Genomic DNA, 1149957 nt, shown 5'->3' on the forward strand with positions numbered 1-1149957 from the left:
TCCCAGGTAGCTCTCCCAGGCACTCCCTTCTAACCACCTGGTTACTCTGTCTTCATGTCACTCTGAAATTATCTTGTTCACTCATGGGTTTGTGTCAGTCCCACCATCCCCCACTAGAATATAAGTCCCATGAGAGAGCAGAGACTTGGTCTGTGTCATACACCATGCTCTCTCCAACACCTACAACAGTGCTTGGCAGGAGTAGCAATAAGTAAATATTAACTGACTTAATGAACAAATGTGCATTTAAAATAATAAACCTCATTTACAGAAAAATTGAACATATAGTTCAGAGATTTCCCATATACTCCCCTCCCCTACCACAGTTGCACCTATATTAATATCTTGCCATTATGTGGTATATTTCTTACAATTGATGAGCCAATACTGATACATTATTATGAGCTAGAGTTTGATGTTCAAGGGTAGGAAGATCCAGCAGGGGAGAAAGATGGAGGCCAGAAGATTTAGCCAGTCTAGTCTTTCCACATCCTTCTGCCTGTTTGTATTTTGGTCTTACTGGCAGCTGATTAGATGGTGCCTACCCATGTTGGGGGTGGATCTGCCTTTCCCAGTTCACTGACTCAAATTTTAATCTCCTTAGGCAACACCTTCACAGATATACCCAGGAACAATACTTTACATCCTTCAACCCAATCAAGTTGACACTCAATATTAACCATCACATTAATTATACTTCTTTCTAACAAATCTTTAGTGACTGCCCTAGAGTTTGCAATATACATTATAACTAATCTAAGTCCATTTTCAAATAACAATATATTAATTCACAGGTAGCACACAGGTATCTTAGAAGAGAGTATTCCCAATATCTCCCTCTCAACCCTTACAACATTGCTATTATACATTTTACTTATTCATTAGCTATAATCACCCAATATGTTGCTGCTATTATTATTTTGAACAGTTATTCTCAACCTGATAAAGAACATCTAAAAAAAAAAAAACCCCTACAGATACTCACAAACTCAGGAAAGCACTTTACTTACTATTACCGGTTTATATAAAAGATACAACTCAGGAACAGCCAAGTGGAGGAGATAAGTAGGACAAGGTATGGGGGGAAAGGAGCATGGAGCTTCCATGCCCTAAGGGCACCACCCTCCCAGAACCTTAATGTGTTCACCAACCCAGAAGCTCTTCAAACTCTATTTGTTGTTCAGGGGTTATTTGTGGAGGTTACATCATGTAGGCATGATTGATTATTAACTCAATCTCCAGTCCCTCTCTCCTTCCTGGAGGTTGGAGTGGAAGGTATACAGCTGAAAGTTCCAGGCTTTATTGATTATAAAGCTTGGTCTTCTTGGTGACCAGCCTCCATCCAAAAGCTATCCAGGGGCCCACCAAGAGTAGCCTCATTATAACTTGTATCACCCCTGTTATTCAGGAAATTACAGGGGATTTAGGAGCTCTGGGTGGGAACCAAGTCAGATATTTTTCTATAGCACAAAACCCTTAGCGTAGCAATCATTGTGATTTTAAATTCCTGGTCTGATTTGTAAATTCTCGTCCATCTCTGAGTCTTATTTCTAAGCTTGCTTTGTCTCTTCCAATTGTGCTTAGAGTTGTCTGCCTTTCAGCATGCCTTGTAATTTTTTGGTAAAAGCTAGATAGAACATATCAGGTCATGGGAGCTGAGACAAATGATCCTTTAGGATGAGGTGTTATGTTTATCTGCTAAGAATTGGGCTGTTGAATGTTTGCTGTAGTTGGAGGTGTGAGAGGCTTTCCTTTTATCTAGTGTCCTCGTTTTTGTCTCCTCCATTGTCTTTGGTTCCTAGAAATGCCTTCTTAAATGGAGTTGTAATCCACTGTTTATTATACCACAGAGTCCTGTTGATCTGGTGGTAAGATACTATGGAGGCAAAACATTCTACAATCTTATGATTGAATCCTAGGGATTCACTTCATGTGCCTGAGTCTCTGGGTTCTGATCCTCAGAGAAGTTTCTTAGCCTTTGCTTTTTTCCTTCAGTCATGATAGACAGGAAGGCTACAGGGGGCTGAGATGTCGAATTGCCCTTCTGCTAGGTCAGTTTAGGCTCCGGTAATGTAATTCTCCTTGAGGAAAGTGTTTTTTTTACAGAACACTCTGGGCATAACTCAAAATGGTTATTTATCCCCTCCCACTGGCCAGACAGGGTTTTTTCTGTGGTCTTTACCACAAGAACTTGGTAGACCTTCTTGGAGTTAAACCTCAAGCAAGTGGGGGAGTATCCCACTAAGACTGAGTAACCAACAGTGTTTAACTCTCAAGCTAGTCCACACTCAGTCTCCAGCAATTAGTCAATTATAATTCAAGTTTTGCTATGATTTCAGAGGCTTCTAATCTGTGATTCTTCTCATTTGTCTGTCTCTCCAGTTTTTGTAGTTTGCCCTGTGACTCGATTCACTGATATCAAAACAAGAAGAGTTGTTGATCTTCAATATGGCCAGCTTTTCTTTTGTTGTGGGGAGTGGAGTGACAACTTCCAAGCTCTTCACATATTGGGATAGACTACATTTGTTTTTAAAACTTTTTTTCCTAATAATATAAGCAAGATATTTACTGTAGAATGTTTGGAAAGGAAACAAAATAAAAATCACCTACTATCATCCCATCTGCAATAAGTCATAGTTAACATTTTGATATAGTTTTATATTAATATATATGTTTATATAAAAGAGTGCGTGTGGCACATGGAGTTTGGTATTGGATTTCCCCCATTTTCAGAGCCTATTTCTGCAAATTTTCTAAAAATATTTTCAGTATTGAATGTCTCTTATAAGGAATAGGATCCTAGATGAATTCCCTTCAGATCTTAGGGGACTGGTGGGAATTATGCCAAGGGTCACATGAGAGGCAGGACTGTGACATGCTCTTTATGATGACCCCTGTGCCTAGCCTTAAAGAAGTATGAGCAAATGTTAGTTGACTTCATAGATTAAAAGGCTCATTTTTTTCCATCTACAAAAAGTATGAAACATCCTTTTCCTCCCTTTCCTACAAGGCCAGAAAGCTAAAAGTGAGATTGAATATTCAGTTAAAATCATTTAGGTGGTCAGTGTATTTTTTTCCCCCTCTCCTTCAAAAAAGACATTAACATTTCCATTTTAGTAGCTGTAATGTTTAGAATATACATACATTTTACTTGAAATCTCCCTCATAGCCTATTTTGGGTTTTGGGTTTTTGTTGTTGTTGTTTTGAGACGAAGTTTCACTCTTGTCACCCAGGCTGGAGTGCAATGGTGCAATCTCAGCTCACTGCTACCTCCACTTCCCAGGTTCAAGCTATTCTACTGCCTCAGGCTCCTGAGTAACTGGGATTACAGGCGCCCGCCCCTACGCCCAGTTTTTTTGTATTTGTAGTAGAGACGGGGTTTCACCACGTTGGCCAAGCTGGTCTTGAACTCTTGGCCTCAAGTGATCCATCTGCCTCGGCTTCCCAAAGTGTTGGGATTACAGGTGTGAGCCACTGCGCCCAGCCTCAGAGTCTATTTTGGAAGCTGACAGGCCATAAATAACAGGTAGACAAACATGAAGAATATCTGTCTTTCCGTCTATCCTGAAATACGTTGTTCAGTGGGGGGTTGAGGGAAGGGTAGGAGTATGGAGGAGAGACCCACAGAGAAGGGAGGAGAATCTAAAACGGAGACTGTTTTAAATATTTACACTTACTCAATGGTAGATATTTTTATCCTCGTTTTACTGGTTGGAGAATTATAATCGTGGAGGTTTATACAACTAATAAGTGAGGGAGCCAGGAGAGAACCCATTCACTCTTTAGTTCGTTCATTCATTCATTCATTCACTCATGTTTTTGAGTGTCTTCTAAATGCCAGACACTAGCCCCAGAGGATGCTGCAGTAAACAAAACAGCCCCAAATTATTTATCCCTTCCCCTATGGAGCCTTCTCGGCCGAACGGAGGATTGGTTAGGAGCTGACAATAGACAGCAGGCGCTTGTAAACGACGGGACCTTGTTTGTATTCTCCCACCCGGTCCGCTGCTCCGGCCCCGCCTCCAGCCCTGCTCGGCCCCGCCCCCGCTCGGCTCCGCCCCCGCTCGGCCCCGCCCCCGCGCGGGTCCCGGGCGCCCGGAGCTCTACTTGCCGGCTGGCGCTCGGCTCTCGCACCAGCACTAAAGACCTTTCTTCCCCGCGGGGAGGAATCCCCAGGCGAACCGAACATCTCCCCTAGCGAAATCCGCGGGCCACACCCAGCCGCACGGCCAGCGTTTGTCCCCCGCACGCCGCCTCCGTCCGAGAGGCCGACCGCCGGGCGCAGCCCGACCGCGAGCGTCCTGTCCCGGAGCCGGGCGCGGCTAGGGCGCGAGGCTGGCATCTCTCGGGAGCCGCGAGGCGAGAGCTGCAAAGGTAACGCGGCTAGACGGGGACGCGGGAGCGCAGCGCTAGGGCCGCTGACTGGAAGGCAAACGCCGCGATTCCCGGAATCCCCTCCAGTTCCCTCTCGCTCTCCCCGACTCCTCCCCTTCCTGCCCTTCCTGCCCTCCCCCCGCGTCCCGAGGATGCGACTCGCGCTCCCTTCCTCTCTTCCCGCGCGGCGCCTGCGACCCCAGGACCCCTCCGAGTGGCCCCGGGGCGCCCGCCGCTCTTCACCCCGCGGCCGCTCGCGGGCTGCTGCCCTCGGCCCTGCCCCGCGCCCTCCACGCGTCGCCCCTGCTGGGAGCCGCTTTCGTTGCCCCCGGCTCTGCGCCCCTCCACGTCCCACCCCACCGCACCAGGATGCCCGGGACACCGGGCACTTGCCATTGCAAGATGTGAGTCCGTGCTAAGTTTGAGGGTCGCGTTCCTCCAGGTCCATCCTACCTTGAAAAACCTGCTCACCCTCCCGGGGCTCGGGTTCGGGATCTCTAGCCCGCCCCGTGAGGCCCCCTGGGCTTAGCCCCCTCGGACCCGCGTCGGGGTCACCGAAGGCAGCCAGGGCTGGAGTGGCCTACGACCCTCCGGATCCGCTGCGTGGAGGCAGGAGGGGGAAGGCGAGGGGACGTGGCCGCGGTGACAGAGGGGTGCACCCTCCCGGGGTCGGAAAGGGGAGATACTGGGAAGATACTCCGCGACTGCGTGGAGGCGATTAGCACTCACGTTTCAACCCCTAGCAAATCAGTCCGTTACACGCAGTAGCGAGTTGACTCCATCAGCCCGTTTGTTTAGTTAGCGATGGTTTTATTGATTCTGAGTATTCCCACTTCTTTCATTTATTATTTTTTTAAATTTCCTTCTTTTGTTTGGCAAGAAGTTTTAGAAACTAACATAGCGTGCTTGAGTGTGGAGTGAATGGTGGGAGATGCTGGAGCTGACTCTGGGAACCCTGGAGTTTCCCTCGTGTGCTAACTGGCCCAGGTGCTAAGTCCCACTGCTTGTCAAGGTTTCTAAGTATCCTCTCCACCCACCCCAAATCCACCTGTGCAGAGACCCTATCAAAATCCACCCTAAGGAAAATGCCTGATCAACTTTGCTTGCAATTAGGGCATAGCAGGTAAGGCTTTATCTGTTTGTCTCAGGACATGACTTGAACTTGTAAGTTCTATTGTTCGTAAAGTTGTTTTCCACCATTTTAGATGATCAAAAATCTGCATGACTCATTTTTATTACCTATATTTCCTCAAAAGTTTCTCATGTATTTATTTGAAAAGTTAAAAGAAAATCTGAGTTTGGTTCACATGATTTGTCAGTGCTGATTTGTCTAAAAGCATTTATTTCATTTTATTATTACCAGACTGAAGTGCAGTGGCGCGATCTCGGCTCACCGCAACCTCCACTTCCTGGGTTCAAGCCTCCCGAGTAGCTGGGGCTACAGGCACGTGCCACCATGCCCAGCTAATTTTTGTATTTTTAGTAGAGACAGGGTTTCATCATGTTGGCAGTATGCTCTGGATCTCTTGACGTGATCTGCCCGCCCTGGCCTCCCAAAGTGCTGGGATTACAGGTGTGAGCCACCACATCAGGCCAAAAAAAATCATTTCAAAAAATAGTATGAAAAGGACCATAACCCCAGAGGTACTGTCTTAGAAGTGAAGCATTTATTAAAACATATATTCCATGGATCACACTCTCAGCTCAAAGCCACATTGGACTCATTTTCCTGCTACTTTTATAAACCTTCAGACTGTTTGAGTCAATCATATGTATCATCTTCCATTACCAATCATCATGGTTTTTGTTTTGGTTTGGTTTGGTTTTTGACCGAGTCTTACTCTGTCACCCAGGGTGGAGTGCAGTGGTACAATCTCAGCTCACTGCAACCTCCCCCTCCCAGGTTCGAGGGATTCTCTTGTCTCCTCCTGAGTAGCTGAGATTGCAGGAGTGCGCTACTATGCCTGGCTAATTTTTGTATTTTTAGTAGAGATGGGATTTTTGCTATGTTATCCAAGCTGGTCTGGAACTCCTGACCTCAAGTGATCAGCCTGCCTCAGCCTCCCAAAGTGCTGGGATTACAGGCTCAATCATCATGTTTATCAGTGCTAAAACCCAAACTAAAATGCCATTACTTATTAGATGCACTTTCATTTTATGTAATCAAGTAAGAAAAAAAACACTGTCAATCGTGCTATGCCATGCCACTGTACAAAGCATTCTCATTTCAGAAATGCTCGAATGTTAAAAAAAATGTGCATTTTAGGACCGGGTGCGGTGGCTCACACCTGTAATCCCAACACTTTGGGAGGCCGAGGCAGGTGGATCACGAGGTCAAGAGATCGAGACCATCCTGTTCAACATGGTGAAACCCCGTCTCTACTAAAAATACAAAAAATTAGCTGGGCATGGTGGCGCGTGCCTGTAATCCCAGCTACTCGGGAGGCTGAGGCAGGAGAATTGCCTGAACCCAGGAGGCGGAGGTTGCAGTGAGCTGAGATCGCGCCATTGCACTCCAGCCTGGGTAACAAGAGCGAAACACCGTCTCAAAAAAGAAAAAAAATGTGCATTTTATGATTTGTGAAACATTAGGGAGAGTAGAGCTTGACAGCACTGTCTCTGAGGGTCCTTATTCCTCCTTTGGAAGAATGAAACTGGGGAGTATGCAATTCAGAGAAGAGTAAAGGAAAAACAGGGAGCTGGCAGAGAGGGTTGGCTGACTTAGAGGTACAGAAAAGAGAAAACAAAAGGGGGAAAAGTGAGGTGTGTATGATGGAGAGAAGTTCAGAACCACCAAAAATTTTCTCTGGGCCCAACAAGAAAACAAGTTATGCCACAAGCCAGGGTTTTACCAAATGGTATGTGGAGATACCCATCAGCAGTGTCATTGGTTTTCATTAATTTGTTTCTAATTCTCAAGCTTAAAAAATATATTTAAAATTCAAGTATGTCTCAACCACCAGAAACTATAGTGGTGAGTCATCAAAAGCTTGAGAATTCTCTGTAATAAATAGGAAAGAAGGAAACTGATCTTGTCCTTGTTTTCAAAAAAAAAAAAAAAGGAAACTGAATCTCAGCATACTTTGCTTTTTTTCTTTTCTGACAAAGGAGCAGTGGGCCCTTTATGCTGGCTGGAGGTGAGTGCGATAGGGGAAAGTCCTCTGGGCTTCAACTTTCTGGGCTAGAGCAGTTGCCCAGGCTTTACCTAACAAACTGGAATCAGACCAGTGTAAAAAGGAAGTTAAGGTTTCACTCTGCCATATCAGTAGGGGGTACTAAAGGCAACCTAGCACCAGCAAAGTGAACAGAAATGGTAAGCGGGGGTAGGGAGGAAAGGAAAGAACGACATGGTTTGCAAGGCATCTTACTAAAAACAAACTGCACTTGGAACAGAAGAAATTCATTACCATTGCCTTACACTGTACAACAACTTGATAAAAATATAAATCCAATAAAATAAACTCGAAGATGAGAAAATTGTAAATTGGAGATGAAAAGGGAGATTGCAGACCTAAAGGAAGAAATTGAAGACCATGAAAACATAGTGACAGAATAAATAGGAAAAAGAACAGGAGAAATACCTGCTGAAATAAAAGCATTTTTTTTACATTGTTGAAGTGTATATAGAAACACTTATACAGAATAAGTATACATGTATGTGTGATGATGAAAACTTTTTACTGCATTTTAGGTTTTGGGGTACATGTGAAGAACATGCAAGATTGTTGCATAAGTACACATGTGGCAGTGTGATTTGCTGCCTTCCTTCCCATCACCTATATCTGGCATTTCTCCCCATGCTCTCTCCCCATCTCCCCACTCCCTACTGTCCCTCCCCTGCTTCCCCCCGACAGACCCCAGTGTGTGATGTTCCCCTCCCTGTGTCCATGTGTTCTCATTGTTCAACACTCACCTATGAGTGAGAACATTCGGTGTTTGATTTTCTGTTCTTGTTTGAGTTTGCTGAGAATGATGGTTTCCAGATTCATCCATGTACCTACAAAGGACACGAACTCATCGTTTTTGATGGCTGCATAATATTCCATGGTGTATATGTGCCACATTTTCCTTGTCCAGTCTATCATTGATGGGCATTTGGGTTGGTTCTAGGTCTTTGCTATTGTAAACAGTGCTGCAATGAACATTCATGTGCATGTGTCCTTATAGTAGAATGATTTACAATCCTTTGGATATATACTCAGTAATGGGATTGCTGGGTCAAATGGAATTTCTATTTCTAGGTCCTTGAGGAATTGCCACACTGTCTTCCACAATGGTTGAACTAATTTACACTCCTACCAAGAGTGTACAAGTGTTCCTATTTCTCCACATCCTCTCCAGCATCTGTTGTCTCCAGATTTTTTAATGATTGCCATTCTAACTGGTGTGAGATGGTATTTCAACGTAGTTTTGATTTGCATCTCTCTGATGACCAGGAATAATGAGCATTTTTTCATGTTTGTTGGCCTCATGTATATCTTCTTTTGTAAAGTGTCTGTTCATATCCTTCACCCACTTTTGAATGGGCTTGTTTTTTTCTTGTAAATCTGTTTTAGTTCTTTGTAGATTCTAGATATCAGCCCTTTGTCAGGTGGGTAGATTGCAAAAATGTTTTCCCATTCTGTTGGTTGCCGATTCACTCTAATGACTGTTTCTTTTGCTGTGCAGAAGCTGTGGAGTTTGATTAGGTCCCATTTGTCTATTTTGGCGTTTGTTGCCAATGCTTTTGGTGTTTTGTTCATGAAGTCCTTGCCTACTCCTATGTCCTGAATGGTTTTGCCTGGATTTTCTTCTAGGGTTTTTATGGTGTTAGGTCTTACGTTTAAGTCTTTAATCCATCTGGAGTTAATTTTAGTGTAAGGTGTCAGGAAGGGGTCCAGTTTCTGCTTTCTGCACATGGCTAGCCAGTTTTCCCGACACCATTTATTAAACAGGGAATCCTTTCCCCATTGCTTGTTTTTGTCAGGTTTGTCAAAGATCAGATGGTTGTAGAAATAAAAGTATTTTAGAACACTCGCGGGAAAAGGGTGAGCGTGGCTGGACGCGCGCATGCGCCTTGGCTGATGCTGTAGGCTCCTTCAGTGCTGAGCATCCCGCCTGTCTCGTGCTGGGTGGAAATGCCCAACCGAGGGACGCGCCCAGAGGACAGCTCTGTGCTGATCCCCACCGACAATTGGACCCCACACAAGGAGGATCTTAGCAGCAAGATTAAAGAACAAAAAAATGTTGTGGATGAACTTTCTAACCTTAAAAAGAATAGGAAAGTATATAGGCAACAACAGAACAGCAATATATTCTTTCTTGCAGACCAAACAGAAACGCTGTCTGAGAGCAAAAATATATTGGATAAAGTTGCAGTATTATATATTAACATAGCACCTTTTATTTTTATTTTTTTTTAAGATGGAGTCTTGCTCTGTTGCCCAGGCTGGAGTACACTGGCACAATGTCAGCTCACTGCAACCTCCGCCTTCCAGGTTCAAGCAATTCTCCTGCCTCAGCCTCCTGAGCACCTTTTAATTGTATATCATATTTACTATTCCATTCTTTGAAAGAAGAGAATATTGGTATCCTGATACTTCTTCCATCTTCCTCCCCAACTTCTCTTTTTTTTTCTGTATATTTTCGTCTAGATTTGTAACAATCCCCTTCTATTCTACGCACAATTTCTACAGGTGTATTAATTCTATACTTAAATAGAATACTCAACAGAGTCTTTTTACCATTCTCTAAAGTTCTTTATCTCTTAATTTGCTATTTCCTGAATTTTATTACCCAGTAAGTTTTTGTTTTTCCAAAAAGGGTTCATGGGTGCTGAAGTCCCTTTGTTCTGGAAAAATACCCCCTCCCCCACTGGGAAAAGTTTCTTTCTCTTGGAACTAACTGTTCCCTCATAACCATCACAGTCTGGCATTTAGTGCTGCACTGAAGTTTGAGGCCAGCTTGATTTTGTTTATCCCTCCTTTCCTTTTTCTTCTTAGATTCCTAAACAATTGTTTTTCTTTGAATTTAAATAGTTTAAGATATCTTGGTGCTTCCATATGCCCATCTGACATTTTCGGGAGCATGGCACATTCCTTTGGCCTACAGATCAATTTTTCTTCATTTCAATGAGCTTTCTTTGGACCTATCTTTATTAGAATTTTCTGTCCCATTTATTGACTTCTCTACATCTGGGACCCCAGTGGTTCTAATGCTTTGATTCTGTTTTGCTTGTCCTCCACAACAGCTTCTTTCCACTTGACTTAATCTTTTTCAGCTGAATTCACTGGGCTTCCTCATAAGGCTTTCCTCTATCAAAATACTTTTATTTCTTTTTTTTTTTAACTGTAAAACTACTATATTATACAACAATAAAGCAGCAGCGTATTTTTACTTTTATATAAACATAGTTACATTGTGAATCACATTACAATTTAGTCTCCTTTTCAGTAGAAAGATTTTCTAAGGAAATGATTTGGAGCTGTTCACATTTATCAGATGCCTTTTCATTACTTTTTTTCCATTTTTGCAACTCTTGATCCAAAGTGCATGGCCCGTTTGGGCAGAAGAGCTGAGGCTGCAAGACCAAGTTCCACAGCTGCAAGGCGTAAAATTAGTTTCTCACCAATTCCTCGGGGTAAAGTCAAGTTTGCTTTTTCCCAAACTGGTAGAGAATTTAGAAAGGAGACGACGTTTTCATCCAGGAAAGGAAATCTTGCTTCTTTTCCATGATCACCAATAACTCTGTCATCACGACCAAGATTTCTAGAAGAAATTCGACCCAGTTCCATCATTGTTTCCTTATTCAATCCTTGCAGCCCATGTGACTGAAAGCAAACGCGATGACGAGAATAACCTGCAAGTTGCTCATCTGCACCAATTCCAGTGAGAACTACCTTTGCATTGCTCTGATACGATTTCACTCCATCCGGGGCCACTAACTGACCAATTCCTCTAGAAGCAAACCAGACAGCACAGCCAATACTATCATCCAAAACTGTATCCAATGGCCAAAATAAGTGATATATCTGAGTTCTTCTTAATTTCTGCAGTTCTTCCATGGAAACATTAACTTCAACAAAATTCCAAATTCAGGAAGGGCTAACAGCTTGTAGTTCCTTTAGTCCTGCTCTTCCTGTGATTCGATCTGGCACACTGACATTTAAAAATTTTGTCCATAAGAAAGTATAAACAACTTTCTTAGCTTCATTTTAGTTTTTTTCCCAAGTAACATTAAACAGAAACACTGTGTGTGTGTGTGTGTGTGTGTGTGTGTGTGTGTGTGTGTGTATGCATGGAAAGATCTATGTATGGGATTATGTACACCTAATGTTAATGATAGTAATAGTTCTTACAGAAGGAAAAAGAAAGATATTTGAAAAATACACTAGAATCAAATATGCCAAGATGTTCACAATTGTTGATGCTGGATGGTAAGAATAAGGATGAGTGTTACTTTCTTCTTTGTACTTTTTCCTATTTTCTAATTTCCTGAAAAATATATGTAATTGTATTTGTCTAACATTGCTGAATCCAGTTCATTCGTTATTCACTGACTCCCTGGCAATCAGTCTGTGTCAGACAGAAGAAAAGAGATCACCATGCCTTCTGCCAGGAGGCTGTGAGGCCTCGAGGGTTGCTTGTCCCTCCAGGAGGAGTTGGAATTCAAAGAATCACTGCACGGAATCCATCCATTTGATCTAGGCCTTGAAAATTGGCAGGTTTGTCTGATCTCAGGGTAAATAGCAGGAAGAGCTCCCAGGCAGAGCTCTTCACCCAGAATGGAGAAGACCAGAATGTCACAGGGTGAACCCCAAGATTAGGGTTCAGCCTGGGAAGCCACATGGGTGCTTGACTTTGCACAGGAAGGAATTCAAGAGCAAGCTGACAGAATAAAGTAAAAGAAAGTCAGGGATAAAAGGGCCGCTACTCTACAGGCAGAGCAGCAGCATGGCCTGCTGCACCGAGTATATTTACGGTTATTTCTTGATCATATTCTAAACAATCAGTGGATTATTCATAAGTTGTCCAGGAAAGAGGTGGGAGTTCCTGAAACTGAGGGTTCCTCAGTTTTTTAAACCAGATAGAGTAATTTCTGGATGTTGCCATGGCATTTGTAAACTGTCATGGCCCTGGTGGGAGTTTCCTTTAGCATGCTAATATATTATAATTAGCTTATAGTGAGCAGTGAGGACCCTTGTCACCATTTTGATTTTGTCAGGCTTTTGCCAGCTTCCTTACTGCATCCTGTCTTATCAGCGGGATCTTTGTGAACTCCTCTTTGATCCTATAACTAAGAATGCCCAATCCACTGGGAATGTAGCCCGGCAGGTCTCAGCCTCATTTTACCTAGCCGCTACTCAAGATGGAGTCACAATGGTTCCAGTGCCTCTGACAAGAGCAGGGGATGACCTGTCACCTGGAGCTCAGCTCAAGGGTAGGACAGTAACTCCCAAGAAAAACTGCAAAGGCTGATAGCCTTGAACTTAACCTGAGGAGCTTGATGTACTATCAGGCAACAGGGAGCTACAGACAGAACTGACTACATAAGTTGCAGAGTCTACCTAGAACCAAATAAAAATGCAGGAGAAAGTACCACAAAAGATGCTAAAATATAAATCCTTTTCTTCCACAGCCCCTCTCTCTCAACATGTAATTTTTTAATTTGCTGTTTAATATTCTAAGTAAAAAATAAAAGTTTGAATATTTAGCATAAATATTGCAGTTCTTTACATTACGCAAAACCAGGTTTAAAGGCAACTATTAGAGAATTTAATTCGTATGTGGAATCGCCAAGTTACACCATTAGTACGTTACAGCACATCTTAGGAGTTTCGCTCAAACTAGCCGGAAGAAGCAAACAGACAGAAGATTGCAAAGAGGAAGCAAGGGTCTCCACCAGGCAGAGGCTCCCAAGGGAGCCTTCCCTCAGGCACAAGGATAGCAAGGGAGCCAAAGCAGATTCACACAAGTCCTTGGGGCCCCTCTGCCCTGGTGACTGTAGGATGCATGCACTTGCACCTGACTTCTAGGTTTCCCCCTCCTGCTAGCTGCCCTTTGATCCAGCCTAGGACAGGCTCTGGGGAAGTCAAGCCTGGTATCTCCTTTTCCCAAGCGCCTACCATTCTAACCCCCAGCGTAGTGGCCACTTCCAGGGGTCTTTACATCTCTGCCTCAGACATGTTCGTTACCAGTGACCCAGAGACTCATCCCTGCCAGACCCAGCCTCCAGGCAGCCGTCCTCTGATGCCGGTCCATGGGGCGAGACTAGAGTGCTGGCCCTGACCTCTTCAGCATCTGCACTAGGAGGGCTTCAGTGGAACGTGGTCCCAGTTGAAGCCCCATGCAAAGGGCAGCAGCAGTTGTTAGGCATAGAGAGAGAAGCCAGGCAGGGCCTGGGATTCCTCTGCTGAGAACCCAGCCTGCAGGAGGTGGGGAAGGATCTGTGTGAGCTGGGCTCGGAGAGCTAAACATACAGTAACAGATAAAATGGTGAAGAATTGCAGGACAGCCACAGGAGAGCCTTAAGCCAAGTGTGGGATCCTGGGGGACAGACCAGCCCTGTTGACAAGAGCCATGCTTTAGGAAGACTGATCTGTTTGTAGTCAGGAAGAGTTTTAAGGAGCTCCATTAACAATTCAGGCAGGATGCCAAGATGGGATATTATACTTTCCCAGCAAGAAGAATCTAGTTATCAGGCATGTGGTTCCAAGTGAAGTATGAGTCACCAGGGGGTGAGGAAGGGAGCCATCTCCTGGCCCAGAGAGGGGAAAGTGGGAGTGGGTCATCTAAGAGTGAGAGAGAGAATGTGTGTGTGTGTTTTCTCAGCTGCTGAAGAGACTGTGTGTTCCTACAGATATATAACAAAGATGAAAATGTGCCACTATTGGAGGCAGAGGCCACAGGTCAGAGGTCAGGTATAAAGGAGTTGGCCACAGGTCAGAGGTCAGGTATAAAGGTCGGGCACTGTGGCTCACACCTGTAATCCAAGCACTTTGAGGGGCTGAAGCAGGAGGATCACTTGAGCCCAGGAGTTCAAGACCAGCCTGGACAACATAGCAAAACCCCATCTCTTAAAAAAATACAAAAATTAGCCGGGTATAGTGGCATATGCCTGTAGTCCCAGCTCCTCAGGAGGCTGAGGTGGGCAGAGGTTTCAGTAAGCCGAGATTGCGCCACTGAATTTCAGCCTGGGTGACAGAGTGAGGTCCTGTCTCAAAAAATCAAGTTAAAAAGTTGCCCTTCTACAGTCTGGGTGTGCCGATATCTAGGGGAATGCTCACAACGAGGCCACCCCTCTGCTGTGGAGTGACAACACAACATCAACTATCTCAGCGGATGTTTCTCAATGGGTGCAGTATTACGGGATTAGTTCTAGGTAGTCACACTTGGATATCTTGTGGGTGGTGGAGTCTGTAGCAAGGCTGGAAATTCTGACTTGGAATCGCTTGGATTTCTCCAAGAGAATACCCCAGATTGGACCTGCTACTGTGGCAGCAAAGAAGACTTTAACATTACATTGTTTGTAGCTTGAACTCGGTCTTGTGGAGTCCTGATTAGGGAAGAGGAGCCAGGTTGGGAGGACTAGGGGAAAGCAAAGAGATAAGGCAGATGAGCTGTAGGTCTACCTTGCTTCATGTTCCAGGACATGCAAATGAAAAGAAGCAGCAGATAAGCTATAGGTCTGCCTTTGTTTATGGCCCAGGACAGATGGCCCTCCTGCACAGATAACATACATAACTCACAATCTTCCTGCTTATCATCGAATGCTTCAACTTATCCAACATCTCTGCGGACAGAAGAATGCAAGTTAGCTCCCTGCTCCTGGCGTTGTCAGCCCTGCATGTAGCATTCTTCAGTCCAAGTTGCATTTTATAAAACCCCCAGCCAGCCTTTGTCTCCTGGCAGTCAGCTTCTCTCTTGCTGACCTGCCCGTTGCTCCCTGGCAATGTATTTTCTTACTTTCTCTAATAAATCTGTTTTTCTTGACCTGAACTGCCACGGTAAAGTCTTCTCTGCCACCAGCCACAGACAGTCACCACAGGCCATGACAAGTCTGCGATTTCATGGTCTTTTTTCATTTTGATGATATTTCCCCAGTGTTTGGGAGACAGAAGAATGCCAACAATCTATAGGTCTTAGTAAAGTGGATGGGGACAACATATCTGAGAGAGAAAAGTAACAAAATCTACTGGAGCTCCTTAAAATTCTTGAGGAATTCCTTTCTCATCTTGGAGTAGGGAAGACTGACTGTGCCTCAAAATTTAGAAGCTAATAAAGAAAATACCTTTACATCTGAAAACATGGAACAAAAACTTGTGGCTGTTTTTTTTGGGAGTGGGGTTGGTTTTTTTTAAACAGCACAAGCCACTCAAAGGGCAAGTGACAAACTGGGGAGAGAAGAAAAAGATGTGACTCGGCCGGGCGCAGTGGCTCACGCCTGTAATCCCAGGACTTTGGGAGCCCAAGGCGGGTGGATCACGAGGTCAAGAGATCAAGACCATCCTGGTCAACATGGTGAAACCCCAACTCTACTAAAAATACAAAAAATTTGCTGGGCATGGTGGCGCGTGCCTGTAATCCCAGGTACTCAGGAGGCTGAGGCAAGAGAATTGCCTGAACCCAGGAGGTGGAGGTTGAGGTGAGCCGAGATCGTGCCATTGCACTCCAGCCTGGGTAACGAGCGAAACTCCGTCTCAAAAGAAAGAAAAAGATGTGACTCATATCACAGTTTCCCTTCTACTTAAAATAAGCTCCTGCAAACTAGTAAGAAAATAGCAACAGCTCAGTGGAAAAAATTGCCAAAGGCACAATTAACAGAAAGGAAATACAAATCGCTCTTAAACCTATGAAAAGATGAAGCTGTTCAGTCACACTTCGAGTAAGAGAAACACAAATTAATATTAATATGAAAGACAAGTTTTCATTAATGAATTTGAGAAAAATCCAAGAGCTTGATGATATAGATAGTAGGGAAACCAGAATTCCCGCACATTACGGGTGGTGATGTAAAGTGGGACAGCCCCAAGGGTGGCTGGCATGACAGTTTCTGTTCAGATTACAGATGCATAGTCCCATTGCCAGGTCTCTAATGTCTGCTTCTTCAGACACATTCCCCCTCCCCCTCTACTTGGTTCGGGATCCTGACTGGTAAGGATACAACTCCAGGCCCCTTGCCCTATGGCTTCTGGTTGTGTTCAGCCGATGGGGAGCCCCACATGAGAGAAGGGAGGGACACAGAGAGGGATATTTATCCCTCAGCCTGCTGCCTGCACTGTCCTCTTGGTCTGGCTGTATCCAGTGGTCTCATGTCATAGCTGCTCATGTGGGGGTTTCTTTTTACAAATTGCAGTGTTGGCTCCTTCTCTTTTCCTTCAGGGCCAGAGTGGCCACAGCCCTCAATGTTGTGAGCTACAGGTTCTGTACTCTCCCTTCTACAGGCCCAGAGTGGCCACAGCCCTCAATGTTGTGAGATGCAGGTTCTGTACTCTCCCTTCTACAGGGCCAGAGTGGCCACAGCCCTCAATGTTGTGAGATGCAGGTTCTGTACTCTCCCTTCTACAGGCCCAGAGTGGCCACAGCCCTCAATGTTGTGAGATGCAGGTTCTGTACTCTCCCTTCTACAGGCCCAGAGTGGCCACAGCCCTCAATGTTGTGAGCTACAGGTTCTGTACTCTCCCTTCTACAGGCCCAGAGTGGCCACAGCCCTCAATGTTGTGAGATGCAGGTTCTGTACTCTCCCTTCTACAGGCCCAGAGTGGCCACAGCCCTCAATGTTGTGAGATGCAGGTTCTATACTCTCCCTTCTACAGGCCCAGAGTGGCCACAGCCCTCAATGTTGTGAGCTACAGGTTCTGTACTCTCCCTTCTACAGGCCCAGAGTGGCCACAGCCCTCAATGTTGTGAGATGCAGGTTCTGTACTCTCCCTTCTACAGGCCCAGAGTGGCCACAGCCCTCAATGTTGTGAGATGCAGGTTCTGTACTCTCCCTTCTACAGGCCCAGAGTGGCCACAGCCCTCAATGTTGTGAGATGCAGGTTCTGTACTCTCCCTTCTACAGGCCCAGAGTGGTCACAGCCCTCAATGTTGTGAGATGCAGGTTCTGTACTCTCCCTTCTACAGGCCCAGAGTGGCCACAGCCCTCAATGTTTGTGAGATGCAGGTTCTGTACTCTCCCTTCTACAGGCCCAGAGTGGCCACAGCCCTCAATGTTGTGAGATGCAGGTTCTGTACTCTCCCTTCTACAGGCCCAGAGTGGCCACAGCCCTCAATGTTGTGAGCTACAGGTTCTGTACTCTCCCTTCTACAGGCCCAGAGTGGCCACAGCCCTCAATGTTGTGAGATGCAGGTTCTGTACTCTCCCTTCTACAGGCCCAGAGTGGCCACAGCCCTCAATGTTGTGAGATGCAGGTTCTGTACTCTCCCTTCTACAGGCCCAGAGTGGCCACAGCCCTCAATGTTGTGAGCTACAGGTTCTGTACTCTCCCTTCTACAGGCCCAGAGTGGCCACAGCCCTCAATGTTGTGAGATGCAGGTTCTGTACTCTCCCTTCTACAGGCCCAGAGTGGTCACAGCCCTCAATGTTGTGAGATGCAGGTTCTGTACTCTCCCTCCTGGGACCCCAGAGTGGTCACAGCCCTCAATGTTGTGAGATGCAGGTTCTGTACTCTCCCTCCTGGGAACCCAGAGTGGTCACAGCCCTCAATGTTGTGAGATGCAGGTTCTATACTCTCCCTTCTGGTTTGCCTGCAGCCTGCTCACACCTTTGTAAATACAGTCCTGCACCCCTTAATGGTGTCTTGGGCAAAGATGGACCAATTATATGATGGTGGCCTGAAATTTTTAACCATTTTCACTTTTAATGTATCAGTAATCAGGTATGTGGTTCCAAGTAAAGGATGAGTCACCAGGAGGCAAGGAAGGAAGCCATCTCCTGTGTAATAAGATTACACCATATTTCTACTGTACCTTTTCTGTCTAGACATGTTCAGATACACAAATGCCACTGTGTTGCCGTATTCAGCACAGATTTGTAGCCTAGATGTGTGGTTGGCTATACTATCTAGGTTCATCTAAGTATACTCTATGATGTTTGCACAACAATGAAATAGCCTAACAGTGAATTTCTCAGAAAATAGCACTGTTCACAGTTGCAAAGATGTGGAATCAACCTAAGTGTCCGTCAACAAATGATTGGATAAAGAAAATGTGGCTAGGTGCGGCGCTCACATCTGTAATCCCAGCACTTTGGGAGGGAGGAGTTTGAGATCAGCCTGGGCAACATAATGAGACCCTGTCTCTACCTAAAAAAAAAAAAAAAAAAAAATTTTTTTTAATTAGCCAGGGTATGGTGACACATGCGTAGTCCCAGTCCCAGCTACTAGGGAGACAGGTGAGAGGATTGCTTGAGCCTGGGAGGTTGAGGCTGCAGTGAGCCATGATTGCATCACTGCACTCTAGGCTAGGCAACACAGCGAGACCCTATCTCAAAAAAAAAAAATACAGGTTACAATATATGTATACACAATATATTCAGCCATGAAAAAGAATGAAATCATGTTTTTTACAGCAACATGGAAGGAACAGGAGGCCATTATCTTAAGAGAAACAACTCAGAAACAAAATCAACACAGCCTGTTCTTCTAAGTAGGAACTATTAATAAATAATGTACTCATATTGACATATAGTAATAATACGCATTAGTGACGGAGAAGGGTAGAGGGGGCGTAGGGAGTTAGGGGATGAGAAATTTTTTTAAAAAGCATTTCTGATTGGTTGCCTTTTTTTTTTGTTTTTTGTTTTTTTTTTGGTTTTTTTTTTTTTTGAGACAGAGTCTCTCTGTGTCACCAGGTACCAGGCTGGAGTGCAGTGGTGCGATCTCGGCTCACTGTAACCTCCACCTCCCAGATTCAAGCAATTCTCCTGCCTCAGCCTCCCATGTAGCTGGGACTACAGGCACGCGCCATCACACCCAGCTAATTTTTGTATTTTTTAGTAGAGGCAGGGTTTCACCATGTTGGCCAGGATGGTCTCACTCTCTTGACTTCATGATCCACCTGCCTCAGCCTCTTAAAGTGCTGGGATTACAGACGTGAGCCACTGTGCCCAGCCACGGGATGAAAAAATTACTCAATGGGTATAATGTACACTATTCAGGTGATGGATACACTAGAAGCCCAAACTTCACCACTATGCAATATATCTATCTAACAAAACTGCACATGTACCCCTTAAATTTGTTTAAAAAAAAAACTATCCTAATTTGAATGTGCTATTTCCTGCCCGAACCCTAACTGATATGTCCTTTGTCTAGCAATTCTACTTCTGGAAATGTTCCCATACTTAAACCAGCACATGTGCAAAATGAGGCATATCCAAGAGATTTCCTTACAGAAGAGACTGGAAATAGTTCAAATGTCTATCATAGGGGACTAATGATATAAATGATGGTGTGTGTATCAAGCAGAACATTATGCAGCCCATTTAAAAACAAAGAGAAAGATCTCCCAAATATATGTTTAAGTGAAAAAAGGGTGGACCAAGGACTCTACGTGCTATCTCTTGTCTAAGAGATGGGAAAATTAGGAATGTGTTTGTTTTTGCTTATGCCTGAAGACACTGAAGGATTCACACAAAAAAAGTAGTTTTATAAAGGAAGCAATACTTTTCACTACTTTTTAAAATTTTTGTATGCTTAAAATTTTTTAACCCAATGACTGTTGCTTGTTCAAAAGTTAAATTTAAAATTCCTTCCTGACTAATTAGGAGATTGGGCCCAGAAGCTGAGATCAGACTGGCTTGAATAAATGGGGAAATGACCCAGTTCCTGGAGCCAGGAATTTTGCCATTCCTTACAGGTCTTCTCTTGTCTTGTCTTTGCTCCGATTTTTATATTTGCAATTTAATTAGATACTCCAGAATTTTGATCACCTAATGTTGATTTCTTTTCAGATGTAAAAGTCAAAAGAAGAGTCTAAAATTAGCAAAGATGCTTTTGAGCTGGAATGCCTCTGCCATCAGATCACTTATTTTGTTTCTCATGGGTAAGTGCTGCTTTTTATCTTAGCTCTTTTTTTGAGACAGAGTCTTGCTCACTCTGTCACCCAAGCTGGAGTACAGTGGCGTGATCTCAGCTCACTGCAACCTCTGCCACCCAGGTTCAAGTGATTCTCCTGTCTCAGCTTCCCAAGTAGCTGGGATTACAGGTGCCCGCCACTGCGCCTGGCTATTTTGTGTGTGTGTGTGTGTGTGTGTGTGTGTGTGTGTGTGTGTTTTTACTAGAGATGGGGTTTCACCATCTTGGCCAGGCTGGTCTTGAACTCCTGACCTCATGATCCACCCACCTCAGCCTCCCAAAGTGCTGGGATTACAGGCATAAGCCACTACGCCCAGCCCTATCTTAGCTCTTATAGAAGCAAGCTGTGATGCTATCCTCACTGAGAGCCCTGGCAGGGAGTAGCAAACCCATTTCCCTGAGTAGAGGACCCAGTACCAGCCTGTTCAATGTCAAGAGTTAAGTGGAAAGCAGGTAGAAAACTTACACCAGTGCTTTAGAGTCGATGTAGATTTCTGTTCTGTTGTTGATTTTAGGAAAGCAAAAGAGTGTCTTAAGGCTCAGTAATGATTGGGACTGTCCTCACCTGTAATTTGAAGTGTGATTTCTCCTGACACCCTTTTTTCCTCCCCGATCTTTGATAAATGCCTTTTTACCCATAAAGCTGATTAATCAGCAACATGCTTCTTCATATTCTGAGAATGTGTCTGGGATGGACAATAGCCTCTCAGGATACTCCCTCAGCCAGCCCAAGCACTTAAACAAGGAAATCTTTTTTGCTGTTAAAGATCTCCCGTGTGTGTGTGTGTGTGTGTGTGTGTTTGCTGTAAAGATCTCTGCGTGTGTGTGTGTGTGTGCTTGCGCGCGTTTGCTGTAAAGATCTGTGTGTGTGTGTCTGTGTGTGTGTGTGTGAGAGAGAGAGAGAGAGATAGTGCTAAGATTACAGGCGTGAGCCTCGACACCCCGCCCCAAATATATTTTTAAGCGGAAAAAATGTAGCAGAACAGGGACCGTACATATCATTGCTAGTGTCAGCTCCCAAATGAGTCTTAGGTTAGATCTACTCAGGTCACAGCCCTTGAACCATGTGAAGCTGGCACTGGTGTAGAGTGAAAACCATCTATATGAGCATTCTTCTTTAGTACATGGAAAGTCTCAATCTGATAGTAGTCAATGTGTGTTAAAGAACTCCAGACTTAGTTATCATTGCAAGTTGAGCCCAGATAAAACTGTTGCTTCTCTAATGTGTTTTCTTCTTCCTAGTGTGTATCAGCCTCGCCTTTGGTATTTCACGTGATTTGCCTGGTAAGAGATGTTTTTTGGCTTCACAAATTTTGTGTAAGAGTGAAAGTATTGGGGCATTCAGAGGTATAAAATGTGGGAGATTCAATTCCTGATTGGACATCAATTGCCTATTTTATTGGGATTCTTCCTCTGTAAAAGGGGCTAACATGAACTAACTCTGGTTTTCCCAGAGACATAAAACTGCTTTAAGAAATTAACGCTAGAGATCATTTTAAGACTTCTAAGAATATTCAAACTCTTAATAATCTCACTAATAGAAGAATGAGGAGACACAGACTGTGCCAGACAAAAAAATGGCCCAGAAATATTTGCTCTTTAATTTATATTCTTCCTGCTTGTTCCAGATAAAGAAAGATAATTTTTTTTAACTAAACTTCTTGCTACATAAGTAAATCTGTCCACAAAACTTCACTAACCGTTAAATATGCCTTGTGCTAAGCATTGGTCGAGGGTGAAGCATTGGCAATCGAGAAACAAAGGCCTGGGCCCTAACCACAGGAAACTTAGATGATCTTTAAAAATTTAACCATCTAAGGCAGAGTATGGCAAATGTGGCTTTAATGTCTCGTTTATCACTGCTACTTCTCAACTGCATGACATTGTATCATTCACCCCAGTTTCATGGTCTGTAAAATGAGTCTCTTGCCTACTTCAGCATTGTTACGGGGCTTAAATGCCTAGAAAGGGCCAGTCTGGGCACACGTTATATTCCCCTGCTCTCTGTGATCTGGGCTGGGGAATGCAGAGGAAGGAAAATTTGCAATGGGCTGAGTGGCTTAAGGAGGATTTCATGGAGGAGCTGGGAGCTGAGCTGAGAGAATGGCTTAAGAAAAATGGGTAGGGGAGAGAGAAAGGAAGTGTATCATGTGGGCTGGGGTGGCTTGGGTTAATTTGGTCCAGTGAACCATTTAAGGACAGTCGTGAAGAAGCCCTTCTGTCTAGATTCAGTTTACACAGTGCAGAGTTCCTGTTTCCTATGCTTGCTTGCCTGCCCTGACAACATGTTGCTCATTAATTAACTTGCTGGTTTATTTCCCATGTCCAGTAGACTTCCTGTTTTCAAGACCCCAAGGCTCTCTGGAGGGGTTATCTGCCAGAGGTGTGGATTCTAGATCCCAAGAAATGACTGAACAGTGGCCAGTATACAACCTTGGATTCCAAATTTCAATGCCTTTTTTCCTCTTCTCTTTAGATTATGCAAATGATTCTTGCACCATAAAGATATCATTGCGAAATTTCCGGTCCATCGTATCATGGGAGTTAAAAAACCACTCCGTCGTACCAACTCACTATACATTAACGTACACAATTATGAGGTTGGTGTGGTATTTCATTTTCTCTTGGTAAACATTTTATTGTTCTGTTATATGGGGAGTGGGAGAAGAGGTGATCTTTTTTTTTTCCTCTCCCTCTCTCTCTCCCTTCCTTTTCCTATCTCCCTCCCCTTCTCTCTGTGTTTCTTATTCAGAGCCTTAAAAGGCCAAAAACAAAACACCATCATACACCCATTTTTAATTAAATTGAATAATAATCCAAATCTATTTTGATGAAGCTTATATATATCATCAAAGCCAATTTCTACAGGTCAGAACCTCACATACAAAATAATTCTTATGTATGGGTTTGGCAATGATTTCTCTAATTCAGTCAGTCTGGATGTTTAAAAGTCCTATATTATCTGGGGACAGGAGTCCAAAGGTCTGTTGACTGTATTGATGGTTTATGTTCACTTTTCGTTACTGTGGTGGGACACCAGACAGCTGCCTGGCCTAGTCTGAGACAGGCCTGGGTCCAAAGTCTGGTTTGGTCACTAACCAGCTTGACACTTGGCACAGAGCTCAGCCGCTAAGCTAATGCTCTGCAGAGGGGTTGCTGTAAGGATTCATGACACGATGGATGGAGTCCTTCTTGTCTTTCTTCTTCCCACACCAGTCACTCTTATAAGTCATTGTTTTGACCCAGCAGTCCCTTGGAATGTCCTTTTGTTGATGATTTATTTGGCCTAGAGCTGCTGCTGGTACTGTTTACTGACTGAGCCAGTGGATGATATCTTGTGAGTTTCTCTTGGGTGCCTGCTAAAGTCTTAAAGGTTTTCTCTGCATTGAGTGGTCATTTGCATCATCCAGCTAACTTTCTGAAGCTTGGAAGATGAGATGTCTGTGTTGTCCCTGAAATAGCCCAGGTCTGAATTAGGACTGGATCATCTAGTCTTAGCCAGAGAGGGAGGGGTTCTCAGGAAAGGCATTCATGATTGTCCCATAGAGGGAGGGAGATCTGAAGCCTCTGCCATGAGTGCTCAAGTTTCATTCATTCATTGATTTATTCATCCAGCAAATTTTACTGAGTACCTACTACATGCCAGGAGGTCTAATTGTGAACCAAAGTCCCTGCCCTCTTGGAGCAGACATTATGTAAATGGAGACATCACTAAGCAAAAGCATAGTGTGACAGGTGTGGGTAAACACTACGAAGAACGATCAAGAAGAGAGAGAGGGATTGAAAGTGCAGGGGTGGGGAGGACGTAAGACGCTCCGTTTTCAATAAGATGGTTGGGGAAGACCACTTGATACAGTGATATTTGAGCAGAGCCTAAAGGAAACAGTGAAGTAAAGCACCCAAAAATGGCCTCTCATTCCGTCAATGTTAACTTTTTTTTTTTTTTTTTCCAAAGTAAACTAGAAGATATGAAGACAGTTAAGAACTGTGAAAATACCACAAGATCATTTTGTGACCTCACAGATCAGTGGAAAAGAGAATACGAGCTCTACCTCGTCAACCTAGAAGGATTCAGCGGGAACACAACCTTGATCACTTGCACACACAATTTCTGGCTGCCCATGGACAGTGAGTTGATCTCTGTTTCTCCACCTCGTCCTCATCATCGAAATCACTAATATTTGCTATTCCATGAAATAGGAGGTCTGCAAAGGTGTTTTAGACTTGAGGCTGGGCTCTTCTCCCGGCTGCCACTTCCTAGCTCTGTAACCAGGGACTGCCTTGCTTCTCTGAGCCTTGGTTTTCTGGCTTTTTTCTTTTGTTTTTGAGATGGAGTTTTCGCTTTTGTTGCCCAGGCTGGAGTGCAATGGTGTGATCTCGGCTTACCACAACCTCCATCTCCCGGGTTTAAGTGATTCTCCTACCTCAGCCTCCTGAGTAGCTGGGATTACAGGCATGCACCACCATACCTGGCTAATTTTTTTTTTTTTTTGTATTTTTAGTAGAGATGGGATTTCTCCATGTTTGTCAGGCGAGTCTCGAACTCCTGACCTCAGGTGATCCGCCTGCCTCAGCCTCCCAAAGTGCTGGGGTTACAGGCGTGAGCCACTGTGCCTGGCCGTGGATTTTTTAGTCTGAAAAGTGGAATGATAATTTGTACTTCGCTGATTCACCCAATGCCTATATAAGGCAGTGGGAGCTACTCTTTTTCAGTTTCACAGCTTGACAAGAAGTGTGGAGCCTGGTTCAGATGGGCTGGGTCTAAGCTGTCCCATCTCTTTGGCCCAGTGTTTTTTTTCTTTCTTCTTTTTTGTTGTTTTTGAGATGCAGTCTTGCTCTGTGTCACCTAGGCTGGAGTGTAGTGGTATGATCTCGGCACACTGCAACCTCCACCTCCTGAGTTCAAGCGATTCTCCCTCATCAGCCTCTGTAGTAGCTGGGATTACAAGCACACGCCACTATGCCTAGCTAATTTTTTGTACTTCTAGTAGAAATTGGGTTTCACCATGTTGGCCAGGCTGGCCTCAAACTTCTTACCTCAAGTGATCCACCTATGTCAGCTTCCCAAGGTGCTGGGAATACAGGCATGAGCTACCACACCTGGCCCCAGTGTTTTCTTAATATAGCAACTCCAGCCCCACATTAGTTCTTATATGTGTGAACACCAGGTGTGCACGCACCTATGACCCAAAGCTCAGAGGAGAAGGCTGGACCCCAAGAACAGGTCCACTGCTTCTTTCTTTCCCTAGGACTCAGGCTGGTCTTGAACTCCTGAGGTCAAGCGATCCACGGGTCTCAGCCTCCCAGATGACTCAAGTCAGCTCCCTCACGTACTGTGTTAACAGCCCCAGCTCTGTTACTTTTTCGATTCCCACTTCACGACCAGTTTCCGAGAGAACGATTCGGTCTCAGTGTCCTGCCATAGGCTGTGTGGGTGTGCATGTGCTCACACACACTTTGCAAAGCGGTAAGGATGACTGAATCCCACTGCGGCAAACAATCCGAATACGAGATTTACTGGAATTGTGTGCATGTTTGTGTATGTGTATAAACAGACATCTGTGTGTACACACAGAAAAGAAAGAAAATCAGAATGTGCAGGTCATGGTATTCAGGTTGTTAAAGGAAGTGTATTCAAGTAACAGTAAGATATGTTTCATGACTCAAATAATAAATACAAAAAATACATAAATGCCCAGGTTTAGAGGGAATACAAAAGGTGTGCTTGGACACGATCCATCTGAAGGTGATTGACAGCATGTGTTAAAAACCTTCACGGGCCGGGCGCGGTGGCTCACGCCTGTAATCCCAGCACTTTGGGAGGCCGAGGCGGGTAGATCACGAGGTCAAGAGATCGAGACCATCCTGGTCAACATGGTGAAACCCCGTCTCTACTAAAAATACAAAAAATTAGCTGGGCATGGTGGCGCATGCCTGTAATCCCAGCTACTCAGGAGGCTGAGGCAGGAGAATTGCCTGATCCCAGGAGGTGGAGGTTGCGGTGAGCCAAGATCACGCCATTGCACTCCAGCCTGGGTAACAAGAGCGAAACTCCGTCTCAAAAAAAAAAAAACCTTCACATGTGCTTAATCCAGAATTCTTCTTTAGTAATTTGTCCTAAAGAAATTATTAAGGTCAGGCACAGTGGCCCACACCTGTAATCCCAGTACTTTGGGAGGCCAAGACCTGTGGGTCATTTGAGCTCAGGAGTTCAAGACCAGCCTGAGCAACATGGTAAAACCCCATCTCTACATTAAAAAAAGAAGAAGAAAGAAAGAGAGAGAGAAAAAGAAAGAATATGAAGGACAAATGCAAACAGTTAACTGCAAGAATACCCCATGATACATTGTTTTTAATAAAACTCAGAGCTAATTTAAATGTTCAAAACAGTGAATCAGTTAAATCATGATACAGTCACTTAGTGGAATAGCATTAGCAATGAAAAATTCTAATGTAAATCAGGGCTTGGCAGATTTTCTATAAAGGGCCAGAGAAGAACCGCTTTAGACTTTGTGGGCCACACATGGTCTCTATCACGTATTCCTCTCCATTTTTGTTTACCTGACCCATCACAGTGGCTCACACCTGTAATCCCAGGTTTGGGAGGCCAAGGTGGAAGATCACTTGAGCCCAAAAGTTTGAGACCAGCCTCAGCAACATAGTGAGGCCCTATCTCCACAAAAATAAAAATAAATGACTTATTTTATTTTTGGTGGTACATGCATGTAGTTCCAGCTACTTGGGAGGCTTGGGTGGTAGAATCACTTGGGCCCAGGAGTTCAAGGTCTTGTTGAGCTGTGATTCCACCACTGCATTCCAGCCTGATGACAGAAAGAGACTCTATCTCTAAAGAAGTTAATAAATGAATAAAACCCATTCTGAACTTGAAGGCTCCCAAAAAGGGAGGGAGGGAGGGAGGAAGGAACTGAAGGCCAAAGTTTACCAGCCCTTGTTGTAGATAGCTATGTATTAATATGTTTATGAAATATGGTTAAGTAAAAATACATACCATGCAAAACACTATAAGTTAGACTGATTCAACTTTAGTTTGTATATATGTGTGTGTATATATGTATGTGTGTATATACATATACACATATACGTACTAGTTTATATATGTGTATATGTATATATTTATACACACACAGCACAGACAAAAGATAATTAATCACATTCAAAGAAAATTGCCTGTCTGTATTTTTTTATATTTCTACAATGACTTTGTATTATTATTGTAATATGAAGAAGTCATTTTTAATTTTATGTTTTGAATATAGCCTGAAAATAGTGAAAGTTACTGGTTTCCATTCCAGAATCATCTGTCCTTCATTTCCTGTAGTAATGTTAAATCATTTCACTTATATTATTCTCAGTTTTTCACTAATAAAATTAAAATAACACATGCTGGCTGGGCGCGGTGGCTCACACCTATAATCCCTGCACTCTGGGAGGTCGAGGCGGGTGGATCACGAGGTCAGAGATCGAGACCATCCTGGTCAACGAGGTGAAACTCCATCTCTACCAAAAATACAAAAATTAGCTGGGCATGGTGGTGTGTGCCTGTAGTCCCAGCTACTCGGGAGGCTGAGGCAGGAGAATTGCTTGAACCCAGAAGGCAGAGGTTGCAGTGAGCCGAGATTGTGCCGTTGCACTCCAGCCTGGGTAAGAAGAGCGAAACTCCGTCTCAAAAAATAAATAAATAACACATGCCACAACTAGGATCATAGGCAGATTAAAAAGAAAGTAGCTGGGCTGGGCTGGGCTTGGTGGCTCATGCCTGTAATCCTAGCACTTTGGGAGGCTGAAGTGGGTGGATTGTTTGAGTCCCAGAGTTTGAAACCAGCTTGGGCAACGTGACAAAACCCTGTCTCTACAAAAAACACAAAAAGTATCCAGGTGTGGTGGTGTGTGCCTGTAGTACCAGCTACTCGGGAGACTGAGGCAGGAGGATCGCTTGAGCCTGAGAGGCAGAAGCTGAAGTGAGCTGAGATGGGGCAGCTGCACTCCAGCCTGGGTGACACAGTGACACCCTATCTCAAAGAATAAATTAAATAAATAAATAGCTTTTCTTTAAAAGAAGTAAGGTTGCACCAGGACATGAGAGGCATTGTCATTCTGCAATTATTAACTGACATGGGGTTTGTTTCTGACTTTGTTTTCTGAAGTGTCTTTTGAACCACCAGAGTTTGAGATTGTTGATTTTACCAGCCACATTAATGTGACAGTGAAATTTCCATCTGTTGTTGAGGAAGAATTACAGTATGATTTATCACTCGTCATTGAAGAACAGTCAGAGAAGATTGTTAAGAAGGTAAGTGGCTCCTCTGTTAGAATCAAAACAGTTCTGGTGGGCAGTTGATACACCACTCTGTCTCTCTTCTGAAAGGAAAATATGCAGTTAAACAATTAAAGCTAAAAGGTCAGGTCAGTATGGTCCGACCTTAGGGAAGAAGTCACTATAGTTCATTCACTAGATTGATCTAAACCTCAGCACAGTCTTCTTTAAAAGAATAAGCCACAACCAAGCATGGTGGCTCACACCTATAATCCGAGCACTTTGGGAGGCCATGGCAGGCAGATCATGAAGGTTAGGAGTTCAAAACCAGCCTGGTCAACATGGTAAAACCCCATCTCTACAAAAAATACAAAAATTAGCCAGGTGTGGTGGTGGGCACCTGTAATCCCAGCTACTTGGGAGGCTGAGGCAGGAGAACCGCTTGACCCCAGGAGGTGGAGAGTGTGGTGAGCTGAGATTGCGCCATTGCACACCAACTGGGTGACAGAGCGAGACTCCATCTCAAAAAAAAAAAAAAAAAAAATAAGGCACATACACAACATCAAGGGACACACAGGAGAGAGAGGGCATGGGAGGGAGATGCAGACTACAGCCAAATTTCAGTGAGCCCCTGAGAGATTTCTTTGAAAAGGAGGGTTTAGCTGAGCCAACCGTGAAAAACACCTGTCGCTGCCTGTCTGGCCCTCACACACAGTAAGAAACTGGCTCTTCTGACAGAGTCTGTCCTCTCCTGATTTCTGCGAAGGACCTGACTGTTGGTAACCTCAAGGTAATCTGGTATCAGACAGACCTGGATCTTCCACTTTTGTCTTCCGTACCCCTCTGAATGCTGGAATAAGTGGAAGTGGAAAAATGGCTCTCACCGGTGGGCCATGCTGTAACAGCAGCTTACATCCGTAGAGCCCTTAGCCAAGTTTAAAATCCTTGCAAGACCAGCCTGAGAGATAACAGGGTAGGTGCATTTCAGGCAGAGGGCACAGGAAGTTCAAAGGCTCTGAGGCTGGAGTGGGCTTGGTGTGTTTCAGAAACAGCAGGGAGAGGTGGCTGTAATGGAGTGAACAAGAGGGAGATTAGGAGGAGGTCAGGTCAGAGAGTAAATGTGGCTGGACCTCATAGGACTTTATGGTTCTGGGTCTTCTGAGTGTGATGGAAGCTCCTGGAGGACCCAAGGCTTAACAGGGCATCCTGGCTGGAGTGTTGAAAATAGACCATTGGGGCAAAGGTGGGAGTTAGGAGACCAGTTAAGACACAGTCAGGGTGCCAGTCACTTAATAGGCAGTAACAAAGTATGCATATTACCGTTTTTCCTTTAACATGGACATGGATTATAATCAACACTCTAGGTAAAGGAGCAAAAATGGGGGGGAATAAGTCTATGTGGCCTAAGGACTATGTCAAGTATCATTAAATGTCCTATTTCAATCATGTCTCATTTGTGTTCACCCCATACGCAACTAACTCCATGTTTTAGATTATGATTTCTAAAATAAGAGACCGAGGCTTATTGGGATATTGACTGCTCTGTAAGAGGAAAAACTATACTTAGTAGGCATCTTCTTCATAAAGAAAATAGCCTTCAAATTAAATCAAGAAAAAAAAATAAGCTATTGGTATAATCCAGGCAACAGGTGGTGGTGGCATTGACCTTGATAGTGGAGGGCTAGTGAGTAGTAAAAGCCATCAAATTCTGCAAATATTTTGCACATGGAACAAGACTAACTTCCCCATTAACTGTGGAAGATTATGGATGAAGCTAGGAAGGGTGAGATAGGGCTGTGGGGTTTGTGACATGTTAAATTCCAGGTGCCTCTAAGGGATCTAAGAGGAGACGTGGGGAAGGAGCTGGATGTGCCAGTCTGGAGTCCAGGGGAGAACCCCCAGCTAGAAAGAGATCCTGGTGGGAGTCATTGGCTTCTTGGTGCATGCTGAATGCCCTGAGACCAGATGAGATCACCCAGGAAGAGACACTCAGATTGGAGAGAAGACATCCAAGGACAGAGTCTGGAAACATTCCAAAATTTGGAGATCTGGCAAATGAGGAATAAACAGCAAAATTGAGAAAGAGCAACCAGCATGGTAGGGAGAAAAACAGGTGAGAGTGGTGTCCTGGTAGCTGAGAGAACATTCCAGAAGGAGAAAGTGGTATACTGAGTTCAGGGCTGCAAATGGGACAAGTTAGAAGAGGACTGATTAGGCAACATTGTGTCCTTGATAAAAGTAGTTTTAGTAGAGTCAGGGGCAAAGAGCTGGTTGTGGTGAATTCAAGAAAGATGGGGAGGAGAAAAATTGGAGACAGGGAAGAGAGCTCACTCTTCGAAGGAGTTTTTCCGAATAGGGAAGGAGGATGTGTGGTGGCCACTGGAGGGGAAGATTTTGGTTTGTTGGGATGTAAGTTTGTTTACTAACTCCTCCTCCCAAAAAGAAATTTACAGAAAAACATTATTACTGAAGGCTATATTTGAGCTGCTAGGAATCCTCATTTATAAAACTGCTAGTAAGAATGTATTTTAAAAGCTATAAAACATGACACAAAAGTTCTTATTCATGAAAGAACCTTCATATCATCTTTTAAATTCTGAAGTGGAACACAACTATAGGAAAGAAGAGGCAAGGTGCTTAAAGGGAGAAGATGGCTGGGCGCAGTGGCTCACGCCTTTAATTCCAGCATTTTGAGAGGCCAAGGTGGGCAGATCACTTGAGGTTGGGAGTTCAAGACCAGCCTGGCCAACATGGCAAAACCCCATCTCTACTAAAAATACAAAAATTAGGTCGGGCACAGTGGGTGGCTCACGCCTGTAATCCCAGCACTTTGGGAGGCCGAGGCAGGTGGATCATGAGGTCTGGAGTTCAAGACCAGCCTGGCCAACATGGTGAAACCCTGTCTTTATTAAAAATACAAAAATTAGCCAGGCATGGTGGCCTGCACCTGTAGTCCCAGCTACACAGGAGGCTGAGGCGGAAGAATCATGTGAACCCGGGAGGCAGAGGTTGCAGTAAGCTGAGGTTGGGCTACTGCACTCCAGCTTGGGCGACAGAGCAAGACTTCGTCTAAAAAAAAAAAGAAAAGAAAAGAGAAACCAAAACAAAACAAAAAATATAAAAATTAGCTGGATATGATGGCAGGTGCCTGTAATCTCAGCTACTCAGGAGGCTGAGACAGGAGAATTGCTTGAACCCAGGAGGTGGAGATTGCAGTGAGACAAGATCATGCCATTGCACTCCAGCCTGAGCAACAGAGTGAAGTCCTATCTATATATATATACATATATATTTATATATTTTTAGATATATATTATGCATCACATATATATGTATATATCTTATCCTAGATATCATATAAATATGATAAAGGGAGAAGATGAGAAACTAGCCATCAGTCAGTTTTGTCACAGACAAGTTCTCTGACCTTGGAGAAGTTACTTAGCCACAATGAGCTAGTTTTCTCATTTGTTGAATGGAGATAATGCCTATTTTGCAGACTGCTTTGAAAATCAAAAGAGTTAATATAATGAAGGCACTTTCTCCAGTGTAAAGTAGACACACACTATCCATGAGAGAAGGTAATCTTGTAAAAATGACTTCACAGAGACATTTATTCCTCTTTGAAGACCTTTATCTCATTTGTAAAATGGAGCTGTCAGACTAGATTTCACGGTTATAAAATATGTGTGTGTGCGGGTGTATGTAAGTGCGCATACATGTAGTTTAAATTACTTGCTCCAGGTGACTTATAAATCCTTTTTCTTACCAAGCCAGTGATAAATTTAACTCTGTTTGCAGACAAATCCCAAAGGAGATTCTTAAGGCCTGCCTCTGAATGAAATTCTCATAGTCTTACTGATTTTTTGTTTATTTTTACAGCATAAACCCGAAATAAAAAGAAACATGACTGGAAATTTCACCTATGTCATTGACAAGTTAATTCCAAACACAAACTACTGTGTATCTGTTTATTTTGTGTCTAAAGATCAGGAGACAGTAATAAAGTCTCCGTTAAAATGCACCCTCCGTCAGCCTTGCCAGGAATCAGGTATGTTCACTTTTTAAAATTCATGTTTTGAGAATTCGTGCTTTCACTCTGAGGGCAAGCCTATTTAAAGGCCAAGAATCTGCAATTCGTGGAGCACTAAAGGTCTTTCTTCAGTAACGGCACATCACAGAGATGTTTTCCTTGGTGGGTGTGTACCATCTGGTAAAGTCACTTTTATGTTGTCATAACAAAAGGCAGTCAGACACTACTTGATGAGATCAGAAATCCTGCAGTGGAAACGCTTTTGTCTCAGGGAATCAGGATTAAGTTCAGCGCTCTGTGCCCCTAGTGTGGCCATTGTTCAAGCCAAATGCTGGAAGAGGGGGAGTTCCTTGAGACCGTGGTATACAGTGGCATTAAAGGGTGAAAGGTGGAAGCAGTGAGGTTGGGTGCAGTTCCTAGATGTGGTCTGGCATCAGCTGTCACTCGTAGATGAAAGGGAGCCTTGCCAGGGTGTATGAGAAAATCACTGATGAAGGCTGAACATTTTTCTGTGACACAAACATCAGAACAGAAAGCTGTGTGATCCCGAACCCTCCTCCCTCCCTATGCAGTGAGAACAATCAAGCCTTGGGACTTCCTGCTGATTATTTTCTCAGGAAGTAGCCAAGTCTCCACCTGTTTTACCAAAAGTGAGAAGCTGTGCAAATCTCCCTCGAAGGAGCCCTTCTAAATGTCCCTACCCCAATGTTAGGGGAAAGCGGTCCCAATCCAGACCCCAAGAGAGGGTTTTTGCATCTTGCACAAGAAAGAATTCAGGGCAAGTCCATAAAGTGAAAGCAAGTTTATTAGGAAAGTACAGGAATAAAGAATGGCCACTCTGTAGACAGAGCTGCCTGAGGGCTGTCAGTTGCCCGTTTTTAGGTTATTTCTTGATGATATGCTGAACAAGGGCTGGATTATTCATGCATTCCGCTTTTGGACCATATAGGGTAATTTCCTGACGTTGCCATGGCATTTGTAAACTGTCATGGCACTGGTGGGAGTGTCACAGTGAAGACAACCAGTGGTCACTCTCATCGCCATCTTGGCTTTGGTGGGTTTGGCCGGCTTTACTGCAACATGTTTTATCAGCAAGGTCTTTATGACTTGCACCTCATGCCAACATGCTATCTCATCCTGTAAGTTAGAATGCCTTAACTGTCTGAGAATGCAGCCCAGAAGGTCCCAGCCTCATTTTACCCAGCTCCTATTCAAAATGGAGTTGCTCTGGCTCAGATGCCTGTGACACCAATGGGAGTATCTTTAACGCTCTGATTTACCAGAGTAAAAACAAGGTTTAAACTTTGGTTTAAGTTGTAAACCAAACTAAAATTCAATCTCCCCAACCAACTGAATGGACCCCTCCTCTCAGCCAAGGGCCAAGTAAAGTAAAGCAAACCGGAAGCACTAGTTCAGGCCGTGATGGGAATGAGTGGTCCAGACGTGCCTCCTTGTACCTTCCTACGTTTAGAATTTGGCACAGCTAGCCAGCGTTAATATTAAAACAGAAGCCTTAAGACTGACAAAAAGATGCTTTGTAGCACTAAGATACCAACATGATGGATAGCAGGCCCTAAAATAAAGTATTTTACCCCAAAATACTTTCGACATATTTTGAAATTACCCTGCAAAGCTGTATCTTGTGGGGAAAAATCTACATTCTATAAAGAACCTCCTTCCCAGTTCAGGTCTTCCTCCTGATCCAAGAGAGAATTCACTGAAAGTCTGGCACTTTTTTAAGTCCAATAAGAAACATTTACAGGCCGGGCGCAGTGGCTCACGCCTGTAATCCCAGCACTTTGGGACGCCAAGGTGGGCAAATCACCTGAGGTCAGGTGTTTGAGAGCAGCCTAATCAACATGGAGAAACCCCATCTCTACTAAAAATACAAAATTAGCTGGGCATGGTGGTGCATGCCTATAATCCCCGCTACTCAGGAGGCTGAGGCAGAAGAATCGCTTGAATCCAGGAGGCAGAAGTTGCGGTGAGCCAAGATCATGCCACTGCACTCCAGCCTGGATGGGCAACAAGAGGGTAACTCTCTACTAAAAAAGAAAAAAAAAGAAACATTTACAATCTATTCTCTCTGAAGCCTGCTAGCAGAGGCTTCATCTGCTTACAAGGATGCCCTCCACAACCCTTTATCTTAATCCAGACGCTTCCTTTTATAAACTCCCAAGTTTTTAATCAGAAAATCTTTGAATCTGCCTATGACCTGGAAGCCCCCACTTCGAGTTGTCTCACCTTTCCAGACTGAACCAATATATGTCTTACGTGCATTGACTGACGCCTTATATCTCCCTAAAATTTATAAAACCAAGCTGCACCCTGACCAGGGGTTCTCAGGATCTCCTGGGGCTGTGTCATGGGCCGTTGGTCACTCATATTTGGCTCATACTGAATCTCTTCAAGTATTTTACTGACTTTGGCTCCTTTCGTTGGCAAAGCAATATGGTCATTTGTTAAGGAAGCCAGCTACGGTTATGTTGCCTAGCACGTAATATAGTGCTCCACGTGGGCCTCACTGCAGGGCAATCTGATTTCATTCTCTAGTGTTCCTCAAGGCCAGATGATGCACAGGCTCGTTTTAAAGGAAAAAACATCTCAGACACCTTTAGCTTAAGTTATTTTTATAATGTCAACTACATACAGGCAAACCTAAAACTGCATATGGATTCTACCTGACTACATAGTTCTTTCAAAAATAGAAATCCAAAATACATGTACATGTCTCTGTTCTCAGCAGTCTGACACTAACTCGTTGTCCAATGATTCAGTTTGTTTCTGACACCAACTACCCGAGATTAGCATAGACCCCACAGATTGAAGGCTCAGTCCCGCAAAGCTGCTGCCCCCACTTCAAATGCCAGCCACAGTCCTGGGTGCCAAGGTCACCTGCACTTCCATTTGATTTGGCTACAAATTCAGGAGTTCCCATGACCTCCCTTTAGGTTTGATAGTTTGCCCAAATGACTCACAGAACTCAGGAAAGTGTTACGCTGAGGATGACCATCTTATTATAAAGGAATGGATTGACAGCCATTGAAGAGGTGCACAGGACAAGATCTGGAAGGGCCCGAGTGCAGGAGCTTCTGTCACTGGGGAGTCGGGTGCACCACCTTCTCAGTACATCCATCTCTTCACCAATCTGGGAGCTCCCCAAGCCTTGGTGTTCACAGTCTGCATTGGGTTTCATTATGTAGGTGTGATTGATTAAATCACGGGCTGCAGAATTGAATGACGTCTCCAGCCCACTCCCCTCCTTGGATAGAGGTCAGAGGGAGAGCTGGATGTTCCAACTGTCTGATCATATGGTTAGTTTTTCTAGGGACCAGCCCTCATCCTGAAGCTATCCACACCCTGTCCCAGTCATCTCACAAGTATAAACTCATATATGGCCCCTACAAAGGACCCATTAGGACTAACAAAAGACACTCCTATTGGCCAGCACTTTATTTTCATTCTTTCCAATGCGTTACCTTCCTTATGGTGCTACAAAAATAAATTTTTGTCCTACAGAAAAATCTCTCAGTGCAGAATGCCTTCTCTTTTCATCTCTGGACTCTCAGGTCAATTAATTCCACCAGTCATGGTGAAACAACTTTATGAACTCTCCCCATCTCGGACTAAGAGATTAGCCATTTTTCCAGATGGGACTCAATGATAACGGCAGTGTCGAGGCTATTTCACTGCACTTGAACAGTTCATCAAAGGAGTCGTAAAGAGCCATTCTCCTGAAGAAATGGCAAAAACTTCATCCAATGTAACAACTGTATGATGTTTCCCATTTTGATTATTGCATTGTATTTTAATTTGTGCAGAATATTTAAGAATGTTCCTTTTAGAAGTGTTATGTCTGTACCTGTCTGAAGAGTGACATTAAACTTTGAAAGGACTTCAAAAAAAAAATTCTTGTTTGAAACTCTGGAAGCAAATAGGTTCCAGTAACATGGCCTCTCTCACTATCCGCTTGCCATCTGACCTACCCTCAACTAGCCAAACTCAGAAACCAGACAGTTTGGATGGTGAGGGATCTGGGAAGGAGAGCCCAAGACCAGCATTAACACAGGCTCAGCAGTAAGCACTCCCGTCTTAGGGCAGACTGATATGGGGCGGGGCAGGGGGACTTTAGCCCAGAGATCTAGAGAAACACCTTCCCCTTGTCAAGCCCTAAAATACATTGATTGGCTCTTTTAATCATAAGGCCCTAAGGAAAAGCTCTATTCATTCATTTGACAAATGTGTATTGGTGGCCTATTAATGAGCCAGATTCTTTCCTGGATATTGAGGATTTTGCAGTAAATAAAATAGATAAAAACATCTCACCTTGTAGAGCTTACACTGCAGTGCGAGACAGAGTAACAATATCAAAATGTAAACCATATAGTATATTAAGTGACAGTAAGTACCACGGAAAAAAAATTATGCGGGAAAAGAGGTGAGGGGAACGTCAGCTGGAGGGGAGTGGGTTGCTATTTTAAATAGGACTGTGTCTTGATTTGCATTTGCTAGATGCAGAGCCTGGGATGTGATTCAGATTCAAGTGTGATTTATTGTTGGGGGCATCTTAGAAGGGGAAAGAGGAAACAGCTAGGGTTGGGGAGAAAGAAATTAGGTGAGCCTGTGGCTCTCAGCTGAGCCTGATCCCAAGGGGTTCTCTGAAGCATAAACTGTATCCTAAAGTTAGCCGGCCAGTCAGTTAGCCAGCCTGTCGGTTACTGGGGGAGAGCTACAGCATGGCCTCCAGGTGAGGTGGCCTCCTTTTGGCCAAGGGCAGTTCCTTAGAGAAGGATCACCTCCGAGATGCATCAGCAGACACGTGCGGCAGCAGTAGGGGGTGTGCACTGAAGAGGGGACATGGGCAGACCACCAACAGCATCCACCTCAGGTGGCCACAGAGGGCCTTCCTGAGAAGGCAGCATTTGAGTAAAGACCCAAGGGAGATGTGGTAAGCAGAATAGTGGCCCCCAAAGATGTCTACATCCTAATCCCAGATATGTGAACAGACTAACGTCTATAACAAAAGGGCTTGTGGGTATGATGAAATTGAAGATCTTGGCCAGGCGCAGTGGCTCATGCCTGTAATCCCAGCACTTTGGGAGGCGAGGCAGGTGGATCACCTGAGGTCAGGAGTTCAAGACCAGCCTAGCCCACATGGTAAAACCCCATCTCTACTAAAAATACAAAAGTTAGTCAGGTGCGGTGGCATATACCTGTAGTCCCAGCTACTTGGGAGGCTGAGGCAGGAGAATTACTTGAACCCGAGAGGTGGAGGTTGCAGTGAGCCAAAATTATGCAACTGCACTCCAGCCTGGGCTAGAGAGCGAGACTCTGTCTCAAAAAAAAAAGAAAGAAAGAAAGAAAGAGGCAGGAGACTCAGAGGCAGAGAAGGAGCTCTGACAGCAGCAGCAGAGGTCAGAGAGTGAGGATGAAGGAGGGGGCCATGAGCCAAGGAATGCAAGTGACCTCTAGAAGCCAGGAAAGGCAAAGAAATGGGTCTACCCCTAGAGCTCCAGAGGACTGCAGTCCTGCTAACGCCTTAATCTTTTTTATCCCAGTGAAGCCCATTTTAGACTTCTGACCTCCAGAACTATTAATATAACATAATATATTTGTATTGTTTTATGGCACTAACTTTGTCATAATTTGTTACGGTAGCAGTGGAAAACAAACACAGGGTGAGGGAGCGAATCACACAGACATAGCAGGGGAGGGAGTTCCACATGCGAGGTTCAGCAAGTGCAGAGGCCCTGAGGCAGGATGTGCATGGCATGGCACAGCAGGAGGGAGCTGAACAAGGGAAGAATAGTAACAGTTCAGGTCAGAGAGGATGGAGGAGGCTGAATGATGTAGCACTTGGAAGCCGTTGCAAGAAATGGCCCTCAGAGGGTTGTGAGCAGGTTGCTCACTGTGATCTGAGTTAGGGTGTCAAGGGAACATCCACATGCCTTGAAGTGTGAGCCAGGTGACCTGGGCTGATTACTGCAGTCCCCCAGTGGGGAGGCGGTGTGGCTTATTGCAGAGAGATAATAGGGGAGGAACTCTTTTTTTTTTTTTTTTTTTTTTTTTAAGACGGAGTTTCGCTCTTGTTACCCAGGCTGGAGTGCAATGGCGCGATCTCGGCTCACCGCAACCTCCGCCTCCTGGGTTCAGGCAATTCTCCTGCCTCAGCCTCCTGAGTAGCTGGGATTACAGGCACGTGCCACCATGCCCAGCTAATTTTTGTATTTTTAGTGGAGATGGGGTTTCACCATGTTGATCAGGTTGCTCTCGATCTCTTGACCTCGTGATCCACCCGCCTCAGCCTCCCAAAGTGCTGGGATTATAGGTGTGAGCCACCGCACCTGGCAATAGGGGAGGAACTCCAAGAGATTGAGGTTAGACATCACCAATCTTTCCACAGGGTTCTTTCTCTTTCCGTTAAAGCTTATAGTGATCAGATATTACCAGCCCGGTTGCTCAGTGCATCCATCTGCTTGTGAGGTTTCTTATATTCGGTTTAAAATATCTCCACAATGAATCCAGAGACAGACACGTTTGCCCAAGGCCAAATTTTGAAGACATTTGATCTCTCCTTCCCAAGATGCTCACTCATCTTTCATGAAGAAGATAGTTAACAGCAGTAACATTCAATCACAGCTTCTCCTTTTTTAAGTTGGAACACTGACGAGATTCATCTCTTTACAAATATGAATATTTAAAAATAGCATGCATGTATAATTGTCATGACCCCACGTGAGATTTGATTTTATTTTATTTTTTTGAGTTGGAGTTTTGTTCTTGTTGCCCAGGCTGGAGTGCAATGGCAAGGTCTCAGCTCAGCATACCTCCACCTCCTGCGTTCAAGTGATTCTCTTGCCTCAGCCTACTTGGCCACCACACCCAGCTAATTTTTTGTATTTTTAGTAGAGACTGGGTTTCTCCATGTTGGTCAGGCTGGTCTCGAACTCCTGACCTCAGGTGATCCGCCCACCTCAGCCTCCCAAAGTGCTGGGATTACAGGCGTGAGCCACCATGCCCAGCCAAGATTTGTATTTTTTAGATTATCATCAAACTGAAAACAAAAAGTTTAAGTTCTCCTAAAGAATTCTTAGACTCTGCCAGGTGCAGTGGCGCACACCTCTGATCCCGTTACTTTGGGAGGCTGAGGTGTGCAGATCACAAGGTCAGGAGTTCAAGACCAGCCTGACCAGCATGGTGAAACCCTGTCTCTACTAAAAATACAAAAAATTAACCGGGCATGGTGGTGCACACCTATAATCCCAGCTACTTGGGAGGCTGAGGCAGGAGAATTGATTGAACCCAGAAGGCAGAGGTTGCAATGAGCCGAGATCACGCCATTGCACTACAGCCTGGGCGACAGAGCAAGACTCCATCTCAAAAAAAAAAAAAAAAAAAAGAATTCTCAGACTTATGAGAATACCCCAAATTAAGGAATATTATCCTAGCATATTAACTACAATTTATACAGTTTGGTTTATAGGATGTCCTATTACATAGTTGACATAGAGTGCTTTGTAGCTATTACATGAAAGTTGGGTAGGTACATGAGTCAGAATCTCAGTATGATGCCATTGCTTCGCCAATGAAATCATTTTTGGTTTACAGTACCCTTTTCAAGAATGTAAACTCTATACATGTCAGAATTGTGTATATTAAAGGCGTGCCTCTGTGGCCAGATCTGATTCTAGAACTGTCATTGAGATGACAGTCCAATTCTTCACACTCTTAATGGGGATGAGAGTGGACTCTGGAACCATGTGCTTTCTAGCAGTGCATGAGTTTTTACTGAACTTCTTTCTATTCATTCCTTAACCTTCTAGAAGACTGAGAGTGTATAATCCATTTTTATCTCCTTTTTTCTCATCTCTATCTGTTTTTGCCTGAGGCTGTAGTTCCAGGATTAATGCTAAGGAAGACCTTTCTTGAAGTGCAAGGGAGCCCTAGTGGTAGAAGAGAGCCTGATGATTTCTTCTCAGCCTGGGCGCGCATCAGGAAAATAACTATGATCGGAAAGTTGAAATTGTCCAAAAGGAATTTTGATGAGAAACTAAGGGGAAGTGTTAACAGCAAGGCGAGTTCTGCAGAGCCCTGATTTGGGGCCCTGGTGTGGCTAAAGTCCAGGCTCAGAGTGAGCAACTACCAGTCGGTTGTTTACAGACAAACTTTCCTTCCTCAGCACATGCTAACTAGCGTGGCCACTGAAGTTGGAGATGTGTCTCACGTGACTGAGAGACGGAGCTCTTAATTCTATTTAATTTTGATCATTTAAATTCAGCCAACTATAGTTAGTGGCTACTGTATTGGACAGTGCAGTTATAGAACGTAAACTGAAGGAAATTTTACTCTTAAAAGCGAAGTCTATTGTATTGTTTAAAAAATGCCCACTTAGATTATTCTCTAGTCTTTGGTATTTTGCAATATAAAACTGTTTTCTCAAACCTTTGGTTTCTTGATCGCCTTCTAACACTGGACCAATGTATATTTATTTCCATCTGCAATTGTTTATTGCATTTTTTTGAAATAAAGTCATTTAATTTTTCATCAACAGATTCAGAATCAGCAGAATCTGCCAAAGTAGGAGGAATGATTACTATGTTTTTCATAGCATTGGTCTTGACAAGCTTAGTGACACTGAAACGGACTGGGTATATATGCTTGAGAATCAGCCTCCCCAGAGCCTTGGTAGGTAGTTGGTTTTTTGTTTTTGTTTTTGTTTTTTGTAATTTCTACCTTTGCTTTTTATTTTAACTTAAAAATTTTTATTTATATAGTTATTTTTCACAGAAGAAAATCTCATTTTCTGTAAACACCAAAATGCTTTCTCACTCTGAGTTCTTTTCCATCCCTGTAAATAATATATTGTGCAGTTGTAAGTACATCTGTATATGTTGTTTTTGTCTTTTTTTTTGTTTGTTTTTTTTTGAGACAGAGTCTCATTCTGTAACCCAGGCTGGAGTGGAGTGGCATGACCTCAGCTCACTGTAACCTCTGCCTCCTAGGCTCAAGCAGTTCTCGTGCCTTAGCCTCTCAGGTAGCTGGGACTATAGGCATATGCCACCACACCTGGCTAATTTTTGCATTTTTAGTAGAGACGGGGTTTCACTATGTTGGCAAGGCTGGTCGTGAACTCCTGACCTCAAGTGATCCACCTGCCTCGACCTCCCAAAGTGCTGGGGTTACAGGCATGAGCCACTGCTCCCAGCAATGTGTGTGTGTGTGTGTGTGTGTGTGTGTGTGTGTGTGTGTACATATATATACTTCATCACCTATAATTTATGATGATTAGGCAGAATTTCATTATTATTATTGTACCATTTTTCATTTAACCATTTCTCAGCTGTAGGGCATTCGGATTTCTCTTTCTTTTCCTTCCTTTCTTTGGCCATGACAATAAACATGTTTATATGTATCATCTTTTGGTTTTGGATTACGTCAGTGGAAGATATACACAAAGTGGATTTATCCTATAAAAAGATACAAAAAGGGCTGTGCATGGTGGCTGATGCCTTTAATCCAGCACTTTAAGGGACCGAAGCAGGTGGATCATTTGAGCCCAGGAGTTCGAAACCAGCCTGGGCAATGTAGGGAAACCTCATCTCTAGAGAAAGTAAAAATAAATTAGCCAGGTGTGGTGACACATGCTTGTGGTCTCAACTGCTCAGGAGGATGTACTTGGGAAGGTTGTTTGAGCCCAGGAGGTGGAGGCTGCAGTGAGCTGTGACCACTCCACTGCACTCCAGCCTCAGTGACAGAGTGAGACCCTATCTCTAAAAATACATAAATAACTTAAAAATATAAAGAAGCTTCCCTCTGGCTGTTCATGTGTAAAAAATAAAAATAAAGAAAAATATGTAGATAAAGAAGCAGCCAAAAGAGAGGAAATCAAGAAGGAGTAAGTCAGAACAGTCTCTGCGGCTGGCAGCCTGCCCGGTTCACGAGCCAGCTGCCCCCACTCACCAGTCAGAAACCTTGAGCAAGTTTCTTAACCTCTGCACCTCCTTTTCTCATCTGTAAAGTGGGCATGAGAATAATAAGCCCACTTCATAGAGCAGTCGTGAGGGAAAGGTGAATTATATATAAAGCACCAAGAGTCATCCCAGAAAATAGCCCAGTGTAACTGTTGGCTGTGCTTATTGCTGTCATCATCGTCTGCATCTGCATCATCTGCATCTGCATCATCGGGCAGTCAATCTCACTAAGTTTATTTGTTTTTCTATTTTTTTAGCAGCAAGGTCTCGCTAAGGGCTGGAGTGCAGTGGCTGTTCACAGGCGTGATCACAGTGCACTACAGCCTCAAACTCCTGAGCTCAAACAGTCGTCCTGCCTAAGCCTCCCCAGTAGCTGGGATTACAGGCGTGCGTCTCTGTGCCCCAATGATTAAGTTGTATTATGTTAAAAGGAGCAAACAGTCACAGCTGATATGGACTCTTTTTTTTTTTTTTTTAAGAATTTTCGTAACTTTTTCACCTGGCCATTTCCTGAGCTGCCACCGTTGGAAGCCATGGATATGGTGGAGGTCATTTACATCAACAGAAAGAAGAAAGTGTGGGATTATAATTATGATGATGAAAGTGACAACGAGACCGAGGCAGCCCCCAGGACAAGTGGCGGTGGCTATACCATGCACGGACTGACCCTCAGGGCTCTAGGTCAGGCCTCTGCCTCCTCCACCACCTCCGCAGAATCCCAGTTTGTAGACCCAGACTCTGAGGAGGAGCCTGAGCTGCCTGAGGTTGATACAGAGCCCCCCACGATGCCAACATGCAGCCCCCAGCAGTTGGAACACTTGAGTGGGCTCTATGAGAGGAGAGAGAGTCCACTCCAGGACCCCTTTCCTGAAGAGGACTACAGCTCCACGGAGGGGTCTGGAGGCAGAATTACCTTCAATGTGGATTTAAACTCTGTGTTTTTGAGGGTTCTTGATGATGAGGACAGTGATGACGTAGAAGAAGCCCCTCTGATGATACCATCTCATCCGGAAGAGATGGTTGACCCAGAGGATCCTGACAATATGGAATCAAGCCATGTGCTGGCCAGTGGGGAAGGGACACAGCCAGCCTTTCCCAGCCCCTCTTCAGAGGGCCTGTGCCCTGAAGATGCTCCATCTGATCAAAGTGACACTTCTGAGTCAGATGCTGACCTTGGTGATGGTTATATAATGAGATGACTCCAAAACTATGTAATGAACTTGGACGGACAAGCACCTAGAGGGTTCTTTCTCCTTGCCCCTCACTCGCTGCTTTATGGTCTGCGAGTGTTCTCCAAGAGAAGGAGTAGGAAACTGTAGAGTGCCCTGTTCTTCCAGGTGACATCACCTGTGCAGCTTCCCAGTATGGGGAACATAGTATAATGCAGTGCATTGTTTACATATTCAAGGTGATGCACTTTGAAGGAAGCACATGTGCTTCTCCCTTTGCACTAATGTACTTAGGATGTCTCTACATCATGTTTCCCAGGGAGCAGGGTTCCCAGTGGTTTCAGAGGTGGTCCAGGGTCCTGATTTTTTTTTTTTTTTGAGACAGAGTATCCTTCTGTCACCCAAGCTGGAATGTAATGGCATGATCTTGGCTCACTGCAACCTCTGCCTCCTGGATTCAAGCAATTCTCCTGCCTCAGCCTCCCTCACAAGTAGCTGGGATTACAGGCACCTGCCACCATGCCCAGCAAATTTTTGTATTTTTAGTAGAGATGGGAGTTCACCATGTTGGCCAGGCTGGTCTCGAACTCCTGACCTCAAGTCATCCGCCCACCTCCACCTCCCAGAGTGCTGGGATTACAGACACCAACCACTGTGCTTGGCCACCCCTGTGATTTTTCTGGGAAATAAATTGGGGCAGTGTGGGAGCAGGGAAAGAAAAGGAAAATACTTAGCAAGAGCTGCAAAGATGGCAGGAAAGAAAGAGGAGGGACCGGTGAGCAGCTGGAGAGAACGGGGGCCCTGCACAAGGAAACGGAAAAGCCATCCAAGCTTCAGTCAGTGAGCCTTGGGCACCTCACCCGTGTCACATTCTGTCTCCTTCACTCAGAGTTCCACCTTTTCCAGCCCTCCCCAATTAAAGTGGGATAGACTCTAGGATCAAGCAGGTGATGATGACAGAGAGGAAACATGGCGTTGGGGAGAGGGATAAATATCTGAGTGCCATATTTTATGATTAAAAAAGCAAACACAAAGGTGCTTCAAGGTCTTCAGGAGAAATACAGCATACAAGTTTCAGAGACCCTATCTGACAATTTTCAGAGTGTTCTCTGTGCTGATTCTGAATTGAATGCACTACAGGTGATTACAGTTCCTGTGAATCTGGGTGGGGTGGGAGGGAGGGAAGTCTGATCAGGGGCAATTGCTCCTGCCTGTAATCCTAGCACTTTCAGAGGCCTAAGCAGGTGGATCCCTTGAGGCCAGGAATTCGAGATCAGCCTGGGCAACATGGCAAACTGTCTCTATGAAAAGAAAAAAAATTAACTGGGCATGGTGGCATGTGCCTGTAGTCCCAACTACTTGGGAGGCTGAGGTGGGAGAATGGCTTGAGCCCAGGAGGTAAAAGTTGCAGTGAGCCAGTTTCACACCACTGCCCTGCAGCCTGGGCAATAGAGCCCGACCCTGTCTTAAAGAAAAGGCGGTTGTGGGGGGCAGGGGGGAGGGGAATTTCTAGAATGTCATGTAGCAAACAGTTTAAGGACTGGGACTCAGGAATCCAACTCCCACCATTTCCCTGTGTGACTCTAGGCATTTGACTTAGCCTCTCTAAGCCTCGGTTTTCTTGTTTCTGAAATAAAGAGATTGGACTAGGTAATTTCCAAGATCCTATGAACCCAGGAGAAAGATGAGAAAATGTGCAAGAATAAACACTCAGGTGGAAATGCTGCAACCCTGAGAGGCTCCCGGGATGAATGAAAGGCATAGGACCCTCTTACCCTCACCCTGCCAAAAGCCAGTTTCTCAAACCTTTCTCATAGCCCCTTCACGAAGGGAAAACTTAAATTACACAAGTCGTAGTTCAAGGACTTTGAATAGATTATTTGTGTTGTATCGGACCGAGCACAGAAAGTCAACACCAAGACAAAAGTATGCCAAATTGCAGGGTGTATTGCCGGCGACCACGGAGGACTCACGTCTCTCCAACACGTGGCCCCGAAAGAGGAGTGACAAGACCCTTTTATACCCACAAAACTACTTTGGGAGTGGGGGTGAGGAGCGGAGATGGGATGAAAGTCTTCAGACATTTCGGGGGTCTGTAAATCACGTCCTTGGCAGAGAGGAGGGTGATGGGCTCCAGATATTCCGAGGGCCAGGGGAGAGATTTACAGAAGTTAAGATAACCATTTGCTTACACATCATCTGGGTAGGGGTTACTTGGTGCCAGAATGGAATTATCCAGGGGTGCTTACTCGCCATTACCGGTGATCAAAGGCCAGCAATTCTGGCAGTTACAGATAAGAGAAAGTATGCAGCTTTACCTTTTGGCATTTGGCAGTTTTAACAGAGACCAAGGCTAGCATTCATTGTGAGGAGAATGGAAACAGTTTTGTCTCTTTTTATAAAATGGCAGTGTACAGGTTCTAACTCTAGGCTAGCTATATCACATTTGTATTGCTCAAAAGTAACTCAAAATGATAGGGCTATGAAGAGGGAACCTCTTAGGAAAGAGACCTTTTGTATACAAATCAATTTATCTGCCTTCTGAATGCATCTCAGATTCTGAAAGATTTCCGGGTTCATCTTTTGATATAACCTCTATGGCTTCGTGTGTGTGTGTATTTTTTTAATTTTGTATAGTGATTGGAGGTTGGTAAAGAATAATACAGTACATTTTAATACAAACTTTGTGTGGTCTTGAGTTGTTTTCCACTGGAGAGTACTTGTTCCACAGATTGGTGCATCTGCTGGTGTCTCTAGGATTGCACCAACTCCTAGCTCTGCTTGGTGGCCTGCAGAGGCCTAGGACGCCTTCACCTCCCTCTGCTGGACTTCATGTGGTGTGGTAGCACCAGACTTCAGGCGGTGCTGTACATTACCCAAGACGTTGGACAACTCTGGAATATCCCATCTCACCACTCATCAAGTTAAAAAGGGGAAATTAACGCTTCTCGGCAGTCACTGAAAGAAACTAGTTATTTGCTTAATAAATGACTTGCCTTTGTTATTTATCCCTGGGGAGGAGAAGGGTAAAGGAGACCCTCTCAAACTGGATTTGCTGATGGAGTGCTTTTAACTCACGTGTGCGGAGAGAGGGCATTGAGAGAGGGCGTGCCTGTGCTTGGGACAAAACCTAGAAAATACTGAAAGCCACCGTCACCACCGTCATTCCAGCATCCAGATCTCAGTCCTGGGCTGGCGTCGTAGGGTATATGACTTGATGGCGCCTTTCAAAGCTTGCGTCTCCTCGTGTGCACCTGCCAAGCTCAGGAGCCTCGCGGGAGGACCCGGGTCGTGGGGTGGGGCTTGCAGCGGGAGAGGAGCCCGGTCGCCCGGCCCCGCCCCGCCCTGCCAGTTCCCGGAAGCGACCGAGGAGAAGCGCTCCCGGGCGCAGGCGGGGGTCGTGTGCCTGGCGGAGGCCGCGGCACCCCCAGCGCCCGCCCGGGCAGCCGGCGCGGCCATGGCGGGGAGCCTTGGGAGCTGGCTGGGCGGCTGCCTGCTGGTGTCAGGTGAGGGGTCCGCGGGGAGGGGAGGAGCTTGGGAACCGGGAGGCCCCGCCAGATGCCACCCGTGATCCCACCCCTGGGCACCTTGAAAGTGACTAAGTGCCCGGTCTGGCCGTCGGGGCCTCGGGACCGGAGATGCAAACGCCGCTGCCGGGGTGCTGAGAGGGGGCTGGGCTGCCGCTGCCGTCTATTCTGTAACAGGAGGAAGCCCTGCCCGCGCCGGATTACCGACGGTCTTGGGCCCTAAACTCAAGGGGAGACTCCCTGTCCTCCTGCATGTCTGCCCGCGGGCGTCTAAGCAAAGTAGCTTCCTCGAAAGACCCAAGAGCCCACCGTGGCTGTCATCTGGCCCTCTGGAGACCATCAGGTCAAGTGGAGGCCCCCAGAAGCCCCCAGCGCTCCAACAGCCCGACCCCAAGTCTCTGCCCGCCTCAGTGCCAGCTCTCCCTACAGACACGCCCCCATCACCCGCTGCACTTCCCCTCCTTCCGGGTTAGGCCTCAGCGCCCTGAAATCTGGATTCTGCGCCCCCCCCCCCCCCCCCCCCCCCGTCCAGCGCCCCAGCTTCATAGCTTCTAAACCTAATTCATTGAAACCTTTTTGAGACAGTCTCTCTGTGTCGCCAGGGTGGAGTGCAGTGGCAGGATCTCGGCTCCCTGCAACCTCTGCCTCCCGGGTTCAAGCGATTCTCCTGCCTCAGCCTCCCAAGTAGCTGGGATTACAGGCGCCCACCACTACACCCAGCTAATTTTTGTATTTTTAGTAGAGACAGAGCTTCACCATGTTGGCCAGGATGGTCTCTATCTCTTGACCTCATGATCTGCCCGCCTCAGCCTCCCAAAGTGCTGGGATTACAGGAGTGGGCCACTGTGCCTGGCGCTGTCCTCTTAATTGACTGCCTAGGTTCCAATAACACGGTGGTCACGGCCTTCCTTTCTCATGAACTCTCCGCTGGCCTTCCAGGATACCCCTCCTGTTTCCCACCTACCCCTCAGGCTGTGTTGGCTTGGGACCCTCCTGTTCTGGCAGGTCTCTGTGGAGCTTATTGTGGTGCCTGAGGCCTCTTACACTGTTCCTTTGGGGGATTTCAGCCAAAGCCTGGCATTAAACGTGGGCTATAGGCCCATAACTTGCACATTCATATCTCTCTTGATGCCAGTTGGGTGGTTGATGGTGGTTTATTATATTATTCTACTTTTCTATTTGCATGTAGGTTTCCAATTTTCCTTTTTTTTTTTTTTTTTTTTGTTTTTTTTTGAGATGGAGTTTTGCTGTGTTGCCCAGGCTGGAGTGCAATCATGCAATCTCCGCTCGGCTCACAGCAACCTCCACCTCCCAGATTTAAGCGAGTCTCCAGCCTCAGCCTCTGGAGTAGCTGGGATTACAGGCGTGTGCCACTACGCCCTGCTAATTTTTGTATTTTTAGTAGAGATAGGGTTTCACAGTGTTGGTCAGCCTGGTCTCAAACTCCTGACCTCAGGTGATTCACCCACCTCAGCCTTCCAAAGTGCGGGATTACAGGTGGGAGCGACCACACGTGGCCAGGTTTTGAATTTTCTATGAAAAGGTCTGAAAATAATGTATGTCTCTAGCCCAAATCTGTTCTGGGTGTGACCTCTGGGCTCATGCATCCCTCTGTCTCCCTGACATTCCTACTTCAGCATCTCCAACCTAATGCAACTCGAATGGGACTCGTGAGTTTCCCAGCTGAGCTCCAATCAGGGCACCAGGTGCTTAAGCCCAAAATGCACATTAGCTTCAGCTTTTATGCATCAAGTGTATCAGGTAGTCTCCAGTTTGTTTTTATCTCTGGAAATATATCTGAAATCCATCTACCCCACCCTACCCCCCATAGCTTTCTGCCACCACTCAAATCCAGGCTCCTTTACATGTCCCCACTTTACTCCTGCCCCTACAGAAATTTCTCCTCATGGCTCCTCAAAGAAAATCTAGACTCCAGCAGAGCCAACCTGTCTCTCCCTCCCTCATCCACGTGGCCTTTGAAGACATAGAGCCACAGAGGAGATCCAAGTGCTGGATGTGGGCTTTTTCATGAGCAACCATTTTGAGGAAAAGGGTCATAAATGTTTTTCTCTTATTTTCATAGCATTGGGAATGGTGCCACCTCCCGAAAATGTCAGAATGAATTCTGTTAATTTCAAGAACATTCTTCAGTGGGAGTCACCTGCTTTTACCAAAGGGAACCTGACTTTCACAGCTCAGTTCCAAAGGTGGGTCTGACCTCACTGTTGACAGGAATGCACGGGAGGAGCCAGCCCTGGGCTGGTCACTGGGCCGGGCCACAGGAGGAAGGGAGTCTGACTGCTGTCACCATATGACTGTGACAGCCTTCAGGGAGGCTCCCTGCTGGCCTTTTTCTGTCTGGGAAATTCCTATGGCCACCTTTTCTCTTTTAGGTTTTCTGGTTGTGATAGTTGATGATTTACTGTTGCTTATCATGCATACGTACATATAATCAGCCATAGCGGTCACCTTGTGTGTGCAGAACCCAGCTCGGTTGTCACAGCTGATGTATTTTAAAAGAAACATACCACTGCTGTCATCTCCGGGTATGAGTAGTATTTCTAGAAGTCAACAATGTTGAGTGGATGCTAACCAAGAAACTGAGGTATGCAAAGCAGTCAGGAAGACCCTGGCTACCATACACTGCCTGTTTCCCTCCGATGGATTAGAACAGCAACAGCACGCCCCAGTGTCGCGCGATGCACATACTTTGCATAGTGAGCACTCAGTTTCTCCGTGGTTTCATCCTGAAATTGAAAGTCAGACAGCTACTGACTGTTAAAAGCCCCATTCTCTGACAGCAGCAGGAGCTGTGAAGGAAGAGTGAGTGTCACCCTAGATGGTCATCTCAGCAGGGGTCTGAACTCCCTCTGCCTCTCCTGCCTGTCAGTGTTTCCCTATGCCTGGCGAAGGAAGTCAGTGCCAGCACTGCCTTGGCAGCCTGCCACCATACGCCACATGCTGGACTGCAGGTGACACACCTTTAGGCCAGGCACAAACAGCAGCAGGAGGCCCAAGGCTGACGAGCCAACACACCTGCTTTTTATGTGACTCAGAAACATACGAAGATAGACAAGTCCTTCAGTGAAGCAGGAGGAAATCTGGTCCCAGATCCCATCAATCCCTGCCTCCCACCCATCCAGCTGTCATTTCCCAAAAATCCCCAAGGCCTGCTGCCTCAGAGAAGTAGAAAGCTGGTCCTTGGCCCTGCATTGCTGGCTTTTTTTTCTTAACTTTTAGTTCAGAATTAGTTCCAGACTAACAGAACATTTCAAAAGGTCACGTATAATACAAAGAATTTCCAGATGGCCTACAACCAGATTCACCAATTTTTAATGTCATTCTGTCCCTCCCTCTTTCTCTCTCATGCCCTCTGTGCTGTAATATTTCAGCGTGTATTTCACAAGAACAAGGATAATCTCTCAAATCACATAGTACAATGAGAAGCTTGTGTCTAATCTACGGTCCATAGTCCAGTTTTGTCACCATCCCAAGGATGGAAGGAGGCCACTTGATATTTTCCTGATGTGCATGTTCTAGTACTGACTGGCTTTATCATTTGCTTTCTGTGTTTTCTCTACTCCGTCTGGATAGCCACGGAGATTTTACTGTGGAAAATTAACTTTCCTTTCTGTCTGTCTCCCCTGTAGTTTATTTTTTTGTTGTTTTGTGCTATGCTTTTGGTGTTTTTTTTTTTTCTTTGAGAAAGGGTCTCACTCTGTCACCAAGGCTGGAGTGCAGTGCTGTGACCTACAATCACTGCAGCCTCTGCCTCCTGGGTTCAAGCAATTCTCCTGCCTCAGCCTCCCAAGTAGCTGGGACTACAGGTGTGTACCACCGTGCCCAGCTGATATTTGTATTTTTAGAAGAGACAGTGTTTCGCCATGTTGGCCAAGCTGGTCTCAAACTCCTGACCTCAAGTGATCCATCTGCCTCAGCCTCCCAAAACACTGGGATCACATGCATGAGCCACCACGCCCAGCCCATGCCGTGCTTTTTTGCCATTATAGTTGAGGCCTTTGGCTTTGCATGTTTATCTTTTACATTAGAGATCCCAGTGACTTCACGAAGTGACTTCATGAGGGTATCCATACCTGGGTTCCTGGTCTCCCCCTCATGGAACTACAGAGTGAGTATGCTATGTGCTGGAGAAAACAAAATATGTGCTGGGCATGTCCTTGGGGAAGATATTTGACCCCAAAAGATGTTACCCTTATGTGGCTCTACAAAAGGCTTGTTTAGAAATTAGCATGAGCGATTGCATAGCACAAACTCTGTTATTTGTGTGCATTGGGGTAGGGTGGCCAGAGCAGGGGCACTTCAGAGGATGTACTGGTGATTTTAATTTAGAAACATCCAAAATAATTGATGTAAATATGAGGAAAAGGTCATATTACCTATTTAGTGTGGAGAGAAATATTTGTACATGCAATAAAAATAACCTAGTGAAGGCCAGGAGCAGTGGCTCACGCCTATAATTCCAGCACTTTGGGAGACCAAGGTGGGCAGATTACCTAAGGTCAGGAGTTCGAGACCAGCCTAGCCAACATGGCAAAACCCCATTTCTACCAAAAACACAAAATTAGCCAGGCATGATGGTGCATGCCTGTAATCCCAGCTACTTGAGAGGCTGAGGCAGGAGAATCACTTGAACCCAGGAGGCAGAAATTGCATCAAGGCAAGGTCGCACCATTGTACTCTGGCCTGGGTGACAGAGTGAGACTGTGTCTCAAAAAAAATAATAACTTAGTGAAAAAGAAGTTATTGCAAAACAACTTTTGAAATATTAAATGTGCTGGACAATTGATGTATTAGTTTAAAAGAAGGAAATGGGCCAGGCGTGGTGGTCCACACCAGTAATCCCAGTGCTTTGGGGGTTCAAGGTAGGATAATCACATGAGGCCAGGCATTCAAGACCAGCTTGGTCAACATAGTAGGGTCTTGTCACTACAATTTTTTTTTTAATTAGCCAGACTTGAGTTGGAAAGAAGGCAAACAGGAGGGAAGAACGGAGGGAGAAGGGGAGGAAAGAATATGTGGCCGCATGTGAGAAAACCCCATTAATGAAATGACCCGTGGATTTTCCAAATGATGGGATGTTAAGCAGCTGTGAAGAAATGATTGACAAATATTTGTGGTATATTAATTGAAAAAATAGCATGAGCCCAATTATCTCTGTCTACTTTTTGCAAAGGATTGTTCTAGGCATCACTAAGAATGCCGTAGGTGTGATATGCTACCTTAAACTATGAAGCCAGACAGATCTGAGTTCAGTCAGGCAGATTTCTTAGGCTCGCCACGCCTGACCCCTACATACATAATAACTGTTGGCTGCTGTTATTTTTATCACCGTCACTTCTTGGAGCAACCAAATTGATTTTGGTACCAGAAGATGTCTTGGGGGACCAATCAAATAGCTCCTCGCTTGTTTATTATTTTATTTTTTGAGATAGCCTCACTCTATTGCCCAGGCTGCATGCCGGGTGCGATCACAGCTCACTGCAGCCTCCACCTCCCAGGTTCAAGCGAACTTACCTCCTCTCAGCCTCCTGAGTAGCTCAGACCACAGGCAGATGCTACCACACCCAGATAATTTTTTGATTTTTTTTACAGAGACAAGGACTCTCACCATGTTGTCCAGGCTGTTGTTCTCAAACTCCTGGGCTCAAGCAAGGCTCTGCTTCGGCCTCCCAAAGTGCTGGGATTACAGGCATGAGCCCCTGAGCCGGGCAGCACCCTACTTTTTGCAGGATGAGAGCCTGGGCTTCCTTTGATTATATGCAGCCAATTACACCTCCTCAGGCTGTTGCGAGCTTAGGTTCAGGAGATTGTATTTCCCTAGCATCCAACACATCCAACAGGCATTTCCAAACGCCACTGCTTTTCTCCACTTCACTTTCTGTCATGCTCCCTTTAGTGACTGCTGTCTGGGCTGGTGTTCTGATTGAGACTAATGCATTGCTTTATAATTTTTCCAGAGTAATTTCAATGATAGTCATTTATAGGACAGGGCAGTCATGGGTCACTTAACAACTGGGGTACATTCTGAGAAACGCATCATTAGACAGTTTTGTTGTGTGAAAATCATACAGTGTATTTGCACAAACCTAGATGGTGTGGCCTGGTATATACCTAGGCTATGTGGTGTAGCCTGTTGCCCTAGGTTGTAAACCTATACAGCATGTTAGGTCTACCGAGTACTGTAGGCAATCGTAACACAATGGTGTTTGTATACAGGCATACCACAAAGATAAGACAATTTGGTTCCAGACTACCACAACAAAGCTAAAACCACAATAGAGTGAGTCACATGAATTTGTTTGTTTCCCTGTGCATGTACAAGTTAGGTTTATAGTGTAGTCCGTTAAGTGTTCGATAGCATTATGTCTAAAAAAATGTGCACAGCCTAATTTTAAAACACTTGTTAAACAGTGCTAGCAATCATCAGAGCCTTCAGCAAGTCATAATCCTTTTGCAGGTGGAGGGTCTTGCCTTGACATGGGTGACTGCTGTCTGGGCTGGTGTTCTGATTGAGACTAATGCATTGCTGTATAATTTTTCCAGAGTAATTTCAATGATAGTCATTTATAGGACAGGACAGTCATGGCTCACTTAACAACTGGGGTACATTCTGAGAAACGCATCATTAGACAGTTTTGTTGTGTGAAAATCATACAACAGGGTAGTGGTTGCTTAGTCGCAGTGACTGTGGCAATTTCTTGAAATAAGATGACAATGACGTTTGCTGCATAAATTAACTCTTCCTTTCTTGACAGATTTCTCTGTAGCATGATGCGTTTTACCCACAGAAGAACTTTCGAAATTGGAATCAATCCTTTCAAACCCTGCTCTGCTCTATCAACTAAGTTCATATAATATTCTAAACCCTTTGTTGTCAGTTCAACAACATTCAGAGCCTCTTCACCAGGAATGACTCTATCTCAAAAACCATGTTCTTTGCTTGTTCATTAGAAACAACTCTTCATCTGTTCAAGTTTTATCCTGAGATTGGAGCAATTCAGTCACATCTTCAGGTTCTGCTTCTAATTCCAGTTATGTTTCCCCCACACATCTGCAGTTACTTCCTCCACTGAAGTCTTGAACCCCTTAAATTATGAGAGTTTGAATCAGCTTCTTCCAAACTCCTATTGATGTTGTATTTTGACCTCCTACAAATCACCAATGTTCTTCATGGAATTTCAAATGGTGAATCCTTTCTGGGAAGTTTTCAATTTACCTTGCCCAGATCCATAGATAAACTCTATCTATGGCAGCTATAACTTTACAAAACATATTTTATTTTATTTATTAAGATGGTGTCTCACTCTGTTTCCCAGGCTGGAGTGCAGTGGCATGATCTCGGCTCACTGCTGCCTCCACCTCTTGGGTTCAAGTGATTCTCTCCCGCCTCAGCCTCCCAAGTAGTGCCACCACACCTGGCTAATTTTTGTTTTTGTTTTTGTTTTTGTTTTTTGTAGTAGAGTCAAGGTTTCACCATGTTGGCCAGACTGGTCTCAAACTCCTGACTCAAGTGACTCGCCCCCCTCGGCCTCCCAAAGTGCTGGGATTACAGGAGTGAGCCACTGTGCCTAGCTTCAAAATAGATTTCTTAAATAATAAGATTTGAGAGTCAAAATGACTCGATCCTTGGGCTGCAGAATGGATGTTGTGTTAGCGGGATAAAAACAGCATTCTTCTTCTTTTAAATGTCCATCAGAGCTCTTGGGTAACCAGGTACATTGTCAATGAGAGGTAATATTTGAAAGAAAACTTCATCCTGAGCAGTAGGTCTTAATAATGGACTTAAAAGTATTCAGTAAACCATGCTGTAAATAGATGTGCTGTCATCCAGGCTTTGCTGTTCCATTTGTAGAGCACAGAGTAGATTTAGCATAATTTTTATGAGCTCTAGGATTTTCAAAATGGTAATCAAATGTTGGCTTCAACTTAAAGTCACCAGCTACATTAGCCATTAACAAAAGTCAGCCTGTTCTTTCAAGCTTTGAAGCCAGACATTGACTTCTCCTCTGTAGCTATGAAAGTCCTAGATGACATCTTCTTTTAATAGAACGTTGTTCCATCTACGTTAAAAAATCTGTTTTTTAGAGTAGTCATCTTCATCATGTTAGCTAGATTTTGGCTGGATCTTCTGGGTAACTGGCTGCAGCTTCTCCATAGCACTTGCCGCTTCACCTTGCACTTTTATGTTATGGAGATGGCTTCTGTTCTTAAACCTTATGAACCAACCTCTGCTAACTTCCAACTTTTCTTCTGCAGCATCCTCACCTCTGTCAGCCTTCACAGAATTGGAGTATTGAGGGCTTGCTCTAGATTAGATGTTGGCTTAAGGGAATGGTGTAGCTGGTTTGATCTGCTACCCAGACCACTGAGACTTTCTCCATATTACCAATAAGGCTGTTTTGCTTTCTTATCATTCATGTGTTCACTGGAGTAGCACTTTCAGTTTCCTTCAAGAACTTTTCCTTTGCATTCACAACTTGGCTGTTTGGCCCAAGAGGCCTCTTGTGACCTTCACTATGCTTCCTCACTAAGCTTACTCATTTCCAGCTTTTGGAATAGGAAGGCCCAAAGAGAGAGACAGGGGAATGGCCGGTGGGTGGAGAAGTCAAAACACACACATGTACTGATTAATTTCACTGTTTTATATAGTGTGGTCCATGGTGCCCCAAAACAATTACGATGGTAACATCAAAAATCACTGATCACAAATCACCATAACAGATATAGTAATGATGAAAAGGTTTGAAATATTGCAAGAACTACCAAAATGGGACATAGAGACCTGAAGTGAGCATGTGCTGTTGGAAAAATGGCACCAATAGGCTTGCTCAATGCGGGGTTGCCTCAGGCCTTCAATTTGTAAAATTCAGTATCTGTGGAGTACAATAAAGCAAATCACAATGAAACGAGGTATGTGTGCATCTAAATGTATTTAAACATAGAAAAGGTACAGTGTAAATAGAGTATCATTATCGTAGGACACCACCGTTGTACATGTGGTCTGTCATTGACAGAAATGTCATTACGCGGCACAGGACTTTATTGAAAATCATTGTAATATGTTTATTTTGGTAAATCTATGTAAATCAATGTCTCATGAATCACATGCCCCCATTTTCAAAAATATATAATCAAGGAAAGAAGCTTTCTTGGTCAAGGATGCTGACTGCTCAACCCCTTGGAGAGGCCTGTAGTCATTAGGATGTTCAAGTCTCTGAGAAGTTCTCTTTTGAAGACACGTATTTCTATGTCTAACAGAGTTTTCTTCTGCAAATTAAATACCAGTCAGCCTCGGGGAGACTGAAGCTAGAACTCTCCTGATTTACCTCTTTTTGATTGTGTAGTTACAGGACGTTCCAAGATATATGCGTGAGTACTACCTCGATGGAATGTGATTTCTCAAGTATTTCCAAGTACGGTGACCACACCTTGAGAGTCAGGGCTGAATTTGCAGATGAGCATTCGGACTGGGTCAACATCACCTTCTGTCCTGTGGATGACAGTGAGCCCTTCTGTTTTCCCTTTCTTTGCGATGTCATCTCGCCTTGGCTTTTTTCCACATTGGTTGGTCCATCAACAAGAATTCTTTGAGGGCCCACAAATGGATGGCCTTGCACAAGGGGCTTAAGGAATCTAATAGAGTTGTATCCCTAAAGAAATCCATGGGAGAGACAGCAAAGGATAGGCACAGCATCAATACAACAATAACATATAAATCTAATATCTTCAGTGCCTCGAGGATGTGAATGTGTTGGGGCCATGGGGCCAGTGCTGTTAAGGAAAAGTTCTGGAAGGATGCAGATGAATTTTCTAGAAGGAAGTCAGTATGGAATTATGACTTAAAGAAATATAATGCAGTAGGCAAAAGAATGGAGGCAGGTACAGAGATGGAAAATCTGATGCAGGCAGCCAGCTTGCCCAGAGCAAAGGACAGAGGGAGGGATAGGGCTGATGGCAGCTGGGTTGGGTCAGACTGGTTGGTCAGCATCAAAAATTGTTCCAGGTTAGGCGGAGATGGCAGTGACCCGAGACTGTACCACTGCACTGCAGCCTGGGCAATAGAGTGAGACTTGGTATAAAAAAAAAAAAAAATTGTTCCCAGGTTAGGTTTGGAGGGTCATGGTGACCCACCAGAGTCCCCTAAATATGAGATAAGCATATTTAAAATATCAGGAATTGAAAACTAATTAAACCATATATTAGCTATGGAGCAAGTAAAGACTGGGGTTAAAAGAACCTGATTTACAAAACTCACATACAGCCCTTCAAAACTCACATAGAGAGAAGCACTAAAAGAACTGTCTCTGGGCTGGGTGCAGTGGTTCACGCCTATAATCCCAGCACTTTGGGAGGCCAAGGCAGGTGAATCACAAGGTCAGGAGTTCAAGACCAGCCTGCCCAAGATGGTGAAACCCCCTCTCTACTAAAAATACAAAATTTAGCCAGGAATGGTGGTGGGTGCCTATAATCCCAGATACTCGGGAGGCTGGGGCAGAGAATTGCTTGCACCTGGGAGGGGAAGGTTGTAGTGAGCCAAGATTGAACCATTGCACTCTGGCCTGGGTGACAGAGTGAGACTCTGTCTCCAAAAAAAAAAAAAAGAATTGTCTCTGGCCAGTCACAGTGGCTCATATCTATAATCCCAACACTTTGGGAGCCTGAGGTGGTGGATCAGTTGAGCCCAGAAATTTTTTTCTTTTCTTTTTTTTTTTTTCTTTTTGAGACAGTCTTGCTTTAACACCCAGGCTAGAGTGCAGTGCCGTGATCACTGGAACCTCCACTTCTGGGATTCAAGTGATTCTTGTGCCCCAGCCTCCTGAGTAGCTAGGACTTCAAGTGCCCGTCACCATGCCCAGCTAAATTTTTTTGTATTTTTAGTAGAGACAGGGTCTCACCATGTGAGCCAGGCTGGCCTTGAACTCCTCAAGTGATCAGCCTGCCTCGGCCTCCCGAAGGGCTGGGATTACAGACATGAGGCACCACGTTTGGCCTTAAGCCCAGGAAATTTGAGACCAGCCTGGGCAAAATGGCAAAACCCCATCTCTACAAAAAAAAAAAAAAAAAAAAAAAAAATTAGCCAGGCATGGTGGAGTGTGCTTGTAGTCCCTGCTACCTGGGAGGCTGACATGGAAGAGTCACCTGAGCCTGGGAAGTCCAGGCTGCAGTGAGCCATTATCACACTACTGCACTCCAGCAGCCTGGGTGACAGAGTGAGATCTTGTCTCAAAAAAAGCACTGTCTCTATGTGGGGAGGGGTCTTTATGCCAGTCAGTCCCCTGCTCTGGACCCCTGTGGCCCCAGTTACATCCTCCCTGGTAGAGAATGAAGCTAGGATGCCTTTCTTCCCTTTCCCAATTCCATCCCAAGCCTAGGCAAAACTTCTTACTTTTGGAATCATAAATTATCAAAGTTAGATTATCTTTTCTAAGGGTACCTTTACAAAAACAAAGAAAAAAGGAACACAAAAGTAAGTTTCACAATAGTTAAAAGGACAAGGTTTTGCTCCTATAATTGCTAACTGGCTTACCATGTCCTAACTTGTCCCAAATTCTGTTAGCTCCCATCCGTGGAAGTTCCCTTGAGAACCTAGCTAGGTACAACATGGTTGAGCAGCTTGTCAAAAGGTCACACAGATGATGAGTGGCCAAGCAAGGATTCAGACCCAGGCTCTGGCATCCATATCTTAGCAACTACTACCCAATATTGGAGATTTGCCTCTTGAAGTCTATATATTTTAGTGACAGGAAACTGCTTCCGGGAGTCATGCATAGCCTATTTATACTTGCTTTGGAAAAGCATGTAACAAGTTCTCTCATCTGGTTTTCAGACAAGCACTTTAGAGTGGTAGAAGCAGGTTTATTAACAGCCCTGAAAAAGTAACCGGCAGCCAAAGAAGAATACAGGACGACTCAGACACCATGGTTGCCCGGAACCATTTACAAATCATTCCATAGTAACAGCAGCATTCTGAGCACTGAAGCTACAACAGTGAACAAGACAAAATCCCTGCCCTCATGGAGCATATATGTGCTCAGGAAGTCAGACAATAAATAAATAGATACATATTGTATGACAGGTAGTGACTGTGGTTCTTAAGCAAACGAAAGCAAGATAATAGGACAGGAAGTAATGGGAGTTGCACTTCTACATAGAGTGGTAAGATAGTCTCTCCGAAGAAGTAGCATTTGAACGGAGACAAAAATGAAGGAGCCAGCCACATGAATTTCTAGTAAAAGAGCATTCAGAAGGGAAACAGCTTTAGACTTTGTTGGAAATATATATGGTTAATTATATATGTTAAACATGTAAAGGTGACCACTCAAAATAATAAAGATGCCATCTGTAGCTTCCATCCTAGCAAAGGAAATAAAATTCCAGACAACAAAAAGCAGGAAAAAAAAAAGAGGCAAAGACACCAAAAACATAAAATAGAAATTTTAAAAGAAATTCTTATAGAGAATACAAAATGATGTAGTTGGAATGATTCCAAATGTATCAGAAACCACAATAAACGTAAATGAACTAAACTTGATTAATAAAGACAAAGATTATCCGATTTTTTTAAAGAAACTAAATCCAACTATCCTCTTTAGCCATGTCAATCAATGTCATAACATTGATTGACATATCAAATGGTATATCAAAGTAGTTTACTTCCATGAACTAATTGTTTTGCATGGTTATGAAAAATTAATATTGAAATCAAGTTTTTAAAATGTGATTTTTGATTGTCATTTTCCTTGTTCTTATGCTTAGCCATTATTGGACCCCCTGGAGTGCAAGTAGAAGTACTTGCTGATTCTTTACATATGCGTTTCTTAGCCCCCAAAATTGAGAATGAATATGAAACTTGGACTATGAAGAATGTGTATAACTCATGGGCTTATAATGTGCAGTATTGGAAAAATGGTTCTGATGAAAAGGTAAGCTTGGCTAATTGCATTTCAGAGGCTTTCACGTTCTTTGCAGAATCTTGCAAGGTGGCAGCACCTTACGATCTAGAGGACCTAAGGACTGGTTCTCTGTAAGCCAAGAGCTTCCCAGACTGAGGGGTTACTGGCATCTCTGGCTCAAGCTTCCCAGACCCCCAAGGAATATGCGTAGAGCACTTTCAGGACAAAGTCTGCATAGTGACAGCAGACCTTTCCCTCCCTGAAGAGCAGTTGCAGGGGAAGTCACAGCTGAGTCAGAGTTGGCTGGGGACTTGGAGCTGGCTGAATTTATCTCATGACATCAACCCCTGGGTCCCACACACACCACAATTGACAACTATCTCATGACATCAACCCCTGGGTCCCACACACACCACAAATTAGGTATGTCCATGGTCAAGACAGCCACATCCTAGATGCTGGATGCCCAGTGTCACATCTTATCTTTCTGAGCCGTTTCCCCTTGTTGCTCTATTTTTCAGGGGACAATTTCTTTAAAAATATGGGCTTTGAGTCAAAAGATCTGATTGGACTATTGCCTCTGCCACCATGTGGCATTGGTCACATTCTTGACCCCAGCTTCCTCAAGTCTGCACAATGGGCATAATAACTTACTTTATTAATAAAATGAGGATGATGACCTACTTCCTAAGATTGCTGAGGAATTTAATGCAACAATAGGAAATATAAACTCATCCCACTGCTTGGAACATGTATATATGGTCAATACGTGAGCTTTCCTTCCTCTTTGCTAGACATGTTAAGGTTATTTTTATTAATCTTTGGTCAAGGTTTATTCTTATACCTAATGCTTCTGAGCTGAATGCCATTCACAGTCCTAAACTGACATGCGTATGTTATGTACATTATAGTACATACATGCTATCTCTTCCAATTAAATGTTGATTTTACCACTTAGTTCTCAAAGAGTTTGGGATCACCCATGTTATTATCTAGGAAAGCTGTAGTTCAATTTGCATACACATACTGCATAGCCCAAAAAATCTCAAGTTAATTTTTTTCCCCAAAAAAATGTTCCATTAAATGATGCCGTGTCTTAATCCATTCCTGCTGCTACGACAAAATACCACAGTCTGGGTAACTTATAAACAATAGAAATTTAGTTCCTACAGTTCTGGAGGAAAGTCCAAGATCAAGGCACCAGCAGATTCCGCGTCTGGTGAGCACCTGCGTGCTCCGATTCCAAGATGGTGAAAGGCAAAGGGCAAAGATATCAACAGCAGCTCCCTTGCTGCTCTTTTCTAAGGTCACTGATGGCATTCAGGAAGGCTCTGCCCTCATGACTTGCTTGCTTTGGAAAGCCTCCACCTCTGAGTCCTGTCATATTGGCAATTAAGTTTCAACATATAAATTCTGATACTCACAATCACTGATCAAATGCAGGCATCGCTGCTAAGCCCTGGGTCATAAAGTTAAGAGCAGATGGCTCCCCTCTAGGAGCTAGCAACAGACCTCAGCTAAGGATCCAGTTTTACAGTAAGCAGGGTCAGGTGCCTCCTGAGGCCACTGCAATGCAGACTCCACTCCATGTTTAGTTTCTTATCTCAAACATCCCCACAGCACGGACAACGTCTTACACATGTCTCCTCTCCCTTTGGCCAGTCGTGTGGCAGCCTTCAGTGTGACATACCAAGTGTGGCAAGGCTGCTCTCACCTGTGATGCCACCACCAATACAGGTTTAGTTGCTGTTGCTGTCATTGTTGTTTTGAGGCGGAGTCTCACTCTCTCATCACCCAGGCTGGAGTGCAGTGGTGTGAGCTTGGCTCACTGCAACCTCCGCCTCCTGGATTCAAGTGATTCTCCTGCCTCACCCCCACCACACCCGGTTAATTTTTGAATCAATACAGGTTTATATGGTTCCCCTCTAGAATGCAGAAATTCCTGAGACGGTGCCAGCCTTAGGTCCCTAGACTCATAGCGTGAAGGGCTTTCGGGAATTCTTTCTTCCTGTTGGGAGAAAGCAAGAAGATAAAAGCAGAAGTGAAAAAGCCCCAGTGGGGACTGAGACGGTCCCTCTACTGCTATGCCACCACCTTACCTGCTTGCCTCTGAGTTTAATCTTTGAAATAATTGCATTGTAAGGTTTTAGAGGCATTGGACTTCTGGAACTGCAAGCCACCATTTTTTCAGTTGTTGCTTTGATTTGGTTTTGTCTTTTAATTTACTTATTAGAAAGTTAACACATTTTCTTCATATATTCCATGAGTCTAATTCAATTATTGATCCCCATGGGCTTAGCTTCTCATGCAATAAAAACATATAGGCAAGCTGTCAACAACCCCAGCCCCAAAAGAGAAATAACCAATTGCGGCCGGGCACAGTGGCTCACACCTGTGATCCCAGCACTTTGGGAGGCCAAGGCAGGCAGATCACCTGAGGTCAGGAATTCAAGACCAGCCTGGCCAATGTGGTAAAACCCCGTCTCTGCCAAAAATACAAAAATTAGCCGGGCATGGTGGTGCGTGCCTGTAATTCCAGCTACTTAGGAGGCTGAGGCAGGAAAAATCGTTTGAACCCAGGAGGTTGCAGTGAGCCAAGATCACACCACTGCACTCCAGCCTGGGCAACAAGAGTGAAACTCCATCTCGAAAAATAATAATAATAATGATGGTTATTTATTTATTTTTGAGACAGAGTATGGCTCTGTCACCCAGGCTAGAGTGCAGTGTGGCATGATGCCGGCTCACTGCAGTTTCCACCTCCCAAGTTCAAGCAATTCGTATGTGCCACCATGCCCAGCTAATTTTTTGTATCTTTAGTAGAGATGGGGTTTTGCCATGTTGGCTAGGCTGGTCTCAAAACTCCTGACCTCAAGTGATCTTCCCACCTCAGTCTCCCAAAGTGCTGGGATTACAGGTGTGAGCCAACACACCCGGCCTGCTTTATCTTTTTTAACAAAGAATTGGATGGCTTGCGTGTCATTTAAGCTGGAGAATTCAGGAACCGAGGTGGTTTGTTGGTATCACAGTCAGTCCTTGGTTCATCTCTTGAGTGGCGTGAGGGTACCCTGACCTGGGAAGAGTACCTGCTACCTGCTTCTTCCTATTTTAAGTCTAAAACAGCGATTATAATTGGTAAATGTGGGAGAAAAAAAAAGTACTGTCCTTTCACTGCTGAGTCGTGTCCTTATTTTCGTCTTCATTACTAGTTTCAGATTACTCCTCAGTATGACTTTGAGGTCCTCAGAAACCTGGAGCCATGGACAACTTATTGTATTCAAGTTCAAGGGTTTCTTCCTGATAGGAACAAAACTGGGGAATGGAGTGAGCCTGTCTGTGAGGAAACAAACAATGACGGTGAGTCCTGAGATGCGCCTCGGCTAAGCATCCCAAACAGCTTTATAGACGCCTGCCCTAGACCTGATTGCATCTGACTCAGACTCCAGCGCAGTTGAGAAATCTGTGGCCCTGACGTTGTCTCTCAGCCCTGACTGATCAGTTTCATGCTGGGAAGGAGACACAGGTTTGTCCAGTAGCCCTCCTTGCCCCTGGGCATTGCTCCTGCTCCAGCCTTCACTACTCAAAGCCCCAGGTCCCTGGGGAGCAAAGGTTCTGGTTCTAGGGCAGGAGGGAGAAAAGCAGAGCTCAGTGCGGAAGAAAAAAAAAAACTCAAGGCTAAATGCCAGCGAATTGCCAGAGGGAGAGAATGGGAGGAAGGAAAGGTGCATTTCCAGTTTTGGAATATTGGAGAGTGATTGAAATTCTGGGATGTGCATCCTGGACTTTAGGAAGGCTACTTTTAAAAGGGTTAGGAAGAAGAAATGATGCACCTGACTAATAATAACAGGACTGAAGATGCCCTAAGAAATGAAACTCTACCCGCCTGTTTGAGTTTCAGCACTTTGGGAGGCTGAGGCGGGTGGATTCACCTGAGGTCAGCAGTTCGAGACCAGCCTGGCCAACATGGTGAAATCCCATCTCTACTAAAAATAAAAAATCAGCCGGGTGTGGTGGCACATGTCTGTAATCTCAGCTACTCAGGAGGCTGAGGCAGGAGAATTGTTTGAACCCGGGAGGCGGAGGTTGCAGTGAGTCAAGATCACGCCATTGCACTCCATCCTGGGCAACAGACTGAGACTTCATCTCAAAAAAAAAAAAAAGAAAAATGAGGCCGGGTGCAGTGGCTCACTCCTGTAATCCCAGCACTTTGGGAAGCTAAGCCCAGGAGTTTGAGACTACCCTGGCCAACACAGTGGAACCCACGTCTCTATAAAATATTTTAAAAATTAGCTGGACATGGTGACACATGTCTGCAGTCCCAGCTACCCGGGAGGCTGAGGTGGGAGGATCACTTGAGCCCTGGAGGTCGAGGCTGCAGTGAGCCATGTTCATGCTACCACACTTCAGGCTGGACAACAGAACGAGACTCTATCTCAAAGATGAAAAGGAATAAAGGGAGAATGAGGGAGTAGAAAGGAGTGCGTGGGGAGTTGAGCAGAATCAAGGAAGTGAAAAAAATTTTTAATCAACTAAGGAGGCTGGTCAGTGCCAGGAGGCTGGTCAGTGCCAGGAGGCTGTCTGTGTCTGGACTGGCATTTCTCAAGGCTAAGTTCCTACCCTCCCACAGGGACGGGGAGACAGAGGCCCTGTCCTTCCTGATGATTTCAGAAGAATGGCTCTCAGAACACTGAGAAAAATGTCCCCAGGTTGTGGGAGATACATGTATGTCTCAAAGGCACAGAGGAAGGATTCCATTGCAGGCCCCTTTTGATAAATTCTCTCTGAAACAGAGGTCAAGGCCTCTCTTCAGGGGCTGGAAGAACAAATGGTACATGCCTTAGACAGCCTGGGGTTTTTCCAGACCAGAACTCAGGGGGTTGGGTCATCTCAGGAATGTGACCTTGGCCTGCGGGACACCATGCTGGGGTGTGGCCAAGTCTCTTAGCACAGGGGTTTGTCTTGGCTTTGGTTTTTGTTTTTGAGGCAGGGTTCCACTCTGTCACCCAGGTGACAGTGCAGTGGTACAACCATAGCTCACTTGCAGTCTTGACCTCCCGAGCTCAAGTGATCCTCCCACCTCAGACTTTCAAGTAGCTGGGGCTACAGGCGTGCACCACTACATCCAGCTAATTTTTAAAAACAGTTTTTTGTTGTAGAGAAGGGGGTCTTACTGTGTTGCCCAGACTGATCTCAAACTCCTGGGCTCAAGCAATCCACCTCGGCCTCCCAAAGTGCTGAGATTATAGATGTGAGCCACCACACCTGGTCTAGTGCAGGGGTTTGGATAGATTTGTTTGTGCAGAAAGTTTCTGTCTTTCTCAATATAAAATGCGATGGTGCCTGTGTTTAACTCAGGCTCAGGGGTCCAGGGGAGCCTCGCTTACTGCTTGAAGGCAGAAGTGGTATCTACAGACCAGGGAGGCCCGTTGATACACTGCCAGCAGGCACAGTGGATCAGAATTCTTCCTTGTTATTCTTTTGATGTATATCAGCAATAATTCCAGAAACCAAACTTTAGCGAAGATAGGAAAGGGATGAAACTCTTTGAAAACCTCTGGGTCCTCCAACCAGCTGCTGTGTTTCTGAGACATCTCCCAAGATGAATGTACAGGCCCTGTTCTCAGGGATTATGGTGGTTAAAATGCCCTTGGGATCACTGTGACAAGGATGTAACATGCCCGTTATCCCTGGCAGAAACGGTCCCCTCCTGGATGGTGGCCATCATCCTCATGGCCTCGGTCTTTGTGGTCTGCCTGGCACTCCTCGGCTGCTTCACCTTGCTGTGGTACATTTACAAGAAGACAAAGTATGCCTTCTGCCCTGGGAATTCTCTTCCACAGCACCTGAAGGAGGTAGGTAGGATGGAGTGAGATGTGGATTTGAAAACTTTGATTGGACAGAGCTTTGCTTTCAAGTTAAGGCTGTTCAATTCCAGACATGTTTTCCAGGAAAAAAACACATCTTGTGTGTTGGTCCATTCTCTTGTAACCATTTCAAAGACATGTGAGGTCAGGGAACAGCCCTGAGGAAAGGGACGCAGGTTTGTCCAGTAGCCCTCCTTGCCCCTGGGCATTGCTCCTGCTCCAGCCTTCACTACTCAAAGCCCCAGGTCCCTGAGGAGCAAAGGTTCTGGTTCTAGGGCAGGAAGGGGAATAGCAGAGCTCACTGTGGAAGAAAGAAAAGCCTCGAGGCTAAATGCCAGCGAATCACCAGAGGGAGAGAATGGGAGGACGGAAAGGTGCATTTCCAGTTTTGGAATATGTGAGAGTGATTGAAATTCTGGGATGTGTATCCTGGACTTTAGGAAGGCTACTTTTAAAAGGGTTAGGAAGAAGAAATGATGCACCTGACTAATGATAACAGGACTGAAGACGCCCTAAGAAATGAAACTCTACACGCCTGTAATCCCAGCACTTTGGGAGGCTGAGGTGGGTGGATCACCTGAGGTCAGCAGTTTGAGACCAGCCTGGCCAACATGGTGAAATCCCATCTCTACTAAAAATAAAAAATCAGCCGGGTGTGGTGGCACATGTCTGTAATCTCAGCTACTCAGGAGGCTGAGGCAGGAGAATTGTTTGAACCCGGGAGGCAGAGGTTGCAGTTAGCCGAGATCACACCATTGTACTCCAGTCTGGGCAACAGAGCGAGATTTCATCACAAAAAAAAAAAAATGAAACTCTAGATAGTTACCGACACTTGAAAATGAAAAGATGCCAAGCCCAGACCCAAAAGGAACTGCCTTTGGTCCCATTTCCCAGGAAGCAGACTCTAAGACAGAGATTTGCATTCAAAAGGCTTAATGGGGAACATCCTTGGGAATAGCACCCTAAGGGAGTGAAAGTAGCCAGATGAGGAAGAGAGAGAGTTGAGCTGTCACACAGGCACAGCAGAGGCCTCAGCCAATCCCATGTGGCATCTCAAGTTGGGGTGGCCCTCTAGAGATGTCCCAAGCCAAGGCAAGAGGGATGGGCATGTAAACTCCACATTGGCCATGTGCTGGATGTAGGCTACCCCCAAGAAGAGGGCCTAAGCTAGAGTGAGGGGTGAGACATCAGCAGCCAGGAGCTAGGAGCATGAGTGCCTCGTTCCTGAAGGCACCACAGCATCTATTATAGTCACCCTGGAACCACTTGGATCTACTGGAAGCAGCTCCTCGAGATCTAAGTTGATCTCATTTCCTGGGGAGGGTAAGAGGAGGAAGGTGAGTGGACTGCACTCCAGCCCCCACTGCTGCCGCTGCTCTCGGGACCACAAAGGAAAGCTTTTGGGCTCTATCCTCTGCTGGCCCTGACGGTCCACTCTCCTCTCAGGAAGGAGCCTGTGCCAATCAGCCTGATGATGTGATTGGATGACCCAGCCCTCATCCCAGAGAGGACTGAGCCTCTGGTCCCCAGGCCTGTCTCAGGCAATGGCCTGTCTCTGCACTTGTCAATTTGCTGTCAGAATCAGGCCAAGTAAAAAATATTTTAGAAGGCCAGGCACAGTGGCTCACCCGTGTAATCCTAGCACTCTGGGAGGCTGAGACAGGCTGATCACCTGAGGTCAGGAGTTCAAGAGCAGCCTAGCCAACATGGCAAAACCCCATCTCTACTAAAAATACAAAAATTAGCTGGGTGTGATGGCAGGCGCCTATAATCCCAGCTACTCAGGAGGCTGAGGCAGGAGAATCGCATGAACCCTGGAGGTGGAGGTTGCAGTGAGCCACGATCACACCACTGTACTCCAGCCTGAGCAACAGAACAAGACTCTGTCTCAAAATTTAAAAAATTTTTTAAATTATATATTTTTAGGTTCTGTTAGCGAGAAATAAAATCAAAATTATGTAGGCCCTTATGTAACCACTTAAATGTAATCATTTAAAAACTCTAAAGCCATTCTTGACTCATGGGCCATATAAAAAAACAGGTGTCATTGTATCTCTGTGGCTCTCCGCTGTCTGTGACACATGCTGTCAGTGGGAGTTAATATGGGAAGCAAAAATCTCCATGCTGCAGCTACCCCCGCAGGTCCCTCCACGTGCTTCTTCCCCAGACATCCTGTCCCTAACCTTCCAGGCTTCCTTCCCCTGGGCTCCTGACCACCAGCCTCACCACTGACTCCTGCCTGGGATCCCACAGCTGGCCTGATCTTGGGCCACTTTTCTTTCCGAATAAAGGGGATGAGCAGACACACGACCAGAGCCCCGCCCACGGGGAGACTTCCTCCCTGACTGAGGCTTTAGTGCAGCAGCGGGCCACTTTTGGTGTGTGCCCACGTACCATGCTAACCTTGCCATGAAACCGGGCCAGCCCTTCCTTCTTCAGCTGGACATAAGTACCTGTCCCCCCATGGGGTGATCATGTGGGCAGACACAGACTGTGTGACAGGGGTAGAGAGCACAGGTGCCTGAACCACCTGCATGTGGCCGACATGCACCTTCTGACCCCCACTCAGGACCTGCTGGGTCTCAGGCCTCATGATGGTCACTTCTGGGCAGCACGATCACCTGGTCTGTGTCTGCCAGGTCCTCATAGTGCTCCAGGGGCTGCTTTTTCAAACAGGCTATAATTATCTGCTGCAGATGGCCTGGCCTGACCCCAGAACTCTCTTATCTATGTTGCAGCTCTCCCCTTGGGATTTGCCATAAACCCCACCCAACATCTTGCCCCACCCCAGACACTTCAAGGATGTGCCTAGTCACCCATTCCTCAGATGGAACTCGCAGGCCATCGCTGGTGGCTAATGCACCAGTCCTGAGGTGTACACAGGGCCACAGGCTCCACGTTCCGGACCTCCTGCAGGCCCCTTTCCTGCTCTGGGCCCCTCAGTGCCAGCAGCCTCCTGTGTCGTTTGACAAACACATTGGAGCAGTATTCCCAGGCGTGGAACAAGCTGCCTCCAAAAGCCTAAGAGGCCTACACAGCACAGTACTTCCTTCCTAGTGGTTGGGGGTGAGATACAGCCATCAGTTCTTTAAAGAGGATATCCTGGCATGCCCCACTCCAAGGGTCCCCTCAAATTTCACAGATGTGGCAGGCCCCTGAATCTCTACAGGGTGAGTTTCTCACCCTCTGCCATGTGTGGGCCTCACCAATGCCTTGCCACTTCCTGCATGTCTGGTCTTATTAATGTACTATTGTGATAGCTAATATCAGGCACTTGTCCCTGCACCACCAGTCAGCTGATGCAGGCTGCCTCTGGAAGGGCACAGAGCCTTGGCTGAGACAACTGCCTGGGAAGGGTACAACCTAGAAAGAGACAGCTGTGAGCCATTTCAGCCTCCGATATTCCTCCAAGCGCCTCCACCACAAAGGGGGTCTGGGCACCACAGCACAGTGTCTCCTCTGAATGGAAAGTGGAGCACAGGACCATAGGCAAGTGTTTCAGAGTGGCTAGAACCCCCTATAGAGAGTGCCAGGCCAGGCACAGTGGCTCACGCCTGTAATCCCAGCACTTTCGGAGGCTGAGGCCGGCAGATCACTTGAAGTCAGGAGTTCGAGACCAGCCTGCCCAACATGGTGAAACCCTGTCTCTACTAAAAATACAAAAATTAGCCACGCCTATAATACCAGCTACTTGGGAGGCTGAGGCACAAGAATTGCTTGAACCCAGGAGGCGGAAGTTACGGTGAGCAGAGATCACACCATTGCACTCCAGCCTGGGTGACAGACCGAGACTCGATCTCAAAAAAAAAAAAGTGCCAACAAGACTGCAGCACCAGGATGAAGAAAGAATCCTGTATGCACTTTTGAGAAACCACAGCTGCAGCAGGAAGAACAAAGAATGAGGGTGGGCCCCTTGCTTGGGTAAAAGGTGTTTAGTTGACTGAGAACTAAGAGGAAGCAAAATGATTCAGCTGCTATTTTTGCTTCTTGCTTCACTGTTAAAGCAACTGGTCAGACAGGAAAGAACAGATGGAATGAACAGTCGGGGCCTGTCGGCAGGAGCTCTCACCTCCAAGTCTAGAAGATGAAGACTTGATGGGGAGCCAGTCCCTATAAGAGCTAAGAAATCAGAGAAGTGGGTGGAGAGTGCTGGAGAAGAGCCAGACAACTATGGGGCGGTTTGGGGTCCTCACATCATGACTTCCTCCAGCTTGACTCCTAATGTATAGAATCCATTAACCAGGACCCAGGGGGTTATTTAGAGTTTAGGGAGATTTGCTGGGAATAGAGACTTGGAGTTAAAAAAGCACTAGGGGCCGGGCACGGTGGCTCACGCCTGTAATCCCAGCACTTTGGGAGGCCAAGGTGGGTGGATCATGAGATCAGGAGTTTAAGACCAGCCTGGTCAAGATGGTGAAACCCCGTCTCTACTAAAAATACAAAAATCAGCCTATAATCCCAACTACTCGGGAGGCTGAGGCAGGAGAATCACTTGAACCTGGGAGGCAGAGGTTGCAGTGAGCCAAGATTGTGCCACTGCACTCCAATCTGGGCATCAGAGTAAGACTTCGTCAAAAAATAAAAAGCACTAGGGAGATTCATCCTACACTCATCTATTGAGCCAATGGCGTGTGGGTATATGTGTGTGTGCTGTCAACCAGGGGCATAGTTGTCTACCAGGAGACTCATCTGATACTGCTTTCTTGAGATTTGCTACACCTTCCTTTGATCTCTCCTGTCCCCATTATCCCAGGAAAATCCAGGGTAGCTTCCAGCCCATTCTCATTAATCCACTGGATCTGAAGTTTAGAGAGGTTCCCCTTCCCTCCAGGATTCTCGTTAATCCACCGGATCCGAAGTTTAGAGAGGTTCCCTTCCCCCCAGCATTCTCATTAATCCACTGGATCCGAAGTTTAGAGAGGTTCCCTTCCCTCCAGCATTCTCGTTAATCCACTGGATCCGAAGTTTAGAGAGGTTCCCTTCCCTCCAGGATTCTCGTTAATCCACCGGATCCGAAGTTTAGAGAGGTTCCCTTCCCCCCAGCATTCTCATTAATCCACTGGATCCGAAGTTTAGAGAGGTTCCCTTCCCTCCAGCATTCTCGTTAATCCACTGGATCCGAAGTTTAGAGAGGTTCCCCTTCCCTCCAGGATTCTCGTTAATCCACTGGATCTGAAGTTTAGAGAGGTTCCCTTCCCCTCAGCATTCTCATTAATCCACTGGATCTGAAGTTTAGAGAGGTTCCCTTCCCTCCAGCCTCCTCCTTCACTCAACAGAGGAGCCCCCCATCTCCCTCCGTCAGCTGTTCAAGACCCACAAGGGGAAATCCTGACAGATCCATGCCAAGAGGTAGTGCAGCCACCCTCAAGTTCATTAAGCCATATCAGAAGGCTGAGTGTAGAAGTGACACTAAGAGGGGTTCCATTTGGAGGGGAGGGGTTCAAAATGCCAAGCTTTAAAGAAGGAGGTTCTCCATCTAATTATGAAGATTAAGAGCATCGGTGGACCTAGGAAGATGAAGAATGGAGAGAGAGAAACCATAGAGATTTCAGGAAACATCTAGGGGCATCTTCATTGTTCAAAGCATCGGAGAGACAGATTATCAGACTGTGGTCCCTGCCCTTAAGTAGTCCTGGCTACAGGTGACACAAAACTGAAAAGAGTTGGTGTCCATTGAAAGCGAGAACACAGCTCTGTCTGACAGAACATATCGCAAGCCATGTCTATTTTAGATTTGCTAGTAGCCACATTTTTTAAAAGTCAAAAGAATGGCCTGGTGTGGTGGCTCACACCTGTAATCCTAGCACTTTGGGAGGCCAAGGTGGGCGGGTCACCTGAGGTCAGGAATTTGAGACCAGCCTGGCCAACATGGCGAAACCCCATCTCTACTAAAAATACAAAAATTGGCCAGGCATGGTGACGCACACCTGTAATCCCAGCTACTTGGGAGGATGAGGCACAAGAATCACTTGAACCTGGGAGACGGAGGTTGCAGTGAGGCAGGATCACGCCACTGCACTCCAACCTGGGCAACAGTGTAAGACTCTGGCTCACAAAAATAATTAATTAATTAAAATAAAATCCCATTATTGGCCAGGCATAGTGGCTCATGCCTGTAATCTCAGCACTTTGGGAGACTGAGGTGAGAAGATCACTTGAGCCCAGGAGTTGGAGACCAGCCTGGGCAACTTGGTGAGACCTCATCTCTAATCTCTGCCAAAAAAAGAAAAATTAGCTGGGCATGGTGGCACATGCCTATAATCCCAGCTACTCAGAAGTCTGAGGTGGAAGAATCACTTGAGCCCAGAAGGTCAAGGCTGCAGTGAGCCATGATCACACCAGGCACTTCAGCCTGGTGACCCAGCAAGACCCTGTCTCAAAAAATAAAATAACATTTTCTAGCCAGGATTTTTTTCTGTGAAAAAAAAAATCTGTAAACCCCAAAAAAGAAATGGAGAAAATTAATCATTAACTATCCTCTTTCTCTCCACAGTTTTTGGGCCATCCTCATCATAACACGCTTCTGTTTTTGTCCTTTCCATTCTCGGATGAGAATGATGTTTTTGACAAGCTAAGTGTCATTACAGAAGACTCTGAGAGTGGTAAGCAGAATCCTGGTGATGGCCGCAGCCTCAGGACCCTGCCTGGCCAGGGATCCCAGAGCTAGGCTCTGATAAGGAAACACACTCGGCTGGGCACAGTGACACACTCCATCTCACATGCCTCAGTGAGGAATCAGGGTGGCAAATGAGGGCCAAGACCACCTGAGCCAGCCCCACATCTGGAACTCCTAGACCCTGGACTTATCTAAGAAACCAAAGAGCTACATTTTAAAGGCTCTCTTGGCAAAAATACTCCATTTGGAAACTCACTGCCTTATAAAGGCTTTCACAATGTTTTCAAAAGTTGGCCACTGAGAATGTAATTTTCAGCCTCTTATATCACTAAAAAAGGATCATGTTTTAATTGTGAGAAACAGGGCCAAGCATAGTGGCTAACGCCTGTAATCCCAGCATTTTGGGAGGCCAAGGCAGGCGGATCACCTAAGGTCAGGAGTTTGAGACCAGCTTGGGCAAGATGGTGAAACCCCATCTCTACTAAAAATACAAAAATTAGCTGGGTGTGATGGTGCGCACCTGTGATCCCAGCTACTTGAGTGGCTGAGGTGGAAGAATTGCTTGAACTAGGTGGAGGAGGAGGTTGCAGTGACTCAAGATCACAGCACTGCTCTCCAGCCTGGGTGCAGAGTGAGGCTCATCTCAAAAAAGAAAAAATTGTGAGAAACAGAAATATTTAAAATGAGGAATAAGAATGGAGATTTAACATTCTACTAGATTATGGATAGACTGATCTGAAAATCAACCTCGACTCAAGGGTGGTCAGCTCAATGCTATACAAAATATGGATTTTTGAATTCTTTAGAGTACTTTGACTGAATTTATTTTTCTACCTATATATGTTTTATATGCTACTGGTGCTCCATTAAAGTTTTACTCTCCATTGCACTGTATGTGTTCATGATACTACCTGTGTGTAATTGTTAGATACTGAAAAAGTCTCTAGTTTGCCATCTTGACGTCCACTCCTTCCACAAGTACTTCCTAGACCCTGCCTGCTGTCAGCCAGGCACTGTTCTAGGTACCAGGTCTGGGTCATCTGGGAACTCTCAGTCAAAGCTTCAAAAACTAAAAGGTGCAGTCGAGGGCCAGATCTGTTATTAAAAAAAAATAAAAAGTATAGTTGTAGAAGTTTAAAAAGCCAGAGGACAGGCTTAACAGCAGATTAGACACAGCTGAAGAGAGAATCAGTGAACTAAGCAAAAAAGGGAGTCTCCAGCTACAATGGCTCACACCTGTAATCATAGCACTTGGAATGCTGAAGTGGGAGCATCACTTGAGCCCAGGATTTGAGACCTTTCTGGGCAACATGGTGAGACCCCCTTCTTTACAAAAAAATTTTAAAATTAGGCGTGGTAGCATGCATCTATAGTCCCAGCTACTCAGGAGGCTGAGGTGGGAGGATAGCTTGAGCCCAGGAGGTCAAGACTGCAGTGAGCGATGTTCATGCAGTTGCACTCTGGCCCTGCCTGGGTGATGGAATGAGATCCTGTGTCAAAAAAAAAAAAAAAAAAAAAAAAAGGGAAGGAAGGGAAGTGTATTAGTCAGGGTTCTCTAGAGAAACAACCAATAGAATGAGGATAGAGATTTCTTTTAAGGAACTGTGGAGGCTGGCAAGTTCAAAAACAGGGCAAAGCAACAGGCTAGAGACCCAGGGAAGAGTGGATGTTTCAGCATGAGCAAAAGCAGTCTGGAGGCAGAATTAACTCTTCTCAAGGGACCTCAGGTGTTTTTTCTCTTAAGACCTTCCTTCAAGTGACAGAAGCAAAACTCACCCACCTTATGGAGCGTAATCTGCTCTACTCAAAAATCTATGAATTTAAATGTTAATCTCATCTTTTAAAATACCTTCACAGCAACATCAAGACTAGTGTTTTACACACTCAGTACCATGGTCTAGCTAAGCTGACACATAAAATTAACCATCATAGGGAGGGGACATCTGTGATTGCTTTCTTGAAGATTTTTTCAATGTTTGCTGCATATATATAAAAATAAAACTTGGCTGGGCACAGTGGCTCACCTGCCTTCGGAGGCTGAGCCAGGTGGATCACCTGAGGTCAGGAGTTTGAGACTAGCCTGGCCAACATAGTGAAACCCCATCTTTACTAAAAATACAAAAATTAGCCAGGCATGGTAGTGCACACCTGTAATCACCACGACTTTGGAAGCTGAAGCAAGAGAATCTCGGGAGGTGGAGGCTGCAATGAGCCAAGATCACACCACTGCACTCCAGCCTGGGTGACAGAGTGAGAGTCTATCTCAAAAAATAATAAAAACAAAATAAAATTTATTTTTGAAGTTGAATTTTAAAACCTTGTTATACTTTTTAAAAGAAAAGATATTATCCAGGGCACAGTACAGACAAACAAAAGAATGGAAAATATGAGTGATTAGGATATAAGACATATGAAGGATAGAGTGAGATGACCTATCACATGTCAGTTACTAATCAGCAGAGTCCCAAAAGGAGCGATGAGAGAGAATACAGCAAAAGCAGTATGTGAATATTTGAAAAGACAATGATAAAAGACACCAGCCTACCAATTTAGGAATCTCAACAATTATCAAGCTGGGCAAATAAGAAGAAATCATGTCAGAGTGAAAATACAGAACACCAAAACCAGAAAGGGCAGGTTACCTTCAAGGGAGAAAAACAAACTTACAGATCATTTATCAGCGGTTAAAAAAAAAAAAAAAAAAAAAAAGGCAAACAGTGGCAGGATGCCTTTCATGTGCATTACAAACTGTGTCAACTTAGAAGTGTGTATCCTGCAAAAGGCACCTGTCGGGAAAAGGGATAAAATAAAGACTCCAACAACTGAGAATCTGACATCAAAAGATGTTTATCAAAGATCTAAAGGATTATTTCAGGCAGAAGAAAACTGATTCAGGCTGCAAGAAACTGGTAAATATTCTGGTTGATCTAAACAAACATTGTATAAAACAATACTTTTTTTTCTCTTTTTTTTCCCCGGGCGTATCATGTCAGATTATATAGTTAGTAACACACCACAGGTTGCACAATAGATCTCTAGTTTAAATTATTGTCTTTTTAGTTGTTGTTTGGGGGGGTTTGCTGATACAGTACCTTTGCGAAAACTACTGGGCACTGAGTCAGAGGGCTAACAATGTGTTTTCAAGGTTCTCCGCTCGCCACCCTCTCCCTGTGGAAGGAAGCCTTGACAGAGGCACCTGACAAAGAGCTTGAATAGAAGACCTGGGAATGAAGGCGCCACGGCTGGGAATGCAGGTGTGTGTAAGACCTTGACAGGTCAGGGGCCTGAGACCTTGACCTCAGCTCCCTCCAGGGCCTGCAGTGCCCCGGCTGTGCCAAGTCAGGTATGGGTAGGGAGTCCCCTCGTTAGAACTGCCAGGTACAACCTTGGGTGGCCCACAGCCGGGCCTGGAAATGACATGATGGATTTTAACCAGGAGCCGGACTTTTCAGCTTCCTGTCCACAGACCCCACCCAGTGATAGACAATCATAGTAAATATCACCCACCTGAAATAACCCACCCTTGACTTGCTTGCCTCACTCCAGGTACTGTCACATTTCTCTGGCAAATCACTAAGAGAGTAGATTTTAAGTGTTTTTGAACACAAAAGATGATAAGTATGTGAGTTAATGCATATGCTAATTAGCTGAATTTACCCATTCTACAATGTATACATATTTCAAAGCATTGTGTTGTACACGATAAATAAATATAACTTTTATTTGTCAATGATAAACAATTTTTTTAAATTTAAACAATGAGTTTTAAAACCAGCTAAAACATAGGTGAGGGCAAATTAAAGTACTTTAAAGTTCTTGTGTTTGGGAAAAGGATAAACACACTGATTAATCTGAGACATGGAGAGGTTTAAGTACGTTAAAATTTCCAGAGTAATCTTCTTACTAAAGAAATTTTTCAGGCTGATGCAGTGGCTCACGTCTGTAATCCCAGCACTTTGGGAGGCCAAGGCTAGGTGGATCATGAGGTCAGGAGTTCAAGACCAGCCTGGCCAATATGGTGAAACCCCGTCTTTACTGAAAATACAAAAATTAACTGGGCTGGTGGCACATGCCTGTAGTCCCAGCTGCTTGGGAGGCTGAGACAGGAGAATCGCTTGAACCTGGGAGGCGGAGATTGCAGTGAAGTGAGCCGAGATCGCACCACTGCACACTCCAGCCTGTGTGACAGAGTGAGACAACATCTCCAAAAAAAAAAAAAGTTTTTCTCAATGGGGAGGGAGGAGGAGGGTAAGTTTTATTCCCCAGGGGACATTCAGCAATGTCTGAAAACAGACAGCTGATAATGGGTCTTTGTCTCAGAAAAAGAAAACTGTTTGGGAATCTCACTTTCATTTTGCTACTTAACCTTAGAAGCGGTCTTTTTTCAGTATCTTTCTTTCTGATAGGGCACATTTCCACCGCAGTCTGAAAGGCAAGGTGTTAGAGGGGCGCATCTGCAGGAGGGGACACTGCCCGTGCTGAGCAGCGGCTCCCAAACAGCCAAGAACTGCTGAGTACCATGTTCAGGTGTGCAGAGTCCAGACGAGCTGATACATGAGATGGGCTGAGCCCATGTCCCTCGTCAGTCTTTGCGGGGCCCACTTGAAAAGACAGAGAGAACAGTGGGGCTGATGGCATTCACAAAGCACCACAAGGATGCTGGCGAGGACACTGGGGAATCAGCACCTGCCTGGCTCCTTTTTTTTGTTTTTTTAGACTCAGTCTCATTCTTGTCTGAGCTCCTATATCACTGGCTGCAATGGCTGGAGTGCAATGGCTGGAGTTTCATTCTTCTTATTACCCAGGCTGGAGTGCAATGGGGCAATCTCGGCTGGCTGCAATCTCTGCCTCCCTGGTTCAAGCGATTCTCCTGCCTCAGCCTCCTAGTAGCTGGGATTACAGGTGCACGCCACCACACCAGGCTAATTTTTGTGTTTTTAGTAGAGACAGGGTTTCACCATGTTGGCCAGGCTGGTCTCGAACTCCTGACCTCAGGTGATCTGCCCGCTTTGGCCCCCCAAAGTGCTGGGATTACAGGCATTAGCCACCATGCCCAACCCTGGTTCCTTTTTGTTTGCGTTTCCTCAAATAGGCACTCAGAGGCCTTTTCTCCCCAGGAGAGTCTCTCTTTCCATATCACAGAACTATGTGAGGTCTAGGGAATTAAGACAACAGTCGTCTTCTTAAATGTACTTGATTTTTTTTTTCTTTTTAGGTAAGTCATATTGTGGACAAAGGTATCAGGTACAAAGTGCTTACTATGTGCCAGACCTTGTGATAAATACATATCATTTCTCACTTAGTCTTCGTGGTTGAACCTTCCGCGGGAACATCTGAAACCACATAACAAAAGCCTGAGACAACCGTGGGAGCTGTGCTCAGAGCTCATCCCGGACGTGTGGCCTATACCCCTTCATGATAGTTTGCTAATAAGCAAACTCATGCTCAGGGTGGATTCCGAGTCTCGTGTTTTGGGAGGATGTGGGCAACACATTCACGCTGCCAAAGTTGCAGACTTTGCAGCCAGTGATATAGGAGCTAAAAAAGAAAATACTGAAGCAGTTAATAAGGGTAAAAGAGTTCTTGGTGGAATTTCCTTTTAATAAAAAAGCACCCCCCAAAGTATTTCTTTTCTTAAAAAAAGCAGCCTGAAAAATCGAACTGCAAGCATAGATAAGCAAGCTGGAAGCTTAGGTGAATGCGGCAGCCGTGCCAATAGAAAAGGGCTACCTGGAAGCCAGATACATCCAATGTGGAGGTTCCCTCCCCCTTCTCTTTGTTGCCATGTGTGCAGGTGTCGCCCCGCTGGCCTGTGTAATAAAAGATTAGGGTGGGATGGCCAGCCTCTGTTGGCTATAAATGGCACAGCTGCCCCAACCAATCCACTATGCCCTAAGTAAATTAAACACTGCCTCTTTAAGCTCCTCTATAAAACCAACCGTATCTTGCCCCAAATCCGGAAACCCACTTGGACCCCCTCCCTCTGCATAAGGAAGCTCTCTATTCTATCTTTTGCCTATTAAACTTCCGCTCTTCAACCCAGTTTTTGTGTGTCCATGTCTTCAATTTCCTGTGTCCGTGTCTTCAGTTTCCTTAGCACAAGACAATAAACCCCCAAACAACACTACTTCACCAGCAAGTGACAAAGGGAAGAACTCCACCTGTGAGAAAATGTCCACGAATTCTAGGACCAGAAGGGGTTTCAGCAGAGCATCTTGTGGGCCACCGTTCAGACATTCTAGTAGAAAACATAATGTCCAGTTAGTTTGAAAGGCCCCCTGAGGGATAGACCCTGTAAGCCATCCTCACCCCCTTCCACCCTTCCTCCTCCCTCTTTCTGGCTGCCTCGCCCACCCCCGCCCTGTTGAAAACATCTCACTTCCTCCTGGGGCTCCTGTCCCTCCCCTAACACACCTCCCACCCCCACCCCCGACTGGTTTCGCCTCCAGGGCACCTTTGTTCCTTCCTTTCACTACTGTGGGTCTTGGCCTTAGCTGCACACTGTGGCCACCAGGGAGCTTTAGAAATATGATGACCAAGCTGCACCGTGACCAGTGAATTTCAGCTCTCTAGGGAGGGATTCTTGCATTAGCATTTTGTTGATGGTGGTCGTAGTGGTTTTCTTGTTTTTGTTTTGTTTTTTGAGATGGAGTCTGGCTCTGTCATCCAGGCTGGAGTGCAGTGGTCCAATCTCAGCTCACTGCAACCTCCACTTCCCAGGTTCAAGTGATTCTCCTGCCTCAGCCTCCTGAGTAGCTGAGATTACAGGCAGTCACCACCATGCCCAGGTAATTTTTGTATTTTTAATAGAGACAGGGTTTCACCATGTTGGTCAGGGTGGTCTTGAACCCCTGACCTCAGGTGACCTGTCCACCTCAGCCTCCCAAAGTACTGGGATTAGAGGCGGGAGCCCCTGTGCCCGGCCTGCATCAGCATTTTTCAAAGCTCCTCGGTGACTCCAGTGTACAGTCAAGGTGGAGAACCGCTGCTGTAGCAGAGCAGGTGTGACAGATTGAAAGAACCTGCTTACCTGCACTTCTGTGTGACCTCCTGTTCTCCAGCTTCTAAATGGGTCACCGCCTTTCAATACCCAACTCACTGACTCCACTCATTACCTTGAGCTTCCACAGGAAGATTTCTTTCCCGAGGGGTTGCGAGTGTCTCTGGGAAACATGCCCCACTAATGCATCATTCCCATGCGGCTTCAGGCTTCTCCGCTGCTCACCACTGACCACCTGGGAAACAATTCTCTAAGCTGTCACCCCTTTGTCTGTGCCAGCATCTGACAAAGTGCCTAACAGATAATCCTAAATAGCTGGTATGAAGAAATACCTGTTGAATTAATGGATAATAAAAAATGGTGGCTGGGCACAGTGGCTCACACCTCCAGTTCCAGCACTTTGGGAGGCTGAGATGGGAGGATCACCTGAGGTCAGAAGTTCAAGACCAGCCTGATGAACACCGTGAAACCTCATCTCTACTAAAAATACAAAAATTAGCTGGGCATGGTGGCAGGTGCCTGTAATCCCACCTACTCAGGAGGCTGAGGCAGGAAAATCACTTGAATCAAGGAAGCAGAGGTTGCAGTGAGCCAGGATCAGCCACCGCACTCCAGCCTGTGTGACAAGAGCAAAACTCCATCTCAAAAAAAAGATAAACAGAAGCCTTCTTAAATACATGACAATTATACATGCAGACTAAACACAGAGCTGTAAGTTAACAAAACACCGTAAAACATATGTAAGTGAAAAACAAAAATAGGAAAAATATGCAAGGTAAAAGAAAATCGGTTATTTTCTGTACATGATATTCAGATGCTACAGGCTGAATGTTCACACCCTCCCAAAATTTGTGTGTAGAAATCTAATCCCTGATGTATTAAGAGGTAAGATGTTGGCCGGATGCTGTGGTTTATGCCTATAATCCCAGCACTTTGAGAGGCCAAGGCACACAGATCACAAGTTCAAGAGATCGAGACCATCCTGGCCAAATAGTGAAACCTCGTCTCTACTAAAAATACAATAATTAGCTGGGCAAGGTGGCATGCCCCTGCAGTCCCAGCAACTCGGGAGGTTGAGGCAGGAGAATCGCTTGAACCCAGGAGGCAACGGTTGCAGTGAGCCATCTCAAAAAAAAAAAAAAAAGAAGTGAGATCTTTAGGAGGTGATGAATGGGATTAATAACCTCATAAAAGAGGAGCAGCTCATCTCTTCCACCACGTGAGGGCACATAGAAGCCACCACCTATGAGGACAGGCCCTCAGCAGACACTGAATCTGCTGGCACCATTCTCAGAGGTGTTTGAACCACAGAGACTCCATCCTGAACAGGGGCTGGGTGAAGTAAGGCTGAAACCTACGAGGCTGCATTCCCTGACCAATCCCTTTTGTTTTAAACCATCCAGCTTGTATTAATCTGTTACAGCAGCCACAGGAAACAATCCAGCATGGAAACGCTCCATTATTTTATCCTGACCAGTTCTAATGTCTTCTTAGTGCTGGGAAAGAAGACAGGCAGAGGGTCATTCGAGTTTATTTTATGGGAACTTAGTATCTTACTCTCCACAGCAAGGAACTTATCTGAGAATGACTGTGCACGTGTTGTATCGGACCAAGCACAGAAAGTCAACACCAAGACAAAAGTATGCCAAATTGCACGGTTTATTGCCGGCGACCACGGAGGACTCACGTCTCTCCAACCCGTGGCAGAGAAAGAAGGGTGACAAGACCTTTTTATACCCGCAAAACCACCTTGGGAGTGGGGGTGAGGAGTGGAGATGGGAATGAAAGCTGTCAATCACCTCCTAGGCCGAGACGAGGGTGAGGGGGCTCCGGACATTCCAAGGGCCAGGGGACTTTTGTCATTCCGATTGCCACTTAAGTGGTTTACAGAAGTCAAGATAAACATTAGTTTATACATTATTTGGGCATGTGTGGGGTCCACAGATTTTTCAGTTGCCTGGCGCCAGGATGGAATTATCTGGGGGTGCTTACTCTGGTCAGTACCAGTAAACAGAGGCCAGCAATTCTGGCAGTTACAGATAAGAGAAGGTGTGCAGCTTTACCTCTCTGCATTCTGCAAAGTAAATTAGCAGTTTACAGAGGCCATGGCTAGCAGTCATTATGAGGAGAATGGAAACAGTTTTGTCTCTTTATAGAATGGCAGTGTACAGGTTCTAACTCTAGGCCAGCTATATCACACACGCTGCCTCACTGTCTCATTTCCTGAACTCTCTAGTTCAGAAAATGCTGGTGCAAATCAACTTCCTTAAAAAACAAAAGGAAAGTAAAAAACAAAATCTACTTTACAGACTAGAGACTCAGAGACTCAATGTGATTTTCTCCCCGAGTCAGGTCCATGGTTCTGACTGCCGACAGCCTCACCACTCCTGTTTGAATCAAGCAGACACTAAACAATGCCTTTGTTTCCATGCCCATCAGAACTTTTAACTAAACAGCCGCTGACTATTGGGCTGGCACTTTATGAGGTCAAATTTATTGATGTTGGATTCTAAAAATATACATATACCCAGAAGGTGAAAGCTGTGACAGTAATATCTCTGAGCAGGAGGAATCGTGGCAAGGACAGACTTTAAATTGGGTTGAACAATTCCATAAAAACAGGAAACATGCAGCAGCTGCAGCTCCCCTCCTATTGGCCTCTGCCTGGGGCCGACCTGCTAATGGGCTGCCCCTGAGGAATGCACTGCACGTCTGCGCGTGGAGCTGACGGTGTGGGAGTGACAGCCAACCCTCACTCACTGCTCCTATGTGCAGGTCTTGTTCTAAGTACTTTTACATTTTATTTAATTCCCACAGCAATCCGGTTAAGCAGATACTATCATCTGCCTCATTTTTTAGATAAACTAAGGCACAGTCAGTCACTTACCTAAGATCACACATGTAAGAAGTGACAGAGCCAGGATTTGAACCCAAGTGGTCTGGCCCCGGAATCTATCATCTATCAGCCCGACCATGATCCCCACCTCCTGGTAGTCACACCCTTGAGTAATCCCTTCCTCTTGAGTGTGGACAGTGCCAATGACCTGCTTCTACCAATGGAATGGGACACAGGTGACAGGATGCTGCTGCCTTAGGTTCCATAGAATCATAATTCTCATCTTGCTAGCAGACTGTCTCTGCTGCCTTCTTGAACAGCACACGCGCATGAACCAAGTGGCCATATTGGAGAGGTCACGTGGCAAGGACCTGAGGGTGCCTCCACCCAGCAAGAGCAGGGGTGAAGCACTGTTCTAAAACAAGAGGCTGGAGCTCAAGGTGGACTTTCAGTGATTCCCTGCTCCTCATCCAGGGAGCTGCCAATCAGGCATAAGTCACACCCCCTCTGCATAGGAGACTTCTTTTGTTTCTAGGGAAACGGAAGCTGGGGGTTCGTCAATGACTGCTCCATGCAAGAGTACCAAAGCTGGGCCCCCTTGCATTAACTTCAGGCAACTCTGAGGCATCATCCATCTCCAATTTCTCCCTCTGCCCAATCCTACTTTCCTCACTCCTTACAAGTGTTGTCCCCAAGAGCATTTCCAGATAAATTTCCCACATGCAGATCTTCCTTCCAGAGTGTGTTTCCAGGGAACCTAGCTGAACCTAGAGACCTAGAAAGCTGCCCTGTTTCGGCGGAGTGATGACAATAACGTCTAGACTTCAGGGTGTTGCGGAGCGAACGGGAAGATGTGGAGAAGCTGAGACAGCAGGTGTAGCCAACTCCTTTGAGAAAGACGACTTTTGGGCTCAGAGAAACATGACAGTGCCTGGAAGGGGGCAAGAAGAAAGTCAAGGGGGGATACTTCAGGTGGGTGATGTTACCCCACCGTCATGTGCTGTTGCCTGATGCCTGTAGAGAGGAAACTGAGGAGTCCGGCTCCTGTTAGAATCCCAGGTGTGGTTTATCAGGACGGACCCTGGGCAACTACAAGGCTGTACCAGGCAGGCCTCACAGGGAGGTTCCCTCCCCAGACCAGACCTGACATACCCGAGGCACTGCAGTCCCTGGAGGGAGCTGCACCCAAGGACTCAGGCCCGTGCCGGCCATGTGCTTGCACACACCTGTGCTCCCAGCCCTGCACCTTCATGCTCAGGTCTCTCGGCCCAAAGCCTTCTTCAGACACCTCCGCCAAGGCCTCCTTCTTCTCTGGGAGGAGAGAGGGAGAACCACGAAGACATTGTTATCCACTTTGACTCAGTTCTTTTCCACTCCTGGTCCTCTCCTCTCTCCCTTCCTGGGTCCATAAAACTGCAGAAGCCTCAAAAGAGAGATGACCTTCATCCCCACATCTACACCACCAGCTACTCCACTCTTGACTGGAGCTCTGTTTCGGGGTCGGGGGCAGGGAGGAATCCTCTTGCTTCTGCCCCTGCCGTGAGTGATGAGGGCTTCACTGCTACTTTCTCTTTTTTTGAGACGGATCTTACTCTGTTGCCCAGGCTGGAGTGCAGTGGCACAATCTAAGCTCACTTCAACCTCCACGTCTTGGGTTCAAGCGATTCTCCTGCCTCAGCCTCCCAAGTAGCTGGGACTGTAGTTGGCACACCACCACGCCTGGCTAATTTTTGTATTTTTAGGAGAGATGGGGTTTCACCACGTTGGCCAGGCTTGTATTGGACTCCTGACCTCAAGTGATCAACCCACCTCGGCCTCCCAAAGTGCTGGGATGACAGACATTACTGTGACTTTCATTTTTGCTTATTACGTCAATTAGCCACTCTCTCCAGCTCAGCTGAGCCCTTGACAGACACGTTGCTCACACCCATGAGAGAAGGCTTGATGTCCCTAGGAAGCAGACAAGAGAGGTGACTGGACCTACAGCAACTGCTCTGGCCTTTGGCAAGAGGAGGGATACCCCCGAGGTTGTCACTGGAGAGAACACAGGTCAGAGACAGGCAGGTGATCCGAGTGAGGGGGCGGGGCTTAAGGAAGGCCGATGGCGCCTGTGTTCCTGGCAAAGTATCAACAAAGAGAGGGAAGAGAGGGGCTTGGAAGGAAACCAGTGCGGTGGAGCAGCTCCCTATAGGAATGAGAAAGTGAGCCCACCTGACAAGGCAGAGGGCTGATGGGGCAGTGCCAGAGCCTGCTGGAAAACCAGTGACAGAAGAGCTCCAAGGTGCCCAGCTCAGTGACCAGCCAGCAGCAGGGTCTGCACAATGGCTGGCTTCTCCTTCCCAGCACGATGTGCATTTCTGCTACGCCAGGGACGGCACAGTGCTGTTGGCCAGGAAGGGGGCTGGATGAAGAGCCCTCCCAGGGGGAATGTTGGCATTGTTTACTCTGTTTCCGGTTTCCACAGCCAGCTAGAGGAAAAAAGGACCCAAAAGTGATTGATACAAGCCCAGCAGAAGAGCCAAAGCCTGAAGGCAAGAAATTCAAACACCAAGTCAGCCAGCCAAGTACAAGCCATGCTGACATGGCCTGCTGATCCAGCCAACATCCACTCAGAGATTACACACCGTAGCTCAAGGTGCAATCGTGCTTTCTTTTTCTTCTGGTTCTTTCTTCAGCACCAGCGATACTGTTTTCCTGAAAGCTTACAGGGATTCCAAATGGGCTGCCCTGAAAGGCCCCCTACCTTTGACAGTGTGCAGTCTCCTGGGGACTTTGTGGGTCCCCTGGCTCCCAAGTACACGCAGAGCCAGATCTAGAGTAGCAGAGGCCTAGCATTGCAGGTCTGAATGGTCAGGAAGTAATCCAGTTGCGGTTTCGGTTAACTGAATTGATCAGCACTTTCGTGATCAGTTAAACCAAGCCAGGTACTTCTTCAAACAAGCAGATACAAAATGGCTTATATTGGTGGCATCACAAACACCTACGTAATTAGTCAGTGTCTTGCCTCAGGCTCCATCAAATTAGACATTCAGACGGCATTATCTTCCTAAAGATCATAAGACTAAGGACAGACAAAAAAGCAAAACTGACTGTTTAGAGCCAGTAGCCTCACAGTTCCTTACATAATGAGCAAAGCCTGTCCAAAAAAGATAAAGAGCACCGTCTACGAGGATAAGGTCTCCTGGGAGGCAGTACCTTTACCTGCAAACTGTATTTGTCTGCCTTGTTCTTTGGTTTCTCAGCTCCTTTGCATGTGGAGCCATTTTGCATATAGGGCTCTCTCACGGAGCAGCCTGGGATGTGCCAGAGACACGTGCCTCAGAGCCTGTGCAGATAGATGCTCTTCTGTAAGCATAGAACATCTTCTGTCATCCAGCCCTCTCCTCGTGTCATCGAGTCCAGTGTTTCCGCCTTAGAGAGGTTCTCTCCCTCACTGTCTCTAGTACCTCTTTCTTTTTCTTCATAACATGTAGCATTACTTGACATCATATTATTTCAATTCAATTCAACAAATATTTTTTGTTCACACATTTATCCTTGTCCACACTACAGTGAGGCTCCAGGAGAGCAGATGCGTTGTATATTTCATTCACTGCTGGCTCCCCAGCCCTTAGAACGGTGCTTGGTGCTTAATAGGTAGCTCAAGATCTATCTGTTGAATGTGTGGATGTATGAATGAATGAATGCTCGGGACCTTTCAGTGAATTTGTGGCTGACTCAGGCCCAGAGTTCAGGTCTTTCACTGAGAGCTGCATTGTATTCCAGGACTTCCCATCTCTCAGATTCCCAGAAATGATGGGTATATACGTGCTATGCCCTCTCAGATGCTGTCTTCCTTTTCCTTTCTTCACAGCTCTCTGGCACCAATTTTTCCACTTCTCAGAAACACTTTGGCGTACAAATTCCCAAAGCAACCTTGCTCTTCATTCTGGAAAATATGATGCCAACACCTCAGAATAAAGGACAGACAGGAGCTTTTGCTTCAAAGGGAATCAATCACTTCATGCATGTTAAATTGCCTGAAAGACTCTAAACTTCACAACTTTTGATCATAACTCCACTATATTTGCATACATTCATTGTTATATCTGAAAAGCATAGGATAGTTGTTTTTTAAAATTAAATGAAGTAAGTTCATATGTTATCGCTAGGTGTAAGAACTGCTAATGTGGACAACTGCTGATAAGGACCTCTATAGAAGTAGAAAATTCTAAGTGTCCTACTATCACCAATAAGAAATTTTAACAGTCCAGTGGATACAATACAATCACATGGAAAACTGTATACAGTATGTTGTATGAGAAGATCCCACAGAAGGAACAGAGCCTGTAAGATACATCATCATCTAAACTACAGGTGAGAAGAACATCAAGATTCTTTAAAGCAATGGCTCTCAACGTGTGTTTCCTAGACCAGCAGCGTCAGCACTACATGGAAACCTAGAAATGCAAACTCTCCAGCCCCGCCTCAGACCTGCCGGATCGGCAACTGCGAGAAGTCCGTATTTTCATCTATGTTATAACAGGTCCTTAGGTGACTCCATGAACACTACAGCTGGCAAACCATTGCCTTTAACAGTGCACAAGCTGTTATTTGAGTACAAAATTGCAGTTTTCTGCGTTGTCGTGACTCTATTTTTGCAGGAGTAGAAAGGTACCCCATGGCAGTAGAGATAAGTGGATCTGAAACCCCGACAGCAGCTCAAGAGGTTCTTTATGACAGCTGGAACCTGAACTCCAGTTGCCCTCGGAGGCTTGTGGTTTAACCGTCCCAGAGACAAATCTGCCACTTCCGGCTTGCATCCAGCAAAAGTGCAGGTGTTCGTCATCAGGAGATGTCGGCTGATGTATGCACACATTTAAGACAGATTCGAAGGGTCATGGACAGATCACCAATAAGACCAACATGCAAGACCAGTGGACAGTGTGTGGTCCGGGTCCTAGGACTGACAACTGGGGCCTCAGCACCTGCTTGGGATGGTGTTTTATTTTGACTTTTTTCTGAAACAGCAGAGAAACTGCCCAAATGATCAAAATGAGGTAAGAATGTGTTTACATTTGTCTCACTTGCTCTCCACTGCCTCCCTGTGACCAATACTCACAGTTCTATGGTCTCAGCAGTTGCACTGAGAGGTCAAAAGAACCTGCTGTTGTGTGTTCATAATCTTGTATTACCTCTAACAAACAATTTATACTACTAAACGGGACATCAGCTACGATGCTCAAGATTTTAAGTGCTTTTTAAACTAAAAACAAACAAAAAAATTGTGACCTGAATATAATGTAAATGGTTTATCTTCAAGTCAAAAGCCACAGGTTTACCTCTGCAGCTTTACTCTTTCCTAAAAATTGCTTTTGTATATTGCTTATGCATGCTTTCTGCATCCCATAAAGTATATAGACAATAACAGTTTACTCTAAGTCCTCCAGATGAGTTACTACCTCTACTATATGTTTCATTCTCATTGCATGTTTAATGCTTATTAATATCTGTGTTTTGTAGTGGACTTCATGAGGACAGATAATATTACCAACTGAATTGTGTACCTCAAAATTCACATGTTGAAACCCTAATCCCCAAGGTGACTGTATTTGAAGTTGGGCCTACAACAGGTAGGTTAAATGAGGTCATAAGGGTGGGGCCCTGAATCGATAAGGTTAGTGTCCTTTTAAGAAGAAACACCAGAGAGCTTGTTCTCTCCACAGTATGAGGACACAGTGAGAATGTAACCATCTGTGCACAGGAAGAGAGGCCTCACCAGGAACCAAATGAGCCAGAACCATTTTGGACTTCTCAGCTGCCAGAACTGTGAGAAATAGTCTGTGGTATTTTGTTATGGCGGCCCATGCAGACGAATACAGATACCATGTCTATGTTGTTCATTGTCCTATCTTCTGTGTCTAGCATGTTACAGTCTCTCAAATATATGTTTAGTAAGATGCATACTAGTTAAAAGGCATTGATTTTTGGCTTAAGTAAATAACTGTTGTATTGTGTTATATTTCCAGGATTTTTTCTATTTTTCATAAACTCTGTGAAAAATTTCACTTAGAAAAAACTAATACTGTCATTGGCATTACAAGAGGTGCTCTACAGGATTTGTGTGACCCACAGTAGCCCTGCCAAAAATGCCTGTCATCCACTTATGGACAGACTTAGCTTAAAATTCTTCTAGAGCTAGCAATGGGATATCTCCCTTTATTTTCTCTGTGGTACAGAGACAGTTTTCCATTAATTTTCTCATAAGGGCTTTCCATGAACATGGTAAATAAAAAAAGAGAGAAAGCAACAAGTCAGAGCACTCTAAGTAGGTAGGTTTCATGGGAGCAAAGAGGTGAACAGGAGAGCAGAAATGTGAACAGACCAGATGTCTTGGAGGCTTGAGAACAGTAACCATGGTGTGAGAACAATATTAAGACTTTTATTTTTATTTTCCAAATAGTTTTTAAAAGGCTTTAAGCCAGGTACAGTGGCTCATGCCTATAATCCCAGCACTTTGGGAGGCTGAAGCGGGTGGATCACTTGAGGTCAGGTGTTTGTGACCAGCCCGGCCAGCATGGTGAAATCCTGTCACTACTAAAAATACAAAAATCAGCTGGGCATGGTGGTATGCACCTGTGATCCTAGGCACTCAGGAGGCTGAGGCACGAGAACTGCTTGAACCCAGGAGGCAGAGGTTGCAGTGATTGAGATTGTGCCACTGCACTCCAGCTTGGGTGACAGAGTGAGACTCCTTCTCAAAAACAAAAACAAAACAAACAAAGAGGCTGAGGTGAGAGGATTCCTTGAGCCCAGAATTTCAAGGCTGCATGTGCTATGATCACACCACTGCACTCCAGCCTGGGCAACAGAGCAAGACCCCATCTCAGAAAAAGCCTTTATCCCTTTTTAAATGTCTATAAAAGGCATCCTTTTCAAATGTTTATTTTATATATGATTTACAACGTGCATAAAAATAGTGCAGTAATATGTGTATTTAACCTATAGATAAGTAATGATACATCTACTGGGAATGCAGGATGAATGTTGTTGTTTTCCAATTGGAAACATATAATAAAAAAATATCTAAAGGCTGTTGCTCTTGACTCAGAGATGGCAGGAAGGTGGAAACAAAATGCAGAGGTCCAAACACTAATGGGTTAACTAAAAGTCAACAGAATAGCAGTGGCAAAAAGCTTCCCACACTCCTCTGCTGCCTGCCTCTCTCCTTCCTGAGCCAGTCAGGCATTTGTCCAAATCACCCTTAGGCAAAAAATTATAGATTTGTTCTTCTTAATTGAATTAACCACCCTGGCAATATCATTGCACTCTTCAGTAAGCCAAAGTAAAGATTGCACAACTCTGGCAGTTGCTGTCCAGAGCCTTACAATGTCTCACTCCACACTTACCTACCTATGCTACAGGGATGCTTTCAGACATAAGTTTTGCCTCAAAAACATAGGCCTTCATTTTCTTGGTAAGGCTCCGTTAATATTAGCTACCTTAAAAAAAAAAAAAATCAACCTGCTGTCTCCTTTTTTTTGAGACAGAGTCTCATTCTGTCACCCAGGCTGGAGTGCAATGGTGTGATCTCGGCTCACTGCAACCTCTGCCTCCCAGGTTCAAGCAACTCTCCTGCCTCAGCCTCCCAAGTAGCTGGGACTACAGGTGCCCTCACCACACCCAGCTAATTTTTGTACTTTTAATTGAGACGGGATTTCACTATATTGGCCAGGTTTTTCTGGAACGCCTGATATTGTGATTCACCCCCGTCAGCCTCCCAAAGTGCTGGGATTACAGGTGTGAGCCACCGCACCTGGCCGTCTTCTTTTAAATATAAAGAAAATACTCAAAGATTGCCAGACAATAAGAAAAATAAAAGAAAAATACGAACAGACAAATTGACTCTTAAAGAATAGAATAGGCCAGGTGCGGTGGCTCATGCCTGTAATCCCAGCACCTTGAGAGGCTGAGGTGGGAAGATCACCTGAGGTCAGGAGTTCAACACCAGTCTGGCCAATATGGCAAAACCCCGTCTCCACTAAAAATACAAAAATTAGCTGGGCATGGTGGCAGGTGCCTATAACCCCAGCTACACGGGAGGCTGAGGCAGGAGAATCGCTTAAACCGGGAGGCAGAGGTTGCAGTTAGTCGAGATTGTAGCACTGCACTCCAGCCTGGGGCACAAGAACGAGACTTCAACTCAAAAAAAAAAAAGAAAGAAAGAAATAGAATACTGGAACAGAAGAGAATGTCGCAGAAACCTAAACTCTAAAAGATCCCACATTAGTGCATCCATAAAACAAGAACAAGATGCTGTATTTTAAAAATCAGAATAAAGAAATGCTTTTGAAAATTAAACACATTATTACAGAAATAAAAATGTCATTAGAAATCAAGTAAATCTTCTAGAACCAAGGACGAATAAAGAGTTAAAAACCAGAGGGAACATATTAGGAGACCTCAAGGGTACTTCCAATCCAGGAAGTACAATTTTCTACTAATAGGAGTTTAAGAAAGAACAAATAGAAATAGAAGGGAGGAAGTATTTCAAACATGGTGCAAGGATGACACTTCTGCTTCTGGCCATGATGGAGCAGATTTACTCTTTTGCCTTAAACTATAAATAACCAACACAGCACAAAATATTTAAAATACATATTTTTAGATATTAGACAATAATAGACTCAGGACAGTGATCCCTGAGAGAAGAGAAACAACTGAGGTGGGCTTTACAATTGCCCAAGCTGACTTACTGGAGAGAACTTCCAGGCCTCAGCATAGAGAGAAGGACTCCATATCCCTGTGGGTTGAGGAAATGCAGGTAGGATTCCAAGGAGGCCAGGGCTTCTAGATTTCACAGGGTAGAGAACCAGAGAAAAGAGAGCTGCACACACAGAAAAAGCTCCGGAGAGCTGCAAAGAGTCCTAGGCTAATTATGGATCAGACAATGTGTAGTAAAGAAGCTTGAGGCCAGGGAAAGAACCACCCAAAAGAGCAAAGGGATCAATCCCATTGTTCATGCTGGGCTGAAAATGTTTCCAACCAGCATGGAAAATTTCATAATTAATGAAGCATCAGGTAGCATACTCAGGGGGGAGTTACTTCAATAGTGGGGCAAATGTAGCCTTACACCAAACACTTCTCTGGTCCCCTCTGACAAAAGCAAGCCTCAAACATACCAAGCCATTTCCAAGTAGCTTAACTGGATCCCAGAATAAAACTTGAGTAATATTTATAGGAATAAAGAACTATCCAGCACCCAACAATGTAAAATTGATGTCTGGCATCTGATAAAAAATTACTACGCATGCAAAAAGGTAGGAAAATACAATCTATAACAAATGAGAGCATTAAAAAAATTAAACAAATTAGATTCAACACAGTTTAATTTAGCAAAGAACAATTCATAAATTGGGCAGCCCGTGGAATAAATTCAGAGCAACTTCAGGGTTGCCACATGGTTGATAACATTTTTAAACAGAAAAAGGAAAATCATGTACAGAAAACAGAAGTGAGACACAGAAATAGCTGGATTGGTCACAGCTGTTTGGTTGCCTTAGTTGAAGCTGGCTTGAACACCTGGCCACCTGTGATTGGCCAAAACTCAGCTGCTGTGATTGATTGAGACTCAGCTACTTGTTACAAGAGCAAGTTACAGTCTGTTTACACATCAAGATAGGCTACAGTTCATTATGTACAAAGAAACCTTTAGGCCAAACTTAAAATATGTGAAGAGGTAGCTTTAGGCTAAATTTAATTTAACAAGAAGAAAAGTAAATCAATAGAAACAGTAGATAGAATTAGTAGATTGGGACATTGAAACAGTTATCAAAACTATATTTATATGTTCAAGTAGATGGAGGAAAGCATTAGTATATTAAGGAGAGACATGAAATATGAAATATATTTTTAAAAGACCAAATCCAACTTCTGGACATGAAGAGTACAGTGTCTGAGATGAAAAATATACTGAATTCGGATTAATAGCTGATTAGACACTGTGGAAGAAAAGAGCAGTGAATTTGAAGACATAGTGATGGAAACTATTCAAAATGAAAGACAGGGGAAAAGACAAGAAAAAATTAAAGAATAGCATTGAACACAACTTTAAGGATTCTAATATATGTGTATTTGGAAGGAGAGTAAAGAGAGGATAAGAAAAAAAGAATTGAAAGAATGGCCAATAGTTTTCTAAGCTTGATGAAAACTATAAACCCATTGATCCAAGAAGCTCACCAAGCCCCAGCCACAAAAATAATACAAGAAAATTGTATTCAGCTAGAGACACAAGTCCTCAAATAGAAAGGGTCCACCAAATGGTGTCAAGCAATTAGGTGACCAGGTAATATTTAGGACAATTAGCTGAACCGAAAGTAACAATCAAGCCTTTATTCACTAACTGCAAGCAAGAAGCAAAAAGAGGCAGCAGCATCCCAGTGTTCCCTTTTCCCTTACAGAATGGCTAGGGATACAGATATGCTTATGTGCAGAAGTGGCCCAAGGTGGTGTGGGAGGTGAGAGAGCTGAGTCCTTAACTATAAATCCCTCCAGAAAACTGCAGTGCATTGCAGTGCACATGCAAGTCTGGTATGGGGAGGGCAGTTTTTCCCCATGAGACCTGGCAGACAAAGCTTTGTAATTTCTGTAGTCAGGACTGAAAGATCACTCACAAGATTTTGGGATACAGCCAGATTCCACAAATGAGGAGCAGAATCACTGGGGGAATAAAAGCTCCTCCTCCTCTTTCCAATATGCTGATAGATATAAAATCTGGACATCGACCAGGTGCAGTGGCTCATGCCTGTAATCCCAGCACTTTAGGAGGTTGAGGTGGGCGGATCACAAGGTCCGGAGATTGAGACCATCCTGACCAACATGGTGAAACCCCGTCTCTACTAAAACACAAAAAATTAGCCGGGCATACTGGCACATGCCTGTAGTCCCAGCTACTCAGGAGGCTGAGGCAGGGGAATTGCTTGAACTGAGAGGCAGAGGTTACAGTGAGCCGAGATCACACCACTGCACTCCAGCCTCCTGACAGAGCAAGACTCTATTTAAAAAAAAAAGTAAAAATAAAATAAGATCTGGATATCAGGAAAGAAATCTAGGCTGAAGACCAATTTGGGAGCCATGAGCATAAATGACAGTGAACTCGTGGAAGGGGAAGAGACCACTATGGGAGATGGGAAGAGAAGGTGAGCCAGGACAAAGCAGTGAGGGACACCAATATTTAAGTCACGAGCAGTGGGGTGGGCTGCCCTGGAGATTGAGAAGAATGACCAGAGAGACAGATGCAACAGCAAACAAGCTTAATGAGAATAAGAGCATGGGGAATGATACGTACCAAAGGCTATGGAGAAGTCAAGTAAGATCAAGGCTATAAAATGTCTAATAGATCTGAATACTAGAAATGAGCTGATGATCTTGGTGAGAAGAGAGTAAGCAAAATGACTGGGACAGAAAGATAAGCTTAGTGGGCTGAGGAATACATAAGAAGTGAGAAAACAGCCGGGCGAAGTCGTTTACGCCTGTAATCCCAGCACTTTGGGAGGCTAAGGTGGGTGGACCATGAGGTCAAGAGATCGAGACTATCCTGGCCAACATGGTGAAACCCTGTCTCTACTAAAAAAAAAAAAAAAAAAAAAAAAAATTAACCAGGCGTGGTGGCAGGCGTCCATATTCCCAGCTACTAAAGAAGCTGAGGCAGATGAATCACTTGAATCTGCAGTGAGCCGAGATCACGCCACTGCACTTTTAGCCTGGGTGAGAGGGCAAGACTCCGTCTCGAAAAAAAAGAAGTGAGAAAACAAAGATAGGTGTGGACAAATGTAGCTAGATTTGGCTGTGGATAATAATAAGAGGAAGGACAGCTTCTGGAGTGAATCCAGCATATACGCCTTTTTTAATTGGGAGATACTTGAGAATGTTTAACTGTTAATGAGAAGCTAAAGAGCGGTAAGAACGTCATTAATAAAGGTAAAAATAATTAATGGAAAGCCATCCCTATGAAGGTGTGGCTTACAGAACCAGAGAAATTTTCATTCGACTGAAAAAGGGATGTCTTCCCAATGACAAGGAAAGACAGAATGGAGGACGGTGCAGGGGAGTTTGCTGTTTTGGTGATGGAGCGCTGAAACCTGATCTGTTGACTGTATTTTCTAAGACATAAGAGTTGGGTAGATGAACACCTGCTGAAAATGAGAAGAGAAATTGTAGGGTAGAGATTGAAGTGAGTGCAGATTTTTAATTTCAGCTCAGTTGAGGTTGTAGACTATGAAGTTTTGATCATTGGGGCTATTTGATCCTTCAGGTTTTCTCCAGAAAAAATAGATCTTCCCCTGAGCCCTTCTGAAGTGGAAAAAACTAACCATGACGGTCAGGAACAAATAGCCAAAATTAGTGAGCACACTGCGCCAGATACCAGACTTAGCTCTTTCTGTGCATTGATTGATTAAAACTTCATCACACCACTATGAAATAGATACTGCTACAGCCCCCATAAGGAAACAGGAAACAAGATTAAGTAACTTGCCGAGATCCCAGAGTGATGGAGCTGCGATATCAGCCTAAGTCAAGTCAACTTCAGAACTCACTCTTAACCAGTAGGCCAGTCTCTGTTTAAGAGATACTTCGTTGCCATTTGGAAAGGGGTATAGCTGTCTTCCATGTTATTGCTTAAACAGACATCTTTCTTTCTCAGTGTACAGAGAGCCTGCAGCCAGACTCAATCTTTCCTTAAGCTGTGTGAACACAAACCAGGCCTTCTAATATGCTGTTCCCCTTGTTTACATGCTGCATCCCCCTTCTTTTCCTATCTCCTACTTATACGTTGTCTCCCCTTAAACATCTCTTACTCCAGGTCACCTGCTGCAATCTATATCCCTCACCACTAAACTGGCTCAGTGTTCCCACTGTTTGCTTCCTTCTTCTTCTTCTTCTTCTTATTATTTTGAGACAGCGTCTCACTCTGTCACCCAGGCTGGAGTGCAGTGGTGTGATCATGGCTCACTGCAGTCTTGACTTCTTAGGGTTCAACCGATTCTCCTAGCTCAGCCTCTTGAGTTGTAGCTAGTACTACAGGCCTGTGCCATCTCATCTAGCTAATTGTTTGTATTTTTGCAAGATAGGAGGGTTTCACTTTGTTGTCCAGGCTGGTCTCAAACTCCTGGGCTCAAGTGACGCTCTTGCAGCCTCTCAAAGGGCTGGGATTACAGGTGTGAGCCACTGTGCCAGCTTCATTACTATCTTTTACTGAATTGCCTGCCTGCTGGGATGAGGAAAGGTGTAGGATGATGAAGCACTGAGGAGGAAAGCATTCTGGAGATTCCAGAAAGAACTGCTCAGATCCCTTCCCTAGCATCCTGGGGCTAGCGTTTTACACCCTCAAAGTCTGTGCCACTGGGCTACTACTCAGCCAGGACTCTCCCCTTTCATCTACAAACTTCTCCTCCCAGAAAGAAGTGAAAGAAGTGAATTTATTCTTCTGGAAGGTTCTAAAACAGTGATTTCTAATCCAAGGTGCACCCACCCTAGGGGTTTGTGTTGGAATACAGGGTCCAATGAAGTGCAATGAAATTATATTTACATTATATAATAAGAAATAAATTAAGCTTTTGATATTTGATATATAACCTAGCATGAGCACCTTCACTTGGTCCAAATGCCAGAGGATCGCATGTCACATTGGGTGACGTGTGATACACTTGAGAACAGAGTGAGAACCTCACACAGTGGAAATGCGCAGCAATGCGCATTTGTATACTTGTATACTTTGGAGTTGGTGACCATGTCTAGCCATTTACTTGGCCTAATGTGTGTTTACAGGTAGTTTTAACTAAATTAATGCTCACAAAATGAATGTTACAAAATTCTTACAAATAAATTGGAAATTAAAGATAGTACTATTAATACATAAGTGAATAAGATAACAGGAGCCTTGACATATTAGCTAATCACAGTATGAAGACATCACACTAGGAAGACATGCTCCAGAAAACACAAACTTCCACAATTTCTTTTCAGGAGTCATGTGATACTCATTTTGTTTTGGTTCTCCACAAAATTTCATAATTGGTGACAATGTTTAGAAACTGCTTTGGGGGTTCTTACTTAATAGCAAAACACAAAAAGCCACATGCCCCTTGTTCTCCTTTCCACAATATGATGATGACTAAAACACATTCCTCAGTCAGCAATGCTATTGGATCATGTATGGCAAATATAGCTGAAGATCTGAAGAAACAAGAGTTCAATTTCACAGTGTAAGAAATCTGCCATATAATCATAGGGAAACATGCCCTAAAGCACAGATGTTTCTTACATGTCTTTTTCCAAAAAGTGAAATACACAAGGAACAACTTTTTCTTTATCAGCCAAAAAGGGAAAGACAAAATACATACTCAACAGTTTACTTCCTTAATTAAAACAAAAATTTTAGTGCCTAGATCTTGGTTCCTAAACATCATTGCTCCTTAAAACAAACAAACAACAACAACAAAAAAAAACCTGGGCCCCTGGAAGAAATGGCTGATTTTAGGGCTGGGCAGGAAAAATGTAAGATGAACGTGGAACATCTTGTGCTAGAAAGTAGTGTTAGAAAAATAATGAGGGTATACCAAAAGGAAGACAAGTCACCTTGAAGTGGCTGACACTGGCCAAATCTGGGACATTTGAGCATTAAAATAAATAAGGAGGGTGAACTGGTAGAGTACAGGGGATATTTAGGGTAGTGAAATGCTTCTGTATAATGCTGTAATGGTAGATACATGCCATTATGTTGCAGGTAGTTAGACAGGCATGAGAGGGCAGGAGAAGGCTCTTCCCCACCCCAACAGGAATGTCAGGTGATGGTTTGTGGGAATTCACTCAGGGTGGTGGCAAAAATATTAAGGGAAAATTTTAGAGAAAGTTATAGAATATAGTCTCAAACTCTTTTGGAAGGCCTAAGGGTTTTGTCTATAGTTCTTGGCTAAAGACAGCCTGAGTCTCTTTGCAGGAGCCAGAGAGATTAGGGCACAAATACAAAGGAATGTGAGTAGTTTACCTAGCTAGCTTGTTTATTCATGTGGTCTTAAAATTAAACTTGGAGCCAGATGGCCCTCTCTGGCGGTGGGAGGGGTACATCGACCAGGGAAGTTACCCTCTAATGGTGTTTGCTTTGGGCATCAGAACCTGGCTTTTAATCTGTCTCTACAAGTATGCTGACTTAAAGACTATTATTAAATCTATACTGGATAAATGGGAAGAAGGCAAGCTAGTCAGTGCCATGTAGCTGCAATCTCTCTCTGTGAGTGGCTCACAACCTCCTGCCCATATATTCACTGGAAATTTGTGTCCGAGTGTATTTATTCATCTGTCATGCAGCTGGGGCCTGTGGGACAGACACCGGCAATGGTTCCACAATCACATTGCCTCTCTAAAAATGATAATTCAGCATCCAGCACCAAATTATCTCCCGATGGATCACGGCTATTACATTAAAGTGTTAATTGAATGCAGGCACCAGGGAGAAGCAAAAAGGGCTTCCAATATAACCTTCAGTATTGGGTAAGTGAGCCTGGGCATGCACATTGAAACAAAATGACGAAATATGACCTTCTGGGGGCACTCGGTTGGAAAAGGGAAGAAAGCCTCAGATGGGCATGTGTACAACTTCCTAAACACATGCACATGCTCACTTCCCAAGTGTAAGGAGGGCACTGTGCATGCAGGCAGCCCACCCTAAGGGAAGAATCATGGGAAAAGGGTGCAAGACCCCAGAAGTGGGCCAGCCTGTAAGTCCTGGAATCACAGTTAAATGCTGCACTTGTCCTTCAAGTCATCTGTTTGGGTCTCTTCCAAGTGTACTTTCCTTCTTTCCTGTTCTAAAGCCTTTTAAAATAAACTTCCACTCCTGCTCTGAAACTTGCCTCAGTCTCTTTTTCTGCTTTATGCCCCTCAATCGAATTCATTATGCAGGTAACTGAGATGCCTTCCAGTTGGCCTGAGTTTTTTTTTTTTTTATCTCAAAATAAAAAAAAAATGTCCGTGACATGAAAGACAATGGCCAGGGAACTACTCTGGATAAAGAAAGCTAAAGAAGTTCAGGATAATAAATAAATAATATACATATATGATTTTGCATGTGTATTTAAAGAGGGAGTGCAGATGTGGCAAAACACTAACGATTTGCTGAATTTGGGCAAAGGGTATGTAGGAGTTCTCTTACTATTTTTGTAACTTGTCTGTCAATTTGAAAATTCTTTCCAAGCAAAAAGTAAAAAGGGGGCTGGGTACAGTGGCTCACACCTGTAATCCCAGCACCTTGGGAGGCTGAGTTGGGCCATTACTTGAGGCCAGGAGTTCAAGACCAGCCTGGCCAACATGGCAAAACCCAGTATCTACTAAAAATACAAAACAGGCAGACGTGGTGGCACACACCTGTAGTCACAGCTACTTGGGAGGCTGAGGCAGGAGAATTGCTTGAACCGGGGAGGCAGTGATTGCAGAGAGCCGAGATCGTGCCATTGCACTCCAGCCTGGGCAACAGAGCAAGACTCTCCCCCCACAAAAGAAAGTAAAAAAGAACATGCTGTATGGAAAAACTGCAAGTACAACACCTCTTCTAGACCGTTTTGACTAGAATAAAGGAGGGAAAGGAGGTCCTGGGGTAAAGTTATAGAGCTAGCACCAAAGGGGATAATTCATGTCTTAACCATAAACGAATTATTACAGCAAAGAAGTTGAAACTAAAGTACATAAAGTACTTACCACAGGATGTCACAGCTGTGGCAAATTTTATTAGCATATTCTAATTTTATTAAAATACAATTCAATGTTTGTAAATATATTTATTAAGATAGGGAAGACTATGAAAATCTTTCTGCCATGCAAATTACTGTCAATTTAAAAATAAATTACGTATTTTTATAAAGATACTTACTGACATTTTCTTTAACAAGTAGCTCAGACAAGCATGCTTATGTAGCAGATAATTGAAAAACAAAACCATTGAACCTTTAAACTTACTTTTAATATGAAAAGGGAAAGTCAAAAGAAACTCTTGCATTTTTAAATGTATCTGGAAATATATTCATTTGGGTGTAATTTTTTATTGCTGAAACAACTCTGAGCATCTACAAAAACTCTAGCTGCTCACTAAAGAAAGTCGGGGGGCAGTTACTTCGGTGGCTGAGGTGGGAGGATCACTTGAACCTGGGAGATTGTGGCTGCAGATTTATGGTCACACCACTGCACTCCAGCCTGGGTAACACAGCATGAGGAGATGGGAGAGAAGGGAGATGGGAGGGGGAAGAGGGGAAAGGGGAGAGAGAGAGAGAGACAGAGAGAAAAAGAAAAAAAGGGGGAAAAAAGAAAAGGAGAGGAAATTGCCAATGTGTTTAAAAATCTAATGAAAGGTTTTAGTCATTTGAGTTGACTGTACTAAATATAGAAATACATCCTATTTCAACCAGTTTGCAAGAACTTTTGGAAAGCAGGAAATGGAAATTTTAATTTAAGCATGAAGAGTCGTTGGAAAGGCTTTTAAAATAAGTATAATTTATTATCGCAACCAGGAATTTTCCTCTTCCCTTTGGACCCACGTATCTTCATGGGGTGTTTTTCCACCTTTGATGTTGTTAAAACTAAGTACTGACACACTCAGACTCAAACCCCCAAATCGCTGAATCATAGAGTGGTAATTCAAGGTTTTCAAAACCATTCCTAACAACTCGATAGATTTCCTAAAAATCATTATTCAATGAAACTGGGTGAATTTCATGATACGCAAATTATACTTCTAAGATGTTTTTAAAATAGGCATATTCCCCCTGGGCTTGGTGGCTCACACCTGCAATCTCAGCACTTGGGGAGGTCGAGGCGGGCAGATCACTTGAGGTACAGAGTTCGAGACCAGCCTGGGTAACATAGGAGAAATCCCATCTCTATTAAAAACACAAAAATTAGCCAGGCGTAGTAGCGCACGCCTGTAATCTCAGCTACTCAGGAGGCTGAGGCAGAAGAATCCCTTGAACCCAGGAGGAAGAGGTTGCAGTGAGCCGCGCCACTGAACTCCGACCTGGGCGACAGAGTGAGACTTTGACTCAAAAAACCCAACCAACCAACCATATTCCATTGCATTGTCCTTTACAAATATTCATTTAATTATATAATTGCTAATTAATTGTTTAGTTGTTTTAACAACCAAGTATTCGATTCTTTACACTATTTCATCATTTAAGTTTTATTTCGCGTATTTTCACAATGCACGTTATCTATTATTGAGGAATTTAATTAAATAACCATTCGAACGGTGGGCTCGAAATGTTTACTGATGAAGCTTGGAGAGTTACGATCACATCACTGCACTCCAGCCTGCTGGGTAACAGACCAAGGGGAGAGAGACGAAAAGAGAGAGGGGAGAGAGAAGAGGAGACTCTCCGGCCACTGGAAGGAAGAGAGGGCAAAACAGCCTAGCAACCGCTGTTCTGGAGCCCCTCGGCCCAAGAACGTGGCGGTTCTCTCGGACCATCGCGCCCCTCAGCCAGGTCGCCCCGAATGAGCGCTCCACGGCCTCTGGTCCCGCTTTCGCTCTGCACACAGGAACTGTCGGGTCCTCAACCGCTTCCTTCTCCCAGCCTCATCAGGTTCCCAGGCCGCTGGGGATTCCCAACGCCACCTTCCAAGGTTCTAGGGTCAGCGAGCGCCTAAGGGCAAGGACGAAGAGCGCCGGGCAGCGATCGGGACCACACCCGCGCCCCCCAGCTGCAGACACGGGGAAGAGACGCGGGAACTCCAAGGTGTACAGGTCTCCGCAGGCGCCTGCCGCATTCCAGTGACGGTCAAGGCCTCCCGTGAGGCGGGGTTTTCCCAGAAAGCAAGCGTGTACTGCGCCAGATGCGCCACTAGCCGGAAACAGTAAGGAAGGAGAGAAAGCAGAGGGCCTCCCATTTCCAAGGCGCGTGCGCAGAGGGAGGGGAGGCGCGTGCGCAGAGAGGCAGTGAGCGCTAGGAAGGGCGGCGCCTGCGCGATGGGGCGGTGAGGGCTAGGCGGGGCGGCCCGGGCACAGAGGGGCGGTGACAGCTAGGAGGGGCAGCGCGTGCGCAGAGCGCCGATGTGACTTAGGACGGGGAGATGTGAGCTAAGAGGAGCAGCGCGTGAGCGGAGATGTGACTGGTGGGACTTACGGCGGCTCGCGGAGGATGGTCGCCCTCCTGGGCGCGACGACCCTGATGCTCGTCGCCGTGGCGCTATGGGTGTTGCCCGCAGCCGCAGGTGAGAGGCGGTGAGAAGAGTCTCGGCGTGGGGCCGGAGACAGGGCGCGCAACTGGGCTACGGGGGCGGCGATGGTGTTGGGGGCAACAGACGCCCAGTCTCGGAACTCTTTGGTCCTCTTTGCCCCGGTGGTTTGGGGTCCCTAGCCGCAGCGCTCAGATTAAACCCAACCTGGGCTCGAAAATGAAACAGGAGAGTGGTGTTGTGAGTCCTCCCTCGTCGCTTGCCTGCTACCGGCGTACTGATCCTTGGGCGCGCCCGGGTCCCACCCCCCAGGAAGTGGCGGTGCCAGAGCTTTGTGTCTAGTGTGCTGCTTTCCGGCAAGGTACTGCAGCTCAGATGACATATTTGATAATAAAAAAACATTAACTGAAACGCATTTCCTCAGGTTAACAGGCGCCCTGTCCCACGGGATAGTGAACTAAGTGTGGCCAGGATTTCTCTGCCCTCAGGATTCTTACAGGCCAATAAAAAATGACAACCGAAGGGAGTGAGTGACAGAAGCATCATTCTCAGTCCTCGAGGTTTACTAAGCCTGCTTCAGGGCGCATGCGGGAGAAACATGAGCCACAGACACATCTGTGACTGGTTTTCCGGAGAGGTTTTCAGGAGGTGGTAAGACAAATAGTTCCGTAAGACTTTAGTGGTCAAGAAATCTGTATTATAAGTAAGATACCATGAGTGTCTTAAAAAGAAAAAGAGAGAATGTAATCCCAGCACTTTGGGAGGCCGAGGCGGGTGAATCACGAGGTCAAGAGATTGAGACCTGGTCAACATGGTGAAACCCCGTCTCTACTAAAAATACAAAAAATTAGCTGGGCACGGTGGTGCGTGCCTGTAATCCCAGCTACTCAGGAGGCTGAGGCAGGAGAATTGCCTGAACCCAGGAGGGGGAGGTTGCGGTGAGCCGAGATCGCGCCATTGCACTCCAGCCTGGGTAACAAGAGCGAAACTCCGTCTCAAAAAAAGAAAGAAAGAAAGAAAAAGAGAGTAAAGGAAGAGTCAGTTATGCAGATGTCTCTAGGTAGGTGGATTCTTGACTTTGTTTTGGACCAGAGAAGATAAGCTTGTAATTGACATTGTCATTGTAGAAGGCCTGAACTAGTTTTTCAGGTTAACTTTGGAATGGCTTTCGTTGAGAGGAGGGGTCCGTTCAGATGGTTGGGGGGCTTAGAATTTTATTTTAGGTTTACATAACTACCTACTTTTTCCCCAAAGAAATAAGCATGTTCAAAACTCAATGAAATGTTGTCTTAGTAAGATTGTAATGTTGCTCAGTTTTTCAGATGTCATAAAAATATTCATACTTTTTAGTTGAGTAAATGCAGTTCTAGACCAAGACTGAGAAAACTATCCAAAATATGGGAAGACATTTTTATTCATACTTTTTTTTTTTTTTTTGAGACAGAGTCTCACTCTGTTGCCCAGGCTGGTGTGCAGAGGCATGATCTCAGCTCACTGCAACCTCCACCTCCTGGGTTCAAGTGATTCTCCTGCCTCAGCCTCTCAAATAGCTGGGATTACAGGTGCATGCCACCACATCCAGGGTTTTTTGTATTTTTAGTAGAGCCAGGGTTTCACTATGTTGGCCAGGCTGGTCTCGAACTGCTGACCTCAAACTATCCACCCACATTGGCCCCATAAAGTGCTGGGATTACAGGCATGAGCCACCCAACGTGATCTGTTTATGCTTTAGACTTTAGTTTTAAGAACTAGACTTAAGTTGTAAACCTAAAGTTACAGTTGGCATGCCCTTATTTATGGGAGACCAGCAAAGAATTTATCAATGATCTGTGAGGGCAGCCCTTTGCAGATGGCTGAGGCTTTTTTTTTTTTTTTTTTTTTTGAGATGGAGTTTCATTGTTGTTACACAGACTGGAGTGCAATGGTGCAACTCACCGTAACCTCCGCCTCCTGGGTTCAAGCAGTTCTCCTGGGCTGAGGATTTTTATCTTTCCTTGGGGATCTGGCTGTAGGATAATGCTAGTAACAGCCATTCATTTGGAAGGGGGTGTTGCAGTCACTTGGCCTCTGGGCTCAACCTTCCCTTTTGTGTAAGAAATTTGGGAGAGGTCCTGAGATTTTTTTTTTCCTTTACAAAAATAATAAAAGAAAAATACAAAGGCAGGGCATCACCAGGCTAAATTGCTGAAATTCTTTATACTTACCTGGAATGCGTGGGAGAATAGCAACTGTTATAAGGTTGATAGAGCGTGAGAGGTAATTTTGTAGTGAGGAGGGGTACCCAAAGAGAAAAAGGGCTAGCATCCCAGTGCAGGAATCCAGGTGGTCTGTGAACCTGCATGTGGGTTCAAAATACTTACCTGTTGGCTTAGAAAACCATATACCTGTATAGTACATGATATCCTATTTCTCAAACTTTTCCACAAATATATATTACACTTTTCCTAGGACGTGGGTACTAGGTTCCTGGTGCAACCTGTAGTAATTTCTTTGAAGTCTTTTGTTTATGAAAAATTTGCATTTTACTCATGTTTGCTTTAATGTGAAAAGTTTTCCCAGAAAATTTATATAAAATTGACGTTCCAAGAGGGTGTGCATTAAGAAATCAGTTTAAAATTAAGTTAGAAGAGAGCTGGCAAAATATAATTTATAGGCATTTAGCATTTCTTAAGCTCTTAGCTGTGTGCCAGGCACTAATCTAAGTGTTTTAAAGGTATAAACTTGTTAAGTGTTCAGAGCCATGTAGATACTGTTATCCTTATTTAACAGACAAGAAACTGAGCAACTGAGAGATCAGGTAACTTGCCTGAGGCTGTATAGGCTGAGTCGGAAATCAAACCCCGAGTCTGGCCTGATAGCCCTGGGGCTCTTGATTTTGTTATGTGAATATTCTGTTCCTATAAACAGCTGTCCATCTTTCAAATCACATCTATTCAGTTCTACTATTAGAGTATGTGAAGTACAGATGGTCCCTCACTTATGACAGTTTGCCTTGCAGTTTTTTGAGTTTACGATGGATTTCTCAGGGTACTACATGCGTTTTTGGTTGGTATTTGTAACTTACAGCTTTACCAGGACATAACACCATTGTAAGTCAAGAAGTATCTGTGTGTCTCTGGACATGCAATGTGAAATCAAATCAAGGCCATAAAACAGTTGAATCTCATTATAAGAGTGACCTATCAGTGTCACTTGTAAGAACAAGAAAAATTCTATCTTTATGCAGACAGCATTTGGTTTTTAATTAAAAGGCTACTCTTTTTTTTTCAAAGAGGAAAACAAATCAACCTTTTTTTCAGCTCTCTCAGATGCAGAAATATAATCAGCAGCATCCCTGTGCAGGGAGTAATCATTAGGTTTTTTTTAGATTTTTAAAAATATACTTCATTATAGTTCACTGTATTCATTCTTTAATCAGGGATGTGAGGGATAGAATAACATTTAGAATATCCATACAGTTTATATATAATGTTCTTATTTCTTGTTGCCTTTATAGGTGGGAAACATCTAAAATCTCAAAAAGTAGAAGTCGACATCATAGATGACAACTTTATCCTGAAGTGGAACAGGATTGATGAGTCTCTGAGGAATGCGACTTTTTCATTCGATTATCAAAAGTATGTGACTCTGCTTACTGATTTGTCAGAATGACCTGAATAATTTTAACACCATAATTTTCAGATTTGGAAAGTATTTGGTTTTTCTATTTTTTAGAAATGTTCTGCCTATTTTACATAGTATTTTTAACTTTGTTTCTATAGAGACTTAGTCAAATACACCTTTGGGTGTTGAAGCAAAAGAAATTGGGGATGAGGGTGGTAGACAGCGTCTCCAACCCATAGCCATTCCTTCTTTCTTCTGGGTGTTCCAGCTTCTTTCAATATAAATTGAGGTCTGAATTAGGGTATATCTTGAAGATATGGGATAGTACTCCAAAAGGCCCATCCAAATCCTTGGAATAGGTCACCAGGCTTCTTGTGGTCAGGCTTTCCTGTTAGCTCCATGATATACTACATTTTAATTTTAGATACACTTTTTTTTTTTTTTTGAGATGAAGTCTTGCTCTGTCACCCATGCTGCAGGCTGGATACTTTTTTTTTTTTTTTTTTTTTTTAAGATGGAGTCTTGCTCTGTTGCCGAGGCTAGAGTGCAGTAGTACAATCTCGGCTCACTGCAGCCTTCACTTCCTGGGTTCAAGCGATTCTCCTGTCTCAGCATCTTGAGTAGCTGGGATTACAGGCACATGCCACCATGCCTGGCTAATTTTTTTATTTTTAGTAGAGACAGGGTTTCGCCATGTTGGCCAGGCTGGTCTCAAACCCCTGACCTCAGGTAATTCGCTCACCTCAGCCTCTCAAACTGCTGGGATTACAGGCTTGAGCCACCGTCCTGACCTAGATACACTTTATAAATATATTGTTAGCCAGGCGTGGCCTGTGTCTGTAATCCCAGCTACTAGGGAAGCTGAGACAAAAGAATCACTTGAACCCGGGGGGCAGAGGTTGCTGTGAGCCAAGTTCACACCACTGCATTCCAGCCTGGGAGACAGAGCAAAACTCCATCTCAAAGATAAATAAATAAGGCTAGGCGCGGTGGCTCACACCTATAAACCCAGCACTTTGGGAGGGTAAAGCATGCAGATCACAAGGTGAAGAGTTTGAGACCAGCCTGGCCAATATGGCAAGACCCCATCTCTACTAAAAATGCAAAAATTAGCCAGATGTGATGGTACGTGCGTGTACTCACAGCTACTCGGGAGACTGAGGCAGGAATCACTGGAACCTGGGAGGCGGAGGTTGCAGTGAGCTGAGATTGCATCACTGCGCTCTAGCCTAGGCAACAGAGCGAGGCTCCGTCTCAAAGAAAGAGAGAGAGAGAGAGAAAAGAAAAAAAGGAGGACGGAGGGAGGAAAAAAGGCAGGCAGGCGGGCAAGCCTGAGCAACAGAGCGAGACTCCGTCCAAATAAATTAATTAATTGATTAAATTAAGAATCAATATTTTAGGCCCTGCATTTCCAAAGACTCAGATTTTCTAGAATGTCGATATCTCTTCTTTAGCACTTTCTGCTTAATAATTCAAGAGGAAAGGCAAACAGGAGGAGGAATATAGAAGGGAACGCAGATCAGGAAGTACAGTACCTTGCTTTCTGGTTAGGTGTTGAGGCCCCACCTGCTAACCATATTCCCCTGTCCAAGAAAAAGCAGGCAATTTAAGAAATAAGGCGTTAGCCCCTCCTGAACCAGGATCTCACCACTTAAGCCACAGTTGTGACACTGCTGTTCTCGAGTTGTAACTAAAACTGGGATACGAATCTCAAAGCTTCAGGAATTGCGTATGTGTATGTATGTATATACACATACACACACTGTATATATATGTATATACATGCACACACTGTATATATGTATACGTGCACACACTGTATATATGTGTGTATACGTGCACACACTGTATATATGTGTGTATACGTGCACACACTGTATATATGTGTGTATACGTGCACACACTGTTTATATGTGTGTATACGTGCACACACTGTTTATATGTGTGTATACGTGCACACACTGTATATATGTGTGTATACGTGCACACACTGTATATATGTGTGTATACGTGCACACACTGTATATATATGATATACGTGCACACACTGTATATATATGATATACGTGCACACACTGTATATATGTGTGTATACATGCACACACTGTATATATGTGTGTATACATGCACACTATATATGTGTATGTACATGCACACACTGTATATATATGTATGTACATGCACACTGTATATATGATATACATGCACACACTGTATATATATGTATGTATATATAAATGCATATATGACTTTTCTCAGAATTGATAAGTTAAAAATTTTTCTCTCTAGAGATTTTCATTAAATTGAACTTTGAGTTTTGTTACCAATTTTGTTTTTTCTCTTAGTTTGGAATTTCCTTATGAACAACTATTTTAAGTAGAGAAGAAATTATTTTAGATTACCCTTATTTAAAGTTACTTGTATAAAGAAAATATTTGCAAAATATATATCCAACAAGAGCTTAATATCAAAGAAACTCAATCAACAATAAAACCCAAATCCATCAAAAGGTGGGCAAAAGATAGGAAAAGATACTTTTCAAAAGAAAACATCCAATGGCCAACAGGTATATGAAAAAATGGTCAACATCACTAATCACCAGAGAAATGCAAACTAAACCCTCTGTGAGATATTGTCTCCCCTAGGTCAGAATGGCTGTTATTAAAAGGTAAAAAAAGCCCAGACATGGTAACTCACATCTGTATTCCCAGCACTGGGAGGCCAAGGCAGGTGGATCACCTGAGGTCAGGAGTTTGAGACCAGCTTGGTGAAACCCTGTCTCTGCTAAAATACAAAAATTAGCTGGGCATGGTGGCAGTCACCTGTAATCCCAGCTACTTGGGAGGCCGAGACAGGAGAATCCCTTGAACCCGGGAGGTGGAGGTTGCAGTGAGCCAAGATTGTGCCATTGTACTCCAGCCTGGGTGACAGAGCAAGACTCTGTCTCAAAAAAAAAATTGGTGAGGATGGGGAAATAAGGGAATTCTTACACACCATTGGCGGAATGTAAATTAATACAACTTCTATGGAAAGCAGTATGGAGATTTCCCAAATAACTAAAAATAGTACTATCATTCCATCCAGCTATCACACTACTATCTACCCAAATGAAAAGAAATTATTATACTAAAAACAAACGTACTCTTATGTTCATCACAGCACTATTCAGAGTAGCAAAGATGTGAAATCAACCTAAGGTTCCATCAGTGGATGGCTGAATAAAGAAAACATGTTGTGTGTATGTGTGTGTGTGTGTGTGTGTGTGTATGTATGTATGTAAAATAATATATATTTGTATATATGTAAAATAATATATATTTTGTATATATGTATATATGTAAAATAATATATATTTTATATATATATGTGCAATGGGAATATTACTCAGCCATAAAGAGGAATGAAAGCATGTCTTTTGTAGCAACATGATGGAACTGGTGTCCATTAAGTGAAACAGGTCAGACACAGAAAGATAGTATTGTACCTTCTAAACAATGTATACACGTGGCTGTGGAATGCAGAATGATAGCCATTGGAGACTTGGAAGGGTGAGGGGGTGGGAGGGATGGAGGATGAGAAATTACTTAATGGGTACAATGTATGTTTTTTGATGGATACCCTAAAAGCCCTGACTTCAACACTGCATAATATGTACATGTAACAAAACTGTACCTGTACCCCATAAATTTATACAAATACATACTTTAAAAAATAAAGCATAAAAAAATTTAAACATAAAGTTACCCTTATAATAAAGAACAAAAACCTACAATGTTCTCATACTTTTGTTCCGTCATACATTATTGCTTATACTAAATTCTTCAGTCCATGATAATCTTCTGCCCCCCATTCTGACTTTAGCACTGAATGCCACATTTCAGTGTGTTCTTATTTTATTTTGTTCCACCAGCTTTATAGACAGTTACCTTGCAAAAATATGGCAGACTACAAGTTTGTAGCATTGTGGTATGAACTTGAGGCTGGTCGCCTATAAATCCATCCTCTGCTAATTATTCTCTGTGTCTCAATTTCCTTTTCTGTTAAATTGAATTGATAACTAATATGGCAACATACAATTTAGCAGTCAAACTGGGATACTTTTGAGAGTAAAAAGAGCCCGTTAAATTGTAGATAAGCTGGAAGAACAAGCTTAAACCAGAAGTGCCCCAGGCATGCTGGGATGGGAAACCCTAGAAATAAGATAGCTAATGAAGAAGGTTCTTCTGAGTATTGAGTCATTTTATATAAAGTTCTCAGGAAGATGACACAGAGTAAGTGATCAATTTAAATGTAATTAATGTCAGCAGCAGACAGGTATTTTTTAACATAATATTTCTTAGAATATAGCACATTTACCACCAGTAATGAAACGCAGATGAATAAATAACTGTTACAATTCCAGTGCCTTATAGAACATATGTGACCTAAAATATCAGTGTTTATAACTTACATCTAAAATGTCGTATGTTTGTGATGTGAGGCATTCATTCTTTCATTCAACAAATATTTACTGGGGTGCGATGACTCACACCTGTAATCCAGCACTTTGGGAGGCCAAGGCTGGAGGATCACTTGAGGTCAGGATTTTGAGACCAACCCCTACAACAAGATGGAACCCCAGCTCTACTAAAAATACAAAAATTAGCCAGGTATGCTGGTGCATGCCTGTAATCCCTGCTACTTGGGAGGCTAAGGCAGGAAAATCACTTGAGCTCAGGAGGCAAAGGTTGCAATGAGCTGAGATCGTGCCACTGCACTCCATTCTGGCAATAAAGCAAGACTCTGTCTCAAAAAAAAAAACAAATACTGAATGTATTTCATGGCAAGCACTCTTCTGACTACTTAGGGATGCCTCAGTGAACGGGAGAAGTGAAGATGGCATGAAGTTGTATTATGAAATGGATTTCATGAAACAAATATTACATTGGTTACATATTCATATTTCAGATTATATTCTGTTCTGAGCTAATTATTACATGTGATAATGATTGTGTTTTTTTGGTGGTGGTGTTTGTTTTTTGAGTGGGAGTCTTACTCTTGTCGCCCAGGCTGGAGTGCAGTGGCGCATCTCAGCTCACTGCTACCTCCGCCTCCCGGGTTCAACTGATTCTCCTGCCTCAGTCTGTGGAGTAGCTGGGATTACAGGCACCCATTACCATGCCCAGCTAATTTTTGTATTTTAGTAGAGATGGGGTTTCACATATTGGCCAGGCTGTTCTTGAATTCCTGACCTCAGGTGATATGCCCACCTCAGCCTCCCAAAGTGCTGGGATTACAGGCATGAGCCATCGTGCCCAGCCAGATTTGTGTGGGTTTTTTTTTTTAGGAAAATATAAAAGTAGCTACTGCTGCAATATCTTGATTTGGTGTGAAAACGGTTTTAACGCAGCATGCATCAGCATCTTCTGAAACAGGAAAGACAGATGTGAACAGTGAGGTTGGGTTGAAATTATATTAAGTTTTAAATTTTTGATAAGGTTTTCTGTTTATAATGAGAGTTTCTGGATTTTTAGAAATAGATTCTGATATGGAACCTTTTGAGAATGTTTAAGGTATTTTTAATGCCAGCTCTAATCTCAGGCCTCAGATACATAAATTAGAAGTGAAAGCTAGCCAAGAATGAAGTATTTCATATGCTAGTGTATATTTTTGGTAATTTCTTAAAAATGTTTCCTTTATTAAAAATAAGATAGACTTGTATATGGGTCAGCAACAAAATTATTTTGGCATCATCTCTGGTTTCTAATATCTAAATCATCTTTAAAAATGGCATCTGTGATATTATTAAAAATAAATAAATCAGCTAATGAATTAGGCTTGACAAAAATGCCTTCCCAGAAGACAGTTTCTCGTTGACTTAAGGTCGATGAGCTTAAACGTGGGTAAAAATTTTGAAATCTGCTAAATTGGCCAGGCGTGGTGACTCACACCTACAATCCCAGCGCTTTGGGAGGCTGAGGTGGGCCGATCACCTGAGGTGAGGAGTTGTTCAAAATCAGCCTGGCCAACGTGGCAATACCCCCTGTTGTATTTTGTAAAAAAATACAAAAATTAGCCAGACATGGTGGCACACGCCTGTAATTCCAGCTACTTGGTAGGCGGAGGCAGGAGAATTGCTTCAATCTGGGAAGCGGAGGTTGGAGTGAGCTGAGATCGCACCACTGCACTCCAGCCTAGGCAACAGACTCAGGAAAAAAAAAAAAAGGAAAAGAAATCTAAGTTTATTTCTGTCCCTCAGTTTCCCTGCAAGCTCTTCTTCCCCTGTCTGGGTAACATGTCCTTTTCTGCTTTATACTCCATTCCCACTTGATTTCTTCATGTTTGTAGCTTTTTCAAAAGGAACAATCTAATATCACTTCAGCTTTCTGATTGGCCAGTTCTACTTCCAAAGACTTACTTGTTTATTTAAACATTTTAAGTTTCTTGGTTTCTGGCAATGTATAGAAGAAATTATTATAATAATAGGAGACAAGCAAGCAGAAGGGATGGTTTGCTTTTGGAGAGGGCAGAGGAAACCCTGAAACCATACTGATTCCGAGGTCTTTCTTTTTTTTTTTTTTTTTTTTTTGAGACAGAGTCTCACTCTTGTGGTCCAGGCTTGAGTACAGTAGCGTGATCACTGCAACCTCCTCCTCCTGGGTTCAAGCAATTTTCCTGCCTCAGCCTCCCAAATAGCTGAGATTATAGGCGCCTGCCACTATACCCAGCTAATTTTTTGTATTTTTCGTAGAGACGGGTTTTCACCATGTTGACAGGATAGTCTCGATCTCTTGACCTCGTGATCCACCCGCCTCGGGTTCCCAAAGTGCTGGGATTACAGGAAAAATCAGTTTTATAAATAATAACTTGGCTTATATGCATTGAAAAAGGGTGGAAGGGTATACACTAAAATGTTAATAGGACATTAGCTCAAGTAGAAGAAATAACTCTTAAATCATAATAGCTTTATAATATCAGTAAATAGAAAGTATTTGACACATATTTATACATTTGCTCACTTATTTGTTTTTTTTACTTTAAAGATCTGGGACGGATAATTGGAGAAAATTGCCTGGGTGTCAGAATATTACTAGTACCAAATGCAACTTTTCTTCACTCAAGTTGAGTGTTTATGAAGAAATTAAATTGCGTATAAGAGCAGAAAAAGAAAACACTTCTTCATGGTATGAGGTTGACCCATTTACACCATATAACAAAGGTAAGAAAAAGTTGTTCGCTGAATTATGTTCTTAAGTAATTATTACTAGAGCAGTACACTTTCCAAGCCATTCATTTGCATGATGTAAAATCAAACGTCTTTTAAAAAGAACAAAAATTTCCTTAAATCCTCACTTCTTCCGGCTATGGCTCCGTTTTTTCCTACTTTCCCAATAGTGGTGGTTCTCAAAGAGTGTTCTCCAAGGCCCTTTCAGGGGGCCACAGAGACAAAGCTATATTTATAACAAATCGAAGACTTGCTTGCCTTTTTTTTTGTTTGTTTGTTTTCCTCGTGTTCACAGTGAAGTTTTCCAGAGAAGCCTGTTTGATGTGTGATGTGGTGATATGGTCACTAGCGAATTCTATGTAAATTTCATCTGCATTATTAATCTAAACATTCTAAAGATTTGAAAGAAAATGTAAAACAGCACTACTCTTGAGTTTTTATGTTCCTCGTAGCCAGTGTTCGTTACCATATAATAGGTTTTGTCATCGTTCTTTCTTTTTTTTTTTTTTTTTTTTTTGAAACGGAGTTTCGCTCTTGTTACCCAGGCTGGAGTGCAATGGCCCGATCTCGGCTCACCACAACCTCTGCCTCCTGGGTTCAAGCAATTCTTCTGCCTCAGCCTCCTGAGTAGCTGGGATTACAGGCACGCGCCACCATGCCCAGCTAATTTTTTGTATTTTTAGTAGAGACGGGGTTTCACCATGTTGACCAGGATGGTCTCAATCTCTTGACCTTGTGATCCACCCGCCTCGGCCTCCCAAAGTGCTGGGATTACAGGCTTGAGTCACCGCGCCCAGCTGTCATTGTTATTTCTTAATGGATTAATTAGTTAAAATGGATTGAAAACTTTATCATTTTTAATGTTTAATATGCTAATATAAAAAGATATAGCCCACATAAATAAAGGCTGTTTGGGAGTCTCAATCATTTCTTTAAGAATGTAAAATATCAACACTTTGGGAGGCTAAGGTGGGAGGATCACTTGAGGCCAATTGTTCAAGACCAGCCTAGGCAACACAGTGAGACCCCCCGCCACAATCTCTACAAAAAATATGTAAAAATTAGCCAGGCATGGTGGTGCACACCTGCAGTCCCAGCTATTCAGGAAGCTGAAGAGGGAGGGTGACTTGAGCCAGGGAGATCAAGATTGCAGTGAGCCATGTTTGTGCCACTGCACTCCAACCTGAGCAACAGAGCTAGATCATATCTCAAAAAAAAAAAAAAAAAAGGGAGGTTTCTGAGACCAAAAAGTTCGAGGACCACTGCCCTTTACCAAGAATGATGTGTACTCCCTTTCTGTACAACTTTTCTTCCCATTCCCTCTCAGCCCTTTCCATTCAAACTCTGTTCCTTAACACTATTAAAACTACTCTTCTCAAGGTCACAGCAGCCTCCACAATGCCAAGCAAATTCCCAGTCCTTTTCTGGCTTCATCCCTCTGTAGTACAGATGTGGTCATCACTAGTTTTTCCTTTACTGGATCTCTGGGGCGTTGCTCTTTCCTGGTTCTCCTCCTGCTCATTGATCACTTCATCTTCCAACTTTTCAGTGTTGGACTGCTGGGCTGTCATTGAAGCTCTTCACTTTGTGTGTCACTCCACTGGGGATCTCACAGCTTTCTATACCGTCTGTATGCTCTTGACTCCTAGAAGTGCCAGGCACATATTAAGTGCTCAGAATTATTTGTTGAATGAAGGTTTGGGCATTGTATTAATAAAGATCTGTTGGGAAAAGTAGCAAAGGAGAAAGGACTTACAGAGTGCCTACATAAATTGGTTACGAGTAACACGTAAACAAGGTACAACAAGAGGAAGGCCTCTCCATGCCTCATGTTCCAGTGCAGGGTGACCTCGGCTCTGTTACCATAAACATTGTGCTCAAGGATGTAAAACCCCTTCATAGCATTATGACGTAGCCAGACTTGTAGGCTCCTTGTAAGGTCCCTGTTCCACCAACTGTACATAGATAATAAGCTAAAGATAACCACGTGTTCTTGTTTTGTGAAACTTCCAACCCGCCCTGTTATCCTTAGGATGACACAGCAGTTCTGGCCACTGATTCACTCCGCCATCACTCCACCCCATCCTATAGATCAAAGTGATTGTAATCAATAAATAGTGTGGATGATCAGAGTTCGGGGCCTTCACTGTCTACTCCAGTAATAAGTGATGGCCCCCTGGTCCCACTTTCTCTCTTAATCTGTCTTTTTCTCATTCCTTTGTCACCACTGAACTCTGGGTACCCATGGGTGATGTAGGGCTAGTAACCTCCAAAGATCCATAGTAATTCTTTCGATTTTTTTTGCAGCTCAAATTGGTCCTCCAGAAGTACATTTGGAAGCTGAAGATAAGGCAATAATGATAAACATCTCTCCTCCTGGAACAAAAAATAGTGTCATGTGGGCTTTGGATGGTTTAAGCTTTAGATACAGCTTAGTTATCTGGAAAAACTCTTCAAGTGGAGAAGTAAGCATTATTTTTACCTTTGTTTAATCGATGTGAGAGAAAAATAAGGTGAATTAATCTTAAAATTTGACCTTATACTTTTTTAAAGAACCAACTTCTATTTTTATTATAGGAAGAGATTAAAAATATTTGTTCCATACATAAAATTTATAAACTTTCACCAGAGACTACCTATTGTTTAAAAGTTAAAGCAGCACTACCCAAGGCATCAAAAGTTGGTCTCTATGGTCCAGTATATTGTATAAAGACCACAGGTAAGGAAGATGTTTTGCTTCAGATTCAATAAATATATATACAGATTATCTACAATAATTTTGGCATTTTTTCCATATTTGCTGAAGTTTATATGATAGGTTAATATAGATTAAAACAAAAACATTAGAACATTTACAAAAGCAAAATAAATGTTATTTGGAATTTTTGTCTCAAATGGTGATGAAAATTAATTGTACTTAAAAGTTCAGGCTGGGTGTGGTGGCTCATGCCTGTAATCTCAGCACTTTGGGAGGCTGAGGTGGACAGATCACTTAAAGCCAGAAGTTCGAGAACAGTCTGGGCAACATGATAAAACCCCGTGTCTATTAAAAATACAAAAAAAAAAATTAACCTGGTATGGTGGCATGTACCAGTAGTCCTAGCTACTTGGGAGGCTGAGGCATGAGAATCCCTTGAACCCGGGAGGTGTTCGTTGCAGTGAGCCAAGATCATGCCACTGCACACCTGTGGGGAGCAAGTGAGACAAAGAGCAAGGCTCCATTTTAAAAAAGAGAAAAAAGGCCAGGCGCGGTGGCTCACACCTGTAATCCCAGCACTTTGGGAGGCTGAGGGGGGGGATCATGAGGTCAGGAGTTCAAGACTAGCCTGGCCAACATGGTAAAACCCTGTCTCTACTAAAAATACAAAAATTAGCTGTACATGGTGGTGCATACCTGTAGTCCCAGTTACCCAGGAGGCTGAGGCAGGAGAATCGCTTGAATCCCAGAGGCAGAGGTTGCAGTGAGCCAAGATTGCGCCCCTGCACTCCCTCATTGGCAACAGAGCAAGACTCCGTCTCAAAAAAAAGAAAAAAAAATTCAGATATTTTGTAATGACAAAACTATTCATTTGTTCAGAATCCACGTAAGGGGGTGGGTAGCTGAACTGTGGGTTCTGCAAGCAGGAAGCGGTATACTGTCAGGAAGAATAACTTGTCTACTAGTTATTAGAGTAATTTGTCTACTAGTTATTAGAGTAATTTGTCTACTAGTTATTAGACAAGTTACTCTTCCTGAAAGTATACCTTTATAAGTGGAATGTTAAAACATGACAGCATCCTGATGTATTTACACCTTTCTAGTAATTAAGGTCAAGGGGAGGAGCTGGGATTTATTATTTTCATTGTAAACTTTATACGCTTTATTTTTTTCATCAAACATTACAGAAGAGTTTGAAGTGAAGTCGTCTTTTCCCTTCTTAGCCCAATTCCATTCACCAGAGATGAGCCTTGCTTAGCAGTTTGTGTATAACCTTTCACAGCTGTTTCCAGAGCTTACGTAACCATATACACAGACCCACAGTTTCTTGGGTTTTGTTTTTTAAATTGCAAAATAAAATCTTACTAGATGTACTTTACAGCTTGCTTACTTAACCCAGTGTGTTGGGGATAACATTCTGTATTAGTCCGTACAGATCTATTACATTCTTCATTTAATCTTAGCATTCTTTTTTTTTTTTGAGACATAGCCTCACTTTGTTGCCCAAGCTGGAGTGCAGTGGCATGATCTCGGCTCATTGCAACCTCTACCTCCCAGGTTCAAGCAATTCTCCTGCCTCAGCCTCCCAGGTAGCTGGGATTACAGGCATGTGCCACCACACCCAACTAATTTTTGTATTTTTAGCAGAAATGGGGTTTTGCTATGTTGGCCAGGCTGGTCTCAAACTCCTGACCTCAGGTGATCCATCCACCTCAGCCTCCCAAAGAGCTGGAATTACATGCTTGAGCCACTGCACCTGGCCTGTATTCTTTCAAATGGCTAGGTAGTATTACATAGTGTGAATAAAAACCATGTTTAATTACCTTATAATGATAAAAATCTGAGCCTTTATCTTCTTGCCAGTTATCTCACTTGAGTAAAGATGTATGCTATTTTTTAATATATATTTTCTTTGGCTTCTAGTTGAAAATAAACTACCTCCACCAAAAAATATAGAAGTCAGTGTTCTAAATCAGAGCTACGTTCTTAAGTGGGATTATGCATATGCAAATATGACCTTTCAAGTTCAGTGGCTCCAGTAAGTTCTATTCCATACATTTCCTTTTGCCCATTGTGTTTTGATTATGCTTCTTTTCACTCCTTGCACACAGAATGACCGACTGGGAGGTGGGTATGATATTGGAAACTTGAGAAATCTCATTTCTAACCCTAGTTCTGCCAGTAACTAACCTCTGTTGGCCTTAATTTTTTCACTTGTAAAATAGATGTATGTGTTGTAATATCTAGGGTTCTTACTGGCTTAAAAAAAAAGGTGTGACTAGTTACTTGTGTTATTTCCCCAACCTGGGATACTTGACACTGACCTTGATATTTGTTTTTTCTTTTTTTGAGATGGAGTGTTTTTTTTTTTGAGAAGGAAAGAAAAAAAAAGGAGTGAAGGAAGAAAAAGAGGGAGAGAGAATGGAAATGTTGCTTTATTCTAAAAAATGGGTATTAATAATGGCCAGTCAATATTTCATTTAAACCTCTGAGTAGGTGTGATATGGTATTGACAAGAATGTATATTTTGTGTATTTAAAGTGGAGAGCTCTATAAATATTTATTAAGTTTACTTGTTCCGAATCTGAGTTCGAGTCCTGGATATCCTTATTAATTTTCTATCTCATGGAGTCTAAGTCTCTATGTATCTGGGTGTTGGAATCATTAGCTCTTATTGTTGCATTGATCCTTTTACCACTATATCTTTGTTGCTTTAAAATCTGTTTTATCAGATGCGAGAATTGCAACTCGTGCTTTTTATTTATTTATTTGTTTGTTTGTTTATTTATTTATTTATTTTTGCTCTCCATTTGGTTGGTAAGTCTTTCTCCATCCCTTTGTTTTGAGTCTTTTTGTATCCTTGCATGTGAAATGGGTCTGGATATAGCATACTGTTGGGTTTTGGCTGCATCTTTTGATTGGGGGATTTAGTCAATTTAAATTTAGGGTTACTGCCATTTGATGTTAACTGGCTGTTTTATCCATTCGTTGATGTAAATTCTTCTTTATGTTGATGCTCTTTACTTTTTGGTATATTTTTAGAAAGGCTAATACTGGTTGTTTCTTTCTAAGTGTAATGCTTCTTTCAGAAGCTCTTATAAAGCAGGCCTGGTGGTAATAAAATCTCTTGAGTGCTTGCTTGTTCATAAAAGATTTTATTTTTCCTTCAGTTGTGAAGCTTAGTTTGGCTGGATATGAAATTCTGGGCTGAAGGTTCTGTTCTTTGAGGATGTTGAATATTGGCCCCCACTCTCTTCTGGCCTGTGGAGTTTCTGCTGAGAGATCTGCTGTAAGTCTGATAGGCTTGCCTTTGTGGGTAACCTGACCTTTCTCTCTGGCTGCCTTTAGTATTTTCTCCTTCGTTTCAACCCTGGTGAATCTAACGATTATGTGCCTTGGGATTGCTCTTCTTGAGGAATATCTTTGTGGTGTTCTCTGTATTACCTGGGGTTGAATATTGTCCTGCTTTGCTAGGTTAGGAAAATGTTCCTGAATTATAGCCTGAAGAATATTTTCCAGCTTGGATTCATTCTCTCCGTCGCATTCAGGTACACCTATCAAACGTAAATTAGGTCTTTTCATATAGTCCCACATTTCTTGGAGACTTTGCTCATTCCTTTTTATCCTTTTTTCTCTAATCTTGTCTTCTCGTTTTATTTCATTAAGTTGGTCTTCGACCTCTGATGTCCTTTCTTCTGCTTGATCAATTCCAGTGTTTAAACCTGTGCATACTTCTTGGCGTTCCCGTATTGTATTCTTCAGTTCCATTAATTCACTTATGTTACTCTCTAAATGGTCTATTCTCATTAGGATTTCATCAAACCTTTTTTCAAAGTTCTTAGTTTCTTTACATTGGGCTACAACATGTTCTTTTAACTCACAGAAGTTTCTTATTATCCATCTTCTGAAGCCTGATTCTGTTAATGGGATGCACTCGTTCTCCATCAGGCCTTCTTCCCTTGTTGATGAGGAACTGTGATCCTCTTTAGAGGGAGAGGCATTCTGATTTTGAGTATTCTTAGCCTTTTTACGCTGGTTTCTTCCCATGATTGTAAATTTATCCAGCTGTCGTCTTTGTAATTACCAACTTTCAAATTAGGTCTCTGAGTGGACGTCCAAGTTGTTAATTCCCAGAGCCGAAATATGAGCAACCCACTGCACCAGCCAAAACAGCGGCGTTAAGACCGATGGTGCTTTTCTGCCCAGGAATCTCCAGTCTGGCTTCCTTCTTGAGTCCTTACGAGGCGACTCTGCCTTCCTGGAGCTCCAAACGTCGGTCAGAAGGGGAACCAGTCCCGTTTACTCTGCACCAAGAGCTGCCATGCCGAAGTGTTGGCAAAACCGCTGTGGCGGCCACAAGAGTCACGCTGGCGACTCGTGGGGCTCCTCCACTGGGAATCTTCTGCTCCGTGAGCGACAAAAATTTGTCTGAAAGTGTGGCGTCCTCTCGTTCTCTGCACTTTCACTGGGAGCTGCAATCCCGAGATGTTAGCGATCAGCCATCTTGGATCGTTCTCGAGATGGAGTCTTGCTCTGTCACCCAGGCTGGAGTGCAGTGGCACAGTCTTGGCTCACTGCAACCTCTGCCTCCAGAGTTCAAGCAGTTCTCTGCCTCAGCCTCCCAAGTGGCTAAGATTACAGGTGCCCACCACCCCACCCAGCTAATGTTTTTGTATTTTTAGTAGAGACGAGGTTTCACCATATTAGCCAGGCTGGTTTTGATCTCCTGACCTTGTGATCCACCCGCCTCAGCCTCCCAAAGTGCTGGGATTACAGACGTGAGCCACTGCACCCGGCCTGATCTTTTTCTTAAGAACTCACTTCTTCCATGAGTCCTTCAAATGGCCTCAGTCAACTTGCTTGTTCAATTCAAAAACTTAGCCTTCCTATTTTCTTTATTACTTTAGTGGTTTTGACAAAATTTTGTAGTGGTTACTTCAGTGGGAAATTAGTGAAAGTTGGAAAGAACTGTGTTCTGTGTGGTTGAGTAGAGACTAGCTAAATACAGATGAAATCTAGGCACTGCATAAATGAAAGAGAAATGGCCAGGTGCAGTGGTGCATGCCTATAGTCCCAGCTACTCAGTGGGCTGAGGCAGGAGGATTACTTGAGGCCAGGAATTAAGGCTACAGTGTGCTCTGATCACACCCACAGATAGCCACCACACTGCAGCTGGGGCAACTGAGATCCCCATCTCTAAAAACTAAAATTAAAAAACTCATAAAAGAAAACTGCATGTAGTTTATATTGATTGGAAAATTATAGGGGATGAATAGAGAAAAGGAAAATTAAGTAGAAGAAAAAGTGGGTTATGGGGAGAAAAGAGATAGAAAGATATACATTGGGCCGGGCGCGGTGGCTCAAGCCTGTAATCCCAGCACTTTGGGAGGCCGAGGCGGGTGGATCACGAGGTCAAAAGATCGAGACCATCTTGGTCAACCTGGTGAAACCCCGTCTCTACTAAAAATACAAAAAAAATTAGCTGGGCATGGTGGCGCGTGCCTGTAATCCCAGCTACTCAGGAGGCTGAGGCAGGAGAATTGCCTGAACCCAGGAGGCGGAGGTTGCAGTGAGCCGAGATCGCGCCATTGCACTCCAGCCTGGGTAACAAGAGCAAAACTCTGTCTAAAAAAAAAAAAAAAAAAAAAAAAAAAAAGAAAGAAAGATATACATTGGTGACAGAGGAATAGAGAGAGCAAAGGGAAGTATAGCTAGGACAGGAAGGAAAAGTTAGAAAAGACTGGAAAGAGAAAAAGTGAGGGAGAAGGGAGGTGTGAGTACTGCTGTGATCAGTTTCTCTCCATCTTTTAGTGTTAATTTTGAACCAAGGGTGACTGGTAGGATGGAAATGTATTCATGTGCATATGTGCCCCACAATACATATATAACCTCACAAACCAACCAGGAAACTGTTCAGTAATCTTTTGTGTATACCTCACTTTCAGCAGTGAATAGATAATAGGGTCACCAAATAGATAATGATAGGGATTTCTGATGGCTGATCTCTAAGCTTCTTTTAGGTACTTAGCACATTGTACTGGAGAAATGGAAAGAGTCAACAGAATGAAACATGGTTCTAGAAATTTAAAGCAGTTAGCCGACGCTGCAAAGCATTGTGTGGTTTAGGACTGAAGAGTATATACAAATGATAAGGGTTCAGAAATGGAAAATGTAAAGGTGAATAGGGGCTAAAGAGACCAAAGAAGCCACAAGGAAAGAGATGAGGTATGAACAAGGCCTTGATTGTTAATTCATATTTTTCTAAGTAGACGAGTATTAGGTACTAGTTTTCCATTTCTGTAACAAGTTACCACAGACTTAGCAACTTAAACAGCTGTTTATTGTCTCAAAGTTTCTGTGAGTCAGGAGTCCAAACATGGCTTAGCTGCATCTTCTGCTAAGCAGTCAAGGTGTCAGTCTCACACGTGACTCAGGGTCCGCTCCCAAGCTCACATGCTGTTGGCAGAATTTATTTCTTGCAGCTCTAGAACTCATGGGGGCTCGCTTCTCAGAGGCCATCAGGAAGGGAGAGTCTGACCTTTAGATCCTTTTTTTTTTTTGAGATGGAGTTTCACTCTGTCACCCAGGCTGGAGTGCAATGGCATGATCTTGGCTCACTGCAGCCTCCAGCTCCTGGGTTCAAGTGATTCTCCTGCCTCAGCCTCCTGAGTATCTGGGACTACAGGCATACACCATGCCTGGCTAATTTTGTTTGTATTTTTTTTGTTTGTTTGTTTGTTTGTTTGTTTTTGAGACAGAGTCTCTGTCACCTAGGCTGGAGCTCAGTAGCACAGTCTTGGCTCACTGCAACCTCCACCTCCTGAGTTCAAGCAATTCTCCTGCCTCAACCTCCTGAATAGCTGGAACTATAGGCACGTGCCACCATACCCAGCTAATTTTTGTGGTTTTAGTAGAGACAGGGTGTCACCATGTTGGTCAGACTGGTCACAAACTCTTGGCCTCAAGTGATCTGCCAGGCTTAGCCTCCCAATGTGCTGGGATTACAGGCGTGAGCCACCGCGCCTGGCCTTGATGCTCTTTGAAGGGGCTCATCTATTTAGGTCAGGGCCACCCAGGATAGTCTCTCATTTGATTAACTAGGAATCAACTGATTTGGGACCTTAATTACATCTGTGAAATACCTTCTTCTCTGCCACTTAATGTAACCTAATTATAAGAGGAGGGCCCCCATCAAATTTACAGATCTTGCCCATACTCAAGGGGAGGGGATTATACAGGATGAGTGCTTCAGGGGGCAGGAGTCTTGGGGGCCATATCAGAATTTTGCCTTCTCCAGTGGGGAGGATGTCTTTCTATGGGGGGAATACAGTGATCCGAGATCACACCACTGCACTCCAGCCTGGAGTAGGGCAGCAGAACATTCAGACACCAGATTGCAATAGGAAGAAAGCTGAATAAGTAGAATGGGACAAGATTAGGGTCAGCCTCAGTCTGTCCTATACGCTTTTGGGATTTTATGTTGGGGTGACAGTTAACCTGAGCTCTGGATTTGAGGAAGGTACACATGATGACATGGTACGTGGGGCAGTGGACTAAGGAGACACTAGGGAGAGACAAGGAAACCAGTTAGGAGGCTGTTAGAGTTCTGGGCTGGAGCTGAGATGCTTTTAGCTGTTGCTTTCTGAGCAAGCTGCTTAACCTCTTCAGTCTCATGCTTTTATACCTGCTCCCATAACACTGTGGCGGGTCTCTGTCGTAGCGCTTTTCAGTTGGTATGCTGGCGCATGTTTAGCAGCTGGCTTTCCAAAAAGAAAATGTCCTATTTTGTAGTGTTTGCTTATTTTTATGATATAAATATTTCCACCATGGCCACTTTCTAGCTACCAGCCTGTTGTCCCTGAACATGGAGTTGGAAGATAGGCACAGTAGCACCCCATTATCATCCAGCTACAATACAGAAAGATAGCACCAAGAGCATAGACAAGAAAATGAAGTAAAAGAATTAGGACAAGATGGAATTTTGAGTATTTATTACCTCTGTCTTTAAAAATGTTTTATTTGCAAATTTTTAATAATGGTTTTCATTTAAAACCCAGCTTGCACTTTGGGAGGCTGAGGCAGGTGGATCACCTGAGGTCAGGAGTTCGAGACCGGCCTGGCCAACATGGTGAAACCCTGTCTCTACTAAAAATACAAAAATTAGCCGGGCATGATGGTGTGTGCCTGTAATCCCAGCTACTCAGGGGGACAGAGGCAGGAAAATTGCTTGAACCCAGGAGGCAGAGGTTGCATTGAGCTGAGATCCCACCACTGTACTCCAGCCTAGGTGACAGAGTGAGACTCCATCTCAAAAGAAAAAAAAAAAAAAAAAACACAAACCGGCTTGCAGTGTTTCCTGGAAATTCTAACATGTTCTTCCGCATTGCTATGAACGTTCTTCCGCATTGCTATGAACCACCTCCAGCAGAGAGAGCACTTTCTCACAGTCTGCAGCAGTCTTCCGGTTTTCTTTTATGATAGATGCTTATCTCTTCCACTGTTCGTGAGTTTCCTGAGAGTGGATACTGTTTATTTCTGTAACCTTAGCCCCTAACATAGTATCTGGCAGATTGTAAATACTTAATAAATATTTATTAAATTACAGTGTGGTTGAATTTAAAAATTTTTTGTCTTAAAAGAGCCTTTTTAAAAAGGAATCCTGTGAACCATTCGAATAAATGGAAACAAATGCCTGACTGTGAAAATGTCAAAACTACCCAGTGTGTCTTTCCTCAAAATGTTCTCCCAAATGGAATTTACCTTCTCCGCCTACAAGCATCTGATGGAAATAACACATCTTTTTGGTCTGAAGAGATAAAGCTTGATACTGAAATACAAGGTAAGGCAGTAGGTTTTACTTGAGATTGTAATTCTCTGATTGTTGCAAGTTCTTAAAATTGTTTTTCTAATTGAACATTGTGTCCTTATAAATTTTTTCTAGCTTTCCTACTTCCTCCGGTCCTTAATGTTAGATCCGCTAGTGATTCATTGCATATCTATATTGGTGCTCCAAAAGAGTCGGGAAGCAAGCCTGTGAGCCAGGATTATCCACTCACTTATGAAATTATTTTTTGGGAAAACACTTCAAATGCTGAGGTAAAAAGACTGTATAGTATTATTTCATAACTTAGAGTTATAACTATGATTTAGGTAAATAAAGCTTGAATTTAAAATTGGGGGGAAATTTTTTACTTTATGTGGGCTGGGTGCAGTGGCCTGTAATCCCAGCAGTTCAGGAGGCCGAGGTGAGACAATCGCTTGAGCCAAGAGGTTTGGGACCAGCATGGGCAACATAGAGAGACCCTGTCTCAACAAAAAATGTTATAATAGCCTGGTGCAGTGGTGTGCACCTGTATTCCCAGCTACTTAGGAGGCTGGGGTGGGAGGATTGCTGGAGCCTGGGAGGTGAAGGCTGAAATGAGCTATCATCATGCCACTGCACTCCAGCCTGGGTGACAGAGTGACTAACAGCCTGTCTCAAAATAAAAAAATATTTTTAAAAATGTGATTAACTAAGGTATTTACGGTATGAAGAACATGAGCATTTTTCATATTTTGCATGGTAGAGTTATGGGTGAGCTGCGTCTGGGCCCGTTTGCTTTCAGAATACAGACTCCTGAGCCTGTTGTTGTTACTAAGTGAGACTCTGGGGATGGAACTCAGGAATTTGCATTTTTAACATGATTCCCATGTATTCATCTAAACCCGGGTTTCTCAGCACTGTTGACTTTTGGGCCGGATAATTCCTTGGGAGGGGCTGTCCTGTGTGGTGCAACATCCTGGTTTCTACTCACAAGATGCCTGTAGCGTTCCTTCCTAGTTGTGAAACCAAAAACATCTCCAGATATTGTCAAATGTCCCCTGGTGGCACCTCCAAGGGGACAAAAATTGGTTCTTATGGGACAAAAGAATCTTAGATCGTACAATTGTTTGTGTTGCTCCAAAAGCATTGGAAAGCATTCTCCCAAAGTTAGCTTTGCCCAACAAAACCGTATTCCTTAGTATTTAATTTTATGATGGGGAAGGATTAGAAAAACATTGTCCGAAAGTTGTTTAGTGGGGGAGGTAATGAGAAAAGAGTTGACAAACACTGGTCTAAACCCTAAAATTCAGATACCGCTGACAGAGATAACATACACCATCAGCTAATCCCTGTTCCCTAGACTACTTTTCCCTTGTGGAATTATAGTCAGGGATCGACCTTTAAAAATCCTGTGCAGTCAGGCTGGTAAATTCTTTGACTCCATTTTCTATTGGGAATCTAAGCAAATTCCATTGATTGGGCTGCTTCCCTTTTTAACTGTCTGACAACACTGTAACCACAGCATAATGTAGCCCACTGAGAATTATGGTCAGTTTTCAGATGCCTGTAGATCAGACAAACCTAAGTTTGTATCTCACACTACTAAACTGTGTGACCTTACGCAAGGTGCTTTACCTCTTGGGGACTTTGCTTCCTCTTCTCTGAAGTGGTGATAATCATAGCAACTAAACTTTTCAAAAGGATGTTTATAAGGTTTAAAAGGAAGTAACAAATATTAAAATACCGAGTACACTGCTGGACAAGTAGTAGAATTCAATAAATTGTAGTTGCCATCTTGTCCTATACTGGGTAATACATCAATAATTATAGAAACTCTTATTGAGGCCAGACGTGGCAGCACACGCCTGTAATCCTAGCACTTTGGGAGGGAGAGGAGGGTAGATCACTTGAGGTCAGGAGTTCGAGACCAGACTGGGCAACATGGTGAAACCCCATCTCTACCAAAAATACAAAAATTAGCTGGGTATGGTGGCACACGCCTATAATCCCAACCACTTGGGAAGCTGAGGAAGGAGAATTGCTTGAACCCAGAGGGTGGAAGTTGCAGTGAGCCGAGATCACACCACTGCACTCCAGCCTCTGCAATGGGAGTAAGACTTCATCTCAAAAAAAAAAAAAAACTTAGTGAATACTTATGTGTAAGGTACTATGCTAAGTATTGTACATGAATTGTCTCGATCATTCTTCAAAACAACCCTGCCGGATGATATAATCAGTTAAATTGCTGTTTGGCAAATACTTGGGATGGTGCCTTCATCCATGCATCACTGGACTGTGGTTGCTGGAGCCCGAGTAGATATACTGAGAGCAGAGGCCTTAAGTGTGCTTTCAGGGTTTGGCCTGGTGGAGCCAACCTAAACCCCATGCATGGCCTCCATGGGAACTCCCCGGCCAATCTGTAGACTTGTGAGTGAGAAAACTACCTAATTATGCTGTGAGCCACTGAATGTTGAGGTGGTTTTGCTATACATTTATGTATGTGTATGCAGGTTCTCATTCTTTTGCACAGGCTGGAGTGCAGTGATGTGATGTCAGCTCACTGCAGCCTTGACTTCCTGGTCTTAAGTGATCCTCTCATCTCAGCTTCCCAAGTAGCTGGGACTACAGGCACATGCCATCATGCCCAACTCATTTTTTGTATTTTCTATAGAGATGGGGTTTTATCACCATGTTGCCCAGGTTTTTGTTTTTGTTTTTACTTCCTCAGCCTCTTAAGTAGCAGAGACTACAGGCTCATGCCACCATATCTGGCTAATTTTTTTTTGAAATTTCTTGTAAAGACAGAGTCTCGCTATGTTGCCCAGGCTGATCTTGAACTCCTGGGTTCCAATGATCCTCCTGCTTGACCTCTCAAAGTGCTGGGATTACAGGTGTGAATCCCAGGCAAACCCACACAGGCAAGACCACACAGCTGGAAGCGATACCGCTTAATAAGGAAGCACACAGCTGGAAGCGATACCTCTTAATAAGGAAGTTTGAGGCCAGTTCTCTTGACCATTCTGACACTAATCAGAGGTAATACAATGGCAGTTACACCAGACCTAGCATGGACTTATCAATAAATTCGAGTTCTCTTAGGAATATATCCTATGCTTTTTTGGCAGGAGCATTTTTAACTTTCTGATTTGGTTATAATGGGTTCTCTGAAACAAATTTACATTTTATTTATTTATTTTTTTTTAATGGAGTCCCTCTCTGTCACCCAGGCTGGAGTGCAGTGGTGCAATCTCGGCTCACTGCAGCCTCTGCCTCCTGGGTTCAAGGCATTCTCCTGCTTCAGCCTCCTGAGTATCTGGGATTACAGGCATGCACCATCATGCCCGGCTAATTTTTGTATTTTTAATAGAGATGGGGTTTCACCATGTTGGTCAGGCTGGTCTCGAACTCCTGACCTCATGATCTGCGTGCCTCGGCCTCCCAAAGTGCTACTGGGATTATAGGCAAGAGCCACCATGCCCTGCCAACAAATTTATATTTCTTAAACATATACCCTGTAATCCTAGCACTGGCCAACATGGTGAAACCCCATCTCTATGAAAAAAAAAAAAAAAAAATTAGCTGGGTGTGGTGGCATCTGCATCTGTAATCCCAGCTACTCAAGAGGCTGAGGCAGGAGAATCGTTTGAACCTAGGAGGAGGAGGTTGCAGTGAGCCCAGATTGCACTACTGCATTCTAGCCTGGGTGACAGAGTGAGACTTTGTCTCAAAAAAAAAACAGCACATTCCAACTACGTAGGAGAGGCCAATCTTAGATTGAACATAAAAGAATTGAGAAACTACATATTTCCTGATTTCACGAGGTGACTACATTTTATCAATGATTTAATTATGTTTTCTAGAGAAAAATTTTCAAGAATAAAACTGATTTTATTGTTCCTAATTTGAAACCACTGACTGTATATTGTGTCAAAGCCAGAGCTCACGCCATGGATGAAAAGTGGAATAAAAGCAGTGCTTTTAGTGATGTTGTGTTTGTGAAAACAAAACCAGGTCAGAATCTTTTATTGTCTTTTTTTAAAAATGTAACTAGACATAATAAAAGTAATTCAATACTGTACATTGAAAATTGTAAAACATTTTCTCTTTACTGCAAAAAATATATAGAATGTTTTCTGCATGAACTATATGAATCAAAAGTAGACTTTTTAGAAAATACTTGTAATGCTTAATTCTCAATTCAGCGTTTTTGAGTGCTTTATATTTCATCTAGTGTCCATATAATTAATTTTCTTAATTAGTTGCTCTTTAACATTTAATATGACTATTAGTTTTTAATTTTTTAAATATAATCCTTAACATATTTATCATGTGGAAATCACTTAGTTCAACTGAATTTTTTTTATGTGGGAACTGGTTTAGTCTCGTTTTCTGTTTTACAGTTTCTAGTGTTGACTGGTAGAGGCTTAGTCACAGCATATCTATTAAAGTTTGCTGGTTGTATGACTTAAAAGTGCTGAAGGATGCTTGCATGTTTGGCTTGTATGTCAGTATCGTCTTCCTCTCTGAGGTTCTCTTACTTCAGTTCCACACCAGTCTTTAAATGTAAACGTCATTGTCTGTAGTAGCTGTGGACTCAGTGCTACCAGAAATATTTTTAAGGGTATTATTTAGGCCAGGCAGAGTCTCACACCTGTAATCCCAGCACTTAGGGAGGCTGAGGCAGGTGGATCACTTGAGGTCGGGAGTTTGAGACCAGCCTGACCAACATGGAGAGAAACCCCATCTCTACTAAAAATACAAAATTAACTGGGCATGGTGGCACATACCTGTAATCCCAGCTACTCTGGAGGCTGAGGTAGGAGAATCGCTTGAACCTGGGAGGTGGAGGTTGTGGTGAGCTGAGATTGCATCATTGCACTCCAGCCTGGACAATAAGAGTGAAACTCTGTCTAAAAAAAAAAGTATTGTTTAATAGATTTTATATTTCCTTTCATATGGCTAGTCTTTCACATAAGCGATCGGCACTGTTAAGACATTTGTATGTCAAAACATTCATGCTAAACATCACGTATGTATTTTTAGGAAATGCATCTAAAATTTGGTTTATAGTTGGAATTTGTACTGCATTATTTGCTATCCCAGCTCTCATTTATGGTGTGAAAGTCCTCCTGAGATGCATCAATTATGTGTTCTTTCCATCACTTAAACCTTCTTCCAATATAGATGAGGTATGTTGCTTTTTGTATTTTTTTGTCAACAGCTAGGAAATGAACAGGAAATGTGTTTGATTTCAACAGGATATATCCAGAAAATAATAGAAACTGATTTGGGTATTTTATTCAAAGTTTTAGTCAATTAACTTTAGAAACAGTAATTTAATAATATAGCATGGGATAGAAATGATTGTCCTTAATTCCCTATTTTTCTGGCAACTCTGGCAATTCCTAGATTCACTGTGGCATTTGTTTAATCATTTAAAGTCTGTGATTCTTGGCTGGGCACAGTGGCTCACACCTGTAATCCCAGCACTTTGGGAGGCTGGCTCATTTGAGGTGAGGATCCCTGGAGGATCCATTTTGTGGATCACTTGAGGTCAGGAGTTCGAGACCAGCCTGGCCAACATGGTGAAACTCTGTCTCTACTAAAAATATACAAATTAGTTGGGCGTGGTGGCACTCACCTGTAATCCCAGTTACTCAAGAGGCTGAGGCAGGAGGATCACTTGAACCTGGGAGCTGGAGGTTGCAGTGAGCTGAGATCACGCCACTGCACTCCAGCCTGGGTGACAGAGTGAGACTCTGTCTCTAAGGAAATAAAGTCTATGATAGGATTCTTCACAGCACAGACGTCCCCGACTTACACTGTTTCAATTTGTGATGTATTTGTCAGGACATAATCCCATCGTAAGTTAGGAGCATCTGTATATATCCAGAAGCCTGAAATATTCTACCAGTGTAGAAAGTGTATTTTATGGATGAAATCACATAAAACGAAATAACTGAAAACATGAGAATTGTTTTTTATGACCCAGCGCAGTTTTTTGTTTGGCACTTCTATGAAGTTAGAATATTAAATGAAAGCACTATATGTCAACGCCTAAGCACAGAATCTGTTCCTGGGAAATGATGGGTTCATCTAGGGTGGGTTTTGTGAACTTGAGCAAATCATATAAGGGGAAGTAAGCAAGTACCCTTGGCTGTAAACCACCCCATAGGGGTGTGAGGAGCAAAGGACGTAAAGCAGAGAGCCTCACCACTCTACAACTGCTCAGTAAATATTAACAATTTCACTATTCTACCCCGAGTTTTTAAATGTCATCCTATGTACTAATATTCATAGCTATTATTTAAAACAAACTTAAAACTAGTTATAGTAGCTAATAATTTCTCACTTGTACTTCTGGATATCTATGGATTAGAAAGAAAAATTATTATGTCAAAAAAAAATGTCATGATCTCAGTGCCCTCCCACTCCTTTCCTTTCCCAAGTTCTTCCGCCACCTACTCCTGATGGCACAGTGTACCTTCCACTCAGGTACTCTTCAAAGACTCACCACAAAAGGTACTAAGATATGAGTGACCTCACTAATGATGATTTTAAACATTATAAGGCGATTAGTATGTTCTTAGGTGACTTTTTAATGTGCATGTCAGAAGATGGTTTTCTCAGTAATGGACATAAGAAACTAAAGCTATTATAACTAGAAAAGGAATTATTATTCTAAATAATTGATTTCTATTCCTTCCCTTTTTTTAAATTAGTATTTCTCTGAACAGTCATTGAAGAATCTTCTGCTTTCAACTTCTGAAGAAAAAATTGAAAAATGTTTTATAATCGAAAATATATGCACAATTGCTACAGTAGAAGAAACTAATCAAACTGATGAAGATCATAAACAATACAGTTCCCAAAACTGCCAGGATTCGGGAAATTATTCTAATGAAGATGAAAGCGAAAGTAAAACAAGTGAAGAGCTACAGCAGGATTTTGTATGACCAACAATGAACTCTGTCAAGCATAAGGTTTTCTGCAGGAGTCACACTGGGAGCCTGAGCTCCTCGCCTTCCCTCAGTCACTACAAAGAGGACATTTGCTTGTTTGGGGAAAGAAAAAACATCTTCAGTTATAGATCCTAAACATACAGGTAAGCACTTAACTATTTAAAAATGAAATTACACCAGGCACAGTGGCTCATGCCTGTAATCCCAGCACTTTGGGAGGCTGAGGCCGGCAGATCATCGGCGGTCAGGAGTTCAAGACCAGCCTGGCCAACATGGTGAAACCCGGTCTCTACTAAAAACACAAAAATTAGCCGGGTGTGGTGGTGCATGCCTGTAATCCCAGCTACTGGGGAGGCTGTAACAGGAGAATCGCTTGAAACTGGGAGGTGGAGGTTGCAGTGAGCCAAGATTACCACTGCGCTCCAGCCTGGGCGACAGAGTGAGACTCTCTCTCAAGAAAACAAAAAAAAGGAAGAAAAAAAGAAATTACATGAGTTGAGACAAACGTTTCCTACGTTCTTTTCCATGTGTAAAATCTTGAAAAAGCCTGTCACTGGACTTGCATTGGATGAGATGAGTCAGATCAAAACGATGGCCACCTGTCTCCCTCCTGCCAGCCCAAGTGCCACTGAGCTAGCCGTGCACTGTGGCTAAGGATGGCAGCTGTGTTCCTGTCCATCACCGGTGCTGCTGCCCACTGCATGTGTCCCACCTGTCTGCTGGCATTCCTAGCATTCTATTTCATTCTTCCTCAGGAGAGATTTCAAACATCTGGTCTTTTCTTTTAACACTGTGGGTAGGCCCTTAGGAAGTTTAGGAAAGTCTGAACACATTATCACTTGGTTTTCTGGAAAGTAGCTTACCCTGGAAAGCAGCTGCAGATGCCAGAAACATGCTCCCTAAAAATGTTCAGAGACTTCTGTTTATCTATCCCGAGAACATTGGTTTCCACATCACAGTATCTGCCCTTACATGGTTTAGGATTAAAGCCAGGCAATCTTTTACTGTTCGTTAACACTTCCGCTTCAAAACTTACCAGAACAATAGCTTCTGGCTGGAATTTGCAGTCACTGAAGTCATAGAAAATAGGTAACTAATTAGAGAAATAATTGTTATATTTTAAGGTCTGAGAGTGTGTGCAAGTTTTAATATACATGCCATGCCAGGAGACAGTGTATGCAGGAAGTCTTGGGACCAGAAAACGGCAGTGCTGGGAGACTGACACGGAAGGAGAAGACTTCCGCAGGAAAGAGGTTGCTGGCTCTGGTGCAAGAGGAAGCATGCTGTTCCACGGGAGCCTGTGCGCCTCTTCAGCTCTCAGTGATTCACACACTCTTGTTATGGGTCATCTGTGTCACTTTCAGTACCACGCTGGCTTCTCTGCACTGCCTAGCAGTATACAGATAGTCCTTCTACTCAGCCTGCTTGGCCTTAAAATACAAATCATTTAATTGAGGGAAAAAAGGTAACTAAGAAGAAAAACCTAATTTAAGAAATTACATAATGCTTTCCAAAGGCACTTACAACTTATTTTTAAATGACTTGTTACTGGGAATTACCCATGGATATCCTTAATAGGCAGGAAGTCTGGGGATTCTGGTGGCCTCTAGGGCAGAGTTGTCATAGCGCCGTCTGGCAGGGACCAGGTGAAAGAAAGGAGACAAAGTTAAGAGCATGCTGGGGAATAGCCATTGCTAAGGCCAGTCTCATTTCAGTAGTCATTTCTGCTCAGATAACAGATTGTCCTGGTGGAAGGAAAGGTTGAAGGCAGCTGCCTTAGGGAGGGCTCTGAGCTCAGCACATCCTGGGCATATACACCAGTCTGCAGGCCACACCATGCATGTTCCCAGATCTGCCGCCTGGCTTCTGGAGGGGTTCAAGCGGAGCATAGTGGGCCATTGAGGAGACCCAGGAATTTCTGAGATACAGCTCTCTTCCGGAGAACCCCAGGGTGACACCTTTTCATCTTTCTGAAACGACAGAGGCGTTTGGTTTGAAGTACATCTGCTGTGTTGGCCTGGCCTTTGTAAAAGCCCTGTCACTTTGGAAGTTTGCCCCTTTGAAGAGGCGATTGGGAACATACCACGACTCCCTGCCACCATTGCTTCTCAGACTACCCAATTCAAGGATCCTGTCCAGGACTTCCAGCCCTGTATTCTCCAGTGGAAAAACATGCTTTAGACTGGTTAGCCTCAAAAGGAGCAATGCCTTTGCAGGATGTGGAGAAGGGAAAATACAGAAATTAACATTAAAAGAAACAAGTGAAATTGTTAGGTCTCTAGGAAGTAGGAGCACAAGGCTTCACGTTTTGAGACTATCTGGTTTTCAGTGAACGAGCACTGAGCACCAGACTTGAAAAGGCAGTTCTGGCCGGGAGCAGTGGCTCATGCCTGTAATCCCAGCACTTTGGGAGGCATGAGGTCAGGAGTTCTAGAGCAACCTGACCAACATGGTGAAACCCTGTCTCTACTAAAAATACAAAAATTAGCTGGGCATGGTGGTGTGCACCTGTAATCCCAGCTACTCAGGAGGCCAAGGCAGGAAAATTGCTTGAACCCGGGAGGCAGAGGTTGCAGTGAGCCGAGATCGTGCCACTGCACTCCAGCCTGGGCGACAGAGCGAGACTCAGTCTCAGGAAAAAAAAGGCGGTTCCACCCTACTCTTAATTGTGTTGTACATGTTGCTTAATCAGCATATGCTTAAGTGACAAGTATTTTTTCTGAACAGAAGTTTACTTAGAAATACTATGCACTTGGGGATACCAATAAACTGCCTCAAAACTAGCATATTAATAGTTCTTAGACCAAATATCATCTACAAATTTATATGAAAGACTTGTATCATTAGAGCCAGAAATAGTTTTATATTAATGTGTAATACAGATTAACATATGATGTACATGTGTAACTTCCGACATGGGCCTGCAAACGTGTTCATTTATGTACCTGCACATGTACCACACGATGCGGGTCTTACTCCTTTAGTATGAACTTAAAGTACTTATTAGTATAGCTTGGAACTAAAAATTAGAAATGCTCCCCAGAATTAGGAACTTTAAGAGTCTGACCAGAAATCTGCCACTTACAAAAAAGTTAGTTTTAAAAATATAAGTTATAGGGCCGGGCATGGTGGCTCACGCCTGTAATCCCAGCACTTTGGGAGGCCAAGGCAGGTGGATCACGAGGTCAAGAGATCAAGACCATCCTGGTCAACATGGTAAAACCCCGTCTCTACTAAAAAATACAAAAAAAATTAGCTGGGCATGGTGGCACGTGCCTGTAATCCCAGCTACTCAGGAGGCTGAGGCAGGAGAGTTGCCTGAACCCAGGAGGCGGAGGTTGCGGTGAGCCGAGATCGCACCATTGCACTCCAGCCTGGGTAACAAGAGCGAAATTCAGTCTCAAAAAAAAAAATCTCTCTCTCTCTCTCTCTCTCTCTCTCTCTCTCTCTCTCTCTCTATATATATATATATATATATATATATATATATATATATATATATTTATAAAAGTTAGGGTTGGGCACTGTGGCTTATGCCTGTTATCTCAGTACTTTGGGAGGCCAAGACAGGAGGATCACTTCAGGCCAGGAGTTCAAGACCAACCAAACCAACCTGGGCAACATGGCCAAACCCCAGCTTTATTATATATAAAACTTAGAGTTTGTTCTTCCCCCAAAAGAGACTGTGACATTTACAGTAGCCTGAAATTGCTCTTAAGGGGCTGGGGTGTGCAGAAGCTTTCCTTCCCCCACGCAGGAACCCAGTGACTACCTGACATGTTCTGTGTTTTGTTTGATGTCTGAACAACTTTGATGTTTGATGGTGAACAACTTGGTTGTTCGTTGCTGCATCCCAGTAATGAAGGTACTCGGAAAATAGTTACTGAATGAGTGAAATCTAAACTGTGAATCGGAGGGCGTTTGTGGCAGTGTTTGTATGTTACTGAATTGTGAAAGGGCATCGCTGTGTTTTCAGTGTTTCTATGCAACAACCTTGTACATTTTATTTCACTTGTGTTTTGTCTTAAACCCTACTGCTGGAAACAATTTTATATAATAAACAATGGGCCCAAAAATCTGGAGGTTATTTCGCACTTAGTGAATTTTTATGCAACAAAGATGCTGCAGCTGACGCTTTTAAGAGGTATTCATTGTGGAAGAGTCGAGGCCTGTGCTGTGTTCCTGGGCCTGGGGTTGAGCATCCTGAAGGAGTCACTGAACCTTCACTGTCCCCAGAGCCGGTGGAGACAGAGCTCCTTTGCTGCCTTTTCTTCCCACGCTCAAGACATGGCTGGAGCGCAGCCTTCATTAAATGAAAATTTGCTGTGGTGTTGCGTAGCCTTGCTTTTTGAACTAAACTGTTTTCCCTTCACTCCTGTCAGAATTACTTCGCTCCAAGGAGGCTCCTCGATCTCACAGATCAGTAGATGTCTCCTGCTGTCTGGACACATTTGACTTGGAAATTGAATACAGTTTGTGTTCAGGCTGGGAACCTCCCACGTTTGTGTTTTTAAGCTTCCCTTTTTTACAGTGGACAAGAACACAAATAATAAATCATCCCTAATGCCCTGTTACTTAGTAATGACAAAATACCAGTAACTTCCAGTTTTTTCTCACTACCTTTTTTCTTGACTAAGATGATGACAACAACTCTTGAGGGCGACATAAATGTATGTGGACATTTGTGGCATGATATTGATGGGAAATAGCAGTCCTTCACCTGAGGGGAGCAAAGGCAAGAGGAGAATTCCACAGTGTCATAACAAAGGATTTCTGAGTTTCCTCCCCTTTCTTAGATCTGTCTCTACTTGGAACTTATATTCTAGCAGAGGACATTTTGTGGGTGAAGAAAATGTTGGCAGTTCTGGCTGGCCAGCATGGTGAAACCCCATCTTTGCTAAAAATACCTAAAATTAGCCAGGTGTGGTAGTGCGCGCCTGTAATCCCAGCTACTCAGAAGGCTAAGGCAGGAGAATCGCTTTAACCCAGGAGATGGAGGTTGCAGTGAGCCGAGATCACACCACTGCACTCCAGCCTGGGTGACCGAGTGAGACTCCATCCCAAAAGAAAGAAAAAAAAGGAAATGTCAGAGCAGATATTCTCTTTTTTTTTTTAAGGTCTTAGGATGAGGGAGGAAATTGAAAAATCATACAACTCAGTAGCTAGATTGAACGTTACTTCTCACAGTGACGCACCATGCTTGTGTCCACCTCCCAGATTTTCTGGATCTATCATAAAGGAAGAAGCTAAGGGCAAGTTCAGAAGAAAAACCTGTTTTCCTGTCTTTCCGTAAAAGGGTCCTTTTCTCTACACTTAGCCCTTAAATAGAGAATAGGCTTTTTGTGTACTTTGTTGTCTATTCCCAAATTTTATAGCACTTTTAGTATTCTGGAATTGTACTTAGAGAAAGAGATGATTCTAAATGTTGTAGTATAAAAGTACATCATCCACTCTGAAATCTTCCTAAAAGATCTCCACTGCGGACGTGTGGACGTTATCGTGCCCCGTCTGTGCCTGTACCTGCTCCCTAGGAAAGAGATTCTGTACCATTTGCCTACATTTGTCTCCTCCTACAATGTGGCAGGCTCCATGAGAGCAAGGACTATTGTTTAACTTTGTGTCCGACACTTGGTTACCTAAGTGTTTCACAGATTGAGCGGAGACACTGAAGGCACAGACATTGATTGGATTTGCCACTAGGGGACAACAAGTCACCATGTTTAGGCTGACAATCGGTGACTCTTCAATTTGATTCTTTTTTTTTTTTTTTTTTTTTGGTGGGGGAGGAAGGCAGGAAGGAAGGAAGGGAGGAAGCGGGGAGGGAGGGAGGGCAGGAGGGAGGGAAGGGAAGAAAGGAAATCAAGCAATGAGAGAGACATTGCCGACCTGGATCTAGAGGTTTACAAGTTGATTTTTTTTGAGAGAAGAAAAGAAAAAAAAAAAATAAGTAAAGGAGAGGAAGAAAGAGGAAGAGAAAGAGGGAGAGTAAATGGAAATATTGCTTTATTTTGAAAAAAATTGGGTATTAATAATGGCCAATCAATGTTTCATTTAAACTAATGGGTGGGTGTGATGTGGTATTGACAAGAATGTATATTTTGTGTATTTGAAGTGGAGAGCTCTATAAATATTTATTAAGTTTACTTGTTCTGGATCTGAGTTCGAGTCCTTGATATCCTTATTAATTTTCTGTCTCATTGAATCTAAGTCTCCTATCTGGGTGTTAGGATCGTTAGCTCTTGTTGCATTGATCCTTTTACCACTATATCTTTGTTGCTTTAAAATCTATTTTATCCGATACAAGAATTGCAACTCCTGCTTTTTATTTATTTATTATTTATTTTTGCTCTCCATTTGGTTGGTAAATCTTTCTCCATCCCTTTGTTTTGAGTCTTTGTGTATCCTTGCATGTGAAACAGGTCTGGATGTAACATGCCGTTGGGTTTTGGCTGTGTCTTTTGATTGGGAATTCAGTCAATTTAAATTTAGGGTTACTGCCATTTGATGTTGACTGGCTGTTTTATCCATTTGTTGGTGTAAATTCTTCTTTATGTTGATGCTCTTTACTTTTTGGTGTATTTTTAGAAAGGCTAATACTGATTGTTTCTTTCTGTGTGTAATGCCTCTTTCAGAAGCTCTTGTAAAGCAGGCCTGGTGGTAATAAAATCTCTGAGTTCTTGCTTGTTCATAAAAGCTTTTATTTTTCCTTCAGTTGTGAAGCTTAGTTTGGCTGGATATGAAATTCTGGGCTGAAGGTTCTGTTCTTTGAGGATGTTGAATATTGGCCCCCACTCTCTTCTGGCCTGTAGAGTTTCTGCTGAGAGATCTGCTGTAAGTCTGATAGGCTTGCCTTTGTGGGTAATCTGACCTTTCTCTCTGGCTGCCCTTAGTATCCTCTCCTTCGTTTCAACCCTGGTGAATCTAACGATTATGTGCCTTGGGGTTGCTCTTCTTGAGGAATATCTTTGTGGTGTTCTCTGTATTACCTGGGGTTGAATGCTGACCTGCTTTGCTAGTTTAGGAAAATTTTCCTGAATAATATCCTGAAGGGTATTTTCCAGCTTGGATTCATTCTCTCCGTCGCATTCAGGTACACCTATCAAACGTAAATTTGGTCTTTTCACATAGTCCCACATTTCTTGGAGACTTTGCTCATTCCTTTTTATCCTTTTTTCTCTAATCTTGTCTTCTTGTTTTATTTCATTAAGTTGGACTTTGACCTCTGATATCCCTTCTTCTGCTTGAACAATTCGAGTGTTTAAACCTGTGCATACTTCTCGGAGTTCCTGTATTGTATTCTTCAGTTCCATTAATTCACTCATACTCTGCTCTAAGTTGTCTATTCTCAATAGGATTTCATCAAACCTTTTTTCAAAGTTCCTAGTTTCTTTACGTTGGGCTACAACATGTTCTTTTAACTCACCGAAGTTTGTTATTATCCATTCCTTGAAGAGTGATTCTGTCATCAGGAGGCGCTCGTTCTCCATCAAGCCTTGTTCCATTGTTGATGTGGAACTGTGATCATCTTTAGAGGGAGAGGCGTTCTGACTTTGAGTATTCTCAGCTTTTTTAAGCTGGTTTCTTCCCGTCATTGTAAATTTATCCTCCTGTCGTCTTTGAAATTACCAACTTTCAGATTAGGTCTCTTGAGTGGACATCCAGGTTGTTAGTTCCCAGGGCCAGAGCAGGGGCGTTAAAACTGATGGTGCTTTTCTGCCCAGGATTCTCCTGTCGGGCTTCCTTCTTGTGTCCGTAGTAGGCGACTCTGCCTTCCCGGGGCTCCAAACCTCGGTCAGAAGGGGAACCGGTCCCGTTTACTCTGCGCCGAGCGCTGCCGCGTCGAGGTGCCAGCGGAACCGCTGCGCCGACCACGAGAGTCGTGCTGGCGACTCGTGTGTTTCCACCACTGGGGGATCTTCTGCTTCGTGAGCGACCAGACTTTGTCTGAAAGTGTGGCGTCCTCTAGTTCTCCGCGCCTTCCCTGAGAGCTGCAATCCCGGGATGTTAGCGATCGGCCATCTTGGATCGTTCCCTGTAATTATGTTCAATTTGATTCTTAAATGGCCATGTCATGAAACTCGAAGAGGGCAATGTGTAGCTGAAGGTTGCTGGAATTGGCAAATAAAAATACAGAACACCCAGTAACGTTTAAGTTGGACTTTCAGGTAAATGATAGCATGCCCCAAATACTGCATGAAACATACCATTTTCCCCACTGTATAATGCTTTGAATATGCTGGCATTTTATATAGAGATGGTTATAAATTTTTTAGTATAAAAGTATCATTCCATCTTTGAAATCTTCTAAATCACTTCTACCACATAAGCATAGGAGTCATCTTTGTGGGGCCAGGCTCAGTGGCTCACACCTGTAATCCCAGCACTCTAGGAGGCCCAGGCAGTGGATCACCTGAGGTCAGGAGTTTGAGAGCAGCCTGGCCAACATAGCAAAACCCCGTCTCTACTAAAAATACAAAAAAGCAATTAGCCAGGTGTTGTGTGTGCCTGTAATCCCAGCTACTTGGAAGGCTAAGACAGGAGAATTGCTTGTACCTGGTGAGCAGAGGTTGCAGTGAGCCAAGATTGCACCACTGCACTCCAGCCTGGGCAAACAGAGTGAGACGCTATCAAAAAAGAAAAGTGTGGTGGGGGGGAGCCAGGCGCAGTGGCTCATGCCTGTAATCTTAGCACTTTGGGAGGCCGAGGTGGCTGGGCCACCTGAGGTCAGGAGTTCGAGACCAGCCTGGACAACATGGCAAAACCTCATCTCTAATAAAAATACAGAAATTAGCTGGCCATGGTGGTGCATGCCTGTAATCCCAGATACCAGGGAAGCTAAGGAAGGAGAATCACTTGAATCCAGGAGGTGGAGGTTGCAGTGAGCCAAGATCCCACCACTGCACTCCAGCCTATGTTACAGGAGCGAGACTCCATCTCAAAAAAAAAAAAAGACATCTTTGTGCTACATCTTTAATTTCAGACTAACAGTTTTTTGCTATATGTTCCATGTAATATGAGGCACACTTATACTGAAATAGTATTTTTTTAATCTGAAATGCACTTTTAACGAGATGTCCTGTATTTTACCTGGCAACTCTAGTGTATTTGTCTGTGTTGCCATGAAGAAGTACCTGAGGCTGGATAATTTTTTTTTTTTTTAAAGTTTACATGGGCTCACAGTTCTGCAGGCTGGACAGGCTGTATGGTGCCAGCATCTGCTGGTGAGGCCTCAGGAAGCTTCCAATCATGGTGGAAGAAAAAAAGGAGCAGCATATCACATGGTGAGAGAGGGAGCAAAAGAGAGGAGGGGGAGCCAGGCTCTAAACAACCAGCTTTTCCGTAAACCACCAGAGCAAGAGCTCATTAGCAAGAGGATGAATGATCCACCCCCACAACCCAAACACCTCCCACCAGGCCCTACCTCCAACACTGGGAATATATTTCAACATGAGATTTGGAGGGAACAAACATCCCCAAATCTTATGTTCTTCTCACTGTAAAATACAATTATCCCCTCCCAGTAGTCCCCCAAAGTTTTAATTCTTTATCCACTCAATCAAAAGTCCAAAGTCTCATTTGAGACTCAAGACAAGTTTCTTCTACCTAAGATCCTGTAAGATAAAAGAAGTCATTTACTCCCAGGATACAATGGGAATATGGACATTGGACAGACACTTCCATTCCAAAAGGGAGAAATCAGCCAAAAGATAGGGGCAATATGCCCCACACAAGTGCAAAACCCAGCAGTGCAAACATGAAAGCTTATCATCTTTGACTCCATGTCCCACATCCTGGGCTCCCAAGGCCTTGGGCAACTCCACACTTGTGGATTTGCAGGGTGCAGACTTCATGGCTGCTTTTGTGGGTTGTTCATGGGAATTGAAAGCCTGTGGCTTTTCCAGGCTCAGGGTGCAAGCTGCCAGTGGAGCTCCCATTCTGGGGTCTGGAGGGTGGTGGCCCTCTTACAGCTCCACTAGGCAGTGGCCTGGTGGGGACTCTGTGTACGAGCGCCAACCTCACACTTCCCCTCAGCACTGCCCTCATAGAGTCTCTCTCTAAGGGATTCATGTCTGTGGTAGGCTTCTGCCTGGGCACACCAGCTTTCCCATACATACATCCTCTGAAATCTAGGCGAAAACCATCAAGGCTCCTTCACTCTTGCATTCTCTGCACCTGTAGGCTCAACACCACATGGAAGCCACCAAGGCTTATGGCAGCTTGCACTCTCTAGAGTGGTGACCAGAGAAACTGGGTCCCCTTGAGCAAGGGGTGGAGCTGGAGCAGCAGGGACACAAGGAGCAGTCTCCCAGGGTGGTGGTGCAGTGCAGTGGCATCCCGGGCCTGGCCCACAAAACCATTCTTTCCTCCTAAGCCCCCGAACCTGTGATGGAATGTCTTCAATGACTTTTTCCCATTATCTTGGATATTAGCACTTGGCTCCCTTTCAGTCATGCCAATCACTCTAACAAATAGTTGCTCACAGCCTACTTGAATTTCTTTCCTGAAAATGTTCTTTCCTTCTCTACTGTATCTCCAGGCTGCAAATTTTGCACATTTTTATGTTCTGCTTCCCCATTAAATGTAAGTTATAACTTTAAGTCATTCCTTTGCTCCCACATCTGATTATACAGTTAGAAGCAGCTACATTATTTCTTGAACCTTTACTGCTTAGAAATTTCTTCCACCAGATACCCTGGGTCATCACTCTTAAGTTCAACCTTCCACAAATTCCCAGGGCATATACACAGAATTCTTTGTTAAGACATAACAAGGGTGACCTCCTTTGCTCCAGTTTTCAATTAGTTTCTTATTTCCATCTGAGACCTCCTCAGCCTGGCCTTCACTGTCCATATTTCTGTCAGCACTTTGGTCACAATTACTTAAACAGTCTCTAGGAAGTTTAAAACTTTCTCTTGTCTTCCTGTCTTCTGAGCCCTCCAAACCCTTACAACCTCTGCCCATTACCCAGTTCCAACGCCACCCCCACTGAGAGATAAGCAGGCAGAGAAAGGCAGTACTATATAGACAGGGGAAACTCACCCCAATTATTCTGAGGTGATGCAGCTACATAATGGGGCAGGAAGCAGCAGATCTGGAACCTAGGAATTCACTGGGCACGTCATCTTGGTGCTTCCATGCCAAGTGATGATTATGAATAGACAATTACAGTGACAGATATTGACAAGGGCAGAGAAATGGGGAACCAGACCACTCAGGGACAAAGGTCTGTGTTATCCCACCAGGCAGAAACCTCAGGTCAAAAGTGCTGGCTGAGAGTGAGGAAGATTAAATGGGTGTGAGAGAAGGGAGAAGATAATTGCTTATTGTGGATTTGCAGCCATGTGCAGGAGCAGAGACTGCAGCTTTTCCACAAGTCTTTCTACCAGAAGGGTTTTCTTATTCTTTTTTAATTATGACCAGCTGTCATCTGGAAAAATCAGTTGCAACACAGAGTGAATTAACATGACACACGGTGGCTCTGAGTGGTGCAGGGGTGAACAGATGCTCTTGGTGCCCCCTCATATGTCCTTGATATTTAACATTTCTGAGCACAAGGGAACTTCTAAATCCAGCACCTGTTGACTCTTTGCCTGAGGGCTTTTGCTGGCTTCCCAAGCCCATTTTACCCAAGGATTGATGAAAGTTGGTGGTTAGCAGAAAGTCTAGGGTTGCTGCTAAACATCCTACAATGCACAGGACAACCTCCAATAACAAGAACTCAATTTAGGATCACTTGTCAATTTCTGCAAAAAAAAAAAAAAGAAAGAAAGAAAAGGCAACTGGGGCTTGATAGGATTGCATTGAATCTATAGATTAATTTGGCAAATATTGCCAGACTACTTTAAGTCTTCCTATCCATGAACACGGAATATCTTTCTATTTATTTAGGTCTTCTGTGATTTCTTTCCATTTTGTTTTTAATTTTAATGTCAACACTTTGCACTTCTTTTGTTAAATTTATCCTTGAGTATCTTATTCATTTTGATACTATTATAAATGGAATTAATTGTTCATTTCATTTTCAGATTGATCATTGCTGATGTGTAGAAACAAACATTTTGAGTATATTTCTTTTGTAACCTGAAACTTTATTAAACTTACTTCTTAGCTCTAATAGTTTGTGTGTGTGTGTATGTGTGTATTTCTTAAGATTTTCTATATATAAGATTATATTAACTGTAAATAGAGATCATTTTACTTCTTCCTTTCCAATCTGAATGCCTTTTATTTGTATTTCTAGCCTAATTGCTCCAGTTAGAACCTCTAATACAATGTTAAACAGAAGTGAATAGAGTGCCTTATTCCTGATCTTGGGGAGAAATCTTGCAGTCTTCATTATTAACTGTGATGTTTGCTGTGGGGATTTTTGTACATGCTCTTTGTCAGATTAAGGAAGTTCTCTGCTATTTCTAGTTTGCTTGGTGGTTTTGTTTGTTGAAATTCATTTGCAACTAGCAAAATGAGCCTGGCTAGAGTGAAGGTTCTTTTGAGTTCAGCATCCCTGGTCTAACACAATGAACCAATTTGGCAATTACTTTTTTTTCATCCAACCGTGATGTATCTCTGATTGTACAGTACACAGTTAACATCTTTGGCTGCATATGACTGACACAGATTATATCAAGCTGGTCTCTGTTTTATGTCCCATTATCTGATGTCAGAACCCAGGGCTCATGTCCAGCCCATACTGCGGCCACAAAGCCAACTCAGGAGCCCTCAGGAGCTGATGACCCACTCACCTCATCCCATCCTCCTTGCTAGTTACCAGATCCTGGGGCTCGGCTCCAGCCATGCTGCAGTCTGAGGGGAGTAGATAGATAGAAAGAACACTTAGGGACCGTAGGCAGCTGGAAGATGATTTTGTTTGGCAGCAGCTCTTATTAGCAGCTTACTCTCACACTATCCACACTGTCTCGGGGGACTGAGCCAGCAGCTCCTCACCACAGCTCTGCAGCCAGCTCTCCCTTGTCTTCAGGGTTAGCAGCTTAACTCTCTCTCTGGGCACGAGCAAGCCAAGCTGTGTTGTGGCTCCTTCCTTTCCATCTGCAAGATGAACAGCTTTGGCTCTCTCTCTTTCTCTGGGCACCAGTGCACCTGCCATGTTAATTCATGTTGACCTGAGCTGAGTCCCAAGAGCCCCTGTACAACATTAGCAGGACAAATATACCTTTTACAGACAATAGTGCCTCAGAGCCAAGTATGAACTTGCACAACAGATTATATAACAAGTGGAGGTGTGAGCCTGTGTTCCCAAACTGGCTGAGTGATGCAGACCTGGATGTTCCCCTTGACCTATTCCTTGACCAAAGCACATTCATGTACCTCACACTGGGAAATAATAGTGCTACTGTGCCCCAAGAAAGTCCTAAACACGGACATACAACAGGTTTATTCCAATTATTCCAGAATATACTTATATTAATTTTTTAAGATTACCATTGGCCAGGTGCAGTGGCTCACGCCTGTAATCCCAACACTTTGGGAGGCTGAAGTGGGTGGATCATCGAGGTCAGGAGTTCGAGACCAGCTTGACTAACATGGGAAAACCCTGTTTCTACTAAAAATACAAAAGTTAGCCAGGCATGGTGTGTGCACCTGTAATTCCAGCCACTCAGGAGGCTGAGGAAGAAGAATTGCTTGAACCGGGAGGCAGTGAGCTGAGATCACACCACTGCACTCCAGCTTGGGCAACAAGAGTGAAATTCCATCTCAAAAAAAAAAAAGGGGGGATTACCATCAAAGTGAAAGCAAATTTTTTAATTTCCGGCAGGAGCTGGTGAACCCTTCAATAAATCTGCAGTTTGAAAAACCTAAGTTGGAACATTTCCTTAATAGTGCACCTCAATTCTTTCCAAAGAGCTCTGTGTGAATCCTAAAGTACTGTTACCCTCAGAAGATACTTACTCCAGCTGTGTTGATACAGGTGGCTTCTTAAAGCTCTGTTTGTGATGATCTCATCTTGAGCAAATGAGGAAAGGAAGCTAGATTTGAGGAATCTTGTGTCCCCATGACCTCACCCAGAAATGGTTTGGTAGTTAATTTTACTAAGCAAGATAGAGCAGTTGAGCAAATACTTAGACACCACGTCCTCTTGTTGGAATTCACTGGGGGTGGTGGGCAAAATATTAAGGGAAATGTTAGGGAAGTTATAAAATTATAGTCTCAAACCTTTTGGAAGGCTGAGAGGTTTCTATTAACTTACAGAACAGGCCGAAGGCAGCCAGTTCTTACATTAGAACATTAAGTCATAGGGTGAAGATTAAAGGTAATAAAAGCTTCCCCAGTTAAGTCTGTTTACCTCACATTCCTTTGTCCCTACTCTGATTTGTTTACTCATGTAAACTTTGTGCTGGATGGTCCTCTCAGCAGGAGGTTGAAGGGGAATTACCTGTTAATGGTGTTTATTCTAGGTCCCAGGATCAGGCCTTTTATCAACTGTAAAACCGCTCTTTTAATCATGTTAATTATCCAAAAGCATGTTGACTTAGAACCTCTGTTATTAAATCTATACTGAATAAACGCGAGGGGGAACAGGGAGTGGTGGTCAGTTAGCTGCAGTCGCCCTCCGAGAGCAGTTGATGACCATCCCCAGCCTACTCGATTCACTCATTCTGGTGTGCGTGAGTGCATTTATTCATCCGTTGCTGAAGCAGAGTCAACTCCGCATGACGGAGTTGGAGAGAGCTCACTTAACTCACCACTTCTCTGAATGTAGAGAGTAGCACAGCACACTGACTTCAACATGCTGAATGAATGTTCTTCTGCTGAACTTTAAAGGTAGAAGGTATTCCCAGATACCTTCTAGATAGGTAGAAGGAGTGGAAGAGACAGGACAGACCTCCACAGGTGGTGATCAACGTCTCATCCTCTACCACTACCATCTTTGCCTTTTAATGAGGAGGACTTTGTAGGAACTGAGTCATTGAAAAGGAGCTCCACATCTTTAGTAACAGCCTTGGAGGGCATGGGAAGAAGTAGCCTTGCTGCAGAGCTGAGATGAACCTGCAAGGAGACAGCCCTGGCCCCAGGGAATGATCACTGCGCTGTGCAGCCTGTTAGCTGAGATGACTCATTAAGCTGTGATTCCCCTCCTTACTCTCACTTGAACAAGCAGCTGAAGACAGCACAGAACAGTTAGCGCTATGATCAAAAAAGATGACTAATACTTTAGTGTCTCCTGCTCTATCTGCCCCCAGGGAGAGGCCAGACCATTCAGGGTACCAGCTGGAGTTCATAGCTAGGGTGGAGTGTAGAGACAGTGTTTGGTATCACTGCTTCCTTTTTTCTTTGAGATGGAGTTTTGCTCTTGTCACCCAGGTTGGAGTGCATCGGTGCAATCTCAGCTCACTGCAACCTCTGCCTCCCAGGTTCAAGCAATTCCCCTGCTTCAGGCTCCCAAGTAGCTGGGATTACAGGCACCTGCCATCAGGCCTGACTAATTTTTCTCTTTTTAGTAGAGATGGGGTTTCACCATGTTGGCCAGGCTGGTCTCGAACTCCTGACCTCAGGTGATCCACCCGCCTCAGCCTCCCAAAGTGCTGGGATTACAGGCATGAGCTACTGCACCTGGCCACTACTTCCTTCCTTGTCTGCTATACCCAATGAATAGCTGGTTGTAAATGGCCTATGCATTTTCCTCTTTCTACAGAGCATTGTGTAAAATGTTTAGTTCAATTAACTCACGTGGGAAGGACTGAACTAGAATGCTTTCCTTTCATTTTAATTCAACTAGTTAACTCAGGGGCCATATTAAGTGATGCTTAACCCCTTTTAGAAGATGCAAGCGAGTGAATATAATTTTCCGCAAAATGATAGATAAATTAGTCTGTTAGGTATACTCTAAAATTCTCTCCCAAATTTCTCCTCTACAAACCATGAAACAGTATCTTCATACATTTTACTCGAAGGGTAAAACAGTCAGTATCTTCATACATCTTACTCATCTTAGGCACAACTTTTGTGTTATTGAAAATTACTTGCAACTCACTGAAAATCTGTTCAGAGTTATATTAAGGCTTTCTGCAATATGTATAACCTTTTCCACTGCATGCATGACAGGAGGAACATGGAATGGCTTTCTTTTTTTTTTTTTTTTGAGACAGAATTTCGCTCTTGTTACCCAGGCTGGAGTGCAATGGCGCGATCTTGGCTCACTGCAACCTCTGCCTCCTGGGTTCAGGCAATTCTCCTGCCTCAGCCTCCCAAGTAGCCGGGATTACAGGCACGCGCCACCACGCCCAGCTAATTTTTTGTATTTTTGGTAGAAACGGGGTTTCACCATGTTGACCGGGATGGTCTCGATCTCTTGACCTCATGATCCACCCACCTCGGCCTCCCAAAGTGCTGGGATTACAGGCTTGAGCCACCACGCCCGGCCCTGGAATGGCTTTCTAATAGAGGAAGAACATGTGTCAGGTCCTTAATTTCACCATCTGGTATTTCTTTTTTTTTTTTTTGAGACGGAGTTTCACTCTTGTTACCTAGGCTGGAGTGCAATGGCACGATCTTGGCTCATGGCAACCTCCACCTCCTGGGTTCAGGCAATTCTCCTGCCTCAGCCTCCCAAGTAGCTGGGACTACAGGCACGTGCCACCATGCCCAGCTAATTTTTGTAGTTTTAGTAGAGACAGGGTTTCATCTTGTTGACCAGGATGGTCTCTATCTCTTGACCTCATGATCTACCCGCCTTGGCCTCCCAAAGTGCTGGGATTATAGGCGTGAACCACCACGCCCGGCCCCATCTGGTATTTCTTCCTCCCAATCACACATCTATAGCTCAGACACTCTCCAGAGGAATCAACTGAGAAGAACGGCTCTCCATCTTGTCTAAGCATGGCTGAGAAAGCATGGTGGAGTTGGAGAGAGCTCACTTAACTTGCCACTTCTCTGAATGTAGAAAGTAGCCCAGCACACTGGCTTCAATATGTCCAATGAATGTTCTTTTGCTAAACTGTTAGGGGTAGATTTGCTAAACGGTTAGGGGTAGAAGGTATTCTTAGATACCTCCTAGGTAGGTAGAAGGAGTAGAAAAGTTACTGGCAGCAAATCCGTATGAGCCTGCAGCAACCTCAATTATTGCCTCTTCAGAAGAAAGAATTTGACTTAGGGTCATAAGGCAGAAAGAGAGACTGAGGCAAGTTTCAAAGCAGGAGTGGAAGTTTATTTAAGAAGACTTTAAAACAGGAAAGAAAGCACACTTGGAAGAGACCCAAGTGGGCAACTTGAAGAACAAGCTCAGTGTTTAACCTTGGACTAAACCTAGGGCTTTATAGGCTGACCCACCTCTGGCATCTTCCATCCCTTTCTCCTCATTCTTCCCTTAGGGTGGGCTGCCCACATGGGCAGTGCCCTCCTTATGCTTGAGAGGTGAGCATGTGTAGTGTGTTTAGGAAGTTGTATGTGTTATATGTAAATCTTCCATGCCGCAAAAGAAGTAGCACTCGAATACAAATTCTCTCAGCAAAGCAATTTACTTTTATAGAAGGGTGCATCTCGCAGATGGAGCAATGGCGAGCACACACCTGGACAAGGGAGAGGAAGGATTCTTATTCCTGGTGCAGGTAGCCCTTGCTGCTGTGCCGTTCCCCTATTGGCTAGGGTTGGACTTCACAGTCTAAGCTAATTCCGATTGGCTATTTTAAAGAGAACAGGGGTACAAGCCAGAGTGGCAGGGTGGGTCGTTTGGCCAGAAGGATGGTTATGGAACAGGTCAGAGCAGGTGACCAGGGGTGACTCATACCAGAGCAGGCGACCAGGGGTGACTCATACCAAAGCAGGTGACCAGGGGTGACTCATACCAAAGCAGGTGACCAGGGGTGACTCAGGTGACCAGGGGAACAGATGTGCACTACTGATTAGAACTGGCAAGAAAGTTGTTTACTGAAACTAGAGGTAAAGGGGCACAGAGAACCAGGAAGTTACATTTTTAAATGGAGAGTTGTAATCCAGCACTTTGGGAGGCCGAGACGGGTGGATCACAAGGTCAAGAGATCAAGACCATCCTGGTCAACATGGTGGAACCCCGTCTCTACTAAAAATGCAAAAAATTAGCTGGGCATGGTGGCGCATGCCTGTAGTCCCAGCTACTCGGGAGGCTGAGGCAGGAGAATTGCCTGAACCCAGGAGGCGGAGGTTGCCATGAGCCGAGATTGCGCCATTGCACTCCAGCCTGGTAACAAGAGAAAAACTCCGTCTCAAAAAATAAAATAAAATAAAATGGAGAGTTAAAGAATAAGACAGCTGAACATACTGACATACTGATACTTTGAAGAGAAACTTGGAATTCACTATATCTAACAAACGCATGCCCATCTGAGGCTTTCTTCATTTTCCATTGGAGTGCCCCCGGGAGGTCATACTCCACCATTTTGTCTCTTAATGTTCATGCCCAGGCTCACCCACCCAATTCCTTGAGATTTTATTAGAAGCTAATAACCAATCTCAAGAGTTTTTATCTACTTGGGGAGTTGCTCCTCCCTGGCAGCTGCATTCAATTAACTCTTTAGTGTGACAGCTGTGAACCATCAGGAGATTGTTTCTTCCTAGTGCCAAATTTGCTGCGGCCGAATTACCCTTTTTAGAGAGGCAAACTGCACACACATCACCGGATGATTGCCCGACATTCCCGGTGGGGCTGACGGAGAGCCCTCTGCTGCCCCACTCACGCCCATCTAACTACCTGTAACAACTCTGCTATTCAATATGATTGCACAGACTTCTCAAGTGGCATGGCCTGACCTCCACCTGCCTCCCACACCTTCACCTCTTGCCTTTTCCTCCTTACCTACTACACTTGAGCCATATTGGCCTCTTTTTTGTGTATTGAAACTTTCCCACCTCAAGGCCTTTGCAGACACCTCTCCCTCAGTGTTGGCCCCGCAGCCCCTCCCCATCCCTTCTCACCTGGCAGTCTCCTTCGAAGTCCCAGCTTTCGTGGCATCTTCCCAAAGAGAACTTCCTGTTAATCCTTGCTCCCACTCCTAGACCGTTTTCCTCACAGTCCTTACCACGATTTGTCATTTCCTAAACTTGATGGGTTACTAGTTTATTTACTGTTTCCCCCACTGGAATCTAGACTCAAAGAGACAGAGATCAAGTATGCTTTATCCACCAATATATACCCAGATCCAAGCACAGTTCCTGGAACATGTGAACACTCAATTCACATCTGTTAACAAAGAATAAGTAAAATAAATGACAACCAAAACAGTTTCGATATTTTCTGCAGAATCATGGCTAAGGTTGTCATCTATCATAGAACCCAATGTTCCAGCAAAGATTAGTAAACTAAAACTCTATTTTTTTTCTCAGACAGAGTCTTGCTCTGTTGCCAGGCTGGAGTGCAGTGGTGCAGTCTTGGCTCACTGCCACCTCTGCCTCCTGGGTTCAAGTGATCCTTCCACCTCAGCCTCCCAAATAGCTAGGACTACAGGTGCATACCACCATGCCTGGCTAATTTTGTATTTTTAGTAGAGATGGGTGTCACCATGTTGGCTAAGATGGTCTTGATCTCTTGACCTCGTGATCTGCCCACCTTAGTCTCCCAAAGTGCTGGGATTACAGGCATGAGCCACCGCACCTGGCAATAAAATAAAACTCTTTATGAAAAAGTTTGTATTTCCAGGGTGCTAAATTGAAGGCAAACTAACAAGTTCAGCAAAGTTAGTATCAACGCACAAAAATTAGTTGCATTTCTTTATACTAACAATGAACAATTTCAAAAGGGAAATTTTAGAGCAATCCCATTTGTAAAAGCACCAAAAAGAATAAAATAGATAGAAATAAGCTTAACCAAGGAGATGAAAAACTTGTTGCTGAAAAGTGTAAGACACTAATGAAAGAAATTACAGAAGAGTAAAGAAGACACAAATAAATGAAAAGATATTCCATATTCATGCATTGGAAGACAAAATATTGGTAAAATGTCTATATTACCCAAAGGAACCTACAGATTTAATGCAATTATATTAAATTCCTAGTGACATTTTTTGCAGGAATAGAAAACTATTCTAAAATTCATGTGGAATATAAAGGGGCCCTAAATAGCCAAAACAATCTTGAAAAAGAACAAAGCTGGAAGCCTCACATTTCCTCATTTTAAAACATATTATAAAGCTATAGTAATCAAAAAGGTGTATCACTGACATAATAATAGTTATACAGTTCAATGGTACAAATTAGAGAGCCCGAAAGAAACTTTCACCTATATGGTCAAATGATCTTTGACAAGGATGCTAAGACCACAGGATGGGTAAAGAACACCCTATTCAACAAATGGTATTGGGAAAACTGGGTATCCACATGCAAAAAATGAATTGGATTCTTACAATATATGAAATAATTCAGCTCAAAATATATTAACTAAAACTATAAAACTCACGAGAAAATTGGGATATTGTAAAGATGTATATTTGGTCTTCAACCTGTTTCCTTATATACAATTCCTAAAATCTTTAAAATCTCCAAGGTGATGTATTTTTGTACACTAATGAGTTTACTGGTGGTTGGCAGCGCCTGCATAGCTTCAGGGAGGGGTCTGGTCACTGGAAAGACCAAGGCATGATTAGAGGGTTGGGATTTTCAGCCCACCCCTCAACCTTGAAGGAGGGGAGAGGGGCTGAAGGTTAAGTTGATCACCAATGGCTAATGATATAATCAATCATGCCCACACAATGAAGCTTCCATAAAAACCCAAAAGGTGGGCCAGGCGCAGTGGCTCACGCCTGTAATCCCAGCACTTTGGGAGGCTGGGGCCAGTGAGTCACGAGGTCAAGAGATCAAGACCATCCTGGCCAACATGGTGAAACCCCATCTCTACTAAAAGTACAAAAGTTAGCTGGGCATGGTGGCTTGTGCCTGTGGTCCCAATTACTTGGGAGGCTGAGGCAGGAGAATTGCTTGAACCCAGGAGGTGGAGTTGCAGTAAGCTGAGATGGCGCCACTGCACTCCAGCCTGGCAACGGAGCAAGACTCCATCTCAAAAAAAAAAAAAAAAAAAGCCAGGCGCTGTAGCTCAGGCCTGTAATCCCAGCACTTTGGGAGGCTGAGGTGGGTGGATCACGAGGTCAGGAGTTCGAGACCAGCCTGGCCAATATGGTGAAACCCCATCTCTACTAAAAATACAAAAAAAAAATTAACTGGGCGTGGAGGCAGGTGCCTGTAGTCTAAGCTACTCAGGAGGCTGAGGCAGGAGAATCACCTGAATCTGGGAGGTGGAGGTTGCAGTGAGCTGAGTTCATGCCACTGCACTCCAGCCTGGGTTACAGAGTGAGACTCCATCTCAAAAGAAAAACACAAAAGGCTTAAGTTTGGAGAGCTTCCTGATAACCGAACATGCTGCTGGGGAGGGCGTAGAATCTCTGCAGTCCTTCTCACATACCTTGCCCTATGCCCTTCATCTGTATCCTTTGTAATAGCCTTCATAATAAACCTGTAAACGTAAGGTAGTGTTTCTTCAAGTTCTGTCAGGCAATCTAGAAAATCAGTTGAAAACAAGCAGGGGGCCATGGGATCCTCAATTTATAGTCATTCAGTCAGCACAGGTAAAACCTGGGGCTTGTGATTGGCATCGGAAGTAAGGGAATGAGCCCTCAACCCGTGGGATTGAAGCGGCATGGTTTGTCTGGGGTAATACCTGAGGTTTGTTGCCACACACCCAAGGGAATCAAGGATGGGGACACACAAGGAGTGGGTTTAAGAGCAGAAGCTTAACAGGCGAAAGAAAGAAGAGAGAGCTTCCCTGTGCAGAGGAAGGGGGTCCCAAATGGGTTTCCGGAGAAAACTCCCTCTCCCCTCCTTCAAGGTCCCAAATGAGTTTCCAGAGTTTGCGGAGAAATGTGCTTGTTTTTATAGATGAGCTGAGGAAGCGGTGTCTGATTTACATAGGGCACCAAGAATTGGTTGGACCAGATGTGAAATTTACATAGCATACAAAGAGGCTGGCCATCCCACCCTCATCTTTTTTTTTTTTTTTAATTTTTTTATTGCATTTTAGGTTTTGGGGTACATGAGCAGAACATGCAAGACAGTTGCGTAGGTACACACATTGCAGTGTGTTTTGCTTCCTTTCTCCCCTTCACCCACATTTGGCATTTCTCCCCAGGCTATCCCTCCCCACCTCCCCCTCCCACTGGCCCTCCCCTTTTCCCCCCAATCGACCCCAGTGTTCAGTACTCCCCTCCCTGTGTCCATGTGTTCTCATTTTTCATCACCCGCCTATGAATGAGAATACTCGGTGTTTCATTTTCTGTTCTTGTGTCAGTTTGCTGAGGATGATGTTCTCCAGATTCATCTTTTATTATGCAAATGACATCTCTACCTGGCCAACGCTGTGTTGCCTGGTTTTTTACTGCACAAGTGGCAACAAAGAAAAGGGAAGAGGGCACCTCCATGTTGAATATACCTGACTTCCAGGTATCCCCCTCCTATTGGCACAGCTGCCAGCATTTGCCCATGCAAGCTTCCAGTTTGCTTATCTATGTTTGCGGCTTGATTTTTCCGGCTGTTTTCGTTAGAAAAGAAATGATTTGGGACTGTTTGTTATTAAAAGGAAAACCTTATTGAAGACTCTCTTATCCTCACTGCCTACCTCGATAATCTCTTTTCAGGTCCTGTATCAGGATCTGATGCTCTCTCCAGGTAGACGGTGTCATAATTCAATAGGAGGATACCCAACCAGTGTCTACTGCAGAACTGATTGCTCTTTTGTTGTTTTATTTGTTTGCTTGTTTTTGAGACAGAGTCTCGCTTTTATCACCCAGGCTAGAGTGCAGTGATGCAGCAATCTCAACGCAACCTCCGCCTCCCAGGTTCAAGCAATTCTTCTGCCTCAGTCTCCCAAGTAGTTGGGATTACAGGCATGTGCCACCACGCCTGGATAATTTTGTATTTTTAGTAGAGACGGGGTTTCTCTATGTTGGTCAGGCTGGTCTCAAACTCCTGACCTTATGGGATCTGTCCACCTTGGCCTCCCAAAGTGCTGGGATTATAGCCGTCAGTCACTGTGCCTGATCATTTTCTTCCTTTTTTTTTTTCACCTGGGTGCAGGTGGGCTAAGGCCAAGAAGGGCGTTAGCCTGTTTTCTTGTTAATGGGGAAAAATCATTACACCTTTGGTCACAGAAGTCTTCTGTGTTGATTGTTGTGGCATGAGAGCAGAGGAAGAACAGTTTGAGCTTTTTCCCCTCAAAAACATAGGGGAAATCTTCATGATATTGGACTTGGCAATGATTTGTTGGCTATGACACCAAAAGCACAGACAACAAAACAAAAATAGACAAATGTGACTACATCAAACTTAAAAACTTCTGCACATTAAAGGAAATAATTAATGGAAAAGGCAACCTTTGGACTTGAAAAAGTATTTGCAAAATATTGGCTTTGATAGATTAGCAGATAAAATGTGGTGTTCACATGCCATGAAATATTATTCAGCCTTTAAAAAGAAGGAAATGCTGTCATGCGCTACACTGTCAACATTGAGGACATTATGCTACGTGAAATAAGCCAGCAACAAAAAGATAAATACTGGGACAAGCACGGTGGCTCACACCTGTAATCCCAGCACTTTGGGAGGCCGAGGCGGGAAGATCACCTGCTGAGGTCAGCAGTTCAAGAACAGCCCAGCCAACATAGTGAAACCCCACCTCTACTAAAAAATACAAAAATTAGCTGGGTGTGGTGGCATGCGCCTATAAACCAAGCTATTCAGGAGGCTGAGTTAAGAGAATCGCTTGAACCCAGGAGGCAGAGGTTGCAGTAAGCTGAGATCACGACACTCCAGCTTCGGCGACAAGAGTGAAACTCCATCTAAAAAAAAGAAAAGAAAAGATAAAGATAAATACCATGTGATTCTACTTATATGAGGTAGCTAAAGCAATCAAATTTATAGAGGCAGAAATTAGACTGGCGATTGCCAGGGGCTCAAGGAGGGGAAAATGGGAGTTGTTCAATGGCTATAAGGTTTCTGTTTTGCAAGATGAAAACATCCTGAAAATAGTAACACTACTGAACTGTACCTGTAATACGGTTAAGATAGCAATTTCTTTTTTTTCTTTTTTTTTTTTGAGACGGAGTTTCACTCGTTACCCAGGCTGGAGTGCAATAGCGCAATCTCGGCTCACTGCAACCTCCGCCTCCTGGGTTCAAGCAATTCTCCTGCCTCAGCCTCCCGAGTAGCTGGGATTACAGGCACCCGCCACCATGCCCAGCTAATTTTTATATTTTTAGTAGAGACGGGGTTTCACCATGTTGACCAGGATGGTCTCGATCTCTTGACCTCGTGATCCACCCGCCTCGGCCTCCCGAAGTGCTGGGATTACAAGGATAGCAATTTCTTTTTAAGAGGCAGGATTTCACTCTGTTGCCCAGACTGGCCTCAAACTTCTAGGCTCCAGCGATCCTTCCACCTCAGCATCTGGAGTCGCTGGAACTGCAGGTGTGTACCACCACACCCAGCTTTAAAAAGGTCACTATTTTATTTATTGATTTTTAATTAGGGCAGACTTAACAGTAAGTGATTCATCCTGGGTTTCTGATACCATTGTTTCCTCCTTTCTCTAAAGGAAGTCTGCTCTCTGCCATTATTTTATCTGCCCAGAATACAAGTAGAGCAATGTCTTATTATAAGCTATAAAAATTCTTTTTCAAAGTGAGTGTACAGACTGGGCCTGGTGGCTCACGCCTGTAATGCCAGCAATTTGGGAGACTGAGGTGGGCGAATCACTTGAGCCCAGGAGTTCAAGACCAGCCTGGCCAACATGGTGAAACTCCATCTCTACTAAAAATACAAAAACCAGCAGGACATGGTGGCACATGCCTGTAACCCCAGCTGAGGCAGGAGAATCACTTGAACCCGGAAGGCAGAGGATGGAGGGAGCCAAGATCACACCACTGCCCTGTCCAGCCTGGGCCACAGAGTGAGACTCTGTTGTGAGTGTGCAGTTAATCACGTAGGCTTGTGCTGACGTCAATGTAAGGCAAGTACTTCCTCATTGCTCTACATCAGTGACCGGATGTGAATGCGAAGGTTTAGACTGAGACGTAGGGCAAGGAAATTGGAGGGAGGCCAACTTTAAACATTTCATGTCTTAATTTCTGCTTATTTACCCCCAAAAGAATTTTGTAAATCAATTTATTTCTTTGTGTTTTAAATGACATCTAAAATATTTCCTGACACGTTTAAATAGTTGCAAAGGATATATTTTACAGTAGGTGTTAAATATATATATATATATATATATATATATATATATATATATATATATATTTTTTTTTTTTTTTTTTTTTTTTTTTGAGACGGAGTTTCGCTCTTGTTACCTAGGCTGCTGGAGTGCAATGGCGCGATCTCGGCTCACCGCAACCTCCGCCTCCTGGGTTTAGGCAATTCTCCCGCCTCAGACTCCTGAGTAGCTGGGATTACAGGCACGCGCCACCGTGCCCAGCTAATTTTTTGCATTTTTAGTAGAGACGGGGTTTCACCATGTTGACCAGGATGGTCTCGATCTCTTGACCTCGTGATCCACCCACCTCGGCCTCCCAAAGTTCTGGGATTACAGGCTTGAGCCACCGCGCCCGGCCTACAGTAGGTGTTAAATATTAACATTTTTAAATAAACCTTGCTTTATCACTCTTATAAATGCATCCAATGGAATCTAATATCAAAACAATTTAGTACCTATCATTGTCTACTTTGAAATTACAGAAACTTGGCTGGACACAGTGGCTCACTCCTGTAATCTCAGCACTTTGGGAGGCAGAGGGGGGAGGATTGCTTGACTCCAAGAGTTCAAGACCATCCTGGGCAACATAGTGAGACAACCTTGTCTCTACAAAAAAAAAAAATGAACAGAATTAGTAAGGTGTGGTGGCACACCATGATCCCCGCTATTCGGAGGCTGAGGTGGGAGGATCTCTTGAGCCCTGGAGGTGGAGGCTACAGTGAGCCAAGATTGCGCCACTGCACTCCAGCCTGTGTGACAGAACGAGACCCTATCTCAGAAAAACTTTAAAAAAATTTTTTTAAAAAGAAACTCCAGAAAATCCTATTTATTGGTTCTGAAACTTTGTATCATCTCTTTTTCACCTTGAATTCATATTCTTATTCCCACATAAGTTTGTCTTCTTGAGATATATTTGTTAATCATCTATTGTATATCTTTGCAACAAAAATGTATATAAAGTGATATTTTTTTCTTTTTTTTTAAGTCACCAAGTTTTGCAGATATATTTCTTTTTTAAATGACCATAGTCTCTAAATGTTAAAAAGAAAAAAAGCTGGCCAGGCACAGTGGTTCATAACTGTAATCCCAGCATTTTGGGAGGGTGAGGCAGGTGGATCACGAGGTCAGGTGTTCGAGACCAGCCTGGCCAACATAGCTAATTTTAAATTAGCCGGGCACAGGATTCCTACAAAATACAAAAATTAGCCGGGCGCAATGGCAGGAGCCTGTTATCCCAGCTACTTGGGAGGCTGAGGCAGAAGAATCACTTGAACCCAAAAGACAAAGGTTACAGTGAGCCAAGATTGAGTCACTGCACTCCAACCTGAGCAACAGAGTAAGAGTCAGTCTCAAAAGAAAAAAAAAAAAAGAAAGAAAAGGAAAGGAAAAAGCTTATCTGGATTATTTCAATTATTAGTATGCAATTGATCAGAACAAATATTTCATAACTTTTGATAAATAATTTTTCATCATAAAAAGCTTAATTTCACTGGAAATGAATCTTTTTATTTACTTATTTATTTATTTTAAAACACATCTCTGTTACACAGGCTGGAGGGCAGTGGTGCAATCTCAGCTCACTGCAACCTCCGCCTCCCAGGTTCAAGTGATTCTCCTGCCTCAGTCTCTCGACTAGCTGGGACTACAGATGCACGCCATCATGCCCGGCTAATCTTTTAGATTTTTAGTAGAGGCAAGATTTTACCATATTGGCCAACCTGGTCTAGAACTCCTGGCCTCAAATGATCCGCCCGCCTCGGCCTCCCAAAGTACTGGGATTACAGGCATGAGCCACCATACCCAGCCTGGAGATGCATCTCTTAACAAACTGGATGGAGCTTCTTCTCTCTTCTTTCGATGACTGCTGGTGTCTGTGGATGAACGTGTCTTCTTGCCGCATGGAGACAGGACCTAGTGCCTCCGCTGCTCCTGTTGTCCATGTTTTGGGGTGAGGCTTTGTGATGGGCCTGGAAGGAATCCCAAAGTGTCACTTCAACTGGAGTCTTTGGATTCTGTCTGATTTATAGGTCAAAAGCTATTTAGTGAATGTTTATTAAATATTATCTCTAGTTGTTGAGCATGATGTGAAAGGAAGATGAAAAAGTTGCGACTCCAGTTCGCTCTGCCCAAAGAAAAAAAACTAAGCTGAAAGCTGAGTCACGCAAGAAGCTGCCTTTCCGGGCCAGGCGCGGTGGCTCACACCTGCAATCCCAGCACTTTGGGAGGCCGAGCTGGGCAGATCACAACGTCAGGAGATCGAGACCATCTTGGGCAACATGGTGAAACCCCATCTCTACTAAAAATACAAACATTAGCTGGGAGTGGTGGCATGTATCTGTAATCCCAGCTACTCAGGAGGCTGAGACAGGAGAATCCGTTTGAACAGAGGTTGCAGTGAGCCGAGATTGTGTCACTGCACTCCAGCCTGGCCACAGAGCGAGACTCCATCGCAAAAAAGGAAGGAAAAAAAAAAGCTGCCTTTCCTTTTGTTTCTAAGCAGAGAGCTACAGGTAAAAGGTTAAATATCCCTCCAGCTATGCTATGTTCACCTTATCTTCTGTAAAGGGCCGATTTTCTGAACATCTAGTCTTGTCACCACTATCTCTTTGGAAAGTGAAGTACTGGGGATTGTACCCAGAGTTGACTGAACCAGTAGAGGGAAAAGCAAAAGGAGGAGGTGCCAGTGTGCTGAGCAGACCCCTTGGGGAGTAGCAAGCAGGCTCTGCTGCCAGGTGACCAACTGCTTAGAAACTGGGAGAATTCACCTGAAATGATTACTTACCAAGTTCAAGTATACATTCACCCTGAGCAAGAAGAATTTATTTGATTTCTTTAAAATCATAACTGCATGGAAAACAGTACATGAGTTTGTTTTTTTTTTTAAAGAGATAAGTGGGTAAAATAAAGCATTTGTATTGTGTGTATGTGCTTTTCTCTGAAATTAAACTGGGGTTGTTCCCAAAAGCTTCCTTCTATAACCAACTCTGTACCAGCTTTGGCTGGTAACTACTTCCTGTAACTCACATCTTTATGACAATGATAATCAAGAATAAATACATGAAGCAAAGCTGGGTCTCCCTATCCTAGTTCTGTTGCTGTTTGTCATTTCAGGGAAAAAAAGTTGAAAGACCGAGTTCATCCTACAAACTGTGCGCGTGTACTGCATGCCCTGCAGGGTGCACAACTGCTGATTGCCACGTTCAAGGGTCTTTGACTTGGACAAAGTAGAAATTTAGAATGTATACCGCTTTGGGGACTTTCCTTCTATTGTAAACATTTTTTTTTTTTTGAGATGGAGTTTTGCTGTTGTTACCCAGACTGGAGTGCAATAGCACTATCTCGGCTCACCGCAACCTCCGCCTCCTGGGTTCAAGCAATTCTCCTGCCTCAGCCTCCTGAGAAGCTGGGACTACAGGCGTGCACCACCATGCCCAGCTAATTTTTGTATTTTTAGTAGAGACGGAGTTTCACCTTGTTGACCAGGATGGTCTCGATCTCTTGACCTCGTGATCCACCCGCCTTGGCTTCCCGAAGTGCTGGGATTATAAGCATGAGCCACTGCACCCAGCCCTGTAAACAACTATTATGGAGAAGCATGCATTTCTCTGATTCTTTGTTGGCCTGGTGGCCTCTTGACCCACTTCCTCAAATGTATAATGGTTGTCAAATTAAATGATCCCCTTAACTAAGCAAAGCATGGAGTGTCTAGTTATACTTCCTCTTCAATAGGGAAATGCTTATTTTTTCTATTTGTAGAACTTAAAAGCAAACAGTTGCCCTGTGAAAAAAATTACTTAGTTCACCCTCCTACAGTGTGGAAATGGATAATTCAGAATTATTATCAAGCATTTCTTTTGGAAGTGATATAAAGTTCAGATTTGCAATTAGGCACAAAATAATGTCTTGAAGGGGTAGGGACTCCAGGGGACAGTATAACCCAATTTGAATCCCACCTCTGCCATCTACTGGCTGTGTGACTTTGGCCAAATAAATTTATGTCTCTGTACTTAAAACCCCAAGAAATGCTTGGTAAGTATTATAATTACAGTAATAAAGATAAACTTGGCATACTCATGGTCACACCAGTGTCATGGGGACATTGTAAAGAGAAATGATGATAAGCATGCAGCTTCTAGGACAGTTCATGGTTGAAGTATTCTCTGGATGATTCTAGGGTCATGAGCTTCAGACACATTTTTTCTTTTTTTTAAGAGAAATAGGGTCTTGCTATGTTGCCCAGATTGGTCTTGAACTCCTGGGCTCAAGTGATCCTCCTGTCTCAGCTTCCCAAAGTGCTGGGATTACAGGCATGAGCCACTGCATTCAGCCAAGACACATTTTTTTTCATGCACACACAAAATGTCTTCCATTATAAAATGAGAGGTACTGATGCTGAATTGAAACTGAATCAAACGGTCCCACTCTTCAGTCTTTCCCATCACTGTAAGTGGCCGCTCCTTTCTTCCAGTTCCTAAGGTCAAAAACCTTGTGCCACCCCGACCCCTGCCTCTCTCCTGCTCCACGTTCTATCTGTCGGGAAATCTCACCTGTGCTACCAGAATACCTCCCATCTGACCACTTTTGCCACCTCCACTGCTACTACCCTGGTCCAAGCCACCATTCAGAAAAATGAGGACACATCTAAAAAACACCTTCACAGCAACATCTAGAATAAGGTCTGACCAAATGCCTGGGTACCGTAACCTAGTCAAATGGACACACAACATTAGCTATCACATAATATTCAGTAAATGATCAAATAGTTGATCCATTAAAATAAGAGTTCAAATTGCTTGGTTTAAGCTAGTGTCATTGAAAGAAAAAAACGGAGGACCCCAGTTCGTCTGCCCTTTCCCCCGGCCACTTCCTCTCAACCTTGTTCACCGGCCGTGGCCCTCTCCCTTCTTCCCTCCCCAGCAGATCCCAGAGACCACCTGCCATGGCTTTACTCACTGTGGCTGTCCAGCTCTTGGGAACCAAGAATACACCTTGTCTTGTTCTTGCTGTTCAGCACGCCAGTGCTTCCTCCACGAATTCGAAAGACACATTGGCTGACCTGATTCCTAAGGAGCAGGCCAGAATCAAGCCCTTCAGGCAGCAATATGGCAAGACAGCGTTAGACCCAATCACTGTGGGCACGATGCGTGGTGGTGTCAGAGGCGCACAGGGCGCGGTCTGTGAAACATCAGTTCTTGATCCTGATGACGGCATCCGTTTCTGAGGCTTTAGCATCCCTGAAGGCCAAAAAGTGCTACCCAAGGCTAAGGGTGGGGACCCCTGCCCGAGGGCTTATTTTGGCTGCTGGTAACTGGACAGATTCCAACAGAGGAACAGGTATCTGGGCTCTCAAAACAGTGGGCAAAGCGGGCAGCTCTGCCTTCCCATGTGGTCACCACGCTGGACAGCTTTCCCACCAATCTACACCCACATCTCAGCTCAGTGCAGCCGGTACAGCCTCAACCATGAAAGTAACTTTGCCTGAGCGTATGCAGAGGTATCAACCAAACCAAGTACTAGGAGCTGGTTCCTGAAGACTCTATGGATCTACTGGCAAAGCTACCGTGTGTTGCAGCAAAGATCTACCGACATCTCTACAGAGAAGGCGGCAGTATTGCGGCCATTGATTCTAAGCTGGACTGGCCCCACAGTTTCACCAACGTGTTGGACTATACTGATGGGCTATACTAACATGAGTTCACTGAGCTCATGCACCTCTACTCACCATCCACAGTGACCATGAGGGTGGCCATGTAAATGCCCATACCAGCCACTTGGTGGGCAGTGCCCATTCAGACCCTTACCTTCCTTTGCAGCAGCCGTGAACAGGCTGCCAGGGCCTCTCCAGGGACTGGCAAATCAGGAAGTGCTTGTCTGGTTAACACAGCTACAGAAGGAAGTTGGTGAAGATGCATCAGATGAGAACTACCAGACCACATCTGGAACACACTCAACTCGGGATGGGTTTTCCCAGGCTATGGCCAGGCAGTACTAAGGAAACTAATCCACGATATACCCATCAGTGAGAGTTTGCTCTGAAACACCTGCCTAATGATCCCACGTGTAAGTTGGTTGCTCAGCTATATGAGATTATGCTCAATGTCCTCTTAGAGCAAGGTAAGGTCAAGAATCCTTGGCCCAATGTAGGTGGTCACAGTGGGGTGCTGCTCCACTACTGTGGTATGATGGAGATGACCTACTACACGGTCCTGTGTGGGGTGTCACAAGCATTGGGTGTATTGGCACAGCTCATCTGGAGCCGAGCCGTAGGCTTCCCTCTAGAAAGACCCAAGTCCGTGATCACAGAGGGTCTGATGAAGTTGGTAGACTCTAAGTCAGGGTAAAACTGGAAACTGAGGGAAAATGACTACCAGAAAGTGAGGAAGCCTAAAGTCTAATTTTGGGGCTGGGCATGGTGGTCTACACCTGTAATCCCAACACTTTGAGAGGCTGTGGCAGGCGGATCACCTGAGGTTGGGAGTTTGAGAGCAGCATGGGAGTAAACCCCATCTCTACTAAATACACAAAATTAGCCGGGTATGGTGGTGTGTGCCTGTAATCCTAGCTACTTGGGAGGCTAAGGCAGGAGAATCGCTTGAACCCAGGAGGCGGAGATTGCGGTGAGCGGAGATCATGCCATTGTACTTCAGCCTGGGCAACAGAGCGAAACTGTCTCAAGAAAAAGTGTTAAGTTTGTTTCCGGGGCCTTTAAAGACAAGATTAAGTTACATCTGAGGCATTGATAGTATGTTTGAGGTTAAAATATAAATTAAGACTTTAAAAGATGAAAAATGATCCTTTCTTCCCTCAGCAGCTCCCTTCCCCTGCTAGTCTGAGGTGCCCATCATAGGGGTGGTCCTGGAGGATGACCAGGACTAATGCAGGTGGTATGAGTTAGGTTCGCCCCCCACCCAACTATCTCTAGAGTGGGAATCTGGCTCCTCTTTCCATGGGTCGAAGCCGGTTACAGAGAATCTGCAGTCACTTTGGAGCTTCTGCTTCTTCTCTGCCAAGCCCTCAGCAAGCCAGTAAACCAGGACTCTGCCGCTTCTGCTTCCGTAGGAATCATGTCAGATAGTCAGCTGTACCAAGTCCCTTGACCCTCTCCCACGCACACAAGCACCTCCTAGCAAGACCTATTGGTTAGCTGGACCTGCTTTAGCAATTTTTTTGTGTGCCACCAAGTGACCATAAAGTCATGGCATTTGTTGTGACTGGCACTCAATATTTGATTTTTTTTTTTAACTATCCCGTGAAAATTAGGTCTGGGAGTGTTCTGTTTCCCATTACTTTCATACTCACCTCCTCCCAGACTTTCTACACCTGTTGCCCCTCAAGCTGAGGATGTTCTGGACCTCCCCCTCTGGGTCCCCACTAGATACCTCTCAACGCACCTGTGGTCCCAGTCATCGGGTTTTCTCAGTGCTTAATGTGAACTCAGATTTTTACTTCCACAGAACAAAGCCATTACCCTCTGACCTCCCCAAACCCCGGACTCCCATCTTTTAATAAGCTGTGGAGCATAGAACGGGGACTCAGGAATGCCCAGTATGATATGTTCAGAGTCTGCTCACTGGGTATTAGCACTTCTTTTTGAACAATTGATTCAAGATTGGACATGGTCTCCTCTAATTATCCAGTACTGGGGCTGCGGGCACTAAAAATAGAAAACCTCCCTTCTCATCCCTTGCCTCAAGAAAAGGTCTCCTCATTTATCAACATCCTTTTCCTCCCTCTTCCCTGAGAGCGCATGATGCAATGTTTGTTTTAGAAGCCCCATTTGCACAGGTTTTCAGCAACTCAGAATGCTTTTATTGCCTTTTTTTTTTTTTTTTTTTTTTTTTTTTTTTTTTTTTTTTTTTTTGAGACGGAGTTTCACTCTTGTTACCCAGGCTGGAGTGCAATGGCGCGATCTCGGCTCACCGCAACCTCCGCCTCCTGGGTTCAGGCAATTCTCCTGCCTCAGCCTCCTGAGTAGCTGGGATTGCAGGCACGCACCACCGTGCCCAGCTAATTTTTGTATTTTTAGTAGAGATGGGGTTTCACCATGTTGACCAGGATGGTCTCGATCTCTTGACCTCGTGATCCACCGGCCTCGGCCTCCCAAAGTGCTGGGATTACCGGCGTGAGCCACCACACCCGGCCTTTTTTTTTTCTTTTTGAGATGAGTTTCGCTCTTGTCTCCCAGGCTGGAGTGCAATGGCACGATCTCGGCTCACTGCAACCTCCGCCTCCCGGGTTTAAGTGATTCTCCCGCCTCAGCCTCCCAAGTAGCTGGTATTACAGGCATGCGACACCACACCCAGCTAATTTTGTGTTTTTAGTGGAGATGGGGTTTCTCCATGTTGGTCAGGCTGGTCTCAAACTCCCGACCTCAGGTGATCCGTCTGCCTCAACCTCCCAAAATGCTGGGATCACAGGCATGAGCCAACTCGCCTGGCTGACGCTGTACTGCCTTTTCTTTGAGAAAGGTTTGAGCGACACTCCTGCTGTGTCCCGTCTTCCCTCCAAACTCCTGCCAGTGTTTGAGTGGATCCCCAGTCCCAGAACCACACTGTTGAGTTGGACACATGGTAAACCCCTGGGTAACTATCGAGTCATGATGCATACTTCAGGTTGTTCTGTATAAAAAGCAAAATAAATGTTTTAATTAACAGAAAAAGAAAAAAAAAACACCACCATTAAAAAAATACATTCAGGCTGTGTGTGGTGGCTTACACCTGTAATCCCAGCACTTTGGGAGGCTGAAGGGGGCGATCACCTGAAGTCAGGAGTTCGAAACCAGCCTGGCCAACATGGTGATACCCCATCTCTGCTAAAAATACAAAAGTTAGTCAGGCATGCTGGCACGCAGCTATAATCCCAGCTACTCAGGAGGCTGAGGCAGGAGAATCGCTTGAGCCTGGGAGGCGTTGCCGTGAGCCAAGATTATGCCAGCCTGGGAGATAGAGCAAGACTCCATCTAAAAAAAAAAAAAAGTTTAAATTGCAGAGTTTTTTAAATAGACATATTTTTTCTCTAATGCTAATTGTATTTAAGGTGTTTTTGAAGAGTTAAGTGGACATTTTTCTAAACTAAATTGTGGTAGTCTTTATACAACTCTGTGAGGTTAATGAGAATTATTGATGGAGGAGTTTGTGGCATATAAATTATACCTAAATAAAGCTATTTTTTAAAATTGGGCAACAAATGAGGTATTAATTATATAAAAACATTCTATTTCAGGAAGAACATTTAAACAGAAAATTCCGGGGCTGAGACAAAACTGTACTTGATAGTATGCAATTATAAGTAGGATAAAATCAGGGGACACTTGAAAAATAGTATTACAGACAAAATCCTGAGTAGACACAGGAAAACAATCTTTTAAAAGTAACCTTTGGCTGGACACGGTGGCTCACACCTGTAATCCCAACACTTTGGGAGGCCAAGGTGGGTGGACCACCTTAGGTCAGGAGTTTGAGACCAGCCTGGCCATCTCTCCCTAAATTACAAGAATTAGCTGGGCGTGGTGGTAGGTGCCTGTAAGAATGGCTTGAAGCCAAGAGGCAGAGGTTGCAGTGAACCCAGATCACATCACTGCACTCCAGCCTGGGTGACACAGCGAGACTCAAATAGTAATAATGATAATTAATAATAACCTTTTTAAAAGGTAATATGTTTTTTAATATAAATTTAAGTGACACTGAAAATATCAACTGCTTTTGGAAGGAAAGGGCTAAAATGCACCCTTTGGATTTAGCCACAAAGAAGCCACTGGTGCCGTGACAGTTGCATCTCCCTTCACACTCAGCATCAGCCAGGCATCAGCACTGGGCTTCCGGAGGCACCTGGAGGAGGGAGCTTCCTTCCCACCTTGTCTTCCTCCAGTCCCCTCTCTGCTCACCTCTGGGTCCCTCATTTTCTCCCAGCAATCACATTGTGATCAACCTGCCCTTTTCCTTATTTACTCTCCTTCTTTCTTTTCTTTTTTTCATTTTTTTTGAGACGAAGTTTCACTCTGTTGCCAGGCTGGAATGGAGTGGCACAATCTCGGCTCACTGCAACCTCCACCTCCCAGGTTCAAGCGATTCTCCTGCCTCAGCCCACTGACTCTAGGAGCGTGCTACCACACCTGGCTAATTTTTGTATTTTTAGTAGAGACGGGGTTTCACCATGTTGGCCAGGATGGTCTTGATCTCTTGACCTCATGATCTGCCTGCCTCAGCCTCCCAAAGTGCTGGGATTACAGGTGTGAGCCACCATGCCTGGACAACTCTCCTTCTTTTTACCTAGTACGCCACCTTCTCTACTTTCTCCATCTTTGCCAGTTTTTCTGGGATGTTTTTTTCCATTCTCTTAAAAATTTCCCATCCCCATGGCAGTGACCACAGTCATCACAGTATTTCCACATGTCTGAGATGAGACTCATAGTGAGCCACTGTGTGCTCACCTGCCCTGAATGTGGTGCCCTTCTGATGGTCCCTGGACTGTGCAAGTTCACAGACACAGGTGACCAGTCACCTCCTGACTCATATGACATCCAGAAACCCATCTGTACAGCTCCCTTCTTGCAAGGAAGCTTAACTGGGGGAAGAGAAAACACAGCCCCTTTTGATAAATGTCTCATGAATGCAGAGGCTGGCTGGTGATAGGAAGGGTGGCAGAATGTGGAGACTGTAAGGACATACCCCACCTAATTACCCCTTGGCCTAACCTCTGTCATTCACTTGCTTCTCCAGTGCCTAGGAATGATGGGATTATCACGGCAGTGCTGGAAGAACTGTGGGGACCCTGTCTGAAAGGCCTGGCTGAGAACTGGAGCAGTCAGCAGCAGGGTCAGCAGCACAGAGAAGGCATCACCAACAGCAACAAAGCAGAGAAGGCATGGCACAGCCAACAGTAGGGCTGCTGGCAGCAGGTGCGTCTCTGAGCATGTGCGAGCCCTCCTCCGCCTAGGCTTCCCATCTGCCCTTCTCTCCTCATCCAGGAGCCCTTCAAAGGAATGGCTGAAGGGAAGGAGCCCTTCAAAAGCCTGGACTCCCAGTAACATAAGCTAAGGGACATCTGGATTGTTGAGATTTGAGATTCTCTGTAAAGGTGATACAGTATACACGCACACACTGAGTGGAGCCTGGGACATTCCAGAACACTGATATATAGTAAAGCAATTTTTTTTTTTTGAGATAGAGTCTTGCTCTCTTGCCCAGAGTGCAGTGCAGTGGCATGATCTCGGCTTACTGCAACCTCCACCTCTCGGGTTCAAGCGATTCTCCTGCCTCAGCCTCCTGAGCAGCTGGGACTACAGGCACATGCCACCATACCTGGCTAATTTTTTCATTTTTAGTAGAGAAGGGGTTTCACCGTGTTGGTCAGGCTGGTCTCAAACTCTTGACCTCGTGATCCACCTGCCTCAGCCTCCCAAAGTACTGGGATTACAGGCATGAGCCACTGCTCCCAGCCCAGCAATTCATTTTCATACATTTGACATTTATCCAGTCACTTTCCCAAGCTCATGGATACTGGCAAAGCTGTTTTGTTTATTTGTTTGTTTTGAAACAGAGTCTTGCTCTGTCGCCCAGGCTGTAATGCAGTGGCACCATCCTGGCTCACTGCAACCTGTGCCTCCCAGATTCAAGCAATTTAGAGCCTCAGCCTCCCAAGTAGCTGGAATTATAGCTGCGCCACCACACCCAGCTAATTTTTGGATTTTTAGTAGAGACAGGATTTTGTCATGTTGGCCAGGCTGGTCTTGAATTCCTGGCCTCAGGTGGCCTGCCCACCTTGGCCTCCCAAAGTGCTGTGATTACAGGCATGAGCCACCATGCCTGACCATGGCAAAGCTTTTGATTGCACCTAAGTGTTTCAGAACAGTAGTTCTCAAAGTATCCAGAACTCCTTTCAGTGGGTATGCAAGGTCAAAACTGCTTTCATAACAATACCAAGAAATGAGTGGTCTCTTTCACTCTCATTCTTTCAGTGGGATGTGCGGTGGGATTTTCCAGAGGCCGCATGTATGATATTGCACCTGTGCAGAGCAGAGCAGCTGTAAGAAGCCAACTTCCTTCTATTAGGACAGATATCAAAGAGGTTTTTAAAATCTCTTTTTAAAGAACAGTAATTTTGGCCAGGCACGTTTGCTCACGCCTGTAATCTCACCAATTTGAAAGGCCAAGGAAGGTGGATCACTTGAGGTTGGGCGCTTGTGACCAGCCTGGCCAACATGGTGAAACCCCATCTCTACTAAAAATACAAAAAAATGGCCTAGCGTTGTGGCTTAGGCTTGTAATCTCAGCTGCTTGGGAGGCTGAGGCAGGAGAATCACTTGAATCCAGGAGACAGAGGTTGCAGTGAGCTGAAATTGCACCACTGCACTCCAGCCTGGGCGACAAGAGTGAAACTCTGTCTCAAAATAAATAAGTAGCAAGTTTATCAATGAATACTTTTTTGTTTTGGAAAATATATTTTTCATGAAAAATATGTGGTTTGTGTTAACATGTAATTGGTTTGTTACTTTTTTTTTTTTGAGATGGAGTCTCATTCTGTTGCCCAGGCTGGAATGCAGTGGTGCAATCTCGGCTCACTGCAACTTCTGCCTCCTGAGTTCAAGCGATTCTCCTGCCTCAGCCTCCCAAGTAGGTAGGATTACAGGCAGGTGCTATCACATTCAGCTAATTTTTTGTATTTTTAGTAAGACAGGGTTTCAGCCAGGTGTGGTGGCTCACGCCTGTAATCCCAACACTTTGGGAGGCTGAGGTGGGTGAATCACAAGGTCTGGGGTTCAAGACCAGCCTGACCAACATGGTGAAATTCTGTCTCTACTTAAAAATACAAAAATCAGCCAGGTGTGGTGATGCACACCTGTAATCCCAGCTACTTGGGAGGCTGAGGCATGAGAATTGCTTTAACCTAGAAGGTGGAGGTTGTGGTAAGCCAAGAGCGTGCCATTGCACTCCAGCCTGGGCGACAGAGCGAGACTGTGTCTCAAAAAAAAAAAAAAAAAAAAAGACAGGGTTTTACCATGTTGGCCAAGCTGGTGTCAAACTCCTGACCTCAGATGATCCACCTGCCCCGGCCTCCCAAAGTGCTGAGATTATAGGCATGAGCCACTATACCTGGCCAGTCTGCTATATTTGAATGAATTAATAAGTATTTAAATTTTTCTCAGTCTTAATTTCAAATATTATATATAAACCCACATAAATGAAAGTCCTTGTCCTTAGTAAATTTTAAGGGGTAAAGGATTCAGAGACTGAAAGATTTGAAAACTGCCATTCTGAAAGAATATCAGATTTCAGACAAACAGTTATAATTTTGTGTTCTTATTTCTGATCATTATACCTCATGTTTCTGTTTTGCCTTATTTTGTTAGCCAGAACTTCCAGACCCATGGTTAAGTCAACTCAGTGAAGAGTGGTGACAGAATTTAACTTCCGGCTGAAATGGAAAATCTTCCAGCATTTTCCACACCCTGGCTGTGATTCCAAGCTGTGTCCTGTTCTAGGAAATTGTTAACAGATATTCTAAAAGAAGTTCGTATACACTGTTCTGGTATATCAGAGTTGTTTCAAGATAAAGGTTTTTTTGTTTTTGTTTTTGTTTTTTTGAGACGGAGTTTCGCTCTTGTTACCCAGGCTGGAGTGCAACGGTGCGATCTCGGCTCACTGCAACCTCTGCCTCCTGGGTTCATGCAATTCTCCTGCCTCAGCCTCCTGGGTAGCTGGGATTACAGGCATGTGCCACTATGCCCAGCTAATTTTTTGTATTTTTAGTAGAGACGGGGTTTCACCATGTTGACCAGGATGGTCTCGATCTCTTGACCTCGTGACCCACCCGCCTCAGCCTCCGAAAGTGCTGGGATTACAGGCGTGAGCCACTGCGCCCGGCCAAAGGTTGTTTTTTAATAATTTATTTTTATTTTTATGGATACATAATAGTTGTACATATTTGTGGGGTACATGTGATATTTTGATATAAGCATGCAATGTGTAATGATCAAATCAGGGTAACTGGATACCCATGACCTCAAGCATGTATCATTTCTTTGTGCTAGGGACATTCTGATTCCACTCTTCTAATTATTCTAAAGTATCCAGATAAAGATTCTTCTTTTGATATTAAAACATAGTCTTATTTCTAGTTACTGTGTGATTTTGAGCAAATCTTTTTACTCATCTGAACATCAGTATTTCCCGCTTGTGAATAAGGCCACTGGGCTAAATCAGTGCTTCTAAACTGTGGTTGTCATGGAAATCACTTGGGAAATCAGTGAGGGAAAGCTCTCTTCATACAGGAATTCCAACCAATAGAGGCAAAATTAGGGAACGAATCATCAAGTCGGCATTTTCCAACTCCCTCTGGAATTACTGATTCAGGAGCGGCTCATCAATGGATGTTAGACCATTCAGTGAAAAGTTGTTGGGAAACAGATTTGCACAGTGACAATATCCTACTATACAACTGCTTACTAATTGCAATGAGAGCATGTACCTTTACTGAGGCGTCAGTCACCACCTGCAGAGGTCTGGCCTGCAGACCCTGACTCAACAACGGATGAATGAATGCGCTCTCACACCATTGCAGTGATTCCAGTGGGCTGGGGATGGTCACTGGCCGCTTGCAGAGGGCGAAATGCAGCCAACTGACCAAGACTCCCTGTCCATCCACACCTTTTTCCCATAAAGATTTCACAGCAGAGGTTCTAAGTCAACACACTTGGGGATAATTAACATGGTTAAAAGGTGGTTTTACAAATAATGAAAGCTTTAGGTTCAGGGCCCAGAGTAAACCCTATTAACGGGTGAGTCCCCTTTCATCTCCCTGGAGAGGACCATCCAGCACAAAGTTTACAGAAGTAAGCAGAGTAGAGACAAAGGGATGTGAGGTCAAAAGACTTAAACTGGGCCAGGCGCGGTGGCTCACACCTGTAATCCCAGCACTTTGGGAAGGCAAGGCGGGTGGATCACGAGGTCAAGAGATCAAGACCATCCTGGTCAACGAGGTGAAATCCCATCTCTGCTAAAAATACAAAAATTAGCTGGGCATGGTGGCGCACGCCTGTAGTCCCAGCAACTCGGGAGGCTGAGGCAGGAGAATTGCTTGAACCCAGAAGGCGGAGATCATGCCATTGCACTCCAGTCTGGGTAACAACAGTGAAACTCCGTCTCAAAAAAAAAAAAAAGACTTAAACTGGGAAAGCCTCTTATTGTCCCTATCCCTTCCCTAACATAATGGACCCGCTGCCTTCAACCTGTCCCCATAAAACCTTTCGGCCTTCCAAAAGGTTTGAGACTATAATCTATAACTTTCCTTAAAATTTCTCTAATATTTTGCCAGCTACCCCAAGTGAATCTCAACACTTTACAATGGACAGATCCAGCTGTTCCCATTATAACGAGGGGGGCACTAAGCATGAGACACACAGATGTTATGGGAGTGCTGATGCATTACCATGAAGGACTCTTTCCAAAATCCTTAACCTGAACTTCAGTGAGCCTTAGTTGAGGGACAGAGCTAAGTTTTGTGGCCTAAAGCATATACAATATTGAGACCCCTTCTTTAAGAAAAGGAATATAGCCAGATGCAGTGGCTTATGTCTACAATTCTAGTACTTTGGGAGGCCAAAGCAGGAGGAGTGCTGAGCCGATGAGTTCAAGACCAGCCTGGGCAACATAGTGACGCTCTGTCTCCACAAAAACAAAGAAATCAGTCAGGCAATATGGTGTATGCCTGTAGTCCCAGCAACTCAAGAGGCTGAGGTGGGAGGATGAATTGAGCTGTGGGAGTTGAGGCTGCAGTGAGCCGAGATCACGTCACTGAACTCCAGCCTAGGTGACAGCACAAGACTCTATCTCAAAAAAGAAAAAATACGGCCAGGCGCGGTGGCTCATGCCTGTAATCCCAGCACTTTGGGAGGCTGAGGTGGGTGGACCACAAGGTCAGGAGTTCAAGACCAGCCTGACCAAGATGGTGAAACCCCGTCTCTACTAAAAATACAAAACTTAGCCAGGCATGGTGGTGCTTGCCTGTAATCCCAGCTACTTGGGAGGCCGAGAAAGGAAAATCGCTTGAACCCAGGAGGCAGAGGTTGCAGTGAGCCGAGATCACGCCACTGCACTCCAGACAGGGCAACAGAGCAAGACTCCATCTCAAAAAAATAAAAAGAAAAATACAAAATTAGATACAAAAGGGAATCTTTATGTAAAACGAGAAAATAAGATTACAGGTTACAAAGTTCAAAAAGGGATCAAATACGAACATTCAAAAAGGATCCAGGCCGGGTGCAGTGGCTCATGCCTGTAATCCCAACACTTTGGGAGGCCGAAGCGAGCAGATCACCTGAGGTTAGGAGTTTGAGACCAGCCTGACCAACATGGAGAAACTCTGTGTCTACTAAAGATTCAAAAATTAGCCAGGCATGGTAGCACATGCCTGTAATCCCAACTACTCAGGAAGCTGAGACAGGAGAATCGCTTGAACCTGGGAGACGGAAGGTTTCGCGAGCCGAGATGGCGCCATTGAACTCCAGCCTGGGCAACCAGATAGAAACTCCATCTCAAAAAAAACGGGGGGGATCAAATGTGAACATCAAAAAATCCTAGAAAAAACAGTATTTGTGTAAATTATCTGCCTGACACGTCTCTGCAATGCTTTTCTTCTCCCTTTTTGGCTGCATGTTCTTTGCACTATTGTGTTGAATCGCTTTAGAAGAGGGGCTGTCACCCTAGCAGCATGTTCCAGGCCTGGGGCCCCACCTCCCACCCCAATTGACTTGTAGATGCTGGGGATAGGCCTGAACATTGCTAATGTTGGGGCTCAGGACAAACCACCCAAAATATGGCCATAGGACATGAGAACGTGCCAACATTTACTTCCTTGGCATATTTTGAGCTTTTTAAAAATATTATTATTTTTTTAGAAGGAGTCTCGCTCTGTCACCTGACTGGAGTACAGTGGCATTATCGCAGCTCACTGCAACCTCCGCATCCTGGGTTCAAGCAGTTCTCCTGCCTCAGCCTCCCACCATGCCCTGATAATTTTTGTATTATTGGTAGAGACAGGGTTTCACCGTGTTGGCCAGGATGGTCTTGGTCACTTGACGTCATGATCCGCCCGCCTCGGCCTCCCAAAATGCTGGGATTACAGGCATCAGCCACTGCCCCCTGCCTGAGCTGGTTATTTTGATAAACTGCAGGCACAGGAGTAGCTGAAAAGCTGTCCTTTTGCAAAGAAAATTTGCATCTACAAAGGAAATCTACATCAGTAAAAAATATCTATACCAGTATTATATCGAACTGAGCACAGAAAGTCAACACCAGAACAAAAGTATGCCAAATTGCAGGGTTTATTGCCGGCGACCACAGAGGACTCACGTCTCTCCAACCCATGGCCTGGAAAGAAGAGAGACAAGACCTTTTTATACCCGCAAAACCACCTTGGGAGTGGGGGTGGAGATGGGAATGAAAGCTGTCAATCACCTCCCAGGCTAAGACGAGGGTGAGGGGCTTCAGACATTCCGAGGGCCAGTGGATTCAAATCACCTTCTGGGCAGAGAGGAGGGTGAGGGGGTTCCGGACATTTCACGGGCCAGGGGACTATTTGACATTCTGATTGTTATTTAAGGGGTTCACAGATGCTGAGATTAACATTCGTTTACACATCGTTTGGGTAGGGGGGATCCATAGATTTTTAATTACTTGGCGCCAGGATGGAGTTATCTGGGGGTGCTTACTCTGGTAAACAAAGGCCCGTAATTCTGGCATTTACAGATAAGAGGAGGTATGCAGCTTTACCTCAATTTGCATCCTGCAAATGATCTAGCAATTTACAAAAGCCAAGGTTAGCAGTCATTGTCAGGAGAATGGAAACAGTTTAGTTCTTTATAAAAATGGCATTGTACAGGTTCTAACTCTAGGCCGGCTATATCACACCAGGCAGAGGGCTGCTCTGAGACACCTCTCTCAGCTGAGATGCTGATTCTCTGCAGAGCAGGACAGGATCTGCTCACCATGCTCTTAATGGTGCGTGTCACCCACCAGCACAGTAGCTAGTAATCCCAGCTACTCAGGAGGCAGAGACATGAGAATCACTTGAACCTGTGAGGTACAGATTGCAGTGAGCTGAGATTGCACCACCGCACTCCAGCCTGGGTGACAGAGCAAGACTCCATCTCAAAAAAACAAAAATAAAAACAAAAAAACCAACAAACAGAATGCCGTGTAAACCTCAATCATCTGGCCTTTTGAGCCTCATATTTGGTGGGACTTCTGTGCGTATGCACATGACTAAAATGGTTTTTCTCCTGTTAATCTGTCTGCTCTCGGTGTGTTTCATAGACTCAGTTATCAAACCTTCAGAGAGTAGGAAGTTTTACTCTCCACCACACCAGTCTTTAAACATGCCTGGTGTCTCTAACGTGCAGCCGAGCTGAGAACACTGGCTGGCCTCCCACACCCTCCGCTGGGACTTGCTCTGACTCACACAACAGGACAGCAGAGGCTTGGCAAGACAGGAAGCCAGCGCCTGGGGCAGCAGCCAGGTCTGTGCTCCCGGAAATCCACATTTGGTCAAAGGGGACACTTCGGGTTGCCGGGAGCACTTGGTCTGCTTTGCCCTGCCTCTGGCTGGGTTGGCCTGGCTTCTCCCCACATGGTCCCCTGCTTCAGAGACTCCTCCACACAGAGCTGGTCTTAAAGCGTAAACAAAACCCATGGATGATGGGGCCACAGAGGTGGCAAGACCCCAGAGGATGCTGGAGGAAGCTGTGACCTCAAAATTAAGCAGAGCATCTGTGAGCTGGATGTTTTACACCCATTAGCAGTCACTCCCCATCTCCCCTGCCTGCCAGCCCCTGGTGTCCATTAATTTATATATAAATTATTTTATATAAAGAGGATCATACAATACATGACCTTTGTGACTGGCGTCTTTCATTCAGCATCACACCCAGTTTCAGCCTGGGTGACAGAGCAAGATGCCATCTCAAAAACTAACAAAACAGAATGAGAAACTGCTGGCAGTCCCTAATCTAGTATTGTCCTGGCTCCACCCACCTTCAGATCCAGCCTCTCCCCCCACCCCCCCACCCCGGCACACAGGAGCCTCCTGCTCTGCGCTCACAGTGAGGGAAGATCCCCTCTGTGGAGAGAGCTGTAGCCTTGACCTCTGCAGGCCTTACTCATCTAGAGCACGAGGCAGGGCCGCTGACTCATCCTGATTTACCCCGGACTTTCCCAGTTCCAGCACTGAAAGTCCCGCATCTGGAAAAGCCCCCGAGTCCCAGACAAACCAGACAGTTGGGACCATGCAAAGCACGGTGCACGGTGCTTTGGTCACAAAGTTGATTCAAGAGACAGAAAGCACCACGTGACCCAGGCTGTGAGGAGAACACAGGAAACTTGCCAGGGGTTCACCCGCCACAAGCATCAGGGTTGCCTTTCCAGAGATCAGCAAACGGAAGCACAGTCGTGACTTGTCCTCTTCTGCAAGACAAGGCAGTAACGAATCCATGAAGGGAAGGAGCTGGAATTGAGCAAGGCAGCAGGGCCTGATGTCATTTCTGCGTGTTTTGTTTTTTCTTTAACGATCAAGGTAAAATTCACATAACATAAATTAACCATTTTAAAGTATACAATTCAGAGGCATTTGGTACATTCACACTGGTGTGCCACCGTCACGTGTATCTAGTTCCAAAATACTTTCACCTCCCCGAAAGGAAGCCCGTTACTCAGTCACACCTACTCCATCACCCCCGCCCCCAGTCTCTGACAACCACCGATGTAGCTTTTGTCTCTCTGGATGTGCCTTTACTGAACATTTCATATTAATGGAACCATATAACACGTAGTCTTTTGTGACTGGCTTTTTTCCCTCAGCATCAATTTTTTTTCCTTTTTCTTTGAGACAGTCTTGCTCTGTCACCCAAGCTGAAGTGCAGTGACGTGATCTCAGCTCACTGCAACCTCTGTCTCCTGGGCTCAAACGATTCACGTGCCTCAGCCTCCCAAGCTGCTGGGATGCAGGCGTGCACCATCATACCTGGTTAATTTTTTTTTTTTTATAGAGACAGGGGTCTCACTACATTGCCGAGACTGGTCTCAACTCCTGACCTCAAGCAATCCTCCTGCCTCAGCTTCTCAAAGTGCTAGGATTACAGGTGTAAGCCACCATGCCCAGCTTATTGTCCTAGTTTTTTTGCTTTTTGTTTTTTTGAGACACAGTTTCACTCTTGCCACCTAGGCTGGAGTGCAATGGTGCAATCTCAACTCACTGCAACCTCCACCTCCTGGGTTCAAGCAATTCTCCTGCCTCAGCCTCCCAAGTAGCTGGGACTACAGGTGTGCGCTACCACACACAGCTAATTTTTGTATTTTTAGTAGAGACGGGGTTTTACCATGTTAGCCAGGCTGGTCTCAAACTCCTGACCTCAAGTGATCTGCCCACCTCAGCCTTCCAAAGTGCTGGTATTTCAGGTATGAGCCACCACGCCCAGCTGCCTTAACAATTCTCGATAAACATTTATTAATGAGATGTCAATTGAGCTGTTTACCTATGTACTTGTTTCCAGAAAGAAACAGGGTACACCTAGGCCACCCTGGATGTCAGTGAAAGGCTCTCTTCCCTTTCAGTAACTGATTGAGAACCTCTTCTATGAACCTTAGAATGTACCAGGAAAATCCATTCCGCAGAGTCTTATTTCTGGGCATCCTGTGCATAAGAGCTGAGAGGAATCTGATTTTTATGCAGCGCCGAACGTCATTAAAAGGCTTCGAGGAAGTTTCCTGAGCTTCCTTGATGTTCACGGCGCTTACTGTTAGTTTCACACTTAGCTAAGTAACCTTTGATACTGTGTGGTTATCACATAATAACCACAGGTCCTTTGTCTTCTCCGTCAAAGGTGAAGAATTCGAAGGACTTTAACCACTGGTAAAAGTGTCTTCTCACATAAACCGCATAGCAGCAAGCATCCTATGAACCCGCTGGTTATTCTCACTAAGTGGGTTGGATACAAGTAACAAGCTGATCGCAAAGCTACCCAGACTGGATTGAGTGTAGGGTAGCCAAACGGCATGACTGAGAAGGGAAATCTCCTCTATCCACCCTTTTCCCATTAGTTCCAACCCAGCCTCGTGGCTGAGCCCAGCTTCCCAAACCTCTCTGATGGTGGCTCCAGGCAGTCCAAGCCAGATTTACCTGAGTGCTTCCACCATCCCAGGCTGCAATCAATGCCTTCCTTTGTCATCTGGGCGTTCCCCAGGTTTGTGGAACTGCTTCCAGGAAGGTGGGTCCTGCCCTGTGGGTCCTGCCCTGTGGGTGCCTGGAGCAGGGACTGGTCACCAGCATCAAATGCCCAGGGAGGGAGCACAGATACATGAATCAATTTTTAGAGGAGACAATAACCCACTCAAAAAAGGGCAACAGCCAGACATGGTAGCTCACACCTGTCATTCCAGCATTTTAGGAGGCTGAGGCAGGAGGATGGCTTGAGCCCAGGAGTTTAAGACCAGCCAGGGTAACTTAGTGAGACCCTCGTCTCTCCATATTTTTTTAAATTTGTTGGGCATGGTGACCCCCATCTATAGTCTCAGCTACTCGGGAGGCTGAGATGGGAGGACAGCTTGAGCCTGGGAAGTTGAGGCTGCAATGAGCTATGATCGTGCCACTGCACTCCAAACTGGGCAATAGAGTAAGACCAAAAAAAAGGGGTGGGGAACAAAAGATGTGATTATAGAAAAAGAGATTCAAGTGTTGTTAGAGCAATGGATGGCCAAACTCACAGTCACGAAATGCAAATCAGGCAACAATGAGATATCTTGGGGGGGAGCAGTTTCATGGGCAAATATTACCCCGTTTAATATCCTTGGTACCAGTGAGGTTGTGGAGAAAGAATGTGCTGACTAGAGCCCCCTGAAGGAGACCTCAGCACCTTTCCTGGCCCTGGGGCCCGACGCCAGCTTCCTGGATCTTCCAAGGATTCTGCTACCAGTGACCGTCCATAAATTTGTTTTCTGCTTAAAATAGCTAGGGTGGGTTCTGTGGTTTCTAACTTGGCCTCTAACACAGGCCTCTCAGCTTCAGTTTTCCTCCCAGGTGAGAAGGGGATACTGCTCTCTTCTTTACAAGTGGGTTGAGAGCGTTTCCCAAGATAACATCTCAAGTACAGGTGTTCACTAGATGTATGTGGTTATCAGCACCTGTCTACAACCCCTTATCTGGGAAGCTCAGGGACCAGAAATGTTTCATGATTTGTTTTTTTTTGGCTTGTTTTTAAGACAAGAAGGGGTCTCACTATATTGCCCAGGCTGGTCTCAAACTCCTGGCCTCAATAAATCTTCCCACCTTGGCCTCCCAAAGTGCTGGGATTACAGGCATGAGCACCCAGACTAATTTGGCATTGTAGAAAGGTGATATGGTACAGGTGATATTAGATAGCACGCTCAGCATGTTGTGGGCAGCACCCTATAATCAAACCACTTACAATTTTCTAAGGAAGGTATATCCATTTCCCACTTAATGGAAGAATTAAGGATTGTATCTAGCTTGATATTAATTCAAGTCAGGAGTTAAGAAAAAGTTTGTGATTTTCAGAGCTCTTTGGATTTCGGAGCTGTGAGTTGGGATCTATTTTCCCATTACCTAAATATTTGATTCTGTGACACCTGTTCTTTTAGTTTTGGTTTTGGTTTGTTTTGTTTTTGAGATGGAGTCTCACTCTGCTGCCCAGGCTGGAGTGCAATGGTGTGATCTTGGCTCACTGCAATCTTAGCTTCCTGGGTTCAAGCGATTCTACAGCCTCAGCCTCCTGAGTAGCTGGGATTACAGGTGCCTGCCACCATCGCTGGCTAATTTTTGTATTTGTAGTGGAGACAGGGTTTCACTATGTTGGCCAGTCTGGTTTCAAACTCCTAACCTGAAGTGATCCTCTCACTTCAGCCTCCCAAAGTGCTGGGATACAGGTGTGAGCCACCGCCCCTGACCTGATACTTGGTTTTTAAAAATCCTTCAACACAGGACTGGAGCATGACACCTGCTCTCTGTGGGAAGAGCTCTGGCCCCTTGGCTTATCTTCACTTCTTAGCAGTCCCAGTGACCTTCAGCCTGTGGCAGGTGAGCCTCAGGTAGTTTATAACATCACTGGGTTGTTGGCCTCTCCAAGCCCACAGTGACACTAGCATTTCTCTAGGCCTTGAACTACTTGGGGGTCAGAGCCACCAGCATTGAATAGGCATCAGTTTTACGTACGGGTCCTTAACTGATTTCCATGGGAGGAAATATCAGAATTTCCAATTCAGATTAAGGGTGGGACATTCCTAGGTTAAAATTCTTATTAAGGTTCTCTAAGAGGTCACATTTGGGAATACAGATGGACTACCACTGCAGCAATCAGCCACTGAGCGTTTTGCAACCCTATTTTTAAGGTGTCTGCATATAGTTTTGTCCCTTTTTTCACAGTTTAATTGAGTATAACTGGTATATATTATGCTGTACATGTTTTAAATATACATTTTGATAAGGTTTTTGCTTTGTTTTGTTTTTGTTTTTGAGACGGAGTTTCGCCACCATGCCTGGTCTTGATAAGTTTTTAACATATGTGAAATGGTATGTAATTGTATGGGTGTGCTGGCTCACACCTGCAATCCCAGCACTTTGAGAGACCGAGGCCAGCAGATCACCTGAGGTCAGGTTCGAGACCAGCCTGATCAACATGGTAGAACCCTGTCTCTAATAAAAATACAAATATTAGCAGGGCGTGATGGCACACGCCTGTAACCTCAGCTACTTGGGAGGCTGAGGCAAGAGAATTGCTTGAACCCAGGAGGCAGAGGGTGCAGTGAGCCGAGATCATGTGCACTCCAGCCTGGGCAACAAGAGCAAAACTTGGTCTCAAAAAATCAAATAAGAGAAAGTAAAAGTTTTACCCCTTTAGCAAGCTCTTGCTTTTAAAGGACAAATCCAGTTGCTTGACTTTTTAATTTTTTTTTTAAATGAGCAAACTAAAGTCAAAAGAGTCTGGAATCCATAGCACCGACAAGGTTACATATAATTAATACCACCCTATTTGTAAGTTTCTATCTGCCACTTCAAAAAGAAGCCAAGGTGGCACAATGTGGTTGTGAGATAACACAACTCCAACCTGGATGCTGATCTGCCTGTTGGCTTCTGACTAACCCAGTTCCAGAAACGCCTGTGAAGATTTCTGCTCCACCGTTCCCTGCATAAGAGTATGTACTTACCATAAATCCTGCCCCAGGTCAAAACAAGTTTGATGTTATCACACAGTTTACAGGCTGTGACACACATAAATCGCATTCTTGTCTTTTCCTGGAAGGTCACCTCCCTGCAGAGCACACAGCCTCTTTCGCTGTGGCATACAAGCCCAGGCATACAGCGGGAGATATACCCGTCTTGTGCTGCCCAAGAGCAAACTCCTGTCTGTAAGTTCCCTAATAAACTATCCTTTTCTGACAAACTGGATTTGTCTGCCACATTCTTTGGTTTCTCAGCTCCTTTTGCAAAATTTGGGGTGACTTTGCATACAGGGCCCCGGATTGTTTCCTGGAACAGAAAAAAAGGAAATTAATGTGAAAACTGGTGAAATCCAAATAAAACCTGAAGTTTAGTTAATATTAAGATGCCAATACTGTTTTCTGGCTTTTGACAAATGTCTTAGAAATGTAAGATATAGGGCCTAGTGCGGTGGCTCGCATCTGTAATCCCAGCACTTTGGGAGGCCGAGACAGGCAGATCACTTGAGGTCAGGAATTTGAGACCAGCCTGGCCAACGTGGTGAAACCCCATCTCTACTAAAAATACAAATATTAGCTGGGCATGGTGGCGCACACCTGTAATCCCGGCTACTTAGGAGGCTGAAGCAGGAGAATCGCTTGAGCCCAGGGGGTGGAGGTTGCGGTGAGCCAAAATTGCACCACTGCACTCTGGCCTGGGCAACAGAAGGAGACTACACTGCTAACGTTTGGGGAAAATGCTTATGGGAGGGTAGCCCGTACACATCTGAGAACTCCCTGCAAGAAAAGATCCTGTCTCCTTCCCCATCGTCACCTCCAGATAGGAGTTTCCCAGCCGTAGGTTCCAAGGTTGGAAGGCTTGTCCAGGAGGAAGGGAGTGGGCCAGCATGCAGGGAGGCTGGTCGGGAGGGTTCCCGGGGAGAGCTATCCCTCCACGCCTTATTGGGCTTTGTCCAACCCTAGGAACGTGGAAAGGTGTGGAGCCTTGTGTAGCCATAGGCAAGGGGGAACCAGATATCTGGGACCTCAAAAGATTCCAGGAGTAGGGAGCCTCGAACAGCAGCTCCACCCGCTTTGGATAAACTGCTGAGTATAAGGTCTTTTTGGCGGACCGACGGTGCCATGGACGCCATACCTCTGTGACCTGCAGGGACAATCCAGATAAGTCCCTGGAAAATCTGAAGTAACTGGAAGACCATGAAAAGGGGAGGAAATGATCAGCCCCTGGGCACCTAATTAACTCTGAGACATTCTCTATTGCTCTTTATTGCCGCCCCAATTGATAAGGTAACTGACCTTGGTCAGCCTAGTGACTCCAGACCCTACCACCAGCTCCCAGCTTGCAAAAACCGCCCAAACCTATAAAACCAACTCCTAGCCCACCACCCTCCGCTGACTCCCTTTTCAGACTCAGCCTGCCGTACCCCAATGAATGAACAGCCATGTTGCTCACACAAAGCCTGTTTGGAGGGGTATCTTCATTCAGCGGGCACCTTTTAACTCTGAGCATCTCAGCTGTGCTCACAGCAGATTCAAGGCCAGCCCAGCCAGCCCTCCACACCTTTCCCAGGCTTTGTCCAACCACAAAACCCTGGAAAGTTGGGCCTGGAGCCTGATATCAATTGACTTAGACAGCAAAAGCGATTTAATGGTTCTTGTTTCTCAGTGCTGTGAAGAAACGTACAGCAGCTCCCAGCTACTTGGTAAAAGACCCACCCTTTAACTGAAAAAACGAATCTAGGTCAGGAAGTGCATCATGTTTTCAGTAAATCAAATCTGCCCAGTGATCCCTCTCACTTCCTATTTATGCGATACATTGTACTTGTAGATAATTATCTAGTTATTGAGAGCTAGGCTGGGCAGTGCGCATCTGAAGTTCTAGCTACCTGGGGGGCTGACGTGGGAGGATTGCTTGAGCGCAGGAGTTCAAGGCCAGCTTGGGCAACATAGAAAGACCCCTGTTTTAATTTTAAAAAGAAAGAAATAACGGAAGGAAGGAAAAAGAGTCCTACAGTAGATTGAAGCTTAAGTTAACAACAATGCTTTGATCACTGATGCATCTCAAGTTTCTAGAACAATGCCTGACATCTAAGGAGTGCTTAATAAGGATTTGTTGAGGAATAAAAAGAAATGAATGTGTCTCTCTCTTTTTTTTTTTTTTTTGGCAGAGGGGTGGGCAAGGTCTCAGTCTACCACCCATGCTGGAATGTAGTGGTACAGTCATGGCTCACTGCAGCCTCAAACTCCAGGGCGCGGGTGATTCTCCTGCCTAGCCTCCCAAGTAGCTGGGACTACAGATGCCAAGCCCAGCTAATTTTATTTTATTTTATTTTTTTGAGAGATGAGGCTTTGCCATGTTGTCCACGCTGGTCTTGAACTCCTGGGCTCAAGCAATCCTCTCGCCTTGGCCTCCCAAAGTGTTTGCGTTACAGGTATGAGCCACTGCACCTGGCTGAATCTCTTTCTGATATATGGATGAGTAAAAGCCTCAGCATTAGAATATCATATTTGGTAGTGTTGCCTTCATTTGAACCAACATTCTTTGAGGTGAGTCTGTTTCCTAGGCAATGTGAGTGATGTCCATTTGGAAAACAGGAATGTCCCTGAGTCTTGAGTAAGGTGGGTTCTGGAGCTTCCTTTGCCTAGATGCCCCTAAGCTACCTGTGGGAATGAGTTAGGAGGCATGTGTGAATGTGCCCAGGTCCCTGGGTATTGGACTGGACAGTGCTGAGAGGAATGGTGCCCTCCCTATTGCATGTACTGGGAGGCCCAGGCAGAGTGGAGGCTTCCCCAAGCCAGGGCAAGTCATGAGACTATGAGTTGGGGGTGCAGCCCACTGACAGACGAGAAGAAACTGCCACTCAGTGGACACCCCCAAGCGCCTTGGGGATGTTGAAAAGCTCTGTGGATCAGTGCTTATCTAGCACAGCCAGAGGGGCAGCCCCAGTTCCTTCCAGGGACTCCCCACGTCCCACACCGAGAGTCCAGCCACCTGGGGATCTACCAGTAATGCCGGAACAGAGGAAAAGGAGGGGCTTTCACAGAATCTCCTGCTGCAGACCCCAAGAAGATCACCTGGGACTGGATGTAGTCCAACTTGCAAACCACGAATGGTCCTCTCCATCGCACATTCACCATCGTTCCAGACGCTAGATGCTGTGTTCAGTGATTCACTGGGCATTCTCTGCCGCTGCCACTAAAACATAAGTTCCACAAGCTCAGAGTTTGTTTGTTTTTTTTCACAACGAGGACCGAGTTTTTATCTATTGTGCTCAGAACAGGGCCTAGCATAGAATAGATGCTCATTAAGTAAGTATGTGCTAAATACATGAAGGGAGGGAGGGAGGGAGGGAGGGAGGGAGAGAGAGAAGGCATGTCCTCTCTGAACATGCGCACCTCCCTGAGGCTCTCCCTATTCTTGCCCTCACCCACAAAGGTACCCGCATGGATTCGCGTTTGCTTTGTTTGGATTTGTTTTGTATGGATACACCAGAAGCCACAAGCTATGATGTTTGATGTTTCCAAGATAGAAAGAAAGTTCACAGCAACAACAGTTTAAGACCTCAGCGAAAGAAAGGACATTAACAATGGATTTAACACCCACCAAATGTAGCGTAATGGCTACATAATGGTTTACGCCCAGTGCCCATACCTGAGTGTCACTATACCCAGGGGTTAACCAAAGGAAGGCTGAAGCTTCAGGGATGTTGAAAGTGAATGTAAGGCATTAGGCATCTCCTTTTTCTCTGGCCCAAGGCATAGTTAGGGCTTTGCAAAGTCAAGATACTATAGAGAACCTCCTGAAACTACCGGCACAGCTACTCTGGACCCTGAGACAGGAGGATGGCTTGATCCCAGGAGCTCCAGGCTGTGGTGAAATAGGATTGTGCCACCAATACTCCGGCCTGGGCAACTGACAGAGATCCTGTCTTTAAGAGCAAAAACAAAAGTGTGTATTTAAGTTTACAAGTTCTAAATCCATTAAAATTCAATAAAATTCCATTTTAAGTTAGCCCAAATACTAAGGGCCCCAACAGAGGTCCACATCCTAACAAAAGCAAAAGTAGGCACTTCCTGTAGCAGAATTCAGACTGAAAGCAAAATGCGTGTGCCTGTAAACTGCCCTTCTCTCTCCTTTTTTTTTTTTTTTTTTAGACAGAATGTTAATCTGTTGCCCAGACTGGAGTGCAGTAGCATGATCTCAGCTGGCCGCAACTTCTGCCTCCTAGGTTCAATCAATTCTCCTGCCTCAGCCTCCCAAGTAGCTGGGACTCTAGGCGCCCACCACCACACCCAGCTAATTTCTAAATTTTTAGTAGGGACAAGGTTTCACCATGTTGGCCAGACTAGTCTCGAACTCCTGACCTCAAGTGATCTACCCATCTTGGCCTCCCAAAGTGTGGGGATTACAGGTGTGAGCCACTGCACCCAGCCTCCTGGAGACTTGGATTCTTACACCACACACCAGCTTTCCCTGGAAGTCCTGCCATGAGCCTCTGCAAGGGAATGTGTGCCCAGAAAACTGTTTGTGGAGAGGAGGGAATTAAATAAAGAACACTGCTGTCCCAGTAATCTCTTCCTCCCTACTGTAGACCTAATGACTGGCCACACTGCCCAGGCCAGGTCCCCATTGTCACCTTTTTGCAACAAGGAGTTGTAGTCTAGTCCATAAATGGATTTGGACGGATTATTCAAGAAGTGCAGCAACTCCTTTCTACCCCACTTGCCCTCAATCCCCAGTCCCAGAAAACAATTTTAATCTTTCTACCTACTCCTTAGTTTAAGACAGGCTTTTTTTTTTTTTTTAATTAATTTCTCTTTTTTTAAGACGGAGTTTCACTCTTGTTACCCAGGCTGGAGTGCAATGGCGCGATCTCGGCTCACCACAACCTCCGCCTCCTGGGTTCAAGCAATTCTCCTGCCTCAGCCTTCTGAGTAGCTGGGATTACAGGCACGCGCCACCATGCCCAGCTAATTTTTTGTATTTTTAGTAGAGACGGGGTTTCACCATGTTGACTAGGATGGTCTCCATCTCTTGACCTCGCGATCCACCCACCTCGGCCTCCCAATAATTAATTTTTTTTTTTAAGAGACACGGTCTCGCTATGTTGCACAGGCTGGAGTGCAGTGGCTATTCACAGATGCGATCCCACTACTGATCAGCACCAGAGTTTTGACCTGTTCTATTTCCAATCTGGGCCGATTCACCCCTCCTTAGGCAACCTGGTGGTCCCTGCTCCCAGGAAGTCACCATATTGATGCCGAACTTAGTGTGGACACTCGATCGGCATAGTGCACTACAGCCCAGAACTCCTGGGCTCAAGTGATCCCCCAGCCTCAGCCTCCCAAGATATCTGGGACTACAGGCACATGCCACCCACCATGCCTGGCTAAGGCGGGCCTTGACTAAGCTAATTTAACAATGCACTGAATTTAACAAGAAAAGGGCAAAAACCAGCCCCAGGAAGTGTAGCCATGCAGGGACCACAGGCGTGCAGATTTTGAGAGGAGGGGAATGCTGGCATGGTGGCTGCCTAGGGCCGCCAGGCTCAGGGTGTATGTCATGTATGGGGGCAGGTGATGGTCTGTGTGCACTCGTGCTGGGCAGGAGTGAAGGGGACAGGCCAAGATGGAAGTGGGGCAAAGAGTCCAAGGTCCAGACACTGAGAGCTGCCACCTATCTGTCCAGTGTCATTCTGTGCAGCCCCTGTGGTGGACCAAATAATGACCCCCAAAGATGTCCACAACCTCACCCCCAAAACTTGTGAATACGTTACCTTCCATGATAAAGGGGAGTTGGCAGAGGTGACTAAACTAAGGGTCTCAAGATGGGAAGATGATCTCGGATTAAGGGTGGGCCCCATGTCATCACAAGGGTCCTCACGTGGGGAAGAGGCCGGCAGAAGGGTCCAAGGAGGAGGGATGGTGATGGAAGCAGAGATGAGGGTGGATTGAGATGCTGCACTGCTAGCTTGAAGATGGAAGTGGGGAGCATGAGTTAAGGAATGTGGCCAGGCACGGAGGCTCACAACTGTAATCCCAGCACTTTGGGAGGCCAAGGTGGGCGGATCAATCACCTGAGGTCAGAGGTTCAAGACCAGGTTGGCCAACATAGCAAAACCCCATCTCTACTAAATTACAAAAACATTAGCCAGGTGTGGTGGCATGTGCCTGTAATTCCCGCTACTGAGGAGGTGGAGGCATGAGAATCACTTGAACCCGGGAGGCAGAGGTTGCAGTTAGCCCAGATCACACCACTGCACTGCGGCCTGGTAGACAGAGTGAGACTCCATCCCCGCCCCCGCCCCCCACCAAAAACAGAATAAAGGAATGCGGCAGCCTCTCTAGAAGCTGAAAATGTCAAGGAAGAGATTCTCTCTATAGCCTCTGGAAGGGCCACAGCTCTGCCAATCCATTTTGGGTTTCTCTCTCTTTCTTCTTTCCTTTTTTTTTTATTTTTTTATTTTTTTTATTTTTCTGAGACAGAGTCTTGCTCTGTCACCCAGGCTGCAGTGCAGTGGTACCATCTTGGCTCACTGCAATCTCTGCCTCCTGAATTCAAGAGATTCTCCTGTCTCAGGCTCCCGAGTAGCTGGGATTTCAGGCATGCTCCACCAGCCTTTTCTTTCCTTTTTCTTTTCTTTCTTTTTTTTCCTTTTCTCTCTCTCTTTTTTTTTTTTTGAGATGGAGTTTCACTCTTGTTGCCCAGACTGGAGTGCAATGGCGTGATCTCAGCTCACCACAACCTCCACCTCCAGGTTTCAAGTGATTCTCCTTCCTCAGCCTCCTGCGTAGCTGAGATTACAGGCATGTGCCACCACACCCACCAATTTTTTTTTTTTTTTTTTTTTTTTTTTTTTTAGTAGAGATGGGATTTCTCCATGTTGGGCAGGCTAGTCTCGAACTCCCGACCTCAGGTGATCCGCCCTCCTTGGTCTCCCAAAGTGCTGGGATTACAGGTGTGAGCCACCACGCCGAGCTTCTTTTTCTGTTTTATAGATAGGGTCTCATTCTGTTACCCAGGCTTTGGGTTATATGGAACTGATGTCCCTTTCTTTTTTATAGAGTCTCGCTCTGTCGCCCAGGCTGGAATGCAGTGGTACAATCATAGCTCACTACAGACTCCAACTCCCTGGCTCAAGTGATCCTCCCAACTCAGCCTCCTCAGTAGCTAAGACTATATGCGGGCACCACCACACCTGGCTAATGTTTCATTTTTTGTAGAGACAGAGTCTTGCTATGTTGCCCAGCCTCTTCTCAATTCCTAGCCTCAGGTGATCCTCACATCTCAGCCTCCCAAAGCACTGGGATTACAGACATGAGCTACCACATCCAGCCCCATTTGGGATTTCTGACCTCTAGAACTATAAGAGAATGAATTTTTGTTGTAAGCCACTAAGTTTGTGGGAATGCGTTACAGCAGCCAGAGAGATCTAATGCAGCCTCTAAGGACCGGGGCCCAGCCAGGCCTCCGCAGGGTGCACTGGCAGAAGAGACTGGCTCGCCTATCTCCAAGCTGGGCGTCCTCATCTTGGTTCCCTGGAGAGTCCCACATGGAAGGGTGAAGGCCCCTAGTGTGGCCCCAGCAATTCAGAAAGCCCCGTGGAAGTCATTCATGGGCTCCCAGGCTTCCTGAGGAAATGAAAACATCAGGTTTCTTCATTTGTGGCTAGTATTGCGCCCCGTCAGTGTGGCAATGCAGTTCTGTCACCAGAAATGCTGACTGGCAACTTCTGTGTGGTTTTAAAACAGGGACTGGATTCACTGAGACTGATTCCTACGGTGTGGTTACACTGCAGCAAGGCAAGCACAGACGTTTTTGTCATCGGGACTGTTGCTGTTTTCCTTAACAATCTGCACGAAATGAGTGCCCATCGGGCAGAAGCCGGCGACATCTTCACTTCTGTTTTTCACATCTCTGTTTTATGGACTCTTTTTAAAAATATATATATTTATGACAGAGTGAGGTGGCTCACGCCTATAATCCCAGCACTTTGAGAGGTTGAGGCAGGCGGATAATGATGTCAGGAGTTCAAGACCAGCCTGGCCAACAAGGTGAAACCCCCGTCTCCACTAAAAATACAAAAATTAGCCAGGCATGGTGGCCGGCGCCTGTAATCTCAGCTACTCGGGAGACTGAGGCAGGAGAATCACTTGAACCCAGGAGGCAGAGGTTGCAGTGAGCCAAGATCACGCCACTGCACTCCAACCTGGGCAACAGAGCAAGACTCTCAAGAGAAAAAAAAAAAAAAGACTGAAAATTCTCCCAATAGAGCAAGAGCGTTCAAAAGATCCTGGACAGAAATCAAGATAAATGGCCACTACCCTTATCTCTAGATGTGCTATGAGGGTTGGCAGAGCAATATATACAGCTCAGGACAGGATGTCAATAAATAGCACCTCTTCTTATTAGAGGAGATGGGCATAGCTCCCTGCTTGCCCACAGCCGTGCAGTGACTCATCAGATGCCCCATGGGCCTCCTGGCTGTGGCTTATAGCAGGGATCCCCAACCACTGCCTATGAGCAGAGGGTGAGTGACGAGGAAGGCTTCGACTGTGTTTACAGCGCTCCCCATTGCTCGCATGCCCCCCTGAGCCCCCATGCCTGTCAGATCAGCAGAGGCATTCGCTTCTCATAGGAGCGCAAACCCTACTGTGAACTGCGCACGCGAGGGAGCTAGGTCGCACGCTCCATAAGAATCTAGTGTCTGATAAGAATCTAGTCACTGTATTCCCATCACCCCGGCAGGGTTGTCTAGATTCAGGAAAACAAGCTCAGGGCTCCCACTGATTCTACGTATGGTGAGTTGTATACTTATTTCATTATATATTACAAAGTAATAATTATATAAATAAAGTGCACAATAAATGGAATATGCTTGAATCATCCCAAAACCATTCCCTTCTGCCACCCCTGCCTGGTCCGTGGAAAAATTATCTTCCACAAAACTGGTCCGTGGGGCCAAAAAGGTTGGGGACCATTGCCATACAGCAGCTGCCACCCAGCCTGAGCCCTCGGTTAATAAATTGCTTCTACTCATGCCCAGCTTCCTAGGCTTTTCCTGGAAGTCTGAATGATCCCAGAGTGCAAAATTATTATTATATTATTTTATTTATTTTTTATTTTTTGAGGCAGAGTTTCCCTCGTTGCCCAGACTGAAGTGGTGGCGTGATCTCGGCTCACCACAACCTCTGCCTCCTGGGTTCAAGCAATTCTCCTGCCTCAGATTCCTGAGTAGCTGGGATTACAAGCATGCGCCACCATGCCTGGCTAATTTTTGTATTTTTAGTAGAGACGGGGTTTCTCCATGTTGGTCAGGCTGGCCTTAAACTCCCGGCCTCAGGTGATCCACTTGTCTCAGCCTCCCAGGTGCTGGGATTACAGGCGTGAGCCACTGCGCCCAGCTATTATTATTATTATTAGTGAGACAGGGTCTTGCTCTATCACCCAGGCTAAAGGACAGTGGCATGACCATAGCTCACTGCAGCTTTGAATTCTTTGGCTCAAGCAATCCTCCCATATCAGCCTCCTGAGCAGCTGGGATTATAGGCATATGCCACCCTTCCCAGCTAATTTTTACTTTTTAAAAATTTCTTGTAGAGATAAGGTCTTGCTATGTTGCCCAGGCTGGTCTCCAATCCCTGGGCTCAAGGGATTCTTCCTGTCTCAGCCTCTCAAAGCACTGAAATTACAGGAGTGAGTCAATGCACCCAGCCAGAGGGCTCTTATTCCTTCCAGGAAACGGGGATTGGTTTGAGTTTTTCTGAATCACAAAACCCAAGAGGATTCATTACACGAGTCTTGTCCTGAGAACTCACGAAAAACAAGTCTCAGGCCTGGACTTTCCAGTTATTGCCGGCAGCTTCCCAGGTCCTGAGCTGTGGCCCTGGGGTTGTGGGTGCTTTTCGTACATACCAGGGTCAGGAATACTAAAGCTTCATCTACCTAAAGTGTAGGAATCTCCTGTTTTTCAAGGAGTTAAAACGGAACTGGAAGATTTTTTTTTTCTCCTTGTTGTCTCTCGACAAATTTCAGGATATCTGCCGGACCCGGTGGCTCATGCCTGGAATCCCAGTGCTTTGGGAGGTTGAGGCAGGTGGATCACATGAGGCTGGGAGTTCGAGACTAGCCTGGCCAACATGGGGAAACCCCCGTCTCTACTAAAAATACAAAAATTAGCCAGGCATGGTGGCGGACACCTGTAATCCCAGCTACTTGGGAGGTTGAGACATGAAAATTACTTGAACCCAGGAGGTGGAGGTTGCAGTGAGCCAAGATTGTGCCAGTGCACTCCAGCCTGGGCGACAGAATAAGACTCTGTCTCAAAAAAAAAAAAATCAGGATATCATTCATTCCCTGTTCTCAGGAGGAATGAAATGTAGAGTGCTGTATGTGTAATACTCTTGTGGGGGTCCCAGAAAGGAGGCAAAAGACTAGAAAAGACTAGGTAGTACTGGAAAGATGTTTTATGATGGCCCTACTGGGGAAGTAGAAATGCAACATGTGTTGGGTGGTGAGAGGAGGGGGCTGTGGCCTGTGACAAGTGTGAGAAAACCCAGCCCAACACCGAACGTAGGAAATTCATCCTTTTGCTAACATGCCAATTCCTCTGACCTTGATCCTGGAATTTTTTTGGAACAAGGGGCACCAAGTCACAAATCAAGGCCCCACTTGGCAATGATCAAGGCCTACTTTGAGCTCAGAGCCCTTACACCTCTGCTGAATCCAGGGAGGACATTCATCTACCCGCTCACAGGCGTCAGCGGCCCTGCCTTTGGCTGTGTCACTCCCCACGGAGACCCACCATGACACATGGCAAGCAGGGGAAGACGGTAGTCAGGGAAGGCGACAGAGTTCTCAGAAGTGGAGTCCAGAAGTCGCAGAATGTTGCACATTGTTAGGATCTGAATGTGTCCCCAAATTCCATGTGCTGGAAATTTAATTCCCCAAGTGGTAATATGGAGAAACGAGGCCTTTCAGAGGTGATTGGTTATGGTGGCCCTGCTCTCAGGGATGGATGGATTCATCCACGGACTAATGGGTTCATGGATCAATGGATTATCATGGAAGTGGGACTAGTAGCTTTATATAAGAGGTGCCAGGTGCAGTGGCTCAGTCCTGTAATCCCAGCACTTTGGGAGGCTGAAGCAGGTGGATCACTTGAGATCAGGAGTTCAAGACCAGCCTGGGCAACATGGTGAAACGCCATCTCTACTAAAAATGCAAAAATTAACCAGGCATGGTGGCAGATGCCTGTAATCCTAGCTACTTGGGAGGCTGAGACAGGAGAATTGCTTCAACCTGGGAGGCAGAGGTTGCAGTGAGCCAAGATCGCAACACTACCCTCCAGCCTAGGCAACAAAGTGATACCCCATCTCAAAAAAAAAAAAAAGAGGAAGACACATCTGAGCACCCTAGCACCTTCAGCCCCCCGACCACCTTGGGATTCTGCGGAGAACCTCCACCAGCAAGAAGGCCCTCAACCAGATGCAGCCCCTTGACCTTGGACTTCCCAGCCTTCCAAACAGTAAGAAATAAATTCCTTTTCTTTATCAATAACCCAGTTTCAGATATTCTGTTATAAGCAACAGAAACTAAGACACACATAAACATCCCTCCCTGCCCACGTTACCTCAGAATTTTTCAGGGAGGGGGATTCTAGGAAATGCAGTTACAGTTCATCAGAGCTGCAAACCCACACAGGCCAAGTCACTGAACTCTGCCGGGTCCCCCATGGGACAGCCATGGCTACCTGACTGGGAGGCCTTCATGTTTTAATACATAGAGAAGCACCACTAACCAGCAAAAAATATCGCCTTCTTTCTGCCATCCCCCACCCACTCTCCTGAGGGAGACAGGAGGAGCCTCTCTAGGCTACTAGAAATGCTTCAGAAAACTGATTGGAAGGGAAGGAATTAATGGAAAGGGATGGCACAGATTCAGGGCTTGTAGGGCTGGTGTATAAAATATATGGAGCCCCCTTTATAAACAAATACACAACTCAGTGTAAAATTAGGCACGAAAGTATTTCCTTTGTGTGTGTGTGTGAAGGAGTCTTAATTCTGTCACCCAGGCTGGAGTGCAGTAGTGCAATCTCAGCTCACTGCAACCTCCACTTCCCAAGTTCAGGCAACTCTCATGCATCAGCCTCTCAAATAGTTGGGATTACAGGCACCTGCCACCATGCCTGGCTAGTTTTTGTGTTTTTAGTGGAGATGGAGTTTCACCATGTTGGCCAGGCTGATCTTGAACTCCTGATCTCAGGTGATCCACCTGCTTCAGCCTCCCAAAGTGCTGGGATTACAGGTATGAGCCACTGCATCTGACCAAAAGTATTTCTTTAGAATGAGAAAACAAAGAGGTTACAATTTTTTTTTTTTCTTTTTTAGATAGAGTCTTGCTCTGTGGTTCAGGCTAGAGTACAGTGGTATGATCTCAGCTCACTGCAACCTCCACCTCATGGGGTTAAGCGAGTCTCCTGTTTTAGCCTCCTGAGTAGTTGGGATTATGGGCGGGCACCAACACACCTAGCTAATTTTTGTATTTTTAGTAGAGACAGGGTTTCACCATGTTGGCCAGCCTCTTCTTGAACTCCTGACCTCAGGTGATTCATCCACCTCACTCTCCCAAAGCACTGGGATTGCAGGCATGAGCCACCGCACTTGATCTGCTTACAAATTTTTTTAAAGCTGCCAAACACCGCTAACATCACAAGATCCAGAAAAGCAAAACACTGTCTGTATTGGTTAACTGCCTGATACACTTCCACAGTACTCTTTACTTACAATTTTTTTTACTGTGACATCTTTGCCTCTATAAATGACAAGCTTTTGCAATATTCTCTATGGAAATAAAGTTAATTCAGTCTTTCTTCTACCACAATTTATCAAAAGTTATTTCTTAATTATTGACAGTATAGAAAAGTTTCTTTAAACTTCACTATTTGTTGATCTATCTCTCTACGCCTATGCTATAAAATGTCAAGACATTACTGTAAATCTCACAGCTACTGCAACAGCACCCTACGTGAGTAGCACTCTGCAGGAAAACACTGTCGTACATTGGAAGAGGAAAAAAGAAGCCCAAAGTCCAAACAGTTGTGGGCAAAGTCTGTCACTTTGCAGATTTCACAAAAGCATATGACCATGTGAACACAGTGCCTTTCCATGGCCTGGGAAGAGGCCCCGCAAAGGAGGGCCACTGAAGATTAAGCTTTCAGTAGCTTCACAGTAAATCTGCCTCCAAAGGGGGGACTGCAGGAGGGCACTCACTTAGGAAGTTAGATGAAATCATGGAGGCATCACATGATGATGTGGAAGGGTGGACACAGATACAGACAAAGAGCCCGGGATGCTAGATGCCCTTCACATGAAACACCAATAGCTTCGGTTTCCTGTTTTCCTCAGATTGGAGATCTCAGTAGAAGAGTCAGCTGCAGATGACTTCAGGAGTCACTCAGCCAGGAGGAGCAGAAAAATGTAAATGCAACCCCTGAGAACTGACCTTTCCAAGGCAAGTTGCTTTAGGGCTTTTGCAACTACTTGCAATTGGGATACTGAATGCTCGACCTTGGCTTTAGTGTGGCTACCTCTGAACACTCTACCTCAAAGGAGGAGGTTGCAGCCCTTCCTGGCCTTAGTGTAATCAGGCAGCTTAACCTCAAAACGCCTTTTAAAACTTTTTTCCTTTCCCTTGGGTTTCAAATATGTAATTTTTTTTTAGACAGTCTTGCTCTGCTGCCCAGGCTGGAGTGCAGTAGTGCAATTTCGGCTCACTGCAACCTCCACCTTCCAGGTTCAAGCAATTCTCCTGCCTCGGCCTCCCAATTAGCTAGGATTACACCACGCCTGGCTAATTTCTGTATTTTTAGTAGAGACGAGGTTTCACTATGTTAGCCAAGCTGGTCTTGAACTCCTGACCTCAGGTAATACACCTGCCTCAGCCTCCCAAAGTGCTGGGATTACAGGTGTGAGCCACCGCGCCCAGCCTCAGTGCATCGTTTTTGAAGTGATTCCAACTGATAGCCTGCTTTTTTCACATAACACATATATACATTTCTCTGTTTCGAAATACCCAATGCATAATTCAGTTGTCTGCTAGGTATTTCATCACATATTTTTAAGAGCATGGCCAATTTCAAAAGAATTCTACAAAGAGGAAATACAAGAAGGCGGAAAGAGCAAAAGAAACACTCCAGGTTGCAAAGCCCATTTTTGCTAATGCATCCAGTGGGCTCCCGGGACGACCTGTTTTTAAACTCTTGGCCTCCCTGCACCATGTCCCTCCTTTGCTGCGCTGGTTTTGTGATGCATTTTGGAAGAACAGGGCAGATTTAAAACCCTCTCCCAACAGGCGTCAAACTGGACATAGCTGCCAAGGGACTTCCTCCTAGTGCACCGCGGCAGGCTCCACGGCAAACCCCACGCCGTTACGAAACGCTGGAAGTTTCTGTCTCTCCCTCCCCCGGCTCTGGAAGTTTCTGTCTCTCCCTCCCCCGGCTCTGGAAGTTTCTGTCTCTCCCTCCCCTGGCTCGGAACCCTTTCCCCCCTAGTGCCCCACCCACTCCTTCACTGGGCCCTAACTCCTTCCCCTTAAAACCCTTTTCAAAAGGGGGTTGACGGGAGGTGGGAGCTGTAGAGAGCCGAGATCGTGCCACTTCAGCCTGGCGATAGGGCGAGACCCCCTCCCAAAAATAAAAAAAGGAGGGTTGAAAGCTTAATACGTACTTTGGGGCCATTAAAGCAAACATTTTGTCCAAAGGGGCGAATCCTCAGATTGTGCGATCAGGCACCTGAGTGGCGGGAGAGGAGAGTGAGGTGGGGACAGGAGGGGTGGGGGCTCCAGGAAACGCCCGGGGGTCTGGGCCGGGGTCTCGAAGGTCCCCTCCGAAGGGATCGCGTCACCCAAAGGTGGGCGTCCTGCGTGGCTCGTCTCCAGGACGTTTCGGGAGGCTCCGGGCTCCGGGAGGCTGGCTGCTTGCGGTCCCCGCGCAGCGGCCTCAGAGGCCCCCAGGGCCGCGGTTCCTGGAGCGGGAAAGTCCCGCGCGGGGGCGGGGGGCCTTGGGGGAGGGGCAGGGGCGCGGGGGAGGGGCAGGGGCGGGCTGGGGGCGGGCTGGGTGCGGGCGGCCGAGCCGGGTCTCCTCCGCCGAGACGCGCCGCCGCTGCTCGGGAAGAGGCGGGTCTTGCGCGCACTGCGCTCGCCATGGCGGCCCGGGTGGCGACGTGAGCGGCTCTGCGGACCCCGAGCGGGGCCCCGGCCGCGCCCTGAGCCGCCGCCGAGCGCCCAGGGCCATGCGGCCGACGCGGCTGTGGTCTCTGCTGCTGCTGCTGTTGCTGCTGCTCGGAGCCTGCGCCGCGGCCGAAGTGCTCGGGTCAGGTAAGCCGGGCCTGGGCCTCGGCGGCGGGACGCGGGCGCAGCCGCTGCGTATGGGGGGTGGGGGAATCTGCGGGGTGCTCAGATCGGGTGGGAAACTTACGGGTTCCCCGGGTGGGTCTGTGGGGTGCCAAGATCAAGAGGGGCCCGGGGAGCCCTCAGCAGGGCTGGGGTGGGCGGCCAGGAGCTGGGCAGGAGCTGAAAGACTGGGGTGCACCCCTACCGGCGTCCTGGCCGCCGGGACACCCCTCTCCAGGAGGGGACAATCGCTGCCCCTCCGTGAAGCCGGCACCCTCGGCTGCGCCGCCTCCTCCACCCGCGCCGGGAAAGCCAGCGTGGCCCAAGTCTCCGAATTTCTCAGAATGAACAACGGCAGATTGAATCCGGGGCTCGGGCAGGGGCCGTCTCTGCAGGCCACGGTTTCTGCAGCATGGCCGGACCGCGCTTTGTCCCCGCCTGGAGCGCCTCCCGGGGGCCTGGCTGAAAGCTGGACTCACTCCCTTTGTAGAGGCAGAGATGGAGCAGGGACCAGCGTCTTCGACCAGCGACCCAGACTCAATTCCGACTTTGGCCGGGTACATGTTTGACCCTGGGTGTGAAATCCACACAGTTCCCGCGGTCATGGAGACGGGGCAGCAGCATTCAGGCAGGGCCCAGAACTGTCCGGGTCCCTTCAGTGTTGGGGTGGAGGAGGAAGTGTCAACGGAGCCAGGCTTTTATTTACTTATTTATTTATTTTATTACTCTTTAAGACAGGGTGTCGATCTGTCGCCCAGGCTGGGGTGCAAGTGACCGTCTCAGCTACTGCAGCCTCCACCTCCTGTCCTCAAGCGATCCTCCCACCTCAGCTTCCTGAGGAGGTGGGATTATTGTCCACACCTGGGCAAATGTTTGTTTTGTTTTGTTTTATTTTGTTATTTGTAGAGAGGAAGAGGCCTCGAGATGTTGCCCAGACTGGTCTTAAACTCCTGGGCTCCAGCAATCCGCCAGCCTCGGCGTCTGAAAGTGCTGGAGTTAAGGCTTGAGGCACCATACAATACTGAATCAGGCTTTTAAAACCGGCTCTCTCCCCACCCAGAGGACTTGTTACCTGGTGGCCTCCTTAACCTCTGACACCAATTGACCAGGCTTATGAGCCAAACATCAAAACCAAAAGAAGATCGTGCGCAGTGGCTCACGGCAGAGGTATGGTGATGCACTCCTGTAATCCCAGCTACTCGGAAGGCTGAGGAAGGAGAATCACTTGAACCCGGGAGGTAGAGGTTGCAGTGAGCTGAGACTGTACTCCAGCCTGCAAGACGGGAGCAAGACTCCATCTCAAAAAAAAAAAAAAAGTTTTGGTCTGTGGCCAAAGAAAACAAACAAAAAACTGACTGCAGGCATTGTGGCTCACGCCTGTAATCCCAGCACTTTGGGAGCCCGAGGCGGGCGGATCATGAGGTCAGGAGTTCTAGACCAGCCTGGCCAACGTGTTGAAACCCCGTTTCTACTAAAAAATACAAAAATTAGCCAGGCGTGGTGGCGCATTCCTGTAGTCCCAGTTACTCAGGAGGCTGAGGCAGGAGAATCGCTTGAACTTGGGAGGTGGAGATTGCAGTGAGCCGAAGTCGTGCCACTACACTCCAGCCTGGGTGACAGAGTAAGACACTGTCTCACAAAAAAGAAAGAAAAGCAGGGAAAAGACCGTAATGACAAAGGTGTAGGGAGAACATTGCTGTGTGTGTCTCTGTGTTTGTTTTGCTGGGTTCTTTCCCGTGGGGAGAGTGACAGGTTGGACAGACCCGAAACTGTCTTGAGAACTTTAAAGATTCTTCCCATTCGAAGCTGTAACATGGTGTTGGGGGTTTGTTTCTTCTTCGGGCATTCCTTGCAAAGGCCCTTGGGTTCCATATTTCCTTGATCTGGGTTGCCTTGCACATGAGGAAATTATTAACTGATTTTCCATGGAAATCAGACCGATAGCTTCAAATCCTGACTACTTGGACCTGGCTTTAAGTCTTGAGCAACATGTGTATGTCCCTCCCTAGGCCTCCTTCTAATGAGAGTTGATGATTGCCCCAGTGTGGGATAGGCAGGCTGGTAACTTCATACCAGAGAGGAATGGCTAGTGGTGGTCTGTGGACTGTCTGTGAGTCAGCTGTGCTAAGTCCAGAGGTTGAGAGATTTATTTAAAATCTTTATAGTTGGACGTTGCCACAACATCCAGGTGCCTGTACATCTTGCTAATGATTAACTTTTATTGTATTCTACAAAAGTTTTGGTCTGGCCGGGCGTGGTGGCTCACGTCTGTAATTTTAGCACTTTGGGAGGCTGAGGCAGGTGGATCACCTGAGTTCAGGAGTTCAAGACAGCCTGGCCAACATGGTGAAACTCTTATATCTACTAAAAATAAAAAATTAGCCCAGGTGTGGTGATGCATGCCTGTAATCCCAGCTACTCGGGAGGCTGAGGAAGGAGAATCACTTGAACCCGGGAGATAGAGGTTGCAGTGAGCCGAGACTGCGCTCCAGTCTGCAAGATGGGAGCAAGGCTCCATTTCAAAAAAAAGTTTTGGTCTGTGTTGCCACCTGAGGTCAGGTTCAAGACCAGCCTGGCCAACGTGGTGAAACCCTGTCTCTACCAAAAATACAAAAATTAGCTGTGCATGGTGATGCATGCCTGTGGTTCCAGCTACTTGGGAGGCTGGGGCAGGAGAATCACTTGAATTTAGGAGGCAGACATGCAGTGAGCCGAGATCACGCCGCTGCACTCCAGCCTGTGTGACAAGAGCAAGACTCTGTCTCAAAAAAAAAACACTTGGTTCCATTGATCCTTTGGAAATTAGTAGTAGCTGGGCTCAGTGGCACACACCTGTAATCCCAGCCCTTTGGGAGGCAGAGGTGGGCGGATCACCTGAGGTTGGAAGTTCCAGACCAGAGCAGCCTGGCCAACATGTTGAAAACCCCGTTTCTACTAAAGCTACAAAAATTAGCCAGGTATGGTGCTGGGCTCCCGTAATCCCAGCTATTCTGGAGGCTGAGGGAGGAGAATCGCCTTAACCTGGGAGGCAGAGATTGCAGTGAGCTGAGATCATGCCACTGCACTCCAGCTTGGATGGCAGAGAAAGACTCTGTCTCACAAAAAAAAAAAAAGAGAGAAAAATGAAAAGAAAACTAGTAGCGCTTTAAACTAATCTCTATTTTGCAATTATTTGAACATTTTCATATTAAACAGCTTAAAAATAAACCCAATGGATGTTTTCAAGAGAAACCCTTTTTTAGTCAAAACACAAAGTGAAAATATTCACAATGATTATATGGCAAATGGGTGGCAGAAGGGTTTTCACACTTTCCCATAACTTACAGGTGTGATTATGAAATTGCTTTTATGGTCGGAGAAAAAAAAGAGTGTTGGAAACTTTTTTTTTTTTGAGACAGTATCTGTCTGTCACCCCAGCTGCAGTGCAGTGACATCATCACAGCTCACTGCAGCCTCAGCCTCGCGAGCTCAAGCCATCTTCCCACCCCAGCCTTCTGAGTGGCGCATGCCACCATACCTGACTAATTTTTGTATTTTTTGTAGAGATGGGGTTTCATCATGTTGCCCAAGCTGGTCTGGAACTCCTTGGGTCAAGAGATCCACGCGCCTCAGCCTCCCAAAGTGCTAGGATTGTAGAGGAGAGCCACCCAGCCTGACTCCAGAAGCACATTTTTTTTTTTTTTGAGACAGAGTCTCACTCCATTGCCAGGCACCAGGCTGGAGTGCAATGGCGCGATCTCAGCTCACCGCAACCTCCGCCTCCCGGGTTCAAGCAATTCTCCTGCCTCAGCCTCCCGAGTAGCTGGGATTACAGGTGCGCGCCACCACACCCAGCTAATTTTTGTATTTTTAGTAGAGACGAGGTTTCACCGTGTTGGCCAGGATGGTCTTGATTTCTTGACCTCCTGATCCACCCGCCTCGACCTCCCAAAGTGCTGGAATTGCAGGCATGAGCCACCATGCCCGGCCCAGAAGCACATTTTTAAAAGTGAAACATAGTATCTACCCTTAGAGTTGTTATAAGGATAGAATATATAAAATATGGGACCTAAGGCAATTTGTAGCCATGCCCTGTTAAGTAGTAGCTATGTGCTCTAGATAGAAAAATGTAACCAACAGCATAAACCTGCAATAAATCAACAGGTTGAGTGTTGAGGAATTGAGGCTTCTATTTGTAATTGTAGCAGCTGCTGCCGACTTCTTCAGGGAATAGGATATATACTGTGCCACAAAATTTTTTTTTTTTTTTTTTTGCGACGGAGTCTCTGTCACCAGGTTGGTGTGCAGTGGCACAATCTCAGTTTACTGCAACCTCTGCCTCTCAGGTTCAAGTGATTCTCCTGCCTCAGCCTCCCAAGTGGTTGGGACTACAGGCTCGTGCCACCACGTCCGGCTAGTTTTTTGTATTTTAGTAGAGACAGGGTTTCACCATGTTGACCAGGATGGTCTCAATCTCCTAACCTCGTGATCCACCACGGTCTCCCAAAGTGCTGGGATTGCAGGCGTGAGCCACCGTGTCCGGCTGTGACAGAATTTGTTATCATTATTTGCTGACTTGAACATCCAAAGCTTCTCATATGCCTAGAGACCACCGAGAAAGACAGTAAGTACCCAGCAAGTTAAAAACCATTGCATGTGAATGTCCGCTGGGTAAGCTGCTGAGTGTTCATAATCTCAGCAAGTGAGTATCATGTAGCCGGAATGTTTTTGCTGCCTTTATAAATGATCATGATAGTAACGCTTACTGTGCCACTATTCTAGGTCAGATGAGATGCCAAGTGCTTTATATACATTTCCTCTCTTAATTTTGACAGTTGAGTCACTTAAAGTGCCCTAAGCATGTGCTTTTCCTTCTTTAAAGCATTCCCTTTGAGGAATAGAATAATTGTTCTCTAATGTAGTGTAAGACTTGGGATTCAACCATTAATCCATTAGTCCAGTTCAATAAGCTTCATTTTTTTTTGTTGCTAGCAGGGTCCATTTTATGGGAGAACATACCAACAACTGCCTTGTCTTTGGGGAAGTTTCAGTTTATTAAAAGCAGTTACAGATATATTACACATGTAGTAGATTATACAGGAAGTTCCTCAACAGGCAAGAAGGTTCAGCAAGTTCGTTGTCTTAATTATAATAACTTTCTTTTTCCAAGACCAAGTCTTGCTCTGTTGCCCAGGCTGGAGTGCAGTGGCACAATCTCGGCTCACTGCAACCTCTGCGCCCAAGGTTCAAGTGATTCTCTGCCTCAGCCTCCTGGATAGCTGGGATTACAGGTGCACGCCACCACACCTGGCTAATTTTGGTATGTTTAGTAGAGATGGTGTTTCACCATCTTGGCCAGGCTGGTCTTGAACTCCTGACCTTGTGATCCACCAGCTTCAGCCTCCCAAAGTGCTGGGATTACAGGCATGGGCCACCACACCCAGCCTACAATAACTTTTTTTTTTTTTTTTTTTTTTAGACAGAGTCTCACTTTGTCACCCAGGCTGGAGTACAGTGGCACAGTCTTGGCTCATTGCATCCTCTACCTGCCAGGTTCAAGTTATTCTTGTGCTTCAGCCTCCCAAGTAGCTGGAATTGCAAGTGTGCACCACCATGCCTGGCTAATTGTTATATTTTTAGTAGAGACAGGGCTTCACCGTGTTGGCCAGGCTAGTCTCGAACTCCCAACCTCAGGTGATCCTCCTGCCTCAGCCTCCCAAAGTGCTGGGATTACAGGTGTGAGCCACCATGCTGTCCAATTACAATAACTTTTTACATGTTATATTTTTAAAATTCATAACTTATAATCTAAAATTGATGCTTAGCACAGCAAACTTTGGTGACATACACAAGAATGGTGCAAAGATTCAGCAGCTATTCATGGTAAGACAAGAGCAGCGAGGTGTAACCTGTATGAAACCTGCATCTCACAACCACGGTGCTCTCTCTCTAGCCTTCCATCCCTGGTGATTCCCACTGGGGGCCATGTGGCCTGGAACACAGAGGCTAGGCTGCCCAAGCACAGGTCCCCTGACCTGCATAAAGGACGGTCTTATCACAGATGCACAATTTTTGGTGCTTACCTATGGCATTTGCAATTCTGAGATGGATTTTCTTCTATTAATGTTTAAAGAGAGGGGATGATAGGAAACTCGGATACAAACAGAACCATATTATGTGGGCCATCTCTTAAACCTCAGTGAAATGGAAGTTGAAGGAAGCAGAAGGCTGGCATGGGAATCCCAACTTTTACAGGGATACCCTTTTGCTGTTCCATGCGTCGGTTGGGGTAGAAGCCCTTCCTTGTCCCCACCCTCCCCCAGGGTCCCTTGGTTGCTTCGTTTCTCAACTGAATGCTTAGATTGCGGAGCTGGAGGTGCCCAGAGAGGGAGGGCAGGAAGAAGAGACTATTTCTTCTGGTTCCTCACCAGAGATGGGAGATAGTGAACAGGGATGTGGAGGGCAGAGTAATGGTCCCCAAAGATGTCTATATCCTCTTCCTCAGAGCCTGTGAACCTGGGAATGTGCTGCCTGACATACAAAAGGGACTTTGCACATGTAACTTCAGAGCCCAGACGTAGGGAGATTGTCTTGCATTGTTAGGTCCGGTGGCCTCATACCATCACAAGGTTCCCAAAAGATGGAGCAGAGGCAGAAGGGTTGGTACCAGAGAGAGAAGAAGGATCCGGCCAACCTTGCTGGAGGAAGGCGCCCTGAACCAAAGACTGGGAGTGCCCTCTAGAAGACAAGGAAATGGGTTCTCCCCTGGAGCCTCCAGAAGGACCCCAGCCCTGCTTGTAGGGAAGCCATAAGCCCCACAGGTTGGTGCGCCAGAATGTAGGGATCAGTGAGTCCCACATTGGGCACCAGAACATGGGGAGCCAGCCCTACATTACTTGTGAGTACCCCGAGTTCGGAAGTGATGGCCCCTGGTCCCACTTTTTCTCTTAATCTTTTTCTCATTCCTTTGTCACCACCAAACTCAGGGTACCCACGGGTGATGTAGGGCTGGCTCCCTACGTTCTGGTGCCCAATGTGGGACGCATGGATCCCTACATTCTGGCGCACCAACCTGTGGGGCTTATGGCTTCCCTACACTGCTGAGTAACTGACTTCAGTCAGTGAGACTGACTTTAAACTTCTGACTGGCAGAACTGCAAACAAACACATCTGGATTTGATTATTTATTTATTTTTAGAGATAGGGTCTCTCTATGTTGGCCAGGCTAGAGTGCAGTGGCTGTTCATGGGGGTGATCATAGTGCATGCACTACAGCCTCGAACTCCTGGCCTCCAGTGATCCTCCCACCTCGGCCTCTTGAGCAGCTGGCCCTACAGGTGTGCACCCACACACCCGGGTAAATCTGGGTTGTGTGGAGCCACTAGGTTAGTGGCAATGTGTTACAGCAGTAAGAGGAACCTACTACAGCAAATAAAAGGCATTGTCAGATTTTTTGAATGCCCAGCCTTAAGCAGGCACTCACCTTGTTCCCGGAAAGAGACGTGTCCAGCTGTGTTTTCTTGTGGCCCCAAGAGCAGAAAAACTAGGAAAAGGGGAATTTATTGCTGTGACGGGACACAGAAGGAAGGTTAGAGCTAATTCCACGAGACCAACTCGAAGTGTTACCATTTTCTTAGTGCTTATGTAGATTTGGGTTATATGCCTATGTGCGGTATTGCACTTGTCTAAGTCTGTGGGTAACTAATTTTGTTTCAACTAGAAGGTTAGAGAATGGAAAAGTGCTTTCTAGGTCTAATCAAGCTGTGAGGGCCCCGGTACCTTCAAAGCCTGTCTCTTAACTTCTCTTTAATGAGGACTGTGGTACTGGAGTGTTTTGTTTATTTTTGAGATGGAGTGTCGCTCTGTCGCCCAGGCTGGAGTGTAGTGGTGCACTCGGCTCGCTGCAACCTCCGCCTCCCAGGTTCAAGCCATTCTCCTGCCTCAGCCTCCCTAGTAGCTGGGACTCCAGGTGTGCACCACCACGCCTAGCTATGTTGTATTTTTAGTAGAGATGGGGTTTCACCATGTTGGCCAGGCTGGTCTCAAACTCCTGACCTCAGGTGATCTATCCACCTTGCCTCCCAAAGTGCTGGGATTACAGGCATGAGCCACTGCACCCCACCAGGAGTGTTTATTTCTATCTCATCTCATTTACAGTTTGGTCTGGAGAGCTGCCTTAGACTCTCCGATAAATCCGTTCCAGTAACTGCCTCTGTTATCTCAGCTTGCTCCGGGTTTGGGAGAAGCCTGCGTAGGACGCGTGTTTCACTTCTGGCTTTGAAGTCTGGACATCCGTTTCCCTGGGTTTAACTCTTAGCTTAACGTTAAGGCAGCACTGTGGAAATGTATCTGTGTAGCCAGGGTGCCACGCAGGCCTGCCTCTGTGACTGTCAGGGAGAACGGACCCGCCACAATGCCTCTCTGGAAGCAGGCATTCAGTCCCCAGCTCACCTTGGGAATTGCTAGGTCATAGCAGCCACAGCACGCCCAGTAGGCCTGCCTCCCGCCGCGCAGCTTACCTGTGCCTTCAGCTCAGGTTGTCGTGAGGCCTACTGTGTGTCAGGGGAAGTGTTAGCTAGTTGGATGAAGGTCACCCAGAGCGCGTAGGTGTGGAGGGGAAGGGCATCCTATAACTGAACAAACGGCCACAGACTTCGCTTTCTGAAGAAGAGCCGGTGGTCAGGCTGTCGGCTGATCTCTTTGAGGCTGTACACACTTCCCGAAAATGTGTGGCTTCAATTTCCTGCTTTGAATTCTGGAAGAGCATATTTTTCTAACCTTTCTTCCACCTTCTGGGCATTTCTCATTAATCTTTTTGGTCAAAAGTCTTTTCTTAATTATGTTTTCTTTCTAAGACAAAAGGCTCCCTGTGAAGTGTCTGCTTAGGGAAGGGAGAAGTTGACGTTGTTTCTTCTAGGTCACCCCAAAGGGAGGGATTCTGGTATTGATGGTGTTTCCAGGAAAGTATATCCTTTTCTTTCTCTGTTTATTATTTTTTTGTTTTGAGACAGAATCTCCCTCTGTTGCCCAGGCTGGAGTACAGTGGCTCGATCTCAGCTCACTGCACACTCTGCCTCCTGGGTTCAAGCAATTCTCCTGCCTCAGCCTCCTGAGTAGCTGGGATTACAGGCAGGCACCACTGCACCCAGCTAAATTTTGTATTTTTAGTAGAGACAGCATTTCGCCATGTTGGCCAGGCTGGTCTTGAACTCCTGACCTCAAGTGATCTTCCTGCTTTGGCCTCCCAAAGTGCTGGGATTACAGGTGTGAGCCACTGTGCTTGGCCATATTGTCCCCTAATTTTAATATGCATGAGAAGCAACTTGTTGAAAATGCAGATTTCCTGGTCTGGGTTGGGGCCTGGGGACCTGCATTTTAACCAGCACCCCAGGGATTGTGATGCTGGGGGTCCTTGAGAAACACAGCAGCTCTGATGGTGCCCGGAAGTCGGCACTCCTTGCCCTCTCCCCACACCTTGGGCTTTGTGTACCCAAGTTAGGGTGTTTGTGCATGTGTAGTACATGCACATGTACACGTATTTGTGGACATTTACCAGACACTCCCTTGGTACTAAATCTGAAGCTAATGCGTGTCACATGATCACCACTTTAGTCTTCCCCACAGCCCTATGAGTGTACCATTATTGATCCCTTCTTCCTGAAAAAGAAACCCAAGCTCAGACAGGTGAAGTGACCTGCCCCAAGCCCGATGCACTTGCTAATGGTAGAACTGGGACCCCAGTCTAGCCAGACTCCAGGGCCCAGGACCTGTTCGTAACACGTGGAACCCACAGGCAGAAAGGCTGCCCCAGGCGCCTCTTTTCTTTTTTCACTGCCTGTACCAGTAGGGCCATCTTTGTAGCCAAAAGTTGGGGTGTGGGGCCATGCCCGGGGGACCTGGTAACGCCATTTGTGCACTTTCACAAAAACTGAGTTGTATGGATGACGTAGGTAATGTGCATTGAAACAGTTTTGTAATAATTTCCCTCTCTCTCCTCCCTTCTTATTCTCTGCTCCCTTCTTATTCTCTGTCCCTCTCAAGACTCTCTTTCCCAGCTGCCCACTCCTCAGCACCCGAGGATTCACCTATACAACGAAGAACAGGTCCTGAATTGGGAGCCAGTGACCCTGAGCAATGGCACGAGGCCTGTGGTCTACCGGGTGCAGTTTAAATAGTAAGCCAGTGTTTCTGTTGGATCCTTGCCGGGAGCTATGGGGGAATCGTGGGGAACCCTAGGGCCACCTACTAGTTCCCGCCTCTGTGCACGGTTTGTTATCAAACCCATGGGAAACACATCTTTCTTGGAACTTGTAAAACCTCTGAGGACAGAGGTTCCACAACCTCCCACTCATCTGAAGGCTTAAATTAAACTGGCAGTCACAACTCTGCTGTCTAACCACACAGCTTCTTGCTTTGGTGGAAAGTTTCTTCTTTTACTGGTTTCAGGAGAAGGGTTATAAAAACAGGCTTCTGCCACGGAAGGGCAGGAGGCAGCTTTTAGTCTTCATCTTTGGGCTTAAAAATCTGATTGATTTAACCTTATAGATCAAATAGGGCCTGATCGGAAATGTTTTTGGTTAATTACAATGAATTCTCAGTTTCTCAACTGGTTTTCCATTTTGTATATTATCCTGACTCCTTCATCTTCCTCTTACCTCTTCAAGCTTCTGCAGAACTGGCCATCACTTGATTTGCAATATAAATACATATAGAGGCCGGGCGCGGTGGCTCTCGCCTGTAATCCTAGCACTTTGGGAGGCCGAGGCAGGAGGATCACAAGGTCAGGAGTTAGAGACCAGCCTGGCCAATATGGTGAAACCCTGTCTCTACTAAAAATACAAAAATTAGCCAGGTGGGGTGGTGGGCACCTGTAATCCCAGCTACTCAGGAGGCTGAGGCAGGAGAATCGCTTGAACTCAGGAGGCGGAGGTTGCAGTGAGCCAATATCGCACCACTGCACTCCAGCCTGGGTGAAAGAGCAAGACTCCGTCTCAAAAAAAAGTACATACATATATATACACACAGAAAGAGGTCAAAGTCCACATCCTTTGTTATTTTTTGTTTACATTGTTAAGTAGGTTAATTAAAGAGTAAGGTAAAGTTATTGGCTAAGTCATTTTGTGCTGTTCAATAAACCAAATGTAAACACATGATGATGTCCAGTGCTTGTGAGATGGGATTGGTGTTCACCTGTATTCACCTGATGCTGTTTGCAGAATCAATCAGCATAGTCATTTCAGAGAGTAATTCTACCAGCCATTTGAAGTTACGGAAATGTCCATAGTAGCTTTCTTGTGTGTGTGTATGTCATTGTTGTTGTTTTGAGACAGAGTCTCCCTGTGTCGTCCAGGCTGGAGTGCAGCAGCACAGTCTCAACTCACTACAACCTCCACCTCTTGGATTCAAGTGATTCTCATGCCTCCCAAGTAGCTGGGACTACAGGCATGAACTACCATGCTGGCTAATGTGTATATTTTTAGTAGAAATGGGGTTTTGCCATGTTGGCCAGGCTGGTCTCAAATTTCTGGCCTCAAATGATCTGCCCACCTGGGCCTCCCAAAGTGCCGGGATTGCAGGCGTGAGCCACCGCACCCAGGCCTCATCGTAGTTTTACCCTACACAGATAATTCAACCCTCGGCAAAAAAAAAAGAGAAACCAAAACTACAATCATGAAGAGATACAGGGAAGCGTATATTCATATCCCCCGGTAGGAAGATGGCAGATTGTAGCCCGCTGTTACACTTGGCAGTTACACTAAACCACAGGCAGCCACTAGAAAGCATAATTATATGTCATCTGGTAGAAGCTGCAACTCCATGAACTTTGGTATGTATTTCGTTTTTTTATTTCTTTTTTTTTTTTTTTTTTTTTTTTTTTTTTGAGACAGAGTTTCACTCTTGTTACCCAGGCTGGAGTGCAATGGCGCGATCTCGGCGCACCACAACCTCCGCCTCCTGGGTTCAGGCAATTCTCCTGCCTCGGCCTCCCGAGTAGCTGGGATTACAGGCGCGCACCACCAAGCCCAGCTAATTTTTTGTATTTTTAGTAGAGATGGGGTTTCACCATTTTGACCAGGATGGTCTTGATCTCTTGACCTCATGATCCACCCGCCTCGGCCTCCCAAAGTGCTGGGATTACAGGCGTGAGCCACCACGCCCAGCTGGTTTTTTATTTCTTAGTTTTGTTGAAGTAAATTTTTATTCACTTTATACTGAAAAGTTGCAAGTGGTGTGTATTTATTGTCAAGAAGAGAAAGGGGCCCATCACAGTGGCTCCCACCTATAAAAAACAAAACAAAAAAAAGTAATGGGGAAAAATTGCAGGCAATTGATTTGTTAGAGGAGTAGGTTTCTAGATAACTTCTTTCTTTTTTTCTTTGAGACAAAGTCTTTGTCGCCCAGGCTGGAGTACGGTGGCCCAATCTCAGCTTACTGTAACCTCCACCTCCCAGGTTCAAGCGATTCTCATGCCTCAGCCTTCTGTGTAGCTAGGATTGCAAGTGTGTGCCACCCTATCCGGTTCAGATAACTACTTCTTATGCCACCCTACCCGGTTCAGATAACTACTTCTTATGCTTTTTGGGTTTTTTTTTTAGACAAGGTCTCACTCTGTCCCCCAGGCTGTAGTACAATGGCATGATCATGGCTCAGTGCAGCCTCAACTTCCTGGGCTCAAGAGCCTCCCACTTTAGCCTCCCAAGTAACTGGGACTAAAGGCATATGCCACTGCACCCAGCTAATTTTAAATTTTTTGAAGAGGTGGGATTTCACCATGTTGCCCAGGCTGGCCTTGAACTCTTGGGCTCAAGTGGTCTGCCCACCTCAACCTCCCAAAATGCTGGAATTAGAGGTCTGAGCCATCACACTGGCCTTCCTTATTCATTTTTAAATGTCTGTTGTAACAGTATTTGCTTAGTAGAAACGGGTGCTAAACTAAGGTCTGAGAGTTATCTCTATATCACATTTATCTGTTCCCTCAGTAGTTATAAATTACCAACATTAAGTCACATATAATAATGGAGCAATCCACCACAACAATTACCAACATTAAGTCACATATAATAATGGAGCAATCCACCATAACAGGCTACACAATTTGCTAGCCCCAATGTGAGACCCCTTATTCAAAAAGTATTAAGAATTTCAAGATGGCCACTGCAGAGCATCAAATGAAGTGCCTTTGTAAGAACGCAGCTTGTGGCCGGGCGCGGTGGCTCAAGCCTGTAATCCCAGCACTTTGGGAGGCCGAGGCGGGTGGATCACGAGGTCAAGAGATCGAGACCATCCTGGTCAACATGGTGAAACCCCGTCTCTACTGAAAATTACAAAAAATTAGCTGGGCATGGTGGCGGGTGCCTGTAATCCCAGCTACTCAGGAGGCTGAGGCAGGAGAATTGCCTGAACCCAGGGGGCGGAGGTTGCGGTGAGCCGAGATTGCGCCATTGCACTCCAGCCTGGGTAACAAGAGCAAAACTCTGTCTCAAAAAAAAAAAAAAAAAAAAAAAAGAACGCAGCTTGATATGGGTACTCGGGCCAGATGCCATGAAGCTGGCTACCCTCAGCATTCAGCCAACACTCTCGAGCTACACAAGAAGCTTGCTGGGAGAATCCCAGCTGATATAGTGACTTAGCCTTAACAGCTGATTTATGGGCTTAGCATTTCTTGGCCTTGAACAGGAAAGTATGTTTGCAGGTTTTAATAAGAGATACTTCTAAAAATAGGAGAAAATGTTATTGCATTTTTTAAAAAACCTTTGATAGAGTTTCATATGATAGACTAACGTGTTTCACTTTGTCTTTTTTTCAGAAAGCATTTTGTAGATATTTTCTCAGTGATAGAGGTTGGATTTTTTTTTTTTTTTTTTTTTTAGACAGAATCTCACTCTGTCATCCATGCTGGAGTGCGGTGGTGTGATCTCGGCTCACTGCAGCCTTCAGTTCAGTCCAACCTCCACCACCCCAGTTCAAGCGATTCTCCTGCCTCAGACTCCTGAGTAGCTGGAATTATAGCCGCGTACCACCACGCCCAGCTGATTTTTATATTTTTAGTAGAGACAGGGTTTCACCATGTTGGCCAGGCTGGTCTGGAACTCCTGACTTCAGGTGACCCACCCACCCAAAGTGCTGGGATTACAGGCGTGAGCCACCGCGCCCAGCTTAGAGGTTGGTTTTAGTAAAAGAAACAGGTTACAGTACATGTGAATGTTCCTGTTAGAAAAAGTTGAAATTGAGGATGATTTCTTTTTCTTTTCGATTTGTAGATTTGATGATGGAAGAGAGCCTTTGCATTTCTTTTTGGATACTTTCACGTTAGGGACTTTCTATTAATCTTGAGGCTTGTGGGAATTTCCACCCTATTTCTCTACAATAAAGCATTGCTGTGATTAAAAATGAAGATGCCTTTGTTTTTTGACAGTCAGAGTAGCAAGACCAAAATTACATGAGCACTTTATGGGAGAATTTAAAGTCTGAATCACAGGTAGCAGACAGTGGCCGCGGGCTATTTGGTTCCCAGTGTTTAATTTTTTTTTTCCAATTAGTTACCAACATTAAGAAATCTGGATTTTTCACTTAGAAAAAATAAATAACAGGGAAAAAAAAACGAATCCTGATTTCAGTTTTCCTTGAAAATGTAGACAGTTGGGCAGCAAGGTCCCTTCCGGGTCACGGCTCCTGGTCTCCTGCCAGCCCCTCCCCAGGCCTGCCCAGCCCTGTCTTCTCAAACATTTTTTTTCATTTTCTTCTGATTTCAATAGCAATCCATGTTCTTTATAGAAAATCTGGACAATCTAGAAAAGTAGAACAAAATAAAATAACCTGTTATTCTATACTCCACGAAGAATCACTGTTCTTATTTTATTTATTTTATTCTGAGATAGTGTCTCGCTTTGTCGCCCAGCCTGGAATACAGTGGCACGATCGCCGCTCACTGCAACCTCTGTCTCCCAGGTTCAAGTGATTCTCCTGCCTCCACCTCCCAAGTAGCTGGGATGTTATAGGTGCTTGCCACCGTGCCTGGCTAATTTTTTTGTATTTTTAGTAGAGATGGGGTTTCACTATGTTGGCTGGGCTGGTTTCAAACTCTTGACCTGAAATGATCTGCCTGCCTTGGTCTCCCACAGTGCTGGGATTACAGGTGTGGGCCACCATGCCCGGCCACTATTCTCATTTTAGACTTTTTTTATAAATTCATTCTCTTGTTTGAAATAGAGAGAGAGAGAGAGAGAGAGAGAGTGTGTGTGTGTGTGTGTGTGTGTGTGTGTAAACCAAACCAAACTGGGGTCAAACTTTCGAGATCTAGTTCCTTTTTTTCTCTTAATTTAACGTAGTGAAGTGTGAGCATTTTTTCATATACTTATTTCTGTGTGGACACTGTATGTTTCATTATGTGTTGTGTTCAACTTTTCCCCACTCATGGGAGTAGACAGTTGGCAGCTCGGCTCTGTCCTAAGTCATGTCCTCACACATGAATCATATCTGATTCTTACACTTCTAGAGGAGAGGTTTCTGGGTCAAAGAGGGTGGACTTGACACTTTTGTGAATGACCTCGCAAAGGCTGGACATAGCTCTTGAGTCCCAGGGTCGAGGTGCTGGGGAGCAGGCCCCACACTGCATTTGAGGAAGAGCCATGCATGTTGCTCTTAGAGGAGGAGGAATGGGGTGGTTAGAGGGTCTTTCAGTATCTGTCTACCTTGAAAAAGAAATCGCCTCTTCCAGAGCATACCCCTCACCCCCACCTGAGAGGAGAGGCTTGTGGTTTTCAATCCCTCTCCCCATTAGGGTCTGTCACCTTGGGGCTGGGTAGTAGGTGTTTATGGCAAGTGTCTTCGTGGAAGCTCTGGACATGCATCTTGAAGTGGCTTTCATCTTGTCCCTTGCCACTTAGAAAAAAGATAAATCTTGGCCAGGGTCAGAGGTACAGCTAGAAGCATGTATGGTATGTGAAAGCCAGTGGGCCTGGGGACACTGAGGGATCATCAGTCTGTCTCCTGTCTCCCACGGTCTTGCTTTCTGGGCCATGGTTGCTGTCTTAGAAGGGACACTGTCCACTGCCCCTACTCAGGCTCCCAGCAGCAACCTCCTTAGCCTCTGAAGTCTGGAACCTATGGGAAAGAGGTCCGAGCTGGGGAATAGAGTCCCAGTCCCATGTCGGGGTGTGGCACTGGGACTCTGGGAAAGGCACTGTCATTCACAAGGATGTCTGACGATGTATTTGGCAGGGTTTTCATATGGGTGAGATACATCCTCTTTAAATGGGCAGCTATGGGGTGGAAAGAAACTCCACAGCAGCAGGAAGCAGGACTGGAGTTTGCATTAACACAGCTCCATTCCCAAGACATAGGCAACAGAGACTGAGTTTGAAGTATTAAAATCAGTTCTGGGATGGAATGGGAGAAAGTATTTGCAAGCCATATATCTGACAAAGGACTTGTATGCAGAACAGATAACAAACTCTTACAATTCAACAGTTAAAACACAATTAAAAACCACAGCTGGGCACAGTGGATCACGCCTGTAATCCCAGCACTTTGGGAGACTGAGGCAGGAGGATTACTTGAGTCTAGGAGTTCAAGACCAGCCTGGGCAACATAGAAGAACTCCAATTCTACAAATAAAAATAAAAGTAGTGGCCAGTCATGGTGGCTCACACTTGTAATCCCAGCACTTTGGGAGGCTGAGGTGGACAGATCACATGAGGCCAGGAGTTTGAGACCAGCCTGGCCAACATGATGAAACCCCATCTCTACTAAAAAATATATAAAAATTAGCTGGGTGTGGTGGCTTGTGCCTGTAGTTCCAGCTACTCAGGAGACTGAGGCACGAGAATCACTTCAACCCAGGAGGCAGAGGTTGCAGTGAGCTGAGTGCACTCCAGCCTGGGTGGCAGAGTGAAACTGAAAAGGAAAAATGTGTGGTATATATAAATTGTATCTCAATAAAACTGTGTTTTGAACAAAAGCTCTGGGGAAACTGCCACATGAAGCAGAGAATCCTCAAACTCACCCTTGCCAGGGAAAGGAAAGGAAAAGAAAAAAAGAAAAAGAAGCAGAGAGAATTCTGTAAGTTGAAATCCTTTTTTTCCTTCCCAGCAGCGGTGATGAGTGGCTGACGATGGACACGTCCATAGGGGTGAATTGTACGCAGATCACAGCAACAGAGTGTGACTTCACTGCCGTCAGCCCCTCAGCGGGCTTCCCAATGGATTTCAATGTCACTCTACGCCTTCGAGCAGAGCTGGGAGCACTCCATTCTGCCTGGGTGACAATGCCTTGGTTTCAGCACTATCGGAATGGTAAGAGAACTTGGGAATAGAACTTCCTTTAAACTTTCCAGGTTTTCTTCACTTGCAGTATCAACTTCACACACCTCTGTCCTGCCTCTCACCCTAAATGACCAGCAGACAAATGGATAGGATGGTCATACCCACACTCTGACCTTAGAGGCTGATGCTAGTGGAGTGTGATTTGCTAAACCAGAGGTTGGCCAACTACAGCCTGCAGGCCAAATCTGGCCCACCACTTGTTTTTGTAAATAAAGTTTTATTGGAATACACAGTTACATCCATCTTTTACTGGGTCTATGGCTGCTGCAAAGCCTAAATTTACTGTGGCTTTTTACTGAGAAAGCGTGCTAACCTCACGCTAAAAGGGATGCTAGCATAGCTCTCTGATCAGCCTCACTTGTTCTGGTGCAACTTCTTTTGTGTCGCAGAACAGGCACATGTAGTCGGTATTCAATAAATATTTGCTGAATGACTGAATGAACAAATGTGTACCCAGATATTGGAAGGAGACGGAAGAACCCTCAGATACCAGTTTCTACATTCATTCCTCCGGTGATTCACTTGTCACGTGGTCAGCCGTGCCAGATGTTTCTTCCATGTCTGTGGTTTATGCACACACAGGGCATGAAACTTGACTAGGATCTTGATTTACAAAACTAAAGTATAAGATAGTTGAGGAAATGTGATCACAATTTGATACATAATGAACAATTATTGTTGACTTATTTTCAGTGTTATAATGGTGTTTTGGTTATGTTTTTTATTTTTTATTTTTATTTTTTTTCTTTTGAGATGGAGTTTCGCTCTTGTTACCTAGATTGGAGTGCAATGTTGTGATCTCGGCTCACTGCAACCTCCGCCTCCTGGGTTCAGGCAATTCTCCTGCCTCAGCCTCCTGAGTAGCTGGGATTACAGGCGCGCACCACCATGCCCAGCTAATTTTTGTATTTATAGTAGAGACGGGGTTTTACCATGTTGACCAGGATGGTCTCAATCTCTTGACCTCATGATCCACCTGACTCGGCCTCCCAAAGTGCTGGGATTATAGGCGCGAGCCACCGCGCCCGGCCTTGGTTATGTTTTTTAAAGTAAGGAGGTGGTCTGGTTAAGATGTTAATGTTATGTGTATTTTACCACAATAAAAAATTGGGGGAATAAAAAGGGTTCCTGCCGGGCACAATGGCTCACGCCTGTAATCCCAACACTTTTAGGAGGCGGAGGCAGGCAGATCACTTGAGGTCAGAGTTCGAGACCAGCCTGGCCAACATGGTGAAATCCCATCTCTACTAAAAATACAAAAATTAGCTGGGCGTGGTGGCAGGCGCCTGTTATCCCAGCTACTCCAGAGGCTGAGGCAGGAGAATCATTTGAGGAGGCAGAGGTTGCAGTGAGCCGAGATCGCATCACTGCACTCCAGCCTGAGCAACAGAATGAGACTCTGTCTCAAACACAAATACAAAATAAAAATATAAAAATATAAAGCGTTCGTATATTTTAGAGGTACATACCGAAGCATTTGCAGATGAGATGATGTGATGGCTGAGATGCGTTCAAGAAATCAAAATATTCCAAAGATCAGGAAGGGCAAGGACAGTGTCCAAGAAACAAAACTGGCCGCGAGTTGACAGCTGATTTGAGTTGGGTGATGAGTTCATGCATGTTTGTTATGATCATCTCTCTACTTTCTATATGTTTGAAATTTTCTCTCCTAAAAAGTTTTTGAGAGATTTTTAAGTTTTTAGAGTTTTTCAGATTACATGCCTGTAATCTTAGCACGTTGGGAGGCTGAGGTAGAAGGATCACTTGAGCTCAGGAGTTTGAGACCACCCTGGGGAACACAGCAAGACCCCATCTCTCTCTCTCTTTTTTTTTTTTTTTTTTTTAGTTTAAAAAAAAAAAATTGGGCCAGGCGCGGTGGCTCACGCCTGTAATCCCAGCACTTTGGGAGGCCGAGGCGGTTGGATCACGAGGTCAAGAGATCGAGACCATCCCGGTCAACATGGTGAAACCCCATCTCTACTAAAAATACAAAAAATTAGCTGGGCATGGTGGCGCATGCCTGCAATCCCAGCTATTCAGGAGGCTGAGGCAGGAGAATTGCCTGAACCCAGGAGGCAGAGGTTGCGGTGAGCCGAGATTGTGCCATTGCACTCCAGCCTGGGTAACAGGAGCGAAACTCCGTCTCAAAAAAAAAAAAAAAAAAAATCAGTGGTTGATGCTAGGTTCTGTGAGGGACAGAAGCAGATGACAGGGCAGTCCTGTTGGCTTCTCGTCTGCTGTGGACAAGCCATTTGTCCTTGGTTAGAGAACCTGCCCCTGCTTGAGCTATAGAGTATCTAATACATGGGAATTAGGGGTATGAAAAGCAGTAATGATGGCCAGGTGTGGTGGCTAACCCCTGTAATCCCAGCACTTGGGGAAACTGAAGCGGGCAGATCATCTGTGGTCAGGAGTTGGAGACCAGCCTGTCCAACATGGTGAAACTAAAAATACAAAAATACAAAATACTCTACTAAAAATACAAAAGTTAGCCAGGTATGGTGGCAAACGCCTGTAATCCCAGCTACTCAGGAATCTGAGGCAGGAGAAGCTCTTGAACCTGGGAGGCAGAGGTTGCAGTGAGCCAAGATCATGCCATTCTACTCCAGTCTGAATAACAGAGCGAGACTCCACCATTTAAAAAAAAAAAGGATGATAGTTACTGCCACTGCCCAGATATCAAGAGAGAATAAAGAAACAGGATGTATGGTGACAGTGGGTCTGGAACCAGCCAGCCACTGCTCCTGGCTGGAGTCGAGCAGCGTGTTTCTGTTAGTTACCGGCCAAGCTGCTGTTCTCTGCCCCCGTGCTGGAAAAGCTTGACGCAGTGGTGCCCTCACATCATATCTGCCATTTTCATCTCTGCTGGTGGCGTTAGAATCAGTAATGGACATAAAGGTGGTTACCAAGTGGAGGGGCGAGATGGTGGCTGGAGGGGCCAGGCTTTGGCATCACTCCCGCCTGGGTTCATATCCCAGCTTTGCCACTTACTGGCTGTGTTTCTCTAGGCAAGTAATGTCACCTTGGGGCTTCCATTTCCTCATCCAAGAAATGGGGATAACCTTATTCGTTTTTTGGTTTGGGTTTTTTTGTTTTGAGACACTCTCACTCTTTCACCCAGGCTGGAGTGCAGTGGTACAATCTTGGCTCACTGCAACCTCTGCCTCCCAGGTTCAAGCAATTCTGCCTCAGCCTCCCAAATAGCTGGGATTACAGGCACGCACCACCAGGCCCGGCTAATTTCTGTATTTTTAGTAAAGATAGGTTTTCTCCATGTTGGCCAGGCTGGTCTCGAATTCCTGACTTCAAGTGATCCACCTACTTCAGCATCCCAAAGCGCTGGAATTACAGGTGTGAGCCACTGTGCCTGCTGCTACCAGCCCACGATACCCTTACTTGGCGGTGACACTGATCCATGAGAGGCTTCATGGAAAGGCCAGTAGTCTGGAGGCTGCACACATTGCCCAGGGTTCCATGGGGCCAGCTTTCCTCCAGTGCTATGAGAGGAGACAGATTGTTCTCCCCTCTAGAGACAAGGCTTACCGGGTTGATACCAGATTCCAGGCTGGGACTGTCTTCACAAGGGCACGTCTCAGCCCTGTGCTTTCAGCCAGGCAGTGGCCACACTCCCACGTGCTAATGGAGTCCACACTGGTGTCCACACTCCCACGTGCTAATGGAGATGTCCAAAGAACATGTCCTATAGCCAGGCCCTACAGGTGCTTCTGCACACACTTCCGCATGCTCTGCTCACTTAGCTGGGACCAGGGAAGCTAGAGAACATGTATTTTGTCACTAGTAGTCAGTCCACAAACAGCACTGTGGCTGGCGGTGGGCCAGGCCTGCCCCTGCTTCTGCCCCTGGGTGTTGTCTGGACTTAGCGCCTCCACCAGAACAAATGAGAGGGCACAGATGCAAACCCGGCAGTTCTTTTGCATGGAGAGAAGCTTGGCCAGATCACGCACTTGCCCCTTGACAACTTGGAGTTCCCAGGGGAGAGAAGCCAACCCCGATGTTGTGAACCCACAGTGATATGATTGTCTCCCGGTGTAAAACATGCAGACATAGGACTGCTAAAACTTCGAGGACCCAGCCTGTACTTTGATCTGAGTTGCTCTGGTGAATGATAGAACGTGCATGCTTACTTAATAAACGCTTTATAACCCTCATTGATAGCACGTTATGAGTCACAGTTCTAGCCTGACCTGTGAATTCGGCGAAAAGCCTTAAAAAATAGACTCACCATGGTGATGCTTCTCAGTTCCTGTGTTTAAATACAGCATGGGCTTGGTGGCTCACGCCTGGAATCCCAGTACTTTTGGAGGTCGAGGCAGGAGGATCATTTGAGCCCAGGAGTTCAAGATTAGCCTGGACAACATGGCAAAACTTCAGCTTTACCAAAAAAAAAACCAAAAAACAAAAAAACAGCTGGGCGTGGTGGCACGGGCCTGTAGTCTCAGTTACTCGGAAAGCTGAAGTGGTTGGGTCACTTGAACCTGGGAGGTGGAGGTTGCAGTGAGCCACGATTGCACTACTGCACTCCAGCCTGGGCAACAGACAAAGACCCTGTCTCAAAAAACTTTTTAAATAAATAAATAAACATAGTATTATAAGAAGCTAGGAGACAAATGCACATAAAGTTTATAAATACCACTTTTGCTCAGTTTTATTGGAATTTTGTGTATATATATATATATATATATTGTAGGTAAGGGCTAACAAAATCATTTCCCCTCTGCATGAAAACTTGACCTTTGGTTAACCTCCAATTTTGTTTCTCTGGAAATCTGACAATAAAGGTGCCGTGTCACCCATGTTGCTAGGTGGCACTGCTTATGGTCACATGGCCCCTGACTGGTAACCTGCATCTCACTGACAATCCTAAATACCTGGTAGAAAGCCATACCTGTGGGATCTGCTGAGCACAGTGATCCTGGTAATTGGGCATGTCCTTTGCAGAAGCCCTAGAAACAACTCCTGGGGAGTTGTTATAAGAGAGATTGGCTCTGGTGGCCTTTCAGTCAGGGAGGCTTTTGCACTTGCCTGGTGAAATCTCTCCTCCTGGCACCAGAGCTGCCTCCTGCAGAGCCAAAGGGATTTGCTCTGGGCCACACTGTGGATGCCTCAAGCCCTCTCCTTCCACCTGGAGGCTGACTTGAAAGCAGCCTCTCGCCTAGAGCAGCCTCTTACAGTCTTGTACATCCGAAGTCAACCCCACTGCATATATAAATATAAATATGGCTGGACAGGGTGACTCACGCCTGTAATCACAGCACTTTGGGAGGCTGAGGTAGGCGGATCACCTCAGGTCAGGAGTTTGAAACCAGCCTGGCCAAAATGGTGAAACCTAGTCCCTACTGAAAATACAAAAATTAGCCAGGCATGGTGACGGGTGCCTGTAATCCCAGCTACTTGGGAGGCTGAGGCAAAAGAATTGCTTGAACCCGGGAGGCAGAGGTTGCAGTGAGCCGAGATCGTACCACTGCACTCCAGCCTGGGTGACAGCAAGATTCCATCTCAAAAATAAATTAATTATATAATTATATATAATTTAATTAAATAAATAGGCCAGGCATGGTAGCTCACACCTATAACCCCAGCACACTGACAGGCTGAGGCAGGTGAATCAAGAGGTCAGGAGTTCGAGACCAGCCTGGCCAACATGATGCGACCTTGTCTCTGCTAAAAATCCAAAGATTAGCCAGGCAAGGTGGCATGCGCCTGTAATCCCAGTTACTTGGGAGGTCGAAGCAGGAGAATTGCTTGAACCCGGGAGGTGGAGGTTGCAGTGAGCTGAGATCACGCCACTGCACTCCAGCCTGGGCAACAGAGCAAGACTCCATCTCGAAAAAATAATAACAATAATAAATAAAAATATGTATGTTTGTATGTATGTATATATCTACACACTATATATATATGTGTGTGTGTGTATATTGCATTATATAATACATTGTATTATATAATGGTTTTCTCTTTGTAATTATTTTTCAGTGACTGTTGGACCTCCAAAAAACATTGAGGTGACCCCAGGAGAAGGCTCCCTCGTCGTCAGGTTCTCCCCTCCCTTTGACATCCCTGATACCTCCACAGCCTGTTTTTGGTACTATGTCTATTACTGGGAAGAAGCTGGAGTCCAAAAGGCGAGAGCATGTTTCTTTTTTGTTTGGATTTTCTTTCCTTTGCAGTTTCCAGCTTAGCAAAAGAAAAACATCTTTAACGTGGGCTAGAACAGGGTGTCCCTGTGTCCCCATGGAGGCTGAGTCCTGAGCCTGTTTTCATCATCCTCTTCAAGACCTGTTTTTCCACTCGGTGGGCTGAGACCTCCCTACGCCAGGTCCATCTGAGGGGCTGGCCATCCTTTGATGCCAGTCTGTTTCCCTTGTGTGGGATTCAGACTTTGCTGGTGGTGCCCTGCTCACTCACGATGCCTTTGCCACGCTCTGCAGTTTGGAGGAGGTTTTAGCGGGCCTGGTTCTCCATGAGGAATCCATGACTACAGCCCACAAGGGTTAACTGTATAAACGTTTGAACAGTTTGTGAAGAGGACACATGTGAAATAGGGGGAAGGCCCACTGGAGGGAGAAGGAGCCTTCCAGAGAGCAGTACCAGCAGGTGTGAGAAGGCGTGGCACACGTGGAGAGCTGCAGGTGCTTAGATCGGTCAGAAACACAAGTCAGGAGGGACTGTGGCAGGTGGTCACATTGACAGAGGTGCATGAGATCAGAGGGGCCTCGTCAGCCTCGGGGAGTACAGGAAAGAAACAGGATGGTCTTGAAGCATCTCCAGGGCCTAAATTATCCCAGCTGCATCTAATGAGGTTCTGTTTTCTGTGTGAACTTCATGATTTCCTACATTCAGCTTTTGGATAATAAGAGCTTACATTTATTGAGAGCTTCCTTTATGTTTGGCTCTGGGCCAGCATTTTAGACACTTCATCTCATTTCATCTTTTTTTTTTTTTGAGATGGAGTTTCACTCTTGATGCCCAGCTAAGTGTTGAATTTTTAGTAGAGAGGGGGTTTCACCACGTTGGTCAGGCTGGTGTCAAACTCCTGACCTCAGGCGATCTGCCCACCTCGGCCACCCAAAGTGTTGGGATTACAGATGTGAGCCACCATGCCCAGCCCATTTCATCTTTATACCAACCTGTTTTGCAGAAAGGGAATCCAAGTTGTTAAGTCACTTGCCCCAGGTCAGCCCCGAACCACTGGCAGAGCAGAGCAGAGTCATCTAGCTTCAGAACCCTGCTCTTGACCACCATGTTTTTCTGCCACATACTTTATATCTGCACTTCTTCATTTTTTTTTTAAATTACTGTTCTTTTTTTGAGAGCGTCTCACTGTCGCCCAGGCTGGAGTATGGTGGTACGATCTCGGTCACTGCAACCTCCGCCTCCTGGGCTCACGCAATCCACCCACTTCAGCCTCCTGAGTAGCTGGGACAGGTTTGTGCCACCACACCTGACTAATTTCTTTAAATTTTTTTTGTAGAGATGGGGTTTTGCCACGTTGCCCAGGGTGGTCTCGAACTCCTGGTCTCAAGTGATCTGCCCACCTCGGTCTCTGGAAGTGCTGAGGTTACAGGCATGAGCCCCTGTCCCCAGCCTCCTCTTCATTTCATTATGGGGAGTATGAAACTGGGAAGGGTGAGACTCATTGAGAAACAGATGTAGCATCCAGGAAGTAGGGAAAAATCAGAACTCAAGATCTGGGTTGATTAGGATAGAGGGAGCCTGGCAGATTCTAGGAGAGACTTGGCCTCTTCCAAGTCTATCCTTACCCACCGGTTACAGTGCTGGCAGCGCAGGAGATGGGATGGGCGCTCTGGCCATGTTTTTCTCCACCCTCTGGTTGTTTTCTTCACTCAAGGGCACCGTGTGGCCGAGCTCCCTCCCCAAGAGCCCACCCATACTTTTGGTTTTTTAGGATGGACACCCTCCGCTTCTCTGCACTGTCATCCCCCAGAGGGCAAGTTGCCACTTGCATCCTAGAGCCATGCAGGGCCGCCCAGCACTAGAGGACTCTGCTCCGGGTCCCTGGGGCCACTCGTTGATCAGCATGCCCTCCTGAAGAGCACACACAACAGGCTTCCACTGCCTACTAGCACCACGTCACTTAGCGCTCTGGGCTGCAGCTTGTGTATAAAATGAAACAACCGAGCTATAAGCTAGAGCCTGTGAAGAGGAGCAGCTGTGAGGGACCCCAAGCCCCTTTCCCCATTTGACCAAAGCCTCTGTACTCAGCATCCGTGATCAAAAGGATCAAGGATGAAAATGACTCTGAAAGCCACAGATAGGATCTTTGTTCCAGCTGTGAGTCTGTGTGTTAGGGTCCCCAAAACCCACCCCTAGACCACTCAAAGGACTCCCAGGACTCAGCACAGAGTCATACTCTGATTTCTTTTGTTTCTTTTTGTTTTGAGACAGAGTTTCACTCTGTTGCCAGGCTGGAGTGCAGTGACACAATCTCGGCTCATTGCAACCTCTGCCTCGTAGGTTCAAGCGATTCTCCTGCCTCAGCCTCCTGAGCAGCTGGGATTATGGGTGCCCACCACCACACCTGGCTAATTTTTTATATTTTTAGTAGAGATGGGGTTTCACTATGTTGCCCAGGGTGGTCTCGAACTCCTGACCTCAAGTGATCTGCCTGCGTTGGCCTCCCGAAGTGCTAGGATTACAGGTGTGAGCCACCGCACCTGGCCCACACTCTGGTTTCCTACAGCAAAAGGATGCAAAGCAAAATCGGCAAAGGGAAAAGACTCATGGAGGAAAGTCCGCAGGGGCCCGAGGTCGGCTTCCAGGAACCCTCCCCAAGCTGAGTATCCAGGACGCACTTCATTGCTCCACCAGCAAGCTGTGACTGCACATGTGAACTGTTGTCTGCCAGGGAGGCTTATGAGAGGCCCAGCGCCCAGGGAATTTTCTGGGGGCTAGACACATAGGCACCCTCTAGCATATACCAAAATTCCGACTCCCAGAAGGAAGGCAGATGTTCCTCGTAAAGAAGCCACATTGATTGTGCAAACAGTGTAGGGACAGTAAGCCACCTTACCAGTTTGGGAATGGGACAGATAAACCTGAAATCCAAATTCCCAGGCCGGGTGCAGTGGCTCACACCTGTAATCCCAGCACTTTAGGAGGCCGAGACGGGCAGATCACTTGAGGTCAGGGGTTCAAGGCAGGCCTGGCCAGCATGGTGAAAACCTGGTCTCTACTAAAAATATAAAAATTAGCCGGGCATGGTGGCGGGCACCTGTAATCCAGTTACTTGGGAGGCTGAGGCAGGAGAATCGCTTGCACCCAGCAGGCAGAGGTTGCAGTGAGCCGAGATCACGCCACTGCACTCCGGTCTGGCAACAGTAAGACTCCGTCTCAAATAATAATAATAACAACAACAACAACATGTTCTGTATTTGATTGATCTGCCTTTTCCAGTCAACAATTTAGCAGCCTTATCTTCCCATATTTTCAAGCATATGTTACACGACCATTTCTTGTGGCTGCAGTGGGATTATATTGTATCTCAAAATTAGAAAACAGTTCTTTGCAAGGAACCCTATGCTGCCATAGTAGGGTATCACTCAGTGTTTTTCACTTCAGTATGGGACAGTGACAACTTTGGCAGGACAAGAGTGAGGAGCCATTGCCTAGATGACCAGGTGGGGAAGCAGCAAGGCCTGCTGGAGGCAGCAGGGGGCTGCGGGGAGGACACAATTCTCCTGGAGTCTGGGGTCCAGGTGTCTCCTGATGACACAAATCCCTAAGGTGATCAAGCACATTTTGGTCAAACTAGAAGCAGGCTGGGAACGAAAGGAACATTATTTCTTGGAACATAATTTTATCTTTGGTAACTAACTTGAGGTATCTAGATTAACCATGAAATACAAAATGTTGGCCGGGCCTGGTGGCTCACGCCTGTAATCCAGCACTTTGGGAGGCCGAGGCAGGTGCATCACCTGAGGTCAGCAGTGCGAGACCAGCCTGGGCAACATGGTGAAACCCTCTCTCTACTAAAAGTACAAAAATGAGCTGGGCATCGTGGCGGGTGCCTGTAGTCCCAGCTACTCGGGAGTCGGAGGCAGGAGAATCACTTGAACCCAGGAGGCAGGGGTTGCAATGAGCCGAGGTCACACCAATGCACTCCAGTCTAGGCAAGGAGAGTGAAACTCCATCTAAAAAAAAAAAAAAAATACACACACACACATACACACAAAATATTAGTTTATTTTGAGATGGAGTCTCGCTCTATCACTCAAGCTGGAGTGCAGTGACGCAATATCTGCTCACTGCATCCTCCGCCTCCTGGTACAAGGGATTTTCCTCCCTCAGCCTCCCATGTAGCTGGGATTACAGGTGCATGCCACCAGACCCAGCTAATTTTTATATTTTTAGTAGAGACAGGGTTTTGTGACATTGGCCAGGCTGGTCACAAACTCCTGACCTCAGGTGATCTGCCCACCTTGGCCTCCCAAAGTGCTGAGATTCCAGGCGTGAGCCACCGCATCTGGCCCAAATGTTAATTTTAATGGAGAAAAAGGTTATCTTAGAGACTGGGATTTATTGAAGTTTAGTTTCTACAGTGGGCCCTCAGACCTCACAGCCGGAAGCACAGTTCTAACGCTGTCAGCCTCTGTGGCACACAGCACACCAATTTCACACATAAAATGTGTCCACTGCCAGCCAGTGACCTGCTCAAAATGACGTCTGGTTCTCCTTTAGCGATCACTTTCACAGTGAATCTCAGGAAACTCAGAACAAATGGAGGCAGCTTGGCCTTGTTCGTTCAAGTGATTTACGTGTGTGCTTGTCGTGTTTATTTTTAGGTCAAAGGCCCTTTCAGAAGCAACTCCATTTCATTGGATAACTTAAAACCCTTCAGAGTATACTGTTTACAAGTCCAGGCACAACTGCTTTGGAACAAGAGTAACGTAAACGGGCACTTAAGCAACACATCTTGCTACAAAATCATGGCAGATGGTAAAATATACCTTCTTATGTCCTTTCTGAACTGGGAATAGAATACTCCTCCAGCAGTGAAATTGGGGAATGCTTATGAGGTCACAGGTGGTGGGAATGGGGAGACCCAGTGAGAAGAGCACGCTGAACGGCAGGGATAATGAGCTTGTGCTGCGATCTGCGGTAGCAGAGGCTGCCAGACAGCTACCACTTGCTTTATTTCATTACGGGATTGACTTCAGCTATCGCTGTAAGCATACCAGGTGGGGGCAGGGCAGGGGGACTTGTCCCTTTTACTAGGACAGGAATGCTCTTCAAGCAGCATGGACGAAACGTTAGCTGACATTTGTGTTGTGTGTAGGATGGTCATTCTGTTCACTTTCGGGTCTTCTTTAGCCTCCACCAAGCTTCAGCAAGTCATCCTGATCTCTGTGGGAACATTTTCGTTGATGTCGGTGCTGGCAGGGGCCTGTTTCTTCCTGGTCCTGAAATACAGAGGCCTGATCAAATACTGGTTTCACACTCCACCAAGCATCCCGTTACAGATAGAAGAGGTATGTGTGCACACAGCTTTTTTTTCTTTTTCTTTTTCTTTTTTAGGTGGAGTCTCACTCTGTCACCCAGGCTGGAGTGCAGTGGCAACATCTCTGCTCACTGCAACCTCCACCTCCCGGGTTCAAGCAATTCTCCTGCCATAGCCTCCCAAGTAGCTGGGACCACAGGTGCACACCACCACAGCCTGCTAATTTTTAGTATTTTTAGTAGAGATTGGGTTTCACTGTGTTGGCCAGGCTGCTGGATGCAGTGGCTCATGCCTGTAATCCCAACATAACATTTTGGGAGGCTGAGGCAGGTGGATCACCTGAGGTCAGAAGTTCAAGACCAGTCTGGCTAACATGGCGAAACTCTGTCTCCACTACAAATATAAAAAATTAGCTGCACATGGTGGTGCACGCCTGCAATCCTAGCTATTCGGGAAGCTGAGGCAAGAGAATTGCTTGAACCTGGGAGGCGGAGGTTGCAGTGAGCTCAGATCATGCCACTGCACTCCAGCCTGGGTGAAAAAGAGACTCTGACTCCAAAAAAAAAAAAAATTTTTTTTGTTTCATTGTTGAAAAAAAAAGAAAACACAAAAATTAGCTGGGCGTGGTGGTGCACGCCTGTAATCCCAGCTACTCAGGAGGCTGAGGCAGGAGAATCACTTGAACCCAGGAGGTGGAGGTTGCAGTGAGCTGAGATCTCATCACTGCACTCCATCCTGGGCAGCAGATCAAGACTCGGTCTCAAAAAGAAAAAAAAGAAGTTATGTCATTGGTGGACAGAATCAATTTATACCTGAATAAAATACAACTATACCAATTAAAACTAAAGTAGGCTGGACGTGGTAGCTCACACCTATAATCCCAGCACTTTGGGGGGCTGAGGTGGGCAGATCATTTGAGGTCAGGAGTTCAAGAGCAGCTTGGCCAACTTGGTGAAACCTTGTCTCTACTAAAAATAACAAAAATTAGCCGGCTTGGTGATGCCTGCCTGCAGTCCTAGCTACTCAGGAGGCTGAGGCAGGAGAATCGCTTAAACCTGGGAGGCAGAGGTTGTAATGAGCCAAGATCGCGCCACTGCACCCCAGCCTGGGCAAAAGAGAGGCTCTGACTCCAAAAAAAAATGTGTTTCGTTGTTGAAGAAAAGAAAGAGAAGTTATGTCATTGGTGGACAGAATCAACTTATACCTAAATAAAATAACAACTATACCAACTAAAACTACAGTAGGCCAGGCGAGTGGCTCACACCTATAATCCCAGCACTTTAGGAGGCTGAGGTGGGCGGTTCATTTGAGGTCAGGAGTTAAGAGACCAGCCTGACCAACATGGTGAAACCCCATCTCTACTAAAAGTACAAAAAATTAGCCAGGCATGATGGCACGTGCCTGTGGTCCCGGATACTTGGGAGGCTGAGGCAGGAGAATCGCTTGAACCCAGGAGGCAGAGGTTTCAGTGAGCCAAGATCACACCACTATACTCCAGCCTGGGTGGCAGAGTGAAACTCCCTCTCAAAAAAGAAAACAAAAAAAAAACCCTTAAGTAAAAGGTCTGGTATAGTGAACTGTGAACTGGTAAGCTAATCATAATTTTGCTTTTTAATTCCCCAAGTATTTAAAGGACCCTGCTCAGCCCATCTTAGATGCCTTGGACAACGACAGTTCACCAAAGGATGACGTCTGGGACTCTGTGTCCATCATTTCATTTCCAGAAAAGGGGCAAGAAGATGTTCTCCAAACACATTGAGCCAAAGCATGGGTCTGGCCCATCAGCCCCCTGGAAGAGGCCATCACGCCAGCGGAGCTGCTGGAATTCTGTCTGGACTTTACAGAGACCAGTATTCCCTTTTCCTGCCTCCAAAAGGCATGTCCCTGCCTTGTGAGAGACCGTGGGTCTCATGGGAGTGACAAGCTTTTCTTTTTTCTTGAAGAATTTTCAAAATCATATAAGTGTCCAGAATGATTCTACAGAAATATCCCAGGAAAATTAAGGCTTCTCTTAAACACTAAAAAGGCATGTAATTCTTGTTGGCAAAACAGATGTGACACATCTCTGATACATTTTTTATTGTTGGTTGGGCTGAGCGGTGAGGAGACCTGGCCTTCATCTTCTCAACTTTGGCAAATGAGCCGGAGCCCCTTGGGCAGGTCACACAACCTGTCCCAGCCTGTCCTAGAGAGTGACCTGAGTGGCCCTTCACATTCACAGTGTGCTGGCTTCAAATGTAATTAATCCTGTAAATATATTCCTAGTAATTTAAGATTTTTTTTTTTTTTTTTTTGAGATGGAGTCCCACTCTGTTGCCCAGGCTGGAGTGCAATGGTGCAATCTCAGCTCACTGCAACCTCCGCCTCCTGGCTTCAAGCAATTCTTCTGCCTCAGCTTCCCGAATAGCTGGGACCACAGGCGTGTGCCACCATGCCTGGCTAATTTTTGTATTTTTAGTAGAGGCGGGGTTTCACCATGGTGGCCAGGATGGTCTCAATCTCTTGACCTCGTGATCCGCCTGCTTTGGCCTCCCAGAATGCTGGGATTACAGGTGTGAGCCACCGCACCCAACCAAGATTTTGTTTTTAAGCTAGAAATAAAAGACTGTAATGCATGTTTTCTAAAAGTCTGTGTGAAGTCTTTTCTTTATTGTAGCCAATTTTCTGCAGTTTCAACTTTTTAAAATTACTCAATCTAAACTTGCTTTTTCTTTTCTTCTCTTTCTTTCTTTTTCTTTTCTTTTTTTTTTTTGAGACAGAGTTTCCCTCTTGTTGCCCAGGCTGGAGTGTAATGGCACAATCTTGGCTCACTGCAACCTCTGCCTCCCAGGTTCAAGCAATTCTCCTGCCTCAGCCTCTCAAGTAGCTGGGACTACAGGCATGCACCACCACACCCAGCTAATTTTTTGTATTTGGTAGAGATGGGTTTTCACCATGTTGGTCAGGCTCAAACTCCTGACCTCAGGTCATCCACCTGCCTTGGCCTCCCAAAGTGCTGGGATTACAGGCTTGAGCCACCTCGTTCGGCCTTATTTTTTCTTAACACCTAGTAGAGCTAATGAGGCCTTATAGGAACTCAGCAAACACTTCCTGTGGATGTCACTTGATCCTCCAAAAGTTATAAAGGAGGCTGGAGCCAAGCACAGTGGCTCATGCCTGTAATTCCAACACTTTGGGAGGCTGAGGTAGGTGGATCACTTGAGGCCAGGAGTTCTAGACCAGCCTGGGCAACATAGTGAAACCCTGTTTCTATGAAAAATACGAAAATTAGCCAGGTATTATGGCATGCACCTCTAGTTCCAGGTACTTGGGAGGCTGAAGTGGGAGGATGCTTGAGCCTGGGAGGTGGAGGCTACTGTGAGCCAAAATGGTGCCACTGCACTCCAGCGTGGAAAACAGAGCAAGGCCCTATAAAAAAAAAGGCTGGGCATGGTGGTTCATGTCTGTAATCCCAGCACTTTGGAAGGCCAAAGTGCGAGGATCACTTGAGGCCAGGAGTTTGAGAACAGCCTGGGCAACATAGTGAGACTTTGTCTTCACAAAAACAAAAAATTCTTGTCGTAGTGTTGCACACCTCTAGTCCCAGTTAGTCAGGAGACTGACACCAGAGGATCATTTGAGCCTAGGAGTTCAAGGCTGCAGTGAGCAGTGATTGCACCACTACATTCCAGCCTTGGCAACAGAGCAAGAGAGACCCTGTCTCAAAAATATAAATAAAGGGGGTTTACTGAAGGCACACCAGCACTCATTATATGTAACAAGTCAGGCTGGGCGTGGTGGCTCACGCCTGTAATCCCAGCACTTTGGGAGGCCGAGGTGGGTGGATCACGAGGTCAAGAGATTGAGACCATCCTGGTCAACATGGTGAAACCCTGTCTCTACTAAAAATACAAAAAATTAGCTGGGCATGGTGGCGCGTGCCTGTAGTCCCAGCTACTCGGGAGGCTGAGGCAGAATTGCCTGAACCCAGGAGGCGGAGGTTGTGGTGAGCTGAGATCGCGCCATTGCACTCCAGCCTGGATAACAAAACGAAACTCTGTCTCAAAAAATATATATATGTAACAAGTCACACCGTGTTGACCAAGGCAGGGGTTCATGGGCAATAAAGAGAACTAATCAGTAGTAGTGTTATGCAAAGAGCACACACTGGCTCTTTTGTTCAAAGGATATGTATTTAAAATCCACTTATAGGCCAGGCTCGGTGGCTCATGCCTGTAATCCCAGCACTTTGGGAGGCTGAGGTGGGCAGATCCCCTGAAGTCAGGAGTTCAAGATCTGCCTGGCCAAGATGGTGAAACCCTGTCTCCAAAAGCACAAAAAGCCAAGCGTGATGGCAGGCGCCTGTAATCCCAGCTACATGGGAGGCTGAGGCAGGGGATTTGCTTGAGCCTGGGAGGTTTCAGTGAGCCAAGATGGCACCACTGCACTCCAGCCTGGGTGACAGAATGAGACTCCATATGGAAAAATCAAAAAATCCATCATATGACTCTTCCCATTTGGGAAATAGACGTGTAGATTCATTCCATCTCCCACGCAAAGGGACACAGCTGCTGTCATGCTGCTTTAGGGAGAAGCCCTGCCGGAAGCCCTATCCTGACAATGGGAAGGGTGACGCCGACTGTAGCTTTATGAAGCTTCTAGCGCAAGTCGATGGAGCCACCTTCTCTCCCTCTACTGGGGCCCTGTACTGCTGGGAAGAAAATGGCTTTTTTGTTGTTTTCTTTTTGAGACAAAGTCTTGCTCTGTTGCCCAGGCTAGAATGCAGCAGCCCGATCTCAGCTCACTGCATCCTCCACTTCCCGGGTTCAGGTGATTCTCCTGCCTCAGCCCCCCGAGTAGCTGGGACTGCAGGCACACACCACCACACCTGGCTAATTTTTTATACTTTTAGTAGAGATGGGGTTTCACCATGTTGGCCAGGCTGGTCTCGAACTCCTGGCCTCAAGTGATCTGCCTGCCTTGGCCTCCCAAAGTGCTGGGATTACAGGCAAGAGCCACTGCGCCCAGCAAAAGTGGCTGACTTTTTTAAGTATTGTGTACCATGCTGTCTAGGGTGGCAAGAGTTAAAACAACAAGGCCCACTCCCACCCCATGCATGCAAGTCCCCCTGTGAGGCATCTGTTGTATGCATTAGGTGCACCTGAAATAGACATGTTTGAAGGTAGAGGTCATAGATAGGAATTGTAAAGACTTACCTTAGACCATTCAGGAAATTGGAGACAGAAGAGCTTTTTCTGTTGGGTAGCAGGATGGCACCCAGGAACAAGTGGAGGATACATCCATAGCAGGAGAACAGGAAAGAGTTTGACCCCAGCAGGACGAAGGGCAGATCAACTCTGTTAGGGTAAGTGCGTCTGTGCCACCCCATTTATTTAGCGACAGAGTCTCACTCTGTTGCCTAGGCTAGAATACAGTGGCACGATCTCAATTCACTGCAACCTCCACCTTCTGGGTTCAAGCGGTTTTTGAGCCTCAGCCTCCAGAGTAGCTGGGATTACAGGCATGCACCACTTCTGGTTAATCTTTGTATTTTTAGGAGAGGTGGAGTTTCATTCACCATGTTGGCCAGGATGGTCTCAAACTCCTGACCTCAGGTGATATGCCCAGCTCGGCCTCTCAAAGTGCTGGGATTACAGGTGTGAGCCACTGTCCCCAACCTTAAATAGTATTTTCTGAAAGGAAATGCCTCATTCTCCTTAGTAAAATAAATGACTCACTGATGGGATTAATACGTAGGCTAGTCAAGACCAGGCACAGTGGCTCACGCCTGCAACCCCAACACTTTGGTAGGCCAAGGTGGGCAGATCACTTAAGGTGAGGAATTCAAGACCAGCCTGGCCAACCCCATTTCTACTAAAAATACAAAAATCAGCTGGGCATGGTGGCACGCACCTGTAGTCCCAGCTACTCAGGAGGCTGAGGCAGGAGAATCACTTGAACCTGGGAGGTGGAGGCTATAGTGAGCCAAGATCGAGCCATTGCACTCCAGCCTGGATGACAGCAAGGCTCTGTCTCAAAAACAGACAAACAAACAAACAAACAAAAAACGTTTTAGGTAATGTTTAAAGAAATCTGGATACTCACCACTATGGTCTCTGTGTCTTTGAAACACCGCAGCAAACAGAGGCTCTCTGAAAGGAAAGGATACTGATTTGGTAATAGAGCATTACAAGGGGAATATGTGTGCAAGAGGAAACTATGTGCATATTTAGGCATATAATGGAAAACAAAGGTTCTTAAAGGAAAAGTGAGGAGGATTAGATCATTGTTTTAAGATAATTATCCTCGGCTGCAAGTATCAATAGCAAGGGTGATTCCAGGTTGAGTTTAGCAGGCAGTTGCTGGGCAGATGTCCTCATAAAAGTGTTTTTTGTGTGACGCTGTGAAGGGCTTTGTGCAAGGTTGAGGTTTCTGCAGTCTTTTGTGATCATTTTTTATTTATTTGTTTTGAGACAGAGGAGTCTTGCTCTGTCATCCAGGCTGGAGTGCAGTGGTGTAATCACAGCTCACTGCAACCTCTGCCTCCTGGATTCAAGCAATTCTGCCTCAGTCTCCTGAGTAGCTGAGACTACAGGGTCCTGCCACCATGCCTGGCTAATTTTTTTGTATTTTTAGTAGAGACAGGATTTCATCATGTTGCCCAGGGTGGTCTTGAACGCTTGACCTCAAGGGATCCACCCGCTTTAGTCTCCCAAAGTGCTGGGATTAAAGGCATGAGCCACCGCACCTGGCCGTGTGATCGTTTTTGTTATCAAGCATTTAAGCATGAGAATCGGTCTCTTCAGGGCCTCCCCCAGATCTATTTGTCTATTTTTGTTTGTTTGTTTTAAGTGATTCCATTTTGATTCTGACAACTTTCACACTATGCAGTCACATCTCTGAGGCATCCAGAGCCCTCCAAAATATATTTGCTGTCTGCCAAATAGTCTCATTTGAGATGAGAACATCCCCAGCTGTGCTGTTCGGTGAGGCATGAGACTACACCTCAGCATTTTCCAGAGATGCAGTCACACCTCCCCGCCCTTTGCTGCCACTCCCAGCCTTCTGTGAGACGCCAGGACTGTCCCATGGGAATGAAGTGAAAGTGATGTGTTCCTCCTTGTTTCCAGTCTGTGGTGAAGGAAATCAGCTGGCTGCGCTTGGGAGGGTATGGAAACCGTTTAGAGTGGGTACTGGGGACCCGGGCCTCAGAGCTGCCCATTGCTAAGGAGAGGACTCTGGTCAGGGCAACTTGCCAATGCTCTATGAAGATGCTCTAGGAATGACACAGCCTAAAAACTTCACCCCAGTGTAGAAGTACAGGCAGCACTAGCTTCTCAAAAAGGAGGGAGACAGACCCTTGGGGTTACTTTACATCCATATACCCAGCTACAATAGAAACATTAAATGATATGGGCCAGGTGCGGTGGCTCACGCCTGTAATCCCAGCACTTTGGGAGGCTGAGGTGGGCAGATCACTTGAGGTCAGGAGTTCAAGACCAGCCTGGCCAACATGGTGAAATGCCATCTCTGCTAAAAATGCTAAAATTAGCCAGGCATGGTGCCACACACCTGTAGTTCCAACTACTCAGGAGGCTGAGGCATGAGAATCACTTGTACCTGGGAGCCGGAAGTTGCAGTGAGCCAAGATTGTGCCACTGCATTCCAGCTTGGGTGACAGAGAGACTCTCTCAAAAACAACAACAAAACCCATGACATATGCTAGTAATGATTTTCCCTGAAATTAGTGATATGAGTAAAAATGTACAATAAATGTAAACATTAATTCAACTCATTTCATTTCTGCATTCAGGTGAATAAAAATATCTGATCTGTTCTCTGTGGGTAATAAGAGTATTTTTGTTCCTGAAAAGTCTAAGACAGGGTGAAACCCTGAAGGAGCTGTTAAGTCCAGGTAGAACCCTGAGGTCCTTGGAGATGGGCAGGTATAAAATTTTGCCTGGCGTAAATTCAATTAATCAATCAAACTAATGTGTTTCTTGACTATTTCCTTTCTGAAATGTTGCTGTGACCCTTAGTACAACTGTGAGTACCTTCGGGTGTCCTCTGGACAGCCCTCCGGTGGCCAGCCCCATGCTACTACTGAAACACACGGAGCACCAGTCGTCGGGGCTGTGAGGACATTCCTGTAGGTGCTGCTGGCCTAAGCAGAGCACAAAGGCACAGCAACTGCTAGCAGTCCTGATACATAAGCCACTCAAGTTCCAAATGCCTAGTCACAGAAGACGAAGACTAAAGGACCGTTCCAAATTTAAGAGACACTGCAGGGTCATGACAACTAAATGCAAGGCGTGACCATGGGCCGGATCCCACCAGAAAAACAGAGGGTCTTTTCTTTACTATAAAGTACATTACGGGAGTAATCTGAAAAATTTGAGTAGGCACAAAGTACTGTATCAGTGTCAGTCTCCTGACTTCGGCATCCTATTGCAGTTATGTTTTGGGGGAAATGGACACAGTATTCAAGGGTAAGTAAACAGGCATCACATCTTCAGCATGTCGCCAAACATTTAAAATAACAGACCAAAGCAAATTCAGTAGGACGGTAACTTTTGGGAATCTATAAATTCTTTGTGCTTCCCCCCTGCCCCCAAAACAGAGTTTCACTCTGTCACCCAGGCTGGAGTGCAATGGCCCAATCTCAGCTCACTGCAATTTCCACCTCCCGGGTTCAAGCGATTCTCCTGCCTGAGCCTCCCGAGTACTGGAAGTACAGCCATCTGCCCCATGCCCAGCTAATTTTTGTATTTTTCAGTAGAGATGGGGGTTTCACTATGTTGGCCAGGCTGGCCTTGAACTCCTGACCTCAGGTGATTGACCCACCTCAGCCTCCCAAGGTGCTGGGATTACAGGCATGAACCATCGTGCCTGGCCTCTTTGTGCTATTTTTATAATTCTCCTGGTAAGTCTGATGTTACTTCAACATAAAAAGTTAATCTCAGGCTGGGCACGGGGGCTCGCACCTGTAATCCTAGTACTTTGGGAGGCTGAGGCGAGCAGATTGCTTGAGCTCAGGATCTCCAGACCAACTGGGCAACACGGTGAAACCCTGCCTCTACAGAATATAACAGTTAGCCAGGCGTGATGGCACACGCCTGTAGTCCAAGCTACTCAGGAGGCCAAGGTGAGAGGATCTCTTGAGCCTAGGAGGCGGAGGTTGCAGTGAGCCGAGCTCACACCACTGCATTCCAGCCTGGGTGAAAGAGTGAGACCCATCTCTTAAAAAAAGAGAGAGAAAAGAAACTGCTGGCTGGGTGCAGTGGCTCACGCCTATAATCCCAGCACTTTGGGAGGCTGAGGTCAGCAGATCCCTTGAGCCCAGGAGTTCGAGACCACCCTGGGCAGCATGGTGAAACCCGTCTCTGCAGAACATTAACAGTTAGCCAGGCTGTAGTGGCATGCGTCTGTAGTCTGAGCTACTTGGAAGGCTGAGGTGGGAAGATCGTTTGATCCTGGGAGGCAGAGGGTGACACAGTGAGACCGTCTCCAAAAAATGAAAAGTAAAAGTAACTGCTGCTGGAAAACAGCACAATTTACACCCTTTTTGGAGAGCTCTCTGGTTTTACATCTAGACCCCTGGGGTGAGAAGGAGGTCAAGATGCTCCCCAAATCAAAGACCCAATGCTGTCTACACTGGCATAAACCACAAGGGTCTAGACAGTCTGTCCTGCCATACTTACTCGAATAAATTTAAAATGTCCTATTTGCCACAGCTAAAAGAAATGAAGAGGCCGTGGTTCACGCCTGTAATCCCAGCACTTTGAGAGGCCGAGGTGGGCAGATCACGAGGTCAAGAGATCGAGACCATCCTGGCCAACATGGTGAAACCCCACTTCTCTTAAAAAATACAAAAATTAGCTGGGCGTGGTGGCGCGTACCTGTAGTCCCAGCTACTCGGGAGGCTGAGGCAGAAGAATCGCTTGAACCCAGGAGGCGGAGGTTGTGGTGAGTCGAGATCGGGCCACTGCACTCCAGCCTGGCGACAGACTTGGAAGTCTTGCTTGTTTTTCTTAGCATGGCACGCCACCTTGTGGCAAAAAGGTAAAAAGTCATCAGATGAGGAAGGAAACATCCCTTCGAAAGTCATCAGGAGAAAATGAAAAATGCCGGGCTCAGTGGCTCACACACCTGTGATCCCCGTACTTTGGGAGGCCAAGGCGGGTGGATCACCTGAGGTTAGGAGTTCGAGACCAAGCCTGGCCAACGTGGTAAAACTTCGTCTCTATTAAAAATACAAAAATTAGTCGCGTATGGTAGTGCACGGCTGTAATTCCAGCTACTCAGGAAGCTGAAGCATGAGAATCACTTGAACCCAGGAGGCAGAGATTGCCATGAGCCAAGATCACGCCACTGCACTCCAGCCTGGGCAACAAGAGCAAAACTCCATCTCAAAAAAATCAAGAAATAAAGAAAAAACGTTTTGGGACTGAGTTCAGCCCAGGGTTTCTCAAGCTTCTTTGCCACACACACTTTTTCCCAGGTACACCTTCAGGGACACCAGTGTTCTACAAGCAACTTGGGAAAGGTGCAATGAAATCTAGAAAGGAGAGCTGATTGTGTTGGTGCACACCTGTCGTCCTACTCAGTAGGCTGGAGGAAGGACTGCTTGAGCCAAGGAGTTCGAGGCAGCAGGGAGCGATAATCATGCCACGGTGTCCCAGCCTGAGCAAAAGTGAGACAATGTCTGTAAAAAGGACTCCATAAAAAAGGACAATGAAAACAAAGGCTCCTGAGTTGATGTTGTGACTGAAAACCCTTCCACTGAGGAAAAATGTCAAAAAATCTTGAATTTAATGCACCCACGTCAAATCTTCTGGGGGCTCTTGCTCAAGGAGCCAAACTATATGGTTTGATACCATCAATCTTTCAGTCTTTGAATTTCATTTTGATGCAAGTCATGCCTTGTGTATAGAAATATATATAGATAGATACCAGTGGGCAGTGGCTGGCAAGATGGCTGAATAGGAACAGCTCCAGTCTGCAGCTCCCAGTGAGATCAACACAGAAGGTGAGTGATTTCTGTATTTCCAACTGAGGTACCCAACTCATCTCACTGGGAGTGGTTAGACAGTGGGTGCAGCTCACAGAGCGCGAGCCAAAGCAGGATGGGGCATTGCCTCACCTGGGAAATGCAAGGCATCAGGGAACTCCCTTCCCTAGCCAAGAGAGGCCGTGAGAAACTGTGCCAAGAGGAATGGTGCATTCCAGCCCAGAATGCACTTTCCCCACAGTCTTCCCTCGGGTGCCTATGCCACCAGGGCCCTGGGTTTCAAGCACAAAACTGGGCCACCATTTGGGCAGACACTGAGTGAGCTGCAGGAGTATCTTTTCATACCGTAGTGATGCCTGGAACACCAGCAAGACAGAACCCTTCACTCCCCTGGAAAGAGGGCTGAAGACTGGGAGCCAAGTGGTGTAGCTCAGCGGATCCCACCCCCACAGAGCCCAGCAAGCTAAGATCCACTGGCTTGAAATTCTTACTGCCAGCACAGCAGTCTGAAGTCAACCTAGGATGCTATAGCTTGGTGCGGGGAGGGGCATCTGCCATTACTGAGGCTTGAGTAGGCAAGTTTTCCCCTCATAGTGTAAACAAAGCAGCTGGGAAGTTCGAACTAGGTGGAGCCTATCACAGCTCACCAAAGCCACTGTGGCCAGACTGCCTCTCCAGGTTCCTCCTCTCTGGGCAGGGCATCTCTGAAAGAAAGGCAGCAGCTCCAGTCAGGGGCTACTGAAAAAACTCCCATCTCCCTGGGACAGAGCACCTGTGGGAATGGGCGGCTTTGGGCACAGCTTCAGCAGACTTAAACGTTCCTTCCTGCTGGCTCTGAAGAGAGCAGCGGATGTCCCAGCACAGCACTCGAGCTCTGCTAAGGGACAGACTGCCTCAAGTGGGTCCCTGACCCCATGCCTCCCGACTGGGAGATACCTTCCAGCTGGGGTCGACAGACACCTCATACAGGAGAGCTCCAGCTAGCGTCTGGCGGATGCCCCTCTGGGATAAAGCTTCCAGAGGCAGGAACAGGCAGCAATCTGCTGTTCTGCAGCCTCCCCTGGTGATACCCAGGCAAAGAGTCTGGAGTGGACGTCCAGCAAACTCCAGCAGACCTGCAGCAGAGGGGCCTGTTAGAAGGAAAGCTAACAGACAGAAAGGAATAGCATCAACATCAACAAAAAGGACATCCACACAAAAACACCATCTGAAGGTCACCAACATCAAAGACCAAAGGTAGATAAATCTATGAAGATAAGGAAAAACCAGCAAAAAAAGGCTGAAAATTCCAAAAACCAGAATGCCTCTTCTCCAAAGAATCACAACTCCTCACCAGCAAGGGAACAAAACTGGATGGAGAATGAGTTTGACACATTGATAGAAGTAGGCTTCAGAAGGTGGGTAATAACAAACTCCACCAAGCTAAAGGAGCATGTTCTAACCCAATGCAAGGAAGCTAAGAACCTTGAAAAAAGGTTAGAGGAACTGCTAACTAGAATAACCAGTTCAGAGAACATAAATGACCTGATGGAGCTGAAAAACAAAGCATGAGAACTTCACAAAGCACACACAAGTATCAATGGCTAAACTGATCAAGTGGAAGAAAGGATATTAGAGATTGAAGATCCACTTAGGAATTAAAGCGTGAAGACAAGATTAGACAAGAAAGAATCAAAAGGAACAAACAAAGCCTCCAAGAAATATGGGACTATGTGAAAAGAGCAAATCTACGTTTGATCGGTGTACCTGAAAGTGACGGGGAGAATGAAACCAAGTTGGAAAACACTCTTCAGGATATAATCCAGGAGAACTTCCCCAACCTAGCAAGACAGGCCAACATTTAAATTCAGATAATACAGAGAACACCACAAAGATACTCCTCGAGAAGAACAACCCCAAGACACATAATCGTCAGATTCACCAAGGTTGAAATGAAGGAAAAAATGTTAAGGGCAGCCAGAGAGAAAGGTCAGGTTACCCACAAAGGGAAGCCCATCAGACTAACAGCAGATCTCTCTGCAGAAACTCTACAAGCCAGAAGAGAGTGGGGAGCTGATATCCAACATTCTTAAAGAATTTTTAACCCAGAATTTCATATCCAGCCAAACTAATCTTCATAAGTGAAGGAGAAATAAAAACATTTACAGAGAAGCAAATGCTGAGATTTTGTCACCACCAGGCCTGACTTACAAGAACTCCTGAAGAAAGCACTAAATAAAAAAAGGAAAAACCAGTACCAGCCACTGCAAAAACACCAAATTGTAAAGACCATCAACAGTATGAAGAAACTGCATCAACTAATGGGCAAAATAACCAGCTAGTATCATAATGACAGGATCAAATTCACACATAACAATATTAACCTTAAACGTAAATGGGCTAAATGCCCCAATTAAAAGACACAGACTGGCAAATTGGATAAACAGTCAAGACCCATCGGTGTGCTGTATTCAGGAAACCCATCTCACATGCAAAGGCACACACAGGCTCAAAATAAAGTGATGGAGGAATATTTACCAAGCAAATGGAAAGCAAAAAAAAAAAAAAAAGCAGGGGTTGCAATCCCAGTCTTGGATAAAACAGACTTTAAACCAACAAAGATCAAAAAAGACAAAGAAGGACATTACATAATGGTAAAGGGATCAATGCAACAAGAAGAGCTAACTATCCTAAATGTATATGCACCCAATACAGGAGCACCAGATTCATAAAGCAAGTTCTTAGAGACCTACAAAGAGACTTAGATTCCCACACAATAATAGTGGGAGAGCTTAACACACCACTGCCAATATTAGACAGATCAATGACACAGAAAATGAACAAGGATATTCAGGACTTGAACTCAGCTCTGGGCCAAGTGGACCTAATAGACATCTAAAGAACTCTCCACCCCAAACCAACAGAATATACATTCTTCTCAGCACCACATTGCATTTTTTCTAAAATTGACCACATAATTGGAATTAAAACACTGCTCAGCAAATGCAAAAGATGGAAATCATTAACAGTCTCTCAGACCACAGTGCATTCAAATTAGAACTCAGGATAAAGAAACTCACTCAAAACCTCACAACTACATGGAAACTGAACAACCTGCTCCTGAATGTCTACTGGGTAAATAACGAAATTGAGGCAGAAATAAGTAAGTTCTTTGAAATCAATGAGAACAAAGACACAACATACCAGGATCTCTGGGACATAGTTAAAGCAGCGTTTAGAGGGAAATTTATAGCACTAAATGCCCACAGGAGAAAGCAGGAAAGATCTAAAATCAAGACCCTAACATCACCATTAGAAGAACTAGAGAAGCAAGAATAAACAAATTCAAAAGCTAGCAAAAGCCAAGAAATAACTAAGTTCAGAGCAGAACTGAAGGAGACAAAGACAGGAAAAACCCTTCAAAAAAAATCAATGAGGCTGGGCATGGTGGCTCACGCCTGTAATCCCAACACTTTGGGAGGCTGAGGTGGGTGAATCACAAGGTCAGGAGTTCAAGACCAGTGTGGCCAACATAGTGAAACCCTGTCTCTACTAAAAATACAAAAATTAGCCGGTGTGGTGGCACATGCCTGTGTGTGCTACTCGGGAGGTTGAGGCAGGAAAATCACCTGAACCAGGGAGGCGGAGGCTGCAGTGAACTGAGACCACACCATTGCACACCAGCCTTGGCAACAGAGTAAGATTCTATCTTAAAAAAAAAAAAAAAATCAGTGAATCCAGGAGCTTTTTTTTTTTTTTTTAAGAATTAACAATAGACCGCTAGCCAGACTAATAAAGAAGAAAAGAGAAGAATCAAATAGACACAATAAAGGGGATATCACCACTGATCCCACAGAAATACAAATTACCATCAGAGAATATAATAAACACCTCCACACAAACAAGAAAATCAAGAAGAAATAGATAAATTACTGGAAACTTACACCCACCCAAGACTAAACCAGGAAGAAGTCTAATCCCTGAATAGACTAATAACAAGTTCTGAAATTGAGGCAGTAATTAATAGCCTACCAACCAAAAAGAGCCCAGGACCACACGGATTCACAGCTGAATTCTACCAGAGGTACAAAGAGGAGCTGGTATCTTTCCTTCTTAAACTATCCCAAACAATAGAATAAGATAGAATCCTTCCTAACTCATTTTATGATGCCAGCATCATCCTAATATCAAAACCTGGCAGAGACACACAAAAAAGAAAATTTCAGGCCAATATCCCTGATGAATATAGATGTAAAAATTCTCCATAAAATACTGGCAAACTGAATGTAGCAACACATCAAAAAGCTTATCCACCATGATCAAGTTGGCTTCAGCCCTGAGATGCAAGGCTGGTTCAACATACACAAATCAATAAACGTAATCCATCACATAAACAGAACCAATGACAAAAACCACGATTATCTCAATAGATGCAGAAAAGACCTTCGATAAAATTCAACACCGCTTCATGCTAGAAACTCTCAATAAACTAGGTATTGATAGAACATACCTCAATAAGAGCTATTTATGACAAACTCAGACAATATCATACTGAATGGGCAAAAGCTGGAAACATTCCCTTTGAAAACTGGCACAAGACAGAGGATGCCCTCTCTCACCACTTCTATTCAATACAGTATTGGAAGTTCTGGCCAGGGCAATCAGGCAAGAAAAAGAAATAAAGGGTATTCAAATAAAAAGAGAGGAATTGAAATTGTCTGTTTGCAGATGACATGATAATATATGCAGAAAACTCCATCGTCTCAGACCAAAATCTCCTTAAGCTGATAAGCAACTTCAGCAAAGTCTCAGGATACAAAATCAATGTGCAAAAATCACAAGCATTCCTAGACACCAATAACAGACAAACAGCCAAATCATGAGTGAACTCCCATTCACAACTGCTACAAAGAGAAATAAAATACCTAGGAACACAACTTACAAGGAATGTGAAAAACCTTCACAGAGAACTGCAAACCACTGCTCAGGGAATAAGAGAACACAAACAAATGGAAAAACATTCCATGCTCATGGTTAGGAAGAATCAGTATCATGAAAATGGCCATTCTGCCCAAAGTAATTTATTAATTCAATGCTATCCCCATCAAGCTACCATTGACTATCTTCACAGAATTAGAAAAAAACTACTTTAATTTCATATGGAACCAAAAAAGAGCCTGTATAGCCAAAACAATCCTAAGCAAAAAGAACAAAGCTGGCAGCATCGTGCTACCTGACTTCAAACTATGCTACCAGGCTAAGTAACCGAAACAGCATGGTACCGGTACCAAAACAGAGATAGACCAATGAAAAGAACAGAGGCCTCTGAAATAACACCACACATCTACAACCACCTGATCTACAAAAACAAGCAATGGGGAAAGGATTCCCTATTTAATAATGGTGCTGTGAAAACTGGCTAGCCATATACAGAAAACTAAAACTGGACCCCTTCCTTACACCTTATACAAAAATTAACTCAAGATGGATTAAAGACTTAAATGTAAGACCTAAATCCATAAAAACCCTAGAAGAAAACCTAGGCAATACCATTCAGGACATAGGCATAGGCAGGGACTTCATGACTAAAACACCAAAAGCAATGGTAACAAAAGCCAAAATTGACAAATGGGATCTAATTAAACTAACGAGCTTCTGCCACAGCAAAAGAAACTATCATCACAGTGAACAAGCAACCTACAGAATGAGAGAAAAAAATGGCAATCTATCCATCTGACAAAGGGCTAATATCTAGAATCCACAAAGAACTTAAACAAATTTACAAAAACAACCCCATCAAAAAGTGGGCAAAAGATATAACAGTCACTTCTCAAAAGAAGACATTATGTGGCCAAGAAACATATGCAAAAAAAGCTCCTCATCACTGGTCATTAGAGAAATGCAAATCAAAACCACAATGAGATACCATCTCATGCCAGTTAGAACGACAATAATTAAAAAGTCAGGAAACAACAGATGCTGGCAAGGATGTGGAGAAACAGGAACACTTTTATACTGTTGGTGAGAGTGTAAATTAGTTCGACCATTGTGGAAGACAGTGTGACGATTCCTCAAGGATCCAGAACCGGAAATACCATTTGACCCAGCAATCCCATTACTGGGTACATACCCAAAGGATTACAAATCATTCTATTATAAAGACACATGCACAGGTATGTTTATTGCAGCACTGTTCACAATAGCAAAGACTTGGAACCAACCCAAATGCCCATCAATGATAGACTGGATAAAGAAAATGTGGCGCGCGCGCGCGCGCGCGCGCACACACACACACACACACACACACACACACACACACACACACAGAATACTATGCAGCCATAAAAAATGATGAGTTCACTGGGCATGGTGGCTCATGCCTATAATCCAAGTGCTCTGAGAGGCCAAGGTAGGTGGATCATGAGGTCCAGAGTTCAAGACCAGCCTGGCCAACATAGTGAAACCCCATCTCTACTAAAAATATAAAAAATTAGCCAAGCATGGTAGCAGGCACCTGTAATCCCAGCTATTCAGGAGGCTGAGGCAGAACTGCTTGAACCCAGGAGGCAGAGGTTGCAGTGAGCTGAGACTGCACCACTGCACTCTAGCCTGGTCAACAAAGCAATATTCTGTCTCGAAAAACATTTTTTTTAAATCGTACCCTTTGCAGGGACATGGATGAAGCTGGAAACCATCATTTTCAGCAAACACAGGAACAGAAGACCAAACACTGCAGGTTCTCCCTCATAAGTGGGAGTTGAACAATGAGAACACATGGACACAGGGAGGGGCACATCACACACCGGGGCCCGTCGGGGGGATGGGGGGCTAGGGGAGGGATAGCATTAGGAGAAATTCCTAATGTAAATGGGTGCAGCAAACCACCATGGCACATGTATACCCATGTAACAAACTGCATGTTCTGAACTTAAAGTATACTTACTTTAAACTTACACTTAAAGTTCTGAACCAGAACTTAAATTACACACACACACACACACATATATTCCATTTTATATATATATGTGTTTATATTCCATTATATATGTGTGTGTGTGTGCGTGTGTATTATATATATATATAATGAAAAAAATATAGCATCTGGGTTTTTTACTCATTGGCAACAGCACAAGGAATACAAGGATCTTAGAAAGAGAGCAGTAAAATATTCTGATAATATTGGTCCACACACAAAAGACACTCAGATTCAATGACAACTGAACCTATGTGACAGCTTGAGAACTTTAGTAAGGGAATGACATGCATTTTTAGATGATTACCAAAGATTCTGCTTTTTCTAACTCATAACATTTGTAAGAATGGATACTAACATAATCTCTTTTAAAATGAGGAAACAGAAAACTAAGTGATTTGCTCACAGCTAAAAAACAAATTCAGGGCTGGGTGTGGTGGCTCATGCCGGTTACCCTAGCACTTTGTGAGGCTGAAGCAGGTGGATGTGTTGAAGCCAGGAGTTCAACCAGCCTGAACAGCATGAGACCCCTTCTCTACAAAAATACACATTTTTTTTTTTTAAATTAACCGGGCATGGTGACATGCACCTGCAGTTCCAGCTACTTGGAAGGTGGAGGAAGTGAGAGGGCTGCTTGAGCCCTAGCGTTTGAAGGTGTAGTGAGCTGTGGTTGCACTATTGCATTCCAGCCTAGGCAAGAGTGAGATCTTGTCTCAAAAAAAAAAATTCATGGCACAGTCAAAAATAGAAAAAAACAGCCACCATTTCCAGCCAGTCTTCAGGGAAACCTTCAATAACCTTCACATGGACATCTTACAAGTCTATTTCTTGTTTTATAAACATAACTGCATCTTTAATTGGGTATACTTGAACAGTTGAAAACTGAATAGCAAATCCATTTTTATGGTTCATTTTCTCCAACAAACAACAATATTAAACTGCATGAGAAGTAATATTTATTACAAGTTATGAGGGTGGAAACAAATCATTAGTCTTACAATTTGCTAGAGGCATGACAGAGCTTGCTAACATTTTGAAGAAAAACAGCAAAGAAAGAAGTCATCAAACAAGATGGCATCTTGACAAAGGCACAGCGCTCCACAACTGCTTCATACTCTGTGCACAATAAATCCTCTGAGAGAGAGGAGAGGAGTGATGCCAAATGGGCTTGCATGTGAGCTGTGGACACTACCACTGGTATTATTCATACAACCAAGGCTCTACAACACCCCGCTGGAGAACAAAGTGCAACACAAAATCTGTGTAACGAAGGAAAGCAAAAGTAGCAATAAAGGCCCAGAGGAATACAAACAGTGCAAATACAGTACTGCAAACTCAGTAAAAGGAGTTTTTGACTGGAGTATGAACTTTCAAGTTGAAGATATATTTCGCAGGAACATTCACCCAAAGCTTGAGAGCTACAGCGAAGAGAGACTTGCAGTCGGTAACTGAGATGAAGTGCCTAATTTTTCACTAGCTGGTAATTTCTTTTGGGAAGAAGTGCTTTATTGTTAACTATTCCACTTTTTGTTATATGGTTCATGCTTTTAAACTGCGATTGTCTCAAACTTGCTTGCTATTGAATTGTGTAACATCAGATAATGGCAGGTTGTCAAAAGATAACCCCAGTGGATAATTTAAGCTGCTTTTATGAGAAGCATGGTACTGAGCTGCCTTACACAGTCTTTTTACAGTAACCATAAAAAACTGAGTTTATTTGATCATGTATTATCCCTTCTCACATAAAGTCATATTAGAGGAATTCTTTTTAAAATAAGCTTTCAAACTAGTCCTTTGGGCATTTAAAAAATCATTATATAAAAGTACACTTCTTCAATACATAAGAACAAACATTTTCCTTTACAAAAAAACCTTATTTTTAGGCCAAAATAAATTACAACTTGCTGAAATACCTTTTATGGCTCAGTGCTCATTCCAGATATATGAAGCTATATTTTTTGCACATCTTCAGAAATTAGAGCTACTGAGAGAAGAGTGGTTACTTTTTTTTGTTTGTTTTTTCGTTCTGAGACAGAGTTTCACTTTATCACCCAGGCTAGAGTGCAGTGGTGCAAACTCAGCTCACTGCAAATTCCGTCCCAGGGTTCCAGCAATTCTCCTGCCTCAGCCTCCCAGGTAGCTGGGATTACAGGTACCCACCACCACATCCAGCTAATTTTTGTATTTTTAGTAGACGGGGTTTTGCTATGTTGGCCAGGCTGGTCTCAAACCTGACCTCAGGTAATCTGCCTGTCTTGGCCTCCCAAAGTGCTGGGATTACAGGCATAAGTCACCACACCCAGCCAGACAGAAAGTGGTTACTTCTAAAACAACATGCTGATATAACCCTGGCTCACTGAACAGATCAAGTTCTGAATCTCAGGAATAAAAAACTGATACTCATTATCCAATTCATATACTCTTGTATTATATACATATTGACAGTCTATGCAATGAAAAAGAACAGAAATTTCATAAAACTATTTCAAAACCCAGAACATAAAAATATAAAGAAACAAAACATTTAATGTACAATCTACTCCATTTGGCAATGTGTACTGAGAGATAAAAAAAACTTATCTACAAACAGAATATAACAAAAGGAGAATGTGATTTAAGAAGTGATCTCAGGTCCATAACTCTTCGGTTCTTCCAAATTTGTAGATCAGAGTGCTAGAAAGATAGGAAAACAAATCATGAGGAAAAAACAGACGAGCAAGCAACACAATTCATTTTCTCAATATGCTTTGACAGGTACTTCACTGATTCCTTTCTATCAATTTTTTAAATTAAATTAAACATCACGGCAATGTTGATCTCAATTTGCTTATTTTGTAAAGCAGTCTGTAAACCATGATGGCTGAGCATAACTGTATTTTTGGTGTTTTGTTTTTTTGGTTTTTTAAAGATGGGGTTTCACCATGATGGCCAGGCTGGTCTTGAACTCCTGACCTCTGGTGATCCACCCACCTCGGCCTCCCAAAGTGCTAGGATTACAGGAGTGAGCCACCGCACCCGGCCTGTATTCTTTTTTAAAACCTGGAAATTTATTACACAGGAAACTTGTAAGGAAAAGAGACATTTCTCTATGACTCAGAAACAAAAACAAAACTGAATCAAAAAAAGAGAGAGACATTTCTCATAGTGACAGGTATGAGGGCCATTTTACCTAGGAGTGTACCATATCTAAAGTACAATAACTGAAGCACCCTACAGCAGAACATGCTGCAATTCTTCATTCCTTTAAACAAATAATTATTGTGTACTGAGAACTGGCTATGTATCAAGCACCTGGCTAAGCACTAGGATGAGACTGTGAGTCCAGACAAACGTGTTCCCTAATGGAGCTAAGGATCTAATAATAAGACAATCAAATAAATATAAAATTCCAACTGTAAAAAAAAATGCTATAAGCAAGAGGTACACAGTATCCTGAGAGTGAAACATAAGGATCAGACCTAGTTATAGAGGTCAGGAAAGGTTTTCCTGAGGACTGATGACTGAACTGAGATCCAAAAGAAAGTGGGAATTATCTCAGCAAAGTGAGAGTGGGGATAAGGAACGTGGAGCAGAGAGATGGGATACTCCAGGGCCATGTGTTGAGCTGTGGGCACACTGAATGTTCTGGATTTGTAACGTCAGCAACCCAAGAAGGGATGTTAAGTAGGAATCTAGACATACGGTTTAGACCTGGAAAGGAACATCTGTGACTCACTGGCACATAAGCAATAACTGGGAGTCCTAAGCATACATGAGTTCACCCAGAGACAGAAAAACAACAAGAAGTTTCTTAAAGCCAAGAACAGAGCTTTAAGAGATTTCAAAAGGTAGTAGCCAGGCAGTGGAGGATCAGCTTGGCAAGGAAACAGAGGAGTGACCAGAGATGTAAATAAAAGAGTTTGTACCCCGGAGCTTAGAACAGGCCCAGTACACAGAAAGCACACAGGCTGCCTGATAACATGCTGGCTTCTGGAAAGAGCACATAGCTGACATGGCTGTCATAGTCTACGTGAGCATACAAGGTTTCTATTCATCCAACTGTCATGTATGTGGATTAATCTACCACCACAAAGTGCTGAATTCGAACTTAATCTCTAGAGACTGCCTAAATGTCTTTATGATAACTTATTATATCCCTGAAGGCTGTCAGTTACATGCCAAAGACGTGTGACTGACAGCACATAAGACAGCAGAACTGCCAAACATCTTTCAAAACCGAGAATGTCAAGGCTATAAGCGGAAATCCAGGTGCAGCATCTCCTCCTGAGAGTTGGAAGAGACTACATGGCAAGAGTTTGCCAGACAGCGTACAGACAGCCACACAGACGGAACGCGGGAGATCTCCAGGGGGTGCTCCTTGAGTCTGCAGCTGAGTATTGATCAGTCTATACATAAGAAGACACTACCCGAGGAAAGGAAAGAACTACTGGAGAGAACACATCCCAGAGCTACCACAAGGCTGGAAGAGAGGTCATATTCTCACAAGTCAAGTGGAGAAACCTCAGAATACATGGAGCATCAGAGCATCGAAACACTCAAAGGGTATGACTGCCTTAGTAAGGGACACAAAGTAGTCCCGGACTACAGCTGCTCTCATCCTGCCTATAAAAAAGCTTTAAAGACACAAAAGGATCATATTGTTTCTGAGTCGCCTAACTGCATCCCAAAACAAAGCTCAAAAACATTTAAAGGACTAGCAAACGATCCAGTCCCAACAAATTACATGCAAAGCTCCAAATAATAGAAAATAGATCCAAAATGAAGAATAAACAGAAGCAGAGTTAATCAATACAAACAGATGTAGAAATGCACAGGCAATTAGACCAGGACCCTGAGATAGCTATAAATATATTCTGTGTTCAAGAAGGTGAAAGAGAGCATAAGCATGTTAAGGAAGGACATCAGAAATATTTTTAAAGACCCAATCAAGCTTCTACAGATAGAAAATACAATGTCTCAGATGAAAAATTAATTGGATGACATGGTAGATTAGACACTGCAGAAGCAGAGATTAATTTATTTCTTTTATTCTCCAAAGTGACAATGGAGAGACTTATTTTATTTTATTTTATTTTTTGAGCTGAAGTCTCACTCTGTTGCCTAGGATGGAGTACAATGGCACGATCTTGGCTCACTACAACCTCAGCCTCCTGGGTTCAAGCCATTCTCCTGCTTCAGCCTCCCAAGTAGCTGGAATTATAGACACGTGCCACCACACCCAGCTAACTTCTGTATTTTTAGTAGAGATGGGATTTCACCTGTTGGCCAGGCTGGTCTCGAACCCCTGACCTCAGGTGATCCGCCCACTCTGGCCTCCTAAAGTGCTGGGATTACAGGCATGAGCCACCATACATGGCCGCCATGTATTAATTCCAGTTTTTACTTTTTTCTTAATAAAGGTACCTATTTTGTTTTGTTTTTCAAAAGGCTGGTCAAGTGAAACAGTGAGCCTGACACAGCTTTTTAACAAAACACAGACTATGCAAGCAGCAGTCTGGATTCAAATCCCAGCTCCTCATTTACTAGCTAGGCATCCTAAAGCAAGCTCTAAGCCTTATTTTCTCATCTATAAAATGGGAATAATGCTGGGCTCAGTGGCTTACACCTGTAATCCCAGCACTTCAGGAGGCCGAGGCAGGCAGATCTGAGCTCAAGAGCTCAATATCACCCTGGGCAACATGGTGAAACCTTGTCTCTACTAAAATACAAAAAATTAGCTGGGCATGGTGGCAGGCACCTATAGTCCCGGCTACTCGGGAGGCTGAAGCATGAGAATTGCTTGAGCCCGGAGGCAGAAGTTGCAGTGAGCCAAGACTGCACCATTGCACTCCAGCTTGGGCTACAGAGAAAGACTCCGTCTCAAAAATAAATAAAAAAATAAAATGGAAATACCATCTGATGTATATTTAAAATAATTAAATGGGAATTTATTTATTTACTTTTATTTATTTATTTGAGACAAGGTCTCACTCTACTGCCCAGGCTGGAGGGCAGTGGTGCAATCTTGCCTCACTGCAGCCTTGACTTCCCAGACTCAAGCAATTCTCCCACCTCAGCCTCCTGAGTAGCTGGGACCACAGATGTAACCACACCTAGCTAATTTTTATATTTTTTTGTAGAGACAGGGTTTTGCCATGTTGCCCAGGCTGATCTTGAACTCCTAGGCTCAAGCAATCCAGCCACCTCAGCCTCCCAAAGTGCTGGGATTACCGGCATGAGCCACTGCACTTGACCTAAATGGGAACTTAAAAGGTAAAATAAGGCCGGGCACAGTGGCTCACACCTGTAATCCCAGCACTTTGGGAGGCCAAGGCAGGTGGATCACGAGGTCAGGAATTCAAAACCAGCCTGGCCAAGATGGTGAAACCCCATCTCTATTAAAACTACAAAAAAAATTAGCCGGGCGTGGTGGCAGGCACCTGTAAGCCCAGCTACTTGGGAGGCTGAGGCAGAGAACTGTTTGAACCTGGGAGGCAGAGGATGCACTAAGCCGAGATCGTGCCACTGCACTTCAGCCTGGGTGACAGAGGAAGACTCTGTCTCAAAAAAATAAAATAGGAGACTAGGCACGCTGGCTCACGCCTATAATCCCAGCACTTTGGGAGGCCGAGGCGGGTGGATCACGAGGTCAAGAGATCGAGACCATCCTGGTCAACATGGTGAAACCCCGTCTCTACTAAAAAAATACAAAAAATTAGCTGGGCATGGTGGTGCATGCCTGTAATCCCAGCTACTCAGGAGGCTGAGGCAGGAGAACTGCGGGAACCCAGGAGGCGGAGGTTGCGGTGAGCCGAGATTGTGCCACTGCACTCCAGCTTGGGTAACAAGAGCGAAACTCCGTCTCAAAAAAATTAATTAATTAATTAATTAAATAAAAAATAAAAACCATAAAATATATAAAGCATCCAGCTAAAGTCTTGGTATACAGCAAGACCCCTAGTTAAAAGGCCTATGTCTACTCTTATGTAACAGTGGAATTTTCACCTTTTAAAAATCCCAGCACTTTGGGAAGCCAAGGCAGGCGGATCACCTGAGGTCAGAAGTTTGAGACCAGTCTGGCCAACATGGTGAAAGCCTGTCTTTAAAAAAATAAAAATAAAATAAAATAAGTTCTATCACTGTAACCAATCCATGGGATTTATATGTGCTCCATGTATATGCTGCCTTAATTAAGCTGACATTTCTGTAAATGTTACAGGTGTAGTTAAGAAATTAGACAACTTACCTAAAAAATATAAGTGCATTTTGAAAAAACACAGCTAGTCCCGGATAAACATCAGTATCTACACACATAAAGTAAAACAGATTAGAAGGTTAGATAGGCAAACGGCAGTAATAAAGTGTCAGTGCCTTTCATAATGACGCATTTTGTATATTACAACATACTGCTACTATTCATTAACTCTAAGACATCTATAATGAAACTGAAAGAAGAAAATGCCAACTTAATCCCCCCAAAACAAAACTGCTCTTACTCTAGATAAAAGTCAACGAACTTATCAAGTTTTCTTTTTCTCTAAAGTAATTGCTGGTTCTAGCTATATCAAAATTGCTGAGATAGCAGTAACTTGTTCCTTTGCCTCCTATGGCTAATATTGAAATACAAAATCGCAAAAATATATAAATTAAATTCTTAACTTTTAAACAGTCTGTTATTTTCTTCCATGAAATCAAGAGACTTATTTTAGTTTTTAAAGAAATGGGGCCTCACTACATTGCCTGGACTGGAAGTGCAGCAGCTACTAAGAGCCACAATCATGGCACACTACAGCCCAAACTCCTGGGCTCAAGTGATCCTCCTGCCTCAGCCTCCCAAGTAGCTGGGACTACAAGCACACACCACAGGGCCTGGCTCTCAATCCAGGAGTTTTATTATGCAAATGTGTCAGATATAAACAACTTAGTTAACAATTTATCATCATTCTCTCTCACTCAGTCTATCTATCTTTATAGGAAGAAAAAAGAAACAAAATGGAAACTACTTAAATTTTTGTGGATGATTAACTTTTGTAAAACTATAAATATTGATTAAAAATACCGGAAGGATGAAGAAACTGGTTCAATTCTGAGCTCTTGATATCACAGCAAACAATACAGAAGCATGGTTAAGAGCTCCAAGTTTGAGCCAGACACAAGTTTGAATCCTCTCTACACCACTGACTAAATATATGACCTTGGGCAAATAATTTAACCTCAGCATATCTTCATTTCCTCACCTGTAAAATGGGCATTGTAATAGCACCTACTCTAGAGTGTAAGAATTAGATGAGTGACTCTATATAGTGCTTAGACCAGTATCTATCCTATAAAGTAGTATATAAAAGTTAGCTATTATTATGAATATTAATAGTTCAAGCAAATCTGCAGGGTAAAAGACGTGAAACGTGCTAGAAATGCTCTCTGAAATAAAGTCATATTCACTTTACAAATAGAAAAGTATATTTAGGCCAGGCATGGTGGCTCACGCTTGTAATCCCATCACTTAGGGAGGCCAAGGCAGGTGGATCACTTGAGGTCAGGGGTTTGAGACCAGCCTGGCCAACATGGTGAAATCCTGTCTCTACTAAAAATACAGAATTAGCTGGGCGTGATGGCAGGTGCCTATAATTGCAGCTACGTGGGAGGCTGAGGCAGGAGAATGGCTTGAACCAGGAGGTGGAGGTTGCAACAGACCAAGACTGCACCACTGCACTCTAGCCTAAGGAGGGCAATAGGGCGAAACTCCATCTTAAAAAAAAAAAAAAAAAAAAAGAAAAGCATATTTAAATGAGCAATGCTGTTGAAACAGCAAGATGAAATTCATAATCAAGAAATTTATCAATATGTACTAGTTCTTTAAATATTAAGATACAATCGACTGGGCTCGGTGGTTCACGCCTGTAATCCCAACAGTTTGGGAGGCCAAGGCGGGTGGATCCTCTGAGTTCAGAAGTTCAAGATCAGCTTGGCCAACATGGTGAAACCCTGTCTCTACTAAAATACAAAAAATTAGCTGGGCATGGTGGCAGGCTCCTGTAATCCCAGCTACTCAGGAGGCTGAGGCAGGAGAATTGCTTGAACCCAGGAGGCAGAGGTTGCAGTGAGCTAAGATTGTGCCATTGCATTCCAGCCTGGACAACAGGAGCAAAACTCTGTCTCAAAAAAAAAGATACAGTCAACAAGAGTACAGCCTTTGCAAACACCATTTCCCTACATACTTTACGGAAATGGCAATTTATTCCTGTTTTCACTATAGAAACTGTAAAGTTCATGCATCTCTTCAACTGCTAAAGTAAATAAGCAGGAGGCCATTAACCTGAGGCTATCTCCCTACTGTGAGTTCCTCCTGTATGACCCCCAACCTAACTTATGAAAACAAACTGAAACCTAAGGATATATTTTTGTAATAAATAGCTGAATTTTAGCCAATCACAAACAGCTAAGCTTTAGCCAATCCCAAGCAGCCAACTGATGAGACCACGCAAAAATAGGACACATAGCTATAGACAATCTAAATTCTGTTTTTTTCTTTTTTATTATTTTTTTTTCTTAAGTCCATTTTCTGTTGTTATAACAAGACAATCTAAATTCTTAACTTGGCTTTCTGTTCAGCCTACAGCTGCTCATGCTGCTGGGTGAAGCTCTCTGAAACTCTTCTTGGTTCTGAGTGCTACTCGATTCATGAATCATTCTTTGCTCAAATTGTTAATTTATCTGGAGTTTTTCTTTAACATTAACTATGGAGACCTTTTAAGAAATCAGTGACAGCAGCCCATCCTTCTTAGTGTCAGGGATAAAATGAGTCTAAAACACACTTTCCAGTTGGGCACAGTGGCTCACACCTGTAATCCAGCACTTTGGGAGGACGAGGTGGGTAGATTACCTGAGGTCAGGACTTCGAAACCTGCCTGACCAATATGGTGAAACCCCATCTCTACTATAAGTAGAAAAATTATCCGGGCATGCACCTGCAGTCCCAGCTACATGGGAGGCTAAGACAAAAGAACTGCTTGAACCTGGGAGGCAGAGGTTGCAGTGAGTCAAGATCATGCCACTGCACTCCAGCCTGGGCAACAGAGGCAGACTCCATCTCAAAAAAAACAACAACAACAACAAAAAAACACTTTCCTATAAGATTCCATGTGTATGAAATAGATATATCTATGGAGACAGAAAGTACATTAGTGGCTGACTAGGGCTAGGGGAAGGGAGTAATGGGGAGTGACAACTGCTAATGGGTATGGGAGTGATAAAAATACTCTCAAGTTGGATTGTGGTGATGGTAGCACAATTCTGTGAAAATACGAAAAACACTGAACTGCATACTTTAAATGGCTGAATTATATGGTATGCAAATTACAACTCAATAAAGCTATTTTTAAAAAAGCATTTTCCTTCAGATAAGCTTCATACCAGAACTGTGTGCTCTAGCAGTATTTTTAATTAACTAAAAAACACACTTTAGATATAGTTGATGAGCAATGTTATTTAAGCATTAGCCAACCACTGTCCTCTTGTAATCTGACTTATTTTGTACCAAGTGAAAAACAAAGGTATTCCAAAGATCTTATACTCATCAAACTATGGACTTAAACGATACTATAAAAAGTATTAAAAACTCAGCTGTGGGTCAGGACAAGGAGATGTGACAGTTAACCAAAGAAAGATTCCAGAGGCAGAGGAGTCAGAGGATGAATAAACTGTGTTCTCTGAAACTGACTCCTATCTTTGCCGCAAAGAAAGAGGGCCAGTGAAACAGTTTTCTGACGCTTCCAGAGACTTTTGAAACTGGGTTCTGTTTTTCAACACTACCGTGAATGAAAAGCTATGGCACATGGCACAGCCAGAAAATTCAGAATGGTGTAATAAGAGCTCATCCCACTCCATCAACTGTTTACAACTAGTTTGGCAGCAAAACCTGACCTAAACTGATTTGGGGCTCACTATGGTCTTTACCCCATTTAGTGTAAATATTCAGATGTTTTATTGTAGGAATGAATATGGATATACTGGATCCAATATGAAGGGTATTATAAGAAGGGTATGAAGGGTACACATATATGTAGGGTACATATGTGTGAAGGGTACACACACATGTACAAGGGGTACACTGTATGAAGGGTACACATATATGTCTTCAGTCTTGAACTTAAAAAACTCCCCTCGTACCTGTAACTTAAAAACTACAGGACTGGCCATGCCCGGTGGCTCACACCTGTAATCCCAACACTTTGGGAGGCCAAGGTGGGCTGATCACTTGAGGTCAGGAGTTCAAGACCAGCCTGGCCAACATGGTGAAACTCTGTCTCTACTAAAAAAAAAAAAAAAATACAAAAATTAGCCAGGCATGGTGGCATGCACCTATAATCCCAGCTACTTAAGAGGCTAAGACAGGAGAATTAATTGAACCTAGGAGGCAGTGGTTGCAGTGAGCCAAGATCATGCCACTGGGCAACAAAGCAAGACTCTGTCTTCAAAAAAGAAAACGAAAAAATTACAGGATTAGGTTGGAGAGAGAAGGTGTTAAGGAAAAGAAAGAGTATCCACTGATAATCCATAAATTACTAGATAAGGGGTCTATACCCCTTATCTGAAATCCCTGGGGCAAGATATATTTTGTAATTCAGAGTTCTTCAGATTTAAGAACAGTAAGGGAAAGCACACATATTCATAGCATCACCAGCTGCGTATGGACAAACACCCTATAATCCAATATATCCATATTCATTCCTATAATAAAACATCTGAATACTTACACTAAATGGGATAAAGACCATAGTGAGCCCCATGTCAGTTTAGGTCAGGTTTTGCTGCCAAACTAGTTATAAATAACTTGATTTTCAGCATTTTGTGGATTTTAGAATTGTATATAAGGGACTGTACACCTATACTGGTTTCTCATTTTTTTCTTCTGCAAGGAAATGAGCCTCTAGCATAAAAGCCTGGCTGTCTAAGGTAAGGAAGGAAAGCAGAAAGTCTGGAGACAGCTGAGAGGTACAGGCTTTGTCAGTGGCTTGGATTTCCTAACCAGGACTATCCCAATGCACTAAGTGTTCCCACTGACAAGTTTTATTAAACAACTAATGTATCTTCACACAGAGTAGTATCTTCACTCTAGCTGAATCATTAGATGAAATTGTAGTCAAGGCAGAGTAAGCCAAATATAACAGACATATCTGAATCTCTCCTATAAAATATAGGAAGATTACATACTTACTTTGAGTAACATATGCACCAAAAAGAATCCACATGGAAGCAATAAGTGACCCAAACATCAACATGAAACCAATGAAAAGCCAAACTCGAGCACCTGTGTGGAGAAGAGGCTTTATGATTTTGCTCATTTTTCAGCTCTCTAGTGACTCAGAAATATATAATGCTAGGAACCCTGTTAGCCTAATATATATTATACATATGTTAGATAGTCATACATTTATATAAATCTGCTGCAAGTTAAATTAATGATGATAAAAAACAAAACTAAAAGAAGGTAAACCATATATGGAAAGAAAAAAAGAAAGTTTCCTTTTTACTTACTAGAGAAATGAATGCCCTAACTAAAAAATTACCCTGTTGTATACATTATCAAAGTAATTGCTCTATTAAAAGTAGCATATGTATTCTAGACAGCCATCACCACATAGGAATGAGAGCTTTCAAATGAATAAGGACTAATATGTCCCTTTTTAATCAATGGTAAACTTCTAAAATCATACCATTACTCAATATGGTACAAATAATGGCCATTCTTTAGGAGTATATTCAGGCCTTTTTATGGCTGAGGCAGCCAATCTGTACCACATATTCCTGAAAAGTTCAAAATCAGAAGCATCTCTTCAATCCTGCATTGAACAAAATTCTAGATCTCAATAATGTAATCATCTGGACACTTGAGTAGATTCAACACATTTTTAGGAAAGCAGGTTACCACTTGCACCAGACCCTGTTCACAGGTATACTGACAGCCCCATCACCTGTGGAAGAACAACGCTCTGCTGAAGTAAAAATAAAATCCTAGCCAAGTTCCATAACAAAAAACTAAATCTGTCTCAGTTGAAAATATTGTTACCAGTGAATAGATTCATTTTAGACACCAGATAAGGAAGAAGCACTGATCAAAGCTCATCATGGTTACAACAGCTGATATTTGAGAGAGATAGGCCTCTATGTTATCTAAATTTTATTACAATAATAAGCAGATCTCCAGAAATAAACAGTAATTATTAGTCGTTTGGAGAAATACAACCTCTAAATTATATTCAATCATAGTTTTTATCTAATATGAATAAAAGGAACTATTAAAAACCCTTAGGCCGGGCACAGTGGCTCAAGCCTGTAATCCCAGCACTTTGGAAGGCCGAGGCGGGTGGATCACGAGGTCAAGAGAGCGAGACCATCCTGGTCAACATGGTGAAACCCCGTCTCTACTAAAAATACAAAAAAATTAGCTGGGCATGGTGGCGTGTGCCTGTAATCCCAGCTACTTGGGAGGCTGAGGCAGGAGAATTACCTGAACCCAGGAGGTGGAGGTTGCGGTGAGCCGAGATCACGCCATTGCACTCCAGCCTAGGTAACAAGAGCAAAACTCCATCTCAAAAAAAAAAAAAAATCCTTAAAGGCTGGGAATGGTGGCTCACACCTGTAATCCCAGAAATTTGGGAGGCAAAGATGGGTGGATTACCTGAGCTCAGGAGTTCAAAACCAACCTGGGCAACATGGTAAAATGCCGTCTCTACTAAAAGTACAAAAAATCAGCCAAGTGTGATTTTTGCAAAACCTGTCTCTACAAAAAATAGAAATAAATTAGCTGGGAGCAGCGGCACGTGCCTGTAATTCCAGCTACTTGAGTAGTTGAGGTGGGAGGATCACTTGAGCCCAGACTGTGGAGGCTGCAGTGAGCCAGGATCATGCCACTGCACTCCAGCCTGCGCGACAAAGTAAGACTCTGTTTCAAAAATAATAATACAAAAAAAAAGAAAAAACATTAATAATAATAATAAAATAATTAATTAACGAGACCAGCAGTGGCTCCTGCCTGTAATACCAGCACTTTGGGAGGCCAAAGTGGGCAGATCACAAGGTCAGGATGGAGACCATCCTGGTTAACACAGTGAAACCCCATCTCTACTAAAAAATAACAAAAAATTAACTGGGCATGGTGGCACACCACTTGTAGTCCCAGCTACTCGGGAGGCTGAGGCAGAAGAATCACTTGAACTTGGGAGGCGGAGGTTGCAGAGAGCCAAGATCATACCACTGCACTCCAACCTGGGCGACAGAGCAAGACTTCATCTCAAAATAAATAAATAGGCTGGGTGCAGTGGCTCACGCCTGTAATCACAAAACCTTGGGAGGCCAAGGCAAGTGGATCACAAGGTCAAGAGATCAAGACCATCCTGGCCAATGTGGTGAAACCCCATCTCTACTAAAAATACAAAAATTAGCTGGGCGTGGTGGCTCAAGCCTTTAGTCCCAGCTACTCAGGAGGCTGAGATGGGAGGTGCTTGAACCCAGGAGGTGAAGGTTGCAGCAAGCCGAGATTGCACCACTGCACTCCAGTCTGGCGACAGAGCAAGACTCCGTCTCAAAAGTAAATAAATAAATAAGTGAATTTCATTGTACTTTATTATATTCAATTAAGCTAACAAAAAGAAAAATAGTTCGCGATGGGAAACAAGCACAGCATGGTGGCTAAAAGCACGGGCTCTGGAGCCAGACTGTCAGTGTTCACTCCCGGCTCCAACACGTACTTGCTCTGTGACTCTGGACAAGTTATTTAAGTCCACTGTACCTTAATTTCTTCATATTACAATGTAAATTTTTTTAAAAATACAATCAGATGACAATTCAAAAGAATTCAAATTACAAAAAAATAATTTTTGTGTAGACAAATAGCATCTTTCTTCTCAACAATTTTGTTGCAGTCTGTGGGTAGCTACTCAGGCGATCAGAAGTGAATGTAAAGACACTGTAGTCCTAGGTTAGATCCCCTAATGTGTTCATTATTTTCCTGGCAATAATCATAGCCAGCCATCTTGTAAGTAACATTATTGGTCAACAGTTGGGATAAGAATAAATCCATCATTAGCACTGGAGTCCAAGATCCATTTGAATAGCAATATTTGTTTATCAGTATCACTGGCAGTATAACATGACAAAAACAGTAACTTCTGCAATAACTTTAACTTTCTTAAGGATATGAATAACAACAAAACTTTTTTTAAAGCAAATAAAAAATATCCTATATAATTATTACCAGTCTTGAATAAAGACTCACAAGAGAGGCTTTTTTTCTGCTGATAAATTTATATTTTGTTAACACACATTAAAAGCTCAAAATATTTACCTGTTCTTCCTAAACAGCCGCTTTCATAGCTATCACCTCTCACCTGAGCATTGGAGACAGCATTTATCCTAGAACAGTACAAAATCATCAAATGAATTTCAGTATTTGCTCTTAAAATACTCAAATATTTACATATCACTTAGAAGGAAAACAGATTATTTCATAACTAAAGTCAATATCTGAGTAATTTAACATATCTTTTAACCTAATAAAAATGCTAGTGGATAGAAATGTTACATTAATCTTATTTTCATAAAGTACACCCAGAAAATACATTTATTTTAAGAGATTTCTATCACTTGTCTCCAGAGATTATACAAGAGGGGCCAGTTTTCTGGTTTCTTTGTCTATTTCACATTTATACATGAATGACTCAGTGTTATACCATTTTAAGGTTCTCATTATGATCAAGAGTTAAACAATTTCTCTTTGTGTTTAAAGTCAGGTGATTTTCTGTGATCCATTTCATAAGCTCAGAGAAAACGCAGTTTATGTATAATAAATAAGCCCACTTTATTCAGCTTCCCCTTCCATTTTTGTTAGAGCAAGGTACACTAATTGTAGCAGGAATCGCTTTTTAGCAGCCAGAATGGATATAAGTAGTTCCATTTTCCATAATACAACCTTTTTAAAACTCCTGGCCGGGCAGGGTGGCTCACACCTGTAATCCCAGCACTTTGGGAGGCCAACGTGGGCAAATCCCAAGGTCAGGAATTCAAGACCAGCCTGGCCAACATGGTGAAACCCCCTCCCTACTAAAAATACAAAAACATTAGCATCTGGGCATAGTGGTGGGTTTCTGTAATCCCAGCTTCTCAGAAGGCTGAGGCAGGAGAATCACTTGAATGACTTGAACCTGGAGGTGGAGGATGCAGTGAGCCGAGATCACGCAACTGCATACCAGCCCAGGCCTGGGCAACAGAGTGAGACTCTGTCTCAAAAAAAAAAAAAAAAAACCTTCTGGCAGTATAAGGAAATTATGTAATCTTAATGTTTAATTTTTTTTTTAATCATTAAAAGACATCCATAAAAAGCTTCCGGCTGGGAGTGGTGGCTCACGCCTGTAATCCTAGCACTTTGGGAAGCTGAGGCGTGTGGATCACAAGGTCAGGACACCAAGATCATCCTGGCCAAAACAGTGAAACCTATCTCTACTAAAAATACAAAAATTAGCCAGGTATGGTGGTGCATGCCTGTAATCCCAGCTACTCAGGAGGCTGAGACAGGAAAATCACTTGAACCAGGGAGTCAGAGGTTGCAATGAACCAAGATTTCTCTACATCAAGCGCCACAGCACTCTAGCCTGGCAACAAAGCGAAACTCCGTCTCAAAACAAAAGCTTCTGGGACTCCATGTTTGGATCCCCTTCCACGAACAACACTGTTGTGGGAGCTGTTTTTCTCCATCCTGGATTTTCCCTCTGGAGTCCCCTTCCACACTCTCTCATGGAAGCCTGTTTTCCCCTCCTAAATTCCATCTCTCTATTCCCTTCCACTCAGTGTGGAAGCTGCTTTCCTCTCTTGGATTCCATCTTTCTGGATTCTCCCACTCAGTGTGAGAGTTAGCTGTTTCTTTCTCTCTCCTCCTGTTTCTCTCTCTCTAAATAATCACTTAAAAAAAAAAAAAAGCCTCCAAGCTCTTTTATGAAATGAGATAACAGAAACCTAAAAATAATTTAATAAAAAACAAAACCCACAAACAAATCTCTTTGAGGCCAATCTTGCCTTTTCCTCAAACACTGGCAAACAGAGTCAAGTAGCACACTAAAAAATAATAATAATACTCCAGCCAGGCGTGGTGGCTCACGCCTGTAATCCCAGCACTGTGGGAGGCCAAGGCAGGTGGATCATGAGGTCAGGCGATCAAGACCATCCTGGCCAACATGGTGAAACCCCATCTCTACTAAAAATGCCAAAAAATTTAGATGGGCATAGTGGCACGTGCCTGTAGTCCCAGCTACTCAGAGGCTGAGGCAGGAAAATCACTTGAACCCAGGAGGCAAAGGTTGCAGTGAGCTGAGATGGCACCACAGCATTCCAGCCCGGTGACAGAGCAAGACTTGGTCTCAATAATAATAATAATAATGACACTCCAAGGTAAAAGTTGAGTGTATTACAACACCTAGGGATGATTTACTACTAAAAAATACAGAAATGTAACATGTTTCATTAAATCTCAGAGGCCATCAGTTTTAAGATACACCATTACTTTTTAATACTGACAAGAAATAAAAATGTTATTGATTATAATTCTAAGATGCCACTGACTGTAAAATGCATCCTGATATTGAGGTATTAAAATATAAAAAAAATCTTGAACCAAAAATATGTAACTGACCAGATTTTTAAAATATGAGAAAAAAAATCATAAGATAATCTTTATAGATGCTAAAAAGATATCTGATCAAATCCAACACTCATTCTTTGTTTTAAAAAAATCGTAAAAAAATGGGAATTATGTATGTAATATGTTTAAAAAGAATCTATCAATTAAATTAAAAAGTTATTCAAGAAAGCACTGCACATTAACAGGAAAATGTTTTTAGAAAAATCATCTTGAATAGAGAATTATCTTCATACTTACATGAAGAAAGCCAATGTGGAAAATACACCACATGTGTGAAAGGCATGGTTCAACTGTTCTGGCTTAGGATACACCACAGCTGCATCAATCATTATCCACCAGCCTGTAAAAAACTTAAAACACAGCCCAAGTCATTGAAACACTAAAACTCTTGCTAGCACAATACCTGCTTTTTAACATTCCTTTTGTCCTACAGATCATATAAATGGGCCGGGGCAGAGGCTCATGCCTATAATCCCAGCACTTTGGGAGCCAACACAAGTGAATCAACTGAGGTCAGGAATTCCAGACCAGCCTGGACATCATGGTGAAACCCTGTCTCTACTAAAAACACAAAAATTAGCCAGGCATGGTGGAGTATGCCTGTAGTCCCAGGTACTGGGGAGGCTGAGGCAGGAGAATCGCTTGAACCCGTGAGGTGGAGGCTGCAGTAGGCTGACATTGTGCCACTCCACTCCAGCTTGGGCGACAGAGCAAGACTCTGTCTCAGAAAAGACAATCACATAAATTAAAACTAAAATATTTCTACTTTGAAATCTGGATGCTGGCAGGGCGTGGTTGCTCATGCCTGTAATCTAAGCACTTTGGAGGCCAAAGCGGGCAGATCACCTGAGGTTGGGAGTTCAAGACCAGCCTGACCAACATGGTGAAAACCTGTCTTTTAAAAAAAAAAAAAAAAAATTAAAAATTTAAAAAAAGAAATCTGGATGCTAAAATGTAAAAAATAAGAATCCTTTGTTTACTTATTTTGTTTTGTTTTTTAAGAGACAGGGTCTCCCTCTGTAGCCAGGATGGAATGCAGTTGTGCGAACTTAAACTAACTGCAACCTCAAACTCCTGGACTCAAGCAATCCTCTCACCTCAGTCTCCTGAGCAACTGGGACTACAGGCTCATGCCAACACTCTGGCTCATTAAAAAAAAATTAAAAAAAAATTTTTTTTTTGTAGAGACAGGGTCCCAGTGCTGCCCAAGCTGGTGGTCTCAAACTCCTGATCTCAAGTGATCCTCCTACCTCAGTCTCCCAAAGCACTAGGATTACAGGCATGAACCATCTTACCCTTATGCTTTATAGCAGATGAGGTGAACATCACTACTCAAATCTATATAAGATTCTGAAGTTCCACTCTCAGTGCACACAGACATATTTATTATTTGGAAATGGATTATCTGCTTCTTTCACCCACCATTGCTACATGCAGTAGAAACTCTCTTAACGAACCTCCAACATAACCGACTCCCTAATGACCTGATGTGTTCCATTCTTTCTAGAGAACATTCCTTTTAATATGCCCAAGCACTTTTGCTCCCACAAATGATTGTATGTTTACCAAGACTCAGTTATCAAGTCTCCAAAACCACTTAAGCCTGTTTTAATTATGTAATTTAATTAAATATTGTATAACTAAACATGGGTTCGTAGAATGTAATGTTTCTATGTAAATTAAGCTGAACAGACTTAGAGTAGACAAGTTGCTAAATAATTTCTTAGACAAATAAGTACAGGTAAATGACCATAAAGAGCAGGAAAAACTTACAAATATCAAAAAGAATTCTGCATGCAGGCCAGGCACCGGTGGCTCACACCTGTAATCCCAGTACTTTGGGAGGCCAAGGCAGGTGGATTACTTGATGTCAGGAGTTTGAGACCAGCCTGGCTAATATGTCGAAACCTCATCTCTACTAAAAATACAAGGCTGGGCAGAGTGGCTCACCTGAGGTCAGGAGTTGGAGACTCTACTAAACATACAAAAATTAGCTGTGTGGGGCAGTGGGTGCCTGTAATTCCAGCTGTTCAGGAGGCTGAGGCAGGAGAATTGCTTGGACCTGGGAGGCGGAGGCTGCAGTGAGCTGAGATCACACCACTGTACTCCAGCCTGGGCGACAGAACGAGACTTTGTCTCAAAAAAATTCAAATACAAATACAAAAATTAGCTGGGCGTGGTGGCGCGTAGCTGGGCTCCCAGCTACTTGGTACGCTTAGGCACAAGAATTGCTTAAACCTGAGAAGTCAGAGGCGGAGAGTGAGCAGATTGCTTCACAATGATCATTAGTTCTTGCTCTGCTTTATTACATTTTGTTTTTCTATTGGACTTTGGGTGTAGAACTGTACACCGAAAAAGATGAATTTTTAAAATGCAAACAGATAAAGAAATTTGCTTCCAAAAAATGCAGTGGGAGCCAGGAATGGTAGTGTGAATCCCAGCTATTTGGGAGACTGCCAGGAAGATTGCTTGAGGCCACGAATTTGAAGCTGTAGTATACTGTAATCACACCTGTAAATAGCTACTGTATTCCAGTCTGGATAACATAGCAAGAAAGACCTCATCTCTTTAAAAAAAAAAAAAAAAAAAGCAGTACGGACCGGGAGTGGTTGATGGAACTATAAAGCAAGATAGGTCCTGATTTTGGGTGCTTTTTTTTTTTAAAGCTGGATGATAGGTACATGGAATAAAAGAGGAGATGGAACCTTTGTACCATTCTCTTTTTGTTTTATGCTTGTCATTTTCAATAGTAAAAAGGTTAAAAAATTGTGGAAAGAAAATTAAACAATAGTTTCCTTCACAAATGTCTTCCTCTTATGTTTGCCAGTGCTGCAGCTGAGGAAACAGAGATGGTATTTCTTCCCTAGAGTCACTGCAGGGCTTCAGTTCTAACGTAGCCAAAGGTTGTTACCATTAACTGCAGAGTATCGTCACTGTTGTCTAACCTTCAATAAGTCACAATAATAATTTTGGGTTACATCAAATTCTGAGCCTTTAAGGATCTTAAAGTACTGCATGCAGTACTGTATCACATATTGTATCACTAAGTTTAAAATGCCATTGCCTGTAATAATTATATTATCACTGGAACTGAGGAAAAGATATTAAATACACGTTTACAAAGTCAAAATAAATCCAGGGCCTACCATATTCTGTTCGGCAGTAGTATCTAGAACTCTGATAATTATCTATACAAAATAGTAGTGAAATAAATAGTTCTGGAAAGCCATTCTCAGTTCAAAGAAATCAACATTAATTTCCAGAGCAAAAGATAAGGCATAAATGTCACCAACCAGTCTTTCTCACTTACCAATATACCTGCTACAACAGACGCCACAGCATTTCTTCTCTCACTCCAGTCGATACATTCACATTCTGGCCAACGAAAATTATCTAGGAAGCCTGCCATTTTTACTTCTTAAGCATAAATTTTTCATTAAATGCTGTATCCTACAAACAGAAAGACAAAAGCTAATCAACCTCAAAAAATGTTTTCTAACAGTCTAATATCTTACTCCTTTCTTAAAGCTTTATACACAACTTTACTTTAGGTCCTATTCTACTGCAGTTAAGAAAAATTCAATACTTCAACAAGTACCTAATTGAGATGTATATAGGACAATGCTAGCACACATGGGGGAGGTTGCTATTTGATAAATGAGCACTCTGGTTTTAAAACATGTCTAGGAGCTAGGCGCGGTGGCTCACGCCTGTAATCACAGCACTTTGGGAGGCCAAGGTGGGCAGATCACTTGAGGCCAAGAGTTCGAGACCAGCCTGGCCAATATAACAAAACCCTGTCTCTACTAAAAATACATGATGACACAGGCCTGTAATCATAGCTACTCAGGAGGCTGAGGCACAAGACTTGCTTGAACCTGGAAGGCAGAGACTGCAGTGAGCCAAGATCATGCCACTGCACTCCAACCTGGGAAACAGAGCAAGACTCTGTCACAAAAATAAGTAAATAAATGAAATAAACATGTCTAAAATATTTGATGCTGATTCCATTGAGAGGTAGATTTATGTCATACCCTTGAATTTGGGTCAACAATAAAGACTAGCTGACAAGTAGAGGAAGTGATACTATGTAACTTCTGCCATGCAACTTCCAAGATCAGGTCACAGAAGGCAATGAAGCATCTGCCTGGGTCTCTGGAACACTAATGCTTGGGCTACCATGCTGTAAGGAGACCATTTATAGGTGTTCTGTCCCATAGTTCCAGTTGAGGTTCCAGCCAACAGCTAGCATTAATTGCCAGACATATGAGTAAAGACACTTTTAGGTGACTGCTATCCAGCTATAGCATCTCCCCCAAAGTTTGAGCCTTCCCAGGTAAGGCATCAGATATAAAGAACAAAGATACATCATCCTGGCTGTGCCCCTTCCAAATTCCTGACCCATAAAATCTAATAAACATAATAAAATGACTGTTTTAAGCCACATGTATCTGTAATACATAGATTCATGTAATGTAATACATAACTAGAAAGAGAAAAATTATGTGCCTAAATAACTATGAGTGTAACATACTATTTTAAAAACACAAAGATACTATGTCCAGATGAGATGTTTAAAGACCACCATAAATTCTAGAAAGAAAAAAAAACCATCTGAAAGCACTGGAGAGGGCTGAAAAGCAAGAAGAAATTGGAGGAAACTTCACCCTTGTAAGAAAGAAAACATGGCCGGGCACGGCGGCTCACGCCTACAATCCTTGCACTTTGGGAGGCCGAGGCAGGTCAATCAGCTGAGGTCAAGAGTTCAAGAGTAGCATGGCCAACATGGTAAAATCCCATCTCTACTAATAATACAAAAATCTGAGGCAGGAGCAATGTGGTGGCATGCCTGTAATCTCAGCTATTCGGGAGGCTGAGGCAGGAGAACCAGTTGAACCTAGGAGGTGAAGATTGCAGTGAGCTGAGATCGTGCCATTGCACTCCAGCCTGGGTGACAAGAGCAAAACCCCACCTCAAAAAAAGAAAGAAAGAAAGAAAGCAAACACAGCGGGTGCATGGTGGCTCAGGCCTGTACTCCCAGCACTTTGGGATGCTGAGGTGGGTGGATCACTTGAAGTGAGGAGTTTGTGACCAGCCTGGCCAACATGGTGAAACCCCATCTCTACTAAAAATAAAAAATCTGAGGCAGGAGAAGCATTTGAACACAGGAGGCAAAGGTGGCAGTGAGCCAAGACTGTGCCATTGCACGTCAGCCTGGGTGACAAAGCAAGACTCCGTCTCAAAAAACAAAAGCAAACAAAAAAATTCAGCCAGGTGTGGTGGTATGCGCCTGTCATCCCAGCTACTCCGGAGGCTGAGAGAGGAGAATCATTTGATCCCAGGAGGGAAGAGGTTGTGGTGAGCCTAGATTGCACCACTGCACTCCAGCCTGGGCGACGGAGCAAAACTCCATCTATAAAAAGAAAAAAAAGAAAGAAAGAAAACACAGTGAGATCGGCTGTTTCCCTGAGAAACCCCTTTAACCTCCCACTACCAGCCCAGGGAGTCCCCTTGGAACAAAGCAGCTAAAACGCAAGCAAAAAGCCACGGTCCTCTTGGCTTGAGATGCCAGAAGTTGGAGTTCAGGACCACCAGAGCAGCTGGAAATTGAGGGGGAAAATCGTCAAAAGGAGTAAGTCACAGAGAGCCCCAAACACTTAAATATAAGAGAGACATTTTAGAATTTGAGTTCTACCAAGTCAGGGAGGATCAGTAAACACTGTAGGGACATATCCTACAGTGTATCCTATATTTTGTTACTGATATACAACAGTAACAAAATATAAAACCAAGTCTCCACAATTTTAAGGTAATCAGCCAATATTTTAACTGCCTGTTACAACAAAAAGCAACACTTTTCAGTATTATTCACAATGTCCAGTATATACTAAAAAAATTACTAGACATGCAAAGAAGCAGGAAAATGTGTCCTACTTTTAAGGAGGAAAAAGAACAGTCAATAGAAATAAATCCCAAAATGACTCACATATTGAAATCAGCAGACAAGGTGTTCAAAGCACCCATTATAGTAATCATATTCAAGGACTTAAAGGAAAACACGGTCAAAATAACAGAACCAATGAAGCATCTTAGTAGTGAAAGAAAAAAATTTTTTTTTTTTTTTTTTGAGACAGTTTTGCTGTTGTTACCCAGACTGGAGTGCAATGGCACCATCTCAGCTCACCGCAACCTCCACCTCCTGGGTTCAGGCAATTCTCCTGCCTCAGCCTCCCAAGTAGCTGAGACTACAGGTGCACACCACCATGCCCAGCTAATTTTTGTATTTTTAGTAGAGACGGGGTTTCACCTTGTTGACCAGGATGGTCTTGATCTCTTGACCTCATGATCCACCCACCTCAGCCTCCCAAAGTGCTGGGATTATAGGCGTGAGCCACCGTACCTGGCCAGAAACTATTTTTTAAAAAAAGAATCAGCAGCCAATGTGATGGCTTGTACCTTCAATCCCAGTTACTTAAAAGGCTGAGACAGGGAGAATGCTTGAGGCCAGGACTTCACACCCAGCCCAGGCAACATGGTGAGACCCTATTTCTAAAAAAACAAATTAACATGTAAAAAGATTCAAATGGAAATTCTAGAGCTGCAAATTACAATGTTTGAGTTTAAAAATTAACTAAATGAACTTAATCGCAGATTCAGACAGTAGAAGAAAGGGACAATAAACTGTAACATCAAAAGAAATTAACCAGTGTAGAGACCTGAGGAACAATACTAAGTGATCTAAAATACATGTAATTAAAGTCCCAGAAGAAGAAGAGACAGAATGAGAAAGAAAAAAAGTTTTGAAAAAAATAACAGATGGTCCGGGTGTGGTGGCTCATGCCTGTAATCCCAGCGCTTTAGTTGGCTGGGATTACCTGAGGTCAGGAGTTCAAGACCAGTCTGGCCAACATGGTGAAACGTGTCACGCTAAAAGTACAAAATCAGCCAGATGTGGTGGTGCATGCCTGTAATCTCAGCTACTTGGGAGGCTGAGGCAGGACAATCGCTTGAACCTGGGAGGCAGAGGTTGCAGTGAACTGAGATCACACCATTCACTGCACTCTAGCCTGGACAACAAGAATGAAACTCTGTCTCAAAAAAAAAGAAGAAAGAAGAAGAAGATGAAGACGAAGACGACGAAGAAGAAGAAGCAGCAGCAGCAGCAGAAGAAAAACTAATAGGTGAAAATTTCTCAAATTTAGTGAAAATATTAACTTAAAAATCTAAAAAACTCGGCAAACTCCAAGGAGAATAAATACCAAGGAAACATCATAATCAAACTGCTGAAAAGCAGAGATAAAGAGAAACTCTTGAAACAACTTTATGGAGAAAAAAAATAAATACAACATACAGAGCTAGAACAATACGAATGATGGCTGACTTCTAATCAAAACAATGGAAGCCAGAAAACAGAGGAATTACATTGTTAATAATGCTTCAAGAAAAAAAAAAATCAGATCAGGTACGGTGGCTCACGTCTGTAATCCCAACACTTTGGAGACTGAGGTGGGCAGACTGCTTGAGGCCAGGAGTTCAAGACTAGCCTGGCCAACATGGAGAAACCCCATCTCTACTAAAAATACAAAAATTAACTGGGCGTGGTGGTGCTTGCCTGTAGACCCAGCTACTCAGGAGGCTGAGGCATGAGAATCACTTGAACCCAGGAGGTAGATGTTACAGTGAGCCGAGATCATACCACTCCAGCCTGGGTGACAAAGTAAGACCCTGTCTCAGAAAAGAAAGAAAAAAAAAAATTCAATCCCAAATTCTATACCCAGCAAAAATGTTCTCCAAAAATGAGGACAGCCAAACATAGTGGTGTGCACCTGTAATCCCAGCTACTCAGGAGGCTGAGGCTAAGATGGAAGGATCACTTGTGCCCAGAAGTTCAACGTTACAATGAGCTATATGATGGGTGACAGAGTGAGACCCTGTATCAAAAAAACAAGAAGGTGACAGCAATTCTACTCCTATCTAACTACCCAAGAGAAATGAAAACATATCTTCATAATAACTTGTTCAAAGCAGCATTACTCATAATTTCTAAGGAGTAGAAGACCAAACATAGATCAACAGATGAATAAATAAAACATAGCACATCCATACAATGAAATACAAATTCAGCAACAAAAAGAAATGAGGTTCCTATTGACAGATGCTACAACATGAACAAACCTCAAAAACGGACTAAGTAAAAGACAGAAGACCACATATTGTATGGTTCCATTTACAAGAAACAACCAGAATAAACAAATCTATAGACATGAAATAGATTAGTGGCTGTCTGGGGATGGGGAAGAGAAAGATATGAAGTGACTGCAAAAGGCCACAAGATTCTAAAACTAGATTGTGGCAATGACTGCGCAGCTCCATAAAGACTAAAAATCATTCAACTGTACACTTAAAACAGGTGAATGTTAGAGTATATATACTGTACCTCAACAAACCTTTTTTTGGGTGGAGGAGGGGGTTGTTTTTTGTTTTTTTTTTTTAAGAGAAACAGGGTTTCACCAAGTTGTCCAGGCTGGTCTCAAACTCCTGAACTCAAGCGATCTGCCTGCCTCAGCCTCCCAAAATGCTGAAATTACAGGTATGTGCCACCATTCCCAATCATTTTTTTTTTTTTTTAGTAAGAGTAAAATAAAGGTACTTCCAGGTAAACAAAAACTGAGACAATTAATCGCCAAATCTGCATGAAAAGAAGTGCTAAAGGGAATTCTTTAAGCTGAAGGGAATGATACCAGATGAAACTGAGACCTACAAGAAGGAATGAAGAGGGCGGGCGCGATGGCTAACACTTGTAATCCCAGCACTTTGGGAGGCCAAGGTGGGTGGATTACCTGAGGTTAGACCAGCCTGGCCAACATGGTGAAACCCCATCTCTACTAAAAACACAAAAAATTAGCCAGGCATGGTGGTGGGCGTTTATATAATCCCAGCTACTCAGGAGGCTGAGGCAAGACAATCGCTGGGACCCGGGAGGTGGAGGTGGCAGTGAACTGAGATTGTGCCATTGCACTCCAGCCTAGGCAACAAAAGCGAAACTCCATCACCAAAAAAAAAGAAAAAAAAAAGACAACAATTTAAAGCAAAAATTACAACACTGTATAGAATGTGCACAAACATAAATTTCTTTCTAAACAGTATGTCAGTTGTGTTTTCAAATAATACCCTTAAATATGGTTTTAGGTAAAATATCTCTAAATTTAAAGTAATGAATCCAATTGTTAATCTAAAAAAGTACAATAAATATATTACAGAAGGTCCAAACACTGTAAAACACAGATGGGAGACAATATTTGCAAAACAAATATTTGGCAAAGGACTTGTCCTTGAATATATAAAGAACTCCTAAACATTAATAATAAAAAGATAAAATATAGGCAATCAAAAGTATATGAGACTTGAACAGACAATTTATGACCAATAAGCCCTTAAAAAGACGTTCAACATCATTAGTCAACAGGGGAATGTAAATTAATGAAGCATATCTCATACCTACCATAATAGTTAAACTTAAAAAGACTGATGGCCAGGCGAGGTGGCTCACGCCTGTAATCCCAGCAATTTGGGAGGCCGAGAGAGGGCGGATCACGAGGTCAAGAGATTGAAACCACCTGGCCAACATGGTGAAACCCTGTCTCTGCTAAAAATACAAAAAATTACCTGTCACCACCAAAAATACAAAAAAAAAAAAAAAATTACCTGGGTGTGGTGGTGTGTGCCTGTAATCCCAGCTACTCGGAAGGCTGAGGCAGGAAAATTGCTTGAACCAGGGAGTTGGAGGTTGCAGTGAGCAGAGATTGCACCACTGCACTCTAGCCTGGCAACAAAGAAAAAAAAAAATCTATTTTTGAAAAATATTTAATGGCAAAAGTAAATGGTCATGAAAAAGTGAAAAAAAGCAGATTATAAAAGTATATCTACACTATTATTTCCTTTAGGAAACAAGATTTAACAGTATTTGTGCATAAACAGACACATATATAAAAACTCTGGGCCGGGCGCGGTGGCTCACACCTATAATCCCAGCACTTTGGGAGGCCAAGGCGGATGGATCACGAGGTCAAGAGATCAAGACCATCCTGGTCAACAAGGTGAAACCCCGTCTCTACTAAAAATACAAAAATTAGCTGGGCATGGTGGTACGCGCCTGTAGTCCCAGCTACTTGGGAGGCTGAGGCAGGAGAATTGCTTGAACCCGGGAGGAAGAGGTTGCGGTGAGCCGAGATCACGCCACTGCACTCCAGCCTGGGTAACAAGAGCGAAACTCTCTGTCTAAAAAAAAAAAAAAAAAAAAAAAAAAACTCTGGAAGGACAAAGAGGGTCAAACACCAGTACTTTCATAATATTATTATGTTTGTAGGTGGTAGGATCATGTGTTTGTTTTGCTTTTTGTTTGTATGTTTTCAAAGTTTGCTGTACTGAGCATGAATTATTTTTTAAAATACAAAGTTTAAGTTATCATTAACACAAAAACTTGCCAATTCTTCTTGCTTGTTGAGTGACATCTTGTACAGTATAACATGTCTGTAACTGCTTTTAGTAAACTTTAAATTATTATTGTTTTTTGTGGTTTTTTTTTTTTTTTTTTTTTTTTGAGATAGGTTCTCGCTCTGTTGCCCAGGCTGGAGTGCAGTGGTGCAGTAAAAATTCAGTGCAGCCTCAACCTTCCAGGCTTAAGCAATCCTCCCATCTTAGCCTCTGAAGTAGCTGGGACCACAGGCACAAGCCATTACGCCCGGCTACTTTTTAAACTTTGTGTAGAGATGGAGATCTCCCTATGTTACCTAAGCTCTTCTCAAACACCTGGGTTCAAGTGATCTTTCCAGGATTAGAGGTATGAACCACCATGCCTGGCAGAAAAATTCTGGAGGCCAAGGTATGTTATCCCACAAAACTGACCCTGGTACCAAAGGGGGAAAAAACCACACCAACAACAAGATTATTGAACTGGACGAATGGATTACATGTCTGACCCACAAGTCTTATAATATATTAGATAGCAATTATTCCTATTATGAGAGGCAACTCCTCACAAAAAGAAATACAACACCTTTTTAGAGGGCATTTTAAGTGATTCAAATGTCAAAATTCCATTTTCAAAAACGCAATTTAGAAAACCAAGGGACGCTTACAAAAAGCAAAAGAAAATAAATACATTTTTAAACATACAAACACGGTCTAAGTAACCTCCATATGCATCGGTGTCCCAAATAACGTATTTAATTCAGAATTTGACATATTTTTATTTATTTTTTGAGACAGAGTGTCACTCTGTTGCCTAGGCTGGAGTGCAGTGGCATGTTCTCAGCTCACTGCAACCTCTGCCTCCTGGGTTCAAGTGACTGTCCTGCCTCAGCCTCCCAAGTAGCTGGGATTACAGGTGCACACCACCACACCTGGCTAATTTTTTTTGCATTTTTAGGAGAGACAGGGTTTCACCATGTTGGTCAGGCTGGTAACTCCTGACCTCAAATGATCAGCCTGTCTCGGCCTCCCAAAGTGTTGGCAAAACCCCGTCTCTATTTAAACAACAAAAAATATTCAGACACGAAAGCTTTCCAAAAAATGTAACTCTTCTTGTCAAGAAGCTATGGTCGTTTGAGCTTCACCAGGGAGAGTGAAATAATGAAAGAGAATACAGGATGCAGGATCTTAGCTAAAGAGAATCCAGCTGTGCCCCAGAAGCAGCAGATAATCAGGCCAGACTGAAGCAGTGTAACTCAGGAGATAATGTCCTAGCTGCTATAGCAGTTTTTTTTGTGGGGCGGTGGGGGGTTGTGCCTTTACAAAAAACAACTTTTTCAGAAATCCATTGATATACAGCAGCTTTTTAACCTGAGGACTGAATGCTCCAGGAACTTGGCCCAGAGCCTATCTGTACTCAGTGGGGCTTGGCTTGATCTTGAGCATATGCTGATGCAGTTCCTATTCTCCTGCAAGGAGTACAGCCTTCGTCAGCAGAGGACACTCACTTCCCTCACAGAGAGGTCCTGCCCTGTTAACTACAGGTAGGCCACAGTGCGCTAAGAAGCAGAAAATGCAGAGAAGTCCACTCCTTCTTACCTTATATTTGTAGTCTTTCCAATACTTGGTCCACTAGAACCTTCCAGATACCCTGATTGAGGTGATCCCCCTTTCCTAGGACTCATAACACAGACCACAAACTTCCTCCAAAAGGCCCCCTGTAAACAAGCAAGGGAGCTGAAGCCATTCTGTTCAGCTTATAATTACAAAATGAGGCTGAGCACGGTGACTCACGCCTATAATCCCAGCACTTTGGGAGGCTGAGGCAGGTAGATCACAATACTGGGAGTTCAAGACCAGCCTGGCCAACATAGTGAAACCCCATCTCTACTAAAAATACAAAAATTAGCCGGGCATGGTGGTGCATACCTATAGTCCCAGCTACTTGGGAGGCTGAGGAAGGAGAATCACTTGAATTTTTGGGAGGCAGAAGTTGCAGTGAGCCAAGATCACACCGCTGCATTCCAGCCTGGGCAACAGAGCAAGATTCCGTCTCAAAAAAAAAAAAAAAAAATACATTTAAATTAAAAATGATAAAATTTCAGTCCCAAATTGAGAAACATCTAGCACTGGCCAGGCACAGTGGCTGACACTTGTAATTCCAGCACTTTGGGAGGCCGAGGTGGGCGAATCACTTGAGGTCAGAGTTCGAGACTAGCTTGGCCAACATAGTGAAACCCCATCTCTACTAAAAATACAAAAATTAGCCAGGCATGATGGTGTGCGCCTGTAATCCAGCTACTTGGGAGACTGAAGAAGGAGAATTGCTTGAACCTGGAAGGCAAAGATTGCAGTGAGTGAAGATTTCGCCATTACAATCCAGCCTGGGCGACAGAGCAAGTCTCCATCTCAAAAAAAAAAAAGCTCTAGCATTTTCTAATAAGCATGTCTGGACTTCATCTGTGCTCTCAGGGACAGAACTTTTGTTATTACAGTTTATTTAATGAACAACCCACTATTAATAAAGATGCAGACAGTTTATAGCCCTCTAAGATTTAGATGCAGAAATAAATGAGGTGTTCTGATTTTACAGCCTGGTAAGAAAATCAATCCCGAAGATATTATGGTTTTTGTTGCCCTGTGGAACATTGACCAATTAAACTAATTTAGCCATATAATTGAGACATTCCTTTCCCTACAAACTACATAAACATCGATTCTTTATATCCTCTTAAAACCAGCTTGCTGGCTGGGCACAGTGGCTCACGCCTGTAATCCCAGCACTTTGGGAGGCCAAGGTGGGCAAATCACCTGAGGTCAGGAGTTCAAGACCAGCCTGGCCAGCCTGGTGAAACCCAGTCTCTACTAAAAATACAAAAATTAACCAGGTGTGGTGGCGTGCACCTGTAATCCCAGCTACTTAGGAGGCTGAGGCAGGAGAATTGCTTGCGCCCAGGAGGAAGAGGTTGCAGGTGAGCCGAGATCATGCCACTGCACTCCAGCCTGGGTGACAGAGCCAGACTTCATCTCAAAAACAACAAAAAACAAACAAAAAAACAGCTCTTTAGAGTACTCTCAATAATAGAGCAAAACTGACACATGCTCACTATTTATCTGTATTAGAATTGTGTTTCTAAGGCCAGGCACAGAGGCTCACGCCTGTAATCCCAGCACTTTGGGAGGCCGAGGCGGGCGGATCACCAGGTCAAGAGATCGAGACCATCAAGGCCAACATGGTGAAACCACCCCCCTCAAAAAAAAAGTATTGTGTTTCTAACACTGTTCATACAAAACTAAGGCCAGGCATGGTGACTCATGCCTGTAATCCTAGCACTCTGTGAGACCAAGGTAGGTGGATCACCTGAGGTCAGGAGATCAAGACTAGCTAGCCTGGCCACCTGGAGAAACCTCCGTCTCTACTAAAAATACAAAAATTAGCCGGGTGTGGTGGCAGGCGCCTCTAATCCCAGCTCTCAGGACGCTGAAGCAGGAGAATTGCTTGAACCTGGGAAATGGAAGCTGCAGTGAGCCGAGATCACACCACTGCACTCCACTCTGGGTAACACAGTGAGTCTCTGTCTCAAAAAAAAAAAAACCACTGAATATACTGTTTAGGATACAGGAGTGTGAGTGCAAATTTATGTATCTGTAAACATTTATGTACGTACGTGTAAACTTATATGTATGTGAATTTATGTATATATGCATAAAGCTTATTTTTAAAAGAGAAAAAATAACACAAAAGTCAGGACAGAGGTGACCTCCGGAAGAAAAAAATGCAAACATTTTGTTTCTTTTTCCCCCCCTACTCCCTGAGATGGAGTCTTGCTCTTTCATCCAGGATGAAGTGCAGTGTAGTAGTGCAGTTGCAGTCGGCTCTCACTGCAACCTCCACCTCCCAGGTTCAAGCGATTCTCCTGCCTCAGCCCCCAGAGTAGCTGAGATTACAGGTACCTACCACCACACCCAACTAATTTTTGTATTTTTGGTAGAGACAGGGTTTCACATGTTGGCCAGGCTAGTCTCGAACTCCCAATCCTCCTGTCTCAGCCTCCCAAAGTGCTGGGATTACAGGCGTGAGCCACTGTGCCTGGCGCAACATTTTGTTTCTTAAATCTGGTAGTGGATACATAATGATCACTGCAGTAGTATTCTTTAAGTTATATATGTTTCATATACTTTTTTGTACCCAAGATAAAATCTGCAATTAAATAAATTACTTTTAGCTGGGCATGGTGACACGTGCCTGTAGTCCCAGCTACTCTGGGGGCTGAGGCAGGAGAATCACTTGAACCTGGGAGGTGGAGGTTGCAGTGAGCCGAGATTGTGCCACTGCACTTCAGCCTGGTAAGAGAGGGAGACTCTGTCTTAAAAAAAAAAAGAAAGAAAGAGAACAAGCACTTCTGCTGCTGTTGGATATTCAAGGGGATTACCACAGGATGGTATGCACACAAAACGTGTCTGTTTACATGTCTTCCTGAAAGGCCCTCTAATCATTTCTGCCAATCCAATTAAATGAAGCAATATAACCTTAAGATCGACACCACCTCGTGTTAAGAACAGTAATAAATTCACCATTACTTTATACAGTCTTCAAACTTTTCTATTCCAGTCTCTAAATATAAAAGAATATACAGAATCTTAGAAATGCATTTAATTCTTTTTTCCTCTTTTTTTCTTTTATTTTTTGGCTGGGGAGTCCAAGAAATGCATTTAATTCAAATAGATTTAGCTACTGCTTTTAAATTATAAAATCTTTGTTATAAAAAGATTCCTTATGAAATAAAATTATACTGGCTGGGCGCGATGGCTCACGTCTGTAATCCCAGCACTTTGGGAGGCCGAGGCAGGCGGATCACGAGGTCAAGAGATCGAGACCATCCTAGCCAACATGGTAAAACCCCATCTCTATTTATAAAATAACAAAAAAAATTTTTTTAAAAAGAAATAAAATTATACCAAAGTACAATCATCTGTTTATATCATCTACCTGAAACTTATCCTACAATGACAAAAAGATTTTCATACAGCAAGGCTTTTAATGGCTAAAATTCAGAAATAACCAAAATGTCCATCAATAATAAGGAACCAAAAAATATATATTAGGGTACATCCAAACAATGGTATACCATGCAACATTTTGAAAATGAGGCTGAGACAGGTGGCTGGAATTTGAGAAACACATCTCTACAAAAATTACAAAAAGTAGTTAGGCACGGTGGCACTCGCCTATAGTTCCAGCTAAGGTGGGAGAATCGTTTAAGCCCCAAGGCTGCAATGAGCCATGAGGGATCCACTACACTCCAGCCTGGGCAAGAGTGAGACCCTGTCTCCAAAGTAACAGGCTGGGGTAGGGGGGGAATGACTAGGTCTCTAAGTGCTTAACAAGGAAATGTCTCCTTATATTATCATCAGCTGCCAAGCAATACTGTAGTGTGATACCCTCCTGGGGAATGGAATTAAGAATGTAAAGGGTGGAGAGTGAAGAAACAAGGAATCCTAACTAGATATACCTCTGCGCTGTCTGAATTTTACTTGATAGTCTTCTGTAATGTTTAAATGTTTTAAATAACCTAAGTTACTTTAATCATTTTAAAAAGGAAAATGGGGGCCGGGCAGGGTGGCTCAAGCCTATAATCCCAGCACTTTGAGAGGCCAAGGCAGGCGGATCACGACATTAGGAGTTCAAGACCAGCCTGGCCAGCATGGTAAAACCCTGTCTTTACTAAAAATACAAAAAATTGGCCAAGAATGGTGGCGTGCACCAGTAGTCCCAGCTACTCAGGAGGCTGAGGCAGGAGAATTGCTTGAACCCGGGAGGCGGAAGTTGCAGTAAGCCGAGATCACGCCACTGTATCCAGCCTGGGCGACAGAGCAGACTCCATCTCAACATGCCTGTAATCCTAGTACTTTAGGAGACTGAGGCAGGCAGACTGCCTGAGCTCAGGAGTTCGACAGCAGCCTAGGCAACAAGGTGAAACCCCGTCTCTACTAAAATACAGAAAAAAATTAGCCGGCCATGGAGGTGTGTGCCTGTAGTCCCAGATACTCTCGGGAGGCTGAGGCAGGAGAACAGCTTAAACCAGGAGGGCAGAGGCTGCAGTGAGCCGAGATTGTGCCATTGCACTCCAGCCTGGGCGACAGACCGAGACTCCGTCTGGGAAAAAAAAAAAAAGTTGGGGGAAATGTGCTCGGTACAGTGGCTCAGGCCTGTAATCCAAGCACTTTGGGTGGCCGAGGCAGGCATATCGCTTGAGGTCAGGAGTTCAAGACCAGCCTGGTCAACATAGCAAAATCCCCTCTCTACTAAAAATATAAAAATTAGCCAGACATGGAGGCTGACGCCGTAAAATCCCTTTAATCCTGAAGGCGGAGGTTGCAGTAAGCCGAGATCGGGCCACTGTACTGCAGCCTGGTTGACAGTGAGACCCTGTCTGGAAAAAAATTATAATAAGATAATTTCTTTACCTTGGCCCCTAGAAGTGAATTCAGAATTCAGAAAAGACTAGCCAGTGTAAGGCTGCTGTAATCCTAGTTGACAAAGGAGGGACTGGGTGATGAGTGGGGAGGCTGTGTCTCTGGAAGAAGAAATATACGTCCTCACCTCACTCTAATTAATCCTGCTTTTCTGGTGACATCAGCAGTCCTCACCTCACTCTAATTAAACCTGATTTTCCAACGTGATCAATATTTAAGATAACTTTTGGTTTTCATTTCAAGAACAAAGTCTGGCACCACTATATTCAGTTAAAAAAAAAAAAGTTTAAGGTTCGCTCTATCTATGTCTGAAACGTATGCAGGTTTAAAAGACAAAAGACAAAATGATGATGAAAAAGAAGTGTGACCGCCGTGAGAGTTCAGACTCTGGAAGTGTCAAGACATGTATGTACAGTGCAGGTAGGGTGAAGAGCCTGAGAGAGGAGGTGGGACCATCCGAAAAGAGAAAGGTCTTCCAGCGCGACGATGCCGATCCCACTTCCTTCTCACCCCGTCGGGTTCCAGGCCTCCGCCCCCGGCCCCTCCGCACCGCCCCCCACACCCCCACCCAGGCACGCGCAGCGGGGAGCAGCCGAGCCCAGGCCGCCTCACTGCTTTGGTTTTGAAAGGTCATATATTTACTTACGAATTTCAGCACCTTCTAACTTACTGTTTTATGCACCTTAACCAACTTACTGGCTAAAAACCAAAACGGCCCCACCAGCGACTAACACTGCTACAGTGACAGTGCTCTGCTGCTACTTATTTAAAAGGACGGAGCTCAAGGCGTATACTTCTCAAAAGAATGTGGTTCCCCTTCCCTTTCCCCTCCTGCCTCTGGTAAGGATGAAATCAGAAAAGTGCAGAAAACATGGGCAGCTTCCTAGCAACGGTTAGGGGCAAACGGGAGGGGGGCAGAAGAGCTGGAGCCGTCCCCGGCCCCTCGCTCCGGCCTCGGGAGGGTGTCGCGGCCGCAGCAGGGCGTCCCGAAAACCGTAACTTCCGTGCCCGCCGCCCGAGAAGGTGAAAGGCACGAGATGGAGCCTCTCCAGCCCTCCCCAGGAACACAACCTGACCGCGCAAGAGCGCGGCGGGGCGGCCTCCCCGGGCTGCTTCCGGGTCGCGGCCGCGCCACGATCACTGTCGGCCCGAGAGGACGCGGGTAAGGGCCGGAGTCTGCAGGCAGGCGCCGGCGCAAGGAAAACCCGGCTGGGCGGCGCCACAGCCCCGAAGGCCGGGCCGAATAGAGCCAGACGACGGCGCCTCCTTACGTGCAGGCGGCGGGCGCGAGCCCCCTCGCGTCGCCCGGCGCCGGAGACCCGCCGACAGGACTCACCCAGCCTTCCTCAAACGCCCACGCCGACTTCAGGCGCGCGCGCAGGAAGGCGACTGCTGCGCCACAGCCTGGCCGGCGTCCTGCCGCTCCACCTCAGCCCCGGGAGCCGGGAGCTGGAAGCCGGCGTTAGGCGAGGGCGCCGGTGAGGCGGAGCCAGGAGCCGTGCGCACCGTAGCGACCAATCGGAGCGCAGCAAGTGTCCAGCCGGGGACGGGGCGGGGCACGAGGAGGCGGGGAGAGGGCGTTGGCTGGGCGCGGCGGGGCTCCGGGCGCTCCTCAGCGACCAATCAGCGTGCAGCAAGTGGCCGGCCGGGGGCAGGGCGGGCTCCTAGGGGCGGGGTGGGGACCGCTCCTCTGCGGGCCTCCTGGAGCCGGGGTCCAGACCCAGCTACCTACGGTTCGGAGCAGGATAAGACAAGTCCCTCTTGCCCCCCGCGGGTGGGCGGCCGCCGCCGGGCTCCCACTGCTGCGTTTTTGCCCGCGGATTTCAAGTGCAGTACCGTGGATCACGTACGGAAGGAGCTGGAGACCCAGGGGACCGGGTCTCTCTCCCCTCGCCTATGACCAATCGGCCTTGTCTGCGAGCTGCCCAGAGTAGAGAAGGTGCTCCGAGAGGGTTCTCGGGAACGGAGGGTCTTTAGAGATGCCTTTTTCTAATCCCCTCAATTCAGAAATGGAGACCCAGAAAGTTGAAGTTAGTCAACCAGGGCTACCCAGCGAGTGCTGGTTACCCGAGATTATCAGCACAATAAAACTAGTCTTCTGATTTCCCTCGGCAGTCTCCCGTCTATTCACCCAGATTTTTGTCTTTCTTAAAGTTAGATCCCTTTCAGCCTCTTGGATTTTCAGCATAACTTTAACAGCCTTTGGAAGCCCCGTCTGGATTTCCTACAGAAATGCCTATAACCATTTAGTTGTTTCAGGCGAAATCGAGGTTTGTTTTTTGGGTGGTTGGTTTGTTTGGAGACAGGATCTTGTTCTGTTGTCCAGGCTGGAGTGCAGTGGCGTGATCTTGGCTCACTGCAGTCTCTACCTCCCAGGCTCAATAGATCCTCCCACCTCAGCCTTCCGAGCAGCTGAGATCACAGGGGCACACCACCATGCTTGGCTAATTTTTGTATTTTTAGTAGAGACAAGATTTCACCAGGCTGATCTCGATCTCCTAACCTCAGTGATCCACCCGCTTCCACCTCCCAAAATGCTGGGATTACAGGCATGAGCCACCGTGCCCAGCAGAGTAGAGGTATTATCAATGGAAATCTAAAAAGCATTTTCCCTGTGGTATAATGAAGTAAAAGGTTTTGTATCATGGAATTATCATTAAAAATGCCATCCATCCTGGATAATGTTCTCCTATAGCCCTTCTACATGTGCTAGGATCTAGGTGTGCTGAATAAGTTACTTTCAATAAATAATGTGCTGAATAAGTTACTTTTGAAATATGTTGGCTGGCCACAGTGGCTCACACCTGTAATCCCAGCACTTTGGGAGGCGGAGGCAGGTGGATCACGAGGTCAAAAGATCGAGACCATCCTTGTCAACATGGTGAAACCCCGTCTCTACTAAAAATACAAAAAATTAGCTGGGCATGGTGGCACGTGCCTGTAATCCCAGCTACTCAGAAGGCTGAGGCAGGAGAATTGCCTGAACCCAGGAGGCGGAGGTTGCGGTGAGCCGAGATCGCGCCATTGCACTCCAGCCTGGGTAACAAGAGCGAAATTCTGTCGCAAAAAAAAAAAAAGAAAAGAAAAGAAATATGTCACAATGCTGGCATTCCACCAGAAGAGAAGATACAGAGGGAACACTCCTCTCCTTAGGAACATTTTGAGGCCAGGTGAGGTGGCTCATGCCTGTAATCCCAGCACTTTAGGAGGCTGAGGCAGACAGATCTTTCTCCATGGAGAAACCCTAAAAATACAAAATTAGCCGGGCGTGGTGGTGGAGGCCTGTAATCTTAGCTACTCGGGAGGGTGAGGCAGGAGAATCACTTGAACCTGGGAGGTGGAGGTTGTGATGAGCTGAGATCCTGCCATTGCACTCCAGCCTGGGCAACGAGTGAAACTTCATCTCAAAAAAAAAAAAAAAAAAAAGACCTTTTGAAGGGGGTAGGGGTGGCATGTACCATTTTTGCTCTCATTCTGCTGGTAAAAGCTTAGTCATTTTTGATTTGCAATAGCTTAGAATAAGTAAACAAAAAAAACTTAGTCATTTGACTACACAAAATTGCAAAGAAGGCTGGAAAATGGGGTTTCAGAACTAGGGAAGGAAGACTAGATATTAGGGGACAATTAGATTTCAAATCTCATCACCTTTTTTTTTAGGGGGGGGACTGTCCCAAAGGGCAGCAGCTGGGAAAATCAGCCGTTTGACTTGGCCACACACTCCAGCTTGTCCTTCTTCTTGATGCCATAGGAGTCAGAGGAACCCTTGGTGGCACTGATGAGCTCTTCTGCCAGGCACTCAGCAGTGGTCTTCATGTTCCAGAAGGCAGCCTCAACAAGTGCCTATGCGCAGCAGCCCGATGGCCTGATTCACACGGTGCAGTGGGGACACATCCACAGCCTGTCATCTCACCGTCCCTGCTCCCCCGATGCGGTGGATCCCTCCCAGGGACCACCGTTGATGATGGTGTTCACCAGGACCTGCAGAGAGTTCTCGCCTGTGAGCAGGTGGATGAAATTGAAGGCATGCTTGATGATGCGCAGTCACGAGCTTCTTGCTGTTGCTGTGGCCATGCATCATCATGGAGTTAGTGAGGCGCTACATATGGGGCACTGAGCTTTGCGGAAGCATTTGGCAGCATACCGCACAGCACCGTGAGCCAGGTACTTGGCATACTTCTTCACTGCAATGTAATCTCGTAGGGAAATGTTATTCATCTGCACATCATTGGTGTTCCACTTCTCAAAGGGCTTGATGTCAGGGGTCTCTGCCACTGCTGGTGCTGCTGTCTCCCACTCAGTCATCCTGAGGGCACAGCCTGAGTGTCTCTGTAGCTCAGCATGGACCACGTACTGCCCTGGCACAGACAGGCCATCTCATACTAATATTTTAAGGTTTCCCAGGATTTTTTTAAAGCTTTGTTACAGAATAATATCTGTATGAAATGATTACCTCCATATATGAAGGAAGACTACTGTTTACCTACCTTTGGGATACACATGCTTTAAGTTGCTTTTTTAGTAGTGGAGACTTATGCTAATTCAGCTTGTCTGAAGTCATTTTCTACTGCTATGACAATAACACAGAAAAGGTAATTTATAAGCAATCGTGTTTTATTTGGTTCACCTTTCCGTAGGCTGAGAACTCTAAGGGCATGGTGCTAGCGTCTTGTGAGGACTCATGCTGTGTTATTCCATGGTAGAAAACAAGACAGACAGGGACCAACAAGCATACAAGACAGAAAAGAAAATCAGGCTGAAGCTATTCCTTTACCAAGAGCCCAATCCCAAAATAACAAACCACTCCCATAGTAACAGCATTAATTCATTCATGAGGATGGAGCCTTCATGACACAATCATCTCTTAAAGGTTCTACCTCTCAACACTATTACAATAGTAATTAAGTTTCAAACACAACCCTGGCGAGGTGGCTCACACCGGTAATCCCAGCACTTTGGGAGGCCAAGGCAGGCGGATCACTTGAGGTCAGGAGTTCGAGACCAGCCTGGCCAACATGGTAAAACCCCATCTCTTAAAAAAAAAAAAGTTTAAAACATTAACATTCTGGGGACAAATTCAAACCACAGCACAATTTGCTTCTCTCAGTCTATAAACCTCTATTCCCTAAAGAGTCAAACATGTATTTAGTTGTGCTTTCAAAATATGGACATTTGGCAGAGCACAGTGGCTCACACCTGGAATCCCAGCATTTTGGGAGCCCGAGGCAGGTAGATCACCTGAGGTCAGGAGTTCAAGACCAGCCTGACCAACATGGTAAAACTAAAAAGAGAAAAAAAAATTAGCTAGCCATGGTGGTGCGTGCCTGTAATCCCAGCTACTCAGGAGGCTAAGGCAGGAGAATGACTTGAAGCCAAGAGGCAGAGTTTGCAGTGAGCCAAAATCATGCCACTGCACTCCAGCCTGGGCTACGGAACAAGACTGTGTCTCAAAAAAAGAAAAAAAATGGGCATTTGAAAGATATTGGGATTGAGCTGCTGATGTCAACATTTCACTGTCAGAATTCCAAATGTACTGATTTAAGTCTTTAGTAGAATTGTAAATCAGCCTTTAAAAAAACCACACATTTTCTGATTCAGTTGGTATTCCACCATGTAGCTACTGAAGCATATGTTTTGTTAAATTCCTGTTACCCAAGCACTTCAGAGAGGCTAGATTCTGGAGTCATTGTGACTTCAGGACCGTTTTCAGGTTTGGGCCAGGACAGGTTCTGAAAGATCAACCTCACCTAAAACTAGACAGAGAAAATGCAGTCCAGTTGGTACAAGTCTATTGAGAGAAGGAACAATCCAGGCTGTCGTTCACGCTACACCCCATGGGTTCTAGATTGTTCTCTCTCAGGGCTGCTTCATGAACTTACTCTGATAGAGTGGTATTCACTTCCATCTTTTGAGTGTTCAAGCCAAATGTGTACCATGGGAACTATCTGAAAGGCCAAAACATGTTGCATAAACAGGTACTCCCCAGAACATTGTCTCTCTTTCTCCATATGCTTATCTGGTTGTATAACAAAAAGACTTGATCTGAATAACTCTTAGGCAGCTATTAGAACTGTTGTATTTTGGGCAGTGTGGTGGCTCACGCCTATAATCCCAGCACTTTGGGAGGCTGAGGCGGGTGGATTATGAGGTCAAGAGATTGAGACCATCCTGGTCAACATGGTGAAAACCCATCTCTACTAAAAATACAAAAATTAGCTGGGCATGGTGGTGCGCGCCTGTAGTCCCTTCTACTCAGGAGGCTGAGGTAGAAGAATTGCTTGAACCCAGGAGGCGGAGGTTGCAGTGAGCTAAGATCGTGCCCTTGCACTCCAGTTTGGGTAACAACAGCGAAACTCTGTCTCAAAAAAAAAAAACAACTGTTGTATTTTGATAAAAGTGTCTTGAGACTAAGGTCATACTTCCTGTGGGTCTGAAATGGACTCTCTCCTGAAAGGATGAATATTCAGTATCAGTCATTTAGGAGAAAAGACTGATCTTTAGATGGCAAACGAGAAACCAAAGCCTGGAAAGTAATTTGACTCCAGCAGGAGAGGAAACACTTCTTTCCATATCTGCACTCTGAAGACAGTGGATACATTTGTCAGTTGGTCGCTTTCAGTTATAAGTAAGAGAAAACATCTCAAACTGGCTTAAATAATGAGGAAGATTCTGTGGCTCAGAGGTATAACTGTAGGATCTGTAGGATCAGAGGTATCCTGGATATGGTTTGAATGATTATGTCTCCTCAAAACTCTTATGTTAGAGTACTATATTAATCCATTTTCACACTGCTATAAAAATATTACCTGAGACTGGGTAATGTATAAACAAAAGAGGTTTAATTGACTCACAGTTGCACAGGGCTAGAAAGGCCTTAGGAAACTTATAATCATGGTAGAAGGCGAAGGGGTAGCAGATTCCTTCTTCACAAGATGGCAGAAGAGAGAGTGCCTACAGGGGAAACTGCTGCTTTTAAAAACATCAGATCTTGTGAGAACTCCCTCACTATCACAAGAACGGAATGGGGAAAACTGCCCCCATGAGCCAATCACCTCCCACCAGGTACCCCGCTCAACACGTGAGGATTACAGTCTCCTGTGGAGATGAGATTCAGATGGGGACACAGAGCCAAACCATTTCAGATACAAAAAAAAAAAAAATAGAAAGAATGTATAATGGCCTAGTATTTGGTAGAACAACAGGGTGACTATAGATAATAATAATTTAATTGTACATTTTATAACGAAAAGAGTATAATTAAATTGTAATACAAAGGATAAATGCTTGAGGGTATGGATACTTCATTTTCCATTATGTGATTACTATTTATTGCATGCCTATATCAAAGTATCTCATGTACTTCATCAGTTAAATACACCAACTACATACCTGCACAATTTTTTAAGAAATAAAAAATAAAAATAAATAATTCCCACGTTGAAATTCTAACCCCCAAGGTGATGGTATTAGGAGGTGATTAGGTCATAAGGATGATAACCTCATTAATGGGATTAGTGCCCTTATAAAAGAGGCTCCAGGGTGTGGTGGCTCACGCCTATAATCCCAGCATTTTGGGAGACCGAAGCGGGCAGATCACGAGGTCAAGAGATCGAGATCATCCTGGTCAATATGGTGAAACCCCGTCTCTACTAAAAAATGCAAAAATTAGCTGGGCATAGTGGCGCATGCCTGTAATCCCAGCAACTCGGGAGGCTGAGGCAGGAGAATTGCTTGAACCCAGGAGGCGGAGGTTGTGGTGAGCCGAGATCGCACCATTGCACTCCAGCCTGGGCAATGAGAATGAAACTCTGTCTCAAAAAAATAAGTAAATAAATAAAAATAAAAGAGGCTCCAGGCTGGGCACAGTGGCTCACGCCCGTAATCCGAGCACTTTGGGAGGCCAAGGCTGGGGGATCACGAGGTCAGGAGATCAAGACTATCCGGGCCAACATGAAGAAACCCCGTCTCGACTAAAAATACAAAAAAATTAGCTGGGCGTGGCAGCACAGGCCTGTAGTCCTAGCTACTTGGGAGGCTGAGACACAGGAGAATTGCTCGAACCCAGGAGGCGGAGATTGTAGTTAGCTGAGATCGCACCACCACACTACAGCCTGGGTGACAGTGTGAGACTCGGTCTCAAACAAAAAAAAGAAAAAAAAAGAGCCGGGCACGGTGGCTCAAGCCTGTAATCTCAGCACTTTGGGAGGCTGAGGTGGGTGGATCACAAGGTCAGGAGATCGAGACCATCCTGGTCAACATGGTGAAACCCCGTCTCTACTAAAAATACAAAAAATTAGCTGGGCATGGTGGCGTGTGCCTGTAATCCCAACTACTCAGGAGGCTGAGGCAGGAGAATTGCCTGAACCCAGGAGGCAGAAGTTGCAGTGAGCCGAGATCGCGCCATTGCACTCCAGCCTGGGTAACAAGAGCGAAACTCTGTCTCGGGGGATGGGGGGTTGGAGGGGGAAGCTCCAGGCATGGTGGCTCATGCCTGTAATCCTAGCACTTTGGGAGGCCAAAGTGGGTGGATCGCTTGAGGTCAGGAGTTTGAGACCAGTCTGGCCAATATGGTAAAGCCCCATCTGTACTAAAAATGTAAAAATTAGCCACCACCAGGCACAGTGGCTCACACCTGTAATCCCAGCACTTTGGGAGGCCAAGGAGCGTGGATCACCTGAGGTGAGGAGTTCGAGACAAGCCTGGCCAACATAGTGAAACCGTATCTCTACTAAAAATACAAAACATTAGCCAAGCGTGGTGGCAGGCACCTGTAATCTCAGCTACTTGGGAGATTGAGGCAGGAGAATTACTTGAACCCAGAAGGCGGAGGATGCAGTGAGCCGAGATCATGCCATTACACTCCAGCCTGGGTGACAGCGCGAGACTCCACCTCAAAAAAAAAAAAAAAGAAAGAAAAGAAAAAAGTATGTAATCCCAGCACTTTGGGAAGCCGAGGTGGGGGGATCATGAGGTCAAGAGATCGAGACCATCCTGGTCAACATGGTGAAACCCTGTCTCTATTAAAAACACAAAAAATTAGCTGGGTATGGTGGCACGTGCCTGTAATCCCAGCTACTCAGGAGGCTGACGCAGGAGAATTGCCTGAACCCAGGAGGCGGAGGTTGCAGTGAGCCGAGATTGCACCATTGCACTCCAGCCTGGATAACAAGAGCGAAACTCCGTCTCAAAAGAAAAAAGTAGCAGGGCATGGTGACAGGTACCTATAATCCTAACTACTCAGGAGGCTGAGATTACAGGTGCCCGCCACCACACCAGGCTAATTTTTGTGTTTTTAGTAGAGATGGTGTTTCACCATGTTGGCCAGGCTGGTCTCAAACTCCTGACCTCGTGATCCGTCTGCCTTGGCCTCCCAAAGCGCTGGGATTACAGTTGTGAGCCACCATGCCCAGCCGGCCTGTCATCTTTCGAATGGCCCATACTAACAGTAGCATGCATCATTCATCTGGGAAAAATGTGATTCCTCGCAAGAAGCCAGACCTTTGAAGTTGGTCTGAGGAAGAAAGAAAATCCCTAATTTTCTTAAATATGCTCAGGAATGGGCACGTGACCTGGGTTCTGCCAATGAGATTTGTCCTTGGGAGACAAGGTTTCAAAATGACTGATAGGAAGCAATATGTTGGTTTATCATAGAGGTTCTACTTTACTGGTACAGGAAGGTGGTGGCAGCTCAGGTGACTGAGGCAGGAGAATTGCTTGAACCTGGGAGGCATGGGAGGAACAGGTTGCAGTGAGTCAAGGAGTCAAGATTGTGCCACTGGAACGCGGTGGTGTGATAACTGCTCACTGCAGCTTGGACCTCCTGGGCTCGAGCAATCCTCCCACCTCAGGCTCCCAAGTAGCTGGGACTACAGGCATGTGCTACCACACCTAATTTTTTTTTTTTTTGTAGAGACAGAGTCACCATGTTTCCCAGGTTGGTCTCAAACTCCTCGGCTCAAGTGATCCTCCTGCCTCAGCCTCTCAAAATGTAGGGATTACAGGCATGAGCCACCGTGCCTGGCCAATCAAAAAGATTTTTTTTTGTTTTGAGATGGAGTTTTGCTCTTGTTGCCCAGGCTAGAGTGCAATGGCTCATTCTCGGCTCACTGCAACCTCTACCTCCTGGGTTCAAGCGATTCTCCTATTTTAGCCTTCTAAGTAGCTGGGATTACAGTCATGTGCCACCACGTCTGACTAATTTTTTCTATTTTTAGTAGAGACGGGGTTTCACATGTTGGCCAGGATGGTCTCGATCTCTTGATCTCGTGATCCACCTGCCTCAGCCTCCCGAAGTGCTGGGATTACAGGCGTGAGCCACTGGGCCCAGCCAAAAAGATTTTTAAAAAACATTTACTTAGGTGGCTAGCCTAAAATATTATTATTACCATTACAACAAAGGGCCATTGAATTATCATTACAATAACTTTATTAACATAGACAACATTTGCCAACATAAAGTGCACTGTGCAGAAATTAAGAATTTACTGACATTTTCTGGTAACCTTCTCATTGACCAATATTAAAAATGGTTTTGTTCATCTATGTTGCTGTAATGCAGTTAGGCCTCTTAATCTAATTCCCACCTTTTTTTTTCTCTGATATGGAGTCTCGCTTTTGTTGCCCAGGCTGGAGTGCAGTGGCACAATCTCGGCTCACTGCAAACTCTGCCTCCCGGGTTCAAGCAGTTCTCCTGCCTCAGCCTTCCAAGGCACCCGCCACCATGCCTGGCTGATTTTTGTATTTTTAGTAGAGATCGGGTTTCACCATGTTGGTCAGGCTGGTCTACAACTCCTGACCTTGTGATCTGCCCACCTCGGCTTCCCAAAGTGCTAGGATTACAGACGTGAGCCACTGTGCCTGGCCTATTTCCCACATTTAACAAGAGTCACAAAATTACTGCCTTCTAAAGTGTTTTTGGAACTATAGCTCTTATTATTAAGCTACATTTCATACTGTTCACTTTTACTTATAGTGATACTACCATTGTAGAAGCCAAATGACAACTCATTAAATAAAATAATCACATATTATGCCAATTAATGCTGCAGCACCTAAGCGGAAAGGTCCAAAATTTCCTTTTGAAGGTGTAGTTTTATTTGTTGTTTTAACTCTCACACGTTTTACAAAATAACACATTCTTCCAAAATGCAGGTGGCGAGTACCTGGATTAAAGAAGGAAATACACCAGCTCCTGTGACCACACTCCACATTCTTCTAGTTGCCAATTCTGTGTGACAAAAGCAATCATCCAAACATAAAAAGTCAAATTTTCTGAAAGTGGATGAGACCCAACTATTTCATGAGTATCAACCTCAGCATTTGCCAAAGATGCAGATGCATGTAATTCAGACATCTTGTTTTTGTGTATTAAATGGTCCCTAAGATAGGAAACTGGGTCCGTAAGGCAGTAAGTTAGAATTGTCGTATGGCTGTAAAGCCACTGGGGAGTCTGAGTCAAGAGGACACAGGGCTTAGGGTAGATTTATGGAAATCTAACATTTCAATCTCTGATAAAAGATGAAGCTAGAAGTGAAATCTTACATTGCTACTGACCCCAAGGATTTTTATCACCTCCTAAAAAGTGAGAAATACACTCATACTTTTTTTAAAAAAGTGGACACTGGGCCAGGCACAGTGGCTCATGCCTATAATCCCAGCACTTTGGGAGGCTAAGGTGGATGGATCGCCTGAGGTCAGGAGTTTGAGACCAGCCTGGCCAAATTGGTGAAACCCTGTCTCTAGGGAGGCACCTCTAATTTCAACTACTTGGGAGGCTGAGGCAGGAGAATTCCTTGAACCCAGGAGGTGGATGTTGCAGTGAGCAGAGATCATGCCATTGAACTCCAGCCTGGGTGACAAAGTGGACACTGGGGTTTATTTCTAGAATTACTAAATCAACCAGCTTCACTGATTTCCGCAGCCAAGAAACCATCAAGTTAGACAGGAAAGAGTAGAACCTAGATGTTTGGTGTTTTTCATGGAGAGAAGGCCCTCATAAAAAGAAAAGTGCAGTAATTTCCGTAGGCTAATTTCCTGATCTTACTATTTCCACCCATATGGAGGGTGTCCCAAAAGTCTTGGAACAGTTTTGAGCCTTAATAAGCTCAGGAGTATAAATACAGCAAACCTGTTAAAAAAATACATCATTTGGAGGTTTAATTGGTTAAATTTCATTACACTTCAGTTTTGCGACTTTTGATATATTTTTCGGTTTCCATGTTGTTTAAGTACTTATGTTTGAAAATGGCAACAATAACTGCTTTTAAGTTAGTTATTACAGCTCGAAACTGCACTAACACTTTCACAATACATGTATGATTCCTAAGTCAGAAAATTGATCCTAGCCCATTTCACTGGATGACTGACATTTAAACACTGGAATGGACTTCTTTAGAAGTTTTACTTCTTTTCTTTTCTTGCTACATCCGCAGGACAAACCTGATAAGTTTCTCACTCACAGGTCATTGGGTATGTGATTAGTTTTGTAAAAAGTACAATGGCACAGTTCTTAAATTCTTGTGTTATAGCATAAATCTCATTTTCCATGTTGGTGTCAGTGGAACTAAGAATGACTTATGATAGTAAATATCAAAATGATCATATTTTAATAAATTTCCATAAATTCACCCAGTTTAAAAAACCTTTCTGAATTCCAGGCATTTTCTCTCCTCCTTGATCAATGTTATTTGTGTTTCTATCTGTGACTTCTTTTGTTTTTATAAGGGTCTCATATATTTTCTGGGCTCTGATAATTTCTTTCTGAGCATCAAAATGGACTTTTTGCCTGGTCAGGATAGGAACAATTAAATTAAAATCATTAATTCGCTTGTTTAATTTTCTGATGTCTTCTTGAAACTGCTCACAAACATGGTTCCATTGTTTCTGTTCAGTTGGTGTCATTGGATTCCCAAGTTTTTTCCTAGACACTAAAATTGCCTCTCTGAGTTGCTCAATAGTATCATTTATTTCCTTTTGCATTAGGATCCATTCTGGTTGGTATCCATTATCGATCAGTATTCGGTTCAGGTTGTGAGTCATGGGATCAATGTAAGAACAGTCAGAAAACTTTTTCAGAGGTTTTCCTTTCCCACTGAGATTGTCAAAGTCTCCTTTTGCCATGGATTCTTGAATGAGGTCCTCTACTAAACGCTCTATAGCTTGAGTTATCTTTTGTTCTTTACTCTGTCTTATGTTCTTAACAGTTACACTATCTGGAAAATACTGGCTTTGTAGTTTCTGCTTTTGATACTCCATCACTTGTTCAGTAGCACGGTCTGCCCTAAATTGCCTGTATTGCTTCTCTCGTTGACTTGGCGTCCCAAAACCAATACCTTCAAAACTTAAATAATGCCGGTGTTGGGGTGTTTTATATTTGAATTTTTCTGCATCTTCTTCTTCTTCACCTTCATTCTGTCTGGCATTTGTTTGTTCTATGACATGTGAAAGCACCTTTCTATAAGCTTCTTCAATTCTTATAAATGTTGCAGAATCAGCAGTATTAGAGCTACTGTCAGGATGATACTGCTTGGCAAGCTTACGAAAAGATTCCCTGACGTCATCTGCAGAGCATCCTTCCTCCACATTCAGCAGCCTATAATATTCTCTGATCTTCTTTTTAGATTTATGGGTTGACATCGTTCTATTTCTAATGATACCAATATAAGGCATTTTCACTCGATTAGGAATCACTGTAGCCTTTATCAGGTGAGATCTTAAGATTTGAGCCAACATCAGGTACACTGTGTTCATTACTGTACTCAAGAGTTCTTCCTAGAAATGATCTATAAAACGACAACAAACATAGGTTGAACAAAGTTGTGTTATCAGTTAATTTCTTATTTTCAATAAGCAATAAGGTATAAGTTAGAGCATGAATTTACAAGTACAACAATAGGCAGTTCTTTCTAATGCTGCTGTCAACAATTCTTTTTCCATTTTTTTGTTTTGTTTTGTTTTGTTTTTTTTTAAAGACAGCGTCTTGCTCTGTTGCCCATGCTGGAGTGCAGTGGCACAATCATGACTCACTGCAGTCTCGATCTCCTGGGCTCAAGTGATCCTCCCACCTCTGCCTCCCCTGTAGCTAGGACTACAGGTGTGTATCACCACACCTGGCTAATTTTTGTACTTTTGTAGGGATGGGATTTCATCATGCTGTCCACACTGGTCTCCAACTCCTGAGCTCAAATGATCTGCCAGCCTCTGCCTCCCAAAGTGCTGGGATTATAGGGGTGAGCCCCTGTGCCTGGCCGAATTCTTTCTTTTTTTTTTTTTTTTAGATGGAGTCTCACTCTGTTGCCCAGGCTGGAATGCAATGGCACAATCTCAGCTCACTGCAACCTCCACCTCCCAGGTTCAAGTGATTCTCCTGGCTCAGCCTCCCAAGTACCAAGTACCAAGTACCTGGGATTACAGGTGTCTGACACCAACCCTAGCTAATTTTTGTATATTTAGTACAGATGGGGTTTCATCATGTTGGCCAGGCTGGTCTCAAACTCCTAAGGTGATCCACCCACCTCAGCCTCCCAAAGTGCTGGGATTACAGGCCTGAGCTACCACACCAGCCCAGGTGCATTCTTATAGCTATATTTCACTGATGTTGAGGGAAAAATGGAAGCTGATGGAGTTTAGTGTTAACATATTGTGGGGCCAGGCACGGTGGCCCACACCTGTAATCCCAGCACTTCAGGAAGCCGAGGCGGGTGGATCACCTGAGGTCAGGAGTTCGACATCAGCCTGGTAAACATGGCGAAACCCTGTCTCTACTAAACATATAAAAATTAACTGGGTGCTTGCAGTCCCAGCTACTCAGGAGGCTGAGGCAAGAGAATCGCTTGAACCCGGGAGATGGAGGTTGCAGTTAGCTGAGATCACGCCACTACACTCCAGCCTGGGCGACAGAGAGAGACTGTGTCTCAAAACAAGAACAACGACAAAAAACACTGTGATATAATCTGGATTCTACTCCTCACTAATCACATATTTTACAAGTGGAAAGTTCTTAGAGGTCACCTAATATCCAATCTTCTCATTTAATGAGAAAACGTAGCTCCTGAAGGTTAAGCGATTTAGCCAAGTCCCATAACAAGGTGTAAGCAGGTAGGGGTGGGCACAGAAAAAGGAGGCTTGCTTATATACCTCCAGTCGGTTATAAACTGCACGGCGTCTGCACCCTCTCAAAGAGTCTTCTCATAAGAAGACTTATGGACAAGGTACAAACCTGGTCTGATACTGGATTGAATAGAATCAAGTGTCCAAAAGACTTTAAGCTCCATAGCTCGCTAGGAAGGAGCTGCCAGAGGCCAGGAAAACCACGATGAACGGTGAGGCCTCCTAACACGTTTGCTGCTATTGCAATAACATGGTCTCGAAGAGGAGGAAGACTTCTGCACTGACAACGGCCAAAAAATATTGGAAGTGGCTTAATTGGAAGTGGGATATATAAACACTAAAACGGGAATCCTGAGACCCCCTATTTTCTGGACAATCGGGCCAACGGCTTTGGGAGCTGGCTGCAAAGGTGGTTATCATGGCAGGGAGGTCTGTCGGTCCGGTCCTGCCCCGCCCCCTCCTCACCTGCGCAGGCCGGGGTAGGGGTTCCGCGGCTCCCGCACTTACGCCGCGCCTATGCTCATGCGTACACTGTCCGCCCGTCACGCCGGGGGTCTGTACCGCGGAACCCAGCCGGTGTCTCCGCCGAGATAATACCATCTGCCACTTTACATTGAGGGGCCCCGGGGGTAGAGAAGGCAGAATCGTACCTGATTGGGACAGGCGACCCGCCTTACCAGGGAAACGGACAATCTCTGGTCTAATGAACTTTCCCCTGGAGGGCCCAGGCAGGGCACCTTGAGAAGCTTTGTCCGGGCCGGGGACGACCAGCTCCACCTCCGCCCCCGTCCCCGCCCGGAGCAGAGGTGGTCCGGCCGCTTGGGATTGTAGGAGATGTAGTTCGCCAGCAGGAGCGATGTGCGCCTGCGCCTCTCGGGAGGGACTTACGGGGCGTCGAAAATGAGGCAGACTGAATTGGTGGCGTGTGGAGCTGCGGCTCGGAAGGCGATGGTAACTTTTTTGGGGCAGGAGAAGGCAAGGCTGTTTCCCCGGAACGGGACCTGAGCAGGCTTCTTCGGGGTCACAGAAGGGGCCACCTGCGCAGATACGTGAGGATTACAAACCTGCCCTTTTATTAATTCACCAAGTACTGCTGAGGGGCTGCCGACAGGACCGAGGACAAAATCAAAATAGGGATCTTCTGGCTTCAAATTCAACCACTGACTTGGGGACTGAGCATTTCCCCTCTCTGTACAGGAAGCAAGTTTTTTAAAAAGGAAAAAGAAAAGGGATAAAAAGAAAAAGGCAGAGGCTTGGCAGTTTTCAGATCTGGATTGAAAATCCTGTTGCTAGTGGGGGAAGGAGAATAATTTTTAAAAAAAAGAAAAAGAAAATCTTGTTTCTTCTGCTTGCACCAAAGGCAAGATACCTGCAAAATGAGAGTTGCAGTACATAGTAAACTATAGGAAATGGTAGGACACTGTGCTAAGTGCTTTATATATATTCTCATTCACTTTTTTTTTTGGACAGAGTCGTGGTCTGTCGCACAGGCTGGAGTGCGGTGACGCGATCTCGGCTCACTGCAACCTCTGACTCTGGGTTCAAGCGATTCATTCTCCTGCCTCAGCCTCCCAAGTAGCTGGGATTACAGGCGCTCACTACTAAGCCGGGCTAATTTTTTTTGTATTATTAGCGGAGACCGAGTTTGTCAAACTCTTCCTTAATTAAAGAGAGTGAAAAGGGGTTGAGATGGCACCCAGAGAGTCAGGCATATCTTTGTGTTTGTTTGTTTGTTTGAGATAGTCTTGCTCTGTTCCCCAGGTTGGAGTGCGGCGGCGAGATCTCGGCTCACTGCAACTTCGCCTCTCCAGTTCAAGTGATTCTCCTGCCTCAGCCTCCTCAATAGCTGGGATTACAGGTGCCCACCACCATGCCCAGCTAAGTTTTGTATTTTTTTTTTGAGATGGAGTTTTGCTGTTGTTACCCAGACTGGAGTGCAATGGCATGATCTCCGCTCACCGCAACCTCTGCCTTCTGGGTTCAAGCAATTCTCCTGCCTCAGCCTCCTAAGTAGCTGGGACTACAGGCACACACCACCATGCCCAGCTAATTTTTGTATTTTTAGCAGAGACGGGGTTTCACCTTGTTGACCAGGATGGTCTCGATCTCTTGACCTCGTGATCCACCCGCCTCGGCCTCCCAAAGTGCTGGGATTATAGGCGTGAGCCACCGCGCCCGGCCAAGTTTTGTGTTTTTTAGTAGAGATGGAGTTTTGCCATGTTGGCAAAGCTGATCATGAACTCCTGATCACAGGTGATCAGGTGATCCACCTGCCTCGGTCTCCCGAAGTGCTTAGATTACAGGTGTGAGCCACCACACCCGGCCAAGAATGGGTTTTTAAAGGTGGGGAGGCAGAAGTTATAGGCAGAGTCACAAATCAATACATGACAGTTATACATTGGTTTGGCCTAAAGAGGTGGATATCATGAAGCAGGGGCTTACAGGTCATGGGTGTGAGGCAGGATAGGTAGTTAAGGAAGTGACCATGTCCTCGGGATGCTGCAACCATAGTGATCATACAGTCAACACAATACATCCCAAACTTGCTATCGTGATCCAGCTCATTTAAGCAACGCTGTCTCCAGCAGGGACTGTCCCCTGTAGGAAGCATGCAGGACAGGATTTTACCTGTCCTCAGACTGACCCCTTTGCTCATTATAATGGTAAATACCACATATCTGGGTGGAGATTTAAGATGCTAATGACGGTGGCTCAGGCCTGTAACCCCAGCATTTGGGAGGCCGAGGCGCGTGGATTGCCTGAGCTCAGGAGTTAGCTACCAACCTGGGCAACATGGTGAAACCCCGTCTCTACTAATAAAAAATAAAATAGCCAGGCGTCACGGCATGCACCTGTAGTCCCAGCTATTTGGGAGGCCAAGGCAGGAGAACTGCTTGAACTGAGGAGGTGGAGGTTGCAGTGAGTGGAGATCTCGCCACTGCACTCCAGCCTGGACGACAGAGTGAGACTCCATCTCAAAAAAAAAAAAAAAAAAAAAAAGATGCTAACGAGACATGCCATATATGAACAAGAGTGTACAGCTACTGCACGTGTGCACGCAGAGGACCACCCAGAACATGCTTACTAGTAACATCTCTTCCCGCCCCTGTGAATAACCATGTTAGGCTCCCATAAAGGGAGGCTCCCTCGTGCTGGTCTTTCCTGTCTCATCCTTACGAGCAGCCCACCCTGAATTCTCTCTCAGGGTGTACTGTCCATTCTACACCTCACTTTCAAAATATTTTTTCTTTGCAATAAATTGCCCTATGCTGCATCTCCTTTCTGTATGTCTCTGGATTATTAATAAATTATTTTAGGCTGGGCGTGGTAGCTCATGCCTGTAATCTCAGCACTTTGGGAGGCCAAGGGGGGCAGATTACGAAGTCAGGAGTTTGAGACCAGCCTGGCCAGCATGGTGAAACTCTGTCTCTACTAAAAATACAAATATTAGCCAGGTGTGGTGGTGCACGCCTGTAATCCCAGCTACTCGGGAGGCTGAGGCAGGAGAATCACTTGAACCAGGGAGGTGAATCTTGCAGTGAGCCAAGATTGTGCCATTGGACTCCAGCATGGGTGGCAGAGCAAGACTCTGTAAAAAGAAAAAAAAGAATATTAGCTGTGTTTTGTGGGCGTGAGCTCCTCCAGGGCCTTTAGGAAGAAATTTAGAACAGAGAACAGTGGTCAGAGTTCAGTCTTCAGTTTCCCCTTATCTGAGGTCTACAGGCCATTGGATCCATTTGGTGGAGGTCTGTGTTTCTGAAAAACAACTCAAAGACATGTTAGGATAATGTTATCATTAGTTTCTTTTTTTTTTTTTGAGATGGAGTTTCACTGTTGTTACCCAGACTGGAGTGTAATGGCATGATCTTGGCTCACCACAACCTCTGCCTCCTGGATTCAAGCAATTCTCCTGCCTCAGCCTCCCAAGTAGCTGGGATTACAGGCGCGCACCACCATGCCCAGCTAATTTTTGTATTTTTAGTAGAGATGGGATTTCACCTTGTTGACCAGGATGGTCTCGATATCTTGACCTCGTGATCCACCCGCCTCGGCCTCCCAAAGTGCTGGGATTATAGGCGTGAGCCACCGCACCCGGTCGTTTCTAAACAAACATTTCCTGACTTTAGCTTCCTTGGCTATGGTTTTAAGCTACTGTTACCTTTTGTTTTTTTTTTCTTAAGAGGCAGAGCCTCACTGTCACCCAGGCTTCATTGCAGTGGCATGATCATGGCTCACTGCAGCCTCAAACTCCTGGGCTCAAGTGATCCTCCCACCTCAGCCTCCTGAGTAGCTGGGACTAGAGGCATGTGCCACCATGCCTGGCTAATTGTTTTGATATTTTAAAAAGATGGTTGTCTCACTGTGTTCCCAGGCTGGTCTCGAACTCCTGGGCTGAAGTGATCCTCCAGCCTCAGCCTCCCAAAGTTCTGGAACTATAGGCATAAGCCACTGTGCCCAATGCCTACTACCTTCCTTTTTTCTTTCTGTTTTGTACCTTCTTTCCTTTTTTTTTTTTTTTTTTTGAGATGGAGTCTTGCTCTGTCACCCAGGCTGGAGTACAATGGTGAGATTGATCTCAGCTCACTGCAGCCTTCACCTCCCAGGTTTACGTGATTCTCCTGTCTCAGCTTCCCGAGTAGCTGGGATTACAGGTCTGTGCCACCATGCCTGGCTAAATTTGGAATTTTTATTAGAGACAGGGTTTCACCATGTTGGCCAGTGTGGTCTCGAACTTCTGAATTCAGGTGATCCATGTCAAATAGAATTACTGCTCTCCATCATTCTAGTCCACAAAGCTGGTGGGGAAAACACTAGTTACTTTGAAGATGCATTTGCACAAGGAGGTGTGGAGTTAAGATGCCTCCCTCCAGATGACCTGTTGACTTCTCCACTCTTTGGGCTGAATTGTGCCCCCCAAAATTCATGTTGAAGCCCTAACTTCCAGTTCTTTTTTTTTTTTTTTTTTTGAGATGGAGTTTCGCTCTTGTTACCCAGGCTGGAGTGCAATAGCACAATCTCGGCTCAGCACAACCTCTGCCTCCTGGGTTCAGGCAATTCTCCTGCCTCAGCCTCCGGAGTAGCTGGGATTACAGGCACGTGCCACCATGCCCAGCTAATTTTTTGTATTTTTAGTAGAGACGGAGTTTTACCTTGTTGACCAGGATGGTCTCAATCTCTTGACCTGGTGATCCACCCGCCTTGGCCTCCCAAAGTGCTGGGCTTACAGGCATGAGCCACCGCGCCTGGCCCTTTTTTTTTTTTTGAGACAGAGTTTCGTTCTTGTTACCCAGGCTGGAGTGCAATGGCACGATCTTGGCTCACTGTAACCTCCGCTTCCCAGGTTCAAGCGATTCTCCTGCCTCAACCCCCTAAGAAGCTGGGACTACAGGAGCGTGGCACCACGCCCAGCTAATTTTTGAGTTTTTAGTAGAGACTGGGTTTCACTATGTTGGCCAGGATGGTCTCGATCTCTCGACTTTGGGATCCACCTGCCTCTGCCTCCCAAAGTGCTGGGATTACAGGTGTGAGCCACCGCCCAGCATAACCACCAGTTCTTTAGAGTGTGACTGCATTTGGAGAAGTGATTAAGTTAAAATGAGGCTGTTAAGGTGGGTGATAATCCAATCTGACTGGCATCCTTATCAAAGGAAATTTGGCCACAGAGAGACACCAGGGTTGTGCACACACAGAGGAAAGTCCCTGTGAGGACACACAGAGAAGGTGGCCGTCTGCCAGCCAAGGAGAGGCCTCAGGAGAAACCCACCCTGCAGACACCTTGATCTTGGACTTCCAGTCTCCAGGACTATAATGGTCTCCTGTTGCTGAAGCCCCAGTCTGTGATGGGGCTTCAACACACCAGCCCCAGCAAACAAACACAGCAGGCGTCTTTGATCCTCATATGTCCCTTCAGTAGCTCCCAGGGATTTGTGTTACCCAAACTGTTTCCTCCCAGATGGAAAACTCTGAAAGCAGATGGAAGCTTTCCCCTTCATTTTCCTTTTGCTGAACAAACCTGCCCTGTAGGGCCAGCTCTGGGCTGCTGCCTCCTGCTTTCCTCTTTCGGGGTCACTCTGCCACCTTGGAGATTTAGATTTGGGTAAGCCATGCTGGGGTGGGATGTGGGTGTGTGGAAGGGGGTTTGTGCAGTTGGCACTGACTCTTCTCTCTTCTTGCTCTAGTTGGCCTCTAAGAGAAAGGCACCAGAAGATCATTCTCTGCTCTTTGAAACATGCTTCTTCAAACTTTGTAGCGTCTCTGTCTCTCTCCTGGGTCCCCCTTCTGCACAGCCCACTCATACAGTGTCCTTGGCTGGCTCCACCCTTCTCACGCAATTGGTGCTCTCAGATTCCAGCATCCACATTATCTTCACCATCTACTCTCCCTTGCCAACACCAATGCCTAAACCTCCTCCTTGAAGCTAATGACTGACCCAGGAGTGGTGTCAGGTGTTGAATACAGGAATCCCTCAAGATGTACAAAGAAGTCCCACCTTCTCTCTCAGCATTATCTCTTCCTCATTTTGCAAAAGAAAGGCATATCTCTCACTCCAGACTGTAAACACCTTCTGGGCAGCAAAGGCTCAATTGAAAATGTTGATTTACTTGGGTGCTGAAGAAGGGAAAGTAATCCTTTACAGATTGGATGGTTTGGCCAGGTGTAATGGTTCACTCCTGTAATCTCAGCACTTTGGGAGGTAAAAGGGGGAGGATTGCTTGAGTTTAGGAGTGTGAGAGCAGCTGGACAACACAGTGAGACCGTAACTATAAAATACAAAAATTAGCCAGGCATGGTAGCACAAGCCTGAAGTCCCAGCTACTAAGGAGGCTGAGGTGGGAGAATCACTTGAGTCCAGGAGGTCAAGCCTACAGTGTGCCATGATCATGCCAGTGCACTTCATCATGGGTGACAGAGCAAGAACCTATCTAAAAAAAAAGAAAAAAATTTGGTTGGTTTCCAATACTTGGTTTCCAACAAAAGTGAAGGAGGAGCTAATAGACTGCTCATCTGAATATTTTATTTAAAATGATTTCCAACGATAGATTTTTTTTCCTGGTACATATAACTGAAGCATTCAAGAAATTGAGTGATACTGCTATAACTACTGTTTTGTTTTGTTTTTTTCTGTGCCTTTCTGGAGTTTGGTGATGTGGGAAATTTTAAATGCTGCTTCGGGCCCGGTGCGGTGGCTCACACCCTATAATCCAGCACTTTGGGAGGCCGAAGCAGGTGGATCAGCTAAGGTCAGGAATTCAAGACCAGCCTGGCCAACATACTGAAACCCCGTCTCTACTGCAAATACAAAAATTAGCTGGGCATGGGGGCAGATACCTGTAGTCCCAGCTACTCAGGAGGCTGAGGCAGGAGAATCGCTTGAACCTGGGAGGTGGAGGTTGCAGTGAGCTGAGATCATGTCACTGCACTCCAGCCTAGGTGACAGAGTGAGACTCCATCTCAAAAAAAAAAAAAAAAAGAAAAAAATTGTTGTTTGGGTTTCAGTGTCCACAGATATTTCAATTCATGAAACTTTCATTTTTATAAAGCAAAATTAACTTGGAATATTAAAATCTTCACCTCTTTATTCCAGTGCTCAGAATACAGGTGGGCTCAGGAGTTAGCTTCTTAAACAGGCTTACACACGAGGATTATCAGGTTAACAGATGGGGGATTTGAGGATTAGTCTTACTACTCAGTCTATAATATGATTTCTGTTACAAAGCCTGGAAGTTCTACCTCTATTCATTTAGAAAACTTCATGTTCTGAACGTGAAGTATGTGCAATATACTCTTGTTGTGTTTAAAGAACTATGAATCAAATTTTTTATTTAAAAAATGATGGTTTTTTTTTTTTTTTTTTTTTTTTTTTAGGCTGGGCGTGGTGGGCTCATGCCTGTAATCCCAGCAGTTTTGTAGGCCAAGGTTGGCAAATCGCTTGAGGTCAGGCGTTGGGGACCAGTCTGGCCAACAGAGCGAAACCCCGTACCTACTAAAAATATAAAAATTAGCTGGGCATGGTGGAGAATGCCTGTAATCTCAGCTACTCAGGGAGGCTGAGGCAGGAGGATCACTTGAACCCGGAGGCAGAGTTTGCAGTGAGCTGAGATCACGCCACTGCACTCCAGCCTGGATGACAGAATTAAACTGTCTCAAAAAAAATAATATATATATATATATGTGTGTGTGTATGTATATATATGTGTGTGTATGTATATATATGTGTATGTATATATATGTATGTATCTATATGTGTATGTGTATGTATATATATATATGTGTATGTATATATGTGGGTATGTATATATGTGTGTGTGTATGTATATGTGTATGTATATATGTATGTATATGTGTGTATGTATATATGTGTATGTATATATGTGTGTATGTATATGTGTGTGTATGTATATATATGTGTGTGTGTGTATGTATGTATATATATATATATATATTTGAGTGACAGAGGAGGAGTTGGGCCTTTTTTTGGGAAACAGTTTAGAGATATAAGTCATGTGCCATGCAATCAGGATTGGCATGTACAATTCAATGGCTTTCAGTATGTTCTTGTGGCTGTGCAACTATCACCACAATCAATTCTAGAACACTTTGATCACCTAAATGAAAACTCCTTTACCCTTTCGTTATCACCTCAAATACCTCTATCCACCCTCCAGCCATAGGCAACAATGAATCTATTATCTATCTTCTGGATATGCCTATTCTGGACATTTCCTTATTAAATATTATTTATTATTATTAGGTTTTCGGTTTTTTGTTTTTTTCGAGAAGGAGTCTCTGTCACTCAGGCTGGAGTGCAGTGGCAGGATCTCAGCTCACTGCAACCTCCGTCTCCCAGGTTCCAGCAATTCTCCTGCTTCAGCCTCTCAAGTAGCTGGGATTACAGGCACCTGCCACCATGCCTAGCTAATTTATTTTTAGTAGAGACAGGATTTCACCATTTTGGCCAGGCAGGTCTCAAACTCCTGACCTCAAATGATCAGCCTGCCTCGGCCTCCCAAAGTGTTGGGATTACAGGCATGAGCCATGATGCCCATCCCCAGTTATTATTATTATTTTAAATTTAGAGACCAGGCTGAAGTGTAGTGGCATGATCTCAGCTCACTTGCACTCAATCTCCGGGGCTCAAGTGATCCTCCCACCTCAGCCTCCCAAGTAGCTAGGACCACATGTGTATGCCACCACATTTGGCTATTTTTTTTTTTTTTTTTTTTGAGATGGAGTCTCCCTCTATCACCTCTATCAGGCTAGAGTGCAGTGGTGTGATCTCGACTCACTAAAACCTCCACTTCCAGGACTTAAGTGATTCTCCTGCCTCAGCCTCCCAAGGAGCTGGGACTACAGGCATGCGCCATCATGCCCAGCTAATTTTTATATTTTTAGTAGAGACGGAGGTTCAGCATGTTGGCCAGGCAAGTCTTAAACTCCTGACCTCAAGTGATCCACCTACCTTGGCCTCTGAAAGCGCTGGGATTACATGAGTGAGCTACTATGCCTGCTGTTTTTTGAGACAAGATCTCACTCTGTCATCCAGGCCAGAATGCAGTGGTGCGATCCTGGCTCAATGCAATGTCCACCTTCCAGGTTCAAGTGGTTCTTCTGCCTCAGCCTCCAGAGTAGCTGGGATGACCAGCGAGAGCCACCATGCCTGGCTAAGTTTTGTATTTTTAGTTGAGATGGCATTTTGCCACGTTGGCCTGGCTGGTCTCAAACTCCTGACTGTAGGTGATCCACCCAACTTGTCCTCCCAAGGTGCTGAAATAAAGGCCTGAGCCACTGGGCCCAGCCACATCTGGCTACTTTTTAAATATTGTTTTTTTTGTAGAAATGGCTTTTTGCTATGTTGTCTAAGATGGTCTGGAACTCCTGGACTCAAGCAATCCTCCCTCCTCAGCCTCCCAAAGTGCTGGGATTACAGGTGTAAGCTACTGCACCCAGGCTGGGATTCCATTTTATACAAATAGAATTGTATAATATGTGGTCATTTTCTTTTTTTTGAGACAATGTTTCACTAAGGCTGAAGTACAGCTGTGCAGGCACAGCTCACTGAAGTTTCAACCTCCTGGGCTCAAGCAATCCTCCTAGCTCAGCCTCCCAAGTAGCTAATTCTACAGGTGTGTTGCACCATGCCTAATTTTTCTAGTTTTTGTTTTGTAGTGATGAGGGTCTCACTATGTTGTTCGGGCTGGTCTTGAACTCCTGGGCTCAACTGCTCCTCCTACCTGGGCCCCCTAAAATGTTGGGATTACAGGCGTGAGCCACCATGCTTGGCCTAATGTGGTCATTTGTGACTGGATTTTTTCACTTAGCATAATGTTTCAAGGTTCATCCACATTGTAGCATGTGTTAGTATTTCATTCCTTTTTTTTTTTTGAGACAGAGTCTTGCTCTATCATCAGGCTGGAGTGCAGTGCAGTGGTGCGATCCCGGCTCACTGCAACTTCTGTTTTCTTTGAGACAGAGTCTTGCTCTATCATCAGGCTGGAGTGCAGTGCAGTGGTGCGATCCCAGCTCACTGCAACTTCTGTTTTCCGGTTTCAAGCAATACTTCTGCCTCAGCCTCCTGAGTAGCTGGGACTGCAGGCATGCACCACCACACATCATGCCCAGCTAATTTTTTGTACTTTTAGTAGAGATGGGGTTTCACCATGTTGGCCAGGATGGTCTCGATCTCTGACCTCGTGATCCGCCTGCCTCGGCCTCCCAAAGTGCTGGGATTACAGGCATGAGCCACTGCGCCCGGCCTATTTCATTCCTTTTTGTAATCGAATAGTATTCCATTATATGGATATACCACATTTTATGTACCAGTTCATTTTGTGATGAACATTTGCATTGTCTCCACTTATGAGTTAGTTTTTAACTGTTAATTAACATTTGGCTCCAGATAAAGGGAAATGGTCTAACATTTTAGTAAATGTAAAATTTACATGGCTTGTGAAAGAATGGCTGGCTATCAGAGATGATCTCTTTTAAGCAGTGGAGGAGGCAAATATATGCATTAGAGTTGCTGAAAAATACTTTGGGAGATAATACAATTTTGGTTTTAAAAAAGCCAAAAGAGGCCAGGTGCAGTGGCTCACGCCTGTAATCCCAGCACTTTGGGAGGCAGAGGCAGGCGGATCACTTGAGGTCAGGAGTTGGAGACCAGCCCGGCCACCATGGCAAAACCCCATTTCTACTAAAAATACAAAAAATTGCCAGGCATGGTGGCTCATGCCTATAATCCCAGCACTTTGGAAGGCTGAGGCAGGCAGATCACCTGAGGTTGGGAGTCCAGACCACCCTGGCCAACATAGTGAAACTCTGTCTCTACTAAAAATATAAAAATTAGCTGGGCATGGTGGTACGCACCTGTAATCCCAGCTACTAGGGAGGCTGAGGCAGGAGAATCATTTGAACCCAGGAGGTGGAGGTTGCAGTGAGCCAAGATTGTGTCACCGTACTCCAGCCTGGACAACAGAGCAAGACTCTGTGTCAAAAAGACAAATAAAATTGTTCAAGCTATTCTCTTGCCTCAGCCTGCCAAGGAGCTGGGATTACAGGCACCTGCCACCACACCCAGCTAATTTTTGTATGTTTAGTAGAGACAGGGTTTCACTATGTTGCTTGAACCTGGGAGACGGAGGTTGCAGTGAGCAGAGATTGTGTCATTGCGCTCCAGCCTGGGCAACAAAAGTAAAACTCCATTAAAAAAAAAAAAAAATTAGTTATTAAAACAACTGTATGAATGGCATTTGTCTACTTTATCAACGAGGGACTAGAGAGAGAGAGTCGATGAAAAACGTGCCTAAAGTTTTATGCTTGAATCTAGAAGCCACCAATTCTCCCTCTAATCCTTTAGTGACTCCAGTGACTTACAGAGAAATATGGATCTTTATAAACCACAGGATAACTAAACTTTACTGAAGGTAAAATCTGGGTATTACAGAAACTGTCAATAATTAGAGGAACGTTTAATAATACTTCAAAGCATAAAGGATACTAACTATCCTTCAGAAATGGGAGTGATCCAGAAATCTTAACACACCAGATTATGATCATCATGCTCAGAAAAATCTCAAATCAGATATACAATATAAGAAAGAGATAATGCCTTGTTAGACTTGGAGAAGAGATAGTCACTTGAAATTTATCAGAAGGAGGTTGGGCAACTTTTACACATTGGAATATATAACTAAGATTATAAACAGAGCCTACGTGATATACTTGGGCTTCTCTTCAAGTTTATTTTCCCCATTTTAACTCAGATACATCCACCAGCCATGGCTTCAAAAGCATGTGATCAAAGATTAGACAACATATAACTTATAAAAATGGAGGTGATCCCTCATGTTGTCAGGCAGTACCAAAACAGACAGACCAAAACAGAGGTGGTGCTGGTCAGAAGAGCATAACAAAGACCAAGATACGTGGATGTCTCAGATATGCCGCACTAACTAGTCTTGTTTTTAATGAGTCTGTGTTTATTAAAAAAAAAAAAAAATATATATATATATATATATAGCAGACGAGGTAAGAGTAAAGTCTTTGTTGTCTTTTAGCAGTTTTTCTTTTGGGCTAAGTCCATGATAAAAAACCACCATGCAAACAGCAAATAATTCTTTCGAAACTGGCCCCATTTCTGAATTAGAAGGCTTCATTCCTCTTTAACCCAACAGATCTTGCCATTTTCTCCAAGCTGCACAGTTCCACTGGCCACCAGCTGGAGGGCTGCAGGGAATATTTTGTGTTCTGCTAATTTTACTCTTTCAGAAAGAGTTGTGACAGTGTCACCCCTCTTCACAGGAACAGCTTCTTGCAAAATAATTTGTCCAGCATCTACATCTTCCTGGAAAAGTAAGCAAAAGCTTTAAACGTTACCTTCTAACCAGTGTAATTTACATCTGAACACTAATATTATGTTGGTAGAAAAAGACATACTCACAGCTACAAAATGTACAGTGCACCCAGTAACTGTGACTCCAGTTTCCAGGGCTTGCTCATGGGCATTTGAACCCTTAAAAGAAGGGAGCAAAGATGGGTGGATATTGAGCATTTTTCCTAAAAGTGAAAAGGGCATAGTGGTCAGAATTTTAAAATCCTGGGTGTTCTATTAAAGGAATATATTTTCCTATCTAGATCAGAAGTCAAACAGGAGTTGGATTTCTGGGATGGGTGTTTTCTTTGCCAAACACAGAAATGAGGAAAAAATAAGTTCTCATCCAAGAAGGCCCTGAGAGCAAGTACCTGCCCTGCACAGTCAAGTACACACTGGGGTGCTCTGAATAGGTACCCGTGGTGACAGGAAGGTGGGGAGTTTAAGCTGAATACCAGCTTGTTGCTGGCACATACTATTAAAAAGAAGTAAAAGGTTCTTATATAGTGTCTATGTGCTTGACTTTTAACCAGAAAGTGACCTGTCCACTAGACAGATGCTAGATTAGTTGTGTGTGGCTTATGTCACCAAAGGTACTGTATATTTTATATCACATTGCAAGTGCTCTAACTACATTTACCTAAGAATACATAAACTCTTTGGAGGGAAAATGTATTTATGGACCAACTGTGTAGGAACACACACAAACAGGATGCAGTCAAGGCTTTTGGGGAGAAGGCAGTAACATAGACAGTACGTGTTTTCTGGCAATAACCTGTTCCTTGCCAACTTCTGGCAATGGTCTTTGCTGCCTAAGAGAGGATACATTCTTCAATTTGGGATATACAGAATCATTCTCTTTCGCCTCTAAAACATATTTCTGAATAAATATTCAGAAGATGAAATATTATCTTTACAGTAATGTGAAATAAAACTAAGCTACATTAGAAAAAGTGATTAATTACAGCAAGCCAAAAAAAAAAAAAATGGATAGAGAACAGGGTAATAAATCATCATTGGGTCATTCTTTAGAGTAAAACAAAGGATATTAAATCGTGACCTGTGTTGAAGTATTAATAAAATATCACAGTCAATAGTTCACTACTGGGATCGTTTGGCGTGTTAACTGTTCTGGATACCATTTTCAACCGACTTTTCAATGTGATGTCAAATAATTTTTGCTTACCATTCCACTTTCTGACAAAAGGGCCAGAAAGAATTCTCATGAATCCTGCAAGACAGACTATGTCTATGGAGAACTCTTCAAGGACTAGGTCAATTGCATTGTCAAATTCTACACGATTTTTATACAGTTTATGATTAATTACCTGTAATACAAAAAAGATAAGCACACTTTTATCAATGAATTAACAAAAATAGTTTAACATACTTCACTTCCTTGTAAAGATATACCTGATAGAGAGATTATTAAGAGAGGGACAGGATGAAAGAGAAGGCAAGCCCAGCACCCACCCAAAATGCCTAAGTCCAAAGAAAAGTGCCCCATAGACCTGGGTCCTGTAGGGCCGATTACGAGCTTAAATATGGCCCAGAGGAAAGACCCTTTCTCAAGTAACTTACTCTGGTGGGAATACCAGCTCGTTCTGCTTTGTCTAACCCAGCCACTGCGGCTTTGTTGGAGATAACAACATCAATTTGTGCAGAGCTCTTCAGTTCCCGAGTACTGTCTATGAGTGCTTGCAGGTTCGATCCTAAGAAGGGAGAAAAACACCAGTGAGCTCACACTTTTTCTTTTTTTTTTTTTTGAGACAGAGTCTCTGTCATCTAGGCTGGAGTGCAGTGGCATGATCTTGGCTTACTGCAACCTCCGCCTCCTGGGTTCAAGTGATTCTCCTGCCTCAGCCTACCAAGTAGCTGGGATTACAGGAGCTCACCAAGATGCTTGGCTAATTTTTGTATTTTTTTTTTACAAAAATTAGCCGAGCATCTTGGTGAGCTCCTGTAATCCCAGCTACTTGGGTTTCACCATGTTGATAGGCTGATCTTGAACTCCCGACCTCAGGTGATCCGCCTGCCTTGGCCTCCAAAGTGCTTGGATTACAGGCGTGAGTCACCATGCCCGGCCTAATTTTTGTATTTTTAGTAGAGGTGGGGGTTTCACCATGTTGGCCAGGCTGGTCTGGAACTCCTGACCTCAGGTGATCTGCCTGCCTTGGCCTTCCAAAGTGCTGGGATTGGAGGCGTGAACCACTGTGCTCAGCCTCACACTTTTTTTTTTTTTGAGACGGAGTTTCCGCTTGTTACCCAGGCTGGAGTGCAATGGCGCAATCTCGGCTCACCGCAACCTCCGCCTCCTGGGTTCAGGCAATTCTCCTGCCTCAGCCTCCTGAGTAGCTGGGATTACAGGCACCCGCCACCATGCCCAGCTAATTTTTTGTATTTAGTAGAGACGGGGTTTCACCATGTTGACCAGGATGGTCTCGATCTCTTGACCTCGTGATCCACCCGCCTCGGCCACACTTAAGAAAAGGTATGGGCTTACTCTGGGCGTCAGCACTCCCTTCCTCTCCGCGGGCCCCGCCCAGGTGGCTGCCCATGACCTGTCTGGGCACGGGGAATGGAAAGCCGGAAGGAGCAAGATGAGTTCAGCTCGCCATGGGGCTGTTTGGAAAAACCCAGGAGAAGCCACTTAAAGAACTGATCCATGAATGGTCATTGAAGATAAGAAAGGAAATGAGAGTTGTTGACAGGCAAATAAGGGATATCCAAAGAGAAGAAGAAAAAGTGAAACAATCTGTGAAAGATGCAGCCAAGAAGGGCCAGAATGATGTCCGTGTAGTTCTGACCAAGGAGATGATCAGGTCAAGGAAGGCCGTGAGCAAGCGGTATGCATCCAAAGTGCACATGAACTCAGTGCTCATGGGGATGAAGAACCAGCTCATGGTCTTGTGAGTGGCTGGTTCCCTGCAGAAGAGCACAGAAGTGATGAAGGCCATGCAGTCTTGTGAAGATTCCAGAAATTCAGGCCACCAGGAGGGAGCTACCCAAAGAAATGATGAAGGCTGGGATCATAGAGATGTTAGAGGACACTTTTGAAAGCATGGACGATCAGGAAGAAATGGAGGAAGAAGCAGAAATGGAAATTGACAAAATTCTATTTAAATTACAGCAGGGACCTTGGGCAAAGCACCCAGTGAAGTGACTGATGCCCTTCCAGAGCCAGAACCTTCAGGAGTGATGGCTGCCTCAGAGGATGAGGAGGAGGAAGCAGCTCTGGAGGTCATGCAGTCCTAGGTGGCCACACTCTGAAGCTAGGGGCTGCCTACCCGCTGGGTGTGCATGCACTCCTCTGAAGAGCTGCCATTTTATGTGTCTCACCTCTGTTGTGAGGACTACCATTTTGGAGAAGGTTCTGTTTGTCTCTTTTCACTCTGTTTTGGGATCGCAAAGGGATTGTTCTTATAAAGGTTTCGTAAATAAATGCATCATTTTTAGGAGAAAAGAAAAGGTATGTGCTATTTTGAATAGCAGATGGTCAAGTTTTCTGAATAAATGTCTTGGAAAAAGATTGGTGATATATGAGGCTCTTAAATTCCCTTTCTCTTTCTTTGCATAGGCAACTAAAGTAAATATGGAAAAAGCTGTATAGCATGGAAATGATCAACAAAGTGAGGGGACAACCCACAGAATGGGAAAAAATATTTGCAAACTACCCATCTGACAAGGGATTAATAACCAGAATATATAAGGAGTTCAAACAATTCAATAGGGAAAAATCTAATACTCTGATTAAAAATGGGCAAAAGATCTGAATAGACTTTTTTTTTTCATTTTTTAAAAAATAGACATTTCTTAAAACACACAAATGGCAAACAGGTATATAAAAGGTGCTCAACATCATTGATCATCAGAGAAATGCAAACCAAAACTATAATGACATATTGTCTCGCCCCAGTTAAAATGGCTTTTATCCAAAAGACAGACAGTCACATGCTGGCTAGGATATGGAGAAAAGGGAACCCTCACACACGATTGCAAATGTAAATTAGTTCAATTACTATGGAGAACAGTTTGGAGGGTCCTCAAAAACTAAAAGAAAGAGCTACCATATGATCCAGCAATCCCACTGCTAGGTATACACCCAAAATAAACAATCAGTATACCAAAGAGTTATCTGCAGTTTCATGTTTATTCTCCATAGCTAAGACTTGGAAGCAACCTAAATGTTTATCTGCAGATGAATGGATAAAGAAAATGTGGTACATTATACAATGGAGTACTATTCAGTCATAAAAAAGAACAAGATCCTGTCATTTGCAACAACATGGAACCAGAGGTCATTATAAGTCAGGCACAGAAAGACAGACCTCACATGTTCTCACTTATTTGTGGGAGCTAAAAATTAAAACAATTGAACTCATGACGATAGTGCAATGACAGTTACCAGAGGTTGGGAAGGGTAGTGGGAGAGAGGGGGAGAGGGGACAGCTAATGGGTACAAAAATATAGTTAGACAGAAAAAGCAAAATTTAGTGTTTACTAGCATAACAGGGTGACTAGAGTCAACAATAACTTATTATACATTTTAAAATAACGGAAAGAGGCCAGGTGCAGTGGCTCATGCCTGTAATCCCAGCACTTTGGGAGGCCGATGGGGCTGGATCACCCTGAGGTCAGGAGTTTGAGACCAGCCTGGCCAACATGGCAAAACTCCATCCCTACTAAATACAAAAAATTAGCTGGGCATGGTGGCAGGCACCTTTAATCCTAACTATTTGGGAGGCTGAGGCAGAAGAACTGCTTGAACCTGGGAGGTGGAGTTTGCAGTAAGCCAAGATTGCGCCATAGCACTCCAGCCTGGGCAAAAGAGTGAGACTTTGTGTCAAAAAAGTAGAAAGACTAAGAATGCTGAAAAGGCAAAGACAACCTTCATGATTCCCCCCAGCCCCCAGACTCTGCCAAGAGTACCCTTACAATCTGAAAGAGTGCAGGGAGGAGAGAAAGGGCATTCAACAGCTTTACAGTGAAGAAGAAGCCACATCTCACCTGTTCCAGATATTAAGACAGCCACTCTGGCTTTTTTTTGTTCGACAGAGAAATGATTTTTCAGGGAAGCACTCTTCAACACTGACCCATTTATTTGCATGCTTTCAATCAGATTCTTGACTTTCACACGGGGGGAACCTTCATTTCAAGCAAATCCATAAATAACAATTGTGAATTAACAAGAATAATGGAAAGAAAAATATTTTATGAAAACTTTAAGGTATATTTTATTCTGAACATATAATGCAAGGACTAAAATGAACAACATGTTTATATCACTTAACACTACTCATTCATAAAAACTTCCAAAAGGTGAACATATGTAACTACTTCAACTAACAGCTACAGATCACTATCTTGAAGCACATACTGGATCTATTACTGCCTGCCAGTATTCTGCCCCTACTCCCCAAATCTTCCCAGTGAAACCACCCACGGTAGTGCCATGACCTCCTGGTCTCGGGGGTAAGCATGTTTTGTGAATCTTCTATGGATCATCCCAATTTTAATATATAAGCTGCCAAAGCGAGCATGTGACATCTTTGTTAGCAAATCTGAATGGATTTTCTGCCCCTCTGCCAAGTTCTAGCACTTCTAGCAGAGTCCTGACTGATACAGCACTTGTCAGGGTGCTCGCTTGCTATTCCTTGAATTGAGATGAGTGACACTGCAGAGCCACGAGGTCTTGTGTGCAGGGAGATTACTTTGGGAAGTGATCCTGTGGGGTGTGGCTCTGTGAACATGAATTCTCCAAGTTCTGAGGCAGAAATGAAGAGATATGTGGTATCCCTGGGGTGGGTGCTGTCATGTTACATCTGTGTAAAGATTATTGCCATAGTGATGGCTGCACTAAAAGGTGGGCAGAAAGCTTGTGAGGCAAGGCTGAGGTATAGCTAAAATTATATGTCTAAAAACGAATAAGGAGCAAATACCTTCAGCTCGTGCAACCACGCTGCCAATGACCCAGGCTTCTTCCTTTTGCTGCTGGATATCCCTCAGAATCTGCTCTGTCTGCTCCTTTGATACCACAAGGGCAGCGCCAACCCCACAGTTAAATGTTCTGGCCATCTCTTCCTCAGAGAGGTGTCCTTCCTGCTGCAACCAAGAGAAGACCTTCGGGATCCTCCAGGTCTCAGCATCTGAAAACAGACATGAATTGTTTGATTATCCTACCACCTCACACAAAGTACAAAAGTACGCACATATTCAAAGACATGGAATCTATAATCAGGCTCTGCAATTTTATGTAGGGCAAAACTATAAACTGGCCTCTGAGAACATTTTATTTAAAATTCATTTGTGCCTTAGATATTAAGAACATTTTTTTGTTGACATACTTGGCCAGTACTCACAATTGAGTGAGGTTTTGTGTTACATTAACTAACTAGACCCTTAGACATTCCCTAACGGATTAGATGAGCTAGTAGCTGAGTTCCAGCAAAGGCCAGTATACTATCCTTTTTTTTTTTTTTTTTTTTTGAGATAGTCTCATGCTATTGCCTAAGCTGGAGTGCAGTGGCCAGATATCGGCTCACTATAGCCTCCAACCCCCGGGTTCAAGTGATTCTCCTGCCTTAGCCTCCTAAGGCAGATGTAGATGATGTTTTACAGTAGAGATGGTGTTTTACAATGTTGGCCAGGCTGGTCTCAAACTCAAACCTCAGGTGACCCGCCTGCCTTGGCCCCCCAAAGTGCTGGGATTATAGGCATAAGCCGTTGCACCCAGCCGCCATGTATACCATCCTTTGGTGAATGTTTGGCTGGGTCTTCCCAATGACCAAAATGCACCCAAAGTACAATGCAAAACTAGATAGCTTATCTGCATGTTTGGAGAAAATGCATACATCATTCAAGAAAAGGTATGCTAGGCCGGGCGCGGTGGCTCACGAGGTCAAGAGATCGAGACCATCCTAGTCAACAAGGTGAAACCCTGTCTCTACTAAAAATACAAAAATTAGCTGGGCATGGTGGTGTGTGCCTGTAGTCCCAGCTACTCAGGAGGCTGAGGCAGGAAAATTGCTTGAACCTAGAAGGCGGAGGTTGTGGTGAGCCAAGATTGTGCCATTGCACTCCAGTCTGGGTAACAACAGCGAAACTCCGTCTCAAAAAAAGGTATGCTAATGGAAGGTAGATCAACACCCTGTCCCTCTCATTCATTTTAAAATTTAGACTTCCTAGGTCTGCTATAAGAATTCTTGGCCAGGCATGGTGGCTAACACCTGTAATCCCAACACTCTGGGTGGCCCAGGCAGGCAGATCACAAGGTCAGGAGTTCGAGACCAGTTTGACTAACATGGTGAACCCTGTCTCTACTGAAAATAGAAAAATTAGGCGGGCGTGGTAGTGTGTGCCTGTAATCTCAGCTACTAAGGAAGCCGAGGCAGGAGAATCGCTTAAACCCAGGCAGTGGAAGTTCCCGTGAGTCAAGATCACGCCACTGTACTCCAGCCTCTGGGCGACTGAGCAAGACTGTGTTTCAAAAAAGAAAAAGGATACATAAAGAATACATTCTCTTGGCTGGGTGTGGTGGCTTATACTTATAATTCCAGCACTTTGGTAGGCCAAGGCAGGAGGATCACGAAGTCAAGAGATTGAGACCATCCCGGCCAACATGGTGAAACCCTATCTCTACTGAAAATACAAAAATTAGCTCGGCATGGTGGCGCAGGCCTACAGTCCCAGCTACTCGGGAAACTGAGGCAGGAGAATCACTTGAACCAGGAGGCAGAGGTTACAGTGAGCCAAGATTGCGCCACCGCACTCCAGCCTGGCAACAGAGTGACACTCTATCTTAAAAAAAAAAAATTCTCTCTGGTCACAAATAATGCAACAAAAATCTCTAATAAAGATTTTTAGGTAAAGGCCTATATACACACGAAATTCCTGAATAATAAAAGAATGTGGATAGTTCTTTGTAATCTACAATTATGGGATCTGATTTTTTTTTTAAAATACTGAAATAAACTATTTATGATGCTCTAAGGAAAGGGAAGCCAATGTGAATTTAGCCTTTTATTAAATAATAAGGCTTATGATCAGTTATGCCTATTTATTTGGTATATTTATTGGATGATTTTTTTTTTTTGAGACAGTCTCTCTCTGTTGCCCAGGCTGGAGTGCAGTGGCATGAACATGAATCACTGTAACCTGGACCTCCCAGGCTCAAGCAATCCTCTCACTTCACCCTCCTGAGTAGCTGGACTACAGGCACACAACACCATGCCTGGCTATTTAAATTTGTTTTTTTTTTCTATAGAGCCAGGGTCTCACCATGTTGCCCAGCCCAGTCTTGAACTCTTGGGCTCATGCAATTCTTCTGCCTTAGCCTCCCAAAGCACTGGGAGTATAGGCATAAGCCATCATGCTCAGCTAATCATCAGTGTTTTAATACTTTGGAGTTGGTACTTTTTTTTTTTTTTTTTTTTTTTGAGACAGTCTCTCTCTGTCACTCAGGCTGGAGTGCAATGGTGCAATCTGGGTTTACTGCAACCTCCGCCTCCTGGGTTCAAGTGATTCTCAGCCTACCGAGTAGCTGGGATTACAGGCATGTGCCACCACACCCGGCTGTTTTTTTTCCCCCTTTTTGTATTTTTAGTAGAGACAGGGTTTCACCATGCTGGCCAGGGTGGTCTCGAACTCCTTACCTCAGGGGGGATCCACCCACCTCAGCCTCTCAAAGTGCTAGGATTACAGGGATGAGCCACTGTGCCCAGCCTGGAGTTGATACAATTTTAAAAATGAATCACATGTCTATGACTCTCAGATTCAATTCCATTTATACTAGCTGGGAAATGTCCACTCTTAATAGTTGAGCTCAATAGATTTAGTAACTACATTGTTCACTGTGCTCTCAATAGTTAAAAGTCAAGAGCAACTTAAAACTAAACAGTGGTACATCTATAAAATGGAATACTTGTTATAAAAAATGATGCTATTAAGACAAGTAGATAATGATGATATATTAAATGACAGGGTAGCAGATTACCAAACTATGATCTTGTTTTAGCAAAGTTTTACAAAGTATTTATAGAAAACAACACTGACAGACTGAGTCTAGTTTCTACAAATGAACAAGTACTTTGTGAATAATGTAAGTTGGAATTTTAATGTTAGAAAGTCCTAACTGGGTGTGGTAGCTCATGCCACTAATTCTAGCACTTTGGGAGGCCGAGATGGGCAGATTGCTTTGAGCCAAGCCAAGGAATTTGAGATCAGCCTAGGCAATGCGGTGAAGCCCTATTAAAAATATAAAAAATAGCGAAGTGTGGTGGCATGTACCTATGGTCCCAGCTACTCAGGAGGCTGAGGTGGGAGGCTTGGGGCTACAGTGAGCAGTGATCGCGCCACTGAACTCCAGCCTGGGTGACAGAGCGCGATTCTGTCTCAATAAAAAACAAACAAAAAAACTCCAAAAGCCCTTACTTAAATATGCTGTCAAAGCATGATTACTGGAAGAAACTTTAGAGGCTGATGCAAGGAATTGTGCAATGGCTTTTATTGGAATACAGGTATTTGTGTAACTCAAAATGTAACTGCTTTCAGAAATATAACTATATCAACTTTCAGTTTCTTTCTTTCTTTTTTTTTTTTGAGACAGAGTCTCACTCTGTTGCCCAGGTTGGAGTGCAGTGGTGTAACCTTGGCTCACTGCAACCTCTGCCTCCTGGGTTCAAGTGATTCTCCTGCCTCAACCTCCAGAGTAGCTGGGACTACAAGTGCATACTACCATGCGTGGCTAATTTTTTGTATTTTTAGTAGTGACGGGGTTTCAATGTGTTAGTCAGGATGGCCTTGATCTCCTGACCTCATAATCTGCCGGCCTTGGCCTCCCAAAGTGCTGGGATTACAGGCGTAAGCCACCACGCCTGGCCAACTTTCAGTTTCTTAATGAGGTGACTACTATGTTGTTTTTAACTAGTGATGTACTAGAGTCAGCTTGTAGAGGCTGCTAAATAGCCATTTTTAAAGCAGCTATGGTGGGAGTATTTACACCAAAGAAACTGGCAAATACACAAATCAGTCCTGCCTCCTTTCCCCATTCATCAGCAGGCCACTGTTTTTAATTATTTGAAAGGATGATGAAGGAACTACTTCTTAAGGTTCTTGTTTATGCTCACCAGAAGCATGTCTACGTAAGGAATGTCTTAAACCACTAGTTTAACCCTTCTATGAACCCTTCAGCTCCTCACTATGCTCAGTCCATGGACCTAGAAAAGACTCCCATTTAGCCTGGCCTGTCTGTTTTGCTTCCCTTGCCAATTTCCTCAGTTGCACACAACCTATCTCTGACTCTTCAGTTCTCTCTGAGCTTCACATATGTTCTGACTCTCCAGTTAGCTCACCAGATCTACTCACCTCTATCTCTGACTGCTTATCCCCCATCAATGACCCCAATACCTGCTTAGTCCAGCTGGATCAATGCAACCAATCTATTTTTCCCTGTTCTTGCTTCAAGGCTACACATGCTTTTACTCTGGGAGAAAAACTATACAAGCAGCTTTAGCTTTACTTGTGCCTTCAGTCTTGCTAGCTGTCTCATTCCTGTTTACGACCTTGACTGCTTTAACCACTCCTCTCTTCACGCTCCCACCCCGAGGCCTGCTCATCTCACTAATACTTCACGGGAGGTTATTTTATGTGAACTCCCTCAGTTTCTACTCCTTCAAACCAATGCTGGAAGAGTTCATCTGGCTTTCTTCGCCTCTTTATCCTATAAAAACAGGGAGGGAAGATTGTCCCTCACTTTTGCCATATGTATAAAATTATTCCACTTTTTCTTTTACCAGTATGTTTCTTCAAACAGGAATCTTTACCCACCGTCACCACTACTCTGCCACAACAATCTGGTGGATGGTATCCATGTCCAGCAAGCTGCCTTTTGGCCTAACTCTGAAATACACTGGTCTCTTTCTGGTGCTTATCTTAGATCTCTGTGCTGTACCTGACACTGCGGACCAGTGTCATGTTAAAATCCTACCTTGGGGCTGGGCTGGATGGCTCATGCCTATAATCCCAGCACTTTGGGAGGCCAAGGTGGGCAGATGACTTGAGGTCAGGAGTTTGAGACCAGCCTGGCCAACATGGTGAAACCCTGTCTCTACTAAAAATATAAAAATTAGTCAGGCATGATGGCTGGTGCCTGTAATCCTAGCTACTCAGGAGACCGAGGCAGAGAATTGCTTGAACATGGCAGGTGGAGGTTGCAGTGAGCTGAGATCATACCACCATACTCCAGCCTGGGCTATGGAGTGAGACTCTGTCTCAAAAAAAAAAAGAAAAAAAAAAAAAACCCTACCTTGGGTTTGATGATAATACTTTTACATGATTTACCTCTCCTTTGAACTGTTCTTTTCAGTCACTCTGAGAAACAACTTTTGGTCTCCTTCATTCTCTTGGCTGTAACTATTACTATGTGCAAACAACCAACCAATTTATCTTCAGCGTGACTTCAACTTCTACTCACAGTCACTTTGGAATAAACACACGGAAGATTTCAGAAACTTCCTACTGCAAACTTACTCTTCCTATGTTATTGATGTTATCACCTACTCACCTGCTTAACTAGAAACCTGAGACTTTTTTTATTTCTAAGCGTAAAATGATTCTCTAATGTGCCTCCCTTCTCTATGCCTTGGTGTAGGTCTCTTCATCTTGCAGGTGGATTACTTAATAGCTAACATTTCCCTTCATGGCATGTAGAGCTTCGTCTGGATAGAGCTTGAAGTTACCAACCCTCTTGGAGGATCTGCTTAAGAGTACTTCAACTTTATATAAGCCAATTACATGACAATACTTTATGTCCTATAAATATAGATAATGAAGCAAAAGGAGATAGAAAAGGGTCAACCAGTTTTTCCCTCCCCAAACACCCAATGATTGAGAATTTTCCATGTGTAATCATGTGTGTACTAACTACCCATAGAGTTTTCTCCCACAATGCCTTTTTTTCTTAGCAATTTTCTGAACAGAAGTTTGTCTTAGTGACCTTACCTAAATCTACTCCAAATTTCTCAGGGAGAACTCTGGGGATGTTCTCTAATAATCCTCCACCAGTAATATGGGCAAAGGCTTTGACATGTCCTGAACGTAAGACAGGTAACAGTGAATGGCTGTAGATTCTGGTTGGCGTGAGAAGTAACTCCCCTGTATATTGGAGAGAGAAGACAAAAAACTTAGCCTATGAATGGAAAACCAAAACGTAAAAAGCGACTCTGAAATGGAGAATGACACCAGTTCTATGAAAATGACCAAGAAGCAAACCAAGGTAATTCATTCCCTTTAAGCTCTAAGTAATGAGAGACTAAAACCACTAAATGGTTGCCCAGACATTTCCAAGCAGGACAGTGTAAACATAAGGGAGCTTACCTAAAGTCTGGTCACCACAACCATCAGGTGCTGGAGAGGAGTACTGAAGGGAAGATTTTGCCACGATTTTCCTCACAAGGCTAAATCCATTGCTATGAAGACCAGATGAAGCTATTCCAACAACAACATCACCCTCAGTGATTATTTCCAGGTGAGGGAGTTTCTGATCTCGCTCCATGGCACCAACGGCAAATCCAGCTAGGTCATACTCTCCAGGGGGATACATGTCAGGCATTTCTGCTGTTTCACCTCCTGGTGGGATAAGACAAGAGCAAAAAAAATCACAGAGTATTTATAAATCTGTCTAGGAAACAGTGGCATAGGCTACTCTTAACATGAACAGTTAACACGTGGCTACATCCTGCAAACATCTAATAAAATGTACTAATGTACTAATAAGCTGTCTAACAGAACTTTCCACCAAGCGTGATTTCAGGGGAAATAGCTCTCATTTCCACAGAGAGTAAGATAAGGTAACACCTTTGCCAGTATGTATGCAGCCTCCAAACACCACTCCTTTCACAGAATGAATGCTCAGTTGATTATAACATCATTTCTATAGCTTGCTTAGTTTCAAAACTGTTTTCATATATATTTGATCTTTATAATCAGTCAGTTTTTCAGGTGATGGTATAACCTTAAATAAGTGACTTAATCAGGACTGCCCAACTCCTAGCTTAAAAAGTATAACATGTAATCCCAGCACTTTGGGAGGCCGAGGCGGGTGGATCACGAGGTCAACAGATGGAGACCATCCTGGTCAACATGGTGAAACCCCATCTCTACTAAAAATATAAAAAATTAGCTGGGCATGGTGGAGCGTGCCTGTAATCCCAGCTACTCAGGAGGCTGAGGCAGGAGAATTGCCTGAACCCAGGAGGCGGAGGTTGCAGTGAGCCGAGATCGCACCATTGCACTCCAGCCTGGGTAACAAGAGTGAAACTCCGTCTCAAAAAAAAAAAAAAAAAAAAAAAAAAAGTATAACACTTTGGCTTGTCCAAAAGTAATAAGTTATATCAGTTGATTGTTCACAGTCACTGATTGAACTCCTCCTACTCTTCCCCCCTTCTCACTTGCCTAGAAATTAAAAGTATAACATTTTACTTATATCATGTAAAGATAAAAGGTATAGGCAGACTCCAAATTAGAAACTGTTCTAAATGGTGGTTGAAAGGCAATTTTTGTTTCAAACTTTATTCCCAGATTTCTTTAGCTTAATTAGCCACAAAGAAAAAAATCATGGGCTGGGCATGGTGGCTCACACTGGCAATCCCAACACTTTGGAAGGTCGAGGGAGGTGGATCACATGAGGTCAGGAGTTCCGAGACCATCCTGGCCAACATGGCAAAATCCTGTCTCTACTAACACAAACATTAGCTGGGTGTGCTGGCTTATGCCTGTAATCCCAGCTACCTGGGAGGCTGAGGCAGGAGAAATGCTTGAACTCAGGAGGCAGATCTTGCAGTTAGCTGAGATCATGCCACTATACTCCAGCCTAGGCCACAGAGTGAGACTGTCTCAAAAAAAAAAAAAAAAAAAAAAAAAAAGAATAAATTGAGTATAAGTAAAAACTGAAAAGAGCTGCAGTGTGGTAAGGGGCTTAAAATATTAGAGATCCAGATTTTATCAGATTCATAAACAATTTTATAAAGCAGTCATTATGTAAAATAGCAGCTCTTAGTTACTTCTTCACTTTTTTCCTTCTTTGGAAATTAATTTAGTTTGCCTCATTCTTGGAAGCTTCATCAAAACTCTTCACAAGATCTGGAACTTCATCATCATCATCCCCTCCAGTACCAAGCAATGGTTTTCCATCCACCGACTCGCAGAGCTTCAGTCCGTCTCCTTAAACTAGTCAGACTGTCTGCACCAAGCTGCTTTAAGGTGCTGGTAGGAATTTTGTCAGCTGCTTTGTCTCAGCACGGCCTATAATGGTCAAAGTGTTCACTGCCCCAGAGATACCTGAACTTTAGGGTTGTTAAAGTGGATCACTGGTCCTTCATTTGTAAACATACTCACCTCTTCAATTCCAGAGATATTGTTTACCCTTAACTTCCTTAGGAGAACTAAAATTTTTATCATCTGCTGTAGCTGAACCACCTCCTTTCTGTTTATTTTCCATCGACACACACTTGTGCCTGCAATTTGGTTGTTTCTTTCATCTTTTCAGAGTGGAAAAGGGTCATCATGTTCGGGACTAGGGTTGGTGCTCAAGGAGCCTTGGGTAGACCAGCTGAGATTAGGTACACACATGTGGGGATGTAAGATGGCATGATTTTTGGTTTAAATGGTCATATAAAAGAGGCTGTTTCTTTGGGAGGCTGCAATGGGCAGATACTTTGAGCCCAGGAATTCAAGACCAGCCTGGGCAACATGGCAAAACCCCTTCTCTACAAAAAGTACAAAAATTAGCTGAGTGTGGTGACACATGCCTGTAGTTCTCAAATACTTGGGAGGCTGAGGCAGGAGGATCCCTTGAGCCCAGGAAGTCGAGGCTGCAGTAAGCTGTGATTGAACCACTATACTCCAACCTGGGTGAGAGCGAGAGAAAGACCATGGACCATGTCTTTTTTTTTTTAAAATAAAAATATAAGCAGTTGTTTTGTTCCTTGATCAACCTACAGATTCACTTTGCTCAAACATTTAATGTATAAACATACTTCTATAAAACTTGGGCATATATTATTATTTATGTCACTTCTATGGGAAAATTTGGCTTTTGTTAAGATTTGGAAAGCCAGGAATCCATCTGCCTCTATCAAAGGGCCAATAAGGAGGAAATAACTCCTAAACCTGTTTGTTGAGGAGGCTACTGAGACTGATGGGGATGTAAAAGGTGGCCAAAAATTTGGAATAAAGATAAGGTGTGCATGACAGTTTAGGAGTACAGGTCTAGTGGACAAACCCTTGCTTGCTTTGAAGGTAGCAGGCTCAGAATTTAATTCAGATAGTTTTATCTGTATTTCATTTGCTGCATCCTGTAATACAGTTTCTCTTGCTAGCTATGTTGGCACCAATCACAAAATTTACATAGGGCTAAAGACAATAAGAAGAATGACATGTTATTGATTAAAATCGCTGATCATACCAAGGAGAGCACATCCAGCTTTTCCACAGGCTTTAGCAATTCCAGCAATAACAGCTTCAGCTACATTGAGGTCAAGTTTTCCACAGGAAAAGTAATCAAGGAAGAAGAGGGGCTCTGCTCCTTGTGCCAGAATATCATTCACACACATTGCCACCAAATCTTGACCAATGGTATCATGTTTATTGCACAGTTGGGCAATCTATATAAGAACAATATAAACACCCACATTAGGGAATAAGTTCCAAATTGTATTTTATCCATTTGGCTAGCCACTCTTAACACCTAAAAAACAAAAGAACACTAAATTCTGACAAGCTACTTGGTCTAAAAGTATCCCCTTTTATCCTCTAAAATACCCTTCCATCAAATATAACCTAAATAATAACTCGTTATTAGAAATGTACAGATATTTTAGCCATTTTACATGATTTGATACAGTTTTTTTTAGTTCATCTATGTCAAGAGATGAAAAATGTATATTTGATATACAGTAAATTTCCTCTTATCTTTCATAAAAACCCTTTATTCACAAAGGTGTCTGGTTACCTTTAGTTTAGTTCCAACGCCATCTGTTCCAGAGGCTAGAAGGGGATCCTTGAAACCAGCTGCTTTTAAATCAAAAAGACCAGCAAAACCTCCAAGATCAACTTTACAGCCTGTTGGAAAGGAAATTAATTACTTGCTACATTTTAATAGATTAAACATGTAATTGTTTAAATGTCTCCTAGTTTAAAGCACTCAGTAGAGTTAGCAGCCTGTGAGAAGTGTTTCTGGAAGAAATAGATGACTGGGTTAGAACAGCTGTTCTCAGAGGCCAGGCATGGTGGCTCACGCCTGTAATCCTAGCACTTCGGGAGGCCAAGGTGGGTGAATCACCTAACGTCAGGAGTTTAAGACCAGCCTGGCCAACATGGCAAAACCCCATCTCTACTAAAAATAGAAAAATTAGCTGGGCGTGGCGGCACATGTCTGTAATCCCAGCTACTTGGGAGGCTGTGGAAGGAGAATCACTTGAATCCGGCAGGCAGAGGTTGCAATGAGCCGAGATCATGCCACTGCACTCCAGCCTGTGTGATGGGAGTGAGACTCCATTTAAAAAAAAACCAACCCCAAAAAACAGTTGTTCTCAGAGATGATATTATCAAATCAACTGGGGAGAATGTAATCATTTAATAGATTAACATGTAACATGTTAATAGGTTAAACATATATATTATATATATATATCTATCTCACTTCTTCATAAGAATGGCTGAAACAAGAGATGGCCTTCCTATGAGAGATTGTGCCATGTGCTCAAGAAATGATTAAGACAGTAATTAAATAGTAAAAACCAGCTGGAAGCGGTGGCTTGCACCTGTTATCCCAGCATTTGGGAAGCTGAGATGAGATCACCTGAGGTTAGGAGTTTAAGACCTGCTTAGCCAACATGGTGAAACCATTTCTCTACAAAAATACAAAAATTAGCAAGGCATGATGGCAGGTGCCTGTAATTCCAGCTACTCGGGAGGCTGTGGTGGGAGAATCACTTGAAACCAGTTGCAGTGAGTCCAGATGGTGCCATTGCACTCCAGCCTGGGTGACAGAGCCAGACTCCGTCTCAAAAAAAAAAAGGCCAAGCATGGTGGCTCACACCTGTAATCCTAGCACTTTGGGAGGGTGAGGCGGGTGGATCACCTGAGGTCAGGAGTTTGGGACTAGCCTGGCCAACATGGTGAAACCCCATCTCGACTAAAAATGCAAAAGTTGGCTGAGTGTGGTGGCAGGCACCTGTAATCCCAGCTCCTTGGGAGGCTGAGTCAGGAGAACAGCTTGAACCGGAGGCAGAGGTTGCAGTGAGCCAAGATTAACATCATAGATGAGAAATGCTTTCCTTAATATTAAAGACAAGAAAGCAGAAGACTGGGTTTGGCTTAAGCAGGGCAAAACTTAGTGTAACCAAGCATTACTTTGGAAAAGTTTCCTCAGTTAAATATAAAACCCAAATCCATTCACAATGTATGTCAAAGTTAACGAATTAGCAAAGTGTAGGATCACTTACCTGATCTGGAAGTAGCTTTTGCTAAAGGCTGAATTTTCTTGACCAGTGTATTTCCAGCTACAATGTCGACTCCAGATTCCTTGTATGTCAAGCCCCTAAAGAATTAAAAGCAAAAAATGAAGTCATCACCTAAACACCAGGGAAAATTATTTTAATCTTAAGACATTATTTAAAGCAAAGATATCCCAAGTGATTTTCACATCCCCCAAAGTGCTGAATTTTTTTTCCCCTGATTAGTCATAGTGAATGAAATTACTTAAAAATTTTAAAGTCAGTGCCTGGGCCCCATCTATACAGATTCTGATTTAACTGGTCTAGGGCAGTCCCTGGGAATTAAAATGAGTTTGAACAATTTCCCCAGTTGATTTGATCACATCATCTCTGAGAACCACTGTTCTAACTCAGTCATCTACTTCTGGGCCGGGCGTGGTGGCTCACGCTTATAATCCCAGCACTTTGGGAGGCCCAGGCGGGTGGATCACGAGGTCAACAGATCAAGACCATCCTGGTCAACAAGGTGAAACCCTGTCTCTACTAAAAATACAAAAATTAGCTGGGCATGGTGGTGCGCGCCTGTAGTCCCAGCTACTCGGGAGGCTAAGGCAGGAGAATTGCTTGAACCCAGGAGGCGGGGGTTGAGGTGATCCAAGATCGTGCCATTGCACTCCAGTCTGGGTAACAACAGCAAAATTCCATCTCAAAAAAAAAAAAAAAAATCATTTACTTCTCCCAGAAGTACTTCTCACATGCGGTTAAATATACTGATTTTTTAAAACTTTTTTTTTTATGACGGTAAAATATACACAACATAAAACTCAGCATCTTAACTATTTTTAAGTGAACAGTTCAATGGTATTGAACACATTCATGCTGTGCACCCAGCACGATCATCTATCTCCATAACCCTTTATCTTGTAAAACTGAAACTTTGTCCCCATTAAATAACTCCCCACTCCCCCAAGACCCTGGCAACCATCTATGTAAAAGTAGATATACTGGTATTTTGCCGCCTTTCTCAGTCCAATTTTGTTATAAACAAGAGAGAAATGCCTAAACCAAGTCAAAAAAGTAAAAATTAGGGTTGAAAAAACTGTACACAAGTATCCCTAAATAAACTGAGTTCTTAATTGCAAAAATATGTAACTATATCCATCCTAATAGCTGAGGACAGTGAGAAACACCATGACAACAGTGAAAGCAGGTAATGATATTTGGTGCATCATTTCTTTCTGTATAGGACCCATAAGTAGGAGCAGTACATTTAGAGATCAAATCTGTGAATGATACTGCAGATTCTATAGTCTTGACTTGCAAAAATGAGAACTCTGGCCTGCTGGGATACAGTGATACATGAAGAAACAAATATGTTTTATTAAAAACAAGCTGCTTCGGCGCAGTGGCTCACGCCTATAATCCTAGCACTTTGGGAGGCCGAGGCGGGTGGATCACGAGGTCAAGATATCAAGACCATCCTGGTCAACATGGTGAAACTCCGTCTCTACTAAAAATACAAAAAATTAGCTGGGCATGGTGGCGCGTGCCTGTAATCCCAGCTACTCGGGAGGCTGAGGCAGGAGAATTGCCTGAACCCAGGAGGCGGAGGTTGCGGTGAGCCGAGATCACGCCATTGCACTCCAGCCTGGGCAACAAGAGCGAAACTCCATCTCAAACAAAACAAAACAAAACAAAACAAGCTGCTTCGCTTTTATATGTGCCTTTTAAGAAAGCATAAAAAACGAAATTAAAGGGAACGATCCAAGATGGCCGATCGATAACAGCTCGGGATTGCAGCTCTCAGTCAAAGCGCAGAGAACTAGAGGACGCCACACTTTCAGACAAATTCTGGTGGCTCACGGAGCAGAAGATCCCCAGTGGAGGAACCACACGGGTCGCCAGCGCGACTCTTGTGGCCGGCGCAGCGGTTTCGCCGGCACCTCAGAGAGGCAGCTCTCGGAGCAGAGTAAACAGGGCCGGCTCCCCTTCTGACCCAGGTTTGGAGGACCCACACAGGTCCCCAGCATGACTCCTGAGACCGGCACAGCGGCTGTGACGGCACCTCAGCGCGGCAGCTCTCGGCACAGGGTAAATGAGACTGGTTCCCCTTCTGACCGAGGTTTGGTGCCCTGGGAAGGCAGAGTCACCCATTACGGACACAAGAAGGAAGCCAGACAGGAGAATCCTGGGCAGAAAAGCACCATCAGTCTTAACACCACAGTTCTGGCCCTGGGAACTAACAACTTGGACATCCAATCAAGAGACCTAATCTGAAAGTTGGTAATTTCAAAGACGACAGGAGGATAAATTTACAATGATGGGAAGAAACCAGTGTAAAAAGGCTGAGAATACTCAAAATCAGAATGCCTCTCCCTCTAAAGATGATCACAGTTCCACATCAACAATGGAACAAGGCTTGACGGAGAACGAGCGCATCCCAATGACAGAATCACTCTTCAAGGAATGTATAATTAGAAACTTCTGTGAGTTAAAAGAACATGTTGTAGCCCAAACTTTGAAAAATGGTTTGACGAAATCCTATTGAGACTAGACAACTTAGAGAGGAATGTAAGTGAATTAATGGAACTGAAGAATACAATACAGGAACTCCGAGAAGTATGCACAGGTTTAAACACTCGAATTGTTCAAGCAGAAGAAGGGATATCAGAGGTCAAAGTCCAACTTAATGAAATAAAACAAGAAGACAAGATTAGAGAAAAAAGGATAAAAAGGAATGAGCAAAGTCTCCAAGAAATGTGGGACTATGTGAAAAGACCAAATTTACGTTTGATAGGTGTACCTGAATGCGACGGAGAGAATGAATCCAAGCTGGAAAATACCCTTCAGGATATTATTCAGGAAAATTTTCCTAAACTAGCAAAGCAGGTCAGCATTCAACCCCAGGTAATACAGAGAACACCACAAAGATATTCCTCAAGAAGAGCAACCCCAAGGCACATAATCGTTAGATTCACCAGGGTTGAAACGAAGGAGAGGATACTAAGGGCAGCCAGAGAGAAAGGTCAGATTACCCACAAAGGCAAGCCTATCAGACTTACAGCAGATCTCTCAGCAGAAACTCTACAGGCCAGAAGAGAGTGGGGGCCAATATTCAACATCCTCAAAGAACAGAACCTTCAGCCCAGAATTTCATATCCAGCCAAACTGAGCTTCACAACTGAAGGAAAAATAAAATCTTTTATGAACAAGCAAGTACTCAGAGATTTTATTACCACCAGGCCTGCTTTACAAGAGCTTCTGAAAGAGGCATTACACACAGAAAGAAACAACCAGTATTATTAGCCTTACTAAAAATATATCAAAAAGTAAAGAGCACCAACATAAAGAAGAATTTACACCAACGAATAGATCAAACAGCCAGTTAACATCAAATGGCAGTAACCCTAAATTTAAATCAACTAAATCCCCCAATCAAAATACACAGCCAAAACCCAACGGCATGTTACATCCAGACCTGTTTCACATGCAAGGATACACAAAGACTCAAAACAAAGGGATGGAGAAAGATTTACCAACTAAGTGGAGAGCAAAAATAAATAAATAAATAAAAAGCAGGAGTTGCAATTCTCGTAGCGGATAAAATAGATTTTAAAGCAACAAAGATATAGTGGTAAAAGGATCAATGCAACAACAAAAGCTAACGATCCTAACACCCAGATACATAGAGACTTAGATTCAATGAGACAGAAAATTAATAAGGATATCAAGGACTCGAACTCAGATCCGGAACAAGTAAACTTAATAAATATTTATAGAGCTCTCTACTTCAAATACATAAAATATACATTCTTGTCAATACCACATCATACCTACTCATAGGTTTAAATGAAACATTGGCCATTATTAATACCCATTTTTTTTTTTTTTCAGAATAAAGCAGTATTTCCGTTCACCCTCCCTCTCTCTTCCTCTTTCTCTCCTTTACTCATTTTTTTTTCTTTCCTTCTCTCAAAAAAAGAAATCAACTTGTAAACCTCTAGATCCAGGTCGGCAATGTCTCTCTCATTGCTTGAATTCCTTCCTTCCCTTCCCTTCCCTCCCTCCCTCCCCCCCCTTCCTCCCTTCCTTCCTTCCTCCGTCCCTCCCAAAAAAAAAAAAAAAAAAAAAGAAATTAAAAATTAAAAAACAATCACAACCAAAAAAAACAAGCTGCCAGAATACAATTGGAGTTGAGAGAGCACTGGCAGTTAACTGAAATAAAGCTAGCAGCCCAGGGTCACGCTCAGATAGGAAACAGAGACTGATCTAAAGAACTTTTTCTCAGGGAGCAACTAACACTGTGGTATCTCAATTTCTTCATCTTTGTAACTTAAATAATTCAGACTAGAATTGAGATTGCAGTCCCTTGAAATAGGTCATTTCAATGGAATCTAGTCATTTTTAAATGAAAAATAAATTTTTAGCATGGCATTTTTAAGTTCTTGATTCTTCAAAAATCTGTAATTAAACTTTAAAAAATGTGCCTCTTGGTAACAGTAGCTTGAATTAAGTTCGTAAAAAATTTTCATTTTGTCTTAAAATACATTCATTATCCACAAATGAACTTCAAGAACAACTGTAAATGTGATATATTCTTAAGAAATCAGGTCAGGCATGGTGGCTCTCACCTATAATCCCAGCATTTTGGGAGGCTAAGTCGGCGGATCACCTGAGGTCAGCAGTTTGAGACCAGCCTAGCCAACATGGTGAAACTCCGTCTCTACTACAAAAATTAGCTGGGCGTGGTGGCGGGCACCTGTAATCCCAGCTACTCATAAGGCCGAGGCAGGAGAATCGCTTGAACCCAGGAGGCGGAGGTTGCAGTAAGCCAAGATCGTGCCACTGGACTCTAGCCCGGGCAACAAGTCTCAAAAAAAAAAAAAAAAAAAAGAGATAGAAACATACACATCTCGAACTAATAGTTTATTGATTTTACAAGTGAATAGTTTGTACATATCAACAATGAATCAGTAAGAGGTCAAAAAATACATTTTAGTAATAGATATAAACACAGTGATAAAATGAGACTGTCAAAATTTACAGTATAACCAAATCAAATTACGTTAGATGATCACTATTTTCATCTTAAGTTCTTTGATAAAACCAGGAACTATGTTTCAAATACAACACTAACTTTGTGAATAAAAATCAGTATCAGGCCAAGTGCAATGGCTCATGCCTGTAATTTGGGAGGCCACAGCAAGAGGTTCACTTGAGCCCAGGAATTTGAGACTAGCCTGGGCAACATGGTGAAGCCCCATCTCTACAAAAAATACAAGGAAATTAGCCAGGTGTGGTGGCCTGGGCCTGCAGTCCCAGCTACTTGGAAGGCTGACGCACAAGAACTGCACTCCAGCTTGCGTGACAGAGTGAGACCTTGTCTCAAAAAAAAAAAAAAAAAATCAGTGAAAATCAATACTACTGTGATTCTGCTAAACTTTCCAAACTTTATCTATTATGAAGTTTTTTCCATTTTACTTGAATATTGCTATAAGCAGTTTTGATTCAAACAAAATACAAACCAAGATCGTATCAGTCCCATAGACAGAAAAGAATGGCTTATGATAGGAGGTTAATGAAATGTTCTACATAGCTATTTAGGCCAGTCTCTGAAATGGCACTAAGCTAACTTGCTAAGAGTTTTACCTGGGCTGCTGGAGGAAAGCTATGGCACGAAAGCCGATGTCTTTCCTATAAATTGCTCCCTCAAACTTTATTGCAGCTAGTCCTTTCTTGGCTTCCTCGAGGGCTGATACGAGATTTTCCCGGATGGCTGTGACTGCAAGAACTCTACCCCCCTGAGTTACTACTTTGCCATTTTTGAGGGTAGTGCCTGCGTGGAACACCTCCAGTCCTTGAGCTTGAGCCTCAGAAAATCCTGGAAGAGAGCATATTTGACATATGATTTAAAATAACAACAGCATTTCACATTGTGAAGTGATTTACAATTTCTACAAGTTTTTTTTTAAACTTGGCTAGGTGTGGTGGCTCATGCCCATAATCCCAGCATTTTGGGAGGCTGGGGCAAGGAAGACTGCTTGAGTCCGTGAGTTCAAGACCAGCCTGGGCAACAGAGCAAGACCTTGCCTCTATATAAATCAGTAATAATTAAAAACAGCCAAATGCAGTGGCACACACCGGCTGAAGTGGGAGGATCACTTGAATTTGGGAGTTTGAGGCTTCAGTGAGGTTTAATTGCACCACTGCTCTAGCCCCAGCAGCAGAGTGAGACCCTGTCTCAAAATAAATACATAAAAATTAAAAATAAAACATCTTTATCTCCTTTAAAAGAACCTTCCCTATCAGACAGGTCTTTTTATTTTTTTTTTGAGACAGAGACTTGCGCTGTCGCCAGGCTGGAGTGCCGTGGCTCGATTTCAGCTCACTGCAACCTCTGCCTCCTGGGTTTAAGCGATTCTCCTGCCTCAGCCTCCAGAGTAGCTGGGACTATAGGCAAATGCCACCATATCCAGCTACTTTTTGTAGTAGAGATGGGGTTTTACCATGTTGGCCAGAATGGTCTCAATCTCTTGACCTCATGATCTGCCGCCCTCAGCCTTCCAAAGTGTTGGGATTAAGGTGTGAGCCACCATGCCTGGCCCAAACAGGTCTTAATGCAATATAATAGTAAATACACCTGTCTCCTAAGAACTGTCTGCTATTTTAGGATGACAGCCTAAATTCTTGTGTTATTGTAAATCTCATTAAAAAAGCAATTGTTTAATGAGAAAAGAAAAATCCTGTATTTGATCACATTAAACTTTTCCTTAAGAGTAAGGTAACTTCCTTTTTTTTTTTGAGACGGAGTCTCGCTCTGTCACCCAGGCTTGAGTGTGTAGTGGTTGATCTTGGCTCTCTGCAACCTCTGCTTCCTGGGTTTAAGCAATCCTCCCAGCTCCGCCTCCTGAGGAGCTAGTGTTACAGGTGCACCACCACGCTTGGCTAAATTTTTTGGTATTTTTAGTAGAGATGGGGTTTCACTATGTTGGCCAGGCTGGTCTTTAACTCCTGACCACAAGTGATCTGCCTGCCTCGGCCTCCCAAAGTGCTAGGATTACAGGCGTGAGCCACTATGAGGGCCTGTAAAGGAACTTCTTTTTATCACAGTTATTAAATTAAAGCTGCTTCTTTTTTTTATTTTTACAAATTTTTACCATAAACCATGAGACTTAAGTTTCTTTCTTTTCAGTATAACCAATATGGTCAGTACAATGCAAAACATAAGTAATCCTTTCACTAACTTAACACTTGTACGATTTAAAGACAAATTTGGCTTAAATTAATTTTTGGGGTCAGCTCCAAATTCCTGCTGCTTCCTTGTAGTCTGAGATACAGCCATATATATATATATATATATTTTTTTTTTTTAAGAGATGTGGTTTCACCATGTTGGCTAGGCTGGTCTCAAACTTCCGACCTCAGGTGATCCGCCCACCTTGGCCTCCCAAAGTGCTGGGATTACAGGTGTGAGCCACCACACCCAGCCTCAGATACAGCTTTATAGTTAAAACATTATTAGATTATATTTTCTAAATTTTAAAGTGACCAAAGGGGATAGTTTACATAAAGATAGCACTTTTTCTTAATTTTTAGAAAGCTATTTTATTTCTCCTGGTGGTCTTCTTTTTCCATCTCTATTTCTCTTCTCAGTCTTATTTGGTAGTTTGTTAATACACATCCTCCCTGAGTGTTTTTACAACACAAAGCCATTTAGTGATTCTGAATGGCTACTTTGCCTGCCAGTAATGGTAAAACCCAATATTGCTCTGGTAGAACTATTACACTTGTTACTTCAATCTTAGGGAAATTTCACCAATGCAAGGGATCTTGGTGCTGGCCCATTTCCTTCTTTGTCCATATTCAAAAGCAATCAATTCCTAACTGCCTATCTGCCATGCATGGGATTCACAAGGCAATGGACTCTGTGTCTGAGTAAGACAGGGTATGGGGTTTTTGAATGAAATACACTACTGGAGGCCGGGTGCGGTGGCTCATGCCTGTGATCCCAGTACTTTGGGAGGTTGAGGTGGGCGGATCACTTGAAACCAGTAGTTCAGGACCAGCTTGGCCAAGAGGATGCAATCCTGTCCCTACCAAAAATACAAAAATTAGCTGGGCCTGGTGGTGTACACCTACAATCCCAGTTACTCAGAGGCTGAGCCAGAAGAATTGCTTGAACCCAGGAGGCGTAGGTTACAGTGATCTGAGATGGCACCACTCCATTCCAGCCTGGGTGACAGAACCAGACTCTATCTTAAAAAACTAACAAATAAAAAACCCAAATACACTATTGGAGCACTGGGAGTGGCCAAACTACAGCCCGCTCAGGATCACAGAGGTCTACTTCTGCACTTATGGCAAAGGAACTTAGATTTAAGATTATTTAACTAGATGTTTCACCTACTGTGAAGACAGAGAAAAAAAAAATAGAAGGATACACTTTGAAACTGTTTGAATTTTACCATCCAAGTGACTATGGGGGTACACTGTAAACTGGGGGTCAAATCACACAGGACTGTATGCATTTGCGGTAATTCAGACTTCACCTCTATGATGTATCTTACTGATATACTTTATACTAATGTTTCTCTGATTCTCACAGAATCTCATTATTACCCAGGCTCTAGGTGGATGGAAGAGGAAGGCTGTACTGGGTGACACTCTGGAGATGTGGTTCCGCCACTTACGTCTTTCTTGCACAGGAAGGGAAATCAACAGTTCTTTGAATACAGTATTTGTGGATATTTGAACATGCATATCCAATAAGCAACTCAGTTATGTTAAGACCCTCTGAAAGGTTTCTGATGGCTTCACACTCTTATCAAGAGCAAGCTTCAGCGTGGGAGGGAGGTCTGCTGTGGCACTGCCGCTAGTCACCTTGTACTCCAACCTCTTGATCCCTGACATTCACCTGTTATCTCTACACCCTTGGTGTAGTCTCCAGGATAACCTTTACTTGCCATGACGACAGTTAGGGCAGTGTGGTTTTCTAGCCAAACAGGCAGACATGTGCAGAGCAGGCCATCTAAGGTGGACTGAATCACTTCATAAAGATCACTTTTAAGAAGTGGGAGGATTACCTGGAAAAACATAATTCACATGGCAGGTGAGATAAATTTTAGTTTTCCTTAAACATTTTATTCACTGGGGTACCAGCAGAACTTGCATGCATTTCCCAAAGGTAATTATTTCCAGGCTGATAAATTCCAAGATTAAAATAACACATATCTTCTACAAAGTAATACTTTGATATTTTTACCCACTTGGCACTCTGGATCACCAAAACGGCAATTAAACTCTAGAACTTTTGGGCCATCCTTGGTCAGCATTATTCCAGCATAGAGAATACCTTTATTTAAAAAGAAAATTAAAAAAAAAAAAAAAGAGAGAGAAAGGAAATCTATAATGAAGACACTGTATTACAAATATAAAATCTATCACATAAACTTCTAATAATCAAAGATTTGGAAAAATCATAAATGTTAAAAAAGTGGTGGAAAAAAAGAGGACAGAAAACAAGTTTTATCGGAAGTGGAAAGTGACTCTACAAGCAGCGTCAGTAGTAACGTGGGTGTGCCTACCTGTATATGGAGTACCCTCTTGCTGCATGCCATCCACTGTCCTCTGAAGAATAGTATTTTTAATTTTTAGTAGTAGATCATTAGAAACCTGGAGAATGTGCAAAAACACTTGAATGTAACCAGTAATTTAGAACGTCCAAGTAGTATTACAGGGGATAATGGAAGGGGATGATGAGGACAACTGATTTTTTTTTTACTATCTGAAACAGGCTGAGCACTTTGAATTAAAAGGACTTAAAGTTTCTGAATCCTCACAATGACGCTATCAAGTAGGTATTTTAGCATTATAATTTTCAAAAATATGCACAGGAAGGGAAATATGCACACCCTTAAAAGAACTAGCCAAAAATAATTTCCCAAAACATAATAATAAAAATGAAGGAAATTCTCTCGTACCCTAAGGTTTCTTTGTATTCTTCTACTTACAGCATATGCTGCACATATTTCATAAGCCTATATATGTAAGAATCTGGGCTTATGAATTTAATTGTAAAAACCAAACACAGAGATAGGTCTTAGAATCCACTGTTATCAAATGGTATTATTATTTTTTTTTTTTTAAATAGAGACAGGGTTTCACCATCTTGGCCAGGCTGGTCTTGAACTCCTGACCTCATGATCCACCTGTCTCAGCCTCCCAAAGTGCTGAGATTACAGGCATGAGCCACTGTGCCTGGGCCTTCTTTTTTTTTTTTTTTTTTTAAATTAAATTAAGACAGGGTTTCACCATGTTGGTCAGGCTGGTCTTGAACTCCCAACCTCAGGTGATCTGCCTGCCTTGGCCTCAGAAGTGCTTGGATTACAGGCGTGAGCCACCATGCCCGGCCCAAATGGCAGTTTTAATACAAGTGTTGGGATTACAGGTGTGAACCTCTACGCCTGGCCTATACTTATAAAGTCTTTTAAAAAATGAAGTTTGGTTTATTTTTAATCTTTTAAAATAAATAAAAGATTAAAAATATGTAAAGGGGGACTCTATTAGCACAAACAATTATGACTATCATCAATAAAAAGAATAGGTGAGTTTTTGGACTGCTAACCTACTTATAATATATGCCAACGATGCAGATTCCTCATAAAAATTGTGTAGGGACGGCCGGGCGTGGTGGCTCACGCCTATAATCCCAGCACTTTGGGAGGCCGAGGCAGGTGGATCATGAGGTCAAGAGGTTGAGACCATCCTGGTAAACAAGGTGAAACCCCGTCTGTACTAAAAATACAAAAATTAGTGGGGCATGGTGGCGCGTGCCTATAATCCCAGCTACTCAGGAGGCTGAGGCAGAAGAATTGCCTAAACCCAGGAGGCAGAGGTTGCAGTGAGCTGAGATCGCGCCATTGCACTCCAGCCTGGGTAACAAGAGTGAAACTCCGTCTCAAAAAAAAATAAATAAAAAATAAACTCAGCTGGGCATGGTGGTGGTATGCGCCTGTAGTCCCAGCTACTCGGGAGGCTGAGGCAGGAGAATTGCTTGAACCCAGAAGGCGGAGGTTGCGGTGAGCCGAGATCGTGCCATTGCACTCCAGTCTGGGTAACAACAGCGAAACTCCATCTCAAAAAAAAAAAAAATTCTGTAGGGATTGTTTAAAAATGTGCTGTCTCTTACAAAGTAGAAAGATCAGAACAAATTCTGATCTGACTTGGTTCTCAATTCATATCACACACACACACAGATATACACACACACACCACTTTTGTGGTGAACCATGGTTATCCAAAGATCAATCTAAGACCACAATAAGCTCCCATGTGTTAAAAATTGGGTATAGAGAAGTGGGAATAGGAGGATCTATTCAATCCATACTATACTTTAGATTGGCTTATTTTAGTTCTTCAAAGGCTTTTAGGAAAAGTTAGAGACCAGAAAATACACCTTTAATTGCTGATTAGGAACATAATTTATAGCAACAAACAGATAACAAAACAAAATAGAAAAGTATCATCTAAGAGCTCTCAGAAAACCAAACAACTACTACAAGACTTGAGCAGAGTCTTTGGGAAGTACCTGAGGTGCTGGACAATATGCTCCCATTCCCCCTGTGTTAGGGCCACCATCTCCCTCCAGTAATCGCTTATGGTCCTGTGCCGGGGGCATGGGGGCCACAGTCTTGCCATCAGTGAAACATAGACACTATAAAGAAAACAAAATAGTCCACTTATGTTAAATGCCAAAAAGTAAAAAAATAATTTAGTAAGGCAAACTCTATGTCCCTTAACTCTTCTTTGAGGGAAAGTTTGCTTTTTTTTTTTTTTTTTTAACAGAAAAATGAACTGAAACATCAATAATGTTAAGCGACATACATCAAGAATCATAACATACTCAATTTCTGAAGGATTTGTGATTTTTGAGATAAGTTAGGGAAAAACCAAGCAACTCTCAAAGTAAAAGATTTCAACCTTTCCTCCACTTTAAGCTTCCAGGCATTAAAACTTGATTTAGGCTGGGTGCGGTGGCTCACACCTGTAATCCCAGCACTTTGGAAGGCCAAGGCAGGCAGATCACAAGGTCAGGAGTTCAAGACCAGCCTGGCCAACGCAGTGAAACCCCGTCTCTAACAAAAATACAAAAATTAGCTGGGCATGGTGGCAGGCGCCTGTAATCCCAGCTACCTGGGAGGCTGAGGCAGGAGAATTGCTTGAATCCAGGAGTTGGAGGTTGTAGTGAGCCTAGATAGCACCACTGTATTCCAGCCTGGGTGACATAGCCAGACTCTGTCTCAAAAAAAAAAACAAAAACAAATAGAACCAAACTTGATTTAAGGTGACTTTACTTCACTATTTATTATGCAATAAACTTTATGTGAAAGAAAAAGCATGAATGTTTGAATTAATCCAGAACCTCAATAATCCAGAACTTACGTGTGATGTAAGTTCAAGTGCCCCCACTAACACACTAGGGATGACTAACAGAGGATCACCTTTTTTTTTCATTTGTACCCCAATAATAAAAGTATACAAATTCCTTTGTAACTGCTGCGTTTACGTTTTTAGATGAAGCAACCAGAGTATATCAAGTCTTTCCTGGGGTACATAGGTCAGATGACAGCTTTTAAAAAAAAAAAAAAAAAAATCACTGGCTGAAGGCAAGTAAGATGACATCTTTTATTTTTGAGAGGGAGTCTCACTGTGTCGCCTAGGCTGGAGTGCAGTGGCATGCTCTCAGCTCACTGCAACCTCCGCCTCCCGCGTTTAAGCGATTCTCCTGCCTCAGCCTCTCAAGTAGCTGGGATTACAGGCGTGAGCCACCATGCCTGAGTAATTTTTCTATTTTTAGTAGAGACAGGGTTTCACCATCTTGGTCAGGCTGGTCTTGAACTCCTGACCTTGTGATCCACCGCGCCCAGTCAGATGACAGCTTCTTATATCGCTATAATCACCAAAAAGATGAATATACATACAGACACCTCTTCTCCGACAAGAAGTTCTTCAATGACAATTGTTTCTCCAGCTACCCCAAAGGCCTTCTCCTAATTTTAAATTAAAAAAAAAAGGTTTGTTAAGCTTTTGATATTTACTTAGTTGACTTATAGCATTATCCAGCATTTGTATTATGAACCAGTGAGTACTGCAATTTCTCTTTTCTTTCAGAAAGACTCAAAAGGAACATATAAATGTTTCCTATTTTTAATGTGGCAACAGTATAGCTAACACTGGTACAGATGGAATGAACACATCTCTAATATTCTCCTGAGGATTTGGTGATCCAGTTTCAAATAAGGTATGGAAAAAACAGATTTTTTCATTATCACCATTTAATACTTACTTCCGATTATAATTATACACATTTTAATAACTATATTAAAGCATGTCTGTGAAAGCAGATTTCTACAAGGACAGAAAACCCACAACAAGGATTAATCATAAAAGATAAAGCATATTCATTCATTAATTTACTTCTCCTAGGCCTGGGACACGAGTGACAAATACTTTTGCCCTCATGAATGGCTTATTTATTAATATATTCTATATCCTGAGGTTTTTCTATCTTTCAGTGGCAGACAACAAAGGTTATTAGAATTTACTTCAAAAGAATACCATCATGGTTTAGTTATCAGTGTAAATCCCTAATAACTATTTTAAAGAAATGGATTACAATACATGGAATTATAAAAAATAACTTACCCATGTGTCTGCAAAATAGGTTTTCCTTATTGTGAGGAACAATTTTTTTTTTTAGATGGAGTTTTGCTCTTGTTGCCCAGGCCGGAATGCAGTGGTGTCGTCTTGGCTCACTGCAACCTCTGCCTCCTGGGTTCAAGCGATTCTCCTGCCTCAGCTGCCCGAGTAGCTCGGATTACAGGCGTGCACCACCATACCCAGCTAATTTTGTATTTTTAGTAGAGACAGGGTTTTACCATGTTGGTCGTGCTGTTCTCTAACTCCCGACCCCAGTGATCTGCCCGCCTTGGCCTCCCTAAATGCTGGGATTACAGGCATGAGCCACGGCATCCAGCAGTGAGGAACATTTTTTAAACTTAAAAAAGGGTATTTACTCAGTATGAATAGAAAAGTAAATTTTTTCAGAAGACTTGGCCTACCTGCATGATCTCCTGTACAGCTTTGCAGGCCTCTTCTTTGGTCTTTGCAACTATCACCCCTTTTCCAGCCGCAAGGCCACTGGCCTTCACAACCAAAGCAGGGAAGTCTGCACTATGAAAACAGAGCAATCTTCTATATCCAATAAACCAACACAACTTAAAATTTTAAAATGCTGTGGGATTTTGTAACGCTATGCTATTGTAAAAACTGAAAAGCAGAATGAAAAAAATAACATCATTCCAACACTATTTTGACATACTTCCCACCAGGAATTCTTCCCCCTATATATTCTTTTATAGTTGAAATCATATAGTACCTATAATTTTGCTTTTTCATTTATCATGAGATTACGTAGGCAATATCTTTGGAAGAATAAATAGATTATAAAGTAAATATGGTATAATCTCTAAGATACAAAGTAGCAAATAGTACTCTCATTCAAGTAGAAAATTTGGGTGTATAACAACAGCATAGATCATTTCTGTAAGTACACATCAGAAATTACCAAGTGGGCCTGGGGATCTGGAAAAAGACTTACCCAAAGTAAGTAACAAAACTGTTACTTACCCAAGGCATCTGGCTACTAGGAAATAATAATATTCAGTGTTTAAGAAACCCTGCAGGATGGACAATGAATAAAAAAATGAAACTGACCCAACTCAAAGGAAAACATATCAGGTAGCAGAAGTGTCAACAAAAAAAGGGCAAAGGCATGTGTCTACTAACACTCATTAATTGCTCAATGCTTTCCACATAATACAGAACAAAGGATGCTTAATCTTGAAATTTAAAATTGCAGTAGTGGTGGCAGATGACCAAGTGATGATGACTCACTGTGGCAAATTATTGATCATAAAAAAATCAATATTCTTCATGTTGTAAGATGCCACCGTGTTTGTCAATCTGGCTGTGAGACCTAGTGCTGTGGCTCATGCCTGTAATCCTAGCACTTTGGGAGGCAGAGGTAGGTGGATCTCTTGAGCCGAAGAGTTTGAGACCAGTCTAAGCAACATGGTAAAACCTTATCTCTACAAAAAATACAAAAACTAGCTAGGCATGGTGGTGTGTGCCTGTTGTCCTGGCTACTTGGGAGGCTGAGGTGGGATGACGGCTTGAGTCCAGGAGGCAGAGATTGCAGTGAGCCAAGATCCCATCACTGCACTTCACCTGGGTGACAGAGAGAGACCCAGTCTCAGTGGGAGGTGGGGGGAACCCCAAATCCAAAAAGACGGCTGTGAAAAGAGCGCAAAACTGCAGAACTAGGTGCATTCTTCCCCGAGGAACTACGCAGATTTTATTAAAAATGTCATCTTTCCGCAAGGCCACAAGACCATATAAACTCTATATGCAAAGAATCCTATTTTAGTTTGGATCTGGAAAAAGACAACCCACATATTTATTGAGAAAGCTTTTTTTTTTGAGACGGAGTTTCGCTCTTGTTGCCCAGGCTGGAGTGCAATGGCGTGATCTCGGCTCACTGCAACCTCCACCTCCTGGGTTCAGGCAATTCTCCTGTCTCAGCATCCTGAGTAGCTGGGATTACAGGCACGTGCCACCATGCCCAGCTAATTTTTTGTATTTTTAGTAGAAACGGGGTTTCACCATGTTGACAAGGATGGTCTCGATCTCTTGACCTCGTGATCCACCTGCCTCAGCCTCCCAAAGTGCTGGAATTATAGACTTGAGCCACCGCGCCCAGCTTTTTTTTTTTTGAGACGGAGTTTCGCTCTGTCTCCAGGCTGGAGTGCAGTGGGACAATCACAGCTCACTGCAATCTCCACTTCCTGGGTTCAAGTCATTCTCCTGCCTCAGCCTCCTGAGTAGCTGGGATGATAGGTGCATGCCACCACGCCCAGATAATTTTTGTGTTTTAGTAGAGACAAGGTTTCACTATGTTGGCCAGGATCTCTTGACATTGTGATCCACCCACCCCAGCCTCCCAAAATTGTTGGGATTATAGGCATGAGCCACTGCACCTGGCAGAAAGTTTTTTCTCTAATTATCTTACTATAATCTTGTGACAGCCTAAGGACCTAGCATTGTATTTTCAACACAAGTCTCCTATATATATATATTTATTTAATTTTTTGAGACAGGGTCTCACTCTGTCACTGAGGCTGCAGTGCAACGGCACAATCTTGGCTCAGTGCAGCCTCTGCCTCCCAGGTTCAAGTGATCCTCCCACCTCGGCCTTTAGAGTAGCTAGGACTACAGGTGCACACCACCATGCCTGGCTATTTTTTTGGGTATTTTTTTGTAGAGGCAGGGTTTCACCATGTTATCCAGGGTGGTCTCTAATCGTTCAAGCAATTCACCTGCCTTGGCCTCCCAAAGTGCTGGGATTCCAGGTGAGTCACCACGCCTGGCCATTGACCTGTATATTTAAATACAACAAGAAAACAATGGTCTTTCATAGGCAGCCATCTACCTACTTCATAATGAAGCTGCAGGCCTCTTCAGGTTTTCTGAAAGCCTTCCATTGTGCAGTTGGAATTCCATGTCTGTCCATAAACTCCTTGGCAAACCTTTTGCTGGACTCTAACTGAGCCGCTTCTGCTGTTGGTCCAAAGCATCGCACTCCTGCAGACATCAGGTTCCCAACAATCCCTATTGATGAAAACAGTAGTAGTAGGTGAACAAAGGTCTCCCCAGGGGCTTTTCAGCTTGAAGATGAATTAGTATCAGACTATATCTATAACTAGAAAAGGCGATGGTTGGTGGCAGAGGATAACAAACTTTTTCATGTTGTCTGCTGGATAGAATAAAATGCTACTAACATGTTATTCAAGTCTATCAAAAGTTGTTATATTTGCATATGTACATTTTTAAACAGACACCAGAATACAGCAGAATAAAGACATACAAATGTTTTCCATGCTGCAAATTTGATCTGTAACTCATCATATAACCGATGCTTGGGAAAAAAATAATCTAGACTCTATAAATTTTGAGAGTGAAAGCCTTTTTCCAATGTAGTATTACAAATTCTCATTTGTAAAATGAATTGGATTAGATGATCCCTAAGCTCCTTTTGGCATTAAATATACTGTAACAATACATAGAAATGAGCTTTACCAGCAGCCAGAGGTGCTTCTGGTCCAACAACTACAAATTCAATTTTCTCATCTTTGCAGAATTGAGCAAGGGCAGTGTGGTCACTGATTGAGACAGCTGTAAACAGAAAAACCAAACACACTACATTTACAATGCTGCTTAAATGAACTTTTAAGTGTCTCACTCAAAACTAAGTTCTATACTTCAGTATGCTCGTTATCTGTTGGTTTTCTTACATTGGTAGAGGTGACAGTTTGAACGTGTGACATTCAGAGGAGAGTGCATTGGGCTAACCAACAAAGCTCAGTTCTCTGTTTTCATTGTAGACAGTTAGATAAAAATACCAATAAACTTCCCAAACAGCCATAAAGTACCATCTGGTTCATGATATTCTTCATGTCACTAATATTGATCGTATATTAAACAAAAAACATACCGTAAGATATACTCATTCAATTGTACTGAAAATCCACTATGTGCTTAATACCAGTACCTAGCACGGGTATTAAGATGTCAACAGAAGCCAGGTCCTTATACATATGTTTACAATATGCTGTAGGAATGCTGGGTAATAAATATACAAACAAAAAATAGCAAATAGAAACAAACTAAGTGAATTTGATATAAAGTGAATTGAGAGGCTATTTCTGGTTGAGTTAGGAGGGAGCTCTTTGGGGCAGAATTGTTTAAGCTAAGAACTGAATGATGCTTTTAAGAGGAACCTCTCTTCTCCAACCTAAAAGTCAGGTAAATTTTCTTCTGTGGAGTTCTAAGTAACTAGCAGTAGAATTGACCACATACTGAATATGGTTTGGCTATACAGGCGCTCTCCTGCTTCACTGTATCTGGACCACAACTCCTAAGTCAGCTCAAGTCTGAAATCACTCTGCTATTGGTACAGGGTGTAAGAAGCGGTATTTGTGATGTACAGTTATTCCTCCTTATCCTTGGAAGACACATTCTAATCCCTCTAGTGGATGCCTGAAACTACAGTGCTGAATCCTATAATATGCTTTTTCCTATACATAAATACCTATGATATAGTTTAATTTACAAATTAGGCACAGTAAGAGATTATCAGTAATACGAAAATAGAACAATTATAACTATATGCCAGCATCAGCTTTGGGGACATTATTAAGTAATACCACCTGAGCACATGTACTGACAACATGGCTACTAGGTAACAACATAGATATGCTGGACAAAAAGATTCACATCTCAGGTTGGAGGGCACAAAATTTCATCATGCTATACTAGATTGCCTTGCAATGTAAAATGTATGAGTTGTTTCTGAGATTTTCCATTTAATATTTTTGGACTACAGCTGACTGTGGGTAAGCCGGTGACTACTGTATAGGGTCCAAGTCCAGAAAAGGTAGGTTCCTCAATCTGTAGCAACTGCCTGAATGTGATTAGGATGGAGTACCATGTCCTTTGGGTTAGTGGCTCCCAATATAACTAGCTGAGCAGGGTTAACTAATTCAGTGTATCAGAGGGCAACAAGAGGAAGAGGTCTTTTTAATAGTCTTCAAGACTACTTGTAGTGGTCTTATGACAATCTGAAGAGATTTTGATGGACTTGCCTGGGTGACCTCAATTGTACAGACTGTCCAGTCTCTAATAAACAGATATACCTCACCCCCAGAACTAAGATCCAAGAAAAGGAGGTACTTTCTTTTTTGAGACAGAGTCTTATACTCTGTTGCCAAGCTGGAGTCCAGTGGTGCAATCTTGGCTCACTGCAACCTGGGCCGCTGGGGTTCAAGTGAATCCCCTGCCTCACCCTCTTGAGTAGCTGGGACTACAGGCACGCGCCACTACACCCGGCTAATTTATTGCATTTTCATAGAGATGAGATTTCACTACGTTGGTCAGGATGGCCTCATCTCCTGACCTCGTGATCCACCCACCTCGGCCTCTCAAAGTGCTGGGATTACAGGCGTGAGCCACTGCGCCCAGCCTAAGGAGGTGTTTTCTAATTTGCCTTTTTCTTATTCTTTTTGGTCTTATATACATGCCATTATCTTCTCCCAGTTTGTGGCTTGTTGGGTCCATGCTCTTCTTTCCATAGATATCATGTGTCACACAGGGAACTAGGCACTGTGCATACTATGCAAAACAAGACAGACAAGTTCCTTTCCCTCGTGGAGCTTACATTATAGGTTATATTCTAGTGGGGGAAAAGAACATAGGAGAGAGACAATAGCAAAGTAAAAATAAACACATTCATGATCATAAACAAATGAAATGCAGATGGACACTTGCTTTTAGTAAGAAACTGTAGGAAAGATGCAATTAAGAAGGCTAATATATAAGTGGAGTTCTGAATGATGAGGAGACAGTCACAGTAAGGGGTGCGAACAAACACAAAGTCCAAGGCAGCAAGCTTCTGCTTGGGAAATTGGTAGAACAGCATGGATAGGGTATACTGAAAAGAGAAAAGGAGACATAAAAGATCAGGCTGGAAGGGCAGCCAGAAGACAGACTGCACAAAGGGCTTTGTAATGAGTTTTCTTCTAATTATTATTAGAATACTGAGGAGTTTCTGAAGCTGCTGACGAGCTTTATGTAGTATATGAACTGACCGTTTTTTCATTTTTGCCAATTAAGAGATAAGGGTGGAGGCTGGGCAGGGTGCCTCATTCCTGTAATCCCAACACTTTGGGAGGCTGAGGTGGGCAGACCACCTGAGGTTAGAAGTTAGAGACCAGCCTGGCCAACACGAAGCCCCATCTCTTCTAAAAATACAAAAAATTAGCCAGGTGTGGCACTACGTGCCTGTAGTCCCAGGTACTTGGGAGGCTGAGACAGAAGAACTGCTTCAATCTGGGAGCCAGAGGTTGCCGTGAGCTGAAATCATAACACTGCACTTCAGTCTGGGTGACAGAGTAAGACTGTCGCAAAAAAGAGAGAGAGAGAGAGAGAGAGAGAGAGAGAGAAGGGTTGAGATCTATTAGAGTTACAACTGTTATAAACTTTGTTTTTTTAGACAAGGTCTCATCTTGCTCTTTTGCCCTGGTTGTAGCGTGGTGGAGAGATCAGAGCTCACTACAGCCTTGACCTCCTGGGCACAAGCAATCCTCCTACCACGGCATCTCAAGTAGCTGGCACTACAGGTGTGCACCACCATGCCTAGCTAAATTATTGTATTTTTTTGTAGAGATTGGGTCTCACTATGCTGCCCAGGCTGGTCTCAAACTCCTGGGGCTCAAGAGATCCTTCTCCTTTGGCTTCCCAAACCGCTAGGATTATAGGCGTGAGCCACTGCACATGGCCAGAAGTTACATTTAATAGCAATGCTAAACTTTTCTTTTACAAAAGTACATATCAAAATGCCTTTAATCTGTATTAGGCACTTACTACTTTTCCACTGAATGTGTTTCACCAGGTTTAAAACAGTTTAAGATAAGGAAATGTCATATTCTGATCAACAGATTACCTTAAATTTATAACATATGGCAAGTATTCAAATTACCAAATAAATTTGAAGGTCAAGGAAAGCACTCAAACCTGAATAGCAATCTATCTTTATTATCATAAAGCACAGACATGGTTGATGGTTTACCATTAACAAATAATAACTATTATTCTCTACTTTAAAACATGATTACCTGTATTTGAAATCTTTTCAGAGCAGGCAGTGCCTGCATTTCCCGGGGCAACCAATACGTGTTTGACATGATTAGACTGTGCAAGTTTCCAGGCCAGCGTATGTTCCCTTCCTCCACTGCCAATTACAAGTACTCGGGCTGCCATTGCTCTGTCTGCAAAGCAGAAATTCCAAAGGAAAATGAAACCTGCAGAAAGAAAACCACAGTTAATATCTTAGGATGCACATTTTAGAAATCCAGGGCTGGGCACGGTGGCTTATGCCTGTGATTCCTGCACTTTGGGAGATAGAGGCGGGTGGATCACTTGAGGTCAGGAGTTTGAGACCAGCCTTGGCCAACATGTAGAAACCTTATCTCTACCAAAATATAAAAATTAGCTGGGTGTGGTGGTGGGTGCCTGTAATCCCAGCTACTCAGGAGGCCGAGACAGGAGAATTGCTTGAAGCTGGTAGATAGAGGTCCCAGTGAGCCCGGATCATGCCACTACACTTCAGCCTGGGTGACAGAGCAAGACTCCATCTCAAAAAAAAAAAAAAAAAGCCAGGTGTGATGGCTCACACTGTAATCCAAGCACTTTGGAGGCCAAGGTGAGCGGATCACCTGAGGCTGGGAGTTCAAGACCATCCTGACTAACATGGTGAAACCCATCTTTATTAAAATAAATAAATAAAAAGATAAAAAAAAAAAAGAAAAAAGAAACACAGATTTGTAAATATAATTTAAATAATCATTTGTACTCATACAAATGACATTTTTATTCAATGATTCATTTTTGAAAAACTGGGATTCATAATTTGAGAAATATGACTGTGGTCACAAGGGTAAGGGAGGTATTTTAAAGAGAAGGCAGACTGGCCTAGAGAGCGAGGTTAGAGTCAAATGGTGACTATCAACTCTTTACCTGATAATCTCCCTACTCTGGGCTTCTCTTTAAAAAGATTTAATAATCACTAAGCCTTAGTTATGAAATGAATTTTGATGTTTTGGACTCAAAATGTATTATAAAATATCCGTTTTTAAACCTTGAAATCTTATTGATAATTAGGTTATCATAAATTGAAGGAAATACTGAAAACTGGGGTAAGCAAACATTACCCATAAAGGGCCACATGGTCCGTCAAAACTACTTGACTCTGCCACTGTATCAGGAAAGCAGCCAAAGATAATATATAAATAGATCAACATGTCAATGTCCAGAAAAACTTAACTGACCCATAAACAGGCAGTGGGTCAGAGGTCACTGTTGCCCATCAGTTCTTTAAGTAGTAGGAAGCCATCAAAGGTTTGTAACAAATAAGCATGACTCACTTTCAATAAAACTTTATGTTTGGATACTATAAATTGAATTTCATAAAATTTTCACATGTCATAAAAATGTCATTTATTCTGTTCTTTTTCTCAACCAAGATGGATTTGGTATGTGGGCCATAGTTTTCCGACTCCTAACTCAAGTAGTGCAATATGCTAGAATATTGGTAGAGAAGGCAAAAATCAAATTCCAGTTCATTCACTTTAGATCTGGCACCTGAGACTTAGAAGGATGGATACAACAGCAGTGTAAACTTGGCTATGTAAGGATTAACTGAAATGACATTTATAAATAAGTACAATCTAGCACTCAGTAAATTAGTAAAGTTAGTAAATCTTAACTTGTTATGTTTACTTACCAAGGCAAACTGGTAACAGAAAAAAGAAAATTGAAAACTTCTTTAGATGATGCTAGGATTACGTATTTTAAGAAAAATCTAAGCTGACAATACACAAAACTAACATTTTTTTTTTTAGCACTTACCTTGGGCAGAGTACTATTTTAAATGCTTGTCATGTATTACCTTACATAATCTTCATAAGAATCCTATGAGGGAGATAATATCACCAATTTGCAGATAAGACATGAAGGAAGAGATAGGTTAAATAACTTGCTGGAGGTCACACAGGTAAGAGGAATTGGGGCCTAATAGAAGCAATTTTGCTTAAGATTCTCTAACAATGAATTGAAACGATTATCATTAAAAATTTGAGAAAAGAAAAGAAAAAACCCGCTAAATTACAGTCTCGGAAGAAAAAGCTATTTTAGCGTAATGGAAAAACACATTTTACTTGCCATGTGTATCTGAAATAAACGGAATAAGTAGATTTTTTTCTTTTTTCTTTTTTTTTGAGACAGAGTCTCGCTCGGTCGCCCAGGCTGGAGTGCAATGGCACGATCTCTACTCACTGCAACCTCCACCTCCCGGGTTCAAGCTATTCTCCTGTCTCAGCCTCCCGAGTAGCTTGGATCACAGGTGTGCGCCGCAATGCCTGGCTGATATTTGTATTTTTAGTAGAGATGGGGTTTCACTATGTTGGTCAGGATGATCTCGAGCTCCTGACCTCCAGTATTCCACCCACCTCGGCCTCCCAAAGTGCTGGGATTACATCATAGCTAGAAATAAACATCTTTAAATCTAGAGCAAATATTACATCTTTAGTTTGAATAAAGTATTAGTGTGGGAGAATCCTCCTGTTTACTCTAGTGGATCACTGCAAACAGCATTACCACCCAGTGGTGAGGACGTCTGGGCTCCAGAGTCATAGCACCTTGGCCTGGGTAGAGACCCTGCCCCACGTTAGCAGAGAGACGTTGGGGGACTTCACTAACCTTGGGCCTCATTCATCAGAATGGGTAACATAAAGAGAGTAAGACAGTTAAGTAAAGCCGTATCAGAGAATTTCGAGAATAAAAGAAAATAGAAACCAATTACAAAAGTTAACCATGTAATCTGCTAGAGACATTGGGGGCATAAAGAGAAAACCTGACAAAGTATGCCAATTTAGGGTTATGTCCTAAAAATGCATAAAGACACAAAAAGCCTTCTTCACATCTTAGAAAGCAAGGAAAGTAGAAGAGCAAACAGAAACTTCAGCTAACATTAAGTGAAAAGCACGTGGCCCACCCACACCCACCACATTTACAAAGAAGGCCAAAATTTCTATAAACCAGCTTCTAGGGTTTCGCTCAGTTCCCGATCTTAAATCTCCAAACCAAAGCCTAAGCGCGCTCTGTGTAAAAGCGGAGGACGCTCTACGCACCGACACCGAGCGGCCACCAGGATCCCGCTCGCCCACTCGCCGGAAATTGGCCCACCGGAACCGGAGCGGGACGAGCGCGGCGCCGCCCCGCCCCTCCCCGCCCCGCGGCGGCTTTCCCGCCCCATTGGTCCGCGCGGCTTTGGGTCTCCGTGGCGAGAATCTAATCTGATTCCCTCCCGCCCTGGGCGAGGCCTGACTGCTCCCCAGCCGACACCAAAGTTCTAGCACGTTTATAATGTGACAGCGACATGGGGTGCACTCAATGTTTCCAGGAACACCGAGTAGGGGGAGCACCAAAATGCTAAATCCATGCTTAGCCAATTGTGCGCCGCTCACGAGTCAGGGCTGACCAGCTACCGTGGAAAAATCTGGTGACACGCCTGACACCTGATGAGACTAAAATGTACCAGGCTTTGAACGCCTGTCGCTTAGGACATCTGGCCTAATGCTAAAAAAATGAGGCTGGTTATAGGATGCACTGGGGGAGACACAGAGCAATAGCGAGTTCTTCCTCTCACAACCCTGGGGGCGGGGGCTGAATAATTCTTTCCCGGATGCATATCCCTGTTGAAACGGAACTTGGCGCCACCTGCAAACACTTGGAAGCCCTGTGTCAAACAGCGGGTTGCCCTTCTTGCTCTCCTTTCTCCTGGCCTTTAATTTCAGGCGTTTACCGAGCCTCTTATGGCTCCCAAACACTGCTGGGGACTGACAACTTGGACACATCCGACTCAAGAGAGACGGCGCCTGTAATGGCGCCTGCGTCAGACACTAACATGGCGGACATAGTCGTGCGCGGCGCAAACGTCAGCACCTCTACCCCAGCCGCTCAGAAACAGCCGAGGAGAACAGGGCCGTGCTCACTGATTGGTCCCTCGGTGGGGCGGGCCGGTCCGAGCGTTCCCTTTGGAGCCAATCAGGAAAGCGAGAGACCGAATTGGCCGCTGCGCCTCCTCCCGAGGCATGCTGGGAGGCTGGAGGACTAGCGAGGAGGAGTTGAGAGAACGGAGCGGACGCCATGGCGACCAACATCGAGCAGATTTTTAGGTCTTTCGTGGTCAGTAAATTCCGGGAAATTCAACAGGAGCTTTCCAGGTAAACGCCTCCCAGAGTCTTCTGCCCTCAGCAGACCGTTAGGGCCCCACCTAACCTTCTTTGGCACCTTTCTTCGGAGACGATGTCGTTCCTCGGCTCAGGCCCCGCTAGGGCCCCGCCTGGGCCTGGGATCCATTTTCCGGCCCCCCCCCCCCCACCAGCGCTCACCCCCAGCCGCTCCCTTCCTTCCCCTCCCCGAGGAACTTCGCCTATGCCGAGGTAACCTCAGACTCCCTGTTTTAGAACTGAGTTAAGATGCTCATCCTTGTCTCCTATTTGGTTCCCCCCTGCCGTAGGCCCGGTCGTCCACCAGGGACGGGCCTAGTTCCTTCCGCAGCTCCTCCTCCGCTGCCGCGTATCCCCTCCCCCTCTCTGCCTCCGCGGATTTCGCCGGCCGGTGCCTATGACCGGAAAGGGTCTCCAACGGCCGTTTCTTGGGTAATCTTAAATTCGCTTGATTATTGCGAGCTTCAGACCGTTTGGGGGTCTGGATATATTAATTAGATTATTCCGGGCCTAGTGTCCTGTAGTATCTCCCAGACAGCCGTTCTAATGGTTAAATGTTTTAGTTAAAGCAGCTTAAATTAATATTAGCTACTTTGTTAAAATACTCGAGATGATGATGGAAAGGGACTTTGAAATGTAGTGATTAATTACAGAAAAAGAAAGTGGACTCCGTGTATGTCTATTTTTCTTGCTACCCCTGCCCCAAATTACACGCTATTTTTGTCATTGCTGGTAGACTTTACGTAATTTGCGCTTGGCTTCACGAAATTTGTAGGCGAAGAGATTGTTAAATAGTTGTTTACTCAGAAAGGAAAATAGTGTGTCATATTGTTCAGCTGTTGTCTTTCAGTTTTTGCTTTGTATAAAATACTCATTTCTTTAAAGTTCAAAAGTAAGAAAGAGATCTTAAAACGTAAATCTTCCGAGCTCAAGTGTTTTTAATTGTATTTTAAAGGTTGAGAGCAAGAGTAGTACGTGAACTTGAAAATGGGGCGAAAACCAGTTTTAAGTGCCCGTAGTAATACAGGATTTTTAGGGCAATGTTGTATTGTTGCTAGAATTATCACTTTTGCAGAATGTTGTTTTTTAAGTGGAAATACATCCACTCACATTGCTTTGTAAATTTCTGTGATATTGCTAGTAGTATTTTAGGATGAGAAGAGGTAAGAGAATATAATTTTCCTGACAAATCGCTGTATACAATAATTGTTTGCTTAGTTTAACAAGCTGTGTTTTTATAGCTTTTAAAAGCTAATCCTTTAGAAAACGAGTGCTTTATTGTAGAAAATTTAGAAGACGTGAAAAAGAAAAGAAAAAAAACATGGTTATTGATACTTTCTTGTCATTTCATTTTTTTCCCCTTGGGTTGTGCGGTAATGTGATCTTCTTGTTTTATATTGATCGTTTTTCCAGCTAATAACGTTGTGAAAGAGTTTGTCCCTCTCAGTCTCAGTGGACTTCTTCATGGCTGCATAGAATCCCATTGTAGGCATATACTATTGCATATTTAGGTGGTTTGAAATTTTCATTAGTAGCAGTTAACAATTGGTAGCTTTAAGATGTCACTTCCTTGTAGATTAACTTTTAAAATCGTAATTACTTTTTTGATTTTTAAATTTGTGATAATTATGTACATATAAGTGCTTAGGAAAATCGTAAAATAAAGTGCTACAGAAAAAGTATCTAAAAATATTAGACAAAGCGGTTTATTACTAGAGGACTATTCAGCTTCTCTTCAAACAACACATAATGCATTATCAGTCTGCAAACAAGTTTTTGATTAGTTGCCATTTCAGTGAGCTGGTTTTTTTCCTCATCTGCTTTTACATAAATTAGAGAAATGAGGCTGACATTTAGAGAGTTAAAACAAGCTACAGAACTTTTGTTATAGATGGTGTGTAAGAATATGGCCTCTGGTTTGAGTACCAGCTTCACCTCTTAGAAACTGTGTGACCTTCAACTAAGTTTTCTTTTTCATTTATAAAAAAAGAATAATAGTGGTGATCTCAGAGTTTTGTTAGGATTAAATAAGTGAATTAATGTAGAACAGTGTGACACTAGCTAGTAGTCAATAAATGTTAAATATTATACAATTCATTGTATTAGAAAACCAAATGTTCCTTAATAACATTTAGGTAACTACTGAATTTTTTTGATTTTTGATCATTCAGACTTTTATCAGGTAGTGGAGCATAATTGATGTGTTTTCATTTCGCTGAAATTTAAATTAAAATCAAACTTGCTGAAATTATTTGATTTTTCAAAATTTTGCACATTGACACAAAAATAGTAAAATTTACTGGGTGAATGACATGTTCTTACCTATTTAAAAATTTCTCTGGCTCTGTGAATGGAAAATGTGTTAAACCATCTATGCTTTTACTGTTGGTATAAATGCCACTTGTTTTATGTCAGTTTTTTTAACTAGGATTCTTGATAATTGTGTAAAAATTATATATTATTTTCCTGTTTAATCTTAGTGGCATTTCAGTAACAGTGTGATCCTGGATAGAGGCTATGGGTTACCCTTCTTATTCAGTGTGCCTGTGGCTAATTTCTTGTTCCTTGTTACTATTGATGGTGATTGTGATTTATGCACAGCTGTGGCTTTAATGTAGCCATGGTTTCTACCATAATGTTAGGCCACATGTTTTTAGATTTGTGACTGGGCTCTTACTAGTTTTTCTCTTCTGAGAGAAACATGTAAGTAACCCAAAAGCCTCAAGTTAGATTTCTGGAATTATTTTGTTTAAAAAAAGAGTATGCTTAGAAACCTGTTTTAAAGACTTCCTTAATTTTCATAGTTCTGAAAACTTTGTGTAAATATGAAATGTCCTAAATATAAGTAATGTTAAGGAAGCATTATTAGTGGTGAATATTTGAAATAGGAAAAAGGTAAAACGTGTGACAGTGCAATACAACATATGATTCTTTTGATTAATCGGATTTTTTTATTTATGACACAATATTCATGATTTTTGATAACTTTTCATGTCAAGCGGAAGGAATGAAGGCCAGCTCAATGGTGAAACAAATACACCCGTTGAAGGAAACCAGGCGGGTGACGCAGCTGCCTCTGCCAGGAGTCTACCAAATGAAGAAATAGTGCAAAAGATAGAGGAAGTACTTTCTGGGGTCTTAGATACAGAACTGCGATATAAGCCAGGTAAGTTGGAGATAATTAACTGTCTCAAAACTTTTTCTTTTAAGGTTTTTTTGAAATTTGGAGGTTAATAGTATTAGTTTTTGACTGCAGTATTTAAGATGTTTATTAAATTAAAAACTAAAGGCAGGGTGTGATGGCTTCTGCCTATAATCCCATAACTTTGGGAGGCTGAGGTAAATTGCCTGAGGTCAGGAGTTCAAGACCAGCCTGGCCAACATGTTGAAACCCCGTCTCTGCTAAAAATACAAAAATTAGGTGGGCATGGTGGTGGGTGCCTGTTACCCCAGCTATTTGGGAGGCTGAGGTGGGAGAATCTCTTGAACCCAGGAGGCGAAGGTTGCAGTGAGCTGAGATTGTGCCATTGCACCCTAGCCTGGGCAACAAAAGTGAAACTCCTGTCTCAAAAAAAAAAAAAATTAAAACTTCAGTAAATTTAAGCTTTTGTTTAATTGATTTAATGAGGACTTTCTTGTTTATATTATCCTTTGGAAATACATTTCCACTGAGACACAAACATCGATGTACTTGTTTGCTCTGCATAGTTTTTATCTTTCACTTAGTGTCAGTTTATTTGATTCGGTTTCTTAGTATCGGGAATTTGAGTATGGATTTTTATTAAACGGTTGTGTAAAAACATCCATCTTGAGGCTGGGCGCGGTGGATCACAAGGTCAAGAGATCGAGACCATCCTGGTCAACATGGTGAAACCCCGTCTCTACTAAAAATACAAAAAATTAGCTGGGCATGGTGGCGCGTGCCTGTAATCCCAGCTACTTAGGAGGCTGAGGCAGGAGAATTGCCTGCACCCAGGAGGCGGAGATTGCGGTGAGCCGAGATCCATGCCATTGCACTCCGGCCTGGGTAACGAGCGAAACTCCATCTCAAAAAAACAAAACAAAACAAAACATCCATTTGACAAACTCCAGTGGATGGAGAGAGAGGAATCATTGCTTGAATATTTAGCATTTTTGGGATTGATTAAATGATGTTTAGAAGTGGAGGATTTAGCCACAAAATTAAGTCGTTACCTTCGTTTATTTCTGGAATCAAGTTTGTAATATGGTTGGTTTGTCCTTCTCTTTTTTTGTGGGGGGCGGGGAGCTTTAGCTGTGTTTGGATTCACAACTAACATAGACTATCTATGCTTAAATTCATGGCTCTTGACAACCCTGTTTAAAGTATAACTTAGCTAACATTTTGTATTATGAAACAGTTAATAGAAGTGATTAGTTTTGCTTCGGCCTATGTCAAGTGTTGATTTATCTTTTTCCTGTAGTCTTAATGGCTTAGATTTCTGATGAGTTTTTTTTTTTTTTTTTGGATTCCTAAGATTTACCTAATTTGATATTGTCATCAGTAAATAAATCCTGTCTGGTTGTAAAGTTGAATATCAACTCCTATCTCTTTAGGGTATACAAATTCAAACCTTAAGTTGCAAATTAAAGAATAAGAATTTCTTTTAAAATCACTGTTCTGGCCGGGCATGGTGGCTCACGCCTGTGATCCGAGCACTTTGGGAGGCTGAGGCGGGTGGATCGCGAGGTCAAGAGATCGAAACCATTCTAGCCAACGTGGTGAAACCCCGTCTCTACTAAAAATACAAAAAATTAGTTGGATGTGGTGTTGCATGCCTGTAGTCCCAGCTACTCAGGAGGCTGAGGCAGGAGAATTGTTTGAAACTGAAAAATGGAAATTGGCTGGGATTGTGCTGGCTGATGATAGAGCAAGCCTCTGTCTGAAAAAAAAAAAAAAAAATTACTGTTCTTTTCTGAAATAGAAACATTTAAAAAGTTTATTTCTTAGTTTTAGAATAGTATTGGGGGAGAATGTTATTTTTATTCGAATGTAACATAGGTGTGATAAGGTAAAATTTAGGGTTCTCTATGAATGCTTTATATTTGTTGTTCAGATATTTTTGTACTTTATAGAAGCAATAACTAACCTCTGCTGAAAGCTTATTCTTTGTCAGGCATTGTTTGATGTACTTTGCATGTTTTAACTCACTTTATCCTCTAACTCTAGAAAACACAAGTGTGTCAGTAATTTGGCCAAGGCCATTAACCTAGTAAGTGATGAACTGATTAAGGATTCCAAAGTTACAGTCTGTTCCAGAGTCAGTGCCATGTTGCTTTCTGAATACACAAGGGTTAATAATCACAAAAATGATTTTATGTGGGTATTTTTAATAGGAACTATAGCAACTAATATGAAGTATATTCAGTGATAAAAGTAGTTTAAAAGTAATTTTGCTATAATCTGAGAGCTGGAAGCAATAATAATTTTAATAGAATTTAGTAAACCATATCTTAATGTAATTCAAAATTAAGTTTTGATGTTAAACTAATAATTTATTTTTAAACTGTGAGTTGTAGAAGTATCAGAAAAGTAGCAGTCTCCCAAGGTAACTGGTTTATGAAAAATAGTTTATTTGGTAACTTTTCATGTAACATGAGGTGTTTATACTGTGGGGTTTTTTGTTTTTGAGACAGAGTCTTGCTCTGTCTCCCAGGCTGGAGTGCAGTGGCAAGATACCGGCTCACTGCAGCCTCTACCACCTGGGTTCAAACGATTATCTTGCCTCAGCCTCTTGAATAGCTGGGACTATAGGCATGTGTTACCATGCCTAGCTAATTTTTGTATTTTTAGTAGAGACGGGGTTTCACCATGCTGACCAGGCTGGTTTTGAACTCCTGACTTCATGATCCGCCTACCTTGGCTTCCCAAAGTGCTGAGATTACAGGCATGAGCCACTACGCCCTGCCAATACTGTGGTGTCTTAACATGGAATGTAAATATAGGCTTATATGATTTAATCTAACTCTGCTTTGGGAAATACATGACAAAATTACTTCTGTTACTTTCAGACTTGAAAGAGGCCTCCAGGAAAAGTAGATGCGTATCTGTACAAACAGATCCTACTGATGAAATTCCAACTAAAAAGTCAAAGAAGCATAAAAAGCACAAAAACAAAAAGAAGAAAAAGAAGAAAGAAAAGGAAAAAAAATATAAAAGACAGCCAGAAGAATCTGAGTCAAAGACGAAGTCTCATCATGATGGGAACATAGATTTAGAATCTGATTCCTTTCTAAAGTTTGATTCTGAACCTTCAGCTATGGTGCTGGAGCTTCCTACAAGAGCGTTTGGCCTATCTGAGACCAATGAATCCCCTGCAGTTGTGCTAGAACCTCCTTTAGTATCAATGGAGGTATCAGAGCCACAGGTCTTAGAAACTCTGAAGCCAGCTACAAAAACTTCAGAACTGTCAGTTGCATCTACATCAGTAATCTCAGAGCAGTCTGTGGTAGTAACACCAGAACCAGCCATGACAAAGATTCTGGATTCCTTTGCAACAGCACCAGTGCCTACTACAACAGTGGTGTCGAAGTCATCTGAGCCAGTCGTAACAATGTCAGTGGAGTATCAGATGAAGTCTGTGCTGAAATCTGTGGAGAGCACGTCTCTAGAGCCATCAAAGATCATGTTGGTAGAGCCCCCAATAGCAAAAGTGTTAGAGCCTTCAGAAACCCTTGTGGTATCATCAGAGACACCTACTGAGGTGTACCCTGAGCCAAGCACATCAACAACAATGGATTTTCCAGAGTCATCTGCAATTGAAGCGCTAAGATTGCCAGAGCAGCCTGTAGACGTACCATCGGAGATTGCAGATTCATCCATGACAAGACCGCAGGAGTTGCCGGAGCTGCCCAAGACCACAGCGTTGGAGCTGCAGGAGTCGTCGGTGGCCTCAGCGATGGAGTTGCCGGGGCCACCTGCGACCTCCATGCTGGAGTTGCAGGGGCCCCCTGTGACTCCAGTGCTGGAGTTACCTGGGCCCTCTGCTACCCCGGTGCCAGAGTTGCCAGGGCCCCTTTCTACCCCAGTGCCTGAGTTGCCAGGGCCCCCTGCGACAGCGGTGCCTGAGTTGCCAGGGCCCTCTGTGACACCAGTGCCACAGTTGTCGCAGGAATTGCCAGGGCTTCCAGCACCATCCATGGGGTTGGAGCCACCACAGGAGGTATCAGAGCCACCTGTGATGGCACAGGAGTTGCCAGGGCTGCCTTTGGTGACAGCAGCAGTAGAGTTGCCAGAGCAGCCTGCGGTAACAGTAGCAATGGAGTTGACCGAACAACCTGTGACGACGACAGAGTTGGAGCAGCCCGTGGGGATGACAACGGTGGAACATCCTGGGCATCCTGAGGTGACAACGGCAACAGGGTTGCTGGGGCAGCCTGAGGCAACGATGGTGCTGGAGTTGCCAGGACAGCCAGTGGCAACGACAGCGCTGGAGTTGCCGGGGCAGCCTTCGGTGACTGGGGTGCCAGAGTTGCCAGGGCTGCCTTCGGCAACTAGGGCACTGGAGTTGTCGGGGCAGCCTGTGGCAACTGGGGCACTAGAGTTGTCTGGGCCACTCATGGCAGCTGGGGCACTGGAGTTCTCGGGGCAGTCTGGGGCAGCTGGAGCACTGGAGCTTTTGGGGCAGCCTCTGGCAACAGGGGTGCTGGAGTTGCCAGGGCAGCCTGGGGCGCCAGAGTTGCCAGGGCAGCCTGTGGCAACTGTGGCGCTGGAGATCTCTGTTCAGTCTGTGGTGACAACATCGGAGCTGTCAACGATGACCGTGTCGCAGTCCCTGGAGGTGCCCTCGACGACAGCGCTGGAATCCTATAATACGGTAGCACAGGAGCTGCCTACTACATTAGTGGGGGAGACTTCTGTAACAGTAGGAGTGGATCCCTTGATGGCCCCAGAATCCCATATATTAGCTTCTAACACCATGGAGACCCATATATTAGCATCCAACACCATGGATTCCCAAATGCTAGCGTCCAACACCATGGACTCCCAGATGCTAGCATCCAACACCATGGACTCCCAGATGTTAGCATCTAGCACCATGGACTCCCAGATGTTAGCCAGTAGTACCATGGACTCCCAGATGTTAGCAACGAGCTCCATGGACTCCCAGATGTTAGCAACTAGCACTATGGACTCCCAGATGTTAGCAACCAGCTCCATGGACTCCCAGATGTTAGCAACCAGCTCCATGGACTCCCAGATGTTAGCAACCAGCTCCATGGACTCCCAGATGTTAGCAACCAGCTCCATGGACTCCCAGATGTTAGCAACCAGCTCCATGGACTCCCAGATGTTAGCAACCAGCACCATGGACTCCCAGATGTTAGCAACTAGCTCTATGGATTCCCAGATGTTAGCATCTGGCACTATGGACTCTCAAATGTTAGCTTCTGGCACCATGGATGCTCAGATGTTAGCGTCTGGTACCATGGATGCCCAGATGTTAGCGTCTAGTACCCAAGATTCTGCTATGTTGGGTTCAAAATCTCCTGATCCCTATAGGTTAGCTCAGGATCCTTATAGGTTAGCTCAGGATCCCTATAGGTTGAGCCATGACCCCTATAGGTTAGGTCATGATGCTTACAGGTTAGGACAGGACCCTTATAGATTAGGCCATGATCCCTACAGACTAACTCCTGATCCCTACAGGATGTCACCTAGACCCTATAGGATAGCACCCAGGTCCTATAGAATAGCACCCAGGCCATATAGGTTAGCACCTAGACCCCTGATGTTAGCATCCAGACGTTCTATGATGATGTCCTATGCTGCAGAACGTTCCATGATGTCATCTTACGAACGCTCAATGATGTCTTATGAGCGGTCTATGATGTCCCCTATGGCTGAGCGCTCTATGATGTCAGCCTACGAGCGCTCTATGATGTCAGCCTATGAGCGCTCTATGATGTCCCCTATGGCTGAGCGCTCTATGATGTCTGCTTATGAACGCTCTATGATGTCAGCTTATGAGCGCTCCATGATGTCCCCAATGGCTGATCGATCTATGATGTCCATGGGTGCCGACCGGTCTATGATGTCTTCATACTCTGCTGCTGACCGGTCTATGATGTCATCGTACTCTGCAGCTGACCGATCTATGATGTCATCTTATACTGCTGATCGTTCAATGATGTCTATGGCTGCTGATTCTTACACTGATTCTTACACTGACACATATACAGAGGCATATATGGTACCACCTTTGCCTCCTGAAGAGCCCCCAACAATGCCACCGTTGCCACCTGAGGAGCCACCAATGACACCACCATTGCCTCCTGAGGAACCACCAGAGGGTCCAGCATTGCCCACTGATCAGTCAGCATTAACAGCTGAAAATACTTGGCCTACAGGGGTGCCATCATTACCTTCTGAAGAGTCTGTATCACAACCTGAGCCTCCTGTGAGTCAAAGTGAGATTTCAGAGCCTTCAGCAGTGCCTACTGATTATTCAATGTCAGCATCAGATCCCTCAGTGTTAGTATCAGAGGCTGCTGTGACTGTTCCAGAACCGCCAGAGCCAGAATCTTCAATTACATCAACACCTGTAGAGTCTGCAGTACTAGAAGAACATGAAGTTGTTCCAGAGAGACCAGTGACTTGTGTGGTATCCAAAACTTCCACAGTGTCAGCTGAACCAACTGTGTTAACATCAGAGCCTCCTGTTATGTTAGAGACAGCAGAAACATTTGATTCTATGAGAACTTCAGGACATGTTGCCTCAGAGCTATCTACATCCTTGTTGGAGCCAGCAGTAACTACTCCAGAGCTGGCAGAGAGCATTCTGGAGCCGCCAACCATGGCTGTCCCAGAGTCTTCAGCTGTGACTGTCCTGGAGTCTTCAGCTGTGACTGTCCTGGAGTCTTCGACTGTGACCGTCCTGGAGTCTTCGACTGTGACTGTCCTGGAGCCTTCTGTTGTGACTGTCCCGGAGCCTCCTGTTGTGGCTGAGCCAGAATATATTACCATTCCTGTGCCAGTTGTTTCTGCCCTGGAGCCTTCTGTGCCTGTCCTGGAACCAATGGTGTCAGTCCTTCAGCCTGCTATGATTGTTTCAGAACCATCTGTTTCTGTCCAGGAATCTACTGTGACAGTTTCGGAGCCTGCTGTCACTATCTCAGAGCAGACTCCAGTAATACCGACTGAAGTGGCTGTAGAGTCCACACCAATGATACTGGAGTCTAGTATCATGTCATCACATGTTATGAAAGGAATGAATCTACCCTCTGGTGATCAAAATCTTGTCCCAGAGGTAGGCATGCAGGAGATTCCACTGCATTCAGGTGAAGAGCCACATGCTGAGGGACACCTGAAAAGTGACTCTTACGAAAGTGAACATGGTATAAGTATAGACCTTAATATAAATAATCATTTAATTGCTAAAGAGATGAAACATGATACAGTGTGTGCTGCTAGCGTTAGTCCTGCTGGGGAAATTGGTGAAGAGAAAATTTTGCCCACCTGTGAGACTAAACAGTGCACATTATTGGATACCTACCCTGGTGTTAGTGAAGCTGATGCAGGAGAAACTTCATCTTCTACTGATCCTCTTGCTCTGGAACCTGACGCGACAGGAACTAGTAAGGGTATTGAATTTATCACAGCATCTGCTCTCAGTTCAGTTAATAAATATGATGTTGAAGTATCTTTAACTACTCAAGATACTGAACATGACATGGTAATTTCCACCAGTCCTAGTGGTGGTAGTGAAGCTGACATTGAAGGGCCTTTGCCTGCTAAAGATATTCATCTTGATTTACCATCTAGTAATAACATTGTTAGTAAGGATACAGAAGAACCATTACCTGTAAAAGAGAGTGACCAGACATTAGCAGCTGTCCTCAGCCCTAAAGAAAGTATTGAAGGAGACAAAGAAGTACCTCTCCCTCCTAAAGAGACAGTGTCTGATTCAGGATTTTCTGCCAATATTGAGGATATTAATGAAGCAGATTTAGTGAGACCATTACTTCCTAAGGACATGGAACGTCTTACAAGCCTTAGAGCTGGCATTGAAGGACCTTTACTTGCAAGTGAGGTTGGACGTGACAAATCTGCTGCCAGTCCAGTTGTAATTAGTATGCCAGAAAGAGCTTCTGAGTCGTCTTCAGAGGAAAAAGATGATTATGAAATTTTTGTAAAAGTTAAGGACACTCATGAAAAAAGCAAGAAAAATAAGAACCGTGACAAGGGTGAGAAGGAGAAGAAAAGAGACTCTTCATTAAGATCTCGAAGTAAGCGTTCCAAGTCTTCTGAACACAAATCACGCAAGCGTACCAGTGAATCTCGTTCTAGAGCAAGGAAGAGATCATCTAAGTCCAAGTCTCATCGCTCTCAAACACGTTCACGGTCACGTTCAAGGCGTAGAAGGAGGAGCAGCAGATCAAGATCAAAGTCTAGAGGAAGACGATCTGTATCAAAAGAGAAGCGCAAAAGATCCCCAAAGCACAGATCCAGGTCTAAGGAAAGAAAAAGAAAAAGATCAAGCTCCAGGGATAACCGAAAGACAGTCAGAGCTCGAAGTCGAACCCCAAGTCGTCGGAGTCGGAGTCATACTCCAAGTCGTCGACGAAGGTCTAGATCTGTGGGTAGAAGAAGGAGCTTTAGCATTTCCCCCAGCCGCCGGAGCCGCACCCCAAGCCGCCGGAGCCGCACCCCAAGCCGCCGGAGCCGCACCCCCAGCCGCCGGAGCCGTACCCCCAGCCGCCGGAGCCGCACCCCCAGCCGCCGGAGCCGCACCCCCAGCCGCCGGAGAAGATCAAGGTCTGTGGTAAGAAGACGAAGCTTCAGTATATCACCAGTCAGATTACGGCGATCAAGAACACCCTTGAGAAGAAGGTTTAGCAGATCTCCCATCCGTCGTAAAAGATCCCGGTCTTCTGAGAGAGGCAGATCACCCAAACGTCTGACAGATTTGGGTGAGTCATTTTAAAATTTAATGGCGTTGTAGCAGAATGTTCTAAACCTTTTTTTCTGATTTTGAGTCAAGTGAAATGTTTAGTTGTTGGTATAGGATAAATATTTCTGTCTTTAAGTTTTTATGATTAAGTTCGCCTGTATTTAGGAAATATAGGATTAGGATCAGTGTATCGTAACTGGAGTTAAAAAGATTTGCTTTGGAGTATAATAGAACCAAGGTGTTTCCACACTTGAATATTTTATTTTGTTTCAGTTATCTTGCCATAGCTAAACATGTGAAGCAGAAGCAGATGTAGAACTCTAGCTAAATTAAAAACAAGCTAAGTATATGCTCAGATTGTTATTGTATGTGTTCTAACATGCATCCTTGGAAATAAGCCTAAAATTACAATGTTCCTTTTTTAATAAGTTAACATATCTTAAAATGGCATTACCGGACTGTTAAATGTTGGCGAAGGTAATTCTGATTAGTATAGCTGGTAATGGAAGTGAGTCGGGAATTTCGCATTTGGGGGTTATTTAATTTGGTAGATGATATTAGGTAAATAAAGTTAAATATTTTAGATCAGAGTGATTTTTAATAATCTGTTCTGCTTTACTTTAAAAATAAGTGCTCTGATTTCCCCTGATTTTAAATAGTGTACAGAGATGATTAAAACTTGATTGATATGCATGATTACCTACAGTAAGTATGGATAATTTATCGTTATCTCAGTATATTGGACATTTCTAGGCCAGGACTGTCTAAAGAAAAAGAGGTTGAGAGTAAAAAGGGAGAATCTACATTCAGTTCAACAGAAGTTTTTTGTTTTTTTTATTCAAAGCAGAGGGACAGTATGTAACTCCTCAAGTGATTACAAGTTGGTGGAGACAGGAGTAAAATGCATACATGTCTCTTTTACCAAATAGTAACATTGTCCGAGAAAGGGTAGAATATCATTACTATAATACTGATAGAGGTAAGGTGCTTTAGGAACACAGTGGGAAAAGGAATGTTAATTCTGACTTAATGACAACTTATTAGAAGAGGTGGCACATAGGCTGGGCACTGTGGCTCATGCCTGCAATCCCAGCCCTTTGGGAAGCCGAGGTGGCAATCACCTGAGGTCAGGAGTTCAAGACCAGCCTGGCTAACACGGTGAAATCCCGTGTCTACTGAAAATTAAAAATTAGCCAGGTGTGGTGGCACGCGATTGTAGTCCCAGCTACTTGGGAGGTTAGGCAGGAAAATTACTTGAACCTGGGAGGCGGTTGCAGTGAGCCAAGATGGCACCACTGCCCTCCAGCCTGGGTGACAGAGCTAGACTCTGTCTCCAATAAAAAAAGAGGGGGTACGGAGAGTGATTTAAGTTGGCTTTGGCAGGTTTGTATCTTAGAATGTGTGTAGTAGGGGGATCATTATAGTTGTGTAGTAACCTGTTTTTTGTAGTATTAGAATGGGAAGCTGCTCAATATGTGGACTTAATTCTTTGAATGAGGCCACTGTTTAAAAACTTTGGACCAGAGTGGTTTGATCACAGCTATAACTTCAGAGCAGAATATTGATGCCTATAGTTTTTTTCCTTTTTTTCTTTTCTTTTTTATTCGATACCCAAGTTCTTCGATGGACCTAGGATGCCTTTAGTTCTGTTAGCATGTTAGACTTTTAGAAATATAAAATGTATGGCCTTTTAGGAAAACTGCAGCTTATATTTTTCTTCTTACAGATAAGGCTCAATTACTTGAAATAGCCAAAGCTAATGCAGCTGCCATGTGTGCTAAGGCTGGTGTCCCTTTACCGCCAAACCTGAAGCCTGCACCTCCACCTACTATAGAAGAGAAAGTTGCTAAAAAGTCAGGAGGAGCTACTATTGAAGAACTAACGGAGGTAAGCTAGACAGAATTTGTTTCATTCTTAAATGGATTATTCCAGTGATGTTGACTCTGGAGCGTGCCAAAACCCGAATTGTGGGGAGAACTGATAATGGCTGGCACCGAGTGGCCAAAACCCGAAATACAGATGTGGCAGCGGCAGAAGCTCTGTTTAGCAGGCCATTATCCGGGATGGCTAAGCTCCGCTAGCTAAAAGTTACTTCCCATTACTTTTGCTTTCCAGTTTTAGAAGCCAAACTGACTGAGGAGTGGGACGGTTCGTTTGAATGGAGGAGGTGTTGAGTGAGCAACACGCAGAAGCTCGCCTACAGTTTCGTTTCCATTCACGACGTGTTCACTGATCGCCACGAGTATACTGCATATACGCAAAGACACAGACAATCTACAGAAATGATCTTTTGCCACCGGAGCTTGGAAATTAATAAGAATAGCTGGCCATTGCCTGAAAGGAACTTCTTTCGCATCAACATTTCGGGTTTTGGCTGTTTGGTACCAGCCATTGGCGATAATGGCCGGCCATTATCAGTTCTTCCTGCGGTTCGGGTTTTGGCAGTAACATATATATTTTAAACACACTTATTTTTGTTTTTAAAAGTTTGATCTTTTCAATTGAGGCTTTTTTGGGGCTTTGTTTTATTATTATTACTATTTTTTTGGTGTGGGTGGGAGGGGGGAGACGCTGAAATATTGCTGCTAGGATCCAGAAATACCACACTGTTTCATATATTGAAACTTGTTATTGGCTAGCCTTATGCCAGCCTGCCACTGTCAATATATTCTGTTCCCCTTGGTTACAAGCTTAATATACTCTGTGTTTTTGGCGAAATGAGCTTTTTATCCTATTGTAATATTTTCAATTGATAATAGGTGTCATTAAATCAACTGCTTGTATAGAGACAGGTCTACCCAGATTTACTCTTGACCTTTTATAAAGCCAGGTAATGGAGTCTGTTCCTTTGTATCTCGGAAGGAATTGACTTTGCTTTATATATCAGACCTCATCAATTGCACCCTCTCCATTATGCCTTATTTTTCTTTCTTAAGTTCTCTTTAAACTCAACCCACAAAACATTTATGGAGAGACATGTTGCTATCTAATCCTGTCGCAAATATTTCAGATCTTTTGTTTTGCCATACGTTTGGGAAAATGTAAAGCTTCTGACTCTGTTTCCTCACTTAGATTTATTAAAATATGGATTATAACTTTTGTAAAATAATTAAGGACCTTGTAAAAGCTTCTATTGCTTACTTACCTAATTCAAGCTCCTTATCCAAAATGCTTTGGACACTTAGCATTTTCCTGTTTTTAGCCCCATCTTCAGCCTTCTTGTCCCCTCTAAGTTTCTTCTCACCCTTTTACCACCACCTGACTAGGATGACTTTTCCTTTCCCTACCAGTCTTTATTCTTCACTACGAAATTCTGGGTTACAAGTCTTCAAGGAATATTCCTTGATTCTCTTTACTCTGCCTGACTCTATTCTCTCTTAAGCCTTTGTTCTTTTAGCACTTATGTACTCAGTTTGTATTATATCAGTTTGCACTTGTTATTGTGTTGCTCTGTAAAAGCATTCAATTATTTCATGTATATGTATTCCTTCTCTTGTACTAGATTGTAAGCTCCTTGAGAGCAGGGACCATGTCGTCGTCGTCTTTTTTTTTTTTTTTTTTTGTATTCCCCAGACAGTGCCCAGTACAGTGCTCTCTCTGCACATAGTAGGTGCTCAATAAATGTTATTGACTGACCAGCCAGAGTGTGTTTAAATAGTAGTAATATTCCAAGTCACATATCTATAACCTATTCATGAATATTATTTAACTTTTGAAAGTAGCTTTTATATGGTTTTGATTCTAAGAAATTACGTGTTCTGCATAAAGCGTAAGATTTATCTTTTGTTTGTTTTTACTTTTAAAGAAATGTAAACAGATCGCACAGAGTAAAGAAGATGATGATGTAATAGTGAATAAACCTCATGTTTCGGATGAAGAGGAAGAAGAACCTCCTTTTTATCATCATCCCTTTAAACTCAGTGAACCCAAACCCATTTTTTTCAATCTAAATGTGAGTATTAGTGCTTATGGATTGGTAAAACAGTGTAACTTGTGGAATTATTTAAATGACACCAAGCGGAATTTACTTTATTAATTTTTGTTTTAAATACTGAGAGAAATAATGGACAATATAATTTCCTTCAGATTATACTATATGGAGCTTTAATTAAGAAACACTTTGTTTTTTAGATTGCTGCAGCAAAGCCAACTCCACCAAAAAGCCAGGTAACATTAACAAAAGAATTCCCTGTATCATCCGGATCTCAACATCGGAAAAAAGAAGCGGATAGTGTTTATGGAGAATGGGTTCCTGTAGAGAAAAATGGTGAAGAAAACAAAGATGATGATAATGTTTTCAGCAGCAGTTTGCCCTCTGAGGTAAGTAGGAGGAATATTATGTATTTTTCCTTTTTTATACCTGAATCTGCCATTTCATTGTTATTTTATATCTGATTTGGATTCTGTTTCACTCTTCTTAGGGCCGGGTTAAACGGCAGGGCCGGGTTAGACGACAGATGAAACAACCCGCAGCTTCTCATTTGACAGTAACTCGATGCAATTCACTTTGTGGAACCAAGCCACAAAGTGAAAAGCATCGAATTGCAGAGAACAGTGTTATCACATCCCTACCCAACATTGGGCCCTCCCTGCACTTGTGGGAAGGTAGTCCAAGGTACAACTATTTAGCTTCCCGATTTGCTTCAAGGCTCTATAGCTCTAGATTTTGGTGGTAGCAAATTTATTGGGTGGAGGGATTGAGTGGAGAGGGGCAGATCCTCAGGTTCAACACAAGAACTGGATTGGAAAAGGTCATTATAGGCTGATGTGAGCATCTTGGGTACATAGCCCATTGCCCTTAATGATGGTTTCTTACTGTTTCTCTGGGTTGTTTGTCAGATAGCATTTAGTTATTATTTTTCCTTCCCTTTGCTACCTTGGCCCTTTTAAATTCTTGTGTTTGACCTAATGCTCAGCCTTGGTACTCCATTCCCTTCTCCTTCCCCTCTTTGCTACTATTAAAAGTCGGAGAAGTGGAATTCACACCTTGAAATTTCCATGGGGCTATAGTTGTATCTTAATAATGCCAAGTGTCAAAACAACCCCATTAAAATGCCGCCTGATTAAATAATGTGCTGCTAAATATAGTGCACATGAAAACAGCAAGACTGTATATATATGTAAATATATATATATATGTATCTTTGTATGTATCTCTGTATCTGTACCTTTGCTGTATCTTTTAATAAACAGTTTACTTTTATTTAACTTGTTGTGCAAAATCACGCTTGGGGGATGTGGGAGGGTGGAGTCTTAATAGGGGGGTGGGAATTTTAAATACTATAGATTAGTTGTCATCACCTCTTGCCCTTGGTTTCCAAAGCCCAGACTTTTGTCCAAGGACTGGTCTAGATATCTGATGCCCATCCGGACAGTTCTGGGATATGTAGGTCAAGAGACACCTGTACTCTTCACTGCAGGTTCTCTTCTTTGGCTTGGCCATATCATCATCTTCCAGTAAACACTTCCAATTCTACAAATAAATCCTGTTTATAAAATCAGAAAGTGAACAGAACCCAAATCAGAAACTTTGATAGTGGTACTTTTTCCCCAAGCTATTCACAGGTGACATCTTCACTTTTTGTTTGTTTGGCCTGCAGCATTTTGAGGGAACAACTTCTATACAGTGAAGTTGGACATGGTAATTAGCCAGTATAACTTTCAGTTACTGGTGATAATCTGTATTCCCATGGGATTCAGCAAGTGAAGCAAGTTGTCCCATCACCAGTTAAGGTCGGGTGGGGCGGGGATAGTTGGTTTGGATAATACTTTAGTGAGACTGTGAATTGTTAATCCCCAAATCAGGCTACCTGCCTATCTCAAGAGAGAAAGGTTAACTGACATTTGCAGCTGACTTAATCTTCTTGTAGTAGCTGAATATAAACCATGTAAGAGGGCTGAACAGACTTACTTAGAAATCCTAATATGTATGCTTTTACTAGTTAATTTCTTGTAGAGTAAGCAGTTAACAAAGAGTTGGGAAAAAAATAGGGAGAAAGTCTGTATGACAAATATTTTCCAATGAAGTGAAGACTTAACAAATACTGCAGAATTCCAAGGGATCTTCCTGAGAAGATAAATGAGCATAACCGTTTTGAATTTCTTCAGTTCAACTATGGGGAAAGTGCTTAGAAATTCCTGATGCTTACACTTTTATTTTTTTGAGAGAGAGAGAGAGTGTGTGTGTGTGTGTGTGTGTGTGTATTTGAAATTTAGTACTCAGTCATTTTCAATCTTAACACTGAGTGTGGTGCCTTAGCCTTGTTTGTCATCAGAAGTTGTCAGATTTTAATTAAAGGTTGAGGATAATTATTCTTAATAAATCTGGTGGGAAAAGTTGATAGAGAAAGGTACTCAAATAATGGTGACTTCTTTTTGTTGTTGTTAAAAAAGTTTTCTTGCCAAAGAAGAATCCTAGAAGGTAAAATTAAATTATTTAACAATTATTTTCAAAGGGCTAAATGAATAAAGCAGATGATGTCTGTTTTGGGACGATATATGTAACTATTTGATATAAAACCTCTTTAAGCTACTTAGAAGATTAGACTCAAAGGAACATACAGATTAATTCTAAACAAAAGAATCCCAGCATACTAGGGCAAAGAGACAGGATTGCCTTTTTGCTTTCATATCTCTGCACTTTTACCTGGCAATAATGTTAAAACATGTAGAGGAAAGTGTCACAATTAAAAATTTATAGAAGGTAAAAGTCATGAATTTATTATTTATACAATTACAATGTTTATTATTTAGATACATACAAAATGTGAAATACTTTTGGTAACATTTTATGGGAGCATTGACCCTTTTGATTCCTTGTTAGAGTTTGAAATGAAGGCTTCTAGAGTAAAAGGAGATAGCTCTTTTAAATGGTCACCCTTTCAACTGAATAGTATCTTTTATTTTTATCTACCAGTCTTTTTCATTTTAATAAATATAAATGGAGTTTGTGGTTCTTTGTTCTTGAGCATAAAACATTTAGGCAAAGATCACAGATTTTATCTCCCTAAGAGGGCTGAATAATTAGCTTTGCTGTAATCCCTAATCCCACCAATTGTCTTGCATATGAATGCTCTTTGACATGAGTATGAATGGATAGACATTGTGGATGGAGCAGCATAAATTCATTTCTTATGGAAAAACAACTCATCAGACTGTGTGCGGTACTGCCATAGCATCGTCTTCACACTCAGACACCAGCCAGCATCATCCTCAGTAAGGAGTGACTCCAGAACTTTCACCGTATTTGTGTGAATTTGATTTATAAACAGTGAAATAAAAATGTTGGATAACTAATATTTAAAAAATAGTCCTCAGGGGCATTAATTCTTGGTAATAAAGTTAGCAAAGGTTTATTTGGTAGAAGATTAGAATGTAATCTTTGACATAAGTGGAGTAATAACTCACTCATTAGTGTAGAGTTTTCATGGGTGTAGTATCAATCAAATGTTTTAGGGGTCCAGAGGTAGTATTATTAAGGTCTAGCGAATGCTTAGATGTTAAGATCATCTTTATCTCAAGCAGTTTGCTGGTTTTTATTACCAAATCATATTTCCACATCCCAATGGAATTAAACATTCTTTAATTTATAAGCTCTAAATGTATTGGAAAACTTCTTGGAGTAAAATGAAAATTTTATTTGGAAGTTAAACACATATAGGTCCTGGCACTGCTAGAATGTGTAATACACAGCCTTGTTATTAATTCTTCTAGATTCTCCTGTGTGGTTAACGCTGAATTTCTCTGAACCATTTAGTAGGTTATCTATTTGTTTTCCCGTTGTAATTCCTTTACTCTGTTATACACTAGAGAATTTTGTATGATACAATAAAACGATTCGTAATTCACTTTTTAAAACCAACCAAACGCATAATAACTGGGATGTTCTGTGGCTTTTATTTTTGTAGTTGTCATTTTGCTGTTTTATGTATTAGCCTCTTTATATTTTAATATTTGCTAAATAGTCTAAAATCATGTTTTATATACAGACCAAATGTTTTTACTTTAGGTCTATTTTCTTAAAGTTTTCCTTTTATGTCTTTTTTTGAGATATCTATAATTACCAATATAGAAAATAATTTTCTGGTTATAGGGTATTTCCTTAGCTGACTCACCCCATCCTAACAATTATCTTTAGCTCTTTTATATCCTTTTACTTTAGTTCTAAGAAGTCTCTTAAGATACTTGTTCTTTTTATGTCGACAGTTACGTTAACAAAAGGAGTAAGTTGATTTAGAAGAATTTTCTAAATGAGAAGTAAAAATGTAAAAGGCCCACTTATATGTATAATATAGGTCATGAAATGCATGTTACATGGTGCCATTGCATTATGTAATTACATTATGCCTCAGACACCCTTGTAGGTTTTATAGTTAGTAGTTGTCTGCTTTGTTGCCGAGGGGGAGAGAGTAAAGAATTTGGGCAGTTTTTATTAACCTGAGAACTATATTTCAGGACACTTTTTATGTAAATTTCACCTTAGAGCAAAGGTGAAAAGTCAGTAAATAGTTCCCCCATTATCCTACCTAGAATATTACTACAGAATCATTTTTATACATTAGGTAACATGCTAATCTATAGTGTATTGGTAGAAACTAAGGCTTGTCGATGACAACTTGGTAATAATATTCTACAGATTTAAGCTCTTTTTCCCAGTTTTTGGAAGAGCCTTTTCCCATAATTTTTGGTGCCTTTCTTACATTTCCAGTTTCTGAATATTAAAGCATAGTTAAGATTCTTCTAAAGCTCTGTTGTCCAGCAGTTACCAGCCACTGAAAAATCAGGTTTTTAATAACACTGGTTACATTTCAAGTGTTCAGTAGTGATCACTGCAGGAAGTTTTACTGGACAGTGCTGCTCTAAAGGGTAGCTGTGGTATTATGAGTGTTTCAATACTGATAAGTAACATTGGGTCTGACCCGTATAACTTGCTGCTTTGGGGATTGTAGTTGGCTCTTCATGACTTTTTGTATAACTTGAGTTACCTTGAAAGGCTGAAAACAGGCTTTTTGATGTAAACTTTTGAGGATCCTTAAGAGGTTAAGATAATCTTGATACATTCTACTTTGAATATATGTTTTCACATGTAAAAATAAAAATATGGCTGGGTGTGGTGGCTCATGCCTATAATCCCAGAACTTTGGGAAGCCGAGGCGGGTGGATCATCTGAGGTGGGAGTTCGAGAACAGCCTGACCAACATGGAGAAATTCTGTCTCTACGGAAAGTACAAAATTAGCTGGGCGTGGTGGTGCGTGCCTGTAATCCCAGCTACTCAGGAGGCTGAGGCAGGAGAATCGCTTGAACGTGGGAGGCGGAGGTTGCAGTGAGCTGAGATCGTGCCATTGCACTCCAGCTTGGGCAGTAAGAGTGAAACTCTGTCTGAAAATAAATAAATAGATAAAAATATGAAACTAATAGTCAAATTACCAATAAATTTTTGACATGAACTTGCAGTTCCCTTGGTAAGTGTATTGAAGAATAAATGAAGTTTTATGAAACTTTATATCAAGGTTGCTATAATAAAATTCCTTTCAGAGTCATGTGAATTTAATATGCAACACTAAGATTTGAAGGGTTTCATTCTGGGGATAAATGGTGAGGCATTTATACCTGCTTAATGAAGGCTAAAAGAGTAAAACTTTTACAGGTATAATAGTTTGCTTTCCACTTGGAAAGAATTAGTTTTATTCTAGAAAAGTTATTTTTTAGATCCAGATGAATGGATTTGTAGCTAATTTATAGTTGGAAATTAGGACTCGAGAGTTAAGTGGGTAGACGCATTTTCCCCAGTTTCTTTTCAGATTTTAGCCTTTTCAGAATAAAAGCCTGTTATTTATGTCTGAGCACCCTAACACTTAGATTTATAGACTGCTAGGAAAAGCAAAGTAAATGTGAGAAGGTTAATGAGACAGTATTGAGGTGTGCCTTTGAAAATTACCTTGATAATCCTACCTGACAAATTATGTAAGGTAGGACTAGGGGACATGAATTTTTACTTGAAATATCTGCATTCCCATTTAAAGTCCCAGGAATCAAACACACTTAAAAAGTGAAAGATGAACATAGTAAGCTCCTTAGTGTTTCAGTCTCATTTTGCTTAGATTGATATTTCTAACAGGTCTTAGAAGTATTCTAAAGCTGTGTGATGATGTACTTAAATTGACAACGGAATTCACAGTCAAGAGATTCAATTTGAAAGATGCATTCTGCAGTTGTTTGACTGGTTATAGGTCTCTAGAAAGATTTATATATATAATAGTCTAATAGTTACAGAATGAATCATTTAATTTTGTTTTCATTTTAAGAAGGCATATCAGAATTCATACTTTCTTAAAACCTTGATTTAGCTAAAGGAATATTAGTTCATCATCAAGGTAACTAAGAATTATGGAGGATTAAAAAAAAAAGCATTATGGAGGATTAGGAGTTCTGAAGGTAAGAAAAGAAAGATTCGTGAATCCTTATGCATAAGAATTATTCTCATAGTCATACAGCCTTCTCTACTTAGGCTTATTCTTAAGTCTTTTATACGTGATACAGTCTTCATTACAGCTAGCCTCTACTTTTAAAGAAAATCCTTAGCCGTCAACCATTTACTGACTTTCTCATATTTGTTATATTCATGAAGTGTCTATTTATTCTTTGTATATGAAAACAGCTTCCATGTCAGATAAAGCATTTTATAAAAATGAATTTTCTTGTGTGAGATAACTGGGAAATACTAATAATGTTAAAAGAACCAAAACCAAGAAGTGAGTTTATACAAATCAATTTGAATTTTTAATTTTAGAACAAAAAAAAAAAATACCAAATACTTATCTTGTTGGGTTTTTCCTTCTGTGGTTAAACCTTCCACAAATCTGACAAATTAAGAATTGGCTCCAAAGATTACTTTTTAAAAAAAATTAGTTTCTTCTGCTTGCTGTAAGATTTTAAAAGGTAGAATATGAGCTTTGAGAAGAAAAACGTAGTACTTGAGACACTTAAAAGTGCTAAAAGCATTTCAGTTGATGTTATTATGCACTTCCTCAGAAATACTATAACTTTGGTAATAATTGTGGATAAACTGAAAACATGGTTCACTTATTTAATCCTGAATATTTTGTTTAAAGAAATTGGGTTCTTAAGACCAAAGTATCTTACAACTTCAAGATGTAAAAGATACGCTGATGAGTAAAGGAGTGATCGTAATGGTTTTCTACTTGCTTATCTTATTCAGGAATTTTGTTGCTGCTTCTGAAGGTTATGCCAATGAGTAACATGAAAACTGCTAAGGAATGTAATAACCTTTACCACCATTGAAAAAGTTTGCAGTTTACTGTAAATGGCTTTCATTCATGAAGGGTAGAGAGTTTTAAGTTCTTAATGGAACTTCCTATGATTATAGTTTGATACACATATATATAGTAGAAAATTTAGTAAATTCAGTCAGATTTTGGGTTCAGTTCTGCCGCCAGTGTGATACTTAGTAATTTATCTTAATCTTCTATTTTCCAAGATTACTTTCTCTTTTTGAGTCTTTTCCCTATTTTCCAAGATTATTAGTGTGTAAGGTTATTATTTTATTTTCAACATGTAGCAACTAAAGATATGAGTATTTTTCAGATTTAGGGGACTCTGGTAATTTGAGATAATTATCTGTGTTTTCCTTCTTAGCCTGTGGACATCTCTACAGCAATGAGTGAACGGGCACTTGCTCAGAAAAGACTCAGTGAGAATGCATTTGACCTTGAAGCCATGAGCATGTTAAATAGAGCTCAGGAAAGGGTACGTAGCAGTTTTTTGTTTTTGTTTTTTTTTTAATTTACCTTCAGGTAACTCAAATCAATGGGTACCAGTCTTAATGTCTAAATAAAAATTTTGCTAACTACATGGTTGAGAATCATTTACCTTAATTAGCTGTCTTATTTTAAATGAAGGTGGTTTGAGGCCTGATCTTTTATTCAGTAAATGTTTGTTCTTTACTATGTGGCAGGAACTGTTTTTGAGGGAAAAAAAATAGAATAATTTCCCTGCCCTCACAGAGTTTACAATCTGGTATATAAAAACAACGAAGTGCCTACAACCCTATGAAATGTATAGGTATTAATAGTTGCCATATTTCAGCTGAGAAAACTAAGTGTAAAGAATAGTTAAGGCTGGGCACGGTGGCTCATGCCTGTAATGCCAGCACTTTGGGAGGCCGAGGCAGGTGGATCATCTAAGGTCAGGAGTTTGAGACAACCCTGGCCAAAGTGGTGAAACCCCATCTCTACTAAAACTACAAAACTTAGCCAGGTGTGGTGGTGCATGCCTGTAATTCCAGCTACTCGGGAGGCTGAGTCAAGAGAATTGCTTGAACCCAGGAGGCAGAAGGTTGCAGTAAGCCGAGATGGCGCCACTGCACTCTAGCCTGGGCAACAGAGTGAGACTCCACCTCAACAACAACAACAACAGCAAAAAAGAGTGGTTAGGTGATGATACCCACGGTCACACAACTAATTAGTGGGGGAACTGGGATTCAAACCCAAACACTGTGAATCTGGAGTCTGTGCTTTTAACAATGGATAGTCTCTTCGTTTCATTTTTACTGTAAGTACATGTTCTTCAAATAGGAAATACATTGCTGACAGAGCAAGATGTTTAGTAAATCTAATTTGTGTGAATGACAGCTGATTATCACAACAAATGTTGGCAACTGATGTAGGGTACAGGCTCTTGTGAAAAGTTGTTTTGTAGCCGGGTGTGGTGGCTCATGCGTGTAATCTCAGCACTTTGGGAGGCCTAGGCAGGCGAATCACTTCAGGTCAGGAGTTTGGGACCAGCCTGACCAATGGAGAAACCCCACTCTACCAAAAAAAAAAATTAGCTTGGCATGGTAGCACACAGGCTGAGGCAGGAGAATCATTTGAACCCCAGAGGCAGAGGTTGCAGTGAGCCAACATTATGCCATTGCACTCCAGCCTGGGTAACAACAGCGGAACTCGGTCTCAAAATTAATCTCATGTAAAAAAAAGATTAAAAAAAAGAAAAAATATAAAAACAAAAGTTGTTTCATGTATTCAAGTGTACTGTTTCCTATATATACTCTTTAAACATGTGTCATGAATTTACTCTGTATTTATAATGTCTCAAAGGAAGTAATTAAGAATCCAGGCTGTCATGACATGTATTACAGTACATTTTATGAGATAGGAAGGGAGGGCGGGGACCCATTGCCATATGAGCCTTTTACATTTTTACTGTATCTATGTGATAGTTTGAAGAATGAGTATTAACAGCTGTGCTTTTTAGTAGCTATGCTTTTAGATACATTTCACAATCTTACTAGGATTTACTAAATGTTGTCAAACTGCCTTAGAAAATTTAGGCAAATATTTAATGTTAAGTGTGTATGGATTCAAATATTTAAGTCTGCTTTTCAGCCATTTTTACTTCGTGAATTAAATTATTACCAGTGACGTATTAATCAGGGAATTTTATATAGTTAACTGAGACTACTACTTTTTTTCAGATTGATGCCTGGGCTCAGCTGAACTCTATTCCTGGCCAGTTCACAGGAAGTACGGGAGTACAGGTTTTGACCCAAGAACAGTTGGCCAATACTGGTGCCCAAGCCTGGATTAAAAAGGTACACTGTATATGCACATATGAAAGTGTTGAACAAAAAGTTTAAATTTTTTGGAAACTGTTTATTAAAACTGCATGAAAAGACCAGTGACTCTAACCAAAGTTCCTGAGTAAATTTGCTATGTGTATATGCTCCAGGGTGGACACTGAAGACGGACTGGATTCATCCGAAAATGGCAAATGTATAAATATGGCTCAAGAGCCACTCATTTATACGGTTATTTAAAATATTGCTGCTGCTGCTTTTGAAAGGATGATTTTATTTAACTATATTTTGAACGATAACAGCGTATCAGGTGCTGTTCCGAATATTCCACAGTTCCTGCTGGACTACTAACCTAATCATTTCAAAGCAGTGGTTCTCAGATTTTTCTTTATCATGGGATACTTTGTTACAGGTTTATTTTTAGTGGATCACTGCCCCCAAGAGCCTTCTACCACCTTAATTTTCCATTCCTCTATTCTTTTGTCCTCACACCCCACCCCTTGCATTAGTGCTTTTGCCTTCTAAGATCTCTTGGCCCCTGTTCCTCACTCCTCTTTTGACCTGTAGCCCCAGGTCCCTTTGCTTGTCAGCTGTTGGTTACAGCCAGTGGTTGGGAGGCCCTAGTATTAGCTCTGCATGTTGTGATCTTGCCATGGGATTGGAAGGCTGAGGGAGGATGGCTGGAGTGGGGTGGGCTGTGGAGAAGGGGATGGGATGGAGATTAATCCGTGGACCACCATTTAGGCCCTAGTTGTCTCTGGTGATCCACATTCAATTTGAGAACCACTAATTTCATGACAAAACAGATATGTAAGACCTAAAATCAAGGGAGAGGATGGACACCTCATGCTACGAAGATGTAGGTGTACCTGGTTTCAGATTCTGCAGTGAGACCTGTGAACTCCACCTACGGCTGCCTCATCATTGTGGGAGTCTTAGGTGGCTAAGAAGGGCATTCTGAAGAAAAGCGTTCTGGTGAAGGGGCAAAACTTGGTTGGATGGGTGATGGGAAATTTGTTACAGGAGTACTGGCAGCATAGCAGTGCTGAAACTGGGAGGCCGCGTGTTCTAATGGATTGGGAATGTTTCTTTATCCTATTGTACTCCTGACTGCTTGTATGATCGTGGGCAAGTAACTCTTTGGAATTTCCGTCTCCCAGGTGTCTAGTGTAATGAGTAATGTGATGGTTACCTATAGAGAATTGCTGTGAATGCCAGTGAATGAGTTGAATTTCTGAAAAATGAAACATAGGTTGCTTTGGGTATTTTAATCATGTAACTTTTTATCAATTTTGATAAGTTTATCTTTGTTGATCTTATTAACAAATTAATATGAAACATCATGTACACTCCTGCCTGCAGTAGTTGCATTGATGTGTATAGTGAGTACACCGTCACATTCATTAAGAAATTACAATTTCTATAGTTTGCTGGGGGTTGGTTTTAGGAAAAAGGGTGAAGATATAGCAAAATATTTTAAAGATTGGAATTATCTTGGACTTCTATATTATAGTTACTATGAAAATGATTTATATAATTGAAAAAATGGCTTTAGTTTTAATTCTTTAATACTATTTAGTCTTGAAGCTGAGTACTCAGCCAATATTTCAGGAAGTTAGAAATAAAGCTTATCGGTATTAAAATTGGCACATATTACAGAGTCATGTACACTCCTAGATAGAGACTTCTAAATGTGCTTCCATTATAAAATTTTGGTATTTATCTAATGATGTGCTGATCTATATATATATTTATATACTTCTAAATATGTTAATAACTTAAATTTTAACTTTTAAAAAGTGAATCTTTTTCTGATTCGATTGGTTTTCCCCTAAAATAATTACTTCTGGTATTTGTAGTCTTGTAGGCAGCTAACAGACTTTAAGTAATTTTAAAATGTTTAATAGCACCTTTAAAAAAGGTTGTGTCTTTATATTTTATGTAAGATATACTTTGGGAAGCAAATCATTTTGATCAATTATGAGATAAAGATATGTTCATCAGACCAAATTTTAAATTATAGATAAAAACAGCACTTACAGGAAAATATTCATTTGTATAGAATTACTGAAGAATATGTGATGCTAGTATCAACTAAAAACGAGACTTTTTAAAATTAAAAATGGGCCACAACATGTCGGAGTCATTAGGCAACTGAAAATTTAGCATGTATCATCCCTGTTAAATATCACAAATATTGTCTCCTCATTAAATGTTTAGTTGTGTTTAGAAAAACCTGTCCAAACAATCATGTTGGCTTTTCTTCTTTAGTACAGTCCAGCATCCTCATTATGTGTTAAAAAGCACATGGAATACCAACATTTCTCTGTGTTCTTTTTAGTTTGTTGCAGTATATTTTTAGGTTAAAAAGTTTTATCAGTATTCTCATTCATCAGTAAAACATTTAAAGTAGTTGATTTAAAAAGAACTTTTATTTTCTGGAATGCAATGATTTGGATGTGACCTGATAAATACAGTTTATTATTGTGGTCTCATTAAATTAATCAGCTTTTTAATAAACTGCATACACACTGGGATGAAGAAACAGATGATGATACTAGGGAATGGAAACAAAATTGGAAACCTGGGTTATCTGGGGATTTATATTGTACTCTGCACAGTTGCCCTTTTTTTTAGGAGTGTTCCCTGGAAAAGAGGGACGGATGAACCTGGAAGTAAGTAAAAGACATTGTAGGTGTGTAGCATAAAGGCAGTTAATATCCAAGCATCAGCTTTCTCTTTATACATCTACACTGCATGGCCTGCACCAATTAAGGAACTGAACCAGGGGTATGTTTTTACCTCCACAGCTGCCTCCTTCCATCAGAGCACCTTGATGAACTTAATGTCTAGGCACACATCATTGGCATGTTTTCTCCCCAGCATTTAAATATTAAGCTGGGAAACAAAAGATGATACAGTTTTACTACTGCATACAAACATGTTTTTTTTTACATTTAGTATTAACTTATCAATATAGGAGATGTTACTACATACTATTTCCTGAACTACCAAAGTTTTTTACACTCTGTTGATAAGTTAATGACTTATGCTATATGTATATTTATGTATATTAGGTAGAGAACATAAAAACAAAATTTAATAAGGGGGAAATAAAGCATGATTTGGAGATACATGTTTCAGATTTTTAAAATATGGCCATAAAGATGAACAGTAGAATTTAATACTGTTTTTATAGGTACACGGATGCCCTTTAATAAGAGGCATTGAATATTTCTTAACCTGTAAAAATAGTGGACTGCTGACCATGCTAATGTATATACTTGTGCATCTTAGGACATTAAGTGGTTTGCTGCTTTGATGGAAATTATGGTTCAGTGGGTTGGATACGAGAGAGATGATTGTTCACAGAATAACCTGTGAACTTTCACCCCTCTGTATGGAAACTTGTTTCAGGGCCAAATCCTTGTAGCTGTCTTCTTGCCCCGGTCAGTGCCAGCCGTACTATTCACAACACTGCTGCTACCGAGGCCTAGGTATGTAAACATTTAAGGAGTTTTTAAAAGTCTTAACATCAAGCCAGGTTTTAAAAGAATTCAAATTCATTTTGGCATACTTACAGGATATTTTATGTGATTGTTTTGTATTTGTTACTGTGTAAATTTAAGGAGTTTTTTTGTGGGTTTTTTTTTTTTTTTTTTTTTGCTTCTTTAGGGATTTTCTAAGTAAAATATTTATACTTGCTTTATAGTAGAATGGGGAAGAAAACTTTGGATGACAACAGTATGCTTCTTCAGTGTCTAAATTATTTCTAAGTGATTTCTGGGCTTTATTCATAAACTAGGTACACCTGGGACAATTAATATTATTGATTGTTTTAACATTGCCTTCTTTTTATTTTGCAAGCTAAGAAGAGATACGAGTGAACCTAAATAGTGGACGAAAACAGGAGTGTTCTAATTTTTTTTTGTGGGGGCACAAGGGCTACTGTTTCAAAACTGCCATTTACTTGTCTTATTTGACTTTCAAAAATACTATTACGTTAATGTGAAAATAATCAGAACATACACACTACAGTATGTATAAAGTATAGAAGAATTTACATTTAATTGCTGTAACAGGTCTAGAAGTAAAATAAGATTCCTCTTTTTAGAAGGCAAACAATGAATTTGTCACCAAGTTCTAACTGTAAAATGGGGACATTTTACCTTTCTTTCTTTGGATAGGATCAGTTCTTAAGAGCAGCCCCAGTAACTGGAGGAATGGGAGCCGTTTTGATGAGAAAAATGGGCTGGAGAGAAGGAGAAGGATTAGGAAAAAACAAAGAAGGCAATAAGGAGCCCATCCTAGTTGATTTTAAGACAGACCGAAAAGGTAACAAGTTCTTTTTTGGAATGTTTATTAACACCTCCTTTACCATTACCTTTTATATCACCTTTTGAACCCAGTGATCCTGAACTGAAGGCACTTCTTGTAGATACGCAGCCATTTGTCAGAAAAAACTTTAACCCCTTTTGGGGTTCACAAAGTAGTTTTTTTTTTTAATATAACTATGGATAGAGACACCAGTTTTAACTTTTAAAAGGAAACTTTTGTTATGCTAGTTGCTAAATGTGGAAATGTATGTACATCTATATTACTACACCTTTAAATTTAACTAGATTTCATGTTTAGAAAACAGGATTTCCATTTTCTTTAATCTTGACAAGGGACTATCCTTATTTCTAGAGTTTGGTTTTTTTTTTTTTGTCAGATATTTTAGCCCATCTTCATTATTTCCTATTACAGTGTTGTTTAGTCCTAGATTTCACAAACGCTGTCTGCTTTTTTTTTTTCTCCCCCCCCCTCAAGCTCAGTAGTTGTGTCGGGTTAGAGTATAGTAGACCAACTGCTGACAATAATGTTACTTCTTCCTTTGCCTTGGGTTAAGGCATCTTGGAAATGTTAGCATTGACTGTATTTTCCTGTTACCTTCAGATACCTGGGCAGGGTAGCACTGTGTCATTTACGTTGCTTGTATGTAGTTGTTAAGTATCTAATTGGTATATATGAAATAACTTCTTCCTTTGGAATAATATAAATGGAATTGCAAGAGGCTGCCAGCTCAGTATGGTTTTTATACCTCGTTTAAGCCTCATTTATAAAAATTGGCAAATGTGAAACTGGGATTTATTTTCATCTTTGTAATCAAACGGTAAATTGAAATTAACTTCAACAGTTTGTGTTAATGAATTTCGAAATGAACTAGCTTTGCACCAAACACTTTGGTGTAAGTATTGTACAGTTTCAGGAAGCGTTCTCCTTGGAATTGTGGGACATGGCCTGACTGTAATCTCTTGGAGAACCGCACATTTCCCAGGATAGGTTTGGAAAAAAGCTTAACACGAGCAAGGAATTATTTAGCAAGGGTTGAAAAATTTCTTACAGTACAAGATGAACATCCCACAATCTAGAAACCTAAAGTGCTCTAAAACTGAAAACTTTTTGAGTATTGATAGACTCAAAGGAAATGCTCATTGGTGCATTTTGGATTTCAGTTCCTTAGATTTGGGATGCTTGACCAGTAAAATATAATGCAAATATTTGAAAACCTGAAATCATCCAACACACTTCTGGTACCAAACATTTTGGATAAGGAATACTCAGCCTGTATATGGAAATTGGGAAGGCAGTGTTTGGGTTTAGCAATATAGCTAATCCCCTTTGTAATAAGCCTATGGAGAGGGAGGTTATGTAGAAAGGTCGTGTTCATATTTTTAGAACATCTTAAATTTGTTAGAAGAGAGTTTGCAAGGAAAAAGGGACCTGTTTTATTTCGAGACAACTGCCTTTTTCACCTTTTTGGTGGCTTAAAATCCTAATCTTTTTTTGGAAGAGTCTTAACTGAGCATCTTTTTTTTAAGAGACAGTAAATCTGCAGATTTATCACTTCCAATAAATAGCCATTAATTTTTTTCTTTTTTGAGACAGTTTCACTCAGCGCCCCAGGCTGTCAGTGGCACAATCTTGGCTCACCGCAACCTCCGCCTCCTGGGTTCAAGCAATTCTCCTGCTGCAGCCTCCCGAGTAGCTGGGATTACAGGCATCCGCCACCATGCCCGGCTGATTTTTGCTTCTTTAGTAGAGATGGGCTTTCACCATGTTAGCCAGGCTGGTTTCAAACTCCTGACCTCAGGTGATCCACCCGCCTCAGTCTACCAAAGTGTTGGGATAACAGGCATGCGCCACCGTTCCTGGCAATAACCACTACTTTTTAATACAGAAACAGACTTGGGAATGTTGGTACTGTTGGCACTTAGTTTGAATATTATTTTTGTGTGTGTGTATGTATGTGTATATATATATATGTATATATTTTTAAAGATGGTTTTGCTCTTGTCGCTCAGGAGTGCAGTGGTGCAGTCTCGGCTCACTGCAACCTCTGCCTCCTGGGTTCAAGTGATTCTCCTGCCTCAGCCTCCCGAGTAGCTGGGATTACTGGCATGGGCCGCTGTGCCCAGCCATATTTAAATTTTTGTTTTCTGTTTACATTTGCTATTTGTTAAAATTTCTCACACCAAGGTTTATGAATATAAAACATAAATCTATATGCTGAAATACAGCAAAAGAGAACAAATAGAAGATTGGTAGAGAAATCAAGTGTAGTAGGAATCTGTTGATTTTATTTGAAGGCATAGATTTTGAGGTTCAGACTCCTACAGTGGGATCTTTGTTTTTTTGTATTATAATTTAAAATGGTGCTTTAAGATTCAGTCAACAGTTTTTTTTTTTTTTTCTTAAGGTCTTGTTGCAGTAGGAGAAAGAGCACAAAAGAGGTCTGGGAACTTCTCTGCTGCAATGAAAGATCTGTCAGGTGAGAGCACATTTTTGAATTTCCTCTTACCCTAATCCCATCTTGAATTATTTGTTGCAGAAGTTGGTGGAAATAATTTAAAACTGGGTATTTTTCCCCCCTGCAGGCAAACATCCTGTGTCTGCTTTGATGGAAATCTGTAATAAGAGAAGGTGGCAACCACCTGAATTTCTATTGGTCCATGATAGTGGCCCTGATCATCGCAAACATTTTCTCTTTAGGGTAAATATGAATTTCTGCACTAATTATACATGTTCATTAATGTGATGACTTAGAGGGTGAGGGGTGAACTTGATCACAAGATTAAGATTCTGTTCATGGGTGGGGGTTTGTTATTTGTAGTTAAGTGGTGGGGGTTTTTAAACACAAGGGTGCTTTAATATGACTTATCAATGTCCTGTTTTTTAAAAAATTGGGGAAAAATGGGTAAATTCTAGTAAATAGTTTGTTATTTTCTAGTTGAATGTGGGGAACTAATTTAATAATTTTATCAGTCTTTTTCTCAATTTGGAGATCTGCTCTTAATTTGCAGTCCCTTTCCCAAATGATTTGCTTCTTCTGGGTAGAGATTATAATTTGACTTACATAGTATGGGTTTTATATTATTGTAAATTATTTTCTAGCATTTAGTAAAAAAAAATACAAAGCTAATAGATATTAAAGTTTGATGCTGTTCTTATTGTATGTTTTTCTTGAATAGGTATTGAGAAATGGAAGCCCTTACCAGCCCAATTGTATGTTTTTCTTGAATAGGTATTGATAAATGGAAGCGCTTACCAGCCCAGCTTTGCCAGCCCTAATAAGAAGCATGCTAAAGCCACAGCAGCTACTGTGGTTCTTCAAGCAATGGGCCTTGTACCAAAGGACCTCATGGCTAATGCCACTTGCTTCAGGAGTGCCTCACGTAGATAGATTGAGGTTTTATAATAATCATTTCAGATAATTTTACTCTGCATCACAATGTATTTCCTCTTTAATGTTGTAAATATTTGGCAATTTAAGACATTGTGTAAAAAGCAATCTGTAAAAACATCTCCAGGCTTTGATTTTTGTACCATGGAAATTGTATTTAACCATACAGGGTTTTGGTATGTTTATATTGTTTACCTTAGTGATGTATCTGTTTAAGTGGCTAACATCCAAACGATTGTTTGAAGGCATCAGTAATCTTCAGTGTGGAATGTTAAATAACGCTTTTATACTGTATTTTGTACTATGATGTAACTCCCCTTCCTTATGGCTAGGCTGCTGTAACACTTGCCTGTAATCAGTGAAGGGCTGTGCACCTTGTACTATTTCACAATGGGTTCTGCTGGACAGATATTGGGCCAGTGTTATTGAGGTAATCAAGCAAGATCTGTTCCACAGGGCTAAAGCCACCATCTCCCCTCAAAATTTTGTAGAGGTTATAAAAAGAAAGTGGTATGTTGTGTGATCAGCACTAAGTCCTGCATTCCTGTTAAAGCCACTTGGGTCATAAGAAGGGAGTCAAAAATGAAGTCTGACTAGAATTCTATTGCAGAGGCCAAGTACATTTAGTATGGCATTGAGTTGTGATATAGTTTTACTTTGATGTGCATTTTGAATTTCAGCTACACCTAGATAGACGTAAAATGATAATTAAAATGCTGTAACCAACTTATCTAATAAAATTGGCAACCAGCCACTATTTTGTTGACTCTGAGAAAGTTAAAGTTTATGTTAATTTTTAGGGTCCGATAGAATATTTCATGTGTATTACGGTGGTATTCATATGCTATGTCTCTAAACTTTATTTTCAAAAGCTTAAGGCCCAAATACAAACTTCTCTGGAATAAATGTGGTGTTTTATTTTCTGGATTATAAAGTGAACAAATACTTAGATACTATTATTTCTTTACCCAATGCTTTTGATTTCTAAGCACTTTTATTTAAAAAAATGTGAATTATACAATCCCGCCTACACACGCACATGCACATGCACACGCGCACACACACATTAAATACTACTTTGCCATGACAGCTCAGCATACTTCACAATTCTTAACACTATTCTATGTGGAATACAAAATGCCTTTTTATCTGAATTAACATGAATTAAAAAAATTTTAGTATATGTGAAAATAAAGAAATTATAGATCAGTAGGAAAAATGTTAAGGTAGATGCATCAGCAAGTCAGCTAGGTTAGTAGAGATTTATAAAACAAGAACCTACTAACAGTCTTAGGTAAATGGTAAAGTAACATTTTTGCCCTGATGACTTTGTCACAAGGCCAAGAGATAATTGTGTTTAGTCTCAATTTCCTGTTTGCAAGGAAACATTAATTCAGTTTTCTACTCACTATACAATTAGGTTGTAGGGATATAGATACCTCATTTGAGTGATCTGAGCTTTTCATCTTTATATCTAAAAACTAACCTGAAAATAGTAAAAGCAGAAAACACTGATTTAAAAAATGCTACTGTAATAAAAATATAAATGTTTCAGTATTTTAAAGTATATTCCTTTAACTTCAGGAACCTTGAATTTCCTTGCTAGAAGGCTTTTCCTCAAAGATTCCTTTGAGGCTTACTTTGGTGTTCAGGATCTCCAGTTATAAATGTAGTCTCTCATCACCACATTCCGTAAAGACGATTTCCCAAGTAACGGTATTTCACTAAGTTGCTCCAGAGTCTTAGGGTGCAAACCACAGTTAGTAAGCTCCTTATGAACAACCTCCTGTGGAAATTTGTGTAAAAGTCAGTAAAAGGCATATTAGTCTTGAAACACACGAGTTTTAATTACTATGGAGACTGATTAATGTGATTCATCCTATCAACAGAAGACCTAAGAATTTTTGTAGTGACAAAATCCCAAAATATTAATGGTTATTTTTATAAGTCTAGCCAACTGAGATGCATGAGACAATTTTAAAGGTCTTAACTCTAAAAATCCTTATATTCAAAATCAAAGGCAAATATGGTTTAATACCTATAGTGAATCATGTTTCCTTAAAACTATCAAGGAATTGGGTACTACTGAGTTTTGGATCCAAGAGGACAATGAAAATAAAATTTCCCCTTTTGGGAATGGGAAGTTCCTTAGTCACTGTTAAAATTGTACTTGTACTGATGCCAGGCGCCTTGGCTCAAACCTATAATGCCAACACTTTGGGAGGCCAAGGTGGCAGATCACCGGAAGTCAGAAGACCAGCCTGGCCAACATGGTGAAACCTCCCCCACAACCCGTCTCTACTAAAAATACAAAATATAGCTGGATATGGTGGTACCTGCCTGTAATCCCAGCTACATGGGAGGCTGAGGCAGAATTGCTCGAACCCAGGTGGATGAGGTTGCAGTGAGCCAAGATCAGGCTGCTGCACTCCAGCCTGGGCAACAGAGCAAGACTGTCTCAAAAAAGAAAAAATTTGTACTTGGACTCAATTCATGAAAGTTAATTCAACAACTTATGGACATTATTCCTTCCTCTAGTAATTCATAATTTATCTAATTAAGTTTAATTACTTGAAACACAAAAGTGACTCAGCATAAATGACTTCCTTCCCTCCAGCTAGTCTTAGGAAACTACAACTAAAAGTCTGCTCATAGATGTCTACTTACCGTATTAAGTACTTTGTCCACTGGCAGGCAGATGTTAAATACAGCAGTTGGTTCATGTGGATATAGTAGTGCAGAGAAAGACCCGCTCTGTGAAGATTTGAGCAGCATGGTCAGTGAGTGCAGGCAATGAGGCATGATAGGACCTGTAATCTCCAAACTAAATTGGTCTCTGTATCCAGAAAGAGCTTGTGTCTTCACATTTACACTTCGTGCCTTCATGAAAATTTAAAGAAAAGGAAAATGATGATCATCTTTCAACTTTTTTCTAGCTAAAACTGTGGTTACTATGTTTCCATTTGGGGTTTCCTCTCTTTAACCGTTATAGAACAAAAGTATTTTCCAAGACATCAAAACAATGTTACGTGAGTAAAAATACTTGGCAAATTTTCAGCATCCTCTCCATATTATGAGATTTTTTCAGTTGAAATATATTCCAGAGAATACCATTTTTTCATATAGTATTTTATCTGATTTAGTAATAGGCTGTCAATGCAGACTACTGGAAAAACAAAAATTTAAAATTCATTCAATTCTATTGCTGACATTTAGCACATACTTTGTATTTACATGTATAATTTGACTTTTACTTATGTATGCCCCAGTTTTTGACATCTGCTATTATTTAATATAACATTCTTGGCCATGTCCTTTCACTAGTGAAATGAAAATGGAATCAAGCAACTATTTCTTAAGTGGCAAAAAAGGAAATTAACACCAAAATGCTTTTGTTCCCAATTACTTTTTTGCCAACTGTTACTTTATTCAGTCAGAAAATTTTTGGCCAGGCATGGTGGCTCATGCCTGTAATCCCAGCACTTTGGGAGGCCAAAGCAGGAGGATCGCTTGAGCCCAGGAGTCCTAGACCAGCCTGAGTAACAGACCCCAAGTCTACAAAAACTTCAAAGTTAGGACAGGCGTGGTGGCTCAAGCCTGTAATCCCAGTACTTTGGGAGGCCAAGGTGGGTGGATCACTTGAGGTCAAAAGTTCAATACCAACCTGGCCAACGTGGTGAAACCTCATCTCTACTAAAAATACAAAAAAACAATTAACCAGGCATGGTGGCGTGTGCCTGTAATCCCAGCTACTCAGGAGGGTGAGGCAGGAGAATCACTTGAACCCAGGAGGCGGAGGCTGCAGTGTGCTGAAATCACGCCGCTGCACACCAGTCTGGGTGACAGCGTGAAAAAAAAAAATTAGCAGGGCATAGTGGTAAGCACCTGTGGTCCCAGCTACTTGAGAGGCTGAGGTAGGAATGTCTCTTGAACCCAGATGGTTGAGGTTGCAGTGAGTTGTGCCACTGCACTTCAGCAAGACCTTGTCTCCCCAACCAAAAAAAAAAATTCATATAATTTAAAAAGAGTCCAGGTGCAGTGGCTCACAGCTGTAATCCCAGTACTTCTGGTGAAACCCCATTTCTACTAAAAATACAAAAATTAGTTGGGTGTGGTGGCACTTGCCTGTAATCCCAGTTATTCGGGAGGTTGAGGCAGGAAATCCCTTGAATGTGGGAGTCAGAGGTTGCAGTGAGTATTGCACCACTGCACTCCAGCCTGCTGACAGAGCGAGATTCCCTCTCCAAAAACAAGAAAAAACAAAACAAAAAGCTGGGTGTGGTGTGTGCCTGTAATCCCAGCTACTCAGGAGGCTGAGGCATGGCACAAGAATCATTTGAACAGGGGAAGAAGAGGTTGCAATGAGCTGAGATTACCCCACCGCATTCTATCTAGCTGGAATAGCACAGCAAGACTCCATTAAAAAAAGAAAATTTCATATAATTTACATATTTTCACATAATTTCTTTGATGTAACTGTCTTATGTCAGTTTTTTTGTTTTCTTAATGGGAGGAAAGCAAAAGCAAAATATGTACCAAGTAAAAATGCTAGAAGTTTTTTTTAATCAAGAATTTATCCTATCAAAGTAAAGTACTTCTTAAAAGCTAGGTTATGGAGATTTTTATTACCTTAAGCATTTGCATTGTGGCACCTCGGAAAGCAACAGGGGATAAGAGGGTTGGAGGAAGGCCTGCCTGTGGACCTGAGGTAGCAACTAAACTCTTAGAGTTGATCAAAAAATTGAGCAATGTAAAGGTGTTGATTCCTTTCATGAACACAACAGACTCAGGTCTGTGATCCATTTGTACTTCATGTTTCTCTTTACGACTGAAGATAACAGTCAAGGAAATTGCAAAAGCAAATCCCACGTACTGTGGAAAGCAATTATCTCGATTCTGAATCACCTGAGACCCCTTTTCTCCATAATGAAATGGAAATGCTCTTGCTACCTCTCTTTACTCAATGATTAAGGCATATATTTCATCAAAATGTTAATTTAAATTTGCTACAAACTGACACCTAAACATAATTTCTTCTCTAGTCAAAACACACCTATTCTCCCACAATCAATCACAATTGAATGTTTTGATTAAAAAATGTTTCATAGTTCACCATTTATTGATACTCAGGGGCTTGTTATTAAATATTACAATGAAAATTAGTTTTAATATAATCTGAAGATAATTTAAGATTATAGTTATATAAAACTGCCAATGTTAAACTTCTCACTAACGTCATTAAATGAAAATTAATTCTAGTTAACAGCAACTGAAAGGATACAGCTTGATAGAAAGTATGTCTGGCTTTTTAATTTCATCTTGCACTCCCATCTCTTCCAGCCAGGAAAAACTTTCCTCTTCGTCCTCATCACTGATGGTTTGCTCCCTAGGAAATTGCTGTAGTTAGAGTCTCTATTTCACAAAGCTGCTCCTGTACAAATCTATTTCATGGGTCTGTAAGTCACTGGATGACATAAAAATTTATTTTAATCACATACTCCCCATATCCCAGGCTTGTTCCAGATGCTGTCTCCTTTTTATGGCCACTTTCTTTTATTAAAGGCAGAGAAAATTCAATACCTACATGAGGAAAGAAAAATGTAACTGAGTTTTCATTAAAAGTATTTAACAGGCATGCTGTACTTTTCAGGTGTACAAAATACGAAATGTGAGTTTTTACAAATGATCTATTAAGGCAGTATTTTCAAGCTTTCTTGACACAGTACATATACACATAAAAACATATCTCCTTGAAAGAGGTTCAGCAAACAACACATACATGTGACACTCTTTCATAAATTATATTGTATTCTAGTTCACTTTTTGAAAACGTACTGATTGGGTCCACTAAATAGATTTCATGATCCACTAATGGGTTGACTCAGTTTGAAAATTATGTTATTAAAGGAGTAGCTGGTACTACAGAATAATTTCTAGAAGAGTGTATATAGTGACTATCTGGCCCAATATGTGTTTTATTTTAGAGGTCAGAGAAGGGAAAACTATGTATAAGGAACAGTTTAAATCAGGGGTCCCCAATCCCAGGACTGTGGATTGGTACTGGCCTGTGGCCTGTTGGAAACCGGTTTGCACAGCAGGTGAGCGACTGGTGATGGATCATTACTGCCTGAGTTCCACCTCCTATCACATCAGTGGTTGCATTAGATTCTCACCGGGGTGCGAACCCTATTCTGCGCATGTGAGACATCTAGGTTGTGCATTCATTAGGAGAATGGTCTGATGTGGAACAGTTTCATCCCGACACCATCCTCCTCTCACCCATGAAACTGGTCCCTAGTGCCAAAAAGTTTGGTGACTGCTGGATTAAATAATTGAGTGGGGGGAACCAGAAATAAATCACATGTTTCTTAGTGTTGCTAACCAACTGGTAAAAGGCATTTTAAATTTAAACAGCTTTTAGGCTAAAATAGGTTTACTATATACTACAGTATCCTTATTTTAAACCTAGACTTTACCTTCATTTCTCATAGCTTCTCTTAAACCTCGAGTTGTAGGAGATACAAGAGCTGTGATTAAGTCATTTCCAGCTAATCCTGCTGCTCGGAACAGGACAGTAAACTGATAGGTACAAACGTAGAAATAGGGGCAAAGTTTTGTCTTCAGAAGATTATATAGAGAAGTAAAGCTCACAGACCTATGAAGTAAAAAAATTTTCTTTAGGTATTATTAAACATTTAATGCAATATTTATAATTTAATTCTGTATAATTTAGTTTGAGACCTGTTTTAAAAGACAACACAAATATTTTAGATACTGGTTTGAATTTTTGTGGTTACGTATGACTTAGCTTTAAAGGACTGAAAATGGTTATAGGGAATTGCTGATGATTTCTCAATACTTTAATAGTGTATATGACTTAAATAGTTAGTTTTTCTTCAAACAAACCTTGAGAATTGCTTGCTGACTTTCTCTAAGCTGCTGATAAGAAAGGAAGCAAACACTGACAAGAAATAGCATTAAAGAATTAGGTGTGTGTGTGTGTGTGTGTGTATATATATATTTATTTTTTTTTTTTTCAGACAGAGTTTCGCTCTTGTTACCCAGGCTGGAGTGCAATGGTGCAATCTCGGCTCACCGCAACTTCCGCCTCCTGGGTTCAGGCAATTCTCCTGCCTCAGCCTCCCGAGTAGCTGGGATTACAGGCACGCGCCACCATGCCCAGCTAATTTTTTTTTTTTTGTATTTTTAGTAGAGACGGGGTTTCACCATGTTGACCAGGATGGTCTCGATCTCGTGACCTCGTGACCCACCCGCCTTGGCCTCCCAAAGTGCTGGGATTACAGGTGTGAGCCACTGTGCCCGGCGCCCTGTCTGTATATATTTAACAAACACTTATATACATCCTACCACAACTGGGTAAAGAATGAATAGCAGCTTAAAAAAAAAAGTAAACAGTTTAAATGTTAATAGGTTCAGATAAAATTCACAAGGACCCAGATATCCTTCTGCCATTAATCTATCCAGTCACAAATATGATAAACAGAGAATACTGCTAAAATGAAAATCCACTATTGAATTACACAGGCTTTTCTTACTAATCTTACCAGTCACTCATCAAAACATGCTGCAGGGTTGCATCATTTGACCAAGGACTTGTCTTTCCAGTCATTTTTCTATCAGCTCCAATACGAGGGAACAGTGGTAGCCAAGACAAAGCAGGGTGGAGCCAATAGACAAGGCTCTGCTGGAAGGTACAACGGAGCTCAGTGGAGAGTTTGGGATCCTAAAATCCAGAGGTGACAGTGGGCAGTTTTTGCCTCTTGAGAAATATAGAATTTCATTAAAGATACACTGAATAGCTAAACACTTAGGTCTAAGAATCTTTATTGTTTACTACAGAAACGCATTAGTAACTGTTACAGGAACTAAAACATAGTTTATCTTTATTTGGGCCAGATGTAATGTTAAACCATATTATCAGAGCATTTAAACACAGATGGGAACGTGCTTGTCTCTACCACCCTTAAAGACAATGACTACCTTTTTTATCATGAGGAGTAGGGGTGGGCACGCCTGTGCAGGTAACACTATGTCCAACCCTCTCTCCAAAATGCTGTTTTAAAAGTAGTCAATAAATGATACAGCAAATCACAAATCATCCTAATCTGTTTATTGAAAAGATGTATATACCAAGACCTCTTTCAGGATAATCCTTTTTAACCTAGTTTGAGATTGAGATTTAAAAAAAAAAATTTAAGAGAGTCTCACTCTGTCACCAAGGCTAAAGTCCAGTGGTGCAATCAGCTCATGCAGCTGTGACCTCCCAGGCTTAAATGATCCTCCCAACTCAGCCTCCCAAGTAGCTGGAACTACAGGCACCCACTGCCATGCTCAGCTAATCAGCTAATTTTTTTTTTTTTTTTTTTTTGGTAGAGATGGGGTCTCACTGCATTGCTCAGGCTGGTCTCAAGTAATCCTCCCACCTCACTCTCCCAAAGTGCTGAGATTACAGGCATGGGCTATTGTGCCCAGCTTCCTAGTTTGAGTTGATGCTTCAAAATATTCAAAATATATTTCTCTAAAACCATTCTAGAACTCACGAACTCCACTAAATTTATAAAAGACTATTACAAAGGTAAGAAAATCAGTAAATCCATCAGTCCTCACACTCCCACCCAATTGCTTTCCATTTCTTTGTATTTCTTTCTCAAAAAGCCGTAGAGAAAAATAAACAATTATTGCCTGCAACACTGATCAATTTGCAGGACAAGTCTCTAAATTTATGAGCTGTTACTCAATCTGACTTAAAAAAAAAAAGTATGACAGCACCACAAGCATCATTTGGGAAAGACAGTATTTCCTAAGTCTTTGTATCTTTAAATGTCCAAAGAAAAACTTAATGGAAGGCAGTATCTCTGCTATTTTACAAAGGAGAGCATTTCACACTTACTTTGTTATTTTAACACATAAGTATTTTATTTCAGAATTACCTGTATACTTTTAGGCAATGTAACTTCTATTGCCCTACAATGCTGGACAAGACCTTGAGCCTCTTCCTGTGCTTTCAAATGATCTGCCCAGGTAAAGGGTTCAGAAGAGGTGAAAAGGAGTCGGGTTTTAATACTCCAGTCCACAGGTAACTCAGTACTTTTTGAGGATGAAATATCAGACTCGGAGAATGATACTTGTGGAGTCTTTAGAAAACAAAGAATGCAAAAATTAGTCGAATGCCAGGGAAAAAACCTTTAACCTAAAGATTCTTATAAGCTAACATACTCATTATCACTGAAAAGACAAAATTATTTAAACTGTATAACATGAAAAATATATTACACACTGTAAAAAAAAGCCTGAAAGGAGTCACACTAAACTTTTAACAGTGGTAACTTACCTGTGGGAAGCAGAAATTTGCTGCTTTGGGGGATGGGGGTGAAGGGCAGATTTTACTGTCTAGTTTATACAGTTCTTTATGGTAGTATAGATGTTTGTAATAAAGTAGAAATATTTCAAGTGGTTAAACATTTTCGATCTTTTAAGCCTCTGAAACTGCATCCAGGGCTAACAAAGTCCATATTTAAGAAACATTTCCTGACCTCAAATGTTTCCCCTAAACCCGTCTGCTGTCCTTTCAGGTCAACATTCTCCACAATATGAGGATTCTTTTTTTTTTTTTTTTTTAATTGAGACAGAGTCCCACTCTGTTGCCTAGGCTGGAGTGCAGTTGCCAACCTCTGTTGCTTGGGTTCAAGCTATTCTGGTGCCTCAGCCTCCAGAGGAGCTAGCACTACAGGCGTGCACACCACCACACCCAGCTAATTTTTTTTGTATTTTTAGTAGAGATGGGGTTTCACCATGTTGGCCAGGCTGTTCTCGAACTCCTGATCTCAGGTGATCTACCTGCCTCAGCCTCCCAAAGTGCTGGGATTACAGGCATGAGCCACAGTGCCCAGACAAGGATTCTTTTATAATAATAAAATATCAGAGAAAGGGGAACTATCTTTGACAGAACATAATAAAGAGAAACTGGGTCTTGTGAACTCTTCTAGCTTGTTACCATTAGAACAAACTGCATCTATCAAACTACACAGCACAACAGTAGTAGCTGGGGAATGGAAACGTGTGTGCGCGTGTGCATGTTAGGGGAGGGAAGCAACGAGGTTCAGTGCTATGCCACAACCTGGGGAAGTGGGCCAGGACAGCTGGCTTTGAGTGATGAGCTGGAGAAGTCAAGTGCCCAAAGAAGAGTGTTAAAACCTGTCAGAGGGTAAAAAACCCCCACGTCTATCAGGCCTATTTTATGGCCGGCTACCTTTACAGTTATCATTGTATCAAACCAACTCCTTCACCTTAGCTGACGCCGTATTTTCATCCCTGGTAGAGATGATCAAGCCTCTCTGTAAAATTGCTTTTTAAGCAAAATGCTTCTGAGAAGTATAAATTTATTTTTAAAAAGACTCAAATCCTAGCTAGGAAAAAAAAAGTTTATACAAACATTCTAATGATATTTAAAAGTATTACCTCGGGTAATTCAGTAACAGCTGTTCTTTCAGGAACCTTCTCTTCCCGTAGCACATCATTTTCTTGATTAGACTCTAAAGGCTGAGGTTAAAAATATTGTCCTTTTAAAATGTAAAGGATGCTGAAGTTTGCGTTAAATATGTACGGAGCCTCACTTGGCATACACCGTTCTCAATAAATGCAAGAGCACCCAAACTCACACGCACCCCATCCAAGCTATGAGTTTCACTTCAGTTTTGTGTCTGAACTTCAGTATCAAAATTGAGGGGAACAAGAGACGGTGTTTCACACCGAAAGATCCAAAAGGCTTAGGGTTAGACAAATGCTAGTGAATTCTGTCCCCACGAATCCTCAACATTCCCCAGTCCCCAGAATAATGTGAAGTGCGTGAGAGGAGGGAGGCCGTGAATCACGGGGCAGGGCTTGTCACCTGCCCCATCCAACAGCGTCCTTACAAGATGGGGGCTCTCAGGGTTTTTCGAGCTTTCTTCCAACTCACCTCTAAGTCCCCTCCAAGGGGCTCCGCGCTGCCCTCCGGCGCCCCTCACTTTCCTCGGGAACGCGTCCCGTGGGCACAGCCCGCAGCGGGGCAGCCAGGCGCGCGCTCTCCCCACAAACTCGGCCTTGAGGGAGCCGCGGCTCCCAGCGCGGGGCGCCCTAAGGCTACGGACGGCCGAAGTCTTCGCGCCCATTTCCTTGCCTAGAAGGCGAGGACTTTCCATCCCCGATTCACAGCTGGCTCCACCCACGAAAGACAAGAGCCCGTCAGCGGCCAGGCTCCAAGACACTCACCCGGCCCGGTGCCTCCGGCTGGTCGCGGGCAGGGCCGTCGGGAGGCTCCGCGGCGACCTGCGGTCGGTTGTCCAGGCGGGCGAAGGGGTTCCTCCGGGCCACTGCCCGGCCGCCGCCGCCTCTGCCCCCCGCGGCAGGGAAAGGGCGAAGGAGCAGCCCGGCTGCCAGGGCGGCTCGACGGGCTGCCGGCTCCGGCAGCTCACCCGGCGGGGAGGCAGCAGTCCCACGGCTCCGGGCCCTTTTCCGTCGGAGCCGCACTACCTCGGGCGGCTTTTGGAAGCCCGGTGAGTAGCCGGGCACGGAAAGGGCCATGACGAGCGGCGACTGAGGACGGCTGGCAGCCCCGCAGAGACTTCCCGCGCGCGCCGGGCCCGCCCCCGACGTGGCGCGGCGCCGAGCTCCTGCCCCCGACGCGGCCCCGCCCCCACGGGTTCTTAGCGGAGCATGCGCGGCGGCAGCCCGCGAGACCCGCTGCGCAGCCGCGTGGCCGCTACCACCCACCGGCCCAGGGGTGACCCTGCCCTGACGGTCCCGCAGGATGCTCGGCCAAAGTCCAGTCGCCAGGTTCAGCGACGCTTCTGGGAAGCGTGCGATCCAGGGCGCCGATGTATACTACCCTGTGGGGCACCGAAATAGCTGAATTCTAAATAAGCCCGCAGCAGAGATGTGATCAGCCCGGGGTTTGGAGCTTGGATGAAAAGGTAACAAACTTGAGCTGCGGTGATGGGCTGCTGCTTCCAGAAACTTGAGAGGGCAGCAGCTACTGCTCTTAAGAGGCGAGGAGAGGGCATTAGGCCACCATTCCTCAACTCCCAAATAGAGAACTCAGATAAGAGCTCAGCACGCTTCCTGTACCAGCGCGGCCTCCCGACAACCCTCCCTTCCCGGTTTCCAGTGACTGGTCATCTCAGCCTTCCAGTCAGCTGCTACTGGCAAGTTAATGTGATCCTCTTCATTGATCCTGGGGAAAGCCGAAGTGAATGAATATTTGACAACACAAAACTTAAGGGCTATGGGCTAGGTCCTTTAAGACTTCAAAATATACTCAAATTCTTAAATTATAACAGCAAAGACTTGTTAATGAAGGAAGGTGTTGAGAACGGAGCTGATACAAAATTAATACGTTATTTGGATAGTTTAGCAAAGGCCTGCAACAGATTTATCAATAGAGTAGTGTGGCTTTTGCTGATAGCAGCGGTTTTCTTCACGGAAGGAATTTTATAGCAGGGGCAAAATATATAAAAACAATGAAAAGGTTTTTAGAAAATTCCCTTAAGATGTTAATTAAAGAATTATGTTGATCATTTACACAACAATTTTTCAAATACTTTTCAATGTGTCAACTGAGCATCTTGTCTTAGCAGGGGAAACGTGCTTAAAAATGGAACTTGCTTTTATCTTCCTTGGATTTCTCAACAATTTCCAAAGAAAATTCTGGCTTCAAATACTGGAATACGTTCATCCAACTGAGGTCTGAGAAAGAAGAAAATTAAAACTGAACAACTTGCTTTTTTCTTCCTTGATTTTTCTGAACAGCTTCCATGGAAACTTTTGCCTCATACAGTGGAATGGGTTCATCCAACTGAGGTCTGAGAAAGAATGAAATTAGAAATGTCAGGTCTAGTTAAAGATGTAGAACAAACAGGACGGCATATGACAATTGCTAGTGCTTAAATCTATTAACTTTATTATTTATTTAATTTTTTGAAACAGAGTCTGGCTCTGTTACCCAGGCTGGAGTGAAGTGGCATGATCTCAGCTCATTGCAACCTCTGCCTTCCGGGTTAAAATGATTCTTATACTTCAGCCTCCCAAGTAGCTGGAATTACTCAGAGGCTGAAGTATGAGAATCAAACTGATATAAAAATCAGTTAATTTTTATATTTTCAGTAGCGATGGGTTTCACCATGTTGGCCAGGCTAGTCTTGAACTCCTGGCCTCAAGTGATCTGACCACCTTGGCATCACAAAGTGCTAGCTGGGATTACAGGTGTGAGCCACACTGAACCCAGCCTCAAATCTATTACTTTAAGTAATTCAAACATATTTGTCCATTAGTTTTTCCAAGTTAAAAGTAGTTATTAAGAAAAAAATATCTACTCCCTCTTTTTTTGGGGCGGGGGGACAGAACTTCACCCTTGTTGTCCAGGCTGGAATGTAATGGCATCTCGGCTCACTGCAACCTCCATCTCCTGGGTTCAAGCAGTTCTCCTGCCTCAGCCTCCCCAGTAGCTAGGATTACAGGTGTTCACCACCATGGTCAGCTAATTTTTATATTTTTAGTAGAGACAGGTTTTGCCACGTTGGCCAGGCTGGTCTTAAACGCCTGACCTCAGCTGATCCACCTGCTTCAGCCTCCCAAAGTGCTGGGATTATAGGTATGAGCCACTGCACCCGGCTTACTCCCTCTTTTATAAGTGATAAACAGATTCAACTTTAAACAAATATACCATGCTTTTCTCTCCTTCAAGCTGTTGGTTATTTCAAGTTGCTTTGGAAGGGGCAATGAGGAAAAGCAAAGGGTAAGGTACACTATGGAATGGAGTGAGGAAAACTCACAAGCTACTTCTTTTTCTGGGAATACTTACTGGTGCGCTACCAGATATACTTTGATAAGTATTAAAGTGCAGCTATTTATCTAAATGAAATATAAGGTCAGTGCAAAAGTAATTGCAGTTGCTTCAATGGCAAAAACCAATTATGTTTGCACCAACCTAATAATAAAATATGGAGGCAATAGATGTATGGCGAGAGCTAAAACAAAATTGAAACTGCCTGCCTTGGTTCCTTGAAAACGGAAAACAAGAACAATGATTTGGTTACTTCAGCATACCTGAAAACACCAGTTGATAACTTCTCCATCACATCCTTTAAGATACGTAGCTGGCAGGATTGTTAAGGTGGCAACGTAAAGGAGAGAGAATGAAACCATTTAATAAGCAGAAGCTGCCAGGCAGGGCACTTGCTCTTTTTCAAGTTTTGCACTCTCAGATTCAAAATGTTAAGTTAGAGAAATTCTGTAGACCGTCCAGTTTAGCTCTACGACAGGGAAATGATTTGAGAGCTGGTGGTGTAATAGAGCCTAAATTTCCAAGGACAAGTAACAAGAGCAACAAGTCAAGCCTGGCGCTTAAGTGCTCACCACTGTCATCCCAATGGATGGGAATGAAATAATGTCTAGTTTTCATTTCTGTACTATGTATGGAATTTTTAGTTAAAAACAATTTTAGCACATAAATTTTAATTTAAATGTACGTTTGTTCACTAGGCTGGTTGGTAAGAGGCTCAACCTTTGTTTGCAGAAGCCAGTAAACTATGTGTGTGATATACAGTCATCCCTCAGCATCCATGAGAGATTGGTTCCAGGACCCCCACGAAGACCAAAATCTCCAGATACTCAAACTCTACAGAAAATAGTGCACCAGCTTGGGCAACAATGCTGTCTACAAAAAATTTAAAAATTAGCCAGGCATGATGGCATGTGCCTGTACCCCAGCTACTAGGGAGGCTGCGGCAGGAGGAACCCTTGAGCACACAAGTTTGAGGTTACAGTGAGCTGGAATGAGCACTGCACTCCAGCCAGGGCAACAGAGCAAGACCCTGTCCAAAGAAAATGGTGTAGTATTTGCATATAACCTAGGCACATTTCCATTATACAATAAATCATCTCTATATTACTTATAATACCTAATGCAATGTAAATACTATGTAGATAGTGGTTATACTATATTTTATTTGTATTTTTTAAATTGTATTATTACTTTTTCAGAGTTTTTTTTTTTGAGATGAAGTCTTTCTCTGTCATCATGCTGAAGTGCAGTGGTGCTATCTTGGCCCACTGCAACCTCCACCTCCCAGGTTCACGATTCCCCTGCCTCAGCCTCCCAACTAGCTGGGACTACAGGTTTGCACCACCACACCTGGCTAATTAATTTGTATTTTAGTAGAGATGGGTTTTCACCATGTTGGCCAGGATGGTCTTGATCTCCTAACCTCGTGATCTACAACCTCCGCCTCCCAAAGTGCTGGGATTACAGGCATGAGCCACTGTGCCTGGCCTTTTTTTTTTTTTTGAGACAGGTCTCCCTCTGTGGCCCAGGCTAGAGTGCAGTGGCATGATCATGGCTCACTGCAGCCTCAACTTCTCAGGCTCTAGTGACCCTCAGCCTCCCAAGTAGCTGGGACCACAATGATTCACCACCAGACCAGGTTAATTTATTTTTATTTTTGTATAGACAGGATCTCCCTATGTTGCCCATGCTGTTCTCAAACTTCTGGGCTGAAGTCATCCTCCTGCCTCAGCCTCCCAGTGTTGGGATTACAGGTGCGAGCCTCTGCCCCCAGCCTCCAAATATTTTTGAACTTTGATTGGTTGAATCCCTGGATCCGGAACCATTGGATACAGGGGGCTGACTCTGTAGCACTAAGAGAATCAGAAAATGATGTAAAAATCATAGAAAAAAAATCTACCTTGCTAATTTAATTAAAATTATAATACTGGGATCAAGATTCTATTTAATTGCCTGTACTTCTGAATTATTTATAGCCAAGAATCACAGAGTTGGAAGGAGATGTCTCTGTTAGATCACAAGCAGCAACTCAGTTTGTATGAACTGAATGAGGAGGGTCTGCACAAGTGAAGACTATAGTCTGAATCAGGACTTTAGAAAATGCAAATTAGGGCTGCACGAGGTGGCTCACACCTGTAATGTCAGCACTTTGGGAGGCTGAGGCAGGTGGATCACCTGAGGTCAAAGTCTGAGACCAGCCTGATCAATATGGTAAAATTCTGCCTCTACTAAAAATACAAAAGTTAGCTGGGCGTGGTGGCATGCACCTGTAGTCTCAGCTACTTGGGAGGCTGAGACAGGAGAGCTGCTTGAACCTGGGAGGCAGAGGTTGCAGTGAGCCAAGTTTACACCACTTCACTCTACTTCACCTTGGTTCAGCCTTGGTGACAGAACAAGACTATGCCTCAAAAAAAAAAAAAAAAAAGGAAAAAAAGAAGAAGAAAAGCAAATTAGAAAATATGATAAGTCATTTAAAAGTATTTTCAAAAGGAAACTAAAGAATATAAATTTACTAATTCACATCCCTGCAAGTTATCTTCCTATCTGTTAATGAAATTCTCACCTATATGCATGCGTGTGTGTATAGCATGTATTTCTGATTTTTGAAAATGTACAGTATTTCATATATGCATGTCATGTTTCAAGTTGGTTCAGGGATTTGTCAAATAGGTTAAAATTGCTTTCTTATTTGTAGGGGGGTGTGAGAGAATTAAGTTATATACTATAAGCAAAGCAGTCAGTCAATCTAGTTTCCACCATGTAAGATTCAAAAATGGCTGGGCATGGTGGCTCACACCTGTAATCCCAGCACTTTGGGAGGCTGAGACGGGTGGATCATGAGGTCAGGAGATTGAGACCATCCTGGCCAACATGGTGAAACCCTGTCTCTACTAAAATACAAAAATTAGCTGGATTTGGTGGCAGATGCTTGTAATCCCAGCTACTCAGAAGGCTGAGGTAGGAAATCACTTGAACCAGGGAGTTGGAGGTTGGAGTGAGCAGAGATCACACTACTGCATTCCAGCCTGGCAACAGAGTGAGACTATGTCTCAAAGAAAAAAAAAAAGATTAAAAACTAATAGCTACATGGTATTCTAATGTTAACTAACGTTACTTTTAATAGGTATTCTCCACTGTAGCATCTTTCCATGTTATTCTTAATAATTACAATGTTATTGGACATGTAACTTTCTTTTTTCTTCTTTTTTTGAGGTGGTTTCGCTCTTGTTGCCCAGGCTGGAGTGCAATGGTGCAATCTTGGCTCACCACAAACTCCACCTTCTGGGTTCAAGTGATTCTCCTGCCTCAGCCTCCCGAGTAGCTGGGATTACAGACATGCACCACCACACCTGGCTAATTTTGTAATTTTAGTAGAGACGGGGTTTATTCATGTTGGTCAGGCCGGTCTTGAACTCCTGACCCCAGGTGATCCACCCACCTTGGTCTCTCAAAGTGCTGGGATTACAGGCATGAGCCACGGTGCCTGGCCTGGACATACACCTTTTAAAAAAGAAAAATTAATTAAAAATCCTTTTAGAAAGTTAAATCTAACTTTCAAATTTAATAGGAAATTTTTAATCAGAAATAACTTTAAACTCATACATTCACTACATGAAGGGGTTTTGAAATCTCCGTAAAACTCAATACATGCGGTATACTAATTACATAACTATTTTAAAGCTCTGAATAAAGTCTGTCATTGCTCCCAGAGGGAACTGGCCTTTATACATATGACACATATGTTAGACATATTCAGGAAATATAAAATATGATGTTCAGTAGAGACAAATATAAGGCTATGTAAATCTTTCTTTAGACACACACATATGCTCTATGAAGCAATGATAACATATTTTTTCATCCAATACATTAAAATGTTTACCAAGTGCTGCTGCCTCTAAACCAGTCTTAGACATAAAAGGAATTCTTACGTTGACCCTATAGAGGTTTAGACCTTTCTTTTTGAAATTGTTTGCATATTCCAAACTTTTTATTTTTTCTCAACTGGAATAATCTGGCTTCAAGCACACCAGACTTACCTCTGAATGACTTTTGTTTCCAAAAAGTCAAAACCATCTTCATTTGATAAACATTTCCTAGCATTGATATTTATAAAACACTCCACAAACTCTTTAATTTAGATAAGTATTCTGAAATGTTGTGCACAATGGCACCATCATAGGAGTAAGTGTGCAACCTTTCAAGGTGATGTGTAATTTCCCTCACATCAGGTTAAAAACAAAATCTTCCCTGTATCCTTGTAGCTTATCTCCTATTCAGAAAGGAGAGAGACTGCATGAGTGTGATTCTTGTTCCACCACTTGCTGCGTCCTTGACTATCAACATCTCTATGCTTCTGTTTCTTTGCCTGTGAAATGGGGATAACAGTACTTACATCTCAAAAGGTTGTTTAAATTAATACTTGCAAAGCATTTGGAACACTCAAGGAAACTTAACTGCTGTTGTTATTTCCTATTATTGTAATGAAAGAACTTGGTATAGTACAAGGTTTCAAGCCAGAAACTCAGTCAATAAAAAGGATATAAAGATATTTTCCCTGTTGTACATTTGACAAATTCCAAACTTCATCATTCAGGAAAGCTACCGTTGCTCCCTTGAGGAAAAGGCAATGGCTGTCTGGAGGATCCAACTTGGATAGAATGAAACAAAGACTAATTAGTTATTGTGAGTTTAACAGCAGAAGGATAATTGGTATCTTGAGCCAGAAAAACTTCTACACAAATTTGTCCAAATCACAAAAATATGCACATGAACTTTAATAACATGTAAACTATAATATTTTCTTTTCTATTTCATGGCCCAAAACAATGAAACAGCAAGGCGATAAGTACATGGCAGATGCAAGGCTAATCTAGAATCCTGGTGATGAAGTGGAAGGGGTGTATGTGTGTCTTTTCTGGCAATCTTCATGAGAGTATTGGAAAATCATTGAAGACTGGTATATGAGAATTATGGTATTTACATATCAGCCATCATGTAAATATTTAATTAGAATGCTGAAAAATATAACCTTGAGAGATAACGTACATAAACATACATAGTAATTCCAGTTTGAATAATTAGGAAATTCTGATAATTTTATACAGAAATATTTTGCTAAGTATACATTACTGAGAAAAAGATGCTATCTGAAATACTATTAAAAATTCATGGCCGGACGCGGTGACTCATGCCTATAATCCCAGCACTTTGGGAGGCCGAGGCAGGTGGATCACGAGGTCAAGAGATCGAGACCATCCTGGTCAACAAGGTGAAACCCCGTCTCTACTAAAAATACAAAAATTAGCTGGGCATGGTGGTGCGCGCCTGTAGTCCCAGCTACTCAGGAGCCTGAGGCAGGAGAACTGCTTGAACCCAGGAGGCAGAAGTTGCGGTGAGCCGAGATCGTGCCATTGCATTCCAGTCTGGGTAATAACAGTGAAACTCCGTCTCAAAAAAAATAAATAAATAAATAAAAATAAAAATTCTTAAGTTACTATGTCTAAATCACTAAATATAATTATACTCTAGTGTCACTGAAAGGATCTCTCTACTAGGCAGTATTTCAATATTCTGGGCAACATGTTGCTAAAGTTAAAAAAGCTAATTTCTTTTTGATATAAAATATGGAAAAAAGCTAAATTTCTTTATTTTTATTTATTTATTTATTTATTTTGAGACAGAGTTTCACTCTGTTGCCAAGTGCCAGGCTGAAATGCAGTGGCATGATCTCGGTTCAGTGCAACCTCCGCTTCCTGGGTTCAAGCAATTCTCCTGCCTCAGCCTCCCGAGTAGCTGGGACTACAGGCGCACGCCACTGTGCCCAGCTAATTTTTTTGTATCTTTAGTAGAGGCAGGATTTCACCATGTTGGCCAGGATGGTCTCCATCTCTTGACCTCGTGATCCGCCCACCTTGGCCTCCCAAAGTGTTGGGATTACAGGCGTGGGCCACAGCGCCCGGCCTACATTTCTTTATGATTCAGATTTTTTTCTTTATTTTTTTGAAACAGTTTCGCTCTGTCACCCAGGCTGGTGTGCAGTGGTGCAATCTCAGCTCACTACAATGTCTGCCTCCTGGGTTCAGGTAATTCTTGTGCCTCAGCCCTCAGTCTCCTGAGGAGCTGGGAATATAAGCCCGTACCACTATGCCTGGCTAATTTTTCTATTTTTTGTAGAGATGGGGTTTCACCATATTGGCCAGACTGGTCTTGAACTCCTGGCCTCAGGTGATCCGCTCACCTCGGCCTCCCAAAGTGCTGGGATTATAGGCGTGAGCCACCATCCCTGGCCTAGAGTTTATACTAATTTAGTCATACCTTGCCTCAAATAACTTAGGCATTATTGTTTGTTAATTACATCCCTTTGGGGTAATACTAATGCTTTATGGTTTCTGATAATACCTGAAGATTTTCTTCTGTTGTTATCCAGTGGCCTCCAACACCAAGAAGTGTGATGATATCATGTTTATGTGGCAGTAGTTGGAATTTTACATCTGGTTCATCATCTTTACTATATAATCTCACTTGTAAGGGAATAGTTAAAAAGAAAAAAACAAGAGAGAAAGAAGAAATATAATAATCTGCCAAAAATTTATTCTTCAAACAAGTTCTTATTTATTTAGAGACAGTCTTACTATGTTGCTAAGGCTGGCCTGAACTCCAGTAATCCGCTAGCCTCAGCCTCCTGAGTAGCTGGAACTACAGGGGCAGGCCACTGTGTCCAGCAGTCTCTTTACTTTTTCATTTCATTTTATATTTTATTTTTTTTTGAGATGAAGTCTTACTCTGTTGCCCAGGCCGGAGTGCAGGGGTACAATCTCAGGTTCAAGCGACTCTCCTGCCTCAGCCTCCTGAGTAGCTGGTACTATAGACATGTGCCACCACAGCCAGCTAATTTTTTATATTCTTAGTAGAGACAGAGTTTCACCGTGTTAGTCAGGATGATCTCGATCTCCTGACCTTGTGATCTGCCTGCCTTGGCCTCCCAAAGTGTTGGGATTATAGGCTTGAGCCACTGTGCCTGGCCTCTCTTTATTTTTTAATGTAGGAATGAGGAAACATTTTTCTTAAAAAAGGCAACACACAATGTATTCTGATACCTTAAAATTTACTTGTTGCATCAAATGAATCATAAAATTTATTCTACATTTAACAATTTATTGTAAATCTATTTATTATAGAAATAAATAAAAATAAAAAGTCTATATTTGAAAACCAGGCAAGGTAATGTAACACATAACCAAATCTGATAATTAACATTGACAGCTTAGTACAGTGAGATGAGTTGATTTCTGATTAAAAAACTCATAGATTCGGGGCCGGGTGCAGTGGCTCACGCCTGTAATCCCAGCACTTTGGGAGGCTGAGGCTGGTGGATCACGAGGTCAAGAGATTGAGACCGTCCTGGTCAACATGGTGAAACCCCGTCTCTACAAAAAATATAAAAAATTAGCTGGGCATGGTGGTGTGTGCCTGTAATCCCAGCTACTCAGGAGGCTGAGTCTGGAGAATTGCCTGAACCCAGGAGGCAGAGGTTGCGGTGAGCCGAGATCACACCATTGCACTCCAGCCTGGGTAACAAGAGTGAAACTTCGTCTCAAAAAAAAAACCTCATAGACTCAAGACCGTCTTAACATAATTACTGAAATGCCCATGTGAAAAAATGATGCAAAAAAGTATGTATTTACTTCCACTGACAGATTTTCTGGAGCTATTTTCAAATCTTAGAAAATACTGGTTTAAAAAAACCACATGATAGTCATAACCATATTCGTCCATGCTTCTCACATTAGAAGATAAATCCTACTGAAGTATAAATAGAAGCACTTTGCATGCTCGTGAAACCTATCCTTTAGGAGTCATGCTGTTACTTAAGTGTGTTCAGAGTAAGTGATAAATAGGTACCAGGTAAACTAAAAACATTCAAGAAAAGTGAAACTGGAACTTGGGTATTTTCCAGATAAAGACTGTGGAAGTCAACTATCCAATAGAGGGCAGCCACACACAGCAGATGGGACTGAAAAGGCATTGCAATGATGATATGTTATCTGGGAACCACTAAGGAGGTCATGTTTTTTTATATGGTTTTTTTTTTTTTGAGACAGACTCTTGCTCGGTTGGAGGCTGGAGTGCAGTGGCGGATCTTGGCTCACCTGCAACCTCTGCCTCCCCTTTTCAAGCGATTCTCCTGCTTCAGCCTCCCAAGTAGCTGGGACTACAAATGTGCGCCACCACGACCAGCTAATTTTTGTATTTTTAGTAGACATGGGGTTTCATCATGTTGGCCAGGATGATCTTGATCTCCTGACCTTGTGATCTGCCTTCCTTGGCCTCCCAAAGTGCTGGGATTATAGGCGGGAGTCACCACGCCCAGCCTAGGAGGTCATGTTTCTTGATTTCTTGTGATATGTCATTCACTCTAATGTCTACTCCAAGCTTGTCCCACCTGCAGCCTGCCCACGATGGCTTTAAATGAGACCCAACACAAATTTGTAAACTTTCTTAAAACAGTATAAGACATTTTTGAGATTTTTTTTTTTAAGCTCATCAGATATCGTTAGTGTATTTTATGTGTGGCCTAAGATGACAATTCTTCCAGTGTGGCCAGGGAAGTCAAAAATTGGGCACCCTTGGTCTACACTGGTAAAAGATAAGAATGTTCTCTCTTACACACAGTGCTTATAATGGGAATAACATGAAGTTCCAATTTCAGTTAAAAAGTCTTTAGTTAAAAACAAAACCCAAAACTGAACACCCAGTTTAATAAATACATTAATAATTATTCCCTGGTTATATTTTTCTCTTAAATTCATCAAACTAAAACAACTACACAGGCTACTAATTTCATAAGGTACCTACCTCCAGCATCTAGGACAATATCTACTCCCAGGCCACCTGTTTCTTCCAAACAGCTTTCAGCAACAAGAACTTTCCCATTAGATACATCAATCACTCGGGCTGTAAAGGACAGGAAATCAGGCAATTGTACTGTTCTCTATGTGATCAACACAAACAAATCAGGAAAAAGAAAAAGAAAAGCAAATAAATATTCTCTGAAATGAGTTAAGCAATTCAAACAATTACTGAATTTAAAGGGAAAAAGTCAATTTAAATTACACTTTTTCTCATCTAACCCAATATGGGATATAGCAGTCTAAATGAAGAGACTTGTATATTCAATAAAATTAAAATGTGGCCGGGTGCAGTGGCTCACGCCTGTAATCCCAGCACTTTGGGAGGCTGAGGCAGGCGGATCATGAGGTCAAGAGATCGAGACCATCCTGGTCAATATGGTAAAACCCCATCTCTACAAAAAATACAAAAATTAGCTGGGGGTGGTGGCGCTCGCCTGTAGTCTCAGCTACTCGGGAGGCTGAAGCAGAACTGCTTGAACCCAGGAGGCAGACATTGCAGTGAGCCGAGACTGCGGCACTGTACTCCAGCCTAGCACCTGGCGACAAAGCGAGATTCTGTCTCAAAAAAAAATTAAAATGTGGCTGGGTGCGGTGGCTCACACCTGTAATCCCAGCCCTTTGGGAGGCTGAGGTGGATGGATCACAAGGTCAGGAGTTCAAGACCAGCCTGGCTAACATGGTGAAACCCTGTTTCTACTAAAAATACAAAAATTAGCTGGGCATGGTGATGCATGCCTGTAATCCCAATTACTTGGGAGGCTGAGGCAGGAGAACTGCTTGAACTGGGACCCAGGAGGCAGAGGTTGCAGTGAGCTGAGATTGTGCTACTGCACTCCAGACTGGGCTACAGAGCGTGACTCCATCTCAAAAAAAAAAAAAAAAAAATTAAAATGTGAACATTTGTGGATAAGGTGATCCAATGCTGGTCTGTTGACACAGGGCACTATTCTCTACAGCTATAGGATATGTTGCCAGAATTAGGAATCTGAAAACACAGAGGTACATATATAATAAGACATAAACTGGAAGTTTTTTTTTTTTTCAGACAGGGTCTCACTCCATTGCCCAGGATGGAGTACAGTGGCATGATCACAGCCCACTGTAGCCTTGAACTCTTGAGTTCAAGCAATTCTCCTGCCTTAGCCTTCCAAGTAGCTAGGACTACAGGTATATGCCACCATGCCTGGCTAATTTTTTAATTTTTTGTAGGGACAGGGTCTTGCTATGTTGCCTAAGCTATTTTTGAACTGTTGGCCTCATGTGATACTCTGCCTTGACCTTCCAAAGCTCTGGGATTATAGGTGTGAGCCACCATACCCAGCTAGATTAAGTAGTTTCTCAAGTATGTTCACATTTAATAGTGATTAGAGCTAAAAAGCATAAAAATATACAGATGACCCTTATCTTTACAATGGGCTACGTCCCAATAAACCCACTGTAAGTCAAAAGCGCACTTAGACTACCCCAATAAACCCATCATAATATTAAAAAAAAAAATCCTACATCCAAACACTGTCAGCTGGAGACTGTCTGTATTTGTAAAATATGGTAATTATCTACTAGAGGCTGTTTCACCCTTTCTCAGTCATAGAAATCCTCCCCGCTTTCCCACTTACTCTCCCAAATGAAGAAAAATCTTAAAGCTAAGGAAAAGGAACATGATTTTTAGCAGTCAGTAAAAATTAAATTGATTTTAACTAGCTGCATTAAAGTATATCAGTAATATCATAGTAATAGACTATAAATTATTGAGAGAATTAAAAATAATTCTCAGAATTTTGAACTGGGAACTAATAAAATGTTTGATTTCCTTTCTGTATCTCTTAACACCTTCTTGTTGAAGAGAATCCCTCTTAGAGCTGCTCAAATTAGAGATACAGTTCAACAGAGTTAATCTAGGATTTGGAAAGGAGGAAGGGAACAAAAGGAAAAGGGGGCAAAGCAATCTAGGAAGGGCAAATTAACCAATAAGAAATTTTCCCTTCATTCATGCTTTTTTTTTTGAGATGGAATCTCGCTCTGTTGCCCAGGCTGGATCTCGGCTCACTGCAACCTCTACCTCCCAGGTTCAAGCAATCCTCCTGCCTCAGCCTCCTGAGGAGCTGGGATTACAGGCACCCACCAACATGCCCCGCTAATTTTTGCTTTTTTTTTTTTTTTTTTTTGAGATGGAGTCTCGCTCTGTGGCCCAGGGTGAAGTGCAGTGGCGCAATCTTGGCTCACTGCAACCTCTGCCTCCTGGGTTTAAGTGATTCTCCTGCCTCAACCTCCAGAGTAGCTGGGACCACACATAGCTAAGAGTTGTTTTTTAGTAGAGACAGGGTTTCACTGTGCTGGGATTATAGGCATGAGCCACCATGCCCAGCCTACTTTTTGTATTTTTTTTTTTTTTTGAGAGAGTTTCGCTGTTGTTATCCAGGCTGGTGTGTAATGGCGCAATCTTGGCTCACTGCAACCTCTGCCTCCCAGGTTCAAGTGATTCTCCTGTCTCAGCCTCTCGAGTAGCTGGGATTACGGGCATGTACCACCATGCCCGGCTAATTTTGTATTTTTAGTAGAGACAGGGTTTCTCCATGTTGGTCAGGCTGGTCTCAAACTCCCAACCTCAGGTGATCTGCCTGTTTCGGCCTCCCAAAGTGCTGGGATTATAGACGTGAGCCACCGCACCTGGCCTAAGTTTTGTATTTTTAATATAGACAGGGTTTCACCATGTTGCAGGCTGGTCTTAAACTTCTGACCTCAAGTGAACCACAAGCCTTGGCCTCTTAAAGTGTTGGGATTACAGGTGCAAGTCATTGAGCCCCGCCCATGCTCTTTTTCTCCATTCTATTTTCAAATCTCTTCTTTTTCCTTTTCTCCTCCTTTCTCTAGCCCCCTGTATTACCTTTCTTCTATTTCTTGGTTCTCTCTGTTACAAGCATAATGTAACAATGCTTAATGTAACAAGCATATGCTTAATGTAACAAGCATAATGTGAGCTTTATTGTCAGACAGGCCTGGACTCAAATCTCATTCCAGTCCTTTACAAGGTATATATCCTTGGACAAGCTGGCTCTCTGAGGCTTGTCTCTAGTTCTTCCACACTTAGCCTGCATCAGGCGTTTCTAAACTGCATCAAAGTTCACCTAATTCAAAGTTGAATAAATTGCTGATAACAATGGGGCAAAGAGGAAAAAAACACTGAAAAATGTAAGTTTTAAAAAACAAATAATTGAAATTAAAACTATCACTTAAGTAAATTCGGGCTGAGTATTGTGGTTCATGACTGTAATTCTAGCACTTTGGGAGGTCGAGGTGGGTGCAATGCTTGAGCTCAGAAGTTTGAGACCAGCCTAGGCAACATGGCTAACCCTGTCTCTATAAAAAATACAAAAAATTAGCCAGGTGTGATGGCCTATGTCTGTAGTCCCAGCTACTCAGGAGGCTGAGACGGCAGGATCACCTGAGCCTGGCAAGGCCCATGCTGCAGTGAGCCATGATTGTGCCACTGTACTCCAGCTGGGTGACAGAGTGAGACCCTGTCTCAAAAAAAAAAAAAAAGTAAATTGGGAGATAGCACACATATTCACTGCATTTTTAAACTGACTTTCATTTGGGATTTTATAAATTCTTTTTTTTTTTTTTTTTTTTTTTTTTTAAATATTATACAGAGATGGTCTTCCTATGTTGCTGAGGCTGGTCTCAAACTCCTGGGCTCAAGTGATCCTCCCACCTTGGCCTTCCAAAGTGCTGGGATTATAGTCATGAGCCACTGCGCCTGGCCAAGGATTTTGTACTTGGTTTTCCAAGCAGATTTTTAAAGGTGATTTTCCTTCAGAATTTTCTGTTTTAAAGTCTGTGCTGAGTAGTATTACCCACCTATGGGAGGTCTGAATCTTTCAAGGCACTGCTTATCTTCAAGGCTGCATGCTGTTGAAATCACTTTGGCTCCTCTATGATGTGCTAACTGAATAGCTATGGTACCAAATGCCTGTGTAGAAAAAAATATGCAGTGGGTGTATGGTTTTAGGGCAGAGGCCATTTCTAATTGATTTCTTTAGATTATTTAATAAAGGGCAATTCTTTAGTGTTACTTTAGTATATTTAAAAATATTATCTAATAGGAAAAGAGCAAAGTTTTGGGCAAGTTTAGTAGGGGAAATGTTTGGGTGACTTTCTTCTTTTCAAGGGCCAGTGGAAACGCTGCATGTCACCTGCTGTCACCCAGTCTGACCACAGCACATAATTTCAAGAATGAAAAGCCTCATTCAGACACATGGCCTTGCAAAGAGAAAACTGGGTCTTGTCAATGTGATGGTCTAAGCTAACTGTGTAGTATATGTGGGAATCCAGCCACCTCTCTTTGAAGATCAAAGCACTTCAAAAGCTCCATCCTGTTCAGACCTATGGGGTAAGTTCAGGGAAACACTACCATCCTGATGCTGGACATCAGGCTGAGGCCAATGCTGAAGACAGTTCTGCCTTTTCTTCTAAGAGAAGCAGGAAAAAAGCATTTTCATCACAAGCCAGTTAGAAAATAAAACTATAAGTTCAAGTTTTTCTTTTTTCTTTTTTGAGACAGAGTTTCGCTCTTGTTACCCAGTCTGGAGTGCAATGGCATGATCTCGGCTCACCGCAACCTCTGCCTCCTGGGTTCAGGCAATTCTCCTGCCTCAGCCTCCTGAGTAGCTGGGATTACAGGCACCCGCCACCATGCCCAGCTAATTTTTTGCATTTTTAGTAGCGATGGGGTTTCACCTTGTTGACCAGAATGGTCTCGATCTCTTGACCTCATGATCCACCCGCCTCAGCCGCCCAAAGTCCTGGGATTACAGGCGTGAGCCAACACGCCCCGGCCCAAGTTCAAGTTTTTCTTAACATTTTTAGATTATAATATTTTATGTATTCTTTTAGTGTCTTGAACTATTTTTTAATATATATAACATGTTTAAATTAGGACATGTTGATCTTTGGTGTGATCCATCTATCTATAAAATGCCAATACTTGATCAACATAATTGTAAGGGTGGGAAATAGGCTACAAAACTGGTAGGGACCTCTGGACAATGACTTCAAAGGCTCATGTGGTATCTTAGTTTGTGTAACAGGAATGAATAAAAATGGATTGTCTGCTTTTTAATGTACCAGCAGATTCAAAGCAATAAACAAATCACACTAAATCTAACGTTGATCGTCTATTGATAAAAACTGCTTATTATAACAAAATAGGATGCTGAAATAAAAGTCAATTAATAAGATACTGGCAAAGAATTATATTAGCAAATGGATGGCTCATTGCTAAATTCCCTAAGTTTACTGTATGCTACTTACTTTCTTTTGTTTTTTCCAGACTGAGTCTTGCTCTGTTGCCAGGCTACAGTACAGTGGCACGATCTTGGCTCACTGCAACCTCTGCCTCCTAGGTTCAAGTGATTCTCCTGCCTCAGCCTCCTGAGTAGCTAGGATGACAGGTACCTGACACCACGCCCAGCTAACTTTTTGTATGTTTAGTACAGACCGGGTTTCACCGTGTTAGCCAGGATGGTCTCGATCTCCTGACCTCGTGGATTCGCCCACCTTGGCCTCCCAAAGTTCTGGGATTACAGGCATGAGCCACCGTGCCTGGCTGTTGGTCTGTTTCTTAACAAAACCATTAGCACCTACACTTGCTCCATCCATTATCAGCACTGATTTCCCAGCAGAGAGATGAGAAAGATAATGCAGAGCTGTATAGGCACGCACTCCATCCCGAATGGTTCCTGCTGCTTCTGTCCATGTAACCTTTTCTGGTTTATGAACTATCATAAAGAACAAGAAGAAACAGTCTGTTAGCAAGTCCCATGAGTCCTGCCTCCTGGATCTATTTCTCTCCATCTCTACTACCACTGTGGCCCTGGTCCAATCCCCTGCTCCCATTCTCTCACCTACATTACTTTCCATTATTGCCCATGAATAATCCATTCTCCACCTAGGAGTCAGTATGAGTGTATTTTTAATATTGTGAAATAAAAAACATGCAGAAAATGTATATAAAATATAAAGTATAGTTGGATGAATAAATATAAAGGACATGTGCAAAGTTAACTACCATACTGGTGGAGAAAGAGCACACCCATCACCCCAGCAGCCTCTTGTCTCCTCTTCAGAGGTCACCACCATTCTCATGCAATTTCTTATTTGTCTTTTCATTTATGACTTAAGTACGCATTCTTAAATAATACAGTTTCATATTGCCAAGGCTTTAAATCTTATCTGAATAGAATGATACCATATGCATTCTTTTTTTTTTTGAGACGGAGTTTTTCGCTATTGTTACCCAGACTGGAGTGCAATGGCACGATCTCGGCTCACTGCAATCTCCACCTCCTGGGTTCAAGCAATTCTCCTGCCTCAGCCTCCTGAGTAGCTGGGACTACAGGCACGGACCACCATGCCCAGCTAATTTTTGTATTTTTAGTAGAGATGGGGTTTCACCTTGTTGACCAGGATGGTCTCGATCTCTTGACCTCGTGAGCCACCGTGCCCAGCCTCTACCTTACTTTTTATGCTCCACATTATGTTTTTAAGATATCCCTTCTGTGGATGAGACTGTTGGAGAACTTTCATTTTGTTGTTTTATGGCATTCCAGTATATTAAAAACACCTCCATTTGCTTATCCATGTCTAGCTGATGAACATTTGTGTTGTTTCCAGTTTTTGTCAGTTACAAACAATGCTGCTGTGGTCTTGTATGAAAGATACTGTTACACTGTGCATGGTTTTCCTAGGATATTTAATTCGGAGTGGAAATCCTGAATTTCTGCTCTGGGTGTATCATCTGTTCCTTAACTACACCTTTCCAAAGTGACTGTATCAATTTACTTTTTTTTTCTTTTCTTTTCTACCCACCCAGGCGGCATTGAAGGAATCAATTTACTTTTCCACAGTAGTGTCCCGTTGCTGTGAATGTCCTTGTCAACTCTTGGAATGATCACATTTACAAATTTTTACCAAGCATGTAGGTATGTAATAGTTTCTTACTATGATTTTCATTTGCTTTCCCTGACTACTAAAAGAGGTTGAACATCTTTCCATGTTTACTGGCCATCTGGAATTTCTTTTGTTAATTCCTTTTTCAAGTGTTTATCAGCTTTCTATTGTTTTGTCTTTTTTTTTAGAGATTTACAGGAATTCTTTTTTTTAATTTTTTATTGGGTTTTAGGTTTTGGGGTATATGAGCAGAGCATGCAAGACAGTTGCGTAGGTACACACATGGCAGTGTGCTTTGCTCCCCTTCTCCCCTTCACCCACATTTGGCATTTCTCCCCAGGCTATCCCTCCCCACCTCCCCCTCCCACTGGCCCTCCCCTTTTCCCCCCAATAGACCCCAGTGTTTAGTACTCCCCTTTCTGTGAGGAATTCTATATATAATCTAGGTAAGTCATTTGTTTATGTGCTGTAAATATTTTCAAGTTTATGCTATTTTCAATCTCTTTAATGGTATCTTTCAAAAACAGAAGCACTAGAATGACATTTTAAAAAAGAAAAATGACATCCTAACGACTCTCTGCTTAAAATTTATCAATGGCTTTCCACTGCACTTGGAACTAAATGCAAACTAATATAGTTTAAAAAGCTCTGCATGATCTGACCATTAAACTATTCCTTAACCTGTTTTACTATTTAATTTTTTTTGTGTTTATGTTGTAAACTGATGTTTCCACAGCACAAGTAATTCTTTCTCATTTTACCTAAAATCAACTTTATAACACTTTCACAGTCTTTACCAGCCCTTTCAAATGTTTCCCCTAATAGCAATGATTCACGTGAACTAGCCAGAGCAGTCAGCACTGCATTTAGCAACAAACTAGTGCCATCTAGTGGGTGAAGTGGAGCATTCACGCATGCATGTTGAAATGCTCAGACGAGCTGACAATTAAAACCGTAAAAACACATTAACCACTAGATGATGGCACACATACTACTTTATTCCTTAGGAAACTCTTTAAGATAGCTATTCTCCCAATTTTACAGATTATGAAATAGGGTTAAGGGTAACTGATTAATTTGTCTAAGGCCACATAGCTTAGAAGGTGAACATATGACTTTTAAACACATTTATTCCAACAGTGCGTGCTCAGTCAACATATAATTTACTTACTGGGAACATATTCCGTCATAAGGATTGGGACTACCATATTTTTATTAAAAACTCAATCATGCAGTCCTTAAAGAACTGCTAACTATGGCTGGCACAGTGCCTCACACCTGTAATCCCAGAACTTTGGGAAGCCGAGGCGGGTGAAATCACCTGAGGTCAGGAGTTTGAGACCAGCTGGCCAACATGGTGAAACCCCAGCTTTACTAAAAATACAAAAATTAGCCAGGCATGGTGGCAGGCACCTGTAATCCCAGCTACTCAGGAGGCTGAGGCAGGAGAACTGCTTGCACCCAGGAGGTGGAGGCTGCAGTGAGCTGAGATCGCACCATTGCACTCTGGACTGTGCACAAGACTCTGTCTCAAAAAAAAAAAAAAATGCTAACTGCAGTAAAATTATATTTAAGATTTCAGTGGTTCTAAAATTGCATGGTTAGATGTGGGTTAATGTCAACATACTTAATTTTGTGTTGGCGGTCCACAGGTGTTTATTATGCTATAAAAACTAAAAAAATAAGGCCGGGTGTGGTGGCTGACACCTGTAATCCTACAACTTTGGGAGGCTGGGTGGATCACCTGAGGTTGGGAGTTCGAGACCAGCCTGACCAACATGGAGAAACTCTACCTCTACTAAAAATACAAAAAATTAGCCTGGCGTGGTGGTGCATGCCTGTAATCCCAGCTACTCGGGAGGCTGAGGCAGGGTTGAGAACCACTTGAAACTGGTAGGCAGAGGTTGCAGTGAGCCGAGATCGCACCACTGCACTTCAGCCTGAGCAACAAGAGCAAAATGCCATCTCAAAACAAAAAACCAACAAAAAAACCACAAACAAAAAAACTAAACTAAAATTAAATGAGAGCCATATTTCAGCATCCAAGAATTATAATTTGATTGCTTTCTAGTTTAGGTCCAAAGGAATAAAAACAACAATGCTGAAAATGCATGCCAAATTTTAAATGAAAAATAAAATTAGTTTTAGGCTTGACAGAATTGCTTAAGAACTGAAAAGTAGAAAAGAGTTGGAAAAATTACTCTTTAACTCTATTGTCAAGGTTGAGAAATAGGAGAAATACCATGTTTTGGGGGAATGTTTGAAACATAGATCTTTGGTTTGGCAAATGAACATACTTATCTGAATTGAAAGTGACTGAGTGCTGAGCACTCATTAAACAATCATGAAGGCCAGGCATGGTGGCTCATACCTGTAATGCCAGCACTTTGGGAGTCCAAGGCGGGAAGATCACTTAAGCTCAGGAGTTCAAGACCAGCCTGGGCAATGTGGCGACAGTGGTCTCTACAAAAAAAAGTTAGCCAGGCATGGTGGTGTGTGCCTACAGTCCCAGCTATTTGGGAGGCTGAGGTGGGAGGACTGCTTGAGCCCAGGAGTTTGAGGCTGCAGTGAATCGTGATCATTTCACTGCACCACAGCCTGGGCTACAGAATGAGACCCTGTCTCAAAAATAAACAAACAAAAAACAAAACACCAAAGACAAATAAAAAAATCACAATTTACATATATGAAAGAATCGGCTGGGCATGGCTCATGCCTGTAATCCCAGCATTTTGGGAGGCTGAGGTGGGCGGATCACAAGGTCAGGAGTTTGAGACTAGTCTGACCAACATAGTGAAAACCCGTCTCTACTAAAAATACAAAAAAAAAAAAAAAAAAAAAAAAAAAAAAAAAAAAAAAGGCCAGGTGTGGTGGTGTAATCCCAGCTACTAGGGAGGCTCAGGCAGAATCGAGTGAACCCGGAAGATGGAGGTTGCAGTGAGCCGAGATTGCGCCATTGTACTGTATGCTGGGTGACAGTGCGAGACTCCATCTCCAAAACAAACAAACAAACAAACAAACAAACAAACAAACAAACAAAGTCACCAGACAAGTAATAGGAACTAAAATAGAGCTGTGGTGAACTGAAAATTTCTCCTTACAAACTTGGTGGAAAACTGAAATGAATTCCTTTTTACAAAACGTTGGAGCTACAACAGAGATAAGAGGTTATTTGAGTGTCCTCATTTATGGAGGTAGTCATTGTGCCTAGGTTCCAATCTAAAGGTCACACTGTAAGTCTTCATCGTTTTTTTTCTACGTTGTAAATTGACAAGTTATAAGTATATAAATTTATGGGGTACAGAGTGATGCTATGATTCATGAATATAATGTGGAATAATTAAATCAAGCCAGTTAACATATCCATCATCTCAAATACTTAATATATTTTATGATGAAAACATTTGAAATTTACTCTTAGCAATTTTGACATGTACAATATTCTATATTCACCATGCTGTACAATACTATTATTAACTATACTCACCATACAATACTCTATTATTAACTATATTCACCATGTTCAATTAAAAATAAAATATATTCATTGTGTTTAACTGAGATTTTATGCCCTTTGTCCATCATCACTTCACTCTCCCCAGCCTGCAGCCTCAGTTGCCACCCTTCTATTCTCTGTCTGTATGAGCTTGTTTTACATTCCAAAACGAAGTGAGAACATGCTGTATCTGTCTTTCTGTGCCTGGCTTATTTCACTCAGCATAGCGTTCTCCATTTCCATCTCTGTTGTCACAAATGACACAATTTTCTGCTTTTTAAAGGCTGAACAGTATTCCACTGTGTATATCTACACCATATTATTCATTTATCTATTGATGGGCACTTAGGTTGAATCCATAACTTGGCTGTTGTGAAAAGTGGTGCAATGAACACGGAGCACAGACATCTGATTTCAAAGCTTCTGGGAAAATACCCAGAAGGAGGACTGCTGAATCATATGGTAATTCTATGTTTTGATTTTTGAGGGACATCCATATATTTTCCATAATGACTATACTAATTTACATTCCCACCAATAGCATACACAGTTCCCCATTTCTCCACATTCTCACCAATACTTATCTTTTTTTTTTTTTGAGTTGGAGTTTCGATCTTGTTACCCAGGCTGGAGTGCAATGGCGCGATCTTGGCTCACCGCAACCTCCGCCTCCTGGGTTCAGGCAATTCTCCTGCCTCAGCCTCCTGAGTAGCTGGGATTACAGGCACGCGCCACCATGCCCAGCTAATTTTTTGTATTTTTAGTAGAGACGGGGTTTCACCATGTTGACCAGGATGGTCTTGATCTCTTGACCTTGTGATCCACCCGCCTCCGCCTCCCAAAGTGCTGGGATTACAGGCTTGAGCCACCACGCCCGGCCTACTTATCTTTCATCTTTTTGACAACAGTCATTCTGACAGGTATGGGATGATATTTCTTTGTGGTTTTAATTTGCATTTTCCTAATGATTACTGATGTTGAGTATTTTTTCATATATCTGTTGGCCATTTTTATGTCTTCTTTTGAGAAATATCTATTCGGGTCCTTTGACCATTTTCTAATTGTTTTTTTCTTCTTGCTATTGTCTGAGCTCCTTATATATGACTATATTAGTCCCTTATCAGATGTACAGCTTATCAACATTTTCTCCCAGTCTGTAGGCTGTGTCTGCACAGCGTTGTTTCCTTTGCTGTGTAAGTGGTCCTTCTTAAAGTACTACTTTTTTTTTTTTTTTTTTTTAAAAGATGGGTTGGACTGCAGTGGTGCAAATAGAGCTAACAGTAGCATCAACCTCCCAGGTTCAAGTGATTCTTCTTCCTCCGCCTCGCAAGCAGCTGAGACTACAGGCGCGCAGCACCATACCCAGTTTAAAAATTTTTTTTATTTCTCATAGAGACGGGGTTTCAACCATGTTGCCCAGGCTAGTCTACTCCTGAGCTCAAGTGATCAGCTCTGCCTTGGCCTCCCAAAGTGCTGGTATTATAGGTGTGAGCTACTGTGCTTGGCCTAGTACTAAAAAAAAGAAAAAAAAAAACTTTTTGTTGAGACGATCTTGCTATGCTATCCATTCTTTCTTAAAGTCTTTCTTCTTCTTTTTTTTTTTTTTTACAAAATTTTATTTGCTGGTAGTGACAAGGTCTTGTTATGTTGCCAAGGCTGGTCTTGAACTCCTGGGCTCAAGCAATCCTTCTACCTTGACCTCCCAAAATGCTGGGATTACAGGTGTGAGCTACCACACCCAGTCTTAAAGTAGTTATTTTATATTTTTGAGATAGAGTCTCACTCTGTCACTCAGGCTGTGGTGCAGTGGCACAATTTTGGCTTACCACAACCCTGCCTCCTGGGTTCAAGCAAGTCTTGTGACTCAGTGTCTTGAGTAGCTGGGACTACAGGCACATGGCGACCACACCCTGCCAATTTTTTCTGTTTTTAGTAGAGACGGGGTTTTGCCATGTTGGCCAGGCTGGTCTCAAACTCCTGACCTCAGGGGTTCCATCTGCCTCAGCCTCCCAAAGTGCTGGGATTACAGGCCTGAGCCACCACACCTGTCCATACTTCTTTTAAAGAAACATTTTGTTGTGTTTTCTTCTTCAAGGAATATCTGCAATTGTTTTCTCTATATACTTTGGTGGATTTCTGGACTTTAATACATCCTCCTGATTTATTTATTTTTATTTATTGTTTTGAGATGGAGTCTTGCTCTGTCGCCAGGTTGGAGTGCGGTGGTGTGATCTCGGCTCACTGCAACCTCCGCCTCTTGGGTTCAAGTGATTCTCCTGCCTCAGCCTCCTGAGTAAATGGGATTACAGGCGCCCTCCACGATGCCCAGCTGATTTTCATATTTTTTATAGAGATGGGGTTTCACCATGTTGGCCAGGCTGGTCTTGACCTCAAGTAATCTGCCTGCCTCGGCCTCCCAAAGTGCTGGGATTACAGGCATGAGCCACCGCGCCCAGCCTCATCCTCTTGATTTATAAATAAGTTAGAAGAAAAAGGTCATTTGTGTGGTTTGTCTGTCTTAGGTTAAACCTTACAGCTAGAAAACTGATGCTCTAATTTGCTTTTCTCCTTCTGGTCCACGTCATAATTCTCCAGTGTTCACTAGTGCCTAAAGGAATGAGCCTCGTTTTGTTGTTGTTTTTAATAGTTCATCTTCTATAGCAATTTAGTTTTGGTTACTTAATGAAAACTCAAGCCTGGCAACCCAGGCTTGACTCCATATTCACAACATTCTCAAAAGAACAGGGCAATAAGGGCCAACCATCCAAGGAAACTCTGGGGCCAAAAATAGGATAGTTTCCTGTAAAGTGGAAGTACTCAATTTTCAAACTGCACAATTTCAAGATAGCAATGGATTGGAGACTTTTACTGCATTGTGTTTGAAAGAGATCTTTATCTTTCAAAGGAAGACACACACTTGGCTCCTTTTCTAGGCTTAATGTACATACCAATAGGCACAGGCATCAGATCTCTAATAAAGTGTCTTTTGAAAATTAATTATTAATAGAATCACAGAGTAATGGAAGTTTTAGATAAAGTGAATACTAATTTAAATACAAATTACTTTAATAATTTTAGAAGTGAAATGCCAAAAATTTGTTAGCCTAGCACAAGTTACCGTATGGACTCAACAGAGTAACATTACTGTTTTTGGAAGACCAAAATTCAAACTGGCCTCTGTCCCCAAAAAGTCTGATTAGAGATTACATTATTTAAGAACCTAGGAAAAAGTTTAATTCAACAGTTCACGACCATAAAAGAATGTATTTGCACCTATGGATATGGTATGAAGAACAATGAATCCCAGCATGAGAAATATATACTGGCTGTACCACTGGGGTCCTCAGGTATCTACTGACCACATCCTCCTTCCCTGCTCACACAGGTAACTTCCAGCCAACTTTCCATCCTACCTTTTCTTTATATCCTTAAATAAAACATCCTTAATTTTGTACATTTTTGAACTTTCTATAAATAAATGTTATGGGACTGTTTGTAGTCTTCTACAAATTCTTTTTACACCTAATACTGTTTGCGAGAATCATCCACTTTGATATGTTTAGATCTTATTCATTTTCACTGCTAACTAGAAATTCATTCTATGAATATCTTCAATTATCCATTTGCTTGGTGATGGACATTTGAGCCGTTTTCAGTTTTTTTCATTACAAATAACGCTGCTATGAACTCTTGTGCAGTATGTCTCCTAGTGCACATCAAATTTCTATAGGCTACGTAACTACGAGTGGAATAACTAGGTCTGGTGTATATACATTGTTAGATTTATTAGATAATGCTAAATTATTTTCTAACACATTTGTACCAATTTACACTCCAGTTCATGAAAGGTTCCATCATTCCACATCCTTCCCACCCTTTGGGATAGTCAGTTTTTTTTTTTTTTTTTTTGGTCGCCTAGGCTGGAGTGCAGTGGTGTCATCTCTGCTCCCTGCAACCTCCCCCTCCCGGGTTCAAGTGATTCTCCTGCCTCAGCCTCCCAAGTAGCTGGAATTACAGGTGTGTGCCACCATGCCTAGCTAATTTTGTATTTTTAGTAGTGACAGGGTTTCACCATATTGGTTGGCTGGTCTCAAACTCCTGACCTCAAGTGATTCACCCACCTGAGCCTCCCAAAGTGCTGGGATTACAGGTGTGAGCCACTGTGCCCAGCCGAGAAACCACTTTTCGAAGATCTTACTATGAGCAATGTTAGCAAAACTTAAAGGCCTAGATATTGTTGAGTCTGAATAAGAATTTTATGAATAATAATTATAAGCTAGAAGTATTCATATGACCAGCCGACATTTTTTATACACACGACTGGCTAATGATACTTTATTAAGTACAACACTCACAGTAGATTCAAAGAAACTGAAATGTTATTAAACCATATGTCAATAAAGTAAGACTTATGTGAGCTCCAAAGTACGGAACTGCTACATACCCAAGTAATGCTCATGTACTCTAACAACTTCACAAAATCCAGGGTCTTCAGAATCCAGAGGCAAAATTCCTAAAAATCAAAACAAGAAATTTAAGGGAAATAAGTCAAAAATTCATTCCTAATGAGAGGCCAGTATTATTAGAGAAGCAAGTCAGAGTCTTGGGAGCATCTTGAATTCCTTGTTAAAATTGTCCCTGATGGGTGGGGTGCAGTGGCTCATACCTGTAATCTCAGCACTTTGGGAGGCTGAGGTGGGTGAACCATGAGGTCAGGAGTTCAAGACCAGCCTGGGCAACATAGAGAAATCCTGTCTCTACTAAAAATACAATAAATTAGCCAGGCATGGTTGCGGGCGCCTGTAGTCCCAGCTCCTTGGGAGGCTGAGGCAGGAGAATCACTTGAACCTGGGAGGCGGAGGCTGCAGTGAGCTGAGATTATGCCACTGTACTCCAGCCTGGGCAACAGTGTGAGACTCCATCTCGAAAAAAAGAAAAAATTGTCCCTGATGGGCTGGACACGGTGGTTCACACTCATAATCCCAACACTTAGGGGGGCCAAGGAAGGAGGATCACTTGAGGCCAAGACTTCAAAGCTAGCCTGGTCAACACAGTGAGATCTCATCTCTACAAAAGAAAGAAAATTTAAAAATTAGTTGTGTGTTGGCCAGGTGTGGTGGCTCATGCCTGTAATCCTAGCACTTTGGGAGGCTGAGGTAGGTGGATCATGAGGTCAAGAATTTGAGACCAGCCTGGCCAATATGGTGAAACACCGTCTCTACTAAAAATACAAAAATTAGCTGGGCATGGTGGCATGTGCCTGTAGTCCCAGCTACTCCAGAGGCTGAGGCAGAAAAATCGCTTTAACCCGGGAGGTGGAGGTTGCAGTGAGCCAAGATTGTGCCACATTCCAGCAGGGCAACAGAGTGAGACTCTGTTTCAAAAAAAAAAAAAAAAAATTAATGCATACTTGCATCTGTAGTACCTGCCACTGGGGAGGCTGAGGCAGGAGGATTGCTTGAGTCCAGGAGTTCGAGGCTGCCATGAGCCATGATTACACCACTGCATTCCAGCAAGGGCGACAAGAGCGAGACTCTGTCTCAAACAAACAAACAAATGAACAAAATTGTGCTTGATGCATGGCTACCTTCCTATAGTTTGGTTCCATATTATACCTAAGTATGTTTCTTTTTTTTTTTTGAGACGGAGTCTCACTGTCACCCAGGCAGGAGAGCAGTGGCACAATCTTGGCTCACTGCAACCTCCACCTCCTGGGTTCTCCTGTTTCAGCCTCCCAAGTAGCTGGCACACATCACTATGCCCTGCCAATTTTTGTATATTTAGTAAAGATAGGGTTTCACCATTTTGGCCAGGCTGGTCTCTAACTCCTGACCTCATGATCTGCCCACCTTGGCCTCCCAAAGTGCTGGGATTACAGGCATGTGCCGCCATGTCTGGCCAGAGTATCCTAATAAAATCCCATTTTTCTTCTAAGCTAGTTTTGATTTTATTTTTGGTCTCTTACAAAAAGAATCTTGAATAATACAGAGTGTTACTGATTTCCTGAGCAGAATAAAAAGACGAGAAAGAAATCACCAATTCTCCAGGATAATACTTGAGTCAAAGGCAATACTATAAAAAGCTGATGAAAACTTTCTTACAAATCTATTCTTTAAGAATTTCAAGCATGCTATAAGGTTAAATATTTTCTTTTTTCTATTTTTTTGGGACTAGGTCTTGCTCTGTCACCCAGGCTGGAGTATAGTTGCACGATCAAGGCTAACTGCATCCTCCAACTTCCAGGCTCAGGCAATCCTCCCACCTCAGCCTCCTGAGTAGTTGGGACTACAGGTGTGTGCCACCATGCCTGGCTAATTTTTTATTTTTTTTGTAGTGTCTAGCATTTGCAACGTTGCCCAGGCTGGTCTTCAACTACTTAGCTCAAGTGATCTCCCTGTCTTGGCCTGCCAAAGTGCTAGGATTATAGGCATGAACCACCACATAACATACATTATATGGCCCTATATAACACATATTACATAAATAATATTTTCTAACTTTATGTCTTCCACAGAGAAATGGAAACTTCAAAAGCTACTATAAAAGTCATACCCTATGTTTGTGTGACTATCTAGGATACAGGTTGCAAAATTGCAAAAATATTGTTGATTTTTGAAAAACCAAAAAATTAAATGTTTCAAGTCAATTCTTAGTTTTACAAGAGTGATAAGAGAAAAGCTCTGTATGATCTCAGTTGAAATGGTGCATGAGTTTCTATATGGCTCAGTCAGTCAGCAGCCTTCAAGCACACGACTTGTGACTTTCCTTCTCCCTAAAGACTTCAGTCTGGCCATAGACTAAGGATCTGCCAGAAAAAGGCTACACTAAGCACTACAGCAACTATGATTATCATTTTATCTGTAAAATTGTTCTGCAGTCGGCTGGGTGCAGTGGCTCACGTCTGTAATCCCAGCACTTTGGGAGGCCGAGGCGGGTGGATCACGAGATCAAGAGATTGAGACCATCCTGGTTAACATGGTGAAACCCCGTCTCTACTAAAAATACAAAAAATTAGCTGGGCATGGTGGCATGTGCCTGTAATCCCAGCTACTCAGGAGGCTGAGGCAGGAGAACTGCCTGAACCCAGGAGGCAGAGGTTGCGGTGAGCTGAGATCGCGCCATTGCACTCCACCCTGGATAACAATAGCAAAACTCCATATCAAAAAAAAAAAAAATTGTTCTGCAGCTGGCTGGGTACAGTGGCTCACACCTGTAATCCCAGCACTTTGGGAGGCCGAGGTGGGTGCATCACCTGAGGTCAGGAGGTCAAGACCAGCCTGGCTAACATGGTAAAACCAGTTTCTACTAAAAATACAAAAATTTAGCCAGGCATGACGATGCCCGCCTGTAATTCCAGCTACTTGGGAGGCTGAGACAGGAGAATCGCTTGAACCTGGGAGGCAGAGGTTGCAGTGAGCTGAGATCAAGCAATTGCACTCCAGCTTGGGTGAAAAGAGCAAAACTCCGTCTCAAAAAAAAAAAAATTGTTCTATAGCTAAATATTGAAAAGTTTTAAATGTTCTGCTATTGCAATCAAGGTTCCAATTTTTATCATCAATAGAAATTTGAGAGTAAATTCCAAAAACCAGTAAAGTATTTCTATATGAAGCAAGGTCAGAGTGAACATTAATAGTTATATATAAAAAAAGAGATGACAGGAAAAGAGATGACTTGAAATAAGACTATCAGCTATAACTTACCGACTACTTCATCATCTGGTTGAAAGAATGATACCTTGCTTCCAACTAAAGAGTGAAGGAAATTAATAGTTAATATTACAAGTTTATTAAACATAATTCTTAACTATTAAAATACATGTTTAAAATCTGTGGGTTTGTAAAATGACTGATTTTATTTTTACTCAGAAAAAAGGCCAAAAATGTTAGTAACATTTTGATGGTCTATAAGGACTACAGGATATAGAGCACCTCAAATCTGAATTCTCTAGATATCTGGGCCACACAATTGTTGAGATGAGGGAAAAGTATGCCTCTCTTTGCCTATTTAGCTGACTTTTTTTTTTTTTTGAGATGGAGTTTCATTCTTGTAGCCCAGGCTGGATTGTGGTGGTGTGATCTCAGCTCACTGCAACCTCTGCCTCTTGGGTTCAAACGATTCTCATGCCCCAGACTCCCAAGTAGCTGGGACTACAGGCATGCACCACCACGCCTGGCTAATTTTGTATTTTCAGTAGAGATGGGGTTTCACCATGTTGGCCAGGCTGGTCTTGAAGTCCTGACCTCAAGTGATCCACCTGCCTTGGTCTCCCAAAGTGCTGGGATTACAGGTGGAAGCCACTGTGCCCGGCCTCTATTTAGCTGACTTTAAGGAAGAAGGAGTAAAGGAAAAGAATCCATTCTATAGCTTCTATGATAATTATGTTATTTTCTACTCCTTCTGGGGCTAGCCCAATCTTTTAATTGCAGACTCTCATACAACAGGGAATTCTGAGAAGATTGACATTAAAATTATTTTGAGTTGATAAATAAATTCAAGTTGGTACCAAGAAGTTTTCTGGAACTTTATGGAAATGATATGGTTACATTTTCTCTGCATATGTGGAGAAAAAGCTTCGACTATCAGTCAATTCACTTGAGTCATTTCATTCAAAGAGTTACAAGAAAGGGGAGGAAAAAACCCCAAACATTGTTGAATGCCTCCTTGTGCTCAGCAATGTAGTGTGTTTATACATTTAAACTTCACAATATACCAATAAGGTAGGTATTATTATTCCTATTTAACAGACGAGGAAACTGAGGTGAAGCAGTGAAGTAAGATGGAAACCTGAATCTGGAAGTGGCCCCTTCGACTGGCTCTGTCATCAGTATGACCCCAGAATGCATTTGTTGCCACTAGCAAGTAATTCGAAGTCTGGTATTTCCACTTTCAAGACTTCCTTTTGCAGTTTGCTTCTTCTTTGGCTCCCTCCTGTGCCATCATCCCCCAGTCCTTTTGGCTTCTGATTCACTGTACTTTTCTCTTTCCCTTCTACTGCTGATCCCTGTCCTCCTTCACTCTGACTCTTTTTTCTTGGTTTCTTTAATACTCCTCTTTTAACTGACCCTCAAACACTGCATTCCCAAGGGTTCTTTGTTTACATCTCTCCTTTTCAATTCTCTCCCTTGGAGAACTCATTAACTCTATTATTTCAAATACAACCTACATGCCAACATTTTTCAAATATATACTCTCATCCTTGAGCTTTAACTCATTTAATTGCTTACTAGATATTGCCAGTGAGATGTCACGTAAGTACCTTGAACTCAACAAGTATAAATCTGAACTCATCATATTCTTCCACATTGGATCACCTTCCTTTATCAAATGTTGGTACCAATTCAAGCCTGAACCAGAATTCTGTAGTAAGCCATTCCTGGTTCTGATCTGTTTCTAATTTCCCAGTTCCAATGAATTACTAGGTCCCGCTGACTTTACTTCCTCAACATGGCTTAAACCAGTCCCTCTTTTCCACCTTTACCAACACTGTCAAGGTTATGGACTTTGCTGTCTCTTGCCTCCTGGTCCACAACCCAACGAGTCCTCTTGCCCATGGACACTTGTTTGCCTCACATCCACTCTTCCTTCATATGGCTACTCTAATGATCTCCCTAAAATACAATCTGATATATAAGGTTCAACCAAAGGGCCCTTGCCTATCCTCCTGCTTCATTTTTGGAAGGTAGGAATTAGTGTTCCTATCACCATTAAAGTATTTTGTGCAATATCTTTTATTCTCTAATATTTGAAGGAGAATGTTTTTTCTTTTCTTTTCTTTTCCTTTTTTTTTTTTTTGAGGCAGGGTCTTGCTCTGTTGTCTCAAATTCCTGGGCTCAAGTGATACTCTTCCCCTCTACTTCCCAAAGTGCTGGGATTACAGGTGTGAGCCACCATGCCCAGCCCAGGAGAATTTTCTTGACAAAATGTTTCTCTGCTACCAAGTACCATGCCCTTGACGCCTGCCTAGGCCTTTACTTTGCTCTAACAGTACCAAACTCTTTTTAATTCTTATATACATCCCATTTTCACTTGCTTCTTTGTCTTTGCTCATAATATCCTCTCTCCTGGGTGTGATTCTCCACCTGCCTGCCCTTATTATTTGGACATCTTAATCTAAGACGCCTTTCCTGTTTCTTCTGGCTGGATTAAGCAGCTTTCTTTGAAGCTTTCATAATAATTTGCTCACGTGTATATTTGTCTCTACCCTAGAGAGTGAACTGTTCAAAGGCAAGGACTTCATTTCACTTATAAGCACTCAGCAATTGCTCCTTAAATATAGAATGAATGAATGATCATCTAGTTATTATATTTATTTTTTTACAGTCTGCAAAAAAGGAAACAATTATCATTTAGCTATGTCAGAAGATAACATAGAGTATCAAATATATTATATGTTAAAATCATAGGTAAAACTCAAATATAGTCTAACATACCTTAACATGTTTATTCATTCACAGAGAAGGTAAGAGCAAACACGTTAATCATGAACCACCTGTTCGTGAATATTAAGTATAGGCATATTTAGAAACAAACTGTATCAAATACTTGATATAAGGCTTACTGTTCTGTATGTTAAGATCATTATTTCATCACAAAAAGACAATATTGGTCATTCTCTTCAATATATGATTACTTGTGGATTTAAATATACAACTCCTAAATATTTACTAAGCTGTAATAAGCTCTTCAGGTATAAAATACCAACTAAGTCCTATTTTTCCTTTCAATTAAAAAAAAAAGGCTCAGGCACAGTGGCTCATGCCTGTAATCCCAGCACTTTGGGAGGCCGGTGTGGCAGATCACTTGAGGTCAGGAGTTCGAGATCACTCTGGTCAACATGATCTAACCCCATCTCTACCAAAAAATACAAAAATTACCCAGGCGTGGTAACGAGTGTCTGTAGTACCAGCTACTTGGGAGGCTGAGGTAGAATCGCTTCAACCTGGGAGGTGGAGGTTGCAGTGAGTGGAGATTGTGCCACTGCACCCAAGCCTGGGTGACAGAGTGAGACTCTGCCTTGAAGGAAAAAAAAAGAAGCCAGATAAAGGCAGATAATATTGTGTACCTGTAGACCTGGGGTGTCCAATCTTCTGGCTTCCCTGGGCCACATGAGCAACACATAAAATACACTAACACTAATGATAGCTGATGAGCTTAAAAAAAATCACATAATGTTTTAAGAAAATTTACAAATTTGTGTTGGGCTGTCTTCAAAGCTGTCCTGGGCCACATGCTGGTTGGACAAGTTTGCTGTAAATGCAGCTACTGGGAAGCTGAGGCAGTAGAATGGCTTGAGCCCAGGAGTTAAGGCTGTAACTATGATATCAGGCTAGGCAACATAGAGAGACCCTATCTCTCAAAGAAATAAAAATAAGAAAGGCCTTTTGGCAAGAACAAGCACCTTATGAAAGGTGGCATAAAGGGAGCCAAGAAGAAAGTGGTTGATCCATTTTCTAAGGAAGATTGGTATGATGTGAAAGCCTCCACTATGTTCAATATAAGAAATATTGGAAAGACATTAGTCACCAGGACCCAAGGAACCAAAACTGCATGTGATGGCCTCAAGGGTCATGTGTTTGAAGTTATTCTTGCTGATCTGTAGAATGATGAAGTTGTATTTGGGAAATTCAAGCTGATTAATGAAGATGTTCAGGGCAAAAACTGCCTGACTAACTTCCATGGCATGGATCTGACCCGTGACAAAAATGTGTTCCATGGTCAAAAAATGGCAGACCATGACTGAAGCTCATGTTGATGTCAAGACTACCGATGGTTACTTGCTTCGTCTGTTCTGTGTTGGTCTTACTAAAAAATGCAACGATCAGATACAAAACACCTCTTATGCTCGCACCAACAGGTCCGCCAAATCCGGAAGAAGATGATGGAAATCATGACCCAAGAGGTGCAGACAAATGACTTGAAGCAAGTGGTCAATAAACTGATTCCAGACAGCATTGGAAAAGACATAGAGACGGCTTGCCAATCTATTTATCCTCTCCATGATGTCTTCGTTAGAAAAGTAAAAATGCTGAACAAGCCCAAGTTTGAGTTGGGAAAACTCATGGAGCTTCACAGTAAAGGCAGTAGTTCTGGAAAAGCTACTGGGGATGAGACAGGTGCTAAAGTTGAATGAGCTGATGGGTATGAACCACCAGTCCAAGAATCTGTTTAAAGTTCAGACTTATAATAGTGGCAAATAAAAAGTCTTATTTGTGAAATAAATACATAAATTAAAAAGGACAACATATTTGTATAAATTTAAATTTGAAAGGGTGTATATAATTTTATGTACCAGTAAACCAGTTAGCTACCATTTAATTTCTTTTACCTTAGAAAACAAATACAGATACTCCCATCCGTATACTTACCATCTAATACAATTCCAGCAATTTCTCTCCCAACAGGAAAGAAATCCTTTTTCATCTTCATTTCTTCCAGAAGCTAAATCATGACAAAGGCTGTTAACACACTACTGTCAGAAGAAATCCTGGACTCTATCATGTATGAGGAAAGTGAGAGCCAAAGTCAAATCACAGAGAGAGCAAATATAGCTTCAATTTTTGGAATTAAGACAAAGCAAATAACTTCACAAAACAGGTTTCTCTAAATGGTATGAAACCAAGAATATGCCGAGGCTTTAGTTGATATGCAGGACTTAGGAATGAATAGTATTATTCAAATTACCATTAACATCCTTTGTTTAACATCTTTACTCTGCCAAGTATGAAGGGAAATTATGGCCAAAACATTTCTTGGTTGGCTAAACACTATTTATCAGTCATCTTATTCAGGTGAGGAGAGAGTAGTCTGGAGAGAACAGTGTTGAATAAAGAGGTACGGCCAATGAGAACAAAGGATTCTCCAATCCTATACCCTTTAAAATCACCTGAGTCTCAAAAGCCTTGGTTAGGGAGTGGGTGAGAAGATGTGATAGATACAAACAGGTAATCTGCCATATAATTTCAGATTAATGGTGAATGGAGTTTCTTTTGGTTAAGGCTAAATTTTTGAGAGATTGATATTTTATTAGATTGTGACTAAATTAAATTTTAAGTACTGTCTTTTAAAGTAACAGGGTGTGCTAAGATAAGCCTGTGGTTTAAGCTCTGGAACACTAGAGATGCTGAATGTATTTGTAGATACCATAGTATTTTAAGAACAGTAAGTAAAAAAAAAATGGAAATAATTCTCTTCTATATTTTTCAATTTTGTGATCTCCTGTATGTATACTTGATTGTCAGAAGTCTCTTTTTCAATGTGGAACATTATACTTTTCCTAAGATGTTCATATGACATTCTTTTTTTTTTTTTGAGATGGAGTCTTCCACTGCCACCCAGGTTGGAGTGCAGTGGTGTAATCTCGGCTCACTGCAACCTCTGCCTCCCGGGTTCAAGCGATTCTCCTGCCTCAGCCTCCTGAGCAGCTGGGATTACAGGCACCCACCACCATGCCTGGCTAATTTCTTGTCGTTTTAATATAGATGGGGTTTCACTATGTCGGCCAGGTTGGTCTTGAACTTCTTACCTCATGATCCACCTGCATCGGCATCCCAAAGTGCTGGGATTACTGGCATGAGCCATACCCCTGGCCTCATATGACATTCTTATAGAAGTACTGGATACTTTACAGCGTTTCTTTTATGCACGTTTGTATGGAGTTATAGCCATGGTTTTGGCAATTGTATCCTGGCTCCTTCACTTACCATACACATTTTTTTCTTTTCCTTTTTTTTTTTTTGAGAGTCTTGCTCTGTTATCCAGGCTGAAGTGCAGTGGCACAATCTCGGCTCACTGCAACCTCCGCCTCCTGGGTTCAAGCGATTCTCCTGCCTCAGCCTTCTGAGTAGCTGGGATTACAGGTGTGCGCCACCACACCCAGCTCATTTTTGTATTTTTAGTAGAGGTGAGGTTTCACCATGTTGGTCAGGCTGGTTTCCAACTCCTGACCTTGTGATTGCCCTCCTTGGCCTCCCAAGGTGCTGGGATTACAGGCATGAGTCACTATGCCCGGCAAGCATTTTCTTATATTATCTACACAGTTTTCTTAACCATTATGCTTAACAGATGTGTAATATTTCATTCAATTGATTTTATCATAATTTACCATTTATTTCTGTTAGACAAGGAAATTATTTCCTAGACTTGGATTTTAATGGATTTTTCAGTTTTAATAAATACATCTGAAGACAAAAATCTGCAGATAAGGTCTAGTACTAGTATTCTTGTGAAAAGACTTCAGAGAATTCCACTAATGGCTTTCTCAAGTCATGCTCATGTTACAGAGCTGCCCAATGAAAGCCTATACCTGGTCTGTAATTTCCTAAGTGTGACTTTATCAAAGAGGACTTTTAGGTTCCTAAAAATTATGATGACATTATAATCCAATAAGTTACTAGTCAGATAAACTATGGCATTAATCTTAAACAAACAGAGTAAATGGACCTGTTCAATTTATCACGGCACATTTAACCACGGTTTATTTACCACTGAAAACGTTCTATGTATTTCACGGTCAATAATGAAAGATTACTGCAGGGTAGTGTGAGATAGAGATGTATGTTTATGAAAGAGCGAGACAAAAAGAAATAAGAAGAAGAAGAATATGAACCATAACTAATGATATTAATTAGAAATATCTAATTGGTAGCTAATAAACTGATTAGGTTTCTAGTTTCTATTTTATTATTTCTTCCTTAATAATCGGCTTTATTAATTATAAACTCAGTTTTTTGCAATGTAAAGGAGTTTATAAAATATTTACATTAAATATTTCTATTTTCTTATAAAATATTTATATCTTCATATAAAATACATAACTTAAATCAGACTAATAATGTCTCTTACATGGAAATATACAAAAGCACACTACATTTTTTCCCCTAGCTGTTCTATTCTTCTAAAGACGACAGGCCGGGCACGGTGGCTCACGCCTATAATCCCAGCACTTTGAGAGGCCGAGATGGGCGGATCACCTGAGGTCAAGAGTTTGAGACCAGCCTGGCCAACACAGCAAAACCCTGTTTCTACTGAAAAAAATACAAAAATTAGCTGGGTGTGGTGGCGCAACCCTGTAATTCCAGTTACTCGGGAGGCTTAGACAGGAGAATCGCTTGAAACCAGGAGGTGGAGGGTGCAGTGAGCAGAGGTCACATCACTGCACTCCAGCCTGGGCGACAAGAGTGAAACTCTGCCTCAAATAAAAAAAATTAATAAAAATGAAGATAATAAATTTTTCACATTCAGAGGTCAGTTATCATTACATATATACAATAAATATACTAAGAAGTTTTCATTTTACTTTGGGCCATAACGAAAGCAACAATACCTTTGTATTTATCTGGCTCAGAGCGCAAGCTTTAACTTGAAGTTTCACAAAGTTGTCCTCTGTAACCAGAAGATTCTCCTAGAACCAAATGATAATAAAATACTGTTATTTTACACATTCCTATGAGAACAGGTCTTAATGCCGTGAAAATTTTCACATAATCAAACAAAATTAAACAGACCCCAAATCTTACAGCGAATTTTAACAATTACAATTAAGTATAGAAAAATACATAATGCAAAATAAAGAAAATATGGGAGTACAATTTTAAAAAACCTTTAGAATATATATTTTAAAAAGCACTCAGATAACAATATGGATATATGTGTGTAGACAATAAAGTTAGGATAACGAAGTGAAGCAGCAAATACTGTACTCCTTTATTTCAACCTAAATAATCTCAGAACATCAGATCTTCACATTTACAGGGATATCCTTAAACACATATGCACATAACATATAGCCTTTACTAATTTTCAGAATTTGTTTGTTTGTTTTGTTTTGAGACAGGGTCTCACTCTGTCTTCTAGGCTGAAGTGTAGTGGAGCCATCACAGCTTACTGCAGCCGCCCCTCCAGGGCTTAAGTGATGCCCCTCCCTCAGCCTTCCGAGTAGCTGGGATTACAGTCATGCACCACCACACCCAGCTGATTTTTAATTTTTTGTAGGGATGGGGTATTGCTATGTTGCCCAGGCTAGTCTCTAAGTCCTGGGCTCAAGCAATTCTCCTGCCTCAGCCTCCCAATGTGCTGGGATTAAAGTCATGAGACATAGTGCCTAGCCCTTAAATTTTCTTAATGCTGTAAGTGAAATTCTTTATTTATTCGTTTTTTTTTTTTTTAAAAGACGGGGTTTCACTGTGTTGGTCAGGCTGGTCTTGAACTCCTGACCTCAGGTGATCTGCCTGCCAAAGTGCTTGGATTACAGGTGTGAGCCACCACGCCCAGCCGTGAAATTCTTTTTTTTAAATATAATAAAAAAAATAGAGATGGTATCTTGCTGAGTTGCCCAGGTTGGTCTCAAACTCCTGGGCTAAAATAATCCTCCTGTCTTGGCCTCTCAAAGTGCTGGGATTACAGATGTGAGCCACTGTGCCCAGCCAGTGAGCCAGTGAAATTTTTTTTTTCTTTTCTTTTTTTTTTTTTTTTCCTTGAGATAGAGCCTCTGTCACCCAGGCTAGAGTGTAGTGGTACGATCTCGGCTCGCTGCAAGTTCTGCCTCCTGGGTTCAAGTGATTCTCCTGCCTCAGCCTCCTGAGTAGCTAGGATTACAGGCATGAGTCACGATACCTGGCAAATTATTTTTGTATTTTTACTAGAGATGGGTTTCGCCATGTTGCCAAGGTTGGTCTTGAACTCCTGACCTTAAACTCCTAATTTAAATAATTAAATTAGTCTCCTCTACCCCTGATATGACCAAGATTAGATCAAAAGCTGGCCAAGAATAGCCACTTATAAAGCATTAAGAAAATTTAAGCCTGGGCACTATGTCTCATGCTTTAATCCTGATCTGCCATCTTGGCTTCCCAAAGTGCTGGGATTACAGGCATGAGCCACTGTGCCAAGCCAGCCAGTGAAATTCTATATAGTCCTTTATTCAACTCTTCCTTAACATGTGCCTTGGACATTTCATCATGCCCCATGGGATTCTGGGGTCAACATATGCAATTGAACTTAATTATCCCTCAGATTCCACTTCCAGATAGAAATTCAAAGGCAAGGCCAGGCACAGTGTCTCATGCCTGTAATCTCAGCACTTTGGGAGGCAAGTGGATCACTTGAGGTCAGGAGTTTGAGACCAGCTTGGCCAACATGGTGAAAACTGTCTCTACTAAAAATACAGAAAATAGCTGGGCAAGGTGGTGTACACCTGTAGTCCCAGCTACTTAGGAGGCTGAGCCAGGAGAATCACTTAAACCCAAGAGGTGGAGGTTGCAGTGAGCTGATACTGTGCCACTGCATTCCAGCCTGAGTGACAGAGTGAGATCCTGTCTCAAAAAAAAAAAAAAAAGAAAAAAGAAAAAAAGAAATTAAAAGGCTAAAAGAGTCTAAATTTAGACATTCAATGTTATCTACCTATATTATTAAATATCCCTCCTCTAAACAACTGTACCTGGTAGTAGTAATTAAATCAGTCTCCTCTGCCCCTGATATGCCCAAGATTAGATCAAAAGCTGACTAAGAATAGCCATTTTTATAGCCCTTCCTGTGATGTATCAAAGGGATTACTGTGTTTTGTTTGTCATGAACACAATCTGAGCATATCTTTTTAAATGTCAGATTTGACAAAACTTGGTAATAATATGAAGATGTTCAATAATATTGATGAGTTTGTGAATTTTATTCATGATGGTGTAAACCTGGAGATGTTTCTTCCCAAGAGCTAATCAACCAGACCTCTATCTGATCAATGATAGAAGCCAAGCTTTCTGAAACATAGACTCCTGGCCTATTTTTGTCTTTTTAGACAGGGTCTTGCTGTATCACTGAGGCTGGATTGCAGTGGTGCAAAGAGCTCACTGTAGTCTTGACATACACAGGTGGGTGCCACCAAGCCTAGCTAATTTTTTTTAGTAGAAATGGGTGTCTCAGGGGTGATACCATGATCATGAAGGTGGTTTTCCCAGGGTGAGGCTTATCCATTGCACTCCAGATGTGCTGACCCCTGTGACTCCCCAAATGTGGGAAACTCGACGACTGCATGATTTGTGATAGTGGGGGACTGCGTTCGCGCTTTCCCCAGTTTTAATTTAAAAAAAAAGAAAGTAAGAAAGAAATGGGTGTCTCACTTTATTGTCCAGGCTGGTCTTAAACTCCTGGGCTCAAGTGATCCTCCTGTCTCAGCCTCCCAAAGTGCTGGGATTACAGACATGCACCACTTGCCCAGCCTAAATGTTTTAAGAGTTAATGAAAGACAAGAAAGAAAACTGGATTGTGTTCATGATCCGAACTCCCATTATTATTATGAAATACTGATTTATATATAGCACTTACTTTTAATCCCTAAATTTATAGAAGAATGATTTTGGCTTGCCACAGATCTTTCTAATAGTCACCAATACTATATATGAAAATTCTACTATCAATGCTTAAAGTAATAAAAAACTAGCAATCACTGAAAACTTAGTAAATGAGGTAACTTTGGCAATGTCTGAAATTTGTATGGAAAACAATATTTTTCTACCTCTTCCATTTCACATATGAGACAAGGTCTTTTCTGAGATCAGGCTACTTTAAAATTTGCATTATTGTGGTATTCAGAATAAACTGGGTTACTTTTGTAACATGTAAGACTATTAAGTTTGTTCCATCTTCCTAATGCCTTTTACACCACCAACCTCAAGAACTAAAAACTCTTGCAGCAATTTCTTTTAAAAATATTTTTTAATGTAAGGTAGTGTAATGCCTACAGCTTTATTTTTTTGGTCAAGATGGCTTTGGCTATTCAGAGTTTTTGTGGTTCCATACGATTTTTAGGATTATTTTTCTGTTTCTGTGAAAAATGCCAGTGGCATTTTGATAGGGATTGCATCGAGTCTGTAGATGGCTTTGGATAGAAAGGACATTTTAATAATATTAATTCTTCCAATGAGTGAATGTAGACTATTTTTCTACTTATTACTGTTCTCTTCAATTTATTCCATCAATATTTTATAGTTTTCATTGTAGAGATATTTTACCTCCTTGGTTAAATTTATTCCTGGGTATTTTATTTTTTGTAGGTATTATAAATGGGATTGCCTTCTTAATTTGTTTCTTTCCTTTTTTTTTTTTTTTTGAGACAAGGTCTTGCTCTGTTGCTCAGGCTGAAGTGCAGTTTCAAGATCACAGCTCACTACAGCCTTGGCCTCCTAGGCTCAAGTGATCTTTCCACCTTAGCCTCCCAAGTAGCTGGGACTACAATACAAGCCACCACGCCTGGCTAACTAAAAAGAAAATTTTTTTGTAGAAACGAGGTCTCCCTGTATTGCCCAGGCCAATCTTGAACTCCTGGACTCAAGTAATCCTTCCGCTCTTGGTCTCCCAAAGTGCTGGAATTACAGGTGCCTAGCCTTTCAATTTCCTTTTCAGATAGTTTGCTGTTGGTACAGAGAACTGCTATTTGGCTGGGCATGGTGCCTCACGCCTGTAATTCCAGCACTTTGGGAAGCAGAGGCAAAAGGATAGCTTGAGCCCAGGAATTCGAGACCAGCCTGGGCAATGTGGCAAAACCTGCCTCTACAAAAAAAAAAAAAAAAAAAAGTTAGTTCAACAGGTATAGGGGCTCATGCCCATAGTCTCTGCTACTCAGGAGGCTAGGGGGGAGCTGGTGGTGGGGAAGGTTGCAGTGAGCCCAGATTGCATCACTGTATTCCAGTGCAGGCGACAGAGCAAGACCCTGTCTCAAAAAAACAAAACAAGAGCAACAACAAAAAAAGAATGGTTACTGATTTTTTATTTTGTATCCTGCAACTTTACTGAATTTGTTAATTAGTTCCAATAGTTTTTTGGTGGATTCTGTAGGATTTTCTATACATAAGATCACGTCATCTGCAAACAGGGATGGTTTGACTTTCTTCTTTCCAATTTGAATGCTCTTTCTTTCTTTCTATTGCCTAATCGCTCTGACTAGGACTTCTAGCACGATGTTGAAAAGAAGTAGTGAAAGTGGGCATCCTTGTCTTGTTCCAGATTTTAGAAGAGAAGCTTCCAACGTTTTCCTGTTTAGTATGATATCAGCTGCAGGTTTGTTATACATGGCTTTTATTTTATTGCATATACCTAATATACGTATTTAGGTCTATTCATCCTATACCTAATTTATGTAGGGTTTTTATCATGAAGGGATGCTGAATTTTATTATATAGTTTTTCTGTATCTATTGAGAGTTTCTGTCCTTCATTCTGTTAATGTGATATATCACATATTATCGATTTGCTAATGTTGAACTATCCTCGCATCCCTGGGATGAATAGCACTTGACCATGGCCATCAGTGAAATAGAAATCAAACCCACAAGAAGATATCCCCTGATCCCCATTAGAATGGCTATTATCAAAAAGACAAAAAATAACAAATGTTGGTGAGGATATGGAGAATGGGAACTCTTATACACTGGTGGTCATGTAAATTAGTATAGCCATTATAGACAAAAATCTGGATGTTCCTCAAAAAATGAAAAATAGAACTACCAGGTTGGGCGTGGTGGCTCACCCCTATAATCCTAGCACTTTGGGAGGCTGAGGAGGGTGGATCACCTGAGGTCAGGGGTTTGAAACCAGCCTGGCCAACACAGAGAAACCCTGTCTCTACTAAAAATACAAAAATTAGCCAGATATGGTGGTGCACACCTGTAATCCCAACTACTCGGGAGGCTGAGGCAGGAGAATCACTTGAACCCTGGAGGCAGAGGTTGCAGTGAGCTGAGATCGCACCACTGTACTCCAGCCTGGGTGACAGAGTGAGATTCTGTCTCAATTAAAAAAAAAAAGTACTATCATGTAATCCAACAATCCTTCTCCTGGGTATACATACATCCAAAGGAAATGAAAGCAATACATCAAAGTGATATCTGTACATCCATGTTGACTGCAGCACCATTCACAACAGCCAAGATATGGAATCAACCTAAGTGTCCATCAACAAATGAATGGATAAAGAAAAGGTGGTATATATACCCAACAGAATACTATTCAGCCATAAAAAAATAAAATCCTGTCATTTGTGAAAATGTGAATGAATCTAGACAACATTGTGCAAAGCAACATAAGCAAAGCACAGAAAGACAAATACTACATGATATCACTCAAATGTTGAATCTAAAAAAGTTAATTTCATAGATGTAGAAATTCCAATAATGGTTACCAGAGGCTGGGGAGATGAAAGGGGTGGGAGCTAGGGAGAGAGGTTGGTCAACAGGTACAAAGTTACAGATAGATGGAAGGAATAGGTTCTGGTGTTCTATTGTACAGTAGACTGACTATAGTTAACGATGTAGTACATATTTCAAAATAGCTAGAAGAGAAGATTTTGAATGACATAACAAAATGGCAAGTATTTTAGTGATGATATGCTAATTACCCTGATTTGATCATTACATATTTATACATGAATCAAAATATCACTCTGTGCCCAATAATATATATAATTATGTGTCAATTAAAAACAAAATGAAACAAAAAATTTTTGTTACACTACAATATGAACCACCATTTTCACATACAATTTAAAGGAAAGTACTGTAATTTGAGGAGTTTCGTTTAAGTAATTTTTGTTTATTAAGTCCCACTCAAAATAACATGTCATTTAAAAGTGGGTTTATGGCATATAAAGATACACTATCTTGTTTACTTTAATGATTAAACATTTTTTCTTACCCTTTCTTGAAATACAAATGTTATTTCTTCATCTGTGGAACTCTGCTGGAAATATAAGCCTTTCATAGTGACCTAAAAATAAACATATATATATGAAATAAAAGAACAAGTTTTCCAGACTAAATGAAAGCAAAAATGGAAAAATAGTCCTGGCAAAGGATAAAATGACAACTATAAATGTAGACTTCAAATAAGTAAATTTAAAAAATCTTTCACAAAGTGATCAAATAAGAGAATATTCAACAACTTCTGGGCACCTGTCTGAGAATGGGTTTACAGTTCAACCTTTTACTAAAAAGGCAAACATGCTTCATTTTACTTTCCTATACAATAAAAAAGGATTACTTAAAAGAAACCTTATGATGGCCAGAGAAGCTCAATTTTATTTACCTTTTATTAAATTTTCCTTTAATTATCAATGTTTACCAAAGGCTTTCAAAGTCTTAAAGATCACTCAAAAGGACAAAGTGAACAGCCAATACACTGGTTGAAATCGTGGCCCTAATTCTTCTGTTTCAGTCTATAAATTATTTAATGAGAGTATTGAAACTTATATTCTGTGGATTTCTTGAAGCATCTCTAAGGATTCCACAATTGTTTCTTTAATTTTCTGAGTAATTGTACGATAAGACTATTTTTTTAAATGCAAATTTTATAGAAGTATAAAATACAGGAAAGTGCACAAATCCCCCAGCATATAACTTGTTGAATTTTACAGTGTGGATATGCCCATGTCATAGCAGAGGACACATCATCACTAGACCTCCAGAAGTTCCCTGTGTCCCCTTCTCCTCCTAAGGAGACCCAATATCCTAAATTTTAACAGCAGAGATTTTTGTCTACTTCTGAACTTTATATACATAAACTTATACTCTTTAATGTCTTTTCTTTCTTTCTATATTATGTTTGTGAGTCTCACTCATGTTGTTGCTTGTAGTTGTATTGCATTCATTCGCATTGCTATGTAGTACTCCACTGTATAAACAAATTGCTATTTACCCATTCCCCTATAAATAGACATTTGAATTCTTTCCAGTTTGGGGCCCTTACGAATGGTTCTGCTAAAAACATCCTTGTATGTACTTTTTGGTGAAAGTACTATTAGTTCATTTATTCTATGAATGAGGAAAATGAATCTTAGCTTAAGCACATAGTTGATGTCTCACAGCACCAGCTGGGCCAGAACTAGAATATAAACCAGGTGCTACTGAATCCAAAGTCACTACTCCTAACCATGGCATTTAATCATTTCCTCCTGAGCTGCTAACATTAGATATATCAGTTAAAGTGGAATACTTTTAAGATCATTATTAAGTACTTGTTGATATTTCTGGATACAGAATTTGCAGGGCCTAGTGCAAAATGAAAATGTGGAAAGCCTTGTCTAGAAATTACTAAAATTTCAAGATAGCAGAGCATGAAAGCAAGCACTTCTGAGTGTGAGGTCAGTGAGACTGCATAGGCCACATGCCCATAAAGCCAGCCCTCTGTGTTGAATGCTAGTGGATCTACTTGGATCTAAACATGTAAAGAGTTTTTACAGAGTGTAGTTGAACAATGATTGCTGGTTTCTCAGATGTGATAATCTAATGCTGGAACTAACAGAAATGAATACACATTTAAGATATATATAGAAATTATGTATGTAGCATGTATCAACGAAGTATATAAAAGCAGGATTAAACTAGGTCAAATGATTAATTCTAACCCTTTGGTTGCAAAAGGTCTTTATTTGTGCCCATGTTTTTGTTTAGGGGCTGGAGAGAACCTAAGCATAGTTACAGCAGTTATGTATTCCCTCCAGCATTAAATCTACCTCTCTTGCCTACTTTTGAAGGCTCTCTAAAATGCATACTCACCTTCCCTGCTCTACCTCACTGCTCCACAACATCCAAGCACATACCCTCTGCCTATCTAGTCAGTATCACTTCACATCATAGGGTTACCCCCTGTCTCAGAGCTCCTAGGTATGGCCTGGTCTCTGACAGAATGCTTCACAGATTCAGCTAAGTAAATAAAGTTCAAGTTCTACCCCCTCTCCGGAATCATCCCCAGTGACAATCACTCCATCTGTTCCGTGCTTCCAGATTTCATTACATATTAACAAAACTTTGCTTTATTTATTTACTAACTAGTGGGCTTTCCCAACCTGGGAAAATCTATATCCATAAGTATTAAATAAAAAAATCTCTGTTCCTACTCAGTCTGGAGTTACTAGAATTGCCTTGAGAAGTGAAACAATCACATATCAACACCTTGATTTCAAAGCATCTTGCTTTGTGATACTGGAAGGTACTGTTTTCTCTGCCCTTTGAATCTTGAAAGACATGGCATATCACCCAGATAAGCAGTCACGTGAACCTTAGACTGTGCCCAGTTTCAAAGACCCTGGATAACTACTTGTTTGCACCCCTAGTATCTCCTAAAACAAATATTATACATATAATAATGGAAATATTTTTAGTCACATCATCCTAAATAGTTTCTTTAAATTAGGAAAAAATTGCCCTGGTTAGTGGAAAAAAGTAATGTTTTATTGGTCCAATTAAAAATTGTATGGGAACGAAAATATCCTTAAAATTACAAAGTAAAAAAAGAGGTGCTTTTTACAAAAGCAGCCAGAATAAAATTGAGGAAATACTTGTCTTGCAAGTCCAAAAAAGGAATACTGAGTTCCTAGTACTAAGAAAATGGTAGAATGAATGGTATTGAAGGCCCACATGGTTTCCTAGGCAGATTAAATAAAACACTTACTCTATTATTCAATAAAATTTTATTTCATGTTATTTTTTGTTTTTGGTCTCACACTCTGCCAGTCTCATGTTATTTAATAAAATTTGTATTGACTTAAAAGACATTTGCACATAGGACATAAAAAATAAAACATTGTATAAAATAAAAATATAAATTAAAATATATAGGCCAGGTGTGTTGGCTCATGCCTGTAATCCCAGCACTCTGGGAGGCGGAGGCAGGTGGATCACAAGGTCAAGAGATTGAGACCATCCTGGCAAACATGGTGAAACCCTGTCTCTACTAAATATACAAAATTAGCTGGGCATGGTGGTGTGCACCTGTAGTCCCAGCTACTTGGGAGGCTGAGGCAGGAAATCGCTTGAACCTGGGAGGCAGAGGTTGCAGTAAGCCGAGATCATGCCACTGCACTCCAGCCTGGCGACAGAGTGAGACTCCGTCTCAATAAATAAATACAATATATATAATATTTATGACATTTCTAAGAAAAGTCATGTAACTTCAAAACTGTAAGTTCCACTATAAACTTTATTATATCGAAAGAGTACATTTTAAAGCTTTTTGGCCAGGGGTGGTGGCTCATACCTGTCATCTCAACACTTTGAGAGGCTGAGGCGGGAGGACTGCTTGAGCCCAGGAGTTTGACAGCCTGGGCAACAAAGCAAGACCCTGTCTCTTAAAATAAAATAAATAAATAAGTAAGCCTGGTTTAGTGGCGCTCACCTGTCCTATCTGGGCGTTGGAGGCTGCTGTGAGCTATGATCACCATTGTAATCCAGCCTGGACAACAGAGCAAAACCCTGTCTCTTAAAAACATAAAACTTTTTAATAAACATGTTTAAAAATGTAGGCTGATACAGCCTGTGAAAAGCATAAGAGTAGGGGCCGGGTGCGGTGGTGCACGCTTGTAATCCCAGCACTTTGGGAGGCCCAGGCGGGTGGATCATGAGGGCAGGAGTTCAAGACCAGCCTGGCCAACCTGGTGAAGTGCCGTCTTTAAAAAAATAATAAATAAATAGTCTGGGTGTGGTGGCTCACGCCTGTAATCCTAGCACTTTGGGAGTCCTAGGTGGGTGGATCACCTGAAGTCAGGAATTCAAGACCAGCCTGGCCATCATGGTGAAACCCCATCTTATAACAATAAATATATAAAAATTAGACAAAAAATAAAAAAAGAAAAGCATAAGGATTTATATTTTTACAGGTATATGAGAATTTTTAAATATTTGAATTAATCCACAAACTGAGGATTGTGCTAGTAGTACTATAAATTTTTATAATGATCACACAGTAAACTTACTAAAAATCTGCAGAAACAAAAATTAAGAATACCAATTTTAAATAATTTTTAGCAAAAGCAGAATAAGGACTTTGCATAAATTAAACACCTGACTACCAACACTTCAAGAAAGTAGTTAATAAAGATATTGATCTGCTAGGGGTTTCTAAAAATCAATGGGAAGTAATTTCAAATGGTTTCATCCTTCTTATAATAGCAACATGAACTCCACTTGCTCTTCCATTACACTCAATCCCCCAAGAAGCTCATCTATTAATAATTGTAAATAAAACCTCTACAAATCATTCCTTACCTATACTGTCAGGCCAAAAGTGGTCTGAGCATCAGACCAACCTGAAATTCAACAGACACAAAGCTGGACTCATCTTTCCTCCCAAGTAAGAATTTGCTGTACTCTCCAGTCATCAGGAATACCTTAGATCCATCCCTATGGCGATAGACTGACGAATGCTTTCATTTCTCTTCCTCATTCAACCCATGCATTCCCCTATGGCTAATTTAATTCCTGGAAGTCCAAACTCCTCTTCTTATATGCTCAAATTTTTATTATTCCCCAACGCAAACTTTATAATACTATGGCCACTTCAGGCTCAGAGTTCAGTTATAATGTTTCTAACATACCTCTTTTTGTTTTGAGATGGAGTTTCACTCTTGTTGCCCAGGCTGGAGAGCAATGGCGCGATCTTGGCTCACTGCAACTCCGCCTCCTGGGTTCAAGTGTTTCTCTTGCCCCAGCCTCCTGAGTAGCTGGGATTACAGGCATGTGCAACCACACCTGGCTAATTTGTTGTATTTTTAGTAGAGATGGGGTTTCTCCGTGTTGGTCAGGCTGGTCTCGAACTCCTGACCTCAGGTGATTGACCTGCCTCAGCCTCCAAAAGTGCTGAGATTACAGGCGTGAGCCACCACGCCTGGCCTCATTTTTGTTTTAAGGAAAGCAAAGATATATTATTGTCAAGCAGCTAGACAACAGAAAAACAGATGAGGTCAACTCTGAAATGTGGCCCTGTATGCTCAACCTGGTCACCATCCCAGGCTCTCTTGTGATATCTGAGTATCCAACACCCTGTTCCCTATCCATCGTTGGGACCTGTGCACAGCATTATAATACTAGCTGGATTGTTAGGGGGAAATCTTCAATTATATTTCAGATCATAGGGAAGAGGTGAATTAATATTACATTTTAACAATGTTTGCATTAATCTGTGAGACTTTTCATACAAATCCACACATTGGAAAAAGAAATGTGTCCAAATATTTGGCCAGAAAGAATATAGTCAGTATAATCAAAGCAACTAGCTGGAGGTTTGGCTCAAATACTGTACTCTGCAGGGTATGGAGGATGGTAGTCCTAATGGGTCAGGTTTGTTTCTTAAAGAGAATAGTGAATGCATGGTCATAACAGTTGAAGACATCTCTACATTGCATAGGCAAAACAGTTTCTCGAGTCTGTATACTCAAAGGACACTTTGCACAAGCAAAGAGTCCACATGTGTTTTGCTGTGTACAACTACAGTGCTCCTTTGTGCCTATTATAATATAGACGGGCACAGGAGACACTGTGACAGTGGCTTATACCTGGGTAAACCTTGGAAAGCAATTCCAACTGATAATATAAGAACTTTAGGCACTATAATTTAAAACTAAGTGGAGAATGCACAACATCAGGTGGTTTCTATCATTAGAGGGACTGAAACAGAGGCTGAGTACATATTACCGTGACTTTATAAAGGAGATTTAAGCATCGATTGAGTGGGACAGATGTTATCAGATGACCATTAAATTCTCTTCTAATTGTGACAGTCTTTTTTTTTTTTGAGACGGAGTTTTGCTGCTGTTACCCAGACTGGAGTGCAATGGCACGATCTCGGCTCACGGCAACCTCTGCCTTCTGGGTTCAAGCAATTCTCCTGCCTCAGCCTCCCAAGCAGCTGGGACTACAGGCACGCGCCACCATGCCCAGCTAATTTTTGTATTTTTAGTAGAGACGGGGTTTCACCTTGTTGACCAGGATGGTCTTGATCTCTTGACCTCGTGATCTACCTGCCTCAGTCTATCAAAGTGCTGGGATTATTGTGACAATCTTGATACATATTCAATTGAATTTATACATGTGTGGCATAATCTCTACATCTTATGCAACCTGAGATCTAAAGACAGATAAAGAAGCAGATAAAGAAGCAGAAAAGGAAATTGTTTCTTTTTTGTCTAGCTAGCACAGTGGCTCTCAACAAAGAACTCCTGGATTTCAAAAGAATTTGGCCGGGTACGGTGGCTCACACCTGTAATCCCAGCACTTAGGGAGGCCAAGGCAGGTGGATCATAAAGTCAGGAGTTCAAGACCAGCTTGGCCAAAATGGTGAAACCCTGTCTTTACTAAAAATACAAAAATTAGCCAGTATGGGTCCCTATTAAAAATACAAAAATTACCTGGGTATGGTGCTAAGTGCCTGTAATCCTAGCTACTTGGGAAGCTGAGACAGAGTACTGCTTGAACCTGGGAGGTGGAGGTTGCAGTGAGCTGAGATCGTGCCACTCCACTCCAGCCTGGGCACCAGAGCAAGACTCCATTTCAAAAAAAAAAAAAAAAAAAAGAATTTCTGATGACCTCCCCACCCACATGAGGGCTTTATTTTATTATCTGTTGATTTTCAGACTGCATTTTCACTTAAGAGTCTAGGGTTTCTTACATGAGCAATTCCCCACCCATATCTTTGGGGGCTGGGGACATGGGATGGTCATTATCCCAAAGATCTGAAAATCTCTGGTCCAGTTACTATACAATGTAGGGTTATTTAATATAGTATGATCCAGAACAATAGAAACTTAACTTTCATTTATATTTTTGAATGAGCATCATACTTTCCCATATTGTACTACTTGAGGAACAAGGGAGCAAATGGTGTGATGAATGAATCTTCCCTTTATGCTGCCTTAAGCATGTGACTCTGGGACAATGCAGGTGGAGGTCCCTGGTGATGACAAAAATAACCAACTGAAGGATCCTTCCACAACTCTACCACACCGCAGTTACTAGCTCCCCTGCAATCCATTTAACTGATTTTCTTTTTTACCTACTAACATTACCAAAGCTTGTAAATGCTTAATTTTCCATTTCACTAGAGGATCATGGAGAAACCCCTTCTTGCTTCAAATGAAAAATATGAATTCTAATTTTGATTATCAAATATTTACTAATTCAAAAATCAAGAGAAAATTTCATGTCTTTACTATGTATACAATGGAAGAAATTTTTTTGTAAAATACCATATTTTAGCATATGTATATATGCATTTTTTTTGTTTTTTTGAGACAGGGTGTTGCCCAGGCTAGAGTGTAGTGGTCACGATTTCGGTTCACTGCAACCTCTGCATCCCGGGTTCAAGCAATTCTCCTGCCTCAGCCTCCTTAGTAGCTGGGATTACAGACATGCACCACCATGCCCAGCTAACTTTTGTATTTTTAGTAGAGACAGGGTTTCACCATGTTAGTCAGGCTGGTCTCGAACTCCTGGCCTCAAGTGATCCGCCTGCCTCGGCCTCCCAAAGTGCTGAGATTACAGGTGTGAGCCACCACGCCCCGCCTAATATGTGTATTTTTGCTCTTCTACTCTTAAAATTCTCCTGAGCTCAATGTAGTACTAATCATTGGGTCTACAAAAAGAGTATAGTTTCACTGCACAAGGCTGGCAGCTTGATCTTGTATGGGGAACTCTCTCAAATCTAAACATCTTATCCCCTGCTATAAGCTGGAACAGAGGCATCAGTGAAGGGAAATCAGTAATAAAAAGTAGTAATTTTACACTGCAGTGGCTGCTGGATCAGATTTAGAAGTCAAAACTGCCTCGAGTTTGAATCCTGGCTCTCCTACTTATCAGCTGTATGACTTTGGGCTACTTAATTTTAACCTTCTGGGCCCGAGATCCCATATCTTAGATAATAACAGCAGTTATCTCAAAGGGTTGACATAAGGATTAAATAGTACATGCAAAGCACTCAGGGCAACATCATACTTTCAGAAATGTTGGCTATTTTAACTATTATTTCTGTAAGTTGGGCATATTTCAATTACAGAGAATCTCTAAAGTAGTTCTGAAGCCCATCTCACAGAGTTGCAAAGGGTTTCGTCAATGCAACCTTACTTTTCACACCTTTTAATTTCTGCAGTGGGCTACGGTAGCAGCCACTAGCACAGGTGGCTACTGAGCACTCCAACTGTGTCTAGTCGGAATTGAGATGTGCTGGAAGTGGAAAATACACATCAGATTTCGAAGATTTAATACGAAGAACGTAACATCTCAATTTAAAAATATTTGATGAAGCGATGAAACAGTAATGTCTCGGATATACTGGGCTAAATGAAGAATATAATTAAAATTAATTTCACGAAGTTTCTTTTCACTTTTTAAATGTAGCTACCCCAAAACTTAAAATGACATAAGGGGCTCGCAGTATATTTGTACTGGACAGAGTTTAGGTAAAACCTTGCTGCTCATAACGTGGACAGCCACACCTGGGAGCTTCTTAGAAACGCAGATGTTTCTGGCTTCTACCCAGACCTACTCCAAGGCAATGCTTACATCTCGCTCCAGATTATTCCGCTGTTTAGCGGAATGAAGAGGGCAGATCTGGCTCGAAAGCCACATACAGCGAATAATTACTAACTGCTTTCCGAATACAGCAAAGGGATGAGGAAGAAAGAAGTGGCTGAGAAGAAGTAACAGAGGAAGAAAAACACACTCAAATTCTAGAAACAAGCAACAGTGGAGAAAGACTCAACCTGGGAGATTGAGTGGAAGGGCACTCCCAGACCTCGGTCTCCATAAAAGTAGAGGGAGATGCAAACTGAGATAAGACCTACAATCAAAACCCGTCAAGGTCCAGGAAACTGTCCCTCAAATCTAGTCTTACCCGCCCCTCAGCGGCCTCAGCTAAGCTAGGCCTGGGCCCGAAAGAGTCTCCGGTTGGGGTTCGACGCGAACCACCATCCTCCCCAGGGCTGCACGGTTTCGTGGGGCATCTCTCCACCTTTCGCTTAAAGTCCCGTTTCTCAAGACACAGAACGCGTTTCCTGGGGCTCACCTGCCTCTGATCCGCCCCAACGGCCTGCACCTTCGCCACCGCCACCTTCAAGTCCTTCCGCAGAGAGCCCGCCCCCCGCTCGCATTGGTCAGGTGGCTCGTCACTCCTGAAGGGCGGGGTCGGACTTGCGAGGCTGTCGAGGACGCCATGGCAACCGGTCTCGAAACTACATCTCCCGGCAGGTTCCGCTCGGGGGCGGGGGAAGAGGCGAGGCACAGCCCTAAGGGCTACCAATAAATGGGCGAAGTGGGAATCGCCTGCATGGGTTCCGTTTTATGCAAATTCTAACTGAAGACCACACCCTTCCTCATTCCAACCACTGCCCCTGCCAACCGCTTTGGGTGGTGCTTCGCCTCTCTTTTCCTTTCCACATTATTCTCTCCTTTAAAACCTCCAATAATTAACTTAGTAAGTGCATCCTATCTAGCGTCTTGCACTGGAACGAGCAGATGCGCCGAAATCGTGGAGCAAAATCTCCATAAACCACGATAGGGCAACATCAGACAAGAAATCCCCGGTTTCGCCTACGTCGCGGGGAGAGGAGTGCTAATCTCGCCCCCCCCCTCAACGCCTGCTGATTGGCTCATTTGGCTTGTCACTGTTGTCTTACAGTTCTTTGGCTCTCCCTCCTTGGGTTTGCTCGGTGGGTGGGGCCAGCGGTAGGGGGCGGTGAGAAGGTGCGAGCCTCTTCTTCCGATTGGCAGGAGGTTTTTCCACCCACTTGTGGGCGGAGACGGGGGGGTGGATGGGGGCGGAGGAGGCAGCGGAGGGAGATGAGGAGATAGGCGGGAGCAAGGGAGCGAGGGAGGGAGAGAAGGAGGTAGAGAGGAGTGGAGGCGCCGGGGGAGGGAGAGCAGCTTGGTTGCTCCGTAGTACGGCGGCTCGCGAGGAAGAACCCCGAGCGGGCTCCGGGACGGACGGAGAGGCGGGCGGGGATGATTTGCGGGGCTGCGGCTCCTGCGTCCCTCCCCGCGGCGCGTGAGCGGCACTGATTTGTCCCTGGGGCGGTAGCGCGGACCCGCCCGGAGATGAGGTGAGGAGCGGGCTGCACGGCGGCGGCCTGGATCGCGGGCGGCGGCGGGGGCGGGGGTCGGCGCGGGGGTCGGCGCGATGGCCGCCCGGGGCGTCCGTCCCGCGCCCGGTGCTTGTCCCCCCGGCCGCCCTTCGCTCCTCGCCGCGCGCCCGGGAGACGGCAGCGGCCGCCCCTCCGCCTCGTCCTTCCCGTCCTCGGGGGCGGCGGCGGGGCGGCGGGGCGACGGGGCGACGGGCGGACCCGCACCGGGAGGCCGGGGGCCGCGGCGGGCCGTGGCGTGGCGGCCGCGGGACCGGCGTGGGGATGAATGGGCGCCGCGGCCCCGTCGCCGAGCGGGCTCTCTCCTCCCGCGGAGACCCCGGGCGGCCGCTTCTTCCCGGGCTGACCTCGCTGCCCTCGGCCACCGGCGCGGGGCGGCCCGGCCTCGCCTCCCGCTGGCCTCCCGGGGACCCGCGCTGGCGGGAGCGGCGCCGCCTCTGCCTGGAGCCCCCGCTCCTTCCTCGGCTCCTCACTCGAGAGCCTGCAGAATCCTGGGTCAGTGAAGGGCAGGCAATGCCGTTCGGCCCCAGGGCGCGCCGCGGGGCCGCCCCTAAAGGCATTTAACCGAGAGCGGCTCCCGCGCCCTGTGAGCGCGTCCCCGGGTCTGCCGCGTCCCTTCCCTTCTTACGCACCGACACGGTTTTGTGGTGTGGACCCAAGGCACAATTGCGGCCGCTTGCTTGCACGAGGGAATGCCATCAGAATTCCCAAGGAAAGGAAACCGGCGAGGAGTCGGCCGCACCTTCCTGCGCTTCTGCTTGCTTTGGGATTCGAAAACAACTTCGGAGATTACATTTCCTATGGGCAATCTTTTGTTTTGATTCAGACTCGAGAAGGCTTTGCTTTGGAAGAAATAGATTAGCTTCTTCTCTGTGGAGTTGGAGGCGATGGAGATTTTTATAGCCTCTTCAATATGAAAGTTTCCTCTAGAACTTTGCCATCATCGTGCTGTTCTGAGGGCAGCAGCAACCTGGAAATTTAAATATATGCAGGCTCCGGCCAGATGCGTTTCTTTGTGCCTGTCTATTGGCATTCTTCTCTTGCTGTTCCCTCTTGATCAAAACGTACAGATAATAAAAACAGAGCCAATGAGAGGGTGGATAATAACAGCAAATTCCATACAAACAAATGCCGCTAGAAATTCTCAGTTCTGTCAGCGGGGAGGCAGTTTTGCTAATCCCGTGGAACGGATGAAGAGAAAGGCACAGAGATCTCATGGATTATGTAGTGGACAGGATGTGAGGGCAGGAACTGGGGCCAGGACCCAGCAGGCCAGCTGGTTTGCATGGTGCCACTCTAAACCCCCAAAATATGAATAGATGGAATGTATTTTTTGGATATCTTTGTTTTTAGATGACTTTAAGGCTGAGAGTGCAGAAGCTTAAACACCCTTCATAGTTATTATTTCTTAGTTTATCTCTGAGAACAAAATATGTTTCTGTTTAAAATTTCTTTTACTGGTTTGCTGGAAACGTTATTTTGATGGGAGCTTCCTTGTTAGTAAAAACATTAAAAAATACATACATGTGAAAGAAAAATCCTTTCTGCAGGTGGATTTGTAAAGAATCCAGGGACTTTTAAGTCATATAAATTAAGGAATGAGGGACACTAATTTGATGATGGTGTTAAAATTACTTCAGACACCCTTAAGTAATCCATTAAAGATCATTTCTGATAGTATGATCTTTTTTAAAAAATGGTATTTCTTTATCTAAGAATGTATCTGTTGAAATTGCTGAGGCGCATGGTACCTTCAGAAATCTCCATTATTATTCTGCCTGAGTAAGAGAGGAGATGAACAAATTTTTAATGTACTTTGGAACCCTGTGGATTGCTCAGATACTAAGCATTGTGAAATAGGGCATAAAATAGGGTAGCAAGTTAGTTCTGTGAAATGTTTGTCTCTCTTGGCATTTTTTTTTCTTGGCAGTTGACTAGCAATTTTCTTTTTCTTAAAGCTTATCTTTAATATTGGTAGTAGAACCTCTGCTCAAGTTTATCTTTTCCCCAAATGCCTAGTTTGGGACAAACTATCAAGCTCCTGCAAGAGATGAAGGAGGAGCTGATGGTAAATGCCTTTACTTTTTTTTTTTAAGACAGGGTTTGGCTGTGTCACTCAGGCTGGAGTGTAGTGGCGCAATCATGGCACACTGCAGCCTCTAACTTTTGGGCTTCAGTGATCTTCCTGCCTCAGCTTCTGGTGTATCTGGGACCACAGGTGCATGCCACCATGCCCAGCTAGTTTTCAAATTTTTTTCTAGAGACAGGGTCTCTCTATGTTGCTCAGGCTGGTCTAAAAAGCCTGCCTTAAAGGATTCTCCCACCTAGACACTAGGCCTCCCAAAGAGCTGGGATTACAGGGATGAGCCACTGTGCCTCATCCAAATTCCCCTACTCTATTCTTTTTAATTTGCTAAAATTTGCGAATTGTAGAGAATTAATGACATGAGAGTTGGGGTTATATTACACACCTCAGATTATTCTGCCATAGAGCTATTGCCTTCTGAATGATCACTTCCTCCTGAATGGCTCCACTTACTGGTTGGGTTTCTCAAAGTGTGGACCACGGATCATTTACCTCAGTGTTAATGGAGGCACTTGTTAAAAATACAGGTTTTGGGCATGGTGGCTAAAGCCTGGAATCCCAACATTTTGAGAGACTGAAATAGGAGGCTAGCATGGGCCCAGGAATTTGAGACCACCTTGGACAACATAGAGAAACCTTGCCTCTGAAATAATTTAAAAAAAAAAAAAAAATGCGCTGGGCATAATGACTCGTGCCTATATTCCCAGCTCTTCTAGACTCTGGGGTGGGAGGATCTGGTTCACTTGAGCCCAGGAGATCGAGGCTGCAGTGAGCCATGATTGTCCTACTGCATTCTAGCCTGGACAACAGAGTGCCTGTGTCCAAAAAGTAAGTAAGTATATAAATAACATAAAAATAAATACAGGTTTCTGTCACCTCACCCGACAGCTGGAGGTGGAGCCCTGGAGTTGGTATTTTTACTGCCTTCTCCAGGAATTTCTCTTGCATAGGGAAGTTGGAAACCAGTGGCTTCCTTCTTGCTGAGCATCTCCTGAGACCTGCTTCTGAAGTGGATAGAAAGTTTTTCTTTTTCTTTCTTTTTTTTTTTTTTTTTTTTTTTTTTGAGACAGTCTTGCTCCGTTTCCAGGCTGGAGTGCAGTGGCGTGATCTCGGGTCACTGTAACCTCTGCCTCCCAGATTCGAGCAATTCTCCTGCCTCAGCCTTCCGAGTAGCTGGGACTACAGGTGCGCACCACCAGGCTCAGCTAATTTTTGTATTTTTAATAGAGATGGTGTTTCACCGTGTTGGCCAGGATGGTCTCTATCTCTTGACCTCGTAATCCGCCCACCTTGGCCTCCCAAAGTGCTGGGATTACAGGTGTGAGCCACTGCGCCTGGCCCGGATAGAAAGTTTTTCAAGTGGCAGGTTAAGTTTTATGCCTTAGGTTGCTAATAAAAAACAATTGACCATGACCTTCAGCTACATAATTGTACCTGTCATGTACCTTTCAGAAGGCAAAGGCTTTGGTTCACCACTGTACCACCAGGGCCTAAAACAGTGCCTGGCGGAACTCAATTAAATGTTTGTTGAGTGAATACATAAACTACATTGCAGTGAGGCCAATCTTTTTTTTTTTTTTTTTTTTTTTTTTTTAAGAGACAGAGTGTCACTCTGTTGCCCAGGCTGGAATGCAGTGGCATGCTCTCAGCTCACTGCAACCTCCGCCTCCAGGGTTCAAGCAATTCTCTGCTTCAGCTTCCCAGGTAGCTGGGATTACAGACACCCACCACCATTCCTGGCTAATTTTTTTGTATGTTTACTAGAGACGGGGTTTCACCATTTTGGCCAGGCTGGTCTTGAACCCCTGACCTCATGCTTTGAAATCCTGACTGAACTCCTGATCCACCTGCTTTGGCCTCCCAAAGTGCTGGGATTACAGGTGTGAGCCATTGCGCCCGGCCAGGCCAATCTTTTAAAAGTTTACTTGTCAAATTAATCTATAACTTAGTAGTCACTGACTTTTTAAATTAGGAGCCACAAGCACCATACGCCAGTGACTCCTGTAAGTTTGGTTAGTTTTGAAAGGAGAGACATTTCCCAGGAGTAGTATGCTCAAGGCGACTAGCCAGAAAGAAGATTCATAGCAAAGCATTTGCTTAGAGACTCCAAATGTAAATTTATGTTACAGTGTAGTGGTACATCTTATGTCATACTTATATTTGGTATATTGTCTTATATCGAAATACCATTTTATTAACCATATAATTCCAACATACTGCTATAAAAATTGGTTTCTAACAAATACAAAGAGTTGTTATGTTTTCCAATTTCACTTTTCACGTTAATAAAATTTGACCTTTACACCTTCTTTTCAAGAGTTCAACACAGGGCACCATAGATATTATGTAGTTACGAGTGCAGACTCTGGAGAATATTGTGTTTGACTACATGTAGTTGGTGAGTTTGATCGAACCTCTCAATGCCTCATTTCTCAGCTGAAAATAGGAGTAGTAATAATCAAGTTCAGATATTTCTATGTGCTTACTTACATAAGTTTTTGAGACAAATCCACTTAATAAATGGTAGTTATAGTGATGATAAAGAATTGGGATGTATAAAAATACACAAAACTCAAAAGCTAACCGATTTAAGTGTTGTACTACTGTACTTTATGGTAGTAAGTAGAAGTCTGTTGCTTAAAAAAGAAGTTTCTTTGGTGATGTGTGTCTGTAGTCCCAGCTACTTCGGAGGCTGAGGTGGGAGAACCACTTGAACCCGGGAGATTAAGGCTACAGTGAGCTATGATTGCGCCACTGCACTCCAGCCTAGGTGACAGAGCCAGACTCCGTCTCAAAAACAAAACAAACAAACAAAAAACCCTGTAAGTCTACTACCTGCATACATATTTCTTCAGATACTTTTGTGTGGGTGCATGGGCTATTCATACACAATTTCTGGCAACAAAAACGGGATCCTGTCATACATATGGTTGTAACCTGCTTTTTTTCTGTTTAACATGCTGTCATGAGTGTCTTTCCCTATATATATTGTCAGTTATAACAGTTTTAGTAAGTAAATAATATTCCGCTTTATGGCTCTAGTAGTTTATTTTTTTTATTTTTTATTTTTTGAGACGGAGTCTTTCTGTGTCACCCAGGCAGGAGTGTAGTGGCAATCTTGGCTCATTGGAACCTCTGCCTCTCAGGTTCAAATGAATCTCCTGCCTCAGCCTCCCGAGTAGCTGGGATTACAGGTGCCCACCACCATGCCTGGCTAATTTTTGTATTTTTAGTAGAGACGGGTTTTACCATGTTGGTCAGGCTGGTCTTGAACTCCTGATCTTGTGATCTTGCCACCTAGGCCTCCAGAAGGGCTGGAATTATAGGTGTGAGCCACTGCACCAGCCAAGAAAGTGAATTTTAAACAAGTTAATCTATTTGAATTCATCATTGCTCTTTCAGTGTTTTTCTAGTAAAATTAACAATAGGTAGCTTGCTTTATTAGCTTACTGCCCAGAGAGAACATTGGTGAAATTGTTTTGGCCTCAGCTTGCTGGACTGAGTTTGTCTGTGCTGCCTAGCTCAGATTTCAGTTGGTCACCAAAACCTATTGTTTTTGTGTGGTGTGGGGGCTGCTGAAGCCATGTGGTAGTGTGTTTGGCTCTTTGTTGAGTGGTGGAGCCAGGAGTCGAACTGAGGGATGTGGCAGAGTTTTGGATTCAACTAAATCTGAATGTGAAAATAACTAGGTCTGGCCAGGTGCGGTGGCTCACACTTGGGCATGGTAGTATGTGCCTGTAATCTCAGCTACTCAGGAGGCTGAGGCAGGAGAACTGCTTGAACCTGGTAGGCAGAGGTTGCAGTGAGCTGGTATCGTGCCATTGTACTCCATCCTTGGTGGTAGAGCAAACCTCTGTCTCAAGAAAAAGAAAAGAACAAGGTCATAGCAACATAGCAAGTGGTCAGAGTTTTAACCCGTGGTGGTTAAAATTAAATATCCCCTCTTTAAGGCAGTGCTTTTGCTCCTCGGTTGCACTGGTGAGCATTTGACGTGTTCCTTCTTGTATTATGTCTGCAAATCGTTCTGGTGTCTGGTGGCATGGATTTGCAAGACATGGATATGGTTTATGGACATGGACGAGGTCAACTGATGTGCCAGGCTTTAACCAACCTAGTTTAGAAAGACACCGACTCTTCCCATAGAAACACTGAAACAAGATGCCATTGGAGCCATTCGTTTTCTGTGTTTGTGTCTGTCTGTGTGTGTAGGGCTAATTGCTTCTCTGCAAGGCAAATTTCTTGAGCAGTTTTATTCTAGCACAGACAAAATGTTGTGTAAACACATATATCATTCCAGTGTATTACTTATAAGAGCATCCATTGTGAATCCAGTGTTTTATACAAATCAATTCATTTCTGCTGTGAACTTAAGATAGCAGATTTTAAAACCAAGTTATCTTTCAGTTTCTGAAGTTATTTGAAACTCAGCTGCCCCATTCTTGCAGAATTGGGGTATTGGATTTTGGCCACTGATGAATGAAAGCTATAAAGCTAGTAACAAGATAAACCTTGAAAAATTGACAAGGGCCGGGCACGGTGGCTCAAGCCTGTAATCCCAGCACTTTGGGAGGCTGAGGCGGGTGGATCACAAGGTCAAGAGATTGAGACCATCCTGGTCAACATGGTGAAACCCCGTCTCTACTAAAAATACAAAAAATGAGCTGGGCATGGTGGCGCGTGCCTGTAATCCCAGCTACTCAGGAGGCTGAGACAGGAGAATTGCCTGAACCCCGGAGGCGGAGGTTGCGGTGAGCCGAGATCGTGTCATTGCACTCCAGCCTGGGTAACAAGAGCGAAACTCCGTCTCAAAAAAAAAAAAAGGAAAAATTGACAACAAAATGAGTGCCATTCTTGGTATATTGCAGATTTCAATGAATAGTAATTTTTTCTGCCTTTATTTCTCCTCTTTCCTGCTCTTAATATAAAGAGCTAAAATTAAAGTCATTAAATGAAAATAGGTCTATATTATAGGTAGCACTGCTTATTTTTAGACCCCTTGAGATACAGTTATTACAATTGTTATAATATTATTTAAATGATTAGCGGAGGAAGAAACTTGGTAGTGGGGTTACCAGGATGTTAGCTCCATGATGGCAGGGAGTATATCACTGTTGTCCAGGGGATTAGCCCCCAGCCCTAGAGCAGCGCCTGCTGTCTGGCAGACATGCAAGGGTTATTTGTTGGTTTATTAAATAAAGGAGTGCGGTGGCTTATGCCTGTAGTCCCAGTACTTTGGGAGGCCAAGGCGGTAGGATCGCAAGGTCAAGAGATCGAAACCATCCTGGCCAACGTGGTGAAACCCTGTCTCTACTAAAAATACGAAAATTAGCTGGGGATGGTAGCATGTGCCTTTAGTCCCAGCTATTTGAGAGGCTGAGGCAGGAGAATCGCTTGAACCCGGGAGGCGGAGGTTGTAGTGAGCCGAGATCAAGCCACTGCACTTCAACCTGGTGACAGAGCAAGCCTCTGTATCAAAATAAATAAATAAATAAATAAATAATAAAGGAGTATTTGAGGCCCTTCAAGACTGGAGGCAAGAGGGCTCTGAGATAGTGCTGGGGACAAGAGAGACAGGTGAGGAGTGAAAGAGAGGCCCACCTGGGACTTGATTCAGAATATCTGGGGAGTAGGAAGCTACTGTAAGTTTTAAGCAGGGGAGTCCCATCATGTGCTTTTGTTTAAAAAGCTCCCTCTGGATATCATGCGGGAGTGGATTGGAGGAGGGATAGAGAGGAGCATTGCATTGACTCCACGTCCAGCTATCTATGGATGTTGATGTTTCTGCCTAGCCTTCTACTTTATCTTTGTGAGGAGGATAATATGGTTTACTTTGTGAGGTCTCAGGGATGTTTAAGATGAATGGTAATTTCTAGAGTTCTTTGAGGAAAAGAGAACCCCGTAAAATTACTATTATTATTGATCAAATGAAATAGCAGTGTGAAATAAAGAATTATTTAGCTTTACAAACAAATTAATTGAGGTTATGAATATAGGTTTCTGATAGGAGAGATTTTTCTGTTTCCTTTTCTTAATGAGAGAAGTCATAAATGTATGGGAATGAATCCTTAAAATAGCTGGCTTATGCTTTGTCTACAGAAGCTGTTTGTTCCCTTTGAGAAAGATCTATTTTGTAAAAAGCTACTGTTGTCTGTCCAGTCTGGAGTTTTAATTAGTAACAAAGGGAGGGAAATCCTGCAGTAATTGTAACCTTACATTACTTCTTAGTTCAATTAGTTTTAAACCATAGTCATTACCTGTTATCTTTAGTTGTTTTGATCTTGGAAGATGAAGTGATATTACAGTTGTGATTTGGTAATTTAAAAAAATAACATGTTTTTTCCTACTACAAAAGGAATACATGTTTATTGAAGAAAACTTTTGAAAACGTGGGTAAGGAAAGAAGACTAAAAGCCTACCAAGATCTTACCATCCAGTGATAATGACTGATAATACCCTGTGAAGGTCAACATGCTCAAGTTACCCAGCAGGTGCCTGGTGTGAAGCTGCTCAGCCTGGAAGACTTGAAGGCCTGTTAGGGACCATAAGCACTGAAGGTAGTCCTATCAGAAGGACAGTCCAGGGCCAGTCAACCCAGACCTTTGTGATTCTGGGAGGATGCGTCCTGGTGTTACTACACCTTCTAGTTATTTAAGATAATGTGGATTTAATATGAAATCTTCTGACTTTTATGCAGGCTACACTTTGTTTTGTTAACACACTGGAGGTTAGAGCATACCTGAGGGCTGAATTCAGTCTGTGTTGCCTTGCCAGTTTGTAACCTCAGGTACATACAGTTTTATAGCCTGTGTTTTGTCACTTAATTTGTAGCCTTTCTTGCTACATTACCACGTATGTAATCAGTCACTTATTGCTGGACCTATAGATTCTTTGTCTTTTTGCTTTTTAATGAAGACAGGTAAAATTCTTGGACCAAAAGATGTTTGCAAAGCCTTTGCAGCTACTGCCCTCAGATAGATTCCTCCTATCATGTAAAACGTACTTGTTTCCCTGTTCTTTTACCAGGACTGGATAAAACTGGCTCCAAAAACATGGTGGCCAATTTTATTTGTTTTAACTTGCGTTATTTTCTGTATTACCAATGAATGCGAATTATTATTAAATGCCTATTGGCCTTATACAAATGTGTTTGGTAACTAGCCTGTCTTGCTGGAACTCTTAAGTTCCAGCAGTGTGGTCTTACATTCCATGCTTCTCAATATTTGTGCTATCAGGTAATTTTAATACCGTATTCGTAGAAATAATTAGTACCAGTCATAGGCATCATTCCCCAAAACTGAGGACATCAGTATCTTTGGCACAACTATAATCCATTTTAAGTACTATGATTGGGAAGTTCTTTTTTTTTTTTTGAGACGGAGTCTCTGTTGCTCAGGCTAGAGTGCAGTGGTGTGATTGTGGCTCACTGCAGCCTCTGCCTCCTGGATTCAAGCAGTTCTCTGCCTCAGCCTCCTGAGTAACTGGGATTGCAGGTGTCCACCACCATACCTGGCTAATTTTTGTATTTTTAGTAGAGATGGGGTTTCACCATCTTGGCCAGGCTGATCTTGAACTCCTGACCTCATGCTCCATCTGCTTTGGCCTCCCAAAGTGCCGGAATTACAGATGTGAGCCATTGTGCCCCGCCGGGAAGTTCTTTTGTGTTTTTTTTTCTTTTCTTTACTTTTGTTTTTTGAGAGAGTCTTGCTTTTTTGCCAGGCACCAGACTGGAGTGCAGTGGTGCAATCTCAGCTCACTGCAACCTCCACCTCCCGGCTTCACGCAGTTCTCCTGCCTCAGCTTCCTGAGTAACTGGAACTACAGGCATGCATCACCATGCCCAGCTAATTTTGTATTTTAGTAGAGATGAGGTTTCACTATGTTGGCCAGATGGTCTCGATCTCTTGACCTCATGGTCTGCCCACCTCGGCCTTCCAAAGTGCTGGGATTACAGGTGTGAACCACCCCGCCTGGCCCTTTTGTGTTTTTTTTTTTTTTTAGGCAGAATCTTGTTGCCCAGGCTGGAGCACAGTGGCACGATCTTGGCTCACTGCAACCTCCACCTCCCCGATTCAAGTGATTCTCCTGCCTCAGCCTCCCGAGTAGCTTGGACTGCAGGTGTGTGTCACCACACCTAGCTAAATTTTGTATTTTCAGTAGAGATGGGGTTTTGCCATGTTGGCCAGGCCAATCTCAAACTCCTGACCTCATATGATCTGCCCTCTTCGGCCTCCCAAAGTGCTGGGATTACAGCTGTGAGCCTGCTTCTGGCTGTGACTGGGAAGTTCTGAGTTTAGTTGTTCAGTGAATGTTTGAGCACATGCTGCATGTGCCTGGCATTGCCCTAGGTATGTAGCCTTGAACCAAGACAGAATCTCGACCCTTTAAGTCTTTTATGCTTTTTAAAAAATTCTCTTGGGTTTTTCATATAGACCACCATGTTTATAAAAGACCATTTTCGGCTGGGCGCGGTGGCCCAAGCCTGTAATCCCAGCACTTTGGGAGGCCGAGGCGGGTGGATCACGAGGTCAACAGATCGAGACCATCCTGGCCAACGTGGTGAAACCCCGTCTCTACTAAAAATGCAAAAAATTAGCTGGGCATGGTGGCGCGTGCCTGTAATCCCAGCTACTCAGGAGGCTGAGGCAGGAGAACTGCCTGAATCCAGGAGGCGGAGGTTGCGGTGAGCCGAGATCGCACCATTGCACTACTTCAGCCTGGGTAATAAGAGCGAAACTCCGTCTCAAAAAAAAAAAAAAAAAAAAAAGACCATTTTTATTCCTAGAATTTATAATTTATTTTTAACTTGCATTTCTTTCTTTTTTTTGAGATGATGTCTTGCTGTATTGCCCAAGCTGATCTTGAACTCCTGGGCTCAAGCAATTCTCCTGTCTCAGCCTCCCAAAGTACTGAGATTATAGGCATGAGCCACCATAACTTATATTTGTTTATTGGCATGGAACTTCCAAAACAAGTGATGAATGCCTGTTACCCTTTAATTTCCTTCCTTCCTTCCTTCCTTCCTTCCTTCCTTCCTTCCTTCCTTCCTTCCTTCCTTCCCTCCCTCCCTCCCTCCCTCCCTCCCTCCCTCCCTCCCTCTTCCCTGCCTCCCTCCTTCCTTTCCTCCCTCCCTCCTTCCTTCCCTCCCTGCTTATAACTTTCCAATCCCCCTTGAGGGCTTCTTATCCTTAAAATGTTGCTAGGGCTTTTATACCTCTTTTGACCTTTCATTATCTTCAATGAAAGTCATTTCACTCTATTATCTGTCTCTACCGGGAGCTGTATCTTTTTTTCTGGGTTCTAATCCAGCATCATGTAATGATGATGTTCTGATAGGTGATTTTGTCATTGTGCAAACATCATAAAGTGTATGGTTGGTTTTTGAACAAGGGAGGGGTTGGGGTATTGATCCCCATCCAACACAGTTAAATCCACATATATAGGCAGGGCTCGATGGCCCTTGCCTGAAATCCCAGCACTTCAGGAGGCCAAGGTGAGGGGGTTGTTTGAGGCCAGGAGTTTGAGACCATCCTAGGCAACAAAGTGAGACTCCCATATCTATTCAAATTTTAAGAATTAGGTGGGCATGGTGGTATACTCTTGTAGACTCAGGTACTAGGGAGGCTGAGGCAGGAGGATTGCTTGAGCCCAGGAATTTGAGGTTACAGTGACCTACGATTGTGCCAGTGCACTCCAGCCTGGGCGACAGAGCCAGATTATTATTATTATTATTTTTTTGAGACAGAGTTTCACACTTGTTGCCCAGGCTGGAATGCAATGGCGTGATCTTGGCTCACCACAACCTCTGCCTCCTAGGTTCAAGTGATTCTCCTGCCTCAGCCTCCCAGATAGCTGGAACTACAGGCATGTGCCACCATGCCTGACTAGTTTTTGTATTTTTAGTAGAGATGGGGTTTCTCCATGTAGGTCAGGCTGGTCTTGAACTCCTGACATCAGGTGATCTGCCCGCCTTGGCCTCCCAAAGTACTGGGATTACAAGCTTGAGCTACCACGCTTGGCCAGATTCTGTCTTAAAACAACCATATATAACCTTTTTTACTCACCAGAAATGTAACTACTGATGACCTGTTGTTGACCAGAATCCTTACTGATAACATAGGCAATGAATACATACTTTATATGCGGTATGTATTATATACTCTACATATTTTTTTTTTGAGACAGTTTCACTCTTATTGCTCAGATTGGAGTCCAATGGCATGATCTCAGCTCACAGCAACCTCCGCCTCCTGGGTTCAAGCGATTCTCCTGCCTCAGCCTCCCAAGTAGTTGGGATTACAGGCATGCGCCACCACACCCAGCTAATTTTGTATTTTTAGTAGAGATGGGGTTTCTCCATGTTGGTCAGGCTGGTCTTGAACTCCTGACCTCAGATGGTCTGCCCACTTTGGTCTCCCAAAGTGCTGGGATTACAGGCATGAGCCACTGCGCCAGGCCTTATATACTCTATTCTTACAATAAAGTAAGCTAGTGAAAGGAAAATAGTAGTAAGAAAATTATAAGGAGGAGAAAAATATATTTACTGTTCATTAAGTGGAAGTGGATCATCATAACATTCTTCATCTTCGTTGTCTTCAGTTCGAGTAGGCTGAAGAGGAGAAGGAAGGGTTGGTTGGTCTTGCTGTCTCAGGGGTGACAAAGGTAGAAGGAAATCTGAATATGAGTGGACCCACACAGTTAAAACTCATGTTATTCAAGGGTCAACTACTTAGACAAACCTAGGTGGTACAGCCTGCTACACACCTAGGTTATATGGTATAGCCTATTGCTTCTAGGCTACAAAGCCCTACAGTGTTTACAGTAGTGAATACTGTAGGCAGCTGTAAATAGTGAGTAAGTATTTGTATATTGAGACATATCTAAACATAGAAAAGGTACAGTAAAAATATGATGTTGTAATCTTGTGGGACCATGATTGTATATGCAGTCCATCATTGACTGACGGTACTGGCTTCATGACTGTACCTACTGGATGCATTGGGCACTTAAAAGTGCAACATGTCTAGAACATTCCTCACTTGCCACTGTTGTTCTTACCAACTCTTCCTCTGTATATCCCATCCTGGTGAATGATTCTATTATCTATCCTTTTGTTAATTGTTTCAGCAGTTATTTATTGATTACTTACTGTGTATCAGTGTAGTTTATTGCATAGTTTTATATCATTTTGTTCCTGATTCGTAGCACAGAGCTTCCAAAAACTTTGGAATTTCCTGGGCAGTGGGAGTGTCTTGTTATTCTTGATAAGCCCTTTTGGATCTCATCTGAGTTCATGCTAATGAAGTGGCTCCTCGGGATGAGGGGCTGGACAGCCTCAGAATGTGGGCTGGTTTGCAGGAAGCAATCAGCAAACTGCTAGATTAGAGGGTTGGAACTTTCAGCCCTCCACCACCACCAGCTCCAGGGAAGAGATAGGGACTGGAGATTGAGTTCGGTCAGTTGGTCAGTGATATACTCAATCATGCTTGTGTAATGAAATTGCAAATGAAAGTCCTGAAACTATGAGGTTTGGAGAGCTTCTGGGTTGGTGAACACATGCTATGCAGAAAGGTGGGTGCCTGTACTGCACAGAGGAGGAGAGGGCATGGAAGCTCTGTACCTCCCCTCCCCCATATTTCGTGTTGTGAATCTCTTCCGTTTGTCTGTTCCTGAGTTGTGTAGAGCTTTTGCATGTTCGATGAGTTGTTGTAGTCAGTTACTGAACTTGAAGTGGAGTTATGGGAACCCCTAAATTTGTAGCCAGACCGGCGGAAGTGCTGGTAGCCTGGGGATATGCAAGACTTGAGGCTGCATCTATCTGAAGTGGGGAAGACTTGTGGGACCCAGTCTTATCTGCACTAACACCAGTAGTATCAGAATTGAAATGAATGGTAGGATACCCAGTTAGTGTTGGAGAACATTTTTAGAACTCAATCTGCCTGTAGTGTTTTTGTATACTGTGTCTGTATAGGCTTAGTACCTGCCCTCAAGCTAGATAGATGAAGAAGTAGTTATAATTTAGCCATGTAAGGTATTCATGGACTAAGTCAGCAGCCTGTGCTCTTTTTTTTTTTTTTCTAACATAGATAAGGTCTTGCTTTGTCACTCAGGCTGGAGTGTGGTGGCATGATCATGGCTAACTGCAGCCTCAACCTCCCAGGCTCAGGCAATCCTCTCACCTCAGCCTCCCAAGTGGCTAGGACCACAGGTGTGCATTACCACACCTGGCTAATTTAAAAAATTTTTTTGTGGAGATGACATCTCTCTATGTTGCCCAGGCTGGTCTCAAACTTCTGGGCTCAAGCAGTCTTCCCGCCTCAGCCTCCCAAAGGGCTGGGATTAGAGGTGTGAGCCACTGCACCCAGCCTGGATTCTGTCTGACGCTGAAGTTGCTTGATTCTGTCAGTTCAGCCTCTGAAAGATCGTTTGAATTCACTGCTTTCTAGCCCCATTGCTGTGGTCTTATTCCAGGCCTTTATATATTTTTTCACCTTACTAGGTCTTAATGGTTGCTGCTTCATGACTTGTCAGGCTTCTCTGTTCCACTTCCTTTTACACACCCATGTTGCCAAAATAATCTTTGTTATGTGCTGCCCCCACAATAAGATCTTTCCCTGTGCTTTTGTCTCTTAAGGTGGTGGACCTTAAGCTTTTTGGTATCAAAACCCTTGCTGACCCCAAGGAATTTTTCATGTGGATTTTTGTCTATCACTCTGCCAGATGAGAAATTAAAACCAAGAAATTTATATTTAAAATAACTATAATAAGCCCATTACATGTTAACATAAATAACATTTTTATGCAAACTGTTCACAGAACAAATTTAGTGAGAAAAGTGGCCCTTTTTTAATATTTTTTGCAGATCTCTTTCATGTCTGACTGAATAAAAGACAGCTGAATTCCATAACTGCTCCTGTAGTGAGTTCATTGTGAAACACTTTGGTTGAAATAGATGAAGAAAATCTGGCCTTATACAGATATGTAGTTGGAAAGAACAGGAGTCTTTCAGTGATGTTTTCAGAAAATTGTGGTTATTTTATGATACTGTGCCAAAACTTGATACTGGGTAGTTTCTTAAAAATTAACCAATCCTTAAGTAAGAGTCTGAAGTCATATACATGAACTTTCTTCTCTGTTACATTAAAATCTATTGATCCATCCTGTACTTTGAATGGCTACTTTACCCCTGTTTGATTGTGTAACATCACGTATTGATCATTTGGAGAATATTGGGTCACTGAGTTATATAGATCTTAAAATGTTGACACATTTTATTAAATAATATCACATAATCACATTTGTTATCACCACCCATCTTACTAGAAAATTCTTTAAATGCTGAGAATCAGTTAACTTATAATGGCAGATATAGGTTTTCCAAAATTCTAATTTTCACCCAAACTCAAATTTTATCATTAACAGTGAGTACTGTCAGTTGTTTTCCTTGCAGCATCAGACTTGCTTCATTTTTGAGACACTGTGCCAAATACCCAAATCTGAATAATCATAGCTTTTTGTTGTTGTTTTACCAAATAAGAATTGGGTTCCATTTAAAAAAAAAAAAAAAAAAAAAGGCTAGTTTAGCTCACAACTCAAATGATTGCACAGCGATTTTCTTGGACATTATTGTTTGGTGTATTACATGAGTGCTTTATGAGTACCTAGTCATACAAATATTTGAATGATACCCATTTGCCTAAGCAGGAAGGTTTCTTGGGATTATCTAGGTACTGGGTTTTAGTCTGCTGAGTTCATCAGTTAAATAGCCTTTAGATAAAGGACAGGTTGGAGTTACACTTGGCTCACATAGAATATGCTTTCTGGTATTATTTGACCCACACTGCCCCTCATGCCACACATGGTTCTGCATGTACACAGGAATGAGTACTGAGTGCCTGTCATGTTTCAGGGATTCTGTAGGTCTTTCACATATGCCATCTAGAATTTGTTTTTTTTTATAATTTTGTGAGCTAAATAGCAAGATCCTTATGTTACAGATGAGGATCTCAAATTTGCTGCCATTTGTAGTAATGAAAACATAATAATGACTGGGTGTGGTGACTCTTGCCTGTAATTGCAGCACTTTGGGAGGTCGAAGCAGGTGGATCACCTGAGGTCAGGAGTTCAAGACCAGCTTGGTCAGCATGGTGAAACCCCCATCTCCACTAAAAATACAAAAATTAACCAGGCGTGGTGGCACATGCCTGTAATCCCAACTACTCCGGAGGCTGAGGCAGGAGAAACCTGGGAGGCAGAGGTTGCAGTTATCTGAGATCGTGCCATTGCATTCCAGCCTGGGCGACAGAGTGACACCTAGTCTCAAGAAAAAAAAAAAAAAAAAGGAAAAGAAAATATAAAAGGCATAGTGAGTAGCTAAACTTAAAACATTATTGATTTACCACATAAATAACAGTATTACTGTTAAAACACGTGCACTGAATGAAGAGATTCCCCCAAACAGGCTTTGTGTGAGCAACATGGCTGTTTATTCACCCAAGTGCAGGCAGGCTGAGTCCGAAAAGAGAGTCAGCAGAGGGCAGTGGGATAGGAGTTGGTTTTACAGGTTTGAGGCAGGCAGTCGAAAGTTACCGAAGTTACAGTTTCGGGTGGTTTCTTGCAAGCTGGGAAGAGATTGTAGGGTCTGGAGTCAGGAGGTTGACCAAGGTCGGTTACAAAGTCCACTTCCCTTATCAATTGAGGTGGAAATAAGGAACAATAGAAGAATGTCTCAAGTTAATTAGGTGCTGCAAGGGTTGATCATTCTTCATTCTTCCTCTTTTCATGGTCTTCCAGTTACTTCAGATTTTCTAATTCCAGGAGGACATCCAAAGGTGTACCCTGCAGGTCGGGTCACCATGGCATCCATGGTGCTGTCAGTCAGCCTGAAAGACCTTACAATTATAACATTATAAAATAAGATTTGGTATAAATGAGGTTTTATCAATATAGACACATCTCAGACATTAGTCTACCTTGTAATTCTAGAAGGAGCAGGAATTATTTGTAAAGCCCTGTTTTGGATATGTACTGAAGTTTATTCAAATTCTAATGTCTCATAACTCTTCAGGCAGTTGTAGCAATTGCTGGGTATACCAGGAAGTTATGCCTGTAATTACTGCTCAGAAATGAGATATGTAAACCGTAGCATGATGTTCATACTGGTTTTATTATGAGATATATTACCTTTTAGATTTCTTCTTATGAGATTTTTTTTTTAAGATTTAGTTTACAAAGCCATTAGCTGTTAAAAAATTATAGTGTAAATTATAGGCTTTAGTTAGACGGGCTGTTAGGCCCTAGCTTTGCTGGCAACTGTAACAACCTTTTATGATTGCAGTCAAGATGTAATCCAGATGCTCTTGATTGTAGACTGTTCAGTCAGAATATCCTGAATATTGTTTTGTCAGGTTCAAAAACATTAGAAAAGATCTGAATCAGGATGATAAAATGACATTCACCCATCTGATAATGGGCTTACTTCTTTGTGACATACCTAACCCAATTTAAAAGCAAATTCTAAAACCAAGAGTCGCTTAAAAGATTTTGTAGACCGTGGGGATTGGAACTTGCAAGTGATTTATCAGCGATGTAGCTACTAGCATTTTCTTAAAAAGTCCTCAGTGAGGCAGCCGGACAAGGCTTGTTATTTCATGGTTGAGAGGCAGGCAGCCTAAGCAAAGGGATTCTGGAGCCAAACTGTTCAGGTATTGTCTTAGCCCACTTTTGTTGCTGTAACAGAATACCTGAGACTGGGTATTTATATTCTAATTTATAAAGAAAAACGGTTTATTTGGGTCACAATTCTGATGGCTAGGAAGGTCAAGATTGGGCATCTGGTGAGGTCCTCAGGTTGCTTCCACTCAGTGTGGACTCCTGAGTGTGATATGGATGTAAAGAAACTAGAATCCTCAGACATTGTTGGTGTGAATGTAACATGGTGCCGCTGCTGTACTTAGGGGAGCTAGAGAGTGCAGAGGTCACGTGGTGAGAGAAGTGGCAGGTTCTCAACAGCCAGCTCAAGTGAGAACTTACTCATTGGGAGGGCCTTAATCTATTCATGAAGGATCCATCCCATGACCTGAAAACACCTCCCATTAAGCTCCACCTCCCTACACTGCCACAATAGGGACCAAATTTCAACCTGAGATTTGATGGGGATGAATAACAGTTACTAACTGTGTAACTATAGGCCAGCTATTTAACTGTTCCGTGCCACAGTTTCCTCATCTGTAGAATGGGGTTGATCACAGTTCCTATCTTGTAAGATTGTTGTGAGGTTGCTAAAACAGGTAGCACAGTGCCTCACTGAATAGTAAACAGTATATAAGAAATGACTGGGCCGGGCGCGGTGGCTCACGCCTGTAATCCCGCACTTTGGGAGGCCGAGGCGGGTGAATCACGAGGTCAAGAGATCGAGACCATCCTGGTCAACATGGTGAAACCCCATCTCTACTAAAAATACAAAAAATTAGCTGGGCATAGTGGCGCGTGCCTGTAATCCTGGCTACTCAGGAGGCTGAGGCAGGAGAATTGCCTGAACCCAGGAGGTGGAGGTTGCGGTGAGCCGAGATCGCGCCATTGCACTCCAGCCTGGGTAACAAGAGCGAAACTCCATCTCAAAAACAAAAACAAAAAGAAATGACTATTATTATTATCTGTGATCCAAGCCTGGAATTTATAATTTAAGACAAAAATGAAGTTATTATGTGTACTTTTGTTGCCAGTTGATTATGACCTCTCTTAATTTCTCAGTCGCTCTTTCCATCATCTAGAGGCTTCGTCATTTGTTTTAAGCTTTGAAGAGATGTATGATAGGCTTAATCGCTCTCATCTACTTACATGAAAAACATTGCACATAATGCAAGAGAATGTCATTAAAAAGTGGGCAAAGACATGAGTAGGCATTTTTCCAAAGAAAATATCCAAATGGCCAAATATGAACAGATAGATACTCAAAATTGTTAGTCATTATGGAAGTGGAAATCAAAACTGAGATAATCACTTTACAACCATTAGTATGACTACTGTTTTTTTTTAAAAAGGAAAGTAAGTGTTGGTAAGGATGTGAAAAAACTGGAATCCTCCATGCATTGCTGATATGAATGGAACCTGGTGCCACTGCTGTGTAAAAATAATTTTTCAGCTCCTCAATTAGATAAATACAGAGTTATATGGATTAGCAATTCCATTCCTAGCTATATGCCAAAAGAAAACAGGTGTTCAAACAAAAACTTGTACGTAATTGTTCATAGCAGCATTATTTACAGTAACCAAAAGGCAGAAATGATCCAAATGTCCATCAACTTTTGTGCATCAGTGGACAATGTGGTATATTCATATAGTGGAATATGATTCAGCCATAAAAAGAAACTAATAATACATGGTACAGTAGAGATATACCTTAAAAACACGTACAGTAAACATGAAAACGTATAATATAGGTGTAGCTTTAAAGCAGGCTAAGTGAAAGAAGCTAGACACAACAGGCAATATACTTTTTGGTTCCTTTTTTTGGGACAGAGCCTCACTTTGTTGGACAGGCAGGAGTGCAGTGGCATGATCTCAGTTCTCTGCAACCTCTCAAGCTGTTCTCATGCCTCAGCCTCCCGAGTAGCTGGGGTTACAGGCACCCACTGCCATGCCCAGCTGATTTTTTTTTTTTTTTTTTGAGACGGAGTCTTGCTCTGTCTGTCGCCAGGCAGGAGCACAGTGGTGCAGTCTCGGCTCACTGCAACCTCTTCCTCCTGGGTTCAAGCGATTCTTCTGCCTCAGCCTCCCGAGTAGCTGGGACTACAGGCGCGGGCCAGATGCCTGGCTAATTTTTGTATTTTTAGTAGAGACGGTGTTTCACCACGTTGGCCAGGATGGTCTTGATCTTTTGACTTCATGATCCACCCGCCTTGGCCTCCCAAAGTGCTGGGATTGCAGGCCTGAGCCACCATGCCCAGCCCCAGCTGATTTTTTTTTTTAAATATTTTTAGTAGAGAGCATGCTGGTCTCAAATTCCTGATCTCAGGTGATCTACCTGCCTCGGCCTCCCAAAGTGCTGGGAATACAGGCGTAAGCCACTTTGCGTGGCCTATATGGTTCCATTTATATGAAATACCCAAAATAGGCAAATCTATGGAAATAGAAAGCAGATGAATAGTTGTTTGGGGCAGAGCATGGGATTTCTTTTGGAGTGATGAAGATGTTCTGGAATTAGATATGGTGGTGGTTGTACAGCATGACTATGAGATGTCACTGAATTGCATACTTTAAAATTGGTAAAATGGTAAATTTTGTGTTATTTGTATTATGCTGCAATTAAAAAAAAGAATTCAACGTGACATGTATTCCGAGTTTACCATAGTTGTTATTTTGCCAAAATGCTTTCTTAAAGCGTTTTATTGTAATTTTAGGATAAGCTCATTTGTGGTTTATATATAGTTCAATGAAATGTATCATAGTTGTTTTATTCTCTTTTAAATCTAGAAGAGGTAAAAAAATGTAAGCCTTGAGAGTTTTAAATATGTCTTCACTTTGTGCAAATGTTCTTAAAGTGTAGTATGGAGCCCTTGGGCTCCTTATGACCTTTTCAAAGGGTTTACAGGTTCAGATTATTTTCATAATAATAGTTGAGAGTGAATTGCTTTTTACAATTTTATTTTATTTATTTTTATTTTTTGAGATGGGGTTTTGCTCTGTCGCCAGCCTGTGGAGTGCAGCGGTGCAATCAGCTCACTGCAGCCTTGAATTTCTGGGCACAAGTGATCCTCCTGCCTCTCAGCCTCCCAAGCTGGGACTACAGGGAGACATTGTTTTACATTTCCATTTCAGTGTTTTACATTCCCATTTCAGTGTTTTACATTCCCAGGTAGTTTTTAAATTTATTTTATTTTATTTATTTATTTATTTATTTTGAGGTGGAGTTTCACTGTTGTTACCCAGACTGGAGTGCAATGGCACAATCTCAGCTCACTGCAACCTCTGCCTCCTGGGTTCAAGAAATTCTCCTGCCTCAGCCTCCCGAGTAGCTGGGACTACAGGCGCGTACCACCATGCCCAGCTAATATTTGTATTTTTAGTAGAGACGGGGTTTTACCTTGTTGACCAGCAGGGTCTCGATTTCTTGACCTCATGATGCATCTGCCTAGGTCTCCCAAAGTGCTGGGATTATAGGCGTGAGCCACCGTGTCTGGCCTATTTTTTTTTTTTTTTTTAAGACGAGGTTTCACCATGTTGGTCAGGCTGGTCTTGAACTCCCGACCTCGGGTGATCTGCCTGCCTTGGCCTCCAAAGTGCTTGGATTACAGGCATGAGCCACAACGCCCGGCCATCTAGGTAGTTTTTAAAATTTTTCATAGAGATGGGTTTTGCCACACATTGCTCATGCTGGTCTGTAACTCCTTGGCTCAAGTGATTCACCCTTCCCACCTTGGCCTCCCCAATTCTGAGATTACAGGGATAAGCCACCACACTCAGCTTATTTGCTCTTTTTCACTCTTTGTCTCCACAAGTGTACAGTGTAGTTTTCTAAACGCTGTATAATATATGATGGTATAATCTCTTTGTTGGCTATTTGTTTATATACTTGTATATGTCTGGGTTTTTTTTTTTTTTTACAATTCTCTAAGGTTAGCTTTTTGGGATCCTCAATGATTTTTAAGTATATAAAAGAGTCCTGAGGCCAAAAAGTTTGAGAACAAAATGTCTTAGTAAAAATGTATGTGCCAATAATGAAAAAATATATATGAACTACCTGTATTATGTATTCTTGAAAATAGAAGGAAAATAAATTGTAAGCCAAATGATTTTGGCTGCTTAGCTTTTATCGTATTTATTGCTCAGAGGTTGCTAGATTTGGAACCAAAGTGTTCTTTTTGGGACATGGTAGGTTTGTGGTTTAAAAAAAGGATGTCAGGTATTGGTTAAGTCTATAGTTTTGAATTTTCTAATTCAGCATCTCTGCAGAATAGGTACTGATACTTGGATTTTATAACCAGGACACAAAATGGTTAAGTAACTTATCCGACAGCTAGTAAGTGGCAGATCTAGTGTTTGGATCCACGAAGTGTTTCCTGAGTCTGCACTGTTCCCAGTATGTGATCTATATCTAAATAATGCCTCTCCTTATGTACATTGTTTAATAATAGCTCCCTGGGAATGTATGTGTAAAGTTCCCATTTGGAAGGCTGGCATCGTAGTACTGCACTGATAGTGGTGGCAGTGATTGTGAGGCGGGTTGGGTTCTGGTGCCTAAGGCAGGGGTTCCAGCAAGCAGATGGTTGGAGGAGAGACAGGGAGCAAGGATAGGAGGATGGGCCGCTATAGGGGCTAGACCTGCCTGGGATATTTCTGGTACAGTTTGAAAGTTGGACCTTTCCTTTCTAGAGATTGGCTCCACTTATGGCTTTAATAATAGGACCTCTTCCCCTTCTGGAGCCCTTTGGAGCAAGATGCATTATCACAATTTTCTCCTGACCTCTTTACTTGAGTCTAGCACTTACTGCCTTTGAACTTTTCTGAGGGTTTTTACTACCAACTAGAAATGAAAGAAAAGTTGAAGAGGGAGATGGTATTCAAAAGATAAGTGGTACAAATTGGAGTCTTTAGGATTCATGTTATTAAAACACAATTTGTCAACCTCCTTAAGAGGGTCACATCACTGTGGTGTGGGCCCTCCCAAGGCATGTCATCACTGAGGTTAGGATGGGCTCTCTGCCATGAGGAGTAAGCCAGTGCCTCCAGCCACAGCTAGAAACTGGGAGTGTTGCCAAGAGATCTGCACTGGGGCTGAAGGATGTCCCTGCCTACTTCCCTTTTGTTCTTCTTACTTTCAGTCTTACTAATGCAGATCCCTTTTTAGGTCCACGACCCTTGCTGGGGTAAAATGGGAAGCAGTGATGGGGACTGGGGATGCTCTCCAGGCATTGCATGAAGGAGCAGCCCCAGTGATATTAAAAATTAGGCTTTCTGCTACTTTCTTTCCACTTGTACTTTCAGTTAAAGGCTCTTACCTCCAGAGATTTTCTTTACTCTATGGCCATATCTGTCACTCTCCTTAGTTCTCTGTGCATAGCAGCCCCAAACCTTCCCAGTGGAACAGTACAAGCTTAGAGCCTTGCCAGGTCAGTGACCTAGCACTTGGCACAGGAATTCCAGGGAAATGTGTGAAAGGGCAGTAGGTGGCCCTTCCTTCCTGCTACTTTGAAAACCTCTGACCTAAAAGGTTTTTGAAGCTTAATACTTGAAAATTTGTATGGGATTATAGAGATGCCTAGGTGGCTGAAGGGGGTGTGGCATGTGCATGCCCTCCCTCAGGGCTCCTTTTCACCTGTGGAGGCCACACGTTCAAAACTCCTGTCCAAACATTCTGGTTTATGTATTCCAGAAGCAGAAAGAGAAGAAGGTATTTTATTTTATTTTATTATTTTTTGAGACAGTCTTGCTCTGTTGCCCAGGCAGGAGTTCAATGGGGCGATCTCTGCTCACTGCAATCTGCCTCCTGGGTTCAAGCAATTCTCATGCCTCAGCCACCCAAGTAGCTGGGATTACAGCGAGTAGCTGGGATTACAGGTGTGTACCACCACATCCAGCTAATTTTTGTATTTTTAGTAGAGATGGGGTTTTATCACGTTGGCCAGGCTGTTCTTGAACTCCTGGCCTCAAGTGATCAACCCATCTCAGCCTCCCAAAGTGCTGGGATTGATTACAGGCGTGAGCCATTATGCCTGGCCCAAACTGGTATTATATCTGCATGAAAAAGGGTCATTGTGCCAATACTTTTTTCATTTAAGTTTTTATATGTTTGTGGGTAGAAAACTTTTTAATGTCTTTTTTTTAAATCTCAGAAAATAACATGTGTTGGTATTGAGATCTCTCTGAGTGGCTTCATTATCTATTCATTTGCCCAATCTGGGAGCTTATACTTTATTCTGCATTCCCTTCTCCCCCTTAAGCCTCTGTTTTCGTTGTGCACTATTGATCTGGCTTAGTTCTAGAAATCCCTCACTCTCACTCAGGTGCTGCCCCAGCCTGAGTCTCTCTCCAGCCAGTTTTGACCTCTCTCCATCTTTTTCCATTAGAGCAGTAGTCGTCAAATGTTTTGATTAAAACTGAGAGGCCAGGTACAGTGGCTCATGCCTGTAATCCCAACAATTTGAGAAGCCCAGGTGATAGGATCACTTGAGCCCAGGAGTTCAAAACCAGCTTGGACAACATAGTGAAACCTCGCCTCTACCAAAAAGTAAAAAAATTAGCTGGGGGTGTTGACATGTGTCTGTGGTTTCAGCTATTTAGGAGGCTAAGGTGGGAGGATTGCTTCAACTCAGGAGTTGGAGGCTGCAGTGAGTCGTGATTGCGTCATGACGCTCTAGCCTGCATTATAGAGCAAGACACTGTCTCAGAAAACAAAACAAAATCTGAGAAATTACTTATTTCCTAACTTATTATTTAGTTATTAGTTTATTTAAAATGAAAAATAAACCCATTTCAAGTTAGCATACACAGCTTTTTAATGAAAATAGATTTTTTCAAAACAACAACAACAAAATGGAGTCAGGAGAATGGCCATGGTTGACTTTTGCGTTGCCGACCTCCTTCATGTCTGGCTGAAGAAAAGGCAGCAGATTTCTCATCCAGTGCATACATGCCCTGAGTCATCCAGGTCTCAACCCTGTCAGACAACACTCTCTTTTTGTAGTAAGTCTTTGGTAATGCTTCCTTTATTCTTTGATATACATTCATCAGAGTTCATCAGAATTCAAATAAATTCATGCAACCTACCAACACACGTAATTTCAAAAACACCAATGTAATGCCCTACTTTTTTTATAAAGAAGAAAATGAAAGTAACATACTGACATGATAGTAGTTCAGTGTGTCAGTGCTGTGTCTACAGTAGGAACAGCTGCTCACTAGGTCAGGTGCTCACTGAGAATGCAGTGACTGCAAATGCATACTGGTAGAGGTACATTATTTGGTGATTCAGATATCAAGAAGGGCATTAGAGTTAATGACATTTTCTCTAAAATTGTGAGCAACTCTTGGTAAAATACAAAACAGTCTTTTGATTTATATGGTGATTTATTCCTAGCAAATTGGATGTGTAATAAAACTTCTAGAAAGTCTCATGATTCTATATGAGATGGAATGCAGTTTTAGGTTCAGATCATTATACATGGGGTTTTCTCCTACGCCTATAATTATTTTGAATATCTAGAGAAACATTCAAAAGTCACATGGGACAATTCCTCATATGGGACTGTCCTGCACAGACTGTTAAATAAATGCCTGTGGCGCCTCCCAACAAATGAGACCAGCAAAAATAGCCCACAGGTTTTCAGACATCCATTAGGAAATGGTACATACCTGTTAAGAACCACTGATAAATGGAATCCTGGCTGTATTTTTTTTTTTAAGTTGGATGATCATTTAAAAAAAAACTTATAATAATTACTTGACCTCACCACCCAATATTAATTAGTATTAATATTTTGTTGTCTATCCATCTTGTCCTTTTTTCTTCTTCTGTAGTTTTTTTCCCATTCAAAAATGGGATCATTTAAAAATTTAAAAAGAAATTGTCTTGATACTACTTCATAGACAAGATATGGAAACCATTTAATAAGTGTCTATTGCCAGAGGAATAAAGAAATTGGGGCATATACGTACAGTGGAATATTATTCAGCCATAAAAAAGGTGATCCTTCCATTTGTGACAACATAGATGAAATCGGAGGGCATGGTTCTAAGTGAAATAAACTAGAGAAAGAAAAGAAAAATATTGCAAGATCTCACGTATATGTGGAATCTGAAATAAAGCCAAATAGAGTGGCCCAGTGGTTATCAGGGCAGCGTAAGTGGAAGATGCAGGTCAAAGGGTACAAAGCTGCAGTTACATAGGATGAATAAAAACTAGAGATCTCATATGTAGCACAATGACTCTGGCTAATATCGTATTGGGAAATGTGCTGAGCGTAGATTTCAAGTGCTCTTACACACACACACACACACACACACACACACACAGCTATGTGAGGAGATATATTAGTTCTGGCTGTGGTAACCATTTCACTGTGTATATGTACACACAGTGGGGGTAATCCCAGCTCTTTGTCCTCAGTTCATTTCTAACTGGACTGCAGGCTTCTCAAGAGCAGCCAGGATGTCACCTTTTCATCACACAGCACCAGCTGAGGACCCGGTTCATTAGTTTATTTAAACAAATGAATGTGGCAGAAAGTTTGTTATTGGTGTTGGACCGTGAATAAACTTTGTTTTATGTTTATCATGGTTAAACCTCCATCTGACGTCAACAGCTACGTTAATTATCGCATCAAACTTCGGTACATCTTTCCCCAAATGGGATTATTTATTAGTTCAGGATAAACTGTTTCTGAAATTTTCAGCACACTTGATTATTGTATTTCTTCTAGATCGGGCTTGAATGTTGTTACTCCTCAGGAATCTGGTTGAATGTTTGATTGTGTAGCTCTGCCATTGACATATGTAATTAAACGAGTTTGCATTTAATGTGTTCCTTGAGGCAGTCAGGTGTATCTACCTCAGAACTGTTGAAGGCTTGCCATGTCTCCAGGACTCATTGGTACCTTTAAGGCATCTCTACAGGTACGATTTTCTTTTACTGTAGATTCTTTTCTTGCAGAAGTTTTTCAGCTGTTAGAGATTTAGCAGCGCAGTCTCTTTGAATGGTTTAATGTGTTACTATTGAATATTACTTTGAAATACAATTTGACTTTTCAAGAGAGTTTGGATTCTGAAGGCCCACAGCGTATAGGCTGAAACAGTGGTTCTCAAATGTAGCATGCATTCACTGGATCTGGGACGGGATCCAGCAGTTGGCATTTCTAACAAGTTCCCCATTAATGCTGGTGCTGTTAGTCTGGGGACCAGACTTTGAAAACTACTGGGCTAAAGTGTGGAAGACAACTAAATGTAATAATATGGAGGGGAAATGGGGCCCAGTGTGTTTGGGAACAGGGTCCCTTTGTGCTCTCCGAAGATAATAGAACAGTAAAGAAAAACTGGTTTTGGAACCTGAAAAGAAGGAATATAGACATCAACTTTTGAAAATATTATATGATAGTTGCAATGGTCCTTAAAATTAAGATAGGAAAAGAGATTTGGAAATAATTTAATTTTAAAAAGTCGATTTTACCTTTTTTATTATAGGAGTAATACATGTTCATAATGGAAAGTCATAAATACCAAAACATTTCTATTCTAAAAGAGGAAAATTTTTCCCAAAGTATCTTCTGACTTTTTGGCAATGTCCATTCAGTATCTCTTTTATGTGTAAGACTTTTGTTTTTGTTTTGCCATGAAATAAAGTATCATTCAAGTAGGGTATGCTCATTATATCATTAGATGTAATTCTGAAGCATCTTTTTAGGCATAGAGTATCATACTCTGGAAAACATATTTGTACCTAATGCTTTTCAACCACCGACTACTCCCATTTCTCATTTCTCCACTAGAACAAATTTCCTGATGTGGATTATGTAGGTCGAAGAGCCTGTAGAAGTCTTGATGTGTATTACCGGATCTCCAGGAAGGGCATAGAGATTTCTGTTTCCACTAATAGCTCCACACCTGTACCCAGACCCCAAGTCTATGCTCATTGCCAGTTTAATAATTGCCAGCCTGATAGGTGAAAATGTATCTTTTCATTCACTTCTTTTACTGATAAGAAGCTTAGCACTTCTTGTCATGTGTCAGTTCTTTTGAATTTCTGCTCTTGTCACATTTTCTTTTGGGGTTAATCTTTTTTCTTGATTTATATGAACTCTTCATACTTAGGGACATTAATTCCTTATGTCATATGCTTCAGATATTTGTTTCCAAATTTTCATTTGCTTTAAAAAGTAACTTGTGGAATTTTTTTTCTTTCATAGAAGTGTTTGTTTCATAGAAGTGCCATCCACTATGATTTTCCATTTTTAAGGATTTCTGCTCATGGTGTCAAATCAATATTTGACTGTCACTTCAATATTTTACAAATGTTAACCTGCATTTTCTCCTACCACACTTTTTCTTTTTTAAAAAATGTTTTTAAAGGTGGAGTCTTGCTAAGTTTCCCAGGCTGGTCTTCAACTCCTGGACTCAAGTGAACCTCCTACCTCAGCCTCCGAAAGTGCTGGGATTATAGGCGTGAGGCACCGTGCCTGGCCTCTGCCACACTTTCGTGATTTCATTTTTCACTAGGATCTTTAAACGATCTGTAGTTTGTTTTGATGCAGGGAAATAAATTTCTTTTAGTGTGGCCAAATGTAATTTACATTTTAAAATAATTACTTTGGTTGCACTGTGCAAACATTAGGCAAATTTAGGTATTAAGTTGGAAAAAGCCACTAAGTGCCACACTGTTCCAAGGAGCACTGGGAATTCTGAGAGGGCTTAAAGAGTTTGCCATGGAAGAGGAGGTTGTGAGAGGGGAGAGCTGAGCAAGTATGGGTATTTCCATCTCCAACTTCTCCCAAGAACTGCAGGCTTAGATGGGCAGCTGTCTAGCAGGCAGGTCTTCTTGGGCATCTAATAATAAGCTGTTCAAAATTAATATAGCCAAAACAGAATTCTTTTTTTTTTTTTTTTTCTTTTTTAAGGCAGAGTCTCACTTATCACCCAGGCTGGAGCACAGTGGCTCACTGCAACCCTCACCTCCTTGGTTCAAGGGATTCTCTTGCCTCAGCCTCCCGAGTAGCTAGGATTACAGTTGTGTGCCACCACGTCCAGCTAATTTTTGATTTTTAGTAGAGACAAGGTTTTTTTCATGTTGGCTGCTCTCAAACTCCTGGTATCAAGTGATCCATTCGTTTTGGCCTCCCAAAGTGCTGGGATTACAGGCTTTGAGCCACCAGCCCAAAGCAGAATTCTTGATGCTGTCCCCACCCTAATGTGCACACCCCAGTCCTTTCTCATCTTAGTAAATGGTGCTATCAAACACCCAGTTAGGCAGGCCAGAAACTTCAAAGCTATCTTTGATTCTGCTCTGTTCCACCACCTTGTATCTACTCCATCATGGAGTCTTGTAGACTTTCTGTCTAAAATATATCCTGAGTCTGACCACTCCTAATCATTTCCCCTGTGAAAACATTAATCTAGGCCACCACTGTCTCTCATGTGGGTGTCTATTGTGGTCTCCTGGACGTTTTCTTGGTACACTTTGTCTTTCCCTGTAATCTGTTTCACATAGTAGCTTCTACAGTGTAAATAGGATCATGTTATTCCCTTGATTAAAACCTTTCAAAGACTTCCCATTCCACTTAAAACAAAATCCAAGCCTTCCTATAAAAGATCAATTTGTCTGGCCTCTGTGCTTCTCCAGTTTCTTCCTTCTGCACTCCTCTTATCTACTTTGCACCAGCCAGACTTGCCTCTTTCTGTCTTTTGGACAGGTTCTTTTCTTTCTTTAGGTCTTTATACTGGCTAAACCTCTTCTAGAACTAACCAGAAACTACCTCTGATGTCTTCTCAGAAATGCTTTCCTTGACTGCCCTGAGGCACATGAAGAATCCCCAAACACCTGCTCTAGTCACCATCTATCTTGTTACCCTTGTTTATTTTCTTTAGAGTGGGGTTCTGTATATGAAATGATCATCTTTATTTGTTTACTAATTTATTAGCTGGCTTCCTGTTTGAGAATGTAAGCTCCCGGAGGACATTCTCTTCACTTCTGAATCCCTAGCACTTTGCCCCATGCTTGGCTTATGTCATTTGGTGGTGGTAGCAGGTGACCATTTGTGGAACTGCTCCCACCCCATGGCCTCCATTCACACTTTATTCACAGAAGTTCAGCTTTTAGACCTTGAGTTTTGGTGGGAGGTTTCGTTTACAGAAAGTTTTCTTGGTTGACAAAAGTCTGAAAATGATTTTCTTAGAAGATAAGGATTTATTCTAAGGATATATGAGGAAACAAAGTTGTTATTTTTTTTTTGAGTCTGAGTCTTTCTCTGTCGTCCCGACTGGAATGCAGTGGCGCAATCGCTGCAGCCTCTGCCTCCCGGATTCAAGTGATTCTCCTGCTTCAGCTGCCTGAGTAGCTGGGATTACTGGCATGCGCCACCACACCCAGCTAATGTCTGTATTTTTAGTAGAGAAAGGGTTTCACGGAAGCAAATATTTTAATTTGACATTCTGTCAGAGTGTTCCATCTATTTTGTAATGTATTGGTGGTATGTTTCCTGATTTTTAACCTGAAGGACTAAGCATGAATATAGCTTAGCATAATGATTTTTAACAGTTCCCACCCTAGTACTTTTTCTTTACATGTTGAGTTGCATACCATAGATTGTTTTATCCTATAATTGGAAAGATTATGAGATTACATCATCTTATATTTACCCTTCTTAATGAGTGCTTCCTGAATCACACGCCAAAGCATTTGTATAACCTTATGTAAATATTTATGCTTTAGGTGTGTTATTCCCCTTTGTTTGTGTGTGTGTGTGCGTGCATATACATATATATATGCACACACACATAGCATTTGTGTTCTCTTATTCCCTGTGACACTGTAAACACTCCAGTCGATGATATCTGTGCTTCCATTGCAACTCTTCACTGCATGTGTACTCTGATGTGTACAGCTTGCTGCTACCCAGATATTTGTTGACTTTGTGACATCTGTTCTAGGACAGTTTCAGTATTTTAGTTTTGGCTACTCAGTTAATTAGAAACACATCTCAGTTGTGGGAGGCCAAGGTGGGCTAATCACGAGGTCAGAGTGCAAGACCATCCTGGCCAACATGGTGAAACCCCTTCTCTACTAAAACAAAAAATTGCTGGATGTGGTGGCAGGCATCTATAATCCCAGCCCCTCAGGAGGCTGAGGCATGAGAATCGCTTGAACCCAGGAGGCAGAGGTTGCAGTGAGCTGAGATTGTGCCACTAAACTTCAGCTCAGGCGACAGTGTAAGACTCCATGTCAAAAAAAAAAAAAGAGAAACACATCTCTGTTGTATTTTAAGTTATCGCGTTCTACATTTTAACTAGTAAATACCAAGAGATTGCCTTTAGTTTTTGCTTGTGTATTTTCAGGTTATGTTATTGGGAGTACAAAGTTTTACAATCATTGCTTTCATTGTGGTTTATATCGTTTATGAAAATAAAATTTATTTTTTATCATATTTACAATTTTTGCCTTGAAATGCTTATTAAATTTGGCAGTCCTTCCTTTTTATGTGTTTTGATCCTTACTCATCCTTTACCTTTTTATTTTAGGTGCATTTCCAGTTAGCTTGGCCTGCTCTCTTTTTCATAACACCTTATTCCTGTATAATAGATACAGTGTTCTTTTGCATTTTATTGTTTCTAAAGCAAATATCTTCTCATTAAGAAAAATAACTTCAAAAAGAAATAAAATAAAATAAAATAAAAAAATAACTTCTGGGCCGGGCATGGTGGCTCAAGCCTGTAATCCCAGCACTTTGGGAGGCCGAGGCAGGTGGATCACAAGGTCAACAGATCGAGACCATCCTGGTCAACATGGTGAAACCCCGTCTCTAAAAATACAAAAAATTAGCTGGGCATGGTGGCGCGTGCCTGTAATCCCAGCTACTCAGGAGGCTGAGGCAGGAGAATTGCCTGAACCCAGGAGGCGGAGGTTGTGGTGAGCCGAGATCGCACCATTGTACTCCAGCCTGGGTAATAAGAGCGAAACTCCGTCTCAAAAAACAAACAAACAAAAAACAAAACAAAACAAAAAAAACTTCTGGCTGGGCACGGTGGTTCATGCCTGTAATCGCAGCACTTTGGGAGGCTGAGGTGGTGGGGGGGATCACGAGGTCAGGAGATCAAGACCATCCTGGCCAATATGGTGGGTGGCCAACATGGTGGAATCTTGTCTCTACTAAAATACAAAAAATTAGCCTGGCGTGGTGGCGAGCACCTATAATCTGAGCTACTCAGAAGGCTGAGCTTCTAGTTAATTTATTTCAAAGGGAAGCAGTGGGTTTTATTCCTCTGGACATTTGTTGTCTTGTGTCCTGTGGAATATTTTCTTTTTGTTTTTGTTTTTTTCTTTCTCTAAGGATAAGTGCTCTAAGGATGTTTTCATTGGTGTCATATTTTCTTTTAGACTGGGTCTCGCTCTGTTGCCCAGGCTGTAGTGTAGTGATACAATTGCCACTCACTGCAACCTCTGCCTGCTGAGTTCAAGTAATTCTCATGCCTTAGCCTCTCGAGTAGCTGGGACTACAGGCACACACCACTACAGCCGGCTAATTTTTGTGTTTTTATAGAGACAGGGTTTTGCTGTGTTGGCCAGGCTGGTCTCGAACTCCTGACCTAAAGTGATCCGCCCGCCTTAGCCTCTCACAGTGCTGGGATTGCAAGTGTGAGCTGCTGCACCTGGTCTGGTGCCATATTTTCTGCATTTTCTTTATGGAAGTTTCTGACTATCTTAAGTTCAGCAAGGTCCTGCCTAGACTTTTGGACAAAAAACACAGCAAAGCAATCAGTAAGTTAATGACTGCATGGTTTGGGGACCAAATTATTCTCCTCTACCACTTACAACATTAAGTTGTAAAATAGAGTGGGCACAGCTAGAAAGGAGATTAATTATTTGTACCCTTGGTCACAGGTTATTTAATGTTCTCTAATGTATCAAAATTTTGTCAGGGGTATATGAATTAATCAGGTTTTGCTAAATTACATTGAGGTAACAGTCTCCAAATCTCAGTAGTTTACAACAAAAGTTTGTTTCTCATGTTAAGGCCCTTTGTGGGCTTCATACCATGGTAGAACCTCAAAAGTGGCATGTGCCGTTTCTGCTCATGTTTCACTGGCCAAAAGCAAGTCACATGGTCATGCATTGCCTCAGTGAGCAAAAAAATATTTCCCCTCAGGGATGGGCAGATAGGAAAGGATCTGATAAGGAAGGGCAGCAAATACTTGGATAATAGTACTGTATGTTTGGATGCAGTGATATTTAAAAAGGTTTCTCAGGTTTTTTTGAGGGTTATTGAAGCTGAGAGGTTGGGGCAGGCAGGGAGCTCTGCAGCCTGCAGCCTGCAGCCTATGCTATCGAGCATTATGAGAAGGAGAGTTTACTAGTTATGTCTTATCCAGCATCTCTGCAGACAATGGATCTAATGCATGGTAGCTGCTTAATAAATGTTTGTTGAATTAGTGAACAAAGATTTCTAACAATAGCAAGAAAGTAAATGGATTCTGAGGCAGGAGAATCACTTGAACCTGGGAGGCAGAGGTTGCAGTGAGCTGAGATTACGCCATTGCACTCCAGCCCAGATGACAGGGTGAGACTGTCTCAAAATAAAAATGAAAGTAAACAGATTCTTTTCATGATATTCTGTGCCTTTGCTTAGCTTGGAACCAGTTTTATAGAGCAGTATCTAAATAGCACCTTTTATATTTAAAATGAAAAGTGCTTTCTTGGGGGTCATTTCGCCATACCAAAAGATCATGTGCTTTAAAAAAAAAATTACAGGAAAAATATAAAATATGCATTAAATACAAGCAAGTAGAAGTTGTGTTCTATTTGGCTACACAGGACAACTACTGGTGTTTTATTATATGTCCTCCTATATAATTTCTTTCTTTTTTTTATTTTTGAGATGGAGTCTCACTCTGTTGCCCAGGCTAGAGTGCTGTGGTGCGGTCTTGGCTCACTGTGACCTCTGCCTCCTGAGTTCAAGCGATGCTTGTGCGTCAGCCTTTCAAGTAGCTGGAATTACAAATGCCCACCACCACTCCTGGCTAATTTTTGTATTTTTAGTAGAGATGGAGTTTCGCCATGTTGGCCAGGCTGATCTCAAACTCCTGACCAAGATGATCTGCTCACCTTGGCCTCCCAAAGTGCTGGGATTACGGGCTTGAGCCACCGTGCCTGGCCCCCCCTTTTTTTTTTTAATAGTGTCTGAACATTGTTTATGTTTATTGTCGCACTAGGATCACTTACTTTTGTACATGAAGTTGTATCTATTGCTTAACTTGTAATGTTGCCAATCAATAATATGTAAAGGTCATAGATGAAATAGACCAGTATTTATAAGATTAATTTTAGCTTAACCCTTTTTTTCTTTTCCTCTAATTTCCTCTTCCAAATATATGAACTATTCCCTTAACCAAAAAGTTATACCCTCTTTCTCTTCCCTCTCAATATGGCAAGAGTGAAAGGGACCAGAATGATGAAAGGTAGACAGCTGGCCTGAGATAATAAGGAGCCTTGGAGATTCTCAGACTGGATAATCAGCTCCTGGGAAATCAGGCTCTGACTTTTTTTCCCCCCTTTCTTTTACTCAGAGATAATTTTCTTGTATTTTGGGATTTGTAGTCATTTGAATGATCTAAAAGTCAAGAGCTTGATAATAAGTTGATTTTAGTCCTATTATCTTTTTGTGACTGATGTACTAGATAAGCTTAATCTGAGTCATTCAGGAACCAAGCCTCTGAGGGCCCTGTTTATCAAAGGTTGAAGCATTTTGTAGCTAGCAGCTGATCTTGTGTAAGCAAGCCATTGTACAAGTTCCTCATGCTTTGTTGTGTGGCATCATTAATCGTCTTTTCTCCAACCTGTGGAAACATGGCTGAGTCTTAAGTCATCTGGCTCTTCACAGTGCTGGAAATCCACCCTGCTGAGGTGAATGTGTAACATATTTGTTATTCTCAGTATAGATCTGATTTCTGGTTTGTCTCCTGCAATTAACAGATTAAATTCCTTATAAATATGTTACTAAAAGGTACCTTTTGTGTCCATTTTACAGAGATCTGATCAGGATATAGATGATATGATTAACTATTTATTAAACTCTTTTGAATAACTCTTGTACTTAATGCAATTTCCAAATATTTGAAATACTAAATGTAGACTCAGAGAGCTCAGTGACCAGTTTTTATTTGCATTTTGATGAATTTCTCTATTTTAATATTTGTAGTTGCTATCTGTGTTAGAAAGAGCCACTCTGCCGAGCAGGTTACGAATGTGTGCAAGAATGAGAGCTTAAATAATGTGGCTGTTTGCTATACCTCTAAGTAAAGCTACCAGTAAAAGAGAGGAAAGGGGAAAAAAGGAGGAGAATGAACCCACCATGTAACATCTGTTAGAGACTCATGTGAACCCTGTGAGTTAGTCTTTGTTTCCCATGCTATGTTTTATTTTAATTTTTCCTCTTCCATTAAAGCATTTTGGTTAATTCTGTGTAAGTAGAATGCTGATAACTTCTTAAAGAAATGTGACTGAGTAATAATTTTGTTTCCATATGACTACTTGTCTAATCTGCCATGCATCTGCTTTAAGGAAGGTGTCCATTAAGGTCACCTCACAGGTCAGACATTAATCTTAATTGTCAGATGTCTGAACTCATTGCTGGAGACTAAATTAATCTTGATGGCACTCATCTGAGTACCAATTCACACTAAAAGACAGTCGAGGGGTTGGTTTCTTTTGTGTTGTAATTCTTAGCAGGATCCAAAAGAATGAAATTTTTAAAATGTGGAATAGCATGATTTATAAGAACATTTATTATGGTTAAGGTAATATGTTTAAAAGTTAATCTAGTTTATTCTAAGGTTAGCTTGTAGAAACTGATATAAAACAGTTAAAAATTTGTTAAGCTTTACTTAAAGCCTACATTTTGGTGGTAGAAACAGTTTTTCTAGGGTACTTATAATTTCCTTTAATTATCTCAGAAAGAGGGTCTGTTATTAGGATGAAGGATAAAATGATCAGTCATTCTTTTAAATCAGGTTTAATTCTCATGACATATAGAAGAGAAAACATATTAATCTAGAGTCAGGCAATTTCCTAATTCAGCTTCTTCCACTTGTGTGAGCTACAGAACTGAAGAGAATCATAATTGTTTTATAACTTTAAAGAATTTAAGAGATTAAATTGCTGTATTATAGTCCTTGTGAATTCTTTTTAAGTAACTCTCAAAGAAATTGGCAAGCAACGGGGGATTTACTTTCTAAAACTAGCTTTGTTTTCTTTCTCTCTAACCTTTTATTATGAAAAATTTCAACATCTAAAAATTCCAACATCTACAAGAGAAAGGAGAGTAGTATCCATTACCCAGCTACTGTAACTGTTAACTCTCGGCTAATCTTGTTTCCATCCCTCCACCCTCCACTCCAGATTATTTTGAAGTAAATTCTAGACATCACTTCCTTTTATTAAAGCAAGTTACTTTTGATAATGACAGTAGAAGCCATTTACTCTTGGCACAGGTGCGAAGGGCTGAATAAAATTTTAAGGAGACAGTGTCTGCATTGAAGAGCGTATGTTTTAAGAAAGGAGTTTATGTTTTCACTGGATACTCAATGTTCAGGGAATCAGAGACTTTCTTCGAGTTTCCCTTGTCTTTTTAATTAGGGACATGTTTGCAAGTTCTTATCTGTTTGGAAATTCCTGTAGCAAGTTCAGGTTTAGTCATTATGTACTGCTTTGGTGGTGCCTTATCTAAATAGTATTGAAGGGAAGAAAGAATTATTTCACCAAGAGTTGGCTTTGAAGGGCATTAGATGTATTGGGTATATTTAGGAAGTACCCCTTTAACGCTGTAATAATAAACCAACTTTTAAAACTACCTCATAATAGCTCTTAAAAACACTTAGAGGTGATCTTTTTTCCTAGCTGTCAGTGGGACAAATTAATTCCTTTTTGAGTCTTAAAAAAGAAAAGAAATTTTTAAAGGAAATTTAAGAATTTTTTTTCCCTAGTACTCAAGATCTGCAAGTATTGGTTGACTCATTCTTTGTTGTTAAACCTCTTAGTTTCTCAGGCCAGTGTGTTTTTTTGTATACTTTGACCTTGCACTTTAAACTGAATTCCTTTTGTCCTTTGAGGGAGGCATAAAGCTGTCAGTTCTTGTTGGTAAGTGTGGGAAATTGAGTTTTCATTCTTCCTATAATTTCTACATTTCAAGTGGTTTTAATGATAATCATAACTGTTTCTCAATTTTACTTCTAAAAAAAGTAAATTCATCAGACTGGATTGAATACTTGCTTTCCTTCTAAAGCTAAAGCCATTTGCCATACTTGTTTGTGCATTCTTTAGAGTTTAGTTCTTAAACATAGAAAACAGTGGGGTTCACGTTTATGTTTTGCTTTATTACAACTTGGAGTAAATTGATGACTTGGGTCTATGATATGCTTGAAAGTGCTGGACTGAGCTAGATCACGAATGTCATTAGCAGTAAATGGGAAATATGTGTCTACTTTTCTTCACTAGCTAAACAGAAGTAATTATATATTTACATTCCGTATTTCATAGGAATGTTGTTAGAATTAGTATAATTAGATTTTTTTAATTTGCAAAAGTATTTAAGCTTCTTTACAGATAGGTGCTATATAAAAGCAAGGTGTTATGTTGTCATTTTTCTCAATTTGTGTTTTTGACACCAGAAATATATATATTGCTTTTTCTCTTTTCCTGGTATATTTTTCTGATAAATGTTTTGAAATTTGTTCTTAAGGTTATCATAGCTGGAATGCTAGAAAAGCGTTTATGTCCTATTTTTAGTGCAAGTGATGAGTCTGGCTGATGGGTAAGTTAATGGCAAGGTAATTGAACTGTGCTAAGTGCTCGCCTGTGTATCCTTCTGGCCTCTCCACTTTCAGGGTAGAGTTACTATTTACAGTGACACATTTCACTCTCTGTGTGACTGGCCAGTCTGAATCAGTCCACCTATGGCCTGGCTGTCTTGAGCTCAATTTTTGTCTCATTTCCACCTTCCATTTTATGTCTCACATTTCAAGAGGGATGATCTACTTGTCTAACCACTCCTGGGAAGATTGGTGCCATCTAATAAAGTCAAAATGAGGTCCTTCATGTTACCTGGCATAAATTAGAGAACTATAGAATGAATGTGTGAACAGATCTGAGACTGGAGCTAGGTCGCGAGATTCCTCACTTTTTCTGGGTTCCCGTTATGTATTTATGGATGAAATTGTTCTCTTTATCTGGTTTGGGAGGTTTTGTTTGTCACTGGGCAATGTGGTTGATATTTCAACACAATTTGGACATGCTTCGTATATATTTTGCAGAATGGTCTTTTTCTTTTCGTCAACCTGATAACTAATAGTTAAAGAATTTTCAAGCCTCCGCTGGGCATGGTAGCTCATGCCTATATATAATTACTGCACTTTGGGAGGCCAAGTTGGGCAGATCACCTGAGATCAGGAGTTTTGAGACTAGCCTGGCCAATATAGTGAAACCCTGTCTTTACTAAAAATACAAAAATTATCCGGCATGGTGGTCTGTACCTGTAATCCCAGCTACTTGGGAGGCTGAGGCAAGAGAATTGCTTGAACCCGTGAGGTAGAGGTTGCAGTGAACCAAGATCGTGCCATTGCACTCCAGCCTGGGTGACAAGAGCAAAACTCTGCCTCAAAAAAAAAAAAAAAAAATTCTAGCCGAATTAGGATGGTTATCAGCATGAATTTTATATAATAAGACAATCTGAAATGTATTTGAGTTTTGATGTTTCTAATGTATAGAACTTGAAGGCCTAAGGATTCGGGTGGTAGTTTTTTAGGGAACAGCATTCCTCTTTCTCTCAGGTGGTCTATGTTAAGTTGACCTACTCAAATATGCTAAGTTTGAAATGAACCAACATTCAGGAACAAATGAAATTACATTCTCAGGACAGCATTCCAAATACATAGTTAGGGACAGTTGTTCATAGCTTCTGAGGTGTTTGAAAATGGCCCTCATATCATACAACTTGAATTGGCATTCATTGACAATCCCCTTGCCTTTCAAAGTTCCTTAACAAAGAGTCATACATACTTTGAGACTGAGTAAATAAAATAAACAAGAAATCTTTTGATGTTAAGCTGAGTTTGTTTGATTTTTCAGGCTGAATATACAAAGACTGTTTCTAGGAAAACTTGTGCTTTGTACAGATAGAGGAACCTCCCAAGAATGTTGATTGTGCCTTCCAAAATCTAAGATTTCAAAAAGCTGCTTTGCCTATTTTACAATATAAAGTTTCCAAAAAATCATCACTATTTTGATTGCTTTTTGTTTTTCTTGAAAAGGCATGTACTGACTTGAAACTTACATGGCTAATAGAATGCCATGAAGTTTAGGAAACTAAGGGCTCATTTATGTTGTATTTCTTGGAACATATGTGGGATCGAGATCAAAATAATTATTTCTTCTTTGTTTTGGTGTTTGTCTCTTTGGGGAATTAAAATTTATTCCCAACATTTGTAGGACTACACTCTAGCAGGAAGCTGAATCAAAAAGACTCCTTGTTTAGTTCTGAGTTTATGTAGATGAGGACCAAGTGACCATTGAAGATGGAAGGGTGATCACAGAGACTACTCAGCACTTAATTTATTAATTCTAAAATGTGTTCATTGAATACACACTGTCTGTGTGCCCTTTATGGGCCAAACCATGTAACAGATGCTGGGAATACAGTTCTTGCTCTCAGGGGACCATAGTCTTATCTGAGAAACAGACAGTGAACATCAGTTTCCAATAGATCTAGTTCTAGGCTTAGAGCATTCAGAGGGAACAACAGAAAAAAATCCACTGAGACCATTCTAGGGTCCAAACAGGACCTGTGGTCCAAGTTTAGAATGGCAAGAAAGGGGGAAGACAGAGAGGGAGCTTGGGTAGTGTTCTTCAAAGGATAAATTTCAGTTCTCTAACAATAGTTTACTAGTCCTTTTTTCTGAGCTGGAGTTTCGCCCTCGTCACCCAGGCTGGAATGCGATGGCACGATCTCGGTTCACTGCAGCCTCTGCCTCCCAGGTTCAAGCAGTTCTGTCTCAGCCTTCCTAGTTGCTGGGATTACAGGTGCCTGATACCGTGCCTGGCTAATTTTTGTATTTTTAGTAGAGATGGGGTTTCACCATGTTGGCCAGCCACGTCTTGAACACCTGACCTCAGGTGATCCACCCACCTTGGCCTCCCAAAGCGCTGGGATTACAGGCGTGAGCCATTGTGCCCAACCAGTTCACTAGTCTTAGTTACTCTTCATAGTTATTAATCTGTAGAAATTCTATAGTACATTGAATATTCAGGATTGCCTAATGTAGAGTTACTGATTTAGAATATCATTCCTTTGGTATGTTTCTACAAATTACCAGTGCTCAATTTTTCTCTTTTCAATTTTTTTTTTTTTTGAGACAGCGTTTCTTTCTTGTTGCCCGGGCTGGAGTGCCACTGCCCCCAGGTTCTCTTTTCAGTTGTGAACTTGTTGATGGACAGTGTCTACAGTCTCTTGACAGTTACATAATGTGTCTCTATTTAGGTTTAAGCTGTCACCTTCCCAAATGCAGCATCTATGTAGCCCCAGAGGGAGTATTCTAAAAGGTAAATCTGAGCCTGGTGCAAGTGGCCCATGCCTGTAATCCCAGCACTTTTGGGAGCTGAGGTGGGAGGATCACTTGAAGCCAGGAGTTTTAGGCCAGCCTGGTAGCAAGATCCTGTATCTACAAAAAATAACAATAAATAAAAATTGGCAGGCTAGTGACACATACCTCTAGTCCCAGCTACCCTAGAGGCTAATGTGGGAGGATCTCAGGAGTTCGAGGCTGCAGTGAACTATGATCTCATCACTGTACTCCAGCCTGGTATCAAAGGCCTGTCTCTAAAAAGTAAGCCTGGGTGCAGTGGCTCGCACTCTTAATTCCAGCACTTTGGGAGGCTGAGGCAGGCGGATCACTTGAGGTCAGGAGTTTCAGACCAGTCTAGCCAACATGGTGAAACCTCATCTCTACCAAAAGTACTAGCCGGGCATGGTGGTGCATGCCTGTAGTCCCAGCTATTCAGAAGGCTGAGGCAGGAGAATCGCTTGAACTAGGGAGGTGGAGGTTGTAGTGAGCCAAGATCACACTGCTGCACTCCAGCCTGGGTGACAGAGCAAGATTCTGTCTCATAAACAAAAATTAGCCGGGCATGGTGGCAGGTGCCTATAATTCCAGCTACTCAGGAGGCTGAGGTAGGAGAACCTGGGAGACAGGTTACAGTGAGCTGAGAACACACCATTGCACTCCAGCCTGGGTGACAGAGCAAGACTCTGTTTCAATAAATGAATAAATAAAAGGCTCATTTCTGCTGAAAATCTTTCAGTGGCTCCATCACCCCAGTGGGCCAGTGGGGCTATGGGCAAGTTCTGCTCCACTCTCATCACATCCTTGCCCTTGGGATTGTTTGATCCCTCCTGAGTAATTGCCCTCACCTGGAAAGCAGTTGCGTGAACTTCTCTTCATTCTTTGTAGACTGGTGGCCTTTCCTGCATGCTCAGTTAATCAATTTCTCTTCTCTGCTTCATTTGTCCTTTGGCCTGCTCTGTGGTGTCGTATGAAACACACTGTGCCAGAGTTGTTTACTTTCTGTTCCTGTTGAGCTCTTTGAGGTAGGACCTGTGTCTTTCTTTGGACCTTTGCGTTCATCACAGAACTGTCATATAATAAACAGTCAGTAATTAATTTATGCTGAGCAATGTAACACACATTAATTTGTTACATTTACTAGATGATAATGGTGACTGAAAAAACCATTTTTAAACTTTTTACTATACCTAGGACACTTCTAAGTAAGTGTTTTACTTATGTTAAAACTCATTTAATTATCTTTGTTAAAAAATTACTCTGATGCTTGTTAAAGTAGTTAGGAAGACTTTATTCAAGACTGTTGCAACGGTGGGGAGAGATCCAGCTCAGTTCTGAATCCAGCAAGTACAAATGGAGATTTATAGTCGAGTAGCAGAGTATGGTCAGTGGATGGAAATTGCTAAGAGAAGACATCAAGGTCAGGAGTTTCTTATAAAACTGTCTTAGTTCTCTTGGGCTGCTGTAGCAACCTACCATGGACTGGATGCCTTAAAAAACTGAAATTTATTTCTCATGGTTCTGGAGGCTGGTAAGTCTCAGATCAAGATGCTGACAGGTTTAGTTCCTGGTGAGGGCCCTCTTTGTGGTGTGCTGATAGTCACCTTCCTGCTGACAGAAAGAGAGATCATCTCTCTGGTGTCTGTTCTTATAAGGGTACCAATCCCATTCATGAAGGCTCCACTCTCATGACTTTATCTCCCAAAGTTTTGCTCTCCAAATACCATGACCTTGGGGGCTAGTGCTTCAAAGTATATATTTTGAGAGGACACATTCAGTCCATGGCAGTGACCTAACAAGATTCTTGCTAAAGGCAGGCCTCGAATTTACACATCAAAGGTGGGGTAAGAAATTTGATCAAATATCAAAGGTGGCCAGATATCTCAGATGGGGTGATTCTCACTAAACTGACTTAGCAGGATTCTTTGTAAAACTGAGCTAGGCAGGCTGAAGACAGGAGGGAATTGAAGGAGGTTGTGGCTTAGTTGAGGAGGGCTCAGAGGAGCCTGAGTTTGGTCAAGGAGAGGGTCTTTGTCACTGTTAGTAGCCTTTTGACTTAGGTGCTATTAATACATTTTATAGACAAAGAATCTAAAGCTTAGAAAGAGGCTAAGCAACTCATAAGGTCCATACCAGTAAGTACCCTACTTGGATTCTAGCTGGCATGCTTTCTGTTCGATAACTTTAAACTGTTGATCATCTGGACCCTGCTTGTGATGGCTCAATTCGCTTTTGCTAACCTGCTGTGAGCATCAGTGGGAGTTTGCCTCTGCTTTAAAATGACTCCTGGTATTGCTGCTCTTAGTGCTGTCAGCCTGTGATTTCCACTGGAGCAACATACTCAGGTTACAGCACTGGGTAACATTTACATGTTAGCAGCTTTCTTGAAATTTGAAATATATGTGTAAGTATCTCATTTATATACATTTCTAGTTTCTTTATACAACAGAATAACTTACGTCAAATTTCTAAATTTGACTAAACATTTCTATATTTAATGGAATCTTACCCAACAAATATAGTCACAGAAGGAAGGAAATATGAAAATTAGGATTTCAGATGTTTAAACATAAAATAAATTTGTTTTTTTTTTTTTTGAGATGGAGTCTCGCTCTGTTGCCCAGGCTGGAGTGCAGTGGTGTGATCTTGGCTCATGCAATCTTTGCCTCCCTGGTTCAAGTGTTTCCCCTGCCTCAGCCTCCTGAGTAGCTGGGACTACAGGCATGCACCACCACGCCCGGCTTATTTTTTGTATTTAGTAAAGACAGGGTTTCACCATGCTGGCCAGGATGGCCTCGATCTCCTGACCTTGTGATCCACCCACCTTGGCCTCCCAAAGTGCTGGGATAACAGGCATGAGCCACTGTGCCCAGCCAAAAGATAATTTTAAATATTGTCAGTAAACTACTTTTTTGGAGATGGCGTTTTTGCTCTGTCATCCAGGCTGGAGTGCAGTGGCATGATCTTGGCTTACTACAACCTCTGCCTCACAGGTTCAAGTGATTCTCCTGCCTCAGTCTTCTGAATAGCTGGGATGACAGGCATGTGCCACCACACTCTGGCTAATTTTTGTAGTTTTAGTAGAGATGCAGTTTCACTATATTGGCCAGGCTGGTCTTGAACTCCTGATGTCACATGATCTACCTACCTCGGCCTCCCAAAGTGCTGGGATTATAGGTGTGAGCTACCTTGCCCAGCCCAGTAATCTATTTCTATGAAAAACTCTTCAAATATAGGTGAACCCTGTAAGCTTTATGAATCAGCTGTTTTCTGATGGTAATACGTGAAGTATGACAGTTTTTTATGTGATTTTTATTCAGTTTTCTAAGAAAAATAAAAATTAAAACAGATACATAGCTGTTCTTCTCTTCAGGACTAGTCTTGGTTACATTTTGTAGTTTAATATAGTGCTTTGCTCATACCCTTCTTGCTATTTTTTTGCCTACAATGCTGTTCCCATTGTGTCTATATAGTACTTCTAATTTAAATAATACACACTTCTGCAGTGATTTCTTACTCGCTCAGTCAGGATTCGTAGCTTTTTTGTCTGAGCTTTACAGGCCTGTGGAAGGCCACAGGTTTATCTTCTCTGATACAACGCATGCGAAAGGAGTAACTGTATCATAGCACCAGTTTTAGAAATAAGTGAGAATATTTATAGCACCGTATCCAACTTAGCAGTTTTTGTTATATTTTCTTTCTGTGTCTTAAAAAAATCATGGTGGACAAATACCTCATATGAAGTTCTATATTTTTAATTGTCATATATTTCACTGTATGCTTATATCTTTCTTTTTTTTTTTTTTTTTTTGAGACGGAGTTTCGCTCTTGTTACCCAGGCTGGAGTGCAATGGCGTGATCTCGGCTCACTGCAACCTCTGCCTCCTGGGTTCAGGCAATTCTCCTGCCTCAGCCTCCTGAGTAGCTGGGATTACAGCTACCGTGCCCAGCTAATTTTCGTATTTTTAGTAGAGACGGTTATATCTTTTTTGGAGACAGAGTCTTGCTCTGTCGTCCAGGCCTGGAGTGCAGTAGCACAATCATAGCTCACTGCAGCCTTATTCCTGGGCTTAAGCGATCCTTCCACCTTGGCCTCCCAAGGAGCTGGAACTACAGGCATGTGCCACCATACCTAGCTAAGGTTTTGTTTTTATTTTTGTTATTATTTATTTATTTTTTAAACCACTTTTTTACCTAGGCTGGTATGAAACTCCTGGGCTCAAGGAATTTTTTGGACGTATATCTTTGTATATTGGATTGTTTTCTTATGGCAGATTTGCAGGAGTTGAGTTATTGGGTAAACTGGAAAGAACATTTTTCCTTTATTTTTTATTTGTTTTCTATTTTTTAGGAGATAGAGTCTGGCCAGGAACTGTGGCTCACGCCTTAATCCCAGCACTTTGGGAGGCCAAGGCGGGTGGATCACCTGAGTTCAGTAGTTAGAAACCAAACTGCCCAACATGGTGAAATCCCTTCTCTACTAAAAATATATAAATTAGCTGGGCATGGTGGTAGCACCTGTAATTCCAGTGACTCTGGAGGCTGAGACAGGAGAATTGCTTGAATCTGGGAGGCGGAGGTTGCAGTGAGCTGAGATTGCACCTTGCACTCCAGCCTGGGTGACGGTGAGACTGTCTCAAAAAAACAAACAAAAAGAAAGAGAGACAGGTTCTGTCACTCAGGCTGCAATGCAGTGGTGCTGTCATAGTTCTCTGCAGCTCCTAGGATCAGTCCTCCTGCCTGAGTAGTTCCTAGGCCTGTGGATGCATGCCATCATCCGCAGCTGATTTTTGTATTCATTTTTTTATCTGTAGAGACAGAGTCTTACCGTCTTGCCCAGGCTAGTCCCAAACTTCTGGCCTCAAGCATTCCTCCTGTCTTGGCTCCCCAAAGTGCTGGGATTACAGGCAGGAGCCACTGCACCCAGCCACATTTTTTCTACTCTTGATACTTATCCTGTGATATGCTTTCCAAAGGAGTTGTAACAGTTTGCCCTCCCACCAGCGATGTGAGACAGGGTCTCTTTGCTCTAATGGTATTAATATTAGAAATCTGCATTAAACATTTATTTTGAGGTCTTACTTCTTTCCTTGTGGTAAACTTTCTGAACTAGGCTGACCTAAAGTAAACTGGCTTTAAGTAAAATTTCCCTTTGACAAAAACTTTTTAAGATCTGTTTTAGGTGGGGTGTGGTGGCTCATGTTTGTAATCCCAGCACTTTGGGAGGCCAAAGTGGGTGGATCACCTGAGGTCAGGAGTTCGAGACCAGCCTAGCCAACATGGTGAAACCCTCTCTCTACTAAAAATACAAAAATCAGCTGTGTGTGGTGGCATGCACATATAACCCCAGCTACTTGAGAGGCTGAGGCAGGAGAATCACTTGAACCTGGGACGTGGAGGTTGCATTGAGCCTAGATCGTGCCACTGCACTCCAGCCTGGGCAAAAGAGCGAAACTCTGTCACAAAAAAAAAAAAAGAAAATCCATTTTAAAAGTTAGAATGTCAAGGAAATAGGAAAAGCTTTAATAGAGAGGGAAATGTTAGTCAGTGAAATACATATTGAATGCCTAAACTTTTCTTCAATAACAGTTGTTATCTTTTCAAGATCTTCTCCATGTTATTTGGAATTTTAAAGCTTAATACTCTGCTGGATTTTGCAAGAGTGAGACTAAAACACAGTCAAATTTGAATGTGCAGACGTACGTAAACTGGAATTCTGGATAAATTAGATTATAAACCAAACACATTTTGAGTATGAGTGGGCCTTTAGAAAGTTTTTAATATGAGTGGAAGGAGAACCTTTCTGAAGAAAATAAGAAAGTGAGGAAATCTAGGATTTTCTTCTTTTTCTTTTATTTTGGATTGTAGTGTGTCTGTGATTTTTAACAGAAACGTTCTTTTCTGTACTTTAATGGTGCAGCCAGATCCATGTAAAGAAATGGAGTGAAATCCCCAGGAAAGATGACTGGCAACAGGATTCTTTTCTCCCATTTCTCAGGGTTGGATATATTTCAGTGCACCTCAATCAAGTGAAGTGAGATTGAATATTTGAGTCATCTGTCTGATGCCCTTCTGTTGGCTATTTAATGTGTTTTAGTGATGCTAATGTTATTGAATGGTTTTTAGTTCTAAAACTTCTGGTAGTGATAAATCTTGTGCATGGAAGTCCCTTAGGTCACTTAGCAGAGCACGGTTGCTTTCTGTTGATGACTGCATTGTCCTTTGCTCTCATTCGTGATACCTAGTGACTTTTCATTGATGTTGCAGTAGGCTTTTTTTTTTTTTCTTGAACTTCTCCCATTCTTTACACACTGGTAAATAATCTTCAGCTGTAGCAGGAAGCAGCCCACATGTATATGTGGATGAGATTTATCAATATGTACCTGTGCAGATTGCCTTTATCTCCTGATTGGGCAAATACTTAACAGTCCTTAGCAAAGACTGTAAGCAATTAAAACATCTCTCCACTAACTTGAGTTTTCCACTAACTAACTGGCAAAAGGAGTCAGTTGCATTGGACAGTAAAGTCTTACTGTCTTTGCTGTCCATTGTGGCACTACAGCTGTGAAGATGTCAGACATGTGAAGTATTCACTGGATTCACAGTTACTTACTTGTTATCAAGGCTTACATGTAGCTAATTTAATTTTGATGAATATGTTTAAACGTAGAGCATTTTATAGTTACTGGTTCATGGTTTTTTTATACAGTATATGCATATTTCATTTCTTTTACTACTGCCTTTCAGCCCATATTTAATTCATCCATTTGCAGCTGTTGCACTATTTTGTTGAAGCAGACTTAAAAATCTGGCAGTAGGCTTTCCTACTTTCTTGCCCTTTTCAGTGTTGCAGTGTTACATAACAATTAGTGCTTTCTATGTAGTTTTTTCTTTCCTAAAGCTGAAGGGCCATCAATCTCTAAAACTTTTCTCTGCCTATCTTTAACCACTTTTCATGCAGATGAGCTGATAGTACGAGACTTGATTGCTGGCTGTATTTAGAGGTATACAATTTAATTCCCCAGAGATAAAAGTGAGAGTAGTAAATTAGTACACTGTGTTGTCTTAAGACTAAGTGTGATTTCAGTTCTTATGCTACAACATGGAAGTTTATTTATTTTAATGTTTTCCTTTATGTAAGGGTTTGCAATGTGTTAAAACTTCAGTTTTTATTTGGAAGTTTTGGAAGACAATTTTCAGATTTTTTTTTTCTTTTCTGAGATGGATTCTCTCTGTTGCCCAGGCTGAAGTGCAGTCATGTGATCTCTGCTCACTGCAACCTCTGGCTCCCTGATTGAAGTGATTCTTCTGCCTCAGCCTTCTGAGGCATGTGCCACCATGCCCAGCTAGGTTTTTTTTTTTTTTTTTGTATTTTTAGTAGAGATGAGGTTTCACCATGTTGGCCAGACTGATCTCAAACTCTTGACCTCAGGTGATCTGCCTGCCTCAGCCTTCCAAAGTGCTGGGGTTACAGGTGTGAGCCACTGCACCCAGCCTAGATTGTCTCTTCTTCAGTGACTATATATATCTACATTACACAGATGACAACATTTTTTTCTCCCGTGACTTGGTTCATTATGTTTTTTTCTTGTACCAAAATAAGTGTTTGCAATTACTTGTGAAATTTCAACTTTTTTCATCATTTATTAATTTATATTTGAGAGGGTACTAGAAAGTATGTGAGTTGAAAATAGTTTAAACATATACAGTCTCATTAATTTGACTGTCAATTTGAAACTATTCCATAAGTTAGATTTAAAATAAAATTTTGTTTTGAAACACTCTCTTAAGACGGAGTCTTGCTTTTGTTGCCCAGGCTGGAGTTTTGTGGCACCATCTCAGGCTCACTGCAACCTCTGTCTCCCGGGTTCAAGTGATTCTCTTGCCACAGCCTCCTGAGTAGCTGGGACTACAGGCGCCTGCTACCACACTCAACTAATTTTTGTATTTTTGGTTGAGATGGGGTTTCACCACATTGGCCAGGCTGGTCTCAAGCTCCTGACCTCCGGTGATCCACCTGCCTCAACCTCCCAAAGTGCTGGGAATCCAGGCATGAGCCACCGTGCCTGGCCAAAACAGTCTTACATCTATCAGTGGTTCTTAAAATTATTGTTTGCTATTTAGTTTTGAGGTATGTTTTCTCCCAGGAATTACATTTTCAGCTTTCAGGAACTTGATATAATGTTTTATTCTTGATGACCCAGTAGAAAATAGAACTTTCTGGAAGAAATAAAGTCCTTCACTTTATTGAAGCTTTATGAATGGCTCTCCTATCTGCAGCTGTAGGGCTCTACAATCTGATTTTTCCAAACAAATAGACAAACTATGGATAACAATAGATAACGTTAAACTGTGGATAAGCATTTTCAGATGTTACTTTGCAGTTAGTTGGTGGTCTGGAAGTGGGAAAAAAAAAGAGCTTCAAAGATGGAACTATTCATTTCATTTATCTCTTAAACAGGAATTCCTTTCCTGCCTCTCATTGCTGTTCCTTATTTTTCACCTTTATGTTGAAGCTAGGTTTTGGTTTTATTAGCTCCCTGATGAATTCTCTCCTCCTCTCAATATTAAAGTAGGATGATTTAGAAGATCTGAGGTTAAAATCTGCCTTTTGAAGCTCTCTAGGCTAGATACCGTCACATTTCTCTTTGTGGAAAGTACAGCAGTAGTAAAGGGACAAATCATCCGAAATGCCAAGTGATATGCTGACAGCTGTACCTGACAGTGATTGCTGAACACTGGTCATTCCTGAGTGTCCCCTTTTCACCTCCCATCCCTTGCTGCCACTCCCCCTAACAACAGAAATTCTGGGAGGAATGTCTGTTTCCTTTTTAGAGGACAACTTGAATGATCACGATAGTTTGTCAGAGACAATGTGGACAATGTCTAACCTTTTTCAGTTTTAGTAATAAGATTCCCACTTTTATCAGCTTCTTTATCCTTCATGCAGTTTTAAAATATTACTTGTGAACAAGCTGCATATCCCTTTTAGGTCATCTTGTTCTTCTACTTCAAATAGCACATACAGAAGCCATATTTGAGGCTCAGGGCTTCAGACATGACAATAGGGCATTGATTAGGTTGGCTATATGTTTGGGATTTGTCAGTTCCTTTGTCCATTTTGTGTCTGGCTTTCAGTACCTTTTCTCTGTATTTCAATAGAGCTTTGTGTACCTCTTGCCTTTATGTGTAATCTTACAGGGCAACTTTCTCCTTTTCATTTGTTTCCTGCTCAAAGAGTCATCTCAAGAGGGGAATCTGGTTTAAGACTCACTTAATAGAACAGGGACATAGGTTCTTCTAGTTGTTTTCATTCATTGCAGATTTTTTAAAAAGAGAAAGATTTCCTTGTATTTTTCTTGAATATTTTCCAATTTTGAATTTTTATAGATGCAAAGCCTCTAAAAGGGAAATATGCAGAGACTATTTTTCTGTGATTTAATTTTTATTCTAGATCAGAACAGATATAGATAGATTAATACCCAAAATCAAACCCTAACAACTCTCAAATATCAGATAATATTTGATATGGGTAGAATATGTTGTAAATTTTTTTATTCTATTTTATTTTTTTGAGACGGAGTTTTGCTCTTGTTACCCAGGCTGGAGTGCAATGGCGCTATCTCGGCTCACCGCAACCTCCGCCTCCTGGGTTCAGGCAATTCTCTTGCCTCAGCCTCCCGAGTAGCTGGGATTACAGGCACACGCCACCATGTCCAGCTAATTTTTTGTATTTTTAGTAGAGACGGGGTTTCACCATTTTGACTAGGATGGTCTCAATCTCTTGACCTCGTGATCCACACGCCTCTGTCTCCCAAAGTGCTGGGATTACAGGCATGAGCCACTGTGCCCGGCCTATGTTTTAAATTTTTTGTGTTCCTGAGAATGCTTTTATATCCTTGGAGATATTTAAAATATACCCATTTTTATTTTTCTCCACATTTGGACATTTCTTTCCCCTCAATATTTCTTTCATTGATGCCACATTTCTACCAGTTTTACTCTTGTATCCTATATCTTACCATCCTATAGTTTCTTCAAGCTGAAATTCAACCTTTTGAGCAACTTTAAAACAAAATTTTTAAAATATTTCTTTGTAGAAGATGAATTAATTTATTACCTTAGTGCCATAATAAAAATCTATTTCAAATAAATGAGTCTGAAGATTGGGAAGGGACACCATGAAGTGGGTTTATAAACAGGCCTTTTAAAATGCAAGTCCGACTGGCTGGGCACAATTGGCTCATGCCTGTAATCCCAGCATTTTGGGAGGCCGAGGTAGGTGGATCGTTTGAGCTTAGGAGTTCAAGGCCAGTGTGGGCAACATGGTGAAACCCTAACTCTACAAAAATACAAAACTTAGTCAGGTGTGGTGGCACACACGTATGATCCCAGCTACTTGGGAGGCTGAGGTAGGATGGCTTAAGCCCAGGAGGTGGAGATTGCAGTGAGCTGATGTTGCGCCACTGCTCTCCAGCCTGGGTGACAGAGCCAGATCCTGTCTCAGAAAATTATAGAATAAATAAATAACTAAACCCAAAAGGAATTTAATTCTTTTAGAGACAGGGTCTGACTCTGCTGCCCAGGCTGCAGTGCAGTGGTGCCATTATAGGTCACTACAACCTGGAACTCCTGGAACCAAAGGATTTTCCTGCTTCAGCTTCCCCAAGTAGCTGGGACTATATAGGCATGCACCACTACACCCAGTTTTTAAATTTGCTTTTTGTAGAGACACCATCTTGCTATGTTGCCCAAGCTGGTCTTGAATTCCTGGCCTCAAGAGATCCTCCTGCCTCAACCTCTCAAAGTGCTGGAATTACAGGTCTGAGCCACCCACCCTGCCTGAATTTTTTTTTTTTTTTTGAGACAGAGTCTCGCTGTCACCCATGCTGGAGTGCAGTGGCATGATCTCAGCTCACTGCAACCTCTGCCTTCTGGGTTCAAGCGATTCTCCTGCCTCAGGCTCCCAAGTAGCTGAGATCACAGGTGCCTGCCACTACGCCTGGCTAATTTTTGTATTTTTAGTAGAGATGGGGTTTTGCTATGTTGGCCAGGCTGATCTTGAATTCCTGACCTCAGGTGAACCAATGCTCCTGGCCCTGAATTGTTTAAATATGAGGATGAACAGGTCTCTGCTGTCCTTAATCCTCTGGCCTCTAATACCTTCTAGCCATCTTGCCTTACTTTGGTGGAGAGGAAGACAGATGTAGTTGTTCACAGTTGAGAGCTGCTGAAACACTGTGACTTTAAGGACAGTAGGAGGGAGAAAGCAAGCCTAATCCATTTATAAATGTTCCATTATATACAAAACACCCTTTCTACCAACAGTAGGTTCTTAACTACTGAGAGCAGGCATGCTTTGGTTGTGACTCCAGCCGCATGGATTGGTGGCGTCTTACACTGAACAGCCTGGGCCTCCACTCTTCCCTCCTGTAACCTTTGGCTGTCACTAATTGTTTGGGCCCAGTTTCTTCATTTATATAAGAGGATTATAAGGTTTTTGTGAGGGAATGGTCAATAATTAAGTGAAAAACAGATGATGTATGTTCATAATCACCTTTTAGTCTTTAGGTCATTAAGCCTAGATTAGCCTATTTTGGTGTTTTAGAAATCTGCTGATTATCTTGACTACATATTAGTAGTACATGTAGAAGATACTTTTTCCTGTGATTTTTTTTTTTTTTTTTTTTTTTTTTTTTGAGATGTGGTCTCACTCTGTTGCCCAGACTGAAGTACAGTGGTATGATCTCGGCTCATGCAGTGCCACCAATCCATACTGCTGGAGTCACAACCAAAGCATGGCTGGTCTCAGTAGTTAAGAACCTACTGTTGGTAGAAAGGGTATTTTGTATATAATGGAACATTTAAAAATAGATTAGGCTTGCTTAGGCCCGAGTTCAAGCAATCCTCTCACCTCAGCCTCTTGAGTAGCTGGGACTATAGGCACGTAACAGCACGTCCAGCTAGTGTTTTTGTATTTTTTGTAGGGATGGGGTTTTGCCACATCACCCAGGCTGGCCTTAAACTCCTGTGACCGTTGTGGGAAATTGATCTGGACTCAAGTGGTCTACCCGCTTTGGCCTTCACAAGTGCTGGGATTACAGGTGTGAGCCACTGTGCCTGGCCTGTAAATACGTTTGAATTACCTTATTTCATCTTGCATACTTGTTATTTTTAACATGCCTTTTCTCCCTTTAATTTTTAAAAAATTTGGCTGGGCATGGTGACTCACTCCTATAATCACAGCACTTTAAGAGGCATAGGTGGGTGGACCATTTTAGTGGCCAGGAGTTTGGGACCAGCCTGGTCAACATGGTGAAACCCTGTCTCTTCTTAAAAAAAAAAAAAAAAAAAAAGGAAGAATTAGCCAAGCATGGTGGCACACACCTGTAATCCCAGCTACTTGAGAGGCTGAATCAGGAGAATCACTTGCCCCATGGAGGTGGAGACTGCAATGAGCTGAGATTGCACCATTGCACTCTAGCCTCTTAAAAAAAAAAAATAGAAAAAAAATTTTCAGATTTTTAACTTTTTTTTTTTGAGATGGAGTCTCGCTCTGTTGCCCTCTGTTGCGGTCTCGGCGCACTACAGCCTCTGCCTCCTTCCTGGGTTCAAGTGATTCTCCTGCCTCAGCCTCCCGAGTAGCTGGGATTACAGGCGCCCGCCACCACACGAGGCTAAGTTTTGTATTTTTATTAGAGACTGGGTTTTGCCATGTTGGCCAGGCTGGTCTCCAAATCCTGACCTCAGATGATTCGCCTGCCTTGGCTTCCCAAAGTGCTGGGATGAAGACGTGAGCCACTGTGCCCAATCAAAAAAAATTTGAAAATTTTCAAACATTCAGGAAAGTTGAAAGAACAGCACAATGACATACTTGTTTTAAAAGACCAACTACTGTTTAATTATTTGATATGAAGTTAAGTTTAAAATTATGCCAGTAATTTAGACTTTAGAAATTTTATTCCACATGGTTAAATTTTGCCTAAACTACTAAACTTAGTATTTATGTGCTAGAACCTAAAATTCCTAATTGTGTATATTTGTTTTTATTTTAATTTTTTTGGAATTGTTGCATATTTTCTGAATAATCTTTCTGTATTTACGATAGCAAAACTTTGTAACTGAAATAACAAATCTGTTTCAATATACTTTTTTTTTTTTGAGGTGGAATCTCACTCTGTTGCCCAGGCTAGAGTGCACTGGTGTGATCTCCACTCATTGCAACTTCCACCTCCCTGGTTCAAGTGATTCTCCTGCCTCAGTTTCCTGGGCAGCTGGGATTACAGGCGAGTACCACCACGCCCAGCTTATTTTTGTATTTTTAGTAGAGACGGGTTTCACCATGTTGGTCAGGCTGGTCTTTAACTCCTGATCTCCTGATCTGCCCAACTCAGCCTCCCAAAGTGCTGCCACGCCTGGCCAGTGTACTTTTTCATCATGCAAAATGACATTTTAATAAATATTGTTTTAAGGATGGTCATTCTGTTTTATAAATACACGTTTATTAGACGTCTTCTACTTATCTATATCAACATTAGGGATTTTAATGTAAATACCAACATTAAGGATCATCAGTATTTTTTCTTTTGACTTTGTGTAATTAGCTCTTTTTTCTGAAGCTGAAATGAAGAAAGATTAAAGACTTCTCAAACATATTCTCGCTTCGGTTTAAAAATCCTAAAAGTACCCAAACTTGAAGAAACTCTTTACCTGTTTTTTTTCATTGCTTAATATTTATTCTCTGTTTTTCTATTTTTTTGGTCGGGGGAGGGGAGAACCTAAATAAGGAGGCTCATAAAATATCTAGGTCGAGCAATATTTTTATAAAGGTTTGAATAACTTGCTGAAAGCACGTATTTTGTGTAAAGTGTGCAAAAGAAGGAAACAATTTTACTTTCATTGGGAAGAGACTAAAAGGAAATATAAATACCAAGCTGTTAATAGAGGTTACCTTCGGGTAGTGGAATCGTGGATTTTTTTTCCCTATCTTTTCCGTTTTCTAAATTTCCCACGGTGGTCACCTATAACCTTTTTCATTAAATGGGGAAAGTGTGAGCAATGTAATTTAGGCACTGTTGTAAACTAGAAGTATTTCAGAGAGAAGAATAATAACTAGTAAATGGGACCACACCTATTTGCCTACTTGGTGCTGCCTTTCTCGCTGTGTTGTCTCCTCCCTGGAAGAACTCTAGGCCCTTAGCCCTGAGGTGTCGTCTCTGCCTGGGGCTGAGCTTCCCACACTCCTGGGGTAACGCTTCTGCTTCCTTGCTTTTCTCTAGGTATGCTTCTGTGTTTGTTTTCAGTGTAGGTGACCTACCTTATGCTGCTGAGGTCCCCTCACAGGGATAGAACTAATTTCATTCACCTTTTTTTTTTTTTCTTAACTGCTCTAGGCTTTCTGTTAGATTTTTAAAAAATATACGACTTCCAGCTTCTACATGGTAAATCTTCACACTTCAGAAAAGGTCTCCTTTTTGCGTGTAAGAACTAGAAGCTCATTGGATTTACATGTCAGCTTTCTGTTAATCTTAATTCCCCCATTCTGTTTCTGTGATCTGCTATGACATTAAAACAAAAACTGGTTTCTCTTTCTTCTTTCGTTTTCCAGTGCCTGTATTGCAGGGAACAGTGTCTCCCGCACCCTTGGCTTCACCCTGGTTAGTTTACCAGGCTAACTACTTTGTGCTTCTTTGGTGAAGTTCTTATTCCTAAAAGTGTGAGGTTATGGTATGGGCTCTGAATCCAGATTGACTCTCTCTTCCATTGTTTAATAAACTGTATAAACTGTGCTTTAGTTTCCATATCCGTAAGAGGGAATACTAATATTATTTAACCTATAGAGTTAATAGGATTAAATTAGATAATATAGGTCAGTTGTATTTGTAAGCACTTAAACTTTTCCATTAGTTATTATAAACTATTACTATTAAGGATCACGCCAGTAAATCATCACCAAAGGTGACTTCATTATTTTGGCCTAATGTTATTGTAGACTATTATCTTTTGATTCTGGAAGTAAGGCTAAGTTGTTGTTTGAATGAGATAAGGACCTCGAAACAGTTGTTAAGACAATATTAAAATGCTTTAATGAGGAGATAAAAATCACTGAACCAGCCTGTTGTTTTTATATTGGATCAATATAGCTTTGTACTGTACATTGGAAATAAAAATTTTTCTGAGCAAATTAATAAGATGTAGAAAATATATTAAGGTTTATTTTTAAATAAGCTCTGAATAGAAATGATAATCTGATCATAAATGAGAAGATACGAAAAATATTTAATATGCTGGTGCTCTCACTCAAAAGTTAAAACTTTACCGCATATTTTCAGTTCTCTTAACATTTGAAAATTTTGCTAAATCTGAAATATACTCCAGAAATTTAAATGTAAAGACCTTAATAAAATAGTCAAATGCTCTTTAGAAATTGAGGCACTGAAGTTCATTTCTCCTATTATTCTACATTGATGTTTCATTTTGGCTATATATTGAATGAGTTATGGCAGTAAAAGCAGTTTTACTTTTTTTTCTGAAAGCTGCTCATATTGGATGACTTTATAACTTGCCCCTTGAAGTATACATATTTACTCAGACAAATCAAGCATTGATGTCTGTGAAGTTTCATGTCATCTTTTATATTTGAATTTTGTTCATATACTTAACTGTCGCCCAGGCTGGAGTACAGTGGTGCAATCTCAGCTCACTGCAACCTCCACCTCCTGGGTTCAAGTGATTCTCTTGCTTCAGCCTCTCGAATAGCTGGGATTACAGAAATGTGCCACCATGCTGGCTAATTTTTGTATTTTTAGTAGAGAAGGGCTTTCGCCATGCTGACCAGGCTGGTCTGAAACTCCTGACCTCAAGTGATTTGCCCATCTCAGCCTCCCAAAGTGCTTGGATTACAGGCATGAGCCACCATGCCTTGCTAAGTTTTTAATTAATGGCATTTTACAGAATACCTCATATTCTATACTTTCCTGACATTTTCCCCACATACATGAAATTTAAAATCAGATTATAGCTGTTACATGCATTTGTTACTTGGTAATAAAGGTATTTGGAAAATCACTGATCTTAGAATTTTAATAAAAGACATCATTTTAAAAAATACGGGATATATAGAATGTAAAATGAGGAATTCATATTTTCCAGTAAAGCATTTTGGTTTTGACATAGACAGTGCTTCACCCTACCCCACTTCATTAAGAAAAAAAATTTTTTTGAGACAGAGTCTTGCTCTGTCTTGCAGGCTGGAGTGCAGTGGCTTCAGTTCACTGCAACCTCCGCCTCCTTCGTTCAAGCGATCCTCCTGCCTCAGCCTCCTGAGGAGCTGGGATTACAGGTGTGAGCCACTGTGCCCAGCCTCATTTAAGATTTTAACTTGAGCCTAAATTTGAGGTTTTTTTTTTTTTTTTTTTTCTTTAAGACGGAGTCTTGCTCTGTCACCCAGGCTGGAGTGCAGTGGTGTGATCTTGGCTCACTGCAACCACTCCCAGCTAATTTTTATATTTTTAGCAGAGCCAGGGCTTCACCATATTGGGCAGGCTGGGATTACAGGTGTGAGCCACTGCACCCGGCCAAATTTGAGATACTTTTTAAAAGATAAAATCTTCGTTGAGGCATATCAAGAATTACTACCTCTCTTGGAGGAGAGATGTGAATTCCACCAACATAGATATTCTAGTTTGTAGTGAACTGTTAGGAATGCTGTACTCTTGACTCTTGGTGTTTTCTTTGTGGCTTGTGGCTCTCTTTTCAACTTTATTAATATGTAATTGAAGTGTACTAAATGCATATACTTGTTTTTATGCTTTTTCAATTTATTTTTTATTTCTTGAAGGGGGTTAGGGGTCTATCTATGTTCCCCAGGGTAGTCTTGAACTTGTGGCCTAAAGTGATGCTCCCACCTTGATGTCCCAAAGCACTGGGATTACAGATGTGAGCCACTGCATTTAAAATGCATGTATTTAAAGTGTACAGTTTGGTTAGTTTTGACATAAGCATATATCTGTGAAATATCATTCCCAAGAGAGCAAACACTTCTGTTCCCCTAAGTTTCCTTGTTCCTGCTCTCCGTGTTATATCCTTTCCTCTCCCCCCTTTTTTGGGCAACCACTGATGGGGTTTTAGTCGCTATAATTAGTTAACGTTTTCTAGAATTCTCTGAAAGTGGAATCATATATACTTTTTTAACCTGACTTTTCTCACTTAGCATAATAATTTGGAGATTCATGCATGTTGTTGCATGTGTAGCAGTTGGTTCCTTTTATTGCTAAGTAGCATTTCATTGTATGGATAGATCACCATTTATTTATTCATTGGTCAGTTTATTGACATTTGGCGCTTAAAAATAAAGCTTGATGTAAACATTTGTGTAGAAATCTTTGTGTGAACATAAATTTTCATTTCTCTTAGCTAAATACCTGGAAGTAGAGTAGCTGGGTGGAATGGTAGCTGTGTAATGTTTTAAGAAAACTATATTTTTAAAAGTTTGTATGATTTTACATTCCTCCCAGCAATGTGTAGAGCTGTTCCACATCCTCACCAACACCAGATATGGTCATTTTTTCTCATTAGCCATTCTTGTGGAAATATAGTGGCATGTCAAGTGATTTTAGTTTGCATTTTCCTTATGTTTAATAATGTTGAATGTCTTTTCATGGGTTTATTGGCCATTTCTAGAAGTTATTTTACGTTTCAGCCATTTCCTCACTGAGCTGTCTTATTTTTAAATTGTAGGAGTTCTTTATATATTGTGGATACAAGTCCTTTGTCTAATGTATGTATTACAAGTGTTTTCTTTCTGTGGTTTGCTTTTTTGTTTTCATAATGGTTATCTTTTGAAGAACTTTTTTTTTTTGCTTTGAAGCCCAGTTTACTAATTTTTTCTTTTATAAATCATGCTTCTTTGTATTTTGAGAAATTGTCTAGTCTAAGTTCAGGAAGATATTCTCCCATCTTTTTGGATTTTTATATAAAGCATATATAGTTTTACATTTAGGCCTGGGACCCTTTTTGAATTAAATTTTACGTATTATGTAAAGTGTCAGTGTATGTTTTTCTCCCTACCTGTGGATATCCAGTTGATCCACTTTGTTGAAAGACTTTTTTCCTCTAGTGATTTGTCTTTACAACTTTGCCAAAAATCAGTTAACCAAACATGTAGGTCTGTTTCTGAACTCTTCTGTTTTATTGATCTGTCACTTTCCACCAATCCCAAAAGTCCTTGACTACTGTTTTTTTATAGTAAATCTTGAAATTGGGGTAAATCTTTCAACTCTGTTCTTTTAAAAATCTGCTCTGGTTATTCTAGGTCTTTAATGCCAGCTTGCCAATTTCTGCCACAAAACCTGCTGCAGTTTTGATTGGGGTTACGTTGAATATACAGACTTGGAGAGAAGGGCCATTTTTACAATATTTAATCTTCCAACCCATGAACCTAGTGTCTTAACTTAGTACCATTTACTTAGGTCTTCTTTAAGTTTTCTTAGCAATATTTTGTAGTTCTAAGTGTAGAAGCCTTGTATGTGGGGTTTTTTTGTGTTTCACCAGTGAAACAGACTGGCTTTCTTTTTGGGGAAGGTTGACTTGCTCTGTTGCCAGGCTGGAGTATAGTGGTGGAATCTCGGCTCACTGCAACTCTGCCTCCCAGGTTCAAGGGATTCTCCTGCGTCAGCCTCCTGAGTAGCTGGGACTACGGCTTTGCGCTACCACACCCAGGGTTTAACCATGTTGGCCAGGATGGTCTCGATCTATCTCTTAACCTTGTGATCCGCCCATCTCAGCCTCCCAAAGTGCTGGGATTACAGGCATGAGCCACCTTACTTGGCCAGGGATTTTTAATTATAAAATCAGTTTTTTAAAATAAATATAGGAGTATTCAGATTCTCATATCAATTTTAGTAAGCTTTATTTTCCAATAAATCTGTTTCTTTTATCTACATTGTCAAATTTGTTGGCATAAGGCTATTTTTACTATTTCTTATTTTTTAAATGTTTGTAGGATTGATGGGGATGCCCCTTATTTCTATGATTTTTTTTTCTCTCTCTGTGTCTAGCTTGAGGTTTGTAAAAATTTTTTTTCAAAGAACCAGAGTTTGATTTTGTAATTATCTCTGTTGTCTTTATATATATATATATATATATATTCATCCTGCCATATCTTTGTTATTTCCTTTCTTCTACTTACTTTTGGTTTACATTTCTTTTTCCAAGTTTTTTTTTCTGTTTTGTTTAGAATATTAACATTTAATGTAATTATCGGTTGTTGGAATTTTAGACCTGCCATCTTACTATTATTGGTTTTGTTTATTCTTTCTGTTTTGTTTTTTTTCTTCTGTTTCTTTTTTCTTGACATCTTTGAAGTTTAACATTCCATTTTCATTTGTCTCTTAACTTTCTGGCCATATCTTTTTCTGTGGGGTGTGTGTGTGTGTGTGTGTGTGTGTGTGTAATTACTCCAGGTACTAAATATATTTACTTAACCTTTTATAAGCAACTTAGAGTTCTTATCACTTTGTGTAGAATGTAGACATCTTGCAGCCATATAAGTCCCTTTACTCTCCCCCCACAGACATTTGTTATAGTTGTCATATGTGTTATATTTATGTTGAAACCCTGCTACACAGTGTTACAATATTTGCTTTCAAAAGTCTACATATTTTAAAGAGCTTAAGAGGAAAAATAATTTTCTATTTACTCAGATGTTTACCATTTCTTTTGCTCTGCCTTGATTCTTAAAGATCTAAGTTTCTCTGTAAAATTTTCATTTGATTCTTTTTAAACTAGTTTTTCTTTCTCTGCTAACTTGTATCTTTCCATTAATTTGTGTTTGCCTCATGGAAAATAGGGGTAATAGCTGTTCTAGAGTCTTTGTCTGATAATTTCAACATTTTTATTGTCTTAGAGTTGGCATCTGTTGATTGCAGTTTGTTGTTGTATTTTAGCATTTGTCAGATTTTCCTACTTCTTTGTATGTCTAGTAGTTTTGGATTATATCCTGAACATTGTGAGTTTCATGTTGTATAGATGTTGTGTGCTCTTGTAATCCTCTGCAGAATGCTGTTTGTTAGATCTACCTTGGTTATATACCAGACTACAAAGTCTCTGTGCTGTCTGTGGACATGAGCTCCCTTCTTAGTTCAGTTTTCAAGAGCATTGCTGTGTTACTTTGAGTCTGCCCTGCATATCTATCCATAGCTCAGGTGTGAACCTGAGACTAGTGGGAGTTCATTCACACAATGCGAGGTCCCTGTTTCCTCCAGAGCTTTTTCCTCTCTGGTTTTCCCCACACTTTATAGCCCAAAGGGACCTTTTTTATTAGTTCCTTTAACCACAAAGATTGTGTTTCTGTTGGAGTTTTAGTCTCTGCACCTGTGCTTCACTGTGCTGCTCCCTGGCTCCCTAACTGGGACCCACCCGTGGGGCAGAGTTGTAGAGAAAAGACTATGAAACAGAAACTCTTTACTCGCCTCCAAGATCTTCCTACTTTTGTCTACTCATTGTCCTCAAATATTATAGTTACATTATATATATATATATATATATATATATATATATATATATATAAATGGTTTCTTTTTAATGCTTCCAGCATTATAGTTTAGTATTAAGCTAATGGTAACTTCATAAAATCATTGTTTCTGAAGATAATTTTTGAGATTTATAGGGAGGTAGAAATGCATGACTTTCCTCTGGCTTTGCCATTTGTTGCCTAGTATTATGTATAACATTTCCTTAGCCAAAAGGTTTAAAGAAAATATTAGCAAATCAAACCTAGTTGTGTAGTGAAAGAATAACATGCATATATGAATTAGGTCTATTGTACAAATTCTAGGATAATTTAATATTAGCAAATATATCATTATAGGCTGGGCATGGTGGCTCAAGCCTGTAATCCCAGCACTTTGGGAGGCCGAGGTGGGTGGATCACGAGGTCAAGAGATCGAGACCATCCTGGTCAACATGGTGAAACCCCACCTCTACTAAAAATATTTAAAAAATTAGCTGGGCATGGTGGCGTGTGCCTGTAATCCCAGCTACTCGGGAGGCTGAGGCAGGAGAATTGCCTGAACCCAGGAGGCGGAGGTTGCGGTGAGCCGAGATCGCGCCATTGCACTCCAGCCTGGGTAACAAGAGCAAAACTCCGTCTCAAAAAAAAAAAAAAAAAATATATATATATATATATATATATATATATAAAATTTATATATATTATATATAATATATATAAAATTATAATATATATAATTTATATAATATATATAAAATTATAATTCAGAATGTAAGTAAAGGATAAATTCATTATTATCTCATTAGATGTTTAAAGAAACATCTAGATGTAGAAAGCTTCTGAAAAAAAATTAGCTGCCATTTCTTAATAATTATAAAAAATAGGAATAGAAGGAAACTACATAAACATGGTAAATAATCTTTACTAAAATATAACAACAAACCAACCTATTAAAATATGAAATACTAAAACTATCACAGTGAAAATCATAAGGTAATATAAAAATTATTGCTATCACAACTATTTTGTATAGTTTAGTATTATTGCTTTGTGCTAGTAGTGTAAGGCTAAATTCTTTATTTCCAGAAGATACACATCTAGGAAATCTAAATCTATATGTGAGACTATTGGCACTAATAAGAAAATGTGGTAAGGTAGCTGGATACAAAGAAGAGAAATCAATTACCTCCTTATTTTCCAGCAAAGTAAAAACTGAAAGTAAAACTGAATGGGGCGAGTGCGGTGGCTTACACCGGTAATCCTGTCACTTTGGGAGTCCGAGCTGGTGGATTGCCTGAGCTCAGGAGTTCAAGACGAGCCTGGGTAACATGGGGAAATTTCGTCTCTAAAATCAAAACAAAAAAACTGAATGAACAGAATATATTCTCATATATTGAATATCTGTTTTACTATGCGTTTAAAATCCAGAGCTTACCATTTTTGAGAAGCTCTTCAAAAAGATGTATGACATGTTGATTCCAAAAGAACGTTGTGAGGATTAAGTGAGATAAAACACATGAAAAATTTTTAAGAAAATTATCAAGGTTGCCTATATAATATATTGAATGAGAAACTGAGGAGAAAAAGAAGGGCAGCTGCAGTTTCTAAAGGGAATCTACAGTGAGTAGTAGTCCAGCTCACAACTAGAGTTCCAGACCTCTGGTTAAATATGGTGCCTTGACCTTACTTGTTTTCTCTTTTCCTTCCCTAAAGTCTGCAGTTCTCAAAGGAAGCTTAAAAATGTTAATTCATAGCTAAGCAGATGGGGGGTTGGCACCTATAATCCCAGCCACTTGGGAGGCAGAGGCAGGAGAATCACTTGAACCCAAGAGGCAGAGGTTGCAGTGAGCCAAGATTGTGCCACTGCACTCCAGCCTGGGCAACAAAGCAAGACTCTGTCTCAAAGAATAAATAAATAAAATAATAAAATACATAAATAAATCTTAATTCATAAGGAGAAAGATAATAGTAAAGGAGACAATGACCAAAGATTTTAACAATTTCTGCAAAACCCGAAGTGAATGGAGGGAGTAGTAATTGAGTTCACTGAGGAAGATACCACCTGAGGACCTACAGAGGTCAATTACAGAGATATAAATCAGCATGCCCCAGGGATAGCTTGAGGGAATTCCTGTGCTTGGAGGCTCCATATATTCCAAAATTCAGAAGTCAGTTTTACAGCTCAAGTGGCAATTCCTTAAAAGTCCATGTCCAGATCTTCTAGGCCTTCCTCTTCTATGCCTCGGCAGATAGGTGTAGATTTCAGTCCCCTGTCTGCTGAGGAAATGGGAGGAGCACCAGAACCAGAGGTGCTCCAGACTAGGTGAAGCATGGGATTGAAAGTCAAGTGACCCTGTACAGGACTTCACACCGAAGTGTAGGGTCCTACCTCTTTCTCTCTTCTTCACTGCTCCCCAAGGCAGGACTTAGGTGAGCTGATCCCTTCGCATCTCACCCAACACTTCTATCTGGCAAAACTTAACAGCTTCTGTGAAAGAATCTCCACATACTGAACATTTGGAGGTCTCCCAGTCAAAAGGTGACTCAGTATACCTGAAGATTTTACATAGAAGCCCATCAGTCAACAAACCTGCCACTCACACTGAGCTTGGGCAGTTTTTTAGTGCTTCATTGTTATATGGAGGTGTATTCAGGGATCACTAGATATATGAGGAAAGCCTTAAAAGTGAAAGAGATGGCTGAGGCAGGGAGATCACGAGGTCAGGAGTTCAAGACCAGCCTGACCAACATGGTGAACACCTGTCTCTACTAAAAATAGGAAAATTAGCCAGGCTTGGTGGCAGGCGCCTGTAATCCCAGCTCAGGAGGCTGAGGCAGGAGAATTGCTTCAACCTGGGAGGTGGAGGTTGCAGTGAGCTGAGATTATGCCATTGCACTCCAGCCTGGGCAACAGAGCGAGACTCTGTCTCAAAAAAAAAAAAAAAACAAAGGGGAAAGAGACCCAAACCAGTTAGTGAGCCAGCGAACAAAAAAGGAACCCGGAGGAATCTAATGATCCAAGAAACAGAAGAAAACTAAAAGCAAAATAAAATAATCAGAGGAAATTAAATTGTCATTTTTTTTTTTTTAAAGAACAGAGTGCTAGGAATAGAGAACAAGAAAGTGCTTTTAGAAATTTAAAAATGTGATAGCGGGAAAAACTTCTGTGGACAAATTGGAAGATGAAATTGTGGTATATTAGGGCAAGAGACTGTCATTTAAAAAAAATCTAAATTTGTCTAAGATTTTAAATCTGTGAATATTTAGTACTCATTATTCTTTTTTGTTTGTTTGTTTTTTGAGGCAGGGTCTCACTTCCGTTGCTCAGGCTGGAGTACAGTGACGCCACCATCTCAGCTCACTGCAGCCTTGATCTCCTGAGCTCAGGTTATTCTGCCACCTCCGCCTCCTGAGTAGCTGGGACTACAGGCTTGTACAACCACTTTTTGTATTTTTAGTAGTAACAGGGTTTTGCCATGATGCCCAGGCTGATCCTGAACTCCTGGACTTGAACAGTCGGCCCAACTCAGCCTCTGAAAGTGCTGGGACTACAGGCTTGTACAACCACTTTTTGTATTTTAGTAGTAACAGGGTTTTGCCAGGATGCCCAGGCTGATCCTGAACTCCTGGACTTGAACAATCGGCCCAACTCAGCCTCTGAAAGTGCTGGGATTACAGGCGTGAGCCACTGCGCCCAGCCTGTATTCATTTTTAACTGTGCATTTACTCTGTCAAAATTAAATTAAACATAGGGGAAAATATTCAGTAAGTCTGGATTTTTGTTTTTAGCTGGAGAAAGGACTGACTTTTTTTCACATTGGTTCATGAATAAGTAATAGCTGATGGAGATTTTTGGAGCATTAGATTTGTGTTTGGTATTCTGGGACAGATGTTAGTGGAATATGCGTTATTTACAGTCTTTCTCAAAATCAGGAGTCCTGCTAATTCCACAGCCTTTGGTCACCAAATGAATGGTATTGCTGTAATCACTTACCCTCTCTGATTTTCATTTTCCTGATCCATAATATGGGGATGGTAATAATGGTAACCTATCTCACAGGGCTGTGATAATGAGTAGAAGAGGTAAGACCTATAAATTACCTAGTAAAATGTGTAGCATGGGCTGGGTGTGGTGGCTCACGCCTATAATCCCAGCACTTTGGGAGGCCAAGGCGGGTGGATCACGAGGTCAAGAGATCGAGACCATCCTGGTCAACAAGGTGAAACCTCGTCTCTACTAAAAATACAAAAAATTAGCTGGGCATGGTGGCGCGCACCTGTAGTCCCAGCTACTCAGGAGGCTAAGTCAGGAGAATTGCTTGAACCCAGGAGGCGGAGGTTGCGGTGAGCCGAGATAGCGCCATTGCACTCCAGCCTGGGTAACAAGAGCGAAACTCAGTCTCAAAAAAAAAAAAAAAATGTGTAGCATGTACTAAGTGCTCAATGAAAAGAAGCTGTGACTATAACCATCAACTAGATGCACTGGTATTTATAGATGGTTAAGAGAAAGGCATAGTCACCCCTCTGTATCCATGAGTTTCACGAAGTCCAGGGTTTAACCTACCACAGATTGAAAACATTTGGGGAAAAAAAATTGTTTGTACTAAACATGTACAGACTTCTAAGTAATACAGTATAACAGTTGTTTACATAGCATTTACATTGTATTAGGTATTATAAGTAATCTAGAGATTATTTAAAGTATACAAGAGGATGTGCTTAGTTTATATGCAAATACTGTGCCATTTTATATCAGGGACTTGAGGATCCATGGATTTTTTTTATCCATAGGAGGTCTTGGGACCAATCTTCCTGGGATAATGAGGGACAACTGTATATTTAAAAAGTAACACATGAATGAATGAATTCCTTAATTGTAGAGTTATGCTCTAACTCTAGTATTAGTCTTCTGACCATTTAAGACAGCATGTTGGTGTGTTTCTGATTATACAGGAATCAAGTTTTCATAAACTTAAATGTTGCATTTCAATTACAGGCGTCAATTAGCAAGGTAAAAGTAACAGAACCATGGCTCAGTTTCCAACACCTTTTGGTGGTAAGTTTTCAGAAATTTCCTTTTTTAATGTACTTTGGAACCAGATTTTTAAAACTTGATATTATGGCAAATTTAAAATTAAAAAGTAGAGAAAAATAATATAATCAGCCTTCATATATTCCATCATATAGTTTCATTAATTATCAACTCATGCTCAATATTGTTTCATCTGGATTCTTTTGGAGCAACTCCCAGGCATCATATCATTTCATCTATAAATATTTTAGTATGTATACCTAAAAGATAAGAAAATGTTTAAAGATGTAACTTCAGTGCCATTATCACACCTATAAAAATTTATAATACTGGGCTGAGTGAGGTGGCTCATGCCTGTAATCCCAGCACTTTGGGAGGCTGAGATGGGTGGATCACCTGAGGTCAGGAGTTCAAGACCAGCCTGGCCAACATGGTGAAACCCTGTCTCTACTAAAAATACAAAAATTAGCCAGGCATGGTGGTGGGCGCCTGTAGTCCCAGCTACGTGAGAGGGGAATTGCTTGAACCTGGGAGGTGGAGGTTGCAGTGAGCTGAGATCATGCCACTGCACTCCAGCCTGGGCAACAGAGCAAGACTCCATCTCAAAAAAAAAAAAAAAGTTGTACAATACCTTATTATCGCACCTGTAAAATGTTTGCTATATCTGGTCCGTATCTTATAGTCTTTATACATTTCCTTGATAGTCTTTAGACATTTCTTGTGATGGTTTGTTTGTTTACATTGGGATCCAAATAAGGTATAACCATTGAAATTAGGTCATGTTTTTCCCAAGTCTCTTAGTGAATTTTCCCCCACTCCTCTGTTTTTTTATCAGCAAGTTATTTGTTGAAGTGATGGGGTCATTTACACTTTTTCGTAGCCTGGATTTGAAGCTTGACATTTTTGTCTGTTTTACTCTAGTTAGATGACTAAAGTTTGAAACATATCAGACAGCATAAAATGTGTTTTTTGGGTAATTTTTTCTAAGGTCACTAAGAAATTGTTAAATGTTCTTGCTTACAGCCAAGTTTTTTTTTTTTTAAGTTATTTTTTAAACAAAAATACTAATCAAAAATAGTACTTATTAAAAAGATACCTATTAAAAATCCATATTAATGGGTTACTCTTGAAAGCTCTCTGATCTTATCATTGAAGAGAGTAAAAGTCTCAATGCGATTCTGGTACAGAGATCTGTAAACTTTTTGAAATTATTAGTTATTCTGTTTTATTTTTGTTCCCCTTCTTAATAACTACAATTTTTGGTTTTTGTTTAGAGTTCTAGGTATGAATTCTGACAGGGCAGTAAAAATTTCTTGTAGAAATTTCAGAACTGTAAGGCCCGTGAGGGAGGGATTCATCTCTGTCTTGGACACCACTTCATCCCCACAGTAAATATTTTTCTAGATTCCTACTTTATCTGTCAGTGTCATACCAGACCCTGTAGAGAGGGGAGATGCAATGTTTAGATGTTTTTGCTTGTGTGCTGGGCACATTCACCTGTGTGAAACATACATATCATGTATTCCCAGTTTTGTGGAAAGTGTCCGAGCTTTTGAAAGCTTTCCGTGTATGTAATCTAGAATTATTTTAGTCAGTTTGAGGAGACCTAGGACTAACGTCAGCAAGATCTCGATCGTAAGTGGACATCTAGTAAAGACCTGAAACTTATGAAGGAAAACCTAAAACCCATTCTTTTTGGCTATGACGTCATATCAGGACATCCCCGCCCCTACTTTTTTTTAACTCTGCTTCCTGCTCACTGAGATACCCAGTTTTTAAAACAGCTTTAGTGAAATGTAATTTACATTCCATAAAATTTGCTAGCTTTAACTGTATAATAATTTTTAGTAAATTTATAGAATTGTACAACCATCACCACAATCTAATATATTATTTTAATCACTCCCCAAAAGATTTTTATGGATATTAATCACACTCAACTTTTTCTTTCATAGCTTTTTGCCTGTGGCATTTAAGGCACTGGAGAGTGCAGTTTTAAGTTTAGGTTAATTTAGTCTGTTGCTCGGGTTTATGTAAGTAAGTGATTAATTTGCTATAATCTTGCTAACTATGGGATTATAGGACAAGTTTCTAAGAAAGGAATGTGTGCCTCTTCTTTTCTTTCTCTCCCATTCTCTCTCTTTCTGTTTCTTACATTTTGTGTCCTGTTTTATACTTAATTTTCTAACTTTATATGCAAAACTTCCAAGGACAAGCAGATGTGAATTTATCAAGTTTTTATAATACATTGACGGAATCTTGAAGTGCTGTGGAAATAGTGTGTGAGAGCATTTTGTTTTTCTTTTCTCACTGAATAATTTGTTTGTCTTTTCTTTGGATTTTAGGCAGCCTGGATGTCTGGGCCATAACTGTAGAGGAAAGAGCGAAGCATGATCAGCAGTTCCATAGTTTAAAGCCAATATCTGGATTTATTACTGGTAATCAGAGTCAGCATTTTATCATTTTTACTTATCAGTAGTGCAGATGTCTGTGGAAACTCTGTTATGCAAAGTCAAGGTGGGCAAATATGAGCAAGGAGAGATATTTACCTATTTTGCCTTAACCATGAGCCTGTATTTTTACAATTGTTTTACACATAATTGATTCATATCTTGTTTGCAATTTTTGGTGCATGTCAAACCACTTGTTTTGTGCATATAATTTGTGAAAATTGGTTAAGATCAAAGGACCAGTGGCTCACACCTCTAATCCCAGCACTTTGGGAGGCTGAGGCAGGCAGATCACTTGAGGTCATGAGTTCCAAACCAGCCTGGCCAACATGGTGAAACCCCGTCTCTACTAAAAATAAAAAATTAGGTGGGTGTGGTGGCAGGTGCCTGTAATCCCAGCTACTTTGGAGGCTGAGGCAGGAAAATTGCTTGAACTCAAGAGGCAGAGGTTGCAGTGAGCCAAGATCACGCCAGTACACTCTAGCGAGACTCCTAGAGTGACGGAGCAAGATTCCATCACGCCAGTGCACTCTAGCGAGACTCCTGGGTGACGGAGTGAGACTCCATCTCAAAAAATAAACAAACTAATTTTCTTGTTTGATTATTTTTTAAGAATTCACTTTAGAAAAAATAGGATCTTTATTGCCTGGGGAATTTTTTTTTTTTTTGTATGTGTTTGTACCGTTATTCTCTTTTATTACCTGTTCATAATGGATGTGATTCTTTTTTTTGTGTTTGTTTTGAGACGGAGTTTCGCTCTTGTTGCCTAGGCTGGAGTGCAGTGGCGTGATCTTGGCTTACTGCAACCTTCACCTGCTGGGTTTAAGTGATTCTTCTGCCTCAGCCTCCTGATTAGCTGGGATTAAAGGCACTTGCTACTACGCCTAGCTAATTTTTTGTATTTTTAGTAGGTACAGGGTCTCACCGTGTTGGCCAGGCTGGTCGTGAACACCTGACCTCAGGTGTGATTCTTAGTTATTTTTACTTATTCTCCATAATTATATCAGAAGTACCCAGAATTTGGAGTTTAGGTATTGGGAATGGCAATAAACTTTTTTTACGAAGTGAAATGAAAGTATGGTTCGTCAGTTTCCTAAGGATTCCTGTAAATATGCTTTTGCACAATGGGTAGCTGTTAATATCTTAGTTAATAGCAGATTAATTAAAGTGGAAAATCTATGCCAGCAAATGGTAGGCCCTTTTTGAGATGATTTTTTAAAGTGTTAAATTCTAAAGTCGGTGCTGTTGGATTCTTTTACCGTTGCCTAAGGGCTTATCCTCGGACTTGTATAACACACTCAAGTCTGTATTTTTAGTATTACCAGCCTCTTTTTAAATTTTGCAATTTTGCTGTTAGCGGATTTCTGTCAGCTTTTGTTTTTTTCTGAAACTTTAATTTTCTATTTAATTTACAGGTGATCAAGCTAGAAACTTTTTTTTTCAATCTGGGTTACCTCAGCCTGTTTTAGCACAGATATGGTAAGTTGGAATTTTACATAAGCAGATGGCAAAATAAAATACTGTTTAGTTCTTTTTGGTAATATGATTTCTTAGGTTATAAAAGGAGAACATGTATCTCTAGCCTGAAATACCTTGTTACTTCTTACCAGAAAATTATGTCTGAAAAGTGTCTTATTAATATGGAACTAAAACAACAACAACAACAACAACAAAAAATGGTGACATTTGAATGACAACACTGTCAAATAGTTAAATTTCCACGGAGACATCTAAATTTTGGTGTTCTCTCACTAGTTTTGGCTTCTTCCATATCACCCATATTTGTTTGGATGTCCCACATTTCTTGCTTTATATTGGATGATTTTTTATCTTTCATTGAAGAATAAAAGGTAAAGGAAATATTTGAGAGTTAGTGCATGGTGAATACATAATATTAATAAATAATGTTGAATTCTTTGACTGTCACAAATAGGCATTCAATCTCTTAAGCCACAGAAAATACAGAGAGTATAATAAAAAGGGTGGCAGATACAGTTTGGATTCTAGGATCATGCTGACTTCTGTTGTCCTGCAAGATGCCTCATTTTTTCACTAAGTGTGTCCTGTAAGATGCCTCATTTTTTCAGTAAGTGTGCTTAATACTTCACTTCCCTGAGTTAGCGACATGAAGGCAGCTTGCTATAAAGAAAGAGCACGTGATTTCTAGTCGTACACCTGAGTCTGAATCCCAGCTGTACCATTTTCAGTGTCTCTGCTTTGGAGATACAGTTACCCTCTTTGACCTCAGTTTTCTAATCTAGAAAATAGGAATGCATATAGTTTTGTGAGAGTTGTTGAGAAGATTATTAGAAAAACCAGGGGCTTACTGTGGCTCATGGCACATAATAGGCCCTCAAAATAAAACCCCAAAAGGTATCATCTCCAGGGACTGGGTATTCCACATAACTAAATTTTTCAGCTAATTACTTTGTCCTCTTTAGTGACCAAGCCTTTTAATTTATAATCTTATGGGAATTAATAAAGGTTGATAGAGCTTTTTGTTTCTTTTAAGCAGAGTCTACAGAACACAATCTAAGCTTTTCTTGATGAAATGTCATAATGAAAATCAGTAACTCTGTCCTGAAATAGCAGAACTTTCATGGGATGTGTGTGTGTGTGTGTGTGTGTGTGTATTTGGATATATTTGAAATGAAATGAAATGATAACAGATCCCTGTGCTTTTTTTGGGTGTCTGCTTTATTTTCTTTTTTCCTGGTTGTCAGCATATTGGCTGTTAGACTGTCTCTTTAAACCTAGTGTGCTTGCTCCTATGAAGCCATTCTGATTCTAACTTCTGATCTATTAGAGCTAGAAAAATCAGATAGCCAGGTGGTTTTGGAATTACATTTTAAGTAAAGTAAAAGTCTCAGATGTCCACAAGTAAGAAGTCATGCACAAGTGAGCACAGAAGTGCTGTTCTGTCAGTTAAATGTCGAAGTTTTAGACGCAAGAGACCTGTGGCACCCGTGTGAGTTGTAACAAGCTTCTTCTGTTTTGCATCTCATACTTGATCATGTTTCACACCATCAGAACCTCTCACTGGAACCTTCTTTCCCATATTTCACTTCCTCCACTGGATTATGCTTTTATGTTGCATTCCTAATTTTTGAAAATTCATTTATTCTTTCAACATTAAAAAAATATTTATCAGATTTCTACCGCAGACCAGGGACTGTTAAGAGATGGGATCTTGCTATGTTGCCCATGCTGGTCTCAAACTCCTGGACTTGAGCCATCGTCCTGCCTTACCTCCCAAAGTGCTCAATTATAGGTGTGACCACCATGCCTGGAAATGACAACTGTCTTAACTGAAAAAAGTAACATTTGGCTGGGTGTAATCTCAGTTCTTTGGGAGGCCAAGGTAGGAGGATCACTTGAGCCCAGGTGTTTGAGACCAACCTGGGCAACATAACAAGCCCTTATCTTTACAAAAAATAATTATTTTGAGTTAGCTGGGCATGGTGGTGCATGCCTGTAGTCTTAGCTGCTAGGCAGGCTCAAGTGGGAAGATGGCTTGAGCCCTGGAGTTCGATGCTGCAGTCAGCTATGATTGTGCCTTCTAGCCTGGGTGACAGAGCAAGATCCTGTCTCTAAAAGTAAAAACAATTGTCTTAACTTTTCTAAAAACGGTTGTAGTTGTCTTAACTTTCTAAACTATTTTTACCTGAGTGGCCCAAAGTCAGGTTTTTATAGTGACCATTTTTATTAAAGATGGTAATTTGGCATTTTAAGATTGAATCAAAAAAGTATTTTTTTGTTGATTTTTTTCTGACATTTTGCTAAATAAGTTTGTGATGACATATTTTACTACCAAAAAATGTTATAAGTCTCTTTTCCCAAAAGAAATATCTTTGAAAAGTCATTGGAAATTTCATGAACCACTGATAGCCTGCCCAGATGATGAGATAATGCAGAGCAAAGTATGAGTTCAGCAAGATCTGTCTTTCAACTGAGCTGATTGATTGTTATTCACATAGTAACCCTAGGCAGGACTTGATCTCTTAAAGCCTAGGCTTTTTTTGATTTTTGTTTTGTTTGTTTTGAGACAAGTCTTGCTCTGTCACCCAGGCTGGAGTACAGTGGCACTATCTCAGCTCACTGCAACCTCTGCCTCCCAGGTTCAAGTGATTCTCCTGTCTCGGCCTCCCAAGTAGCTGGGATTAGAGGCACCCACCACCACGCCCACCTAATTTTTGTATTTTTAGTAGAGATGGGGTTTCACCATGTTGGCCAGGCTGGTCTCCAACTCCTGACCTCAAGTGATCTGTCTGCCTCAGCCTCCCAGAGTACTGGGATTACAGGCATGAGCCACCGCATCTGTCCACGGCTAGGTTTTTAAAATTTCAAGTAAGAATAGCTGATCTAAAGAAGCAGCCCCCTGTAACCCCCATGCTAATCTTGTGTTTGTGATTTTTCTGGTAGGGTCTCAGGGTAAGTCCTTACTCCTTTTGATAGAGAGAGGAATGGGTTTGACTCTGAAGTTTTAGGCAGTCCTGTATCAGTCATTTGGGGAAGAAGATAATTTTTCGTTTGTTTTTGAGACAGGGTCTTACTCTGTCACCCAGGCTGGAGTGCAGTGGTGTGATCATAACTCACTGTAGCCTCAACCTTCTGGGCTCAAACAATCCTCCCACCTCACCCTCCTGAGTAGCTAAGACTACTGGCATGCACCACTACACCCAGCTAATTTTTTTTTATGTAGAGATGGGGTTTTGCCATGTTGCCCAGAGGCTAGTCTTGAACTCCTAGATTCAAGCAGTCTGCCCGCCTCAGTCTCCCAGAATGCTGGGATTATAGGCATTAGCCACTGCACCCAGCAAAGAAGAGAAGTTTGGATTGAGAATTGGGAACTATGTCTAGTTTCTGTCTCTGAGCTTACTTTATTCTGGACTTTGTTTCAAATATTTGAGTGATATGAACTGATGGATGGGCAGTATATGTTAGAAACCTTTATTATGTTTGAAACTATATTCCAGTTAACTAATCTGTGAGCTTTTGAACTGTAATCTGTTAATGCTTTAGGGACTTCTTGTCTCTCCTAGATGACTTCCAATTAATATAAGAAAATCTGAATTCTCAGAGGATGGAGTCAAATCAGTGTGTATAATGCCAAATTATAACTATGGCCAAAGATGATACATCTTCCTAGAAATTGTCTTATTAATAAGGAGATGGAAGGAGGTTGGCAGATATCCGTTTGGCAATTGAAGTGGAAGGGAGGAGAGTAAAAGCAGAGGGAATAGACAGGAGCCAGAAGATGCAGGAAGAAAAAAGAGACAGGGGGAAAGAGACTGGATGAAGGCTTTGAAATCTGAGATGGAGGGCCTGCAAAAATGGAGTGAAAAGGGGGACTGAGGGAACACTACCTGGAAATGGGCCCTGAGAGGAAAGAAAGGAGCCAGATACATGAAGGCAAGGATTAGATCAACTCTATGATCTGGTTCAGAATGGGTGGGTCAGGGCAAACAGCCATATATTAATAGTTTGTACTCTCTTAAGACACTTCTGAGTATGTGTCAGAAGGGCCTTCAGTCCCAACAAGATCAATTTGCTAAACTCATACAAAAAAAAAAAAAAATAAGGCATCCTGGACTCTTGATCCCCTCTCCTCCATCCCTCATTCCTGAGTCTTCATCATCGTAAGTTCATGGCATTGAACTAAGATGGCAACTGTCTATCTGGCTCCCCAAACCAACACGTAGACACTACACTTGATTTCTCTCTTTTCTTCACCCTGCACACTCAGTCCATCAGCATGACTCCATTTACAGACTTTATCCCCAATCTGGCCACTTCTTTCTGTCTCTACTGCTACTGTCCTAACCTGTCATCTCACCTGGGCCCACTGTTCAAGTATCTGGACTGGATTCTCTCTTTCACATTTGCCCCTGTAGACTGTAGTCTCCAAACAGCAGCTGGATTAATTTATTTGGAGACAAAGTCTCGCCCTGTCACCCAGGCTGGGCAGTGGCATCATCTGGGTTCACTGCAGTCTTGCCTCACTACCAACTCTGTCTCCCATGTCCAAGCAATTCTTCTGCCTCAGCCCCTTGAGTAATTGGGATTACAGGCGCCCACTACCAAGCCCAGCTAATTTTTGTATTTTTAGTAGAGATGGGGTTTCACCATGTTGGTCAGGTTGGTCTCAAACTCTTGACCTCAGGTGATCCACCCACCTCAGCCTCCCAAAGTGCTAAGATTACAGGTTTGAGCCACTGCATCCATGCCTGACTAATTTTTTGTATATTCAGTAGAGACAGGGTTTCACCATGTTAGCCAGGATGGTCTCAATCTCCTGACCTCACGATCCGCCTGCCTCAGCTTCCCAAAGTACTGGGGATTACAGACATGAGCCACCACGCCTGGCTGTAACTGCCATATTTCCATAATGTTAATTGAGAAAAGCATTTTTTGAGTATCATGATATTCTCAGCTAAATGTTGGGATTGTGGTGTGTGGTTTAAAGTCAAGTCCCTAGAACCTCATGATTAGGTTTCTTCTCACCATGGAAACACTTCTGTAGGAAGCCTTTAGAGTCTAATTAAGTCATTGCCTAAAGTCTTCTCCGATAATCTACTCATTATACCACATTGGATATTCCTGTTTCTCACCAGAGACCATATTGGGCAGTGGTGTGGGGAATAGGCGGTGGGCACCTGCCTGACTGATTGGGTTTAGTATGCATGTTGATGTTGATGTTGATTAATGGGAACTCTCCCCCCCAAACCATTTTAAATAATTGAATATCTTTGAAAAAATACTTAGCAGAAGAAGGAAGTTCACCGTTTCATTTTATTTAATTTCCTTTATAAAACCTGAAAGGCAGTACGAAAATAAAGCAACCAGAAACAAGTTTCAATTATGAACATAGATGCAAAAAATAAAAAATAAAAATCTTAGCAAATAGAATTCCACGATGTATGAAAAGAATACACCATGACCAACTTTACACCAGAGGTGCAAGATTGGTTTAGAATCTAGAAATTCTGTCAACACTAGTCATTATTTCCGCATCTAAAAGGAAGCAGAACACTTGTAATCAGATCGGCAATTACAAATTAGGCACCTGATGAAAAATACAGTAACCATTTCTAATAAGTAGAAACTACTTAAATATGTGAGATTGCTAGTGATGAAAAGAGTCAAACTATTTAAAATACTTGAAAAGATTTAACTGTGAATGACCAATAGCCTGTAACACAGGCCTCAGGAGATCCTGAGAACATTTGCCCAGGGTGGTCGGTATACAATGTGGTTTTATACATTTTAGGGAGACATAAAATGTCAATCATTACATGTAAAATGTACATTATTTTGGTCTGGAACAATGGGACACTTGGAAGCAGAGGCTCCCAGGTCATAGGTGGATTCAAGATTTTTTAATTGACATTTCATTGAAAGAATCTTTTGTTTTTTGTGTGTGTGTGTTTTTTTTTTTTTTTTACTTTTGAGATGGAGTTTTGCTCTCATTGCCTGGGCTGGAGGGCAATGGCTCGATCTCGGCTCACTGCAACCTCTGTGTCCCAGGTTCAAGTGATTCTCCTGCCTCAGCCTCCTGAGTAGCTGGGAGTATAGGCGTGCACAACCACACTTGGCTAAGTTTTGTATTTTTAGTAGAGTTGTGGTTTCTCTATGTTGGTCAGTCTGGTCTCGAACTCCCAGCCTCCAGTGATTCTCCTTGGCCTCCCAAAGTGCTGGGATTACACTCATGAGCCAGGGCCTGAAAGAGTTATTATCTGAAGAGCTGGATTCAATAGAAAGAAATGTCTGGATTATCGTAAGCAATTTTGGAGAACAGAGTTTTGTCATGTGGTTGAAGCCTCCAGGTAGTAGACTTCAGAGAAAGTAGATTGTAAATGTTTCTTATCAGACTTTAAGAGCCTGTTTTGTCAATCTTAAGGTCTGTGTTAATGCTAATGCTGGTCAGCTGGGCCTGAATTCCCAAAGAGAGGAGGGTATAATGAAGCATGTACGACTCCCTCTTCACATCATGGTGTAAACTAGATTTTTACGTTAATGTTGGGATGCTTTCTGCTGAGATGAGGGGTCCATTCAGATGCTTGGGGTCTTGGAATTTTGTTTTTAGTTTACATTAGTTTCCAGAAATCACTACTGGATGTCATTCAAAACAATGACATCTATTAAACTAATAATTCTAGTAAATCTATTTCATTTAAACTCAGAACTGAGCAAGAAGGCATTCAGTAATGTCTTAGAGGCAATAAGACCAATAAAAAAGATTGGCCTAGCCAAGTGTGGTGGCTCACACCTGTAATCCCAGCACTTTGGGAGGCCAAGGCGGGCAGATCATAAGGTCAGGAGCTAGAGACCAGCCTGGTCAACATGGTGAAACCCCATCTGTACTAAAAATACAAAAATTAGCTGGGTGTCGTGGTGGGTGCCTGTAATGTCATCTACTCTGGAGGCTGAGGCAGGAGAATCACTTGAACCCAGAGGTAGAGGTTGCAGTGAGCGGAGATCCAGCCACTGCCTTCCAGCCTTGATGACAGAGCGAGGCTGTCTCAAAAAAAAAAAAAAAAAAAAAAGATTGGCTTAAATATTGGAAAAGAAAGATAATGTTCATTTTTTTCTAGTTATGTGATTGTATACTTAGTAAACCCAAGAGATTTTAGTTTTAAAAATTAATAAGACTCCTCAGAGTCTGGTAGGATAATTAAATACAGCCTAAATAATTTTTTGAAATAAAAAATGTTCTCTGTGCTTGAAATAAGCACCTAAATAATGGAAATGGGGAATGTTTCATCTAAAATTCTGGCAAAAATGATAAAATTCTTCAGAATACATTTAGCAAGAAAAGTATATTACTTATATGAAAAAAGTGATACAATTTTATTAAAGGAAATATTAGTATATTTGAACAAATGGAAAGATTCTCTTTTCTTTGGTTGGGTAAATTATTGCTGCAAAACCATTTTCAGTTTAATCAACTCTCCAAAAATCCCCTTCTGGGGCAGTTTTTGGATCCCAGTTTGTATAATAGATAAAATGATTTAAAAGTTCACAGGCAAATAAACATCCGTGAGTAACCAAGAAAAAAAAACCTTCCCAGACCTTCCCAGATCACAGCGTACCAGAGAGCCAGTATAAATCAGATCATTGTAATGTTGCCCTGGAAATCGTCAGTCAGAACAGATAATCCAGAAATAGTTCCCACTTCGTATGAACATTTAATACATGATAAAAATTTATTTTAGTTCAGTGACAAGAAGATGAATTAATTAATAAATATTACTGGAAAAGCTAGGAATACATGTAGAAGAAATATGGTTGAACCCTGGGATAATTCCCCCATCCCACAGAATTATTGGTTTAAAGATTAAAATGTAATAAAATAATATAATGTTAGAAAATCAAGAACTAAAAACCTTCTAATCGTATGATAAAATAAATATTTTACATATGAAAATTTAGAATTTCTATGCTGTAAATATACATAAATCAATAAAATGAATTTTTAAAAATCAGCCGTCAGCAGATAAACAGTTAATTTGTGATACACTGTGAGTTTATATGTGATACACATATAAACTGACAACACAAAGACATACAGTATATAGAAAATTTGGCACAGGATTTGAATAAACTGTTCATAGACATGGAAATTCAAATGACAACGAAATATAGAAAAGCGATGCTCAGGTTCACAAGTAGTGAGAGGAATCCAGTTTCCACTGGCGTGGTTTGCTGAAGGGCCGTTGACTACAGAAGAGTGGAGAACTCCTAGCAGGCAAAAAGGAGGTTTCTGGAATCACAGGGCTTTGTTTCCTGCTTTATGATCTTTATTTTCTGAAATGATTGTGCCGACTTTTACAGTCTTAATCACTTTTAGAGATTTTTGATCTTTGTTTTATGCCATGCTTTTTACTGTGCTAGGTTTTCTTTCATTCATTCATTCTTTCTTTTTTCTTTTCTTTTCTTTTTTTTTTTTTTGCTATTCCCCTGCCCATTCTAACGTTTTCTTTTTTTAACTCCAGCTATGCATGACGAATTTCTGTGTAACTTAATTTTTTTTGTGAACACTATCTGGATATGGTTCAGTCTAAAAGATGGGTAGTCATGATATTTTAAATGAACTGTTGTCTTTAGATCTTTCAAATACATTTTTTGTAACATTGGTTTAAAAAAATAAATCCTTAATCTTTTAATATCTAGATTAAAAAATAAAATTTGAATAAACCTTTTTATGCAGAAGAGGTTAAATCATGAATATGCACAGTTTGACATAATGTCGTTTCCATTTACAAGGACAAACTTTCATTCCTTTTGCTTGGCCTTCTACACTTGATCTTAGCCAAAAGGCCGAGATCACTTCTCCTTTTGCTTGCTCTTCTTTGAGAGAAAATACTTTGCATTAAAGCTCAGGTTGTACTTGGACCATGTATATTTGAGTACCATTTCAAATAGCAAACACATTTTGTAAGCTGAGTTACAATATTGTTGAATGATACGGGGAACGATTCTAAAGAAAAGTTAGTTTCAAGAGCTTTAGAGGTATAGTAGCATTATAGTTTAGTGACCCTAGCATAGCATAGGTAGGTCTTGTCATGCTCCCTTATTGAGGTTTGCAGAACTCCACAGAGAAGTTATTGCAATCTGAGTATCTCTAGCTGTAACATTTTCTGTTTCAAATATTTTTTCTTTTCTAATCGCTTTATTGTGAAAGAATTCATATGATAAAATTTACTCATTTAAAGTGTCAAACTCATTGGTTTTAGTTTATTCAGAGTTGTGCAACAGTCACTATCATCTAATTGTAGAATGTTTTCATCACTTCAGAAAGAAACCCCTTTTGATGTCTAAAGAACAAATCCTCACACTGGGGCTGAAAGTTACCTGGTGAAGTGGCAGAGTGAAAGATATTTTATGTTTATATAAAACATTGCCAGTATTTACAGGCTATTTCCCGCAGCTTGGTAAACAGTTAATGTTTTCTGTTGTTCTCCCTAGGGGCAGGGGTGCTAATTATTTTGTTTTCGTGTTGGTGGGAGTGGTGGTTTTGGAAGGGTTCTTTTATGATCACAGTTGTTCTCAGGCCATGCTGTCGGTTTGCAGGGCACTAGCTGACATGAATAACGATGGAAGAATGGATCAAGTGGAGTTTTCCATAGCTATGAAACTTATCAAACTCAAGCTACAAGGGTATCAGCTACCCTCTACACTTCCCCCTGTCATGAAACAGCAACCAGTTGCTATTTCTAGTGCACCAGCATTTGGTAAGTCTGAAAATGAATTGGTTTTGTACATTTTGTTGTATATTTTAAAAATAAATGTTTTCCTTTTTTCCCCCTCGTAGTTTGTAACATTCTGAAATTCCGGGAGGTAATTCTGTCTGAAAAATGATGGCTCTGTGTAGGAAGATAGTGCTGAGGAGAAGGAGCATGTTCACACACATTTGAACCCTAGGGTGTAAAGTAATCAAAATGAAAGCAGAGGTGCAGGCCGTCAGTCAGGGGAGAAGGGACGAGCTTACAGTCTGCTGCTGTAGCTTCTGGGTTTTTTTTTTTTTTTTTTTTTGCTCTTCTGTTGGTCTTTCAAGTTGTTGCATACTTCATTTTGGTTTTTGGTTTCCATAATGTCTGTTTCTCCTTGTGCATAAACAATTTCTTTGTATTACGGTCTCTAGAAATATATATTTTGAATCACAGTATTGAGTCACTTGGCCACATTAAATTCTTTCTTCGAACAAAATGGAATAGAGAAAAAGTAAACATTTTTATCCTGATTAAAAACGTATTCTAGCCGGGCATGGTGGCTCATGCCTGTAATCCCAGCACTTTCGCCAACATGGCGAAACCCCATCTCTACTAAATATAAAAAATTAGCTGGGTATGGTGGTGTGCGTCCCAGATACTCAGGAGGCTGAGGTAGGAGAATTGCTTGAACCCGAGAGATGGAGGCTGCACTGAGCCAAGATCACGTCACTGTACTCCAGCCTGGGCGACAGAGCAAGACTCTGTCTCAAACAAACAAACAAACAAACCTAATTCCATAAAAACTTATCTTTCAAATAGGTATTTTTTTTAATAAGTTAATTGGTTAATTAGTTGACTGAGGTCAACAGTTGTGATTTCTGTTCTCATTCTGGACTTTAATTATTTAGGTTGATTTGGATATAATGGTAATCAAATCTAACGGCTGATTCGTGGGGAGGTTCTTTAACAGTTTAAAACAAAACATGAAAATTGTGGCTAGAGTTTCTTTTCCTCTCTTCATCCTCAGACAGCTGGTGATAAATAATAAAGTGAAATAGATTTGGGAGGGGGCAGTCAATAGTAATTCAGGGTGTCTCAGATACTATGATAAGCTAAGATCAGAAATTTTGGTTTTACTTATTAGGTTTCCTATTAAAAACAATGTATTGCCTTTCTTTGAGTAAGATTTAGCCACAAGGCTGTTTTTTGTAGGGGAAAAGGTTTTGGAAAGATCTTGAGGCAAATTGTGGTTTGAGAAAAGAAAGAAAAATCCATGTGTTAGCAAAGGTAGGGAAGAGCAGATGTGAACACTGCAGCAGCCTCCACATGGCTGGCGCCATTGTTTGTCTTGTCCAGTGTGTGTGTTCACAGTGTTTAGCCTATAATTAACCAGCTAATTTAAGTGGAACTTGCTCTGAATCCTTGAAGGCCTCTGTAGCCAATCTTTGGTCAGGACCCAGGTGTTAAAACAGCTAAAGGGTGTTTGGGGCTGAACACAGTGGCTCATGCCTGTAATCTTAACACTTTGGGAGGCCAAGGCAGGAGGATTGCTTGAGCCCAGGTGTTAGAGACCAGCTTGGCAACATAACAAGTTCTGGTCTCTATTGAAAATTTAAAAATGAACCAGGCAATGCGGTGTGTGCCTATAGTCCCAGCTACTTGGGAAACTGAGGCTGGAGGATCAAGAGGTCAAGCATGCAGTGAGCCAAGATCATACTACTGCATCCCAGCCTGGGTGACAAAGTGATACCCTGTCTTAAAAAAAAACAAAAACAAAAACGGTGTTTGGTTTTCTATTGGCTTCCTTCCAATGCTGCAAGAAGAAATCTCACAGTGGAGAAAAGGTCAGATGACTGGAGGCATCCCATTTCTTCTTTTTCTCTCAAACCTGGGGGGTCAGTAATTTTTCCTATAACATTTAATTTATTTCCTCTTATTCCATTCTGCCATCAGAATTCCAACTATGGAGCTATTGCTGATTTAGTTTCAGGAGGTTGTGACCTTCCTGCTGAGAAGGTTTGACAGTCATTAAGTAACCTGCTACTGTTAGGAAGGGAAATGTGCCAGGATTTCTGCTCTAATACTCTGCCAAGCAGCCCATTGCTCTTCCCCCAGACTTCTCCCTGTCCTTCCTCACCTTGTTCTCATCACATCGATGTTCTCCCTAAATGATTTTAAAGAGGCTAAACCATGAAGGATATCAGGACATAGGAGAAGTTACTAGTACATGATCCTGATCAAGTTTGCCCAAGTTTACTCAAAGATCTAGTCTTTGCTAGTGTTTGCTAGTTCGACCTCTGAGCTCAATCTAGGGCAATATACATATATTTTTTAGAGTTCATTCAGCCATTTGAGAATAAAATAATTTATTACTATTGTTATTTTTTTCTTGTGACAGAGTCTTGTTCAGTTGCCAGGCTGGAGTACAGTGACATTATCCCGCCTCAGTGCAACCTCCACCTCCTGGGTTCAAGCAATTCTCCTGTCTTAGCCTCCCGAGTAGCTGGGACTTCAGGTGCATGCCACCAGCTAATTTTTGTATTTTTAGTAGAGATAGGGTTTCACTATGTTGGTCAGGCTGGTCTTGAGCTCGTGACCTCAGGTAATCCACCTGCCTCAGCCTCCCAAAGTGCTGGGATTACAGGCATGAGCCACCACACTCAGCCTGTTTTCTCATTAATATTTAAAATTATTGGTCAGGTGCAGTGGCTCACACCTGTAATCTCAGCCCTTTGAGAGGCCGAGGTGGGCAGATTGCTTGAGTTATGGAGTTTGAGACCAACCTGGGCAACATGGCAAAACCCCATCTCTACAAAAATTACAAAAATTAGCTGGGTATGGTGGTGTTCGCCTGTAGTCCTAGCTGCTTGGAAGACTGGGTCAGGAGGATGGCTTGAGCCCAAGAGGTGGAGATTGCAGTGAGCTGAGATTGTGCCACTGCACTCTAGCCTGGGTGACAAAGCCAGACCCTATCTCAAAAACCAAAACAAAAACTTGACTCTGCATTTCCTCACCCTTATATATAGTATGTACTTTCATGTACAATATTTTATTTGATCACGAGGATATCTCTAAAATGTATGCGGAATTTATTAGCTCTGTTATATAAATGAGGGAACTGGGATTCTAAGCAATTAAACATTTTGCTTAAGGCTTTATTTGTAACAAAGAAGGTCGAACCTGTCCAAAGCTACAGTTTATCTAAAGGTTTTAGGTTTTTAAAAATTACCATCTCCCTGCCTTCATTATCACCAAACCAACTGGGTAACACGGCGTGTCACTCTTGGAGGGTTCCTTGAGTGCATGGGTTTCGTTTTGTTTGGCGACAGGTCTCACTGTGTTTCCCAGACTGGAGTGCAGTAGCATGATCATAGCTCACTGCAGCCTCCAACTCCTAGGCTCAAGTGTTCCTCCTGTTTAAGCCTCCTGTGTAGCTGGAACTATAGTCATGCACCACCATACTGAACTAATTAAAAAAATTTTTTTGTAGATACAGTCTTGCTGTGTTGCCCATACTGACCTCAAACTTCTAATCTCAAGTAATCCTCCCATCTTGGCTTCCCAAAGTCTCACCTATTTTTTAATGTAGTTGTTAACACTGTAGAATTAAGGCTCAGGCTGGGGTCTGAACAATGATTTTGTTCAACTCCCCTACAGAGAAGAGAGAGAAATGGGGTGCAGTGATACTGTGACTTGCCTAAGGGCACCCAGAAAGTAGAATTTTCTATTCTAGGAAATTCTGTGAGTAGACGTGGTACCTTCTTTCACCAGTGTGTTTACATTCAGCATAATTCTTCTTTGGTTCTGGACCCAACTTATACAGGAGGAGTCTATTTTTCTCTTGCTTGGTTTATGTTTTGCCAGAGTACTTGGTTTTATTGGATTAAACTGGTGTTTTGTAAGCCCCTACTGTGTGTCCTAGTTGCTGGAACATGCTGGCCAGCAAGACCTCATGGTTCCTACGGTTGTGATGGATGTTACTTCTTTCTTTTCTTTTTTTTTTTTGAGACAGTCTTGCTCTGTCGCCCAGGCTGGAGTGCAGTGGCATATACTGGCTCACAGCAACCTCTGCCTCCCAGGTTTGAGTGATTCTCCTGCCTCAGCCTCCCGAGTAGCTGGGACTACAGGTGTGTGCCACCATGCCTGGCTTTTTTTTGTATTTTTAGTAGAGACAGGGTTTTACCATGTTAGCTAGGATGGTCCTGATTTCCTGACCGTGTGATCCGCTCTCCTCAGCTTCCTGAAGTACTGGGATTATAGGCGTGAGCCACCGCACCAGACATTCTTTTTATTTATTTATTTATTTTTGAGATGCAGTCTCACTCCTATTGCACAGACTGAAGTGCAGTTGTGCAGTCTTGGCTCACTGGAACCTTCACCCCCCGGGTTCAAGTGATTCTTCTTTGTGGATCTTATTTTCAAATTGTAGGGAACAAGGAAATAAATACTTTTAGGTAAGAATAAGTGCAATCAGTTTATTAAAACAGGGTAATAGGAGAGAGAGAGAGAGCGCGCGAGCGCGAGCATGAGAGTGAGCGCACACGCAGTGGAACAGGATGGCCAGGGAAGAATTATTTGAGCAGATGACTGATCTGATGTAGACGATGAGAGCCACCTGAAGACCTAAGGGAGAGGCTTTCCAGGCTAAAGGAACTGCCATTGCAAAGGTCCTAAGGCAAAACTAGCTTGGGGTTTGGAAGGTGTGCGAGGGGCATTGTAGCTGAAGCATGGGTAGACCATAAGGAAAAGCAAGCAAGCAAGCAACAGTTTGTTTAAGCAGAAGAGTGACATGGCTGATAGGACTTAGTCTGTGTTATCTGAAGACTGGAATGTAGGGGGACAAGAATGGAATCCTGGAGATCAGTTAGGAGGCCTTTGCCATGGGCAAGAAGTAATGGTGATTGATATCTGATGGTGAAAAATGTGGAGGACAGATTAGATTCATTATAGCCTGTATTTTGGAGAAAAAGTAAAAAGGACTTGTCAATAGATTGGAAATAAGAAATGAAAAAGAGAATTAAGGCTTTTCGCATGAATAACTAGATGGATGGTATAACTGCATACTGAGAGGGGAATAACAGGAAGAGGAATGGTTTTAGAGGAGAAATTAAGCATTTTGGTGATCCTGAGCATTCTAGCAGATTTCCAAATTGGGATGTTAAAGAGACAGGGATGACTGGAGCTCAGAGGAAGGATCAGTCAGCTCTAGGGCAGTTTGGATATGGAGAGGATATCTTAGGGGGAAGCTTAGCTATAAGGAGCAGATGGTATAGACCCAGGCCTTGGTGTGATGTGACATTTAAAGGCCAGGCAAAAGGGAAGAAGCCAGAAACCAAACTAACAAAAGTGAAATGGCAGAAGATTGTAGTTCTACTTCCAAGAAAAAGTGTTCCAAGAAGAAGACAGTGCTCCATTGTTTGAGCTGCTTTTGAGAGATTGGGTAAGAATATGGCAAAACGTGGTGATTAGATTTCATATGATGAGCTTGTCAGTGACTCTGACAAGCAATTTCAGTAGAGTGATATGGTCAAAAGCCTGATTGGAGGCTTGGAAGAGTAGAGAGAATTCCAAAAATGAAGACTTAGTACAGTAAGAGGTGATGGCAGCCATAATACAGTTTCTGGTAGATATATTTATTTAGAAAGTTATTCATTCAGAAAAGGTAGTCCGTCGTCAAAAGGATGATAGTCTTTTTGCAGTGGCTTTTTAAAGCACAGTAGGCCAGGCACGGTGGCTCACACCTATAATCACAGCACTTTGGGAGGCTGAGGCCAGAGGATTGCTTGAGGCTTCTAATTCAAGACCAGCCTGGGCAACATAGTGAATCCTATTTCTGTTTTTTTTTTTTTTTTGATGTAGATAGATAGATAAGAAATTTTTCCATTTCCACAAAATGGAAAAATTATTATGTAAGAAAAGATTTTAACAAATTTGGAAGCCTAAAAGGTGTTTTTTTACCAGTCTGGTGATTTAACAGAATTTTAAAAATTGTTGTCTTTTTCCTCAGTGTCTTGTTGAGGTTAGCCTCCTTCTAGGTTAGGAGACTGCAGCACGGTGGGGCAAGTATCTTGAAGGTTAACTGGTTGTACAATATGCTGTGTCAAGCCTTTTGAAAGTCTGAATAATAGCTCATGAAAACTTTGTAGTTTGTTTCTGTCTGTTCTTAGTTATTGCTTGAGTAATTTGACATTCTTATGAAAGCAAAAACCATGATTTGGAGTATAATTCAATATAGTTATCAAAAGAAAAAAAGCAAAAAAATTTTTAAAAGAAAAACAAATTTAAAGTATAGTTATCAAATAATCTAGAAAATTTTGGAATTCCAAAACTGACAAGGCCAACCTGATACATATTGCTATGTGTGGATATGTAAAGTTAATCAGATTCCAAATGAGATGTGTGGTCATGTGCTTGATAGTATGTATGTGAACTGTAAACCACACATCTAGATGACTGTGATTAATAAACTTTTACTCAATAAAGCCCAAGTTAGATTTTTTTCCTTCTCTTTGTTGGATTTTCAGTGTCTTATAAACATTGTTTTTAAAAATGAAAGTAGTCTGATTTTCTTATTGTATAAATAATAGATGCTAATTGTAAGTCAACAATGCAAAAAGAAGACTGAAAAAGTAAAAGTTACTATTAATTCTATTACCCAGGGATGACCACTGTACTCAACAACATGATTTTTAATCATCTTTTTTTTTTTTTTTTTTTTTGAGATGGAGTCTTGCTGTGTCTTCCACGCTGGAGTGCAGAGGTGCAATCTCAGCTCACTGCAATGTCTGCCTCCTGGGTTCAAGCAATTCTCCTGCCTCAGTCTTCCCAGTAGCTGGGATTATAGGCACATGCCACCACACCCAGCTAATTTTTGTATTTTTAATAGAGACGAGGTTTCACCATGTTGGCCAGGCTGGTCTCAAACTCCTGACCTGGTGATCCACCTGCCTCTGTCCCCCAAAGTGCTGGGGTTACAGGTGTGAGCCACCGTTCCTGGCCCTATTTTTTAGATCTTATAAAGATAATACATGCTCTTAGTTAAAAAAGAAATACAAACAGAACAGAATTGAGTACATTTGTAAGAGTACAGGAGGAAGAGGGAAGAATTCAGGTATCTGGTGCACTTGAGAATAGAAAAACCCCAAAATAGCTAACAGGTATTGCAAGCAATTTCAACTAACCAGTCTGAGAGCAGCAATAGAAACGGGAAAAGGTTATGCTCTCTGCAGTACTGAGTGAGTACAAAGGACCTGAGAGATGTGGAGCAGTCCAGCCCATATGAACTCTCAAGACTGGCCCAACAAGCCTTCCTTATGGGACATGGCTTCGTACTCAGGAGAAATGACTGGGAGTGGAATCAAAATTGAGCAGTAGAGGGACATGGATACAAAGGAAAGAAAAGGTCCAGAAAAAAGTAGGGGAGGAGGACGGAGACTGGAATTCCTAGGAAGCAAGGCTCACATAAGAATGAGCAACAGAAAGTATCAAACAAGGTCAAATCCACTGCAGAAAGTGTCAAGCAATGTCAAACAACACAAAGTTATTATTAGAAAAAAGGAGAATAAAGGGAAAAATAAACCCCTGTGGACTGTAAAAGCAACCAGTAAATCACTACTTTAAAACCAGCTCAAAGAGAACAAGAAAATGGTACAAGACTTGAATCAGAATTTTTAAGTCTCAGAAATAAGGTGACAAAAAGAATGAGAAATAAAAGAAAAATTCATTCGAGAAATGAGATTGCAACTAGAAGCAACACAAGGGATACTAACTGAAGAAAAATAGAAGTTACAAAGAGGAAATAATTTTAAATTAGAAGGAAGTGAGGCCAGGCACAATGGTTCATACGTGTAATCCCAGCACGTTAGGAGGCTGAGGTGGGTGTATCACCTGAGGTCAGGAGTTCAAGACCAGCCTGGCCAACGTGGTGAAACTCCATCTCTACTAAAGATACAAAAATTAGCTGGGCATGGTGGCAGGCGCCTGTAATCCCAGCTACTTGAGAGGCTGAGGCAGGAGAATTGCTTGAACCTGGGAGGCAGAGGTTGCAGTGAGCCAAAATCATGCCACTGCACTCCAGCCTGGGGGATAGAGTGAGACTCTGTCTACAAAACAAATAAATAAATAAAAGGAAATGAAAAAGATATAAAAAGAATTTGAGAAACAGTAACACATATTTAAGATAAAGAAGATTGAATGTATGGGCAGTAGGAGTCCCTGTGGAAGAAAGCTGGACCAAGGGAATACAACAAATGATAAAAATGAATTCAAGACAACTTCCTTAAAATAAGATTTTCAACTATATTTAAAAGGATATCATGTGGCCAAGAATATCAATCTGAAAAGTCCAACACTAAGATATATTCCAGTTAAAGGAAAAAGTATTTAGGCATGTAGAAAAAGAAGGCATGTGACTTACAAGGGGGAGAATTAGATTATCTTCAGATTTTTCAACAGCAGTGCTTTCTGCTAGAAGAAAATGGAGTAACATATTTAGAATTTTCAGGGAAAGAATAAGCCAAGGATTTTATGTCCAGAAAAACTGACTTTCAAATAGAAAAAACAAATTGTTATCAATTTATAAGGACTCAGGGTATATTAACATGAACCTTTCTCAAGGAATCTATTAGAGAATGTGCTTCAGACAGCCAGAGGTAGGTCAGCATAAGGACTGGTGGTGAGCTCTAAATATATAGTTAGCTGTAGACCTAAGACTGAATGAAGGCTGAGGAGGAGAGAGTATCGGGTGTAATTCCCATGCACTGACAACATGGATACAATAAAACTTTAAGAGGGATAGGACTGCATGCAAAATAAAATGATTTAATGCTTTCAGAAATTAGTAATAGTATTGTTATTCTGAAACTGTTGTCTGAGATATGTGATATAAACAAATGAGTAATTATGGAATAATCTAATTCTGTCATTTTCTGTACTTGGAAAAATCTGTATTCTTGCTGTGAAAGAAAGGAGATGCAAATGTGACAGAGAGTATCAAATATAAAGAAAAAGCTGTATAGACTTGGATTTGAATTTTCAAATCAGAAGTGTGAATATGAACTTAGAAGGCCTCCCTCACCACACCCCCATTCTCTTTATCTAATCTATCTGTTCATGTATTTGTCTCCTGGTTCTTCTGTTCACTGAAAAAACTAGAAACAATCATCAGCATTGAGCACCCTTAGAGCCCAGATTGCAAACCTGAAATATCGTTCCTCACTAAAAGAAACCAGAGTTTCCTGGAGAAATGGCTCAATCCAGGTCTATATGTGAAATGTGCCTGAAGAGCTTGAAGGACTCATCTTGTAATACTGGTCAGCAAGGAAGCTATCAAAGAATAGTAGGAAAATATCAGAAATTCTCAGAAGCCAACCCAGAGGCTTGATTGGCCAAAGAGAAGACAGTTTGAATTTCAAGAATGATAATGTGCCATGAATTAAAACTCAATAAATATTTATAAATTTATGACTTAATAAGATATGTATTTAACAAGAGTAACTTACCTTAGGAAGATCTTAATAAACCAGTTCATTATCTTGAAAACAGGTTAAGGGAAAGAATCAAGCATTTATTATGCCTTTCCTATATGGGCTGTACAAATGAATAGCCAGCTAGTATATCCTCATTAGAAGCACCTCTTTATGAGAGTATTGCAGCTAATAAATGACAAAGACATGGTAGAATTAGACATTACTATTTTCAACTCCCCTTAAATGAATAAATATAGGCATTAAGCGTCAATCACTGCCAAGATCACAAAAAGACAGCTACATTTTGTGTGCTTCCAATAGTCTTGCCAAAGAGACCCAACCTCAGCCTGATCCAGTGTTTGGATGTAGCTGCCTATTTGCAGGAAATACAGAAAATAGTGGGAAATATTGAACTGTACCATGAGAATGCAGTCAGCAACATCCGGACTGGGAAGCTCCACAGGTCACATGGCCTGGGTCTTTCAACAGAAAAGGAAATGAAAAGGATGGAGAGGGGCCTATAGATTAAAGGAAACCTAAAAGACATTTCAGCAGTGAGATTTCCAACCATGCCTGAGTTGAGCAAGTTCTTCCCTCAAGGGCAGCTATAAGACAGGACAAAATTGACAGAATAACCGTTTCAGTGCTCTGGAAATTAACCAAAGGTATATAACATCTGAGAATCATTTATGCTTGAAAAGCTGCTGAGCTTCATATATGAACAGTGTGAGCAGCACAAGTCTGTAACATTCTTTCCTGGGCATTTTTCTATCACCCAACACTTCAGCTTGGCAACATGGAGGGGCAGGTTGTAAATACTAGCAGTCTTACTACTTTGATTGAAGGGGGCTTACTTGCTTTGGGAGTGGGAATTCATGCCTGTGCCCAGCAACTTTGTCAGTGGAAATGACAATTTTGGCCACAGAGAAGTAGGTAGGACCAACAACTCTATTAGCCTGAACTTGTGGTCATGGCACCGGCAAGTATATTCTTGGCTGAGGCTGTGCACATGTGCTGCTCAGACCAGGGTGGGCCCAAGTTGTCTGCAAACTCCTGATTAGCTTTCAGACTGCGTGCATGAATAGAGAATATGCAGGAAGGCCCTATGAAATGTAAAAGTCTGGGCAGACTTTAAAATGCTCTGAACTTTGAATGCATTTCTGTGCTGACAGATTGGCAGAGAAAGGAAGCCTGACTGACTTGAGGTGTTTGAGCACAACTTCCGCCCTGTCATTGGCTGATTGCTGTGCTACAAAGATGCAGGTGCAGTCCCTAAAAAGCCAGGCTTAAAAATAAAGAAGAAATTTTTAAAAACACAAGTGAGCAGATCCATCAGGGGCTGTACAACATGGGAAGATAGATTTTTCCAATTTAGCCTTGCAAGTTACTAAATAAAGATAGAAACAACAACCTTATGGGGAAAATCAGAGCCAGAGTAGCTACAGTATATTATCTGAATGTCCATTTTCAACTAAATTTGAGGCATTAAAAAAATTACAGGGAAGTATTGCCTTGCCCTCAAGAAAAGAAGCAGTCAAGAGAAACTCTCTCAGATCCAGCTGTTAGATTCATTTAGCAGACAAAGGCTTCAAAGCAGCAATTATGTTCAAAGAACTGAAGAACTAAAGGAAAGCATGAAGATGAGTCAACAAACAGACACTCTCCAAAAAACAATAGAAATAACAAAAAGAGGAAAACGGAAATTCTAGAAAAGTACAATAACTGACTTGAAAAGTTCAAAGCTAAGGCTGGGCGCAGGGGCATGCTTGTAATTCCAGCTCTTTGGGAGGCTGAGGTGGGCGGATCACCTGAGGTTAGGAGTTGGAGACAAGTCTAGCCAACATGGTGAAACCCTGTCTCTACTAAAAATACAAAAATTAGCTGGGCCTGTAATCCCAGCTCCTCAGGAGGCTGAGGCAAGAGAATCGCTTGAACCTAGGAGGTAGAGGCTGCAGTGAGCCAAGATCCCGCCACTGCACTCCAGCCTGGGCGTCAGAGCGAGGTCTCGTCTCAGAACAAAAACAAAGGCCAGGTGCGGTGACTCACACCTGTAATCCCAGCACTTTGGGAGGCCAAGGCGGGCAGATCACCTGAGGTCGGGAGTTTGAGACCAGTCTGACCAACATGGAGAAACCCCATCTCGACTAAAAATACAAAATACATAGTGGCTTATGCCTGTAATCCTAGGTACTTGGGAGGCTGAGGCAAGAGAATCACTTGAACCCAAGAGGCAGAGGTTGCAGTGAGCCAAGATTGTGCCATTGCACTCCAGACTGGGCAACAAAAGCAAAACTCCATCTCAAAAAAAAAAAAAAAACCCATAAAGTTTAATAATTAAAGTGAAAAATGTACCATAGGGTCTCAATAGCAGATTCAAGATAGTAGATGACAGAGTCAATGAAGCTGAAGATCAATCAATAGAAATTATTCAGTCTGAAGAACATAGAACATAAAGATTAAAAAAAAAAATAACAAAGTTTCAGAGACTTGTGGAACAAGTCCACGTTTACCAATATGCATGTCATGGGAGTCTCAGAAGGAGGATCATGAGATAAAGGTACAGAAAAAATATTTGAAGAATAAAAGCCAAATACTTACACATTTGGTGAAAAGCAATAGTCTACACAGTCTAAAGCTCAACACACCTCAGGTAGGGTAAATACAGAAAGATCTACACCCAGACACGTATACTACAAAAGCTGAACACAGAGATAAAATCTCGGAAGCAGTAAGAGAAAAGCAACTCATCATGGATAGGGGGCATGGGGATACTAATAACAGCAGACTTGTAATTGAAAACAATGGCAGCCAGAAGGCAGTGGAATATTCAAAATGTTGCAAGAAAAAAAAAGTCAACCTCAAATTCTCTATTCAGCAAAACTATCATTTAAAAATGAAGGTGAAATAATGACCCTTTCAAATCAAGACTGAGAGAATTTATTGCTAGTAGACCTACGTTAGAAGAAATACTAAAGGAAGAAGTTCGGGATGAAATGAAATGACAAAAGGTGGTAACTTTAATTATGGAAAGAAATGAAGAGCATCAAAAGTGGTATACAAGTAGGTTAATTAAAAAGACCATGTAAATCTATTTTTCTTCTTATCTCTCAAGTCTAAAAGATAAAAGATTGTATAAAGTAATAACTATTGAGCTTATAACATATAAGATTATATTGTGTGTGACAGTAATAGCACAGAAGAGGAAAAAGAAAATTGAGCTATATTTGGGTAAAGTTTCTATATTCTGCCATTAGAAGTTGATTGTGATAAATTAATTTGGAGATTTTAATCTCTGCAACAACCACATAGAATATTACTTTTGGATGGATACAGTGGCTCACCCCTGTAATCCCAGCACTGTGGGAGGTTTGAGGCCAAGAGTTTGAGACCAGACTGAGTAGCATAGCAAGACCCTGTCTCTAAAAAAACAAAGATTAGCTGGATGTGGTAGTGCATGTTTGTAGTACCAGCTACTTGGGAGGCTGAGGCAAAAAAATCCCTTGAGCTCAGGAGTTGAAGTTTTCAGTGAGCTATGATCACGTGACTGTTCTCCAGCCTGGGTGAGAGTGAGACATTCTCTCTAATAATAAAAGGAAAAAAGAGAAATATTTTAACTACTATTATGTAGTAGTAATTAATTTTTTCAATTAGCTTTCTCAGGTTGAAAAGAAAATTACTTTAAAAAAAAATAGTAAAAGGTATGGTGACTCAGCACCTGTAATTCCAGCACTTTGGGAGGCTGAGGCAGGATGATCACTTGAGCCTAGAAGTTCGAGACCAGACCTGGCAACATAGCAAGACCTCATCTCTACCAAATATATGTATATATAAGCTGGGTGTAGGGATACATACCTGTGGTCCTAGCAACTTGGGAGGCTGAGCTGGGATGATTGCTTTAGCCCAGAAGGTGAAGGTGATTGTGCCATTTCACTCAAGCCTGGGCAACAGAGTGAGATCCTGTCTCAAACAAAAATATTTTTAAAAAATGGTAGGGGGCATTTAAACACTAAAATGTTTTTACTCAATGTGAAAGAAGGTATTAAAGTTGGGACAGAAAAATAAAAGAGAAAGGAAGATTTTTACTTTTTTTTTGAGACAAGGGTATCACTGTGGTGTGATTGTGGCTCACTTTAGTCTCAACCTCTTGGGCATAAATGATCCTTCCACCTCAGCCTTCCATGTAGCTAGGATTACAGGTGTGTACCACCATGCCTGGCTAATTTTTAAAGTTTTTGTAAAGGTGGAATTTTGCTATGTTACCCAGTCTGGTCTTGAACACCTGCCCTCGGGAGATCCTCCTGCCTTGGCCTTCCACAGTAGTGAGATTACAGACATAAGCCACTGTGCCCAGCTGAAAACATTTACTTTTGTTTTATCATTTCTTCTTTATTGGCTAGAATATTTTTATATAAAGATGCTTCCAGAACCAGGCATGGTGGCTCATGCCTGTAATCCCAGTACTTTGGGAGGCCAGGGAGAGTGGATTAACTGAGGTCAGGAGTTCAAGACCAGCCTGGCCAACATGGTGAAACCCTGTCTCTACTAAAAATATAAAAATAACCGGGCTTGGTGGCAGGCATCTGTAATCCCAGTTACTTGGGATGCTGAGGCTGGAGAGTCACTTGAACCCGGGAGGTGGAGGTTGCAGTGAGCCAAGATCCCGCCACTGCACTCTAGCTTGGGTGACAGAGCGAGACTCCGTCTCAAAAAGAAAAAAGAAAATAGGTAAGTAAGTAAGTAAATAAATAAAGTTGCTTTCCCTGTCAAACATGTGGTTACCCTGAGGTATAGTAAATATAGGAAAGGCAGATTGCAGTTTGATTTTTCTACCTTTTATTTACTAGTTTTCAAAGTAGTAGTAAATTGATTGCCTTAGCATCCTCCCTTTGTGACCAGTTAGGGTTTTGGTCTTTTGGGGGGTTTTTTGGAAATGGAGTCTTGCTCTGTAGCCCAGGCTGGAGTACAGTGGTGTGATCTTGGCTCACTGCAACCTCTTCCTCCTAGATTCAAGTGATTCTCCTGCCTCAGCCTCCAGAGTAGCTGGGATTATAGGCATGTGCCACCACACCTGGCTACTTTAAAAAATTTTTTTAGTGGAGACAGGGTTTCACCATGTTAGCCAGATGGTCTCGAACTCCTGACCTTGTAATCGCCTCCCAAAGTGCTGGGATTACAGGTATGAGCCACTGCACCAGGCAGGATTTTGTTTATTTTTAAATATCATTTTGAACTCATGAATTTGATTATATTTGACCCTTTAAGTCCACTGCAGTTATTATTCTTTTTGATTCTCATCTTGTTTGATCTGTCTTCAGGTTGAGTCTTGAGTTCTTTTGATGTGATCCTTGACATGATTTTTGATACTCTTTAAAATAATTAATTTGAAGCCTTATTTTAATTGGAATACATTACAGCTGGAAAGTGATTTTCTTTTGTAAGCAGTACTGGGTTAATTATTATTGAATGTTGAAATGTGATTGGATGTGAACTGTGTTGGGCTTTTTTTTCTTCATAGGTATGGGAGGTATTGCCAGCATGCCACCGCTTACAGCTGTTGCTCCAGTGCCAATGGGATCCATTCCAGTTGTCGGAATGTCTCCACCCCTAGTATCTTCTGTTCCTACAGCAGCTGTGCCCCCGCTGGCTAACGGGGCTCCCCCTGTTATACAACCTCTGCCTGCATTTGCTCATCCTGGTATGTGACCTGCTGAAACCATAGGCTGAATTTTTACTACTTGTATTTTGCTGTTCATTATTAAAATCTTTTCTCTTCATTTTCTGGTTATATTTAAATGATACTTTAGTCCAGAGGAAAATGTCTTTATTTTTTTCACTTAATTTCACATTTTTTTTTCACTGTTTTAAATGGGATATGCTAGTGTGGAGAGAGTCAAAGAGACTTACAGATTTCTGGGTACCACTGTGGACAAAGGTGAGCTCAGCAGAGAAAGCCACAAATGTAATTTCCTTTCAAGGGCTGAGAAGAGCAATTGAAGTTGAACTGTATTTGAAAATATTTTCTATTTTTGTATATCAGTTACTATGTTTCTTTGTCCACTATGAATTGCTAATAAGCAAGCCAATCCCCCAGGAATAGAATTATGTTAGGGGTGGTGGGAAAGAATAAAAAGAACACTTCATACTATTTCTTGGTATTACATGCTTGCTTAATTGAAGGAAAGGATTTAAAAGTTTCTGGTTTAATTAATTTCACTTTGAGACTTCATTTAGTCTCTTTTCCTTTTATTAAAGCATAAAACTGTAGATGTAGATAGCCTTGGTCTGACATCTTAATTCATATCAATATGGAAAGTATTATTTTTAAAGTATTTTGACTACATCTAAGTAAATTCAGTATTGACAACATGGGTTTTAGCATCATACTTGAAACATTTCCATATGTCAGGATATATCTTTAAGTTATGGCCAAAGAAACTAAATGTACCTTCTTTTTAAACTTTTCTTGTCACTTGTAGTTCATCTTGCATTTATGACCATGACCGTAGACATCATGGTAACCCAGAAAGTGTATGCAGTTGTTTTTCCAGGGTATCAGCAAATCCACACTCTTGAGCCTTCTATTCTTTTGTGGCCAATGGCAAATGTTACAAGTCATTTGCCATCAGGCAAGGGTGGGGTAATGTGGCTGAGGTGTAGACTGTTTTTTTTCTGACACACAACTAACCAACCCCAGTGAGTATCAGACACAAAAGCTGACCTTCCCTACCATCACATATTATCTGGCCAAGACTACAGTTTGCGACTTCTAGGCTCTTACATCTGGAACTAATACTTCAGCTGCTTCACTGCAGTTAAGAAAATGCCAGTTGACATATTTAAGCTGTTACCTCTTTAACTATTGGAACAGGTCCTATAAAATGTGATGCTAAATGTTTAATAAACAATAAAATTTTATGGAAACCAGCGTTACAATGTAATAAGGTGATTTTTTCAGTAGAACAAGTAAATCTGGAAACCTTTTTGGCAGGAGGACAGAGATTATGGAGGGAAAAGCTCGTTTTCAGTCTAGACTGGCAAGAAAGGGGGAGTTATTTCTGCTTCAGATTTGTTGACTGTGCATTTTAATTTTTGTAAATTGGGGACAGTTTCTTATCTTTGTAGAATTAAAATTATTCAACATTTATTTTTACAGCAGCCACATTGCCAAAGAGTTCTTCCTTTAGTAGATCTGGTCCAGGGTCACAACTAAACACTAAATTACAAAAGGCACAGTCATTTGATGTGGCCAGGTAAGTTTGCTTGTTTTTAAATGGGAGGGTTGGTTAAATCCATAACCTGATTAAATAATAAATTTGACCATGAATCATCTATATTCTTTTTGTTGTTGTAATCTCCTTTTTTGCTTTTGTAGAGTGCTAGTAATAATTTGCTTAATTTCTGGATAGTGTCACTAGCTTTTATCATTAATTTATTGCAGAGATGAGAAAAATCAAGGACATAACATTTCCTTAAAGGCTTTATGTATTTTTTTTAAGGAGTATAACAAATGGATAGTAATAAAAGGTTTAAAAACAGTAAAATAAAATTCTGGGTATAAGGGAAAAAAAGCAAATGAACTATTTTATATATTTATGATTTACAAGTTTATGTGTAAAATTTTTATATGAAGATTGGCGTCATAGTTGGCCTTATTTTTAATTCTTTATCAGATAATCTTATGGAGTTTATATGGGTAATTAGTAAAATCCTATTAAAGACCATTTATTATGAAATTAATTATTGAGATAGTGGACAATTCACATTAATCAAATGCGTGGCTCAGTTTTATTAAAATTGATATGACCTTGTTGCTTATGTTTTGGCCAACCTTTGTTTCAATGATTACCTTTCATATTTTTATTTTATTTTACTCCTATTTTTTGGCCTTGCATACTGCTATAATAAAATGAGAAATTAAGTCTCTTTTAAGCCATCTCAAAACTTTTAGGCTGGGCATGTTGGCTCATGCCTATAATGCCAGCACTTTGAGAGGCCAAGGAAGGAGGGTAGCTGGAGCCCATGAGTTTGAGACCTGCCTGGGCAACATAGGGAGACCTTGTCTATATAAAAATTTAAAAATGAATCTGCCAGGCGCGATGGCTAACGCATGTAATCCCAGCACTTTGGGAGGCCAAGGCAGGCGGATCATGAGGTCAAGAGATGAGGACCATCCTGGCCAACATGGTGAAATCCCATCTCTACTGAAAAATACAAAAATTAGCTGGACATGGTGGCGTGCGCCTGTAGTCCCAGCTACTTGGGAGGCTGAGGCAGGAGATTGCTTGAACCCGGGAGGTGGAGGTTGCAGTGAGCCGAGATCACGCCACTGCAGTCCAGCCTGGCGCCTGGTGAGGCTGTGTCTCAAAAAAAAAAAAAATTTCTTTTTTTAAATGAAATGGGAGGATGGATAAAGCCAGGGAGATCAAGGGTGCAGTAAGCTGTGATCAGGCCACTGTACTCTTGCCTGAGTGACCGAGCAAGATCCTGACCCTGCCTTCAAAAGAAAAGTTTTTGGAATTTATCGTTTCTTGCATCAATCCTCTCTTTAGAAATTTTTAAGTGAATCTAGTCATTTCCCCATTTTCCTTTTTTTTGAGAGATGGAGTCTTGCTCTGTCACCCAGGTAGGAATGTGGTGGCATGATCTCGGCTCACTGCAACCTCTGCCTCCTGGGTTCCAGCAGTTCTCCTGCCTCAGCCTCCTGAGTAGCTGGGGTTACAGGTGCCCGCCACTATATCTGGCTAATTTTTGTATTTTTACTAGAGATGGGGTTTCACCATGTTGGTCAGGCTGGTCTTGAACTCCTGTCCTTGGCCTACCTTGGCCTCTCAGAGTACTGGGATTACAGGTGTGAGCCACCACACCTGGCCTATTTTCCCACTTTCATGAGAAGAGCATGTTGAATATAATTTAGTGATGAATTTATTAGCTTTTAAAAATGATTTAAAGAAAATCCATAAACTGAAAAGCACTGTGCCAAAAGCTTTATATACATTAACTCATTCTTCCCCATGAGATGAACAGAAAGATGTTACTTTCTGTTATAGATGAGGGACAAGCTCAGAAACATTATATAACTCGCCCAACAGAACATAACTCATAAGTGACAGAGCTGAGTCAAACTGAGTTATGTCTGATTTTAAGGCGTGTGTTCTTAACTATGCAAATTTTCTTTAAAAATCTTAATTTAATTAAGATTAAATAAACACAGGTATTTATTTGTGTTCCATTTAATTGAGGTTTTACTCTTAAGATGCTTGAATATGTATTGGACATCCACTTTCCCGGCACATCATTAGTCCTGTTCAGCCCCACACCTACCTGTGCAGTAGATAATGTCTCAAAATCATGCTTGAGGAAGCATACCCCGAGAAGCTCTAGTCCTCACCCATAGTTTACAGCTTACTGCATGGTGGACCTGAGATTTAAACCTGTATCATCTTACACTAAGTTCCTTTTTAAAAAAAATTCTCCCATACCATGTTCTAGTTCTGAGTTTACCATGACTTTGCAGAAGAGATTTTGAAATCTTGCCTTATTGATTTGTGAAATTAGAATGAATACATAGTCAGTATTAGCAAACACATTAGTGCAATTAAAACAACTGTTTTTTTTTTTTTTTTTTAGTTAGTAGTCACGTTTTTAATAACGTAGATTTCTAGCCAATTTTTGCAGTGCAGTATTGAACTTTTGGGTACATTGTAATGAGTTTTTAGTCTATTTAAATTCTCAGGAATTTGGCAGAAAACTCTGATGTGATAAGTGTAATCTGGAACAACTTCTGTGTGTAACACCCAACATTCCTGGCATGTAGGAGCTAGATAGTTAGCTTCTTGACAAATAGGCAGGAGTTGGAATCAGCAAAAATACTCGTTAGTTTAACATGAGAGAGTTGGTGCAGAAGTATCCACAGCAGAATAGATCATGGTAAGTATTTTTTTATTAAGAAATTCATAAGAATTGAAAAAAGGTGAATTTATGTAAGTACTTCTTGTTTGGGAGCTATTTCCTATTCTTGAACTGTATGTAATAGGTATAAGTGCCTAGATAACACAGCTAAGTAAGATTTTGCTTTTACATGTTTGAAATAGTTATTTTTGTTGAAATGAAAGGGAATTGCAAACGGAGCATTAGTTGTAATCTGTCCTGGAAGGGAAATGCCATTTTTACTGTCAGCTCAGCCGTTGTATTTAATTTAGACGTCAGAGGCTTAACAAGCCATTGGTACCAACGTGATATTTGTGTAGACAGTGGCGTCTGAGGAACTAATCACTAAGGAAGTGTAGACCCAGACTAACTAGTGGCAGGTGTGTCCTTGGGCCAGGTCAGGATTGTGGCACATTGGCAAGGAGAGATCAGTACTGGATCATAGTCTAGAAAGTGAAGCTCTGTCCATTACCACTCTGCTTATGTGTCCTGACCCTGGAAATGTTCTGCTCTCTCTCTCTGGGAAACTGTCCAATGGGTCAGAATTTAAACTTACCAAAATGGAGTAATTTCACTTTATTAAGAAATGGGTCCTGTATATTCATGTATAGAAAGTTCAACATTTTTAGAGAATTAGTACCTTTAAAGACAGTTACTGGTTTACTTTTAATATTGCTTTTTAACCAAAAAAGAAGTATTTTAGAAATTAGAATAGCCTGGATATGATTATATTGCCTCAGTTACAAGAGGTTTTTCATACTTTTATAGAACCTTTAAATTATTAAATTATATATACAACTTGAAACAGCCACTTGGTCTATTGTGTTTATCCATGATTCTGGAAAAATAATTACCTGTTTGAGAGAAATGTTCATGACCTTAAAAATGGGAAATACTCATGGCAAAAAAAAAAAAAATCGAAATAATGGCAATAAAATGAATAAAATGTTGAAGTTAGATATGGTTGTCTGGATAAGTTCTTAGTTTACTCTCTTTAGGAAACTTTACGAGACTACTCCTTATGGATAATCCTTTTTCTCTCCTTTTTCTTTTCCCCACAGTGTCCCTCCAGTGGCAGAATGGGCTGTTCCTCAGTCATCAAGACTTAAATATAGGCAGTTATTCAATAGTCATGACAAAACTATGAGTGGACACTTAACAGGTATTTACAAGTAAAAATTTGTGAAATATGATCTTTGTTTTCAGTGCAAACTGTTTCTAGATATTGGGTCATGGATATTTTCCAAATGTTTATGTGCTTATTACTTAGCAGTGTTTGCTTTTTCTTTTTTTCTTTTTTTTTGAGATGGAGTTTCGCTCTTGTTACCTAGGCTGGAGTGCAATGGCACGATCTCGGCTCACCGCAACCTCCACCTCCTGGGTTCAGGCAGTTCTCCTGCCTCAGCCTCCTGAGTAGCTGGTATTACAGGCACGTGCCACCGTGCCCAGCTAATTTTTTGTATTTTTAGTAGAGACGGGGTTTCACCATGTTGACCAGGATGGTCTCGATCTCTTGATCTCGTGATCCACCCGTCTCGGCCTCCCAAAGTGCTGGGATTACAGGCGTGAGCCACCGCGCCCGGCCGTTAGCAGTGTTTTCATTGTCTGTTATCTCGTGTCCTTATCCACTGATAGCTCCTTACATAGTTATATTGCTTTCTCATGCCCCATTGCTTTGTGGTAAAATGGAACGTAGACCAGGAATCTTCCTGTACACTGAAAGCTACTGATGCGCAAATCAGGGCACTAGCAAAGAAACACTTCTTTGAACAAAAACCAGCTTCAACTTCTGAAGTCCAGCATTGAACCTGATAAACTTGAAGCTGTGTGTTCACCACATCAGAGTTGGAGGCAGCAGGCAGGGGAAAAGCAGGTAGTTGGGAACATGGCTCTGTCACTGCCTAGTAGGGCTCACCACTTTGGATATTTCTTTATCTAGTAACTAGTAATATAAAAGGCCAGAATTAACTTAGACAATCTCAGTGGATTTTTTTAAAAGAAGAATGATTCTGTTATCTACATTGGAAGGGTAGACAGGCATTTTAGCATACCGTTCAAAATTTTTCTCATGAAGGGTTAAATACTTGTTAGAAAGTTATTAAGAAGGCTGAGGGTGGTAGCTTATGCCTGTAATCCCAGCACTTTGGGAGGCCAAGGTGGATGGAGAACCTGAGGTCAGGAGTTTGAGACCAGCCTGGCCAACATGGTGAAACCTCGTCTCTACAAAAAATACAAAAATTAGCTGGATGTGGTGGCAGGCGCCTGTAATTCCAGCTACTTGGGAGGCTGAGGCAGGAGAATCGCTTGAACCTAAGAGGTGGAGGTAGCGTGAGCCGAGATCACGCCACTGCACTCCAGCCTGGGCAACTGAGTGAGATTCCATCTTAAACAGACAAAAAGAAAGTTATAAAGAAAAGCATAACTTTAATAAAAGAAAATAGAGACCTCTGATACGAATATTAAATGTTAAAGGAAAAAACGAACTGCCATCTAACAATTATGAAAGGAAGGGAAAAAAATAGGTTTCCTGGGTGGTAGGTAGGGTGAGAGGAGGATTATAATCCAAAACACTTTTAAGAACTGATTCATACTATTTTTTTCTTGCTAAATCTTAAAATTGCAATTTTTATTTCCAAAAGAAAAAATATATCTTATATTTTAATATGCCAGAGTTGGATAAGCTTTTGAAGGTTTCTAATATAATCTTGAACCCTGGCCCCTTTAAGAATCTCAGCAGTCACCTCAAATAAGCATGTATTCAGCAGTTTGAATGGGTGAATAGTAAATACATACAGATTCTTGATGTTTCATACTTCCTCATAAAGCAGTAGCTGGCATTGTTATACATGGTATGAAAAACCAGCCTAGCTTATACAGACACTATTTTTTTTTTAATTTTTTTTTTTTTTTCGAGATGGAGTTTCACTCGTTGCCCAGGCTGGAGTACAATGGTGAAATCTTAGCTCACTGCAGCCTCCACCTCCCATGTTCAAGTGAGTCTCCTGCCCCAGCCTCCCAAGTAACTGGGATTACAGGCATGCACCACCATGCCTGGCTGATTTTGTGTTTTTAGTAGAGACAGGATTTCACCATGTTGATCAGGCTGGTCTCAAACTCCTAACCTCAGGTGATCCACCCACCTCAGCCTCCCAAAGTGCTGGGATTATAGGCATGAGCCATCATGCCTGGCCCACTAAAGGTATATTTAATAGTATATTTTTAAGTACTGTTTTACATGGTTCGTTTGACAAACCAGTGCTCCATACAAACCCAGAACATCACCAATGAATCTGAAAATATTTCTTGAAAACGTTGGTGTTTGCTGTGAGTTGATTAAAATAGTATTCAATTGAGACATTGATTGAGAAATTTTCTCTTTCTTGGTAGGATGTGTGTTTTATGAATGAAGTGCAGTATCTCCATTCCAAATATAATGACCCAGGCACTTGAACATTTAGAACTTTTAAATATCTGAGGCAGAAAGTAAAATTTGAAATATACTGGAAAGAAAGCAGATTTTGATATTGTTTAACATCTGCATACTTATTGCTACTTTGATCCAGCAAGAATTTAAGGTGGGAATTTTACTTTTGAACCAGACCTTTGTATAGTCATGTCAAGTAGAATAATTTATTATAGTAAATTGTAAAATGGGAATAAACAAAGGAAAATTAATTTATTTTCCCTTTATGTACTTAGGAATCAGTGTAAAGTATATTTTACACTAAATTAGACTGTTGATGAAAACAGCTGATTTGTTGAGGTGGATAGAACATAAAGGTCATTGTCTTGATCACAATTATACAGATAATTTTTTGAAGTCAGAATCCCCAGAGCAGTTCATTCAGCAGCAGGAGAAGCAAAATAGCAAGAAAGTTGAGAAAAGGTTTCAGTGTATAATGTGGCCCAAGTGAAATATATAATTTATATTTGTAATCTCTTGTTTTTCATCCTTCTTACTTTTTTTGTGTGTGTGGGTTTTTGTTTTCAAGAACTAAAAAGCACTTCTTTTCTTTCTTTTTTTGAGACAGAGACTTGCTATGTCACCCAGACTGGAGTGTTATGGTGTGATAGTAGCCCACTGTAGCCTTGAATGCCTGGCTCAAGCAATCCACTCACCCTAGCCTCCTGAGTAGCTGGGACTACAGACATGCATGCACCACCACACCTGGCTAATTTAAAAAAAAGAGAGATGGGATCTTGCTATGTTGTCCAGGCTGGTTTTGAACTCCTAATCTCAAGGAGTCCTGCCACCTTGGCCTCCCAAAGTGCTGGGATTACAGGCGCCCAGGCTGGAGTGCAGTGGCATGATCACGGTTCACTGCTGCCTTGACTTCCCAGGCTCGGGGATCCTCCCACTTCAGCCTCCCAAGTAGCTGGGACGACAGGCATGTGCCACCATGCCTAGTTAATTTTTTGTATTTTTTGTAGAAATGGGTTTTCGTCATGTTGCCGAGGCTGATCTTCAACTCCTGAGCTCAACTAATCTGCCCACCTCTGCCTCCCAGAGTGGTGGGATTATAGGTGTTAGCCACTACGCCTGGCTTTAGCAGTGGCACTGTTTACCTCACTGACTATCTGGGTTGATTTGGCTAATGCATCCTGTTGGACATCCTGTTGTTCCTTCACAGCTTGATAGGTATACTGTTGCATGCCCTTTAAAGACATAGCCTTATAAAATAGAGAAGGCTCATTCTTTAATTAAGGTTATGTAAGAAGCTCTAGAACTTTGGTAGTCCTGTTAATGCTACCCCCGTTCTCAAAGGGTATTTTATTGTTGCATTCTGAAACAATGAATATGCTATTTGGTAATTCATCTATTAATCAGAAGAACTAAGGTCTTAGTCATTGTTTCAAATAAAGCTCATTTCATGTTGTTAACTCTCTCCTTTCCAGCCATACTTCCCTGCCCAAACATGGATGCCAGAATTGGAGTTTGTGTTCTTGGGATTTCTGGTTTTATTCCCATGTTTCTTTATAAGCCAGTATTCCAAAACCAATAGCCCTTTATATACATAGGTTTTCACAGAAGTTCTGTGCACTCCAAGCTCAACTGTATGTTGCCCAGATGTGCTAAGATGCTACCTTAGCTGTTGCTGATCTGCTTTTAATATTTTGCAACGTGGATTTAGCACATATATAGACAAATATTAGAATTACAAGAGATAATTGTGATCTTTAGTGTGGGGATCAGCAAATGTTTTCTGTAAAGAACAGCACAATAAATATTTTAGGCTTGTAGATCATATGTTCTCTGCTGCAACTATTCAACTTTGCCATTGTAGCGTGACAACAGCCTTAAATGAATAGGTATAGCTGTTTTATTAAAACAAGGCAGTGGGCCAGATCTGGCCTAAGGGCTATAGTTTGCCAATCTCTGTTGTAGATTTCTTTATTTGATAGATGGAAGAACTTCATTTTAGAGAGCTAAAGTAGTTTTGTTAATGCCACATGCCATTAGGGAGTCAGGACTAGAATCCAAGTCTCCTGATATCCTGGTGTAGAGCTAGTTCTTCATATTTATTGTTAGGCTTTTTATGTGGAATAGATAAAGTATTACCTTCCTTTTTATATTGTTCCGGAGTAAGGGCAATTGTTACAAGTGTAAATTAAATCATCCACTAAAGCTTTGTTAATTCTACTTTGTTACCAACAGTGTAGCTACAATGTTACAGACTAAAGAAAGTGATTCCTGTGCTTTGCTCATTCCATTATACCACAGTTCTTTAGAATGTTCATATTAATTCAGTAGATTGTTTTTTATTCTTAGATGCTCCCAATACACACACGCTCACATCCACACACACATCCAGCAGGAACGTGTTCGTATTTTCACCAAAAGTTAGAATGCTCACTATTTATAGTAGTAGCCTTAATTGAAAACTACCTGAATGCTTGCCAACAGTAGACTGAACAGGCCAGGCATGGTGGCTCAGGCCTGTAATCCCAGCACTTTGGGAGGCCAAGATGGGTAGATCACTTGAGGTCAGGAGTTGGAGACCAGCCTGGCCAACATGGGGAAACCCCATCTCTGCTGGAAAAAAAAAAAGAAATACAAAAATTAGCCGGTAATGGTGGTGCATGCCTGTAGTCCCAGCTACACAGGAGGCTGAGACAGGAGAATCACTTGAACCCAGGTGGTGGCAGTTGCAGTGGGCCAAGATGGCACCACTATACTCCAACCTGGATGACAGAGCGAGACTCCATCTCAAACAAACAAACAAACAAACAACAACAAAAAAAAAACAAAAAGAAAAGAAAACAGTAGAATGGACAATAAATTGGGATGTAATGACACAGTGATATACGACATAGCAGTGAAGATTAATGTTCTACAACAATGCATGAAAATATGTTGAGCAAGATAAGCCAGGTAGAACAGCAGACAGACTATCGAGGTAGAAGTTAGGCTACCTTGGTGGTAGGTGATACTAAAAGAGATGCAAAGAGGGGTATCTGGGATGTGATTATATTTTCTTTCATGACCTCCATAGTGTTTGAGTGTTTTCAATTTGGAAAATTAATTCAGCTGTGTGCATGTGCACATGTATGTATCCACATGTATCTATTCATATGTGTGGTTTTCTGCCAGGATTTTATATGTAAATAAAAGTTATACTATTGTCAGTAATGTTACCTGCCATTGGAGCACCTTTCATTTGCTAACATGGTGCTAAGCTCACTGCCCCAATGGATCATACACCGGCATATCTGAAATGAGCAAACTGGGTTCCAGACTACCTTCCCCAGGCACTTAGCAGTCTAGACTAAGCCAGGACTGGAGCCCACAGCTCATTGGTTCCCTAATCTCTACTGCTGGCCATGCAAAAACACTTCCACTTTTTTGTTTTTTGATGAGGTGACATTTGAAAAATGAAATAGCAGAAAGCAGAAGCGTATACACCAGAATCTTCCCAACAAAATTGCCACAGATTCCACTCCTCTGTCCATCAGTCTTCCTGGGACCACACCCTGAGAGGCAGTGCTGAAGAGGAACACATATTTATCTCTCCCTCCCTGACACTAGTTTATTTAAACAGAATCTCCTACTGTGCTTTTGTCTGATATCAAAGGCCACTTTAATACCAGAAGTGAAGATGTTTATGATTATTATGAGAGCTTATTTTGAGAGAAGAGTTGAAATTCCAGAAATTCTCTTTTTTTTCTCCTTGGCTAACATAGGAAATGTGTTTTTGTTGTTGTTGTTGTTTTTAATTGAGATAGTGTCTCACTCTTGCCCAGGATGGTGTGCAGTGGCATCTCAGCTCACTGCAGCCTCTGCCTCTGGGGCACAAGTGATCCTCCTACCTCAGCCTCCCGAGTAGCTGCTACCACAGGCTCACGTCAGCTAATTTTTTGCATTTTTGGTGGAGATGGGGTTTTGCCATCTGGTCTTCAAGTCCTGAGCTCAAGTGATCTGCCTGCCTGAGCCTCCCAAAGCCCAGCGTTACAGGCGTGAGCAACCACACCCGGCTGGAAATGTGTTCTAATCCTGGGTATTAGCCATTTGTGCAATCTTTTTTTTTTTCTCTTTAAGTCTAGTGAAACTATTTCCCAGAGAGCTCTTTGAGGTCCCTTCCTCCTCTAAGATTCTCTGAATCTTCCCTGAATTTGCCTGAGGTTGAGCAGGATGGAGGCAGCAGGTCATAGCAGTGGCAGAAGATGTTAAACTTAAAGAGAATAAGTTTCAACTTTGTAAATAAAGCCCAATACAAATAGAGATGATGATCTGGACGAAAGGTCAGGTTATATTTGAAACTCCAAATCTTTCACAGTCATTCTTTATCAAACATCCATTTAACAAAAATGTATTGAGTATGTGTCAGATGCTGTACTCTGTGTTTCTCCCCTTTCTTTGGGGTTTAACTTCCATTTTACAAAGCCCTTTTGGTAATAGCAAATGTTATTGAAAGCACTGTGATTGCATGAGGTCGTGTAGTAGTCCATACAGGCAGAACCCTGGTCCTTCTGCACAGTGAGCATTTGCTGACTCATCTGTATGTCCTTTTCCTGGTTCCTGTTTAGGTCCCCAAGCAAGAACTATTCTTATGCAATCAAGTTTACCACAGGCTCAGCTGGCTTCAATATGGTAAGGAATGAAAAAGTTCTTTGGTTTGGATAAAGTGGAAACTTACTTAGATTGGTGTGGCCTCATGGGTTTTTAGATTAATACCTTTTTTTTATGGGGGAATATGTAGAATTTGCCTAATTTTCAATGAGTTGTAATGATTGCCTCTTTTATAATACTATTTCCCCTCTCGACTTTTGAAAAATACAAAAGCAGATTAACAAATTCTGAGGAAGTGATAGTACAACTTAACAATTCTCAACTCGTAACCAATCTTGCCTCTCCCTTCTTTCTTTGATAATCTTAAGCCAAATCTTCTGCAAATATATCAGCTTGTATCTTCCAAAGAGAGGGATTTTCTCTTTTTTAAATTTTTTATTTATATATGTATTTTTGAGATGGAATCCCACTTTTTCACCCAGGCTGGAGTGCAGTGGCACCATCTCGGCTCACTGCAACCTCCACCTCCAAGGTTCAAGCTATTCTCCTGCCGCAGCCTCCTTAGTAGCTGGGATTACAGGCATGCACCACCACGCCTGATTAAATTTTATATTTTCGGTAGAGATGGGGTTTTGCCATGTTGGCCAGGGTGGTCTTGAACTCCTGACCTCCGCCTGCCTCAGCCTCCCAAAGTGCTAGGATTGCAGGTGTGAGCCACCATGCCTGACTGATTTTCTTTTTAGCATAGCCATAATACCAATAGCTCACCTAAATTATTTAGTAGTCATCCTTATCATTAAATTAATCAGGTAATGTTCAGATTTCTTAGGTTGCCTCAAAATGTTTTTATAGTTTATTTGTTCATATCAGGACTGAAAAAAGCCTATACTTTGCAATACTTGATTGTTCCATCTTTTATGTCTCCTTTCATTTATAAATTTCCTCTTGTTCTCCGCTTCTTTTCCCAAGTCTGCCTTGCCACTCCCCCCTCCCAAAAAAACCTCCATTAAAAACAAACCAGATCATTCATCCTGTAGTTTCTTAATGGCTTAACTTCTGAAGATTACATTGCTGTGGGATTATCTGATTTGTTTCTATATTTCCTGTAAATTTGTAATTAGATTTAGAGCAAAGTTTCTCAACCCCAGCACCATGGACATTTTGGGCCCGATAAATCTTTGTTGGTTGGGGGATCTCCTGTAGCATCTCCAGCCACAGCTCACCAGATGCTAGATGCCAGTGGCATGAGCTCTGCACCCAGCATGACAATCAGAAATGTCTCCAGACTTTGACAGATGTCCCTTGGGGTACAAAATCATCCCTGGTTGAGAACTGTGGATCAGATTTGATTTTGTTTTGTTTTTGACAAGACTGTGCCAGAAAGGTCTCTGTGTACTTTCTGCAAGAGGCACATAATGTCTCTATTGTGTAGTGATATTGAATAGCTATCGATGAGCATTGCCTTGGTCCTACAGGCTTCCTTACATTTAAACGTTAACAAGAATGGTTTCTTAAGAAGTGTGCATCTTATAGCTATGTGTTGGTGATTGCCCCTGGAAAATAAACCTTGTCTACAATGCTCACTGTGAAGTTCATCACTTTTTTGCAGGACACATTGATATGGTTGTTTCACAAATGATCAAGCTCTAATGCAGTTCCCTTTTGTATGAAAGAACTTGCCTTTGGTGGCAGACCAGACCAATTAATAAATATCTTATATCTCTGACACACACAGACCTTTTTAAATCTGGGTATTGAACAGTATTCTAGGGCCCTCTGAAATAGAAACTTGAGATCTAACATTAATGGAGGTTGGTTGACAATTTATTAGGTTCTTCTCATAATACCAGATTATATTGAAATGTTTATTTTGAATTTCTCATTTATAACTTACCTCCTTTGAGAAAAACACTTGAGTCTTCTCCTGTTATAATGTTATATTCTGCTTCTACACACTTAAAAAGTTTTTTTTTTTTTGAGACAGAGTCTCACTCTGTCACCAGGCTGGAGTGCAGTGGCATGATCTCAGCTCACTACACCTCTGCCTCCCAGGTTCAAGCTATTCTCCTGCCTCAGCCTCCTGAGTAGCTGAGACTATAGGTGTGCACCACCACATCCAGCTAATTTTTGTATTTTTAGTAGAGATGGTGTTGGCTAGGATGGTCTTGATCTCTTGACCTCGTGATCCTCCTGCCTCAGCTTCCCAAAGTGCTAGGATTACAATTAAATGCTTATAATCCTAATTTAGGCAAGTGTGGTGAAGAACAAGTAAGAATTTCAGCCACCTTTTATCTGGTTTACCTAGGACTGGCTAACGGTGGGATACATTCAGGAACAGAGAATAAGGAGAAGTGGGCAGGGGTTTCATTTTATTTCATTTGCATTTCTTTTCTTTTTAAAAATGGGTGTCTGGCATCTGGGAAGGGCAAAACCAGAGGAATTTGCTACAAAGAGACGTGGACTTGTAGGTAGAGTGGACACTAGTTGTGTATGTTGTGGTTCGTGTTTGTCAGAACTCTCGGAATTATACCCTAGAAAGTGTGCATGCTACTTGATGGAAATTATAACAATAAAAAAAGTTTATAGCACCTAAAGAAATTTCAGAATTAAGAAGGTTTCTTAATTGTTGGCATTGGCAAAGCCAGTTTCCCATTGGATTTGTTCTGTTGACATTTTAGGGAACGGGTGTGTTGTCACGTATCTTCTTTTGATTGTCTAGAAATTGTTAATTAAAATCACATTCTTGGACTTGCTAGGAAAATGTTTATTATAATTAGCTACTTGGGCAAGTTCATTATGAAGAATGATGGAAATTGAATCCTGAGATTGAGGAAGAGGAAACACTTTGACTCTGTGGCTGGAGTTCATTAAGATCCACCCTGTAGGCCTAGATTAATGGGTGACCAGCTACGCCCAGTGGGCTGAATCTGGCCTTCATCTGTTTTTGTGAAGGAAGTTTTTATTGTACAAACAGCCATGCCCATTCATTTACATGTTTTCTATGGCTGCTTTCCTGCCAAAATGACAGAATTCAGTATGATAGAGATTGTATGTCTTATAAACCATAAAATATTTACTGACCCTTTACTGCTAGTTTGTCATTTCCTGGTCTAGAGCTGAGCATTTAACAACATATAGAACTTGGGTGTGGTGGCTCATGCCTATAATCCCAGCGATTTGATAGGTTCACTTGAGGCCAGGAGATAAAGAACAGCTTGGGCAACACAATGAGACCTCCATCTCTACAAAATATTTAAAAATTAGCTAGGCATGGTGGCATACCCCTTGTGATCTCACTATTTAGGAGGCTGAGGCAGGAGGATCACTTAAGCCCAGAGTTTAAGGCTGCAGTGAACTATGATTATGTCACTGCACATCAGCCTGGGTAACAGAGTGAGAGCTCATCTCTTAAAAAAGACACATGGAACATGAGTGTGCTATATTTTAAAAGGACTTGCAAAGGTTGAGAAAAAGTATCATTATAATCATAGCATTTGTTGAATGAGGAACACTGTTCCAACTACGTGTAATTTTATCTTTGCAACAGTATGAAATAGGTACTATTTTGATAAACTGATGGACAGAGAGACTCAGTTGGCCTGTGGTCAGAATATGAAAACAGAACTTTTAGATCACTCATGAATAGTAAAAAGCATGAATTTTCATGAAAACGGATTACAATGAACTTCTTGTTGAATAGGAATCTTTCTGACATTGATCAAGATGGAAAACTTACAGCAGAAGAATTTATCCTGGCTATGCACCTCATTGATGTAGCTATGTCTGGCCAACCACTGCCACCCGTCCTGCCTCCAGAATACATTCCACCTTCCTTTAGGTAAGGAACATTGGCTCTAATAAGAACTTGTGTGCAAAGTATATGAATTCCAAACTTGGCTTGACTATGTGTCTTATCTGATTTTCATCCCTGACAAGGAAACTAAATATCTATGAATTCCAGAGACTCTTATCTAGGTCTGTGTTAATCTTGGGCCCATCCTGTTCTTCATAGTACTTGTATATTAGTGAAACAGTGAAACAAAACATCAATTTTGTATCAGCCTGTATCATCAATGCTTACCAGAAATTTTTGCAACAGATGCCAGCAGTGAAAGAGAAACTGCGTGAGACTATGCATAGAGAATAAACCAAGGAGATCGCACCTGTGAATCATACACATTTAAGTAGTAACAAAAGCTGTTAGCAATGTAGAAATTATAATCAGGAAGGTAATTAAAGAAAATTGTCCTAGACTGAAACACAGTCTCATCAAGATGTCAAGAGAGTCTCCTGAGGTCCAGAATTATGACTGGCATCCCCACTTACAACCATGCATGCACATACACACTGTCCAGGACAGTTCTGTCTCCTGGCTTTGAATGTAAAAACTGAATATGAGATCTTACAAGTATGAAGAAGAATGAAAAAAAAAACAAAGATTAGGATTTCTGTCCTGAGTCCTCAAAGTGCAGGAAAGATTGGGGCAAAATCCTCTTGATTTTAAATTTTTTTTGAGGTGGAGTTTTGCTCTGGTTGCCCAGGCTGGAGTGCATTGGTGCAATCTCTGCTCACCGCAACCTCCACCTCCTGGGTTCAAGCAATTCTCCTGCCCCAGCCTCCTGAGTAGCTTGGATTACAGGCATGGGCCACCACGCCTGGCTAATTTTGTATTTTTAGTAGAGATGGGTTTCTCTGTGTTGGTCAGGCTGGTTTCGAACTCTAGACCTCAGGTGATCTGCTCGCCTTGGCCTCCCAAAATGCTGGGATTACAGGCATGAGCCACTGTGCCTGGCCAAAATCCCCTTTAGATGAAGACAAATAGAGCCATTACTGTCAGCATACACATGGTTCAGGAGCAAGCTGAGGAAACTGTGCCTGTGTAGGAAACAACAGGTAGATGAGGCATTTTACCTGTGAAATCCCACAACTGCAGCATTAGAAGCTGATAATAAATGCATAAAAAGGACTGGGAGACTGTTTAAACACAGCAAAGTAAAAGTGTAAAGTAAAAGAAATTAGTAAATGAAGTGATTTGTTAAGTACAACATTGCATGTGTTTCTTAAGGGATGAAATGGAGAGGGACTGGAAAGGGAAGAGAGATGCTCCCAGTGAGCTGAGCTGCTGTTTCCTTGGAGGAACTTAAGGTCACTTGTGAGGGCACTGGAAACAGCAGCTCCCACTTAGTGCTCACCCTGTCCCAGGCATTGTTCTTACCACTTTATGAGTATTAACTACTTTCATCCTTTGGAATCATCCCAATTTTGGTGGTGATTCTTAAACAAGCTTGGCACTCAAGAGTCTGATGACATTCAAATATTCATTAAAAAGCTCTTTGTAAATAGAGAAGGCAAAATCTTTATCTTTTCCTTACTATAAATAAAGTTTGCTCCATGGTATGGTAAAATTCTTAAAAAATTCTTCTTTATAATATGTCCAACTCCACCCAGACAAAGAAAAATATGAATCCATTTACCTTTTTCTTTTTCCCCACAATTGCAGAAGAGTTCGATCTGGCAGTGGTATATCTGTCGTAAGCTCAACATCCGTAGATCAGAGGCTACCAGAGGAACCAGTTTTAGAAGATGAACAGCAACAATTAGAAAAGAAATTACCTGGTAAGGCAGCCTTTATATTGAGTTAAATCGTTTAGATTAGACTAAATTAGAGATTTCCTATCTCTAAGACAAAGATAGAGGTAAACATAAATTTAGCTTTTGACATTTTTACCTTGTTCCTTAACTGACCTTAGTCAGAGACATTGTTAATTAAGCTTTTGGATTTGGGTCTGGATAGAGAAATAAGAACATTATGCACTCTGCTAATGCACTGTTGTTCTATCTTTTAACTTGAAATCTGATTATAAACTGCTAAATAAAAATTATGTAAGTCATATCCATAGAATATACAGCACCAAAAATTGATGAGTATTAAGGTGATTGCTTAATATCACCAGTGCAGAAATAGAAAGTGAAATCACCTACTGTTATTTTCTCATGTTGTTATAAGAGAATTGGAAACTCCTTAATCATAGGAACCTATTTAAAATTTAATGTGAACCTATTTAATTTAATTTATTTTATTTTTTTGAGATGGAGTCTCACTTTGTTGAGAGTGCAGTGGCACAGTCTAGGCTCACTGCATCCTCCGTCTCCCGTGTTCAAGTGATTCTCCTGCTTCAGCCTCTGGAGTAGTTGGGATTACAGGAATGTGTCACCATCCTGGCTAATTTTTATATTTCTACTAGAGACAGGGTTTCATCATGTTGGCCAGGCTGGTCTCAAACTCCTCACCTCAAGGGATCCACCCACCTCTGCCTCCCAAAGTGCTGGGATTACAGATGAGAGTCATTGCACCTGGCCTGTACCTATTTTAAATAGTCCTCATTTACAAATGATAAATCTGACATACTATTAAAATATTCTAAGGTGGCTAAGAATTATTAATGAGATTATAATGATAACTAAGAAGCAGATGAAATTTATGGAGTGTTTTCATGATAAATACTTTGCCAGTGTCATTTTGCTGCACTTAAGATGATCAGCAGTTAATTGGTCTGGTAAGAACACTTGCTGTCCCAGTTTATTGTCTAAACTAAATTACCTTCTGTTCAATGTTGAAATACTTATTGCACATATTCTATGTGCAAGGCTGCGTGTTGAGCAAAGACTCTACATGTTAATAATACATTGTTCATACTCTCTAGAAACATTAAAATATATTAGAGGATTTAAGACACCCATAGAAGCAATCACTTAAGCAGTACTTGAGTGGGATGAATTCCTGGAGAGTGTTACGGATGCACAACAGACCTCACTTACGGTTGGCTGGTGTAGACTGGGAAAGACATGAGGAATGAAATGTCTGTGGAAGAGGTCACAGTTGAGTTGAGATTTGAAGATGAGTAGGGTCACCACAAGTGGAAGTGAGGAATATTTCAGGTTTTTATAACAATGAGAAGGAAGTCTCAATGGCAGATAGGCCAGGAATGCTTGGAATGCAGAATTTTCTTTTTCTGTTTTTAGTAGACATTCATTTAAAATTTTGAACAGAAAGCAACATTATCAGAGATTTCATTTGTGCATTCATTCTTTCAACAGCCGTTTATTATATGCCTCCTACATACTAGGAATATTGCCAGATGCTGGAATTAAAAAGATGTATAGAGAATTGGAGAGTTTTTAAAATTGAGATGAAATTTACATAATACAAAATGTACAGTTCAGTGGCTGTCTTAGTCTGCTTGGACTGCCATAACAAAATAACATAGACTGGTGGCTTAAACAGTGGGAATTTATCTCTTACCGTTCTGGAGGCTGGAAGTCCAAGATCAAGGTATACACATTTGGTTCCTGGCGAGGGCCTTCTTCCTACATGCAGACAGCAGCTTTCACTTCTTTTGCTTACGAGGCTTTTCCTTGGTTTGTATATGCAGAGAGAGACAGATCTATCTCTCTCTCTCTTTTCTCCCCCCATCTCTGACCCCATCTTTTTATAAGGATATTAATTCATCATAAGGGCCCCCACCCTTACTACTAATCTTAACCCTACAAAGGCTCCATCTCCAAATATCACATTATGGTAATTAGGGCTTCAGTGTATGAATTTTGGTGGAGGGGAAACAAACATTCAGTTCCTTACAATGGCATTTCGTGCACTCACAGGGTCTTGCAACCACAACCTCTATCTTTTCCCAAGATACTTTCCTCACCCCAAAATAAAACTCCATATCCATTGCTCCCCATCCTTCCGTCCCTCCAGCCCCTGGCAACCACCAATCTGCTTTCTGGGATTTACCTATTGTGGATATATTATACAAATGGAAGCATATATGACCTTTTATATCTGACTTCTTTCACTTGGCACAATATTTTTGAGATTCATCTCCTTGCAGCATGTATCATAACATCATCCCTTTCTGTGGTAGAGGGACTTTGAATTTTTTTCTTTTGAGATGGGAGTCTGCTCTTGTCACCCAGACTGGAGTGCAGTGTTATGATCTCAGCTCACCGCAATGTCTGCCTCCTGGGTTCAAGCAATTCTCCTGCCTCAGCCTCCCAAGTAGCTGGGATTACAAGTGCCCAGCTAATTTTTTTTGTATTTTTAGTAGAGACAGGGTTTCACCATGTTGGCCAGGCTGGTATCAAACTCCAGACCTCAAGTGATTTGCTCGACTTGGCCTCCCAAAGTACTAGGATTACAGGTGTGAGCCACAGCACCTGGCCGGGACTTTGAATTTTAAGATATCAGAGTAGAGAATATCGCCTCCTCTGAAATCACCAAAGATGTAAGAAGAGCAAGGAAACCAAAACATACTTGTGCTCTTTGATCTCTAATCATTGACTACAGTACGTGAAGAAAGTCTGTCAAAAGCAGTGAAGTCCAAACAGGAGTGTGGGAAGAAGCCAAAGAAGGATGCTCACAGCTGCAGGTCTCAAGGCAGAGGGAGAGACGATGGTTCCTAGATAGACATGTCCCAGGGCCTGGCATCCTGCACAGGCCAGCAATGAGTGCTCCCCTGACTGGGATTGGTACCAAGGAGGATTGTGTGAGGCCAACATGGAAATGAAATAGACACTGCTGAGGATAGTAATGATGGAATTATAGAAAATGAAGAAATAAAATGGACATAAACAAAGTATTAGAGAAAAAAATGATAGAACTGAGTAATTATTCTAAATTTATAATTGACGTGTCAAAGAAGGAAACTGAATAATGAGTTAAAATTGTTGACTGACTATGATCTCCATAAGGATCAGGGCAAAGCTTGTTCTTCAGTGTGAAAAGCGGAATGCTCACTTTTTGCTCTGCTTTGAGAAATCTTGTTAGATTAGAGGACTCATTGGCACAGTTATAAGGCAACGGGAAGGAGAGAGAGAGGCAGAGACTCATGGTCCAAAAGAGTGGGGGTTAATTGCTAGGGCAAGCTCATGGGAAGAAGGGAGAGGATGGAGTAACAGGGAAAGAAAGGAGTCTGGGTGATGATATAGAAGGTGATGATGCTAGATAAGGATCTTTTACAAACAGTGTTTGGCGTGGAGGAGAGAGGATATAAGCAGAGAGGTTGTGCAAAGGGCATTTTCGTTGTGCTCATTAACAAGGGCACAGAAGCTTAGGGAGTTCTGGGCCTGGTTTTGTTCTACAGGTTTCAAAAACACTAGTGAGTTTTCCTTTGAAAAGAGTGTGTTGAAAATCATGAGTTTTCATAGTTGCTGTGTTCCTTGTCTGAAGTAACGTTTGAAGATAAGAAGCGGGAGAACTTTGAACGTGGCAACCTGGAACTGGAGAAACGAAGACAAGCTCTCCTGGAGCAGCAGCGCAAAGAGCAGGAGCGCCTGGCTCAGCTGGAGCGGGCAGAGCAGGAGAGGAAAGAACGTGAGCGCCAGGAGCAAGAGCGCAAAAGACAACTGGAGCTGGAGAAGCAACTGGAAAAGCAGCGGGAGCTAGAAAGGCAGAGAGAAGAGGAGAGGAGGAAGGAAATTGAGAGGCGAGAGGTAAGCAGGCCAGAGTGGAGCCACCCCAAGTTAGTGTGTGATCATCCCCTTTCAGAATTATCCAAGTGATCTATTCATGCCATCTTTGTCTTTCTTTTTATAATGCAGTGGTTTTAGTATATTCCCAAAGTTATGCAACCATTGTCCTGGTCTAATTCCAGAACATTTTCATCACCCCAGCTCTTACCCATTAAGCAGCTAGACCCATTTCTTTCTCCCTCCAGCTCCTATCACTAATTTACTTTCTATCTCTCTAGATTTACCTATTCAGGACATTTTTTTTTAATAAAAGGAATCATCAATATATGGTCTTTTGCTTCTGACTTTCACTTAGCATAATGTTTTCAAGGTTCATCTACATTGTAAAATGAATCAGTCCTTTATTCCTGTTTATGACTGAGTAATATTTCATTATATGGATATACCATTTAATTCATGTGTTTTAATTCATCACTTGATGGTCGTTGTGGCTATTACAAACAATGCTGTTATGAACATTAATGTACCAGTTTTTGATGATACAGTTTTGTAATAAACCACTGATAACGGTGTTTTTCTGGACTGTTTTCTCTGTATAAATCTATATAAAAATATAAATGTTTTTATGGTGGAGAGCGTAAGGATTGTGTGTATACATATATATATTTTGAGACAGAGTCTTGTGCTTTCGCCCAGGCTGGAGTGCAGTGGCACAATATCAGCTCACTGCAGCCTCCACCTCCTGGTTCAAGCGATTCTCCTACCTCAGCCTCCCAAGTAGCTGGGATTACAGGCGCACGCCACCACACCCAGCTAATTTTTTTTTTTTGGTATTTTTAGTAGAGATGGGGTTCCACCATGTTGACCAGGCTGGGCTCCTGACCTTGTGATCTGCCCACCTTGGCCTTCCAAAGTCCTGGATTACAGGCATGAGCCACCGTGCCCAGCCAGGTTGTATAATTTTTTAAACACCACTGTAATTGTGTCATACCAATTACATTGTTCGGCAACCTTCTTTTTAAACTCTTTTAAAAATATTTCTGGGACATCCTATATTCTATGGAAGGCTTCATAAATTTAGCCCCATACCTGGAAAGGGGCTGAGCCAATCTTATCTCTCTTTCCAGTTTATTATGTTACTGCAGAAGCAACACATGGTTCTCTCATGTGAATGAAATATAAAAATGAGGAATTTTTCATTATAAAAAAAATAGCCTGAGTACCATGCCTCAAGCCTGTAATTCCAGCACTTTGGGAGAATAAGGAGGAAAGATCACTTGAGGCCAGGAGTTGGAAGCCGGTGCGTTCTAGGCTGGGTAATGGAGCAAGACCCTGTCTCAAAAGAAAGAAAACTTTTAGCCATAACTCCCTTTTGTTCAGACAGATAGTAACAAAATTTTAATTTTCAGAATGGACAAGCAAAGACAGGCAAACATTACTTTAACGTACAAAAAAAAGATATTCTAGAGTATTTATTCAAAATTATTAATAGACATTTACCAGGTGTACATTGCCAGGTGTAGTTGGAAGACCCATGAGTCAGAGGCAATTCTGATAAACTGTCAGGTGCTCTGATATGTACTCTACCTAACAGTCCTCAGAGCCGGTGTTGGAGAGGGCTAAAGCTTTTGTGGTAAAAAGGAAATGAATGATTAGGAAGGGGGGAGTCACAAACTTTAAAATGAATTAAATAATAATTTCTCCTTTGGTGGAATAAAATCAAGTTTTGTTTGTTTTTGTTCAGGTGTGTTTTAGTTTGATTCTACTAGGTGAAATTTTCCTTCTCAGTGTGTCAGTAAATAAGGAGAACTTTTAGTTAGCACATCAAGCATTCTTGAAGACATAAAGAATGGAATTCTAATGGAAAAATGATTCTGTCAGTTCTCTTCTTACATAAATAGAATAGCTAGTTCTATATATTCCCTTTATTTCCATAGAAGGAATACTGCATTTTTATAAATTATTTTTGGCTTTGTAATGTGATTTCTTACAATGTTTAACATTTCATCCCTAAAAGGACTTACTAGATGCTGCTTTTCTGAAGAGACATTGTGTAATGTAAGAACTGAAAAATTAATAATTTGTCTCTTTGTAAATGTCACAGGCTGCAAAACGGGAACTTGAAAGGCAACGACAACTTGAGTGGGAACGGAATCGAAGGCAAGAACTACTAAATCAAAGAAACAAAGAACAAGAGGACATAGTTGTACTGAAAGCAAAGAAAAAGACTTTGGAATTTGAACTAGAAGCTCTAGTGAGTGAAGTTTGGTTGTACTTTGGAAATATACTAAGATAGAACCATTAAAAACTGATAATTTTTATTATCTTTCATTTGTTAAAGAATGATAAAAAGCATCAACTAGAAGGGAAACTTCAAGATATCAGATGTCGATTGACCGCCCAGAGGCAAGAAATTGAGAGCACAAACAAATCTAGAGAGTTGAGAATTGCTGAAATCACCCATCTACAGCAACAACTACAGGTGAGGAAATAGGCCTCTTTTTAAAAGCTATTAAACTGGCATATTTTCTCTAACTCATTTCATGTACTTATTCAGTAAACATTAAGCAACTATCTTGTACTAGGCACTGGGAAGCAAAAATGAGGTAGACAGGATCCTTGTGTGAAATGTAGTCTGTGAAAGAGACAAACTCAGCAAAGGTTTACTGAGCACTGCTGCTTGCAGCTTCTGAGGCTATCGCAGTGAACAGCAGGGACAGACACTCTGCCTTCTGGGAGCTTTCCTTCTGTTTGCGGGAGAAACAGAGACTAACAAAACAAAGCATGCACTGTATTAGAAGATGAAAAGTGCTACGGAGAGTGAGTAGGGAAGGGAATAGAGTCCTGGGGATACAAAAGGTTGTAATTTTAACTAAGGTAGTCAAGACAGATCTTTCTGGATGGTGACATTTGAGCAGAGACTTGAAATTAATGATAGACTAAGCCATGAGGGTAACTGGCAGAGCAAGATCTAGGCAGGGAAATAGGAGTGCCAAAGTCCTGAGGCTATCGCAGGACTCTTGAGATGCCAGGATACTACTTACTAGAGCAGGTTGGAGCTGGATCACACAGAACCTGTAGTCCACCAACAGGACTTTGGCTTTACTGTGATAATTACAATAAATAAGTACACTTAAGTATTTTAGGGGGGTCAAATGAGAGCTATATGTATAATAAATAGTTGGAGACTCACAGAGTACTATTAGTAGTTCTGTCTAAATTTTGAAGCCTATCCAAAGTTGTTATAATATCACTTGGTTTGGTATCAAGTGCTGAACTATAGGGGCATCAAATTCATGTAAATATGTCTTCAGATTATCATATTTGTTTGTGACCTTTTTATGTCAGGCTTCTTTTTCTCAGCATGATGTTTTTGAGATGTGTCCATGTTTTTGAGTGAATGACTCCTTTGTTTCTTTTCATCACTGAATAGTATTTCCTTATATGTCCATTCACCTATCGGTTGATATTCAGGTTTTTTCCAGTGTGGAACTTTCATGAATAAAACTGCAGTGAGCATTTATGTACAAGTCTTTATGTGGAAATGGTTTATTTCTCTTGGGTAAACTTTTAGGAGCGGAACTACTGTGTCATATAAGTGTATACTTAACCCCATAAGGAACTGTCAAGCTGGGTGCAGTGGCTCACACCTGTAATCCTCATACTTTGAGAGGCCGAGGTAGGAGGATCACTTGAGTGCATGAGTTTGAAACCAGCCTGGGCAACATAGTGAGACCCCATTTCTAAAAAAAAAAAATTAAAAATTAGCTGGCATGGGGGCATTCACCTGTAATACCAGCTACTCAGGCAGCAGGAGAACCACTTGAGCCTAGGAGATCGAAGCTGCCGTGAGCTGTGATTGAGCCACTGGCAACCTGGGCCACAGAACAAGACCCTGTCCAAAAAAAAAAGAAAGAGAGGGAGGGAGGGGGAGACAGAGAGAGAAGAGAGAAAAAAGAAAAGAAAGAATGCTGTCGAACTGTTTGCAATGAGTTTATACCATTTTACATTCTGATAATTAATTTTTATTTTCCTGAAGGCTAATGATGTTGGGCATTATCTTACATGTTTATTGGCGAGTATCTTTTACTGTATACATATCTTTGTTGAAGTGTCTGAACAAATCTTTTGCCCATTTTTTATTGGGCTGTATGTCTAATTATTTACTTATAAAAGTTATTTTATATTCTTAAGTCATTTGTCAGGTACATATTTTGCAAATATTTTCTCCCAATCTGTGGCTTAAGTTTAATTTTTGTAATGGTATTTTTAAAAGGGCAGAAGTTTTAAATTTTGATAAACTCAGTTTACCATTTTTTTTCTTTTGGTGTTTATGCTTTTTATGTTCTATGAGAAATCTTTGACTACCCCGTGATTGCAAATATTTTATTTTCTTCCAGAAGTTTTTACGTTTTTTATTTAAAAATAAGTTTTATAAATTTTGTCTTTTAAGTTTCATAGTTATATCTTATGTTTAGGTGTATGAGCCATTTCAAGTTGATTTTTGCATGTAGTATAAGGTAATGGTTGAGGTTTTTTGTTTTTTTTTTTTTAACATACTGTTACTGAGTTGTTCTAGCACCGTTTATTAAAAACACTGGCATTTCTCCCATTGAGTTACCTTGGTAGCTTGTTGAAAATCAGTTGAACATATTTGTAATGGTCTATTCTGGACTCTGTTCTGTTCTTTTGAGCTATCTGTCCTTTACCAGTCTCTCACTCTGTTGATACCTAATGGTTGAAGTCAAGTGATATGAATTCTCTGTTACTCTTCTTCTTTTTCAGAATTATTTTCAGTTAGTTATTCTAGATCTTTAACATCTCCATATAAGTTCTAGAATCAGCTTATCAGTTTTTACGAAAATGCTTGGGATTTTGTTAGAATTCCATTGAATTTATAAATCAATTTGGGAAGATCTGACATCTTAGCAATAGTAAATCTATGGCATAAATCTCTATTTAGGTTGTTATAAATTTCTCTCAGCAATGTTTTGTAGTTCAGTGTCCAAGTCTTATAGATACTTTGTGACGTTTATCCCTAAGTATTTTGTGGCTTTTGATGCTATTATAGATTGCTTATTTTTATTTTCGTTTTCAGTTGTTCAGTGCCAGTAAATGGAAATAGAGTTTATTGTTGTATATTGACCCTCTATCTGTGATTGCTTCACTTTCCTTCTGTGCCTTTGTTCACCAGAACCTCCCACACTGGATTTTTTTACATACTGATACTCAGTTGCTCTAGCACCATTTATTAGAAACACTGGCTTTTCTCCCATTGAGTTACCTTGGTAGTTTGTTGAAAATCAGTTGAACATATTTGTTCAGTTGTCAGTTGAACTTCTCTCAAGTGGGGAGAGCCTTGTTCCTCCTCTGAAGGAAAGCCATCTCACCAGTGAGTACAGTTTTAACCAGGGTTCTTGTAAATACCTTTTATCAGGTTGATAGACTTCCCTTTTTGCTGAGGGTTTTTATGATGAATGGGTATTGAATTAGATCATGTTTTTTCCTGCACCTGTTGCGATAAGTATGTGTTTTTTCTTTCTTATTTTGTTTACACATGATTTACATGGATTGCAATTTGAATGTTAAATCAGCCTTCCATTCTTGGGATAAACTACACTTGGTCATGCTGTATTACCCTTTATTAAAATATTTTACTACATTCCATTTTCTATTATGTTATTAAGGATATTTTTATTTGAATTCAATAGAGATAATGTTTTTTTGTTTTCTTGTAATATCCTTGTTTAGTTTTGATATCAGGGTAATGCCGGCTTCAGAAAATGAGTTGGAAAGTATTCCTTCCTCCTCTATTTTCTAAAAATTTTTGTGTTGAATTAGCATTTCTTCTTAAATTTTGGTGGCATTCACCAGTGAAGCCTTCTGGGCCTATAGCTTTCTTTGTGGTAAGACTTAATTATAAAATTTATTCAGTAGTCTAGATGTTGCTGTGAAGAAAAAAGAAAAAACAATTATTCAGTAGGTATAGGACTATTCTGATTTTCTTCTTCTCTTTGAATCTGTCTCTTTTTTTTTTTTTTTTTTGAGAGATGCAGTCTCGCTCTGTTGCCAGGCTGGAGTGCAGTGGCGCAATCTTGGCTCACTGCAACCTCCGCCTCTTGGGTTCAGGCAATTCTCCTGCCTCAGCCTCCCGAGTAGCTGGGACTGCAGGCGCACGCCACCATGCCCAGCTAATTTTTGTATTTTTTTGGTAGAGATGGGGTTTCGCCACGTTGACCAGGATGGTCTCAATCTCTTGACCTTGTTATCCGCCTGCCTTGGCCTCCCAAAGTGCTGGGATTACAGGTGTGAGCCACTGCGCCTGGCTGAATCTGTTTTGATTATTTGTATCTGTCAATGAATTTGTTTATATCATCTAAATTATTAAATTTATATGTATAACGTTCTCTTATTCTGTGCAAGTCTGAGGTATCTGTAGTGATGCCCCTTCTTTCATTCCCAATATTGGTAATTTGTGCCATCTCACTCTGTCTCCGTGCTTCCTTCCTCTTCCTCTTCCTCTTCCTTTCTCCCCACAACCCCTAATTCTCTCCTTTCTCCTATTCTCTCTCTCCTCCTCCTTCTTTTCTTGATCAGTCTACCTGGAGTTTGATTTTTAGAAAATAAGTTACTGGCTTTATTATTTTTTTTTAAATAAGCTCTTAGCTTTATGGATTTTTTTCTGTGGTATGTCTGTTTTCTGTTTTATTTATTTATGTTCTTTGTCTCTTGTTTCTTCCATTTACTTATTTGGGGTTTAATTTTCTTTTCTCAAGCTTCCTAAGAAGGAAGTTTAGATAATTGATTTTGGACCTTTCTTCATTTTTGATACAAACATTTTAAGCTTTACATTTCCTTCTGAATACTGGCATTGCCATTTCCCACCAATTTTTAATATGTTGCATTTTCATATTTATTCAGTTCAAAATCTTTAAAAAATTTTTTTTGTAATTTCTCCTAATTCTTTCACATTAATTGAGATTTATGGCTCAGCATATGATCTTTCTTGGGGAATATTCTGTGGGCACTTGAAAAACATATGTACTCTGTTGTAATTAGGTAGAGTTTCCCCCAAGTGGCAGATCAAGTTGATTCATGGTGGTCTTCAAGTCTCCTCTGTCTTGACTGATTTTGTGACTACTTTTGTTAGTTACTGAGAGTAGTAGAACGTTGAAATTCTGGTCATTGTGGATTTGTGTATTTTCCTTTTATTTTAGTTCAGTTATTATTTCATGTACTTTAACGTCCTAAGAAAGTCCTTATAAAGTTGAAATTTGAGTTTTGTAAAGTAAAAAGTACCAGAAGTTGATTACTGGAAATTGTTTTAACATATTACAAAATGCATGCACCTTTTTGAATTATGTTTTTCTCTTCTCTTCTCTTCTTCCTTCCTTTCTTCCTTCTGTCCGTCCTTCTTTCTTTTTTTTTTTGAGGCAAAGTCTCAATCTGTTGCCTAGGCTGGAGTGCAGTGGTACGATCTCGGCTCACTGCAACCTCCGCCTCCCAAGTTCACGTTATTCTCCTGCCTCAGCCTCCTGAGTAGCTGGGATTACAGGCAAGTGCCACCACACCTGGCTAATTTTGTATTTTTTATAGAGATGGGCTTTCACCATGTTGACCAGGCTGGTCTTGAACTCCTGACCTCACGTGATCTGCCCACCTCGGCCTAAGTATATTTTTCTATGTGTTAACACTCTTTATGTGTCTTTTGTTAACACTTGAGGTAAAGTTTCATAAAATGCTTTCCTGGAAAATTTAAGGGTGAAGGCCATGGTTTATCTAAATATTATCACCTACCTAATACTATGTGACCAAGTACAAGTTTTATTATTTAAGATTGATGTTTAGAATGTTTGCTTATTGATAACATAATAAAAATCAGGGTTTCCAAAAACATAGTGAAGTGAAAGATAAAGCATTCTCTGAAGAAAGAAAGGTACATAGTAGGTAATGAGGTATTGGTTCCCTTTCTGTACAGGGATTAGCAGTTACTTGCTTTGGAGATAAGTCAGATCTGATTTTGTGTATTCTGTTTTGTCACAATTTTTTTTTCTGGTATGGATTATTCATAGAAGATGCTTCTAAATTCTTGATATTGAGTTAACTCTTTCTACCATTTACATTACATGCATTACAGCGATGTATTCCACATAAGCCAGTCTGTATCTAAAGGCGGTTATTCCAAAAGAGACTGGTTTTAGCTTCTGATAAAAAAAATTTAATTAAGACATTTTTAGTTTTTCAAACAAAAAGTCAATACATAGAGCTCATTTTTTATCAAGGTAAAAATAAAAGTCAGATATTCTTTATTATAGCTACCATTTTACTGAAATGTATGGAAACTCTACAAGATATTTGTGGCTAAATTTAAGCAAATACTGTGCTTGGCAAGTTAACCTAAAAAATTCCAAACAGGCTGTGCAGTGCGGCTTAACATTTTTCTTGTGTCAGTTAAAAAGTAGCTGCTTCAAAACTTTTGTGTACCTGTTTAAAATTCCATCCAGTGTGGTGGAAAAATATGTACAGCAGCTAAGATTCTAGTTGTTAAAAATCTTTTATTTCTTTCCAACTTCATGTATACGATAAACCTAAGTTCAGCCTTAGTAAGTATCCAAGTTCAGAACAGAGTAGTAGGATAACTCATATTTAAACCACTGAGTTTGTTATTTAAACCACTGAGTTCGTTTACAAACAGTAGGATCACTGCATTTGCATTTGATCCCAGTGCTATTGGAAGCTCATTACTTGAATTTATCTATGTGGAGTAGTACCTAATGTACATTTTTTAAAGCTCATAAATATCTAATAAGCCAACAAAAATATAAGAAATATCAGGGAAGCCATAACTATCTTAACTTTATTTTAGGGAAATGCATTTGGCAAACAATGTAGGAGCCACACCTAACTAACAATTAAACACAGCTTTACCATACAGGATTTGGGATGAGTGTTTGAGGACTGTGAAAACTGACTTGAGCTCTGCCTGGATCTTAACGTAGACACAGTAGCCTTCCCTGTCGTTCATTACTGTTGTCCTCCTTCCCTCCCAGGAATCTCAGCAAATGCTTGGAAGACTAATTCCAGAAAAACAGATACTCAATGACCAGTTAAAACAAGTTCAGCAGAACAGTTTGCACAGTAGGTGTTTTGTTTTTAAAGCTGACCTTTTCTTTTTCTTTTCCCTTTTTTTTTTTTTTTTTGAGACGAAGTCTTGCTCTGTCGCCCAGGCTGGAGTGCAGTGGCATGACCTCGGCTTACTATAACCTCTCCCTCCTTGGTTCAAGATTCTCCTGCCTCAGCCTCAAAGTAGCTGGGGCTACAGGTGTGTGCCACCACACTCAGCTAATTTTTATATTTTTAGTAGAGATAGAGTTTCACTATGTTGGCCAGGCTGGTCTCGAACTCCTGACCTCTGGTGATCCTCCCACTTCAGCCTCCCAAAGTGCTGGGATTATAGGTGTAGGCCACTGCGCCTAGCCTTTTTTTTTTAAACAGCAAGAATTTCCTTAAGTGAAATGAGAATGTTAAAAAAAAATTTTCCTCACTGCAAATTAAAGTTTTCTTATCTTTGCAATGTTTTTATAAAATAGGAGATTCACTTGTTACACTTAAAAGAGCCTTAGAAGCAAAAGAAATAGCTCGACAGCAGCTACGAGACCAACTGGATGAAGTGGAGAAAGAAACTAGATCAAAACTACAGGAGATTGATATTTTCAATAATCAGCTGAAGGTAACTGTTCTATGTGTGTCTGCATGTATGTCTTACCCTTTATTTTTTTTAACTGTCCAAATGATTAGCTGCTATTTCATTCCAGGCAGAAAAATTTATTATGCCATTGTGAAAGCCTTCACATTTATAGATGAACATTATACAATCTAAATTGCACTCTTCTTCTTGAAAATGTAAAAATGAATTTGGCATCTATAAATTAGGGCTGAGTGAGTGGCCCCAGCATGACATGTGTTTTAACCTGAATCATATTTTGACACATCTGCATTCTTTTGTCTGTTTATAATCACATCAAGTTGATTCCAAACGCTTTATCTTTCACGTTCTTTGAATACTACTAAAAGGAATTGTTTTCTTTTTTAAAACTAAGAATTTTTCTGCCACTTCTTATCTTCAACATTGTGCTTAAATGTAGATCTTTATTTTGTTACCTCGCATTTTTTAAATCTTACTGTTTTAGTGGAGTAATTGCTTTTGTCTCCGTGGCAGAAGTGGTGTATGGTTTTGTCACATTTGCACAGTAAAATTGGGAAAAATGCCAAAATTCTGAGGAAATGTAAAATGGTTAGTTAGATCATAGCCTCTTTCAGATTTGGTGTTTCTGATTTAACTTTACAACTGTATCATCTTAAGAATGTTAATTCTTATAATAAAATCAGAACACAAACAGTTCATTTCTTATAAACAATTATATACTACTTTAGATGTATATAGATATTAGCATTTTTATTAATTATATTCTTAAAAGAAATTGGATGTTATACTTTTTTCCCCTCAAAATATTTGTTTCCTTTCCTAACTTAATATTCTTTATACTTGACTCTGTCCAATTCAGCTTTTGGCAGTAGGAAGAAGTAAAACTCCTGTTCTTTGATTCTAAAAACAAAATTAAAAATTAGAAAGCATATTTGAAACTTTTATAATAGTTGATCTTTGGATTGAGATTCTAGGCCAAATTGTCCAGACATCTGAGTTTGGGGTATTTGTGCTGTTCTTTCAGAATATTAGGTAATGATCTTTTCTTAATTCTACAATTCCAAGAGATAGCTCTTAAGGGGAAATATTATTTGAGCCAGCTTAGTGTTTTTCTTCACTTTGCATTCATGCTTACACAGTGTGTGTATGTATGTACACTATATATGTTCTATATTCATGCATAAATGATTATGTGGTACGTCAGTATTAGAAGTATAGCTGGAAGTTAACCATTTCAAGAATAAGTACAATTAAAAACAAACCAAAAAAAAGAATAAGTACAATTAAAATGCTCACATTAACTTTTGTTGTCACTTGTCTCTTTTATAAGCAAAAAGAAAAATAGCACTGTTGCAAAGCCTACAGTGCTTTTTAATAATCTCTTGGAATATAAACTGTTAAGTATTAAGCTATCTTCTGCCAGTACTACTTCTGGCAGTAGTCCAGATTTGTGCCTTCACGTTAAGATTTTTTTTTTTTTTTAGAAATTTGACTCCCCAGAACAAGGTTCAGGTATTAGAAAAGGATACTCTAGTGAGAGACTTTTGATAAATGTCTAGATCTGTAGATTAAATAATTTTGGTGATTGAATTGCTATTGTCATTACTAAAGAGAACACCCTTAATGTGCACTGAGTCACTCCTACTGTGTTTAATCGGCTATATGGCTGCTTTCAGGGTCACAGAGTTTCTTAAATAAAGGCTAATTTTAGCCTACTTTTTCACTAGCCTTTTTCCAAATATACTTATTTTTAAATAAGAATATTTCTCCTGTTTTTTAATTTTAATTTTGACTTTCTCTTATTAGCTTTAAATTTAAATTAATACGAGTTTTAAAATCACAGGTCAGGCCAAGTGCAGTGGCACGTGCCTGTAGCCCTAGCACTTTGAGAGGCAGGTGAATCACTTGAACTCAGGAATTCGAGACCAGCCTAGGCAAAATGGTGAAACCCTGTCTCTACCAAAAAAAAAAAAAAAAAAATTTAGTCGGGTATGGTTGTGTATACCTGTAGTCCCAGTGATCTGGGAAGCTGAGGTGGGAGAATCACTTGAATCCAGGAGGTCAAGGCTGCAGTGAGCCATGATTGTGCCACTGCATTCCAGCCTGGGCAACAGAGTGGCACCCTGTCTCAAAAAAAAAAAAAAAAAAATACTCACACACACACACAACAAATCACAGGCCAGTATAACTGTATTGTTTTGTTATTTAACATGCATTCGGAGGACTTAGTGAATATGTTGTGTTATGGTTATTTCTACTATTCCTCTCAAACCTGGTAAAGCCAAAACAGTTAAATTGGAGAATCAAAGGTCTTAGAATTTGATTGCAACATCTCAGAGATGGATTTATCATTTAGTGTCTTAATTGTCACTTGCCCACTTTTCTTTGTTGTAGCCACACTGGAAAATGAAGTACCTTTTTTCTGACTTTAGAGCATGTGTCTATTAGCAACTGTGCTTTCTTGGATGAGGAGCTAGAGCAGGAAGAGCAGCCTCTTGACGCTTGGGATTTCTTCAGTGCACCTCTTGATCAGCAGTGCCTGTAGAGCATCGACAGTAATGATGCAAAAATTACTCTACTTTCTGGGATGTGTCATTTCACACAACTAACCTGATGGTGTGAATTTTCTGTATCCTAAACCTTCGTTTCCCTAAAGGAAGCCATCTGGAGAGTACAGAAAAGAAATTAGGGCTTCATGTTCTTTTGTATTTCATGCTCATGTAGATTGTTCACCTGAAAGAAGGAAATGCAATTCCCTCATTATAGATTAGTAACACTGTAGAAGTACCTTATAGAGTACAGAATTTTTAATTTAGTTGATCGGATACTAAATGTCTGGCTCCACAGATGAGGATAACATTTAGCAAAAACTGATTCTCATTATTTTGAGTAAATTGCAAAAAGTCATCCACTTACTTTGATGGTAATACAGGGAATAATCGTACTCTGATTCAACCCAGATCTGAGTTACAAGACAGTGATTAGGAAGTATAGGAAGCGTATTTAGTGGAAAAACTGAATACGATTATGCTTTCCTTTTCTTTTAACAATCTGATTTAGTTCTTTCTTCCAGAATGTCTTGCTCAGATTAGTTTGTCTTTTGTGGGTTTCTCCCCATTTCTTCAGTTCAGGAAGAATTAAATTCCTTGCTTCCCTATCCAAAATCTGATAAGCAAGGATAGAAATTCTCAAGGCAAGAGGAAAAAGTTAATGGTAGTCAGGTTAACAGGTATTTGTTTCATACAGGAAGCAACCTGTTGAAAGCATAAAGCATGCTTGTAATTGTGGTCTTCTGTTAAATGGCTCCACATTCAAAGTCATGGATATTTAAGTTTCTACCTAATCCATGGAAGTTGAAGGCTCATTTTTGTTTTCAGAAAGGCTTTTTTTCCATGCATTTTAATAGATATTTACCTGGTAGGTGTCACATTTATATATTCCAAAAAAGATCTTAAGATGTAAATATCTTTCTATTTACCACCCCAAACCAATAATTACTTGAGGAAGGAAACAGGAATCTTATTGTAGTAAGTAAACTTTGCTTTTGGGTTTGAAATAAGTCTGTAAAAACAAGGAGTGTGGGAGAAGAGGAGAAACGATAGCACCCTGAGATGCTGAAGCTCTTGTGCCACCAATTCCCCAAGTGGTAGCCTTTGTACTTAGACTGCCCTTGATATGCATGATAAATTTTAGGGTTTTGATGATCAAATGAAATACTTAACCAGTGAATTAACCAGGAATAATAAGAATTAATTTTATTAGTGATTATTGCTAGCATGAATTAGTATGTCTTAAAATAGTTTTAATTCAGTGGATAAAATTTACCATAGATTTCTGCTTTTAAAATGTGTTCTATATATAACAAATATCTTATTAAGAAATAAGTAGTCTTCTCAAATCCATGTTCTAGAAACATCAATTTAAAATTATTATCTATGACATTTTCTTTTAATTCAGTTTACAAATAAAACTCCCAACTTTTTTGGAGACTCTATGTACCAAAAGGCTAGTTGTTTTTCTTACACACAGTGCCTACCTATAGGTATAAAATTGTGATTCAAACAAGTGTCAAATAACATTACTGCCAGGACTTTTTGGACAGTAGCACCTGATTTTACCTTGACCGTAGCAATGCCAGTAGTTACTGTAGCAGTTTTCCTTGGCACTGATGGCCTAATGTGTGCCATCAGTATTTTAATGTCTTACTTCTAACATGGAGCAGCAGTACAGAGTACAGCTTGTAGTTTTCCAGGCTCCTTTAAGAGGTCAAATAAAGAGAATCTAACACCCAGATTTTATGTTTTATGTTGAAAAGTTGAGTACTTGTTGGTTCCTGTCTAGTCAGTGTGTACTGGACAAGTCCTAATGTGAATGGCTGTTTACATTTGAGCATTTCTTTCTTCCAGTCAGTGGCAATGGAGGAGGCAGTGTTGCAGTGCCTGGCAGTTCTCCTGGGCTGCGTCATCCACTTAGACTTCTTTCTAAAGGTCTCTATGCCCTACTCAGGCAATGCACATCTTTCTCAGACTAAGAATGATGAACCATCTCCAGCTCTGTGCTTCAGTTTCCCCTGCACAGATGAGTGCTCAGTGTCTTAAGATAGCATTTACCATGAAGTACTAAGCCTTCTTTGTAAACATTAATGATTAGTTATTATTAATCATAGAGTATGATTGATTCTTTCCTGTTGACAAGTTGTGTGTGTGTATGGTGGTGTAAACTGAATTACAAGCTGGACAAGGTACTGTGTACTGTAGTCTTGTTTTTTTAACAAGCATTTTAGATCATTGAATTTGCTTCTTATCTGCAAACGTGAAAGTGCTCAGTTATTTTTTGGGTCATGTGCATATTTCCATCATGGGGGACATACTGTGGTCAGTATAGTATTCCAATGTGTATAATACTTTATATCTTAGAAAATTTGAGTATTTAAGACTAATTCACAAGTAAGATTTATATTTCTTAGTATACTTGGGAAATTCAGGCTTCTTAAATTAGACACAAGGGGCTTTTAGAAATATAAATTCTCCCCATAATGCTACCTGTTCTAAAAATGGCTCCTAAGAACTGAATTGATGTTGAAATGAGAAGGCCAGTTGTAGTAAATGAGGTTGTTTGCTTAACTAAAGCCTTTATACTCTTGGTTTCAGACACTTGCTTTCATGGGAGGCTCATTCATTATGAAGGCAGTGAAAGGCAAAATGTTTAGCAACCAGGGGAAAAAGGAAAAGAGCTGGAGAAAGAACTGCAGAACTGAGTAAGAAGTCAGTAAAAATAATGCTTGTGAAGGGAAATAATGAAGGAAGAAGAAACACTTAGAAAGGGGAGGCACAGAGACAGCAAGATAAATCAGTATGGACTCAGATAGCAATGTTGCTTTCTCATAATTGGTAGAGTAATGTTTGCTTCTTTCATTTTGTTCAAGCTAAAATTTTATTTTTACCTGTATGATCCTTTGGAAAAGACCTCTTCTATCTAGAAGTAATAAAATCCTCTAACTCTCATTCTGTCATATTCTGTGCCATACCAGTAGGCTGCTTGACTGAGGTTTTTAGTTATAGTGTTGGGTTTTCTTCTTTTTGAAGTTGTAAAAATTTAATAAAAGGTGATTTAGGAAAGGGTTAAGAAGAACCCTTTCTTCTGAAAAAATGCTTCTCTCAATGGAATGTTGCTTGTGACTAAAGCAGACACTTTGAGGGAAATTGAGATTTTCAGGACAAACTGTAATCAGTTTTCCCTTTCCGGTAACACTTCCCAAGGGTACTTCCCAGAGCCTCATGGCGGAGGATGTCTAATTACCTGTTCCTATTTCAGAGAGGATAGGAGCTTCTAGCTCTTCTCCCGACCCCCTTCGACACACACATCCTGCTCCAATATCCCTTGGTACTTGTGATACATTGATTACCATTTTGTGCCATGGGAAATAGGCTTATTATTTTGTTAAATATTGACTTCAAATTTAAATATTTGAACATGTTTTCAAACATTAGTATACCCCATTTCAGAATTTAAATAACTAGTCAGGCTAGGCACTGTGGCTCATGCCTATAATCCCAGCACTTTGGGAAGCCAAGGTGGGTGGATCACTTGAGGTCAGGCGTTTGAGACCACCTGGCCAACATGGCAAAACCCCATCTCTACTAAAAATGCAAAAATTAGCTGGGTGTAGTGTGGCATACGCCTGTAATCCCAGCTACTCAGGAGGCCGAGGCAGGAGAATCACTTGAACCTGGGAGGCAGAGGTTGCAGTGAGCCAAGATCACGCCCCTGCACTCTAGCCTGGGCAACAGAGTGAGCCTCCATCTCAAAAAATAAATAAACAACGACTCAGTATATCTCTTTCTGTATAGTCCTCTCACTTTTAGTGCATCAAGAATGAATAAACATAGCCTGGTACAATGGCATGTGCCTCAGGAGGCCAAGGTGGGAGGATCACTCGAAGCCAGAAGTTTGAGGCTATGATTTTGTCTGTGAATATCCACTGTACTCCAACACAGTGAGACCCTGTCTGTAAATAAATAAAATTTTTAAATGAATGAATATATAACTTTGTGATAAATGGACTATCAGTTTACCTTGATTTGAATATAGTTTCTGTGTTCTGAAATTGTTATTTTTCAAAATTTTCCATACAGACACAAGTTCTCACCTCATGGGGTTTGTTAACTGGCTTTTTTTAATAGCTCTTGATTTGTTCCAAAACCACTTAATTTGGAAAAGTTATTGTATTTTAAAACTCCAAAGAGCTTTTATAAATTTTGATATTATGTACTACATATTATCCCTAGGTGTGAAATCATGTTTATTACAGAGAAGCACTTCTACTTCAGACTTTTTATGGATATGATATTATAGATAAGCACCTGAAATTTCTGATGCTGGTAGCTACATCAGCTTTTTTATGAGGTCAATTTCATATTAACAGTATGAAGATTATTATAAATATTCTATTTGAGCTAAACAATTTTATCTTGATTTATAGTATTGAGTTCATGAATTTTAAGTAATTAAGGTATGCTTGTTTTTGTCTCTCATTTCCAAGAGACAGCCTGAGGTGAATCAAAAGCAAAATAATCTTTCAAAAAAGTTGGATATCTAAATCAACAAACAAATTTCCATTAACTGCTAGTCTTCTTTCTAGGCCCATGTTGCTAGTTAATTGTTTTTCTCTTCGTAAGCATTTATGCAAAGTAATGTTTGTGAAAAAGAACACTATACATAGTGTTTAGGTGCATGCTACTTTAGATTTCAAGTAATATTGTTTGACATAATACATCTATTTTTAAGTGTCTCTAAGACCAGATGAAGGAGAAACAGTTATTAAATCAAGTGATTCTGTGCCTTTTAACATAGCAGTAGAACAACCATCTTCAGTAAACTTGAGCCACATTTCTCAGGGGAAAAATAGTTGGATCTTCTTGGGTGTTCAATTTGTCAGACATACTGCTTTTGAAATACTTTGGCTCTGTGCCGTAGCATGTCCAAAGATATTTTATGGTTCAAATATCTTAGCTCTTTAGGGGAAGTAAGTGACTTTTCCCTCTTTGGTCCAGGGAAGAAAATTAAAAGCAAGTTGATTTTCATTTATCTTAACTAGCACAAAACAGAATCTTGATATGCTAATAATTTTTTATTGTGGTTCATAAGCTGGGTTTGATCAAAGACCCCTTGAGACTAATAAAAGCTGCAAGCTTTCTCCACCAGAAAAAAATGCCCATATACCCCAAGTCTGCATGCTACATAGCAGCCACAGGGCTGAAGCTTATTCACAGACCTGGTTAAGAAACTCTGCTCTGTATTGTCATAATTCTGCACATTTTGTTTTTTACTTAAAAAAAAAAAACCTTATTATTTTAATATATATATGTGTAGTAATATACTACACGTTTTATAGTTTTAATTTTTTTCTACGTAAGTATTTATTTGTTACATGCAGCTAAAACTTATTGACTATCGAATTTCTTTTTTTTTTTTTTTGAGACGGAGTTTTGCTCTTATTACCCAGGCTGGAGTGCAATGGCGCGATCTCGGCTCACTGCAACCTCCGCCTCCTGGGTTCAGGCAAATTCTCCTGCCTCAGACTCCTGAGTAGCTGGGATTACAGGCACGCGCCACCATGCCCAGCTAATTTTTTGTATTTTTTTTAGTAGAGACGGGGTTTCACCATGTTGACCAGGATGGTCTCGATCTCTTGACCTTGTGATCCACCCACCTCGGCCTCCCAAAGTGCTGGGATTACAGGCTTCAGCCACTGCACCCGGCCGAATTTCTTATTTATTAAGAAAGTAATGTAATTATGTTTTATTAGACGATAACATCAAATTACATACTGCACCTAGTGTAAAACATACATGCTTGAATAGAATTTATAGAAGAAAAATCAACAAAGTTCTACACTCCATACTATATTGCTAGATTAATATCCAGGCAAGAAACATGCTTTTGTAGAGTTGTTCATTTTAGAAAAAAATCAATTAATGTTAGGAAGAACCAAGTGAGATACTGACTTTTGATTCATGGTAATTTCTTATTTGTTTCTTTCTGTTATAATAGTGAAATAATTGTGACAAATTCCACGTGGATTTAATAGAATTTGAGGGTCATTTTAATCAAAGTTGCCTACCAGGAAAAGTTGATACTTTGAATGTGGCGAAGTTTTCCTTAGCCATTTCCCTGAATAGTTGCTCATTTCCTAGATAAAGAATTTAATGACACCATATTTGTTTGTCACTTTGAAATTGTTTTTTTCTGGAAGGATTAAAAGGATACTTCTTAATAACTATAATTCTACTCGAGTCTCTTTAATAGTGTTGAAAGAACGAGAGAATAGTGCAGCCATCTACTCCCCCATGTGAAAAGATTGGGTGTTCTCTAAGGACTTGGTTGTGGCAAAGGAAGAAGAGTTATTCACTCATTTTTTAGAGTATTATTCCTTCATCCTGTAGATTACCTTCTTGGAGGTTCAACTTTTTAAAAAGCTTATCAACTTAGAAATCATCCATGTTCTGCTTATTTTGTTTCATGCCATAGTAAACTCCTAAGTCCAAGAAAAGAGAAGACTCAGAATGCCTGCCAGTGGCCAAGCACACTGATTTCCTTACAACTGTGTATCTCAGCAGTGTTCGACTTGGGTGTAGAAATGATAGAGAAACTTTGCCATCTTGAAATCTGGATCATAAGGTGCCAGAGCCTTCTGTTAGCTTATTTTATGGTTCCTGCAAGCCCCACTTACTTCTTGGAGGTACTTGAAGCTGCAACTTACATAATCAGCTCCAAAGATTGGTTCAACCCATCCCATAATGCAGCTATACTTGAAAAAAAGTGTGTTTAAAAATTTTTAAATATCTTTTTTCATGTATTTGATACATAGAAAAATTATTTTTGAAACTGTGTCATAGGTAGGATTTTTTTCTATAGATTCTTCAAAATCACTTTTTCTTATAAGCTTTTCAATTTTATAGTGCCTCCTAATGTATGACTAGCTTTACTTCCATCTGGTAATCAATGATCTGCAAATCATATTCAGTTACAAGAGCCTAGTATAGAAAGAAACTGTGCAGTATAATTCTTGGGGAAAAATGAAAAATCTTCATTTGTACCTATGGGCTATCTATTATAGTATGTTGATACCTCATGGCCAGTATCCATTCTGGTTTTTCAGTACCTGCTGTTGAATATTTTGAATATCACTTTACTTATAAATACATTTTTCCTAGATGAAATAAGGACTTTTGAAAATATATAATCAGATCTCTGAATATCAAACTGAAATGTTACTTCTCTTCCATCATTTCTTACTCTTTGGTATTTAATTTCAGCTCACGGTTATTTTGCTTACGCTTTTTTCTCTTATTCTTGCAGTTAAGAATAAAATTCTAAATAAAACAGACACTGAAATAAATAAATACTTATGTGATGAACAGCGTCTAAGATCTAACAGATCCCAACACTAGAAGAACACCTAAAGATCATCTATTCTGATTCATCTGCCAGCTCATGTCAGGGACCTGAGATTAGAATCCTGGTTTCTTGATTCCTAGTTCTGTACCTTTTAAGTATCGTCTTTTGCTGTAAATTATTTTTTCTGAACCTATTTAAGAATGTGATAGTGTTGAAAATGAAATTTTTATTCATGTTATTACTGATTACTATTTGTTCTTGATTCCAGGTTACTATGAAAACCAATACTGCTGATTTTTTAGCACATTAAAATTGCCGGGTGCGGTGGCTCACGCCTGTAATCCTAGCACTTTGGGAGGCTGAGGTGGGTGGATCACCTGAGGTTAGGAGTTCAAGACCAGCCTGGCCATCATGGAGAAACCCCATCTTTAAAAAATAAATAAATAAGAAAAAAATAAAATTAAATTAAGTTTTACATCCCTTGATATGGCAGTGAGAAAGATAATGAAAAATGGACTTCTTTCTCCCTAGGGTTGATTTTCTGATCTCAGTTAGCACTTAACAGTCAGTGTGAGGCATCATCATTGCTTTCCAGTCTTAGCCTCAGCCTCCCAAGTAACTGAGATTACAGGCATGTGCCACCACACCTGGCTGATTTTGTATTTTTAGGAGAGACAGGGTTTCATCATGTTGGTCAGGCTGGTCTCGAACTCCCATCCTCAGATGATCCACCTGCCTCGGCCTCCGAAAGTGCTGGGATTACAGGCATCAGCCACTGCACCCAGCCTGTATATGCATTTTAACTTCAATCTTAGCAAAATTAGTAAGAAAGGGTTAGCCTAGTCCTTAGGATTATTTTCCAATAACAAGTGCATTTTAACACTGACCTTCTATAGACAAACGCTCTATCTTTGTTATTCAATCTCGAATGAATCTAAAGGTAGGAGTTTTAGGGCCTGGAAGAACCCTGCCTGTCTAGTATGGCCAGTGAGAAAGGTGATAGAAGACAGGGCAAATCTTAGTCCTTAAATCTCCCTATAGAGATCCCTGGGCCAGCTACTGGGAGGACCAGCCCTAGTTAGACTGAGAAATCAACTGGAAAGATACCTTGGCTCTACTGGGCACTTTGACTCATCGATTTATTGTTGGCCCAAGTAAGACTTTAAAAGGGAAAAATGAGATAAAAGAAAAAGTTTAACTGGAGATTGAGGGTGGGGGGTACTTAGGAAGAGGGAGGCACTGGAGGAAAAGGGGAAGGGGAAAAGGCAGAAGAAGGGAAGAAAGAAGGAAAGGAAGGGAGTCGGAAGAAGGGAGGAGGGAAGGGTTACAGTGGGGAACCTAGCAGGTGACACTGGGAATATCCAGGCAGGACACAGCAGGAAAAGGTACCTTTGTAAAGCACAAATTGGACTGTTCCCTATGGCAGCAGACCTGGCATGTGGAACAGGAACTTAGGGGAAGGGAAAATAAGTAAGATGAGTTTCAGTGACTCAGTCCATTGGTGACCATTTGACTCCTATGGAATCAGAGAGTTTCTTCCTCAGCAGACGTTTCCTTGTTCTTCATATTTTCAGGTATTTAAACTTCTGACTCGAGTACTTTAAATATAGAATGCATTTTATTTTCAGTAGCCTGCTAAGGAAATTACTGCTCTTCCTGCAGCTAGTTTCAAGTGAGGAAATTGGATCCAAGGTAGTCATCATCAAATTATAGCTTTTTACTTTCAGCCTGATTGCTGGTTTAGTTTTGGGGCAGTTAGCAACTTGAAGGATAGATTTAGTTGGAAAAGATGCTCTGGAAGAGGTGTAATTAGAAGAAAAATGACCCTGGGGGGAAGAATTGAAGTCAGGGAGCAAAGAAATGTTTGTTCTGAGGCAGCTTAGTGAAAGGAGGAGGTGAGGTTTGAATGGAGGGTAGTGAGTGAAGAGGTGTGTGTATTTTCAAAGCCAGTAGAGGCTGGTGTTGATTGATAATCAACATTATGATCATCGCTATATTTTGGAACTGGTTATATTCCATTATGATTGCTGAGCCTTCAGCAGTATAGCTCCTCTCCTGCCCTTTTCTAGCAGGTTGCTTCTAGAGCAGATCATGGAAAATGGTATTATGTGTATGGCTTACTAGAATGTAATCTTAAGTGGCCTTTGGAAATCAGTCATGTCAAAATGTGGTGTGATTTTAGCTTTCCAAGTTGACTTTTTCCAACTCTAAACGTTACCTCCTAAGTGTCCTAGGCTTCCCACTATGAAATGTTGCATGCTGATAAATAGTTGATATACCTGTCACTCCTGTTGCTACATGAAATGTTTCTCGGTTATTTATAGGAACTAAGAGAAATACATAGTAAGCAGCAACTCCAGAAGCAAAAGTCCCTGGAGGCGGAACGACTGAAACAGAAAGAACAAGAGAGAAAGATCGTAGAATTAGAAAAACAAAAAGAAGAAGCCCAAAGGTGAGTCTCGTGTGGATTATGCATTCATCTGGAAGGAACTTTGAGGATTTACTGTTCTTTGCCTGGCTTCTCCAAGTAGTTACTGCACCAGGAAGAACCTTCAGTCTTTCGTGTGCTTGTGAAGTGTGAGTGCAAACACAAACACGTGTATATCTAAATCTTTGCATATATCAGTACCTCCTGAAGTTTCTGCTTAGTTCCCAGAGCTCTCTCAAGCTACTACTCTGTGGATAAATGGAATTATACAAGGAAATTGGGACACTTGGTGTGCTCATTTGCATGCTAATGGCCAAAATAACGTTTCCAGTTCACAGCCTTTTAGTAACAGGGGTGGGAATGCCTGGTTTGAAATCCAAGCCACTGAGCTAGCGCCCCACACAGGGCTTCTCCGGCAGGGTCAGTGTGGGCCCCTCTGTTTCCCTTCCTCTGTTTTTCAACTGCAAATTAAACTTTAGTACAAAAGGGGAAATTTTGCCACTGCTGCTTAGTGCATAGGATACAGACCTGTTTTTGTTTGAAGATTTGTGTTTGTGATATTTTTGTTTTTACTTGTAACTTTCTGTGGTAAATTGTAGAAATTTGTGTCTGATTTTGTTACTGGGTATTTGCCTTTTAAATGTCAGTTAATTTTAGACCCCACAAAACAAAAATGACCAAATGTCTCAATGACAGGCTATAGATTATAAAAGTTGGTAACTGAAATTAAATTAAAAAGATAAAGAAACAGATACTTGAGGCAAGTCGTTGACTATAGTGGGCTGAGTCCAGTTAACCTGCCCAGAGCTGTGAATACTTTCTTATGGGTATACAGAATCTTCTGTTTGTTTGGATTGTATTTTTGTTTTTCAGTGCCAATAAGGGGGTATCTGGGCTCTCAGACCAATTTACAGGATTGTTTTACGGTTTGGTTGGGGGTCAGGCTAAGGATCTCCTCCTTGGATATATTGGATTAACTCCATCCTTTTCTTACCTCCGCAGTTTATAAAATGTTTTTATTATTCACACTATACTGTACTGAACTGCTATGTTCCCACAGAGTAGAATTAAACATAAAATATAGAAAAATACATAAAATAGCTTAATACAGAAAGTAGCATAATAAAAATATATGTAATATATTCCAATTATATAGATAAAAAATACTCCAAATTAACTTCAGAAATTCAACGGTTATACAGTATATATGGTGACCTTTATTGGTAGAAAATATAAAGTAATGTTATTATGGTTTTTTGTTGTCATGAATAACAACATCCTGCCCCTCCAAAAAATGTTTTTATGCTTTCTTAAAAGACATTTTACAAGTCGTAAATAAAATGTTTAAGATTTAAGTTTAAAAGACTTCTGCATTAAAATTCCACATTTATACAGAGTAGAAATAAATGTAATTTTTGACAATGGAGAATAAAAGTAGTTTGTTTAAATTATGTTTCCATGGCAGATTCCTAATTCCAGCCAATGACCTGTGTGCATTAGCCTTGTCAAAGGATGGCAGTTCAGGGTGAAGACTCTGGGACCAGGCACATATGACTGTGTGACATGACAAGTCATTTAATATCTCTGCCCCAGCTTCCTCATTTGTAAATTGGAGTAGTACTAGGACCTACCTACCTGATTGGCAGGTTAAGGGGGTTAATATATGAAGAGCTAGTTGTGTCATTTGGTATTACATATTAGGTTCATTTAAATATTTTCTGACTTTATAAAGTATTAAGGAATGAGAAAAATCATTCTCAGTCTTTTACTGTGGGTTTCAGGTTCAGGCCATCAAAAATCTCAAGGCCTAGGTTTAATTCCAATTATCTATTTTGTGGGTGCTACTTTGAAAAACACGATCAAAGTAGTTGAAATCAATAAAACAATTTTTTGCTTTCAGCTTCAGGTTTTGGGAGCAATGTGTGTGCATATAAATGTGTTGTACCCTTAGCTGGGAGGAAATTTTAGTGATCTGATTGTTCATGGACTTATTTTAAGTGATATTTCGTTTACAGTGTTGGGTGTGCTTTATTTTTATAGAAGTTATGTTCTCTCTGTTTTATAGCTTTGTTTGTTTGTTTTGGCAGTTTAATACCAGCTTTATTATTAAGAAGTATTTTTCTTATTCTTGCAACCACTTGGTAAAATACATCAGAAATTTTCTGTTTTCCTAAATCATGTGATTTCTTCTCACTCAGAATTGGAGCCCTGATTCAGTTGCCCCATCTGAAGAACAAGTTTTGTTGATGTTTACCATCCCATTTACTGGATGGAGCATTTTTTGTGAAAAGAGGCAACAGTAATGTTAACTTAGGGTTGCTTCCTTGCTGTAATCAAGCGTGTTTGTTGGCAGACGAGCTCAGGAAAGGGACAAGCAGTGGCTGGAGCATGTGCAGCAGGAGGATGAGCATCAGCGACCAAGAAAACTCCACGAGGAAGAAAAACTGAAAAGGGAAGAGAGTGTCAAAAAGAAGGATGATGAGGAAAAATGCAAACAGGAGGCACAAGACAAGCTGGGTCGGCTTTTCCATCAGCATCAAGAACCAGCTAAGCCAGCTGTCCAGGCACCCTGGTCCACTGCAGGTATTAGAAGCCAAAAATAATTCTAGAAACTAAGTTGTCTTCTCTCCCAGATCCTCCTGAGAAATGCCCGTATCTCGTCAGAACCTGTCTTGACTACATGAACAGATGAAAACGTCAGTCTCTTATTTTGAGCATGGCAGCTCTTCTTTCCCCAGGGTCATTTGAGATCTTGTAATTCTCCCACCACTGTGCCAGCCTCTGGCCCACAATACGCTGACATCCACAAATCCTCTATGGAGTTAACAAAAGTGGCGTGAAGTTCCACTGGTCTTAACCTATGCTGCAAAAAGAACCTGCTGTTTCTCTGGTTTGTTATTTCCCTCTCTGGAATTTCTGAGCTGTTTCTGCAACAGAAAGTGGCAACTTTCACCCTTGCCTCCACTGATGTGGGATTCACTGTCTTTGGTCTGCATTGCATAAAACTGCTTTTACTTTTTTAAAAGTGTGAACATTGTGCCCTTTGAATATAATTTGCCTCTTTTTTTTTTAATTTTCTTTTTTCTTTGAGACAGTGTCTCACTCTGTCACCGAGGCTAGAGTGGAGTAGCACAGTCATAGTTCACTGCAGCTTCAAACTCTTGGGTTCAAGCAATCCTCCTACCTTAGCCTCCCAAGTAGTTGGGACTATAGGCGTGCACCACCATGCCCAGCTAATTTTTTTTTTTTTTTTTTTTTTTTTAAAGAGATGGGGTCTCTTACTTGGTATATTCTCCAGAAGAAAATAAAAAAAAAAAAGAGATGTGGTCTCACTTTGTTGCCCCAGTTGGTCTTGAACTTCTGGCCACAGGCAATCTTCCCACCTGGGTCTTCCAGAGTAGTGAAATTACAAGCATGAGCCACCACACCTGGCCTAATTTGCCTTAAAAAAAAAATAAATAAATGGAAGACCAAGAAAAGAGATAAATGAAAGACTGATCTAATTGGAAGACTGATCTAATTGGAATAGCTAGAAAAAGCTATCCTTTATATTATCAGATGTAAGCTAGAGTGTATTTAAGATTCTTGTGTGGTTGTGTGATTCTGCAGTTTTGCAAATAATACTCAGCGGAAGCAAGTCATTGCTTTTTCTTTGTGTGGCAAATTATACCAGTTTTGCTTGGTCATCGGTGTGCTTTTTTAGTGCTGCAGTATACGGAACGAAAAGAAAGGAAAAACACCGAAGCTATTCTATAAAGGTTTACTGGTTCCCAGCTGCATAGTGGGCAGAGATGGGCGCGAATTATGGAGTTGCATTAGGCACCTTACTGCCTTCAGATGCACGTAGTCCAGGGGAAATACTAGCAGGTCATCAGACCTACACAGTAGCAACCATGTCATAGGAGGGGCAAATTTATTTTTCGATAGTTTTTTCAATCTGAAAATAATTTCACCGTTGATCTCAGGCAATTAGTTTAAGTTCTTTATGCGTCCTCCTAGTATAAAACGAGGATTTATTTTTCCCTTTCAGTCAGTAGGAAATCTTGCATGTCATACAGTTCAAAATCATATGGAAATAATACTTTCTCCTCATTGCTTTTCAGATAAGATAGGTATATGTCAAAATACTTGTAGCTCTTGAGTAAAAATGCCCACAGGTCTGTTATTAATTGTTGCTAACCAGAATTCGAAATCGTCTCTGCTCATGTGCATTTTTTTAAATTTTATTTTATTTAAAATCTAAATTATTTTCATCTAGAGTTCATCCTTAGACTCATTATTTCCCCAGGAAATGTAGAGAAGACTTTCTTCATCGGGGATTATCAGTGTAACTGAAATCAGCACTTAGGTTTTATATGACCATGTTAAGAGCCTAAAACATCTGCATTTTCGTGTTTCAGTATGGAAACTGGTGCCTCTGTTCCCTCCCAAACAAGTTTGCTTCTTGGCTGATTCAGACTTTGGGTCATATCCTAACTGCTGCATTGTACTCAACACACTGGGTAGGGAGGAGGGGGCTATTGATGCTTTCCAGATCTGTACTGCTAGAGCCCGAGCCAAGAGGCAGAGACAAGGGACCTTTAGGCAGCCTCGCTGCGCTCAGCCTTGGAATGACCTCTGTTTAGGGAGTCACTAATGAACTCTCTGGGTTTGAGTTGCTGATGTCAGATTTGGCTTCCCTTTGGCATTCAGTATGTTTTTCATAAATTCCTTGAATGAAGGGACAGTTCAGAGGTTGAGATAGGCAGTAGAGGAGATGTTAGTTGTTTGGCTTATTGTCATACATTTGTGTTCTCTGTAATTATTTATTTTTGTCCCCCCACCTTTTTTTAAACAGAAAAAGGTCCACTTACCATTTCTGCACAGGAAAATGTAAAAGTGGTATATTACCGAGCACTGTACCCCTTTGAATCCAGAAGCCATGATGAAATCACTATCCAGCCAGGAGACATAGTCATGGTAAGAAAGACTCCACTGAGAGGGTTGTTTATGTTGAAGATTAACCTCTGTCCTCTTTTTGTACTTTATATTAGACAATTGTGAGATATCAGTGAGTATGAAACCCAATAATCCAGCATCTAGATTTTTAAAGTATAATAGAAGCTCAGTCTTCTTTCTTTTCTATTAAAATGAAAGGTGGTATTTAAAAAAAAACACATCCTAACATCACTTTAAAATTGAGTTGGTAAAGACAATGTTTTATTATTTTAAAATCTATAAATGATAATTTCAGAGTTTAGATTACTACTTATATACTATGATTATAAATATATATTTTATATATGATGTATATACTATATAATTAATTATATGTGTACACACACACACACACACACACACGGATCCTCCAAGGTGGGAGGAGGCCAGGAGTCTTTAAGAAATAGTTATAAGTGCAAAACACTCTATCATCATTCTCATAATTGCAATGATAACTTTTGTATCTTTCATCAAATCATCTTTTTTCCCTTTAATTATGTGAACTTTGAAAAGTAATGAATTATATAGTTAATCTGCTTTCCTACTCCGTAACAGAAGATAGTTAGAATTTTGCTGTTATTGTTTCTTTCCTTTAACTGTAATAACAATCTTATGATGCAACTAAAACTATAGGAACCAGTTTAAGAAAGAAAATCAGACAACATGGTTGATCTAAATTATTTTCTAAGAGAAAATAGTAGTTCCTTGTTCTAGTTACTCACTTTAGAGTCTTAGAAATAGTCAGCTTTGCATTACTGTTAGCATTACTTTAAAAGATAATTTCGATTTTGCTGTTGTTGTTGACACAAGTTCTCACTCTGTCACCCAGGCTGGAGTGCTGTAGTGCGATAATAGCTCACTGCAGCCTCTGCCTCCTGGGCTCAGGCAAAGTGATCCTCTCATCTCATCCTCCCAAATAGCTGGAACCACAGGCATGCACCACCATGCCCAGCTAATTTTTGTGTCTTTTGTAGAGTCAGGGTTTTTCTGTGTTGCCCAGGCTGGTCTTGAATTCTTGGGCTCAAACGATCCTCCTACCTCAGCCTTCCAAAGTGCTGAAATTACAGGCATGAGCTACCACACCTGGCCTAGAATTTTTAAAGAACTATGAAAGTTAACAATTGAGACAAACATATTTCTTGCCCAAGGACGATATGTCTTTGAAGTATAAAGGGTGTTGTACAGGTCATTATACTATTACTCATGCATTCATCTTGCTGTGTAACTTCATATCTCTGTGTATAGGATAGATCTTTAATAGGCTAAAATACACAGAAAGAACAATATGTTTGGTACTTAGATAAATCAATCCCTCGATCCCCTTTTTTTCTTTCTCTAATAGCTGCTTTCTCTGTAATTACCATGGGCTAAAAGAAGCAAGGCCAAAAGTCCCAAATTATTTATTCTTTAATTGTTTTTTTTTTTTTTGAGACAGGGTCTCACTCTGTCACCTAGGCTGGAGTGCAGTGGCATGATCTTGGCTCCCTGCAACCTCCACTTCCCAGGCCCAAGTGATCCTCCTGCCTCAGCCTCCTGAGTAGCTCAGAGGCATGTGCCACCATACCCAGCTAATTTTTCTTTTTTTGTTTTTTGTAGAGACAGGGTCTCCCTATATTGCCCAGGTTCCAAATCTTTAAAAGTTAAAATCACCTTAACAATAATAAAAAACTTCTTCAAATATACTCCATGCCTTCATTCGGCACACAGTTATTGAATGTCTGAAACATGCTGGGTGCCAGCCTTACTCATTCTTTACAGAAAGAACTGGTAGTTTGGGCACGCCACTCTACACACACACGGTAATTTGAGCCAGTAGAGTGTGTTTGTCAGCTTGCTTCTGACTTCACCACCTGCTATTTCCTACACCATGGTTTCTTTTTTTTTTTCTTCTTCTTTACATTGAGTTCTTTATTTCCTCAGACTGAAGACACCATGGCTTCTAATAGCCTGAAGCTACTTTACTCATACTGCCTCATATTGAAGTAGTGTCTCCTGTAAAGTAGATTAATTATAAAATATATAAATACCACATAATAGGAATCTAAAATTTCTGAAAATACAATGTCACATCAGTGAGGACCTCATTACAATTTTTTTTAATGCTTAAAGCAAAACAGGCTAATATTTCTGGAACTGGATATTGTTGCAACACAAGGTGCAGAGAAACAGCTTGCTCTTGTCTTAAGGGAATGTTATGAAATGTTATGATAAGGAAGTGTTACAGGTGATCTATATCTTAATGAGAAAGTGTTGCTGTTTTATGGGCACATATTTGGGCTTCACCTGTAATCCTAGGCCTATTGAAACCTTTTCCTCAAATTGGCTGGTTAACCACCAGCTTGATGAGATGCGTAGAGTTTAGATATGCTGTAAGAGTAAAGCATGTCATTAAACATATATTTTGCCTTGCTTTCAAACCTTTGCTTTCCTGGTGGAGGTTAAAGGGGAATGGGTAAGTGTTGCCTAACTGTCAGGAAGTCTGCATCTGATTCAATGTTTTGTTCTTTTAAGTCACTTGAATTCTGTGTAAGTACACATATCTCTGGGTGTTGTCGTGGCCGTAAAAATGTGTTTGAGTCTGTGTAGTAGGTTGTGTCTTTTTTTTAAACAGTAAGTCTTCTCAGTTTGTGTACTGGGTTTCTTTTTGCTGGATTCCTTTTAAGGACTAACTTGAATGCTCTGTGTTTGGCCAGGGATTAGGTCAAGTCTCCATCTCAGGCCGTAGACCAAAAGGAGTTCCAAGTAGATTAAACATAAAAGATAAAATTCTGGGAAAAAAAATTTTTAAGGAAACGATTGGAATGATTTTCTGGCTAAGAAAGGCCTTTTAAGCTATAAAAACTGAAGTCGTAAGAGGCAAAAATGGACAGCTGACAATATACAAAAATTAAAATGTCTATATTTCAAAAGATATGAGACCAAGAGTTACATAAAGGGTTACTCCTGTTACATAAAGACCTCAAACAGTTAACTTTGAATGAGGCCCACAAGCCTTAAACAAATGGCAGAGGGTGGGAAGGCATGTTCACAGATGAAATAAAAAGTCAGTTATTTAAAAAACACATGAAAAGATGCTTAGCTTCTTGGGTATTCAGAAAAATGCAAGTTAAAAAACAAAATACCATTGTTCCTTTATCAAATGATCAAGGTTAAAAGTCCGGTAATATCCAGCTTTGTGAAGAGTATAGGACAGTGGATATGTACATTGTTAGCATGGTTGTGTAAGTTGGCTAAGTGATTTGGAAGGCAATTTGGCGGTGCCTGTTTAAATTTTAAATTCTCATTCCCTCTGCCCCAGAAATATTTTTCTCCTTCCTCTCATCCCTCTCCTTCCTCTTTTGGGCACATGCACAAATATGTGTGTACATAGATGTTCACTGCAGTGGTGTTGGTAAAAGCAAATAAACAGCCCAGTGTCAATCAGTGGTTTAAATAAATTATGATATAGCTAAAAAATATACTGAAGATTTAAACTTATATAGATCACATATACAAATAAGATTTTCATCAAAAAAGCAGACGAATATGTGCAGCATAATTGCATTTTGGTTAGAAATAAAACTATATATGTATTTATGTGTTTATGTATAGTTAACAATTTTGAAATATATGCGTATCCAACTGTTAACAGTGGTTGCCACTGGGCAGTAAAGAAGGGACTTTCATGTTGAATTTTATAGACTTCTATATTTATTTTCAATAAATGTATCTAAGTTGTAATTTTTAATAAAACACTAAATGTAAATTCAACTTAAAGGACAAGTATAGCAGAGAATATCTACCCAGGACTGTAATGGTGTTCATTTATCTCAGACCTCCCAAACACGTAATGAAATGTAGAGTGTACTACTGGGCATCATTCATTGGCTTGCAGAAGGGACAGCAGTGTTTCGATTTTGTGCTACAAAATGCATTGTGATACTCCAAGTGCCATTCCAGCTGTGTTATCTTTGTGAGGGTAACAACTAATACAAAAAGATAGATATTGTCATCTAATAGCAACAGGCTTGTATTTTTTTAATTTTGTGAGTTTTGCAGTTAACAGAAGATGAGCATATAGTAGAACATTACTTTCAGTATCTCTAGGTTGAAAAATCAGGGGTTCACTTTTACTTTTGTGGGCACAGTCATCAGATTCTCAAATTCCTCAAAACTTCTTTGGGATATAGCTTACTATAATATGTTAGATTTTTAGAAGTCCAACAGTGTAATGGTGTTTTCTTTTTTAATGTAGGCAGTCTAAGCCTTCAAAATATTTTGCTTTTAGAAAAACTTAGCCCAGTTCTATCCAAAAATATAATTTCTCATGGTTAACAAAAATTTAATGTGATATCTTGTCAATAGCAGTATTTTCAATGTTGTTGTTCATAGGAAATTATCTTGTCTGCCATTAATATGCTTGAGATCCATTTAGAAAAATCTAGAGAAACACATGAAAAGGCCAATATTCGAAGAAATTCTCAAAAAATATTCACTAACTCTGCTAGAAATTTAAAAGAGAGGAATCAGTGTAAAGTGATGATATAGAGATATAGAGAATATATCTATAGTGAGATTGAGTTTGACCTTGATGACTAAGGCTTAGATGCTTAGAAAATATATGGCCTCTCTTGATTGGGAAGTTCCAATACTTGGGAGAGTAAAAATTAAATTTGACATCTCTAACATATTAGTAGAGCGTAAGAAACGAGAAGACCTAGGCTCACTGCTATTTTGTTGAGATGTGTCTTGAGAACACAGGCTGAGCATCTAATTCAGGAATGTGCAATCTTTTGGCTTTGCTGGGCCACATTGCAAGAAGAATGGTCTTGGGTCACACATAAAATGCACTAACAATAACTGATGAACTTTTAAAAAAATCACCAAAAAAATATCATAATGTTTTAAGAAAGTTTATGAATTTGTGTTGAGCTGCATTAAAAGCTGTCCTGGGGTCACATGTAGCCCATGGGCTGTAGGTTGGACAAGCTTGGTTTAAATGCTTCTCCTTGGACGGATGCAGGCCTGAACACATCCAGATTGCTGAGGGAGCTTCCAAAAAATAACCATGCCAGGACTCACCCCCAGAGATTCTGGGAACTTTACTGCATATACAGTATTTGAAAGTCTGGCCAGGTGGTTCTGTTAGGGAGTCAATTTCAGGAACCACTGATCTAACCTAATCTCTTTTTTCCTGTCAGGACTAATCCTAAATCAGTTCTAGAAAATATCCTCACAAAAATATCCAAAGAGGAATGGACTTCTTTAGTAGTTATCAGTCATTAGCCAGTCAGTTCATTCTGGAAATTGTTTGTCTTAGTGTTACTCTTGTAACAACTTTTAATTCATACTTTTTCCCTTTTCTTCTCTTGACAGATATTTTTAAAAATGTAGCCAACAATACCTTTTTCCTCTACCTGCCATAGATTTCCATAGATTAAACCTGGGAACGGATCTCAATTAGTAACGATTGGCAGTCATATCACTGCAGTTTTGAGGGACCAGTATACACATGATCACAGGGTTGGCTCAAATCCAGCCCAATCACTGCCTGTTTTGTAATAAAGTTTTATTGGAACATGGCCAGGCTCCTTCATTCATATATTGTCTACAGCTGCTTTTGTGCTATCATGGCAGATTTGAGTAGTTGGAACACAGGAAAAATTTGCCAGCCTCCAGGTTGGAGCTTTAGAGAAAGTTTTAATATCCTCATCTAGGAATTTGGGGAGAAACCTTACATTTCAAAACCAGCAAATCCATGAAAAATGTTTTGCTACCTGCACTCCTTAACACATCCTATGCAGCCACTGTCAGCTGGTCTGAATACACAGGCTAAACCTGTTTGCTACACTTGTTTATCATATTCTTTGAGGGAAAAAGGAATTTCTCCTCCTCCCTTTGTGACAAGGTCAGAGATTTTAGAAATAATGATCTTACCTAATGAAGACGGCAGCCATTGAGCATATAAAAATTTAGAAAAGAAGTGTAATACTGTCAGTCTTTAGCCAAATGGACTTGAACCTACAGTGGCTGCTGTGTATATTTGACTATTGCATTGGTGAGCTACAGTATGCAGTGTGTAATTGCTAACATTTTGTAGACTAGCTCTGTAACATAGTCCCAGAAATGTGAACAGTGTCTGGTGTTTGTACTTCTCTTTAATGATGTTTCACTAGAATTACCCCCAATACACTCAGGTGTTACAGTGTGCCTGATAAATGAAATTGTATTGAGACCAAAATTGTTGATAATAAAATCTCCCTTATAGCTCCCAGTGGGTAAATTGTACATTGTGTAAAAGTCCACTTTGGAACCAGTCATATTACAAAGCCGTTTGTGTTCCTACTTCTTGGTCTGCCATAATCTTATGTTTTCCAAAAATGGATTGGCATTTTGGATAGTTTTCCAAATCCAGGAAGAAATATTTCTCATTTTCATATGCTGACCTTTGTGCTCTAAGTGGTTAATTTAATTTAGATGTTAAGAATGAATGTCTCTTACATCCCCTGAATCTTAAAATGTAATAATTTATTAAAGTTAATATATTCTTATAAGAGTAAATTAAACTAATTGAGGTTATTGTTTGGGGGGCTTTTGAGACCAGTGGATTTCTTTGCTTAAAAGTGAAATACTGATTTCACTGTTGGCCTTGGGGATGGTAGAAGCTCTTGCTTGTGGAGATAAGAGGCTGATATGGCCCCTCCTTCACTCCTAAGTGTACGCTGCACCAGCATGCTTTCTATCATATGTGGGGACAGGCTGGTGTTACCAGTTTACTGGAGGGGGAGGACATTTCTGCAGGGTTTCAGATCCCATTCCAGATGTCCACCAAAAGTCTTTTTATCTTTTTTTTTTTTTTTTTTTTTTTTTGACACAGGGTCTGGCTGTATCACCCAGGCTGGAGCACAGTGGTGCGAACTTGGCTCACTGCAACCTCCGCCTTCCGGGTTCAAGCTGTTTGCCTCAGCCTTCTGAGTAGCTGGGATTACAAGCTACTTAATTACCACCACGCCCAGCCAATTTTTGTATTTTTCGTAGAGACAGGGTTTCATTGTGTTGCCCACCTCGGCCTCCCAAAGTGCTGGGATTACAGGAGTGAGCCACCGCACCGCACATGTCTTATTAACCAAAAATGACCCGTTGTTTCAAGGGAGTGACAATAGATCAGGGGACATAATTAAGCAAAGCAAGCTGACCTTTGAGGAGGTTCAAAATGAGCAGACGGGTAGGAAGTCCCATCAATCAAGGGATCGACTTGAGTCCCAAAAGGATTGCTATGGCAAGGTCAACCTAGAAGGAGCAGGGCACTTCTGTACAAAGAAACAGATTGTTACCTCAAGTGAAGGTAAAGTCAAACCAGTCATTTAGAACAGGACAGAAGCCCAAGTAAGAGAACTACAGCACAAAATCAGAGCTGGACAACAGGAGAGACGATTTAAAAAAAAAAAATCTGGCTAGGCTTGGTGGTGGGTGTTTGTAATCCCAGCACTTTGGGAGGCCAAGGCAGGCAGATCACCTGAGGTCAGGAGTTCGAGACCAGCCTGGCCAACATGGTGAAACTCTGTCTCTACTAAAAATACAAAAATTAGCCAGGTGTGGTGGTGGGGGCCTGTAATCCCAGCTACTTGGGAGGCTGAGGCAGGAGAATTGCTTGAACCCAGGAGGCAGAGGTTGCAGTGAGACAAGATCATGCCACTGCACTCCAGCCTGGGTGACAAGAGTGAGACTCCATCTCAAAAAAAAAAAAAAAGTATCTAACACTTTTTGTATGCCAGGCAATTGTGTAAATATTTGTCCGTTCTCGCAGGGAGCATTATAATAAGTCAGGTATTTTTATTATCCCCATTTACAGATGAAGAAACTGACCTGTCAAGAGATTAAACTTGCCCAAAGTCAACCAGTTAATAGATTGTAGAACTAGCACTTAAATTGAGATGGTCTAACTGCAGAGCCCTAGACTTGATCGTTACACTTTGCAGTCTTGATACTAAATAATCGTGTGTTTGGCTCAAGCTCCTAACCCACTCCTGCGTGACTGCACCTTTGGTCCTAGAACCAAGGTGACTGATCTTGACTATGGAGCCTACTAAGAAGCCTGGCTGGGCCTGGCTTGGATAGAGACAGCTATGTTTCTAGTGTGGAGCAGCTGCAAAGCTAGAGTGTATCACCGGCATCTAGCCATTTGAGTTTAGCATAAAAGAAGATCCAAATGGGGGAGAATTTATCTTAAGTCCTCATCTAGAGAAATAGTTGGGACTGCCCAGAAAAAGAACAGTACGAACAAAACAATGACTGGAAAGTGGCTAGTGTGTTCACGTGGGTGTAAGTGTGAGTGGGAATGACAGAACTGTGAAGCCAGAAATTCAACCTTTGGAAGTGTTACTGCATTTTTTGGTTGTTTGGAGAATTCTCAGCTTTAAACATTGCTTTTATGTGACAATAATTCCTAAAGTGGAGCAAGTAGGCATCTCCTACTTGCTGAATATTTTGTAAATAACAGGTAGAATTCAGTAGTAAACCTTGCCTTGTATTCTGTTTTCTCCACCTCTACCCCAAGCATTTTTTATTCAAATAAGCTAATAAATATTGAACCCTATTACTCACTCTCCACTTAGTACATACAGATAGATGTTTGTTTAATGTAATCGTTTTTTGCTTTATTTTTAATTAGTTTTTACTTAATACTTGAATGGGCTAGACAACTGATATTTTTGTCAGATTTTTCCAAAATCATTGTTGTGTTATGACCCTGCCTACCCATGTCTGAATTCTAAGCAGCAACATTAATGTCCAATGAAGTTTGATGTTTTACTCCTTAGGCAGCATATGAAGGGATAAAAATAAGATATAAGGTTTCATAAGATAAGATCCTTATAAAAATTATAGTAATGAAAATAAGCTTTTTGTTTTGTTTTGAGATGGAATCTTACTGACGCCCAGGCTGGAATGCAGTGGTGCAATCTCAGCTCACTTGCAACCTCCACCTTCCAGGTTCAAGCGATTCTCCTGCCTCATCCTCCCAAGTAGCTGGGATTACAGGCACCGGCCACCAAACCTGGCTAATTTTTTTTTTTTTTTAGTAGAGACAGGTTTCGCCATGTTGCCCAGGCTGGTCTCAAACTCTTGACCTCAGGTGATCCACCTGCCTCAGCCTCCCAAAGTGCTGGGATTACAGGCGTGAACCACTGCACCCGGCCGAAAATAAGTTTTCTAATAGCAAATGTGACTGTCCTCCAGTCACTCTCCTGTTGCTCATAAAATAGTAGGGGCAACTTATGAAGACAAATAGAATCATTCCGGCCATTTTGGATGATCCATTTGAGTCAGAATTAAAATGCAAAGCTTAAAAGCATTTGGTGTGATAGCCTCTGTGAAATTTTTGAACAGTATGATTCTGTATTCTCATATGCACTTTTGTAGAATATGCAAGTTAAATTTGTGCAAAAGAAAACTACTTAATAAAATTGATTATTGCTGCAAATAATGACTTCCTTAATTTTCTCATCATGTGTCTGTGGAGCTTTTAAATGACTAAACACAGCAGCAGTCAGCTTTGCTTCCTATGGAAGCAAATCCTTGTTCTTTTTAAATCTTCCTTGTCCCTATACTGAATAAATAGTACTTAGTTATTGGAGGTTTTCAGAGTACTGAATTTATGTTGATTGAACGCTTTTCTTTCAACTTTAAATAATAAACCCAAGTCAAATTATTTTTAGTAATTACGTGACTTTCTGAGTGATGAAGCCTGTCAGGTCACTTCCCAAATCAAAATATTTAAATTACATGCCTGAGGACTCCAGGCACTTTGTCTCAACTGCCATTGTTAGGAAAGCATGGGGAAAGGCTTTAAAAAAAAAAAGTACGGAGAGTAAGAACTTGAATTATAGTTCATTTTTTTTTCAGCATTACTGCTTAGAGACTCTTTTCCCAGACACTTGGACTAAAATGAAGAAATTCCTATGCCATATATCAGTCTAACGAGGGCAGAGGCTTGGGACTTTGCTATAGCAGGGTGCTGGGTCTATTCAGGGGTTGATTTAGTTCCACTTAAATTGAAGTTTTGACTTTTTCCACAGGTGGATGAAAGCCAAACTGGAGAACCCGGATGGCTTGGAGGAGAATTAAAAGGAAAGACAGGATGGTTCCCTGCAAACTATGCAGAGAAAATCCCAGAAAATGAGGTTCCTGCTCCAGTGAAACCAGTGACTGATTCAGTATCTGCCCCTGCCCCCAAACTGGCCTTGCGTGAGACCCCTGCCCCTTTGGCAGTAACCTCTTCAGAACCCTCCACGACCCCCAATAACTGGGCCGACTTCAGCTCCACGTACGTGTTAGTGGGCTCTTCCTGGTGATTTTTGAAATCCCAATTTGATCATCTTTTTTTCCCCCTCTAAGTATTTTCATAGTCTTGGGTTGTTCCTCTGTGAAAGGGAGCTGGCTTTTACAAAATATTTGCCTATGATCTTGTTTTGTTCAATAGTGTATTTGTATCTATGACTCTTGTAGAAGAAATGGAGAAATATAGTTTCCTAATAATCTGTTTTGACATCCATGTCAGTCAGCAAATTTTCAGAGTCATTTCCTGCATGCAAATAGCACTTTTTCTTGCCAGGCAGAAGCAAAAACTGAACTCAGTCATGTGGTTCTGAATAAGATAGAAAGCTGTTTCCTTTAAATCTTTCCACTTTCATTAATCTTACACAAATGTACAGTAGAATGAAGAAGTGTTTGCACTTGGCCTCGGTTAGTTCTGTGCCCTGGTTCATCAGGAAGTGGCATTTTAAAAACTGCATGTAAGCAGAGGTTTGAAATGATAGATGAAATTGCTGTCCAGACTTCCAGTTTATAGGGCCATGACCTAGATAAGCAATTGTCTAAAAATATTTTATAGTAGGACACAAGTACGAGTGATTTGAATAAGAAGTGTTTAAAATTTTTTTTCAAGTCTAATCATCTTTCAGAAGAAACAAATCAAAGGCAAGGAATCCAGATTTATTGCTGGAGAAGGATCAGATGGAACCAATAGAGGGAAGAAAGAATAATTACCCAGGGCGGGAGGAGTGGAGGGGAGGATGTAAGGAATAGCAAGTTTTTCATACTTTATTTTCACATGAAATAAGGTGAAGGTGCTAAAGAAGGTTCCCCCCATCTAATCTCTGCTTTAAAAAAAAAAAATGACCTTCCATTAGCTTGACTTCCAAATTGAAGCATTCCCTTCCTCTTTTGATCTTGACTGAAAAGTTCTGATAACTAAAGCTTAGGCTAAAATAGAAGACTAATACCATACTTTACAGGATTTTTTTTTTTTTTTTTTTGCTGTGGATCAAATCAGGATGACTCTTCCTCAATAAATGTATGGTATGCAGCTCTGTTGCTATAATTTTGGGCATCTTGTTCTCTAAACCAAAAATCAGGAATTATTTTGATTTTCAGATTTGTTTGTATATCTTACAAAGATGTAAAAAGTAAATTGTCTTTAGATCTGCACTCACACAGATATGTTTATCTAAAAGTATTTATTATTATTTTGAGACAGGGTCTCACTTTATCACCCAGGCTGGAGTGCAGTAGCACTACCATGGCTCACAACAGCCTTGACCTCCTGGGCTCAAGTAGTCCTCCTGCCCAAGCCTCCCAAGTAGCTGGGACCACAGATGCATGCTACCATGCCCAGATAATTTTTTAATTATCTGTAGTGATTAGGTCTCAGTATGTTTCTCAGACTGGCCTTGAACTCCCAAACTCAAGTGATCCTCCCACCTTGGCCTCCCTAAGTGCTGGGATTAGAGGTATCAACCACCATGCCCAGCCTATTTATCTAAAATTATTAAAATCACAAAACTAGAACTGTCCCCAGCATCCAAGACAACTGGTTACTGTCAGGATTACACATGTAATTGCTTGGCATCCAGGCATATGACCAGGTGTTTACTACAGTATGCATCAGTCAGAGAAATGGTGTTGAGAAGCTCCCGCTCCACAGGTGACATGTAGCTTCTTTTTTCTCATTTAACTATTGTTATTACAACTGGTAATGATCAAGTGAGGATATTTGTCTGGTGCTTTACAGTTACAGAGTGTTTCCCTAGTCACTATTTCATGTGACCCTCACAGCTAATCTTAAGTGGCACAGTATTGTTCCTGTTTTATCATTGAGGAGATCAAAATTCAGAAAAAATATTATAATTTGCCTGAGGGGGTTATTACTAATATGTGAAGCTCAGACTCAAACCTAAGCCTAATGCCTTTTCCTCTGCTCTTTGTTCTTTTTTTTTTCCCCCAACATAGAGTCTCACTCCGTCACCCAGTCTGGAGTGCAGTGGTGTGATCTTGGCTCCCTGCAATGTCCACCTCCCAGGTTCAAGCGATTCTCCTGCCTCAGCTTTCCGAGTAGCTGAGACTATAGGCATTTACCACCATGCCTGGCTAATTTTTGTATTTTTAGTAGAGACAGGGTTTCACCATGTTGGCCAGGCTGGTCTCGAACTCTTGACCTCAGGTGACCCGCCCACCTTGGCCTCCCACAGTGCTGGGATTATAGGCATGAGCCATTGTGCTCAGCCTCCTCCTTGTTCTTTAACTGTAGAAAGCCACATAAATATACTGGGTTTGTGTTGCACAGGCTCTTTGGTTGCCATCTTTTTCTCTCTCTCTCTCTTTTTTTTTGGCACTGTACTGTGGGTAAAAAGCTGGCATATTAGAGAGTGCTTGCTATTCATGGTGTTGTGCTTTTCCCTCCAGGTGGCCCACCAGCACGAATGAGAAACCAGAAACGGATAACTGGGATGCATGGGCAGCCCAGCCCTCTCTCACTGTTCCAAGTGCCGGCCAGTTAAGGCAGAGGTCCGCCTTTACTCCAGCCACAGCCACTGGTTCCTCCCCATCTCCTGTACTAGGCCAGGTAAAGTCAGCCAATGAGAGTGTGAAGACTTAGCATGCTATCTAGTGCCAGCGACTTCAGCAAATGCTTCTTGGCAATGTCATTTAGAAGCAAGCCTTGTTATATGTGTCTGGGTTGGCTGGCAGTATGGGAATCCAGTTCAGGAGCCAGCAATCTGCTGTGAATAATTGGGAGTTCAGAGGTGGGGGTCGGGCACAGTTGACTTCTCCTGCCTGGGTTGATCAAGGAAGCTTTATTGCTGAAGTGGCACTTGAGCTGCATCTTAACCAGTGGGTAAGATCTTACTAGAAAATGGAGAGGGCCGGCATATCAGACAGAAAATGCTGGGAGAAAGGGTTTAAGGCAGACAGTCAGAATCTGTTTAAGGAAAATCATGGCCCATTCCATTTGTCTAGACCATTGAGTTTTTATTGGAAAAGGTAGACCGAATAAAGGTTAATGGGAAGCTCTGAAATACTCTCCTCAGAACGAATAATGCTGAAAGGACAAAGGTAGTTATTCTGAATAGTTCTCTTTTGCTTCATACAATAATGATAAAATAATGAAATTTCTGGAAATAATCATGCCAAACAGCAAGTGCCCATTTGGGAGGCACTGGGGGTTCCAGGATCGTTTCTGATCCATACCCAGATGAAACACAGGCTCTAGGCAGGTCCGTCCGGAAGTGTGGTATGCAAGAAGATTAGAGTGGAAGGCCGGCAGGCAGTGCTACCAGTCAGGGCTGTTGCTGTCACCTAGCTGTGATCCAGGGCAGGCCCAGACCCAGCCGAGTTCATGTTCACCAAGTAGGGAGGTGCTCGTGGAAGCAGAAGAGGAGAGCACGTGGGAGAGACTGCAGAGGAGAGTAAAGAGGTTGGAGTCACAACGCCTGCGGGAGCCGAAGGAAAGGTGGAATCGAGGAAAATGGTCCACTTTAAAGGGAAAGGAGGAAGGCAGAGAGTGAAATGAATGTGTAGTTAAAGGGAGTGTTGGGTTTTAGATGTGTTGAGTTGAAGGTGATTGTGGGACCCTGTCTGGCAGGCTGTTGGAACATCGATCTGGAGGGTGGAAGAGAGGGCAAGACTGGGATTATAGATTGGAGCCATTCTCGTAGCGAACCTTATCAGATCTCAGGAAATGTGTGAGGTCGTCCAAGGAGAGAGAATTCAGGGAGAAAATAGCAAATCCACAGGCACGTGTGTGTTCTGTAGCCTGGAAGAACAGGAGCTACTCAGCAGGAAATGGTACTTTCCTTTGCATCTGTCCCAGCTCAGCATTTAGCACATGTCACATGCTTAGTTAACAGTGACTCAGTGACGCGGTAGGGAGGTTGTTCCAGAAAGTGGAGGTGGGGGTGGGGAGGTTACTTATGTTATTAAGTACTGTGGTCAGGGCAAAGAAGAGACCATTCATTGTGACAGCTAGAGCTCTGTGACCTGGGAAGGAGAAGGATGAAACCACACTGCTGGGGCATAAAAGGAAACGAACAGCAAGAAAGTGGAAAGGTCTGCAAAAGGACAGAGAAGGAGCAGTGTGTAAGGTTCTGGGAAAGCAAGAACCAGCCATGTTGCCAGTGGAGATGGGGATGGAAAAGTAAATTGTCGGAAGATATAATTGGTATAAGGCAGATGACAGTAAAGGCACAGAAAAGACGGGAGTCGCTTTCTTCTGAGTGAGGAAGGGTGAAGAGAGATTGGAGAAGATAAAGCCAAGAAAGATGTTGAGGCTGGGCCGCATGATACCATTCTCAGTGAAAAGGGAGCCCCAGATGGCTGTGGAGCATAGAAGAGGTTTGGGAGCAGGCAAATGAGGGATCTGGCAACAGTGAAGGATTGGGCTGGTGTGGTGGCTCACGCCAGTTATCACAGCACTTTGGGAGGCGAGCAGATCACCTGAGATCAGGAGTTTGTGACTAGCCTGGCCAACATGGTGAAACCTCGTCTTTACTAAAAAAAAAAAAAAAAAGGAATGCAAGAATCAGCTGGGCATGGTGGTAGGCACCTGTAATCCTAGCTACTCTGGTTGGGGGGTGAGGCAGGAGAATCACTTGAACCCGGGAAGTGGAGGTTGCGATGAGCTGCGATTGTACCACTGCACTCCATTCTGGGTGACAGAGCAAGACTCCATCTCAAAAGAAGAAAAGAAAAGGAAAAAACAAAAGAATTAAGAATTGCCAGGCTTATTTTAACCTGAGTCTATAGTATAGGTCATTGCACATTGCCTCAGCTTTCTCTAGCAATACTTCACAGCTTGGGACTAGGAATAATAATAGTAATATAGTTCACTACTGTTATTTCTATCATAGCAATACTGTGCATGGATCTTACTAAACTTCTTCCCCTCCCCACCTACACACGTCTTATATTACCATGGGATTGCTAAACTTTAATAGCTTTTTGGAGAAAGTATCATCTCTACTTTACAGATGTGGAAATGGAGATTCAGAGAGATTAAACAGTTGCCAAAGTCCGAAAATTAGTAAGTGACAGACCTGGGATTCATAACCAGAGTCCACATCCAGCCCAGGCTGGGGTCATTAGGGCCCATCGATGTGAAAAGGTTGACAAAGCAGACATGGGGAAGATTTCTCAGGGGGAGAGATTCTGAAGTGCCAGAGAGGGCACAGTTGAAAGGCTGACCCTGGGGTCCATGCTTAGAGAAATCAGTGAAGTGGCCAAGAGGATTAGACAGTGCAGACGGGCTGTGGGATGCGGGGCTACGCAGGCAGCAGGTCCGCGGCGAGGAAAAATGCAAGGTCAGGAATATATGGTCTTAGTGGGTGTTCAAAATCCAGGGAAACTTCCTCAGCTCTGAGGGACTTGAAGGAGTGAATGTACAGCTAAATGGAAGGGAATAGGATAGGGATGTTGTGAGTTTAAGGCAAGTTCACATGAAGACCGGGATTTAGAGGTTAGCACATAGATGCTAAAACTACTTGACCTGTTGTAAATTCTCTGCTTATCAGACATAATCATAACTTAATGTCAGCATAATAGAAATAACTTACAAAGGCAAGTACAAATTGGTTCAGAAGTATCTATCTGTAGGCATTATCCTTTGTTCTTTTCTATTCACATATGTGATTGAGAGTTGATGTTTCATTTTTTTACTAAATGCTTTAAGACATTGTAGTGGTTTGATGCAATAGCTTCTTAAAAGATAATAAATGCCTCACCCTGCCTTTCCAGCCTGACCTCCTCCTCCACCCCTCCATGAGACTAGGCCACATGCAGCCCCGGATTGTGCTTCTCTTCCCGGAGCCCCTGCAGTGTTCCACCACGAGGCCTTTTCCCATGCTGCGCCCTCAGCCTGGAGTGCCCTTCCTCCGAAGCCCTAGCTGTCAAAGTCCTTATCATCCTTCATGGCCCATCTCAGATGCTGCCCGCTCTGTGAAATTTACCCTGCTGCCCCCAGGCAGAATTCATCCCTCTTTTTTCTTTATTCCTACAGTGAATAGTAGGAACTCCTTTTTAGTATATTTCATTCTGCCAGGTGGTATATTTGGTTGTTTTTCTTTCTTTCTTCCCCATTATTTGTGAGTTACTTGCTAATGATACCATATTGTCCATCTATATAGAGTTTTATGGTTAATAAAGTGCTTTTCCCTAAATTATTTGGGGGAAGCAGAGACTGTTTTTTTTCATTTTTTTAGTCTAATGGGGCAGTGCATGTAAATGTATAATAAATGGCAATTACAATGAAGTTATGCTAACCGAATCCCTGTTTTCTCTAAAAAGGAACTAAAACAAGCATAATCCAGCACAGGACCCATTTCCCTGGGTCCACCTAAACTAAAATGCCAGTTAATGATCTCATGAAAGCTCATAAAATTTCTGCTCCAGTGTTAATCCTCCACTAAAAATACCAGTCAGATTGGAAATGTGGAGGTGTCCTGGGCAACTTGACTGTGAAAATAGAACCAAAATATAAAAGGCACACAGCCAGATGCAACGGAATAATTGTGACCGCCTGGCTTGTTGAAATAGAGAGTTATAGATGGTCAGACAATGACTTTGTGAAGAGACTGGCAGGCTTTTGCCTCCACTTTTGGAAGTAAACAATTGTTGGGAAACAGTGAAGCATCCAGCACTCCTGCTGTGCTACCTCAGGGCCCTTTGTGGCTGTGCGTGCTTGTCTGGCCTATGCTTGTTGGAGAGGTGCCATGTTCACGTCTGCCCTAATTGATAACAAACCACAACATAACGAGAGGTCTTTTACGTTATTCCACACAAGGGTGAAAAGGTGGAGGGTCTGCAAGCTCAAGCCCTGTATCCGTGGAGAGCCAAAAAAGACAACCATTTAAATTTTAACAAAAATGATGTCATCACCGTCCTGGAACAACAAGACATGTGGTGGTTTGGAGAAGTTCAAGGTCAGAAGGGTTGGTTCCCCAAGTCTTACGTGAAACTCATTTCAGGGCCCATAAGGAAATCTACAAGGTATTTTTGTATTTATCTGCTTGTATTTGATGAAAACAGTATTAGGCATTAAATTACTGTTTGCGCTAGTTAAGATTCACAGGAGTTGCAGGATTAGTTTGTCTTCTAGATCTTTTAACTGCAAACGTTAGAATATATGGAGTACAAAAAGGGAGCCTCTTATAGATGAGTGCATTTTTTTCTTCCCTTGTGGAAACCTATTGTCTTGTTTTTCATTGCCTTACACAAGAAGGAATTCAGCTCTGATATCTGGAACACTCTTGTGCATTAGTTGGAGATTATGACTCTCTTGATGCTTATTACCCAGCACTGTACCAGATATATGTGAATACTTAGAAACGCAAAGCATTTGGGGAAATGATCAGAAGGACTTAATTGTCTTTTTCATTAGGTTTTTACAGCATGGAATTTTAAGGTGGTTATTTTAATTCCTTCAACCATATTGATGTTCAAAACAAATTATGAGCTTTAACAAGATGAAAATAGCAAATTATTCAGTGAGCATCTCTCAGTCAGTCATCCCTTGAAATAAACTGTACATAGGCTATATGTCCAGTATAGCAAAGTGCTGAAAAATAAGAATGCAAGTGCCGGGCACAGTGGCACGTGCCTGTAGCCCCGGCTACTCGGGAGGCTGAGGTGGAAGAATCGCTTGAGCCTAGGAGTTCTGGGCTGTAGTGCGCTATGCTGATTGGGTGTCTGCACTAAGTTTGGCATCAATATGGTGACCTCCAGGGAGTGAGGGACCACCAGGTTGCCTAAGGAGGGGTGAACGGCCCAGGTCGGAAATGGAGCAGGTCAAAACTCCTGTGCTGATCAGTAGTGGGATTGCGCCTGTGAATAGCCACTGGACTCCAGCCTGGGCATTATAGCGAGACCCCATCTCTTAAGAAGAAGAATGCGAGCTTAGAATCATGCTTCTGTAGTACCTTATTATGTGTTTTTAATCTAGCTAAGTACAACTACTTCAGCTCTGGATTATTTATAGTTTTAAAAGTCAAAGAGTTTTAACAGAAAAATCAGTGTCATTTGTACTATTTTCTTTTAAGACAAATTAAAATACTCTCTTCTTCCCTTGTTGCAGCATGGAGTCTGGTTCCTCCGAGAGTCCTGCTAGTCTAAAGCGAGTAGCCTCTCCAGCAGCCAAGCCGGCCGTTTCGGGAGAAGGTGAGGGTCTGAGTTGTATTATGTTCTTCAAAAGGATCAAGGACATTGTGTAAATGTTTGAAGTGAGATTGAATTTCATCTTAAGGTAGACTGCACTTATGATCAATATAGTAAACTAAAGTAAAATGAAAGTTTAGCTCTTTACAAAATCAGAATACTTTATGGAAAATACTGTCAAATATATTAATCATCAAAAACTGAATTTTCTAATTATATTTTATTATGAAACCTTTGACTTCTAAAAGAGACCCATTCAGTTTACTAAGAATCAAGTTTTCCGAGCCTCTCTGTAGCTAAATTGTGGTCATTGCTTCACCTAACATAGTCTAGTCTCATCTGACTTATATAGATAAGTATTTCATCTTAAAACTGCACAGACCAGTAGAGTTCTCACAGTAACATGAATGCTGTCTGTACCATCCCAAATGAAACCGAAGATCGGTTTCTTTGCTCTATGAAAACAACCAAACCAGATAATTTAGGCCTAAAAAAAATCATTTTGAGTGTTTATTACGCAAATAATTGCTTTCTTTCCCAATCTCCACTTGGTGACGTAATCATAAATATTATATAGATGCCAACTGACCAAAACCTACATAATTCATACCCTCATGGTAAAAATCTCATGTATTTTACCATGTATTTTTTATACTAAATACAGTCATCGTCACATCCAAGGAGAGTACTCCTTGAGTTAGATGGGTTTTCTGTGTAGGTGGTCTGAGCAGTGTTAACTGATGCTGTAACTAACCAATTCTATAGTAATTCTCCTTGAATACATTACATGAGAATAGAATGTTTTATTTAGTTTGTTTGCCATAATGAGATTGTTGCATTCATTAGAAACCTTGCCTAATGAAAAAGAGAATGATTAAAACAGCTGTTTTAGGTGGAGACAGCAAGGATTAAGGTATAATGGCATTTCAGACTCACAGTAACAGTGTTCTTTTTTCAAGAGGATTTTTAAAAGTAAAAAAATTTTTTAGCTCATAGCAGAGCTATAAATCCTTATCACTAAACAAATCGAGGACCTAATTTTTACTATTACCATGAAAATGATGATTAGCAGAGTTCCCTTTATACATTCTCATCATCTTAATGACTTTTTTACGCACTGGAAGGGTAACAAGGCAAAAAGCTCCTTTAAACACAGCACATGCAGTCAGTTTACTAAAAAGCAAATTATGTACCTCACCAAAAAATAAGAAACAACAACAACAACAAAAACCTTCAGTGTATGATAACCGGTCAAGACTCAGTGGAGGGCTGGAGTTTTTATCTTGACTCTTCCATCTAGTAACTGTACTATTTTGTTTATGCCTTAGCTTCCTTGTCTATAAATTGGGCATGATAACTACCCCTTGAGATAGAAAATTATTACAAGGATAAAGAGATAACATGCAGAAGGTGTTTAGAACAAAGCACAGTAAATGTCTACTGCTTTTATTTTATTTTTGCTTCATTCCCTGGATTAGTAATAAAGCCACATAAAGTATGAGCATCCTCATCCAATAGCAGTATGGAGGAATGTTTATTTATTTGTTTTGAAACATGTACTAAGGCCTCAATAAATAGGTCACAAATGAACCACACATACACTTAAAATTGGTTAACAAAATAGAGTTAAATTCTGATCTTGTTTGTATTTATTACAGCCATTTTGAAATGACTTTGGTATTAGAAATATTTGGAAGGTTACTAGCTTTGTGAAGGGTTGGGAGGACATTAGCCTTAGAAATTCTGAGAAAAGCTATTTACAAATATTATTGAGCCTCTTGTTAATATCACATTGAACATAATCAAATTTAAAGTAAACTATAAACCAGATAAAATAGATGATCGATTGGGGTCGCTCTTAAAATACTGGCTTGGGGATGGCCAGTGCCTTCTGTGAAATGTCTCATGAGAAGGGTAGCTGAAGAGGAACCTCTGCCTATACATCATCACGTCTCTGGCTTTCATGGTCCCCTTAAAGCCACCCGCAGATGCCTTAGTGCAAGGCAGGGCAAGGCCAGCCTCAGTCTTTCCAGTGTCCTTTATATTTTATACTACAGTACCTAGTTCAGCCAGAGTTCACGTTTCTGAAGTTTCTTGAGCATTTGGAAAGTTACTTCAAAATTTGGATCCATCTTAAAGCAAGTGACTTTGAAGTTGAGGAATCACTGAGGAAAGTATTGATTGCCAAGGATCCCGTCTTAAATGGCCAAATGTGATCTAAAGAACAGTAACAGGGAGCACAGTCAAAAGGGAAGGGTCAGACTATGGAGAAATCAGAAAAATGAGTCTATTAATGAAAAAGAATGCCCCTATTAAAGCCACCAAACTTTGATTTCCTTGTGTGGGAAATCATTTTTCCAATGTTCACTGTGGAGGTATGTGTTACCAGCGCTTCAGGGCTAAAGACAGAGAGTCTTCTGTTTTCCCTGGGACGTTTGAATGACCTGTGTCTGCCATGGGGCCCAGGACTCTCCACCAGCAGTTGCTGCTGGCCTCGGGGCTGACAGGTCAACACTGGCGCTGAAGGAGGCCCCTTGTTGCTCCAGGGGCTGCCCATGTGAGCACAGGGGTTAGAGGTTTTCGTGTTTTTGTCTGTTTGTTTTAGTTTTCGTTCGTACCTCCTGCAGAGGCTCTGATAATTAACTGGAGGAGTTCTCCATACAAAATTCTGGTCTCGTACTCAACTCGAGGCTTGACGTTAAAGGAATATCATCTGAGGTTTAGAGAGAAATATACATTGCCCATTATAAAAATGAACTTTTTGGGTAAATGGTGATTTTTCTGTTGCTTTAAAAAAATACATACAAAGGCCTAGGATAAAATGGAGAAAAAGTGGAAATAAGAAACATGTGCATCTTTCTGTAAACCTTTCCTTGGAACCTCCGTCTAGGATTTTGTGTCTGGTGGTCTTTCTGAGAGTGTGATTTGGTTCTAAGCCTTAATAAAATCAACCAAGAGTGATACAAAGTTCTACGTATAATCAAAAAGAAAAGGTTCTTCTGTACTGTACACCCTTCAAATTCAAGACACGAAAGAACACTAGTTGTTATCTTTTAAGACTAAATTACATGAATAATAAAATGTGATAAACTGTGATTTGTCTTTTTAACTTGTTGAAAGGCTTTCTGGAATTGGATAGGCATTCCTTTTATCATCAGTCCTCTCTACCTGTTTGTGCTCTTAAATGACAACTAGATGCCCATTTTTAACTAAATAATATTGTGTAACTCATTTTGTGTTCTAACAGCTTCCTGTCATACTGTGTATATGACACAATAGGACCTAAGTTTTCAGGCACTTGAATAATGAAAAGTATGTCTTGTTTAATTTATACAGAGAATATATCCTATCTAACAATTTTCTAAAACTGTAATGTGGTACCCTCAAAACTGAAATACAGATATTTAATATGCTTACCAAGAGCCTGCATATGAATGCATCTGACCCAGTGTTCAGCACAGAGTAGGTACTATGTAACTGTTAATCAAAACTAAATGTAAAAACCATTTTCATTCAAAAAGAAATCATGATGCCAAATGGTAGGTCACTTATAAATAATCAGGTGTTGGTAAACATGCAGTTTGGTTGTTTGTTCCTGTCTCTGGGTCTTCCCAGGAATTGTCTCCCTGTCTGCAGCTACTGAACTTTTATATACACTGGGGAAATATGGAGCCCAGGGCATTCTGCAGCTCTGTATTTTATCTGTGACTAGCCCTTCTCTTGAATGGAATCTTGTCCTAATTTCTTATTCATAAACTTGCTTTTGCAAAGCTGTCTGGGATTTCTTTAAACAATCAAGCTCTCTCCGTATCTCAATATTTCTCCCCACCAGAATTTATTGCCATGTACACTTACGAGAGTTCTGAGCAAGGAGATTTAACCTTTCAGCAAGGGGATGTGATTTTGGTTACCAAGAAAGATGGTGACTGGTGGACAGGAACAGTGGGCGACAAGTCCGGAGTCTTCCCTTCTAACTATGTGAGGCTTAAAGATTCAGAGGTAAACCCACATTAACTGTTTCCTCTCCCTTCCTGTGTGGCGATTCTCTTTGCGGGGAGTCACATGATATTTGACAGTGGAGCTTTGTTGCGTTTTGCTAAGTTCTGGAATGTGACAGTAAATCCAGTGTGACCTGTCATTGTTTGATCTTGTCATTTGGCGCTGTAGGGTAAGCATTGGCCTCCCTCAAGCAGAGCACATCAGTGCTAAGTAAGACTGAGTGTGACGGGGCTGGTCCGAATCAGCTGGGAGATAATGTTCAGTCTTAATCTCTCTTTCTGCATGTAATTGACTTATGCTTTAGAGTAAACTTTCTTGATTAGATCATTATGGTCATTGATTTTTAGGTGCCCCAAGAAAGATAGCAATATTTTACCTGTATAAACAGAAGTATTCTGGTGATACTGGCCCCAGAATATTGGATATTAGAAAGTTTTTAGAATTTCTATTTTTGCCCATACAGTAGAAAGACAAGATCTAAGAGATGGGTACACTTTGGCTAGGCCTTAGAATTTCCGTTGATTAGGACTGAATTTAAGTGCTGTTATCCGTATAAACTGGAAATGTTCCTACTGTTGTTAAATAGAGCCCTAAAAATTTGATCGCATAAACTATGGTCTCAGGATAGTGCAAGTTTAATGGAATGGTGGGGTGGACCTACCACCGAGTATGGGAGTCTGTCTTGTAGGAGCCACTTGCACGTTAGTGGAGAGTTTCAGGGTATAAATGTAGTCATTTAACAGATCCAACGCACATTTTGAAAAACCAATAAGAATTGACTCAATTTTTTTTTAAGCATTAACAGTCAATTCACAGTTACTTTCTTTTTCTCCTCATACCTCCTAGGTACTGAGAGAGAAAAGGCTGGCAGGGAACCTGTAGGGGCTGCTTTCTCAGGAGTAAGCAGGTGGACAAAGTTCTCTATTTCAAATGCTAGTGGTGTATCCTGGACTCATCCATGGGCCCCTGTGCTTGGAGCTGCTCTGGGGGAGAGGCTGGGCCTGGTGCACTGCTCCAGTAGTCCTGCCCTTGGCCTGCTCACCTCACCTGCAGCTCCCAGAAATGATTTTATTTGATTGGATTTTGTTTTTTTAAGGGGTGGCATTGTTTTGTTTTTTGTTTTTTCTTGCTGCGGTCTTGAGAGCAGCTAGGTGGAATTCTAATGGATGGATTTAGGTAAGCCTGCCCACCCTTGGAGAATTTAGCAGAAGTCTGGAAGGAAACAATTTTTGCCCTGTGAGACAGCTGGCATATTCGACTCTTCAGACCTGGAGAATTAGATTCTTCTCCAGGCTAGCACATTGAGTCCAGTGACAGTAATACAGATGATATTTCAGGGGAGTTGGGTAAAACACTAAAAACCAACTCGGTGTCTACTACCATGCATGAAAACTCTTAAAGTGACCTTACTTTTTGGATCAATTAAAATACAAAAGCCATTACTTATAACGTATTTTAAGAAATACTTGTAACGTATTTTAAGAAATTCTACTTTAATAAAACCATCCAAAGTAAACTTTAGAAAAACATGCAGTGATTCTTTTTTTAAGGTAAGTGGAGTTGTAAGGTACTTTCTTAACCACAGTCTTAAATTATTAGCGACAGAAGAACTACCAGTACTAAAAATGTTTAGATACACATTTAGCCATGCTATTCAATAATGAATAAAAACTCAGCTCCTTTGTTATAGTTGGATACAGAATTCAGTGTAAAAGCAAAATATTCGACCAAACTTAACACCAGACCCAGCTTCAGATACCAGAATTGAAGTCTAGGCATGGGGAGGATTGTCCCATCCTGCTTCACTTCTCTGTATGGGCAGGTCTGGGGCACACAGTCTGGGAGGCTTTACAGGTGCAGGGAGGACAGAACATGGCCTTCTGAATCTGTCCCAGCTCATGGGGCTGGCTGTGGTTTTTCAAAGAGAGAGCATTGAAACTACTTGAACTCTACTGTTGAGTACTGTCAATTGCTTTGTTCTTTTTATGGAATGTAGGGAGTAGATTCTAAGCCCATACTAGGAAAGTAACTGGTCACTGGACTCTTGGTTCATTGATATTCCTTTTTTTTATATGCAGCCTATTAAAAAATAGCGAGAGATTGCCATTGTATAACTTTATAATTAATAAAGAAAACAGAATCAAGTAAAAATTTAACCTAAACTTTTCCTGCTAAATTGTTCTTAAATTTCAATAAGCAAGATAAAGAGACCGTAAGTTGTGTTCCTGGTAGATAAATGGCATATTTTTATTCTTTCAGTAACTCATGTTTACTTTATTAAGCTTTTTGTTTTGTTTTAATTGGAATACTTAATTTACTGCAAGATAGATTCGAGCATAAATTAATTTAGAATAAAGCACTTTGTAACAACAGATTCCATTCTGGCTCCTGTCCTGCTTCTCATGGTCTCTGTTCTTGGCTTACTCGGCTGGTTTAAAATTCCATGAGTATCCCAGAGAGGAATTCAACCCCAGAGCACTTTTTAAACGCTTGATAGTTGGGAAGAAATAAGCTCTGCCTCTATGCATTGATAGAGAAATTTCAGTGTATAAACACTGTGAAATTGGGTGGAAAGGCTACACAGGACAGCCACTGCCTCTTTGGATAGAGAGGGGTGAATAGGATCGGGGAGAGAGCGGTTCCAGGTGTCCCTGTACTGCGTGAGTTTTTTAAAGAAGAAAGCTCCTAAAGCAAATACAGCCAAATGTTAATATTTTAATGTGTTAAATCTGGGTGGTAGGCTCATGAGTTCTATTCCCTGTACTTTTTATATGTGAAATACGTCATAATTAACCACATGGTAACAAGCCCGAGCTTAGTGTTTCGGATGCAGACTAACAGTCTTCCTAGTTTGGAGACTCCTAGTAGATTCGACCAGGTCCAAGAAATACCTGCGCTCAGCACGCTCAATACTGGAGCCCACTGGGCTCTTGCAGGGCCCCATACTCTGCTGTCTCTTCCTCTTATGGAAATGAGTAAAAGCCACGTTTGAAAGTACTTGTTTTGTCCCATGTTTTCCTGATCTATATCCTTGTGTCAGGTGATGCAGTGCTGTGTTTTCCCAGAATGAAAAGAGGGTCTTCGGGGCTCCGTGGGTTTGTATCATCATTAATCGTTCTTTAAGTTGCATGATCAAAACTTCAGCATGCAAATGAGACCTTTTGCTCTGTTTTAAGGGCTCTGGAACTGCTGGGAAAACAGGGAGTTTAGGAAAAAAACCTGGTAAGTTACAAATCCTGATGCTTACTTTTCAATGTTTTGAATGTAATTGATAGTTGCTCCCCATCTTTGTCGATTAGGAATAGATCCTAAAATAAAAAGAATCTTTCCTGAGAGTACGGAGAGTAAGTCCTCTCCTTGGAATCCATTAATAATTTTACTTGGTTATGAGATTTGTCTGTTACTTCACACGTAAGGAGTGGAGCCGTTACCTGACAGTGTTCTCTTGGGTTGTCGAGAAATAATTCAGGTGAGGCCAGGCACAGTGGTTCATGCCTGTAATCCCAGCAATTTTGGAGGCCAAGGCAGGTGCATCATTTTCTCCAAACCATAAACTCTTGGAATCAAGAGGTGGTCTTTGGTGCGTTGGAGGAGAGTCCTCATGACCCTGGACAACATGGGGAATCCCAGTCTCTACCAAAAAATACAAAAATTAGCCAGACATAGTGGCATACATCTGTAATCCCAGCTGCTCGGGAGGCTGAGGCAGTAGAATTGCTTGAACTCAGCGGGCCAAGGTGGCAGTGAGCTGAGGTTCCACCATTGCACTCCAGCCGGGCGACAGAACAAGACTCCATCTCAAAAAAAAAAAAAAAGAAAGCGAGATGCTGAGAAGTTATAATACATGGAGCTCTAGGATTGGGCTCAGCTGCTTCTCAGTCTTCCTGTTAGGCTTGGTTAGCCCCTTTTCATTTCCAAACGATGCATTTCCAGGACACAAAACAGTGGAGAAGATTAGAGGAGCAACAGATATTATCTGAGTGTAGGTTCCATTAATTTAGAAACCATCAGATGGATTTCCTCGGTACACATTGAAGGTACAAAATTATAGTCACACCTCTGAATCCAAAGCGTTTTAGTTGATTTCAATAAAATCATATGTGCTATAAATAGTAGCACAAAAAAGAGAAGAAAGAAGCGGATGTGAAATAATATGGTTTCTGTGGCATGTCTTCCTGGTCTAGGACGTTGGAGCTTTTTTGCTAACATATCCTTAGGAAATTATAGGTTGAAACAGTTACTGAAATGCCAAGCGATGGATTTGCTTGTCTGTCTGTGCTCAGCTCCAACTGGACTTACATGGCAAGAAAAAGGAAGAGAGGTTTCACATAGTCTAGGATTTTATTTTAGTCAGATAAATACAATCAGTGTATGGGGATACATTGGACCACCCCATCAAATCTCTGTTTTAACTGCAAGTTTTCTAAGTTTTGGACATTTGTCATTCCAGAGGGTCCAGATAGTTCATAGATGATGCCCAGGTGGGCTTTATTTCCTAGCAAGAAAGGACACGAAAGACTGCAGATAATGTTGGGGCAGATCGCTGTATGCCAGGTCCCATGAGGAGCAAGAACATCCAGTGCCAAATAGGACACTAGTTTGGTCTTTCTCCAAATCATAAACTCTTGGAATCAAGAGCTGGTCTTTGGTGTGTTGCAGGAGAGTCCTCCTCCCAGTGTAGGCCTCCCAGCTGGAGCTCCCAGTCAGAGCCTAGGCTGGGGCAGTAGACTGTGCTCTGGCCTTTCCTGCTTGCCCCAAGCTCTCCAAAGCCTCAGGCAGAGCCAGGCCTGCAGTGTGATCTCCGAGTGCTTCTGTCCTGGTGGCGACCCCGATAGCATGCAGAACAGGATGAGAGCGGCTTGCTTAAGGGCCAGAGTCTTACTCATTCCCTGGAGTGAGTGGAAAAGTAGGAAATCCCATCAAAACATGGGACCTTTTTGCGTTCTTCCTTTCCATTCTTTACTTCATTTTCTCTTTCTTTTTTTTTTTTTTCTGTCCTTCTTTCCTTCTTTTCTCCTTTCTTTCACAAACCACACTTGGAGAGCAAGGGTAGAGGAGTAGAACAGTTTGTTCTGTATTGCTTCTAGAAGTTCAGAAGGCAGTAGCTGCAGATGTGCCAGAACTCAGGCACAGAAGGGTTCTGTCTTTTCCTACTCAGAATCTCCTGGGCTAGGGGAAATGTGTGTTTCAGAGCCTGGTTTGTGGTACTGCTGGAATTTTTCCCATGGGACTTTTAACATTCAGGAAAAGTACAGAACTGTGTACATTTTTTTCCCTGTGCTGAATTGGTTTTGCATAAAATTCCCTTAACTTCAGGTCCCTCCTATAACATGAAATAAAAAGAAAAAATTTGCCCTGTCACAATTCACACCTGATATTCAGGGATCACTGTCAACATGTGAGCCATAAAGAAGGGGGCTGTGTTATTGGGAGTGAAAATCTGTAGCAACAACATAGAAATAAGCTCCTGCCAGGCTCCCAGCAGTTTCAGAAGAAAATAGCCTTTCTCTTTCTACTGTACTTGGCAGCTGGAAAAGCTGTTGAGTCCTTTAGTCACTTTAGCAGTTTAGTCACCGAGTGCTACTGTGCTGGGGGCAGGTGGCGAATGAGGCCCCACCCTTAGCCTCAGGGCATTTGCAGTAATTATGGGAGGGATGTGACAGAAGGTGCCAGGAGTGGGCAAGGAGCAGACCTTATGGAGGGAAGTTGGTAAGTTAGTTTCGTGAGATGACCAGGGAGCCTGCTGCCCACTGAGGGCTGGAGGATCAGCCAAGCTCTTGAATGCTGTGTCTGCTTGATATCTCTGGGAACAGGGGCAATTCAGGGAGCCTTACTCGTTGGATAGAAATCCAGCCCAATACATTGGTTTTGATGATGTTCATCTGTGAACCTGGGAGGCGCCTGCATCTTCTTGGCCTTTTCTCCTGCTGACTCTAACAGTGCACCGCAATGTTTGATCTTGTTTTTCAGAAATTGCCCAGGTTATTGCCTCATACACCGCCACCGGCCCCGAGCAGCTCACTCTTGCCCCTGGTCAGCTGATTTTGATCCGAAAAAAGAACCCAGGTGGATGGTGGGAAGGAGAGCTGCAAGTCAGTGTCTTTTCTACTTATTTACAGTTCTCTATCCAAGTTTCAATAAGCAAAATCTCAAAGGGATGCTATTTTATTATAAAGTACAAATCACCCCTCACTGCCTAAATTCTGTATTTGGGTAATAGGAGATGCCACATTTTCTGTATTTGTTTAGTTCCCAAGCTTCAGGCAGCCAGTAACAGATTTCTGAGAGCCAGGAGCTCATATGAAAACATATCTGTTCCATCCCTGAGTTCAGATAGTGAGTGTTGGCATAGTGAGAACTCATATGACAAGGGATGCCTGCATAGCATCGTCCTTAAGTGTCTTGGCATTAGAGAGTGGAGCTTTTCATCAGTGGAGTTAGAAGGTGTGGCACAGTAGCAGGTTTCTTTGCATTCAAAGCCACATCCATACATTATAGTATTTTTAGTTCGCCTGTGTGCATGTATGTGCGTGCGTGTGTATGCATTAATCATATCTTCTTGTTATACGTTTTACTATTCCAGATACCTACTATAAGTCTCATTTCCAGAGACAAAGATGCTTTAAAAAGATTACTGTTACACAGCCCTCATGGTAAAACTTGTTAGAATCATTGATGGATGCCAAATCTACAGGAAATTTTCAGTAGGAGCAGAAAATGTGCATGGTCTTGAAGAGACCCCCAGAGATTGCTTGTGATTTTCAGGGAAACACAGTAATTATTGAGTGGAGAACTATGACAACACCTGAATCAGGTGATCAGAATGATCAGCAGCGGGGAGACCAGTAGATGTCATGTGTGTGCAGCTCTGCAGGGAGGGACATCCAAAAATGTCAGGATCATAAAAGACAAAACCTGTCGAAAGGGGACTAAAGAGGCGTGAGGACTGACTGCAGTATTAGATTCAGTCCTGTGTGAAAGGAAACCACGCTGGAAAGGACATTATTGGGATAACAGGCAAAATCAGGTTATGGATGCTTAGATTAGACAGAATTGTTGTACCAGTGTTAAATTTACTGTATAGTGATAACTGTACTGTGGTCATATAAGAGAATAGTCTTATTTTTAGGAGATACACATTGAAGTATTTAGGGGTAAAGAGTTAAGATGTAAGCAACTTGCAATCAGATGATTCAGAAAAAGAGCTTACAGAAGAGGGGGAGAGAAAGCGCACAGATGAGGGAGCAGCTGGCATTGAGTGTTGACAGTAGGTAAATTCGGGTAAAGGGCCTGCAGTTGTTCTGTATGCTTTTCTTATTCTTGCCACTTTTTTGTGAGTTTGAAATCATTTCTAAATTAAAAGTTGCCTTTAAAAAGTTTGGCCGGGCGCAGTGGCTCAAGCCTGTAATCCCAGCACTTTGGGAGGCCGAGGCGGATGGATCAAGAGGTCAAGAGATCGAGACCATCCTGGTCAACATGCTGAGACCCCCGTCTCTACTAAAAATACAAAAAATTAGCTGGGCATGGTGGCGCGTGCCTGTAATCCCAGCTACTCAGGAGGCTGAGGCAGGAGAATTGCCAGAACCCAGGAGGCGGAAGTTGCGGTGAGCCGAGATCGCGCCATTGCACTCCAGCCTGGGTCACAAGAGCGAAACTTCGTCTTAAAAAAAAAAAGTTACATAGCAGTTACTTGAGAGGTAAGCCAGCTGACTTTCGTACAGAGAGCTTGTCTCCCTCCCCACATCCTCCCCCATCCAAAGCAAAGATGAGCCTCAAACAGCCAGGCGGGCACCTGGGCACCCACTTCATAGCTCAGTGAAGGACGGGGCTTGCTCCCTGGCTTGCCTGCCTGGGGCCTGTGGAAGGGCTAAATTTCCCAGCAGCCATCCGTCTGTCTAGCCTCTGTTGAATGTAGGTTTCTGCTGCGTAACACAGGGGGCCTCAATAAGGCTGGGCCGGATACAGAAAGGAATGGTTTCTGGAATGCTTTGTGAGGAAGGGGCCTGTGGGAACCCTTTGGTGCCCACTAGTGGGCCTGTAGACTGACTTCCCCAATCAGCTGGTGTTTGCCCATAAGCAGGACCCTGTGGAACTAGGTAAGTTTGAAGGGGGAGAGAGGCAGGAAACCATTGCCGTACAGTAGGCTAGCCTCAGAAGACAGACCCTTGGGGTTCTGAGGAATGGGGGATTGGAACAGCAGGAACAGGAAGGAGGAAGGCCCTGCTTGAGAAGGCCTTGGGTCTCACACAGTCCCCTATCCACTCTGTGGAGGCAAGCCTGAGGCCAGGACAGGAAGAGCCGCACTGGAGAGCTGAACATGTAAGAAACACATCTTGGCCAGAATAGAAGACGCAACCTGGAGTGTAGCCAAAGTCAAATCTTCCCCTGGGGAGCTCACTGGTGGACACCCATAAACGTCCTTTCTAGAAGTGCTGGCCAGGTATTACTCACTGTTTCAGGAATCTGACCTCTGGAGGCCTGGAAATCCATTCTTTTTGTCAGCATGCCCGCTCCTGTGCTGGGGAGGGAGAGGCCTCCTTAGACCCTCAGCTCCCACTTCCTGCTTAGAGTTGTGCTGTGTCACCCATCGGCCCTGCCATCAGCATGTTCCCATCCTGTTTTGGAGACGTGGGAGACTCCCATCGCCTTTCCTCCTCGCCTGCGGGGCCCCTCTCCCCAGTGCAGCCTCACGCCTTAGCACTGAGCAATGACGTCTCCACTCCAGCCTTTGAAACAACAGCATCCCCTGTTCTCCTGCCTCACTGCCCTTGTTCATGACATTTCTCCCCAGGAGTCAACTGACTCCTACCTCTCCAATTCCACAAGAGCTGCATTTCCCACTTCTGGAAGCTCTCTGTGACCATCCCAACCAGAAGCACCGTCTCCTTCCCCTGAGCTCCAGTGGTGGCGCCATGCCTGCACCACTCTTTAGTATTTTGCTATTCGTGCACATTTCTTATTTCAACATGTAGCTGACAAGCCCCTTGGAGACAGCGGCCATATTTTCCAGTCCCCATACCTCTAGCACTGTGCTTAAGTGAGAGTTTGAATGGTTCTTAGGATTTACAATAAGGTGACTGAGTTGCCATGGCCTGGGAAAGCTCCTGGTTCTGTCACCAGAGTGACTCTCAGTGTGGACCCACAAATGAAACACCAGTGAGGTCTGTGTTCTGCCCTCGTGCAGTTGCAGGAGTGTGGGAAAGAGTGATGTCATTGCTAGCGGAATGATGGTACACTTGGTAGATAAGCGTGTGGAAACCTGTAAACAGATGGCATCAGTCATCGGCAGGTTCACTGTGAACATAAAAGTTGTAGTCCTTGAGCCAAGGGCATGAAATCTATCAGACCTCAAGGAAACAAAAACCTGCTCTGTATTCTAAAAGTGACCCAGAGGTGTCCTTCTTGAGAAGTTGGCAGGTAGGAGGGCAGAGGTGGTGTGGTAGAAGTTTTCTTTTAGTTTTATTTCCTTATTTTGGGAACAGGTAATTAGAGTCACATGGTTTAAAATTCAAATGGTACAAGGGGATAAATACGTCTCCCTCCCACCCTTGTTCCCAGAGATAGCTGTTTTGATCAGAGCCTTGTTTCTAGACGTGTGTGTGTGTGTGTGTGTGTGTGTGTATACATACGTGTGTGTATATGCACAAGAAGTTTTGGGTTCTCTCTTTTTGGTGGTGTACAGAAGGGTAGTCAAAGCCCACCTCATGATCCCTAACCGGAGTCTTTTCATGGGATTGTGTCATAACTGCAAGCCCTACCTCACCAACTTCGTTATAAACTCCCCGTGTCATCTACTGTCCCTCTCTAACAACATGGCATAGAAACACTCCGTAGATGAGTCTTATGTTGAATCAGATCGAATTAAATGAGAAAGGAATGGCGTTGAAAAATGTGGCTTTACCCATCACATGGGCCTACACATTTGTGAAAATAATGTTTAGTTTCCTCCTGTTCTGGGTGTACCGCATGTATGTCATCTTGCATATAGGAGTGCAGACACATGAGTGCATCTTGGCTTGCCACTAACTGCCTGTGGCCTTGGGGCTGTCACTCAACTTTTCATTTGGAAATTAAAATAATGATAGGATTTTCCTTCTGGAATTGTTGTGTGCATAAATGCACAGGGCCTGGCTCATAAAAAGTACTCAGTGAGTATTGGTGGCCATTATTATTATTATTATTATTACGTTATTATTCCTAAAACCCATATGCAGCGTTGGCATTAACCATAATGTTTACATTACCTGAAATAAACAGCTGAGCTAGCATTACATGAGCAGAATTTCCTATGCTAGACAATCCATGGCATATCCTGATTTTGTGATCCACACAGTCTAGCACAAGCAAAAACATTCTGGGCTGTGCTGACCAATGACTGCCACCGTTTGAATTTTAGCTATGATGTTGTACATTTGTGACCTAGTAATCCATAGATTTTACTGTTAGTTTCATTTGTTTTTCAGTTACATGTGAGCTTTACATAAGTGCTTTGTGATAAAGTGAAATGTATTATAAAACATGAACCTTTAAAAATGTTTGATACAACTTTTTCTTACTAGGCCCGTGGGAAAAAGCGCCAAATAGGCTGGTTCCCAGCTAATTATGTAAAACTTCTAAGCCCTGGGACGAGCAAAATCACTCCAACGGAGCCACCTAAGTCAACAGCATTAGCAGCAGGTAAGGCATTTCCAGTGTCTAACTGGAAAATGGTCTGCATGTCACTTGAGTTTTTCCACTTGATTTTCTCTTTAAATATCTTAGGCTGTTTTTCACATGGGCTTTAAAGCACTTGCTTGTACTGAGACCAGCTAATGTGATACGGAATCTGTCTTTCAAAAGGACCAGATATCTAAGTGGCTTTTCTGTGCTGGATACAACAGAACGCTTGTTGGAATGCTCTTCCTGCAGGAGTCGTGAATGCTGTGGCATTAAGGCCAGATTTTCCTCTTGATTTCCTTCCAGCCATTTAAATTGGGGTTTACGCTAGGGGGTGAGGCAACAGAAAGTGACACCCAAAAATAAATGGCTGGGGTCTTAGTAGGTCAGGAGATGGAGCTGGGGGCCACGGGGGTTGGGGGCTGTGATGTGACTAAAATAGCTCCCCTGTGACATTCACTCTGGGCAGAGGGGGACTTCTCTGGGCGGGCAGGATGTCGTGCACACTTTCCTGGAGGGCTGGGAAAGAACAGAGCACAGCAGTTGGCCTGGTAGACTGTTTTCTGATGGAAGGAACCAAATTAGATGCTTCAGTAAGATTTGAGAGAGGAGGTCAGGGGAGCAGATTTCTGCATTAGGTCTTTAAGCCACCATTCTTGGTTGGCTTTTGTGGAAAGCGTAGAATTTTTGTTTCAATACCTTGTCGTTTAATGTCTGTGTTGTATGTACCCAGTGAGATAAGATTGAAACCTGGCAGCCTTCTCGAGAAACTAAAGGATGGGCAAACTCTGTGATGAGTCGCAGTCCCCACTGGGCCTCTTTGCTTGAGCTGTGGGCTTGTGTAGGCTGAGGAGTGTGGTTCTCACAGGGTCTGCTGTCCCCCGGGGAGATGTGTCAGTATCCCTCCACTTCGTGTACAGCTCCTTCCTCAGGACCGGAGAAATCATTTGCTGAAATGATTGAATTAGCTGGAGAATTTGAAAAGCCTAAACCTATATATATAGGTTGGTTGAGAAAGATGAATAGGGCCTGTGACCTGATGGTGCAGACTCATCTGAAGTAGAAGTGCCAAAGAATGAGAACAGTTTTACCTCCAGAGGCTTGAGAGAAACAAACAAAGTAAAATTGTTCTTGAGGGTGGAGATTCTTTCAAGACATCATTTTGAGACGCAAAGATAGAGCAGAACAGTCTTTTAAAACACTGGTTTTAGGCCGGGTGTGGTGTCTTGCGCCTGTAATCCCAGCACTTTAGGAGGTCGAGGCGGGCAGATCTCTTGAGGCCAGGAGTTCCAGACCAGACTGGCCAAAATGGTGAAACCCCATTTCTACTAAAAATGCAAAAATTAGCCAGGTGTGTTGGCTCATGCCTGTATTCCCAGCTACTTGAGAGGGCGAAGCAGGAGACTCACTTGAACCCCGGAAGCAGAGGTTGCAGTGAGCCGAGATCACACCACTGCACTCCAGCCTGGGAACAGAGCAAGGCTGTGTCCCAAATAAATAAATAAAACACTTGTTTTCATTTTCACTAAGACTTGGAATTCTTGGAGGTCAAAGATAATTTGATCTAATAAATTACCTTCCACTTTAAACCAAAAAGGAAAGATGATAGTAAATTCCCCATGATACACAGCTGTCCTGTGCAGCGGAAGGTGGGATGGGGTTATCGGCCAGTCTGTCTTGAGTCAGCAGTAGAAAGGAGTTCCACTGCACTCGAAACGGGAGCCCTCAATTAGCACTGTACATTTTCTGCTGACAAGTAAACATGAAAAAGAGGACGATGTTATAAAACCTAAAGACTTGGCCGGGCGTGGTGGCTCATGCCTGTAATCCCAGCACTTTGTGAGGCCAAGGCAGGCAGGTCACGAGGTCAGGAGATTGAAACCATCCTGGCTAACATATCAAACCCCATTTCTACTAAAAATACAAAAAGTTAACTGGGCGTGGTGGCATGCGCCTGTAGTCCCAGCTACTCGGGAGGCTGAGGCAGGAGAATCGCTTAAATCCTAGGAGGTGGAGGTTGCAGTGAGCCAAGATTGCGCTACTGCACTCCAGCCTAGACGACTGAGCGAGACTCCGTCTCAAAAAAAAGCTAAAGGCTTAGTATGAATGTTTTGCTGTTGTCTTGGTTTTTAATTCTTTGTCTTCCTCTATTGCCCACACTATAAAAGCCCGATAGAACAGTTCCACCTACTGTCATCCTTTTCTGAAAGGACAGAAATAGTAGCTGGGAATGTTGAATGGCTGCGCGGTGCCTGTTCCGCGCTCTCCAGCGAGTGTGCTGCCACTCACCCAGCCCTGTCTCCTGCAGTGTGCCAGGTGATTGGGATGTATGACTACATCGCACAGAATGACGACGAGCTGGCCTTCAACAAGGGCCAGATCATCAATGTCCTCAACAAGGAGGACCCCGACTGGTGGAAAGGAGAAGTCAATGGACAAGTGGGACTCTTCCCATCCAATTATGTGAAGCTGACCACAGACATGGACCCAAGCCAGCAATGTAAGTGCCCTGGTGGCTCTGTCGCCTTGCCTCTCTGGTATCTTCCGGTAAAACATGCAGCATTGCTCTGATTCTGCTGAGCTTTGTTTGCAGAACTTAAAGCTAGACCATTGCTGCATTCACAATCGTCTCTTTGAAGACCTTCTGTAATGCAAGAGTTTATCTCGTGGGGTTTTTTTTCTTTAATTTTCATTCCTTCTGTAGCATGTCCCCTCCCTTCCCTCCCTCCTTTTTCCTTTTTTTTTTTTTTAAATCATTTTGGCACCATGCTGTTTACATGCCTGACTCATTTTCCTAGCTTGAATTTTGCTCATTGTTTTGTTTTGCTTATGTGTTGTTTTCCTCCTTTTTCTAGGAATCATATGTTGTCCATCCCCCCCTCAGGCTTGAAAGTCCTCAAAGAGACCCACTATCCCATATCACTGCCCAGAGGGATGATGGGAGATGCAGCCTTGATCATGTGACTTCCAGCATGATCACCTACTGCCTTCTGAGTAGAAGAACTCACTGCAGAGCAGTTTACCTCATTTTACCTTAGTTGCATGTGATCGCAATGTTTGAGTTATTACTTGCAGAGATAGGAGCAAAAATTACAAAAACACACAGGGTAGTGGGTCCTTTTGTGGCTTTCCTAGTGACTCAAATTGACTTTCCCCCACCTTTGCACAGGTGCTTTCAATAGTTTTAAAATTATTTTTAAATATATATTTTAGCCTTTTAATAAACAAAATAAATGACTTCTTTGCTATTTTGGTTTTGCAAAAAGACCCACTATCAAGGAATGCTGCATGTGCTATTAAAAATTGTTCCAAATGTCCATAAATCTGAGACTTGATGTATTTTTTTATTTTGTCCAGTGTTACCAACTAAATTGTGTAGTTTGGGGCTTTTTCCCCTTACTATAGAAGTGCAGAGGAGTTCAGTGTCTCTGTTTTAAAGACGTGTAGAATGAGCCCAATTAAAGCGAAGGTGTTTGTGCTTGTTTGTGTGTATCAGCTGTACCTTGCTGAGCATGTAATACGTCCTGTACATAAGAAATTAGTTCTTTCCATGGCAAAGCTATTACCTTGTATGATGCTCTAATCATGTTGCATTTAAGTTTATTTTGCACAGTGACCTTGTAGCCACATGAGAAAGCACTCTGTGTTTTTGTTTGGTCTCAGATTTATCTGGTTGAGTTGGTGTTTTGTTTGGGGTTTTTAATTTTGCGTGTTTGCATAGCATAAAATCAGTAGACGACGCCGTTGAGGTCGTTACGATCAACGATATCCACAATCTCTTTTTAGTCTCTGTTACAGGAAGTTTTATTCCAATTATTTTTCATGGAATGACCTATTCTGAACAAGTAATTTTCTTGACAAGAAAGAATGTATAGAAGTCTCCTTGCAATTAATTTCCAATGTTTACATTTTTTAACTAGACTATGGAATTTCTACAGATTAATATGAAATGGAGCTCATGGTCTGTTTGTGTGTTGGATATGCTGTAGCCGAAGCCCTGTTTGTCTTTTAAACACTAGTTGGAAGCTCTCAATAAAAATGCCTGCTGCTCACAGCACAGAAAATGGGGTAGGGGGAGCCTCAAGCACAATCTAGCTATCCTCCTAAAGACTCTGTAACGCGCACGCCCCTCGCGTTTGCCCGGCGCTGTCGGGAGACTGTGCTGGCGGTTGTGTAGAGGTCCTTCTCCTTTCACATGGTGCAGAGAGCGAGGACCACTCCTCCTCGTTTGGTTGCGCTTCAGTATTTTCATGGATATGAATGTAAAATATATAAATATATAAACCTGCGGCTTTAACAACTGTAATACAACCTTTTGAATTAGTTACGTGTATAGATAATTAAATTCTTCATATAAAAGTTAGACGGAAATGTCTCTGTGTTCTTGATGTTGGAACCTGGCAGTGGTGGTGAGGAACCAAGCAGACTAGATGTCAGCAGTGGGCCTACTGCCCCCGTGTCAATCATGTGTGCTTTGAAATACAGACATAATCAGAGGCTCACCTTGTCTTTGTTGCACAGTCTCCCTCTCCCCTTGCTCTCCACCCTCCCTGATCAATATGCAAATGATCATTCCTTATAATACCAGTTTCAAAGCATTGAACTCCACCACCCAGTTTAGTAGCTAACTGTCTCACCAGGCTTTTGATATAAGTTGTTGACACATTGAGGGTGTGTGATTCAGCTCAGGGTACAAACCATTTGTCCAAAAGATGTATCATAATGTACTGGTGAACACCCCCAAAAATACGTGGGTAAAGACAGAAACTTGCACATGTCCCACACTTGTCTGGGACCAGCTTTTGCCTGGCACACTTGGCAGAAATAAACCAGCGCACACATTGATGCTACATTGTTTGCTACAATGACCACACGCTTGATTCCATCCTCATGAACCTCACTTACTGGACCTCTCCTGCCATTCTGTGGAAAATGGTTTCCTTCATCAATTCAGCAGATATTTTGGAGGGGATGTCTACCATGTGTTGGGTACCCCATTGGCTTCTGGGAAGAGTGTGGCACTCCATGGAAACAGGATCTCTGTCTTCATGGAGTTCATAGTTTAATGGGAGGAACAAACAAAAAACCAAACTCCTGCGATCCACATAAATATACACAGTATGTGTGTGCCAAGGTGACAAGCTCTGCATGAGAAGTTTGGATGGCAGCCACCGCTGAGCAGACTAGCGGGGCCAGGGGAGGGCGGCCGCAGGGAAAGGATCAGAGAACCTTGGGGTGGAAGTGGGGAGAGTGCTGTTTGAGCTGAGACCTGAGGAGTGAGGAGGAGCCAGATGGAGTGGGGAAGAGGCATGGCTATTGTAGATGAATGGAGCTGTCAGGAATGGAGCTGCCACCTCCCAGAGGTGGGTGGAGAGATCCTTCTCACTGTCCCCCAGGCCACCCCCTTTTGAAGCAACGGTTGAGTCTGCAAGCCCCATCTCTTCCCCAGGACCCCTTCAGCTGTGTAAGCCAGTGTTGGTTGTCCATTCTTGAGTTTGGCTGGAAGGGATGCAGTTGTCAAGGTGGGTACTACTCCATAACACTCCACCTCACTCACTCCAGACGCCTCGCGCCGTCACTGTGGGCCATTCCTCCAGGCTTGCCTCCGGCTTTGCGAAGCTGACGAGGGTTGTTCCCCAGGAAGCTGTGCTTTCCCCTCATACATTATTCCGTTTGCATTTGATTGTAGAATATCCATTGGACCCTGTGATTCTCAGCCAGTGGGAGTGCTGCTGGTGCTCATGGGTAGAGTCAGGGATGCTGCTCATCATCCTACAGGACAGTCCCCCGCAACAAAGAATGATCTGGCCCCAGATATCGCCAGAGCTGAGGTTGAGAAGCGCAAGTCTCACCCCACTGGCCACTGTGGTTAATGTTCACCTGGTTATTCACCACCAGAAAGGCTGCTCCAGAAACTCCTGTTGAATAAATTTAATCACTTAATAAGCTCATATCATATATCTGCAGCATCAAAAGTATCTCAAAACCTTGGTTTTATATTTCAAAATCTTAGTCTTTTTTTATTATCTCCCACACTCTGCACTTTGGTACTAGATTAAACTAGGCATATTCACAGAGAATCTGGTCAACAAAAAATTGAGTACAAGGGAAACAAAACATCTTTCTTCTAATAAATTAGTGAAGGGATACTAGGTATCTCCTTTGTCTATCCCCAGAGTCTAAAGGTGTCAGGTTTTGGTTTATTTGTTTGTTCTTTAGCTATTTGTTTTTTATTTTTATTTTTTGAGACGGAGTCTTGCTCTCACCCAGGCTGGAGTGCAGTGGTGCGATCTCAGCTCACTGCAACCTCCGCCTCCCAGGTTCAAGCGATTTTCCTGCCTCAGCCTCCTGAGTAGCTGGGATTATAGGTGTGCACCACCACATCCAGCTAATTTTTATATTTTTGGTAGAGACAGGGTTTCGCCATGTTGGCCAGGCTGGTCTGGAATTCCTGACCTCAGGTGTTCTGCTCGTTTCCCAAAGTGCTGAGATTACAGGTGTGAGCCACCATGCCTGGCCTAATTTTTGCATTTTCAGTACAGATGGGGTTTTGCCATGTTGGCCAGGCTGGTCTCGAACTCCTGACCTCAGGTGATCCACCCACCTTTTCCTCCCAAAGTGCTGGGATTATAGGCATGAGCCACCATGCCTAGCCTGTTTTGTTTCTTTTTAACTGATTATTAAATCAGTTAATTTTATATTGGTCTGTGTAAATATATTTGCAAGTGAACTTTGGTACTTTGCTCCAATGGCATTAGACAAGATGGGCCCAAACAAGATTGTCCTCATTGTGCACTACAAATCACTCTCCTCTGGCCAGCTGCCTCTCCACACTGCAGAGCAGGGCTTGCAGAGTTGGGGAGTGTGGTAGTTGGGCTCCCCAAGTGGCCCAGGCCTCAGACTGCCTCTGTACAAAAGGGCATCTGGGGCCGGGCGTGATGGCTCACACTTGTAATCCCAGTACTTTGGGAAGGTGAGGCAGGTGGATCACCTGAAGTCAGGAGTTCAAGACCAGGGCCAACATGGCGAAACCTCGTCTCTACAAAAAATCTGAAAATTACCCCAGAGTGGTGGTGGGCGTCTGTAATCCCAGCTACTCGGGAGGCTGAGGCAGGAGAATCACTTGAACCCGGGAGGTGGACGTTGCAGTGAGCTGAGATTGTGACACTGCACTCCAGCCTGGGTAACAGCAAGACTTCGTTTAAAAAAAAAAAAAAAAGTCATCTGGGAGAAGCTGATCTAAAGCGGTAACTCAGCCTTATGTTAAGTCACAAGATATCACACCATTACATGCATGGTAGAAACTGGTATCTGCCCTGTTTCTGGAAGGAAACCCCAGCAGACCTAGGCCGCCATAGCAAATAGCAATGATTGGGTTATCTTTGCCTTCATTGATGCCATCAGAAGGAAACCTAACTAGCTTAGGAAAACCCTCCAAATCTAGATTTAACCATATGAAAGTGTCAGTTCTTACTTATAAAAACAGCAGTCTACATGATTCAGACTAGTACATATATCATCACATGGCACGTGGTAGGTTAGGTTAAAAAAGAAAAACTACTGAGTGAGTGAAATAAACTAGCACTATAGAAAACACCAGAGTCTCAGCTTATGACACATCACATCACCCTGAGAGAGGAGACCATGCTGTCTCTCCAGTTACCTTTTCCTTTAGATGTGAGCTTCCCAAAAGCAACAGTGCCCTTGGAAGGGGCTGCTCCTGGAATCTTGCTCATTTGGTTTAAGAAGGAGGCTGAGGACCAGGGACTATGATCTGCGCCACGTCTCCCCTCCAGCACAGGGCGGGGCAGCACCCCACCCAGGTAACAGTTGGGGAACGGGCACAGGAAATCACAGTCCTGCTTCTTAATCCTATTCATTGTCTTTAGTTCCAAAAATACCCAAGAGAATTTTTATGGAAATGGCATTGGATGCCAATAGTCCCAAACAGTCAAGGAAAAATAGCTCCTCCTTTGAAATGTCTGGTAGGATAGGGAAACATGATGAAGTCCAAGATCACAGGAGCCTTATGTGAATGGTTCCTTCACCTAGAGTTCTCTTGGGCCCTTCTTTGAGAAAACCCCACATAGGAAAATCCAGGCTTTCAGAGTGTCTCCTGATGTCTAGATAGCTATTCCCTTTCAGACGGTTCCATAGCCTCTTAGGAAAAGTCTATTCTTTAAAGTAAATGCCTCCCCAGGCATTTTTAAGGTGTGTGACCTGATTCACAAAAAAAAAAATTTTTTTTTTTTTTTTTTTCAATAAAAAGTGAGCATCTGGCCTGGGCATGGTGGCTCACGCCTGTAATTCCAGCACTTCAGGAGGCTGAAGCGGGTGGATCACCTGAGGTCAGGAGTTCGAGACCAGCTGACCGACATGGAGAAACCCTGTCTCTACTAAAAATACAAAATTAGCTAGGCATGGTGGTGTATGTAATCCCAGTTACTCGGGAGGCTGAGGCAGGAGAATTGCTTGAATCTGGGAAGTGGAGGTTGTAGTGAGCCAAGATCGTGTCATTGCACTCCAGCCTGGGCAACAAGAGTGAAACTCCGTCTCAAAAAAAGAAAAAAGAGCATCAGGTGTAAGATACACACACACACACACACACACACACACACACACAGTGTCCTTGCATGCTGTTGGGCATACTACCTCTTAGAAGCAACCAGCTACCATGTTATTGTTTTATGATATCAAGCTTGTGTGTGTGTGTGTGTGTGTGTGTGTGAAAGAGAGAGAGAGGGGCAGTGAGCAGCAACTTTCAGGTGACTTAAATGCCTACATCTGTAGCTTGGTAACAGTAGGTCACACGGTGAGTCCAGGGTACAGCCAGAAGACAGATCGATAGAGAAATACTGCTCTATAGAAGATCCTGGCAGAGGCTTCCAGCTGCTATTTCCAATCTGCTTGGCACATGGTTTCTGAGTGATGTTGCAAGCCTCAAAAGAAATGTTCCTTATTTTGAGGCAGCCTATCATGTCTTTAAGAGCTGAACAGTTCCTTCTCTTGATACAGTTTCTCTGAACTCTGACCCAGAAGAGAGGAGAACACTTTTGATCTGCCATTTTTCATCAAGAAAGCCGTTTCCCTTAGTGAGGAGAAGCCCCTGAGGCCCCTGCTTTCCCCTCACGTTTCCCATGCTGTCCTCTCCCCTTCTGATACCTGTCGCCACACACTCATGCACGCTGACCCACTGTGTTGCTTCCCAGGCCCCACCCAGAAAGTGGGGAAAAGCTTGGGCTGGGGGTGGAGTGCAGAGCTGTGCCCTGAGGATTATTCGGTGAAGTCTGTATCTTAGAGAACACTGAGCACAAGGCCTCCACCTGGAGCTGAGGGCACTGAGGGGCTTGGGAAACAGTGATGTTCTCAAGTCAGCTTTTCTTTTTTTTGAGACAGTGTCTCACTCTGTTGCCCTGCAACCTCCACCTCCGCGGTTCAAGCAATTCTTCCTCAGCCTCCCGAGTAGCTGGGATTACAGGCACACACAACCACACCTGGCTGATTTTTGTATTTTTAGAAGAGACAGGGTTCACCAGGTTGACCAGGCTGGTCTCAAACTCCTGACCTCATGATTCACCTGTGTGCGATTACAGGCGTGAGCTGCCACACCCGGCCCTCAAGTCAGCTTTTCAAACTCTGGCAAATCCTTGTTCTAGGTGTACCATTTGATGTACAGATATATGCATACATGTGTCCACAGCTCCAGAGCTCCCACCTCCACAGAACCAGTGGCTACATCTTTGGAAAGATGGGGAAGGGGCCCCTCTTCCCTCATGCAATTCCCTCACTGCCGGGGTTGCCATGGGAGTTTGGAGCCACTGGTAAGGATTCCAACACATTCAACCCGCAAGCTCAATGCTGACCCACCTCAGCCCTTTGTCCTTCTCGCCTCCACTGGGGGAATTTGCCAAAGGCTCAGGGTTGCCTAAGACATCCTCAGTCTGAGCCAAACATAAGAACATATGTTGCTGTAGCTTTTCAATTTTCATTCCTGGCCTCCAGAAAAACATGGTGCTATATATAACAACATGGCTTCTCTGCAAGTTCAGCCTAATACCTTACCCCATTTCTCTCATAATTTTGCAACATTCTGTTTTCCTGTAAACCACTTCCCTATAGGAAGATAGTGATTCAGAGAGGGCATCAACATAACTGCATCCGGGGACCTTATGGAGGCTAAGCAGCAATCCATGATGGTGGCTCAGAGCACGGGTTCAAATCCCAGCTCTGCCGCTTACTAGTGGTATGCTCTTGGGCAAGTTATGTAATTGCTTCAGTTTCCTCGTTTACATATGGAGAGATAATGATGACATCTAGTAGAGAAAAATAGCTTTGTTGCTGTTGCTTTTATTGGAGAGAAAGGCATTTGTGCCTGGTCAGTGAGCATCACGAGATCCAATCAAATGGCTTCTTTCATTAAACCAAAACAGCAGGTAGGTTATGTGCATTTTTAAGACATTTTAGAGACCGGGCCCTGTGACTCAAAACCCCAGCACTTTGGAAGGCCCAGGCGGGTAGATCATGAGGTCAAGAGATCGAGACCATCCTGGCCAACGTGGTGAAACCCGTTTTTACTAAAAATACAAAAATTAGCTGGGTGTGGTGGCACGCACCTGTAGTCCCAACTACTTGGGAAGCTGGGGCAGGAGAATCGCTTGAACCCGGGAGGCAGAGGTTGCAGGGAGCCGAGATGGAGCCACTGCAGACTCCATCTCCAAAAAAAAGAAAAAAAAAATTTTTTTAAACATGCTGTTATAGATTAGGAATTTCAGAGACAAAAGATTGGACAGCTTCCCTAAAAACTTTCAGATGTCTCATTGCAAGATTGGCCCCTCCAATCTGTGCATGAACCCTGGCCCGCTTTGCTCTGCTAGCAGGAGGTCCGCCCGTGGAAGCAAGTGGCTTTTTAAACACCTCACTGCTCTCCTCAAATGTGTGGAGACGTTCTCTGGACGAAGGACCAGAGCCTACTCAGCAGACTCTCGGTTGATGTGGACAAGCTGCCTGTGTTTCACACGGTCGACGGTGGGGAGGTCACCAGGGAAAATGGAATGTGCAGGGCTTTTAAATGTCACGTCTGGACTGTGTTGGCAGGCCCATGCAGCGCTCCACAATAAACCTGTCACAAATGCGTTGAGTCACTGGGTCCTTTATTTCTCCTCATGGCATTCTGTGGCCTTGTATTCTCTTGCCAGCAAAGAATGGAACGTTCAGCCCCCTAGATATGCCGGCTGCTGGATTTTTTAAGCTATTGTCCAGCTTAGATAAGGGACATGGGCTGCCAGGGGGTGCTGCCCCCCGGCGCCGTCTCCAGAGCAGCTGCCCCCAGCATGCTTAATTCCCTCCCTGCCCACCGCGTGCACCCTGAGATGCCTCTCAAGATCCAGACCCGCGGTTCCGCTCTGTTTGTCAGGCCTCCAGCAGAGGGGACCAGGCCAGGGATGCCTCTTTCCTCTCTGCAGCGTTACCTTGGAGTCCTGAGGCCTCGTGCCAAAGCTCCACGCGGCTGAATCCTCAGTAACAGCCTCCACTGACTTGGAATCCAGTAGGATGCCTCGCTCCATCCCATCCTCTAGGGTTAGAAGTACATCTGCAGGTCCTCTCTGCCTCCCCTTCCCTCCTGCATCCTGTCTTCTCTCCCCACCTCCTGCTATGTGGCCTGGGAGCCCAGGAGGGGCCCAGCCAACTCTGTTTCCCTCTCCCGCTGCCTCCTGAGAGTTGTGGCCGAGGTATATGGAACCAGTCTGGTGATATTCCATGCTCAGTGGAATATAAGCTGAGGAGATGCCTGGAGCTTTCAGGAGCAGCCAACAAGCAGCAGAGAAATGAGTGGTGGTTCCAGCTAGTGAAGAATAAGGTGGCACAGAGCGTGACTGGGGGCCACGAAGGCCCTCTGAAGAGGTGACAAGGGGATGGAGGCCTGATTGCCGAGGAGGCACATGTAAAGATCAATGGGAGGAGATTTCTCAGCCCAAGGGACAGCAAGTGCAAAAGCCAGGGCTAAAGGAGCTGCTCTGCCCCTCGCAGAAGGATGGCTGAGTTTTCCACCTGGTCTGGCTGCACCCACTCTCTCCTTCCAGCTTCCCCCGCACTGCAGGCAGAGAGTTATTCTAAAAACATCGCTTCTTCTGCTTAAAATCATTCGGGGGGTGGGGCAGGTGCATTGGTTTACACCTGTAATTCCACCACTTTGGGAGCCCAAGGCGGAGGATCATGAGGTCAGGAGTTCAAGATCAGCCTGGCCAATATGGTGAAACCCCTTCTCTTCTAAAAATACAAAAATTAGCCGGGCGTGATGGTGTGCACCTGTAGTTCCAGCTTCTCAGGAGGCTGAGGCAGAAGAATTGCTTGAACCCAGGAGGTGGAGGTTGCAGTGAGCTGAGATTGTGCCACTGCACTCCAGCCTGGGTAATGGAGCAAGAAAATCATCCGGGGGTTCCCAGTCCTCCAAGATAAAAGACCCAAATCTACTTGGTCTTCAAGCCCTACCTGATCTTCCCTTTTCTCCAGCCCCCTTGCCTTCCCTTTCCTCATTTATTCCTATTTGTGCTGAATTTTAGCACGGCTCAGTCGTCACCTTCTTGAGGACGCCTTCCCTAACTCATGCACTCTTCTGTGCTTGCAGAGGGAACCTGGGCTGGCTGGTAATGGAGCTGCTCTCCAAGAGTCCGCTCAGTGTTCTTTCTCTGCCACCTTTGAATGATCGTTCTGACTCGTCATAAAAGTCAGGCTTTTTTGGCCCCCATGGCTTTCCAAATGGGCCTGTTGCAAACACCTCCTTTGACGCCCCCCCAAACGACTTTATGGAAAGGTCCATTTTTATCATGGAAGTCCCTCCTCAGAGAGAGCTAGAACCCACATCTGCGGCCCACTGTGGCATCCTGGGCCCACGTCAGCAGGAAGTGATGGGGGTGCAGGCAGGTAGTGTGGGCAAGGAACCTCCCCCAGCCTCAGAGACTGCATGACTCAACCCCCCTCGACTACTTCCCAGTGCTCTTATGTGCCCACCTGTCCAATAGGGAGGTGGTGCTTGGGTCTAGGGACTTCCTTCATCATCTAGCCCCACTCTGCTGTCCAGTCTTACCAACCCAGAACCTTCCCTCCATCATGTCAGCCTCCACCACTGCCCCAGGATTCTTGAGTCTCATTAAAGCCACAGGTATGCCCCAGCTGCAGATGCCTTTGCCCCACCTCCCCTGCCTCTCCTGCCCACCTGCCTTCACCCCTCCTGATTTCTCTGCCACCTCTCCTGCTCCATTAACATGTAACAACTCAGCTGTTTCCTGAATTCCTAATCACACAGAAAGATGACTAGATAGAAAGGCTGATATGGTAATACACAGACACTCTTACCTCCCCAGTTAGACTGAGCTCCGTGGAGGCAGGGCCCAAATCTTATGCTTTGTTACATCCCCATTAAGACCTCCATGGTAACAACACTAATGAGCAGCGATAGTCCCTTTCCTTGCAGAGCTGACTTATTGCAGGGCTCCCAGCCTCCCCTCGATTACAAACCAGAGGGCAGGGCCCACCTGCCACACACGCATATCCCCCTGGTGCCTCACTCTTGCCAGCTGCTCAGGAAGCACTTTGGCAGACAGTCCTGGGTTGCCCTTCTACCTGCCTGTTCCACAGGCTTGGTCCTTCCTCCCCAGCTAGGCTCTGTGAGGCAGGACACATTGGTGTTCGAGCTCCCAGCTGCATGTAGCCTGGAACCCAACATAAAACCTGAGCTTGGCTTTCCCTCCCCAGGAGGAAAGGGAATGGTAGATGAGGCAGCATTGCTTACAAAATAAGTTCTCACGAAAAGACCCTGAAGCCAGAAGTGAGCTTATGAAGCATAAGGAGTGTTCTTCATCATTCCTATAACCATCTTCAGTGTTGTCTATTTATGTCTGTACTTGCTTTTCTGTCTCCCCCACCAGATCGGAAGCCCCACAAGAGCAGGGCTTCTGCGGGTCTATGCCGCGGCTGTGAATAAGCAGGAAATGTCATGGCTGAGGTTGCCTCTTGAGTCTCTACGGGATCAGTTTGCTGAGTTAGGAGAGACCAACCCCAGGGAGCAGGCTGTGTGTGGGTAGACCCTTCTGAAGAAAGTTCCATTGAGATAAGTTCACCAGCCCCTCTGGACAGCTCAGAGCTGGTCTGGCCTCCAGAGCTTCCCGTGGGCTGGGGCTGTCCAGGGACGGGTCAGCCAAGGGTCATTTTCAGAGAAGTCCTGGCTGCCTTGACCTAGACTGGCCACTGCCAGCCCCCACCAGCCCTGGGTTCCAAGGACAGGCACATCCTCTCAGCCTGATCTTGCAATCTACTGAGAAAGAAAAGCATATGGCCCACCCTCAGGCCTGCCCTTTGAAAACCTGGTGGTTTCCTCGTGATTTCATTTCCTGCCATATCACCAGCAAAGATTTGCTTCTTGATGGGGAAGGTCACCGTACATCTCCAGGATCTGCTGTTCCATTTATAAAATGAGGGCACTGAGCAGAGAGAGTGGCCTTTGAAGCCCCCTAGGGCTGGGGGTCAGTGGTGGCAGCGTGGCCTGAGGTACAGCTTAAAGGGGCCCCAAGAGCAGAGTGTCAGATGTCTCTGGCTCATCACCGGTGGCCTCAGAGAGATGGCGTTCTGTGGTTACAGCCGTCAAGCCTCTTGAATGATGGCTTGAGTGACCTGCCATGGGCTGGGTTCAGCTCCGCAGTTGTGGCAGCTTTCATGCTCCCTGGGCCCGGACAGATCAATTTCCAAATCCTGCTCCCTTTCCATGCCAGGTGTCTTGATTTCCAGGCCATCTTTCCTCTGATCTCCTGGCTGCACATTGGAACCACATGGGAGCTTTGCAGACAACAGGTGCCCGGCCCCACTCCAGCCAGTCCAGTTTAGTTGGTGATCAGGGGCACTGTGAGTTTTAAAAACTCCTTGAGTGACCCTAGTGTGCAGCCAGATTCCAGAGCCACAGCCCCAACCTTGCCACACAGAGCTCGCACACGGATGCCCTGACATCCAGCCAAGACCTTCCCAGCTCTGCGTCAGAGCCTCCTCGACTGAACTTGCCCACGGTTAGGGCTGCACTGTGCCGTCAGATTCACATGTTGAGGCCCTGACTCCCAGGACATCACAATATGACTTTGTTTGGAGATAAATTATTTAAGGAGGTGCTGAAGTGAACATGAGGCTGTTAGGGTGAGCTCTGATTCCATCTGATAGGTGCCCTTAATAAGAAGGGGAATGTGGACACACATTCACTGGAGATTTGCATCCACAGAGGAAAGACCCTGCCAAGGAGAGAGCCCACAGGAGGAACCAGCCTTGATCTTGGACTTTGTCACCTTCATCTTGGACCTTGTATCTTTAGAATTGTGAGAAAACACATGTTTAAGTTGCTGGGTCTGTGGTCTTTGTTTTGGCCGCCTGAGCAGACTGAGCGAGAAGGAAGCAGTCTCAGGGAAGAGCATTGAGCTCTGGGGTCAGACTTCTGCCATTTATCAACTGACTGACCCTCCCTGTACCTCAGTTTCCTCATCTGCTCAATGGGGGATAACAACAGTGTAGCTACCGCACAGGATTCCTGGTGAGGATTCAATGAGTTCACACATGTGCAGCGCCCGGCGTTGTGAGTTCCAGTGGCATTCCACATTAACACCCATGACTCGCCATCACACAGAGCCTGCTTCCCTCCTCTGCAGCTGCCCCAGGGTTCCACGACCTGCTCTGAATTCTATTTACTCCCATTCTTCCTCCCTCCATTTGATCCCTCACTATTAACTGCCTATATATACACACATATACATATATAATATATTTAGCCTGCTGAAGTCCAACTCAAATTCCTCCTCCTCTGCTAAATATTTTCAAATCCCTCTATCAAAATGACAGACCCCCTTGAATAAGACCTAGTATTTGGCCAGGCACGGCAGCTCATGTCTGTAGTCCCAGCACTTTGGGAGGCCAAGGCAGGCTGATCACCTAAGGTTAGGAGTTCAAGACCAGCCTGGCCAACATGGTGAAACCCTGATTCCACTAAAAATACAAAAGTCAGCTGGGCATGATAGCACGTGCCTGTGGTCCTAGCTACTCAGGATGCTGAGGCAGGAGAATCACTTGAACTCAGGAGGTGGAAGTTGCAGTGAGCTGAGATTGTGCCACTGTACTCTAGCCTGGGCAACAGAGGGATACTCTGTCTACCAAAAAAAATAAAATCTAGTATTTGTCTGGGCACGAGCACAATGGCTCATGCCCATAATCCCAACACTTTGGGAGGCCAAGACAGATGAATCACTTGAGGCTAGGAGTTTGAGACCAGCCTGGCTAACATAGTGAAACCCATCTCTACTAAAAATACAAAAATTAGCCGGGCCTGGTGGTGCATGCCTGTAATCCAGGTACTCGGAAGGCTGAGGCAGGAGAATTGCTTGATCCTGGGAGGTGGAGGCTGCAGTGAGCCAAGATCACGCCACTGCACTCCAGCCTGAGCAACAGAGCAAGACTGTCTCAAAAAAAAGAAGACGACCTAGTGTTTGATAGCACAGCTGAGGAACTAGAATCAATAGTAATTTAATTGTACCTTTAAAATAACTAAAAATTGTAATTGGATTATTTGTAACACAAAGGATAAATGCTTCAGAGGACAGATCCCATTCTCCATGATGTGATCATTATACATCGCATACCTCTACCAAAATCGCTCATGTGCCCCATAAATATATACACCTACGATGTACCCACAAAAATTAAATATAAAAATAAAAAAGCAGGCTCCTCCTTCATATGCCAGTGAAAATGCATTTGTACTTTCATTATAACAAATCAATCTGCCTTTGTACCCAAAAACTTATTCACAGGGGCGACTCGGGACACCTAGAATACTACAGGAGAGGGCGCAGTGAGAGAAGTCAGTCAGGAAGAAAGAAAACCCGGCCAGGACATAAAAGGGACCTGGAATGAGCTGAAGCATGCATGCCATGGAGGAGGTAAAGCTATGCCAGGAATTCCAGTGCCCATTAGAAGGCCATGAAATGATACGCCCTTTCACTCCCTAAAATGTGCATATTTGTGGAAAATTAAGAGATGATTTATCCCTGAGAAGAATTTTATCCTCTTCACTCCTCAGCAATCACTAAACTGCCTGGCAACCCATGTGGACTGGATTCCCCTCCTCGGGAGAAAACAAAGCGTATTTGGAATTACATCAGCATTTAAGCTTCTGGGTTACGTCTGAGTGGAAGCCTCCTGAGGATCCACCTACATGGGGCATGGTGGGTCACCAGGACAGGCTGGGGTGGGACGCCTAAGCTCTGCTGGACTCGCAACGGTCTCTGGTGCCATTGAGGACATTCCTTCCCCTCCCACCTCTGTGCCCACTGGCTTCTCCAGACCCCCATAAAAATCACATCTTGAGGATTTGCAAGTCCACGGTCTCAAGGACTTAGAAGCGCTTGCAGTGATATCCTTTGCAAAGTGCCTGCAGCTCAGGAGGATCCAAGTTGGCCCAGGTGGCCAGATCCAAGTCTAGCAACCAGCAGGCTCCCAGAGGACAAGGACCTGGCCTGCCTCCCTCTCAGAACCCCAGGGCCGAGCATGGCTGCTGGTTCACGGCAGGAGTGCCCAACTTTGTGGCTTGGATAACGCTGGGGTTTCAGACATCAGCTGCAGGAAAAGCGACAGAGTTTGGCCAGAGAACCTTCTTCACGTCGTAGCCACGTGGTTTCATCTGCTTTTCATACATGATAGGCCGCCCCACACCTACCAGGAGAGGCCCCAGATGTTGAAGGGAATGTAGTTAGATTGATTTTCCCAGGAGAATCCAGTGCAGCCCTCGGGAGCATGGGCTCACCTGGAAGGAGAGACTCGGGCCGTGGGGAGAAGCCTGCAGTATAGATGAGACCTCCAGGAGCCCAAGTAGCATAGATCCTGCTGATTCAGAGCCATTTAGCCAGAGGATTTGGGCTGAATGTCCCCAGAGCCGTTGGTAGAACGTTTCCCTTAGAGATGAAAGCCATCTCCCGAGCTTGCTTATTGCTCTCTCCTGGTCCTCCCACATGTCGTTTCTGAACCCTTGTTCTGGCATCACGATCACCGTCGCCCCATCATCTGGCCCTTCCCTCCTTCCCACCTATCTCCCGCAGCGTCTCTGCATTGACCTGGCGCCTGGGTGAAGCTTGCTCTTGCTGGTTCCTATTCTCATTTATATATGGCCTTGACCTCCCAGCCATTTGGAGACCCAGCCTCAGGCGGGACCCTCGAGGAAGCCTCCCCTCAGCATGAGGAGTTGCTTCTTTCTGAGGTCCTGTTGTCTCCACCATCAGCATAGCCCACGGGCTCCCTCTCTCTCTCTCTTTTTTGTTTTTTTGAGAGAGTCTCACTCTGTCTACCCAGGCTGGAGTGCAGTGGTGGGATCTCGGTTCACTGCAACCTCCACCTGCTGGGTTCAATGGATTCTCCTACCTCAGCCTTCCAAGTAGCTGGGATTACAGGCACCCACCACCACACCCAGCTAATTTTTGTATTTTTAGTAGAGACGAGGTTTCACCATGTTGACCAGGCTGATCTGAAACACCTGACCTGAAGTGATCCACTTGCCTCAGCCAAAGTGCTAGGATTACAGGCATGAGCCCCTGTGCCTAGCCTGGGCTCTTCTTTTAATGCTTGCTGTTTAATTTCTTTTTTTTTGAGACAGATTCTTGCTGTTGCCCAGGCTGGAGTGCAGTGGCATGATCATAGCTCACTGCAGCCTCCACCTCCTGGACTCAGGTAATCCTCCTGCTTCAGCCTCCCGAGTAGCTGGGACTATAGGCATGTACCACCATGCATAGCTAATTTTTAAATTTTTTGTAGATATGGAGTCTCACTATGTTGCCCAGGCCGGCCATAAACTCCTGGGCTCAAGAAATCCACCCACCTCTGCCTTCCAAAGGACTGGGATTACAGGCATAAGCCACCAAGCCCGGCTGCTTGCTATTAATATTTTAAATTTAATTTTCCTATTTAATTAGGAAACTCTCCCCCAAGGTTGTGAGTTTTCTTGAGGACAAGGACAGTATCTTGCTTATTTCTGTGTCTCTTGGACTTCAGAGGAACTTAATAATTATTTATGGACCAGCTTATTATATATTTTGGCCCTTTCATACAGGAACGAGGCCTGTGTGTTTGCTTTGCTCAATGGGCAACTTGCTTGGGGGAGTTGGCTTGGTTTTCAACATTCTGCTCCTTGCCGGGAAAGGTAGAATAATTGGAGGTGTGGAGAGGGGTGCGGTGCACTTTTCACCCTAAATGCTCTGTAGCCCTTGAAATTTTATAATCAGCATGTGTTTCTGTATTGCTTCTGCAATAAAACAAGTTCTTGAAATAATGCGGTTCATATGAATATCAGCTGAGGGAAGCAAGATGACCTTTTATTGGTAAGATTTTTTCCCCCATGCTTTTCTCCAGGGCCTAGACTCAAAAATCCTTCAGAGGCCATCACGTCTCTGCGTTTTGTAAATGTGTCTAACTACACGGCATTCTAGGGGATGGCACATAGATTCGGAATTTTATGTGGGCTGTAATGGGGGATCATTTGTAACCGCCTCGCGTCATTTGCAATATTATTTCAGCTGTGTGTGGATTTCAGTTCGTTTTGAGAATCCCTCTGTCACATTGAGATGTTCATGGAAAACCATTTGCTTGGCTTTCTCCTCTCGTTTTTCCCTGGGAAAGGGGGCCAGAAACTGTGTTTCTCTTAGGACCCAAAGGAGAGAACGGCCACGTCCCTCCACCCCTAAAGAAAACGCTTTTATTTGAAATGTCTTTTCCATTTACCATGCTTTGAATAATGGAGTTTTTAAACTCACCTGTTTTTCTAAATATTAAATTTTCAAAGGAGGATATTTTTGAGTTCAAAGTGCCTATTTGAAGTCTTTAATGGTTCTCTTGGTCTGGCATTCACCAGCAAGAAGTGTTAAAACAGCCTCCACTGGGTGAATTTGATGGCTACCAAGATGATTCCAAGCCAACATTGTTGGCACATCATGTAGAGAAGACTCCCCACAAAACCTTTGCTTTCCATTGCATTCTGCAGAGGCCATCGGGGCCATCCCCCTGTCTCCAGGCAGGCTGGGAGGTGGACCTGCGAGGGGTGGAATTTGGGGTGCGAGCAGCCCAAACTTGCCCAGCGCCTCCCCTGACCTCCAAGCTTCATCAGCTCTGACTTGGGCCTTGCAAAGTGTTTGGGCCAGAGGCCAACGCTACCTGGAGCAGAAGGCCACATGGTAGCCCCTCCAGCTTGTCCCCAACTGGCCCTGGACTCCTAGGAATGTTGGACAAATGGTCCAATAGTTTTTTCCTTTTTTGAGACAGAGTCTTGCTCTGACGCCTAGCTGGAGTGCGTGGTGAGATCTCGGCTCACTCACTGCAACCTCTACCTCCCAGGTTCGAATGATTCTCCTGCCTCAGCCTCTTGAGTAGGTGGGATTACAGGTGCCTGCCACCATGGCCAGCTAATTTTTTTGTATTTTTAGTAGAGATGGGGTTTCACCATGTTGGTCAGGCTAGTCTCAAACCCCTGACCTCACATGATCCGCCCGCCTGGGCCTCCCAAAGTGCTGGGATTCCAGCTGTGAGCCACCATGCCTGGCCATAGGCCCAAATGTGCCCTGAAGCTTCTGCTGTTGCTCTGGCTCTGAGCTTCTTCACAACCTGCACCACGTAAAACTTGGAGACTCAGAAGAACCTCTGAAACCCAAAGCCAGCCAGGACCTTTCCTCATAGGTCCTTTCTTCCGATTCCTCATCATTCGACGCGGGTCTGCTGGCCCCTCGCACCTCCGTGCTGCAGCCCGTAACTCTGGTGGGGTTGTCAGTTTCAAGTAATGCCAGTGTTTCTTAACAGGGTGCACCTCTGTTGGCATTTGGGGTGGGCAGTTCTGTGTCCTGCATGTCGTGGGTCATTCAGCAATCCTGGCCAGCCTGCCATATTCCACTGTGACAAGAACACTTTCAGCTCTGGGGCTGGAGTGGGGTGCAGTACAACCCTCAGACCTCACCACATTGAGGTCAGCCATACTGATCTCAACATGGTGGGGAGCAGTACCACCCTCAGCGGAGGGTGGGGCAATACCACCCCCTGTTGAGGACCATCGGACCCCAAGGTGCTTAGCTGTACCCCGGAGGGCAGGAGCCTCTCCGCTTCAGTCCTGAATCCCCAGCACCCTCAGTGGTTAGTGCTAGACTCACAGGAGGACTTCAGTAAATATTTGCCCAATGAATGAATGAAATCTATGAACAGTCTTGAAGAGGGCCTGCGAACCCAATGACAGTGTGCCCCAAACATGTGTGTTGTACACGTGTATTTGATGCAGCGAGAACCCACAACGTCCCTCAGATTCCTCAGGGGAACTGTGGGGCATTCTCAAAGGGACGTTTGGAAAACTGGCCCAATCAGTAGCCACTACGGGCCTGATGTTTGTGTGGCTGCAAACATCACTGCCCCGTGTTTGTGCAGTGACTTTTAGAGCTAACGCTCTGTGCCAATATTGTAATCTCCCCGCAGAAGGGAACGTCCTGGCCACTCCAGGGGCTCTGCTTCAGTGAGAGGGCATCCAAGTTGCCTAATGCGAGGGCTGCATTCAGCTGTTTCACAAGAAATGGCCTGACGCCTGGGTCCTTTCACTCACTCACAGGACAGTGGGGTAAAAAGAGGGCAGGAACAAGATATATTTCCCCTCAAACTCGAGTGTTTCTTGGGTGACCTTCCCAATAAAAGTCAAAGAACCCGGAAACATCACTCAGCTTCCCACAAAACCAAGCTCACACAGCAGCCCAGCTGTACTGAATGAGAGAGCCCCACGGTCCGCCTCCTTCCTGAGAGTTTATTGTTGGTACAGCTATTTCAATAAAAGACAATCTATGCCCTGAGACAGGAAAAACAGTTGGGCCAAACCTGTGGCTGAGCAGAGGGCGAAAGCTCAGGCCCACCTGCAGACCTGTGCAAAGGCACGAGCTCAGGCGCACCTGCAGCCCTGTGCAAAGGCGCGAGCTCACGTTGCAGCCCTGGGGAATTCTGCTTGACCTCGGGCAGGGAACTCTGAGTGAGGTTGAGGGTGTTAATATAATGATGGCTCATTTCTGCTGCTTTCCCAGCATCCTCCTGCTGGTCCTGTCCTAGCAAGAGAAGCTACAGAATCCAGAAAGGACAGTTGGCCCAGAGAAGGGACAAAAGCAAGGGCTGGAAGCACCACAGCCCAAGAAACCTCTAAAGCAGCAAAGCATTTGCCAAGAAATCTCTGATACCATTTGCCCCAAAGGGATCGTACCATTTGCAGCAGCTTTTAGCATATAGGCTAGATCAGGCATGACCCCAGACAACTTCCTCGAGCGAAGATGGAAACTCGAGGAACCCCTGGTAGTCCAGAGCAGGCTTCTCGAATACTAATGCACCTAAAAACAAAAATCCCCTGTGGAGCTTGTTAAATCACTGATACCCAGCCCCCAACTCCAGAGTCACTTCAGCACGGGAATCTGATGAGCTCCAGGTGATGCTGATGCTGCCCGCCTGGGGACCACACTTTGACAACCACTAGTCCCCAGCAAGGGTTTTTGCACTGTGCTCCCATACACCCCCTTGAGGGGAACAGAGGGGATGAAAATGGAGAGGATGGAAAAAGAAGTAAACGGGACTCAGCCCGGACGCTCTCACCTACATTCGGGTGACCTCCCTGTCTCTTTCAAGTCTGGCTTCTGTGAGTTAATAAAAAACCTCTGATAAAAAGGAGAGGTGGGCCCAGGACTGCACATGGGATGCTCCCAGGAACCAAGCCTCCCCACCCCTCATTCCAGTGTGTCTGGGGCAAGAGGCTCAGACATTCAAACAAAACCCCAAATCACAAGCTAAGTGAGCAGAGCCAAGAGTCAGCCCCACTTCCAGTGTGGGCACCATTTCAGGGCAGCAGAGTAGCCCTTCCCCTCAGGCAGCCTTGGCCTCCGTGGTGGTCTTGTGTGAGGCTCTCTGCAGTGGAAGGGAATTCCCTGTCTGCAGCAAGCTTGCTGCTCGGCTGCCCCAAGGCCCAGCAGCAGCCTTGTCCAGGAGAGTGTGCCCAGCGCTGTCTGGATGCACCTGGCATCTGCCTGGCCCCTAGGACCATCAGAGCCTCAGCACAGCCACCTCATCCTCCACAAACCAACCTGGACATAGGTAACCCAGGGCCTCAGCACAGCCACCTCATCTTCCACAAACCAACCTGGACATAGGTAACACAGGGCCTCAGCACAGCCTCTGCAGTCCAAGTCTCGGGGTTCAGCTCTTGCCTTCACCACTTCCGAGCCGAGAGAACTGGGGCGAGTCACCCTATGTAAACCTCAGTGTCCTCACCTGTAAAATGGGGATAGTTCTAGTGTAATAATACTTGAGCATTCAACGCAGTTCACCACCCGACATGGTGTGAGCCCTTGGGAGTTTCGGCCAATCGCCACCGTGTGTCTTGTTTTCACGTTATTTTAGAGTTTCTGATGAAGCAGGAGTGTGCTGCCTGAGTCAGTTTCTGGGGCTGCCCTGACAAACGACCACAAACCGGAGGACTTAAATCAACAGGGACGTACTGCCACACGTTTCTGGAGGCCAGAAGTGTAAAATGAGGTTGGCAGGTGCCACGCTCACTCTGAAGGCTCAGGTGTGCCTTGGTTGGGGAAGAGGCTCTCCAGGTTCTGCCTGTCTCCATGTCTTCTTCTCATAAGGACAGTGGTCATATTGCGTCAGGCCCCCACCCTGTGATGATTTTATCTTAATTTGATTATATGTGAAAAGACCCAATTTCCAAATAAGGTAACATTCACAGGTACCGGGGGTTAGGGCTTCCGCATATGATTGGGGAGGACGTATTCAGCCCATGACCCGCTGGACTGGAGTGAGGCCTTGGGGCCCGGCAGCCTCAAGGATCTTCCATCTGATGTCATATGGGCTTCTCCAGACTGGTACTAAATTCTCCCAAATGGTTGTGTTTTCCAGGGTGTTCAGACTTACATCTCTTGGATATGTTGACCCCAACTGAAAGAAAACGACAAGGGTACATCCACGAGCTCATTGTCACGGAGGAGAACTATGTGAATGACCTGCAGCTGGTCACAGAGGTAAGAGAGCTGGTCACAGAGGTAAGAGAGCAGGGGGCAAGGAGGGAGGATGGAGGGCTCCATCAAGGACGTCTACGTCCTGATTCTGAGCCCAAGATACTTTCTGATGTGTGGGGAGCATCTGGACGGCAAATGCTGTAGGAGATTCTGACCCCAGAGACCATCCGGTGCTTATTTATGGCCGACATTGAGTCATTCTCATGGAGGGACAGAGATCGCTTACACCAAGGGCCAGTGAGTCCCCGAGCAGTTGGTGGATGGAGTCATGTGGACTGACAGTCTGGAGTCCACGCTCTACTCAGAGCAGTCGAAGCTCAGCTACCAAGGAGGGGGTGCCATGGAGCCCGCCACACCTCCCCCAGCCCACAGTGTTGGCATCTGAAAATGGCAGCCATCTGGCTGCTGTCTCAAGTCATTCCTGCCACATATTATCCCGAGACAAATCTGTCACGGAGAATGACAACGTTTCCTCCCAGACCCCCACAAAACCCCCAACCTGAGGTGATGCCTCATCTTATCTGTCTTCCCAAAAGGGCCCTGGCCACCTCTTCCAGAACTATGGGGAGGGCCGGGTGCGGTGGCTCACGCCTGTAATCCCAGCATTTTGGGAGGCCAAGGCGGGCGGATCACAAGGTCAGGAGTTTGAGACCAGCCTGACCAACATGGTGAAACCCCGTGTCTACTAAAAATACAAAAATTAGCCAGGCATGATAGATGTGCCTGTAATCCTAGCTACTCAGGAGGCTGAGGCAAGAGAATCTCTTGAACCCGGGAGGCAGAGGGTGTGTGAGCTGAGGTTGGGCCACTGCACTCTAGCCTGGGCGACAGAGCGAGACTCTGTCTCAAAAACAAACAAGCAGACGGAACTACAGGGAGATGCAGGGCTGGTCACACTCCTGCTTCTCAGCAGGCCTTTGTGTCCCATCTGTGGGAAGCTGCCGTATTAGGAGACAGGGATTTGTGGTGACAGGCCTGCAGCGTAGAGGCACTGTGATAGTATGAAAACGCCCACCAGCACAACGCCAAGTGGTTTTGAAACCATCTTGTCTGATAGTCTTGACATCCGGGAGAGACACAGCGGGGCTCGCCGCCGTCGGAGGAGTACATAAGACCACCGTTAACAGTTAGGAAGCATTGGCATGAATTCAAAAGGTGCCCTTTTCTCAAGGCATTTGACTGTTATTAAATATATAGTTCAGGATGTCCAGGATGCAAGTGGCCCCCCTTAGACATGGCCCCTTTGTGCAGTGCACAGAACGCACCACTGTATGTGGTGGATGCTGGGTTCAACGTCAGCTCATGGACTCCTGTGGAATAGGGCTCCCAGGGACCAGCCGCCACCCAGCCAAGTTTCTGTTGAAGATGGGCTGTCCCCAACCCTAAAGAGCCTTCAGAAGCGCCTCCTGCCTCCCGTGGGAGAAAATGACCTCCTTGCAGGTGGGGGCTCTACCACACGGGGTTCCACTGAGATCTGTGATTTACTGCCAGTTGCCCAACCACACAGAGCTTGGGAGGGGCTCATTTATTTTATAGACCCCAGGAGAAGGGCAGCACCTCCCCCTTTATAGTGGGCCCACAAGTGCTGGCTCTGTCCAGGGTCAGCCCAGGAGGCTGAGGACACGGCAATGGAGTCAGTCACCGAGGTGACCACGGACTTATTAGAGGGCCCGCCACCTGGGCTGCTCCTCTCGGAATGCCCAGGTTTACCTGTGCAGATGAAGGGAGTGCCCACAGCCACCGGCATCTTTAAGACCCGCTTTTCTCACGGGGCCATCTCCTCCCAGTGGGCAGTGAGACCGCCTTGCCTGCGAGCATGAATTGGTACTGGTCTCCCTACTTGTCTGGTGGAGTTGGGACCTGTCCCCTGGAGACTTCAGCTGGCCTCCTTCCCCTGTAAAACAATGCAGGCCCTGCTGGGGACCGCCCTCCAGCCCCCGGATCAGAGGAGGGGCCACCTGCTTCAGAAACTGCAGGAAAGTGGGTGGTCACCTCACTGCCTCTCAGCTGAGGCGCAGACACCTGAGCCCTCTCCTGCTCTCCGCGGATGGGTGTGTGCGCGTGTGAGTTTCAAACTAACTGCTTTCTGAACTGCTTCGTTTTCTGCATCTGTAGATCTTTCAAAAACCCCTGATGGAGTCTGAGCTGCTGACAGAAAAAGAGGTTGCTATGATTTTTGTGAACTGGAAGGAGCTGATTATGTGTAATATCAAACTACTGAAGTAAGCCTCTCCTCTAATCCCCAGCCTGGCTTGGCCTCCTCGGCTGTCACGCACTAGCACCTCTGTGGGTCTGTGTGTCCTTCCTGCATGCCACCCTGTGTTTCTTTCTGCTCGTTGCCACTCACAAGCACCATCGCCCTTTTGTGCCTTCATGCTTTCTGGAAACGCGCCCCGAATCTCTCATTGCAAGAGTAGGTCACCCAGGCACCCCAGAGCCTGCCGTGGGGTGAATTACTGTGGGGACGAATGCCCAGGGCTAGGCTGAGGCTGGCTCCTGGTGGTGCTGGCTCCGTCCTGGGGCATGGGGCAGTCTTCTCCACGGCTTCCCCGGGACACGGGATCCCGTGGGGGAATATTGGACTTTTGAGGCATTCTTGGCCCTGCAGATGGAAAAGCGTGGAACTGTTCCCTGCCTAAAGTCAGCAGTTTCTCAGGATCACTCCGGGAAGCGGGCCCGGGACTATTTGTATTTTCTTCCAACTTCAGTTTGCAGAGGCAGCTGGAGGGCCAGGAGTCAAGAGACCTGGGTTTGGAGTCTGACTTACTGCCTTTCCTTTTTGAGCCTTAGATTTCCCATCTGTAAAATGAAGGGGTTGGATTTGATCATCACAAAGGTCTCTTCCAATTCTTAAAAAAAGAATTGGGGGACGGGCCGGGTGCAGTGGCTTAGACCTGTAATCCCAGCACTTTGGGAGGCTGAGGCAGGCAGATCACGAGGTCAGGAGTTCGAGACCAGCCTGACCAACATGGTGAAACCCCATCTCTACTAAAAATACAAAAATTAGCCAGGTGTGGTGGTGGGCTTCTGTCATCCCAGCTATGCAGGAGGCTGAGATGGGAGAATTGCTTGAACTTGGGAGGCGGAGGTTGCAGTGAGCCGAGATCATACCACTGCACTCCAGCCTGGATGACAGAGCAAGACTTAGTCTAAAGAAAAAAAAAAAGGTCAAAAACCAAAATCAGAATCCACCAGGCTGTCATCGTAACATCACTTGCTAGAACACAGATGAAGCCCCAGCCTCCAGGGCATGAGATACTCCCTGCTGGGAGGAAGGGCCACCCACTTCCTGGGCCTGAGGATGGAGGGCAGCCTCCCAGAACCTTGCATCCATTCCTGATCTTCATCCATGTCGTTGGGAAGCTACCATTTCCTAAATGTGGTCTCTGCATATAATTTCAGGTCCCTACTTTCTTGAGCATGTGTTCGGGAGTGGATGAAGGGTTAGTGAGAGGGGGTGTGGAGAGGTGGACATGAAGAAAGAGACATAATGTCTGCTGGCTTGGTGCTCTAGAAGACGAATAATCCAAGGTGACCCGAGGCAGGCTTTTAGAGAAGGTCTGGACTCCACTGGCCTCCTGGTGCTGTGGAAGCCTTTCCAAATTAGGTCTGGCGTCAGACCCTTGGGCTCACATCCACTATTGACTCTGGCTGTGTGTCATCCGGCAGGTCCCTTTGATCCCTGGGCCTCAGTGTTCTCGTCTACATGGATGATAGCTGGGTGTGGTGGCTCACGCCTGTAATCCCCGTGCTTTGGGAGGCCGAGGCGGGAGAATCACTTGAGGCCAGGAGTTTGAGACCTACCTGGGCAACATGGTGAAACCCAGTCTCTATTGAAAATACAAAAATCAGCCGGGTGTAGTGGTTTGCACCTGTAGTCCCAGCTACTAGGGAGGCTGAGGCAGGAGAATCTCTTGAACCTTGGAGGCGGGGGTTGTAGCTGAGATCGCACCACTGGACTCCAGCTTGGGCCACCGGAGTGAAACCCTGTCTCAGAAAAAGAAAAGAAAATATGCCTGTAAATTCAAACCTTTTTACTTGGCAGCTATCCATGAGGGTTGGGGGAGGAGGGAGATGTGTCTGAGGTTCCCAAGTCCCCCTAAGAGAGGGCTTCCCCCACTCCAGAGTTGGCCTGAGGGAGACTGGTGCTGGCCTTAGCTCCCTGTCCCTTTCTGTTGTCTTTCAACCCTTGTCAGGGAAGCAGCAGCCCCTTTCTTGAGCTATGCCGGGGCTGGGCCTGTGTGCTGCTTTTTCCTGTCAGCTCTGACTTGCTCCACTGTCTCGGAGGTGGGAGGGACAGCTCTGTGACGGCTGAAGCACTGAAGCTCAGAGAGGCTGAGTGATTTCCCTGAAGTCACACAGGAAGGTGGCTGCTCTATGGATGATGCCTAGGTCCCAGAATGGAGATTACAGTGGCCCATGCCTGTAATCCCAGCACTTTGGGAGGTCAAGGCGAGCAGATCACCTGAGGTTGGGAGTTCAAGACCAGCCTGAAACCCCATCTCTACTGAAAGCACAATCTTAATTGGGTATTAAGATGGCAGTTACAGTGCCTGTCCCGCCTACCGTGCAGGGTTATTCCGAGAGCAAGAGATCAGGTGTCCCAGGGGCACACTGCCGATCAGGGCGCTGATGTGCACAAGAGCGGCTGGGACCTTTTCACCCCAAGGTCCCTCTTCTCTACCCCATTCCTCTTATTCCTGGATTAGCTAGTTTGGACTCACTGGCTCATGTCTTCATCCTCCGGATAAAATCTTGTATTTAACCGGAGCCTTCTGTGGACCTGATTTCTTTTTCTTCCTTTCTACATTTCACTAGAAAAAAAATCTCAAACATACAGAAAATGTGAAAGAATTGTAAACACCCACATGGCAAACTGGTCACTGACCTTGTGCTGTATTTGTGCGGCCGCTTAGACATAGTTTCTTCATGCCAAGGAATGACCATGGTGAGGGGAGCTAGAGGGTCCTGGCAGCCAAGAGAGGGAGGCGTTTGAGGATAAGGTGAAATTAAGGCAGCAAGCCCTGGAATGTCATCACCGGGCAGCCACATGCCTGCTACTCCTGATCCTGTACCTCTTGTGTTTGGGGTGTGGCAGGGGCCATGGCAGTTATCATGCAAATCAACCATAAACAAATAAAATGGAAATAAAAAGGGCTAACTGGGACCCATGGACTTCCTACTAATGATGCCTCACTGAGGGTTAGAGCAAATGGCTGCCTCTCTTACGAGGAAGCTGAGAGCTGAGAAATGTGCCTTTCATAGACAAGGAAGATCATATAGAAAGATCTAGAACCTTTTTATATCCCGAGCCTGGAGCAGGCCCCTCAGGGGCAGAAGGGCCAGGCACGGTGGATTAGCTTGTAATCCCAGTACTTTGGGAGGCTGAAACAGACGGATCACATGAGGTCAGGAGTTGGAGACCAGCTTGGTTAACATGGCAAAACCTCATCTCTACTAAAAATACAAACAAACAAAAAAAGGGCCACGTTATGGTGGCTCATGCCTGTAATCCCAGCACTTTGGGAGGCCAACGTGGGCAGATCATAAGGTCAGGAGATTGAGACCATCCTAGCTAACATGGTGAAACCCCATCTCTACTAAAAATACAAAAAATTAGCTGGGCATGGTGGCACGTACCTGTAGACCCAACTACTTGGGAGGCTGAGGCAGGAGAATCACTTGAACCCAGGAGGTGGAGGTTGCAGTGAGCTGAAATGGCACCACTGCACGCTAGCCTGGGTGACAGAGAAGACTCCGTCTCAAAAAAAAAAAAAAAAAAAAATTAGCTGGGCATGATGGTGCATGCCTGTAATACAAACTACTCAGGAATCTGAGGCAGGAGAGTTGCTTGAACCCAGGAGACAGAGGCTGCAGTGAGCCAAGATCTCACCACTGCACTCCAGCTTGGGCAACAAAGCAAGACTGTGTCACCAAAAAAAAAAAGAAAGAAATGATAGCAGAAGGGAAGCAGAAAGGGAAGCAAAAATGAGGTGAGTGGCCAACCCAGGTTTGGTGAACTGTTTCTTTATCAAGAGCCTTTCCTGTCCCCTTGCTGGAAAAATAAAAAAGAGCCTGTCCCAAAAAAGTGGTTTTTCTTAAATATTTGTTATAAGTAAAATTTCAATGCCACAAAAGAAATAGCACTCAAAGGTAAATCCTTTCAGCAAGGCAGTTTACTGCAATAGAAGGGTGTGGCTATGGGTGGAGCAATGGAGGACCGCACACTTGGACAAGGGAGGAAAAGGGGTACTTATGCCTGATGGGGGTCATCCCTACTGCTGTGCTGTTCCCCTATTGGCTAGGGTTAGACTGCACAAGCTAGACTAATCCCAATTGGCTATTTTAAAGAGAGCAGGGGTCCCAGCTGGAGTGGCAGGGTGGGTGGTTTTGGCAGGAAGGGCAGTTATGAATGGGTCAGAGCAGGTAGCCAGGGGTCACCTAGGTCAAAGAAGGTGACCGGAGCAGGTGACTGGAGCAGGTGATGGGGATGAGTCAGGACAGAGTGGGGGCCAGGGGAATAGATGTGAACTGCTGATTAGAACTGGTGGAGAAGGTTGTTTACTATAACTACAAGGAAGTTAAACTTTCAAATAGAGAATTGAGGAATAAGAGAGCTGAACACACTGACACACTGACTCTTTGAAGAGAAACTTGGAGTTCACTGTATCTAACATAGTTGACACATCTTTTTAACTAAAGAAGAATGGATTTCATTTGATCTTGTTTAAGCAGAAAATGAAGGAAAAATAAAAACAAACATCAGTTTTGGGTGGTAAAGACAGACGGTGAGAAAGAAGAAAAGGACATGGGGCTGGGAGAATGAGAAGATGGAAGGAGAGAGGGCGTGGTGCAGAGGTGGGAAGTCCCGTGAGGTGGGAAGTACAGAGGCTGAGGCTGGGACCAGCAGGGAAAGGCCTGGGTGAGATGGGAGGAGCAGGGCAGCCGAATCTGGGAAGATGGGGGGCAGTCATGGCAGGAGGTGGGTTGGGGCCTCTGAGGCTGTGGTCCCAACCGTGGGCTCTGGAGTCAGACCTGGGTTCCCGGGTTACCTCTGCCACCTATTAGCTCGGTGACTTTGGTCAAGTCATTCAATTTCTGTGTGCCTCAGTTTCCCCTACAGGAAATGGGGATGATAATAATATATGTAAAGCTGTGTTTGACACATAGGAAGCATTCATACATGCTAGCTCCATGACTGTCCACTTGGTCTGCAGACTTCAGAGGGTTAGGGACACTCGTGTTCGGCAAACACTGAGTGCTCTTTGAAACGTTCGTTAGCCAGTTGATTGCCTTTTGCAGTCAGTTCAAGGCCTCTCATCTATAAGTCTTTCTAGGAGAATGCAGATCAGCTCATCGCAGGGCAGAGTACTCTCAGGGGGTGGCTGCAGCGGCTGAGTCACATGACCCCTGGGCCTGTAACACCCTCCAGTCCTCATAAGTCTTTGCCTGTTTAGTAGATCATCCTGGCTGAAGACCCACAGCTGAACCTAATAGGCGCCTTGTCCATAGTAAATCAGGCCTTAATTTTAGGCCCGTCTGCTGGTTGGGTAACTCCAGTCTACAAGGGTGGGTCTGAAGAACCTGGGAATTAATTCCTCAAGACAATCACTGTCTGTAGACGATCTTTCTTCTTTTCCTTTTTTCTTGTCTCCCTCATCCTTTAAGAAAACGCAGGCCAGGACGGTGGCTCACGCATGTAATCTCAGCACTTCAGGAGGCCAAGGCAGGTGGATCACTTGAGATCAGGAGTTTGAGACCAGGCTGGCCAACATGGCAAAACCTCGTCTCTACTAAAAATACAAAAATTAGCAGGGAGTGGTGACAGGTGCCTGCAGTTCCAGTCACTCGGGAGGTTGAGGCAGAGGTTGCAGTGAGCTGGGATTGCACTGCAGCTTGGGCCACAGAGTAAGACTTCATCTCAAACAAAACTAAACAAAACAAAACAGGAGAAGGAAAGGGTGAAAGTATATTTTATTCCCTTGTTAAAAAAAAAAAACTACTCCTCATAGGAAAATGATGGACTGATGGAATTTCTACCTGTTTGCATTCATGGCAAGTTTATAACATGGCTATTCAGGGTTCTCATCCCCTCAAATTCCTGTCAACATCACCCTTGAGCACATTTCTGCACCACTGGGGTATTTCACACCAATCCCTCAATGGGACAGTAGCTCTTGGGCCATTCTGAGGACACCAAGCTGCCACCGCTCCCCACATCCCAGGCAGCCGGTGCTGATCTGCCGGTTAGGGAATCCACTTAGGTGGAATTGCTGACTGCTCGCACCACGTCATTTATGGTCCCTAAGTTTCTCTCCCTGGCTCGCCAGTCCAAGGGATTTTATTGTAGCCACAAATGTGGGAGAAAGAAAAGAAAGTGAGCTGAAGTTTTTGAAGCCTAATATAAATATTGCAGAGCTTCCTTGGAATTCGATAGCATGCCCCATACCTCAACGGCTTCTCCAGCATGACCATGGAGGCACAGCCTCCCAGCCGTGTTAAACCCATAGGACATACCATTTTGTTCCATCCACCATGATCATAATGAGGAGAGCCGAACACACTCATGGCCTCGTGTTGTGGTCCTGCCATGTAGTACATTGCTGTCCTTACCGTGTATAAGCTCAGTACCATGCCCCTCTTCCAGATGCTGGTGTTAAGGGTTGAAGTCAGAAGAGTGGAAGCACAGTCCTAGTTACCATAGCTCTGAGCACTCACGCTGCAGGCAGACCCCAGAACAAACACTTCCCAGTCCTATCATCACCTCTCCTGCATTCCAGGATATACTTTTTTTTTTTTTTTTTGGTTCATTGGCCCATTATCATAGTAATAGACCTCTTTTCTGAACTCCTCTTAATTCAGTTAACTTAGCTCCAGCAATGAAGCAGCAAATGACAGAAATAGTTCAAACGGTCATTTATGCCTGGCTTTTGCCGAATCTAGTGGGATTATGTTGCCAAGGCGGTTGTCTTGCCATCTTCATTATGTTTTTTGCCCAAAACCGCCTTCCCAAGCTCTGGCAGTAGCAACTTCTGTTGGGCAGAAGTGCCTCCTGGAAATGGGGGGGGTGCTCAGGCCACATCAGCCAGGGGCTTTCACCACCAATAATCTGCATAGTGAGACATTGACACAGGGGACCCGTCTGGGTTGTTAAAGAAAAAACTCCATATTTCTACACAAGAAAACAAAAATTGTAGCAAACAGCCACTCTGCCAGAGAAAAATGCCCTGGTGCTACCTCTCTGTAGCCCTAGACTCGTTTCTTTCTCCATTCCTTGTCTCCCACATAGATCCTTCAGCAGCCCTTGAGTCTGTGCCCCTCACACACATTCTGTTTCTGTGCAACCTAGAAGGGTGCCGTGGTGCTGTCAGGCAGTGTGAGGGCAGGGGGCTCACCTCCCGTGTTTCCGTGCAGAGCGCTGAGAGTCCGCAAGAAGATGTCCGGGGAGAAGATGCCCGTGAAGATGATTGGTGACATCCTGAGCGCCCAGCTGCCGCACATGCAGCCCTACATCCGCTTCTGCAGCCGCCAGCTCAACGGGGCTGCCCTGATCCAGCAGAAGACAGACGAGGCCCCAGACTTCAAGGAGTTTGTCAAAGTAAGGGTCCAGGCTGTGCAGAGACTGGGCCCCAGAGTGACGATCACTGGGCTGCTGGACGTGCAAGGGGCTAGTTCACAAGTCTGCAAGCGCGTTCCCGCTCGAGGCCAACAGGGTCTGGGGTCTTGCCTGAGCCCTAGGGGACTGGCACTCCCTGGCAAGTGTGGCTGTCACCAATGGGGTGGGCTTGGAAGGAGGGGCTAGTCCTGGGCTCGGAACCTTTGAAGTGTCTTCAAGGGATCTGTTTTCCAGATGCTAGTGGTGTTATTTGGATGCATGTTTAAATCTCATTTCATTTGCAAGACCCAGGCAGGTCTCAGATTTCCTCTTGTGTTTAATCGCCACATCTTCAGTTCTTTGCCAGTCTCTGCCCTTCACGTGCCGAGGGAATGGCCAGGATTCCCGGGGGCCCCTTCATTCCTTTCCCAGTTGGTTCTGCTTGATGGGCTCCAGCCCTAGGCAGCCCGTGAAAGTCAGTGTGGGATGTCAGGACCTCTTCCTTGGGGGTAGCAGGCTTCTGGAGAGTAGGGTGTCCACCAAGGGATGTTTGGGGAGGTAACACGGATGCTCCTGGAAGACCTGCAGCTCTGGGACTTGGCCTTGGCCAGGGTGGATCTCTGCTGGCCATGCTGGGCCATTCAAACAGCCCCCATCTCTCCTGGAGAAGAAAAGTAGGAAGAGCATAAAATCCCTTCTATGAAACAGGTGCCTTTTGATGAGTAAGCAGCAAAATAATAACAACAGGCATATCTTTGGATCTCATGCATTTTGGGGACAGGCCACAATCACCTGCCCTAGAGTGGTGCTTATGGAATCACTGTGGTGAGGTACAAGTGTGGCTCCTTCTTGGTCAGGGCCTCACGTGGGCGTGTTGTTTCTGCCCCTCGTGGTGTTTCTCAGCATCAAATGCCTAGACTTGCCAGCCAAGGCACTGGGCACCCTGAGGCCATTCCAAGGGGAGAAAGATTGCTAAGAAGGAGGCCTTGGGTGGATGGAGATGGGAGAGCAGATGCTGGGCTGCTGGGTGCCATGGACCGCCGGGGGTTTCAGCTAAGGGCTGGGCTCTTCCTGGGCCCAGGCAAGATGCGTTCATTGTTGGATGCGCTTGAACTTCAGGGAAGTGATGACACCAGCCCAGGGCAGGGGCCTCCTCATCCCTCCCCGCCCCTCTCCTCTTCATCTCTCCCCACCTCATCCCAGCAGGAATGTGGCGCGTCATTGCCAGCTGTGCGGTGTTCCTGGGATGATGGTGTCCACAGCTGGAGCAGGTCCTGGTGCTGACAGTTAGCAGGTCTCAGGGCTCCAGTCAATGCAGCTGCCCGTTTCTAAGGCATTAAACTGGACCACAGTCTTTGACAGCAAAGTCACTGGACCCTGAGACTGGAGTCTTGACCCCTGATGTCTCAGCTTCTCTCTCTCAGCCCTACCTGGGACTCCCAGAGGCTCCACCCGAAAATAGACAATGAGATTCAGCCCTTCCAGCAGCTCTAGGATGTAAGGAGAATTTTTCCTCTAATTGTACAGTCTCGTGACTCTTGTTCCTGGGAATGTTATAAAGTTTTTGCAGACATCCAGATGAAATATTTTCTGTAAAGCCACAATCTCATCTCTGTGCGTAAGGAACCACGCATCCTGGGAAGGTATGCTGGGTCCGGAGTGCAGGGCCTCACCCTGCTGGCTGAGTCACATCTGGAGAATGGAGCTCCATTCTCCATCTGGAAAGTGTGTCATCCTGGACAGGGTAACTAGTCGGGCCCTTCCAACCCCAGGTCTCTCAGTTGTCGTCCAGATAAATGAGAGAACGGGTGGGGAGTCCTCACTGGCGTTAGCATTGATGTCACTAACTTTGGATTTTGCAAATTTCTTAAGTGCATTTAAAAACATTTCTTATTTCAGAGACTGGCAATGGACCCTCGGTGTAAAGGGATGCCACTCTCTAGTTTTATACTGAAGCCTATGCAACGGGTAACAAGATACCCACTGATCATTAAAAATGTAAGTACCCATCTTGCCTTTTCAAGCAGGGGACTGCTTTCTCTACATTGGAGGGGGTGGGCCATGGACAAGTTTCCCAGCGCACATACCTGGTAGCTGTCGTGTAGAAAGCAGAAGACAACAAGGTGTCATCAGAGGTCTGCCTGGTAACTCAGAAAGAAAAGCTGGTTTACCACACAAAGAACTGGCCAGGTGCGGTGGCTCATGCCTGTCATCCCAGCACTCGGGAGGCCAAGGTGGGCCGATTGCTTGAGCCCAGGAGTTTAAGCTCAGCCTGGGCAGCATAACGAGACCCTGTCTCTCTCTAAAAACAAACAAACAAAAAACAGCACTTTGGGAGGCCGAGATGAGTGGATCACGAGGTCAGGAGATCGAGACCATTCTGGCTCACACAGTGAAACCCCGTCTCTATTAAAAATACAAAAAATTAGCTGGGCATGGTGGCACGTGCCTGTAGTCCCAGTTATGCAGGAGGCTGAGGCAGGAGAATCTCTTGAACCCAGGAGGCAGAGATTGCAGTGAGCCGAGATTGTTTCACTGCACTCCAGCCTGGGTGACAGAGCAAGACTCTGTCTCAAAAAGTAAGAACAAAACAAAAAAACCCATGAGAGCTAATACTGCACAGTCTTCAGGTGTGTGGCCAAGGACCAAGTGACTTCTACCTTGTAAGTCAGGAAATGAGCCCTTAGTCCTTAATTTTTTAATTTTGATTTTTTTCTAAAAGAAAATAACATGGAATCACAGAAACAGTCTGTGGTCTGTGCCTTTCTCCCTGGATTCTTTCTTTCTTTCTTTCTTTCTTTTTAAGATGAGATTTTGCTCTTGTCGCTCAGGCTGGAGTGCAATGGCATGATCTTGGCTCACTGCAACCTCCACCTCCCAGGTTCAAGCCATTCTCCTGCCTTAGTCTCCCAAAGGGTTGGGACTACAGGCATGCACCACCACACCCGGCTAATTTTATATTTTTAGTAGAGACAGGGTTTCTCCATGTTGGTCGAGCTGGTCTCAAACTCCTAACCTCAGGTGATCTGCCCGCCTCAGCCTCTCAAAGTACTGGGATTATAGAATTACAGATGTGAGCCACCACACCTGGCCAATTCCTTCTCAAAGACGGGCCCAGTGCCTCTAGGCCTTGATTTTCTTAGCAGGAAAGAGAAAGAAACATAATGCCCACAACCTGTCTTCAGAAGGCCATTGTGAGACACTATGAGTCCATTCTCACACTGCTAGAAAGGACTGCCCAAGACTGGGTAATTAATAAGGAAAGAGGTTTAATTAGTAATTAGTAAGGAAACTTACAATCATGATGGAAGGGGAAGCAAACACATCCTTCTTCACATGATGGCAGGAAGGAGAAGAATGGGAGCCCAGCTAAGGGGGAAACCCCTTATAAAACCAGAGGATATTGTGAAAACTCATTCACTATCACAATAACAGGATGGGGGAAACCACTCCAATGATTCAATTATCTCCACCTGGTCTCTCCCACAACATGTGGGAATTATGGGAACTACAATTCAAGATGAGATTTGGGTAGAGACACAGATAAACCATATCAGACACTGTGTTGATATTAGATGACTGTTCTCCTGTCACTTTGGGAAAGCCAATACCAAAAGAAAAAAAAAAGAACCAAATTAGTGTTTCAGTGTCTCCACCTGTAAAACAAGTGAACAGACTTAGATGTCCTCTGAGCCTATGCTCCTAAAACCACAGGGAGCGTAGCTCCTGGAAAGAGGTTTTAGATCTGGTTCCTTTTAATAGAGAATGGTATTTAGAAACTCAGATGTGGGCACTGGTGTGCTCATTGCTGCTGGGGTGTTTTTGCTTTGTGCTCCTCTCAGTGGCAGAGCTGAGAAATATATGAATGTCTTTTCATGCACACATATTTACATATGCCAATGTATATATACATATATTTATATTTATTTCTAGATCCATCTATCCATGTATATTAGAACTCATTAATTCACACCAATACCTCCTATTCTAATCTAGTACTGCAGAATCGAATCCAGCCTTCCCCTTTCTGCATTTGTAACTCCCTACTCTGTGAGGAGCCTGGCTCTCAGTATCCTCATTGTGTTTCCTTATTGTCTCCATCTTATTACATGTGACAAATCTCCCTCCCACATAAGCCAGCTCCTCTTTCCAGCCCCAGCTCAACTCCACAAAATACACTGTGGATCTTTGGCTGAATTAAATAATGAGTTCTGAAATAGGCTTTCAACCTGCTGTTTTCTCTCTTCCACAGTTACTATTTAATTAACTCGGGACTTCTCTTTTTTCTCCCAATGTTTAATTGCAAATGGAAGCAGAAAACAAGCTTTTTAAAATAGGTGTTCTAGATCTAGCCAATGGGAGAAAAACTAAAACAAGAAAAGGATTGAACAGCACAAATATAAAAAGGGGAGGCTGGGCGCGGTGGCTCACGCCTGTAATCCCAGCACTTTGGGAGGTCAAGGTGGGTGGACATGTGGTCAAGAGATCGAGACCATCCTGGCCAACATTGTGAAACCCTGTCTCTACTAAAAAAATACAAAAATTGACCGGGAGCGGTGGCTCACACCTATAATCCCAGCACTTTGGGAGGCTGAGGTGGGTGGATCACGAGGTCAAGAGATCGAGACCCTCCTGGTCAACAAGGTGAAACCCCGTCTCTACTAAAAATACAAAAATTAGCTGGGCATGGTGGTGCACATCTGTAGTCCCGGCTTCTCAGGAGGCTGAGGCAGGAGAATTGCCTGAACCCAGGAGGCGGAGGTTGCGGTGAGCGAGATCGTGCCATTGCACTCCAGCCTGGGCAACAACAGCAAAACTCTGTCTCAAAAAAAAAAAATCCAAAAATAAGTGGGCATGGTGGTGCGTGCCTGTAGTCCCAGCTACTTGGGAGGCTGAGGCAGGAGAATTACTTGAACCTGGGAGGTGGAAGTTGCAGTCAGCCAAGATTGAGCCACTGCACTCCAGCCTGGCGCCTGGTGACAGAGCGAGACTTGGTCTCAAAAAATAAAAATAAAAAAAATAAAAAGGGGGAAAAAAAAGAACTATCATTATTTGCAGAAGCGCTATTGATTACTTCCAGAGCACCCAGAAGAATGAACTGAAAACCAGCTGAACTAAGAAGAGAATTGAACAGTGGTCTCTATGAGATATATATGAAATCCACCAAAGTACTAAGACTAAATATTTTTATGATACTGATGTGGAAAAATTCTTAGCATGGTCTCAAAGACAGAAACTTAAAGGATTTAGATCACAGAAACCTAAAAAATACCCAAACTTTCGACTGAGTGTGGTGGCTCACACCTGTAATCCCAGCACTTTGGGAGACTGAGACAGGTGGATCACTTGAGGTCAGGCGTTCAAGACCAGCCTGGCCAACATGTTGAGACCCTGTCTGTACTAAAAACATGGAAAAAATTAGCTGGGAGTAATGGCGTGTCAGGATCGAGCCCCAGCTGAGGTCCAACGGGAATGTGTGGACATAGGGCAGGGAGCTGGAAGAACACTCGAGAGACAGCAGGTAGATGGGACATGGCTCGATTCAGCAGCTGTTTCACAGTGTCAGTGTTGCCTTCATACGCCTCACACATAATAGTGGCTTGGAGCCAGGTGATGAGCCTCCCATGTTATGGCTACAAAGCTGTGATTATATGATGCATGGAACTGTGCACTTGCACTCTAATCCCGCTGAGTCATGCCGGATGTTTACTTCAGGCTATGTCTGCCTGGCTGCAGCACAGCCACGTTCCTTACATGGTGCATACCTGTAATCCCAGCTACTCGGGAGGCTGAGGCAGGAAAGTATCTTGAACCTAGGAAGGAGAGGTTGCAATGAGCTGAGATCACACTCCAGCACTCCAGCCTGGGTAACAGAGTAGGACTCTGTCTCCAAAAAAAAAAAAAAAACCCCTAACTTTTATTCTGGGAACAACCTAGATGTTCATTAATGGGAATAGTTAAATAAATATGGTAGATCTGTACTATGAAAATATTTAAAAAGGTACAGGGCAACTTCTACTGTACGTATTAGCATGGAAAGACACTGAGAAAATGCTGTTATTTGAAAAAAGCAACAGTAAACTCACTAAACAATTCTAAAGTATGATGCATTTTGCAAAAAGAGGGGAAAAACTTTACATGCGACTATTAAGTATATAAAGAGCATCTAAAGGAATGCCCTTCAGTCTGTTGGCAGTGGTTACCTCAGGGGTAGGGAAATGAAGGAAATTTTTACATTTGCTGTACATATTTCTGTAGTGATTGAATCTTGCATACCAAGAATATGTTAATATGTTATTTGCATAAAAATTTTTCTTAAAAATTTCTCACAACAAAATATAATGAGCAAAGTTTAAAGACAAATGACAAGCTGGGTATGGTAACACATGCCTCTAATCCCAGCACTTTGGGAGGCCAAAGTGTGGGAGGATCGCTTGAGGCCAGGCGTGCAAGACTAGCCTGGGAAACATAGTGAGACCCCCTCATCCCTACAACATTTATTAAAAACTCAGCCAGGCATGGTGGGATGTATATGTGGTCCTAGCTACTCCTGAGGCTGAGGCAGGAAGATCCTTGAGCCCAGGAGTTTGGGGCTGCAGTGAGCTGTGATCATGCCGCTGCACTCCAACCTCGGTGACAGAAAGAAAAGAAAAAGACAAATGACAGGCATAAACTGGGTAAACATTTCTAACTGTACATGCCTAGGTACTAAAATATAAATAGATATCTGTAGCTATATCAAGCACCCTTACAACAACCACAAATACTCTAATAGAAAAACAGGCAAAGGCCAGGCACGACGGCTCACGTCTGTAATCCCGGCACTTCGGGAGGCTGAGGCAGAAGCACTGCTTGAGCCCAAGAGTTGAAGACCAGCCTGGGCAACATGATGAAACCCCATCTCTACAACAAATAAAAATAAAAATAAATTAGCCAGGCTTGGTGGCATGTGTCAGGAGGTTGAGGTGGGAGAATCACTTGAGTCTGGAAGGTCAGACTGCTGTGAGCTATGATTGAGCCACTGCACTCCAGCCTGGGTGATGGAGTGAAACTCTGTCTCAAAAAAAAAAAAATATGGAAGTTGCTGAGAGGCAGTGCAGAATAGCAGTGAAGTGCGCATAGCCTGGAGCTGGGCTGGCTGGATTTGAATCTTGGTATTTACTGCTGTGTGCGATGAGTTCCATAACCTGGGCCTCAGTTTCTAGTCTGTAAAATAGGGTTACTGGTGGTACCTACTGCATAGTGATGTGAGAATTAGCTGAGTTCACATATGCAAAGTGGCTTATACTAGACAGTTTATAAATGTTAACTTTATCATTGAGAACACTTATGTACTAAATGTATAAAAAGTTCAGACTCACAGGCAATAAACAAAAATACATAACAAAAGAAGAAAATACTTTGATTTGCCAAATGGGCATATATTGATACTTTGATGCATCTTGCCAGATGGCTGTATGTTGAAGATTGTAGTTCCCCAGTGTTGGCAAGGATCTGGACGGAAGTTAAATTGATACAGCCTTTTTCTGGAAGGCAATGTATAGATCCAACTATAATTTCTCTTTGGCTCAGCAATTCCATCTCTAGGAATTTATTCTAAGGAATTAATTTGAGAAATATTGAAAAGTTGGAAACAACATAATATTTTATGGTAAGGGAACTATTTAAATGCATTGTGTCCAATGAGGTGCCCGTTACCAGGATCTGCCCCAATAATGATATGTTATAAAACCCTAAAAAATGATAGTATGTCCCAGCACTTTGGGAGGCCAAGGTGGGTGGGTCACAAGGTCGAGAGATCGAGACCATCCTGGTCAACATGATGAAACCCCGTCACTACTAAAAATACAAAAAATTAGCTGGGCATGGTGGCGCACACCTGTAATCCCAGCTACTCGGGAGGCTGAGGCAGGAGAATTGCCTGAACCTAGGAGGCGGAGGTTGTGGTGAGCCGAGATCGCGCCATTGCACTCCAGCCTGGTAACAAGAGTGAAACTCCATCTCAAAAAAAAAAAAAAAAGATAGTATGTATGGAATGGATATGGAACTTTGTACTATAAAGCAGTGTACGAAGTAGTACAGTGTACAAAATAGTACTATGATCCAATTTTTATTTTTTCATTTTTTGTGAGACAGAGTCTCACTCTACCCAGTCTGGAGTGCAGTGGCATAATCTTGACTCACTGCAGTGTTCACCTCCTGGGTTCAAGAGATTCTCCTGCCTCAGCCTCCTGAGTAGCTGAGACTAAAGGTGTGTGCCACCATGTTTGACTAAACTGTGTGTTTTTAGTAGAGACGGAGTTTCACCGTGTTGGCCAGGTTGGTCTCAAACTCCTGACCTCAGGTGATCCCCCCACCTTGGCCTCCCAAAGCAATTTTTATTTTTATAAAATTGTGTATGTATGTACATATGCATCTAGGCAGAGTATATTAAGTAACACCTAGACAGAGCTTCTCTTCAGATGGGGAGATTGTGGGTGGTTTTTAGGCTCTTCATAACTTTTTGAATTTTCGAAATTTCGTACATTGTCCAATATTTTATAATTAGAAAAATTGATAACCGCATTTGGGTTTTGAAACTAAACAAAACGAACGGATTTACTCAAGACAGCTGGGCGGGCTCCCAGCCTAGAGTAGTGATTCTCAGACTTGGCTGCCTATTAGAATGTCTGGAAAGCTCTAGAAAAACCCTGAGCCTGAGTTTCACCCCCAGGGATTTTGATTTAGTCATGGAAGAGGCTTCAGATTTTCCAAATGGATTCTAAGGTACAGTCAGGATTGGCCCAGAGGTTGGGGTTGTTGCTTGGAATTGATTTGTGGACATACAAGACAGAGAAAACAGTTTGTATTTTTCTCCATTTGAGCACCTGCTTAGGACTTTAAAGCACAGTATGCCTTTGGGATGAGATATTATTCAGCGTCTGGGCCATTTACATTATTTGTATGTGGACAAGGCCTGGGCAAATGTGTCCTCAGCATTCTCCAGCATAGGGTGGTGACTGTTTTCAAGTCCTTTGCGGGTCTGATGGTCATCACTCCTGCTTATTAAGCACTTCCTAAGGGCCAGGTGCTTTGCCAAGAATCCATGTGTATCAAGTCACTTAGTCCTCCACACAACCCTATAAAGGAGGCTATTAACCTCCCCAGTTCTCATGGGAGGAACCTGAGACTCAGAACATTTATGTGGGCCAGGTGTGGTAGCTCACGCCTCTAATCCCAGCACTTCGGGAAGCTGAGGCAGGCAGATCACTTGAGGCCAGGAGTTTGGGATCAGCCTGGCCAACATGGCAAAACCCCCATCTCTACTAAAGTTAGCTGCCAGGCATGGTGGCTAATTTTTGTATTTTTAGTAGAGACGTCCCAGCTACTCAGGAAGCTGCGGCAGGAGGATTGCTTGAACCTGGGAGGCAGAGATTGCTGTGAGCTAAGATTGTGCCACTGCACTCCTGCCTGGGTGACAGAGCAAGACAAAAAGAAGATTTATGACTGGGTACAGTGGCTCACGCCTGTAATCCCAGCACTTTGGGAGGCCGAGGCACGTGGATCACCTGAGGTCAGGAGTTTGAGACCAGCCTGGTCAACATGGTGAAACCTGTCTCTACTAAAAATGCAAAATTTAGCTGGGCGTGGTGGTGGGTGCCTGTAATCCCTGCTACTCGGGAGGCTGAGGCAGGGGAATTGCTTGAACCCACCAGGTAGAGGTTGCGGTGAGCCGAGACTGTACCACTGCACTCCAGCTTGGGCAATGAGATCAAAAGTGCATCTCAGAAAACAACAACAACACAAAGAACATGTATGTGACCAGCCCAAATCATGGCTGGTCTGTGGTGGGGCAGGGATTTAAATTCAGGAGGTCCACCTCCAGAGCTGGCACTCAACCCCACCTTGAATGGTCTGCTCAGAAAATCGCACTCTTGCTCTGATGCACCCATCTGCATCGGAGGTGCGTTCCGGAGGTGTGTGGACCCGGAATAGAGCCATTCTCTGTGCGGGTGCTCTCACCCTTGCTGCACCCACCACTCCCCCTGTGCCACAGGCTGCATACTAAGCAGAGGCTGCGCTGTCCTGCCCTGCCCCCCAAGGGCACCTGTTGGCTCTCTGACCCTCATCAGTGGGTTGATGGAACATTCTGCACATCAAATGCCAGAATTGCATTTTAAGTTCCCCCAGGTGAGTGGACAGGTGGGAAAGCAGCATGGAACTGGGGCTAGGATGGCTGGGCTCTGCTATCCTAGAGCAGACCTAGAGCTCTGCTCCTGGTCTCGGGAACTAGTTTATTCCTCTGTGAAACAGGGTGAATGTTTTCGAAAAGAAATTCTAAGAGCCCCCACTGGCTCCATGGTTATAGGTACACGCTGCGATCCTGTGAGTCTGCGTGTGTGGTTCAGGGTCCACCCTATGATGTTAGCATTTTGCAGGACAGATCACACAGCTTGCCCTAGACATTCAGGGTGTGCGGCTGGGCTGAGGCCTCAGGGTTGGGACCATCCACTGGAGCCAAAAAGGAGTGGCTGTCATCTGCCACGTGATTGCCATGTGGGTGCTCAGAGCTGTGGTTGCTCAAATGGGCGCCGTTCATGAAAGGACGGTGCCCTGCCCCACTGGGGCTGGTCCTGCAGGGCTCCAGATCACAAGCCCACCCACATTGCCTGAAAGGAGGTGGTTGCTTTTGTTTTCTTATGTAGATCCTGGAGAACACCCCTGAAAACCACCCGGACCACAGCCACTTGAAGCACGCCCTGGAGAAGGCGGAAGAGCTCTGCTCCCAGGTGAACGAAGGGGTGCGGGAGAAGGAGAACTCCGACCGGCTGGAGTGGATCCAGGCCCATGTGCAGTGTGAAGGCCTGTCTGAGGTAGCTGCCCTCAGGCTGGACCCCGGCCTCTCCCGGCTGAGCCTCGGCCACCACCTGGAGGAGGACAAGGAAAAGCATGAACCCTCCTCCTCTCTAGCCAATAGCACCCTCATTTCCATCTAGCTGCTTCTCATCTGTTTCATCCATCCACTGAGTTTTTGTTTATTTATTTATTTGTTTATTTTTTATTTAAGATGGAGTCTCACTCTGTCACCCAGGCTGGAGTGCAATGGCGCGATCTCAGCTCATTGCAACCTCTGCCTCCTGGGTTCAAGCGATTCTCCTGCCTCAGCCTCCTGAGTAGCTAGGATTACAGGCACGCGCCACCATGCCTGGATAATTTTTGTATTTTTAGCAGATATGGGGTTTCACCATGTTGTTCAGGCTGGTCTCAAACTCCTGGTCTCAGGTAATTCGCCCACCTCGGCCTCCCAGAGTGCTGGGATTACAAGCATGAGCCACCTCTCCTGGCCATCCACTGAGTTTTTAATTTACATTATATCATTTCCAGAAGTTCTATTTATTTTCTCCTGTCTGCTGGTTCCCTCCCTCCCTCCCTTCCTTCTTTCCTTCCTTCCTTTCGTCCTCCCTTCCTTCCTTCCTTACCTCCCTCCCTTCTTCCTTCCTTTCTTTTCCTTCCTCCTTTCTTTCCTTCTTTCTGTTTTTTAAATTGAAACGATATCATTTCCCATTGTCAGAAGTTCCATTTATTTTCTCCTGTCTTCTGGTTTCCTTCCTTTATTCCCTCCCTCCCTCCCTCCCTCCCTTCCTTCCTTCCCTTATTCCTTCTTTTTGAGACAGGGTCTTGCTCTGTCACCCAGGCTGCTGGAGTACAGTGGCACAATCACTGAAACCTGGACCTCCTGGGCTCAAGTGATCCTTCCACTTTAGCATCCCAAGTAGCTGGGACCACAGGTGCATGCCACTATACCCAACTATGCTGGTTTCTTTCTTGTATCTTGTTTTTTGCTCAAATGTTAGTGCTTCTTATTTATTTCTTAACACATTTAAACATGGATATTCCTGATGGGGTTCAGTGCTCACTCCTGTAATCCCAGTGCTTTGGGAAGTGGAGGCAGGAGGATAGTTTGAGTTCAAGACCACCCTGGGCAACAGAGTGAGACCCTGTCTATACAAAAAAAAAAAAAAAAAAATTGGCTGGATGTGGTGGTTTATACTTGACCACCCAGGAGTTTGAACCCAGGAGTTCAAGGCTGCAGTGAGCTATGATCATGCTACTGCATTCTAGCCTGGGCAACAGAGCAGACCTTGTCTTAAAGCAACAAACAAATATATAGATATAAATATAGATATAGATATAGATAGTTATATAACCCATAGCCTGAAGTTATGGGTCTTATTGTTTTATCTGTTGTTTCTGCTCTTGCTAAACTTACCTTGTTGCTCATATGTATTCTGATTCTTGACTGTGAACTAAATGTTCCTTGAACTTTTATATGTAGGCATATATTTTTTTTTCCTCTGTTGCCCAGGCTAGAGTGCAGTGCGAAATCTTGGCTCCCTGCAACCTCTGCCTCCTGGGTTCAAGCAATTCTGCCTCAGGTCCTGAGTAGCTGGGATTACAGGTGTGCACCACCATTCCTGGCTAATTTTTGTATTTTTAGTAGAGATGGGGGTTCACCATGTTGGCCAGGCTGGTCTTGAACTACTGACCTCAGAAGATCCACCCACCTCGGCCTCCCAAAGTGTGGGGAATACAGGTGTGAGCCACCACACCTGCGGGCATCTTTATTGTCTGAAATTGTATCCCTTCTCAGAGGATTGTCATTGTGATCATCCAAAACGAAGTTTATAGGGGTTTGGGCATCACACCCCTTGTGGCTGTAAACTTGTGTGACTGCTGCCTGATAAACCACACATTTTCAGAACGAGTGAATAAATGAGCCAATCCACTGATTGCAGAGCAACAAAAGATCCCAAAATGTGAGCCCATAGCTGTCCCTTCAGTTTCCACGGGGCTGTTCCCACACTTTTGCTCATCCCGCACCAACCGAAGGTGGACAGGGAGGCTTATTCATTCAATAAGCACTTAGTGGGTATCCACCCATGTGCCACGGCTCAGTACTGAACCTTAGGACACAAAAACAAATAAGATGTGACCCCCACTCTCAAGGAGCTTATGGTCCAGGAGGAAGCTGGGGCTAAACCAACATTTACAACAAGATGTGAGGGGTGAGGAGGCAGAGCTGGGTGCCAAGTGCTGTGGGGACATGTAATGGGAACAAGGGACAGTTATATGGGGGACTCTTGGGGACCTTGGAGGTGATGGTTGACTGGGAGTTGGGGGAGGAAGCCTTGGAGGCAGGCCAGGCACCATGGCTCAGGCCTGTAATCCCAGCACTTTGAGAGGCCAAGGTGGGAGGATCCTTTGAAGCCAGAAGTTCAAGACTAGCCTGGGCAACATAGTGAGACCTTGTCTCCTCAAAAAAATGTTTAGAAAGTTAACCAGGTGTGGTGGCATGCACCTGTATTCTCAGCCACTTGGGAGGCTGAGGCAGAAGGATTGCTTGAGCCCAGGAGTTTGAGGCTGCAGTGAACCATGATTGCACCACTGCACTCTGACCTGGGCAACAGAGCAAGACAGCAAGACCCTGTCTTAAAAAAAAAAAAAAGATTGGAGCAGGGCATTAGGAGTGGAGGGCTATTCTGAGATTCTGAGCAGGGCACTGGGGAGGAATATAGAGGAATGATGGGCCATGGGGCGGAGGAGGCCCGTGGTCATGCAAAGTAACATTAACTTGATCCTGAGGACAAGGGACCCAAGCAGCCCCTGCACTGCCAGGCAGAAATGCCGATGCAGTGGCGGGCACCTGTAGTCCTAGCTACTCTGGAGGCTGAGACAGGAGAATCATTCGAACCCAGGAGGCGGAGGTTGCAGTGAGCCAAGATCGCGCCATTGCACTCCAGCCTGGGTGACAGAGTAAGACTCTATCTCAAAAAAAGTGGGGGGCCTGTGTGGGTTCGTCTCCACCTCAGTGCCCCCTGCCCCTTCAGAACCTACTGGGGTGAGGTCTCAGACCCCAGAGAGATGGTAGAACTGCACTTCAGCGCCCACAGTGTCTCTGAGGGTCAGTAAGTGGAGGGAGGGAGCTGCTCCCTTCCTGTTTGCTAAGCAGGTGAGTCGGGTGACATTTCGTTTGCACAGTATTGTGCCTGTTCTGGCTGGCACCGAGAGGTTGCTCAACACCACTGGTTTCTGCAGTCACACACGTGCCAGAGGCCCGGGCTGCAGTTGTACCTTGGAAGGTAGCATTTTCTTGTTTATGGAATTGGAGGAGGGGCTGCTGCTTTCCACAAGTGCAAAGGACTGTCTGAACCTGTGTGGGATCTTCTCCTTGGAGCTGCTTCCTGCACGGACCCTGCATAGAGCAGGGAGTTCCCCAAGGTGGGAGCCAGCTGGGCACTTTTCTTTCTGCTCCCTCATTTCCCCAGGAGATAAAAAAGAGAAGCAGCCAGGCTCAGTGGCTCACACCTGTGATCCCAGTATTTTGAGAGCCTGAGGTGGACGGATCGCTTGAGGCCAGGAGTTCAAGACCTGGCTTGGGCAGTGAGACACCCCCCTCCCCAGAATTTTTTTTAATTAGCCAGGCATGGGTTAGGGAGCTGAGATGGGAGAATTGCTTGAGCCTGGGAGGTCAAGGCTGCCTGAACTATAATCACACCACTGCACTCCAGCCTGGGCAACATAGCGAGACCCTGTCTCAAAAAAGGAAAAGGAGAAAAACCAATTGCCCCATAAGACACTAGCATACCCCTGGGGGAAGCCTCAGAAATGATCATTGAGACTCTTCCTGATACTTGGAAACCCCGGAACAGTGCCTTGGTCTGACTTTGATTTCTTGGCTCCAAAGTCTTCAAAGCCGTCCTTGACTTTTGCCTAAGATCCGAGTGTGCTGGGGCCTGGCCTCTGATGTCGCGGGAGCCCGTGCTCTCGATTCAGAGAAACAAAAACGTTACACTTGGGGTTTTGTTTTCCTTTCTCAGCAACTTGTGTTCAATTCTGTGACCAATTGCTTGGGGCCACGCAAATTTCTGCACAGTGGGAAGCTCTACAAGGCCAAGAGCAACAAGGAGCTGTACGGTTTCCTTTTCAACGACTTCCTCCTGCTGACTCAGATCACCAAGCCCTTGGGGTCATCTGGCACCGACAAAGTCTTCAGCCCCAAATCAAACCTGCAGTATAAAATGTACAAAACAGTAAGTTGGATTCTAGATCGCATTATCGGAGTGGACGTGTTTGGGGAAGAAGAAGTTTCCAAAAAGGAGCTAGAGTTTTAGCAGGGTCAGGGGCTGTGGCGTGGAGGACGAGGCCAGGAGCTGAGCTGCGATTTAGGGTAACCGGAGTGGAGGACAATCCATCTCCCGCCGCAGTTTCTCCCACAGTCAGTGCTATCGATGGAATATATATTGGCTGCCAAATGGCTGCTGTGGTCCCCTGGGACATGACCAAGGCATGCCTTAGCCTGTAGGAGCGAAGTCTTGGGTACAGATGAGGCAGGTGTGAAAAAGTTTGGGAGAAGAGGTACAAAACAGCACCCAGGGCCCACTGTCGCCTCCAAATGGTCCTAAGTCCCCCACCAGACTTCTCCGGGTAGCTTGAAACATCCGAGCCTTCCCCTTTTTGGCAAAGCCTCTCTAGACAACTGCTGAGTGAAGAATGCCCCTCAGCTGTGTATACGGTCTGCTCATCTGTGTGTGTCCTTGCTTGTGTGTCTTTGTGTCATGGGACATTGTTTTTCTAAATTTGTCTGCATGGGGGTGTTTTTATAGAAGAATTTTCTCAGAAGCAGCAGTTAGCTTTATTTTGGGGAGAAAAGAGCTATGTATTTCGTTACTAGTAACTTCATGTGAAAATCTTTGGAGGGAATTGCTTGATGTAAAGTGGATGAAGACTGCTGTTTAGGATACTCCAGGAAAAGCAGACACCAGTTAGATCTCATTCCGAAGGACTTAAAACAGACCTGCAAAATGGGCGGGGGGCCGGGGACTCATCCTTATAACTTGTAGTATATAAAAGTTGATATTAATACAAAATCATTATTCTGGGATTTTTTTTTTTTTTTTGGAACGAAATCTTGCTCTATCGCCAGGCTGGAATGCTGTGGCATGATCTCGGCTCATTGCAACCTCTACCTCCCAGGTTCAAGTGATTCTCCTGCTTTGGCCTCCTAAGTAGCTGGGATTACATGTTCGTGCCAACTTGCCTGGCTAATTTTTTTGTATTTTTAGTAGAGATGGGGTTTCACCATGTTGGCCAGGCTGGTCTTGAACTCCTGACCTCGTGATCTGGTCACCTCAGCCTCCCAAAGTGCTGGGATAACAGGCTTGAGCCCCCACGCCTGGCCTCTGGGATTCTTTACTGGAAAACACACACCCCCTTAGTCTGGTTTACTGGAACACACCCACAAACACACACACATGCTCAGTCTAGGTTACTGAAACACACACAAGCATGCACATACAGGCCGACTTGCAGTCTTGTTTACTAGAAGACGTTCGCATAAGTGTACTCACGTACTCATGGTTTACCAGAGCACACAGACCCCCAGCCTCGCTTTGTAATACCTGTGTGTTACTTTCCAGCCTATTTTTCTAAATGAGGTTCTAGTAAAATTACCCACGGATCCTTCTGGAGATGAGCCCATCTTCCACATTTCCCACATTGACCGAGTCTATACCCTCCGGGCAGAAAGCATAAATGAAAGGTAAGACCTGCCCCTCCCCAGCACTGGGCCCCGGGGCCCCCTGGCTCTGGGAGACACAAGGGGCATGTGATTAATAGCAGGTGCCAATGTTTCCCAAGCGGCAACGCCATACCTCTGGCTGGCAGTGGGGATGGGGCTGTTACTTCTTTCTACGGCCCCTCAAAAATCTGACACATGGCATGCACTTTGCAAAATAACATGGATTGAAACTAATTTTGCTTGAGTTTTGTTTTTATTTTATTTTTTTTAAGGCAGGGTCTGACTTTGTCACCCAGGCTGGAGTGCAGTGGCACAGTCACCGCTCACTGCAGCCTCAACCTCCTGGGCTCAGGTAATCCTCCCACCCTAGCCCCCCAGGTAGCATGTGCTACCAAGCCTGACTAATTTTTTGTATTTTTTTTTTTGTGTGTGTGTGTGTGGAGCTGGGGTCTCGCCATGTTGCTCAGGCTGGTCTTAAACTCCTGGGCTCAAGGGATCCACCTGCCTTGGCCTCCCAAAATGCCAAGATGCTGGAATTACAGGCATGAGCCACTGCACACAGCAGTTTCTTTTTTCTGTTTGAAACATGTAGCATTCTTTGAGGTAAACGGAGCATCTCACGTTTCCCCTGGCTTCCCAGGTGGCAGAAAGCAATAGAAAGCGATTTCGGAGTTAATAGGACCACCCAGCCCCAAACCCTTCCTCACCTGGGCTCACTTAAATAGGGCTTCTGGAACCTAGGGCTGTGGGTATTTTGCTTCAATCTGTCTTCAAGACTCTGCCCTGGAGCCAAATGAAACAGATCATTTTCTGAAGGGTGAACTTGACACAAGGCCAGCATCATTCCAAAGAGCATTTGCACCAAGCAAGAAAATTGGCTAAAGCTTTTGTGCATATGGTTCTCAGAAAAAATGAAGGAGAAAACAGCAGCCACAAATGTCTCCCTCCGGGGCATTCTGCTCTTTCATGTGAAGTGGTTCCCAATCTGGGAAGTGGCTTTTGTTCTTCCTTTGGGTGATTTCATAAACAAGATCCTTCTGGCCTGGGTTAGGCAAATATGTGCTGGCCTTTAGTAAGGAAGGAAGAGGAGTTGTGTCCTGATGTGGCCTCCAAGACGGCATCTATCACATATTTTCTTCCCCTGGAACATGAATTCAGGTCTTGAGGTCATCCATGGAAATGGCCCTCATGCCTTTACTATTGACGGCAGGAGTAAGTATTAGCATCACGTGACATAAAATCAGATTCTCTTTCCCAAGCCTTTGTTGTTAAAATCAAATGAACAAAGAAAACAGAGTCCTGGCAACAGTGTTTGAACAGACCTGAAGCCCTTTTCCTGAGTTTCTGTTTGGCAACTTTCTGTCTTTTTCTGTCCAAGGACTGCCTGGGTGCAGAAAATCAAAGCTGCTTCTGAACTCTACATAGAGACTGAGAAAAAGAAGCGCGAGAAAGCGTACCTGGGTAATGCATGGCCCTGTGGGGTGTCCCACACAGCTGGGCAGGAGGGAGGGCCATTTGGCTGGGCTGAGAATCCTCCAAATAGAAGATTCCCCTGGACCTAGAGGAGGGGCGTGAGATGGGATGAAAGAGAGCTTGGGGTGAGATGCGAACGGGGGATGGAGGGCAAATGCCAGGAGCAAGGAAGCCAGAGTTTAAGGAGAGGAGGGGAGAATTACTTTTGAGTAGGGAGAGGTCCATGACATGAATCGTGAGGCTCGCAGACATGGGAAAGGCATTGTATGTTCAAATGAAGCGTTTTGCGTTTTTCCTGCCATCATAGTCCGTTCCCAGAGGGCAACAGGCATTGGAAGGTTGATGGTGAACGTGGTCGAAGGCATTGAGCTGAAACCCTGTCGGTCACATGGTAAGGCTCTGAGGTGGTCCAGGCTCCTGCTTTAGGGTTGGAAGCTGGGTCTGCGTTCCCCACACCCCCACCCAGCTCCAAATTGAATGTGCTATTTCCATACTCCCCATCTCCTTCCCGAATTGGTTTAACTAGCACTTGTTAAAAACCTGGAGGTTTTTTGTTTTTTAAAATCCTTCCTACCGTTCTGTTTCTCCAAGGGATCTGAGTGGCGGCATTCACAGTGGCTGTGACACAGAATAAGGCCAAAGTGAGGAGACAGGAAGGGCCTAGTTTCAAAGCCCACTCAAGTAATTAATTATTTGAGCTTAGTTTAAGGATGAACCTGACTTCTGGGGGTTTTCACCTGGAGTCTCCATTGAAATCCAGGTGAAATATCTGCCACTTATTAAGCGTGGTAGTTATTAAGAGGGGTGCTGGCTGGGCGTGGTGGCTCACACCTGTAATCCCAGCACTTAGGAAGGCCAAGGCAGGCAGATCACCTGAGGCCAGGAGTTCAAGACCAGCCTGGCGAACATGGCAAAACTCTGTCTCTACTAAAAAGAAAAAGAAAACTTAGCCGGGCGTGGTGGCAGGCATCTACAATGCTAGCTATTCAGGAGGATGAGGCAGGAGAATCACTTGAGCCCAGGAGGTGGAGGCTGTGGTGAGCTGAGATCGTACCACTGCACTCCAGCCTGGGCGACAGATCAAGACTCCATCTAAAAAAAAAGAAAAAAAAGAGTGGGGATCAAAATGAGGTGTGATTTCCACCTGGTAAAGGCTTTTGTTCCCTCCAGGGAAGAGCAACCCATACTGCGAGGTGACCATGGGTTCCCAATGCCACATCACTAAGACAATCCAGGACACTCTAAACCCCAAGTGGAACTCCAACTGCCAGTTTTTCATCCGAGACCTGGAGCAGGAAGTCCTCTGCATCACTGTGTTTGAGAGGGACCAGTTTTCACCAGATGGTGAGTAGAATGCGGCCCTGAGGTGATTCCTTCTTCCCTGGTGCTAGTTTGTGTGGGTTCATGTTTTCTTACCTGGGGACTTGGTGCCAGGATTCCTGGGGTTTCCCTCCCAAGAGATGAGGCTGGCTGGCACAAGACGAGGCTCCGTCTCCCCTGGAGGTGTCTTCTGGAGGCGTTTCATCACATGTGGACAGAGCATGCTTGGTCTAGAACTGTGCCAGCTGCCCTGGGCAAACACTACCATCTTCTGCTTTCTAAAGCAAGTGACTCTGGAGACGGGTGTATTTAAGAGCCTCAGCATAGTTCTTCAGTCCTTGGCAAAAAAGCTGTGCTGGCAATGTTTGAAACTGGCTAATGGAACAAGAATGTTAGCCCACAGCAGTAGCCTCAGAATCGGCCAGGTCCCTTTGGGTGGCATTTCTGTGGCAGTTAAGTAGGCAAACGGATGCAGTCGTGTTGGATGAATCATTTCTTCAACCAGCCTTCTCTTTCTGCTTGGGCTGGGAAAAGAATAGTCTTGGCCCCATGATTCCAAGAAACTACCTGTCTCTCCCTCAACCCAATAAAAATCACCACTGGGCATGGTGGTACAGGCCTGGAATCCCAACACTTTGGGAGACTGAGGCAGGAGGATCGCTTGAGCCCAGGAGTCTAAGACCAGCCTGGGCAACATAATGGGACCTTGTCTCTACAAAAAATACAAAACTTAGCCAGGCATGGCGGCATGCACTTGTAGATCCAGCTACTTGGGAGGCTGAGGCAGGAGGATCGCTTGAGCCTGGGAGGTCGAGGCTGCAGTGAGCATCAGTGCAGCTGTAGTGGCAGTAGTGCAGTGATGCCACTACACTCCAGCCCAGGTGACAAAGCAAGACCCTGTTGCTGGAGTCTGTCTCACAGACCCCAGCTGCACGATGGATGAATACATGCACTCAGACACAAATTTCCAGTGAATGAATGGGCCAAGGGGTTGTGAGCCACTCACAGAGAGAGATCACAGCTACACGGTGCTGAGTAGTTCACCCTCTTCCTATTTATTTGGTATAGATTTAGTAACAGGGGCTTTAAGTCACCCCACTCGGCTGGGGGGTGAGTTGGAAATCCTAGGTTTACGTCAGAGCCCAGAGAAGAAGGGAGGTTGTGGCAGTTCATCAGGAGGTCCCAATATGACAGACACATGCCTTGAAGAGGGGGAACGGTCCCTCTTAGCTGCGTCTGTTTGTTCTCTTTTCAGATTTTTTGGGCCGGACGGAGATCCGCGTGGCGGACATCAAGAAAGACCAGGGCTCCAAGGGTCCCGTTACGAAGTGTCTTCTGCTGCACGAAGTCCCCACGGGAGAGATTGTGGTCCGCTTGGACCTGCAGTTGTTCGATGAACCATAGGTAGCGGGCTCGATGTGCTCAGCAGGGTCCCAGCCCACGGCAGCACATACTGTCTGAAAATAGTGTTCCTTTTCTAAGAAACCACCATCTGGTGTTCAGTCACAGGGATATGGGACGGCAAAGACAGGACCCTCAAAGCTCCTAGGAATAATTCTCGACAATCCTCCCTGCCCCAAAATAATTTCCTGTTTTATGAAACTCAGCTGTGTTTTCCTTTGTCCTCACTCCAGATCTCATTATGGCTTCTAGGGTCGCTGAAATCCCATAGGTCTCAAAAGAGTGCAGTTGGGAATCTAGCCCCTTCCCAGGCTTGAGGGATGGTCTGGTTACTATAAAATAGATTTATAAATGCAATGTCTATATTTTTGGAGAACTCACATAACCCTCCTATTTCTTACATCCACCAGTCCCCAAGTAGACTTCTTGGCCTACGATGCCCAGTCCTTGGTGTGCGTTTAGAAACTGATGACGGTCCTGTCATTGCTTCAGAATCCCATCTCTCCCACTGGGAAATGCTGCCTGGAGCTGATCACTCGGTGAGGCGGTCTGATCAGGCCCTGGCTTAGCTCTTTCAAGAGCTGGTCTATGGAAGTTTCCAGTATGTGCGCCATTATAGCCGTTCCTTCCCCTCTAGACCTTGTATTAATATATGTCAATGAAAACACACCGGTGCATTGTTGCGTGGATTTAGTTCTGATTGCCAGCATGCTTGGAATATGGTCACAGAAAGTCATTATCTAGAAAGTCACCCTGTGCTGGATCAGGTCACTGCAGGTCACCAGAAAGGCAACTTGACAACTGTCTCGGTCGGCAGCCATGTTGGAAAAAATCCCTTTTGGCTTGGAGGTCCTGTGATATTTCATGCAGCAGGAGTTCTGTGCGTGAATGTGCTGAATCCTGACTGTGGTGGGAAATTTCAACAGCTGTCTTTGGTACGTTCCCCAGAAGCCATGTCCTAGATCCCCAAGGCGTGAAAAGGGAAAATGTCAAGCTAGAGGTTGGGGAAGAAAATGATGGCAATCCATTATGTGGTGGGGGAAAGACCCTAGGAGCATGCAAGCCCCACACATCCTGGGACGAAGACCTAAGACACTTTCCCACCCTCCACCCCATCCACCCCAGCCTCGCAGCAATGTGCTTGTTGCGAGAGGCAGGAGTGTATGACCATGTGCCAAGCTGTTTGGTTTGAGTTGTTTAATTTTTTTTTCCCTTAAATGCCAGGAGATAGTCTGGTTAGTTAGATAGTGACTTGATTTGCTAATGAAAGGTGGGGGCCGTATCTTGTTTGCATGTTCATGTTCTCATAACCCTAGTTTGTTGTGGTCATGAAATGTTCTTTGCATGTTCTGTAGGTACTGGAGTCTAGCTTTCCTGCAGTAGACGGTCTTCTCTTTGATTGTCGGTCCTTAGACTTTAAATAGGGTTGTAAAAGTGCTTTCCAAGTGATAGCATCAGCTTCGTGGCAGAGTACCCCCTCTGCTGGGAACTGAATGTGTAGTGTTATAATTTCCCATGACAGCCCGGTCATATTTCAAGCAATGTTTTAAAAGTGTGTGTTGGAAAGGACAACAAAGTTTACATTTCATACTTTAAAGAAATCCTTATTATTTATTTATTGAAGATAGCGTAGAATTTTGTATCAAGAACAACAGACATACGTATTTTTTGAAACAAGCAGATATACCCTTTAGTTAGAAACTTCCAACTGAACATATTAGAGACCAAATTAAACTTCAGGCATGCATTTGTTTACCATTTCCCAGCAGAAAACATGGTTAAGATACTTTGTTTATATTTTTTGATGTTGTTAAGAAACTTTTAAATCTATAAACAGACATGCAACTCATGCTTTCCTATCTCTCTAACCAATACAGTTTGTTCAGTGTATTTATGAAAGACATGTTACCATGACAGAAAAAAAAAGTATGTGTAAATGGGGCAGTGTGGGTCTCCATTCCAATCTCTTCTTGTTTTCTGTTCGGTCTTTTCTTCATTGACTTTATTTGCGTGTTAGTGTTGGTCATCATTGTTCGTGTAGGTAGCGTGTGGTATGCACAATGACAAACAATCCTTTTAGGTCCCAGGTCACCCACTCCTAGTATCCTATTATTGGAATTAATGTAGCATGAGAAAGCATTATGTGACTCTTTTTCCTCAAGTGACTCTGTTGAGCATTGTTGAGAAGCTCCTGCTGTGCAGCAAGTTCTGGATCCGTGTCCTTGTATTTACTGGTGTTCTTTGTCATGTGACCAGTCGTGCTTATGGATGAGTCTGGCTGGCCCTCGGATCCAGCTGTGATTCATGACATGCGGTTGAGTTGTGTCAAGGGGATTGAGGAACATGGGTGATGCATGGAGTCTCAAACCCTCGGGTCCCACTGTTCCTTCACCTCTACCTTCTTGATCATCTGGGCTATATTTCCTAGAAATTAAATGCCCCTTGCCAACAAGGAGTCTGTCTCCTAGCTCTGTTTTCTAGATATAGGAGTTCTCTAGGCCACTGCATCCTGGCATCCTGATTCCAGCCTTTTAAACACCCTTTAAGTGCCCCTCTGCTGTGAACTACACTGCTAGCTCCTCCCGCGGACGCTGATTTCCTTCAGCCCACAAAGGGGCTGTCCTGGTCATAGGGTTACCCAGCGACCCTCAGTCATCCCCGAGAACTGAACTACCCCGGGACCTTTTGGGCTGAGCCTTCTTCAGCAGCTCTCTAGAAGGGAGAGTTCACATCCCAGTCCCTCTGGGGCAGGGCCTCTGGCTGCTGGCATCATCCTGGCAGGTAGAGGGACAGCATCGTCTCCTGGAACCAGGTTCACTGTGATCATTACAGCCTGAAGATGTGGTTCATTCAGATCCAGGCCTGGCCTAATGTGGAAAGAGGGACCTTTCTAGGTGCAGGTCACCAGGAATGCTTGAGAAACTAGAGCCAGATTTCCTTGTTTGTTTGGTTAACATGTCCCTGTCCTCTGACAGCAGAGGAAAAAACTCTGTGCCCAAAGAACATTCATGTAAGAGAAGGCATTTTTTTTTCTTCTTTGCTCTTTAAACAACCTAAAGTATGGCCTAAGTGTATGAAAGTAACTGATTTCATCTAGAGCAGACCTGAATTTAACTGGGGAAAAGAAATCCCATCAGAAAATGAGTAAACTGACCACCCACATTGTGTCTTATCTCGGTGACCTTGTCCTCCATGGGTGTATTCTGGGGTGGCAGAGGAGTCAGGTGCTAGCACCAGCAGGGAAGGACAAATGCAGGTCTGCCTTCCAAGGCTGAGCAGGCCGGCTGTCTCTCCAGCAGCTGGCTAGGACAAGTGTAAGGCCACTGACCACACAGAACGAGGATGTTCTAGAATCCGATGCGGCTGAAGATAAAGGGAAAAATGGACAAGGCACTTCTGACTTTACTGGAAAGGAGGGGCTCCTGGAGTATATTTTGGAAAAGGCCAGTACTTTGTTTAGGCAGAAAAAGACTTCTCTATCTCCTACAAGTTGTTTTTTTTCTAGTTGATTGGGCCTTTTTGATAGATAAGAAGAAATTGTGTTTTGTATGTGTGAAGACTTTAAGAATTTCTGTTGGAAACATAAAATATGATTTGATCTGATTTGGTTTGATTTGATTGCTAAGTTCTCCGCTCCTCTTCAAGGTTAGTGATGTGCTTCATAGGAGACACTAGCACTTTTACATGAACATCTGGTGTCCTTCGGATATAACAGGGTCCTTTTGGGCTTGAGGTGAGTGTGCAATTAGCAATGGGTCTGCTTGGTCCAGATAGCTTGTTTGCAAGTTTAGAGCATCCTATGCTGGAAGGTGGGATGAAAACAAATGCACCTGGATGGCTTTGTCTTGTTTCTAGATAGAAGAGCTTAAGCTCACACCAGGCAGAAGCATGACCTGTAGCCCTAGAAACCAGTGGCGTGACGAGTCCTCAGATAGTGTAGTCTGAGCCACCAGAAGAGGCATCAGGGAAAACTAACACCTCCTTCTCTTTGCACCCTAGGGTGCTGAAATGCCTGCTAGAGACTTTCCAGGAATGGCCCACGGGCTGCTTAGTGTCTAGTTACGATGTTCATTCCCTCTTTTTCCTTGGAGTGGCCCAGTGAGACCAAATGCTTGTGTTTTTCTTTGTTTCCAGTTCATTCGTTCAAATGACACAGAAGACGAATCCACTTCTGGGAAGGCGGAGCTCAGATGAGGATTGATGGGCAGCCTTTGTTCTGGGCAGATCTCAGGGGCAGAAACAGGCTTGTATTAAGTATAAGTGGCAGGTGCTTTCCTAGAACAGCCCTAACCTGCACTGGTGAGGTAGGGTCAGGAATTGCCACACAGGAACCAAAACATGGATCTAGTGGCCTCCTGCACACAGACCCTCCGTTCCTTTTAAGGATGTTCAATGTTTGATAAAATAGGGCCATTTTCTTTTCTTTCTTTTATCCCCAGCTACAGTGTAATTGCCTACCTGCCTGGGCCCCTTCTATAGGAAGGTGGGCTTTCCTTGTCCATCAGGCTGCACTCAGGAGGTGATACTGTAAAGCAGCAGAAAAACTGAGGGTGCAAAGAACGCACAGCTGCCCCTCAGGGGGCAGCTCCCTCAAGCTCTTCTGCCCAGTAATGTTACAAGCTTAAGAGGAGCCTGATTAGAGCCATCCTGGGGACCAAGGAATGTATTCCCTGCAACTTCTTCCTTCTAGGGGCCCCTCAGGTCAGCCCATTCCAGGAGAAGCAGCCTTAGGCCCGTTTGCAGTTCGCACCCCCTGCCACTCCCATGTGCCTGCCAGCCTGGTCTCCGATAAAGACATGGCTCAGTCCCTGCTCTCCTTGTTACAGTGGCTTGTACTTCCTGTGAAGTAGCCCAGGGCCCGCCTTCTAGAGGGAATATTTCCCTCAAGCCCTTGGATATTTTTATTCTATTTTGAATGGTCCCGATCGATAACCATTGCTTTGTGCGGGGTTCTTCAAAGAAATAATGCAGACCAGCCAGGCATGGAGGCTCACGCCTGTAATCCCAACACTTTGGAAGGCCAAAGCAGGTGGATTAACTGAGGTCAGGAGTTCGAGACCAGCCTGGCCAACGTGGCAAAACACCATCTCTATTAAAAATAGAAAAATTAGCTGGGCATGGTGACAGGCACCTGTAATCCCAGCTACTCCCGCTGATGCAGGAGAATTGCTCGAACTCAGGAGGCGGAGGTGGCAGTGAGCTGAGATGGTGCCACTACACTCCAGCCTGAGTGACAGAGAGAGACTCCTTCTCAAAAAAAAAAAAAAAGAACGAATGCAGACCTCTTCTTGCTGGATCTGACTCCGAGGAAGTAATTGGCTGGTCAACTTAATAACACCCTACAGCTTCCTCTTTCTGAGTAAGGATCTTGCTTCTTGGTACTTGGAAAGCAGTTGTTTATTTGAGCTAGAGGAAAGGAAAGTTCTAGAACTCCTGTTTCCTCACCCTGCGCTGTATCAGATCCAGGATATGTCTGCAGGTCATCAAGATCCACTAAGATACATAACTTCATATCAGCAGCAGCCAGAGGAAAAAAATCAGTTCCTGATGGGCGTGGGAGCTTAGTCCACATGAAAGAAAACATGTAACAGCTGTCTGTCTTGGGAGCCTTAAAACCCAGACACCAGCACACTAGACAATCCATCTCTGGGTTGTGATCGCTCAGAAACATCTTAATAGTTAATGTACTGTTCATTTAGGGAGTCCCCATCCTGGTCCAGGACACCTTCCAAGAAGCTGAGAGCCAGCTCGGATGGGCCTGCCTTAGTGGCATTCCAAGCTTAATTGCATTGGGTTGGTGCAAAAGTAATTGCGATTTTTGCCATTGCTCTTAATGGCAAACTAACTTGAAGTCATTAAAATAACACCCAACGCTTATTTTAAAAATTTCACATCGACCTTCCAGTAACTTCTTTAGTTCGGTGCAGCCTCAGTCAGTTCCTCCATTCAAAGGAACCCCCTTTACCCTAGCCCTGGGGGAGCCAGATTATAACCACATAATGATGTTTTTGACACTATGTGTGCTTGTCATATTTCAGGGTCAGTTTCCCCTACTGGATGTCAGGGGTGTTTTGTGAGTCGTGAGTTAATAGGATTCTGTTCTATTTTCTGTGCCAGCCTATATTGTTAGTATCGTCTGCCTAGTATGAATATTTTAGTGTTCAAAGCCCACCAAACAAAGCTGTGTTCAAAAGTGGACTTATTTCGTCAGCCTTGAAAAAAAAGTCAGCGTTTCTCCGATATTTCCTGAGGATTAACCAGAAACTAAGGTTTCTTTTTAGGCAGTGGAAAGAATGCATATTTTCTTCTTCCAGAAGCTCTGGTTTTGTACTTTTGTCTTTTGAAAGAGTAACATTCCTTTGCTTGGTCTTTGCATTTCTACTTTTTTCACTCAAATCTCTTATTTCCTGCCGTTCCTTTATCTAAACAGAATGGGGGCCTCGGGCAGACAGGAATTAAAGAAAGGGTGGTGGCTTTGCAGCTGGGTGAGGAGCAGCGGCTGACGTTCTGCACTGTCACCGCGGGGGGTGGAGGGTCTCCCTGGAGGAGGAGGAAACTCGCTGGAGGAAATTCGCTGTTTTCACTGGCGGATTTCAAGGTGCCGGCTCCACCTACCGCAGCTGCTTGGAGTTGCTCTTGTAGATCGCAGAAGGTGATGTGGGGTGTAGGGGAAGACAGGAAAACTGACTCAGAGCTAGGAATGCGGGCCTGGCAGAGACAGAACGCTGGGTGGGAAGGAAGCTCGCGGCGGGCCTGGGGTTCGAGTCTACGCACCAGGGGTTTCCAGTGAGACCTTGCTCTTCCCTACCGCTGGGTTGGGGGCTGCACGGAGGTCCTCAACCTTTCCACTCTTTCTGCAAATGCTTCGGTGTCTGTCGGCTGGGTGGGCTGCAAGGCAGGCGAACTGGAGGAGGCCCCGCTCCCCGACAAGGGTTCTAGGAGTTCTGGTGTGCTCTACTTGGACTGGATCAGTCTCTACTTGCAGACTTTGACCTCTGGAACTTTAGATGGAAGGGAATTTTTGTTGGTGAGATGCAGCCGCTCAGTGCGTGGTGTGTGCACGCGTTTGGGTGTGTTTGTGTGTGCGCATTTGTGCGTGTGTTTGTGCGTGTTGGGTGTTTGCGCATTTGTGTGTCCGTGTGTCCGTTTGTGCGTGCATGTTTGTATGTGTGTGTAGTGTGCTTGTGTGTGCGCACGTATGATTGTGTGTGCATGTGTTTGCGTGTGTGTCCCTGCCTGTTCGTGTTTGTATGTGTGTGCGTGTGTGTGTGTGTGTGCATACGCACACTTGAGGGGATGCATGGCTCTGTGGCTTGGACAGGGAAACAACGCTTTGCTCCACTGTCCTGTCGTCCTGCTCAGGACTATTCGTGTGGTTTGTGAATAGAGTGCAAAAGAAAATTCAAGGCTCTTTGTTCAGGTGATGCAGTATTTCTAGACAGCGACAGGAAAGCATTAAGCCAAGCTCAGGTCCCTCCTGAGTGCATGGCCCTGTGTGGTTGCCAGGCCACACACCCATGAGGCCAGCCCTGACCATGCTGTTCTTGGCTGGTTCCCAAAGCAGGTGGGCTCTGTCTTAGGTCTTCTTACTTTGAAAGGTCTCCCCGCAGGCTGTGGCGAGCTGGGTGGATATAATTTTCTAAACGTCTGCATTTATTTCCTAAAAGCGCAAATGGCCTGGACTAGCTAGAGGGTGCAGAACCGAGCCCCTAGTTCACAGCCTTCCCCCAAGGCTAGAGAGGGGGTTGCCGGTGGTGGCAGGTGCTCTGGGCTCCCAGTTCAGGGTGTGCCACAGGGCATCAAGCAGCTGTGAGCCTTTACCATTGAGCTCAGTGCTTGGAAATAAAACCCTTCCTCTGGGCCTTCGTCATCCACAGGGAGCCTTTCTCCCCTTTCTGGGAGGACTGCAAGCCTTTTCCAACCTTCTGCTTTCAAAGAAAAGCAGGGAGGGTCATAGAAGTGCTCAGTGTCCCTGGACGCTTGCTCCTCCAGCCTTCACCCCCTGGAGAGAAGGGGAGTTTGCGGAGCCAGTGCCTCCCTGCCCAGCTGGGCCACGTGATCTGGTCTGCAGGTATCTGGGAGGGACCTGCTTCCAAGAGGCTGTGACTTCCCAGCCAGACTCTCCCCTTAGGATCCCATGCATGGCTTTTAAGTAGGGGAAGGTAGGAGAGAAAAGAACCCTCCGTGTAAGTAGCCTCAAGTTCTAGAAGACTGTGGTCCAGGGAGGCAGTTGACCAAGGAGCTGGGATTCCTGTTGTTGCTTTCTTTGAGCTTTGACTTGCCCTGGGCTGGACGCCCCAAAACTTATGCAGTTCCACGTGCTTTTTTGCAGATAGGTCTCCATCTCCGTACACACCAAGCAATAATCCTGTTTCCTGATTCTGTAGGGGATTATATTTTCTAAGTAAAAACGTTGACAGAAGGTCGAACAGAAATTGCAAACTCATCTCACCTGGATGTGATTGAGTCACCGTGAATGATATAACACATTATAGCTTCGTTTTCATGTGTCATGCAATCTTCCGGACTATGGGAAGTTCTGAGAGTGTTCTCCAGGGGCATTTCATTAGTGGCACATCAGCGTTTAGTTTTAATGAATGAACATTTGAGGTACATTTTATAAATCAACATCCTTAAAGTGTCATCTGCTAAACATTCACTGTGACAGAAAGTAGATATTTTAGCAAGATCTATGTTAATGCTACCTAATTGTAGACCTGTGTTTAAAGCATACGCGGCCAATGGCCCAAGTATCTTTGAACTGTGAAATCAACCTCAGATCTCGTCTGCTGTAGCCCCGCAAGCCGGTGTCTGTGCCCTCCACAGCCCCTTCTTATCCCTTGGCCGCCTGCATAGATGGGGAGTTGGCCCCCGCCCCCCATGTTGTATTGCCTTAGTTCCATCAGCTTCGTACCCTCACATGTATAGGTGGTGAACTTACGTGTAAATACATGTGTACAGATGAGAAACTGCAATGGAATCGTCCTGTGGATGATGATCAGCTCACAGTTTCCGGTTTTCTACATGTTGTGCTGTTTCCAGCTAAGAAAAATGCGAACTCCCACTACATAAAGGGACAAAGGGTATTCATTTCATGTTCATCATGAAATCTCCACTGTATGTTTATGGAATGGCCACGACTAAATGTATATATGGTATGTAAGAGGCTATGCTGTTAAATGTTGCATAAACTAACACAGATTCTATAGTCAAAAATATTTAACTTGTTATTGTAAAATGTGATTTGTCATTGAGAGATTATTTTTCTGTATGTATATGAGAGTATTTTAGGAATCTAATTTAAGTGGATAAAACTATAGAAAAAAATTTAAAACCTATTCCAAGAGTAGAAAATGCTTAATCAGATTACTTGGGTTCAACTCAACTAAATTTCTTATATATATATTTAAACAAATCCAAGTTGTGTATGTTAGAAATTCAAAGGAGTCATTTCATTTTCCTGCAGGAAATAGGATAAATTCAGTGTAATGGGTGGTGGTGTGATCAGATGAAAAGTATTCTGTAACCATGACCTTGCAGGAGGCCTTGGTGTTGCATTAAAAATGGATGTATGCACATCACACATCGGAGAGGGCACTGGGTCGGGAAGGATGAGGGTCGGGAGCCTGTTTTTTATCAGCTCCACATGCCACACAGGCTGCCTTGGGTTCTAGCGGATTCGTTAGGGATCTGGGGCTGACCCAGCTATCCCACTAGAGGCTACTCTCTGACTTCCAGGTCACCCTTTCTACTTCTCTATCTGGATTGATTCAGTTTATCCCTAATTAGCATTTGTGTGTTCCATGAAATTTCCTGATGCATCCTTACCGTCTCTAACTGTTGCACAGCCGGGTGGGTGGATGGAAGGTTTAGGTTTCTGGGTTAAGCTGTTCTGGGGCAGGCTTCTGGATGCCCGTATTCCCATGGAGACCCCAGCGGGAGGATGCTTTCTTCCCTTCTCTCCTCCCAGAAAAGGATCAGGAGACCAGGCTGTGTCTGGAGCACAGACTTTCTGTACCTAGCCACCAGAAGTGTCCCTGTAGGACACCCAAGGAGGATTCCATGAAACTTAACGTCTAAACCCCTGAGAGAGGCATTCAGAGGTGATTTCAGGAGGGAGCAACCCCAGGAGTCCAGCCTCCCCTGGCAGCCTGGAAATTCTGCAGTGACAAAAAGCTGGTTTCAGTGATCTGAGCACATTGCTTTTGGGGGTGATCACTGTTGGTAGGAAGTTCAGGGCCTGTGGTCTGAAAGGACATCTGAAGAATGTGTTAGGTTTTCAATATTTCTTTAACAGGCTGCATGCATCTTAATGCTGTCAACCAGCAACTGAAGCTTGTTTTTTGAGGCCTGTGTAAAGCTCCCGACTTCAGGAATGTGGGAAGCTGTGATTTCTGGAAGCTTCCTGGAGTCTACTGAGGTATATGAATAATCTGCTAATCGCTTAGAGGCACTGTCCATGTGGTCCATAATGGCTTTATTCCTAGGGATGGAGCTGTTTAGAGATGTCTTTGTTCAGGCACAGCCTTGAAAGGCCACCTAAGGCATGCCAGCAGAGGAGCTCTGGTCCACCCACCCCAAATAGGCCCTGACTCTCCTTCCTTAGAACCATCCCTCTGGCTGGGGTGGCAAGAGGGCTGTGAGTGGGAACAAGTCAGCCAGTCAACTGGCCCTTGGGCCCTGGTTGTTTCAAAAAAGTCTGGGGACAAAAAAAGCTAGAACATGGGGCCCTCCCTGCCCAGGAGTGCTGGCGAACCCTCCCAGGAGCCTTTGCCTGTTTGGAAAAGAATGTAATCCACCAGGACGTGAGCTCTTTGTGCTTCCGGTGGCCAGCGGGTCACAGTGCTGGTGGCATGTTGCTCCCCTCACGGCCCTGCCCAGGGGTAGGACCAGGCCCGCCCCTCAATGGATGTGCTGTTGATTGTAATATACTTCTGTTGCCAAATAATGGTACTGTTTAATTTTCCATAAAAGAGAGACTATATTGTCTGATATGTAATGTTAATGGAATTCTAAGAATTGCTAGACACTATTGTAAATTGTAGACGTATGTATTTGTGTAAGGGGTTGATGAAGCAGGGCCAAAACATTTTCCTTTTTTGTTTGTTTGTTTGAAAGAAGCTGAGGTTCCTTTTTGCTGTTTGAGTGTTCCTTTGGCAACTTACTATGTGTGAAATGTTAATTTTACCGGTTCAGATGATGGTAACTGAGATCTTTCTTCAAACCAGTAGCAACATCAGTACAAATTGCTATTCCTGTGTATCTTGAACCTAAAAAGAACAATCTCTACAAAAATAACAAAAACAAAAAACAACTCTTTGGTCATTTTGACCTGTGTGGTTTAAATTCAAATAGTTCATGAATAAAATGAGAAAAGCCAACCTGTGGTGGTGGATTATTTCGGGTTCTTTCTGCCCCACTCTTTTCTGAGAGCACAGGAAGTGAATAGCCCTGCAAATGCTGTCTCTTCCTCTTCCCACAGATAAGGTTGTAGCTGTGCAAGCAAAGTGGTGCAAAAATAAACCTAGAAAACAAAACCAACCAGCAACCCTTTCAACTCTCCTATGGCTTCTTCAGATAAATGTTATCTAACGCCGCAGAAATAGATTTCTCTATACAAAGTATTTCTGAGAATAGGAGAAGTTCTGTGTTGTACAGCGTAAGAAATTCTATGGGTGGGGTTTGGGAGGTGGCGCAAAAAGCTGATTTTCTTATAAAGACATTGAGCTGGGTGTGGTGGCTCATGCCTGTAATCCCAACGCTTTGGGAGGCCAAGGCGGGCAGATCACCTGAGGGCAGGAGTTCGAGACCAGGCTGATCAACATGGAGAAACCCCATCTCTACTAAAAATACAAAAATTAGCCAGGTGTGGTGGTGCCTGTAATCCCAGCTACTTGTGGGGGCTGAGGCAGGAGAACTGCTTGAACCCAGAAGGCAGAAGTTGTATGAGCCAAGATTGCGCCATTGCTCTCCAGCTTGGGCAACAAGAGCAAAACTCCATCTTAAAAAAAAAAAAAAAAACACCACAAAAACAGACATTCAGAAGGATCACTGGATTTCCATCTTAAAAAAAAAAAAGACATTCAGAAGGATCACTGGATTTCCATCTTAAAAAAAAAAAAGACATTCAGAAGGATCACTGGATTTCCATCTTAAAAAAAAACAAAACATTCAGAAGGGTCACTGGATTTCCAGGAAGAGATTTCTCCCACCACACGTGACTCCACATGTTCAGAACTTGGGTGATTTGTAATTCTGAGTTCCATAAAACCCAACACTAAATTTTATTCGGTTGTTTCTTCCTGTTCTTGTTTTAAGGCCATTCCTACCTATTTCATCACTGATTTAACTGACTACAAATAAGTCCTTTAAATTCTCTAGCTGGCTTGGACACTAGTTGAATTGTTATGTAGCACATTTTTAAAAACACCCTAAAGCAGCATGTCTTTGCCTTTTTGAAACTAGTATGCCCCATTTTTGAAAAACATAAAAATCTTATGCCATTTTCTTGGTTGTTATTTGAAGTTTTAAAAATAAGTTAAGGCTGGACATGGTGGCTCACACCTGTAAGCCCAGTGCTTTGGGAGGCTGAGGCAGGATCACTTGCATCCAGAAGTTCAAAACCAGCCTGAGCAACATAGCAAGACCTTGTCTCTACAAAAAAATAAAAAATTAGCCAGGCATGGCAGCACATGCTTGTGGTTCCAGCTACCCGGGAGGCTGAGGCAGGAGGATCTCTTGAGTCCAGGAGGTCAAGGCTGCAGTTAGCCATGATTGTGTCACTGCACTCCAGTCTGGGTGACAGAGTAAGACCCTGTCCTAAAAATAAAAGTTAAATGCCATTAAAAACAAATGCAATAATTAACTTTCCCAAACTATACCTAGTTCTGAGTCTGATGAAGCCCCACTCATAGCATAGGGAGTAGATTGAATCACCAGTAGAAAACATGTAATTAATACCTATTTAACCACAGTTAGTAGCCAGCATAATTCAGGAAATACTTTACTCTCAAATATTTAATTTTTCTTCTCTTTACAGAAGTAATACTTGTTAATGCAGAAAATTCAGCAAGGAAGGAAAAACAAAGGAAATAAAATCACTTAATGGAGATGTTCACAAAAATCAAGGTTAAAGTTTTGAAGCACTTCATTTCTATATTATTTGTGTGTGCGCATTTTAAATACTCTTTTACTATTTATGTATTTATTTATGAGATGGAGCCTTGCTCTGTCGCCCGTGCCTGGCCTCTTGTGTTACTTAATAGCTCATTTGCATCAAAAACATCCCATATACAAGGTACTGTAAAACTTTCACCTTGGCTGGGTGCAGTGGCTCATGCCTGTAATCCCAACACTTTGGGAGACTGAGGTGGGCGGATCATGTCAGGAGTTTGAAACCAGCCTGGCCAACATAGTGAAACAGTCTCTACTAAAAAATACAAAAAATTAGCTGGACATGGTGGCACGCGCCATATAGTCCCGGCTACTAAGAAGGCTGAGGCAGGAGAATCGCTTGAACTTGGGAGGCGGAGGTTGCAGAGAGCTGAGATCGCACCATTGCACACCAGCCTGGGCAACAGTACGAGACTCTGTCTCAAAAAAGGAAACAAACAAACAAACCCCGAAACCAAAAAAACTTTCATCTTGATTTAAAAAAATATTGTGAAGAAAATAATTGTAGGCTGGGTACAGCGGCTCATGCCTGTAATTCCAGCACTTTGGGAGGCCAAGGCCAGCGGATCTCTTGAGCCTGGGAGTTAAAGACCAGCCTAAGCATCACGGCAAGACTCCATCTCTACTAAAAATACTAAAACTAGCTGGGTGTGGTGGTACCGCCTGTAGTTCCAGCTACTCGGGAGGCTGAGGTGGGAGGATGGCTTGAGCCCAGGAGGTTGAGGTTGCAGTGAGCTGTGGTTGTGCCTCCACACTCCAGCCTGGGTGACAGACTGCCTCAAAAAACAAAACAAATCATTGTACACACATCTCTGGGTTCTCTCTGGTGACCTTGTAAGGCGACATATGAAGCGCCTCATCATTCCCTGAGATTATATATTTGATCAACAGGAAGGTTGCTGAGTTTGAAAGATCTGGGCAGATTCAGCAGCATGAGGCTCTAGCAGATTGTCTATTGGTGGTCACGTGCCTGTAGGAGTTGTGATTGTGTATATGACGCCACCTTGTGTAGAGTGGGCCTCATTGCACGCAGCGAGTCGGCGGAACCTGGAACGAGGTTGTGGTTAGGTTGCACTCAGCTGCAGAGACAGAACTCAATATCCGGTGGCTTCGGTGTGAGGTCTATTTCTTCATCATGTTTAACAGCTCAGGGCAGCAGTCGGGCCTGGAAGGGTGGCTTTGCCCTTGGCATGGCTTGTCATCTTGTCTGCATCTAGCCAGAGGGACATGAGGGCAGTCCAGGAAAGCACACATCACTTCCTCTCCTCTCCTATTTGCTACAACTCAGCATCACATTAAGGTACTACCAGAGGCTCAAAAATACGGTCTTTAGCTGATAGCACTAGGCCCACCTAAAAGGTAGGTGAATGGACTTCAGGCCAACCAACAGCCTCAGCACTCCTGGTTCCTGGGAAAGTTGAGGGGCCACCTGGTGTCTCTGCTGGTTGTTAGGTGATGTATTAAAAGCTCTGCCAGGAGGAAGCTGGAGTTGAAGCCAAGCATGAGAGCCAGGAGTGTCGTGCCACATGGAGGGCATGCTGGTCCCAGCACTAGAATGCAGGGAGTAGCCTTGGGCCATGTAATTGCTCTTTAGGACTTCCTCCCTGCCCAACCAGGGCAGTTCTGGGAAGAGAATTGGTTTGCTGGCCCAAAGCTCCTGGAGGGTGACTAGGAAACGGGTGCCTGAGTGGGCTGTTGCCTGGGGAACTCTTACCTTCTCTAGAGGCCAAAAGGTAAAATGTAGGGGGAGAGCTGACCTGGGAACTGGTTTTGGATAAGAGGAGAATTGGGAACATCTTAGGGACAAAATGGGAAGGGGCAGGGGACCTACGTACGATGACTTTTGCCTGTTTGCTCCAGCAACATGTCAGGGCGTGCTGTCAGTTGTACAGTGGGACAAACAAGGGCTCTAGAGCCTGGCGACCAGCTGTCCACACAGGTGACTCTGAGCCCCTCAATCTCTTTCCTCATTTGTAAAGTGGGGTGATGTCTGTCCCACCCATATGACAAGGCTGTCATGAAGCTTAAGAAGTACATGAAATGGCCCTGAAAGCTACAGAGCAGCCTAGGACAAGGTATGTTCATGTCAGGACTAAGGGTATTTTATTAGAAAGAGGCCTCCCTGGAGGACTGACGGAGCAAGCGCAGATCCGATGACTCAGCAGGGACCAGGAGTTCTGAGCAATCCCTAAAAACATGGGATTTTGGCAGGCAGCACCAGACAGACTTTGCTAAGTGACCATGTGCTAGGTGCTACGTCTAAACAATCCATTCCTAAAAACCGTCTACTCAAATTCTCTAGGCCAAAAGGGCTTTTTGACCTTTAGACTCAAAAGTCTTTTGGTATCCCAAAAGAAAGACATAAAAGTAAACTCTTCTACATTCTACTTTAAAAGATAGTGAACATACTATGGTCTGTTCTGGAAGCTTTTTATTGTGGCTCCAAGTTAAAGAATTTTCACTGATGGCAGAAAACCACTTTCAGATAACCTCCCGCATAGCCTTGCTCAGCTTCTGAATCTTGGTCTTGGCAGACATGTCCACGTATTTCTCTCCAATACGCACAATCATTCCACCCATGATTGATGGATCAGTCTACAAAAGAAAACAGATTGGAAATGGGACACATGAAAAAGTGCTTTGAAAGGCATAAACGTGTCACAGGAATGTAAGATGTTACAATCACACCTAGAAAAAGGCAAAAGTAAAACTGCACGGAGTCAGATAATCATTTAAATTTAAAATAAATACAAAATTTTAACTACAAAAAAATTAGTACAGAACCAGATCTAATATGTCATTAATACTTTCTGTAGCCATTTTAAATTTAAAATGACCTGAGAAAACATACCATAAATAATTTAAAACCCACCTTAACCTCCAATTTCAGTATCTGGCCTTGACTTAGGAAGCTCTTCAGGACTGTTTTTAATTCAGAGAGTGTGGCTTCTTCTAAAGGCTGAAAGACAAAAACCATCCTTTCAATTTAGATAAAGCAAAATAGAAACTTCCATGGTTAAAACACGCCAGGCCCAGATCACCAAGACAGGCCTGTGAGCTCCTCCACTAGCTACTTGGGACCATCGTGGAGCGGCATGGCAGCACTCACTCCCTGTTGGTGCCGGTGGTTCAGGGAGCATGGGAAGGCCCTGCCTCACAGCATCATCTGGGCAGCTCCCACTGGGCGGGTCATGGACGGCCTCTAAATGCCACTCCCTGTCTCTGCTCCGTGTGCTAGCAAAACAACGTGGAACAGAGGAGGAAAAGCTCAAAGTTGATAATGCTTGAAGATGGAGCTCTATCAATGCAGGAGGATAAGGCCTCTCGTGGGTGCAGCCCCAGGGTCACAACATGTCCCTATCATGTCCTTGGGTGAAAAGTTGCCATTTTAACCTGGTTTTACATCTTTATGTTTCTCGAGCTCCACTGGCTGTCATCTCCCCGCATCCACGGTTACCTGCAGCTCTGGGAGGCCACTCCACTCTCTGAACCCCAGGGAGAGAACCTGGAGCAGCTGGCTTTTCCTGAAGTCAGCTCAGCTCCGTAATCAACTTTAGAGCGAGCACCCTAAATGTCCCGACTGCACTCTCCTCTCAGCCCCAACTGTTACTCCTGGTTAGTTAGGTGTTACAATGGTGAAAATGAAAAAAGTGGTTGAAGCAAAGGTGCCCCCTCACCCCCCTGCCCCCTGCTTTTTTTCTGAGACTGAGTCTTGCTCTGTCACCCAGGCTAGAATACAGTGGTGAGATCTAGGCTCACCACAACCTCTGGCTCCCGGGTTCAAGTGATCCTCCTGCCTCAGCCACCCAAGTAGCTGGGATTACAGGCGCATGCCACCACACCTGGCCAATTTTTATATTTTTAGTAGAAACAGGGTTTTACAACATGTTGGCCAGACTGGTCTTGAACTCCTGGCCTCAAGTGATCCACCCAGTTGAGTCTCCCAAAATGCTGGGATTACAAGCCTGAGCCACCGTGCCCTGCTGCAAAGACCTTTTTTTAACTTGTCATAAATCCTACCTCCCTAGCCTCTCCTCCCAAGAGCCTAAAGAAATTTAGCGAAAAAAATTTGTATCTTTGTAAAGATCTCACACTATCCTTTTTTTGGCAGGGGGTGGTGATGGCCAAGGTCTATTCACGTTCAAAACATTATTTGCTGAGATTGCAAGGTTACGGAATTCTGAAACATACACACCCTCCACTGAGACATGCACCAACTGCCAGGTGCCTGACTATGCCAGGCATTTCACACCTACTATCTCCCTTAATGTGGGCAACCCTGGGAGCCAGCGGTTCTGATTCCCATTTTATATATGAGGGAACCGAGGATCAGAGAGGTTAAGAAACTCACCTGAGGTCACATCAGCAAGTGAGGACTAACCTCAATATTTGAAATTGGTCTGTGTATTTCTAAAGCCTGTGCTCCTAGTCACTCATCAAGGTGTAATTTTATCCATACAGTACAGACTTACACACCCTGTGGTATCAAAATCAAAAGCATTAGTAATAGTTGGTTCTAAGATCTTTTGCAAAAATAAGCATCCTTTAAAAGAAAACCACGTCCTTCTGGCTGGGTGCGGTGGCTCATGCCTGTGGTCCCAGCACTTTGGGAGACCGAGGCAGGTGGATGGCTTGAGGTCAGGAGTTTGAGACCAGCCTGGCCAATGTGGTGAAACCTCGTCTCTACTGAAAATACAAAATTAGCTGGGCATGGAGGAGGGTGCCTAAAATCCCAGCTACCTGGGAGGCTGAGGCAGAAGAATTGCTTGAACCTGGGAGGTGGAGGTTGCAGTGAGCCAAGATTGTGCCACAGCACTCCAGCCTGGGTGGAGAGTGAGACTCAGTCTCAAAAAAGAAAAGGAAAGAAAATCATGTCCTTGTATGTACTGAAGAATGTCCTGCGCCAGCGCTTCACGATGGGTGAACGGGGGGCAGGTGAATGCCTAACCTGTGCCACACTGTTAGGGATCCCCAGTGCGGCCACAGAGGGAGCCCTGCCTATGTCTGAGCTATAATGATTGTAGCCAGGTACATGTTTTGGGGGCACCAACTACTGACCTACAAGTGTGCAAATAAGTATGATGTACTAGGATGCTTCTCCTTGAAACTGTGCTAACTGGAAAGGTTAGCATTTGGCCAGGCGCGGTGGCTCACGCCTATAAATCCCAGTTGAAAGGTTAGTGTCCTTTCAACGCTAGAACTTTTTTTTTTTTTTGAGACAGAGTCTTGCTCTGTTGCCAGGCTGATTGCAGTGGCATGATCTCGGCTCACTGCAACCTCTGCCTCCTGGGTTCAAGCAATTCTCTTGCCTCAGCCTCCTGAGTAGCTGGGATTACAGGTGCGAGCCACCATACCTGGCCAATTTTTGTATTTTAGTAGAGATGGGGTTTCACCTATTGGCCGGGATGGTCTCAATCTCTTGACCTTGTGATCCACCTGCCTCAGCTTCCGAAATGCTGGGATTTATAGGCGTGAGCCACCGCACCTGGCCAAATGCTAGAATTATTAATCTAGATGAGGTCAGATGTGATGAATCCCAAGTAAACCTACCACATTCTCCTGTTTTCCTGTAGAATGGGCTATGTTACATTTGACTGAGCTACACAGGGAAGAAAACACATATTTAAGACAACAACAAAAGTAATTCGAGGGAGCAATGCAGTGTAGTGTAAGGAATATGGACTTCTAAGAGGCCTGTGTTCAAATTCTGGTCCCACCTCGTAATGACCTTGGGTAAGTGACTTCATTTTCCTGCGTTCGGTTTCCTCATTTGTAAAATCAGGATAATTACACTTCTATCTCACATGAATCTTTTGATAGTGTATAAAATAATGAAGAACTCGGCAGAGAGTAGCGTTCAATAAATGGTAGCCCATTATACCCCACTCTATCAAGTCAAAAAGATACAAAGGCCCATCTGCTCTACTCCTTCCCATTTGCCACCACAAAAGAGGAAAGATTAGTAACTCTAGTTTCAGGCTGGGTTACACCTCTACTTCCAGCACTTTAGGTGGCCAAGACAGGTGGATCACTTGAGCCCAGAAGTTTGAGACAAGCCTGACGAACACGGTAAAACCCCACCTCTACAAAAATAGAAAACAATTAGCTGGGTGTGGTGGGGGTGTACCTGTAATCCCAGCTACTCAGGAGACTGAGGCAGGAGGATTACCTGAGCCCAGGAGGTTGAGGCTGCAGTGAGGTGTGACAAAGTGAGACTCTGTCTCAAAAAAATAAACTCAGGCTGGGTGCAGTGGCTCACGCCTATAATCCCAGCACTTTGGAAGGCGAAGGCAGGCAGATCGCCTGAGGTCAGGAGTTTGAAACCAGCCAGGCCAACATGATGAAACCGTCTCTACTGAAAATATAAAAATTGGCTGGGTGTGTTGGCTCACACCTGTAATCCCAGCACTTTGGGAGGCCGAGATCACGAGGTCAGGAGATTGAGACCATCCTGGCCAACATGGTGAAACCCCATCTCTACTAAAATACAAAAATTAGCTGGGTGTGGTGGCGCGTGCCTATAATCTCAGCTATTTGGGAGGCTAAGGCAGAAGAATTGCTTGTACCCAGGAGGCGGAAGGCGCAGTGAGCCGAGATCACAGCACTGCACTCCAGACTGTGACAGAGCAAGACAGAAAAGAAAGAAAGAAAGAAAAAAAAAAAGAAAGAAAGAAAAAGAAGAAAGAAAGAAAGAAAGAGAGAAAATTAGCTGGGTATGGTGGCACGCATCTGTAATTCCAGTTTTTCAGGAGACTGAGGCAGGAGACTTGATTTAACCTGGGAGGCAGAGGCTGCAGTGAGCTGAGATCACGCCATTGCACTCCAGCCTGGGTGACAGAGTGAGACTCTGTCTCAAAAAAAAAAAAATTAGCCGGGTTTGGAGGTGGGCACCTGCAATCCCAGCTACTCGGTAGGCTGAGGCAGGAGAACTACCTGAACCCAGGAGGCAGAGGTTTCAGTGAGCCAAGATTGTGCCATTGCACTTTCAGTAAACTACTTCAAGTGGTAGTTCTAAACCACCCTTTTCTCACACATTTTGATGTTCTTTCCATTTCACCCAGGCCTTATGAATAATCACCGGTTACAGAAGCACTAATAAGATGTATGCTGATGTTTCCAAAGCAAAGGGTCACAGAAGCTGATATAAAAATGAAGGAAACATCCCAGCTGACAAGTTACTTTTTCCAATTTCTTGATTTTACCTTGTTTTTTCCCTTTTCTGCAAAAGGCGACATATGTAACATCAAGGCCAAGACAGCAGCAACAACCCGTTACTTACAGATGCGGTGGTCACTGTGCAGGGAACCTCTCCGCGGTGGACACTCATCATGGTAGAAAAGGCAGAAACAACTCCTTGGGTATTGCTTAAGCGACCATTTTCAGCAAGCAAATCTGGTGAAGTGAAGGTGTTTCAGTAACATGAAACTCACTTGAACAAGTTATTCATGAAGCTGTATACTTAACCCAAAACACAAACTTAGATTTCTGGCTTTAAAACACCATATTGAGTGGCGCATGCCTATAATCCCAACTACTGGAGGCTGAGGTGTGAGGATTGCTTGAGGCCATGAGTTCAAGACCAGCCAACATAGTGAGACCCTGTCTCTATAAAAAACATTAGGGCTTGGTGGTACGTATCTATAGCCCCAGCTACTCAGGAAGCTGAGGCAGGAAGATTGCTTGAGCCCAGCAGTTGAAGGCTGCAGTGGGCTATAATTGTGCCACTGCACCACAGCCTGGGTGACAGAGTAAGATCTTGTCTCTTAAAAGTCACAGTATATTCAATGTCCTTTAAGAATGTGAATAGAGGCTGAGTGTAGTGGCTCATGCCTGTAATCCCAGCACTTTGGGAGCCTGAGGTGGGCAGATTTCTTGAGTCCAGGAGTTTTAGACCAGCCTGGGTAACACGGTGAAACCCTGTCTCTACAAAAAGACCCACAAATATTAGGTGGGCGTGGTGGTGCATGCCTATAGTCCCAGCTACTCAGGAGGCTGAGGCAGAAGGAGCACTTAAGCCCAGCAGGCAGAGGTTGCAGTGAGGCGAGACTGTCCCACTGCACTCTAGCCTGGGTGACAAGAGAGGGACATCCAGTCTAAAGTTAAAAAAAAAAAAAGAATGAATGGAGAAGATACAACTTGTTATTTAAAATGCATATCCAATTTTATTTTTTTAATAGACCATACTGACAAGGATTCAAATTAGTAAGTATGGGGAGTTCTCACCCATACGAATCTGCAACAGACTTCTTATACTCAGCTTGCAATCTGATTTTCATTTTAGGTTATAGCTTATAATGTTGGCTACGAATTCAAAGATGATAACATGAATATACTTTCTTTGGAACTTTTGAGCTGGCTATGAGGATCTGAGAAGCGACCCCAGCCGCGGAGCGGCTCACGCCTGTAATCCCAGCACTTTGGGAAGCCAAGGCAGGCAGATGACTTGAGCCCAGGAGTTCAAGACCAGGCTGGGTGACATGGAGAAACCTCATCGCTACAAAAAATAAAAAAAATTAGCTGGACGTGGTGGTGTGTGCTATATTCCCAGCTACTAGGGAGGCTGAGGTGGGAGGATGGCTTGAGCCTGGGAGACTGAGGCTACACTGAGCTGAGATTGTGCCACTGCACTCCAGCCTGAGTGACAAAGACTATGTCTTAAAAATGAAAAAGAAAAAAAGGAAAAAGAAAACGAAAAGCAGTCCAAACGTATCTGAGAATGCAAATGTCTCTAAGGATCAAGGTACAGCCACAGGCCACAAACCTGTGGCTTTCTTGGTAGGTATTACATTGGCCACCTCCATGGCTGAAACCACTGACTATTCAGTTAGACACACTTAGGTCCTAGTATCCTTTAGACAGTGCCCCTCACACTTAAATGTGCAAACAATTCACGTAGGGAGCTGGTTAAGATGCAGACTCCGATTCAGCAGGTTGCTGTGAGGCCTGAGATGCCTCACTGCCAACAGGCTCCCAAGTGATGCTGATGCCCACGGGCCATGGACCACATTTCCAATCACAGTTTGAAGACACCTCAAATGAAAAAGTTCTCATACTCACTGATCAGGTTCGTCGTGAGGGGAGAGAACCTCTCTTTTGCTATGATGTCACTTAGGCTTTTCACTTTAATGGAATGCTTCACATAGGGATTCAAAACAGAAGCAGCCACTTTGGGTTCCTTCAGGATTTGCTGAAAGTTTCAAAAAATAATTTCTTAAATTTTTCAGAGCACAAATGAAGGATGTGTCATGCATACACTTTCTTTCTTTCTTTTTTGGAGACAAAGTGTCACTTTGTTACCCAGGCTGGAGTGCAGTGGGAAAATCTTGGCTCACTGCAACCTGTGCCTCCTAGGTTCAAGTGATTCTGTTGCCTCAGCCTCCTGAGTAACTGGGAATACAGGTGCGTGCCACCATGCCTGGCTAATTTTTATATTTTTAGTAGAGATGGGGTTTTGCCATGTTGGCCAGGTTTGGTCTTGAACTCCTGAACTTAAGTGATCCACCCACCTCAGCCTCCCAAAGTGCTGGGATTACAGGCATGAGCCACTGCTTCCACCATGCACACACTTTCTTATGAATTAAATTAGCACTGCCAAAGAATATATGAAAAAAAGATTATCATCAATTTTTTGACTGCCTTTCAGAATACACTTGACTACACCAGGATTTTATAAGGATAGAATGATGTTTCTCAAAAAAGTTTAAAAATACTGTATGAAGTTTCTTAAATTTATTTTTGCTTTTCAAGAAAGATTTATAAAACACTAAGCAGACAAAACTTGATTTGATTGCATATTTTACTGCATTTCAGAGAGCAACAGTCTGGTTTTTCTAGCAGTGCTGTTTCTAGAGTGCAGACCTAGAAAACGCGCTCTGACTCCAGAGGCCTCCTCACCGTTCCCGCGGAGGGGCCCTGCCCCTTACAGAGCTCCAGGGAACCCAGCAGATTCTGCGAGACCTCTGAGCTGCCACAGCAACCCCAAAGAGTCTGAGAGGCAGAGTGGACAAAAAAACAGGAGCACAACCATCAGGGGAAACGACCTCCTTCTCATTCTGTTGTATCACAAATGTCTGAATTCAGTGACCAAGTGCCGCTTCCAGCATGTTACTCCAGGGTTCCAAGAACCCAGCAATGGCAGTTTCCAGTCAAGCACCTTCAGTTAACTCACCCCTCGAATGCCTTTCAATTACTCTCCTAGCACTTCCTCCCAGGCTCCTGGCCAGAATCCTAACTGTCTCTGACCCACGACGCTGGTCAGATATTATCATCCAGTGCTAACATTTCCACTTGAGTGACCCCATAGAAATGACATTTTTCCATTAAAAAATGCAGGCATATATAGATCTAAAGCATTCTGGAATTAGGTTACCTAGTTTTTCATGTTTATCTGTGTCTCCTGCATCATCCAGAGGACAGTATGATGCTTGTATCATCCTTCCCTCTTAGTGCCAAAACACTGCTGATTTTCACTTATAAAGAGTCTGAAGGTAATTGCCTCCTGTTTTCTCCACGTCTTGACTGACTTTCAGGCTTCAGACAAACTCCATTCTAATGTTCACAATCCAAGTCATTCTCTCCATCGTAAACACGACTGTTTGCGTTTAAAATGGGCATAACAAACGAGCAGCTGACAATAACCATCACCTCCAAAAATGCCTGTGAGACCCCATTTGCTCCTGCAGGCCCTTCCCTCAAATGTCTCCAACAACAGGTCTGGGCCCCCTGGGCTCTGTGAGAATCATTAAGAGTTTATCACACCAGCTAAGCAGAGATAAATGGTTAAAGGAGGGAATACGGAGCTACAATTAATGTTAAGACGAAAGTTCCAACAGACACTCAAGTGAAAAATGAATAAAATACAAACAGTACAGAATAGAAATACTTATTGAATATACATACAGTGACAAATATAGAATGTAAGTATTATTACTCTATACAACCAGCCTATGAATTGTTTTCCTAAACAATAAAAACTTACAGATATATGAATTAAAGAATGAACAATCTTTTTTTTTTTAAGACAAAGTCTTGCTCTATCACCCAAGCTAGCGTGCTGTGGTGTGATCTCAGCTCACTGCAACCTCTGCCCCCCAGGTTCCAGCAATTCTCCTGCCTCAGCCTCCTGAGTAGCTGGGACTACAGGTGCACGTTGCCATGCCCAGCTAATATTTTCTATTTTAGTAGAGACAGGGTTTCTTCATGTTGTCCAGGCTGATCTTGAACTCCTGAGCTCAGGCAATCCACCCACCTTAGCTTCCCAAAGTGGTAGGATTATAGGCGTGTGCCACCGCACCTGGCCAAGAATCAAGAACCTTAAAAGCAAGAAAGAACCAAACTTTCTCTGAAGAGACTGTATGCTAGACTGGGTCTCCCTCACCTTTTCTAATGCAGACCATATTGCCAGTGGTGGCAGCTAGAAAATCAAAGAGGGAAGCTACATCAGTGTAGAAACTTGTTAACTAGAAAATTCAGTGAAAGCAAAGCAGACTTTCTCCTATTCAGTTATAATGCAGGCCTCTGTTAACACAGTTTATTTATTCTGCTTTGCATGTTTAAAAAAAAAAAGTAAAAAACATCCTGCAGCAGCCTCATAGTCTTTGCCTCTCAGTCCTCTATTACCACTGGGAAGCCCACACCCCTTTATTAACGCTGCTGCCCAGCATGCCTCACCCTGTCATTCTTCCCTTACATTTTGGGAATAAAATAATTAAAAGGTTTACCAAAATAATGAAAAGGTCTACATGGTTACTTCTGGGGTTCTGGCAACTGCAAAGGCATCTCTACCAAATGAAAACCTGTAAGACATATTGGAGCCTCCTCTGATTCAACAAGCATAGAATATGGTAATTAGACCCAAGAAAAAGGTTTCATGAAAACGAATTCTCAGTAAAACCAAACCAAAATATATTCTAAAGACCCAGCCCATAAGCATAGATTTTTAAAGGTGGCTTTTAAATTCTCTTCTGAAATAGCGATTTTCCTAAATTACCATCTTACATTTTAATTTTATATTTCTACCTTTTCTTAGTCTTAAATCTTGGTTCCTAATACTATGTATCTGTTTGTTCTTTTTATATAAGTTTCAGAATAATAAACATTCAATATTGTTACCAAAAACATGTTTACATAGCTTTTTCCCAGTTCTTTCTCTTGTAGGATACACCTCATTAGAGAAGCACTGTCAAATAATCAAAGGAAAAAATATACAAAGAGGAACTTAATATGTAATGAATAGGAAAGCTACTTACTGCTACTCTCAACAACTCCTTTTCTACTTGCTCCAGCTTTTTCTGTTTTGATGCAGCAGAATAAAGAGCCGTGGCATAGCGACCTTCAACACCGTATACCTGAACAGGAGGCTTTAAAAAAAAGATGGGAGAGGGGAGGAAGGAAAAAGGAAAACCAGTTAAGACAATAGCATACACTAAACAGAACTTAAAATTTATATTAAAAAAATGTATCTCTTTAACACAAACAGATTAAATATGTCATCCAACAGCTGTCCTAAATGGTAATTTGCAAGTAAATTAGGGACGTTTCCTCAGTCAGGTCACTCAATCTTTGAGCCTCCAATTCCTCAACTGTAAAATAAGGGGCTTAGTAGGCAGTCTGTAGAGTCCCTTCCAGGTTTACCTGCCTTTACTGATTACTTGCACTTTAATTTTGAGATGAGCTTATGTTTCCTTTGAACTCAGTAACTATTTAGTTTCAAGTATGGTAGATTGTGAACACTGATAAGACAGTTTTGAGTATGTTAGAGCTAGGAAAACAGGTGTTTATAAAATATACAAGTATACTTTTATACATTTCATACCAACACTATACATTTTCTTACATAGCCTCCCCATCGATGTTCAATTTAACAGAGCCCTTTAGCAATTTACAAAAAAACCTGATGCTTGAATTATTTTTCACAATAAACTGTAGATTTTTTTCTACCACTGATGTATGACTACATGTTCTTAGTGGTGCTGTATGGTTGTAGCGGAAAAGCTCAGGCTTGGATGAGGAAGATTTAGTTCCAGTCCAGCTTTAAGACTAAGCTGAGTAACCCCAGGTATATTCTCCCAGGGCCTCAGTTTCTCCTTTTGTAAAGTGGGAAGACCAGTTACTCCCTAACACTGTTATGACATTTTAAGCCTTCATATGAAGGATAAAATGATTTTGATCATTTGATTTGAGAGATTTGGGGCTGGTAATGATGGGACATAATAATTATTTTCCTAAATTCCACCTGATGTGGGTTCATTAAGAACACAGATCTCATAATCTTTTTCCAAGGGGAGGATTGGCTCACTGTTGATTTGGTGGGGGAAAAGTGTGAGTAGGCTAGATGGCCCAGCACATCTTTGAGAAGTTCCTACTCCCTGACAGTTGAATCAATTCTCTATCACACAGGAACTGTCTTTAATCAAATAAAGAAATTTCAAAATAACCCACAGAAACGGAGTCAGACATCATGTTCCAGCTGCTACCAGCTGTTAGCCATGTGTCATTTATGGAGGCCTCCTGGGGAACTTCATTTATTATGTGTCACTAATAGTCTTCTTTATCTGGGGGCAACTGGACTACCGGTTTGAAAAGAAGGGGACTGGCAACTCTCAGAAATAGTGACCCTCCTTGGTGCTTAGTGGAGAGAAAGGGTGTAAAGGGTATGAACAGTCCTTACCAGAATGGAACATGGAGATGTGCAACAGAATTACATTAGAAACCAAGGTACCTTGATTTTTTTTTTTTAGATGGAGTCTCACACTGTTGCCTGGGCTGGAGTGCAGTGGTGTGATTTTGGCTCACTGAACCTCTGCCTCCTGGGTTCAAGCAATTATCCTGCCTCCCAAGTAGCTGGGATTATAAGTGCCTGCTACCATGCCTAATTAATTTTTTGCATTTTTGGTAGAGACGGGGTTTCACCTTGTCAGTCAGGCTGGTCTTGATCTCCTGACCTCATGATTTGCCTGCCTTGGCCTCCCAAAGTGTTGGGATTACAGGAGTGAGCCAGCGCACCCAGTCTGGTATCTCGATTTTAGTATCAACTCCAACAATAATTTTCTGTGATAACTTGGGCATGCCACTTTGTTAAACCTGTTTCTTTCATTAAAAGAATAAGTAAATGCTAGCTTGCCTATTTTAGAGGGAGAATGGAAAAACAAATGATTAAAAACCAAGTTCTCATATTTAAAGATTACACATAGGCTTGTCACAAAGCAAGTACTCAACATCACTCCTTTCTCCACCCTGCACATACCTCACATTCTGGGAACCGAGATGTGCAAAAAGGTTTAGATAGTAACTACCCAAAATCCACGCCCTGACTGTACTGCTGTTTGGCTCACACCTGCACGTGCTTTATAATTACAGAAGAACAGAAATTAACATACCCTCACAAGCTTGGCAAATGGTCTGACCACAGATGTACCGAAGTATCGCACCTTCAAAGCAATAAAGCAAAGTAGATCAAACAAGATTACTTGGAGGGTTTCTGCATTTAACTCAGTAACAACAAAACAATTTTTTAAATGACCTTAAAATCATTAGTTTTGTCTCTTTGTATCACCACATATTACATTTAGCTACTTTTTATTACTAAGGAGTAAACTTACCCAGTGAGGATTATCTCAAGTTGCTTGGGAAATCACCTTCCCACTAACATCCTACTTTGCTAGGAATGGGCCGAGACTAGCACACCTGTATGACAGAGAAACACTAACTTCCAAGAGTGCATGTTTCTAAAATATTTAACGAAAATTTTGGCGTTTCTATTACAACACCCTTAGGCAGATAATTTGCAAACAGATGTACCTTCCTCGAAATCCAAATGCTATCTGAAAATAAAGATAAATTTTTTGAGTACTGCCGCAGTTTTAACCGGCAAGAGGCCCTAGATCTGAGAGAAGGTCTCCCGCTCATCAGAAGACAGAGATGGAATCCACAGTTTAAAAATCACCTGCAAGTGCACAGGTCACAGATCACAGGTCACCTTCAAATACTTCTAGCTATGGAATGTGTTTTGTCAAAACTGCTTGTGAGGAAGAAAAGACTTTTTAACGCTTACGTAAAAATTGCCTCAGATGCAAGGAAGGGGTCATGATACGTAAAGCACCAAGAGGAGATGCAGTACAAAGAGCATAACATTTTTTCAAACTTCATCTTCTGGGTGACTCCGTGGGTTCAAATCGCAACTCCACCACTTACTGGCTGAGCAGCCAAAGACTCATTTAAACTTTTCCGCCTTATTTTCTTTACAAAACTGTGAAATGTGTTTTACGAATGTTCCTTGGCATTACTAGCGATCTCTGACAAGTTTTACCACAATGGCAAAGAAAGCTGATTTAGGGGATAGGCCGTGCCCCTTCCCAGGAATCCAGCGAAGCGCAGACCCTCTCTGCGGCGCCTCTCAGGCGAGCAGTTCCCAAGGCTGTGCTCGAAGGACGCCAAGGTCGTGACACGCGCAGCCCCGCAAGCATCTGGGGGACAAACACTGGGTCGCCCTGAGTCGCCGGGCCCCGCAACCTTGAAGACTGCCAGACTTCCCCAGCCTAAGCATCGCACCCTCGCGCTCTGGGTCTGGTACCGGTCACCCCCGGAGGGATCCTCCCCTTGGCTCTCGGGACCACCTTTCTCTCACCTGCTGGGAGACCCCGGACACTGCTGGGGCAGCCATCTTCTCCCGGGCGGCTGTAGGTCAAACCAGAGTGAGAAGCGAGTGGTGCACAAGGGCGCAGGCGCACGTTAGCGTAATCGCTAGGTTCTCTGGGAAGTGTAGGTCGTAGGGCGTCAGGCGGCATGCGCAGAGACCTCCCTCCGGCTGGGAGTTGTAGTTCTTAGCAGTGGTAAGGGCTGGACGCTGGGGGTGGAGCCAGAGGGCTTCGACTGCACCTGAAAATGAAATCCTTCTTACTGGCTAAGCGGCCCTCGCTGTAGAATGGATTTGCTATCCCCAGTTTTAAAATTTACGTTTAGGTAAATATGGTGGCATTTGTTCAGTTTCACAGTTATTACCAGCGTCACTGGCTTCTTTACACTTCCTTCATAACATGCTAAAGCCTGCATCAATGGCTTTTTCTCATGTTGCATACAAAGACAAAACCAAACAAAAACAAAAAGTGCCCAAGAGCCTTCCCCCTCCAGGAGCAGGTATCACGTCCCTCTTACCTGGGCCATGACTGCCCACTGTTAAATAAAACATTATTCAATGATGGTTGTTGGTAAGGAAGACTTTATTCAGGACCATAGCGATGGATATAGGGCCAGTGCAATTGAGTCTTGGAGTTAGCAGAGAGATTGAGCTCAACTCCTCATAAATTCCCATATCAAGAAGCAGTGGAATGGTCAGTGGATATAAAATTACTAAGAGGAAACAAGTGTAAGGGAGATTCTGGCTAAATCGACCTAAAGGAATCTTGTAGAAGACGGGCCAGGGTGATCACACATCACCTGGGGGATGGTGAAAGATGAGGACCCTGATCAGATATCAAGGATGATCAGTTATCAGGAATTGGGGGTTCTGGCTAAACTGACTTAGCAGTTTTGGTAAAACTGGATTTTTACAAGGAGGTGCATGCATAGATAGGCCTACGAGAAGGTTCAGAATGTTAAATATAGTGAACCCCAAGTTTCTCTTCAAATAATCAGTGTGTCAGTGTGTTCAGCTCTCTTATTCTTTAATTCTCCATTTTAAAGTTTGACTCCCTTGTAGTTTCAGTAAACAAACATTTCCACCAGTTCTAATCACTAGTTCACATCTGTTCCCCCCGTCCCCTGCTCGTCCTGACTCATTCCGGTCACCTACTCTGGTCACCTGCTTTGACCTCTGGTTACTTAGTCTGATCTGCCTGTAACCGTTCTTCCCACCAAACTACCCACCCTGCCACTCCAGCTTGTACCCCTGCTCCTTTTAAAATAGCCAGTTGGAATTAGACTAGACTGTGTGATCTAACCCTAGACAACAGGGGAATGACACAGCAGCAGTGGTGACCTCCATCAGGAATAAGTACCCCTTCCTCTCCCGTGTCCAGGTGTGTGCTCGCCATTGTTCCATCTGTGAATCGCACCCTTCTATAGAAGTAAATTGCCTTGCTGAGGAAATTTATATTCTAGTGCTACTTCTTTTGTGGAACAGAAAATTTTACATGTAACAAGAAGCCTCACTAAAGTTTGGCCAAGCAAAAGCAAAGAATCTCTGTGGCCCTCCATTCTGCTCCTTTCTCCCTCATCTCACCTGGGTATAGAACTGAGCTGTTGGTTTGTGAGGGTATGTGGGATTCTGGTGACTAGATTCTTGATTATGGCTAGGAAAGAGTGACTATCTGAGCAACAAGCCTAAAATAGGAGAGCCGGGGTTTGAGCAAATTTGATATTGAAATTGAGAACTGGAAATCAGCCTTGGATAGTTTCTCTGCATGCATAAAAACAACCTATCTTCAACCTATTCTCTAGAATTTAAACTCCATCGAATTTTCTCCTCTGTCGGAGAAGAGACTGGCTGGCAGAGCAAGGGTCAGTATTCCTGGTTGTAATAATGGGCGTTCTGTAATCAACTTAAAAAAGTTTTCTGCTCAGATTTATTAAAAAAAATTAATTCACTATTTTGCCCTTTTAGAGAGCAGTTTTCTCATTGTTAAATTTTTTTTTTTTAGACAAGGTCTCGCTTTGTCACCCATGCTGGAGTGCAGCATCGTGCTTCCAACTCACTGCAACTTCTGCCTCTGCGTTGGAGAGTTGGAGAGTCAGGAGAAGCAAGTGATTCTGCCCCGGCCTGCCTTGGCCTCCCAAAGTGAGGCCACCACACCTGTCCCCCTAAAAACTTTTTAAAATGTGGAAAAGATGAAGAATGTAATTGTCTTCTTTTCTTCCACTTGGAGGCAACTGTTGTAAATATTTTGGTGTCTTGTTTCTCAATATTTGCTTAGGCTGTAGCCTGAACTACCCTGGCCTGAATCCCAATCAGTTCCATGACCTTGGCTCAATTACATAACTTCTCTGTGCTTCCGTTTTTTTATCTATAAAATGAGTATTATAATAGTATCTGCCTATAGGTCGTTAGGAGAAATAAGAAAGTATGTATGTAAACTATTTAGAACAATTGCCTGACAGAGTGGGACTCATTCATTTAGTGTTTTGTTTGTTTTTCTGAGACAACACCAGGCTGGAGTGCAGTCGTGTGAACATGACTCACTGCAACCTTGAGCTTCTAGGTGCAAGTGATCCTCCCACCTTAGCCTCCCCGGTAGCTTGGCCCTATAGACACCTGCTACCAAGCCTGGCTAATAAAATTTGTTTTTAAGAGATGAGGGTCTCACTATGTTGCCCAGGCTTGTCTCCAACTCCTGGGCTCAAGCAGTCTTCCCATCTCAGCTTCTGGAGTAGCTGGGACTACAAGTGCATACCACCACACTCGGTTATGTTAGTTCTTTATTTTATTTCTTTTTATTGTACATATTCACAATCTTTTTTTTAAAAAAAAAAATTTTTGAGATGGAGTTTCGCTCTTGTTACCCAGGCTGGAGTGCAATGGCGCGATCTCGGCTCACCGCAACCTCCGCCTCCTGGGTTCAGGCAATTCTCCTGCCTCAGCCTCCTGAGTAGCTGGGATTACAGGCACGCGCCACCATGCCCAGCTAATTTTTTGTAGAGACGGGGTTTCACCATGTTGACCAGGATGGTCTCGATCTGCCGACCTCATGATCCACCCGCGTCGGCCTCCCAAAGTGCTGGGATTACAGGCTTGAGCCACCGCGCCCGGCCTGATTCACAATCTTTATACGATTTAGTGTTTTGCCTTTTTCGTTAATGCAAGAAAAAAATGATGCAAAATTACGTCTGAGTTATGCATTCATGCTTATAGCGTTCCCAAGTCGAAGTTTCTAAGTGTCATTTCAATGGCCGCAGGGTAGTCTGTTCAATGAATATCCTGCAACTTAATTTTCTATGATTTTTGAACATAATTCAGATGGTTTCCTTTTTTTTTTTTGTCATTTTAAACAATACTGAATCTCGTAAGCATATTTAGACATACATTTGTTTTCTTTCTTTTTTTTTGAGACAGAGTTTTGCTCTTGTTGCCCAGGCTGGAGTTGCCCAGACTGGGCGCCATCTTCGCGCACTGCAACCTCTGTCTCCTGGGTTCAAGTGATTCTCCTGCCTCAGCCTCCCAAGTAGCTGGGGGATTACAGACATGTGCCACCACACCTGGGTAATTTTTTTTTGCATTTTTAGAAGAGATGGGGGTTTCACCATATTGGCCAGGTTGGTCTCGAACTCCTGATCTCAGGCTCACACCTACGATCCCACCACCTTGGCCTCCCAAAGATGTGAGCCACCATGCCCAGCCCTCCACCTCTTTTTTTTTAAGAGATGGTGTCTGTCAGCTGTGGTGCCTAGTCTAGAGTACAGTGGCTATTCACAGGTGTGTCCCACTAATAATCAGCATGGGAATTTTATTTTTTAATTTTAATTTTTGTTTATTTTATTTTTAATTTTTGAGGTGGAGTCTTGCTCTGTCTCCCAGGATGGAATGCAGAGGCGCAATCTCGGCTCACTGCAGCCTCTGCCTCCTGGGTTAAAGCTATTCTTCTACCTCTGCCTCCTGGGTTAAAGCTATTCCTCTACCTCAGCCTCTAGAGTAGCTGGGATTACAGGTGCCTGCCACCATATCCAGCTAGTTTTTGTATTTTTAGTAGAGATGGAGTTTTGCCATGTTGGCCAGGCTGGTCTTGAACTTTTGGCCTCAGGTGATCTGCCCTCCTCGACCTCCCAAAGTGCTGGGATTACAGGTGTGAGCTACCATGTCTGGCCTAACCATGGGAGTTTTGACCTACTCCGTTCCTGACCTGGGCTGATTCACCACTCCTTAGGCAACCTGGTGGTCCTCTGCTCTTGAGGTCGCTATATTGATGTGTAACTTAGCGTGGACACCTAATTGGCATAGTGCACTACAGCTGAGAGCTCCTGTACTAAGGCAATCCTCCTGCACTAAGGCAATCCTCCTGCACTAAGGCAATCCTCCTGCACTAAGGCAATCCTCCTGCACTAAGGCAATCCTCCTGTACTAAGGCAATCCTCCTGCACTAAGGCAATCCTCCTGTACTAAGGCAATCCTCCTGCACTAAGGCAATCCTCCTGCACTAAGGCAATCCTCCTGTACTAAGGCAATCCTCCTGCACTAAGGCAATCCTCCTGCACTAAGGCAATCCTCCTGTACTAAGGCAATCCTCCTGCACTAAGGCAATCCTCCTGTACTAAGGCAATCCTCCTGCACTAAGGCAATCCTCCTGCACTAAGGCAATCCTCCTGTACTAAGGCAATCCTCCTGCACTAAGGCAATCCTCCTGCACTAAGGCAATCCTCCTGCACTAAGGCAATCCTCCTGCACTAAGGCAATCCTCCTGCATCAGCCTCCCAAGTAGCTGGAACTACCGGTGCACACCACCATGCCCAGTCATTTTTTTTTTTTCATATTTAGGCAAATTTCCAAATGGATTTCCAGAATTGGCTAAGATCCTCTGATGCATGAGGCCAAGCTGCTTTTCAAAAGTTTTAACCAATTTATACTTTCCATAGCAGCACATGAAAACCCTTGTTTCACTCTTCTTTGCAAACTATTTTCAAATAAGCCTAGTGAAAAGTATTCAACACATTATTTAACACAATTTAGTGAGCAGCTATTATGTGCAGTCAGCTGTTCTATTTCCTGAAGCTACAACAGGGTACAAGACACCGTGCCTACCTTCATCAACTTCATGTTCTATGAGAAATTAAACTGCAAAATCTGTGTTTTCTGAAGTGTGCGTGTTAACAGATGTCATGCAAATCGAAAGTTCTCAGGTCAAATATACTTGGGAAACTCTAGACTCTGAATATAATTCAGATGGTTTCCTTCTTTTTTTTGCCATTTTATTTTATTTATTTGCTTATTTTTTGGGAAAGGGTCTCACTCTGTTGCCCAGCTAAAGTGCAGTGGCACAATCATGGCTCACTACAGCCTCAACGTCCCAGGCTCAAGCGATCCTCCTACCTCAGCCTCCTGAGTGGCTGGGACTACATGTGCACACAGCTACGCCTAGCTAATTTTGTATTTTATAGACACAGGTTTTTGCCATGTTGCCCAGGCTGGTCTTGAACTCCTGAGCTCCAGCAATCCTCCCCTTGGCCTCCCAAAGTGCTGGGATTACAGATGTGAGCCACCTTGATTGGCACCCTCCATCTCTTTTTTTTTTGCCATTTTAAACAATTCTGAGTTTTCTAAGCATCTCTTTTTTTCATATCTAGGATAATTTCGGAATACATTTCCAAAACTGGCATAACTTGGTGAGAAAATTGAAAATCTGAATAAAAAATTAATTATAAAGAGCAAGAAAAAAACCAAACCACAAAATCAATTATAAGTATACTGCAGGGTCGCACAGCAGCAGAGAAATGCCCAGGCTGGTCTCAAACTCCTGGCTTCAAGTGATCCACCCACACTGGCCTCTCAAAGTGCTGGGATTACAGGTGTGAGCCGCCCCGATTGGCGCCCTGCCCTCTACTTTTTGACATTTTAAACAATTCTGAACTGTCTAAGCATGTTTAGATACACTTTTTTCATATCTAGAATAATTTCCTGCCCCTTGCACGTCTCCAAAATAGTAGTTTATCATCATTCCAATTTTAGGATTTGTTAAGTGGTTGCACATATATGGTTCCATTTTTATTTTGAGTTTTAGGATGACTCAAGATGTAGATGGGCTTGGTATTCCCCCATTTTATAGATGGTGAAAACGTTTCAGATCCTGCTTAGGCAGCTTGTCTAAGAAATGGCAATTTGCATCTCAAACCCAGGCACCTGCACCAAGTCCAGTCTCTTTCCATCTCCATAGTTGAATGAATAGTGAATCATTCAGGATGTGCTTCTGGGATGGGGTTTGGATGCCAGTGTATTTTAATGGTGTGGGCAAAGGGAGAAACACAGAAGCCCTGAAGCCTGGTGCCCCTGCATCCACACCTCCCTCCTGCCTGCTCTTGGATTTCTGAGCCCGACTGTAGGCAAATCACTGCCATGTAAGGCCAGGGCTCCAGGTACAAACTCCCACGTGGTGGGAGCTGGCAGAAACTTTCCAGCCATGACACTGTCACACCCGCTGCTCTGCACGAACAGAGCATTTGGAAAGGGACAAAGAGTTATATCCTATAGAAGAAGGGAAGAGGCTGGGCACTGTGGCTCAAGCCTGTAATCCTAGCACTTTTCAAGGGTGAGGGGGGTAGATCCCTTGAGCTCAGGAGTTTGAGACCAGCCTGGGCAACATGGTGAAACCTCGTCTTTATAAGAAATACCTGTACCTCCCTCCCTCCCCCAAAAAATGAGCTGGCTGTATGTCTGTGGTCCCAGTTGCTTGGAAGGCTGAAGTGGGAGAATCAATTGAATCCTGAGGGGTGGAGGTTGCAATAAGCCAAGATTGCACCCCTGTGCTCCAGCCTGGATGACAGAGTGAGACCACGTCTCAAAAAAGAAAATAAAAAGAAGGGAAGAGACTTAGCACTCTGGTTATGGTGCTTTGTCTCTGCACAAACTCAAATCATTTAAAAATGAGTTATTTTAATATTTAAGTAGTTGAGGCCAGTGGAGTCAAGGGTACTTGCCCAAGGCCACAGGGCAAAACCCAGACGTCTAATCTCAATGTTTTTGTTTACACTGACCTTCGATTCAAAACAAATATTGCCGGCTGTTTTACTTTCTCTACAAAGAAACCATATGCAGTGGTAAAAATGAGCAGCGTGGCAGCATCACACTCTCAACTGTGCATGCTTTTTAAAAAGTGACTTAAAGGCTTAAAAAGTGACCTAAAGCCTCACGCCTATAATCCCAGCACTTTGGGAGGCTGAGGCAGGCGGATTGCTTGAGGTCAGGAGTTTGAGTCCAGACTGATCAACATGGTGAAACCTTGTTTCTACTGAAAATACAAAAATTAGCCAGGAGTGGTGGTGCATGCCCGTAATCCCAGCTACTTGGGAGGCTGAGACAGAATTATTTGAACCTGGGAGGCTGAGATTGCAGTGAGCCTAGATTGTGCCATTGCACTCTGGCCTGTACTGGAAGTATATATGTATTGTACTTTCTTTAATGCAAGAAAAAAAGAATGCAAAGTTACATATGAATTATGCATTCATGCTTATAAGCTTATTTATACGTCATCTAAAAAAATACTAGCTTAAAATAATTTTTTTGTGAATGTGACAGGGTCTCACTCTGTCACCCAGGCTGCAGTGCAGTGGCGCAATAATGGTTCACTACAGCCTCAACCTCCCAGGCTCAAGCTATGCTCACATCTCAGCCTCCCTAGTAGCTGGGACTATAGGCATGCACCACCATGCCCTTGGCTAATTCTGGTGTCTTTTTGTAGAGATGAGGGTCTTTCTATGTTGCCCAGGCTGGTTTTGAAATCCTGGGCTTAAGCCATACTCCCCCCTCCACCTCCTAATGTCCTAATGTGCTGGGATTACAGGCATGAGCCACCATACCCAGCCAAAAGTGACTTTCCCTTTAACCCAGAAAGAACGCTTCCAGTCTGTACTAGCCAGAAATCTGGGCTAGTGTTAATTTGCAAAATGCCCACCACACTCAACTTTAAAACAGCAAAAGACTAGAAATCCATGTCCAAACATAAGAAAATGGCTTTTCAAATGCTATATTAGGTAGCCACTAAAATGAGATTTTCAGGCTTGGGTGCAGTGGCTTATATCTGTAATCTCAGTGCTTTGGGAGGTCGAGGCAGGAGGATCACTTGAGCCCAGGAGTTCTAGATCAGCCTGGGCAACCTAGTGAGACCTTGTCTCTACAAAAAAATAAAAGAATTAGCCAGTCGTGGTGGCACATGCCTGTGGTTCCAGCTACTCGGGAGGCTAAGGAGGGAGGATTGCTTGAGCCCTGGAGGTCAAGGCGGCAGTGAGCTGTGATTGTGCCACTGCACTCCAGCCTGAGCAACAGAGTGTGACCCTGTCTAAAAAAAAAAAAGAGACATTTTTGAAAAAGTATTTAATGACATAAAAATACTTAATGACATGAGGAAAAAATTGCACACCACGTTCTGTATTTTTCTACAATGAGCACATGTCAGTACTGTAATGAGAATAAACGGATGACACGATCCTGTCACTTATTAATTACTATGACCCTTTAAGGGGAGATGCATCTGCTGTGGTTTCTGATAAAAGCTTCTGACAGGAAAGGCAATTGCTTCAAGTTAAGGAGATCCACGAAAGACTAAGGAATGGGATCAGATTACCTCCTAAATTTCTTCCAAAGATTAGCTTCAACACACACTCCTCCAACCTGGGGGAATTTTCTTTAGTGTTGCAGAATTCAGATAAGGATGGTATCTGTTCAGGGCAAAGGGTGGTAATAACAATTTCCCTGTACTTTTTTTTTTTTTTAAGTCAGGGTCTTGCTCCATCCCTCAGGCTGGAGTGCCGTGGCACCATCACAGCTGACTTGCAGCCTCAACCTCCCTGGGCTGAAGCAATCCTCCTGCCTCAGTCTCCAGAGTAGCTGGGACTACAGATGTGAGCCACCATGCCTGGCCCCTATACATTTTGTTACACCAGAGGACCTGAGACAAGTTTGCATTATTCAAGTATTTATTTATCTTGGAGTAAATTCTGCTTCAATTTTGTCTTTCTTTTTGTTCTTTTCTGAGTTCATTTTTAAAAGCTGTGCATGCGTCCTTTCTAGCAGACCAAAGCCATTTGTTGTCTTGAGGTCACGGGCTTTTTGCATGTAGCTAATCTTTCTGTTTAAACCCAAAGGATGTGAAAATGCCCTTGACAGCTTTCAGCAAGGGTCTGTAGCACTTCCTCACCAAAGGGGGCTTTAGGGGAGTCATACCAATCTGCCGAGTTCACTGGGCTGGAACTGATCAGACTTTCAGCAAAAAAGTGTTGACAGAAATGGACAATGGGACTCCAGGTACTGCGTCCATATTTTAAACTGTTTATCATTAGGACCTGGTGCATCTGCTACAGAGAGAAACAGCAAATATCACATCAAAAACAGCTTGGTTGTGTTTTTGCATCTTTAGAGAAAGCTGCTTTAGGAGGGTCTGCAGTATAGACCTCCTGTATCTGGAAGGCGACAGAAGGAGGACCCCAAGCCGTGGGAACCGATCACCTACCGCGGGGCCCAGGCCTCTCCCCACTGCCGGTCACGCCCTTCTTGAAGCCACCACCTGCTTAGCGCTCAAGGTCAGCGCTCCCAGTTTGGTCCAGGTGCTGAAGGCTCATCTCCACACTAGGGGGCGCCATCGCCTCACATTGTGAGGACGCCCCTGGCATTGGGATGAATTTCCTTCTAGAGCTTTCCTTCTCCAAACCTCGGAGAAGGAAACCTCCAAACCTTGTTGTGCTCGCTCACATGCAAGAAAGAATCAGAGTCTTGTGAGGTTTGCAAATGAAAGGGTCCCTTGCCAAATGCTCTAATCCTGACTCCTGGTGTTTGGGGGCCCAGATAGCTGCAGTTTCTTGTTCCCTGGCTGCAAACCTAGGACTTTCTACCCTTAGAAACCCTAGAAACAAACCCCTCCTAATGTTTCAGCTCCACAGCTCCTGCCCATCCAGCCCCTCAGACTTCCCAGGTTGGGGTCAGGTTTCGATATTTGCTCCACATTTATCAAAGTCCTTTTTCTTTCGTTTTCTTTCTTTTTGAGATGGAGTCTTGCTCTGCCGCCCAGGCTGGAGTGCAGTAGTATGACCTTGGCTCACTGCCACCTCCACCTCCCGAGTTCAAATGATTCTCCTGCTTCAGCCTCTTGAGTTGCTGGGATTACAGGCATGCACCACCCCACCCAGCTAAATTTTGTATTTTTAGTAGATACGGGGTTTTACCACGTTGGTCAGGCTGGTCTTGAACTCTGAAACTTGTGATCCACCTGCCTTGATCTCCCAAAGTGCTGGGATTACAGACATGAGCCATCGCGCCCAGCCTTCAAAGTCCTTTTTCTTTTGGGGCTAGGGCAGTTCGGGGAGAAGTTATGACACTAAATCTTCCTTGTTGAGGAAGATGGTCATGACAGTAGGAATGAACAAATGAGAAGCAGCAGAACACTCTTCTGTTCATTGATTTGCATGAAAACATAGATTGTACATTGAGATGAGTAATGAATGTATGAATAGTCAACTGGACCTGCTTGGTGCCCTTTTTGGACGTCATGAAGCGCTCTGCAGTTCCAGCTGCAGCCAAGCCTTGGGGCCTGGGTCCCTGGGGTCTGTTATGATCCTGTTGTTCCTGCAGAGGCAGCAGGTTCTGCAGCCCCAGGGCCTGGGTTGGAATCCCAGCCCTTCCCTTCACCAGCTGTGTGCCTTGGGCAAATCACTAACCTCCATGCCTCAGTTTCCTCACCTGGAGAATGGAGATAGTGACGGTAGATATCATGTAAATTTTGTAATGCCTACAAAATATTTAACACAGTGTGGGCATGGAGTGATCACACACAAACTAGAGCTGGTACTTTCAACCCCAGGATGCAATCCCCTTTAAATGCAGGATTTTGTCTTTCGATAGAGGCAAGATGAATGCAAACATGGACCATTCTTCATTATGGATTTTTTTTTTTGAGACCGAGTTTCGCTCTGCCCCTAGGCTGGAGTGAGTGCAGAGGCATGATCTCAGCTCACTGCAACCTCTGCCTCCTGGGTTCAAGCGCTTCTCCTGCGTATGCCTCCAGAGTAGCTAGGACTACAGACACGTGCCACTACATCCGGCTAATTTTTTTGTATTTTTTAGTAGAGACAAGATTTCACCATGTTGGCTGGGCTGGTCTCGAACTCTTAGCCTCAAGCGATCTGCCTGCCTCAGCCTCCCAAAGTGCTGGGATTACAGGCAGGAGCCATTGCGCCTGGCCTTCCACTATGGAATGTTAAGGCTTTGTTTCGTTACCTTCTTGAGCTGTGGCTCAGGCACTACAACAGAGCTCCATCCTCCCTTCCTAAAAGCTGGGAAATGGTTATTGTCAACACCAGCCCCATTTTGGAGGCAGCTGCAGGGGACCACATTGAGGCGAGTCAGAAGTGGGCTCTCACCCTGGGATTTACAAGGGAAGGCAGACTAGTGATTTAAGAACAATCAGCAATCAGGGTATATTGGCAAGCAAGCAAGCGTTGAACATGAATTATTTCATAAAAAAGAGTGTTTATGTTTGGTCCACAAAAAAATGTGAGAACGGCCTACACTTCGTAGAAGTTCAACTTGAAAAAGGAAATTATATGGTTAAAAAAAGAAATCATACTTTTTTATTTATATAATTATTTAGCTGGAGCAAAAGTGAAAGTAAAAGTCAAGGCAAGGAAACCATTCAGATGTCGGGAAGTTCTCCCAGAATGCGGGACACAGCGAGTGGCGCAGTCCGATTTCGAAATGCCCCAGAGAGAATGTGATCTTCCTGGATGCCACGGTGAGGGGCACCGCCCCAAAAACTGTTGGCAAAACTTGGTGACAGAGGAACCATTTTGCTTCTTTTTATCCATAAAGAACACACAGAAAAGAACACTCGCTTTGCGGATCCTGGTGAATCAGGGTCGCGCTCTGTTTGGGGCAGTGAAATTTGGTACAAGGAAGTGGTGACTGCTGACCCCACGGAGAGGCTGGGAAAAGTGTAGACGAGGTGACTGGAGAATAAAGAAGGCTTTTTCTGGCCCAGGGTTTAAAGGCAGCCACAGTTTCTGTAGCGAATGAATTTGTGTGACCTTGCAGATGGCCCCTCGACCTGAAAGTGGTAAAGAATGCCATGCTTTTCATTTTGTGGGGCGCCTCCTGGGGGGAGACTGGGCTGGTAGCATATTTCTATGGGTTTATGGTTCTGCGGATAGAACTGTAGGGTTGGATAAAAGCATGGGCTATTTTGAGTTTTCAAGCAATCAGGGGGCTATTACTGGGGTGGTCTTTGGAAACCAAGGCCAAATCTGCAGGACAGCAGAGTAATTCAGACCATCTCTATTGCATAGCTTGAAATGGAATAGAAAGAAAGCCATCTCCTGGTTCATTCCTTCATTTATTCGCTCGTTCATGCAGGCATGAACTCTTTGAACAAACATGCGTGGCCTATTTGAGATCATGACAGAAATTGTAGGGAATAAAGAGGCAACCAAGACGGACCCTGTAAGGAGCTGTCACCAACTCCCTTTGAATCAATGTTAACTTTTTTCTTTTTCTTAGCTCAGGCTGGAGTGCAGTGGCGTGATCTCAGCTCACTGAAACCTCTGCCTCCTGGGCTCAAGCCATCCTCCCACCTCGGCCTGTCATGTATCTGGGACCACAGGCTCACATCACCACACCCGGCTAATTTTTGTATTTTTCTTACAGACGAAGTTTCCACATGTTGGCCAGGTGATCTCAAGTGATCTGCCTGCCTCAGCCTCCTAAAGTGCTAGGATTATAGATGTGAGCCACCGTGCCTGGCCTGAACCAATTTTAACTTACAAAAATCACCTTTTCTTTGTTATACGTTGAAGAAGAACTGAGATGGGCATTAGAGTAATATCAAGCTAAATTGCATATTATTTCACAAACTCTGAGCTTTCTTGAATATGTTTTTTAATTTGTAGGAATTCCTGGTACACCTGAGCCCCAAAGACACAGCAAACTCCGATCACAGCTTGGCAACTAAATAAAGCAATGAAAGAGAGAGAGAATAAAATGATAAAAACAAGTCATTCTAGTTGGCAGAGCCTCATGATATAGTTCTCAAAGTGAGTGCTCATCAGAAATGAAGTTGGCACCATCTTAGGGGCATTGGATCAAGTCAGTCCACTTGTGACAGGGACAGCAGGTGCAATGAGTGGTCTTTCTTTTGTGATGTGTGACAGCACTGCTCACCCTGGAATTAACAGAATTTATGTAATCCAGATTTGCTGATGTCCTTAGGAGGCCTGGAAATTTTCCTTATTTGTGTTACAATTCTAAAGATTTCCTGAGAATATTCTATAAGTAGTCTTTCATGGTAGCCATCAATCCCGGCTACACACCTATAATCCCAGCACTTTAGGAGGCCAAGGCAGGTAAGACACGAGGTCAAGTGATCGAGACCATCCTGGCCAACATGGTGAAACCCTGACTCTACTAAAAATACAAAAATCAGCTGGGCGTGGTGGCGGGCACCTGTAATCCCAGCTACTCGGGAGGCTGAGGCAGGAGAATCGCTTGAACCCAGGAGGCAGAGGTTGCAGTGAGCCAAGATCATGCAACTGCACTCCAGCCTGGGCGACAGAGTGAGACTCAGTCTCCAAAACAAACAAACAACAAAAAACTTCACATGCCCACCGAAGCCTATGAGTTAGAATCTACTGTGTATATTTTATTTTACTATTATTTTTTTAGAGACAGAGTCTTACTCTGTCACCCAAGCTGTAGTGCAGTGGCATGATTTTGGCTCACTGCAACCTCCACCTCCCAGGTTCAAGTGATTCTCATGTCTCGGCCTCCTGAGTAGCTGAGATTACAGGTGCCCACCACTATGCCCAGCTAATTTTTGTATTTTTAGCAGAGACAGGGTTTCGCCATGTTGACCAGGCTGGTCTCAAACTCCTGACCTCAGGTGATCTATCCACCTCAGCCTCCCAAAGTGCTGGGGTTACAGGCGTGAGCCACTGTGCCCGGCCTTATTTTATTTTTAGTTAATTGTTGAGTTTGAATGTTCCGTGATTGAACAGAGATGAAATATTCCAGCATAGTTACGGTGGAATGCTATTCTGCTGTTTAAAACTATGGTTGAAAAGAATTTGTTGACCTGAGACAAAATTCATAATGCCTTGCTAAGTTAAAAAAAAAAAAAAAAAAAGCAGGCTCATATTCAAAAAAGAGTAGCCAGTGTGTAAATGAAGTTTTTATGAAATAATCATGTATTTATACACGTTATACAAAAGGCAATAAAGAACCTCAAAAACTGTTGACAGCGGTTGCCTCTGAGCAATGAATATTGTTTGTCTTTTTTTTTTGAGACAAGTCTTTACTCTGTTGCCCAGGGTGGAGTGCAGTGGCACGATTTCAGCTCACTGCAGCTTCCACCTTCTGGATTCATGCAATCCTGGTGCCTCAGCCTCCCGAGTAGCTGGGATTACAGGCAGGGCCACTACACCTAGCTAATTGTTTTATTTTTAGTAGAGACGGGTTTTTGCCATGTTGGTCAGGCTGCTCTTGAATTCCTGACCTCAGGTGATCCACTGGCATTGGCATCCCAAAATGCTGGGATTACAAGCGTGAGCCACCACGCCTGGCCTTAGCTATGTTTCATAATAACAAGAAGACACTCCAATGGAAGGTCACAGCTGACCTTACGGACAGTGTCCCCTTCGATGATGTGGGACCTTTCCTCATGGCAGCAACGACAGCTGAGCAGTGGCAATAAGTCTGTAGGTCCTGAACTGAAAGTGTGACAGGATGGGACTGCAGTGAACCAAATGATAGCATAAATTTTGCAGAAATATTTTGTACAAGTAAAATCAACACTGTGGACTCAGCTTTGAAACGGTTTTTTAAAACCTTTTTGCATGCGAAATAAAAAAATTTATTTATATTGCCCTCTGTTTTATTGAGGTAAAACTGACAAGTAAAATTGAATATATTTAAGGTATAGAATGTAATGACTTGATATACATAAACAACGTAAGATGCTTACCACAATCAACTTCATGAACATATTCTTCACCTCCCAGAGCTACCTTTTTGTGTATGCGTGTGTACGGTGAGAATACTCACGATCCACTCTGTTAGCAAATCTCAAGCGTACTATACATTGTTATTACCTATAGTCACTGTGCTGTACATTGTTATTACCTATAGTCACCGTGCTAGACGTTGTCATTACCTATAGTCACTGTGCTATACGTTATTACCTCTAGTCACCGTGCTAGACATTGTTGTTACCTATAGTCACCGTGCCAGACATTGTTGTTACCTATAGTCACCGTGCCAGACATTGTTGTTACCTATAGTCACTGTGCCAGACATTGTTGTTACCTATAGTCACCGTGCCAGACATTGTTGTTACCTATCGTCACCGTGCCAGACATTGTTGTTACCTATAGTCATTGTGCCAGACATTGTTGTTACCTATAGTCACCGTGCCAGACATCATTGTTGTTACCTATAGTCACCGTGCCAGACATTGTTGTTACCTATCGTCACCGTGCCAGACATTGTTGTTACCTATAGTCACCGTGCCAGACATTGTTGTTACCTATAGTCACCGTGCCAGACATCATTGTTGTTACCTATAGTCACTGTGCCAGACATTGTTGTTACCTATCGTCACCGTGCCAGACATCATTGTTGTTACCTATAGTCACCGTGCCAGACATTGTTGTTACCTATAGTCACCGTGCCAGACATTGTTGTTACCTATCGTCACCGTGCCAGACATTGTTGTTACCTATAGTCACCGTGCCAGACATCATTGTTGTTACCTATAATCACCGTGCCAGACATTGTTGTTACCTATCGTCACCGTGCCAGACATTGTTGTTACCTATCGTCACCGTGCCAGACATTGTTGTTACCTATAGTCACCGTGCCAGACATCATTGTTGTTACCTATAGTCACCGTGCCAGACATTGTTGTTACCTATAGTCACCGTGCCAGACATTGTTGTTACCTATAGTCACCGTGCCAGACATCATTGTTGTTACCTATAGTCACCGTGCCAGACATTGTTGTTACCTATCGTCACCGTGCCAGACATTGTTGTTACCTATCGTCACCGTGCCAGACATTGTTGTTACCTATCGTCACCGTGCCAGACATTGTTGTTACCTATCGTCACCGTGCCATACATTGTTGTTACCTATAGTCACCGTGCTAGACATTGTTATTACCTATAGTCACCGTGCTAGACATTGTTATTACCTATAGTCACCGTGCTAGACATTAAGTCTCCAGATGAAACAGTTTTAAACACATTATTCTAAAGTATCCCTAGAGCTAGACCCCCTTATTTAACATATTTCTTTTCTTTCTTTCTTTTTTTTTTGAGGAGTCGTGCTGTGGCACCCAGGCTGGAATACAGTGGTGTCACACCAGCTCACTGCAACCTCTGCCTCCCAGGTTCAAGCGATTCTCCTTCCCTAGCCTCCCAAGTAGTTAGGATTACAGCCGTGCACCGCCACACCCAGCTAATCTTTGGTAATTTTAGTAGAGATGGGGTGACCAAGCTGGTCTCCAACTCCTAACCTCAAGTAGTCCTGCCTTGGCCTCCAAAGTGCTGGGATTACAAGTGTGAGCCACCACGCTCAGCCTGCTTGTCTTTTCTTTAGTGTTTCTCTGTGTTTTTGGAGTTTTAAGCATCAATCATGTCACTTTTGTACTGAGGAAGAATCCCCTCAGTAAATATTAATGCTTTTCCTTTCAGGGACAACATGGTGAGGAGGAGCAAAGAAGAAATGAGATATACATGGCTGCCTCATTTATTGATTCATGATTTTTGGTTAGCCTTTGAAAGTTTATTTTTCAATTTTAATTAGTCTTGCCTGAGCCCAGGAGTTCAAGACCAGACTGGACAACACGGCAAGACCCATCTCTACAAGAAATAGAAAAATTAGCCGGTTGTGGTGGTGCACACCTGTGGTCCCAGATACTCGGAAGGTTGAGGTGGGAGGATCACTTGAGTTTGAGAGGTTGAGGCTGCAGTGAGCTGTGATTGCACCATTGTACTCCAGCCTGGGTGACACAGCAGAGCCTGACTCAAAAAATAAAAAAGGGCTGAAAGAATCGCAGCACTTGGACTTGAGAAACAGACCTCTGCAGCGCAAGTGCATAAAACTCAGTGCCAGGCTCATCGCAAGTGCCTAAGACTTTTCTTTATAATTAAAAAAAAAGACTAAATAAAATTGAAACATAAACTTTCAAAAGCTAACCAAAAATCATGAATGAATAAATGAAGCAGCCACGTGCTGCAGTTCTTTTTGCCTCACCCTCTTTTTTTTTTGAGTCAGGGTCTGCTTTGTCACCCCTGCTGGCGTACAGTGGTGCTATCACAGCTCTCTGCAGCCTCAACCTCCCAGACTCGAGTGATCCTCCCCTCTCAACCTCCCGAGTATCTGGGACCACAGGTGTGCACCACCACATCTGGCTAATTTTTTTATGCCTTGTAGAGATGGGGTCTTGCCAAGTTGTCCAGGCTGGACTTGAACTCCTGGGCTCAAGCAGTTCTCCCACTTTGGCTTCCCAAAGTACTGGGATTACAGGCATGAGCCGCTGTGTTTAGCTCAAGTGCTATAGTTCTTATTCTCCAGCTCACAAAAGAGGCAACAAGAAGTGTGTCGAAATGCAGATTCTCCCCCGAGACACTCGGTGAGGTAGTCCTGGGTGGGGCCAGGAATTTCCTATTGTCAACCAGCTCCTCATGTGATTCTGAGCTATCTGGCACTGGTCTCTGAGAACCTGTGAATGGGGCTTAAATTGCTTAAAGCCTAATGACAATGAACAGTGGCAGAATGTGAAGACCTGGTTTGTTCATTTCATCCTGGAATCTCAACTAAGTTTCCCCAGAATGTCCCTGAACCCATGCCCCTTAGCCAAAATGCCTGAGTTTAAATGTGACATGTCTAACTGAGATGACAATCAAAATATACCCAGCTAGGAAGTTGCCAGCATCCTTGAAGGTTGTTAGATGTGGCAGACACTCTTTCCTCCCTCCCTCCCTCCCTCCCTCCCTCCCTCCCTCCCTCCCTCCCTCCCTCCCTCCCTCCCTCCCTCCCTCCCTCCCTCCCTCCCTCTCTCTCTCCCTCCCTCCCTCCCTCCCTCCCTCCCTCCCTCCCTCCCTCCCTTCCTTCCTTCCTTCCTTCCTTCCTTCCTTCCTTCCTTCCTGACAGTAAGAAAACAACAGCTCAGGAAGTCTTAATAATTCTAACAGCAGCATCTACTTAGCACTGTCTAAGCACTTTATGTTCATTCACTCATGTAGTCCTCCTGAAATCTATAGGATCCCTACAGGTAAAATCATCCCCACTTTACAGATGAGGAAACTGAGATTTAGAGAAGTGAATGATCTTGCCCAAGACTACATGGCCAATCAGTTAGCTTGTCCCCAAAGACCCTGGGTGTCACTGCTGTATTATCCAACCCCGAACTCCACCAGCAGCCACTGTGCAAACTCTGGCTGTGCAGCTGCCTCCAAGGTTCAAGAATATTGACCGCTGTCCGGTAGCTTGCTGCTCGGCCCCTGCTGAACATTTTCTGGTGTGTCATTATTATTTAACTTCAACCTTCTAAAACTGTGCCCTTCATGGTCCCAGCTAGTACAAAGTTAAAAACACTTGATAAAATGCATAAAACACAGCCAGCAGCGTATTTCCAAATCACGTTGTAAGCCAGGCAGCGTTCTCTCAAAACACACATCCTTGGGGGCAAAGCAGTTAAGAAAGCTTCCACTGCAGCGTGTGGACTGGGGTGTCCACTGAACCAGAGAAAGCTGGGGCTTTTGGGATGCCAGAGCCCTGCAGTGGGAACAGCTAGCGGAGGGCTGCAGCCAATCTGGGTAGAGGTGACAGGACAGGGAAACTGACTCTAGTTTTTGCTCAGTAGCAAAATGTTTTGAAAGAGAGCCTCTCCTCTATGTCACCTCAGGCATGTTTTCTAACTCTTTAAAAAATACGGTTAAAGCAAACTAAATATGGATATGGCCTGAGAAGGACTCCCTACTTCTTTTTCTGGGGGGTTTGCGGAGACGAAGTCTCGCTCTGTTGCCCAGGCTGGAGTGCAGTGGCACAATCTTGGCTTTCTGTAGCCTCTGCCTCCTGGGTTCAAGAGATTCTCCTGCCTCAGCCTCCTGAGTAGCTGGGATTACAGGTGCCTACCACCACACCCAGCTAACTTTTATATTTTTAGTAGAGTTAGGGTTTCACCATGTTGCCTAGGCTGGTCACAAACTCCTGACTTCAAGTAATCCGCCCGCCTTGGCCTCCCAAAGTGCTCGGATTACAGGCGTGAGCCACTTCACCCAGCTCCGGACATCCTACTTCCATATTTGAGTCCTTGCGGATGAACTGCAACCTAAGTTAATAGGTGGACAAGATTGAAACCCTAATTTAGGATATGCACCCGTAGCAACTGCTGAGTCCTGGCCAACCAGGAGCCATACTTCAACCATTCCTACACTGCTGAGGGCTCACGTTGTGTTCAAATAAGGCAAGTGCCGACCTGTCACCGACCCAGCTGTTTTGGGATCTCACCTCCAGTTTCTATACATCACTTCCCTTTTTTTGTTCATAAATTTGTTCCGACCCAAGGCATCCCTGGAGTCTCTCTGAAACTGCCATGAAAGCAAGGCAAAGCAAGGCAAGGCAACTCCAGGCAAGGCAAGGCAAGGCGAGGCAAGGCAAGGCAACTCCAGGCAAGGCAAAGCAAGGTAAGGTAACTCCAGGCAAGGCAAGGCAAGGCAAAGCAAGGCAAGGCAACTCCAGGCAAGGCAAGGCAAGGCGTTGATCCTGAGCCTGGCCCATTCGCACATTTGTTTGTTGCTCAATTAAACTCCCTCACATTTAATTTGGCTGAAGTTTTCCTTTGAACCATGTTATGATGCATCATTATTATTTCACTTTTCAAATTATTCAAAGTTGTTTTCAATTTTATGGTATGATACATTAGCGGCCACTTTCCATTCCCTCCTCCCCACAGCCCCTGACAAATTCTGATGGTTTTAATGGTTAAATCTTTTCAATTACATAACAAGAGACCATGGAACTCATTACTCTTTTTGGCACAAAACAGGCACCTAGTAAATTTTGTGTCTGTGTGTGTGTGTGTGTGTGTGTGTGAGAGAGAGAGAGAGAGAGAGAGCGAGAGAGAGAGAGAGAGAGAAAGCTTTTAGTTAAGACTCTCTACTCTTTTTGCTGGTATTTTAAAATTATAGGCCGGGCATGGTGGCTCACACCTGTAATCCTAGTACTCCTGAGGTCAGGAGTTCAAGACCAGCCTGGCCAACACGGCAAAAGCCCATCTCTACTAAAAATACAAAAATTTGCCAGGCGTGGTGGTACACACCTATAATTGCAGTTACTTGGGAGACTGAGGCAGGAGAATTGCTTGAACCCAGGGGGCAGGGTTTGCAGTGAGCCAAGATCTCAGCACTGCACTCCAGCCCAGCAATAGAGTGAGACTCCATCTCAAAAAAAAAACAAAACTATATTACATGTATAGAAGAAGACAACATACAGCTGAGTTGGATTCCCTCCCCCCCATTTAGAAAAGTCTGAACTCAGAGGTTTTATGTCAACTGGATAATTGTTTTATTGGCTTTATTCTTAACTTAGTTTGATTTAGGAAAAGACAAGGACATCTAGAATCATGTTGTAATCACAGTTCTGTGATATTTCATGTTTTTCTAACGCCTAAAAATACAGCGAGGAAATTAACAGCTTGGACTGTCGGAAAAGAAGTAGAGCTGAAACTCTGAGAAGCAAGGGTCTGAGGATGCTGTTTACAGAATGAAAAGCGAGTCACACATAAGCTGAGACTTGGCTTCTGTCATGCCTGGGAATCTACAAACTCAATGCCCTCTCCCTGGCAGAACATGAAAGCTAAAGATTACCCCCTAATCCTGTGGCATTTTAAAATCCATGGAATGGGCTTTGGTGCTCAACAATTTTCACTTAAAGTCACACACTCTTTTGGAGGTACAAATGTTTCAGTTACCCCTGTAGTATCTGTGGTAAGACTTAGCAGAATGAATATTAGTGCAGATGAAGACAGGATTGTTCTGCCCAGATGTGACTGCAGCCTCCTTCACCCCCAAATTCCACTTAAAAAAAAATTCAAGTAGTGGAAGCTCATGTGACAGCTTTGTACTGGTAAACCAGAGACTAAGATTCACTGCACTTGAAAAGAAGTGGAAACCTCTCATGTGTTTATCAACGGATGCATGAATAGACAAACTGTGGCATATCTGTACAATGGAATATTATTCAGCCATAAAAAGGAATGAAGTACTGACACATGCTACCACCTTGGAAAGATGATGCTGAGTAACAGAAGCCAGACACAAAAGGCTACTTGTATGATTCCATTTATATGACTTGTCAACAAATAAACAAACCCATGAGACAGAAAGCAGATGAGTGGTTGCCACGTTCTTGGGGAGGGAGAAGGGAAGTGACTGCTAATTGGTACAGCTTTTCTTTTTGGGGTGATAAAGATTCTGGAATCAGTGGTGACAGTTGCACAACTTTGTGACTATACCAAAAACACTGAATTGTATACTTTCAGAGGGCAAATTTTATAGTATGTAAACTACATCTCAATTTAAAAAAAAGGAAAAAGAAAATGCTGTAAAGCCTCCCTTGGGGTTAAAATAAGAGGAAGAGAAAGAAACTATGATTTCATTTTATTGGCGCCTGTGTTGAAGATGATTTAACGGCTCCCTCAGTGAGGAATTTGCTGGAATAAACCCTTTCTGCCCTCACCGTGGTCAGCACACTGATTCAGGCCTTTCGCGCTCCTACCTGGATCATGGAACCAAAGGATTTGGGCAGTTGACAAGGACCTTAAAGATTCTAGCCCAACTCTCTCGCCTGTCAGGGGCGGCAGCTGGTGCCAGGCAGTAGAAGTGGCATGTTTGGAGTGGCCTGCCTGGTGGCTGAGCTGGACCTGACGCCCAGTGTTCTTTTCACTGGGCCTTTTATTGCACTTGTTTTCCTCCCTCTTTAGTCTCTTCCTGCTCCAGTAGGATTGTACATTCCACTGACCTAATCTTCCTGAAATACAGATCTCACCATGTCACTGCCCTGCTGATAAAAAATACAGTGGCTCCCCACTGCCTTCAGGCCCAGACCCCGGGAGCCTCCTTCACCTTCTATCCACTTCTTGGCTCTCATGCTTTCCTAAACAAACTCCCTTTGCCACTCCAGCACACAGCATGTGTCCCGATATCACGCTTCCGGGAACACACTGTTAATTCACTTTGTATGTGTTTATGTCTTTGTTGCCAGACTGCAAGTTTCTTGGAGACCAGGGTCATGCCTTTGACCTCCAGACACAGGGCACAGTGCTTTTGCGTGTATTTGTTAGGGGTCTGGGAATATTTGTAGATTAGTTGATTCCATTCACAACCAGAACTAGTCTTTACCTGGATACACCTATGAATATCTTAGAGGAGGCCAGGTGCAGTGGCTCACACCTGTAATCCCAGCACTTTGGGAGGCAGAGGCTGGCAGATCCCGAGGTCAGAAGATTGAGACCATCCTGGCCAACATGGTGAAACCCTGTCTCCACTAAAAATATAAAAATAACTAGCTGGGTGCAGTGGTGTGTGCCTGTAATCCCAGCTACTCGGGAGGCTGAGGCAGGAGAATCGCTTGAACCCGGGAGTCAGAGGTTGCAGTGAGCCGAGATTGCACCACAACATTCCAGCCTGGTGACAGTGAGACTCTGTCTCAAAAAAAAAAAAAAAAATCTTAGAGGAGTTCTGGCAACAGGTCACTATGTCGTGCTGCATCTCTCCTGAGTTTACCTTTTGGGCGTAATCTGGACAAGAAGATTCTTGAAACCTCTCATGAGATTGGATTTAGTGTCAAGAAGGCAAAGCACACTGAATTCAAAAGAAAAACAGACAAACATTATTTTTGAAACAATCTTTTAATTTCTTACAGAAGTACTGTGATTTGTGTTCATTGGAGATTTAGAAAATCCTGAGAAAGTTCCAAGAAGATAAAGAAGAAAATTGAAAGCTCCCGTAATCCTAGCCCCTAGGGGCTGTCTACTGATAATCTGTCATTTACACAGCCATTTTTCTATGCACATACAAACACCACATACACATTCTTTACAAAAATGAGATTCTGCTCTGCATACTGCGTTGTAACATGGCTTTAAATTAAAATACGGAGTTAAGATTTAACAGGACTGCAATAATGGGAACAGTTTTGCTGCTGTCAGCTCGAGAGAGCATTCCAGTGACACAGAGAGAGAGCAACTCCCTGTTTTGCTTCTTTGCAAAACAAACAGGGTAAGAAGAGTGCTGAGAACTAAGGGGCAGGTGCCTTCCTAGCTGCCAGCTTGAGTTGGGCATGGAGTTGCTTCATCTCCTTCTCTGTGCCTCCTCACCAGTTCTATTGAGGGAGTTGGAGCTTGTACCCATTAAGGTCCTTTGCTAGTTTTTGGATTTTGTAAGCTTTGTTTTAAATTTCTCCCATCCCTTCTTTGTCTGTGGGTATTTCAGAGCCCTCTACTCAAGAGGTTAGGAGATGTGGCTACTTTGTTCCCTGTTTTGTTGCCAGCTCGGTGCCTGGCAAAGAACAGACACTCAATAAATATTTGGTAATGAATGAATGGATGAGACTCTCATGAGTGATGTCCTTTGTTATGGAAATCACTAGACCACATGGTCTTCTTTTGGAAGCACCAAATAGGAATTCTATATTTAGGTTCTTGGAGTTGGAATAATAATACAAGTGACATTGTACATTAATCAATTTAATGGAATATGTTGAGCTAGCTGTGGTCCCATGAGTGAGTTCTTGTTAATTCCATCCCACAAGTGGCCAGGGTCCACTGCTAGCCTCATGATCCCAGGTTCTGGGTCCTCTCTGCTACTTGTCACTTTTGGGCACCACAAAAGTGGTTTCTCTCTGGTTGGGTCAGTTATTTCACAACCAGTAAGACAAGCTTAAGGCCGAAGTTTTCAAATGTCAGTGCTCTTAAGAATTGCCCAGGGCTTAGGGATCCTCATTTTTCCTTTTGAGACCGAATCGCCCAGGCTGGAGTGCAGTGGCACGATCTCGGCTCACTGCAACCTCCGCCTCCTGGGTTCAAGTGATTCTCCTGCCGCAGCCTCCAGAGAAGCTGAGACTACTGGTGCCTGCCACCACGCCTGGCTAATTTTTGTATTTTTAATAGAGACGGGATCTCACCATGTTTGCCAAGCTGGTCTCGAACTCCTGACCTCAAGTGATTAGTTTGCCTCGGCCTCCCAAAGTGCTGGGATTACGGGCATGAGCCACTGCCCCCAGCCAGTGATCCACATTTTAAATAATTGTTTGGTATGATTTGAAGGCCAGTGGTCTGAAACCTATCAAGAATACTAGCTTGAAACATTTCAGATTTAGTGTTTTGTCAAGCAGAGGAGAGGCCATGATGGGCCATTAGGATCTTCATCAAGCATCAGCTTGCCCACAGCTTTGGTTTCCAAGGAGACTGGGAAGTAACAATATAATAGTTCATCTTCATTATGAGTGTGCCATGCCAAGAGCTTTCCTAAGTGCTTTACATACATTATCCTCTTTAAATCTCTTAAGAGCTGTATGAGGAAGGTTTTATTATTATGTCCATTTTACAAGGACACTGAGGCTCAGACAAAGATATGATCAGGTAGAGCTGACAATGGGATTAAATAATCAAGTTCTGCTACCATCAGGTTAAGAAAACCCAGCTCTTTGTTATTTTATAACAGCTGGGGGAAGCTGGTGTGTGACACTGGCTGATAGAAAGAGAAATTCATATTCTGAATTCCACATCTGTGTCCTGCCTCATGTATGAATTGCTCTCAACAACCGTGAAACAGGAAAATAAAACGGTGAAACAGGTGAAATTTGAAATCCGTGTCTTATTTTTCCCTGGGCATACTCTTAAGACCAGCCCTGGCCATGTTCTGAATCTGACCACTTTAACCTCAACAGTGTACTGTTGAAGCTCAACAATAAGGAAAGGAACAGTCCAGGCCAGGTGCGGTGACTTACACCTGTAATCCCATCACTTTGGGAGGCCAAGACAGGTGGATCACTTGAATCCAGGCATTCGAGACCAGCCTTGGCAATGTGGTGAAACCCCATCTCCACCTAACAAACAAACAAACAAACCCCTTCAAATTGTGGTAATGTGCACCTGTAGTCTCAGCTACTCAGGAGGCTGAGGTGGGAGGATTGCTTGAGCCCAGGTGGCGGAGGTTGCAATGAGTTGAGATCACACCACTGCATGCACTCCAGCTGGGCAACAGAACAAGACTCTGTCTAAAAAGAAAAATGAGAAGTTCAATCAAAAAATGGGCAAAAGACCTGAACAGACACCTCACCAAAGAAGACATACAGATGGCAAATAAGCATATGAAAAGATATTCAACATCATTTGTTGTTAGGGAATTGCAAATAAAAATGACAAAACATACAACTACATGCCTATTACAAGGGCCAAAATCCAAACACAACACCAAATGCTGATGAGGAACTGGAAAAACAAGAACTCTCATTCTTTGCTGCTGAAAATGCAAAATGATACAGACACTTTGGAAGACACTTTGGCAGTTTCTTACAAAACTAACATACATCATTATCCAGCAATTACACTACTTGGTATTTACCCAAATGAGTTGAAAACATATCCACACAGAAACCTACACAGGATTTCATACCTGCTTTATACATAATTGTCAAAACTTGGAAGCAACCAAGTTGTCCTCCAGTAGGGGAATGGATAAACACACTGTGGTATATCTGCACGGTGGAATATTATTCAGTACTAAATGGAAATGAGCTGTCTAGCCATGACAAGACATGGAGGAAACTTAAATGCAGATTATGAAGTGAAATAATCCATCTGAAATGGCTACATACTATACGATTCCAACTCTATGACATTTGGAAAAGGCAAAATCATGGAGATTGGTGATTGCCAGGGGCTGGAGGGAGGAGAGAATCAACAGGCGGAACATGGAGGGTTTTTAGGGTACTGAAACTATTCTGTATGATGTAATAGTGGATCGATGTAATAGTGGATCCTTGTCATGATCTGTTTGTCCAAACCCATAGAGTATACAACACCAAGAAAGAACTCCAATGTAAACTGTGGATATTGGGTGATAATGATGTGCCAATGAAGGTTCATTGATTGTAACAAAGGTCCTCCTCTGGTGGGGGACATCCATAGTGGGGGATAGTGCATATCTGGGGACAGGGAGCGTGTGGGAGCTGTCCTTGCTGCCCAATTTTGCTGTGAACCTAAATCTGCTCTAACAATTCAAGTTCATTCATTTAAAAAGAATCCCTGAACTATTTTATTTTATTTATTTTTAAAAATTTATTTATCATACTGTAAGTGCTGGGGTACGTGTGCAGATCGTGCAGGTTTGTTACACATGTATACACGTGCCATGGTAATGGTTTGCTGCGTCCATCACTGGTCATTAGAGAAATGCAAATCAAAACCACATTGAGACACCACGTCACGCCAGTTAGAATGGTGATCATTAGAAAATCAGGAGACAACAGATGCTGGTGAGGATGTGGAGAAATAGGAATGCTTTTATACTGTTGGCGAGAGTGTAAATTAATTCAACCATTGTGGAAGACAGTGTGGCAATTCTTCAAGGATCTAGAAATAGAAATACCATTTGACCTAGCAAGCCCATTACTGGGTATATACCCAGAGGAGTGCAGATCATTCTATTGTAAAGACACATGCACACGTATGTTTACCATAGCACTCTTCACAATAGCCAAGATTTGGAACCAACCCCTGAACTATTTTAACAGGGATATTTGAATACTGACTACCAACCAGATATTTGATGATATTAAGAAATTGTTGGGTGGATGTGGTAGCTCACGCCTGTAATCCCAGCACTATGGGATACCAAGGCAGTTGAATCACCTGAGGTCAGGAATTTGAGACCAGCCTGGCCAACAGGGTGATACCCTGTCTCTATTAAAAATAACAAAAATTAGCCAGGCATGGTGGTGCACGCCTGTAGCCTCACCTATTTGGGGAGCTGAGGCAGGAGAATCGCTTGAACCCGGGAGGTGGAGGTTACAGTGAGCCAAGATTGTGCCATTGCACTTGAGCCTGGGCAACAGAGTGAACTCCATCTCAAAAAAAAAAACAAAAAAAAAGAAAGAAAGAGAAAAGAGGGGAGCAAGACTCCATCTCAAAAAAAAAAATTGTGGTTTCTTTTTTTCGTTATTGTTGTTTTGATTTTTTTTGGTATGATACTGGTATTGTGGTTATGTTTTTAAAAAGTCTTTATGTTTTTAGCTGGGTGTGGTGGCTCAGGACTGTAATTCCTAATTACTTGAGGCCAGGAGCTTGAGACCAGCCTGTGCAACATGGTGAGTCCTTGTCTCTAAAAAAATAAAAAGTAAGTCTTTATATTTTAGAGTTATATATATGAATGAAATGCTGTGAGGTTTTGGATTTGTTTCAAAATAATCCAGTGTGTGTGTGCTGGGGGGAAGCAGATAAAACATGGTCGGTGGTAGGATGACGATCGTTGAAGCTAGCTGATGAGCACACCAGGGCTTGATTATGCTATTACTCCAAGTTTTATACACGTTTGGACGTTTCCATAATACAAAGTAAAAACATAATTACGTGCTTCAAGTCTCAATCCCTAGGTCTCTTACACTCTGGGAGTGGATTTAATAAATTTAGCAAAGCCACCTTGAGGTTAATAATGGATTAATACATTGCCACAGCTAGAGAACATTTACACTTTGACACGGATCTTCAATATCTTAACCTAAAGGAACAACTATTGTGGAGATTTCAGACATTACCCCAATCTGACAGGGGAAGTATTTTGTATTAGTTCTAACTTTCCCCTTCCCTAATTTACCTATGTATAGAATTTGTCCTTGTCCCTGACTGTGGGGAGACTTTGGATAATTATCACCTTTTCTCTTCCTTTTTTTATTTTTTTGAGACAGGGTCTCACTCTGTCATCCAGGCTGGAGTGCAGTGGCGCCATCTCAGCTCACTGCAACTTCTGCTTCCCGGGTTCAAGCAATTCTCCTGCTTCAGCCTCGGGAGTAGCTGGAATTACGGGTGCCTGCCACCTCATCAGTGAATTTTTGTATTTTTAGTAGAGATGGGGTTTCACCCTGTTGGCCAGGCTGGTCTCGAACTCCTGACCTCGGCCTCCCAAAGTGCTAGGATTATGGGCGTGAGCTACCTCACCTGGCCAATGATTCCCTTTTCTAAGAATGCTTTATAGCATCATGGCATTTCGAATCGTGTAACCTTCAAAACGTTTTCTGATGCATCCATTCCTAGGTCTTCATTACTTTTCTGGGACTGGACAGGGCCGATTGAATCCATCCTGTAAAGCATGGGAATAAATAAAGATTCCAAAACATTAATTGGATTTAGTTAGTTAATTTTTGTTTCTCCATCTCTCCATACAGACAGGGAGTATGCCTGGACATCTAGTATGGATTCGATGTGTACTGGGTTGATACTATATAGAAATTTATAAAATGATGCCTGACTTCGAGGGGTTCACACTCCAGGGGGAAGGCTGTGCTGTCTAAGTGAATACATGTGAGAGGTTGAGAGCTTCATGGAGGGGAGGAAACCTGTGCTGAGCCATGCAAATAAGCGGGAGCTCATCACCCACCGATTTATGTCAGAATCAGAACTCAAAGCCAGGGACCCACCAACCGTCTGGCCCAGCACAGTTTCTGTGTGGCAATTCCATTTCTCTTTTCTCATCTTACATCGCAGTTTACTTGGTTTCCTGTAACTCCTGCAGGATTTTTCTGAAAGCTGTTATCACGCTGCACAAAGTGAAGCCGACCTCTTTGTGTGTGGGAATAGAGGGAGCGTCACACTGCTGGGATGCCATGGACGGAGGGCGGAATGCCGTCCAGCGCCTGGTCTCTCCCAAGATATATAGCCCAGGGGCCTTCCCATTCCTTCACGACACAAATAACAGCTTCCTTGAGCACTGATGGTTGCCAGGCGGCTGACGGTGTGGAGAACCTCGCTCATGTTTACCTGTTCGAGCATCCATTACTCACCTCTTCCCACACGCCCCCGCACTTGCACACAAAGCCACAGAGTGGCTTAAAAAAAAAAAAAAAAAAGAAAAGCCTCCCCCCAACCCTATTCTAAAATGTCAAGTGTTTCAGTTTTGAGAAAAAAGCAGGCTGAAGAAACCATGACTCATGACATGGACTGACAAACAACCATCTGAAGGTATGCTGGTGAGTCACCGGAGCTCTGCCTTTGTGTTGTGGCGAGGGCCGGGGCTGGAAGGAGCGTCATGGGACCAGCCAGTAAAATTCCACTACTCTCCGAGGCCGATTGGGAGGCAATTGAAAAACCTGGGCTTTTTCCAGCCCCAGTGTTGTGGATGACTCTGGGTCCCCTCAGGTATCTCGGTCTGTGAGGGAAATCAGGAAGAATGATTATTAATAACTGGAAAGAAAACCCCTCTTGTTATCTTTGCATGCCCAATGCCATGCTGAACCAGCCCTGCCTGCTTCTGCAAGCCAGCGAGGCTGCTGGATTTTCTGGAAGGGTATTGGGTTGCTAAGCAACAGCGCTGGCAGCACCCATCATGCCCAGCAATGTCAGCGCCTGAGTGTGGCCTGCGGAGTACACTTGCTCCCCTCCCCCTCGCCTCTCTCGACCTCCTCCCCCCCCATGAGAACATTCATTTGCATCTCAGGGACAGGAGCTGTGCCAGGTGATTCTGTGTATAAAACAGCGCAGTGCAGCCCCTGAAGCGCAGATATTGTTTGGGGTTGCAAGGCAGTGCCTGTGATGCGGCTGAAAACACAGACTCATTTGTGTTCACTCCCCGCATAAGGGGAAGCCGGTACATCAAATATTCCTAATACGTCCCGGTGTGCTCTGCCTTTAAGTGTTTTCTTCCTGTCTGCCCGCCCAGCATCTTATTTATGTCCCATTTTGTCCCTCTCTCTCCTTCCCTTTGTTCTGTGGTCTCCCGGGTGACGGAGTTAGTGTTCGTGTGTAGGGATGTGTGGAGAAGAGGGAGGCGATTTTTAGAGGCGAGAGGGCCCTGTGGCTAAGGGTTGGAGGCCGCTGTTGACAAGGCCTGTGGCTGTGGCAGTTTTGCTCCGGAAGTGGCCATTCTTCTGGGTAGGACTCCACCAGAGCACCTTTCACTTCCCTTTCACTTCCTGTCAAGAGGCAGCGGGCTTCCAGAATTGGGGAAGTCCCAGGGGCAGCCTTTGGGTTTGACAGACCTGGACCCAAACCCTTTCTCTTCCCCCAACCCGCTTTGGCATCTTGGCAAGTGACTGTCTCCATTTCTGAACAGGATGTTCGCAGTAAGCGTCTGGCTGGGTGGCTGGGATGGCCGAGTGTGGTCATGCATCTCTATGGGGGGCCATGGTGCTTATTCAATGGCAGATATTACCAGGATGGAGTGAGTCCCAGTAGGAAGGGCCTTTAAGATGTAATCTGGTTCCTCCCAGCAGGGACAGGAACTGTCATTCCTCCCTCTCCCTGCGGAGAATCAGCGCGGGCTCCGGGCGGGTGGTGGAAGGCTGCTCAGAGGTGAGCCTCCAGGGTAGGGCTGGGTCTCAGCCTGCCAGTGTTGGGACTACAGGCGTGAGCCCCTCATCTAGTCTAGACTGAGCTCCTAAACAGGAAATGTGCGGCATGCCTTCTGTGAAGGTGACTTTCTTATTCTGAGTTTTAAACCACAACCACTGAAGATGGTTATTGCCTGTGGAACGCATTCCATTGCCTCTCAGAGAAACCATTCCTACTTAAGGAAAGCTGGGGCCATTCCTGGTCTGGCGTTCCCAGTGAAGGAAGATCCAAGCGGATGCCCCTCAACCCCAGCCTGAGGCAGCCGTGTCCTTATGGTCCAGCTGGGGACCCCACTCTCTAGGAGGCAGAGAGGGGAACAGGGGGATTGGTCTAGGTTTGTGTGGGTCAGAGCCATGTGAGAATAGTTATAGTAGTTGCTGGGCAAAGTCAGTGGGAAGGAGACAGAAAGGCCAAGGCATGCAGGAGACCCCAGCTACAAGGAAAGGGAGAGGGTCACCTTGGTGGACAAGAAGAGGGAAATGAGGAGGGGCTCTTGGAGATCCTGCCAAGGAGGCGTTCTGTGAACCCCTCCTGCTGAGACACCCGCTGAAGGGTCCACTGAGACACCAAAGCAGGAAGCGTGGACAGGATGCACGCTGGCATGCACTAGAGGTGATGTGGAGTCTGGGATTAGTGACAAACGACTCACGTCTAGAACCGTGGTCAAGGACATGAGCCAGATTTTCTGGGGCTCGGTCCTGGCTCTGTCACTTAACTGTGTCACTTGGAGCAAGTCACATACCTCTTGCAGTCTCAGTGGGTCATCAGAAAAATGGGGATTATATATATAATATATATATAATTATATACTTATTTATAACCTATGTGTATATATAATTATATATGTTTATAATAATCACAAATGGGGGTTATACATTAATTTACAATATTTATTTATTTATTTTGAGACAGAGTCTCGCTCTGTTGCCCAGGCTGGAGTGCAGTGGTGTGATTCAGCTCACTGCAACCTCTGCCTCCTGGGTTCAAGCAATTCTTCTGCCTCAGCCTCCTGAGTAGCTGGGATGACAGGCATGCACCACCACCCCCAGGTAATTTTCTGTATTTTTTTTTTCTAGTAGAGACAGGGTTTCACCATATTGGCCAGGCTGGTCTCGAACTCCTGGCCTCGTGATCTGCCTGCCTCAGCCTCCCAAAGTGCTGGGATTACAGGCGTGAGCCCCAGCACCCAGCCTGTATTTATTTATAATATATGTATGTGTGCATCTATCTCCATCTTCAGGGTCGTTTGGAGAATTAAATGAGCTAACCCATGTAAAGCTCTGGGTACTGTGCCTGGCATGTAGGATACTTCCTAACTGTCACCTCTTCTTGTTGTTACAACCTGAGCATCTCTCTGTTCACCAGCCCTTGTTCCTTAGCCACAGGTAGGAGACGACAGTAGCTCCTAAGGAAGCTCAGTTCTATCCTCAAATGTGAAAGCCTTTTTACTTAACCACAAAGAAGTGGTCAGCAGAAAACTCGTCATTCCGGATGCTGGGGCCACGCACAGCCCTCAGGAGGAGCTACTGTTTTCCCTGCCTGTTAACATGTGGCCTGGGGCCTTGTGGGCTATTTGAAAATTAGGGCACAAGAAGTCCAAGCAGCACCTGGTGATCAAACGGGTTCCTCTATCAGAGAGAGGTGTGACCTTGAAGGGCATCCATCCAGGAGCCAGGGGCAAAGCAGAAGGTGGGAGAGACTCTCCAGGATCGACCCTCTCAGCACATCTCCGCCAGGGGTGTCTGACAGCCTGGATTCCAGCCCTGCCCAAAGCAACCCAGAGACCCGATGGAGGTGGACAGCTGTTCAGCTGGGTGATGGGAGGCTCCAGAAATCGTTGTCAACCTTATTGAACTGGAGATGGGCTCTTAGGACAGACGGGCAGGGCATGGATTCTCCAGTGGGAGCTGGACAGGGCTCACTGCAGCCTGACGAACTAGGGAAGAGACACCACCCCAACCGTGCTCCCCCAAGCCTTGGTGTTCAGTGAAAGTATCTTCTCTTTTCCTCTCTGCTCTCTCCCCTTTACAACACATATTGTCTTTAGTCTGTAAAACCAGGGCCAGGAAGAATCTTTACAGTTAGATGGGGCCATGAAAAGATGATGAGGCATATCAGGAACTATGTAACCTCGTAATACTTGTGCTGCAAAACCTCCTGACATGCTGAATGAAGAGTCACATGCAGCCTCTTCAGTGCAAAACTGAGCTCATAAGAAAGTCAAGCAAATCTCTAGGGGCCAAATGAAGAAGGAACTGGGAGTCAGAGCTTCAAGTACGTGACTAATATGGTGTATCCCTTAGGTTTGAAAGTTCATGTAGGACATTTGTGTGGCTCTCAGTTTTTGGATATTGGTGAATAGTGCTGCTTAGAACATTCTGGTATGTGAGTTTTTGTTGAACATAAGATATTTATGTTGGACAAATATTGAAGAGAAAAATTATGTACAAACTCAGATTTGGAGAATACTGCTGAACAGTTTTTCAAAGTGGTTGTTCATTTTAAATAACTAGAATTATTTAGCATATGGGCCAGACACTGTGGCTTACACCTGTAATTCCAACACTTTGGGAAGCCAACGTAGGAGGATCGCTTGAGGCCAGGAGTTTGAGACCATCCTGGGTAATATAGTGAAACCCCACCTCTACAAAAAATTAAAATGTTAGCTGGGTTTGGTGGTGTGCACCTGTACTTCCAGCTACGTGGAAAGCTGAGATAGGAGGATCACTTGAGTCCAGGAGATGGAGTCTGCAGTGAGCTGCGATTGTGCCAATGCACTCCAGCCTAGGCAACAAAGCGAGACCCTGCCTCAAAAAAAAAAAAAAAAAATTTCAACTGCAATGACAACAGTGTAGGAGCATTCTAATTACCCTGCATCCTCCCCAGCAATTTGTGTTGTTTTTTCCTCAGGCTTATTTTAATCCCTCTGGTTGGATTTGCATTTCCAGGATGATGAATGAGAGTGTACTTTCTCCTACGTCTTGTGGGAATTTGACACATGCTCTTATAAGGTGTCTGTTCAAGTATTTTGCTCATTTTTTTCTAGTGGGTCATCTGTATATTTCTTACCGATTTATATTTCTTTATATACTTGAAATTCTTGTGACCATAAATATATTGCAAATATCTTCTCCCATTCTTTAGCTTGCCTTTTCACTCTTTTTTTTTTTTTTTTAAATTATTCTTCTTTGAGACAGTCTCACTCTGTTGCTCAGGCTGGAGTGCAATGGTGAGATCTCGACTCACTGCAACCTCTGCCTCCTGGGTTCAAGTGATTCTTCTGCCTCAGCCTCCCAAGTAGCTGGGATGCTCACCACCATGCCTAGTTAACTTTTTTGTATTTTTAGTAGAGGTGCGGTATCACTATGTTGGCCAGGCTGGTCTCAAACTCCCGACCTCAGGTGATCCACCTGCCTTGGCCTCCCAAAGTGCTGGCATAACAGGCATGAGCCACCATGCCCGGCCTCACTCTCTTAATGATGCTTTTGATAAGCAGGTGTCCTTGATTTTATTATAGGTCAATTCTCTTATTTTTTTTTAAAGTTATCTCTTTGTGTGACTTATTTAAGAAATATTTGCTTAGTCCAAAATCATATAGGTTCCTATGATTTCTTTTAGAAGCTTTCTTTTTATATTTTTCAAATTTAGAACTACAATCCATCTTGAATTCTTGTTTTGTATGTATAGTTTTAAAAAATATATAGAGACCGATATTAATTTTTTTACATCTAGATAGCCAATGGACCCAGCACTATTTATTCAAAATAATATTGTCTCTCTTATTGTGTTGCATTGCCATCTTGCTGTAAATCAAGTGACCATGTATCTATAGGTCAGTGTCTGGATTCTGAATTCTGTTCCATTGTTCTATTTGTTTATCCTTGTGACATTATCTTACTATATACCATTATTTCATTTTATAATGAGTCTTGATATCAAATAGGGAAAGTCTTCCAACTTTGATCTTCTTCAACATTGTCTTAGTTCTTTTTGGCCATTTACATTTCCCTATAAAATTTAGAATCAGCTTGTCAATTTCCAGGAAAGCTCACAATAAACCTGCTGGGATTTTTATTAGAATTACACTGAAATTCTAGATATGCCAGATTGTAAAGAGTGTATGGCTTTATAATGTTGAATCTTCTAATATTGAATGATAGAGCTCTTATACAACTTCCATTATGTTAATACCTAGGTTTGTGATTTTTTGGATGCTACTATATATTAGTCTGTTCAGGCTGCCATAACAAAATAACATAGACTGGGTAGCTTAAATAACAGAAATTTATTTCTCACAGTTCTGGAGGTTGGGAAGTTCAAAATCAAGGTACCAGCCAATTTGGTTCCTAGTGAGCATTCTTCCTGGTGTAGAAGAGGGTTCTTTTTTTAGGTGGCCACCATCTTGCTATGTGTTCACATGATCTCTTCTTTGTGGGTATGAAAGGAGAGTTATCAAGTGAGCAAGATCCCCAGTGTCTCTTCTTATAAGGGCACTAATCCCATCATGAAAGGCCCACCTTCATGGCCTCATGTAACCTTAATTACTTCCCTAAAGACCCATTTTCAAATATAATATGTTGGGGGTTATGGCTTCAACATATTAATTTTGGAGGGACATAAACATTCAGTACATAACATACTGTAAATTCTTCATGTAGGTTCAAGGTTCAAATGCATATTATCCATTTGGCCTGGGAATTCTTAAGACAAAACATTAATATAGAAGTGGTATTGAGCAGTGATGGTATCCCTGCAATGTCTGTCAGAAGCAATAAAAATTCTCTGGAGGAGCATGCCCTCAATCCAGGCAGTTCAAGATTGCTACAAACAGAGTCCTTCTAAATATGAGTTCACAATCCAATTGCAAAACATATGAGAAGTAAATTCATCATAAGCAAGAGCCTGCAGACAAAGCAACTGACAGATATAGTTTAAGAACTTAGGATAATAGAATTGTCAAATATACTATAAAATAAATATATTTAAAATGATTAAAGACTTAAAAAGGAATTGAAAATTGATAAAGAGAGTAAGACTATTATAAGGAGGAGGCCAGTTTGAAAAAGAATCTAATAATATTAATAAAAATGAAAAGTATATAGTCATTAAAACTAAAAATTCAATGGACAGATTAGAGACAGCTGAAGGAGAATTAGAGAATTGGAAGGTAGAGTAGAGGAAATTTCATAGAAAGCAGCTTAGAGAGATTAAGAGATGGAAAATATGAAAGAGAGATTAAGAGACAAATAGGACAGTTTAAGAAACTCTAATATACATGTAATGGAGTTTCCAGAAGGAAAGAAGATAGATAATGGGGCTGGGTGTGGTGGCTGGTACCTATAACCCTAACACTTTGGGAAGCTGAGGTGAGTGGGTCACTTGTGGTCAGGAGTTCAAGACCAGCCTGGACAACATGGTGAAACCCCATCTCTACCCCCCTCCAAAATATATAAATTAGCTAGGTGTGGTGGTGGGAGCCTATAATCCCAGCTACTCAGGAGGCTGATGCAGGAGAATCATTTGAACCTGGGAGGTGGAGGTTGCAGTGAGCTAAGATAGTGCCATTGCACTTCAGCCTGGGTGACAGAGCGAGACTCCATCTCAAAAAAAAAAAAATATATATATATATATATATATATAGATAATGGGGAAGAGGCAGTAGTCAAAGTGAAAGTGGCTAAATTTTTTTAGAATTGATTTAAGACTTAAATCCTAAAAATCAAGTCTGATTAGTCTTGAGAAGAATCTAAAAGATATATATGTATAATTTAGAGGACAAAGGGGAAATCAGTAAAACTCAAACCAAAAGAAAGAGAAAAAGAGAAAAGAAACAAAGAAAAGACAGAGTAAGAAGAAAAAATGAAATAAAGCAATGATAATAAATCTAAACATATGAGTAATCATAATACTTATAAATAGAATAAATTATTCAGTTAAAAGACAGAAGCTAGGCATGGTGGCTCATGGCCTGAAGTCCCAGCTACTTGGGAGGATAGTGTGGGAGAACTGCTTGAGCCTAGGAGCTTGAGGCCAGCCTGAGCACCACAGTGAGACCCCGTCTCAAAAAAAGAAGATTGTTAGAACACACACACATGCACACGCACATGCAATCTAGTATTCTAGTATGCGTCTTGTTTATGAGAGTGATACAGAAAGGTTGAAAATACATACCGGGGGGATACTAATCAAAAGAAAGCTAGTCTGGCTATAGTAATAACAGGCAAAATGGACTTTTTAATACAAGTATAAAGTGCTTTAAAGAGAGAAACCGTCACTACATATGATAAAAGGAACCATTCATTAAGACACATTCACCTCCATTGTACCGAACAAGATCACCTTAAATCATATATAGCAAAAATTTACATAATTAGGAGGAAAAATAGACAAGTCCGTCCTCACAGTGAGAGCTTTTAACATCGCTCTCATAGTAATTGATAAACCAAGAAGACAGAAAATTAGTATGATTACAGAACATATGAATAACATAAGAAGCTTGAATAATAGTTATATTTATAATTTTATACCCAACTATCAGAAACTAGGCCAGGTGCAGTGGTTCACGCCTGTAATCCCAGCACTTTGGGAGCTCAAGGCAGGCAGCTCTCTTGAGGTTAGGAGTTTGAGACCAGCCTGGCCAACATGGTGAAACTCCATCCTTACTAAAAATACAAAAATTAGCTGGGCGTGGTGGTGGGCACCTGTAATCTCAGCTACTCGGGAGGCTGAAGTATGAGAATCACTTGAACCTGGGAGGTGGAGATTGCAGTGAGCCAAGATCGCGACACTGCACTCCAGTCTGGGTGACCGAGCGAGACTTCATCTCAAACAACAACGCCTCCCACTGAAAGAATTAGAGAATATACATTATTTCTAAGCAGATACAGAAAATGTACAGATTTTGACCGTGTACTAGATATTTATATCATGAAGCTATTTATGTAAAGCTTAAAAACTTATACAACTACACTGTATCATATTCATGGATATTATCTTTATAGAAACCATAAAATAGCTGGGTGCGGTGGCTCATGCCTGTAATCCCAGAACTTTGGGAGGCCGAGGTGGGCGGATCACAAGGTAAAGAGATCAAGACCATCCTGTCCAACATGGTGAAACCCCATCTCTACTAAAAAATATAAAAATGAGCTGGGCATGGTAGTGCGTGCCTGTAATCCCAGCTCTTTGGGAGGCTGAGGCAGGAAAATCACTTGAACCCAGGAGGCAGAGGTTGCAGTGAGCCAAGGTTGTGCCACTGCACTCCAGCCTGGTGACAGGGTGAGACTCTGTCTCAAACAAACAAACAAACAAACAAAGAAAACCATAAAGTACATGGGAACAATAGACACTAAATTCAGGATATAGGTATTTCTGCTGTTGGAAGGAGGAACAGGGGATGGGGGAGGGGCATATTAGGGACCTCTGTGATATCTGTAGTGCTTAAGACAACCTTAAATAAAAGGTCAGCTTCCTATCCTTGTCCATAAGGAGTCTAACTTCTAAGCCTTTCTCTCTCCCACTGATTACAACTAAAACTTTTAAAAGCAGAAACTACTTAAGACTTGGAAAAGTCATAATAATCAGACTGAGGAAGGGAGCCAAAACTGGAAGAATGAACTGTTTAGAACTGAATTTCTCATTTTTCCCCTCTTTTATTTACCAACTTTGATCTGAGGGCAGCCTAGTTGTGGACCTAAATTCCTGAGAGAAACCCTGTCTTTCTGACTGGAGGACTGAGAAAATGGATTCCTGGGACCTAGATCACAGGGCAGCAGTCCCCAACGTTTTTGGCACCGGGGACCGGTTTCACGGAAGACAATTTTTCCATGGACTAGGGTACAGGGTTGGTTTCAGGATGATTCAAGTGCATTACATTTTATAGTTCCCTTTTATTTCTATTGTTATTACATTGTAACATATAATGAAATAATTACTCAACTCACCATAAGGGAGAATCAGTGGGAACCCTGAGCTTGTTTTCTTGCAGCTAGATGGTCGCATCTGGGTGTGATGGGAGACAGTGACAGATCATCAGGCATTAGATTCTCATCAGGAGCAGTGACCTAGATCCCTCACATGCACAGTTCACAACAGGGTTCGTGCCCCTCTAAGAATCTGATGGCTGTGCTTATCTGGCAGGTGGCAGGCAGGGATCAGGAAGTGATGTGAGTGAGGATGGCTGTAAATACAGATGAAGTGGGCCAGGCGCGGTGGCTCACGCCTGTAATCCCAGCACTTTGGGAGGCTGAGGCGGGTGGATCACGAGGTCAAGAGATCGAGACCATCCAGGTCAACCTGGTGAAACCCCGTCTCTACTAAAAATACAAAAAATTAGCTGGGCACGGTGGCGCGTGCCTGTAATCCCAGCTACTCAGTAGGCTGAGGCAGGAGAATTGCCTGAACCCAGGAGGCGGAGGTTGCGGTGAGCCGAGATCGCACCGTTGCACACCAGCCTGGGTAACAAGAGCGAAACTCCGTCTCAATTAAAAAAAAAAATACAGATGAAGCTTCGCTTGCTTGCCACAGCTCACCTTCTGCTGTGTCCATGTCCTCTACTAGTCCATGTCCTGGGGACTGGGGGCTTGTGGAGTTGGGGAAATGCTGGAGAAGAGGGATTCCTTAATTCCGGGTATGGACCAACACAAATCTTGGGTTCAGCCTGAAGTTGCATATATCTAGGACAGAACTAAAAACAGCACTGAAAAGGTTTTGGCAACTGACCTGACACTAGAACCCTGCAAACGGAAGGCAAGACGGAGCCTGAGATCTGAACACAATTAGGGTTGGTGGCCTGCTTAACAAAACGAAACCAACATGCTTAGAAATTTTAAAAGCATAATCTAGAGTTTCATGCAATAATATTAAGAATGTTCAGGATACAATCCAAACTTACTTGACACATAAAGAAGCAGGAAAATGTGATCATTTTTCAAAGGAAAAGGCAATCAATTATGTTTATCCTGAGAGGCACCAGATGCTGAAGTTATCAGACAAATACTTTAGCTGTTGTAACCAAGCCCACGAGGTAAAGGAAAACACCTTCAGATGGAAAGAGAGAAGCGTTTGGCAAAGAAATAGAAACTATTAAAAGAATACAATACAACTTTTGAAAAGGAAAATTATAATATCTGAAAAGCAAAATTCATTGAATGGGTTTAACAGCATAATGGAGATGGCAGAGGATTCAGTGAACTTGAAGATTAATCTATAAAAATTATCTGGTAAAAAGGACAGAGAGAAAAAAATAATTGAAAAAAATAGAATCTCAGTGGCCTGTGGTACCCGACCAAAAGGTCTGACATTCTTGTTCTTGTAGCACCAAAAGGAAAGATAAAAGAGATTGGATTAGAAAAAAAAAAAAAACATGTATTTGAAGAATTAATAGCCGAAAATGTCTTACATTTGGGAAAAACATACATTTGTTAATTTAAGAAGCTTGGCAAGTCTCAAACAGAATAAACTGTAAGAAATTATGTCCAGACACATCACACACTGTTGAAAACCAGATACAATGGAAAAATCTTGAAAGCAGCCAGAAATAAGTAACTCATTATATATAGGGGAACAATTATTCATATGACTGAGTATTTTTCACCAGAAACCATGGAGGCCAGAAGACAGTGGAATAACATTTTTAAAGTGCTTAAAGAAAAAGGCTTTTAACCCAGAATTCTATATTCAGGAAAAATATCCTTCAGGCTGGGTGTGGTGACTCATGCCTGTAATCCCAGCACTTTCGGAGGCTGAGGCAGGAGGATCAAGACCAGGAGTTCAAGATTAGCTTCTAGCCTGACCAATAGGGTGACATCCTATCTCTACTAAAAATACAAAAATCAGCTCGGTGTGGTGGTGTGTGGCTGTAGTTCCAGCTACTTGGGAGAGGCTGAGGCAGGAGAATCACTTGAACCCGGGAGGCAGAGGTTACAGTGAGACAAGATTGCACCACTGCACTCCAGTCTGGGCAACAGAGCATGACTCCATCTAAAAAAAATATTCTTCAGGAATGATGGTAAAATAAAGACATTCTCAGATTAAGAAAAAGTAAGATAATTCTTTGATATTAAACCTGCTCTAAAATAAATGCCAAAGAGAGTCCTACAGGCTGAAGGTAAATGATACCAGTGGGAAACTTGAAACTTCAGGAATGAAAGAAGAGCAACAGAAATGGTAAATACTGGGCTAAATAAAATAGACTATTTTTATCCTCTTAAATTCTGTAAATATTTATGGCTGTTGGCAAAAATCATAACATTGGTAAGGTTTTCAATGTATATAGATATAAACATATGATAACTATAACATAAAGGGGGAGGGTTTATCAGGCTCCTACATTTTACTTTGAATTTGTAAAATAGTAACTTGAAGTAGACTGTAAAAGACTAGGAATGCATATTGCAACATCTAGAACAATCATACACACACACACTCACACACACACACACACACACGCACACACACAAAGAGAGATATTGAAAGAGATATTGCCAAAAAAGCCAACAGATATATTAAAATGAAATACTAGAAGAGATCTATCCAAGATGGCCGACCACTAACAGCTCAGGATTGTAAAAGTGAAATCCCAGAGTGAAAGCCCAGAGAAAAAAGTGAAAGCCCAGTGAAAGCCCAGAGAACGAGACGACGCCACACTTTTGGACGAATTTTCGTCACTCACCGATCAGCCGATTCCCAGTGGAGGAGCCCCACGGGTCGCCAGCGCGACTCTTGTGGCCGCCGCAGCAGTTTTGCCGGCGTCTCGGCGCAGCAGCTCTTCATGCAGAGCCAACGGGACCGCTTCCCCTACTGACCGGAGTTTGGAGCTCCGGGAAGTCAGAGCCGCTTGTTGCGGACTCAAGAGGGAAGCCAGACCAGAGATTCCCGGGCAGAAGAGCACCATCAGTCTTACCGCTGCTATTTAGGCTGCCACAGTGGGTTGCTCGGATCCCAACACTGGGAATCAATAAGTCGGACGTCGACTCAGAAAACTAATTAGAAAGGCGGTTCATCTACAATGAAGGGAAAAACACAGCCTAAGAAGGCCGAGTATACTCAAAACCAGAACCCATCAGCAACAGAACAAGCCCTGATGGAAAAGGACTCATCAGTGACGGAACAAGCCCTGATGGAAAAGGACTGTGTTCCATTATCTGAAGTAGGCTTTAAAAGGTGGATGATAAGAAACTTCTGGGAGTTAAAGGAACTTGTTCTAACCCAATGTAAAGAAACTAAGAACTTGGAAAAAAGGTTAGATGAAATGTTGAAAAGAATAGACAATATAGAGAGGAATACAAATGAACTTATGGAGTTGAAAAATACAACACGAGAACTTAGTGAAATATGTACAAGCTTAAACAGCTGAATGGATCAAGCAGAAGAAAGGGTATCAGAGGTCGAAGATCAACTTAATGAAACAAAACAACAAGACAAGAATAGAGAAAAAAGGATAAAAAGGAATGAGCAAAGTCTCCAAGCAATATGGGATTATGAGAAAAGAACTAATATATGCTTGATTGGTGTACCTGAATGTGACGGAGAGAATGAATTCAAGCTGGAAAATACTCTCCAGGACATTATCCAGGAAAATTTTCCTAATTTAGCAAAGCAGGACACTATTCAACCCCAGGCAATACAGAGAACACCACAAAGATATTCCTCAAGAAGACCAACCCCAAGGCACATAATCGTTAGATTCACCAAGATCGAAACGAAGGAGAAAATATTAAGGGCAGCCAGAGAGAAAGATCAAGTTACCCATAAAGGTAAGCCTATTAGGCTTACAGCAGATCTCTCAACGGAAACCGTACAAGCTAGAAGAGAGTGGGAGCCAATATTCAATATACTTAATCAACAGAACTTTCAGCCCAGAATTTCATATCCTGCCAATTTAAGCTTTACATTTGAAGGAAAAATAAAATTTTTTAGGAACAAGCAAGTACTCAGAGATTTTATTACCACCAGGCCTGCTTTACAAGAACTTCTAAAAGAAGCACTACACACAGAAAGGAACAACCAGTATGACCCTTTCTAAAAATACACCAAAAAGTAAAGAGCATTAACATAAAGAAGAATTTTTATAAACAAAAGGACAAAATAGCCAGTTAATATCAAACGGCAGCAACCATAAATTTAAATCGACCAAATCTCCCAATCAAAAGATACAGACAAAATATAATGGTATATCCAAAGATATACATAGACTCAAAATAAAGGGTTGAAAAAAAAAACGTACCAACCAAATGGAGAGCAAAAATAAATAAATAAAAAGCAGGAGTTGCAATTTTCACATTTGACAAAATAGATTTCAAAGCTACAAGGATACAAGGATAAAAGGATTAATGTAATAATAAGAGATCTTAACACCCAGATACATAAGACCCATAATGAGATTTAGATTCAACGAGACAGAAAATTGTTAACGATATCCAGGACTGGAACTAAGATCCAGAACAAATAAACTCAATAGAGCTCTCCATTTTAAACACACAAAATATACATCATCCACAAAATCTAACGATATATCTAAAGATATGCAAAGACTCAAAACAAGGGGATGGAAAAAAACCCCCTAACCAAATGGAGAGCAAAAATAAATAAATAAAAAGCAGGAGTTGCAATTCTCACACTTAATAAAATAGATTTCAAAGCTACAAGGATGCAAGGGTAAAAGGATTAATGCAACAATAAGAGATCTTAACACCCAGATACATAAGACACATAATGAGATTTAGATTCAACGAGACAACAAATTGATAATGATATCCAGGACTTGAACTCAGAGCCAGAACAAATAAACACAATAGAGGTCTCCATTTTAAACACATAAAATATGCATTAACCACTTTAAACACTCAAAATATTGATCGGCCATTATTGAAACCCATTTTAGGAATGAAGTAATATTCCTTTTTCCCTCTTTTTCTTTTTTTCCCCTTCTTCTTCTCTAAAAAAAAAAAAAAAAGAGAGAAAGAGGAGCTAAAAAAGAACTTCAGCCTTTAACAGCCTTTTTCTAAGTTATTCCCATGCTGCAGCTGGAGTTACTTTTCCTTTTTTCTTTTTGATGAAGTCTCACTCTGTCACCCAGGCTGGAGCGCAGTGGCACGATCTCGGCTCACTGAAACCTCCGACTCCGGGGTCCAAGAGATTCTCCTGCCTCAGTATCCCCAGTAGCTGGGACCACAGGCGTGTACCACCATGCCCAGCTAATTTTTTGTATTTTTAGTAGAGACAGGGTTTCACTGTGTTCGCCAGGGTGATCTCGATCTCCTGACCTCATGATCTGCCCGCCTCAGCCTCTGAAAAAAAAAAAAAAAAAAAAAGAAATACTAACAACAAGTAATTCAAAAGAAGACAGGAACAATGGAACAGAACCAAAACACAGAGGACAAACAGAAACCACATAATACAATCATAGACGTAAATTCATCCATACCAATAATTACATTAAATGTAAACGATCTAAACATACCACTTAAAAAACAGAGATTGTCAGATTGGATAAAAAAGAAGACTCAAATATAAGCTGTCTACAAAGAGCTAATTTAAATATGGCATAGGTTAAAAAAGGAAACTATATAAAGCAAATATGATGAAATGATAGAACCAAGTGGTAGATACCTGTAAGTTAATTTTGTTACTTGCTATTATATTCTATATGTTTGAAATATTCATAATAATAAAAGGTGGTTGGATAATTTTTTACATAAATATTCTAGTTCTCTAGGGGAGGAAATAAAGAATGGTTAATGGATACAAGTGACAGCAAGATGGCAGGGTTAAGTTCTAGTGTTCTATAGCACTTAAGGGTGAATGTGGTTAACAGTAATTAAATATACATGTTCAAAAGATGGAAGAAAGAATTTTCTTTTGGAAACAGAGTCTTACTCTGTCACTCAGGCTGGAGTGAAATGGAGTGATCTCAGCTCACTGCAACCCCTGCCTCCTGAGGTTAAGCAATTCTTGTGCCTCGGTCTCTCACACCTCTGTAGCTCTGTAGCAATTCTTTTTTTTAGATGGAGTCTTGCTCTGCCACGAGGCTGAAGTGCAGTGGCCCAATCTTGGCTCACTGCAATCTCCACCTCCCAGGTTCAAGTGATTCCCCTGCCTCAGCCTCCCGAGTAGCTGGGACTACAGGCGCTTGCCACCATACCTGCTAATTTTTGTTTTTAGTATAGATGGGGTTTCGCCATGTTGGTCAGTTTGACGTCGATTTTCTGACCTTATGATCCACCCACCTCGGTCTCCCAGAGTGCTGAGATTACAGATGTGAGCCACCATGCCTGGCTGCTCTGTACCAATTCTTGTGTCTCAGCCTCTTGTGCCTCAGATTCTCATGCCTCTATAGCTGGGATTATAGGCATGCACCATCATGCCTGGCTAACTTTTTGTATTTTCGGTAGAGATGGGGTTTTGCCATGTTGGCCAGGCTGGTCTTAAATTCCTGAGCTGAGGCAATCCACCTACCTCGATCTCCCAAAGTGCTGTAATTACAGATGTGAGCCACTGAGCCTGGCCTAAAAGAGAGGATTTTGATTGTCCATAACACAAAGAAATGATAAATGTTCAAGGTGATGGACATGCTAATTACCCTGATTTGATCATTATACATTGTATACATGTAACAAAATATCAGTCTGTGTTCCATAAATATGCACAATTATTGCATATCAACTAAAAATAAAAGAAAAAATATCAATGCCCTTTAGATGGGCATATAAGATCTTTAGATACCTGGCTCCAAACTGATGTCTCATCTTTTTCTCTCTAGTCCCTTACAACTAGACTGATATGGGGCCAGAGCTTAGGATCTGGAATCAGACTACCTAAACTCAAATTCTACTTCTTACCTGGTGATCATGTCCAAAGGACTTTAACTTTCTTAAACCTCAGAAGACTTCAACTGTAAAAGAAGTATAACAGTACCTAAGGGTTTATTTTGAGGAATAAATGTAATATTGTATCTAAGTAATGGCAAAATGATTGGCACACAGGAATTGTTCCATGAACACGAGCTGTTATTAGCCAGACTGATTCACCTGGCTGAGTCACTCATTCCACTGTAGGTCATCCTAATTCCTTGCCTTTTACTACCAACAAAACAAAGATTGCAACACATTAATGGCTGGCAAAATGAGTTTATTGTGACAAGCATTAAAAAATTGTAATAAAATGACATACAACAGAATAGAATGGATTGGAATTTAACAGAATTGAAAAGAACAGAATAGAATAGTGTTGGAAATAGATGCTCAGTGCTGCAAAGAAAAATTAGCACCGAGACAAAGGATTTTTCAGCAATTCAATTTTTTCTTCCTGGACTGCAGGAAGGTTACCCTTGCTAGCCATTGTGCTGTGAAAGTACAATGAACAAAGGAAAAACACACAAATTTATCCCTTACACATTTGGGGCCGTCCTTCCTGCTGAGTCTGATATCCATTGGCCGGAGTCAGACCTCACAATCTAAACGAAAACCTGATTGGCTGAAAACTTAAAACTTTTTTAAACCGGTAAAAGCAATGGAGACCTGGGACATGCCTGTCCAGCACAGATATCTTGGTTAAAGTACAAGGACATAGAATATACTACATGCCTGTAAGCCTGGCATGTTTAACAGCTACATAGGATAGGGCTTAACAAAGTTATTAGCACACTTATTCTTTAACAAGAAAGGAAACTTTAAAAGGAACTTTTCTACTTTCCACAAATAGCATTTTTAAAAAAGTGAATTGTGTATAGTTAGGGTAACGATTGTTTCAGTGTGTGGGTATAAACATATTTGTTATTGTGGGTTTTGGCCAAAAGAAGCTTGAGAAACACTGGTTTCCATGATTCCTTTTGCCTTGAATAATAAAGCTTAGTGTCACCTGCCAATGAATTTTCAACAGCTCGTTGGAGCCCCACTGCCTTGAAAAGTTTTCACATGATTTTCCTTGGCCAGAATGCTAAACCTATGGAAACCACGAGTGGGTTTTAAACTAAGGAGTGATGAGATGTGATTTGCATTCTAAGAACAGGTGCTCCTGTGAAGAGGAAGCCTTGGGAGGGAGTGAGAGTAGAAGGGAGCCCACCTGTGGTCGTCTCAGCAACAGCAGAAGAACCTGGGCTGCTGGAGTAGCATTGGAGAGAAACAGGTTGATTTGAAAGTTATTCTGCAGGTAGAACGGACAGGTGAATTCTGTGAGATCCCCTGGGGTCCACTGAGCTCAGTGCTCAGGCTCAGCTCTTTCTGTGGATTCTTCTTGGTCAGCCTGCCCCCATTCCTCCAGGTGTGGCCCATGCCACTCCCTACGTTCAGAGTCCATTTTCTGATGCCCTCTTTCAGCTCTTTGCCTGCACTCATTTGTGACTGCCTGGTACTGCTATAAAGCCTCTGTTTGTGTCTCATCTCTCCAGGTGGCCTGGAGATGCTGGGGGTCCTTTCCTTTGTGGAGGTATCAGTATCAGAATGGAGTCACTTATGTCAAACACTAACAAAATGGAGGCGGAGGCCATGAAGAACAAGCCTACGTGAATACATGCCTGTAACAGGACTTGTCACAAGGAATCCCTGCACATATGCCTATGACAAGGACTATGCCAGGAACTCCTCAAATATGCAGGATTTGAGGTAAGCCATTTGCTCAAGGCCAATTGCCCAACCATGGCAGCCTCCACCAATGAGACATTGCCAACTCCTGTCATCAGTGGTCTCTGTTTTCAAACAGCTTATGTGGAATTCTCCTTTTTTTTTTTTTTTTTTTTTTTGTCTTTAGAAGTTTTCTTTAGCCCCAATCTCTTTGGATACGTCTATGATTCATTATAGCCCATGTTCCCCAGGTTGTAATCCCCTGTGATTCCCAAATAAGCTCTTTCTGTGGAGATCCTATCTCTCTCTGTCATTATTTAGGTTGACACCTTTTATGTCTTGCACTGCAGTTGATGACACCCAGATTTGTACCTCCTGCTTGGACATCCCCACCCCCAACTCCAAAATTCCTATCTGTCTACTCGGTATCTCTACTTGAACCACTGAGAGGCATCTCAGACTTAAAGTGCCCCAAACTGATATCCTGTGATGCCCCAAAGCTGCTCCTCCCCACCACCTCCTCCCCTCAGCCAGCGGCAGCAGCTTCATTCTTCTTTGGGCTTTATTCAGTCTCCCAACCTTGGAGCAATTCTTGACCCCTCTCTATTGCCCACACACCATATTCAGTGTGTTGGCAAATCCTTTGGCCTTGCCTTCCAAAGATATCCAGAATCTGCTCACTTCTCACCACCTCTCTGTCTCACTCTGCGTCAGGCCACCCTGTGTGTCACTTGCATCATCGCAGGAGCCTTGGATTGAGTCCTCCGGACCTTCTACCTCTTTGACTTCATCGTGTGCTACTCCAAGCCCCATGCTCTTCCTTGGACATACCTGGCATGCTCCTGGCAGAGCCTTTGCACTCGCTATTCCCTTTGTTGGGAAGTCTTTCCCCAGATATCTGCTCAGTTCCTTCCTTGTCTCTTTCAGTTCTCACTCAGATTCTCCTCAGTGAAGCCTTTCTGGCCATCCTCATTAAAATCAAATAACCCCACCCCTCTGCTCCCTCACCCGTTTCCCTCATTTCCCTCATTCATTTCCCCACTAGTCCTAATCACTCTCTAACATTCTCTATATTTTTTCTGATATATTTATTTATATTTCTTGTATAAACAAAATGATTTGTTTTACTGTCTATCTCTTCTTGCTAGAATGTAAACTCCACAAGGGTAGGAGTGCTTGCTTATTTTGTCACCATTGTGTCCCTGGCTCCTAAAATGCTGACAGTGTGGCCAGCTACATGCCCTCCTCTCTGCATTTTTTGAAATCCTTAATAAGTTGTGGACAAGACCCTCCCCTTTCATTTTATGCTAGACCTGGCAAATTATGGAGCAGGTTCTGACTTCCAGGCACATAGTAGGCATTCAATAAGTAATCTGTTGAATGAATGTAGAATGTGGTGAGATAGGAGGTTGCTGACTGGTTGACTGAATGGAGGGAGGGGTGATTACTTATTTATTCATGCATGCATTCATTCATTAATTGACTAACATTCAACAAATATTTACCTGATATCCTTAGGGATTAAATTTCTGTCCACTGATGGTGAGCCTCATGCATCGAGTTGTGCCCTCCATTGATTTGAGAGATTTTAGGAAGACAACACCCTGTGATGTAGGTTTGATTGTCTCCACTACCAGATGAGGATACTGAGAAGTTAAGGCACTGCCTGAGGTCACGTGGCTAGTAGAAGCCACAGGCAGGATTATGCCATGGCTGGCCAGGCTGAGCTGTGAGGGCAGCTCCCGTACTCTCGGCCTCCTCCTTCAGAATCCCTCCTCCTCACTCCCCATTCGTGGGCTGCTTCTCCCAGGATCAGGCAGCCTCTGCCCACCTTTTCTCACTTCACTCTTTCTCCTTGCTGAATTAGAAAGAATTGGCTCTCAGCTATTTGTTTCTTACTGTGGAGTTATCCATGTGTCACCTCTTGCAGGCAGAATTACATTCTGAAGGCATCGCTAACTGAGGTTGCTCCATGGGCAAGAACTCTTAGACCCCAGGAAGCAAACAGTAAGGCTCTGGAGTGAGGCAGGAGCCCCAAAACCCTGATGACACCCCAAGTAGGCACCTCCAAACCTGCTTACACTTCAGCCCAGGCCTCCAGTATAGAGATGGAAAATAGTCCCACTCTTGGTCATAGAGTCCAGAAAACTGCGAAATCCTGGGGAAATCCATTTTGAGTAATACCTTTTAGAAGAAGAAAAAATGGAAGTATTTATCATAGCATGGGTTTTGTTAGACAAAGATGGCAATTCAGGTGGAAACATAAATTTAACAACTCTTTAAATATGCATAGTTGACATCTCACAGAGTGGGGCTGGTGACTAAGCCAGAAGGTACTGTCTGCATCCTTGGCAACTTACAAATAAAAATGAGGACCAGACCTTAGTTAAGAAATGCATGAAAAACTTCTGCCATAGGAGCCACATAAAAAGATGGTGATTCCAAATATTTAAACTTAGCATTTGTCTTTGTGGTATCATTTGAAAATGGTGGGGTGCCTGAAATTCTCAGAACTTAAAAAACTCTTAAGTTTTTGTTTGTCTGTTTTGAGACAGGGTCTTACTCTGTTGCCCAGGCTGGAGTGCAGTGGTGCAATCGTAGCTCCCTGCAGCTTTGAACTTCTGGCCTCAAGGTATTCTCTGGAACACCTGGGACTACAGGTGCATGCCACCGTGCTAACTTTTATGATTTTTTTGTAGAGCTAAGGGTCTTACTGTGTTGCCCAAGCTAGTCTTGAGCTCCTGGCCTCAAGAGATACTCCCACCCTAGCCTCCCAAAGTGCTGGGATTTCAGGTGGGAGTCACCATGCCCGGTCAAAACTCTATGCACTCAAGTAACAAATATAAGAAACAGGTAAAAATATACAACGTAATAAATATAATACACAAATATATAAATATAATATTCTATATGTAAAATCATATGTACTTTATATATGAATATTATATACATAAAGTATATAATATATAAAATCAGAAATAAACATAAGCAATGTAAGTATTGAAATTACATTGTGATCTCACTTTCTGTAGTCAGACCTTTCCCACAGTACTAGGATGGTTTCATTGGCAAGTAAAAGAGACTGAACCCAAGCCAGCTTAGGACTTCAGGAAAATCAATTGATTGAATAAATGATTGATTGTTTCTGTGACTGAACACACTGCCTCACCTCCAGGCCTCCCTGGCTTGATGCCTAGAGGGGCAAAAGGAGCTTCTCTCTTCTTCCAGCAGTTGCATGATGAGCTCAGGCTGGCCTTACTTGGACACATGCCCCTCCGTTGGGCTTTTGAGTTAGCAGGAGGGATGGGGGGCTGATGAGCCAGACCTTGAGGGGGCCAGACACTGTGACTGAACCCCCCAGAATCAATACCGTCAGTGTTGGGGAGAAGCAGCTCCCCACAAAACAGGAAAAAGAAACAGTAATTGCCTATAACCTTGCTTTTCTTTCCATGTTGATAAGAGACACTTTCCCTGAGACTGACGGAAAGCACCACGTTATAAAGAACTAGTACTTTCTCTTAGCTGTTTTCATAATTCCAGGTGTTGTGTGTTCCAGTCAAAGGTTCAAGAAAAGAAAAATTTCCTAAGAGAGAGGATCAACTTCTTTATTTTGGGAACAGTCGGTAAAACGTGGTCTCTGGACTCAGGCTAACCTAGATTTCAATGCTGCCTCTCCTGTGGAGCGTAGGAACTTGGGAACGTAGGTCTGGTAACCCTTCACTTTCCCCATTTGTAAAACAGAGATAAAATTATACCCCTCTTAGTTTTGTGGTACAGATTAGATAAAATAACATGTATTACCAAATAGCACAGGTCTTGGTAGATTTTCTTTTATTTACTTTCTCCTTCAAATACCCACTGGGTAATTTTTTACCCCTTTAGAAGCCTTGGAAAAGCAGTGATACCAGATGCATTGCCTTATCTTATCACCCGTCACATTCATTATGCTGAAATCATCCATTTAAGTCTCTCTCTCTTTTATTTTCCATCAGGAGGCTGGTTCCTTGAGATCCAGGGCCGTGTGTTACCCATTTTTATGTCCCCAGTGTCAAACTTAATGCCTGGGAAAACAATAGGAATTCAATCAATGTGGAGCTGCTGAACTATTGAACCACCTGGTGGAGCTTTTGAGGGTGACCGATCGATGTTGCCTTTAGAAAAGTAAGACTGGTGGATTACACCCACACAGAGCCAAGTCAGACTATTTTCTGGAATTGGTTTAACCCGGGGTATGTATTTATCTGGACCTCAAAGGGAATGCTGATATGACCACGTCATCTTACAGGGAAATGGCAAGACAGGGAAGAGGTAACAGGGAGTTACGCTGCTGAGTTGGAATCTTCACTCTACCGCCTACTTGCTTGTGGAATCTTGAGCAAGTTTTTTGATATATTTCTACCGCAGTTTTCTCATCTTTAAAATAGTACAGCAATAATACCAACCACACAGGACTATTGAGATAATTAAATGAGACAATATTAAAAAGAGCCACTGCCAGCTGGGCGTGATGGCTCATGCCTGTAGTTCCAGCACTTTGGGAAGCTGAAGCAGTTGGATCACTAGAACTCAGGAGTTTGAGACACCCATCTCTACAAAAATATGAAAAATATTACCTGGGCATGGTTGGCATTTGCATGTAGTCTCAGCTACTCAGGAAGCGGAGGTGGGAGGATCACTTGAACCTGGGAAGCAGAGGTTGCAATGAGCCAAGATTGTGCCACTGAACTCCAGCCTGAGACCCTGTTTCAAAGAAAAAAAAAGCCACTGCCTTGATACATCAGCCTATAATATGGAAGGGTCCCTGAACTGGGGCCACAGGTTTGCTTGGCAGGCACTGTGTTTGTAGGAGTACAGTCGTAGCTGCTGTAACAAAAAGACTCCAAAATACAGTGACTTACCAAGAGAGAAGTTGATGTTCCCATGTCACAGTCTGGAGGTCAGCAGGTCCTGACCTGGGGCAGCTCAGCATCCTTAATACATGCTTTCCATCTCTGTGTCTAAGGAGATGCTTCGGTTCTTGTTCTCTTCTTCAGCAGTGGAAAGGGGGAAAGGGACTGGGTGTGAGGGTTGATGATACTATCAATTTTTTGAGGGCAAGATCAAGATGTGACCCGCATCACTTCTGCTGCCTTTACCCAGTCACATGACCATAGCTACTGCAAGGGAGGCTGGGAAATGTAGTTTTTGGCCAGGCAGCCATGTTACCAGCTAAAATTTATACTAGAGAAGTATAGAAAAACAAAAATTGGGATACATCTGCCATAGTGACTTAGGACCTCATGTAAAAAGGCAAGAGTGCTAGTTACCTCTCAAAGAGCTCTTTGCTGGGTTCCCTTGGCAGCAAGTGCATTGTGCAAAATCTAACTCTCCATGAACCAGAAAGGAATTCAGGAAATGATTCAGGCTCCCTGGCTGACTCAAACACTCAGAATCCTGGAGAGAAAAGTAGCCATACACCCATTTGGGGCTTGGGGTTTAGTTTATAACAATAATAATGACTTTGGCACAGACAACTTCCCGAGGGTTAATGAATGACTGGCTTGGATTTGGATTAATAGCCCAAATCACTGCTGAAGTCTATCAACTCCTTCCAGCTTCATATTAACCTACAGGAACTTCTTTATATACCCAGCCATTACTGCTTGGATCTCACAAAATAAAAATGAATGGATGTTTCATTAGAACTTGGAAAAAACCTTGATCACCATTGTGGGTGGCCACCATGCAATATATATTACTATTATTTTTTTCCAGGCACATTTTCTGCATTTCCTCTGGTTCTCCTTCTGGCTTCAGTTTGCTGCAGTGGCAACAGCAGTAGCTGGCCCTCTAGACTAACATCTCCTTGCTATTTATAGTGTACTTTGCAACGCTCATTACTTCTTAACTGTGTCTTCCCAGATAGACTGGGAACTCCTTGAGGCCCGAGACAACCCGAAGACTCCCAGCTCACCAAAAACTGGCTACAGCAATCATTCAGTAACTATCTGTCGAATTGGACCTAACAGAATAGCTGCAGAATTTTAAGCAAGTCACCATCAGTGGATTCCTCAAAGCAAACCCGGAAATCTCGACATGAGTCTGATTTAAGGTAGTCCATTTTCAGCTCCTCAAAATGTGAACAGTTTCCCAAGAGAACAGCTTGAAACAGAAAGGGGAGGATGTAGATGTGATTGTAGAAGATGATATCTAAGGCACCAACTGTCCACTGTGAAGATAAATCATGCGTGGTTCGTTGCCAGTGACTCTCCTTCCTGTGGGGAGTCCCACTGCTTCCCTGGCCTGGGAGTTCTCTGCCAGTAGATGTTATTGACAAAATAAGTAAAGTCCCCTGATTCAGAGAATGAGAGTTTCTGAAAGCTCTAGATCGCCTCCGCCACGCTATTTACACTCCTGCTTTATTGTCCGATGCGAGTTCAACATCTATGAGGACTTGTCCAGTGCAAGTCCTGAAAGTTATCACCAGCACATCCTGTCACTGTGCTGTCGTGAGCTAGGCAGTACAATGATGTTGGCAGGACCCTGTTTAGGTGGAAGATGGCTACCTGGGCATCAAGAATCTTCTACTTTGATTCCACATTGGTTCCCCAAAGTGAGCTTCAGACAGCTCTTCACTGCATCTTCTGATTAAAGTGGCTGACGGGTGTCCCAGCTAGAGAAAAGTCCTGGGAGCAGTAGAGGTGTTAGTGGCTTTAAAACCAGGGGTGAAGATTGAGTTAGGAGGTTAGGCAGGAGGAGGAACAAAGGCTCAGAAAATGCTTGTTTCCTTCTGTTGTTCTTATGAGAGCTGATAAGGGGATTTCAGTTTTGGGGGAAAGCCTTGGAAGATAATGAGGGAATTTAATAAATAGCGGGACCTTTCCAACTTACATTTCCCAGTGTTTGTTGGATGGTACGTTAAAGGTTCCCAAAACAGAAAGGAAAGCTTGGTGACACTAAGTTCTGGCATGCTGTCATCTTCTGACTTGGGGTCTTGTGCTTCTGTTTTTCTATTTCTGACCAAGGACATAAAATGTGTTGTGACCTCTCAGATGGCATCATGTCCAAGCAGTAACTAACCAATGGAGTTTTCGTATGTAAACAAGTATTAAATAGTTCAGCAACAGGGAGGATTTCATGATAAATTGCTTTCTTCACAAAGGGACGGACACTTCTGCTTCTCTCATTGAGAGCTTTAAGGAAGTTAAGCAAAGCTCTGCTCACTCCTTCAAGTAATGATGACCCATCAGATTGCGGTCATAACCAGTAGCATCTGAACCACCCCTAACCTCTCTGGGCCCCAGATTCCTTGTGAAGTGAGGTGCCTTCCCAGTTTACCATTCTCGGGGTTCCTGAAGAGCTAAAAATGAAGGAGAAAATGCAACATGTACCAAGTAAGCAAGAGCTCAAGGCTGATGTCTGGCACAAAAGTGACCCCTGTCCATTAGAGATGTGCTTGCCCTAGGTTTCCTTTAGGAAATGCAGACCTTGAACCCCAGCCTTCAGGACCTGAGCCCTGGCTTGTATCTATTCTATATGCTTTCTGTTATTTGACAAGGCCCACAAGGGACAGTCATTTTTTAATTTTTGTTGTTTGTTTTTTGAGAGACGGAGTCTCACTCTGTCTCCCAGGCTGGAGTGCAATGGTATGATCTTGGCTTACTGCAACCCCCACCTACCAGGTTCAAGCAATTCTCTTGTCTCAGCCTCCTGAGTAGCTGGGACTATGGGTATGTGACATCAGTCCCAGATAATTTTTGTATTTTTAGTAGAGGTGGGGTTTCACCATATTGGCCAAACTGGTCTCGAACCCCTGATCTCAAGTGATCTGCCCTCCTTGGCCTCCCAAAGTGCTGGGATGGCAGATGTGAGCCAGTACACCCAACCCATTTGTTTTCTTTCCAGCCTTTCTGTAAGACCAGTACTTTAGGTGAACACCTGACCAGAACAAGATCATCACTGTATTGCAGTATGAAGACCAACTACACCATGGCCAGAGAAAACAGAGGCAAAGCGTTGAGCCTAATAATACCTTTTTATAATTTGTATTTGGTGTTTCTCAATTTCCTATTGGATAGTTTGAGAGATAAATACAAGTCAATGACATGTTCTCTTTCTTACCCTTTTCTCTTCCTCTGCTAACACACACACACACACACACACACACACACACACACACACTGCTTACCTATTCCATCTGTTCCCCAATTATTACACTCTCAATTGCTGCCAAGTCTCAGAAGCAGCATGGTATATGGTATAACAGAAAGAATATGAGGCTTAGAATCCAAAAGCCAGAGTGTGAATTCCAGCTCCACTGACTTGCTGGGTGACTTGAAGCAAGTCATTAAACGTCTCTGTTTCCTCATTTTATTACTTTCCTATTGCCTCTGTAATATATCACCACAAACTTGACTTAAAACAACACTCATTTATTCTCTTAGCATTCTGGAGGTCAGAAGTCTGAAATCAATTTCATCGGGCTAAAATCGAGATGTTGGTGGGACCAAGATCCCGTGGAGGCTCTAGGAGAACCCATTTCCTTGTCTTTGCCAGCTTCTAACGCCGCATTCCTTGCATTCCTTGATTGGTGACCCCTTGCCCCATCTTCAAAGCCAGCAGAGCAGTGCCTTGTTTCATTGCCTTCTTTCCTGTCAAATCTCCCTCCGCCTCCTGCTTGTAAGAACACTTGGGGTTGCATTTAGATGCTGCTATGATAATCCAGAAGAATATCTTTATCTCAAGATCTTTGACTTAGTCTCATCTTCAAAGTCTCTTTTGCCACAGAGGGAAACACTCACAGGTCTCAGGGGTCAGGCTGTGTGCTTCTTTCTTCTGCCTACCACATTCATCTTTATTTATTTATTTTGAGATGGAGTCTTGCTGTGTCACCCAGGCTGGAGTGCAGTGGTACAGTCTCGGCTCACTGCAACCTCTGTCTCCCAGATTCAAGCAATTCTCCTGCCTCAACCTCCCAAGTAGCTGGAACTACAGGTACCTACCACCAAGCCTGGCTAATTTTTGTATTTTCTGTAGAGACAGGGTTTCACCATGTTGGCCTGGCTAGTCTTGAACTCCTGATCTCAAGTGAGTCACCTACCTTGGCCTCTTAAAGTGCTGAGATTACAGGCATGAGCCATTGTGCCTGGCCCCACATTCATCTATTAAGTAGAGCTAGAAACTCCTATCCTAAGGGACACAAAAATGAAAAAAGATAAAATCTGTGAAGAAGCACATAACGAAAGCCCATTCGTGTTGCTGAGTCTGGAGGAGGGAGGGTCTGACCTCCCATTGGCTGGTCTCTGCCCCGATGGACATCGTGAAGAATGAGAGAGCCAGGACTAGTGTGTCTGGGGGATATTCAGGGGTCAGGGTGGCTTCAGGTGCCAGCAGCCCTGGCCAAAGGACAACTCCAGGAGCAAGACTCAGACCCAGGTGGAAGATGCTTCAAGAAATGGCACCTGAGACAGGCATGGTGGTGTGTGCCTGTGGTTCCAGCTACTCAGGAGGCTGAGGTGGGAGGATGGCTTGAGCCAGGAGTTCGAGGCTTCAGTGAGCTACGATCACACCACTGTACTCCAGCCTAGGTGACAGAATGACACCCTGACTCTAAAAAGAAAAGGCACCTTGGATGCTCATGACTGAGGTGGGTGGGGGGTGGGGTGGGTGGAACAGTCTCACTTTATAACTTTGCTTTCATCAAGATGTGGAATAGTCTCCTACAGGGGAAAATTATGTTTACCACTTAGAGAGCTGACAGTTCTTGGTTACCCCATAATGCTGGACCCCTAAAATGCAGGCTTAACTCCCCCATCAAGGGCCTTAATGCATTTGGCGCCCTAGCCCTAGCGACAGCAGCAAATCTCCTTTTTCTGTTCCTTGAGCTGGTTGTTCACCAGGCAGTTGTGATGTTACATCGGGAGAGAAGACACACACAAGTGCCTCGTTTTCAGGAAGTTAGTCTGAGTCTGGTCACGTCCTCAGCAGGTTATTAATTGCTTTCAAACTCCTCCTCTCCCGCAAGTTTTATGATCCTGGGAATAAGATTCCCCCCAGCCTTCTCAAGGTCGTCTGGGGTTGGGATCAGTGCACGCAGCACTTCCCTGGAATCATCAGTAGCCTTCCAGCCTCGAGGGGAGAGCTGCCAGTGGCCAGAGACGTTGGGAATTACAAGGGAGAAGCTAGCGAGAAGGAACTCATAGTCCCTTGGTGTCTGAAGGTGGCTCCTGGCAGGGAAGCCAGGAGGGGGGGCCGGTCCTAGGTCGGAGCTCTCCCAGAGAATTCCAGGGGTCCCCCCAAGATCCAGTCACAACATGAGGACTTACTGCTGGGCTCTTGCTCAGATGTGCCTGTAAATTCATATCACAGATGCCTGATGCATTTGACATTTGTTTCACTGCTTGAGCCCAACTGATACTCTTTCAGTCACTTTAAGGGAGTGATTTCACGTATGATCATTGCCTCAAATCTGTATGGCTTTCCTTGCCTTTGAGGTGCTTTAAGAGGACTTGTGTCCTTCCTCAGAGGCCCTGGAGGCCCCGGAATGTGTGTGTATAAATTCACATACGCTCTAGAGAATAATAAAGACATATGTGGGGTCCGTCTGATTCACACTGATGCCCATGATCATTGGTCCACACAGGTCATCAAGGAGTGATTTTCCCTTGGAAGCTCCAAGCAAAATGTCAGCTCCAGCATTCCACACGGCTCTGGGCGCTGCTCTCCTTTTCCTCTGCAAAGATGCTGACCTGCTAGTGGTGAATGCTCTTGGGGTTTTGTTTGTAGGTTTTTTTCTTGTCCCAAATGTCTATATTTCAACTTCACTCTTAAAGGATATTTTTCATGGGATCTAGGCTTTTCTTTTGGATTCCAATGTGGCTTTGAAAAAAGTCTGTTGACTATTTATGGCTTCTTTAAAGGCGATCTCTTTCTTCCTATGACTGTTTTGAAAGTTTTCCTGGCTGGATGGGGTGGCTCATGCCTGTAATCCCAGCACTTTGGGAGGCTGAGGCGGGCAGATCATGAGGTCAGGATTTCGAGATCAGCCTGGCCAACATAGTGAAACCTTGTCTCTACTAAAAATACAAAAATTAGCTGAGCATGGTGGCACGCACCTATAATCCCAGCTACTTAGGAGGCTGAGGAAGGAGAATTGCTTGAACCCAGGAGGCAGAGGTTGTGGTGAGCAGAGATCACACCACTGCACTCCAGCGTGGGCAACAGAGCGAGCCTCCGTCCCAAAAAAAATAAAATGTTTTCCTTCCCTCCCTCCTTCCCCACTACCCCATCACTCTTCCTCCCTTCCTTCCTCCCTCCCTCCTCCCTTGTCTTCCTCCCTTCCTCCCATCCTCCCTTCCTCCCTCTTTCCTTCCTTTTTTCCTTTCTCCCACCCTCCCTCCTTCCTCCATCATGATATATTAAAATATTTTCTTTTGGATCTTTGCTTTTTTTTACTTCTTTTGATACTGCCATTAAATGGATGTTAGGTCACCTTACTGTATATTCAAAGTCAATTACCCTCTCTTTTGGGTTTTAATCTTTCTGTCTCCTTATACTGCAATCTGGATGTTTCTTCTGCTTTAATTTTGGTATACAAATTCTTCAGCTGTGTTCAAAGTGTGGTTAAAGCCATTTATATGGCTTTTAATTGTAGTTATTGTACTTTCACCTCTAAAAGTTCTTTTGAGTTCTTCTTTTCACGTTAACTATGTGACACTTTTTATACTTTCCAGTTCCTGGTTAGAATTTGCAAATTTGTTGACTATTTCTTTGCACAGAGTAACTAGAATTGTTTTAGTCTCTGTCTAGTGAGTTGAATCTGAAATCTCTGGGAGTCTCTTTCGTCTGCCGGCTCTACTCATGGCGTCATGGTTTCCTGGATGTCTGGTTGTCTTTGAATATGTCCAACTCCAGTTATTTCTGGGCACGCCCAGAGGGCACACCTGTTCATTACTGCCCAGTGAATTGCCATATGTTTGTCTCCTGTCATGGTGACCTTTGCATTCAAGGAGAGGCCTCTGCTATCCGCAGAACTGTGTGAAATCACCTCGTTTTTGCCTTCAATGAAGGTTGTCTTCTGCTGGTCACTGCCACTTCCTCAAACAACTGAGGCCACTCTGGCTCACAGTGCTAAGGCGCTAAGGAGTTTTCAGACGGCTAGAGTGATTCCATGTCCTCTGAGGTTCTCAGGAAATGAGGCCACAGGGCCATCTGTGCATGAGCGACAGTGAGGTGAGGTGGATGAGCAGTGGCAGTGGTGGGCACCTACGCTGCCGGGGCCATGGCGTTTTATATCTTGGGTGAAAACAGTGCCTTGCATTTTCACTTGTACTTTCTCTGGCTACGTTCCACGAGAACAAATTCTGCTCACAGAGGCCAGAGTAGACAATGAAGTAACGGCCCTTCCCCTTTTATGATAGCAGCTTCTTTGGCTGGGGGCGGGGGTGGCCAAACTTGTTAGCCTAATTTTCTCTGCCTTTCTAATTCTCCCCAGAGGCTGCTAGGTTCACCTTTCGATCTGCCAGACAGACAGGCTCAGACATACAAGAACGGAAGGGGCTATGGGGGCAAGTGGGAGGATTAAGTTGGGAAGAGCCAGCCTTGTCTTTGTAGATTACCAGAACTGCCACATGTACACACGCACACACGCGTGCGCGTACACACACACATGTGCACGCGTACACACACACTCATCTAGTCATCTATTTTTGGCCTAAGTACCTTTTGGGTCCTTCTTCGGAAAAGCACATGAACTCTCTGGAGTCTCCTGTTCCACTTGGTAAATTTCCTGTAGCCATCACTGAAAGTCCCTGCTGCCCTCCTTCCCCCCTGAGCTCCTGGAGCCCGAGGATCACCTGCTCCACTTCCTGCTTCACTTCAGCCGGGGTGAGTATGGGGCGGGCTTGTAGGAAGGGCAGGCTGGAGCGGGGAACTGCTGCAGCCACCCCACCCCCAGCCCCAGTGCTTGATGTCCCAGCCTCAGTCTCCCTTGCTGTGGCCTCACTCTTGGCCTCACTTATGCCCCACTCTTGGCCTCCCCAAAGACAGAATTTGTTTTGTTTCTATTGATAGGATGACACTCCCTTGTTCTAATACCATCTGAATGCCTGAGCAATTACATCTTACAGCCTCATAAAAAACACAGCAGCTTGTCAGGATGAATGGTGTTACCGTAAATAATGTAGATTTGAGTTCAAACTCCTTCTTATTCCAAGAATGAGTAAATGTCCCTCTTCCCTCCCCTCCCCATTGCATTTGGGTTTGATATGACATGAAGCATTGTGGTTTTACTCCTGGGTAGAGCTGTTTTTCTGTATTGCGTTGCCAAATGATGGAAGGGCAAAAAAGGAACCTGACAAATTAGCAGTTTCAGATGAACTTAAACTCTCAGAAACCTTGAAGAATGAATGAACTACAAATTTCTGAAGTTGTGAAAATGTTGAGACCAAAGGGGAACCCATGGGAAGTTGCGAAAATGTTCAAGTCGGAAGGGACCCATGGGACCCGGAAGGGACCTGGTTCTTGTGCAGGACTGGAAAGAAAATGGAGGCGCAGCAAGGAACAGTGGCCTCCCCAGGGTCATGCCACAAGTGAGTGCTGCCACTAGTCACCCAGGAGTCCTCATGACTCCACCAGTCCAGGTGTCCTGATCCTAGACCAGCAGCCTTATTTGTGATTAAAGAACATGGAAAAAACAGCTTATGTTTGAATGTTTAAATCAGGTCAGTACTAAAGAGCTGCATTCCAGAACATTGAGCTTTACTGTGTGTGGGTTCCATGAATTTTGTAACTATTTTCTCTAAAAGCTCTGAGTATTTTACACATACAATTTCATTCTCTATTGTCCAGGGAAAAAGTTGAATTTACTGAGCATTAAGAAGGTGATTTGAAGTCCCTGGAGAGCCCCACCCTTGTCTTTCTATGTGAGATTGTATTGCAGGGCTCACATTTATTCTCTTAGCAACTCGTTGCACAGACAGTGCATTTATTGAGCACCTCCTATGTGCCAGGAGCTATGTGGGAAGCTAAGCAGACAAAAACTCCTGCTTTCACAAGGAGAAAGAATAAACAAGCAGACAATTGCACCTATAATGTCGGCTGGGTGTGGTGGCTCACTCCTGTAATCCTAGCACTTTGGGAGGTGGCGGTGGGAGGACTGCTTTAACTCAGGAGTTTAAGACCAGCCTGGGCAACATAGCAAGACCTTGTGTTATAGTGAACCCAAGTTTCTCTTCAAAGAATCAGTGTGTCAGTGTGTTCAGCTCTCTTATTCTTTAATTCTCTATTTTAAAGTTTAACTTCCTCGTAATTCCAGTCAACAACCTTCTCCACCAGGTTCTAATCAGCAGTTCACATCTGTTCCCCTGGACCCCAGCTCTGTCCTGACTCATCCCCATCACCTGCTCCGGTCACCTTCTTTGACCTAGGTGACCCCTGACTACCTGCTCTGACCCATCCGTAACTGTCCTTCCCGCCAAAACACCCACCCTGCCACTCCAGCTGGGACCCCTGCTCTCTTTAAAATAGCCAATTGGGATTAGTCTAGCTTGTGTAGTCTAACCCTAGCCAATAGGGGAATGACACAGCACTAGGGATGATCCCCATCAGGCATAAGTACCTCTTCCCTACTTGTTCAAGCATGTGCTTGCCATTGTTCCATCTGTGAGCCGCACCCTTCTATAAAAGTAAATTGCCTTGCTGAGGAAATTTATATTCAAGTGCTACTTCTTTTGTGGCATTGAAAATTCTACTTATAACACTTGTCTCTACAAAAAATCAAAAAATTAGCTGGGGGTGATGGCATGAGTCTGGTCCCTTGGACCAGAGGCCTTGGGAGGCTGGGGTGGGTGAATCACTTGAGCCTGGGAGGTTGAGGCTGCAGTGAGCTGTGATCACACCACTGCACTCCAGCCTGGGCCACAGACCAAGACCCTGTTTGCAAACAAACAAACAAACAACCTAATGTCAAGTTAGGAAGTGCGGCAAAAAGGAACAAAGAGGGGGCAACTGCCATTCTAGAAAGGGTGGTGAGGGAAGGTCTCCTTGAGCAGACACTGTGGAAGTGGAAGGGTAAGTCATGAGACTCTCCAGAGGAAGAAGATTCCAGGTGGAAATGCCTTAGTGGGTGTTAAATGCTTTAACGGGTGTTAGCCGGAAGGCCAGAATGGCTGGAGCTGAGGGAGCAGGGGAGGGGGCGTAGAAAATGAGGTCAGAGATGGAGGTGGGGCCAGATCACAGAGGGGCACAGAGAACGAGGAAGGAACTGGAGTTTTGCAAAAGATTGTGGCAAAATACAAAAATAAAATATAAAATGTACTGTCTTTATCATCTTAAGTATACAGTTTAGTAGTGTTAAATACATCGCATTGTTATTCAGCCAATCTCCACAACTCACTGCATCTTGCAAAACTAAAATTCTGTGCCAGTTAAACAATTCCCATTTCCTCTTCCCTCTCATTCGTGGAAGCCAACATTCTTCTTTCTGTCTCTGTAAATTTTACTACTCAGAATATCATCTAAGTGGAGTCATATAGTGTGTGTCCTTTTGTGACGGACGTATTTCACTTCATGTAATGTCCTTAAGATTCATCCATGTTGGGCCAGGCGCAGTGGCTCATGCCTATAATCACAGCACTTTGGGAGGCCAAGGAGGGTGGATTACCTGAGGTCAGGAGTTCGAGACCAGCCTGATCGACATGGAGAAACCCCGTCTCTACTAAAAATACGAAAATTAGCCAAGTGTGGTGGCGGGCACCTGTAATCCCAGCTACTTGGGAAACTGAGGCAGGAGAATTGCTTGAACCCGGGAGGCGGAGGTTGCAGTGAGCTGAGATCACGCCATTGAGTTCCAGACTAGGCAACAAGAGTGAAACTCTGTCTCAAAAAACAAAAAAAGATTCATCCGTGTTGTAGCATGGGTCAGAGTCTTCTTCCTTCTTAAGACTGTGTAATATTCCATTGTGTGCATAGACTACATTTTGCTTATCCATTCCCCTGTGGATGGGTGCTTGGGTTGCTATTGTGAATAATACTGCTGCGAAGATGAGTATACAATTATCTCTTGGTGACCCTGCTTTTTTTTTTTTTTAATTTTTTATTGGATTATAGGTTTTGGGGTACATGAGCAGAGCATGCAAGACAGTTGCGTAGGTACACACAGGGCAGTGTGCTTTCTTTTCTTCTCCCCTTCACCCACATTTGGCTTTTCTCCCCAGGCTATCCCTCCCCACCTCCCCCTCCCACTGGCCCTCCCCTTTTCCCCCCAATAGACCCCAGTGTTTAGTACTCCCCTTTCTGTGTCCATGTGTTCTCATTTTTCATCACCCACCTATGAGTGAGAATATGCGGTGTTTCATTTTCTGTTCTTGTGTCAGTTTGCTGAGGATGACGTTCTCCAGATTCATCCATGTCCCTACAAACGACACAAACTCATCATTTCTGATTGCTGCATAATATTCCATGTGGGCAAAGGATATGAACAGATACTTTACGAAAGAAGACATATATGAGGCCAACAATCATATGAAAAAATGCTCATCGTCACTGGTCATCAGAGAGATGCAAATCAAAACCACATTGAGATACCATCTCACGCCAGTTAGAATGGCGATCATTAAAAAATCTGGAGACAACAGATGCTGGAGAGGATGTGGAGAAAAAGGAACACTTTTACACTGTTGGTGGGAGTGTAAATTAGTTCAACCATTGTGGAAGACGGTGTGGCGATTCCTCAAGGTGACCCTGCTTTTAATTCTTTTGGATGTATACCCAGAAGTGGAATTACTGAATCATGTGGTGTTTTGATTTATTTTAATTTTTGAGACAGAGTCTCGCTCTGCCACCCAGACTGGAGTGCAGTGGTGAGATCTCAGCTCACTGCAGCTTCCGCCTCCCAGGTTCAAGCAATTATCGTGCCTCCGCCTCTGGAGTAGCTGGGACTACAGGCACGTGCCACCACGCCACGCTAAATTTTGTATTTTTGGTAGAGACAGGGTTTCACCACGTTGGCCAGGCTGGTCTCAAACTCCTGACCTTAGGTGATCCACCTGCCTCGGCCTCCCAAAGTGCTGGGATTATAGGCGTAAGCCACCACGCCCGGCCTGATTGGTTAAGTTCTGAGATGGGGTATCCTCATGTTTGAAAACCACAGGGATGGGATAGGTATCAGGTGGGGAGGGAGCTCAAAAGTGGCAATTAGAATATGTTACATTTGAAATATTTAATACATTCCACATCCAAGTGGACATAGATGGATATTTGAAGCTCCTAAAAGATGCCTAAGCTGGAGACAGGAATCTGTGGATCATCTAATATATTTAGTATTTACAGGCACAGGGCCGCTGCCTGTGATTTTTTTTTCTCCCGAGATGGAATTTCACTCTTGTTGCCCAGGTGTGATCCTGGCTCACTGCAACCTCCGCCTCCCGGATTCAAGCGATTCTCCTACCTCAGCCTCCTGAGTAGCTGGGATTACAGGCATCTGCCACCATGCCTGGCTAATTTTTTGTATTTTTAATAGAGATAGGTTTTCACCATGTTGGCTAGACTGGTCTCGAACTCCTGATCTCAGGTGATCCACCCGCCTCAGCCTCCCAAAGTGCTGGGATTACAGGTGTGAGCCACCGTGCTTGGCCACTGCTGTCTGTTTTTATACTGTTTGGCAAGCTAAGAATGGTTTTCACATTTTTGAATATTTGAAAAAATTTTTTCAAGAGTACTATTTTGTGACACATGAAAATTATATGAAATTCAATTTATATGAAATTTCAAGTATATGCAATTTACATTCATATTCAATTTATATTCATATTCAATTTTATGAAATTCAGATTTCAGTGTCCACAAATAAAGTGTTACAGGAACATAACATGCTCACTCATTTAGGTATTGTTATGGCTGCTTCCACACTACGGCAGCAGGGTTGAGAAGTCATGGCAGAGACCACATGGCCCACGTAGCTGAAGATACGTCCCTTTGTAGAAGCTGTTTGCCAAACTCTTGGCTAGGAGAGTGAGTCATGAGAGAAGAGGGAAGTGGTGGACTGAGCTCTGCCCAGGGCCTGTCAAGAGGCAGTAACCATTGCTGTGAGTCAAAGATGCCAGGATGGTGCCTGCTCCATGAGCACCCAAGCCCAGGGCCCAGCAAGCTGAGGCTGCTCGCCTCTTCCCCAGGGGCCAGCTGGGCGTCTAGTGGGTGGCTGAAGTTGAGGGACCCATAACAGGCTCCTGACGCACTGTGAGATGGTGCCATGTGAAAGGACCAGCATCCAACCGTCTTGCCCTTACTATATTAATAATTTCCAACTGCTGCAGGAAATATTGACTACAAACTGAGTGACTTAAAACAATGGGAATGTATTCTCTCACAGTCCTAGAGGACGTTCTTCCAACCAGTCAAGGTGGCAGCAGGGTCATGCTCCCAAAGGCAGCTCTAGGGAACCCTCCTGGTTTCTAGTGGTGGCCTGCACTCCTTGCTTCGGTCACCACATGCCTTCATCCCTGGGTTGCTTCCGTGTCTCTATGTCCAAATGACCCTCTTCTTGTAAGGATATTAGTCATTGGATCGGGGCCCACCCTAATCTGGTATGACTTCATATTAATGTGATTGCATTGGTAAAGTCCTTCTTTCCAAATAAAGTCATAGTTACAGGTACGATGGTTAGGACTTGAACATGTCTTTCTGAGGGACAAAATTCTACTCACTATACTTACACACACCTGCAGATTTCACATGGTTCAGTCTAAGGGTATTCGGGTTCTTGTGATGTGTTTTAAAAGGACATGGCCAGGTGATTAATCTTGGGAAAGAAAAAAAAAAAAGAAAGAAAAATTCCCTGGTGTTGGTTTTAAGACCCTGAGTTGTACTTCATTTCCTCACCGCTCCCTGCTGCCTTCGGGCGGGCCAGCTGCCTCCCTAGGGGCAGAACTGGAGAAAGAATACAAGTCTCTCTGATTTCACTACTGCGCTCAGGCAACCCATGGTGGAGCTTCACAGTGGTTCTCTGCCAAAGATTCTCAGGCTTTCAGCCCAAGATGATATGTCAAACCAGGGAGGTGCTCTTGGGGAAAGCAGCACTGGACAGAGTCTAGATGCTGAATCTAGACTCATCCCCAAGAATCTCAGCTTCTTCCTCTGTAGTGAGAAAATAACCACAGCCCCGTCTGTCTGTCACAATGTAGACGTGAGGATGGGAGGTGAAAAGCGAGGTGTTGCAAAGGTCTTGCAAGTCCTCTGCAAAGCTAAGGGTGTTACTGAACGGTGACTTGGATGCGGCTGGCCGGGCACCGTCCTCCTCCTTTGGCACCGTCCTCCTCCTTGGGCACCGTCCTCCTCCTTCGGCACCGTCCTCCTCCTTTGGCACCGTCCTCCTCCTTGGGCACCGTCCTCCTCCTTCGGCACCGTCCTCCTCCTTGGGCACCGTCCTCCTCCTTCGGCACCGTCCTCCTCCTTCGGCACCAGCTTCTCAGAGCAGTCTCCAGACATCACGTTGCTTCCAGATGAGGCAAATCTGACATCAGAGAATGACTAAAAGCTTGAAACTTTGCTTTTACTCTGTTGTGGATCAAGTTCCTTTTCAAGTAAATCAAAGTGTGTGAACTTAGGAAGGAGGAAAATTGCTGGATACCTTTTGGGGGGGGTCTCTCCACCAATGTAACCATTTCAAAGTGTTTGATTCGGTGGCTTTAAGTATATTCTAGTTCCAGAATTTTTTCATCATCCCAGATGGAATATCCATACTCATTAGCAGCCTCTCCCCAGCTCCTGGCTACCATGAATCTGTGTTTGTCTGTATAGATTTGTCTATTTTGGATATTTCGTTTCTAAGACGGAGTGTCTCGCTCTGTCACCCAGGCTGGAGTGCAGGTGTGATCTTGACTCACTGCACCCTCCACCTCCCGGGTTCAAAAGATTCTCCTGCCTCAGCCTCCTGAAAAGCTGGGATTACAGGCCTCCACCACCAGGCCTAATTTTTTTTTGGTATTTTTTTAGTAGAGACGGGGTTTCACCATGTTGCCCAGGCTGGTCTCAAACTCCTGGCCTCAAGTGATCCACCCGCCTCAGCCTCACAAGATGCTGGGATTACAGGCGTGAGCCACTGCTCCTGGAGCTATTTTGGCTATTTCATATAGTGAAGTCATACGATATGTGGCCTTTTGTGTCTGGCTTCTTCTTTTTTTTTTGAGATGGTGTTTTGCTTTTGTTGCCCAGGCTGGAGTACGATGGCACAATCTTGGCTCACTGCAACCTCTGCCTCCCAGCCTCAAGCAATTCTGCTAATTTTGTATTTTTAGTAGAGACAGGGTTTCACCATGTTGGCCAGTCTGGTCTCCAACTCCCGATCTCAGGTGATCCACTTGCCTCAGCCTCCCAAAGTGCTGGGATCACAGGTGTGAGCCACCGTGCCCGACCATGTCTGATTTCTTTCACTCAGCATAATGCTCTCAGGTTCACCCACGTTGTAGCGTATATTAGTATTTCATTTCTTTTTACGTTTGAATAATATTCAACTGGGTGAGTATGCCATCTTTTGTTTATTCATTTATTGATGAACATTTGGGTTGTTTCCATCTTCTATTATGAATAACGCTGCCATGAACTATAATGAACATTCTGCATACGTTTTTGTTTGAACATCTGCTTTCAGTTCTCTTAGGTGTATACCTAGGAGTGGAATTGCTGGGTCAAGTGGTAGTTCTGGGTTTAACTTGATGAACCACCAAACTGTTTTCCATGGTGGCTGCACCTGCATTATTTTGCATTTCCACCAGCGGGGCATGAGGCTTCCAATTTCTCCCAGATAATGATTTCACACTTGGTTTAGTAAACACAACAGCCCCTCCTGCATCTGGCCTGAGTGTCCTGGGCCAGCTGACTGCTTCCTCTCCGACTTCCCTGTTTTGGTCAGAGACCCTGGGTGCAGCCAGTGGGTTACCCACTCTGATCCCCTCAGTGACTTCTCCTGGGGGATCACCAAGGATATTCATTCAGTCAGGTCTCAGAGCCACAGTGCTGATCCTGCGGTGAGGACACTGGACTCTTTCGGGCAGTTGTAGAAGCAGAGGATCCCTCTGGCCAGCCTGGGGACAGTTCCCGTGGTTCCTGGATTTGATCTGAGTCAAGTCCTCGCCACCTCTTGCCTGGTGCTGCTGGTTGAGGAGTTGCATCTGTGGGGTCTGTCTGCTCCCAGCCTATGACTTCTGACAACTTACTCTATTCTAATCGGTCTACTGGTACTGCCGATTTTCTCTTTTCCCAGACCCTCTCTCCACACTCCTCTCACACTGGCCTGGCTCTCATGGCTCCTTGATCCTCATGGAACGTTCTATTGTCTCCTAGAAGAGAAGAAAAGGCATCCCAGCTTATATTCAGACACATGGCCGTGAACCCATCATAACTCACACATGTAATCCACAATGACTTCATCTGCATGCGACCACCTTGAATGAATTGTCTCTGTCAAGTGTCATTTATTCTTAATATTCTGGAGTGTTGGACAAAATGTGGGGGTCAAAGGATCCCTCAGTCTGCTGGTGTGACCTGGGGCACCCATCCCTGTTCCCTCTCCTCTTACATGGGATAAAACCCCAGGGGAGCCGTGTCTCTGGATCATTGTGGCGGATTAGGCGAGTCTGTACTTGAGCACCCTCTTTCATGTGGCAGCATTTTTATCCCCGGGACGATGGCCTGGAGTCACCTTGCCATTCACCACAGTCGCCTTGGATGACCAAGTAACCCTCCTGCCCTTCATGGGGGGATAGCCTTTGAAGAACAACGTCCATTCTGGAAGTGCAGGCCTGGGCTGAACCGCCTTTGGGGATGGGTACCTGCCACAGGAAGAGATTGAGGAGACAGTAATGTCACAAGAATAATCATCTTTGACTGAGAGACGCTGTGCAGAATTTCTGGCGCCTGGGGGCATTCCGTTTTTGATTTTCAGTTCTTTACGAGCTGTTACAGGAAACAATGTTTTCAAAAACAAAGTTGTCCCTGACCTAGGGGTGCCAGGTCATTCCATGCAAGCTGTCCTCATCAGCTGGGGGAAGGCCCAAAATATGCAGGTGCATGAGCCAGGCTGGCATGGCACATGAGGCTGCATAATTTTCACAGCCCTTGCCTAGCTGTTCTGCTGAGAGCTGGGCTGTCAGTTTAGGAATCAGCCTCTGGGCCTGACTTTTGGCTTCTCCCCGCCTGTGGGGTCTGTGCTGGCTCCAGGTTCCAGAGGCCAAGGATACATCCTAGTGCCCGCTCAGATCTGAAATGGGGGTGCCCTTCATTTTCAGGTCACTTCTGTTCTGGTCTCTGAGGCTGTGCTGGAGCTCTGGCTGAGATTCCACGCCGCATTTTGTACTTGGAGACAGCAATCTGGGGAGGGGCACAAATAGTGGGAGGAGCGGTGTCCTCTTCTGTTTTCTCCTTCCTTCCTTCCTTCCTTCCTTCCTTCCTTCCTTCCTTCCTTCCTTCCTTCCTCCTTCCTTCCTTCCTTCCTTCCTTCCTTCCTTCCTTCCTTCCTTCCTTCCTTCCTTCCTTCCTTCCTTTCCTCTCCTTCCTTCCGTCCCTCCCTCCCTCCCTCCCTCTCTTTCTCTCGTCTTTCCAACTTTGTTTTCAATCAATCCTGAAGATGTCTATTTCGTGCTGCATGGCCCAAAAGGGAACTGCCAAGTTCAGATAATGTTAGGTCACCCTGATGCTACTGGTCGCCATTTGACACTGGATGCGGGGAGCAGGAAGGGGAGGAAAAGGACAAGGAGAAGAATCTAGGAAGGATTTGTACTTTCCTACTTTTCTTCTTTTCTCTTCTCCTCTTCCAGCCTGCTCCAGGCCAAAGGGAAGGGAAAGGCAGTTGGGTTTGATGGGGCCCTGGGTGGAATGGGGTGGACGGGGGCCAGATGGGGAGCTGTGTGTCTCAGGGCTACCCTGCTCCTGGCCACGCTACCCCCAACACACACCACACCACACACACAGCACACATTACACACACCACACTATACAACACCACACTATACCAACCACACCACACATACACACACCATACCACACCCGCACACCACACACTACACATACACACCACACACACTACACCACACCACACTATACATCACACCACACACTACACATACACACCACACATACCATACCACACTATACCACACCACACCACACACTACACATACACACCACACACACAACACCACACACTACACATACACACCACACACACCACACACTACACATACACACCACACACACAACACCACACACTACACATACACACCACACACACAACACCACACACTACACATACACACTACACACACCACAGCACACACACACACTACACCATACACCACACATACTGCACACACACCACACAACACCACACACTACACCCACACACCACACACTACACCACACCACACCCACACACCACGTACTACACATACACCACACACATCACACCACACACACACTACCAACACCACATTCACTACATACCACATCACACACTACACATACACACCATACCACCTACACACATCACACTATACTATACCACATTACACACTACACACACCACACCACACACACACCACAACACACACACGCCACACATACACACACCACACACATACACCACACACTACACATACACCACACACACCACACACACATACTACCAACACCACATTCACTACATACCACACCACACACTACACATACACACTACTCATACACACCACACTATACCACACTGTACCACACCACACCCACACACCACACCACACACATACACCACACAATACACATACCACCCACACAACACCACACATACACAACACACTACACACACCATGCCACACACACGCCACACACTACACCACACCACACCCACACACTACACACTACACATACCACCCACACACCACACACTACACAACACACTACACACCACACCACACACACACCACACACTACACCACACCCACACACCACACACTACACATACCACCCACACAACACCACACATACACAACGCACTACACACCACACCACACACACACACCACACACACACACCACACACTACACATACCCACCATACCACCTACACACATCACACTATACTATGCCACATCACACACTACACACACCCACCACCTACACACACACGCCACACATACACACACCACACACATACACCCCCCCACACTACACATACACATCACATCACACACCTATGCCACACACACATCATACTGCACACCCTCCCCACAGCATGTACACACACCCCACACCCCACACCCTGCAGGGCTGTGTTCAGAGCTCCTCAGGGAGCAGAAGCGCTTGAGGAACAGCCTGAACCAGCATTTCCCAGGGTTCGCAGCTCCAGTTCCTTGCTCGGCAAATTCAGTGAATCCCAGGCTGGCGATTGCAGGTGTCACAGTTTGCCATGGCCACAGTGACAAAGCACCATGAGCCACACTGCACCTACAGAGATGTCCTCCCTCACAGTTCCAGAAGTCACATGTCCCAGATGGAGGTGGTGGCAAGGCAGGTTCCTCTGAGGCTGTGAGGGAGGCGCTGTCCCAGGCCCTCCCTGGCTTCTGTTGGGGGTGCTGGCCATCCTGGGCGTTCCTTGGCTTCTAGGACATGGCCCAGATCTCTGCCTTCACCTTTGCCGGGGGTCCTCGCCCTGTGTGTGTCTGTGTCCGCATTTCCCCTTTTTATAAGGACACCAGTCAGACTGGATTGGGGGTGCACCCGGCTCCTATACCATCTCTTCTTGACTGTATCTGTAACGCCCCTTTTCCACAGAAGGCCACCTTCTGAGGAACTGAGGGTTAGAACTTCAAAAGATGAATTTGGGCGGTGGGAGCCGCAATTCACCCATCGAAGCAGGTGTACACGCTCCCCGATTCTGGGGCCCCCTGCCTTCTGGGGCTTTCCACTCTGAGGTCAGGATGCCTGGGATGTCGAGCAGGTCAGGCGATGAGGATGAGGAGGAGTGCACAGGTGAACAGAGGCTTGTCCCTGGGCCCTCAAGACAGAACTGCTCTCAATAAATCTTGACAATTGCCTGGGGCCATTCAGAGCTGCCAAAGCATCTTCCTGCTTATTAGCCATGCCAGCCTCACAAATAGCAACCTTGAGAGAAAGGTCTGGAGAGAATTTTTATCCCATATCCAAAAGGATGGAGAGACTTGTGCAAAAATCACGCTGTTAGTTGGAGTTGGAACTTGGGTCTTCAGGCTTTGTTCGTGGCCCTCTCAGGAGGTAGAGCCAGTGATATGGGGGAGGGGTGCTCACAAAGCTTCACCTGAGGGAGGGTCTGGGAAGGAATCGTGAACATGGCCACACCTGAAGAGGGCCTTGATTAAAATTGGAGGGAGAAGGGAGCTTTTTGGTTGCAGGTGACAGTTAGGTGCAAAGAGCCACCAACTCAAAGTATCCCTGAGTTTGGGGTGCTCTGAAGTGGGATGGTCCTCACACAGAATGGGAGGATTTGGTTTTTACCTGATCTCTGTCACCCACTGATACCTTTGTCTCATCCATTACCCTCAGCCACACCCCATCTACTAATTAGTTAATTAATTAATTTTTTATTGAGACAGGGTCTTGCTCTGTCATCCAGGCTGGAGTGCAGTGGCTTAACTGTAACCTCTGCCTCCTGAGTTCAAGTGATTCTCCCACCTCAATCTCCTGAGTAGCTGGCACTACAGGCATGCGCCACCATGCCTGGCTAATTTTTGTAGAGAGTGTTTTGCCATGTTGCTCAGGCTGGTCTTGAACTCCTGAGCTCAAGCGAACCTCCCATCTTGGCCTCCCTTGGTCTCCCAAAGTGCTGCGATTACAGGTGTAAGCCATCGCACCGAGCCCACCCTCTCTATTAGAAAATAGAAAGCTCTTGCTACCTTCTCTTCACTGGGGCCAACAGAACCTATTTGTCTAAACTCTTCTCTCTCAACAGAATTCTCCCCACAGCCTTGGTGTGCAGCAGTTCATGCAAATAAACCCAGAAGATGATACCAAGCTGGACTCTTCATTCTATGTTGAGCTCCTGTCCTTTGCCCACGGCTTAAAGCTTCTCTGGCTCATGGGACATTTCTTGGCATGAAAGGGTCCATGGCTCTGGCCTCATGGATCCTTCCCACAGCAAAGCCAGGCCAGCTTTTCTATGGACACAACCCAGGCCTTCATCCCTTTCTTACTCCCCAGTTCCCATAGGCTAAGATGGCCCTGCAGGATGTGTGGAACCTTGGCAAGCAGGACAGGATGGGAGGAAAACACTGGTCCTCTCTCCAAGGCATCCCTGTGGTGGCAGCCAGCTTGGGCTTTTGTGCCTCTCCCTGACCAGCTTCCAGTCCCCAGAGTCTGGGTCCCAGTCCCTGGGGAGCCTTGCAAGGGGCTGAAGCAGGCTGTGCACCAAGTGTCACCTATAAACCAATGTGCCTTCCACTTCTACAAGCTCGATTTTTCAAATATATGTGATCATGTAGATAAATAAAATACCAACTTAAATGTTTTAGTAATATATCATTTACTGGCCAGGCACAGTGGCTCAAGCCTATAATCCCAGCACTTTGGGAGGCCAAGGTGGGCAGATCATCTGAGGTCGGGAGTTGGAGACCAGCCTGGCCAACATGGTGAAACCCTGTCTCTACTAAAAATACAAAAATGAGCTGGGTGTGGTGGCGCACATCTGTAATCCCAGCTATTCAGGAGGCTAAGACAGGGGAATTGCTTGAACCCAGGAGGCAGAGGTTGCAGTGAGCTGAGACTGTACCACTGCACTCCAGCCTGGGCAACAGAGCAAGACTCTGTCTAAAAACAAAAAACCCCACAACTATATATATATATATATATCTCCATATTCTTAACAGAGACTAATATTTAATATAGACTAACATTTACCATATACTAAAATATAATGGGGACAAATGAAATGATTTGACATTACTATGGGCCGAATAGTGTCCCCCCAAAATTTATATGTTGAAGCGCTAACCTCTAGTACCTCAGGTTGTGAATGGATTTGGAGATAGGGACTTTAAAGAGTTAAAATGAGCCTGTTGGTGAGCCCTGACCCAATCGGACTGGTGTCCTTGTAAGAAGAGATTGGGACATGCAGAGACAGCAAAGCACACAGAGGAAACGCCCTGTGAAGACACAGAAAGAAGGTGGGAGTCTGCACGTCAAGGAGAGAGGCCTCAGGAGAAACCATACCTGCCAGGCCCTTGATCTTGGACTTCCAGGCTCCAAGACTGCGAGAGAATTTCTGCTGTTTAAGTCACCCAGTCGGCTGGGAGTGGTGGCACATGCCTGTAATCCCAGCACTTTGAGAGACTGAGACGGGAGGATCACCTGAGATCAGGAGTTTGAGACCAGCCTGGCCAACATGGTGAAACCCTGTCTCTACTAAAAATACAAAAATTAGCCGGGTGTGGTGGTGCATGCCTGTAATCCCAGCTACTTGGGAGGCTGAGGCAGGAGAGTGGCTGGAACCTGGGAGGTGGAGATTGCAGTGAGCCGGGATCATACCACGGCACTACAGCCTGGGAAACAGAGCAAGACTGTCTCAAAAAAAAAAAAGTCAGCCAGGCGATATATACTATGCTGTTAGGGCAGCTGGAGCAGACGAATACAGCCATGAAAAGAGGCATCGACTGGAAAGGTTGTCTAGTACTGTTCCCACTTCTGGCCACCTGTGGATGAGGCTGGAGGGGATGGTGCCTGGTCAGCTCTTCTCCATCCTCAGGGACCCATGAGATGCACTTGAGGATCGTTGCTCTCAGCACTGAGATGTGTGCCCTTGATTGTTGGATCTATGGGGTTTTTGTTGCAAGTAAGGCTCACAAGGCTACAAAGCAGGTTGCAGACAAGATGGCAGCTGAGGCTGTGGCCCAGGACCACCGCTGACCACCCCAGGCCACCCTGGACACTGGCGCTACTGTCCCTGCCCCTCATTGTGGCTGCCCCTGCTGCTGGAAGGGCTTCCTGTGGGCCCCCTTCTCACCCCATCAGCTCCTGAGTTAGAATCCAGGAGGGCACATCTGATTGACCGGGCCTAAGTCACGTGCTTGAGCCCCAGCAGCAAAGGAGGCTGGAAAAGGTGGGAGTCAAGGGGCTCGGCTTCTGTACCAGGAGGCTCTATGCCCTGCCTCCTACAAAATTCACCTGTAAATAGAGGATTTCCTGAACCCAGGAAGGGAGTTCAGATGCTGGGCAGCCAGGATGATTACAAATGTTCTCTATGTTAGGGTGTGTGTGTATGTGCAGGGCAGGGCTGGGAAGGAGCCCAGTAGTTAAGAGAATGAGCTTTGGCATCACGCAGTTGGGTCTGAGTACCAGCAGTCTCACTTCCTGTCTCTCAGTCCTGGCGACATCCAGCCTGTCCCAGCCTCAGTTTTCTTGTCAGCAAAGCTGGGATACTGATGCCTGTCTCACAAAATGGTGTTATTATTGTAGATGTTATAATTGGAAATATCATGACAGCCATCATAGCATGGTGAACCTCAGTCATGAACTCGAAGCCTAACCACAAAGTCTGGTTAGACTGACCTTCTAATTTTTACGTGTCTCTCCAGCACAGATGGTCAAATCAGCTTTTCACGCCTGAGTCCTGATGCAGTCCTCCAAAGGCAGGTGCTTTTAAAAGGATTAACCTAAGCTCTAAGTAGAAAGTTGTTTTGTTTTGTTTATTGAGACAGAGTCTTGCTCTGTCACCAAGCTGGAGTGCAGTGGCACAATCTTGGCTCACTGCAACCTCCACCTCCCTGGTTCAAGCCTCCTACTGCAGCCTCCCAATAGCTGGGACTACAGGGCACATGCCACCATGCTAATTTTTTTGTATTTCTAGTAGAGAGGGGGTTTCACTCTGTTAGCCAGGATGGTCTCGATCTCCTGACCTGTGATCTGCCCACCTTGGCCTCCCAAAGTGCTCGCATTACAGGCACAAGCCACCGCGCACCTGGCCAAGTATAAAGTTTTTATTGCTGTTTCATCCTATGGTGTGGTGACCCTCTGACATTTTATGTATACGTCAAACTTTTATACATATATATATAAGACTTTATAGTCGTATATAGCAATGACTGCTTGGGTGTATCAAAGTCCTTTATAGCTCTAAGTTTCAGAAAAGTAAATAGAAGGAGAAGGGAATTAAAAGACTAAGACAAAGGTCAGGCGTGGTGGCTCAAGCCTGTAATCCCAGCACTTTGGGAGGCCGAGGCGGGTGGATCACGAGGTCAACAGATCGAGACCATCCTGGTCAACATGGTGAAACCCCATCTCTACTAAAAATACAAAAAATTAGCTGGGCATGGTGGCGCGTGCCTGTAATCCCAGCTACTCAGGAGGCTGAGGCAGGAGAATTGCCTGAACCCAGGAGGTGGAAGTTGCGGTGAGCCGAGATCGCGCCATTGCACTCCAGCCTGGGTTACGAGAGTGAAACTCCATCTCAAAAAAAAAAAAAAAAAAAAAAAAAAAGACTAAGACAAAATGAAAGAATTGTCTTTTTTACTGGAATTCGAAGGAGATGGAGTTTGGAAGTGGGAGAGTTGGAGGGGTAGTTCAGCAGCTGGTTTTACCAGCCAATAGGCCAGTTAGGAGGGGTCACTGGAGTTTATTAACATGAAATCCTTAATGGGTGGGCACCGAGGCACAGAGAGACCTGGAGTGTGTGCTGTGTGTACCCCAGCCAATGCTCACAGGACTCCTGCAAACAGGCTCCTTGACTGAAGTGCTTCCGTAAAACTTTCATAAAAAGATATTGATGTTCAGAGTAATCCTATGTAGATCCGAAACCATCAAACAAAGTTTAGATTCTGTTCAGTGGATTTTTACCATGAAGCACATTACTTTGTGTTCTCATTCTTGGAAACTTAGAGTGGATGAATGATGTAAATTGCAACGCTCTATCGACCACAGTGTTGAACAGAGCAACATCTGATCCTCTGTTCTCCTGCCTACTTGAATAGTTACCTAAATCTGATTGTTAAATAGGTTCATAATGTTTACAGAACAGACTTTTCATTTTCTCACATAGGGAAAAAATTGAGTACATGAAACATGGTTGATTTCCGGGTTGTGTCAAATTGGGAAGAATTTAGCTCCAAACCAGTATATTTGCACCAAAATTCTTGATAAAGACAGGACAAGGCTGGGCATGGTGGCTCACATTTGTAATCTGAAAGTTTTATATACAGTTTTGGGAGGCCGAGGCAGGTGGATCATTTGAGGTCAGGAGTTCAAGACCAACCTGGCCAACATGGTGAAACCCCATCTCTGCTAAAAATACAAAAATTAGCCCAGTGTGTCGGCATGTACCGGTAGTCCCAGCTACTCGGGAGGCTGAGGCACAAGAATTGCTTGAGCCGGGAGGTTGCAGTGAGCTCAGATTGTGCCACTGTACTCCAGCCTGGGCAACAGAGCGAGACTCTGTCCCAAAAAACAAAACCAAAACCAAATGCAAAAAAAAAAAAAAAAAAGAAAAGAAAAGACGGAAGAGTGTGATGAACAGAGATTTACTAGAAAGCAGCTTTCCCTGTGTCCCACCATGTCTCACTACATCAGTAATCCCCCGGAGCATCAGACCATATCTGCTTTTGGGCAGAAAGCTCCTGAAATGACCGATTTGTCCAGGCATGGGTTTGTGTGGCCTCTGACTTCTTCTGTCATATTTGAGTTAGTCATGCTCTGGGGACACAGAAAGGAGGAGGGGAGTAGTTGGAGGACAGTCCTCTGGGAATGATGAGAGTTGGGTAGAGGAGGTGGGTTTTGAAAGATTCATTCATGTGGTCAACAAATGTCTACTGAGCACAATAGGTCAGGCATGGTTCTAGGCACTGGGGATACAACAGGGAACAGGCTGGACACGCCTCCTGCTCTTGTGGTAGGTGTGTGGTTTTCAGGTTACTCTGGACCAAAAGGATGAACGTTGGGAAAGGAGAGGGTGAGGGTTGTGTAGAGGACTGCAGGTGGGCTGGCTTCTTTGATACATTCGTTCAATTAATCCATCATTTATGGCCCACCTTCCATGGCAGATTTTATGCAAGACACTGGGAATATGGAGATGACCAAGTCTCATCTCTTGCACTTGAGAAGTTCAAAATCTGAGGCATGGAGGCAAAGGCTTTTTAGGACAGGATATCTGAGATCTGCTAGAAGAAGGCTCAGAGGAAAAATATGCCAATTCTGCTGGAGAGAATTCGAAAGTCTTCCTAGAAGGAGAGAAGGGATGCTGATTGCCAGCCTTAAGAGACAGTTGAGAGCTTGCCAGGTAACAGAGAGAGCAGAAGATTCTAGGCAGAGGGAATGAGAAGACATCCACTGGGGGAAGGGGACACTAAAAGAAGCCTGTTAGGCAGGGGAAGGCTGATGGTGGAGAGCCTGCATGGGAATCGTGATCTTAATTTAATTTGAGACATGATGGGGGCCACAGCTGGGTTCAGGAAGTAACTCCATGAAAATTACATTTGAGGTCGATGACTTCTCTGTGCTTTTTCAGGAACATGTCCTTAAACAGGGAATACTTATTAGCAATCTAATTAAGGCCCTTAACAGGAGGGACGGTAATTTGTTGGGTTTTAGAAGACTTAGTACAATAAATATATTGATTGAGTTTGGGTTTGCCAAGGAATTAAAGAGTCTGCATTTCCCTAATAAAAGTAAAATGAAAATACATTGTGGAAAACTAACAGTAAGACAGTAACGATGATAATGAATCAGAAATCCTTTGTCCACAAACCACTGTGGTTGCCAATGAGAGGTTAAACATTACCCGAATTGATAGAGAAATTATTAATAGCTGTTGCTTTTTAAAAATAGATATTTACTGCTGGTCTCTGGGGCGGATGAAGAAGCAGAAATGTGCAGGTGCTGATGGCTTTGAAGGGCATCAGCTATGCCTCTTCCATTCTCATTTTCTCTTCCCTCATTCCCTTTTCCAAACTGAAAAGCTGGACTCCATGCCCAGGTGGGCAGAGGGAAGAGGAGGAAGACCTGGGAGATGGCTGGAGAGAAGAACAAGCCAGATTGTTATGTACATCTTGGTATGCTTGTGCTCTTGTTTTAATTTTTTATACCTTGCAATTTAGTGAACTTGGAGCTTCAAAACATCTCTTGGATCTTGCCTTGGCGCTCTGGTTCTCAGCCTTGGCAGGCAGCAGAAACCCTTAAACAAAAGATTGAAAACTGCACATTCCCAGCCCTTTCCTCCCTGCCACTTCCTGGGTCTTCTGTTTACCGGGATGTGGAGAGGAAGTGCAAACTCTGTAACAGTTTCCAAAGTTCCACAGGGGGGCTTTGGATGCTTTACCTGGGATTAAGGTACTGACTTGGAGGCTCACTTGTTGTATTAATCTGTTTTTATGCTGCTGATAAAAACATACCCAAGACTGGGTAATTTCCAAAGAAAAAGAGGTTTAATGGACTCACAGTTCCATGTGGCTGGGGAGGTCTCACAATCATGGCAGAAGGCAATAGGCACATCGTACATGGCGGCAGACAAGAGAGAATGAGAATGAAGTGAAAAGGGTTTCCTCTTATAAAACCATCAGTTCTCATGAGACTTATTCCCTACCAGGAGAACAGTATGGGAGAAACTGCACCCATGATTCAGTTATTTCACACTGGGTCCCTCCCACAACCTGTGAGAATTATGGGAGCTACAGTTCAAGATGATATTTGGGTGGGGACACAGCCAATACCATATCACTTGTGTTCTCTCTCTCTCTTTCATTTTTTATCTTTTTGAGAGGGAGTATCTCTGTTGCCCAGGCTGCAGTGCAGTGGCATGAACATGGCTTACTGCAACCTTGACCTTCTGGTTGCAAGCAATCCTCCTGTCTCAGCCTCCCGAGTGGCTGGGACCACAGGGATGTGCCACCATACAAGGCTAATTTTTCAAATTTTTATTTTGTAGATATGGGGTCTTGCCTTGTTGGCCAGGCTGGTCTCAAACTCCTGGACTTAAGCAGTCCTCCCGTCTTGGCCTCCAAAATGCTGGGATCACAGGAGTGAGCATTTTGACACCCAGGCTCACTTGTGTCATCTGGAGCCCTATTTTAGATATAAGTAGGGAAAGTGGTGCTGCTCTAGACTTTCCATGGGTATTTTGCCAGGTGTGCGGCAGAACTGGTGTGCCCATCTGGGGTAGGGCAATGGGGTGCAGGGAGGGCTCAGAAAGAAGATTCTGGAAGGAGTTTGGAGCATGGCAGCACTGGGTGTCTTCAGGGGGCAAAACAGCAGAGGACAAGGTAGATAAAGATCTAGATGGTTGGAGAGGCTTCCAGAAGAGAGGCAATAGGGAGCTGGGTTTTGGCTGTGCAGGTCTACGCCCTTGAACCTCAGGCACACTTATCTCCAGCCTCTCCCCTTCCCTGCTGTGGGTGGGGCATGCCCATCCGCTAAGGAAATACCTGGAAAGAAACCATGGCACAACCATCTAACACTGGTACTTTTCCACTCCATATATTGATCTGGAACTCCTGGCACATACTCCCGTGTGATTTTGTGGAACACTGGGCTTCTCTGGAGGACTCTTTAAGTGTTGGCCGCACCCTGCAATGGTGGCCTGGTGACTATGTGGAGGTCACCACAGATGTTCTTTTGCTCTGGGTCATTCCATCTTCAGCTCCCCTCCCGCTGGTCTTGCGTTGCTCATCTTCAGTAATTTGTGAGAAGGGGATATGTTTTTATCACTGTGGCCTCAGCCTGCCACCTGCCTCCCAGTTTTCCTTTTGCCTTCAGAAACGAGTTACTTTTACAAAGGAGGGAGGAGCAGTCCTCCCTCCAATGCCATCTTATAACAAATATGGTTTTGGCGCAACAAGCCTGCCTCCTCGAGGTAATTAGCTGCTCCCCCATGCCAGTTTCTATTCTGCCCTCCTGTGTTTCCTCCCCCGTTCCTCTTTGTTTCTCTGCCCTTCCTCCTCTGAGGGCTCCGGGGCAGCCAAACCATATCACTTGTGTTCTCAAACAATAGAAATTTCTGCAGGATGTCCTCCCACCGGGGGCTGCTTAGTGACCAGCAGAAGATTCTGATCATTTCAGGTCTCCCTTCACGTTTTCCAGCAGCGTTTTAAGGTCTTTGCTGCAAGGCAAAAGCTGCTTTTTCATCCTTCCTCCTTGTCCACGTCTTCTGTTTCTGGGGTCAGTCTGGTATGTAGACAGTTCCACGCATACTCTGTAGTAGGGATCCTGAAAGAGACAAAGCTAAAAGGGACTTGTTCTATTTCAAGAAGAGCCTTAAACAAGACAGAATTATCTTTCCTTCTTATGAGACCGAGAATAAGCCGTCGAGCAGCCCTTAGTGTCAGCCTCCCAGGCTCCCTCTGCCACATTGCTAGGGTGTTGCTGCCTTTTACAGGACCCACAATGACTCACAATCGTTTATTGGTCCATGTAGTAGGAAGCCCTTTCAGGGCCTGATGCAGAAGTTGTACACATCACAGCCACTCACATCGCATTGGTTAGCTCTTAGTAACATATTACTTAGAGGCAGGTGAGGCTGGGAAATGTAGTCTTTATGTGGGTGTCTGGGAAACCAGCGAAAATCTCCATTAAGTATTAGAAGACTTAAAAAGATAAATGTTTCATGCATGTGTAAGAAAATGGCATTTTCTAATTGTTGGATGCAGAATTCTGTATATGGCCATTAGTTCAAGCTTGCAATTTGTTTGGCTGTTTTGTCGGCCTGACCCATCAATAATAGAGACCTATCAATAATTGAGACCTCCCAAAACCCATCAGTGTGCTGTATCCAGGAAACCCATCTCACATGCAAGGATACACAAAGGCTCAAAATAAAGGGATGGAGGGAGATTTACCAAGCAAATGGACAGCAAAAAAAAGCAGGAGTTGCAATTCTCATCTCTGATAAAATAGACTTTAAAGCAACAAAGATCAAAAGAGACAAAGAAGGCCATTACATAATGGTAAAAGGATTGATAAAACAAGAAGAGCTAACGATCCTAAACATATATGGACCCAATGCAGGAGCACCCAGATTCATAAGGCAAGTTCTTAATGACTTACAAAGAGACTTAGACTCCCACACAATAATAGTGGGAGACTTTAACACTCCACTGTCAATATTAGACAGATCAACCAGACAGAAAATCAACAAGGATATCCAGGGCTTGAACTCAGACCTGGAGCAAGCAAACCTGATAGACATTTACAGAACTCTCCACCCCAAATCCACAGAATATACATTCTTCTCAGCACCACATCACACCTACTCTAAAATTGACCACACAATTGGAAGTAAAGCACTGCTCAACAAATGCAAAACAACTGAAATCATAACAAACAGCCTCTCAGACCATAGTGCAATCAAGTTAGAACTCAGAATACAGAAACCAACCCAGAACCGCACAGCTTCATGGAAACTGAACAACTGGCTCTTGAATGTTGACTGGGTAAACAATGAAATGAAGTCAGAAATAAAGAAGTTCTTCGAAACCAATGAGAACGAAGACACAACATGCCAGAACCTCTGGGACACATTTAAAGCAGTCTCTAGAGGAAAGTATATAGCAATAAGTGCCCATATGAGGAGAATGGAGAGATCCAAAATTGACACCCTATCGTCAAAATTGAAAGAGCTAGAGGAGCAAGATCAAAAAAACTCAAAACTCAACAGAAGACAAGAAATAACTAAGATCAGAGCTGAACTGAAGGAGATTGAGATACGAAAAACCCTTCAAAAAATCAATAAATCCAAGAGCTGGTTTTTTGAAAAGATCAACAAAATAGACAGACCACTAGCCAGATTGATTAAAAATAAAAGAGAGAACAACCAAATAGATGCAATAAAAAATGATAAAGGGGAAATCACCACAGATTCCACAGAAATTCAAACCATCATCAGAGAATATTACAAACAACTCTATGCACATAAACTAGTAAACCTGGAAGAAATGGATAAATTCCTGGACTCCTGTGTCCTCCCAAGCCTAAACCAGGAGGAAGCTGAAACTATGAATAGACCAATAACAAGGTCAGAAGTCGAGGCAGCAATTAAGAGCCTACCACACAAAAAAGCCCAGGTCCAGACGGGTTCACAGCCGAATTCTACCAGACACACAAAGAGGAGCTGGTACCATTCCTTCTAAAACTATTTCAAACAATCCAAAAAGAGGGAATACTTCCCAAATCATTTTACGAGACCAACATCATCCTGATACCAAAACCCGGCAGAGACCCAACAAGAAAAGAAAACTTCAGGCCAATATCCATGATGAACATAGATGCAAAAATCTTCAATAAAATATTGGCAAGCCGAATGCAACAGCAAATCAAAAAACTTTTCACCATGATCAAGTAGGATTCATCCCGGGGATGCAAAGCTGGTTCAACAGACACAAGTCTATAAACGTAATTCACCACATAAACAGAACCAAAAACAAAAACCACATGATTATCTCAATTGACGCAGAGAAGGCATTTGACAAAATTCAACAGCCCTTTATGCTAAAACCCTCAATAAACTCGGTATCGATGGAACGTATCTCAAAGTAATAAAAGCTATTTATGACAAACCAACAGCCAATATCATACTGAATGGGCAAAAACTGGAAGCATTCCCTTTGAAATCTGGCACTAGACAAGGATGCCCTCTTTCACCACTCCTATTCAATATAGTTCTGGAAGTTCTAGCCAGAGCAATCAGGCAAGAAAAAGAAATAAAGGGTATTCAAATAGGAAAGGTGGAAGCCAAATTGTCTCTATTTGCAGACGACATGATAGTATACCTAGAAGACCCTATCACCTCAGTCCAAAAACTCCTGAAACTGATAAGCAACTTCAGCAAAGTCTTAGGATATAAAATCAATGTGCAAAAATCACAAGCATTCGTCTACACCAATAACAGACTTAAAGAAAGCCAAATCAAGAACGAACTGCCATTCAGAATTGCTACAAAAAGAATAAAATACCTTGGAATACAACTCACAAGGAACGTAAGGGTCCTCTTCAAGGAGAACTACAAACCACTGCTCAACGAAATCAGAGAGGACACAAACAGATGGAGAAACATTCCATGTTCATGGTTAGGAAGTATTAATATCGTGAAAATGGCTATACTGCCCAAAGTAATTTACAGAATCAACTCTATCCCCATCAAGCTACCATTGACTTTCTTCACAGAACTGGAAAAAACCACCATGAACTTCATACGGAACCAAAAGAGAGCCCACATAGCCAAGTCAATTCTAAGCAAAAAGAACACAGCGGGGGGCATCACACTACCGGATTTCAAACTATACTACAAGGCTACAGTAATCAAAACAGCATGGTACTGGTACCAAAACAGAGATATAGACCAATGGAACAAAACAGAGGCACCGGAGGCAACACAACATATCTACAACCATACAGTCTTTGATAAACCTGACAAAAACAAGCAAGGGGGAAAGGATTCCCTGTTTAACAAATGGTGTTGGGAAAATTGGCTAGCCATGTGCAGGAAGCAGAAACTGGACCCCTTCCTGACACCTTACACTAAAATTAACTCCAGATGGATTAAAGACTTAAACATAAGACCTGGCACCATAAAAACCCTAGAAGGAAATCTAGGCAAAACTATCCAGGACATAGGAGTAGGCAAGGACTTCATGAACAAAACACCAAAAGCATTGGCAACAAAAGCCAAAATAGACAAATGGGACCTAATGAAACTCCACAGCTTCTGCACGGCAAAAGAAACAGTCACTAGAGTGGATCGGCAACCAACAGAATGGGAAAAAATTTTTGCAGTTTACCCATCTGACAAAGGGCTGATATCCAGAATTTACAAAGAACTCAAACGAATTTACAGGAAAAAAACAAACAAGCCCATTCAAAAGTGGGCAAAGGATATGAACAGACACTTTATGAAAGAAGACATATATGAGGCCAACAATCATATGAAAAAATGCTCATCATCACTGGTCATCAGAGAGATGCAAATCAAAACCACATTGAGATACCATCTCACGCCAGTTAGAATGGCGATCATTAAAAAATCTGGAGACAACAGATGCTGGAGAGAATGTGGAGAAAAAGGAACACTTTTACACTGTTGGTGGGAGTGTAAATTAGTTCAAACATTGTGGAAGACAGTGTGACGATTCCTCAAGGCCTTAGAAATAGAAATTCCATTTGACCCAGCAATCCCATTATTGGGTATATATCCAAAAGACTATAAATCGTTCTACTATAAGGACACATGTACACGAATGTTCATGGCAGCACTGTTTACAATAGCAAAGACCTGGAATCAACCAAAATGCCCATTGATAATAGACTGGATTGGAAAAATGTGGCACATATACACCATGGAATATTATGCAGCAATCAGAAATGATGAGTTTGTGTCGTTTGTAGGGACATGGATGAATCTGGAGAACATCATCCTCAGCAAACTGACACAAGAACAGAAAATGAAACACCGCATATTCTCACTCATAGGTGGGTGATGAAAAATGAGAACACATGGACACAGAAAGGGGAATACTAAACACTGGGGTCTATTGGGGGGGAAAAGGGGAGGGCCAGTGGGAGGGGGAGGTGGGGAGGGATAGCCTGGGGAGAAATGCCAAATGTGGGTGAAGGGAAGAAGGAAAGAAAAGCACACTGCCATGTGTGTTCCTACGCAACTGTCTTGCATGCTCTGCTCATGTATCCCAAAACCTAAAATCCAATAAAAAATTAAAAAAAAAAAAAAAAAAAGAAAAAAAAAAATTGAGACCTCTCTTGACGATAGTGGGTTTGTCAATTTCTCCATGTATTTCTATCAGCTTTTTGTTTTATATATTTTGAGGTTAATTAGATGCATTCATATTTAGTGACTGCAATGTGGATTTGTCAATTTCCCCATGTATTTCTATCAATTTTTTATTTTATGCATTTTGAGTTTTGTTCATTAGATGCATTCATATTTAGCTTTCATGTCTTCTTCGAGAACTAACCCTTTTCTCTGCATCCAGTGATCCTCTCTAGCCCTAAGTATTCTTTTTTTAAAGTATATTTATCTTATATTGACATGTTACCTTTCTTCATTCTTTTAATTTCAGCATTTTCATGTTTTTATACTTTATATATGCCTTTTATAATCGTATGTAGGTAGATTTTGTTTTTTAAATTCAATCTGATGATTTCTTTTAGTTGGCAAATTTAAACCATTTATATTGTTTTATTTTTATTTTTAAATTTTAATTTAATTCAATTTATTTATTTATTTATATTGGCTTCTCTGTCACCCAGGCTGGACTACAGTGGCACAATCTCAGCTCACTGCAACCTCTGGCCCTGGAGTTCAAGCAATTCTCCTGCCTCAGCCTTCTGAGTAGCTAGGGTTACAGGCACTTGCCACCATGCCTAGCTAATTTTTTGTATTTTTAGTAGAGATGGGGTTTCACCATGTTGCCCAGGCTGGTCTTGAACTCCTGACTTCAGGTTATCCGACCACCTCAGTCTCCCAAAGTGCTGAGATTATAGGCATGAGCCACCACTCCCGGCCAGATTTTTAAATGTATTTGAACTTTTTTTCTGCCTTCTTAATTTAAATTTAAATTTAAAATTAAAAATTGGCTGATGTAGTGGCTCTTGCCTATAATCCCAGCATGCTGGGAGGAAAGGTGGAAGGATCACTTGAGCCCAGGAGTTTGAGATCAGCCTGGGTCACATAGTGAGACCCCATCTTTACCAAAAATAAAGAAAATTAGCCAGATGTGCTGATGTGTGCCTGCAGTTCCAGCTACTTGGGAAGCTGAGCTGGGACGACTGCTTGAGCCCAGGAGGTAGAGGCTGCAGGGAGCAGCGATTGCACCACTGCACTGCAGCCAGGAGGACAGAACGAGACCCCGTCAAAAAAAATTAAAAATTAAAAATTTCTGCTGCTGTTATTTAGAATTTTTTTTATCTATGGCTTCTCTTTAGCAAAATAGCTTTAGCACGCCCTCAGATCCTTTGTGTTCACCCCATCTCTCATGTTAATATCCACACACAAAAAATTTTCAAGGTACGTGATTCCCCTTATTTCACATGTTGTTTTGTTTTTTAATTTTTAATTTTTATTTTTAGACAGAGTCTTGCTCTGTTGCCCAGGCTGGAGTGCAGTGGCTCAATCTCGGCTCACTGCAACCTCCACCTCCTGGGTTCAAGCTATTCTCCTGTCTTAGCCTCCTGTCGAGCTTCCCCTGTAGCTGGGATTACAGGTGCCTGCCACCATGCCCAGCCAGTTTTTTGTATTTTTAGTAAAGACAGGGTTTTGCCAGGTTGATATTGAACTCCTGACTTCAGGTAATCCACCCACCTCAGCTTCCCAAAGTGCTGGGATTACAGGCATGAGTCAATGCCCAGCCTTATTTCACATCTTTCTTGCAGCTTTTTCTGGATTTATTTTTCTTATTTGAATATCACTTCTTCCACAAGTGTTTTTAAATGTGGATTGTAGCATGGCAAACTTCCTCAAGTCTTGTATGCCTGAGAGTATTTTTACTGTACCCTACATTTGAATGAAGGTCTTGCCAGAAATGGAATTTTAAGTTCAAAGTACTTTCCTCAGAACTTATTTATTAATATTTTTTAGAGACAAGGTTTCACTCTGTGTCCCAGTCTGGAGTGCAATGGCACGATCACGGCCTACTTCAGCCTCGACCTCATGGGCTCAAGCGACCCTCCCACCCACTTCAGTCTCTCGAGTAGCTGGGACTTGTGGTGCTACCATTCCCAGCTAATTTTTGTATTTTTTGTAGAGAGAGAGTTTTGCCATGCTGCCCAGGCTGGTCTTGAACTCCTAAGACTAAGTTATCCCCCTGCCTTGGCCTCCCAAAGTTCTGGAATTACAGGCATGTGCTATGGCCCCCAGCCCTTCAGTATTTTAAAACTGTTGTGGTTTAAAAGTATGATACTCATTTGGTTATTTTTCCTTTGTAGATGATATGCTCCTTCTGAGAGTTTTCAAAATTTTCTCTTTGAGTTTGGTCTTCCTAAATTAATCAGTTAATTATTTCCATGATTCTGCATGGTATTCTTAAATTTAATTCTAGTGTGGCTAGATGTGGCATTTTCTTCTCTCTCCTTTTGATGTTCTAGGCACTCTTTTAATTTAAATATGTTCATCTTGAATGCTTGGAAATGTATCTCCATGAATTTCCCATCTATTTTCTCTTCGTTTCTGTTTATTTTTTTTCTATTCTGTGACCTATTGCCTGGATGCCAGTAGTTTTACTCTCATTCTCCAAGTCTTTTAACTTTTATATTTTTTACATTTGAACTTTCCCTGGCTGCTTTCTGGAGAATTCCTCAATCTGATTTTCTGTTTCACTAATTCATTCTTTAGCTGTATCCATTCAACCATGAAGCCCATTTATTGTGCTCTTTATCCCCATTATGTAATCTCCATACCTTTTATTTTCTCCCTGTTCTTGTTGTTGCTACGTTTGGATGAACAAAGAGGGAGAATGGGCAAGCATGGGAGAGAACCCCAAATAGGATGCCCCCATTTGTATCACCCACCAAGCAACACTTGAGGCCAGAGCGTCCTCTTCAGATCCTCAGGTGGAAGCAGCAACAGGAACAGGCATGCACAGTGTATCATCCCCAACTCGGGGATTGGGAGGGCAGGGAATGCAGAGGGTACTCAGCCTTCGCTTTTGTTCTATAAGGTTTCACTGGAATGGAACTTCTGGGCTGCCCTGATTTTATTCTTGTGTCAGCAGTCTGGGCCAGTACTGCCAATTTCTAAAGACCGAGAAAAGATAGTGATTGTCCCAAGGCAATGATGGAGGAGAAGAATGGAACTCAAGTTGCTTTTTCTGCTGTACCCTCCTAGAGCAGCACCAGCTGCCCTGTCCCAGGCTGCAACCCTTACCACTCCTACCACCACACACACACAGCAGTTTCTCTTTCAGTGTTCTCACAGTTTTTCTTTAGTTTCTTTCTAAACTAAAGAATTAGGCTTCTCCAGAGAAACAGAACAAATAGAATGTGTGTATATTTATAGAAAGGGATTTATTCCATGGAATTGGCTCATGAGACTATGGAAGCTGACAAATCCAAAATCTTCAGGGTAAGCTGGCAGCCAGGAGACCCAGGAGAAGCAATGCTTTAGTTCTAGTTCTAGTTCAAAGGCAGTCTGCAGGAGACCCAGGAGGAGCCAGTGTTGCAGATGAAGTCCAAAGGCCACCTGCTGCAGAATCTGCTCTTGCTCAGACAAGGACAGTCTTTTTTTTTTTTTCTTTTTTATTCAGACCTTCAACTATTTGGAGGAGAACCACCAATATAATGGAGGGTAATCTACCCTAAGTCTATGGATCTAAATGTTAATAGTATTATGCAAAACCAAATGTTAATAATATCCAAAACCAAACTCCCACCCAGAATGGTGTTTGACCAAATATCTGGGCACCCCATGGCCCAATCACATCAACACATAAAATTAACCGTTGCACCTGCTACTCCAAGTATGCTCTGAGGACCAGCATTGGCCTCACCTGAGAGCTTGTTAGAAATGTAGAACCTCGGGCACTTTTGCCAAGATCCTTGCATTGGAATCAGATGTAAATCTTTTCAGTGTATTGCGCTAGAGCTTCAGTAAGAACTTTGGATTATGTAAGCGATTCTCTAATGTCCCTTTATAATCAGGGACCTTAAAAGAAATAACAGTGACATAAAACTGCCTAGGCTCACCCCAGACCAATTAAAACCAAATCCCTAGAACAGGGCCAGGCATCTCTTACAGCTTTTTGTTGTTGTTGTTGTTTTTGTTTTTTTGAGTTGGAGTTTTGCTCGTTACCCAGGCTGGAGTGCAATGGCGCGATCTCGGCTCACTGCAACCTCCGCCTCCTAGGTTCAAGCAATTCTCCTGCCTCAGCCTCCTGAGTAGCTGGGATTACAGGCACACACCACCGTGCCCAGCTAATTTTTTTTGTATTTTTAGTAGAGACGGGATTTCACCATGTTGACCAGATGGTCTCGATCTCTTGACCTCGTGATCCACCCGCCTCGGCCTCCCAAAGTGCTGGGATTACAGGCGTGAGCCACCGCGCCCGGCCCTGTTTTTGTTTTTTTGAGAGGAGTTTTGCTCTTGTTGCCCAGACTGGAGTGCAATGGCGCGATCTCGGCTCACTGCAACCTCCGCCTCCTGGGTTCAGGCAATTCTCTGGCCTTAGCCTCCCGAGTAGCTGGGATTACAGGCATGCGCCACCATACCTGGCTAATTTTTTGTATTTTTAGTAGAGGTGGGGTTTCACCATGTTGGTCAGGCTGTCTCGAACTCCTGACCTCGTGATCCACCTGCCTCGGCCTCCCAAAGTGTTGGGATTACAGTTTGTTGGTTTGTTTTTTTAAACTATGCTGGTGAATCTATTACCCATAGAAGGTGAGAATCTTCAGAGCCGTGCTTCTCAAACTATAATACATATGCATATCGCTTGGAGATCTTGTGAAAATGCAGATTCTGGCTCAGACCTGGGAAGGCTGGAGATTGCGTTTCCAGCATTTCCTGTTCCAGGGCTACCAATGGACTTGGGAGATGCTAGACCGAATGATAGATGAGATCCTTTGCAGTTTTGAACCGCTCTGATCCCTGAAACCGGGAGAGTGTCACAGGTTTGCCAAGGTGGGCTCCACCCAGGGACACATCTCTTAGTATCTAACCGGTAAATAAATCCTCCCCTTCTGTGGTTTCCAGCATCTTCTGAACTCCTGGAGTCAAATAAATCAGATGCCTCCTGCTGCTGTTACCCACATGGAAACTGGTAATATTGCTCCTATTGAAAGCTTGACCCTGTACCCTGTGGCCGAGTATAAGGCTCTGGGAGACATTAACTGTGTCCCATGGGGACGGGCTGATTGAGAATGGCTACTTGGCATCAGAGTAACCTCATGTGGTGACTGAAAAACATAAACTAATTGTAGAACAAATTTGAGATGGTTGTACCGGAAGTCCAGGTTCGGGCCTGAGTGGCACCGAGTCTCCTCCTATTTCCTCGGCTGGAATAGCTTCTTCTCATTGCCCCCACCATGTCTCCCTGCTTTCCTTCCAGCCCCTTCCACCACCCATCCCCAACTGCAGCCAGGGCAGACTTTAAAAAACCTAAGGGGTTTCACTCTCCTGCTTGGAGCCCTCCAGGGAGGCACTTGATGCTTGGAGTAAAATCCATACTTGTTCCCATCCTATCTGGTCCCTAATGACCCTGCAATGTCATCCTTCACCACTGCCCCTTGTCACCTGCTCCAGCCACACTGGCCTCTCTCCATGCAACAAGCCCACTCCTACCTCAGGGCCTTCCAAGTTACCATTCTGCTTTTCTTTTTTCTTTTCTCTTTCTGAGATGAAGTCTTGCTCTGTCACCCAGGCCGGAGTGCAGTGGAGGATCTCAGCTCACTGCAACCTCTGCCTCCAGGGGTCAAGCGATTCTCCAGCCTCAGCCTCCCGAGTAGCTGGGATTACAGGTGTGCATCACCGCACCCGGCTAATTTTTGTATTTTTGGTAGAGACAGTGTTTCATCATGTTGGCCAGGCTGGTCTTGAACTCGTGAAGTCAGGTGATCTACTCGCCTCGGCCTCCCAAAGTGCTGGGATCACAGGTGTGAGCCGCTGGGCCCGGTCTCCCGGTTACTATTCCTTCTGCCAACACACTCTTCCCCAGCTCTTCACGTAGCCGGCTGCTTCTTGTCACTCATCTCGCAGCTTCAATGTCACTGCTTCCAAAGGAAGACCACCCTTCTAAGTGGTGCCAAAATGACTGTGTCCCCCCAACATGTTCTAATATCTTCATAGCAGTTATGACGACTGGAACTCTCTGACCTATTGATGTTTTCTCATTTATTCTCTCTCCCTGTGTCCTCACCCCCTACCACTAAGTTGTAAACCGTACAAGTGAGTCTGTCTCTTAGCGTCTGTCTCTTAGTATCTCTGGTGCCTGGAGCTGTGACCTGCAGCAGTGGGAAGTCCTTGGTTTTTAGTTGGATGAATCTTGAATTTGTCACTGCACTTAATCTCAGTTTGTTCATTTAACAAAGGATGTTTTTCCTTCAACCAAAATGTGGGCAGCAATCTGGGGTGTCCTCTGGAGAAACTAATTCATGGAGAAATGTTACAAAAATAAGATCCATTTGACAGAAAGCATGGGACTCAGTCAGACTCTAGTTTGCATTCGTAAGGGTAAATGCGGGACGCCCTGGGCTGAGAAATGTTTGCCAATCAGATCTGAGGAACTCATAAAAAGTTCAGAATCAGCTTCTGCTCCTGCCCCCTGCTCTGCATTCCTCTTGGGTTCCCAGTGGTGAGCTGGCAAGAAGCAGCAGCTGAGGGCATGGGCAGAATGTGCTGGTCCTGGATCTCTGCCTTGCCCCCACATCCTAACACCTCTGGGAAGATAGAAGCTCTCAGCACCTGGCCCAGGTTTCCACTAAACCCTGGCAAAGTAACCCAGACATGGAATGCCAGGGCTGCCACACAGGGAGGCAAGAGACCGTCAGTGGAGAGGCTGCTGCTGACAGGGGTGTAGCAGTGAGCCAGGGGCCGTAGCAGATTGTGCCAGGGGCGGCTGGGAATGGGCTGTGCCTCCACCGAGCCTCAAGCCATCCTCTGATCTAGCTAGTCAGACTTGACTGCTCTTCCAGATCTGCATGATTCAACCCAATACAGCTGGCAAGGCAGAGGGGCAATATGATGTTTCTCTTGTGCTAATATCGTAGCTTCACAGCCCTTTGGGGTGGTCCATGGGCCCCTCCAGGCGGCCTTGGGTGGGTGGAAGGAGGGGCAGAGGTTGGCATCCAAATTGCTTCAGGCTGAGTCTACTTTCAAGATCTATTTTGTACTGGAGATGTAAATTTCCACTTAAAAATGCGAAGAGAGCATTAACACAGAGGCATGGCAAAGGTTATTTGATCAGAAAAAGATGTGCTGATATTTTTGTGTGTGGTGGGAAAGGAGAGTGTCAAAGGAGGGACAAAGGCCACTTCTGTGTGAAGGTAGTTTCTGTGATTTTGGCTTCACCAAGAGGTCCCAGAGATGGAGTGACTTGGATTCTAATTATGAGGGTGTCTACACGTCCTGACGACAGTGGGATGTGGCCATCCCTTTCCTAGGTAGAACTGGGAATTTGGAGTCTGAAGACCCCGTTGACGTTTCTCGACCTTCAACTTCCAGCTGTTTGGCTTGAGGCCAATTATTTATTTATTTATTTATTTGAGACAAGGTCTTGTTCTGTTGCCCAGGCTGGAGTGCAGTGGTGTGATCACAGCTCACTGCAGTCTTGAATTCCTGGGCTCAAGTGACCCTCCCATCTCAGCCTCCCATGAAGCTGGGACTACAGCTGCACATCACCAGGCCTGGCTAATGTTTTAATCTGTTATAAAGACAGGAGTCTCTCTATGTTGCCCAGGCTGGTCTCGAACTCCTGAGCTCATACGATCCTCTCACCTCAGCCTCCTGAGTATCTGGGACTAAAGGCGTGAAGACTGCGCTCAGCTGATTTTTGAGTTTTTAGTTTTAGTAGAGATGAGGTCTTGCTATGTTGCCCAGGCTGGCCTCAAACTCCTGAGCTCCAGAGATCCTCCCACCTTGGGCTCCCAAAGTGCTGGGATTATAGGTGTGAGCCATTGCACCCAGCCTATTTCATTTTTTCTAAGCTTTAGTATTTTTCTAAAATGACATCTGCCATATCCACTTCGTGTGTTTTTAAAAGTGAGCATCCAGTGAGATAATTTTAGTGAAAGCTTTCTGTGAGCTCCTAAGGAGACTTTTGGTACCGCTAAGAACTTGGTTTGGGAGTTTCCGACGGTGATCTCTTATTACCTTCTATGATGTCATGATGCTACTTGTTATCGAAAGCTGACCAAGGCTATTGATGTGCACTCTTCACCATAGTAACCACCAGCCACAAGCAGCTGCAATGAGTCTAGCCAGAATCGAGATGTGCTGTGAGTGTAAAAACACACTAGATTGTGAATTCAGTAAAAAATAAAGTAAATCTTTTATCTTGAATATATTTTTGATATTTTGGGTTACATTGAATAATATTATTTAAGTAATTTTTAAATTTGTTTTGAGTCAGGGTCTTACTCTGTGGCCTTGGTTGAAATGCAGTGGCATGATCACGGCTCACTGCAGCCTCAGCCTCCTGGGTTCAGTGATCCTCCTACCTCAGCCTCCTGGGTTCAGTGATCCTCCCACCTCAGCCTCCTGGGTTCAGTGATCCTCCCACCTCAGCCTCCTGGGTTCAGTGATCCTCCCACCTCAGCCTCCTGGGTAGTTGGGACCACAGGTTTGTGTCACCAAACCTGGCTTAGTTTGTTTTGTGTGTTTATTTTTTGTAGAGATGGAGTTTCGCCATGTTGCCCAGGCTGGTCTTGAACTACTGGGCTCAAGCAATCCTCCCACCTCAGCCTCCCAGAGGCTGTGATTACACTGTGTACAGCCTAATTTTGCTCATTTTAAAGTGTGGCTACCAGAGAACTCTAAATTAACCATGTGGCTCACGTTGTGTATTGATCGAACAGTGCATCTGTAGAGTCTGTCCTGGGAAATTTTATTACATACCCAGGACCCGTGAACATTCATACAGTTTCCAGGGGTAACATGGACCGCTTACCATCCCATCTGTGAAACCCTAAAATGACCATTTTAAAAGTTCCTTTTTATTTACATTCCAAATGGCTACAAAGAATGCCCCTGTGAGATTAGATCACTTGAGTGAGCACCATGGCTGTGTTTCACAACGCAGGAAACCGGCATTGTCCCGAGGGCGGGTGCCTGAAGGCTGGGCAGCACTCAGAGTGGGAGAGGCAGACCTCCGGGAGAAGTGACTGCAGCGTCACTGCAACGGTGGCCAGAATGGGAACAGCCTCAAATTTCACTCATGAAGGGATTTTCAAGTTCCATGTGAACAATGGCACTTTCCCATCTCTGAGTCATTCCCCTTGTCAAAGAAAGAAGATACAACCAAAAGGGAGAGCCGCCATCCTTTCAGGTCCCTTTGTGTTCCCCGTCTCGCTGCATTCACCCCGAAAGCCTCTGAAGTATTCTCCATGACTGTTTCATCGACTGAGGAAAGGATGGCTCAGGATGGCTCAGAACCTTGCTAACTGGTTTAGAAGAAGAACTGAGATTCAAACGCCGTGCAGTGGAGGTCTGCTTCTGCCATGCAACCGCTGCCAGGGGAGGAGGGAGACAGAGGAAAGGGGGAACATGATGCTCCGGCTTTGTCAGATCTCAGGAGAGGCGGGTGCTGGCCAAGCCCCACTGCCTTATCGTGATTTTGTGAGACGCAAACTGTGGGGTTTGGTTGCAAGAGAGCTTAATAGGAACCAATTGCAGGGTGTATTAGTCAGGGGTTTCCAGAGAAACAGAACTAATAGGATCTATCTACCTATCATCTCTCTCTCTCTATTATCTATCCATCTATCTGTCTGTCTGTTTATCTATGTATCTATCTCCTATTTTCTATCTATCTATTTATCAACTATCATCTCTTATCTATCAACTACCATCTATTTATTATCTAGCATCTATTTAGCTATCATCTATCTATCAATAATCTATTTAGTAACTATCAATCTATCATCTGTCATCCACCAACTATTTATCTATCTATCTATTTATCAATCAACCAGTCAATCATGGGAATTGGCTCATATGATTATGGAGGCTGAGAAGTCCCACAGTCTGATCTACCATATGAGCTGGAGACCCAGAAAAGCTGGTGGTATAATGTAGCCCTGAAAATGGAGGTGGTAGGAGGAGCCTGTTCTAAGTTCCAGACTCTAAAGGCTTGAGAACCAGGAGCTCCAAAGCCCAAAGGCCCAAGAAAAATGAATGCCCCGGTTGAAGAAGAGAAAAACATTCATGCTTCCTCTGCCATTGTGTCCTATTCAGGCCCTCAGCGGATGGAATGAGGCCTACGTACTGCTGAGGTCTATCTTCTTTGCTCAGCCGACCAATTCACATGCTAATCTTTTCCAGAAACACCCTCACAGACACACGTAGGAATAATCTTTTACCAGCCGTCTGGGCATCCCTTAGCCCTGTCGAGTCGACACATTAAAATGAACCATTACACAGGGATTTCCTACAGTTTTGGGGGAGCCATCTTTTCATGACTTCCTTCTGGAGGAAAATTGCTGCTAGATGCTTGACTGAAAAAACAAAACCCCAAACAAACAAAAAGACCAGTCTGTGGAATGTAGACAATTTGGGTTAAATGTGGTTCCCTGCCTGGAGGAGCTTGTGAGACGAGCCATTTTCATCCATCAAAGATGGGCTTGGAATGTGGTCTACCTTTCAACATGGTGCCCCTGAGGGCTTCTGAGCTGGCTGTGATCATCTGACGAAAGGCTGTGTTGGCCAACTCATGGAAGAGTTTGCTAGCTGGCCTGGCCCCAAGCAGAAGCAGCAGGTCACTGGCCAAATTCTCCAAGTGGGATGACCAGTGGCTATATAAAGGGCAAACAAACAAGAAAGTCTTTCTTTCTGAGAATGTTTCCACTGCAGTTAGGTTAGAAAATGATCCAGGGAAGATATAAACTAGCCCTTTCATTTAGCAAAATAAAATGCCTATCCGCTTGGTAATCTGTGCAGTGGAAGTCAGAACCAGAGGCTTGTTTTTAAAGATTTTGTTTAATTCACCACCCCCATACCTCCCCTCCCACTGCCTAGCATCAGGCTGGACAAGAAGAAAAGGGACAGTGGCCTGCAGATGCTGCCACGTGACATGTCCTTGTAGAATAGCTGCTGTGACATTTGTATTAAGTAACCACAGGAAAAAAGGTGAGGTGTTGATGATGGAAGGCATCTTTATTTTCCGGGGTTGGGTTCCAGTTTTAATGAATATGGATAATGCACAAGACATCTCATTTTTCAGAGCTGCGGTTTTTCATTAAACACTGCCACTCGGCATGGGAAAGGAATTGGACATTCCTGACACATTATTCGGCAGGTTTCAATCACAAGGGCTCCAATAGTGGCCTTTGGAAACCCATTCCAGATTTGGTTCCGACTGTCAAATCTTGTCCAGAGCAAGTCAAAAGGTGCCTCTAAGCCCTGGGCAGAGCGCCAGGCTCTGAAAAACACTGGCTGGATCTCTGCAGGGACCCTGGCCGAGAAAGGCGAGTGATTTGTTCTTCAGATGACCTTTCCCTCCTTGGAAAAAAGCACATGGAATAAAAGTGCAAGAGGTGCTTCAGATGCGCCCTAAGAGTTTAACACAAGCAAAGGTATTGAGAGGCTTCTGTGTATTGACCAATAAAAAACATTTTTGTGGGGGCTGGGCACAATGGCTTACGTCTATAATCCCAGCACTTTGGGAGGCTGAGGCAGGCGGATCACCTGAGGTCAGGAGTTCGAGACCAGGTTGGCCAACACGGTGAAACCCCCTCTGTACTAAAAATACAAAAATTAGGCTGGTGTGGTGGTGGGCGCCTATAATCCCTGCTATGTGGGAGTGGGAGGCTGAGGCGGTGGGAGGCTGAGGCGGGGAATTGCTTGATCCCAGCAGGCAGAGGTTGCAGTGAGCCAAGATCAAGCCATTGAATTCCAGCCTGGGCAACAGAGTGAGACTCCATCTCAAAAACAAAAACAAACAGCTGAACAAACAAAAGGAACATTTTTTCCCTGCCCTAGGGGTGCCTGCCCTCAAGCAGTGAATCCAACTACAGTATAACTGGTGGCACCTATCCAGTTAAAAATTTGCTTTAAGGTAAAAATACATCATATTTTAGGGTCAGGGCTGTGTCTTCTCCTGAGTAGTGTGTCACCCAGCATTTCTCAAAGCATGATCTAGTGACCTCCCTATGTCTGAATCAGGGGACCTGTTTCAATTACAAATTCCTGACCAAACCATCAACCAAATATGTGGGAGCTACAGCCAAGAATTTTCACTGTACCAAGCACCCAGAAAATCCTGATATACCCCAAAGTTTGTGAGCCATTGGGTGTAAAAAACTCTTCGTGTGTGTGTGTATTTGTTATTGTTGTTGTTCTTTTGTTTTTGAGACGGAGTCTTGCTCTGTCTCCCAGGCTGGAGTGCAATGGTGCGATCTCAGGTCACTGCCACCTCTGCCTCCTGGGTTCAAGCCATTCTCTTGTCTCAGCCTCCTGAGTAGCTGGGATTACAGGCATGCACCACCACACCCAGCTAATTTTTGTATTTTTAGTAGAGATGGGGTTTCACTGTGCTGGCCAGGCTGGTCTCCAACTCCTGACCTCAAGTGATCTGCCCACCTCAGCCTCCCAAAGTGCTGGGATTACAGGCATGATACACTGTGCCCGGCCCTCTTCATATATTTTTTAAGTCATTAAAGCAAATTTTGATGGACAGTAAGATTGGTTTCTTTTGCTCACATCCAAGTGAGCTTATTTAATTGTGTGTCTGTGGTAGTGAAAGTTTGAACCACAAAAGACGGGGATGGAAAGATGGGGATGACTTTAAGCCTTTGCTTTTGTGGATTGATATGTGTCTCTCATCCTTTTGCAGTTATGGTTCATTATTTGCCCAAGAACGGTATTTCTAAGAAGTTGTTTCTGTGTATATTCTGGGGAAGAATATGTCTAATTACATGTGATTGCAACGTGTTGGTAAAAGCAAAAGAAAAACAATAAAATCATTGCTTGAATATCTCATCTCTCTGAAGCCAAGCAGTTTTTGAGTGATAAGAAAGCAATTCAGTGGAACTGAGCAGGATACATATGTACTTGTGTATTCACACGCCAGTTCACGCATACATCATCGCCTAAGAGAGTCTGAGTTTCCTGGTCCTCCACGTATGTGCTTTTCAGAATTTATACTGTACACAAATCTAGAATGACATTTGCTGCCTAAAGGACACTGACATTAGACCTACGCAGCAAGAGCCTAATAGAGCTCCGTTCATTTTCTGACAAATTTGGGTGGATCTAAATTGCTAATAGCAGAAATTAAACTTCTTAGTTTAAAACTTCATCGTTATCTGAGCAACTTAGGCAAAGCCTATTACATTAGACAGCAGTGAAAACAAATGAGCCACCTGCCAAGCAACAAATGGACCTTTAACCAAATATTCCTGAATATTCCAAATATTTAGGAATTCAGAATTATTCTGAAATGACTACAAAACGCTTCTTTAAAATCCCCCAAACTGTTCCATCCAGGGACAATATAAAGTCAATAGAACACTATGAAGATGCCAGTGCTAGACCAAAGTCACAACATCTTTCTTCTTATGACTCTTTTATCCACACGGAGGCTCTTTTTAGTTTTCCTGGTAAATCTAGAAACACCAGGGTGACCCCACTGAGACATCATAGTAACAAAAGGAAAATGTCGCTTCCTTCATTTTGTGATCACAGGGAGCTTAAAAGTGTGTAGCCAAAACTTTTGTTAGTTTTAGAGAAGATACATCTAATGGTTTTGCTGTGGTTTTTGGGCCAGAAGTTCATTTAGAGTCCAGCTGTGCCTCTAGATCATTCTCCCAGGTCCACTTACAACTTCCTGGTTCAATCATCGTGGTAGGGTCCACCTTGTTCAACTCCCATATTCCTAAGAAACATTAACGGCTATGACGTGAAATCAGGAAGACAAATGCAAAGTGCTTTCAAAGTGTGTGTGTGTGTGTGTGTGTGTGTGTGTGTGTGGTGGGAAATGAAAAAAAATCAGGTCTTAAGACATTGCAGAGGCTGGGTGCAGTGGCTCATTCCTGTATTCCCAGCACTTTAGGAGGCCGATGTGGGCAGATCTCCTGAGGTCAGGAGTTCAAGACCAATCTGGCCAACATGGTGAAACCCTGTCTCTACAAAAATACAAAATTAGCTGGGCATGATGGTGGGTTTTTGTGATCCAGGCTACTTGGGACGCTGCGGTGGGAGAATCGCTTGTATCTGGGAGGCAGAGGTTGCAGTGAGCGAAGATTGTGCCATTGCACTCCAGCCTGAAAGACAGAGCAAGACTGTCTCAAACAAACAAAAACAAACAAACAACAAAAAACCTTGCAGAGTTTAAAAAGGAAATTGAAATCGAAGCGTTTTAAAAGAGGGTATTAAAAAAAAACTATGCCATGTCTCAGGAAAAATGGAAGGTGTTTAATTAATTTATTTAGAGATAGGGTCTTGCTCTGTCCCCCAGGCTGGAGTGCAGTGGCACAATCACAGCTCAGGGTAGCCTTAAAGTCCTGGGTTCCGGTGCTCCTCCTGCCTCAGCCTCCTGAGTAGCTGGGATTACAGGCATGCGCCACCACACATGGCTAATTGTTATTCTATTTTTTGAGGAGGTAGTATCTCACTATGTTGCCCAGCCTGGTCTTGAACTCCTGGGCTCAAGTGATCCTTCCGCCTTGGCCTCCCAAAATGTTGAGGTTACAGGCGTGAGCCACGGCACTGGCGGCCAGATGGTATTTATGTAACTGCCCAAGGGGTTCCCCTTGCCCACTGCCTAGACAGAGCTGATTTATCATGACAGGGGAATTGCAACAGAGAAAAGGTAATTCACGCAGAGCTGGCTGTGCGGGAGACCAGAGTTCTATTATTACTCGAACCAGTCTCCCCAAGCATTCGGGAAGCAGAGTTTTTAAGGACAACTTGGTGAGTCGGGGCACGGGAGGCCAGTGAGCCAGGAGTGCTGATTGATTAGAGATGAAATCACAGGGAGTTGAAGTTGTCTTCTTTCGCTGAGTCAGTTCCTGGGCAGGGGCCACAAGATCAAATGAGCCAGTTTATTGATCTGGGTGATGCCAGTTGATCCATCAAGTGCAGGGTTTGCAAAATATCTCAAGCACTGGTCTTAGAAGTGGTTTAGGGGGGGTCAGAATCTTGTAACCTCCAGCTGTGTGACTCCTAAGCCACATTTTCTAATCCTGTGGCTAATGTTAGTCCTACAAAGGCAGTGTAGTCCCCAGGCAAGAAGGAGGTCTGCTTTGAGAAACGGATGTTACCGTCTTTATTTTAATAAAATATAAACTGAGTTTCTCCCAAAGTTCATTCAGCCCAGGAACGAACAAGGACAGCTTGGAGGTTAGAAGCAAGATGGAGTCAGTTAAGTTAAGGCTCTCTCACTGTCTCAGTCATAATTTTGCAAAGGCGTTTCATTTACTACAAAGAAATGGTTCAGTGGGTGACAAAAGCACTGAGAGGCCAAATGAGGGTGTGTGGAGGAACTCAGAAGTGGATAGCAGGAAGCCACTGCGTTTCTGGGGTTGGGAGTCAAAAGGAGGGGAGGTCGCCCGAGCCAGGAGCTGGGTTACTCAGCACCCATGGTGGGCATGTCTGGGAGTCATGTGGGATTTGCAGGAGTGGCTGAGATGCCTGGTGAGGTGGAGAGAGAAGGGTCTTCTCCCTTTTTCCTACTCTCAATCTCCTGCCAATACCTCGCTTAGCCAAACTCACCTGGAAGCCAGGAAAACAATCCGCATGGATCAGCCCCACTGACCAGCACAGGGGAAGAGGCGCTGGATCTGACCGGCTCAGTGCTCTGTAAGGAATATGGCAGGACTGACTCCTGGCTGATGAATGTGGGATTCATTGAACTAGGGGAACTCTGGCCATCACCTCAAGCACCTATTTTAGGGGTCTTTTAACCATTTTGTTGCTTGAGGGTGATCATCCATGTCCTTCAAAACACAGATAAATCGCTGGGTGTGGTGGTGTGTGCCTGTGGCCCCAGATACTTGGGAGGCTGAGGTGACAGGATCCCTTGAGCCCAGGAGTTGGAGGCTGCTGTGAGCTGTGATTATGCCACGGCACTCCAGGTTAGGTGACAGAGGAAGACCCTGTCTCAAAAAAAAAAAAAAAAAAAAAAAATAGAAGAAGAAGAATAGCCTGGGTGAGGTGGCTCACACCTGTAAACCCAGCACTTTGGGAGGCCGAGGTGGGCCGATTACTTGAGGTCAGGAGTTTGAGACTAGCCCAGCCAACATGGTAAAACCCTGTCTCCACTAAAAACACAAAAATTAGTCGGGCCTGTAATCCCAGCTACTCGAGAGGCTGAGGCAGGAGAATCCCTTGAACCCAGGGGGCAGAAGTTGCAGTGAGCTGAGATTGTGCCACTGCACTCCAGCCTGGGTGACAGAGTGAAACTCTGTCTCAAAAAATAATGATGATGATAATAATTATAATAAATAAATAATTAAAAAATTAAAAATTGAAAGTTAAGAAAACCATAGATGAGTCACAGGCAGACCTTTATCAGAAACCGCCGTGCCTGACTACCTGGGGCAGTGCTATGGTTCTGTGGGGTTTAGAAATGCAGCTGGAAGGCCTTTGACAGCTGCGAAGAGGGCCATGCCTTTCGTTAATTCTCGCTAGGCTGTTCTTGGGAACCTGGGTTGGAGACTCTTCATGAATTCATATTGGTTCTTCTCAAGGAAGAGCCTCTACCTATGGAGAGTTGTACTAATCTGTACTCTTTAGAGGTTACATTGACCTAATATCGGCAAGAAAATGTAGTACTTATTATTAGAATAACAATCCATCTATAAAATGCATTTGTTATGGAAACACAGCTCAGGTTGAGAACTGTAAATAGCTTTGTTTTCCATTTTCCCTACTGCCTCCCCTCAGTACAGACAGTAACCAATCTGGAATGTCACTTACTTAATGGCATGATCTGACCTTAAAAAAAATTTAAATTTCAAAGCAGTTTTAGATTTACAGAAAAATTGCGAGCATAGTACAGAGAGTTCCCATCGGCCTCACGCCTGCTGTTCCCTATTACTAGCATCTTAGGTAAGTAGAATACATTTGTCACAATTAATGAGCCAGATACATTATTAACTAAAGTTCACACTTCATTCGTATTTTCTTCAGGTTTTCCTAATGTCCTATACATACTGGTTTCTGTTCTAGGATCCCACTGGGGACACCACATTACATTTAATCAGGTCTCTTTAGGCTCGTCTTGGTTGTGACAGTTTCTCAGATTTCTTGGTCTTTGGTGACCTTGACAGTTGCCAGCAACACTAGTCACCTGTTTGAATGTGGAGTTGAGATTTGTCTGATGTTTTTCGCTTGATTTGACTGGGGTTTTGGAGTTATGGGAAGACCAAAGAGGTGAAGCATCATTTTTAGTAAATCATGTCAAGGATACATACCACCTACAAGATTCATCACTGTTGATGTTGACCTTGGTGACCTGGCTGAGGTAGTGCTGGTCAGACTTCTCTAGTGCAAAACTCCTCTTCCTCCATCCATTCCATGCTGTGCTCTTTGGAAGGAAGTCTGTTTTTTTTTGAAACAGAATCTTGCTCTGTCACCCAGGCTCGGGTACAGTGGTATGATCTTGGCTCACTGAAACCTCTGTCTCTCAGGTTCAAGTGTTTCTCCTGCCTCAGCCTCCTGGGTAGCTGGGATTACAGGTACCCACCACCACGCCTGGCTAATTTTTGTATTTTTAGTAGAAATAGGGTTTCGCCATGTTGTCTAGGCTGGTCTCAAACTCCTGACCTCAGGTGATCCACCAGCTCAGCCTCCCAAGGTGTTGAGATTATAGGCGTGAACCACCGCGCCCAGCCAGAAGGAAGTCATTTTGATTGATGCTCTACTTTCTTGAGGAGCGAACATCTACATGATTTATTTGGAATTCTTCCATACTGGAGATTTGTCTACTCTTCCCCATTTGTTATTTAAATATTTGATCACTTATTCATATTAGTAATGAACTCATGGGGAGTTACTTTCTCTTTGGGGCTGTCATTCGATAGTACTTTGTTTTGTGCTCAAACGGTTCCTGCTTTGGCCGGTGGGAGTTCCTTCACTTGGCTTCTTTGTTCCTTTGATACATTCCCCAGCATTGCGGTTTTTTGGTCTACCAGGTTGTTTCGCATATCATTACTTTTTGGCACTGCAAAATGCCCCAGGCTATCTCCTGTGCCAGTCATAGAATCAGCCATTTTCCAGGAAGCCATGGATAAACCATTGTTGAAGAATCCTTTCAGAAACCAAGATCTGGATGCTAAATGTGTCCAACGTGGCCACTTTTTTTTTTTGAGATAAGATCTCTCTCTGTTGCCCAAGCTGGAGTGCAGTGGTGCTATCTCGCCTCACCACTTCCTTGGCTCAAGCCATTTTCCCACGTCAGCCTCCTGAGTAGCTGTGACCACAGGTGTGTACCACCACACTCAGCTAATTTTTGTATTTTTTTGTACAGACAGGGTTTCTCCGTGTTGCCCAAGCTGGTCTCGATCTCCTGAGCTTGAGCCATCCTCCCATCTCACCCTCCTGAAGTGCTGGGATTACAGGTGTGAGCCACTGTGCCTGGTGGCAGCCTGGCCACTTTTAATCCAACCATTCATTTACTAAACATACACATTTTCTGGGTCCCGACTTTGGGTAAGACTCTGAGGCAGGCAAGAAAAATGGGGTGCAAGTAACTCTATTACTCTGTGGTCCAAGAAGAGTGCTGCCTGCGAGCTATGAATAGAGCTCATAGAGTGTGTAAAGGTGGAAAGAGACTTTGCTCCTGGTTCCAGCTTTATCTCCTATCCTCAAGGTCCATATCTTGGTAGCCCTGTTCAGATCTACCCTTCCAGGGTCTATAATATCAGGCTGACCCCAGTTTAGATCCTGGCTCTCCCATTTAGTAGCCATGTGATCTGGAACAAGTGTCTTAACTGCACTGGACCTCGGTTTCCTCATCCTTAATTTGGGGGTGGTGATGCTAAAAGGAACCCCCTCCAGAAGCCCTTAGGAAGATTAAAGGGAAGGCTTGTGGAATGTCCAGCCCAGTGTCTGCACAGCCAGGCACAGAAAATGCTGGTGAGCAAAACAGTAACAACAGTCAGTGTTCCTCTTGGGATAAAATCACTTTGGAGTAGCAGCTGATTCCTAGGACAGCGCTGGAGAGGAAGATATAATTAACACAGGTGGTAGAGGCGGAGCCAAGGAAGTAGCTGTGGAACCAGCTGATGCCTGGGGTCAAAGGCAGGTCTGTTCTGCAGATGACATTTCTCTTGAGAAGTAAACCATCAACAATCAGGACCTAGGGGTCACTTAGCATTTGGTGGCTCAGCACAAGCTCTAGTGTCAGGAGGGATGACATCGGCTACAAAAACAAAATGCAGTCGTCACAATTTGCACTCCTCAAAATGCATTAGCGTAGCTTCTGCCATCAATACCTGCTTGACATTCACAAGGGGTCCTCGTGCTGGAGTACCCAACCATAGAGCTGCTCCCCCAGAGGGTGACGATATGCTTAACACAAGGCTTTCTGTTCTGAAAAGAAAGCAGGACCTAGACTGAGCTGCTTCAGAGAGGGTTGAGACCTTCTTTATGGAGCAGGCAAAGCATGAATGTCATGAACCTACCATGCTAGGTGAGGGGCATCCCTACAGTCCTGAGATACAATGGCTTTTCCACTGGTTTTTCCAATACCTGAGGGAAGGCATAACTATCCCCATTGGTGTTTTTCCTTTACTTGAGAAGCATCTAGGCCAGTGATTCTGAAGATGTGGTCCCTGGACCACCAGCAGCAGTCTCACCTGGGAACTTGATGGAAACACAACTTCTTGGGTTCCATCCCAGGTCTACTTAATTAGGGACTCTGGGGCTGGGCATCACTCCTCTTCTCTGCCCACTGCAATCTATGTTTTAATAAACACTCCAGGTGACTAGGATGCCAGCTAAAGTTTAAGAACTGTAGTAGTCCATTTTCATGCTGCTGATAAAGGCATACCTGAGAATGGGTCATTTATAAAGAAAAAGAGGTTTAACGGACTTACAGTTGCACGTGGCTGGGGAGACCTCATAATCATGGTGGAAGGTGAAAGGCATTTCTTACATGGCAGCCGGCAAGAGGAAAACAAGAGCCAAGCAAAAGGGAAAACCCTTTATAAAATCAGCAAATCTCATGTGATTTATTATCATGAGAACAGTATGGGGGAACCATCCCATGAATCAATTATCTTCCACCAGGTCCCTCCCACAACATGTGGGAATTATGGGAGCTGCAATTCAAGATGAGATTCGGGTGGGGACACAGCCAAACCATATCAGGAACCGTTGATCCAAAGGATGCAGGACTTTCCATGACTTTCCATTGGAATCCTAAAGACTCTTGAAACTCTAAGCATTTTGAGGTAGAGACTGACTTTTTCTTGCATATGCCATTAAGTAGATATGCAGTAAATAATTGTTGAATGGGGGCTGAGGCAGGCAGATCACTTGAGGTCAGGAGTTCGAGACCTGCCTGGCCAGCATAGCGAAACCCCGACTCTACTAAAGACACAAAAATTAGTAAGGTGTGGTGGCACATATCTGTAATCCCAGCTACTCAGGAGGCTGAGGCAAAAGAATCGCCTGAACCCAGGAGGCAGAGGTTACAGTGAGCTGAGATCACGCCACTGCACTCCAGCCTGGGCAACAGAGTGAGACTCTGTCTCCAAAAAAAAAAAAACAAAAAAAAAAGAATACTGAAGTGGCTAAAATCCAAAACCCTGATAACACCAAATGCTTGTGACAATGTAGAGTAACTGGACCTCTCATTGACTGCTGGCGGGAATGCAACACGGCAGCATCACTTTGGAAGACAGTTTGGCAGTTCCTTACAAAACCTAAACGTACTTTTGCCATGTGGTCCAGCAATGATATTCATTGGTACCCAAAGGAGTTGAACATTTGTGTTCATGTTCATAGATGCTTTATTTATAATTGCCAAAATTTAGAAGCAACTAAGACGTCCTTCAATAGGTGAATGAATAAATAAACTGTGGGATATCCAGACAGTGGAACATTATTCAGCAATAAAAAGGAGCTATTGAGCCACAAAAAGACACGGAGAAACTGTACATGCACATTGTTAAGTGAAAGAAGCACATCTGAAAGGCTACATACTATATAACTCCAAATGTAAGATATTCTGGAAAAGGCAAAATGATGGAGACAGTAAAAAGATCAGTGGTTGCCAGTGATTCAGAGGGAGGGAGGGATGAATAAGCGTGTATTAGTCTGTTCTCACACTGCTATAAAGAAATACCTGAGACCGGGTAATTTAGAAAGAAAAGAGGTTTACTTGGCTCATCGTTCAGCAGGCTGTACAGGAAGCATAACACAGATATCTACTTCTGGGGAGACCTCAGGAAGCTTCCAACCATGGGGTAAGATGAAGGGAGAACCAGTGTCTCACATGGCAGGAGCAGAAGCAAGAGAGACACAGGGGAGGTGCCACACACTTTTAAATGACCAGTTCTTGTGAGAACTCATTTATTACTTCAAGGACAGTACCAAGAGAATGCTGCTGAATCATTCATGAGAAATCCAACCCCATATCGAATCACCTCCCACCAGGCCCCGCCTCTAAAATTTGGGATTACATTTTGATATGAGATTTGGGTGGGGACACAAATCCAAACTATGTAGAGGAGGAACACAGAGGACTTTTAGAGGCAGTGAAATTAATCTGCGGGATACTGTGATGGTGGATATATGTCATTAGACAGTAAACCTCACAGAATGTATGACACAAAGAGGAAAGCCTAATGTAGACTACGGACTTTAGTTCATAATGATGCATCAATATTGTCTCATCATGGAAACAGATGTACCACATAAATGCAAGGTATTCATAATAGGGGAAAATGGTGAGGGCATGTGGGGATACACAGGCACTCTCTGTACTTTCTGATCAATTTTTCTGCAAACCCAAAATTACTCTAAAAATGTCTATTAAAAAATGGTTCTAGGGAAGGTCACAATGCCCTCTGATGAGCAATCACTGTTCATGCATTTGAATTAATATCCTAACGAGAAAGCAATTAGAGCCGTTTCCAGGTAAACTGTCAGATCTAGGTGTCCTTGACTTTCCCGTGGTGTCTTCTTGCCATTAAGCCTTACTACCAGCTCCTGTGTTAGCTCCCTGGACACAGGAGCAGCAGATTGAAGAGCATCTTGTTTTATTAGAAGCGTAAGGTCTTTCATCTGTTTTCCGTGGTAAAGAGGGGTCTTTTTAACTCCCAAGTGTAGCAATGAATTCTGGATAGAATGATGTCTGGTCTTCTTTCTGAAATTCCAGATACTTAGGGTATTGTCTTGAGACACTGGAAGAAATTTCTTTTCTTTTTTTTTTTGAGATGGCATTTCACTCTGACTCCGAGGATGGAGTGCAGTGGCACAATCTCAGCTCACTGAAGCCTCAGCCTCCTGATTCAAGTGATTCTCCTACCTCTGCCTCCCGCGCAGCTAGGATTACAGGCACGTGCCACCACATCAAGCTAATTTGTATTTTTAGTAGAGATGGGGTCTTGCCACGTTGACCAGGCTAGTCTTGAACTCTTGACCACAGGTGATCTGCCTGCCTCAGCCTCTCAAAGTGCTGGGATTACAGGCATGAGCCACTGCGCCTGGCCTTCTTGTTTTCTATTTGAGACAGTTTCACTCTTGTCACCCAGGATGGAGTGTGGTGCAACTCCCTGCAACCTCCGCCTCCCAGGTTCAAGCTATTCTCCTGCCTCAGCTTCCCGAGTAGCTGGGACTACAGGTGTGTGTCACCGCACCCAGCTTATTTTTGTATTTTTAGTAGAGACAGGGTTTCACCATGTTGGTCAGGATGGTCTCAATCTCTTGACATTGTGATCCATCTGCCTCGGCCTCCCAAAGTGCTAGGATTACAGGCGTGAGCCACCGTATGAGGCCTGATACATTTCAATAACTGGACTGTTCTGGTGGATATTGGATATCCTTGGATATTGCTCCCTGTAGGGGGAATCAGTTGTTCTGAAGAGTTTGGTGTTTACCTTAAGATGATGAGTAGAAGCTTCTCTGTGAACACTGCATTTCACTCTTATGAACACATTCCAGTAATATTAACCATGTGGCTCTTGTAATCTTAAAAAGTCTATATTGCAGCCAGATGCGGTGGCTCACACCTGTAATCCTAGCACTTTGGGGGGCTGAGGCAGGTAGGTCACGAGGTCAGGAATTTGAGACCAGCCTGACCAACATGGTGAAATCCCATTTCTACCAAAAATACAAAAATTAAAAATTAGCCAGGCATAGTGCTGTGCACCTATAATCCCAGCTACTCAGGAGGCTGAGGCAGAAGAATTGCTTGAACCCGGGAGGTGGGGGTTGCAGTGAGCTGAGAGTGCACTATTGCACTCTAGCCTGGGCAACAGAGTGAGACTGTCTCAAAAAAAAAAAGAAAGGAAAAAACGAAAGTTCATATTACTTCAGCAATGTTGTCAAGGGGTTTGCTAGAAAAAAAAAGGGAGGGGTGGCACAACGTCAATTTTCTTTAGGGTGGCAATAAACTCAATTAGGATTGTACATTTCTCATCTCCCTTGTAGCCAGGGGAGACCTTTGGCAATTCTGGCTAATGAGAAGTAAGCAGATGTTACAGGCTGGGGCTTCCAGGAAAAACTCTTTAAAAGAAGACAGAAAAGAAGTATTGGGGTCAGGGGAATAAATTGGCCTGCACCTTTTATCATCTATTGTCCCATTTCTTCTCCCTGGAATGCTGTTGCAATGCTGCAGGTAGGGTCGCCATTGTGTAGTCATGCGGTGGCTGAGAGCGCGAGGGCACACACTAAGCATGGAAGCAGACAGCTAAAGAAACATCAGTTCTAGACAGTGCTGTCCAGCTGCCATGTCAGTTCTGAATGGGAGTTTCTGTTACTTTCAGTCAAACCCAATCTAACTGAATCAGAGGTATTTTCAGTCTATACTAGCATTTGAAAGTATGGACTTTGAGGCCTGACAGACCTACTGATATGTTGTGCTACATGACCTTGGACATACTGTTCCACATTTCTCAACTTCAGGTACTTCATTTGTAAAGTGGAATCAACAACAGTACCGACCACTGGATTGTTTTAAGAATAAGTTGATATATTTTAAGAGCGAATTAGCTCAGTGCCTGACACATACCAACAACTGATTAGATGGTAGCGAAATTGAAGTTGCTTTCCAATACAGATAGAGGGTGCACAGTTACGTACAAGAAGTTTTCAAACTAGGGCGCAGGCCGGTGCAGTGGCTCACGCCTGTAATCCCAGCACTTTGGGAGGCCAAGGGAGGGGGATCACTTGAGGTCAGGAGTTCGAGACCAGCCTGACCAACATGGTGAAAACCCGACTCTGCTAAAAATACAAAAATTAGCTGGATGTGGTGGTGGGACCCACTATTCCCTGCTACTCAGGAGGCTGAGGCAGGAGAATTGTTTGCACCTGAGAGGCAGAGATTGCAACGAGCTGAGATCATGCCACTGCACTCCAGCCTTGGTGACAGAGTAAGACTTGTCTCAAAAAACAAAAACAAAAACAAAAAACGAGAGCGTGATTTGGCAGCACTGTGTCTTGGACACTTTGAATATCCAGCTTTTGGATTTCATTGTCATGTGAAAGGTCAGGGTCATCTGATATTAAGTGGATCTGGCCAGGCCTACTCTCAGACTGGTATTCCCACTCTCTGCCCCTTTCTAGGGGTCTATGCCTACAGATCATTCTAGGAAAACTACCCCACTCAACATATAGCCCGTTACTGGCTAAGGGGAACTCGATGGTTATGCAGAGAGAATAGGCTGTAATGCATGTTCCAAGGACATCCCTTGACTCGGCTGGTTGCACCAAAACTGGACATTCAACCCAAAGACCCCATTTTGTAGGCTGGCCAGAGGCTGACTAAGGGTCCCAGTAGGAAAGTTTCTTACCTCTGGGATGGCTGTTTCAAATGTTCTCATCTCTTCTTAGAACTTCTTCCCTTTCTCATTCCCATCTGGTGATATTGCTTCTCATTGATTGTAGTGACAAAATAGAAGCAATTGGAGGAGAACTGATTTATTTTCCTAGAACTGAATCTCTGCCTCTTGGCTCTGCCTTCCTTCCTGTTCCCAGGGACGAACTGGGTCTGCTCCTTGCGAGGAGGGCACCTCACCAGAGCACTGGGACCATGTCCTCTTGCCACTCTGGAACATCACTTCTCTCTCCTATATCATGACATCCAACTGTACCTTCCTTTTGGGTCATTCTCTGTGCAAATGAGCTCTAATCGTTCCATCTTAACAACACAGCAACCTTCTCCCTTGAGCCCGAGCCCCTCCTCGCTCCCTCCTCACTGCTGTGCTGCCCTTTACGGCCACACACCTGGCCTGTCCTCACTGTTCTGAAAGTGCACTCATCAAGGTCACCAGTGATTTCTTTGTTGCCAAATCCAATGGCCAATTCTCAGTCCTGGGTTTACTCAAAGTCCAGCAGCATTTCACCCAAATGGTTACTCCCTTTTTGAGAAACTGTCTTCACTTGCTGTCTCCACTTGCTCTGTTAACAGTCTGAGAAACAGACAATAACACATATTAATACCTTTATAACATAACGTGAGCTCCATTATGTGAGGACTTTATTTTGTTTGCAGCTGTATTCCTGGCACCTGGAATGGTTCCTGTTACGTATAAGGCAGTCGATTTGTTGAGTGGATAAATCTAGAACGGAGGCCAGCAAAGTGTAGCTCACAGGACAAATCTGGCCCATTTCCTGTTTTGTATATAAAGTTTTATTGGAACACAGCTGTTCTCACGCATTTGTGGATTGTCTAAAGCTGCTTTCACACCACATCAGCAGAGTTGAATAACTGTGACAGTGACTGTATGACCTGAAAGGGCAACCATATTTACTATCTGGCCGTTTACAGCAAAAGTTAGCTGACCCCTGATTTACATAACTACTTCAACTTCCACAACATGCTGTGTGTGTAAGACCCTGACCCCACGTGACCAATGAGAAAAAGTTCACATGGAAGAAACACAGCTGCCTCTTTCACGAGGAGCATTCTCAGGATTTGTCTGTGGCCAAGGGCTCAGAAGGACTCTCTATGTTGAATAATAAAAGGGTGTAGGGTGAAGATGGAAGCAAAAAATAAAAATTAACCCATATTAATAAGAAAAACATTTCTTGTGCAATCATTTTATACTATGTACTTTGCATATATATTTCACTGGATGCGCCTATAATCCAGTGAGGCAGGCACTGTTGTCTCCATTTTGCAGATGAGGAAATGAAAGCACATGCAAGTTAAAGGTTTTGCTGAAGGCCACAGAGCTACTATATCAGAAAAGGGACAGCTGACGCCAGTACCAGGAATAGAACCTGGGCCAGGGAGCAGCAGTGAAAACCACAAGCACACACAGGGTGTGATGACATGTAAGTGCTTTCCTAGTCCGCCCATCCATCTTGGGAAACCAAGGCCTGGGAATATGGACTGACTTGCTCAAGGCCACATGGCCGTGGTAAAGGGCACAGCAGGATTTGATCTTACAATCTAGCTTTAGACTCAGTTCCTTGATACTCTCCAGTAATGCAAAACAGGTTTTTGATGAAGAGCTGTCAAGCAAATAAATGAAACTGAAGTCAGATCTGCTGAGTCCCAGCCAGTGCCTCTGCTCTACCCCGCAGAGGCCACCCTTCTAAGGTTCAGAGGGCTCAGCAGCATCTGCTTTGAGAGAGCTGGCAAGGAGGGAGAGCCGTTGTCGCAGAAATTACTAGAACATTCCAGGATTTATTCGTTCTCTGTCTACATTTTTGTCTCTCTTGGGGCAGTGCCCATTTCCCTGGAAATGGTGATAACTGGTGACAACATCTCTCTTTAAACCTGTGAACCACTTGTAGAAATGTATTTCAGAAGGGAACTAAGCCTTCCGGTTTTAGGACAGTTTCTTCCAAAATCATTCAAGTTGCTTTCTTGCTCAGTCCTGGCTACAGGTTTGAATTGTGCAACAAACTACTATACAAATTATGCTTTCCCTTGGGTGGGGAATTTTGTTTCCCCTGTGAAAACTACTTAACTTAAAAAAATTGGGATTTGATGTATATCTCTTTCAAAATCAGATAAAGTCATTGTCAATTTTATGTACATTTGGCCACCTCCCAAGAGTAAGACAAGGGTATTCAAGAGAGGAAGCATTCTCTGCTAATGAAGGCATGTTTTTGATTTTCTGGTTGTGGGGTAAAATTAGTGCTATCTTTCTTTCTGTATTAATGACTCAGATTGCCATAATAAGATACTGTAGATTGTGTGGCTAAACCAACAGGCCTGCATTTTTCGTAGTTTTGGAGGCAGGAAGGTCAAGGTGCCAGCTGATTGGCTTCCAAGTAAGGGCTCTCTTCCTGGCTTGCAGATGGCGGCTTTTTTGCTGTGTCCTCACATGGCCTTTCCTTAGTTTGTGTATGTAGCGGGGTGGGGTGGGAGTCAGGAGTGAGGAAGAGAGGAACTTTTCTTCCTCCTCTTATAAGGCAACCAATTCTATTGGATTAGGGCCCCACCCTTCTGACCTCATTTAACCTTAAATATCTCCAAAATGCCCTATCTCCAAATACAATCTCATTGGGGGGTTGAGGCTTCAACATATAAATTTTGAGGAGAACACAATTCTGGGACCCTGAGAACCATCCCATGTGACCTGATACTGTGAAAGGTTACAAGCAGACTTTGCAAATCTTACTCAATTTGGTTTTGAGACCATGATTAACATGGTTCCATGTGGGAAGATCCCGAATTCTATTCTTTTTTCTTTTTCATCTTTGAGATGGAATCTCACACTATTGCCTAGGCTGGAGTGCAATGACATGATGTCAGCTCACTGCAACCTCCACTTCCCGGGTTCAAGCAATTCTCCTGCCTTCGCCTCCCAAATAGCTGGGATTACAGGCACCTGCCACCATGCCCAGCTAATTTTTTTGTATTTTTACTAGAGATGGGGTTTCACTATGTTGGCCAGGCTGGTCTCTAACTCCTGACCTTGTGATCCGCTCGCCCTGCCTCCCAAAGGGCTGGGATCACAGGCGTAAGCCCCGCGCCCGGCCCCAAACTCTATTCGTTAGTTTCAAGTACTTGCACACATGAGGAAAAGATCGTGTGCGTGGTGTAGCAGTTAGCAGTTTTTCGGAATATTCCATATGGTAATAATAGCATTGCTTAAAAGGTACCAGATACCCTACTATACCTTTTGTATCTCTAAGCATTTTGTGTTATCTTTTACTCCTTTTTACAACCTTGTGATGGATGAAGTTATTATTATTCGCAGCTTATGGATGAAGAAATGCAGGTTTAGAGAAGCTAGCTAACTTGCTCAAGAGAACACAACTAGGAAATGACTCCGTTCAGGTTTGAACCCAGCACTGTGTAATTCCAAGGCGTTCTCCTAACCACACTCCATGTCTTTCAGTTGTTGACGAAACGTATGTACTTCCATATACTTCAGTCCACAGTCATCAGGAATGATGGTTCAGCTTAACGCTTTAAATTAACCTCTGGCTGAGAAGAAGTTAATTCAATTTGGTTTAGTTCTTGCTTTTATTCAGATTTATCTTGTTCATTTATTTTGGTTAGTAACCACTGAGGCACAGGAATATCGCTCTGAAAAGCCGCTCCTAACTTAAAACATTTTACTTTTATTAGATATCAAAAAGGTTTTTGGTAAGACATTTCTAAAAAAAAAATCAGTGGAGAATGGTAATGGTGCCATTTCCCATTCTGCAATTTATTTTAATGGCTGTCTTCTCTCATCTGTGTCGAGTGTGTCCTAAGACAATTTTATGCATTTTTTAAATTAAAAATTTTGCTCACTTTTCAGAAACCAAAAGGGAAAACTATCACAGAAAATGTTTTTCTCTTCTGTCTCTTCTGTATTACAAGTGATATGTTTTTGTCATGATTAAAGTCATTTTTTTTTTCAGAGAAGTCCAGCTGTTTGAACCATCTGAATTGGAAGAGTGGAAAGGAATGGAAGTGTTGCTTCCGCCTTCCAGAAAGTTATGGGTAGAAGAATTGGAACACCGAGAGCCTCACAGAGAAGTGATAGAGGTGAGGACAGCTGACCTAATTGGTTATTCCTAGTTATGAGAATTAGGGGGCTTATCTCTTTTTTTTCCTAAATGTTTATACCTATAGGAGAATTTTCCAGTTCCTGAGAACACACTTTTCTTTTTTCTTCCTAAGGGAGATAAGTGTGTTTACTCTTTATTGCAGGGCAGAAGCAAGGCCTTCAACACAAAGCAGTTCATTTCAAAGCATCTAGGCTTACTGTTGCGGTCTGTGCCTGGTCATCCTATAAACTGCTCTTTATCAAAACAGTTAACTCTCCCCGATCTCCCCCGACCCGTCTTGAGACTGAGGGGATGGCAGGAAATCATCAATACAAAATCCATGCAGCAACAGCAACCACTTGGCCTGCGGAGGGGGCTGATGCAGAAAGAAACACAAGAAAACAAAGAGGAAGAGTGTGTGAACTTCTGACCCTCTTTGCCACATGCCATCTGGTGGGTGGGTGGCATGAGCAAGCGTCCTGCAGTGGGCGTTTTTATGTGACTAAGTGACAAAGAGCCAAAGAGGGCGAGAACTCATGAGTAGCAAGTGGAAAACTACCAAGAGCTGGCCCATCACTCCTGCAACAAACCTCACCTCGCTCAAGGGAGGGGAGCTGAGGCTCACTTCTCCAAACCATGCAGGACCCAGGTGCTCTGATGGCGCCAGCTCTTCACAGCACAGGAGAGCGTGCCTTCAACAGGAGGTTTTCCTGCCCTGCTCCCTTTTTGACCTCTTTTGCCCAAACGGAGTGACACTTTATCAATTGGCGGGGCAGGCAATGAATAGAGGATACTAGTAATTTCTAACTGACTCCCATCTGCTATTCTGCCTGCAGCTTTTAGGAAAGCCACATTTTAAAATTAACAAATAGAAAAGACAACCTTAGTTCAAAAGGGTCAGATAGGAAAGGAATTCAATTGATCCTCACCCTGTAGTTGTCTGAGCCGGTCTGCTAAATATTGACTTGCAGAAGGGCAAGGAATGTTCTGAAAACTTGTGTGAGAACACAGGCCAGCTGTGCAGTGTCTACATCAAGGAATTCCAGAAGGTTTTACCTTTGGATTTACATGTTGGCTTTAGCATTTGGTGGAAGTTTTCTGGGGAGATGAGAATATGAGATCTCAGGGAAGAACAGTAAAAATGGATATGCATTGGCTGAGGATGGCTAATGCCCTGGGGTTAGTGGTTTGCATTTTCTCAGAACTTGCAGGAAGATAGGAGGCTCTTCTAGAAACATCCTGTGTCTGAAGATGTAAGAGCTGGGATTGAGCTGGGGTTAGCCCTTATTGTGACGCCCTGGGCAAGAAACTTAACTTTTCTGAGTGTCTGTTAAAAGGTGACAATAAGACCTGCCTCTCTCAAATGAGACAGTGGGTAAGAAAGTGATTTGTAACATAGAACATTACCATAAATTCTACATAATTTTTTTAATATAATATAACTTGCAAATAAGGTAAGTTGTCAGTGCATTCATTTGTTCAAGAAACATATAACTACAAGGATCTGTTGATATACAATAAATAACAGACTCAGTCTCTGCCCTCACAAAGTTTAAAGTTGATACTCCCACATAAACAGAAAAATCCTTTGAAGTGTGGGGTAAATACAGGCTTCATAGAAGTTTACAAAGATGACACTTGCCCTGGTCTTGGAAAATTTCCAGAAGGCTTCCAGGAGGGAGTGGTTCAAGCCAAGCTTGAATGCCATCTCCTCAGTGAGGACTCTCACGTCCTGCTTAGTTAAAAACGTAACCCCTTCCCTCTGGTTTTATTTTTCTTTAAAGAACTGTCACTCTCTGATGCACTCCCTGTGTTCACTTGCTGATATTTCATGTCTGTCTCTCTCAACCAAAATGGAAGCTCGAGGTGAGATATTTTTCTGTTTTGTTTCCTACTGCATTCTCCATGCCTAAGATGGTTTGTGACACATCACAGGCACACATAACTTGAGATATGTTTGTTGAATAAATGAATATAAAATGTCAGTGTGATTTGGGCAGCCAGGAGGGCTGGAAAGAATATTCCAGGAGCAGAAAACCATAAGCAAAGACCAGGAGGCCAAGTGTAGGTGGTTGGGTTTGGCTGGAGTATTAACATGTGAGGGTGGAATATGGAGAGATCAGACTGGGGAAGTAGATAGGGCCAGATGGTGAAGGGTGAGTTCAAGGGCTTGGACTTTATTCTGAGGATTGTAAGGACAGTTGAGTATTTAATATGGAAGTGATGATAAGATCTGAGTTTCCACACAGCTTGGGACAGGGAGACCATGAGGAAGCTTTCTTCCTAGTCTGAGAGGAAGACGATGATGACCTGATACCGTGATTTTAGACTTCTGGCCTCCAAACTGTGAGACCATATGTTTCTGCTGCTTTAAGCTACCTGGTTTGTGGCAATCTGTTAAAGCAGTCCTACAAACCTAGCACAGGAAGGGAAAGCATCCACAGATGCAGCAGCAAGGAAGTCATAAGAAACCGTGGTGAAACTAGCTTCAGTCTAGCAGCGAGGGAGGCTCAGACTGGAGACAGCGGTGAAGCTAACGACAGGGGAGAAACGGAGGCCAGGTCTAGGCAACCCTTTCCCCAAATCTGGCTACTCAGGGCGAGAGAGGAGACTACTTATCATTATACAGGAGCTAGAAGGTGTCAATGAGATCTATTGAACAATCTATCAAATGATCCATCCATCTATCTTGAACTTCCTTTTTCATTTGTTTTTTTTTTTTTTGAGACAGACTCTCGCTCTGTTGCCCAGGCTGAAGTGCAGTGGCATGATGTCAGCTCACTGCAACCTCCTCCACCTGGGTTCAAGCAATTCTTGTTGCTTGAACAGCTGGGGATTACAGGTGCGCACCACCTTGCCCAGCTAATTTTTTGTATTTTAGTAAAGACAAAGTTTCACTGTGTTGCCCAGGCTGGTTTCAAACTCCTGAGCTCAGGCAATCTGCCCACCTTGGCTTTCCGAAGTGCTAGGATTCAGGTGTGAGCAACCATACCTGGCCAGCCATCTATCTATCTATCTATCTATCTATCTATCTATCTATCTATCTATCTATCTATCTAATCATCTATCTATCTCTATCAATCATCTTCTATTTATCTATATCTATTCATTCATCCATCCATCTACCTACTTACCTATCTATTTTAAGTAACTAAGATATCCATCACCTTACATGGTTACAATTTGTGTGCCTCTGTGTGTGTGGTGAGAACACTTAATGATCAACTCTTTTAGCAAATTTAGCACATTCAATACAGCATTATTAAGTATAGTTACTATGCCGCATATTAGTTCCCCAGAATGCATTGCTCCTCTATAACTGGAACTTTGTACCCTTTGACCAATATTTTCCCATTTCTCCCACTGCCCCCTCAGACCCTGGAAACCACCATGCTACTCCCTGCTTTTGTGAGTTACACTTTTATTTTTTTGAGACGAAGTCTCCCTCTGTCACCAAGGCTGGAGTGCAGTGGCATGATCTTGGCTCGCTGCAACCTCCACCTCCCAGGTTCAAGCAATTCTCCTACCTCAGCCTCCCAAGTAGCTGGGACTACAGGTGCACACCACCAAGCCCAGCTAATTTTTGTATTTTTAGTAGAGACAGTGTTTCACCATGTTGGCCAGGCTGGTCTCGAACTCCTGGCTTCAGGTGATCCACTTGCCTTGGCCTCCCAAAGTGCTGGGATTACAAGCGTGAGCCACCACACCTGGCCATAAGTTCCATTTTTTTTAAAGACCTGAGATCATGTCATATTTATCCTTTTGTGCCTGGCTTATTTCACTTAGCGTAACATCTACCAGTCTCATCTATGTTGTTCAAAATGTCAGGATTTCCTTCTCTTTAAGGCTAAATAATATTCCACTGTATGTGTATGTGAGGTGTATGTATCGTATTTTCTTTATCCACTCACCTGTTGATGGACATTTAGATTAATTTCATATTTTGGCTATTGTGAATAATACTGCAATAAACATGGGGGTACATATGTGTATTCAAGATACTGATTTCATTTCTTTTGAATATATACCTAGAAGTGGGATTGCTGGAACGTATGGGAGGTCTGTTTTCAGTTTTTTGAGGAATTTCTCTGTAGAGGCTGTACTAATTTACATTTCCATCAAGTGTACAAGAGTTCTTTTTTCTCTGAAAGAGACCAGTACCAGTCCATGGCCTGTTAGGAAGTGGGCTCATAGCAGGAGGTAAGCAGCAGGCAGGTGAGCTCCAGCTTTACCTGTGTTTATAGCCACTCCCCATTGCTCACATTACTGCCTTAGCTATGCCTCCCATCAGATCAGCAGAGGCGTTTGATTCTCCGAGGAGGGCAACCCCTACTGTGAACTGCACACTCGAGGGACCAAGGTGGTGCCCTCCTTATGAGAATCTGATGCCTGATAATCCGTAACTGTCTCCCATCACCAGATGAGCTCAGGGCTCTCATTGATTCTACATTATAATGAGTTGTATAATTATTTCATTATATATTACAATGCAGTAATAATAGAAATAAAGTGCACCATATATGTAATGTGCTTGAATCATCTCCAAACCAACCCCCACCCCGGTCCGTGGAAAGACTGTCTTCCACAAAACTGGTCCCCGATGCCAAAAAGGCTGAGGACCGCTGTATTTGACAACAGCCATCTTCACCACGTGAGGTGAATCTCTTATAGTGGTTTTGATTTACATTTCCCTGATGAAATTTTACTTTTCATATGAAGATTTGATCAGATTTAATTGCCAATGGGAAGCCATTGGAGAGGAAAACATTTTCTTAAAATACAGTCATGTGTCACTTAACAAGAGAGATACCTCCTCCTCCTCCTCCTCCTCCTCCCCCTCCCCCTCCCCCTCCCCCTCCCCCTCCCTCTCCCTCTCCCTCTCCTTCTCCTTCTTCTTCTTCTTCTTTTCTCTTCCTCTTCTTCGACAGAGTATCACTCTGCAGCCCAGGTTGGAGTACAGTGGTGTGATCTCAGCTCACTGAAACCTCCACCTCCCAGGTTCAAGCAATTCTCATGCCTCAGCCTCCTGAATAGCTGGGACTATAGGCATGTGACACCATTTTTGTATTTTTGTAGAGATGGGGTTTCACCGTGGGCCAGGCTGGTCTCGAACTCCTGGCCTCAAGTGATTCACCTGCCTTGGCCTCCAAAGTGCTGGAATTATAGGCATGAGCCCCCATGCCCAACCAACAATGAAGCCATGTCCTGAGAAATACGTTGTTAGGTGATTTTGTCATTGTGTGACCATCATAGAGTGTACTTACTCAAACCTAGACGGTATAAGCCACTGCACACCTAGGCTGTATGGTGTATCCTACAAACTTGTACAACATGGTACTGTACTGAACATTGTAGGCAACTGGAACTTAATGGTAAGTATTTGTGTATCTAAACATATGGAAACATAGAAAAGATACAGCAAAAATAGGGCAAAAAAGATAAAAAAGGTCCACCCGTAGAGGGCAGTTGCCATAAATGGCACTTACAGGACTGAAGTTTGCTGTAGGTGACTCTGAGTGAGTGGTGAGTGAATGTGAAGGGCATTACTGCCCACTCCTGTAGACTTCATTAACACTGTATGGTTAGGACTGCACTAAAGCTATCAACATATGAAGTAATTGTGCTACATCATTACAATGGCTACCATGTCACTGGGCAATAGGAATTTTTCAGCTCCATTATGATCTCATGGGAGGCTGAGGCAGGTGAATGACCTGCGATCAGGAGTTCAAGACCAGCCTGATCAACATGGTGAAACCCTGTCTCCAATAATAATACAAAACTTAGCCAGGGGTGGTAGTAGGTGCCTGTAATCCCAGTTACCAGGAAGGCTGGGGTGGGAGAACTGCTTGAATCCGGAGGCAGAGGTTGCAGTGAGCCAAGATCACACCATTGCACTCCAGCCTGGGTGACAGAGTGAGACTGTCTCAAAAAAAGAAAATTGTTGAAAAAAGTTTGAACCGATCTTCCTGGTGGAATTGAAAATAAGTGGGGTTTAGACAGTGTTAGAATGGAATTTTGACTTTATGATTCTTATTGGGTGATCTTGGGAAGTTCCTTAATCTATCTGATCCTCGGATTCCTACTTATTGAGGATAACAATCCACAAGAGAGCATATGTAAAGTGTCTAGCTTATGGCCTGGCACAAAACAGGCACATTGTAAGTAGCGGTCCTTCTCCTTCCAGTACGTTGTATAGATCAAGCCATTTCAATAGATGACTACTCTAAAGACTCCAATTTTATGGGAAACGTAATTAAGAAGGTGTATCTGCTGCCAGAAAATCATGTAAAGCACATTGCAAATTATATTTGGATTAGTTTCTGCTTTGGATGATCTATGACAGGGTTTCCTGCTATTCGTGAAGCAAGTTGAGACTCAACAATCTTTCATTTTCACTCACATGTACCCAGAGCATCTCCCAAACACACAGATGCAAAGAATGGAATTTTCTCTCCAATTTCCAGATGAGGTATTTATCTTTGCAACTGAGCTGAAGGATAGCTTAAAATTGAATCTCATGCTAGCACTACGGGCTCAACCAACTGTTCTTTTCAGTTAAGTGATTTCTCTCACAATTGAGCTGGGAGACGCAGTTTTATGACAAGGTTAGACAGCAGCAATTCGTTCCTGTTGGCGTTTGCTGTGCAGGTGAGGCAGACACCGTGGCTTGTGCTTATTTTGTTTGGATTAGAGAGCGCCGCACTCACTCAGAAGTCCTCAGTTGAGTCGCAGGTCTGTGACTTAGCTGCCCTGCAGCCTTGGGCATGTGAGTTCAAACATGCCCTGGCCTCAGTTTCCTCTTCTGTAATTAGGGCTTTAGACCAGTTATTCTGGAGGTGACTTGAACTCTAAATTCTATGATAGGAGTTTCTTCACTGCTTCCTTTTTTCCCTTATTTATTTCTTATTTCAGTATTCCTGTCTTAAATAATTCAAAAAAAAAAAAAAAAAAAAAAAAGAACAGAAGCCTGCATATGAACATAATCATTACTCTATTATTTTTCCATGGGGGAAATAAAAGGAAACAGCCTAAGTGTCCAATATGACAGAAAAGGCTAAGTAAATGGTAACAAATCAATCAACTCGGTGAAGTACTATCCCATGATCAAAAGCGTTGTTTACGAAGCCTCCCTAGCAAAATTGGAAAATGTGTGTGTGATGTTAAATGAAAAAGGCGGAAGGTAAGTGATCCCTCTGCCGTGATAACAACACTCTAAAACATAAATACGACTATGTGTGGCTTCTAGAAGGGAGTGTGAAAAGTGGAAACAGTTGATATATTAAAAATATGATCATTTTCTCACTTCTAGTGGAAGGAAGTGTTCAATGTATTTCAGGTTTCCCATTGGGTGTCTTGTTTTGTAAATTTATCTAAGGTGGGCTAATGGGTTCAGGTGCCTTAAGTGCGAGAACGGGCTGGGGAATAGCTGACCTCAAGCAAGTTAGAGTCCAGTCCTTCCCTCCTCTGTGTCAAAGCTTCTTCTGTAATAAGAGAGGAAAATGTAAAATGTGTTCCTCAAATAGAGCCTTGCTTTTCTTTCCCTGCGCACCCTCCCTGCCACCTTCTCCTCCTTCTCCTCCCTCTCCTCCCTCCCCTACTCTCTCTCTCTGTTTTGTTTGTTGTTATTTACCTTTCCTCCAACACTTTTTTTCCATTGGAGAAAAATTTACATATAACAGAATGCACGGCTCTAATGCGTACAGCTCCCTGAGTTTTGATAAATGTATACACCACCGTGATCAACCCTCTCATCAAGATAATCAAGATAGAGGGCACTCCCATCACCCCAGAAAGTTCTCTGTATCCCTTTCCAGTAAATCACCTGCCCCCAGACAACCAGTGTTCTAATCGCCATCAACATAGATTAGTTTTACCTCTTCTAGAACGTCATCTCAATGGAATCATTTGGCTGGCCTCTTTTTTTTTGGTCTGGCTTCTTTGGCTTCACATTCTGTTTTTGAGAGTCATCTATGTTGTTTGTATCACAACTCATTCCTTTTTATTCCTAATTAGTATATTCCTGAATGATGGCTCCAAAGATATCCAGGTCTTAATCCTGGAACCTGTGAATGTTAAGCTGCAAAAGGGATTTTGCAGATGTCGACTGAATTAAAGATCTTGAGAGGAAGGATTAGCTCAGATTATCCAGGTGGGCCTTAGAAGTCATCACAAGTAAGAGAGAGGCTGAGGGAGATTGACTACAGAAGAGTAGACAATGTGACCACAGAGGCAGAGATTGGAGGAGCGTAGGGGGCCACCAGAAGATGGAAAGGCCAGGAAATAGATTCTTTCCTAGAGCCTCCAGAGGGAACCAGCCAACACCTTGACTTTAGTCCAGTGAAATTTAATTTACACTTCTGACCTCTAGAACTGAAAAAGAGTAAATTTGTACGTTTTTGTTGTTGTTGTTGTTTGAGACGGAGCCTTCCAGGCTGGATAGAGTTCAGTGGTGCGATATTGGCTCACTGGTACCTCTGCCTCTCGGTTCAAGGGATTCTCCTGCTTCGGCCTCCCGAGTATCTGGGATTACAGGTGCCCACCACCACACCCAGCTAATTTTTGTATTTTTAGTGGAGACAGGGTTTCACCATGCTGACCAGGCTGGTCTCAAACTCCTGACCTCAGGTGATCCACCTGCCTCGACTTCCCAAAATGCTGGAATTACAAGCATAAGCCACCATGCCTGAACTGTTTTAAGCCACTATTTTTTTTTTTGTGGTAATTTGTTATAGTGACCATAGGAAACTAATGTGATTTTTAACACAATTTGTTTATCCATTCACCTCTTGATGAATGGGGGTTATTTGCTGTTTGGAGCTATTCTGAATAAAGCCGCTAGGAACATTCTTATGCACGTCCTTGTGTGGATATATGTTTTCATTTCTCTTGGGTAAATATAGCTAGAAATGGAATTGCGGAGGCACAGAGTAGGTATGTGTTTAATTGTATAAGAAACTTTCCATTTCCCAATTGGTTTTACCATTTTACACTTATAGTATGAGACCTGACCATCTTGAAACACACACACCAGGAAGGTTGGGGTCATTCACCCCAAAGGGTAAGGGACTGATGGGGAGTCAATCTGTGGGTGTGTTCTGGATGATTCTAGACCCCAGCTGTACTTGCAGAGTCTCAGCGTGAGCTCTAGTACAGATTTATGCCTAGATGTGTTTTTCCTGATTTTCTTTCTTGAACAGGAAACAGTCGACCAGATACGCCACTCTCATTCTCTATCTCCCTCCTGTGTCCCTGTGGTCTACCTCAGCATGCACTGTCCTTTCCCTGTGGGTGGTAGTCACGCCTCCAAAGACCTGGACGAACAGGAGCCAGCGAGTCTAGACCTCAGAGTCCTGAGAGCGACTGAGAAAACAAGTCTGCAGTGTGCTGCATGCCTCGGCCGCGTGGGGCAGTCAACCATATTATTCTTCAGCTAATGGAATTTTCTTTCTCCTCTTAAGTAGAAAAACACCAGTAGCTCAGATGCCACCCACTGCAATAGTTGACAAAACACTCAAAGAAAAGGAAGCAGGGAGAAAGAGGAAAATCCCCCCGGATCTGTTTTGTTTTTTCTTCTTTTTTTTTTTGGTGGGTGGTGGGGTGGGGGTTCCGGGGTGGGGGTGTAGCAGAAAGCTGTTTTGTTAGTTTTGCTTCTTTTTTTCATCTAAAGAGAAATTACCGGGTCCCCTTTCAATTCTGATCCCATTAGATTCCAGAAGTCTTCTGAGGTTAAGCTCAAGAACAAAGAGATGGTTGTTTTCCAGATGCAGTTTTGGTGAGCCAAGCTTTGACTCCCGAAAGAGGGTCTGGAATTTGGAAATCAGCTGATTTCCTCCCATGCCCCACAGACTTCTCAAACTTGTTCAGGTCATAGAGCTCTCAACACAAAATGGTCCATCAGCTCCTCTCGTCTCCTTCCATTTATAATACCTCTGTAGTAATACCTGGCGTAACTCACCAAGCACACTTCCTTCCATACGAGCTGTTATATTGTGGTACAATATCTAGAACTGCTGAGTCTCTATCTATGGAAATCCTGATGTACTCTCGTGGTTCACTAGCTACACAGAGAATGTTGGTAACTAGAGACCCCAACGGTCCTCCGGAGCCAAGGACAGTTAGTTGTCTTGTATAAGATCAGAGGGGCTGGACCCACCCATTTGTTAGTCTTGAAGTTGAGCTCAGGACGATAATGTCTTTCGTAGTCACTGAATGGGCTCCCTGCCAGGCCCGGCTGGGTGTTACCCTGGAGCCCTCTCTGTGCACGGTGGTACATGTCCCCTCCCTGCTGTGCAGACGTAAGAGGCCTGGAATGTGGGCACAACATGTGGTATAGGCACATGCCTGGTCCTCTGCAGGTTTAGAACGAGTTTGCACAGACATGGAGACCTCATGGGAGACACAATGCATTGCTTTGCAAAGGAAATTATTTGGACAAGCCCTCAGGTTTCATGCCAGGCATGAACTACTCAGTTAGCCCACCTTGGCCTGAACGTGCTGCCCTGGGTGTAAAGGAGCCTTTTCTCCCACTTATCCTTCTGTATTGGGCCCATCCCAACCCCAGCCATTTGTTGTGCCAGGCATGGCAATACATGCTTGATCTATGTCATCGCTTTGTCTTCTCACCAGACTTGGAAGGTAGGTACAGAAACAGCAGGGCAACTTCTTCCAAGTGCCTACATTTCTCCATCACCTTCCAAGCTAGGCACCTAGAGAACCTGCACCCTCTGGTTCCGGGATATGAGAGCAGCAGGAGGTATGGGCATGGGCTTGTCCTCTCAGGTTGAGCCAGTTTGCACAGATGTCAACACCCCATGGGTACTATGGTGCAGCATAGCATCATGAAAAGAACAGGGTGGCCACATGCGGTGGCTCATGCTTGTAATCCCAGCACTTTGGAAGGCCGAGGTGGGTGGATCACCTAAGGTCAGGAGTTGAGACCAGCCTGGTCAACATGGCGAAACCCCATCTCTACTAAAATACAAAAATTAGCTAGGAATGGTGGCACATGCCTATAATCCTAGTTACTCAGGAGGCTGAGGCAGGAGAATTGCTTAAACCTGGGAGGTGGAGGCTGCAGTGAGCCAAGATCACGCCACTGCACTTCAGCCTGGGTGACAGAGCAAGACTCCATCTCAAAAAAAGAAAGAAAAGAAAGAAGGAAGGAAGGAAGGAAAGAAAGAAGAGAAAAGAACAGGGCATTTGGGTAAAAAGTTAAGAATATGAATCAAGGCGGGTGGATCATGAGGTCAAGAGATTGAGACCATCCTGGTCAACATGGTGAAACCTCATCTCTACTAAAAATACAAAAAATTAGCTGGACATAGTGGCACGTGCGTGTAATCCCAGCTACTCAGGAGGCTGAGGCAGGAGAACTGCCTGAACTCAGGAGGCGGAGGTTGCAGTGAGCCGAGATCGCGCCATTGCACTCTAGCCTGGGTAACAAGAGCGAAACTCCGTCTCAAAAAAAAAAAAAAAAAAAATGAATCAAATCAATATCCCTTGTGAGTCCCCACTTCCTCATCCGTAAAATGGAGGGTGCCACTCTCGCTTCCTCCTGGGCAGTGGTGAGAATCAAAGGGGACCTTGAGAATGAAGGTGCTTTGTAAATTGTTCAGGGCCATATAGATATGGGTGATTCTTGCTCTTGGTTGGGAGGGTAACACACATTCAGGCAACATGAGAGTACTCGTCTTTAGCAGAAAATGGTACCCAGTGAGATTAGCACCCACCAAGGTGAGTGGTATACAGAGAGGTGGTTGTACTAATGGGGAGGCTGGTTCCCAGTGAGGAGGTGGGGACTCAGTGAGGAGGTTGTTAGGAAGGAGGATGGTACCCAGTGGGGAGGTTGTGCCCAAGGGGGAAGGTATGCTCAACAGGAAGGTTGATGCCCAGGGAGGATGATGGTATCCAGTGGGAAAATAAGTACTCCCTGGGGAGATTGGCACCCGGTGGGGAGATTGTACCCATTGGAGAGAATGGTACCAGGGTGAAGGTTTTACCTAGGGAAGAGGTTGTACCCATTAGAAAGACTGGTACCAGGAGGAAGGTTTCCCCAAGGGAGAGGTTGTACCCCCTGGGGAGACTGGTGCCAGTGGGGAGGTTGGTACCCAGTAGGGAGTGTGCTGCACACTGGGAGACTGGCAGCCAGTGGGAAGTTTATACCCAGTGGGGAAGTTGGACCTAGAAGGGAGACTGGACCTTGGAGAGTCTCATCACCTGATCTGGGCTGTGAGGGGGACTAAAGGCAGAGGTCAAATGAGACAGAAGGAGGTGGCTTGTGCAATTCTTCACATATAAATAAAAAAGCAGAGGCACGGCCAAATATTCAGTACCCTACCCATGGTTAGGGGTTTTAGAGCATCCATTTGCCCATGTTGGTTTTAGATTTCTGCCCAAGGAACCCTAATTAAAGTCAACATTACGGTGATCAAATGGAGCTCATATTTCTCCTGCCTGGAAATACCTATAATTCCTTAAAACAATGTTTCAATTTACCACAAGTCTGGTGGCCTTTCAAAGTGTAATAAAAAACCCACCATCCTTTTCCTGCCTCCCACTCTTGGTGTTCTGGAGAAGACTGCGGAACACACACGGACTTTCAATCAAGGGGAGACGGCTCTTCTCTGTTTTGTGTACCTTTGTCTTTCCTGAAGTGGGGTGCTGTGATAAACCTACAGATGCCGGTGACTCAGGCTGGGTCACAGGAAGAAGTGGGCGAGTCGAAGCCGAATGAATTCGTGGCGTGCTTTCCTATCCAGCTGACATGCTCCAGAGGTTAAGTATGGTGGATTGTTAGTCTAATTTGGAGCCATTCATCCACCCAATGAGCTTCATCAAATCGTCCCTCACCCACCGTGTGCCTGCGTTTGCACTGGTGTTTGGCAGGTACATCTCGACCTGTTAAAATATCGAGCCACTTTCACACTGATTGCCAAATAACCACTGCCTGACACCTTCCAACCTCCCCAAGGGCTCATGTTCATTCTAATTGGTTGGTTTCTGTTATTACCCTGATTGCTGAGTAGTTGACATCCCAGATTATAGAACAATTAAAACAAATCCTCTCCCAACAAGGGGGTGGCAGATGCCATGCCTTCCTTTCCCTGGAAAATTCCTTTCAGGAGGAAAGGAGGCCCTAACCAGTATTTTGGTTTAAGCGGTTGAGAAAACCAAGTGCGGAGAAGAAACTCCACTGACACGATAAAAAGAGCAGAATTAATATTTGCTTTCTCTTTTCTTGGTGCCAAGAAAGTCACTGGAATAATTCAACCAGGGAAAACAAGTAGATAAGTGACTTTAAAAAGATGAACTTTGTACAATGAGGCAGATGTCATCTGGCCCAGGAGGAATGTAGGGATGGCGGCATCATCCTCGTTAATGTCAGAACTGCCCGGGGTTGTTGTCTATTTGCAGAGTCTAGGGAGATATTGAAGGCAAAATTCAGAAAGCAATTCTAATTCTGAGGTTTTCAGTCCTGAACCCACAGTTGAACACCATACAGTATGCCTATACTGGAAACCTCCCATTAGTTTTTATACTTTTTTTTTCCCAGTAATATGTGGTCAACGTAAAATATCTGAATACCTGATGTTACATATTTTCCCCCATCTCAGCCACCACTAACCCTTCCCCCCATCCTTCCCAGGAGAGCCTTCATTAATGATTTCATGTGCTCCTTTTCTGGCCTTTCTAATGCCTATATAATCAACATATATTTTAATGCTTAACATATATAGTGTCTATAATCTGCTTCTTTTTCACTTACTAAATGGCGGACCACTTCTGTAGCAGATGATGTGGTATGCTTCCAGATCCTGCTTCAGAGTCAAGGCACTCATTCCCCAGCTGTCAGGAAGCTGATTGGTGGTGGGTCACAGCTAAGTCCTTTCCCAGAAGTTACCCTTGGCCAAGGTTACACCTTCTCTCTAGAGGACAGTTCACATCCAAGCTTTGGTCCATGTGTACAGAGGCTCAGTCTTCCCTCTGAAAAGCTCTCCAGCTCCAGAGTTTCCTGTGGGATCAGCTGAGACCCCCGTTCCACCTGTATTTCAGTTTGATTCTCTTTTTGTCCCTTCCTGCTGCCCTCATTCCCTCAAGTATTCATTGTACCTGAGGGTCTTTCCCAGTAAGATGCCAGCCACAAACCTCCATCTCAGATGCTCCCCAGGAATCAGTCTAACACAATGCTCATCACGTTGACATCTTCAAGCATTCCACTGTATGGAATCTAATAAACAATATGTTTAGTTTCGTTCCTATAATCATGTTTGATGTTTCTGTTTATTATTTTTTCTTGTTTTCTTTTGATTTTAATTTTGTTTCATTTTAACAGATTACTAGTTTCCATTGTACTTTTTACCTCCTAGATCAATCCTGTCCAATAGAAATATAACAAGAGCCACATACGTGATTTAAACCTTTCTAGCAACCATGAAGGCATGGCTCATTGGGAATCATCTTAGAATCCTGCTTACCACACACATTGAAAAATGTTTAAAGAAGCAAAATTAATTTCTGAAAATATGTTGTTATTATAGAGACAGGGTCTCACTATGTTTCCTAGGCTGGCCTTGAACTCCTGGGCTCAAGCAATCCTCCTGCCTCAGCTTCCCAAAGTGCTGGGATATAGTGTGAGCTACTGCATCAGGCCCCAAATTAATTTTAAGAATACGTGTTACTGAATCTAATGTAACCAGAATATTATCATTTCAAAATATATTTGGAGTAAAAATTATTTTTGTAATAATTTTAATAATAAATAATAAATTTAATAATAGATAATGAATTTGTGTGTGTGTTTTAAACGCCAGTGTGTGTTTTACACTTAGAGCACATCTCAGGTTGCAGCAGCCACATTTCAAGGCTTTGACAGCCGCACGTGCTAGCGGTGGCTGCTGCACTGTGCGGTGCACTCCTAGAGGCTTGAAAGTTTCCATTAAAATTGTACTCTAGGACATCAGCCAAAATGGCAAATAAGGATCTTCGAAAATTCCCTCCTCCGTAAAAGCAACAAGGACGTCATCAAAAAATGTCAGAATCAACATTTTCAGAACTTTGGAGATTAACCAAAGGCTTGCAGCAATCTGAGAAACATTTATTTAGGAAAAATAGCAGAATCTTGGTAAAAACAGGGCGTTTTGTGGCACTTTAACTTGCTGTATTCCCATCCCCACCCTCCCCAGCACCACATTAGCCCTGAAATCCAACAGCCTGCAAAATGACCTGTGACCACAGGGGAAGGCCCGGGAGTCACTGGGAGGGCTTAGAGCTCTCGGAAGCCCATTCTCAGAGGACTGTCATTATTGGAGCTCTCTGGTCATTATTGGAGCTTGCAAGGCTGTTTTTATTTGAGCTAACTTAGAGCTCATTCAGCACAAATGAAAGCAGCCTTGAGAATAGGGTCAATTATTGAACCTCACAGCTGACTGAGGTGGTGGATAACAAGTGGGACAGACAATGGGCTAAAGTAAAAATGTAAAAAAAAAAAAAAAAGCAGAGGAATGGGAGCTCCTTGGAGGGAGCAGGGGCTTTTAAAAGGTCTAATAATATTCCTGGGAATATTGAAAGCCATATAAATGTGTGGGGCTGTGCGGACACCCAGCGCTGTGTGTGTGCTCAGGAAATATCCAAGAAGACCCTAGCTCTCACCTCTGCCCAACTTTGAGCCTCTGCTCACGCAGGACGTGGAGGCTAAGACGAAGCTGTAAGGTGCTTGGCTGAATGCTGAAGGAAGCACACACAGAACTTCTTGGCAAAGACTGAGAGTCTTATTGGTTCCAGTCATCTAAGGAAATCCTTGTTGAATCATTAATTGACCACTAAGCTAACTGGTCAGAGACATCACTGGCCCCACAAAACTAAGATATATCCTTGATAGAATTAGTTCAGGAAAGTCACCAACCATCCAACCGAACGGAACAATTAAACAGTAACAACAAACCCAGGGTAAAATCTAATTTCCAGAGTTGCTATGTTATATGTTTGAATATCCAGTTTTAACCAAAAATTATGAAACATGCCAAGAAACAAGAGAGTCTGTCTTGTACGCAGGAAAAAAGACACTCAATAGAAACTGTCCCCAAGAGGGCGCAGACATTGGATTTTCTATACAAAGACTTAAATCCGTTATGTTTTAAGAACCCCAAAAACTAAAGGAAACCATGGCTATATGGAGAAAAATGTCTCATATACAGAAAAATCCTACGTAATTCACAAAACACAAGATCAATATACAAAAATCCATTTTATTTCTGTAAGCTAGCAGTGAACAATACAAAAATGAAATTAAGAAAACAATTCCACTTAGCATCCAAAAATGCTTAGGAATAAATTTAATGAAAGCAGTAACTTTTGGCCGGGCGCAGTGGCTCACACGTGTAATCCCAGCACTTTGGGAGGCTGAAGTGGGTGGATCACAAGGTCAAGAGATCGAGATCATCCTGGCCAACATGGTGAAACCCCATTTCTACTAAAAAGACAAAATTAGCTGGGCATGGTGATGCATGCCTGCAGTAATGGCTACTTGGGAGGCTGAAGCAGGAGAATCATCAGAACCTGTGAGGCGGAGGTTGCAGTGAGCCAAGATTGAGCCACTACACTCCAGCCTGGTGACAGAGCAAGACTCTGTCTCAAAAAAAAGGAAGAAAGAAGTGTAAGAATTTAAACTGAAAACTATCAAATGTTGGCAAAAGAAATTAAAGAAGACCTACATAAATGGAAAGACATTCCTGTGTTCATGGACTGGAAGATGTCAATATTCTCCAAATTGCAATTGCTATCAAAATTCCGGATGCTGGGTTTTTTGTTTTGTTTTGTTTTAGAAATTGACAAGCTGATTCTAGACTTCATATATAAATGCAAGTGATCCATAATAGCTAAAACAATCCTGAAAAAGAATAAACACGTTGGAGGACTCACATTTCCCAATTTCAAAACATAAGCCACAGCAATCAAGACAGTGTGGTCTGACCTAAGGATAGATATAGACAATGGAATAGAATTAAGAGTCCAGAAATAAACCCATACGTTTATAGTCCATTGATTTTCAACAACAGTGCCACGACCATCTTTTGGGGAGAAAAATTGTCTTTTCAACAAATGGTGCTGAGATAACTGGATATCCACATGCACAAAAGAAGAAATTGGACCCTTTACGCCATATACAAAATTTAACTCAAATGGATCAAAGACTCTATTGTAAGACTCTTAGGAGAGAACATACGTGTAAATGATCATTACCTTTAATTAAGCAAGTTTCTTGGATATGACACTACAAGTACACGCAATCAAAGAAAAAATAAATTGGAGTTTAAAATTTAAAAAATTTGTGCTTCAAAGTACATGGTCAAGAAAGGAAAAAAACAAATCAAAGAGTGAGAGAAAATATTGTTAAATCACATAATCACATATCTGATAAGGGTCTAGAATACGGAATACATTGTTGGGCCTCAGAAAACATTGCCCCAAACAGAGCACTTTGACATGAATCATGCAGCCTCAAGATCTCTCTGACGTCCCTGATCCCTGCATCCCACCCATCCTCTGTCTCTCTCAAAGCACCGGATGCGATTGTTCACCTAAGTTCCCTTATCTACCTAGAAACTGAACCTACCAAAGAGAAACACAATTGCCTTCCCTGAAATTTAACTAGAGAAGATTAAAACTCATAACACAGAAGAGACTGAAAATTGAACACCCGATGTACTTTGTCCCAAACCACTGTCTGCTCTCTGTCCCACTCAATTTCCAAAGAAAACTATTTACTAACCATTGTCTAAGTATTAGGCCCATTCGTTTCCCTAAAAATCATTTACTATCCCTCAAATCATCCACATTTCCCCAAGTTCTTTTTCTCTATGAAGAAGAATATATAAGCATTTGTGTCCCTTTGGGTTATTGGGTAATTATTCTCCTGTAATTTCACTGTGATATGTTAAAATAAATTTGTATACCTTTTTCTTCTATTATTCTGTTTTTGTCAGTTTATTTTCAGCAAATCTTCAAAGGGTGATGGGTAAAGTGTTCTCTCATTCCCCCTATAATATAACGGACTATTCCAACTTAACAACGAAAAGACAACCCAGTTTAAAAATGGGCACCATAGCTGAATACATATTTTTCCAGTAAAGTAAATATATCTTTTTTCACTTTACATTTTTCATGTGCTCAATACCATTAGTCATAGGGAAATGCAAGTTAAAACCACAGTGAGATATCACATCACATTCCCTAGAATGGTCACAATTAAGGCAGTCAATAACAAGTGCTCCCAAGTACATGGAGAAGCTGAATCCTCCATACATTACTCGTGGAAATAGAAAACTGCAGTAGCTTTGGAAAAGAGTTTGACAGTTCCTCAAAAAGTTTAACATAGAGTTTTCACATGACTCAGCTGTTCCACTCCTAGGTACATACTCAAAAGAAATGACATTTCCCCACAAAAACCTTGTACATGAATATTTGTAGCAGCATTATTCACAATAGCCAGAAAATAAAAACAATCCAAATGTTTGTCAACTAATGAACAGATAAACAAAAGGTGGTATACCTACCTAATGGAATATTTTTCAGCCATAAAAAGGAATGAAATGCTGATTCATGATACAACAGGAATGCACCTTAAAAACATTGTGCTACATCGAAAAGCTTATCCATCACAATCAAGTTGGCTTCATCCTGGGGATGCAAGGCTGGTTCAACATATGCAAATCTATAAATGTAATCCATCACATAAACAGAACCAAAGACAAAAACCACATGATTTTCTCAAAAGATGCAGAGAAGGCCCTCAACAAAATTCAACAGCCCTTTATGCTAAAAACTCTCAATAAACTAGGTATCAATGGAACATATCTCAAAATAATAAAAGCTATTTATGACAAACCCACGCCAATATCATACTAAATGGGTAAAAATTGGAAGCATTCCCTTTGAAAACTGGCACAAGACAAGGGTGCCCTTTCTCACCACTCCTATTCAACATAGTATTGAAAGTTCTGTCCAGAGCAATCAGATAAGAAAAAGAAATAAAGGGTATTCAATTAGGAAAAGAGGAAGTCAAATTGTCTCTATTTGCAGATGACATAATTGTATATTTACAAGACCCCATCATCTCAGCCCAAAGTCTCCTTAAGATGATAAGCAACTTCAGCAAAGTCTCAGGACACAAAATCAATGGCAAAAATCACAAGCATTCCTATACACCAATAACAGACCTAAAGAGAGCCAAATCATGATCAAACGCTCATTCACAATTGCTACAAAGAGAATAAAATACCTAGGAATACAACTAACAAGGATGTGAAGGACTTCTTCAAGGAGAACTACAAACCACTGCTCAAAGAAATAAGAGAGGACCCTAACAGATAAAAAAACATTCCATGATCATGGTTAGGAAGAATCAATATTGTGAAAATGGCCATACTGCCCAAAGTAATTTATAGATTCAATGCTGTCCTCATTAAGCTACCATTGACCTTCTTCACAGAACTGTAAAAAACAACCTTAAACTTCATATGGAACCAAAGAAGAGCCTGCATAGCCAACACAATCCTAAGCAAAAAACAACAACAACAACAACAACAAAACAAAGCTGGAGGCATCATGCTACCTGACTTCAAACTATACTGCAAGGCTACAGTAATCAAAACAGCATGGTACTGGTACCAAAACAGAGATATAGACCAATGGAACAGAACAGAGACCTTGGAAGTAATGCCACACATCTACAGCCATCTGATCTTTGATAAACCTGACAAAAACAAGCAATGGGGAAAGGATTGCCTATTTAATAAATGGTGTTGGGAAAACTGGTTAGCCATGTGCAGAAAGCTGAAACTGGACCCCTTCCTTATACTTTATACAAAAATTAACTCCAGATGGATTAATTATTTAAACATAAGACCTAACACCATGAAAACTCTAGAAGAAAACCTAGGCAAAACCATTCAGGACATAGGCATAGGCAAGAACTTCATGACTAAAACACCAAAAGCAATGGCAACAAAAGCCAAAATAGACAAATGGGATCTAATTATACTTAAGAGCTTCCACACAGCAAAATAAACTATCATTAGGGTGAACTGGCAGCTAACAGAATGGGAAACAATTTTTGCAATCTACCCATCTGACAAGGGGCTAATATCCAGAATCTACAAAGAACTTAAACAAATTTAGAAGAAAAAAATAAACAACCCCATCAAAAAGTGGGTGAAGGATAGGAACAGACACTTTTCAAAAGAAGACATTTATGCAGCCAACAAACATATGAAAAAATGCTCATCATCACTGGTCATTAGAGAAATGCAAATCAAAACCACATTGAGATATCACCTCACACCAGTCAGAATGGTGATCATTAAAAAATTTGGAGACAACAGATGCTGGAAAGGATGTGGAGAAATAGGAACACTTTTACACTGTTGGTGGGAGTGTAAATTAATTCAACCATTGTGGAAGGCAGTGTGACAATTCCTCAAGGGTCTAGACATATAAATACCATTTGACCCAGCAATCCCATTACTGGATATATACCCAAGGGATTATAAATCATTCTATTACAAAGACACATGTACACGTATGTTCATTGCAGCAGTTTACGGTAGCAAAGAGTTGGAACCAACTTAAATGTCCATCAATGGTAGACTGGATAAAGAAAATGTGGCACATATACACCATGGAGTACTATGAAGCTATAAAAAAGGATGAGTTCATGTCCTTTTCAGGGACATGGATGCATCTGGAAACCATCATTCTCAGCAAACTGACACAAGAACAAAAAAACAAATGCCACATGTTCTCACTCATAAGTGGTTGTTGAACAATGAGAACACATGGACACAGGGAGGGAAACATCATAGACCAGGGCCTGTTGTGGGGTGGGAGAGCTAGGGGAGGGGTATCAGGGGGTGGAGGGACTGGGGAGGGATAACCTTAGGAGAAATACCTAATGTACATGATGGCGTGATGGATGCAGAAACCACCATGGCATGTGTATACCTATGTAACAGTCCTTCGCAATCTGCACATGTACCCCAGAACTTAAAGTATAATTAGAAAAAAACAAAATGTTGTGCTAAATTAAAGAAGGCAGACATCAACAGCCACATACTGGATGATTCCATTTATAGTAGTCCCCCTTTTCTACATTCCAAGACCCCTTGGATGCCTGGAACTACGTATACAATGTTTTTCAATCTGTTAATCAAGATGGGTACTAAATGATTAATGAGCAGGTCGTATATGCAGCATGGATATGCTGGACCAAGGATGATTCACATCCCAGATGGGACGGCACAAAATTTCATCATGCTACTCAGAATGGCGTGCAATTTAAAGAGTAGGAATTCTTTACTTCTGGAATTTTCTACTTAATATTTTCTGATTATGATTGATCATGGGTAACCAAAACTACAGAAAATGGAAAGTGCAGATAACGGGGAAACCATTATATGTAAAATGTCCAGAAGAGGCAAATCCATAGACACAGAAAGATTTGTGGCCGCCAGGACCTGGGCGTGGGGAGAGAGGAAATGGGAGGACTGCTAATGGGTTTGGAGGTTCTTTCTGTGGTGACTAAAATGAGATAATGAGAATGCTTGCATGACTCTGTGAATATATTAAAATACATTAAATTGTAAACTTTAAAAGGTGAATTTTACAGTATAGGACTATATCTCAATTTTTAATATGAAGCATTTTTTAAATAAAACATTATATTCTATTAAATATTCTTAAATTTTTAACAAATCTATTTTAATCTACATTTCTCTATCGACATCAAGGATTAAACAGCACACATAACCCTCCTTCCCTTCTATCATCTCCACAATGCAAGAAACTTAACATGCTTTCATTCTCCTAGCCACCTCTCTACAACCTAGATTTTCTCGATGATGATGATGAAAAGAATCTGTAATTATTACTTGTTGAATGTTAAGTACCATGTATCGTGTTTGTTTTATATGCATTATCTTATTTTTCCCAAGCTCTTAACTACTACCTCAAACTACCTCTCAGACTGTTTAGGGATTTTTCAAAACATTATGTCTTCTATTTTAAGCCTCCTTTAAACAATTTTAAATTAAATGGTACAACTACTCTGTCAATGAGTTTTTTGCATGGGTTTCTTAAAGCCACTTCTGGAGCTTCTGTGATACTGCATAATCTCAGTGTTCTTTTACCTCTTAGAGGTTCCCTCTCACTCTTTTGCTTGGTTCTTCTAAATATTTGTTCGTCACCCCTACATATTGGGGTGCTCCAACACTAAGTCCTCAGATCGACACCTTGGGTGACCTCATCTGGTCCCATGGCCTTGAACGCCACATTTTGCAGATAATTCTCAAATTTATATCTCCGGTCTTAACCTCTCTCCTAAACTCCACCTGTCAATTTGACATGCTCACTTGCATGTCCAATACGCATCTCAAACGTAACATATCCACAATCAAACTTGATTCTGTCCCCAGACTGGCTCTTCCTCTAGTGTTCACTATCTTTGTGAATGGCACCGATTCATCCAGTTACTCAGGTCGAAAACTTTAGAATCAAACTGGAATCCTGTCTTTCTCTCAACACTCCCCAAATTCAATCCTGTTGGCTCTACCTTCAAAGTACATCTTTAGTTCCTCCACTAATACTGTCCTGGCCCAGAGCACCACCAGGCTTCTGGAATACCACGGTAAGCTCTTTTTTTCGAGATGGAGTTTCACTTTTGTTGCCCAGGTTGTAGTACAATGACACGACTTCGACTCACTGCGAGCTCTGTGGAATACTGCAGTAGGCTCCTAACAATCTTATTTCTTTCCTTCTTTCCTCCCTAGAATCTTGTCTCCAAATTGAGGACACAGTGATCCTCACTATAGTTCTTATCACACGGGGTCTGCAGACCTTAGGCGACCTGGTTCCTGTGCCCTGCTCCCATTCCACTTCTCACTGTTTTCTTTGCATTATCTTCACTCCAGCCACATTGGCCTTTCTATTGTTTTTGTTTGTTTGTTTGTTTGTTTGTTTTGAGACACGGTCTTGCTCTATAGCCCAGGTTGGAGTGTGGTGGCACGATCTCGGCTCACTGCAACCTCTGCCTCCCAGGTTCAAGTGATTCTCCTGCCTCAGCCTCCCAAGTAGCTGGGACTACAGGCACACACCACCACCTGGCTAGTTTTTGTATTTTTAGTAGAGATGGGATTTTGCTGCATTGGCCGGGCTGGTCTTAAACTCCTCACCTCAGGTGATCTGCCCATCTCAGCCTCCCAAAGTGCTGGGATTACAGGTGTGGGCCACTGCACCTGGCCAAACAAATTATTCTTATATCTCAGTTTTCTAACCTGTATAATAGGGATAATAATAGCGCTTACTCCATGGTAATATTGGAGTGATTAAATGAGATACTATATCTAAAGTTGTTCAGAAGAGTAAATCCACAATAAATGTTGGCTATTATTACAATTACACACTAGACTTTTTTCTTTGATGTCTTTATTCTGTTTCTTCTTTTTAATTTGGTTATTCTTAGAAAGGGTAAAAAATGATGAATGTTCTACTTTCCTGCATTCCAAAAGTTTTTTCTTTTGATTATCTCTTGCTTGACCCAGAGTAAATGCTCAATAAATGTTACCTATCAGGTTGGTGGAAAAGTGCAGTTTTTGCCATTAAAATAATGGTTTTTGCCATTGCTTTTGCATCAACCAATATTATGTTTAGAATACACAAAACCTTCCCTTTCTGGTTATTCTTACTCTGATGAATTTCTTTTTTTTTCTCTTTTCCTTTCCTTTCATTTCCTTTCTCTTCCCCTTCCTTCCTTCCTTCTTCCCTCCCTTCCTTCCTTCCTTCCTTCCTTCCTTCCTTCCTTCCTTCCTTCCTTCCTTCCTTCCTTCCTTCTTTTCCTTTCTTTCTTTCTTTCCTTTTTTTTTGTACAGAGTCCTTCTCTGTCGCCAGAGTGCTGTGGCGCCATCTCGGCTCACTGCGACCTCTGCCTCCTGGGTTTAAGTGATTTTCCTGCCTCACCCTCCTGAGCACCTGGGACTACAAGCACATGCCACTAGACCTCACTATTTTTTGTGCTTTTTAGTAGAGACAGAGGTTCACCATGTTGACCAGGATAGTCTTGATCTTCTGACTTCAAGATCCACCCCCTGGTATAAAAGGGTGATACTTTTTTATTATTTAATCCCAAAGTGCTGGGGTTATAGGCGTGAGCCCCCTCGCCTGGCCCACTCTGACACATTTCTACTGGATTACTCTTTAAGTAACTTCTTCAGAAGAAACATGGGTGGTATGTACTCTTCATCTTTACATGCCCAAACCTGTCTCCCTTTTACAATCACACATCAAACATAGTTTGGCTGGGAAGAGATTTCTAGAATTCCCTCAGAAGTTGGTCAATGTTGTTCTCAATACATAGTCCTTTGTTTTTGTTTGGAAGTGTATGGAACTTTCTCTTCATCGTCAAGATTCAGGAATTTGACCATGATGTGTTTTGTTGGCTGTCTTCTTTAGTATGCCTACCTGGGGTTTGGTGGATCTTTTGATATCAAGATCTAGGTCTTTCTTTAGCAAAAGGAAATCTTTTATTATTTTTTCATTATGGCTTCTCTTCCAAGTGAAATTATTGTCTAATGAAACTCACTGAAGTGGCTGACTCTCCTAGATCGCGCCTCATGTCTCATATCTTAGTCTTAAAATGTCTATTTCTTTGGTTTGCATTTTTGAAGAATTTTTATTTTTATTATTTTTATTTTTTATTGCATTTTAGGTTTTGGGGTACATGTGCAGAACATGCAAGATGGTTGCATAGGTACACACATGGCAGTGTGTTCTGCTGCCTTCCTCCCCTTCACCCACATTTGGCATTTCTCCCCAGGCTATCCCTCCCCAGCTCCCCCCGCCCGCTGTCCCTCCCCTATTCCCCCCAATAGACCCCAGTGTGTAGTACTCCCTTCCCTGTGTCCATGTGTTCTCATTTTTCATCACCCGCCTATGAGTGAGAACATGCGGTATTTCACTTTCTGTTCTTGTGTTTGGAGAATTTTTAAAAGTGATTTGTACATTGAGTTTCAGAAGTGTTCATTTTGCTATTCAGTGCCCCCACGAAGTTGCTTTGATGTACTTCAGAATTTTTTTCCTGAGAGATTCTCCATGTGCATAGCAAATTGCATTTTGAATGTAAAATCTTCACAGAAATAAATAAGGCTGAAAACGAGGAATTTCTGAAAGTTTCCTCAAGTTTTCTGCAGTACTCCCAATGTCTTTATGTTTTTCTATTTCCAATGGCTCTTCAAATGGGTTTAGCTTCCTATTGCACTAGACTTGTTCACTGTGGAATTGTATAGGGGCTCCTGGAGTTGTCTTCAAGTTAGTGCACGTTGCACCATATCTGGACAATATTCACCAGACTTTCTAACAAAAGGGTGGTTTTTCTTAGGTCCTGGTGAAAATAGTTTTCTTCTTTAGTTTAGTTTCATTTGCTTATTTTCTTCTCTACATATTTTATAAATACACTGTAACTTCATAGTTTTACTTTTACTATGTAGGTATATTAAGTTCACACCTTTTTTTTTTAAAGACTGAATCTCACTCTGTTGCCCAGGCTGGAGTGCAGTGGCACAGTCTCAGAAATGAACAAAGCCTCCAAGAAATATGGGATTATGTGAAAAGACCTAATCTACGTTTGAAAGGTGTACCTGAATGTGACGGAGAGAATGAATCCAAGCTAGAAAACACTCTTCAGGATATAATCCAGAACTTCCCCAACCTAGCAAGGCAGGCCAACATTAAAGTCCAGGAAATACAGAGAACACCACAAAGATATTCCTCAAGAAGAGCAACCCCAAGGCACCAGGGTTGAAATGAAGGAAAAAATGCTAATCACAGCCAGAGAGAAAGGTTGGGTTACCCACAAAAGGAAGCCCATCAGACTCACAGCAGATCTCTCAGCAGAAACCCTACAAGCCAGAAGAGAGTGGGGGCATATATTCAACATCCTTAAAGAAAAGAACTTTCAACCTAGAATTTCAGATCCAGTCAAACTAAGCTTCATAAGTGAAGGAGAAATAAAATCCTTTATGAACAATCAATTGCTCATTGATTTCATTACCATCAGGCCTGCTTTACAAGAGCACCTGAAAGAAGCACTAAACATAGAAAGGAACAACCAGTACCAGCCACTCCAAAAACGTACTAAATGGTAAAGAGCATCGATACAATGAAGAAACTGCGTCAACTAACGGGCAAAACAACCTGCTAGCATCAAAATGGCAGGATAAAATTCACACATAACAATATTAACCTTAAATGTAAATAGGCTAAATGCCCAATCAAAAGACACAGACTGGCAAATTGGATAAAAAGTAAAAACTCATCGATGTGCTGTATCCAGGAAACCTATCTCACATGCAAGGATACACATAGGCTCAAAATAAAGAGATGGAGGAAGATCTACCAAGCAAATGGAGAGCAAAAAAAAGCAGGAGTTGCAATCCTAGTCTCTGACAAAATAGACTTTAAAGCAACAAAGGTCAAAAGAGACAAAGAAGGGCATTACATAATGGTAAAAGGATCAATGCAACAAGAAGAGCTAACTATCCTAAATATATACGTGCCCAATACAGGAGCACTCAGATACATAAAGCAAGTTCTTAATGACCTACAAAGAGACTTAGATTCCCACACGATAATATTGGGAGACTTTAACACTCCACTGTCAATATTAGTCAGATCAATGGGACAGAAAATTAACAAGGATATCCAGGACTTGAACTCAGACATGGACCAAGCAAACCTAATAGACATTTACAGAACTCTCCACCCCAAATCCATAGAATATACATTCATCTCAGCACCACATCACACCTACTCTAAAATTGACCACATAATCACAACAGTCTCTCAGACCACAGTGTAATCAAATTAGAACTCAGAATTCAGAAACTAACTCAGAACCACACAACTTCATGGAAACTGAACAACTGACTCTTGAATGTTGAGATAAACATTGAAATGAAGGCACTGGATAAACAATGAAATGAAGGTAGAAATAAACATGTCCTTTGAAACCAACAAGAACGAAGACACAACATATCAGAATCTCTGGGACACGTTTAAAGCAGTGTCTAGAGGAAAGTTTATAGCAATAAATGCCCACATCAGAAGCAAGGAAAGATCTAAAATCAACACCCTATGGTCAAAATTGAAAGAGCTAGAGGAGCAACATCAAAAATACTCAAAAAGCTAGCAGAAGACAAGAAATAACTAAGATCAGAGCAGAAGTGAAGGAGATAGAGACACACAAAAAAAACCCTTCAAAAAATCAACAAATCCAGGAGCTGATTTTTTGAAAAGATCAACAAAATAGACAGACCACTAGCCAGATTAATAAAAAAGAAAAGAGAGAAGAATCAAATAGATGCAATAAAAAATGATAAAGGGGATATCACCACAGATTCCACAGAAATACAAACCACCATCAGAGATCACTACAAACAACTCTATGCACATAAACCAGTAAACCTGGAAGAAATGGATAAATTCCTGGACACTTGCGCCCTCCCAACCCTAAACCAGGAAGAAGTCGAAACCCTGAATAGACCAATTACAAGGGCTGAAGTTGAGGCAACAATTAATAGCCTACCAACCAAAAAAGCCCAAGTCCAGATGGGTATACAGCTGAATTCTACCAGACAGACAAAGAGGAGCTGTTACCACTCCTTCTGAAACGATTCTAAACAGTCCAAAAAGAGGGAATCCTCCCCAATGCATTTTATGAGACCAACATCATCCTGATCCCAAAACCCAGCAGAGACTCAACAAGAAAAAAAATCTTCAGGCCAATATCCATGATGAACACAGATGCAAAAATCTTCAATAAAATACTAGCAAACAGATTGCAACAGCACATCAAAAAGCTTATCCATCACAATCAAGTAGGCTTCATCCCAGGGATGCAAGGCTGGTTCAACACACACAAGTCTATAAATGTAATTCACCACATAAACAGAACCAAAGACAAAAACCACATGATTATCTCAATTGATGCAGAGAAGGCCTTTGACAATATTCAACAGTCCTTTATGCTAAAAACTCTCAATAAACTAGGTATCGACAAAACTAGGTATCTCAAAATAATAAAAGCTATTTACGACAAACCCACAGCCAATATCATACTGAATGGGCAAAAACTGGAAGCATTCCCTTTGCAATCTGGCACTAGATAAGGATGCCCTCTCTCACCACTCCTATTCAATATAGTATTGGAAGTTCTAGCCAGAGCAATCAGGTAAGAAAAAGAAATAAAGGGTATTCAATTAGGAAAGGAGGAAGTCAAATTGTCTCTATTTGCAGACAACATGATTGTATATTTAGAAAACCCTATCATCTCAGCCCAAAATTTCTTAAACTGATAAACAACTTCAGCAAAGTCTTAGGATACAAAATCAATGTGCAAAAATCACAAGCATTCCTATACACCAATAACAGACAGAGAGCCAAAGCATGAGCAAACTCCCATTCACAATTGCTACAAAGAGAATAAAATGCCTAGGAATACAACTAACAAAGGATGTGAAGGACCTCTTCAAGGAGAACTACAAACCACTGCTCAACGAAATAAGAGAGGACACAAACAGGTGGAGAAACATTCCATGCTCAAGGTTAGGAAGAATCAATATCATGAAATGGCCATACGGCCCAAGTAATTTATAGATTCAAAGCTATCCCCATCAAGCTACCAATGACCTTCTTCACAGAACTGGAAAAAACCACCTTAAACTTCATATGGAACCAAAAGAGAGCCCACATAGCTAAGTCAATTCTGAGCAAAAAGAACAAAGCTGGAGGCATCATGCTACCTGACTTCAAACTATACTACAAGACTACAGTAATCAAAACAGCATGGTACTGGTACCAAAACAGAGATATAGACCAATGGAACAGAACAGAGGCCTCGGAGGCAATGCCACACATCTACAGCCATCTGATCTTTGACAAACCTGACAAAAACAAGCAATGGGGAAAGGATTCCCTGTTTAATAAATGGTGTTGTGAAAACTGGCTAGCCATGAGCAGAAAGCAGAAACTGGACCCCTTCCTGACACCTTACACTAAAATTAACTCCAGATGGATTAAAGACTTAAACATAAGACCTAACATCATAAAATCCTTAGAAGAAAACCGAGACAAAACCATTCAGGACATAGACATAGGCAAGGACTTCATGACTAAAATGCCAAAAGCATTGGCAACAAAAACCAAAATAGACAAAAGGGATCTAATTAAACTCCTGAGCTTCTATACAGCAAAAGAAGAACAGTCATTAGAGTGAATCGGCAACCAACAGAATGGGAAAAAATTTTGCAATCTACCCATCTGACAAAGGACTTATATTCAAAATCTACAAAGAACTAAAACAGATTTACAAGAAAAAAACAAACAAACTCATTCAAAAGTTGGCAAAGGATATGAACAGACACTTTTCAAAAGAAGACATATATGAGGCCAACAAACATATAAAAAATGCTCATGATCACTGGTCATCAGAGAGATGCAAATCAAAACCACATTGAGATACCATCTCACGCCAGTTAGAATGGCGATCATTAAAAAATCTGGAGACCACAGATGCTAGAGAAGATGTGGAGAAAAAGGAACACTTTTACACTGTTGGTGGGAGTGTAAATTAGTTCAACTACTGTGGAAGACAGTGTGGTGATTCCTCAAGGACTTAGAAATAGAAATTCCATTTGACCCAGCAATCCCATTACTGAGTATATATACAAAGGATTATAAATTGTTCTATTATAAGGACACATGCACATGTATGTTCACTGCAGCACTGTTTACAATAGCAAAGTCTTGTAACCGACCCAAATGCCCATTGATGATAGACTGGACAGGGAAAATGTGGCACATATACACCATGGAATACTATGCAGCCATAAAAAACAATGAGATTGTGTCCTTTGTAGGGACGTGGATGAACCTAGAAACCATCATTCTCAGCAAACTGACACAAGAATAGAAAACCAAACACAGCATGTTCTCACTCATGGGCGTGTGTTGAACAATGAAAACACATGGATACAGGGAGGGGAGCATCACACACTGAGGTCTGTTGGGGGGCCTAGGGGAGGGGCAGTGGGGGGTAGGGAGTTGGGGAAGGATAACATGGGGAGAAATGCCAGATATAGGTGATGGGGAAGGAGGCAGCAAACCACATTGCCATGTACGTACCTATGCAACAATCCTACATGCTCTTTACATGTACCCCAGAACCTAAAATGCAATGAAATAAATAAATAAATAAATTTCTATATAAATTTCAGGAAAAAAAAAGAGAAAAAAAAGAAACAGGGACAAGACACTGGGATGGGTACTTCATAAAACAGGCCATCCAGATGATTAATAAACCTATAAATCAGAGAACTTATAAGTTCAATGAGATTCAGCTACGTATCTATCATAATGGAGATTCAACTACGTATGCATCATAATGGTTACAATTAAAAAGACTAACTGCTGGTGCGGATATAAAGGAAAGGGAATTCTCATACATGGCTGGAAAGAGAATAAATTGCTATAGCCACTTTGAAAAAACAGTTTAGCATTATCTATTAAAGTAGAAGACGTGCATATATTATGACCCAATAATTTCACTCCTAGATATATGCCCAATAGAAATGCATGTACATGGGCATGCACCAAGAAACATGTACAAGAATGGTCAACAGAGGGCCGGGCGCAGTGGTTCATGCTTGTAATCCCAGCACTTTGGGAGGCCAAGGCGGGTGGATCAAGAGGTCCAAGAGATCGAGACCATCCTGGTCAACATGGTGAAACCCCGTCTCTATTAAAAATACAAAAAAAATTAGCTGGGCATGGTGGCGCGTGCCTGTAGTCCCAGCTACTCAAGAGGCTGAGGCAGGAAAATTGCCTGAACCCAGGAGGCGGAGGTTGAGGTGAGCCGAGATCGCGCCATTGTACTCCAGCCTGGGTAACAAGAGTGAACCTCCGTCTCAAAAAAAAAAAAAAAAAAAAAAGGTCAACAGAGAGCTGTTCCCAACAGCCTCAAATTGTCCTTTACACAGCCCAATTGTCCTTAACAGTAGGACGGATAAATAAATTGTGCTGTATTAGCTGATTAAAACACAGTAGCAATGAAAACAAATGAACCTCGGCTGCATGGAGCAACACGGAGAAATCATGAGAAATCTCCAAAAATAATTTTGAGTGAAAGAAACCAAACACAAAAGAAGGTGTACGGAAAGATTCCATTTACATGAAATTCAGAAAGCAGCAAAACTAAGCTATAATGTTTAAGAATACAAGTTTAGGTGGTAAAACTATCTTTTAAAAAATCAGGGAGGTGCCTTCCATAAAAATCAGGGTAGTGGCTACTTTAATCAGAGAGGAATGGTATGGTAATTGGAATACAGAGGGGGTTTCTGGAATGCTTGTAATAGTTTATTTCTCTAATCGGTTATATGGATGTTCACTTTGGGATAAACCATTGAGCTATACATTTTTGTTTTTTCCCTGTTCTATATTTGTTTACACCCACACACACACAACATATGCAGGCACACAATTATTTAAAAGAGAATGATTAAATATGCTAAGTATAGAAAATTATGAAATGCTGTGTAGCAGTCTTCATACATGAAGTAGATTCGTACATAGTGACATGGAGAGTTTCTGAAGCTGTACCATTACCGTTGAGAAAATCAGTTTGCAGAATGATGCAAACAATGCAATGCATATATATCAAAGCAATGCTATACGTGTTTACATATACAGTACAGTCAGTGGTTACTTCTAGAAAGGGAAGTGGGTATTTGTTGAGGGGGCTATATGTATGACTGGTATAACTAAAAATAAACAAAGAAGAAGAAAGGAGGAAGAGAGGAAAGAGGGGAGGGAAGGATGGAGAGATGACCAAACCTGGAATTCTGAGCCAAACCACCCAAGATCACAATGGAGATGGTATTGAGCAACTTCATCTAGAATGTTCCTTGAACATTTCTTTCCTTCTTCCACTTTTGGGACTGCCATAAGTTTTAGGAATTTGTTTCTTCACTCATTCATTCAACAAATATGTGTATTTTTGTGTTTGCTAAGGCAGAGCTGTTGGAAGTTTTCCTGTTTCAGTCCAGCCACTGAGTGGGCCAACACTTGAAAACCTCACTTGAATAACATTCAAAATCTTCACCAGGAACAGGTGCTGGGTAGACCATGTTTATAAGAATTGTGTGCCTTTCTGAGTGTTTAGAATTGTACGTGTTTAGGCTGGAAGCACTGGCTCACAAATGTACTCCTAGCACTTTGCGAGGCTGAGGCAGTTAGATTGCTTGAGTCCAGGAGTTCAAGACCAACCTGGGCAATGTAGCAAAACTCCATCTCTATGAAAAATAAAACAAAAATTAACTGGGCGTGGTGGTGCATGCCTGTAGTCTCAGTCACTTGAGGCGGCTGAGGTGGGAGGATCACTTGAACCCAGAAGGTCAAGGTTGTAGTGAGCCTGGATCGCACCACTGCACTGCAGCTGAGTGACAAAGTAAGACCCTATCTAAAAAAAAAGCAAAACATTCTATGTGTTTTTATTAAGTTAAAGCTTTAAAAGTCTCAAAAATATAACAATGGTTTAGTAGCTTGTAGTACTCTGGGAAACTGCAGGGGAAATACTCATGAAACCTTAAAGAGGAATTTAATAGACTTAGTGATGAAAATGAAATCCTAAGGAAACAGCCAAGGTGCAGTAAAAAGAGAGACACACAGTTGCACCAGTCATTATAGAAGCAGATGTGAACGAGGGCCCAGGTGTGATGATCAAGGTTGAACTTGATGCAAGACATACGTGTGGCAGGAAATATAGGCATGTTTTCATGTATTCCATCAGGCACAGATGTGCTCTTCATATCCAAGAGACCATCTTCTAAACTTGGCCTTTCCAGTGGCACATCTCAGTAAATCCCTGACACTTGACTATATCTGCTTCTAGAAACAGTCAGGAAGCTTCATCTTGCTTTGCATCGCCACAGCCTCCTGTGTAGTCTCCCTCTCCCCCACCCTTGACATTTCATTCTCCACCTGCAGTTGGCATGCTCCATTAAGAGTATAAATTAGGAGCCAGGTGCAGTGGCTCATGCTTAGCGGATGGATCTCTTGAGCTCGGGGGTTCAAGGCAGGAGTTTGAGACCAGCCTGAGCAACATGGTGAAACCTGGTCTCTACTAAAAACAGAAAAAAATAGCCAGGCATGGTGTCATGTGCCTGTAATTCTAGCTACTCAGGAAGCTGAGGTGGGAGAATCGGGGAGGTGGAGGTTGTAGTGAGCTAAGATTGCGCCACTGGACTCCAGCCTGGGTAACAGAGGGAGAATCTGTCTTAAAAAAGAAGAAGAAGAAAATTAAATCATCTGTCTTTCTTGCTTAAAACCCTGCAATAAGTACAATTTTTATTAAGTATCCAGTGCTGTGTTCATATTTTTCTCATGGAATCTTCCCAAGTTTCCAAGCACCCCAGTACCATCATCATTCCCAACTCACTGATGGGGAAGTTGGGGTAAAGAGGGGCCTTTCCAGGCCAGGTGGCTCATACCTGTAATCCCAGCACTTTGAGAGGCCAAAGTGGGCAGATCACTTGAGGTCAGGAATTCGAGACCGGCCCTGCCAACATGGTGAAATGCCATCTCTACTAAAAATACAAAAATCAGCAGGGCGTGGTGGCAGGCACCTGTAATCCCGGCTATGTGGGAGGCTGAGGCAGCAGAATTGCTTGAACCCAGGAGGCGGAGGTTGTGGAGAGCTGGGCTCTTGCCACTGCACTCCAGCCTTGGTGACAGAGTGAGACTCTCAAAAGAAAAAAAAAGTGGGGGCTTCCCAAATCACCCCAGCTAATGTAGAGGCCACTCTCCCACCTCCAAGAATGCCTCCTCCCATTACAATATTTTCTTGAGAGCATTTATCACTCTGAGATTTCCATTTGTTTATGTGTTTACAGTCAGCTTTTTCCCACTAGAATACAAGCCCCATGAGGAGGGGACTCTAATTTTTCACTGCCATATCCCCTGTGCCAAAATGATGCTTGGCACATAGTAGGCACTCAGTAAAAATCTGTTCAGGAGGCACTAGCCCAATGAACTTCATGCTACTCTCTCAAGAGTTTATTAACTGTATGCAAGGTGACCAAGACATTAACCTACATTTATAATGAACTATATAAATAAATGTAGTCAACAAATATTTTATGGACTCAACAGTAAGAATGATCTGTGTTATCTTCATATGGTTTATTTACCAAATGCAGACCATACAGCAGTCATTTTTAGGCACCGGTGATAAAAATCACCCAGGCCCTTATCTTAAGGCGCTCATAAAGGTGGGGTGTGTGTGTGTGTGTGTGTGTGTGTGTGTGTGTGTAGGAAGTGGGTGGGAAAGAAAATACAGGCTAGTAAACAATGTCACTATACTGTGTGGTTGATACAATTATGGGGATAAACACAGGTGCTGGTGACATAGGGGAAGGGCAGGTAGATCTGAAGGGGGCTAGGGAAGAGTGTTGAGAAAGCTTTCTTGAGAAGCTGAGACTACAGCTGAGTTGGGAAGAACAAATAGTGATTATCTAAAGAAAGAATGGGGAAGCATGTACAAGGCCAGAGAAGCAACTTGTTCTGGGCAGGGAAGTGCCATGTTTTGGGAGCTGCAGGTCATGAGTGTAACAGTGGAGAATGCTGGGATGTGGTGAGGGGTCCAACTCGATGTGCATGGGGTAGCCCTTCGCAGATGACCCTGAATATCAGTGGATATCACTTCTCCACGTCTGCTCTATTTTCCAGCAGCTTCTCAGTGCTAGCGCAGTGCCTGTCTGATGGAAGGCCTTCAGTAAATATTTCCTGAATGAGTGAATGAATGAATGGATTTGGAATGTTATCTCCAGCACCCCTCATTCCAGGAGGCAGTTAGAGTTTTATGTAAACAGAGATGGGACCTGATCAACATGCTCTTTGAGAAGGACCACTCTGGGGAGCCCCAGAGTAGAAGAGGGAAGACCTGGGTCAGTGAGGCAGGTAAAAAGGTGCACTTGGGAGTGCATTTGAGGGTTGGACTGATGTGGGTGGCAAGGAAGGAATGGATTTGATTGCTCCTTGGTGACCTTCTGGATGGAAGTAAGAAGTAAGGTCAACTCTAGGAGGTTTTCCGATTTCTGGCACAAGACTTGGGTGCATGGTTGGGGCCATTCACGGGACATGGGACTGGAGGTGGCGCAACCTAAAGGCAAGATTCAGCTGACTCCTGGAACACCCAGGAAGAAATGTCCAATGGTCAGTACAAACCTGGGCCCGGGGCCCAGGAGACAGGTCTGGGCTGGAAGAAGTTCTGGATGTCAGCAGGGTCTGGGCAGTGCCAGAAACCAGACAGCATGAGGGGAGTACTCAGAGAGGGGGCCCTGTGGAGTGGGCACAGCAGTGGTCTTGGAGGCAGACAGAAGGAATCAGCAGAGGTGACCCAAAGCTGGCTAGCTGGTGGCAGTGGAACCAGTTATGGTTTGCAAAAGTCAACAGCAGCTGCAAGAGGACCTTGTCATTTTCACCTTCAATCATGAAAGAATGCCCAGGTTGGAAGCTGAAAAAATAAAATCCAAGATAGAATGAGGTGGGAGAATGGGCTGAGGCAGGCAGCCTGGAACCAAGCAGGGAGTGGATGCCAGAACTCTTTTTTTTTTTTGAGATGGAGTCTCGCTCTGTTGCCCAGGCTGGAGTGCAGTGGTGCAATCTTGGCTCACTGCAACCTCTGCCTCCTAGATTCAAGTGATTCTCCTGCCTCAGCCTTCCGAGTAGCTGGGACTACAGGCACTCACCACTACACCTGGCTAAGTTTTGTATTTTTAGTAGAGACGGGGTTTTACTATGTTGGGCAGGCCAGTCTTGAACTCTTGACCTCATGATCCTCCTGCCTTGGCCTCCCAAAGTGCTGGAATTACAGGCATGAGCTACTGTGCCCTGCTGGAACTCCCTTTTTATAGGGTTCCCTGGGCGAAGTACAGGGCGGGGTGGCTTTCAGGAACCATTGGGATGGGGCAGTTTCTGCCTTTGAGTAACTTTCCATGCCACCTCCCAGGAGATTAGAGCTTCTTTTTAAAATATGCCCTGGGGTCCTGGCCTTCACCTATATTTTGCCCGTAATTTTCCACCTCTTGGTCTTTATTGTATAGCACTTGAGCAATCAGCTGTTCAGGGTGGTACAGCTGGAGGCACCATATGCACGTGGGCAATTACATGTCTAGACTCATTACTCATTTTCTTTTGGCACTGATTCCACACGATTCAGACATTTCCAGTCATCCGTAGTTCCTCTTCCTAGATCTAACCTCCTATCCTAGCCCTGGAGAAACCTTATTGCAGTATTTCAGGTATTGATAGCATAGGATCCTTGCTGTTCTGGTCTCAGTTTCCCCTAGATTTGATTTTTTTTTTTTTTTTTAGATGGAGTCTCACTCTGTTGCCCAAGCTGGAGTGCAGTGGCACAATCTCGGCTCATTGCAACCTCTGCCTCCCAGGTTCAAGCGATTATCCTGCCTCAGCCTCCTGAGTAGCTGGGACTATAGGCATGTGCCAACACGCCCAGATAATTTTTCTGTATTTTTAGTATAGGCAGAGGCTTCACTATGTTGGCCAGGTTGGTCTTGAACTTCTGACCTCAGGTGATCCTCCCACCTGGGCCTTCCAAAGTGCTGGGATTACAGGCATGAGCCACTGTACCCGGGCCTCTAGCTCTGATTCTAACCTGAGGCTGCTCAGCACTGCTGATGCCCTATTTGGAAAAAAAAATTTGGCAATTGTTGAAAATAGATGCTTGGTGCTGCAAAGAAAAATTAGCACTGAGACAAAGGATCTTTCAGTAATGCAATTTTTACTTCCTGGACTGCAGGAAGGGTACCCTCACTAGCCAATCGTGCCACAAGAGTACAACGAATAAAGGAAAACAGACAAATTGATTCCTTACGCATTTGGGCTTGTCCTTACTTCTGTGTCTGATCTCCTTTGGCTGGAGCCAGACCTCGCAATCTAAACTAAAACCTAACTGGCTAATAACTTAAAACTTTTCCAAACAGTTAAAAGCAATGGAGAGCTGGGGTATGCCTGTGAGCACATCCGGCACAGATATCTTCGTTAAAGTACAGGGACATAGAATGTACTACGTGCCTGTAAGCCTGGCATGTTTAACAGCTACATAGGACAGGGCTTAACAAAGTTATTAGCACACTTATTCTTTAACAAGAAAAGAAATTTTAAAAAGGAACTTTTCTACTTCCCACAGCAATGAACCCAAGGAGCCATCAATGATTCAAGAAATTCCACTTTGGAAGGCAAAGCAAAGGCAGCATTCCTAAATGCACAAAAAGCCAGGGAACAAAGATGTTCATCTAGTGATTTGCGTTATAAATGAAGAGTCAAAAAGTGTCAACTGAAACATTCAAGGGCAGGGGAAAGATTAAATGGACACTGACATTTCCTGGAGTCGGGTATAACACAGCAAGTCTAAATAACAGTTATAAATGTTAATTAAAACATGACTTTGGGAGGCCGAGGCCGGTGGATCACGAGGTCAAGGGATCGACACCATCCCAGCCAACATGGTGAAACCCAGTCTCTACTAAAAATACAAAAATTATATTAAAAAAATACAAAAATTAGCTGGGCATGGTGGCGTGGGCCTGTAGTCCCAGCTACTCAGGAGGCTGAGGCAGGAGAATTGCTTGAACCCAGCAGGTGGAGGTTGCGGTGAGCCAAGATCGTGCCATTACACTCCAGCCTGGGTAACAAGAGCGAAACTCAGTCTCAGAAAAACAAAAAAACAAACCAAAAAAAACATGGACAAGCTCATAATTAAGTATCAGTGAAAAAATGGCATATAAGATTAGATGTACAGTCTGATTAAATAACATATCCATAAGAAGTCTAGAAAGAAACCTCTAAAGTGACAACAATGGCTTAGTTTGGGCTGTGGGATTATCAGCAACTTTTGTTTTCCCAAATTTTCTGGAGTGAGGTTACAGTAATCTTATAATAGAAAAATGCAAACAGCAATCTTTTAAAACCCTGAAGCCTACTTTGAGTGGTAACTCCTCTTCTTGGCTGTCTCTCAAGCATGGGCTCTCCTTGTCCTGTCCCCAGCCTGGTCTCTCCACTCCGTCTGACTGGATTCCTCCTCTTGGCTTACCTATTGATCTGGGGAGGTTAACAGAGGCTAGCCAGAAGCTTGTGTGCAGAACCAGACCCCCTCCCTGGGGTGGAGCAGCCAAGGCTCTGTTTTGTTTTGTTTTGGCTTTTGAGACAGTCTCACTCTGTCACCCAAGTTGGAGTGCAGTGGCAGGATCTCAGTTCACTGCAAACTTCACCTCCCGGGTTCAAGCAATTCTCACTCCTCAGCCTCCTGAGTAGCTGGGATTACAGACATGTGCCACCACACCTGGCTAATTTTTGTATTTTTAGTAGAGATGGGGTTTTGCCATGTTGGCCAGGCTGGTCTCTAACTCCTGTTCTCCAGTGATCCGTCCGCCTTGGCCTCCCAAAGTGCTGGGATTAGAAGTGTGAGCCACCATGCCCCACCTCAGGGGTGCTGACCTTTAAAATATGGGAAGATGACAATTAAAACGAGGGCATTAAAGCTTTACATGCAGTGAAGCAAGGAAGCTTCTGGAAAGCATTTGAGGCCCATTTCCCACAACTTGTCGCTGACACCACCTATAAAAATCTTGGGGTGGGGCTCATGGGAGTGAGGCCTGCATCCTCTTGTGGGGTGCTCCCGCTGAGCTGGGCAGGCCAAGAGACTTCCAGGTCATAAGGAAATAACACTGTCAAGGCCAGAGCGATGGCATCACAGGTATCCCCTCAGGGAAACTCAGAGGCTGGCACAGAGGGGCATGCTGGCTGAGGCAGGGTAAGCTTCCCAGTACCTGGGAGGTCTGCCAACAAGAGGACAGGAAGGGGGAACTGGATGGCTTGGGAAGATAGGGACCTGGGCACAGGGACGGGACACCAGTGTTGTGTTGTAGCTGCTCTAGACAGAATAAATATTTTCCACCTAAGGAGGGAGAAAAACACCAGAGGTGTTGCAGTGTTACTGTTTTGTACAGCTGTAGACCCAGAAAAGAAGGGCACCCTTTCCTGCCTACTCTAGATTGGAAGGTTCCTGCTCTCTTCTATTCCTCCTAGGCTGTGGGTGTTTCAGGCCCCCTGAGGAGGATCATGCTGAAGGCACCTCCAGGGGGAGAGGATGCAGAAGGAGGAGAAATGGCAGAGACCTATGTCCCAAATGGAACCCATGGCTCCAAGATTGAGGCTCCTCAAGCCTCCAGCTGGGCCCCCAACCTAGCCAAAGTTTATAAATAAGGTTAGTTATCAAGGAGGATTTACTATTCAAACTTGAGAGCCAATTTAATGCTAATCAAAGAAAAAATGAAAATGATCAATTTTATTTTTATATAGAAATTACTGGATATCAAAAAGGATAAAACTTGTGAGTTAAACATAAAGACATGAAAAACCTAGGTTTTAAAATACTACGACTTTAATAACTTGAGTATTAATCAAAATCAGTAACTGTAAGTGGTTCTCTGCATAGAAAAGCCTTCCTCAATTATTTAAAATCTTGGTACATGCTTAGGAGCCTGTTTTTGTTTCTGTGCTGCTATAACAGAATATCTGAGACTGGGTATCTTATAACGAAGAGAAATGTATTGTCTCATAGTTCTGGAGGCTGGCAAGTCCAAGATCAAGGTGCTGGAAAGTTCAGTTGTCTGGTGAGGGTTTGGTCTCTGCATTCAAGATGGTGCTTTGAATGCTGCATCCTCTGGAGGGAGGAATGCTGTGTCTTCACATGGTGGAAGGCAGAAGGGCAAGCAAGATGTATTCCCTCCATCAAGCCCTTTTAAAAGGGCACCTAATCCTGTTCAAGATGGAGGAGTCCACATGGACCTCATCGTCTCTTAAAGGCCCCACCTTTTAGCATACTGGCAACACTTGAATTTTTCAAAGGACACATTCAAACCATAGCAGAACCTTTGGATGGGTTTCTATTACTTATGACCAAAAAAGCCTGAGGAAGACACAGTTTCTCCCCCAGCCCCCTTATGTTTCTATGTGTCTCTGTGTCACAGAGCTCACAGCTACATTTCTAAAATTATGACAACTCTCAACATACGCATGAATGGAGGAGACACCATGATACCCATTGGGTTGCCTGTCTAGCCTCCTCTTTGCTGCAAACTGTTTCTCCTTACCTATAATCTCCCAAATTTGTAGGGTTCAGAGGTAGTTATTAGCAGCCACAGTGATATGATTTGATCTACTCTTTAGATCTGGCTGATTGGCCCAAGGGTGGACCAATGAACCAGGTTAGGCTAATTGAGTGCCAATTGAAGGAGAGCCTCGGATTATCCTTTGGTGATTAGAGGAATTATACGTAGAATACGAATAATTCACGAATACGTAGAACTGAGAATGACTAACATCTATTGTTCAGTTTGGAGAGCACAGAAAAAGGTTGCTTTCAGGGAGAGAAGAAAGCTGATGGGCAGAGAAACAGAAAAAAAATGTGGAGAGCATCCTGGTTCTAGTCAGTTCCAGAGACTGTTAGCTACATATTGCCTTGAGTCCTGGGACACATCTGGTACACTGAGAATAATTCATCTGGAGTCAGTTTCTACTATTTGTAACCAAAAGAATTCTACCTAATATGCCTGAAAATATGTAATTAAACTCATTGTGTGAAGCAATCTTGTGAGTTTTGTTTTCAAAAGAGATAGCTACTTGGTTGTCTCAATCAGTGAAGAATTCCAGTGTGGATCTGCACTTTGGGTTAGGGAGTACAGGGACTGATCCAAGGCATGTGCCCTGGTAAGCCCATAAAATCAAACTTACCTAAAACTCAACTCTTTCAGTAACTCTAGCCTGATAATCATTGCAAAATACCCAACAGTGACTGAGTGTTAGAAAGTTATGGGCGATTAACCATTTGTAACTTGTACAACATCGTTTTACGTCACTGTAAGTTTGCCTTTTCTACAATTGTATATAAATAGAACCATTCAGTGTGTATCTTTTTTGTCTGGCTTCTTTCACTCAGCATAATTATTTTTAGATTCATCCATATTGCTGAATATACCAATTGTTCATTCCTCCTTATTGCTGAGCAGAATTTCATTGTATAGGTATGTCACAATTTGTCCTTCCATTCACCTGTTGATGGTTATTCGTGTTGTTTCAGTTATTGACTATTACAAACAAAGCTGCTGTGAACATTTGTGTACCAGTCTTTGTGTGGGAACATGCTTTTATGGTTCTTAGGCAAATACCTAGGAGTACAATGGCTGGTCACATGGTAGGTCTGTGTATAATTGTAAGAAATTACTGAAATGATCACACCATGTACTTTCCCATCAGCTGTGCACGTTTCAGTTGCTCCATCTTCCCACCAGCACTTTGGAGTCTTTTTAATTTTAGCCATTCGAATAGGTATGCAGTGGTATCTCTATTCTAGTTTTAATCTGCATTTTCTTCGTAACTAATGATGTTGAAAATCTTTTCATGTGCTTATTGGCCATCTTCTTTGATGAAGTGCCTGTTCATATAAAATTTTTTAAAAATGGGTTGTTTTCTCTTTTCTTTTACTAGGTCTCTGTTCAACCCTGGCTGACGATCATGAGGGCATTCTCCCACGTGGATCAACAGAACCACGGCCAGTCAGTTCCAGCAACGGGGGGGCATGAGCCTCACAGAGGGCTGGGCTTTGAGATGACACCTGCATGCTGACTGTCCTCCCAGGACGTGTTGCCTGGTGGTGTCATGACACCAGCTATCAATATTCCTCGAGTGGCTGGATCACTTAAGTGGAGATCCAGTGCAGGCTTTGGGACTGTCCCCCTCCTCCTCTTGGTTAAAGCCCTGAATTAAGAGACTATTAGAGAAATAAGAGTTACTACCTCAGCTCATCAGAAGATTAACATGTTGCTATGAAGACAGATGAAAATAAAACATCTGAAAATAAATGCTAATGAATTGAAGTATAATAGAAGCCTTACATTAGGAGCTGAGGAAATACCAAGGGTGCATGTGGCTAGAACAAAGGCCAGTTGGTCAAGAATGTTTCTGGAGAAGAAACCCAAGACCTCAGTTGATATTGGTCCCACAAGCTGCCCTTCCCCCATCCCAGCACTCGCCAAGCCCTGTGGATTCTGGTCTCCCCTGCTCCTCTCTGTGGCCACCACAAAGCTCTCCTCTGTGTTCCAAAGCACGCACACCTGCCCGCTTTGAAGCCATTTAGGCCTCATCTCCTTCTGTCCTTTCATCTCCAGCCTTAAAACCCCTTTGCGCTGAGGGGGCCTGGCACACCCAGCTCTCCTGCCTGCCCCTGAGGACTGCCCCAACAAGTTGCCTTTGTGGGGTCCTCCTGAGGCCTTTTGTTTAGCGCCTGGCCAGGGAGGCCCACCCCCTGGAGACACCGGCATAGGTGGTCCTCCCCACCCCCAGCCCTCTCCAGCCCCTGGCCTTTGTTCCCTTTACTAAATCCAAAACACTTCCACATGTGTTGTTCTGATTTTGCACTCGTGGAGAAAGAACATGAGACTGTTTAATACCTCCAACTTTATTGACATTTAACATTAAGAACACTTGTAGGCCTGTCGGGGGACACTTTACCATCTTGTTACTAGAAAAGACTAACTCAGCAAGTAGTGATGCAAACAGTATTTTTTGTCTTTTTAAAGCCATAGAATTAAAAAAAAAAAGTTCTGTCTTTCCTAAAAAAGATACTGTAGTAAGAAGAATATCTCCCAAAAACATCCCATAATTTTGTTTTTTGCAGGGTCAGGTGAGGCGGGACTGGAAATAAGAGAACATGACATTTAGGCAATCTTTCCTTTACCTTTTTTCTTGTAAGTAGAGCCCAAATTGAACCACGCCCCCCCTTAGTTGATAAAGATTAGAAAAATAATCATGAAATTGGTGGATTAAAAGAAAATGCTCAAAGAGCTCTCCAAATGTCTGCCCTAAGAAGAGAAGTTCCACACAGTATTCCATCGTGCAAGGAACACAACCATTAGCACTTGCAAGCTGTCAAAGTTAGACAGGTACAAAGTAGCCTGCGTAGCACCTGGAGGCTGACAGAGAAGAAAAAGAAGAATCGAAGCAAATGGGCATGACCAAGAAGGTCTGAAAGGGTGAGTGAGGGTGTGTGTTGGGGTATCAGGAAATAGACAGCAATATAAAATAAGAAGGTAAAGGTAATTAAACCGAGCCAGGGTGTATCTTGAGGTTCCCTTTTTAAAAATAGGGCTGGGTTTCAACTTCTGTTCTTATTCTCCTTTCCTGTTCCCCCTCAAAAAAACTTACTTGAAAATTAATCAAACTTGTGGTTAATCAAATCTGAAACTCAGACCATAATAAATGTTTGGAGAACCTAAGAGGTAGAGTAATTTTAAAATTAATAGAGCAAATGCTACAATATTGTTATACTTCTGCTATGCTGACTATACATAGTGTCACGTTAAAAATTGTTTTGGTGAATTTAAGTTTGTAGTTAAGTTTGAATTTAAGTACTATAGTAGGAAGGCACTAAATCTGCAACAGCATTCCTTGTGATTTAAAAAAATCTTTTTTTTTTTTAATGAAGCCCAAGCATTCTCTTTGGTGCTTTTTATTTTTTATTTATCGATTTTTTTGAGATGGAGTTTCACTCTTGTTGCCCAGGCTGGAGTGTCATGATGTGATCTTGGCTCCCTGCAACTTCTGACTCCCAGGTTCAAGGGATTCTCCTGCTTCAGCCTCCCGAGTAGCTGGGATTACAGTCATGTCCCATCATTCCTGGCTAATTTTGTATTTTTAGTAGAGATGGAGTTTCTCCATGTTTGTCAGGCTGGTCTCAAACTCCCAGCCTCAGGTGATCCGCCTGCCTTGGCCTCCCAAATTACTGGGATCACAGGTGTGAGCCACCACACTCAGCCGCTTCTGTGCTTTTTAAAAAAAAGTTAAAGGGGAAAATCATGGTAGCTGCCCTCTGTCTTCCTCTAAGAAATGGAATGAGTCTGTGGGTGGCTACCAGATTGGGAGGGCTTGGGGGTGCTGACTCTGTGGTGAGGAATTATGCAATCAGGCTAATTTCCTTATACCACTTGTCAATTTAGAAAGAGGAGTAGAGAAGATGCCAGGCCTTCACTCAATCCTGCGCATTAGGGGAAAACTAGAGAGCTTCCAAGAGGAAATGCTCAGAGTTGAAGTGAGCTCATTGCGCTGCCTCCATCTTTGACTTGGCATATTACTATGGGGTCTATATTTACTCATTCCTAAACTGGGTCATGTAATTGACAACAGGCGGAGACAGTTGAGGTGAGACCTTTCTAGAAAATCTGTAACTGCCTTTTTTTTTTTTTTTTTTTTTTTGAGACGGAGTCTTGCTCTGTTGCCCAGGCTACAGTGCACTGTAACCTATGCCTCCTGGGTTCAAACCATTCTTCTGCCTCAGCCTTCCAAGTAGCTGGGATTACAGGAATGCGCCACCACACCCAGCTGATTTTTGTATTTTTAGTAGAGACGGGGTTTCACGATGTTGCCCAGGCGGGTCTCAAACTTTTGACCTCAAGTAATTCACCTGCCTCGGCCTCCCAAAATGCTGGGATTACAGGTGTGAGCCACTGTGCCCGGCCTGTAACTCAATTCTGAAGGTCCGGAAATTCCTGTTTCCTTCTGTTATTTATTTATAGCATGCTACTTGTTTAAACCAAACATGAAGTTACTTGACACTTAACCAGGCATTTTGGATTACTTGTGCGGCTTCTCTTTCAAAGAACATGGGTTGCAGACAAATCTAAGAATAGAAAATGTGGAAATCCAGCTATCTCAGAAAAACCTGGGTTCATCTTCTACCTGCCATATGCCACAAAAGACACATGGGAGACAGATGTGAAATGGTAACATCTCTGGATAAGGTGACAAAGGGACTCTGTTCTTGGTTTACATGGACTACATGGTTAATCCACTGAATAACAGCAGCATGTTGATCTGTGTGGTAGGAGAACCAGAGGCCAGAAGGGTAGAGTGGCGGGTAAAGGTACTTTGTGTCTATTGCTGTATGACCTTGGACTAGTTACAAAACTTCGTGTGTTCCTATTTCCGAATCCCTAAAATGGGGTTAGCAGTGCTTGGCCTCTGTTAAAAAAAATTACTCAATTATGCTTTCTAAAGCATGCTAAGGAAGACTTTATTCAGGACCAACGCGATGGGTACAGGGATCAGGGCAACCCGGTTTTGCAGTGGGGAGAGAGTGGGCTCAACTCCGAATGCAGCGTGGGCAAGTGGGAATTTATTTATGGCCATGTCAAATCACTAAGTGGAACCATCAGGGGGAAGAGGAATTCTGGCTAAACCGATCTAAAGGATTCTTGTAGAAGACAAGCCAGGGTGAAAAGACATGAGGAACCTGATCTGCTACCAGGGGCTGAGGGTTCCGTGCTAGAATTAGATTTTACAAGAAAGTGCACAGATGGCCCTAGAAGATTCAGCAGCCTGACTAAAGTTTGGCCAAGCAAAGAATCGTTGCCACCTCAGGGCTGTCGAGAGAATTTTAGGAGACACCTTCATCAATCAGCCTTGGCAGGGGGCCTGAAGCAGAGTAAGTGTTCACTAAACTTTACCTAGTAACATTAAAGCACTTTAAGTTGACAAACATTTCACTTACAGAGCTTTTAACGGGACAAGCAAGGGGCAGGGGCCTCAGCTGCAGGGGACCTCTAAGGAGAGGCGCCGGAGCCTGTGGCTGGAGGGCGGAGAGCCGTGTGTGTGTGTAAAGGGGTGGGGGAGTGCAGAATGCGCACCACCGCCCACCGTAGACAGTTGCTAAAGGGTCTCCCAAGCTTTCAGCCTAGCAGCTGAGCAAACATTTAAATAAATGGCATAGAGTTAAGGTGTTCGCCTGCCCTCGGCTACAACACGTGGGGCAGATCAGGCGCACACCACGAATGCCCATGTCGCGCCTCTGTGTACCAGGCACCATCTTCGGACGTTTACGTGCATCCACTCACTCAAAGCATCGGGTCCCCACTTTCCGCACAGGCAGCCGGCCCAAGGTCACGCGGCGCAGAGGGATGGAACCAGACCCGAGTCCGCGCCTCGCGGAGCAAGGCCTGTGCCAGCGCGCCCCTCGCCGCTGGCCGAGTCAGCCCGGCCAGGCCTGAGGGTTGTGGATGGGGACGCCATCGACACCCCTCAGCCGACCAAGGGCGGGAACGCTCCAGAACCCCCGCGAGCAGCCGTGGGCGGCAGAGCCCCCAGGCCGGCCGCGACCCCGCCTTCCGCCGGGAAGGTCCCTAGCGCTCGGGAGTCGCGGGCGAGGGGCGCGCGCACGGACGAGACCGCACCGCAGCGCACGCGCAGTGGCGGGCACTCACTAGCTCGCCGCCCGGTAGGAGAGGGAAGGCATGGAAAGTTCCAGCCGGTTCTACAGCTGTAGGTAGCAGGCAAGGCGGGCGGCGCGAGGCGGGGTGGGGGGAGGCAGGGTCGCGAGGGGCCGGGTGGCCGACGCGAGCCGCTCGGGGCCGAGTCCGCAACGCTGACCCTACCCCTGCCGGCGGGCTGGGTTGGGGTCCCGGCGGGGGCGGGGCTGCGGAGGGGGCGCGGCGGCAGCCCACGGGCGGGGAGGGGGCGGGGCGGCGGCAGGGAGCGCGGGTGGGGCGGGGCGCTCTGAGGGGGCGTGGCGCGGCGTCTGCGCAGCTGCCAGCGCCTTTAAGCCCGGGCTCGCGCGGCTGGAGCGTGCTTTCGCCGCCCGGGAGCCTTCCGGCCCAGTAGCTTCTAGGTCCCTGCTGTCCCCTCTGTCTCCGCCGTCCCGCCCCTTCGCGTCCCGGGAACCGGCTCGTTTCTGAGCGGCACGCGTCGAGCTTCCAGGCATGCCTCGCTACGAGCTGGCTTTAATCCTGAAAGCCATGCAGCGGGTGAGTGACCTTCCCTCAGAGCCGGTCTTCCCGCGCGGGCGCCCCCGCCGTCGCTAGGCCGCCGTCCCCCCGCGCGCCCTGGCCGCGGGACCCCGGGCCTCCCTGCGCTGCCCGGAGGAGTCCGGGGCGGCGGGCGGGCGGCGGGCGACAGGCGTCCGCGGGGTGGGGGCGCGCGTGGGCCGGCCGGGCCCGGCCGCGTGCGCGCGGGAGGCGGGGGTGTGCCTGCGCGTGTGCGCGGCCTGGGAGGGTGTGCCTTGCTAGCCGCCGGCCGGGCGGGGGGCGGGGTGGCCCGAGCTGGCCCCGACCCCGACCCTGAATCCCGCCGCCTGCCCGCGGGAGTCCAGTGGAAGGTCCGCGGGAGGACACGCGCGAGCGCTCAGCCCGGCTCCGGCCAGTCCCCGCCCGTCGTGAAGCTGCCTCGTCGCCGGCCCCGCCGCTGCCGCCTGCTCCGTCCCGCTCCGCCGCCCGCCTGCCGCCCGCCGCCCGGAACGTCCGCGCCCAATAAAGCGTTCCTCCAAAGCGTATTGGTGCCGTTATCTGCATCCCGGTCCCTTGCAATCGCTCTCATGTTAAAAAAAATCTTTGACTTTTCTTTTTCTGACTTCAGCGAAAATCCCGCTCCGGGTGTCCTTAGCCCAGTTTCATTCATCCAAGTTGTGGCCTTTCTTGCGCCTCCAGAAGACGCTTTCTCCCCCCTGCTTTTGATTGATCTTGAGGTAGGGGATTACAGGTTTGGAGGGATGCTAAAGGAAGCAGCCGCCCATTCCCTTCAGGTGACGGCGTGGCCAAGCACAGGGGCCCGCGGCCCGGAGGCAGCTCTCTTCGTCCTCTGTTCTGGGTCAGGTACTCCTCAAGTCGTCGCCAAAATCCCCATTCTCCCGTGAATTTGGAATTCGGTAACGTAGTGTGGTGTATGCTTTTTTTTTTCTCCACCAGGTGTAATAAAAATCAGTGTACCACGTCTGAAGTTTGGAAGCGCAGCTTCCCACATACAGCGCTAGAGGAGTGGACGCATTTTTACGTTTGAATCAGGCTCCGGGTCAGTTGCAAGGAGTATTACCAAGTTTGGTTGGACTTAAGCTCAGTTGATAAACTAACAATCACGGAGTGTCGGGAGATTGTTTGGAAGTGTGCTTTGCACTGTTAACTGGGAAAGGACGCCAGTGCCTCTTAATCAGGTCCAGACAGCCTAGCCCGGCTTTCCATTGTGTCCCCAGCTTGTTCTTCATGGATTTGGGAGAAGTTAAGTTTGTATTGTTCAGCCCCTTGAGTATCCCCCTTGGTCCTCCTCCTTCCTTACCAGGATATACAACTCGAAAGGGGTAGGAGCAGTGAAAAGAAAACATTATTAAAAGAGAATATTTTTAATTATGTGGAAGTTGTTTAAGCCCTCCGTTTAATCTCTTTTTTTAGGAAATGTGGAACCTGTGACATTCGTTACTGAAATTCCTTTTGTTTACTTTCCTTGTGTTGGGGAAGTAGCAGGTGATACTGAAAGAGGCAACCTGTAGGCATAATATTTGCTCATTCCGTAAACCTTTGAAATGAAGACTCGAGCTCCTCCCCTTTGTTTTTGCTGTAGTTGCCAAGCATCTTGGTTAACATGGCTGCAAATATCAGTTAAATGTATTTCTTTTACCATGTGGCTTTTTTTTTTAATTTCCTCTGATAACCAGGACTCCTGGCCTTTGGATGTGGAGCACACATTTTTTACTCTAGTTCATATAAACGTAGTGCAGTTTAGTTAAAATAATAAATAACCTTCCTTAAATGTTTGCATGACGGCAAGGGACAGAAAAAAAAAAAAGCCCTAGAAAGTAGGGTGAATTGCCTCTTGGAGAAAGAGGCCCCATGGCAGGAGACAGGAGGTTGTAAAAATGGTGAAGTTATGTATAATGGTGAAGTTCTGTTGAGATCCTTGACCTAAAGTAAGATTAAAAAAAAAATCCTCACTTATTTGTTCAAAAACGTTATCTGTAGCTTGTAAATGTGTAACAAACACAGAGACTTCCAGGTTTTATGCCAGTTTTCTTGCTTTCAGTTTAGGAAAATAGGATGAATATTTGGGGGAAACGAATTTAAAAAGTTAACTCTAGGCTTATGAAATGAAAAATGTGACTGAGCTTGCACACCTGTAGCAGACCCTGGAGAAACCACAGTTCTAACCTGCGGCATTTTGCGCTTGTGTTGCAGGAAGGGGGTAGTATTGAAGCTCCTCAGTTCTAAGTTGCGCATCTTTCACGTTTTTAGATTCTGAAATGTTTATCTCTTTACCCGTTTAATACAATGTATTTTCCTTTCCTCCCCCAAATCATTTTTGCGTCTTGGAATTGAGGAAATGCTGTCTTAACAGTGGATATGGAAGTTAAGAAATGTAGTTTTTCCAGCCTTTTCTTGGACTCCCAGAGCTGTTCTGTTTCTTCTCTGTGGTTCTCATACCCTGGAGAGCGTTCTTAGTCTCTTTGAAGAGTGTTAACTCCTCCCTGTTCATTACTTTTTTTTGACCCTAGTTTGACTCCTTTAGATTGAGCTTAAAAATTTTTTAAATTAAAATACAGGTCCTTTGCGGGTTCTCATAGTATCTGCATTGTAGCAGAGTCGCTTGTGGAAACTCCCATTGAAAGATTTCACAGTGTATTATGTAGAATAAGTCCTATTGAACTGTACCATTGTGCAATTACTTACTCAGAAATTCCAATATTATGTTTTTCTCAGTTTCCAAGTGGGAGTTGATTATAATGAGTATCTACTTTTGTACTTCCAAGTTGGGCATTTATGAACGTAGATGCTAGGCTTCCTAAGAAGAAATGTATTTACAGGTATCATTTAGCTTGATTTTTTTAAAAAGTGTGTATATAAAATTATTTCTATTTTCTCCCTCCTCTAACATGAGAAGTAGGTAAAAGTATAGTTAAATTCTAAAATAGGACAGTAAAGTAATGGATGTTGTGACACTAGGCTTTTAAGGGTGACAAGCAATTTGAAAAAGTAGTTGCTTAGACTGGTCTTAGACTGTATTTATAGAAGAGTCTCCAGAATAAAAAGATTTTAAAAGTCCTGTTACACCCATATCAATTAGCATCAAGGGAGTTTTACTCACTTCTGGAAAACACAGTATTCAAAGGCTGTAATGCGAAAGGACGTAGCCAAAAAGGAGACCAAGGCTGCAGTCCCAAGTAGTCTCATTTCAGTATGAGGAAGACCTTCTCTGACAATGGAAAAAGAAATGAATTTCCTGTGAGATGGTGAGGTCTCTATCCACCTCCACCCTGCCCTCCTGCAGAGAGAACTTTGAGGTAGCTGAGGAGAAGGGGGTCATGCATTTGGTGAGTGCCCTCTCTTGAGAGTGGGAAAATGGTTGAAGCCCTTTGATTTCACTTGATAATTAGATTTTAAAGGTTGGTATTTCAGTTAGTTTTGTAAAAGACTGAAGTGCCAATACATGAATGGTCAAGTCACATACTGTGTAACATAGAGGAGCTTAGGAAAAAACTTTGCAGACACTTTATGCCTTGGATGTACAGGAAGAAGAAATCTGAGGAAAGTAATCTATGCAGTACTTATTGCTTGGTTAGTTACTTTAGGAACACTAATTCCATCTCATGCCCTTTACCCAGAAGGTGTTCACAGTTGGCATATTTAGATTTATGAAAGCCCTGGGATAATACTTTTCCTGAGATCTCACTGCTGTTGAGGAATTTTTATGTGAATTAAAGGTTAATGCCTTAATAACTAGTTCACTTGCTAAATGATCGTATGTACAATAAAATAGCATATATATCCTCTTGCATATATTTTTCTAATAGGAATAAAGTGTCTATTTTGGAAATCTTAAGTTCTTATTAAACAGATTAGTAATTTTTATGTTCAATATTCAAAGCAGATTGTATTTTACATTAACTCATTGAAATAGTACTTTGAAGGGTAAGAATTTTATTATGTATTCTGAGTTTAAGTTGTGACTTGGTTTAATTTAAATGTAAAAAGTGTGAAGATAATCAGCTCCTAAAATGTAGAAAGCAATTGGTTTTCTGGTAGAGTGGTGAAGAGTTTTTCTCTAAACTTGAGCCTTTTTTGATTAGAACACCTGGCAGAAGGTTTTGTATTTGTTCTAGAGTTCTGTTCAAGTTAGGATGTTCTGAAAGTAATTCCTACAAAGTGCCTGTATTTCAGATACCTTTTGAAGATGGAGGGTGCTATTAAACTCATGTATGGGTCAGGTCAACCCTAGGTCCTTGTAGCTTGCTTGGCAACCATTTGAAAACTAGAAAATAGTGAAGTTTCTGCTGTGTGTTGATGGGAGACATCAGTTCAGTCTAAAGTTCAAATGGAAACATCTAGCTGTCAGGTGGTCCTCTGGTCATCTTTTTTTTTTTCTTCCCATAGGCCCTCCTCCGTAAACAGCGTAGCCTTGTGTCTTTAATAATCTCTCTTTGTGTTTTATCTGCTTGAAACCAGGCAACTAAAAATAGTTACGCAATAATAGAAGACTTGACCCTGTGGACAATATTATACTTTGATTTGGTATTAAATTTTCTTGGGTTACAGCTTATTGCCGCAGCAAGCTATTGAAGAAGGAAGGAGTCCTGTTCCTGCCCCTGAGCTACAGCTAGAGTACAAGGAATGGCTTGGGGGTAAGGAGGCCTTCCTCACCAGATAATGGTTTGTATCTATGGAGACTGCTTGTCAGAAGTTGACATTCTGCACTAATTTTTCTTTCTTAATTCCTAACTTACATATTCAATACTGATGTTTCTAGATTTTAAAGACCTAGGTTATGTCTAGTATTATATGCAGACTGCTATTGATTGAAGCTTCTAACCTTTTAGATTATAAAACCACCTCAAAGAAAATTAATAGTTCAAAAGCAATGATGGGGGAATTCTGAAGTAATATTTTTCATCTAGTGCCTTTGCTGTGTTTGTACTACTACATGTGTAACTCATCTGAAAGAAACCTGGAATACCGGAATTGGGGTTTAACATCAAGGTGGAAGGAAGGGTAGAGAGCGGATGGTAAAGATATGGTATGATTACTCATTTTATAAAAAGCTGTTGCAATTATCAAACTTTTCCTAATTCATGTTCTTAGCTTTGTGTTAGAATTTCCAATATTCTCATGAGTTTTTAGTGGAAGGCAGTATTTTTAAGACAAGTGGTGTTAACACATGCAGTTACCTCTTATTTAGAGGAGTCCTTTTTTAAGGAATCAGTCAAACGAATCTCTGGTAAGTTATCAACTTATCTAAAGGGTTTGGAAAAGGACAGTTAATTCAGCTGCTTACCCTTTTTGTTGCTCTTAGAGCAGGGGTTGGCAGCCTGTGGCTTGTGGGCCATATTTGACCTGTCACCTATATTTTTATGGCTTGTGAACTAGGAAAACATTTTACAGTTCAATAGGTGGGGGAAAAAACAGCAAGTTTTATGACAGTAGAATTTTATAAAACTTTCACATTTCAGAGTCCATAAGTAAAGTTACATTGGAACATCATCCTATTCTTTTTACATTTATTATCTGGTCCTTTACAGAAGAAATTTGCCAGCCCCTGATTTATGGTATATAGACACAGTTTGCTAGGTGCAATATTTTTCTTGCTTCCTATGGTGCTGTTTTCTGATGTTTGTCCCTTGATTTCTTCCTTCCTCCTCTTTTTTTTTAGACAGACTCTTTGTCACCAGGCTGGAGTGCAGTGGTGCAATCTCAGTTCACTGCAACCTCTGCCTCCTGGGTTCAAGTGATTCTCGTGCCTCAGCCTCCCAAGTAGCTGAGATTATAGGCATGTGCCACTAGACCCAGCTAATTTTTTTTTTTTTTTTTTTTTTTTTTTTTTTTTTTTAGTAGAGAAGGGGTTTCACTATGTTGGTTAGGGTGCTCTTGATCTCCTGATGTGATCTGCCCACCTCGACCTCCCAAAGTGCTGGGGTTACAGTCTCTCTTCCCTTTATGTACAATTCATTTGACCTTTGTGTGGATGATTTGCCGTCTTTTTTTAACAGGCTGACAATTCTGGCTTTTCCTCTTGTCTTCTGTGCTGGTTATAGCCTCCTGAAGGTCCCCTTGGCACTGCAGAGCCAGTGTGGTTAAATAATTAATGTGTTGCCTATTCCAAAAGTTGCCTCTGTTACTGCTTATTTCTGTTCATTGCTTCTTTGTCTTCTGTCATCTGGTGCTGAACAAATCCAGTTCTTTCTATTCCTGCGTTCTCAATCCCATATAGTCGTCTCTGCCCTAGTTGAACTGATCTTGTTTTTTTCTTCCTTGGAGTCTTGCAGTTTCTTAGCTGGTGTCTTCTGACATGCAACCTAGAAATATGCTTGTAGTGCAATATATGTCCTTGAGATACTTTAAAACAACTGAATAGGTGCACTTTTAACAAGGAAATAGTAGAAAGCATTGTTAAGTGATGGCTTTCTGATCCCCATGCTAATTGATTATATCAACAACGCTGTTGCCCAATTACTGCATCCTTCTCATTTTCAAATACATGAAGCATGAACTCGCATCCAAGGCTACCTCTGATATGACTCCCAACTTGTTTTTTTTTTAACCTCATCTTTCAGTTTTTTTTTCCACTCTATTTTATATACCCAGTAAACAGAGTTGTGCAGATCCTTAGAAATACCATTCCCTTTTATTTTGTTTGATGCTGCATCATGCTGCTTTTCTGTTTGGAGTGCTCTCTCCCTTTCCACATGACCCCACCACCTCCATGGAAAACTAGTCTCATGTTCTTCCAAGTTCATTTTAACCCATTTGGTACATTAAACAAATATCAAGGACCTGCACCATTAGGAGTATAGACTAATCATTCCTTGGTTGCAAGGATCTTATCACATGTCTCCCATTACATGGATCACTTTCTACTTTGTATTACAATTAATTGGTGAATATATTTTACCTCCTTTGCTAGATGACAAATTCTTGAGAGTTGTCTTTCATTTCTGTCCTGCCATGCTTTGCACATATGGTAGATACGAAGCTGCCTTGAGTTTCTACTCTCTCTCTAAAATGGTGCCTGCTATGATACGGCGTGTTGACCTCATGTCCTAGTAGTTTGCTTTCAAGTCAGTGCACTTCACTCACACTGGGCGAGTTGGATGCTTATCAGAAGTTGTGTTGATTTCCAAGACTATTTTATGACAGGTAATCTTCTATAAAATGCTTTAAATATCATGTGAGCTGATGAAATGAGTGCAAACCTTTATTTCCTGAAAACCAAGTTGGATTCTTTGGGAAGACTTGATAAAAGGTGAGTCATTAAAATAATGGCCATAGAATTAGATATGGCTGAAGTAATGCAAAGTTTGAGAGGAAAAATAACAATAGGAGAATTATGTATATGGAGTATTCTAGGATCTCTTAAAACTTTCCACTTTAATGAAGCTCAAACTGGAAATTGTAGATTATGCCATTTGTAGATGTTGCTTAGATCAAGCAGAAGGAACTCAAATTATCACTGATCCCATTCTGCAAATGCTTTGACGCCCATATTGAGGTTTGCAAATAAATATATGTTTGTGTGTTAAATAAAATATTTAAGGTACATATATATGGTTTTATGACTGGATATGGCTTTGGGTATGAAGGCTTCTGCTTTAGAAAAGTGCTCTGATTTTTTTGTTTTCTATTATAAATGAGTTGAAGAACCTTTTAAGATCTGAAATGAAGATACTGCATGTTACCACAGAACAAAAAAAGACTGGCACTGACAGACTAGAAGGAGCTTTAGAGGAGATGGAGTGGGTTTTGGATTCTAGCACCTACTTCCTAAGGATGTTAATCTTTTTGGATCCTCAGTTCCTCCTTTGTAAAATGGAAGTAATTAATTTGGGAGGGCATTTGAAGATAAAGTGGCTAAGTGTAGTTCTGACATTAAAGTAGCTGTGATCTCAGGCAAGTTGCTGTGAACTTTGTTGCCTAGTTTTTCATTCCCAGTTTATTGATGAAGAAACTCCAAAAGATGAAACTTCTATCTAAGTTTACTTCATCTGAATCCCAAACTAAGTCAAACCTGAAATACAGTTCTTGCTCAGTAAATGTTTGAATTAGTGGTGTTGATGTTACTCCTCTGCTCCCATCTATTTTTGCCATGAGGGGTGTGGGCCTGGTTTTGCTAGCTTTTTTTCTGTCATCTTACTAACATCCAGAAATCCAGATTTTATAGGAAATCTGTTTTTTTTTTTTTTTTTTTTTGAAAGATGTTGCCAACTAATTGAAGAATACTTAAGTACTGTGGATCAAATGTAATGTGTCTATGGGTTGGGTTGGTGCTCGTTTCATAATCTAGATATTCAGATAATAAGCTGTAGGTCGTCTCTAAACCTCTTAGCATTTATGTTGACAAAGTCCACCTGGTTATTGGTCACTGGTTTGCAATAGGACTAATTTCAGTGATGGCAGTTCTGAAAAGTAGTATCTATAGTTTTGGATCGTTGGGTTGTATGTGTCCATTTACACTAAACTGTAGATGCAGGCTTCAGAGTTGCACAGTGTAAACTGGCAGGGAGTGATATTCATAGTCCACTTTTTCTTTCAGTGTCTGAGTGATTGCTTATTTTAAGCATGTATTAGTACTATTTAGTTTGTACCCATTGTATTAACCTCTTAGGTGTTTGAAATGCTACTGGCATGCAAAGATTGCTTTGTTTAGAAAATATTGTTTTTGCTCAGTGTGTATCTGTGGAATCAAAAGTAGTTTACCCATGATCCTAGAAAATAGTATTACCACAAAAAAAATTGAGGTGCTGTCTTAGTGAAGAGTGTAGAGCCCGGGGGGTGATGAGATTTTTATTTTTGACCAGGCTTTGTGTTTCCATAAAATAGAAGCCAAGTTATTAACTTGACTATTTTTTTGTCTTTTGTTTTTTCCACTCCCACTCCAGATAGATAACATCAAATTGCAAATAAAACGAACTCAGTTCCCAGGTTGTTCTTATCTACCTTTTGACCCATGTTACATTTAACTTGTTTTGCTTCCCCTTCCAATCATTTTTACTAGGATTACAGTCAAAGGTAAGGGAATTTCTATCCACTTTGCTCATACTTCAGTAGAGGTTGGTGTAGATGAAAGCTTAAAAATAAAATTGTAAGTGAAAGCACAAACTTAGCCAAACTTTATTGGAACCCTCAATCCTCATAAACTGGCATTTATCTGCTTCTGCCCCAGATTGAGAATTACTGGTTTTGCTTTTGTTTAAACTTCAGTTTTTAAAAGTTTCTCCTACCTGGTAGTTTCACCTACCCTGGTGGTTAAGTGCTTTGTCCGGTGAAGAATCCAGGTGCAGTTACAGTAGCCAAGTTGCTGTGGATATATCATCCAGTTTGAGAAAATTCTCATTGTGGTGATCAGAAGTACAGTGTTGTGCTTGCATTTCAGCTGCTGGGAAGATGCTCCTGTGAATCCATGTGTAGTCTTTGCTTCTGTTAGAAAGGTGCTGAATCAGTATTAAGTTCCAGATATCTGCTCCCTTCAGTTTGTGCTCAGATGTCCTGTGTATGAATTCTGAATATAAAACATGGTACTGAAGAGTGAGTTTTTCTGGAGTGCAGTGGTGTGATCTCGGCTCACTGCAACCTCTGCTTCCTAGATTCAAGCAATTCTCCTGTCTCAGCCTCCCAAGTAGATGGGATTACAGGTGCCTGCCTGCCACCATGTCCTGCTAATTTTTTGGATTTCACCATGTTGGTCAGGCTAGTCTCAAACTCCTGACCTCAGGTGATCTGCCCACCTCAGCCTCCCAAAGTGCTGGGATTATAGGTGTGAGCCACCATACCCTGTGTGGTTTTGTTTTTTAACGCTGTTAAGTGAACAAATGACCCAGTCATGGGTTGTTTTGATTGCCATTCTTCTGTTGGTATACTGCTTGCCTTCTGTTTTGTGTACAGTCATATGAGAAAACAATTGTATGAAGTATAGTATCTTGAAGCTTTAAGATACTAAGTTTCCATTAGGGAGTATAAGTCTGGCAGACTTTTGTAGCACTATTGGTCTCATGGGAATGCCATTCTCATGTGTGGACTAAGTAAGGGCCAGGAGTTTTTGCAAATTCTGTGTGTGTAAAAAGACTGAAGAAAACATTTTTCCTAGTGTCATATTCTTAAGTATTTTATCTGATTAGGATGGATTCATTGGAAACTATTGATAATTTCAAGATTTCCTATCATCTGGCATCCAAAGAAAACAGATGTGATCCTATTTCTCTAGATTTCTATATCCCTCTACTTGTCCTATGTTTGCAATACAAGAGGAAAATCCAACTGCCTTTATAATCTAGAATACCATGCTTCTGTTTTTATTTCTTAGGTTTAATTCAGGACATAATTTCTATAAGTCCCGCCAAATACTGTTAAAGTTACTCTATTTGGGCTTTTACTTCTTGAGGCCAAACCTAGGGGAAAATTAGAAGGTTTTAAAGTTTTCCAACTTAAAGTATCTTTCAGAAGAAATGCCCTAATTTCTGAATCTTCTAATTATAACTTGGCCTGGAGAATCAGAATATGGTCTAACAGGAAGATGCTTGTGCCTAGGTTTTCTGCCTTAGTCACATGGAAAGTTGAGTAGAAACTGTTAGTATCTGTTCTTTCTAGACACAGTTTTTTTCTAGGAACATAAAATTGGAACCAAGTAGGATGAGAACAACAACAACAACAAAAAACACAAAGTTGTGACCTGGTTGGATGTTTTACCTCTACAGCAACTATAAACTTAGTTGCTAGCCTTTGAGGGAGGATAGATGAGTTAGTTAATAATGCCTAACCATAGCAATTGATTGAAGTAGGGGTGCAGGGGTAGGTGTGTATATGTATTTAAGATTATATATATATATATATATATATATATATATATATATATATACACACACACACACACACACTACACACACACATAGATATAATTCTCTTGAATCCTAAGCCATCTTTTTTTTTTTTTATAATTTTTTATTGGATTTTAGGTTTTGGGGTACATGAGCAGAGCATGCAAGACAATTGCGTAGGTACACACATGGCAGTGTGCTTTGCTTTCCTCAGCCATCTTAAGGTTAGGTAGAATGATTTCCATTTTACAAATGAAAACTGAAGAATTAAAACACAGACTTGGGCATATATAACGGTAAATACAGTAGTTCAATGAACCTTCGTATTGTACCCATCACTCAGCTTCATCTGTTAATCTTAATTTCCAGTCTCCTCACTTCTGTTTTCTTAAAATTTTTTTCTTTTAATTTCCCTTGGCTATCATGACTAAAAGAAATTCAAACTGTAAGAGCAGTTCATTTAACACTCGTATGATTTTTGGCTAGATAACTAATTGTTAGAATATGCCATATTTTCTTTTTGATAATCTGCATTATTTTGAGAGTTGCAGACATTTTGACATATTTTTCTTAGGAATGAGGGAGGGCCTTCTTCCTAACCATAACATAGCCATCACATTCAAACTTGACATTGATACAATACTACCAACAAATGTTCAATTCATATTGAAATTTACACTGTTCTCCAGTAATACTTTTTAGTGTTTTAATTCAGTATTCAGTCAAGGATCATACTTGTTTAGTCTCCTTGAACAGTTCCAAAGCCTTTGTCATTAATATGAGAGGCACTTTGAAGAGCTTTGGAGTCCAGGCCCACTGTTTTGCATAATCCTTCACTTTGGAGTTGTCTGTAGTTGCATTTTCATGATTAGAGTTAGACATTGTTGACAAATGAATATTCCATAGGGATGTCAGTCTATCATATCAGCAGGCATGCCACTTCGTTAAGCAATCATTTGGTTATGTGGCATTCACCAGAATGCACCATTGCAAATGTACCCTATTTCCCTTTTGTATTAAGTGATCCATGGAGCAACAAACATGAAACTGAATATTTTGTTCTCCAACAATCATTAGTTTTAGCATCTGTTAGTGACTGAATTGTTCATTGCAGGAGTACTTTAAAGCAAACGTAGATCTATCATTTCATCTGTAATTAGTATGTAAGAAATAAGGACTTTTAAAAAACAACTGTAGTGCCTTTATCACACCTAACTATAATTCCTTAACATCTAATGTTGATGTTCAAATTTCCTGAATTGTCTAAAGTGTCTCTTAGAGTTTTGGTTGACGCTCAATCTAAACAAGGTCCACGAGTTATGTTTACTTAATGATCTTAAGTCCCTTACTCTGTAACAACTTTCCCCACTCTTTCCCTTTCTGGATTTGACTGATCCCTTCTGCTGTTTTTGTATGTTGTTCTATTCCAGGTAATTTCTGTAGACCCATAGGTAGAAATGTAATTAGATCTAGGTTTTGTTTTGTAAGAGTACTTAAGTGGTCTTGGGAGGGTTAGATCACATCAAGAGGGCACATGTCTGCTTTTTAGAGATAAGATTAATTGTTGGTGTGGGTACAGCTGTTGTCAGCGTCATCTGTCTGTTTTGAAGCCCTCCAGCAACCATTTTCCTGAAGGTTTTAGCATCCCTGTACTCATAGCCTGGGGGCATTAATGGTGATTTTTCTCATTGCATTATTCCGTCTGCATCAGCTGGATGTTATCTGACGTGTGTTTATTTTGTGTGTGTGTGTGTCTTCCTGAAAAGTGTTGTAATAGGATGCATTCTTTATTTCAGAGAGGGTGTTCATGAACCCCCTTAGTGATCCTCTCAAATGTCCTCAGTTTTCTCATTTGTAAGTTGGGGATCATTATGTCTGCCTCTTGGGGTTTTTGTGAGGATTAGATGAGCTCAAACATATAGTGTGAAAATAGTGCTTGGTGCATGGTGTTTGGTAAATGCTAGCTACTAAGTTAACTTATTTAGTTTTGTGGGAACTTTGAATGGAAGTGTAATGGAGAGGTGAAAGAGGGAGTTCTTCATACGTTGACATCAGGGTGCTTGGGCTTGTGTCGAGTGAGCTGAAGGGAATTTTCGTTTGCAGGCACTGACTATTCCTTCAGCTGTGTGGAAACAGTGGCCAGACAAACACACACAGGGATGGTCTACACATACCACTGCACACTAGGTAGTGGATGTCGACAATTGCAGATGTAAAACCTGGAACACATTCCACAATGGAGTTAGCACAGTGAAGGGAAGTGGGCCACTCTGGTGGTAGGTTGAGAGAGAGATGGTGGCTCCAGATACAGGTTTTTACTATGTCATGGTCCGCTGAGGTTTTTTTTTTTTTTTTTGGAGTAGAGTCTTGCTCTTTTGCCAGGCTAGAGTGCAGTGGCACAATCTCAGCTCACTGCCACCTTTGCCTTCTGGGTTCAAGTGATTCTCCTGCCTCAGCCTCCTGAGTAGCTGTGACTCCAGGCACTTGCCACCACACCCAGCTAGGTTTTGTATTTTTAGTAGAGATGGGGTTTCACCATGTTGGTCAGGATGGTCTCTATCTCTTGATCTCATGATCTGCCCATCTCGGCCTCCCAAAGTGCTGGGATTACAGGCCTGAGCCACCGCTCTCGGCCCCGCTGATATTTTTATCTGAATGAACGTAGTTGTCTAGTTCAGTTTGCCTTGTCATTCCACACACCTTCAACTGAAGCTATTCAAGATTGCAGATCACTGGTGGAGGAGGGAGGAGGCGCTTTTTCTCTTTAGGCCTCTTTAATCTGCATCTCTTGTTGCTTAAAAAAACCCACTGTTGATGGTAATATAGGATATTCGAAGTTTAGCAGTCCTGATGGTGAAGAACTTAGTTGTTAATATTTGACTTGTTTATTAAACAAACATTTGGGCACCTGTAGTGTGTACGATGATGTTCTGGACACTAGGACACATCAGAACAACACAGATAAGATTCTATCCTCATGGAGTTTACATATGTGGTAGTGAGGAGACAGAAGACACATACGTTTTATAGCATATTAGGTGTTGAGTACTATGGATAAATAACAAGGCTGGAGAGGAGGCGTTGAGATGGTCAGGGAAGTTACTTTTGTGCAAAGTCACAGAGGAGGGCAAGTTTTGTGGGGGTATTAAGTTGCCTGCATAGGGAATGGCCAGTCCCAGAGGCTGGTTTGGTCCATTGTGATGAAAGGGGTGACTGCTTGCTGTATTAGTTTCCTGTAGTGGGCCAAGGGCAGAAGCATGGAGACAAGGAGCCAGGACAGTAATCGGGATGAGATGGGATGGTGATTGGAACCAAGGTGCTAGTAGTTGTCTTTGATTCTGGGTGTATTTAAAATAGAGCCAACAAGCTTTACTGATGGATTGATTGCATATGGGTTGAAGGGGAAAGTGAGCAGTCAGGATGACTAAAATTTTTGGACTGAGCAATAGTGAGGATGAAGTTACTATTCTGAGATGGGGAGGATTGAGAGTAGAACAGGGTTTATGGGCAAAGGCAAATTATTCATAACCCTGAACAACAGGATAGGCAGCTACAACACTTCATCCATTAAGAGCAGTGGTCTGTAGATTTTACTGTGAGAACCCTTGCATCTGTAGATTGTACAGCTAATTCTTTTAATGTTTTAAAGTTGTGGGAGTTGATAAAGATTGGCTCAGATAGAATCATATAGCCCGTGGTAACTGGGTCAAGTATAGAATAGACCTTAAGACTTGCTATTTTCCCCCCTTTGGTGGAATGGCTAATTAACACTGATAAGAAGAATGAAGGCAGAAAGCCTTGAACTTGGATGGTGAGAACATCGATAAGTTCTGGTCTTAATAGCTGGCTCATCAGGGCTTTGCTGCTGTATCTGAAGTCTATGCCTGGGACTTCTTTTTGCTTTTAATCTCTTCATTTTCTCCATATACATCCATTCACATGATCACACAAAGAATTTCAACTGGTTTTTATCTTATGTGCTGTTTGTAGTCTTATTTTGTTAACAGTTGCTACATAACCATCTTGGGTTTTCTCTTCAAGCACAACTTTTTAAACATGCATGATATTTGAATGATGAATGATCTTTTATCTGTATCATTAGTGTTTTTTTACTGCCTGTCAGTAAAGAAATGTCCTTTTCATCAAAGGTAGTATTGCATAGTGATTAAGGGCAGAAACTATTCAGCCACATAGGTGTGAGGGCACGTCCTTGCTTTAACACAGACAGCTGTGGCCTGGGGTTAGTTATATTACCTACTTCCTTGGCTTCAGTTTTCTCCTCTGTAAAATAGTCATAATAATTGTACTTATCTCATGGTTATGAGCATTAAGTAATGCACGTAAAACTAGACATGGTACCTAGATAGTGTTAGGACTTAGGTTAGTGTCAGATTTTTAAAAAATTTCCATTATTTATAACTCACTTATCTTTGATAAACAATCTTTTAGAAGCAGATAGTGTTAAGCCTCTTGAATTCTCATTGAGTTACACAAATGTTTTGTTGCGATTACATGGTAATAGGCACTGCTGCTCTGTTACTTCATATTTTCTTTTCGAGATAGTCTCACTCTGTCACCCATGGTGTAGTGCAGTGGCATGATCTCGGCTCACTGCAGCCTCTGCCTCTCTGGGTTCAAGCACTCCTCTCGCCACAGCCTCCTGTGTAGCTGGGATTTCAGGCACGTGCTACCACACCCAGTTGATGTGGGTTTTTTGTTGTTGTTGTTGAGATGGGGTTTTGCCATGTTAGACAGGCTGGTCTGGAACTCCTGGCCTCAAGTGATCCATCTGCTTTGGCCTCCCAAAGGGCTGGGATTGCAGGTGTGAGCCACCATGCCCAATCTGTTGCATGTTTTCATTTATCTTTAACAAAATGGGTTGTTGGAGTTTGCTCCAAATGTGATCTGGTATTCACATAGATGTTATTCACATAAAACCAGTAGTAGCTTCATAGTTGTTCTTTCCTCCCCAGCTGCCATATCTAGGTCTTATTTCTCTGAAATTTCTTTAAAAAAAAATTTATGATGAGCCAAACTTACGATAGAATCAGGTTAAAATGAATAAAATGAATACTAGTCCAATCAGGGCTTCATATAATAACTTTTAAAAACTGGAAGGGTGCAAGTTTAATAGAAATGTTTTGTCAAAAAGATTTAAGGGCAAATTCTTTACATTTTAGGGACGATTAAAACAATATGGTACAGCGTGAATATCCCTTATCTGAAATGCTTGGGACCAGAAGTGTTTTGGATTGTGGGATGTTGCATAGTACTTAGTGGCTGAGCATCCCAAATCTGAAAATCTCAAATCCAAAATGTTCCACTGAGCATTTCCCTTGAACATCACGTCAGAGCTCAAAAAGTTTAGGATTTGGGAGGAGCATTTCAGACTTCAGATTTTTGGATTAGGGATACTTAATTCATAGTGTTGTCCTTAGCTCCACTTACATTTTAAAACTGGCTGGAGTTCATGTCAGTTACATTAGAGAAAGCTGTTTTGCTCTTTGTGTCATTGATGAACCACTACAATATCCTTGCTCCACGTTTTTAAGGTAAGCAGGGGTTGAGGACAGTCCTGTGTGCGTACACATACACTTTGCTCTAAGTACTGGCAGTCTATCCACCACTGGAATTTGCTTTCCTAGACCTTGAGTCAAGGTGACAAAAGTGAAAGCATGTACGAAAAGTCTTAAGAATTGTATGTAAATTTTTTCTTTTTGTATTTTACTTTAAGTAGGAGGTAATAGTTGATGAGGTAGTTGGGAGTCTAAAATGTTGGAAAGAACTGTCTCTTTAAGGCATTATTTTATCTAATTCTTCTATAGAAATAACTTGTGAAGATTCTAATACGCCTTGCACATAGTTGACAGTTTGAAAGGAACCAGTATCACTTCTAGTGTATTCAGGTTGTAGGGAGTAAACTGACATTTACTGAACCACCTTTATATTGTACTAGGCAATACTAGCTTTCTCTGTGTTACTTATTCCTTATTAAACCATAAGGAGCGAGTTGGTTTCATTTTAAAAGCCAGGCAGTTGAGACTTGTTGAGGCTCTTTGGGATGAAGTTGTTGCCTGAGATCCTACAGTTAGGAAGTGACAGAGTATGGAACCCAGCCCTTCAAAGCTGTCCTGTTTTCTTCTGTACCGTGATCTTACAGATTATGAAATCTGTCTGCTGGGGTGGGGAGAAAAAAGCTTAGGTATACCCCCCTCTTTTTTTGGTAGGTTACACAAACGTGATTGTAATTCAGGTAATTAGGTTTTCAGAGGTGTCCGTGTGTTCTGTAACCCTTAAATTATTAGCTAGTTAAGTAAAGATTTTTCATTTGGATCAGAGGATGAGCAGGGCTCATCAAGCCTACCATTGACAGAGTGCTGGGCTAGGCCTCTCATATTGTACCTTGAGTGGGTGGTTTGTAAATTGTCTCCAAAGCTCAAGAGGTGATTGGTCATATTTAAGGTTATTGTATACTACCCTTTGCAGGCCTGCGTGTGTCATTGAGCTTATGACTTGACTGAGTTTAGGAGATAATTTTCCTTGTTCCTTGTTGGGTTTTTATGGCATATGGCAGGTGATTTTTTTTTTTTTTTTATTTGATAGAGTGCCTGTATATCCTGCAGTTTACAGAATTATTGTTCCAGAATAATTTTCTGGTTTGGAAGATAAATTATGTGGTTATCCAGATAGTACAAGAGAAATCTGGTCATTATAACTAATTAAATTTTGGTCACCATGGTTATATTACCTTAAGGAGTGCTTATTTAAATTTGGTCTTACTTTTTTTCTCTTATTTGGTCAGATGCAGCAAATATTTATATTTACACTTCTCTATTTGGATTAATTCTTCAGTTGCAGTTTAATTTATCCACATAAATGGAATAGAACCAAAATTGCATTCTAATTCTGTGCAAAACAATAAAATACTTTCCGAAAAGGATGCCTTTTTTTTGGGAAGAGGGGGAATCTGCTCTGTTTCAAAGCACCTTTGTGTTCAAGGTTTGGCCAAATATGTCCATCACCACTAGAGGACTGTTTTTTTTTTTTGCATTCTACCAGTATCACTCCCATTACAAAAGTTTTTTAAGGAAAAAAAGTAGTACCAAGGAACCTGTCTACATGCTTTTCATAACTACACCTATTTTATTGTCTCAAAATTTTTACTTGAGAGGTTTGCCTGAATGGTGAACTGTGTGTGACAAAAGACATATATAAATATAAAAATACAAGTTAAAAAACCTCATGTTAGCTGAAGATTCTTCCATGTATATTCTTGTAAAAATAAGGGAACCCTGGAACCCAGTGCTCATTGTATTTTGTTGAAGAAATGTTCACTTCTTTAAAAGGAAGGAAAATATATACATAACTTACTGTATATTTATTTGGAACCATTTTTAAGGCATATATAGTTTATATCTTGAAAGACTGAAGTTCAAGGCTATGACTATGACTAGAGTATAAAATTTAGCTGTATTGCATTATAGTATTTTATATATTTCTGCAAACTAAATTGACCTGTTTTTGGTTTTGTTTTTCCTTTTCCAGTCTTTACCAGGTGCTGGTCTATGGATGTATTTTGTTTAAATTGGAAAAAATCTAAAAACCTACCCACAGACTGGTATGGTATCCAGTGAGAAGGGAACTGTCCACAGTGGCTTTGAAGGATCTAAGGAAACCTAGGCAGAGAGTTGAGACTTTAGCCTTGAACTAGTGTTTGGCTACTCTGCTGCCTCTCCTGTGGGCAGAGCAACTTTACTAGAGAAGTTAGGAGTTAGGGCTAGCATGAGAACTTGATGCAGTTTGAGCATTGAACAGGCAGCAGAATATAGCTTCTATATCTACCTTGCATAAATCAGAATTGACAGTAGAAAAGTGTTACTGATAATAGTGCTTCCCAGAGCTTGAGGAAGTGCTTGTTTTCTTTTTGAGTCCTTTGTTCTCTGAACATATAAGCTGCAGCAGCTACTGTGACATATTGCCCACCCTATTCCCCTCTGCACCCAGATAAAACCAGAAATACCCACTGTTTTTCTATCCTTTCTTTGGAAAGCACATCGTTGCTGCTGCCATTGGGAAGAGTGATACTTGATCAGCCAGCTAGCCTCCTGAAAATTGAAACAAGTGGCCAGAGGATGACTTGGGTGGATGTTGGGTAGCAGAGAGAGCCCTGGAGGCAGGGTTTCATAACTGCAAACAGCAGTTTTTATTGTAATTGATGAGCTTCCCTTATGCAGAAACATTTAAAGGTACCCTTTTAAAAAATGTTTACTAATCATATGATTAAATTTTATTAAAAATTTAGATGATTCTTCATAATGTCACAGTGTTTAAAAACTTGAAAGTGTTTGGGGGTGGGGAAGGTGGTCGTAGAAATATGATCAGCTTCAGGATTTGGTATGTATGAAGTGATAATACATTTCAACTTTTAAGATTTTTTTTTTTTTTGCTTTTCTCTGACAATTTTATTTATGCCAGCCACTGAGAGTTAGAAAGGATTTAAATCACTTTTCATAGCACAATTATTGTAGTGCTTAATGCTTTAAAAAGGCATACAGATGGGATTGAGACATTCGTATCTAGGCAGTTTTTTCTGCATTAGACCTAAGAAGCTAATTTTTAGGGCAGTAGTCTCCAGGTATTACATCTAGCTCCTTTTGACAGTGAGAAGTGTGTTTTAAAGTTTTTAATACTGTGGTCTGTTTTGAACAGTTTTGAGAAGAGGTGGCTTTAGTATCATTTACAGGTCTCAAAAGGAAAATGCCTTGGAGAAAGTGTGGAAAAACATTCTGCTCTGAGGTTGCCTTATTGCAAAAGGAGAAATCATTTAGAAGTTCATATTTGGAGGGCATTAGGTTGAATAAAAATGTTTTTTCGTATTGATCTATCGGCTACAATTACAATTAATTTAGAAGATTCAGAATTTGTCTCTTTTTTCAGGAGAAAAACAATCAAATTAATAAATTTAATTTTAGGTAAATTTAAATGTCTGTTTTGCAGAGTGGTTGTCTTAATCCAGAACTGAAAAATTCCTGATGGTCTTATTGAAGATTTATCTGATGGTCAACAAATATCTGTTTTGTTGAGGTTTGGTGGACATAATAATCATTTTTTAGTCTTCAGAAAACTTTTCTCCTCCTCCCTCTTTTCTCTGCTTTCTATACCCTTCAACAAAAAGCATTAAAAGTAAAACATACTCAATAAAATCAAACCTTTAGTCAGTGCCTTTATCTTCTCAGAGATTCTCTTGGAAATACTGCCTGACGAAAAGGAAGAGAAGGAAATTACCTCTTCTAAAATTTTCTTTTTATCTTCTTGCAGCATCTTCTAACTAGCAGAAATAATATAATTTTCAAGTTGTTTTGTAAGTTGGATGTTTCTAGTTTTATGTGAAATGTCTTGTTTCCCATTAGGGCAGTGGGTGTCTCACAGGTTCTAGGTTACTGTATGACTACTGTATCCGTTTACAGACATTTAAGAAACTTGATAACAGTATATTTCCAGAGAGTAGGCAGTACTTGATTTTCTGTATTTAAATTTTCTGAGGCAGATGATAACATCTAGTAAACACCACCTGCCTATTCCATCCGGGACCCTAACTGGCCATAAGGTTAGCCCCAAACTCTGTTAGGATTCATAGTATTTTAAGATTCATTTTTGTGTCCTTTATTATGAATATAATTAGTATTTTCGCCCCTTTAGGGTGCTTTAAGATCTTAATACCTGTTCCAATATGAGACTACCACAGTAAGACAAGAAAGGGCAATGCTGTAGTAGGCAGTTAGTTAAGCGCTTAAGTTAGGCCACTTTGTTATGAGGTTGATGAGTTTTTGTCCTTAGTTCAAAATGATTAATATTCTCACTGACAGAAGTATCAGCTGTGATCATATAGATTGCTCTTTCCCATGGAATTGAAGTGTATTTTAAAAGTTTTTTTTCTTTTTATAAAGAATGTCTTGTTGCGCCGTGATTGCTAGACTGAAAGTTTCCTCATCACGTGGTGAGACCCTCCTCTAATTCAATCTTTGTCTTTTGTCTTTGCTGCCTTGCAGGGTTGGTACAGTAGGCTTCACTAGACTTAGCTGCAACTCAGAATTTCTCCTCCAGCACCTGAGTAAATGCTGATGGTCTTGTGGAGAGTGGATTAAGAGTACGAGCTAAGTTCTCAATCCCAATTAAGAAGCGGAAAATTTAAACTGTCTTCTTCAAAGTTTATCACAACCACCACCATCAAGACAGCAAACCAAAGGACAAAGACTTTGACCTGCTGTGTTGCTCTGTATAGTCCAGTTCACGTATGGTTTACAGACTTGGCTGGGGTTACTAAAAATAAATAAAGCTGGACACTTCTGTCATTGGACGCTATTATTCACGAGTTACCAGAATGAGAGCTGTACTGGACACAGCAGACATTGCCATAGTGGCCCTGTATTTTATCCTGGTCATGTGCATTGGTTTTTTTGCCATGTGGAAATCTAATAGAAGCACCGTGAGTGGATACTTCCTGGCGGGGCGCTCTATGACCTGGGTAGCAATCGGTGCCTCTCTGTTTGTGAGTAATATTGGGAGTGAGCACTTCATTGGGCTGGCAGGATCTGGAGCTGCAAGTGGATTTGCAGTGGGCGCATGGGAATTCAATGCCTTACTGCTTTTACAACTTCTGGGATGGGTTTTTATCCCAATTTACATCCGGTCAGGTGTATATACCATGCCTGAATATTTGTCCAAGCGATTTGGTGGTCATAGGATTCAGGTCTATTTTGCAGCCTTGTCTCTGATTCTCTATATTTTCACCAAGCTCTCAGTGGATCTGTATTCAGGTGCCCTCTTTATCCAGGAGTCTTTGGGTTGGAATCTTTATGTGTCTGTCATCCTGCTCATTGGCATGACTGCTTTGCTGACTGTCACCGGAGGCCTTGTTGCAGTGATCTACACAGATACTCTACAGGCTCTGCTCATGATCGTTGGGGCACTTACACTTATGATTATTAGCATAATGGAGATTGGCGGGTTTGAGGAAGTTAAGAGAAGGTACATGTTGGCCTCACCCAATGTTACTTCCATCTTGTTGACATACAACCTTTCCAACACAAATTCTTGTAATGTCCACCCTAAGAAAGAAGCCCTGAAAATGCTGCGAGATCCAACAGATGAAGATGTTCCTTGGCCTGGATTCATCCTTGGGCAGACCCCAGCCTCGGTATGGTACTGGTGTGCTGACCAAGTCATCGTGCAGAGGGTCCTTGCAGCCAAAAACATTGCTCATGCCAAAGGCTCTACTCTTATGGCTGGCTTCTTAAAGCTTCTGCCAATGTTTATCATAGTTGTTCCAGGAATGATTTCCAGGATACTGTTTGCTGATGATATAGCTTGCATCAATCCAGAGCACTGCATGCTAGTGTGTGGAAGCAGAGCTGGTTGCTCCAATATTGCTTACCCACGGCTGGTGATGAAGCTGGTTCCTGTGGGCCTTCGGGGCTTAATGATGGCAGTGATGATTGCAGCTCTGATGAGTGACTTGGACTCTATCTTTAACAGTGCCAGTACCATATTCACCCTCGATGTGTACAAACTTATCCGCAAGAGCGCAAGCTCCCGGGAGTTAATGATTGTGGGGAGGGTTTTTGTGGCCTTTATGGTGGTGATCAGCATAGCATGGGTGCCAATCATCGTGGAGATGCAAGGAGGCCAGATGTACCTTTATATTCAGGAGGTAGCAGATTACCTGACACCCCCAGTGGCAGCCCTGTTCCTTCTGGCAATTTTCTGGAAGCGCTGCAATGAACAAGGGGCTTTCTATGGTGGAATGGCTGGGTTTGTTCTTGGAGCAATCCGTTTGATACTGGCCTTTGCCTACCGTGCCCCAGAGTGTGACCAACCTGATAACAGGCCAGGTTTCATCAAAGACATCCATTATATGTATGTGGCCACAGTATTGTTTTGGGTCACGGGACTCATTACTGTAATTGTGAGCCTTCTCACGCCACCTCCCACAAAGGAACAGATTCGTACCACCACCTTTTGGTCTAAGAAGAACCTGGTAGTGAAGGAGAGCTGCTCCCCGAAAGAGGAACCATACAAAATGCAAGAAAAGAGCATTCTGAGATGCAGTGAGAATAATGAGGCCATCAACCACATCATTCCCAACGGGAAATCTGAAGACAGCATTAAGGGCCTTCAGCCTGAAGATGTTAATCTTTTGGTAACCTGCAGAGAGGAGGGCAACCCAGTGGCTTCCTTAGGTCATTCAGAGGCAGAAACACCAGTTGACGCTTACTCCAATGGGCAAGCAGCTCTCATGGGTGAGAAAGAGAGAAAGAAGGAAACAGAGGATGGAGGTCGGTACTGGAAGTTCATAGACTGGTTTTGTGGCTTTAAAAGTAAGAACCTCAGCAAGCGGAGTCTCAGAGACCTGATGGAGGAGGAGGCTGTTTGTTTACAGATGCTGGAAGAGACTCGGCAAGTTAAACTAATATTAAATATTGGACTTTTTGCTGTGTGTTCACTTGGAATTTTCATGTTTGTTTATTTCTCCTTATGAACTTATGGATATGGTGAGACACTAACTTAAGACAATACTGACTGGTCTTTGGGGAAAAAAAGTTATGTAACTGTTGCATCTCTCAGGCATTGTTTACGCTGTAGGTTTTAGCCAAATTTTACTTAGCAGAAAATCATCTACTTACAGGACTTTATTTTCCCAGAGATGGATGAAAGTAAATCTTCAACTTAAATGAAGCAAAACTTAACAGACTGAATTGTGCAAATGTGGTTTTAAATTTTACATACCAAAGTAAGGAGGGACCAATTATTTTCACAGAGCACTTAGAGCAGAATATATGTTAAGTTACCATGAATTAAGGTACACTGTCTGCACTGCCAAGTCTTGGCAGACCTTCTTACCCTGAAGTGTAGAAGATTTGCTCATTTCTAAAAATTTTTTCTGTCTCTGTAATCCCTACCATTAAAAAAACTGATTTTTTAGAATTGTGCAATCAGTTATGTACTGAAAATCTAATGTGCTTGTGTGATACTTGTTTCAGGACAAGTTTGCCAGGTTCATTTTGTTAGCATGAGCCTTTGGATTCTGATTGCCAAAAGAAAGAATGTTTTCCTGTAGGTATATTTGTACCACATGTATATGGAATGTTAGGGAAAAACATTGTTCCATTCCTTTTTTTTTTTCTACTTGAATATTAAGTGAACCATACTGAAATGAGCAACAAGTCTGCCTGTAAAGTTACATGTCATGATTGTATTTTTAAATAATTATGGGGGAGAAAATGAAGTAAATGTTGCTGATGATCCCCGTATTTATTGATCAGATTAAGGTTGTTCATATAGTTTGGAAATGACCAGCCCCCAAGCAGTGTTTGACTAACTTATGCTAAACGGATGATTCCTCGTATATTCTGCTAATTTTTTAGCTTTGTTCTTGTTATTTGGAAAAATTATTAGCCATATGCCTTCCTTGGTGGATCCAGTTGGAAGATATGTCCAGAAACCTGAAGAAAAATTGACGCTGCCTTTGTGTGCTGGATTGCTCTACTTGATATATCAAGGTTAAATTTTTAGAGGGAAAATTTAATTCTGTTATCTTATTTCATCCTTGATACATTTTTCCCTGATTTTTTTTTTTTTTTCCTCAAAAGACTTGCCATCTGTACACAGCCTCTTCATTTCTGTTATAGTAACTTAGAGCATGAGGATGTTTCAATGCAAGCTGGCCATCAGCAACAGAAAACTCAGTGCATACTTTGCTGTTGATAGGTTGTCAGTATAGTCTTTCTGTAGGATGGATAGCATGTTTGAGAGGTGCCAAACAAGAACTTTTGGGGTTAGTAGTGTGTCTTGTGGAGGGTACTATAGGACTGTGTAATTACAGAATTCTAACTTGACGTGGCTTGGCACCCAGTTGCAACATCTGTGGGTGGGAATCTTTTTCACAGGCTATTTCTCTGTAGTGGGTACAGGGTACAAAAGATGTTAGAGAAAAGCTCTACTAATTATGTACTTCTGTGTCTTTGTGTGCTCAACACTGTCCTTTGTCCTCCATGAAAGATGAAAGAAGCAAATTATGTATGTACTTTCTTTAATCTCTGATACTTTTTAGATTGCATGATTTTACTAGGCTTGTATTTAGGGAAGTTACTTTTATAAATACTTTTGTAGATTTTGAATCAAAACTCAGTCTTGATTTTAATTTTTTAGTAGTGTGTAAACTAGTTTCATTATGATGGACTTAATTAGTCCAAAGTTAATTTTAGAAATTATCAGGTAGTTTAGTGTCTTCCTATGATCAGGAGGCTTTCTGATGGACTGAGTTTATAAATGAAAAAATAATTTATGTACGAATAGCATGTATTTCTGAAGAGCTTAGAGTGCCTTGTAGAATTTTTTTCTCAATTTTATTCTTGAGGTTTATAATTTTGGGGGCCAAATAGAGATCATCCTTTCCTTGTTTGGAGGTTGAGGCTGTGACATGTCCAAGGTTATGAAGTCTTATTTGGGAAGAACAGAAATCAGGTCTCCAAATCTGGACTCATGGCTTGTTCAGATGTATCTGGACAAATGATTGTCAGTGTTTTGTTCTGTTTTCTCAAAGGAACTGATCTTTCCTTGAGACAACCTTTTGGTGTTTGGGTTTTTCAAATTGCCATTAAGTTATAGGAATTAAAATTTTCTTTGAACCACACTGCTGTGTAATTTGGCAGTGATAATTGACATATTGGCCAGGCAGCCTTTCTATCTCTTCCATATCCAGCATAAATGACTAGGAAGTGTTTGTGATTTTTTTTTCCTCCTTTTATTTAACATTGAGTCCAAGTAGTTTGGAGAATTAGGGTCCCTCTACCTTCTCTCTGCTCTTAGTAAGGTACATAAGGTACATCATCTTGTGTCTGTATGTATATAGCAGTAGGTCAAGTTTAGAGTACTAAAGTCTGTAAATAAGGAATGACTATTAGCATATTCATTAGAATTGTTTATTCTTGCCAGTATAAACATCACTTTATTTAGACGAAAGTCCCTGAAGCTTGTCTTTCTTATTGCTTCCCAGTAATAGATAATGTGCTTGAATAAGTATGTGAATTGCTGATTGCAGCTTCATTCAGGGACCAGTCTTCAGTCTATATTCCAGAATGATGGTTGCTGGAATGAAACATGGACTGTCTTAAGCTAGCAAAATGTTCATACTTTTTGTACATACTGACTAAGTGGATCCTAAATGACATTGGTCTTTAGACATTAACGTGTGCATATTTTTATATTAGCTCAAGCTAAGGTTCAGAATTGAAGATTGATATTGACTAGCGTAGCTAAAAGTCAAAATGAGATGAGGACACTGGTCTTGGAAGGTAGAGAAAAATACATGTCTTACCAGGTGGTAACGGTATCCCCAGTTCTTAGATTTTTTTTGTCTTCTCAGACAATTAAAATTTGTCTCAAGATCTGATGAGAAGAGCGTATTAGATTTGGTATGCTGGTTGATTATTGTGTATTTTGTGGGACCTCTAATTTCCCTGGTCATCTTTCAGAATATTCTGTCCTGCTACCCCCAGAGAATGAACAGTTGAGTCAGTTTCTTCCCCAGTTATTCTTTCCTGGGGGTATTTATGTTTTGTCTTTAGGTTAGAGAAGCATCAAGCAATAGCAGTGGTGCTGTGTCCTTTGGTGTAAATTCAATAGCTCTGATCTCCTAGGGCTTCCTTTTCACTTAGCTCAAAGGATCCATTGTCTTTTGGCACAAGGAGGCTGGCCAGGGTCATGTAGCCATAGCTCTTAGGGATAGTACCTGAAGAAATTAGCTGGGACCCATCACTCTTTGAAACTTCACATTTTAAGAACTGAGTTGAGGCCTGGTGCAGTGAGTGGCTCACACCTGTAATCCCAGCACTTTGGAAGGTTGAGGCGGGCGGATCACCTGAGATCAGGACTTTGAGACCAGCCTGATTAACATGGTGAAACCCCATCTCTAGTAAAAATACAAAAATTAGCCAGGCGTGGTAACGTGTGCCTGTAATCCCAGCTACAGGGGAGGCTGAGGCAGAATTGCTTGAATCTGGGAGGCGGAGGTTGCAGTGAGCTAAGATTGTACACTACTGCACTTCAGCGTGGGTGACAGAGCAAGACTCCATCTCAAAAAAAAAAAAAAGAAAAAAATGAGTTGAGAGGGTTGTTATGTACTTCTGAGGCTAAGCAAGGGGTTAAGTCTTGTCAGGGCAATTCCAGTGTGTCTGTATTCGCAGCCCATGGCTTATTTTCTCTATCGTGGGCACATGATCTTCCCCTCTGACCTTGAGTATCGTTTGGTGTAGCCTATGGGTTATTTTCATTCTTTACCACCAAATGCTTTGGCTTATTAGCTCCCCAGTTATTTGCTACTCAAAAGTTAGGTCTTCCCTTTTCCTAATTGACAGTGTTAAAGCTTATGGGGTTGCCTTATGTTTATTCCTCTGGCTCATTTTTATCAGAGACATGATGACTGGAAAGGGATCACATGGTTCGCCTATGGTGACACCTCACTATTTCCTAGGTTTGGGTAGAGAGTATACAGGACCATTCCTGTTGAATGATGTGACTAAAGAGACTTGCCAGGACAAAATTTTCCTAAGAAATCAGAAAAATGATTAAGTGAGATAAGTACCTGGGTGACAGACATTAGCACATTGGTAAAAGACAACAAATATTAGCTTAAAATCTGCAGAAATAGAATCATTTTCATTGGATTCTAGAACTTTGAAGTACCTTGATTCTCAGCTACTTTAAACTCCTCCCCATATAAATTAGGGCACTAATAAGTAAGTGTCAGCTTGTTAAACCTGTTTTGATGTTAAGCATTGTAAAGTACAAAATTTATTAACACATTAGGGATAATTTAGTAGAAAAATGTTTTGAGGCTTCAGTATTTGTAAAATTTTGCATTAGCCAGGTGCTAGGTTGCTGAAGCCATTGCAGTGTTTGTAATAGCCTGAGGAGACTTCTTTACTGGTAGGATATATTTCTATATGTGCATATGCCTGCGTACCATTCAGAGAGACTGGTTTTTCTCTTTGTCTTCCTTCACATTGCTGTGTCAGTTCTACACCTAGTCTTTTTAACACTTGGCAAGTTCAAATTTTGATTTCGTCAGCTTAGTTCACTTTCAGGCATAGTGCCATTTTGCCCCAGTATTGAGGACTTTCAGATCCAAATAATAATTCATTAAATACAGTTATATTTTAAGTATACTGAATTTCTGTTGGCTTAAAATGTTAATTCTCAAGAATGATATTCTCACACTTTGTGTTGGCTGATAATAAAAGCACTAATAGTTCATCAGTATTCTCAAAACTCCTTTTTCAAAAATTAGGGAGAGAGCAGTAGTGAACATTTATGTGAGCCCCTTTGAAATGATGGTGTCAGAGTGCGGAGAAACCGTGGAGTTTTTATGCCAAAAAGGCGTATTTTTTGCTGTAAAAATTTGGAATTAGTTGGCATATAGAGGAACCCTTTTGTACTGGAAGATATGAGGTTGGATTGTGAAAAAGTAATCTTCTGATTGCTAGATTTGGTTACCTTGGGGCAGCAAATCTTTTTCTTCCATTAAGGTCGCTTAACGTGGAATGTTTTTGTCAGACTCTGTCCTCTGTTGGAGTACTTCAGCTGTTCAGCTACTTTGACTCCTAGGAGAGAATTTAGGTAAGGTTCAAAGTAATTAACAGGCTTTGCCAGTGATGAGTCCCACACCATTATTCACTTAGTAGTCATATAAATGTTATTTAAACTTTTCTCTCTCTCCAGTGCTGGGAATAAGGTTTTAAATTACTGATTCACCTTTAAAGGAATGTTGTGAAAATTGATGTAATTTGTGTCTGTTTTCATCTAAACTTGTTTATAAAAAGAGGGATTAGTTTTTTTGTTTTGGGGTAAGCACCTAATTTATCTGGTAACCGACAACCCTAACCATTGGCATATAGTCTTTCACTCAGAAATAAACAAAACAGTTTGGTATATCTGTATCATTGCTGATCTTGTACATTTCACTTTTTAGGGCAGTACCATACATAATCTGAGGCAGTTGACTTAAACCAATAATCTTACTTTATGTAAAGTAAGCAGCTGAAGAGCAAATTAAGACAAAGCACAGTGGTCTCAGATTCTTCATAGTGTAGGAACAGTGGTTTTGTTCTATACCACAGAAAAAGCACTGTAGCGTAATTGTTGCCCCTGATAATGAAGATCTCCCCCTCACTTCTAGGTGGTTTAGGTTCAGAGCTTTATTAATAAGGGAAATACATACATACTACAGTGAATTCAGCAATAGCACAAGTTGGCAGTAGCTATCCCCAGCCTAATTTATCTTGGTAACTTCACCTTGTTCCCTAGTGCTGCTGGATAAGGGAGTGTTTACTTTTTATTGCTCTTTAACAGAGTAGTCAATTTATCAGTGTAGCCTAGACTTCTGTAAGTGGAATGTTTGTTAGTAACTCATCTTTTTGTTGTTATAATTGGAAATAGAAATGAGGCTTACTGCTATTGTAGAAATCCCGAACTGGCAAAGGCCAGTATATATGGTATTCCATAATATAACTGCTTTTGAAATTTATGTGTTTGGTTGAGTGCCTTCTGGTTACCAGTATTGACTCTGCTAGTTTGCACCTTTCCGTTCTTAACAGAAATATTTGCTACTCCTCTTAAATTTTGTTGTAACTAGTGAAGGAAGTAAAAAACAAACCATATCCATTATATTTACATACTTTATGTGCAGCCTTTATTTAGGTTCAGTGAAACCAGGTAGTTCTTTATTTGTGTTGCAGTCTGAATGTTATTTATTTGTTTCTTTTATATCCATAATTAAAAATTTCAAGTAACTTAGTTCTGTGATGATCTTAATTTGTTGTTTTTCCATTGTAGGTTTGATAGGTGTATCTGAGAACAGGTATGTGACAGCAGTTTATATTCCATGATAGAGAAAAAGCTAAAGTCCATAGAAAGCACAAAATCGTGTTCACACATTAGTGTATCCACACGTAGAAAGCACAAGACTAATAGTATTCTGAGTATCCCACAAGTGCCAGTCATAAAGGCCACCAGGTATTTGTCTGAGTTGCTATGAGGAGTATGGCATTGATAAGCCCAAGACAATGCGGTGTCTAAGTTATTGGTCCTAAGTGATAAGGGATCCAAGGGAATAATCTCAGTAAGTTTGTGCCACAGTGATGGAGGAAGAGAATATAAATGTCAAGAATGCCAAAATTATATTTGGGGGGTACTAGCTAAAATGGGGTTGGAGGGCTTTTTACTGCAACTTGAAACTAGAGAAACAGGGACGGATGTCTAGGTTTTTGGTGTGTGGAGCAGGTGACACATTTCTGCTTTAAGCTGTAGTGTCATTGGAATTTTTAAAAAAATCTTAAATCTTTTAAGAAATATTACCTCTCATCAACAGTGCCCCCCCAAACATGCAGAAAGTCATACTTTAAAAGGGCAAATACTACTTGTTTTTGATTTTTTTGTATAGGTTTGTATGTGAGCTAGGAAGTTACCTTTATTTTTTTCATATACTTGACCGTGCTTAATTTTAATAAAGGAGAATTTGATCTGAGTGTTCTGGACATGAGAATGATTCTGAAGCACATTTGCCAGAGGAGCTACTTTGCTTTTCACAATGGGATGGAGAAGAGTGTTTTATCTGTCCCATGAACCTTCTTCCAGTCTAGATGAGAGGAAATCTGTGAATGTGTGTGCAGAAGAAAATGTATGTTGTTCTACTCAGTATTGCCCTTTTCCACCTCCTCACTTTATCTCTGAGTAGCTTATCAAGAATGAATGAATGTGTTTTGTCTTAAATTTTGCCCATGTGTCAAAAGATATAATTCTCAGAATGGGAGACAAATGACTACCTTTGTTTCTACTCTTTTCTATTTTATAAAATTGCCTTTTTAGGGAAAGACCTGGTCAACTCTCATATATCTAGAAGGAAGACTCTATCTAGTGTAGACTAATATGAGATGTTTTAGAAGAGTTAACCTGAACACTTTGAGGGAGAGATTATTCCTGCCAGCGAAAAGCTAGCCAGGTGTGAGCCTACAACATTATTTGAGAATATCAAACCTCAGGCCTGGGGATGAGGGCAAGAAGAGTACCAGAAATGCAGGAAAAAGTTTTGAGGAACATCCTTGGCTTAGCAACATGTGATAATGCAAAGCTGTTATAACCTGTTAATCCTACATATTATGTGTTGTGTACCTTTACATGTTTTTAAATTTAAAATCGTTTGTAAGAACTGTACAAAAGAATGCTTTTGGAGATTTCTTTGGCAGAAATGCCTTTCATTTATAATTTCATGGAAAACTGCTTTAATTAGCCTAGGTGAAAAGTAGTCCTAGCAGTGTAAATATGTATAATTAGAGTTTTCTAATTTCACTGTGAGATCTCTAACTTTTGAGTGGCAAGCAGATCAAGTCTTTTGCTCATAGACTTTTCTGTGGGGTTATTAAAATGCAAAAGCTTTATTTTTTTTCTAATAATGCCATACCCTATTAGTGTCAGATGATGGTATGGAATTTGTTCCCTGCTTTCCCCCACTGTTACTGCTTCAGTTTATAGATTGCCAGCAGAGTTCAGAAATAGAGCAGGGATTTATCCATTCTTTGCTTGGACATACCGTTTTCTTTTGTCCAGACTCATGTTGGCAATCATGTATGAACTGTGTTATACTTCTCAGTGCTTTTTTTTCTTTTTGATAAGATGGTTATCAAAAATAGTTGCTGTGCAAAAGTTAGTAGTCTTCTTCAAGAAGAAAACCAATTCTTTTTCTAATAGTATCCTGTGAAATTGCTTCATTCATTCCTTTATTTTTAAGCCAAATGTCAGCAGAGTGCTGCTGCTTTTATCTAGTAATTTTGATATGTAAGTATTAATGCATTTTTAAAAGATGTCTACATTGAAAAATGTTCTTCCCAGTGTCCTGCTTATGTTGCTTTGTTCAGACTTTTTTGTAACAGACCAATTAATACACTGGGAGTGTGTATTGTGTACATGTGTCATTTTAGTTAGGCATTGTAGACCAAATGTGATTATAAATGAAGTTGACGAACATTAATTTTTAATCAGTGAGTTTTTTGAATTGTCAATGGATTTCTAGTTTACCCTCTGTTGTCCACAGCTTTTTTAATTTTAAGGTTTGACTAATTGGATCCATCTCATTGTACAATGTTTTAGTTGCAAGCAGATAGTAGAATTTGGTATAAAGCAGGTTATTTCTATATCGAAAGGAGTACAGTTGAAAGTGTAGATTTAAGAATGTTAAAATCATTCATGATAATTCTAACTTGTTTATTCTAACCTACTGTGTACAATCTGATTTTTTTAAATTGTAAACATGTATGATCTTGGTTTCATGTGTTTTTGAAAGTGTTGTTTAAAAAATGAAAAAAATGAAGCATATCTGCTAAAGAGCTGTCAGTTTTCATTACTGACTCTGTAAAATACACTGTTCTTTGTGTACTGTGTGTTATTTTGCCAGCTGCTGCATTAGCCTTCAAGAGTATTTGGAAACTTAAGATGAACTACATTTCTTGCAAAGTACATTCCTTTCTGTGGTATTTTGTCCTGTAACTGAAGTATAGTAATTATTTTATGGAAATGTTAGAAATTCTGTACCAACTTTGAATAAAATGAAAAATTTATATTTCTGTGACTATGTATTTTTAGTATGAACACCTCCACAATTTAGTGTTCTGGGCCTCAGAGTTGAAGAATTTGTACCTTAGTTTCCTTTGCTGTTGGCCCATGAATGTTTTCCAGTGAGTTTCCCCTACCAAGTTTTTTCACTTTTAATGTTTGTAAACACTGACTCCCAGGTATTGACTGAGAATAGGATTCTATTTAAAACATTGAGTAAATTAAAATACTCTTAGTTTTTTCACTTCTAATTTTGAAATTTCACATTACAGGAAAATTGTAAGAATGGAATGAGGAATTTAGGACCTGACTTCATCCAGGCTCACCAGTGATGAACATACTGCCTGTCATATTGGCTTTGCCATTCTTCTGAAGCATAAATATTTTTTTTAGAACCATTTGAGATACTATTTGCAGATATCATTCCCCTTTACTCCCTGAATACTTTCAGGTATATTTCTTAAGGACAGTCACTCATAATTATCAAACTCTGGACAGAAACTGATTTTAAATCGGGAGACTATTCAATTATTGCTGGTTCCAGTAATGTCTTTTTAGCAGCTTCTCCCCCACCCCCCTTCAGAAGCCAGTCCATTGCATTTAGTTTTCTTGTCTTTTGCCCCCTTTAATCTGCATCATTTTGTGGCCTTGTCTTTCATGGTATTGAGCTTTTTTTGGGAGATGCAGCTTGCTCTGTCACCCAGTCTGGAGTGCAGTGGTATGATCTTGGCTCACTGCAGCCTCCGCCTCCCGAGTTAAAGTGATTTTTGTGCCTTAGCTCCCCAAGTAGCTGAGATAACAGGTACATGCCACCATGCCAGCTAATTTTTGTATTCTTAGTAAAGATGGGGTTTTGCCATGTTGGCCAGGCTGGTTTTGAACTCCTGACCTCAGGTGATCCACCCACCTTTGCCTCCCAAAGTGCTGGGATTATATTCAAGAGACACTGCGCCCAGCCAGTATTGACATTTTTAAAGTAACAGAGGCCAGTCACTTTGTGACTATCCCTTTTCAGTTTGGGTTTATCTCCTCTCATTATTAAGATTCACACTGCATTTTTGGCAGAAATACAAAAGTGATGCTGCGTCCCTAAAGCTTCACATTTTAAGAGGCATTTGATGTATTGTCCCATTATCATTGACATTAACTTTGATAATTAAGGTGGTGTCCACCAGCCTTCTCCACTGCTGCTATTTTTTTCCCTTTGGTAACGTAATTTGTCGGGGTGGGGGGGGGAGATACTTAACGACCATGTAAATAACCTATTTCTCATCAAATTTGAACCCCTGATTTTAGCATTCATTTGTCTATGAATCTTGCCTAAATTGTTACTGTGATGGTTCTTTTCCAATTTTTTTTGGGTGGGGAGGATACTGAACTCAAGAGTTTCCCCTTTTCCTGTTAATTTGTCAGTATGAATTCTTGGATGATTTTGTTCAGTGAGTTACTACCCATTACTGTCATTATTTTGCTCAGATGTTTCCAGATTTAGCTGATGAGACCCCTTTCAACAGTTTCTTTGTCCTTTGTGATATTTCTATCAGTTCTCAAGTGCTTTGCATTTTCCGGCACACTAAGGTGTTAAGGGTGCACTGTGTCATTTCCCTGCCTCAGTCTGGGGGTCGGGCCTTTAGTAGAGTGGCTTGGAGTACTCGTTGCTGCAGGGGTATCATGACTTCTGGGCCCTTTCAGCTTACAGAACTAGGAAATACACATAGAGTCACACATCTTATAATGGTGTTTCAGTCAACAATGGATGACACCAACAATATGATTATGATCTTCTAAGGTAATGGAGCTGAAAAATTTCTATCGCTTAGTGACCTTGTACCATACTGTAACACATTACTCCTGTTTGTGGTGGTACTGGTGTAAACCCTGCTGCCAGGCATATAAAAGTGGACAGTAATGTCTTAGGCTTTCACATTCACTAACTACTCATTCATCCAAAGCAACTTCAGTCTTGCCAGCTCCATTCATGGTAAGTGCCCTTTATGGGTATACCATTTTTTAACTTTTATGTCATATTTTGACTGGACCTTTTCTAAGTTTAGATGCTCAAGTATCGTCGTTGTGCAGTTACCTGCAGTATTCCCTGCAGTAACTGCACACATTTGTAGTCTAAGGACGGTAGGCTATACCACATAGCCTAGGTGTGTAGTAGGCCATGCCATCTAGGTGTATGGAGGTACACTTTATGATTGTACACAGCAAAACTGCCTAACGACACGTTTCTCAGAACATGTCCCTGTTGCTGACAGTGCACATCTATGGATGCCTCCAGTTCTAAACCAGCACCAGAGGTTTCTTTTTAGCCTTACCTCAGTGTTTGTATTTCTCTTCTCCAGCTGTAAGAAACCTGCTGATAATACTGATGAAACTTTTTTTTTCCCCAGATAAAAAATGGTATAACCATAACGGACATACACCATGAATGGAGCTGGCATTGTTGCCCAGGCTGAAGTGCAGTGGCACGATCTCAGCTCACTACAACCTCCGCCTCCTGGTTTCTAGTGATTCTCCTGCCTCAGACTCCTGAGTAGCTGGGATTACAGGTGCCTGCCACCACGCCCAGCTAATTTTTTATATTTTTAGTAGAGCTGAAGTTTCATCAAGTTGGCCAGGCTGGTCTTGAACTCCTGAGTGATGTGCCTGGCCACAACTCATTTTTTTGAATACTATAACTCCTTAAAATTAATTTTTGCATGGATAGAGTCTTTAATCTACCTCATATTTGTTTGCAAGTTTGGCTGAATGTAGAATTCTAGGTTAGAAAGCAGTTTCCTTCAGATATTTGAAAGCATAAGACCATAGGAATTTTCTAGCCTCTAGCCCCTGTGCTCTGAAATTTTAGTTAGGTGCCTTGACAAAACTTTTTCTTGGACAGTACTGGCCCTTGGTGAGTTCTTTCAATGTGGCAACTCCTCTCGGGGACTGTGGTTCTCCCTGCTGTTCTGCTTAGAGCCCCTTTGGACCTCCTGGACTGGTACACTTGGTTTCATATCCTTGCTCTTAATTTTCATCTCTGCCCTTTCTAGGGGAGTTTCTAAACTTTATCTTCCAACCTTATGTTGAAAAAGAATAAAATTTCTGTCAAGTTTTTCAATTTTAAGAGCTCTTTGTTCCCCAATTCTTTTTTATAGCCTCTTACTCTTGTCTTATGGATGCTGTATTTTCTCATCTCTGAAGGTACTGTTGTCTTCTACTCTTGCATTATTTACTTCAAGATAGTTTTTTTCTGTGTTAATCTTCCATGTTAAAGGCTTTTCTCCGATATATGCTGATCTGCTTATTCTTAATAGGGTGGAGCATGCTGGCATCGCAATTGGGCTTGCATGGCCTGGCCGTATGTTGGGTTAAGTTCTGCAATATCTTTAGAACAAGTAAGGTTTTCCAAAGAAAGTTCTTTGAGTTTTAAACTGAAGGGTAAAAGGCCTTTTGCCATGATTGTGAGAGCCACGTGGGGAGAGAGCAGATTCACAGCCTGCACTTTTTCCTTACTCTCTTTTGGTACAGTACTACCATTTACCATTGGGTGTCCCCCAATGCAGAGATGTCTCTCTTTTTTATTTGAAGTATAAACCTTCAAATATGCATCTCAGGATCCAACTAGTTCTTAAACTTTTGACCAACTGTGTGTATTTTGGTGTCACTTCACCCTCACTTCAGAGGTGCCCAGTGTTGGTATGGTTGATTCTTGGTTTTTCCCATTGTTGGTTGTCTACATCTACTTCCTTTCTTCCAAAATTTTATTGCTGCTGTTTCTTCTCATATTCTTGTAAGGTTGTACCTGTAAAAAAAGAAAACAAAACCCTGTACAACAGTGCATTAAAACATCATGTTGTATATACCTTGAATATATCATTTTTGACAATTATACCTCCATAAAGCTGAAAAAAAACTCTTTATAGTAGTTCTAGTAGGTTTTCAGGTGGGAGCATAATTAGGTGCTTGTGTTGAATCCTCTGGCTTGCCTGGAAACTCTGGTACCCACTCTTAAACCTTCTGAAGGTTGAAATTTTCAGAGCCTATTGCCCATTTCTGTCTTTCCCTCAGACAACAGGTTGACTACCAGAAGCAGAGTTGGAGTTTTAAAATTCTGCTTATTTCTTGAACTCTTGACCTCAGGTGATCCACCCATCTTGACCTCACAAAGTGCTAGGATTACAGGCGTGAGCCACCGCGCCTGGCTATAAAATTCTGATTATTTCTAAGAGCAAAACTATGAAGACTGTTCACATTTCTCAAAGAGGCCTTAAAAGCTATGTAGGTGGCTGGGCATGGTGACTCATGCCTGTGATCCCAGCACATTTGGGAGGCTGAGGCCAATGGATCACTTGAGCCCGGGAGTTTGAGACCAGCTTGGGCAACATAGTGAAACCCCATATCTACAAAATCTACAAAAATGAGCCACCTGTGCTGATGCACACCTGTAGTCACAGCTACTCAGGAGGCCAAGGCAGGAGGATTGCTTGAGCCTGGGAGGTCGAGGCTACAGTGAACTACTGTGTGCCACTGTACTCCAGCCCAGGCAGCAGAGTGAGATCCTGTCTCATTTAAAAAAAAAAATAAAAAAAGGCTGTATAGGTGATTCATTTACACAATGTGTGAATACCACCCATTAAAGCTATTTTATTGTGAGTTTTACCATATTCTGTAAAATGACACAAATGTACAGTGTATAGTAAACACAGTTATTTGTGGTAGTTGTGTTCTGTAAATTTACCTTAAATGCTGCATGAGTGAATTCTGAATCATTGCCCATTGCGTTAAGATTCCTTCCAATGTATGGTCGTGTCATTTTTGTCAATACATTTTAGTCAGTCAATACATGACCTCACTTTATGTGTGTTTCTTTTTAAAGACACCATACTTACTAATTGTTGATAACACGGATAACAATGATAAGGTTGCACTCAAGACCGAAAGCACTAGAACTCATGCCTGCATGAAGCTTATCTAGCACAAATTTTCTCTCTAAGGTACATCACATCCTTGCGCTTAGGAACACTAGACAGCCCTTCAGCACTACACTTGGGAGCCATTTTAAACAACAAATGACCACCAAAAAGCACACATGCAAAAAACTTGGTACTAATCAGATGGCAAAAGGACAGTTGTTTATGATATGTGAGCTGAAACGAGGGCAGAACATTACCTTTTTCTATCTCAGCTGGGAATGTGTGCAATAGGAAACTCAAATTTTCCACCACACTCTACATGTGTGCATATCTACACATGACTGCAGTATTGCTGGGAGTATTGATTTGGGGGTTACAAATAAATTTTAGCAAGTAGGCAAAGGGACATGTATGGATTCCATGAGTAATGGGAATCACTTGTAATTAGCGAATACCTACGTAACCACCACCCATAAGAGATAGAACATTACCAGCACCACCGCCGTCTTCTTGCCAAGGAGGCTCATTCCACTTTCAGAAAGTTCTAAACTTTAAGGGATTTTCTCATTGACCTTAAATCTGTCCCTGGCTTTTACTCCCAACTTCTGCCTCTGAAGTGTTATTCCCTCCCCTACTTTTTTTTGAGATGGAGTCTAGCTCTGTCGCCAGGCTAGAGGGCAGTGGCGCCATCTCGGCTCATTGCAACCTCCACCTCCTGGGTTCAAGCAGTTCTCCTGCCTCAGCCTCCCAAATAGCTGGGACTACAGGTGTGTGCCATCACCCCCAGCTAATTTTTGTATTTTTAGTAGGGATGGGGTTTCACCATTTTGGCCAGGATGGTCTCAATCTCTCTATCTTGTGATCCGCCACCTTGGCCTTCCAAAGTTCTGGGATTACAGGCGTGAGCCACTGTGCCCAGCCCCCTCGCCACTTTTATTTGAAGAGAAATGTTGAAGATAAATGTACTCCGAAGTCTCAAAATCAGATGTAATGTTCTTCACTCCCTGGGTTTATAGCACAGGGCATAGATTTCAGACCCTTCAACATCTTAGTCTTCTGTTTTTTCTCTGGATAACTTTGAGGCAGTTGAGGTTCCTTTTCATGTGTGGCCTCCATGTTTCAGTAATTGAGGATAGACACTGCTAATAATGCAACAAAATGAGAGCCACTGTTCCCTTAGGCATGCTCCCCTTCCAAGTCTATTTTGTAGTTTCACTGTCACACCCTAAGGGAGGCCTCTGTAAAGTCCTGTTGTCTCTTCATAGGGCTTGCTGACCATTTCTAGAAGTTTTCCATGGCTTTTCAGAGTCAAGGTTTTTTTTTTTGTTGCTATATTCCCATATGCTTCGGCAGTTGAACATCCATTGGATTTTGTATTTTATCCCAAGAATTTTTAGAAGTTGGGATGCACTGTTAAGTGTTTCTGCCTGTGCCTTTGCCTTTGTTTCTGTCTTTTGTCTTATTTCTAGTTCTTTTACTCTGTATCTCCCCTTTTGACTGGTGGAATGTTCATGAACTTCATTATGCATCTCTGTCTTTCAAAAAATAATGTGCTTTCCTCTTTGCAGTGAAGATCCTCATAAACTTTATGACTCAGTTTAATCCTTTCTTCCTTTGTAGTTGGATTAAGTACAGTTAGCAACTTTTATTTCTCAACTCTCCGTTTATTCTTTGACTTACATAGTCATCACACATTTATTGAAAGTGTATAGTGAGTCAGGTTCTTTGGACCTTCAGCATCTAATAACCATGAGTAAGAGGGAACCTAGAAGAGGTTTAAGGGAGGGCACAGAGTCCTAAATAATTACACTTGCAAGATGTATGTGGAATGAGAGAGATACCTATGGGATTACAGAAGAAAGGCACATTTATAGATAGTAGCTGGATCTTTTTGAAAAAATAGTTTCATTGAGATAAACTTCATATATCATACAGTTCACTGATTTGAAGTGTACAGTCCAGTGGTTTTTAGTTTGTTCAGGGTTTTACAACCATTACCACAGTCAATTGTAGAACATTTTTTTCACCCCAGAAAGAAGCTTCATAATTATTAGTTGTCACTCCCCAATTCTCCCTCCCCACACCTGTTCTCTCCCCACTACCCTCTAGCCTAGACAATTATCCACTTTCTATATTTGTCTATTCTGGACACTTTGAAAAATATTTCTCCGTCTATGATTATGTATCATTTGACTGACAGCTCACAATTCCCCCTCTCCATAACCACCTAAGCCTCTGATAACCACCATTCTACTCTCTACTTCTATGAGATCAACTTTTTAAAATGTCATGAGTAAGATCATACAGTATTTGTCTTTCTTTGCCAGGCTTATTTCATTTAACATAATTCACAGAAACACAAAACCACATTGAGGCCGGGCATGGTGGCTCACGCCTGTAATCCCAGCACTTTGGGAGGCCGAGGTGGGTGGATCGCTTGAGGTCAGATGTTTGAGACCAGTCTGGCCAACATGGTGAAACCCCCGTCTCTATCAAAACAAACAAATGATAAACAAGACACATTGAGGTATCACCCCTTACCTGTCAGGATAGCTATTATGAAAAAGACAAAATAGAAATTTTGACGAGGTTATGCAGAAAAAGAACTCTTGTACACCATTGGTGGGAATAAATTAGTACAGCCGTTGTGGAAAACAGTATGGAGATTTCTCAAAATATTAAAAATAGAACGACCATGTGATCCAGTGGTCTTACTACTGGATAAACAGACCAAAATCAGCATCGAAGAGGTATCTGTATTCCTGTGTGTGTTGCAATACTGTTCACAATAGCTGAGATGTGGATCAACCTAAGTGTTCATCAGTGGATGAGTGGATAAAGAAAGTATGGTATACACAGCAGAATACTCTTCCGCCATAAAAAAGGAAATCCTGTGCAACAGCATGCATGAGCCTGGAGGACATGCTGTGAAGTGAAATAAGCCAGACACAGAAAGATAACACATGATTTCCGTCATATGTGGCATCTGAAAAAGTAGCTGAATCTTGATGCATGTTTTTAATCCTGTAATTCCTTTGTATTTGTGCCCTTTCTCTGCTCTGCAGAGTAGAGCAATTCATCACTGTGCCTTCCTCCCACCGCTTGAATGTAAGCATCGCCGTAGTGGCCTACTTGGTGGACATGCTTTTGATCTGTTGTTTAGCAAATTATGCAAATCTGACTTTCTTGTCAAAGTCCATGTTTGTCATTCTATTAATGCATGATTTTAAGAGCTTCTCTTAACCCAGTCCACCAGTTAATATTTTTGCTAAAACTTACATGGGTATGTAGAAGATTCATTTTCTTAAAAACCTTTTGTCTCTACCATCTGAATCTTTGGTTGACTATTCCCTCCCCTGGTTTTCCTGTCATTCCAGTGTGTTTCCCATCTACCCTGTGAAGAGGCTGAAATATAAGGCGAAGGCAGGGAACTGAATTGTGTATGAAGGCGAGCAGTCAACAAGGCAGGTGGCTCAGTGATGTCTACCTGATTCCTGCCCCCACTATCCATTTCACAAGCTAAGCATTTCCTTTATTTGCTGTCATAGTAACCAGGACTCCTGCCAATCTTCCCATTTATCTTTTATCTGTGAGTGCATCTGAAGGGGGATGGGGAGTTTAGAAATGAAAACCTCTCAGCAAGAGGATCATGGACTTCAAAATGTCCCCAGAGTAGCAAACGGTACCTTCATTTCAGTGTTGTTTCTAGCTTATGCAGTAGTATTTACCCCAAATTGTCACCCACTGGGGTTTTCATTTCTCCATTCATGTTCAGACAAGACTCCAATATTATTGTGAGAAAGAGTGAAACTTTTATGTTCCTTAAATTAGAGTTGGAGTTCGTTGCTTAAAATCTTTTACCAACTGCAATTCAGCCAGTCATTCATCTTTGGGAGAAGGAGAAGCCAGCTAGCTTCCTATTAGAGTGCAGTTCTCACCTTTGTCTGCACCTGGGGAACTTTAAAAAAAAAGTCTTAGTGTCCAGGAGTTTTGAATCCCTAAGCCAATTGAATTGAAATATCTGAGGGTACGATGGAGGCATCTTTATTTTTAAAGCTCCCAGAAGATTCCAGTGCTCAGGACTTCCTTGGTGATTTCTGCCCTTTTATATTTTCTAGAATTTTTGAATCTCTAAGCCAATTGAAATATCTGAGGGTAAGATGCAGGAATCTTTATTTTTAAAGCTCCCAGATGATTCCAGTGCTGAGGAATTCCTTGGTGATTTCTGCCCTTTTCTTTTGACTTACTCAAATCATGAAGGGAATGATTGATTATATGTAAGTGAGCCCCCAAATTTGTCCTTAAATGAATTACATCTGAATGGTATTCTTTGATTTGAAACCTTGGAAATTAGTTGATTAAGGAACAAAGGTACATTATCACTGAACTACAGAGATTAATGTAGTTAATCATGTCGTTAGTTAATAATCTGGTTAGGCACATGACTAACACATATATATAGCTGACAACTAGTCAGTTCACATAGGTTGGATCTCCTATAATTATGTCTTCCCTCTTGTTCAGTGGGTTCCTTTTTTACATTTATTTGCTCATTTTGATGAGACTTTTGATTCCAATGCCTGATATTGATGGCTCAGCCTGCACTTGGTGCAGGGGTCCCTTGGATGAGTAAGCCTTGTTTATAACTTAAAGACATTTTGCCTACCTTGCAGCTCAAGTTGCCTGGTCAGTTATCCTACTGCTTTTTACATTTGCAGATTCAGCCATGCATTATCTCACTGAGAAAATAACAAAGCCCCTGCTTTGTTCTTGATCCTGTGTTTTGGCTCATATCAGTTGCTGGACCAGTCATTGTCCTCTTGATTCATTTTTTTTGTTGTTGTTGTTAACCTCCATTCTTCCCTGAGTTATTTTCATTTTCATCACATAGCCCAAATAATACTTTTTAATGTTGGATTTCCCAGGCTTCAGGAGTCTTCTTCCTGGCTGCATGGTCATAGAATGGGCAAGATGTTCCTGCATCTCTTGGCTTTGTTGGCCACTGTGGTGTCAGGGACAGACTTGGTCTTCTCCTGTCATGTCTTTTTGGTGTGCTCTGATACTGGGACCAGTATTTCTGGATTCCAGTTTTTCCTCTCATTCCCCAAGAGACAAAATGACCAGTTGTAAAAATTAATGATGCTGGTGGAACTACCAGCTTGCAAGGTTCTTTCAGTAACCTCTGGAAGCCACCTTTTTATACCTCTCTGATTATTATATTATTAAAAGCCTGGACGGACATGGAGTCAGTAAATGAGTTTTCAGTGTTCAAGTTTAGATCTGGGACTTAAAGACAGAATTTACAAATTATGGCATCTGTGGCAAGATAGCAGTTGAGACAGACTTAGAAGAAGAAGTTCTTTTGAGACAAAATTGAATTTGTCACCAAAGAAGTTTGTCTCTGAAATACCTTTTAATTGCTCATCATAAAAGAAATCGGAGTGTAAAAGAAAAAAGGAAATGGAATACTCCACTTGTTTCACCGCCTAGGAAAGACTAATGTCTTGCATAGTCATCCATACTTTTTTCCATGTTTGTCCACATAGTCCTTTTTTCTTTTTGAAAAAATGAAGATGTACTCTCCACGCCGATTTTATTTTATTTTATTATTAAAATGTTTTTATGCCAGTATGTAAGGATCATTCTCCCCCTGCCCCTGACAGGGTTTCACTCTGTTACCCAGGATGGAGTGTGGTGCCACAGTCATGGCTCTCTGCAGCCTCATCTTCCCTGGGCCCAAGCAATCCTTCTATTTCAGCTTTTCTCAGTAGCTGGGACTATAGTTGTGTGCCACCATTTTTGTATGTTGTACATATGGGATTTAACCATATTGCTCAGGCTAGTCTCAAACTCCTGGGCTCAGGCGATATGCCCACTGCAGCCTCTCAATCATCCATGTTTTTTTTTAATTTCTATAGGTGTTTTCTGGAAACAGGTGGTGTTTGGTTACATTAATAAGTTCTTGAGTGGTGATTTCTGAGATCTTGGTTATTTAAATGGTTGTATAGTACTTATTCAGTCAGTGGAGATCATTTATTGAACCAGTCTCCTGTTGGACAATTAATTTCCATTTATTCACTATCCTAATAACTTTATGATGACCATTTTTCGTAGCTAAGTCTGGTATATGGGTATGTTTGCTTAAATTCCTAGAATGCCAAGTCTGTCCCGCAGATCCTAGCCAACGGATGAAATCAGTACTCAGACATAGGTATGCAGTGTAAGAGCAGCTAGGTGACTGTCTGGCTCTAGTGGCCAGAGTGCATCCCCCAGAAGCTGGAGCTGCTTGCTTTTATTCAGTGCAGGCACAATGTCGAAAACCTGGAGCAAACACAACCTATAGGTAATTAACATTCATTCCTCCCCTTTCAGGAAACATCACTGCATGATGATCAAAGGTCAGTTCCTGGCCGACATAAGTAAGCAAGCCTGTTTAAGATAATTCTCCTACACTCCCTTGTACCTACTCCTTGTCCTCTGCCTCAGGGGTATAGAACAGATGCCTTCAGCTGTTCTCCCCAGGGGCTCTGCAGAACTTTCTGACCTTTCAGAAGATTTCCGTCCTTTCCCTATAGTTACTCCCACCGCTCTGAATGATCCCCCACACAAGAAGTGGCTGTGGGGTTGAAGGTATGCGCATTTTAAATTAATATACTTTGCCAAATTGCCTTGCAGAAAGTTTACGTTTTTACTGACAGTGTAGGTGAGTGTTCGAAGAAGCTGAAATCTTAATGTTCTAGGCAAAATAGTGCCATGGGTGGAAGAAAACAATGGTTTCTACCTATACCAAATACAGTAACATGTTGATTCTACCCCAAATATAAATTTTATCAGAATTTTCTCCCTGTCTTTCTTTTGTCTGCTGTTCAGATCCACTCTAAGAGTACCTGAAGTGGCCCTCTTTTCCCCTCCTGACAGGGTATTCATTTTCAGGGTCTGGCTGAAATCTGCTTTCTCTAACCAACCAGTTAGTAGTAGTAATTCCTCTTTCTGAGTGTTTGTGACATCATTGCTTTCCACATCAGTGCTGTCTGTATTTCAGTCTGCCTTTCATTAGTAACGTAAAAGGGTCTGTCTTCCTATCTGTATCACAGACTTTAGGGACAGAGACTTGGTGTTCCCGAGTTAACATAAGCAAGCAAGCCTGTTTTAGATAAAAGCTTGTGACCACGCTTTTGAAGATGGACTTCACAGCGAGCAGCTTGGACATACTTGTCTTGAGGAAGACACTTTGAGAAGAATGTTTCCAGATAAATATTAAGTTGAACCAAAATGGCAATTTCTTAAGTTTCAAACTATATTTCTGATGCCTGCACAATTTGGTCTGCCCATAAGAGATCGTTCAGTTTGCCCTCTCACTCCACATGCAGGTGTCAGAATGTATGTATCTCGTCTCTACACCTGACTTGTGCCATTTAAGTTATTTTAAAATGGCTTCCCCATAAATATGCTTAATGTTTTTCCCCTGTAACTGTTTCTCAGAAGGGTGATTATATAAATACCATATTCATGAGTGCTTTTCAGTTATTAAATACTTAAGCAATTCTTAAGATTCTGTACTATAGCTTAACAAATGACCACTCGAAAAGTCTGACCTATGAATCTGCAGTATTCTTTTTCAACATTATTTTAAAAATTTTAAAATTTGGGTATTTGTGTTTTTGCAGAGCACACAGCATTGATTTATTAAAAAGAGTTTTTCTCTGTATTACACTATTTGTTATTTTCTTATAACACTTTATGTATAGGTAGATCCTTGAACAGTGTAGGGATATGCATCTGTTTGTAAACTTTGACTCCTCAGAAACTTTTCCAATAGCCTTCTGTTGACCTGGACACCTTACCAGTGTTATTTTGTATGTTATGTATATTGTATGCTATATTACAATAAAATAAGCTAGAGAAAAAGCAAGGTTTTTTCCCCAGAATGTTGGGACTCTTCAAAAAAATTTTCTGATGTATTTATTGAATAAAGTTCACTGTAAGTGGACCTGCACAGTTTCAACCTGTATTGCTTTAAGGTCACTGTATATTGGTTCCTGTCTCTTCTTTCCACTCCCATTTACCTACTTTTTAAAGCCTGTTATGTCTTTATTCAGTAGTTACTCCATTTTTTTTTTGAGACAGAGTCTGAGCTCACTGCAACCTCCTTCCAGCTCAAGCGATTCTTGAGTCTCAGCCACCCAAGTAGCTGGGACTACAGGCATGCACCACCATGCCTGGCTAATTTTTGTATATTTGGTAGAGATGGGGTTTTGCTTGGCCAGGCTTGTCTCGAACTCCTGGCCTCAAGTGATCGACCTGTCTCAGCATCCCAAAGTGCTGGGATTAGAGGCAAGAGCCACTGTGCCCAGCCTACTCCATATTTCTTACATGTGGCCTATTAAATATGATTCATAAGCAATGTAGTATAGCATTTAAATTTTCATAAGTATTTTCTATCTCTGACCTTTACAGCACCTATAAAGGTTACTTTTCTAGTCACTTCAAGTTATAACTTTAAGTTCAGGCCTTAGAGGTAAGTACTTAGGCATCTTTACGTTTCTTAGTGTTTTAGACTTGTCCTTACTGAATTTTATTCTAATTTTAAAAATAGTTTTTGTTTGATAATTTTTATTTCTTAATTACTTAAAGTACTGCAACTCCTGATTCAACAAATTGTTGGGCAAAAGGGGTTCTCCTCTATTGAAGATTGTTTGATCAAACAGTTCCTGTGCAATCAATTTCATAGTTGGGCTTTGTATATGTGATTAGGCAAGGCTGGCGCTGCACATATTTTACGTAGATGTTTAAGCCGTCTAATTCTCCTAAGGTCTGCTAGAGCTTCAGACACTTTCCATGAAACCCATTTGACTGTTGAAAATTTAGGGCTCACAGATTTTCAAATTGTTTTGAGAATGTCAATGCAGAATTCACAGGGACAATCAATTTGGAAATTTAAATTGCAAGGAAATTTTTTAAAGGAGGCAGGATTTGGAATGAAGATTCAGCAAAGAAAGATTGGAATTAAGATTCAGCAAAGACTTTTACATGCAAAGAAAGATTAGAATTAAGATTCAGCAAAGACTTTTATGTATACATTTTCACAGGTTTTGACAGTTGTCTGTCTTGGCTCTGCCTTGCCTGAGTCCTGCCTGCTCTTGGGTATGTATAACTCTTTGTAACATGAGGAAGGCAAACTGTAGGTAGATGCTGCATGGCATTGAATGTTGTGGATTCTCTGTGTGTTTTATTTTCTGGGAAACTAGGGTGTAGTAGTGCTAGCTAGGTACATTGGAGGCCACTGGCTTAAAACTGTCTTTCCTGTGGAGTCTAATTTGCAAGATAATTTTGTTGAAAAGTTTCCCTTCTAGGATGAAAATACGTTTAATTAGGTTAAACGTTGGTCATTGACCCATGGTGGTGGTTGTGATATTTCCATGAAGTCTTTGCTTTAACAGCCTTCCTGAGTAGGGATTTTATTTGGGGGACAAGGAGAGATGCCTTTCGTCCTTTTGTTCTTCCCATCTTTTTGCTCTCCTCTTTTACTACAGCACCTTTTCTCATTGGCATTTCTAGAACTGTGATTTTCAAAATATGGTTTGAGGACTCTTGGGTTTTATGGGACCCTTTCAGGAGACCATTGTGAAAACAGTAGTAAGTAGAATAGCTGGGACATTAGCATGAATCTGGTCAGCAGGGCTAACTTTTACTAGTCATGTATTCTTCATTGCTATGCAATTGCAGCTATCAAAACTAGCTTCACTGCAGAACGTCCTTCAGAGTGATAGTGGTAATGAAATAGTAGTTAGTCTTGGGAGGGACTTTAAAAAGTTGTTGAGTTCAGCCTCTCACCCATGCAGATACTAATCCGACAGCCATCCTGTATCTATTTGTGTACTTCAAGGATGAGAAGGTCACTACTTCACAAGGCAGCCCACTTCATTTTCATACGCTATATTTTTTGGAAATGTGTTCTTTTTTGCAAAATACAGCTTGGTTTCTCTCATTTTTACCCTTTGATTCTAGTCCACCCTTGGGGTCCAATCAGAATAAAACAAATCTACCTTTTGCATAATAGCCCTGCAAATATTTGAAATTAACTGTTGAGTTTTCCCTAAGTCGTCTTCTGTAGGCTAAACATTAGTTTTAGTAATAATATCAAATATTAGCTTTAATTTTTTCCAGGATTAATAATTTTTCTTTTTTAAGTATTATACTATTTAGTTAAATTTTTGGATATTACTTTTTGTTACCTTATCAGCAAATAATTATATGAATGTAATTTTAACATTTATAGTTATATGTTTATTGGAATTTCATATTTGAAATATATAAAATATTTAATTTCACTTCTAGATAAATTGTAGATCTTTTGAAATACAATATTGGTATGAACAGCATATTGCTCTTATGCGTAAAGGGGAAAACAATAGTATTGTAATTTTGCTACAGTGTTACAGTCACACCCTGGCAGTGAGCTTTGTTGTATATGAAAGGTGGCTTTAAGTTAAGTTAGAAGGAAGTTTAGAATTCCTTGAGAAAAGATAGGAGTAAGTAAGCAAGCGACCCTTTTAAGGAGGTACAGTTGGCACAGCTATTTGTAGCATGTGTTTCATGATGTGGATCATTTTAGATAAAGGTCCTTGCTTTTCTGTTGCTTAAATTTTGGTTAGTGAAAGAATATTTATAGATTGCCGCAGTGCTGTTAGAAGTAAACATCAGGAGAACTGGGGGACGGGGGTGTATTTGGGGTGATGATATCAGAATGGGGGACATAAAAAGAAAGACTTTCATCAAACTTTGTATGCCTCCAGCAGATGTTGAGAATTGTAATACGGATGTTGTTTATTCATGTGAAGCTTGTAGAACAGGAAAATTGAGAACTACCAATTTAGCATATAAGGAAACTGAGGTACAAGTTTAAAATTGACAAATTTTAATAACGTGTGCAGGTTTGCATAACTCATTAGTGAATGAGCTAGGACTAGAATCCTAGTTTTCATTCCCATTCATTTTTTTCTGTATTTTCTTTTTCAAATGAATGTTTTCAACCCTTCAGTCCATGCCTTGCCAAAAGTGTGTTTCGTTGATGCATTTGGTAGGTTGAAGGAAAGTCTTGGGGAGTTGCTTTCAGGTGCAATAAGAGAAGCCCATCAGAAACCTGCACAGATTCTCTTAGAATAGTTAGAATTAAATGGTTCAGAGATCTTATAAATGAGAATTATGGCAGCAAGATCATTTGCTTCCTGTAAACAACATGCTTTTCGAAGGTTAACATTGTACTGGATTGAGCAGAATTTTTTCTCCCCTAAGTATAAGAATTTTATTTTAATACATACATAGGTTTCATCAATTGAGGAACGTTAAAGTTGGCAACCCAGGTTGATAAAGACATTAGGAGCTTGGCGGATGGAATAGTGGGTTTGCGGAATCATTTCTGAGCCCTGCAATGAGTTGAACAGCCAGGCCGATGGTGTTCATTAGGTGGTACCCTGTGTGTCTACCTGATGATACATCCCATGAGGAGTACACCCTCTACACTTCAGTGGCCCAGGCTCATGGTTTTATTTGTGGTGCATTTTAGGGTGACTGGATTAAGGCCCTGCCAGCTTCCCTCTGCCCAGGGGCTGGCCAGATAGTAAATTGTTTAGGTTCTGGAGCCACATGGTCTCTGTGGTACTTACAGATCTGCCTGTAGCACAGAAGCAGTCATAGACACTATGCAAATGTGTGAGTTGGCTGTGTTCCAGTGTAACTTTATTTGCAAATACAGGTAGCAAGCCAGATTTGGCCCACAAGCCCTGGTTTGCCAACCCTGCTTCCTTGTGAGATAAAGTATATGGGGCATTATTTTTGCTCCTCCTCCTACCTTTCTTTTTAAAACTTCTGGGTGTTTTCAAATTAAAGTGAGATGAATGTGGCCATTCCAGTAGTTGACAGTTTGACCTTGACATACCAAAGTCAAATAAAATGTATTTTTGTATTTTCCTAAGTTACATTCTTGTCAGGTAGCCTTTCCCCTTTTTGAGACAGATGGGGGAAGAAAATGTTTTTTACTTGACGAGCTCTTACTTCAGAAGAGGGTAATGAGTTTTATACTGTAGACACTTCAGTTGGAACTTAAACAAAAGATACTGAGATAAATTCTTTTTAATTAGGCAAAACTGGAATTAAAATTTATTTGGGTAGCTAATCAGAAAACTAATCAATCAAAGGATTTTTCTTTTTCTTTTTTTTTTTTTTAGTGCAGGTAACAAAGCTGAGAACCCCACTCTTTATTTGGATAGACTGTTCCTTTACCTTATCATAAGTTAATTGATATAATGCCAGGTCAAGAAACAGTATTTTCAGTGAAATGAAATACTGCACTGCTGTTAATAATGAGTCCTCTGCAGATGTATGGCTGTGTCTTTGTGAACTGTAATGAAATGTGGGAGGAATGCAGTCTTCATGTGGTTAGAGCTGTCTAGGAATGTGTTTGATGTAGTCATAAGGATCAGTTGCTGTGGACTTTTTACCTCGTGTTAATGGAAGAGATTTGGGCCCCAATTTTTACTGTCTTCAGGAAATTTCTATTTTATCTTAAGGTTGGTTAAATATCTAAACAAAGATTCAGTAGGAATTTTTAAAATCCCTGATGGGCTTCAATATGAAAAGAAAGTAAAGAATGTTTTTTCGAAGCCTTAAGCCAATACTTAACACATTTCATACCATTTTAGCAGTACTCGTAAGAAAGAAAAATAAAATATAGCGGATTTTATTTGGTTACCAGAAAGCATATTTGTTCTGCAATTTTCTCTTCATTTGACCCCTAAATGAAACACTGGGAGGTAGCCTTAAGTTTCCTCTTGCACTTTTAAAATCTCCCTGCTTGCACCCCTTCACTTAGGTCTTTGTGAAGTGCTCCTTGTCTTTGCCAAGGTGTGGCTCTGGCCTCCTCCCCCACCATTTCCACAGCTTTCCTTTTCCTTGCAGTAGGCATTTCCACTTACTAGCTGCCCTATCGGCATCTCTCAGAGGCCTAGTCCCAAATCTGTAAATCTTCTTGGCTTTTTTTTTGGTTTTTTTTTTGGTTAAGACAAAATATGTAACAAGACACTAGGCCAATTTCGGGCATGTTAGCAGTTATCCAGTAAATCGTAGCTATCATCGTTGTTATTCTAGAACTCCTACGTTTTATTCTCTTACCTGGTCTAATCCGTTTTGACTACCAACTTGCTCATGTGTTTTCTCCTGAAACACCACCGTTGCTCAAATTGCTTGTCCCTGGAGCCCTGGCGTTTTTTCCTTCACCCTGTGAGTGGAGATCCTGTAAGGAAGCTATTGCTCACACAGGTTTTCCAAGTTCCTCACTATTGCTACTCTGTCCATCAGGGCCTCTATCTTAGGTTTCAGAGCAAGCAGGGAGATTTTTAAAGTGCAGGAGGAACTAGAATGATAAAGGTTCCATTGGAACATTTGCAGTCTGCCTTCTGGCCGCATCTTGGGAAATGCCCATGCAGCTACCACACTGCGGCTTTTTCTTTATCTCTGTCCTCTACCCCATTGTCATTCTGGACAAGACAGTCTCCTGATTTTCCTTGTCCTGTTTGACTGTACATTTTCTATTTGCTTCTCTGACTTTGAGTCCTCTCATTGGCGCCTAAATGTTTGTTCTCCCCAAGGTTCTGCTGGTAATCTCCTTTCCTCTCCCCCACTACCGTTTCTAATGATCTCACCTCCTTCTCAGACTTCAGATAGCTGGCTGTGCAGGTGACTATGAAATGTGTGTTTCTGATCCACCTGTTTTGAGCTTAAGATTTACATCTGGAGAGGTCAACCTAGGAGAGCCATGGCATCTCAGACTCCACATGTCCTAAACCAGATTCATCTCTGACTGTCCTCACCAGCTTCTCCAGCTCTCCTCTTAGCTGTAATGACAGTTACACTCTCGCAGCCACCAGATTGTAGTGCCCTTCTTTGCCACTTTTGCCCTCATTCTCCACATTGTATTCGTTGCAGTTTTCAGGCTTATCCTTATGAAGTATCTTTCTTCCAAAAATTGCTCATGTATACATATGCATGGAGAGCTATCTGGAAAGAAATTCACCAAAAAGTTTAATTCACCATCCAGTCTATCTCTGGGTAATGGGATTCTGTATTGTTCAAGCTTTGTTTTTTATAATAGGCCTTAATTACTTACAGACTTGTGGCCAGCCTATATCCAGTCTGTCTTCTTAGCTCTCCCTTGCCCGGAACCTCACCACTGGGGCTCCTTGCTGTTTCCTCAGTGCACTCATGCTTTCTTGCCCTTGCTCCTTTACTCAGTTGATGGTTCATTCATTCTTTGTATCTCTGCGCATTGTTTTCCAGGCTCCTTTCAAGTAAACTTTCTTTAGTGAAACCCTTCTCCGAGCTGAACGTTTCTACCTTCTGTGAGCCCTCTGGTCTCTATGCTGCTTCCTGTGTTCTGCCCTCTTGCTCTCCAGATGTGTATTTTGTTTTCTGTCCTTTGTTAGATTGTAAGCTCCATGAGGGCAGAGATTGGGTCTTACTCATCCTTTCCCCCTTTTGGTTACAATCTCCCAATTTTTCTTTGGGTGACAACACCTTTTCCCCCTGGCTACAGTTTGGGTGGGATGGGCAGTTCAGGTGTCTTGACAACAGGATGGTCTTCCCCTGGAATTTGAATTTTGAGTCATGGGATACGAGGACTGACAGTGATTGGCACTGATTCAGCCTGGCTGAGGTGCTCTGAAGAAGCCACTCATTAGTTCCTGCCTCCCAGATCCCTGGAGCTGCCCTGGTCCCTAAACTCTACGAAGCCTGGTTCTTCAGATATTCCTTCGTATCTGTGAGCTGTCTCATATCCTTACAATAAATTCTCTCTCTCTTTTATTTTAAGTTAACCAAAACCAGCTTCTGTTGCTTTTACCCAAAGATCCCTACCAGTAGAGCTGTTATGATTGGAACTGACCAGACTAAATAATTCTAGTTCTTATATTGATACTGATGCTTTTTTTTCCTTTTCTTTAAAAATACAAACAAAAACAGCCAGAGACTGCTGCTGCTTTGAAACGTACGATAGAGGCCCTGATGGACAGAGGAGCAATAGTGAGGGACTTGGAAAACCTGGGTGAGCGAGCGCTTCCTTATAGGATCTCCGCCCACAATCAGCAGTACAACAGTGGCGGGTAAGTTTCTTCATGAAGTGCTTGGAAAACATTTTTGATAGGCTCAGTGAAGAGCACTGTTCAATTAACATTAGAAGTTCTTACAGTTTCAGTCAGACCCCCATTGCACCTGGGTGTCCTTTGGGTACACACGCTGGTAGTGTTGTGTTGCACTTGGGATATAGTATTGCTGGCCCTTAATGGACTATGATCTGAGTTCAAAAATAGGCCCTCCTAGGAGCAGTGGGTTTGTAAAGTCTAGCTTGTGGGAAACTTTTCTTGTAAACCTTAGTACTGTTTTCCCTGGCATTTGTTTAAACTTTTGCCTTTAAAATATGTTAGTGAAGAGTGCTGTCCATATATATATTGTATCCGTTTTAAACATCTGGGTTACAGATAACAGAATGTGCTGCATTTGACTAATATGTATGTAACCCAAGCCTAATCCACAAGAGAAAAACAGTTATACCTACTCCAAGTAGTGATCACAGTTTGGAATTTTGTCTCCTACTGTGTACAGCAACTTCCTCAAATACACGCCACAGATTTGATTCTGTAGTAATAATTACCTGTGTAGAAGTTCTTTGAGAACAATTTGTAGAGTAGGTTCGAATCTTCCTATGTTGTGGGGTTTCCTAGGAGTGGGTGTTAGAGAAGATGGGAATCAGGTTTTAGCACAGTGGGGAGAGAGTAGAAGGGTTGTCTCTCTCTGGCATTCAGGAACTCTGTGACCTTGAGGAGGTCCCTTCTCTGCTTCCGGCCTCTTTGGGCACTGAACTCAGGTAATGGGTCTCCCATCTGCATTGCCACAAAGACCCAGCAAGACAGTCTCTGCAGATATGCTCTGCGGTGAGAGTGCTGATTTAGTCACGTGGATTTAGCCATCTTGTGCAGGTACACTACATGTGATAGGGCCTGAGTGGAGTCACGTCTCACATCGAGGCTTTCTTACTGCATTTAAACCTTCTACTGTGCTGCAAATTTCATCTTTTGATTGCTTCACCTTGTTTTGTGCTAGTGTTCAGCTTCTTGAGAACACCTCTGAAGAGAGTGCCTGAGGTGTTGCTAGGCAACAGGAAATGCACAGTGGCTAGGCTTCATCCACAATCATAACAATGAGGGATGGAGACCCTGCGCGTGTCTGTCTGTCTATTTCTTTTAAACTTAATCACAAATGGGTGTGGTTTCAGCAGTACAGTTATGAAACCTTTTCCTTTTTGTTTAAAGAGGAGCATATAAAATCTGTCCAAGAATTATTAGCACAGTTCTTGGATGGAAGGCAGTGAATGGAGAGAGAAGTTGGTTTCTTCACTCTTGTAGTACTTCCAGGCGTTTCTGCCCTTTTTCCAAGTAGAGGATTTTACTTGGTTTAAGGTTGGCATGGCCAGCATCCTAGGATCTGCACTAACACATAGCCCGCGTAATGCTGATGTTGTTGTCCGAAGACCACGCTCAAGAACCGCTGTGTTAATAAGTCAGTTCATTTTCAGACCTCTGTGTGCAGTGCTGGGGGTTGGGGGTGGGTGGCTGTTTTTCTCTTCATAGGCGGAATAAATTCAGGTCCTGGAACAGCCTGTCTGGGACCAAGCCAGAACTGCTGAGAATACTAGCCCTGCTTCTGGGTTCCCCCTGACAAAGGTACATGTACCTCACTGAGGAAGGAATACATTGCAGTCACTTAGTTCATTGACATTTAAAGATTTTATTTCTGTTCTTTTACTTTCAGACTCCTCAGTAAAGGAGAAGCAGCATTCTGTATTCATATGTTTATTATATAGAGACAAAGAAAGGTGGTGCCCAGCTGCAGTGGAGGAGGTTCATGCCTTAAGCCTGTTTTCTGGGATAAGTCGTTGTTTGGTATTTATTTGTTTAAGGTAATGTTTTTTAAAGTGTGGTCTCTGAAACACTAATTCCTTAGAGAAGTTCCGTTCCGTCAAAAAAAGAAAAGCAGGGTGTGTGTGATCAGTGAGATGTGGGAAGCCTCACATGATCTAATTTCTTCTAGAGATTCACAGTGCACATTGGCACATAAAGGATGAGAAGCCCTTCAGTAAGATCCCTTCATTGATTCACTGTATTTGATTATGTTACCTTTTGTTTCTAGAACACTCATTTCTCTACAGTGACTTTTGGGAAACGAGGATATGAGAGGCAAGCGTAGTTTGGAGCTACCTGGGTGAAGATTTGGAATTGGGTGGTATGTTTACATGTCTGCAGTGTGGAGCTTAAGGTTAGTCTGATACTCTCTTGGCCTCAGACAGTGCCCCCGTGATCACTAACCCTAACCACATCAGTACCAGGCATTTTGTTCATAATTCTTCATGGGCATTAATAATAGCCACAGAAAGTGTTAGAAACGTGTAGTAAGGATTATGTGCTGGGAGGCTCGCTTTTCTCAGGTGGTTGAGAAGAAACACTGGTCTTACTGGTTACATGTTTAGCAGTCAAAGTTTTGAGTCTTTTTGAACAGGCCTGGAGGCCATGACACATATCTGAAATTAATGGTGAGGCGCTGGTTTGAATCCTGTCTGGTGTGCAAGAGCCAGCTTTTGGCTGGCTAATGGAGTGAGCATAAATGTTTCCGAGAATTCACATTTTCTCATGGTACTGTTGGTATCGTGTGTTTGTTGCTTTTACGTTTTGTGTGGAGAAATGGCATGTCCTAGTGGCATCCACAGGTCTCAGGTTGATTCTCAGGATTGTCATGGTTCCTGGTCTCAAGGAGTTTTCAGTCTAATCAGAGAATTGGCTGCATAGTGCTAAACTAGGCACCAGCTAAGGGAGTGTGTGTGAAAGTGCCCAGCACAGCAGGGAGTAATCTAGGCCTGGGGCTGACAGGTAGGCATCTCTCTTCTAATGACTTCACTATATATTGGGCAGTTGCCTCTACTCTTCTACCATGCCCATCCCCAAAATCAATCCCCCTACCCCCAAAATCAACCCCATTATCACATACATGCCCAGTAGGCTGGAAGAAAAGAGTAGGTAAGAGAGAGCCTGTTACTTTAGAGTTATCTGGGAAATCTGCCCAGAGGAGGAGGAGGGTATACTTTGGAAATGGTACCTGATGTTTATTATTATATCAAGACTATTTCCAGCTAATGCCAAAAAGAAAAATATAGTCATTATATTTCAAATATTAGTTTGGTCAGACTCCACTTTAGAAACAGGTTATGTTCCAGAAATTTGTCTATAAGTCTGTTGTTTATAACTGGGAACTTATTTTCCCAATGGAATAACTTGATGGTTAAGTTCCCAGACTAGTCCACAGAAATTTTCTTAATTCATAATCTCTGAAGGTCCTTAGAACTGGGGGAGTCAGTCAGTCATTCGTGTTCAGCTTAGGACCATTTTAAACTTGTTTTTGAAAATGTGATTCAGTGTTTCCCTTGGCAGCAGAGTGGGGCCTGGATTGGGTCACCCTTATCAGGGATTGGGACAATATCTCAGCCATCTAACTTATTAATACTAAATAAATCATTGGCACATGACCTGGAGCTGCGCTGCTCAGAGGCCTGGGACTCACTCCCAGCTCTGGATTTGCTGGGGTCTCTTTCAGGCCCCCGAGATTACCTCCCCTTTGTGCCTGCACATGCTCAGCCTGACAGCCGAACCTGCTCTGTGGGACAGACAAGGTGTTGGTGTGGAAAATTCTTACCGTATGCCTGGGCGTCTGAAAGGGGAAGATGTATGTCATTTACGCTCAAGGGAGCAGTGATAGGAGAGGCTCATTTAGACCCATGCTAAAAAGGGGCAGGCATCTTACTGAATCATAGTAACAGTCACCCTTTGCCAGAACCACGTCACTCACTCCAGAGCTGCATGGAGTTTATGGTTTTCTTTCCACTAGATGGGGCTGAACTGAGACTGAGAGGAAGCTATACAAGATAAAGTGTGGTCCGTATTTCAGTGTTGGGCTTGCGCTGCTTTGTAAAAAATTGCCTCTGCCCTTTCTACCAGGTCTGATTTTATAGCAATGAGATCGGGCTGGCTTCCAAATGCCTGCACATAAGAACTCCTAAGTAGAAGGTGTTTTTCTTGCCCATTTTGCCCCTTCTTTGCCTATTCTCATCTGCTTTAAAATTTGGATAGGTGCTTATAGCAGAGATCTGCTGGCCTACATATAAGATGCCCTTCTATATACGGGTAAGCAGAATGATAAAAATAACCAGCTCCATGGTGAATCATTGGAATTTTACTGACTTGCTTCCCAAATGTGTCTGCAGCTTACTCCAGGAGCGCTGGCACCCTCTCTAGAGGAGATTGATTCTCCTCTGTAGTTTTCCCGTTAGCTAACATTTCCATGTTCTCGTGCCTTCCTGCCAGCGTCCTGACCCTGTTCTTGTGTGTAGGTACTCCACACCAGGTTTTCAGACAGGGCCGCTATGGCCTTGGAGGTTTCTTTTTAGTGGCACTGCCCCAAGATATGTAAGGATTCTGCCGCAGGTTTAGTGTTAGTGGTTTTGAGAATGTATGAGACCCAACAGATATAAAAAGAAATGGGGCTTTTCCATGCACAGGGTACCTCAGTTTGAAGGTGAATAATTCACAGCCTCAGTGAAGCCTGAATCCAGCAAGGTTTAACTGAGACAGTCTAGGAACTGGCATTCAGACAGATCTGTTTCCTATCTTCAGAAAGGCTCAAGGATGCTTCAGGGCTGCAAAGCCCTCCCTTCCCCCTTCCCCTCCCCCCCACCCACTGTGTGAGCCACTGAGTGCTTCAGTGGAAATTTCCACTTGTCTGCTAGGGAGAAGGGGCGGGTGAGAGAGACAGAGACAAAGAATGTAACTCAAATTCAAGCAAGCTCTTTTTATGGAAAACTTATAAATACAGGGTTAAGACAAAAGTGAATAAAGAATATATAACCTTTACATTTAAGGGCACTATAAGAAAATACGTATTTCTCCTTGGACAACAAGGGGAGTGGGGGAAGGCCAGGCAGCACCAGTCTGTCTGCATGGGTGACTGAGTGGTGGAGGGGCAAAAAGGACATGAGAGCTGCTGGCTCTCTTATGACCATGCTGCTGTGAATGGAGTGTTTTTGGTGGCATTGTTTTGTAGTACTGGGCACAGTCTGTTTTGGGGAAGCCATTTGTCTGAGTGTTTTCAGATCTCTAGAGGGTTTGGGCCTTGTAGTAGAGAGTTCTGTGGCATGTTAATGTCTTAAGAAAGAGGGGACATTATCATCTTGAAGACCACATGGACAAGTTCTACCTAGGAAGAAGTTCACCATTGCTCCAGCTTTTGAATGCTGGTGTCTGCAGAGAGAAGCGCATTTGTGTACTAAACCTTTCTTGGTTCCTTGTTGCCTGGAATCACTCATCTCCTCACTTCCACTTCTGTAGTTAGTGTGCATAAGTTACATGCTTTTCTATAGAAAAGAGATGCTTTTGTGAAGCTAATACCAACTTTATAGATGAAGTGATTTCGTAATTAGCACCACACATGGGAAAACAAACCTTTAAAATGTAAACACTGCTTGGCTTTGTGTTCAAGGCGATGCAGGTGCTTGCATCGACCCTGGCTACCTGGTATGCGGAACTGGGACATTTGTGCCATGTAGCACATGGTCGAAGTTGCTGGGAACGTGTTGTGTAATTAGATTTTAGATTGTTTTCCCAAAATGATCTGTCTAATTATTGATTCAGTCACCAAGAGTAAAAGTGGAAAATGGAAAACTAGCTATTTGGGGAGCTTTTGTTCAATAAGAACATCAGCTTTGGGGCGTGTCTGCACAGTTGTGATGTAGTCACATCCACACTTTTGTACCTGGAGTAAGGAGTTGATCCTAAGTTCACATGCGTTGGGACTTCTGGCCTTGTGTTTTGGTTCTGTCTGTTTGGCTAGGGGAAGAAGCAGGGACTGACAGCTCATTGTGGCTGCAGAGTCCTCTCGAGTCTCCCTTTTCCCTGGGTCAGGAGGAAGGTGGGGCAGAGGGCTCCCAGACTCCCCTGGAGACACTGAGCCCCCTTTCTGGCCGCCTTCCCTTGGACAGCAGCTCCTCTGAGTGTTAGAATGGTTTCTCCATGGCAACCTTCATGAGGATGTAAGGAGCAGGTATCAAGGGAGTTCCAAGGCCATTTTTTTCAGCCTAACTCCCATTTTTGTAGGTCTCTTGTGGACCTTTGCTGTCATGAGAAAGGGGTCCTCACAGGCATCAAAAGCTGCCCAGCCCACCACTCCACACAGGTTGTTTCTAGGCCTTCCTTCCTTCATGTGTAAAAATAGAACTGTGGGACTGTACTTGGTGCTCTCATAGTATAAAAAGTCTCATTCTTAGTCCTCAGGTTCCGTCTGTGGTTAGCAAAGCCCAGCGGTGAGTCAGGAGTCCGTGACCGCCATGTCATTGCCTAGTCTCCCACAGGACTGCAGGGGAAGGCTGGGTTTTTGCTCATGCAGCAGCTCCTACAGCCTCTCTGCCCAGTTGGTCTGCGTATTCCAGGAGGATGAGACCATGTGTGCCTCATCCTTTTAGCCTCCTGAGGCTTGCCTATATTAGATGCTCATTAACAAGTTTGCCCAGATAAATAGTTAAGAAGAAAAGGATATATATATACTGGAAGCAACCACGAATTGGTCAAAGTCCTTCCTGTGTGGGAAAGCCCTAATGGACCACTTATCTGTGTACTTGGGCCACGGAAGCAGACAGAGATTGACTTTGTCCTGGACTTCTGATCAGTTCTCTCATGGCCTGGTAGGGACAACTTGGTTTCCTGGGAGAAGAGGTTGGGAGGGGGTGGTAAGAGGTTCAGTTTTGAATGGAGAGTGGCAAATACAGTACGGTCTGCCCATCTCGGAGTCACTTCTCACCTTTGCTGTTTTGGTGGCGTATCCTTCCTGTGGAACCTTCCACGGTATAATAAGGAGCGGTGGGAGTGGAAGCAGTCTTAGGCCACATCAGCCCCATGCCCAGATCAGTAGGAAGACAATCATGAGATGCCGGTCACCAGCTGTGCATGCTGGCTTGGGCTGTTGTTTGATTGGTTGCTGAAGGAGTGTTGTCATGCCTGGTGGCAGGAAATCAGAGCAGTTAAGAGGGTAAAGGCAAGAGGGGTTTTGGTAGCAACAGAGAGCCTCCTGAAGCTAGGAAAGCCCAGTCTTAGGATTTCTAGGTCTTTATCTACTATTTCTTTTTATCCTTGAGAATCCTCCAATATGTGGGTGCTAGGTAGCAAGAGATAACAGTATACAGAGTGGGGAACTGTCAGATCTGGAGTCCGGAGCTTGACTCTCACTTTGTGACCAGGGGCCTATTAGTTCCCTTCTGGGCTTCAGTTTGCTCCTGTGAAAGGTTTGGGCTGGATTGTCTTTATGGTCCTTTCCAGCACTTCCAATTCTGTGATTCTGTAACCCATTTGGTCCTAAAGCTATCTGTGGTTTCTTGTGTCCTGGAGTCAAAAGACCTGCTCTGTTTGAATCCTGGCAGTGACCACTTCATAGCTGAGTGACCTTGGGCTAATGACTTAACCTTTTTGAGCCTCTCTTCTTAACTCCATTAAATTTTAAGACTCAAAGGAGGCAATGTGTAGGAAACCACTTTGAAGACTCCTAGAGGAGTATTGTTGCTGGGGAGAGGGCTGCTGGACCCCAACCAGTACTCGGCACCACTTCCTCTTCTTCCATTTCCTCAATTGCTGTACGGAGTGGAGCTGACACTTCTCTTTCATCCTCTTCCTCAAAAGCTGTGAAAGCACTTTGAAAATTAGAGAGTCCTAAAGACACTTCTAAGTTCTGAAATAAAAGGTTTCTGATATATCTGGCTTCCAGTTCCCATCCTTGGGTATTCTTTTTACCCTTTTCACAAAATAGAATCCAAAAGCTTTGGGTGTATTTCTTAGGATTATTTAGTGAGAGCTAAGTATATGGAGAACACTTTCAGGAGGGCTGGATGAGAATTGATTTGTGGGCAGTTGAGTTGGTTGTTTGGCATCTGTAAACACACTTTCTCTTAGAACATGTTTAGACTCCTAGGCTAGCCCACAAGCCTTTAACCCTGTGCAGCAGTTGAATGGAAATGGAAGAAAGCAGTACTTTCTATGAACAATATTGTAAGTAAAACCAAGACAGCCCCAGAGGTGCTATTTGAATAAATTGAATACTTGACTATAAGGAAGGGCAGGCTTAACCTGTGGACTTTCTGGAGGGAGGGGCATGGAGCACTCAGCAGTGGTGGTGTCTGGGTTACTTGATGCCCAGAGCATGTCAGGCTCTTGCTGGGCATCTCCCTCCTGATGCACGGCATTTCAGCAGCACACTACTCTAAGCACAGGGCTTCAAGTGGAATGAATCAAGAGAGGAAGCCTTCTAGGGAAAGTGGACAAGGCCAAGGAAGAGGAGGGGACTCAGAGAAAAACCACCTGCTATAGACTTTGGTATGGCGGGAATGTTGGCAGCAGGATGAGGTCATAGCTTATCGGTGGTAGGTTGGAAGGACATTTTGATGAATACCGAGTGAAAGAGCAAATGGATAAATGGGAAGGAAAAAAATGTTGGGGCTCTGTTGGGTCAGAGTTCTGTGTCCTGGCCACCAAGTGACCAAATGGAATTATTGTGGGGCAGGGGAGTGACTGGGTAAAAGGCTGAGGGTTGCAAGGAGGAGGTGATGTGAAGTTGATCACACCATTTAAACTCTGTTCTAGCACCCAACTCAAAGTAAGTAATCAGTAATTAAATCTTGAACAAATGAATTCATATATTGGGTCATTGCAACCCTATTACCTGCTATATGGAGTAGAAATAAGCCAGTGGAGTTAAACCTTGGAAAATGTGGCCAGGATTATGTGTAGTTTCAGAGTGAGCCCAAGTGGCAGTCTTATTCATGAGCAAATGTGCACGTCACTGCTTCAGGAAGTTGTGAGATAGTGGATTAGTTTGTACCATTTTTATTTTGTTGCTTGAGGAACCCTGGGAGTCTTCATCAGCTATAATTGCTCCCCAGTTGTCCCCATCCCACATCAGCTCATTCCTCACTCCTGCCCATTCAGCTTCTGAACTGCCATTTTAAAATCAACAGCTTTATAGAGATAATTAGCATACAACAAACTGCATATATTTAAAATGTGTAATTTATAAGGTTTGACATGTGTACACCCACAAAATCACCACAATCAAGATAATAAACATATTTGTTACCTCTAAATTTTCCTCCTGCCCTTTTGATTCCTTCCTCTACTTGTCCTTCATCTCAGGCAACCACTCAACTGCTTTCTTTCAGTGTAGATTTTCTTCGACTTTATGATGGTGCAAAAGTGACGCAGATACAGCCGAAGGCGTAGCTGAGAACCCAAGCAACCATTCTGTTGTCACTTCCAGTACAGTATTGCTGAGCTATGCAGCACTTCATGTAAAATAGGCTTTGTGTTAGACGATTTTGCACAACTGTGGGCTAATGTAAGTGTTCCGGGCATTTGTCTAAGTGATGTGAGGGTAGGTGTATTAAATGCGTTTTCAACATAAAATGTTTTCGACCTACCATTGGTTTATCCAGATGCATACATTGTAAGTTGAGGAACATCTTTATTTTTTAGGCTTCATAGATAGAATTGGATGGTATGGACACGTTTTACTGTAGTTTCTTTCACTCAGTGTAATTATTTTGAGCTCAATCGTGTGTGTCAATAGTTTACTCCTTTTCATTGCTGAGTAGTATGGCATTGTGTGTTTATCATTTTACATGTTGATGAATATTTGTGTTTTTTCTCCTTTGGGGTTGTTATAGGTACAGCTACTGTGAACATTTGTGTACAGGTTATGCTTTAATTTCTTTTGGGTAAATACCTAGGAGTGGAATGGCTACATCATAATGGTAGGTGTATGTTAATTTAGGAAAATGCCAAACAGTTTTTTCAAAATCACTGTCGTTTGCATTCCCACTAGCAATGTATATGAGAGCCAGTTTTTCTTTTTAGTGTGTGGTGAGGTGGGACTGCCCCAAAGGGCGGCCTGGTTTATTGGCAGCAGCTGGGAAAATAAGCAGTTGGACTTGGCCACACACTCCAGCTTGTCCTTCTTCTTGATGCCATAGGAGTCAGAGGAACTCTTGGTGGCACTGATGAGCTCTTCTGGCAGGCACTCAGCAGTGGTCTTCATGTTCCGGAAGGCAGCCTCAACAAGCGCCTATGCGCAGCAGCCAGATGGCCTGATTCACACAGTGCAGTGGGGCCATGTCCACAACCTGTCATCTCACCATCCCTGCTCCCCCAATGCGGTGGATCCCTCCCAGGGACCACCGTTGATGATGGTGTTCACCAGGACCTGCAGAGAGTTCTCGCCAGTGAGCAGGTGGATGAAATCATCATGCTTGATGATGCGCAGTCACGAGCTTCTTGCCGTTGCTGTGGCCATGCATCATCATGGAGTTAGTGAGGCGCTACATATGGGGCACTGAGCTTTGCGGAATCGTTTGGTGGCATACCGCACAGCACCATGAGCCAGGTACTTGGCATACTTCTTCTTCACTGCAATGTAATCCTGTGGGGAAATGTCATTGATTTGCACATCATCAGTGTTCTACTTCCCAAAGGGCTTGATGTCAGGGTTCTCTGCCATTGCTGGTGCTGCTGTCTCCCACTTGGTCATCCTGAGGGCACAGCCTGAGTGTCTTTCGCTTGGCATGGACCACGTGCCGCCCTGGAGTGCCGGTTTTTCTACATCCCTGCCAACACTTGGTGTGGTCAGTCTTTGTAATTTGACTGCACTCTAGTAGGTATCTCTTTGTGGTTTTAATTTGCACTTCTCTCTCAACTAATGATTTTAGGTATCTTTTCATGTGCTGCTTTGCTATTGTACGTCTTCTGTGAAATGTCTGTTCAAATCTTATGATCATTGTATAAAGTTTTTTTAAATTAGGTTTTGAGAGTTCTTTTTACTCTAGATGCAAATCCTTTATCAGACTTGTAATTCAGAAGTCTTAGTGGCTTACCTTTTATTCAAAGGGCAGTTTTTCATTTTGGTGAAGTTTAGTTTATCAAGTTTTTCTATTACGGATTTTGGTGTTGTGTCTAAGCAAACTTTGCTTAATCCAAATTTGCATATGCTTCTACGTTTCCTAGCTTTATATTTTACATATTTTTTTTTTTTTTTGAGACGGAGTTTCGCTCTTGTTACCCAGGCTGGAGCGCAATGGCGTGATCTCGGCTCACCGCAACCTCCACCTCCTGGGTTCAGGCAATTCTCCTGCCTCAGCCTCCTGAGTAGCTGGGATTACAGGCACGTGCCACTATGCCCAGCTAATTTTTTGTATTTTTAGTAGAGACGGGGTTTCACCATGTTGACTGGGCTGGTCTCGATCTCTTGACCTCGTGATCCACCCGCCTCGGCCTCCCAAAGTGCTGGGATTACAGGCGTGAGCCACCGCACCAGGCCCTATATTTTACATTTAAATCTGTCTCCCATTTAGAGTTAATTTTTTAAATGGTGCAAGTAGGGAATAAAGTTCCCTTTTTTTACATGTGGATACTGGATTATTCTAGCACTGTTTGTTGTTGTAAATCTCTATTTGGGTACTCTCTGTACTAGTCTTTCGATCTCTCTATTTGTATATGAATACTATACTGTCTTGATGGCCATAGCTTAAGTCTTGAAAATCAGGTAGTATTAGTCCTTCAACTTACATTCTCTATCAGAGTTGTTTTGGCTGTTTTAGGACCATTACGAATTTTATAATCAATCTTCTAGGGTTTTGATTGAGGTTCTACTGAATCTCAATAGATTTTATTTCAGCAAAATAAATAATAGATCTCAATTTATGTTTAACTTGGAGAGAGTTGACATCTAAATTTTGAGTCTTCTTACCCATGAACCATGCCTGATAGGTTTTGTTTCTTTCAGCAACATGTTCTAGTTTTGCATACCTTTTGTTTGATTTCTCTGTAAGTATTGACTGTTTAATTTCAAGATCTGATAATTTGTTGCTAGTATATAGGAATAACATGGACTTTTGTATCTTGCAATCCTGCTAAACTCATTAGTTCTACTTTTTTAACAGATTTCTTAATATTTTCTCAACACAATCATGTCATATGCAAATAAGACAGTCTTACTTTTTCCTTATCAATCTGGATACCTATTATTTTTCTTGCCTTATTGCACTGGCTAGAACCTCCAGTTCAGTGTTGAATAAAAGTGACAGTGGACTTTCTGGTTTGTTCCCAGTCTTAAGGGAAGAGCATTTAGGTGTTCATCAGTTGGTGAAAAGTCAGCTGTAGATTTTTCAAAGATACCTTTTATAAGTTTGAGGGAGGTCACTTCTATCTCTAGTTTGCTGAGATTTTTTTAAAAATCACGAATGGCTGTGGATTTTGTTAAATGCTCTGTTTTTCTTTTTTCTACTTTAGGAATTTCTCCTCCCTCCCTCTCTTCCATCATCTTCCTGGATTTAATTTGCTCTTTTCCCAGTTTCTTAAAATAGAAGCTGAGACTATTGATTTGAGGCCTTTTTTCTTCTGTTACCTAGGCATTTAGCAGGTATGTTTCCCGACAAGTATTGTTTTAGTGGTGTCCCCTAAATCTTGATTTGTGGCATTTTCTTTTTTATTCAATTCAAAGTACTTTGTAATTTCCCTTTTGATTTTTCCTTCTGCCTGTTTGTCCAGGTTATTAGATACGTGTTTCGTTTCCAAGTATTTAGCAATGTTTCCAAGATCTTTGTATATAACTTGAATCCCTTTATATTATATAGCCCAGAATATGGTTGACCTTGGTAAATTTTCTGTGTACACTTAGGAGGAATGTCTATTATGCTGTTGTTGGGTAAATTTTCTGTGTACACTTAGGAGGAATGTCTGTTATGCTGTTGTTAACTATAAATATCAGTTAATTCTAGTTGGTTAATGTTGGTGTTCACTTTTTCCTATATCCTTGCTGATTTTCTGTGTAGAAGTTCTATCGATTACTGAAAGAGGAATGTTAAAAGGCTTCAGCTGTGATTATGGATTTGTCCTTTTTTCTGTTCAGTTCTGTTGTTCTTATATGTTGAAGCTCTGTTATCTGGTGCATGTATATTTAAGATTTATATCTTGTTGGTGAGCCCATCATTATGTATCATCTTTTGTATCTTGTAATCCTGCTAAACTCGTTACGTATTGTCTCTTTTTATCCCTGGTAATTTTCTTTGCTCTGAAGTCTGCTTTGCCTGATATTACGATAGCCATTGAGCTTTCTTTAGATTAATGTTTTTGGTTGGCATATATTTTTGTCCTTGTATTTAATTATATGTTTACTTGAATAATTATTCCACTAGGCTTGGCGAAGAGCAAATGGTCCCTTGGTAAATTTTCTTATACATTTTGACCCTCTTTGCCCTTTGTCTGGAATTACACAAGATGCCATCCCTTTTCTCATAAGTTTCTTCCTTGGTGAATTTTTTCCTTTTCAGTTTGGTCTTTCAGCTTCCTGTAAGAGTTCCACATTTCATGCTAACAGCACCATGGTCAAAGACTTACTCTGGACCTGCTCCGTGTTCATCTCTATTGGTGTTACAGGGATAGCACCAGAGTCTTCTTTCTATGGCAATTGTGCTTTAGTGGAGAGAGGCCGACAGTAAGCAAATGCACACTGTGCCAGAAGTGAGAAAGTGCTCTGTGGAACAAACAAAGCCTTGAGTGAGGGTGATGGAGAGTGAGGGACCTTGGTGGGGCTAGGAGGCTGCTGCTTTAGGAGAGTAGGCACAGAAGGCCTCTCTAGGAGGGTGACATTTGGACAGAGACATAGAAGCAAGGGATGAGCTGTGTGGAATTTGGGCAGAGAACATTTCCAACAGAAGGATCAGTGAGTGCAAGGCCTGAGAGGAGAATGTGCTTGGGAGTTCTGAGAACCGTATATATGGCTAGAATAAGGCAAGTGATGGGGAAAAGATCATCTTAACCAGCTAGAACATTGCAGGATTCTGAAATACTGTGCTGAAATCCTTTAGTCACATAATGGTCCAAACCAAACAGTACAAGGGAGGCTTAGCCTTTTAGGTCTGAGAGGAGGGGGAGTGGGTAGGGGCGGGCTCTTTCCTTGCACTGTCATCCAGCTGCTGGGGACCTGCTGATCTTTGAAGACCCAGGAGCTGCATGGGATGCCTGTGGACCTTAGTCTGGTTTGAGTGATGAGTGGTAAATGATTTTTCTTACCTAAAGTTTAAGTAATTTTCTTGTTCCTTGTGTGTATTGAAAATATTTGTAGAGCAGTCCCATGGCTTTCTTAATCTTTTCTCATGTTTGTAGGTTCATGATTCTCTTAGGTGTGTTAGTTCACAGGAAAAATCCTTTGGAAAGTTAGAAGAATATCTAATAGATGTTTACACACACGCACGCGCGCACACACACACACACACACACAGAGTATGAATTAATAGTTTGGAAAATTCAGTCTTGTCAATGGGTTAGGAGTTACCCATGCTTTCTAGTACTTGATGCTGTCTGTAATGTCACAGTGTGTTTTTGCTGCCATAAAGTTGGTTTGGATTCATATTTTCACAAGAGTGTAATGGGAAAGGCCATAGAAAAAGGGAGATTGGGCATCATACTGCAGTTCTGTTAGCTGGTCAGCTTACCAGCTGTTTCTGTTTTGACAAGGGGATGTATGTGTATGTGTGTGTTTATGTGTAGTTGATGTCTGTCTGGGAAGAGTAAAGTGGAAACATTTACCAAAATAATAGAATTGTTACAGTTCAAATGCAGGCACTCACAGGTTTTTATTTTATTGCAGGTATTTCTTGGTGGATTTTTATTCACCCACCACAACTGTTGAAAGCATGATGAATCACTTGTCTCGAGACACAGATGTCATTAGAGGGAATATCGTCAAACACCCTCTGACCCAGGAACTCAAAGAATGTGAAGGGATTGTCCCAGTCCCACTTGAAGAAAAATTATATTCCACAAAGAAGAGGAGGAAGTGAGAAGATTCGCCAGATTTTAGCTTTATGTGTAATCCCTTCACATTTGAGCAGTGTGGACGAGGAGGAATAGTTTGCAGGCTTGGCCTTTATGTAAGCGTGTGTTGCAGGTGCTGTTTGATTTTCCTAAGGTATTTTTAGCCCTTGATCCGCTTTGCCGTGAGAGGTGGGGAACTGCTCACTGACGGCTTCTCTGTAATCTGAAGTACCAGTGGGTCATTTTTTATTTTGTTTTCATTAATGTCATTTCTTTGTCAGTGAGGACTTTTCCCCTTAAAACAATAACATCATTTTGAAGAGCAGAACTTATAATACCTCCTGGGATTGTGAGCTAGTCATTCAGCCTGTATGACCATGCAGAAATAAAAACTGAAGACCAGTGTATTCTATGGGCAACTTTTGCTCTGAGTAATAAACTTGATTGTAGAAATGCTGGTGTTTTGTCCCTTCACTTGCCCCAGTGCAGTGCTCTTCCCAGGGCCTTGCAGCTCCGGTCTAGCTGGCAGTGCCTGGCAGTGTTGGGGAGGCATCACCCAGTACCCACTGAGGTCTAGAGCCTAGGTGGGGTAGGGGAGGAGGGGTGTGTCTGTCTTTTCCTTACTGGCCAGGCAATAAAATCAGTGACTTTTCCCCGCACACCTCGCTTGTCGTCGTGGTGAGTGCTGCTCTTCGTGGAGGGACGCGTGCAGTTCTGGCGCAGTTAAGCTCTGATGCCACCCCTGTCATTGCTTTGCCACTTGCACCTGCCTCTTCTACTGTCCCTCAGCCCAAGGCAAGGCTCTTGTAGGAAGTAGACTCCTGGCAGTGGCATGGCTTCCAGGATGGGTGAGGATGAGGCTGTTTCCCAAAATAGTCACCTGCATCTCATCCTCCGTCTCCTCGGGGCTGGTTGGAAAGACTTGACCCACCCGTCCTCCTTCCCAGGTGGTGGGAAGGAGGTTCCCTGCACAAGGTGTCTGTCACCATCCTAGATGACAGAACTTCTGCACATAAAGTGTTGGGGAAGTGCCAGTTCTAGGAATCTCTGAAAAGCAGGAGGGAGCTGAGAGTTCTGGCCTCTTGGCTGATTTTTAACCATGGCAAGACCAGAGATGTGCAAGAGATACTCAAAGCGCCAGGAGGGCGCCGCCTCCCTCTCTGGCAGCGGCCTGTGTTTGCACTGGGACATCGTGCTGTCACCTTGCTTTTTAAGAGCTTAGGCAGTATCCAGCTTAACTTCCTCCAGAGGCAAAAAGCTATTAAAAAGTCTTTTTGAAGAGCAATAATTCAGTGAAGAGGCTCATTAACAGCTGTAGACTAGAATTAAAAGGGGTAGAGTGAAGATTATCTGGAAAAATAATGCTATTTCCTGTTTTATTCAGAATTTTGAAAGCGCAGGTCCTTGGCCAGGGCTTGCGAGAGCACCAGCTCTCTAGCAGACACTTTGCGTCCTGATGTTCTTTGACCTGGTGCTATCTGAGGTCTGTTTTGCTTGGAGTTTATTAAGTGCACACCATGTGCCATGCTGCACACTTTTGCCATTCCCTCAGTTTACTCAGCAGCCCCAGGAAGGCAGCATTTCAGACCCGTTGTTTGAATGAGGAAACCCACTCAGATTTGCCCTTGATCCCACAACTGCCAGTGAGAGCTGAAATCTTGAACTGGGGACCCTGATGCCATCTGGTTTTTCCCTCCTATAATAGTAAGGCTGTCGTTGCTCTCTCAGGTTAAACAAGGCACTTGGGTGTCTGGGGTGAATTGTCACCACTCAGGTAGTGGCATTTGGCCTCATGGCCCGGGTGTAGCACTGCCACTTTATTTTCCTGCACTTGCCAGTCCCTGACAAGATGGCACTGGGTATTCCAGGTCATGCAAGTGTTCAGAATCCCGTGGCACAGTTTGGAGAGCATTAGGAAGGAGGCTAGCAAAGTAGGGCAGCCGGGCAGTGTGCCAGTTCCCCTCCTTGGAAGCTCCAAAATGAAGCCACCATCTTTCTCCTGTGAGTGACCGGCACATAGCTGGATCCTCAGCAGCTGAGGGGTCCTCACCCCCTGGCAGCCGGTGGTCTGTCAGGATACCTAGTGTTGGAGCAGGGCATGCCAGTGGGTGGTTTCGGACCAATTGTTTGTCAGAGTAGAGCATTAGGTCTCACTTCCCAGGCTGGTGGTGGCCCGAGGCTCTGTGGTCTACTTCAGAGGATGATGATGGACAAAGTACTGGCAGTAGAGCAATGGACAAAGACAGTCCCTGGCCTCGTGGAGCTGAGAATTGGCATGGAAACAGTAAAGTGTTTATGGTGCAGTTAGCTGGACAGGAACTGCTGGGGGGAGTGCAGAGGATGGAGTGGGCACGGGGTGAGCAAGCTGAGCTCTGAAGGGTGAGGAGCCAGTCATGCGATGTGACAAGGAACAGAGGGGTCACATCTGGGAGACCCGTGAGGAATAAGTGCAAAGGGATAGGAGGTTGCCAATGGGAAATGAGGCCCCAAAGTTGAAAGGCAGGATTGGGTGAGGCACAAGCTCCAGGATGTTCCCTGGGGGTTCGTGTCCTGGGAAAGGGCATCTTCCTGCGATTCACAGCCTTGACTATTTGTGGTCCTCTTTGGACAGGCTCAGTCTTCCAGAAGTACTTGGTTTGATCTCACCGATACTGTTGGCTTGACCGGCTGCATTTTAGGACACCGAACTTGGACTTTTAAGAGGAATTTAAGAGGAACATCAGCATTTAAGATAAGAGCTCAAGGTGGATGACATAGGTGATTTCCTCATGATCCTGTCAGCACTTAGTCACCCCTTCTCCTTCCAACGTTTCCGAAAGGCTTCTTTTTGCCATTGGGCCTTGCCCCCTGGCTGGAGGAAAGTGTGACGGCTCCAGTCTACCTGAGTGGAGGTCCTGAGAGGAGGCCAGGTGTTTTCTGTGACTGTAATGCCTCCAGGAGGCTGCACTCCCAAGTCCAAAGGTGGTGACCACAGTTCAGGCCTGTGACAAGCCAGGAGATTGTTTTTTGAAGGTGGGCCCAGGGAGGTGGAAAATGAGATGGAGGCTGGGGCCCCAAGAAGCTAATCTCGGAGGTGTAGGTCAGCAGCTGCTGCCATGACATTCACAGTGGTGGGCGCCGTGGATCGCTGACCAAGCGTTTGAACAGAGACAGGCGCTTGTCAGCAAAGGACCATGGAACCCAATAGATGTTTGCTGAAAGACCAAATGTTTGTTGATTGAGATGAAGTATTTGGTTAAAAGATTGGAGGAGTATGCAAAGCATGAGCCGCTCTAACAAGCTGTTAGTTGAGTCTGGAAGAGCCCAGGTGTACCCCCACCCACCTGAGGGATCCCACAGTGCTTTCAGCAGGAGCTCAATATGGACATTCCTTTACCCTCCCAACAGCCCCCTGAGCCAAATGTTCTACCGTTTTATGAATAAGACACCTGAGGCTTCGAGGACAATAGATAACTTCCCTAAGGCCGCAAAAGGAGGAGTTGGAGTTGGGAGTCAAATCTCTGCCTCTTTCCAAAGCCTGTTTTGGCCTGCTATGGGCTCCTGGGGGTAAACGTTACCAATCCCTGCAGTCCTGGTCATGCTGCGAGGGGCTAGCTCTGAATGACCTGCTCCCCTGGGCCCTTCCAACCTTGCACCTAGAGCCAGGCCCCAGGCTTCCTCCCTGCCAGAGTAGGGGAGCACGTGGAGCTGGGTTCCTTGGGAGTGTTTTAAATCACGTCTTCCAGTGGAAACCCTGAGAACATCAGAAGATGTTGGTGTCTCCTGGAGAAGAGGCATCCTTTTCTCCTGATTCTCCCTGCCCTGGAATTCCCACCGCTTATTTCTCTCCACATTGCTCTAGGGGTGTCTTTAAAGAGACACACAGCAGGTGCTGCGCTGGGCAGGATACAGAGATCAGAGGCATGGTGTTCCTGGCCTCAGGGCTCTCCCAGACCTGGGGGTTGAACTGTTAAGCTGTCTAAAACACAGCCCATAATACAAATAATAATAGATGTTTAAACCAAGGGCTAGGAAACAGGTTGAGGGAGAATTGGTTCACTGGTGTCTGGAATGAGAGTGCGGCCAGGTGGGGAGGTGGTGAGACTGCATGGTGGGCTTCAGGAGCCCCTGGAGGGTATAAGTACAGTGCAATGGTGGGAAGGATAGTGGAATGTCGGAGCTGCGGGGCTTGTGGCTGGTAGTGAGACTGGGAAGTCACGTGGCTCAGGGCTTCTTGAAAATAAAGACTTCAGGGCTCTTTGTACTACATCAGGGCTCTTCCAGACTCAATTAAAAGCTTGGAAGAGCGGCTCATGTTTTCCATACTTCTCTAATCTTTCAACCAAATACTTCAGCTCAATCAATAATGAGTCTTGTGCATGTCAACTTGCTTTAGAATATGCCTCCTAATTGAGCAACCCCATGCTGCCTGCACATTTGTGAGGAAGGAAATAACTCCACCGATTTGCCATGGAGAAGTACAGAGGGCTGAGGCAAGGCCTGCAGATGTTTACAAGAAGGTGGGCAGTGTGGACTGGAGTGCGAGTGCTTGCTAGGTGACTGCTTCCTGAACAGCGAGTGCTTTGAAATGTGCGTAGGAGTGTGTGGAAACTGCAAATTATTCTCTCTCTGCTGTGGTCTGGGCTACTGCCATTTGTGTTCGGAGGTCTCAGCAGAGAGATCACTGTACCTGCAATGGCCTTTTGATGCTACCTGCCAGTCCCTGGCCTGTTGTCTGCACCTGGGAACAGACAAGTGTGGTGTGGATGGTGGGAAGTTTCTAAGGCAATTTGTGGGCTTCTTGGTCACCTTGAAAAAAATTCAGTATTGGAATGATCATAGGACTTTGGGTTGGAGACATGCTCAGAGAACTCTCCACCCACCAGCCTTGACCATGTTCAGTTTCTTCTCCTGTCCTTAGTGACCTCACATGGAAAATGTGGCCAGTGGACCAGATGGTCTCAAAGAGCCTGTCCAAGTCTCTAGTGCCCCAGACCGAATTACTCCCTGGTTTGCTAAGGAGTTTTCCATCAGTGATTTAGGAAGTTGGTAGGATATGGAGGTGGTGAAGGGTTAAAATAATTTCTTAGCGGCTTAGTCTCTGTATACTTCTTTTCATCTTCTGATAAGCATAGCTGTTGTTTTCATAACCTGCCAGTGGATTCTGTGGGGCCGACTGTTACTCTAGTTCTAAACAGAATAGGCACTGTCTTTAATCACAAGGAAACAGCAAAGGAGTCCCAGAGGTCAGCACAGTCATTCGCTGGGCTCAAACTGCCAGCATTCTTTTTGTTCTCTGAAAATGAAGCTTTAAGGGACATGGGCTTAGAGCCAAATACAGGCAAGACACATTCTGTTAGTCGCAGGAGGAAAACCATGTTGAAACTGAAAGTCCATACTGGTAGTGAAGTAGTTTTTGGAGCGCTACACCACAGCCCCAAGAATTGACCTCTAAGTTTAAAGTGACAGCAGTCATACCTGGGTAATCCTGCACATTCCCAGCACCACCGCAGCCCAGTGAGATTTACAAGTCAGACTCATGGAACCAAACTTCATCTCCAAAGTACTCAAGTCCGTTGGGTTGCTGGCGGGGAGCAGCGTTGGTGTCTGAGCGTTGCATCTGAACCCTGCTTCCAGAACACCAGCATCATCACGTTTCTCAGAGAAAGCAATTTGCCTTGAGACAATTCCATTGTGCGTGGAAGAGACAAGGATGCATTGTTCAGCAGACAATGCCTGAAGTAAGGATTATGCACAGCAGACTCTTGACCCCCCCATTGCAAATAAGTAGGAGACTCGATGTGGAGCTAAATGATGTGATTGGATGTAGCATCCTTTGTCCAGTCTGATTCCAAAATGTAAACACCTCTTTGTGGAAGACCAGATATTACTCTTCGGCAGAAGTGTCAGGCTCTGTCGATCGGCACCATCGATGCTCATTATTTGGCAGATTCCGTATTTGCGAATCTGCTTACTTGCTAAAATGTATTAGAATCCCCAAAATGAACACCCGTGGTGGTTTTGCAGTCACTCACAGATATGTGTAGAGTAGCAAAGAATTTGAGTTCCTTGACAAATCTGTTCCCAGTCGAACAAAGCAACAGTCTGCCTTCTTGTTCCAGCTCTCATACTGTAAACAAGTGTCTTTTTCACTATTTAGTGTCATGTTTTTTGCATTTGTGTGCTTTTTCTTGGTGCTTTTGCTGTTTAAAATGGCCCCCAACTGTAGTGCTGCAGGACCGTGTTCTAAGCGCAGGAAGGCTGTGATGTGCCTTATGGAGAAGATACATGTTAGGTAAGCTTCATTCAGCCATGACTTCTAGTGCCGTTGGCCTTGAGTTCAGTGTTAATCAAAAATATGTAGTAAAAGTCTTTAAAACAAAACACACATAAAACGAGCTCATGTATTGATGGGTTGACATAAGCGTTGTGACCAGAGGCTAACCTAACCCCGTATTTTCCCTAAGAGTGATGTTTCAAAGGGTTTTCTAAGTCAGTGTTGATAACAACTTTAAAGAACATACCTACTGCAGACAACAAGAATTGGCTGTGTTTGATACTGGAATTTCGCTGTGTCTTCTGCTAAGGATCTCCTTGACATCTTTCTGTAAATCTCCAGTTTTTATGTGCAATAAAGGGGAGTGTGATTCCCACCGTTTTTCCTGTTCTGCTTGTCTCCCACCATGCTGCCTCCTCCCCTCATGCACACACACTTTCATTCTCCACCAGCTCCTGTCCACTAGGCAGCTACGATATCTGCATGAGCCAGGGGCCTTCTCTTTGAAAGGAGCCCTTAGAAAAGTACCTTGGCAGAGAGTTTGGTGATGTGGCCAGAAAGAACCAGACTGTACTAGAAGAGCCTGGATGCAGTGCTCCTGCTACCTTCTAGCCGTAGGAGCAGGCAGATTGGGTGGGGTTCGGCGAAGCCATGGAGAAGGATAATTAGGTAAGTATAGCAACTCTCCTCTGCAGGCCCCATGACAGCTCAGGAGTTTTCGAATACTCTCCAAATAAAATATGTTTCAGTTACTTTTAAAACACCTGCAAAGGGTCATTTACAAAGCAAAATCACAAGGAAGTTTAAAGGCCCTGATTTTATAGAGTTAGCAGTTACAACAAAGGTTTTAAAAGTTTGGTCCTCTTCCATATACCTTACCAGATCTAAAAATAATATGAAGAAGTTATTTAATGTGGATAAGTGAAATGTGAATACCGTCTACCTCCTAGTCATAAAGAAATGGTTTTGGGGTTAAATCTCTGTTCTGGCAAACACGATGCTGTAACAGTGAGTGTCCGCACCTTGTAGCGCTGTTCATACTTTCCTGAAACTTCCACATGGATTGAGAAACCAGAAACGCATGTTTGTAAAAATCCAAACATACCTAAAAATAACGAGTCAATGTAACAAATCTGAGGAACTTCCCACTCAGATATAATAGATCCTGTATTTTTGCTATATTTCTTTCAGAGCTTTTATTTAAAGAAATAAAATATTAGGTACAGTTGAAATTCTTTGTATCCCCTCTTATGCTAGTCTTTCCTTCTCAAGAGGTAGCCATGTAATCCCAGCACTTTGGGAGGCCGAGGCGGGTGGATCACAAGGTCAAGAGATCGAGACCATCCTGGTCAACATGGTGAAACCCCATCTCTACTAAAAATACAAAAAATTAGCTGGGCATGGTGGCGTGTGCCTGTAATCCCAGCTACTCAGGAGGCTGAGGCAGGAGAATTGCCTGAACCCAGGAGGTGGAGGTTGCGGTGAGCCGAGATCACGCCATTGCACTCCAGCCTGGGTAACAAGAGCGAAACTCTGTCTCAAAAAAAAAAAAAAAAAGGTAGCTATGTCTAAAGTCAGTGGAATAGTCCGTTCTTGTGAAGGTTGGTTTATAAAGAAAAGAGTTTAATTGGCTCATGTTCCTGCAGGCTGGATGGGAAGGGTGGTGCCAGCATTTGCTCAGCTTTTGGGGGAGGCCTCAGGAAACTTCCAATCATGGCAGAAGGTGAGGTAGAAGGAGGAGTGTCTTACATGATTGGATCAGAAGGAAGAGAGAAAGTGGGGAAGGGTTATATACTTGTTTAAACAGCAAGATCTCTCGGGGGCACTGTTGCTATGACAGTGCTTAGGGGGATGGTGTTAAACCATGAGAAGCTGCCCTGGTGATCCAGCACCTCCCACCAGGACCCCCTCCTACACTGGGGATTATACGATTCAACCTTAGATTTGGGCGAGGACGCAGATCCAAACCATATCAGTCAATGTGTATCATATCCATATTTTATGTTTCTGTTACATATATATGTAGCTACAAGTCACTATTGTTTTGTGGATTTTTCATTAACCAAATGGATTTGTGGTATGCAAGCTTCAGTGATAACGCCTTTTTCTTTTCCTTCATTCAGCACTCATTTTGAGATCTATCATGGATACTTGCAGACCTAGTTCACTGATTTCTCCTGTCATATAGTATGCCATGTGTGACTATGTCCGATTTGCTCACCTGCCTATTCAAGGGCATTTCCAGTTTGACAGTTTCAAGCAATGCTGCCATGGAGTTACTGGTAGTTAGCTGTCTCCTGGGGCATATATGTGAATGTGCATACTGAGAAGGACTGCTGGCTAGAGAACGGAAGAACTGGTTCATTGGGTATTTTCATTTTCATCTCCATTATAAACAAATTTCTTTCCAAAGTAATTGCATCAATTTACACACCCATCAGCAAGATTCTGTTTTCAAGTACCACAAAATATGTGGTATTATGTTTTTTAAAGCCTTGCGTCTAATAAGTGTCAAGAAGTGTCTCTTTAAAGTTGTATCTTCTCTTTTTTTTTTTTTAGATGGAGTCTTACTCTGTCATCCAGGCTGGAGTGCAGTGGCACCATCTCTGCTCACTGAGGTCTCTGCCTCCCTGGTTCAAGCAATTCTCCTGCCTTAGCCTCCTGAGTAGGTGGGATTACAGGTGCCTGCCAACACGCCCAGCCAATTTTTTTTTTTTTTTTTTTTTTGTATTTTTAGTAAAGATGGAGTTTCACCATATTCGTCAGACTGGTCTTGAACTCCTGACCTCAGGTGATCCGCTCACCTCAGCCTCCCAAAGTGCTGGGACTGCAGGTGTGAGCCACCGCGCCTGGTCTATTTTCTCTATTATTAATAAGCATGAACTTTCATAGGAACGGTCATTCTGAGTTTTCTCCCTTTTAATTGCCTGTTTATAATATTTTATAAACATAATAATTTGCTGATTTCCTTCCTGGATTGTTTGTCATTTTTCCAACCTAAGAAAACAGAAAATCAGTGCTTACTATGCAAGTGCAGTTTGGAGAGGGTTTAAGACACCACCACGAATTCTCCATGCTGCCCCTTGCACTTCTGCTTCCCCCTAATAGGCCCTTGCTTCCCACCTCCTGACCCCCAGAGCCTGGCTCTATCACCTTCCTTGAGACCTTTGAGACTAATATTATGACACCCTTTATTCTTGACTATTTTCACAGTCACCGTTAGAATCCCAGGGCCTCCCGAAAACTCCTCACCCTTAGTGACCCAGTCTCCACTCAGCTCCATACATTCCTTCCTTTGACTCCCTCTCCAATCCTGAAACCTGAAACTCAGTCTTCAGCAGTCTTTGATCAGCTGCACCTCTTCTGTGAACATTTCCTGCTTGTTGCTCCAGTGGAAACTGGGGCCCCTTGAAGCCCCTGCTGCCCCTGCACCCCTCTCAGAAGTGGCTCTTTTTCTCTCCTGTGAGGCCTAGAGCCCATCCAGACCATTGCCCCCTTGCCCTTCTGAACCCCTAGCCGTGAATTTCATGCTATTGGGCTAAAGAAGCCATCATCAAGTCTCAGTCATCTGTGGTCCCCAGGCCACCTCCTATGTTCCTTCAAGGCTTTAGCTCCCGGCCACTGTTACTCTCTCCAATCCAATCTCAAGTGACTCTGGGTGACCTAGGTGATTCTTTCCAAAAGACTGGCCTCCTGGCTACCCAATCTCCTCCCCTCCACCCTGCCATTCACCATTAGTCACCCACTCCCGGGTTACATCTCAGGCCCTGTCATTGCCGAAAACGACATTATCCAGAGTCCTAATTTCAAACACCCCGCTCTTCCCTCCCAGCTCACTCCCTCTTATACACTGGCTCCCACCCCATTCCCTCAACCCCACAGGGCCCCACCTATCCTACTGGCTGTCCGTCGTCTCTCCTCATGTCATCACTGCCCTCCCCACCCTAGTCTACCTCTGCAGGCAACTCTCCAGAGCCTCTCTTGATGATAATTCAGACTCAATCACAGCCTGCACCTGTGAGCTGAATGTGGCTGGGGAAAAAGGCATCTCATCTCTGCTGACTGGTCTCATGTTCACACAGGTGCCTGTGGTGCTCCCCGAGGCAGCACGGCTCATCAAACCTCCACCTTCCCAGGTAACCAGGTCCTCCTTTCCTTTCTCAGTCTTGCAGTACCTTTTACCTCTGCTGATGGCTTTGTTCCCTATTTTACTGAAAAAAAAAAAAGAGGGGGCGGAAATCAGAAGAAATGTTGCACAACTGTTTGAATCACTTGCGCTGTCCTGTGTCTGTCACTGGACCCTCCAGCCCCGCTCCAGCGAATGTTCTGGATGCTGCGTCTCATTGCAGGGGGAAAGGGGGGTTTCCTATTTCCTGTGCCCAAGGTCTGGTCCCGTCAGATCTGCTGAGGGCGTCACTTCACAAACTTCCCCTCACCCTGCTGCATCATCAAACTGTCCCTGTCTTCTGGTCATTCCCACCAGCAAAAACCTGTATTGATTTTTCCTGGAAAAAACTCAAAAGAGGCCAAGCACAGTGGCTCATGCTTGTAATCCCAACACTTTGGGAGGCAAGGCAGGTAGATAACTTGAGGTTAGGAGTTCGAGGCCAGCCTGGGCAACATGTTGAAACCCCTCTCTACTAAAAATACAAAGATTAGCCAGGTGTGGCGGCAGGTGCCTGTAATCCCAGCTACTTGGGAGGCTGAGACAGGAGAATCTCTTGAACCCAGGAGGTGGAGGAGGTTGAAGTGAGCAGAGATCGCACCATTATTCCAGCCTGGGTGACAGAGCGAGACTCTGTTTCGAAGAAAACAAAAACACTCAAAAGAGCTGCAATTCCTGTGATTTCCTCTCAGTCTCTTTAATGAAGTAATGGTGAAGGAAGAGAAGCTAAGCTTTGTCCCGAAAGCGCCCCGCACGCCTCTGGGACTCCCCCGCCTCCTGCTTTGCCCTGAAAAGGGACCTTCCTTGGGGTGCTGTGTGCCCCACAGTGTGTTTTCTGAACTGCCTATGGGAGGGTCCTAATGTGAGCACCAATGTTGTAACTGAAGGAGCATTTTTGTGGCCCAGAATGGCGCTCGTAGGGCCAACTCAGCCCTTCCTTTCAGATGACTCTCACGCTGGCTGGTTTTCTTCCAAATTGGTGCCGTTCTCATGATGTTTCCATGCTCAAAATTATGTCAATGGGGCAAATAGGGAGATATGGGTCAAAGTCCACAAAACTTCATTTAGACGGGAGGAGGAAGCTCAAGAGATCCATCGTACATCACGTGACTAGACTCAATAACGATATATAATATATTGAAAATTGCCAGGAGAGTACATGTTAAGTGTTTTCATCACAAAAAAGTATGGGAAGTTATATATGTGTTAAATAGCTTGATTTAGCCATTCCATGATACACATGTATATCAAGCATCAATTTGTACACCATACAGATAAACAATTTGTACTTGTCAATTGAGAAATTAAAATGTGGCTGGGCACGGTGGCTAATGCCTATAATCCCAGCACTTTGGGAGGCTGAGGCAGGCAGATCACAAGGTTAGGAGTTCAAGACCAGCCTGACTAATGTGGTGAAACCCCGTCTCTATTGGAAAAAAAAAGAGAGAGAGAAATTAAAATGTATATATACATCTCAACTCAAGCCTTCCTGTCTGAGCGCTGTTGCGTGCCTGTGGCTGTTGTGTTCTCCCACTTGCTGAGCTGATTTCTCTCCAGGGTGAATGAATCAATGCGGGTAGATTCATTTTATTTTTCCTCCTAGGTCTATCTGAACCTCTGTGAGGAATGGTTCTGACGTAGGAGTTGCTTTTGTGTTGAATTGGGTTTGTGGCGATGGTGACAGTCCAGTGCTGTTGGAGGTGAGGCCACCCTGAGCCGGGAAAGGGTGTGGGGCACTGGTTGTCCACCCATGTTCCATGTTACCATGTGAAAAAAACATAGCTTACGGCGCATGTCAGTACAGCCTGATCTCTTCTTAAAAGAAAACTGGCCACCCACAGTGGCTCATGCCTCTGAGGTGGATCACCTCAGATTGGGAGTTTGAGACCAGCCTGCCAACTTGGTGAAACTCTGTCTCTATTAAAAATACAAAAATTAGGCCAGGCTCAGTGGCTCACGCCTATAATCCCAGCACTTTGGGAGGCCAACGGGGGTGGATCATGAGGTCAAGAGATCAAGACCATCCTGGTCAACAAGGTGAAATCCCGTCTCTACTAAAAATACAAAAAATTAGCTGGGCATGGTGGCGCACGCCTGTAGTCCCAGCTACTTGGGAGGCTGAGGCAGGAGAATTGCTTGAACCCAGGAGGTGGAGGTTGCAGTGAGCCGAGATGGCGCCATTGCACTCCAGCCTGGGTAACAAGAGTGAAACTCTGTCTCAAAAAAAAAAGAAAAGAAAAAAAAGAAAATTATCTGGGAAAAACAGTCCTAAATGCTGAGCACCAACATATGAGCTGTTATTATCTCTGAGTGTGATGATAAGGACTTTATTTTCTTCTTTTTAACTATAATTCCTAATTTTTAAAACCAAGGACCCTGTGTTAAAAAGCTCATTAGAAAAATTTCCAGTAATGATCAAGAAAGAACTAGCAAAATAATATAAGGAGCAGCCTAAAGGGTGATCACAGCAGACTTCCCTGGGTTATAAACATGTGAGAAATGCCAGGCTTTTATTTAGAGAAAGCTAATTTGATTTGGAAGATCATAGACCTGGTTTGTGAAGTCATCGTCCCTGGGGCCTTATTATGTTCTTTCTGTTCTTAAGAGAGACCTGACCTGAGAGGCACAACTAATAATAGAATTAAGATGATAACAGTTTGGATTATTTAGCCTAACAGAAAATTATGGCTTAAAAATGGTCTTCACATTAGTCAAGAGGCTTTAGATGAAGACAGTGATCCATTGTTAGCCATTTTCATAGAGACAGAACCAGAAGAAATGGCCCTAAATGCATAAAGGGAGAGCTTACGAGATCCCTGCCAGGAAGGCTCATGAAACACTGGCTATTGATGAACACTGGGCTCCCTCAGTCTACAAGCACTCAACAGAGGAAACACCATCTGTCATAGAAGATCTAGGGGACATTTTCCTGAGCCAGGCTGGCCAGAAGCTTCCTTCAAGCTCCAGTCCTGTGATTTCTTGATGAAGGTGTAAATGCACCTAATCCATTCCTGAATGACCTGTCCTGGAACTCAGTGTCTCTATTTTTGGCCAGGCCCAGTCCTGGGAGAGCTGGTGGCCATCTGTGTGATTGGTGGGCTGCCAAAATACCATTCCTGCTGCCGGGTCACGTCTGAGATCCTACTGGGCATCTGTCGCATTTTGGTCATGGAGAACTCCATGGGGTGTGAGGGATGCACTTAGGGGTTCCTTTTTTTTTCTTATGTTCAGGAAGGAATGGTTGGGGATTTTGAGATAACTAGTTTAGAATTTTCTCTCTTAAGGAATTGTTAAGAAAAATTATCCAAAACTTGGAACTAAGGCAAAGCAGAAAGGGTCATGTCCCCTCAGTGTTATGCTGGGACATTGTTTGACAGGCTGACCCAGGGGTTATTTTATTTTGAGGGATATAAAGTTAAGTTATAAGGGATATAAGTTTAAGGGATATAAAGTTATACCTGTGTTTAACTTTACTATTTACTAGATGATAAACCCAAACACAGCGAAGTCACACGTTAACTTGTTAATTTCCGTTTCCTAGAGAAGATAACCAGAAAGGTGTGGTCTTATTCCTGCGTAGGACATTAACAAGTGTGTGTGTGTGTGTGAGAGAGAGAGAGAGAGAGAGAGAGAGAGAGAGACAGAGGGTCATGCTCTTGCTCTGTCACCCAGGCTGGAGTGCGGTGGGACAGTTCACAGTTCACTGCAGCCTCGACCTCCCAGGCTCAAGTGATTGTCCCCGCTCAGCATCCCAAGCAGCTAGGACCCAAGGCTGCTCGCCACCTACACCCAATTTTTTTTTCTTTTTTCTTTTCTTTTTTTTTTTTTAGTAGAGACAGGATTTTGCCATGCTGCCAGGCTGGTCTTGAATTCCTAGGCTCAAGTGATCCACCCACCTCAGCCTCCCAAGCTGGGATTACAGGTGTGCACCACAGTCCCAGGCCCGGTTTTGTATCTAATCTAGCAGTTCTCACATTCTGTTTTGTTCTTACATGCTGATGAATTCCACGAATGCTCTTTGATTCCTCTTTCCGATCCTACTGGCTTGCTCATTAATGAGTTCAATGTTCATTTTATATTTGTGTAAGAGTCATGTGTTTAGATTTTGGAAACAATACTTTGACAGGAAGGAGAGGAGATATTAGGGCAATAACTTTAAGAGTGTGACATTGATTCTCCTCTGCCTAAGATGAATATAAGGTCATTCCTTGAAGCAGCAAGATGCATTAGTTCTCAGGTGACCCATCAATAGTCAACCCCTTGGTGAGCAAGAGTTTATTGGATTTTTTCTAACCTAAACAGCTAGCTAAGCAAGGTCTGCCTGGTGGGTTGTGAGTGAAGCCACCCTGAGAAGCCAGGATGGTAAGAAAGGAATTTTTTTTGAGACAGAGTCTCGCTCTGCTGCCCAGGTTGGAGTGCAGTGGTATGATCTCAGCTCACTGCAACCTCTGCCTCCTGAATTCAAGCAATTCTTGTCTCAGCCTCCTCCCGAGTGGCTGGGCATGTGCCACCACACCTGGCTAAATTTTGTATTTTTAGTGGAGATGGGGTTTTGCCACGTTGGCCAGGCTGGTCTGAAATTCCTGACCTCAGGTGATCCACCCACCTCTGCCTCCCAAGTGCTGGGATTACAGGTGTGAGCCACTGCTCTCGGCCTGGAAGGAGGGAATTCTGACTGTTGTGTGACTGAGGTTCTAACAAGAGCCCTGGTGGATGGGTCAAACAGTAAAGAGCCCAGGGTCAAACTGCAGAATCAGATTTCAGCAGGGAAGGAATTCAAGGAGAGACAAGTCCTGGTGCGGTTCTGGAGAAGGTGGCTCAAGTGGGGTGGGAAGCTCCTTGGAGCAGAGGAGTTAAGGCAGAGAGTGGCTGGAAGCCAAAGGAGCCACCTGTGGGGATGCCCAGCTTCTCCCTGAGTGTGACAGGCCCTGGGGTGGCAACAGGAGCACCTGCCCTGGGCTGCCCAGAGGGAAGTGGAGTTCTTGGGAGAGAGCCAGGCCTCAGCCATGGCCAGAGGGTGGAGGGGCTCCAGGAGAACAAAGGGTGGCAGTGGCAGGGAGTCTCTTTTAAATGGAATGGGGGTAGGAGTTGTGGGGAGCATGTTGCAGACCTCCACAGGGAACCAGGGTCTAGGAGAGAGTGGAAACCAGAGGAACCTTTTTTTTTTTTTTAAATGAAACAAGGTCTCACTCTGTTGCTCAGCCTGGAGTGCAGTGGCATGTTCATGGCTCACTGCAGCCTCAACCTCCCAGGTTTAAGTGATCCTCTCACCTCAGCCTCCCAGGGAGCTGGGACTATAGGCACCTGTCATCACGCCTGGCTAATTTAAACATTTTTTTTATAGAGATGGGGTTTCACCACATTGCCCAGGCTGGCCTTGAACTTGTGGACTCAAGCCATCCCACCTCAGCCTTCCAAAGTGCTGGGAGTACAGGTGTGAGCCACTGTGCCAGGCCAGAGCCAAATTTTAGACCAAGCCAAACGATCTCCAGGATGACAGGCATGAATGGAGGAGGCTGTGAGAAACCCATCCACCGCGAAATTACCTGGTGACATCACCAGAGGGTCTGAGTGCCTGAGTGAGGTCGCAGCCTATGCTGCCCAAGCCCAAAGGCACAGGGGGGAGCAACCTCAGACACCTGCTTGTAGGGCAGGGATGTCTCCTGCTAAGCTTTTTTTTTTATACTTTAATTTCTAGGGTATATGTGCAGATCTTGCAGGATTGTTACATAGATATACACATGCCATGGTGGTTTGCTGCCTCCACCCCCCATCACCTACATTAGGTATTTCTCCTAATGTTATCCCTCCTCAATCCCCCAACGCCCTGCTATTCTCACCTAGCTCCCCACTCCCCAACAGACCCCAGTGTGTGATGTTCCCCTCCCTGTGTCCATGTGTTCTCATTGTTCAACACCCACTTATGAATGAGAACATGCAGTGTTTGTTTTTTTGTTCTTGTGTCAGTTTGCTGAGAATGATGGTTTCTAGATTTATCCATGTCCCTGCAGAGGACATTAACTCATCCTTTTTTATGGCTGCATAGTATTCCATGGTGTATATGTGCCACATTTTCTTTATCCGGTCTATCCTTGATGGGCATTTGGGTTGGTTCCAGGTCTTTGCTCTTGTAAACAGTGCCACAATGAACATACATGTGCATATGTCTTTATAATAGAATGATTTATAATCCTTTGGGTATATACCCAGTAATGAGATTGCTGGGTCAAATGGAATTTCTATTTCTAGATCCTTGAGGAATCGCCACACTGTCTTCCACAATGGTTGAATTAATTTACACTCTCACCAACAGTGTAAAAGTGTTCCTATTTCTCCACATCCTTTCCAGCTTCTGTTGTCTCCAGATTGTTTAATGATCACCATTCTAACTGGAGTGAGATGGTATCTCACTGTGGTTTTGATTTGCATTTCTCTAATGACCAGTGATGATGAGCATTTTTTCATGTTTGTTCGTTGGCTGCATAAATGTCTTCTTTTGATAAGTGTCTGTTCATATCCTTCGCCCACTTTTTGATGAGATTGTTTGTTTTTTTTCTTATAAATCTGTTTTAGTTCTTTGTAGATTCTGAATATTAGCCCTTTGTCAGATGGGTAGATTGCAAAAATTTTTTCCCATTCTGTTGGTTGCTGGTTCACTCTAACGATTGTTTCTTTTGCTGTGCAGAAGCTCTTTAGTTTAATTAGGTCCCATTTGTCTATTTTGGCTTTTGTTTCCATTGCTTTTGGTGTTTTAGTCATGAAGTCCTTGCCTATGCCTATGTCCTGAATGGTATTGCCTAGGTTTTCTTCTAGGATTTTTATGGTGTTAGGTCTTACATTTAAATCTTTAATCCTTCGCTAAGCTTTTCTCTGGAAGAAAAAAGGGAGGAAGCGGCTTCCCCTGCCTTGCTAGCCGGCCACTGGGAAAAGCCGAGGGCAACTGACCCACCTGCCCAAGCCCGCGGGGCTTATTTTGCTGGTGGCGGAGGATCTGCAGATGGTTTATCTCCACTCCTGCATCCCACCCTGGGGCTGCTAATCTGTCCAAAACTCAGCTGCCTGCTGGTGTCTGCGGAGGGCTTGAGGCCCCCACTCAAGGGGCCTGAGCTTCTCAGAGGCTTCTCCTGAACGAAACAAAACACCGTGTGCTGGGCGCTGTGTGTGGGCTGCTTTACTCCGTGTCTCTCCATCACAGCTGCAAATTCCAGTTTTATCTCTGTTGTGTTTTTGAGCCTGTTTGCCTTTGATTACAGTTTGGTTTTGAAAGGGAAGAGGCACACACTCTCCAGCTCCCTTTCTTCTCTCTCAGATGGAGCAATAAAGCTTATTTATAGTGGAATTGGTTTTTTCCATGATGGCGCATTTAATCTTATCATTCTACCGCCTTGCATGTTGAATTGCATAGGGAAAGGAACACAGAATACTCCCCCGCCCTGCCCTCTTAGTTGATGGTGGAAAACAAGCTGTAGCATGATGATTTTTTGCCTGTAACCAACAGAATTACATTTTACGTTCAAAGGAACTCTCCGTGTGAACGCTGTCAACGCAACAGAAGTGGATACAAGATTCAAAGTAAGGCCAGCCCCACGTGTCACACCCGAAGTCCATTTCCTCCATTGCTGATGGTTTTCTCCAAGGCTGCGATGTGCCGCAGAGCACGGGCGCTCCGGCTTCTGAAAAGAAGCTGAGTACACTATTCATTTTCTGCTTCTGCCTTTCTATTCACACCAACTGAAAACATCGTTTAATTGTAGGTACTTCGGTCTAGCATTGGTTACAGCCATGGTGGCTCCCAGGTACCTCTTCATTGCCCTGGTGTTTGCTTTCTTGCTCTGGAAAGAGGACAAGGAAAACTTCCGTCTTTGGAATCAAGTGGGTTCCTTACTTGCTCAAACTGGCTTGCAAAAGATCTGGTTGTATTTCACACAAACCCTTGTTACATGTTGTCAGGTTTTCATTCTTAGATCTGAATCCACATGGTAAGCATTTTCTTTTTTTTGAGATGGAGTCTTGCTCTGCTGCCCAGGCTGGAGTGCAGTGGTGTGATCTCAGCTCATTGCAACCTCCACCTGCTGGGTTCAAGCAATTCTGCCTCAGCCTCCCAAATAGCTGGGATTACAAGCACCCACCACCATACCCAGCTAATTTTTGTATTTTTAGTAGAGATAGGGTTTCGCCATGTTGGTCAGGCTGGTCTCGAACTCCTGACCTCAGGTGATCCACCTGCTTTGGCCTCCCAAAGTGCTGGGAGTACAGGCGTGAGCCACCTCGTCCAGCCACCATTTTCTACTATGTGTTATTATTATTGTTTTTTAGCACAGTGCTGGGCTAAGTAGGTATTTAAATAAGGGAGCGATCCCCCTATTATCATTGCTAGTAAGGAAGATGTAATCTCAGGGGAGGACACGTGCCTTGCCGGAAATCCCCACAATTTCAGGGAAGGGCTTTGATAACACCCTACTCCTTCTGTTTCAATTTGTTCAAATAAAAGGGAAGCAGCCATATCTAATCTGTAAGATAGTTTTGTTTTGTTTTAAAAGGGAAGCAGATTTTTATCAACTTGTAATGCTCTCCGGGAAAGAGTTGGGGATACCGAATATTCTACTTTTTTTTTTTTTTTGTATTACCATTGCTCATCAGTTGCTTTAAAGAGCATCCTAGCAAAGTGGAGAAATCAGACCCCTCATACACTGCTAGTGGGAATGTCAGATGGTGCAGCTGCTCTGGAAAGCAGTCTGGCAGTTCCTCAAAAAAGTTAGACGTACAGTCACCATATAACCCACTGATAGATAGATCACTCCTACATATATACCCTGGAGAATTGAAAACATGTGTCTACACAACGACTTGTTCACAAATCTTCCCACCAGCATTATTTGAAATCACCCAGAAGTGGAAACAACCCAAATGCCCATCCACCGATAAACAGGTAAATAACATGCAGTCTCTCCATGCAATGGAGTATTGTTTGGCGATAAAGAGGAGTGCAGTTCTGATCTGCAGATAAACAGCATGCTGAGTGGAGGAAGCCAGTCCCAAAGGGCCACGTGTTGTATGATTCCATTCTGATGAAAAGTGCCAAAGATGAATCTAGAGACAGAAAGTAGATTCTTGGGACATTGAGGGGAGATGGGGAGTGACAGCTAGTGGGTAAGGGGTTCCTTTATGGGGTGATAAAACTGCTCTAAATAGATTGTGGCGGTGGTTACACACCTCTGTGACTATGCTAGAAGTCACTGCATTGTTTGCTTTAAATGGGTGATTGCCTGGCCTGTGAATTATATGTCAATAGAGCTGTTACTTAAAAAAGAGTCTGAGATTGATCCACGATGGCCGACCACTAACAGCTCAGGATTGTAGCTCCCAGTGAAAGCTCAGAGAACGAGACGACGCCACAACTTTAGACGAATTTTCGTCACTCACCGATTAGCCGATTCCCAGTGGAGGAGCCCCACGGGTCGCCAGCGCGACTCTTGTGGCCGCCGCAGCAGTTTTGCCGGCGTCTCAGCGCAGCAGCTCTTCATGCAGAGCCAACGGGACAGCTTCCCCTACTGACCGGAGTTTGGAGCTCCAGGAAATCAGAGCTGCTTGTTGCGGACTCAAGAGGGAAGCCAGACCAGAGATTCCCGGGCAGAAGAGCACCATCAGTCTTATCGCTGCTATTTAGGCTGCCACAGTGGGTGGCTTGGATCCCAGCACTGGGAATCAATAAGTCGGACGTAGACTCAGAAACCTAATTAGAAAGGCAGTTCATCTACAATGAAGGGGAAAAAACAGCCTAAGAAGGCCGAGTATACTCAAAATCAGAACCCATCAGCAACGGAAAAAGCCCTGATGGAAAAGGACTCATCAGCAACCAAACAAGCCCTGATGGAAAAGGACTCATCAGCAGCAGAACAAGCCCTGATGGAAAAGGACTGTGTTCCATTATCTGAAGTAGGCTTTAAAAGGTGGATGATAAGAAACTTCTGGGAGTTAAAGGAACTTGTTCTAACCCAATGTAAAGAAACTAAGAACTTGGAAAAAAGGTTAGCTGAAATGTTGAAAAGAATAGACAATATAGAGAGGAATACAAATGAACTTATGGAGTTGAAAAATACAACACGAGAACTTAGTGAAATATGTACAAGCTTAAACAGCCGAATGGATCAAGCAGAAGAAAGGGTATCAGAGGCCGAAGACCAACTTAATGAAACAAAATGACAAGACAAGAATAGAGAAAAAAGGATAAAAAGGAATGAGCAAAGTCTCCAAGCAATATGGGACTATGTGAAAAGACCTGATATACGCTTGATTGGTGTACCTGAATGTGACGGAGAGAATGAATTCAAGCTGGAAAATACTCTCCAGGACATTATCCAGGAAAATTTTCCTAATTTAGCAAAGCAGGACACTATTCAACCCCAGGCAATACAGAGAACACCACAGAGATATTCCTCAAGAAGACCAACTCTAAGGCACATAATCGTTAGATTCACCAAGATCGAAACGAAGGAGAAAATATTAAGGGCAGCCAGAGAGAAAGATCAAGTTACCCATAAAGGTAAACCTATTAGGCTTACAGCAGATCTCTCAACGGAAACCCTACAAGCTAGAAGAGAGTGGGGGCCAATATTCAATATACTTAATCAACAGAACTTTCAGCCCAGAATTTCATATCCTGCCAATTTAAGCTTTACATTTGAAGGAAAAATAAAATCTTTTAGGAACAAGCAAGCACTCAGAGATTTTATTACCACCAGGCCTGCTTTACAAGAACTTCTAAAAGAAGCATTATACACAGAAAGGAACAACCAGTATGACCCTTTCTAAAAATACACCAAAAAGTAAAGAGCATTAACATAAAGAAGAATTTTTATCAACGAAAGGACAAAAATAGCCAGTTAATATCAAATGGCAGCAACCCTAAATTTAAATCGACCAAATCTCCCAATCAAAAGATACAGACAAAATCTAACGGTATATCCAAAGATATACATAGACTCAAAATAAAGGGTTGGAAAAAAAAAATGTACCAACCAAATGGAGAGCAAAAATAAATAAATAAAAAGCAGGAGTTGCAATTTTCACATTTGACAAAATAGATTTCAAAGCTACAAGGATACAAGGGTAAAAGAATTAATGTAATAATAAGAGATCTTAACACTCAGATACATAAGACCCATAATGAGATTTAGATTCAACAAGACAGAAAATTGATAACGATATCCGGGACTGGAACTAAGATCCAGAACAAATAAACTCAATAGAGCTCTCCATTTTAAACACACAAAATATACATTATCCACAAAATCTAACGATATATCTAAAGATATACAAAGACTCAAAACAAGGGGATGGAAAAAAAACAACCAAATGGAGAGCAAAAATAAATAAATAAAAAGCAGGAGTTGCAATTCTCACACTTAATAAAATAGATTTCAAAGCTACAAGGATGCAAGGGTAAAAGGATTAATGTAACAATAAGAGATCTGAACACCCAGATACATAAGACACATAATGAGATTTAGATTCAAAGAGACAACAAATTGATAACGATATCCAGGACTTGAACTCAGAGCCAGAACAAATAAACACAATAGAGGTCTCCATTTTAAACACATAAAATATGCATTAACCACTTTAAACACTCAAAATATTGATCGGCCATTATTGAAACCCATTCTAGGAATGAAGTAATATTCCTTTTTCCCTCTTTTTCTTTTTTTCCCCTTCTTTTTCTCTTTTTCCCTCTTAAAAAAAAAAGAAAAAAGAGTCTAAGCTCATGTGGGAGAGACAGAGGATGTGGACACCATCTCGGCTTGTCGAGACTTCTGAATTTAGCTTTCTCAGGGGGTCAAGACCTCTGGGATCTTGGGGAGAAGATACGGACGCTCTGGATGTCCCCGTAAGATGTGTGATATGGTTTGGATCTGTGTCCCACCCAAATCTCATGTTCAAATGTAATCCCCAGTGTTAGCAGTGGGGCCTGGTGCAAGGTGATTGGATCACAGAGGCAGTTTCTCGTAAACACCCTCCTCCCTTGGTTCTGTCATCGCGATAGTTCCCATGAGATCTGGTGGTTTAAATGTGTGTGGCATCTCCTCCTTCTCTCCCTCTCTGCCCTGCTCCTTCCAGGTAAGATACCTGCTCCTGCTTTGCCTTCTTCCATGAGTCAAATCTCACTGAGGCCTCCCCAGAAGCAGATGCTGCCACGCTTCCTATACAGCCTGCAGAACCTGAGCCAATTCAACCTCCTTTCTTTAGAAATTACCCAGTCTCAGGTATTTCTTCCTAGTAGTGTGAGAACTAATATAATGTGTCTCAAACCACAGCCTGGTGGCCTCTGCAGGTTCTCAACCCCAGGCAGGGTGGAGTGGGCCTGCACATTTGTAGCCACTTGGCCATAGCATTGAAGGTTCAGGCAGGCATGATTGTTGCAGGACTTTTCCTTAGTTCAGCTAAAGGCAGGATTCTTTGTCCCATGGCCATGAAAATTCAGGCTCACAGACAATTTGGTGAGTGAGACAGGATTTTATCAAGTGAAAAGAAAGCAAAGCGGGAAACAGGACTGTGGCTAGGCTGGAGTTCCTGCTAGAGCGCTTCCTGCCAACGGCTCGAATTCCAGGTTCCACACAGGAAGAGGAGGGGCCAGGTTCAGGCTCTCCCTGCTGCAAACGTCGTGAACTTTGAGGCTCCACCTCAGTGGGGAGGCTGGTTGGAGTTTCTCCAGGACCCCCTTCCACCTGGCTGTCTCATTCCCCCCTCTAAAGAATTACATCTACCTGAGGTCAGCAGTTTGAGACCAGCCTGACCAACATGGTGAAACCCCATCTCTACTAAACATACAAAAGTTAGCTGGGCATGGTGGTGGGTGACTGTAATCCCAGCTATTCAGGAGGCTGAGGCAGGAGAATCTCTTGAACTTGGGGCAGGGGAGGTTGCAGTGAGCAGAGACCACACCATTGCACTCCAGCCTAGGCGACAGATCGCGGCTCATCTTGGAGGAAAAAAAAAAAAAGTACATCTGATGGCTGTTAGATTTAGGATAAGGACAAAGACCAATCTGCTTCCTGCTGACACGGGGTGCTGTTTTGGGGAAATGGCAGTCAGATCGCCCTCAGAGGCCTATCTAAGGGTCTCCTGGAGAACAGGCTATTGTCAGAGGCTCCGGGTGCATGACTTTGGAGTTTAATAGCCTGAAGGCAAGAACAGATAAATGGGGCTATTAGAAAACATGAATCAACACGAAACAAGGGGAAGGGTAAGGACACCTCAAAAATTCCGAGGCCTTTAACCAGTTTGCACAGGGAGAGGAAGGCCAAAAGCCCAACTGGTTAAAAAAACTTCACCTTTTTGCCGAAATGTCAGGCTTCTGGGTTTCCTTCCCCAGGCCAATCCTAGGTTTGGGAAGTTAACCCTTTCATGTTTGGAGGATGCATCTGAGGGGAGTGTCCTGTAGTACAGAGACACCATTACCTATCAGTGAAGAGAGGACAGAGGAGAAGAAAGGAAAAAAAGAAGGTATTTTTTTCAAAAGAGTCCCAGGGTCCAGGATGTGTTCTAAAGGGGTACAGACTGAGATGAATGGCTACCCATCTAGAAAGAGGGAGCAGGTATCGCTGGTTCCCTTCTCTTCTAACAGATACCCGGAGTACTTGAGGGACAGGGGGAAGAGCATCTTCTTTCCCTTTTCCATCCTTCCATCCTCCAGTCCTGGTGACCTTGGGGGGGGGGGTCCCACCATGAGTGCCAGGTGGCTGGCATCCATGAAGCAGGGAGGGCCTAGAGAGTAGGAATTATCCACTCTCACCTATGTCTCTTTCCCACCTATTGCCAGTAGCTTTGGAGTTCCCTGGACCTCATTTATGCCATGGATATTAACGTGGCCTTTATTCTTGAAACAGGAAGCTTGGGCTTGGCTTAATAGGCAGGAATCAGCCACGCTCACCTGTGCTGTGTCTTTTATCTTCTGTTATCATTTGCATCTGGATCCCTTAGATCGAGTTTTCTTTCACAGGGCTTTGACCCAAAGCTCGAATTGAGTTTGGGATGAAAATGTGTCTAGGCTGGATATAGTGGCTCATGCTTGTAATTCTAGCACTTTGGGAGGCCAAGGCGGGTGGTTCATCTGAGGTCAGAAGTGGAGACCAGCCTGGCCAACATGGCCAAACCCCGTCTCTACTAAAAACATAAAAATTAGCGAGGCATGGTGGCGGGCACCTATAATCCCAGCTACTCAGGAGACTGAGGCAGGAGAATTGCTTGCGCCTGGGAGGCAGAGTTTGCAGTGAGACAAGACTGCGTCATTGCACTCCAGCCTGGGCAACAAGGGCGAAACTCTGTCTCAAAAAAAAAAATAGTCTCTAGGGGGTTGCATGGACTCCTTATCATAAGCTGAATGCTAAGGTGAAGCTGTGGAACTGAGAAGAGAGATAAAGGCTGTCTTGAGGCACACCCAGATAACTGGTAGTTATGCTTTCTGGAATTTGGGTGCATGGCACTTGGCTTTGGTTACCTCCTTTGGTTTTATTTCCCCCCCCAAAAAACCTCTGGGTGATGGGCATCCTATTTATTCCCATCACCTGGCAGGATTGCAGGATAATTGCTCAGAACTAGAATATTGATCCGGATGTTTACATTACCCATCCCTTTTAGTTTTTCTGAGCTGCAGCTGGAGATTGCTGGTTGGTTCACAGGAACAAGCAGGATTAGTCTAAAATGTAAGCAAAAACTTAAAAACAACTACTGAGTTTAGAATTTAATGACAAATAGATAAGTTTTGAAACATGATGTCTCTCTCTTCAGTCCTCATGTTTGTTAAAAAAAAAGTCATCATAGGACTGAATGGTTTGCAAAATAAACTTAAGTCTTATTCTTGGCCTGATTATTTGCAAGAATAATTATTTCTACAGAGGCCTTTGGATTGGTTTTGATGAAAGTTTGCTCCACAAGGAGTCTCAGATAAGACCTTTTAAAGGCAAGCCCAACCATGGGTTTGTATCCTCAAACACCTGTGAGTTGGGTGATTCTCTCCTCTTAAGGTCCCAAGATAAACTTGGAGCTCCTAGAATTGTTCGAAAGTGACATTCTTTACTGACCACAGGTCAGGAACTCTGTACAGGGACTGCACAGATGAGGGTATGAGGCCAGTTTCCCCCATGGGGCTTTTATTGCCTCTGCAAGTAGAGCTTGACTCTTTAAAGGGAAGCATACCCTTCCAGTCAAAACCTTGGTAAGATAACCACTTTCTCCAATTGTGTTCTGTTGCAAAAGAAAAATAGATTCCAATTGCACTGATGCGAACAACTATATTGCCGTAAGAATACTCACAGATAGTTTCCAAATTCTAGAGGAACCAGGTAGAGAGAAACAAACTCCATATTTTTGTTCATACCTTACTCAATCTAAAGGTCATAAATAGTTCAAAGTAAGTTTCCTTGACTATGAAAAACAAAACAAGGATCAACAATAGTTCAACAAAAAGTTATAAGAGGTTGCTTCAGCTTCATTTAGTTAACGCTGGTTTTGCTTGATATTTGTGAAGGTTTCAGCTTTTTATGAGTCCTATACATTTACCTTTATTCCAATGCCACAATCTCCAAAGTTATAAGAAACCTGATTGTCTCAAATACAACCAGAAATTGTATCTGAGAGCATCTATCAGAGTCTTATAGCCTATTATAAACCATCTTTTGAAAAGGATTAAAGCAAGACAACAATTGTCTATGATTAGCAAAATGTCCAGAGTAGTTACAGTTAGAAACACAATTGACAAAGAAGTTTGGTTATCTCTATGATTTACAATAACTTAACATAAAAACCTTAATTATGGTTGAGCGTATATACTCAGTCATTTGAATTTAAAAATTTCATACAGTTTTGGAGCATATATTAGCATTATTCACCAAGATATAGCCTAAAAAAGATAGAGCATCATTTTGGCAATCCCATATACCCAAACCTGTCAAATAATCCTGTTTACCTCTCTTTTCTGGACACTTCAGGGGCCCTCTGAAGTATTCAGAAAGTCAGGGGTCAGGAAAGACCATTTTGAACCTGAAGTGTGATTTTGGGAAGGCTACTAAATGTTCAAGGTTTAAAACACTTGATGCTATGAAATAGAGTTCCAGATTACCATAAGTTATTTATTTCGCCAAAATGATGATTTAGAAATTTAAAGATGCAAAAACCTTTTATAACCCTTTATAAATTTTACCAAAGAGCAGATTCGCATTTTAAGAATTCCTTGTTGCTGGGCGTGGTGGCTCACGCTTGTAATCCCAGCACTTTGGGAGGCCGAGGTGGGTGGATCACGAGGTCAAGAGATTGAGACCATCCTGGTCAACATGGTGAAACCCCATCTCTACTAAAAATACAAAAAATTAGCTGGGCATGGTGGCGTGTGCCTGTAATCCCAGCTACTCAGGAGGCTGAGGCAGGAGAATTGCCTGAACTCAGGAGGCGGAGGTTGCAGTGAGCTGAGATCGCGCCATTGCACTCCAGCCTGGGTAACAAGAGCGAAACTCCGTCTCAAAAAAAAAAAGCCAGGCCTGTAATCCTACCACTTTGGGAGGCTGAGGTGGGTGGATCACCTGAGGTCAGGAGTTCAAGACCAGCCTGACCATCATGGTGAAACCCCATCTTTAAAAAAAAAAAAAAAATTCCTCGTTGTGTTTTTATTTTAATGCTCAATTTAAAGAAAAACCATATAATACTCTTTTGAATTTAGCTAATGCATTTGCATAGAGACCCTCTTCTGCAAGATTAATTTCCACAATTCTTCCACCACTTCTTTGAACCTTCAGCTTTTTCCTAATTTAACTCGAAACCATCTTTAAACTCTAGGCAAAGGTTGACATTTCCATGCCTTCTTATAACCTTTTACTAAAAAAACACATTTTACGTTTCTTAACACCTTGCATGTAAATCTGTTTCTAGTAGTTTCAATTAACTCCTACCAATTTTTAACTTAAAGTCAAACTTGGTAAGTTACTTTAAGTTTGTGCAAGGTGCAGCTGAAGTTTGACTCCAGCATAATTAAGGACGCGGTTAGTTCCGTATGTCCCCAGGCCCTACCAGTTGTGAAGCTGACAAGTCAAACAGTTTATCAAAACCCCAAAAGCAGTTTGTAACTTCAAAATACTTAGCAAACTTCGCATCTGACCTGCAGTTTACCAATAGTCTTTAAGGCTGTTTTTATTTCTTTTACATGAACTGAAAGGTACCACAGCTTTTAACTTCCCCTTAAAAAATATTAGATCCAAGTGCTTGTCTTTTTTTTTTTTTTTAATTTGACAAAGGACTCTGTTTATTTGTTTCTTAGATGCATTGCTTTTATTGAGCTTATAGTTCAGAGGACAACTAGGGATCAAGCCAGTGAGTAGGATAATCAATAAAAAAGCTTTCCGAAACTTTCACGGGTAAACTTCCCGAAAACCTTGAGCCTAAACCTAGAACAGTGTTGAGCTGAGCAGGTAATGAAGCGCACCTTCTCAATCTACAATGGCTTCAACAAGCGAGGAGCACTACTTCCTCACATTCCTATTTTAAATTATACTTTAAGTTCGGGGGTACTTGTATAGACCGTGCAGGATTGTTACATAGCTATACACATGCCATGGTGGTTTGCTGCATCCACCTCCCAGTCATCTACATTAAGTATTTCTCCTAATGTTATCCCACCCCAATTTCCCCACCACCTGCTATCCTTCTAGCTCCCACACCCCGACAGGCCTCAGTGTGTGATGTCCCCCTCCCTGTGTCCATGTGTTCCCATTTTTCAGCACCCACATATGAATGAAAACATGCGATGTTTGGTTTTCTGTTCCTGTGTCAGTTTGCTGAGAATGATGGTTTCCAGCTTCATCCATGTCCCTGCAAAGGACATGAACTCATCCTTTTTTATGGCTACATAGTATTCCATGGTGTATGTGTGCCACATTTTCTTTATCCAGTCTATCATTGATGGGCATTTGGTTGGTTCCAAGTCTTTGCTATTGTACACAGGGCTGCAGTGAACATAGGTGTGCATGTGTCTTTATAATAGAATGATTTATAATCCTTTGGGTGTGCTTGTCTTTCTTTAGACTAAATTAATTAGAGCTCTTTTTATAGACATCACAGACAGTACACACACAGACAGGCAGAAGAGAATCGTCTCTGGGTGGGGCCCTTTAAGAGACAGGGCTAGGAAAACATTGCAGGTATGGAACTGAGAGGGCTGACTCCCGCAGGCGGCATTGCAAAACAAAGCCTTGCCAAGCAATTGCCAGCCATGCCCCCGGGATGTAAAGCAAGATGGAGGCTTGCAACACAAACCATACAGACATGCAAAGCACACCAGATCGGCCACAGCCCAAGACCAGCCCCACAAATCCTTTTCACAATTAAAACTTTACAGAAGGCCGGGCCGGTGGCTCAAGCCTGTAATCCCAGCACTTTGGGAGGCCGAGGTGGGTGGATCACGAGGTCAAGAGATCGAGACCATCCCGGTCAACATGGTGAAACCCCGTCTCTACTAAAGATACAGAAAATTAGCTGGGCATGGTGGCGCGTGCCTGTAATCCCAGCTACTCAGGAGGCTGAGGCAGGAGAATTGCCTGAACCCAGGAGGCGGAGGTTGCGGTGAGCCGAGATCACAACATTGCACTCCAGCCTGGGTAACAAGAGCGAAACTCCGTCTCAAAAAAAAAAAAAAAAAACTTTACAGAAAATACAAATAGTTATAGTTGGTGGGAACCTGGGCTAGTGAAATGTTTTCTAAAAGAAAAAAACCTTTAAAAGTAAACCGCTGACTGGGTAGATGAGGGAAAGAAGAAAACAACAAACAGTTTGAAAATGCCTGGGGAAGAACCTGTTACTCTTGCGCAAGTGGTTGCTCCACCAGGGAGACAAGTTGAAGCTTCAGTAGAGTTCAACCCCTGGCCGTGGAAGGGTAAGGCTGCAGCGGCGGCCGGTGGCTGAGAACCAGGGAACCAGGCAGCCAGCTGTGCAGGACCCTTGGGCCATGTGTCCCAGCCCTGGCAGGGCCCGGAGCTGCCTCTCAGTGGTGGGTCCTGAAAAAGGAAGGAAAAGACCAGGAAAAGGCCCTAGAGCGATGGGGAGGGTGGAGTTGGGAGGCAGAGGGGAGCAGGGGTGGGGAAAAGGCTGAGAAGCAACAATGAGAGGTTTTGAGTCCCTATTTCACTCACAGCTTCACGAGCCCCATATTAGGCACCAAAAATGTTTCAGGACTTTCCCTTAGTTCGGGTAAAGGTGGGGTTCTTTGAAAATTCAGGCTCGTATACAATTTGAATGGTGAATGAGACAGGGTTTTATTGAGTGAAAAGGAAGCAAAAGGGCAAACAGGGACTCTCACTAGGCCAGGGTCCCCGCTGGAGCGCTTCCGGCCACCCACAGCTCGAATTCCAGGCTCCACACAGGAAGAGGAGGGGCCAGGCCCAGACTCTCCCTGCTGTTCACATCGTGAGGCTGGTTGGAGTTTCTCCAGGGACCCCCCCCTCCCACCTGGCTGTCTCATGATCAGGTGACCACTCTTCTCGTCCCAAAGCACTGAGCTTTTGTCTATAAATTACAAATTTTGTCAGGAATTTCAGCAACATATTGAAACCAAAAGTAAAAACAAACCACTGGGGGCATTTTTTAAACTTCAAATCAAGGAACCTATTTATACCTAAATTTGTTTGTTATCGTTATTATTCTATCTAGTGCATAATTACCTTCAAAAGTAGTTGCGATCACTCCCATTTTCCGATGTGGAAACTGAGGTTTGAAGAAGCACTATTCTTTTTGAAAAGCCCCCCAGCTCTTGTGTCTCCAGAGCCTAGCCTTCCTCACTATCTTACAATCTGCCTTCCGATGGTTTCTGAAATGTGCAAGGCCCACCATGTGGCTGGCACCACAGTGGCATTTTCACAAGGGTGCTGCCTCCTCAGAACGCACTTGATCTCGGGCAACAGAGCAGGGTGCGGTAATGGTGACAAGAATCAGTTGCAGTGTGGTTTCACTGTTTTCCAACAAACATTTCTCCGAGTGTGGGAGCAGGGAGCACAGACCATGCCACTGTCTGCAGTTCTGGTGGGTGCAGTTCTACTTGATAATTAGGTAACAGATTTGGGCAGATGCAGTTTTGCATCTGCACCCCATAATGAATGTGGGAGCAGTTCTGAATTCAGGGACAGGAGGAAACCATAACATATTCATTCATTCTAATTACTTGTGGGTAGTTTTTGCAGGTAGTTCTTTTGCCATCCTCCAGGGTTCAGGCTGGGTCTGAGGCAAGCATCCTGGGCCTGTGGGTAGAGTTCTAGTTCAGTTTCAGAAGGAAAGTCACTCTGGGTAACTCCTATTTTTGTGCTGGGAAGCTCTTCCTGTGTGGACCCAGAACCCCAGCTCAGCTGACTAGACCAAAATTTGACTTTACTGGGTTTTGGACTCTTTATGAGACTTTAGCTACAGCTCACTGCTCTGTATTATTCCTTTATTTCTGGACTTTCTGTTTGGTTTTGAGCTCAGTTATGGAATAGTTTTTCTTTTTTTTTTGACAAGGTCTTGCACTGTTGCCCAGGCTGGAGTGCAGTGGCACAATCCTGGCTTATTGCAGCCTTGACCTACTGGACTCAGGTGGTCCTTCCACCTCAGCCTCCTGAGTACCTGGGACTACAGGCACCAGCCACTATGCCTGACTAATTTTTCTTTATTTTTTGGTAGAGATGAGGTCTCACCATATTGCCCAGGCTGGTCTCAAACTCCTGGACTCAGGTGATCCTCTGCCTCCCAAAGTACTGGGATTGCAGTCATGAGCCATCACACCTGGCCTGAAACAGAATTCTTGGGTTTCCTTTTCTTTCTCTGGTGGCTGGATTTTGGGAATTTCACCAGATTATGTCCAAGTGGGATTCTCTTTTATGCTTTTCAAATTATTATTATTGCTCATGCTTGGTATTTACTGGTTTACATTCTGATCCCCAAATTGATTTTTATTCAATTAAGGAGCATTTTCTTCTATTTGTTAAGTTTGTTTCTCCATGTCTCCCCTTTTTGTCCTTTTTTTGGAACTCCTAATATTCAATACTCAATAGTCAATATTCTTCCAGTCGCCAATATTCTTGAACCTGTATTCCTGCCTCTTATATTTCTATTTATGATTTTCACTTCACTGAATTTTTGCTCCATGTTCTGAGATAGTTTCTCTCTGCCATTCAGATCAGCTTGTTTATAGGTACCATCAGGAGATGGGTTAAGGCTGAAGGATGGATGGAACTCTGCATTTTTCATACTCATTGCTCTGGGATGGTTTACACCTGGATGCCAACAGGATCCCAGATCCCTTGGTGGGGATACTACCTTGGTAAGGGTGCAGCTTCAGACTCTGAGGCTGGCCCCAGATGGAGTTTCTGCTCTGACAGATCCCAGAATAAATTTAGCTTCTAGAGGCAGTAGCAGTATGGACAGTTTCAAAGTTTATCATTTGACCCTCTTGGTTATTTGCTGGACTCGGTTCTCTCAGTGCTGTTTAAAAGCCCCTAACTTGCTGATCACCCTGCTGCCTGTTCTGGTTATTGTCACTGTTCGTCTCCGGGTCAGCTTCCTCACACGCCTGTGAGTTCCATCCATCTTTGCACCAGTTTTAGTCCGTTCAGGCTGCCGTAACAGGATACCACACACAGTCTGGGGGCTTAAACAACAGACACTTATTTTCTCATGGTCCTGGGCACTGGCTGTCCAGATAAAGGTGTTGGCAGGTTTGGTTTCTCCTGAGGCCTCTCTCTCTGGCTTGCAGATGGCTGCCTTCTTGCTGTGTCTTCATATGGTCTTTCCTCTGAGTGCTACACTACTGATGTCTTTCTGCTGTGTTCAAGTTTCTTCTTTTTTTTTTTTGAGACAGAGTCTCACTCTGTCACCCAGGCTGGAGTGCAGTGGCACAGTCTTGGCTCACTGGAACCTCTGTCTCCCATGTTCAAGCGATTCTCTTGCCTCAGCCTTCCAAGTAGCTGGGACAACAGTTGTGTGCCACCATGCCTGGCCAAGTTTTTTGTATTTTTTTGTAGAGACGGGCTTTCACCATGTTGACCAGGCAAGTCATCCACCCCCCTCGGCCTCCCAAAGTGCCAGAAATGTAGGTGTGAGCCACGACACCCAGCCGAGTATCCTCTTCTTGTAAAACACCAGTCAGATTGGATTAAGGCCCACTATAATGACCTCGTTTAACCATAATTACCTTTTTAGAGACCTTATCTTGAAATATAGTCACATTCTTAGGTACCAGGGGTTAGGACTGCAACATAAGAATTTTAGGGGAACACAAGTCAGTCTGTAACACACTCCTAGAGCTTAGTGTAGGCTTGGCTTATAGTAGGTGCCTGAATGAAGCTCTTTTAAATGTATTCTCTTTCCTTATTTTGATTTTCAAGCAAATTATGATGCCAGGGATGGCATCACATTTTTTTCTTTGTCTTTTATTTATTTTTGCATAGGTTCTCATTCTGTTGCCCAGGCTGGAGTACAGTGGCATGATCTCCGCTTACTGCAGCCTCTGTCTTTCAGGCTCAAGCAATCCTCCCACCTCTGTCTCCTGAGTAGCTGAGATACAAGTGCACCCCCCCACACCCCGCTAATTTTTTAATTTTTTGTAGAAACAGTGTTTCACTATGTTGTCCAGGCTGGTCTTGAACTTCTGCACTCAAGATATACATCTACCTTGGCCTCCCGAAATGTTGGGATTACAGGTGTAAGCCACTGCGCCCAGCCCCAATTTTTTCTTATGCTAAATTAAGAACTATTACTATCTCTCATTGCCCATTTTCAGTTTATCCTTAGTCATCTTTTGTAAGCAGTTCTATAGTGGTGTGGACACATGGTCTTTTTTTTTCCTTCTAGTTCATGGAAAGGGGATGAGCTCTATGCCTGTGGTCAGTTTCAGCTCACAGTCTCTGTGGCAGTGCCACTGGCTTTCCACAACAGGCCGGTGTGGGTTTCTCTACGGGGATTTGAATTGTATTATAGCATGCTGGATTTGCCTTCCTGGGAATTTAGTTCCTTTGTTATTTCTAAACATGTTTTCCCCATTTCATTGTATTTATTCTTGTGCTCTGCCTTAAGCCCTGACAAATTTGAATTTTTCAAAAGCACAGAGAAATGCTTTATGCTGAATATGTCAGTTATTTGCAGGTGTTCTTCTAGTTTATAATAATAATAAAAGATGGAATTAAACGTCGTTTCCTTTGGCTATTCCATCCTTTTTCATTCTTCATTTTTGTACTTTGCTTTGTCTCCTCGTTGAATTTTTGATCTCTGAAATAGCAATTTAAAATAGCTATCCAATCATGTATGTATCCACAACAGTTTCTTGCCAAGCATGCAAAATGAATGGATTCCTTCTTCACATGTTAAATGCCTCCATAGCAGAGTCTATGTATAGAAGTGAGAGGGAAGTCTGGAATTGGGTTCTATGAAGGATATCATCAAGATGACAGCTTCCAGTGGATGTAGAATTTCATTGAATGTAATAGTTCGTCAGTGCTATCTAATAAAACAATGTAATTCTCTTCTCTATATGGCCTCAAGAGCCCATAGAAATTCACATCCTGACCATTCTGAACTTCTTGCAATGGCCCACACTTTCTTTTTTCTTTTCTTTTTGAGATGGAGTCTCACTCTGTTGCCCAGGCTAGAGTGCAGTGGTGCAATCTGGGCTCACTGCAACCTCTGCCTCCCGGGTTGAAGTGATTCTTGTACCTCAGCCTCCCAAGTACCTGGGATTACAGGTATGTGCCACCATGCCCAGCTAATTTTTTTAATATTTAGTAGAGATGCGGTTTCACCATGTCGGCCAGGCTGGTTGAACTCCTGACCTCAGCTGATCCACCTGCCTCGGCCTCCTAAAGTGCCGGGATTACAGGCGTGAGCCACCACACCCAGACTGTGACCCGTATTTTCTGTGCTCCAGTTGTTTTCTGGCTTGTGAACATGACTTTTTGCCTGCTGAGAACACTTTTTCTCCCCTGCTTACTGGGAGGCCTTCCTGAGCCCAAACTAGCCTAGGTGCTCTTCAAGCTCTCTTCAAGAGCTTCAAAAGATCCTTGCTACTTCTGAGCATATGCCGGTTTGCAAGCAATTGTTGATACATCTCTTCCTTACTTTTGGCTAAAGGTTCTTTCTGTGCCGTGGATTCTTCTAGGCAGCTGACGAGGCCTATTGATCTTTTGCCAGAGTTATATTTTAAATGCATAAAATAAAACACATTGGGTTCTAGTTCAAGGCAAGATGGAGTAAGCACACTCCACCCTGACTCCCAATGACTGTTGCTATAAAACTCATACAGGAATGTATGGAATAGCTACTTAAAGACTCTGAAAAGCAAAGGGTAGCCAGCAAATTGGTAAAGAAGACAGAATTCAAGTACTGCTGAGCTGGTGGTGAGTTACCATTTTTCCTCCTTTCAGAATCACCTGGTCTCGATTCAGTGCAGTCTGAAAACCCAGAAGTGGGCACTGGTGCAGATGGAGAGAGCCCCAGGAGGAGCCCTTTAGTCTGGCTCAAGGGAGGAGAAAGGAAGTCTCCTAATACTTAGAAGGAGTGAAGAAATCCCCTATTTTGTTTTGCTTTTCCTTTTCTTCATTCTCTTGTGTCTCAGCCCCCAGGCAATCCTGGGGTAGAAGGGACACAAGAACTCACAGGAGCCCAAAACTCTGAGGCAAGAGAATCTTTCCCGTGATCAGAGGAGCTGCTGTCCCAAGAGAGTAAAGAAAATCCCCAATGCTTTTTTTCCCCTACTCTATTATCCCACTGCTTGTCCCTTCACACAGATACAGTTGTGGGAAATATATAGCAGAGCAGGCTAAGTAAAGACCCAGCTTTCTGGCCAGATGACCAAAAACTTGAGCTCCTGGGAACAGGAAAGTACCAGAAAGTGGGAAGAGCTGGGAAAAGCAACCCTATAAAGTTGTTTATAAACTTCTAGACTTACCCCTGGGATGTACAAGAATAGAACTTACCCTAAATAAAATACATAGACTAAGAGAACTGAACTACAAAATAAACTATTGCCCAGCTCTCAGACTGGTCACTGGATAGTGTACATGTACAAAGGGATAGATCTGAAAACAGAACTAATATTGGAACCATAATCCATAGAAGACCAGTAGGACTGGTGACCTGAACTCAACCAGATTGATTTAAGCAAAACAAAATAATATTCTCTATAGGATTTAGAGAAGATCTAGAGTCTTATAATCATCAAAATGTCCAGGATACAATCAATAATTACTCAACACATATGAATAATTGGGAAAATTTCAACTAATATGGAAAAAGACAGTGAACATGCCAATGCTGAGATGGCACAAAATTTAACAGCTATTATAAAAATACTACAACATGTAAGGGCAAACATTCTTGAAATAAATGAAAAAAAGTCTTAGAAAAGAGATAGAAGATATAAAGAAGAACCAAAAGGGAATTTCAGAAATAAAAAATACTATAATGAAAATAAAAATCTCACTGGAAGGACTCAATGGCAGAATGAAGACAACAAAGAAAAGAGTGAGTTTCAATATAGATCAATAGAAATCATGCAACCTGAACAATACAGAGAAAGCAGATTGAAACATAAAGAATAACTAAGCTTCATGAACCTTTGGAGGAATACCAAAAAACCAACACTCTTGTAATAGGATTTGTAGAAGGAAATGAGAAAGAATGTGGTACATTAAAAAATTTCAAAGAAATAATGGCTGAGGCCAGGGGCAGTGGTTCATGCCTGGAATCCCAGCATTTTGGGAGGCCTAGGTGGATGGATCAGCTGAGATCAGGAGTTCAAGCTCAGCCTGGTCAACATGGTGAAACTGCGTCTCTACTAAAAAATACGAAAATTAGCTGGGCATGGTGGCAGGTGCCTGTAATCTCAGCTATTTGGGAAGCTGAGGCAGGAAGAATTGCTTGAACCTGGTAGGCAGAGGTTGCAGTAAGCAGAGATCGTGACATTTCACTCCGGTTTACGCAACAGAGTGAGACTCCAACTCTGTTGGAGAAAAAGAAAAAGAAAACAAAGTTTCAAATTTGGAGAAAAACAGAAACTTACAGATTTAAGAATCCCAGGAAATCTCAAACAGGATAAATCCAAAGAAATCCATGCCCAAACACATTCTTATTAACAGCTGCAAACTAAAGAAAAACATATTTACAGTAGCCAGAAAAAAACAGCACATTACTTATAAGGCAACATAATTCAAGTAGCTACAGATTTTACAGAAGGAAATGGAATATTTTTTAAGTGCTAGAGGAAAAGAACTGTCAAACTACAATTCTATATTCAGTAAAAAATCCTTCAAGAATGAAGAAAAAATAAAGACATTCCAGGAAGGAAAATGAGGGCTTCATTGTCACCAGCATTATTGTTAACAGGCAGTTCTTCAGGCTTATGGGAAATGACACCAGAAGGAAGGTTGGAATATCAAAAAGATATAAAGAGCAACAAAAATGGTAAATACCTGGGCAAACATAATAGACTGTTCTTCTCTTGAATTCTTTAAAATATATTTGAAGGTAGAAAGCAAAAATTATAACATCGTCTAGTGAGGTTTTCAGTGTATGTTGATATAACAAATAGACAACCACAACATGAAGGAAGGTGGGTAAAAAAAACCCGTATGTGGTGGTAATATATCACTTCAAGTGGTAAAATATGCACTGACTGTAGAAAGAATATATATTTTAGTCCCTAGAGCAACTACTTAAAAATTACACAAAGGGTTAGGCAACAGAAATGCAATAGGCAAAATAGATAACTAAAAATGTTTAAGTAACAAAACAGAAAGCAAACAAAGGGAAAACATAGAAACTAAAAACGGAGTGACAAACAGAAAACAAACAGTAAAATGACAGGCTTAAATTAAAATATCAGTGATTACATTAAATGTAAATGGACAAAACATACTAATTAAAAGATTTTTAGAATGGATTTTTAAAAATGATTTAATTATATACTGTTTACAAGTACATAAGTAATACAAGTATGTCATTATACTAGTTTCAAGTATAATGACATAAGTGGGCTAAAAGTTAAGAAATATGTATATTCAAAACATGTATATTATTCATCAGAATGAAGGTAGAGGGGCTATAGTACTATCAGACAAAGTAGACATCAGAGCAAAGAAAATTACCAGGGATAAAAAGGGGCAATACTAATGCATTTCATCAAGAGGACCCAACAATCCCAAATCTATGTAACCAAACAGCAAAGCTTGAAAATACATGAAGCAAAAACCCATAGAACTGAGATAAGAAATACACAAATTCATAAATATAGTTGGAAACTTCAACATTACTCTCTCAGTGATCAATCGAACTTAGTAAACAGTCAGCAAGTGTATTGCATAGAAAATGGAACTAAATGAAAAACAATTGTTTCTAATTGACATTTATAGAATACTCCACTCAGTAACAGCAGAATACACATTTTTCTTAGTTACACATGGAACTTTCACCAAGATAGACCATATCTGGGGCTATAAAACAAATTTGTAGCATATTTAAAAAACTGAAATCTTGCAAAGTATGCTCTCTATCATGGGTAGAAATAAAAAACAGAATGACAAGAACATTTACAAACCTTTAGAAATTAAACAACACACTTGTATATAATCCACAGGTCAAAGAGGAAGCCTCAGGAAAGTTAGAAAATATTTTGAACTGAAAGAATATAAAAATATATCAAAATTTGTGGGATGCAGTTAGGGTCAGATGGAAATGTCATCATTATGATGCATTTGTATTAGAAAACAAAAAGGTATCAAACCAATAATCTAAGCTGCTACCACAAGAAATTAGAAAAAGAAGAGCAAAATAAACTCAAAATAAGCAAAAGAAAGGACATAATAAAAATAAATGCATAAATAAATAAATGAAAACAATTTGAAAAACAATAGAGAAAAATAATGAGTTCAATACATCTCTAGTGAGACTAGCAGAGAGAATGAGAGAACATGAATTACTGATATCAGGAATGAAAAGCGTTATCACTACCCATCCTACTCATAAATTTGACAGTTTAGATAAAATGGATGAATTCTGCAGAAGACACAAATTACCACAATTCACCCAAAATAACATTTAGGTAACTTAATTAGCACTATTAGTATTTTAAAAATTGAGCTTGTATTTTTAAACCTTCTATAAAATGATTCTTCAGGCCAAGATTCTAGCACACGGCATATAGCATATGCCACTGAATGCTTTAAAAAGAAATACGATAAATTCACTAGTGAATTCTACCAAATATTTTCTAAAAATAAAATGAATTGTACACAATCTCTTCCAGAAAATAGAAGAGGAGGGAAAACTACTCAACTCATTTTATAAGGCCAACATTGCCCTGGTAATGGAACCAGACACATGGTACAAAACAATATCCCTCATGATCATATATGCAAAAATTCTGAACAAAATACAAAGAGACAGTCAATATTATTGTATCTTAGGGAAATGCAAGCTAAAACCCTGATGAGATATAACTACATACCAATTGAATGGCAAAAATAAAAAATTCTGACAATACTCAGTGTTCACAATAAGCAAAGCAATCGGAACTCTTCTACATTGCTAATGGGAATGCAAAATGTCACAGCCATTCTAGGATCGTCCCGCTTCAGCCTCCTGAGTAGCTAGGACTACAGGTGGGCACCACCATACTTGGCTAATTAAAATTTTTTTTTGTAGAGATAGGGTCCAGGTTGCCTGGGCTGGTCTTGAACTCCTGGCCTCAAGCTTCCAAATAGCTGGGATTACAGGTGTGAGCTATTGTGCCTGGTCCTACTCTGCAGTTTCTTATAAAGCTACACACACAATTAGCATATGACCCAGCAATCCCAAGTGAACTGAAGACTTGTATTCACACACAGACCTACGCATGAATGTTTATAGCAGCTGTATTCATAATAACTAATAACAGAAAACAACCCAAATGTCTTTCAGTGAGTGAATGGGTGAATATACTGTAGTACGTTTCTACAATGGAATACTACTCAATTTAGCAATAAAAAGGAATGAACTGGCCGGGCACGGTGGCTCACACCTGTAATCCCAGCACTTTGGGAGGGCAAGGCGGGTGGATCACCTGAGGTCAGGAGATCAAGACTATCCTGCCCAACATGGTGAAACCTGTCTCTACTAAAAATACAAAAATTAGCTGGGCATGGTGGCACGTGCCTGTAATCCCAGCTACTTGGGAGGCTGAGGCAGGGGAATTGCTTGAACCAGTGAGTCAGAGGTTGCAGTGAGCTGAGATCACATCACTGCACTCCAGCCTGGGATACAGAGCGAGACTCTGTCTAAAACAACAACAACAAAAAGGAATGAACTATTGACACCCCAACAACTTGGCTGATCTCAAAGGTCTTATGCTGAGTAAAAGGAGACAATCTCAAAAGTTCTGTATACTGAATGATATACTTTATATCAAATTCTCAAAAAGATGAAACAAGTGACAGAGAAGAAATCGATGATTTCTAGGAGTGAGAGCTTAGTAAAGACAATGTTGTCATTTCTTCCCATCTAAATTCCTTAGACCTTTGAGTTCTAATTATGAACGACTTGGAGGGAGGGTCTGTGGGCCCCAAGTGAAAACCCTGCTCTATGCTATATGCTGTGTAGGAATTGTATCTTTTTTGTTCATTCTTCTGTGCCCCATGCCTTGCAGAGTAAACTGGCATAGAGTGGGCACTCAGTTATTTGGTGAACAAGAAAATAAATGAATGAACAAACTATGACATGATTTCAACATCTGACAATGCACTGAGAGGCTCTAAAACCTTTAAGAAAAATGGACACATTTTGTTTAACACAGCAGGTGATCACTGTTGCTAACTGTAGGCTGGACTCTCTCTAATGACTCTCCTGACTGTGTGCTTCTGTTTGGGCCACTGACCAGCTTTTGTCTTGTGTGATTCTACCTGCACCGTTTCTGAGCATTTCTCCTGTTTCTGTCCTGTAGAAGCAACAGAGTTAGATAACAATTATGCAGCTACTGTCACCAAAGATGGTAGATCTTTGTCAATGACGTACACATTGGAATTAGTTTTTGAGATTTATCAAACAGTAACATATGACAAGACTTGGTGGGCGGTGCTGAGATCATAATGAGACCCTGCAAATGGGCATTTGCCTTGGTGGATGTCCAGAGTGAGGGGCAGGACTGAGCTAGCCCAACAGAGTACTTGGCATGAGGGGCAATGTGGGAAATGCATGAAGACTTGAAAACTATCGTTGGTATTACAGCCAGAGGCCCTTTTTCTCATGCCTCACCAGGAGTAGGGGCCCACAAAGAACTCAGTCACCAGAAGGTTCTGGGAACATTGTAGAGACCGAATGAACTGCTGCACCACTGACCCGGCCATGTGCCAGCAATCTCCTTGATGGTCTCTGGGCAGTCTGTTTCATTGATTGAAATAAAAGATTGGGAAAGGCTATAAGATCTTATTTCATCAAGTCCAGTCTACGCTGCCTTGATGCTAAGATCAACCATTGTTGTATATACCAATAGGAGAGAAAAAACACTGCCAGTACACTGTGACAGATGCCTTTAATGGCAGTCCTGAATGACATATAAACCAACGACATCAGGTTCCTTCATCTCTTCTGAGAGATTTGGCAATGTATCAAGTAACTCAGCACTAGAAAGTAACACAGCTTGTCCACCTGGTGGGTATCTTCTCTGCAAGGTTTCTAGTGCACTTGGTTGTTTCCTTGCAAGAAAATATGGACTCCTGATCATTTTTCTGTGATAAATGTTGTTCACTGACATCACCTTTGCATCCTACTGTTTGGTTTCTGTACCTTTCTGACTGCAAATACCTTGTTATTTCAATGCTGAATCATAGTGCAATTTCTTTGGAGAGATTCCTACATGACAATTAAACTCTCAGGTTAAACTAACAAATGCACAGATCTCAATCTGTGATGACAGTGTGAACAGCTACAGCTGAGTGAACACAGAGGCAAGGGCGGTGGCAGGAATGGTGTGACTGCCACGTGGCTGATGGATTTTGAAAGATACCACTGATTCAGATACATCTGGATCTCAGCGATGTTAGTTTGTGAAAACTGTGCTTCTTAAAATCCGTAGAATACAGTAATTCTGTCAGATTCCGTAATTTGGGAGGGAGAGTTCTGCACTTATGACATGTTTCTTGAACATCCTTTGTCTGCTGGGGAATGTTCTAGGGCTTCAGTGGGAAACAGGCTGACTCCCCTGCCCACATGGAGCTCACACTGAGTAAGGAGAACAGACAATAAAGGAATAAACAGAACAAAGTTCATGTTATTTTAAGTGCAAGGAAGGACACAAAGAGGAGGCTGAGATGGAGCCTCCCAGTGAGGCCGGGGACGGGGTGTACATGAGCATTTGTGATGAGCCCTCTGATTTCCAACTAAGTCAACACTTGGATTTTTGTCTCTGAGAGTCACTGGCAGTCTGTAGGGCGATCACCTGTCCCTGGGTTTGCCCAGGACTAAGGGGTTTCATGGAATGTGGGCTGTGAGGTCCTATACCGGGGCAGACCCAGCTATACTAGTACAGTTCGCCCCCTATGGGGATTCGAACTCAGTTTCCTTGTAGTTTAATATTTTTATTACTATTTCCACATTGATACTTAACCATCCATCTTGGCTTTTGTTTTCTTTCACTCCCATCTCTCTTATTTTCATAAAAAGAGATTAATTCATTAGTGCAACTAAAGTCTTACAATTCTTAAATGTGGTCTCTCAACACCACCAGTTAAACACCTACGTAAAGTCCTTCAGCGCCCTCAGTGACAGGTAGGGGTAGCTATGGGGGTAAGAAGTATCCATCGACAGCTAGAAGATCAGGTGTGGCACAACCCAGCGTCCACCGAACTCTCCAGCTGGGAGAAGGTGGGCGGTTGCTAAGCAGGGATGAGGGCAGGGCGAGCTGCTTTGTTTTTCTAATTTTATTTTATTTTGGATGAACAATTCCAACCAAAGGCTTTGAAGAAGAGCAATTTTCTTTGCCTTTGAAATGAGTTAAAGGCAAAAACAACTCCATCCTTTCATGTTAGGAATCATTTTGGTAAAATAGTGCGGCTTTCTGTTTCTTAACTAAAAGACAAGCTGAAGTCTGGATTGCAAATGCTTTCATGGCTATTAGAAGTAAAGTTTGTTTGTTTTTTCTCTTTAAAACACTGAAATGCAAATTCTTGGCTTTCTCTTCAAGCAGCCATGGGAGGTCACTCTGGATGCTGGATGCAGATGTGGTATTGTCAGTGACACCACAATACCTACTCATTTTTGCAAAGTCCCAGTGAAGTTCATGTTCAATCCCGGCCTTTTTAGTCTCAGGGTCGATGTGTGATGACTCCTGTGCCCACTGTAACATTCCAGAACTACCATGTCCTTTGCATTCTTTTCCCCTGACCCCATTGTGTTTCATTTTGTTTATCTTTTTCTTTCTGTTTTCTTTTTTTTTGCGATGGAGTCTCTCTCGGTAGTGCAGGCTGGAGTGCAGTGGAGTGATCTCAGCTCAATGCAACCTCCACCTCCCGGGTCCTGGTTAAAGCAATTCTCCTTCCTCGGCCTCCCAAGTAGCTGGGATTACAGGCATGAACCACTATGCCCAGCTAATTTTTGTATTTTTTAGTAGAGACAGGGTTACACCGTGTTGAACAGTCTGGTCTTGAACTCCTGACCTTGTGATCCGCCCACCTTGGCCTCTTAAAGTGTTGGGATTATAGGCGTGAATCACTGCTCCTTGCCCCCCACCTTTTTTTTTTTTTTTTTTGAGATGGAGTTTCATTCTCGTTGCCCAAGCTGGAGTGCAATGGCACAATCTCAGCCCACTGTAGACTCTGCCTCCCAGTTTTAAGCGATTCTCCTGCCTCAGCCTCCTGAACAGCTGAGGTATTACAGGCATGCGTCACCACCCCTGGCTAATTTTTGTGTTTTTAGTAGAGATAGGGTTTCACCATGTTGGCCAGGCTGGTCTAGAACTCCTGACCTCAGGTGATCCGCCTGCCTCAACCTCCCAAAGTGCTGGGATTATTGGCATGAGTCACCATGCCCGGGCTTCTTTTCCTTTATTTAAAATTTAATTTAACTTAATTTTAAGTTCAGGGATACATGTACAGGGGGTGCAGGTGTGTTCCGTAGGTAAATGTGTGCCATGGTGGTTTGTTGTACCTATCAACCCATCACCTAGGTATTAAGTCGCACATGCATTAGCTATTTATCCTAATGCTCTCCCTTCCCCGGTCCCACTGAATTTCATTTTTCTCTCATATCTCATGACCACCCAATTCGTTCTTTAATGACAAGTTGTACTGAATGCTGTGGCCAGTCTTAGAACTGCTGTAATCTGAATGAAAAAAATGAAACTCTTCACTTGATCACTCTAGTTTATTATTATTTTTAAAAAGATGGAAGTTGTCATATGGAAATGGAGACATTAATTCCTTAACCTATTCCAAAACTTCAGCTCATATTTGCCAAGAAAATAGAATGGGAATGTGAAGCCATGTGTGTGCCTGAGGCAGCAGGAAGCAGAAGGAGACCAAAAAGTCATCTTAATGTTTAGCAAAACTTTGAATCAGATTTAAATTAGATACGCTTTAATGGCTGATGTTATTTGAAAGCTGAATAGCCAATGTCAAAAATAGATTTCCCTTTCTTTCCAAAGTCCAGACAGGGTCCAGAAAGTGGCAAAAATAACCACATGCCTTTCTTGGACTCCTGACTCTCACCCCCTCAAGGGTTTTCTTGTGTAGGAACCAACAATTCCTTGGATGGAAACACTGGATAGGCTAGTCATTATTTTGAGATTGAAGGGACTGCGACTGCAGATTCTTGGCAGACCTCTGTTGTTTTTCTAGAGTTGTAGGCAAGTAGTTGGACAAAAAGCAAGAAGCTGATCCATGTTGCTGGCTTTGGATTCTTTGTGAACAAATGAGACAAGGTGAGTAGCCGTCCTGCTCAACTCCCTCTTTGTTTCGGGGGAAAAAGGTTCTGATGATTGCAATCCTGGTGTCGAATCTTGGTCTGCTGGAAAATAACAGGCTCACTGGCCTCTGTCGGAAGACCTAGGTGATGGCTGCCTGCTGCCAGTGCAGTCCACGAAGGGGTTAGAAATAGTAGGATTGCTTGTAGAGAGAGAACAATCACTCAATTGTCAGATTTTTTTCCCCCACTTTTCATCCACACTCTGGGTGGCTTTGTAGCACAGTCAGAGATACTGTGTTGAGGAGCCTTTGCTCATGGCAGTGTTTCCTCTGTTCACTTTCCGCTGCTTCTGCATTGGAAAATTCCATCCTTTAACACTGGGATTATATGTCACCGTTGCTGAAATCATAGAGTCCACTTAATTTGCTGCGAGCATGAGAAATAGCCAGAGAATGGGAGAAGCATAGCATTCTCTTGTATAAAGAGAGGATTGAATAAGGTCAGTGAACCAAAGAGACAGCAGGTCATAAACCCTGGGAGGGTCATGAAAATCTTCCCAGGTGTCCTGTCTTTAGGAGCAAAACGGATGCTTGTTTAATTTTTTTTAAAAAGTATTAAAAATTAGCCATAATAGTTGTTTGAGCTGAGTGAGTTGAGGGCTCCTTATACTAGTTTCTGTACTTCTGTACATTTTTGGAAATTTCAAGTGATAAAACATTTTTTACGAAGTATTTAAATACCTCCCTGCTTCATCTCAGAACGATTCCCAAGCCCCTGAGTGGGTCCTATGTGCGCATGCGCGGCAGTAGGAGCTGCTCAATTGCGCATGCTCGTGATTTGGCCTCAGTCAATTTCAGTGTGTTGAGTCCCCAGAGATGCTGACCCCTGTCAGGTTTCAAATGGCCTTTACTCTTAGCGATCTATTCTTTGGCCTATATCCTGAATGAATCATTTTTTAAAGGCTAGAAGCATGAGCAACACAGATGTTGAAATACAGGTTAATAATTCAGTAAATTGCCTCATGACAATCTTCACTTTATCTGAAGATGGACTTTGTTTCGTCAAAGTCTGCCCCTGGACCTCAAAAACCCATTGTTACAGCAAGAAAAGTCAGGGACAATCAGGTCTAATTTTGGTTTTCATTTATAGAGAACAAATGGTTGTAAAGAAGTGATTACAACTAGCAGCTAGCTGATATTTTCAGCACAAAATATAAGAATTTCAGACATGAGGTCATGAAAGCAATTTTTGATGTCCCAATTCCTAGTTAATTTCAATCTTTATTTTAATCTAAGCATCCAACAACTGACACAAAACAACTCTTTTATTGGCTTCCTCCTTGTATCTGGTGGCCCTGAAAGCGTTATCATACAATTTATTGTGTAGTCACTATTTCCTAGATCTTATGGACACAGAAATGGTAGAAGGTTCCAGAAATGAGGCATGTAGGCACTTTGTAAGGTTTATGAGATTTAGCCACACACTCTTGAAACCTGATGTTAATCTTCACATTTGATTAAAATTTAAGATATACTGATATTATTAAAGATTATAGCCAACATGAAATTTATGTTGATGAAACAGAAAATATTTGGACTATCAGTTTGTACTTTTGCATACACATTGCACTGGACATCTTCTGTGTGTATCTCTCACCTTCTGACCCATCTTCCACGCCGTCTGTTGCTGGGGCAGCAGCTTTGTGCAGGTGTGACCCAGAAGCGGGCTTGTTTCGGCTGCACCATGTGTCTCCATTTCTGCTCTGGGCCTCTCTGAGACAGTATCCTGGTATTGAGACTTGTGCAACCCGGAAGTGTAAGAGAGTCAACACTCTCTGAGGCAACCCTTGGCCAAAAGGGGATGGGAGTCTATAAATTAGTGCCCCTTGTTTCCTTCCCATGGGCTGGAAATTCTGAGGTGCATTCCACATGGCTTCTCAGAGGATCCTCCCAGAAGATGAGATGGGTTGTGTCACCACCTTCTCTCCCTCCTTCCCTGCTTCACACCCTCAGTTCCTGACTCCTGCCTGCTGAGATCACTCCCCCAACCAACCTTCCTTTACAAAGCCCTTGTTGCAGGCTGTGCCTTCTGAGGGGAAGACATTAAAATAAATGACACACCAACATGAAGACGTGAACACAAATTGCTAGGGGATTGTTGGATTGCATATCTCTGTGAATGGGACCCAAGAGAAGTTTGGGAAATGCTGGACCAAATGACCCTTGCAATCATGGTGCACAGAATTAAAACCATCATGTCCCCATCCACCTCTAAGAGATGGGTGAGAATCTGAGTCTTCCTTGAAGAGCAGTGGGAGAAGAGGCCCCATCCTTGTTAAATCCATGGAATGTCCTTGAGTATGTGTGAAATCAACAAGAAGCAGCAAACAAAACAAAATATTTTCACCAACATCCAGAAATCCCCAAATTTTGTGAGTCCTCTGTGCCATTTGCAGATCTAATTATAAGATGGCATGTGATGCTGACCTATTCCAAGGCAATTGTTCTTCTCAGGCTAGGGTGACATGTCTGCCTACAGATTAAGGCAGAGGAGACCAAGGAGGGCTGTTTATTCCATCATGAGCCATCCCAGGGGAGGGTGGGTTTTGGACCAGCTAGGTTATGTGGCTGGCTGCTGAGGATTTTGAACATCGAGTTACCTCCCCGTACCTCTGTCCCATATACTCTAGGCCAGTGGTTCTTCCCTGGATTGGGCCTTTGTTTTCTGAAGGCAAATTTCCCACTAGGAGGAAGGTTAGAAATGCCAGTTTCAGGGTTGCACCCCAGTTCTTTGGCAACCTGTTACAACAGATCTTCCAGGAGACTCTGATGCTGGCTGAAGTTTGAGAACTGTTACTCTTGGCCTGTTCTTGCTCATGCTGGCTTGCAGGCTTTGGGGGCCTTCGCTGTTGATTGATTTACACTCCTGTCCACAGAATAGTCTCAGGAAACAAAAGATTACTTGATTAGCTGGGAGGTGAGGGAAAAGGGGCTGGAACTGTGTAGGCAGCCACCCAGCTTACAAATAGATTATGTCTGGACTTTGGAAGTCAGCTGTTTGGAATAGAAGCTGTTTTCCTCGGAATGGTAGATTGCTTTTTACATGCACATAGAGGCATATGTAATTCCAAACTTGGCTGAAATACTGCTGCATCACAATGAAAATGAGCAGATCCCACTGCTCCTGGCATATTAGTACCTAATCAAAGCAGAACAGCACAGTAAATGAAACACGGAGATAGTATTTTCTGTATGCCAGTATTGCTGGTCAAAGGAAAAGGTTGATCTGGAGATGGATAAAGTGGTAAATTGGGATATGTCAGGATTCCTAAGGAGTATCTGGCCTTTCTCTAGAATATCATGATATTCATTTAGGCAGACTTTCCTTAAATGTGGTTCTGGACTGTTAACTTTCTTTTCTCTGAAGGCAGATTTTTCACTAGGAGGGAGGTAAAGAATTCTGAGACCAATTGGCAAGGGTTGAAAAGGACAGCAGAAAGAGTGATGGAATCGGAGAGAATGCCGGTGTGTTTATTTATTAACAGGAGCTAACATAACTAACATGGGTTGTGGGCAATGAGAGGTGGACGGGCATAGACGGAGGTTAGGATTCTCCTCTGAACTTGGCAAGATAGGAAAGAAAGCAGACCCACACGGAGCACACAGGCTGGGAGCTGCCATTCTGGAAACCTTCCCTCCCATTGTATTTGCCTGTCCTTGTCCCTTACACAGTTTCATTTCGTGTCACCCGACTCCTTTCTTTTCCCTGGTTACTCACAGAGCATACGAAGATGAGCTGGACCAATCCCGTTTTTCTTCCTAGAGATTTGAACTAAGGAATAACCAGATACAGTTCAGTCCATGATAGGAAGAGGTTTGCGGCTGGCCGTGGGCACTTCACACATTCACAAGTACACACTTTGAGTTAGCTTTCTTGTGATGGAGAAAATGCTTTCTTTTTGGTTTCATGATGCATTTATTAACCATTCTATTTTTGTATCCTACAAATGATCAGAACTGACAGCTGAATGGCTGGGTTGGAGAAGTGTGGTAGCCCTAATGGAATTAATTAATTGAATAATATTGCCTGACAAATGGCTCCATTATACCAAAGAGGGCTTGAGACTTAATTACTGATGTCATTTACCTCTCTATTTGCACCCCAACAATAAGTGACTCAGTTCTCATTAATATTGGGTCATCTTCCAAAGGGAAAAAAAGAGGCCAAAATATCAGGCAGGTGGGTTGGGGGGTGAAGCGACATCTTTGTTCCCTATCTCATTATTTTGATAAATCATAACAGACTCCGTTAATTAGGTGGGCAGGCTTAACTGGCCGACTCCTGTCCGACAATGACCTCGGAAAGGAGCCCCGCTGGGAACACGTCCTTCCCTTGGGAGGACATGAAACGAAGTCTCTCACAAAAAAGGGGACTGTTCTCTCAGCCCTGCTGGGGCATCGCAGTTGTCAAGACAAATTTCTAGGCGCAAGGGCTGGAGCTGTCTCAGGGGATATCGCCTGTGCATGATGGTGATGTCTGGGGGTCTGATGCAGTCCTCCTAATCCAGGCTTGAGTTAATGGTTCTCAGTGCCTTGAGTCCCCCCCTAGAAAATGAGAACTTAATTAAGCAGGGGAACAGGTGTAAAGAGAACCTGATTTGATCTGGTCACATTAATTGCTGAGATTGGGCTTGCATTTGATAAGCGGAAACAGTGAATTAACCACAGCCGGAATACAGCTAATCCCTTGGTTTCGCGGCGACTGTGTATAAAACACACCGGACCTGCTGGGGAACACAAACAGAGGGATTTGCAGCAAAGGTAAAACCACATCCTTTCATGGGAAGAGCTGAGAAACGAGCTTAGCTACAGAGGGTGGCCATGGGGCCCAGATTGGGCGGCCCCTGTTTTCCCTACAAAATTATCAATAGCACTCTCTTTTATTCTCAAAAATGTTCCAGTTTGGACAATAAATTAAATGGTTATTGTATTTCAACGCCAATTTTAAGTTGGTTTAAAAGATGTTTTTCTGGGGCTGGGCACGGTGGCTCACGCCTGTAATCCCAGCACTTTGGGAGGCCAAGGCGGGTGGATCACGAGGTCAAGAGATCGAGACCATCCTGGTCAACATGGCGAAACCCCATCTCTACTACAAATACAAAAAATTAGCTAGGCACGGTGGCACGTGACTGTAATACCAGCTACTCAGGAGGCTGAGGCAGGAGAACTGCCTCAGGAGGTGGAGGTTGCGGTGAGCCGAGATCGCGCCATTGCACTCCAGCCTGGGTAACAAGAGCAAAACGCCGTCTCAAAAAAAAAAAAAAAAAAAAAAGATGTTTCTCTTTACCGGAAGAGTGGTATTGGAGGTTGAGGAGTTATAGGTTGAATTTTGTCCCTGTCAACAATGATGTTGGAGTCCTGACCCCAGTGTCTGTGAACATGACCTTACGTGGAAATAGTGTCTTTGCAGATATCCAGTTAAGACGAGGCCACGAGGGTGAGCCCTAATCCAGGATGACTGGTGGTTTTTAAAAATGGGGCATTTTGGACAGTCACAGGGAGGACACCATATGAAGGTGAAGGCAGAGACTGGGACAATGTTTCTAGAAGCCAAGGAATCCGAGGATTGCCGGCGACCCCCAGAAGTTAAGGGAGGGGCCTGGAACAGATTCTCCCCCAGAGCTGTCAGAACCAACCCTGCCAGCACCTTGATCTCAGACATCTGGCCTCCAGAACTGTTCAACAATCAATATCTGTTGTTGAAGTTACTCTGCCCTTGGCACTTTTTCACGGCGGCCCTAGCAAACTAACTCACGTGGGTACTAGTCTCAAAGTGTCTGATAAGACTCTAACGACTCTTGGTTCATACAGTTCACAGAACTGAGCCATCTTGGTGGCGAAGGCTGGCTGCAGGGTTAGGGAACAAAGCAGGCGAGAGGACCAGTACCAATTTCCTACCTCCCCGGTGCCAAGTGCTGGGAAGAGAGTGACAGAGATGGCCCTGGTTCCTGGCCTCAAGGGGCCAGCAGTCCGGTGGGCAGGCAGCCTGTGCAGGTGACCCTGTAATTCATTAGCTAAACATGAGCATGTATCTATGTACAAACACCCGGGAGGGAGGGAAGCTCTCTGTGGGTGGGGGGTGGGTATCCCAAGCTGGGCTGAAAAGAAACAGCCTCTTCAGGATGGGACATCATGGGACGTCTCAGCTGAGACCTGAGAAGCAAGGGCCACCTGCATTTTATTTTATTTTATCGTTTTTAAGACAGGATCTCATTCTGTTGCCCAGGCTGGAGTGCAATGGTGCAATCATGACTCTCTGCAGCCTCGACCTCCACAGGCTCAAGTGATCCTCCTATCTCAGCCTCCCAAGTAGCTTGAACCACAGGCACACGCCACTATGCCCGGCTAATTTTTGTATTTTTTGTAGAGATGGGTTTTCACCATGTTGCCCAGGCTGGTCTCAAACTCTTGGGCTCAAGGGATCCACCCACCTCAGCCTCCGAAAAGTGCTGGGATTCTAGGTGAGCCACAATGCTGGGCTGCTACCTGCATTTTAGAAAGGCAGGAGAAACGGGGAACAAATGTGAAGGTTTGAGGGCCAGGGGAGCAGGAGCTTGAAAATTCCAACCCAGGAGCAGGGAGTGACTGGGGGAGGTTGTTTCCCAGTTCTTTTTCTCAGTCTTCATTGCTCATTTATCATGTGTGTCAAAGCTGTGTAGCAGGACAGAGCCACCGCCGGGATAACTCACGGGAGGAGAAGAGGCCCCTTGAAGTGAATCCTAGGAAAAGCCGTACATTGGAGAGGATAGGAGGGATGGAAAATGTTAACCCCCGGGGTCAGAAGACAGGGACTCTTTGGTCCCTGACCTCTCTGAGGGTCAATTGTTTGCATGTGGCTGAGCTTGGAGAGGTCACATGTCACATCCAAAAGTGCTAAATTATTTCTAAGTGTATAATGAGATTCTATGTCCCTGAAGCAGAATTTTGGTTGCAGCTTGTTGTGAGTTTCATTCACAGATATGGCCAGACATTTTAGAACATTCTAGAGAACACTTTTGTGAAGCCTCCTTCCTCTTGAGGTTCTGAGCTCCACATCTTTGCACCTCAGACACCACTACCATCTTGAATTTAGGTTTTTACCCCTTGGCCTAGAGTCTAAGGAAATTATGAGATCCATAGACGCAACCCATACAGTGCTTTTGCTTTTGAATGCCAGCATTGGCATTTCTCAGGTGCTATTTTCAAGGTGGATTTCTAGGTTGGATGTTAAAGTCATCATTTCTCTTCGCTAGTTGACTTCAATGATCTGTCACCAGTGGGCCCAAGACAAAAAGTTTTGGTAAGGCAAAACCGGGGTCTGATTTTGTAGACATGGCATGGATTATATAAGTGTACAGGTCTGCATTTCAAAATGAAAAATAACAATAATAATTAGGGTTTCTCTGGGCTCCTCGTGTCCAAACCACTCTTGCAAAACCACCTTTGGATGAGCCTGAAGTGTCAGCAAATCAGAAGCATGTGGATTTAATTTCCTTTGAAATACAGCAGGGGGAGAGGGAGCTGTGGGACTTGGCAGCTGGCTTCTTCGGGTTTGCCAAACCCCAAATATCTCACACTCTGAGAGAGCTGTACGCTGGCCCCCAGCAGTCTCGTTTGGCCAGCCCAGCCTGTGCATTTCTTGCTGTACCATTTAGGTCTCCTGTAACCTTGATTCCCTTCTCTGGGTCCATTTCAGCTGCCAGAGGGATGCTAACACCGCCCCCGTGCTGCAGCAGGACATTGGAAAGGGAACCAGCACTGTAATGAATTGTTGGGTTGACTCAAGCCTTGTCTGGACCCACAAGCCATTTTTCAACCATTGCTCTGCCTTTAAAACCCAAACCAACTGTGAGAGTGGTTTTCTACTTTGATTCTAGATGGAAAAATATTTTGCTTTTTTGGTGGATGATAGTGTCAGGTCCTAAATGCATTAGGTTTCACTATTCTCTAGCATGCATGCACATAATGTGAAACATGCCCCATGCTCTGCAAGGGCCACAGCCACCCCATCATTAGGTTCCAAGGCAAATATGCATCCATGGGCCCCCAGGAGAATAAAGGAGGAGTTTCATGTTGAGAGCCGAGCCACGCAGTCTAGCAGATCTGACGTCTCTCCAAGGCCCATAGAGCTTGGTCTACTAACTTAAGAGTAAGGTTGTCTAAACGAGGTCTACATCACTTGCTGGTTTATTATCTTTCTTTGTTGATAGTAATGGCTCCTCTTTTATTCCTAAATATTTTCTGTGTCTGACGGACCCTTTTGTCTAAAATAATGCTGTACATTAAATGCAATGGGCAAATGGAACCATTGAAAAGTAGTTTTCACATCCAAAACAGCCAACATGTTGGTGCCTGCTGTGTGTCAGACACTGGCTCTTCTGTCATCCTCATTCTACTGATGAGGCAACTGAGGCAGCTTCAGAGAGTTCGAGTAACCTGCAGATCACACAACCAGGATGTAAGAGAGCGGGAACTTGAACTTGGGCTGTTGACCTCCGGAAATGGTGTTTTTTTCAGTACTCAGTGCTGCCTCTGACTCCATTGTAATGGTTGAATTTATGTGTCAACTTAACTGGGCCCACGGGTGCCCAGATATTTGGTCACACATTATTGTGGGTGTTTTGTGAGGGTGTTTTGGGTGAGATTAACATATAAATTGGTAGGCTGAGTAAAGCAGATGGCCCTCCCTGATGTGGCCGGGCCTCATCCAATCCATCAAAAGCCTGAATAGAACAAAAAGGCCAATTTCCTCAGTAGGAGGAAATCTCATCTGCTTCACTGCATTTCAGCTAGGACATCAGCTTTTTCCTGCCTTTGGACTTGAATAAACATCTGCTCTTCCTAGGTCTTCAACCTGCCAGGCTTCAGATTGAAGTTTATATCATCAGCTCTCCTGGTTCTCAGGCCTTCAGACCCAGACTGGAACTGTGCCACAGGCTGTCCTGGGTTTCACTTGCTGACTCATCCTGCAGATTTGGGGACTTATCAGCCTCTGTAATTCCTTCTAATAGACCTCTCTATTTGCATCGTATGGTTCTGTTTCAGTGGAAGAACCATGATACGCTTAGGCTTTGTGTCCTCACTCAAATCGCACCTTGAATTGTAAATCCCATAATTCCTGTAATCCCCATGTGTCAGGGGAGGAAGCAGGTGGAGGTAATTGCAATACAGGGGCGGTTTCCCCTGTGCTGTTCTCATGAGATCTGATAGTTTTATAAGGGGCTCTTGCCTCTTCATTCTGCACTTCTCCTTCCTGCTACCTTATGGCCTCGTGAAGAAGGTGGCTGCTTTCCCTTCCCCTTCCACCGTGATTGTAAGTTTCCTGAGGCCTCCCCAGCCATGCAGAGCTGTGGGTCAATTAAACCTCTGTTCTTTATACATTACCCAGTCTCAGGTGGTTCTTTTTAGAAGTGTGAGAATGGACTAACACAAACCCTAATACATCAATTTATTTTTTAATATACCACGCAATCCTGTGAAGTAGATGGGTCAGGTGATATCATTGCTATTTGACAGATGAGGGAGAACAGGACCTAGAAAATGAACATGCATGTGTGTACATGCACACAGCCACACACATGCTCGCACACACACATACAGATCACACACTTCAGGGATAAGGTCAGAATCCAGGTCTAATCATTTCTTCTTCCTCAGGGTGTCCACAGAGCAGCCAGCCATGGAGGGCAGTGCCAGCTGACTTTTAAAGTGTCCTTAGTGCCCAGGATCATGATAGCAAGTCCCCCTTCAGGCAGAAAAATCTGCCTCTGGGTATCTGGGTGTGCAGAGAAGCTACTACTGTTATTCTGTTCTTCACATTCCATACTGTAAGTTCCAGCTATGGAAAATATTGTAGCAAAGTGAAACCTAGCACGTTTCCACCTGGAGACAGCGAATCCAGAGAATGGATCCTCGAGGCTAAAATTACCCTGCAAGTGATTGCATGTTGAGTGGGACAAGGATATGTGGCCAGTAGAATGTCTGTATAAGAGAAGGCAGAAATCCCATTATCTTTGTCAGCTGATGTAAAGTCCAAGGTCATGCAATGTGTTAATGTTGTCACTTATTCTAGGTGATGACTCAGTCTGTTTACTTGCAAGGCTTTCTGTGCAAGGCCACCACCATCTCAGGATTCAGAAGAAATACAGGGTTCTCTCCCACCCGCTCTGGTCCTCACAATGTCCACTCTGGCAGGCCAGGGTCATAGTCAAGCTGTTAAATACTGAAGACGTGTCCTGATTGTGTTTAAATAGTATTGTTCATTGAAAGTGATGGAAGATGGAAGAAGCAGCGTTTATACATCTTCAACTGCTCTTATCAAGATGGAGCACCTCTGATGGAGGCGGCTGTGACCTTCTACTGCTGTTTATAAGCAGCAGGAAAGTATATTTTGGGTTCTGGCAGCCACAAGATCCCCACACGTTTCAGTCCTCCCCTGGGTTCCCACCTCCCGCCTCAATCATTTTTGTGTTGAAATGTCTGTGGAAAATGGATGCGGAATGGCAGGCTTGTCTTGGGTAAGTTTTTCACTCAAGGCACAGAACCCCTGTCACACACCTACCTCTGGTTCTACAGGAGCCATAAACTGGTGCCAAAAGAGGAGAGGCTGAGCTGATGCTGCGAAGATGTGGCAGCAGATGGAAACTCCTGCCTGCAAGCGGGGAGCCTTGGTTTTAATGAATGAAATCTAGCAAGTTCCCATCTGGAGATAGTGAATCCAGGAAGAGGATCTTGGATTGGATGAGTGGATGGGATTCAGATTGGCCAAAGGGCCAGAAAAATCTCTCATTACTTAAGGGAAAACCTTCTCGCCTCTTCCAACCTCCTCGTCTTAGGACAATATCATTTTCAAAAGATCTAGTTTTGTGGCTTCACACCATGAACGAGTTGCTGTGAGTCCAGAAGAAGAGAAGAACATTTTTTCATTTAAAAAGTGAGTTTCGAACTCACTAGTTCTGCCTGAAGCCAGAAATTTCTGACTTCCACCGGCATCTCTCTAACCCGCTTCTCTCTAATGGGATAATGAGTAGTTTTTGTACTTTGAAAAGCACTGCTTTTTGTCTCTGCCGGTTGAGTAAGCTTGAGCAAGCAGGGTTGAACAAGAAACACCATTTCAGATGAAAATGGTTTTGTTTACATTATACCCACATAGGAGCTTGTTTTCCTAGAGGGCCTCAAACATGCTGGACGATGGACTCTGAATTGAGGAGTGTGGAGATCATTGAAACTTTTGCTCTGGGGAAGAAATCAAGCAAAGAGACCTATTCATTCACATTGACCTTGGAGATAGATATCAAATCCTGGGGCAACTCAGGCCTTGTTAGTTCCTGTGGGGCAAGCAGGGCTTGTGTGGGGTGTTCTGTAGCTGTGGGTCTCTCCCTCCTGCAGTCTCAGGACAAGGAGTGTCAGAGGTATTCCCCAGTGGGTTGGTGCCATTGATGGGTGCTGACACTGCCTGGTCACATTCTATCCCATCTGCGTTGTCCTCAGCAGCCAGCCAGCCCCGGTGTCATGGGTCATGCCACAGAATAACACAGACATGACTGTTTAAAACAGGTGGCTGTCTTCTTGGGTCCCCTCTGGGATATTCCCAGCGTGCGAAAGGGGTTTGATTGCACATTCAGCATACTTATGCAGCTTTTAGAAATGTGGACTTATGTGAACATTGCCTTAAAAAATACAGATACCTGGCCCCACCATCAGATTAAAGAAGCAGAGTCTCTCGGGGATGTGACCTGGGCATTGGCACTTAAAACGTCTTCCCAGGTAGGTGCAGCTGGGGTGAAAATGACTGCGCTCAGGAAATGAAACTGTTTCTTAGCTACATTCACGGGCATTTCTGGGTCTCTGTCTCTCACTGTGGGTGGTGTCGTGACATTTGTAGGTGTGGACTAAAGGCCACAGGAAAGTGTTCATGCCCCTGGAAGTGGTTTTGTGGTTGGTGGCCCTGTTGTTAGGGAAATGGGCAGTGCCTGGGCACCTGGCAGGTGGATGCGCATGTGAGCACGTGCACGCACATACACACACTCTCTCTCTCTCTCTCTCTCAAACCCTCTTTGCAGTTGGAAAGCTCTCACGGGAGTCCCCTGGTTGGGCTCATAGGGTATCTGGGAGCCACAGAAGCTGCTGTCCCCATGATGTCAACTTGGAATCTGTTCTCTAATTCTTTCTCACCTGTATCCTGGTTTCCTGTTGATTAAGAAGATACTTAGGCAGGGCACTGTGGCTAACGCCTGTAATCCTAGCACTTTGGGCGGCTGAGGCAGGTGAATCACCAGGTCAGGAGATCGAGACCATCCTGGCTAACATGGTGAAACCCCATCTCTACTAAAAACACAAAAAGTTAGCCAGCATGGTGGTACGTGCCTGTAGTCCCAGCTACTTTGGGAGGCAGAAGTAGGAGAATTGCTTGAACCTGGGAGGTGGAGGTGGCAGTGAGCTGAGATCACACCCCTGCACTCCAGCCTGGGAGACAGAGTGAGACTCCATCTCAAAAAACAAAAGCAAAAAAGAAACAAAATACAAGATACTTAGTTTATGTCAGTGATGTTAAAAACTCATCTTATGACTCTTGGGGACTTTCTTAGCCCTGTAAATTCCACATCCCTCTTCTATCAAATATATGTTACTTTTTCTGGAGTCCGTGGCCCAGTCCAATTATGACAAAGAGGTTTACAAAGAGACACACTTTAAAGATAAGGACACGGATGGGCTCAGAGTATAATGATGGTAAAGGGTGTGCTGTATTCTGCAAACTCTAAGCATAGAAGCATGGAAGACTGGAATGGCTATCTTACGATCAGACAAAGTGGACTTCCAAGTATAGAGTGTAAACAGACGATCCCCCAGACATCCCCTCCCTGTATGTCACCCCTAGTACCACCTTGTTACTAGGTCCTTCAGACCCTGCAGCTGGGCTGTGTCTGTGTGGTATGGTCTGTGTCTAGTGATATGGTTTGGCTATGTCCCCACCCAAGTATCTTGAATTGTAGCTCCCATAATTCCCACTTATTATGGGAGGGACCTGGTGGGAGATAACTGAATCATGGGTACCCCCCATACTGTTCCTGTGGTGGTGAATAAGTCTCAGGTGATCTGATGGTTTTATAAGGAGTTCTCCCTTTTGCTTAGCCCTCATTCTGTCTTGTCTGCTGCCATGTAAGATGTGCCTTTTGCTTTCCAGCATGACTGTGAGGCCTCTGCAGCCACATGGAACTGTGAGTTCATTAAACTTCTTTTTCTTTATAAATGACCCAGTCTCAGGTATGTCTGTGTCAGCAGCATGAGAATGGACTAATGCATGCAGGCATCTTGGTCAGGAGCAGGTTGCCTGGGTGGGATGCCTGAACTCCCACTCTGGTGTTCCCCAGACCCCCTGAGTCCCCACAGCTGCTTCTTATATAATCTGGCTCCGGATTCTTCCTCCTTTCCTTCCCCTTCTCCTCTCATCTCTCAGGCCTTTGGCATAATCTCATCCAGGGATTTAGTTTTTACAAAAGCCAGGAAGAATCTCTTCAGCCAGCTCAAATCCCTAAGGTCAGGAAGTGTGAAGCTGGGCCATTAGCCAGGATTTGATGTGGGTGAGAATAAAGGGAACTGAACCCAGGTTAGTATTGTAACAGAGGGTCCTGCAAGGCCTTGATGCCATGACACTTTCCCCAGGTGCCCACCGTCAGGGATCATTGCTTCTGCCTCCTGGGCTCCTGCAGGCTCTCGTCTTTGTTTAGATCATAGCTTTGGAGGTACTTGGCTTTCTTGGCCGCTCCTCAAACTTTAACCTGTTTAAGGCAGCCGTCACTTTCTGCAGGTCCTTCAAGCCCACTCAGAAGTCTTGTGTTGAATGGAGCAGAGCTGAGTTGTTCATTCTGCAGTATCATGTGAGGAGAGATTTGGTTTACACTGAATCCACTCTGACGATGCTTGTTAGCTTGACCCTCAGGTGTGCAAGCCGGTTGTCTTCAGGGAAGAGAGATGTTCTCATTCAACCATCAGACCTAACTCTGTCTCATAATGAAATTGCACCAGTGGGGCATCTAAAACTCCCTACCCAAAGTGTAGTCTGTGAGCCAGCAGCCCTGTGTCATCTGGGAGCTTGTGAGAAATGGGCTTCCTCGCAGACCCCAGCCCCCGCTACATCAGAACCTGCATTTTGATAAGATCCCAGGTGATTTGTATAACTGTGAAAATTTCAGACACCCCACTTCAGGGCAAACACATCCCACTGATATGAATTGAATCAGAACTATTCCATATTTTGGACATATTTTTAAACAATTAAGAAAAAAGTTATAAAAATGTCCTTTTTAAATTAGCAAAGCTTCAAGATAAAAAGACTATTTTCATTAAATAGATACTTTTTCTGTCAGGCAGCTGGTGGGAATGTAAGTTGGTTCAATGTTTCTGAGTACAATGTCCCTAAAGGGCAAATCGTTAGAGAAGTCTGACAGCAAGTGCACAGCTTTTTTTTTTTTTAATTGACAGATAAAACGCTATCTATTTTTCATGTGCAACGTGATCTTTTGAAGTATTTATACATTGTGGAATGGTTAAATTTAGCCAATTACCTCACAGAGGTTTTCTTTTCCTCTTCTTTTTTTTTCGTGAAAACACTTAATATCTACCCTCTTTGCATTTTTCAAAAATGCAGTGTATTTTCATGACCTGTAATCACCATGCTGCAGGACAGATCTGTTGAACTCATTCCTCCTATGTAGTTGTAATTACATATCCTTTGGCCAACAGCTCTTTAAAGGAACAAATTTCCTTTCTGTGACTTGATCTTAAGGGAAAAGTTAGGTTGTGATGTAGCTCCAAGGATATGGGGAAAAGGATTTTCATGACAAAAGTTTCTTTGTTTTTCTCATCTTTTCTTCTTCCTAACAGAACCCCAGTTTTGTGGCTGGATGGGGGCAATGTAATCCACATGTTCTGAACGCTTTGCAAGTAAGAGTGGTCAATGGGATGCAAGCAGAAGTCACTGGGAGACACCAGGCAGGAAAACACTTTCTCAGGGGAATCCACTCAGTTACCAGCATCCTCTGACCTATAATCGGGCACCCCTGTCCCCATTTGTCCTGCTCTGGAGCCCTCATGGGCTGTGGGACATGACCATTACACAACAACCAATGTCAGTATAGCCTCCTTCTAGAATTTTTATTTTATATATAAATCTCCTAATTTGTTCAGGTCAGTCTTTCAGGAGTTTGATATTCACAGCTGAACACAACCCCTCACTTGCACACAACCTATATGTCCAAAAATAGGGGCTTGATGAATAAATTATCATTTATCCACACAATGAAATGCTATACAGCATTACAAAATCATGCAGAACTGTTGTTTCCAATTATTTCTAGTAGAGGGCACCTCCCCTTTTTCATAATCAGTCTTTCTAGAATCCCAGTGTATAGAATTGTTTACAAGTAGAGCTCTTTCACTTTGGGAGGCTGAGGTGGGCGGATCACTTGAGGTGGGACTTCCAGACCAGCCTGGCCAAGATGCTGAAACCCTGTCTCTACTAAAAAATGCAAAAATGAGCTGGGCATGGTGGCGTGTGCCTGTGGTCCCAGCTGCTCTGGAGGCTGAGGCATAAAAGTCGCTTGAACCCGGGAGGCGGAGGTTGCAGTGATCTGGGATTGCAGCACTGCACTCTAGCATGGGTGACAGAGAGAGACTCCATCTCAGAAAAGAAAAGAAAAAAAGGACCTTAACGTCATTAAAGTCTGTGAAAATGCTATAACAACAATGAAAAATGTGATTTTACAAAGAGAAACCTACAGACTTGTCAATTAAATGTGAACTCTGGATGAATATTGACCAAATCTGATGATGTAAGAACTCTTTGGGAATTTATTTTATTTTCTAAATGTGTTTGTTATTGTGACTCATTTCTCTAAGAAAACTTTTTTTGTGATTAAAAAAAATAAATAAATGAACAGTAGAGCTCTTCTAGGTGGGCAGGAGGGTAGGGACTCAGCACCTCTTCCTTCCATTTGCAAAATGTCCTGTCCCTTCCGTAGGGGCCCTGAAATGCCTTCACAGGTTTCCAGAATTTGGTAAAACTATAGAACACAGTTTAAAACCCATTATTATATAATTGCCTCTTAATCTACGGGGGGAAGAAAAAAGCCCATGAGATCTTCTTAAGCAAATAGCTTATTAATTGAATTATGGTATGATCCAATTTTATACTTAAAATACATGTATGTATATATTATATATATATTTTTTCCCAGTCTTCAACGGTCTTTGGAAAAAATAAAGTCACATTGACGATCATGACTCAGATTCCCCTGCAGAACAGCAGCATTTTCTCCGTGTCCCTGCTTGTTTCTGAAGGGCCTTAGGGGTGTTTCCTACATGTCAGGAGCATGAACCCTCAAATTCTCTCCCTGGCTTCATGGTTCCTATGGCCTACTGAGGTGTCTGAGGACAATGCAGCCCCTGCTGGTGCCCTGGGAGGGGATGCCATCTGGCCAGCATGCCCACCTGTCCCTCACACATCTCAGTCCTTCGAGGGGTCGGGCTGTGCCGATATCTGCAAAGAAGCAGGAGGATAAACAACCTTCCATGGGTCTGAGCTGTGGCTCAGGGGCAGGCTGGGTACCATGCCAGCAGTCATGCTGTCTTCCTTGTTGCTAGTCTTATCTGGCTCCATGCATCCATGCACCTAGCTTCAACCTCCCAGCCTCTCTCCACCTTCACCTTCAAATGAGCTAGGGTGGGAGGTGGGGGTCCCCGCCCCGATCCTGTGTGTGTGTGTATGTAAATTGAAACTTGATTTTTTTTTTTTTTTGAGAAAAAAGTCTTTCTCTGTCACCAGGCTGGAGTGCAGTGGCATGATCTAAGCTCAATGCAACATCCGACTCCCTGGTTCAAGTGATTCTCCTGCCTCAGCCTCCTGAGTAGGTGGGATTACAGGCATGTGCCACCACACCCAGCTAATTGTTGTATTTTTAGTAGAGACGAGTTTTACCACATTGGCCAGGATGGTCTCAATCTCCTGACCTTGTGATCCGCCTGCCTTGTCGTCCGAAAGTGCTGGGATTACAGGCATGAACCACTGTGCCTGGCTGGAACTTAAACATGTAATGGTAGTTTCTGAATGGCAAGATTGGGATGCTTAAATTTTTCCTATTGCTTTTTGAAATTTAAAAAATTTCCACAATAAACATATTACTTGTATTAAAAAAAATAGAGGCTGAGAGGGGATAATTGCTTGAAGCCAGGAGTACAGTGAGACCAGCCTGAGCAACGTAGTGAGACCTCCTTCTTCTCTAGATGTTTAAGAAAATTAGCCAGGCATGGTGCACCACACCTGTAGTTCCAGATACTCAAGAGGCTGAGGTGGGAGGGTCACTTGAGCCCAGGAGACGGCTCAATGACTTCTATGACTGTGCTGCTGCACTCCATCCCGGGGAACAGAAAAAATGAAGTCACCCCATCTCTGGAAAATAAAATTAGGATGCACCTGAAATCAGTTCTGACTCTGATCTCTAAATCTTAATCCATTTAACTATGCATTTCCTGCCATCCAACTTATTTTCCCTGTGTCAGTGTTGGAGGGGTGGCGGTGGTAGTGGCCAGAGGACAGTGTGTGTGTGTGTTTGTTAGGAGGGGGAAGAAATACTATAGACATTAAAAAATCATGTAGAACTGTAGTTTCGAATTATTTCTAGTAGAGGACACCTTTCCTTTTTTGTATTGTCTTTCATAGAATACCCGTATTTACATAGTGTTAACGGCTAATAAAATGTATGTATGGAAGACAGTCCAAAGAAGCATTTTTCTTTTTTTTTTTTTTGAGACAGAGTCTCACTTTGTCAACTGTGCTGGAGTGCAGTGGTGCAATCTTTGTTCACTGCAACCTCTGTCTCCCGAGCCCAAGCAATTCTGCCTCAGCCTCCCGATCAGCTGGGATTACAGGTATGTGCCACCACGCCCGGCTAATTTTGTATTTTTAGTAGAGACGGGGTTTTACCGTGTTGGCCAGGCTGGTCTCGAACTCCTGACCTCAGGTGATCCGCCCACCTCGGCCTCCCAAAATGTTGGATTACAGGCATGAGCCACTGTGTGCGGCCCTCCTAAGGTGCATTTCACCAAGTCCCAAGGCTCCCTTCCTCTGGGACTGTCTTGCTAGTTCATTGGGCTCCTTGCTCTGAGGCTGGTGGCAACTGGATTTCAGGACACAGGCTGGCCACACAGGGAGCTGTATGGCAGATCTTCCAACTGGGGCTCCCCTCAGGCCCCACACTGGGACGGCGGTGGGTTAGGAGGCTTCAGGCACAGGAAGGGTAGGAGGACAATGAGGACGGTGGTTGATACTATAAAGGATGAGTATGGTTTTCACCACAGAAAACCACACAGTGTCCTAATTCACATCAATTCTGTACCTTGCAGGCCTGTCTTTAGCCGCTAAAGGCTGTCAGTCTTTGCTGATTTGCAGAAAGTTTCCAGCTCAAGATGAGGCTTTCAATTCCTGTGTGAACTAGGCAAACAGGTCAGGGACACCTGTGTGGAGGGTCCCTGTCTCTGGGGAGGGTACATCATTCATGGTTTTCCTCTGAAGGAGCTGCTGCTTGTGTGGTGGGTTCTGCTTTAAGAGCTGGACTTTGCAAGTGCCCCCATGGCAGGGAACCAAAATTCAGAGCTCCCCTTTCACTGTTCAACAAAAGAAGGCTCTTCCTGTGTCTGGTGGGACCCCTGAAATATGAGTCATCCCACTCCTGACCCACTCCCAGTAGTTTTCAGCTGCTCCTTGCTTTGGTTTCAGAATATCCCTTTGACCTTTTCTCTTCCTTCTTATCACTGTCCTATGACCCGGAGTTTCCCACGTTCTGCCTCCAGTGCTTCATTGCTTTAAACGACTCACAGCCCCTTGCTCCTTTACTGTAAGTGATCTAAGTCGAGCTGGGTTAGCAGGGCCACTTGCTGTGTAGCTAGGGGACGTCCAACGCTGCGGCCCAGCTGGGTTAGCTGCTCTAGGGGACTCCGGTCTTCCTCACCCCACCAGGTCCCCCAAAGAGCAAACGCACTCCACGTTTCTTTTCATTCATCACCTTTTCCTCAACAACAGCAGCTGACATTTGTTAGGCACGTACCCTCTTTCCAGCCCATGTGTTCCTGAGCTTAACCCTGACTGCAGCCCGGTGCAGGTAGGTGCTTCAATAAGCCCCATTCGTGACGTAAGAAAATCGACTCTTGGCCAAGGTCCCCCATGTAGAAGGTGGTGGAGCTGGGGCAGATTCCAGCCCAGGAGCCTGGCTCTTGGCATGAGCAGTCTACCGTAGCACCAGTTCTGTGGTTCTTCCGTCTGAGAAGCCTGCATTGAACTTTTTTTAAAGTTGTATTTTGTGTTTAGTGGAAGTGCCCAGTCCTCGCACTCAGAGTTCCCATGGAGCCCAGTGTGGCAGTGGTGCACAGCTGTGGTCCCAGCTACTCGGAAGGTTGTCGTGGTTGAGCCTAGTGAGGTGTGGCATCATTGCACTCCATTGAACTCACTGGGTCGCAGCAAGACCCTGTCTCAAAAAAAAATTTTTTTTAAATATGGTTTCATGGTGCCTCAAGGCTCTTCTGCCTGTAGGACTGACTGCTGTGCAGGACTCTGGTCCTGGGTTTAGATGAACAGCAGGAAGCCTCTTGTTTCCATGGATCCACACGGCTGCAGCTTCCTAGCCAAGGAACCTCAGGGCAGTACAATGTTCCATTCCTGGTTGATGCTCCACTGGGTGCTGCGTGGGCCTCAGCTTACTTGAGTTTTAGCTGTATGTTTGCAAAAGTGATGCTTAATGAACAACTCTAGAAATAAGGTAGAGAGACTCAGGAAACAGGGTTTTTAAGTTGCTCAAACATCTCTCCATAGATTATCACATTTACTCCTTGGGCAGGTTTTTAAATTTATTTAATTTTGTTTTTAAGACAGTATTGTTCTGTCTCCCGGCTGGAGTGCAGTGGCGTGATCTCAGCTCACTGCAACCTCCACCTCCCAGGTTCAAGTGATTCTCCTGCCTTAGCCTCCCCAGTAGCTAGGATTACAGGCACATGACACCACGCCTGGCTGGGCAGGTCTTTTTATTATTAGCCCCATTAGAACTTTTTTTAATTGAGATGAAATTCACGTAACATAAAGTAATGATTTTAAAGCATGAACAATCCAGTGGCACTTAGTACATTCACAAGGTTGTGCAACCTTCTCTCTCTAGTTCTAAAACATTTCATCATCCCCAGAGAACGCCCCATGCCCGTTAAGCAGTCACTTCTTATTCTCCTTTCCCCCAGCCCCTGGCAACCACCAGCTGTGTTCTGTCTCTGTGGATTTATCTGTTCTGTATGTCATATAAATGGAATCACACAATATGTCATCACATATGGTGTGTGGCCTTTTGTGTCTGTTTTTAGCATTTAGCATGTTTTTGAGATTCATCCATGTTGTAGCAAGTGTCAGAATTTGCCTCCTTTTTTATGGCTGGGTAATATTCTGTTGTACACTGGGCCACATTTTGTTTATTCATTCATTGATGGGTGCTTGGATTGTTTCCGCTTTTGGCTCTTGTGGGTAATTCTGCCTTGAACATTTGTGCACAACTATCTGTTTTGGGTACTTGTTTTTAATTCTTTTGGGTATATGACTAGGAGTGGAATTGGTGGCTCGTAGGGTAATTCTCCATTGACCTTTGAGGATGTATTAGCCTCATTTTAAAAGCAAGGGGTCTGAGGCTCAAAATAAATTATGATTTGTCTAAAGTCCCATGAGAAGTGTATGAGGGGCCTGGTGTGGTGGCTTATGACTGTAGTAATCCCAGCACATTGGGAGACTGAGGCAGGCAGATCATCTGAGGTTAGGAGTTTGAGAACAGCCTGGCCAACATGGTAAACCCTGTCTTTACAAAAAATAGAAAAATTAGCCGGGCATGGTGGTGGAGGCTTGTAATCCCAGCTACTGGGGAGGCTGCGGCAAGAGAATCGATTGACCTCGGGAGGTGGAGGCTGCAGTGAGCTGAGATGATACCACTGCCCTCCAGCCTGGGTAACAGAGCAAGACTCCATCTCAAAAAAAAAGTATATGACAGAGCCATTGATGAGGAGCTAGAGTTCACACTACCTTCATTCAAGGGTCCTGGCTGCCAGGAGCAGCATTCATTCACTCATCAAACATCTTGTGAGGGCCAGGGCTGCCTTTGTGGCAGATTTAACCATAGCTCTCAGAAAGGAGCTTCCTAATGCAGTCACTCCAGGAGCAAATAAAACAAGGGGGCTATTTTAAATCATAAATCAACACGACTGGCTCACACATAAATTCCATTAAGCCAACACGCTGCTGAGTCAGGCGTCTTCTGTCTTGATGCATATTTTAACATCGGGGTGGGCATTTCAGCTGATTCTCCCACAGTAACGTCCATTCCCCTTAGTTCTAATTGCCTGCCACCTTCTGCATTTCTTGTTCGACCCTGGGCGTGAGGAAGTACTGGCTTGGTCCTGAATCACTGTCGGGATTGGGATCCGTGAATGTCACTGCAGAAAGAGAGTTTAAGGGGTTAAATGCCAGGGCCAAGAGAGAGTAAGGTCCAGGTTTCAGCTCTGGCTTAACCGGGAGATGGGGGAGATTAAGAGGAAGTGGGGGAGGGGGCAGGGTTTAGTTTGATAATCCTATTTTGCAATGGTTTCTGGGGGGATTTTACGATGAAGAGGTAAATTCTAGGGTCTGCTGTCGACTGTTCCCTGCAGCCTGGCACACTTTGGGTGCAGCGAGGGGACATCCAAAGGCTGTAGCCGAGCTGGGTTAGAAAACACGCTCCCACCCGCCCTCCACTCCCCTGCCTGGCCCCGCTGACCTGATTAATCAGAGCCCTGCAAAGCCCACTGAGGAGGGCTCCCTGGCTAATCTCATCTCCGCACCCACGCGGGGACAGACACCTCCGCTCGGCCAATGAGACGCAATCCTGCAGGCTCGACCGAGCGGTGGAAAATTCCATGCGCTCGGCGCTGCCCTCGGTGGCGGCCCCTGGCGGGATCGCGCGTTCCGAATGCCGCAGCCTGGGGCCGCCGAGCGGCCACCAGCTGGGAAAGAGCAGAGCGAAACCGCTCCGGGGTCCAGGCGTTTTGCCACGAGTCGCCCTGCGACAAGTTGGGGTCTCCCTTGTTCTCCCACCTCTCTGCACCAGAAGCTCTTGAAGCAAATCAAAGAAAGCAGGCGATGCTTGCATCAATGCGGAGTGAGGAATGGAGCTGGGGGACAAATGGTGACAGTCCCCCTCCCTCCTTCCCTCCGCACGCGCGCGCGTGTGTTTGTGTGTGTGTGTGTGTGTGTGTGTGAGAGAGAGAGAGAGAGAGAGAGAGAGAGAGAGAGAGAGCGCAGTCCTCCACCCCCACGCTTGCCCACCCAAGCTATAAATCCTGCCTGTAATTGTCCCCCTGCCTCCACCAGGCTTTCCACCCAGAAATTGTGGGGGAGAATGAAGGAGACACCTTTCTAGATCAATCCATCTATGAACTATGGTGTCCTCTTAGAAGCGGCCGGTGGATCCTGGAGAGCAAAGGGTGATGAGTTCGCAAACGTGTGCGAAGGAGTCCAAAGCAATGAAGCAAGACCGGTGCCATGATTCAGAGACGCACAGAAAATTCCAGGACCACCGAGGAGGGACACGTGGCGCATTCTCTCAGTGCGGGGGAGGAGGGGATGGAGGCGAGAGGGAGGACAGGACTAGCCAGGCAGGGAAGGGGGAGGGCCCCGAGCTTGCGTTCCAGTCCCCGGAGCTAGGGCCGCAGCTTTTCCGCGAGGTTGGGCTGTTAGGAAATTCTTTCTTAACTCTGTGTGAATTAGGGCAAAACCTCCCTGTTATTTCAGGGGATCCAGGTCTGTTTCTGCTCCTTGGAAATGTGAAAGAACCTGGGGAACGCAGTCCAAAATGCAGAATGCAACCTGGTGCATGGCGCTCAGCTCGACGAGACTTGCAATGGCTTCTTCCGCCAGCTGCATTGGACAGGAGTGGGGAACCGTGGGCCCCAAGCTATCTGTGAGGAGGGAGGAGAAAGAAAGGGGAAAATACGGGGCTCTTCTTAAAGCAAAGTAGAAAGCTTCAGCAAGAATCCAGGGAACAGAAGGCTGAAGCCCTGAGGTTAAGTCCAAAGCCCGGAGGTTTAGTAAACAAAGCCCAGCACAGCGACCCGAAACCTGCACGCTCCGGTTCTGCTAGTGACCAGTTGAAGGTCCTGGGGAAATCTCACTCCTCAGAGTCTTCATTTTTGTCTCGGAAAAATCAAGGTCATAACCATTTCCGCCCCATCTAATCAAGTAAGGTTTTTGGAACTACATTCTATGAAACTGTAAAGAAATATAGGGAAGTGTTTTTAATCCATGTGCATAAGCAATGTAAAATCTATGTGGTTTTACTTCAATGAACTTCAAGAAAGAGCCCCAGCTAAATTAATCAATCAATGCATGTATCCAGTAAATACTTACTGAGCACCTTCTAAATGGCAGGCACAGTTCTTTGCCTGGGGGATGCAGAGCTGAACAAAACACAAAAAGCCTTGGTCTTAGGAAGCTTAGATTGGAGGAGACAGGTAATAAAATAAATAGGAAAAATCATTGAGTTTTTAGGCGGTGGTAAATGATACAGAGAAAAATAAAGCAGAAAAGGGGGATGGAGAATGGGGGGAAGGAGGAGAAGGGAGAGTGCTTTAGAATAGGGTGACAAGGAGGCCTCGTAGAGAAGGTGTTCTTTGAGTGGAGCCCTGACAGGGAGATGAGGGGGTGAGCTCCATGGATTTCTAAGGGAAGAACATTCCAGAAGTGGGCAGCCAGCAAGTGCAGTGGGTCTGAGGGGAGACGGTGGGATGGTCTTTCCCATTGGAGGAACAGGAAGGCCGGCACTGTCCCTGGAGGGTTGTGAGTGACAGGGTCATAGGCTGAAGGGGGCAGGTTCAGATAGAGTCTGTAGGGCCTTGAAGGTGACCTGAAGGGCCAACTTTTGCAGTGAGCGTTCCTGATGGCTGCGGGGCACGGCTGAAGCTCCGCCTTGGGTCTTACCTGAACATAAGGCGACTCCATTATTAGCTTGGATCCTGGCAGGCAACCAATGAGCATTTACTGCACGGCTGGCTGCGTGTTCTCGGGAGCTCGCTGAATATCAGGAGATAAAATACGGATCCATAGCTCTGAGGAGGCCACAGTCTTGCCGTGAATAAAATTTAGCTGCAAAAAGCAGTTAGTGACCAAGGCAAGACTGTATGTGCCACTCGCTGCGTTGTGTGGAACGCCTGGAAGCGTGAGGAGGAGTTCTGGGAACCCTAGGGGCCCCCAGGATTGTGCTGGGATCATGGTAGGTGCTCAATGATTGCGGACAGACAGAGTGATTCTGAGTGGCTTATGCAGGGAGCTCTTTGTGGCTAATTAACTGCTTTTCCTACCCAGGCCCAGGTGGCCAGCGGCCCCGTGCAGCGGCGCACGTGCTGGTCAGTGTAGCCAGCGTACACCTGGGGCTGCTGCAGATGGTTCTCCAGCCACAGGGCGATAAAAGCCTCCCGAAGAAGTAAATGACCCTGCTGGTTGCTGTATGGAATGTTTCCCCCAGGGAAATTAAAAATGGAATCCAGCATCCAGGCTTCAGCCTCACTTCTTTAACAGGCCTGTCAAGATCCTGGAGCCAGGGCCTGGGGGCAGCTGCTTCCTGCTGGAGAGGCCAGTTTCTTTCCCGGCCTCTGACCCTTCTCAGTTTTGTGATCCTGCTTGAGACCTCTCAACTCTCACCAGGGGAGGTGCGAAGGGTGATCTGGGATAGAGAAACAACAGGAAGTCAGTTCAGAAACTCCCACAATGCCTTGTCACCCAGAATCCTTTGCAGAGCCGGCTGGCTGGTCCTGGGCTCCCTCTCAGCCGCTCTGGAATGCGGCAATGGTGGGCTCCGTTGGGGGCCATCTAGAAGGGCCCTGCCCCTGGCATCTGCCTCCTCACTGGAGAAGACAGAGGCTATGTCCCAGCCCTGTGCTTCCAGCTCTGGAACTGCCCTTGATTTCACTGGACAGGCCTGAGCAAGTCATGTAACCTTCGGCGACTCAGCTGCGCCCACCCCAGGCTCCATGAAACCAAGACAACCTCACGTGCTCAGTTCTCAGCTCTGCGGGAGCCAGGCTGCTCTGGGGTAAGCAGAGGGAGAGAGGGGGATATTGTCCTCTGCTTCCTTCACATAGCTGAACATTTTATTTATTTAACTTTTTGGATAAGTAATGTATTGTATGGTTAAAAAAAATCAAGTATAAGATGTTACACAGTGAAAAGTGTCCTTTCCCATCCACCCAATTCTTTTCTTTTCTTTTCTTTTTTTGAGACCAAGTCTCGTTCCGTCACCCAGGTCGGAGTGCAGTAGCGCAATCCCGGCTCACTGCAACCTCCACCTCCCAGGTTCCAGCAGTTCTCTTGCCTCAGCCTCCCCAGTAGCTGGGATTACAGGCACGTGCCACCACGCCCGGGTAATTTTTGTGTTTTCAGTAGAGACGGGGTTTCACAATATTAGCCAGGCTGGTTTTGAAACCTGACCTCAGGTGATCTACCCTCCTTGGGCTTCCAAAGTGCTGGAATTACAGGGATGAGCCTCCACGCCCAGCCCCCATCTGTCCAATTCTTATCCCCCACCCTAAAGACATAGCCACTGTTACTACTTTGTTGTGTATCCTTCCAGAGTTTTGTGGGATTTTGCACATACAAGCAAATAGAATATATATTCTTTCCCACTCCCAACTCTTTCTACTTGATTCGTAAAACACAATGCAGTGTTCCTTACCTCGATGTTTTCAGTTGACGGTGCATCTTAGAGAGCTTTTCATCATAGCACATAAACCATTTCCTCATTTTTCTTTACTAATGTTTGCTGTCTAAAATGTGCCCAAACAATCTCCTGTTTGGGAGACATTTAAGTTGTTCGCAATCTTTTGCTTTCAAACAATGCGCTGTGGATAACTGAAATTCTTTGTTCAGCACACAAGTATGTTTATGCACAAGGTAAATTCCTAGAAGTGGAACTGTTGAGTTAAAGGGTAAATGCATCTCTAATGTGGACAGATGTTGCCAAATTACCCTCTACAGGGGGTATGTCAATTTATCCTTTCAGCAGCAATGTATCAGAGAGAGTGCCTATGTTTCAAAGCTTACCGACAAACTTGGCTTTTCAACTTTTGGATTTTTGCTATTCAATAAATTTTTAAAAACCAGTATGCTTTTAATTTGTATGTTTCTCTTTGTGACTGATATTGAGCCTATTTTTACATGTTTAAGAACCATGTATGTTTCCTGAAACTCTCAATATCCATGCCCATTTTTCTGTTGGGTTGTTTGCCTTTTGATTCAGTTTGCAGGAGCTCATTATATACAAGGAAAATTAATCCTTCGTGATATGAGTTACACGTCTTTCTCATTCTGTCATTGATTACTGATTTTGCTTAGGTTTTCTTTTTAATTGCCTTTGGCTATGCAAAAGTTTTTGGTTTTCATGCAGTTGAAATTGTTCGCCATTTATTTCATTGTTTCTTTTTTTTTTTTTTTTTTTTTGAGACGGAGTTTCACTCTTGTTACCCAGGCTGGAGTGCAATGGCGCGATCTCGGCTCACCGCAACCTCCGCCTCCTGGGTTCAGGCAATTCTCCTGCCTCAGCCTCCTGAGTAGCTGGGATTACAGGCACACGCCACCGTGCCCAGCTAATTTTTTGTAATTTTTAGTAGAGACGGGGTTTCACCATGTTGACCAGGATGGTCTCGATCTGCCGACCTCGTGATCCACCCGCCTTGGCCTCCCAAAATGCTGGGATTACAGGCTTGAGCCACCGCGACCGGCCTTATTTCATTGTTTCTAAATTTTGAGTTGTAGTCAGCAAGGCCTTCCTCATTCTCCATTTTTGTTTCAGTATTATGTTTTTTCTTTGTACATTTAAATCTTTGACACAGTCAGAATGTATTCTACTATAAATGCGAAGTCTGTATTCAAAATCCAGAAGTGGTGGTTATAGCTCCACTTATTGAATAATCTGTCTTTTCCCCATATAGTTGAAGTGCCACCTTAATTCTAAACAAAATCATTGCCTGATTTGAATATTTTTCAGGATTTCAATTCTGTGCCATATGTCCATCTGATAAGTCATATGCCACTACCGTAATGTTTTAATTATTGAAGATTTGAAATATATTTTAATATATGGTATAACTATTCCTCATTTATTTTATCAGAAATATAGCTAGTCTGTTCTTATTTTTCCATGTACAATTTAGAATCATCTTGCATAGATAAAAATTTTGTTTAGAATTTTACTGGGATAACATTTGTATATTAACATTTATAAGTGAAGGGAAATTGACAACCCTATGAAGCTAAGTCTTCCTTTCTAAGAACATGATAGGGATTTCAATTTATTCAACTCTTTTTGTTGTTGTGCTGAGTGTTTAAAAGGTTTCTTAATGTCAGTTTGCATGTTTCTTTTAAATCTATTTTTAAAATATTTTATCTTTGGTACTGCTTTTTTAAATGAAGTCTTTTCTCTCATATTGTCTAACTGAATTTATTTGTATTATATAAACAAAAGCGACTGATTTCTGTTAATTTTATATATCCTACTATTTTATTGAAGTTTCTTCATGATTTCATAGTTTTTTTTTCACTTATTCCTCTTTTTTTTTGAAGGCATAAAACCAAATCATCTGCAAATAGTGATAGTTTTACCTCCTTCTATCCATTTTTTATACTTTTGATTTTGTTCTTTTTCTAATTGTGTTGGCTAACATCTCAAGTATAAAATTAAATACCAGCATGATGGTGAGAAAATACTTGTCTCATTTCTGACTTAAGGGTAAAAGTTTTTGGTATTTCTTGATTAAACATACTTTTTGTTTTTGACATTGAGAAACACCCCCCCAACACAAACAAACAATGTTTAGGGGTCTCTATGTTATTGACTATGAAAAATCGAGAATGGATTGTTAAATGTGTTAAGTTCTGTTTGCACATGTACAGGGGTGAATCCATGGTTTTCTCCTTAGAATTATCATCATTTGAATTGGATTTTTAAACACTGAACCATCTTTCTCTTCCTGAAATAAGGCCATTTGGTCAAGGTGAATGTTATTGTTTCATTTGCTGATGAATGCAGTTGGCTGATATATTTGCTAATGTTTTATTGATAAAAGTGCAGAAATCTTTAATTTATACAAAGTATAGAGATATGAGGCATACAAATATATGAATTTATACATATGCATGCATGTGTTTATATATGTAATATATACATCAGAATTTGCATATTAAAAAGTATAATGAAAAGCTAACAGATGAGGAAAATGGAACAGAAAAATACATGATCAATCCTGAAAAAGGCAGAAAACAAGAATCAAAGGAGTAGAACAGACGAGATAAATAGAAAATAAATACCAACATGGTAGGACTTAATGCACTTGTATCAGTAACTAAATATAAACAGGTTTTTGGATTAAATGAAAAGAATTGAGACTCGTGTATATTACAGTGAATACATACTAAATATAAGGATAAAGTTAGGATGAAAACAAAAGGATGAAAAACTTGTACCATGCAATACTGACCCAAATAAATTAGGTGTGGCTATGTTAATATCAGAAAACTAGAGATTAGGGCAAGAAGTATTACTAGAGAGAAAAAGAGACACTTTCTTATAATAAAATGATCAATTCAACATGAATACCTAAAAACCAAAACTTATATGCATCTAATAACATCATTCAAAATATGAATCAACAAAATGAAGGGAAGAACAAAGCATCAGTCATGGTTGAGGATTAATCATGTATCTTTCCATTCTGTGTTCTTATTTATTAGCTTTTTAATTGTACTTTGTGTGATTTCTATAAAGATTTCATTATGTATCCTTAAGTCCGTTACTCCTTCCCACACTTGGTGACCCCGCCCAAATCTCATGTTGAACTGTAACTCCTAGTGTTGAAGGTGAGACGTGGTGGGAGGTGACTGGATCATGGGGGTGGAGTTCTCATGAATGGTTTAGCACCATCCCCTCTTGGTACTATAGTGAGTGAGTTCTTACCAGATTTTGTTATTTAAAATGTGTGACACCTTCACCCTCTCTCTCTTCCTCCTGCTGTGGCCATGTAAGATGTGTCTGTTTCCCCTTCACTTTCTGCCATGATTATAAATTTCTTGAGGTCTCCCCAGAAGCTGATGCTGTCACGCTTCCCATATAGCCTGCAGAACCATGAGCCAATTAAATCTCTTTTCTTTATAAATTACCCAGTCTTAGGTATTTATTTAAAGCAGTTGAGACTGGTGCACTTGGGGTATTGTCATTGTATAATTTATCTTGACATGTGTCATAAAGTTTGTAAGACATTATTGTCTTTTTTGCTTCAAACAGAAAATATTTTTTAGTATTTTTCTACATATTTATTCTTTTCAGTGCTATGTCTTCCTTCCTCAATTTCTGTGCTTCTATCTGGAAGCACTTTTTCTTCAGTTTGAGAAAAAATGTTCTATAGTATTTCATTTAGTGCTTCTCCACTGAGGATGAGTTTTCTCAGCTTTTCCCCCTCCTGTATTTATCTTTATTTTGCCTTCAGATCTAAAGAACCTTTAGCTGGATATAGCACCCTAACTTGATATTTTATTTTAACACTGTAAAGATATAATTCCATTGTCTTCTGGCTGTTGAAAAAGTCAACCATCAGTCTTAACTATTGCTATCTTCAAGTTAATATACTTTTTTTTTTGAGACAAGGTCTTGCTCTGTCACCCAGGCTGGAGTGCAGTTGTACAATCATGGCTCACTACAGCCTCAACCTCATGGGCTCAAGCAGTCCTCTCACTTCAACCTCCTGAGTAGCTGGGACCACAAATTTTTTTTTTGTATAGGTGGGGTCTTGCTATGTTAGTGCATTAGTCTGTTCTCACAAGGCTCATAAAGACATACCAGAGACTGGGTAATTTATAAAGGAAAGAGGTTTAATTGACTCACAGTTCCACATTGCTGGGGAGACCTCACAATCACGTCAGAAGCTGAATGAGGAGCAAAGGCATGTCTTACATGGCAGCAGGGAAGAGAGGTTGTGCAGGGGACCTCCCATTTATAAAACCATCAGATATCATGAGACTTATTCACTACCACGAGAATAGCATGGGGGAAACCACCTTCATGACTCAATTATCTCCATGTGGCCCTGCCCTTGACATGTGGGGATTATTTCAATTCAAGGCGAGATTTGGGTGGGGACACAGAAAAACCATATCAGTTGCTCAGGCTGGTCTTGAATTCTGGGCTTAGGTAATCCTTCCATCTCAGTCTCTCAAAGGCTGGGATTTCAGATGTGAGCCACTATGCCTGGCCTACTTTTTTCTTCTAGCTGCCTTTAAGGTTTTCTTTTTCATCTTTGGTCTTCAGCTGTTTACCTCAGATATGTCTTGGTGTGATTTTCTTTTTATTTGTCTTCCCTGTGGTTCACTGAAACTCTGGATCAATGGGTTGACATCTTTCATCAGTGTTAGAAAGTTCTTGGCTATTATCTCTTCAAATATTGCTCTGTCCTGCCTCTCTGTCTACTCTTTCTTGACTCCAATTATGCATATATAAGATCTTTTGACTGTGTCCCAAATTTCACTTATGTTTTATTTTATTTCCATTCATTTTTCTGTCTGTGCTTTATATTGGTTTTGAGTTTACTAATCTTGTCTTTTGCTGTATATAGTTTTCTTTAAAAACAACAAGTTCTGAATTACAGTCATTGTATTTCTGGTTGTGGACTGTTCACTTAATTATAGTCTAATTGTTACAGTTATGAATTCTAATAGTTTTTTAACACATTTTGTATATACATACATACATACATATATATATATATATATATATATTTTTTTTTTTTTTTTTTTTTTGAGATGGAGTTTTGCTTGTATCACCCAGGCTGAGTGCAATGGGGTGATCTTGGCTCGCTGCAATCTCTGCCTCCCAGGTTCAAGCAGTTCTTCTGCCACAGCCTCCTGAGTAGCTGGAACTACAAGTGCCTGCCACCACACCTGGTTAATTTTGGTATTTTTAGTAGAAATGGTGTTTCACCCAATTGTCCAGATGGATCTCAAACTCCTGACCTCAGGTAATCTGCCCACCTCAGCCTCCCAAAGTGCTGGGATTACAGGTGTGAGCAACTGTGCCTGGCCCACTTTTCATATTTTTTTCAGAATCATAAAGCCTGCAGATGATATCTCTACCAGCGAGGGTTGCCTTTTCCTTCTTTTAGGCAGATAAGGTGAAAAGAGGATTGTTTCAATCCAATCAGGGACTGAGCGGGCTTGAGGCTGGATTCTGCTTTAGTAGATGATTTTCACCCCTGATTTGCCTGGAAAGTCCTGCCTTTTGGAGGTTTTGAGCTAAGCAATCATCCCAAGAAGGTTAAAATTTGGCAAATGTCTTTAGGGGAAGACTGGTCATCTGTTTCGCAGACTTCTCCCTCTGATGAGACTTTGTTTTCTAAACACCTGCAAGACAAGAATATTTCACTCTGCCTTTCTGACCCTGTTCCCCTCTGGACACCCCAGAATTTAGCAAATGTCTCATGGGAAAATATTGCTTTATGTTTTGGGCTCTTGTAATTTCTAACCCATTGCACTAACCAAAAGCTTTGCTAGCTTCTCTTCCCATGTTCCTCTGTTTGAGAGAAGCCGATGATTAGCCCACATCCAACTGGTGATTTTCAGCTGATCTGGGTGAGCTCTTCCTCTTCTGGATTTTTTCTTTATCTGGTCCTTGTTGTTTCTGTGATTCTCTACTGTCTTTAGAATATGATTATTTCTCATTTACCTGGTTGTTGTTACAGATTGTTGAGCTTTTTGACTTACTGTAGTCCACAAGTATAGTAGAGTACAAGAAGGCCAAGTACCCTGTTTATTGATCTTTTATATGTAGTATTTGCTGTTATTTGGTCATTTGTTTCTTGCTTCGGTATCCATAAGTGAAATTAATTTATGAGTTTTTGTGTGCAATCCTTGTTAGGCTTTGGAATTGTGGTTATTTCAGAAAGGGCATTTGAAAATTTTTCTCTTAAAAATGCTCTGGCACAGTTTAAATACCATTGAAACTACTGCTCTTTAATGAGAAATGAACTTGGTTTGGAGCTTTTATTGGCAGAGGGTGGCAGGGAGAAGCTTTTGGGCAAATTTCTTTGTTCCTCTATGGGTATTAGTTTATTAGATATTCTCTTTCTTCTGGAGTGTTTTAACAAGTTATACATGTATTTATTATAGCACTGTACAGTATAAATTGTATATTGCATATTTGTATTATACAACATAAATATAAAACAAGCTATATAAACAGAGGCAACTTATGCTGAAGCCATTGTAAATGGAAAATATCATAAGTCAAAATGCGTGTAATATACCTGACCTACTGAACATTATAACTTAGCCTAGTCTACATTAAACATGCTCAGGACACTAACATTAGCCAACAGTTGAATGAAATCATCTAATACAAAGCCCATTTTATAATAAAGTGTTAAATATCTTATGTAATTTATTGAATACTGCACCGAAAGTGAAAAACAGAGCAGTTGTATGGGTATACTCGAAGCGTTCTGTCTATTGAATGAGCATTGCTTTCATACCATTGTAAGTTAAGGACATCTGTATAATTTAACATTTTTATGGCAGCCATATTTTAAACATTTTTAAAAAGCAGGCAAAATTATTTTAAGTAATATTTTATTTAACCAAATATATCTAACATAATTTCAACATATAATTGATTGAAATTTTTAATGAAAAATTCTGTTTTGCTTTATAAATCTTCAAAATTCAGTGAGCGTTTTGTGCTTACAACACATCTCAGTTTAGACTAATTACATTTTAAGTGTTCAATTTTCACATTTGGCTAGTGGCCACTGTACTGAACAGCTCAATTCTACAACATTGTCCTTTTTATCCATATATTTGAAAATTTATTTTTATTACATTGGAAAAGTAATTTTGTATAATTTATTTAATTTCCATAATTTCTCTGGTTCTCAGAATTTATTTCACCTCATTTTATATATTTACTCTTTCTTCCTTCTTGATTTTGTTAGCCGTACGTTTACATATTGGATTATTACTTTGTTTTTCAATGAAACAGCTTTTGCATTATATCAGTGAGCTCTTTAGTCTTCTGTTATATATATATATATATATTTTTTTTTTTTTTTTGAGACAGAGTTTCACTCTGTCACCTAGGCTGGAGTGCAGTGGTGTTTAAAAGCGCAGCAGTTGTTTAAAAGAGTACTTAAAATTATTCACATAGCACTGGCTTTTTGTTTTTTAATTTTTGATGTTATTTCTACATTGTCATTAAAGAAAGTTTTTTGTTCTATTTTTGTTTTTTGAAAATGTCAAGGTTTGTTTTGTGGTCACTTGACAAGGTGGTCTCTGTTTTTTTTTTTCTTGTTATTGTATAAATTAGTGCTTCAACCTTGTTAATGTTTCCACACTTGCCTTGTTCAGCTTTAATTTATATTTCTCTTTGCCTGTGGCATTCTGTAGTTTCCTGTGATGTATTTCTGCACATAGCTCTTTTAATTACCCTTCTTAGGTTTTGGCATACCTTTCAAACTGAGGGTTCATATCTTACTTCAATATTCAAGGGTTCAGCCATTACCTCTTTGAATATCTCTCAATTCCTTCTTTTCTGTGTTTGACCTCCTCATAGACATACGTTGGTTCTGTTCTTTTAAATGTTTATGTTTCTTCTTTTTCATATTTCCCATGTCTTTAGTTTTTGAGGCATGTTGGATAATTTTGTCTCATCTTCCGGTTTCCTCTTTTTTTTTTTTGAGACAGAGTCTCTCTTAGTTGCCCAGGCTGGAGTGCAGTGGCTCAATCTCAGTTCACTGCACCGTCCACCTCCCAGGTTCAAGTGATTCTTGTGTCTCAGCCTCCCTAATACATGGAATTACAGGGACACACCATCACGTCTGGCTAATTTGTGTATTTTTAATAGAGATGGGGTTTCACCATATTGGCAAGGATGGTCTCAAACTCTTAACTTCAAGCAGTCCTCTTGCCTTGGCCTCCCAAAGTGCTGAGATTACAGGCATGAGCCACTGCACCCATACATCTTCCAGTTTCCTAATACTGTCCTCATTTATGGCAGATATGCTATTCAGTACATCAATTGCACGTTCCTGTAGAAAATATATGTTTTCTTTCTCAGACTTCTGTTTGGTCCTTTGATGATATGCCTGTTTTATTTCCGTTCTGTTTATGTTTCTTTCTTTATCTGTTTTAAACATATTACAAATCTTCCTTTATCTGTTTAAACATATTACAACTTGTTAAATTAAATGTAAACATATTGTCCTGTTATCTTTGGTTCTTGATATGCAATTATTCCTACTTACTGCATCTGTGGATTTTCCCTCATGGTGATTCATTTCCTCATGCAGTTTGTTATTTCTGCTTATCTTTAGTGTGGCTCATATTTTTATGGTAAGGCCCTAGTTTCTGGGTTTGTGGATCACCTCTACAGAATAGGTTTGCATTTTTCTCTCCCATGGTCCTTGTGGATTTCTTGAGTTCTGAACTGATTTGTGGCTGAGGCCATTGTGCTAGGCATGTAGTGGTAAGTCACTATCCCAACAGTGTTGGCCTGGATTCCGATTTCTAGTATTTGTCTCTTTTTCTTCCCCAAGTTCCAAGTGGATGGCAAGCTTCCTTGTGACTTCTCATACCAGCGAGTAGAATTTTTCTTATCCTTGTTTCTTATTTTGAGTTAGAAGCAGCAGTTCCTGAAACCTAAAATCCTATGAATTTTTGCTCTTTGGCCCAGCTCTGACTGTGTACACACTAGATTCTGCCCAGGCTCATTTCCCATGTGGGCATTAAATCTGCACCTTCCAGCCTATGTCAAGTCCTACTTTTCCTAAGTCCCTCATCTAGAGCTCTTACCATCACTTTCACTTTTCACGCCTTGGAGCCCATGAATAAATATCTTTTTCTTGTTAAGTTTTATCCAGCATATTAATGTGTGAAATAGGATTGAGGGATTTACCAACATAATGTTCAGACATCCGTAAGTAAGATTTGAAGAGAAAGTTTTTTTCTTGTACAATAAATTAAATATGACCCTATTATCAAGTAAAAATTTGAAATTCGCCTGAATTTTTAAGATGGTCTGAACACTGAAGAATTTTGTTTGTAGCGGAGATTTGGGCCAATTGCCGGCATCCCCTGAGGTTACATGTTTGTTCTATTTTGTCATCGGGGGTACTTCTGTGGAAAAGTTTGAGAGGCCTTGCCCTGAGGTGACCTTGACTGCTAGGATGGAAGTCATTCGTGGGCAAGTCCCCTGACACGTAAATTACCCACTTGCCTGGCTCAGTGGGCTGTAGCTGTTGTTTTTACCTAGGCCTGGCCTAAAATGTCAGGAGGCAGATTTTAAAAAATTATTGTTGCTCATAACAAAAAGCTAAAACACTACAAAAAGCTACAAAGTAGAAAGAAAGAGTCCCAGTCAGTCTCCCTGGTCTCCCTCTCCTATTCCCGTAAGTTCTCACTGCTAATAGCTTCTCACAAACCTTTCCAGAAATGGTATATTTGTAGATACAGATTTTTTCTTTTCCTTTTTTTTTTTTTTAAATGAAATCTTAGTATATATGTTCTGCAGATTTAAAAAAATTCATCAATGCATTTTGGATCTTTTTCCATATCAGCACATGTAGCTTTCCCTTGTGTTCTTAGCAGCTGTAGTGGATTTCCCGTACATTAATAGATGTAGGGTTTCTTTCCCATATGTGTGCTATTTACAAAAACATTTTAGGGAGCATACTTGTGTGGACATCTTTTCGTTACGTGTGTGAGCAAGTCTGTAGGTTAAATGCTGGACCAAAGGTATGTGCCTTGAAGGTTTCGATGCACAAAGTTGAAGTGCTTTCCAAAAGAGGCTAAGGCAATTTGTACTCCCAGAAACAGTGGAAGAACCACCCAGTGAGCAGGACTAAAGAGCCTCCAGATTTGTCCTTTCTGCCTGCCTGGCATTCCCAAAGCATGCAAGGATGTTGCTGTCTGACACCCTGCCTCCCGAAGCTGCACTGGCTGTCAAGAACGAAAATCTAGTTATTGATATCAAGATCAGACGCTGCTTGATTCTGAGGAATGTGGCTGCTTGAGTGGCTTTGGTATTCCAGATGGAGGCCAGGCATAGGCCAGAGGCTGACTGGGGGCATAGGGAATGAAAAATGATCTATTCATGGATTCACCAAACTCTGTATTTCTTAATTTAACATGTAGTCTTGTTTTTTGATAAGACATTTTCACTGTAAAAAAAGGGGGAAATATGAAAACACACAAAGTAGTTAATAAGGCTACTGATATGTGGGTAATTAAATAATGCTAATTAAATAAAGCTGCTTTGTATGTGGGGTAACTGATACCCCAGACAGTTAATACAAACAATTCCAGTACTGAGAGGAACAGTGTGTTTGGTCACCTCCTTGAGTCACTTTCCAGCTCTCCTAATTCCCCAGCTTCCCCGCCCCTCTCCGGCTTCCCAGACCTTCTTATGGTTCCGAAACTAATAGATCCACATCCAGTACAGGAAAATATGGCCTTCTGTTTTTTCTTCTGGGTCCACGTGTATATGTGCACATCCTACACGCAGGAATGATAGAGTATTTAATAGCGGCTTCAGCGTGGGCGCTGACCAAGCAGGGTGGACTGGAGTCTAGGAGGCTGGCTTTTGCTGTTCTCAGTGTTGACCCATTTGATTCTAGACCATGGGAAGGTCTGGGAGGTCCTGGGTGGTGGGGGAGTTAGGAGGGCTGGGGAGTGGCTAGGGAAGTGACTGTTTATCATTTAATATGACATGTTTTAAATATTTTAGCACCCTCTGTGACCATACTGGTACATAATGGCAGCTCTAAGAAGGCATTCCGGTTTGGGTATTTTGAAATATAATTAAAACAGTACATTGCACCAACCATTTCCTGCTTATGAGAGATATGCTTTAATGATAAGGGCACAGAAAGTTTGGAAGTAAAGCTAAAAAGACACGCCATGCAAATAGCAAAGTTTGTTCTGATCCTAATGATTTATGACTCTCTTTTAACTTAACTTTGTCCCTATGGTGAAACATCCTTCTGTGTTGTTGCATATTATGTTACAGAATGCATGTGTCATCATTCATTTAGCTAGTCAAAATATCATTAGACATTCTGGTATTTTCTAGCATTTATTTATTTATTTATTTGTCTGTTTGTTTGTTTGTTTGTTTTGAGACTGAGTCTATGGAATGCATGTGTCATCATTCATTTAGCTAGTCAAAATATCATTAGACATTTTGGTATTTTCTAGCATTTATTTATTTATTTATTTGTCTGTTTGTTTGTTTGTTTGTTTTGAGACTGAGTCTATGGAATACATGTATCATCATTCATTTAGCTAGTCAAAATATCATTAGACATTTTGGTATTTTCTAGCATTTTATTTATTTATTTGTTTTGAGACTGAGTCTGTGGAATGCATGTATCATCATTCATTTAGCTAGTCAAAATATCATTAGACATTTTGGTATTTTCTAGCATTTTATTTAGTTATTTGTTTTGAGACTGAGTCTCACTCTGTCGCCCAGGCTGGAGTGCAGTGCTGCAATCTCGGCTCACTGCAACCTCTGCCTCCCAGGTTCAAGAGATTCTCCTGCCTCAGCCTCCTGAGTAGCTGGGATTATAATAGTCAGGTGCCCACCACCACCATGACTGGCTAATTTTGGTATTTTTAGTAGAGATGAAGTTTCATCATGTTGGCCAGGCTGGTCTCAAACTCCTGATTTCAGGTGATTCACCCACCTTGGCCTCCCAAAGTGCTGGGATTACAGGTGTGAGTCACCACACCTGGCCTAATTTCTAAACTCTTAATATCAAAAATAACACTAGGTTGGATAATTTTGAGTGTATATTACCACCTCAGGTAATTCTTCATTTCTTTCCTCAGGATATATTTTTGGATATAGAAAACTACTTTGAAGTTTATGTACATTTTTAAGTATTTTTGCTCTATTTTGCTAATTGACCCCTAGAATGGTTGTATGGATTTATAGTGATATTAGCAGTGCATTAAGCGTCCCAATGCCACTTCCTCATCTCTGCATGGTATTCGTCACCATTTTATGATAAAAAAATAAGTAAACAAAACAAAAAATGAAAAAAGAACCAAATGCATCTATTTTCTAAATTTTCCTTTTTTTGTTACTCACAAGTGGTAGCATTTTAATGATTTTATATGCTGTGAGTTATATACACTTTATATGTGTGCTCATATTTTAGAGATTAATCTGTAAGAGTTCACAATAAAAGGATATCAAACCTCCGTCATAAATGTTGCAAATATTCTCCTCAGCTTTTTATGGCCATTTCTTGGTAGACTTTTTTTGAAAAAGCTATTTGACATACAGTCAGTCAAGTTTTATCTTTTTACTTTTTTATTTTTAGTAGAGACGGGTTTCACTATATTGGCCAGGCTGGTCTCGAACTGCCGATCTCATGATCCACCCACCTTGGCCTCCCAAAGTGCTGGGATTACAGGCATGAGCCACTGCCCCCAGCAGTAGTTGCCTTTTACTGTGAGGAGGATGCCCTGAAGTCCTAAGAGGCTTAGAAATACTGGTGGAGTCTCTTTGTCCCACCCGTTAGGGAAATTCATTAATGGACAATTGAGATTTCTCAGATTCTGAAGGAGACAGGGGCTCTGGGCAAGTTTCCTTACTGCTGCCTGGGGGGATCTAAAGCTTCTTACTATTGGATCCCCTTAAATATGGCCACTTGCCTAGTGATTTGGAATAGAGGTTGAATTGAAACCCCCTGGGGTGTGAAGCATATTGTTTTCCAATGCCAAGGAGGTGGCTGTGATATGGAGCCTCCTATTTGTTGCTGGTGACTTCAGGCAAGCAGACTGTCTTTTCATAGTCTACAAAATGTCTCTTCAGACCTAAATGTCCCTTTGGGTACTGGGACCTTGGATTTTGTCCTTCAAAGCCCATCCGTCTGTAGTCAGTAGTACTTGAGTGGCACAGAATGCAAAGCCACTTGTTTTCTTGGTGGTGATCATTAATGAAATGCTTAGAATTCCCACCGTAGTCTTGATACCAGATGGAGAACGAAGCCCACACCAAAAGCAGAGATGGAAAGAACTGGGTTGTTGTTGCCATCCTTAAACCACTTATTCAACTGTCCCCAGAACTCCCCTACAGAGCATTTGCATTATATAAGAGAAAGCATTCTTTTATTGATGATGCCGGTTCAAGCTGGGGTTTCTGTTATTTGTAGCCAAAGCCTCCCAGTGGGTGGAGTAGCAATATTGCCAAAGTCCTGTGAAGCTCCATGAAGCCCCATGGCTCCGTTGTATGCCCAGGAGCAATATCTAAAACACACAGATCCATTGCTCTTTTGCAAATCTTCGAGTTGAAATGTCTTGTGGTTCTTCTGTAGTGAGCCTGTCCTTTCTCCTCTGCTGAAGTTTCCCTTTCCTTCCTTTCTGCTCTCCCTCTTTTGAGAAAGAGCAGAAAGACCCCTCACCCTGCACACATCTCCCCGTCAGTCTTCTGTGGGTGGGGAAGGATGACTCACTGCTGTGGGGGAACGGGAAGGTGCACTGGTGTGGGGGAGTGGAGCGGTAGCTCACTCACTGCTTGGGAGGCAGAGTATTTCTAGCCAGAGAAGATTCGGAGAAGACTAGTCACATGGAGCACGTTTGGCTTGCAGCATCTCCCTGTCTGGGAACTTTAAGTGGCCTGGGATACTGTTTTGGGGGCTCCTGAGAGGCTTAGACATAACGGGCTTTTGGGTCATTTAATAGCTACTTCGCCTGATGGTGTTGTCTCTTTCCTTTTCTCTGCTCCGTCATCCTTGGTATTGGCCCCATCTTTGTAGCTGGTTTCAAAATGGCAGCATCACCTTGAGAAATAACATCCTGACGTGTGGGGGACACTCTTCCTGTGGCTTCCTCTCAGGAGAGGAGAAATTCTCACTCCTCACTGGACCCGCACTGCAGGTTCTGTTTGCATCATATTGGTCACCACTGTGCCTTAGGCTTATCTTGAGAAAACCACTGGCTACCGGGAACAGAGGAATCCTGGGCCCTTTCAGGCCCTTCTCGGAGGCCCTGCCCTGGGCACACAGCTGCATGAGAGTGGAGCAGATGACTGAACAAAATGGGGGTTCTTTGAAGAAGAAGGATGGCAATAATGGATACCATGGCCCTTAAAGACGCTGTGTTTAAATACCGTTTGTGGAGTTTCACCCTGTTCCAGGACTATAATATTTCTAACACCTCCCTCAACCTCAGTAGTGAAATCATGTTATTATCTGATTTTACAGAGGAATAGACGGTGCTCAAAGGTCAAGATCTTTTGATATTGTTAAATGAAACTTTTTCTAAAATACTGTGGCAATAGAGTTTGCCTGCGGTCAGCCTAGGGATAGAATTTCCCAGGTGGTGCGTGGACTTCAGCCAAGTGCAACGTGAGACTCGTCCCCTGCACCTTTCATTGAGCTCCTCAGATACAGGCTTGCCACTGGATGCTCCTTGGCTCCCGCCGAAGAAAAATCGCGATCAGCAAAGCCAAGCCTGTTCCTAATATGGGAAGGCTTGCCAGGCACCAGGTGGACTTACATTGGAGGACAAGGTCAGGCACAAACCCTTATAGATTCACGTCTTCCCGCCCCCACCCCAGCCCACTTGGGGCCACCCAAAAAATGATGCCCTGGAGCCTTGGCATGCCATTAAAAGTGAAGAAATGCTTAATCAAATCATGCCACTTGAAGTGAGTTGAGCTGGAATGGAAAAATTGTGCAGCCCTGCCCGCAATGGAAATTTACCAGGCCAGAGTGGACACCAAATACTCCCAGGTTGTTTTGAAATAGATACGGTGGTGTTCCGTAAAGTTCTGAGATCCATTTCCAAATATTTGAAAACCTTTCCATTAACTAGGATTGCTTTAGGAAAACATACACACACACACACACACACACACACACCCTCCCCCTCCCCCACCCCAAAGGCTTATACTATGTGTATGGAAGAAATAGAAAACTCTAGACACCCCAAATATCTCTTGAAACTGGCAGAGACCCATGAATACCCTCTGTTGTCCATTGAGACAGCTCTCATTTTTTAAGTTTATTTATTTATTCCCCCCTCAAAAATGTCCTGACTAACTTTCCATTTATTATCAAAATATTCTTTTGCCACTAATTTCCCTTCTGGGTTAAAATAAACAAAGCAGAGTGAATGCTGTTGGCATTGCATCTAGGATGCACTCTGCTGTAAATGAGAGAACATTTTCTTAACGGATCTTGAAAAGTCCTCCCGTGAGAATTTCCTGTTCAGTTTGTCTCTGTTTCTTAACTCCATTTGGCATGGAGGGCAGAGACTCAGTGGCAGTGGGAAAGGAGAGGCTGCCTCGGGCTTGCTAGGGTTCAATGTCTCATCCCCTGTGGTCAGGCCCCTGCAAGGTACCCATGGAGTTGTCACATGACCTGGACACTGGGGCTGGCTACCATGTGACCTCAGAGAGTTAACATCTCTGGACCTCAGTTTCCTCAGCCATAAAATGAAGCCATTGGATCTGATGATTTCTAAGCCCCATCCTGCACTGAAACTCTAGGATTTAAATCCAGCAATGTCTAAATAATAATAATAATAAAAAGTGGAGAAGATGTTTGAAGGTAGAATATAAGAAAAGTACGTCAGAAAACCAGCTTGTCCAAAGCTTCCTTTCCAAGAACACAGATGAGAGAGTGTGAACCCCCAGAATATACCCTCTAATTGGAGGAACAGACAGCGGGTGCAAAGCAGGCCTCCTCCATTTCCCGGAGCCGGGGGAGAAGAGTTCCTAGCCCTTTAGCTTCTTCTAGTCCACGGCCTAATTTGTATGGCTGCCTGGGGGGGCGGCATTTGGAGGGGGGACTCTGGGATATGGGGCAGGCCAGCATTCCTTTTTGCAGAAGTTCCCCAGGCCTCCTAGAGAAATGGGGAGGGGTCTGAGGGTGAGGGTGAGGACGACTGTCAGTGCAAAGAGAAGGCCAAAGGTGTCTGTCTTGGGAGAAGCTCACCTGAAAGTGACAACTCACCGAGTCCTCCCTTGATTAATATGGCCACTGATAGAGGGGGCACTACCCAGTGTTCTTCAGGGGGCTTGGGGTGGTCTCCTGAGATGTGTTCTCCATGGAAGGATGTGAAGCAGAAAGAAGAAATGCTGGTGGCAAAGGCATGGCCCTTCAAGGTTGGCCACAGAGACATCATCATCTCTGCTGGGAGACTCCCCTGTCTGCAATACCCTTGGGAGGCAGCAGCAGCCCTGTGGCCAAACTTTCTGGAGACCCCTGATGTCATGTAAAGGCCCGAAGTGGGATGGGGAAGGCAGCCACAGCAGTGCGTCCCAACTGCACAGGACCCAGTCAACCCTGGGCGTTTGGAAATGGGAAGGGACTTGAGAGGATGGAGGCATGGATTTCTATGTTAGTATCAGGTGGAGCCCGGGAGTCAATACACTGGGAGCTCTCGTAGTCACCCCCTAAATCAGATTGGCTTAGGGAGCTAAAGATGACACTGGCAACACTCTTAACAGCCGCTTCTCAATCATGGCTCCCTGTTCAGGTCAGGAGACCAAGGCTTGGCGGCTGTGCCAGTTTCAAGGGAAATGGGAAAAACAAGGCTGAGACAGTGCTTTCTTCCATACATCTTAATTCATTTAACTGAAAAGACTGTTCTCTATTTCGAGAGTATGTCTTTCCCAAGTTTGGCATTAAATAATTTAATGAAATAATGGCCATAGGTGATAGGTTTAGAAAAAGGTTTTTATTTGACAAAAGAAGAAGTTGGTAAATTTTGCTAAGCCCTGTGGCTGATTCTTGTAGTTTTCTCTCCATATTGGCTTTCCCCTTTTTTCATGCTAAGAGAAGTATAAAGGGGCATGTGACCATCCAGAATAAAGCCTAGAGTTTCTAGTGGCCCTTGGAGCTCAGTGTAGCCATTTGGCCAAGTTCTGGCCAATGGGATGTTTGCAGAAGTGATGTATACAACTTCTGGGGTGTGTCCTCAGAGGGCAGGGTCTGTCAGTTCCCTGACACTTTTCCTCTTCCCAAAGGCTGTAATACAGATGTGGTGGTGAGTTATCTTGACTGTGCAGATGAATGCAATATCCAAGGGTGGCAGAGCAACAAGGCATGGGGAGCCTAGAGTCCACTCTATCGGCCCAGGATGCTTATGGAATGGGAGAGGGAAATAGCCACTGATATTTCATGTCTTTGGAGAGAAAATGAGTCTGCACTTACATGATATTTGCAGGAATGAAAATAGTTGAGATCATCCAGGAATTAGAGAGTAGAGGGAGAAGAGAACAGTGCTTGGCACAGAGCCTCAAGAATTCTGACATGTAATAGTTACGTTGTGGAGGGAGAATCCATAAAGAGACCAAGGAGTGAAGCCAGAGAAAATGGTGTGAAGGAGCCAAGGGAAGAGAGTATATAAGAAATAAGGGACTGGTCAACTTGTTTCTGTGACACTAACAGGTTCAGTAAGATGAGGCCCCAAATGTAGCCATTCTGTTTAAAATGGAGGTGATTGGAGACCTTAAGAATTGCTTCCTTAAAGCGGTGTAGCGAAAGTCTGTGGGAATGGGGTCTGGGGGTCAGTGGGAGGTGAGGAGGATACAAGGATTGTGGCCATGAAGGCAAGAGTAAGAGTTGCCAGGTTCGATGTCTCAAGCCTGTAATCCCAGCACATTGGGAGGCCTAGGTGGGTGGATCACTTGAGCCTAGGAGTTCGAGACCAGCCTGGGCAACATGGTGAGACCCTGTCACTACCAAAGATACAAAAAACAAAAATTAGCCAGTTGTGGTGGCATGCACCTGTAGTCTCAGATACACGGGAAGCTGAGGCGTGAGGATCACGTGAGCCCAGGAGGTTGAAGCTGCAGCAAGGTGTGATCGCACCACTTCACTCCAGCCTGGGCAACAGTGCAAGACCCTACCAAAAAAAAAATAAAGAGAAAGAGAGGATAGGAGCTGGAGGAAGAGGGGGGGTCTTCTGGTCTTTCCTTCCCTCCTTTCCCCTCTCCCTTTTTCTTTTCCTTTTCCCTTTCCCTTTTCAAAGATTGCCGCTAGGAGATTTTATTTATTTTTTGAGACAGAGTCTTACTCTGTCGCCCAGGCTGGAGTGCAGTGGTGCGATCTCAGCTCACTGCAGCCTCCGCCTCCCAGATTCCAGTGATTCTCCCAGCTCAGCCTCCAGAGTAGCTGGGATTACAGGTGCCCACAACCATGCCTGGCTAATTTTTGTATTTTCCATAGAGACGGGATTTCCCATGTTGGCCAGGCTGGTCTCGAACTCCTGACCTCAGGTGATCCACCAGCCTTGGCCTCTCAAAGTGCTGGGATTACAGGCATGAGCCACCATGCCTGGCCACAGCTATGGGATTTAAATGCTGATGGAGGAGATGGAAGGACCAAGCTACAGAGGATAACTGGTAGCACCAGGCCTTTGAGAAGGCAAGAGGCACAGGGTGCAGAGGGCACCTATGAAGGAGCTGGCCCTCCCAGCAGGAGGAGGGAGAGCTGGGTGCAAACTCAGGGACATCCATTTATAGATTTGGTGGGACAGTTGGTTCTCTTTTCTCAGTACAGTAGAAGACAAGGTCATCTGCTGAGTGTGAAGGAAGGAAGGAGTGGTTTCAGACGTGGTGAGATTGGAGAAGGTTTGAAATACAAATTGTGCGAAGTAAGAGCCGGTATTGACTGAAGGAGCCCTTCATGGCTCCAATTACCAGCCATGAGGGCATAGCCAAGATAGGTGGCCGTGCAGTTCTAGGATATCCCTCCAGCAGCGATCTGCTGGCCGATAGCAGGTGTAGAGAAGGTGGATGCTGACGTTTACCCAAGGCTGGAATTTTGCTAGGTAGGTGAGATGTAAGGACAGAGGAAGAGAATGTCTAGTACAGACCGTCTCTGACTTCCAATGGTTCCATTTATGATTTTTTGACTTTGCAATGGTTCAAAAGTGATATACATTCAGTATACAGCTATTCTGTTTTTCACTTTCAGTATTCAACAAATTACAAGACACCCATCACTTTATCATAAAATAGGCTTTGTGTGAGATGATGTTGCCGACTTTAGGCTAATGTGTTTTGAGCACGTTGAAGGCAGGCTCAGCTAAGCTAGGATGTCCAGCCGGTTAGGTGTATTCAACGCATGTTCGACTTACGACGTCATCAACTTAGGATGGGCTTGTCAGAACGGAACCCCACCATAAGTCGAAGAGCATCTGTATTTGGAGGAGAGTAATGAAAGACTGGATCGTTGAATGTAAGCAGGATGAAATGGAAGGTGAAGCAAGTAAAAGTAATAGATAAGGAGTATCTGGGGGGTGGTCACTGGACTGAAGGCCTCAGTGGGGATGAGAGAGAGCTTAGGACAGGATGCTGCGGTTAGAGAGTGGACAACTTGGTTTGAGATTTAGGAGTGAAGGAGCTTTGAGTCTCGGCCAGATCCCAGCAGTGAGCATGGGAGTGGGTGCCGAGGTGGAGGAAGGGAGGTGGTCCTGGGATCGTGGGGGGACAAGGGGCTGAGGGCCAGGACCTTGGCTGGGCCTTACACAGGGATGCTGAGGCAGCAGCCTGAATCGGGCTGTAGAAAGTTGTGAACCATTTGCTAAATATTGGTTGGATGAGGACAGGTGCCAAGGAAAGTCCAGAAAGGTCCTAGACAAGGGCAGTGAAAATGCAGGATTGACCTTAGCTCTAGTGGAGCAGATAGTTGGCAGGACTAGAATTTCCAGACCACACAGAGAAAATGTCTGGAAGTGACTCTGTGGTGCCAGGAAGACAGGAACCCAACTTCTGGCTCCAAAAGTTTCCATGTAAGAGGGCTGCGACAGATGCAGTAACTTTTGGTCAGGCCGGGGCAGGTTGGTCTCCACAGCATCTCCTGGTGAGCTTTTAAAATGCAGATTCCAGGGCCTTGCCCAGGCTAGTTCAATTTGAAGATTTAAGGAAAGTACCTGGGCACAGGGCTGTTCCATGGTCTTGGACCCGGGCAGTGGTACTCAGATGGGCCCTGTGCTTGTTTTAATGCTCTGTTGCTGCCATCTTGAAAATCCTTAATGTCTGCTGAAATAGAAACCCTGAATATTTGTCTTGTACTTGGCTTCAGAAATTAGGTAGCCAGCCCTGTCTGGGCAGGAGTATCTTTTAAAACATTTTCTCAGGGGATTCTGATGCAAAGCCAGGGCTGGGAATCACTAAGCTAAGCCAAGAGTTGGAGGGAGCACTCAGTGAGAAGGCTGATATGCAAAGGTAGACAGTTTGCAAGCATGGAGCAAGAATTTGGAGAGCAGCATGGACGGCAGAGGGAGAGGGGAATGGCAGGCTGAGTCAGGAGGAAGATGGAGAAGGACATGATGAGAGAGGAGGGATGGATACACGAATTCCCACTCAAGGTTTCCACTTGGTTCCTTGGATAAGGGTAAGTGCCTGGGCATAAGATAAGTCAGCTACGGCCTGAATGGAAGCCCAAATGGTGGGGTGTGGAGCTGGAGTCCCTTGCCTTGAGGTCTTCTGGGGGTGTGTATACAAAGGTGGGCTGGGATGATGGATAGGAGAGCAGGGCCCTCGCAGGGCTGGGCATAAGTGTGAGCAACCTGGGCACGTGGCTTTGGGCTGGTTGTGTTGCATATGGGAATTGTGCTGTTGGGAGGGTCTCCAGGACTCCTTGGAGCTGAGTGACTCATGATGTTTTGACTGGAGGGCAAGAACTGGGAGCTGCCATTACATAGATGGGGCATAGAGCAATGTCAGCCTGGAGAGCTTGGAATGATCAGGGAACCTTATCAGGGATGTGGCATGTCCACGGGAATCCTGTTTTCCCCCGGGAGTCCTAGAGGAAGTGAGGGGTGCAAAGGAAGCCAGGACAGGGCTCTGAGACGAGGAGACTCCCCAGAGAAGTGAGCCATAAACACAGGCGCCACGGGATCATGTGTTTATGAAATTGTTGCTTGTTTTTCTAAACTATGAGAGATAAGAGGCAGTGAAATCTTCCCTCTGCTTAAGTCCTTTAGTGTAAATATTTCTTTCAAAATCAACCCAGACAGGGCTGGGTCTGGAGAAGCAGGCAGGTACACAGTCACATGGCTCCGCCTCTGCGAGCTACTTGGTCCAGGTCCTGCCATGAAGGGGCAAGGCCGGACCAGGTGCAGCTGAGGCCCGAGAAGCTCCTTCAGGAAGGACACCTCCCTAAGGGCAGGGAGAAGCTGCCCGAGGGAAATTTCATCTCCTGAGCTTGTAGCTTGGTCAGGAGAGCAGCAAGCCCCACTGTCACTCTCCCAAACTCAGACATAGCAGAGCAGCAGCAGAGGACGGCGGAGGGTGTCTGCTTCAGGACACCATGCCAAATCTCAGCCAGGAGCGGCTGGGACCTAAGGGCGCATTGTATCCAGCTTGGCCTTGAGGGAGTCTGGCCTACTCCTGCTTGCTGGCCTCCAGGCTCCTGTGGTCCAGGTTAATCTGTTCCAAGGGCATCTGTGGTTCCACTCCAATGTTAAGCCTGAGTTGGCCCTGAGTGTCCCCGGCAGACAGCCACATGGTGGAGGGTTCATACCTGGGATTCCTAGACCGTAGTGGTCAGTGTTCTCTAGAGGGACAGAACTAATAGATATATACAATATATATATTGTGTGTGTGTGTGTGTGTGTTTATTAAATACTAACTTACATGATCACAAGGTCCAGTAAAAGGCTGTCTGCAGCTTGAGGAGCAAGGAGAGCCAGTCCGAGTCCCAAAACTGAAGAACTTGGAGTCTGATGTTCGCGGGCAGGAAGCATCCAGCCCGGAAGAAAGATGTAGGCTCAGAGGCTAGGTCTTTCTCACCTTCTCACATTTTTCTGCCTCCCTTATATTTGCTGGCAGCTGATTAAATGGTGCCCACCAGATTAAGGGTATGCCTGCCTTCCCCAGCTCACCGACTCACATGTTAATCTTCTTTGGCAACACCCTCACAGACACACCCAGGATCAATACTTGCATCCACCAATCCAATCAAGCTCACCCTAAGTATTAACCACATAGACTAACAGCAGGATCAGGCAGCTTCACTGGGAGAGCCCAGAGCACGCTGAGGCAGTATAGATGTTCTCCAGGCCACTTAGGATGTTCTGCTCTCCATGGAAATGTACTAACATTATAAATTCTCAGTATGCTACTGGCCAACATGCACCTGAAAAGATACTCAACAACACGAATCATTAGAGAAATGCAAATCAAAACCACAACAAAATACCACCTCACACCCATTACGATGGCTACTATCAAAAAAGGAAGGAAGGAAGGAAGGAAGGGAGGGAGGGAGGAGGGAAGAAAGGAAGGGCAGAGGGAGGGAGAAAGGAAGGAAGGAAAGAAGGAAGGAAAGGAGGGAAGGAAAGAAGGGAGGGAGGAAGGAAGGAAAGGATGGAGGGAGGGAGGAAGGAAGGAAAGGATGGAGGGAGGGAGGGAGGGAGGAAGGAGGGGAGGGAGGGAGGAAGGAAGGAAAGGATGGAGGGAGGGAGGGAGGAAAGGAGGGAGGGAGGAAGGAAGGGAGGGAGGGAGGAAGGAAGGAAAGGACAGAGGGAGGGAGGAAGGAAAGGAGGGAGGGAGGAAGAAAGGAAGGAAGGAAGGAAAGAATAAGTGTAGCCAGGAATGTAGAGGCAGCCCTGGGCACTGCTGGTGGGAATGTCAATGTGCAGCCACTGTGGAAAATGGTATGACAGGTCCTTAAAAAATTAAAAATAGAATTACCGCAGCATCCAGCAATTCTGCTTCTGGGTATATACCCCAAAGAATTTAAAACAGGGTCTCAAAGAGATATCTGCATATCTACATTCATAGCAGCATTCTTTATGATAGCCAAAAGGTGGAAGCAACTCCAGTGTTTGCCAACAGATGAATGGAATAAGCAAAATGTAGCATAGGGATCCCCAGAGTCACATCCCTAAATGTACGGTGTCGAAAGAACTTGGGGGTTGCACTTCCCAGCCAGTCAGTTCATCCTGTGCTCGAGAATGAGTGTGTGGGGTTTACTGTGAACACCTTCTGAGCCTCCTGGGGGACATCATTTGTGTCCCCCATACTTGCAAGCTCTACGAATTTCTCCATCCTCCCTGAGGCCCCTCACTTCTGCCTTCCTTGCCTGAGGGCCTGCCCCTCATCTGTTCATTCGGAACTCTTCAAACTCTTTGTTGCCTCTTTCCCACTTAATTTTTCTTTTGCTTCAGAGCAGGGTGGAGGAACTTTAATTAGGAAGATGGAGAAGAAAAGGAAGATGATCGAAGGGTCTAGATTCTGGAAGACGGTTGCCCGGCCCCATCCTCTCCTCCACCCCAACCCTGGATGCTTAAAGTCTTTCACTTCAAGGTTCATCTCTTGCTGAGACTTGCCAGAGCCTGTGAGGCTGCACTTGCTAAAAGAATGTCCCCTCCTGGCTGGGCGCGGTGGCTCACGCCTGTAATCCCAGCACTTTGGGAGGCAGAGGCGGGTGGATCACGAGGTCAAGAGATCGAGACCATCCTGGTCAACATGGTGAAACCCTGTCTCTACTAAAAATACAAAAAAAAATAGCTGGGCATGGTGGCACGTGCCTGTAGTCCCAGCTACTCAGGAGGCTGAGGCAGGAGAATTGCCTGAACCCAGGAGGCGGAGGTTGCGGTGAGCCGAGATCGCGCCATTGCACTCTAGCCTGGGTAACAAGAGCGAAACTCCGTCTCAAAAAAAAAAAAAAAAAAAAAGAATGTCCCCTCCTCACCAACCTCCAAACGCATTAAAAAGTCACCTTCACTTGTTGATTTCCAACATCTGAGTTCCCTTTCACTGCAAACAGGTAGGGGAAACCATTCTGCTGTGTTTTCTTCCTGGTGGAAATCCCTTGCGAAGTTGAGAAACAGCTCCTTCCTCCTCCCCTGAGCGCATGGGTCCATACTACTGTGTCATGCATCCGTTCCCAAGGCAGGTTCCTCTCCAGCCGTGGCTGCCGCATGCCACCCGGCACATCGGGGAGCTCTCGCAGTGCCTCCTCTAAATGTCAGCGTTGGTTCCTCTGCTTGAGAAGGTTTTCCTCTGACCTCAGCACCACATCATTTCATCCCTGGAGGCATTTCCTTGTCCAGAATGTCTCTGGTGCTCAACAGCATCTGTCTCGGGCTGAAGATCAGATATAAAGGCTCCAGCACCCCCTGTTTTGGGGTGGCTGGTGTCACTTATCTATCTGCAGCCCACACCCTAAATCACTGGTCTTCAAACCTAGTATTATGTAACACATTTAGTAAAATGTTGGGGGGGTACATATGTTTACTTGTCAAACATATATTATGTAAATTATAAGACATACATACAATTGAAACTAAAGGAGGAACACGATGAAATAACAATATTTTGAGTGCCATTAATTACGAAAGCTTTGTATTACCATTTGTTAGTATCTGAAGGCATAATGTAAATTTAGATTTAAGGCTCATCATAAGCAATAAGGGTTATAAATATGTATTTGAAGTAGGCTTCTTGTGAATTTTTATCACTTTTGACCGGTTTCTTGTCAGATCTGATCAGCTCCATGCATTTTAATTTATTTTTTTGAGACAGCTGACTCTGTCACCAAGGCTGGAGTGCAGTGGCATAATCACAACTCATTGCAGCCTCAACTTGGCTCAAGTGATCCTCGCATCTCAGCCTCCCAAGTAGCTTGGACCACAGGTGTGTGCCACCATGCCTGGCTAATTTTTAAAAGTTTTTTTGTAGAGACAGGGTCTCACTATGTTGCCCAGGCTGGTCTTGAACTCCGGGACTCAAACAATCCTCTCACCTTGGCCTCCCAAATGCCTCATATGGATATTCAGAGGCGCTTCCCCTGTCTCAGTGAGGAGAGAAGTTAGTACCACCTTTTTTTTTTTTTTGCTTCCTGTGGTGGTCAGGTCAGTATAATCCTCAATCAACTTTTAAAATAGTAATCCTAAATCTACCCATTCATTGCATGAGAATTGATTACATTACTATGAGATGGTCTAATCTATAAATCCACTTACCTGCCTGCAGGTAGATTGCTCCAGGTCACTCTGTCCAGGAGGGAACCTGTCTGTCCTTCTGCGATGTTACTGTTCTACTCCCTAAAAGCCCTCAAGTCCTGCATGTGAGGGACTAAGTTAGGTGACCCATGAGTACCTTTACATAAAATAGTGGTGTATTAGCTAGCAAGGACTCTCATCAAAGCACCACAAACTGGGTGGCGTAAACAACAGAAACATATTCTCCTTTAGTTCAGGAGACCAGAAGTCTGAGATCATGGGTTTCCACTGGCTAGGTTCCTTCTGAGGCTGGGAGGGAGGATCTGTTCCAGGCCCCATTCCCCTAGCTTCTGGGGGTTGCTGGCACTCTATGGTACTTGTGGACATGGCACCCCCACCCCTTCCTTCATCTTTCATGGTCTAACTCCTGTGTGTGTGTGTGTGTGTGTACGTGTTTATGCACATGTGTGGGTCCAAATTTCTCCTTTTTACAAGGATATCAGTTATACTGAATTAGGTCTCACCCTACTGATCTCATTTGATCATCTCTGTAAAGACTTTACCTACATGTTAGGTCACACTCTGAGGTACTGGGGTTCGGGATTCCATCATATGCTTTTCAGGGGAATGACATTCAATCTATAACACTCCATGAAGCTCACTTTTTTCTACTTTCCAGATAAAAATAACATAGAGGTTCCAATGGCTTCCTTTGGCATCCCCATGGAGAGTGGTCTGTTGCTCCCAAGGCATGTATGTACTGTCCTTTGGAGGCCACTGCCTCATCAGTGCTAGCCCTCCTCCTCCCCCTATGATCACTCACCCCCAGTTCTTACTAGGAGCAGGGGGATATGGGGTGTTGATATAGCTCGGCTATGTGTCCTCACCCCAATCTCATCTTGAATTATAATCCCCATAATCCACGTGTGTCAAGGGAGGGAGCTGGTGGGAGGTGATTGGATCTTGGGGGCAGGCCCCCCATGCTGTGCTCGTGATATTGAGTTCTTACGAGATCTGATGGTGTTATAAGCTTTTCACAGTTCCTCCTTCACAAGCTCTCTCTTGCCTGCCACCTTGCAGATGTGCCTGCTTCCCCTTCTACTGTGACTGTAAGTTTCCTGAGGCCTCCCCAGCCATGCAGAACTGTGAATCAATTGAACCTCTTTCCTTTATAAATTACCCAGTCTTGGGCATTTATAGCAATGTGAAATGGACGAATACAGGTGTGGAGTAGACTAGGCCTGTAGGAACTCCACCTGAGTTCTTCAGAAGACCGGTTTAACGGAGGCTTCTGGTGTTAAGACAGCCACATGAGCCACTGGCTAGCCTCCTTTCCATCTTTTCCCTTGCACTAAACCTCAGAAATAATACTAAAATTGTGTGTGTGTTTTTCCAGACATCTCACTCTGTCACCCAGGCTGGTGCAGTGGTGTGATCATGGCTCAGTGCAGCCTCAATCTCCAGGGCTCAGGCGATCCTCCCACTTCAGCCTTTCCAGTAGCTGGGACTACAGGTGCATACCACCCTGCCTGGCTAAGTTTTGATTTTTTGTTTTGTAGAAACAGGGTTTCTTCATGTTGTCTACGTTGGTCTTGAACTCCTGGGCTCAAGTGATACACCTTCCTTGGCCTCTCAAAGTAATGGGAGACATGAACTACCATACCCAGCTCAAGATATAGTTTTAAGTGAAGACATAACTGTAAACAAGAAGGGGAAAAACAGTTTGCAATTCTTAAAAAGTTAGCCATGAAATTATCATATGACTCAGCTCTTCCACCCCTGGATATATACCCCAAATAATTGAAAATGTATTCAAATAAGAAATTATAAATGAATATTAATAACAGCAGTATTCACAATAGCCAAAACATGAAACAGTCCAAATGTCCATCAATGGAGGGATAAGCAGCATGTGGGATAATGCATACAGTGTAATATTACTTAGCCATAACAAGGCATGAGACATGCATATATGCTACAACATGGATGAACCTTGAAATCATTATGCTAAGTGAGGGAAGCCACACAAAAAGTCATGTATTGTATGATTTCATTATATGAAATGTTCAGAATAGCTCAATCCGGAGACAGAAAGCCAATTTGTGATTGCCAGGGCTGGGAGGAGGGGAGAATGGGGGATTGACTTCTTAATGGGACAGAGTTTTCTTTTGGGGTGACAAAGATGTTTTTGGAACTAGATAGAGGTGGTGGTTGTGCTACATTGTGAATGAACTAAATGCCACTGAATTGGACACTTTAAAATGGCTAATTTTTAGTTGTATGGATTTTACCTCCATTTAAAATATAAAGCAAGAAGTCTTGGAGAATCAGAGTCATGGACTTTATAACTAGGTATGGCTCCCTATGTGATCAGGACTCAGTCTCTAAGCTGATGCCATCCAGTGTAACAAAGGCCCTGCAGTCAGCCTGGGTAGCCTCCACCAACTTGATCATGTGAAAATTCTAGCAACGACATGGATTTATAAACAAAAACAAAAACAAATGGCTGGATGTTGTCTGCTGTGCAGAGCACCAGGGCAATGTCAACATATTAATAACCGCAATTTACAAGTCCCCTTCCTGTCTTTTCTGTCTCACTTCCAAACCTTCAAATCTTGTATTTTAAGTTCCTCCTGTTTTCTCTGGAATGCAGTTAATTGCCTTGGAATGACTATAATCTCCGGTAGAGAATAACATGCTTACTGGGTCAGTGGCTCCTTCTCAAAAGAGCTGCACAAAGCAGATTATGTGTGAATTCAGAGAATGCTATTAGGTGCCAAGCTCCGTTGGATTTGAAATGTCCTGTCAAGTTTCAGATTCACAGCTTGACATTTATATGGTTGTTTATGTCACTTATTAACTGTGGTGTGTTTGTGGCAATCTAATTATGATTGCCCTCCCAGCTTGTGAATAGCAAGAAGAGATTGCTTTGCAACAAGAGCTCACCCTGGGATGTTCTGTTGAATACAACTTGGAGAGGATGGGGATCGAAAGGGCTGATGGCTTTGTTGTGTATTCTTTTTGCTTGTGACATTATAAAAGCTTCTGCCCCAAGAACACAGGTTTCCAGGCATTCTGCTGCTCTGGGTCCAGGAAGAGGCAGAAAGAAGCTTGTGAAGCTGCCTCAGGTGCATGGTCTCGAATGGTCTTTGTTTTGAGGAGATGCTGAAGCACCCAGAAAAAAGCGCTGTATTTCTTTAAAGTGGCTTGGAGATTTGGCCTGAGTCGGGGATTGTGGAGAGTGAATATTCTGCTTTTGGAGAAATTTGTCCTAATTTTTGACATTCTGACATTAAAAACAAAGATATTAAGCTGTGAATTTTAGCTTTGTGTCTGCAGTGCCAGGGGAATGCTCTGTGCTGAGAGGCCTGTTTTCTCTAACGCAGACCTGGAATGAAATGAACTCGTATTCCAAGGCTTCTGGTTATAATGTTTGCCCTCCCTCTTCCACCTTCCCCACCCTATGGCTCTTTAGGGTGAAATGGGTTATGAATGGCAGACTTGGTAGGATTAGGGAGAGGCTGGGGCAACAGAAGAGAAGAGCTTTGCATTCAGCTCAGATCCAAATTGTTGGGAATAGTGCTTATCTTCTGATGTTACAGGGAAGAACCAGCATTTAGACAGAAAGCTTTTCCAAAAGGTATTTTTTTACATTCTGCAGAAAGGGCACTGCTTGCCAGTAGTTTTGCCACGAGAGTGCACTAAACAAAGGAAGAGCAGGCATATTTATGTTTAACGCATACAGTCCTATTGCCGTGTCTTGATTTCATTGGCTGGAGCTGGACCTCACATTTTAGGCTATACCCAATTGGCTAACAACTTAAAACTTTCTTAAAGAGGTAAGCACAGAGGAAAACAAAGGAAAAGAGGAAGTGGCTTACAGAATGCTGAGAGAGGCAAAAATACTTTTAAATAAGGAAAGAGGAACAAGCTATGACCTAAGGCTTGCCTGGGCTTATCCAGGTATATCAAGGCAGGTATCTAGGTTAAAATGTAAGAACTAAGAACATAAACTACACTAATTTCTTTATTTTAGCTAGCAGATGTAACAGAGGCCTTAGAGTAGATTAACCTAGAGAAAGAGTCTACTATCTATTTTTAATAGGCTAAGAGAATTTGAAGAGGAACCTTTATTTATTTCACTTTTTACAATTTCCCCTGTTTTTATTTTGTAATTCCTCTTTAAACTTGTTTAACATATTTTGGCTTAATTGCTCTGTTTGGTCTTCTAAAAGGAGCAGTCTTTCTGAATGGGGTGGAGGAAGGTTAGGAAACAATTCAGTGAGTAGGAGAGACAAGCTTCTGTGTGAAGCCTCTCAGACAAGGGATGATACAGCATTCTGCTAGAACGAGTACACCAGCAACAAGAGCAGTTTGAGGTGAGAATTGAAGTTAGATTTTTTTCCATCTGCTGAATCATTTTTTTATTATTTTAGTAAAAGTGTTACTGATTCCAGAATTCTTTGCAAGTTTATTAGATAAAGCTATTAAACCTTGCAATGCCCTGGTTATAGTTCCACCAGGGGCGGTATTATTGGGAATAAAGGTATAATACTGAGTCCTTATTATGACACAAACGCCTCTTTTTTTTTTTTTTTTTTTTTTTGCTAACATTATGTTTAAGGCTACTCTCCTCTCCCAAGCCATTTGGCTGGTGGGTCCTAATCGTTCAGCTGCCCCTCTGATAGCATCTTTAGTGTAATTCACAAAGCGTTTTTGATGGTAATAAATATAATTTATACAGTTTACATTTTTGTGAATGGGCACCCATCAGAACAGTGTAGATTTAAACCTTGCGGCTATTTGATTTGTGCTTTAAATTCATCTGGCACTCCTGCAGGGCTTTAATGGCATCTGTATAAACCCGAGAATCAAAGGACTCGTAAGGAGTGTTGCTTGGTTTGCGGTGTTTTGCTTTTACCTTCTTAGACTGTTGAAATGCCAGGGTGAATGGGATAGCCAATTGGATTAGAGCACAAATACCACTCTAATTATTTGGCACAGTGTTCAGTAAAGGTCCTCCACAGTACCACCATACATCCACTTGGGGATGGTTGAGGGTGGACTGATGGGTAAGCTTTTTTGAAGGGCTTGAGCTTTATGCATCCTTTTATGCTTCCAAGGAACACGGAATTCTCCCCTTGCCATGAGAAGCACGAGATAAACTTGGCATTTAGAGGTGGAAGCTGGATTGCCGTTGGGGGCTGACCCACAGGGTATTGAACTTGAGGAAACAGCAGAGAGAGAGCTCAGCACAATGGACTATGTTAGCCTGTGGAATTTGGAAAATGAGCCACCATATAGTCCATACCTGATTGATGAAGGGACCATCGTGTGGCAAGGAGACAGTCTGGGCCTCTGGCCTGCCGTGTGTACAAGTTTAACAGTTGCTTTTATTTAAGGTGTGGACGGAATATTTAATCCATTCCAGTTAGGCATTTGCATTTTGGTATCCTGTTTCAATGGCTAAATTCTGTCTTAGATCTTCTGCTTTTATAATAGACACCTTGGTATTACCATTAGGAGTGGGAACAACTGGTGTTGGGCCTGAGACTGAGACTGCTGAAGTTGGAGAGGAAGGGGGAATAATGTGTATTTACAAATGCCTCCGGGATCTTTTTTTTTTTTACATTAATCCCTGTACTATAGAAGCAACTAAGGGCAGGCCTAGAGTCAGTTAAGGTGGAAGTGGTGATGGAGAGAAGGACAGGGTTGTACTGATAAGGCTGAGAGTTGAAAGGGGCAGTTCCTTTAGTAAAAAAGAGAAGGGGCTTTAAATCAGCACAAACCCCTCCCGTGGAAATCTAACCTTGGTCCTGAGTCGTCTAAAGAACACAGTTTTAAATGCTACAGGGTTGCCAGGTTGTAGGAACAGAAAATCCGCGGTGATCACAATGATGGGAACTAGGAGTAGCTATATTGATTGGGGGGGGGCATAAATACTTATTTAAAAAGGTTAGCTGTTGTTGATCTTTTACACCTCTACAAGGTATGACAGCAGAAGCATTAAAGGCAATGGTCTGAGGTGACTCAGACTTAGTGAAATTAATAACGAAGGAGCTAGTAACAGAATAAAGAAAGGAAAAGAAGCGATATAAAAGGCACATGCGAGTTCAACCTTCTTTAACTTCAACTTGGTAGGGCTCGACCCCAGAACAATAGCCCATGAGTTTGGAGATGCTGATGCTTTCTTGAGTATGATGGGTCCACCCCTTCTCTACTGTATGAATAGCAGTCGCAGTGGTAAGGGACGAGGTAAGGTCCTTTGTAGGCTGGCCCAAGCTTCCTTCCTTTCTATCCTTTGATGAAAACGTCATCTCCAGGCTGGTGCTGGTGCACTGGAAACTCCAAGGGTGGAGCCTGTGCTAAAAGACCTTTCGCTTTAAGAGAGGAAAAGGTGGAAGACAGACTAAATATATAATTTTTAAGAAATTGATCTTTGGTTTCAAACATGGGAGCGTCAGCTAGGAATGTAGGTAAGGTAGTTGATACAACATTTTGTATGGGGATAGACCGGTATCCTTCTGGGGAGCAGTCCTAATATTGAATAATGCAGTGGTTACCATTTGGTCTATGGTAACTGTGTTTTAAAATTAATTTAGTTAAATGATTTGTTTTTTTAGAGTTTGGTTTATTCTTTCTACTCTTACAGGGGAGGAGGGTGCCAGGGAATGTGAAAGTCCTGTTTACTTTATGTTTAACGCTTGGGCCAGCTTTTTAATAATATGTGCAGAGAAATGAGTTTTGTTATCTGAATTAATATTTTCTATTAGTTTAAATTTAGGCATAACATGTTTGACTAATGCCTTTACTACAATACTGGCAGTTGCTTTTGAGAAAGGAATAGCCTCTACCTAGTGTGTGAAATGATCCGCTATTACTAATAGGCACTTAGCCGTCTGAGGGCCTTGCAGCGTTATCTACCTGAACACTTTGGCTTCTAACCTAGAGCCTCTTCGTTTTTGGCTTTTTTCCTTCGTTTTGCATCTACAACCTCTGCAACCTTTACTTTGACGTTCTCCCTTAAAATACTGGCCTTGCCCACTTTCCTTTTGTAACCTTGAATTCTAGGGCCCTCCTCTTCCACCTTCTTTGGCAAACCTTGCTGCAGGGTCTAAATTTAGCCCTTGGCATCATTTGCCCTGGTCTTTGCCAGAAGATTTTTTGCTTTCTGTCTTTTTCTTTATTTTTTTTCTATATATTCTTTCTGGGCTTTGCCTAAAAGCTCTTCTATTGACCGGTTTTTCCAATTATCTGGTTCTTATAACTTCTTTGCAATATCTGGCCAGCTATTTGTAACAAGTTGCAACTTTAACATTCTTTGTCCTACTAGAGGGCTCTATATCAAAAGCTTTAGAGAGATTTCGAGGTCGAGGGTCTGACTCTTGAATTCCTTTAACAATTATTTCTTTTACATTTCTTACGTTATTTCAGTGGGCTGGAAGATTATTGTCCCACTGTGGGCCTTGAGCTGGAAACTGTATCTGCTGCTGGGCCATCCTGGCTTGCAGGATGATCTCAGGTCCAGGCTGCCATAGCAGCCCTACAGGTCACGTTCCGTTCCTCCCTTGAAAAAAAAAAAAAGAATACTTAAAATGGACATTAACGCTGTCCAAGTATATAATTGGGGCTCTAAGAACTGATCAATTTGTTCTGCTACTCTATCAGGGTTATGAAGTGATGGCAGACTTTGAACCTCAGAAGCAGTTCAAGTAGGGTTCACAAAGCCAATTGCGCCCCCTCCTTGAGGCGCTTTTAGAGGAAAAAGCTTTGAAGCTGAAGCTAATTCCTTAGAGGAGGGAAAAGAAAAATTTTGGATATTTCTTTTACATTGTTGTGTCTTCTGCCGAGACGGTGCTGCAGCGGATTCAGGCACAGCAGAAACAGGTGGCGTGGGAGGAGGCAGGGCGGGTGCGCGTGCAAGAGCTGGGGGAGCTGGGAGTGGACAATCTGTGGGCAGCAGTGGGAATGAGGGGGTCCCAGTTATATGAGGGTTGCTCATGGATAAAAGTTTACCTTCCTCAGGCGAGGCCTTTTCTAACTTTGATCTATTCTCTGGTTGTTTCCCTCCCTCCCTTAATGGGTAAAGGAGGACGGGCCCTGCTTCAATAGAGAGCATAATTGATCTCCTCTTGTAAGACTGGGCTCTTATTATTGACATACATTATTAGAAGTTGACGGACATAATCCTTAGCCGACCTAAACTTTGGCCAGACAACTGCAGGCTTGAGGATCGGTTCTTTGGTCCAAGTAAAACAGCAATATTTTATCATTTGTTGCTTTTTTCTTATGCTTAGTCCTTTTATTAGCTTTTTAATATGTTAGCATATGCCCTAAAGGGCTGTCAGGAGGAAGCTCATCACTGGAGTCAGCTTTACTTTCTGTCTTTGTTTTACTAGAAGAGGTACTGATACTGGTTGGGTTTAATCTCCTTAAACCAGTGGAAGGCCCAACCCCTGAAGATAGGGATGTTTCACCTTTCCAGTCCTGGGAGGTGGAAGGCCCAATCCCTCAAGCAGGGATATCTCCCCTTTTCAACCCTGAGAGGGTGAGCTGTTCCCTCCCTTTTCCCTTCCAAAGGTCCCTTGCACACTCAGGCATACACACATTCAACCTTCAGAAGTTGACCACCAAAGAGGTACTTTGTCGCCCTCTTGCAATGTTTCCTACCTTGGCTCATGCATGAGGTTGCCTGGCCACCAGCACTTCAAGTCTCTCTTTCCCCTTCGTTGCTGAGAATCCGAGTTTATTCCTTGCACTGGGTGGGTCCTGGCTCTACCCCTAGGGCCACTGCAATGAGGTGGTGGGGGTGTGCCTTCCCATAAGAGAGGGCCGGAGACCATCCCAGAGGGGAATGCCTCCCCATATGGGCCACCAAATTGTTGGGAATAAGTTCTTATCTTCCGATGTTGCAGGGAAGAATGAGCATTTAGACAAAAGGTTTTTCAGCAAGGCCTTTTTAAACTTTCTGCAGAAAGGGCACTGCTTGCCAGCAGTTTTGCTACAAGAGTGCACTGAACAAAGGAAGAGCAGGCACATTTATGTTTAACGCACTTGGTCCTATTGCCGTGTCTTGATTCCACTGGCTGGAACGGAACCTCACATTTTGGGCTATACTCGATTGGCTAACAACTTAAAACTTTCTTAAAAAGATAAGCGCAGAGGAAAGCAAAGGAAAAGAGGAAGTGGCTTACAGAATGCTGAGAGGCAAAAATACTTTTAAATAAGGAAAGAGGAACGAGCTATAACCTAAGGCTTGCCTGGGCTTATCCAGGTATATCAAGGCAGGTATCTAGGCTAAAATGTAAGAACTAAGAACATAAACTACACTAATTTCTTTATTTTAGCTAGCAGTTGTAACAGAGGCCTTAGAGTAGATTAACCTAGAGAAAGAGACCACCATTTTTAATAGGCTAAGAGAATTTGAAGAGGAACTGTAACCAGGTTGTGGGATAGGATGGGGCTTAGCTCCCTCCCCCAATGAGATGTGCTCGAGGTTCTTGGGCTCTCACTCACCCAAGAATGGGGAGAGGGCCCTGGCGGCACAGCGAGCTTGTTCAAGTAAATATTGGACCCAAAGAGTTTTGCAGAGAGTGATTTATTAGGCAGAGAGAGAGACAGAGAGAGAGAGAGAGAGAAGTAGAGAGAGCTCCCAGGCTATTGTGGGAGGGGATCCCAGAGAGGGAAATCCCTACAGGGAGAGAGGGAGAGACAGCTCCCTCATTGCCATGGGAGGGGATCCAGAGATGGAGTCTGTATAGGTAAGGGAGTAGGGGGGATTTTTAACCCTGGAGTTATTCCCACCCCATTCAAGTTCTTCTCTAGTGAGAGGAGCTTTTCCAAACTTCCTCTGGAGTGATTGATCTTTGACTCTGATATTGGATTGGTTGCTTGGCCTGCAATCAAAGCCTCCTCCCTTGGAGCTTTTGGCAGGCTTTCTAAACCAAGGAAGCTTACCTGGGCTCTCTAGCCAGCCTGCACACGGGAAAGTTAGACAAAGGACTTTAAGTTCTCTGTCTTAGAACAGGATGTCTTCATCCTGTCAGTCATGTCACTGGGAATTTTCTGCCTTTGAAACCACGCCCCTTGTGGACTTAATTTTCCTTGACACAATCCCTCAGAACCTATATTTATTTCACTTTCTACACAAATCTACTGGGCTTCTCTAGCTTCAGACAAGGTTCTTAAGAGGGCACTCCATCGTGATACAAGAACCAGAACATTTTTTTGAAAACCTATCTGTGCTCATATCAAACTACTAATGACATTCTTCACAGAATAAGAAAAACAATTTAAAAATTCATATGAAACCAATAAAGAGCCTGAATAGCCACGGCAATCTTAAGCAAAAAGAACAAAGCTGGATTCATCACGTTACTTAACTTCAAACTATATTACGAGGCTATCGTAACCCAAATAGCATGGTACTGGTACAAAAACAGACACATAGATAGACCAATGGAACAGAACAGAGAGCAAGAAATAAGGCCGCACATCTACAACCATCTGATCTTTGACAAAGCTGACAAAAACAAACAATGGGAATAGGACTCCCTTTTTAATAAATGAAACTGGGAGAACTGGCTAATCATATGCAGAAGGTTGAAATTGTACCCCTTCCTTACACCATATACAAAAATCAACTCAAGATGGATTAAAGACTTAGCTGTAGAACCTGAACTATGAAAGCCCTGGAAGAGAATCTAGGAAATACCATTCTGGACATAGGAGCTGGCAAAGATGTCATGACAAAGGTGCCAAAAGCAATTGCAATGAAAACAAAAATTGACAAACAAGACCTAGTGAAACTAAAGAGCTTCTCCACAGCAAAAGAAACCATCAACAGAGTAAACAGACAACTTACAGAATGGGAGAAAATATTTGCACATTATGCATCTGACAAAGGTCTAGTACCCAGCATCTATATGGAACTTAAACAAATTTACAAACAAAAACAAACATCCTCATTAAAAAGTGGGCAAAGGACATAAACAAACACTTTTCAAAAGAAATATATGCAGCCCACAAGCATATAAGAGAAAGCTCACTATCGCTGATGATTAAAGAAATGCAAATCAAAACCCCAATCAGATATCATCTCACACCAGTCAGAATAGCAATTATTAAAAAGTCAACAAATAACAGATACTGGTGAGGTTGTGGAGAAAAGGAAATGCTTATACACTGCTGTTTGGAGTGTAAATTAGTTCACCCACTGTGGAAAGTGGTGTGGTGATTCTTCAAATAACTTGAAAAAGAATTACCATTTGACCCAGACATCCCATTGCTGGGTATATACTCAAAGGAACTAAATCATTCGATCATAAAGACACATGCACATGTATGTTTATTACAGCACTATTCACAATAGCAAAGACATGGAATCAACATAAACACCCATCAATGGTAGACTGGATAAAGAAAATGTTGTACATATACACCATGGAATATTACACAGCCATAAAAAGAATGAGATGTCCTTTGCAGCAACATGGATGGAACTGGAGTCCATTATCCTAAGCAAACTAATGCAGGAACAGAAAACCCAGTCCTGCATGTTCTCACTTATAAGTGGAAGGTAAACAATGAGAACACATGGTCACAAAGAGGGGAACAATAGACACTGGGGCCTGCTTGAGGGTGGAGAGTGGGAGGAGGAAGAGGACCAGAAAAGATACCCATTGGGTACCATGCCTATTACCTGGGCGATGAAATCATTTATCCACCAACCCCCATGACACACAGTTTGCCTATATAACAAATCTGCACATGTCCCCCTGAACCGAAAATAAAAGTTATAATTTAAAAAAAATGAAGAATAAGCCTGTCTGAAAAGAATACCACATTGAGCTGCAAGATGCTCAGTAAAAGATGACCCCCAACCCTCACCCTCGCTGCTGTTTGGGAATGGCTTGTCTCATACCCGTCTGGTTACACCCTGGTGACACTGTCCTCCTCCTGGCCCTCAGGACTTCAGAATAACTCAGTGTTTTAGGGCAGAGAAACTTATTCACATTTTGCCACCTTCTTGGAAACTGATGTATATTGCTGGTTTCCACTTTTAGAAGATCTAATTAAGGACTGATCAATACTTTCCCATCCCCAAACCATCTTCAGCTCTTGCTTTGCTTAAGTTAGAGTGCTATTTGCCACAGACCTGTTGCTTTGCAACTGGGTGAGAGTGACTACCTATCTATCCTGATTCTCTGAGACTTCAGACGGGCACAACTACCGGCATTCTGTCAGGTTAAGTGAAGACTCACACAAATATGTCAAATTGACTTTTTTTTTTTTAAGACAGTCTTACTCTGCTGCCCAGGCTGCTGTGCAGTGGCATGATCGATCTCAGCTCATTGCAACCTCTGTCCCCCTGGGTTCAAGTGATTCTCATGTCTCAGCCTCCTGAGTAGCTGGGATTACATGCACTTACCACCATACCTGGCTAATTTTTGTGTTTTTAGTAGAGACTGGGTTTCGCCATGTTGGCCAGGCTGGTTTCAAACTCCACCTCAAGTGATCCACCTGCCTCAGCCTCCCAAAGTGCTGGGATTAGATGTGAGCCACTGAGCCCAGCTGGCCTTTGACAGAGATGCAAAGGCTACTCAGAGGATGAAAGATGGCCTTTCAACAATTGTGCTGGAGCAATTTATACCCCTCTGCAAAAAAAAGAACCTCCACCTAAACCTCACACATTAGACAAAATTTAACTCCAAATGTATCATGAACTTAAGTTTAAAATAGAAAGTTTTAGGAAAATATAAGAGAGAGTTATGGGGATGTAGGGGTGGATGACGTGTTCCTAGACTTCATACCAAAAGCATGATCCATAAAAGAAAAAATTGGTACATTTTACCCCCTTAACATTTAAAAAAAAATTAAAAACATTTGCTCTGAGGAAGACCCTGCAAAGAGAATGAAAAGACAAGTTACCTCCTGGGAGAAAATATTTACAAACCACATATTTTAGTCTATTCAGCATAGCTATAAAGGAATGCCTGAGACTGGGTAATTTGCAAAGAAAAGAGGTTTACTTTGGCTCATGATTCTGCAGACTGTACAAGAAGCACAGTGCTGGCATTTGCTTCTGGGAGGCCTCAGGAAGCTTCCAATCGTGGCAGAAGGCAAAGGGGGAGCAGGCGTGTCACATGGCAAGAGAAGGAGCAGGAAAGAGAGAGGAGGAGGTACTAGACTCTTTTAACAATTAACACTTGCAGGAACCAATAGAATGAGAACCTGCTCATTACTATGAGGAGGGCACCAAGCCATTACCCACATACATGGTTTTAGTTTGTTTACTCATTTATTTTTGGTGAGAAGCAGCCTCCTCTGCTGCCACAGTCTTCTAACCATGCTCCAGGCTCATTCTTCTCAGTGCTGGAAAATGGGGCTCAAGGGCTCTGTCTCATCTTGCATGGTGGGAGGAAAAAAGAGGGATGGATTTAAACAGGATTTGAGGCCTGGCCCCTTTTTCCTGAAAGGATATTCTGCTCTTAATATCAGTAGGCTTCAGGGAACTTTTGCTTTTAACTTACCACCATCCATGTATAGAATCAGAAAACACAGAGCTGAAGGAGTCCACGGAGGTCACCTGCTGCCCACCTTTCCTCCTCATTCGACAGAGAAGAAAACTGGCATCCAGGGAGGTGCTATGACTTTGCCAAGCTCACTCCACCAGTGCTGATAATTTTTGAGGTGTCTAGCTATTTTGCAGACACCCAAATCTGGGGAGCAGGGAACACACAGAGAGACTGGTCCCTGGAGAGAATGAGAACCAGTAGCATGAACATACTTCTTGAAAGATGAAGAGGCAAAGCTTTGGGTGCCATGTTGCCCCTGTGACTTATAGCCTCAGTAGAGCTGGTGTCAGGCTGAGGTAGTTCCCACGTTCTTGGTGCTTTCAGGGGAAGCCCAGGCAGACAGAGGGCCATGAGACTGTTTAGGTTCCTTGTCTGTTCCAGCTCCTAACCACTCTGGGTTTTGATGTCCTGCTTTGGCTTGGAGTCCGCCAGGAAGAATTCGCCCGCTCTTCTTGCTTTTGAACCCACCAAGGGATGACACACATGCTTAGGGTGAATGAGAAGTCATGTTTAAAACTTCTCCTTTCTTTAGTCATACCCAGTCTTACTTCGTACAGTGTGGCTCTTACAGGACTCAACAATTAGTCAAAAAGTCATGAGCTAACAAAAAATAGGAGCTCTCTGCCAGGAACCCCTGTGCTGCAGGTTTTGGGGTTAGAATCAGTTGCTTGATTTATTCCCATCCACTGGGAATGCAGAACCATGTGCCAGAGTGGTGGAGCATCATTCCTCCTGAAGACGGCTTGGAAGAGAGCTGTCAAAGCTGCATCTGTTCTGCAGATTAAGAGACACACACAAAGCAAACTATTGTGCTCTTGGACTTCCATGGCCCGTGTCAGCCGAAGCAAAGCTGTGATGGCTGAGCGTTAACACGCAGTGAATGGAACTTGGCCTTCTTTGGAAAAAATCTTTTTTATTATGAAAAATATTTGAATACCATATTCAGAAGTTCATGACTACTGAGAGGGAATTTTAGGCAAATAATCAGCCCCTACTCCTTTTTCAGGATAGATTTTCTGTTTTAATTTCCAACCACAAACAGCAGGAACAGAATATGAACGTGTATTAAGAGTTTTCTATGTGCCAGACACTGTTCTAAATGTATTACCTATTGCTTTCTTTAATCCTCAGCACAATCCTATGAAATAAGTTCTCATTTACAGATGAGGAAACTGAGGCTGAGAGAAGAGGTTAAGTAACTTGGCTAAGGTCCCACAATAGTGAAAGAGCAAAGCCAGATTCAAATGCAGATCGTCTGATGCCTGAATGGAGACTCTTAACCTTACTCTTCATTTTCTCTTAACAAATTCATCATTCTGGTTTAGGTGAGTGAGTGTTAGAGGTGCGATGTGCCTGGAATGCAGATTCCCAGGTGATTCGTCTTATGTGTAGATCTGATATGTTTTTGCCAACTTCCTAAGCCAATACAGGGCATTCAGGTCACAGGACTGGATCTGTAGTATATTGTTGAGCCCTGGTAGATGGTGTGGCCTCTGGGTGAGGTATCAGCATGGCTTCATTTAGCAAGTGAATGTGAGGGAGAAGCAGAGTGGTAGGGAGCCTCCAGAATGGCCCCCAATGATCCCTTGGTCCTGATATTTATGCCCTTGTATAGTTCCTTCTCCTTCTATGTCAGCTGGACTTAGTGACTTGCTTATAGCAAATAGAATAGGGCAGAAATGATGGAATGCCACTACCAAAATGGAATTATAAAAAGACAGTGCCTTCCATCTTGAGTACTCACTTTCTACTGGATCACTCATCCTTGAGGAATCCAGCCGCCATGTTGTAAGGTAGCCCTGTGAAGAGACCCCCATGGTGAGTGAGTGATATCTGCCAAAAACTGAATGAGTGAGCTTGAAGAGGAATCTGTCTGACCCCAGTCAAGCCTTCAGATGAAACAGCAGCCCTGGCTGACAGCTTGACTGCAACCTCATGAGTGACCTTGAGCCAGAGGCACTCAGCAAAGCTGTGTCTGGATTCCTAACTGGCAGAAATTGTGACATGGTAAATGTTTGTTGTGTTCAGCGGCTAAGCTTTGGGACAATTGGTTACACTGCAATAGATAATGAATGCAAGGAGCAGCTGGAACCATCTCCTTCTTTAGGTGTCATCTGAGGTGCTCAGATGGACTAAGCCTTGGCCAATCTGCAGGTTTTCACCAACCCCACTAGTGGTTCCTGGGTGTGCACTGAATGTGTATGGTTTGTATGATGTCTCAGGATGGCAGGAAGGAAAGTGAGTTTGGACCAACCACCAGGGTGCAGACAACTGACCTGGCCATTGAGGCCACTGTCTCCATCCTTCATGCTGAGCTTGGACGAGGTGACAGATCATCCAGGCTCATGGGAGCCACAGCCACCCAATACATTTTACCTCACGCCCTTGCCACCTCAGTACCCCGATTCCCTCACCAAAAATGAATCTTGACAGAAAACTCTAAATTCTACACGGCACTTCCATGTACATTCTCCTTTGGATTCTTACAATTGCCCTAGGACGCAGGTAGATGAGGAAACTGAGTCTCCAAGACCGGCGTAGCTCTTTGTTTGGTTTACAGGTTCTTTTATTTTCAAGGTTTCCCCCAAGACATGCTTATGTTAGAGCTCAGAGGAGTTGAAAGAACTGCTAGAGCCAGGACCTAAACTCAGACAAAAGAAAGACAGCTGCAACATAGCTCCCTCCTGCCGCTGCCTGGTTTCTAAGCCTCGTGCACCTCTGAGCCTCACCTGCCTCTTGGGTACCACAGAAGAAATGCTTCTGAGGAGAGACCGCGTGCAGTGGGAGAGCTGAGGAGTTAGGCTCCCCTCAGATGGGGTTCTTTAAAAATTCTGAAACAATGTCAGAGAAAAATATGCACACACATAAAAATGAAACCCCCTGAACATATTCTTTTCTAGCTATAAATTGAGGATAATAACATTGTGTTTGATTCTGAGGGTTTTTATGAAGATTAATTTTTATGAAGTGTAATTGCTTGGTTAATTAATTAACTCAACAAACATATAACAGAATGTTTACCATGTCCCAAGTATTATTCTAGAAACTCAGAATGGTGGAGCACAAGATCCAGAAAATTCCTTCCCACATGGGCTTGTATTCAATTGAAAAGATGTAGTTTACAGGAGCTAAACTTATCTATGGTTATAATTAGTGTTTAGAGGTGGGCTACTTTTTTCACTAAATTTATGTCATATATGCTGTTGCATAGATTTTAGTCACTTAATTAAATATTTTAATTGCTGTAGTTACTTAATCTTGCCTACCTGATGGACATTTTGAGTTTTTTCAGTTTTGTCCATTATGAACAGAGTTTCTGAAAACAATTCTGTATAATTAACTTTTAACAATTCTTTTGAATTATTTCCATAAAATAAATTCATAGAAGGGGGTTTGGGCTAAAGGGTATGAATATTTCTTTACTCTTTTAGATAATACCAGACCATGCTCCAGAAATTATCAAATCAAATAACTATCAACAAGGTATTTTTTTATACCCAGCATTCTTGGCATTGGTTTCTTGATCATTTCATTCCTTTTTGCTAATTTCAAAGGTACTCGAATTTTATGAAGTTGAACATTTTCTTTCATGTCAGAAAAACAAGCCTAGTTACAGTGAATGAAAATGTGGTAATAACTTCTCAAAAACCATAGTGACTTACAATGACAAAGGTTCATTTATTGCTTGTGCTAGATTCCCACTATGAGTTGACCTGTTCCCGTTTTCATTCTAGGGGTCAGACTGGTGGGGCAGCCACCATCTGAAATGATGCTGGTCACTGAGGCAGTGGTCAAGGGAGAGTAGCAAATCACATATGGGTTATTAAACAGTCTCGCTGGAATGTTATTCCTTCTGCCATTTCAGTAACTTCCAGCCAGAGCAAGTCACATGGCCATACCCTACTTCAAGTGCAAGAGACCTTCCAGTCTATCATGGGACCAAGAGAAGATACGGAAAAACCAGGAAGGTAGAACCAATGACTGTCACATCATGGTTTAGTATTTGTAAATTTTCTTTTATATATTGACTATCCTTTTATTGCCTCTTGGTATGTAGTGATCTAGAAAGAAGAGTATAATGTTCTTTATTTGATGCTTGTCTCTGGGAATTTGTTCTCACATCATTACCCAGTGGAACTCGGATATGGCCTTTCCTCTTGTTTCTGTTCTTTTAACGACCCAAGACCAGCATTAACTGGGGGTGGTTCTTACCTTGTCTTTACTTTTCCTTTTTGGTATGTCAGAGAGACAACCTTGAGAAGCATCCAATCATCTTTCCCCTGTTCTCAATGCTGGGGCATTGCTCTCTCGGGTATTCCTGTAGTTTTCAGACTAATTGGCATGAAGCCCGAAAAGTCACTTTTGAGCCAAAGTGTCAATGGACCTAACTAAGTTGTGATCAGAGGATAGTGAGCTACTTGTTTCCTTTCAGAGGCAAGCTGATGTGGCTTCACTTCTAATTAACTGGTGCTTCCTTTGATGTCACTTGTGTAAAAGAGAGTGTCATTAAAGACAACAGAAGTAGAGGGGTGATTTGGTTCATGCCTTTAATCCCAGCACTGTGGGAGGCTGAGGTAGGAGGATCACAAGGTCAAGAGATCAAAACCATCCTGGCCAAGATGGTGAAATCCCGTCTCTACTAAAGGTACAAAAAATGGGCCGGGCGTGGTGGCTTATGCCCGTAATCCCAGCACTTTGGGAGGCTGAGGTAGGTGGATGACGAGGTCAAGAGATAGAGATCATCCTGGTCAACATGGTGAAACCCCATCTCTACTAAAAATTACAAAAAATTAGCTGGGCACTGTGGCACGTGCCTGTAATCCCAGCTACTCAGGAGGCTGAGGAAGGAGAATTGCCTGAACCCAGGAGGCGGAGGTTGCGGTGAGCCGAGATCGCGCCATTGCTCTCCAGTCTGGGTACCAAGAGTGAAACTCTGTCTCCAAAAAAAAAAAAAAGATACAAAAAATTAGCTGGGTGTGGTGGTGCATGCCTCTAGTCCCAGCTAGGAGTTTTAGGCAGGAGAATCATTTGAGCCCAGAATGCAGAGGTAATTGAGTCGTGGGGGTGGGTTTTTCCCATGCTATTCTCGTGGTGGTGAAAAAGTCTCATGAGATCTGATGGTTCTATAAAAGGGCAGTTTCCCTGCACATGCTCTCTTGCCTGCCGCTGTAAGATGGGGCTTTGCTCCTCTTTCACCTTCTGCCATGACTATAAAGCTCCCCAGCCATGTGAAGCTGTGAGTCTTTATTAGAAGTGTGAGAACGGACCAATATAAGTAGTTTGAATGGTGATCCCCCAAATACATGTGAATGTACTGGATTCTTTTAATGTGACCTTATTTGGAAAAAAAAGTCTTTGTTAATGTAACTAAGTAAAGTCAGGCAGCTTGAGATAAGATCATCCCGGACCGCCCAAATGGGCCTTAAATCTAATGACAAATGTTCTCATATGAGACAGAAAATGAGGAGACACAGACACAGAGAAGAGGGTATAGCCCTGTGGAGATGGTGGCAGAGGCTGGGGTGATCTGGCCACAAGCCAAGGAATGCCTGCAGCCTCTGGAAGATGGGAGGGGCAAGGAAGGCTCCTCCCCTAGAGCGCTGCTGACACCTTGATTTCCGAAGTTTGCCTTCCAGAATCACGAGAAAATAAACTTCAGTTGTTGTAAGTCACCAAGTTTGTGGTAAGTTATTACAGCAGCCACAGGTAACAAAATATATCCTAAAAAAAAAAAAAAAACAACAAAAAAAAAACCAAAATATATCCTATTGAATCCCTTTTCCTTTATGCTTCCTTTCCTTAGCTCTTTTCCAGATGTCTTGGCTATTTTTCCAGAATAAAGTTTATGAAATTCCTGACTTCCTTTTCTGATTTCTACACACCCCTCTTGACTGATACATACGGTTGCAACAACTTGCACAGCTGGTGCAAACCCACGGTGATGGCCCCGTTGAAGATCCTGTCTGACTGGAGTCTTTGTAGTACTAAGCTGGTGCTTGAGGCTGCAGAGAGAAGTGAAGGCGGTGGAGCTAGGAAATAGGGAGAGGGAAACTCCAGGGCATGAGGCTAGGGCCAGAACAAATTTTATGGGCCAAATACACAATTTTCGGCTATTTATAAGAAAGGATCCTTGTGCATTGCCATGTGGGAAGGGTGGGACTTTAGAGCCTGAGAATGTTCTAGGTCTTCTGAGTCTGAGAAAACTTCAGGTCTTCTTTCTTGATAAATGTCTCTCACTGTCTTATGTAGAAAAATAACTCCTCCTACTAAATGGGCAGAAGCAGAGGTGAGTGTGTTACACCACAGCCTGTCTCCCTCCCTCCCTCCCTTCTTTCCTTCCTTCCTTCCTTCCTTCCTTCCTTCCTTCCTTCCTTCCTTCCTTCCTTCCTTCCTTCCCTCCTTTCTCTCTCTCTCTCTCCCCCCATCTCCCTCCCTCCCTCCCTCCCTCCCTCCCTCCCTCCCCCTCTCTCTCTTCAGAATTTCACTTTGTTGCTAGACTGGAGTGCCATGGCACCATCTCGGCTCACTGCAGCCTCCATCTCCCGGGTTCAAGTGATTCTCCTGCCTCAGCCTCCCGAGTAGCTGGGACTACAGGCATGTGCCACCACACCCAGCTAATTTTTGTATTTTTAGTAGAGACAGGGTTTCACCATGTTGGCCAGGATGGTCTCGATCTCTTGACCTTGTGATCCACCTGCCTCAGCCTCCCAAAGTGCTGTGATTACAGGCGTGAGCCACTATACCCGGCCATGCCAAGCATTTGCTGGCATTGAGTGAGGGCTCACGTTAACCAGGAACATCATGCCTGGGATACCTGGAGATGATGATGCGAAGGAGAAGGGGAGTCCCATCTGGGATTGTGCCCAAAGAGTGATGGAAGAAGGGAACCCAGATAGATCCAAGGAACAGATCTGGGGGACCTAGTACAAGAAATCTAGAAACAACAGGGGCCGAGAGGAGTGGGGGAGTAGTCGGATTGGTCATGGCCAGCTCGAGAGGGTTTAGACCTCTCTTCCCCACTTCCCAGACCAGGGATCTGCCAGTGTAACTGGAGAGACAGCTAGCTCTGCTGATATTGGGTTATTTTTTTAAAATAAACTTTTAATTTTAGAATAGTTTGAGATTTGTGGAATTGTTGTGAAGATAGCATAGAGTTCCCATGTACCCCACATCCCCTCTTATTATTTTACATGTTCACTAATTAACAGTATGACATATTTGTCATAATTAATGAACAGAGATATTAAGGCATTATTTTTAGCTGAAGTCCACCCTTTGTTCAGTTTTTCTTAGTTTTCCATAAAGTATATGTATATAATGGTTTCAAAGTTGTTAACTGTACCCTCATGGGAAATGATTTTATCAGCTAGAGTACAGTGCTGGGGTTATATGCAGTTCCTCAGTCTTACAGACTCCACTCACTTCCAAAGTTACTGTACCTTATTCCCCTACATTCTGCATTTCATCCTAGGCTCTTGTGACCTCTGAAATAATTTTATTCCAGCTTCAATTGAAAAATGCCAGAGAAAGAATTACACTTGCACCAGTCCTTGTAGTTAGAATAATCGGGTACTTTGGTCATCAGGGGCTGTGTGGGTTGACCTGTTCTGTGCTGAGAGATGGTGTTGGGTTGCTGGGGTTGTCTCTGTCCATAATCACATAACTGGTATGGAAGAGAAGAAGTTCCCCCAAGGGAAATGGGGTGCAGGACAGACACACAACAGATACCCACTGTATTCCCTCCTTAGTCCCACAGTACACATGTACACATTCTTCTTCCCACTTTTATAGCTAGAAACACAGCCTTTCCTAATGAAATGTATGTGTCTTCTATCCCAAAAGGCAGTCAAGTTATAATCCACAGTTAACGATAAGCAGCTGCAAGTCCAGGAGCCCTGAGCGATATCTTTTGCTCTTAAATAGTTTTGAATGTGGCTCTTCAAGGTCAGGTAAATTCTTGCCCCAAAGTATCTGGATTCTAACAAAGAAGAAAAAACAGGGTAATATTTAACCAAAGATATAAATTTTTAATAGAAGAATAGCAGGAGAGATTTTCTTGACCAGTAAATATTTGTATTTTTGTAATCCTTTTCATGTAATGCTGTGCAGATACTTAATGACTCTATCCATGTTTTAGCCTGGGTCTGTGGAGAAGTCGGACGGTGAAGGATGTGAATTCATGTGTTCTGGAGACATCAGTTTCTACCCTCAGCATTGCTTAATGTGTGTTCTAATTTTGTTTGCATACAAGGTTCATTTCTCAGTGCTAATTGAAATTCAAATAAGTATCTTTTGTATTCTCATGATAGTTTCATTTAGTAATCACTTTGTGTCTGTCAAGAATTTTATGTATGTTCTTCTTTAACTCCATTAATCTTAGCTGAATTTCAAAGCATTATAATTAAATTGTATCAAATTGTTTACTTTGAAACCCTTTTTAAAATGTCAATGGACTGGAATTAAGTTCTATTAATTGGTACAGAGTGCCTGCAAAGGCAGAGTGAGTTGCAATATGCAACCATTGCTAATATGATGAGACCAGAGTTGACATTAATAAAAGAACTGTAATAACTGACCATCTGTTTGATCAGCTGATGCTTCTTAGCATATCATAAAAGACTACAGAAAGAAGAAAGCCATTTGCAGTTCATGAAAGGTAATGATGCTGTGATTCCAAGCAGAATCTCTCAGTGGCTGCATCTTTATCACTTCGGTTCTCTTAAGAATGCTGGTATACATCACACACACACAATTTTCAAGTTCCTGGTAGAACATTTTAAATATTTCCATTTAACAAATCAATGTTTTTAATGTGAAAATCTCAGTTGGATATAACTATCCCACTCACAAAAATGATAAGGGTTTTAAAAGTAGGATTTCGTGTATATCATAGGTTATGTAGACCGATATTAGGACATAAGTTTAACATCTGCTGAATAAACATTGCTTCTTTCAGTTCTTTCAATGTATTACTATGACTGGATATATGAGTCATTTGGAGATAATGTCAAAAGTTTCAATTTAAGACTGTTTATGAATGTTGGACCCTACCCTCTGCCTCCTGGCTTCCTGGGCTCCCCATAACAGGTGACTTTGATTAGTTGTGTTTCACAGCTCACAAATCTTTAGTTAAGTCCTCAGTCTTCCACCTATGGTCTTCCACATTTTGGTTATCACTTACCCCCATTTCCCTTACTTCTTGTCAATTATCTTCCTTCTACTCGTATTCTTTCCTCTGCCTGGGAGCCCCTTCCCAGTTTTGTCTAGTGGCTCCTGAGGGCAGTGATCCTGTCTGGCTCATGACATAGCTCATGTGTGGTTATAATATTTCTGTAGATACTTGCCAAAAAATGATTATCTATTTACATTCTCCCCATTTTTCAAAAACAGGCTCAAATAATACCACTTCTAAAAAGATCTCTCTGGTTCTTTCATCTGGAATGAACCTCTATGTCCATACATTGTGATCTAGAACTCCTTTTGTTATAGCACTTTCTACATACTGACATTCTCTGCTGATAGTCTCTATTCACACATCTTCAAGAATACGGGAGAACATAGAAATTCTTTCCTCTTTACTTGAAAAAAATCACCAGCCAATCTTATGTTTGCCCTACATATTTGCTGCTGCTTCTCCCCGCCCCCCCCCCCACAAATTACGACTCTTTTCCTACCAAAGTTTACCCCTCCACGTGTGTTCTGGAACCTGTCTTTTCTTCTTTTGATAAGGTACTTGTTCCTTTTAACTCCTCTAACATCAATCGGTCTTCTTCTCTTTACAGCATCATTTTCACCAGCACTCAAATGTGTTCTAGTATTTCCCTTCTTACCAGATAATCCCTGTTGATGTCATATACTTCATGAATCACCATCACATTCTCTTTCCTCCCTTTCACAGCAAAACCTCTTGAGTTGCCCATGGAACCTGTTTCCTGTCCTCATCTTCTATTCTCTCATCCTAGTTAGACTGGGTTTATAACCCCACCAGTTCACTGAGGTTGTTTCTACTGAGGCCACCAGATTGAATTCTGTGTTACCAAACCCTACATTCATGTTTATATCTATATTTATTCAAGGTCTCAGAGACATTTAACATAGTGCTGATAACTTCAGTTTTTAAAAAAAATCCTTTAATGTTGACTTTCATGAGACCACGCTCACCAGATTTTACTTCCACCTTTTCAGTTGCTCACCAGTAATGGAGAGAAAATGAATCATAAAAATTTCTCAATTAATTCAAATGAAGGAAGTAAAATAGGGGAAAGGGGAATGAAGAATAGAGAAGACAAATAAAAAATAAACAAAAAGATGGTAAACTGAAATCCTACATAGGAATAATTAAATTAGATGCAAATGGTCTAAACATCCCAACTAAAAGGCAGATTGTCAGATTGGATAGCAAGACCCCATTATATGCTGTCTACAAGAAAGTATAGAAAGACTACAGATAGATTAAAAGTTAAAGGACATAAAATATATACTCTGTTAACACCAATCCAAAGAAAGTGGAATTATCCATATTAATATTAGACAAAGTAAACTTAGAACAAGGATTATTACAGGGATGAAAAAGGAGAGTTAATAAAGTGATTCATTTATAGGGAATACAGAACAATTTTAAAAGTATACTAGTCAATAGAAGAGCTTCAAAATACATGAAGCAAAAACTAATGTAACAGAAAGGAAAAATGGGCAAATTCACAATTATAATTGAAGATGTCAACACTCCTTTTTCTACATGATAGGAGAGGAAAATCAGTAGGCAAATGTAAGCCTAGAGCAATAAATGAACAATTTGATATAATTGACATTTATAGAAAGCTTCCCATGACTAAGACAGAACACTCATTCTTTTAATTTTCATATGGACATTCATTAAGATCATATGCTGAAGCATAAAACAAGTCTCAATAATTTACAAGGCATGAAATAATATGGTTCTCCAGTGATAATGGAACTAAATTAGAAATCTATCACAGAGACTGCTTGTGGGGAAGGTGCAGAAGGACAGAAAACATGATCCAAGATTGAAACGTTGGGGAATAGCAATGTAGTGGAAGTAGGGGAAGAGCTCTTCAAAGAATGCCAATGAGAAAAGAATAAGGAAAACCAAGACAGACGAGTCACGGAGAAGGGAATGGAGAATTCCAAGGAACAACAACGTTATATCTAGAAGTGTCCAATAAGATAGTCCAATAAGGACTGAAATAAATCCATTGGATTTGGAGACATGGAGATTACTGGCGACCTTAGCAAGAGGGCAGTTGATGGGAAATGAGGAAGTAAAGTCAGTGAGTGTCTCTTCCTCTTCCAGGCGAATCTTTTTTCTTCTTGGGAAAGTGAAAAACATAAAAACAAGGCAGTGGCTGGAGACAGTCAGGGTCAGAGGAGGGAATTTTTTTCTTTTTTCTTAATTAATTTGCTGTTATTTTAAAGATAAGAGAGATTTGGATATGTTTGTAGGCTGAATGTTAAGAAGTGGTGGCAAAAGACAGTTGAAGATACAGAAAAGGAGTGACTTGTTGGAACAATGTTCCCAAGGAGGTGGGAAGGAATGGGATATAGGGTCCAGCCCAATAGGGTTCTGTGAGCCCCTCCCTGCTGGTGCAGAGATGAGAAACTGTAGAAATAAAAGACACAGGCACAGAGATAGAGAAAACACAGTCTGAGTTCGGGGGTCCACTGCCAAGCAAAGCGTGGAGACCTGCAGTGGCCCCAGGTGCCTGGATGTTCTGACTTTTATTTATTTATTTTATTTTATTATTTTATTTTTTTTTGAGACAGAGTTTCGCTCTTGTTACCCAGGCTGGAGTGTAATGGTGCGATATCGGCTCACCGCCATCTCCGTCTCCCGGGTTCAAGCAATTCTCCTGTCTCAGCCTCCCAAGTAGCTGGGACTATAGGCACGCACCACCACGCCCAGCTAATTTTTTTTGTATTTTTAGTAGAGACGGGGTTTCGCCATGTTGACCAGTATGGTCTCAATCTCTTCACCTCGTGATCCACCCACCTCAGCCTCCCAAAGTGCTGGGATTAAACTGAATTTTTTTTTTTTTTTTTTTTTTTGAGACGGAGTTTCGCTCTTGTTACCCAGGCTGGAGTGCAATGGCGCGATCTTGGACCGCAACCTCCGCCTCCTGGGTTCAGGCAATTCTCCTGCCTCAGCCTCCTGAGTAGCTGGGATTACAGGCAGCGCCACCATGCCCAGCTAATTTTTTGTATTTTTAGTAGAGACTGGGTTTCACCATGTTGACCACGATGGTCTCAATCTCTTGACCTCGTGATCCACCTGCCTCAGCCTCCCAAAGTGCTGGGATTATGGGCTTGAGCCACCGCGCCCGGCCTATACTGACTTTTATTGAGTACAAAGCAGTGGGCAGGAAGGTTGGAGTGGGGGAGGTAATGGTGGTCAGTGATAGGGTCAGGTAAATCACGTGTCTTGAAGACAGGGGTCCCAAGAAAACTTAATGCGAGGAGAAAACCTAATGCATCTGCACTCTTTGCATATTTGTTAAAAATGTCAAGGACATTAATTCTTATCGTCTGAGAAAAAGAGAAACCAAGTGTAGAAGCAGAGCATAAGAGTAGACATGGAGCATGACCGCTGAGGCAGTGTCACATAGAGACCGTTAACCCCCAGATGTCTGTGGGCTTCCCTGACAGGTGTCAGGCCCACCACAAGAGCTTGGAGAAGGGGAGTTTTCTCCTAACTTCCCCAGGAAGGAGTCTTGGCCATTTTGGACGTCTCCTTCCCTAGCTGGCTAAACAGCGGGCGCTTTCCCAGCGCTGGCGCCGCTACACAGCCCAGGCGCCCTCCAGCAGTCCTTAGGCGGCGTCAGAGGGCTTAGAGCATCTTGCCTTAGGATCACTTTGTTCACAATGTCACCTCAGTTCCATGCTTCATAACCCGATAGCCACTAGTAAAATTAAAGTTTATATTGAGTATATATCTTTATGATTATAAGTGAGTATAAGATTATATATGATTATATGAAGGAATAACTATTGCCTACATTTCTAATTCTTTTCTAAATCATTACGTATATGGGAACAGGCTGAGGCTTCAGAGCCTTGCCGCGGCACTTGCAGGTGCCTGGACACTCTGACTTTTATCCCTTCAGTGGACTTGTTACTATAGATGGGGGATTCATCTTGAATACAGAGATGAGAGGCAACAATATATGGATGTGTCTAAATGTAGATGGATTTGTAGGTGGCCATGGAAATTGCTCACACAAAGCACCTTCATGGATCCATTTTTTACCTTTATGCTGACTCCCAAAATTTATTCCTTCTCCTAGCTCTTGAGCTCCAGATGCAACTTCCGGTTTGCACTTATCATGTATAAAAACAAGCTTGTATTCTCCCCAACTTCCCTTCCTGTCTCCTCACGCTTCCTTTTATCCCCTTTTGACCCAGGTGACTGGAACCTTGAGTTAGCCTTGTGTGTGGCACATTCTAATTTTAGTTCAGATGAAAGGTTGGGTTTCACTTGTCAAAACTACAGAGGGTAGAGTGGGCTGCAATGTGTGGGATGGGGTAGAGAATGGATCATAGGAAATGGGTTTTGAGAGGATGACAAATCAGAGATGGCCAGGCTATCTGAGGATGTCACCCATTCACAGAGGTGAGACCGGTAGGAGATTCTAGGTAGAAAAATAGCATAATGAAATTCTGTGAGATTTAAAAAGAGTGAAGGGTGAAAGGTTTGGAAGGTGGGAAGCAGGCCGTTGAGAAAACTCTGAGCTGGTGAAATTCTGGATGTCCATGGTGTTCCTTTGAACTTGAATATGATCTCGGAGGGAATCACTGAAAGCACCAGCCGGATATGGACTCCCCAAATCTACTGAAGCTTCTAGCATTCTTACAGACTCCAGATTTGAACTGTGGGGGTTCCCTTTGTGGTTCCATCTTTCATCTCCATCTCATTAAGTTTCATTTTTGAGTGCTAGATATTCTTCCTCCACAGTTCTCTCTACTCTGGCCTCCAAAGCATACATCTCCCTATTTTTTTTTTCTCCTCTTGCCAACCACTGTCTAGATTCCTTGCACCTTCTGTTTCTAGTCAGTTTAGAAATGTTAAAAAAAAAAAAAAAAAGCTTTTCTCATAGTTTTTCTACTCTTGGCAGAGTAGACCTGGCCAGAAGCCAGTAGTAGCAATGTGCATGAAGATGAAAAATACGTATATATATATATATATATATATAAAATAATGAAGTGAAACACTGATCCAACCTTGGAAATAACTTCCCTAAAAATTTTAATTTATAATCTGGGCCAAAATGTCGATTGCTGTTTATTTTCTCTGAGCCAGACATAGTGGCTACAAGCTGCTTGGCTGTCCAGAGATTCTCACAAGGCTTGATAGCCACACCGCAGGCCCCCTGCAGAGTAGATTTAATTAGGGTAAATGATACTTGTGTTTTGGCCTGGAGACTTCTTGCTATGGTCCGTTTGCCCAACTCTGAGGTTGGGAATCACCCATGCTGGGCCACTCATGTGCTCCTGTCTGTTAACTCTGAATTTCACACATGCTTGGTTGTGTGAGCCCTCCGAAAAGTGTCCTCTTTCCTTCATCTTGACCACCTGGGATCACCTGTGGTTTTGAAACCGATGTGTTTATAACATTCACAAGCTGGCCCTCCCTTCTCTCTTTGACATTATTAAGTTTTTCAAGGACAAACCCTCTGTTCTGTGTAGATACAGCTGCTTTTGACACAGAAGAGTCTGGAAACAGGGTCTTGTCAAAATTCAGTTCAGATGTGTGTCTGCGTTTACTCCAGCCTTGGTCCGGTGGCAGCAATGTGTCTGTTGAGAAGAGTGGAACTACCAGTCATGTCAGCCCCCACTCCTAGCCCCCTGCTCACAGAAGTAAACTGTTCATTCACCCTCCTATCCTCACACTCAACAAATGTAAAAGCCCACTGGGGTATTTGTTGATAACGGCTCTTTCTGGGTCCTACTATAAAGGAACAGGTGCCTCCGACAATCATGTGAGGAGAAGTCCTGACAGGTGTTGTCACTGAAGACATGAGAGGCAGGGAAGATGGCAACACGGCCGGCCCCTCTCAGCCCACCTAGAAAAGGCAACTCCAGAGACTGAGCTGGTAGGGTGGGAGACATGGGAGACAGGCAGCTTGGAGGCTTATAGGAGAAAGCCCTGGATTTCACCAAGCCATCCGGACCTCCCATGGGGGACATGCGCAGGATAAATCTGGAGGGCAGAGGCTAAGAACAGCCTCCAGGTTCCATGGCTGGTAACACAGCAGTGCATTGGTCCCTGGCCTGGGTGTGACTAAGGAACTGGAAAGACACTGCCTGGGTCCCTGACTCCTTCTGGTCTGGGATTTCCCCTGATAGTGGTTATTACCAGGTACCGCCTGTTTTAGGGGAGTGTTTGGAAATGTGAAAGAGGCATTTTAGTCGCCATTTGCGGGCACTGGCGTGACAGGCTGAGCATGGAGGCTAAAACTCAGAGAGACCCAAGATTGTGGCACCAGCAAGAATTTCTCCTGTTGGGTTGTGCATCTTTGAGAACATATATGAAGATCTCAAGGCCTCCCAAGGAGGAGCCCTGCACATTTGGACAGACTCTGAGGCAGGTCTGAGTTTAAACATGGTGTCCGGCCCCTGCCTTTGCCTGACTGAAGAGCATTGCCTTGAGGGCACAAAGCTCTTTGCACTGCAAAGAAGGCCCACAGCTCGGCCTTTCAGGAGTGGGCACAGCCCCAGCATTAGCTAGGAACACAAAGTGTCTTAGAGGTTTGGAAAAGACTGCAGGCGCTGGAAGGACAAGACCCCACAGATGATGAGACCCATCCTTCACTATCACCACAGCAAAGAATGTTTGTAGTTCAGTTACCTCCCTGAGAGCAGCAGGAGGTTCCCTGGCAGGATTCAAGGTGAGACCAGTGTTAGAGGGTTGGATGGGAAACAGTATTAGTTGATTACACCACCTGTGGCCCTCGCAAAACAAAGGTAACCCCAGAGATAGAAGTTCATTCAGCTTCCAGAAGGTTCTAGATGTTTGCACAACTTGGCTCTTCTCTCCCAGGCACTAACCTCTATGCTTGCCCGGTTGTTGGTCTGTCAGTCTTTTTCCTTGAACCAGAGCAAGAACATTTTGACAGTGTTTAGAGCAGAGCTTGGAAACAGAGGTAGACAAGGTTCCAGCTTCACTTTCTGAATTTCTTTTTCTTTCCCTCTCTAAAGGTAAAAGCGAAGCCTGCCAGCAGTTTGCTAATTGTCTCCAAGTGAAAAGATTGTTTAATTCAGAAGAGATTTTAGACTCCCAGGGGCATGACACCCGTTATTTCACAATGGAGAATTATTTTTGTGGTATTTATTTTATGATTCCTGACCCTTGTTCTAAATCTTGCTGGTGTGTTTTCATTTAAAATGTATTAACTGAGACTTGGCTTAGTCACTTGGCTCCATTAAGCTCTGCAACAGCTTAATCCAGATTTTATTATATTGGGACTTGAGTATACGAACTTTAAGATGAGAGGAAGCTTGAGGATAAATAGAGTCGTTTTAATACATACTATGCATTTAACTCTTTTGGCTCCCTCTAGGCAGTTATCTGAGTGTTCGTGATTGAACTTTAACATTTCCCAAGTGCAGTGAGTGACTGTTATGTCTTTCTGAGACAAGGGTTCCTGGGAGCCTCAGGGTAAGTTGCTGACTAAGGTGAGCATTTAAGGTCCTGCGATTGCTTTAGGACAACAGCCACGTGTTGGGCGTGTCTCGTGGGTGCAAAGCCCTGCCAGGCATCACTGAGAAGGCAGCCTTGACTCTCCTCTGGGCTCCAGGACATTAATATTTAACTGCCTCCTTGCCAGCTCTGTTTGCTGCTCTCCCAAACTCCTCAACCTTAACACTTTCAAAGTGGATCTCCTGGCCTTCCCCTCAAACCCGACCCTCCACTGTATTCCCCTCACAAAAACAAAGCCACCATCGGCCTATTTTAGATGCTCCTGCTACACCATCTCCTACATCACAACCAGAGCCTTCTGGCTCCTCCTTCTCAGTGTGTCTTCAATCTCTCTACTTCTCTCCATCTCGACTGCCCCCTTCCAGTGTTCTCACCAGCAGTTCTCACCTAGAGACCCTCCCCATTAGCCTCTTACCTGTCTCCCCACATGCATCAGTGGCCTCCACTTCTGCAGCTAGAGTGATCTCCTCTAAATAGAAACCAAATCAGCCTACAACACTGCCCCAAACCCACTGATGGCTTTCCACTGCACTAGGCTTAAAATGTAAGTGTTCACACTTCCTGAAGACCCTGTGGATCTACCCCTCTTCACCTTCCAGCTCCTTGCATGCCCTCATCCCCACTTCTTATTGGGCTCAGTCAGACCCCACTTGTCCCCAAATTATTCCCTGGCCAAGGCCCCTTCATCTTTCAGGCTGTTTCCTCCGTGAGGCCTTTCCTGATGCCCTCCTAACCTAACAAAGGCCTCCCTTGTGCTCTCTCATAGCACCCTGTGCTTCTTCTCCAACCTCCATCATTCTTCTTCCCTAGATACCAACCCTCTACTCCTGCCCAGTTGTTGGTCTGTCAGTCTCCTGTACAACCATGGTGCATACTTTTATATTTATTGTTGTAATTGTGTCCCTTCCACCAGACTCTAAATTCCTTGAGGGTCGAGGCCCTATCTGTTTGGCTCAGCACTAGAAATTCAGCAAACAGATCAGTTCCTGGTACATCCTCAATAAATATTGGTTGAATCCATAAATTTCAAAATGGAATGGTTACTGCTTTCAAGAAGTTGATGATCACTGCCACCAGGAAAAATCCTCTGAGTCTCACCTGTGTCTACTCTAGATAAGGAGAAACATAAATATCTTTAAAAAAATCAAGAAATGCTCAAAGCATTGTGAAATAAAGGGAAAATCCATGTCTTGGAAAAGCCAAAGGACTTAGTCAGAATGCAGAGTCTGGTGAGTCTAACCATGTTAAGGTCATGGACTTGGGGCAGGTGGGGAGAGAGGTATCTTTCTCAGAATGATTTTTGCATCCATATCCTCAGATCTCAGAGCTGAGCAAAGGGCTGAGTGGAGAGGGAATCCACAGAAATGTGGGTCTTGGCCACCTAGCTATGTCTTCTTCTGAGTCCTGTTGGAAGTCCTCTTCTTAATGCGTTGAGGTCTATGCATTCATGGTTCCAGGCATCCTGCTGGGGAAACCCCCAACCACACTCTCCAAGGAGATGCAGGTCTGCTCTCGTTTCCTGTCCTTTCTGGATTTCTGCAGCCCTCAGCTTGAGTATTATGGGGGAACTCCATGGACACTCAGCAGCTATGGGTAGGAAGTCTTTGTCTCCAGCTAACTGTTGGAGCTGAGATCCTTTGGGCTTTATTTTACCTTTTCCAGGAGGTAAAATAAAATGGGCTTACTTGTTCCTAGGTGCAACAGTTTAATTGGCTTGTTTTTAAGTTTTCATGTGAGCCTAGAGAGTTCATATATGAAGGAAACTTTTAACAACGGGTTTGAGAACAATAGTTTATAGAAAATTAGAAAGAAAAACATAAAGATTGGAGAGGGTCTTTTGCTCCATAGCTGCTGGCTTATTCTAAAGGGATTCAAACAGATCACACTTGAGGGCCATATCCCTCTGCTTTTCCAAAGAGTAATTATGATGCTACAAATTTATAATGATGGCTTTTGCTATAGACTGTTTGTATCTCTCAAAATATTTGTGTTGAAGCCCTAATTCTCAGTGTGATGGTCTTTGGGAGGTGATTAGGTCATGAGGGTGCACCCTCATGAATGGAATTAGTGCCTTTATGAAAAGAGACTCTGGAGAGCTCTCTTCCCCCTTCTGCCCTGTAAGGACACAAGGAGGGGTCAGCAGTTGGCAGTCAGGAAGACAGTTCTCCCTAAGACAACACCAGGCTGGCACACCGATCTTTGACTTCCAGCCTCCAGAACTGTGCAAAATAAATGTCTGTTGTTTATAAGCTACCCAGTTCATGACACTTTGTTATAGTAACCCCAAAGGACTAAGACAGTTTGTAAAACACTAAGGGGAGAGAGGCAGGTAGTCCAAAAAGATGCAAAAAGTCTTTTTTTTCATTCACATTTTTAGTAATGGGCTGTTCAGGGCGAAGCTTGACAAGCTAATGGACAATCTAGACAGGTCCCTGGAGGCCCAGGCCTCAGCTTAATCTCCCCAGGGCCCACCTGGATAACAGGATAAACAGAAGTAAACAGAATAAACTTTGCCCTAGCCAGCTCCCAGCAGGGCAGCACTTCTCCACCATCTTCTTAAGCACGTCTTTGTTACCTTATGCTGCTGAAAACTGAAAGGGAATTGCTATGGTGTGCGTGAATTTGGTCCCCAGTGTTGGAGGTGGATCCTAATGAAAGGTGTTTGGGTCATGGAGGTAAATCCCTCGTGAACAGGTTAATACCCTCCCTTGGAGGTAAATGAGGTCTTCCTCTGTTAGTTCCCTCAAGAGCTGGCTATTGAAACACACCTGGCACCTTCCCCTTTGCTTTCCCTCTGGCCATGTGATCTGTGCACAATGGGCTCCACTTTGCCTTCTGCCACGAGTGGAAGCGGCCTGAGACCCTTGCCAGAAGCAGAGCAGATGCTGGTGCCCTGCTTCTTGTACAGCCTGGAGAACTGTGAACTAAATAAACCTTTCTTTATAAATTACTCAACCTCAGGAATTCCTTTATAGCAATGCTGAACAGAGGAAGACAGGAATATTCCCAGGAGCTCTTCTAGTCTGACTCTTTCACTTCAAAAAGGAAGCTAAGAATAAGAAACACCTTGTATAAGTGGATCCAAAGAGGTTAAGTGTGTGGCTTTAGGCAAGGTCACACAGCCAGCAAACAGCAGAACTGATGCTGAAACCTGGCCACTTTGAAGCCAGACCTATCTCCTCAACTCCTGCATCTTGTGCTTTTGCCAGTCTACCCTCCACAGTCCTCAGTGTTTGGTATTGTGGTGTTCAGTGTTTCATTTTTGTGAAATCTCCTATTGTTTCTCTTCTTTTCCAGCTACTCCCCACTTCCCACAACTCCCTGACAGTCCAATATGAAATAAAAATGGAGTAACTTTCCTTTTAGAGAATGTTCTAACCTCTCAGTCTTCCACCCCAGCTCCCTGCCCATCTCAAGAGTAACTGGAGACATTCGGGACTGTACATGTGCATGAATTGAGAGCTCTTGACACCAAGATTGAGAAACTAAAGCATTTAGAACTTCACGACTGCTCCTCACACAAGGCGATTCCCTTTCATTTGTTGTGCACAAATGTGTCTGAAACATGGAACACAATCTTCCCTATTCCCAGAGGTACTATGCTGGGGTTCTGTTGGCATCATTATTTTCTTTGGAGCATCAAACACGTGTACAGAAGGATTTAATTATGTTTTAGCAAATCTCAGTGAGAAAGATCTAGTACAAAAAAGTCTATTTCATTTCAAGTAAAGGCCATATGCAAAAAATGTTATCCAATTTTAAGTCATACAATCTTATTATATTTTAAGTGGTTTTATAAGTTGCCTAAAATGTTTTCAGCAAAATGGTAGACTGTTTAAGCAGTAAAATATATATGCGTGCACACACACACACACACACACACACACACACACACACCTGAATTCGTTGAGAGCAAATATATAAAGGATAAGAATACTGGAATTAAGATCACAGAACTAGGACCTAAAATAATATTTCCTCTTGTACTAGTGATAAAAGAGTATGTGCTATTTTCCCACTGAAACAAAAATTAATGTGACTTAAGGAGCCACATATAATGTGAAATGTGATGGTGCCTGTTATCTGCCTAAGTCGCTACTCTACTTTCAAGGTGGGCGGATGAAAATTCTCAATGCCTTTCCTTCTCCATCTGCTGCATGTGTTCTGTGAGAGTATCAAGAACGGTCTGATGTCTCACAATTGTGTTTCTCCCGCTGGTGCTGCTCTGTGCATTCTCTGAGAGGAAGCCACCTGCTCACTGTCTTCTCTAACTGCAGAGTGCACCCAGCTACCTCCCTTTCCCGAGAGTTCAAATGGGTAGATTCCCAAATGGCACAGATGGAGAAACAAATTAACTTTAGTACAGATGCTGGCATTGATATTCCTGGGACTGAATAGCTTCCAAGCCAGAAATAATCCTCAAGCTTTCAAAATTGGAAAATCGGATGCAATTTTACTCTCCTTGTCAGATGGCTGGATGTGGTACAATGCCCACTGGAAAAACTAGAGGGAAGAGTGTGAGCCATTCAGGTGGCTTGGATATGAATAGCTTTAAAATTAGGCACACTATTGTGTCACTAGGATTTTCTACTAAGCTATCAGATGATTGCTTTTGAATGTGAAATATGGATAACTGATTGGATTCTGAGCCCAAAACAATTGTCTCTAAAAGCCAATTAGTTTATGTATTTATTCAATAAACATTTACTGCATATATGCTAGGTGATATAGGGCAAAAAGGAGGAAGGCCTGATCCTTACACTCACTGCACAGTGACTCAAGTGGGAGACAAGTGTGGGCACAGATGGCTGTGCTAACTCTTGATAGTGTGCTGTGATTGTCCCCACCTGGGGAAGAAGGGCAGTTTCCTGGCTGTTAGGAGCTGAATTGTGAGTCCCCCTCAAATTTATATTTTGACGCCTTAATCCACAGCACCTGAGACTATAACTATTTTGAGATAGGGCCTTGAAAGAGGTAATTAAGTTAAAATGAGATGGTTGAGGTGGGCCCTTATCCCTTCTGACTGGTATCCTTAGAAGAATAGGAAATTTGGACACATGAAGAGACACCAGGGGAGGGGAGGGAAGGGGAGGGGAGGGTGTGAACACACGGAGGAAAAAGACTATGTGAGGACACAGTGAGAAGGCGGCTGTCTGCAAGCCAAGGAGAGAGACCTCAGAAGAAACCAACCCTGGCAACACCTTGATCTTGATTTCCAGACTCCAGAACTGTGAGACAATACATTTCTGCCGTTTAGGCTACCTGGTCTGGGTATTTTGTTACGGAAACTTGAGCAGACTGATACACCTGGACCTGCCCCCTCCACCTCATTATGTATTGCTTTACTTTATTTTTGTTTCAGCATGTGCTGCTATTTGAAATTATTTATGTATTTATGTTCTATTTGTTTCCAGTAGAATACCAACGTCACAAGGGCAGGGACTTAGCCTTATTCATTACTCGTTCCTAGTCTCTGGAATAGTGCCTAGTACATAGTAGGTGCTCAACAAAAAGGTGTTATGAACAAAGGGCTGTGGCAGTGGCAGAGAGAGAGGTTTCCTGGGGCAAAGGATGGTGGTGAGGGCTTCGGGGAGGAAGCCTTCCCTAAGACGAGGCATCGGGGTGGTTGTGCCTCGCTGGGCAGAGGAACTGAAGCAAATGCATCCCTGGAAGAAGAGACAACATGAGCAAAGGCTCAAGGGTGTGAAAATGATGTCAGCTGGAAAAGTAGGACCCTGAGGCGGGATTTTAGGTGAGCTGGGAGCAGGGCAGGAGAGGAACCTTCAGGGAGAAAGGTTGGGCCAGATTATGAGAAGGTCTAGCCCCTGCACAAAGTGAGAAATGATGCAGGTTCACCAAGTTGTCAGAAGGATAATGGCAGACTTTCTGTGAACATATGGAATATATACGTCTATTCTACTGCAGGGAATATATTTATGTCTATATTCTATATAGTCACATAGTATATATTTACGTCTATATTCCAAATAGTCACATATATAGCATATATGTGTGACTGTATAGTATATATGTATACATGTAAATAAACTCTATGTTTGCACTGTGTGCATATGTGCCTGTGTGTGCACGATGTGTTCACTGAGCATTTCACGCACTGTAAATAACTAGTAAAACTAGTTTCCTTATATAGTATGCCAAGGAATTTATCCTACAGTGCTTAAAGGACCCCAGGAGGTGTTTAACAAGGGGAGGGCATAATTCTGAAAAGCACCAGAGAAAATGTGGAGAACCTATAACAGGAAGACCAGGTCAGGGACAGGAAGTCACAGGTGCTATTGCCCAACTTAAGGCCACGTCAATTTGGAGAGGCAGGAAGGCTTCCGTTCAAGGGATATGGAGGCAGTCAAGGGATAGGTCTTAGTATCTATGCAGATGTAGGGAGTAAAAGAGAAAGGAACTGAGGATGACTTTAAAATGCCTTGCCTTTCACCATGTTTATTGTCACTGACATAAGATAAATCCGGTCTTTGTTTGCTCGTTTGTATTGTTGACTACGTCATCCATGAGAAAGTGAGCTTCTTGAGGACGTTGGTGACTTTACCCTTTATTGTATTTCATGAATACATGGCTAAAACTGTGCCTGGCTGATATTAAATATGCTATTCATATTTATGACTGAATTAATGAACGAGTAGAAAAAAGGAATGCAGGATAAGCATCAAGTTTGGGTAAAGAGGTAAGAAAAAAAGCACAAAAATAAGGATCCGGGTGGTGACACCCATAGGCCATTTTGCACCTGGAGACAAGTCAGGATTTTGGCTGCAGATGTCGGAATCATTCTGGAGTCATTAACGTGTTGGTGGTGGATGTGAATGAGATCACTCAGGGAAGAGACCCAGGTGAAGAATGAGAATATGCAGGAGGCTGAGGCAGGAGGATTGCTTGAGGCCAGGAGTTGGAGGTTACAACGAGCTGTGACGGCACCATGCTCCAGCCTGTGTGACACAGTGAGACCCTGGCACAGCAAATAAAAAGAATGAACACTGGGGGCACACAAATATGCAAAGTGGGTTAAACGAGAGAGATGGAACCAAGGCAGGAGATGAAGAAGGCTTGCTAGAAGTGTCAAAGGAAAACCACCACAACATGCTGCCCTAAATCAGAGAAGGAGAAAGCATCAAGGAGGGCAGTGTCAAATGACCAAAAATCCTTTGACACAATAGTTTTATGATCCAAATTTTTGTGGAGAGATGGGCTGGTGTGTTAGAGCTATGTGCTAGAGCTGGCTTGCAGGAGCTGATTATTAACTTTCAAGAATTTCATGAGCTATTAAATTTTATAATCCATTACCATTAAATTTTGATTAGATTAAAAATTAAATTTTATGACCTTATAATTCAATAGATATTGTTAAAAACAATGATAATTATTCCAAACTCTTCATTTTCTAATGATTTTATTTCATTTTACTGTTATCTATACTTTATTACCCTCTGTGTAAATACTACATGATGGTTATGTTATTGATTACACATCTCTTCTATTTGGTGATGTCATGTTGGTAGCTTGAAATCAACCATGATAGGAGTCTTTACACCAAGGCAATTGGCAAAGGCTGTAAGTCAGAGCTCTTCTCCCCAGAGAGCTGGTTGTTAAACATTTACTGGCACATCACTGTCCAAAGGAAAAGGAAGGATCCAGTGTAAGTTTCATTTAGATTAAGGACAGTGGAGTAAGAAGCTGCTGGAGATATCAGTGGAGGAGATGGAGACAGATGGAACCCTGATGAAGCAGGACTCAGAGGAGGTGGTGGGTTGAGTCCCAGAGCCCAGATATAGGGACGGCTCATTGTACATAGATATGGCAGAAGTTCCATTTAAGTATGTGACAAAATAGTGAGACTTCGTAGTCATACACTTAGAGAATATTTGGCCCTCCATTTAGTCCAGTGCCCTTAATAACGTTTTAAAGTTCCCTTTAAAAATTTGTCTTTGAGAATATGACCATATTTCCATCTCGGCGAGATAGACCATCAGCCTGTTTATCTCACATAAACTCTCTTCCTTAGCAAATTGTTGGATAGGCAATTCTTTTGTGTGTTCCTTGCACCTCAAGGTCACTGTGGAAGGCTAGACTGCTTCAATATGGGCAATTTCAGTGGAATATCTGCAGATCCAATTTACATGGCATTAAATAGTTTCAATAAATACCTAGGACAAGTTAAAAGAGGGAACTTTTCCTCAACCTTTTAAAGCCTCACTGTTGATAAACATAAAAGCTCAACATTCTTTAAAAATATTTGAGCTTCAAATTAAACCATACACACACACACACACACACACACACACACACACACACACACACACACACCCCAATTGGGCAAAACACTGCATTGTTCTTAAACTATGCATGCCTCCACCTTTCCTCTACCTTCTAGTATTGCCTCTCCCTTCTCAGGAGAGTGTGCTGCCTACAAGTTGAGAGTAGTAGGATTATAAACTAAGCAATGGGGTCAAACAGGCCCATCTAAAAGGCAGGGTGAAATAAAAGCTGAGGAATCCCAGTGACTGAACTGCTACCTCCCCAATTCTTTACCTCACACACCCTCCTGTGGAAGCAGGAAATTGTGGCTTTCACTCTGTGCATTGCTATGTTTTCTCCTCTTTCCACTTAAAATGACTTTGCATGATACTCCTCAGATTGCATAATCATCTCTGCAATTGTCATTCCTAGTGACCACTTAATATGCCATTATATTAATAGAATATTAATATATTAGGCACAGTCTGCCTAAGCCATTTCCTCACAGTTGGGTACCTGGGCTGTTTCCAATTACTCATTTTAATATATGGAAGGGCTCAACACATCTTTTTACAAATAGTTTCGTTTCCTTGGAATTATTCCTTGGGACATGTTCCGCCAAGAGCCCTACTGGGTCAAAGAGTAGGATCATTTTTATGACTTGTCACATATTGCAAAATTGCTCTTGAAATGATTTCTTTTTTCAATTTATGGGGCCACCAGCAAAGTTGAGTGTGTCTTCTTCCCTGTCAACAAACAATTTTGTCATTTTTATTCATTTCTCCTGTTGTTCTCCTGATTGTAGCACAATCCATGTAGCTAAGGATATGCAATCAGGAAAAAAAAATCTTCCCCTAATTAAAGCCCGGTGCAGCAATGTGCGGGTGGTATTAATATGTATCATAAAGAGTTAAGAAACATTCTATCATTCGAGGAAACAAACGGGTTTTCTGGGTTGTCCTTTTGAAGGGTTAGGAACAAAAGAGAACGTACATAAGACTACATGCACAGGGAAATGATGAGAAGCATTGTATAAAATAAAACAAGAATGTAAATATTCTTGCTATTATTTTCAGCACTTCATGAAGCAAAAGCATTACTGGAATTACCAAATCTTCAAAGTAAAGCTGTAGAGTAAGCCTTGTCTTTGTTATTTCTGTGAAATATGCTAAATTAAACACAATATGTGCGGTATTATCTTTCTCTCTGTTTGGCCTGAAATCTGTTTTCTCTCTCAATAGACATAATCCAAAATAAGAGCAATGAAAGCACTATTGAATTGGATTTTGCAGTTTTAAGAGTGTTCATTATTTATATAGTAATCCCTAAAGACTGCATGTGGGATCTCTGGCGTTTGTAACAGACAATGGACCTATACAGCACATTCCTTCCAGAGGACTGCTGTATTTATACTTTATTATTCTTGGTTTTTTAAAAAAGATTTCATCTAAAGGAAGACTTGTGTTTTTAGGTTTCATGGAGAATCTTCTCAAAGGAAACAACTGCAATCAATGTCACTACCAGATTAGTTCACGAACTGCAATCTTATATTCCTAGGACAGAAACAATGTCTTCAGGCTGCAGGTATCGCACTCTCCTTTCAGTTGCTTAGTAGAGTTTTAACTTGTATCATCTGAGGCTTCTGAATTGTTGTTGACTCTTGAGAAGTTTCTGGAGCATGTTTAGCACGATGAGATACACATTTTACAGACTGGGTACAAAGACAAAAAGCCTGTGCCTGCACAGCACAGAGAGATACAACACCGAGGCACCTTCTGGGCCACCTAGGCCAGGAGAACAGCTTCTGCACAGCACAGAGAGGTACAACACCGAGGCACCTTCCGGACCACCTAGGCCAGGAGAACAGCTTCTGCACAGCACAGAGAGGTACAACACCGAGGCTCCTTCCGGGCCACCTAGGCCAGGAGAACAGCTTCTGCCCCAGGTAGTGGATGTGATTTCTCTTCCTGGGGGAAATGAAATTCCATTACTGTTGCTCTTTCTTTCTGAGAAATGACTTCTTTTCCTCTGTTTTAACCTAGCCAACATCCCTGTTTGAGAAAGGAGAACTTATTTTTCCCTATTATTTAGCCAACAACCCTAACGCATTGGATATCATCTTCCCTTTGGGAAATGGCCCCATCTTGGTCTCCGAGACCTTTTTCTCTGATTCTCCCACCCTCTGGGGACTTCTTATATGGAATCATTTGTGGCTCTTCTTCCTCCTCCCACCTTCAGGTGCCAGTGTGCGCCAAGCTTACGCCTTCTCTTCCGTGTGTCTTTCTCCAGAGAGCTCATTCATCTCGAGGCTTCTGGAGCTCTGGACTAAAACCCCAAAATGCACATTTCCAATCACATTCCTCTCCCACAGGCTCCAGCCTTGTATCTCCTGACAGTTGTCCACAGTGTCACCACCATAGACCTTTCCCCTGCCACATCTCCCTGGCCATTGCCTCCCACGCAGCAGATTCAAGAACTCATCTTCCTTCCCAGGACGTTCAGGTTAGCTTCTCTTAGCAGCAACTCCCCTCTCAGCTATCCAGACTTACCTCCTGCACCTTTAACGGGCTCTTCTTTGAATCTCCAAATCTGGGTGCCATATTGTTCTGGGTTTACTTAAAAATATCTCTCACATGAGTCTCCCCATCTCCACCCAACATGTCACCTCAATTTGAAGCTCTTCTTCCCACCCAGCCTTTGAGTGCACACTCCTTCCCCAGTCTCTCCTGTCCACCCCCTCCAGCTTCCTGAAACACCACGGCAGCACCCATGCTTGGGGGCTCTCAGTCCTACTGCATTCCCTCTACACCAGGTTCCTCATCTTTCTTGGTCTTTGCGATCTGGCTCTATGAAGTGAATGTTATTTTCCTCCAACCTCCTGCATGAACCATTTCCATGGGATGATTTTCCTATTTTTGGATCTGGGCAACAACACGTGCAGGAACTGTCTCTCATACTGCTAAAATTTTCAGGAAGCTTGTGAGCCAGTTGGTAAATCCAGTTGTCATTAAACTTACAATTAAATAACTTAGGTTTAAAAAGTTAATAAATACTTAAAACTCATAGTTTCCACATGGTTCTACCATTATCTGGTCCAGAGAGCATTCCTGTCTGTTGTTTCTTAATGGTAGAAATACTCTGTGACGGTTTGCTAATGCCCACCACTTCCAACTACCCATCCCGTGATGTCATGCTGGTCACTTGAGATTAGCCACATTGGGGGTGTTTATGCCTTGGAAACTGGCAAATGCTACAAATCAGGTCATCTTCTCTCACCCAACAAGAGAGGGTTGCCAAATGTTTACCAGCACACTGCTGTACTGCATGCCACACACACACACACACACACACCCCTCCTCTCTCTGGGATTTTGTTCTTTTTTCCTCTTATCAAGCATATCTTCACCTTTTTCCTTGACATAAAATTTTTACTGATCTATTAACATCCAGGTAAGTCTCTCCTTCTCCATGGCACTTCCTCTGACAATGCTCACTCTAATTCGTCTGTTTTCCATTCAAACCTATTTATCCTTTACATCATGAACCATAAAACCTAAACCTTAATAGTATGTTTCCCATTAATTAGTTTTAAATCATTGATTAAATCTCTCATGATTTCACCACGTTCCTTACAGTGAGTGACATGCCCTGTGCTGGTTTCAGTTCTGGCCCCAAACCATTTATTACTGTTTCATATATTTGTGGGGTCTCTGCAAATACGCTCAGACCATGGAAAGCCACCAATTACGTTACTTCAACACTCTTTTGGGCCCTAGCACAATGCTGGGTGACTTACAGGAGATGAGCACGTATTTGTAAATAGACACGGCGCTCTGTAAGTACTAGGTGCTCAAGGAATAGTGATGGCGACTATGGCTGAATTTCAGAAAAAATGCATTCATTCAAGTTGCTCAAATTTTTTGTTTCAGGTGCTCAAGTTTCAACCCCAAACCTAGCACAGGGGGAGGGGTAGAGTCTAGGGAATGCTTGGAAGACTTGCATTCAGTGTCCTGTGGGCAGGTCACACTAGTCCTCGGCTCCATTCCTTGTCTCCGGATGATGCTATTTGTCCTGGTTACGGACTTGGTTGCCAGAAAAGCATGTAAAAGTGCTTGTAAAGTGCTCTTTTAATACGCAGACCAAGGCTCCGATAGGCCCATCCTCCACCATATTTATGCAATATTCTTCTTCCAGTCATCTGCAAGCAAGAATAAAAGGACTAATTTGTGTTGATTGCACACGTTTTTCTTCTCTCTTTTCTGAGATAAGGAAGCAGGAAGCCAGGACTGACATATGAAACGTTGACTAGAAAAGACAAAAGCCTGGGCCTGTTGTGGTGATCAGTATTGAGTTGTCATAGCCCCAGCCTTCAGATGCTATTTTTTGTGTCCAAAAAATTCCTCCATAAATACAGCACCCATGGGTGCTTAATTTGGATGCATTTGACCAGCCTCCAAGGAGAGTAGGGCAGATATGATCATTATTGCTATGTTTCGGTCAAGGAAACTAAAGTGAAGTGATTCAGTGACTTTCTCAAACTTGCATGGCCACTGGGTGGACAAACCAGGTGAGAACCTGGGTCCAGCATGCACCTATAGACACCTGTTCTCTCACTCTAAACCCTTCAGCAACTTTCCATCTTTTCATGAAGTTTTAGGTCTGATTGCCTCTTTGTGACACAGTGCAAAGAACCTGCTCTGTGAATCAAGGGAGTCCCTGGGTTTCTTTGGAGCATCTTACACAACCTTGGTGTGCCCTAGGAGATGACGGCACTTACTGTGCCCCCATCACGGGGCTTTGAGAGGATAAAAGGAGCTAATAGGTGTGATAGGCCTTTGAAAACTAAGTTGCCACATGAATATAGGACATCATAAAAGTAACAATAGTTCTGTCTCTTTGAAGTGGCTCCTAGAGAAGTTGGTGAATGAGAAAGATCCACGTGCATTGTACCTGTGCTCTGTTCTCTCTGGTTTTCCCTGAATTTTCCTGACTGCATCTTCCATACGAAAGGCATTGAGAAATCCACATGGTTGTGTTCCCTCCTTTTTTCTTTTCTGAGATGGAGTTTCACTCTTGTCACCCAGACTGGAATGCAGTGAGATGGAGTTTCACTCTTGTCACCCAGACTGGAATGCAGTGGTGCGATCTCGGCTCACTGCAACTTCCACCTCCTAGGCTCAAGCAATTCTCCTGCCTCAGCCTCCTGAGTAGCTGGGATTGCAGGTGTCCACCACCATGCCCAGCTAATTTTTGTATTTTTAGTAGACGTGGGGTTTCACCATGTTGGTCAGGCTGGTCTCAAACTCCTGACCTCAGGGGATCCACCCACCCCGGTCTCCCAAAGTGTTGGGATTACAGTCATGAGCCACCACACCTTGCCTATTTTCCCTCCTTTACAGAATCTCTAAGATGGTTGTGGCAGTTAGTCTGACCACCTTTTCATCATGTGGCAAAAGAGACCAGCCAAAAGTTTGTAACTTTGTACAACTGTTAAATCAATCCCCATCCTGTTAAATCAAGCCCCGTCCATCCATTTCTGACATTGAAAAGACATCATATTGTCCCTCAAGTTCCTGTCACAGTCATAAGCATCTGGTTCTTGTTGTGGTGGGTTCATAGGACTGTTGCGGGGTCTGATTAGACAGTTTGAGAAGTAGTAGAGGCAGGGATGAGTAAACATCAGGTGGAAACACCAGGTGGGACAGGCTTTGGGCCTCTAGTGAACCCGTTCTCATCCACTGAAGGGTTTGTGTAGTTCTTCTGAGAGCAGGAGCAAATCAGGCTGAGGACAGACATTTGACTGAGTCTCAGTAACAGACTTATGAAATGGGGATAGGACTTTTTTGTGTTTTGGTTGTTTGCTTTTTGTTTTTGCAAACTGCCCATGTGCTTTTCCCCTTGGCATTTTTGTGGGCAGAACTTCCCCCCAGTTCTCCTTATGTAGTTTGAGCCATCTGTTGCCCCTCGGGGAGGTTGGGAAATAATCAGAATTGTTATGTCAGGATGCACAGAGAAAGGAAGTTTATGACATCCAAAATAGAATTTCGCAGCAAGACAATAGTCTTGAAATCCAGATTTTGTAAAGAGGAAGAGGACTTTCAAAATTTATTAACATTTTAAAACCCAGAACTGGAAGACTCATATCCTAAAATTTTTCCATAATGATGGAAAAGACAGACTTCAGCTTGTGACAAGTAGACTTTGAGGCTTGTTGCTCCTGGGCAGGGGAAAGCTATGATCTATGAGAAGAGCTAGAAGGCCACCCTATGTGGACCTGGAATTGTAAGTGCAAAGAAGAGACAGGAAGGGAGACAACTGGGTCAGGATCAGGGATCTTGATCACCTCGGGGCCACCACAAACATCCAGATAGCCATGAGAAGGCCAAAACATCAAGACTAGTTATATGCCTTCTAAGGTATATAAAAGGGGGCTTCAGACCAAGCGTGGTGGCTCACGCCTGTAATCCTAGCACTTTAGGAGGCCAAAGTGGATGGATCACTTGAGGTCAGGAGTTCAGGACCAGTTTGGCCAACATGGCTAAACCTTGTATCTATTAAAAATACAAAAAAAAAAAAAAAAAAAAAAAAAAAAAAAAAGCCAAGCATGGTGGCACATGTCTGTAAGCTCAGCTACTCAGGATGCTGATGCAGGAGAATCATTTGAACTCGGGAGAAAAGAGATTGCAGTGTGCCAAGATCATGCCATTGCATTCTGGCCTGGGACAGAGCAAGACTCCATCTCAAAAAAAAAAAAAAAAAAATGAGGGGGGCTTCAGACCTCTTGGTGGACCCCTAGTTTTGGCCACTTCCATAGGGCATGGAAGGATTGGCAGAGAGCTGACAGTAAAAAGGGAGGCAAGAGACCAAACCCCAGCCCTAACATCCCCTCTCATCCTCACAGTCCCAGAGTTGATGGTGGTGGGGATTGTTGGCTAAACTGAGAAGCACAATTTAGGACTTTGGCAGGAGACTGTTTCCCAGCCAGTCCCTGCACCAGCCTGGGTAATACCTATCAATTCAGTGGATCAGGCAGAAGGAAAACCAGAGATTAGGCTCTTTAGCTGTCTTCAATGCCAGCATGGAATGGACCAGTAGAAGTGCCTGGATGATCTCAAAGGGTCAGGCAGAAGTTGATAAGGAAATGGGCTAGGGAGCTTTCCAACAGTGGGGTGGGTTCAGAGATGACTCTCCCTCCCTCATCAAAATCATGAAAATTCCATCTTTCTTCCAACACTGGCTGCCATATTGGGAAGTAACAAAGCAACCACAGGAGGAAAGTGAGCTGTCCTGTTAAGGCTTTTAAAATGCGAGCTATCCTAACGGGAGCCGAACTTTGAGTAAATGGACTGAATGTTTACATTGAAAGGAGACAGTTTAAATTGGAAAGAGCCTGAACTACTGTCAATTGGCCAGTCTTAGTAGCTCCTACTGCCCAGCAGCCTAGCGTCTCATGAGGAATATCAGATGAACCTTTAGAGACAATAAAGAATAGTTTCTTTGAATCTCTGAGTTTAAAATGTGAGTAAATTCATGGTCTCCATATATTTGCATTCTGTGTCCCCTCACCCCTGGCAAACATTTTGGATGGGATTCCACCCTCCTGCGAGCTTCTCTGAAAAGTGGCAACTGTCTAAGCTACGTTGCTGTTTGTAGTTAGTGTTGTTCTAGGCTAAGGTGAGAAACTTGGCTGGTTATGGGGTTCTGTTGGAGGTTTCTATTTTCCCTGCACTAACAAAGGTTAGACAGGCTGACTGAAAGTCTCACTATTAGAGTCACATATTCCTTCAAGGATGGAAGAGAGGAGAAACTTTCAACACTCCCTAGACCATAGAGGAGGAAACTGCATGGGCATGACACATATTCATACACAAATGCATGGAAAGGAAATATGTCCAATTACATAATACTTTGCATTCACCTGTCAAGGGCACGGGCTAAGGGCATTCATTCCCTAAGGGGTATGACTTTGCAATCTTACATGCCTCCCCCACTGTACCAGAAGTAGGGAACAGAGTAGACTTTCAGAAAAGCATCCCGACGTCATTTAGGTCTCGTGACAGCTATTTTGCCCTCTAAACTCCTACAGTGTTTTCTTACTGGATTACTTTTCTATTTCTCCCAAAGCTGCATGTTTGGTGCTGGCAATGTTATTATGACCCTAGCCCTGGCTAACCCAGAGTGGAGACAAAGTGACCTGTTCACCCTCTCTCTCTCCTGGCCCTGGCTAGGTTACCAGAAAGGCCTGGGGTAATTTATTGGCATGGCTGCTCACCAAGGGCTCAACCAGCAGCTGGGAATTCTCTACAGCATATAGACCAAGTCCCGAATTACCTTTTAGCTTGCATAGGGCTCCCAGGAACGCTGAGACAGAACAATCTGGGTTTAACCCTTAGGCCTAAAGTCTTAAGGTATTAAAGGCACAGTTTGTTGTCACATCAGTATTCATGGTGGAGCAATACTACCATGTGGTACTACCAAGGATGCTGACATAAAGAGTCCCAGGTGTGTGGCTTTGAATTTAAAAATGTTTTTAAAATGTATTACATTATAAATATAGGATTTTGATGCTTTTGTGGTAAAATGGAAGTCTCTTTCAGATTATGTACATTAATACATGTGCAATTTTTAGAACAATGCCTTTTCCATAGCTTGATCAATATTAATAACATATCATCCAGCCTTAAAATGGATTGACGCATAGTAGTGGGCTGATGAAGGTTACTGTTTATTTGCAAGACTGGGATAAATGATTTCTGGGTACAGGTATTGACATGCATGAAGCACTTCCTTTGTAGTCAACCCTCTGGCCTCATAAATGGGCATTTGAATAACCATTTACTGTATTGATTAGTTTATGTGGGCAGGAGTCACTGAGCAGTGGAATGAGTTTAAAATATGGCCCCCTAGCAAAGATTTTAGAAAGGGCCCCTTGCCCTTAATTCATGTCAAAATATACTCAGAAACGATCTGACCCTGTCTCTTGCCAAATGCAGGGGCTGTCTTGGAGATTTTTAGGCCCCTTGGGAGTGTCTGCCAACAGGCAGTTGTCTTCACTGGCAGTAAGGATACCACAGCCCCTCCGTGTCTCCAGTTCTGGTTAAGACAGATGGGCTTGTCTTCTGCCTCCGAGACTCCTGGGTCTTAGCCAGAGTCAGGGGTGAGTTGGGGAGTGAGGCTGGAGTGGGGTGAGACTGCCTGGGGCTGGAAGATAAATGGTTTCATCAGTTTGACAGAGGAGGAGGGAGATGGGCTGCAGGACTTGCAAAACATCACATCTTGGCAAAAATACTTTACAAAACAGGAGATTCCTGGAAAGCAATAATGCTGACAGTGGAGAGCCGGGTTTTTGGGTCTGATACAGAAGGGGTGCTGAGCCCGAGAACAGGCTGGCCTCTCCCGCTGTCTGCAGGCGCTATTTTGGCCACAGGCACTGCCTTCAGCTCCTGCTCCTTCTGGGGGGTGTACTGTTCATGCAGCATCTCCAGAGCTACAATTGGAAAACTTGCCTTTGCTTGGGTCAGAATAGACCTGGAATCTGGTCATGGTACAGGCTGTGTCCCCCCACTTCTGGGATTCTCCCCTGCCCCACATGCCTGCAGCCTTCCAGACTCAGCTCAGCTGCCACCTTCCCCCAAGCCTTTCTCACCGGGGCCTCTGGCCTGACCCTCCTCTAAACGGCACCACACCTTGTTCCATCTTGCAGTGCTTTCTCATACACAGCAGTGCTTCTGTTTGACACAGTTGTAGGTATCTTTTCCTTTGTAGAGTAGATTTCTCGAAGTGTTTTGGCTCATCCCTTGTGGGGATCAAACCAATTCTCTTCAAACAGCTGCATGCAGCCTCCAGCAGGTCCTGATCGGTGCCTTGGCCCATCTCCACGTGGGGCCCTCCACGTGGCCTTCTCTGTCTGCTGAGTCACAAGTGCTCCAAGCAGGCCTGACCGAGTGTTTGGATCCTACATGGAACTAGAGCACTGCAGGTGTAGCAGTTTCTGTTACCTGGGGTGTGTGTATGTGAGTGCTTTGTGAGATTCTTCTCTGAAGGTGGGGGGCCATGGCTTCAAGCCAGCGTAGCTGATCAGTGAAAGGCACTAGGTGATGCCCGTCGACAAGGGAGTTGGAAATCTAAACACGTGAGGACAGGAGCCTGCCAGTTACTAATTTCCAGCACTTCCTCCCAGTGAACTTTCTACCAGAGCTGTGAACCAGAAGCAACAGACTTAACTTTCTGTCTTCCCGAGCTCACTCCAACTAGTGAGGAATACCGCGGTGGGTAGACTGGCTTTGAGACGAGGCACAGGAGGGCTCGGACTTCCACTGGGTGCATGCTACCTGGCTGTTGTGGGCTTAACTGTGTCCTCACAAATTCACATGCTTGAAGTCCTAACCTCCAGGACCTCAGAATGGGACTGAATTCAGAGATAGGGTCTTTAAAAAGGTAGCCAAAGTCGAAGGAGGCTGTCAGGATGGGCCTTAATCCAGTCTGACTGGCGTCCTTATAAAAAGAGATTAGGACACAGACTCACAGAGGGATGACCATGTGAAAATATTAATGCCAGAAGCAGGTGGCTATCTGTAAGCAAGGAGAGAGCCCTCCGAAGGAAACCAACCCTGCTGACACCTTGATCTGGGACTTCCAGCCTCTAGCATTGTATTTTTAAAAATCTGTTGTTTAAGCCACCCAGTCTTGGGTACTTCACTATGGTAGCCTTAGCAGACTAATATAGTGACATGTGTCAACACACATAGTCCTGAGTCATCTTAAATATTCACATCCTGGAACGTCTGTAAGCAATACAGGTGTCACTCATCCATAACTCTGGACACTTCCTCTCTTGGGGCTGTAGAGCTAGCAGGGTAATTCCAGAAAGGGAAAACACAACCCAGGAGTTTGTGATCTAGGGTGGGAAGCAACATAAATGTGTGTTGCTTGTTCTGTGTGCCCAGGAGAGTCTGATGGAAATACAGATCAGAGGCCAGGGCAGGTTTGGACCTGGGAGGTGCTTGAGGGTTGCTTACTGTCCTTGAGATGAATTGGATTGGAAGAAGGATGTGTGATGCTACCGGTCCCTAAGCTGGCCCCAGGAGTCCTCTGAGACAGACAGGAAGACTTCGGGCAACTGGAGACTAAACCAGGCCTGGGGACTGATCACCAGGGTGTTTTTTCCACAGCTTCTGCTGACAGCTTCCTGGGGCTTATGAGGACCAGGCATTGTGACTCCATTCAGGAGGTCACAGAGGGCAGGCTGTGAGCATTGAAGGGCTTTCTTTCCCCATCTTTGGTTTCTGAAGTTTGTCAGCCTGAAGCTTGCCTTAGAGTGAGCAGTTTGTGGCCTTGTATGACACTGACAGTTCTTGTATAATTTGCAAAGTTTGAGGCAATTTATTTTAATTGAAAACCTCTAGGTGCATTTCCGGCAGTGACATTCCCCAGATGACCCCTTTGCTGGACGGGAAGCTAAACAAGAAAATGTGTGTGTTTCAGAAAACCTGATGATTCCAGTTTCAGATAAGTCCTTCCGTGCATCCCCCCAGTCCTGCATCTGCTAATGTGCAGATGAAAGGCTCTGTGTAACTTGGATCTACAGAAACTGTCAATTCTAAAAGGCTGCCTTTTGGTCTTAAAAGGTGTCCTTGAAATTACTCCCAGGTTTTGGCCTCGACTGACTTTCCAGTGAAATCTAATTGGCTGGGTTTAGAACACAGCTGTGAGGATTTTGAAGCTGCCTTTGAAGGTGAACTGCTGGTGCACTGTTGCAGTGAGGACATGCACAGAGATCCCAACCGGAGCTCAAGAGTAATAATACTGTGGTACCTTTTGAAAATGCTGTTGTCAGGTAGCCCTGGCGGGATGGGAGCCGTGAGCTGGTTTTCAGGTAGTTCATCTTCCTCTCCCCAGTTCTCATCACCTTTGTGTGACTAGTGGACTAATCTGCAGATGGCTGTTGGGCAATGGGTGTCCTCTCTGGCCACAAGCAGAGAAAGCTAATAGACTCCCAGAAGACCTGCCTCATAGCCCAAGCCTCATTATGTCTCTGGGTTTCTAGGCCTGCAAGTTGACCACAGATGTACAGTGCCACATGGATATCTGTTAATGACAGAGCCTGCTAGGACATCCTTTTTATCAGCACCTCACTTATATAGTGGCGAAACCCAAACATATATTATCTGCCCCAAATTGCTTTTTCTCCTGCCCTCCTTGTTTCTGCTTATGGCCCCACCATCCTTCGGTCACTCTGGTCAGAGCCCTTGGCTGCTCCGCCATTGTGGGCTCTTCCTTCACGTGTCATTACTTGTTTCATTCTAGATCAAATCACTCTTAATTTATTCTCTCACCACCTCTCTTTGGCAGAATCTCTGTAGCCACCAAACTGGTTTTCATATCTCCCACTTCTCCTCCATCTAATCTGCTGATTTGTAAATTTCAATGTACGTTAAAATCTAGGATACTGTTAAAATGGTGATTCCTGGGTCCCACCCCCAGGTACTCTGATTGGAGATCTTGGGATAACAGTCCAATCCAGGCTGGGCTAGTAATGGCCCAGACCTTTGGGTCACCCCATGGGGTAAAGAACCATCACCAGCTGAGGTGCTTGCTGAAGGCAAAGGGAAAACAGAATGGGTAATGGAAGAAAGTGGTTATTAATACCAGCTACAAGAACATGACTAGTTACAGAAATGGACTGTAACAGTCACAAACATTTCCTCCTTATTCTGCTGTGAATGTGCGTGTGTGTGCATGTGTGTATATCTTTGTTTTCTTTCCTCTCTTGTTCCCTTACCATGCAACGTAAGATGCAATGATTTTTGTCGTAGTACTTAAATATTGTTAATTTCACACCACAGTGTTTAAATTAGAGATATCAAGGGAAAGCGTAAACGTCACTCAAGGACTTTACTTCCTCTTCTGGGGAAGGGGTTAGTGTATTTTGGGTTGTACAAAGGATGATTGTATCATGCCAGGTGGAATTATTACCTCATTATTACCTTTATTTGAAGATTAAGTATGGTTTAAGGAGATGTGTATGGGTGCCCAAGTTAACAAGGGGTGGAGTTGTGATGGTTAACTTCCTGTGTAAATTTGACAGGCCTCAGGATACCCAGAGTAAGCATCATTTCTGTGTGTGTCTGTGAGGGTGTTTTCAGATTAGAGCAGCATTTGAATTGATGAACTCCATAAAGTAGATGGCCCTCCCCAGTGTGGGTGGGCACCATCGCATCTGCTGAGGGCCTCAATAGAACAAAAGGAAGAGGAAGGAGGAATTTGGTCTCTTGCTTCCTCCCTGTCTGCCTTAGCGTAGACAGTACATCTCATCTTTGACCCTTGAGCTGGGATTTATACCATCAGCTCTCCTGGTTTTCAGGCTTTTGGACTCAAATGGATCACACTATAGGCTTTCCTGGATCTCCAACCTGCAGACAGTAGATGCTGGTACTTCTCAGCCTCCATAATCACATAAGCCAATTCTTACATCCTGCTGGCTCTGTTTCCCTGGAGAACATTAGTTCAGTGCTAGCACTCCTAAATAGAAAGAACATGGGCCTTGGAGTCAGCCAGGTCTAAATTCAAAATCTGATTCCACAATTTACCAGCCTGTGGCCTTTTGTCTGTGACCTGTGACTTGGCCTCTCTGAGACTATAAAATAATGTTTCCTTTGGGGGTGAGAATTAAATACAATGTAGGTAAAGGAGAGTCAGTGTTAGTGAGAAAGGGTGAGAGGCTAGTGGTGGGGAAGAGAGGACTATGACCCTGTAGGCAGCAGATAGCTCCCTGAGTTGAGGGAATGTAATTAGCTGAGAGGTCCTAGGAGCATAACCAGCTGGCAATATGGCACAAGATTAAAAGTGCAGATTACAGCAAGAGAGAATAGTTAGGAGCCACACAACAAGCCACACGTGACGTAGTCTGGGCCAATCAAGATGGTGGCAATGAATGAGGTAGGAGAGGAAGGCTTGGAGAGAGACTTTAAACTGTTTCTTTTCCTGTGAATGCTGAGATTATAGTAGATCTCAGGCCTCTAGTGGATCATTTAGCAGATAATAGCTGTTAACACAGAAAAGGCAGTTCATAACTCCTAATTGTCCTGTCATCTTTCATTCTCTCCCAGGTCAAATCTGTTCTTCAGAAGACATAGAATAAACTTTCCAAAGCACAAATCTTATTGTAACTCTTCCCCTGTGTTCATCTTCCTTGGGCTCCACATTGCCCACAGGATAAAATCTTACTGCTTTAGCATGACCTAGATGGGCCGTCCATGACGTGGCCCTCGAGCTTCCCTACTGAAGGAATGGTTCAAACACAAATGCTCTTTCAAACACAAACTCGAGTTTGGTAACATTTTAAAAAATGTGTCTTAAGCATCATCCTCTGCATTGGTTAAGGTAACACTAGTTGCCATAAAACCAACCCAAGAGTGTGCTGGGGCTCAAATGCCATAGAAATGTATTTCCTGTTCTCCTAAATGGTAAATATGTCTCTGATCTGCTGGTTCCTCTCCTCCAAGAAGTGATTCAGGGACCCAGGCTCCTTCCATGTTGTTTTTTTTTTCCCCATAAGAAAGACCTGAATCTTTCTCTCAAAACCTACATGTTTATGAGAGATTATCCAATCAATGCCCATTTTCCTGCTAGGCTACAAGCATCAGGAGGGCAGAGACCAGATTAATCACTGAATCATCAACATCTAGTAGGAGCCCAATAATTTTTTTTTTTTTGAGATGGAGTTTCACTCTTGTTGCCCAGGCTAAAGTTCAGTGGTGTGATCTTGGCTCACCACAGCCTCTGCCTCCTGGGTTCAAGCGATTTTTCTGTCAGCCTCCCAAGTAGCTGGGATTACAGGCATTCACCACCACGCCTGGCTAATTTCGTATTTTTAGTAGAGATAGGGTTTCTCTATGTTGGTCAGACTGATCTCGAACTCTTGACTTCAGGTGATCTGCCCACCTCAGCTTTCAAAAATGTTGGAATTACAGGCTTGAGCCACCACACCTCGCCCGATATTCTTTAAATAAATGGATGAATGAATGAATGAGTGAATGGGTGACTTTACTCATTCATGTGGGTACTGTGAAGATCAACAAATAGTTGATACCCAAATGAACTATCAACAATAGTTCTTCTGGAACTACTTTCTTCATTAGATAGAGTTCTTCTGGTTGCAACTTAAAAAACCTCAAAAAATGTAAGAATTAACAGAAATATATTAGAAAGTTGCTTGGCAAATCATTTAATTCAGGGAAGAGTTCACTAAGTCAACTTGAGAAAAACAGTAAAGATGCTGTTCTAGTGATGTCAGCCTCACTCAGGAGTTAACAGTCTTTCCTTTGCAACTTTGCTATTAATGTGGTTAGTCCTCACTCATCTCATCATCTCTTGATCTCATTCAAATTTCAGATTCCTAGAAGAGAGAAGTTGATTGGCCCTTTTAGGTCAGAAATTTATTCCTATACCAGTCAGCCCTCAGGAGGCAAAGTTCATGCAGGATAAACATGGCTGCCAGTAACCCATTTCTGTGTTCCCAAAGAAAAAGGAATCCCCATGAGCAAAAGCTCTGAGTTACCAAGTCAGATGTGCAACTGTCTCTTGATTCATATTTGAGATTGCTTTTTCTTTGTCTCCCTATTTCTTTATATGATTTATAATGATGGTGGTGGAATCCATAGGGTTTCTATGTGATGGACTGAGAAGGTAGGAACGAACACAAACTGGCCTTTGGTAACATTCTGAAAAGTGTGTCTTGAGCGTCATCCTCTGCATGGTTAAGGTAACACTAGCTGCCATAAAACCAAACCCAAGAATGTCTTAGGATTCAAACACCATAAAAATGTATTTCTTGCTCTCCTAAATTCCACATATGTCCCTCATCTGCTGGTGCCACTTTTCCAAAAAGTGATTCGGGGACCCAGACTCCTTCCATGTTTTTTTTCCCCATAATCTACAGAATCTGCCAACGTCACTGTATTAATATGCATCAAGTCTGTAAAAGGGAAAGAGCAAAGGGGATAAGACTTGGAAGTGATGCCCAGCACTTTTGCTCATATTCCAAGGCTAGGAGTCGGTCACAGGCCACATCTAGTTCCCCCAGAGACTAGGAAATAGAGCTAATCTGTGACCCAGGAAGAAAAGGAATGATGTTAAATGAACTGTTAGCCCCTGGTTGGACTGTTAGCTGGATATGCCTGTTGTTGTTTCTCCTGGCGAGTGGGTGTGTGTGCTTGTAACTGTTTGGTCTGCCCTGTGTTGCCCAGGGGCATATCTGGATGCATAGGAAGGTCAGAGTGTGTTGAGTGCCCAAAAGGATGGATTGTCTCCATACTTGTTCAGCTACATAAGGATTTTCCTCTCTCTAGAAACTTCCCCCTAAACTATAAGATCAAAACCCTACAGGCCTTGCTGATACTATATGACCTCCCTGCCCTGGTGGGCACAGTTGGTTGGTACAGGCTTAGATGCCTGAATGATCAGTCAGGTTCTCATCTGGAAATCTGAAATTCAATCAAGGAGTCAGATCTTGGAGGTGGGCTGTGGAGTCATCTACACAGAAGCCGCATGGATGAAGGAAGCTCTGGAAGAACGGTGGCTCCAGTCTACCCAAGGCCAGTTGCTCATGGCTGCTTGGTTGGGGCTATCTGTAGTGTCAAATGATTTTACGTGTAAGTTACTCACATTGGTATTGGTGGCTATTTCTTGCAGCCAAAATAATTTTAGTTAATAAAGAAAAATGTCATGTTTATTGGACCTTGAGCAAATCACTCAAACAGCCATAGATTTCTCGTATATAAAATGAGAATAGTTTGATGTGCTCTGCCTGCCTCCTGGGACTGTTGTAACCGTTTAATGGAACAACGTCCATGAAGTGCTTCAGAAACAGCGAAAATCCATACACACAGAAGTGGGGCTATTTGTCCGTAGCAAAGAGTTTTAAGAGCTTTCTCCAAGTATGAAATAGGTGTTCTTTCTTTCTTTTTAAATTTTAATAGCTTCGTGGTCAATCCCTCTCAAGTTCCGGAAGTCTCTGTAGTTGGAGGCTTCCTTTCCTTTTCTTTTGCTGGATGTTTAATACTTTGATTACTTCTGACACTGAAATTACCCAGTACAGTGTTGCCCTTTTCCAAACCAAGCCTGATTTTTTAATTATTATTGCGGTTTGGGGCCATTTTCAGCAGCTCTGCTTGACAGTCTGAATAGAGCAATTGTTCTCAACCACATCACACCTAATGCCCTCTTTGTATCACACATTTCATACCTCCTTACTTTTCGGGAATGGAATTGTATTAGTTTGCTTGGGCAGCCATAACAAAGTATCACAGACTGGGTGTCTTAAACCAGGGGTCCCCAGACCCTGAGCCATGGACAGGTACTGGTCCGTGGCCTGTTAGGAACCAGGCCATCCAGCAGGCAGTAGGCAGTGGGCAAGTGAGCATTACCACCTGAGCTCCATCTCCTGTCCAATCAGTGGCGGCGTTATATTCTCATAGGAACACAAACCCTATTGTGAACTGTGCATGTGAGGGACCTAAGTTGCCCCTTATGAGATGCCAACTAATGCCTGATGATCTGAGGTGGAACCATTTCATCCCAAAACCATCCCCTGCCCAACACCATCCCACAGAAAAATTGTCTGCCATGAAACTAGTCCCTGGTGCCAAAAAGGTTGGGGACTGCTGGCTTAAACAGCAGAAATGTACTGTCTCAAAGTTCTGGAGGCCGTAAGTCTTGAGATCGAGGTGTCAGCAAGGTTCGTTCCTTCTGAGGCTGTTAGAGTCTATTCCAGGCCTTTCTCCTTGGCTTGTAGATGGCTGTTTTCTCCCTGTGTCTTTTCATACCATCCTCCTTCTGTGTAGGTTTCTATGTCCAAATTTCCCTTTTCATAAGAACACCCTTCGTCTTGCATTAGGGCCTACCCTAATGACCGCATTTTGACTTGATTGTTTAAGTAAAGATCCAATGTCCAAATAAATACGTTCTGAGGTACTGGGGTTAGGACTTCAGCATATCTTTTTTGGAAGACACAATTCAATCTGGAACAGAATTATAATTCTGTTGTAATTAACCATAGAGAGGTTATAATTCATCATATAACCTCTCTACACATATTATTTTTAAAGTCAATATAATGCTCTGACTTAAAAATAAATGGAAAGTTATTGATAATAAAATAGTATGTGTTTCCATAGGTAAATGCTCAGGCAGGAATAAAGTAGAAAATACTATTTTCTACAAGTTGGTACCTGGGCCACTATGTCACCTCACTGAGAAGGAAACAGATAGAAATGCAGCCTGCCTGTAATCCCAGCACTTTGGGAGGCCGAGGCGGGTGGATCACGAGGTCAACAGATCGAGACCATCCTGGTCCACATGGTGAAACCCCGTCTCTACTAAAAATTACAAAAAATTAGCTGGGCACGGTGGTGCGTGCCTGTAATCCCAGCTACTCAGGAGGCTGAGGCAGGAGAATTGCCCGAACCCAGGGGGCGGAGGTTGCAGTGAGCCGAGATCGCACCATTGCACTCCAGCCTGGGTAACAAGAGCGAAACTCCGACGCTCAAACACTGTGCAAGGGGCATTGCTGTCAGCGACATGGTGTCCCAAATCGTGATTGACTTGGGAAACAAAATACAACCCTCCCTCAACTGACATGGTAGTTGCATTCCTGGAAACTTCAGCATATTTTAAAACCTTCCAAGAAATGCTTTGTGTTTGCATGTTAAACAGAACAGAGAGTTTACCTACATGAAGCCCTGGTGAAACACTCGAAAATCAGGCACTATATAGATGACTCTTCTCTGCAGGGGATCGTCCCAGGCATTGCAAGAACAGCCTTCTTCGTTCCCACCAAATAAATATCAGTAGGATATCCCCCAGTCATCGTGATAAGTGGACACAAATTGCTAAAATGCTTCTGACCCATTGAGAACCCTGGGAGGAGAGAGGGCTTCAGATAGTCCAAGGGAGCAAGCAACTGCTAAGAAAAGACAGGGGTGAGAGCCAATGTCTTTTCTTAGGGTGTGCCATGCTGAAAATCAGATACTTGGAACCTCCAGGGTCAAGAAGGACGGCAGAGGACACAGTGACCTAAGCTTTCCTGTCTGTCATGTCATATGCCTGCATGGGACTTGGAGGTCTCCATTCTCTCTACTCCTGAGTCAGATGTGCTAAGCCCAGCAAAAGACAATTGCTTATTTCAGAGTGTTTATTCTAGCGATGAAGAAAGACCTAAGCAGGTACGTTATAATACAATGTGAGTTAAGTATTGGGTACTGTGGGAGCGTGAAAAAAGGGACACTATACCTGGGCTGACATGTGGAGTATGATAAGAGAATTCTGGTCAAATATCAGGGTGTGACAGAAAAAGTGCCCCAGGGAGCAGTGTGTTGCTGTAGTGTTGCTTTCCTTCTCAGTGGGGACAGAATATGATGAGGACAGGGACAGGGAACCCCAGTTTCACAGATAAACAGCAGGATATGGGATAGGGAGCTGGGGTGTCCCCTTGGACCACATTCTCAATCTTGGCCCCACCTGAACTTCAGTCAATGCCTGGAACTGCCAAGGTCTCCGTGCCCAGGTCACATCCCATTCTTCTTGTTTCATCACTTTTCTTAACTCTGTCCTCTGAATGTAAATTCTACCCTGAGCAGCAGAGAGCAAACATTCAAGTGTGGCAGATCCTGGGGGTTCAGTCTGGCTTGAGCTTTTGAGAGGCCGATCCTCTTGGGAGTCATGGCAGGCTCCCTATTCCATAGACAACCCCTAGATGCATCTTCCTGGGGCCTGCACCTATAAAGATATGGGTACGACATGCTGTACCATCTGGAATCTCTTCCATGAAGGCAGACGAAGCTGCCCTCTCTTAGTCTACCCCTGCCTCCCATCTGTCCTCTCCTCACTTGCACATGTTCCCAGCTGTGTTCACCATCAGGGATGTTTTCATCCATGTCCAACCTCCTAACAAGGAACTCTGGATTCCAGCTAGAAGATGGGGACAGAGACATGTTTAAATGCACTCCTAATGTCAACAAGAAGAATCAAATTAAACAAAAAAGCATCTAAGTGTGGTCTAGGGCCTCAAGAACACATCTTTGTACTAGGACTTGGATAAAGACTGATGAAGGGAACAAATGGGGAAAATGCAGTCCCTGCTTGCCCTCTGCGAAGCTGAAGGCGGCATAAACACTTCCAGGCATTATTTCTAGCCAGGGAAAGATGCTAACCAGTTGCCCAAACCCAGAGACTGCCAGAAGTAATAAGAAAACTCTTTAAGTATGATTTTTCCATCTGTTTAATTTCTTATGCTGAAAAAGAAGAAAAAAATATAAATAAATGATTCAGAGAAATGTCACATGCAATTGCCTCCACCAGGGAAAAATAAACAAGGCTTCACTTCATTAGGAAGGTTCTCATGTGACCTGTGTCTTCTGGTGGGGTGCCTGTCCCTCCCTGCTGGAGGTCTTCAACCTTATGAGCTTCCAAGTTGAGTTGCTCAAGCCCGACTTTGGCTGAAACTTTGCTTCGGCAGCCAGGCAGGACCCTCTCTAGGGTGTCTATTCCACAGGCACCTCCCTCTCTCTCCTCAATCACATTGTCCAAAGATGAAATCAGGTGAAAGGGTGCATCAGAACAGCCTGGAGGTTGAGAAGTCAATGATGGGCCTATTGGTGTTGACTCAGGTGTGTTGGTGCAGGGAGGCAGGGGCTTGCCCTGTGGCTGTGCTCACCAGCCCGCCATTTTTTTTTTTTTTTTAGCATCAATTGTGCAAACCAGCTTTTAGTCCCTCAATGGCTTCCCTGGGATCATTGAGATCAAATTACAGCATGGTTCCAGTTGGCAAACACTCTGATGGGTCATGCCCTTGGGGTTGATTCTGTCCATCAGCATCAGAGCAAAGAAAGCCGATTTGGGCCTTTAACTTAAATGCAGTCTTTCGAGGACAGGGAGTGTTTGCCATCCTTGTAAGCCACAAGCTGTTGGTCATTCAACAACTCCCATTAAGAACAGTGTCCTGGCCAGGTATGGTGGTTCACACCTGTAATCTCAGCACTTTGGGAGGCTGAGACAGATGGATCACCTGAGGTCAGGAGTTCGAGACCAGCCTGACCAACATGGCAAAACCCCATCTCTACTGAAAATACAAAAAATTAGCAGGTGCCTGTAATCCCAGCTGCTTGGGAGGCTGAGGCAGGAGAATCTCTTGAACTCGGGAGGCAGAGGTTGCAATGAGCTGAGGTCACGCCACTGTACTACAGTCTGGTGACAGTTCAAGACTGTCTCAAAAAGAAAAAGTATCCTTTAAAAATTCTCTCTGCAGAGCACTGACCCCAGGATCTTACAGGCATGGATCTTCAGTGAACGTGAAGATAGTGAGTGTTAGGTGGTGGTTGCTGCCTGTGCTAAGATCTCTGCCCCCATGTCTACTGCAAGTGGATGACCACACCACTAATTTTTCAGAAAAAGCCAAGGTCAGGTTCCACTAGCTACTTCAACATTTCTGTTTTATATATCATAGTTTTCTAGATCGTTCCTTCCCTTTTTCTTTTCTTTCTCTTTTATCTCAGAAGAAGGAAAGAGGAGTGTATATCTTCCTTTCTTTTCAGACAAGACCCTAACCTATGTATTGGTCTCATCTGTAATCTTTCTCCAACACTTCATTTCACTTCTTCAAATTCTCCCTCTCTACTGCCTTCTTCCTCTTTGCCTGCATATGTCTCTGGCCTTCCCTTCATACCTCAAACTTGGCTTATCTATAAATGCAGTAATGTTTCGTTTCACAAAATGAGTCCATCTTTCCAGTGGGAGAAGGTTTTCCCAAAACAACTGTGAGCAAACTTTGGAGTCATTTTTGATTCATCCATCTTCCTTGCATGTCTTGCATTCAGCCCTCTTTTCCATGACCACTGACAAAGTTAGCTCAGGTCCCCATGATCTCACATTGGGAATATCAATGATAATGACAAGTATTTATGAAGTGTTTATTCTTGGCCGGGCGCTGTGCTGAATACTTTAGACGCATTATCTCACTGTTCATATATTAATCTTAGGAAGTACCTTCTGTTATTATCCACCTTTTGCACATGAGGAAACTGAGGCTAAGTTAAGTAACTTATCCAAGGTCTGTATAGTTGACAAATGGAAGAGCCAGGATTCACAGGCAGGTCAGCTGACCCACAGCTTGGGCTTTTAACTATTAACACCAGGCTGACCACTGTGGTTGCTTCCAAATAGATCTCATAAACACACAGGTCTTCAGTCCTTCCTCTAGTCTACCTTCTTCCCTCTAATGTACCATTTGGACTATATCTTCCTCATCTCAAAATTTCTCATTGGCTCTTCATTGCCTGCAGGATCAATTGCAAACACCTTAGCTTGGGTATTCAAGGTTCCAGTTCAAAGAGGAGATTCATATCTATCTTCTTTGAGAAAATCCCTTCTTAGCTTTGGCTACTGAAATCTTCTGTCTTCTTCAAAGGCCATCGCAAATGTTATCTCCTTCATGAAACATTTTCTTACCACACTAACTAGAACAATTGTTCTCTTTGCTTAAACTGCCATTGTGCTTCATCTGGGCCACTCACGTGGTTCTTGTGATCTGGACTGATTCATAGTATGATTATTTGCATATGTGTGTTAGTTATATTCTTGAGGTCAGGATTATTTCTATTTATTTTTGCAGCCCTCGTTACTCTATCAAAACATCTTAAACATAAGAAGTATATTAATTAGAGTAACTCTGGCTTCTGTAACAGATAGACTCCCAAAATATTAGTGACTTAACATAATACAAGTTTATTTCTCATTCATGTAAAGTTCAACTGATGACAGGGGTGGGAGGAGCGCTCTGCCCCACAGAGTCATTCAGGAGCCCAAACAGATGCAGACTTTGTCCTCTTCAAAATATGGCTTCCACCTTTGCTTTAGACATGGACAGCAGCTGTAGTAATACAGAGGATGGGGGAAGATGGCATGAGAGGTTTCATGGCCTGGGTGTAGAAGGGGCATGTTCTGTTGCTGGAATTCAGTCTCATGCCACATAAGCCATAAGGAAGACTAGGAAATGTAGTTCCTGAGTATTAGGAAGGAGAGAAATAGATTTGGGAAGTAGCTAACCAGTCCATATTTATGGAATAAATAATTCCTATATTTCTATTTATTTATCCGGAAGGGAGTTGAGTTAGGAATGGTGGTCTCCAAAGCAGGGTAGACATACCTCATGTGCTCAAGATGGTCCATTGCTATGAAGAAAGGTGTAGTAAAATATCTTTTTTTAAAAATCTAAAACAACAAGAAAGAACTTCAGCATGGCTGACATTCAGTATATGGGATGACACCGCTGCTTACATTTGGTCCTCGTGTCTCATCCAATGCGTGAGTTACCTTGAGGGGAGAATGCATCCCTGTGTGCACGGTTGACAGCAGCCTCTGTAATCATTCATTCGCATTCAGAGCCTTTTGAAAAATTGCAAAATCTGTGAGCTTGGGTAAGTGGGTTCATTTTGTTTTTAACAAAACCAACCTCCATGAAGTGGATGAATAGCTTTCAATAACCCTGTAGAGAAACCACCTGCCACAGACAATACTGATGCACACTCTTTTCTGGTCACATTATGAGGCAGAACAGTGGGAATGGAATCTGTTCTGGCAAAAAGTCACACACACACAAGAATTAAAATGACCAAAAAAAAAAGGAAAATCCAAACCTGCTTGAAATATGAATTTACATTCTCTACCATTAACAATGAAACTCATGCTAAATACATATTGCAGCATGTGCTATCAATTCATGCTTGTGTGAAGTCAACACTGTTTGGAAAACATTGAAAAATATGTTATCTAGAATATGAAGGGAACTTTTACAATTCTTTGAGTGTTAGAGCCATTCATTAATCATTTGCAAACCAGTGCTCTACTGCAATCACAATAAATTTGATGATCACTGTTTGAAGCCTCTACTGAAAATAATGTCTTATTTAATAGTAAAAGGTGAAAAGCTATATGCTATGAAGGAAATGCTTGTTTGTTTGTTTGTTTTTGAGAAGTCGTCTTGCTCTGTTGCCCAGGCTGGAGTGCAGTGGCACCATCTTGGCTCACTGCAACTTCTGCCTCCTGTGTTCAAGCAATTCTCCCGCCTCAGCTTCTTGGGTAGCTGGGATTCAGGTGCGTACCACCACACCCGGCTAATTTTTATATTTTTAGTAGAGATGGGTTTTCACCATGTTGGTTGGCCAGGCTGGTCTTGAACTCCTGACCTCAGGTGATCTGCCCACCTCTGCCTCCCAAAGGTCTGGGATTACAGGCATGAGCCACCGCTCCCAGCCAACACTTGTTATTTCTGTTGTAGTGGCAACAGCTGCAAACTAATGTGTAGAACGTAGACTGATGAGTAAACTAAGACATATTCTTGTGTTGGCAAATGGGGCTGGAAGATGCCTTGAAAACATCACTAAAGAGTTGAAGACATAAATACCAGGAGCAACGAGACAGTGTGGGAAGTTTACTCCATGGTCGGATTGATGTGCAAATGTTTCTAACATGTGGAATGTGTTAGAACATCTTATGGAATTTGCTAATTTCACTCAGTAATGGAACACATCCGGGACTCCTTTCCTTGTGAACCTCTAAAAGAAAGATGGACTGGAGAAGACAGTTTTAATGCAAAGTGACTTCTGTAACAGGAACAATGGTTTATGAGAAAACTATATTAGTGCAACTCTTGATGTGGCGGCCAATTTGATCAGAGCACAAAAGGAATCCCCGTATAACCCTGCAGAGATAGGTCCAAAGGTGGCTTTCATTTCCTATTCCTTTCAGAGGCTGGCTGTCATTACAAAGAAGTTGTCCCCACAGGGTACAAAGTTTTAGAGGATGACAGTGAAGAGGCTAACTTTCAAAACGAAATCAACCAATGAAATAAGCACAAAAAACTTGAACATATACAAGACATTTTAGAGTATTAAAAGTACAAAAAACTTGAACATATACAAGACATTTTAGAGTATTAAAAGTACAAAAAACATATACAAGACATTTTAGAGTATTCTGTAACAGAAGGGGAAGTAATGGTAAAGATATTTTGTATCACATAGACTTTGCTAGTTATCTATTGTAAAATACTTGAAAGAGTTGCCCAACTTAGAGATGAGGTATCTAGTTTGTTTTACTAGACTAGCATTGCACTAGACCAGATGCTGTGGCATGGGGCTATCAGTGAGGTGGCAGATATTCTTGAGGTAATAAATAGACGCCATCTATAAAGGTAAATGGGTTATTTTAACTTGGAGTAAGAAAGTTATTGATTTTCAAGAGTAAGTCACCTTATGGAGAGAGCATTTTGAAAACAAAATGCTTACAAATATCTCTGCTACTTTGCTCTATTGTTGTTGAAAATGATGTGTTACTATAAAAATTCATCATCTGCACATTTTCAAATGGGAAACAACTTTTAGTCTGCTCAAAAAGCTTCCGGAGGAAGAATTTGAGAGAGTTTTTAACGTATTTGTTAAAAATATTAAAATGTCACTGTCCTTAGACTAGATTGCAAGAAAATTTCACTGAATCAGGGAAAAAGAAACTGACTAGTCCGGTTTAAAGAAAACTTTTATGGTGGTTGGTATAAAGGCTTGGGTAGTGAGAGTTCTGACCCAGTGAGTACATACAGATATGCACCTGGATCTCTTGTATTTGGGCGTAGCTCTTTTAGCCAGGACATCAGTAAAACCTTGTCTCTAAAACCAGCATTTTGTTGCTTCACAAATAATAAAACTAAGACTTGCAAAAATAATAAGTATATTCAATCATTTTGCTCTCATTAAAGATTTTTTTAAAAAGTCTCCTTTAATGATCAGCGCGGATTCTATGGGAGATGAGTGATGCTGCTTTATTCAGTTTATAAAACTCCTTCAAACATGTGACCACATGTCTTCTTGGCATCTCCACACCAGGCAACCGTAGAGTCATGAACAGTAATGAAGTTTCCGAGAAATTTGAGGAATTTAATGGTTGGGCTTCAAACTAGGGACAAGACGTTTTCATTTGAAAAGTCATCGAAGAAAACAGCAGAGTGAAGAGACAACCCATACAGTGGGAGAAGATATTTACAAACCCTACATTTGATAAAGGGTGAATATCCCAAATATGTAAGAAACTCAAACAACTCAAGAGCAAGAAAAACAATTAGCCTGATTTTTTAAATGGGCGAAAGATCTGGACAGACATTTCTCATAAAAATGGCCAAGAGCTTCCTGAAAAAAATGCTGAACATCACTAATTATTGGGGAAATGGAAATTAAACCACAATGAGACACCACCTTACACCTGTTAGAATGGCTATTATCAAAAAGATGAAAAATAAGTGTTGACAAGGATGTGGAGAAGAGAGAACCCTTGTAGGCTGTCGGTGGGCAAGTCAATCAGTACAGCCGTATGAAAAACGGCATGGAGGGAGCTCAAAATATTAAAAATAGAACTACCCTATGATCCAGCAATCCCACTTCTGTGTATACATCAGTTTTTCAGAGAGATACCTGCACTCCCATGTTTATTATTCACAATGACCAAGAAATAAAATCAATGTAAGTGTCCATCAGTGAATGAAAGAATAAAGAAAATGTGGCATGAATACACAATACAGTATGATTCAGCCTTTAAAAAGAAGGAAATTCTTTTATTTGCAACAGTATGGATAAGCTTGGAGGACATGATGCTAAGTGAAATAAGCCAGGCACAGAAAGGCAAATACCAAAGGATCTCACCCATGTGTGGAATCTAAAAAAGGCAAACACACAGAAATAGGGATTAGAATGGTGGTTACCAGAGGCTGGGGAAATGGATGGCCGAGCGGAATGGGCAGATGCTGGTCAAAGGGTACAAAGTTTCTGTTAGATAGAAGGAATAAGTGTTCGACATTTATTACACAGCAGGGAAGCTACCGTCAATGATAGCATGTTGTATATTTCAAAGTAACTAAAAGAGTCTGTTTCAAATGTTTCACCACAAAAAATGAAAAGTAAGTGAGATGATAGAGGTATCAATTAGCTTGATTTAATCATTCCACATTGTGCACATATATCAAAACATCACATTGTACCCAACCAATGTATACAGTTATGATTTGTTAATAGAAAGCAATATTAATTTTGAAAAGCTATCCACTGACTTACCCATGCTAAAATTTGAATATGCTTAGATTGATAGGTAAGGTTAAGAAGAAATACTCAGTAATGTCTGCTGCAGTGGTTCAACACTTATTGGTTTTCTACCACGTGGCAGACATTGTTGTACAAATGTACCTAAGATAATGCCACTGGCCTCACAGAACCTACAGCCCAGATTAAACCGATGCCTGAACATGACAAAGTCATACCAAAATGCTGACTACAAATATTTCCTCCTCCTCCTCGTTTTTTTTTATTTTTTTGGTTGTTAAAGTTATTTTGGAAAGTGGCTTAATTCTATCTCTCCTCCAAATTCCTGTCATTGTGCTTCTGGTGTCCCTGACAGGAACCAGAGAAGCCTGTCATTCCAGAATCATGACACTTTCCTCTAACTAAGGTTCTTCAAATGCTCATCTGTTTTTAGCCCGAATCTTCTAAAATCTAAAGATTTGTATCTCCTGACTCTTTTCATTTTCCTTACAACTTCATGTTCAACGCTCGTCTCAAAGCTGCTGACAGCTTTCGCTTACCTTCCTCTGGTAGGAAAGCCGAGTGGCAGGCTGGATTGACGTATGAAAGGCCCTGGAAATAAACAACTATGATTTCTGAGCGTTTATTGTGTTCTAAGTATGGGGCTGAGCACTTTACATATTTTAATTTAATTTCCCTGTGGCTTTACCAAATGACTCAGTCCCCAGGAAGACATCCACTTTCAAGGATGAGGGCGGGACCAGCGCCCGCGTCTGCACAACCGTGAGCAGGTGACAATGCAGGTCCCTGAGTAGGCTTTCAATGTTTCTTCTCCCCACTCTTGTCTTCTCCTGTCATTTCGTGCCTCTCCCTTGGAGAACAGCACTTTGTATACCACAAGTGATTAGTCATTGTCAAATAAGCTAAAAGACTTTTAAAAATTAGCGTTCAAAAGTATTTAGTGGAAAAAGTAATAAATAAACCCAAGGCTTATTATTCCTTAACTATGGATAAAAACTCAAAGACTTCCAAACACTACACCGTCATAGGATGGCTTTCCCATAAAAAGAGAAGGGACAGAGGGTGACAGGCATAGGAATGGTTGCCTGTTTCACCTCCCCATGCTCCTCTAAGCCAGCCTCAGTCGGGCCTTAGGATCATCCAGAGACCCTCCCCAGATGAATTCAGTCAGAATTCAGGGCCAAGGCATCATGACTTTTTTAAACACTCCCCTGGATTATTCCAGTGCCCAGCCAGGGTGACAGCAGGGAACCTGGTCAGTTTGTATTCCACCTTTCAGGGAATTAACTTCTGGAAGTGAATTCCCAGTCCCTAGGGGCCATATCTCCACAGTGTCCTGTTACCTGGTCTAACCCCCTGAAACAGACTCCCCATTGTAAACCTGTGCACCTGCCCTCCTTCCCATGAGGGCTTTGTCAGATGCCAAGAGGATTTAGCAGTGCTGGAGAGATGGGCTGAGGGAATATCAGGTCCATAGTCATGGGGGCCTTTGGACTTCTTTAAGCCCCAGAGAGAATGGACTTTTGGTGGAGCTGCCAAGGTGAGAACCTAGTCTCCCAGGGACAGGTCACAGGTCACCTGGCAGCTACCCCCAGCCTCCTGTCTGACCAGCTCTCTCTCCTCACCCTGCTCCCAACACCAGGCATTTTGCTTACCCTGACCCAGTGGGTGATCATCCTACTCGACCCCTGCTCTCCTTACTGCCATCCTGAACTCTGCCTTAGGCTAAAATTCTGATTCAGATCAGCTTCCTATGCTCAGGCTCCCTGGCCTCCTGGTGTGGAGTTCCCCAAGCAGAGATCCATGGCTTCCCCTGACCCTGGGGGTCTATCTGTCTTCTAGTTCTGGTGTTTTCCAGGCCCCCCCGACCCCCTTCCTGCCCAAGCTTTGCTCATGACATTTTCCACAATTGTCTCATCTAAGGTTTCCACAAGGAACCAGATCTGGTCCCCACAAGTGTGTGGTGAGCTTCAAACACTCCTAGTGCCATGATGGCCACCAGCTATAGCTCCCAGGGAATGGGTGAAAACCCAGAGCAAAAAAGAATGTGGTTTCCGGCATCAGTCTTGTAAGTGCATAAGTGTCCTGTTGAATGGTGAAAGGACCCCATCTGTTTGTTTTACTTCTCCCTCAACTCAAGTTGAAAACTTCCTATCTATAAACCATGAAGATGCAAATTGCTGTGGCCATTTTGTGGGCTTCTCTATTATAGTGACCAATCGGTTTTATGGTGGTTCATCCTTATGCTATTTCAAAATTTTAGGTGAAAAACTTAAACTCCCAGCATTCCTTTTACACCAGCAGAATTTTACCAAGCTTGGAGGGGCAACTGATCTGGACACTTGTAGAAACTAGAGGGAACCAGCCTTGGGTACACCTTGCCATCCACTGTGGCATGCTCTTGGGGTCAGCAGCTAGAGGCTGCAGGAAGCTTGTGGAGAGAAATTTCCCCGGGGGTCCTGGCCTGAGGAACATATTTTAGATTCTCACAACTCAAAGTGTGATCCAAGGACCAGCAGCATCACTTTCACCTGGGAACGTGCTAGATATGCAGAATCTCAGGCCCACCCAGACCTACTGAACCAGAATTGGGAGAGTAACAAGATTCTGAGGTTACTCAGGTTGGCATTTCCAGTTTGAGAAGCAGCACTGTTTTCAGCCCCTTCTTTCTCTTTCCCTGAGGGTTACTATTCTCTGTCAAGGAAGTACTCGATCCAATAGCTAAAAGCCAAGAAGACAACGAGGACTGGGTGTCACCTGGTTCTCAGGTTGTCTGCCAGGAGGGCTGTGACCCTGTAATGAGGGTGGGTGGGGTCAGGGCAGGCCTTTGTAGATGTTGTGCCCCCAAGGGATGTGTCCTTCTGCAGAGGTCAATGTCATCAGGGGTGAATAGACAGGAGGATGTCTGCCTTCCCTGCTAGCCCTCCACATCCATGAGAACTTCGGCATAAACACTCTGCACCCTCCTGCCCCCATGACATGCATCTACACTGTGGTTTGGGCTGAGGTTTCCTAACCCATCAAATCATAGCTCTTTTTTTTTTTTTTGAGACAGGGTCTTATTCTGTTGCCCAGGCTGGAGTGCAGTGGCATGATCACAGCTCACTGTAGCCTCAACCTCCCAGGCTCAAGCCAACCTCCTGCCTCAGTCTCCCGAGTAGCTGGGACTACAGGTACTCGCCACCATTCCTGGCTAATTTTTTTTGCCTTTTTAGTGGAGATGGAGTTTCATGCCATTGCTTAGGCTGGTCTCAAACTCCCAGGCTCAAGCAACCCTCCCATCTTGGCCTCCCAAAGTGCTAGGATTATAGGCGTGAGTCACTGCCCCTAGCCAAATCTTAGCTCTCTCAGTTCCTTTATCCCTTGCTCTTGCAGTGGGCATTACCAAAACCCTACATTATCTGACAACTGTTTATGATAAAATGGATTGTTCATGAAGCATGCTTCCCTATCTGTTCAGATGGCTTCACAATTTGGTTATTTTACTGCCCAGTAGCTCCTCTTCCAGGAGGGAGATGAGGGAGATGAAAGGAAAGGAGGGTAAGACTTACCTTTGACTTATTTAGGTGGTTCCAATAACTCAGCAAAATGGTCCTCCCCATCCTCAAATTTTTCTCATTTAGTCTGCATCATCAAAAATAGCATATGCAACACAAAGTTTTGGGAATTTTTCAGGTTTTCTCCATGTTTGTTTTACCAATGATAAAATAAGGAAGGCAGCCACCTGTAATGCAGTGGTTTTTTCCTGAATGAAGACAGAACTCCCTGGGGAAACTTTTTAAAAATACCAATGCCCAGGCCTCCTTCCAGCCCTCTCAGGCGGGAGTCTTTGGAGGTAAGGCCAGGCAATGGTATTGTTTTTAATGCTCCCCAGGTGATTCTAATGCCGAACTCTTAAAATTATTAGAAGGTTGAGAACCTCTGGTAAACTAGTCAAGAGAGTTAGTTCCCAAAGTTTCACGCACATCAGACTCTTTCCAGAGGCATGTGGGGCTCAATAAGTTATTTATTTATTTTGAGACAGAGTCTGGCTCTGTTGCCCAGGCTGGAGTGCAGTGGCATGATCACAGCTCACTGCACCCTCAACCTCCTGGGCTCAAGCCATCCTCCTGCCTCAGTGTCTGGGACTACAAGTAGCTGGGACTACAGGTGCTCGCCACCACTCCTGGCTAATTTTTTTGTATTTTTAGTAGAGATGGGGTTTCGCTCCTTTGCCCAGGCTGGTCTTGAACTCCTGAGCTCACATGATCCTATAGACTTGGCCTCCCAAAGTGCTAGGATTATAGGTGTGAGTCACTGTGCCTGGCCTTGACCTCCTGGACTCAAGCAATCCTCCCACCTCAGCCTCCCTCGTCATGGAACTACAGGCATGTGCCACAATGCCTGGTTAATTTTTGTATTTTTTTGTAGAGATGGAGTCTTGCCATGTTGCCCAGGCTGATCTCCAACTCCTGGGATCAAGTGATCCACCTGCCTCGGCCTCCCAAAATGCTGGGATTAAGAAGCTGCATCTTTAACAAGTTTCCAGGTGCTGCTGATGCTGCTGGTGTTTATTCTGGGACCAGCTTTGAGAATCATTGGTCAAGAGACTTGAAATTCTCACTCTACTGCTAAGTGGCCATATGATTTGAATAATCAGTATCTTCTTTTTGATATTCTACAATCGGAATAGGCAAACATTTTCATATAATGAAATCCCAGCCTCCCAAAGTGCTGGGATTACAGGCTTGAGCCATCGCGCCCCGCCCTGTTGCAACTTCTTAACTGCCATTGTGGTATGAAAGCAGCTATAAACAATGCCTAAACAAACAGCATCACTATGTTTCCATAAAACTTCATTGAGGTGGCAGGACCTGCTGACCCCTGTTCTACAGTCTCATGAGTGATGTATCTAAGTGAGGATTTCTTTGTACTTACCTAATTGGTGCTCTTTGGGCTTTCTGAATCTGAGGGTTGATATCTTTCATCAATTCTGTAAAATTCACAGTTACTATCTTTTTAAATATTGGCTTTTCCATATTGTTTCTATTACCAATTCATGAAACTCAGATGTGGTAACATGTTAGACCGTCTCACTTTATGCTCCGTGCCTCTTAGCCACTTTCATATTTTCTACCTGTGTCTCTGTACCACATTCATATCTAGTTTTCACATCTAGTAGTACTAGTTGGCTCCTTATCAAGTCTGTATGTTTGGATAGTCTCTTTCTCTTCATCATTTATTCAGTTACCTCATTTATTTTCTGAAACATTTTTCTATGATTTTATTTCATATTTTATTCATATTTCAAATCAATATGAAATATTAAACATTTCATATTGATTTTTTCCAATATCTGTGATCTTCAAAGGTCTGATTCTGTAGTTCATGGTTTCTGTGGATTTTCGTTAGTGATGGCTCATTTCATTCATGTTGGCATATTGCTACATGAGTTTAGTGAATTTTGATCCTGACCTCGAATTCCTTGGAACTTTATCTGTAATAATTTTTTGAGGCCTAGTGTCAGTAAGGCAGTGTGTTTGTTTCTTGTGGATGCCTGGGGATGCTCCTATGTATAAGTTGGCTTTAGAGCTTCCCAAGGAGTGTGAATTTTGGTTTGCTGTTAGAAGTCATCAGGTGACACATTTCTTTCCTGCTGCTTCCCAAGGTGAAGACAGGCAAGTTCTTTTCTTGACAGGCAAGGAGGGCAGGTACTTGGTTTCAGGGTACTGCTCTTCAGTGGTCTTAGCTTTATGTGAGGGGTCTCCCAGCCATCTCCTCAATCCCTGGTGCCTGCATGATCCATTGAAACCTGGGCCAGGCCAGTAAGATATGGCCCATGACCCACTTGGTGACCAATGCTTCCAGCATTAGCTCTTCTCTCTAGATTAATGCTTTCTCAAAGCTTCTGACCTCCTAGGCATGACTTGTTCTGATGCCAGTTCAGCTGTGCTTTAAAAAATATTTTCTTTAAATATCTATACTATTTTGAGTGGCCTCTTTGGGAATGGTGGCATGGTATTACCAGGGACATCAGCAGGTAACCAACCACTTCCAATTTCTGCTTCCTCCTCTCTGAATGGAGAAACCAATAGAACCAGAAATGTTTCTTCAATACGTTTTTGAAAAAAATGAATGAATCAGTGTTTCTTATACTGTGCTCAGTATTCTTACTGTTTATTGTCACTATGCAATGTGGAGGATGTTTCTCAGATTAGACTAGGTTAGTAATATGAACAAACTTTGTAAGATCTTTCTAAAAAGGTACTGTATGGAATTTGTGGACCTATAATTAGAAGTTTCAAATTTCCTTGTGTGATTCAGAAGCCCTCATTTGGCTGAGGCACTGATATAAACTAATGACACCGTGAAGCTTGTACTGGGGACAGATCACTTACCGCCCTCCATCCTCATCCCAGTACAGTGTGTTGATCTCCTCTCCTTGACCACTGAAAGTCTTCTGAAATTATAAAACTTATGATTTTCATGTGTGTGAAAAGCAGTTCTCAAGCAAGAGCTAGATGTTTTGTGCAAGTTGAGGAGGCAGCTAGATCGTGGTGTACAAGATGCTCAGGAAGCACTGAAGTCCCAACGGGAATGTGATTTAGGAAGGCGCCAGGAGCCTGGACAAATTCTCCACATTCTTGAGTTGGGGAATTCTGGAAGAATCAAGAGTGCTATCCCATGAGGATTTCAAGCGCCTACTATTACTACTATTACTGCATATTAATAAATAGCTTTGTGAAAAATAAAGTGAGGCAGAAATGTCAAATTGAAAAAGAATCTGCACAGTTTGGCAGTTTCTTACAAAACCAAACACACTCTTGTCGTACAATCCAGCAATTGTGCTCCTTGGTATTTACCAAGAGGGACTGAAAACTTATGTCCACACAGAAATCTGCAAACAGATGTTTATAGCAGTTTTATTCATCGTGGCCAAAACCTGGAGGCAACCAAAATGTCCTGCAGTAGGTGAATAGATAAACTGTGGCGCATCCAGACAATGGAATATTATGTGGGGATACAGAGCAATAAGCTGTCAAGTCATGAAAAGACATGGAGGAATCTTAAATGTATATTGCTAAGTGAAAGAAGCCAATATGAAAAGCCCACATACTGTATGATTCCAACTACATGACGTTCTGGGAAAGGTAGAAGTATGGAGCCTGTAAAAAGACCAGTGGTTGCCAGGGGGTAGTAGGGAGGTAGGAATAGGTGGAGCACAGAGGATTTGCAGGACAGTGAAACTGTTCTGTATGGAGTTACAAGGTGGATCCATGTCGCTATGCATTTGTCCAAACCCATAGAATGTACACCATCAAGAGTGAACCCTGATGGAAACTATGGACTTTGGGTGATAGTGATGTGTCATTGATTGTAGCGAATAGACGACTCTGGTAGAGATATTGGTATTGGGGTGGGGACAAGGGGTGTATGGGAATTCTTAAACTTGCCATTCAATTTTGCTGTAAACCTGGAACTGCTCTAAAAAATAAAGTTTATGAATTTTAAATAAAGGATTTTGCCGAAAGGAGTGAGATGGCACCTTGGCTATCTCTCTGGAGTAGCTGTTAACTTGCTGAGAAAAGCAATGAAGTTCAAGTCACACACAAGGCCTAGGCCAGGTGCCTGCCCCTCAGTGTGTCCCAGCCTGGCTGGGGAAGATACAAGGGCCCCAGGGTGGAGGCAGGAGCAATGGCTTCTTGGGGCTTAGAGTGAGAAATGGAAGGAGAAGCTACTCCTGAAAGCCGGGGCATGTCCACTGCAGAGGGGCCAGAGGGGAAGAAGAAAGGAATCCATGCCTTTGCCATTTCCTGCTTCCCCATGCACTGCAGTAGTTTGCTGGGAAGGCTGGTGTTGGACCAAAACCTGCACCTCTGGGAGTCAACAAAGAGAGCCCAGAGAGACTGGAAGGGCAGCTGGAAGATCCCATCTCTGGAATGTTTGCAAAAGAAGGATCCACTCATAGATACACACTAGTATATACATGAGAAAACACGCAGATTTAAACAGGTAGACAGGCATACAGTGACACGCACATACCCGGCACACACATGCACAGTCAAATGTGCGTATGCATTCAGAGTTCACATCTGTTAGAGAAACACACACAGATGATCAAGGCAGCTTGCCATTCTGGAAGTACAGCATAAGCATTAGCTGCCGATAAACATGGCCTCTTGATAGCCTGGGGAGCGAAGTGTTTTAGCACATGTCCCCTGGGAATGTAACAGCCTTCCAGAACAGTTAGCCCTCCCTTCTCCATCACTCAGCTGCACTTGGTGGAGCTCTGGCTGTGTCTGACGCTCCCAGTGTGGTTTCTGGCAAATGCACAGGTGTGTTCATCTCCAGCTTTCCCGCCTGCATTCTTCAATGCTCAGATAGGTTGTAATTTAGTGCTGTCAGTTCATGATATTCACTTTATCGATGTGACACTGGAGGTCTTTGGTGGTGGGAACTTGCTGCCCATGCTGCCTGAGGGAGTCAACAACAGAAGCAGTGAAGGAACTGAATCTTGCTGGGCCATAGGAGCCTTTGTGTCCCTATGTCCCCCAAGGTGTTGCCCTTCCAACTGGGGGCCTTTCTCTCGGTTGTTGCATGAGCCGTGGGAGAGAAACTGGGGGTAGGAGGCATTTTCGGTAGTTTGGGACACATCCGCCTTGGGGCAGCGCTAAGTGGAAACAGGCCCATTTGCACATCGGCAGATGGAATCCAACTGAATGTGGAAAAAAGCTCCTCCACAGAGGGCTCAAACCAAACAGAACATTAACCAAAACAACACCTTTTAAGTTTAACAAGGACTTAGAAACTAATTTGAAAAACTTCTGGTACTAATAGACAGCTTTTTAAAAGCGAATTTAAAAGCTCTTCTGCTGAGTTAAAAAGCAAGAGGGCTTTCAGTGCTTTCATTCTTTTCAAATTCTCTGCTTTTGAACATAATAGGATTGTTTTCTTTAAAAATTATTCCACTGAACTGTTTTGCAACTGCAGTAGACAGAATAATGGCCCCCAAAGAACTCCATGTTTGAATGGAGGTGTATGGGAATTCTTAAACTTGCCACTCAGTTTAAGAATCCCTGGAACCTGTGAGTGTGCTGCCTTCCATGGCTGGAGGGACTTTGCAGATGTGATGTAGAATCTTGAGATGGGAAATGATGCGGGATTAACTAGGGAAGCCCAGTGTCTTCACAGAGGTCCTTAAAAGATGGAAGAAGGAGAGTCAGAGAAGGGGATGAGACCCTGGAAACAGAGGTCAGAGGGATGTACTCTTTTATTATTATTATTATTATTATTTTGAGTTGGAGTCTTGCTCTGTCACCCAGGCTGGAGTGCAGTGGCATGATCTCAACTCACTGAAACCTCCGCCTCCTGTGTTCAAGTGATTCTCCTGTCTCACCCTCCCGAGTAGTTGGAACTACAGACACCTGTCACCACAGCAAGATAATTTTTGAATTTTTAGTAAAGACAGGGTTTCACCATGTTGGCCAGGATGGTCTCGATCTCTTGACCTTGTGATCTGCCTGCCTCGGCCTCCTGAAGTGCTAGGATTATAGGTGTGAGCCACCGCGCCCAGCCAATATTTTTTTTGTATTTTAGTAGAGACAGGGTTTCACCATGTTGACCAGGCTGGTCTCAATCTCCTGACCTTGTGATCTACCCACCTCAAACTGCTGGGATTATAGGCATGAGCCAGTGTGCCCAGCCCGATGCAATTTTAAGACACAAGAAGAGACCATAAGCCAAGGATTCCACTTATCCTCAATTGCCTAGAAAAGGCAAATAAATGGATTCTCTTCTGGAGCCTCTAAAAGGAACACAGTCCTGTGAATACCTTGATTTCAAGGCCAGGCATGGTGGCTATAATCCCAGCACTTTGAGAGGCTGAGGTGGGCAGATCATTTAAGGTCAGGAGTTCAAGACCAGCCTGGGCAACATGGCAAAATTCCATCTCTGCTGAAAATACGCAAGTTAGCTTGGCATGGTGGCACGTGGCTATAATCCCAGCTACAGGGAAGGCTGAGACAGGAGAATCACTTGAACCTGGGAGGCAGAGGTTGCAGTGAGCCAAGATTGCACTACTGTGCTCCAGCCTGGGTGACCAGAGTGAGACTCTGTCTCCAAACAAAACAAAACACCTTGATTTCAGGATTTCTGACTTCCAGAACCATAAGATAATACCTTTGCATTGTTTTAAGTTTTAAAGTCACGTTTGTGGCAATTTTTTTACAATGACAGCAGGAAGTAATACAGCTTCTTGGGTATGGGTCAGATCCTGCCTGCTAAGCTGAAAAAAGGGCCAGCTTGTTGAGAAATAAATGAACTGTTTCATTGAACCTCATATAGTTTCTTTGGCTGCCTTTCTGTGTTCAGGTGAGCTTGTAGTATGAATTTCTCACATATTCCTCACTATGCTAAGTGGAACATTCATACTGAGAGATTTAAATATAACTGTATCTGACTCCAAGCATTTTGTCTATCTTTGTTGGGGATTATCCTATTGTATTAGGTTGCTCAGGCTGCCCTAACAAAATATCGCAGACTAGACAGCTACAATAACAGGCATTTATTCTCTCACAGCTCTGGAAGCTGGAAGTCCAAGATCAAGGTACTGGCTGGGTTGGTTTCTCCTGAGGCCTCTCTCCTTGGCTGGCAGGTGGCCACCTTCTTGCTGTGTCTTCACATGGTCCTTCCTCTGCACATACAAATCCCTGTTGTTTGTATGTCCAAATTTCCTCTTCTTATAAGGATACCAGTCAGAATGGATTAGGGACCACCCTAATGGGCTCATTTTAACCTAGTTACCTTTTCAAAGACCCCGTCTTTCATTAAATTCTGAGGTGCTGTGGTTTAGGGCTTTAACATATGAATTTTAGGGGACATGTTTCAGCCCATAACACCTCTGTTGAGTTCAGCTGAGAGAGGTCTGTACCAGCCAGGAAGAGAGGACTTCCTCTACTTAAGTGGCATGTCAGGACTATTGTCTATTGTCCATTGTCCATGTTTACACTCAAATGTACTGAAATATGCAGCAATTGGAACTATATCACTTAGTCTCCTTCTGACTTTCTGGCCCAGAGGAAGTATATTCCAAAGACCGTTTAGCTAAGACAAGAACAGGCCAGCTCTGGAGTGGCAGAAACTTTCTCATAAAAATCTTACAGGGTTGGGGGATGGGACTGGGGGAGAAAGGGCAGCATAAATGCAACTGGATCCCTACCTCATACCATACACCTTACACTTAGGAAAATACTACACTATACCTCACATGGGTAGACCAAAAGGTAAAAAACATACTCCAAAAATGAATAAAGAAAATAAAGGACAATATCTACATGATCTTAAAATAGAGAAAACTTTTATTTAAAAAAAAAGAGCACACAAATCCCAAAGAATAAAGAAAAAGAGATAAATTCAACCACTTCAAACTTTAAAATTCTATGCAGAAAGTGGAAAAATAATTTCTGTTGGCAAAAGTTTAAGAAAGATGCTTGGAGCCACATTAAATAGACTAGGAATTTGTATATAAAACACATAATAAGAAAAATAAAAGTAGAAAAAAAAATTACATGCCAGAAGAGTAAATGTGAACAGTCAATAAAAAACAAAAAGATGCTTAAGGTCAGGAAAGGGAAAGAAGAAGAAGAGAGAGGCCACATCCCACCCATGTATTGGTAAAATCAAGTCGTCAAACGATCTCAACTGTTGTCAAGTTTCTAGGGGAAATGGTACTCCCACAAATTGTTGCTGGAAATATAAATTGGTAGAGGCATATTGGAGAGAAATTTGGCAGCATCTAGGAAAATGGAAAATAGGCCTATCCTATGTCCTGGGAATTATACTTTGGGATACACACTGAACAAGCTTCTACATATTTCCATGAGGATCCTCTACAGCATTTTTTATAATAGCAGGGAAAAAAATGATGAGAACATCCCTTGGTATAGAAGGGAATAAATAAAACGTAGCATTTTCCTGTGATGAAATACCATATAACAATTGACAATAAATATGAAGTTTAACCAGCCTGAACAGATTTTAAAAACAAGGTAGAGTATAAAACACAAGATGCAAATTGATGGGATATTTACAGACAATGTGCGTGTATATTTTTAAAAACAAAATCATACAATTTGTGTTTTAATGAACGCATATGTATCTAGAAAAAAGTTATTTTTAAGGAACGCAATGGATATATGATCATCTTAATTTCTGGGGAGATGTGGAGAAGAGTGGGTGTTGAGGTTGGTGGTTTAGGCGACATGAGCTTATATCTCTCCTTGCCCTACTCCTCCTCTTCCCTTCCCTTCCCTCCTCTTCCCTCCTTTCTTCCACTCCTTCTTTCCTTTCTTCCTTTTTTCTTCCTAAAAATGGACAAGAAGCAGATATTGCAAAAAGTTAGCACTTGGTAATTCTAAATTGTGGGAATATGGAAGTTATTTTTAAAATTTTATGGTAACTCCCAAATTTCAGAAAGCAGAAACCAAACCAAACAAAAAATCATTTTTATGATTTCATAAAAATGAAATCATAGACTATAAAATTCTACCACGGGACATCATTCGTACTCCAAATCTCACCATCATGCAATATATCTTTGTAACGAATCTGCACATGTACCCACTGATTCTAAAATAAAAGTTGAAAAAAAAACAAAACTCTACTGACGGAAGTAAAGGAAGCCTTGAACAAGTGAAGGAAATGATGATTTTGCATCCACTGTCTTCCAGAGAGCCAGAGACTTCCTGGCATCATAAACTGACTCCTCAATGTTGAGAGTCCTCACTGGCTTCTGAGTGAGAGAGAACCATATTGGCTATTGCATGTTGAACTCTCTTTTCACCTCCCGCATGAATGCCTCCACCCTTTTGAAGTACTGTTACAGGTGTCTTTTTTTCCAGGGCCAGTAACTGGCCCCACTGTCCTGAAGCAGGGAGTTCCGTTTTTAGGCCGCTTAACCTATCGAGGAAAATTCTTCCTTATTTTTTAGAGGAAATCTATTCCTGTAGACTCCACCCCTTGGTTCTAATTTTGGAGTAACAGGGATCAGTTCAGTGCTCCTTTGACAACAATGTCCTTCAAAATGTAAAGATGGCTTAGGAGGCTGAGTTTCGATCCTGCATTTATAAGTTTTAGAGCTAAAGATGTAGAGAGCTTTTTACACAAATGCAAACTCATGGACCTCATATGGAGAAATCACCCTAACATATCTAAACGGCTGTGAAATTCAACTTTTAAACCTCTCTTTGGTAATATGGAAGAAACTAACTTGAGAGCAGAGAAAGATAGCCTCACTTCAGGTAGTGGATTTTTCTCTGGGCTTGGAGGTGGCGGTGTGTTCCCTGGGAGGGAGAAGTGCATAATTGATGTGCCATCCTTCTCGGACTCTAAAGGGAAAGATACGAAGGGGAACTGGATGCCTGGTTAGAAACTGATACCTCAACAGACATAAGAGAGAGCTGCATGATCTCCTTCTTAATGACATTACATATTTTATAAGGGAGTAGCAATGGCTTACCAATTTCAATTCTAAGGTGACTTTAAAAAGTTTGACTTAGATGTAGGCTCTGGTGACAGACACATTCCCCACTGGGTTGCTGTTTATAGGCTGCTTTCCTTTTTTTTTTGAGACGGAGTTTCCCTCTTGTTACCCAGGCTGGAGTGCAATGGCACGATCTTGGCTCACCACAACCTCCGCCTCCTGGGTTCAGGCAATTCTCCTGCCTCAGCCTCCTGAGTAGCTGGGATTACAGGCACGTGCCACCATGCCCAGCTAATTTTTCATATTTTTAGTAGAGACGGGATTTCACCATGTTGACCAGGATGGTCTCGATCTCTTGACCTCGTGAACCACCCACCTCGGCCTCCCAAAGTGCTGGGATTACAGGCGTGAGCCACCGTGCCTGGCAGGATGGTTTCCTTTTCACCTGCTTGAGAAGTGATCGATGAAGGAAAAAGGCTATAGACTATTTGCACTCTGTCCAGAGAAGTGATTGGTTGATGGTGTGTTTGAGTTATGTGAGGTGTTGTGTATCATTGTGGGAAAGAGGAGGAGAGAGGAAACTGAAGCTCACGTTCTCCCATTAGTAGTGAATCAGAGATCGAAACTCAGCCCCCTGGGCTCAAATGTTCTTCGTTTTGTTTTAACCTCACTACTTTCATAGAGACCGTAGAGGCATCAATAGCAAATATTGAAAATATTTAATGACCAGTGAAAATGGACTCCACTTGCTTTATGGGCATACGTTGGTGAGGTGCCTGTCCCACCCATAACCGTCATCAAACCAGAGTCCAAAGGATGCTTTCAAAGGTGAAAAGAAGGACCATTGCTCAAGCAACGCTAATTATATTGTCCTTGTCTTCTCTGATGAAATGGCTTTGTTTCCACCCAGGCACCATGGCTCATTCCTGAAATCCCAGCCCTTTGGGAGAGGCCGAGACAGGAGGATCACATGAGCTTGGGAGTTCAAAACCAGCCTGGGCAACATGGCAAAACCCTGTCTCTACAAAAAATACAAAAATTAGTCAGGCATTGTAGCGAGCACCTATAGTCCCAGCTACTGAGGAGGCTAAAGTGAGATGATTGCTTGAGCCTGGGAGGTGGAGGCTGCAGTGAGCTGTGATTGTGCCACTGCACTATAGCCTGGGCAACAGAGTGAGACCCTGTCTCAAAAATTTAGAAAAACGGTTTTGTTTCCCAGTAGATCTCTCTGAAATTATATTCTATGCATTAAGTCATTTCTTCATAAAATTTCTTGTAGGGAATCACTTCCACTCTGACTGTGAATGCAGAAGAAAGTAAAGGGGAGTGGATATGGGGAAGGGGTGGCTTCATTTTTCTACATTTTGGGGCAGCTCACAAACTTGCTCCTTCTCAAAGTCCTGAATCAAGAGGAGGGACATCCTTTAACTCTCTCTTCCCACAACCTCCAGACCCAGGGTTTTATCTTTGGAGAGTGTTCTCTTCTTCAAACCCTGCCTCCCATCTCCACCTGTTGCTATCTTATCCTAAAACCATTTCCGACAGGACATCCACTGCACAATTGTCCTCATCGCCTTGCTGGGTTCTATCTGCCTCTCCTTTCAATCAGGAATCAATTTTCTGATCCTGACATCTCCCAAGAGGGTAAATACATCTTCAGGTGATAGTTCCCTGACAGCATCCCTAAATTTGGGGGTGTCTGACCACCTACAATGGAAGGCAGTCATTTTACAACCTTTCCCTCGCTGCCCGCCCCCATCCCCCACAGTGCTGTATGTTTGTTTTTGACTAGAGTGAATTAAAATCTGTTTTGTTTGGAAGATTTCACAACACTCCTTGTCATTTTTGGAGTTCCGATGGAGAAAGATTGAAGCAGGAATGAAACCTAAGGGCCTGCTGCATCACACGTGCTTGGGGGCTTTTCCATTTAGTTGTGCAAACTCAGTCCAGTGGGACACAGACATGACTGCCGTGGGGAAGCATTTCCCTGTTTGCCAAAAAGCAATGGTGCGGAATAGTCTGAGAGACCACAAGATTACATTTCTCTACTCAGCACTGTGAAAAATTTTCATGGAAAACTGTATTACCAACTCACATCACCTGGATCCACTAAAGCCAGAGAGCCAAAGAGACTTCAACCCAGTCACTGATATGTAATGGATTAACTCACCATGAGTGTTTTGTTGTGTCTTTCTGCTGTCTTTTGATTCAACCATATAATTGTCTAAATTGAGCAGTGAAGATTGCCTGGCTCTTTACTTCTTGGACATCTATCGCTTTGAATTTGTGTCATTCTGATTAAGGGAGAGAGAAGGAGACAAGCAGGAAGTTTCCGGTTTGGGATTAAAGCATCAGCCCCAATACTGGCCCCAGCATTTCAGGTGCATGAAGACCGGCTGGTTTCTCCAGAATGTCTCTGGTCTGGTACCCATTTGAGGAGTTTGCTCTCCGAAACTCAAACCTCAATAATTATAAAAACTTATTGGAAGTGTTTTCAATATTTTTGAAGCTGAAAATATGCCCATATATTTTAAACAACCCCAAAGAGATCAGGAATGAGAAATGGCAGGGCTGGACAAGAGGCAGCCTGGAACTGAAAGCCCAGGTAGGAAGGTGCCAATGTCAAATTATTGGACAAGAATCAAATATTAGAGGCCTCCAGCATTTGTGGAAATTATTTTAGCAGGGATAGTGGCACTAAGACAATGATTTGTTTTCTCAAAGTCTAAATGAAGAAATTGTGTGGCTCCATGCTTCTCTTTAATTAAGAATAGAACATTTACTTGAAAAGATTCCACCTGAACGACTAAGCCCACAAGACAGGGCTCTGCATTTTAAATGTCAGTGTGTCTCGAAGACCCCAAAAAACTGCTTAGTAATTGATCAGTGACAGCCAGCCTCAAACGGCTTCCACATCTATAAATTGTGAGCCAGAAGGAGACACTAAAGAGAAGAACAGAAGGGTTTGTTGGGAGAGTACCACAGATAATTAAAAGTTATGGGAACAGAGCAGAAAATAAGACATGTTGATTAGAAACATCAGGATGAATTGGCCTGGATTTTGCTGTACAATAGAAAACTTGTTTCAAATTTTCTTCCAGTAGATGCATGGCATGGTGAGTGAGGAATTGAATTTTATTCCAGGTTCAAATTTAAGTTTGGAAGTAAAATTTGGGAAGGTATGCCTCATTTCACAGAAACTAAACAACTTTTTGAATGCTCTTCATAAGGGATCCCACAGAAATGGATCTAATTTGATTATCCAATATCTGTAGGCTCAGAAAAAATTTTCTCTTTGTTTTGAATTTTAGTACATGTTTAGCCCCTTTTTTGTTCATTTGCTGATACATTCTAATATTCATCCTTGTGAATCTCTGCAGGTCCTGTTACAGTCTGGTTATAACTGCTCATATCTTTTTAAAAACAACCAACATTTTCAATAAATTCCTTGAGAAGACAAATTGCTTGTTATACGGCTACAGAAAATGAAAGCACATTCTGCTCAGTTGAATTGCAGCTGTTACTTTTCCTTCTGGTCCTTAATAATTGGACCAAATATAAAAGCCATATGAATGTTTTATTTCTCCTTTTAAATGAAGAGTTGGTTAGCATTATCAGTTTCCTACCACATTCTTGACATGTGATTTGACGGCCTGTGGAGCTAACATTTTTCTCAGAGGGATGGCGTCCACATGATCTCGGGATTAGGCCGACCTGCCTTCCAGCCTGCCCGAGTGCAGGCACAACCCTGGCCCTTTGCATGGCTTGCAGGTGGGCATGTCCTCTGGGCTGTGTGGCATCTGTTCCCCTGGACCTCCTGTGGGGAACTGGTGCCCCAGAGGATCTGTCCCCACCCTGAACTCTCCTGGAGCCCCACCATTTAAGGGCCACCCACAACTCACTTCATTGGCCTTCATCTGCCTGAATCCTCAACTCAGGAGCACCTTAACTGTTACCATGTCCCTCCTTCCAAGCCTCAGAAGGACTTTGCTCATGGGTGCCTGTTTGCAAGGCTGGAATTTCTGCACAACTGTTGATCAATTCCAGAGAGCTCCTAGTTCACTGCTCATGGGGGTTACTCCTGCCCCTGGGGCTCCCCTGGACTCTCTGGGCAGTTACCACCTCCCATCTTATTCTCAGCAGGTACCTGGGCCCACTAGAAGACAATATAACCCACTAGAAGGTTAGAAGTACCATGAGGGATCATGATGCAGGTACGGATGTCCCCAGTGCTTAGAAGAGCACCCAGGATAATGCCTGGCACATAACCTGCACTCAGCAGTGTTGTTTCCATTGGACAAGCCCTTCTGTGCACTCTTTTTTCCTCCCTCCCTTCCCTTCAGAGGAGCAGACGCAGCCTCTCTCCTAATCAGGAAGGACCTTCCCTGCCTTGTCATACTCTTTCTCCTAAAACCCTAGTCCTTCCCTTGCCTCTTTCCTAGAACCATCAATGTCATCCTCACCTTGCTCCCAGCGTTGACTCTGTCTCTAAGTGACATTCTGTTTCCTGCCTTCTCTCCTTCACATTCCATACCAAAGGTTGAACACTTTTTTTAATAGGGTAAAGTTCCACCACTTAAAGAAAGGATAGGTACTCTGATGAGGAATTAAGAAGAAACTTTATGGAAGAAGTGACATTGGACAATAGCTTGGAAGCATTAGAATGTTTGGAGTTACTTGCTGATGTGCTTTGGATGCTTTTCGCCTCCAAATCTTACGTTTGAAATGTGATCCCCAATATAAGATGCCCCATAGGCATCAATCCCTCATGAATGAGCCAGGTCCCCTTTCCAAGGTAATGAGAGAGTTCTTGCTCATGAGATCACATGAGATCTGGTTGCTAGAAAAGCCTGTCGCCTTCTCCCCTCTGTTCTTGCTCTCTCTGTCACCATGTGACAGGCATGCTCTCCTTTGCCTTCTGCCATGAGTGGAAGCTTCCTGAGGTCTTTGACTAAAGCAGAAGCCAGCACCACACTTGTACAGCCTGCAAAACTGTGAGCCGAATAACCTTTCTTCTTTATAAATAACCCAGCCTCAGGTATTCCCTTGTAACAACACAAAATGAATGAATACAATTGCCAACATTATAAAAAGAGAGATTTCAGATAAAAATCAAGATTTTTTGCAGGCTTCTCCTCAAAAATTACAAGCTCTTGTAATGCCTGGTCAATATAACCACATCTTAACAGCCACAAGAAGCTCAGGAGCAACTGTTCCTGTCAAGAAGGTCTTCCACCAAAGACACATGCAACACATCTCATATCCCATGTGCTACTCTGCAATGTGACCTTACCCTCCTGCCATCAAGAGATGGAGTCTAATTCTTCTCCCCTTGAATGTAAACTAGAATTGTGCTTTGCTTGTTACGAATAGAATGTAGGAGAAGAGATGCTGCATAACTTCTGAAGCTAGAAGAGGCAAGGTCATGCAACTTCTGCTGCTTCTCCTAGATACTGCTTCTCAGATGCCCCATCTTGAACCTAACCACCATGTTGTGAGGAAGCCCAAGCCATGTAGAGTCCATGTGTAGGTGCTCTGGCCACCAGTCCCAGCCAAACTCAGGCCTTCATTCAACCCAGTCTAGAGGTGAAGAGCCTACAGGTGAGAGTCCAGCTCGAAGACCACCATGGATCAAGTCTTGAAGATCAAGACCATCACAGACAGATGATCATTGGTGAGTCCTATTCAAACTTTGGATCCACAGAATGCAGAACGTAACAAAATCATTGTTGTAGACCACTGAGTTTTGAAATTTTTTGTTACATTGCATGAGATAACTGGAACATCAGTCTTTATATTTTCCAGGATTTTTAATACAAGGTCACTGGCAGTGTGGTTACTCATTATTTTTTAATTAATTGGGCCTTAGAACATAGAAGGCAGTTACAAAGTGTTCATCTCTTTTATTTTTCCTTCTGTAACAATTACATTTTAACATCTTAGGATGCAAAAATCCAAAAATCCACTAGAGAGGAGAACTATTTCCATGGTTGGCATGTAGAAATAACACTTTTTAATTTTGTTTACAAAGATGCCACCAGCTACACAATCTTCCTGGACAGATACCCACTCTGACTTCTGTTTGTATAGCTAATAATTATTATTGTTAACTTGGTTGTAGACTGTTTGCAGGTGAAGAGAAGAAGAGAATGAACTACCATTAAACTAATTTCTCTCTGCCCTTCAATCAAATGCAATGACCTCCAAATACTCTCATCATTCCCTGCTGAAAACATCCCAACTATCTGGACAGAACTCATCCAAAGTTCCCCAACAAAACATTCAGAGCCAAACAGAAACAAAATACCCTTTGTTGATGAAGCATTTACTGATATATATATATATATATAATCAACATATATATATCAGTGTATATATAGTGTATATCAAAATATATATATCATCAACATATATACGTCAGTGTATATATAGTGATATATATATCAGTGTATATATAGAGAGAAACAGAGTCTCTGTCACCCAGGCTGAAGTGCAGTGGCTCAATCTCAGCTTCCTGCAAACTCTGCCTTCCAGGTTCAAGTGATTCTCTGCCTCAGCTTCCTGAGGAGCTGAGACTACAGGCACATGCCACCACTCCTGGCTAATTTTTGTATTTTTTTGTAGTGATGGAGTTTTGCCACATTGGCCAGGCTGTTCATGAACATTTACTGATATATTTCTGAAGGATTAATTGGCATCAGAATGTAAAAAGGAATGGTGTGCAAAATGCCCTCTATAAAAAAATATATTTAAAACCTTGATTACAGACATAGTTCACATTCAGAAAACAGAGAGAAGCATAAAGAAGACAATTAAAACGACCTTTAACCTCAACACCTGGAGGACAGCCTTGTCAGCATCTCGGCCACCTCCTTTCCTTTATATGTATTAATATAAACGCAACGAATGATGTTCCGAAGATCAGATCTCCTTGTAACTCCTGTCCTGTGTTATTACAGTGTACACGTTTATTCATGTCATTAAATAGTCGCCTACAGTGTAATTTTATGCATAGTATCCATTGTATGAATTTATCATAATTTTTGTAATGATCTTTGTTGGACATTTAGGTTGTTTCCAGTTTTCTCTTATTGTCTATAGCATACAATAAACATTCACCCTTGTCGTATCTTTTCATAAGTCCATGATTATTTCCTAGCTCAAGCTTGTCCAACCCATGGCCCACAGGCCATATGCAGCCCAGCATGGCTTTGAATGCAGCCCAATGCAAATCTGTAAACTTTCTTAAAACATTATGAGGTTTTTTGTGATTTTTTTTTTTGAGATGGAGTCTTGTTCTGTCACCCAGGCTAGAGTGCAGTGGCACAATCTCAGCTCATTGCAACCTCTGCCTCCTGGGTTCAAGCAATTCTCCTGCCTCAGCCTCCTGAGTAGCTGGGATTACAGGCACGTGCCACCATGCCCAGCTAATTTTTGTATTTTTAGTAGCGACAGTATTTCACTATGTTGGCCAGGATGGTCTCGATTTCTTGACCTCGTGATCCACCCGCCTCTGCCTCCCAAAGTGCTGGGATTACAGGCTTGAGCCACCTCGCCCAGGCGATTTTGTTTGTTTGTTTGTTTTTTAGCTCATCGGTTATCATTAGTGTTAGTGTACTTTATGTGTGGCCCAGGGAAGCCCAAAGATTGGACACCCCTGTCTTAGATAAATGTCTAGAAAGGGGTTTACTGAGTCGGAGGTATCATATCAACAAGGCTTATGATACTTACTGCCAGATTGTCCTCCAGAATCACATTCCCCAGGCAGTGAATAGGGATTCTCATTTTACCAAACCCACGTCAACTGGAAAACATTTGTTTATGATCTGGGAATCAATGGTTGTAGTACCTTGGACTCAACAATGATATACCAACAGACAGCTCCCAAGCACTGAAGATGGTCGGGAGAGCAGAAGAAATCTCTGAGAATGTAGAATGGCTCCTTTACAAAGGAGAAGACCCAGGGAAGTAAGTGACTTTTCCAATGTGACACGGATAGTGGGTGTCTGTTTGACATTTGACCTAGGTGTAGTCACTGGCCTGGTCAACACAATGACCAAATCTGGTCACAGTGTGGGATCCATTGACAACTGTCCTAGGCTTACTTGACCTCCCCTTGGCACCTTCCATTTTAAAGCATTGCAATTAGGCAGCTTCCCATACTGGTCTTGATGGATCCTGATGACCAGAAGTTCTCTAGGACCATGCAACTGGGCTCAATCCTCTCCATCTATGCTTATAAATGTATGTTCCGTGTCTGGTCACACTTGCTGATCATGAGCCTGTATCAGGCTCAAAAAAGGGTGAATTGTCTGTAAGCAAGAGTGTCAGGATCCCTGAACGAAGTGATTTGCATGTCCCATGTCTCCTCAAGTTCAAGATGCACAGCAAGCTGCAGGCAGAGGCAGCTGGAAGAGTCTAGAGAAGCCTCGACTGTTAGTATTTGTGGCCTCCGTCCCTTGAAAGCCCATCGCTTCGTTTCTCATGACATGGACACTGGCTCATCCCTGTGGCATCTGGCATCCCAGACCACTACTCACATTTCAGGAATTTCTTTCCTCTTTTGACTTCTGTGACACCCATATCTCTCTCTCGGCTTTTGTCTTACCTTCGTGTGTCTGCCTCAGCACCTCTGCCTTTTCCTTTTAGTTTTAAATATGTGGTGCAAATCTCAGGTCATGAACTCAGAAACGTTCATTATTATAATTTTTGAAACAACCAATTTTACATTCTGTTACAAGCTCTTATTGAGCTAGGTGGTGAAAACTAAAATGTCACTGAACCCAGAGTCATCTCAGATTCTTCCCCCCTGCCCTGTTCTCCCTTCCCCTGGGATGCCGGTACCTTCTGGGGGTTGGGGAGCAGGAGGCTGGCACCAGGTTACCATTCATTGTCTTGTACGCACCCTGGTGCACCCTGAGGCTCCTGTCATCCTTGTCAGGTCTCTTTCTTCAGCAATGTATGTCAACACAGCATCCTCCTGGGGCCCTGAGCTCCTCTCAGAGCTGGCACACTCTCTATGGCTTGTGTGCAACTCTGGGCACCCAGGAAACATCTGGCTACTCTCAGCGCTGATGTGGGTGCGGGGAAGTTGAAACATTATTGGATTGTCTGCCTGGACATATGCCCCAGCTCTAGCTTCTCTAGTACTCAAGGCTGGCATAGCCCTCCAAGGCTTTCCCCCTTTCAGGAATCCTCAGAAGTCATTCTTCCTGAGAAAGATTCCTCACGCTCCTCCAGCACTTCTGTCTTTCCTATTTTTGTTCTCCACCCTCCCCTTCGAATATCTCCATACCACCCCCACCTTGGCTGTATCAGATTGAAAAGTCCTAACTTTTCAATGCCCTAATTTATAGAATAGGAGAAGTTGGTGAGCAGAAAGGAATGTCTGGAATGAAAAACACTACTTTTAATACTTAATATTATTTTATGTGACTCATGAATCTATCCTCAATGAGTGACACTCTGAAATTTTGAGTGTTTCACCCTTCTCTGGTCTTTCCACATCACTTCTGTAGGGTTCTGTTCTCAGCAGGTACCCTAACTAATGGTGCCTCACATGTGACGTAGCCAGAACATACATCTATGTCTACCTCTCTTACTATGTGGAATAAGAATACATCCCCCACCTCCACCCTCTTCACTCCTTGAGGTCTACCTGCCACTCTGTCACTGTCACTGTCACTCAGTAGTGGCTTCCTTCTCAAGTCCTGTTGCATTTACTGTCACTTGTGTGCATCTTGCTAAGCACGTGCTGCTCAGAATTGTTGTTCTGTGAGATATTGCATAGGCTGTGACCTGCTAAGGGGCAGGGACTTTGCTTCCTTCACTACTATGTCCTCAGGGCCTGCTGTAGCATTGATCACACAGTCAGAATGCATCAAACTTTCAAAAACCAAACTTTTTTTTAAAAAAAACATTGATGAATTCTGTTAACAGGGTTGAAGGCTCTTCAAAAGACGGGCTTGTGTCATACATGAGTACTTCATACGTGTCTAATCTTTAGCCTGGAGGAATGGAAAATGGAAAAGAAGTGAAGACTTTCAGGGAAAGTGCTTGTCTTCCAAAAGCTTAACAGCCTTGAGAGTCAAGACATGAATACCCCAAATGACAAACAGCAAAGCCTTGCCTTTGCAGCAGACATTCCCCAAAAGGGTCTAGCAGCTAAAGAATTGAGAGATGAGAAATTCCCAAAGGGAACAATTAAATCTTCACAGACATGATGATGCTTGGGTTAGACCTTATATCGTTAGGTTCACAGTAACATCAGCACACCCTTGTGAACATCCAAGGGCTGTGACCAATACTCAATACTGTGCATACTTAATTTAATACATAACTTATTAATCCCATAAGCCTACTAAATATTGTTCTAAACATTTAAACACAGAACAAAGCCAGAGGCATCATGCTGCCAGACTTCAAACTATATTACAAGGCTACAGTAATCAAAACAGCATGGTACTGGTACCAAAACTGAGACATAGACCAATGGAACAGAACAGAGACCCCAGAAGAAACACCACACCTCTACAACCATCTGATCTTTGACAAACCCAGCAAAAACAAGCAATGGGGAAAGGACTCCATGTTTAAAAAATGGTATTGGGAAAACTGGCTAGCAATGTGGAGAAAGCAGAAACTAGACCCCTATTTGTCACCTTACACTAAAATTAACTCCAGATGGATCAAACATTTAAACTTAAAACCTAACACCATAAAAACACTAGAAGAAAACGTAGGCAAAACCATCCAGGACATAGACATAGGCAAGGACTTCATGACTAAAATACCAAAAGCAGTGGCAATAAAAGCCAGGATAGACAAATGGGATCTAATTAAACTCCAGAGCTTCTGTACAGCAAAAGAAACCATCATTAGAGTGAATAAGCAACCAACAGAATGGGAAGAAAATTTGCAGTCTACCCATCTGACAATGGGCTAATATCCAGAATCTACAAATAACTAAAATAGATATACAAGAAAAAAACAACCCCATTCAAAAGTGGACAAAGGATATGAGCAGACACTTTTCAAAAGAGGACATATATGAGGCCAACAAACATATGAAAAAATGCTCATCATCACTGGTCATTAGAGAAATGCAAATCAAAACCACACTGAGATATCATCTTATGCCAGTTAGAATGGTGATCATTAAAAAATCAGGAGACAACAGATGCTGGAGAGGATGTGGAGAAATTGGAACACTCTTACACAGTTGGTGGGAGTGTAAATTAGTTCAACCATTGTGGAAGACAGTGTGGTGATTTCTCAAGGATCTAGAAATAGAAATTCCATTTGACCCAGTAATCCCACTATTGGATATATACCCAAAGAACTATAAATCATTCTCCCATAAAGACACATGCACACATATGTTCACTGCAGCCCTGTGTACAATAGCAAAGACCTGGAACCAACCCAAATGCCCATCAATTATAGACTAGACAAAGAAAATGTGGTACATATACACCATGGAATACTATGCATCCATAAAAAACGATGAGTTCGTGTCCTTTGTAGGGACTTGGATTAATCTGGAAACCATCATTTTCAGCAAACTGACCCAAGAACAGAAAACCAAACACTATATGTTCTCACTCATAGGTGGGTGTTGAACAATGAGAACACGTGGACTCAGGGAGAGGAGCTCACACACAGGGGACAGTTGGGAGGTAGGGGAGAGACAGTGGGGGTGGGGAGGGGGTGGGGACAGGGGGAGGGTGGGGAGGGATAACATGGGGAGAAATGCCAGATATAGTATGCACCTAAAGTAAAATAAATAAATTTAAAAAATAAATTAATTAATTAAAAAAAACTTAAACACATCCAACTAATAAAATTTAGGAATTTACAAATTAAAAAATTCCTCAACATTTAAACATTTAAATAAATGTTTACTGATTACAAATTTCTTTAATAAAATTTTTCTAATCACTCAATTAAACGCACAAGTCTAATAGATTATTTTACATGCTTCAAACCATTTGCATATTATCATGATGATAATGAAACTTCATTATAGTTACACTTAAAACAATAATAAAGGTACTAGTATTATAAGCCTGATTTTTTCATTATATTTTTACTAATTTTTATGCTTTTCTGTTCCTGAACTTGCAGTGACTATATAAGACAGAATTTTTGATACCTTCCTAGGTGTATTAGTTTGTTTTTGCATTATGCTTAAGAATTACCTGAGACTGGGTAATTTATAAAGAAAAGACATTTAATTGACTCACAGTTCTGCAGGTTGTACAAGAAGCATGGCTGGGAGTCCTCAGGAAACTTACAATCATGGTGGAAGGTAAAGGGGAAGCAGCCACTCCTTACGTGGCTGGAGTAAGAGGAAGGGAGCAAAGGGGGTGGTGCCACACAGAAAGCTCACTATCACAAGAACAGCCAAGGAGGATATCCACCCCCATGATCCCATCATCTCCCACCGGGCCCCTCCTCCAATATTGCAGATTAAATTCGACATGAGATTTGGGTGGGAACACAAATGCGAACTGTATCACTAGCATTATAATCATTTATCAGACCCAAAGTAAAAGCGTGATCTCAGCCTAGTCAGGGAAGCAAGCTCTAGGTTTGATAGCAATTGGCTCTTCTTCTTAGGATGTAGGGTGTACTGGCTACAACATCCAAGGAAATTTACTTCTGAACTTCTCAGCTGTCATCCTTTTTAGGGTTGCATTTTGATTTCTATGCTTGCTGCATATCTTCTCTCGACCCTCCTGTATCTGCTTGGTGCCCCTGTTCTCTGCCCTGGGAGCCTGCCCTGAATAGATGCATGTATGGGGTCATGAGGACTCTGCCTTCTGGTTGGGTTCAGCTAGTGGAATGCCGAACCCCTGAGATCAGAGGCAGGCAGGAGGTGTCAAGGGCTGGTCCCTTCCTGCAAAGTCATTTAGGCTGACTGTGTCCCTCACTGCTCCTCTCAAGGTGGCCTGCTCTGCATGACCCTCCCATAGCATGTACTGGGTACTTCACATTCCTTGTCTCTTCAGTATGGGTCCATAAACCCCAACACTGCTAACCCTGGTATCCTGCACCACCCCAGGTGGTTTTGCTACACTCCCTCCTGGTTTTGTAATCATTCCATCATTGAAGGATCTCATTTTGCCATGCCACACATTTCCTATTGGGATCCTGACAATGGTGAGGGGTTTAGGAGAGGCAGAGATGTGCTGGAGTGCTCTGGATGCCCCAGGAGGTTAAATCTGCCTGGCCAGTAGAGGGCAGAGACCGAAAGGGTGTCTCCATGCAAGTGTGCTGATTTTACAAGTTGGTGTCCAGTTTGGTCAAAACAGCCCAGATGGCTTCCCTTGGGAACAGGCCTGCTGCGGACACCCCCAGGAGTGAGGGGACAGGAGACCGTGGAAAGGCATCCGAGACGAGAAGCCTGGCTGGGGGACCAAGATGATCCTCAAGGTGGGAGTTACAACTTCCAGGATTACTGTAATCAACTAGCATAAAAAACATCCGTCAAACTCACTGCAAAGGCATTCTCCTTCAATATAAGTCCTTGAACATCAAGAAGTTGCTGCTCAGCAGAGCCTGGTTCTTCTTTCTTAAATCGGCATCATCATCACTCTTGTTGCCCGACTTCAAATGTGCTGGCTTAGGTGAGCGGGTGATTTGCTGAGGTCACGTCTTCATGGACTTACAGGAGAGCAGAGGCAATTATGCAGAAAATTCACACAAGAGCCTCATTTTGCTTAGATTCTGTAATTACCTGAAGAGCCTGTTTTTCAGTGTCTCCAATGGCACATTCAGACAAAAACAATTCTGTTTTCTGGATGATTGCCTCGCTTCTTTGGCTGTGTGACTTTCACCCTAGTGGAAAAGTGATATTCATCATATTCTGGTCTGTGAGCCTGTGAAATCAATAAACAAGGCATCGCGATCTGGGCTGGTAACAGCTCCAACTGTGCACGGCAAAACCCCCAGAGCTGTTCATTCTCCCACCATGCAATTCCCCTCTCGTTCTGTAGGCCTGAGGCCAGGGGCCCGACATCTCCCCTGTTGCATTTCTGAGATGATAGTCCCCATTGCAGAGGTAAATCTTCCACTGAGCTAATTTAAACAGCATGTGAACCCCCGCTGCATATCTAATGAATTAAAACCTTCAGTTCAGTGTTAGTAAGAGGTGATTGTCTGCTTTGTGCAAACCAGCTCCTGAGGCTGTTCCTTGGGCTCCTCAGTGTGGCCGGCACATGTGGGAAGCTTCCTTGGGAATATGATTTGGAGGATACAAGGAAAGACGCTTGGCCTTCCGCAGTACCTGTGATTCTGCTGTTAGTGATATACTGCTTTGGCTCTTAAACTAGTGTTTTCCACTTTTAAGAGCCTCATACTAAAATGTTACCTTTAGGAGAAAGGATACTTCCTTGGGACCACGAGTGCAAATAATGGTGGCAATGCTTGTTCCACGCTTACAGGATCCCACTTCATCCTCACAAGCTCCGCAGGCGGAAGGTTCCATTATCATCCCCATTTTATAGAAGTGGCATCTGAGGCACAGAAAGTTTCAGTAAGTTGCCCCAAACCACAAAGAGAATAAGTGGAGGGGCCAGACTGGACCTGGGCAATGGACTTGGACATCACTGCTCCTTTCTTCTGCTTCACGGAACCTATTAGGAGAGTGTAAAAGGAATTGCAGTTTTTGCATTATTGGGATTTTCTGTTTAGTATTGGAATACATTCTTAAATAAATGTAGTTATGTTATACATCATTTTAATGGGCAGTTCTCATTTTATTTTTTTGCTAATGGCGTTACTTGCTGTTTATGTTTATTTTAGACAAAAAGCAAATTTGAACGATTTTCTTCTTTGAGTTCGAAATGGTCATAAAACAGTGGAGAATACTGGCCTCATCAGCAACGCATCGGCCCAGGAACTGCTAAGGAATGTACAGCGCAGTGGTGGTTCAGGAAGTTTTGCAAAGGAGATGAGGGCCTTGAAGATGAGGAGTGGAGGCTGACAATGACCAGCTGAGAGAAATTGTCAATGAGAAGTTACCGAAGAACTCAGTGTCCACCATTCTATGGTTGTCTGACACTTGAAGCAAATTGGAAAGGTGCAAAAGCTTGATAAGGGGATGCCTCATGAGCTGAGCGAAAATTAAAAATATCGTTGTTTTGAAGTGTCATCTTCTCTTATTCTATGCAACCACAATGAACCATTTCTCAATTGGATTGTGGTGTGTGACAAAAAGTGGATTTTATATGACAAGCGACGACTAGCTCAGTGGTTGGACCAAGAAGAAGCTCAAAAGTACTTCCCAAAGCCAAACTTGCACCAAAAAAGGTCATGGTCATCGTCTGATGGGTGGTCTGCTGCTGATCTGATCCTTTACAGCCTCTGGATCCTGGCAAAACCATTATATCTGAGAAGTATGCTCAGCAAATTGCTGAGACACACTAAAAACTCATCAGCAGTGCAGAGCTGAGGGGCAGTGCAGAGTGGGCTGTGGGGGTCTCTGATGGACTCAGATAGGTGGGGCACACTTAGACTTGGGGAAGGGTGAGGAAAACTTGGAGGAGACAGAAAATGCAGGTCAGGATGGGGTGATATGGGCTGGCAGAAGTCATAGGGCATAGAGAGGGGAAGCAGGTGACACTTCCAGCAACAGACCGTTGACTCCCAGGTGCCATTTTGACTGTCTGGAAATTTGCTGTGTGTGATTCTGTGATTTTCCCCCAAGCCGGAGCATTTCAGCCAGGCCCAACTTCTATTCTCCCTGCCCATATCCTTGTGTTTCTCCTGCCTCCCTCCCTGAAGTGAGGATTTTCCCAGAGGCTCAGTCTTTGGTCTTGGGATGCAGAGTTTTATCTGATGGGGTGGTAGGTTGGGAGCTAGACTATAGACATTCAGGAGTAAACAGTGGCCATGAGATGTGGTGCTGGGTAGAGACCCTGTGATCAGGAATCTTCGCTGCGAGAGTCCACTGGGGAGGAACAGAAGGCCCAGGAGAAGATGGTTTTGTAATGTGAGAGTCTGGGTGTGGGAAGGGAGAGGAAGGTTCCTTGACATAGGGTAGATGCCACACCAGAGTTCAGGCACAGAGTTGGCCCTGTGGAGGCAGGGATGCTGCTTTCCTGAGGCCAAATGGGAGGAGAAGATGCCAGACATGAAGGGAAGTCATCATCAGATGACGAGAGCTGGAGAAAATGAAGACAGTCCATTTTTCATGAAAACATTGTTCTTTACAATCTTATTGGTGAAGTAAAGGACCAGGAATGAGAGAATACAGTTAAAAATTGAGAAACAGTCTGTATTGGTCTGTTCTTGCATTGCTATGAAGAACTACCTGAGACTGGGTAATTTATAAAGAAAGGAGATTTAATTGGCTCACAGTTCTGCAGGCTGTATAGGAAGTATGGCTGGGGAGGCCTTAGGAAACTTACAATCATGGCAGAAGGAGAGAGGAGGCAGGAATGTCCTACATGGCTGGAGCAAGAGGAAGAGGATGAAGGGGGAGGAGCTACACACTTTTAAACAACCAGATCTCATTAAATCTCACTATCTTGAGAACAGAAAGGGCAAAACTCCCCCCCATGATCCAATCACCTCCCACCAGGCCTCCTTTCCAATGCTGGGGATTACAATTTGACATGAGATTTGGGTGGGGACACAAATTCAAACCATATCAATCATCAAACATAATACCAAACACTTATCTATGGTGTCACCACTGACTGTGTGTTTGTTTGTACCTCATCTCACATAAACAGAGATGAGAAATCTGAAATAGCTACTGTGGTGAGACAACTTTGCAGGGCCTGAGCATTTATAGAAAGTTTTGTCCAAAAGGAGAAACTGGGGCAGGGAATCTGTGGCTGTCAAGAACGGAGGGTGGAGAGGGTATCTTTCACTTAGTGTTAAGAAGGTTAAGAGGTAATGGTATTTGGCCAGGATCCAAGCCATCGTGGTTGGGAGAACTTTTAGGTTCTCCCAGATTGGAGGTTTACGTTCAGAGATGGCCAATGTCCAGTATTTTCTAAGCCAGACAGACTAAATGTAGCTTAAGGGCCAGGACTGTGGGTGAAGGGTGTAACCTGTCATCAACACGTGGTCACAGTGTCCCTGGAAACCCTGCTGCATAAGAGAAGGCTCAATGTAGGCTCAATGTGCAAGCTTTCCTCCTCTAGTTTTCTAGCATGTTACGTGGTACAGGTATGTGGGAGGACAGAGTAACCAATTCTTAACTACAAATAATTTCTTTAGGAAACAAAACATTATATAAGGACAAAATCATGCCTGACCAATTTATTAGAGCTTGACATGAAGGTAAGTAGCCTGGTGGCTGTAATTTATGTAGACTTTCAGCAAAACTTTGTCTTGTCCATGGCTGCTATGAAGTACTGACTTGCTTTTATTTATTTATTTATTTGAGATGGAGTCTCACTCTGTCTCCAAGCTGGAGTACAGTGGCACGATCTTGGCTCACTGAAACCTCTGCCTCCCAGGTTCAAGTGATTCTCCTGCCTCAGCCTGCTGAGAAGCTGGGACTATAGGCTCACACCACCACGCCCAGCTAATTTTAGTAGAGATGAGGTTTCACCATGTTGCCTAGGCTGGTCTCGATCTCTTGACCTCATGATCTGCCTGCCCCAGCTTCCCAAAGTACTGGGATTACAGGTGTGAGCCACCACACCTGGCCACTGACTTGCTTTAAAATTGGTGAGGGTGTCGAGTCATGAAGAGGGAACTGGTTTAGGGGCAACACACCTGTGAGTGTGCCCTCCAGAGTTGTGCAGCATAGTGGTCCGGAGAGAGCGTGGAATCCCCAGGGATTTACCCAAAACACTAAATTCTTTGGCACTTATTCATCAAATCAATGGAGAAACTTTTGGGATGACATATGGTACAGATCTGGAAGTAATGTACGAACATCCATTGGTCTCTAATAACAAAAACGGCAATTTTAACCATCACCATTATTTAGCCTGTGCCTGCCCTGTGCACAGATCCTGTGCCATGTGCCCTGTCATGGGCCACTCTATCCTTTATAAGAGCCTGAGAATTAGAGATAATACTCCTATTTTATAGACCGGGAAACTGAAGCTTGGCGAGAGCGAGCCAGAATCTCTGATCTTATGCAGTGTCTTAGTCTGCTCAGGCCGCCATAAAACAAAGTATCACAGACCGAGTGGCTTCAGCAACAGGCACTGACTGCCTGATAGTCTTGGAGGCTGGAAGTCCTGGCTCACCTGTCGAAAGGACTGGCTTCCTCTGAGGCCTCCCTCCTTGGCTGGCAGGTGGCCGTGTGTGTGCATCCCAGGTGTCTCTCTGTGTGTCCAGCTTTCCTCTTATAAGGACACAAGTCAGACTGGTTTAGGGCGCACCCTAAAGACCTCATTTTAATGGAATCACCTCTTTAAAGGCCCTATCTCTAAATATAGTCACACGCTGTGTTAATTGGGGGTAGAGCTTCAACATATAAACTGGGAGGGGTGGGGTTCAGAGATACCATTCAGCCCCTTTCAGACAGCAAGCAGGGTGAACTAAGGAGAAAAATGGGACTAAGGTGGTCATCAAGTGTCCTTACACTCACACGAGGCTAGAAGGACAGAGCCTGTCTCTCTGCTTCCTTCCTGCACTCCCTCCTTCCATCCCATACTAACTCATCAGCCTTTCCTATGGGTCAAAAGTATGAGTGGTTCGTTAATTTCCTTCAGCCTAGAATCTAAACTCCAGAGTTATAATGAGAGACCTGCTTGCACCCGCTGAGCACCAGGGCCAGATGGGAGCTGATCGGGAACCACGCCAAACCCAACACCATTCCTTAGCACATAGTTGAGGTGGAGCATGTGGAATGGGCCTGAGGTTCCTTGAATTCTTTTCGAGGCTGAGATCTATCCAGCCCTACGCCCCCAAAGCCCTCTCTCTGTATTCAATTTGTAGCAAAGTAAACAATTTATGGCCAGTAAACAGGGTGTCCATTGTGGCAACATCCTGGGGACTGGGCTTCAAAGAGGCCTTTTGTTCCAAGTGATATTTAAAAATTCTTCATTAGCTATAAAAAGTCGTTTTAAAAACTCTTTCCCAGACACCCAAATACCTCTCATGTGAAAAAAAAGAAAATGCCCAAACCCACAAATCTTATGAATAACAAGGAACGGTCATTTGTGGCCCAGACTTCTGGTCCGGTCAAGTCAACGGGGTGTGCGAGGCTCAAATAGAGGCTGAGCCTCCTGCTGTTTCAGGGCTGACGAGCTGTTGGGGAAAATGTCTGCAGGGTCGAGCCTTGTGATACGTGCACTGTTGCTTGGGGACAATTTAAAGAAGGCAGGGCCACTGGCTGCCACTGTTGCAGGGGCATCCTTCTTCCAGGTCAGTTATCTAAACTGCAGTGTGAATGTTGCCCCCGCAGGGGAGTAAACGGAGGTAAACTTGAGCCAGGCGTGGACCAAAAGCTCTAGAAGAAGAAAGCAGGGGTGCCTGAGCTAAGGAGACTGAGTGTGCCTCGTGGAAGGGTTAGAACTTGAATGGGCGTTTGAAGAATTTGGGTAGGTGGCTCTTGGGGTAAAAGCTCATGATATGAAAAAAAGAGAATAAAAAAAAGAGTTTGGGTAGGGAAGTCTATTTTTCCAGTGGCACCCTAGGGACATGGAGAGCCCCCTGCTTGTGTACTATCAAACCACCTAGGTGGCTCCCAAAATGTTCCCAAGGGCAGCATGAGAGCAACTGCTTGCAAACAACAGCCTGTCCCCCAGGGCCCATCCAGTCTCCAGGGCTGGCCTCTCTGGAAAGCAGTTTTGCTTGGGACCTGAGAAACAGGCTAGCTATGGAGTCTCCACATCTCCAAGAATGTGTCCAGTCACTTCTCAGGAGCTCATGGGACGCCGCTGCTGCCCTGCTGCCCAGGGACTGGTCAAGAAGCAGGAAGGTGCATTCTCCAAACACCTAATTTTGCAAACATGATGCTCTGGTCATTTCCCTAATTATCTCTTTCAGCTATAATGTCTTCACAACATCTCCCGTGCTTTTTTTTGAGACAGGGTCTTTCTCTGTTGCCCAGGCTAGAGTGCAGTGGTGCTATCATACATGGCTCACTGTAGCCTCAAACTCCTCGGCTCAAGCGATCCTCCAGCCTCAGACTCCCAGATAGCTGAGATTCCAGGCACTCACCCTAATGCCCAGCTAATTTTTAAGTTTTTTGTAGAGGTGGGGTCTCACTATGTTGTCCAGGCTGGTCTCGAACTGTCCTCAAGCAATCCTCCCTTCTCAGCCTCCCAAAGTGGTGGGACTACAGGTATGAGCCACTCACTGCACCTGGTCCACAGCCTATTCTTACTGAGGTGTTTGAGACTCAAATGCATTCCAAGAATTCTTAGATAAGTTTCACTCTATGTACCAGTGGAGGAACACTGCAGTCACCTATGTCATGTCCCTCCTTATGCCATTGAGGAAGCTGAGGCCAAGACAAGGAGGCCAATGCTCAAGGCACCCCAAGAAGTTAGGGGCAGAGCTGAGTGACTCTCCCAGCACCCTCCTCCAAAGCATTGTTGTATATATCAGTGTGACTCCTGCCTCCTTCTGTTCCCAGCCAATTCTTCAGTTTTCACAGTGAGAATTCCAACCCTTCATCTGATGGCACTTAGTCCCATTATAATATAAATACACTAATGTTTCACCTGTGATCGGATCATTTCCTAGGAATGGATTTTGGCAGAAGAGAAGGGAAGACTGTAAGCTGTTCTTGTTGGGGTGTATGTGTGTGTGTGTGTGTGTGTGTGTGTGTGTGTGTGTGTGTGTGTGAAAGAGAGAGAGAGAGAGAGACAGAGAGACCAGGAGGAAGATGGGCAAGAGTTAGGGGAAGGACAGAGAAGAGGCAGACACAAGTTTGCCCACTGCACAATATTGTCTCCATCTGACCTGGCTTGGATGGTCTGAAAGACTCTGATATTATCCAGAAGACTCGGGATGCTGACAAAAGACTTCGCCAGGCGCTCAGAAGTTGTCCTTCCAAGCATATTCCTTGGCTCTCTGAGAACCACAAGTAATTGATGACACCTCCCACCCCAGCCCCTGTCTTCTCCACATCCTATTCTTTCCAGCTCCTGGGCAGATAGATGTGCTTGTTTGCAGACCATTCATTCCAGGTTTTGCGGTAATCTCAGACTTGACAAACGCAGCATGGTCGCATTCATCACGGTCACCTGGTCCTCATTAGGGCCATCGGGGAGGCCGGTGCCTGGCTTTGTGATGAGTGGCTCCTCCTCCATGTGGGCTCCCAAGCGCCCAACAGCCTTTTGTCGTTTGCATGAAGGCCTTGGGTGACTCTGCCAGGCTTGGCTCAACATTTTCCACATGACTGATGGCATTCAAAGCTTTGCAATGCCAATAGGCAAATGTCTTGACTGGCTTTGTTTCCTGTTGGTTCAGGTGGAATAATAAGGTTGATTCTGCCAGAAATGTCAGTGTGAGGCTGGGAGGTTGGTGTTTGTTCAAAAGCAGGCATGGAAGCAGGTAGTTAGGAGCCTGGGTGCCCCAGGGCCTAGGTGCCCCATGCCAATGGTCAGAAAGGTTGCTTTGGTGTTTTCCATTGTTAGTGAGACAGAGATGGTATGCCTTACGGGTAGGATGGGCCAACAGAAGGGGGCTTCCTGGAGAGTCTGCAAATGCCTTATGCTCACTGGGTAGGATGTTATGTTTTTTGTTCGTTTTTTTTTTGAGACAGTCTCGCTTTGTTGCCCAGGCTGAAATGCAGTGGTGTGGTCTTGGTTCATTGCAACCTCCACCTCCTGGGTTCAAGCGATTCTCCTGCTTCAGCCTCCCAAGCAGCTGGAACTACAGGTACATGCCACCATGCCCAGCTAATTTGTGTATTTTTAGTATAGACAGGGTTTCACCATGTTGGCCAGGCTGGTCTCAAACTCATAACCTCGAGTGATCCACCCACCTCAGCCTCCCAAAGTCCTGGGGTTACAGGCGTGAGCCACTGCGCCTGGCTCAGGCTGTTGATAAATTCTGCTTCAGGCAGTCTCCCAAAGCCACGTGGGGTCTGGGGGAGGGGTGGAGGGTGCTCTGGGACTTGTCTTTCGTTTCTGCAGCTGTGAGAATGGCTTGGCCTCAGCCAAAGCCTTTTCTCCCATTTTTCTCTTGCTTCATTGGGACATTTCCGGAACCGAATATATTCAACTAGTCCTCGGCGTCAGGAGGTAATCAAATATCTGAATGCTGGTCCTTCCATGGTCTGATGAGCAGATCCAGCTGAAACACCCAATTTTGTAGAATATTCTGCTCTGGCATTTCCATAATTATCTCCTTCGGCTAAACGTGTTCACATCCTGTTCTAACTGAGGTGTTTGAGACTCACGTGCATTCTGATAATTACGATAAATTCCATCCTGTATGCATCAGAGTCATTTGGTGAAATTGCTTTCTCTTAGGGTGTTTTGTTCTACTGTACTTTGACCTGGATTCCAAAGTCTGCATCGTACTGAAGATGGGCAACTGTAATTATTATTTTGAAATGGACACATTGCCGAGCTCCTGGAACGGAGCCTAAAGATAAACACGGGGACTCAGGGACCTTGAAATCCACACCGGGCAGCTTCCTGATTCTTGCAGGCCCGTTTGGTCACTGCCAGACTAAACAGAAAGCGGCCCCTCCCATCCCTGGGCCAGCTCTTTGGGGCTTTTGTCAATTGGGCAGGAGTCAAATCCTTGAAGATACTTTCTGTGGAGAGCCTGCTTCTTTACGTCCTCTGGCTGAGATCTTGGCCAGTGCTGGCAACGTGGCCTCGAGCTGCCCTGGGGGGACTTGACATTTCCTCATTTGGGCCTCTGGGGTTTTGCTGCAACTCCGTGTATCTCAGCGAGCAGGAAAGGGAGGTGGCCTATGGTCCTGTTTCTCAGCCTCTGGAATTGGAAAGAAGCTTTGGAGTTAGGAAGAGGCCAGTTGCTGACCAGAGAGGTAGAGATGCAATCGGGGAGGTGGGCTTTGGAGTGGTGAGGGGGCCTGGGGGCAGATGGCGAGCAAGCAGGGAGTGTGTTTATTACCCTGTGCTAAAAGTGTGTCTGATGTCACTCAGTCACTGAGCACCTAGGAATAATACCGTCATGTCCAGCCAAGCACCTGCAGACACACAGATTCATTGTCTCTTAGCCACATGTGATGATGGGAAACCCTACTTTATCCCATGTGGTGGCATTTCAGCATCTACTGAGCATCACCTGCAACCCTCCTGGGCTGCCCCCTCATAGGTCCGGGTGCTGCAGGTCAGTGTCTGGGGCAGCAGCTCTTTCCATGGGGTTGCCTCCCTCCTCCTGCCTGCCACGTCTCCTGCTGGCTTCTCTTACGGCTTTCTCTATCTCCACCTCTCTTCCCTTTCCAGAAAGATGCCAGAGAAGAAGGGAGGAAACCCTCCCCTCCAGGGAGTTCCCTCTTTTCACTTGTCTTTCTTTGGTTCTTAACCTAAAGCACTCCCTTGTCCCACCTGGGTGACCCTGCTTCAAGGTGGCCCGCCTTTGGGGCCTGTCTTCCCTTGTCTTTGGAAGGCAAGCTATAGAGGTGAGTCAACATTCAAACCTAGTGCATGATCCTGAAATAAAGAAATCCTCACTTACAGTGTGGCTGGCAAGGGTGTGGGGCACAGACGTGTGGAGGGTGGGCACACGGAGAGGGGAAGGGACGTGGGCTGGGGTTGGGGGAGATCAAGTGGTTCCCACCATATTGCAGAAGAACCTCAGCTGGGTCACAGGAAGTGGAATCCACAGTTTAAAATGCCAGGCCACCTTCCTCCCAGCCAAGGAGGGGGCACACAGGCTGAGGGGGGAAAGTGCATGCCCTTTTCTGGTTCCATCAACTCCTCTGAGAATCAGCAAAGAGTGAAAAGAGCAAAGGCCCAGACACTTAACCTGGTTAAAGACCCTACACTCCTTGAAGACAGGAACCAAGCTTTGTTCATATTTGCAATTCAACACCAAGCACAGTTCCAGGCTCCAAGTCAAGCCCCAGGCGGTGCTGGTTGCCCTGAAGGTGCTCGGTCTGAAGGTGTCCGCCCAGGTTTAGGAAGCCGAGCCAGAGGATAGGGAGGCACCCCACCCAGGGCCATGAGTTTCTGTAGATCCTGGGCTGAGACAGCCACAGGCAGAAGCAAATCATGGAAAGGCATTTTGATAACATCTCTTCTTCAACATTTTAAAATAATGAGTACTCATTTCCACAGTCCTCATCAGAACAACACAAAGATGTAACCAGAACAAGCTGTACTTCCCTTCCGACCCCTCACTCTCCCTCACCCTGGTAAACAATTTTCTTTCTCCTTAGAATTCTGAGATTTCATCAAGTTATGTCTAGGTGCATGTCTTTTAAAAAATAACCCTGCCTGGGACTTGCGCCTTTCAATCTGCAATCTGAAGTCTCTGTTGGGTCAGGGAAATTTCCCTCTGTTATTTTTTAAAAAGCACTCCTTGTCCATCTGTTCTCTGCTCTCTCTCTCTCCTTCCGGAGCGTTTACTATTTGAATGTCATGCCTCTCGTTTTATTCTCTGAGTCTCTTACTGTTCCCTCCTGGGTTCCACCTCTTGGTGTTTTTGCATTGTGAATCCTTCCTCTACTTGATCTTCTGCACCTCAAGTTCACTGCCTAGCAGTGGTCTTCCTCTTTTCAGTCCATTTTCTGAGTTTTTAAAAATAATTTTAAAAAATTGTTTTCTTTCAACTCCAAGAAGTCTTTTTCTCAGACTTACATGGTGTCTTCTTGAGCGTTCTTTTTACTTGTTTTTCAAGCCTCTTTTACCTCCGTGGGGAGCTCCCTGGGATGGAGGTTTAGTCCCTCTCCCCGTCATCACAGAGATCCTTGCATGTCCACCATTTTGCAGACCATGGACAGGCAGATCAGGACATGAACGTTCACTGAGCAGTGGACGGCACAGACATTTCTGCTTTTCAGAGCCAGCAACAAACCAAATGATCAACCATTTCTCTGCAGATCGGAGCGGAGCATCTTCTCTGTTTTGTGCTCTTCCTGGGATTCAAGTCCAGTTCTTGAACATGGAGGGATATGGAATTATGAGCAAAGGTGGGAGAATTAGCTTTAAAGAGCTGGAGAGGGGAATATACCTTCTTTGTGCCTGCAGGACTGGCAGGAGGGGTTGCAAATCTAGACCCTGTACATTTCAGCAGGAAGTTGGGGAATTTCATGGTCAGTGGTAGAGGTGGGCTCAAGGCAGTCATTTGAAAGTTTCCTCTAATTCACAGAAAAATTGCCTTCAACCTCCCATGACTTTCATCTCTCCCCAGCAACCCGAGCAATGACTGCTTGAGTGCCCCCTCTTGTCTAACCTGGCATCAGTGGTCTCGGGCACTAAGGAGAATCAGATGCAGAGATCTCACCCCGACATGCTTCCTCCACCAGTCAAGATGGTTGGGTTACCACCTCCTGAATGCTTCATCTGAGCCACCAGGATGCTGTTGCTCTGTTTGCTTCCTCTCTGGGGCTCTGGGAGGATGCTACAGTCACCCTGGGGTTGGCTCCTCCATGCAAGCATGGAGGTGGTGCTGGGTGGCTCAGCAGGAAGGCCCCCAGGCTTTAGCTTTCCTGAGCTGCCCTTGGTTTACCTGTGGTGAACCTAGGACCCAGGGGAATTGAGGATCTGGCTGGTGTTGGAGTAGGATCTTGGTGCGGGGATCCCAGGGGAAGTCACAGCCAGAGTTCGTCTAAGGGGAGGCAGAGTCCTCGGGAACAGGAGTCCTCTGACAGAGCCAAGTGAAGACTGAGACACAGCCACAGCCTCTGGAACACCATCTGCAATGTGGCAAGGTGCAATCAGAAGAGAGGATGTGGTCCAGGAGAAGGAAGAGGAGGTGACGGCAGATGTCCTCGCACCACAAAGGCTCATGCGTCCTCTCTGCCTTGAGGTGACAAACCCACCACCACCCCACACTTTCAGAGGCTGTGACCACCTTCGGGCCAGGGAAGAGAAACCTCATGACTTATAACTTGTGTTTGTTTTGTTTTCCTAGAAAGTCTGAACATAACTGCGAGAGCTGTTTAAATTTAGGATCTGAGTTATAAGCAGATAGGACTAAAAATTCTTTTTCCTACTAACCAGCAGTAAAGACCCTGAAAGACGACAAATGAGTTTTAGACATAATAAAGGGACTTGGCTTCATTTCCTGCACATCCGGGTTTCTCCATGAATTGGAATCTGCAACCCTCCCTACCCCACACTTTCATGCCCTTTTAAAACCTTTTCCAGACCCCGCTGGCTAGCAAATGACCTAAAATACATTGGAGAAACAGCAAAAAGATAAACAACCCAATTTGAAAATGAGCATAAGACTTGAATAGACATTGGCCAACAAGCACATGAAAAATGATGTTCTGTGTCATTAGTCATTAGAGAAACACACATCACAACCACTTCACACCCACGCTGGTGGCCACAATTACAGTTTTAGGGAAAAGAACATGGCCGGGTATGGCTGCTCACGCCTGGAATCCCAGCACTTTGGGAGGCCGAGGCTGGTCAGGAGTTCAAGACCAGCCTGGCCAACATGGTGAAACCCCGTCTCTACTAAAAATACAAAAATCAGCCAGGCGAGGTGGTGGGCACCTGTAATCCAAGCTACTTGGGAGGCTGAGGCAGGAGAATCACTTAAACCCAGGAGGCAGAAGTTGCAGTAAGCTGAGATTGTACCACTGCACTCCAGCCTGGGCGACAGAGACTCCATCTCAAAAGCAAACAAACAGACAAACAAACAAAACAAGAAAGGAGAAAACAATAAGTGTTGGTGAAGATATGGGAAAATGAGAACCTTTATAACATTGCTGGTGAAAAAGTAAAATGGTCACCATGCAAAAGAGTTTGGTGGTGTCCCAGTAATTTAAACATAAGACCCAACAATTCTAGCCCAGGTGTCTACCCCTGCAATGAAAACAAGTGTTCAAATAAAAACCTTTTGTAGTATCTCCATTCACAATAGCCAAAAGTTGGAAAGAACCCAGATGTCTATCAACAGATTAATAGACAAACAAAATGTAGTATATCCTATCCATACAATAACTTATTGTTTAACCATGAAAAGAAGCAAAGTATCACTGTATATTCCACCATGGAGCAATCGTGAAAACACTACGCTAAGTGAAAGAAACCAAATGCAGAAGCCCACATGCAGTGTGATTCTATTTATATGAAATTTCCCAAACAGGCAAATCCATAGACACAGGTTAACGGGAGCCAGGAGAAAGGGGCAGGGGAGAAATGGGGAGTGACTTAAAGGGTTGATGAAAAAGTTCTGGGACTAGATAGCAGATGGTTGCATAGAATTGCAAAGATACTCAACGCTACTGAATTGCACACTTCAAGACAGTAAATTTGTTGTGTGTTGGTGCACACCTGTAGTTCCAACTAGTCGGGAGGCTGTGCTGGCAGGATGGTTTGAGCCCAGGAGAGTTGAAGGCTGCAGTGAGCTATGATTGCACCACTACACTCCGGCCTGGGTGACAGAGCAAGACTCCATATCTTAAACAAACAAATAAACAAAAAAGTAAATGTTACGTTGTGTGTACTTCACCACAATTTAAAAAATCCATACAGAGGATGCTATGGCTGAAATACTGACCTCGGATTAATAATAACCTGCATTCAGCTTGTGCTGAGCATTTTGTGTGGACAATTTCTTTTGGTTCTCACAGTGATCCCATTATTCCCATTTTGCAGGTGAGGAAACAGACTTAGCTCAAGGGACAGCCCAAATTCCAGAGAGTCTGACTCAGGAATACAAGCATTTAGCCTTCCCAGCATGCAGCGAGGTGAGATGGAGAGAAGGAGCTGCCAAGGCCTTGTTCCTTCTTAGGACCATAGGTTAGAGTTCAGGGCACAGCACCCAACTTGGACAGAAAAGGGTGCTCCTTCCTGGCCTTGAACTGAAAAATGGATGGCACTATTAAAAAAAGCTTCCAGCTTTTGTCTTGAACATATGGAAAAACGGTGGGAAAGGGAATCTAGAAGGAGACATCCTCCTAAAGCCGGTTGGAAGGATTATCAAGGTCGCAAGGACCATCGTCCATGAAGGATTAACTGGTGTTACCTGGTGCATGAATGTAGAGCCTTCTCTTCTATGGAGAATGTGAGCCTCACCCCAGGGAAGCCACTTCTTCACCATTTCCCAGCCCTGGAGGCTGCAGTCCTCTCATGCCATCACTTCCCATTAGCTTCCAACAATAAAGAGCCCAGACTCAGCCTGCTGAGCCGGAGAGGTGAGGAGCCATTGGCAGGGAGCCACCTGAGAGGGGGCAGCTGCCTCTCAGAACTGACTTCAGGATGCTGGCTGGCACTGTCCCTGCTGTAGCCGACTGGCAGCAAAGCTCCAATCGGAGGACAAGTTTCAAGTGTGAGTGGGGTGAGCAGAAACGATGATTCCTGATAGTGACTGTCCCAGCCCTGGGCCACCGTGCCTGGGTCTCCAGTGAAACCCCATCCAGTGGCCATCATCAGAAACCTAAGCCCTGACTCCAGGGTCAGAGGTGGCTGTGAGTGGAGTGGACTGGGCTAGATGGGTGACCACAGTGTCCCGAGGAGGGAGCAATGGCTGCTTCCGGATGGGGAGGGGGTGGAAGAACGTGTGAAAAGGAAATGCCATTTGAGCTCCGTCCTGAAGATTCGGCTTTGAGCAGTAATTGGCATCAAAGCCAGAGTCCTGAAGTAGGGCATCGCTTCACTCTTATCTTTGCAGAACTTTTTTTTTTTTTTGAGACAGGGTCTCATCCTCTCACCCAGGCTGGAGCACAGTGATGCACATGGCTTACTTACTGCAGCCTCAAACTCCTGGCCTCAAGTGATCCTCCCACCTTGGCCTCCCAAAGTGCTGGGATTACAGGCATGAGTCCCTGCTCCCAGCCAGAAGCTTTCTGATGATATTATAACTTTGGCCTCTTGTGAGTTACTAAACTGAAGTGGCCAATCCTGTTCAGCTCTCATGCCAGCTTCCATCGCTTCGCTACGCCTTCCTGGACCACAGTGTTGAGAAGGACTCTGAGTCTAAGGCTCAGTGGAAAAGATAACTGTTGTTGATTAGTGATGGCTGCAGTGGGCACACAGCAGGAGCAGCAGTGGCTGTGGATCGTTCCTGTGGTGAGGGCAGCAGCTCCTGTTAAAACGGTGGCTCAGCTAAGGGTTGAGATAAACATCTCTGTTATCACACGTGTTCATGGGAATGATTACAAGGGCATTCATGGCCTGGACAGTCTCTGGAGGTGATGATCACCCCCTTCCATCCAGAAGGGTAAGTCCTTCCAGAAAGACTCCTTCCTTTCTTCTCCATTATCTTGCACACCTAAGAGGGGCAGCAGGTCAAAGGAAAGCGCTATTTCCTCCTCTTTCCCCAGGAAAGAACTGATGATTGGCTAGAGGGGGCCTCTTTCTCCAAGGCCGTTCTGGAGCTCTTGCTGGCTGAGGGCAGCTGGAGCCACACGGCTCATTTCTTGACATGGAAAGCTGAAACTTCTCGGATCCCAAGCTAAACACCACTGCTGTGGAACATCCAGTTTCTTTTCATGGGCCCCTGGTGAATTAAAACCCAGAAGCCAGAGGCCCACCTGCCAATTATTGCAGTTAATTCTGTGCAAGCTTGACTCAGGAACCGAGACAGAGCGTTCTGTTTGCTGCTGGGGGCGCACGGGGCAGGCGGGTGGGAGCCAGCTGTGGCCGCCGGGCTGTGAATGCCCTCTGTGTGTGCCGGGCTAAGCCTGGCAGCCACAGTGCCCTCCCTTGCACCGTGAGCTTGGCATCCAAGTGTGACTTCAGCGGGGCCTCTTTCTCCTTGAGGCTGCATCTGAGATGGAAGATTCGAACTGTCAGGAACTTTCCTTCCTCCTGCTTTGTGGGCAGCCCCCTGCATGTCCCTGAGGAACTCAGTGACAAACACTTATTTTTTTCCAAGGAACAAGAGAAAACAACACCCAGCTTAAAATTGTGTGGTTTTTCTGCGGCCTTTTCTCCTCTGACCCAACTGCCTTGCAAGATCTCGTTGGTATGGGGAGAGAACAGTCACCCTCTGTTCCCCGGAAACCCCTTTTGTGGGGCCACCTTTGAGTTCCAGCTGGGTCCTGCCTCAAGGTGACATCCATGCTGGTTGCTCAAGGCTCTCCCTCCTGGTTTTTCTAGGTCCCTTGAGTGGATCCACTGGTTAATTTATGAGTTCATTCACTCCTAGGCTAGGAAGACTGTGGAGGAGAAGATGGCCTTCTTGTCCTCTAGGAGTCAAGCAGGAGAGTAGCGAACTGTTGAGTGCTAATAGTGGGGCACAGGGAGCCTCAGCTGGGCTCCCTGGATTAGACCCTGTCCCTACCCTCAGCACACAAGTCACTTAGAGCAGCCCCTGGCATGTGGTGCAAACATATAAGTGGCGGGGGGGGGGGGGGATGCTAGCCAGAAAATTATCCCTAAGGAGGGGGTTAAATGGAGACCTGAACAGTGAGTAGGATGCAGCAGGGAGTGGAAATTAAGGGGCAGGAAATTGAGCTCAGGAGAGGAAGCAGGGAACAAGTCCCCCAAGGAACGGGGCTTCTTCTGTTGACTGAGAAATCCAAGAGGCCTGGAGCGCAGACAGCTAGGAGAAGCCCAGCATGGCATGAGCTGGGGCAGGTGCCAGGTGGCCATACCTGGCTTCAGAAGCCAGGATAAGAATGTTGGCCTCCTTCTTCAGGATACAGGGAATCGGTGGGATGATCTGAGCATCTCCAGCTTTGAGCGCTGCACCGCAGCTCCTGCTCTTGTCCTCTGGACCAGATACTTGGCCCCTGGACATCGTCTTCCAGTGACTCAGAAAGATAAGCCATGTAACAGTGGCATTGCTTGCGGTGGATACTGGCAAGGCTGGTGGAAAGATCATGAAAGCGAGGTCCCGACTCCAGGGTTGGAGGGGACTATGAATGGAGTGGACTGGCCTAGAGATGGGTGACCACAGTGCTCAGAGAGGGAGTAATGGCTTCTGCCGGGTGGGAAGGGGTTGGAGACGTTTGGAGAGGAAACACTCTTGAAGCTGTATCTTGGAGATGAGGCTCTTGGACGGAGGCCATCTGAGTCACAAGACCTGGGTACAGAGGTGTGAAGGGCACGGTGGGCTCAGCATCACGGTTCGGAGGGAATGTTTTATTGGACTGTGCATCTCCTGACCCTGGAACGTTTGTGCCTCCTTACTGACCCAGACAGTGGGTGGCTGATTGGAACCATATGCTGGAAGTCTTCTGCTGGGGCAGGAAGGGGCCTCATTCCAAACCCCATGCTGAGAAAGGAGCTGGCCGGCTCGGACCCATGATTGTCCCCTGCTGGGACTGGTAATGCTGCGGCTTGCTGGATTAGTTCCCCTTCGACGAAGAACTCCATCCTCTGGGATGGACAGCAAAGAAAGGGCCAGCCTGTGACTTCTCTCAGCTCTTGCTGGCATCTTAGACGAGCCTATCCTGGCAGATTTCTGGACCAGAAAACTCGTCTGTAAAAAACTTCATACCTGCCCCAGGTCCCAGGGGATCCTGTGCCCCGTGCTCCCCTCTGGCCCCAGCTGCAGCAAATGTCTCCTCACAGGGGTCCAAGTCCCAGTAGCCACCTTAATCACATGGCAGGAGTGTCTATTTTTGTTACATAAACAGAGTTGTCTACATTTGGATTCCGGGGCTGGCTACAGGAATTTGTAAACAGCGTGGTGTACGTGTTTCACAGAAAGTTGCCAGGCTGTGCTCTTTCCCACCGCCTGTTGTCCAGTTTTCCCTTTTATAGAGAGTCTGGCTGGGAAAGGGAGACAGAACTTATTTGGGAATGGAGGACAATCTCTCAGGCAAATTCCTCTCCCCGACCCCAGTCACCGCTACCTCCTCAGCTTCCATTTGGAGGTTGGATGCAAAATTAAGACCACTTCTGAATTATGAATCCTTCCTAAATGCTACTTCTAAATATAAACCCCATGGAAAACAATTTTGGGGAGATTTTATTCCCAGAAAGGTAACAAGAAATTTTGAAGTTTGAGGCAGATTTTAAAAACTCTTGGACACTGCCGTCCCTATCTGAGCTGAGACCCCATGTGACATCATGACATTCTGCTGTCCCCTCTTCTGCTTCCCCCAGGAGCTGCCTGGAGCTTGCAGCAGCAACTTTTAAGGCTCTAGAGGAGGGCAGTGGTAGCCATAAGAGAAAGAGGGTGCTCACCGTTTCCTTTCATTTAATAGCCATGAATGGAGCATCTGTTGAGATGAGAGGCTGTGTTGAGCCCTGTGGGTCTGAGGAGATATGAACACAAATCGTTGGTGTCAAAAAACTGCAGTGAGGCTGGGCGTAGTGGCTCATACCTGTAATCCAAGCACTTTAGGAGACCAAGTGTGGGCAGGTTACTTGAGGCCAGGAGTTCGAGACCTGCCTGGCCAACATGGTGAAACCTCGTCTCTGCTAAAAATACAAAAATTAGCTGGGTGTCGTGGTCCACAACCTGTCATCCCAGCTACTTGGGAGGCTGAGACAGAGAATCACTTGAACCCAGGAGGTGGAGGTTGCAGTGAGTCGAGATCGCACCATGCACTCTAGCCTGGGAGACATCTTAAAAAAACCCAAAAACCCAACAACTGCAGTGAAAGGCGGACGGAGTGGGTTGTTACGCCTAACATATGTTTGCGGAAGGAATGAACGGAAAATAGGTCTGTGACTGACAAGGAAGCCTGTTAACAGTGGGTGAGGTTGAATCTTAATCTTAAATTCAGGGCAGGCTAACTTTTGTTCTAACTGAAAGCTAGGGTCACGAGCCATCCTGCTTTGCCTAGGACTAAGGGGATCTCAGGACACAGGATGGAAAAGTTCGCAGGCAAACTACAGCAAGTTGGTCACCCTACTTAAAATTCAAAGAAAAGAGAATGAGGAAGAAAAGTTCCTGTATAGGAACTATCCAGACTAGGAAAAACCATCGGGAGAGGTCACTGGGACGTGAACCATATATGAACAGGTATTTCTCTCCTTTTATGGGAGAATGGAGAAGAAGAAAATAATCTATCCACATAGAAAGAAACACAGGGAAATTAGTGGGTTATGAGAAATTGGGCATTGACAGCCAAGACAAAAGGGCTTATGTTCTTAAAACATTCTGGAACAAACCTGCCCTTAAACAAAGCTACTGATACGTTTTAACTTCATCTGCACAGAGAACTCAAAGAAATGCATGGCTTTTAATCACTCCAAATGCTGTAAGGGTCTGAACACATCTGTTTCCCAAGAGCATGTGTATTCAGAAGAGGTGAAGTTAGAATCAGCAGCAGTTTAAAATAGTTTAGTAAGAAAGGTTTTAGGTTATATCTAGATGTCTTCCTTGACTTGTTGCTGTAAAGTGTATCCTTCTTAGAAAGACGTGCAGATGTTAATAGTTAATGATTTTCAAGGAAGCAGGGAAGTCTCCTGTTTTAATAAAGAGCTTACTGTGCTAGAAACGCCATAGTTAGTCTGGAAGCACGCACCGTGATGTCAGATCAGTTGAGGGCTCTAGGAAAGTGTAGCTGTTCCCCTGGATTAATAAAGCTCTGCTTCGGCGCCACCTGGCGGCAGCTACCCAAATTTCAGGTACAGAACCCAGGAAGCACTTCGTGCATTTAAGCTTTGCAAGTGGCAGAAGGCCGGGGGCAGTGGCTTCTGCCTGTAATCCCAGAACTTTGGGAGGCAGAGGCCGGAGGATCACTTGAGCCCAGGAATTGGAGACCAGCATGGACAACATGGCGACACTCCATCTCTATAAAAAAATGCAAAAATTAGGCGTGGTGGGGCTTGCCAAGCTGAGGTGGGAGGATCCGTTGAGCCTGGAGGTCAAGGCTGCAGTGAGCTGTGACTGTATCACTGAACTCCAGCATGGGTGACAGCGTGAGACCCTGTCTCAAAAAAAAAGGGGAGGCAGAAAAGGCCATTTCTATCACCAAAAGAGTTATTTTATGCATTTAGAATTGTGAGGATTTGTGCAAAAGAACCTGGCTCCTCTTGCCCAGAGCTTTTCATCCAGAGTATGAGTTTTTGTAGCCTTTTGTTCTCAACTGTCAGATGAGGTTCTTTGTGACTACCCTGCAGGGTTGGCATAGAACTAGAGCCATGCTATGTAAAGTTTCTTGCGCCATGAAATACTACGCAGCCATAGAAAAGAACAAGGTCACATCCTTTGCAGGGATATGGATGGAGCTGGAGGCCATTATCCTCTGCAAACGAACACAGGGACAGTAAACCCAATACCACATGTTCTCACTTGTAAGTGGGAGCTAAATGATGAGAACTCATGGACACAACAGACGCAGGGGAACAAGAGACATGGGGACCTACTTGAGGGTGGAGGGTGGAAGGAGGGAGAGGAGCAGGAACAGTAACTATTGGGTACTAGGCTTAGTACCTGGCCGATGAAATAATCTGTACAACAAACCCCCATGACACAAGTTCATCCATGTAACAACTATGCACATGTGCCCCCAAACCTTTTTTTTTTTTAAAAGAAGCTATCACTTAAAATAAATAAATAAGGTTTCTTGCACATTACCTGGCACTCAGGGGTTGCTCACTAAACGGGAGTAGTAGAGCTGGTAGCAATGGCTGCTGACGTTACCGACGGGCAGGGACAGGCTGCACCTGAACGTGGTGGCTGTGGCTGCAGGTTCAACTGCACTTGAACTTTGCTGCGGTCAGTGCTTTCCCGAGAGTAGATAATGCAGGGGTGCTCGAAGAGTCGAGCCACGTGAGAATTTGAAAGTGCAGCTGAGCCTGGGCTCTCCAACGGAAGCAGAGCCCTGGGTCAAGTTTCCCGTGCAAGACCTTTCCCAGAGGCCCGAACAAGGGCCTCAGGTCCTGCCCAACATTTGACAAGTTTCCAGAGATGTTATGCAGAAGAGACCGTTTTTTTTCTGAGACTGAAAAACAGGAAAGGTAGTCAAAATACCAAGAAATTGTTTCGTTTTGTTTTTGAGATGGTGTCTAGCTCTGTTGCCCAGTCTGGAGTGCAGTGGCACCATCTCGGATAATTGCAACTTCTGCCTTTTGGATTCAAGCAATTCTCCTGCCTCAGCCTCCCCAGTAGCTGGGACTGCAGGTATACACCACCACACCTGGCTAATTTTTATATTTTTAGTAGAGACGGGGTTTCATCATATTGGCCAGGATGGTCTCGATCTCTTGACCTCGTGATCCGCCAGCCTTGGATGGATGTCGAGAGCATTATATAGAGTGGGGAAAAGCTGATCTCCAGAGATTGTCTACTGTCTGTTCTCATTTCTCTAACATTCTCAAAATAACAGGTTTACAGAGAGGGATATCTGATCAGTGGTTGCCATGGCCTAGGAATTGGAGAGAGGGTTCATCTATGAAGGGGTGGCCCTAGGGAGTTTCCTAAGGATGATACAGCAATTGTGTTCCTTGGTTGTGGTGGTAGTTTCTCAAATCTATATATCAGATTAAATGATATCAAGGCTGAGTGTGGTGGCTCACACCTATAATCCCAGCACTTTGGGAGGCCAGGGTGAGAGGATTGCTTGAGACCAGGAGTTGAGGACCAGCCTGGGCAACATAGCAAGCTCCCATGTCTACAAAGAATAACAATCACAAAAAATTAGCTAGGTGTGGTGGTGTGTGTCTGTTGTCCCATCTACTTGAGAGGATGAGGCGGGAGTATTGCTTGAGCCCAGGAGCTTAAGGTTACAGTGAGATATGATCACGACACTGCACTCCAGCATGGGTGACAGAGTAAGACTTTGTCCCCTCCACAAAAAAATATTGCTGGGTGCAATGGCTCACGCCTGTAATTCCAGCACTTTGGGAGGTCAAGGCAGGTGGAATACCCGAGGTCAGGAGTTGGAGACCAGCCTGACCAACATGGTAAACTCCTGTCTCTACTAAAAATACAAAAATTAGCTGGGTGTGATGGGGGGGCACCCATAATCCTAGCTACTTGGAAGGCTGAGGCAGGGGAATCTCTTGAACCCGGGAGGTGGAGGTTGCAGTGAGCTGATGATATGCCACTGCACTCTAGCCTGGTGACAAAGTGAGACTCCACTTCAAAAAAAAAAAAAAACAAAACTTGCATCAAATTACACACACACACACACACACACACACACACGAGTACATGTAAAAAATGGTGGAATGTGAATACGGTCTGTGGTCTGTCTAGCTACAAGGATTGTATCAAATCAGTTTCCTACTTTTGATATGATACTATAGCTGTGTCCCGTGTTATTATTGGAAGAAGCGGGGTGAAGGGTACACACAACAATTTTGCAATTTCCTGTGAATGTATAATTCTTTGAAAAAATAATTTCAACAGAGAGAAATGTACAAAATGATAGCACCCTGCGTTCTCTAAAATTTAAAAAAATTGAAAGAAGAAAAAGCAAATCCCAAAGGCTTTCTCCGGGCTGTTGGCAGCTGCTGCAGGCAGCAGAGCGAGCGCCACCTGCCCAGAGCACGTGAGGCTGGTTTTCACTGTCACTGCAGAGGTGAAACCTCTGGACTTTGCTGCTTTTGAACCAGGCACACTCGACAGCACGGTGAGGACACAGTGTGGCCGTTTTGAGCACCACAGCCTGGGATTTAGATTTCCTCTCTCTGGCCTAGCAAAAGGGAGCCTACAGTAAACACCCTGCCTAGTGAGGCTGGAAAGACCATAAACTAGTCTGTGGTTGGCAGGAGTTCTCCAGCTGTGGCCAGCAGGCTCTCCTGGGCCACGCCCTTTCTGAAGATTCCGTCAAGCTGTGCTGTCTCCTCGAGGCTGCTAATTGGAAGCAAATTCTGAAAGCCACCCCACTTTGGAATCCCAGAGAGGGCTGGAGAGGAGTTTCCTTTGAGACAAAGCAGGGAACCATGGGTTTGTTCTAAATTTTCAAGAACATGGAATCCTTTGAAAAGATTTCGTAAGGGAGCAGGTGCTTGGCTTTGATGGACGTCCCGTTGAGTCCAAACCTGAGAGCACCGGGAAAGCGGAGGGTGGAAATCCATGGTGACAGGGGTGTGTTCCCAGGAAGCAGCAGCTGGAGGTGCTTTTCCTGCCCTGAACACCCTCCATCCTGGGCTTCTGTCTTTGAATTAGAAACCGAAGTTCCAGGAAAAACCCACTTCAAAATTTGCCCAAACAAAGGGCTCTGAGAATAAGGAGATGTTGTCAAAAATATGTTGATATGGTTTGAATCTGTGTCCCCAACAAATCTCATGTCGAGTTGTAATCCCCAGTGTTGGAGGTGAGGCCTGGTGGGAGGTGACTGGGTCGTGGGGTGGATTTCTCATGAGTGGCTTAGCACCATTCCCTTGGTGCTGTAATCCACTCCAGAATGATTGCCATCTCTTCTAATATTCTTTTTTTTTTTTTTTTTGAGATGGAATTTTGCTCTTGTTACCCAGGCTGGAGTGCTGAGGCACGATCTCTTCTCACTGCAACCTCCGCCTCTGGGTTCAAGCAATTCTCCTGCCTCAGCCTCCTGAGTAGCAGGGATTACGGCACATGCCACCATGCCTGACTAATTTACATATAAATATAAATTTTTTTAGTAGAGACGGGGTTTCACCATGTCGGCCAGGCTGGTCTCGAACTCCTGACCTCAGATATCTGCCCACTTCAGCCTCCTAATGCTGGGATTACAGGCGTGAGCCACTGTGTCCAGCCCTCTTCTAATATTCTGAACCAGGCATAGAGAGAGCAGAAGCTCAGTGCACAGCTAAATGAAATTACCAGAGATTCTCAGTGCAGCCATTTCCAGCTTTTCACAAAACCATTGTGCTCACATTAATAGCATCAAGGAAAGCTTCCTACACCATGAGCTCCATTAGAAACTTCACGTTTTGTTAATGGGTTTGAAAAGGTGAGAAGTTTCTTTTCCAGAATCTTTCATTGGAGTGATAATCTTGGTACCATAGCCAGAATCTAGAATTATCACCATTCTTGTGGGATACAATGAGAGCTTTTTTCCAGCCAGATACAGAATGAGCAATACAGGTAAGGACCCTGTTGTCATGGAGCTCAAATTCTGCTAGAGAAGGGAAAGAGAAAATCAATAAAACGGTGACTTCATAATTCCGACACCACGCACAGCTGCAAGGCTATGCACAGACGCCATTCACACTGTAGACTAAGTGACTGCTGGCCCCTGGGTTAAGCCTCGCCCTGCCTGCGAGACAGTATGCAGCAGCCCCACACAATTCGGATAATAAAAAGCGCTATCAGAAAAATAAAACAGGGTAGCCGGTGACTGAGTGTGGGAGTCAGTATTACAGATTGCGTGGGCAGAAAGAAGCCTGCCTGTCTAAGGAGGTATCATTTGACATGAAGGAGGAAGAAGCTGTGCCAAGATCTGGGGGAAAAGCATTGGAGGCAGAGGGAACAGCGTATGCAAAGATGCTGAGGCAGTCTCTCTAACTGCAGCACGAAGAGGTCCCTGTCCTAATCTCTGGAAGCTGTGAATATGTTACCTTACCTGGTAAAATGAACTTTGCACGTGTAATTATTAAGTTAAGGATCTTGAGATGGGAAGATGATATCAGATTATCCAGATGGGACAAATGCAATCACAAGGCTCCTTATAAAAAGCAGGCAGGAGGGTTAGGGAGTGGGAGAAGATGTGATCACAAAGGAGGAGGCTGAACTGGGTGTGGTGGCTCATGCCTGTAATCCCAGCACTTTGGGAGGCTGAGGTAGGTAGACCATTTGAGGTCAGGAGTTTGAGACCAGCCTGGCTAACATGGTGAAACCCCATCTCTACTAAAAATATACAAAAATTGGCCTGGTGTGTTGGTGGGTGCCTGTAGTCCCACCTACTAGGAAGGCTGAGGCAGGAGGATCACTTGAACCCAGGAGGTGGAGGTTGCAGTGAGCTGAGGTCACGCCACTGCACTCCAGCCTGGGTGACAGAATGAGACTCTGTCTCAAAAATAAAGAAAAGCAGAGGCTGGATGGATGCCAGGGAGAGGGCCAATAGCCAAAGAATGTGGGTGGCCTGGAAAAGGTAAAGAAATAGATTCACACCACCCCTTCCCTCAACCCCCAGAGCATCCAAAAGAAACTGGCTCCGCTGCCATCTTGATGCTAGTCCAGTGAAATCAGCTTTGGACTTCTAACCCCCAGAACTTTAGGATGATATTATAAATATGTGTTGTTTAAGTCACTAAGTCTGTGGTCATTTGTTATAACAGCAATGGGAAGCTAATACAGATCTGAAGACAAAAACAAAAGGCAGGGAAGCAGGATCAGACCGTGTGAGAAGATGAGCTTGCAGAGAGGCCCAGCGGCAGCTTTTCTGTGGCCTGGCCAGCTGTACTAAGCAGTCTGATTTTATTTTCAAGGTGAAAGGAAACTAATGTAGAGTTTCAAGAGGGGAAATGTGGGTTATGATTTGTGTTTCCAAAAGATCCCACTGGTCCCTCTCGGAAATGTGTGAATGGGGACAGAGTGCAAAGCTGGAGGTGGTGAGCAGCCTGCAGTCCAGGTGTGAGCTGAGAAGTAGCTGGGCGGGGACGTGTCTCCATCAAATTATTTCTATTACTATTATTTGGAGATGGCGTCTTACCCTGTGGCCCAGGCTGGAATGCAGTAGCGTGACCTCGGCTCACTGCAACCTCCACCTCCCGGCTTCAAGCCATTATCCTGCCTCAGCCTCCTGAGTAGCTGGGATTACAGGCACCTGCCACCACACCCGGCTAATTTTTGTATTTGTGGTAGAGACTGGGTTTCACTGTGTTGGCCATACTGGTCTTGAACTCCTGACCTCAGGTGATCCACACTCCTCAGCCTCCCAAAATGCTGGGATTACAGGTGGGAGCCACTGCCCAGCCTGGAGCATCAAATAACAGAGCAATAAGAAACATATTTCAGTGCTGGGCATGGTGGCTCATGCCTGTAATCCCAGCACTTTGGAAGGCTGAGGTGGGCAGATCACAAGGTCAGATCGAGACCATCCTGGCTAACACAGTGAAACCCCGTCTCTATTAAAAATACAAAAAATTATGGGTGTGGTGGCACATGCCTGTAGTCCCAGTTACTCGGGAGGTTGAGGCAGGAGAATCACTTGAACCCAGGAGGCAGAGGTTGCAGTGAGCCAAAATCGCGCGGCTGCACTCCAGCCTGGGTGGCAGAGGGAGATGCCATCTCAAAACAAAACAAAACATTTCAATTTTTACCTTAAGGGTGGGGCAAGAGAGACAAGTTCTAAGAGGCTTTTTGTGCAAAAATGGAAAGAACTAGGTTTAGGGCAACAATGAGAAAAGGCAATGAAAAGG

The 1149957-nt window shown here is 43.2% G+C and overlaps 15 protein-coding genes, 8 long non-coding RNA genes, 1 other non-coding gene and 4 pseudogenes across 79 annotated transcripts; 17 read left to right on the forward strand and 11 right to left on the reverse strand.

Annotated features, from left to right (window-relative positions):
• The first annotated feature begins 4081 nt into the window (after nucleotides 1-4081).
• Nucleotides 4082-46563, forward strand: IFNAR2 (interferon alpha and beta receptor subunit 2). 8 transcript variants are annotated; one of them, XM_008986608.5, is made up of 9 exons: nucleotides 4082-4375; nucleotides 20310-20401; nucleotides 21676-21717; nucleotides 22910-23033; nucleotides 24389-24561; nucleotides 28599-28744; nucleotides 32591-32759; nucleotides 41293-41426; nucleotides 43192-46563. In XM_008986608.5, exons 2-9 carry the CDS (start codon nucleotides 20347-20349, stop codon nucleotides 43909-43911), a joined length of 1563 nt encoding a protein of 520 aa, XP_008984856.1. In that variant the 5' UTR covers nucleotides 4082-4375; nucleotides 20310-20346; the 3' UTR covers nucleotides 43912-46563. The 8 variants fall into 8 exon arrangements, with proteins under 8 accessions (XP_008984856.1, XP_078214859.1, XP_054105005.1 ...); XM_054249030.2 differs by lacking the exon at nucleotides 4082-4375 and adding an exon at nucleotides 4509-4779 and having other exon boundaries at nucleotides 42970-46563; XM_054249031.2 differs by lacking the exon at nucleotides 4082-4375 and adding an exon at nucleotides 4509-4779 and having other exon boundaries at nucleotides 42973-46563.
• A 668-nt stretch (nucleotides 46564-47231) lies between these two features.
• IL10RB (interleukin 10 receptor subunit beta) lies at nucleotides 47232-86686 on the forward strand. 3 transcript variants are annotated; one of them, XM_054249033.2, is made up of 9 exons: nucleotides 47232-47387; nucleotides 49492-49615; nucleotides 56774-56931; nucleotides 60186-60352; nucleotides 63532-63679; nucleotides 66017-66174; nucleotides 72680-72788; nucleotides 75948-76056; nucleotides 78106-78844. In XM_054249033.2, the coding sequence occupies exons 1-8, from the start codon at nucleotides 47339-47341 to the stop codon at nucleotides 76016-76018; spliced, it is 984 nt and encodes a 327-aa protein (XP_054105008.2). In that variant the 5' UTR covers nucleotides 47232-47338; the 3' UTR covers nucleotides 76019-76056; nucleotides 78106-78844. The 3 variants fall into 3 exon arrangements, with proteins under 3 accessions (XP_054105008.2, XP_002761440.5, XP_078214860.1); XM_002761394.6 differs by lacking the exon at nucleotides 78106-78844 and having other exon boundaries at nucleotides 75948-76539; XM_078358734.1 differs by lacking the exons at nucleotides 72680-72788; nucleotides 75948-76056; nucleotides 78106-78844 and adding an exon at nucleotides 86492-86686.
• A 1384-nt stretch (nucleotides 86687-88070) lies between these two features.
• Nucleotides 88071-88514, forward strand: LOC128930372 (uncharacterized). The gene is made up of 2 exons (XR_008478338.2): nucleotides 88071-88250; nucleotides 88344-88514. It is a non-coding gene; the product is annotated as an uncharacterized LOC128930372 (long non-coding RNA).
• Nucleotides 88515-101717: 13203 nt separating this feature from the next.
• IFNAR1 (interferon alpha and beta receptor subunit 1) lies at nucleotides 101718-131594 on the forward strand. 5 transcript variants are annotated; one of them, XM_054249145.2, is made up of 12 exons: nucleotides 101718-101874; nucleotides 102263-102489; nucleotides 105335-105455; nucleotides 112464-112639; nucleotides 114953-115110; nucleotides 115223-115364; nucleotides 117267-117381; nucleotides 123983-124182; nucleotides 124285-124439; nucleotides 128007-128157; nucleotides 129190-129335; nucleotides 130869-131594. In XM_054249145.2, exons 5-12 carry the CDS (start codon nucleotides 115003-115005, stop codon nucleotides 131100-131102), a joined length of 1251 nt encoding a protein of 416 aa, XP_054105120.1. In that variant the 5' UTR covers nucleotides 101718-101874; nucleotides 102263-102489; nucleotides 105335-105455; nucleotides 112464-112639; nucleotides 114953-115002; the 3' UTR covers nucleotides 131103-131594. The 5 variants fall into 5 exon arrangements, with proteins under 5 accessions (XP_054105120.1, XP_078214862.1, XP_002761441.1 ...); XM_078358736.1 differs by lacking the exon at nucleotides 102263-102489 and adding an exon at nucleotides 118514-118632; XM_002761395.6 differs by lacking the exon at nucleotides 102263-102489.
• A 29656-nt stretch (nucleotides 131595-161250) lies between these two features.
• On the forward strand, nucleotides 161251-162668 carry LOC100411037 (citrate synthase, mitochondrial pseudogene; annotated as a pseudogene).
• A 14863-nt stretch (nucleotides 162669-177531) lies between these two features.
• Nucleotides 177532-195559, reverse strand: LOC108589441 (uncharacterized). Its single transcript, XR_013530660.1, has 3 exons — nucleotides 195276-195559; nucleotides 183624-183744; nucleotides 177532-177631 (listed from the first exon to the last, which is right to left on the reverse strand). It is a non-coding gene; the product is annotated as an uncharacterized LOC108589441 (long non-coding RNA).
• Nucleotides 195560-195725: 166 nt separating this feature from the next.
• Nucleotides 195726-227348, forward strand: IFNGR2 (interferon gamma receptor 2). The gene is made up of 7 exons (XM_035283285.3): nucleotides 195726-195924; nucleotides 205960-206092; nucleotides 213010-213212; nucleotides 219237-219385; nucleotides 224066-224219; nucleotides 224595-224752; nucleotides 226346-227348. Exons 1-7 carry the CDS (start codon nucleotides 195840-195842, stop codon nucleotides 226478-226480), a joined length of 1017 nt encoding a protein of 338 aa, XP_035139176.1. The 5' UTR covers nucleotides 195726-195839; the 3' UTR covers nucleotides 226481-227348.
• TMEM50B (transmembrane protein 50B) lies at nucleotides 223447-278725 on the reverse strand. 8 transcript variants are annotated; one of them, XM_054249048.2, is made up of 10 exons: nucleotides 278618-278725; nucleotides 270040-270157; nucleotides 263645-263784; nucleotides 260572-260684; nucleotides 257989-258056; nucleotides 254860-254952; nucleotides 249889-249946; nucleotides 230806-230852; nucleotides 229917-230057; nucleotides 223447-224683 (listed from the first exon to the last, which is right to left on the reverse strand). In XM_054249048.2, exons 3-9 carry the CDS (start codon nucleotides 263741-263743, stop codon nucleotides 229927-229929), a joined length of 609 nt encoding a protein of 202 aa, XP_054105023.1. In that variant the 5' UTR covers nucleotides 263744-263784; nucleotides 270040-270157; nucleotides 278618-278725; the 3' UTR covers nucleotides 223447-224683; nucleotides 229917-229926. The 8 variants fall into 8 exon arrangements, with proteins under 8 accessions (XP_054105023.1, XP_008984861.1, XP_008984862.1 ...); XM_008986613.5 differs by lacking the exon at nucleotides 270040-270157; XM_008986614.5 differs by lacking the exon at nucleotides 270040-270157 and having other exon boundaries at nucleotides 278553-278725.
• On the reverse strand, nucleotides 234618-236827 carry LOC144580681 (uncharacterized). The gene is made up of 3 exons (XR_013530661.1): nucleotides 236648-236827; nucleotides 235292-235383; nucleotides 234618-234748 (listed from the first exon to the last, which is right to left on the reverse strand). It is a non-coding gene; the product is annotated as an uncharacterized LOC144580681 (long non-coding RNA).
• On the forward strand, nucleotides 277626-282743 carry LOC144580652 (uncharacterized). Its single transcript, XM_078358597.1, has 3 exons — nucleotides 277626-277853; nucleotides 278366-279220; nucleotides 281030-282743. The coding sequence occupies exons 1-2, from the start codon at nucleotides 277626-277628 to the stop codon at nucleotides 279179-279181; spliced, it is 1044 nt and encodes a 347-aa protein (XP_078214723.1). The 3' UTR covers nucleotides 279182-279220; nucleotides 281030-282743.
• Nucleotides 280933-281624, reverse strand: LOC100390122 (small ribosomal subunit protein uS7 pseudogene; annotated as a pseudogene).
• Nucleotides 282744-287686: 4943 nt separating the features above from the next.
• On the reverse strand, nucleotides 287687-293164 carry DNAJC28 (DnaJ heat shock protein family (Hsp40) member C28). 3 transcript variants are annotated; one of them, XM_017967230.4, is made up of 2 exons: nucleotides 293064-293164; nucleotides 287687-291059 (listed from the first exon to the last, which is right to left on the reverse strand). In XM_017967230.4, the coding sequence occupies exon 2, from the start codon at nucleotides 291025-291027 to the stop codon at nucleotides 289876-289878; it is 1152 nt and encodes a 383-aa protein (XP_017822719.1). In that variant the 5' UTR covers nucleotides 291028-291059; nucleotides 293064-293164; the 3' UTR covers nucleotides 287687-289875. The 3 variants fall into 3 exon arrangements, with proteins under 3 accessions (XP_017822719.1, XP_017822718.1, XP_008984866.3); XM_017967229.4 differs by having other exon boundaries at nucleotides 293037-293164; XM_008986618.5 differs by lacking the exon at nucleotides 293064-293164 and adding an exon at nucleotides 292852-292991.
• Nucleotides 293165-304602: 11438 nt separating this feature from the next.
• On the reverse strand, nucleotides 304603-347854 carry GART (phosphoribosylglycinamide formyltransferase, phosphoribosylglycinamide synthetase, phosphoribosylaminoimidazole synthetase). 6 transcript variants are annotated; one of them, XM_078358739.1, is made up of 23 exons: nucleotides 346608-346660; nucleotides 343536-343721; nucleotides 341835-342094; nucleotides 339943-340038; nucleotides 339300-339474; nucleotides 336867-336978; nucleotides 335727-335795; nucleotides 334334-334459; nucleotides 332331-332418; nucleotides 332013-332098; nucleotides 331661-331829; nucleotides 328396-328627; nucleotides 322756-322850; nucleotides 321261-321370; nucleotides 320715-320913; nucleotides 317627-317878; nucleotides 317252-317404; nucleotides 311194-311400; nucleotides 310262-310399; nucleotides 306836-306966; nucleotides 306441-306582; nucleotides 305324-305439; nucleotides 304603-305227 (listed from the first exon to the last, which is right to left on the reverse strand). In XM_078358739.1, the coding sequence occupies exons 3-23, from the start codon at nucleotides 341977-341979 to the stop codon at nucleotides 305036-305038; spliced, it is 3033 nt and encodes a 1010-aa protein (XP_078214865.1). In that variant the 5' UTR covers nucleotides 341980-342094; nucleotides 343536-343721; nucleotides 346608-346660; the 3' UTR covers nucleotides 304603-305035. The 6 variants fall into 6 exon arrangements, with proteins under 6 accessions (XP_078214865.1, XP_078214864.1, XP_008984868.2 ...); XM_078358738.1 differs by lacking the exons at nucleotides 341835-342094; nucleotides 346608-346660 and adding an exon at nucleotides 347758-347854; XM_008986620.5 differs by lacking the exons at nucleotides 341835-342094; nucleotides 346608-346660 and adding an exon at nucleotides 347197-347364.
• Nucleotides 307843-308649, forward strand: LOC118149922 (charged multivesicular body protein 3 pseudogene; annotated as a pseudogene).
• Nucleotides 347592-381847, forward strand: SON (SON DNA and RNA binding protein). Of its 6 annotated transcripts, none has more exons than XR_013530662.1 (13): nucleotides 347592-347702; nucleotides 350708-350874; nucleotides 353739-359639; nucleotides 361347-361507; nucleotides 363426-363572; nucleotides 363752-363940; nucleotides 371277-371387; nucleotides 373114-373230; nucleotides 376633-376712; nucleotides 377403-377550; nucleotides 379958-380029; nucleotides 380136-380251; nucleotides 380730-381847. XR_013530662.1 is itself a non-coding variant. In XM_035283059.3 (12 exons), exons 1-12 carry the CDS (start codon nucleotides 347626-347628, stop codon nucleotides 380787-380789), a joined length of 7266 nt encoding a protein of 2421 aa, XP_035138950.3. In that variant the 5' UTR covers nucleotides 347592-347625; the 3' UTR covers nucleotides 380790-381847. The 6 variants fall into 6 exon arrangements, 3 of the variants coding, with proteins under 3 accessions (XP_035138950.3, XP_035138949.3, XP_035138951.3); XR_013530663.1 differs by having other exon boundaries at nucleotides 380783-381847; XR_013530664.1 differs by lacking the exon at nucleotides 376633-376712 and having other exon boundaries at nucleotides 361736-363572; nucleotides 380783-381847.
• On the reverse strand, nucleotides 363626-392538 carry DONSON (DNA replication fork stabilization factor DONSON). Of its 6 annotated transcripts, XR_004737681.3 has the most exons (12): nucleotides 392213-392538; nucleotides 391421-391501; nucleotides 389893-390096; nucleotides 388507-388685; nucleotides 387418-387596; nucleotides 386440-386521; nucleotides 386223-386327; nucleotides 385571-385769; nucleotides 383609-383821; nucleotides 382582-382727; nucleotides 376018-376113; nucleotides 367660-370542 (listed from the first exon to the last, which is right to left on the reverse strand). XR_004737681.3 is itself a non-coding variant. In XM_035283075.3 (11 exons), the coding sequence occupies exons 1-10, from the start codon at nucleotides 392522-392524 to the stop codon at nucleotides 382590-382592; spliced, it is 1692 nt and encodes a 563-aa protein (XP_035138966.1). In that variant the 5' UTR covers nucleotides 392525-392538; the 3' UTR covers nucleotides 363626-365106; nucleotides 382582-382589. The 6 variants fall into 6 exon arrangements, 5 of the variants coding, with proteins under 5 accessions (XP_035138966.1, XP_035138967.1, XP_054105028.1 ...); XM_035283075.3 differs by lacking the exons at nucleotides 367660-370542; nucleotides 376018-376113 and adding an exon at nucleotides 363626-365106; XM_035283076.3 differs by lacking the exon at nucleotides 376018-376113 and having other exon boundaries at nucleotides 366314-370542.
• A 677-nt stretch (nucleotides 392539-393215) lies between these two features.
• CRYZL1 (crystallin zeta like 1) lies at nucleotides 393216-445013 on the reverse strand. Of its 9 annotated transcripts, none has more exons than XM_002761400.7 (13): nucleotides 444953-445013; nucleotides 435818-435889; nucleotides 429463-429540; nucleotides 426506-426578; nucleotides 421841-421885; nucleotides 418585-418653; nucleotides 409340-409473; nucleotides 407555-407666; nucleotides 403641-403739; nucleotides 401184-401305; nucleotides 399327-399432; nucleotides 395045-395090; nucleotides 393216-393801 (listed from the first exon to the last, which is right to left on the reverse strand). In XM_002761400.7, the coding sequence occupies exons 2-13, from the start codon at nucleotides 435881-435883 to the stop codon at nucleotides 393702-393704; spliced, it is 1050 nt and encodes a 349-aa protein (XP_002761446.1). In that variant the 5' UTR covers nucleotides 435884-435889; nucleotides 444953-445013; the 3' UTR covers nucleotides 393216-393701. The 9 variants fall into 9 exon arrangements, 7 of the variants coding, with proteins under 7 accessions (XP_002761446.1, XP_078214869.1, XP_078214868.1 ...); XM_078358743.1 differs by lacking the exons at nucleotides 426506-426578; nucleotides 444953-445013 and adding exons at nucleotides 419566-419675; nucleotides 424571-424629 and having other exon boundaries at nucleotides 435818-435891; XM_078358742.1 differs by lacking the exons at nucleotides 435818-435889; nucleotides 444953-445013 and adding exons at nucleotides 419566-419675; nucleotides 424571-424629 and having other exon boundaries at nucleotides 429463-429541.
• On the forward strand, nucleotides 407865-427499 carry LOC103789633 (uncharacterized). Its single transcript, XR_615844.6, has 4 exons — nucleotides 407865-408086; nucleotides 409026-409146; nucleotides 410568-410676; nucleotides 425995-427499. It is a non-coding gene; the product is annotated as an uncharacterized LOC103789633 (long non-coding RNA).
• Nucleotides 432039-432204, forward strand: LOC118150026 (U1 spliceosomal RNA). Its single transcript, XR_004737794.1, has one exon. It is a non-coding gene; the product is annotated as a U1 spliceosomal RNA (small nuclear RNA).
• A 761-nt stretch (nucleotides 445014-445774) lies between the features above and the next one.
• ITSN1 (intersectin 1) lies at nucleotides 445775-682168 on the forward strand. 8 transcript variants are annotated; one of them, XM_035283062.3, is made up of 40 exons: nucleotides 445775-445985; nucleotides 511926-511985; nucleotides 514307-514399; nucleotides 515827-515890; nucleotides 525485-525645; nucleotides 540607-540786; nucleotides 542245-542341; nucleotides 546080-546180; nucleotides 553044-553107; nucleotides 556727-556864; nucleotides 558527-558642; nucleotides 562256-562518; nucleotides 564602-564751; nucleotides 564839-564979; nucleotides 571548-571635; nucleotides 572088-572227; nucleotides 584428-584555; nucleotides 586885-587114; nucleotides 589369-589490; nucleotides 591946-591960; nucleotides 599564-599811; nucleotides 602229-602388; nucleotides 606601-606806; nucleotides 607891-607973; nucleotides 611803-611969; nucleotides 615146-615191; nucleotides 617940-618061; nucleotides 622529-622646; nucleotides 624934-625125; nucleotides 646596-646717; nucleotides 648830-648936; nucleotides 656129-656312; nucleotides 658209-658307; nucleotides 666995-667162; nucleotides 671168-671380; nucleotides 672767-672888; nucleotides 674246-674328; nucleotides 674648-674731; nucleotides 675511-675684; nucleotides 676916-682168. In XM_035283062.3, the coding sequence occupies exons 2-40, from the start codon at nucleotides 511958-511960 to the stop codon at nucleotides 677062-677064; spliced, it is 5166 nt and encodes a 1721-aa protein (XP_035138953.1). In that variant the 5' UTR covers nucleotides 445775-445985; nucleotides 511926-511957; the 3' UTR covers nucleotides 677065-682168. The 8 variants fall into 8 exon arrangements, with proteins under 8 accessions (XP_035138953.1, XP_035138954.1, XP_035138956.1 ...); XM_035283063.3 differs by lacking the exon at nucleotides 591946-591960; XM_035283065.3 differs by lacking the exons at nucleotides 611803-611969; nucleotides 615146-615191.
• Nucleotides 639461-641967, forward strand: LOC144580683 (uncharacterized). Its single transcript, XR_013530668.1, has 2 exons — nucleotides 639461-639589; nucleotides 639730-641967. It is a non-coding gene; the product is annotated as an uncharacterized LOC144580683 (long non-coding RNA).
• A 7882-nt stretch (nucleotides 682169-690050) lies between the features above and the next one.
• ATP5PO (ATP synthase peripheral stalk subunit OSCP) lies at nucleotides 690051-705918 on the reverse strand. 2 transcript variants are annotated; one of them, XM_008986622.5, is made up of 7 exons: nucleotides 705860-705918; nucleotides 704613-704663; nucleotides 702483-702593; nucleotides 699292-699421; nucleotides 697514-697626; nucleotides 693107-693193; nucleotides 690051-692829 (listed from the first exon to the last, which is right to left on the reverse strand). In XM_008986622.5, the coding sequence occupies exons 1-7, from the start codon at nucleotides 705893-705895 to the stop codon at nucleotides 692716-692718; spliced, it is 642 nt and encodes a 213-aa protein (XP_008984870.1). In that variant the 5' UTR covers nucleotides 705896-705918; the 3' UTR covers nucleotides 690051-692715. The 2 variants fall into 2 exon arrangements, with proteins under 2 accessions (XP_008984870.1, XP_017822562.1); XM_017967073.4 differs by lacking the exon at nucleotides 704613-704663.
• Nucleotides 705919-735915: 29997 nt separating this feature from the next.
• LOC108589437 (uncharacterized) lies at nucleotides 735916-779798 on the forward strand. Of its 2 annotated transcripts, none has more exons than XR_013530669.1 (3): nucleotides 735916-736246; nucleotides 752902-753115; nucleotides 779018-779798. It is a non-coding gene; the product is annotated as an uncharacterized LOC108589437 (long non-coding RNA). The 2 variants fall into 2 exon arrangements; XR_001908682.4 differs by lacking the exon at nucleotides 779018-779798 and adding an exon at nucleotides 758975-759414.
• On the reverse strand, nucleotides 756888-758214 carry LOC108589436 (uncharacterized). The gene is made up of 3 exons (XR_004737619.3): nucleotides 757972-758214; nucleotides 757687-757813; nucleotides 756888-757134 (listed from the first exon to the last, which is right to left on the reverse strand). It is a non-coding gene; the product is annotated as an uncharacterized LOC108589436 (long non-coding RNA).
• An 87119-nt stretch (nucleotides 779799-866917) lies between the features above and the next one.
• SLC5A3 (solute carrier family 5 member 3) lies at nucleotides 866918-900250 on the forward strand. Of its 2 annotated transcripts, none has more exons than XM_035283044.3 (2): nucleotides 866918-867286; nucleotides 888632-900250. In XM_035283044.3, exon 2 carries the CDS (start codon nucleotides 888964-888966, stop codon nucleotides 891118-891120), a length of 2157 nt encoding a protein of 718 aa, XP_035138935.1. In that variant the 5' UTR covers nucleotides 866918-867286; nucleotides 888632-888963; the 3' UTR covers nucleotides 891121-900250. The 2 variants fall into 2 exon arrangements, with proteins under 2 accessions (XP_035138935.1, XP_078214870.1); XM_078358744.1 differs by lacking the exon at nucleotides 866918-867286 and adding an exon at nucleotides 867592-867768.
• MRPS6 (mitochondrial ribosomal protein S6) lies at nucleotides 867592-935595 on the forward strand. The gene is made up of 3 exons (XM_035283047.3): nucleotides 867592-867768; nucleotides 920162-920301; nucleotides 934976-935595. The coding sequence occupies exons 1-3, from the start codon at nucleotides 867724-867726 to the stop codon at nucleotides 935166-935168; spliced, it is 378 nt and encodes a 125-aa protein (XP_035138938.1). The 5' UTR covers nucleotides 867592-867723; the 3' UTR covers nucleotides 935169-935595.
• LOC108589409 (small ribosomal subunit protein uS7 pseudogene) lies at nucleotides 929671-930859 on the reverse strand (annotated as a pseudogene).
• Nucleotides 935596-1001526: 65931 nt separating the features above from the next.
• Nucleotides 1001527-1052738, forward strand: LOC144580684 (uncharacterized). Its single transcript, XR_013530671.1, has 3 exons — nucleotides 1001527-1004670; nucleotides 1048029-1048131; nucleotides 1052301-1052738. It is a non-coding gene; the product is annotated as an uncharacterized LOC144580684 (long non-coding RNA).
• The last annotated feature ends 97219 nt before the right edge of the window (nucleotides 1052739-1149957 follow it).

The sequence above is a fragment of the Callithrix jacchus genome, chromosome 21, assembly GCF_049354715.1.
Source record: "Callithrix jacchus isolate 240 chromosome 21, calJac240_pri, whole genome shotgun sequence".
In the NCBI taxonomy this organism is placed as follows: Eukaryota; Metazoa; Chordata; class Mammalia; order Primates; family Cebidae; genus Callithrix; species Callithrix jacchus.

What these genes read in the sequence shown, in the direction of transcription:
- IFNAR1 (XM_002761395.6), top strand. Translation starts at nt 101,802, where the DNA reads ATGGTCGCCCTCCTGGGCGCGACGACCCTGATGCTCGTCGCCGTGGCG. An exon ending in GTTTGTGAAAACAAAACCAG is followed by an intron (nt 128,158 to 129,189) that starts GTCAGAATCTTT and finishes ATGTATTTTTAG; the next exon opens with GAAATGCATCTAAAATTTGG. An exon ending in CTTCTTCCAATATAGATGAG is followed by an intron (nt 129,336 to 130,868) that starts GTATGTTGCTTT and finishes TTTTTAAATTAG; the next exon opens with TATTTCTCTGAACAGTCATT.
- CRYZL1 (XM_002761400.7), bottom strand. Translation starts at nt 435,883, where the DNA reads ATGAAAGGCTTATATTTCCAGCAGAGTTCCACAGATGAAGAAATAACA. An exon ending in CAACAGAAGAAAATCTTCAG is followed by an intron (nt 399,433 to 401,183) that starts GTATTATCAGAA and finishes ATTCTATCCAAG; the next exon opens with TTGGATCCTCCAGACAGCCA. An exon ending in ACAACAGGGAAAATATCTTT is followed by an intron (nt 395,091 to 399,326) that starts ATATCCTTTTTA and finishes CCTGCCAGCTAC; the next exon opens with GTATCTTAAAGGATGTGATG.
- DONSON (XM_035283075.3), bottom strand. Translation starts at nt 392,524, where the DNA reads ATGGCCCTTTCCGTGCCCGGCTACTCACCGGGCTTCCAAAAGCCGCCC. An exon ending in AGAAGCTATGAGAAATGAAG is followed by an intron (nt 386,522 to 387,417) that starts GTAAAGTCTAGG and finishes TTCCTCATGTAG; the next exon opens with GTATTGAATTTTCTCTGCCT. An exon ending in ACAAGCCTGGGATATGGGGA is followed by an intron (nt 386,328 to 386,439) that starts GTATGTGATTAA and finishes GCAATTTCCTAG; the next exon opens with GGAGCAAACCATCAGTGATG.
- MRPS6 (XM_035283047.3), top strand. Translation starts at nt 867,724, where the DNA reads ATGCCTCGCTACGAGCTGGCTTTAATCCTGAAAGCCATGCAGCGG. An exon ending in TCCTGAAAGCCATGCAGCGG is followed by an intron (nt 867,769 to 920,161) that starts GTGAGTGACCTT and finishes AAACAAAAACAG; the next exon opens with CCAGAGACTGCTGCTGCTTT. An exon ending in CAGCAGTACAACAGTGGCGG is followed by an intron (nt 920,302 to 934,975) that starts GTAAGTTTCTTC and finishes ATTTTATTGCAG; the next exon opens with GTATTTCTTGGTGGATTTTT.
- DNAJC28 (XM_017967230.4), bottom strand. Translation starts at nt 291,027, where the DNA reads ATGAACACAGTGTACCTGATGTTGGCTCAAATCTTAAGATCTCACCTG.
- IFNAR2 (XM_054249029.2), top strand. Translation starts at nt 4,745, where the DNA reads ATGCCCGGGACACCGGGCACTTGCCATTGCAAGAT. An exon ending in ACTTATTTTGTTTCTCATGG is followed by an intron (nt 20,402 to 21,675) that starts GTAAGTGCTGCT and finishes TCTTCTTCCTAG; the next exon opens with TGTGTATCAGCCTCGCCTTT. An exon ending in TATTTCACGTGATTTGCCTG is followed by an intron (nt 21,718 to 22,909) that starts GTAAGAGATGTT and finishes TCTTCTCTTTAG; the next exon opens with ATTATGCAAATGATTCTTGC.
- SLC5A3 (XM_035283044.3), top strand. Translation starts at nt 888,964, where the DNA reads ATGAGAGCTGTACTGGACACAGCAGACATTGCCATAGTGGCCCTGTAT.
- TMEM50B (XM_008986613.5), bottom strand. Translation starts at nt 263,743, where the DNA reads ATGGCAGGCTTCCTAGATAATTTTCGTTGGCCAGAATGTGAATGTATC. An exon ending in CGGCTGTTTAGGAAGAACAG is followed by an intron (nt 254,953 to 257,988) that starts GTAAATATTTTG and finishes TTCTCCACACAG; the next exon opens with GTGCTCGAGTTTGGCTTTTC. An exon ending in AAGACACAGAGACCATAGTG is followed by an intron (nt 230,058 to 230,805) that starts GTGAGTATCCAG and finishes TTACCCTAACAG; the next exon opens with AGTTGATCTGCCCTTCGTCC.
- SON (XM_035283058.3), top strand. Translation starts at nt 347,626, where the DNA reads ATGGCGACCAACATCGAGCAGATTTTTAGGTCTTTCGTGGTCAGTAAA. An exon ending in AGAACTGCGATATAAGCCAG is followed by an intron (nt 350,875 to 353,738) that starts GTAAGTTGGAGA and finishes TGTTACTTTCAG; the next exon opens with ACTTGAAAGAGGCCTCCAGG. An exon ending in TAAATAGAGCTCAGGAAAGG is followed by an intron (nt 371,388 to 373,113) that starts GTACGTAGCAGT and finishes ACTTTTTTTCAG; the next exon opens with ATTGATGCCTGGGCTCAGCT.
- ITSN1 (XM_035283062.3), top strand. Translation starts at nt 511,958, where the DNA reads ATGGCTCAGTTTCCAACACCTTTTGGTG. An exon ending in CCTGTTTTAGCACAGATATG is followed by an intron (nt 515,891 to 525,484) that starts GTAAGTTGGAAT and finishes GTCGGTTTGCAG; the next exon opens with GGCACTAGCTGACATGAATA. An exon ending in ATCTACAGCAACAACTACAG is followed by an intron (nt 564,980 to 571,547) that starts GTGAGGAAATAG and finishes CTTCCCTCCCAG; the next exon opens with GAATCTCAGCAAATGCTTGG.
- IL10RB (XM_078358734.1), top strand. Translation starts at nt 47,339, where the DNA reads ATGGCGGGGAGCCTTGGGAGCTGGCTGGGCGGCTGCCTGCTGGTGTCA. An exon ending in AAAATGGTTCTGATGAAAAG is followed by an intron (nt 60,353 to 63,531) that starts GTAAGCTTGGCT and finishes CTTCATTACTAG; the next exon opens with TTTCAGATTACTCCTCAGTA. An exon ending in TTCCACAGCACCTGAAGGAG is followed by an intron (nt 66,175 to 86,491) that starts GTAGGTAGGATG and finishes CTTTCTTCACAG; the next exon opens with CTCTCTGGCACCAATTTTTC.
- ATP5PO (XM_008986622.5), bottom strand. Translation starts at nt 705,895, where the DNA reads ATGGCTGCCCCAGCAGTGTCCGGGGTCTCCCAGCAG. An exon ending in CATTTGCCAAGCTTGTGAGG is followed by an intron (nt 702,594 to 704,612) that starts GTATGTTAATTT and finishes TTTTTTTTAAAG; the next exon opens with CCTCCTGTTCAGGTATACGG. An exon ending in TACTGAAATTGGAGGTTAAG is followed by an intron (nt 692,830 to 693,106) that starts GTGGGTTTTAAA and finishes TTTCTTTTGTAG; the next exon opens with ACTGATCCATCAATCATGGG.
- IFNGR2 (XM_035283285.3), top strand. Translation starts at nt 195,840, where the DNA reads ATGCGGCCGACGCGGCTGTGGTCTCTGCTGCTGCTGCTGTTGCTGCTG. An exon ending in TACCGGGTGCAGTTTAAATA is followed by an intron (nt 206,093 to 213,009) that starts GTAAGCCAGTGT and finishes TTTCCTTCCCAG; the next exon opens with CAGCGGTGATGAGTGGCTGA. An exon ending in AAGAAGCTGGAGTCCAAAAG is followed by an intron (nt 219,386 to 224,065) that starts GCGAGAGCATGT and finishes GTTTATTTTTAG; the next exon opens with GTCAAAGGCCCTTTCAGAAG.
- LOC144580652 (XM_078358597.1), top strand. Translation starts at nt 277,626, where the DNA reads ATGATGATGAAAAAGAAGTGTGACCGCCGTGAGAGTTCAGACTCTGGA. An exon ending in CCCCCCACACCCCCACCCAG is followed by an intron (nt 277,854 to 278,365) that starts GCACGCGCAGCG and finishes TGACCGCGCAAG; the next exon opens with AGCGCGGCGGGGCGGCCTCC.
- GART (XM_078358738.1), bottom strand. Translation starts at nt 343,680, where the DNA reads ATGGCAGCCCGAGTACTTGTAATTGGCAGTGGAGGAAGGGAACATACG. An exon ending in GCTTTCCTCCAGCAGCCCAG is followed by an intron (nt 322,851 to 328,395) that starts GTAAAACTCTTA and finishes TTAATTCTTTAG; the next exon opens with GGGCTTGACATACAAGGAAT. An exon ending in TTGTGGTGACCAGACTTTAG is followed by an intron (nt 317,405 to 317,626) that starts GTAAGCTCCCTT and finishes TCCAATATACAG; the next exon opens with GGGAGTTACTTCTCACGCCA.